The sequence below is a fragment of the Wyeomyia smithii genome, chromosome 2 (assembly GCF_029784165.1).
Source record: "Wyeomyia smithii strain HCP4-BCI-WySm-NY-G18 chromosome 2, ASM2978416v1, whole genome shotgun sequence".
In the NCBI taxonomy this organism is placed as follows: domain Eukaryota; kingdom Metazoa; phylum Arthropoda; class Insecta; order Diptera; family Culicidae; genus Wyeomyia; species Wyeomyia smithii.
This window is the reverse complement of record NC_073695.1, coordinates 101,034,950-102,188,382: the sequence shown is the minus strand read 5'-3', so window position 1 is coordinate 102,188,382 and position 1,153,433 is coordinate 101,034,950. Positions and strand designations below refer to the sequence as shown.

General features: G+C 39.0%; 22 protein-coding genes and 2 long non-coding RNA genes across 50 annotated transcripts in view; 11 read left to right on the top strand and 13 right to left on the bottom strand.

The window, feature by feature from the left end:
• Nucleotides 1-366,880, bottom strand: part of LOC129724022 (cAMP-specific 3',5'-cyclic phosphodiesterase 4A-like) — a 477,938-nt gene extending 111,058 nt beyond the window's left edge. The window contains exons 1-4 of one of the 6 annotated variants that reach the window (XM_055678606.1): nt 310,812-312,044; nt 287,728-288,759; nt 197,457-197,504; nt 3,480-3,537 (exon numbers count right to left, since the gene is read on the bottom strand). In XM_055678606.1, coding sequence (XP_055534581.1) covers nt 3,480-3,537; nt 197,457-197,504; nt 287,728-287,841 — 220 coding nt within the window. In that variant the 5' untranslated portion in view covers nt 287,842-288,759; nt 310,812-312,044. Of the gene's footprint in view, nt 1-2,276; nt 3,408-3,479; nt 3,538-3,694; nt 3,714-62,079; nt 62,119-197,456; nt 197,505-287,727; nt 288,760-310,811; nt 312,045-366,254 lie in introns of those variants that run through there. The other 5 variants (XM_055678605.1, XM_055678607.1, XM_055678609.1 and 2 more) reach the window with 5 other exon arrangements.
• On the top strand, nt 346,000-347,887 carry LOC129724025 (26S proteasome non-ATPase regulatory subunit 12). Its single transcript, XM_055678615.1, has 4 exons — nt 346,000-346,141; nt 346,231-346,936; nt 346,992-347,206; nt 347,266-347,887. The coding sequence occupies exons 2-4, from the start codon at nt 346,241-346,243 to the stop codon at nt 347,741-347,743; spliced, it is 1,389 nt and encodes a 462-aa protein (XP_055534590.1). The 5' UTR covers nt 346,000-346,141; nt 346,231-346,240; the 3' UTR covers nt 347,744-347,887.
• LOC129724029 (uncharacterized) lies at nt 348,400-350,324 on the top strand. Its single transcript, XR_008727863.1, has 4 exons — nt 348,400-348,648; nt 348,709-349,024; nt 349,086-349,866; nt 349,934-350,324. It is a non-coding gene; the product is annotated as an uncharacterized LOC129724029 (long non-coding RNA).
• An 11,683-nt stretch (nt 366,881-378,563) lies between the features above and the next one.
• On the top strand, nt 378,564-466,585 carry LOC129726139 (ankyrin repeat domain-containing protein 11). Of its 6 annotated transcripts, XM_055682809.1 has the most exons (6): nt 378,564-378,648; nt 379,085-379,241; nt 379,301-379,480; nt 380,395-380,652; nt 463,368-464,250; nt 464,987-466,585. In XM_055682809.1, exons 1-6 carry the CDS (start codon nt 378,628-378,630, stop codon nt 466,404-466,406), a joined length of 2,919 nt encoding a protein of 972 aa, XP_055538784.1. In that variant the 5' UTR covers nt 378,564-378,627; the 3' UTR covers nt 466,407-466,585. The 6 variants fall into 6 exon arrangements, with proteins under 6 accessions (XP_055538784.1, XP_055538785.1, XP_055538787.1 ...); XM_055682810.1 differs by lacking the exons at nt 378,564-378,648; nt 379,085-379,241; nt 379,301-379,480; nt 380,395-380,652 and adding exons at nt 430,151-430,301; nt 437,571-437,852; XM_055682812.1 differs by lacking the exons at nt 378,564-378,648; nt 379,085-379,241; nt 379,301-379,480; nt 380,395-380,652 and adding exons at nt 430,158-430,301; nt 437,576-437,852.
• LOC129726142 (uncharacterized) lies at nt 421,089-422,622 on the bottom strand. Its single transcript, XM_055682819.1, has 2 exons — nt 421,403-422,622; nt 421,089-421,334 (listed from the first exon to the last, which is right to left on the bottom strand). The coding sequence occupies exons 1-2, from the start codon at nt 422,118-422,120 to the stop codon at nt 421,270-421,272; spliced, it is 783 nt and encodes a 260-aa protein (XP_055538794.1). The 5' UTR covers nt 422,121-422,622; the 3' UTR covers nt 421,089-421,269.
• Nucleotides 466,586-466,728: 143 nt separating the features above from the next.
• On the top strand, nt 466,729-469,959 carry LOC129726140 (cytoplasmic tRNA 2-thiolation protein 2). Of its 2 annotated transcripts, none has more exons than XM_055682817.1 (2): nt 466,729-468,506; nt 468,558-469,959. In XM_055682817.1, the coding sequence occupies exon 2, from the start codon at nt 468,599-468,601 to the stop codon at nt 469,922-469,924; it is 1,326 nt and encodes a 441-aa protein (XP_055538792.1). In that variant the 5' UTR covers nt 466,729-468,506; nt 468,558-468,598; the 3' UTR covers nt 469,925-469,959. The 2 variants fall into 2 exon arrangements, with proteins under 2 accessions (XP_055538792.1, XP_055538791.1); XM_055682816.1 differs by having other exon boundaries at nt 466,729-468,511.
• Nucleotides 469,941-471,582, bottom strand: LOC129726141 (probable malonyl-CoA-acyl carrier protein transacylase, mitochondrial). Its single transcript, XM_055682818.1, has 2 exons — nt 470,444-471,582; nt 469,941-470,386 (listed from the first exon to the last, which is right to left on the bottom strand). Exons 1-2 carry the CDS (start codon nt 471,215-471,217, stop codon nt 469,970-469,972), a joined length of 1,191 nt encoding a protein of 396 aa, XP_055538793.1. The 5' UTR covers nt 471,218-471,582; the 3' UTR covers nt 469,941-469,969.
• Nucleotides 471,583-480,693: 9,111 nt separating this feature from the next.
• LOC129726003 (uncharacterized) lies at nt 480,694-487,982 on the top strand. Its single transcript, XM_055682514.1, has 4 exons — nt 480,694-480,850; nt 482,352-483,637; nt 486,229-486,407; nt 486,507-487,982. Coding segments are annotated over exons 1-4 (2,079 nt in total). The 5' UTR covers nt 480,694-480,848; the 3' UTR covers nt 487,119-487,982.
• Nucleotides 487,983-501,937: 13,955 nt separating this feature from the next.
• Nucleotides 501,938-527,803, bottom strand: LOC129720686 (b(0,+)-type amino acid transporter 1-like). 3 transcript variants are annotated; one of them, XM_055672254.1, is made up of 5 exons: nt 527,642-527,803; nt 503,140-503,731; nt 502,811-503,081; nt 502,112-502,755; nt 501,938-502,050 (listed from the first exon to the last, which is right to left on the bottom strand). In XM_055672254.1, the coding sequence occupies exons 2-5, from the start codon at nt 503,615-503,617 to the stop codon at nt 501,986-501,988; spliced, it is 1,458 nt and encodes a 485-aa protein (XP_055528229.1). In that variant the 5' UTR covers nt 503,618-503,731; nt 527,642-527,803; the 3' UTR covers nt 501,938-501,985. The 3 variants fall into 3 exon arrangements, with proteins under 3 accessions (XP_055528229.1, XP_055528231.1, XP_055528230.1); XM_055672256.1 differs by lacking the exon at nt 527,642-527,803 and adding an exon at nt 525,494-525,769; XM_055672255.1 differs by lacking the exon at nt 527,642-527,803 and adding an exon at nt 509,309-510,100.
• Nucleotides 527,804-536,261: 8,458 nt separating this feature from the next.
• Nucleotides 536,262-537,574, top strand: LOC129720687 (nitric oxide synthase-interacting protein homolog). Its single transcript, XM_055672257.1, has 5 exons — nt 536,262-536,578; nt 536,636-536,850; nt 536,903-537,212; nt 537,270-537,378; nt 537,433-537,574. Exons 1-5 carry the CDS (start codon nt 536,403-536,405, stop codon nt 537,502-537,504), a joined length of 882 nt encoding a protein of 293 aa, XP_055528232.1. The 5' UTR covers nt 536,262-536,402; the 3' UTR covers nt 537,505-537,574.
• An 898-nt stretch (nt 537,575-538,472) lies between these two features.
• Nucleotides 538,473-539,251, bottom strand: LOC129719779 (uncharacterized protein K02A2.6-like). The gene is made up of 2 exons (XM_055671188.1): nt 539,248-539,251; nt 538,473-539,197 (listed from the first exon to the last, which is right to left on the bottom strand). Exons 1-2 carry the CDS (start codon nt 539,249-539,251, stop codon nt 538,473-538,475), a joined length of 729 nt encoding a protein of 242 aa, XP_055527163.1.
• Nucleotides 539,071-542,541, bottom strand: LOC129719778 (uncharacterized protein K02A2.6-like). Its single transcript, XM_055671187.1, has one exon. The coding sequence runs from the start codon at nt 542,539-542,541 to the stop codon at nt 539,353-539,355; it is 3,189 nt and encodes a 1,062-aa protein (XP_055527162.1). The 3' UTR covers nt 539,071-539,352.
• Nucleotides 542,542-549,252: 6,711 nt separating this feature from the next.
• On the top strand, nt 549,253-607,016 carry LOC129720683 (protein cycle). 7 transcript variants are annotated; one of them, XM_055672247.1, is made up of 13 exons: nt 549,253-549,901; nt 560,505-560,555; nt 575,888-576,099; nt 576,704-576,944; nt 577,276-577,548; nt 604,108-604,179; nt 604,311-604,641; nt 604,715-604,832; nt 604,891-605,064; nt 605,176-605,946; nt 606,144-606,260; nt 606,318-606,551; nt 606,612-607,016. In XM_055672247.1, coding segments are annotated over exons 3-13 (2,469 nt in total). In that variant the 5' UTR covers nt 549,253-549,901; nt 560,505-560,555; nt 575,888-576,098; the 3' UTR covers nt 606,749-607,016. The 7 variants fall into 7 exon arrangements, with proteins under 7 accessions (XP_055528222.1, XP_055528223.1, XP_055528226.1 ...); XM_055672246.1 differs by lacking the exon at nt 549,253-549,901 and having other exon boundaries at nt 560,524-560,555; nt 605,176-605,976; nt 606,615-607,016; XM_055672245.1 differs by lacking the exon at nt 549,253-549,901 and having other exon boundaries at nt 560,526-560,555; nt 605,176-605,976.
• LOC129720685 (probable cytochrome P450 305a1) lies at nt 605,798-616,651 on the bottom strand. Its single transcript, XM_055672252.1, has 3 exons — nt 616,289-616,651; nt 608,585-608,834; nt 605,798-608,528 (listed from the first exon to the last, which is right to left on the bottom strand). The coding sequence occupies exons 1-3, from the start codon at nt 616,377-616,379 to the stop codon at nt 607,376-607,378; spliced, it is 1,494 nt and encodes a 497-aa protein (XP_055528227.1). The 5' UTR covers nt 616,380-616,651; the 3' UTR covers nt 605,798-607,375.
• Nucleotides 616,652-621,245: 4,594 nt separating this feature from the next.
• On the top strand, nt 621,246-643,829 carry LOC129722297 (methyl farnesoate epoxidase-like). Its single transcript, XM_055675642.1, has 5 exons — nt 621,246-621,431; nt 642,196-642,679; nt 642,734-642,914; nt 642,973-643,528; nt 643,590-643,829. The coding sequence occupies exons 1-5, from the start codon at nt 621,347-621,349 to the stop codon at nt 643,772-643,774; spliced, it is 1,491 nt and encodes a 496-aa protein (XP_055531617.1). The 5' UTR covers nt 621,246-621,346; the 3' UTR covers nt 643,775-643,829.
• A 13,074-nt stretch (nt 643,830-656,903) lies between these two features.
• LOC129725983 (nuclear hormone receptor FTZ-F1-like) lies at nt 656,904-998,328 on the bottom strand. 5 transcript variants are annotated; one of them, XM_055682489.1, is made up of 10 exons: nt 997,622-998,328; nt 995,385-997,399; nt 804,633-804,998; nt 676,361-676,608; nt 675,633-676,006; nt 675,183-675,381; nt 663,602-663,859; nt 663,417-663,527; nt 662,878-663,313; nt 656,904-662,815 (listed from the first exon to the last, which is right to left on the bottom strand). In XM_055682489.1, the coding sequence occupies exons 2-9, from the start codon at nt 996,262-996,264 to the stop codon at nt 663,167-663,169; spliced, it is 2,583 nt and encodes an 860-aa protein (XP_055538464.1). In that variant the 5' UTR covers nt 996,265-997,399; nt 997,622-998,328; the 3' UTR covers nt 656,904-662,815; nt 662,878-663,166. The 5 variants fall into 5 exon arrangements, with proteins under 5 accessions (XP_055538464.1, XP_055538465.1, XP_055538467.1 ...); XM_055682490.1 differs by having other exon boundaries at nt 998,036-998,328; XM_055682492.1 differs by having other exon boundaries at nt 804,633-804,845; nt 804,939-804,998; nt 995,385-998,327.
• LOC129725984 (uncharacterized) lies at nt 931,872-933,912 on the top strand. Its single transcript, XR_008728221.1, has 3 exons — nt 931,872-932,412; nt 932,477-932,996; nt 933,067-933,912. It is a non-coding gene; the product is annotated as an uncharacterized LOC129725984 (long non-coding RNA).
• A 37,346-nt stretch (nt 998,329-1,035,674) lies between the features above and the next one.
• LOC129723072 (medium-chain specific acyl-CoA dehydrogenase, mitochondrial-like) lies at nt 1,035,675-1,036,346 on the bottom strand. Its single transcript, XM_055677031.1, has one exon. The coding sequence runs from the start codon at nt 1,036,271-1,036,273 to the stop codon at nt 1,035,821-1,035,823; it is 453 nt and encodes a 150-aa protein (XP_055533006.1). The 5' UTR covers nt 1,036,274-1,036,346; the 3' UTR covers nt 1,035,675-1,035,820.
• A 2,618-nt stretch (nt 1,036,347-1,038,964) lies between these two features.
• LOC129726170 (medium-chain specific acyl-CoA dehydrogenase, mitochondrial-like) lies at nt 1,038,965-1,041,945 on the bottom strand. Its single transcript, XM_055682874.1, has 4 exons — nt 1,041,753-1,041,945; nt 1,040,901-1,041,159; nt 1,040,155-1,040,255; nt 1,038,965-1,040,091 (listed from the first exon to the last, which is right to left on the bottom strand). The coding sequence occupies exons 1-4, from the start codon at nt 1,041,768-1,041,770 to the stop codon at nt 1,039,207-1,039,209; spliced, it is 1,263 nt and encodes a 420-aa protein (XP_055538849.1). The 5' UTR covers nt 1,041,771-1,041,945; the 3' UTR covers nt 1,038,965-1,039,206.
• A 736-nt stretch (nt 1,041,946-1,042,681) lies between these two features.
• LOC129726172 (uncharacterized) lies at nt 1,042,682-1,044,064 on the bottom strand. The gene is made up of 3 exons (XM_055682875.1): nt 1,043,781-1,044,064; nt 1,043,447-1,043,722; nt 1,042,682-1,043,375 (listed from the first exon to the last, which is right to left on the bottom strand). Exons 1-3 carry the CDS (start codon nt 1,043,920-1,043,922, stop codon nt 1,043,284-1,043,286), a joined length of 510 nt encoding a protein of 169 aa, XP_055538850.1. The 5' UTR covers nt 1,043,923-1,044,064; the 3' UTR covers nt 1,042,682-1,043,283.
• A 10,446-nt stretch (nt 1,044,065-1,054,510) lies between these two features.
• LOC129726169 (uncharacterized) lies at nt 1,054,511-1,055,705 on the bottom strand. Of its 2 annotated transcripts, XM_055682873.1 has the most exons (5): nt 1,055,379-1,055,705; nt 1,055,221-1,055,312; nt 1,054,969-1,055,146; nt 1,054,792-1,054,904; nt 1,054,511-1,054,729 (listed from the first exon to the last, which is right to left on the bottom strand). In XM_055682873.1, exons 1-4 carry the CDS (start codon nt 1,055,482-1,055,484, stop codon nt 1,054,807-1,054,809), a joined length of 474 nt encoding a protein of 157 aa, XP_055538848.1. In that variant the 5' UTR covers nt 1,055,485-1,055,705; the 3' UTR covers nt 1,054,511-1,054,729; nt 1,054,792-1,054,806. The 2 variants fall into 2 exon arrangements, with proteins under 2 accessions (XP_055538848.1, XP_055538847.1); XM_055682872.1 differs by having other exon boundaries at nt 1,054,511-1,054,904.
• Nucleotides 1,055,706-1,055,843: 138 nt separating this feature from the next.
• On the bottom strand, nt 1,055,844-1,073,775 carry LOC129726168 (uncharacterized). 2 transcript variants are annotated; one of them, XM_055682871.1, is made up of 5 exons: nt 1,073,704-1,073,775; nt 1,056,820-1,057,009; nt 1,056,668-1,056,759; nt 1,056,450-1,056,609; nt 1,055,844-1,056,391 (listed from the first exon to the last, which is right to left on the bottom strand). In XM_055682871.1, exons 2-5 carry the CDS (start codon nt 1,056,917-1,056,919, stop codon nt 1,056,237-1,056,239), a joined length of 507 nt encoding a protein of 168 aa, XP_055538846.1. In that variant the 5' UTR covers nt 1,056,920-1,057,009; nt 1,073,704-1,073,775; the 3' UTR covers nt 1,055,844-1,056,236. The 2 variants fall into 2 exon arrangements, with proteins under 2 accessions (XP_055538846.1, XP_055538844.1); XM_055682869.1 differs by lacking the exon at nt 1,073,704-1,073,775 and having other exon boundaries at nt 1,056,820-1,057,175.
• A 917-nt stretch (nt 1,073,776-1,074,692) lies between these two features.
• Nucleotides 1,074,693-1,075,501, top strand: LOC129726167 (uncharacterized). The gene is made up of 4 exons (XM_055682868.1): nt 1,074,693-1,074,852; nt 1,074,910-1,075,001; nt 1,075,069-1,075,234; nt 1,075,298-1,075,501. Exons 1-4 carry the CDS (start codon nt 1,074,726-1,074,728, stop codon nt 1,075,387-1,075,389), a joined length of 477 nt encoding a protein of 158 aa, XP_055538843.1. The 5' UTR covers nt 1,074,693-1,074,725; the 3' UTR covers nt 1,075,390-1,075,501.
• A 14,947-nt stretch (nt 1,075,502-1,090,448) lies between these two features.
• LOC129726165 (uncharacterized) lies at nt 1,090,449-1,125,214 on the top strand. Of its 2 annotated transcripts, none has more exons than XM_055682861.1 (5): nt 1,090,449-1,090,647; nt 1,103,771-1,103,928; nt 1,121,457-1,121,685; nt 1,123,826-1,124,023; nt 1,124,321-1,125,214. In XM_055682861.1, the coding sequence occupies exons 2-5, from the start codon at nt 1,103,819-1,103,821 to the stop codon at nt 1,124,621-1,124,623; spliced, it is 840 nt and encodes a 279-aa protein (XP_055538836.1). In that variant the 5' UTR covers nt 1,090,449-1,090,647; nt 1,103,771-1,103,818; the 3' UTR covers nt 1,124,624-1,125,214. The 2 variants fall into 2 exon arrangements, with proteins under 2 accessions (XP_055538836.1, XP_055538837.1); XM_055682862.1 differs by having other exon boundaries at nt 1,090,457-1,090,696.
• Nucleotides 1,125,215-1,153,433: the final 28,219 nt, after the last annotated feature.

Here is a 1,153,433-nt window from a genome sequence, read left to right as displayed (position 1 = left end):
ACCCAAAATCTCAACTTGCTGAAATACTAGAACCTGAGATCCTAGAATTTAAAATCTTACATACTTCGATTTTGAATTCTATACTCCCGAAATACTATATTTCTTTAAATCTTGAAATACCTACTAAGATTGATAATCCTAGATTCTTAGGTAAAAAAATCATACACTCTCAAAATCCCAAAATTTCTATTTTCTAAAACTCTAGAGCCCCATTACACAACAATCCGTAAATTTTAACCTTCAAAATTGTAATATCAAGAAATTTTCAAAATAATAAAAGTTCAAAATCCCGTAATTCCTATACGCTAATTCCTATACGCTGTTCGTTTAAGAATGTTAAAATCCTAGAATCATGAACTTTTAAAAATTTAGGAATCCAGAATCCTAAATTACTACAGTCCGAAAATCCTAAAAACCCACAGTTCTCAAATCCTAAAATTTTACAATCCGGAAATGACCAAATCTAGAATTCATAAATCATAAAACCTTATATTGATGAAATAAACAAAAATCTTGAATTATCAAGGAACTTTAAAATTTTAAAATATTTAGCTCTCACGATTTGAAAAGAATACTTATGATATATTTTGGCAATTAGTGAACCAATGAAACTGATTAGATATTAGATTATATTAGAAATAAAATCGTAAAATTTTAATATCTTATGGTAAGGAAGTAAAGGAAGGGTCCTGGTTAGAGACGTAAAAGTAGGTTACTAGGTGGAGTCGCCTCCCCAAGCGTCGGCGATTGGCACAACAATGGCGGAACTATACCGACAGAAAAAGCAAAAAAAAAAACAATATTTCTGTACATAAATCCTAAAATCCTTCAACATTTATATCTTGAATGTTGATATAATAAAATTATCAAGTTTTTAGATTCGTGGAATCCTGCGATATGTTTATCTTAAAACCTTTAAAGTCTTATTTGAGATGCTAAGTCCTTAACCCTCTAGTGCCCAAATTATTTTTTAGACGGACTTCGAAAAAATCACCATGAAGCTTTATAAACATTTTTCAAATTCTTATTGAAGCTTTATAGAGGTTCAACTGAAGACCGTCTAAAGGCGGCACTAGGCACTAGAGGGTTAATCGAATAAGAAATTTAAACGCTCCCAAAACCCTGTAATATTTAGATACCAAAATAAAAACATTCTGATCTCAAAAACCTCAAATTTTTTAGCCAGAAATTTCAAAATTTCAAAATCCCACAATTCAAAAGTACTCGAATCCAAAAATCCTGCACTCTCAGAATCGTGAAAACATTCCTCCGTAAATTTAAATTTTCCCAAAACTCTAGAATCCCTAAATTTTAAAATCTTTATGTCTTAACTTTTAAAAATTTTGAATCTATTGACTTTGATATTAAAAGCCTGAAATTCTAAAATGTTGAGCTTCTGAACTTTTATCCTGCTACAATTTTACAATGGTTAAATTCCTTAATCTCCAAATTTCATAATCCTGAAATTTGAAAATGCTGAAACTAAAACACCTTAAATCGGGGAGCCCTTAATTACTGAAATTCTAAATAAATCATGAAATGACATAATTCAACATACTTAACCCTCTAGTGTCCAAGATAACTTTTAGACGGACTTCGGTAAAATCACTATAAATCTTTACACACATTTTTTAAGAATTTATTGAAGCTTTTTAGAGGTTCAACTGAAGCCCGTCTAAAGGCGGCACTGGGCACTAGAGGGTTGATTCAAAGCGTACTGAAATCCTGCAATACTCAGCTTATACAAATTTGGAAAATCTAAAATCAGTTTGTTTGTTTGGTAACACGGAATAGGGAGAAGTTGATCTATTTTTACAATATTTTCCAAAGAACTGAAATAAATCCGAGAATTCTAGAAAATCCTATGAGATGAATTTGGGTTGAACTGATCACCCATGGAACATAATGTATTTTATTGTAAATATGCTATTACATGATAAATGATTTTTGAACTTAAAAATACGAAAAACCGAGCTTCACGCGATATATTACGGAACATTTGTGTCAAATAATAGTTTCTAAGAAAAGATAATTTATTTAATAACCTTTAATGTCGTTAGATTTAGAATTTATTCAAGAATATTAAGCCTTGATAAACATAGATTTTCATCGAGCCATTTATCACCACCAAATAATTTTAGTATGGTTGCACTACTTGGTTGGGTAAAAATAAAACAAATAGCTACAAGATATACAATCGATTGTTTTGCCAAGAAAAAAATATAAATCAGATAAAAACGGGTTGCGGGCTAGTGCCAAAAAGTAAATTTACGTACCTTTTTCAAAAATAGCTCAGCCTCATTCCAACACCAAATTATGTAATTTACTGAATCTGCGTCACAATTTATTCTATTTTCATATTCAATCCAATAAAACAGAAAACGTGACACGATTATATGTACTACGTCACACGTCACTGATTCATGTTTGCATTTTGCGCGTTCATCTCAGTTTCAATGCGTAGCTAGCCGTCAGTGTTGGCACCGCTTGTGCGCTTTGCTAAGTGAATATCATCCATCACAACGCGGTCAATCATTAAATTGTATGCGAGTGAACTTGTAAAACTATTAAAACCGTTAATATTTTCCTCCACTACCTACATTGCCGCTATCGTAATTTGGGGGTACGCATATTGCTAAGTGATTAATATCGCCGCTTTAAACAAACGCCGTCTAGCGCATTGCGGTAGTCACTTTAGATATCCACCGACCACCAGCCGTCACTACAATTCAGTAGTTTATACGTCATGCTTTGTTTCGAGGATTACGTCGCCCTTTAAACTAAAACGTAAAAGCTTCTTGTGGTCGTTTTTAACACCGTGTAAAGCCAAAACAAAGCCTACCATCCCGACGCGAATCTGAATGTTATGTTTTGCCAAAGCTATTTTCACTTTCGAATATTTTTTGCGTTCACCGTTTTTGCTCGAGGAGACGGTTAAGACTTCTAATGCGTACGATCCATATATTTTTCGGCGATTGTGAAACTAAACACAGAAAAATATGTTTACGAAACACGTGTGACACGAAGGCTAAGGTAAAGAATGACTCCGCACCAATAACAAAATGCTCAGAATATGAACAAGAAACATTTGATGATGTATAAACATGGTTCCCCAAAAGGTAGGTTAGTTCTCAATGGTGGTAATAATGGGGCTCGTGTTGTATACAATGACTTATGAGTGATTGCGGTAGGCAAAAACCCACCGCCTACACACTTAGATTTTACTGACGAGAACTCAACAGCTGATAAATTCAGCGAACTGTTTTACAAGTTTTCGGTAGCATTTTCATGAACTTCGGCAGGCGAGATGTCATTACTTGCTGGTTCACGGTAAATCGATATATTTGCTGAATGTTCGTCGAAATATTTTGCTGATATTTGTTGAAAAGTTTGCCGAGCTCGATCAGCTGTTGGGAAGTTTGCCGAGATGAATTAAGTGTGTAGCTATAACGAATTTCAGATTTGCGTGCACTACTTACATATCAGTCGTTTATAGCTGGAGCTATCCGTGGTTTCCATTGTGGCAACGTCTGGGATCTGTAACAAGCAAAGTAGAACTGAGTCAGACAGTGAAGGTGCTTGTAGTTTGGTTGGAATTAATCGTAGTACGGGGAACGACGCGCGACCGAACGGAAGGGGGAAGTTCATGGGTGATTCAGTGAGTGGTGTATCAACAACTGACGAAATGGCTTACGTTTGTTGATGGGAACCGCCGCGATTGGTGTGAACAGTTTACCGGCAGACAGGAACGCGGCGAACCGAGGCCTACGCGAAATGAGGTGGAGGGATCATAGATACTTATTTAAATATATATATATATTTTAGCCGCGTAGTAAAATATCGCGTTCTCCTGCATACCTACGCTATATTCTGTTGTTTGTTGTCCGTTGCGTCGCACGAGGACTGATATTTATATTGGAATTATGAGTGGTGCTGAAATATCACTAGTTTATGAGCTTTAGAAGCGCGATTAACTTGTTTAATTTGGCGGTTTCTATTTCTTTATATTAAAGAATATAAAAATTGCTATAACCTAGGTTGTCTTACAATTTGTGTGATTTATAAATAATTATTTTTGGTTACGTAATATCACCACATTGTGTGAGTAAGCGTAAAAATTGCAATAGCGTTGATATAATATCGAATATCACTGATTTAGTAAATCACATTTCAGGAAACAGAGTAAAATGCCTGCTGAATTTACCAAATAACAAAAGGAAGCACTGATAGCTCCAAATCATTACTCTCTAATCATCCAACTATAATTATCCTTTTTAACTATAACTCACCTCTTTGTGAATATAATTCAATTAAAAATTGATCGAACGCAATGTGACAAAAACAGGTTGAGAAAATATTCCAAATATACCTTCTAGTGGACTCTCAATGTTAAAAAAATTGAAAAAGTATTATGTGTAAATAGTCTCCACAATAAACTTCTTGCCGAAAGCAAATCGCACAGGAAAGTAGGCAAGGATGATTCCGAGGGCTGAATGTATGTGCCTACGGGCTCAAAGGACAGTTTGACGTAAGCTTACGAATAGTATGAAAAATAGAACGCTAGCATTTTCTACCTTCCAATTTTAATTGGCATTACTATCCAATGAAAGTATACTGGCAGGCAGAGCTGTATGCCACCACGGATCGGCACGTTGTAACTTAGTGTGCGTGGTCACTAACAGTTACCAAAACAGCTTCGGACTAGCAGCGAGAGATTGCCTAGTGGTGGTGATGCTCGGACACTGGGCCGTCCAAATACCCAAATGCACTACCTCACCCATTAACACCGACACCAGTAAGATCCCAATTTTATCAACTGGTAGCAAAGGAAACGGAAATGAGTTGGATTTTGACAATGAACCACGACTCTGGGCATCGAACTTTCTCCGTGAAGTCGTGTGACAACGGCTTGAAATGGCGGGATCTGGTTGTTACTGAGTTACGCTGGTCGGGACGCAATAGTTGCTCATAAGACGCTATGGCGGCCTACCCTAGCCATGACCTCACTGCTTCGGCATAGACTACCATGGGACCATATAGGCGACTACTCCAGTATAGATAAGGACAGCGGCTGGAAGGGGGACATATTTAGCTAAGAATAAATTTAAATAAAAACCAGCGAGGGGCGCGCAGGGACCCCTTCGCGCGTATGTACGTCCAGCGAACTCCGTAAAAAAAGTGGAGTCGGATGCATCGAAATCCGGGAGTGGAAAGGTGGCAAACGGTATCGGTAGACGGTTCCTTGCTAGTCAAGGCCGTCGAAAAGTCGATTGACATGAGGTCGAGAGTGGCTGCGTCGTTCGAACAACTCGATGCGATTATCGAGTTCTTGGCGAGCACCCTCCTACTTCGGGACACCATAGCTGTGGCCAAAACAGAGAACGTGGAACTGGTAACCCGAGCGAAGGTGACGAGAATAAGGCAGTCCCCGCGGGGAACGGCTCCCAAGAATGCTCAAGGGTAGGAGCGTCGACCAAAGCGGAGACTGAGGCAGGTGAGGCTAACCCTTGGGTTACCGTGGTAGAAAAAGGGCGCCAAGAAGACAGTAACCGCCAAGACGGAATGGCGACTTGAAGTACGGAGCAGGGAGGGCGCCCTCATACTCAAGACGGGAGGGTCTAAGTGCTCTGAACTCTTGAAGAAAATGAGAAGCTAAACCAAGCTTAAGGATTTAAAGGCGGATGTCCGGATCATCCGTCGATCTCGCACTGGAAAGATGATTCCTGAATGAATGAAGGCGTTACATATTTACAAGGTGGTAGCCGAGTAGGTTCTAGGGAAAGAGGTGCAAGTTCGGCCATTTACTTCAGAGTTTTAGCTTAAAAACCGAGGGGTGTGACGTTACACTAACCCTCAAGCAGAAGTGCGGGGTGGAAGCGGTCATTGAATCTATCGGGTCCAGCAAACCAAACATAAGGTTGGCTGGTCAGTGTGCCCCTCGGGCATATTCCAGGAAACAGACAGGTCCAGGCATAGCGGTGGTACAGGCTATAAAGCGAAATACTGCGGGAAGCCTCCCAAATGCCTGGTATGTCCCGGAAACCAATACATTATAATGGGAGCTCCGCAGTGTCCAGTCGGTGAACCGGCTACTAAACTACGGGCGTAACGGTGACACAAACAAACCTGAACCACTGCTACTCGGCTCAGCAGCCTCTAGGTCGTTGTCGGACATCGCCATCGTATTGTACCTCTGCCGCATCTCTTCCGGAAACTATAACTGAGTCGCGAATAAGTCCAGTATGGCGGCCATACGAACAAAGAGCAGGTTGTGTCAACCTCAAACGAAGAATACACGGTTGTCATTACCAATGTGAATGGAGTGTTCTACTACAGTTGTTACGCTTCGCCACGTTGGTCTATCGAAAAGGTATCGAAAGGCTTTGGTGGTGGCTGGTGACTTCAACGTTTGGACTGTTGAGTGGGGAAGTCACTGTACGAACCAGAGGAGTCAGATCTTTTGGAAGTTGTGGCAAAGCTCTACCTAGATCTGGTTAACGTTGGAAACAAAAGTACACTCAGCAGCAATGGTGCGGAGTCGATCATCGACATGACGTTCTCCTGCTCAGGACTGGCCACGATGGCTACACCAATATCGATCATCGATCGGTATAGATCCTCGGGCTGTTCCAGGTAGTCATGTAGAAGTGCTTGGATGACTGCTTCTTCCCGAAGAGGAGGAAGCGAGAGAAACTAGTCGCATTACCGAAGACTGGGAAACTGCCAGGGGGCCTATCGGCATATAGATCTATCTGTCTGCCGGACACTGCTGGCAAGGTGCTTTCTATCAACAGACTGGTGAAGTACACCCAGTCTGGCAAGTAAATAATTCTGCCTTTCGTGCCCTTCGAAATTCTGCCTTTCATATTTCCGCCTTTTAAAATATTCTGCCTTGTGTGTACGGTCATAGAATTCTGCCTTTCATGATTCTGCCTTTCGTGATTCTGCCTTCTGTTGCGAACTCGTATTGCTGCCTTACCAAAGTAATGCTACCTTATAAATTGCATGAACCTTTTGGAGATTATTTCCCATCAAATCTTGTGACACGTGCAGATGTTCCATAACAATGTTCAAGTCCTCACACCATCCTAGAGTTCAGAACCTTGAAGTTCGGCACACTAAACGGATTGTGGAAGTCATATACTAAAAAACTGAAATGTGTTTGTAGAATTCAAAAAAAAAAATGCTGGAACGATAACACTGGTCAACACAGGTGCACTTTAAAAGCTCAAAGCGGAAAAAAATGAAAGATTATAGCTATCCAACCATTCCTGTGAACTTTGGTGTCCCTAGCCATTACCGTTTTTCAGGGACTTAAATGAGTTTCCTCGTAAACATACTGTTAAAGCGTCGAACCCGGCCAGCAATTTCTATACGGCACTCTCACGTAAGTTGACGCGTTTTGGTAGTGTGGAAACCTTTCTAGATCCCACTGTCTGACAGTGATATAATGAAAAAAGAAAGACAGTTGCAATAATCTTTCATTTCTTCAACTATCTTAGTTTGTTAGCTCTGCCGACCTTCCAAAGACCCTTTACAGAATGACTGAGTACTTGCAGTACATTCCGGAGTAATTTTCCATTCTGTAAGGTGGGGCAAAATAATATTGGAATCTTAGAGATTTTATTTTATTTATTATATATATTAAAAAAATTGATCCGTATTTAATAGCATGTTACATTTATTGACAAGAGGAGTGCCAAATAGTGAAATAAATAAATCTTACCATGAATACGTATATAACCTATGTACGTACCAAAATATTTCCTAAAATTCGATGACAAATTGTAAACTTGTAATAAATAATGTGTCAGTCGATCGCCGCCGCAAATGCAACACTGAAAAAATGAAACTAAAAATATTAATGATGAATTAAAAAATATTAGCAAAAAAGAAAAAAAGACATTTATTTGCAATGCATTTGCTCCATTAACGGTGGAAACAGCAGCACTGCCTGTCCACTCGGACCTGCACACAAGCTTTCATGCAAGCTTCCATGTGAGAAGCAAATGACACTCCTTTGATTGTCACTTTCTATGTATGAAGTACAATTTTGGAAGTAACTAAAAGATCACTTTTAAACTACCTCCCGCGTCATTCGTTGTTTTGCTTTCGTCTCGATTAGACGCAAATTGTTTATCTCCGTGTGATTCGCAAAATAACAATACACGAGTTATCGTACGGGTGTTTTTTTTTCGATCATTTCTTGTGCTGTGCGATAACAATAGTCTGCAATATACCGGCAGAAACATCTTATGCACACTGGTAGGGGCAGGCTACCCCGCCAGTGATCTGATACGCAGCTGATATATCAGCAAGAACAATTCTCCCGCACCGCTGTTACCTCGCTAGCAGCACGGACCACCATACGATCGAGCAAGTGGAAGTCAACTACAAGTGGCATCTACAAGGTCGCGTGTAAGATACGGCCACTGTGTCACAACACGAAGCTGGATCGTCATTGTTTGTTCTGCGGAGACACTCGATTGATCCAACTATCAGCCGTGAGGTCGTGACTTAGACGTTCGGTGAAATATTCACTTTAGATTTTTTATCATTATTATTAATATATTACTATCAATATTATTATTATTAATACTATTATTATTGTTATTATTATTATAATAATAATTATTATTATTATTAATATTATTACTATTGTTATTAGTATTAGTATTACTGTCTTTTTTTTTTATTTTGATCCATTGTAGTTTGAAAAATTGTTTTTAAAATTTAATATCAACTACTTGTTCCCCCTCCCCCACATTTGAATATTTTTCGTTTGTGTGCGGTAGAGCGTAACGCACCCGCAAAATGGACGACATGCAGGTGCAACTTTTCCTGGATGTGGAAACAAATGGGGAAGAAATTGAAATTTCCCCCAGCAGTTCTCCCTTACCTTCCCCTGTACCACCCCCGCTACCTAGCCCCGTACCAAGGGTACCGGAAATACGGGTAAAAGCTTACCCAGATGCCGCTAGCGGTCCCTACGTTGTTTACTTCCGGCCCATAAAAAAACCTTTGAATATAATTCAAATAGGCAAAGACCTGGCAAAACAGTTTTCGGCCGTAACCGAGATTACGAAGGTGAGGCCGAACAAACTGCGAGTTGTCGTGAGTAGCTTGAAGCAAGCAAACGAAATTGCTAGCTACGAGCTCTTTACAAGGGAGTACCGTGTGTACATCCCTGCCAAGGACGTGAAGATCGACGGTGTGGTTACCGAAGGAAGCCTCACGGTCGATGACATTTTGCGTCACGGGGTTGGCTGCTTCAGTATCCATCGAAGAAGGGAAGAAGAAATTCCTCCCTTCGGACTCCTTCCGTGTAACATTCGCCGGATCCGCACTGCCGAACTACATCTCTTTGGACAGGGTTCGTCTGCCTGTACGCCTGTTCGTACCGCGGGTCATGCATTGCCAAAACTGCAAGCAGTTAGGTCATACAGCCACCTACTGCTGCAACAAGGCACGCTGCAGCAAGTGCGGAGGCAATCATGCTGAGACCGCTTGCAGTGAGGATACTGAAAAGTGTCTTTACTGCGAGGGAACTCGGCATGACCTTTCGGCGTGTCCCGCGTACAAACAGCGCGAGGAAAAAATCAAGCGTTCCCTTAAGGAACGATCAAGGCGCTCTTTTGCAGAAATGCTTAAGAGGGCTGAGCCACCCTCGACAGGAAACATCTTTTCCTTTTTGCCAACCGATGAGGGTACATCTGACGATCCCGTCGAAGGGTATTCTTATGCCTTGCCAGATGGATCTAGGAAGAGAAGAATGCTCAACTCTCCTAATCTTTCTCGCAAAGGTCGTAAGATAACCCCTAGCGGAATGACCAATAAGACAACACAAAAAGGAAGCGGTGAAGAAAAACCGAAGCAAGTACCACCCGGTTTTAATTTCAAATCAAACCAGGAGTACCCACCGCTTCCTGGGGCACCAAAAACCCCTCGTGCACCCATTTCTCGATCAGAAAACATAAAAGAAACAGGGTTCATAAAATTCTCTGATATTGTGGACTGGATATTTAAAACTTTCAACATGCCAGATCCCTTTCAAAACATTCTTCTTGCCCTTCTCCCTACAGTGAAAACCTTTTTGAAGCAACTCACAGCAACTTGGCCCCTCATTTCAGCTATCGTATCTTTCGATGACTAATACGTCGAAAGAGGTTAGGTATTTTGTCACTCTGTTACAGTGGAACTGCAGAAGTATCATCTCCAAATTCGATTTATTTTCACATTTGATAAACACATACAATTGTGATGCGTTCGCACTCTGTGAAACTTTTTTCAATTCAAATGACCAACTTAATTTCCACGATTTCAACATCATTCGTCGAGATCGAGACTCACACGGTGGAGGGGCACTTTTAGGGATCAAAAAGTGCTATTCTTTTTTCAGAATCGACCTCCCCTCGATCTCGAATATTGAAGTTGTTGCCATTCAAACGAATATGAATGGAAAAGACCTTTGCCTTGTTTCGTTATATATTCCCCCATCCGCGCGGATTGAACAGAAGCAACTCCTTGATATAGCAGAATTGCTTCCCGCACCTTTTTTGATTTTGGGAGATTTTAACTCTCACTGTTCGCTATGGGGGTCGCTGTACGACGACAACCGATCTTCTTTAATTTGTAACTTGATCGACGACTTCAATATGACACTTTTGAATACTGGGGAAGCGACACGTGTACCTAATCCTCCAGCACGTGAAAGCGTGCTTGACCTATCCCTCTGCTCGACATCACTTGCGTTAGATTGCCAGTGGAAAGTAATCAACGATCCCCACGGTAGTGATCATCTTCCAATCGTTATATCAATCGCTAATGGTTCAACTCCCCCGAACCCAATCAATATTTCCTACGACCTTACACGTAATATTGATTGGAAGCGTTATGAGTCTATTACAGCGGAATCTATCGAGACTCACGAGGAACTTCCTCCGGAGGAAGAATACGCGTTCTAAGCTGGCTTGATAATCGATGCCGCGACTCAAGCTCAGACGAAACCGATACCCGGGGTAACGATTAGACAGCGCCCTCCCAACAAATGGTGGGAAAAAGAGTGCTCTGAGCTGTACGCGCGAAGGTCCGCGGCGTATAAGGACTACCGGGAGTACGGCACTGTCAACCTGCTTCGAAAGTACGAGGCACTGGGCAGGCAGATGAAGAGCTTAGTAAAGGCGAAAAAACGCGGGTACTGGCGGCGGTTCGTAAACGCGTTGTCGAGGGAAGCAGCGATGAGCACTCTTTGGGATACCGCCAGGCGCATGCGGAACCGTGACGTTTCGAATGAGAGTGAGGAGTATTCAGATCGCTGGATACTCGATTTTGCCAAAAAGGTCTGTCCGGACTCTGTACCGGAACAGAAAACCTTTCGCGACGCGTTTTTAGTAACTACGGAAGAGCCCCCATTTTCGATGTTGGAATTTTCAATGGCTCTCCTGTCGTGCAACAATAAGGCTCCAGGGTTAGATAGAATAAAATTCAACCTGTTGAAGAATCTACCCGACTCTGCAAAAAGACGCTTGTTGAATTTGTTCAACAAGTTTCTTGAGCTAAATATTGTTCCGCATGACTGAAGGGAGGTAAAAGTCATTGCTATTCGGAAACCCGGGAAACCTGCCTCTGATCACAATTCATATGGGCCGATTGTGATGCTCTCTTGCCTCCGGAAATTAATGGAGAAAATGATCCTCTTACGGTTAGACGAATGGGTCGAAACAAACGGTTTACTTTCAGATACTCAATTTGGCTTTCGCCGGGGCAAAGGGACGAACGATTGCCTAGCGTTGCTTTCTACTGAATTTCAACTCGCATTTGCTCGAAAAGAGCAAATGGCTTCTGCGTTCTTGGATATTAAGGGGGCTTTTGACTCTGTCTCTGTAGAAGTTTTAAGCGCGAAACTTCATTCGCAGGGACTTTCACCAAATTTGAATAACTTTTTGCTCAATTTGTTGTCAGAAAAGCATATGTATTTCTCACATGGCGATTCGACAACTTCCCGAATTAGTTACATGGGCCTTCCCCAGGGCTCATGTTTAAGCCCTCTCTTATATAATTTTTACGTCAATGACATCGATAAATGTCTTGCAAATTCATGCACGCTACGGCAACTTGCAGACGATAGCGTTGTATCCATTACTGGAAGCGAGGCTAACGATCTGCAAGGACCATTGCAAGATACCTTGAACAATTTGTCTGAATGGGCTCTTTAGCTGGGTATCGAATTCTCTCCGGAGAAAACTGAGCTGGTCGTTTTTTCTAGGAAGCATAACCCAGCTCAGCTGCTGCTCCTACTAACGGGTAAAACAATCACTCAAGTTTTAGTCGCTAAAAATCTCGGGGTCTGGTTCGACTCTAAATGCACCTGGGCTTGCCATATTAGGTATCTGACACGAAAATGCCAACAGAGGAATAATTTTCTTCGTACGATTACCGGAACCTGGTGGGGAGCCCACTCAGGAGACCTTCTAAGGCTTTACCAAACAACGATATTATCTGTAATTGAGTACGGGTGTTTCTGCTTCCGCTCCGCAGCAAACACACATTTGATCAAACTGGAACGAATACAATATCGTTGTTTGCGTATTGCCTTAGCTTGCATGCAGTCGACCCATACGATGAGTCTTGAAGTGCTAGCGGGTATTCTTCCGTTGAAACATCGTTTTTGGAATCTCTCTTACCGGTTGCTAATTCGATGCACAGTTATGAACCCATTAGTAATTGAAAATTTCGAGAGGTTGGTCGACCTTCAATCTCCAGATTTATGACTTTATATTTTGACTATATGGCTCAAGATATTAATCCTTCTTCATACGATTCCTCCAATGTTGCACTTTTAGATACTTCTAATAATGCTATATTCTTCGACACCACCATGAAACAAGACATTTCTGGTATCCCGGATCAATTGCGACCCCAAGAGATCCCTAAAAATTTTTCCAATAAGTTTAAAGATGTTAGTTATGATAAAAGGTTTTACACTGACGGATCAAATCTAGATGAGTCCACTGGCTTCGGTGTTTTCCACGAAAATTTTACCGCCTCCTACAAACTCGATGCTCCTGCTTCCGTGTACGTCGCAGAACTTGCTGCCATTCAGTACTCTCTTGGGATCATCGAAACCCTGCCCATAGACCACTACTTCATCTTCACAGACAGTCTCAGTGCCATTGAGGCTCTGCGATCGATGTGAAGCACACCCCGTATTTCCTGGGGAAAATACGGCGGTTTTTAAGTGCTTTAACAGATACAAATTACCGGGTTACCTTAGCGTGGGTCCCTTCTCATTGTTCCATTCCGGGCAATGAAAAGGCTGACGCTTTAGCTAAGGTGGGTACTATTGATGGCGATATTTATGTAAGACCAATTGCTTATGATGAATTTTATAGCATTTTGCGTCAGAGAACACTCAACAGTTGGCAATCATTATGGAACTCAGATGAACTGGGACGGTGGCTCCATTCCATTTTTCCTAAGGTATCGACGAAAGCATGGTTCAAGGGGTTGGATGTAGGTCGGGACTTCATTCGCGTGATGTCCAGACTTATGTCCAATCACTATACGTTAAACACGCATCTCTTTCGTATAGGGCTTGTAGACAGTAATCACTGCGTTTGTGGCGATGGCTACCATGACATCGAGCATGTTGTTTGGTCGTGTACCGAATACTGTGGTGTTAGGTCTGAGCTTATAGATTCCCTTCGGGCCCGAGGAAAACAACGAACGTACCCGTTAGAGACATTCTGGGAAGCGGTGATCTCCAGTACATGACACAGCTATACGGGTTTATAAAAAATGCTGGCATTAAAATTTGATTTCTTTTATCTATTTGCTAGAATACAATTTCTGTCACAAACTGAAAGAGAATGATACACCCGGCTGGAGACACTAAAACGAAGACTCGGCATCTCTATGTTTACGCAGACACCTCAGACCAAAACTGCTCAAACAGAACATCACTGGTTAGCCACGTACAAATGAATACATTCTGTAATATAAAATAGTTAAAAACAAAATTGTAACACCCCTCCTCTCACCTTAAATCCCCACTAGCTCGTAGTCGGCCGCGAGAATAAAAAAAAGTCCTCCCTCTTTTCCCTGCTAATTTAGAATTTAAAAAAAAATGTACTTGGCTCAGTTAAACATAAAATGTATCGTGCCGTGTCAAATAAACTATTTAAAAAACTACCTCCCGCATGTGTACTATACTTATCTTAAGCAGCATCGTTTTAGTTTTCAATTCCTCTATTACACGTGATTCCGTAGCCCCAATTACACCACTAAAATTAGTTTTTTCACGAGCCGATGCAGGATTGACTCTGCACTTTTAAAGGCAGTGTTGTCCATCACGCGTTTTGGTAGTGGCTAGGGGTACCAAAATTTGAATAGCTATAATATTTCATTTTATTCCGGTTTGAGCCTTTGGAATGCATTTTTTTATTTTGTCGACCAGTGCAATATTTCAAGGATTGTGGAATGATTTCAAGCGTTCTTCAATAACAATGGTGGACTAAATTTGCCCTAGAGCTCAAGCTAATAAAATATGTAGATTATAGATTTTCAACCATTTTTGTGAATTTTGGTACCCTAGTGAGCTTGAAGGTGCGGCAAAAGGCCGCAGAGCAATTGCTCGCCGACTTCGTCGCTTCTACGTTTCCTTACGGGGAAACTTAATTTAAGTTCCTAAAAACTTAACGCACATTCGACGTGGCTAGGAGCACCAAAATTCACAGGTACAGTTTAAAAGCTATATGTAATCTTTCATTTTATTCCAGTTTCAAAATTCTCACAAATGGGTAAGAAACCATAATCTTTCATATTTTCCCAGTTTGATCTATAGGGCAAAACCTGTGTTGGCCAATGTAATTGTCTTCCGCTGTCAAATCGGTTTTATAGTTTATTGAAATATTAAAAAATTGAAATATCATTCCAAAGTACATACATTCTGAACAAGGATAGAATCTCATAGAAATGCTAAGCACCCTTGCTATAACAAAAAATTTTCAAAATAAACTAGCGACCTAATCTTCGTCTTCTATTGTATAAAGAATTGTGCACTGTTCTATCAGCTTGTGAGGAATCCAAGCCGGTAGGTGTTGAAGTAAAGTGTCGCGAGGTGTCAAGTAGCGACGCGTCATCATCGTCATCGGACGGGAAAAAATTAGCTGTGGCCACAGTTTGTTTATGCAAATTTTATTGTGCGCCGGTGTTTGTGTTAACGCCCGAAACCCCGTCGCAGTTCCCGTGCTGTCGTGGGAGAAAACGAGCCCCCGTCCGTTGTCGTCGTCGTCGTCGTCGGTATGCACCTTGCCTGCCACAACTCAATCGGTGCACCTAATTTTATGTGCGCTTCACGCTGTTGGTTCGGCGCTGCTGCTGGTGTGAATGTGGAGTAGCAGTTGGCATAGATTGAGGTTGCTGTGCGCTTAGTGCCTGGGATGATTTATTGCCGATGGCATCAGCCCTATAGATATGGTTTTATGAGTTAATAGGAAAATCTTCTGAATATCGTTTGGTTTGCATTGTGCACGACTGGCGTGCGGATAAGTTTTCCCCGTACACAATGAGCTTCCGCGTCACTTCGCATTACAATGAGAATGACGGAAAGCCGGAATACGTTAAACATGTGATTTGTTGTGACGGTCGAGCATTTTGTCAAATAACTCGGCTCGTGACGTACGGGAGACCGATCGTAAATTTTATTAGTTTAAGGCAGTTGTCGGCATAAATTAAGTTAGTTTACTACTAGCACTCTACCCCTACGTTATAATGATCAAGTTTTTTTAGGTGCAATATAAGATCAGTTTACTAATATGCCAGTATTCTGAATGAGCAATTTCACGTGAAATGTTATTGAAACTGTTATAGAAACTTTACTGCATTTAGCATAAAAATGTCCTTTGGATATAAAATATTAAATTTAGCCTTGACAGAATGAATAATGTGCAGACATTTGCTCTTAGTATTTATATTATAAAAATAGGGAAAGTTTCCATTGAATTCTACTAAAAGATTCAAAAGTAAATAATAATTCACTCATCCTCAAATTCAAATTTCACTCCTATTTGATAGTACGCCTAAGCACATGTCAAAAGGTATTTGTTTTTGTTACTGCCGCAGTATAACTCGCATATATTTTCTTCAGCCAGTGAAAAGAAGAAAAGAAGAATTTGCCAGTGTTCACATTGTGCTTGTTAGTAATGACTCTTCAGGAACACGAGCAAATGATAATCCAGCAGTAATTAATACACCTTCAATCGCGCGACTACAACAAAAATTGAAACTATGCGATGCTTTTGAAATTTTTCTACCAGGTAATGCATGCTCATCTATCACGTCATCGAAACCCATTCAGCATGTCACAAAGCTGGTAGCCCAGTTACAGAGGAGCAATTTAATTCGCCGTTATGCTCTGGGCTCTGAATTAGTTATGTAGGGGAGGATTGTACAAAACGCACCTGTTAAGCATTTTCGCGATTTACAGCGCTTCAAATGATTTCAAAGCGACATTGAACGTGTAGGATGATTGTAGGATCTATTTGTTGTATGTTTATGACGAAGTTTATTATAAAATACTCGATTTCAATGACTTTTTTGATAAAAATTACCATTGCCGCCAAACAAGCCTGTGACCAAAACGCACCACAACAAAGGTCAGTATGCTCCAAAGCAGTAGGCTAATATGCCACTAGCAGAAATCAGCACGCGAAGTGAGAAGCGCTTGAAGTCTCGAAGGTAAAATAAAAAATAATGGAACATGCTCTAAGTTGTCAAGCAATCTCCTGCAAGCTCTTCATAGTGCATTCTGCCCCAATTTTAATTTTGATTGTTTTTAGGTAAAAGTTGACGAAACTTAGTGAATTGGTTTGAAATACTCATAGTATTATAAACTCCAAAAGTGTAAAGGTTAGGGGTACCATAGTTTTTTTTATTATTTACTAGTCAGTTAATCATAAAAGCTTAAATAAAATTCATGAATAATTACATGTTGGACAGAGCCACAGCCAATTGCACAGTTTCTTGAGTATTTTGGTCATTATAGCACACTTTTTTATATGAGAACTGTAGAGAAGCTGGGTTTTTATGAGAAAAGCGAAGAATTTCGTCTTAAAAAACCACATGTGTAAGTACTGTGGGGAATTAATAGCATGGGCCATCTTACCCAACTGGTGCGTCTTGTACAGTTCTCCCCTACCTACTACGTATGAAAAATATTCCAGTGAAAACGTCAACAACAACCAGTGCATCAAAGACACGCTTCCCGTAATTTGAGTATGCCCCAAGGGAGAACGAGTCACTTTGTCAGCATTCTATCGGTCACCCGGCCACTTGATGCACGTCGTGACTCACGGAACACGCCAAAATTTGCTTTTATGGTAGCAGTGTCTAATAATCTTTCTTTCTCAAGTTGTTCATTGCCAAAAATCTACTTAAAAGTGCTACTAATAATGATTGATTTGCAATTATGGGAGATGTTATACGCATTTTTGGTTGATAAGTGAACTCGCAAAACGGATTTCGTCACTAGTCACCTTTAAGGGAAACCATAACGAAAATTGACATCGGACGTATCAAATAATGGTCACGTCACATCGCGTGTGTCGTCCAATTTCAGGTGCCACGCTCGCCAGATACTCAATGCAGCTGACAGGCAGTAGATCGTACAGTTTACGCGGATAAATTGCTGGTAATGCGGTAGAATGATAACGATAGATGTATTTTAAAAATTTGAGTGAACTTAATGAGGTGGACATTCAAGACAGCTGGGAAGCAATATTCTTTTGCGAACAAGACACCTTATTTTGATGGCTTATATTGTTTTAGTTTCTAAAATTTGCTGCATTCTTTTCTTGTATGCGATTAACCTGCGGTTATTTGGAACAAAACGAGGAGTTGTCGGTTCCACTATGAAATGGACATGAAATAAGAAACAAAGTCCATCACGTTGAGATCTGGCGAGTTTAGAGGCCAGTCATCCTTGGTGATGACAGTGCGAAAGTTCGACTTGCACCAGTCTTGAACGGTCTTCTTTGTGTGAGCTGGGGCACCGTCGTTGCATGTTATTAATTAATATATTGACCCGCAAACCGACTTTGCAGTTTTGTTGCATTAATTATGGCGCATCCTGTACGCCTGTCGCATTTTGAAACAATCGCCTCCCAAGAAAAGGTAAAAACTGATCTATCCACTGGCCAGAGCATGGCATCGGTTTTCTGGCATGCTCATGAGATAACTTTCATAATGTTGAAAAACGAAGATCTATTTGCAAGGATTAACCGAGAGGAGAGATAGCCTAGAACGATATTTATCAAAAGATACAGGATGAATTTAGCTGATTGTGGCCGCTATATTTTGATTGTTGAGTGGAAATCAAAATACCGTTACTCTCAGTCACTCAATTTTTTTAATAATTTCACTGAATGTCTTGCACCTCGAGATTATTATAGTAATAATCATTGACAGCAGATTGAACATTGAGAACAGATTAAAAAGACACCCTCTGAGTTAGAATGAACTGTGTTTTTGTAAAATATGTATCGTACTTAGCACAACAAACGTCGAAAACGACGATCTACAGCCCGATGATCATGTTTATACATAATTTAAAGCGAACAAAATCAAAACAGTATCGTGGGAGATTAATTGGTTCTATTGGATAAAATTTGAGTATAGAAACAACTTAAGGCGAACGAAGTATACATCAATATTTAAAGCAAGGATACATTGAACATTGTATCTGCCAAATAGCCACAGCGGACAACATATGTGACAAGCTACTGGCCATGTAATAAGAAGATAATTCATTCCCCGAGAACGGAAAGAGCTGTCGCCAGGCGTTTGTGTCCTGTATTGTTGCTGTGGTGAAGGACCTCCACTTTATGGAATGGGACGGCTGCTTCCCTTCGGGACAACGACCGGTCATTTCCGGACAGATGCCCGTCGGATGAATTGTCCGCTGACAGAGCACACCCTCACATACAGCTAAAACGATTACCGTAGGTGTTATATATTGTTGCAAAATGCGACGCCGTACGGAGCTGGACGTGCGTGTGTGTGTGAGAGAACGTTTGTGTGGGAGTGTGTGGATGCACGTTTACTTTTGTTCAGCTAGTTTCTGAACGGATCAGCCTGCTGTGAAATAGAATCACGTACGACTGAGAATTGTTTTGCTGGAAGCCGGCAGGCAATGGCAAAGATCAGAGAAGACGTGTCCTGGATGTTTGAAATGGTGGTTAACCGGGCGTTTGTGTGGTTTTTACAGAGAATACAAATATGCTTAACTCACTTGACTAAGTGAATGGTATATCCAATCTAATGCCGTGGGTTTACGTTGTAGAACAAGAAAACTGGTCATAGGATGAATAGATTTTTTAATATTATATAGCTGAAAAACGATTTGAAACAATTTTAAGGTATATTACGGATTAAAAAAGGAAAACAAACAAAGTAAAAACGAAAACAACCTGTTTTGAATATCAATAGAACGCCGAGATGCAACGCGATGTCACTGCAAACCTGCAAAACTTTATCTTAGCTGACAGAATGTGCAACGCATTGATGTATGCAATTTTGAAATCGTATAATTAAGCGGATGCGACTTTGTGGATTAAATCGCCACTGACATCAATTTATATAGTCCGTTACGCAAACCAGCGCAGTTAGCGGTAACGATAGAACATCATTATCATTATCATTTGCCCTATTATCACTATCTATTGAGGTATGATCGTTGCCGCAGAGACAAATATACGACGAATGTCATGCAGTGATATATATTTCCTATTAGGCAAAAAAAAAGAAACGTTGCGGCGGACAATAAAGTTGACCTAATTAAATAAAATTGTGGGGTTTCCTTGAGCTTGTGAGTTGTAAAGTTTAACATATGACAAAGATGACTAGAACAAGATACCTGACTCTTGCAGAATTCATCGGACATGATTGTCGCTACACGTGAGCAAAAGTCGAACTAATTTATAGACTGTTAAGATGATGTATACTTTACGTCAAAATCAAATGACGACAAGGTCAAGACATGACTGCTGGAAGGTGAATCAATTATTTCAGTATCCATGTGGACGACTGTACGGTGCTGCCATCCGAGAAATGATAATAATGTGTACGAATGTTTAGTTTCTCAAACATGAAACTTTCCGGAAGAAACAAGAATTATCGGCGCATCATTTAAAATTAAACGTACCATCAGCTCAACGATCGATGACGGACTATGCACGATAAATCGGTTTTGTTCAGAGTGACAATTTTATGAGAATTTAAGTCATCAGATGGCAGCACTAACCGTCGGAAATCGGTCGTGTTTAAAATGTATGAAAAATATGGAAGTTAGGTATCTTGTTCTAGTTATCTTTGCGAATGAGCAATTCTCGCTGACATGGTGACATGAGGTCTTTAAAACAAAAGGTTTTTTTTGTGTCTAAATGATTGAAAGTAGTGAAAAAAATGGGAAAACCAATTTGGCTAGTTCATTTTGATGGACACCTTGGACACCAAGGGGTCAAACGGTTTTTAGAAGAGTTGTATTTTGAGCAATTCTTGATCTTTTTATTGATCTATTTCTCTTGAATTTGTCATTGAACCCCCTACAACCAACACTTCGTTGTAAAAAAGAATGATTGAGCGGTAGGAGGTAGAAAAAGTCTGGCCGCCATCTTGGATCTCGCCGCCATCTTGGAATCATGTTTTTGAGCAAGTTGCTTCAAGATGCCTTCAACCAATCAGGTAAGTATCGAGTTTACCTTGTTATTCAGATCACTTTTCGAAACCGATCTTGAAACAGTTCCGCGCATGACGCGCAGCCAATATCAAAGCAAATTTTAAGTATTCAACTAAAATTCAAGCATTCATTAATATGAATGAAAAACTGCTTTGAAATTTTTTTTTGACAAAAGTCTGGTATCTCTGAAATATCAATTTATAGAGGTTTGAGGTATTCAGCAAACAGTTCTGTAATAACATTCTACTCAACAGTGCAGAAGAAACTATTTTTATCAACGAGTCACGTTCAAAAGTTAGGTGTGGCGCTCTCTATACGGTGAAAGTTGTAACTAATTTCAAAAAAGTGTAAGAAGAACAGCAGTTAACGAAGCAACTTGCTAGAAGATATGGATAACATAGGACTTGAAAAAAAAATTTGACCGTTTGTTTTTCGATTTGGCCTCAGTGTGCGTCATCTTAGAATTCAAAATGGCATTTAGGGTCAATTTTCGGCTTCTAGATATCATCATGGTTTCGAAAATACCCACATTGGATGGTGTTTGGCCTTGTATTTTGACTCTGAATAGTCGAAATCAGTTCACGTCATAACATAACAATTTTACCGCATGTTGATGGACGCGACTAATTTTCCAATCGATTGTTCCAAGGACCAAGGAAATCTATTGGAAACCAGTATTAAAATAATACGCATCATGCTCAAAAACTTTTGCGATTAAATTAACATGACAATCGGAGTTGAAGATTTCTGTTCAACGATAGGAAAAACTCACCCTTTCCTCGTCCACATAAATGAAATAAAACGACAACACTATTTTTGAAGCTTTTCCGATACGAAACAAATTTTTAAGATGTATCTTTCAATGGTTAAAAATAATATTGGGTAATGTTAACACCGCCCCCCCTAACCTTTAACTACGCCACTGAAATTGATACAGAGCAATCAATGTCACAGGAAACGAGTTTTTTTTAAGAACTCTTATGTACAAAATAACACGGTGCCCGTGTTTTGTGTTTGGGAGCTGCTGCCCCCCACCCTAACCAACGCTGATGAAATAGATAAAATTTAAAGTTTTTGAAACATATACCATGGAACGGGGTGAAATAGATCAATTTTTATAATAATTTCCAATTAACTAGCTTCATGTACATTTTTCCCGAATTAGTATAATTTTAAAAAAAGAACTGGTATGTGCTCCAGTCAGGGTTGATATTTGTTGACACTCTTGAGTGAAAATGAAAAAAAGCATCCATAAACGTTATTTTTTTACAATCCTTTCAGAGTTCTCCCTTCCCGCTTTTTGCATGGAAGTGAACTGTCGAAACACCTCATTATATTTCATGCGATGGAAGCAAGACAACAAAATTAGTTTATCAGTTAACTAAGATTGTCAAGGCATCGGTCAGTGTCAGTGAAAAAGTGTTTCGGTGAGGTTTATTTTAGTTGAGTGGACTGTTTGTTTTTCTTTTTCGATTTGAAGTGAAGATCATTTGGTTGGATTTGTCGTCAAATTTTATTCCGTAACCGTGAACGATGCGCGCGATCTATTTTATCTGAGTATAACAGCACGTTGCTAGGACGAAAATCTAGTGCATCTGAAAGAGTGCTGCGATCATTGGAAGTGAAAATTGAAAATGATTGGCTGTAATTTTCGAAGAATTTTGCTGGGGAAAATGACTTTTATCAGCACTGGCTCCAGTGAATCTCTATGGCTATTGGTGAAATTTCTATCGTCTACTTCATGAAATAAATCCGATAATTATATAAGGTACTATGAAGTAAATTGGGGTGAAAATATTGAAATCCATACATTCTTCTGGCAATGTTGTTTTTTTCGATATGCTAAAGATAAATGATGATTTCTGTACTGAAAAATATCATTTACAGCTAGTTTGGAAACGAAAATAACGATATTTCAGGTTAAAGTTTGTTTATTTTGGTTCACGAGCTGCTTGTTGCTAAATTTGCTCTTATTTGATCGTCGTTAGACCGATTTCAATTCGGTTTGTTGCAAAAGCTTGAAAATTAGCTCTGAAATTAAAATCTTTGTGGTTTCCTGCGAATTCATCAGTATTTCTTCAATGGTATGAATGATTATTGTTGAAAATTACATTTTTTGAGCTTTTATCAAACTTTACTCACTTCTCCCAATTTAATGTAATTAACCCTCAACTAAGATTACTTTAAGTAAATTCAATACTTGAGCAAGATCGCGCGAAATGACCAATGGTCGAATATCGACCATTTTTGATTTGAACGAAACTTTGCACACGTATTTGGCTTAGCAAACTGAGCATTTTTCACAGATGAAGAGATTTATTACACCCATTAGTTACATTCTAAAAGAGCGTATGCCTTTCGGCATAGGTTTTATTCGAAGCATTGTAGCCCAGAAACCGTTGGTTGTATAGAAAAACTGTCTGAGAATGAGTTGTAGGGAATTAAAAATGCACCATAAAAAATATACACTGTACAAAAAAATTTTTTTTGACCAAAAAAATTAAAAATAAACATCAAATTTCAATTTAAAAAAAAGAGTTGATTTTTTTTTAATTTTTTTTTAAAGAAACTTGACGTTAACACGCTGTAAACCCTTTCCTGATCATCGGTGCTCATCAAGCTTACGCAAATTAAACGAAAACGTTATTGCAAAATTAAAATTTTTGAACAGTCAAGCTCATTTTAATACGTCTTCTTCAATTTGTGATTCGTGTAGTTATTGGAATGATAGTCAAGCCACCATTCATTCCTTCGTTGTTTACTATCCAGAATCTGGAACGCTTAAGAATATCAGCTTCATCATAATATCGGAAGTACTCCATCATGATATTGTTGCGGTTCAGGTGTTTATTGCCAAATTAATGAGTTTTTTGAAAACAACAATAGAGTTGATTAATGTCTGATGGAGCTGCCTCACAATATAAAAATAGAAAAAACTTTGCAAGTTCAAAACAAAATATAACGTCGATGCAGAGTGGCATTTTTTGCGACTTCTCGCATGGGCCTTCAATGCGATGCAATTGGTGGCATATTGAAACGAATGGCAGGTAATGCAAGTTTAGCTAAAGAACATGAACATCCCATCACAAGCGCAAAAGAATTGTATGATTGGTCTAATCAGAAAAGTAATAAAAATTCATCAAAAATGTCATTTAGTTGGGTATCATATGAAGAATATGAACAAGGAGTAACAGAATGGAGCAATATTTTCAAAAAATCTATAATAATAGCTGCCACACAAAAGTATTACTCTTTAGTTCCGATTTCAGAAAATAAGATCAAACGAAGCTGTTTTCGAAAGATGACGAATCATTTACTTATGATGTATATAAAATATAAGGTGAAACTAGTTCTGTAAACTATCTATGTCATAAAAAATATGTTCCTAAGATAATAAAACTCGAAAATAAATATTTGATATTTATATATTTTGTTTATATCACTTAGAACATTTAACTCTTTTCTTGAGAACCGTTCGCCCAATCGTTTTGTTGTCAAGAAATGAATTATATATTTTCGATCAAGCATTTCAATGAACGTATGGTTTTTGCTGGAGAACCATGGACAAATTAAGAAAAACGTGTATTTTCCTAAATACTTATGATTTTTCGCGCTTAAATTAGAAATAACTCGAAAACCAATGCCTTTAGAATGTATACTACCAAGAGCTTTTTGTTTCAAAATGACTCTCTGCATCTTTTAAAATCATCAGAATACAAATATTTTGAAAAATGTATGAATTAGAATTTTCATACAAAAATTAATCTACCATAGAAAAATTATTTTTCATTTCTCCATCCTGGACTTTTTTTAAAAGTTGCGTGTTAACATCAAGTTTCTTTAGAAAAAAAAATAAAAAAAAATTAACTCTTTTTTTTAAATTGAAATTTAATGTTTATTTTTAATTTTTTTTGGTCGAAAAATTTTTTTTTTGTACAGTGTATATTTTTTTATGGTGCATTTTTGATTCCCTACAACTCATCCTCAGACAGTTTTTCTATACAACCAACGGTTTCGGGGCTACAATGCTTCGAATAAAACCTATGCCAAAAGGCATACGCCCTTTTGGAATGTAACTCATGGGTGTAAAAATCTCTCCACCTGTGAAAAATGCCCAGTTTGCTAAGCCAAATACGTGTGCAAAGTTTCATTCAAATCAAAAATGGTCGATTAAATTTTCGCGTATTTCCAGGCGATTTGAAATGATTTTGCTCACTTTTTTTTGTTTTTTGGGAAACTTGTTTGATCAAATTTGATTGAGTTTTGACTGAGTCAGAAGAATTTTTCAAAAATATGAAAAATTGCACTGGGCATGCAAGGGTTAACTTTGACAGGTATGTGAATCATGCAAAAGTTGCGTTTAAGGACAAGTTAACATTGCCTAGGGTTGTAAGAGCAATATCTCTTGATTAGTATTTTTTATCACGAATTTTCAGGTGATCAATTTCACCCCACTGATCAATTTGACCCCATTCCACGGTACGCTACTCTAGTATCTTTATGTACCGCATTCAATGATAATCGGTTAAGCGGTTTCTAATTAAATAAAGGTTGACAACATTTCTCCACTTCCTTCTTACCCTCCCAACTACGCCACTGAGATATAGCTAAGTCTCAAAAGGCAATGTCATACACTGTAAAAAAATCGCACGCTCATACCAAATGCTCTTTCCACGGTATTTTGATGTGTTTTGGCATTTGACGTGTTTAAGTGTTGGAATCTGAGTGAAAAAAGATTGATTTTGATATGTATGACATGGCAAACCGAAGTGTTCACTTGGCAGTAACGTGTCGATTTTCTACAATGTAATACTTGGGAACCCACGTATACAAATTGACACGGTGATCAAATCAGATGTTCAGGAGTTTACAAAAAATAAATTCTCCTCTCCCTTCTTGTCACGCAAATCTTCTATCTTCTATACATATAATAGATTTCATGTATGAGTAAGTTTTCGTGGATAAAGATAATTTCAATATAATTTTTCAACCTCTTTTGACTTGTAACTAAGATTTCGAGTCGTGTCTGTGCCACATGAAACCTACAATAAATAAGGAATGTTAGAATGTAGTCTTTGCTTCGTTAAAGATCGAGTATACCTCTGCATCCCTAAAAAAACCACGGAAGGAACTTTTTCTAGTGGGGTTTTTGATCAGGATTCACTTGGTAAGTGATAAGACCATGATTTAATTCAAGAGATTATCAAATTGAATTATAAAATACAATAAAAAGTATTAGGAAATGTGAAACAGATCTCGGTTGGCTGCCTACCATAGCTGAAATATTCAAATTTTTAACGTAGAATACGCAAAAAAAAATCGATACGAAAAACATATGGAAAATGTCCATTATATTGTTCTCCCAAAAAAGTTATGAACATTCATGATACTAATTCATGAAACATCAATAGTTGTTGTTGTGTTCTTTTCTGCAGCTGAAAACCTGAATTGAAATAATGTTAAGTTTTCAACAACATTGCAGCGTTTACACAGACGTGTCGCTCCTTTCTACAACCATTCACCGCATAACGTCATCCAAGCAGATCATCCACACGTTCATGCATCTATCACAACCATGAACGTTGGCGACAAAAAGTGGAAAAATCAGAGCACCGAGATATTGTCCATGCAGAGTAAAATCGGAAGTGACGAGTCGGTTGTCTGACAAAGATTTTCCAACGAATTTCGCAGTATTTTAATATAATGCAGTCCTTGATTCAACATAAAATGTTCCAAAATATATGACATTAATGTTTTCTTATAGTTTCGATCTTTTTAATCATAGAACATCAAAACTGCATTGTATTGTGCGTGAAATTATAATCTGCTGATACTAGATACCTTGTTTCCCGTGGGAGAAACAACGACGTCATGGTAGCAAAATAGGCAGGCGACAAAAAGAGTAGCGATAAAATTTTCTTTTTTAGTGACTATAGCTGACAAAAACAAACCCAAGAAATAAAAGTAGAACAAATAACAGGAAGCAAAATCGGGAAAGAGAATTCTTTCTCTCCGGGTTTAAGAATAATTTGTTCAATAAAATCAATCTAGCAACCGACTTTATTCCGGGCGGTCGTTATTTTCTCCGCACGTACGAGAACTTTTGTGTTACAAGTTTCTGGCAAAGATTTAAAAGATGAACATAGCCTTTGTAATCGGACTTCTGGAAGTCGTGTCTTTCATTCTTCTGACCGATGAAAAAAAAGCATGAAATTTTGTAAACCATAAAACCTCGAGATCTGGTGCTGTCTCTAAAAAATTTTCTTTTAGGAACCTTTTTTTAGGAGTCAGAAAATTTTCCCAGGAAGTGTTCATTTTTGAGAAATTTTTTTTGAGACAACTCCAGATCTCGAAGTTTTATACATTTCCAGGACACTTGGTTTGAAAAATATTGATTTCGACAATTTCATATCGACGATTTCTGTGCATTTTTTCATCGGGTAAAAAAGTGAAAATTAGACCAATTTGAGGCCTCACAGCCCGAAGTCCGATTGAGCTGAAATAATGTATGAGGATTTTTTTTTATATACTTATATACATTCCATTGGCACCCTAATAAACAGTAATGCAGAAATATAATAAAAAAAAATCGAAGGCTAAAGAGTGAGCCCTAATCCTCTTCCCCCCCCCCCTTGGTTTCAACATTACTTAGTGCACATTTTTAAACAATGTAGTATTTGTTTTAGATTTTACGTTATTTACGATATTGATCCTTAAAGTACTGAGTCACTACGGGTATTCATATCGAGCTAGGATACAAATATCGATGGTGATGAATATTTTTACGGGTAGTAAAAACTCTCACCACCATTGAGGACTAACGAAAGATACACAGTTTACGACGAGATATTTGTATTTGAGCACGACGTGAAGACCCGTACTAAGACTTGTACAATGAGAATGGTCGGTAACTCCCAGCCCCATCAGTTGACCTGCAGTCTAAGCTAAGCTAGGTTATATTTTTTCAAGTCAAGTTAAGAAAACAATTTTCTTCAATTCTTCCATAGATTGTAGTTAAGAGTGTTTGAGAAAAAAATTATCAATTAATTCACTAAACAACTGTCAAACTATCCAACCATTGCATTTGAAGGCTCCAAGGCATCTACAAAAACCTAAATTAATCCACCTAGCGGTCAGACAGAGCCTTTCTCATTCAATTTTTTATTTGTGAAAATAGATTTACATGAACGCTTCAATCCAATAAATATATATTCACTCTTTAGGTTCTAAAATATTGTGTTGTAATCTTTACATATAAAAATGCGGTCAAGTCTGTCTGTCTGTCTGATCCATATAGGCCCGAAAACTACCGAACCGATCGACGTGAAAATTTGTATGTAGGGGTTTTTGGTGCCGATGAAGGTTCTTATGATAGTTTGAGACCCCTTCCTCTTCTGGAAGGGAGGGGTCCCATACAAATGAAAGATAAATTTCTGCACAACTCAAGAACAAACCAAGCAAACGAAACCGAATTTGGCATGTGGATGTTTTAAGGGGTAACAAATATGTCCATAATAGTTGGATGAAACACAAATTTGTGCACATCTCGAGAACTAATCAACCAAATGGAACAAAATTTGGCAGGTAAATGTTTTTAGTGGTAACAAACATGTACATAATGGTTTGAAACCCGACTCCCTCTTCTATAAGGGAGGGATCCCATGAAAATAAAACACAAATTTCGCACAGCTCAAGAACCAATCAAGAAAATACAACCAAATTTGGTATGTGAATGTTTTTAGAGGTAACAAATATGTCCATAATGGTTTGACGCCCCGCCCTCTTCTGGAAGTACATGTTTCTTCACAAATTTCTCCACATCTCGCGAACTAATCAACTAAATGGAACCATATTGGCAGGTGAATGTTTTTAGTGGTAACAAATATGTTCCATAATCGACCTCAGACAACATTTTGGATTGTAAGATGGCAACTTCCGGTTTCCGGAAAACAGCCGAAAATGGCCGATTTCCACCCAATATAATAATATCCGGATCTAGAATAATACACAGGAGCTAAAATCGACCACAGATAGCATTTTAAATTCTAAGATGGCGACTTCCGGTTTCTGAAAACAGCAGAAAACACACACATACACACACACAACACACATTCGTGAGTTTTTAGATTATGGCAGCCAAAAATTTCCCAGACCGTTACCGACGAGCATCATCCCAGGAACAGTTATTCCGTCGATCACCTCACAGTCAATATCAGCCCCAACAGCAACACCCACCACATCAAACCCATTTTAAACGTGACGTTCCCGGGACGCAATTCCAACCGCATTATGGAAGCCCCCAAGCCACCCGAATCAGTCGTGCCTTTTGCTGAGCCCGTTCGTCCGAGTCGTCCCGGTCCTGATAGGGAAGGGGAGGGGGTCTTCCAACTGCAATTATCAGGCAAGTACTCTCAAACACCGGCTAATACTCTGCCTGATGTATGTTCGCCTTACAGTGCTACGCTTACTAACTCCAATGTGGAATGTGCCGCTGCGATTCCTGCTGAGACATCAAATAGGTCAACTACCACTGAACCCGCCAATCAGCGTACCACGCGCTCATCCAGCAATTGTGCTTCCGACAATATCGCATCGTCAAGGCATCGCTTTTTGACCATCTACTACCAGAACGTTAGGGGCCTGCGCACAAAAACGTCTGAGTTGAAGCTAGGATTGTCAAACTGTGAATACGACGTGGTAATACTCACCGAAACATGGCTTCGGTCCGACATAAGCGATTCGGAACTAACATCAGATTACTCGCTCTTCCGATGTGATCGCAATGAATCTACAAGCACCCTCACGAGAGGCGGTGGTGTGCTTATTGCAGTTAAATCTACACTACGCTGTACCGAGATTTTGCTAACCGACTGTAGCCAGCTCGAGCAAGTGGCTGTGTGTATAAAGCTACCAGACCGTTCTCTGCACATCTTCGGTATCTACCTACGACCGAATTCTGACACAACACTATATTGCTCCCACACAGCCGCCGTTCAGTCTGTTTGCGATGAATCGTCAGCAAGCGATATCGTTTTAATTCTCGGTGACTACAATCTTCCCCAGCTTCAATGGAATTTTGATGATGATATCAATGGATGCATAACAGTTAATGCCTCTAGCGAGCAAGAACTCGCTTTTTGTGAATCCATTTCTACATGCGGGTTGGTGCAATTGAATTCTTTTTCGAACACGAATGGTAGAACACTCGATCTAGCATTCACGAGTTCCCCGGACGATTTTGAAATTTCGCCACCCGTGCTTCCGCTCTTACCAATCGACCTTCACCATCCACCGTTTGAGTTGCAAGTTGATGTGCGTAGTTCGACGCATGTTGAACTCGGAAACAGCCAGCCAGACTTACTCGATTTTGACTTTAGGAGCTGTGACTTCAGCTCTCTTAATGCTGAATTTTCAACTGTTAACTGGGTTTAGCTGATTGAAGTTCTAACTGTCGACAACGCTGTTCTTTCGTTCTACGACAAGCTGTTCGAAATACTCAATTCGAAGGTGTCACGGCGTCGTCGCGCTGTTCGTGGAGCCATTAGGAAACCATGGTGGAATGCCGAGCTCAGGAATATGCGCAACAAACTGCGCAAGGCGCGGAAACGATTTTTTCTTAATAAATCCAATGAGCACCGTGAATTACTTCGCCTTGCAGAAACAGCCTATAAGGAACTAGTTACGACATGCTATCGAGCCTATTTAAACAAACTACAGTCGAACCTGAAGCATAATCCTACTGAGTTTTGGAAATTCGTCAAAGAGCAAAAAGCTAGTAATCTCGTCCCGGACGGTGTGTTTTACGGAGAAGCCACTGCCAACACACACGAAGAAGCCGCAAATCTTTTTCCGTGCTTCTTTGAAAGCGTGTTTAACACTGTGCCGCCCCAGCTCCATCCTAATTGTTTTCAGCACGTACTTTCCCACGACATTCGTCTACCGTTTTTCAATTTCTCTCGTGAGGATGTATTCATAGCGCTTACTAAGCTTGATGAATCGAAAGGGGCTGGAACTGATGGATTAGCTCCTATAGTATTGAAAAAGTGCGCCGAGTCGCTAGTTGGTCCGGTAACATTGTTGTTTAATCGATCGCTGGATGAACAAACTTTCCCGACTTTATGGAAGACGGCCAAAATGATACCCGTTCACAAATCAGGGAGCACACGAAAAGTTGAAAACTACCGCGGAATATCTATTCTCTGCTGTCTAGGGAAGTTTCTGGAATCTCTGATGCATGAGGTCATGCTATCCGCAGTTAAATCGATAATATCGAACGATCAGCACGGTTTCGTCCCGCGTCGCTCTACAACAACTAACTTACTATGTTACACCAGCGTATTATTTCGGGAAATTGAATGTCGAAATCAAGTGGACTCGGTATACATCGACTTCTCAAAAGCATTCGATACCGTTCCGCACACCTTCGCAATTGAGAAGCTTAGGCATATGGGCTTCCCCAATTGGATATCCGACTGGTTAATGTCGTACTTGACCGGTAGAAGCGCATTCGTCCAGGTGAACTCCACACGCTCTAGAAAGTTCGACATCCCGTCTGGAGTTCCACAGGGTAGTGTACTGGGACCGCTGATTTTCGTGCTTTTCATTAACGACTTGTGTCAACGAATTTCTTCTGCAAAGCTGCTTTTCGCCGATGACCTGAAAATTTTCCGAGTAATTAAGTCCATGTTGGATTGTGTTTGCTTGCAAAAAGACATCGATATACTTTCACGTTGGTGCAAAGAGAACGGGATGCGTGTGAACATCAACAAATGCAAGGTGATCACTTTCAGTCGCTGTCATAATTTGATTAGTCATCAGTACAACATCGGCACAACTCCACTGGACCGTGTGCAGTCTATCCGTGACTTGGGCGTCATTATCGATTCTAAGCTCCGCTTCAACCAACACATCTCCGCCATTACCGCTAAAGCTTTTTCGATCCTCGGATTCATTCGCCGCAATGCTTCACAGTTTACTGACGTGTACGCGCTTAAGGCACTATACTGTGCTTTAGTACGCAGTGTTCTGGAGTACGCTGCTCCCATATGGGCCCCGTACCATACCTCTCAAGTTATTCGCATTGAACGAGTTCAAAAATGTTTTTTACGTTTTGCTCTTCGTCACCTACCGTGGAATGACCCTGTACTTCTGCCCGACTACTCGCAACGATGTCGTTTGATTGACCTGGAGTTGCTGTCAACAAGACGAATAAAACTTCAACGATTGTTTGTTTTCGACGTCCTAACGAACAATATTGACTGCTCAGACCTTCTCCTGCTAATTCAAATAAATGTTCCTCAGCGCCGGTTGCGATACTGGACAATGATCTCCATACCCGGGCACAGGACAAGCTATGGTTATAACAATCCGCTCAGTTCCTGCCTAAGAGGCTTCAATGACGTCAGTGATTTATTCGACTTTAACTTAACCAAAAATAGTTTTAAAAATAGAATTAAAAACATAGCATAAGACAAACCAGTCTGTACGATATGATCGAAGACGATGAACAAATAAACAAATAAACAAAATAAACAAAATGCTCAGCTCGTCGAGCTGAGTCGAGTGATATATGCCAGTCGGCCCTTTGGAGCACTTTTATACTTTCGGTTTTGCAAGCGATTGCTATACCTTTCTAGGAGAAAGGCAAAAAGGAAGTATCTTTATATTATCGAATATAAACAAATTGCCTTCTCACCGCGTCAAAGTTTTTCGTCTTATGCATCAATAAATCTAGGTTATCTACCGCGTCAGAACCGGAAATATGAATTTATATAGTCTTGATGACGAGCGCCGTTACTTTGGAAATAAAACGCAACACTTAGCTGTTTTCAAATTATTCTTCTCCAATTTTTTTATTATTCTCTTCTGAGAACGTCAAACCTATTTATACATGAAGGACAGACATTTTACGTACACCAGTGGGCAGCCTTGGGTCCTACCCACGGATTAGGCAGAAGATAGATAGATATAACTTTTGAATTATTTATCCAATCATCTTGTTGCCAAAAAGTGAACTGTGTAACCTGATTTACATATTTCGATAAACTTATGATTGAAAAATAACATTGCAAAGAAGTTGTTTTCAAATCAAATTATTTTAATACATTTCTTACACATTCTATTTTATCCAAACGAAATTTCAAATGAAGAGTATGTCACATTGCAGATACCATTTCAAAAAATGCTCTTGAATATGTATTCTGTACATAATACGTGTGCAAAGCATTATTCGGATTGGAGCCTTTCGCAATTGCTTCATCAGTTATTAGGCGTAAAAAGTCATTCTTCTAAAAGATCTTTAATTAAAGAACATACTATATCGTTTAGTTGTATGTATCAATGTGACCAGGGGTCCTGCCTGTTGAACCATTCAAAATTCTAGCAGTAGACGTACGAACTTACACGATTTTGGTATTTGTATTATCGTTGATTTCCAAATAGTATCAATTTAGGCGGGTCAACAACATATTCAAGCAACCGGGCTCGCTTGTAAGCATCTTAATATTTGTTCATCAAACAGCAAGTTTGCAATGATTCAAATATTCCTGGTTCTCGCGTTTTTCCTGACTGAAACGTAAACATCAATAAGATGATGGAAATTGCATTCAAGTTTCCCCAAAGGCGCGCGAAAGAAATCACTGACTCCACATTCCGCTGCTCACTCCTGGCGTAGTGGAGTGTGGGCGGGTGCTCTCGTTTCGGCAAACACGGCCGTTTTGTTAGCTTTTTACCCAACGCATCGACACACGTACAAACACAGCCCCGCTTGCACTTAGTCTGGCGTCTGTGAGGCTGCCAGCGCCGTTCAACGTCGATGACGAGCGACAACTGTGTTTCCCTCCATAGTACCTACATAGTAGCAGCTAGTAGCAATGCTGGATTGAAGCAAATCTACTCCGAAAAGCAAGCAAACGCAAAGGCAAAAAGCTTGTCCGGTTTGCCTGGTGGAGAACCGTTTGATCGAAGATTTAAGCAAAATGACATAATGGCACACAGCTTTTTCCTGTAATCATCCCTTAACTGGCTAGCGGAGATCACATCTCAGAATGATGATGATGATAGTGATGATGCTTTTGTACACAAATTGCGACTTAAAATTGCTCTATCTGGTATAAGAGATTTGTTGAACGCTTACATAACAAGTATTATAGTAAAAGAAATTAAATTGGGTAACAAAAGCGATGCAGACAAAAATAGTCTGAAAAATAAATTTGAAATTTAAATTATGCATCAATTAAAACTAGAGCTGGCGCTAACTGTTATGCATAGTTCCAACAACTTGATTTGTTACGTTGCTTGAAAAAGGAAAATGTTTATTCGAAAAAAAAAATTTAATACCAACAAAAAATATTTTGTTCAGTTATAAGTCCCTAGGTAACAATTTTGATTTGAACACACGCAGTTTTTGCTGAGTTTGTTTGGAAATGCGGTCAACAAATACCCAAAAAACGTATCTTAATGGTCGAATTGATTGAGAAGTATCAATTTAGTGAAAATAACTAGAAAAGAAACTTTGAGTCCAAAATATACACAATAAGAAAATTTTAAAAATGTCTCATACATTCCAGAGTGTGCAGTACAAACGCTGCAACACTCGGAGTGGAAGGCATAATGATGTACTTTTCTCAGTCCCAATGCCAAAATTGAAAGCAGTAATGCAGTTTTGAGTTTATTTTGGAATATTTTTTGGTTTTCGGTTTATTTTGAACATGTTTACGGTGGTTAAGGAATGTTGTAAACTAATTTTTTTGGTTTTTTTTTAATGTCTTGCCCACGCTTTCTAGTTTTACTGTTTTGGGCATTTGAATATGTTTTTCTGCGATTTCGAATTAAATTTTCATTTTATTTGTTTTTTCATTATAGTTCAATTAGGCTTCACATCTTTTAGTAGGATGTTGTATCATATAGGGACCAGTCCAAAAAACTACCAAGTCCAGACCAATATTCATATATCAAATTGCTCCAATTAGTGCGAATTTGGGTAGAAAAGACCGTACCATCAACTTTGATGGAACCAGATCGATTTCTTGCCACTAACACAAATTCCTTCCTTTGATACTTGTGGATGATGCAGAGGATTCCACGGTCTCTAGTAGCAACAAGTATTCAACTAACACTCCCGATATCCCTTCCTCTATTAATCTGCATTGCGCGTGGCCAGCTACGTTATTGATCAGTGAAAAGAGAGATCACTATGAGTTGTACACTGAGAATGCCTTGCTACTCCTAGGCACCATTTTACGGGTTTTTTTGCAATTTCAGCTGATTCTTATCGATCGCGGACAACACACGGGCGATCAAATATGCTATGCTATTCTAAATTGCTCCAATTAGAACAAATAAAAAACATCATTAGTGGAAAAGTTTCTAAAATGAAATCATTTTCCAACACAATTCGCACTAACGATTGCTATCATGCCTTGTTTTGTGAAAATGGAATCAAATATGCGAAAAATACAGTATGTTTTACAGTAAAATGCTTCTCCAATATCTCAAATTCATTTGGAAACACGTCTCGTGCGAAACATTCGCTTTTGAGTTGAAATTATTGGTTGAATGCAAAGGCCTGTTTTGTATCATGATCGGAACAGCTTACTTCTGAGACTTCACCGCTTCACTTTGCCTGTGCTTGATATAATGATGTATTTCAAGTTTTTGCTAGAAAAACTTTTTACTTTGAGATCGATCAGTTTGAAATGTTGAAAATAGCTTTAGGCAATTAAACTGCATAGCTCAAAATACTTGAATTCAAATGGATCTGAAAAAAATAAATGGCTTGACACTTTTTTGCTCCGATCTCCAATCACACTGTTCCGATCATGATGCAAATTATAAAATATTATGATCAGATAAAACGATATTTTTGAATTGTTGTTGTAAGTTGGACAGATAAACATAACCTGTTTATGATTTCATGCGATATTAATGATGAAAATATTACATGATATCTGTGTACCATGAAAACAATGTAAAGACAAAGTCTTCCGATTATGATACATTACCTTATTTTAAAAAAAGTCCCAATTTATAACCACAAGTAAAACCAACACGGGCAATACGTATTAAACAATTGAAGCTATCTTTAAAGCCTCAATAAATCCAATCATATATCGAAGCCTTTTTACCCAATAACTGGTTTTATGGTTGGTAGAACCTATTCTTGTTTCTTTCATGACGATCAGAAACCGACCGGTTGCAAATTAGGCGCAATAAATTTAGTTGGCTATGTCGTGTTCTTTACAAAGCGTTCATGTATCATAGTTTTTGCTATAAACACGTAAACGCCGTACATCACTAATCTAATCGGCGTGTGTTATGGAATACAGTTGGAGTAATTTTATTGAAAACTGTGATAAACACATGTGTTTGTATGATTAATATATTTGTGTAATTCTCAAGCAAATTTTTTAAACTAAAATTATAGATGTTCTCAGCACTGGAACCCTTCAATAGTATTTTTCGGCGCTTTTGAAATTTATTTGCGATTTTTTTGTCTCTCTTCTAGGTATTGGAAAGCATTTATTTTGAATTCGAAAATTGGTTGGGAATCATTTTTGCTCTTTTGGGCATTTCAACGTATTTTCATGCGATTTTGAATTCAATTTGGATTTCTTCATTGGCGACTGTATTCATTTTTCGACGCATTTGAATTTCATTTTGAGTTCAGTTTCATGTGAACTACTAAAACAGAACTGAAATCTCAGAACATTTAATATCTTTGCCATCAAACAACTCCATTCCATCACATTATCTCAATATTACTGATTTTAAACAAGTCGATGCCAATATACAGGGTGTCATCGTGAAAGTGATACACTCTAGTTATGCCATAAAATAAAACAGATGAATATTTCTTCTCTGGTTTTCTATTGCCGATTGTTCCGGTTCGTATTCTATTCTTGATTGTTCGTAGTATTTCAATTTCGGCATGCTGCCTTACTAGGGCTGCGGATGCCTAGTCTCGCGACGGGGCTGCCGTCTTGGGTGTAGCTGGTAAGACACCGCATTTCGTAATTCAGCCGTCCGCTCCGTATCAGACGCTGTTTGGGCCTCTCCTAACATGGAGAAAAGACGCTCAGGCAAGCTGCTCTCCGAGGAGAACAGCTCCTCCTTCCCTGTCAGCATACGACCAAGTTCCCACCGGTTCACCGATCTTTCCTTGGTTGCTCTATCCCAGTCGGTACCACGTGGAGGTAGGGATAGGAGTTGCTGGGCATTCTGCTTTGGACCACACTGGGGTCTATTTTATGCCAACTAGTACAGGTGTACTGCTGGTACGCACTGCCCAGCCTTGTTACAAAGCTACGTTAATATCTAGAGGGTGGACAAAATGCTGCGATGAGGGAAGGGAAGGGGGGTCAAAAAACCTGATAAAAAGCTACGTCATTTATGCATTCTACCCTAGTATAAAGCTGCCTTCAGTAGAAGGTACATCAGCCGGCACTTACTCCAATGAAAAGTTTTGAAATGTGTTAACAGAAGAATGCCTTATTCGCACTCTCAGTGATAGCACAAAGGTGGGATCAGCATCATATCCGATATTGAATCAAACAACAAATTATCTTTAATAATTTCCTCGTTCATTTCATTTTGAATGTTGCAACGGTTATAAATTTGACCTCATCTCCATGCCTCAGAACGTATTGAATTTTTTTTCCTTCAGCAATATGCAACTCCCAACAGTGTTTGTTATGTGCTTCCAAACGAGACTTAAACGCATAATCAAACCTCGAACATTGTTAAGCCTTGATAATGCAAGCAATTGTGTACTATTGAAAATGTTCAATCCTTAATGAAACACAGATTTCAATTGATCTGATAGGTCGTTTAATGATTGCTCTCCCTAACACAGTCGACAGCATAAAAGAGCTGGTAACTCGGGAATGTACTATTTAACTAATATACAACCCGCTTCTGCTGTAACTAGTCATAATAGTTCTGGACAATGACTAGGCAGCAGTGGCACCAGATAGTAGCAGCAGACAAAAGCATCCTAGATTCTGGCATTCAAAAATTTCTGCTGGCTGTCTAATTTACAGTGTGAAACAGCCTTCCGCTTTGTTATCAGAGTTCCTCATTAAGGTTTGGTAATATTATTTGAATGAAATGTTTACAAAATTTCAAAACATTTTGCTTTCTCCCATTCGATAAAACAAAATTACGCAAATTAACCATACTTTCCGCCGTCGGGGTTGCAGAGAGGTACAATAAGATTTTAAACTTATCAACAAACTGTTCTTTCTAGGACAACCAAACAAATGAATAGAAGTTTTGATATTTTCTCGTTTTGCACTCGAATTGAAAGTAAAATGTTATTTGAATCTGCATGCAATCTGACTGTTGACACTTGTTTGCGCTGTATAGTGTTTGTGCATTCCTGTTCAGATGTCGTATTTATACATGCAAATGGAAATGCGGTAGCGCTTTGACTTTGTGACAGCTTCCTTTCGATCGGTTGTTCATTCCAGCAAAATATAAAATTCATAGCAATTTTTCTCTGAAAAGAGTGAACATTGTCTTCACCACTTACAAGTGACCCATAAACCTGTGTCGCTATCAAAACAAACACAGCTGATTAACAGGGTAGGCCTCCCGATACGAAAAGAGCCATTCAAATGTGTGAATTACTTTTACCTTAACAACCCGTAAGATTTACGGCGTTTGTGTTTTGAAACCAAAATTTTACTTAGATTTCATCATAAAGGGGTTATATACCTTTTTGCTTGGATGTTTGAATTCATTTTCATTTTGGATGTTTGAGTTCGTTCGGAAAATCAGCCGCAAAGGTGGCGTTACGATGCCAACTTCTTTTCCTTACACGCTAGAGCTTTGCGGTTTTCGACAAAGTTGTAGATCTTTAAATTCTATGAAAACTTTACGGAACATACCAAATTTCTAACTCTTCAAGTTTCAGAGATCTACGAGTTTTAATAAAAAATTAATAAAAAATGAAATTCACGTTATATTGTGATAATTTTATGAGTTCACTCGAATCAATTTTTTACAGTTTTTTTCTTGATAGAAATTGAATAATTACGTCGTTTTCTTCCGAGTACAGAGATTTTTGAAATACTTACGTAAAAATATTATACAAAATTTGAAAAAAATACATAATTTTGTGAATTAGATATCTCATAGGATAGCAAGTATTAGCAAACCATGATTTTTTCTAAAAGTTGTCCATCAAAAAATCTTATTTCCTGAAATTTTGAAAGATGTGTTTTTTGTGTTTTTGTGATATTTCAGTTTGAATATAACCATAGGTTTCATGTAAAAATACAATTGCTATGTATTTATTGCATGGAATACACGGTCCAGTACTCTGATACTCTATTCAACCTATTTGCAGTTTTCAGCAAAGTTTCTCAGTGTAATAAGAAGTTCAACTTGACGTTCAGTTTAGTTCGCGATTTGGCCGCAGAGATGGATATCCCTTCCTTGAGCTTCAAGAACCCTGAATTGGAGGAATTGCTCGAAGACGATAATATTATCCGTGCCAATCGCAGGAACAGCTTGTTCCCGTGTTAGAAGTTATCCACCAAGCCATTTTTTGACGATTGCACGTTTTGGGGGTTGCTCCTGCGGCAATAAGGAAGGATTTTCTTCCTCGCTTCGTAACGGGTGATGACTGATGAGAAAAAAATTTACAGCATTACAGCAATTTAAAGAAAAGAAACTCTTGGAGACTGCCGGATTATGCTTTCAAGTCGCCGGCTCGGCTGAATATACATACTGCGAAAGTTATGCTGAATATTCGATGGCGTTAGTTCGATGTTATTTCTAGGGAGCTTTTGGTACCGAATGAACATCGATTTCAATTGATGCGATTAAGCCGAGCACTGCTTTCGCTGCGTTTCCGGTCACAACACGACACTAAAAAGTGATTTTACTGCATGACAACGCTCGGCATGATATTGCCAAACTGCCACTATTCGCATAACAGTCCTATGTAAAATTTGGATGCTTTCTTGTTTTTTTTTGCGAGAATGGATCCATTTTGGCATGCTCTTCAAGAATAGCCATTGAAAAAGTGAGATTTGATTCCCACAACCTCGATTTTAATGATTTTTCTTGAAGGGCATACCAAAATGGACCAATTTCCGCAAAAAAAGCAAACACAAAAATTTACATAGGACTGTTATGCAAATAGCGGCAGCAAAATTGTTAAAACTTATACAGAAATGCTCAAATGGGATGTCCTACCTCACCCGTCATCCAGAAAGATAACTAGAACAAAGTTGTGGCTAACAATTGGCAATACTTTGAATTATTTATAAGAGTACACCACGCCAAATGGTGTTTGAATACGCACAAATTTAATTGATCATTTATTCAAAGTATTGTAGTTTAGAAACCTTTGGTTGTATAGAAAAACTGTTTGAGAATGAGCTGTAACGAATGGATGCTGCCTTATAGAAAAAACATACATTTTTAAAATGAATACTAAGTTTTTATTTATAAAAGAAGTTGAATTTTTTCTTCATTTTTTCCCTAAAGAAACTTGAAGTTAAAACAAAACTTTTGGTAAAAAAGGACTATTTTCCATTTCACAACCTAAATTCAAAATACCTTGAAAACGGATGTATTCACGAAGTTTTTCAATATAATTTTTTGGTTAAAGGAGGAAACGTAGTGATGAAGATAGACAATTAAATTACCAGAAAATATGATAGCAGAAACTACATCAATAAAATTGTTCAATGGATTGCATATGCATTTTTTGCAGAATGTCGAAAATAAATATTTGTCTAAAAACCTAACCTTTAATAAACAATTTGTCTTTCGGTTCTCCATCTTATACTTTTCCCCAGAAGATTTCTTATAATTTCATTTTTTTAGAAAAAATAAATAATAAAAAATATCTACTCATTTTTTGTAATATAATATTTATTTATTTATTTATATATATTCTCACAATCAAAAAAGGTTTCTAAGCTACAGTGCTTTGAATTAAACTTACGCCAAAATAAATACGCCCTTTTGGAACATTACTCTTGAGTCTAATTTGTTTTCCACCCGTGGTAACAATTCAGTTTGCTGAGTAAGATACGTGTGTAAAATTCCATTCAAATTCAAAATGGTCGATATTCGCTCATATATAGTTTTTTTTTTCAAAATGAAGTTACATTAATTCAAAAAATAGCAAGGGTTTAGCTGCACACCTAATAATTGAAGCATAATTTTTGACCAAACAATACATTTGTAGTTATCTCAAAGCGTAATTTCGTATGTAATACACAACAAAAAATTCTGCTGATTCAAATCACTTTGATTCCTTAACTTGAAAACAATAATTAACATCGCTTTTTAAGTGATGACAAAAAACGAACCTGAAATAAACAAGCCCGCCAATCCGCCCCTCCTCGCCCCGGACGACAATCAAGCAATCGCGTTTTTCCACTCACTTTCGGAGCGCGCGAAGCGACCGGAAGTCTCGTTCCAAAAAATCTGGCTGACACATTTGCCACCAAGAAAAAGCTGCAGCATTTAAATCACCGCGTAAACGAGACGAAAGTTCACATAACGCGATTATTGTCCTATCCGCTTTTTTTTGTGCCTGCTTCGTTATCGAATGCGAAGAAATTGGGTCAACGGCGGATGTAATCGCTATGTATATGTTGGGTGGAAGAAGGTCATTCGTAGAGGAAAAGCTACCAACGGAGGGTCAGAAAGCAGCTGTAGGATTTATATAATGAATTCGGCTGGGTGGGAAGAATTTGGGTGGCGTCAGTCGAAAGAGGCGAAAACATGATGATTCAAGCGGTTCTTGTTTTTCACTGCTCACCCGAATACATCTGCTGCTTGATGACGATTTCATCAGGAAAGATGCAAGGATTTATGATAATTTGATCAATCACGGGTTTTGCTGATGCGTCGGAACTGGTGCGATAAGATGGAAAATAAAGTTCTTTGAAATGTCCGGGATAAAGGCTGGAGACAACTGACGGGGTCAGTGAAAATGTCTGTAACAAATTGAAGCGATTTGGGAGACATTTCTCATTCGGGGATGGAGTGATGACATGCTCCAGAGCGTTCGTCCCTGAGATGCGTACATCAATCCCGTCAGAATCCCCACAGGAGAGACTCTAAATCTCCGACCAATTTCACAGATTTTGTTATCAACCGTTCGAGCTTCCACCCGTACGTATACGTACGTACGGTTTCATATGATTGGATCTACTGGCAACAACCCCTGCCCTGGTTTATGAATGGTTCTCAAGCCACACGTGACTGAAATATGCCGGTGTCAATACCAGTAGCGTTACTCGACAGTTTTGGTGGGTGAATGAAGCATTTTCACGCCCGCTCTCGTGTGTAAGTGCGCCGTCGGAAAATTAAATTTAAACAATTTTCCGTCTTTCCCTAGACGTGATATGGATAGCATAGAATCCGGGTTAGCTGCCAGATTTGATACGATGAACAACCAAGTACAAAGTAGCTCTCGGTTACAGTACGTTTACTAGAGAAATTTCAGAGATCGATTTCTTCGATAGCGGAACGAGAAAGAAACTATCGCTTGACTTAACACCGTTCGACCGAATAAATTCTTTTTTTTTCATGCTTTCAAGCTACTGGCGAGTGCGGATTTTTTTTTCTTTTAGTTTTCTTAAGCCCTGTTCAAAGTTTTAAGCAAAGAGAAAACCTCGTGAAAATATTCTTGAGCGCATGAGAAATGCAGATTTTGAGAATTTCACTTCGCTTGGAATCATAACCAAGTTCAGAAAGGTGAAATCGTGGGTTGTGGATTGTTTTATCGACAATCCGTAGCTAATAAATAGTTGACATTTTGAGGTGCTCATATTCTGATTGTTTGGATTGATTATCCCTTCGCTTCGTGAAAGTGGATTTCGCTTTAGAGCAAAACCATGTCAAATGACCTTTCCTTCAAAATCGATCATTTTTTTATTTGATGGAACTCAAACGGAGGAGTTTTATCAATTTCTCTTCCAATAATTCAAAAACTTTCAGCTACTCATTTTCAAAAGTGTATTTGGAATCATGCTTTCATCTTATCTTCCCAAATTCTCCTGATATCTCAATATGAAACATGGACTGTGAATAAAGAAGCAACTAAGTTTGAATCTTTTCGTTGATCTGTTTAATCATTATTAATTCAATTACCTCATTATCTACTGCCAATGCTCCTTCAGCACTTTGTACACTTTAATAAAATATTCCACCACGATGAGATGATTGGAACATTGCAAAAAAATCGCTTGTTTTGTCCAATCGGAAGCGATACACCGGATGTTCACAAAATGCTCCATTAAGCTCGTGGAGAACACTTTAGGCTGCTCCAAACGATGTAAAAACGTTTTGAGAATCACTTGTTCTACTCGTCTCGAACATGCTTGTAACGGAAGTTTGGGTGGGATAAGGAGACGTTGAAGCAGCATTCAAGTCCTGCAAGTCCGTTCCGAATAGAATCTTAACTGTCCAATTTCATCGTAGACTCACATGATTATAGGCAGCACTGCAGTTTTGAAGATTCAATTTTATCAAACTAGTTATGCCTCATGAACAGTTGACTTTCAGGAAATGTGAGATGATAAAATTGTGATGGTAAATAATACTAGAAAACGAAAATTCAGTCACCATTTGACAAGTAGGTTTAAATCCCTACGAATGATAAGTCCTAATTGCGGAAGCAAACAAATCCTAATAATTAAAATTACAAATTTCTAACAGTCTTGAGAATTCACCATTTGTTATAAGCCACATAAACTCATTATTTACTAAGATTTATCATAAATACTTCAACTACTATTAACAAACCCCCCTTAACAAAAATCAGTTTGATAAAAAAAATTCGATTAAACAACGGTCATAGTATTAGAACATTTTGCCTGGAACCTTGTCGATCAGGTTTCAAAACTCATAAAATCATGTGTATTCGTCTGGGGTCTTTTACAGAATTGCTTTTATAACATTTTATCTCTATGTTGAACTAGTTGTAACAGTTTTCAGTCATATATATCTAATCACTCCTAGCCCAATCCGGAACTGTGTTTATTGTTAAACGTTCAATCCAGTCGTACGTCATTCGGATTGGTACCGACAAAAGCCACGGCACCACGTATAGCATTTAATTAAAATCGTCTAAAAATAAAAGCGTATTCTATTTAACTGAATTTATTATAGCGTCTATGGCAGCCGCTTTCACTCGAGCCCGATGCATTGTTGCCCACACCTTCGTATGCACTTGCTCTCAGCGGTTCCCGCGGGGGCGCCACGACACGAATTAACCTTCGCGATTCGCCATTGAAGAAACACGAGCCTTGTGTTTTTTTCGATTTCTTCCCTTTACGCTGTCCATTTAACTTCCATTTTATACCGCCGCTATTATAGTCCCTGTGAATATTGTTCCTGTTTTTCTTTTGAATTTTTTTTGTCAGTGGGTGGAGAGTTAGAACCACACTGTGACAGTATGAATCCTCCCTTCAGTGATTGTTTGCATTGCTTTCATTGTTTCATGTTCTTGTGATAAACGTTAAAATTAACTAAATTTCGCTTCTTCGTCCATGAAATCCACGAAATAGGTTTTTTAGTTCATTTTCACAATTAAGCAATTCTGGCCATGTTGATTTTGAGTCCGAACCCACCGTTACCGACTGCAATAGCAGCAGCAGCATTTGCTTCGCTACTTCGTTTGTTGGGCGCAATATCATCTCGTTAGGCGATATGAGGCAGGAATTAATTTAAAAAAAATATAAATTTATACATTCACGGGGTGCAATGGAAGCGTTCGGAATGTGGCCTCTCCCGTTCCCACTCACGCAACACCGGCCAGCACTAAATCTGCTGTCGGGGTAGTTAACGCGGGCTACGTGTTGGGCGGACAATGCTGCACTGCTTTTCGTCAGTGGCGTCACGGACTGGACGGGACGGTCTCTGGGTGCCTCCGGGGTGAAGAAATTTATATGGATTTAATTAGTTTCAGAGGCAGCTGCTATTATTAGTGTTTGAATTTGGAATCTCGCCAGGCCGGTCACCAACATATTAGCGAAAGCTGGGCATTTAGGGTGGCAGGAGATGACGTTTCAATCGGATTCCGGTTATGTAACACGCTGTTATTATTAATATGTATTTTTTTCAGCGTTGTATTTATATACTTCCTCCAGCCGGAGAACGTGATTGAAACTGTTATCGTGTTTCTAGATTAATCTATTGTCATATCTAATTCAATAGCTTACTAATAAAATTGATGTATCGTTTGTTTCCCAATAATTGAAAATATTAGATATGTACACTTTCAGGCTAACAAAACAAAGTATATTTTAGTTTCCAACTACCATTGAACCATAATTCATGGTTCAGGCGAATTTTTCACCAAAAACCATTAGTGCAAACTCCATGCATCAAACATCCAAAACTCCGGATAGAACGCGGTAGTGCAGCTTATAGTGACCGTTAGCTTGGCCATTTCTAGAATTGCTACAACTTTGTAAATGCGGTGCTAAATTATAACCCGCCAACCAAATGTAGTACTTCCGGCATGAAAACTGTAAACAATTGCAGTTTCTCAAAAGTAGCGCAGCGTCTCTGCCGGATGGTGGAAATAAATCAGCAACGTCAGAGCATTTGGCACTCGGGTTTCCACTATCGCACGCGAACTTTATTGGTGTTGAGAAGAGACGACGGGCTTTAGGAGGAAAAGCACCCTCTTCATGTCGGTAGTGCTTTCTATATTCTGGCTAATTAAAGGTTCAGCAGTAGATATCATCGTTCGAAGCCTTGAGCAAAGACTGCCAAGCGCAGAAAAACCTCGCCTATCAAATTAATAGTTGTTATGATGGTCTAGTAATGTTAATCAATTTAAATAGAGCAAAAAAGAGTCTAATCGAATCGGCTCATTATTACGTTTTTGAAGTAGAATACTTCTCTCAGGAAGTTCGGCTACATAGGGATGTAAAATGAAAATCTAAAACCGAAAAAAGTGAAAAATATGTCCAATTTCAAATGCTAATAAATCGGTTAGTATTCGATGGATTTCCTTCGTTCTTGCAGCAATAGATTGGAAAATCTTCTAAGATTCTTTCCAAATGAAGATAATTGTAATTCATTATCAAACTTTTGTACTATTGAAAATAGTCAAGCCTTGTCAAAACGAAAAATTGGACATCTGATTGGTCGTTATATGATTGCTTCCCAAGCACGGTCGACAGAATCATATACCTTGCAATTTAAAATATGCTATTTGGCCTATATAAGAGCCTGTTTCAGCCGAAGCCGCTCACATGTAGTCCTAGACAGCGAGAACAGCAGTCCTACCTTAGCAGCAGCAGCAGCAGCATAAGCTGCATAAAAGTTAATTTTTCGCAAAACCAAAATTTAAAAATTGTTAAGGGGGGACCCTACTCTAGAAGGTCGAAAAATCATGAATTTTCATATTTTTTTTTGGCTGTCTAGAGTAAAGTGAAGTGTTTGGCTATTTTGGCTATTGATTAAGGTATATTTGAAGATGTATTTTCCATGTCGTGAATGTAAATATAGTGAGTATTACACTGTTGGCAGCTGGGAACGTGGATGCTCTCTCTAAATCAGTACCTAACTGGTGGTAAGTTTTTCTCAGCTTCTAGTAGACCGATCGGGCTGAATTTTTTTTCAGTATATAGAAACATATTATCTATCTTGTTACGTAGCCCTTTTTGAAAATTCCAAAAATTGCCAAAATGGCGGCCATTTTAGTAAAAAAATGTTTTTTTTTTTCATGAAAAATCACTATTTAAAAAATCATAAAACATTGAAAAACTCAGATATCAAAAAACGGCTACGTAACAAGTTAGATAATCCATTTTTACATGTTAAAAAAAAATTCAGCAAAATCGGTTCAGTAGATGCTGAGAAAAATTTACCACCCGTTGAAAAACATAGTTTCGAGAAAAACGTGTTTAAAGTTTTAAACAACGATGATACTGTAATCAATGAAGTAAATTGTTTAGAAATGTGTTACTTACTATTTCCTTGGACGCAGAAGATGTATCCGGTACAATATTTAAAAAAAAACAAAATGGCGGATGCAATATGGTGGAACAAAAATTTATAAAAGGTATTTGAGTAAAAAAATAATGTATTTGTATCACATTTTTTAGTTAGCTATTCCTGCTCCATACACTTCTCCTTCAGCTTCCAGGGAGTTATCTGCAGTGCAGTGCTCAGCTCATTATACCCCGTGGGTGCTCATTATGCCCCAGTGGGGTGCTCATTGTGCCCCACACATCGACTGGATGCTTGTTTTTGATGCATGAATCTAATTTGTGTTTTTCACCATTATACGATAAACTTTTCAATCTGTGAATAGTGTACCTTTAATTATAGATAGTTAATGCAAGTTTTGCACTGTAGACATTTTAAAAATTTTGTCGTTTTCCATGCTTAAATCAGCAACCAAGTTAGGGTGCTCATTATGCCCCTATTCCCCCTATGCCCAAAAGAAACAATGGGTAGCTGTCTTTCACCATTCGATAAAACTACTGATTAATCCTCTTCGATTTATCACACTTTGTGTGTGTGTGTGTGTGTGTGTGTGTGTGTGTGTGTGTGTGTGTGTGTGTGTGTGTGTGTGTGTGTGTGTGTGTGTGTGTGTGTACATGTATGTATGTGTGAGTTCCAATATGTCGGTGTAAATATATTTGTGAGTTTAGGTCCGACTAAACGTTACTTATTGTATATATTTGGTCAGAAAATGCGCGTGCATTGTTCGAACAGAGCAACATAAAACGTCTCCGCTAATTCTCTCTAGGTGACCCCATACTTTTAGCTGTAACTTTTGAACGCGATCAGATATCAAAAAAATTCTTTTGGCACAACATTTCTGAATGTGTAAGCATTCCAAAAAAGCAAAAAAAAAATTTTCGATTTCTTCGACTTTCTAGAGTAGGGTCCCCCCTTAAGCCCCAATCATGACAAGCAACTTACTATATTATTGTAAATGGTCAATCCTTGTTGAAGCGCAAAACTCGATTGATCTGATCAGTCAACGTTTATTTACTAGAAAAAATGACTGACACGCAAGCTGCCGGGATATCTTTCTTGTAAAAGTATTCTACTTCAACCTTACGGTCGTGGCTTTGCACACAACCTTCCTGTGATTTTTTTTTAAATATTAGTATTCAAAATCTTCCGATTCGGTTAAATATTTCATACTTTCATTTATGTTGCTTAGAATGAAATACTCAAGTACTAACTTTTACACAAAAGTACGCAGTGTACGGGGCGAAAGTTCGCACTGTATGAATGAGTAGTGTGTTTATTGCAACCATTGAAAGGAGTAGGTAAATTGTTTTTAGATAGTTTTGCACCAGTTTTTTAAGTTGCTAAATGTCACAATTTAAAACTTTTTATCCTAAAGCGACTTAGATCAGATTCTCAGAGAGGTCACATGTATTTCGATTTCAAGTTGCGGATATGGATTGAACATTCAGCATTTGTTGCTGCGTATAGAGTAGTGAGGGGCAAAAGTACCGCTTGATTGTTTTTGCAACAACTATTACAAACAATTATCAAAAAAATCGGTTTTGTTTCCAAGCGGTACATGAACCTTTCACCTTCAAAATATATTACCAGAGTTTTTCGAATTTTGTTTGTAGCATGAGATTTTCACTTTTTATAAAAAACTACTCCAGTGCGAGCTTTTACCCAGCATGCGGGGCAAAAGTACGAAGTTTACGGGGCTTAATTTCGCACTGTATGAACAGTGTATTTATTACACTATGCTCATGGGCGCAACTAAGGAAAATTTCTAGGGGGAGCTAGTTTTCAGGTATGTAATTTTAAAAAACAGAAAAAGGAGTTTTAATAAGCTTTTTTAATAACGCTTAAAATATTGTCGCAACTGCAGAAAAAATCACTTCGGGATAGAATCTCCGAAGATGTACTGAATATCTTGTACACAGCGTCAACGCCAACCTCTTTCAGCAACACTGATTTGATATTGAGGAGAGCCAGGTTTGGTAAACGGCTGGGCAGTGCTTTTCAACAGCATATCCGTACTAGCTGGAATAAAATAGACCCCAGTGTGGTTGCCCTATTCCTACCTCCACGTGTTACCGACTGGGATACGAGCAACCAAGGGAAAACCGGTGAACCGGTGGCAGGCATGGGGAAACCACAGCACTCCAATGCGCATGTGGCCCATCTGCTAATAAACACACCACGCAGGGCATTTCGTATTACCCTTCGTCGCGAGCTCAAGACAAAACACTGGAGAGCCATTCGTAAACACGCCAACCGAGGATTTTTTACTTCGGCACATGAGGCAACCGAGGGCTTGCAGTTTCGGGGAACACACAAGCATTAGTCGCCACGAAGAGATTGACAATGGAACAATAATTGATAGTTGGATGTTAGCCATCGCTTACAACCACCTGTAATATTTTTTTCATATGTACTTTTGAAAAATTGAAGCGTTTGAGAAAACACGTGTAGGCATGCGGGCTCTCGAGGGCTCACGAAGTTGAGAACACTCGGGTTTGTGTTTGACGAATCTTTTGAAGGGCTGTTTTATCTAGAACACTGCGAGTTTTTCGTTTTGTATACGCACTGAAGGGCAATCTGAATTCCCTCCGTGGCATCGCTTGAAACACACACGCGGGTGGTGTGGTGGGTTTAGACATGCCTGACAGGTGGGAACTTGGACGTATGCTGACAGGAAAGGGGTAGTTGTTCTCCTTAGAGACCCCACAGGCTAGGGGCGGCACAAACAGCGACTGATCTGGACCGAACGGCTGAACTATGAAAAGCGGTGTCTCGCCAGCTACACTTAAGGCGGCAGCCCCGTCACGAGACTAGGCATCGCAGCCCTAGTAAGGCAGCATACTAAAATAAACATACTACGAAGAATCAAGAATTCAAAACGAACCGGAACAAAAGGGATGACCCAACCGACGAAATAAGGACGACGATTAAAAGCTCGGGACATGTAACAGTAGATCGCTCAACGCCCCGGATGTCGACTGGATTCTGCTGGATCAGCTAGAATCCCGCCACTTCGACATCGTTGCGCTTCAGGAGCTTTGCCTGAAAGGAGAGAAGGTTTGGTGGATTTGTGACCGCAAGGCAGAGTACCACCAAAGCGGTGGCACAACCAATGAGCTTGGTAGCGGTTTTATAGTGCTGGGCAGGATGCAGAGTCGTGTGATGAAGTGGCAGGTTGTGTTTGTTTAGAATAAAAGGTTGGTTCTACAACTACAGAGATCGGAGTAAACCATGAACGCGAACGGACGGGTTTTTTTTCTGTCAGTTTGGATATTAAAATTTTTTTAGAAAAAAGTGGTATAAATGCCATTTTCATTGGTGGATTATTTAGTTTATTCCTGCCCGGAGTTGTGGTTAATCAAGATCTTGAAATAGAGAAACAAAGTTTGGTGCGGTCATTTTTGTTTCTCTGGTCAGTGATACGCAAAGTATATCGTGGGAGTACGTGCAACGCGTTGCTAATCGCTAAGTTTTCTTAATTATTGCGTGTGAAAACAGTGAAAAAAACATGAAAAGTTGGTGTTAAATACGTTAATTGGCCTTGATTATTCTCGAATGTGCGTTTTGTGGAGAAAAAAAAACGACTTCGTTGGACTTTGACCAGCGTAAAAAGAAACGGGAAAATAACTATCAGAAGAGAACAGTGCTCACTGGACACAGATAAAGCAGGATAAATCTTTTGCCGGATTATTGAGATCATGGAATTTCCTTAATGCATATTTCTGTTAATAAGCTAAGTATATTTTTTCCTTAGTACTGAAAATCTGTTCAAAGTTTCATCCGCGATGGACGTTTGCCACGCGGGGGCATAGCAACAAAAATCTTTTTTTTTTGTTTTTATTTGGTGTAGACCAGTGACCCGGGGTTGCCAGCTATAATAAAAAGACTACGAACTTAAATTCAATCTGATGACTCTTGTTGGGCTCGTTTTATAATTAGTTTGGCTTTTGAAAAATGAGCTGTGAATGCATGACACTCTTACAAAACAAAATAGGCAGTTTTACAATATAGTTTAAAAATAGTTTGAAAATTCAATATCGCGCTCGACAAGTATTTGATCTCATCGTCTACCATGCCCTAACTGGTCGGTTACAGACATTTCACTTAGTTCTATGCTTTTATTTTATGACTTTTCTAGCTTTTGGACAATTGTAATACACATAAACAATTTTTATTTAATTATACTGTAACCGTTTTGGTCGGGCTGACGATAGTCCACGACAACTAAATTTTGATTGCGATTGTTTTGGCATTTTGTTAATAAACTTAGCACTTTGTTTGGTTTGATATGCATATTTGCATTTTTCCTAGTTTTTAGGCTTTGGAGGCATGAAACTTTGCCAGTAGGTATCTTAGTTTATTTATTATAAGAGAGAACCGGTGGAAACACCGTGTCCCTGCGCGTCTGCGTCGGTAGAAGGGAATAGTGCTGCCGTGCATAACGCTCCGGTGTAAACGCGTCTTCGGCTCGGGTTAGTTAAGCACATCTAAGGGTTTACAGAGTGTAGTGAATCGCTTTTTAAGAACAGACGAATGTCGTTAGTCGACCTGTTAAGCAGAAAGCCATATCTCCGGGTGACCGAATATCTACCGTTATAATTTTCGGTATAAAGAGGGTCCTTCACGAAGAAACGATAGAAGTGGCGAGACGTTAACGTGGACTCAACTCCAGTAGTTTTCGTAAAATCGTGTAGTCAGCTGAGATAAATCAATGGGAGATACGTTTCGGTAGTTGTATAAGGACTTCATAAACAGATGTCCGAATGTCACGTCGATACCTTCCATGAGTTCGTGTTTTCTACAGATAGATTATCAACGCGATGTAGTTTTCGGTATAACCTCTTGGAGGAAACAATAGAAGTGTCGAGACGTTAACGTGGATAGAGCTTTCGTAGCTCTCGTAACATTATGTAGACGGCTGAGATACACCAATGGGAGACTCTCTTCGGTAGTTGCATGATGATTTGTTGAGGGAATGTTCGAATATTTTAGTCTGTATTAATTTAATCGCAGTTCCGGTATTCTCGCGTGCCCTTTTTCGGTGGTATATCAAACAGAACGAGTTCGAATCGCGTAATAATTTTCGCGGAGGTTAATATGAACTTGTAGGCGCGATATTTGCTATGAACCCGGTACCCGAATTCAGCGCATTGTTTACCAAAACGAAATCTGCTGCAAACCCTACCCTTTTCTCCAACATCCCAGTGATTTCTCGTGGAAGTGCAGAGGTGTTCTCGGCTTCCAATAAAGCGAGTATCACGTCAACATATTCCCATACACACTCCTTCTTTGACCTGCATTCGGATGCGGCCGGCGCTGGTATTGCCTAACATAAAGATAAGATCACCAGTTTTTACACATTGAGGATGAATGTTAGTCCCAAACATCACCCATTGGTTCTCTGTGTAATTACAGCTGATCTGGCAATAACGGAGTAGCAACCGCGGGCGGTCAATCATGCTCATGCTCATGCTCAATAAAAGGTTGGTTCTACAACTACACTATTCCCAATCTGCACTGTCCTCACGAAGAGAGACCTGATGCAGAGAAAGAAACGTTCTACGCACAGCTGGAGAAACTTTACGATAGCTGCTCGCGTAGAGACATCAAGATCGTCATTGGGGACATGAACGGAAGGAAAGACTTATATAAGCCAGTGATCGGCCCGCACAGCCTGCACACCGTGACGAACAAAAACGGCCAGCTATGCACCAACTTCGCAGCTTCCCGCGGGCTGGCAGTCCAAAGTCCCTTCTTTCCTCGGCCAACGTACAGCAAAACAATTGACCACGTTCTCATCGACGGCCCGTTCTTCTCAAACATTACATACGTACGCACCAATCACAGTGCTGATCGGACATGACCACTTCGATACAAAAAACTACAAAACCCTGATATAACCGGTAGTCCTCTACAAAAGTCCTCTTGGTGTTTTCGAACGGAAGGTGCTGTGGACTATCTACGATGGAGTACAAACGGACGACGGATAACGACGACAGCGCATGAACCATTAGCTACAAGCGCTGCTTGGAGAGAACCCCATTGCACACCTGGCGAAAGACAATAGGTTGAGGTGGACCGGTCACGTCGTAAGGATGCCGGACGATAACCCTGTGAAATCATGATGACTCGACCAGATCGAAAGAGACTTGCGAGTGATGAGACGTCTGGGGAACTGGTGAAACACAGCCCAAAACCGAGTAAAATGGCGACAACTTCTTGATACAGCACGAGTTACTACAGCTCTTGTCTGACTGGTAAGATGAGTAAGAGAACTAGGTTTGAGAATCGATCCTGGGTGCAGAACTAGTTCTTAGCCAATGAATGACGACATCTCAATTTGTGTTGATTTTGATGCTCTGAAAAGTGGTATGAAATGTATTTATATTTAATACAATCATTCTCTGGAAAATTCTAGGGGGGGGCTAAACACTTTCTAGGGGGGCTGATGATCCACCCCTAGCCCCCCCGTAGTTGCGCCCATGACTATGCTTAAAAAAGTTAATTGTTTCTGGAAAACATCCAAAATCGACCAAATACCATCGAATATTATTATGATGCCAAGAGACCTGAATACGACACCAAACGACCCAAAAGTCCATCTAGAATTTGAAAATGGCGTCTGAAGTCGATTTCCGGTTTCAGGGCGTCATTTGATTATAAGATATACAAATATTGGGGGTACTCGACCATTCTGGGTTGTTTCCTAGAAATCGGAAGTCAACATCTTGGGATCCAAAATGGCGTCTGGGGTCATTTATTGGTCTCAGTGCATCATCCCGATTCCGAAAATACTCATACTACCTAGTATTTGATCACATTTTGTTGTTTTCCAGAAACCGGAAGTCGCCTTTTGTAATCAAAAATGGTGTCTGGAGTCGTTATCCAGTCTCTGAACAGCATCTCGATTGCGGAAATACACATATTGGAGGGTATTCGACCACCTTAGGTTGCTTTCTAGAAACCGCAGTCGCCATCTTGAAATTCAAAATGGCGTCTGGGCCAATTTCCGATCTGTGGACATCTTTCCAGTTGCAAAAATAAATAGTAGATGGTATTTGGCCTTGTATTTTCCTTTGGTTTCTAGAAGCCCTATCTATTCCGGAAGGACCATTTTTAAAGCATATCAACAAAACTATTAAAATGGTTGTAAGATTACATTTAAAAAATCATGAAACCATAATATTCCTCAGTTTCGGAGCACATCCGCATATCACCAGTTATTTTTGAGTAATTTCTGTACAAAAACATCGTTATTAAACACATTTTTTCATTATGGTTAATGGCACTTAGTGCGTACTTTTGCCTCACAATGAGTTTCCAACTGGTTTGAATTTTATGACAAACACCAAAATATTTCCGGCAAAACAAATTCACCCTACACACCACAATTATGCAAGAGTTTTTTGGGCTCTGTTGTTCTCGAGTTTCTGTAGTTTCCGAATAGGTCAATCATAGTTCCCAAAACTAAGAAAATTAGATCAAAACAGCTCAAAACACAACTTTCCTCATAGCTTCGCCCCATTGAAACGGAATCTTATGTGTTTACATGTGTGATTAACTGACGTTATAATACTGCAAATTCATACAATGTTGCCAGTTTATTTTGTTCGTATGCTTCGAAAAGGCCAATGCGTACTTCTACCCCGTGCGTACTTTTGCCCCTCACTACTCTACTGAATGATTCTTGGCAACATATAAACGTCCTACAAGCATAATAAGCGTCCAATGATCAATAACTGCGCACCTCATCACTAGTTATTCTCTGGTAGATCCAGTACGAAAACATCGTTATGAGGGTGGCGAAAATCTGGAAAAACAGGGAAATTCATTTTTTGACCACGGAAACCAGGGAATACCTGGGAAAACTGAATAAAAAAGAATCAGAGTTTTTCAAACGGCTTTTTAGCACAAAAACGGATTTTTTCAGCATAAAAGGGTAATGCAGGATCACTATTGTTTAGTTTCATATCCGATTGAATACTTTTTAGTGGGATTTCAGAGTTGCGTTCATCCACGTTGCACATTTTGGTTCTGGATGCTGAATAATAGCCGGAAATTTTATTATATTTATTAGTTTAGAGGATATCAGAGAACTGATTTTGTAAATATTTTTGCAACTTTGGTTATTTAAAATGGTTTTCTCATGGTTGTAGAAACATAGTGCGAACTTCTGCCCCGCGGCTCATACGTACTTCTGCCCCACAATGAGTTTTTCATTGATTTCTATGACAATCGCCAAAAGCTTTTCGGCAGAACAAATTCACTCTACAAATCACAATCATACAAGAATTCTTTAGGTTCTGTTATTTTCGAGCTTCTGTAATTCCCAAAAATAAGAGAATAAGATCAAAATAGGTCAAAATCCAGCTCACCTCTGAACTGCGCACTTCTCAAAAGCAACATTCTGTGTTTACATGTGTGATTATCTGACGTTATAATGCAGCAAATTCCTACAATGCTGCCAGTTTATTTTGCTCGAATGTTGTTGCCTAAAAAGCTACGTCGTTTATGGATGTTCCCTTAGAAAACTGAGTTTTCTCGTGAGTGGAGGACTTTTTCCGACTCGAGAGTGATTTTCTAAAAGGGCGTATGCATTATGGTCTAGCTTTCATTCAAAGCATAGTAGCATTTTTTCTGTGTGGACTCATCACTGCGACCAGAGACATTTGAACTATTGTGATATTGCCCAGTTGTTTTCTGTACTCCGCAATATCGCCAAATTACAATTCCCTGGAGCAGGCTTAGGAAAAAGATTGTAGAGCGACACTGACGACTTTACTCTCTTTTCACGCTGACTGTCTCATGAATAAGCTAACCATGAGAGCTCACATACAGCTATAGCTTACACAAGGCAACGAAACTGTCACGAAACTGTACACGACAGCTTATTCTTGCACATGTATTTTGTTCGTTCGGACATGACAGCCTAGTTTGCTCATTCTGGGGATGTCCTGTTGGCTTGCGCCGTTGACAGCCTGCTGATCGGCTGCGGCTGTCATCGACTCGCACTTTTTCGTTTCTCCTTTTTCTTAGGCCGGTGGCATATTGAATACACAGCAAACCGTTTCATATGTGTTTCCATTGTTGATATTATTCCCCACGTAAGAAAAAATGTGCTTCGCAACATTTCACTTTCATTATAGCATCGGCCTTACTGTCGTGAATCATAATCACCTGACATCCCGCTCGGATTCGTGCCGAAGGATGTCGAAGATTATAGGCTGTCATTAGCGACAGCTTGGAAGAACCATCAGACATAAGGAGATGAAAAATAACAGCCCGTTTGCGTTGCATGTGTGTGCTGTCGTCAGTGACGATCGGGTTATGCACCGATCGTACGGGGAGCAGGGAGAGCTGTGCAATGCAATAACAGCCGAATTAGTTGAAAACTTGCTGTCATAGATATGCAGTCTTTTTCAGAAGCTTGCCTTTGAGAGAGACTTCATTTAAGGTTCCTCTCTGGCCAGGTTTATTCTAAGAGGGACTTATTATGTCAAGAGGAAGGAGTCTTATCGTAACCTCGATCCCCGTGCCAATATCGCCAATTACAATTCCTTGGAGAGGATAAATATTCCTATGATAAGTTTTATTATAAGAAGAACTTATTTTGTCAAGAGGAAGGAGTCTTGTCGAAACCTCGATCCTCCTACCAACACCGCGTCACATGTCACACAATAAAAAAAATGGTCGCAGTGACGGAAATACCCAACTCGAAAAAAACACCGCGTCACAATCACAATTCCTTGAAGAGGCACTTAGTACTTCTCTCAGTTGTATTATTAGTAGGACTTATATTTTGTCAAGAGGAAGGAGTCTTGTCAAAGCCTCGTTCCTGCAGCCAAGATCGCGCCTTAATTATAATTCCCTGAAGAAAATTATCATACTTTTCTTTGTTGGGAATTAAACCACTGTGGCCATTATGTTGGCCTATTGTGGTAATCATACGTTACTCAGACCATTTTCATTTTTGGAAGGACTTTTCTTGTTAGGATGATAGTCAGCAGGGGTACTATAAATTCAGCTTGAAGGAAGGGTATTTAGTGGAGAGCCTGAGAATAAACCCATGTTAAATTCCTTTGACAACCAAATGACCTGATTTTATGAAGATTCTAACCCACCACCCGCTTATCAAAGCGGACTACCCTTGTGACTACTAAGCTCCTCAAGACCTGGATCCGCAATCAGACAACTCAATATGCCAGTCCGTAATATTATGACCCAGCAGAGGAACATACTGCATATGCTGCTTATCTATGGCAATAAAAAAACCTAAATTAATCCACCAAGCGGTCAGACCCAGCCTTTCTCATTCAAACTTTTATTTCTGAAAATAGATTTATATGAACGCTTCAATCCAATGAATGTATATACATTCTTTAGGTTATAAAATATTGATGTTGTTATCCATACATATAAAAATGCAGTCCGGTCTGTCTGTCTGTCTGTCTGATCCATATAGGCTCGAAAACTACCGAACCGATCGACGTGAAAATGTGTATGTAGGGGTTTTTGGTGCCGATAAAGGTTTCTATGATAGTTTGAGACCCCTCTCTCTTCTGGAAGGGAGGGGTCCCATACAAATGAAACATAAATTTCTGAAAAACTCAAGAACAAACCAAGCAAATGAAACCGAATTTGGCATGTGAATGTTTTTAGGGGTAACAAATATGTCAATAATGGTTTGACACACCTCCCTTTTCTGGAAGGGAGGTGTTCCATACAAATGAAACACAAATTTCTGCACATCTCGAAAGCTAACCAACTACATGGAACCACATTTTGCAGGTGAATGTTTTTAGTGGTAACAAATTTGTTCCACAATCGACATCAGGCAACATTTTGGTTTGTAAGATGGCAACTTCCGGTTTCTGGAAAACAGCCAAAAATGGCCGATTTCCACCCAATATAATAATATTCGGATCTAGAATGATACACAGGAGCTGAAATCGATCGAAATTGTCTTCAAATGCCATCTCTGAGAAAAGTGAGTGCGAAAAAAAAGGTGCTCATACACACGTACACACCCACACATAAACATATACACCTATACATGCATACATGCGGAAAATGCTCGATTCGACAAACTGAGTCGAATAGTATATGACATTCGGCCATTAGGATCACTCTTCTACTTTTTAATTAGCCAGTGATCGTTAGGAGAAAGTCAATATGTTTACTTTCATTATGTAATATCAGATTTTTATGAACAACGGACAAAGTTACAATCCGTTTACAATGAAATTCAATAGCAACCTATGGGGCAACTAGACCTTTCATTTGACACTAATTTTGTGAAAATTGGTTCAGCCATCTCTGAGAAAAATGAGTGAGTTTAAACAACCTCAGGATAACTTTTCTTCACATAACTTTTGAACCATATGTATAATCATAACGAAATTTGAAAGTTAAGGGTTTTGGAGGCAGCCCGATCGATTGAAACCAGTCTTATTGAAATCGGTTATATGGTTTCTGAGATGTGGATGTTTCGTGATTTTTACATTTTGATACATAACCTCTAAACTAAAAATCCGATTACAATGGAATTCAATAGCAACCTATGGCGCAACTAGACCTTTCATTTGCAATTAATTTTATGAAAACCGGTCCAGCCATCTCTGAGAAAAGTGAGTGAGAAAAAAAAGTTGCACATACACACACACACACACATACACACATACATACATACATACAGAAAATGCTCAGTTCGTCGGAAGGGGTCGAGTGGTTTATGACATTCGGCCATTGGAACCACTTTTATACCTCTGGTTTTTCCAGTGATTGCTATACCTTTCTAGGAGAAAGGCAAAACATCGAACAGCAAACCAGTGCTTTAAAAAAACATTCTAGTTTTAATTTAAATTTAATTTCAGCTCGTAGTCGGCAGCGAGGATAAAAATTGACGAATACGGTTGAAGGAAATTACCGAAATTACGGATACGGCTGAAGGAAATTACCGAGCATTTCTCAGGATTGACAACCATGCAGTTTAGGTTGCACCAATTCGTGAAAGTGTTAAACTCGCGCTGGAGGCAAGTGGCATCCGCTATCGAACGGATCTTCAGGTATAACTTCAGACCATCAGCGAAGGATAAACGAGGACCTTTCAGTACACAGTTGACATCATTTAAAAAATAATAGAATGAATAACGGTCCCAAATGGCTGCCTTGCGGAATTCCAGATGAGGCCGAAAAAGGCTCTGCTTGAAGATCGTCGATAGCCACGATCAGTTTACGACCGACAAAGTAGGAATGGCACCAACGCAACATACTACCGCTAAGACCGAGTCTTTCGAGCTTAGCAATCGTAATGGCATCGTTGATTTTATCAAAAGCCGCAGAAATTGTCGCATGACAAGTGATAATACAAGGATGAGAACTTTGTATTGCATCAATATATTTCCTAGAGCACAGGTTGAGCAACGGCTGACTGGACAAGAAAAGCTCTTTGTCACGTCAGATTTAGCCTCATATATAGGCTAACCAACGGTGTCGACTTAAGCTGATGACATAGTGAGGCGTGAAACCAAGCGAAGCAGAAAGCGTTGTAAAAGCGTCTGATTTACTTCTTCGAAAATCTATGTGAAACGCTTAAACCGGTCATACTGGAAGCGCAAAGACGCGTCAGTGAAGGCGGCGGAACAGAACAAGCAACCTCTTGATGCGCGTACACGTACGTGGTATACCCTCCCAGCTGGTCTGGAGGTACAATGCTGGCCTTACTAGCCAGTCGTCGTAGGATCGAGGCTCGGCTCGGGAGATACTGTTAGTGTCAGTAGGATCGTAGCGCTAGCCCCGCAATTGTTCATACTCTTAACCGTTGGTTGCGAAGTCTGTGTATAATAAACGAAAGGTCGAGTTCCAAACCGGAATGTAGCACCAAGGTTTTGCTTTGCTTTACACGTACGTTGTAATATTATGTTCAGACTAAGCCTGATTGCGTCAAGTGCTTCATTTATACATATTTGCTTTGTTTTGATTTGGTAATTGAAAAAAAAAAATACATTTTTCGGTTAAAAATGCTTTTGGGAAAAATTCTCAGGTCGTTGGGAAAATCACACTGGCATTTTTGACTAACATTATAAATTTGTTGAACGTAATATAACGTCACATATTACAAAAAAATCTCTATGTCTGTAGGAAGCAAAAAATTCTTCATCGAACGAATTCATGTTTACGTCATAGTTCATCGCTGCTAAAATCTAGGATTATGACAACAAAACCTATTCGCGAACGCGTGTAACGACACTCCAGTAAGTCATAGGAAGCTTCACCCAACGCTTCGGTTTATTCCATTTCTCATACGTGCAACGCTTCGCTTCGTTCTACGCTTCAGTATGTCAGTATGTGTTGTAAGATTTGGACCACTGCGACCATTATTTTGATATTTTGTGGTATTAGTGACCATTTATCTATTCTTATTTCAATTACTAACGGGTCAGCGATCAATGGATGTTCCGTATGACCTCACACAGAATATTGATTGGAAGTTATATGAGGTCGAGATTTTGGAAGTTATCGAATCAATTTAACATATCCCATAGTTAGAAGCTTTAAACCATTCAACATTACATCATAGTTACAGGCTTTATTCCATCGATTCATCGATGCATAATTGAAAGTAAACGAATCTCACTCAACTTCCGAATCAGATTTTCCGCTCCGGAATTATCACCCTTAACTGAACATAATCCTTAAAACTGGCAATAATTACTTCCGGTTGACCAATAGCCGTTTTTCCAGCACTGTATCCTTTATTTCATATTTGTATTCATTGCAATATTGAGATGCCTTTCCCTCTCATATCCCGGTCAGAAGAGTATTATTGAAAAATTTCTATCTACACGAGAAAACAACACGTGCCATAATTTAAATCAATTTTGTGTTTCCCCACATGGTTTTAGTAACAGAAATAGGCGTGTGATTTTTAACAATTGTTGTTATTGACCTGTTTTAAATATGATCCTTCTCACTTTAGTGAGAGTGTTTGATTTCTGCCTTTTTTAACTTAACAAGATCAAATTTAAAACATAATCCACGTCCCTTGCTATGTCGCTATAAAGGGATTCGACTATAACAGCTTCCGTAACATGTTTATTTTGTCTTTCCGAACGGGATTTCTCACACACGTGTAGTTCGATGGCCTAGCATCCGCAATCCTGCGGAAATAGAAAATAAATGAGGAAAAAAATAGGAATCTGTAAACAGGAAGCTTGATCGGAAAAACGGATACAATTATATGGCCTATGTACGAGCGAGCTTTTTTGACTCTTCCGACGTTCTTTGGTTGCTTTTTTGGCGGCACAGAAGCGCTGCTTAACCTCTTTTCGATGATAGAAATTTGAGTGTACATTAATCTAATTCTAGCTTGTTCCGCTGCTCTACGCTGCAGATTCGATGCCAGATGTTTGCTGGTATCGCTGCTTGAATCCTAATCAAAAATGGAGTAATCTTATGTTGTTCGTTAAAAGGCGCTTTGCTAGGCTCCCGCTGGTGTTTGCCAGTCGACGAAGAACGCTTCCGTGGCGAGAGCAAAGTGTTATTTTGTGCGGAGAAAAATTTTATTTTCTTCAACAATAAAAGCGGGTTCCTCCTTCGGTTCATCAATCACTGCTGGAACGGTGGTGGGACTAACTTTTCTGCGCTGGGAAGTAACTTTTAAAAGAAAATTGAAAATTTGATTGCTTAGAGGGTGGCAACTTGAAAGGAACGTTGATGATTTTTATTTAATTCATTCAAATCGGGCCATCAATTTAAATGTCAGCTATGGGAAAAGTACACGGCTGTAATTTTTATGTTTGGGATTTGGGTCGGGTCAAGGAAATGCATTATATTGCGATGTAAGACAGTCTGTCAGTGAAGAGTGTTGAAGCCACGATTGGCATCGGGAAAAAAATGAGATAAGTTATATTATTTCAAAAGTTTTAATACTTATTAACAATTCGTTTTCGATGAATTTAGTGAAACTCTACGAATACAGAACAGAAACAACCTTATAAACATAAACCAGACAACATAATTTGCATATATAATTGTTGTATATACAATTTTTAATAATCTAAATTTTGAATTAAGATGTGAAACAATACTTGACGGTAACAAAATCCATGAAATGTGCATAATTTTCAGTTCATAAAATTTTTAAACGCAATATTTATCGCTAAACTTCCCCAGCAACAATCAAACATGCCTCCATTTACCAGATCTTTAACGGTATGCTCATTTTACATAACATGATCTCGTCGTTTCGTTCCGCAGTCGTAAAAAAAGCACGGGACTGTTTCATACGAGAAAAGAAAAAAATTCACATCAAACGACAGTGCGGTCGGGAAAGTGGCCTGTTTCTAAATCAACATTCATCCACTCACGCTGATGGTTCTTGTTGAGCTCAGCTTTTTCGAACATACCTGCAAGAGGGAAAGAAGAAAGAAAAAATGCATTAAAAAATAAAATCATAATAAATTCCAAGAAGCTCAAGTCAATATTCAGCGATGACATTGAAAACTAAGTACGATAACGATTCACAGAGAAAAATTCAACATCTGGAGAAAAAGCAGGGAAACGAATTTGGTAAAATACCGGTTACTGCCTTTTCAAATTAGAACCGCATTTTCCCTTTGAAGACATAAGGGCACCCACAAGACGAAGGGCGCTGAAAAAGTTTACGTTGTTGACGGTTGCCGACGCTGGGTGCTCATCCTTAGGAAGCATTCGGGCAAAAAAGGTCTACCCAGAGTGATTTGGGAACTAAACTGAAGGATCTTTTTCTCCTGCTAAAAAATGCTTGCATGTTAATGCCGGAAAAGCTGGATAAACTTTTCGGTCTGGAAAGAAAAATTCTGGTACCAATTCAGTGGAATAGGTTTTTGAATCTATACAATAATATCGACTGTTGCTCTTTTTCGATTTGAACGATTCGGTCGTGTCGGGACAATACCTACCGTAGGATCGCTGCCATCAAATTGTTACAGAATGTTTCCATTCAATCGAACATGCTTGATAACATTATTTCGCTTTGGAATTATATCACTCATATCATATAATTTCTCGGTAATTGAAGCTAGAAGTCTCAGAATGAAATGGATGGGATGCAGGCATATTAAATTTTTGGTTATTCGAAATAAATTACCTCAAAAAAGATTGGTTGGAAATTCTGGGAAGGAAAAAATAAGCTTATTTACTGGTTCAATTTGAAAGCTTTTCGATCGTTTTTAAAACCAAATGTTTGTTTATTTGTTATGCATAACGTAGAACAAACATAATGAAATAAAATTGAGTTTTGTTACACGACAATAATCGGGAAGGTTAACACACATGAGCGCTTGAAAATTGTGAATAGAAGAAACTCTTTATTAAATAAACGCTGTCTCTTGCATTCTCTCTGTGTAGATATCTGTAAGTAAATAAGTGCATTATTTAAAAAAATCTTCAGTAACTTAATAAATGTAAGAGATAAAAATAAACTTTGTACGGTAAACTTGTGTGTTTTATTACATTAACAACATTATACAACATTGAAAAATTTCAGAAAATCACAATAAAAAGTCATATTGAAAAATGATGCAGTAGAGAAAACTGCACAAAAGTTTATCAAAATTAGCGGATAGGAGTGTGGTGTCTTCGACAAAGTTGTTTCTTGCATTTTTATATGCAATAATGAGGAGAAAAAAAAATCGTTTCTCACTTTCAGGTGGATCACAAAATACTAACTACTATAACATGAAGAATAAATAATAAAACAACTTTGCTGAACACACGACGGCTCCAAAACCATGTGTTTTGAATAAAAAGTAATTATTATAAATAAGTGCATTATTTTAGTAAAAGTAAATAACCAAAGGAATATGTGAGATAAAATTAAACCTCCTTCGAAGAAATTTATTTCGTCATTGCAAACAACATTGTAGATCATTGAAAAAATGTACACTATAAAAAGTTTAATAGAAAACAATTGATTTTTAGAGGTAATCTACAGAAAACTCCACAAACGTCCATTTGAATAGGTAGGTAGAAGTATAGTATCTTCAACAAAGTTGTTTCTGCTGGAATGCGTTACAACTTTGCCAGTGATTTGCTTAAGCCGGAAGCAAATTCGGAAAGCCAGCTGATACTGGCACAACCCGCTGCTGTTACCGCCGCCACAGTACTGCTAATACAGAACCGTCCGTCCCATCATCTACCAAAAGAATGTAACTAATTTGACCAGAAGCATTTTGTTATAGCCTAAGAGTGTATTATAATAAACTTTCCTCGTCTAGATGCTCTGTTCATTTGATTAATGCTCAAGAAACACTCTGTAAAAGCACTTATTTCTTGATAAACTTGATAACTTTCTTTTGTCACATAACACAGTGCAACAATTTTTTTGATTTGGCTTCTATGTATAATTTTTTGTTGTAGTTTGATGAAGAAACAAATTTCCTCGAGTTTGGACTCATTTCAGCTTAAGGGGAATCGAAAAATTTTTTATGTCTTTTCGACGTCATTTTGTTTTAAAGCACCAATATCAAAATTCTAAGAGTTTGTCCACATATTAGCATCTTCTTACCCATCTTTAAAAAAACAGATCTCAAATCGGGTAAAAACTGAGCTCAAAACGGTGATTCTAAGAAAACGGTTTTGGCATGGTTTAAGTATATTTCACAAAGCAAGACCGATTGGTAGATTTAAGATCCACGTAAAATGTCAGCAACATGTCAATTTTGCCACAATTCCCCTACAATACTAAAATATGTCTATCTCAACGTTAGATTAACTTATTTGGAATCTGTTTAATGTAAAATCAAGAGTGTAAGCGATACTCAAAGATACAATAACAATTTGTTGCACTGTATTATAGAACTAACTAGTCTAAACAAGTTTATAGAAGATCAAAGATCATAATCTGACAAAGTTATCAAGTATAAAAGTAAAGCAACCCCTTAACATGTTTTTTTTTCTGCAAGCCAAGCTATATTACGATCTGTAGAAACAGCATTAGTCCGCCTGAAAAGCAGCCAATTTTGGTGCGGGTTGCACATAACTTGTTTTTGTTTCGAATACACATATTTCAAAACAACTCCATTTCGTACTCGCAAATCTGACTCAAGCCAGACGTCAAATAACTCGGATTTTTTTTTATCAGATGTTGACCTTCGGGGGAATTTCCGAGCACCTAGCAAATCACCAAGCTTCCATGGCTTACTCATATACGAGCACCCATTGTTCAAACTTGTGCTCCAGTTCAAGTGACATCAAGTGACAAAAATAAAATATTAATCAAATTCCAAAAAAGTTGCATTTTTATTTCCGATAAATTATTGATTTATTCCAGTACGGTATATTTATACAATAAAACGGAATAGGTATCCGAGCATAATGAAACTGAAAGTAGCCGTCAATATCTGCATTTCCACGCAATATGCTCTCGTGAAAACTGCTTCATAAAATTGCAAAAACAAACATAACTACAAATTGAGAGATAGTGATACACTTTTTTCTACAAAAAGGTGACAATTAATCTTAGTTTGAACTTTGTAGAACACTTGAACAATATAATATAAGAGCGTTATCACGTAAAAACTTATTTTAAGAGGCTGCTTCACTTTTGTTCTTTATAACTTTGTCAGAGTAGGAGATAGAATTGTTCGATCTTCTACAAACTTGCTTCGATTAGTTAGATCTACAATGTGCCGGAAAAAAGTTATAAAGCTTACAAACAAATAAGAAAATTAAATTTTTAATTTTAATGTACAGCCCCCTTAAAGCAAAATTGTTACCATTCAAATAAAGTACTTACAAAACGGAAAAACTTTCTGGAAAATATCGGAGCAGCGATGTCTCACTGTGCAGCGTGAGAGCAGTTGTTTTCGAAGTGAAAGATATTCTTTTATACGCTAGAGATTCTCTGAAGAGAAACGACAAGACTGCAGTCCACAGAAGGTGATGGTTAAGATTACACTGGTCGAAAAAGAAATGCTGATCTGAAGCTAAAAAAAATGCTCTAGAAAGATTATAGCTTTTTAACCGTTCCTGTAAATTTTGGTGCAATCAGCCACAAATGCAAAAATAATTCTGACTTCATACACTAGAAGTTCTACCAGCGTTGCAAAGCGAGCGAGAAGCAAAACCTTTCTCCTCCTTTCTGCTTGAGAACGAGGCATATGCTACGCTTTTCAAGTCTTCTGCACACACGTTTCCGAAATACTTTATTCTTCATGTACCCGCCTGAGTAATTACTATTGCTGCACCCGCACGCAAAAACTCTTTTGTCTTGCTACTCAACGACCGTGAAAGAGTACGCGAGTTCCTGCTTGCGAGTAGGAGTACTCGAATAAAATTTCACGGCTAGAAGGAGTGCTTGAAAAGCTGTGCTCGAAAACGAAAATGCTATCTTCATCTGCGCGGTTTTGCTTCGTGCACCGACAGCCAAGCGTGGGGGAAGAATCTGTAAAGTATCGCATACTGAAACGTGTAGGGTATCGGAGTGCTTTGGTAAGTTTTTTGCAGTAGTCTAATGTGAAACCAGCCGAATCAAATCACTACCGAAGTAATCCGTTACCCTATTTGAAATATTTTTTTTGTCTCTCCGCAACCATCAAAAAGCATCTTGAAACGATTGTCTTCGGCTGGTTGTGCTCACGAGTAGGGGAGTACACGCGAGTAAAAAAGTAGGCGCGCGTGTGTGCATATGATCTCGGGAGCGAATGCGAGCAACGAAGACAGCGAGAAAGAACGAGAAATAGCTTGAATGTAGAATTCTCTAGGGTGTAATAACGTTTGCAACGAGAACCTTACATAAGGTGTTGCATGCTGTTTCTGAGTGAGACTAACAACACTGAGTTCTATTTTTGATGTTACTTGAAAAAACAATCTAGAGCACAATCTTCCACATTTATTCAGAACTATCGTCACTTTTTCTTCTTTGATTTTGGCAGCGATATTTTGCGGAAATGCTATATTTCAGGTTGTTGGCCCAGCGGCGATTATTTACTGGAAATGTGGGTTCCGGTTTTCCACTAAATAATCGCCGCTAGACAGGCAACCAGCATTTTTTATGTAAAATTGGTCAACAAATCGATTGGTGATAGTTTCATTTTGGACAGGGCACGGGTAATGGTATATTTTGCCCCTTTTCACCCTACACAGAATGAAAATATTACCAATCGATTCATTGACCAATTATACATGAGAAATGCTATGTTTCAAGTGGCCATCCCAGCGGCTTCTAATTATTGGGAATTTGGGTTCATTTTTCCCAGTGTGCATTGGTTTGTATATGGACGAATGTTACAAGCAGACCAAGGTACCAAAGCAATGATAACATCTCAGCGCAGGTTGCTTACGTTTACTTTTCTTTTCTCCGTGTATAAAAAAAACACTGAGAAGTATTGTGGTGCGTTTGCGTACAATGCAGAGTATGGAAAGCGAAGGAAAATGGCAAGATCAGGAGTTACACCCGCTAGGCACATACAAAAAACCTAAATTAATCCACCTAGCGGTCAGACTCAGCCTTTCTCATTCAAACTTATTATTTGTAAAAATAGATTTACATGAATGCTTAAATCCAATAAATGTTTATCCACTCTTTGGGTTCTAAAATATTGATGTTGTAATTAAAGTATAAAATATGAAATTTGACGTAATGTTAGTACTTAAGAAATAGCGAAATAAAAGCAATGACTCTAATTTCGAACAATTTAATCACGAGCGATGCCGGGAACGTTCAGATAGTACGATACCACATTTAAATCATGTTGAGGCCATATATATTGATCGAAGCAGGTAAAGTGTTGAATAGTCTTTGAATTTCTGTTCTTTCTAAAACTTTTAAACAGCATATCAAATTGTTATGAAGTTTGTTATTTGTAAGTTTGAGAGATGACTCATTTGTATGACACTAGTTATGTTCAAATAAGTCGTGTAGTACTTGAAATAATAGACTTTCGTTGTTTTACAAATTAAAACATAACGCTTGCTTAAGCTTGATTACAATCAAATGAAAAGGTAACGTATGGGGCAGCCAAACTTTGAAACCACGTGTTCAATCATAATTCATCAGTTAACCCTTAACTAGCCCGTTCATCTGATATCAATATTGTTCAAATCGGTTGTGTAGTTTCTAAGATAATGAAGTTTCGTGATTTTCACATTTCGATACATTACAGACGAAGTTACAGTCCGATTACTGCAAAATTCAATAGGGAGTTATGGGGTAGCTAGACCTTTCATTTGATACTAATTCTGTGGAAATCGGGTCAACCATCTCTGAGAAATATGAGTGAGTCCAAGTAAGTTGTCTTGGAATATGTTTCTTTTCATAGCTGGATTTAACATTTTTAAACATAACAGGCAAAGTAATAATCCGTTTGAAAAAAAATCATTAGGGTCTTATGGGGCAACAAGACCTTTCATATGACACTAATTTTATAAAAATCGGGCCAGCCATCTCTGAGAAACATGAGTGAGATTAAATAGTCTCCAGAACACGTTTCTTTCCATAACTCCTGAACCACATGTTCAATCTTCATAAAATTCAAAACTTAAGGGTTTTTATGGTAGCCCGTTCATTTGAAACTAATTTTAATCAAATCAGATGTATGGTTTCTGAGATATTGATGTTTCGTGATTTTTACACTTTGATACATAAACTCTAAACTAGAAATCAGATTACAATAAAATTCAATAGGGTCTTATAGGCCAACTGGACCTTTCATTTGCAATTAATTTCATTGAAATCTGTTCGGTCAGACCATCTCTGTGAATAGTGAGTGCGAAAAAAGGTGCACATACACACGTACACACCCACACACAAACATATACACCTATACATGCTTATATGCAGAAAATGCTCGATTCGTCTAACTGAGTCGAGTAGTATATGACATTCGGTCATTTGGATCACTTTTCTACCTTTTAATTAGCCAGTGATCGTTAGGAGGAAGTCAATATGTTAACTTTCATTATGAGATTTCACATTTTCATGAACAACGGACAAAGTTACAATCCGATTGCAATGAAATTCAATAGCAACCTATGGGGCAACTAGACCTTTCATTTGACACTAATTTTGTGAAAATCGGTTCAGCCATCTCTGAGAAAAATGAGTGAGTTTAAACAACCTCAGGATAACTTTTCTTTACATAACTTTCGAACCATATGTTCAATCATTACGAAATTCAAAAGTTAAGGGTTCCGGAGACAGCCCGATCATTTGAAACCAGTTTTATTAAAATCGGTTGTGTGGTTTCTGAGATATTGATGTTTCGTGATTTTTACATTTTGATACATAACCTCTAAACTAAAAATCCGATTACAATGAAATTCAATAGCAACCTATGGCGCAACTAGAGCTTTCATTTGCAATTAATTTTATGAAAATCGGTCCAGCCATCTCTGAGAAAAGTGAGTGAGAAAAAAAAGTTGCACATACATACACACACACACATACACACATACATACATACATACAAAAAATGCTCAGTTCGTCGAAAGAAGTCGAGTGGTATATGACATTCGGCCATTGGGACCACTTTTATACCTTTGGTTTTTCCAGTGATTGCTATACCTTTCTAGGAGAAAGGCAAAAAGATAGAAATCATTCTCCGTAATCATTCTTTGTACGAAAACACTTAATATAAAGTCACTTTTATGCTTGTATGTGGATTGGTTGTTTGCGGAGGAAAGAACATTGCAATCCTGTTTCTCTCAGAGAGTACGCTACTACCGTGCCTGCAGGTAATTTCGCGCACTCATCTTGAAAATCAGATTTTTAAAAGTGGGTTTCATTTGAACATTTGGACAGGTTCTCTACTGAAGATAGTTTTGGCGGCTCTCTCGTCAGGCATCCTGGTTACATGTCCAGCCCACTGAAGCCTGCCCCGCTGTATTACCTTCACTGTATCAGCATGTTTGTATACCTGGTACAACTCGTGATTCATGCGTCTGCGCCACACTCCATCTTCCAGTTTTCCGCCAAGTATCGATCGCAGAACTTTACGCTCAAAAACTCCGAGCACTCGTCGATCAGTTTCCTTCAGCGTCCATGCTTAATGTCCGTAAAGGGCCACCAGGAGTATCAGCGTCCTATACAGCGCGAGTTTGCAAACTACGGGACCTTAGCTGGTTACGCAGTCCGTAGAAAGCCCTGTTCGCAGCTGCAACTCGTCGTTTCACTTCACGGCTCATATCGTTGTCACATGTCACAAGCGTACCAAAATAAACGAATTCGTCAACCACCTCAAATCGTTCCCCATCTATCTCCATCTCAGTACCAACACCACGGGGACTACCACGCTCTCTGCCAGCTACCATGTACTTCGTTTTGGCAGAGTTAATGACAAGTCCCAATCTCGCTGCTTCTCGCTTAAAAAGTACGAAGGCCTCCTCCACGGCCTTACGGTTGATACCGATGATATCGATGTCGTCCGCAAAACCACGAAGCATGTGAGATTTCGTGATGATCGTACCGTTTCTTTCGACGTTTGCTCTTCGTACTGCACCCTCAAGAGCGATGTTGAACGGTAAGTTGGAGAGCGCATCCCCCTGCTTCAGTCCATCCAACGTTACGAACGCGGCTGATGTCTCGCCAGCTATCCGCACGCACGATTTTGATCCCTTCAGCGTCATACGTCTCAGCTTTATTAGTTTCGTAGGGAAACCGTGTTCCAGCAAGATCTGCCACAGCTCGTTTCTTTTCACTGAGTCGTATGCCGCCCTGAAGTCCACAAACAGACGGTGAGTCGATATGTTGTACTCCCGGAACTTATCGAGGATCTGTCGCAGGGTGGAGATTTGATCCGTCGTGGAACGCCCCTGTCTATAACCAACCTGGTATTCGCCAACAAAGGATTCCGTTAACGGTCTCAACCTGAAGAACAGGATACGGGAGAGCACTTTATATGCGGAGTTGAGCAACGTTATGCCTCGATAATTGCCACAATCCAATCGATGACCCTTCTTACAGATAGGGCATATGAGGCCTTCCAACCAGTCGTTCGGCATTTGTTCATCCACCCAGATCCTTAGTACTATCTGGTGGATCGCATAGTACAGCCGCACGCTTCCCGCTTTTAGAAGTTCGGCCGGAATACCGTCCTTCCCAGCGGCCTTGCCGTTTTTCAGCTCACTAATCGCCTTTTCACCTCCTCCTGTGTTGGTGGCTCCACAGCTTGTTCTTCACTCATGATCGTCATCCTGTCCCTGCTCTGCTCATCCGGCTCTTCACCGTTCAATAGCGCCTGAAAATGCTCCTTCCACCTGACTGCAACCGTCGGTTTATCAGTAAGCAGGTTGCCGTCCTTGTCATTACACATGACCGGCACAGGGAAATTCCTGCTTCTGACTCTGTTGACAGTTCTATAGAATCTCCGCACGTCGTTTTGAGCATAGCTGTCCTCTGCGCTGGCGAGCACCTGCTCCTCGTACTCTCGCTTTTTCCGACGGTGGGTTCTATTTTCGGCAGCTCTTGCCACCCTGTATCTCTCTCTGTTCTGACGCGTAGCCGCAGTAAGCATGCGGCTCCTGGCACGGTTCTTCTCATCTGTCGCTCTCTGGCACATGGCATCGAACCAGCCATTAGGCTGTCTTCCACGCGTCGTACCTACCACCTCTCTCGCAGTCGATGGCGCCGTGAATACTGCTCCACAGTATTCACATGTCTTCCACTCCTTCCTCCTGCTGTTCCGTTGGTCCAGCTCTCTGTCGTATTTTGCTGCCACGCCATCAGCTTTCAACCGCTGAATGTTGAAACGCGTCGTCCTCTCTGTGCGAGATTTCAGCACGTTCGACAACCGTGCGCGGATCTTACAAACGACGAGATAGTGGTCAGAGTCAATGTTTGGTCCCCGAAAAGACCTAACATCAGTAACATCCGAAAAGTGCCGACCGTCAATCAGTACGTGATCGATCTGGGAGCAGGCTTTCCATTTGGATGCCTCCAGGCTTGTTTCCGGATATTCAAACGTGGAAAATAGGAGCTACATATGGCCATTCCTCTGGTCGCGGCAAAGTTTATCAGCCTCAGGCCGTTTTCATTGGTTGACGAGTGGAGGCTATGCCTTCCAATGACCGGACGGAAGAATTCCTCCCTCCCAACCTGTGCGTTTGCGTCTCCGATGACGACTTTTACGTCGTGTTTTGGGCACTCGTCATAGATTCGCTCAAGCTTGTCATAGAACTCATCTTTGACTTCATCGGATTTGTCGTTTGTCGGTGCGTAGGTGTTGATTAAACTGTAGTTGAAGAATTTCCCCTTAATCCTCAACACGCATATACGGTCATCTACGGGCCTCCACCGGATGACTCTTGTTTTCTGATTTCCCAGCACTACGAAACCGACGCCCCGTTCCGCTGCTTTGCCGCCACTGTAGTAGATGTGGTACTTGAAAGAAGTGCGTGCAATAGGGTCTACTGCACGGAATTCCCTTTCTCCGGAATTTGGCCACCGAACCTCCTGAATCGCTGCGATTTCGACTCCCTGCCGCTGTAGTTCTCGAGCAAGCAAGCCAGCCCGCGCCGGTTCATTGAGAGATCGGACGTTCCAAGTACCCAATTTCCAATCGTTTACCTTAATCTTTTTCCGTGTTCGTAGCCTAGGTCTTTGCCGATGATCCGTTCCGTATTTCTAATTTCGTTGTTCGTGGTTAATGAAAGGTTTCGGTATGCTACCTTACCAGGGTCGCGATACCTACGTCCTGCTGATGGGGCTGCTATCTTAGATGTAGCTGGCGGGATACAGCATTCCATAATTCAGCCGCCCGCTCCGGGTCAGACGCTGTTGTACGCCGCCCCTATGGGGTACAGCCGCGTACGACCCCCTTCCCAGTCAGCATACGACCATAGTTTCCACCGGGGTTGGTTACCCGATCTCCGCTAAGGTTACTCGTATTCCGGTCGGCACCACGTGGAGGTTGGGATACGAGTTGCTGGACAGAGGTGAATGGCCACATTAGGGTCTCAAGTTACACGTGTCCAGCCATTTGCCAACCCAATCATAGTAAACCATTGTATACAAAAGCTAAAGCACAAAAACTATGCTTTGGTGACGTTTATTGTTGAAAAATGGGTTTTCAACACGAGTGTGCGGAAAAATGTGCTGCGCGGAGTTACTCGCAGGCACAGTATCGAAACATTTCACTTAGAAAGACGCAACAAAATTATAGACTGTAGTATAAAGAAACGACGGGATGCTTACTGTTGTGGCGCGTGTCACATCAAAGCGATGCATGATTTTGCGTGGGTGTTTTCCGTTTTGATTCGACATTCACCGTAGCATTGCACTGTCTTGGCTCTCTTTACTACAGTCTCTAATTTTGCTGCGTTATAGACCATCGCACGAAATCTCTGTCACTTTTGTGACAGATAGTGGTAACTTTGTTTGCATCTTGGAGTTTGTGCTTTTTTCTGATGGAGCAATCGTGTGCATAGTGGAAATGCAGCTCAATTTACAATTGTTTTTAGTAACTAGTACGACAAACACAACATTCAAAGGCCATTTTAGTCACAATTAAAATGATCTGCTTAAATCGAAAACAAAACTGCATCGCCCGAAGGTAAACAAAGTTACCCGTATCTGTCAAAATCGAATGCGTGACGTCACCGTGCGATAGTCTATATAAATTCAACAATTAGAAAAGAGGGAAAGAAAAAAGAACCAATGATTCGAAAAGGGGAAAAAGTGAGAAAATCAATGATTGTTTCAATTTGACGGAGTTTCATTTTAAGTTCGTTATTATATCAAGCACAGGAAAAGTGAAGCGGTGAAGTCTCAGAAGTAAGCTCCGACCATGATACGGAACAGGCATTCGCACTCAATCAATAATTCCAACTTAAAAGCGAATATTGCGCATAACAAGTGTTCAGACATGAAATTTATATATCAGAGGCGACTTTAAAACTTTTTCACTAATAGAATAACCTTTAAAACTTCAATGATACAGGTAAATATTTAAAGAAAACTTTTCGTTTAATAGTGGAACAATCTCGCATATGAAAAATTTGTTCAATCATGGTACCTACATTTTCGGACTGCCTGCATACCTGCGAACGATTTAAAGCTGTATTCGATTTTTTGTAGAAAAACAAAATAGAAACCCTGCCTATTCTCAATATTTGTTCTACTGTTACAAACCAAAACCAAAGCAAAACGGCAACAACCAGCAATCAGTAACAATAACAATCAGCATAAACATTAATGTGTCGGTAGACATATTGAAGGTGTGAAATTTTTCAAGTAAAGAAATTGTGCGACAGTCACCCCGGACCCGTCTTCCCCAGCGTCGTAAAGATTTTTGCTGTGACACGGAGCACCTATATAATAAAGCGCAGAATGTAATGAAAATGAAGTAAGCTTGTAGCTGGGAAATGCCCGCCGGGATTACTTAACTGAGCGTTTTCCGAGTATCAAATTTTAACTGAAAAGAACGAGATGTTTTGTCTTTCCGTGACTGCGGATATAACGAAGCTGTGGGAAACGTTTTGCTAGACTTTACGCTGTTGGAGAAGTTTTTTTTTTCTACAAAGCATGGTTTCTTCTGAATTTGCATGTCGTGCCACAACGGGAAAAACAGTTTTGTCGGGTTGTTAAACGTTGGTTATATGTTTTAACGGTTGAGTACTCGCACAAATGTTTGTTTCCGTTCCGCATGTCCATAATAAATTGAAATAAACGTTATCATGTTTCGGGGACCTGAAACCGTAAAAAATAGATTCATACTCGATGCGCTAACCTTCAGCAAAAGCTTATCAAGAACCCGGCTAGAGGTGCATGACATGTCCTGATGCTGAACTGATGATCCAGACCAAGGTGCAACGTAATACTTGATTGCAGTCGCACAGAGCCTGGAGCCCAGTCGAATTTGCCCGCTGCTTTTCTCAATCCCCATTTTGCTTGCATTCTGTCACCCGTCAGAAACGGTGTGCTGCAGCCGGAGCCAAGCTGAGTCTTCTCTCCTTTCGTAAGCTTTTAATGTAATTTATCATTCACCCCGAGCGTTAGTCGCTGTAGACGCCGCTATTTCCCGCACAAAGCAGAATTCGGCAAGGTTTTTGCCATCATCAGTTAGCAGGAGAAGAGATAAATTGTGGTTGAACAACTACTAGAGCTTTGGGGGGAATGCATTTTACATTGTTTTACACGCAGAGAAATCTATTTGACTTATTAAACAAGATGGGAATGTTGAGAATAATAGACGAACTTGTATTTTAACATTTTCTCACATTCTCAAGATATTTTATGTTTTTGTTCGTGTCAATGTACTTTTGTAAAACAACGACTAATGGTGATGCGGGGTTACAGTAAGTCAGAGAAAAATTTATGAAAATGAATTGTGCATCCGTAAAGGAGCAATTCCTGTTCTTTTTTTACTAGCTTTGAAGCTTTGGGAGTTTTTCTGCGTTTCACCGGATCACTTTGTCATTCCACTTTCACGGTAAGCCGAGCTTGAGGCTGAATTGCTGTTTCCACCCGTTATGCGAATCGTATTTCTGGGCGCTAGGTTTCTTTTTGGAGGAGATTATTTTTTGGCAGCAGCTGGAAACTAGATATGAGCAGCGAAAGTGACAAATTGCGGTTGGGGATTTGCCAGAAGCTTTATGAAGGTTGCAATTTGAACTTATAAAGATGCTGAAGTGATGGACTAAACTTTATAGTATGTCGAGTGTTTTGGAATCGATCGATAGCATTTACAAAAGGTAACGGGACAGTCGACACATCAAACTCATGCAAAATCGTTTATCATAAACAACCGGAATACCAACGAAACTACATTTTTATGTTAGGTGTGAACTACTTTTATTTTTCCCCACAGCTTTTATCGAATGTAAATTAGTAAAAAAGTGTCAGCAAGACTGCAGAATTAGCTGCAATTCAGTACACCCTAGGGATTATCGAAAAAATGCCCACGGACCATTATTTCATCTTTACGGACAGTCTCAGTTCCATTGAGGCTCTCCGATCGATGAAAGATGTTAAGCACTCTCCGTATTTCCTGGGGAAAATACGGGAACATCTGAGTGCTTTATCCGAAAAATCGTATCAGATTACCATAGCGTGGGTCCCTTCTCACTGCTCGATACCGGGTAATGAGAAAGCGGACTCTTTGGCTAAGGTGGGCGCAACAAACGGTGGAATTTATGAAAGACCAATTGCCTTTAATAAATTTTTCTCAGTTGTACGTCAGAATACGATCATCAGTTGGCAAAATGCTTGGACCAGAGGGGAACTGGCAAGGTGGTTACATTCCATAATCCCCAAGGTGTCGACGAACCCGTGGTTCAAGGGGTTGGATGTAGGTCGGGATTTCATTTGCGTGATGTCCCGGCTTTTGTCCAATCACTATAGATTTGACGCGCATCTCCGTCGTGTTGGGCTCGGGGAAAGTGATATATGTGCCTGTGGTGAAGGTTATCACGACATAGAGCATGTGGTTTGGTCATGCCCTGTACACCGTGACGCCAGGTCTAAATTAATAGCTTCCCTGCAGGCCGAAAGTAGGCAGCCGGCTGTTCCTGTTCGTGATGTCTTGGCGAGCCGTGACCTATCCTACATGTCCCTTATATACGTTTTCCTGAAATCCATCCACGCCCCAGTTTAATCCTATTCCCTTCCGCCTACATCCAACCAAACGACAAGAACACGTTAACACCCCGGATCCGGAAACAGCAACTAGACCCGCACGATACTCTCAGGCCCCGAGGGAGACAACCCAATATGCCACTCCCTAATATCTTGGCCCAGCAGCGGAACATATTCAATATGCTACTTACCTATGGCGATTGAAAACCATCAAACAACAAATCAGTGCTTTTAATGCAAAACATTCTAGCTTTAAGTTAGATTTAGTTTCAGCTCGTAGTCGGCAGCGAGGATAAAAAATTTGCTTTTAGTTATTAAGATACTTTAGAAAGTAAGCTACCAGATATAATTGGCGCTGTTAAACATTGAATTGTATTTGTGCCGTGTCAAATAAATTATAGATGAAGAAAAAAAAAACCTTGCGGTCGTGGCTTTGCACACAACCCTCCTGTGATTTTTTGCGATGATAAATTACTGAAAAGTGTAATTGAAAATTATGATTTCACCAATCACAAAAACGCTTGCCCTTCGCTTGTTTTCTGCTGCTAACTAGCTCAATATGAATAGACGAAGTACAAAAATCAATTACTCATTTCCTTGCAGCGGCATGCTGCACAGACTAAGCGTTGTGATGTGTACTTCTCGATGGTTAAACCGCGTCGCACATAGTAGCAGTAGCAGATGTTTTGATACCATTTTTTCATTCGTGGAAAAAATGTCAAAATACGTTTGAGAAAAAAAAAATACCGTGGTGGCGGTACTCGTTTGAAATGTTTGCTCAAGAATGTATCAAGCCAACGAGCCTTGGTAGCGTCAGAGGAAGAAGAGACGATTATCGTAGTGAAAAGTGATTCGACCGTGACCATTTCGTAGCCTGCTTCTGGCTGGTTAAACCGCATAACATACTGCCTCAGTAGCAGATGCTATGATATCATTTTAAAATGCTTATATTGTTATTGCTGCTGGATGGTTTTCGAACGCCAATTTTTCGCAGTATTATGCACAGTATAATCGAGATGCGATTGACATTACTATTGCGGAATATGATTACAGTTTTGATTTGATAAATCCTTCTCTTGGTGTCGTTACGTGGCGTAATCAATCTCTATTCCGTATATGATACGATTAAATTACGCTGTTCCATATTCAGTCTCTGGTTGCGAATAACCATTTTTCGTAATCCTTCGTCCAATCGGCGCCATGAAGTATCGGGAATTTTTTTATGCCGGTATCAGCTGGCTTTCCGAATTTGCTTTCGACTTAAACAAATCATTTGCCTGGCTGATCACATGTCTCAGCAGCAGCACGGTTCTATTCAGTGTGTGTGTTGTCAGGGTGGTTTTAGTTCCCCACTGTCGGGGCAGCAAAAAGTTGCGATCAGCACATGCGATTTTGAACAGCAGATGGCAGAATCTTCAAGACAACAAAAAAAGGCATTGAAGATTAACCCTCTAGAGCCCAAGTTAATTTTTAGACGGGCTTCGGTAAAATCATTATGAATCATTAAAAACATTTTTTAAGTATTTATTAAAGCTTTTAGAGGTTTGACTGAAGCCCGCCAAATGGCGGCATTGGGCACTAGAGGGGTAATCATTTTTTTTCTCGAGCGTCACACCACAAATCAAGCATTTCCCAGGAATGAAAAATAATAAGAACAGTAGAGCAGATATTCGGTAATTTTTGTGTCGACTTTCTCCAGCTACTGCTGCAGTGCCAAAATCGGATCCCACGAGAAATACAAAAAGTAAAAGAACTTGCTGTACCACTTTTACATAAAAAATTAGCCCCTAGGATTATTTCTTGGTAACGCCAATGAATACAACCTCCTACTTTCTGTCCAATCCTCTGTCCGGTCTTGCCCTATCTTCCTGGTATATAATTGTTGAGGTTTGCAGGAATTCATACACAGTAGAAACCGGTAGATTTTCGCCATTTTGAACAGAACTGTGCATGCACAAACAAAGCAAAATACTCGCATGCAGATGAGAGAGAGAGACAGAAAGAGAGAGAGAGAGAGAGAGAGAGAGAGAGAGAGAGCCAAAATCCGCGCTGGCTGTCCAACGTGCTGAAATCCAAGGCTCCATCGCCGGAAGAAACGACAGCATTGGGAGCGTATTCTTGTGGAGGCGGAAGGATGCTTCTCCAGGCACGTTTCGAGGAGCTTCTACAAGAAGGTCAACGGAATCAGGAATAGAAACGTGTCAGCCCCTGTCATGTGCAAGGATAGGGAGGGGAGCCTGATAACCGATAAAACAGAGGTGGCCAGGCGTTGGAAAGAACACTTCAGTGTGCTGTTGAACGGTGAGGGAAACAGTGGAGTCGAAAGGAGCAGGATGACTATTGAGAATGATGGTCAAGCTGTCGATCCACCATCCATGGACGAGGTGAAGAAAGCAGTGAAAGAGCTGAGAAACTGCAAGACAGCCGGGAAGGACGGCTTTCCCGCCGAACTCTTCAAAGTCGGGAGCGAACAGCTGCACCGTGCCATCTATCGGATCATGCTGAGAGTGTGGTCTGATGAAGAATTGCCCTCGGACTGGTTGGAGGGTCTCATATGCCCGATCTACAAAAAATTAATCTTCTCAATACCGTGTACAAAATTCTCTCCCGCATCCTGTTCCACAGACTGAGGCCGTTGCAGGAGACCTTTGTTGGCAAGTACCAATGCGGTTTTCGAGGGAGACGCTCCACGACGGACCAAATGTTTACCTTGCGACAAATCCTTGATAAATTTCGAGAATACAACTTGCAGACGCACCATCTTCAGGGCAGCGTACGATTCAGTTAAGAGAAATGAGTTATGGCAGATTATGGTTGAACATGGCTTCCCAACAAAGCTGATTAGGCTGATACGTGCCACTCTTGAAGGTTCTACATCAAGCGTCAGGATAGCCGGTGAGATATCGGACTCGTTCGTGACGTTAGATGGTTTGAAGCAGGGTGACGGACTGTCGAACTTATTGTTCAACATCGCATTGGAAGGTGCTATACGGAGGGCTGGTGTGCAGAGAAGCGGCACCATCATTACGAGTCGCACATGCTTCTCGGTTTTGCGGACGATATCGACATCATTGGTATCAACCGTAGAGCTGTGGAAGAGGCCTTCGGACCTCTCAAGAGGGAAGCTGCGAGATTAGGGCTTGCCATAAACTCTGCCAAAACGAAATACATGGTGGCTGGCAGAGTGCGTGGTAGTCCGTCGGAGGTTGGTGCTGCGGTGGTGCTAGATGGGGAAACATTTGAAGTAGTCGACGAATTTATTTACCTGGGAACATTAGTGACATGTGACAACGAGGTTAGCCGTGAGATAAAGAGGCGGATAGCAGCCGCAAACAGGGCCTTTTACGGACTACGTAACCAGCTAAGGTCGATACTTCGGGGTAGACCCCGCTGTCGACGAGGATGCACGCGAAATAGGTGTTAGGGGCGATTGGAGGATAGCAGCCCAAGACCGAGGGACATGGCGACGTATTCTGGATTCGGCACTGGATCGATAATCGGTCTGTCGCCTTAAAAGTAAAGTAAAGTAAGTAAGTAATTGTTTATTTATTTAATTTATGCAAATTCGCAGATCGAGCAGGAAGCAATCTACCGCCCCGTAATTAGTAGAGAAAACTGCCACTCTACTACGAACATTCTACTACTACTCGAATCACTATGAAAGATACGAACAGTATTGATATATCCACAATACGATCACCAACACAGCGCGAGAACTGTTGGATACAGCTGCGGCAACCTTGTCCAATGAGTATGCCAGATAACGATGGATGAGAAGAGCCGCGCCAAAGGTCCGTGTTGAGTACAGCTGTGGCTCGTCAGAGCGGAGGAAAATATCGAGCGGCCAGAGCCGCGGAAAAGAAACCCCAACGCCAGAGCAAGCGTTAGCATTGAAAGCGTGTTTTTGCGCAGGCAGAACTGCTTCTCCAGGCACGAGGATCTTCTACAAAAAGATTAATGGAATTAGGAACCAAAACGTGTCTACCCCTGTCATGTGCAACGACAGGGGTGGTAACCTGATTACTGATAAATAAAAGAATGCCAGGGACTGCAAGGCAGCTGGGAAGGACGGTATTCTCGCCGAAGTTTTCAAAATCGGGAGAGAACAGCTGTATCGTGCCATCCATCGAATCATGTTAGAACCGTGGTCTGATGAAAAATTGCCCGATCTACAAAAAGACCACTGCCTGGACTGTGGTAATTACCAAGGTATAACCCTTCTCAATACGCGTAGAAAATTTGCTCCCGTATCCTGTTCCACAGACGAGGCCGTAGCCTAGAAACCTTTGTTGGTGAATACCAAAATAATCTTTGAGCAGACGCTTAACAACGGTCGAAATGTTCACCTTGCCTCAAATTCTCGATGAACATAGAAAATTTAATTAGCAGACTCACCATTTGTTCATAGACTTCAGGGCAGCGAGCGCCCGACTCAATTAAGAGAAATGAGTTATGGCAGATTATGCTCGAACATAGTTTTCCAACAAAATTGATTAGACTGATTAGTGCCGCCTTTGATGGTTCCACATCATGCGTTTGGGTAACCGGTGAGTCATCGGACGCTTTTGTGACGTTAGATTGTTTGAAGCAGGGAGACGAACCGCATCGCAAACTGTAAAGCCGTACAAAACGAGCACTCAATAAAACACTGATTCTCCCGGTGGCCATGAATCATGGACACTGAAAGAGGTTGATCGGCAACCTGTTGGTGGTTTTGAGCGTAGGATCAATTCTTAGGTTCAATTCTTGGAGGCAAACTGGAAAATGTTGTTTGTAGCAGACGCATGGACCATGACTGGCAGTGCATACAAATCGGCGAATATAGTCAAGCGGATAAAACACGGCATGCTTCAGCAGGCTGGGCATGTAGCTAGAATGCCGAAAAACGAGCAAAGGCTATATTTAGCAGGAATCCCGATAGAGGCCGTCAACTTCGAAGTAGACCCGAATTCGATGGATGCGTGCTGTCGATGAGGATGCGTGCGTAATAGGTGTTAGAGGCGACTAGAGGATAGCAGCTCAAGACCGAGTGACAAGGCGACGTATTCTGGATTCGGCATTTTATCGATAGTAAAAGTAAAGTAAGGGAACATACTTAAATGACGTCCTCCTCGTAGCATTTGATCACAAAATCTCAACCCTCCCTGAAAAAAAAACGTAGCATTCAATGACACCTCCCACCTCTCGCGTTCTAGGAAAAACGTACAAGAAGCAAGCTGTAACATTTATAAAAAAAACTTTTAGGAAAAAATATCACCGTGTCAAATTTAACTTATTTATCACTCATACATTTGTGAAAATATTTCATAAGATGTTGACTGCGTTCTATATAATTGTCTTATACTTTGCAGAATTAGTCCTTTGGTACGAAAAGTAAAGTTGTTTATACAACTCCATAAGGTCCATGCCTGTAAAAACACACAAAAAATCACAAATTCGCAAAAAAAAATCGCTGCGCTCACCAGCTTTGAAAATAATGGAGTATTTTGTAATTTTCACTGCTAAAAGACGCGTGGAGAATGCCAGCGATTGTTCATGTGCTAGAAGAGCTTTCTCGGTTTTGCGGACGATATCGACATCATTGGTATCAACCGTAGAGCTGTGGAAGAGGCCTTCGGACCTCTCAAGAGGGAAGCTGCGAGATTAGGGCTCGTCATAAACTCTGCCAAAACGAAATACATGGTGGCTGGCAGAGTGCGTTGTAGTCCGTCGGAGGTTGGTGCTGCGGTGGTGCTAGATGGGGAAACATTTGAAGTAGTCGACGAATTTATTTACCTGGGAACATTAGTGACATGTGACAACGAGGTTAGCCGTGAGAAAAAGAGGCGGATAGCAGCCGCAAACAGACCCTTCACGGATTATGTAACCAGCTAAGGTCCCGCAGTCTGCAAATCCGTACTAAACTTGCACTCTATAAAACACTGATTCTTTCGGTGGCTCTCTACGGCCATGAATCATGGACGCTGAAAGAGGCTGATCGGCGAGCTCTTGGTGTTTTTGAGCGTAGGATTTTGCGTTCAATCCTTGGCGGCAAACTAGAAAATGGTGTTTGGCGCAGACGCATGAACCATGAAGTGTACCAGGCATACAAATCGGCGGATATAGTCAAGCGGATAAAACACGACAGGCTTCAGTGGGCTGGGCATGTAGCGAGAATGCCGGATGAGCGTCAAGCGAAGGCTATATTTAGCAGGAAACCCGATAGAGGTCGTCGACTTCGAGGTAGACCCCGCACTTGTTGGATGTGTGCTGTCGACGAGGATGCACGCAAAATAGGTGTTATGGGCGATTGGAGGATAGCAGCCCAAGACCGAGGGACATGGCGACGAATTCTGGATTCGGCACTGGATCGATAATCGGTCTGTCGCCTTAAAAGTAAAAGTAAAGTAAGTAAGTAAGTGTACATTTTTGGTCTGGTTTTGGTCTTTCAAAGAAAAATGCTACGTCGATTACAATTCAAATCCTCCCCTCTCCCCCTTGTCACAGCTTGTCACAAAACGATCATAGCCTCCCCCCCCTGAATGCTACGTCATTAAGGTATGCTCCCTAAGAAAAAGATTTGCACCCCAGTGACAATGTATTACGGAAGGTGGACGTTGTTTTGTTTATGAGACATATGAAATTCATGATTCTATATAACCGTATGGATCAGTAGAGAAACACCAACTTGCAAAATTTGCGCATCACGAATGAGAATGTTGGACATTTTAACTATCGATTAGAATATTTTCTTCCGAAATCCGTTCCGTGGAAGGAAGAATATATGCATTTGAAAAAGACACTTTTTCAAGTGAAGTAGAAAGATGTAGTTCTTCTTAAAAAAGCAGAGTGAGAAAATGTCACTTCCTTTGGAACACCAAGTTTTCCATATTGAAAGTGCGAGAAGAGTTTCATCTAATTTGATAACGGTCAAGTGTGATGGTATCGAATTACACTGGCATGTAATACATAATATTCATTGAACGATTCTGAAGCTTAACCCGTTTAAGTGAACTGTCAAATTACACCGACCGGAGAGAAATTGACGTGAAGCACCTGCAAGTGCAAGATTTATTCCGCACTTGCTCGGAGCACCACTAAACCGTCTTGCACAGAAGCAAGGGGAGCCGATTCGAATGAAATATTCAACGGGTCGTAATCGTGCCACTGCTCTTTGGTCTTTCCGCGTGATTTGTGGTCGAATACTGCAACATTCACATGTGGCTTCATTCTTCAATTCTTCGGCATCTTTGCACCGATCTGATTTACTGCCTCACTTACCAACGGCAAAGCATAAGTACCAATGATCACTGGTATTAAATAAACGGTGAGGAACAAAAAACTGATCCAACCGAAAGCCAACGTGTATGACTTACCTATGAGGGATTTATGTTTAGATTCTTATTTAATTGTGAAGCTAAAGTGTACTATATCAGTGGTGGGCACCGCTAATCGAAAATTTAGCGACGCTAATCGCTAAGCCGCTAACCGGAAAATTTAGCTCGATAATCGCTAAACGCTAAACGCTAAACCCACATTAGCGGAACTTTCGCTAATCGCTGTAAGATTTGGACCACTTTGATCTTTTTTGGTTAAACAAACGAAAACAATCACTTTTTAAAGCTAAGTATTTACAATAAGAGGTTTAAGAAACGGTATTCATATTTGATTTTGTAAAAACAAGAATAACAAAAGTTATTCTATAGCTTGTTCTTCAAAATGCTCCTGTGGCTTGTACGATAACTGGATCTCCATTCTAGGGTAAAAAAACTGACAAAAGTAACTTTCGCAGTAAAGTATGTTCATCTTTCGAATCAATTTACGTACGCCATCAGCAATTCACAGTTTTTCTAAATATTTCTATTGTCGCTTCTCTACAAAATTTAGCGAATTAGCGATTAGCGTTTCGAAGGCCAAAATTTTAGCGACGCTAACAGTTTCGCTAACCAGCTCAAAAATTAGCGAAATCGCTAAATCGCTAACTAAATTTTAGCGTCGCTAATTAGCGAATTAGCGGAATGGTGCCCACCACTGACTATATAGAATCTGATCTTTCTGTCACGGGGAGTTTCGCACATGAAATACTTACTCGAATTTCAATGAAACTTCGTGGCTGTGTAGGTTTTTCCAAACAAAGATATAAATAATATCGTTTATCCAAAAAGCTTGGGCTTAAGCAGATTTTATATGTATTCATATTTTTGGAATTTTTGCATTTTTGAAATGGAAATTGAATGGATTTTTTTTCAAATGGAAATTAAGACAATTTTATAAAAGCCATTGATAACTTGTCGCTAGCTCTTGTCATTGTTCAATCACATCGATTTAAAATAAAGGTGAAAAAGCTTCAGCTATATTCAAAGTTTCAGAGATTTCTGAGAGGGTGCTACCAACATTTGGTGAATTCCGCCCTGGAAAAAAAAAAACTTTTCAAAGTCAATATAACCTGTACCCATTTAAGCGTTTTCCGGATAATCAGCTATACAACCCGGAATACGAGCACCAAGCGCATGATTGCTGTGCACTGAACTCCGACGGATGAACTAAAGCTTTAATTTCCGCTGCCCTTGCTAGGACATACATATCCACACATAGAGAATGGCCTGTCCCCGTAGTCCAATTCCGTGCTGCAACCACATCCAATCTCCGATTGCAAGTTCCATTCCATACTATATAAATAACCCATCAAACGCTATCAGCCAGGAAAATTGCAGCACAAATTGCTTCCACTACATTATTATTGCAGGCGGCTTCGAAGCGCCACCGACGGTATTGTTTTCCCAACAGATCCAGTAGCCATCATTTACCCTTTCCGAGGATGCAACCCCGGGGCTGCTCCCAATGGGCGATCCCCCGATGATGACAATGATGATGGTGACGGAAAATGGACTCTTCCTCTCAGCTAAACCGTATCGAAAATTGATATTATTGCTTTGCATCACACGCCGCACACTTACTGGCTAAGTGCTAGGCGGAACACAGAAGGACGAAATATAAACATAGCAGTCAGCTGGTTAGCAGCTGACGATGCTTACGAAACGGGATTGGCCGTCATCAAGGGGCTCGGGGACCGAGCCGCTCCCGATGGGATACTTAAGGGCAGAAAGACTTTGCTCTATGTCAATCACATGGTTGTTGTACTCATTTTTTTTCTACTACAAACCGTGGACCTTTTTGACGCCGGTTGATATAACTTATTTTTTTTTCAAGAATTCCATGCATTGGTACTGGCATTTGATTGAAATTTTCAATATCGCTAGAAAGGAGACTGTTAATTCTCTATAGTATGACAAGTAAAAACTAAACAGTGTACGTCTACCAGTCATTCCATCAAACTATCGATCGGTTGTCTCTGTCTTTTTATACTCATCAGTTGACCATGAACCTGTACCGACAATGTTGTCATCACAGTCATGATACAGCAGCGGAGGATCCTATTTTCTTGTTCCGTACGCTCAATGATGAGCATTCCCGATAGATACAGCTAGGTAGATGACAATAAAAAACGCAAAAAAGTGAAGAGAAAAAGATAAAACATATGAAAGTGTCCAGATGAGTGCTGAACAAATCACGATTAAATCCAATCAATCTGATGGAAGAAGAGTCGACCAGGGACTAGTTTTGATAATAACAATGTTGTTCTGTGGCACTAGAGGGATTTGGGAATATGATCGATTGTTTCCCAATGAGTATGGAAAACGAGATTACTGGTTTCGAAAGTGCTTAAACATTTATGCTGTGTACACATTTGAACAATTTTGTGTAGAGATTTCACGTACACTCGTCTATGAGGTAGTTTTGCATATTGAATCTGTTCCAGTGGTATCCTTGAAAGCATCCATGTTCAAATTACGCTTTGCACGGAGGCATATATTTGAAACACGACACGACGTGTTTTGCAATTGCCACTCAGTGTTATACCCCGTTCACACTACACCGCATATCACCTGATATCCCATACAATCATGCTGTCATCGAATATCACCTCCGTCACATGATATCGCGGATATCATGTTCGAAAACCAATTAAAAACCTGATTTGAAGCAGTTGGCAACATGGCCAAAAGACATTTGACGCAATTCGCGTTGCATGAGAAAAAGGAGGAAGGAAATATTTTTGCTTTTGTCATCCCGCACATTTTCTACCATTGCATATGAGAGTTCGCATTGGTGCGAGCCAACTAGCTGACATCTCCATCCTGATTGCATTGCTTTTGTTGTCTTGTTTTTGCTTTGACCTGTTTTTGTTTTCTTCTCTTTTCAATTAACAAAGCAAATGCCAAACCATAACATCTCACTGTAGTGTGAACACCCGAAGTGATATCAGATATCATCTGGCGATATCAGGTGATATGCGGCGTAGTCTGAACAAGGCATTAGTGGCGGCACGAGGGGCAAAAGTTGAAACACCAGAGCCAGTGTCATAATAATAATATCAACAATAGGAGTATATTTCAAAACGTTTTGCTTCGCACTAGGCCTCGCATAGCCATATGGCAGTTACCGAGGTGTTCCTACGAAGTTTGAACATTCTGTTAGGGACCATACTTAAATGACGTAGCATTCTTGGGGGGAGGGGGGATATCATCGTTTTGTGACGAGCCATGACCAGGGGGGGGAGGGGTGGAATTAAAATCGACGTGGCATTTATTTTGAAAGACCATTTTTTACAGAAATAGTAGGAGGGTGGTATCCAAGACACGGCCGCATAGTTGACGTAGTACTACAATAGTTTTATATTTCTCTTTGAGGCTCTGTTTGATTTGAGCTCGTTTTACTTCATGTGCCAAAAACGAGCGATTATGTCTAATCACATTTCTTAGCTTTCTTGATTTTTTAAACCAATTTAAGCTCAACATCCTCCAAAAGAAAGGTGTTTTGGTTCTTCATGTTGCCGAAGCGGATGACCGGAATCGGTCAAACGGTTCCTGGAATATGACCGGAACATGTGCCGGTAATATAATGATCATGATATAGGCAGTACTAAGCCTCTAATTACTCTGGTAGTAATATCAAGTATCTAGTTCATCAGTCTCAATTCATCAAACGACACCTCAAATGACTTGGAACTAAAATTAGGTCATTGGTGAAAATATCTATAAAAAGTCATGATAAGAGAACCGTTCATTTTTGGCAATCTTGGCAACAGGAAAATTCTGCCGTGTCGTGTTTGGCGAAATCGAAAATCGGTCTGTATTTTGATTATTCATTTGCAGCACTCTATTTTAGAAGAAAAAATATTCTCTTTAACATTGATGAATACCTTTCATTCTAATAGGTCAATTTTTTTCAATACATACGCGAAAACGCAAGCTTCTTTCTATACAGCCCTGAATTGTGTACGATTTAGTGGAAATTAAATAATATTTATTTATCTTGTGTACGATGGCTCACTCTCCGATCATCAAGCGGCAAAGATGTCACATAAAAAAATTTCCTGCAACTACAAGTTCGTGGAAAAAATAACGATAAAGAATTACAGTTTTTAAACAAAAATGCATATTCACAAAAATTAAAAATGGACATGAAAAATACAGAGTGTAGAGTTCAAAAATAAACAACGCATTTTATCTGTACAATGAACCTAATTTATGTACCCTGCTATCTGTCTCTACCAACACGTACAGAATTTTGTTGTTCCCGGTGGCGCAATGTATTTTGCGGCACCCGAATAATCATATTGAATTCTGATATTTACTACTATACGAAACAAGAAAAAGAAGACAATTCAAATGGCAATTCGATTGTGTTCCAGATCGCAAAACGCGTTAACCCAACACGCCTCACTGTGTGTCGACAGTGGCAATGTAGTCTTCACTAAGCTTTGCTGCACACAAATGAATATCGAGTTTCACTGCACTGATAGACGACGAATGACCAGCGCTCTATTCATACATTGCTCGGTGCAGTACTGTTGCCTGTGCCAGCATGTTTTCCTCCAAGACATCAGTTTTAATAACATTCTAAAAGCAGAACGTAAAACTGTTTGATAAAGGAGGTGGTTACGGACTTTCTGAAAGCTTCACCTTCAAGACATCAAAATAGTCTAGGCTCATGGAAGCGAACATTAGTTGACTCATTGGGACGGGGAAATTCTGTCAATTTTTTTTGTCACTGCTATACAGGATATCACAGTAGGCAGTTGGTGTCTATTCATCTGTGTCTGTGCCAGGCATGCTCGCATGTGGTTGGTACATTGTTCGTGAAAACTCGACCTTGAAACTTTTATGAAATTTTCACTATTTAACAATGAAATGATAATGATAACTGAGGAATCAAAAAATTGTCCATCATTTTATCAATCCAACGACACACACTGCGTTGAACCATAGACAAAAATCGTTTTTCTTTCTTTTTTATTTGGATGCACCAAGTACCCAGAAGTGTTCACAGATATCTCTTGGGTTGTGAACAAGTATTGGTGAGCTTTGGGAAGCATCACAAATACTAATACAAGCATAGCAAGCGTTAGCGTCCAGAGCAATCATTAGTTTCACATTTCGTGCTAAATTGACGCGTTTTTTCTAAACTTGGTAAAACTTAATTACTTCGTGTATTCCAATAACACAAAATGGAAAATAACAATCAAGGTTAGTGCAATATATTTCAATGATAGAGAGACTTGGTTTCGATTGCGTGTATGATTAATCGGTATGATGAGTTGGTGGAGGTATTATTCCTAAAAAAAAACGAACTCAGACTTTCGTTAGCGTTTTAAAAAAAGTTCCACCGAGTGCCTCTCTAAAACATACATCAAAAGTTTTTAGCTGCAACTCTGAGATTTTTTATTTTTCGTATGTCAATGCCGATCGCTCGTGAAGTGGCAGATATTTGAAAACTGGTTTAACTGCAATGCAAGCAAAAGAACATCATGTGTGTTTCGATATTGTCTCTACCAGAAGACACAGTCGAGCATGTTTATGAAAATTTGCACAAGTTTTCTGTTGTATATTGTTGGAAATTGAACTCGAAATGGGAGGAATGCAATAGAATAAATAAGTATTTTATGAAAAAGCATGAAATTTTGTTGGAGTCACCGCTTGCTTTTCCTCGATTCGCTGAGGATAAGCGTCCGCAGAAACTTCTTGAAAGCTGCTCAACCAGAATTAAAAACGGCGAGTTGCAGAGCTCGTTTCAAATAACTCCCCAAAAGAATTAGTATTTGCTGCTACCGTTTCGAAAAACTATTCCAATTCGTCTAAAGATGACCCAAAACTTGACTTGATAATATAATATGCATCATGAAGAAACTTAAATTGTTTGTTACTCTGGTAATTAAATATATGAAAAATAATAAAAATTATACGTAAAAGAATACCTAAAAAAATTCTTTTTTTTTGCGTTATAATTGCGCATAAGTCACTTTTGCAGTTATGTAAAATAAGTAAAACATAGAAACCGCAGTTTTCGTTACAATGTACAACTTTTACAAAGAGATTAACGGTTTCTGGTATAGAATGAGTGCTTTGGCGTTGGGACAGTTTTGTGATTTAGTGTATCACATAAGACCTTTATGCATTTAGCTCTGTAGGTAACAAACAACCTTTCTTGTTACATCAACATGTTTTATCGACAAAATCGTGTAGTTTTGATTTTTGTCCCGTCTTACCCTACATTCAACGCACTGTGCGACATATCGATTATTGTAATCCATCATGTGGTTACATTAGTATTACCGTTCGAAATCTTTCATTTCAACGTTACACTTTGGTTTTAGTTTCCGCAGAATGTATCTCAATATAGTGCGGTTAGACGTAGTCCTACGTCAAAAATGTATACTAAAAATATTGGGTTGAGTCATAAGGAATTTCGGTTTTGAACAAAAGATTCCAACACTTGTATTTTCAACCAATTGTCTTCACTTTAATCATCTAACTTAAATACCATTCGATAGTAGACACTTCAATTGTCTTTACCAAAATACGAATAACTGAATCGATTCAGCAGTGATCATACAACAGTGGATGAAGGATGGAACAGAAAAGTGAAGAATATCGGTATGTTCTATTGTTCTATTACTGGAAAGAGAAGAACGCAATACAGGCAAATTAAAAAATTGTGCGAAATTGTACGGTGCAGACTGCTTAACAGAACGCCAATGCCAGAATTGATTTGCCAAATTTCATTCCGGTAATTTTAATGTAAAAGATGCGCCACGTTCAGGAAGACCCCTCAGGTTGTAGCTGAGGACGACAAAATAAACGCAATAATCGAGCCAAACCGCCATTACACGCCGCGAAAGATGGCAAAAGGTCATCGACAAAATAGGACAACACATAACTGAATGAAATTATTTCCGTCTATAAAAATATTGCCTTTGAATATCAAAGAAAAACCGAAATGACTTATGACTTAACCCAACACACTAAAACATTGCACAAAGTTTTGCAGCTGTCGAAATCTTTTTATCTGTGGCCTTCTGAAATCTTTTGAAAGCTTCGCTACATAAACAATCGTTCGGATTTCCAAACACACAATCGTTTTTGAAAACAAAACCGTTGTTTCTTTGTGGCTGGTAAGTGCAGGGATTAATTTTTTTTGCAAATTCCAGAACGTTTTCTGTGTTTTTTTTACAGACATAGATTACGTGAAGTTGTATAAACATATTTCCTTCTCGTACCAATATACAAACCCTTCGAAGCAGAAGGCATTAATCCAGAGCGAAGTTAACATCATATGAAATGCTGTCCCAAGTGTATGAGTGATAAATTAATTGAATTGTTCATGGTAATTTTTTTGTATATATGTTAGCACTTGTATTTTTGTACGTTTTTCTCAATACCGGAGGGGGGGGGGGGTAAATCAAATGCTACGTTTTTTTAGGAGAGGGGTTTAAGTTTTGTGACCAAATGCTACGAGGGGGGAGGGGGGAGGGGGTAGAAAATCATAAAAAAATGCTACGATGCTTTCACGAAGCTGAAGCCCTAGTCTCCGATGTTTGCCGAAGCTTGAGGCACCGGTGCCGAAAATATTACTTTGTCACTGGCCTCGGTGTTTCAAGTTTTGTCCTTCGTGCCGTCTGTCCATCACCAACACAGAGTGGCAATTCCAAACACGTTGTGTCGTGTTTCAAATATATCCCTCAGAGCAGAGCGTGGTTTGGACATGGCTGCTTTCAAGTTTACCACTAAAACAATTCTCAGTATTCTGTATATGCGCAAATTATTGAAAAATTTAAAGGCTAAATGCCAATATCCACCACAGCGCACATGGATATGGTTATTTTCACGCAACTGGTAAATTTTTGAACGAATGGAATGAAGAGTAAATCGTGCTCAAGATGCTCAAATGCAATCAAAATTTTTTTGATGGTCCTTGAATATCTGGGCAACAAACTCATGAAAGAATTGCATAACTAAATTTCTACAACTGGTTGGTAAACGGCCTAACAGAGCGGATCAGTAGTACATTCCGTTTTAGTTGGCATAAAAAGACCCCAGTGTGGTCCAGCCCAAGTAACACGGTTAGTCTTTAAAAAAATAAATAACTGATTTATGACTTATTAATAACTTAAAAATCGCAAGGGGCGGAGCCAATTAAAAACATATATTTTATTTTAAATGAATGAGTCATACAACTTATATAAAAGAACTTCATATCGATATTAATATTTTTGATCTGCACTGTACTTGATGAAGAAAAAATAGTTCACACCATAAAACACATTTACAACTGATTTTATTCTATTTGCCGTCTAAAGTAATACATTCTCAAGAAAAAAAGTTGGTTATAAACATGTTATCAACGAAGTAGACGTGTGCGTTGCGAATAGACGCCATTTTTCGAGTCCGCGTTTTTTTTCAGAGGAATTTAACTCGGATAAAATATTACTGGCATAAAATATAACTGGCATCGTTTGCCCGATTCATCCTGGTTTGTTTGTTTTGAATCCTGATTTGTGTTATAACCCACGCTCAGGGCCTTTGATTTCCTGTGCTGCTGTTCATCACTACTTGCTGCTGTTTGGCTGTGTTGCTGCGTGTGGCTGTGATCTGGTGATTGTGCTGTCGAAGACAACTCGAGCATCGTTGGGAAAACGCTAAGAAAGAGGTACGTGCTTTTTGTCGGACCTATTGCGCTTACCTAAGCGCAATGGATGTAGATCCCTTACCCCCCGATCCTCCGTCCCCAAACCCCTCTGACCCTGTCCCTCCTGATCAATCCTCTTCTGACCCTGTTCCAGTCACCCCACGCCCCAGGCTTTATCCAGACGGAGCGGCGGACAGCCGGTTTTTTGTGTACTTTAGGCCAAAAGCAGGGCCGAAGTCGAAATCGTTGAATATTTTGCAGATTCCAAAAGACCTGACGTCACGTTTCAAGGCCGTGACTGAAATTTCAAAGGTCCAAGCAAGCTCCGTCTTGTGGTCAATGACCGGAAACAGGCCAACGATATAGCCTGCTCCGAGCTCTTTACTCGAGAGTACCGCGTATATGTACCCGCTCGTGACGTGGAGATCGACGGTGTCGTGACCGATTCGGGTCTGTCGGTGGAGTGTATACTGAAAAGCGGAATCGGTTGCTTTAGGAACGCCGCATGCCCCGATGTAAAGATCATTGATTGTAAGCAATTGCGGTCAGTGTCGCTCGTCGACGGCAAAAAAAGTGTACACCCCGTCAGACTCGTTTCGGGTTACGTTCGCCGGGTCTGCACTGCCCAGTCACGTGACGATCCACCGGGTGCGTCTACCTGTGCGCCTGTATGTTCCCCGCGTAATGAATTGCACTAATTGTAAGCAGTTAGGTCACACTGCGGCCTACTGCTGCAATAAGGCAAGGTGCGGCAAGTGTGGAGAGACCCATGCTGAGGCTACCTGCAGTGTAAATGCTGAAAAATGTATTCACTGCGGGGAAAATCAGCACGAGCTCTCCACATGCGCGATGTACCAGCAGCGCAGGGATAAAATCAAGCGGTCACTCAAGGAGCGTTCGAAGCGTTCTTACGCAGACATGCTTAAAAAGACCGCGACCACCTCTCCCTTTACTTCAAACCCCTTTGATCCACTGTCCTCTGATGAAACCGATTCAAACGATTCACTAGGGGAAACATCTTATGTAAAACCTGGGGGGTTTAGAAAGAGGAAAAATCTTTCCTCTCCTAAGCTTCCTAGAAAAGGTCCTGGGATTTCTCAAAGTGAAATGAAAAATACAATCACTACAAAAAGTGCTGCGGAAAAACCGAAGCAAATTCCTCCTGGGCTCGGAAATTTAAAGTCTCAGAAGGAGTTCCCAGCACTTCCAGGTACATCTAAAACCCCAGTTGTTCCTTTTGCACATCCAGTAGATAAATCAAGTGCTGGATTGGTTCTGACAAGGTTAAGTACTTGGGACTAATTTATGATGAAAAACTTATTTTCAAAGAGCACATTGAGAGTATACAAGCCAAGTGCATCAAATATACGAGATGTTTACATCCTCTCATTAACAGGAATTCTAAACTGTGTTTAAAGAACAACCTTTTGATTTACAAACAAATTTTTAGACCAGCAATGCTTTATGCTGTACCGATCTGGTCAAGTTGCTGTTCAACAAGGAAGAAAACGCTCCAAAGGATTCAGAATAAAATTCTGAAAATGATTTTGAAGCGTCCTCCTTGGTTTAGTACACTCGAATTACATAGACTTACTGGTGTTGAACCATTAGAAGCTATGTCAAATAAAATTATTAACAATTTTCGACAAAAATCGTTGCAATCCTCAATTGCTACGATAAGCTCTCTTTATAGCCAATAAGTTAGCAAATAAGTTAGTTGTAAGTTTACTTCCCCTTTTCTGACAAGTAGGTTTAAATCCCTACGAATGATAAGTCCTAATTGCGAAAGCAAACAAATCCTAACAGTTAAAATTACAAATTTCAAACAGTGTTGAGAAGTCACCATTTGTGATTGGACACACATACTCATTATTTACTAATATTTATCATAAATACTTAAGCTACTAACAAATCCCCCCCTTAAAAAAAAATGCTGGATTGGTGAAATTTTCAGATATTGTGGACTGGATTTTGAAAACTTCAATATACCTGATCCAATTAAAAATTTTCTTAAAGCGTTCCTCCTTTTTGAAGCAGCCCAATGGCCCCTCCTTACAGCGATCGTATCCTTCGATGGCTAATTCATCTGCTAATTTGAAGGATTCTATCTCTGTTTTACAGAGGAATTGTAGAAGTATTTTACCAAAAATCGATTCATTCAAAGTTTTGATAAATGAAAACAAATGCGATGCATTTTCCCTTTGTGAAACTTGGCTTACTTCGAATACTGATCTCAACTTCCATGATTTTAATATTATCCGCCTTGACCGAGATACCCCATATGGAGGAGTACTTTTAGGGATTAAAAAGTGCTATTCTTTCTATCGTATTAACCTCCCCTCGATTCCAGGCATTGAAGTTATCGCATGTCAAATGACAATACAAGGTAAAGAGCTTTGTATTGCCTCAATATATATTCCTCCCAGAGCACAGGTTGGGCAACGGCTGCTCTTTGATTTAATAGAACTTCTTCCCTCGCCACGTTTGATTTTGGGAGACTTCAACTCTCATGGTGTGGCTTGGGGTTCCCCTTACAATGATAACCGCTCCTCTTTAATCTATAACCTTTGCGATGACTTCGACATGACTATTTTGAACAACGGTGAAATGACACGTATCCCGAAACCTCCAGCGCGCCCATGCGCTTTGGATCTATCCTTATGTTCGACGTCGCTACGGTTGGATTGCACATGGAAGGTAATCCTCGATCCTCACGGTAGCGACCATTTGCCTATTCTTATTTCAGTTACAAACGGGACAACTCGCATGCGACCAATTGACATTCCGTATGACCTCACACGGAATGTCGATTGGAAGTTATACGAGGAAATGATTTCAAAAGCGGTCGAGTCGATTCAACATCATCCACCACTTGAAGAATACAACCTCCGGCTTGATTCTCGATGCCGCGATGCAAGCCCAAAGAACGGCCTCCCACTCCGTGGTGGGACAAAGAGTGCTCCGATGTCTACACGCAAAGATCCGGCGCGTATCTGACCTTCCGGGATACAGACAGTGCCGACGACTTTAAAAGTTATTCGGAGCTTGATACCAAGTTTAAAAGCTTGGCTAAAGCAAAGAAACGCGGATATTGGCGTCGGTTCGTAAACGAGACGTCGAGGGAGACATCAATGAGCACTCTTTGGAACACAGCCCGAAGAATGCGGAATCGCGTAACGGTCAACGAAAGCGAGCAGTCTTCAAGTCGGTGGATATTTGATTTTGCCAGAAAAGTATGTCCGGACTCTGTTCCTGAGCAAAACATTGTTCGCGATGCGTCTCCGGGCCACGACGCGATACAATCACCTTTTACGATGGCAGAATTTTCAGTTGCCCTCCTGTCCTGTAACAATAACGCGCCTGGGTTGGATAGAATCAAATTCTACTTGTTTAAGAATCTACCCGGCAATGCCAAGAGGCGCTTGTTGAACTTGTTCAATAAGTTCCTGGAGCAAAACATTGTACCGCAGGATTGGAGGCAAGTGAAGGTGATCGCCATCCAAAAACCAGGGAAACCAGCTTCTGATCACAACTCTTATAGGCCGATTGCAATGCTATCCTGTATCCGGAAATTGATGGAAAAAATGATACTCCGTCGCTTAGACCACTGGGTTGAATCAAATGGTCTGCTATCAGATACTCAGTTTGGCTTCCGCCGTGCCAAAGGGACGAATGATTGATTGTCTTGCGTTGCTTTCAACAGATATTCAGCTGGCGTATGCTCGCAAAGAACAAATGGCGTCTGCGTTCTTGGACAATAAGGGAGCTTTTGATTCCGTTTCTATTGACATTCTTTCGGGTAAACTTCACCGACAAGGATTTTCTCCAATTTTAAACATTTTTTTGCACAATTTGTTGTCCGAAAAGCACATGCATTTTACGCACGGCGATTTGGCAACTTTTCGCATTAGCTACATGGGTCTTCCCCAGGGCTCATGTTTAAGCCCCCTTCTTTACAACTTTTATGTAAATGACATCGACGAATGTCTGGCAAATTCATGCACGATAAGACAACTTGCAGACGACAGTGTAATCTCTGTTACAGGAGCCAAAGCTGCCGATTTGCAAGAACCATTGCAAGATACTTTGGACAATTTGTCTGCTTGGGCTTTACAGCTAGGTATCGAATTCTCTCCGGAGAAGACTGAGATAGTAGTTTTTTCTAGGAAGCATGAACCTGCTCAGCTTCAAACACAATTAATGGGTAAAACGATTTCTCAGGTTTTGGTACACAAGTATCTTGGTGTCTGGTTCGACTCTAAAGGCACATGGGGTTGTCACATTAGGTATCTGATGAAAAAATGCCAACAAAGAGTGAATTTTCTTCGTACAATAACTGGATCTTGGTGGGGAGCACATCCGGGAGACCTTATAAGGCTTTATCAAACAACGATATTGTCTGTAATTGAGTACGGGTGTTTCTGCTTCCGCTCCGCAGCAAACACACATTTGATCAAACTGGAGCGAATACAATATCGTTGTTTGCGTATCGCCTTAGGTTGCATGCAATCGACCCATACGATGAGTTTGGAGGTCTAAGCTGGTGTTCTACCTTTGAAAAACCGCTTCTAGAGTCTGTCTTCTCGTATTCTTATCAAATGTGAGGTCTTGAACCGTCCTGTGATTGAAAATTTTGAAAGGTTAATCGAACTTAATTCTCAAACCCGTTTTATGACATTGTATTTCAATCACATGTCCCAAAATATTAACCCTTCTTCGAATATTCCAAAACGTGTCGACTTATCAAGTACTTCTGATTCTACTGTGTTTTCCGATACATCCATGATAGAAGAAACTCGTGGAATCCCGGATCATTTACGCGTGCAGCAGATCCCCAAAATTTTTTTTCCAATAAATATCGAAACATCAACTGCGACAATATGTACTACACTGACGGATCACTTCTCGATGGGTCCACTGGCTTCGGTATCTTCAATAACAATTTCCCCGTCTCCCATAAGCTCGTTAATCCTGCTTCTGTTTACGTCGCAGAATTGGCTGCAATTCAGTACACCCTAGGGATTATCGAAAAAATGCCCACGGACCATTATTTCATCTTTACGGACAGTCTCAGTTCCATTGAGGCTCTCCGATCGATGAAAGATGTTAAGCACCCTCCGTATTTCCTGGGGAAAATACGGGAACATCTGAGTGCTTCATCCGAAAAATCGTATCAGTTTACCTTAACGTGGGTCCCTTCTCACTGCTCGATACCGGGCAATGAGAAAGCGGACTCTTTGGCTAAGGTGGGCGCAACAAACGGTGATATTTATGAAAGACCAATTGCCTTCAATGAATTTTTCGCATTTGTACGTCAGAATACGATCATCAGTTGGCAAAATTCTTGGACCAAGGGGGAACTGGGAAGGTGGTTACATTCCATAATCCCCAAGGTGTCGACGAACCCGTGGTTCAAGGGGTTGGATGTAGGTCGGGATTTCATTTGCATGATGTCTCGGCTCATGTCCAATCACTATGGATTTGACGCGCATCTCCATCGTATTGGGCTCGGGGAAGGTGGTATCTGTGCCTGTGGTAAAGGTTATCACGACATAGAGCATGTGGTTTGGTCTTGCCCTGAACACCGTGGCTCCAGGTCTAAATTAATAGCTTCCCTGCAGGCCGAGGGTAGACAGCCGGCTGTTCCTGTTCGTGATGTCTTGGCGAGCCTTGTCCTTCCCTACATGTCCTCCATATACATTTTCCTGAAATCCATCCATGCACCAGTCTAGCCCCACTCCTTTCCGTCTACATCCAACTTAACCGCAAGTACACGTTTGGACCCCCGATCCAGAACCAGCAACTAGACCCCGCACGATACCAGCAACTAGAGGCCCGAGAAAGTCCATTTTTCAGTTCGTGTCTTGGTTTAGCAAAACATAACAAATAAGCTGCTCATTGTTTTTGGCTGTTTGAAGAACATCATGACGCTCCAACAACAAATCACCAGTTTTAAAACGCGTTTAATTTTAGTTTTAATCTTAGATTTAATTTCAACTCGTAGTCGGCAGCGAGGATAAAAAATTTGTCTTTAGTTTTTAAGATACTTTATGAAGTAAAATTCTAGATATAATTGGTTCCGTAAAACATTAACTTGTATTGTGCCTTGTCGAATAAACGTTGATTGAAAAAAAAACATGTTATAAATCAGTTCTAACAACAATTTGTAATGTATAAAGCGAAGCTTGTTACTACATTCCGATGTGGAACTCGACCTTCTGTTCATTATACACAGACTTCGCAGCCAACTGTTTAGTGTACAGGACAATTGCGGGACTTGCCGAGACTCGAACCTACGACGACTGGCTTGTTAGGCAAGCATCGTACCTCGGGACCAGCTGGAAGGTTGATTTGGCTTTTATACACTGGATTCTTTTCTACGCGATTGATGCGTCCGCGCAAAAAAAGAATCCCGTTGAAAAAGTCGCGTATTTTCAACAATTCGTGTAAAAAAAGATCACAACGTTTTGATAAAATTATCCGTCACATGTAAAAAAAATCGTGTAAAATAAAATTACGTAAAAAACAATCGCGAAACTATGGTCGTATGCTGACTGGGAGGGGGGTCGTACGCGGCTGTATCCCATATTAGGGGCGGCGTACAACAGCGTCTGACCAGGAGCGGGCGGCTGAATTATGCAATGCTGTATCCCGCCAGCTACACCTAAGATGCCAGCCCCATCAGCAGGATGTAGGTATCGCGACACTAGTAAGGTAGCATACCGAAACCTTTCTTCAACAACGAACAACGAATTTAGAAATACGGAACGGATCAATCGGCAAAGACCTAGGCTACGAACACGGAAAAAGATTAAGGTAAACGATTGGAAATTGGGTACTTGGGACGCCCGATCTCTCAATGAACCGGTGCGGGCTGGCTTGCTTGCTCGAGAACTACAGCGGCAGGGAGTCGAAATCGCAGCGATTCAGGAGGTTCGGTGGCCAAATTCCGGAGAAAGGGAATTCCGTGCAGTAGACCCTCTTGCAAGCACTTCTTTCAAGTACCACATCTACTACAGTGGCGGCAAAGCAGCGGACCGGGGCGTCGGTTTCGTAGTGCTGGGAAATCAGAAAACAAGAGTCATTCGGTGGAGGCCCGTAGATGACCGTATATGCGTGTTGAGGATTAAGGGCAAATTCTTAAAATCAACACCTACGCACCGCAAACCAAAAATCCGATGAAGTCAAAGATGAGTTCTATGACAAGCTTGAACGAATCTATGACGAGTGCTCAAAACACGACGTAAAAGTCGTCATCGGGGACGCAAACGCACAGGTTGGGAGGGAGGAATTCTTCCGTCCGGTCATTGGAAGGCATAGCCTCCACTCGTCAACCAATGAAAACGGCCTGAGGCTGATAAACTTTGCCGCGGCCAGAGGAATGGCCATATGTAGCTCCTTTTTTCACGTTTGAATTTTCGGAAGCACACCTGGAGGCGTCCAAATGGAGAAGTCTGCTCCCAGATCGATCACGTACTGATTGACGGTCGGCACTTTTCGGATGTTACTGATGTTAGGTCTTTTCGGGGACCAAACATTGACTCTGACCATTATCTCGTCGTTTGTAAAATCGGCGCACGGTCGTCGAACGTGCTGAAATCTCGCACAGAGAGGACGACGCGTTTCAACATTCAGCGCCAGAGAGCTGGATCAACGGATCGCAGAACAGCAGGAGGAAGGAGTGGAAGACATAAATGGGCTGTGGAGCAGTATCCACGGCGCCATCGAAACGACTGCGAGAGAGGTGGTAGGTACGACGCGTGGAAGACAGCCTAATGGCTGGTTCGATGCCAAATGCTATAGAGCGACAGATGAGAAGAACCGTGCCAGGAGCCGCATGCTCACTGCGGCTACGCGCCAGAACAGAGAGAGGTACAGGGTGGCAAGAGCTGCCGAAAATAGAACCCACCGTCGGAAGAAGCGAGAGTACGAGGAGCAGGTGCTCGCCAGCGCAGAGGACAGCTATGCTCAAAACGACGTGCGGAGATTCTATAGAACTGTCAACAGAGCCAGAAGCAGGAATTTCCCTGTGCCGGTCATGTGTAATGACAAGGACGGCAACCTGCTTACTGATAAACCGACGGTTGCAGTCAGGTGGAAGGAGCATTTTCAGGCGCTATTGAACGGTGAGATGCTGGATGAGCAGAGCAGGAACAGGATTACGATTATGAGTGACGAACAAGCTGTGGAGCCACTAACACAGGAGGAGGTGAAAAAGGCGATTAGTGAGCTGAAAAACGGCAAGGCCGCTGGGAAGGACGGTATTCCGGCCGAACTTCTAAAAGCGGGAAGCGAGCGACTGTACTATGCGATCCCCCAGATTATACTAAGGATCTGGGCGGATGAACAAATGCCGAACGACTGGTTGGAAGGCCTCATATGCCCTATCTATAAGAAGGGCCATCGATTGGATTGTGGCAACTATCGAGGCATAATGTTGCTCAACTCCGCATTTGAAGTTCCCTCCCGTATCCTGTTCTTCAGATTGAAACCGTTAACGGAATCCTTTGTTGGCGAATACCAGGCTGGTTGTAGACAGGGGCGTTCCAAGACGGATCAAATCTTCACCCTGCGACAAATTTTCGATAAGTTCCGGGAGTACAACTTACCGACCCACCATCTGTTTGTGGACTTCAGCTTCTTGGTTTTGCGGACGACATCGATATCATCGGTATCAACCGTAAGGCCGTGGAGGAGGCCTTCGTACCTTTTGAGAGGGAAGCAGCGAGATTGGGACTTGTCATTAACTCTGCCGAAACGAAGTACATGATAGCTGGCAGAGAGCGTAGTAGTCCCCGTGGTGTTGGTGCTGAGGTGGAGATAGATGGGGAACGATTTGAAGTGGTTGACGAATTCGTTTATCTTGGTACACTTTTGACATGTGACAACGATATAAGCCGTGAAGTGAAACGACGAGTTGCAGCTGCGAACAAGGCCTTCTACGGACTACGTAACCAGCTAAGGTCCCGCAGCTTGCAAACTCGCACAAAACTAGCGCTGTATAGGACGCTGATACTCCCGGTGGCCCTTTATGGACATGAAACATGAACGCTGAAGGAAGCTGATCGACGAGTGCTCGGAGTTTTTGAGCGTAAAGCTCTGCGATCGATACTTGGCGGAAAACTGGAAGATGGAGTGTGGCGCAGACGCATGAACCACGAGTTGTACCAGGTATGCAAACATGCTGATATAATGAAGGTAATACAGCGGGGCAGGCTCCAGTGGGCTGGACATGTAGTCAGAATGCCTGACGAGAGAGCCGCCAAAACTATCTTCAGTAGAGAACCAGGAAGAGGCCGTCGACTCCGTGGTAGGCCCCGCACGCGGTGGATGTGCGCGGTGGATGAAGATGCACGATCAGCTGGTGTACGAGGGGGCTGGAGAACAGCTGCCCAAGACAGAAGAAGCTGGACATCTCTAAATCGTTCGGCTCTAGACCGGTGAACGGTCTGTTAGCCAACAAAGTAAAAGTAAGTACTAATTTATGCTGACGACTTTATCATCGCTATCATCAATCGTCAGCTAGGATTTGTGTTAAAATTGGCAAACGACTTCAGTGATCTAACCTGCTTACGTGTCCTCCATTGCTCTCTAGTTCGATCAATAGTCGAATTTGCATATGAAACTGTGAGAAAATTTAGAATCGAATCCATCCAGCATAAGTTTATCAGTCTTGCGTTAAGCAGATATTCGTGGCGTAATCTTAATGACCTGCCACCCTACAAACATCGATGTGCCCTGCTAGGAATACAGTTTGAGGCTGGTGAGCTTCACCCATTTGTAGTTCTTATTTCACACGTCGGAGCATTCGGAAGCACACCTGAAGATACCCAAATGGAGTGGTCTGCTCCCAGATCGACCATATGCTGATCAAAGGGCAGCATTTTCCAAACGTCATCGATGTGCGATCTTTTCGGGGACTGATCCACCTCGTGGTAGGTACGATTCGCGTCTACCTGTCTGACGTATTCAAATCGAACATCGAAGAGGAAGATAGCCTGAACACCCAGAGGTTATAAGCGGAAGAATTTGCTGAATAGTACACTCGTAAAGTTGATGGACGGATTGTTGGACCAGTTGAAGTGGACCTGAACAAGCAGTGGAAGCACTTCCACGACGCGTTCAGTGGAACAGGGTGAGACGTGATTGGCAGAGCAGTGGGAACCACACATCGAGGGTGATTTGATGTTGAGTGTCTGAAGTGACGAAGGAGAAAACCGGGACAAGGCCAACACGTTAGGAATTTGTGTTTGTTATGCGTCAGGTGTAAGAGAGATACCGGGAAGCTAGAGCTGCCGAAAAGATGCTTCAACACCGTAAGAAACGTGAATACTACGATCGCGACCTCGCAAAGTCGTAGAACTGTTTCACCAGGCACGACACGAGGAGCTTCTATAAAGCGATTAACGAATCATGAATCATCATCATGTGTAATGACAGAGTGGGAAGCCTGATTACCGATGAGTCGCAGGTCGTAGGCTGACACAACACTTCGAAGTGTTGCTGAACGTTAAGGAAGATAGGAGAGTCGTCGAGAGGCACAAGAGAGAAATTGGGAAAATGGACAACCTGTGATTCTGCCCATCTCAGATGAGGTGGAAAAAGCTTGCGGAGAGCTGAAGAAACATAAAACCGCTGGGCAGAACGCTATACCGGCCGAACTTTTCAATATCGGGAGCAATCAACTGTATAGTACAATTCATCACATTATTCTGTGGGTATGGTCTGAGGAAAAACTACCAACGAGTTGGAAGGACTCATAAGTCCTAAGAAGGAACACAGAGTCGACTGTAGCAACTATAGAGGTTAATCCTCAATTCTTTCCCGCATATACTTGGACCGTTGCTGGCTTTCAACCTTTGTTGTTGAATAGAAATGTAATTTTCGATTGGGATCTACAACAGATCAGACCGATCCTCGACAAGTCTCGAGAACACAACTTGCAGATACATCATCTGTTTTTCAGACTATAAGGCGGCGTACGACGCAGTGAAACGCAATGAGTTGTGGCAGATTATGCTTGAACATGGTTTTACAACCACATTAATTACGACTCTTGACGGTTTCACATCAAGCGTCAGGACAGCGGGTGAAATTTCAGACGCGCTTTTGACGTAGGATGGTCTGAAGCAAGGGGACGGGCTCTCGAATGTGGACGTGAAAGGAGGCCGACTGGCGAGCGCTTAGGGTCTTCGAGCGTAGAGTCCTACGATCAAAACTCGAATTCAAACAGGAAAATGGAGTGTCGCGCAGGCACCAGAATCGCGACCTGTACACGCAAATATTGTCAAACTGATGAAAAACAGCAGGTTATAGTGGTATGATCACGTGGTACGTACTGCGAATGAGCGACCTGCAATGATAACATTCAGCAGAGACATGAGGCACACTCCGCATACGTTGGACGTGTGCTGCCGACGAGGATGACCGAGTAGCGGGTGTACGGGGCGACTGGAGAGAAGCAGTGTAAGATCAAGTTTTTTGAAGGTGTATTCCGGATTCGGCATAATATCTCTACGATCTTTCGGCGTAAAAGTAATGTAAGTAAGCGATTGAAAAGTGTCGGTGTCAACTCGTCAAAAATAAAATTGATCATTGAAATACTTTGACGTAGGACTACGTCTTTATATTCTATACTGAGAAAAATTGCAAAATCTGATTCGGAACTCGGCCTGCTGTTTTATTATACAAAGACTTCGCAGCCAACTGTTTAGTGTACAGGACAACTGCGGGGCTAGCGCTACGATCCTAATGACACTAACAGTATTCCTCAAGTCGAGACTCGAACCTGCAATGACTGGATTATTAGGCCAGCATCGTATCTCGAGACCAGCTGGAACGATAGACTGGGTTCATTCTGTAAAATTGAAAATGAAACTGGCAAATGTTCCGTCAGATTTCAAACGATAATAATAGCATAAACACAAGATGGATAACAATGACCAAAATGTTGTTCGATAGATAAAATGTTGAACAATTTTGTAATACGCTAGTTATCATCATTATTTCATTGCTTAGCAGAAAAAACGAAAAAAAGTTTCAGGGCCAAATTTACGCGAACAATTAACCAATCACATACGAGCATGCCTAGCACAGATGACATGAATAAACACCAACCATTTGCTGTGACATTCTCTACCTCAGTATCAAAAAACAACAGGTCAAATCATGTTTGCTTCCATGAACTCAGACTTATTTGATGTCTCGAAGGTAAAGGTTTTTCCGAAAAGTTTGATACAACCCTCTTCCTGAAACAATTTGTTAACCTGCGACAAAAACTGATGTCTTGAAACAAAAAATGCCGGTAAAGGCAACAGTACCGTGCAGTACAGGTAGAGCAGAGTGCCACTGGTTTATCATTGCAGCGGTATATGATTTCTTTTCGTGTAAAATCAAGGAAAAACTGCAATGCTGCTGCTGATGGTGATTAACAGTTTAACGCTCTTCCAAAGTTCAATAGTACATAAGTTAAAGATACAGACGAATAAACAAAAAAAAGTTAGTTAAAAATATTTTTCTCCATAGTATTTTCGCGAACTCTCCTCATGGCAATTATACATGCAATGCCAATTTGATTTTTTTCTGCCCATTTTTCAGTATAGTTAAGAGAGTCTGATTATGTCACGTTTATGTCAAACTGTGGATCCGCTAGAATTTTTTTGTAATTTTTAAATCGAAACTCTGAGCTCAAAGCTCAACTTTCCTCACAGTTTGGTGTTAGAAATTGTCGGGAACTTGAGCTTTTAATAGATCAGGACTTTCTAACTGCTCGAAAAAAAACTAATTTCTACTCTGAAGTCAACGAAACACGCTTCTTACGATTCAGTTTTCGCAAAATTTTGACACCAATAAATTGTAACAGATATGTCAGTTAATTACCTTATCCAGAAAAATGAGTAATTAAATTGAGTTCCTAAAATTATAGGCACGCATGCAATAAGGACACAAGACAAAAATGAGAATTATTCTTTCAATGCACATCTCAAAACTAAAACTAAAATATATTTTTGATTTGAAATTCTTTTAAAGAAGCGTGATGAAATCGAAACGGAAAGCTTGATAAAACCGAGTGCGTAAATATCATCGAATTCGCAAAAACCCTTTCAATGACTGAATGAATTGACATAAAATCATATATATTTCATATCTAATTCAAATTTAGAAAACCTCGCCACAAGTAGAAACTCCAAAATCAGATAAATCGAGTAAGCCACTCGTTCTAAGAGCGATAAAACCGCATTCGAGCGTCTTTTCCATACCAATTCGTGTGATAAATTTGGAATCTACTATTTCTGTCGTAAAACCTCATCACGACCCGATACCATTAGTTTTTCCAAAAGTTCCCCAGAATAGATCCGAAAAGCGACGGAATTGATTCTGGCTTATTTTGCGAACCGATATCAATCTCATTAGGAATCACCCCTTCAGCATTCCTGCCTTGTTCACGCGCTAGCTGCTATAAGCAAGATATATATCGAAGAAGACGGTGGCGGTAGCGGCCTAAATTCAAACCCGTCGTATGAATGGTATTTTATATGACGCTAATTATCCCACTTAGCTGTTCTATACGACCGTTGCTGTTCACCCGTTGACTCCGCCCGTCCTCGATGCACAGTAACTTTGCTAGCAGAAATCCTTACCTAACGGAGGCCAAGGGAAAACGTTCCTAACTCGAAAAATAAAAATAGGGAGCGAGGGTTGCTGGCAGGTGAGCGGTTAGAAGGAAACGGATATTTCAATTACTTTGCGAGATCAATGGCTCCATATTGTTCGGTTGACTCGAGCGCGAGAAGGGTGGCTTCTAGATTGTTTTTCCTTTTTGAAGTACTTCTGGCGAGATGAAGTTAATCTAGGTGGCTGCTTCAAATTTTCTCATTTTTATGTGCAATAAAATTTATTTTTTTTTCTTCATCTATAGTTTATTTGACACGGCACAAATACAATTCAATGTTTAACGGCGCCAATTATATCTGGTAGCTTACTTTCTAAAGTATCTTAATAACTAAAAGCAAATTTTTTATCCTCGCTGCCGACTACGAGCTGAAACTAAATCTAACTTAAAGCTAGAATATTTTGCATTAAAAGCACAGGTTTGCTGTTTGATGATTTTCATTGCCATAGGTAAGCAGCATATTAAATTTGTTCCGCTGCTGGGCCAAGATATTCGGACTGGCATATTGGGTTGTTTCCATCGGGCCTTGAGAGTATCGTGCGGGTCTGATTGCTGTTTCCGGATCCGGGGTCTTAACGTGTTCTTGTCGTTTGGTTGGATGTACGCGGAAGGGGATAGGACTAAACTGGGGCGTGGATGGATTTCAGGAAAACGTATATAAGGGACATGTAGGATAGGTCACTGCTCGCCAAGACATCACGAACAGGAACAGCCGGCTGCCTACCTTCGGCCTGCAGGGAAGCTATTAATCTAGACCTGGCGTCACGGTGTACAGGGCATGACCAAACAACGTGCTCTATGTCGTGATAACCTTCACCACAGGCACAGATACCACTTTCCCCGAGCCCAACACGACGGAGATGCGCGTCAAATCTATAGTGATTGGACATAAGCCGGGACATCACGCAAATGAAATCCCGAGCTACATCCAACCCCTTGAACCACGGGTTCGTCGACATCTTGGGGATTATGGAATGTAACCACCTTCCCAGTTCCCCCTTGGTCCAAGAATTTTGCCAACTGATGATCGTATTCTGACGTACAAATGCGAAAAATTCATTGAAGGCAATTGGTCTTTCATAAATATCACCGTTTGTTGCGCCCACCTTAGCCAAAGAGTCCGCTTTCTCATTACCCGGTATCGAGCAGTGAGAAGGGACCCACGCTAAGGTAATCTGAGTAGATTTTTCGGATAACGCACTCAGATGTTCCCGTATTTTCCCCAGGAAATACGGAGAGTGCTTAACATCTTTCATCGATCGGAGAGCCTCAATGGAACTGAGACTGTCCGTAAAGATGAAATAATGGTCCGTGGGCATTTTTTCGATAATCCCTAGGGTGTACTGAATTGCAGCTAATTCTGCGACGTAAACAGAAGCAGGATTATCGAGCTTATGGGAGACGGGGAAATTGTTATTGAAGATACCGAAGCCAGTGGACCCATCGAGAAGTGATCCGTCAGTGTAGTACATATTGTCGCAGTTGATGTTTCGATATTTATTGGAAAAAATTTTAGGGATCTGCTGCACGCGTAAATGATATGGGATTCCACGAGTTTCTTCTATCATGGATGTATCGAAAAACACAGTAGAATCAGAAGTATTTGATAAGTCGACACGATTTGGAATATTCGAAGAAGGGTTAATATTTTGGGACATGTGATGAAATACAATGTCATAAAACGGGTTTGAGAATTAAGTTCGATTAACCTTTCAAAATTTTCAATCATGGGACGGTTCAAGACCTCACATTTGATTAGAATACGAGAAGACAGGCTCCAGAAGCGGTTTTTCAAAGGTAGTACTCCAGCTAAGATCTCCAAACTCATCGTATGGGTCGATTGCATGCAACCCAAGGCGATACGCAAACAACGATATTGTATTCGCTCCAGTTTGATCAAATGTGTGTTTGCTGCGGAGCGGAGGCAGGAACACCCGTACTCAATAACAGACAGTATCGTTGTTTGGTAAAGCCTTATAAGGTCTCCTGGGTGGGCTCCCCACAATTGTCCGGTTATTGTACGAAGAAAATTCACTCTTTGTTGACATTTTTTCATCAGATACCTCACGTGACAACCCCAGGTGCCTTTAGAGTCGAACCAGACACCAAAATATTTGTGTACCAAAACCTGAGAAATCGTTTTACCCATTAATTGTGTTTGAAGCTGAGCAGGTTCATGCTTCCTAGAAAAAACTACTATCTCAGTCTTCTCCGGAGAGAATTTGATACCTAGCTGTAAAACCCAAGCAGACAAATTGTCCAAGGTATCTTGCGATGGTCCTTGAAAATCGGCAGCTTTGGCTCCTGTAACAGAGATTACACTGTCGTCGTCAAGTTGTCTTATCGTGCATGAATTTGCCAGACATTCGTCGATGTCATTTACATAAAAGTTGTAAAGAAGGGGGCTTAAACATGAGCCCTGGAGAAGACCCATGTAGCTAATGCGAAAAGTTGCCAAATCGCCGTGCGTGAAATGCATGTGCTTTTCGGACAACAAATTGTGCAAAAAATTGTTCAAAATCGGAGAAAATCCTTGTCGGTGAAGTTTACCCGAAAGAATGTCAATAGAAACGGATTCAAAAGCCCCCTTAATGTCCAAGAACGCAGACGCCATTTGTTCTTTGCGAGCATACGCCAGCTGAATATCTGTTGAAAGCAACGCAAGACAATCATTCGTCCCTTTGCGCGGCGGAAGCCAAATTGAGTATCTGATAGCAGACCATTTGATTCGACTCAATGGTCTAAACGACGGAGTATAATTTTTTCCATCAATTTCCGGATACAGGATAGCATTGCAATCGGCCTATAAGAGTTGTGATCAGAAGCTTGTTTCCCTGGTTTTTGGATGGCGATCACCTTCACTTGCCTCCAATCCTGCGGTACAATGTTTTGCTCCAGGGACTTATTGAACAAGTTCAACAAGCGCCTCTTGGCATTGCCGGGTAGATTCTTCAACAAGTTGAATTTGATTCTATTTAACCCAGGCGCGTTATTGTTACAGGACAGGAGGGCAACTGAAAATTCTGCCATCGTGAAAGGTGATTCTATCGCGTCGTGGCCCGGAGACGTATCGCGAACAAAGTTTTGCGCAGGAACAGAGTCCGGACATACTTTCCTGGCAAAATCAAATATCCACCGACTTGAAGACTCCTCGCTTTCGTTGACCGTTACGCGATTCCGCATTCTTCGGGCTGTGTTCCAAAGAGTGCTCATCGATGTCTCCCTCGACGTCTCGTTCACGAACCGACTCCAATATCCGCGTTTCTTGGCTTTAGCCAGGCTTTCAAGCTTGGTATTAAGCTCCGAATACCGTATATAGTCGTCGGGTATACCTCCCTTCTGGAAGGCCAAAAACGCGTCGGATCTTTGCGTGTAGACATCGGAGCACTCTTGGTCCCACCACAGAGTGGGAGGCCGTTCTTTGATCGTTACGCCGGGATATTTCTTCGTTTGGGCTTGCAACGCGGCGTCGAGAATCAAGCCCGCGAGGAGGTTGTATTCTTCAAGTGGTGGATGACGTTGAATCGACTCGACCGCTTTTGAAATCATTTCCTCGTAAACTTCGCATGCGAGTTGAACCGTTAGTAATTGAAATAAGAATAGGCAGATGGTCGCTACCGTGAGGATCGAGGATTACCTTCCATGTGCAATCCAACCGTAGCGACGTCGAACATAAGGATAGATCCAAAGCGCTTGGGCGCGCTGGAGGTTTCGGGATACGTGTCATTTCACCGTTGTTTGAAATAGTCATGTCGAAGTCATCGCAAAGTTTATAGATTAAAGAGGAGCGGTTATCATTGTAAGGGGAACCCCAAGCCACACCATGAGAGTTGAAGTCTCCTAAAATCAAACGTGGCGAGGGAAGAAGTTCTATTAAATCAAAGAGCAGCCGTTGCCCAACCTGTGCTCTGGGAGGAATATATATTGAGGCAAAACAAATCTCTTTACCTTGTATTGTCATTTGACATGCGACAACTTCGATGCCTGGAATCGAGGGGAGGTTAATACGATAGAAAGAATAGCACTTTTTAATCCCTAAAAGTACTCCTCCATATGGGGTGTCTCGATCAAGGCGAATAATATTTAAATCATGGAAGTTGAGATCAATATTTGAAGTAAGCCAAGTTTCACAAAGGGAAAATGCATCGCATTTGTTTTTATTTATCAAAACTTTAAACGAATCAATTTTTGGTAAAATACTTCTACAATTCCACTGTAAGACAGAGATAGAATCCTTCATATACGCAGATGAATTAGGCATCGAAGGATACAATCGCTGCAAGGAGGGGCCATTGCTGCTTCAAAAATGATCTAACTGTTGGGAGGAATGCTGTAAGAAAAATTTTAATTGGATCGGGTACATTGAAATTTTCAAAAATCCAGTCCACAATGTCAGAAAATTTCACTAATCCAGAGTTTGTTTCATCAACTGGATGTGCAAAAGGAACAACTGGGGTTTTAGATGTTCCTGGCAGTGCTGGGAACTCCTTCTGGGACTTTAAATTTGCAAGCCCAGGAGGAGTTTGCTTCGGGTTTTCCGCAGCACTGTTTGGTTTGTTCGTACTTTTCATTACACTTTGGGAAATCTTAGGACCTTTACGGGAAAGTTTAGGAGAAGAAACATTTTTCCTCTTCCTAGACTCCCCAGGATTGGCATAAGATGTTCCCGCTGATGAATCGTCAGAATCGGTTTCATCAGAGGACAACAGATCAAAGGGGTTCGATGTTATGGTAGAAGTGGTCACGGTCTTCTTCAGCATCTCAGCATAAGAACGCTTTGAACGCTCCTTAAGTGACCGCTTGATTTTATCTCTGCGCTGCATGTACACCGGGCATGTGGAGAGCTCATGCTGGTTTTCTTCACAGTGAATACATTTTTCAGCATTAACACTGCAAGAATCTTCCGCATGAGTCTCCCCACACTTGCTACATCGTGCCTTATTGCAGCAGAAGGCGGCTGTGTGGCCTAACTGCTTGCAATTGGTGCAATTCATAACACGGGGTATATACAATCGCACAGGCAGACGAACCCGGTCGATCGAGACGTGGCTAGGGAGTGCAGATCCGGCAAACGTAACGCGAAACGAGTCTGACGGAGTGTAAACTTTTTTACCGCCGACGAGAGACATGGACCGCAATTGCTTACAATCCAAAATCTTCGCCTGTGTTTCGGTATTTTTGAAGCAACCGGTTGCGCTTTTTAGGATACACTCGACAGACAGATTCGAATCGGTTATGACACCGTCGATCTCCACGTCTCGTGCGGGTATGTAAACGCGATACTCGCGTGTGAAGAGCTCAGAGCAAGCGATAGCATTGGCCTGTGTCAGATCACTGACCACGACACGGAGCTTGTTAGGTCGGACCTTGGAAATTTCGGTCACGGCCTTGTTCCCCTTCGTCAGGTCTTTAGAAATTTGCAGTATGTTTAATCGCTTTGAATTCACTCCTGCCTTTGGACGAAAATAAACAGTATAGCTGCCCTGTTGAGATCCGCCCGGGTAAAGCCTGGGGCGAGGGGGGACTGGAGAATGAACAGGGGAGGGGGTAACAGAAGGGTCAGGGTCAGGGGGGCTCGGGGATGGTGGCACGGGAGGCGAGGTATCTATATCCATCGCGCTAAATGTAGTGCAAAATGTAGTCCAGCAGGTGGGACCCGAACCCACAACTTCTAATCTCCGGTCAGGTGCGTTTCCGATTACACCACCGCAAGACGTATGAATAAAATTTAGTATAGTATTATTACTACCAGTATAAACAAATTATTTGGAAGAAAAGTTTTTCCATAAACCGTTTCCTTAACGATATTGATTGCATTATCGCTTAATTATCGTTTTCTTACGTTCTGCTTGACGGTCGATTTTTCGCCCAGCGAACACTGTTATTCTCCTTCAAGCGCTGATTCATTCTCAGGGCTTTCCTATTTCCTGACCAGAACGCTTCTAACTAGATGCGATTATTGTTGCATTGCACACAGTTTTTTTACGGAGCAAGTTCGCTCGGTTACTCTACGAGAACGAGTAAGTCGGTGATTCATTCAGTTGTACCAGAAAAGCTGATTAGGAAATTAATTACTGATAATTGGTGGCTGGGTTTGTGTGCTAGGAAGACCTCCATCAAGGAATTGAGTCTGAATCATAGACATTTCACGTGACTTACATCACTAACGTTTTCATCAATTGGCTCGTGCCGTTGGAACAGCAACTAAGGTTGGACCATTCTTCAACTGGTGATGGGGCTTCACTAACTGCCGTCGAAAATGAATTGGGCAGAGGATTAATGAAACAAGCGATTTTGGTCTTAGATATTTTCTTTGTGTAAAGAACACAGTATTAGTTCGCAAGGAAACCGATCAAGGTGAAATGAAGAAAAGAATAATAATATTAGAGAACAAGCTGCAAAGTTAGTTCTATCTGTGTGGCTTCAGATTGTTGAGTTGAAAAATTGAAAGGTTACGGGCAAGTTTTTACTCTAAGAAAGCGTTGATGGGTTCTATGATGAGTTTAAAAACTCTAGAAAATGATTTTTATGAATAATTTCTAAGACACTACATAAGTTCATTGCTCAAAACTTGGAGCTTTTTTTAATTTAAAAAAACTGAACTTTTCTTAATATCTAAATATTTAATTCTCCTCGATTCCCTATTAGAAGAGTCATTTTTAAGTTTTACTATTCTCAATCTCCCTTATATTTTTTTTCGTTCAATTCCAGTCGTGCTCGACGTTGATATCATTTTTATCGAGGACTTTACCAACTTTTTTTTGTTAAACATGATTATCCAAACAAAATTAACACCAAATATCGACGTTACTTGAGATTAAATGTGACGTCGGCTGCTCACCGTGAAAAAAACACATACTATTACTTGGACATTACAACAGCAAAATCGCCTAATACTAGTGATTGAAGATTTCCTACATCACTTTGTTTTATGTTTCAAAATTAAGCAAATATTTTAGTGTCATTTTGAATTGAGTCAGGTATTTTTAAGCTTTTAATTATCTGAATGAAATAATACAGCAAGTCTTGACATGATATGTGTTTTAAAAAATATGTTTTGGCTTGACTTTTTCTGCCGAAAATCTATGGGTAAGAGAGGCTAGCATCAAGCGACAGCAAGCTTCGCTATAACAAGTCAAATATTATGTTACCGGAGAACACTTCGTAAATTCTAATTATAATCACCGTAGTGAACAATTTGGGACAGCTGCTGAGGAAGCAATAAAGAGTCGCCTTTATGACATTCACTGCTAATAAGCTGTCCCGCCCGTTGTAGTAAACTGAACAGTTTCGCTGCCTGTATGTGCTATGGCGCATCCCCCGACGGAGACGTGGTAATAATCTGAACAGTGACCGTATTATCCTAAGTAATTCGACCCTGAAGTCGAAGATACACTAATTATCTACTACAAGACGTAAACGGATCCATAAAATACGGCACATCTCCTAGCAAGTGAAGCACGGTGTGCAGACAACCGTTGGAGCTCGAGACAGAAACACTAGAAGTCCGAAGCTCACCCTCCTAACGATCCGTTTACGAACGGTCGAATTTTATGTTAGCCTTCTTAAATCTGCGCTATAGAATACTGCGGAGTTACGTTGGCCTGTTGCTGCTATATCTTCTCAAACGAAAAAGAAATATACCGTTAATTTGATGTCTTGATTTATAACATGTCCGGGCTTTTACTCGGTGCAGTGCTTCTGACATTCCTGACATTAAAAACTTCAAACGAAAATTGCTGTCGTGACAAGCGATCACTCAAAGCCATTCACTTCACTTCATCGCTTCCCTAGGGGGTCTCAAAATTGTCGCAGTAAATTTCTCCAGCACTAACACCAGTGGAAACGTTTTTAAATCTAATCAGTTCCACAAAGGAGACAGCATTCAACCAGCGAAGAGTTGTCATCGCATAAATCTCGTTCATCATCTTCCGAGTGCCATTATTGTTCTGCTAGCGTCGTTAAACCAAACGATCTAATCAACGTCAAACGGACAAAGAAGAAAGGACATTTTTTTCAGCTCAAAATTGACCAGAATATCATTTGGCCTTGCCGACATCGTACGTTATCTTTTTTTTTGTGCAATAGTTTCTCATCTTTGCGTGTCGCCAAAGCCAAAGAGACGAATAAAACGAGAATATGTACCATAAACGTACGCCGTGCGTTATCCGGATCCGAGACTGCCACACACCCTCACTCACTTTATTAGCGTGTTATCGGATTTAGTTCTCCTCATCCTTGATAATAATTTTTCAAGTTTGCTGTTCCATGCCGTCGGAGACCGCTTGATTACGGGATGCCTCTCCAAATTCTCCCGTTTTCGATCACAATTTCCACCCATTTGGTTTCAATTGATAGCATGTGGTAGGATAGTCCGCGCGACAGAAAAATGTGGTAGCAAATGGCAATATGGCAAAAGAAAAGACACGGCGATTGTTGAGGAACAATGGTTGTGTATAAACCATTAAGTTTGAGGATTTGTACGGAAATAAAGTTGTGGGTTTTATGGTGGACTAGGATTTCTACGTATGTGACCGGCAGTAGATTGTGGTGAATTTGTGATATTCGCAATGGGGCTATACGGAACATATGAATCAAGGCACGACATTCGCTGGTCAGCGAGAAAACAGTAAACTAGTATTGTAGTACAATTTCGGGTGAAATATTGTTGCGAACGGTATATTGTGCACAGATCAACGAATTGAGCTCAAACCATGCGAGGGTGATGTAATGCTGGACTTTCGTTTGTTGATATATTGCAACGGTTGTTCCAGTTTATTCCTAGACTCAAAATATTCATACCATTCATAGGCCTCAGGCAATAGACTTCTCGTTGGCACAAAGAACTTCGAACTGACATAATTCAAATCTACTGAGCCTAGTGATAACAATATTTAAGAGCAAAGACGACTTGTCTGATTGGTATAGTTTGCAGCAGCCACAGGGCAGCAATGCGTTTCTATCTACTAAATACCTTTTCTGGATGTTCAATTGAGTAGCTTAAGAGCCACCTCGTGAGATATGAAGTTCTATATTCAATACAAAAACCGTTTCATATTTTATGTTTTGACGTAGAACCACGTTTTTCAACAGGTTCGGGTGATGAAAATTTAAAAATGGGAAAAGTGGTTAATGTGTCCATTTTCTAATGCTAATAAGTCGGTTAGTTTCGATCGGTTTTCTTCGCTCATGCAGCAATCGGTTGAAAAATTATCTATGTATCTGCCCAAATGCAAAAAAGAAATTTGATTATTCGAAATATTGTACTATTGAAAATCGTCAAGCCTCGTTAAAATGCTTAATGCTTGCTTTCCCTAGCACGGTCGACTGAATTATATACCTACGTTTCTCCATTTTTCTCGAACTCGAATCTCCCTAGTACCTCCGTTAGACATTGCTTCAGGGAAAAGGGCGAGTGTGATAAGTGCACCCTCTCGGTAATATATTAACTTTGCTGACTTCGTAAAGGCAAGGTTAGCCTTCACTGGCATTTCGATGGTTGTTCCGTCGATTGGTGCCTTGCAGTATAGAACCATCTGGGAAGCAGCCATGATGACTGCTCTTCAGGTACCCACGCCTTCTCACATCCTTTCCACTTTGTTTTCCGCAGTAGTATCCGGCCCGTTCACTGCCAACAGTGCGTTACTTACCTGTGCGAAACGTGTACAAACAAGTAACACATGCTCAGCGGTGTCTAAAGCACCACCATGACCTGATAGTATATGCGTCAGGTGAAAGTTAACTTCCCAATGACGCCTCTCGATCTATCCGGCTATCTTCGGGATGAGTCAGTGCGTCTATCTACTTTTGGTAGAATTGGATCATTCCCGCTGCCACCTAGCCATGGAAGTTGACCTTCTGGTGGTTCGCGTTAGTCGAAGCACTCTACACCCTCTTTGACAATGATGCGCTGATAGGCATTAGACGCATATTGCCTCGTTTGACACGGTTCGATACACGCATGCGACTCTCAGAGGTTTACCACGGTAACTGGAAGTACCCAACGCTTTCGACCACACTGGTCCACCATACCTGAGTATGGACGTTGCCACGCTAGCTATCAGCTTCAGCCTGCTGCTAAATAACGCCGAGTTATTTGACATCATGCGCGATAAGGCCGCTATAGTCGTAGAAGCTTTCTTGCAGGCATAGTCGACGTGGCTCCCAAACGTGAGCTTGTCGTCGACCATTACCCCCAAGCAGTGCTGATAAAAGTAATTTTCCCCAGCAAAATTCTTCGAAAATTACAGCCAATCATTTTCGATTTTCACTTCCAATGATCGCAGCACTCTTTCAGATACACTAGATTTTCGTCCTAGTAACATGCTGTTATACTCAGGTGAAATAGATCGCGCGCATCGTTCACGGTTATGGAATAAAATTTGACGACAAATTCAACCAAATAATGTTCACTTCAAAGCGAAAAAGAAAAACAAACAGTCCATTCAACCAAAATGAACCTCACCGAAACACTTTTTCACTGACTCTGACCGATGCCTTGAGAATCTTCGTTAACTGATAAACTGATTTTGTTGTCTTGCTTCCATCGCATGAAATATAATGAGGTGTTTTGACAGTTCACTTCCATGCAAAAAGCGGGAAGGGAGAACTCTGAAAGGATTGTGAAAAAATAACGTTTATGGATACTTTTTTTCACTTTCACTCAAGAGTATCAACAAATATCAACCCTGCCGCCAAGAGCTTCAATAACCGCTTCGAGGTGATAGTGCATCCACCGGCACTAATCGCCGCCTTTTGTTCCGGTTTGCGGTTGTTCACTACGATGACCTCTGTCTTGTGATGCGCTAACTCCAGTTCCCTGGATTGCATCCAATCCTCAACTACGCGTATGGATAGCGCGGCTTTCAGCTCTACCTCGCTGATTGACTCGCCGTAGACCTCTAGAGTTATATCGTCCGCAAAGCCCACAATCTCCGCTCCGGGTGGGAGCTTCAGCTGAAGCACACCGTCATACATGGCATTTCACAGTGCCGGACCCAGGATGCTACCTTGCGGTACTCCTGCAGTAGTCGGGACGCATTTAGTAGACCAGCACTCGATTCTGACAGTAGCTTCCCAGAATCTTGTACAGTGGCATCGGCACTCCGAGACTCCGAAGCGCGTAGGTTATAGAGTCCCAGCTGGCGCTATTAAAAGCGTTTTTCACGTCTAGCGTGACGATTGTGCAATAATGCCCCTTCTTTCATGCTGGAGCGCTACTTCGACCGTCTTGTGGACGAAACAATAGCAGCCACCGTGGACTTACCTTTGCGGAAGCCGAACTGGTTGCTTGACAGACCGGTTTCACTCTCGGTGAAACTCACAAGTCTGTTGAGGATTACCCAATCATGCGTCTTACCCGCTGTGTCTAGCAGACAGATTGGTCAACATGCCGATGGGGCACCTAATAGTTTTCCGCCCTTCGGCAGTAAGACCAGTTTCTGTCGCTTCCACTTATCCGGAAAGAAGCAGTCGTCTAAGAGTTAATGCATGACCGCCCTGAACAACCCGGGGGCTACCTTTATGGTCGTCTTAAGGCCAGGTTCGGGATTCCGTCTGATCCCGGTGCCTTGCTTACCTTCAGGGAGTTTGCGATCTCAATGAGTTCACCGTTCGTCACCCTTGCCGCCTCCTCGACCTCTGCGCGGCATCCGTCACTCGCTATTCGTGCTGACTTAGCAGCTGGATGCCAAGGGTTTGGCTCGTGTGGGAAGAGTTTCTCATTGATCCGCTCCAACATCGCTGGTGATTGCTCTCCCCGGACTGACGAGTCTCTGGTCTTGGCCGTAACGGCCCTATAAGCGTCACCCCAAGGGTTTGCATTGGCACTTTCGCAAAGTCCATCGAAACAGGCTCGTTTACTAGCATTTATCGCGCTTTAAGGCGTTACCTCAGCGGATTTAAATGCTACGTGGCGCTCCGATCTTCGCACGTTGCATCTTTCGCCTCGCACAAAGGCACGCGCTGCCTTCCATTCCTAGGCTGACGAGACCTAGGCATGGTGGCGTCGCACGCCCGCGATAGTGTAGCAATAAGTTGGTTCGTACCCTGAGAGGCCCTCCTTATTACTTCTGCAAATACATCGGCATCAAAGTGCGATGTCTTCCAGCCGCGAATGGTTGGGGTATTGGCCCTACCCGTCACTTGCCGCCTCGTGTCCACGCCATAGCTGACAGACTGGTGGTCGCTATTAGTGTGGTTACTCAACAGCCCAAGCGTTGAAGGCGCCCGCCACCACTAACGGCGTTAGGCCCGTTAGTTCCATGGTTACTCGATCGACCATCTGAACGAACCTTTCTGTAGACCAACGCGGCGGCGTATACCAGCTGCAGTAGAATACCCCGTCCTCCTTGGCAACCAGGTAGCCCTCATTCGAAGTCGACACAATCTCCTGAACTAGGAACCCGCCTGTCCGCTACCAGTAGCGATGCGTTAGGGGTCCGTTACGATGGCTATGTCCGACAACGACTCAGTGGCTGCTTGGTAAAGGGTGTCCACGATGAAATTGCAACACCATGAAAATGCTCTAACTTTTTAACCGTTGGGTAGAATTTAATAAAAATTTGGGTGGATTTAGTTCATAGTGCATTATTTACATCCTGAAAGTTTTAAAGTCCTGTGATCAAAACTCGCGGAAATGGAGTCGAAAGAACAGCTCGTGCGTAATAAAATCTTGCACATTCATCACGAGAACAAGGATCTCTCGCATCGTTCCATCGCTAAAACGTTGGGAATCGCGAATTCCACGGTGTCGCGAGTGATTAAGCGGTTCGAGGAACGATTGACCACCGATCGGAAGCCCAGAAGTGAAGGAAAAAGTATTCCGTACAACACCAAAAATCACAACCGCGTAGTTGGGGCCTTCAACCGTAACCCGAACGCATCCGTTCGGGATGTGGCTAAGAAGCTGCACCTAAGCCGAAGTTTTGTCCAGAAGGCCAAAACTAAGGCTGGGCTTCGAACGTTCAAGGTACAAAAGGCCCCTAATCGCGACGAGAAGCAGAACAAGTCCGCCAAAACCCGTGCCAGGAAGCTGTACCTCAACATGCTGACGAAAGTTGAATGCTGCATCATGGACGACGAAACATATGTGAAGGCCGACTTCAAACAGATCCCCGGCAACCTTTTTTCACGGCCAAGGATAAGTTCAGCGTTCCAAAGCCTGTCCGCACTCAGAAGATGTCCAAATTTGCGAAGAAATTCCTGGTTTGGCAAGCCATCTGCACGTGCGGGAAGCAGAGTGCACCTTTCGTGACCCAGGACACGATGAACGGACAGGTGTACATGAAAGAGTGTCTCCAGAAGCGACTGCTTCCTCTCCTGAAGGCCCACAATGCCCCAACAATCTTCTGGCCGGATTTGGCCTCATGCCACTACTCCAAGGACGTGCTGAAGTGGTATGCGGACAATAAGGTCAATTTTGTGCCGAAAATGTTCAATTCTCCCAACACTCCGGAGCTTTGATGGCAATCGGATGAAAACTCGAATTTGGCGAATCAATTTTGTGTGTGGCAATTTCATCGTGGACACCCCTTATAGCAGTTGCTGAGCCCCTCACGCCTGAGGTTTAGTAGCCGGATTGCTAGCCGGGCACTTGAGGCCACTCGTGACGTGCTTAGCGTCCTGCTCACCGGTGGATACTAAGCACTTGTACTTAGTAAACAGGGGAGGTACTATTTGACCAATATAAAAGCCTGCTTCAGCCTAAACAGTCATTAGTTCTGGTTAGCGACTTGGACAGTCCTCACTTAGCAGCAGCAGTGGCAGCGGATAGCAACAGTGGCAGCTGTAACAGTAACTACAGCAGCGATAGCGGTAGCGCCAGCTGCGGTGGATGCAGTGGCACTTTCCCTACTAAAATGTTGCCTTTGTGCGGCAGCAATAGCCGTAGAGGCAGGGCTAGCTAGTAAAGCAGTACTTCCTCTAGTAAAAAGCTGCCTTTGTGCGGTAGCGGGTAGAAGGGGGTAGTAGGTACATCAGCCGACATCTACTCCAATGAAAAGTTGCCTTATTTTGACAACATATGAACGTTCTAGAAAGCTGGTTCTAAAATATATGGGCCATCAAATTTTCAGTGTAGAAACGGCTTTCCAGTGTGTTTTCAGAAGAATGCCTCATTTCTACTTTAAGAGATAGTAGAGAAATGCCTCAGTATCACATCCGATATTAAATTGAACATCAAATTTTCCTTTTGAGGGCAAATTAAATACTTAATTGAAAAGTAAATATTACGGGATACCAGAAACGGTAGTTACAGCGAGATCGCGGAACTTTCTTTAATAAATAACCGAAGGGCGTGTGCACATCAAAGTGGCATCTAAGGTCAATTTATGGCCATTTGAAAATTCAAGATGTTGACTTTCGGTTTCTGGAAAATAGCCAAAACTGGCCGAATACAGCTGAATATGGGATATTCGGAGCCAGGTGAAGCCCAGAAACCGGAAACCGATCCTAGATGCCATTTTGGAATCCAAAGTGACAATTTCCGATCTGGAAAACAGCCACAAATGACCGAATACCATTTTCGTCCAGATCAAAACTGGAACATGTCCAGTCTGAGCATGGCGGATGCATTATAGCTCGATAATCTTAGGACATAGAACATTCATATCTTCCGCAAAATTGTTCAAGTGATTGAGTAATTTAAAATGATGATCTGTTTGATAAGAAATTATGTCACTACGTAGCGTTAGTGCATATGAGAGTATTTTGTAACAAAAGAAATTACAACTATTTTAGATCGAGTGGGGCCAATTCAAGAGATAACACCCCGATTCCTTTGGGAATGTTATTGGGTCGATAAATAACTACATAACGGACCCAAGTTTAACTTTTGGCAGACTACCGGTGGCCCTCCGGATCCAAAAATACCGTAAAAGTTGTCATTTCTTCAAAAGTTTTCCTGGAACTCCCGGTTTTCTATTAATTATTAAATAAATCAATTAATTATTAGGGTGTTTAACTATAACAAAAATATTTTTTTGGCCACTAGGTGATTTTTCGGAGGATCCAGAACTACCGTAGAAAAGGTAAACTTTCAAAAGAGGTCCTGTAGCTTTCCTGTTTTTTTCGAAACCACTCCTGGGTGGTCGAAAATTATTTGAGGTGGTCAGCATTTGACCCATCGAAGGATCCAAAACTACCTTTAAAGAGTACAAATTTCCGAAAATATTCCAAGTCTGAATTCGGGATGATGTTCATAGACCCTAAATCGACCCTAGTTGCCACTTCGAATCTTTCTTGGGCCACCACATTATTTTCAGAGAGTTATTTTATTTGTGTTGGATTAAAATTATTAACATTGTATGATCATATAAGAGGGTCTATCGTAATCTTAGGGTCTATCATTCAAAGAATTATTGTAACGGACACATATGCTTCGAACTTATCACTCGCGGTCACTCTCGAATTCAATAATGCAAGAATTATAACAAACAACTAAACGTAGTTCTACATCAACTTTACGGCCGTGGCTTTGCACACAATTAATTTTCAGTTTTAAGATTTTTGCTCTATATCAAATACCTTTGATACTTCTGAATTATCTTCTATATTCTCCAAATTTAGCAAATATAAAGCATCAGGGGAAAGAATTATAGACAAAAAGCTAATTTTGACAGATAGAAGATTCCACTGTTTAGCCATTTTTTCTTCTAAATTTTTCTAAAACCTTACGGAACGGAAGCAATCTGGTATATTGAGAATTAGAAATAATATTCTTTATATACAATTGATCGAAAAATCACAAACGTCAAAAAGCCACTGAAGCCACTCCGTACATAAACTCAATTTTCCACAGTCAAATCTGAAATGATCACAAATTATGCTAGCCGCAAACGGAGCCAGTGGATCACCATGGCACCCTCCACTGTACCTCAGCTTTCCCTGCGTTAAAACACAATCAACAGGAAACGGAGGAAGTGGTCGAAAGAACACTTATTGATCATGAGATCAAGTTAAATCTTGATAGTGTTTCGTAACAAGAATGCCCATCCGCCCTCTCCATGATCCTCGATTCTCCAAAGGAGACAGACACAGACGCACCTTCTAGTCTGCCTGCTCCCCGCATCTCTCTAACGCACAAAAGCGCGGGTACGCGGCATACTTGAAAGAAGGCCGCTCAAGGGATGAAGCTAGAACGCTCGCTCTCTTATCCTCCGGCCGGCCAAACCCGCAAAATCGAGCTGCTGTTAGACGGCAATGATTGCATAACGTCCCGTCACCAAACACCAGCGCCGATTGTCCGGCGAACAAAAATTCTCCCCATTGCGGAAGGGGGATGGTTCCTCGGTGCCGAGGGACCATCCCCCTTCCGATCCAACTTCTATGCAACACGGATAACCTGCCGAAAGCGTTCCTGTTCGCAGGTTATTTTCCGGACAGCGTGGACTTCAAACGAGAAGATACTGCGATTCATCCAAAATCAAAACGACGGAAATTAAGGTTCAGCAGAGAGCTAGAAACAGCTGGATGTCTCAACCACTCCCCATCCGCAACTCCGCGAGTGAAAAGAAGGTTCTACAGAAAACTTCAAGGAGCTCACTGCCTCAACCATCTCTAGCTCGCAAACCTAGGTACCAGAAACCACCTTCCGGTGTTGGTCATGGTCAACCAGCAGTTCTACTGATGACAACCGTCTGACAGGTCCAATCCAATACGCAATGAGTAGCTTTCGTTGCATCCAGGTAAATCTTCATCACGCTAAAGGGGCCTGCAGCGTCCTTAGCGAAAGATCCACCAAAGAGTAACTAACCGTTGCTTTATAGTCCAGAAACCATGGGACAACAACACGAAGGTTGTTGGCCTTGCGGACTCAAAAGGTAGGTTAATCTACTCTAACACTTACCTGAACCTTAGAATGCAGTTCTGTTGAGCAGAGTAATCAAATACACTCCAATTACAGAATTTATTCTGCGTGACGTCGTCATCGTAAGAGCGGAAGTCCCGACTACCAACGAGAAACAAGGCATGATCATTGCATCAGATTACTTCTTCGGTGACCTGAAGGATATTTCGCTTTCAAAGAACTGTAAATTCAAGTTTAGTTATGTAGAATTCATAACGGTACGCCAAACATGTGCTAGATGAGCAGCGTACTCAATGTCTAAGTGTACCCGATAAGGCAACACGATCTTAAGCAGGTATTAGACGAAGCGAATATTTGCTATTTTTGGTACGATTTTTATTTGCACAGAATAAAATCCGTACCAAAAATAGCAAATATTTGCTTCGTGTAATACCTGCTTTAGACAGGATCTAATTCCTACAACGTATCATAACGTAGTAGGTATCTAATGAAATAATCTAATGAATGATGAATATTTGGTCTCTTGATTCAATAATTGTAGCTCATGTAGCTTTCAGAACTAAAACTGTTCAGTTACCGCAGTGAGTATGTGCAGCACATTGAAATGCCCGATGGTATTAAACCTGCCCCGTCACTAGCAATGTCACGAACTTCTCTGCAAGGGCAAAAGTTTTCAGCCACTTAATTTTAATTCGAAAGTTTAAGCTGCAAACTGGACGAAACTGGAAGTAACGGGTGGAAAAGCTGCAATATTTCGCTACCGGATGGCAACAACCACCCAGAAGGAACACCGCCAAAAGCAGGAAGGGAATATAGAGATTTATTAATAGAATTGTTGTCACCGCACGTACTCAACTTTGGGACCTACTGGTGTAATAAGTTCAACCGCCTATACGGTAGATATGGAGGTGTAACGTGCACGTACAGTTGCAATTAGGAATCTGCAAATGGATGCCTGGCGTGGAGTGCGCCATTTGTTGCACGATTCTCCTGCCACACGACGCTATACGAGCGGGTTACAAATGGTCTTCGGCTAACTGCGCTGTACTGAGAGCGCGTCGTTTTCGAACTATTTTGCTTCGGGCCGTTTGTCAAATTAGAAATTATTTTACTGGGGTTTCCAATAGGTCGATGCAAAAGTGAACTTCCATTGAATTTTTCATATATATCACTTTTATTACAGTACATACAGACGGTAGAAAGTAGAACACACGTAAGAATAGTGGATGGTACAACAGCGATAACGAACGACGCGTTCAGAGACTGAACGCGTAGAAGGTCGATTCGTTAGTTTTTTTTTTCGGGAGGATCGTAAAAGCTTCTACTTTGTTACTGCAAATATGCAGATTGTAAACTATAACCGTGTGATCGTAGGACGTGCCCGGCTATAAATTTGTCAAGTTATTGCTGTTTTTATGAAGCTGCCATGAGCTTATTCCAAAAAGATTTACTTTTATAACATGTTCCATTTTGAAAGTAAGAAAATAATCGTATTCTAAATTTAACAACTGTATGAATGCAACTAATAAGCTTAATTACATCGATTTTTAAGCAGCTTATATTGTTGGGCAAAGCTGTTGGAGCATCGACGAAATTCAACGCAAGTATCACACATTACATTTCCTTTTTACGTTAATAGGCGTAAATTAATTTGAAACGGCGACGACGGAAGCTCCAACTTTGAAAAACGATTAATTAAATTTAATATAAGTAACTTTCTGCGAAGAGTCACTATCTGGCAAGTAGCCTAGTTACTAAATGAGGAAAAATTCTTCAAGCGACAATAATTTCACTTTGCTGCAACCGAACCTGGCCTCATCGCAAAGCGGCAAGTGCTTCGCTGGCAGTTTTCAAGCTCGAAAGTGGAAGGTGGAAACTGGGTATGGGTGGGAAAAAGAAGAACTTTCTCACGTGAACCCATGCAGTGTACGTGCTTTTTCCGCGACCTACGAGCTCAATTAAAGTAACAATCATCACCTTTACCATCGTCACCGTTTTCTTTTCACAATTGGTCCGCTAACCCCAAAACTGAACGTTATGGTATGAAGCGGGTCGAACGAAAATAACTTCACAAGAAATATTTTTCCGCCGACGGTAAGTCGGAGCACGTATAGGATAAAAAATATCTCTACTGGCGTTCGTTAAGGTTCCATAATCCTCTAGTCATGTTATTGTAGAAATGTTTATCGAAAAATACAAACCAAATCCCAATATAATGTCATCGCTGCTGACAAACATCGCGTTGGACTCACCTAAAAATAGAGAGAGAGAGAGAAGAAAAAATAAATTTTCTAGCACACATGTTATCATTCAACGCATAACATTGAATTCGATAAATTTTGCAAAGCGAACTTAACTTTCCTCCACACCTTCTATAATCGAAACGATCGAGCTGAAAGAATGCGGTTGGGATTTGCTATAAAGTCGACCCTTTAAGAAGTAGCACGTGTTGCGAATGTGTCAAAAATCTGACTACAGAATTGATGGCCACTTTAAACCTGCTAACTGCAAACACGCGCATCCAAAAAAAACCATTAAACGGAGCCGATGTTTAGCTGGTGTGTGCAAAATTGTAGCGAAATGCTAATGATTGATCGGTAAATTGTCTCGTTTCGAAGTTGTATTGAAAGATCAAATACTCCAAAAAAACTCGTTATAGAATTGGTTATTATTAGATTACGTATTGACAAGATTATTCAATCGTAGTTTTGCCGATACCTAGAGATCAGACGTTCCGGTTTTAGACTATCAACATTTACGTGCTTAACGACATTATTGGGATGTGATAAGTGTTGCTTACATCTACCTCACTAAGAATCCAATTAGCATTTTGTATGTCATGTTTGAATCTAGCTTACAAGCAAAACAAGCTGGAACTAATTCATAACGATTATAAAAACTTTGTTACTCAAAGTATTATCAACCGTTCTTCACTACTTTTTGTTATTTGTTTGGCGAAGGACTGGAACAATAAAAACATGGCGAGTGGGATAGTACTTCCCATTTCAGCGTTTTTAAATATGTTTCCAAGACTTTCGCATCACGCAGCCTAGCATTGTCGTAATGAAAATGCACTTTGTTGTGATATTCTTCAAATTGCTGACGTGTTTTCTTTAATGATCGGCTCAAAAGTACTAATCAGCGTCTGTAGAGGTTCCCAGTGATGGTTGATAGTGTGAAGGAAGAGGGTGAGGGGAGCCTGAGAAGACACCCATGAGCAATTCTCGTTGAAACCGTCCCACTGATGTCACGAGGTCTTTCAAAAAGGATATTTGTGTCTAAACGATTGAAAGTAGTGAAAAATTAGGAAACCGCTTTGGTTAGTTTATATTGATAAACCACACGGGCACCAAAATGTCAAATGAGTTTTGGAAAAGTTGCATTTCCAGCAATTCTTGATATCTTGTGGATCTTTTTTTTTAGTTTGCCATTGAAACTTCTACTAGGCAGTCTGATAAGTACCTAAAAATTCTAAGAGATGGCATTAGTATTCACTAATGTGAACCGTTTTTGCCGAGCTTGATCCTTCGAATGACGCCTGTCAAAACTTCGAGTTTTAATCAAACACTACTATCTACGCAAGAAAACGATACCAAGACCAAGGCCAAGCTGGATAAGTATTACCCGGACTCTGATCCGTCGATTGGAACGATTCATAAGGGGTTTACCGAGTTTCGTTGTGACCGTACGAGCACAGTTGATGCTGAACGATCTTGGCGCCCAAAAGTGATCATTACACCCGAAAACGTCGAAAAAATCCATGATATAATGTAGAATGGTCCCGAAGTGAAATTGAAAAAGGTAGCTATGCTGTAGGCATGTAATTGGAACGCGTGAGCAATATCGTGCATTCAGTTTTGGGCATAAGGAATGCGCGATGAGTGCCGCATTTGTTCACAGTGGACCAACATGAATTTGTGTGACGACTTCTCAGCAGAATTTGGCACTATTTTTGCGTAAGCCGACCGAGTATTAGTGCCGATTGAAAACCATGGATGACACCTGGATCCATTACTACACTCCTGAGTCATCGCAACAGGCAAAACAATGGGTTTTACCGGTCTAAAGTGCGTCCGGAGCGTCCAAAAACGCAACAATGGGCCGGAAAGGTTATGGTCTCCGTATAATGGGATGCACATGGCATAATATTTGTGGCTTGTCTTGAAAAAGGTAGAACCATAACCGGAGTATACTATTCATCATTTTTGGGCCGATTGAAAATCGAAATCACCGAAAAACGACCGTATTTGAAGAAAAAACCGCTTTATCATCACGACAATGCGCCTGGTCTTTCATGCTTAGATGCACAAGCAAAACTGCATAAAATCGGCTTCGAATTGGTTCCCCAGCCACCGTATTCACCAAACCTGGTCCCCAGGGGTCATTACTTGTTCCCAAACCTGACAAGATGATGGCTCATTGGTAAGCGTTTTTACTCAAATGAGGAGCTCACAGCTGAAACTGAGGCAAGTTTTGGAGACCTTCTGATCAAGTACTTTTCAGACGGTATCAAAAAGTTAGAAAATTGTTGGACTCGTTGCATCGATCTAAAAGGAAAGTATGTTGAAAAATGAAAAACCGACTTTGGTCAGAAAACGTCTCCGTGTTTCATTTTTCAGGTATTTATCAGACTGCCTAGTACAAACATTCGCGATCATGGATCACGCCACCATATTGGATATCATCAGAAAAAGCGTGTTTTATGGCATGTTCGCAACCACCGATTTTGATTACGACACCACCATTAACAAACTAAGAAAAAATGCTACAAGATTCCTTTAAAAAAATGGGTTTCTGAATGTATCTTGTAGCATTTTTTCTCAGCTTTTCAATGACGGTGGCGAATTTAAAAGCAGTGGTTGCGAACTTGCTCAAAAACACGTAATTCTGATGAAATCCGAAACGGTGGCTAGATTCAAGATGGCGGCCAATGTATTCTACTTCAAATGGAAGCGCTATAATTCTTCTTTTAAACAACGTGCTGTTTTTAGGAGGTTAATTGGCAAATTTAAAAGAAAAAGATCCAGATCAAGAATTGCTTACAGTCGTCAGTTCGTTTTCGTCGCGGTCGGACGTCATCTCTATATATCGTTTTATTCTTACGTCGCCGCGAGTGAAATCGGGCATATATATCGGGCGATCGGTTCACTAATTTCATTTTAGGGGTCGACTGCTGACCTCCTAAAAGCGAAAGTGTTTATAACCAATGATCTAAACGGAGTCATATTTTTGGAATGATTCGTTTGTTCTAATCAGGCAGATCACAAAGACGCTATCTTTTCGGCAGCCATTGCAGTGCGCGTCACTTGCATACAAGTCTTCGTCTCTCTACCGTGAGTGTTTTTCGTAGAGCAAATCCCTTTGCTCCCCTGTATCGGTGGTAATTCATCTGAGCGGCTATCGGAAAAAAACTGCTGGCAACCTATATCACTACTTGATCAGTTGCCAGGAAATCGCACAGGTAAAAGATGAAGTTATCTTATCAAATCTAAAACAACAAAAAGTCGAAAGTATTCGCCGGATCACGAGACGAACCGGCCCCGGAAACGAAAGAGAACCCACCGCAACAATCATTCTCACAATCGAAGGGACACGGATCCCTGAGCACATTGATATCGGATACCTCCGATGCAAAACTCGTCCTTAATACCCTGCCCCAATGTTGTGTTTCAAGTGCTACACTTTCGGACATACAAAACTGCGATGCCAGCAACTAACTTCTACTTGTGGTCACTGTGCCCAGAAACACGCTATTGTGGAAATCTCCCCTTGTACTGCAACCGCTTTCTACCCCAGATGCTTAACAAACCTTCACTCAATCTCTAGTCGCAATTGCCCGAAGAAGACGCTATTCAACGGATTCGGGTGGACAAGGGAATCTCGTACCCCGCAGCGAGAAGGATCTTTGAAACGGCCACTGGCAACAAATCCTTTGTCGGTGTGACCAAAGATAGTAAAGATAAGACGATTGAAACTCTGGAATTGAGGCTGGAACAAGTAATCAAGGAACTTGTTGATAAGGACTGGAAAATTAACGCTCTCGAAGAAACACTAAAGACCAGCCCAGTGGCTAATGACTCTGAAGTACAAACATTAGTCGAATTCAGGCTGGCTATCACCGAGCTCCGCGAAGAATTGCAACGTAAAGACGAGAGAATCAAAAGCTTGGAAAACGCCCTTTCAGGACAAGATAGGATGACATTAACGAAAAAATACGGAACAATCTCTGACCTGGTCTCCCAAGTTCAGCAACTCAAAAAAGATGTGGCTTCTAAAGACTACGAGATTGCTACCCTTCGTGCCAACCAAACCCAGAACTCCCTACCAACATCAGACGAACTACTGTCAGCTAACACAACAAAAACAACCGAAGATCTAATATCCAATGTAACCAATACCTCCCAATCAAAATTCAAGCATCAAAGGAACACCGGAACTAAGAAAAAAAAAAACCACTTTACAGAAGAGTACTAAACCAAAAAGAAGAAAATGAACTGACTCACCAATCATTTTTTCGGACTTCGAAGAAACTCCGAGCCTGAATGGTAACATGCTCTCGGGTACTACCGATAATCTAGACCAGCGGTTTTCAACCGGGGGGGGGAATTCCTCCCTAGGGGGGAATTTGACCGTTGCAGGGGGGGAATCGCGAGTGGAAAAATTTCACATGTAATGCGATTTTATGATTGACGGTGGTGCGACATTTTTTTTCAGTGTCCAATGAATTCGCTCGCGAAAAACCCATGCACCGGTTTTTGCGCATTATTTTGCTCTATAGGCATACGTCAAATAGACCTTTCTATCTGCGCTAGTATTAGTGGTCGATTTCACTAATACAAGTTTTATTTTTGGGCGCAAATAATCAACACGCTGGTGATAACAAAAAATTTCCTCATGCCCCGAACTTTTATTCAAGTTGTAGGCCGATTTTTAGTTTTATTTCATTTATGTTTCCACTAAAACACAGTTTGTTGAAACATGTAGCACGAATGAACTAGGATTCATAAGTGAAATATTTTTCGAAATTTAATATCAGCTAATTTTTTGGTTGAAAACAAATCGATTTTATAAGGATACACGACTAAGCCTGTATTGGTGAGATCTGGCTTAGAAAGCTCTATATGCTTGTTGACGATAAATCGTAACACACACCTTCACAAGTGATGCTGAAAATGCCCGTGTATTGGTGTTTTCCTGCTCCTGCTTGAAACCTGTTTAAAATTAAAGTTTAAAAAGCCTTATATTTTTTAATTACTACAGCTTTTCTTTCATGGTTCCGATAGGGGGGAAAAGCTTGTGTAAATTATCAAAAGGGGGTGCATGAACTGAAAAAGGTTGAAAACCACTGATCTAGACCTAGCGATATCATCGGGCGACGAGCCAATGAATCAAATAGATTCGTTGGAACTCCAATAAAACCTGTTCATCCTCGTCCTCAGCTTGGCCTAACACCTAACCGACAAACAACACTTCCTACAACACCCATGGCTCCAAAACCTATTCAAAATCGTAACAGCAAAAAACCAACCGCTGAGGACAAAAATCACATTAACATAATTATAACCACATCATACACCACAACCCCAACCAACCATCTACTCCCTCGGGATCCGCTACCGCGAACACCTTTTCCACCACCACCACAAAAACAACAAATGTGACCGGATCACAGGAGCGCCCTATCGGTACGCATAGCAACGAAGAGGCGGACAACCCTAGGTCTTCTGTTTGGGTCGCAAAAGGGACGAAAAAAACAGGTTATCCTGTATCCCCCTGAGGACAACAACGGACTCAAAAGCTGTTCGAACACTGAAGATGAGATGGCCTATTCACCGGGTCGATTGATAACATCACAAATCCCAACAGGACACCGAGGGAGGCCTGGAAGCTGAATCGAGTGATAATTTCACGACCCCCCTACAGGATGTCACCAACCACCTGCGATCTATTAGACCCCCCAACAGAAAAACCATACCGATACTTGCCCGTACCAATTCGGAAGTTTACGATCGTTGGTATGCGGAAACAGAAGGCACTGCCTTACCCGTAGCAGGATCGTCATCAATGCCTCACAGTCGATCATTCTCCACCGGTGTGACTCATTCAAACACTGCTCCCATCAGATCATGCCCCGCAATTCCACAAATGTTAACTCCCGATCTTCAACATCTTTCGTGGTCGCGTGATAACCTCACTTTCCCCTCGCAAGATCGCTGGAAAGAAAATGCCCCATCACTCAATCCCACGGCCAGAGTTTTTCAACCCAATAGGGCCTCGGGACCCTTCACTACCCCCGCATCGGCCAATCTAACCACCAGATCCTTTGAACCGGGAAGATCGCAGCAACCAACTTTTTCCATACAGTGGAATATCAATGGCTACTACAAAAACCTTGGCGACTTAGAACTCTTGGTGAGAAACTACTCCCCCGTTATAATTGCTTTACAGGAGGTACATAGAGCCGATCCATCACATATGAATCGTACACTCGGCGGAAAGTATCGCTGTAATTGTAATGTAATTGCAGCCAATCTAACATCTACCATTCCGTAGCGATTGGCATATCATAAGACATACAATTCTCCCCGATGCACTTCGACATTAATCTCCCAATCGTCGGTATAAAGTTAGATTACCCTTTTCCGATAACGGTTGTAAGCATTTACTTGCCCAACGGTAAACTTGCCGACCTTCACCCCAAACTTCAGCATACACTAGAGAATATTTCAGGACCACTTTTAGTTCTAAGTGACTCTAACACCTTTCAGGTCATGAAATCATGAATGTTGTTTTCCCACAGAAGCATGACCTATGACTCATGATATCATGATGTTAACCCCGAATATCATGAGCTATGAAAAGCGTTTTCAAGAATGTGACTCATGGCTATTAAAAGCGTAACACATCGCTGTCGCATGGACTCATAGAATCATGAGTCACGACTCATGATACCTTGAGTTGGACTCTGAATATCATGAGCTACTCAGAGCGTTTTTATAAATACGACTCATGACTGCTAAAAACGTAACACATATCTGTCAAACTGTGCGCCGGTATATTCAGTGATTGCAAGTTTAGAAACCGTGATTAATATCGTAGGTGGACTAGCGTATTTCATGTGCAAAACAAGGTTTTCGCGAGTGAACGTGTTGATAAAACATAAGGCGAGTGTCCGGTTGCATAAATTTACTCAACACAGTATTATAAAGTGCGGTTGAAACTGAAACAACTGTGGCAGAGAACATACGATTGCTGCTAGAATTGATGGATAAGAAGCTGTGCGGCGAGTGTCATCTGCTTATTAATGATTTGAAACCAGTGCCCCGCGGTTTCTGCAATGCCTTTTGTCACATCGGCTAGCAATGTTGTGAAATTAATGGTCGTGTCACAAGGATTTGTTCGCACGAGGGAAGGCAATGCTTATATGTCCCGCCTGTAAATATACATTAGACCGTAGAAGAATTCGTCCCTTATTTGCCGAAAAACTAAATAATGTGCCGGCTGTGCCAACGAATGCTGTTCAATTTAAACAGCTGTGTGTGTACGTAATTCTGCAAGCCGCGGCAGTAACTCAATCGATTTGAATGATCTTTCGGTTGCATCTATCACCCCCGCTCCCCAATCAGTTGGGTGGTGGTTGTATTCGCTTCGCATGAACTGTAAACTGCAGATTGGTGAAATACCTGTGTGTTCTCCAATCAGGTTTTCTGACAAATTTCGCTAGCGGAAATTTGGAACTGTAACTGCATAATAAAGACTTGTTTTTTTACGTAGAACTACATTTCTCAGGAAGATCGGCTACATTGGGGTGAAAATGAAAATATAGAAACGGAAAAGGGGACAAAATTTGTGTTTTTTCTAATGCTTATAAGCCGCTTAGTTTCCAACGCATTCCCGTCGTTTTTGTAGCAATCAATTGAAAATTATCCACGCATAAGCCCCCAAATACAGACAATTGTAATTTGATTATTTGAACTATTGTAGGTAGCGAACGGCTTCGGCAGTGCTTAAGATTGCTGCAGAAAACCTGCCGAAGCCTTTCGCTACCCTACTATTGAAAATTGTTATTGAAAAATGTTAAAATAACAAGAAATAAAACAAAATTTATTAGAAAGTCTTGAAAAAGCAATCAGTTTACTAGTTAAGGATGGGTGCTAACTATGTAGCAGCGGGCAGCAGCGATAGCGAGTACCAGTAGCGGTAGTAGTAGCAGCGTCAGCGGTAAGTGTAACGGTATTACCTTTTCTAGTAAAAAGCTGCTTATGTGCGGTAGCGATAATTCCTCCAGTGAAAACTTTGAAAAACAGCTTTTAATGTCAGGAATAGCACAGAGATGGGATCAGCATCATATCCTAAATTGAATTAAAAACTAATAGTCCTTTTAAGGATGAACTAAATAGTCAATTGAAGAGTTAAAATTTTGTCGTTCATACATTACACCTTAATCAAAATGTTGGTGTGCCTTGATATAGACGATTGTAAATTTAAATTTAAGCATCTGATAGGAACAGCTTTTACTACATTTACACAGTTTACCTAACTATAATCGATCCGCTGCATCACGCCACGCCATTCCGATGCGTCTTGAAACAATTATTTTTGGCTGATCGTGCTCGCGAGTAGGGGGCTGCACGCGAATAAGACCGTAAAAAGGAGTGTGTGTCCATGGTTTCGGGAGCGAAGAAAACTCGCAAGCGTCAACACTCGGTAGTGTGAAATGGAGGAAGTGTGAAAGAACGAGAGACAGTTCGAATGGTGGAGGTACTCCATTGTGTGTGTGATTTCGGTAGCGGTGAGAACACTACTTGGAGTATCGCATGCTTGTTTAGAGCGAGTTTAGCAACACTGGAGAATACAACCATAAACCATTTGTAGTTAAGAAAATCTTTAGAACATGTTGTTTTCCTTGTTTTGTGTTGCAAAATAATTTTTTTTGTGTATACTTTTATCGGTAAGATAAAACTGTTATCTGCAACTTTTCTGAAGAAGTCACATCGATTAAACAAACCGTTCTGTCTCTAAAAATATTTTTTAACCATCCATAAGGCAATCCACGGGTAACGTTTCACTGCTCGTACGTTTGTAATTGTTTTTTCAAGTTACAAAACCAAAACACAACCAAACACAAAACCTTTTAATGCCGGAAAAATAAAATCTAAAGTGATATTTTATTATTGGGTAAAGGATTGTCACTAACCATACTGGAGCAACCGATCGTTTGTTTTTCGTGCTTTTCGATCCGGGTTGCATCCAAGTTGTGACCGTTCGAACATACCTAAGGCTGTCAAAAGTTGAAAACTAACTGAAATCAAAAGTTGAAAACTAACTGAAATGACCGCAGCTGTCTCGTCGATTGCCTTAGCAACATCCATAAATTAGGTAACGCTAAAAACCCAATATTTGGACCCCCACCCTCCCATATGTAACAAAAAGTAACGCCGAAGCCTACTCCCCATAAAAATTACGTAACGCTGTAGAAGAATATGCCAAATAAAAACGCTCATATTTGGAAAGTCTCCCCATGGTTTTTTTGTTACGTAACGCTGATCTTACCTCCCTCCTCCCCTATATAACAAATCGTAATGCCAAAAAATATATCCCTCTCCCCCCTGTAAGTATTACGTAATTTATGGATGCCGCCTTATACCACTTTCACAAAAAAACCTTTTCACAAATTATTCGTGACCAAAAACAAAAAATAATAATAGCACAAAATGACATCTTCAGCCCATAAGAACATCTATGCAAAGTGCAAATGCAATGCTATGCAAATGACATTAAAAAAATAGATGAGAAACATTTTGTGTTCTCTAATGTCATCAATAAAGATTTACAGTACTTTTTTCAGAAAAAATAAAATCCGTTAAAAAAACGATCAAAAATGGTTGAAATGTTATTATAAATTGATTAGGGTATCGAACGTCTTTGGCAGGTTTCTGCATAATACTGCTGCAGAAAAGCTGCCAAAGAAAACTTAATTATTTATGTTTTACTTTGTTTTGCCGTGCAGATCATAAATAATACTGACTGTCGAACTTGTTACTACAAACGCAAATCCTCAAACCCGTAACGGTTTGGCATCTAAGACCGTGAACAAAATCTGATCTTTTACGATTTTTAGTTTTAAGTTGAAAAATTATAATTTCAATAATTCATAATCATGAATCAAATTCCAACTTATCAGAGTGATGAATCCAATTCAAAGTTTATGAACTAACTTTATCCTAAGTTTAATGAATTTTTATTTTAGTTTCATGAAATAAATTAATGACTTCATAAACCAAAACACGAATTCAAATATAATTTCATTCGTGCAACGCTAGATCACATGAATTATATTTTCAGTTTCGTGATCGATAAATCATGACAATAAAATTTAATGAACCAAAGTGAAGTTTCATAAATTAAATGTACACCCAGTCCACACAAATGACATGTTGGTGACCTTAAAGAGAAGATTAATATTCGTATTAGGAATATGTTCTGTAAATGGTCAGGAATGCTGAAAAAGCGTCGAAATGGCGGGGCTTAGAGCCTTATACAATTTTCTGCATTTACATGTTTTCAACTGTGTGATATTTATAGGAGAAACCAGAAACGTTTCTAATTTTGTTTTAAGTTGTCATCGCGAGTCGTATTTTCATCAACACATTCATGAATATTTTTCGTGACAAAGTTCTAAAATAAAATATACTGTTCGTGACCAACTCCCGAACATTGCTATTTAATTTTTTTTATTTCGTCGATAAAATTTAGAAATGATTGAACATATTAGCAATAACATAGAACAAGTTGAATTTGCGATGAATGCCAAAAGCTATTTTCAAATGCAATCCCATTTTCATGGAGAAAGTATGTCGCCTACCCCTTAAAATTTTCGCGCGCCTTCCCAAAAATTAGGTTTTAGATAGTATTCGTAAAATTATAAATATTTTAGAAACACTAAAAATAAAATTTATTGTTTTTTTTTAAGCGTCTGTCTGTTAATGGATAACTCTTGTTGTAATTTTGTTACAAAATATATGAAAATTAACAAGGAAAACTTCTAAATCAAATTATGGTTTAATTTTATAATATATGTACTACTTTCGTCAAGCATTGCCTCCATTTTAGTGAGCCAACAAACTTTAGGTGCTCGTCACCAATTCTTGGTGACTTTCGTAAAAAAGATGCATTCCTCTTAATAACGGTTATGGATCATTTCTTTATTCTTCAATAAACATCAATTAATACGGGGACTCTTTTGAGACTAACCGAACGTTAGTTTCAAGAAATATGTGACCTTATTAGTTTATACTAATCTTTTCGAAGCTACTTGATTGAAAAGGATAGTTACTAAAATTCCGCGAAATTTTTGAAAAGATCACATATTTATAACAACATTTGACATATTCTTTACAAAAGTCACGGTGACTAAAAAGTAACATTTGTTGATTGAAGCCCGATGTTCACTTTTTCTGATATTTATTTAAACTAGAAGAGATGATTACCAAAATCACTGCGACAATGTTAATAACATATAAGTTTTTTTCAAAAGGTCACAAATTCAATTGAACAAAGCTTTTGACAAATATTCTCTCACAGAAGTCACAGTGACTAACAGGGGAAACTATTCCTATGAAGGTCACCATGAAGTTATCAGAAAAATTTAAATGTACCTTTTAATGACTTAGTGACTATTCTAAGACAACATACCATTTGTACTTCAAATTATCACCGTGACTACTTAATGGAAAAAGTAATTTCGTTTCACAAGTGAAATAATTTCGCCTGTGACCCTTCAGAGAAGAATAAATAAATTTTAGTTCAATTATCACAGAGACAAAATAAAAGAAAAATTTGTTTTATAATCATAGCGCTAGTGTCTTTTGTAAGAAAACTAACACAAGTTTTTCTATAAAAAGTAAAGGTTACTCGCGTACAAAAACTATTTCCATATTATTTTTAAAACATTTGGGGGACAATTGTAAGAAAAAAGTCTTATTTTATTAGTGACTCTCGTGCGGATTCGTGGCAATTTCGTGAATCGGATCGCACAAATCATGATTTCATGAGCCCAGTCACGCATGAGTTCAATTCATGGTTTCCTTAATCAAAGCAAGGTTTTATAAATCGAACACCCGATTTCATGAGTCAAATGCTATATGTCCCGACCGCAACTCATGATTTCATAAATCAAAATTATGGTTCCAGTAGCCAAAGCAAGAATTCATAAATCGAACACCCGATTCCCGGAGTCAAATGCTACATGTCCTGACTCACAACTCATGATTTCATAAATCAAAATCATGGTTCCAAAGCCAAAGCAAGAACTCATAAATCGAACGCCCGATTCCATGAGTCAAATGAGTCAAGCTCGAAAAATACGGAATGGAAACAAAATTCTTGGAATGGCTGCAGTCATACTTAACAAAGAGAACACAAATAGTCCGCTTTCAAAATTCCTTCTCAAACCCAATAGAAGTAACTTCCGGGGTTCCTCAAGGTTCTCACCTGGGCCCTCTTCTTTTTATATTATACGTGAATGACATTTCCTTTCTTCTCAAATCAATACGTGTGCTTATATATGCTGACGACATGAAGCTCTTTATAGAAATAATCAATGCAGAAGACTTCGAAATATTCCAAAATGAAATTAATGTATTCTACACTTGGTGCAACAAAAGTCTATTGCAACTCAACATCAAAAAATGTAATTCAATAGCATTTAGCAGAAAAACAGTAACACCACCTACAAACATTTTCTTAGGAAACCAACCAGTAGAAAAATGCAAAATCGTTAGGGACCTAGGCGTAATCTTAGACTCCAAACTTACATTCATAGAACATTATAATACAATTATCAACGAAGCAAATAGTATGCTGGGCTTTATAAAACGCTTCGGCCACAATTTTCAAGACCCATATACAATCAAACTATTATATATTACATACGTCCGACCAATTCTGGAATACTGTAGCATTGTATGGAATCCCTATATTGTAACACATGAAGAACGCATTGAATCTGTCCAAAAACAATTTCTTTTGTACGCGCTTCGTAAACTAAATTGGACAGCATTTCCCTTACCATCATATGAAGCACGCTGCATGCTTATAGACATACAAGCACTTAAAGAACGCCGCGAACTTTCAATGCTTTATTTTATCAATGACATTATTTCTCAACGCGTGCAATCTTCTAAATTATTATCGCAACTAAATTTTTTTGCACCCAGTCGTCAATTAAGAAATCGTAAAATATTTTCGGAAAACTCTCACAGAACTAACTACTCAAAAAATGGCCCAATAAATCGAATGATGCGTCACTATGATCAGCACTGCGAAAATATCGACATCACTATGGGCAGAAATCAAATCAAAAAACGACTAACTACTGGAAAAAAGGTATAGAATATAAGAAAACATTGTATTATTATAACTGTAGTCTACATTTGCTTGACGAAAAAATAAATAAATAAATAAAGTCAAATGCTATATGTCGTGACTCGCAACTCATGATTTCATAAATCAAAATCATGGTTCCAGTAGCCAAAGCAAGAATCTCGTCGTCCTAGATGGTTATACGGCCAGGCCAATTGGGAGATGTACACACAAACTATGGTTCAGCCAACAAAGGAAAGTCCATTGGTAAACACGGAGGAATTGGAGGAGTGCATTCTCATAGCGGCCAACGCGGCTATCCCTAAGTCAAGTTCAAACCCCGGTCGGAAATCGCTTCATTGGTGGTCTCCCGAAACTAAAGTTGCAGTTAAAGCCAGAAGGAGGGCACTTCGAGCCGCTAAACGACTCCCTGTCGGCCACCCAGATAAAGATAAGGCAATCGAGCTATATCGATTGGTGGTCTCCCGAAACTAAAGTTGCAGTTAAAGCCAGAAGGAGGGCACTTCGAGCCGCTAAACGACTCCCTGTCGGCCACCCAGATAAAGATAAGGCAATCGAGCTATATCGAATGAGGCGAAACGAATGCCGCCAGATCATCAGATCAGCGAAAACAAACAGTTGGAACGAGTTCTTAGAAAGCATTAACGCTGGTCAATCGGCATCCGATATTTGGAGCAAAATTAATGCCTTAAACGGAAAACGAAAAGCGAAAGGGATAGCTATCCGTTCGCCAGGTGGTATCACACGTGATCCCATAATTGTCGCTGACACTCTTGCCGATTATTTCGCCTCCTTATCTGCCATCGACAGATACGACAATGATTTTATACGGCGGAACAACGTAACCACACTGTCGTTGAATGACATGGTCATCCCGGAAGACAATCCTCCCCTAGCTATCAACGCTCCTTTCCGCGTAAAGGAACTGGACCTCGCCCTGAGTCGCTGTAAAGGGAACTCCGCCGGCCCTGACGATATTGGTTACCCTATGTTTAAATACCTCCCAGTCGAAACTAAACTAGCGTTCCTGAACCTTCTAAACAGTCATTGGACAAACAACACCCTACCTGCAGCCTGGAACCACAGCCTAGTAGTCCCTATCCCTAAACAAGGTCAAGCAGCTTCTACTCCAAGCCACTATCGTCCTATATCGTTGACGTACTGTGCCAGCAAAATATTAGAAAGGATGGTCAACCGTCGCCTGATTAAACACCTCGAGGACAACGCTCTCCTAGACCACCGCCAACACGCTTTCAGCCCCGGTCACGGGACGAGTACGTACTTCGCAGGGCTCGCAGACGTATTACAAGACGCAATGGAAGAAGATATGCACGTGGACATCGTATCTCTGGATTTGACAAAAGCATACAATCGCGCGTGGACCCCACGCGTTATTCAACAGCTCATCGAATGGGGACTAGGTGGAAATCTATTGCTTTTCATAAAGAATTTCCTGCGTGGTCGAAATTTTCAAGTAGCCATCGGCAATCACCTTTCTTCAACCCGAACGAAGGAAACTGGTGTTCCGCAAGGGTCCGTCCTTGCAGTCACCATCTTTTTAATCGCCATGAACGGTATTTTGAAATCCCTCGTGAAGGATGTGTACATCTTCGTATACGCAGACGATATTGTCCTGCTAGCAGTGGGTCGCACTCTGAAAAGACTACACACGAAAATTTATGCCGCCGTATCAGCTGCTACTAAATGGGCATCCAAGGCCGGCTTCGTTCTATCAGCGGAAAAGAGTGTGAGGTCCCACATATGCAGATCTCGCCATCGCCCACTACCAAAGGCCGTTACTTCGAACGGAACCCCAATCCCTTTTAAAAGACTATTCAAATCCTCGGTGTACGACTGGAGCGTTGCCTTAAATTTGTAGATCATTTCAACGACACTAGAGAAAAATGTAGGAGTCGTTTGAACATACTCAAAAGGCTCTCTAAACCACACAAGAACAGCAACAGAGACATTTTTCTCCGAGTCTCCAAAGCCACAGTAAACAGTAAATTATTTTACGGTATCGAGTTATATTGCATGGCCGGCGACTCGTTTAACACAAAACTTTCTCCCATATACAATCATGCAACACGAATCATCGCGGGACTTCTCCCGTCTACCCCAGCCGAATCCGCCTGCGTTGAACTCGGCATCCTGCCCTTCCAGTACCAATTCGCGGAAATATTAAACTGCAGAACCATCAGTTATTTGGAGAAAACCTATGGAAACTCTGAGGTCTTTCTCCCCAAAGAGGGGAATAGAGTTCTCAGCTCCCTCACCCATCTAGAGCTCCCTCCGGTGGCATGCATCCACTGGACTGGAACTAGGAGATGGAATGCGCCAGCTCTGAAAATCGATCGTTCCATTAGTAACAAATTTCGAGCAGGAGATAATTCTCGTGCCATGCACGCACACGTTGCGGAATCGCTGGGTAAGCAATATCAAGATTTTCACCATCGGTTCACTGACGGTTCCAAGACTGCAAACAGGGTAGGTTTCGGAATTGCCGATCAGACTTGCAGCGTTTTTTCTCGTCTACCAGATCAATGTTCGATCTTCTCGGCCGAAACAGCAGCAATATTTTACGCGGCCACCACACCAGCTAACAAACCTTTATGTATTCTGTCCGACTCCGCTAGTGCCCTCGCTGCATTGGAATCACCGATATCAAAACACCCATGGATACAAGCAGTACAAAAGTGGGCCCCCCAGAATACAGTTTTTGTCCCAGGACACGACGCTAAAAAATTTGTGAAATGTGCTCTTCGTTCTTCCTGGTCTGCAGAATGGTCAAGTAACACGACACTTTTCACCCGTAAAGTAAAAGGCGAAACCACCAAATGGGTGGATGTTTCGAACTGGCGCGACCAACGCGTTTCATCCCGCCTACGATCAGGACATACGCGTTTTACCCATAATATGGGTAGAGCAACAACCTTTAAAAAAAGATGCGACACTTGTAATACTACAATGACGGTGGAACACATGGTTATAAACTGTCCCTGTTTTCAAAGCATCCGGGATTTCCATGGAATCTCGGACAGTATTAGAGATGCCCTGGCGAACGATCCTTCAACGGGAGCTACACTATTGAATTTCATGAAGGATACCGGTATATATAATCAAATCTGACATGATGACAAACAAGACGTCAAGCATTTCATCGACAGTACCTAGACAGGCAACCGAAAACGAAATAACACCACCAGAGAACAAACTCCGACAGTGAACACGAAAAACCTCTCTTTTTTCTCGAATGTACTATTTGTAACAATTATGTATAACAATCAGGGAAACTCCCTTCCGGGGCTTCCGGAGATTAACCAGCCGAAGGCTGAAAATCTCCTTAAGAAAGAGAAATAAATTAAAAAGAATTGCTCAAAATACAACTATTTTAAAAACCGCTCGATCCCTTGGTGCCCAAGGGAACAATATGAACCAACAATATGATGACCCCCGACAATCCAGCCTGGAAATCATGTCTACTTTTCACCTCGAAAGACACTGCGATCGAACCGAATTTAATTTCAACGGTTCGGTCGTGGGTTCGAGTCTCGGCTCGGGAGGTACTGTTAGTGTCAGTAGGATCGTAGTGCTAGCCCCGCAATTGTCTTGTACAGTTGGCTGCGAAGTCTGAGTATAAGAAACAGAAGGTCGAGTTCGGAATCGGAATGTACCACCAAGGCGTTGCTTTTTTATGTGTAACTATGCAGCCCGAACATGAACGAACAAAACAAAATACGATTTTTTTAAAAATTTTACCCTTTGAAAAATGATTGGAATGAAATGTGTGAGTTCAAACGGTTCAAACAACAACTGTGAAAAAGTCATGTGTCCTCTAATCAAAAGCAAATACAAAGTTTCGTTCAAATCAAAAATACTCAAAAAGATGAGAACAAGCTAATGAGCGCGAAGAAAAAAATCATAGCACCCCAACCTTTTTTCTCAGTGTTACAGCACTAGTGAAACGTCAAAATGAGAATCAAACTTAAGTAAAAACAATTTACTCGATTCTTGTTTCGCTGGTCAGTAAATCTGGTTGGCAACGCTTTTTATTTACTGTTATTGGATGGAATAGGTACAGATATGACAAAGTAAGTATTTTCAAATACTTTTCTTGTGGAATATTCACAAAAAAATTTACTCAAGGTACGAAAACATCGAGATCCTTCCGGAAAAGATTGAGAATTCGAGCTCCACTCAGCTTCACCAAATCAACTATGAGGAGCCCCTCGAATACAACCTATATTCACATACTGAAACAGCAGAACCGGAAGAGGAAAATCCAGCTTTCGATCTACTCGAAAATAACACAACTGAAGCAGATTATTCGGTGGAGGATCTCTTCGACGAGATAGCCAATCAGTTTATATCCTTTCTATCACCGTCTTTGCAAAATTTAGCTGAGGCTGAGAGAAATGTATGAAACCGAAAAAAATAAATATTTCGAGCAATAAATTTCTTATATTTTAAAGTAAACTATTATAATCTACTTTTTTGTACCAAAACAATCTCAAGGCTAAGCTGTCAGATGAGAGAAGTGTTAACATAATTTGACATCTCCACTTGTTTCGCTAGTCAAAGTCACTGCGCAAGTCGAACTAGCGAACTCCAGGTACATATTTTAGCGACAATACCATTAGCTTTTCGTAGGTGCCCACTTTGGGAGTTCGGTACAAATTGTCTAGATTCTATAGGCTTACTTTCGACTGGTTTTTGATAGTGCTATATTGAATGGAAACGAATCTTTTTAACGATTTTACTTCGTTAAGCGTAGATCATTAGAATAACTCAAGCGTAAACTCCCATTATGCTGCAGAATAAATGTTACCGATGGTTTGGATTGACATTTTCACTCGTAAGAAATCAGCCTCAATATTCAATTGGTTTGTCAACGCTTATTCATATTTTTCTATGCTCTTTCGCTTGACTTTTAAAAGTAACCTTTTCGCAACTGTCGCAACAAGACCCTGTGTCCACTGCAATTTGGATGACTAGTTTAACGATTGGACGACAAACCACTGATTGACTAAAAGCGGGTGTGAGTTGAGGATACGAATGCCACTGATGGTGTACCCATTTATGAAAGAGGATGTTTTTGACACGGGCCCAACCGAGTCGATACAATTTCAGTGGAAAGAGTCAATCATCTCGATTGGCTTGAGTGAACCGGACAGGTTCGAAGGCACAAATTTTATTAATGATGCTTCCTTTTGTCAAATCCACATGCACCAACTGATTGAGATATTTTAAGTGTCCACAGAGAATGTTCCCAGTTGTTTGCGGGCGTTCAGTTAACAAATACGTTCATTATTACTCATTTTTTTAGTATATATGCAGCCTAATGGGTGCTTTCTGCTGCTTGATTATAGGTATTGTATCAGATTGTATATCACAAGCCAGTAGTTGCTCGATTATTCAAATTATCACACGCCTTATTGTATCAATTAATGCCAATTAGTAAACCACCCACCAGTTTAGATGGAAAAATTAAACTTCCTTTACAGTCTTCCAATCTTTATAAGGGTGTCACTTGTAGCTTGATATGGCGATGGTGACACATAGTAACAATAAGCACTTTCCGATTTCACTGTCAGAGCTTTGTTGATGTTCGATATTACATTTGTAATGGTTTATTTGTTTCAGGGGGTATAGCAACGGGTGCTAAAAATAAATCTTTCAATTATGTGTTGTTCTCAATAGGTTCCGGATCATTCCTTCCCATTCTGTGATCCCGTATCTAGAAAATAAACAATGATAGAGACACACTTTAGTAAACATCAAATCAAAGGTGTGTACGCGATTCTGTAAAGATCACGTCGCCAGCCATTGTTGTCTAACCGCAATCCTGTAGCTTAGCCGCCAGCGTCGCCAGTACCACCTGCCGCGACGAACGGTCATTTCGACTCCTGTATTTGCGCGTTCGTATGTTTGCCCTATTAAGCCATACTGCGGTGTTCAGATCGTGACCAACCTCACCTCACATGCACGCACGTAGCAGGAGAACTTTTGGACCTACACTGGAACACGTTTCCGACACGATTGCCGTTTGTTTGCCCTGACGATGATGATGGTCCGACGCGCTTCGTTACTCCCTTTCCGGCCACACCGTAAGAGAAGATCATTGTCGTCTTTGCGCCGCGCCTCCAGCAGCAAACATTTGAGCTGCTTGGCGGCCGAGTTTCATCCATATGACTGCTATTTGCATCGATTCGGTGAGCTGTTCACAAGACGAGATTCAATTTGTGTTAATTAATCCAATGTCCCGACTTGCTCACTCTCTCCCTCTCTACCGTTTGTTTACGATTACGATTAGCAACTGGAAGCTGCTGGGGGAATACGGAAAACGCAATGTTTGGACATGGAGCTCCGATAAAGTGTAAACTCAGCCGCCTTGAAGAAATAGATCGGTTAGCTGGGTCTACAGCGTCATCAGGAAGGGGAGGGGGGGATGGAATAATGTATATTAAACGAGCATCGAACGGATGAAATTGGGTTTATACTGCCAATCAACCGCCACCTGATATGTGCAACGAAAATGTGAATTGTCGGTCCGGAGACTGCTAGATGAGCTCCGCGGTTGCCGTGTAATTTCCAAACAAACACCGCACCGCACCGCATCGAGAAGAGATTTACGGTAAGCTGTATTATCGCACAAAGGTAACTGCATTTCAATCAAAAGTATATCTGAGACTCGGCTATAGACAATACATCTCAAATTGTACTACGATTTATTTTATTTAGGGTAATCGCTCCATCATTCATCTCAACAGCCAGCTGCACCTATATTCATCATATTTCTCTCATTTGTCTAATTTACCGTCGAATTTCAACAAATTTTTGAAAATAAATCTATTTGCTACTCGATTTTATCAAGTGGTTGAAAGTTTTACTTTAGAAATATGGTAAAATTTGACGATAAACTGATCAAAATGGCGTGATGAGATGACTATAGGTACTGAGATGAATATAGGAGCGATTACCCTATGACGCTAAAATAGACAGTGTACAAAACCCAAAGTCTCCACTATTTGAACTGTTGTTTGCAAAAAGTCGGGTTTGGAAAATTACATTTATACCACGCAAAAGTCACTATACTTTTCATCGCGCTTTAGATAAAAAACATTGCTCAACAATGAAGCAAAAATAATCTTATTCTAAGAAATTACTAGAATCAGCTAAACCTTACATAAATACGAAACAAAAATCACTTTCGTGAGCAGAAACGAATAAATAATTTGCGCCGCAGTAATCACACTTCAAACGGGTGTTCTACTCTCAACGATGATCATTAAGGTGGTGTCAAGTACATGCTGTACTTCTGTCACCCTGCATGACAATAGTGACAGCAGCAGGGTTTTCCCCGCAGTTTCAACCAGCTGACCCAGCAGTCGAAGTGACAATCGGAGAAGCTTCATACATATCGCTCGATGCAACTAAAAGTGGTCCATAAATTGAACCCCCAGGAGGAGTATAGTGGGTAATCCTCCAATGTTTCCCCTGCCATCACGTCTGTTGTCAAAAAAGTGTTGGTGGATAAAAATGTCATTCTTTATTCCCCGCGGGAGTTCATTTATCGTACCATTCCGTGTACAACTGGAGGCATTGTCCGTTATCAGCTGTCGGATAATTATCATCATATGACTTAACGCTGGTGTAAACAAGTCTCTTTTGCAGTCACTATTGCATAAATGGGATTTACGTGTCTATTTTTATCATATATAAAACCAGAGAAAGGGGTATGTTTGGGTGCGTGTGTACTTCTGAGTGATTCATTGTGCAGTAACGTGATGTGGGGTGTTTCCCAGCAGTAAAAAAATACGACAGAAAGATAATGTAAAAAGATTAAAAATGCATTTTTTCCAATGTTTGTTTTTTTAGTTAAAAAAATTAAGGACCATTCACATTCCACGTGGATAGATTTTTGAACACTTTGACCCCCTCCCTCCGTGAATAACCACATAAATTCTAAACATTTTGTACGGACCGTGGACATTTCAGACAATTTCTACTGTTCTTTGCTGGGTATTGTTGGATTTTAGCGCGATTGGTCCTTAAGACCCGGATAAGTCTGGCGCTCAGTGGTAAAAATATTGTTATTGTTTTCTCGGAAATATTTATTGCACTAACTTGCGAGATGATTCACAAAACTTGAGCAATTATTCAACGCTTGAAAATTCCTAATTACAGCGGTGACAGGCTCGTTAATTGTAAACGATGTGTGATAGTATACAGTCTGTAGTAGGCAAGTTAGAGTAGCGTAAGGTAGAAGGAGAACTACAGAAGTTCAACCGGAACAGGAGGGTCGATGAATCTGTTCAGCCATTTATTATTTTCGCGGTTAGGCCGTTACAAATTTTATTTTCATTTTATGTCACCCCTCCCTTGAAAAATCTTGAATATTGGAAAGGGAAGAAAAAAAAGCTCATACCATTTTATTCATTTTGTTTGTTTCCCGACAGCATTAATGCTTAATTTAGCAATGAACAAGTCAAGTGACAGAGAGAGTGTCGTCGAAAGGCAAGCGAAATAGATAATAATAATAATAAAGTGTTATTTTTCAACATTTATTCGAGTGCAAGTTACAAACGTCATAACTTGCACACAAACTTTTATCAAAGATATTTCTTTTTTTTTTCGTCTCGGTGTTATTATTTTTTGCCACCCCCTTTGCTAAGTTTGGTAACCTTGGACATAAAAAGAATTCGAAATTTGTATCAGCCTTAATATCGCTTGCTAAATTTTTCGAGGACGTTTTAGAGTATCAAGGCCAAGTAATCGACAGTGGGTATATGGTGGAAGAACTTTTGGATCACTTTAGAGTAGGACACGTAATACAAATCGGGAGACTCTCTTCTGAATACGTTCGATTTGCAAAACCCAAGAGAACTGATGAGAAAAGGAAATCAAACTGTAATTTAAATGATCGAACTAGAGAACAATACAGAGCTTTCAGGTAATGCACAGTCGTACGGAAACCGAATTTATGGGTAAATTTGGATTCAGATCCCGATAGCAATATTCTGGAGAAAAACTTACTTGTACAAAGCGCTTATTCAAAAAATATCGAACGTTGAGGTGATCCAAATTTTCGATGAAATCAAGTATCTAACTTTTCTATCTTTGTAAATAGAGGAAAAAAAATTCTGCAATGTTATAGCCCCACTAATTTTAAGTACCTTAAAATTTAAAGTTTTCCGTTATTTTAAAAAATAACAGATGTAGATTTTTTGTTCTAATTCTTTTATTTCAATTTTCAACTGTCTTTAAAATACTTTTTGGGATTTTCAAGACGAGCAATTTGCAATGCTGATATCGTGAATAAAAAAATTTTTTTTTAGAATATTGCTATCGAGCTCTAAATCCGAATTTTCCCCTAAATTTGGTTTTTTGGCAATGAGGACTTCAAGTTTTACAATAAATCCTATTTGACGAGTCGCATTCGATATTGAGTTGGCATGATGCGAGTGTTATGGAATTTTATGGAATATGGAGCAGTTTTAACACTCGCAAATGACGGTTTGCATGCCGAAAGACCTAACGTTTGCGTTAAAAAATGACAAAAATTGTCGATTATTCATAGGTTTACCTTCAAACGCACTAACGAAACTACCCATGCAGCATCAATCATAGCAATCCATGAGTCAGCAGAGAGAATTTGACAGCTCTATCAAACGAACTCTAAATGTGATGGCGAAAACAGTGAAGCTACTCCGTTCAAAAGGGTGACCGTTGAAAGAACGGTACCCTGCCACTACGGAAACGGACATCATTCGGCAGTTCGTGGACAACGGATACGCCCGTTCCGGCATCTACAACATCTTGGCACTATTGGACTACAATCAGAGCATCGAAAAAAGCCCGGTTCCAAACAGACGACGACCCTAAGCCCCAAGGAGCTCCGAAGGATACTGAGGAGAAAGACCGATGGAAAAATGGCTACATCGCTGCACCGGGAAGTCGGTGCAACCGGCCAAACAGTGAAAAAGTACCTGGTGAACATGGACATACATGAGTTACGAATGACTCAAAAGTTAAAGCCACTATAACTAAATAACTATAACTAATAACACACATGTCATCAAGTGGTCCCCGTGGCTCTGTGGTTAGCGATGTCGGTCGGCTAGCTCTCCCACACAGTTGTGATAACGGGTTCGAACCCCGATCGAGACGAGGATCTTTTCGAGCTGGAAATTTTCTCGACTCAGCACTGGGGCACGGTGTATCGTTGCACTTATCCTACACATACAAAATGTGCCAAAAACAATCTCGATAACGAATTCTCTCAACTAATCTAGTTGATCGAGACCGCTATTAGCCCCAAGGATAAGCGTGCGATATTGTTGTACATGTCATCAAGCGGCAGCCCCGTCCACTAGTCTCGGAGCTGCAGGCAATGACGCAGCGGCCGCGCCTGAATAAGATTGCCAAATCGATATTCCCAGCAAATTGCGACGCGGCGGTGGTGATGGACGACAAGACCTGTCCCGCCCTTGATGGCAACGACTGGCAGGGCACTTCATATTTCACTTTCCCTCACGAAGGAAGTAAGCACCGAGGTGAAGTTCATTTCACACATAAAGTTCCCAAGAAGGTGCTGCTGTGGCTGACAATCAGCGAGAAGGGGATGTCAAAACCGCTCTTCTTCGCTCCGGACTGCTCGTTTATGGGGAAATTTATAATACGAAGTGCCTGCCGGAAGTTGCGTCGTTCATCAAGAAATACCATAAGACCGAAGACGCAGTGTTTTGGTCGGATTTGGCGTCGGCCCTTTACTCGAAGCGATCGTTGGAGGAGACGGAGCGGCTGAATATCGATGTGGAACCCAAAACGTTCGTGTTAAAGGTAAAACCTCGACAGCAATTAAAATTTAAACTTCTGGTGTTCCACAGGGTTCCCACTTGGGTCCATTGTCATTTATTATGTTTGTCAACGATGTCAATCTTGTACTGAAACGCGCCAAAGTACTCATCCATGCAGACGACATGAAATTGTACATGGAGATACGTAACAACGTAGATCTGCAACATTCTCAGGATGAAATTAACGTTTTATTCAATTGGTGTGCCAAAAGTCTACTGGATCTTAATATTAAAAAATGCAACATTATATCCTACTCGAAAAAACACACCAATCAGGATTTCAGTTTCACTTTAGGAAATCAATTGATTCAAAGGAGTTACAAGGTTTGAGACCTAGGAGTATAATACAATGATCAATAAAGCCCTCAGTATGTTAGGAATCATCAAAAGGTTCAGTTACAATTTTAAAGAGCCCTATACCATTAAGACACTTTATGTATCGTATGTAAGATCTGTTCTCGAATATTGTAGTGTAGTTTGGAGCCCATATCTACCCACACATGTAGCAAGAATAGAATCAGTTCAAAAACAGTTTGATTGGCGAAATAAATAAATTGGCGAACCCGCCCAACGTCCCCAAGTTGCATCCCAAGGAGAATTTCTGGGCGAACCTGAAGGATAAGATCTACTTTAACAATTTTGTCGCGAAAACTCAAATATTTTTGTCAGCCATAGCGAATGATCCGATTAACTTCCGGAAGGCCGCTCGCAAGGGCGTAGATTTTTTTTTGCAAGTAAGCTAACATAATTACCTTCCATGGGAAATCTATCAAAATCAATTATCTGTCTTAAATTTTTTTTACCACCAACGAACCTTTGCACACGTGTTTGGCTAAGCAAACTGAATAATTTTCACGGATGGAGGCATTTCTCAGATTCAGACTAATTTTATAAAAAAGCGTACTTGTTCGGAGCGCGTATTGTACGGAAATAGAGCTTTAAAAAAATAAAAGCGATGAGAACCACAAATAGCATGGAATAGCATAGCATATTTGATCGCCCGTGTGTTGCTCGCGATTGACCAGAATCAGTTGAAATTGCACAAAGAACCATCAAAGTGGTGCCTAGGAGTAGCAAGCCATTTTCAGTGTACAACTCCTGGTGATCTTTCTTTTCACTGGTCAATAACGTCTATAGAGGAAGGGATATCGGGAGTGTTAATTCAATACTTGTTGCTACTAGAGACCGAGGAATCCACTGCATCATTGTTGCTGGAGAACCACAAATAACTCACAAAAAGCGTATTTTCCTAAACAATTGTTTTTTTTTAAATACTATTGAAATATCTACAAAATCAGATGCATTTAGAAAGTTAGTCACCAAAAGCTTTATGATTTGTATCATATTGCATCAGTGGAATTTGATTATTATCAAAATATTAAAATTGAAGTTATTTTTTGAAATTTATTTTTCAAGCGAAAATTTGTCTCAAATTTCTCTATCCGGGACTTCTTATCCAAAATTTTAAAACATGTCAAGTTTCAATGAAAAGTTAATTTGAGGGGAAAATTTATTCTTTTTTTGATTTAATGTTTAATTTAGTGTTGATTTTCTAATTTTTTCAATTTAAATTCAAAATAACTTGAAAACGAATGCATTCACGATGTTAAGTATTATTCAGTTTTATATTTAAAACGACTTTTTCAATTGTTTAAAATCATCGGAATATAAATACATATTTTAAAAAATGGTGAAATTGAGATTTTTTATAAAACTCGATGAATAAAAATTGGTTATTCGTTTCTCCATCCTGGCCTTTTTTTCAAAAATTTTGTTATAATTTCAAGTTTTTTGGAAAAATTTTTAAAATCATTTTTGGTGAAAAAAAAATCATTTTTTGGTTGTGTTTTTTTTTTCTTTTTTGTGGAGCAGTTTGTTCTCAAACAGTTTTTCTGTACGTGCAATAAATCTGAACCACAAAGCTTTGAACAAAACCTAGGCCAAATGCATACGCCCTTTTAGGAAATCAGCCTTGACCCTGAAAAATACCTCACCCGCGAAAAATACTCAGTTTGCTAAGTCAAATACGTGTGCAAAGTTTAATTCGAATCAAAATTGTCGATTTTCGACTATAGGTTATATAGCATAGAAACGCTCGAGTGTAACCGATGCGTGTTGCATATTGCCGGTGTGCGACTCGGGGAAAATTTTCTTCATACTGGCGTTAACTGGTAGCAGACATGAGTGTGAAGTTCGAAATTCGTGATGTCAATCTATAACCGTCTTTGTTAGGACGTTACATCCTTTTTGATGAGCCGTTATGAATGTTCTGAAGGAATTCAGCATTGTTTACAGAACGTGTCGAACTTTCGATAAAATTCATTAACTAAGTTTTTCCAAATACATATAATAGCCTCGAAAAAAGCCGAGTGAAGCCAATTGCAAATTTCATTTAGTTATTGGATAAATTCATCGTGGTTAGACCGCGTACGATATTCGAACTGACATAATGATAAAACTGAAGAGTTTGATGAATAATGATTTACGTAGTCCTACGTCTAGCATGCGGTCGTGTCTTGGATACCACCCTCCTACTATTTTTCATTTCCTGGATCGTATATTCCAATGATTTTATACAATTCACTTATTTATTTTTATCTCCTTAGTTTTTTGACTATCGTTATGTATAGCATAAAAAAAATCGAATGATGGAAGTCCGTAAACGCAAAAGTTGAACGGTGCGAAGCAATCTCAAAAATGTACGAAATTAGTGCAACTTTTGATTAAAATTGAAACCAAAATAACGAATATGTCGCAGCAATGGCCCATCTTTTGTGTGGACTTAAAAAACAAAATGTTTACTAGTCATAGTATCATATTACTAGTTTGTACATGTATTGATGAAAGATGTGGGGAAACAAATTCTCCAATCTGATTTGAGCTGGTTTACTGTTTTCACTGGATAACCATTGCGTTATGCCTTTCGCACAATGTTTGGGCAAAGACAAATCAACACTTGTGAGAATTGTAGGAACGCAATAATTGCTCGGAGTCGATATTTGGTGTGTAGAAACGATCCGTTGCCCTTCCGTGATGAATCTGAGCTATGGAAGTTGCACAAAGAACCACGTAGATGGTTATTTGGGATCAATTTACCATCTTCAATGTACAACAATTCAGTTGCTTTTGCTTTATATAGATTTATAACGGCGCCGGCTGCGTTCTCACGGTCTTTAGGGTAAGGAAGGAGGAGTAACAGTCGTTGTTTTCGGCAGTCTTTCCAAACAAACTCTGAACTCGCGGTTTACTGCCGGTACCCGGATAACTGTCCCATAATGAAAAACAACATGTTGAGAAAACGGCGATTTTATATTATCCGTGAATATTCGGATTTCCAGCAATTACATCCAGAACCAATGACCATAACAGTTTCTTGGCACCACAAAAACCATAGATGGAATTGGTTTTACGTTATATAACTTGAAAAAAGACAAAATGGGACAAAATATGCGGGTACATTTCAAAAGTACTCGCAAATTTGGCCCCAACACATATAAATTCAACCAGCAACCGGCAGTATCATTGGCAACGTAGATTGAACTACAGAAAAACAACATTAGTCTAGTTAATTAAATGACATGCTTCTATATGCCTTAAATAATCCGATATACACTAATCTGGAGCAAAATCATATGTTTGCAGTTTGTACCACTATGCAGTGGGACTGTAATGCGGGTACTTCCAATATGGGACAAAAACAACTTGGTATTTTTTCCATGTTTTTTCATAAAAAAGTATCAATTTTAATTTTTTTCCAGAAAATATGATAGCAATTAAGTCTCCCATTTCTGCGTAGCAACACAAACACTGTTGTTCTGACGACAAGGTATATCTGCGTTCAGTCCTCCACATTACCCTCTCGACTGGTATAAAACCAGCGAGCTGCAAAAAATCAAAGTGTACTTCGTCTCTACTTTCATCGGAACACATGTTACATTACCATGTGCCTAGATTCTGTTACAATTGCATCGATGAAAACCACCAAAAATATCAATCAGAACATTGGGGGGGTTGTTGACAATAAAGAAAGGTAATTTCGGGGTGAATTAGTAATGTAGATAGTATCAGAGATATTGAACAAGTCATTTTGGTTTAACCCGTTGTATCTTATGGGAGATAGACTATGGAAAATTTAGAAAAATGATAGATCATGTAGTACAAGATAAAATGTATTAAGCTGCAACTTTTGGTAAACAATGGGGACTATATACCAGAATGTTCTGTTATATACCTACGCAGGAAATGCAGACACTAAAAATTTGCATCATATCCGACAGTCAAGCAGCTTTAAATGCTCTGAAGTCTACAACATGCACATCAAAACTTGTTTGGGAGTGTTTTCAATCAGTTCAAACACTTGGTTGTAATAATCGAGTAAATTTATATTGGGTTCCTGTCACTGTGGAATCGATGGACCTTGCAAGAGTTGAATCGTCTCATCAGTTCATAGGAACCTTTCAGTGGCTTATCCGCTGCTTTACTCAGAGTGGAGCTGAAAGCATGGGAAATTCTGAAGGTGGAGTCCAACTGGATGAACAGTTCCATTGGTAGGCAGTCAAAGAGGTTTATCACACCGAACGGTAGTATGACTCGCAAAATACTGGAGCTTTCAAAGAAAGACCTAAGCACATATACTGGTCTAATACCCGGGCATTGTCCGAGCCTTTATCACTTGAAGGTTATGAAAAAACTCCAAGATGATACATGTCGCTTATGTGGCATGGAAAAGAAGACTCAGAACACCTGTTATGTCGATGTCCGACAAATATTAGTAAAAGATATAAGTTCTTCGATAGGGCCAGTCCGTTATGTTCAATCTCTGTTCTATTGCCTACAACCAAGCATGGAAATTTTTACTCACTAGCAATATTCCATGCAAATGTGTTCTTTGTATCATCAGGTATCGTCCAATTATTTTCACTCGCGTACAAGTTTTCCACAGAAACGCTGCTGATTGTTTTTCGCTTCTAAGTGTTCCGAATACTATAGAAGGAGACTGAATGATTTAAACACGATAATATTTATTGTATCCAAGTTCACTTGCATTCAACAGTATCGCGAGAATTATTGAAAGATTATCGCCAGTGATACAAAATTATGAATCCAAATGAACGTTAGATTGCGTTCAACTGTTTGCTTATCAGAGTAAACAAGTATCATCAATGCTTACGAAAATTGTAGCATGGTGCACTAGCATGAGATATTTGTAATCACCAAGAACCATCGAGGTATATCACGGTGAAGGCACGACGTGGAATAGCCGAATGCCGCCTACAAGCCACCAACATTTAAAAAAATCGTTGCGATCACTTGAGTGCAATCGTTTACGATTCTTTCGTGAAACACTTACTTTATGTGGCTCGCTCCGCATAAAGCAGACAATACTGAAACAAAACCATCAAAGAAAGCCACCAAATATTTTTTTGCTCTAAGTTGTCTCTTGCATGCGTGAGAATGTGTAATTTTTAATAGCGATGGTTTGCTGGGATTGAAAACTTATGAATAGCACGTTCAGAAATGATACTCGATTTATTGTTATGCGATACGATTTTTTCCATCCTTGCCTACAACGACCCATCGATTATTCAATAGCACATCATAAGATTGCTCTGTTTCTTCTGTGATCATGATATTTCCGGTTTTTTTTTTTTTTTTTTCATTACAAAAGTTGGCAAGCTCCGGCTCCTGATTCCTTTTTTTCTTTTTGTATCTGCTCGAAAAAGTAAATGCTATCGTTTGTTACCGGTGATGAAATCCCGTCATAAATAGGGCTTATAGAAGCAAAACTAATATAAGCTCTCCTAACCTGTTGTTATTTCAGTAATCTATGATTTTCTTCTCATTTGTTTTGATTGCCATTGTTGAGTAAGTGCAGTATTCATTCAAGTGCATGAATTTGTTACTTGCACATTGCACTTGTCACGTGAATTGGCACTACTATTTATGTATAACATAGCATGTCATAACAATATATAGTTGACAATCCAGACAAAAAAAAAATAGGGAACTACCAACACAAAGCTCAAACGATTTTTTTAATAAGTTCGTGAGTACCAAATATAGAGCAAATACTTGTCAAAGATGCCAGAATATCATCTAACCCTTCTACACAGAATACTTTACTTCCACGCTGGTGTTCATCACTATTACATAATGAATCACTTTCACACGCAGCGTGAAACACTCTCGCAGTTCATATTTCGTCACTTGACTGACAGACAGCAAATGTTATATGAAATCAAGTGTCAGCGCCGGTTCCGGTTGGACGTCACGTTAGCAGAGCGACCTTGCTGAGCACAGAATACCCTGCCTCCCTCAAGGTTGCCGATTCTTTAGCTCAGCTGCTGACAGCGCTTGGTGATGATCGGTAATTTACCAGTCACTTAAATGACGAAATATTGTATGTACTTTCTGTTTTTTTGTCCGCCGTCTTCATCCATCTGTCTTCAAGCGGTACTACGGGTGAAAAGTAGAAGTTTTGCTGGTGAACCGTTTGCTAACAGCTGATCTGCAGTCTTCGAACGGTGAAAAGAATACAGGAGAAGAAGAAACCGAGATACCCAGTACTATCCGCTTTTTACTGGGAGTTTCTGGTTGTTACGTGTTGTGTTTTTTCCAAGATGGTATGAAATATTATTTATTCAAAAAGACATGAAAAAAATGATACACCTATTAGAAGTGATTTACATATTAACAGTCATTTTTTAGTAGTAAACACAAACCGCATAAGAAAAATGAAGACCACTACTATATAGACACGAATCACAAAAAAGTGTTGAAAATTCTTGCATCGTCATCAAGCATCAACATCAACATCATCGTCTTCGCTATGCTATAGTTGGCATAAGATTCCATCTACTTCACATACACGAGAACAAACCGGGTCATGCATGCCAAGAAACGGCGGAAAAAACGGAGACCGGGTGAAAAATCGATGCGCCCGTTAGTGCCGGCAGCCGCAGCACCGCACAGTGGCGGCTCTCCGAATAACAGTCGGACAAACCTAAAAAGTAAAGTTATATTTTAACGGCATTTTGATATAGGTATATTCATTCTCTTGGAGTCTTTGTGAAACTGTCAGAAACATTATCAATGTGAACCAGAATAATTTGAATTTAATCTGATCAATGAATTGGTCTTACAGGCTCAATTTTAAAACCGATATGCAGGACAAAACAATGATCGGAAAATGATGTATCTCATAACTTATCTGTGCAATATAGAGTAAACAGCAAGAAATGAAAAATATATAGGTTAGAAGCGATTTTATAATTAAAACTTCATTCCTGAATCTTTGCTAAAATAGTTGAAAATACTTTCGATTTCTTTTACGCCGCTTACCCACATGCCAATAATTAATTAACATTATTGATCAACGTGGAGAAACAATGTTTCATACTTTAAACAATCTGTTATATTTAGTTCTATGTTCCAAAATTAAAGAAATTCGTGACGAATATATTCATATGGGAAATAATGTTGAATTGATCAACGGGCAAATAACTTTACTTTAATCAGGTAAGAACTTGTTGAGTATGAACTAGTTAAAGTACAACTGCAAGATACAAAAATATGCTAATTGAACTCTTATTGACAAGCTATTTTCTGCTGCTGCATTACGACGCAGCCATTCATTGGCTGCATTCCACTTTCACCACTCTCCGGCTGCGTTCTGTTTCATGAGAGTAATTAGAATTAACATTCTTCGATTTAACGATTTTGTCTGCAGTTTTACCACTGTGCAGTTCAACTCGTTCCGTGCCGGTTGGAAGTGTTCACGGCAGATAATTTTGGGAATCGAAAAAAAAAAAAATCCATAAAACAACGCACGCTAAAATTTGTCATCTACCGATGTGCATTGAGTGGGAAGAAAAGCATACACGCGCGGAGTCCGAGAATTCTGGGTCTACTCTACTCATACATCGCTCTATTGGTCTCGTTTTTTTTATTCTTCTATGTATAGCAACGATTTCATGCACAATGCAAATCAATCGTGCTCTGCGCTGCGACCAAATTAACGTCTGTTCCTGCAGTGCCGAACAAGTAAAAAAAGCAAACTCAAAAGGTTTGATGCTTGAGTTCATAAAATTTCATTCGATGACTCAGGGAGTGCTGCCTTCCACAAACTTTTACTCGGGATCTTCTACCGTTTGATGCACGATAGGATTACGTGACAGCGTAAATATGTACTTTCACGGCAAACTGGCTGAACGTGGAGACAAAAATCTTGACTAAAAATAGTCACAATTTGAGTGAATGCTAAAAATAGTTTTTTCTTGTCCAATCTCTCTATCTCTAGCCTTATCTCCATCTCGGTTGGTGCGGTTGTGGCGACACGACGTATGTCCTACCGTCATTCATTCATGCACATGCCACAAAAGGTGATATATGTTTATTTTTCCGTGTCTTGTGCTGTTCGATAGTAGAGCAGAAACTACTAGCGACTACTGGTAGTGAAGGCAAAGAAAAAGTGGAGAACATAATAGTGCTTGTCAACAAAGAAGGCAGATAAGTGTTCGAGGTATTTCGCAATCCTTACTGAGCGATGGCTACGGATTCGCTCCAGAAATGAACTGTTTTTACCAAGGTCTAAATATAAAACGATTCGGCATTGATAAATTGTGAAGCTTCTGCAAGCATTATTACAATTAGAAAAGGCATATCCAGTCCTTAAAAGAGGTTGAAAAGGGCTTGATAAATTTTAAATAACTTACTGTTAATTGTCAAGTACCTTGGGTCGAATTAGGTGACTGCTACTGTAAGATAACTGCAGGGCGGCTATCATACAAAACGATCCTTGCGTAGTGTATTGTTTTTAATGGTACAATACATTCTATTTATCGCTATTATTCGGATGATGAGGCATCAAAAGCTCAACAAAATCTGAGGTCACGTTTTCAAGTTTTTCACGTTTGTTAACTTAAGTGATTGTGGCAGTATTCAAAACAAATACATAATATTGAATATGATAAAAACTACTGAAAGGACAGAATGACACCACTCTGTAATGCGTGCAAAAAAAATGTGTCTGTCGAACATCTAATGCGTAACATGTGCAAATAAATTTTTGATAGTGTGAAACATTTCATGGAAATTGTTCATCCATCTGCCACACGATGGCTATCAAACCATGAACGAAACCTAACAGCGTAACCCATTAACAATCATTTGAGTAACCCAATGACTCCACTCCTATTTCCTTTATTTCCTTAACTACGTGCTCCCGCTCATTAATAGGATAAATAGAAACTGTCAAACGGAAAGCTCCCAGTTCTGTGAATTCTATTCAGAAACTGAAACACTGCTGCTTATAATTTTGAGAAATTTCTGCACGGAAGAATCTATGAATCGTACTGCGAAAGGTAACAAATCATTTTGAAAACTTGATGATGAAGCCCAAACTGATTTGTGTTGGCACTGACGCGGAACATGCGCTGAGGCGAAATTACAGACGAACTGGAAGAAAAATTCCAAACCATCTGTCGTGGATTCTATACAGAGCTAATCAAACAATTAATTAAGAGATTTGACTCCGGCATCGAGCCAGTTCTAAAACCAGCTTCTTTGATAAGCTCAGAGGTGTTTATGAAGTTTTTACAACAGCCAACAATTACTGATATCTATATTTTATTTAAAATTATTTTTCTTAGCAAACTGATAGATGTTTACGTTAAAAAATACAGATATGAATGTGGTGATACTTGCGATTGCGACATTTGAGCCAATTTCCTTTCTAAATTCATGTCATAATTTGCGGTTGAAATTAGATTAAGAGTCAGTTCGCGAGAGACGCAACCGCATGTTATTTTGATGTTCTCCAATTGAACTGAAATTTTCAGCGTTTGTTTGTCTATTCAAGGTAGGAAACTTTGCAAAATTTTAATTTTTTCCATCGAGTTTAAGTTGGGTAAAACGGCCCTTGGAAATGATTTGTCCAAAAACATCCAAATACTAAAAAGTGCAATAACTCCTGCTAGACTTGCTGGATTTTTCTAAAAATTTGTGGTATTATTCTACACTAAGAGTACTTAAAAACGGATGGGCAAAATATATGGCAAAAAGGTAACATGACGAAAAATATGCATTTTTCTTTTAAAAATGGTCAATTTTCAGGGTCATCCTACTCTTCTCAACATCGCTAGAAAAAATATCTGAATATAGCGTTTTGTAGACCAATTCAAGAGCTTTAATGTCATGTATTTCACTTCAAAATCACTAAAATCACTATATTCCCTGCTAGACTTAATAGATTTTGCTGAAAATTTGGATAATCTCTCTACCTTACCAGGACAACCTACTTTACCAGAAGATACGCCATTTGGGGTAAAACGTTCCTTAAAGACTTTTTTTTCAAAAAATGCCATCGAAATCACCAAAACTGCAAAAACTCGGATTGGACTTAACAGATTCACTAAAAATTCAGATTATCACTCTAGTTGAATACGAACTTAAGGGCAAGATGACAAAAGTGACAAATAGATGACGAAATGACGAAAAAAAAATTTTCTTGGAAAATATTTTGCGATTTTCGGGGTGCTATTTTCTCTACAGAAAACACTCCAGAACCCGAAGTTAGCATTTTATAAAATAACTAAAGAGCTTTTATTTGATATCAAATCCAGATGCATCATGCGGAAACTGACTCAAAAAGACTAATTTTTTTCTTGACCTTTTCACTAAGTTTCAAGGAAAGCTTCAAACAAGGTAAAAGACATTATCGATATGACGGTGGCTGAAAGACTGCAATATTTCGAGTTTTGTTGAAGCAAATGAAGTAAGTTATTGTTTAAGTTTCAGGTTCATCTTTTTAGTTTGATTTGCTTTTAAATTTATTGTCATCGGTCTCATTCTTCGCTTTTCTCCTGAGTGTTGGCTAATATCATGTTACTCTGGTTGCTGTTATTATTATTACCTCATAGGAAAAACTCAGCTCCACATCGCGCTGATTTCCTGATCCTCTGGGGTACTTGCTTTGTAGATTTCTGAATTCCGGCCATTTTGCCATTTTGAAGTTTAATTCGATGATTTCTGGTTTCTCGAAAACAGCTAAAAACGATCATATACAACCTAATATGAGTACTTCCGGGATCGGGATAGTGTCCAGACATTTCAAATCGCCATTTTTAAATCCATGACCCATGGTTCCTAAAATACAACAAAAGTTCCAATAACCTTCAACGTTAATTTCGAATGACTTCATGTTGATTGAACAACGCTTCTCTTCAGGGTTACTAATCATTAAAAGAGGAAGAATTAAACAGGAACTAGAACTAAAACTTGCCAGACCATTTATTATTTTTATTTTAGATTTTCGAAGATGTGGGTATTTTATAAATTCTCAGTAGTCTTTGGTGGTTGTTGTTTTTTAAATTACTTTACTGCTGTAGTAAGTGGTCGAATTTTATCTAATAATTTTCATCATATTTAATACTCTAATTTTTTTGTAAGAGTTGGATCACTGCGACCATTGTTTTGATCTTTTGTGGCATACTCTCAATCTTTTTAGTTTCATTAAGAAAAGTTATGAAAAGTCGAACAGAGCTTCTAAATTTAAATGTTAAAATTCACTTTCCAGCACCATTCCCGTCAACCCATTTTCATTCTTCGCATCATTTAGTAGAGAAAGAAGGGACGGGTATAAATACTATGATGTCTTGAAGAAAATGAGGAGCGATACCCAGCTCAAGGATTTAGGGGCGCATGTGCGAATCATCCGTCAATCTCGCACCGCCCAAGTAACAATTTAAGTCGTATTGCATTCTTTTAGCGGTTTTCATGACCAATTTCGCAAAATTGCTGTTAAAACTAAAAATACTATCAGAACCTAATGATAACCGCTATGAGTTAGCTTTACAGCCAGGTGGCCCACCCTTGCCAAGCTTATTGAATCAATTATAAAAAATAAAAATTAAACTGCTTTAAAACCACATGGAAAGAGTACCGCATACTATAAGCAACTGGCATTACCTCTTTAAGAGCGCAATAAGTTTGGTTGCATTATTGCGCTCTGCTACTTGCCACAATAAGTCCAAATCAACTTTTCATTGCTTGACAGCCACCGTAATAAGTTGATTTGTTGTGCCGTTCCTGCACACACACCAGAACATCACGCCACTTTTTTTAATAAGGAAATCTCTCGTCGCGGGAGAAATGTTTCACCTGTGTTGGTTATCATCGTGCAATCGATTTTATTTGATGGTGATATTGTAGAAAGATAAGGAATAAGGAGGGGTTTTGGTAGGTTTCGTAGCTCTCAAGCATATGCGCATGAAATTTTGTCGTGCATTTTCAGATCATAGGCGCATAAAATTTATGCGCCATCAAAATAGTACGGGCTTACAAAAATGATCTCATTGTTAGCAAAAATGAATTGGATTGTTTCAGCTCAGTTTTTCAGAAAAAAAATCTAGCCGTGTTCTTCAATACAGAGATAGATCAAAATCAACTTTGGATATTCAATTTATTTGTTAGTTAGACGACGACTCGATTTTTATTTCAATATTATAAAAAGTTTCAAAAATATCAATATGGCGCGGTTGGTAATTAGTTGGCATTAATCGTAGCCGCAATAAGCCTAGCTCAATGATATATATGTTGTAAGGTGCGGCAAAGGTTGGATGCCTGCATTATTAGAGAAAAATTAGTAAATCCCTAGGGCCTAGACAACTTTATTTTATGAAAAATCTGACAACACACGGACGATAATGAGGAATCAACAAATTTTGATATAAATAGAGAGGTGCACGGAAAATGCAGCGATACATACTTAGTTTAATTGGATATTGAATAAATTTCGAAATATATCAATAGTGTCTTCCCTCTACCTTATTTTTTAGGAAGCATAATTTAACGACATAGGAAATTATTTTCAACCAAAACAAGACAAACTGGCGATAAAATTTAAAAAAAAAACTACCGAAAAGTACTTAGTTTGCTGTGTTACTTTATTAGATTTTTGGAATTCTACGTCATCAATGTTCACAAATGCGCTGCAAGATGCTCTAAAGCATTTTACACACATCTTACGGAGACTGCGACAGAATTCTGCATCACACTAAACCAACTCAGCCGCTTTTGTCTCACCTGTATGTATATCATTGACTGCATATATTTGTTTACAAGTTTGACAGGTTAAAACTGGGCATTTGAATGACCGCAATAAAACTGGTTTCTATGTTATATGACAGCAAGCTGGAGTGGTTTTATGGGGCAATAGATAGTAATAATAAAACCAATAATAAAGCAAAATCGCATTGACTCTTGCCGGAATTCTGCATCACACTAAACCAACTCAGCCGCTTTTGTCTCACCTGTATGTATATCATTGACTGCATATATTTGTTTACAAGTTTGACAGGTTGAAACTGGGCATTTGAATGACCGCAATAAAACTGGTTTCTATGTTATATGACAGCAAGCTGGAGTGGTTTTATGGGGCAATAGATAGTAATAATAAAACCAATAATAAAGCAAAATCGCATTGACTCTTGCCGGTTTCATTGGAAGTTTTATTAGAGTTTTATTGACAGCTATCAGTGTTCATTACGACTTGCTATTTTTGGCAACGGGTTTAACCGCCATAAAACCGTTGGTAATATTCATTGCTGTGATAAAACCGTTAGAAAACCAAGTAGCCATAGAATTGTTACTTGGGCGGCGAGATGATTTTTGAGCTCCGAAAGGCGCTACCTACAAGACGGTAGCCGAGCAGGTCCTAGAAATAGAGGTGCAAGCTCGGGCACTCACCTCGGAGCTAACGCGCAAGCTTAAAATCCTGGACATTGTTCGCAAGCCCTCCAAGTGGTCACTGAGCCAATCCGCCTCGGCAAAGGTCCAGCGGGGACCCAGGTGGCCACCATCCGACTGACGTCGGCGGATGCAAACCTGATATTAAAGGAAGTCAAGCTCAATGTCGGCTGGTCAGTATGCCCTCTGAGTATATTCCAGCAATCAGACGTTTGCTTCAGGTGCTTTGAGTGGGGACATAAGTCCTGGACCAGCAAGGAACCCGATAGGAGCCAGTTATGCAGGCGTTGCGGTTGTGCAGGCCATAAAGCGAAGGATTGCGGAAAGTCTCACAACTGCATGTATGTTCTGGTAAATACTTTATAGGAGATCCGAAGTGCCCAGCCAGTAAGCCGACTGCGAAACCATGGGCGTAAGGGTAACGCAACTAAACTTGAACCACTGCTACGCGGTCTACGTTGGTCTACGGAAAAATTTTCACAGATGGTCGACCTGTTATCCATGGAGCAAACGGGCACAACGCCGTGGCGGGCGAATTCAACGCTTGGGCTGTTGAGTGGGGAAGTCGCTCTACGAACCAGAAGGGTTAGATCCTGTTGGAGGTTTTTGGCAAAGCTCAACCTAGATCTGGTCAACGTTGAGACTAAATGTGCATACAGTAGAAATGGTGCGAAGTCGAAAATCGACGTGACGTTCTTCAGCTCAGTACTGATCACGATCTGGAGGGTTAACGATGGCTACACCAATAACGAGCACCAGCCGGTTTGATATAGTGTAGACAACAACGCGAGGCGGCAAGCGACAGGTAGAGCCACCACCCCGCTCGTCCGCGGATGGAAGACATCGCAATTCGACACCGAGGTATTCGAAGAGGTAAAGAGAAGATAGAACGATGGGAGCAGTTGGCTCTGCCCGACTGCTGGCCAACTATTTGCCATACTATCGCGGGCGTGCGACACCACCATGCTTAGGACTCGCCAACCTTGGAATGGGAAGTCACCGGTTCACTGGTGGACTGACGCGACAACAGACCTTCGCAGTGCGTGCCTCCATGCAAGACGGAGAATACAGCGTGCGCGAACGGACGAACAGTGGATTGAGCGCCGCGCAGCATTCGTTTCTGCAAGAGTGCAAAGAGTACGATTAAGGTAAGTAAGAGGGTCTACTTCGATAGGCTATGCGTAAGTGCCAATACGAATCCGTGTGGTAGCGCCTACAGGATAGTAATAGCCAAGACCAAAGACGCGCTGGCGCCTGTAGAGCGATCGCCAGTGATGCTGGAGGAAGTCGAGTCTCACGTCCGATGTTCCAGTCTCTCGAACACAGACCAGGAATGGTCGGCCAACCTGCCGAACATCTAATCCGTGAGCGACGACGGCCGTGTCTAGGTCGAAGGAGAGGTAAGGGTTACGAATGAGGAACTTAAAGAGATCGCCAGCTCCCTAAAGGTGGGCAAGGCACCGTGTCGTATACCAACTCTTTTGTACGGCACCGTAAACCATAAACAAACAAATTTCGATTCAAACCACTGACCCGCGCAAGTAAGTTCCGTTACTTACTAAAAGCCTAAGCGTTACAGCACACTCGCTACCATGCCATGCCGAGTGTACCGCAACGTTTGGTGCCTGATTCATACAGCACGCAAAATGCAGCGTTGCAATTTTAATGCTCGTCTCTCCAGCTGTTTTCCAGTAGGGGCCCAAGCTGGCCACACATGTAACACATAGAATTAAATATTTTGGCAATTGCATTTGCCTATAAAAGCAAATGATTTTCAATAAAGCGACAGAATTAATCAATGAGTATTCCGCAGAGACTGGTCTACTCCAGTTCGTCTCACCGGAATAGCTTGAAGCATAAGAGGTTTCATCATTGCGAACGGTTTTGACTTTCGTCAACTCCGTCACCGCTAAGAAAAGAAAACCCTCGTTCCGCCGGATAAGTATTCGATTTAAATGTTAAGGAGATTAACCAAATGGCGACCGTGACAGGACCGGATGGAATCCCTAACCTGGCAATCAGGCTGGCAATGAAAACGGCCCTGGGCTGTTCCGGGCAGTCATGCAAAGGTGCCTGGATGACTGTCTCTTCCCGGAAACGTGGAAGCGGCAGAGATTGGTTCTACTGCCGAAAGCTGGGAAACCGCCAAGGGATCCATCGGCATATAGACCTACCTGCCTGCTGGACACTGCGGCCAAGGTGCTTGAGAAGATTATCTTCAACAGATTTGTGAAGTATACGGAGGGTGTAAACGGTCTTGTAAGTAACCAATTCGGTTTCCGGAAGGGTAAGTCCACACTGGATGCTGTCCGCTCCGTCACCAAGATGGCAGAGGTAGCACTCCAGCGCAAGAGAAGAGGCATACGTTATTGAACAATCGTCACGCTTAACGTGAAGGGGCAAAGGAGGCAAATGCCCTGAGCCTTCCGGCACGAGAGCTCCCCTAGTCCTGGGCCAGACGTGACGACAGAGACCTTTTTTTGCTCATCACCTTCCTGCGAAGCATTAAATCATTTCAAAATCAGAAATTTCTAATTTTTGAGAAAAGAGGGCTCACCGAGAATATCTGCCCTGGGCTTCCCAGCACCTAAACTCAGCCCTGGGGTCCCAACCACCGCAAGAGTTCCGCAATTTTCTCTCCTGGGCCCAGTGTTGTGGAATGTCATATATGACGGTGTGTTGAAACTCAAGTTGTGATCGTCGGCTTTGCAGACGACATAACGCTAAAGGTCTACGGCGAGTCGATCGAGAAGGTCGAGTTAACAGCCGCTTACTGTACACGCAAGGTCGAAGACTGGATGCGCTTCAGGAAACTGGAGCTAGCGCATCATAAGATGGAGGTCCCGGTTGTGAACTTTCACCTGACACAGGATATGATTGCTTCAGGCAATATCTGTATAGGTTCAGACATGCTGGGTCCCCCATGTGTGCCGAGTGCGTGAATGCGAAAGAGACTGCTGAGCACGCTCTCTTCGTATGCCCACGTTTTGTACGTGCGAAGTCAACTTAGTCCAGGGGAGTTTGAGACGACCCGGAGAACTGGAGCGCAGCTGGAGCAGCCGTTGTTAGATTGTCCAGGAGCTGCAAAGTTTGTGGCGGGTTAACCACCAACACGCCAATGGCAATGGTACTAAATTGCCAGTCTCCAGGTAGTAAGCTAGGAGGTTATAAGAGTATTTGAAAATTAAATTTGGTGAACACAGTGGGAGATAAAAAGCTAAATGGAAATATTCTGCAATTCACAAGAGTAATTAATAACCCACTAGTCAATTTTAAGCACACAATTGAAGACATGTTGATTATGTTTCAAGCACACAATTGAAGGCATGTTCATTGTCAGAATACATTTTTTAATTCCTTATGCGCTATTGTTAATAAAATAATTTTTTTTTGCCACGACTCCACTATTCCGGTAACAAAGCTGCAGTTGACAAAAAATAATTTTATCACTGCTTCCATTGAGCTCATTATTCGAAATAAAAGCAAGTTGTCGAAATCGTTTTGCAACAATAGCCAAACGGTGTTTCTAGTTAATTATAGCGCGGTCTGACTTAAACAAGGTTGACCTCAGCTCCCGGTACACATGGTGCACATTAAAGCACCACCTAATTTCGTTTGGTAATTATGGTTAGAAGTGACTTGCTAATTAGATCCCGGATTTATGAACCTTCGCTCTTGATTGTACAAACCGTATGGCGTAATCCAACGTAAAATGAAACAAACCGCAGAATTTAAATGGGACTGGATTACGACAGAAAGTTTTTCTACCTCTAGAGCAGGTTTAGAATATTACAACAATTCTGTGAATCACCACATTTTCATATTTGAAAGTAACTTTACGTGAGTTTAATTTATCTTTCTTTGAAATTGTACCGTTAATCAGAGCTTGTAAAAAAAACCAACTAATAAGCTGATACCACTTCTGAACATGATTTTTTCAATGCCTTCAAATAGACGCGTAACAAAAACTTTATCTGCATTTAAATGTTTACAAATGTTCGGTGTTTTTGAGGCTGCTAATGGGTGGAAATACCCCACCTGAACAGATTTCAAACAGCAAAATTAAAGCAAAGTGCCTCACTTGCTGGAAACAACATCGCCCACTGTGTTCATCCACAGTTCCGTGAGGTGAAATTCTCTTCCACCTCAAATTGAGTTCTCAAGAAACGACAGAACCAGTCGAACAAACCGAGATAGACACTCGAAAGCAGCCCGCAATTAACATTTAATCAATTAAAATTCATTCTAATCTTAGTCCTTTCGAGTATCACTTGGTCCGCCCAGAGTGGAAGCTATTGTCTTTGTTGTCGTTACCCGCAAAATTCAATGGAAGGCAGTGGCCTCTCTGTATTTCAATCTGTATTATTGTTTCGTAGAAAGGTGTGATAAGCTTTAACGGTACTTTCGGAACAGAAACAGCGGTGGGACCGACAAATGTAAATCGTCAACCGTTTCTACTGTATTTTACAAGTCGAGTTATTTGAACTCTTTGGTTTCTGCCTGCGAAAGTTTGATGTGGGTTTATCCTAACCAGCCTTTGACCGTGTCAGAAAGTAGTAGCGCACCTTAGACTTGCTCTCGTTTGCATAGCTTTTATTTGTCACTAATTTCGTTGCTTGCAAAAAAAGCGTCAAAGCGGATGCGAACTTTTGCTTGAAAATTTTGTATGAAGGAAATAGTTTTGCAGGCAATTTTCTCTTGTGGAAAACCGTCATGGTCATTGGACCCTTCAAATTACCGACATGTTTCCACCATTTGAGCGATTCGTGGCCGAAAATTTGATTGAAGTATCTAAAATATTAGATTGATAACATGGATTCAACTAAAATCGATTATCAATTTATTTATTCAAATGTCAATAAGCAATATAAAAAAATCCATCCGTGGTAATTAATCTCGGAATTACCACCAATGGATATCGACTTTCTAATTGAAATTTTCGTGGGGCGTAATTATTTTCTGGGACAGTCTTTACTCCTTTGGCCTGCGAATAAAATCTTGACAACCAATTGAATCGTACGAAATTATACCACTTAATGAACCTTTTCTGGTCGACGAACGAAGGATTTCGCCTATAAAACGCTCCGCAAGCCAACCCAGAAAGAGGAATGTCTTTCATTTCGAATTAAAAACTATTGTGGGATGAAGTTTGAGATGTATCTAATCTGGCCAGGCAAACAGCAGGATGCAATTCCATTTGCTCGTGGAGCTACTATAGGTTTTGCAGTGGGGGCTGTTGAAAGAAAAGGTCGGTAGTACTGGAAGAAGGTAGATTTGCATACAAATTGAGTCCTACATGAAAAGTTGTTTGTTTCGAACGGTTTATAGTTTTCCATTTCCCTACCGATGTTTGCTATTTTATATTTATACAATTGAATGAGTATATGCATGAAAAAGCTATGTTGGAACGGAGCGTAAAAATACGGAGCAATTACTGTATTTATCCAATACCTACCGAAGACAACTGTGCACGTATGAATACAAATAGTTTTTTGTTGGAGTCTGTGCAAAATAGTGCAATAAAAATCTTCGTATCGTTTGACGAGTTGAGCTACAAATGTCGCTTCTATTTAGAATGCCTATAATATTTCGAAATCATCCAGCAGCTTGTTGTGTACAAACAAAATAATCATGCTTGAATCAGTCGGATATATCACTTCTCGTTGATGCACACTACGAGCGTACAAATAATCTTCTCCACTGTCAGAGCTAATTCGCGCCTTTAATGCCATTAGAACAGCACAGTTTTGCTTGCTCGCGACGCTGCTGGTGCTATATGACACACTACCAAGCCAGGGTCGTTGGCAGTGTTATGAACCTCCACACTTTCGGAAGCAACTTTCGACTAATCGCTACACGCTACGATCGAAACAATGGCCACAAATAAAAACTTTAGTCATTCCTGATTGATCCAAACTCACTTAAGGATTTTGCTCGAAAAAAAAAATCATTTTGGACCATTCCTAGCCGATACTAGGTCCTCATCCGTAGTGACAATTGGATTCAATTTAGCTCAATTGCCGACGGCAGCTGCGTAGCACACATTAAGGAAGTATTCGCGTACGCAGCACCACACCATTTCGTCTCAACTAAATTATGGATAATATGAGCACCTATCGTCGCCGCCGCCGCCGGGACATTTATCAACGGTAGCAATGGCATCGGAGCGCATTCTGTAAACGAGATTATTGCTGCTGACTCAAGAGTGTGTTTTGCTCGAATCACCTTTCCCGTGTGAGGTCGATTGCAGAGAAAATCGATGTGATGGATAGATTAGAAAAGTTGTACGCGATTCATTGGATATACTTTGTGGTTTGACTTGATTTCGAGCAGCGGAAAAGAAATTCATCAATCAGCTCTTGTGATAAAAATATGACAGTAAATGTTTACATCTCAGGTTATCAGCCAAAAATGATTTTGGAATAGATTATTTGCACGCCTAATAATAAAATGGTTTTGTGAAATAAATATTTGCATAATATACGTAAGGTTACACAGAAATCATTGGAAACTCCACGGAATAATTCAACAATTATTTGTCACAAAAGAAGTTCGGTAAATAATATATCAAACAGTTTGCGGAAAAAATGTGTGAATTAATTTATTATTCTATACATATAAAAAAGGAATTCTGTTTGTCTGTCTGTCTGATCCATATAAATTTGGAAACTACTGAACCGATCGACATGAAAATTTGTATGTAGTGGTTTCTGGGGCCGAGGAAGGTTCTTATGATAGTTAGAAACCTCTCCCTCCTTTGGAACAGAGGGCCCCCATATAAATGAAGCAATACAATATTTGCATAACTCGAGAACGTATCATAATCATGCAAATGAAACCAAATTTGGCACGTTAATGTATTAAGAAGCAATTTCTGTGGTAGTTTGATACGCCTCCCTGCTCTAGTAGAGCGAAACACAACTATTTGTATAACTCGAGATTCAATCAAGTAATGGAATCAAATTTGATGTATGGTTGTTCACAAGAGCAAGAAATTTTTCTGTGGTAGATCGACACCCCTCCCTTTTCTAAAAGGGGGGTCTCCAATACAAATGAAACACAAATTTCTGCATAATTCAAAAAGTAACCAAGTAAATAGAACCTAATTTGGCATGTGGTTGTTTTTGGGGGTTAGAAATGTTTCTATGATGGTTTGATACCCCACCCCTTACTGTGGACGGAGGGGGGCTGGGAAACAGCCGAGAGAGACCAAACACCATCCAAAATCAATGTTTCCGTAATCGTGATGTTGCACAGAAGCCAAAATTTAACCTCAGACGCTATTTTGAATTCTAAGATGACGACATCCGGTTTCTGAAAAACAGCCGAAAGTGACCAAATACCGTACTTCCTTATTCATGGTAATGCACAGAAGCTAAAAATCGATTACAGACACAATTTTAAAGCGACCAAATACTACACAATATGGTTATTCCCGTAATTGCGACGATGCATAAAAGTTAAATATCGACCTCAGACACTATTTTGATTTCTAAGACGGCAACTATCGGTTCTGACAACAATCAAAAATTACCAATTACCACGCAATAAGGATATTTCCGGAACCAGAATGATGCGCAGAAGCAAAAAATCGACCCCGGACATCATTTTCAACTCTAAGATGGCGACTTCCGGTTTCTGGAAAATATCCAAAAATAACCAATATACTAATATCAGTACTTCAGTCTGATACCAGAACTGAAGGTCTGAAATGGACTCCACACGCCATTTTGAAATCCATGTTGACGACTTCTTTTTTTCTGAAAATCAGCTGGATATGATCGAATGTCATCCAATAAGGGTATTTTTAGAATCGAGGTGACGTACTGAAGCTGAAAGGCAAGGAGGTTTTCATTCCGATGAAACCAATCATTCCAAACGAGTCCGATGAAACCAATCATTTCTATTGAGTTTGAGCGTATCCAATGTCTGATTAGTTATGCATTTGCAGACTATAAACAAATTGGAAGTTAAATCTTTGGATGTAGGTGAATTTTGAATTTCAGTTGTTTGAAATCATTTAAATAAAAAAAAAAATGGGCGGAACGAAGTTTGCCGAGACAGCTAGTAATAATCTATATAAAAATAGTGTTCCGTCTATCTGATCCACATAGACTTGGAAATTACTGAACTGGTTAGTGGGAAAATTTGTACGTAAAAAAAGATTGTATGTTCCTTCCTTCTGTGAGGGAAGGCTCTCGTATAAACGAAACATGAATTTCTGCACAACTCGAGAACTAATTAGCAGATGGAACCAAGTTAGGCATATCGAGGTTTTTGAGAGCAAGAAATATTTCTATTGAGACTCGACAACCTTCCTTCCTCTGGATGGAAGTGGGCTGCCAAATAAAACACAAATTTCTGCACAATTCGAGAACTAATTAAACAAATGGAACGAAATTTGGGAACTAAGGAGAATAGAAGAAATGCACAGAAGCCAAAGATCGACATCAGCCGCCATTTTCAAATCAAAGGTGGCAACTTCCGGTTTCTGGAAGTAACCTAAAATAACCGAATAACACCCACCCAACTAAAACATATTTACATTTCACTGTCGCGTTCGTTATTAGAACAAAATCAAATTTTCCTTATACTATCTTTGTTTCTGATTCAGATGTCTTGCACTTTTATCGGCACCTCGTTTGCATCTAGCGCAACAGCGGTAAATACTGTTGCGGGACTGAGAGTGCTGCACTTCTGCTATCTGCTAGTAGCCGACACGGGAATTTAATGGTACTTTTTCCAAGCAGCAACACGATACAATGTGTAATTTTCGTACGATGTAAAATCTATTCTAGTTTTAGGAATCTGATAGAATGAGCTAACATAAAAAGGGTGTAGCCTTACAAACAATCACGAACTGAAAGCGAGCTTGTGGTTTGAAGGCTCTATCCTTTTTTTATTTTAGCGCATTCTACCAGATTCTTTAAACTAAAAGAGATTTTGCGTTTCATTGTACAAAAAAATTAATCTCGTGTCGTGTTGGCAACAAAATTACACATTGTATCGTGTTGCTACTACTTGGAAAAGTAAGAGTGAGCAGGCAACTCTCCGATCGCAGTGATCCACATGAACCAACCGGGGAATTTCAGCACTGTAAAGCATTGCTGAACATGTCCGGACATGTTGGTAATTTTGTCCGGATTTGTTGTGTCGCGTTTACTTTCAGCCATTACGTCCACTAGCGTGTGTTATTATTATTATATCTAGTTTACTTACTTGCAATGCGTGCAAAGCGGAGAATAACAAGAGAACTAGAATCATCTTGTGTCATTGGTAAATGGTCTCTTCAAGATTATCAATCAGTTAATAAAACAAGAGTTGAAGGAGAATCATAACTGAAATTTGCCGCGTAACACCATTAAATTGATTAACCCCAATCGAGTGTACTCCCAAATCTATTGCAAAAAAATTTGACATTAGACGGGCTGCCGTAATTCTTTGTTACTCTGGCTGTCGTGTCTTATGAACAACCTCTCTTGAACTTGGTGCTGTTCTGCACATTTTTGACGTCTTCTTGTACCTTGATATTCAATTACTATACACTGGGGTGCCAATGGAATACATGAGAATTTCATTTAGCGACAAAGCTGATAGGTTTCATCTTCTCAAAAAAAAGTCCTCATGCAAAACTTTATAGACTGTTCCGAAAATCATAAATACATCTTCCTTCTTGAATAAAACAAAAAATACAGGATTTTTCGGGTCATTTTATTCTGGAATATAGATAATAAATGTTTTCTTTCCAGTTTCAATTCAAGTTGGAATTATTTTTCGTAGGATACGCGAGTTCTCTAACTTTCCTCTTAACACTAATCATAAGCTTTTACACAGTGTGTTTTCCGACCATTTTTACCACTTTAAGCCAATCTTTTTTAAATTTTTCAACATTGTCTTCTACTTTGACATATTTCCTCAGCTTTGCCTTGGTCAAAGCCCAAAAAGTTTCAATAGGGCGAATTTCAGGGCAGTTTGGAGGATCCATCTCCTTTGGGACACATGTGACATTATTTGTTTTATACCACCCTAGTGCATCCTTAGAGTAATGGCAGGAAGCAAGATAGGGCCAAAAGATTGGAGGATTGTTATGCTGCTTAACCATGGGTAACAACCTTTTCTGCAAACACTCTTTCACGTAAATTGTACCATTCATTGTGTCATGCGTAATGAATGGACTAGATATTTTCCCACATTCACAAATGGCCTGCCAAACCATTACCTTCTTGCCGAATTTTTTGGTTTAAATGGCTTTCACTGGTTTAGGGACATCCTTATTCTTCGGTGATGTATAAAATTGCGGTCCTGGCAGAGTCTTATAGTCCAGTTTTATGTAGGTTTCGTCATCCATGATAACACACCCCATTTTTTTGGTCAGAAGTTTGTCGTAAAACTTCCAAGCTCTCGGTTTCACAGATTCAGCTTGTTTTGGATTTCGTTTTGGCTGCTTCTGCTTCCGACGAGTCTGCAGACCCATTCTTCCCTTGGCACGCATAACGTTACTCGCCGAGGTTCCAAGCTTTCTCGCCACATCTCGTACTGATACTAAAGGATGCCGCTTGTAGTATTCCTTAACCTTTTTGTCCATTGAGGGATCAACAGGCCCGGGTTTTCTACCACGTCTTGGGGCATCAGTAAATGTGTCACGGTGCCCCGTTTGTGCAAAATTCGCTTTCTTTGCTCGGGAGAAAGGCCACGCATTTTCAAAATTTCACACTAAATGTTAGAAAAAATGACAGCATCTGTTACTTTTGGATGTAAACAACAGGACGCAGCCAACGTTTGGTTGAATACTGCACGTTATTTGATATGACGGTTGATCGTAAGTGTATTTATAATTATCGGAACGATCTATAGCTTAATCGGACTTCGAGAAGTTGTATCTAAAAGCGGTGAAAGCATCACTTTTTTAACCAGTGAGATAAGCACAGTTCATAAAATTATCGAAATTTATTTTTTTATGCCAAAGCTCCTAAAAATACATGAAACGTCGAGATCTGGTGTTATGTCGAAAAAAATCTCAAGAAACCGATATTGAATATTTAATCAATTTCATATTAGCTGTGCTTTTTTATCGATAAAAAAAATGAACTTTGACCACTTTGAGGCACGATTTTCCAAAGTCCGATTGAGCTGAAATTTGACATGGAGACTTTTTTTGAGCAAACGAAACTTTTGAGCCTTACCGCTGAACGAAATTCGAAAAGTCGATTCCCATTGACACCCTGCTATACAACCAGAGCACTGTATTATAGAATTTGGAAGTGATTTGGCTATACGAGCGCTGAAGTATCACACAAAAGAGCATGGGTAAATGTTAGAGGAATCAGCCTCACAGGCACGCAAAATATTTATTAAAAAGGAAAGCTTAAATAAAGAAACAAAGAAAATTTCTAACAATATGAAAAAGCTTGTTCTTGCCAAACTAAGCAAACTAAAAACTTAAGATGTAACGAAACTTCCAGCATGGATAAATGTGAAGCAAATTTTTGAAGGTTAAGTTTCAGAGCATTTTTATTATTTGAATGGTGTTAGAAAAAAATGTATTTCAAAAATGGTAAATGATTTTAGTAGTCATTTACTGTCAAAAAGCTTTTGATGATAAACTTACTAAACGCAAGTGCATGTTGTCAAAATATGTATTTCTAATTCAAGTTTATAAAATAAGAAACAAACTTCTAACTTTTATAACGATTCAATATCTAAAGATTAAAGTTTCAATGAGAATTATTTTTTCTAAAAGCCGTAGTGCTCAAAAAATTAGTCATCTCGAAGTATGGGCTATTTAACGAAGTCTAACAGAGCATACGCCACGCCTACCAAATATTTAACTCTCATTAGTAACGTCTGAAAGCTCCAGCTTGCTAAAATTCAATCTTCATTGTATAGCTGATTACTGAAGCAAGAGAACGGTTGACTCTTATTAAAAACTGACTCGTCCCGCAGTCGGCAGAGCAGCAATGCATTTTAGCGCAGCAAGGCTGAGCAGGCGACACATTCGATCGCAGCATTCCACAGAAGACGGATCAACTAGCGGACTGCACAGCATTGCTGAACATGTCTGGACTTGCATGAAAAGAAATTTACCTTCGAACTTCGCTTAGAAGTAGTGCTCAAAAGTTTCGTCACCTCGAAAAAAGCTTCCATGCAAAGTTTTAGCTCAATCGGACCTTGGGAACAGTTGCCTCCTAGCAGTTAAAGTTTCATGTTTTCGTTTATTGAAGAATTTTTTTTTCTATGCCAAATGACTCAGAAAAGTATGAAACGTAGAGATTTGGTGTGATCTCGAAAAAATCGACTTTTTGGAAGTCCCAGAAAGTCGATTTTTTTCTAAGAATTACTCTTAGAGATAACACTAGATCTTGACGTTTTATGGACTTCTAAGACATTTGACCTTACAAAAAAATTCGTTACGTTATTTGTGTACGACGCCTTGCCACCCTACTGGACAAGAGAGCTAGAATCATCCCGAGTCATGGCAATACAAAACAATAGTTCATCGGAAGAGCGATCATAAGATTTCGTTCTTTTAAAGAACTAAACCAGTCAGAATTTCATGGAACGCGATTCGGACCATCGGACCCGCTTCTCTCAAAATTCATGCGGGTTGAACGAAATTCGCTCGAAATACACGATCTCCCGCATTGGTGTGTGCGCTGGACGCTCTTTTTCTGTTTTTTCGTCTTTCTCTTTTGGCGCCGGGCATATTCTTTCGTTTTTTTTTTCTGTCTTTCTCGCATTGGCGCAGACCTTATTCTCACCGATAGCAACGTCGCGCAAACAGATGCACGGTTTATTGTATTGGTGTGTGTGTTGAACTTTCTTTATTCTCATCGATAGCAAACGTAGCGCAGTTTTTATTTTCAATCGAGTTGGTAATAAAAGTTCGATTATTTCGCGCTCGGCAAAAAAAATAGTTTCGCGTGTGTAAAAAACAACAAGACTGTCGCGGCGGTTTCAAAAGTGTTTAAAGTGTTTGTCCGGCTGCTGGCCAATAGTGCGAGGTTTTTTCGGTGATTAATTTGCTGAAAGGCAGCAATGTGAAAATATTTGTTTTTTGTGAATAAAACCGTAAAACTTAGGTGGTAAAAGGTGAAGTGCGGTGAATATCATCGGTCAGTGCAGTGCAGTTGAAAATCTAGCGGATTAAAAAAAAAAGTGATACGAGCTAGATAAAAAATGCTGGTTGGTAACCAGCAAGTGTGTTGTTTGGGTGTTAACTCTTCTGCAACAAGTGCAATTGCACTCGCCAGGTTAGTGTTTTAACCAAAATTAAAATTCAAACCTCAACAATAATTTAAATGTAATTTGAATTGGTTTTTTGAGTTGATTTCTTTTTCCCGACTGCTCTCATATGCATGCTGGAAACAGATTGATCAAATTAAAACTTTGCATTCAAGTTTTGTTGTGAATTTTACTGTGACACGTTTTCTAGCCACTGATTGTCGTTGTTTAATTTTATTTTGGAACATTTCATAAAAATTATTGGGAAGTTCGATTTTGCATATAATAGGAAGCTGACAATATATATATGTATATATATATATATATATATATATATATATATATATATATATATATATATATATATATATATATATATATATATATATATATATATATATATATATATATATATATACATATATATATATATATATATATATATATATATATATATATATATATATATATATATATATAAATTTATATATATATATATATATATATATATATATATATATATATATATATATATATATATATATATATATAAATTTATATATATATATATATATATATATATATATATATATATATATATATATATATATATATATATATATATATATATATATATATATATATATATATATATATATATATATATATATATATATATACACTAAAGTCGCTTTTTACGCGGAGGATACGTGCATTGTTGCATTTGAGCACGATATCGGACCGATGTTGAGCCAAATGTCCACCCGTTGTCGGACCGATCTATCGGAGAATCGGACGCGAATTGGTCCGACATCGGCCCGACAATTCTTACTGGGAACTCTTTTGCGAATTGTCTGCATTTATATAGACTCAGAGGATCAGTGAACCAGTTCATTCGCTCTTTTACGTGCATTTTTACTATTCATCCGTGTGCGTACTCAACGTTTGTCACCCTTGTGCAGCTGTTAACTAATTAAGTTAATTTTTGCTTGCTCGCGCGGCTGATGGATGGTTATGCATTGCAGAGCAGACAGCCGGTGGCAGCTGGTTGCTGAGAGTTCTATTGCAGTTTCGCGCGCGGCTTTGCATTCAGTAAGGGCGTGTAAAACTTTCACATGACTCTCGCTTGCGATGTGTGATCAACAAAATCAGCTATCTGCTTTTTGCCTGTTACTTGTTTTGATAACGTCATGCGGTCGTGTCTTGGATACCACCCTTACTTTTTTGAAAAAAAATCGAGCTTTTCGACAAAGTAAATTTTAAAGCTTGAAGAGATAATTGAATTTGGAATAACAAATTTAAATGCAACTGCGGAGATATACGTGCCAACAGTGTTGAAACATAAAATTTACTATCGTTATCTACTGCTAGCATGTTACACGAGATATTACATGAGGGTGGTTTATTTTGTCGAAAATTCAGCAATATATTTCTTTCCAAATTTTCCACTTCAGAAAAAAATTGTTACAAAAAACAGTTCGTAACGAAATATCACGATATGTTATATTTCTGATACACTTAGGTGATCGGGTACCTTCCCAAATATATAGTAATAATCAATAAAAAAAAAACACGACTTTGTCAATCATTCACTAAATAAAAATGTCGACTCTATTCGGTGGAATAGTGCAATAAAATTCTTCACAAAAACCAACTCATTGCAGGACGTCAACCTGCGGGGAAAATCCAATAAGTTCAGTGCATTCACTTAATCACCATCATATTCACAACAATATGTGTTTCATCTCGTCGCGTTCGTGTACCCATCGGAGATGAAGGTTGTCTATGACCGGTGTGCATACACTTGGGACGGCCATAAAACACTCCTGCTAGAAGCGGCGATATATTTTCAATTGGTCATGATGGAAAACTGACCACACGCACTCGAAGGTATTACTCATTGGAGGTCAAATTCAGGAATGAACTCAGGGAGCGTTGAACGCGAAAGTTCTGTCATTGAATCGTTAATAAATGATATTAAGATATTATCCCTGCGAGTTTGAGCGGATGAATCACAAGTAATAAAAAAAAATGTGTGCATCACTGCTCTCCTAGAACGACTAGAGACCGATTCGACACTGCCTGAGTTTACCGCATTGGCAATCCACGAGCTCCGTGCTCCGTTGACACTGACGTTGATGATGATGAAGATGATAAAAAGGCCATTACACTGCACGAGTCACTCACCTGAAACGGGATGGAAAACCAACGGAAAATGCGTTAATAAGCGGCTCCATTAGATGTTTCACACAAACACATCGCGGGTCATGGTAGGAAATCACGTGGAGACGAAATAAAAATGTGGCGGAAAGCGAATGGATGAATCTGCCAGCCGGTCAGTTTGATTTAATGCCCTCGTAGCCGCCAGCCAGCCGACCAACCACTCAAAGCCACAGGAGGGACGTTGGTGTTCTCCGCTAGAGTGGCAGTTTTTCTTTTAATTCAGATTGTCACGGCTAAAATCTGCAACCAGCTGCCGGGTGGATATTAAAATGGAAACACAATTAATTACGTAATGCCTTCTGTCTCGCGTCGGAGTGATGCGAATGGTCTTCCTACCGTTGGTGAAATGTTTGTACCACGACCTTTGACCTTGGCATTTGTCATCGCGGGATAGACTTAAATTTAGTAAATGGATATTGATTTAAAAAATAAAAAGAGATTCGGGTCCGTAAATGGATTCATCTTAATTTTATTTGTTGAAGGAAAAAGCATTCCTATGTTCTGCTGTTAATAAACCCTGCCCACAACATAAGCGAATCATTATTTTTAGCTCAATTTCATCAACTTTTCATTTTGGAGCATTCGCATTTTTACCTCGTGATTGTTTTTTTACAACGAAAGGGAAACTGATTCCTATAACGCGTACCATTTAGGGTACATTTAGTAATCAATTTAGTTTAACCGTGCTTCCAGTGAAAATTTAATACATAGTTTAAAAACATTCTGAACTAAATTTAGGATCTGAAATATCCTCATGTGTCATGTACCGATACAGAGGTAATATTTCTACTTATAGTCACTTAATGAAGTCTACGAACACCAAACAGATAAAAATATTCGACTTTTATACACGAGTCGACAATTATTGCTTCTTCTTGTTCATCTGCACACTAAAAATAATAAACTCTACCTACAAGATCGGTCTGAATCAATTTTTCATCGCAAACTAAGCTTAAATCAATTCAACTAACCGCAAAACACCCTTTCTCGGTCAGCGTTACACCGCAATACCAAAAACACTTAAAACTAAACTCAGAACAATCGAGATTCTTTCCCTACCAACACTCACAATACAATCCCCCATTCCTCGAATATCTTCTTTACGAAAAAACTCCTCCCGTTGTGCATCTGCATTTTTAGGCAACGATTTATTCACCTTTAAATTCATCATCTTTCTCTCTTTCATGTTCTTCCGTCCTTCCATTCCTGACTAATTTTTAATCTCCGCCCTCACTCCATATTCTTGGTCTTCTGAGATGAAGAGATGATTTCTGATCCTTTCCTTTCGCATTGACTCTTCAGTTCCCTGTTTATACTTCACATTTCTTCTAGTAACATTTTCGACACTCCTTGTTGGAAAGAACTGCGTGATACTTTACACGCTTACTCCAGTGATTTTTGCATGGCCCTGGCGCACTGTTCTAGTTTTTATCAGCGATCCTGGGTTTCACGAGATTTTCTATTTAAACTTTTGAACTTCTGATTCTGTAGCCTGGTCCAAATTCTAGGCCTGTGCACTAGGAAAATCATACAATGAATTATGCAATCATACAATCATGCAATTAAACCTCATAAAGCTGATGAAATGCCCATTGAATTTGTGATATCAAAGCTTGCGGTACAAATGTTGAACATATTGAGAAACGTTCGGAAACACCAGTTAATTTAAACACTCTGCGAACGTGCCACTAAACATAATATCTGCTCACCGCAACCAACTATCAGCAATTAAAATGATGCCTATGATATTTGTTCGACGGAGTTATAAATCATAAAACTGTCAGTTTATAATCACAGTTTGAGTAGGTATTAGAGCCACGACAGCCAGTGCAGTAGGGGCCTAAAGCTGTGTGTATTATTCTGCTACAATACAAAGCATTCAAGCAACAAACTCCAGCACAATGACGAAATCCCTAGCTATAAAGACAATCGAACGCCGGCAATGATGACGAAAGCTGAAACATTTGATTACGCCGGCCGTCGCTGATGGTCATCATGAGTCATGACGGCTAGAAAGTCCAGCCCCCTCGTGCCGTCTGTCTGAGTGCAAAAAGCGATACGTATGGAACGTCGTACGAGCAAAAGTAGGTTATTGACCCTTTCGAAACCGCAGTGCTGCCGTTGATTGGCTTCCGGTAAGCCAGTTTGGACGTATTTTCTTTACTCCCTTCTTCGGTAGGGAGGAGCATGGTGTGTCATAACGAAAATCGTTTGGTGAAGAAAGCTACTTGCTTTTATGGAGGCGCGTGGTATTTTTTTTGTGTTCATATGGGGAAATATGTTGACTGCAAGTTTCATTTTGCAGAATGAAAAAAATACGCTATCTTTTCGTATTTGAAATCCCAGTTGCATAATTCCGGGCATCCCATTGAGCTCAATGAATAATATCACATCTGAACCTAAGCCTATAGAGAACAGCATGCTGTTATTTATGCCAACCACCGAACCAATACGCTGCCCAAAGCCGCATCACCGATTGCACTGAAATGTTTCGAGCACTAATGGGACTAACACTAATGGCTGTGCCACGGCAGCTAGCCACCATTGATTAAGATTAATGGTGGCTAGCTGCCGTGGACCAGTGACGCTGTGTGCTGCTCATGTATATGTTGTATCGCTGATCGAAGTACTTTACGGTGTTGCGCAACGTAAAATGCACAGTCGGGCACCATTCAGGTTTTAGTATCATCTATCACCCTGGACTGGGGACGTCTTCGACAAGCAAAGCGCCATTAATCGAAAATGCATCGAATGGATGCGATTTGCACAAAAAACGACATATTTTACCACATTTAACATCCATTCCGGTGGAACATTACCACCAATCAGCGTGCTCAGTTTATTACAGCGACCAAGTACCTTCCCAGTGGTATTACAGTTCAGGCCTTTTGACTGAAATGTCACCGCATCCGTCTTTCAGAATATATAGTCATTTAGAAGCAAACAGCCATAGAATCCTGGAATGCCATTCGCGTGCCACATGTCAACTCAGTATGCAACCCCTAAGTTAGCCTACGAGGTTCCCTACTTGTATGCTGTAAATAACGCTCGAAAGGGCAGAGAAAACTTATCGCTCTTCCAACCTTCCGTGTACGACTTCCATCGTCGCCATTCGCCGTGGATTTTGTTATATGGCACTGTATCGACTGCTCTGTTTTCATAGCATTTATGTGCGGCGAAATGTGTATATATATCACTATAACTCGGACACCCGATGCCTTCGGGTGCCATGTAGGGAACAAGGGATTTGTTCGAAAAATGTAACCCCAGCATTCCCGTGTAGGCTGGAATTTCGCTCGTTTCTTTACTTTCGCATCTAGAAAACGTTTAGTAGGTACAGCTTTTCTATTACTGTGTGCATAATATCATCATATAGGTGTACATGTATATCTCTATTTAGCGGGCAAACTTTCTCATCACTAGATCCTGTTTGCTTCCGCTAGAACGGGACAGTCAACGAGAAATTACCATTGACATTACAGCAAAGTTGGAAATGTCATATCACGTGATGGGGTACTTATGATCCAACACGAGGCTTGTAGTTGTGCTGATGCGCGGTCGCGATCGCTGTCAATTTCTAATTAGGTTGTTAATTAATGAACTTTTGAAATGGGACTTCAAATATATTTCCTGTATTACGGGCTGTATGCTGTAGACACGGTACCGACCTAAAGTAACTGAAACTACCCACTATGATGAAAGCTTCTCGATTCATCAATAAGAGAGCAGAATTTTTTTTTTTTTCGATAACTTGTACCGAATTTGAAATACTACAAGGTATACAGCCCTAGGGGTTGTATGAAATGATGACATAGCACTAAATATATGTATTATATGGTGCGATAAACTGTTCATAAGCAACACTACCGTTTATATTTGATAGTCGTTATTGTAAAAATAACGATGCATGAGTACATGAAAATTTCACACTAGTAGTAGTTAGGAAAATTCTGATAACTCATATCTTCAAGCATTTATAGTTCCGAAAAGAACCGATTCCATAATCTTTAGCTCGAAATGCGTACTACAGAACGCTCATGATCGCACCCTCGGTAGCATTGAATATTTTGCTTGGCCGCGCATAAAATTTGCTCTCCGCTGTGTTCTTCAGTAGCTGTGCCAGCAAAATATCCTGCAGCGTATGATGGTAACTGGTGCTGCTGTATGCAAAATAAAGGTAAGGTGTTCCGCAGTGCCTGAAAGTTGACTCGTATGCAGTTCTCGTTTCCTAATGTCGCGTACGTCTTACAGCTATACTCCACTCGCTATTGTGTGACAAACTAGACTGAAGCTGAATTTTCTACACGCAGTCTTTTGTACCGAGTTCAGCGTAGATTTTTGCTATGAGGGCGTGGCCACGCAGCTTAGAGAAAGTGTTCATAGGCAACACTACCGTTTATCTTTGGTGCCCTGGTCGTTATTGTAAAAATGATTATTGAGAAATAGATGAACATTTCACACTAGTAATAGTTGTTTAAATTCTCATAAATCTTATCTTCAAGCATTTATAGTTTTGAAAAAAAAAAAACCGATTCCATAATATTCAGCTCGAAATGTGTGCTACAGTACGCTGATGATCGCACCACCACCGGTAGCATTGAATATTTCGCTTTACCGCGCATAATAAAATTTGCTCTCCGCTGTGCCCTCCAGTTACTGTGCCAGCAAAATATTCTGCAGCGTACTATGGTGCCTGTTGCTGCCGTATGCAAAATAAAACCGAACCGATCCCATAATCTTTAGCTCGAAATGTGTGCTGCAGAACGCTCATGATCGCACCCCCGCTGCCGTATGCAAAATAAATGTAAGGTGTTCCGCAGTGCCTGGAAGTTGACTCGTATGCAGCTCTCGTTTCCTAATGTCGCGTACCTCCATTGGCTATTGTGTGACAAACTAGACTGAAGCTGAATTTTCTACACGCATTCTTTTGTATCGAGTTCAGCGTAGATTTTTGCCATGAGGGCGTGGTCACGCAGTTTCGAGAAAGACAAACGGAACAAAACACTTTGTTGAGTCAGAATATGTAAGCAGTGGAATTTATTCCGTCCATGTTATTTGCTATCCGTGCTCGGGAAGCAAGGGAATAGCAAGTAAAATGTATGGGAAAGCTTGACCTAGGAACATTTCACCTCTTTTCACCATTGAGCAGTGAAGCAACAATATTAAACATTATATCAAATAATTGTCACACATTTTATCTATCTACCGACATACAAAAGACTAAAATGCATCAAGTCGTTCGCTTGCTATAATCGTTTGAAATCTGACGCAACATTTGCAAGTTTCATTTTCTATTTCACAAAATGTAATCTAGTATAGAAAACAAAGACGTGGTCCTACGTCAAAAACCTAAATTAATCCACCTAGCGGTCAGACCCAGCCTTTCTCATTCAAACTATTATTTATAAAAATAGATTTACAAGAACGCTTCAATCCAATGAACGTATATTCACTCTTTAGGTTCTAAAATATTGATGTTGTAATCCAGTGCAGTCCAGTCTGTCTGTCTGTTTGATCCATATAGGCTCGAAAACTACCGAACCGATCGACGTGAAATTTGTATGTAGGGGTTATTGGTCTCGATAAAGGTTTCTATGATAGTTCTTCTGGAAAGGAGGGGTCCAACACAAATGAAACATACATTTCTGCACAACTCAAGAACAAACCAAGCAAATGAAACCGAATTTGGCATGTGGATGTTTTAAAGGGTAATAAATATGTCCATAATGGATCGACGCCCCTCCTTCTTATGGAAGCACATGTTTCTGCACAAATTTCTGCACATCTCGCGAACTAATCAACTAAATGGAACCATATTTGGCAGGTAAATGTGTTTAGTGGTAACAAATATGTTCCATAATCGACCTCAGACAACATTTTGGATTGTAAGATAGCAGCTTCCGGTTTATGGGAAACAGCCAAAAATTGACGATTTCCACCCAATATAATAATATACGGATGAAGAAAGATACACAGGAGCTAAATTCGACCACAGATACCATTTTGAATTATAAGATGGCGACTTCCGGCTTCGTAAAAACAGCGGCAAACGACCAAATACCGCCAAATATGGGTATTTTCGGAATCGTAATGATGCCCTGGAGCCACAAATCGACTTCATACACTATTATAAATTGTAGGATGGCAACTTGTGGTTTCTGGAAAACAGCCAGAAATGGCCGAATTCCGTCTAACATGAGTATCTCCGGATCTAGAATGATACACAGCAGCTGAAATCGACCAAAGACCCCATTTTGGACTTTAGGTTGGCGACTTCCGGTTCCTGAGAAACAGCGGAAAATGATCGAATTACACCCAATGTGGGTGTTTCTTCAACCAGAATTACGCTCAGAGGCCAGAAATTATCTTAAATACCATTTCGAAATCCAAGATGGCGACTTCCGGTTTGTGAAAAACAGCCTAAAATAACCAAATACCATCCAATATGAGTATCTCTGGAACCAGAATGATGCAATGAGCTAACAATTGACCTCAGGCACCATTTTGAATCGCTAAATGGCAACATATAGGAAACAGTCGAAAATGACCGAATAATACTCAACATGGATGTTTCCGTAATCGAGATGATGCATAGAAACCAAACATTGACCCTTGACATCATTTTGAATTTAAAGACGACCAGTGTTAGTTTCTGGAAAACAACCAACATAACTAAATACCTCCCAATATGAGTATTTCCGGTGTCAGATTGATGCCAGAAAATTTTCTGAAAATGACCGAATACCGCCCAATATGAATATATTCAGAATTAGGGCGATGTCCAGAAGCCAAAAGTCGAGGATGTTGTCATTTCGATAAAACCAATCATTTCAAACGATTTGTCTTTTGACTTTGATCATATCCTATGGCCGATTCGTCGTGCGTCGTTCAATAGGGTGTTACGAGGCAGCTAGACTTATTAGTTGACACTAATTTTGAGGAAATCGGGTCAGCCACCTCTGAGAAAAGTGCGTGAGTTCAAGTAGTCTTCGAAATATGTTCCTTTTCAAAGCTGGATTTCACATTTTTAAACATAACAGGCAAAGTAATAGTCTGATTGCAAAACAATCAATAGGGTCTTGAAAGGCAACTACACCTTCCATTTGACACTGATTTTATGAAAATCGGTTCAGCCATCTCTGAGAAACATAAGTGAGATTAAGTAGTCTTCAAAATACGTTTGTTGTCATAACTTTTGAACCACAAGTTCAATCTTTATGAAATTCAAAAATTAAGGGTATTTTGTGTAGCCCGTTCATCTGAAATTAATTTTGTTCAAATCGGTTGTGTAGTTTTCGAGATATTGATGTTTCATGATTTTTACATTTTGATACATAACCTCTAAACTAAAAATCCGATTACAATGAAATTTAATAGTGTCTTATGGGACAACGATACCGTTCATTTGCAATTAATTTCATGAAAATCAGTCCAGCCATCTCTGAGAAAAGTGAGTGAGAATAAAAATCTGCACATACACACACACACACACACACACACACACACACACACACACACACACATACACACACATACAGAAAATGCTCAGCTCGTCGAGCTGAGTCGAGTGATATATGCCATTCGGCCTTTTGGAGCACTTTTATACTCTCGGTTTTGCAAGTGACTGCTATACCTTTCTAGGAGAAAGGCAAAAAACATTTTTGCTTTAACAACTTTATGATCACATGCCGTATGGCATCACCTGCCATCTAAACTTTGATTGAAGCTCAACAATATTACTTGCAGTTTTGAATGACGAAACTATTCAATACTGTTAGAGAACAGATCGATCTACAATATGCAATACAGTTTGTGTCAATTGTGCATGTAGTTGCTGAATAACACGAGTTTGAAGATAATTTTTAGAGGTAAAAACTGATTTCTCTCCGCCGGGAATGGGTTAAATTCGACTCCAATTGTCTGGACTACAGTTATATGAATAGTTTTTGACCTTATTAGAATGATAATTTTACATAATTGAAGTTTATTATTAACCAATGATAATCCGGACTAATCAATTATCAATGCCCTACAGAAACACATAGATTGCTTACTATTATAAAGCGCTTCCAACTGGAAAAAAATCTATCGTTACTCACCATTTTTTTTAATGAAAGTTAAATTCAATTGATATTTTGAACGCGTTAAACTTTGGTAGTGTGAGTAACATTGATATTGTTTCTTTCATTTCTGATGTGTATTCGACTGAATATACAGTATTATGGCTATTTTCAGAAATGAAATAATGTCAGAGTTCCGAATCCCGAACCGGACACCATTTTGGAATGCGAGATGGCGTTTTCGGGTTTATCAAGTACAACCTAGAACAGCATGTATTTCCAGAACCAGGACGATGCCCAGGGATTGGAAATTAACATTAGGCGTCATTTTGCAATCTATGATGCTTCTAGTTTCTTAGTAATAATCTTAAATAAACGAATACTTTTCAATACGGGTATTCCGGACTTCTAGAGCCCGCAAATCAACTCAAGTGCCATTTTGAAATTCAAGATATTGACATCAGATGTTTCGCTAAAGCGTGGAATTGTAAATTTTTGGCTTCTGTGCATCATATTGATCCTTTCGAGCTGTTTTCCAGAAATATTGGTAGAAATATGTGTTCCATTTGATCGGGACTCCCCATTTTCAGAGTAAGAAGGGTTGTCAAATCATCTTAAAAACATTTGTCGTACTCGGAAATCCTCACATTCCAAATTTGGTTCCATTTCCTTGATTATTTCTAGAGTTATGTAGAAATTAATGTTTCATGTGTATGGGAACTCAGCCTATTAAACACCACAAAACATGACTTGCCTCATAAAACTAGGGTTACTATATCGTCGGAGTTAAAAATCAGGACATTTTTTTTCAGCAAAAATTTGATCTAAGCTATTGTTATTGTTTGAGGTATCAATGAATAAAACACGTAATTTGAGATTTGCACTTCAAAATCAGGACATGTCCTTCTAATTCAGGACGGATGGTATCCCTACCTAAAACCTCCGCATGTCAAATTTGATTTCATTTGATAGATTAGTCCTCGTTTTATATAAAAAATTGTGTTTCATTTGTATAAGAGCCATCCCCTTTCACATGAAGGAGGAGTCCCTGACTACCACAAAAAATAGTTTTTGCTCCTAGAGCCTCCACACGTTTTTTTGGTTCCATTTGCTCATTTTTTTAGAGTTATGAAAAAAGGGAGGGGTGTCGAACCATTATAGGAATATTTCATTGCTTCAGAAAATTTCCACATGCCAAATTTGGTTCCATTTGCCTAGTTAGCTCTTAAGTTATGCAGAAATTTGTGCTTCATTCGTAGCAACCCTCTTTTTCAGAAGAGGAAGGGGTTCCCAACAAGCATAATAACATTCCCCGGCCCCAAGCAAATCCGCACATACATTGATACATTGATCCGTTCTAAATTAATCGTGGAATAAATACGCATTGCGACTTTTTCATATTTATTTATTTATATGGATAGGGCCGTTACAAATTTTATTTTCATTTTATATCACCCCCATTCCCCTTCAAAAATCTTGAAAATTGGAAAGGTAAGAAAAAAATAGTTCAAACCGTTTTTTTATATCGTTGGTTTTTCGATAGGGGATATGCTATATTTAGCAACAAACAAGTCTAATGTCAGCGAGAGGGTTGTCCAAAGGCAAGCAAAATGATCAATAACAATAATAAAGGGTACTTTTTCAACATTTATTTGAGTGCAAGTTACAAACGTCGTAACTTGTATAAAAACTTTTATCAAAGATATTCGTTTTTTTCGTCTCGGTGTTATTTATTTTTCACCCTCGCCTTGGCTAACTTTGATAACCTTGGACGTAAAAAAAGTTCGAAGTTTGGGGTTCTGCATTCTTTTTTTTCTCGCTTATTTTCCGTCGGTCTAGTTCCGCCACTGTTGTTTGTGCCAATCACCGACGCCCGGGGAGGCGACTCCACCCAGGACCCTAACTTACGACCCGTTGATTAACGAACCGGCGCCAACGGCTTTACTTCCTTATGCGATGAAAAGCGTGATCCCAGAGATTGCTCGCCTCAGAAAATCTCCCGGTGTCGGCTAGAATTGAATTTAGGCCAGTTGGATTGGTTGTGAGTGGATCACGCCACCCACAACCATCGACACCTATGTCGGCGTTGGGATTCGAACCCAGGCGTCAAGCGTGGTTGGCGGAGACGTTACCAACCACGCTAGGCTAGCAGTATGGCTGAAATGCTTCGTCTCCTCGGAAAAAGTCCTCATGCGAAATTTCGGTTTAATAGAACTTCGGGATGTGTAGCCTTAAAGTGGTCATAGTTTCACTTATGAAAAAATGCCGATATGAAATTATCAAAACCAAACTTTATTTTTGAAACCGAATGTCTTAGCAATGAATGCAACTTCGAGACTAGTGTAGTTACAAAAAAAATCAGGAAAATCAACTTTCTTTTTTCCAGTTCGAAAACATACTGACTCGACGATTTATCCATTTCTAAGACATTTGGCACAAACAACTTTTTCGATAACCAAAGTCAGATGCTTTCTAATCGACCAAAAAAGAAAAGTATTAACCGCTTTGAGGCACGATTTCCAGAAGTCCGAATGCAAAGGATTTTTTTTTTTAGACCTTTGCCAGGGCATTGTAATACAGAATTCTGCGTACGTGCGACTATGCAACAGAAGGTTGCATCAAATGTCTGTAGGAATGGAATGGGAATGGAATTTTGTCACTGTACCTCTGGACAAGAGGCTGCTGCACGATTGAGTCGATTGAACTACGCAATGGTTAATTTAAGCAGCACGTGCGTTGGACGGTAAACGGCTTCGCTAATGGATAGCAGAATAGCAGAAAAACATTTCTTTTCCAAGTTGTTTTCTCTTATTCTCTCTCTTCAATATTCTCTCTCACTCATTTTTCTACTGCACCGCAACCCGTATTGAAAGTGAGTGGTATGAGCGCGCTGAACCATTATTCTTCTTATACCGTTTTATAACATGAGAGTTATGGATTTAGGTTACTCCCTGCCTCTCAATCTACCTCTCTCTGCAATACTCTCAAAATTGATATTTTTTCACTTGATACTGGTCTCAAAAATTTCACGAGTATCGGGTAGCAACTAAAAATGGAATTTTTTTGAGGTACTCATTAGGGTGGGACAAAAAATGGCTCTCGTGTTCCTTATGGGCAACTATATTTTTGCACACGATTCCAAAACTTTTTCTCAGAGATGTTTAATTGGCTCCTGAAAATATATCAATATATCATTTATAGGAAATTTGACTGGAAAAAACTCTTCTAAAGACTGTAAATCGCGACAATGTTTGTAGAAAAAGTTGTTCACCCCAAACTGATTGAATATCTGACGAATGTCAGTTTTTTTTACGCGGGGGATACGTACCTCGTAAAAAAAACCGCGTAAAAAACCGCGCTAATTCTAAAATCCGCGTAAAAAACCGCGCTAATTCAAAAATCCGCGTAAAAAAACCGCGTTAATTCAAAAATCCGCGTAAAAAAACCACGTTTTTTTTTAAATCCGCGTAAAGTAGTCCAGCAAGAAGGGCTTTAGAAAAAGCCCGAGACGCTCTAGAACCAGTATTTCAAATTGTCCTCTGTGACGGTCATTCCGGATCTTTCGGTGGGCGGAGAATATTTTTTGAACTAAGTCTTTTATTAGAAAAACATGTAAACGTTTCTGGTTCCAAACCGACGTTGATTCGGAAACTCGTGACAATTTTTTTGAATTAGCGCGGTATCGCGTAAAAAAAACCGCGTTAATTCAAAAATCCGCGTAAAAAACCGCGTTAATTCAAAAATCCGCGTTAATTAAAAATCCGCGTAAAAAAAACCTCGTAAAAAAACGCGTATAAAAAAACCGCGTAAAAAAACCTGACTGTAACTCAACATTGAATTTTTCCAGCAACACTGCTGCAGCATCCAATCTTGCTTACGGATAAGAAATAATTTCGCGTGAAATTAGGCTTGAGAGTGTGATTTTTGCCCAGAAGATCTTCGGAGAAACTTCCAAGACGGCTTGCATGCGATATTACTTCCATCACGAGGTTGAATATGCAACAGCAGCAGTATTGCTAGAAAAATTCAATGTTGAGCTGTTCGTCATATATTCAATCAGTTAGGGAGAATAACTTTTTCAACAAATATCGTAGCGCTTTACGGTCTCCAGAAGAGTTTTTTCCAGGCAAATTTCCTACGAAAATCATGTATTGATATATTTCTAGGAGCAACATCTCTGGAGAATAAGTTTTGAAAAAGTTTTTTTTAGAAAAGGGATTTTCCCATATCAAATCGTATAGAAATTTAAAAAATCGGACGTTGTTATATCTTTGAAAAGTCCTGTAGTTGTGTGGTCGTCAACAAAAACGTTTGTTTTATATGCAAAAATGCTTCTTTAGAACAAGGTTTTCTTGTAAAGTGTAACTAACAAAAGTTAAGAACAAGAAACTAACTTTTAAGTAACTTTCATTTAAAATACTCTCCAATTCTGTACTAAATGAAGATAGGAATTTTGTTTGTTCAGCAAAGTTTCATATTTTTGCAAGTTCTGAAACTTTGTCAAATAAACCATTCCTCTATCTCTTAACACAAAAAAAATTAGTATTTTTTATATATGGAAACCTACTGTAACATATGCTCGCCGTACTGTAATATGGGTAGATTAGGACAAATAGAACCTACAAGATTTTATAGTACTTAAGCTTAACTTCAAGGACAAGCATTGACATCATGATTCCACTTGTCCATTTTTAACCTATACGTTGTTGAAGTTATCGAAAAAATAAGCTAAAATGTGATACAACTTTATAAGGAAAAGTTCTGGAAGTGTATAATCATTGACAAAAATATGTGTTTTGTGTGCTCAAACAATTCCTTCGAACAACACTTTCGTGTAAAATGCAATTAACAAAAGTAAAGTACAGCAAACTAAATTTTAAGTAAGTTTCTTACAATATACTTCATAACTTTGTACCTAATGAAGATAGGATTCCGGAATTTACGCGGTTTTTTTTTTTACGCGGATTCCGGAATTTACGCGGTATTTTTTTTTTTTGCCCGGATTTCGGTTTCCCTTCACTCGGAATGCAAAATTAACGATGGTTTTTTTACGCGGATTCCGGAATTTACGCGGATTCCGGAATTTACGCGTTTTTTTTTTACGCGGATTCCGGAATTTATGCGGTTTGTTTTTACGCGGATTCCGGAATTTACACGGTTTTTTTTACGCGGATTCCGGAATTTACGCGGTTTTTTTACGCGGCTTTTTTTACGCGGCACGTATCCCCCGCGTAAGAAGCGACTTAAGTGTAGTAGACTTTTCATAATTTTTGCCAGTTTGCAATTATGCGGGTCATTCATACAAACAATCGTTCCGAAGACACTATTAGGCTAGCATGAAGGTGAAAGGCGCTACGGGATTAAATTTCACTTTTTGCCTTATTGGGCCACTGTGCATCGCTTTTTTCCCATATAACCGTGTCCCAGTGTAGTACTCATATTCAACAACAAACACGCTCGGAGAGAAATAATGTTGATATGACAACTCTTTCTCTCTCCTCTTCAGGCCAGTATTTTTTGTTTTGTTTATGCATGCACAGTTCTGTTCAAAATGGCGTCAATCTAGAAGTATATGTACTAGAACGAATGTTTTAACAAAATATGGATGCCATTTCTTTAAAAACACCATACCGATGAAAGGTATGCATTTTGGCCAGATAAAACAACATCACATTACGCCAAAAAACACAAACGTTTCTGAACAACCACTCGACTCCATTTGTACCCCAAATACGCAATCTAAGAAGATTCTTCAGTATCGCCTAACCGAAGATTTCTTCGGAATTTTGCGTTCCTAGGTGTACAAAAACAACTTGGGAGCAAGGAACTGCAAACAGTTGAATGGTAGAATCAAGAGGTGCATCCGAAAAGTCGATGCGAATATCGTGCAACGCTCCAGTTCCGGCATCCTGACAAAGCTACAGCCGATTCTGGGCCTTTCTCAAATATTTAACTATCTTTTTGTTTATAATGAATGTTTCTTCGAGTGCAGTAAATAGGTATTTGTTCTAGTTTATTTAATTTTTGACAGCATAAGAAAAAAAAATCCAAATTTTCAGTTGTCACCCGTTGTCTTTGTACACAAAAGTGGATTTCTGTCTGTCTGTCTGATCCTTATTGACTTGCAAATTACTTAACCGATTAGTGTAGAAAGTTCTTATGCAAGGGTTTGTGGGACCGGGGAAGGTTGTAATTCGAGACCCCTCCTCTCTCTGGAATGGAGGGCTCCCATACAACATAAATTCCTGCATAACTCGAGAACTAATCAAGCAAATGGAACCAAATTTCGCTTGTAAGTTTTTTGGGGGAAAGAAAGGTTTCTATGGTACCTCAACACTCCTTTCTCTCTCTCTCTCTCTCTCTCTCTCTCAAAAAGGAAGGTGCAGCCACACAAATGAAGCAAAACTTCTGCATAACTCGAGAAGTAATCAAGCAAATGTAGCCATATTCGGTATGTCAGAGTTCATAGGTTCGAGAAATGTTTCTATGGAGGTTTGACATACCTCACTTTTCTGGAAAGATGGGGAGATTCCCATACAAACAAAACACAAATTTAATAACAATTTTAATATTACTCTAAAATCATTAATCCCCAGGATACCGATTAACACGGTGACGAAATCGTGAAAGGAATCGCAAACACGATCCGGAGGATTCCCACTCACGATTCTTATTCAAGGATCCTAGAGCCATATACAAGGCATTCCTGAGGATTTTTTTTCAGGAATCCTTTTCAAGGACGCTCACGAATCCAATGTGAGGAATCCTAGAGAATCTATGCGAATCATATGTGTTCGTCCGGGTAACGGGAGGCAAATTGGTTATTTGTCAACTCTTAAACATCTAACTTGTTTTCCGAGATAAATTGAGTACGTGGGTTTTTTTTTTATTCTCGCTTATTTTCCGTCGGTCTAGTTCCGCCACTGTTGTTGTGGCAATCACCGACGCCCAGGCGTGATCCCAGAGATTTTTTGCCTCAGAAAATCTCCCGGTGCCGGCTAGGATTGTATCTAGACCAGTTAGGTTGGTTGTGAGTGGATCACGCCACCTCACAACCATCGACACCTATGTCGGCGATGGGATTCGAACCCAGGCGTCGAGCGTGGTTGGCGGAGACGTTACCAACCACACTAGGCCCCCGCTCGAGTACGTGGGTTGTCAAGTATGTTTCTATGACATGAATTTTCTTGTATTTCAATGGCGTAGTCACGTGGGAGCAGCGTTGCAAATCGAGCGAGAAGAAAAACCTTTCTTCTTCTTTCTGCTTGAGAACGAGACATATGCTACGCTTCTCAAGCATTTGCACACACGCTTTGGAGATACTCTTTCTTCTTCATGCATTCCCCTGAGTAGCAGCAAGCACACACCGACACGAACAAACTCTTTCGTATTGCTACTCAGCTACCGTGAAAGAGTACGCGAGTTCCTGATAGTGAGTAGTAGTACTGAAATTGTTCGACTAGGAGAAGTGCTTCAAAAACTGTGCTCGAAAACGAAAATGCTTTCTTCCCGGTTTTGCTTCATGCACCAACAGCCGACAGTGGGGCAACGTGTAGGGAGTGCTGATAAAAGTCATTTTCCCCAGCAAAATTCTACTAAAATTACAGCCAATCATTTTCAATTTTCACTTCCAACTATCGCAGCACTCTCTCAGATACACTAGATTTTCGTCCTAGTAACGGGCTGTTATACTCAGTTTAAATATTTCGCGCGCATCGTTCGAATCCAACCAAATGATCTTCACTATTCCTTCGTCAAAGTGAAAACGAAAAACAAACAGCAAGCGTTATCAAGACAAAACGTCAAAACTGATCCAAGCAAGAGTGAATCCAAGAGAACAGTGGATATAATGTATTCCCATTTAACACAAGCGTTCGTTTTCTCTATTTTTGTTCTTTAGTGCCGGTTTGTTTTTGCTTAGCATGAAGGAAAACTGTGTGATTGTAAGCCGGTAAGGGTTCTGGTTGCAGCTGTATTATTTTATTCCCTCATTTTCGAAAATTGCAGATTGAGATATCGCCAAAACCGGAAGAAGCGGTGGTTGTTTCATAAAAAAATCACCCTGTGAAAAAATAATTAATTTTTGACGTGGGACTACGTCTTTGTTTACAATACTGGGATGCATTCTGTAAAATTGTAAATGAAACTGGCAAATGTTGCGTCAGATTTCAAACGTTAATAACAGCATAACCACATGATGGATAACAATGACCAATATGTTGTTGGATAGATAAAATGTGTAACAAATTTATAACACGCTAGTTATAGTTTTTATTTCACTGCTTAACGGTGAAAATTGATAAAAAGTTACAGGGAAACTTACGCGAACAATGAACCAATTACATGCGAGCATTCCTAGCACAGACGACGTGAATGGACACCATCCGTTCCCCGTGTTATTCTCTGTATCGATATCGATACAAAAATTGACAGAGTCTCCCCGTCCCAATAGGTCAATTTATTTTTGCTTCCATGAGCTTAGACTAAAATGATGTCTCGAAGGTAAAAGTTTTCCGAAAAGTTTGAAACAATCCCCGTTCTTGAACAATTTCTAAACCTGCTTTCAAAATCTAATAAAAACTGATGTCTTGAAAGAAAACATGCCGGTAAAAGCAGTACCAGTACCAGTGGAGTAAAGAACCGCAGGTCTCTCTCGTGATTGCAGCGGTACTCTTCTATTCGTACATTTCAGCGGTACACTTCTATTCATACTGCAGCGGTACTATTCGTATTGCAGTGGTACACTTTTGTTCGTACATTTCTATTCGTGTGCAACCGAGGAAAAACTGCAATGCTGCTGTTGATGGTGATTGTAAGTTTATCTCATAAATATGATTACCATAAACTATTTAACAAGAATTGTAAATCTTTGCAACGGATATTTATTCAATTTCATCTTCGATATTCACTAATTAATCGTGACCGGATAGTATCGAAAGAGTAAATTCACAAATACACATTTATAGAAGAGTAAGAGCCTGCGAATGCTTGTGAATTTTTGGTTTATTTACTAAGATACATTAGAATCTCTGTTAACATTTCAAAATTGTTAGATGATATATTATTACTCAAAGCTTTACCATAATAAACGTATGTATATTTGCAGTCTTCGTAACACAGCGAATGTAGTTGTAGGTAAATAAACAAAATAGTCAAGCAAAAAACAAAAATGGAGTTGTTGATTGTTACGGTTTTTTGCTGGAACTTGTTAATAATTTTGTTAGACATATCTTCTTATGTTTGCCGAATAATGAACCTTTGTAAGGGCTTCTATATTATTTTGAAAGTAAGAACCATATTATAGATTTGATTTAATCAGAGTAAGTATTATTGGATTTAAGTATTATTGGCTTTGGTTTTAGAGGATATAGAGTTAATTCTGACTTTGACGCATTACGAGAAATTCTTGGTGCTTTTTCAACAAGAATGATACGCTTGTGCCCTGTCAAATACATGTTGTTTGCACAAAAAATACTACAGGCTAATACTAATATCGCCAAATATATACGATATTCTTTCGAGTGTTGTTGAATATATTTAAAAAAATTGATTTCCAGGGAAGGCTGAAAATAAAAATACGTACAGTCGCTGAGCAAACACCTTGATTCTGTCTGCAGGCTCTGTATTTTTTGTAACAAAAAATCCCCTAATTACAGTGTTAAGTCCTACGTCACCATTTCATACAACCCTAGGGCTGTATACCTTGTAGTATTTTTTCAAAAAATCAGCTTGTTTTCTGATTTCTCCATGATCGTTTCGGTTGCATTATTTAGGTAATATTTTGCAGTTTTTATAAAAAAAAATAAAAATAATAAAAAAAAATCCCTATTTAAAGCTGAATAATTAGGTACATGCCTTCCCACGCGCTGAACTTCGATAATTACTTACAGAGCATCGCGTTAGCACATTTCACCAACGTAGTTCGTTCGCTGTTCCAACTTATACTATTCAGTTTTCATTAGACATAATTTGCTAATCTACTGCACTCCGTCCGTGCCCTGAATGTAGCGCCTGAAGCACCACGCGAACTGCATCTATTTTACATCAATAACACATAGCGTATTGTCGTGACATGGCGCTCAGTGCAAATAATGACCCTCCATGGAATCCTGCAAGTAGAACTGGAAATCCATTCATTCCATCCATTGTTGTGTGTAGAACAGGCACTGCGGATACTTTACCGCCCATATGTAATCGCCTACCACTACTTGCTGGGGACGCTATATCGGATGGGAGCCTTCAATGCATGTTTGTTCATGGGAAGTAGTAGCCTATCAAAGCACAACAAACTATGATACCGACGACGACTCCTGCAATTGCATAATTGACTCACTATATAGCCTCTGCCGTTCGATGCTGATGATAGTGAGTGAGGATGCCAGTGACGGCCTGCTTCCGTTACAAAGTTCTAAATTTTCATGCGCCGTATATGGGAAGTCAGGCTCGGTAGTGAGAGAAAAAACTTTAACCGGATAAGGAAAATGTGTAAAATTCGAAGCAATGTTTTTAACACTGTAATGTTTATAGCACTGTGATAACACTGTAATAAGTAAAAACGTTAAACTCGAAACAACCGTTTTAAACCACTTCAGAGCCATGTGTATTTTGTACATGACAGAATAACCCAACAATAATTTCATTAACTTGGTACTTTACTGAATGAGGATTACTGGGCTACTAAATGCGGCATAAACATGTCGAAAAAAAAAATTAACTCGAAAATACGAGTGGAAACAAGCTGTTTAAATATAGGTTGTGCAGAATGGACTGTTTTTTATTTGGCCCTGCTGTTTCAATTTTCCCCTGTTTTATGGAGGTAACTATTCTCAAATGGAGGCAAAGAAAAAAAAATGCACCTCAACTGAATGTGCTTCGTAAAGGTTAAACGGAGGTTTTGACACGGAAAGTTTTATGCGAAGAGCGGGAAGTTTTTAATCCCCGCATTAAACAATGACGGGGTTAAACAACAAGAAGATCAGAAAATCATTGACGGAAATAATAAAGTAGAGTAATCAATTAAAATTATGATAATTTTGTTTACGTTTCACATCGTTTTCACCCTCGTTAGTGATAGATTAGTTGAATTTTCATTCAATATTCGGCCAGAGTATAATAAAATCACCTTAACGTAAGAGCTGCTTATGATTATTACGCTCGATTTTGTCCTCTCCCGAGCGAAAAATAGAGATAGGGAAAACACAATAAAATCACCTTGATATGAGAGCTACTTCTGGTTTTTACGCTCGATTTCATCCTTACCTGAAAGATAGAGGTAGAAAAAAAACAACACATTAGATAGTCATTCATTGATGTCACTTTATTCGTTATCGACTAATTAGTCCGAGCCGACGATTATTATTGTGCGTGCCTTCCACTGTTGACATAAGCCTTCTAAACAAACAAAAAGGAAATAAACCGTAATGCAAGTATAGGCAACCTGCTATGAAGAGTGCCGTCGGTCAGCAGACAAAAAAAAACACAGCTTTAGTATTATCAATATTTACCCAAACACAACATGTTCCTTATTGGCCTACAGCTAGGTCTTAGCGTTGTGAATGTCGCATTCACTTTGGGTTGATGTTGGTTTCACGCAAATTCGCGTTTTTCTCCGACTGAGAAGAGTTTCGCACACTCGTTGAAGATTTGTTTTCCAATTTTTAAGATTATACTTTAGTATTCAAAACGTCACAAACAAAATTTAAATCGAAAAAAGTCTTTGGTGAGCCTTTTAGTACTTCCTATTTCACTTGATTATGACAGTATGAATAAAACTAAAGAAAAATCAAACTGAAGAACACCACAACTACCACAAAAGCAAAGAGCTGCTTTCACTTTGATTGGAGGATCTAATCAAAAGTAAGTGGTTTCAACGCTAGCAAATGTTGATGCTAAATCGACGTCTTGTAATAGTTGTTCTTGGTAAAATCAACTTCTCCGGTGTAAGCTGCCGCGAGAAAGACAACACAGAAGCATCATCATAACTATGCGGGCAACAGCTGGCGGCGAGTGCACTGGGAACAAACCTTTACCATTTAACGTTGTTTCAGTTACTCCGGTAGATGGCAAGAAAAGCTAAGGTAAATTTGGCTTTGTAAAATTGCAACTTATTTCTGCGTCTGAGAGTAACAGTAAAATGTATACAGTGAACAACAGGAAATTAAACCTTAAATCACCATTTATTTGGTCAATTTGAATTTTAAAATATAACAGAACTGAGAAATAAATCTTCAAGATTAGCCACCCAGCCACATACTTGGTTCGAGTTAAGTGGTCCCAATCGATACCATTGGCAGTCTCACTGCAAGCGAGCAATTTTAAAAATTACGCTTTCTATCATCGCATGGGGAAGAAGAGCTGGTGGCGCTAGGCCCAGAGAGTTTTGAGTTCAGTTGAATTGCCAACTTAAGACACAGGAAATATTATTAGTTGAAATTTTCTTACATATACGAAAAAAAAATGTTTTTTTAGAGAAAAATACAATGGACATAATAGCAATATTTCCGACAGCGGGACGAAGCCCAGAAACCGAAAACCATTTTGAAATCCAAGATGGCGACTTTCAGTTTTGCAGAACAGCACAAAATGTATCATCCGATCTGAGTATTTTTGGAATCAGGATGATGTTCAGGAACCGGAAATTGACTCCAGGTGCCATTTAAAAATCCAAAATGGCTAAAATAAAAGTGAATTACAAAGAATGATTCGAAATTTGGAAACCTTTTATCCCCTACAACGGGTACGTTCCCCCAGGTACGTTCGATTAGTTCAAAATATTTTAAGAGAGTTGTTCATAGTAATTTGGAGTGGAGTTTGGATTGGAGTGCGCAAGGAATTCTGCAGAAAACATTTCAACTCTGTTTCAATTTTTCGTAGAAGTGCCTAAGATTAAATATATTTATGTTAATTCGGAAAGACTGAAACATGAAGAAATAGTTGAACGTGCTGTTTTGTTGGTCTAAATACAAAATATAAAATTCACAGTTGTAATCTTATGTGATCGATGCAAAGTCAATATTTCTGTATCCAAGCTCACCAATAACACCCATGGCCCCGTATTCTAGCCAGTCAGTTGGGGGCACCCTCTTGTCGCCTCGGTATAAATTGCAGCCTTGAGCTGAGCAATGATTGAAAACACAATTGCAGCTTGGCACCTAATTGCGTTAGCAAGTTTTCCCACATCTTTGCTGACACACGGAGAGGTTGACACCAGGTGCACTCTCAAACCGGTTGCAAATAGTGACTGGTGGTGACCTCTCGCTGTAATCGCTGAATCGAACGTGCAATTGAATCGAAGATTTAATTTTCGATCCTGTTATGTTGAACGTGACCATACGAAGGATAGAGTTGCCAAGTTTCAATTGTGAACTGGTAATTATGACTGTAATTAGTGTTAGTTGTTTATTGCAAATAATAAAAAAATTTCGTAAGTTAAATTATCTTTTCTTATGCTTGACGATACTAAAACACGCACACACCAACAACGGGTTTACAACTTACTAGTTAGAGCACTTGAAACAAATCCAGCCTCTAGGATGAGAAGGATTTTTTTTTCTGTTCCGAAATTGTACTTACTTATATAACGTGTACCGCTTTTGATTTTTTTATGAGGTTATCGATCCGTGGTTCTCAGAATTGGACAAAACACAATTTGTTATTTCAACACGACACGCCACCGTACATGTGTACGAATTTCGTGGAAACAATGGTTAGCGAAATTGTAGATTTCAGCAAACTTTGCTAGAAGAGAAGTTTCGAGAATTATTTTTCAAAAATATGACGCAAGTCGTTTTGTGAATAGAAAACCTAATTTGTCATTCGCCTTTCAATATTTACGATTGCCCTGCAATGACGGAGGTAGCATGAAATTCCATCGAAAGAATAACATTCCAGTAATGATGGTCAAATTCCTAACCAAAAACTTTCCTTATTTGTTCTGAACTCAAAACCACCGAAACTCCGATCGCTGTCACTCGGCTAAAACTAAACGAATATTGACCTGTTAAATTATTACTTCGCCAAATTACATAAAAATCAACCTCCGAAGGATGATGAAATGATCAGCAAAGCGCGCCGAGAAATGCTTGAATTTTCCACCTCACAAATATTTATTGATTTATCTTATCAGAGCCCCAGACTCCTCGTTTTCGTTTCTATCACTGACTAGCTCCGGGCGGCGGCAGTTATAAATATTTGGAATGATTTCTCGCAAATACACAGTTTTCGACCGTTTGATGGAACCCCAACTCCCATCTCAGCTAGTTGCAGTTGGGCAAGGTGCTCCCCTTTCCGTGACATGGGTATGGGGGCACGCAGTTTTCCGTACCATCGTTAATAAAATTATTTCCCAAACGATCGGAGTGGAAAGCTGGTGGGATGTAAATGTTCCTATTTGGCAGCTTGAGCCCGTGAGAAGGGGTGAGAATTGCTTAGGAGTGCGATAGCTCTGCGAGAACAAAGGTCTGCATCACGATAACGGATAGCTTTCGGGCTATAAACTTACAGTTTTTTTTTCGCCGGCTCGTTCGGTGGAATCCAAATGTACTTTGAGGATGTTTGATAGAGTGTTTTTAGTGTAAACTAAAAGAGTCAATTAGGATTGTTTGCTGAATCCGAGTTGACGAATTGGGTGCTGGTTCAGAAAACGCGATTGATGTTTTTCCAAACTATGTTTTCCGCAACATAGCTACTAGCTGAATCATTGATAACAAACCAACGGGTGACAAAGAAAAATTTGGAACTTTTCGTGGCTCTCTTACAAAAAGTTCACAGTAAACCATTTTGATAGAGAAAATCTTCCGGTTACGACTGTGTATAATTTCCTGCAAACCACAACAATAATCCGCTAGAAAGGCAGTGGAAAACCAGCGAGAACAGTGGACAGAAAAAGACATTTTTCTTGTCTACATGATGGTTCAAGACTAGTGGTTTGACTACCATTTAAGATGTATGCCAGAACGAATATTTGAACAAAATTTCTCCCATTTCTCCCAAAAAAACTATACCGATGAAAGGTATGTGTTTTGGCCAGAGAAAATATCATCACATCACGACAAAAAACACAAACGTTCCTGAATATCCACTCGCCTCCAAGTGTACCACAAACACGTAACCCAAAGAATCTACCTCGGTGTCGTCCAATCGAAGATTTCTTTGGGATTTTATGTTCCTTCGGTGCAAAAATAACTGGAGACCAACGAACTGCAAACAGTTGATTGATAGAATCCAGAGATGCGTTTTTCTCCGGCATCATAAGAAAGCTTCGTCGGAAGGCCGGTTACGGACCTTTCTCAAGTTACTTTTTTTGTTCATAATGAATGTATCTTCAAGAGAAACTAATCAATTCTTGGAGTTTATCCATCTTTTTAGGTCTTTCAGGACTCCAAAAAATCCAATTTTTTAGTTGTCCCTCGTTACTACTACACGCTCTAACTCTTCTCTAACTCTAGACTAACTCTACTGTAACTCTACTCTAACTCTACTCTAACTCTACTCTAACTCTACTCTAACTCTACTCTAACTCTACTCGAACTATACTCTAACTCTACTCGAACTATACTCGAATTATACTCTAACTCTACTTGAACTCTACTCGAACTCTAACTCTACTCGAACTCTACTCTAACTATACTCTAACTCTACTCTAACTCAACTCTAACTCTACTCTAACTCTATTCTAACTCTACTCTAACTCTACTCTAACTCTACTCTAACTCTACTGTAACTCTACTCTAACTCTACTCTAACTCTACTCTAACTCTACTCTAACTCTACTCGAACTATACTCTAACTCTACTTGAACTCTTCTCGAACTCTAACTCTACTCTAACTCTACTCGAACTCTACTCGAACTCTACTCTAACTCTACACGCAATAGTTGGATGGTGCGAAACCAGTACAAAATTGTGCGTTTTTAGCGCAATTGTTGATGTAATTCGGAACCAGTACAATGATTGCGTGTTGGGCATAACGCAATTAATGCTCTAGCGTTTCTCCAATGTATTTGGCAGCTCCAAACTACTACACCTAAACAGTTTCAACTGGTATCAACGGTATCAAGCAGCATTGCAAAGCGAGCGAGAAGCAAAACCATTCTCCTCCTTTCTGCTTGAGGACGAGACATATGCTACGCTTATCAAGTCTTTTGCACACACGCTTTCGAGATACTTTTTCTTCTTCATGCATTCCTCTGAATAGCAGCAAGCACGCACCGACAGTAAGAGTGAGAGACACTGGTATCAAGTATGTACAGCAGGGGTGTCTCGCTCATTTCGTGAAGCAACGAGATATCGCCTTGCGCGTCGCAATCCGAACCGAAAGAGCAACCGGCAAATTATATGTAACGTGTCTTCTTGTCGCACATACATGGAAATTCTACGAGCGAGAGAGAAATTTCTCTCGTCGCTTGAGAAAAAAGCGCGTGCAGTCACTAATACACTCGACGTGAGAAATAAAGTGTCGGTATATGATACATATTCTGATTTCATTCTATGTCAATGTATTCACACATTTATAGTGCGATTTCTGTGAAACATTTGTGCGAATCGGGAAGACACAATGATTGTACAAGACTTCAACTTTTGCGTGAACTCTAACTCTACTCTAACTCTACTCTAACTCTACTCTAACTCTACTCTAACTCTACTCTAACTCTATTCTAACTCTACTCTAACTCTACTCTATCTCTACTCTAACTCTACTCGAACTCCACTCGAACTCCACTCGAACTATACTCTAACTCTAGTCTAACTCTACTGTAGCTCTACTCTTACTCTACTTTAACTCTACTCTAACTCTACTCTAACTCTACTCTAACTCTACTCTAATTTTACTCAAACTCTACTCTAACTCTACTCTAACTCTACTCTAACTCTACTCGAACTGTACTCTAACTCTACTTGAACTCTACTCGAACTCGAACTCTAACTCTACTCGAACTCTACTCTAACTATACTATAACTCTACTCTAAATCTACTCTAACTCTACTCTAACTCTATTCTAACTCTACTCTATCTCTACTCTAACTCTACTCTAACTCTACTCGAACTATACTCTAACTCTACTCGAACTCTACTTGAACTCTACTCGAACTCTAACTCTACTCTACTCTAACTCTACTCGAACTTTATTAGAAATCTACTCAAACTTTACTCGAATTCTACTCGAACTCTACTCGAACTCTACTCTAACTCTACTCTAACTCTACTCTAACTCTGATCTAACTCTACTCTAACTCTACTCGAACTATACTCTAACTCTACTTGAACTCTACTCGAACTCTAACTCTACTCTAACTTTACTCTAACTCTACTCTAACTCTACTCAAACTCTACTCTAAATCTACTTTAACTCTACTCTAACTCTACTCTAACTCTATTCTAACTCTACTCTAACTCTACTCGAACTCTACTCGAACTCTACTCTAACTCTACTCTAACTCTACTCTAACTCTACTTGAACTCTACTCTAACTCTACTCGAACTCTACTTGAACTCCACGCGAACTCTACTCGAACTCTACTCGAACTCTACTCGAGCTCTACTCGAGCTCTACTCGAGCTCTACTCGAACTCTACTCGTACTCTACTCGAACTCTACTCGAACTCTACTCGAACTCTACCCGATCTCTTCTCGAACTCTGCTCGAGCTCTACTCGAACTCTACTCGAACTCTACTCGAACTCTACTCGAGCTCTACTCGAACTCTACTCGAACTCTACTCGAACTCTACTCGAACTTCACTCGAACTCTACTCGAACTCTACTCTACTCTACTCTACTCTACTCTACTCGACCTCTACTCTACTCTACTCTACTCCGTCTGTTTGAATCATATCTTTTTTTACTTTTTTCAAATTTTTGTCATTGACTTATGAGTCATAATATGACAATGTAGGAACCAGGGCTCCTTATTTTCAAAATAATGAAAAGTAACAGAATATTTCACCCAGGAATTTCAATTCGAACGGTTTCGTTTTGATTTGTTTTTTGGCTACTGATGACTGTTTTAATTGACTGAGAGACCAACGCAAATTATGACTCCTTCCGTTTTTCAGCGTGTCAATTTAAATTAGCACCGCATCGCGTTATTTGATGATAATTTTCTAACCGGTATTTCAGTTGCATCTTCAACATAGATGGTCTGTGATGACCTGTTTGCTTCTACAAAAATATGCTTGTCCCTGTATATACGGTCTCCAGCTCCGGAATCCAACATCCATTCATCTGCTGATCGGTTCTGTTTCTAACATACCAATAATGGCTTCCTTCGAACGTCCCGAGAATTTTTCTCGTTTCTGGATGACTGCGATTTCTGTGGACATTCCGATACCAAGCCTCACATTTGAAACATCTCATGTTGGAGTTGTCCTTCATCTTGGTCGGCTGCTTCTTCACACTTGATCCGCCGGCACTAAAACTAGACTCGATCGTTACATCCTGATGAATTTTTGATTCGACCCAAGCTGCTGTCCACTTGACTCCTGATGCATCCATTCCCATCCCAAGCAAATCGCCGCTAGAGCACGCTCCGACAATTCATCGCTGATTTGAATTTGAATTTGAAAAAAAAGTAGGAGGGTGGTATCCAAGACACGACCGCAAAGTTGACGTAGGACTACAATAGTTTTATATTTTCTTTTGAGGCTCTGTTTGATTTGAGCCCGTTTTACCTTTGGCACGGTTAGATTGCGACACACATTACCAAAAACGAGCTATTATGTTCAATCATATTTTTAGATTTTTTTTAAATTTTTTTTTAACCAATTAAGGCTCCAAAAAAAAGGTATTTTGGTTCGTTTTGTTGCTGATGCGGATGACCGGAATCGGAGAATTGTTTACAAAAACTTAAAGTTTGATATGTCGCAAGCAATGTTCCGCTACCGTCTTCAATCTAGCCTGTGTCTCTGGAAGGGAACCCCACGGTTCCCCCCAATAAATCTGGAACAACGGAAAATTTCGAGACGTCCCGTACTGTCCCTAAAACCCGAATAATCATATTGAATGATATTACTGCGACTATACGAAACAAGAAGAAAAAGAAGACAATTGCCGTTTAGGCAATTCGATTGTGTTCCAGCGGTCGCAACACGATAGGTACTTATGCGTTAACCCAACACGCCCCACTGTGCGTCGATAGCGACAATGAAATCTTCACTTGACTTGGCTGCACACAAATGAATATCGAGTTCTACTGTACAGATAGACGACTAATGACCAGCGCTTTATTCATACATTGCTCGGTGCAGTACTGTAGTCTGTGCCAGCATGTTTTCTTTCGAGACATCAGTTTTGATAACATTCTAACAGCAGAACGTGAAACTGTCTGATAGCGGAAGTGGTTACAAACTTTCCGAAAAAGCTTCACCTTCAAGACATCAAAATAATCTAGGCTCATAGAAGCAAACGTTAGTTGACCTATTGGGACGGGGAGGTTCTGTCAATTTTTTTTGCCACTTCTATACAGGATATCACAGCAGGCAGTTGGTGTCTACTCATGAAGTCTGTGCCTGGCGTGCTCGCATGTGATTGGTATATTGTTCGTGAAAATTCGACCTTGAAACTTTTATGAAATTTTCACTGTTTGACAATGAAATGATAATGATTACTGAAGAATCACAAAATTGTCCATCATTTTATCAATCCAACGACATATTGATTATTGTGATCCATCATGTGGTTCCATCAGTATAACCGTTTGAAATCTTTCATTCCGACGTTACACCTTGGTTTTAGTTTCCGCAGAATGTATCTCGATATAGTGCGGTTAGACGTAGTTCTACGTCAAAACTTTCCAGGTTCCCATACGCATACCGAAGGCCAACACCGCGTAGTCCTCACGGCCTCGGAGCTTGTCTAACGGTTGATGGGGCACGCTACTCGGAATCCTCTGCTCAAGCACCCTTGCTGGCTGATCCCGTCCGGAGCCCATGTTTGCTGATTCAGCAAAACAGTTGACTTACTCAGAAACACTCGATGCTGACTCGGTATTGGCCGATAAGCTAGTAATAATACAACTCCCATTTGTCCTACGAATATCTTGATCAAACTACTTGGAATTTTCGTGCAAAAAATAACAATTTTTCGTTTATTAGCTTGTTGTTGCTATATAACAATTAGCACCCAGACGATCTCGAGGTACGATGCTGGCCTAACAAGCCAGTCGTCGTAGGTTCGAGTCTGGGCTCGAGAGAGACTGTAAGTGTCAGTAGGATCGTAACGCTAGCCTCGCAATTGTCCTGTACACTAAACAGTTGGCTGCGAAGTCTGTGTATAACAAACAGAAGGTAACGAATCGGAATGTAGCACCAAGGCTTTGCTTTTTTTGCTATATAACAATTTTGCTATGTAACAATATCTTTTGCTATATAACAATATCTTGGACCATAACCTGATAAAATAAAAGACGACTGAATAGGTCGAAGAATTAGCAAGGCGTCGTACACTAATTACGTAACGCCAAAAATCTAGATTTTGGAGGTGGCGAGTAAAAAGTTGTGACATCACAAAAATAGTTTACATTTGGCATTTAGTGCGGATTTTCAACAAATTATTCTTTTTAGAGCTTGTAAAGTTCAGGCTTCTCCCAAAAATCTCGATGTTGAGAAACGCTGGCGTTTTGTTCTTTCGGGTTCCAGATCTTCCCACAAAATTTTGTATTTGTTCACAATATTTTCGCGCGGAAGATTCCGAGTATAGGTTCCAGGACGATTCCCGACGCATTTCAGAATCGGAAGGAAATGTTTCAATCTACCATTCGTAGCTGTCCTAAAGTAATTGTTTACGTTTTAGCCGTTCAGCAATTTTCACATTTCCACCGGTGAATCCATTATTACAGACGGAGCGAGCCGAGAGAACGGCTAGGTCCGCGCTGGTATTTAGCAGAGCTGTTAAACCAGCACAAGGCAGATGCACCAACTGAAGGATGCACTCTTCGACCAAACAGGTTCAGAGCGCTTTTTTCATTAGGGTCGGCGGTGGCATGGTGAATGAAGCGAGTCAACCAATGACTAAGTGCTCTACTTACGACGACATTTATCCACAGATAAGTTGTAAAAAAACTAGAAAACTTGAAGATCCACGATCCACCATTTTTTAGGATCCATCTATTGATTGTGTCACACACATAACCTTGCAGGAGGTTCAGAACAACCTCCTGCAAGGTTATATGAGGGATATGGGGAAGGCCAAAATGAGAAAATCGGGAATAAGTGATGATGAAAGTTTTTGGAAACTTTTCCATATTTAAACCCTAACCAAAAAAGTAACGTAATCTATGACAATACCTGGAAGACACACGTTGTTTCTGATATTATCATAATACAACAATTCTATACGATTTTAAACAAAATCCATTTATTTTCCTACGCCAAACTGTGTTTAATTGGTTGTTGTGACGTCACGATCTCAGCACGCGAAAAATGTTGCTATCTAACACTTGCAACCACGCTTATCTGCCGCTCCTTCGTATATACCTTATTGCATGGAAGCCCCTTGTCTTCGTCAGTGCTCAAAGTCATATTCAGATGACAATCGCCAGGAGTAATGACGCAGTTAACCTTCGCTTTCCATTAAAAACAATTCAATTATTTTTATGACTGTGTTATGAAATTTGGAAATTTAAAGCTCCTTTTCTGCCACTTTCTAACTTTCGAGCTTATTTCCAAAATTTAATTTTTGAACTTTCAAATTACATAGGGTATCGAACGTCTTCGTCAGTGGTTTTCTTCGGCAGGTTTTCTGCAGCAATCTTATGCAAAAACCTGCCGAAGAAAACCACTGACGAAGACGTTCGATACCCTATTACATTAGGATGACGCGCATTATCTTTCAATTGTCGATATTTGTATGTCATAAATTTACTCTAGAGTATAATTATTTGTAACAACTTCATTTTCAGAGAAATCATATGAGAATGTAAACTTATGTTTTGTTTTTTTTTTTAATTAACCCCCAATATTCGACATGTGTAGCATTTTTATAGTAAAATTAATAGACTATGGTGATCCCCAATTCTAATCAAGCTACTGTCTCATACTAGCTTAGCAAAGAAGAAAAAGGAAAAGAGATTATTGCTTGTTTGTTAGGTACAACCAGAGCCGGATTTAAGGGGGGGCCCAGGGGGCCCGGGCCCCGGCCCCCCCCATTTTTGGGGCCCCCACAAAACGAGAAAAAGTTCTTTTCTCTATCAAAAATGAGATTCAATCAAAAGTTCAATTTACAGTAAGAAAATTTGAACAGACCATTTCAATCTGAAACTTTCCTTCAGTGTTATTTTTTCGCGAGCGCCAATATCACAACCACATCCATAAGATTTCACCTTCGATTCTCTTGGAATGACACACATTAACACACCATTTGAATCGAACCAGCGCGCATGGGAAATCAAGCAGGAAAGAAGATAATCCACAAGTTTTTTTTAATACATTGCTGTTGATTCCGAAAATAAATTTACCTGTCCGAATCAGGGATACTAGATTTGCGTTGCAAAATGCAGATTTTCAGAGTCCGTGTGCAGATTTTATTGACCTGCAGAAGTGTGTAGGGGTAAACAGGGTAAGACCGCCCTGCGGGGTAAGACCGCCCACTGTAGTTTTACTACCAAGTTATAAAATAATTGAAAAATTTCTTTAACGTGTCTGTCACAGTATAATTACATAACATTTTGCGCGTTTTTCTGTTTTGATAGTGCGCGAACGGTCGCAGAAATAATCAAAAACAACCTTTCAGCTGGCAACCAGTCAATGCGCTATTGTTTTGCGGCAACGGGACTTAAGGTTTTTCAGTCTAAAAATCTATTGTTTTGTTCGTGAATATACGTTTAATCGCTTGCCTGAATCTATCTTCTTTCGGGAATATCGAAGGCCATGAGTAATCTTGTAATTTTGACTACTTTTTCGGTCAAATATGAAAATGTTCCACTGGGGGTAAAGTCGCCCACTATACAAGGGGTAAAACCGCCACGTATCCAACTGCTTGTTGTTTTACTTCAAGACCCAAATGCCTCGACACTACAAAGGAATATTTACAGGATCAGTAAAGCAACTTCAAGCCACATAAGACATCGATGTTAATCGACCATTTTCGATTTGGTTGAAGCTTTTCTAGTAATATATTTTAACACGACTTATTTTTGAAAAAAGTAAACCTGTGTGAAAATGGTGTTAATGAACCAAAATGATTTTAGAGCCATGACGGTTTGTTTGATTTGTATGACGTCTCCGGCAGAATTGAAAATAGTAGTTTTTTACTTCCGAAAAAAATACACACTCTAAAAAAATTTAAAGAAAAGATATAAGAATAGAATTAAAAATATATTTTTTTTAAAATTTATTTGAAAAAATATGTTTTTGCCTGTAAAATCTACAAAAGGTAAGCTAAAATTTTATGGTTGTTGGATCATGGAGTAATAGAAATATTAATAGCTAAATTTTTGTGAAGAATTTTTTTTTTGGACGGTTTGTTTGGTGTATAGAGTCGTTGATAATTTTGTTCTTCAAAAAAAAACATAGAAAATTGAAAATATAAATAAACGAAAGAATAATTATTAGTATTTTTCTATACATAATAAGTCTTCAAAAGAATCATACAGACAGGTTTAATGAGTTTTAATTTTTAGCTTAAAGATAGGTATATTATGAATTAAATATCTTGAAAACCCCCAATTCTGAAAAATCTATTTATTTTGAAAACCAAAAAAGTTACCTAAACATTGATCTGAACTTGAATAATCAGAAAACAAAGTAAGTTGAACTTAGAAATTTTTTTTGTTCAGATTTTTCACAGTGTATATTTTATTTAAAAAGAAAAAAAAATACCATCCACAACTTTGTCAGAGACACTATACCGATAAAATCAACCGTTTCGGCCCTAAAAATATTGTTTATCCTCAAAAAATGGTGGGCGATCTTACCCCGCTGGTGGGCGGGCTTACCCCGCATGAAAAAGATCTGCACATTTTCAATGAATTTTTCAAAATTGAAAAAAAAAACTGGAAAATAAACAAAAATATTTCAGTTCTTATTTTTTAAATGCGGGTATTGAATAGAAGAACCTCTTAGCGAAGAAAAAATGAAATTGCAGCCGCAACTTTTTTTTCTATAAACAGAATTGCTTAAGGGGGCGGTCTTACCCCGCTTACCCCTAGTTTTTTCCTAGGTTCTGTAGATTATTGCCAGCGTAGCCTTATATTTGCGCAGTCTTTCTCAAATTGTGTGCAAATTTTTGCTCGCGGATCGCATTTTTTTCGAATTGCGGTAGGTTTTTATTTTTCAGATATCAAGAAAAAAATCCCGGATTTCGAGCAGTTGCATACATTTATTTATTTGAGCCTAATGATCTCGAACGCAACTGGAGAAAGGTCTTTATCGAAGATGAAACTGATTGAAAATAGGTTGCGTACGACTATGAAGAGTGAAAGGCTGTCAAACTTAGCATTGTCAAGTTGAGAGTACAATATTCTGAAGGAGCTGAATGTTGATTATTCAATCAATAAGTTCTCTGCAAAAAAAAAACTCGTAAGAAAAAATTCTAGCAAATTTTTGGTAACTTTCCAATGAGAAATAAGTGTTTTTAACTCGTACGATAAAAAACGGGTTTGTTTTATTCTGGGGCCCCCACAATCGTAAATCCGGCTCTGGGTACAACCATAGGTTAGCGCTTGCGTATGTCAACGCTTCAACGCCTCGGGGAAAGACACGGGTATAATGTGACAAAGTAAGGATAATATCACACATTCATCTCAATTTACTAAACTATCGCTCGTTAGGAAATGGAGCCAAGACGCCATGGCTGTTCCACCTGGCGTAATTTGATGAAGAAATATGGCAATATTTTGTTTTCACCTACAGTTTGGCTATGATTTACACGCACTCTGTTTTCTTGGCTGTGTGCACCCGAATGCCGCTTGGTTCGAAAATATCTCACAGACTATGTTAAGAGATTGAAACCATTTATCTTCGAGCTATTCCACGGCTGCAATATTGACACTCAGACTTCCGCGAATATGTTCGATTGATCACTGCAGGTACCAGCTTGAATATTCTATGAGCCAAAACTTTTGGGTAAACTGAATCTATCTGCAAAAAAAAACCGCCTTACATCGTTATGTAATCTAGGAATTGAGCAATATTTGCTAAATCGTTTCCATCATTACGAAAAACTTTCCTTCAGGCTGCTCCACTTCGGATAGCATCCTAGGTTTTGATGATTTCACGTGCACCGTAAAGCAAGAACCCACAAGGATGCAATTTCAACTCCGTATCACAAACACAAACCGCAGGGATGAAACGACAAAAGCTGCAGGATGCGGCATAACATAAATCATACGTGTACCTTACATTTTGCACTGGATGCCAGGTCTCCCCACTCTGAACGGGCGCAAATAACAGAAAAACGAATTTGTCATTCTACGTTCCAGTGTAGCGCAATGGAAGTGCACTCGTTTGGGATACAGATACGTGCTGAATTATTAAGGAATTAATAAATTTTACTATTCTATTTAGCCTCAGTGGGAATGAATCGAATGAACGAAGCGCTTCAAATTTTTTTGTTTTTGATTCATGCAATGGAAGCATAGTCGAAATGATATCAATACACACAGCTGATAAACTATAATGCATCTGCTTCTGGCACCGGTAAGGTTACTTCATTAACACCAATCGATTGGCGAGTTAAACTAGACCAAGTTTCAACTAAAAAAATGCTTGTTTGGATTGTTACTTTTCAGTTTAGTTTCCAGTTAAATGCAGAAATAATCAAAGAAGTATTTTTTGTAAGATTTGGACCAATGCGACCATTATTTTGATCTTTTGTGATATACCTTTTCTTTAGTCTAGGTACTTGTAACAGACATATCACTATTGATGGAAGTGATCGTCGTTGTCATGTTGCACTCTTTCTTAAAATTTGGCACTGAATTTCGTATGAAATTAATTACCTCATTAGGATTCGCAGACCAGACCTCGAAAGGCTCCAAAGTTCCTTTACCAAAGGCTCTTATTCTGCGCTGTATTAGTGCACTGCAGAGACGACAAATTGTGTCATTTGACTGACCAATTTGTCTTGGACAGTGTTCTGTAAACAGTCCGGTAATTGTTCTTAGTTTCTTTTTATTTGAACTAAGCATTTGCTGGCTTTCCTCCACGCTCGGTTTCATAAACCGTTTCGACTGGCGTAGCCCTACTGACCATATCCAGTTCTTCTGTATTGTCCGATGTTCCCAGGTTTTCAAGGCGCTTGATGACAACCCACAGAACGGTTCCAATGGGCCAATGAAATCGATACATGACTCCTGTCTAGCTAACGTATCGGCTTTTTCATTGCCTTCCACTCCGCAGTGACCAGAAACCCAGTATACTTGACCATACCATACTTGATTCATTTCTGCCAGTTGCTTCAGTGAAAGCATGCACTCCAATACTACCTTAGAGGTACATGTGTAGAAGAAGTATTAAAGATTTATTGCACTCTTTTCAGCTGCCTTGGTTGAAAATCGAATAACAATGTAAAGTGAAACGTTTTTCTTATTTGAGCTTTATTTCATTATAACTTGCTTTTCATAATTTTGTTTATAATCGTCATGTATATTTAACTTGTAAATCCTCTATCTGTTTACAGATACCAAAGCAGCGTACGATTCAGTAAAGCAAATCTTTTACACATGAATTCGTGATTTTAGAAGCGATGTTCGTCCGATAGAAAGTAAAGAGTGAGATGTTATCATTGACCTCTAAGTCTAAGCTATCTGCTGATATATGACCAGTAGCGGTTACCAAAATCTACAACTATTGCGTTTTCTGAACCGAAATGCAGTCCACCCACTCGATGTACCAAAATCGCATACTCCTGTTCTCTTCAATCGATAATAGCAAAGATTGATTTTTGGTATAACATGTCTCAAAATGGAAACTCAGAAACTCTCAAAATGGAAACACTCCACATCAAAACGAATGTACAACACTTGATGGAAATATCAAACATTTCCACATTCTAGAATTTCGATCATCATAGCATCGGGTTGCAATCCTACCGACAAAGAGAGCGATTGAAATGTTCCCTGCTATAGTGGAAAGTCCGATACCGGTAACATGCATGATGATGGAAGAATTATGTTTTCTTCTCTACATGTCTCATCACGACCCACGAACAAGTACACTAAAAGGCCGGAGATACCGGAGCAAGAGCTCGAATCGATTTATGAGACCATGATACTGATAATTTACCAAACTTCGAAACGTTCTCCCGCAGCATCATACACCTACGTAACGAAATATAGAAACTGCTATCAACGAGAAGAAAACCACATCATCGAAACGTCTCTCGAATGCCGGTAGCGTCTAATGTTCATCGTACTGGCCGGTATCCTGTATCGTCAAGTCGTTCAGCAAACAAGGCAGCAAAATGTTCACCGTTCTCGTTAAGACCGTACTGCACACTCGGTACACATCGAGCTACACTGGAAATTGTTCTAATTGAATCCTTCGGGCAGACAAAAATCCAATGTCATAGTCAATGTTCGGGAAGATAATCATAATGCTTTATCATGGTTCAGCAGAGAGGATGAAATTCCTTTCTGTGTGAATCCATTGTCACAGCTCGGTTCGGAGGAAATAAAATTCGTTGGCGTAATTAGAATACGTGGAAATATACCGCGCTGTTTATTCATTAGGACGAAAATATTTATATGACAGTCAGTGGTCCATGAATACTAATTACTTGGGAAAATTTGACTAAAAACCTGGGTGATCAAAAATGTTACTAACGAGGTTTTTAATAGCTTTTAAGGATTCTGTTGAATAATTAAAATCAAAATGAATGACTGATTATAAGCTTCCTTTTTTTTAATATATTTTTTGTTGAAAACAAAATTATTACACTGATCAACACAGGTTTTACTCTAAAGTTCAAACTGGGAAAATATAAATAATTACATTTTTTGGTTCAAGGAGTAAATGTATCTTCCCATTGCTAAAAATAGCCAAGAACTTTATTTTTCAAATTCACCAACACTTACGTTATCACGAATAAATGAATAAATACTCCTATCAGCAAGAATTCTAAACTACGAAAAAATCACTTTGAAACTTTATAAACATTTTTTATGTAATGATTGAAGCTTTTTGGAGGAGTCACTGAAGACCGTCTAAAAGTAGCACTGGGTACTAGAGGGTTAATAATAATAAACGAATGGTTGTATGCAAAGCCACGACCGCAAGGTTGACGTAGAATTACATAAGGATGTTGGTTACATTTTTTTTCTCTGTGTGGACCCATCACTGCTACCAGAGACATTTGATCTATTGTTTTATCTATTGCCCAGGTGTTTTCTGTACTCCGCACTTCATATTGTTGGCAGTATCACTATTAAAGTGAATGATACGCTTTTCATTTATATCCGTGCTTGTGTGTGAGAGTTTACCCTTTCGTCTCAAGCCTCCTTCGATCCTACCAATATCACAAAATTACAATTCCCTGAACTGAGGCTACACCTAACGTTCCTCTCTGGCCAGGCTAATTCTAAGAGGGACTTATTATGTCAAGAGGAAAAAGTCTTATCTAAACCTCGTTCCCCGTGCCAATATTGCCAATTACAATTCCCTGTACAGGATATATATTCCTGAGATCAGTTTTCTTATAAAAAGGACTAATTTTGTCAAGTGGAAAGAGTCTTGTCGAAACCTCGTTCTTCCTACCAACACCGCGTCACAATCACAATTCCCTGAAAAGGCACTCAATGCTTCACCTCTGGTCAGTTTTATTATAAGTAGGACTTATATTTTGTCAAGAAGAAGGAGTCTTATCGAAACCTCGATCCTCCAGCCAAGACCGCGCTATAATTACAATTCCCTGAAAAGAACTATTATACGTTACTCAGAACCGTTTTATTCCAAGAGGAACTATTTTGTTAGGATGAAAATCAGCAGGGGTACTATAGAATTGAAGCTTGAAGAAAGGGTATGTAATGGAGAGCCTGAGAATAAACCCATGTTAAAGTCCTTCGACAACCAAATGGCCTGATTCTACTAAGATTCAAACCCACGACCACTCGCTTATCAAAGCGGACTCTGTAACCTTGCGGCTCCAAGCTCCCCATGTTGGTTAAAAGCAAAGAGCAATTAAAATACTACCGAGTTCAATTTGCACATATTAATACAACAACACTGAACAGGAATAAAACATACACTATACTGCGCGGACAAGTTTCAACAGTCTGAATGCATGTAGGTCAAAATAACATTCCACTATTTAAAAAAATGAGAAAATATTAAGTCTTTAGTTGGATAGTTTGTTGTTTAATGTGAAACCGGACATGATGCTGGTTGCAACTTTGTGCTACCCCCCGAAAGCTAAAAATAACGGTGATTTTCGGTATGACATCGAAGAATTTGTTAACAGGATAGGAGAAAGCAAAATATTTTGAAATCTTCGATTTGATTCAAATAATATTATCAAATTTCAGATAGGCACTCTGATAACAAAGTGAAAGGCTGTTCTCAAACTTAAAACTGGCTGATTCTGTGCTACAAATGAAAAAAAAAATGCATGAGCTGCTGGAGTGACCAATTGTAGGTTATAGGTCTCGTTAAGTGTAACATTCGCTCATACTAGAAATTTTCCAAACACTCCCAAAATTTGAAGTTATGGTCGAAATACCGTTTTCAGGACCTTAGCGCATACAACTTTTTGTAAACTCGGTTATTTCTCAACCGATTCTCAGGGTTTTAGCAGTTTTGGAAAGGGAAAAGATTGATAGATAAAACTTCATCAAAAACCATCGAGTTATATGAGTTTAAATCTTATTTTTACGACATACATTTAGTCGCGTTCGTTATGAAAATATGTTATAACTTGGCTCAGATCTGTTTTGATGAAATCGTAGATTTTCACCATAATCGTAGATTTTATCCAATCAATAAAACTGCTCATTACATATAGGTAAAATCTATCCATATACATATCCATATATTTTGAAAGCTCTATTTTTCACCTTTCCAAAACGACCAGAATATAAAGAACAGGTTGAAAAATAACCGAGTTGAAAAAATTTTAGTTGAGGTCCAAGCACGGGGTTTTGACCATAACGTCAAATTTCAGGAGTATTTGAAAAATCACAAGGCTAGTATGCAAAACCTCGACCGCAAGGTTGACGTAGAACTACATAAGGTTGTTTGTTACGTTACTTGTATCGAATCTGTTTAAAATTTAGTGCAAAAGAGAAATTGAAGTGCTACCGAATTTTAGTTTGCACATACAGCACTAAACAGGAATGGAACAAACACTATACAACGCAAACTAGTTTCAGCAGTCAGAGTGCATGTGGATTAAAATAACATTTTACTTTTGATTCTAGCGCAAAACGAGAAAATATCAAATCTTTAATAATTTGTTTGTTGTCCTTATAAAGACAATTGTTGTTCAATTTCATATCGCATATAATGTCGATCGCGTCTGTGTGCTACCCCGATAGAGGGTTGTTAAGGAATTTTTTTGATAACACAGTTGAAAGCTGTTTTCATATTGAAAATTTGACGGCTCATATATTTTGAATGCCAGCATTGCAGCTTATTGTCAAAATACAGCAACTATTCATTAGAGAAAGTGCTGGCTCATGTAGCCACAACTAATGCTTCCCTACTGCAGTCTGCACAAAGGCAGTTTTTTACTAGAGAAAGTGCCGCTGCACCAGCTGGCCCTGCTACTATTCCTGCTGGAACTGCTGCTGCTATCCGTGCTCTTATATAGGCCAAATGCTCTTTTATAGGCCAAATAGTACATCTTGAATTACTAGGTCTATAATTCTGTCGACTGTGCTTGGGAAAGCAATCATATAACGACCAATCAGAGGTCGAATTTTGCATTTTGACAAGGCTTGGCAATTTTCAAAAGTACAATAGTTCGAATAATAAAATTACATTTTTCTTCATTTGGGAGCAATTTTATAAGATTTTCCAATCGATTGCTGCAAGAATGAAGGTAATTCATCGAAAACTAACCGATTTATTAGCATTTGAAATTTGACATATTTTTCACTTTTTCCTCTTATAAATTTTCATTTTACATCCCTATGTAATCGAACTTCCTGAAAGACGTAGTTCTACGTCAGAACTTAAAGTATGGGTGCAAGTAACACTAAACTAGAGCTACAACCTTCACTAATTCACATCAGTATTTCGGGCATTTTTTTTTTCATTTGTGGCACCGCGAAATAAACGTGCGATAGATGCCAAAAATTCTGTTTTACGTTACTGTTTTACAAATGTATAACTCAGCCAAATATCAACCGATTTGAACAAAACCACTTCTGTTTGGTTTGTTATTGAATATACTTTCAAAGTGGACAAATTACGTGAAAAAAATAAACAATTAGATTCAAATTCAAATATCTCAACATGTTATGGTAACACTAGTAAAAACTTATATACACTAAAGTCGCTTTTTACGCGGGGGATACGCGCCGCGTAAAAAAAACCGCGTAAATTCCGGAATCCGCGTAAAAAAAACCTGCGTTAATTTTGCTATCCGAGTGAATATAAACCGAAATCCGAGCAGAAAAAAACCGCGTAAATTCCGGAATCCACGTAAAAAAACCGCGTAAATTCCGGATTCCACGTAAAAACAACCGCGTAAATTCCGGAATCCGCGTAAAAAAAACCCGCGTAAAAAGCGACCTTAGTGTATTTTGAAAACTCTACCTTATTCCTTTTCAAAACTGCAAACATTAAAAATCGGTTGAAAAATGGTCGAGTTAAAAAAGTTTTGTGCGCTGACTATGAGCGAATGGTACACTCAACAAGACCTACAACCTACACTAGGTCACTTCAGAAGTTCAAAATCGCTGTAGCACAGTGTTATGATCGCCAGTATTCCAAACCCAAAAAACGACAGAGCTGTTACTGGAGGAAGTGACTGCCGATGTACCTACTGCTGATGCTGCCGCTACCGCACAACGGCAGCTATTTACTAGAGGGAGAAGTAGTGCTGCTGCACCTACCGCTGACGCTGCTACCAGTATCGCTGCAGCTAATGCTGCCATTACAGCTGCCGCTAACGCACATAGGCAACTTTTTAATAGAGGAAGTTCCGCTGCACTTACCGCTTCTGCTATCCGCTGCCGCTACTGCTACGAACCGCTGCTAGTCGCCATCTAGTAAAATCTAACAAAATGATTGGTTTGATCAGAGACAGGCATTTGCATTTCAACAAGGCTTGACAATTTTCAATAGTTTAATAGTTCGAATATTTTTGTAACGAAATGTAACGATGGCCGTGGCTCCCCCCGCGGGGGGTTTGAAGCCAAACTACGTAGCAAGTATGAGACTAACAAACAAAGGCCATTTTTGTTATAAAGCTACGTTATTATCTAGATCTGCAAATCTAGACTGCAAATTTGTAACGAAATGCTATAGGAAAGGGGGGTCAGCAAAACCCAAAACAGCTACGTCATTTATGCATGCTCCCTAATCTAATTACAAATTACAGATGATTTTCCAAGCGTTTGCTTTAAAAATGAAGGGAAACCATTGAAAACTAAGGCTAACTTATTAGTATTTGAAATTGGGCATATTTTTTCCTCTCTCCGTTTTTAGATTTTCATTTTACACCACTATGCAGACGATGTCCTGAGAGACGTAGTTCTACGTCAAAACAGAAGTCAAAGAGTCAAACATTCGAATGATCGAATTGAATTTTGCACACGCAGTTAGCCTAGCAAACTGAGTATTTTTAAATCGGCGTACAAATTTAGGCATATAAAACTTTTTTTAAATCATTGCACACTGGGGCCAGGAATGGAATCTAGCGGAACGAAATTATTAGCGCTCTCAGGGTTTGACCAATCGGTTTCCGGTCTTCTACAAAGTTTCTTGGTATAGTTAGGGCTTCATTTTGGATGTTTGAATCAGTTCGGAATTTAGCCGCGAAGGTGCCGTTGCGATGCCAACTTGTTTCCCTTACATGCTAGAGCTAGAGGTTTTCGACAAAGTTGTAGATCTCTAAATTCTATGAAACTTTACAGAATATACAAAATTATTAATTCTTTAAGTTTCAGAGTCTATGAGTTTTTTTTTAAATGTGTCTGAATTTCACGTTTTATTGTGATAATTTTATGAGTTCACTCGAATTAATTTCTTACAAATTTTTTCTCGTTAGAAATTAAATAATTACGTCGTTTTCTTTCGAGTACAGAAGTTTTTAAAGTGCTTAAGTGAAAATATTAAACGAAATTTGAAAAAAAAACATGATTTTGTGAGAATATATAGATATCTCATAGGTTAGCAAGTAGGTATTAGCAATCCATGATTTTTTCTAAAAACAGCTCAAAAATCTTTATTTTCTGAGATTTTTAAAGATGTGTTATTTTTTGTGTTCTTTTGATATTATAAAAAATACAATTGCTATGTATTTATTGCATGGAATACACGGCTCAGTACTCTGATACTCTATCCAACCTATTTGCGGTCTTCAGCAAAGTTTCTCAGTGTGATGAGAACTTCAACTTGACGTTAGTTCGCGTTCTCTTACATCCAACTGTTTCAAAGGTTGCGGTCTTCAGGAAACATGTTCAGAAGGTGATGTGAAAAACTTTACTGAAAACTACAGCTTTGTATCAGGATGATATACTACTATAGGTAAATCAAGGTTAAATTACGAAGAATTCCATGCACACTAGCGCCGAATAGTTGTAAAATTCTGTATTAAACTTTCTGAACAACTTTGCTTCGGCCATCACAAGCTCCTTCCTATCTCACACCTCCACGAGTCATATGATTACACTAGATTGCCGGTTGAAACATGGATACAACTGGTTGGTGTTGCCTGGGCAATGTTGTCATCCGACAATAGCTAAGTGAGAAGGTGCGACGCGATCATTGGGGCGTAAACCATTTTCCGGCGGTAGAGGAAATGCTTCGCCAACTGTAGCGTCTGTTCACCAAGATGGTGCGGCTCTAAACAGCGTCTGATCTTCATGTTAGGAGCGGCATATCAACGTCCTGGTGGCAGCGTGGGACTCTAAACAGAGCTGACACGATGGTCCCCCGGCGAGACAGGGGGTTAAGGAAGCCCCAACGGGCCGCCCCCGAAAAAAACATGTTAGAAACAACGTAAGAGATAATACAGCTCGGAACAATCGGCATGGACCTAGGTAGTGTTTGCAATATTCCCGGGAATCGATTTCCCGGGAAACGGGAATGAAAAATCGCATTTCCCGGGAATTCCCGGGAGCCGGGAACGGACAATTTTTTTTTTAAATTAAGTTCATCAGTAAAAGGTAACAAAAAATTGTTTAAAATTTCATTCTCAATTCGCATGCGAAACTAAAAAACAAATGAAATACAAAACATATTCAAGTTAACATCAACATTCCGAGGAAGAATTTTGGTTAATTAACTACGTTTTTTCGTTATTTCGCCGTTCGGTGGTTTTCTGTGACCGAGACACCGGAAGGAAAAGATAGAATATTAAATAATCAGTTCAATATTAAATAATCAGTTCAAAATAAGTCAGTCTTAGAGCATTTGAATGCAAAGATGATTTTTACGTTGAAATACTATTCTGACTTTGAGTTTTATTAAATGATTCAGGTCGCACCAGTTTGACGTGTTTAATTTTATTGCAATACTGCATAAGAAACTAAAGTGAAACTCACAGAATTTTTCGCGGAACTCGGGAATCCCGGGATCCCGGGAATCAATATTTCTGTTCCCGGGATCCGGGAATCCCGGGAAAAGCTATTTCCCGGGAAATCGCTCCCGGAATTGCAAACCCTAGACCTAGGCAACGAAATAAGGACTACGATTGGAAACTTGGGACATGGAACTGCAAATCATCAAATTGATTAAACTCAATCAAGTGTATCTCCTAATCTATTGCAATAGATACAGGATGTCGTAGTTATATGTTAACTTTGCGGTTGTGGACCTCTTTAACTCTTTTCATGAAAACTTTAAGTGTAACTAAATTTTCAATAAAAAGTACACTAATTTTCACAGCTGAAAAAAAAAATTCTTCCACAGTTTATGGATTAGACGACATATATATATATATATATATATATATATATATATATATATATATATATATATATATATATATATATATATATATATATATATATATATATATATATATTATTGTTATCCATCAGAAGCGTTTTTGTCTCAGATGGTTATACAGTTAACATCGTTTCAAATCTAACCTAACATTTTGCCAGTCTGATTTTCCCTTTTACACAATTTAGGGTAGAGCGGGGCTAGTTGGTCATTTTTGGTCAAAACGTTCTGTAACTTTTTGTAGGGAATATTATGTCAAAAACTCATTACATGAAAATGTTGTGTTTACTCCAAAATTTCTATAAAAAATATTAAATACCTAAAAGAGTTTGCAATTTTGCGGATATTTTATGTTTTTCGAGTGGATGTCAAATTAGCCAACTAGTCCCTCAGGTGGGGTAAGGTGGACAGTGTGTGGGGTGAATTGACCATTTTTCTGTGGCAACAAGGCTCGCTATTGGCTGTTTCGGTTGCTGACGATTTTTAGGGATACACGGGCCATTGATACGCACCGGCTCGCGAAAGTAAAGAACCGTTTTTTGAGCGCCTTGAAACTGATCGTTCGCACAAAGTCGAAGTTTACCGAGACATTATGGTTCTTGTGTAGGTATAGGATACATATTCTGATTTTGATCTCTGTCAATGTATTCCTTGTACAACTTTCGCGTTATGTGTTTTTTACACATTGGTTGTGCGAAGTCAGAGCAAATTCTTGTAGGGCAACCCCGGGTTACCCTACCAGGAATTGTGATATCTTCGGAAGTTAAAAGATAAAACCGACGCGCAATTCCTGTACGTGCGGAGCGGACCGTACGGAATCTCTTATACTTAACGATTGGTTTTTGGCTTACATGTGAACTTACGGCTAACCCTAGAGTGTATTTTGCGAGAGAGAATTTCCCCTCGCGAAATCACCACCTATCCTTATTACCCTAATGGCCTTTACTCGGCCTGTCTCTATTTTAGAACACTTAATCAAAATCTACTGAGAGTGGGGCGCCGTGCGCTCGTCACTCTACCTTGTTTACAAACATTTTCGGTAACTCACTTCTCGCGCGTCGATGAGTTACCGACCCATCAAGTATCTAACCTCGGACTTTGTTTTGTTTTAATATAATTTGCTTACGGGTTTCGGTTTTCGTCACCCAAGCCAAGCGGTGGACTTGGCTTCAACAGTAAGCAAGCTCTGACCTACTTTCGAAAAGTTCGTTGGCCGTGCCAACGTCGAAAAGAATGCGGTAGAAAACCGACCTCTCTTCGGGGTTCTAAATATGTCACCTAATGTGACGGAGCCCTGTTGGCATCTACGGGACGCGTCGGGGCCGTTACATTCTGTATGAGTTGGAAGGACACATTGGATGATTGAAGTTTGAATTTTTGCGGTTTGCATTCGCCCCAAAGTACGTCGAAATTTTCGTCAGCTAGGAGGCATTTGTCGATGCATTAGTGTGCATTATAATTCTTATTAGATAACTCAGCATTAAGAGTATGCACTAAAACATTCATAAAAATGAAGATGAAATAGAGATAACGTTAACAAATCGTTCATAGTTTCAGTTAAATGGTTTTCCAAAACAGAGCACAAGCTGTTTTCGCTTGGTTTCAGTTTGCAACACGAAATGCACCGTACCTGAAATCAGTGATGGCAACGAAACTAATATGATGCAATCATCGTTTAATCTCTACATGTACACATCATGAAGTGTACAGACCGCGACTAAACTTGAATCCTCTCAACCCATAATGAAACAATGATATGGTGCATAGGTTTCTGAGAGAAAAAAGATAGGTACATGACTAGACTACATCAGCTCTGAGAAGCGATTGGTCCGTTGCGTTTGTCTCTCCATACGCCGGTCGTTAGGGGAAGAAAAAATAGCAACCGAAGAATATCATGTCGCCTGAGCAGCAGCAGAGGTGTGGTGCTGTGAAAGGGAAAGTGTGGGGGAAGGAACTACTTCGGCAGCGGTCGAGTTGAGCGAGAGTTAGGGAACTTATAGCGAATTTCTTTATTCCACCAGCTCACCTCGTTTTGACCTGGGAGCGCACTAACTGCTGTCAAAACCCTTCTTTAATCGCTCGATTATGACCCAGTTTTGACCTGGCGTGCTGCCCGAAGCGCACTGTAAAATTTGTCAGCTTCAACCCAGCACCGCACGTGCTTAGTTCGTGAACAACTATTTGGCATCTCTTTTTTACTTGCTTCGTAAATGGCGATGCCGTTTTTTTATTGCTCGGCAGATTTGCCCTGACGCAGCTGAATAAAGAAATTCGCTATTACACTGTCATTTTCTTTCTTTTTCTGACAAAAAATCATTTTCATGAGTCAAATGAGTAAGAATATAACAAGATCTGATTGCTATGTGTAACAGAGACGAATAACTTCGTCTGTTGTGCACAGTGAGAACCACGTGTTGTGGTGTACACTAATGAAAAGAAACATATCGTAAAAACGAAAGCTTGCTCAGGCTTGCTTTATATGTATTCAAAATCGCTAGAGGTGAATTTTTTCATCGCTGCCTGGAATTGCATATCGAATTCATTGATGACAGGCATATGACCAAAAAAAATGTGATAATATAATTTCGGCGTATGTTTGCTTTACACAAGTTAAAACTAATAAAATCCTTCATTATGTGATGAACCAGTTTTAATTCAATTTAGCTGGCTTTGTTCAAACAAAAAGTTTCAACTTGAAAACCGAGTAGAATTGACGGCCAATTTGGCACCAACCGGTATTTATTATACATCTTAATAAAAACTGCTCTTCATTATGAAAAACAAAATGGTAGTCCTATGTCAAAAATGATTGATTTGCTACAGATTACTTCAGTCACGAAACAATTGAAAAAGGCCTCAGCCATGCAACCATGTCATGTAGAAAACTTCCACTTTGGGAGTTTTTCAGTAAAATACTCTTCAGCTTTTGTCCTCCAATAAGCAAATTGGAATAAAGAACTCGCAAAGCAATCTTTCAACTAAAAGCAAAGCAATCTTTCAACTAACAAACAGACACAGTCGTAGCGATTACATTTAAATTATCGTCATTAGTGAGTACCTTTTCGCTACGTACTAGTCAGCCTATACACCAGAGAGACGCCGAGACACTCACCGTTAAGGCAACTGTCAACATCAAAACGGGCGAGTTGTATCATTTTGCATTGCCGTTATCCGTTTTGATGTTGACAGTTGCCTTAACGGTGAGTGTCTTGTCATTTCTCTAATGTATAGGTTCGCTACTACGTACACTATCGAATGAGTAATTTCGCAATATAATGAGCATAGCAACAGCATAACAAGTTCCAGGAGAAGCACTATGAGCGAAAACAGAAAGCGATGGCGACCGTATATGCACGCAACGAAACGAAACGGTCATCACCGTTAACGTATCCTTTCGATAACGGTCGTCACCGTCATGTTGTTATATTTTTGAATGCAGCACTTGGCAGTCCTATTTTGGCAAACAAGCAAATAAAACGCATATACCGACGCGGTGACGGCAGTTGCTTCAGACACACAGTACTAGAACCTACCTTTGGCCTGGTCCGGTCCGTAAGTTTTTAGATGGTAGAGATGGTCAAAATTTCGGATCATTACTACTTAGATCTGTTTGTGCGAATATTCCTGAACATCGTTGATGCAGAGTAGGCACAATGCGTAGTAGTACTGTACTCCTACGGGTGACCTGCAATTTCAGAACGCGCGAATGTCGGAGACGACACGATGCGCGCCAAATTGGCCGCTGTTTGTTGTTTGAAGTCGACTTTTAAAGCTGACACATTTTCAATTGAAAGTGCTGTTTAAGGTTGCTATTTTTAACTGTGCTATAAAAGATATGCGCTTTATGGGCGCTCTGAATAATGTTTTCTATGGTGAGCCAACAGTCGAGCGTGGATAAAAATTATCGCTACACACGTTAATCGGACAAAAAAGTTCGCTTCTTAGGATAAATATTAAATTTTAGTACAACAATTCCACACGCAAGAAAAAAAGAGGTGACTATTCCTCCAGCAAGGCAATGTTACCAGGAATTCAAAATGTATAGAATTGTCTAACCTTTACATTTTTTGGGAAAATTAGTTGTTGACTTATGAAACTATAATCAGGTTATGATTTCCATGAATGAGTAAAATGATTCAGATGACCTAAACAATTCGTGTCATCTAAATAGCTCTGAGCTAGTGGAAAATCTTGGGAAGGAAATGCCTCAAGAACAAAGTAGAAGACAACGACAAAAGTTTTGTTCGCAATGGCAGAATTTGTTTATTCAAACGAAGCGTTATTCGAGAAAATCCGAAAAAATCGGAAAATCCAATCTTCAACTGTTGTTGGTAAAAGTTTGCAGCTAAACTGGCCTAACCAAATGATACTGGTAAGAAATTGGCAGATTTGATAGACAAAGTTAGCGAAGCAAAAATTTGTTACTGGACACAGCAACACAATGTTATCTTCCCAGAGGTAGATTTTTTCGCGAATTTCGGCTAAAGCTAGATTCGAAACTGTATCGATGGTAGAAGAAATAATTGCGGCCGTGCAGCATCACTAATGAGAAAAAAGCGTGAAACTAATTTTATACTTCGATTGACCAATTTATCTGTTTCACCATAGTTTCTAACCATTGTCCTACATCCATGTGCTTAGATACAGATCCCTATACTTTTCCATTATTTTAAAAACGTGAACCTAAAAAGATTTGCGTATACAAGTTGTTTACACTGTTAATAACTGTCTTGCAATCACAATGGTTGGAATAAATACTTTCATCTAGTTTTGTCCTAAAAGTTTTCCGAACCAGTAGCGAATACTTTTCAGCTATATTTAACAAGGTTCTCAAGTGGCAAAAGCAAATAAATCTATTATCACTTTAGTCTACAACTAATAAGTATCGCACTTGAAGCAAACCATAATACCAGCTCAGAAAAGATTGTGGCTACACAGATTGACATTGAATCGGTTAGTTTCTTCCTTCGAAAATAACTTTCCAATTCTCATTCTACCCCAACGACAGACACAACCGGCACAAACTGTGTTTCAAATGCAATATCAACATCAACGATTTTCTGGAATCAAATCAAAATCACAGGGTGCCAGGTTATTCAACAATAGAGACTGTGAGCCAACATCCTGGCACGTATCTGTCCGGATCTTTATATCCAATCAAATCGATCCGCTATCTTTTTGCTCTGTACTATGCCCTTGATTCACACTTTAAGGCTACATCTCGAAGTGGTACTCGATTAATGATACATATTGTTGTGTGTACTCTGCTTTCGAATCCGAACACTAGAACCAGTAATCAGAGAAAGAATCGTATCTGGTGTTGTCGCCTCGGTTGAACCATTCCTCCAGTCCTTCGAAACGTACTCAAGATTGAAAGGAAGCAAATAGCGAAGAATTTAATTAAAAAATTTCTATCCGTAACATTGTTGTCGGCCTGCCGTCGGAGCTCATGTATCGGTCATGAGCATTGTGTCAGGTGAGTACTCCTCCTCTACACCCTTGCCAGATCCGTGAGTGGCAAATAAATTGTATCAACAAGAAGAAAATCTATTTTTTGTTTGCTCATGGTTCTGCGGCAAGGGCGTTCTCAACATACTTTATGAGCTAATGGAATTATTGTATTTGAATGCTTCCCACCCGGAATTCAACGTCACCCTCTATACCAACCAGTTGAGACCTGAGAAGAATCTAGAGAAAGTTTGCTGAACTCCCATTTATTTTGTTTACTTGTTGTCGATGATAGCGACAATATTGATAGTTTAACTTAAGCTTTTATTCTCTCACATACATAAATAACATGCTTAATTTACATCTCACGACAAATCTAACAAGATCCTGATTGTATTAGACTGTACAGGAAAGTGTTTAATGTAGTATGGAAACTGATGTTTGCTTTCCCATATTCGAAAAAATAGATGATAAATGATTCAAAAATGAGCAAGTACGATTCGAATCCTAGTATTGCATTCCTTTCCTCTCCTTGTCGCAGTTCACCGGAAATCTTAGTTTATGTGGGTTATAGAAATCACGTTCGGTTCGCCGGTTTCGAATATAACTTTTGGCCGATAGCCAAGCTTGTGCCTTATCGCAGACTATGTTCTCGGCGACGCAAGGCAACTGTGGCCGGTGTCATTGTCCCACTGAAAGTTTATTTTTCTTCGACCTCCTTTGCGCTTTCTGATGCAGTTTTGTGCCAAAGAAATTGCCACGTCGTAGAACCTAATCCGGGGAACGCAAACTGCATATCAGCAGCATTCCACTTTGTCGATACGGTGCACCGTACTCATACATAAGCACGCAAATGTTGTACCAGATTCTGCGCTGGTACTCTGCCAACTAGCAAATACTCGCTCGCATTTAGGGCAGACATTGATCCCTATGAAGCGACGACAGTACAGCTCTACTGATCGGAACATTTATTGGGGTGTTGTATGTTGATGTTGATAGTAACGTTACAATTATGTAAAAATAAGTAGTTTTTGTTCTACTTCTGTTTTGTTTTGAATTGAACGTATGCCTCGGAAATATAAGATTTGATAAGCGGAGTGACCATGCTCAAATCTGTGAAAAATAATTTACTAGATAGCTGAATTCTGCGAACCATAAAAACAGTTTCGCAAAATACTCATAGCTATTTGTTCGCGTAATACTGGCATTGATTTTCTTTTTTGAATATTGTCCAGAGAAATTATCACACGCGCATTCATGAAAACCGATGCCATGACCTTACCATTAAATGAAACTACTTCGCTGGCCATCAACATAAATCGACGCAAAAATTTGGTTCTGTTTCAACAAAACATTATCAAACATTCTCTGGAAACGTCCTTACGGTATAGTTTTCGTTTCCAAGTTAGTAACTAGTTGACCAGAGGGGAGATCTGGCAACACTGCTTTTTGCACAGGTTTGGAAATTTTCGGCTCGTGAAAAATATATAAATTGCGTTGTTTTCGAGAAGTAAAGTGGTTGGAGTTGAGTGCGACTTAGTTATTTTAATGCAGTCTTTTGGTGAAAGTGAAGGCATGCCTATAAGTGCAAATGGAAACTTCATTTGAATATTTGAATATAAGAAAAAAGTTCGCTTAGCGGCGTCATGATGGCGTAGTGTTAGTGTTAGTGTTGGTGTCGATGGTAAAAACCTCCCGCGTACGACACTGCTCGCAACAACACCATGGCTCTCCTGACGAGGAGAATGAGGATAAGTATTAGTATAAAGCGGACATTACACGAAGCAGATATTTGCTGTTTTTGGTACGAATTTTCTTTGCAAAAAATAAAATCCGTGCCGCGAGTGGCAAGTGTTTGCTTCGTCTAATACCTGCCTAAGTATTGGTGATGTGATGTTTTGCATGTGGGGTGGGGAATAAAACGATACAGCTGCAGTTTTGGCATCTCTGATTTGGCGGGCTTGGCGGGCAAAATCTTTTCGAGCTACATAAAGAACTCACAATACCAAAATGTGAGTTAATTATACCCATATTGGATTTGTCTGCAAAACTCTGTCTCGATTTTTTTTTTTAATTTAGTCCGTGTGCAGATTTTTATTGATTCGCGGATGTTTGCGGATTTTTCGTGGTTTCTGCGGATTTTTGTCGGAGTCTTACTCAGATTGTGTGCAGATTTTTGCAGACTTGCTTGCGCGAGCCAAATTTGTTCGAACCACGGATAGATTTTTTTTTCGGTTTTCGAACGGATTTTTCCGGTTTTTCGGGCAGTTGTGGAAATTTTTCGGAAATATCTGGCATCTCTGCTTGATCGATTGATAAATGTAAACGTACGTTTGATGCAACTGAAAATTCGTGCGGGCCGCTGATGGAGAATTTCTTCCCCCACGAACACGGTAATTATTATTAGATAATTAGATTAACAGGGAAAGTCCATCGCACGGCGTGCAAAGCTGTTTATATGAAATTCAATGATCTCGATTAATCGACTATGAAGTGGATTCTGAACTGTTTGATGTCAGCAATCGAATTGACTCCTATAATCCTGTCCATCTAATTAAGAAGCAGAGTCACCAAATTTGGACTTGCCTGTGAAACGCAGTTTTTCGGAAAAGTTGACGAAAGATTGGCGGTGTATGTTTGCAGTTTTTTTTAGTACGTTCGTTTATGTGTTTCTGTGTTCGCACAGGTTTCTCAGGTGGTGTGCGAAATTTGAGGACACTAGAATTAGGGTGATGTTATCAAACGGACTACGGTTTTGATTGTCCTCGGCTTCGAAGCGAAAGTGGATTTTTTTTTTCGGAAATATCTGGCACCACCAATGCACAATGGTCCAGAAACCGAATTTAGGGGGAAATTTATGTCTAGAGCTCTATAGAAACATTTTAGAGAAAAACTTTCTTCTACAAAGTTGTTACATATGATAAAGCGCTCATTGAAAAATTATCAAAAATTAGGGTGACCAACATTTTCGATGCAATCAAGTATCTAACTTTCTTATCTTTATAGATAGAAGAAAAATTTGTTCTACAATGTTATAGCTCCATTAATTTTAAGTAACTTTGTAATAAAAAAGATTTTCTCTATCTTTGAAAACAACCGATTTATATTGAAAAAACATATTTTACGCTTTAACTTTTTTATTTCAAGTTTCATCTCAAAACTGAAATAGGGTGACCATAAAAAACTGCTATATTCGATGTATTTTATTTAAAAAAATTCATAACTTTCGAACCAGTTGATCGATTTTCGATCTTTTCGAGTCAAATTGAATGTGATTACGTCTAGTTATAAGAAAAAATAACAAAAAATATATCTGGGTGCTTTTATATGCATAATGTATAAAATTATTGAAATTTTCGTCTTGTTTTTAAATTGAATTTACTCAAATTTAAAAAATTACATATCTCTGAAAGTTCCTTCATTTATAGAGTCGAATAGGCCCTTCAAAATGAGACCAAGAGATATTTTTTATGTTTGCCCCAAAATGAATGACATACAAATGAAAAACGCATATTTTTTGATGAAAAATATTAATAACTTTGTGTAAAATTGAGATATTTACGATGTCAGCATTGCAAATTGTTTCTCTTGAAAAGCTCTAAAAGTCGTTCAAAGGCAGTTTTGAGATGAAACTTGTAATAAAAAAGTTAGAGCGTAAAATATGTTTTTTCAATATAAATCGGTTGTTTTCAAAGATAGAGAAAATCTTTTTTATTACAAAGTTACTTAAGATTAATGGAGCTATAACATTGTAGAACAAATTTTTCTTCTATCTATAAAGATAAAAAAGTTAGATACTTGATTGCATCGAAAATGTTGGTCACCCTAATTTTCGATAATTTTTCAATGAGCGCTTTATCATATGTAACAACTTTGTAGAAGAAAGTTTTACTCTAAAATGTTGCTATAGAGCTCTAGACCCAAATTTCCCCCTAAATTCGGTTTCTGAACCATTGTGCAATGGGATGCAATGTTGTTTTGCATTTCTGACAATAATAAAATTATGAGAAGTAGTGAATGGCGAGACGCTCAAATTCTGGGCTATTGCAAATAATGCAAAGTTTCATCTGGTAGTAGACAAAGGAAAAATTGAAACATCTGGTGTTTACTCTATTTTAACTTAGGGTATTGCGAATGAGTGCCATGGAAGAAGGCCGTTTTGTTTAGTGAATTGTGAGCCAATTCGTATATGAGAGATCGCTATACCTGGCAGTATTCTGCTTCACCATATCATATGGCACATATGACTCGGTCGGCAGCGTCCCAAACGAGATGCTTTTAGTCGGCATAACAGAGAAGTACACTAAGGTCGCTTTTTACGCGGGAGATGCGTTCCGAATTTTGTATGGGCCCGCGTAAAAACGACTTTTTTGAAGTGCAAATATAACAAAGGAAACCGTCCAAAAACGTTCAAACCTCGTTTGAATATGATAGTGGCCAATCTAGAGACCAAAATGCAATATTTTAAATTTTGAGTATTCACACCAAAAATTGTGAATTTTTTTGAAAACTTTGAATTTTTTTGAAATATGATCACTCGTGGTGTAAAACGGAAAACGTGATTGAAATGAGGTCGATATCTTGTACCGTTTTTGAGTAATGGAGGAAAGCAACCCGCGTAAAAAAACCGCGTAAAAAGCGACCTTACTGTAGTTGTTCGGAAGGATTCTATAGTGTCGTAACTCGGCCATTGAATGCCGAATCTGGCTTTCATATCCCCGTATAGAGCGGTGATAATATTTGGTAAGAGGTAGGTCTGTATTCACACAAAAAGTCCCAGGGCTTATTTTAATACCCGCATTGTAGTACGACATCATGTTCGCATTGTCATGGGTCGTTCTAACTTAGCAGTTAGGAAAATTCCCAAATATCTTAACGGATCGGTCGTCACGTAAACCATCAATAAATTCAACAGGCTCCCCAATGGGTTGTCTCACCAACACCTCACACTTGTCTCTATTAAATCTTAGGCCAACATAACCCAAATATTCAGTTAATTTTTCAACTACTAACTCGAGATCTTCACGAGTCTCTGCTATAATGAAAATATCATTGACAAAAGATAATATCAGGGGGAATGAAATCCGTTTTTTTTAATGCAATTTAAACTTTGGAACCTCACCCTCTATCGACTCTAGTACGACCTTCATGATGATATTTAAAATATAGAGGATAGCCCTGTTTCATTCCGTGCCTCCTTGTGATTAGTTTCGTCATCTGTCTATTCGTTTGTAATCCTTCACATGCTTCGAATGCTATTTAATTTTCTGAGTCAGTACAACAATTATATGTTTCCATTCAGCTGGGTGAATGTTCTCACTCCAAACTCGAAACAACAAATAATGCAACTCCTGAATGATTTAGGAATCAGCGTACGTGAAATATTCAACATATATCCCAACCAGTCACGTTGTTCGCCCATTCTTCAAGCCTAAGATAATCTGTGTAACATTCGCTTCGGTTGGTGGATCCGGCAGAGATTCAGTCAATGGCTCGTTAAGTAATTCCGAAATAAGACACGTGTCATCTGACTCGTCAGCCCAATCACTATTCTCAATACTGGTGATATAACCGCGTAAGTTCCTACTTTCTTATAGTTTTCTATAGTTTTGGTAGAATTACGATTTAATTTAAAAAATTATCGTTCGCGTTTTGACCGGACGGTTACGGACATTTTGCCCAGTTTAATGCCCTTGTTTTATGATTTTTCTAGCTTTTGACAAATATTGAAACACATACCTAGACAATTTTTATTTAATTATGTTAAAATCTTGTCGGTCGGCATGGCAACTAAATTTTGATTGCGATGGTTTGGCATTTTGTAAATCAAGTTAGAATTGTGATTTGTCCAATATGCATATTTGCTTTTTTTATAAATTTTCGAGCTATGAATGCATGAAACTTTGCCAGTTTTCTTTATAATTAGTAGGTATTTTAGCTTGATAATTCGAGAAGTAAGAGATAATCGGCGCGAAAAACCGTGTCCTTCACGTATGCGTCGGTAAAAGAGAATAGGGCGATCGTACATAATGCTCCGGGGAAAACGTGTCTTCGGTTCGGGTAAGCAATGCTTATTTAAGAATCGGTGTGTTGCGACTTCCGAGGTGAACGAAATCATTTATTCGAAGCCTGCCCGCTGTTCGTTTTTTCGATAAATATCGTAATTAATTAATTATTCGTGACAACATTCGTAACTACTCGCAAAAAAATGTTAGGATTATACGCGATGAATAACTTTAAGAACCGCTTCTACTCAGTGCGTTTGCTTTCTTACAAGTATTCGGGTTTAGTGAAAGACATTTACTTAAATACGTAGATACTTCGTATCGCGTCATTCGCTTAAGATCGCGGGGTTGATGAGAAAGATACACACCGTTCGTATTCGTAATACGCGAACCTCGCCCGCGTTATTATTCGATTCCATCACATGCCACGGAGACATAATAACTCAAACCTCTCTCTCCGTCGCAGAATAGAGATGCAGGGATAAGGTCAACCTTGGTATGACCGTTTAGCCGAAAAGTGCCTACTCGTTGCTTTTATACAAGCGTGTCGCAAATCGAGTTCGGAATGTATACCTCGAAGAATCGCGTCTTCCGAAGTGCGTTTGCTTTCTCGAGAGTAATCGGGATTGGACATAAACGAATGTTCGAACATTTGGATTCTTCGGGGTGTGGATGGTTCGCGTTCGGCTCGTTCGTAATGAGTTAACTTCGCGCGCGACATTGTTCGTCAATTTCGTCACTTACCACGGTGATACATCCTTACCTTTCCGTCACAGTCGTGGAGATGCAGAGGTAAACTCTGTCTCCGACAACAACGGCTGTTACACCTCTTTCCTTACAACATCCTTCCTTACCCTAACGATCGTAAGGACGTGGCCGGCGCCGTTATCGATCCATACAAAGCGGTAGTTACTGAATTGTTGTACACTGAAGATGGCAAACTAATCCCAAGTAGCCATATACGTGGTTCCTTGTGCAACTTCACTAGCTCAGATCGATCACGGAGGAGCAACTACGAAATGTGCGGTCGTTCAAGCTCAAGCTCAAGCTCAAGCCAAGTTAGTAACTAGTTGACCAGAGTCCTTCAAGTTTAGCTACTCAATAATATAAGCTACTTTAACACTACTTAGAGCAAGCCCACCAGTGGCTAAATTGAAGTTTCTAAAGCTAGTTTCGCAACTCCCACCATAACGCGGCAACCGCACCGGGCGTTGCTATGTTGGTTTGGGAAATAGCAATCCCCACCTCGGGTAGTAGCGAGTTATTAAATTTGGCAACGCGATAGCAACGTGCCGCATCGTTGCTATTTGATGAATAATGTCAAACTGCTGTTTGTTTTGTTGTGCTCGATAGTAAATGTTAGTAACAATATTATGAAAATAATGAGTGTTTCGAACAAAATTGGTCGGCCCCGGAAGACGAAACGCTTTGCTTTGGTTAAACACGTCGTAGGACGCAAGTATCGGCGTGAACCAGTCTGTTTTAATTTCGATTGAGCTGAAATTTTGCACAGGGTGTTTTTTTCGGGCGGCTAAACATTTATATTTTTTTTTGAAATTCGATATAACCATTTTGATTAGCACTCTAATCTACACGAAGTAAAAAGCTCAAGTCCTCACAAGATTGGTCAACCATATCATTATTTCAATAAACCTGGAAGCATGGGCGAAGCCAAAATTTCAAATAGGGGGGGAAGCTCTTTAAAATTTTAGAAGTAAAAAAATGGTACACTAAGGTCGCTTTCTACGCGGTTGTTTTTACGCGAGTTTTTTTATTACGCGGCTTTTTTTACGTGGATTCCGGAATTTACGCGTTTTTTTACGCGGCACGTATCCCCCGCGTAAAAAGCGACTTAAGTGTGTTTTGAAAAATAGAAATAAATAATACTAGTCTTTAGTGATTGTTACATCAAGGCAACCAGTGAAAAGTTGTCCTTGACATCCGAGTGAAAAATTTGATTATTCTTTGTCCAATCTCGAATATAAATAGATGTTCTTTACTAAAAACTCTTAAGTTCATTTACACCTTTGGACATATTATTTTGGCGACGAGGATCTCAAGAATCCACGAACATGGGAGAAGATAGAGTTGATCAGCAGCCGCGACCGGGAGTTCAAGATATGATTCACAAGATGGCCCAAATTTTACAGTGGATAGCGGTCCAGCAGCGTCAGTATCAAACCCCATCGAGTTTGTCTTCGACGAAGAGAACGGAGTTACGTTCGGACGTTGTTGTTTAACCGCTACTAGGACCTCTTCGAGAACGATGCAGGCCTGCTGAATGATGCGGCGGAGGTACGTTTACTTCTCCGGAAGCTGTACACCCATTCGCACAGCCGCTACCTCAACTACATCCTGTCAAAGCTTCCTAAGGACGTGAAGATTGAAGACACAGTCAAGATTCTCAATAAAATCTTCGGGCATCAAGTCTATAGCTAGCAGGTCTATAAGATCTTCCAAGTTCTTACGGTCTGCTCTCATACTGCTGCAATGTTAATACAAAACTTCCACCTCTCCAACAAAATTGTCAACTTCATAAAAAATTACGAAATTTTCGGTTTTGCGCTTGAACTCTTCCAACGACATGCGTATTACGTTAGCGGGATGCAGCAGGGACAACGCGTAGGCAGGTGCACTATCTTCATCGAACCGTGTTTCCAGTGATGTTACAAGAGAATCGAGGTAAGGAATTGTCACAGCTCGGTTCCGATATTCCAAGCTAGTTGATGCAGGCGGATTTGCCCGGTACTTTTGCCGCTGCAATATCCTTGGTGGATCAACTGAAAAACCTGTGCAATTCCACGCAACAATAGCAAAAGCATTTCAATCAATTATTTTTGATCTGGCTGTTACTTTACACAGATGTTTCTATGGGCTAAAGATGTCGTTTTGTACTATTAGAATTATTGAAAACAAAATTCTGCACCAATGTCAACATTTAGGGGGGGGGGGGCAATGCCCCCCCTGCCTCCCTCTGGCTACGCCTATGCCTGGAAGGTTTGAGCGAATTGCTCGGGAGTATTACTAACCCGGTGGCATCGGCCTTGTTTCCTGAAGCTGCCGTGAAAGACAGTGGCGCTAGTCTCATTTATGTTTTTGAAGCTTTGTTCACACAGCAGTGTGAGCGCAACGAGCGAAGCATAATATATGTTGCACAGAGTTATGCGCTTGAATCAAATTAATTATTTAAAAAAAGCTTAGCTTAGCTTAGCTTTGTAAATGTTTAAAAGTGGCGCTGATATGCTATCTCATTTACACGTACGTTGAAATGTTATTCCTTAAATCATCGCGCGATGTCAGCTGCCTGCAAGAAACACCGCCGTTCGCAATCGGCAAGAATAAACGTTGTGTACATTCTAAAATAATGCAACGCATTTTTTTTTTTTTCATCAAGCAAAGCACTCGACGTTTCGTTCAATAAATACAACACCCGAAAACAATACAAAAGCACACTGCCACTGAACACCGATACTGTATGCACGTATGAACACTGCTTTTTTTCGTGTTTCGATGAATCAGCTGTCAAATTACATGTAAAACTGATCCAGTGATCCAGCTAATGCTGGCTTCACTCATGTTGAACGTAAACGTCAGTGATGCCACCGGGTTGAGTATTACCGACTATTACTGCGGATTTTTGGAAGGCATGTTCTCAGTTTCCCGTTGCGTCCGGTTGTTGAATAAAAAACCATTATTCGCATCTACAGCTGTTTTAAGCTTCGAAAACAACGTAAGACGAATTCGAAAGCGGCGTCGGAAATGGCCATCGGTATAGACCGGTATTTCCGAAAAAAAAAACATTGTTGAAACGCTGGATGGCAAACTTCCTCAGCATAGCGGTCAATATTTTACCGTGTTCCAGGCTGAGAGCCACCCCGAATCTTTCCAAAAATCTTTTTCATACTCGCGTATAAAAGATTTGTTTCGCGAAATCATTTTCTTCGTCACTAGAATCAACCAAATACTCGAGAACAATTTCCGCGTTCTACATTCAAATTTTGTTTGGCTGCAAATTTGCAAATATTAATAGCAAATTGTAGAAATCGAAACAACACAAAGTACAAAATACAATTAATGACAGTTCGCCAATTTTGAGTTTAATAGTTATTGAAGGCAACGTTGCGAAACGTTCCACGGTCTAACGCAATTACTTTAATTAAACATACAAGGATAAAAAAATCCATGAACGCACAAACGAAGAAACCTGCAACAGAATTGTGTTATCGATAATTTGGGAGAACGGAAACAAAGTTAAAACAGAGTTTCTTGAAATAAAGGGGATATTTTATGAAGCAGAAAGAACGCAGATCATTCCGGAAACCATTGACGGACAGATAAATTGATTATTACGAAATACGACACACACAAACATCTTGCTAATGCTAGCTAGTGACGGTCTTTAGGAATCAGCAACTGCCGGCGTTAAAAAGAAATAGATGAATTGGTAATCCCCAATAGCAACGACCGGTGCGAACATCGGTTGCTATCCAAAATAGCAACGGCCAGCGTTGTGAAAATAGCAACTCAAATGGCAACTTACCGGTGCGCTTGCTCATAGCTACTACTTCAAACGTAAATTATCTGAGGTTAGACTATCCGAGAAGAAAATCTCAGGGATTGTTTAGCATACCTTATCTCACCTAGCAGACAAGAGCCGGGGTGGCTCGTGCTGTATCAAGAAGTCGTCTCCATTCCACCCGATTCTGGGCTGTATGGCACCATGCTCCCAGGCGTCTTATCACTCGTAGGTCACTTTCAATCCGATGAAGCCATTGTGCACGCTGTGCTCCTATGTTTCTGGTGCTGGTGGGGCTACTGAAAAGAACCGTTTTAATCGGGTTGTCGTCCGGCATCCTTGCCACGTGTCCGGCCCACCGCAATCTGTTAACTTAAACCAGATGTGCAATGGGGGTCTCTCCGATGTAGCAGCGTGTGCAGCTCATGATGCATGCGTCTACGCCATTCTCCGTCTTCAGTCTGTACTGCATAAAGGACCACCGGTTTAACTAACGGGTGACAACTAAAAATTTGGAATTTCTTTGAGGCTCTCTTACTACACCACAAACACGCTCAGAGAGAAATGAGAGTATGCATATAAAAGCTCTCTTTCTCTTCTTTATGCAAGTATTTTTTGTTTTCTTCATACATGCCAGGTCTGTTAAAAATGGCGTCGAAACAAGGAGTACAGTTCGCTATGAAACCTATGAAACCTGGTGGTTTAGTTATCAATCAAAATGTATACCAGAACGAATGTTTGAACAACATTATGATTCCATTTCTTTCAAAACACAATACCGATGAGAAGAATGTGTTTTGGCCAAAAAAAATATCATCACATTCCGTCAAAAAAACACAAACGTTGCTGAACAACCACTCGACTCCATTTGTACCCCAAATACGCAACCCAACGAATCACCTTAGTGTTGTCCAATCGAAGATTGGAGATTTCTCAAATATTCATTTTTTTTGTTAGTTCATAATAAATGTATCTTCATGAGAAATAAATAAGGTTTTCTTCAAATTCATCCACCTTTTTTTTTTTTGCAGCAGTAGAAAAAGTTCCAAATTTTTAGTTGTCACCCGTTAGTGTTTTGTACAGCTCTTCGTACGGCAGCGAACTCGATTGGGTCTCAGCATCTTAAGAAGTGCAAAATAGGCACGATTTTTCGCTTGATGCGTCTCCGGATCTGCTTTCTGGTGTTGTTGTCAGTGGTCACCAGTGATCTTATGTACACGAACTAGTATACCACCTCAACCAGCTTCTTCTGTCTTGGGCAGTCGTTCTCATGTCTCCTCGTACACCAGCAGATCGTACATCTTCTTCCACCGCGTGCGAGGCCTACCACGGAGTCGAAGGCCTCTTCCTGGATCTCTACTGAAGATAGTTATGGCGGCTCTCTCTTCAGGCATTCAGGCTACACGTCCAGCCCACTGGAGCCTGCCCCGCTGTATTACCTTCCCTATATCAGCATGTTTGTTACCTGGTACAACTCGTGGTTCATGCGTCTGCGTCACATTCCATCTTCTAGTTTACCGCCAAGTATCGATCGCAGAACTTTACGCTGAAAAACTCCGAGCACTCGTCGATCAGCTTTCTTCAGCGTCCATGCTTTATGTCCGTAAAGAGCCACCAGAAGTATCAGCGTCCTATACAGCACTAAGTTTGTTTGCAAACCTCGGGACCTTAGCTGGTTACGTAGTCCGTAGAAGGCCCTGCTCGCAGCTGCAACTCGTCGTTTCACTTCACGGCTCATATAGTTGTCACATGTCACAAGCGTACCAAGATAAACGAATTCGTCAACCACTTCAAATCGTTCCCCATCTATCTCCACTTCAGCACCAACATCACGGGAACTCCCACGCTCCCTGCCAGCTACCATGTACTTCGTTTTGACAGAGTTATTGACAATCTCGCTGCTACCCTCTTGAAGGGCACGAAGGCTTTCTCCACGACCCTATACCGATACCGATGATATCAATGTGGTCCGCAAAACCAAGAAGCATGTGAGATTTCGTAATGATCGTACCGTTTCTTTGCACGTTTGTTCTTCGTACTGCACCTTCAAGAGCGAAGTTGAACAGTAAGTTTGAGAGCGCATCCCCTTGCTTCAGTCATTCCAACGTTACGAACGCGGCTGATGTCTCGCCAGCTATCCGCACGCATGATTTCGATCCCTCCAGCGTCATACGACTCAGCTTAATTAGTTTCGTCGGGAAACCGTGTTCCAGCATGATCTGCCACAGCTCGTTTCTTTTCACTGAGTCGTATGCCGCCTGGAAATCCACAAACAGATGCTAGATCTGCAGGTTATACTCCCGGAACTTATCGAGGATCTGTCGCAGAGTGAAGATTTGAACCATCCTATCTATAATAAGGGTCCTCGGTTGGATTGTTGAAACTATTGAGGCATTACGTTGCTCAACTCCACATATAAAGTGCTCTCCCGTATACTGTTCTTCAAATTGAGACCGTTAACGGAATCCTTTGTTGGCGAATACCAGGCTGGTTTTCGACGGGGGCGTTCCATGACGGATCTATGTTTGCCCAAACATTCATCGTCACTTCAACTGCACTGCCCCTCTCACCCTCAGCGAAATCAACGACTCCTACAGCTACAGGGGGTAGACAAAATGATTGAGACGGGCAAATTTTGTCAAAATTCAAACGATCAGAACTTCACGAAAAATGATTCAATTTTGACGAAACGGGTCTCATTTTACTGGAAAACTATCCTACTTTCCAAATATTATGTGAGGACTTGATGCGGCCAATGGACACCGGAAATGTTCCGGATTTTAGGAGTGTGTGTCAATATGTTCATTTTTGCAACGTTTAGAACTTTTTCTGACAGCTAGTTTCTTGTAGATTTCTATGTTGCCAATAAACTAGAATTAATTCCTAGTTCATTGATACCCAAAGGTTGAAAATCCGTCAAGGAACCATCGAGATACGAATTATTTTTAGTGTTGTTTTTGGTAGGTTTTTTTCCTGTTGGGTGCATACATATGTATTTCATTGGGGCCAGTTAGTAACTTTGTGCAGTATCTGAGGCTCTGAATATTGTAATTGTACTGGTGAGAGCGCCAAACATAACACTGTGCTACAGCGGTTTAGAACTTCTGAAGTGACCTAGTGTAGGTTGTAGGTCTTGTTGAGTGTAACGTTCGCTCATACTAGAAATTTTCCAAACATCCCCAAAATCTGAAGTTATGGTCAAAATACGATTTTTTGGACTTCAGCGCATATAATATTTTTTAACTCAGTCATTTATCAACCGATTTTCAATATTGAAGCAGTCTTAGAAAGAAGACAAATAGAGCTTTTAAATTATATACAGGTTTGTTCTAATATCAATAAAACATGTTGAGTTATTTGAGCTTAAATCTAATTTTTTAGACTTTTTCACGCAATTTTTCAATTTAATTGTCAATTTTCCGTCTATTTCTGTGAGAAACATACCACACATATACTATAATTTTGAAAGTTTATTCAGTTCCGAATCAATTGAAAGTAGTTTTGTAAAAATCGGTTGATATTTGGCTAAGTTATATATTTTTTAAGAAAACCAGAATTTTTGGCTTCTATCGCGCAATTATTTCACGGAGCTCCAAATGATGAAAAAATGCAAGAACATTTGATGTGACTTAGTGTGGGTTATAGCTTTAGTCAAATGTTACTTGCGCGTTTACTTGAAGTTTTTGAAATACTCCAAAAATTATTGGTTATGGTCAAAACCCTGTTTTTTACCTTAGCTCACATTTTTATGTTTAATTCAGTTATTTTTCAACAAATCTTTTATATTTTGGCTGTTTTGGAAAGGTGAAAAATAGAACTCTTGAAACATATAAATATGTCTAAAGAGTTTACCTATCTGTGATGAATAGTATTTGTGGTATATTTCTTACAAAAATAGACGGCAAATTTAAAATTAAATTGAAAAATTGCGTGAAAAGGTCTATAAAGTTAGATATAAACTCAAATAACTTAACATGTTTTATTGATATTAGAACAAACCTGTGTATATTTTGAAAGCTCTATTTGTCTTCTTTCTAAAACTGCTTCAATATTGAAAATCGGTTGACAAATGACTGTGTTAAAAAAATATTATATACGCTGAGGTCCAAAACCGTATTTTGACCATAACTTCAGATTTTGGGGGTGTTTGGAAAATTTCTAGTATGAGCGAATGTTACACTCAACAAGACCTACAACCTACACTAGGTCACTTCAGAAGTTCTTGCATTTTTTTTTTTCATTTGTAGCACAGTGTAATGAGTGGTAGTGTAGTTTCATATATACAGTGTACGAGGCACCCGACTGGGTGATAGTTGAAGATGTATCGTAGCAGCAACTAGGGTGAAATAGCAACTACACGACGTTGTAAAAGGATTGTAAAATGGCAAATGGTCAGAATGGAAAAAATGTCTGTATAGCGATTTATCTTTAATTATTTCCAGAAATTTGATGAGGATTCAACTCCAGTTATCAGTTTCTATTGAAATTACTCGTTTTTACTATTTACGTCATTTGCTGTAGAAATACTTGCAAGTTTATGGCTCAGTTTTTTATTTTGCTTCCCTTATCATGCTCATCCTCAGTTTTTAATTTTGCTTCTTTAATTCATCAGCACCTCAGCGTGATAATTAAATTCAAAGCAATTTATTTCATTTCATTTTAAAGACCCGCACTGTTTGGAGATTTCTAATCCAAGTATCTAAAAGTTACAACACAGTAAATAACCTCATCTCAAAAACAAATATAAGGCAAACGATCGAACAAAAGTTGCTGTTACATAGCTTGAGAACATGACAGCAATTTTTAGAAGTATTGTTGTGTGTTTGTTTCGTGTAACACGTTGGCAACTTATATGCTCCACTCACTAGATCTATTCAATGAAGGTTAGGTTTTCAAATGCCGTTTACACGTTTCACCATAAATCCAACCTTGTGAATTACGTTGTTGGTGTGCAGATTTTTGAAGCAGCGATGCAACTTTAGTTGTTGCTTGTATCTTTACATTTCCATCGTAGTAACAAAAATGTTTCTTAAAACGTCGGAATTTCATTAGAGCAACAAATGATCATAATTTATTTTTTTGTTATGTTTCAATTGTTGCTTGGGAAGGAATTGATGTCTGACTAAGCTTGGTGTGGTAAGCGGATTTCCAACAATCAGTATACACTCAACTCTGCTTCATTCGATGTTATGTGTCTCGATAATCTCCTTATCTCGATGAATATCCAGAGCATTTGGGCCACTGTACTCATATTTTTTTCTAAAATTTACCTCTATAACTCTATACCCTCGCTAGCTCGATGATCCCTGTCCCTTTGAAATCAAGTTAGGGAGAGTTAACTGTAATACCATGGATGTTTACTTGTATGAGTGACTCAAGGGATTTCACAAATTTCTACTCATATTTAAATATTTCAATGAAAAGGGAACAAATACTGTTCCATTGCATCATTGTTTATGTTTAGCAATGTCGTTCGTGCTAATGGAATTTCAACGTGGCCGCATAGTTGGCGCTCATGAAGCGGGTGCTACGAATGCCGAGACCTGTAAATTGGCAGAGTGTCGAAAGCTACGGTTTGTAGAATTATGCGAGAATTTATGAAAGGGAAAACATACCGTTGGAGGAAATTCGAAGACTATACGAATCGATCCCTAGGAGGATTCAAGCGGTCCTTGCAGCTAATGGTGGACCTACTCCGTACTAATGAATAAAGTACAGTAATTTGAGATTGCTCATTTGTATATCCGAAATCCTAAACACATCCATTCCTCTTTTCAGAAGGGGTTTTTATGGCCTACTACTTGTACAGAGTGGTGTTTATTATTTCCGAAAAGCCTTCTTCCACAAAAATGGTTACATCTCAATGGTCCCTTGACGGATTTTCAACCTTTTAGAACCAATGAACTCGGAATGAATTCTAGTTTATTGGCAACATATAAACCTACAAGAAACTAGCTGTCATAAAAAGTTCTAAGCATTGCAAAAATGAACATATTGACACACACTACTAAAATCCGGACCTTTTGAAAGTTGACAAAATTTTGCCTGTCTCAATCATTTTGTCTACCCCCTGTACCTCCGCAGTATACTAATTGTGAAAACGTGCATGAACCCATCCGTCATCTTGCAGAGAAGTACAACTTGAATGAACAAAATTTGAAATTTTAGCTCTTGACAAGTTTTTATTGTTTACTTGTATTAGGTTACCGTATTGAAAAGTATTGTTATATGTTTGTAATGTTTCCGTTATCAAGATGCTGGGTTTTAATGCCACTTTGAAAACCGCTACGATTATTGTGCCGTGTCTAATAAACGTTGATTAAAAAAAAACCTATGAGATTTTCAAGGCGGCTTTTCCCAGCCACCAATTCATTAAGACCCTGTATCGGATGAACTCAAGAAAAAAAATCAATAAATAAACAAACTTGCTACTTACACAACAACTGAGTAAAACGAAGAAGTGGCGACTTCCGATTTTTCAAAACAGCCAAAATTTACCAAATACCACCGAATATCGATATTTTCGGAACCAGAATTATGTCTAGAGGCCGAACTTGACTTCGAACAGCCAAAAATGAACAAATATCACCCAACAAGGAGATTCCCGAAATCGGGATAACGCACCGAAGCCAAATACTGACCCCAGACACCATTTTGAATTCTAAGATGGCGACTACCGGTTTCTAGAACACCAAGCATGACCGAATACCACTCAGTATCGGTATTTTCGGAACCGCAATAATGTCCAGAGAGTCCAGAGACCAGATGATTCCACATGTCATTTTTATGAACCGAAAATGACCAAATACCATCCAAAAACGGGATTCTAAGCGATTTGTCTTTCGAGATTGAACGTATCCAATATTCGATTCGTCATGCATTAGCTGCTTTTAGCGCTGTACATTAACCCACGGCAAGGCGAACCGTCTCCGCAACGCAGAAAGCGCCAGTATGGCCTTAGTGTCAGTAGGATCGTAGCGATAGCCCTGCAATTGTCCTGTACACTTAACAGTTGGCTGCGAAGTCTGTGTATAAAAAACAGAAGGTCGAGTTCCGAATCGGAATGTAGCACCAAGGCTTTGCTGTTGGATTTGCTTTTTATTTAACAAAAGCAGAATCATTTGCAATCAATTAATTAATTGTCGAAGCTGACATTTACCAACCGTGAAGTTAGGAACATAGAATGATTACTTTGCATCAAACACAAACAATTTTACTCATAGCTGTTTGATTTCCTCTCAAGTGCTGACTGCTTTTAATTGGCTTGTTCGCGAATAGTACGCTTGCTTGCGTCGCAAAAGTTATTTACCTCTACGAATCTCAATAAAATAACCACGATTGAAAGCGATAAAAGTCTATAAAACAGTGCTGATAACGATCTACTGCGAATGACCAACAACGTGTGCCCAAGTGCCCCAATTACAAACGGTAGCCAGCTAGCTCTTGAGTATATTGCAATGCTGAGAACATCTGCCCCTAGAGAACTACTTCATAACGACATACGGGTGAGAGCACCTACGCAAAGGTTTCTCGATTCCGCCGTTATTTTGTCTGATAACAGACTCCAAACGAAATTGTGCGGTCGTGCGTCAGATTGTTTAGAGTTTACGTACCTTTTTGACCAAAGGCCCACGGAAAATATACACTGCTAACGCAGTCGGGCGGTATAAACACACCGTAAAACCGTAAAAAGCTTGACGATGGACATGCAGGTAAATGGCGTTTACTCTCCGTGAACCGACATTAGATACCATTCAACTGATAAGTTTAATTAGTTCACAGTGGGTCGAAATGGCTCATTATCGAGCTTGCGGAATCAGAATTACAATCGATATGGGAAGTGCTTGTGTTTGGATGATAGATTATCCTGTTTACATTTGGCATGCCCTTCACTTTGCTAACGGATCATCAAAATTGTTTTTTCAAATGTGACTTTACTAATTTGATTCTTTTTACTTTTGCGTGATTGGTGTGATTTTTAGTATCAAAATCGTAGCAGTTAAGTTGTCAGAGAAATACGGATGATGCAAATATCAAAATTTCTGGATACCGCCAAGGTCCACCAGAGAGAGGCTAAAGAATAATATCACTAATTGTTCAATTCCATTCACTCGATTAAAAGGATCCATCGCCAAGAAAACTTAATTTACTTCATAACGCTTGAAATCATATGTTGCGTTCCGTTACATTTACAAAGAAATGAATCGAGTACAATTGGTACCTATTCTGTTTGAGAGCACTTATTCTCAAACGCAATCGGTTACCGCCTTCAGAGCGTTATACGTCTCTTCGTAGATATCATGCAAATTGCATGCGCATATTTGTTGGAAAAACAGTGAAAATGTCAGGTTGATTAAACGAAAACAGCTTCATAGCGCTCAATCGTTCCTAGAATATTCTTCGATAATGAAAGCATCGGTTGAAACCTGGTGTGAAGCAAATGTTATCAGTAGAGTTCTATTTCATGATAACACTCGACAAAAATAAGATTGATTTTTAGGAAGAAACAACGTTGAAATTTCTAAGTTTGAAAATTTTAAAGCTTGGTAATACAAACAAATAACCTTGCAACTCCATTAGTCCACGTATAATGGGGGCGGCTAATGTTTTATGTTTTTTTTAACAAAATGTTTATTTGACACGGCACGATACATATAATGTTTGAAAATAAATTTTTCATCCTCATTTTCTGTTTTTATTTATTTTTTATTCTCGCTTATTTTCCGTCGGTCTTGTTCCGTCACTGTTGTGGCCAATCACCGACGCCCAGGGAGGCGACTCCACACCCAGGACCCTAACTCACGACCCGTTTATTAACGGACCGGCGCCAACGGCTTTACTTCCTCATGCGATGGAAGGCGTGATCCCAGAGATTTTTCGCCTCAGAAAATCTCCCGGTGTCGGCTAGGATTGAATCTAGACCAGTTTGGTTGGTTGTGAGTGGATCACGCCACCTCACAACCATCGACACCTATGTCGGCGGTGGGATTCGAACCCAGGCGTCGAGCGTGGTTGGCGGAGACGTTACCAACCACACTAGGCCCCCGCTCTTCTGTTTTTATTTGATTTCATCAATAATTTCAACTATCAGTATTTCGTTTTAATAAAGTACGTAAACTCTGATGATATTATGATACTCGTATCACTATAATTGAACGACAACTATGTTATAGTGGATTTATTCCATCCTAAATTTTGTCACCGCTATCACACCGTGTGCCTCTGTGGATTCTGATTATTATCGCGACTGATTACACCCCGTCCTGTACGTCGCCGCTGTGAGTAGAAAATTGTGAACGGACAGTACATGCGAACTTTTATCTCAGACTCACATACGGCCGAGGGCTTTACAATGCATACCACCGCGGAAATGCACGAATCGAATTCGCAAAAGCGCAAAGCTGTGGTATTTTTTTGGACATATCAATACTGGCTGTTGGGAAAACAATAAAATGATTGCTCTCTTTCCCCCCGTAATTCACTCAGGTAGTGGCGTGATTTGATTGAAGCAATTGGTGCTGAAGGAACATGGCCAAAGCAGTATTAGCAATTCTGGTCACGGGTTGCTTTCAAACACGTTTATTTTTTTGTCTAGGCCAATGTTTCGAAGATATATTACCTCGTCATCAGGGCAAAAACAATTAATCGTGTGTGATGTGTGTTGGAAGACATTTTTGTAGTCCAGTATATAATTTTGACAAAATTTATCCCCCACCACTTGACGAAAGATGTTGGAAACGTTGGCCAATGCAAATAATGAACGTGTTTAAAAAGTAACCCGTGACCAAAATTGCCATCAAGGAACCGAATTACCAATTGGTCAAAACACCGCTAGATTCAAAGCAGAATTCATTCAAATTTCAGATATTGAAGCAAACAAATCTATAATTTATGGTGTTTTTTTTTTGTACGGGCGGAATCAAACTTCCCAAAGCAATGGTCGCACAATTTCCGATCAGTAGTATTTAATCCTACGATTGTATACCAAGTACATAATTTGAGCTTATTTATTTTGAGTATCAGTGCAAATCATGGTCGGTGCATGTTTGATAGCCTATAAATTTCATTTAAAATCCACGATGATACCACGCATTGGACTAGCTGGCACGCGATACTTCGGCCGAAAGCTTGTCAATGTAAAGCCCAATGTTTGCCCGTATTATTGGATTATCCGGTTTTGCTGCCAACTGATTTGTACACTGGTAAGGGAAGCACGATTTAGTTAAATATGTTCACCGAACACCGCTGCGAGCTGTGAATGATTTGCATTTTAGCCTTGCGTATGAAAAAAAAAAACAAATTTCGAATGCAGGATGATTGTTTGATCGCAAAACCCTCCATGCATAATTTCTGTTCAATGAGGCATTGTAATGATCAAAGTTCCTATTACCGAAAGGAATTCATCAAATTGAACTATGAAAAAAATTATACGTCATTATTATATATCCTCGAGGTATAGGTGGCCATTATTCACAAACTGTTCAATCGAAATTTGCATTTGAAGTATTTTTTCGCTGAATTTTTTGTCGTACAGTGTGAATAATTACTACCGGTTGTTTGGGGTATACAAGTATGAAACAGATTCTGTAAGCTCACTAATTGTTTCGAATTTATGACGTATTGCCTGGGTCTGAAACCAAAAAAAAAAAACTTTCACTATCATGCTTTTCTGTACGCTAGAATGCGCAAAATGTATCTCAACTTTCCTCTGTGCTAGAAGCACCGACGCTGTAGGCATGAATTACGTGAAACGTTTTTTTTTGTGATTTCATTATTGATCGCCTTACTCTTAATATAAATCTAATTTTTGTAGGTAGGTTAATAACAAAAAAAAATTTAACATCATTTGGTTTCCTGGAATGTTTCTCGTTCAAAAATGTAGGGGAACTGCTCCATTATGCATCTCATTAGGCCGATATTCACGAAGAATGCACGGATTAAACACCAAATTTTCACGAAATCATTGAACAAATAAGGTAAATATGCTTACGTACTCTTATGAAATCGTTTGGCATTGTATATTTAGTAAAATTAGCTAGGTTTATCCTGAATTTTGTAAAACAAACCATTTTTCACAACGCTTCCATATCCATCTCAAAACTTGAATCACTGCTCAATTATTCATCTCACGATGCCCCCATATTCATCACACTGTTAATCATAAATCAATCACATTAAAATGAATGAACGTAGCCGCAGCCCGTCGTAGTAGTTACCTAGATATCCGCTGCAGTTGTTTACGTGCAAAACTGGTAACCTAGGTAACCACTACAGTGCTGTAGATTTATGTCAATTATGTCGGAATAATTATACATTTTCAGTATGATATTTTTCTTATCAACAGAAACTGATTTGGCAACTTTTGATTTTCTTCAACGCAGTGAAAACAGATGGAAATACATACAGTTGAAATTTAGGAATTGTGGAAATTCATCTCATATATTTCTGCTAATTCAAGCTTGTTTTAGGAAATTTGAGGTGAACATTTCAAAGACTAAAGTATTCTTAGTGTAGTGAGTGATTTTGTTTAGTGATTAAAATGAAAAGTGATCCGCTAGTGATGAAAAAAACTTTGGTTGGCTGCTGAACGAGCCTCGTTGTAGCCATATAGAACAATGCGCGGATTTTGTTTTCTGAGGTAGGTGATTGAATTAAATGAGTTTTCGAGTGCAGATGCCCGACTATAATATCAAATTTAGTGCTTTTAATTGAGTTTTTGAGGATTATACTTTATGAGGAATTTAAAGTGAGCTAAGAAGAATCCATTCCATGGATTAGCAGATTGGTTTAAAAAAAAATATGCGTTTTTCCTGTTGAATTGTTTTCCTTTCCTGTTCAATTATGTTTACATGTTGAATGAGATGAATATACGGGCTGAGATGAATAATGGAGCAGTTCCCCTATAACTTTTCATTTTAATCTCATTTTTAATTTTTTAATTTTCATTTTTCTCGAAGAAAATAAGTAGTACCATCCTTGGGCTATTTTCGCTGAAACCAGGCCTCTAATGATACGAGGTCTTCAAAAAACAGTTTTTTGTTAGTTTGATTAAACGCCGTAGAAAAACATGTCATTAAAGCTGGAAGTACAAAGTCATAGATCAAATAGTTTATATCATGAAAATTTAGTGCTCATTCGATGCTTATTAAAAGTTATAACGACGAAATTAATGTTCTATTATTTCTTTGAAAATTGCCCTGCTCTGCTAGTTTAAAAATAGTAGGAGGTTGTATCCAAAACACGATCTCATAACTGACGTAGAGTATGCATTCAAAATATCATCACAGGCTGCATATTTATTATTGTGTCTTTTAGGTAGGTATTTATGATGCTATTAATTGACTTTTGAAGTATGGCTAATTCAAGAATTGCGTTGATTTTTGCTATTTATAGTGTATTTTATAGTATTGAGATGTGAAAAATCATTAACTGCTTCAATTGAAAGCAAGTGATCGTCCCTAAAAGGACGGTTCCGTTAATTATCTAGAGAGGAATCAATCGAATTATACCTGTTTCCTGTTTTCTTCTAAGACAGAATAGCTTGGATATTCGGAAGATCATCTCCTTGGGCAATGACCCCGGATAGAAGCTCGTTCAGTTTCTCATCATTGCGAATTGCCATTTGCAGGATGATTCTCGTTCTATTATCGCTAGCAGCGTTCCCCGCCAATTCCAACACTTCCGCAGCGAGGGACATTTCAGCCGCCAGATCGATAGGTACTCCTGTACCAGCCTGTATAATTAACGGGTATTGGCCGTGACGTTAGCAGCCTTATGCCGATGTTATACAGAAGGCGATGCGGCGCGATACGCATCATTTCTCATGTAGAAAAAGTTTGGACTACACTGCGCATTGTTTTTAGATATAAAGACTAACGTTGCGCAAAAAGTACATTAGTTTTTCGTCAACTGTTCAACCGCCAGCTAGCAAATCGTGAAGATGGTATCAAGGACATAAGCCGCCTACGGACAAGTGGTTAAGCAGCCAAGTTCAGACTTCCGTACTCGGCTGCTACCAGGAGAGCTAGCCGAGTACGCTGGGTCCGGAGCTAAAGCTATTACGAAATGCACTAGCTCATAGTGAATTGTCTGTTCCTCCTGTGAGGTACAAATTAAAATTGGCCACAAACACGTTCTAGAAGCAATGCTGAAGGTCACAAACACGTTCTTGAAGCAATGCTGAATTTTCTTACCTTGCAAATTAGGAAATATGCAGTTTTACATTTATTTAACTGTTAATTTATTTATTTGTTTACATTTATCGGACAAACAGTCTAAATGAACACTTAAAAACTGATGACTAGTACTATATTTGTACACAAATGTTTCAAAAAGTTCAAGTGATTGAAAAATGACACTAAAATTGTTTTACACTAAATGCGATCGCATTCTAACCATCACGCTAGTTTGAATTATGTGAGAAATTTGTTTGCTGTTGTTATTTAGTCGTTTAGTATATGTGATACAAATTAAACTGCTAGTTTGAAGCAACTAAACAACTAGGAAAATCGTTTGATAAATAAATTAAAAGATTGCAATTGGTGTGTCACATCATAAACACAGTATAAAAATAAAGACAAGGAAATGGCGAAGAAATTAAAGCATTTTCAATCATTGCTTTTATTGGCGGTCAGAAAAATGAACACAAAAAAGAAAAGCGAGAGTAATTTTGCTCCCCTACGGAATGCTGCAATAAAATGAGCGTGTGTTGAAAACCATGCAAATATAAAATTGTCGCCTGCTGCGCTGCGGCAAGTCTGCTTGCTACTGGTCATTATCATGAAAGCCAGGTTTTTCCGAGAGCATTAATTGAGCATTAAGTTGTTTTTACTATTCTACAGTAGTCAAAAATGCTATTTTTGACTAATGTTCCGCTAATTTTTTCTTAAGTTATCAAACAATATTTTTGTAACAAATATATTTTATGCAAAATGCACCTAATTTTCAAAAATACATGCGTATGAGATTACAGAGATTACAGATTACTGAGTCCGCTTTGTCAAGCAAATGATAGTGGGTTTGAATATTAGTAGAATCAGGCCATCCTATGTCAAAACTGGACTATAACACCTTTGCATGACTTCCTCTTAACAAAAACATAAGTCCCTCTTATTAATGCCAGAAGGACGCATGACGAAACTTCTCCAGGGAATTATAATTGGTGACATTTGGCAAGAGGAACGAGCATCAACAGTAAGCGTGTAAAAGGAAGAGTATCACATTAAACACAAGCACTGATAAACAATAATAATAAGCATGCCACTTCTCAATATTGGTATTGCTAATAATAGAAGTGCGGGATACAGCAGACACCCGGGCATATCTCACAATAGATCTACGATTCTACGATCTACGATTCTGGTCGCAATGAGGAAGTCCATACAGGAAAAAAAGCATTTAATTGCTTTTATTTAGCATTCAATTGTATAGAAAGGTTTCATATGGTTTCGAAGTGCAATATTTAAAAAATCGGAGCTGCGTATGTTTAATTATGCTATCAAAAAATGAAAAAAAAACACTAAAATTATCATGTATTTAATGAGCATTAAATTATTTTAACCGTTATAGAACTGTTCGTTAGCTAAAAATACTATTTTCGTATATTGTTCTGGTGACTGTTTTCTTAAGCTAGCAGAACAAAGCATTTTTCAAAGAAATGATGTTGCATTAATACGGGGATTCGACTGTGACATTAATTTTGATTTTGTTTCGGCTTAGCAGATCTCTATGGGATCATCGCCAACGTTTCGATCCGGTTGATCCTCATCAGGGCTCGTCACTTATTCTCCATTAAGGCATTTAATAAGCACCAAATGAGTACTAAATTTGTATGCCTCAAACTATTTGTTCTACTGACTTCGTACTTCCAGCTTTCTAATTCTAATTGATGGACCCTTCGTTCGCCATTAGGTCAACAAGTTGGTTAAAACGGGGGAATTTAATATTTCTATCGAGCCATATCACAAAACTTCTAAACCTCCTTCAAACAGCACGCCTTTATTCAGGGAGCATCTAGGGCTTTTAAACAAAGTGTTTACAATTATTGCCGAAATCTTGAATTTGCCGCCATTTTGAATTTCAACAGTAAAACACGTTTTTAAACAAGTTGGCTACCACTAATTTTGCACTAAAAAGCTGCAAAAATCCTACAAGATACATTCATGAAATTAAGTGTGTTGCGTTAAAAAATGCGCATCGAGCCAATCTGCTCGCCTCACACCGCACACTGAACGTTCTCTGTGTCCGTTGAACATGCGCGGAGTACCTACATATTCTATTGTGTGGCTATGTTGTTGATATGTGTGTGTGCGAGCTTTGAGTGGATATGAGCAATTCTCGCTAAACCTGGCCACTAGGTGCACAAGGTCTTTAGAATTTGATATGAATTAACATAGTTTGGGATAATCAAAATTTTGGCCGCCATATTTGAATTCTATCAGAAAAATGCAATTTTGGCCGTGTTCGCACCTTTCGATTTTTGATCTGAAGCCAGCATTGGAAAGCTGAGAAGAAAAGATACAACATGCAAGAATTTCAGAGATATAGCTCAAATAAAATATCAAGAATTGCTTTAATTTCCACTTCTCTAGAAACTATTTCACAATTTCACTATTTTACAATTATATGCATTGATATCGAATTCGAAAGACCTTGTGCACCTAGAAGCCTAGTTCTAGCGAAAATTGCTCATATCTTCTTACTGCACTAGGTTAGGTAGGTACAAGGATTTTAACGTCCATTTTGGATGGAAGTTTAACAGACTGAGTGGAAATTTGTTGCGTTACGAACAAAAATGAATAAAACTAATAATGTAGAAAAATACGGCGATGAAGTAGGGTGGACCACTTTTTATAGTGGATCACCTGTCAGATTAATTTAGCTTATGCGAAAACTCGTGAGAAAACTTCTATCGGGAAACATCTTATCCAGCCAATCTGCATCAGAATCACGAGAAACATTTATAAATTCCAATTTTTGTTAAGAGAAATTGAGTTAACCTTTAAATGCGCACGACGTTAAAAAAACATCTAAAAACATAAAATCTTTGTTTAACAGGTTTACTGCTCTAAAACTAATCAATATGCATAAAAAAATTGAAAGATTTACTTATTAATGTGCAAATATTGCCATGTTGTTTTTAAACAACACTGTGACTTTATAGCTGAATAAAGTCGAAACAATTACTTTTGTTAACAGTAACTTTAAAATAGACCTTTTTTTAGTATAATTACTGATAATGAATTATCATGACGTTTTCACTAACTAGTAACCTTATTTTAAAATTTATTTTCAAAGACAGTCAGCACCAGTCGGGAATCTCGCCATGTTTTTTTTCGTTTCCGAGATTTTGACAGCAAAAATAAAAACAAAACATTTAAATACAGTACATCCAGCTGTTAAGTTTTCTTCATTAGAGTCTAGAGAGCTGTTCTAATGAATTATATTTCTAAAAAATACTAAAATATGTATATTTTAAATCGTTTTTAGTAATGTTGTTTTAAAACAACATTGCGCATTTAAGGGTTAATCTGAGGAGTGGTCCACTATAGGATACGGGTCCACTATATTTTAACTTACCCTACTTAACCTAACACTGTGAAAAGATATCAACTCATGGCGGGTGATCTACTATAGGAAAGGGATCCACTATAGGTTATTTTCCTTACAATGATTTTGACGTTTATTTTAAACGAAAGTTTACTTGACTGAGACAAAATACGTTGGGTTACGAACAAAATAATCTAACTAATAATGTGAAAAAATCACGGCGATAAAGTAATTAAACCGGTGACTCATGGTAGGAAGAGGTTCTGTTATAAGTCTTTGAACTGGTCTCTTAAATTGGTCAAAAACTACAAAGCCCACAATGCGCCGTGGTCCAGAGATAGTTCTTTCGGAAACGTTCATGAGAATAATCAAGGAATATTTTTGTATGAAAATATTTGTACTAAATGTGTACTAAACTAGTACTGTATTTTTTTAATTCAAAAGGATGATTTCTTCTACAAATATGTTTATTAGCCAATAATATGAAACTCTTCCAAAGTCACAACTATTTAAGAAGCCACAGTATATGAGATATTGATATTTTTGGACAAAATTCAACAACTTTTATTTTTCTATTTTATTTTTATTTTTCTAACTGTACTAACAAACTTTATGCGATTGTAATTATAAATTTTTTAAACTTTGAACTTTGTCGCAGAGATAGGATGGCTATGGCCAGTGGTTTTCGAGATGTTTAAAAGAAATGAAAATTTTGATTATTTTTTTTAAATGTCATATCTCAATTAGCTCACAAAAGTGCAGCCTGAAACCCTTAGGGCTGAAGGAATATTAAACTAGGTGTAAGTAGACAAAAATTCAGCCCGGAACTCCTTGGAGCTTTTTCTCTGTGAGAAATTGAGTAAAATTCTACAAAATTAGACAAAAAACGTGCTATTTTGTTTTCAATATTATGTCAAATGTCTTCGGAGATGTTATAGGGAATAGACTCAATTTTCTCTTGATATATGGTAAAACTATCTTGAATGGAATAACTCAAATTTCCCTTGAGATAGGGTAGAACTATCTTGAATGTATCGCTTCCCTTAGTAAACCACCCTGACGAAAAACTTTTTTTGATATGGAATTAAACGACCTTGGATAGAGCACTACTTTTAGTGTACCACCGGTCAGATTACTCACGTCAACTTTTGCGAAATCTCGGGGGATTCTCAGGAATCTTCCATCGGAAAACATTTCATCCAGCTCATCTGCATCAGAATCATGCAAAACATTTGTTAACTCCAATTTATATCAAGAGAATTAAAATTATTTCGTCAGGGTGGTCCACTGAAAGGAGTGGTCCATCCAAAGTTGTTCAACCCTAAATTGGAATTTACAAATGTGTCGTGGTTCTGATGCAGATTAGATAAATAAGATGTTTCCCGATGGGAGTTTTCGCACAGGCTAGAACTACTTTGGATGGATCACATTCTTCACTGGACCAACCTGGCGAAAAATTGTTCATTGTCTTGATATAAATTGGAATTTTCCATAGGATTTTTCCAAATGGAAGTTTTCTGGAAATTCCTCGAATTATTATACAAATTGACTCGAACTTACCGCTACATATGAGGCAGTCCCCATATAGAGAGGGGCGGAAATTACCGAAAACGAATTTCATATTTAGGATGTTTTGAGTACGAAATTTGGTAGCTTTTGATCTACATTTTAACTTTTTTTCATAGAAAGATTGATACATAAAACGGTTTTTGTTAAAAAACACCTCCAAAGTTACCTCATAAAGTAGGCCAACAATTTTGTCACCAAAAAAAATAATTTTGGCGCCATTGTGCGCTGTTCCATCCAAGATAATTTTATCCTATATTGAGTTAATCTGACGGGTGGTCTACTAAAAGAGGTGGCCTTATCCAAGACCGTTCTGCCCTAATTGAGAGTGGGTAGAACTACCTTGTATGGACCACTTCCTAAATTGGACCACTTTAACAAACAACTGTTTATTCTCTTAATATAGATTGAAATTTACTAAGGTTTCTCGTGATTCGGATGCAGATTAGCTAGATGAGATGTTTCCCCAATGAAAGTTTTCTCGAATCCCACATGTTTCCGCATAAATTGAGTTATTCTGACTGGTGGTTTACTACAGGACGTAGTCCATCCAGGGTAGTTTTACCCTATGTTTTCATGATTTTAATTATACCACTTTGGGGTATATTGTTCTATTATGGACCACTTAAAAGATGTGCTATCTATTTACATTGATTTTATGACCCTTCTTCTATTGCGTTTTCAGTAATACAATCGACTGAGTGTTAGTAAATCCTGTTGTTATTGTGACTGATACACAAAAAAGTGAATACATCCGTATTTTCATAAAACGTAGTACTTCTTAATTCCACATCAAAAACTGTTTATTCTCTTCAAAAAATTTGGAATTTCTAAATGTTTCTTGTGATTCTGATGCAGACTAGCTGGATAAAATGTTTCCCGATAAAAGTTTTTTGGAAATCCCTCGAATTTTCGCATGAATTGAGTTTATCTGACGGGTGGTCCACTAAAGGAAGTGGCCCACTTAAAGTTAATTTACCCTATATCAAGAGAATAGCTAGATTTTCGTCAGGGTAGTGCACTGACGTAAGTGGTCCATCTAAAACTCCACGCACACTAGACGATGTGCGTTCACTGTGCGGTGCATATTAGAGATGGTCGGGTATGGGGAATTTGTTACCCGTACCCGACCCGTACCCGACTAATCGAAAATTTTCAAACCCGTACCCGACTCGAACCCGTAGTCTGGTTTGTTTAAAATACCCGTACCCGACCCGTACCCGAAAGAAAACAACGCCGAAATTGCTTGAACCCGACCCGTCCTGGATTTTTTTTTTTCAAAATACCTGGGTACCTCGCACGTTATATGCACTAATTGTCATATGTGGTTTCTCGAGATGATGGCCGGAGTTAGACAAAAACCGAGTGTGAATGTGAACGCATGTTAATGAACCCAGAGTTCCAGGCGGATGGTCCACTATAAGGAAGAGGTCCACTATGAAAAGTGCATGTCTGGTTTTATGTGAACATCGCAGCAACCTGAAATCTTAATATTATAATATAGTCAAAGTTAATATTGTTTATAACTTGAGAAAAATTTAATAATTAATTTGCATTTGCCAAAAACCTGTAATTTTTTAGCACAGATTCGGTGTCATCGATTCAATCTAAAAATCGGTATAACACAGATATTTCTGTACATTCCTGGTCACAGTGCAAACAAAGACTATGCTATCGCTGTCAAATCTCATATACATATTTGCTTCGTACCAAACACAGAAGAGAATCGATGGCCATCCGCCTGAATTTTTTTTACGTCAGCTGTTTCATAATATTTTTCCTTTTATAATATTCTAGTGCCTAAATCCAAAATGTGGGTGCAATATCATGAGATCTGTTTTTTTATAACTTTTCGAAGTTTGGAATACTGACGTTTTTTGGCATGTGTTTAAAAAAAATTCATTACTTTGAAACAGCTTCAATGATAGCTTGGATTTTTTCGGTGTCAAAGAAAAAGTTGATTCGTAGTTAGTTTGTATGTATTATCTATTTTGTTTTAATTTAAAAAAAAAAATTTTTTTTCGCAAAATTTGGTTGATTTGGTGTTGTGCAAAAGCTACGTAACTTGTTTCTGTGAGGAGAACGCCCTGTGGCTAAGGGGAAAAGTGCCAAAATCATTAATAATTAGGTCACCTGCTTTATGGACGGCCCCAAATAAAAAATGGAATGGAGATTGGTGTTCAGCACCCCAAAATTAAGTAAATACCATATTTTGTCGCATTTATCCACACTTTTTTTACTTAACCAGCCCTTGTATTTAGTTGCCTTACTGTGCAATGCTCCGCGGTTTTCCTCGCAAATATGAAAAAAGCCTGGCAAAAATTCCATTTACTCAAAATGGTTGCAGGAAGAACTATTGACTTTCACATTAGAAAGAGATAGCATGATGTCATTCCCTTGGTGCAAACACTGCCGACAACTGTCAGAATAGGTATTGGCCGATCTCTCGTTGAGTGAGAATGGGCAATTTCTTGTTCGATCTTTCCGATTATCGACACTAAGAAAACACCTAGGTTTGAAATGTTAAAAATTAATTTCTCATAATGCACGAAAATCAAATTACCCGTACCCGACCCGTACCCGACCAATTGAGAATTTTTCAAGCCCGTACCCGACCCGAACCCGAAGCCTTGGTTTTTAAATTACCCGTACCCGACCCGAACCCGTAAAATATTTTTTTACGCTACCCGAAACCCGACCCGAACCCGTCGGGTACGGGTTTCGGGTAAAAATACCCGTACCCGACCATCTCTAGTGCATATCGGTGCAGCGCATGCTGTGCGTTGCAGTGTACTATACCTACCTATTTTCTCATTTTCATGACAGTATCACGTTGAAACTTTTTTAAGCCATGCTACGTTTGTTCGTTCTTAGACTTTCACACTTCCCGTTCTGCATTAAATAAGACTTACCATTTTTTATGCTTTGATATTAAATAAAATTTACATAAATGACAACTTATGAGAATCTTGAATTCAATCATGATTATTAACTCACAAGAAACACACTACGAGCGGGCTCACCGCATGTGCATATAAAATATATCACACCTTCATAAACCTATTTTTCATCACTCTACCCCGTCATTTCCCTTACCATACCAGCTAAAACCGTTGTTGGCTCGGTCGGTTCTCCTCCACTGACTGACAATCATAAATGAAATCTTTTTCTAGTCATGTACGAGCAACGTACAACGTTCTGGCACGTATTTGAAGACACAAACCGGGCCACAATATGAATAAATGCACCACTTTAGCTGCAACGTAGAGATAGTAGTGGGATTTGTCGTGCAGAACATTCTAGGCGCGCACCGTGTCGGACTGGAAGAGGAAAGGCAACATGCCCACCGAAGCGCCTCTACACACTACGAGAGAACTGCCGAACCGAGCGGTAAACCGATCAATAAAAATGAACTTCTTTATGGATCATTACAAGCTCTGAAAGATGGTATTATTCGTTCGCCCTGTCCTGTCACCCTTCAGTCAACTCATCTGACTGACATCCACCAATTGTCCGCATTTCATGATTGAGAAAGACATCGGCACTTGCTGCCTCCTGCAGTTGTGTGGCACAATTCTATTATTTGACCCGAACTAAAACTTCATTTGTCATAGGCGACAGATGACAGGGAGGGGACCAACAGTAGTGACTACAGTGAAATTGGGTTACGGAACGGTTTTCGTGCCAATCAATGATGACTTTACCGCCGGCAGCAGTTCACTTTTTCGCCTATTGGATGTACGCAATTCGTTTCATGTTTTTACGTAAAGGAAAAGAGCCGCAGGATAGATTAGGATATTAATTGTCTCCATTGTCATGTGCAATCAATGATATATTTGGTCGGCGTGCGACCAGACCGAACCAAGCGCCATTTTTCAAAAAATTGGATTTTTACCAGTAGTGAATGTTAAAATTGATAATCTATCTTTCATAGAAAACAGAAAACATTGGAACAGTTTATAAGAGTATTACAACAAAATTTCCCTGCAGTAGCTTGCAGGAAACAAACGGAGTGGTAAAACTTTGATCACCGATTACTCGAAATAATGATTTTTGCGCTTAGTTTGGTCTGGTCGCACGCCGACCATTTGTGGTCGTGAATTTTTTTACAGTATCTTTTGACCTGTATGCAGACATAGGTACGAGAAAAGCGGAACATTTGAAACTTTTAATAAATTATATAAGTTATTTTATCACAATTTAGTATACTTAGCCTTCCAGTTGGTCTCGAGGTACGACGCTGGTCTAACAAGACACTGGTCGTATGTTCGAATCCTGGCTCGGGGGTACTGTGAGTGTCAGCCCCGCAGTTTTTCTATACATCAACAGTTGGCCGCGAAAACTGTATTATAAACAGTCAAGTTGCTTGCGGAATGTAGTTCCAAAACATTATTTTTTTGTATGCTACTAGCTTTGAAGGCTCTATTGAAACCTTAATACTATGCAAAATTGCAGCTAAGTCGGAATGATCGATTCAAATCGGTGCGCGAGGTAGTGTGGAATTGCTCTATTCGCATATGCCATGGTATAACCCAGTGTCTTCATTAACCACTTTTTTCAATTGAATTGACTGCTCTCCGCGTATGTGATTGTGATTGATTATGACAGGTTCTTGCAGAGGAAAGCAACAGCTGATGCACATGTTTCCTGAAGCTCCGACCGATAACAACAATGTATGCCTCCAGACGCTAGACGCTACTTTCTAGACAGTGTTACATAATTGTGTCAAATCGCTATCAATTTTAGTTCTAAGACATGCCACACTTTTTGGGTTTCACTGCCAAACATTTGTCCAATTCAAAATTTTCCATAGATTTAGGATTTCTTGAAAACCTTGAAAATAGTTTGATTTATACCTTCATAATGATTATTGCATGTAAATGCATATCAGTGGACTTTAAACTTTTGAAAAATACAAGCAGCCTTCGAGTGAGAGGGGCTTTGTATTATTTCAAAAAATATTCGCAGGATTTGATCAGATATTAAAACACATTGCAACTGAGATGAGTACAAGAACATGATAAAACAGTACCTGACCTTGCGGCACGCGAGACTCTTTTTTTTCTTGTATTATATAATCGTGGTAGATTTTTTATGTAGCGACAAGCGGCACCGAGTGGCCACAGACGATAACGAAAGGTAACTGCGTTTGCTATCGATAGAAATCAACAACGCCGGTCAGCTGGACTCTCGCGCTCGGACAACAACCGGCGTCTGCAGCACGAGTCAACACAATCGACGATGAATATCTACGATTGTTTGTTTAGTTACGATAGCGTTTGATTTGCGTTTCGAAGTGGCAAGTTCAAAAGGTAGGTGACCATTTTAGATGACGTCCACAACCTAAGTGATGATGAAGCTAAATCCGGTCATCTAATCTAAGACAGCCTGGGACAAAATTTGTGCAGCAATCTCTCCAGGTTAAACCCTTCCCCAGAGCACTGGATCTTATTTTTTCTAATATTAGGTTTCTTCATTACTGTTTATTAGGGTACCAATGGAATGGATGGGAAAAAATTTACCTTCGAATTTTGGTTGGTAGCAGGGTTGTTCAAAAGATTCGTCTTCTCGACAAAAGTCCTCATGCAAAATTTCAGCTCCATCGGACTTTAGGCTGTGGAGCCTCAAAGCGACCAAAGATTTTGACCGATAACAAATTGCACAGAAATTGTCAATATGAAATTGTTGAACTTTTTTTTCTCAAAAAAAATTCTAAAATACCTTTCTGGGAAAGGCTTCCAACTCGAAAAACTTCTGACTTTAAAAAAGTCGATTTTTTAACAATACTACAAGGTATACAGCCCTAGGGTTGTATGAAATGGTGACGTGGGACTAAACACTGTAATTAGGGGATTTTTTGTTACAAAATATACAGAGTCTGCAGACAGAATCAACGTGTTTGCTCAGCGACTGTACGTATTTTTATTTTCAGCCTCCCCTGGAAATCACTTTTTGAAATATATTCAACAACACTCGAAAGAATATCGTTTATATATGGCGTTATTATGCCTGTAGTATTTTTTTGTACAAACAACATGTATTTGACAAGGCACAAGCGTATCGTGCTTGTTGAAGAAGATCCAAGAATTTCTCGTAATGCGTCAAAGTCAGAATTAACTCTATATCTTCTATAACCAAATCCCATAATACTTACGTTATCATAATGAATGGTTTTGTCTTATTTACTGCCCATAAATGCATAACAGTCCCATGTGAATTTTCATCACTTTCGAGATAAACCTCAGAAACTTCTTTACATTACGTGAGCTCTCGAAAAATGCCAAGAAAACGTTATATTTATTAGTAAAATGATGAAAAAAATATTAATTTTGGTCAGTCCCATGTTACAAATAAACACAAACAGGCTCAGAGCTGAAAATAATTAGTAGAAAATCATAGTAACTTCCATTAAAAGACCAGTTGAAGTGTACTAATTGGAACATCAATAACATCATTGCAAATAAACGTATTCTGTCATATAGTTACATCGGATGAATGCATGTTTTAAAATTTTGTTTTTTGTTTGAATCAATAGGAAGAAAAAAAAATTTTCCTGCGTCTACTGCGTTTTACTCAATTGAACATTTTTGGCAGTGTGACTCTTATGCGATTATGGGCAGTTTAACTCTGATTTAATCAAATCTATAAGATGGATCTTATTTTCAAAATAACATGAAAGCCCCTAAGAAGATATGTTAAACACAATTATTAACAAGTTCCAGCAAAAAATCGTAGCAATCAACAATTCCATTTTTGTTTTTTGCTTGACAATGTTTTTCATTTGCCTACAACTAAATTTGTTGTATTACGAAGACAGCTAATATACGTTTATTATGGTAAATCTTAGAATAATAATATATCATCTAACAATTTTGGAATGTAAAAAGAGATCCTGAATGAATCTTAGTACATAATCCAAAAATTCACAAGCATTCGTAAGCTCTTACTCTTCTATAAATGTGTATATTTGGGAATTTACTCTTTCGATACTATCCGGTCACGATTATTTAGTGAATATCAACGATAAAATTAAATGAAGATCCGTTGCAAAGTCTTACAATTCTTGTTGAGTAATTTATGGTAATCATGTTTATGAGATAAACTTTCAATCACCATCAACAGCAGCATTGCAGTTTTTCCTCGATTGCACACGAATAGAAATGTACGAACAAAAGTGAACCACTGCAATACGAATAGTACCGCTGCAGTACGAATAATAGCGCTGCAGTACGAATAGAAGTGTACCGCTGAAACTCTCCACTGGTACTGTTGCTTTTACCGGCATTTTTTCTTTCAAGACATCAGTTTTTATTTGCTTCTGAAAGCAGGTATAGAAAATGTTCAAGAATCGGGATTGTTTCAAGCTTTTAGGAAACCTTTTACCTTCGAGACATCATATTAGTCTAAGCTCATGGAAGCAAAAATAAACTGACCTATTGGGACGGGGAGACTCTGTCAATTTTTATTTAGATATTGATACAGAGAATATCACAGGGAACGGATGGTGTCCATTCACGTCGTATGTAATCGCATGTAATTGGTTCATTATTCGCGTAAATTTGTCATTGAAACTTTTTATCAATTTTACCGCTTAACAATGAAATTAGAGTGATAACTAGCATATTACAAAATTGTTATACATTTTATCTATCCAACAACATATTGGTTATTGTTATCCATCATGTGGTTATGCTGTTATTGACGTTTGAAATCTGACGCAACATTTGTCAGTTTCATTTCAATTTTTACAGAATGCATCCCAGTATAGTAAACTAAGACGTAGTCCCACGTCAAAAACTTTTGAAGACATTCCCAGATCTCGACGATCAATGCATTTTTAAGACGTTTGGCATAAAAAATTCGATATCGAAAATTTCATGCTTTCTTTTCATCGGTCAAAAATATGAAACATTGAAGGCTTTGAGACACGACTTCCAAACAAAGCCTATGTCTAGTATCAGCAGTTTATTCCGGCAAAAAATACCGAGAAAATATACTATTTCAGATTACACAACAGAAAGCTGTTCAAAATGGCTGTCCGTCTGCGGGAATGAAGTTTTGTAATTATACCTGGTTCTGGGGGAGGAGGTGGCTGCACGATTGAGTTAGAATTCTCATGGGCTTTTTTTTCGAAAAGACACAACTTTTGATATCTACCGCTAAACAAAATTCGAAAATTAGATTTCAATTGGCACCCTACTGTTTACATCATGCGATAAACAACTATTCGAATGTTGTTCTTGAATTGACTGTTGGCTGAACTACGAAACATTATATTCAATCAGCATGCGCGTTGCACGGTAAGCGGCATCGCTAGAGATAGCAAGAAAACATTTCATTTAATATCTCTACTACAACGCAACTCGTATTGAGAGTGAGTGATAAGATCGCGCCAAACCACTGTTTTTATAATCCGGTTTTGCTTCATGATCTTTAGGATATTGGCGCTAGCCCCGCAATTTTCTTGTACACTAAAACAGTTGGCTGCGAAGTCTGTTTATAACAAACAGTAGGTCGAGTTCCGTATCGGAATGTAGCACCAAGGCTTTGCTTTGCTTTTGCTTCATGATATAGTCATAGATTTAGGTTACTCTCTCTTCAATATTCTCAAAGTTCACATTTTTTATCAAACACCAAGAGTAGTAAATCGTGTGAGGTGTCAGTCAGCAGCGGGAAAATAACGGTAAGCTTGAGCTACCTAAACACTACGATTGCAACTTCGCGTAGACGGAGAATTGCTTTACAAGGTAAGACACGAGGAGCTTTCATAGAGCGATCAAAGGAGTAAGGAACCGGAACGTGCCAGTTCCTGACATGTGTAATGACAAAGAGAGGAACCTGATAATCGATCAGTCGCTGGTAACTAGGCGTTGGAAACTGCACTTTGAAGTTGTGTTGAACGATGAGTAAGATGAGAGAATCATCGAGGAGAACAGGAGAAAAAATCTGGAGCGAGCGGCTATATTCACAATTCACCAGATTGACCAGAGTTTGGAATAACTCATATGCCCTATCTATAAGAAGAGACATAGACTGACTGTAGCAACTATCAAGACATAACCCTCCTCAATTCCACATATAAAATTTTCTCATAGAATGAGGCCATCACAGGAAGCCTGTGTTGTCGAATATAAATACGATTTTCGAGCAGAACGATTTACAAGGGCCCAGATGTTGACCTTGAGGTCCTCGACAAGTTACGAGAGCAAAACGACGTAAGCGTAAGCGACGTAAGATTCTGTGAAACGCATGTGGCAGATTATACTTGAACTTGGTTTTCCAACAAAACTGATTAAGCTGATGCTTGCGGCTCTAGACGAGTTCATCACTGTTCATATCAACGGTGATAATGGTGAAGGAGGACTTTACGATTTTTAGTAGTGAAACTGCCAAAATTAGACTCATCGCAGATAGTGCCAAAACAAAGTACATGGTGCCTGGAAGAGAGCGTGGTAGTTCTACAGGTGTTGGAGCTGCGGTGATGACAGATGGGTATACTTGAGAAGTGCTTGATGATTTTTTTTCTTGGTATACTCGTAACATAAGATAACGATGTGAGCCGCGAGGTGAAGAGACGGATTATGGTAGCAAATAGGGCTTATTACGGATAGCGTCCCGCGTCTCACAGATCGGCACAAAATTTGTGCTCTACAGGACACTGATTCTCCCGGTGACACTTAATGGACATGAATTGTGGACCGACCGGCTTATGCTTGGAGTCTTCGAGCGTAGAATCCTGCGATCAATATTCAATGGCAAGCAAAAAAATGGAGTGTGGTGTAAGCGCGCCGTACGAAGTATACAAGCACTATGATATTGTCAAGCTGACGAAACACGCCAGATTACAGTGGGCGGTCACGTAGGACATATGACGGATGAGCGACCAGCAGAGATAATAATTAGCAGAGACCCGTATAGAGGCCCACGACTTCAAGGCAAACCGCGCACGCGTTGGATGTGTGTTGTCGACGAGGAAACCCGAGCAGTGGATGTAAGGGGCGACTGGAGAGGAGTAACCCAAGGCCGAATTCTTTGGATGAGTGTTCTGGATTTGGCTTAGGATCACTATGATCCGTCGCCCTAAAAGTAAAGTAAAGTAAGTAAGCTAAAAATTAAAAAAAATGGCGAAATGAAATTTCAAACTTCCGTTTTATTGTTTCCTTTATTTCTGAGGTGTGTTTGACCGGCAGTATAAAAATTGGTACTAGACGCTATATTTAACTCCAAGATGGCAACCTCTGGTTTGTGGAATACAACCTATGATCGCGTTCTCGCGGAGGCAGAGATTTACTTCACCAGGCATGACACGAGAAGCTTCTATAGAGCAAGTAACGGAGCCAGTCGCCATTTACAAATCCAAATTGGCGACTCTCGGCGTCTGGAAAACAGTCTAAAAAAAGGCTGAATGCCCACCAATATAAGTAGAGAAATATAGTATGTTCGTAATCGTGCATGTACTTTCATATGTGTATCATGTGAGCAATTATCGCGGAAATCAGCCCACCACTAACACGAGGTTTTTCAAAAAGGATATTTATGTGTATTATATAGATTGAAAGTAGAGAAAAAAGTTAGAGAACCTTTTTGTTTAGCTTAAATTGATGGACCCCTCGGGCCCTTAGGGACCAAACGGTTCAAAAATAGTAGGAGGGGAGTATCCAGGGCACCACCGCATGACATCGGACTACGGTATTTTTCCATATTTCGATGCTTCGGAGAAAACGTCTTCTGCCGATCCTTCGCACGCTTCGAGAAATTGCGCTTATACATCATATTCATTGCGAGGATTAAGATTTTCGTACAAATTCTCAATATACTCGTTTATTCACTAAGCGAAAATGCTTTGCAAACTGCTATCGCTGTGAAACAGCAATACATGAATCTGGTGTCCGTATGTCACCGATACGGTTTTGGAATGAAAATGATGGTAAAATGTTCGAATGGTACCTTTTATATTAAGGTTTCGTCAGTTACTTGGAAAGAGGGTGGACCGTTGTAAATTAGGAAATGCTCGACAAATGAACACTAAGGAAAAAACTAGAATTTGATTGAAAGCTCATTTGCATAGGAAAAGGCCAGTTACCGATGATTCCAGTTCTCTGACTATTTCGGGCCTACTTTCCTGCCATTTTTAGCACTTTTGCAACTACAAAGCTCTTCTTAACAAGCGCTAGGTATACGGATGAAACTGGTACTGTTTTACCTTTTCTTCCTTTTCACGATTAGCATCTAGTATGATTTGGATAATCCATGTCATTGACCAATTTTTTCAACAGTTTTTCAATCAATTGGTTGTTTTTGTGACAACAACTCAATCGTTATAAAATTTCTGACCGATTGATGCCAAAACCTCGAAAATTTTGATAAAAATGACTAATATATAAGCGCTCAAAACCGCGACCCCAAGAGATCCCTAAGATTTTTTCCAATAAGTTTAAACATGTTAGTTATGATAAAAGGTTTTACACTGACGGGTCTAATCTAGATGAGTCCACTGGCTTCGGTGTTTTCCACGAAAATTTTACCGCCTCCTACAAACTCGATGCTCCTGCTTCCGTGTACGTCGCAGAACTTGCTGCTATTCAGTACTCTCTTGGGATCATCGAAACCCTGCCCATAGACCACTACTTCATCTTTACAGACAGTCTCAGTGCCATTGAGGCTCTGCGATCGATGAAGACTGTGAAGCACACCCCGTATTTCCTGGGGAAAATACGGCGGTTTTTAAGTACTTTAACAGATAAAAATTACCGGTTTACCTTAGCGTGGGTCCCTTCTCATTGTTCCATTCCGGGCAATGAAAAGGCTGACGCTTTAGCTCAGGTGGGTGCTATTGATGGCGATATTGATGTAAGACCAATTGCTTATGATAAATTTTATAGCATTTTGCGTCAGAGAACACTCAACAGTTGGCAATTATCATGGAACTCAGATGAACTGGGACGGTGGCTACATTCCATTTTTCCTAAGGTATTGACGAAAGCATGGTTCAAGGGGTTGGATGTAGGTCGGGACTTCATTCGCGTGATGTCCAGACTTATGTCCAATCACTACACGTTAAACACGCATCTCTTTCGTATAGGGCTTGTAGACAGTAATCACTGTGTTTGTGGCGATGGCTACCATGATATCGAGCATGTTGTTTGGTCGTGTGCCGAATACTGTGGTGTTAGGTCCGAGCTTATAGGTTCCCTTCGGGCCCGAGGAAAACAACCGAACGTACCCGTTAGAGACATTCTGGGAAGCGGTGATCTTCAGTACATGACACAGCTATACGTGTTCATGAAACACGCTGGTATTAAAATATAAAACTCTTCTATCTATTTGTTAGATTACCATTCTCGCTACACGCTGAAAGAAGATGATACACTAAGCTGGAGACACTCAAACGAAGACTCGGCATCTCTATGTTCACGCAGACACCTCAGTCCAAACTGCTCAAATAGAACATCACTGCTTAGCCATGTACAAATAAATAAATCGTATAACTCAATATAGTTAAAATCAAAATTGTAACTCCCCTCCTCTCACCTTAAATCCCCACTAGCTCGTAGTCGGCCGCGAGATATAAAAATGTGCCTCCCTCTTTTCCCTGCTAATTTAGAATTAAAAAAATGTACTTGGCTCAGTTAAACATAAATTGTATCGTGCCGTGTCAGATAAACTATTTTAAGACTAAAAGCGCTCAAAACCTGGCCACTTTTTCCATGGTTGAATCTCTTGATTTTCGAATTCAGGCACCTAACTTCCAGATAGACGTAGTCTTACGTCAAAACTTGTACTTTGAGCAATCTTTGATCTTTTTTAATCTATATCTCTAAAAGTTGGTATTAAATCCTCTATAAACAGCACATCCTCGAATCATCAAAGGAGAATAATATAATTTTCTTTTGAAGTAGAAATTTGGCCGCCATCTTGGATTTCATCAAAAAAACGCAGTGGCGTCGGGTCCACCTGTGCAACATGTGCACTGTACTGCCCATAATCGCATAATTGTAACATTTGCAAAATTGGTTGTTCGAGAAAATGACACTTTTATATTTTGACCCTCAATGCATTGTTCCCAATATATTCTTACAAATAAACGCTTCAAATAAACTTAGTATAATGAAGAAAGCACTACTTTATACTATGTATACATTGAACATTATTTTTGAAGTCAAATTAGTTGAAATTTTTGCAATGATACTTTTATGCCGTCACTTTCAAGGTACTTTTGGAATATATCACAAGGGAAATGAAGTTTTTCTTGTTTTCAATAAGCATGAGCTGAACATAAGAAACGGATCACCGGTGGTTAACTACCGGACCAGAATAACCTCCGAGTTATAAAGGATCCAGATGTGGATTTGAATGGAAGCTTTTTTGACAAAAAAATTGAAAAAGTTAAGAAGTGTGACAGTTATGCGGTTATTTACTCTATGTGACAAAACAACTTGGTATTTTTTACGACTTTTTTCAAACAAACATAAGTATATTTTTTCAGATATAAAAAATACATACTATTTCAAGCATTTCCCAATAAAAAACACGAAATCCATAAAATGTCGAACGTTACAATTATGCGATCACAGGCAGTGTACAGGTACCCTATTCCCTAACATCTATAAAAACAAGTAAGCATACTAGCAAAACCCTTCAATTTAAAGCATCAAACACTTTGGTTTGGTTTTCTTATTTCATTTGAGGAAAAACAACTTGAATAAATGTTTGGTGCACATGTGACGAAATCAACCACGCGACGCCTCTGGAAAAACGTGTTTTTGAGCAAGTGCGCAACCACCGATTTACAATTTGACACCAAGATAGGATGGATGCTTCAAGAGCTTCAAAGGATGCTGAAAAGGAAAACCGAGGGATAAGTGGCTAAATCGGTGCGTCCACTTGGCCGGAAGGTTGGTGACTGCGGTAAAACAGTGAAAAAGTATCTGGAGAACATGGACATACATGTCAGGAAGCGGAAATCCCGTCCACTGGCCTCGGAGCTGCAGGCAATGACGCAGCCACAGCGGTTGAATAAGATGGTCAAGTCGATTTTCCCGGGAAATCAGCCCACCACTAACACGAGGTTTTTCAAAAGGGATATTTATGTGTATTATATAGATTGAAAGTAGAGAAAAAAGTTAGAAAACCTTTTTGTTTAGCTCAAATTGATGGACCCCTCGGGCCCTTAGGGACCAAACGGTTCAAAAATAGTAGGAGGGGAGTATCCAGGGCACCACCGCATGACATCGGACTACGGTATTTTTCCATATTTCGATGCTTCGGAGAAAACGTCTTCTGCCGATCCTTCGCACGCTTCGGGAAATTGCGCTTATACATCATATTCATTGCGAGGATTAAGATTTTCGTACAAATTCTCAATATACTCGTTTATTCACTAAGCGAAAATGCTTTGCAAACTGCTATCGCTGTGAAACAGCAATACATGAATCTGGTGTCCGTATGTCACCGATACGGTTTTGGAATGAAAATGATGGTAAAATGTTCGAATGGTACCTTTTATATTAAGGTTTCGTCAGTTACTTGGAAAGAGGGTGGACCGTTGTAAATTAGGAAATGCTCGACAAATGAAAACTAGGTAAAAAACTAGAATTTGATTGAAAGCTCATTTGCATAGGAAAAGGCCAGTTACCGATGATTCCAGTTCTCTGGCTATTTCGGGCCTACTTTCCTGCCATTTTTAGCACTTTTGCAACTACAAAGCTCTTCTTAACAAGCGCTAGGTATACGGATGAAACTGGTACTGTTTTACCTTTTCTTCCTTTTCACGATTAGCATCTAGTATGATTTGGATAATCCATGTCATTGACCAATTTTTTCAACAGTTTTTCAATCAATTGGTTGTTTTTGTGACAACAACTCAATCGTTATAAAATTTCTGACCGATTGATGCCAAAACCTCGAAAATTTTGATAAAAATGACTAATATATAAGCGCTCAAAACCGCGACCCCAAGAGATCCCTAAGATTTTTTCCAATAACTGACGGGTCTAATCTAGATGAGTCCACTGGCTTCGGTGTTTTCCACGAAAATTTTACCGCCTCCTACAAACTCGATGCTCCTGCTTCCGTGTACGTCGCAGAACTTGCTGCTATTCAGTACTCTCTTGGGATCATCGAAACCCTGCCCATAGACCACTACTTCATCTTTACAGACAGTCTCAGTGCCATTGAGGCTCTGCGATCGATGAAGACTATGAAGCACACCCCGTATTTCCTGGGGAAAATACGGCGGTTTTTAAGTACTTTAACAGATAAAAATTACCGGTTTACCTTAGCGTGGGTCCCTTCTCATTGTTCCCTTCCGGGCAATGAAAAGGCTGACGCTTTAGCTCAGGTGGGTGCTATTGATGGCGATATTGATGTAAGACCAATTGCTTATGATAAATTTTATAGCATTTTGCGTCAGAGAACACTCAACAGTTGGCAATTATCATGGAACTCAGATGAACTGGGACGGTGGCTACATTCCATTTTTCCTAAGGTATCGACGAAAGCATGGTTCAAGGGGTTGGATGTAGGTCGGGACTTCATTCGCGTGATGTCCAGACTTATGTCCAATCACTACACGTTTAACACGCATCTCTTTCGTATAGGGCTTGTAGACAGTAATCACTGTGTTTGTGGCGATGGCTACCATGATATCGAGCATGTTGTTTGGTCGTGTGCCGAATACTGTGGTGTCAGGTCCGAGCTTATAGGTTCCCTTCGGGCCCGAGGAAAACAACCGAACGTACCCGTTAGAGACATTCTGGGAAGCGGTGATCTTCAGTACATGACACAGCTATACGTGTTCATGAAACACGCTGGTATTAAAATATGAAACTCTTCTATCTATTTGTTAGATTACCATTCCCGCTACACGCTGAAAGAAGATGATACACTAAGCTGAAGACACTCAAACGAAGACTCGGCATCTTTATGTTCACGCAGACACCTCAGTCCAAACTGCTCAAATAGAACATCACTGCTTAGCCATGTACAAATAAATAAATCGTATAACTCAATATAGTTAAAATCAAAATTGTAACTCCCCTCCTCTCACCTTAAACCCCTACTAGCTCGTAGTCGGCCGCGAGATATAAAAAATGTGCCTCCCTCTTTTCCCTGCTAATTTAGAATTAAATAAAATGTACTTGGCTCAGTTAAACATAAATTGTATCGTGCCGTGTCAAATAAACTATTTTAAAACTAAAAGCGCTCAAAACCTGGCCACTTTTTCCATGGTTGAATCTCTTGATTTTCGAATTCAGGCACCTAACTTCCAGATAGACGTAGTCTTACGTCAAAACTTGTACTTTGAGCAATCTTTGATCTTTTTTTTATCTATATCTCTAAAAGTTGGTATTAAATCCTCTATAAACAGCACATCCTCAAATCATCAAAGGAGAATAATAAAATTTTCTTTTGAAGTAGAAATTTGGCCGCCATCTTGGATTTCATCATAAAAACGCAGTGGCGTCGGGTCCACCTGTGCAACATGTGCACTGTACAGGTACCCTATTCCCTAACATCTATAAAAACAAGTAAGCATACTAGCAAAACCCTTCAATTTAAAGCATCAAACACTTTGGTTTGGTTTTCTTATTTCATTTGAGGAAAAACAACTTGAATAAATGTTTGGTGCACATGTGACGAAATCAGCCACGCGACGCCTCTGGAAAAACGTGTTTTTGAGCAAGTGCGCAACCACCGATTTACAATTTGACACCAAGATAGGATGGATGCTTCAAGAGCTTCAAAGGATGCTGAAAAGGAATACCGAGGGATAGGTGGCTAAATCGGTGCGTCCACTTGGCCGGAAGGTTGGTGACTGCGGTAAAACAGTGAAAAAGTATCTGGAGAACATGGATATACATGTCAGGAAGCGGAAATCCCGTCCACTGGCCTCGGAGCTGCAGGCAATGACGCAGCCACAGCGGTTGAAGAAGATGGTCAAGTCGATTTTCCCGGCGAATCGCGACGTGGCAATGGTGATGGACGACGAGACCTATCTCACCCTGGATGGTAACGACTGGCAGGGTACTTCGTATTTCACTTCTCCCACGAAGGAAGTGAGCTCCGAATTGAAATTTATTTTACGCACCAAGTACCCCAAAAAGGTGCTGCTGTGGCTGACAATCAGCGAGAAGGAAATGTCAAAGTCGCTCTTCTTTCGCTCCGGGCTGGCCGTGAACTGGGAAATTTATAGTACGAATTCCCTGCTAGAAGTTGCGTCGTTTATCAAGAAATACCATAAGGATGTTCTGGCCAAATTTGGTGTCGACCCACTACTCAAAGCGATCGTTGGAGGAGATAGAGCGGTTAAATATCGATGTACTACCGAAGTCGGCGAATCCACCCAACGACCCCCAGCTGCGTCCCATCGAGTATTTCTGGGCAAACTTGAATCGCAAGATCTATTCCAACAATTTTGTCACGAAAACTAATAAAAAAACGAAGAAAGAGCTTAAAAATATGCCTAAACGCATGTTTTCGTCCGCCATGGCGAATGTTCCGGTTAACTGCCGGAAGGCCGCTCGCAAGGGCGTAGAATTTTTAGCAAATAAAAAAATATAATTGCCATTAATGGGAAATTAATCCAACTCAATTATCTGTCTTAGTTTTTTTTTCTTCACCATCTCAAAAAAGTCCATTTTTTTACCGCAAACGTTATGTATGGAAAAATGTCATCATCGAGTTTACAGAACCGACCATGTACATTTTGTTTAGGTATTTACCCAGAATATTAACCTGTGCCAAAGTTCAGCTTAATCAGACATGTTAAGGGATGCCTCAGAGCGCTTAAAGTGTTGGTGTGCTGACCATCGAAAATCAACAAAATGTTCATGGTCGGTTTTAGAAATTTGACATGTCCATTTTCGCACCTAATGCTGGGTCTGTGATGTGTACAGTCATTCCTAGTTTGCGGGTAGTAAGTGCACCGACACACCGTTGTTTCTGACGTTGCTGACCTAAATTTGTGAATGTAGGGTAGGGAACATATTTTAAGCAGCTTTAGGGAACGCCTGTGTATTGCGACGAAATACTCGAAATGTGTTGGGTGAAAATCAAACAGAAGTATATCAATCTGTTCTCTATCTTTTTCTCTGTCAGTACTTGTTTTCAGATTGTAAAACTAAGTTAGCAAACATTAACAATAATCAATCAAAGTTACCAATCGAGGGACACTATTCCAATCACTCCGAACCTATTTTAAGCAGTTTCCATCTGTTTTGCAGGCGTTTTTTTTTTCAGCACCCGAAGTGGCTCCTGAATGGCTGCAATATAGGTCGATTTGTTTCGAATTGCAATTTCTGTGTGGTTTCTTTGTGATTAACGGTATTTCTTATATACGTAAGACAGCTAGAGAATCAAAGTTTTCGTTTCCATCATTGAAATTGTCGATATTGATCAAAATCCAGGAGTTTAAGGCCTGCTTTCTTCGACTGATTAAAATAGGCGCCACTGCTTAAGCCGTTCCCTACCCTATCTTGAAACATTTTTCCCAGTTTTCCAATGGTGATGTGAAATTTAAATCGGTGGCTGCGCACTCGGTGGTTTTCTGATAAAATCAAAATGGTGTCGGGATCCGAGAAAGCGGCAGTTTTTTCTCTACTTCAATTGAAAGCTCTATTACTCCTCTTTGAGACGGCGTACTGTTTGTACAAGTTTTAATGACAAACTCTAAAGATACAGTCCATTAATTCCGTTTAAAAAGACCTGCGCTGGTTCAGCGAATCGAGAAAAAAGACATTACAAAAGTTGCAGAAAATTAAATGTTATCAAAACAATACACGGAAAAACTTCATCAAAATCATGTTGAAAGTCATAAAATGACAGGACTGACCCTATTTTTTCAAGAAATGTTATGTTATATCTTGAACTGCAGCGCAGAATTACTTATGTTCTTTTGACTTTTTTTCGTAAATGCTGAGATTTTTTTATGTTTAAATTTATTAAAATTATTGTTAATTTATGTTTAAAAAAAATAAATTTAAAGTTTTTTCCATTACCAAATCTCAAATATTAAAAAAAACTCTTTATGAGCAGGTTTCTGTTGAATTTTATTAGAGAATTTTAAAATTCATTCAAACAAAAAATATTACAAGTTGACACGCTAGAACACAGTTTTTACAACTTTAATGTAGAAACAATACGCTTTTATATACTAAATAATTTGAACAAAAATATTAGTGGAATAGAAACAGAACGTTACTCAGCAAATTTTTCAGAGTTTTTGAATCAGGTATGTAAATTCTAATTAATTAAAATTATCGATAAAACTTTCTACTGAAAGTTGGAGTTTTGCAGATTTGAGTAGAATCAAGTAAAAAAATAATCATTAAAACATTGATAAAACCAAACGTTAAACTATTTTTTACCCTAAGAGCTGTTCAAATACAGTGAAATGTCATTTCATGAAGATTATTTTAACACAGTACGAATCCTAAATTGAATATTCATGTATCTCCTATTATTATAAGGACCAACTGAATGGCCTGACCTTTTTGAATAAAATATATTACGAAAGTCTCATCTATATTTTTGTAGTCCATTAGGTCATCAGCATCCCGAGGGAAATCCCTTCCGCAAAGAACTATAATTCCGAAGTCGCTCTAAGAAAATGCGATCAATGAAAAAGTCTTACGTCTACCCACAGAAATAGAATGCGAACCCCCCTTCCTAGTGGCACAATATCGAAGGATAACATCCAATCAATCAGTGACCTTGTTAAGCGAATTCCCCCTACTTCCCACAAAAGTACGGTCATATCCTTTCAGATAAGCATTTTTTCCACGTGCACGACAAATCTCTGTCGCTGTACGTTTCTCTCCGAAAGAATTGCCTATCAAAAAAGATGCAAAACGTTTTCTCGAAATGAACTGCTTCCTACATCGCATCACTCGCATGCATTGACAGTCTACAGGAACATAACTGGAGCCTGTCGGGTGACACTCAAACATGCTGGATCTTACTAAGCAAACTCAGTCCGACCGAGTCCAAACGATAGCGATGCTTTTGACGGTCGCCAGCGTCTTAACCGAGCGGAACTAAATAGCAAATTATGGACGAAATTTAATGACTTTATTTGGCATAAATTCTGCTGATAAATGTCATGTTAATTACTGATAACACCTTATTTTGCAACTTCATTTTTGTAAAACGAAACAAAAAAAGATAAAATGATGTTTCATAACGGGTATTTTAATTTGATAACAAAATTTATTATAGTTTGCTCAGTAGAATTTTCAATATTTTTATTGTTCATCTGTGCTCGGGGGACGACCCTATCGGCACTAGTTTCTATGCGACGCTGAAAAAAAGGGTTTCCAGGTAAAATGGAATGTTTGATATTGACACTTTTTCCAGCGATTGCTCATAGCAATCTAGTATCATCTATCGAGTATACAGATGGGCTGCTTAGGAGAAACTTCCCCACTACGGCGAACCGTGTTCGCCCTCAATACAATATTTGGAATTGATGCGAAATTCTACCAACTAAGGCCTTTTGCTATGCTATGCTATATTTTCCCGGTAAATCAGGATTTGTTCCTTTAACTGAAAAAGCAAATCTCCCACAAGTGTCGTACCGTGGGCGCAGAAAAAAAACGAATATATCCAGCCAGTTCGTATTCAACTGAAGGATTAAATTCAATCCCTTCGCGTCTCTGTTAGTACGGTACGCAACCGTCGCTAATACCTTTCTGTCCGTTCGAACTAAGTCCTACCAATTCTTGACGTTCGTTTCAAAAGGCTTTGAGTGATATTTTGGTTACTATGGGCAAATAAATGCGAATATTTTCTAAGCCATAGTTGAAATCTGTCTAAAATCGGTGGTTGCTTTTAGATGTTTGTACACTTTGCGGTTACTTAGCATTTAATGGCCACTGTGATGCTCAAATTTTCGCTTGTTTTACCCTGTTCCGGGAAAACAGAAAAAAGCGGTGGCCAATCCGTTCTCAACGAAGGCTCGTTTCGCCGTTCAATCATGTTGCCAGCCTTGTCGAAACTCCACTTATATTGATTTTTTTCCTTTCAATTAACTCCGCTTGTCAAATCGTTTCCAGCGGGGGATTTGTCTCCAGGATTTTGGGCCCGGATTGGCAGCAGCGTAACGTTCAGATTCGCGGTATCGGGTTTTATGTATGTGATTAGAATTCAAACAATGGATTGGCTGTTTTCACCCCGAATATACCAGCTGAACAATTGCTAATTTGATCGACATTTCGAAAAATTGGACTCCATGATATTTCCAATCATGATTGATGATGAAAACTCACAGCGGAGGTTTCGGTCTTCGATACACCCAATAAGAGATTGTTAAAAGCAATTCTATGTCATTTTATTATGTTCCGAGCTGATGAGGCAGATATTGTGTGCGCATTGTAGTCATACTAATTTATATTATTGCGACCCGTCATTAATTTTCGTTTATAATTGGAAACCATGCGTCACAATTCAAGTTTTCTGAGAAAAAAGGGGAAAGTTTTCAGTCAATGTATTTCTAGAAAACATGCAATTCAAATGAAAAGGGTAAAAGACAAAATTTCATATGATATTAAATGATTGTCGGAATAATTATGTTATGGAAATAAATAATAAAGAAATAATTATGTCATGGAAAAAATAATGAAACCAAAACGGCGCAGTTCTATGACATTAACAAAATGTCAGTTTAATCTTTGATTACAGCGTGCTTGTGTCAGTTTCTTGCATTATTTGAAAGTTACTTAAGGGGAAAAATCATGATTTATGATTTATCAGCTTAATTTTAATTTTTGCTTAAATGCTTTCGCATTGACTCAGCAAAATATTGTCAAACTTCTAATTTGCTGAAAGCTGAAAATTCCATGCAAAAAGACATACCCAAAATTTTTTTTTTGTTCTGATCATACTCAGAATAGCTTTCGAAGTCGTATTTTCGTTTAAACCACAGAAAGACACTCTCTGTAGTTAAATTGCGCTTATTTTTAAAAATTTTCAATTTTCAAAATATTATATTTTTTTACTTTTTAGACATTTTGAGTGAGAGATAAATTGACGCATGGTACGAGACTTTCCTTTGGCGGTATCCATAAAGTACGTCACGCATATAGAGGATGAGAGAGGGTTAAGAAAGTCGTGACGATTTGTAACGCAAGGGCGAGGGGGGGTATAATGTTGTGTAACGTCACATGAAAAATATTAAAAATTAAAAATTGACTGGGAAAATTGTTTGGTTTACCTTGTTTTTGTTTACAACTTTTGATTAATAATCAAACTGAAACTAATCAGACAAACACAATAACAACAAGAAACATTTTTCCGAAGATGGTTAGTTCAAGCCATCAGCAGAAAGTCCTGATTCCCCAAATGGATCTGATCCCAACGAACTCGAGCTGATGCATAAAACTGACATGGATATGAAAGAAGCTTCATTTGATATTTCTAAGACTACTGAAACTTTAGATTATAGCAGGCGGAGTCCATTTGTAGAGTTCGTAGAATGCACTAAGCAAGATGTTATGTATTTTCTTTTTTCGTGGCATTAGGAAAAGCACTCCGTTTCGTAATTCGACCATCTGTTTATTCGATACAAACTTCACAGCCAACTTTATTAGGGCACAAGACAATTGCGGGACTAACGTCTCGATTCTACTTACCTGACCAGTTTTTCCCGATCCGGATTCGAACCTACAACGACTGACTTGTTAGGTCAGTATCCAAACTCGAGACCTACTGGTAGGCACTTTGGTGCATTAGGACACTCACGGTTCAATTTTTGAATTGGGGAGGGAAGTTGCTGTGAGGTGACGTACTTCTCCTGGGGGGGTCGTCAATGCGTGACAAAACATGATAAGGGGGAGTAAAGTTTGATCAAAATTTGCGTGACGTACTTTTTTTTTGTTCACACAACATTCATTTGACACGGCACAATAGTGCGTGACGTACTTAATGGATGTCGTCTTTCCTTTAGCGTGTCATGTGAAATTGCCTCTTCCTCAACATGCGTGAAGTACTGTATAGAAGCCACCTGTCTCCATTAGCGTTTACTGTTCTTTTCAATTGAGAATCGTCAGGTGATAGTGATGCTGTGAAAATCAAAGCGAGAGAGTTCGAGTAGATGTCATTTGACACACAAAGTGCTTGAAAATTGAACAAATGGTTTTCAATTGAAAGCGATGGGTCACAGTGTCACTATAACCTGATAATTACACTGTTCGACAAAGCAAAAAAAAAATGCTGTCCTAAAGCGAGAAATAGCTTCCCTAGATAGATTCAAGCTTTTTAGCCATTCCTGTGGGGCACCTAGCAATCACTGAAACGAGTCAACTTACGTGAGAGTTCCCATAGTAATTGCTGACCAGGTTCCTCGCTTCAACGTTATGTGTACGAGGAAACCCATTTAAGTCTTTGAAAAAATTCATAGGAATGGCTAAAAACCTATAATCTTTCATTTTTGTTTAGTTTTAGCGTTGGGATCACACCTGTGTTGAACATTGTTATCAGTTAAAAATTACTGGCAGTAGGTATTGCCAATGGAGACGCATGGTGGTTATGGTGAACATTAAATATTTAAAAAAAGACTAATGAACTACTGCAAACAGCATAACTTGAACGCTACAAATCCGTTCGAAATGATGCCCTAGACAAATTTGTACTAAGGGTATCAAATGTCTTCGGCAGTGGTTGACTTCGGCACCAGAAAACTAGCCTCAGAAAACCGCTGCCGAAGACGTTCGATACCCTATTCAAATGCTTGTAAAAGAAAAGTACACTGATACTAATTTTCCATTAAAAAAGAAATAGAACAAATTCCATGAAAAATGTCTCAATTTTAATACTTTTATTGTCATTTTTAAAACTTCTGGAACTTTACACTGACCTATGGGCTAAAAATACCATTTTTAATGAATCGATATATCCGAGTAATGACAAGAGATAGAGAAAGGTTTTCAAGGGATGCCATTTAGAAAAGTGTCTGAACCTTTATAAAAAAATATTGACCAAATTTAATTTGAGATCTTACACTGGAAAAACTTATTAAAAAAAGACTTTGGTTTATTCAGAAGAGTTTCGGGCGATTGAAATATCCATCTATAAAACTTATTTTGAAAAAAATCTGGGATGACAGATAATTGAAAACATTTTTTCAAATAATTTATCTTATTTTGATAAATATTCGAGGCCACCGATTTTTCTTATTATCACTTAATGTTTTTGAAACAAGTATTTTTCAGTTTTAATTGAAATAGGTATTAGACAATTTCCCAGAAGTAATCTCTTTATATTTCTAGAGCCAAAACGGTTAGTTCAAAAGGTACAATGTCCTTGGCAAGGTTGTAGATAATAGTTTTGCCATTTTAAAAAAATACACACTGTAGAACAATTTAAAAAAAAATTTTTTCGACAAATTTATTTATTTTTTATTTTTTATTTATCCAAATTCAATCAGTAATCAGTAATTCGGGGTTTTACATGGGTTTTTGAATTTATAATTATATTTTTGTTCTTTTTTTCTTACAAAATTTTATGCTTTTCCACGAGAGGGGGCTCTGGCTGCACGGCTATCGTCAGCACGTGTGAATTGTCTGCTTAGTAAAAGTTTACATTTCAAGTGTTTTTTCATCAGTTTTTTTACTGGAACTTTTATTTTAGGAGTAAGTGGTTGCTGCAAGCTATAGAGACGCTCGAATATGCAACATTTTCAATGGATTCAGTAAGATAAGTACAAATTATTGTTTCGATTTTGTTATGTGTTGATATTTGAGCTCATACCCAGTGAAAAATACTCGACGTCCTATCTTACGCCGCACTGAAGGTGCAGGAAAATGTCGCGTGCGTGGGTTGCAAGATCGGGTTCTTTTCCTGTTTTATTTTTTGTGATTTTCATCATACATTCGTTTGTTATGAAGGTAAGCAACATTAGGATAGGATACACGGTATTCGCTAATGTTGATGTTACTTTTACGAGCAGTTCCATGTTTTCTGGTGGAATTTTATTCATTATTTGAGTTCTGAAACGTCTCGTAAAATGGTCTAAAGCCGTGTAGGGTCGTTTCTGTTTCGCTCAACCTGTGAACCGTCGTATCTCGGTGCTCCAATTTTCCATTTTCTGTTGATAACCTTCCGTGATTCTGGTAGATGCGTGAACGAGCGGATGATCGGTTTTGATGACTTTATGCGGTGAATGGTTGCAGAAAGGAGCGACACGTCTGTGCAAGCGCTGTAATGTTGTTGTAATAACTTATTTCAATTCATGTTTTCATCCGCAAAAAGGAGCACAACAACAACTGTTGATATGCCATAGATTAGTCCCATCCCAAGTAACACATGCAACATCTTTTACGAAAAAAATGAAAGGAAAAAGTTATAAATAAGTCATAAATAAGTTACAGGGAAAACATTGGGTTTTAATTCACTCGCATTGATGTTTTAAATCGGAATGATGTTTTAAATCGAAATAACAAGTTGAAGTTGTAAATACATTACGAATTGCTGTAAAAACTGATTTATAACATGTTTATAACTAGTTTTTTTTCTTGAGAATGCAAGAGAGACAACAGTGGTGAATATGTGTTTGACAGCAAAACGTATAGTGGATACAAAATTGAAAAATGGCCGCAAAAGTTGTAGTTCAGTTTTAAATCAGTTGTAAATGTGATTTTATGGTGTGAATTATTTCTTCTTCATCAAATACAGTGCAGATCAAAAATACTGTTATAATATTCAAAATTATATAAAATATTTAAACACCCAGGGAATTTATGTTTGATTAAACATAAATAATAAATTCGACAGTAAATTATAATCAATAAATTTATCATTCAATTTTCTTAAAACAAGAAAATCGTTTGATTTGATCGGCCATGATTTGTTTCAATTCTCTTTTTTGTCTTGCTCAACGATCTTCGGTTTTATTATTATTATTTTGATCATCGTTAATAGCCTCAGATCAGGGTTTGAATATTTCTGTTTTACTTAAATTTCAAAATATATTACTTAATGCGTGGTTTAGTTAGGAGAATTTTATATTATTTTCTCTACTACAATAATCAAGATGGTGACGGCGATGATTTTTATAGATTGAAGTAGCTTTATATAGCCTTGCTTAATTGGTTTCACGATTCCATCTCCAAATTGTGGCAGAAATTACTCCACGCTTGGTTTGCTAAAAGAGTAAGAAAGTTCAAATAATTAGTACATAGTGCATGACATCTTAGTTCACCTTGATGTTTCAATGTACATTTTTTCAATTATTTTGCAATATTTTTACCGAAATAAACTTTATAGATAGTGGTCATATAACGGACAAAATCTTTGGGCAATCGGTGTACCCATTCAACGAATGCTAATAATCAACATGACTGCCTCGTTAGCGCAAGCGGCGTGCTAAAATAATATTCAACACCATTTTTTTTGTGCTAAAGGCACGTTTCATAATATAATCTTATCGAAAATATATAGCTGGGGCTCATTCCTCTAAATTCATCTGTTACTTTTTTCTTTATTTCAAATTATAAAAAAAAATTGATATTGATTACTATCATATTGTGGTATTTTCGAAGCGTGTAAATTTTAACGAAGTACAAGGCAAATATTCACGACAAATCTGAAATCGCACGTAGATTTATTGTATGTAAACACTATACCAACAGTCTATTCTATCAATGAATTGTCTTGATAATTTCTCAAATGAAGAGCCATGATTATTTTCGTGGGTCATCTGTTTTGTATGTATTAGAAACAATCATCAGCGAGTGAAATTTCAACTCATTTGTGCAATTTGTTTATGACCTATTAATAACAGGCCACCATTTGTTGGTACTGGAAATGTAAGAGTGGTGGTTATAGTCGTTATAAAGTTGTTTTATATAAGTCGTGTGAACAATTCATTTGAAGTTGAATATATGTTTTATATTGGCTCCGCCCCTTGCGCTTTTTGAGTTGTTAACAAGTTGTATATAAGTTTATACGTTATTGTTATAGTGACGAGATTTGTTATATATCAATTACCTAAACTTATTAAAGACTAACCGTGTTACTTGGGATAAATGTTCATCACTTTTCTTGGGAGCACAGTATAACGGACACTTTCCATATGTTTTTCGAATCTATTTTTATTATTTTTTTGTTTTCTACGTTAATAATTCGAACGTTTCAACTCTGGAAGGAAGCCAACCGAGACCTTCTTTGCATACACTAATACTTCTTATTGTATTTTTTAAATCATTTTAAAGGTAAAATCTCTTTTACACCTTTTTTGGAACATGTTTTCGATTTGAATTCCAAAGACACATCAGCTTATAACTAAGGTTTTTTGTGAATTTTGAAACAAATCTTAACTTAACCGTATTTAATATCGTTTGACACCAAAATTTCAAATTAGGAAAAATTTGAGTTGTGCCAACGTTGCACGAAACCGACGATATCCCCACCTGACTGTAAGAACGTGGCGTGATATGTACAGTCAGTATTAAGCTAAGCTAAAAAATTTTATGCATTTCTGAGACGTTTGACATAAGAAAAATCGATTTTCTTATGCGCCAAAAAGTGAAACTTCGACTTCTCTCCGAAGTACGATTGAGCTCGAATTTTGAATAGTGCAACATAGCACGATTAATGGAAAGAGCAATGACATACTGGAAATAACATTAAAATCCGAGAAATCAAAAAGTGAGTTGTTGGTGATAATTTCTAACCTTATTAGTGTTTAAACTAAAACATGAAGGTCGTGTTATTGAACTCAGAAATTCAGCCGTGGTTCATCTCAACACCTATATTCATCTCATCGCTCTTATTTATCCAATTAACCTCTCGATATAGTCGAGTGGTCGGAAGTTTTCCATTGAAGGAAGATAGTAAAATTTGACGGTAAATTGGACAAAAAATAAGAGCGATGAGATGAATATAGGTATTGAGATGAATATAGGAGTGATTTCCCTACACCATGTTCAATATATTCGAATACTATTTTTAGAATGTTTGTCTTCCCAGTTCCTTATATTATATGAAAGAATATTATATGAAAGAATATTATATATTATATATTATATTATATGAAAGAATTAGTGAAAGTTCTTATTTTATGTATGCACTAACAAATGCGCATGGTGTTAGTTGTATGTCAGTTGGGATTTGTTTTTGAATACGCGATGAAGCAATTTCGGGATGTCGTAGTGAAGGGGCTTTTGGCTGGTGACCGTCCTTGTATGATATTCAAACATTTGAAATCGTGTTGGGAAAAAATATCTGAATAAAGCGTTTTGTAGAACAACTTTAGAGCTTTAATGTCATGTATAATCCAAGTGTGCCAAATGGGGTAAATCGGCTCTTAAAGGTATTTTTTTTAAACCGTCAAAATCACTAAAATCACTATATTTCCTGATAGACTAGATTTTGCTGTAAATTTGAATAATCACTTTACCTTACCAGAACTACCTTCTTCACCAGAAGATACACCATTTGGAATAAAACGTTCCTTGAAAAAAATTTTCGAAAAATACCGTCAAAGCCACCAAAACTGCAAAAACTCGGGTTAGACTTAAGGGATTTACTAAAAATTTAGATCTTCACTCTAGTTAAATAAGAACTTAAAGGCAAGATGACAAAAGTGACAAACAGATTTACATGACGAAAATAAAATATTTTTCTTGGAAAATACTTGGCGATTTTCAGGGTGCACTTTTCTCATTCCAGAACCCGAAGTTAGCGTTTTATGAAACAACTAAAGAGCTTTTATTTGATATCAAATCCAGATGCTTCATTTGGAAACTGACTGAAAAGGACTGAAGTTTTTCTTGACTTTATGACTAGGGGGCAGTTCAATAATTACGTAAGCATATTTTTCCACTTTTTCAATTCCCCCTCCCCCCCTTGTAAGACATCGTAAGATTTTTTGATACTCCCCCTCCCCCCTAGTAAGATCTTACTATATATACTATCTATAGATTTTTATTATAGTTTTATCATCTTGAAGCAAGCATAATACTTCGTTTCCTCTTCTGTCCCTAATTCGAGTTAATCGTCCTCCCGTAATTTTCTTTGTATGAATTTTACCGTCCACATTTTCATGAACATGATTTTTTGACTAGCTACATTAACAATGTTTTTCTTACGTAAGGTTATCAATTCACCCCCTCCCTCCCCTTTAAGATAGCGTAAGAAAATTGCACACTCCCCCTCCCCCCCTATTTGCTTACGTAATTATTGAACGGCCCCTAGGTTTCAAGAAAAGCATCAAAACTGGTAAATGACATTATCGATAAGACGGTTGCTGAAAGACTCCAATATTTCGAGTTTTGTTGAAGCAAATTAAGTAAGTTATTGTTTGTAATTTTCATGTTCATCTCTTTAATTTGATTTAATTTTAAATTTATTGTCAGCGATCTCATTCTTTGCTTTTTATCCGAGTGTTGGCCAAAAAATCATGTTACTCTGGTTGCTGTCCGAACTCGAACGACTTCGAACACTAATGCTTAACAATTTATACTCATGATGTTCATTAAAGCACCATCTCTTTTATGTTTTACCTATATAAATATTGCAGGAAATCGTGCAAATAATGATTTCATTTGCTCCACGGATAAGTAGGATCTCGGTTGGAATTATTCATTTTCGCGACCGTCATATCGATAATATCTTTTACCTTGTTTGATGCTTTTCTTGAACTTCGTGAAAAAATCAAGAAAAACTTTAGTCCTTTTTAGTCCGTTTCCTCTCCGTTGCCTCTGGATTTGAGATCAAATAAAAGCTCTTTAGTTGTTCCATAAAATGCTAACTTTGGGTTCTGTATCTTTTCTGTAGAGAAAATAGCACCTCGAAAATCGCCAAGTATTTTCCAAGAAAATATTTTTTTTTTCATCATGTAAATTTGATTGTCACGTCGTATTTAACTAGAGTAATAATCTATATTTTCAGTAATTCTGTCAAGTATGACCCGAGTTCGTGCAGTTTTGGTGATTTTAACGGCATTTTTCGAAAAAAAACTATTCAAGAAACGTTTTACCCCAAATAGCGTATCTCCTTGTAAAGAAGGTAGTTCTGGTAAGGTAGATTGATTATCCAAATTTTCAGTAAAATCTATCAAGTCTATCAGGAAATATAATGATTTTAACTGATTTTGACGGTTTGAAAAAAAACCTTCTCGGGCCGTGTTCAGAGCAGAATCGGGGTTTTCGGCTTTGTTCTCGTTAAGCACCAAACAGGATTTAAATTAAACTAAATAATGATGAGAATAACGTTTATTGATGATCCAAACCGTTTCGCATTTCGGATGTAATTTGTTATTTTTAGCCGCTATGTACCCTACGTTGTGACAAATTTTATTATTTTTATAGCGCCGAAGTTAATTTTGCAGTGCTATAATTGCATTAACCACTGACAGCCTCCTCATATTGAAGCAACAATACGCATTTGGCGTATACATGTCATTAAAGCTCTAAAGTTGCTCTACAAAACGCTATATTCAGATATTTTTTCTAGCGATGTTGAGAAAAGTAAGATGACCCTGAAAATTGACAACTTTTAAAAGAAAAATGCATTTGTTCCGTCATGTCACCTTTTTGTCATATATTGTGACCATGCGTTTTGAAGTACTCTTAGTGTAGAATAATACCACAAATTTTTAGAAAAATCCATCAAGTCTAGCAGGAGTTATTGCACTTTTTAGTATTTGGACGTTTTTGGACATATCATATTTTGCAAAACTTCCTACCTTGAATAGACAAACAAACGCTGAAAATTTCATCTCAATTGGAGAGCATCAAAACAATGTTCCTTAGAAAGGTGGTTGCGGCTCTCGCGAATTGGCTTATCCAGAAATAACCATGGATTTCGTGCGTACCGCCTGTGACACCTTCGAAAAGCATTTGAAGCTGGTGAAGTCAACTAAGGGAGTGGTTATTTCAAAACATCTGCTGTAAACGTATTCGATGAGCAAATCAATTGCCGATATGACAAATCAACTGCACTGAATACTGAATAAAATTTCATTGCTGTTGGACTGGAAGTGAGGATAAAGTTTCAATATTTCACAATGTGTTTTTTTTTTGAATGATTAGAAGATTGTTAAAAATCTGAATTCAGAAATTGTTTCCTGGATGAAAAAACTTTTGAGCAAAAAACGAAATTTTCTTCAATTGCTCTACAAATAAAATCCTCTGAAAATAGGTTAGACCCACATATCACATAACTTTAGAAATGGTTTCCAAGAAAACTGAATTTCAAGCACCAAAGAAAACCTATAATCGAGTTCCCAGATTCACGAAGAGTTCTGAAACGGCTTCCAACGGTAGCATAACCGTGAAGTTAGATGTTTATGTGAGTCCCCTTCAACGAACGTAAACACCTGATGCATATTTATGTCTCGTGAATAAATAGAGCTGTGAAGCAGACTGCTGCAAGGCGCTCATTGCGATTCGTTGATGATTATGGGGCTGGAAGTAGTACCTATAGTAGTAGCTGTGGTGTTGATATGACAAAGCATAGTAGCCGACTGCCGCAGCTAACTACTTCGGGTTGAACAATATTTGACAAGCTTACTCCTACTCCTGATGGTTATAACGAAGATGGAGGAAGCCATTTAAAAGTGCGATACGGTGTGCCTGATACAGACGTTTCCACCGCGTGGTGACTTCGCGTTGGCAATATGCGATAAGTAGCTGACAGGATGAGTGGAGAGGAGGGTGAGTATACAACCTTAACCTATCGTTATTCTCGTACCATTGAAGAGGTGGTTGTTGAGAGAATAGAAAAGGGAATAGTGAATGGATATCATTTTGATCGTGGGTATGGTTTTGAGAAGAATTGTCTATATGAGGAGATCACAATTAATTAACTACAATTAAACTGTCGGACCCGGAATAATTAGGTTTTCATGATCCAACGCAAAAACCAATGTTTTACTTAGTTTTTATTTTTCCTTTAACAAAACAATTTTTTCACGTTTTCCTGTAATTAGTAATAAAATTGTTACGGCATAATTAACAACTGAAATTTAAATAATTCTCAATACTATATAGAAGCTCAAACATATATAAAAATAAAGAAGACACATAAACCAGTGGAATTTATATTCAAGGTAACACCAGCGTAACATTAAAACGGTAAATTAGTGTACGGTCCCCACTGAACCACACCTTCGCTTCGGGCTGACCGTGCGTAATTATAATATTTCCGCCACCGTGTAGCTGTTATTGGTGACATTCACGCAATTTCGCCGTCGATGGCTTTTGAGACTCTGGCTCGATTCCTATGCTTTCTCCAACATATAATCGGTTATCGTTTTCAAATTATTACGGGTTATAAAAACCTCCGATAACCTAAATTAAATGTCGCTGAAGTATGAATGTCGAAACATTTTTTTAACAACCATCCAACTGGTACTTACATTTGTTTCCGGCAACTCCTGGTAGTACGATTCTCCACTACCACGCCTGGATCCGACGCACATGGCCCGCCGCAACAAGCTGGATATGATCGAGCAGAGACCGCATCGTTGCATCACCCCATCCACGGAGCCCTGGCGGGAGTTGGTGAAACTGGTGCCGGTCTCCGTACCCGTCGCGGTCACAGTGGTCAGGCGACCTTCCGACAAGGCGCCTCGGGATTTCTTCGACGCGGCCACTTTGGAAGATTTTTTTATGTCAACGGGCACCCACCAAGATGAGATTTTTTTTCTCTCTTTGTTTAAAACTTAGACACACACTAATACATTTTTCGATCGCAAATGAAGGAGGAAGAAGAACGCTTAAACACTAAGAGCTCGAGAAACGTTGACGACATCGATTGATCTATTCCGGATGCACGCAGATCCGAAGGACGAACAACAATAACAAACTCTACGGTAATTGCTTGTAGATTTCACACCTAACTATTACTACGCACCCTGCACACGGGCTGGATTGATTCACCTGCGCTATTATGTATGCGCGAACATCGACACTAATAAAACACTCGAAATACACGCGTTTCACTTGTGTCCCCCTTACTATAAACCGCTGGTGGATTGCTTGTTTTATTCAGCTGTCGACTGCTTTCGCCTATTTTTTTTTATTACACACTCATTTATTATTAGCATAAGCACACACAACAACGACGACGACGACGAAAAAGGGCCGTAAAGGGTGGAAATTTTTTAGCAACACATTTTCCTCTCGTTCCTCTGGCTTATGGTCGCTCCACCGGCCTTCGAAAAACATCGATTAAAATTTAAATTTATTTTCTCATTTTGGTGACTTCTTTTCACGGTTGACGCTCAGACGAGGGCAGATTACTGTTTTTCTGCTGCGGTCGGTGAAACTGCATTAATACACATTTTTTGAGTGCTACTGACACCTGTTTTTTCTCTCACCTCTCTCTCTCTCTCGCTGGATTGCTATTTTTTTCTGTTGAGGATGATAATACGCAGGGACTGTGGTTGCTGTAAAATAGTGATAATTTTTTTTTGATCTCTTGTGATTTAATAAACGCATGTACAAACCGAATGTATACATTTGTCCCTCACTTTATCGTCAATGTATATACGTGGGACTTCATTGGAATGCATGAGCTAAAGAAAAACACGGACGTTCTGTTTAAACAGACATAGTAAATAATTGCCAAAGAAATATTTTCGTGAAATATTGAACTTCCTAATAATCCACAAGGCTGTCGCTGAACATTTCAAAGCAATCGCTTGTGTGCTTGTGGGGCTTTTCATAGATCTATTCATAGCTTTCATCACAAAATATACTGAGAATTGGAACATTTAGAAAAAATACAAGGGCGCCAACAGCCCAAAATTATTATGAAACGCGTATTAATTAAATGTGCAAGTAAGCACCTGAATGATCGAGAAGTTAAAAGGTGCCTAATTAAAAATAATTTTTTTTTATGTAAACGCTTTCATTGATAATCCAGACACAATTATAAAAGCGCACGGTAAATTCACTGATTATTATGAGAGTAAATTATTGCTTGAAAGTTTCATGCATCAAACGAAAAAAAAAAATAAAAAACGTAGTTATTGAAATAAAAGTGTGAATTACCCTCCATTAAAAATTTGATTTCTGTTGAAATGTCGTCAAGCTCGCAAAATTAGTAAGGCAATTGTACTTCATCGCTACGTCTATCAAAACAGAAGAACCACTTTCATGGGTTGAATATAGTCTCAAGCCACTAGTACATACTACTAATCTTAGGCTAAATGTTTCATGAAGGAAATAAATACACGTTTATAGGTAATTTGACGATAAAATGAAAGCAAATACATACCTTCTCCCGGAGAGTGAAGCTAACGATCGCGTAAATCCGGAAACCGCCCGATTTATTCTACGATAGACCACCGTATGCTAGTCAACCCCAATTATCATGACCGTCACTGCCCTGGCCTGAAAAGTGCATCGAAGCATACAAGTGTACGTTAACAAGATGCCGTGCTTCATGAATGTAAAATATCCAGCAGCTGCGACAGCCTACAGCTATCAAACAGAATCATCGCATTCACAAAGCTGTCAGTCGTTTTGCTTGTCACTACGACAACTGCTCACATCAGTAAAGCAGATTTGCGTGCGAACGATTGCAACCTTGTTTAACCTTCCAACAAGTTTCCCACCAGCGTGGATCTAGGGCGGCATCCCTTTTACGCTGCTCCTTACCAACCAATGACAATCAATTACACAAAACGAACGTATTCAAACAAACCGTCCGACATGAATTCCAATTGCATGAATATCTGACGCCACCGTCGAGTGAACCTAATTGTATGCGATCGGCTGACTTGAAAACAACAATAACAACAACAGCAACGACACTAGCTGACCCGCCGGTTTACCTTCACGCGCGATACTCAACTGTCGATAAATTAACGCTACGTCAACAGTGATCATCACCCAGTTATTTATTTTTTTTTTTTTTTTGCTTTGGGATCTAATCGCGCAGTAGATCGTTTTATTTTGAATTGATGATATGGAAAATAAATCCATACCATCATATATTTATTGTATGTATTATATTATCAGCGATCGACATATCAATAAATAAAAAATAATTACGACTTTGTGTATCACAGAATGGGTGTCTATTTTTTTGTTTTGTTTATCTATAATTTATTTGACACGGCACAAATACAATTTAATGTTTAACGGCGCCAATTATATCTGGTAGCTTACTTTCTAAAGTATCTTAATAACTAAAAGTAAATTTTTTATCCTCGCTGCCGACTACGAGCTGAAACTAAATGTAACTTAAAGCTATAATATTTTGCATTAAAAGCACTGGTTTACTGTATGATGGTTTTCATTGCCATAGGTAAGCACATGTTCCGCTGCTGGCCCAAGATATTACGGACTGGCATATTGGGTTGTCTCCCTCGGGACCTGAGAGTATCGTGCGGGTCTAGTTGCTGTTTCCGGATCCGGGGTCTTAACGTGTTCTTGTCGTTTGGTTGGATGTAGGCGGAAGGGAATAGGATTAAACTGGGGCGTGGATGGATTTCAGGAAAACGTATATAAGGGACATGTAGGATAGGTCACGGCTCGCCAATACATCACGAACAGGAACAGCCGGCTGCCTACTTTCGGCCTGCAGGGAAGCTATTAATTTAGACCTGGCGTCACGGTGTACAGGGCATGACCAAACAACGTGCTCTATGTCGTGATAACCTTCACCACAGGCACAGATACCACTTTCCCCGAGCCCAACACGACGGAGATGCGCGTCAAATCTATAGTGATTGTACATAAGCCGGGACATCACGCAAATGAAATCCCGACCTACATCCAACCCCTTGAACCACGGGTTGATCCGGGATTCCACGAGTTTCTTCTATCATGGATGTATCGAAAAACATAGTAGAATCAGAAATATTTGATAAGTCGACACGATTTGGAATATTCGAAGAAGGGTTAATATTTTGGGACATTTGATTGAAACACAATGTCATAAAACGGGTTTGAGAATTAAGTTCGATTAACCTTTCAAAATTTTCAATCACAGGACGGTTCAAGACCTCACATTTGATAAGAAGACAGGCTCCAGGCGCGGTTTTTCAATGGTAGTACTCCAGCTAAGACCTCCAAACTCATCGTATGGGTCGACTGCATGCAACCCAAGGCGATACGCAAACAACGATATTGTATTCGCTCCAGTTTGATCAAATGTGTGTTTGCTGCGGAGCGGAAGCAGAAACACCCGTACTCAATGACAGACAATATCGTTGTTTGGTAAAGCCTTTTAAGGTCTCCTGGGTGGGCTCCCCACCATTGTCCGGTTATTGTACGAAGAAAATTCACTCTTTGTTGGCATTTTTTCATCAGATACCTAACGTGACAACCCCAGGTGCCTTTAGAGTCGAACCAGACACCAAGATATTTGTGTACCAAAACCTGAGAAATCGTTTTACCCATTAATTGTGTTTGAAGCTGAGCAGGGTCATGCTTCCTAGAAAAAACTACTATCTCAGTCTTCTCCGGAGAGAATTCGATACCTAGCTGTAAAGCCCAAGCAGACAAATTGTCCGAAGTATCTTGCAATGGTCCTTGCAAATCGGCAGCTTTGGCTCCTGTAACAGAGATTACACTGTCGTCTGCAAGTTGTCTTATCGTGCATGAATTTGCCAGACATTCGTCGATGTCATTTACATAAAAGTTGTAAAGAAGGGGGCTTAAACATGAGCCCTGGGGAAGACCCATGTAGCTAATGCGAAAAGTTGCCAAATCGCCGTGCGTAAAATGCATGTGCTTTTCGGACAGCAAATTGTGCAAAAAATTGTTCAAAATTGGAGAAAATCCTTGTCGGTGAAGTTTACCCGAAAGAATGTCAATAGAAACGGAATCAAAAGCCCCCTTAATGTCCAAGAACGCAGACGCCATTTGTTCTTTGCGAGCATAAGCCAGCTGAATATCTGTTGAAAGCAACGCAAGACAATCATTCGTCCCTTTGGCACGGCGGAAGCCAAATTAAGTATCTGATAGTAGACCATTTGATTCGACCCAATGGTCTAAGCGACGGTGTATCATTTTTTCCATCATTTTCCGGATACAGGATAGCATTGCAATCGGCCTATAAGAGTTGTGATCAGAAGCTGGTTTTCGCGGTTTTTGGATGGCGATCACCTTCACTTGCCTCCAATCCTGCGGTACAATGTTTTGCTCCAGGAACTTATTGAACAAGTTCAACAAGCACCTCTTGGCATTGCCGGGTAGATTCTTCAACAAGTTGAATTTGATTCTATCTAACCCAGGCGCGTTATCGTTACAGGACAGGAGGGCAACTGAAAATTCTGCCATCGTAAAAGGTGACTACCGCGTCGTGGCCCGGAGACGCATCGCGAACAATGTTTTGCTCAGGAACAGAGTCCGGACATACTTTCCTGGCAAAATCAAATATCCACCGACTTGAAGACTCCTCGCTTTCGTTGACCGTTACGCGATTCCGCATTCTTCGGGCTGTGTTCCAAAGAGTGCTCATCGATGTCTCCCTCGACGTCTCGTTCACGAACCGACGCCAATATCCGCGTTTCTTTGCTTTAGCCAGGCTTTTAAGCTTGGTATTAAGCTCCGAATACCGTATATAGTCGTCGGGTATACCTCCCTTCTGGAAGGCCAAAAACCCGTCGGATCTTTGCGTGTAGACATCGGAGCACTCTTTGTCCCACCACGGAGTTGGAGGCCGCTCTTTGATCGTTACGCCGGGATATTTCTTCGTTTGGGCTTGCAACGCGGCGTCGAGGATTAAGCCCGCGAGGAGGTTGTATTCTTCAAGTGATGGGTGATGTTGAATCGACTCGACCGCTTTTGAAATCATTTCCTCGTATAACTTCCAATCGACATTCCGTGTGAGGTCATACGGAATGTCAATTGGTCGCATGCGAGTTGAACCGTTAGTAATTGAATTAGGAATAGGCAGATGGTCGCTACCGTGAGGATCGAGGATTACCTTCCATGTGCAATCCAACCGTAGCGACGTCGAACATAAGGATAGATCCAAAGCGCTCGGGTGCGCTGGAGGTTTCGGGATACGTGTCATTTCACCGTTGTTCAAAATAGTCATGTCGACATCGCAAAGGTTATAGATTAAAGAGGAGCGGTTATCATTGTAGGGGGAACCCCAAGCCACACCATGAGAGTTGAAGTCTCCCAAAATCAAACGTGGCGAGGGAAGAAGTTCTATTAAATCAAAGAGCAACCGTTGCCCAACCTGTGCTCTGGGAGGAATATATATTGAGGCAATACAAAGCTCTTTACCTTGTATTGTCATTTGACATGCGACAACTTCGATGCCTGGAATCGAGGGGAGGTTAATACGATAGAAATAAATAGCACTTTTTAATCCCTTAAAGTACTCCTCCATATGGGGTGTCTCGATCAAGGCGAATAATATTAAAATCATGGAAGTTGAGATCAATATTTGAAGTAAGCCAAGTTTCACAAAGGGAAAATGCATCGCATTTGTTTCTATTTATTGAAACTTTAAATGAATCCATTTTTGGTAAAATACTTCTACAATTCCACTGTAAGACAGGGATAGAATCCTTCGTATACGCAGATGAATTAGGCATCGAAGGATACAATCGCTGCAAGGAGGGGCCATTGGGCAGTCAACTGCTTTAAAAATGATCTAACTGTTGGGAGGAATGCTGTAAGAAAAATTTTAATTGGATCGGGTACATTGAAAGTTTCAAAAATCCAGTCCACAATGTCAGAAAATTTCACTAATCCAGAGTTTGTTTCATCAACTGGATGTGCAAAAGGAACAACTGGGGTTTTAGATGTTCCTGGCAGTGCTGGGAACTCCTTCTGGGACTTTAAATTTGCAAGCCCAGGAGGAGTTTGCTTCGGTTTTTCCGCAGCACTGTTTGGTTTGTTTGTAACTTTCATTTCACTTTGGGAAATCTAAGGACCTTTTCGGGGAAGTTTAGGAGAGGAAATATTTTTCCTCTTTCTAGACGCCCCAGGATTGGCATAAGTTGTTCCCGCTGGTGAATCGTCAGAATCGGTTTCATCAGAGGACAACAGATCAAAGGGGTTCGATGTTATGGTAGAAGTGGTCACGGTCTTCTTCAGCATCTCAGCGTAAGATCGCCTTGAACGCTCCTTAAGTGACCGCTTGATTTAATCTCTGCGCTGCATGTACACCGGGCATGTGGAGAGCTCATGCTGATTTTCCCCACAGTGAATACATTTTTCAGCATTTACACTGCAAGAATCGTCCGCATGAGTTTCTCCACACTTGCTACATCGTGCCTTATTGCAGCAGTAGGCGGCTGTGTGGCCTAGCTGCTTGCAATTGGTGCAATTCATAACACGGGGTACATACAATCGCACAGGCAGACGAACCCGATCGATCGAGACGTGGCTAGGGAGAGCAGATCCGGCAAACGTAACACGAAACGAGTCTGACGGAGTGTACACTTTTGTGCCGTTGACAAGAGACACAGACCGCAATTGCTTGCAATCTATGATCTTTACTTTTACGTCGTGACACAAAGCATTTTTGAAGCAGCCAAAACCGCTTGCCAAGATACACTCGACCGACATACTCGAATCGGTTATGACACCGTCGATCTCCACGTCTCGTGCGGGTATGTAAACGCGATACTCGCGTGTGAAAAGCTCGGAGCGTTGGCCTGTTCCAGGTCGCTGACCACGACACGGAGCTTGTTGGGTCTGACCTTGGAGATTTCGGTCACGGCCTTGTACCCCTCCGTCAGGTCTTTCGGAATCTGCAGTATGTTTAACGGTTTCGATTTCGGTCCTGCTTTTGGCCGAAAGAAAACAGTAAAGCTGCCCTGAGATCCGTCCGGGTAAAGCCTGGGGCAAGGGGGGACTGGAGAATTAACAGAGGAAGGGTTGGCAGGAGGGACAGGGTCGGAGGGGTTCGGGGATGGTGGCACGGGAGGCGAGGGATCTACATCCATCGCGCTAAATCTAGCGCACTAGCGCCGACAGAACACGTACCTCTTTACTTCTCCTTTCAGCAGGGTTGGTTGTCCGAACGGTCGAAGCTGCAGCCATTACAGCCAGCAGCACCAATACAGCAGCTCCAAACAGCCACCAGCAGCGAGCCGGGTGTGTGATCACTCAGCACAGCGACACAACTCGCTGTCAACTGTTGGCTTCTTCTTTTTCCTCCTTTGTGTTGAGATTCTCGTCCACTGCTGTAGCACAAATCACTTTGCAGCCAAATCGGCTTACGCACCAGCAAACAGCCACGATGCGAAACAGTTGCACAAAGGCGGGCGACCTTGAACCTTCACTCGACCAGGCAAACAATGCCAACACTTGCTCGCGCGTCTTTTGTTTTATATTCTATCGGAGCGATCACCAAACACGACCTATACTGATGCGTGTTCGGCACAGAATGAATGGGTGTCTATGTACAACAAAATTTAAAAAAAAAAAATCAAAGCGTACTTTGCAAAAATAATATGTCGATTAATAGTTATTCCCTAAAATAATTACAATTGTTCACGGAAACACGATGGATTAACACCGAATGAATTCTACCCTGTTGGCTGTCGAAACTGCCTTGATTAAAACCGCAATAGACCCTTCGCCCAAAGCCGCCGATAACTAGCGCCAGCCTTCGAAACCCACAGCGTTGGGCGCTTCAAAATACGTCGAATAAGACGCAAAAGTTTTACCCCAAAAATATGCAAATGTTCCACACTACGTGGCGCTGGTCCTACAGAATAGCTATCCTGACCTAAAGCAATAATCAACGTGACCGAATTCTAATTTTTACTGTGCTTTCATTCACTCCCTATAACCTCGTGACACGGTTTTCCCTCTCTGGGCTTCTTCCAGCCACCATCAAAACGTAATAAATGCCTTAAACACACACACTCATCCACGGGACGAATTACATCCTTTCGTAGTTGGATGAATTCTAAAATTACCGGAGAAAATCCGTTTGCCGCAATTGGCTGGCCGCATCATTAGCATATTTTCGTTTCGTTTACCATTTTTTCTTCGCAGAGTTTTTTTTTGCCGCCTTCAGTGATTGTTCTAATTTCTCGCTGTCGTGCTACGCTACCGCACCAGTGCAATTTAGGCCGAACGTGGTTCGAGTGCAGTGCTGTACTCGAACTCGATGTGCATGGAATACCGAAACTCCAATGTTTCGGGTAGATTTTCACCACAGAGCTGGAATTACTTCGGACAGAGGTAAGACCGATGGTAATAATATAAACTTTAATTCTTTGACGTAGGACTACGTCTATCTGGAAGTTAGGTACCTGAATTTGAAAATTTAGTAATTCAACTAGGGAAAACCAGGGAAAGTGGTCAGACTTTAAGCTTTTATTTCAGTCATTTATAATCAGGTTATCGAGGTTCTGGCATCAATCGATCAGAAATTTTTTACGGTTAAATTCATGTAACAAAAACAACCTATTGTTTAGGATACACTATTGTAAAATTGGTAAATGACATCGATTGTCTAAATCATACCGAGCAGCCAATCACTACTTCTCTTCCCAAGCACAGCCGACAATAACGGATACAACCGATCTGACTTCGTAAACGATTTGTTATTGTTGTTGTTGTCACTTTCTGTTTCCGATGCTTTTTTACTTCCCTTGCCATTCTCTTCTCTTCTTAACTCCTTCCTCTTTCCAACTAACTGACGAAACCTCGATATAAAAGATACATTCGAACATTTCACCCCATCATTTTCATTCTAAAACCGTACTAGTGACGTACGGCCGTTGAAAGGAGGAAAGACAAAATAGTACCGGTCATCTCGTGCCGGCTTCACCCGTAATGCTGGCGGCTGTTAGTAGTACATGGCAACTGCAAAAGTATTAAAATGGCTGGAATTCTGGCCGGAATAACCAGAGAACAAGAATCATCGGCAACTGGCACCTTTTAGTGCTTCAAAGTGCTGTGATTGAAGTGGCTAGTTTGCTGATAGCGGGGAACGCCTTGCAAATAAGCATATTTTCCTTGGTGTTCATTTTTTGACAGCGGCCGGTGCAGTGAATCGTTCTGGTCGCATTCATCACCCAACCAGCGAAAGTCGGGAGGCTACGGAGGGCTGGATATGTCGTAAGTATGTCGGACGACAGCCCGGTGAAAATAGTCCTCGATAAAGACTCGACTTAGACAAGGCTTGGAGCTGATTCGTAATGAAAAGGTTCCGCTTCAAACTTTGGTGCTCATACATAGATTTCGAGTTCAATTTTCTACATCAAGTGTTTTTAGGATTTAGAACAAAGTGTTAATGCGGAAACTGCAAACTAGGTTGTATAATGTTTACGCTTATATAGTTTCAATGCAATCTGGTAAGTGGTTATCGAGAACCACCAAAAAATCATGTGCACTGTCATGAAAAATTCGACTGCATCCCACAGATGGATCGTAAAACATCGACGGTGTCCCGAGTGGTGAAGTCATTCAGAAAAAAAGTAGGAGGGTGGTATCCTAGACACTACCGCATAGTTGACGTAGCACTAAGATAGTTTCATGTTTCATTTTTTCTAGTATCTAGGTCGTCATAAACCTCGTGCGAACCTGTCAATGTTAAGTTCCAGATTATTGAGCCTAAATTCGAGCGACACCTCTAACGACTTGGAACTAAAACTAGTTCATTGGTGGCCATATCATCTGTTAAGGTCGTTATAGGCCACTTAAGTAAAGAAAGTCATGAAAATATAACCGTTCTTTTTTGACATGGATCTATTTTTGCAACAGAAAAATTTCTGGTGTGTTGCCAAAATCGAACTAATATTTTGATTATTTAAGAAGAAAAAAAGGTTGGCGAATGGTTGGACACGTGTCACTAGAGATCCTATTGTGGTCATTCACCTCTGTCCAGCAACTCCTATCCCAACCTCCACGTGGTGCCGACCGGGATACGAGTAACCTTAGCGTAGATCGGGTAACCAACCCCCGGTGGAAACTTTGGTCGTATGCTGACTGGGAAGGGGGAACGTACGCGGCTGTTTCCCCATGTTAGGGGCGGCGTACAACAACGTCTGATCCGGAGCGGGCGGCTGAATCATGAAACGCGGTGCCTCGCCAGCTATATCAAAGACGGCAGCCCGCGAGACTAGGTACTAGAAGACTAGGTATCGCAGCCCTAGTAAGGCAGCATACCGAATATTAAATACTACGAACAATCCAGATATAAATACGGGACGGAATAATCGGCATGGACCTAGGCGAACGAAAAAGGACAACGATTAATGGAAACTCGGTACTTGGAATGTAAGGACCCTACTCGAACCGGCACGCGCAAGTATCCTGGCTAGAGAGCTGCGTAAGGTGAATGTGGAGGTTGCAGCTATCCAAGAGGTGCGGTGGCCGAAATCGGGAGAACGCGAATTCCGGGCAGTGGATCTTATTGCGGACACTTCATTTATGTACCACATCTACTATAGCGGTGGCGTGAAAGCAGAAAGAGGAGTCGGTTTCGTGTTAATTGGAAAACAGATGAAGCGTATCATTAGATGGAGGCCGATCAGTGACCTTATATGCGTGTTGAGAATTAAGGGAAAATTCTTCAACTACAGCCTAATAAATGTGTACGCACCGACCAACGAGAAACCCGATGACGAAAAGGAGGATTTCTATGAGCTCCTGGAAAAGACATACAATGAGTGCCCAGGACACGATATAAAGATTATATTCGGAGATGCAAATGCACAGGTCGGGCAGGAAGACTTCTTCCGCCCCGTAAATGGTAGGGAAAGCTTCCACTCTACTACGAACGACAATGGCCTGAGGCTTGTTAATTTCACTGCAGCTAGGGGGATGGCTATCTGTAGCACTTATTTTGCACGCCGGAACATACGTAAGCACACCTGGATGCACCCGAACGGAGAGCTTTGCTCTCAAATTGACCACGTTCTGATTGATGGACGGCACTTTTCATACGATAGAGATGTGAGGTCGTTCAGAGCACCGAACGTTGACTCGGATCACTATCTCGTAGTAGCCAAAATCCGCGCCTGGCTGTCCAACGTGTTGAAATCGAAGGCAACGAAGAGGATGCAGTTGAACATCCAGCGGCTATCAACTGGAGGAGTGTCTGCAGAGTACTCGCAGAAGGTTAATGAACGGATTGAGGAAAGAGTTGAAGGGAACCTGAATGAACAGTGGAGACACATCCACAGTTTGATCAGCACTACAGCGCGTGAAGTGTTGGGTACAACTGCGGCAACTGCGTCCAATGAGTGGTTTGACGCTGAGTGCCAGCGAGTGACAGAGGAGAAAAACCGCGCCAGGGGTCACATGTTGGCCACGGCTGTGACTCGTCAGAGCGCGGGTAGCTATCGAGATGCTAGAGCCGCTGAAAAGAGACTCCATCGCCGGAAGAAACGACAGCATTGGGAGCGTATTCTTGCGGAGGCGGAAGACTGCTTCTCTAGGCACGATGCGAGGAGATTCTACAAGAAGGTCAACGGAATCAGGAATCGAAACGTGTCAGCCCCTGTCATGTGCAACGATAGGGAGGGGAACCTGATAACCGATAAAACAGACAAAGGTGGCCAGGCGTTGGAAGGAACACTTCAGTGTGCTGTTGAACGGTGAGGGAAATAGTGGAGTCGAAAAGAGCAGGATGACTATTGAGAATGATGGTCAAGCTGTGGATCCACCATCCATGGACGAGGTGAAGAAAGCAGCGAAAGAGCTGAGAAAATGCAAGGCAGCCGGGAAGGACGGCATTCCCGCCGAACTCTTCAAAGTCGGGAGCAACAGATGTATCGTGCCATCCATCGAATCATGCTGAGCGTGTGGTCTGATGAAGAATTGCCTTCAAGCGTCAGGATGGCCGGTGAGATATCGGACTCTTTCGTGATGTTAGATGGTTTGAAGCAGGGTGACGGGCTGTCGAACTTATTGTTCAACATCGCATTGGAAGTTGCTATACGGAGGGCTGGTGTGCAGAGAAGCGGCACCATCATTACGAAGTCGCACATGCTTCTAGGTTTTGCGGATGATATCGACATTATTGGTATTAATCGTAGAGCAGTGGAAGAGGCCTTCGGACCTCTCAGGAGGGAAACTGCGAGATTAGAGCTTGTCATAAACTCTGCCAAAATGAAATACATGGTGGCTGGCAGAGTTCGTGGTAGTCCGTAGGTTGGTGCTGCGATGGTGCTAGATGGGGAAACATTTGAAGTAGTCGACGAATTTATTTACCTGGGAACATTAGTGACATGTGACAACGAGGTTAGCTCTGAGATAAAGAGGCGGATAGCAGCCGCAAACAGAGCTTTTTACGGATTACGTAACCAGCTAAGGTCCCGCAGTCTGCAAATCCGTACTAAACTTGCACTCTGTAAAACACTGATTCTTTCGGTGGCTCTCTACGGCCATGAATCATGGACGCTAAAAGAGGCTGATCGGCGAGCTCTTGGTGTTTTTGAGCGTAGGATTTTGCGTTTAATCCTTGGCGGCAAACTAGAAAATGGTGTTTGGCGCAGACGCATGAACCATGAAGTGTACCAGGCATACAAATCGGCGGATATAGTCAAGCGGATAAAACACGGCAGGCCTTATAGGCATGTAGCGAGAATGCCGGATGAGCGTCAAGCGAAGGCTATATTTAGCAGGAATCCCGATAGAGGTGGTCGACTTCGGGGTAGACCCCGCACTCGTTGGATGTGTGCTGTCGACGAGAATGCACGCGAAATAGGTGTGAGGGGCGATTGGAGGGTAGCAGCCCAAGACCGAGGGACATGGCGACATAATCTGGATTCGGCACTGGATCGATAATCGGTCTGTCGCCCTAAAAGTAAGTAAGTAAGTAAGAAGAAAAAATATTCTACCTAACTTTGATGAATACCTTTCATCCTAATACAGTCAATAATCTTCAATACGCGAAAAGGCAACCTTTTATACAGATCTTAATTGAGTACGATTTAGTAGAAAGTAAACTTCTTTCTATATTAAATTGCTTTGCTCACATTGCTTACTCACAGATACCAAAGCAGCGTCATTGTTGGCCTTAATTGTCTGTATCTCACAACTACCAAGCAAAGATGTCACATAAAAACTTTTTTCTGCGTTTACAAGTTTGTGGGAAAAGTAACGATGAAGAATTTAGGGTCATCCACAAATTATATAAGGGTTTAGAGGAGAGGGGGATTCGAGAAAACCTTACGTGAGATTGAAAAATTTAAACTACAAACAAAAACTTACAAAACTAGAAACAATTAAAATTGGTGGAATTATTTCTCGCTAAGATCTTAACAATTGAACCTTAGGAAAGCGTGAATTCACCTTAGCTGAATTTTTATGTACTTTACTTCGTATGTCTAATTGGTTAACTTGTTTTGTTTTAATTCTTTAAGAATACGCCATATGTTAAAAAAAATTCTTCTTCAAAACGATTTTTTCCCTGAAAAAAAACCTTATATAGGGGAAACTGCTCCATTATTCATCTCTTTAAGCCGATATTCACGAAGAATGCACGGATTAAACAACAAATTTTCATGAAATCATTGAACAAATAAACAAAATATGCTTACGTGCTCTTATGGAATCGTTCAGTATTGTATATTTAGTAAACTTAGCTAGATTTACCCTGAATTTTGTAAAACAAACCATTTTGTACAACGATTCCATATACATCTCTAAACTTAAATCACTGCTCAATTATTCATCTCACGATGCCCCCATATTCATCACACTGCAGTGCACTGTTAATCATGAATGAATCACAACATCATGAATGAACGTAGCCGCAGCCCGTCGTAGTAGGTTACCTAGATATCCGCTGTAGTTGTTTACGTACAAATATGGTAACCTAGGTATCCACGGCAGTGCTGTCCATTTATGTCAGTTATGTCGGAATAATTCAACATTTTCAGTATGATTTGTTCGTATTAACATAAACCGATTTGGCAATTTTTGACTTTTTTCAACGCAGTGAAAACAGATGAGAATACATACAGTTGAAATTTAGGAATTGCAGTAATTCGTCTCATATATTTCTGCTAATTTAAGCTTGTTTTTAGAAATTCGAGGTGAACATTTCAAAGATTAAAGTATTCTTAGTGTAGTGAGTGATTTTGTTTAGTGATTAATATGATCCGCTAGTGATGAAAGAAACTTTGGTTGGCAGCTGAACGAGTCCCGTTGTAGCCGTATAGAGCAATGCGCGGATTTTGTTTTCTGAGGTAGGTGATTGAAATGAATGAGTTTTAGAGTGCAGATGTCTGACTATTATATAAAATTTAGAGCTTTTAAGTGAGTTTTTGAGGATTCTACTTAATGAGAAATGTAAAGTGAACTAGGAAGAATCCATTCCATGGATTAGCAGATCGATTTAGTTATAAAATATGCATTTTTTTCTGTTTTCAGTTGTGTTTTCATGTTGCATGAGATGAATATATGGGCTGAGATGAATAATGGAGCAGTTCCCCTAAGATTTGTGAGGGGGGGGGGGATAATGCAAAATCCTCACATTTTTTAAACGAAAAAGTATATATACAGAAATTCTAAAATTTACATTGAACTTTATGAGCTTTTTAACATTCAATTCAGATCAATCCAAACATTTTATCAGTAAGCGGAATCAGAAAAAAATTAATTAATTTCAAGATACCAAAAACCAACAAAGATACCATATTTAAATTCTCTGTTATCTTCAAAAATTAACCGGGCTAGAGTGTAAACAACATTAGCCTCAGCAATTATTGTTTGCATAGTTTTGTTCAATCTGATCTCAAATCTGATAAAAAACAGAGTGTAGAGTTCAAAAATAAACAACGAATTTTATCTGTACAATTTTATGTCACAAAATATCAAAAAATTGGTCGCAGTGACGAAAATACCCAACACGGAAAAAAAATCTGTACAATGCACCTTATTTATATATTCTGCTATCTGTAGATCGTTAAACTGTCTGATAAAGGAAATGGTTACGAACTTTCCGAAAAAGCTTTACCTTCAAGACATCAGAATAATCTAGGCTCAGGGAAGCAAAAGTCAGTTGACCTATTGGGACGGGGAGATTCTGTCAAATTTTTTGTTTGCAACTAATATAGAGGTTGTCATAGCAGGCAGTTGTCTACACATCAGTCGTGCTCGCATGAGATTGGTACCTACATTGTTCGTGGAAATTCGACTTTGACACTTTTCGTCAATTTTCACTGTTCAATAATGAAATGATAATGATAAATGAAGAATCACAAAATTGTCCATCATTTTATCAATCCAACGACATATTGCTTGTTGTAGTCAATCTTGTGGTTACATGGGTATTACCGTTTGAAATCTTTCATTCCGACGTCACACCTTGGTTTAGTTTCCGCAGAATGTGTCTCGATATAGTGCGGTAAGACGTAGTCCTACGTCAAAACGAAGACAACTGACCTAATGAATGCCAGGAACATGATAAGTATGTTAAAGCGTAGACCAAATTTTTTGATCCGCGATGTGGCGAAGAAGGCGGATGTTTCCCTCTGTTTTGTTCAAACTCCAGAAGGTACCGAAACGGAACAGTAAACAAAACACTGTGGCCAAAACAGGCGCCAAAAAACCTAGCTTACATCAAGGCGGACACTAAACAGTTTCACGGTTGGTCGTTACTGAGGAGGTAAGAAGAAGAAGGTGGATAAACTCACAAAAAAATGTTCTGGGTTTGGCAGGTCGTCTATGGGTGTTGCAAGATGAGTCAACCGTACATCACCGCTGAACCATCAACGGGCAAATCTACCGATACTAGTGCTTCCAGAAACGCCAGCTGCCCTTCCCACGGTGTCACGGAGGCGAGACACTGTTTTGGCAGGTTTTTGCATCCGGTCACTACGCAAGGCCGGTGTAAGAATGGTACAAGGATAACAATGTTTTTTTTTTTGTACCGAAAGACGACAACCCACCAAATAAGGAGAGTTCGTAGCCTCAAGGTTACAGAGTTCGCTTTGAAACGCGATTAAACATGCGTTGGAATTTTAGAAGAATTCGACGGTTTGGTGTCCGAGAGTCTTTTACGCACGGGTTCATTCTCAGAAAAACCCCATTCCCTCATTTTGACCATTTCCTCACGCTAAATTGCAAAAAAGGTCACACACAGTTGAATAAAAATATACCTACAGATAACTACAATTGGCAGGAGTAACTAACGAGGTTCGGTAGAGGAGAGCAGTAGAATTAAGCATATAAGAAAGGGTAACAGTATAAAATGATCCGTCACTTACCACAATGCACAGTGGTCCAGATCGTCGATTTAGCGGTATTTAATTTTTTGTGCGAAAACAGCTGTTGTTAGGTTAATAGTATATATAACACCTTAACTTGCTATCTAAAATTCATCATACCGCAAAAAGAATGCAAGATAGAGACTAGCTTTCTTTGGCAAAGTTGTTAATAATAAATGGATCTACAACTCCTCTGAACTAAAAAGAACCGTATCTTTATAAGCAAAAAAAAAATAGTTTTGCTATTTTTGCTAAAAATGGAGCCACCCTAATTTTTATTTACTAAAAAGAAGCGCCTCTCCAAACACAAAATATTTTGCAAACACAGTACAAACCTAACAACAGCTGTTTTTGCACAAAAATTTAAATACCGCTAGTTTTACAGAGTTTTCTCGATTTCATAACTAATAACTTATGATTTGTCTGAACTCCATAAAGCATAAATAACTAATTCACCGTGAATTCGTAAGGTGCGAAGTCTGTTCAAGAGCTGTTTGGAAATGTCTCAGCAAAGAGAGTGCGGAAAAATCTCGGTCAAGGTAGAAAAACTCACACATAACACCGATTTGGTTTCTAGTCGTTATCCTGATGAGTTTCCGCAGCGATGAACGATTAAGGATGAACCGCCACATATCAATAGACAACTACCCTAGCATATATGGACGCGGTATATAACGACAGACGTAAAGATTTTTCGCGAATACTGGAGGGTAGAAACAATACCTAGAATATACGAGAGATTGGAATCAGTAGATAACCGATGTCCTCTCGAAAAGAATCAGTATAGATGCTGAAGGACACATACACCGTTCCATAGATTGTTCTTTAGCGAGTTTACGCATCGATGCATAATTATCGGTGAACCAGGAGTTTACTACCTTACTCTAGAGAGGAAGAAGTGTTTGTTTCCCCGAACCGATAACGATGTGAATGCGTGGGAATGTGTGTTCTCATTATAATATCTATTTTTCATCGACATTGCCTTTATAAATTGCAATGATTCTAATAAACGAAATTAGGTAAACAGAAATTTAATTAGCATGAACCCAAATCAGGTATCAATAAGGAAACTTGTGATCCACACAACTACATATTTACATTTAATTTGGCCTTATGCGACGCTCGGGCTTCCTGTGCGATGATTCGCTTATAAACACCCTCCATCCGCAGGCGAAAATCTCTGCTATAATTTGTCCAGCACTAACTCGAAGGTAATCATGTAACAACTCGTGCGAATCTCCATCCCAATCGGTGATGCAGTAAATTCAAAACAGCCAATAATGGGTCCGGAAAAATCCGTTCCAATGAATCGCGCGCGCCTCCGTAAATATCTACGCTAATTTGCCGCGAGAGGAGCTCGACTAAAACAGCGATTAATTATCGATTTCATTTTACCGTGTTTGCCTGACGCTTTTTCTGCCCTGTAACCAAACTGAACCGGGATTCACGGAAAAAAGCGATGCGATTCAGGCGGTCTGTGCACCCCGCGTGACTAAACCGGTAATTAGCAGTGCCATGGAGTCTTGCAGATATTGGCAAAACTTTGAACGACAAGTTTATGCCGATAGTTTGCTTTTTTGCTTAGCGATGCTGCTTATCCACTAATAGTATCTACTCAACATTTTAGCATAAATTAAAACAATACTAACAGCTTCGTTGCGACTACGTTAAATTATTAACATGACAGCGTAGACAGAGTAGATAATTGGCACCACATTTTACACTGTCAGTTCGATGAACTTAAATCAAATGTCAGTTTATAAATAACCTCACATCGCGAGTGCTGGTTCGTGCCCATAAAAAAACGTGTACATGGGTGTGAAAATGGATTTCTTACTTCAAAATATATGACCAATATACGACACCCGAAACATGATAAACATGAGACAAAGGAAGGACTATATATATTTCGCTCCGAAAAATGAACTAACAAATTTCAAAACTTCGAAGAAATCATAAGCCTTGTCGTTTTAGATTATATTCAAAACAAAAAACATTTAACAACCTCAGATCGGAACATAAAAACATAGCAAAACATGAAGCGAGCTGCAATGTAAAATGTATTATCATACCCTTGTTTTACTTTGTCTCAAGAATAAACTGTTAATTTACAAACAAATTTTTAGGCCAGCAATGTTATATTTAGTTCCCATCTGGACAAGTTGTTGTACAACCAGGAAGAAGACACTTCAAAGGATTCAGAATAAACTTTTGAAAATGATTTTGAAGCGTCCTCCCTGGTTTAGCACGAACGAGCTACATAGGCTCACTAATGTAGAAACATTAGAAGCCAAATTATCTGCAAATTCCGACAAAAATCGTTGCAATCCTCAATTGCAACGATTAGCTCACTTTATAGTCAGTAAGATAGTTTTAAGTTCATTTTAAGTTTTGTTTTATTCCTTTTTTTTCCTTGACAAGTAGGTTTAATAATTTTTCCTACAATTACATTAACTTAACTACGAAAGCTAATAACATTCAATAATATAAAAAAGCGTACAAATATATAATAGTGTTGAAATGTCACCATTTGTGGCAGAACACACAATATTAATTCTGAATAGATATTAGTACATAAATAAATCATTACAAAAAAAAAAATACCCTTATTTAAAAACACCGTTTCGGCGAGATTTGTTGCAACATATGTACATGAATACTGCGGACTGGCACAGTTCACTCCCGGCTACGTGTGTCCGACCTAGTGCCTGTTTATTATTCCTCCGGCTGGCATATCAAATAGCTCAAAAGCGCCAAAAACATCTGTTCATCGAGTTAACGCTGGCGCGACGCGATGGTGGTGAACTGGCGCATCGACAATGAACCACAAAGGAAACTTAATCGCCGCGATCTGCCAGCCATGTGATGATAAAAACGCGAGAAAAAAAAGAAAACCGAAAGTGTAACCCGAATAACATGCGATTTACCGCATACTCCTATTTTTCCTAGCGCCGGTACAGTGTACTAGTATGAGAGCAACTGGCGGATAAAGAGACATAGCCCGCGGAACGGCACACGACGCGTGTGGGAAGGATGTAGAATTCCATCGAAATTGGCCGGCACGCAACGAACATCTTGATCGTTGGAACGTCGCACGACAACGACGCGCCGACGCTGCTCAACATGTACTTGCGTCCATGTGACCGAATTGTTATTGTGATACCCAGGCCGGGATATAATCGAGATTTTTTTTTACATTTTGGAGGAGCAGTAGGTTCGGAGCCGGGGTGAGGTATACAGCCAGAATTCAAATTTCGTAGCTTGGAATTTTCACTATGCTCATTTTCCGTGGCGGGGGGTTATAAAGTATTTCGGCGTGTGGAAAAATATGACGCGGTTATGCTCACAAAATTACCTTGGATTTTATTGAATGCCGAAATGTGCGTAGCACAGCAGCATCGTTGTGCGGTTGTGGATTCATTTTTATTTTTCGTTTCAGTTGATAGAAATAGTCGGAATGAAATTTACCGAAGCAAAATTAGGTATATGTAGGTTCAATTCATTTCATAAACTAGTTTCAGTTTTGAAAATTGGATTCTGCCTCCGGGTCTTGAGTTACGACGATGCCCAGCAAGCGTGTAGGTTGTATGCTCGAATCCAGGCTAGGAGAGACCATTAGAGTCTTGTACACTAACAGTTGGCAACATAGTGTATGTTCAATCAAACGAAAAGTCTTGTTTCGATAGTGGAACTTAGCACATTGGCTTTAATTTCTAATCATCGGTGTTTTTTTTCTTAGCATGAACATGCTTTAACTTTTCGTTGAATAATTCCCTCGATTGAGAATCGAAATCTACTTGAAGATTTTATCGCCAAAGATTTTCAAAACTTTTAACCAAAGGAAGTCTTACTTAGCATAATTTAGCACCGCAAATCGCTAATACGCAAATCCAGAGAATAAACACCGCTTCTCAGTATGGTTGTTATCAGTTAAACTGTTAGTAGTTCATCAAACAGAAAAATCATCAAAATCTGGTGTTGTCAATCATGATTCGGTCTGGTACGTCACGTAATTGTCCCAACACATGTTTTGAACCTCAATACTGAATTACCTACGCACACATGGAACACTTAGAACATCAAACCTGATCATAATCATTGCAAGGCTTTTTTCGCATAGAAAATGTATCATGTATTGATTATAAAAACTTTCAATCGCTTTGTGTATTTTTTGGTTAGAATAACCCACCAAAAGTATCATATCTCATATCTTATAATAAAATTTAAACTGGAATTTAACATCAAATGACTTTTAAGTACACTCATCATGAAATGACTTTTCAGTACACTCTTCTTCCTACAACTCTGCTAAAAGCTAGAAAACAATGAATTTTTGAATCTTTTCACAGTGCAATAAAGCACGAAACCGGAAGCATCCGGAATGTTTTTTTCACAACTACAACCAAAACCGAATGTGGCCGGAAACATAACTAAATTTATTTTAAGTTAAGTTATGAAAACATATATTTTTGATTTAGTGATATTAATTTCGACAAACACCTGAGGATTTGGGGAGTGATCTCCCTCACATGCTAAGAAGACAATTCTGTTCAATAACTTTCTTTAACAATCTCCATCGTTGTTTTAGTTAAAAATCACTTATTATATTCATAACGTTATATTTTAGCTCCGGGTATCGAAGTGCTGCTATCATCCACCAGAAGATATTGAATTACGCTCTGTTTGAACCTCTAGTCACGATCGTAGACACAACTTTTGGATGCTGACAAGCTATCAAATGATCAACATCACACTTCAAAACGAAACACTGCGAAACAAAGTTAACTTACTTTGAGTTTTTTACTTATTATCAGGGTTGAAGTATATTTACTCATATGTACCTCCATAAAATCTCGATCTCGATTTGGAGGATAGAAACTTAAAGTTCTTCGACCATTTCAAAAGGTTTCAACTTAAAATTCCGAAGCATATTTTGAAATTTCTAAAAAGATTGCAAAACTGCAAAAATTTACCGACACTAAAAATCGTTTCCTAAGTAGATTCAAAAGAATTCGATTACGATCCGCGAAGAAACAAACTCCATCACATATTCACATTAAACAGCAATAAACCAAAGATTCAATCGAAAATTATTTTCACTTCACCAGTTTATAACGCACGATCAGCATAAGCATCAAATTTTCACCGCTTATCCAACCATTCTGCTTCACGATGAATGAATCACCAGCGCCATAAATCAGCTGCTCCAACACTAATTGTTTCGCTCGAAGTATCTGTGCAGTCTATAAAGAAATCAATAAATTTGCTTCCGCCCAAATCGCTATTTTATCTCCCCGACGTGTCAAAACTTATGAAAATTGTGCCACATTTTGGTGTTTCTACCTCCCCATCCATGGGCACCCACATGCAGACTCTATACACAACCATCGCATTACTTCACAGCGCTTCCAGAAAAATACTACTCATTCATCACAGCGTAGTTCTGTGAGCCGCAGGCGTGCAGAGGACGGGACAGACACAGCACACATACTGGCCAATTCCAATGTCAAGATCCATGAATGCCGATCCCATCCTTTTATCGCCTTTCTAGCTCGAGTGTTTCATCTTGAAATGAAAGGATGATGCGAGAAAAATTCACTCCGACTAAACATAGCATTTCTAGCACTCCATTCAAGCGTGCTGTTAAGATCAGAGTGCGGAGGGTGGACCACACAAATTTCCACTCGACTAGGTAACAGTGTAAATATGATGTGGCCGCAATATGTCGACAGCGGATCACGCGAGGACCACTGCTGGGGAACATCACAGCAACCATGGTAACAACCCTAGCCAGGCAAATACCACCCAACCACCCACAGCGTAGGGACGATGCTGAAAGGTTTGCTCTTGCTTACACGAAATCAACTTTCTCAATCATAATTGACGCTGATGGAAGACCCAGCAGGAGAGAAAAACGATCGCAATGACAGCGAAATTACTGCAGAATTCCTTGCTGGGTGCTGTACTTCAAGGCAAACCGTTCCAAAAGAAGCATGAGACCCTGATCGCAGATTACATCTCTCCTGGTGCCGTTTTTATGGCTGCTATCCCCGTTACTAGCGCCAGTGGTTTCACTTTTATCCGCAAACTGATTACAGTCTGCGCTTTGCCTTGTGAAGTCATGAATAGAAAACACGTTAATCCAGATGTTCGACATTTTTTTAATTTTTTTAACACGTTTTGTTCGCTGACAGCTTATATCCACGGATCGACAATCAGGGTTGATTAGCATTTTATCTTTACTTTTTCTTCTTTTCGTTTTCGGTAGTGCTTTCTTCGCTAGTTATTCGACTGGAAGCTTCACCCCCGGCTATGATGGTGCAAACTTTGTACCAATTCACCTGAATATTTGCAATTTACCTCGAAACAGTAAGCACTTCGCACTCGTTTTTACACCGTCAGGACTATCAACCGATGCACCGTGATTCACCTTGCAGGTCTGGGGGCCCAGTGTTGACCGTGACAACCTGCAGACCTTCAGGGAGCATACACCGGAATTTTAAATCCCGCACGCACAAGCATCCAACACACCGAACGAACAACACTCCGCGTGCGATTATTACATAGTCACAACATGCACTCGGTGAGAGCGAGTGGTAATCTTTCTCTCAATCTCTCGCATCAATCGTCTTCTTCAGCTCTTTTCTGCCCGCTACATTCGCTATGTGTGACGCATATATCAGTCAGTAGTTGGAGACCTGTGTGTGTATGTGGTATCAAAGAGAAAAAACTTCACTTTTGCATATTTGTGCTTATTTTATGTCTAAATATTTGTATACACATAGCTCGGTCTGCGAGATGTCAAAAACTGGTTGACGATTAATGAAACTGGGAACACAACCTGGGGAAGTCACTTGGCCCGCAGATCATCTGGACCCTAGTATTTTAACACAAGCAACTCTTTATCACAACGCCAATCCGGTGTCTTGTTTTCTGTTAACCTTCATGTGCCTATGGATCGCAACTTTCCAAGAGGAGCACCTTGGTTGCACACACGTACCGAATAAACATTCCAAGAGCATCGATGGCACTTAAAGACACCTTGTATGGGTTTCCAGGTGCAGGGCATTCAATTTATTTCCTTCTGTGGATCTGATCGTAAGCACCACGGATAGGAACGACCGCCTTAAATTTTACTGGCATTTAATCAAACAAATGAATGCCTAGGCGAGCCACACTGACTAATCCTGGGAGCAGCCCATAGCCGACCCTGGTTACATGTCTTGATTCTGCACGATTCGCGAGCAGTATGAAATTTGCACTCGGAACTCCCGAAGAATGTAACACTCAATAAAACTACAGCTTGAAAACACTTTTTTCTTCCACTGGCGCTACCTTACAACTTCTCATCCGCTACCAGTGGTGTATATCAAAATTAAAACCGTGATGGGAAACCACGAAACACGCACTAAAAATCTCCATCCGACAGTTAGCTTGGCCGAGCTAATACTGAACACCGAACGGGCACCGAGCGAGCAAATCTTTTGGAACATCGTTTGCTAACTGGCTCGCAAAACCAATACACCCACACCGTGCGCGAGCTCAGCCATGACAACACCAACACCCGCCCAGGTGTGTCCTGTTTTGATGGGGACCCACTGTCAAGAAGCAAGTGTTGGTATCCCCACAATACAGTTGCTCCGCTCCGATGACACCAACACTGAACACCGCAGACAGCACGCCGATCGATAATAAATTATGAAAAATGTTGATCGCTCTCCCGTCTGTCACCGAACCGTATAGTCGGAGCTGCGGCAATGACAACAAAATTCTATGCTCACCCTAGTCGGTCCCGTAATCTCCGCTGAGCGAGAAAAACATGTGCTGCTTTACTGTTATATGCACTACCAGCTGAGAGCTTCGAAACTCACCTGTCTCTCCCATCGCTCTCGATGCATTTTCTATATCAGTACAATATGCACTCCGCTCTCTGCTCGAAGCATTACTCTCTTTACCTCTCACCAATTCTATCTTCTCCCTGAAGCTCCGGTAATCAAAACATTGGGGCAGCACCGACCACCCAGCATAAAATTCCCCACCCACCAGCCGGTGCAGTGTCAGCATAGGCAACGGGATTTGCACCGAGAAAAAGCTCAAACATGAGCACAAAACGGAACTCAGCGAACGAAACGGAGCGCACTTTTTATGCTTTGTTCTTTCAAGGATTTTCGTTCTTATGGGCTTGCAGCTGAAGCAAAAGCAGAACGACGAAGGTTGTTCGGCCTCGGACGATCACACCCTCCCCGCCTTCTCTTGCGTACCTACACAACACAACACAGTTGCATCAAGTGGATGTGACCTAAAAAAACTTTTTGCCGACTCGTTGCTAAACAGGGTAGGCCGCACGTCGCCTCCAAAGTGAGAGAAAATGAAATCATGGCGGAAGTGTGTTCGGTGCTCACCCGGTGGAATCGACGCTGGCAGCAAAGGGGCGGTATGTAATAATAATAAAGAGGCTCCCTGACAGGATTGAGGTAGAATTATGCAACCGATGGCGTGTAGTGATGGAAGAACGCACTACGCGAAACTCGCACTGGCATACGAGAAGGACGTACCTATTTTTTCTGCATTCACTTCATTTCGTCGACGAGGTAGTCGTGTTCACTTATAAATTATCAACACATGTGATAAGTATTTCCTTCTGTGCATTTTTCCTGCGCAAAGACCGCGAATGAAAACTGAAGAGCGCCGTCCCTCGTGTTATCACTGTAGCTGTAACAGTTGGACTTGCAGGAACGTAAGGAACAAAAACCTTTTGCTGCATTAAAGTAACTGTTATTATATTTTATATTAAGTTATAAACATAGTTACTACATTAGGTTAACAGTAAGCCTCCAGTTATTACTATTCAGGCTTTCCTGATAAAATAGGGGATTCTGATTTAATTTTTTTTATTTTCATTCAGAGTGCCATAAATTCTAGATATAAATTATAACACGGACATAGCGCTAAGCTGAACTAAATTATTATAGTTTTTTTTTTTCGAAGTCTATGCACCGGAGTTATTTTTGTGGTTTTACTATCAGTGCACTGCAAACTGCTAACAAAAATTAAAAACCTAAATGTACTGATCGATTTTACGAAATTCTGTTAAAAGAATAATTAGTGGCCTTTAAAATTTTGTGTGTAACACTTTTATTGTTAATTTTTCTAAAAAAAAAAAAAAAAAACAAACAAACAAACATGGAATTTGCGCAAACAATTCTGTTTGGTTTCTGACTGCAAGCATCTTAGTGAATTTTCATGTGTGTACTGTAACTTAAAAATAACACTGTTACACTGTAATGTGTAACAGTGTTACTTTTAAGTTATTAGGGTTCTTAGCGAAGCTAATATTCAGTTAGCGGTTTAGCGATTTCACTAATTTTTGGCTGGTTAGCGGACTATTAGCGTCACTAAAGTTTTGGCCTTCGAAACGCTAATCGCTAATTCGCTAATTTTGTAGAGAAGCGACAAAAAAACTATTCTCAAAAACTGTGAATCGCTGATGGCGTGCATAAAGTCCAAATGTTACTCCTCTCGTACATTGCATCGAATGATGAGCCTACCTTGTTCTGTATGGGCCCCACTGCGACCAGTAGTTTTTTTGATCTTTTGGAGGGAAGATTTGTGTGGAAGAGCCTGAGAATAAACCCATGCTTAAAAGTCCTTTTGCCAACAAATGGCTTGGTTCTACTAAGATTCGAACCTATCATTCGCTTGTCAAAACGGACTCTGTAACCTTGCGGCTACGAACCAACCTTACTGCGAAAGTTACTTTGGGAACATATGTTTCATTCAAACAACGATCAATTGTCTTAATTGTCTAGAATCCCTCTTTTCGACACAAGTGCAAGTCAGTCTTTTTACTGTAGAATGTGATTCCAGTCATCGTATAAGCCACAGGAGAACAAGCTCAAGGTTATCTAGATTAAATTTTTGGAATGCCAAAACTTTCTGCATATGCGTTATAAATTACAGCAACTTTGGTTCTACTTTTTCGATTCAGATAATATTTGAGTTTTTAGGAACATTTCTGAAAGTATTCATTTTATATACAAGCAGAATCACTTCTGTTGCTCCTTATTTGCGAATTTTGCATCTCTCATTATAAATAGCACTCAAAAGTAATTATTTTCGTTTGTTTTTATGAGTATTAAACATAACCATATGACAATCTACGTACTAAAAGTTAGCGATTAGCGAAAGTTCTGCTAATATGGGTTTAGCGTTTAGCGTTTAGCGATTATCGAGCTAAATTTTCCAGTTAGCGGATTAGCGATTAGCGTCGCTAAATTTACAGTTAGCGGTGCCCACCACTGAAAAAATAGCGTAAATTTCGAAAATACGTAAATTCTTAAATTTGCGTATAAAAATTTCGCTTGTGAAAAGTCTTTATGATGTACCTTCGAAAAACAGTAAAGAGCAGACTTAATTCCACCTACGAATTACGATAAAAATCAGAAAAAATTGAGTCAGGAAAAATCTTTGAATGTTCGTGAGTTTACTGAATATCCTGATTGAATACCAAAACCGATTGAATAAGAAATCATCGAGAAACACAACAAAATACGCACGAATAACGTATAAGTCCTTACATTCATATACAAAATAGAACAATTGCGAGGTTAGCGTTACGATCCAGTCTCTACAGATCCTACGACAACTGCCTGGGAGCGAGACTGGTGGTTCCTGTATACTAAAAGTTGGCTTCAAAGTCTGTGTCAAATAAACACAAACTATGTCATCCTTTGATAACCAAAAGGTCTGGCATTTCAGACAACGAATTGTTTTCCCATTTTTCCATAATTTTTGATCGAATAAAGTTTTGAAGAGCTTGTACAATAAGAGTAACATATTTTATCAAGAGAAAGGCATCAATGTCACTTTAAACGCGTTGGTGACGGTTGATTTGACCACATTCAACAATTTTGCTAACTTGGCGTGCGAGAAGTTTGGATTTTCGCGATACGTGGGCAAAATTTCGATGCGTCGCTTCTCTTGCTTCGACACCTTGTCTTAATCATGGATCAAGCCTAGTGGTTTGGCTATCAATCAAGATGTATACCAAAACGAATGTTTAAACTAAATTTTAATTCCATTTCTTCCATAACACCATACCGATGAAAGGTGTGTGTTGAGGCTAGATAAAATATCTACATAATACGTTAAATAACACAAACATCTCTAAATTGAACAACCCCTCGAACCCATTTGTACCCCAAATACGCAACCCAACTAATCCATCTTACTGTCATCCAATCAAAAATTTTTTTAAAATTTCAAGCTTTTGCGGTGCAAAAATAACTGGAGACTAACGAACTGCAAACTATTGGTTGGTAGAATCAAAAGATGCATTAAAAAAACGATGTGAAGGCCGTACAACGCTCTTGCTCTGGCATCATAAGAAAGCTTCGTTGGAAGATCGATGACGGGCCATTCTCAAAAGTTCATTTTTTTGTCCTTCATAACGAGTCTATCTTCATGAAAAATTAATCAATTTTTCTTTAAGTTCATCCACCTTTTTTGACAGCAGTATAGAAAAATTTCAAATTTTTAGTTGTCACCCGTTATACACACATGTTTTAAAGAAGGGGTGTTTAAATTTTTTAATATTTATTCCACATCACCATCTTCGACAAAATATCGCACAGACTGTAAACTTATTCTATATTATTCTAAAAACTAAACTAAACATGTCTACAAAAACATTTCTAGACATGTAGAAATCGAATTTGTCATACACATTGAACAAGCGTCAACACGTTGAACAAGCGAATACATTTCTCCAAGGGATTGTTGTATCCATAGTTGGTTCTGTGGTAGCGGGTAGCCAGAAGAGTATAGTTCCGGAAACGACGAGGAGGGACATTTATCGGCATTAGCTCGAGTAACGCAGGGCAATCAATTATTCCTTGAAGCACATCAAAAACGAAGAGACGCTGCGCTTTATCACGTCTGACTGACAGCGATTCTAAACATATAAGCTGACATCTATCAGGGTAAAGGGGAGCTCCACTGGGTCGCTCCAAGGGAGTGACCGTAAAGCAAACCGTACAAATTTCTTCGGCACGCGTTCAACTGCGAGGTTTTGTCCTAGGTAGTGCAGGGACCAAACAGGTGAAGCATACTCTAAAATGCTGCGAACCAACGTGCAATAGAGTGACTTAATAGCAAAAATGTCCGTGAATTCAGAAGCGTGACGACGAATAAATCCCAGAACAGAAAAAGCTTTGGCAGTCATAATCCCGATATGGTCATTGAAGTTGAGCTCTTTGTCAATCGTCACACCGAGATCGATAGACGAGACACGTTGGAGCGCTTCAGCTCCTATACTGTACCGGTGATGAACTGGATTGGTAGAGCGTGTAAATGATAAAATTTTGCATTTTCATCGCACCAAATCAGCAAAATGTTGATGTCTTCCTGAAGGGCAGTGTGGTCATCCGTAGACGCAACTACACGAAATACTTTCAGGTCATCGGCGAGAGAGAGTTTGAAAGAGAATATGAGTAGGTACAGATCATTCACATAGATGTTGAATGACAGCGGTCCAAGAACACTACCTTGGGGCACGCCAGACGTGATACAAAATGAGCGGGATCGAGCTGATTTAGTTGACTAATACGCGACAAAAATAATACGGCAAATTGAAGTTGACATATTTTTAGACCGTAACACCCTTAACTTATGGCACTATATCTTTTAAGGCAATGCTGAATTGCAGGTACGAGATTCCATTAACTTGCATCAATCCGTTCAACGTTACGAACGGGTCTAAAATTGTGCCCACTACTCTGATGGATGATGTGAAACCGTGGAGAGTGGCACGAATCAGCTTAATAATCGATTAAAACCGTTGGAAAACCGTATTTAAATATAATTCGTCTCGAAAAAATTCTTCATGTAAAACTTCAGCCCAACCAGACTTCAGGCTTTGGGGTTTCATTAGTTTGGTTTATGAAAAAAAGTACATGAATTGTCGATATGAATTTGTCGAAATAAATTTTTTTTCGAAACCGAGTGTTTTCGAGATCCCTAAAACTACGAGATCTGGGCTGTCTCAAAAAAAAACTTTCTGGGAAAGATTTCCATTTTGAAAACTTTCTGACTTCTGAAAAATCGATTCTTGTAATAAAATAGACAACGCCAGATCTTAATGATTCATGCATTCCTAAAACATGTGGCATAAAAATAATGCTCGTGAAAAATTCATGCTTTTTTTTCATCAGTCAAAAAGTGTTGGCGGTTTTGAGTCCGATTACAAAGACTATGTTTATCTTCAAGGCCTTTGCCAGAGACTTGTAATTCATATGCTCTCGTATGTGTGGATAAAATAATGATGAAATAATTGGTTGTCAGAAGGCCCTCGTTCAAGGGGGGTGGGCAGAAAGGGTAAATGCCCTGAGCCTCCCAATTCGAGGGGCCCTCCTAGTCCTGGGGCAGACGTGAAAACAGAGTGAAGACCTTTTTTTGCTCGTCACCTTCCAGCGAAACGTTACCTCTAAAAGAGGGCCCCAAAAAAATATCTGCCCCTGCCCCCAGCACCTAAATCCGATCTGGTTGCTAGATTGATTTTATTTAACAGCTTCTACTTAGGCCTAATCTTCTCAAATCCGGAGAGTAACATTTCTCTTTTCCGATTTTTCTCCCTGTCATTCTCTAGCTTTTTAATTTTTGGCTTTGTGTTTTGTCATTCATAGTTACATAGTTCAGAAAGGAAACTTTATCGGTACTCTGCTTTTGTCGCTTTTATATTTATTTCGCTACCGTGCGGTTGTCGTTGTTTCTCCCATGGGGAACAAGGTGTCTAATATCAGCAGTTTATTCCGCCGAAATAATGTCGAGAAATTATCCTTTTCCAGACCACGCAACAGAAGACTGCTCCGAATGTTTGCCTGTCTGTGGGAAATATCTCTACTACAACATAACCTCTACCATAACAACATAAACCTGAAGGCCTTTTCTACGATCGATGATATAAATGTCGCCTGTAAAACCAAAGACCATGTGTGATTTCGTGACTATCGTACCGTTTCTTTGCACGTTTGGTCTTTGTACTGCACCTTCAAGGGCGATGATGAAAAGTAAATTGGAGAGCGCATCCGGTTATCCGCACGCATGATTTCGATCCCTCCAGCGTCATACGACTCGCGTCGGGAAACTGTGTTCCAGCATAGTCTGCCACAGCTCATTTCTTTTCACTGAGTTGTATGCCACCTTAAAATCTACAAACAGATGATGAGTATGCAAGTTATACTCCCGGACTGTTAATCCGCCGTGAAATGCCCGTGTCGAAAATCAGCCTGATATTCGCCAACGAAGGATTCCGTTAATGGTCTCAATCTAAAAAATAGGATACGTGAAAGCACTTTGAATGCGGAGTTGAGAAACGTAAGGCGTTGTACAAAAATTACGTAACGCTGAAAACCTAGATTTCTTGTTCGTCGCTCATAATCGTCGTCCTGTTCCTGTTTTGCTCATCTTACTTCTTAACGTTTGATAGCGCCTGAAAGTGCTCTTTTCACCTTGCTGCAATCGCCAGTTTATCCGTAAGCAGGTTACCGTCCTTGTCATTACACATCACCGGCACAGGGAAATTCCTGCTTTTAAGTTTGTTGTCTGTTTTAGAGATACTCCGCACGTCGTTTCGGGCAAAGTTGACTGCTACGCTGGCGAAAATTTTTCAGCAACTCTTGACTCCCTGTATCTATCACTGTTCTGACGCGTAGCCGCAGAGAGCATGCGGCTCTTGGCACGGTTCTTCTCGTCCTTCACTCTCTGGCGCTCACCATCAAACCAGCCGTTACGATGTCTTCCACGCGTAGTACCTACCACCTACAACGTCGTATCTACTACTCCACAGCTCTTCCACTTGTTCCTCTTACTGTTTTACGATCCGTTGATCCAGCTCACTGGCGTATTTCTCTACCATGTCATCAGATTTCAACCACTGTCGTTAGCCTCGACTGCTCAGGGGTTGGGAGGAATTCTGATGGATGGGGAGTGAACCTAAGCCTAACGCTGCTTCTATACCCGCCGCGCAACTCGTATTGTTGCGAACAGGAACTGAGGGAAAGTGAACCCCCTAGCGGACCTCGACCATGATAGAAAGCTTTGCCAAACATGTACTTAGTAACTATTACTTGCTCAAAAGCTTCTGTTTAGAACACCCTTTCGTTAAACCAGTAGTGACGAGGGGTGGAAACTCCTTTCGATTTACGAATACCGGACTAAGAGGCTAGTGTAAATTTCAAAATGTGCGTATATACATTAAGGCGAATACAATGACTTTTCTCCTATGTTTTCACACAATTAGCTTTTAGATACGGATCTTTCCTTTTGTTTTTCTCACAATTAACTTTCAAATAATGACTTCTCCTTTTGTCTGTCTTTTCTTCTTTATTACACTGATTCACACCTTTGCTTCTCTTCAAAATATTATATCGCGTGCACTTCTGACTTCGTCTACTGTTCAGCGTAAGAAATCACAAGAAGGTTGTATGCAAAGCCACGACCGCAAGGTTGAAGTAGAATACTTTTACAAGAAAGATAACCTGGCTGCTTGCGTGTCAGTCATTTTTTCTAGTAAATAAACTTTGACCGTTCATTGGCAGTATTGTAATTTCTTTTTGTCTGATATTTTGAATGAAGTTCATTGGATATTTTTAAATTTTGTGCAAATGAGAAGTTGAAGTGCTGCCGAATTGTAATATGCACATTTAATACGACATCATTAAACGGGAACGGAACAAAGGCTACGGTTATGCAGAACGCGAATGCCGGCGCGATGCGATTCGCCTTACCGTGGTGAAATGTACAGCTCTTTTTAAGGCGAAGTAGAGCTATACATTTCAACAGATTTCGTCTTGCCGAATCGCATCGCGCCGTTATTTGCGTTCTGCATGACCGTAGCCAAACACTAAGCGACGCAAACACGTAATAATAGTCAGAGTATGCATGTAGATGAAGATAATTCACTTAGGATTATAGCGCAAAACGAGAAAATATTAACTCTTCAAATAATCATTTGTGTTCTTCAAATTTCAGTTGTTCAATTTAATATCCGATGAAATGTTTGTTTATTATCTGATGAAGCTCTTATATAGGCCAAATGATGCATTCCCAATTTACTAGGTCCATAACTCTGCCGACCGTGCTTGGGAAAGCGCGGTATAACGACCAATCAGAGGTCGAATTTTGTGTTTTGACAAGGCTTAAGAGTTTTCAATAGTACAATAGTTCGAATGATAAAATTGCAATTTCATGCATTTGGTAGGAATCTTAGAAGATTTTCTAATCGATTGCTGTAAAAACGAAGGAAATCCATCGAAAACTAACCGATTTATTAGCATTTGAAATTTTTCTCACTTTTTTCAGTTTTAGATTTTCATTTTACATCCCTATGTAGCCGAACTTCCTGAGAGAAGTATTCTAATTCAAAATTAAATCTTCATTAATTCATTTGTTGTCCTTATAAGGACAATTGTTCAATTTATCATAGGATGTAGTGTTTATCTTACTTCTCTGTGTTACCTTGATAGTGAGGACTAAGGCGCACGGTCAACACAATGAGAATGGTGTTTTCACATTGAAAACTAGACACGGCTTTACTGGAGGAAGTGTTGGCAAATGCATCTACCGCTAATACCACCGCTATTATACGAAAGCGCGTCGTTTCATGTGAGGAATATCAAAAACGAAAAATGACGCGCGTCTAAGCATAACCCGAACTGTTTCGCCGTGCTGCTCCCATTTACCTTTACATCGGCCTCAGGGAAGTACCGGCTGCATCTGCATCTACCGCTGAGGCTGTCACTATACTGCTATTGGTACCAAAAGCTATTAACTCTTCAAATAAGTGTGTTATTTGTTCTCAAAAGAACAATTGTTCAATTCAAAATCGGATTTACCCAATCGCATCTCTGTAATATTACCGACAATAATATTCTTCTGAACAAACTGATACAACTTTCCCATTGGGCCTCTGCCATAATAGATGCAAAAAGTGACGCGAACCGATTCGCTCAGCTGTAGGTTAATGTACAGCCATCAGTAGAGCTGTACATCAACCTACGGCCGAGCGAATCGGTTCGCGCCGCTTTTCGCGTCTACTATGGCAGAGGCCTTAGAGAAAGTTGCTGGCTGATGTATTCACTTCATGCAAGCCTGCTGCTGATGCTTCCCGCTACCACACTGAAACAGCATTTTAGTGAAGGGAGTGTCGTTGCATCAGCTGACCCTGCTACTATCGATGCTGATATACCCGCTGCAACAGCTACGCTATGCATAGCCATGCCACAGTTGTGGCCGCTATACGCTGGCCCAACTGCTGAGCACCTGCAACGCTATCCGTAGCCATGCCACAGTTGTGGCCGCCATTGGTATCCGCTGTACCTGCATCTGCTGGCCCTGCTGCTATCGATGGTGAGATCCGCTAAAACTGCTACGCTTATTCGCAGCCATGCCACAGTTGTGGCCGCTATCCGCTATCGATGGTACCCACTGCTCGCTCCCGCTGCTGCTAAGGGAGGACTGCTGTCGTCGCTGTTCAGAACTACTATGAGCGGCTTCGACTAAAACAGGCTCTTATATAGGGATGAAAATAGGAATGAATTATTTTACGTACGTGGTGGAATGATGAAACTTGAAAAATATGTGTGACTTTATTCTGGTTCAGAGCGATCATTTGATAAGCTCCACCTCTTTTTTCAGTTTCTAAAGTTTTTCCTCAGTTTCGTAGCACGGATGCACAAAAATGATTTCTTGTGAACATTTTGTCGAGCCGGACCGATAGCACTCTCATTGAAGCAACAAAATAACATGTTTTGTGTCGTGTCGCACAGCTTCGTTGAAGAAAATGTTCCCGTTCCCGTGTCGCATGTAAGCAGATTATTGCGTCCAGTAGACAGTAGATAGTGTATCCAGCGAATAAACACCGATGGTGCTCTCGCACACGCAACGGTTTTAACCCGTATCTTATTGCGGTTTGTAACATCAAGCGATTTCGTTTGCTCGCTGTTGCGTGTTGCATCATGTGACAACTTGGCAGCTGGGAGACGACGAAATTCTGTTTACGCTGATTGATTGAATCGTCTTCATATTAGCTCTGCATAGTCGAACTAACTGCTTTTTTGAATGCGTTCTAACAGGGCAGTTTATTTTTCAATGTCGGTTATGCTGATCGCAGCGTTTGCGCTGCCCCTACAGTGGGGAGTTTACTAAATAAAGTAAAAATTAGACAACTACAACAGAATTTGATTGCATCCCGCACAGAATGTCTGCTTGTGTTGATGCCAGAAAATTATTAACCTTCAATTATTTTTTATTTGCCTTCAAAAAAGCATTTTGCTGTTCAAAATCGGTTGCTAATTACAACCTTTGAGCTGCCCTAACATTGGGGGAATTAAGATACACGGACAACATGCACTGTGGAAGCTATTTCACATTCAGTAAATTAGACGGGTGCGACAAATTTAAATTGCTAGGATGCAGCACAGAATACTTGCTTGCGTTGACAAAAATTATTAACTTTCAATGACTTGTTTATTTGCCTTGAAATAAGCATTTTGATGTTCAAAATTGGATTTCCTGATGGCAATCTTCATGCTGCCCCAACACGGGGGGAATAATGGCTGTCTGGCGACACACGCTGAGAAAAACCGCGCTGCTCCTGAGACGTGGTGACCAACCACAGAGCTAGTGCTGCTGCTAAGGAAGGACGACTGCTGTTGTCGCTGTCTAGAACTATTATGAGCGGCTCCGACTGAAACAGGCTCTTATATAGGCCAAATAGCATGTTTTCAATTGCAAGGTATATGATCCTGTCGACCGTGCTTGGGACGCAAGCATATAACGACCAATCAGAGGTCGAACTTTTCGTTTTGACAAGGCTTGACTATTTTCAATAGTACAATAGTGTGAATAATAAAATTACAATTATCTTATTTTGGGAAGAATCTTAGAAGATTTTCCAGTCTATTGCTGCAAGAACGAAGGAAATCCATCGAATACTAACCGATTTATTAGCATTTGAAATTGGACATATTTTTCACTTTTTTCGGTTTTAGATTTTCATTTCACATCCCTATGTAGCCGAACTTCCTGAGAGAAGTATTCTACTTCAAAAGAGCGTTCACCGCTTTAGCTGAGCCATATAAGTTTTCTCTAGTTACCAGAATTTTGACGTTTCTTCCTCTGTATCTTGGCAACACTTTCCTGGTCGTTTACTTTAGATGGCTCAAAACCCTTATGGCAAAATCTGCTAAAGTGCATCTGGTCGCGGACCGTTATGAGCGACTCCTCCGTCCCAGACGTGAGCGTCAGATATCACCCATATAGAGTGGAGTAGTCGTGGTTGTACATCAAAAGCTTGCCTTCGTAAGTGACCCCTCCGTCCAAGACGCAAAGCGCCAGACTTGGAGTGATATCACTCACTTAGGGGGCTTTTTCTGCAGAGTCGTACTAAGGGAGTTGATGTTAATATCTGAGCAGCGTTAACTTTTTTCACTGTTGGCAGAGTCAACACATTGAATTTGGAACCAAGGGTCATATTATATTTCCTGTATGAACTTCCTCACTGCGACCAGAATAGTTAATCTATTGTGAGATATGCCCGGGTGTCTGCTATATTCCGCACTTTTATCATTAGCAATACCGCTATTAAGAAGTGGCATGCTTATTATCATTTTTTATCAGTGCTTGTGTGTAATGTGATGTTACCCTCTCCTTTTACACGCTTACTGTTCTACTATACCGAGCCTCGTTCCTCCTGCCAAATATCACCAATTAAAATTCCTTGGAGAAGTTTCTTCGTGCAGCCTTCTGGCCAGTTTTATTGATAAGTGGGATTTATTTTTGTTAAGAGGAAGTCATGCAAAGGTATTGTAGATTTCATCGTAAAGGAAGGGGAACTGGTGGGGAACCTAAAAATAAACCCATGTTCAAGTCCTTTCTGACAAAATGGCCTGGTTCTGCTAGGATTCGAATCCACTCTGAACACTCAAAATTTTATTACACTTATACCAGTTACCCGAGTTGGAAACCAAATATCCTGACTAATGACAATCGTTTTTTTACATTGTACCTAATGTTGCAAGCTGTGCTGTGTATAGCGCGTCTGATATGCATTACTCGCAATGTCAGGTGTAATAAACGGTACGAGAAAAAAATTATTGTTGTTAGTCGAAAGTACTTAAGTTATTGGGTCGTTTAGCTATATCAGTTTTAAATGTCATCTGAAAGAGCTGCATTTTCTAAGCAAAACGTGATCTTCAAAAATTTACTATCGTTGTCATTCAATTTTTAAATCGAGAGATAAAACGACTCGAAATCTGCTCGAAATCGCTACAATGACAGGTCGCCCATATACCAACTGTCATTGTAGCGATTTGAAGCGATATTTATTTTTCATTCAAAAATCGAAACACAACGATATAAAATTTTAAAAAATCACGTTTTGTAAAACACTTTTTTACCTGATATATAAAAATCTGAAATCCGTGAGTAGCTAAACAACCCAATTAAACTAAATGTCTAAAAAGGTTTCAACAGTCGCGTGGTGTATGATCCAAGAAAATTTGTTAAGCAATATTTGAAAGGTTGAGAGATTTTTAGATTAATTTGTTATTTTGATGTTGATTGTGTATTGTCACTGCATTTCCGCTTAAAAGATCTCTTGAATGTGGTCCTGTCTTAACTTGATTTTGATAGATTTTAAATCACCTTTTTGTCTGGTCATTGAAGCAAAAAAGTAGATTTTTGTTGCATGCTCAAACTATTGGTGCGAACTGTTCGAATGATGCACTGTAAAATCAATGTGGGATAGAACAGCAATAAATGAAGGCGAAAGCGTGGACACCGATTTACTGTAGAGTTTTTTTTTAAGCTGCTGTGTATAGGGTCTACTGCACGGCATTCTCTTCTCCGGAATTTGACCTTCAAACCTCCTGAAACGCTGCGATGTAGGCTCCCTGTCGCTGTAGTTCTCGAGCAAGCAAGCCAGCTCGCGCCGTTATTGAGCGATCGGACGTTTCAAGTACTTAATTTCCAATCGTTCACCGTTTTCTGTTTCCGTATTCGTAGCCTAGGAGGTCATTGCCGATTATTTCGTTTCGTATTTGCTAATTTCGTTGTTCGTGGTTAGGAAAAGTTTCGGTATGGTACCTTACCAGGGTCACGATACCTACATTCTACTGATGAGGCTGCCATCTTAGGTGTAGCTGGCGGGATACAGCATTTCAATAATTTAGGCACCCGCCCCTTCCCAGCCAGCATACGATTAGGGTTCCACGGGGAGTTAGTTACCCGATCTCCGCTAAGGCTAACTATTCTTATCCCGGTCGGCACCTTGTGGATTTTGGAATAGGAGTTGCTGGATAGAGGTAAATGGTAATGAAACTGATCAGAGGCTGAGCAACAAAACCTCTTCAAAAAGTTTTGCTTGCAGCGCGGTATTTCCGAGGAATTATAATTGTCTAAATTGGCACGGGAAACTAATTTTCGATAAGACTGTTTCCTCTTGACATTATAAGTCCCTCTTAGGATAAACCTGGCGAGAGAGGAATGTTAGCTGGTATCTCTCCAGGGAACTGTAGTTTGGCGATATTGGTAGAATGGAAAAAGGTTCAGTATAGTAGAGCATTAGGCTTTAAACGGAAGGGTAAAACCTCACACACAAGTACGGATATTAATGATAAGCGTGTCCCTTACTTTAGTAGTGAAACTACCAATAATATGAAGTGTGAAGTACAGAAAACACCTGGGCAATATCAAAAACAATATCGCACGCTAGCCTGGAGGGCTAATGCGGTCTCGATCAATTAGATTGGTTGAGAGAATTCGTTATCGATATTGTTTTTGGCACATTTTGCATGTTGTAGAATAAGTACAACGATACACCGTGCCCCAGTGCTGAGTCGAGAAAATTTTCAGCTCGAAAAGATCCTTGACCTGATCGGAAATCGAACCCGACATCACAACCGTGTGGGAGAACTAGCCGATCGACATCGCTAACCACAGACCCACGGGGACCACTGACCACCTAGGCAATATCATAATAGATGATATGACTCTGGTTGCAGTTATGAGCCTAAACAAACAAACTATTTCTCTTTTTCCATACAGAGGAATTTTCACTAGAACTCCTAGCTGCACAAATAGTAAAAAAATAATACCATTTTGATTTAATCTTCGAACAGTCTCAAACTCCGAACACTTCAGAACAAAAATCGAATTAATATAGCTAGTGTCATAAAAAGTATAATAATTATATATCATTTCGTTCCTTGGAAAGTCCTTCATCCAGCAATGTATGGCTCTTCACTGTATAGCCACTTCCAGGGAATCAGCAGGCGTTGAAAAAAGTGACAGTCAAGTCAGTATTTAGATAGTTTGGCTATCTAGGTATCTCTTATGTCGAATTCGTTTTTACGGCAGGACTATACCGTCCCAGACTACACTTTGCAGCTGAAAAAATAAAACACTTTCCGAACAGTTTCAATGGTGTGCGTAATACCAGAGGTAGCTGTCACTTTGTTTTGTTTTGGTCATTATCGCCAAATCATTTCAAATCGCCTGGAAATACGCGAAAATTTAATCGACCATTTTTGATTTGAATGAAACTTTGCACACGTATTTGGCTTAGCAAACTGAGCATTTTTCACAGGTGGTGAAATTTTTGACACCCATGAGTTACATTCTCCCAGCTGGTCTCGAGGTACGATGCTGGCCTAACAAGCCAATCGTCGTAGGTTCGAGTCTCGGCTTGGGAGAGACTGTGTTAGTGTCAGTAGGATCGTAGCGCTAGCCCCGCAATTGTCCTGTACACTCAACAGTTGGCTGCAAAGTCTGTGTATAATAAACAGAAGGTCGAGTTCTGATACGGAATGTAGCACCAAGGCTTTGCTTTGCTTTGAGTTACATTCTAAAAGGGCGTATGCCTTTTGGCATAGGTTTTATTCGAAGCATTGTAGCCCAGAAACCGTTGGTTGTATAGAAAAACTGTCTGAGAATGAGTTGTAGCGAATCAAAAAGCATCATAAAAAAAATATCCACTGTACAAAAAAAAATTTTTTTGACCAAAAAAAAATCAAAAATAAACATTAAATTTCAATTTAAAAAAAAGAGTTGAATTTATTTTTTTGTTTTTTTTTTCAAAGAAACTTGACGTTAATACGCAACTTTAAAAAAAAAGTCCAGGATGGAGAAATGAAAAATATTTTTTTTATGGTAGGTTAATTTTTTTATGAAAATTCTAATTCAAATATTTTTCAAAATATTTGTATTCTGATGATTTTAAAAGATGCAGAGAGTCATTTTGAATCTAAAAGCTTTTGGTAGTATACATTCTAAAGGCATTGGTTTTCGAGTTATTTCTAATTTAAGCTCGAAAAATTATAATTATTTAAAAAAATACACGTTTTCCTTAATTTGTCCATGGTTCTCCAGCAAAAACCATACGTTCATTGGAATGCTTGATCAAAAATATACAATTCATTCTTTGACAACAAAACGATTGGGAGAACGGTTCTCAAGAGAAGAGTTAAATGTTCTAAGTGATATAATTATATATAAGAATCAAATATTTATTTTCGAGTTTTATTATCTTAGGAACATATTTTTTTATGACATAGATACTTTACAGAACTAGTTTCACCTTATATTATATATACATCATAAGGGCATCTTCAGCGGTGGTCCAAATCGTTGTTTTGTTCTATTTTTTTTGGAACAAACTCAAATTCACTGCTGCACCGTTGCACAGTGGCAGGTCTCTATACAAAAGTCGGAAAAAACCTAAAAGTCTTTTTTATATGATTGGAAATTACATATTATTACAGTTTTGGAGTGGTGAACTCGTTTTTGATGTCAGAAAATGTCGAAAATAGCAAATTATGCACCTAAGTGCCGTTAGACCTTTCTTATGATCAGGTTTTTGTTTTTGCTTCAATCTTGCTTAAAATTTTGATAGGAGAACTGCTCTTATATTCATCTCAACACCTACATTCATCTCATTGCTCTTATTTGCTCAATTTACTGTAAAATTTACCTTTTTTAAGTAAAAGTAGTTTTATTTTACCTCTTAATTAATTCGAGTAGTCGGAACTTATGAGCGATGAGAAGAGCAAAATAAAGGCGACGGGAAGAATATTGGTGCTCAGATGAATATCAGGGTGGTTCCCACACTTGTTCTTCATCGAAAAACTTTTATTTTGTTTGGTACTTAAAGTACTCCTTTCTGAATTAGGGTGGTGCAAGAATCATCATAATTCAATTTATTTTATTTTGAAAATTTTTTAGCTTTTAGGCCGTTTGATCAATTCAAGATCTTTCTGTGACAAGTTAGAGGTCCTTTAAGGAAAATTATGAGATGGTATCGTAGTTAATTTCAACGTCATTGAAAATATAAAAGACGATATTTTTTTCTCATCAATTCAACTTATTCTCTCTTTATACATCTTGCAGTACTAAAGGCGGTTTACAAGTTTATATAAAAATGCTTGAAACTTCTGGAAAAAACTTCATGTGTACTTCCCAGTCAATCATGTTGTTTAAATATACGAAATTGAATACTTTACAACTGACCACCATACGTCTCCATAGTTTTATTTTCAAAATATCTCCCTATGAGCAACGATGTGCAAAACGGGACCCAGGAATCTGAAAAGTACAATAAATTTCCCATTGAATGTTGGTTATCCGATCGTTCCGAACTGTTTCACAAGATTGTACGGTAGGAATGAAATTAGAAATACATGATTTTTTAGCTTCCCTGCAATATGTTTGACCTCGATTGAGAAATTAGTTATATTTTTGAAAAGTCTTGAAAATCATCCAAAAAGTACACAAATTTCCCTTCAAAATGATACTTGTTGAATCAAAATCAGATCAAAACTGAGAAAGTTTCAGGTGTTTGAAGCTGAGCTAAAAATTGTGATTTCAAACATGAAAATCATCGAAATTGCCCGATATAGCAACATTCAAAGTGCGATTAAAAATTGATATCTCAACCGATTGTCATGAAACTCTGGGAAAAGGTCATTTACACTTTGAGAATCATCGGAAAAATGCAAAACATCAAAAATATTGACATGAAAAATCGAGGTTTTTTTCCGGCTTCCGACCACTGTGCGGTGGTGTAAATTTTGTTTTATACCAGATCTAAATTGAAAAAATTTGAAACTGGTATACGTTTTGGTCTATTTCTGTAACTTTCTGGAACAAGAAATAGATCGTTCTAAAACCCCTTGTACGCTACCAACAGATGGGTAAAATGTCATATTTTAATTGAATACCTCATTTCTAGCTATTTTCATATGAGCATTTTGCGAGTGTTGGGGAATAAACAAAACAAAGATTTTTTATGACAATTCACAATTCATTTTTGTGGCTTTTCTGAAGAAGAAAATGAACAGGTTTGTCGTTAGTGGTTTCAAGGAAATCGACCAACAAAAGGGGCAAAATTCTGGAAGACCATAACCGTAGGCTCAACTACTTGGTTTGCAACCACCAGGATGACAAATATGTTGTCTATTCGCCTTAATTGTATTGGGACTAGAGGAGAACTTAAGAGGCCAGAAAAATGTTCCTCGAAGACAATGAACTGAAAACGTTCAAAATGCTGGGGTGACATTGAGCATTTTGTTTCGAGCAACTCGAACAAAACTAAATGATCGCTGGTGGCGTTATGTTTCGTTTTTCGTATTTTTTGACTTTGCGGGTTAGGTGAGCCGCAGGACAAATGACAATGATTGCTCTTTTTAAGCTTGAAGCATAACTGGCAGTATGTGACCTACTCGAAAATAGCGAAAATTGTTCGAATCAAGCTGCGCAATGCCACCCAATATCCTCAAAATCCAAACCAAGTTTTAGGAACTGCAAGATTTCGAAAGATTGATGAGACGGAAACGGAAGATGAACACCTACGCGATCAAATATTTTTCGCTATCCTCTGTAACCCTACTTGTAGCAGGAATTTTCGATCATACCAATCCATGCTGAGAAATGTCACTGACGCTCGGGTCAAACCGTCAAATCCATAAAGTCTAGTGGATATAAAGTCCGGAGTGATTTACGACAAGGGCGCAACTGGCAAAAGATAAACATTAGGGAATATCAGTTTGAAAATTTGCAAGTACATTTTCAAATCGTAATTTCAAAGGAAGTGACTAACATTAACATCAATACCAAAAATCGACGTAAAATATACCTGGCTAGTTTCCTAACAATACTACATTAAATTTGAGCATTTATGGCTTAAATCTGAACTTTTCTTCTAACCTTTTTCTATTGAGCCTTAAAGCATTCTGACAACGAGATTCGCCCACTTCTATTTCGCCTTAAAGCATTCTGACAACAAGGTACGCCCGTCTTTTTTTCGCCTTGTTTTTATTTTTTCTCCAGTTGCGCCCCTTTAAATGCGCCTTTATTTTGAAAACGAAAGTTGATCCGGCCTTTACTGTCGCCTGTTACGAAATATTTCGCAAATAAGCCCGTTGCTTCAAAACAATGTAAAGGGCCTAGTTCCAAAGTATCTACAGTTTTGGGTAAACTGCTTTATCACCCTTCACTAAAAGCTTGATTTGAATAATTTTATCGATTTATACAAAAGAAATGATTCTTGCCATGAATTTCGTAAGTCTTTTCGAAACCAATAGTGTAATAAAACCATTTGTTTACATTTTGTTAGTTGAGCCCTAATCGCGAATCACTCCGGAAGTGTCTTGCCAAAGTAATCGTTCATTGTGCGTAAAAATTATCGAATTTCCGTTTGTTAAATATTGAGTGTTTTTTATTATAACAAGTCTCATTAAATGATACCTTGGGGTATTGAATTGTTGACAGTGTGACAGATGTCAGCGGTTTATAACAACAAGATTTACAACACCGGTGCGGAGAACGAAAAGTTGGTCTATATTAGCTGGTTCTATTCAGGTTTCGCTGGTGTAAATCTAGTATAAAGTTGTTTCAAAAATAGACCACCGCTGAAGATGCCCTAAGTAAATGATTCGTCATCTTTTGAAAACAGCTTCGTTTGTATCTTATTTTCTGAAATCGGAACAAAAGAGTAATACTTTTGTGTGGCAGCTATTATTATAGATTTTTTGAAAATATTGCTCCATTCTGTTACTCCTTGTTCATATTCTTCATATGATACCCAACTAAATGACATTTTTGATGAATTTTTATTACTTTTTTGCGCTTGTAATGAGATGTTCATGTTCTTTAGCTAAACTTGAATTTCCTGCCATTCGTTTTAATATGCCACCAATTGCATCGCATGGGCCTTTACCATGAGAAGTCGCAAAAAAATGCCACTCTGCATCGACGTTATATTTTGTTTTGAACTTGCAAAGTTTTTTCTATTTTTATATTGTGTTGTGAGGCAGCTCCATCAGACATTAATATCGTTTTTTTCAACTCTATTGTTGTTATAAAAAAAACTCATTAATTTGGCAATGAACACCTGAACCGCAACAGTATCTTGATGGAGTACTTCCGATATTATGATGAAGCTGATATTCTTAAGTGTTCCAGATTCTGAATAGTAAACAACGAAGGGATGAATGGTGGCTTGACTATCATTCCAATAACTAAACGAATCACAAATTGAGAAAGACGTATTAAAATGAGCTTGACTGTTCAATACTTTTAATTTTGCAATAACGTTGGTGGTAAAATCATGATCATAACTCCAATTTAAATTTTGTGAGTCCAATTGAAGATGAAGTCACTTATCAAAATAATCAAATTTCTGCCCAGAATTTTTTACCTTCAGAAATAACTGGAACAAATTTAGATAAGATTTAACGAATGAAAGTACCTGATGATGATGAGATCTTTTACTTTTTAATTAACCCTCTAGTGCCCAATGCCGCCATTTGGCGGGCTTCAGTCAAACCTCTAAAAAGCTTTAATAAATACTTTAAAAGTGTTTATAATGATTCATAGTGATTTTACCGAAGCCCGTCTTAAAATTAACTTGGGCACTAGAGGCACTAAACATCTTCCCAAGAGCACAGTAAAATTTTGAGTAAAAATTTTCAATAATTATTCCAAATATAAATATTTTCTCAAATTATGGAATAATATAATAACTGCTGGGCTGTCCGGGACAGAAAAAGGGTAGTCCGAGATAGTCCGGAAAATGAAAAAAAAAAACAGTTATAGGACAAAGTGTAATCCGCGGTGTAGCTACACCGCAAAAACATTAGCGATTACGTTGAAGTGTTCGCAACAAGAAAAATTGATTAACCAACCTGCTAAGCATTTAACATCGATGCGAAAATTCATTTTTCGCTAATTTTTTAGTGCAAGAATTTATATCATAGCTTAAGTGTTCGAAATTTGATGCAGTACTTAGGTACGATACTTTTTGTTTTAACGAATTGATAGACACCACCACCAACGAATAACAATCGAAACCGAACTTGAGTGCGTCTTGAACTGTCCTACAGATCAGACGTTTTTTCGGTTGCTTGTGGACTGGTCTTTGACTGCCTATAGCTTCAAAGTTTGTGTTTTGTCAGTGTGTCTTTTAAAGACTACCTGAAAGTTATTTCCCATCAGTCTTTCTCAAGACTACCTACTTTTGAATTTAACATTTGTTTTAACTTTTTTCGTATCACCTGAAATGGCTGGACGGAAAAAAAAACCTCGCATCGCTGCGGGGAGGAAAAGAGAGGCATCTCTTTCTGACACATCGAGTGTCTGTAGTGACAATCCTTTTGATATTTTGCCTGAGCAAGAAGCTGGTGAAAGGAAGTTATTTAATAATGAAACTATACAAAATATAAAATCTTTAAAAAAGGAGAAAGTTCCACCTATCGTGGTAACTATTTCTTCTGAATTTAATATATTCAAAAAGGAACTTTCAACGTTTGTTTCTGACATTAAAGTTACCTATCAAATTGGCCGTAGAGGTGAATGTCGCTTATTAGCCGACTCAGTAAAGGGTCGTGATCGTCTTGTTCAGTATTTAACTGACAAGATGTACAAAATTTTTACATATGACACCAAGAACGCCAAGCCGTTCAAGGTTGTCTTGAAAGGTCTCACCAACGATCAAACCGTTGATGAGATCAAACTTACTTTAACAGAATTACTTGGCATAGCCCCTACCCAAGTAATTCTAATGAAACAATAATCACGAGGCGAAAACAGTCAGGGAACTGGAATTTCCCTTGTTAATTATTTAATTCATTTTAACCGCAATGAGGTTAACAACTTAAAATTTTTTGAAAAAGCACATGCTTTGTATAATGTGCGTGTAAAGTGGGAAATTTATGGGAAGTATGGCGGAGGTGAAAAGCATATCACCCAATGCCGTACTTGTCAACGTTATGGCCATGGTTCCAAATTCTGTAACATGGACCAAAAATGTCTTAATTGTGGAGACTCTTCTCACAAAAAGGACACATGTCCTGTGAAAGAGAGTAAAAATTTTCGCTGTGCGAATTGTAACGGCAACCATATGTCAAATTTTTATCAATGCCCAGTCCGTTTAGCAATTGTTAAGGCAAGGCAAGGTAAACAAAATTCAATTTCTCAATTAAAACAAACTTCAAAACAAAATTCTCCAAGCGTACCAGTGACGCATAGTTTACCTACTCCTTTGCATACCCGTTTAACTTATGCACAGGTTACAGGTAGTTCGAACACTATACCGCCTAGTGTTGCTAGTTCGAAAATGACCGTTAATATGGGTAAGCAAAACACGCTAGAAAATAATTGTACACCTATTACTCCAGCTAATATTGCTGCCGAAAATATTTTTTCTAATGTCAACTGCCTGGGGCCTATTACGGCAGGTAAACTTTCTTTTTTGCAACAGGCAATGTTCGATCTTATGAACGCCATGTTGCAGGCAAAATCAATGTTTGAAGCCATTCAAATAGGCACAAATTTTACTATTAAAATTGTTTCTAATTTAAAATTTAGCAATGATTTTAAATAAAACAATTAAAATATTAAATTGGAATGCTCGCTCATTGAAGGCCAATGAGAATGAGCTTTTTAATTTTTTAACAGTAAATAATGTGCATATTGGAATTATTACTGAAACATTTTTGAAACCTAACATAAAATTAAAATATGATCCCAATTACGTGGTTCATAGATATGATAGGATTCAGGGTTCCGGCGGTGGAGTTGCAATTGTTATTCATCGCCGAATCAAACATCGTGCTCTTCCCCATCTTGAGACGAAAGTTATTGAAACTTTGGGAATTGAAGTTCAAACTGAGCTTGGGATTTTATTTATTGCCGCAGCATATTTACCATTTCAATGCACACGCGAGCTCAAAAATTATTTTAAAGGTGATTTACAAAAACTCACCAGAAATCGTTCGAAATTTTTCATAATCGGCGATTTTAACGCTAAACATCGTTCATGGAATAATTCTCAAAGTAATTCCAATGGCAAAATTTTATTTAATGATTGTTCTTCAGGATACTATTCTATTTTGTCTCCGAATAGTCCTACATGCTTTTCTTCTGTAAGAAACCCTTCAACAATTGATTTGGTGCTAACAGATCAAAGTCATGTATGTAGTGATTTGATCACACATGCTGACTTTGATTCTGACCATCTTCCAATAACTTTTTCTTTATAACATGAATCAGTTTTATACCCTATGAGCTCTGTTTTTAATTATAACAAGGCTAATTGGGCAAGATACAAAACTCATATTGAGAGAAATTTCAATAATGAGCTTGATTTGCAAAACGAAGTGAATATTGATTCCGCTTTGGAAGCATTAAAATGTGCAATTGTTGATGCCAGGAATTATTCTGTTCCAAAGGCTCAAGTGAAATTTGACGAAAATCTTTAACTTCTAATTCGTTTGAAAAATGTCCGCAGACGTCAATATCAACGTTCTCGTGACCCTGTTTTTAAAACTATTTATAAAGATTTACAGAAAGAGATTAAACATAGATTTACTCTTCTGAGAAATCAAAATTTTGAGACTAAAGTTGAAAAATTGAAACCATATTCAAAACCTTTTTGGAAGCTGTCGAAGATTCTTAAGAAACCTTCAAATCCTATTCCAGTTTTAAAAGATGGTGAACGTTTTCTTGTATCCAATGAACAAAAGGCTCAAAGACTTGCTCAGCAGTTTGAGAGTGTTCATAACTCAAATTTGAATTTTGTGAGTCCAATTGAAAATGAAGTCACACGTCAATTTGATTTAATTTCTTCCCAGAATTTTTTACCTGCAGAAATAATTGAAACTAACTTGAATGAGATTAAATCAATTATGAAAAATTTCAAAAATATGAAAGCACCTGGTGACGATGGAATCTTTAATATACTAATCAAACATCTCCCTGAGAGCACAATGGAATTTTTAGTGAAAATTTTCAATTGCTGCTTCAAAATTGCATATTTTCCCAAATTATGGAAAAATGCAAAAATTACTCCCATTTTAAAACCGGATAAGAACCCAGCTGAAGTTTCAAGTTATCGACCAATCAGTTTGCTTTCTTCAATAAGTAAACTGTTTGAGAGAATTATTCTTAACAGAATGATGTCACACATCAACGAAAATTCAATTTTTGCAAATGAACAGTTTGGATTTCGCCATGGGCATTCCACAACTCATCAATTGCTCAGAGTTACTAATATGATACGAGCTAACAAATCTGAAGGTTATTCCACTGGAGCTGCTTTTTTAGACATGAAAAAAGCATTCGACAGTGTTTGGCATAAAGGTTTGATTGCGAAATTGCAAACTTTTAATTTTCCAATTTTCCTAATCAAAATTTTAAAAAATTATCTTACTGATCGAACTCTGCAGGTTGTCTATCAGAATTCAAAATCTGATAGATTTCCTGTCAGAGCAGGTGTACCTCAAGGTTCAGTCTTGGGTCCAGTCCTGTACAACATATTCACTTCAGATCTTCCTGATTTGCCTCCAGGATGCACAAAGTCATTGTTCTGCGATGACACAAGCATTTCCGTAAAAGGAAAAAGTCTTCGTGTCATATGCAGTCGATTGCAGAAAAGTTTAGATATTTTTTCTTCCTACTTGCAAAAGTGGAAAATCTCTCCCAATGCTATTAAAACTCAAATGATAATTTTTCCGCATAAGCCTAGGGCTTCTTTCCTCAAGCCAAATTGTACAACAAATTTTTAGACCAGCAATGCTTTATGCTGTACCGATCTGGTCAAGTTGCTGTTCAACAAGGAAGAAAACGCTCCAAAGGATTCAGAATAAAATTCTGAAAATGATTTTGAAGCGTCCTCCTTGGTTTGGTACACTCGAATTACATAGACTTACTGGTGTTGAACCATTAGAAGCTATGTCATATAAAATTATTAACAATTTTCGACAAAAATCGTTGCAATCCTCAATTGCTACGATAAGCTCTCTTTATAGCCAACAAGTTAGCAATTAAGTTAGTTGTAAGTTTACTTCCCCTTTTCTGACAAGTAGGTTTAAATCCCTACGAATGATAAGTCCTAATTGCGAAAGCAAACAAATCCTAACAATTAAAATTACAAATTTCTAACAGCGTTGAGAAGTCACCATTTGTGATTGGACACACATACTCATTATTTACTAAGATTTATCATAAATACTTAGCTACTAACAAATCCCCCTTAAAAAAAAAAAATCGAAACCGAACTTCATGCAAGACGGTGCCCCGGCTCACACAAAGAAGACTGTTCAAGACTGGTGAAAGTCCAACTTTCTTTCTATTGTCACCAAGGCTGAGTGGCCTCCAAACTCGCCAGATTTACACGTGATGGATTTTTTGATTTGGGAGATGGTAGAAGCAAAGGCCCGCTCACTAAAACACACAAGTTTTGACGTGTTGTAGAAGTCTTTGCTTAATTTGTTGGGAGGAAATCCCTCAAAATGACATTCGGTCCGCCGGCGAGTCTTATCCTCTGCGTCTCCGAGCAGTCTTAAGATCTAAAGGAGGACACATTGAATGAGTTGTTTTTTTTTAATTGTTTTTACTCAATAAATTACTTTTATTTCAAAAGTTTTCTCTTACTTGCTAAAAACATGGTGGATGGTCCTCTGTTTCTTGTTGCAATAATTATGGCACAACCTGTGTTTGGATCACAACTCACCTATTCTACTGTACATTGAGGAAGAAAAATATTAAGGTGAAACAAAGATTCTAAAGTGAATTTCAATCAACACCTTGATTTGTTTTGAATACTAGAAGTTTTCCGAAAAAGAGGCTGACCAGATTATATCGAGGCAGATTAATATTTAATACAATTTAAATATTAGACGAAGCATGCAAACAATGGGACACCGCCGCTAATTTCTGCTAATAAATCACACCGGTGAGCGCAACTGTTTGTGTATTACCATCTATTGAAAAATTATACAAACTATCGATTTTTTCATTCACATCAGAACTAGATGTCGTTGCTTGGCTATCAGCGGTTCATTTGCATAAGGAAATGTTAAAACTTGATAGCAAAGACACAGCATGCAATTTTATTGGTTCCGTTTGAGCCCTCAAAAATCCTAAACTTATCGGAAGTCAATTGCTAGTGACTCCGCTTGGAGTATTGCATTTGAAATTTGTGTGGAGATTTGTATGAAATAACCTACTTTTTGCAAACTTGAACCACCCTAATATGTATTGTGCGCATCAGCTTTCATTCACACAGCTCTCGTCCTAATTTTGAGCTGTTGTCAAAATCAACACCACGGGCTCATGGACGAATGGTTGTAAGACACAATATAGTTATATAGGAAAAAACATGTTTTATAATAAAAATAGATTGCGTTTAATGAAAGTAAGAACTAGAAATTTAGAATAGAATGTATAGAAGGCATTTGATAACTGTTTTCTTGGCCAATGAGCAAAATACTCGGAGCAATTTCGATTTTACTATCACTGAAGCAGTGCCATCTCTTGCCATTAGACATTTTTCAGATGCCCCATTAATCATTGCTACGATAAACCTGCCTCATTCTGTACAATATTTAGCATTGAATGAAATTTTACGTGGTAATGGATGATTTTTGGCGACAAGGTAGTGAAATTTGTGATTTCACGACCTTATCGCTTTTTGCAAGGCCACCGTTCACGATTGAAAAGGTCCTTTCTAGTGACGCGGTACTGCCATAAAGACACAAAATTTACTCAGTAATTCTAGCGAATCCTTGGCAAAAAAAAATTTTCAATTTCACGAATTTATTTCGAAAATTTTGAATTTATTTCGAATTTTTCATTTCATTCCCCTAACGCTTAATCATATCGTATAATTTTGCTTAGATTTGTTTGGAATCGATAAATTGAGATTTGCGAAGCTAATCATTTCAATCATGATGAATGACCTCAAGCAAATATCAAAATTCTCAACATCATGCATTACTTCTGAAGAATCAACAATGTTCAACGTTATCGCCCATGAATTATATCCACTGCCACCCATGTTTATGGCTGCGTCTACTACAACGAAAGAAGGTCAACAGGTTAACTCTTTCTTTAAAACTAGCGACAACCATCAAATAATCACTTCACCAAGGGTCTCCATTGAAAACACATTTATATACCTTCAACAAACATAGCTTCAGTAACTTTCAAATGCAGCTTAGAGTATCAAAATCGGTCTTTGGACAGACGCAAACCGCATACGAGGAAGCATATACACACACTGTCTTTCCGCTACTTAAGAAACAGAAACGCACCAAAGTGCACCACACAGGCCCATTAATTTACCGTTCTTATGTTACCGGCAGTGTCTGACCATTCCATGTCAATTTTCCCCCCGAGACCATTTGTCAACCTATGTGCTCGAGATCTATATGAAACGCCAGAAGGTCATCATTTCAATCAGTGTTGCAATTTTGCCAGACATGAAAGCAACATTGCCCGGAAAAACCACCGTTTTTCTTGCCCCCGTGTGGCTCCATCGTTCCATTCGTAACTCCCAAGTGGCAGTGATTTTCTCGTTTACTTCTTCCGGCTGTCACATCCTCCACATAAGCCACTTCCTCCGGTTGAGTTCCCACTAGCCTGCCACGGACAGAATAGCTCACGAGTGTCACCCTCGTATAGTATCATCTCTGCAATTGTAATATTCCCGTTCATACCGACGTCATACATTAACATTTTCACAAATTGGCGAACGAGAGGGATAAACCCGGCTGATCCGAGCCATCCTTTTCTCAATAAATTTCACCGGAACAAGCTCTTCGCTGGAGTCGCTGATGGAGAAACGAAAAAGGTTTACGATGCTCTCTGCTCCGACTAGCTACGCTACAACCACATCTCACAAATAAATTTCATTAGCTTCGTTTATCACCTACTAACCCCGTTTTATATCATGCATTTATGGCGGAGTGCCAATGCCAATGTTTAACAACTGCTGAAAATGAACCCGCTGGAAACTGAGCGTGACCAATTTACATATTATTCAACAAATTTAAATGGTTTTTTTAGAGTAACTATAATATGATTCTTATAATAGTTTCCTGTCTACTGTAGAATAAACTGATAAACCTATTTTTTTCATTCAACACTAGACAACACAACTGTTCTCAAATTAATCAATAAACGAAACATAACCATCCCTGGGGGTTTGCAAGTGATAATGAACCGAGATAAAAGCACTTCTGCGAATTGCTATCGCTTCAGCTCCTGTCCTGTCACATTCCCATTACGCATCCCGTCAACATGCGCCAATCATTGCCGTAGCCGCTGTTAAAACCGTTCTCCAAACACACAACACCCGCCCCAACTGGCTTTCCAAGAAGGTGTGCGCTATCTAACCCCCGTGTGGAAGCCTATATATCATAACGGTTACCAGTGCGAAACGCTACACCACCGCGGCCACTGGCAATGCCAGCAACCAGCTATAATCAACGTTCTCGTGACCTTGAACCATGCATATGCACTTTATTGCACCAGTTGATGCCAGGGCCGCAAGGATAGGCGAGAACCCCTAGATGACAGTGATAGTGATGGCGCTGATGTTTTATGGGGTTAAACAACTACAAGAAATTCATTCGGGTGTGCGCTCAGGTTTACGCGCGACTATTCGGTATTTGGCTATATTTATGCACATTCAGGTGCGCGCAAGCAAAATGCGACCTCCTGACGAAGTCCAGGCTCATTTTACTCCATGTAGTTGAGTTTATTCGAACTAATATTGTGATAGTACCGTGTACCTACAGTTTATTAAAGCAACAAAATCAGATTTGTCTTGTAACATTCAACGGCAATTCAGGATCCATAGTGAGAATAAACTTGTGTTGAATTCTTTATGCTAGGCTTTATCTACTATCTACTAGTTGATCATACCTTTATCTTTTTTATCTACTAGTTAATCATACCCGGCATTGCTCAGTATTAAAAATTTCAAGACTAAAAATCATTTCACTGCTCATTCAGTGATCCAGGATTTTCGGCCTCTGGGCTAGGGATACCATCCGTCCTGATTTAGCAGGTCATGTCCCGATTTTTTTTAATAGGGGGATGTTTTGTGATGAATTATTTATTTACTAATATTTATTCAGAATTTATATTGTGTGTTCTATCACTACGGTGATCACCACTATTACATATTCTTTTTAAAATTTTATTTCATCAAAAGATAGTAATTGCTTCCGCAGTTAAGTGGATATAATTGTAGACAAATTGTAAACCTACTTGTCAAGAAAAAAAAGGAATTTAAAATTAAACCTTAACCTTAACCTAATCTTACTTCTATCTTATCGACTATAAAATGAGCTAATCGTTTGAAATGAGGAATGCAACGATTTTTGTCGGAACTTATTGATTATATTGTTTGACATATTTTCTAATGTTTCCACATTAGTAAGCCTGTGTAGTTCATTCGTACTAAACTAGCGAGGACGCTTCAATATCATTTTCAGAAGTTTATTCTGAATCCTTTGAAGCATCTTCTTTCTGGTTGTACAACAACTTGTCCAGTGGAGACTGCATATAACATTGCTTGTCTAAATATTTGTTTGTGAAATTAACAGTTTATTCTTGAGACAAAGTCTAGAATTTCTGTTGATAAGAGGATACAAACATTTCATATATTTATTGCACTTTGTTTGGATAACATGTCTTGATTTTGAAACGTCACAGCCCGTGCTTTTAAAACGATAAAAGCCAAAAAGGCAAAACTTCTCGCGGACACCCAGAGAGAGGCAGCAGAAGTAATGTGTTTTAAGTGTTGTGAAAATCTGATTGGCATGATCGAAATAAAGTTTGTTTTGCAAGAAACGTGTAACACAATTCTTTAATATATTGATTCTTAAATGGTTGAGGTAAGAACGGTTCCTAAAAACTTTATTTGGGCTAGGAGTCCCCGGTAATGAGTATTATATGCTTTGTTTATAAGATACTTGTAGACAACATCTCCTCTCGGAAAAGATGACGTCCGTCACATTTTTCGAATTTTTGCGACAATATTTCTTGATTTCAATGAGGCTGAACACGTTTAAGAAGTGGCTTTGAGCATTTTGGGATGCAAATCGAAAGTCACGCTTTTTTAATCCTTACCTATACGGAAAATTACAAAATTCAGAAGCACAATTAAGTACAATTGTACTCTGTTGTATAGGTATGTGTCTTCTTTATTTTGTTTTGAGTTGAAATGTGATGTCACACTCAAGCTAACCTCCCCTCCCCCATATGTCATAAAATGTCACAATAATCGAACCCCCCTCCTCCCCCTAAATGCGTGACATCAATAATGGATGGTCCCTAATGTCCATTGGACATTGGATGGTATTTATAGGCTTCCTTCTAGAAATCGAGAGCCACCATCTTGCGTATCAAAATGGCGTCTGTGGTCAATTTACATCTTCTGGGCAGCCAAATTTTTTGTATTTTAGATCATAAAACTATGTATTAAGTTTTCCATCACATGTAAAAACACTAATATCTCCGCGCCCCAATAAGATATCAAGGATCTTTTTTCATGTAAATTTTCGTCTTGAACCCCGCTTTGCAGTAAAAATTTTAGTTTTTAATCAAAAAAAAATTTTATATGTGTTTTGAAGGGTTTTATCTAGAAATTATGAGAAAAATTCACTTTTTTGTGATGTTCAATGGGCTCTGTGAATCAAATATTTGAATGCGATGCTGAACTAAACCATGCAAAATATTCAAAAACAATCCCACAAAAATACAAAAATATATGGAAAAAAGTAGGAATCGAACATATTTGAAAAAAGTGCAAAAGAGTGGTTTTGTAGCTTGAAAAAGTCATTTTTTCATAAATCACGTTTGGGCAACCTGAAAACAATATTTTAGAAAGTCGAAATGTTCTACAAAAATGCTATAAATAACATTATCTTTCTATATAGGGTTGAGCACCTTGACTTTTTCAACATCGATTTTTTTTGGGACCCCCTACTATGTATGTTTTAATATTCAAGTCAAAATAATAAATTTTCTCCGAAAAGTAAGATATGATGATGGATTCCGGAGTTTTCGCAGTTTTTTTTACTCGGATTCCGGAATTTATACGTTTTTTTACGCGGATTCCGGAATTTCCCTGCGTAAAAAGCGACTTTAGTGTATAACTTAAGGTATTACAGTAACACGACTCCGTGACAAGCTAAAAGTGTGTACTCAGCTTTCCACGAGCGGTAATGGTGGACAGTGCACGAGCCCATTTTGACGTTTTCTGTAGGTCAGGGAATTTTCAATCGCAGTAACGGAGTAGAAAAGATAACAACGTCCTAGCGTAGCTTAGCAACTTTAACAAACAATGGGCGTTTTGTTATTTAAATATCGTTGTACGTATGCGCCAATCAAAATAAACAAAACTGTTTATTAAAGTTGCTATGCTACGTTGCACAATTTTTATATTTTTCACTTCGTTACTGCGATTGAAAACTACCCGACCCACAGAAAACATCAAAACAGGCTGCGTGTACTGTCCGCCATTACCGCTCGTGGAAAGCTGGATAGGTACTCAACGGGAAATGCGTTAATATCGTTCATATCCTCATCCCCTCTTCGAATCAAGTCCGTAATCTAAAGCCTGTACAGTCGCCGTTCGATAACTGCACTTTTAACTGCAACGCTTTTTAACTGCAAGACCGATAACTGTAACAACTTTGCAGTTATCGGACCGCAATCCGTCAAACCTGATGTCAAAGTCATACTTGACATTGAAGTGGCAGATCTCGCGGGGGGATTCCAAATGCATTCGAAAATGAAAATTGTTGAATCTCTAGAAACATTTCAAAAGGACTCTTACATTTCTTTCGATTTTTTTCAATTTCGTTTACTCGTTGTCTCTTCATTCTAGATGGGAGATTATAGATCTCCACTATTAATCAATGAAGCAAAATCACCATGTTATGTGGTTCACTTTTCGTAAGTATTATAAGAGAAAAAATATCTTTTGTGCATTGTTTGGCTAGCTTTCACTTCTCAGCGAGGCATGGCAGAGTAGATCACAAACAATACTTTGTGATTGAGCGTTATATAGACCATTTTACGAACTGACAGATGACACGGATCCTGCTGACATTGATGTTGCTTTTACTTGCGTTATGTCAGCTTTCTGTCAAAATTTCATTAGTTCAGAAACGTCTCGTAAAATGGTCTATTGTAGTGATGAACTTTATCTTCGCCTACATGTTGGTTATGTAAAGTAGTTACTAAAACGCAATAAATTATAATGCGGAAATATAAATATCAAATCGATTAATGGAATAGCTTATCTATTTTAGTTTTCCGCTATTTTTTGCCACTATTTCATTAAAAAAATACATATCGACATCATTGAAAACAGAAATGGTAGTGACGGACCCCCCTCTAAATTTTGGCATGTGTTAAGTGTTGCAGTTATCGAACGGCATTCGATAACTGCAATGTAAACATGTTGCAGTTATCGAACGACGACTGTATTACACTCTTTGACCAATCGTCAAATATTTGACCTTTTGACATAATGGTCAAAATTATTTGACATCATGATTGTTGTTTGCCGTGTTTGCCACATTTAAAAATTGGAGAGTGACAAACAATTATCCAAATTTTTACCTGTCAAAAAGTGACAAATTTTTGACGCTTGGTCAAAGAGAGGACAGCCTTAATACACTTTAGTAGTTCCAGTCTGTACAACATTTTAAATTAAATTATGACAACCGGCAGTGATTCCGGAGGAGGGCAAGTAGCTATGCTCATCTCATCACATTCCTTCCTTCTTATTGCTCTGCTCAAATAAAAGAATAATCGCGGAATAATCTTTTATTCAAAAAAAAAAAAAAAGAGATCTATATCTACCTTTCCATGAGTGGTGATGGCTCATTTCGACGTTTTCTGTAGGTCAGGTAATTTTCAATCGCAGCGACGGAGCAGAAAATATACATAAATCGTAACTTAGCATAGAAACATCCTCAAACAATGGGCGTTTTGTTATCTTAATTTCGTCATGCGCATGAGCGGATCAAAATAAACAAAACTATTTACTAAAGTTGCTATGCAGTTCGTTACTGCTATTGAAAATTACCTCACCTACAAAAGACGTTAAAACGGGTTGCGTCAATTGTCCGCCATTATTGCTTGTAGAAAACAGGATATTGTTGTTTACATTCAATAAATTTGAAGGACAGTAGGCGAACCTTTGATTATTTTTTCAAAACTAGAAGCCTTCATGTCGAAAGTCCAAAATATCTGGCAAGTAATATCCATTCAGATACGGATAGTAAAAAAAAAGATTGAAAAATAAAATAAATAGTGTCATGTTATACTGTAGCGCAGAAAGACGTCCAAGCTGAGTTCTAAACTTGTGTAAAGTTTTTAGTACTAGCGAAACGTAACTAGATAGCGCTACCATACCGCTGAAATTTCTAAATATTTACACAGAATTTTGGATCAATGTTGTTCTATCATTGTAATGCCGTTATTTATTACTAACATTTTCACGTATCAGAAGAGCATTATTGCTTTCTTCATACAGCTCAAACGTCGAAATAAATTTAAAGGGTTAGGTTGGAGCAGTACAGTATATTTGATTTCATATTAAAAAATCCGTCATAAGTTTAACTTCCTTGTAATCTATCGTCTAAAGAGGTGCTATCACTTGGCAATCTAATTTTGATGACGCAGGTATGATGTTATCGGACCCTACCTGATCCCAACTTCTCTTAAAGCGAATTTCTTTATTCTACCAGCTCACCCCGCTTTGACCTGAAAACAACCCACCCAACTGCTGTCAAAACCCTTCTTTATTCACCCGATTTTGACCCAATATTGACCTGGCCTGCTATCCGAAGCGCACCGTCAAATTTATTAGCTTCAACCCACCACTGCACGTGCTTAGTTCGTGAACAATTATCTGTTTATTTTTCTTACTTGCGTTGTAAATCGCTATGCCGTTACTTTATTTCTCGGCAGAATTTCCCTGACGCAGTGGAATGAAGAAATTAGTATGTTACCTGCCAATGTCAATGTTACAGATTAAGATACCGCTCGTTTATTTACTCCGGCGCTGCACGTGAATGTTTACAATTTTTATACCACATTGGCTGCGTACTCAAGAGATTGCTCATAAATGTCATCATAATTGTATGCAAGAAACATTTTTCTTACAAGTTTTCAGAACTGTCAAATCGAAGCCGACTCGCTTTTCGCTTGCTCATGTTCATCGTCGTTGTTTAAAAGCAAAAGTTTAGATCATTTAAAGGATTACTATTACGATACATCTTTAAATACCAAACGGAAAACTCGTTAATTAGTAGGTATTTTTTATATAAATACAGTTAATACCTAGATTTAAAAGTAGATATCTAAATCAACTTCGTCATTGTTTATTGCACCCAAAAGGCTCTTCGCTATGGATCAAAATATGGACATTAACGCTTTTGAGGGCCGTATTGTGAAGATGGAGGTGGATTACACGGCTATTTGTGATGAGAAAATTCCGCTCTGCAAAGCGATGGCCAAAAATGAGAATAAATTCAACGAAGCGTTGGAGATTTTACTGCAGCTGGAGAAACAGACTCGCATCGCCATGGATGTGGGTTCCAGCTCGCGGGTGCTTATAACCATCGTGCAGATTTGTTTCGAGGCTAACAATTGGAATTATCTGAACGAGTATATTACAATCCTGGTCAAGCGGCGTTCTCAGTCTAAGCACGCGGTGGCTAAAATGATTCAGGAATGTTGCACCTACGTGGACAAAACACCGGATAAAGAAACGAAACTGAAGCTAATCGATACATTGCGAACAGTTACTGAAGGAAAGATCTACGTTGAAGTAGAACGTGCACGATTGACCAAAATGTTGGCTGACATTAAAGAAACGGACGGTGACGTTACCGGAGCGGCGTCGATTATGGAAGAACTCCAGGTCGAAACATACGGTTCAATGGACAAGCGGGAAAAGGTAGAGCTTATTCTAGAACAAATGAGACTGTGTCTGGCGAAGCAAGATTTTGTTCGAACGCAAATTATTGCTAAGAAGATAAGCATTAAGTTTTTCAACGATCCGGAACAGCAGGATCTGAAGCTAAAGTATTACGATTTGATGGTATTTATAAATGTTATTACTTGTTTGCCAACAACTTATAGTTGTCTATTTTCAGATTCGGCTAGACAAGGATTCGTCATTTATTAAAACGTCTCACCATTATTTAGCTGTTGTGGATTCTGAGCTTATTGCGAAGGAAACCGAACGACGGCAAAAAATGATGATCTATGCCGTGTTGTACTGCATTTTGTCACCGTATGATAATGAACAGGTTGATATGATGCATAACCTATCGAAAAATAAGTTGCTCGAAGAGCTTCCTGTTTATAAGTAAGGTCCTAGCTTTATTCCTCTTCACTTAATGTATTCAATTTTATTGTTTGTTGCAGAGAATTGTTGCGCTTGTTTATGTGCAAGGAACTCATCAACTTCGACGCCTTGTGTGCTGTCTATGCTGCTGAGTTGAACACCTTCGATATCTTCAACCAAGAAACTACTCATGGCAAAAAGTGCTGGGCAGAACTGAAGAATCGATTGATTGAACATAACGTACGCATTATTTCCAACTATTACACCCGAATCAATCTCAAGCGTATGGCGGAGTTGCTTGATTTGAGTGAAAACGAGTGTGAGGAATATCTATCCCGAATGGTCAACGCAGGAACCTTGAAGGTTAAAACAGATCGACCAGCCGGAGTTATATATTTCTCAACCAAAAAAGCTGCTTCGGAGATTCTCAACGATTGGGCGTTTGGACTGAACGAACTCATGAATCTGGTGAATAAAACGTGTCACTTGATCAATAAGGAAGAGTGTATAAACAACGTAATGCCGGCACCAACTAGTGCCACCGTGGTCCCTTTGTGAGCACCTCTGAATAATTGTTTAGTAGAACAGTTGGCCAGAATCAATCAATCTCTCGAGATATAATGTTAAAAAAAATTGATCAGTGTAATGACTTTCATACTAACAGCTGAAGCGTTCTTAAACTAAGATTGAACTAAAGCAATATGTATATGTTTTATCAATAGCTCGAAAGAACTTACCATTTTGACGGTTTCAAGGAAAATTCCAAAAGTTTAAAACCATATTTTGCATGCTAATCTGATCTGAAAGTAGCACAAAATAGCAGTTTTATTGTACTAATTATTTTTGTTTGGGAATGAAAATACATTCGCACACAGAATCTGAATCAGGGTAAATGATCTAATAGCACCAATAGTTGCGGTATCTCATGAATAATCATTTTTGAACTGATTAGAAATTAGTTCTTTATACTACAGGTTCATGAAACTAACTCATAACACATGGTAAAATATGTAACTATAACAATAAACTCCAAAAAATATTTATAATATTGATAAAAACCGTATTTTTCAAAAACGTACCCAGAAGGCACCAAATACTATTCAATTCCTCATTTTTTCCACGAAGTTTTTAAGAGTTGTTTCTGATTGTAGTATGATTTCTATTCGTCTAATTGTTTCTACACATAATAAACTAACATAGTAACCATTTCACAGGTGAAATTCGATGATTTAATATCATATTGTTGATAAAATGGTTCCTCCACTATTGGATCATAAGATACACTATGCTCCTATAGTTGCGTTATGTTTCGCATTTCTGGTTGCACTGTGTTAAACGTAGCACCCACTGACTTCATAAACGTCAAAAACGTCCTCCGCGTTGCACTTTCGTTTGTTGTTTGTAGTGAATTGAAGCAGTGTTTTTTTTTTCGGCCTTTCCTGCTTTAAATCGTGCTCTTAAAAGTAAGTTATATAAATTTACTTGATTATTCTGCATAATTGATTACAAATACATCATTACAGGATGGAATTTCATAATAGCCGCGAACCCCAAAAGAAAAAAACAGCTCGCCAGTGCTACTGTGAAAATGACGTGCAGCGAAGTCTTCTCAGCATTAAGGAAGGAAAACAAACTGCTTACTGGGCTGCAATATCTTCTACAAAGAAGACACGAAAAGGACTCCAAACGGTGTTGTCGGAGGAGGAGTTGAAACTTGTTGGATGGATCAAAAACATGCAACGAAAGGGTTTTCCGATTATAAGGGAAACTCTGAAATCAAAAATAAATCGTTTTTCAATTCTTATCCACGACCAAATCCCTTCTGCAACAATGTTCCTGGTAAGTTGCGTGATGCTTTTGTTTATAACTTAACTCAAAATATTGTGATTTTGAACTTTAGGTCGGAAATCACGATACGAACGCCAGAGGCTGTCTCCTCAGCGAGTGCCAAGGTAAGCGAGGTCAACATTCGGGGCTGGTTTCACGACTTTAAAACATATGCGATAGAGCACGGAGCTGCGCACATTCTTCAGGATCCGTCAAGGATGTGGAATGGAGACGAGACATGCTTCTACCTAAACCCAAAAAATAAAGCTGCGTTGGCTATTCGTGGGAGCCACAATGTTTACGAAGTAGAACATGCCAGCAGACGGCTTAGTTGTGCCTCCAGTCGTCATCTTGCCTTTGGAAAGAATTCGCTCGGACTTGTTGCGAACATTTCCGGCCGAGTGGGGTATTGGAAAAAGTGCTAAAGGATGGATGGATGCCAACAATTTCGAATTGTACATTCTGAAGGTATTTTACCCCTTCCTTTTGAAGACGGGAGTAACTCTTCCTGTGTATTATTTTGTCGACGGGCATTCATCGCATATGGCAGCAAATGTAGCTGATTCGTATTGCGAGTTAGGAATAATTCTAGTTGTGTTATATCCTAACACAACTAGGATTACACAGCCCGCTGACGCTGATAAGCACAATAGAAATGTTTTTACATTAGATGACTTCAGACATCATCGTATCTGGATTCAAAACCTGCGGATTTTACCCGTTCGACCCGGCCAGGTTCACACACTCCAGCAATGAGAAAACTAAATACCTGGATGAATCATCGGTGCACCCTTTCAAAAATGCGACTATCATCGATTCATTTCTTACGGAGCCGGAAATCTTGCATACGTCAGGTAATTTTAGAATAATGCTTGCTTTCTGTTTATTAAAACTAATCCATATATTTTTATATGTCCCCAGTAACCTTTCAGTCACCTAATCATAAAAATTGCAAACGTAAATTTTACCCTGTCCTTACTGCTGGTGAACGCCTAGAGGAGATTCGCCGAATCGAGGAGGAGAAGGAGAAAAAGATTCAAGAGAGAAAAGAAAAGACAGAGATACGCGCTGCAAAAAAGGTGGAAATAGAAAAGCTGAAGGCAGCATCACGCGAAATACGAGCTGAGAAGAAAGTTGAACGGGAAAAACTAAAGGAAGAAACACGGTTGCTGATGAGACAAAAATCAGAAAAAAGAGCGAAGAAGAAACTTGAGGCTGAGAAACTAAAAGACAAATTAAGTGAACGAAAACGTCAGCGAGTTGCCATTAGAAAACAGGAGCGCGAAAATCTACGAAAAAATGAGAATTTTAATAATTGTTAATAGCATGACATAAATACACGATTTATATAAAATATTAACGTTCATTATTAAAGTTATACATGTTGAATTTATTACTCCCCTCTCTCTCTCCTGAATTGCTACATAAATGCTTTAAGTAAAATCACTTAAATGATGCTTACTCACAGTTTGTGTTTTTATTTTTTATTTTTTAAGGAGTCATCAACAGTGCGTTAGTGTGAAACAGTTGAAAACTAACTGACTTTAAGTAAATACTAACGTTGAATTTGTAGGTGCAAACGTGGCACGGAGCAGAAGTTATAGACTTAATTTTTATTCCATTAATGTTTTTTTTTTGTAAATTAGGATAAAGATAATTATTTTAGGCTCCTCGCAACACCTTAATCGTGGGACAATTTTTTAAATGGACCCAAAGTATTTGATATGTTACATATACCTTTGGCAGGGCATTATATAACTGACCATATCTAATAATTCGAGTATCTGTACATGAATCGATATGACACAATATAATATCCATCGACACAGTCCAAAACCACCTTAAACAAGCTAAATATGTTTATTCAATAAATTTAAAGCGAATGTTTATCACACACCGTAACTATAGGAACACCCGTTCGCAACTATAGGAACTCTACCGCAACTATTGGAACAAAACCTTGCAGCATATTTTCTTGAATTTTGAGCCTCAAAGAGTATTTGATGTAAATTTTAGGGTGCAAAACTATTAAGTAGAACCCATTTCAACAGCAAATGGGGAAATATTCCAGCTAGACTTGTTTTTATGAGCGAAAAATGGCCAAATATGCAAAATTCTCGCTTAGCTCCTCCACTATTGGAGCGTTTACCCTCAGTATTTTTTCCTTCAACTGCTCTCTCGTCATCTCGTGCTCATCTCGGAGATTACAATTGTCACAATGAAACTTGAGACCGTTTTATTTTCCTGTTTCATGGATCACAAATTATCGATTAAAACCGCCCCGTATAATTGGCGGGTCTACTACGAAAGGCTGAAACTCAAAAGGCTGAAACACGAAAGGCTGAAATTCGAAAGGCTGGAATCACGAAAGGCTGAAAACTACATAAGGCTGAAAACACGAAAGGCTGAATCACGAAAAGCTGAAAATCATAAGGCTGAAATTCACAAAGTTCATTTCTAAAAGAACACTCGCGGCCTACGGCCGACTCGATTGTCCGAGATGTATGCTGTCCTTACTCGCTATCGCTCGTTCGGACTAAACTAAGGGATCACCCCTACGAGTCAGTAGACCTAGGAAAACGAACGAACCTATACAGAGGTGATTTCTGCGGGGGGGCTGCCCCCCCCGCAGTGGCCGGCGCTTCCGACGGCGGGTCGCCGGCGCACACTCGCGGCCTTCGGCCGTCTCGCCCTGAATCATCTAGGAAACGTGTACAAGAGTCAAGTGTGTATAGATTCAAATGTTGCCGAAAATTAATTTTCCATTGCACAACCAATTAATACTCAAACATTGAACTCTGTCACTTTATAATGGTTTGTTATCCATGTGTCCGAATTTTTCAACGATTATGATTCAAGTTACAAAAGTTGCAGCCTTTCATGTTTCAGCCTTTCGTGGTTTCAGCCTTTTGTGCATTCAGCCTTTCGTTATGAAACATACTTTTCAGCCTTTCGAGTTTCAGCCTTTCGGGTTTCAGCCTTTTGAGTTTCAGCCTTTCGTTACTAACCCATAATTGGCGTACCTCCAGTTCTAAGGACAGATTCTGTAGACACGTTCCTGTGACAAGGAACGATGAAATAGAGGTTCCTTCGCCCTCTTCGTTTCAAATGAAACCACCATTACACTGATACAAAAGCAATTAACTGTCGTTATCAAAGGTGGATGATAAATTGAATTCTTCGAAAATTTCTAAACATTCAATTAGTTCACCATGCATATTTGTGTACGAATGTTTGGTTGATTGCATGGATAATACTAGTCAACACAGGCCCTAGAGCTTAAACTGGAAAATTATTAAGTTTATAGCTTTTCAACCATCTCTGTAAATTTGGGTACCCTCAGCCAGCGTAGAAGTACATCAAAAGGCCACAGCGTTGTTGCACGCCGAACTTTAGTTGGCTAGGGGTACCAAATTTCACAGGAACAGTGAAAACATATAATCTTTCATTTTTTTTCAGTTTGAGGTCTAACCTGCTGGACGACAGCTTGTCGTACTTTTTGTAGATAGAACACACAATACCTTCCTTCCATTCCTTCAGTACTCGTTCATCCTACCAAAGCTTGCCAATGACCTAGGGCACGGCTCTAACCAGTGTTTTTCTTCCTTACTTCAGCAGCTCGCTGGGATGTTGGTCCACTCCAACAGCTTTATTGTTTTTCAGCCGGCCAATCATCCTCCACCTCCAGTCAGGGTTTAGAGTCCTGTTGTCTTCTGCTCGTACACTAAGATCAATTGCCATACCATCATCGCACTCTACTGCATCGCCGTTCAGATGCTCGTCGAAGTCCTGTTTCCACCTTTCGATCACCACACACTCGTCTGTTAGGAGGCTGCCGTCCAGCCTCCTGGCGTAAGGCACGTAACCTTTGCGGGAGTTGTTCAGCTTCTCGTTAAAGTTCCGAGTATTATCGCTACGCGATCTCGGTCCTCTTGTTAGCGCTTCTTCCTTTGGAAGATGCGATGCCTCCATCTGCTGCGCGTATTCCTGTGCAACACAGGCGTCCCGCAGTTGCTCAATATTTGGTCGTGGCGTTCGATTTCGTTCTTCGACCATAGGCAGTGCACGTTGATAATGCTGTAGTTGAAGAACCGGCCCTGAGGAAAGCAGCCACTCGGTGCCCGCTTTCCATACCTTCTGTCCTATCCAACAAAGTTCCTGCAGCGCTACGACTTCGAAGTTGCGTGGAAATAGCTCATCGTAGATTATGCTGTCCATCACACTGTAACCTTCTAGTTGGTCTCAAGGTACGATGCTGGCCCTACAAATCAGTTGTTGAAGATTCGAGTTTCGGCTCGGGAGAGACTGTATTTGTCAGCAGGATCGTAGCGCAAGCCCCGCAATCGTCCTGTTCATTAATCAGTTGGCGGCGAAGTCTGTGTGTAATAAACAAAAGATCAGGTTCCGAACTCTAATGTAGCACCAAAGCTTTGCTTTGCTTTAGATTATCCTGTCGTACCCCGGAAAGCAGAGCGATTTGCACTTCCTTGTCTCGCTGGGGGACCATCATATCAGCTCTGTTCAGAGTCTCGCACTGACAGCCGCTCCCAACATGGAGATCAGACACTTTATTGAGCCGCACCATTGGTCGATGTACCTAGTTTTTTGCCTTTCTTCTTGAAAGGTATAGCAATCACTTGCAAAACCGAAAGTATTAAAGTGCTCCAAAGGGCCGAATGGCATATATCACTCGATTCAGCTCGACGAGCATTTTTTGTATGTGTGTGTGTGTGTGTATGTGCAGCTTTTTATTCTCACTCACTTTTGATGAAATTAATTGCAAATGAAAGATCTTGTTGTCCCATAAGACCCTATTAAATTTTATTGTAATCGGATTTATAGTTTAGAGGTTATGTATCAAAATGTAAAAATCATGAAACATCCTTATCTCAAAAACTACACAGCCGATTTGAACAAAATTGATTTCAAATTAACGGGCTACCTGAAATACCCTTAACTTTTGAATTTTATAAAGATTGAACTTGTGGTTCAAAAGTTATGAAAAGAAACGTGTTCTAAAGACTGTTTAATCTCACTCATGTTTCTCAGAGATGGCTGGACCGATTTTAATAAAATCAGTGTCAAATGGAAGGTCTAGTTGCCCCATAAGACCCTATTGATTTGTTTTGCAATCGGACTATTACTTTGCCTGTTATGTTTAAAAATGTGAAATCCAGCTATGAAAAGGAACATATTCTGAAGACTACTTGGACACACTCACTGACCCGATTTCCACAAAATTAGTGTCAAATAATAAGTTTAGCTGCCTCGTAACACCCTATTGAATTTTACTGTTTTCGAACTGTAACTTCGTCTGTAATGTACCGAAATGTGAAAATCATGCAACTTCATTATCTCAGAAACTACACAACCGATTTGATCAATATTATTATCAGATAAGCGGGCTAGTTTAGGGTTAACTGATGAATTATGATTGAACACGTGGTTTCAAAGTTTGGCTGCCTATACGTTCCCATTTCATTTGATTATCATCGAACCTAAGCAACCGTTATGTATTAAATTGTTAATAAAACAATGAAAGTCTATTATCTCAAAGATTACATGACTTATTTAAACATAACTAGTGTCATACGAACGAGTCATCTCTCGAAATTACAAATAACAAACTTCATAACAATTTGATATCTGACTCAAAAGTTCTGGAAAAAACAGAAATTTAGAGACTATTTAAAACTGCTTTGATCGATATATGTGACCTCAACATAATTTAAATGTGGTATCGTACTATTTGAACGTTCCAAATTCATTGATTCCTTGCGATGTGTTTAAAGTCAGTAAATGCACGACGAATCGGCCATAGGATATGATCAAAGTCAAATAACATATCGTTTGAAATGATTGGTTTTATCGAAATGACAATATCCTCTACTTTTGGCTTCTGTACATCGCCTTAATTCTGAATATATATATTGGGTGGTATTCGGTCATTTTCAGCAGATTTTCTGGCATCAATCTGAAATACCAATATTGGGAGGTATTTAGTTATTTTAGTTGATTTCCACAAACTAAAAGTGGTCGTCTTTAAATTCAAAATGGTGTCCAGGGTCAATGTTTAGTTTCTATGCATCATCTCGATTACGGAAATATCCATATTAATTATTTTTCGGTTATTTTCGACTGTTTCCTAGAAGTTGCTATTTAGCAATTCAAAATGGTGCCTGAGGTCAATTGTTAGCTCATTGCATCATTCTGGTTCCACAGATACTCATATTGGATGGTATTTGGTTACTTTAGGCTGTTTTTCACAAACCGGAAGTCGCCATCTTGGATTTCAAAATGGTATTTAAGATAATTTCTGGCCTCTGAGCGTCATTCTGGTTGAATGTTTTTAGAGGTAACAAATATGTCCATTATGGTTCGACGCCCCTTCCTCTTCTGGAAGCACATGTTCCTGGGAAACAGCCGAAAATGATCGAATAACACCCAATACCAGAAGTCGCCATCTTAGAATTCAAAATGGTATCTGCGGTCGATTTTAGCTCCTGTGTATCATTCTAGATCCGGATATTGTAATATTGGGTGGAAATCGGCCATTTTTAGCTGTTTTCCAGAGACCGGAAGTTGCCATCTTACAATCCAAAATGTTGCCTGAGGTCGATTATGGAACATATTTGTTACCTCTAAAAACATTCACCTGCCAAATTTGGTTCCATTTAGTTGGTTAGCTCTCGAGATGTGCAGAAATTTGTGTTTCATTTCTATGGAATCTCTCCCTTCCAGAAAAGGGAGAGGTGTCGAACCATTATGGACATATTTGTTACCCTTAAAAACATTCACATTCTAAATTTGGTACCTTTTACTCGGTTAGTTCTCAAGATGTTCAGAAATTTGTGTTTCATTTGTATGGAACCCCTCCTTTCCAGAAAAGGGAGGGGCGTTCAACTATTATGGACATATTTGTTACCTCTTAAAACATCCACATGCCAAACTCGGTTTGATTTGCTTGGCTTGTTCTTGAGTTGTGCAGAAATTTTTGTTTCATTTGTATGGGACCCCTTCCTTTCAGAAGAGGGAGGGGTCTCAAACTATCATAGAAACCTTTATCGGCACCAAAAACCCCTACATACAAATTTTCACGTCGTTCGGTTTGGTAGTTTTCAAACCTATATGGATCAGACAGACAGACCGGACTGCAATTTTATATGTATAGATTGCAACATCAATATTTTAGAACCTAAAGAGTGAATATACATTTGTTGGATTGAAGCGTTCATGTAAATCTATATTTACAAATAAAAGTTTGAATGAGAAAGGCTGGGTCTGACCGCTAGGTGGATTAATTTAGGTTTTTTCGACGTAGAACTATGTCTCTCAGAAAGTTCGGCTACATACTCGGCTACATAGGGATGTAAACTGAAAATCTAAAACCGGAAAAGTGAAAAATACGTCCAATTTCAAATGCTAATAAATCGATTAGTTTTAGGTGGATTTCTTTCGTTCTTGCAGCAATAGATTGGAAAATCTTATAAGATTCTTCCCAAATGCAGAAAATTGTAATTTTACTATTCAAACTATTGTACTATTGAAAATTGTCAAGCCTTGTCAAAACGAAAAATTTGACCTCTGATTGGTCGTTATATGATAGTTCCCATGCACGGTCGACATAATCATACACCTTGCAATTTGAAATGTGCTATTTGGCCTATATAAGAGCCTATTTCAGCCGAAACCGCTCATATCATCGATCATCATTCTCTGCTAGCTTGTTGAGCAGTACAGTAGTTTATTTTCTCTCCGTTCGCTTTGTACGTTCGTTCGTAAGTTTGTGTGTTCGCGTTGGAAACCGACGCTACGGTGAACCCTGATATGGGTAAATCAAAAACCAGTTCTAGTACGGGGAAATGACCTCGGCCTGACAATACGCCTGATCCCGCGGCTAAAAAGCTTCTGGCCAACAACAGATTCGCTGTCTTGGAAAACGCCACGGATCCCGAAGTAGTGAAGAAGGAGAAAATCCCGCCTTTCTATGTGAAAGGCTTCCCGGAAGCCTACGTGAAGCAATAGTGTTTTATATCGACAAAGGACTGAAATGCACCAAGTTGAAGTTGACACCCTGTCAACTAAAGGCAAAAGGACTCAAACCAATCCAGACCCACAAGATGACGCGGCACAACAAAACTCGGAAGTACCGTGATCAATTATATTTCGTAAACCTGAAAAAAATTCAACGTACCTGGCGGACCTGCAGTCCACCCGAGCACTTTTTCACATCATCGTAGCCTGGAAGTGTTACAAACCAGTGGATCGTGACGTCACCCAATACTCTAACTGCCTGCTGTTTGGACACGGGACTGAAAATTGCCATATGGCCTACCGTTGCATCAAGTGTGGCCAAACGCACGCCCCCGATGCCTGCCAGCTGATGGAGACCGCCGATCCGGTGTGCGCCAACTGTGGGGCTGTCCACAAAGCAACCAGTAGAACGTGCCCAAAACGCGCAGATTTCATCGAGAATCGTAAGCGGGGCTCCACCAACAATCAACCAGGTCGCCAAAAGATGCCCCCAATCAACACAAAGCAGTTCCCTGCAATTGGCTTCCGGCACCCCATACCTTTGCTCGCCCCGCTACCGCTGAATCCAACCACCAAACCAGTCACAGCTGCCTCTACTTATGCTGAAGCAACGAGATCCGGTAGCCGTTCACCCCCACCAGGTCTCCAAGGGAAAGTTGAAAAACAACAGAGCCGCAGGCAAAGACGGACTGCCGAGCGAGCTCTTGAAACATGGAAGAAAGGCGCTGGCTAGAGCGCTGCACTGGGTCATTTCCAGGATTTGGGAGGAGGAAAAACTGCCAGACGAGTGGATGGAGGGAGTCGTCCGTCCCATCTACAAGAAGGGCGACAAGCTGGAGTGCCGCAACCACCGCGGTATCTCGCTTATCAATGCTGCCTACAAAATACTCTCACAGATCCTGTTCCGTCGTCTATCACCTTTAACCAGGAGATTCGTGGGTCAGTACCAAGCGGGTTCCATGGGAGCCCGTGCCACCACGGACCAGATCTTCTCAATCCGATAGATCTTACAGAAATGTTCCCACACATCGCTTCTCCATTGACTTCACGGCGGCCTACGATACAGTCGATCGAGAACAGCTATGGCAGATCATGCACGACAACGGGTTTCCGGATAAGTTGACTCGATTGATCAGAGCCACCATGGCGCAAGTGATGTGCTACGTGCGTGTTTCGGGGATACTCTCGAGTCCCTTTGAATCGCGCGGAGATTTGAGACAAGGTGATGGACTTTCCTTTTTGCTGTTTAACATCGCCCTTGAGGGTGTGATCCGGAGGGCGGGCATCGACACGAGGGGCACGATTTGCACAAGGTCTGTTCAGCTTCTGGGCTTCGCGGATGACTTCGACATCATATCACGTAACTTTGCGACGGCGGAGAAAACTTACGCCCGACTGAAAGCCGGAGCTGGATGGATCGGACTGCGGATAAATGCGTCGAAAACAAAATACATGCGAGCGAGAGGCTCCAAGGAGAACAACATCAGCCTCCCAACTCAAGTCTCTGTAGACGGTGATGAGCTTGAGGTGGTTGACGAGTTCGTGTATTTGGGGTCACTGTTGACCGCCGACAATAACACAAGCAAAGAGATCCAGAGACGCATCCAGGCAGGACAACGTGTCTACTTTTCACTCCGGACGACACTTCGATCGAATCGAGTGCGACGACGCACGAAGTTGACGCTGTAAAAAACTTTGATAAGACCGGTAGTCCTCTAACGGATCGAGACAACAACGCTTCTCGCGGGGGACCGTAACGCTCTTGGAGTTTTCAAACGTGAGGTGCTGCGGACTATCTACGGTGGAGTACAGACGGAAAACGGAGAATGGCGACGGCGCATGAAACATGAACTGCACGCACTGCTTGGAGATAATCCCGTTGCACACCTGGCGAAAGTCAATAGGTTGCGGTGGACCGGTCACGTCGTAAGGATGCCGGACGACAATCCTAAGAAATCACTTCTCTTCAGCAACCCTGCCGGCACCAGAAATAGAGGGGCGCAGCGTGCACGATGGCTCGATCAGATCGAAGGAGACTTGCGGGTGATGAGTCGCCAGGGGAACTGGCGAAACACAGCCCAAAACCGAGCAACATGGCGACAAATTCTTGACACAGCACGAGCCACCACGGCTCTCGTCTGATTGGTAAGGTAAGTAAGAGAGGGCTATAGCCCCTCTTGGATTTATGTGGCCTATACTAGAGTTGATCATACCATTACTAATTTTGCTTCTCAAAATTGTGTAGTGGGAATTTCTAAATAATAATAACTTCTTTCATCGACCACATCCAAATAGTTCTGAATCTAGTTCAACAAGGAGACAATTTAAAAACAATAACAATATTGAATACGCATCTTTTTTGCCCTACCTCTCTATTTCATTCTCTGACTACATTGACGCGAGTTTTGATTTCATCAACAAACAGCTGCCAAAATCCAAAAGTGGAAATTTTCCCGAATCGTTTGAAATTTTGTTCTGCTGATTGCAATTAAAAGAATTAAAAAGAAGTTCAGTTCATCCGTTCGATTGTTCAATGCTGAATGGATTTGTATTAGCCAGAATAGACTAGAAAGAAAACAAGCAGTGCTACAACCATCTCTACATGTACTTTTTTACCCACGAGAAATTCAAAAAGTAAAAAAAACCTTGCTATACCGTTGATGCATAAAAAAATGTGGAGAATTAACCCACCCGAGGATTTTTCTTTACTAACGTCAATGCATTGGCTTTTACTAGAAGAAGTACCGCTGCACCAACTGGCCCCAATATTGTTGCTGATACCAGTGCTGCAGCTGATTCTATCCGTTGCCACAGCCGCTACTGTTTAGTATGGATGGTTGTAGTCGCTGTCCAGAACTAATATGAGCAGTTTCGGCTGAAACAGGCTCTTATATAGGGGTCATTCCATGTCAAGTGTTCGAGGAAATGCATCGACCATCTCCGATTTCGACCAAAATTTGTGAGTCGATGTATTTTGGGTAGGAACTTATAAGTACAAAGTGTTGTACCGATTGGTGGACCCCTCGGCCAATGGGACTGCCTCCGCTTTTTGCGAATTTAGCAAAACACCTTGTTTATTTTGTGAATATCTCGGGACCCTGAAGAGCTACAGGTGATATTGACATATTATTTTGAAGGGTTTGAGACGTAAAATCGAACTACGTGGTCAATTTTTTCCTGCAGTGTTTTTTCCTGCAGTGTTTTTTCCTGCAGTGTTTGCCAACATTGCATTTTTTTCGATTCAAAACCTAATTTGCAATTTCCTCGAAATACCCCCCCTTCGATTTTGATTTTGACCACGCACGAAAGCGCTTCTACATAAATTGCTGCTATCTTAATGGTATCCTAGCAGGCGTTTGTGTAATCGAAGAGATGCACCTTAAAGGAGCATCCGTTAATGATGTAACGCAAAAAATCCCGTTCTAGAATTATTTTAACGAAAGGTTACAGGAGAGTTTTGGCTACACTCGGCTCATGTATTTTGAACGCCAGCTTTCCAGAACGTCGGTGTGTTGTCAAAATGAGGCAACTTTTCATTGGATGCATATTTATTAGTGCCCGCTATCGCACAGACACAGCATTTCACTAAAGGAAGTGCCCCATTGCATAAGCTGGCCCTGCTACTATCGATGCTGATATACCCGCTGCAACTGCTGCCGCTATCCGTTGTCACAGCTGTGGCCGCTATACGCTGCGATTGGTATCCGCTGCCTCTGCATTCATGCTCTTGCATCAGCTGGTCCTGTTACTATCGATGCTGATACCAGTTTCAACTGCTGCGCTCTCCGTTGACATTGACGCTGCTATTGGTATCCGTTGCACTGCTGCTAAGGTAGTACTGCAGTTGTCGCTGTCTGTAAATAATATGAGCAGTTTCGGCTGAAATAGGCTCTTATATAGGCTAAATAGCACATTTCAAATTGCAAGGTGTACGATTCTGTCGACCGTGCTTGGGAAGCAATCATATGACGACCAATCAGCGGTCAAATTTTTCGTTTTGACAAGGCATGACAATTTTCAATAGTACAATAGTTTGAGTAATAAAATTACAATTTTCTGCATTTGGGAAGAATCTTATAAGATTTTACAATCTATTGCTGCAAGAACGAAAGAAATCCACCGAAAACTAACCGATATATTAGCATTTGAAATTGGACATATTTTTCACTTTTTTCGGTTTTAGATTTTCATTTTACATCCCTATGTAGCCGAACTCCCCGAGAGACGTAGTTCTACGTCAAAATCATATGAAATTTTGAGATTTTTTTAAAATATAAATCAAAACAGCATACTCAGAAAAAGAAAACAAGGAGCAAAATATTTGAATAACAGAGCTGTGATTGTTTATCTTAGTAACAACGTTTTTGAATAATTGCCAATTTTTTAACAAACAAGGCAAGCACCTTCAATGCAGTTGATTCATTATTCATGAAAATGGGCAAGGCTGCTGAACAACTGACCGGGAACAATTTTTTATCTGCGCTGCCTTCGTTTCGTTGTTTTCGAAATTAAAGATGTTTATTTCGCGTTGATAAATATCTGCTCATTCTTTGAAGGTAACTCTGCTCACCCTCTGTTCACCTGTTTTTCGATATGATAACAAAAAAATCACAGGAGGGTTGTGTGCAAAGCCACGACCGCAAGGTTGAAGTAGAATACTTTTGCACAGCTCTACTTACGGCTGTAAATTAACCTACGGCCGGCGTATCGGTTCGCGCCGGTTATCGCGTTTAGCCTGGCAGAGGCCTAATGCGCACGGCCAACACAATAGAAAGGTGTTTTCGCATTGAAAATTAGACACGGCTTTACTGGAGTAAGTGTTGGCAAATGCATCTACCGCTAATACCGCCGCTATCGTACGAAAAATGACGCGCGTCTAAGAACACCCGAACTGTTTCGCCGTGCCGCTTCCATTTACTTTTTTTTTTTTTTTTTTTTTTTTAAGGGGGGATTTGTTAGTAGCTTAAGTATTTATGATAAATATTAGTAAATAATGAGTATGTGTGTCCAATCACAAATGGTGACTTCTCAACACTGTTAGAAATTTGTAATTTTAATTGTTAGGATTTGTTTGCTTTCGCAATTAGGACTTATCATTCGTAGGGATTTAAACCTACTTGTCAGAAAAGGGGAAGTAAACTTACAACTAACTTAATTGCTAACTTATTGGATATAAAGAGAGCTTATCGTAGCAATTGAGGATTGCAACGATTTTTGTCGAAAATTGTTAATAATTTTATTTGACATAGCTTCTAATGGTTCAACACCAGTAAGTCTATGTAATTCGAGTATACCAAACCAAGGAGGACGCTTCAAAATCATTTTCAGAATTTTATTCTGAATCCTTTGGAGCGTTTTCTTCCTTGTTGAACAGCAACTTGACCAGATCGGTACAGCATAAAGCATTGCTGGTCTAAAAATTTGTTTGTAAATCAAAATTTTGTTCTTTAAACAAAGTTTAGAATTCCTGTTAATGAGAGGATATAAACATCTCGTATATTTGATGCACTTGGCTTGTATACTCTCAATGTGCTCTTTGAAAATAAATTTTTGCTTCCATTTACTTCCTTATTACATCGGCCTTAGGGAAGAACCGGCTGCACCTACCGCTGAGGTTGTTACCATACTGCTACTGGTACCCAAAGCTATTAACCCTTCAAATTAAGTGTTTTATTTGTCCTCAAAAGAACAATTGTTCAATTCCATATCGGATATGATCGCATCTCTGTAATATTACCGACAGTAATATTCTTCTAAACAAAATGATCCTACTTTTCCATTAGAGGAAGTGCCGGCTGATGTACCGCAAAAATCTCGCCCGATCACTCGCGTTGGCGTTCAGCCTGGCAGAGGCCTGAGACGTGGTGACCAACCACAGGGCAAGTGATTTGTTTAATTTGAAGGCAGCCATAGGCGCGACCCGCTGCTATGGTCTGTTACTGCTGAGTGCCGATATCTGCTGTTACTGCTGTCAACGTTGTGGACGGTCCATCCAGTTCACCTTCCGACTAATGAATGTAGCTAGTTTTTTCAGAAACACATTTTTATAGCCGAAGGGTGCTACGTAATAGGCCACGCCTTTCAGTTCAGGTCTACCATTTCCTTATGTTCTTTAGACGAATTATTCCACAATTCGCATTTGATTTTTGTATCCAGCGAATAAACACCGATGGTGCTCTCACACACGCAACGGTTTTAACCCGTATCTTATTGCAGTTTGTAACATCAAGCGATTTCGTTTGCTCGCTGTTGCGTGTTGCATCATGTTGCAACTTGGCAACTGGGAGACGACGAAATTCTGTTACTGCTGATTGATTGAATCGACTTCATATTAGCTCTGCATAGTCGAACTAACTGTCTTTGTGAATGCGGTCTAACAGGGCAGTTTGTTATTCAAAGTTGGTCATGCTGATCGCAGCCTTTGCGCTGCCCCTACAGTGGGGAGTTTACTAAATAAAGTAAAAATAAGAACAACTACAACAGAATTTGATTGCGGTGCGGTATTTTATTTATTTTAAAACTATTCATCACATATAGGTAAAATTAAAAAAAAAACTATCTTATTTTGTTGAATATAAATCATCTTATTTTATTTAAAACTATTCATCACATATAGGTACACTCTTTAGACATATTTATATGTTCCAAGAGTTCTATTTTTCGCCTTTCCAAAACAGCCTAAATATAAAAAATCGGTTGAAAAATAACCGTATTAAACATAAAAATGTGAGCTAAGGTAAAAAACAGGGTTCTGACCATAACTAATAATTTTTGGGGTATTTGAAAAACTTCAAGTAAATTCGCAAGTAACTTTTGACTAAAGCCACAACCCACACTAAGTCACATCGAAAGTTTTTGCATTTTTTCATCATTTGTAGCACCGTGAAATAAATGTGCGATAGAAGCCAAAAATTTTGGTTTTCTTTATAAAATATATAACTTAGCCAAATATCAACCGAATTCCTCAAAACTGCTTTTATTTGATTCGGAATTGAATATACTTTCGAAATTATAGTGTATTTGTGGTATGTTTCTTACAAAAATAGACAGCAAATTCAAAATTAAATTGAAAAATTGCGTGAAAAAGTCTATAAAATTGGATATAAACTCAAATAACTTAACATGTTTTATTGAAATTAGAACAAACCTGTATATATTTTGAAAGCTCTATTTGTCTTCTTTCTAAAACTGCTTTAATATTGAAAATCGGTTGACAAATAACTGAGTTAAAAAAAATTATATTCGCTGAGGTCCAAAAACCGAATTTTGACCATAACTTCAGATTTTGAAGGTGTTTGGAAAATTTCTAGTATGAGCGAATGTTACACTCAACAAGACCTACAACCTACACTAGGTCACTTCAGAAGTTCTTGCCTTTTTTTCATTTGTAGCACAGTGTTATTTGTTTATTTGCCTTGAAAAAAGCATTTTGCGGTACAAAATCGGTTACTGATTACAACTTTGGAGCTGCCCTTACATTGGGGGAATTAAGATACACGGTAAACATGCACTGTGGAAGCTATTTTACAGTCAGTAAATTCGACGGGTGCGACAGATTTAAATTGCTAGGATACAACACAGAATGCTTGCTTGCGTTGACAAAAATTATTAACTTTCAATGACTTGTTCATTTGCCTTGAAAAAGGCATTTTGATATCCAACATTGGATTTCCCGATGGCAATCTTCATGTTGCCCCAACACGGGGGGAATAATGGCTGTCTGGCGACACACGCTGAGAAAAACCGCGCTGCTTCTGAGACGTGGTGACCAACCACAGGGCTAGTGCTGCTGCTAAGGAAGGACGACTGCTGTTGTCGCTGTCTAGAACTATTATGAGCAGCTCCAGCTGAAACAGGCTCTTATATAGGTCAAATAGCATGTTTTCAAATGCAAGGTATATGATCCTGTCGACCGTGCTTGGGAAGCAAGCATAAAACGACCAATCAGAGGTCGAATTTTTCGTTTTGACAAGGCTTTACTATTTTAAATAGTACAATAGTTTGAATAATAAAATTACAATTATCTTATTTTGGGAAGAATCTTAGAAGATTTTCCAGTCTATTGCTGCAAGAACGAAGGAAATCCATCGAATACTAACCGATTTATTAGCATTTGAAATTGGACATATTTTTCACTTTTTTCGGTTTTAGATTTTCATTTCACATCCCTATGTAGCCGAACTTACTGAGAGAAGTATTCTACTTCAAAATGACTTGCGCTGCGGGTTATGGAAAGTTTTCACCTCAGCATTGAGAAAACTAGCTGGATTTCAGCTTTCATGACACTTTAATCGATTGTATATACGCTTACTCGAAAAATCCTCTCTAACACGAATTATTATATGAGGGCCCTTTTTGAATTTTATACAAGCAGAAGCAGCCTTGGAAAGCAAAAAAAATCTATAAAGTTGTGAACTTGGCTAAAATGTAAATTTCAAAATTTATCTTGCCTTGGCATGATAATTTATGTAAATACTTTTGCAATATTCCATTTTATACTGACGAACGCAACGAACATTAAAATTTACTAGATAACAATAGACAATAATACTCCAAACTGTAATTGAAATGAACAATTTAACAGAAACTTATATACCTTTCTCGAATTGGTTAGAAACTCATTAGATCATATCAGAAGCTGGCTGCATATTATTTTTAAGTCTGGATACACTATTTTCTCGTAAACAAATTTGTTTTGCATCATAACGCAATGCGTATACAATTCTTGTTGAACTTTCTGAGCTGATCAGACATGAACACATACAGAATTTTACAACCAATATGCACTAAATAATACATACAAGCTAAACCGGGCTTGGCTTGCCCCAGTTGATAAACTGTTACATGAGAAGAAAACCTTGGCAATGGGGTCCTAAAGTTTTGAACGGTTTTCTGATTTTTATATATCAGCTGGAAGAGTGCAATTTTCTGAGCAAAAACGTGATTTTTAAAAAATGTTTATCATTTTCCTTTGATTTTTGAATGAAGGATAAAAATCTGCTCGAAATGCCTTAAATGACAGTTCTCTCATATACCGTACATGGGCGAAACGTCATCTAAGACCATTCGAGCAGTTTTTTATTCTTCATTTAAAAATCGAAGGAAAACGATAAACGTTTTTTGAAAATCACGTTTTGCTCAGGAAACGCAGCTTTTTCAAATGATATATAAAAACCGGTATAGCTTGAGGACCCAATTGAATACTTACCTGATTTCCAATAACGGTACATCGCGCTGGAAAGTTGCCAATTTCCCTTAACCCACTGTCTATGGGATCAATTCGTACACTAGCTTTTTGTTTGTTATTGTTGATGTTCCATAGCATACATGTGGTATGGGGAAACATTGTTCCTCAGCTGTGCTATAATGATATGTGCTTATATCGTCTCTACGAAAACTAATCCACTTTTGCCTCCAACGCCTCACTTTCGATCAAATACTGACATAACATTCACTAAATGATAGACAGCTTCTAATGAATTTCGCATTTTAGCGACATCCGACATGTTTGATTCAACAATTAATTTTCGATTTTCCCAAAAAACACTTTCGTCACACTCTTGGGTGATGCTTCAATGCACTTTCGTAACGTTCACATAGACATTTGAAAGCTTATGCATACACACTGATATCAAAGCTAACATTGGCTTACTACGGATAATTCCTTCTTCGATTTCTTCACGTGCAATCAAAGAGACACTTAGAATGAACATACACAGCTTGAGTTCTCACGTGCTTGCTGCTTCCTGTTTTTCCGAACATAGGTAAAATGCACAGGCCACGATGCTTATGTTAGAAGTAAAACTTCTACATCTCACTCACAACCAGCACTGGAACTAAGTGAGACTTGGCTCCAAAACAAAGCGTGTTCCTCTCGTTTGTCACACGACGACACTAAAGCATTATGTATATGAAAAGTTCTGCTGTTAAGGTAGTTCAGGGTCAGTTACCAAACGATACGAAATCGAACCATAATTTTCCTGTTTTTTAATTAGTTTTAATCAACTGACTATGTAGAAAAGTCATTTGGAATAAAAAGTTCCAATAGCTTTCTAATTTACCTACTGCCTTGTCTATTCCATCATGAACCCCTCTACTATCTGACGGTATATGAACAAATAAAAAACCGTAAAGGTTCAAGCGGCAAGTCTCCATGTCGCATAACAACCGGTTAAAGAGCAACACTTAGGCCACCACCCAAAACCCGCCCACTAGTACATAGCATATTGCAAAATTTTGCATGGCCCAGTTATTTTCATGTGTTTGTTGATAGACTCTACACTGCTGCAACGTACAGTAGCTTGTGTTAGTGAATCTGTTTCGTGAGCGCCATCAGTATCGCGATATTTCTCCTTAGCTTTTCACCGGCAGTCATCTGGGTCTTTAGACTGGTCCTGCGTCATGGTATATAACAATGAACCACCTGTTAGCTGCTTTGGTGGAGACGCTTGGTTACCAGTGACGGTTCTATTAGATTTCGAATAATAGCTTTAATATTTATCCGATATAGTTAACGAAAGTATCGGTTACAATCGCAAGTGTTGAATAAACTGATTGAATGAATAATTTTTAGAACAATTTATTTCTCTCACTTAAAGCTGCAAATAAAAAACATTTCAATCAAGACTAGGAGTACGGTAACAAAAATAGCGTACACAAAATTGATAACTAATCAATAAATTGTTGTCACTTGTACATGGAAACGATGACGACACGACCCTTAGTTAAGCATAGACTGTTGCGTTAGCTATTTATTTTTGCGATTTTCTATGACTTTATTACGGTTGATTCGCCAGTTTTTGTTTCTCGAGTTGGTGAGGGTGGGTAGAAGAAGTTACTGGTCGAAAACTTCCTTGTTTATTTATTGTAAATTCTCAGATTGGTCGCAACAATTCGCACTGGGTTTGTTATACTCGTGGAATATGCTGATATTAATGCTTACGCTTAACTCCACACTTTAGGTGCTGTACAACATTTGGCTACATCATTTTGTGTACGGAAACCCACTTTTTCTCCATGTCCTCCTCAGATTAGCCTCCTTGAGATGCTTTCGTACTACCTGCTTCATAATAGCCCAGTATTTCTCGATAAGCCTTATGTAGCAGATTAGAGAAAAGTAATCTTAAAATGTCATAGAACAAAATGTAAATAATAAATATAATTGTTATAGGCACTGACATGTTTTGTTATTCAAATGAATATCACTTTACATTATTACTGTACACCCATATTTCCGCAACGTTAAAACAGAGAATGAATGCGGGAACCAATCAGAAACGTTCGCGCGCTAGCGTGAGCGTATAAAAGAACTTCGTTCAGTGCATTGGGGCACTTGGCCTGACAATACGGCCTCGGCCTCGGCCTGATAAAACGCCTGATCCTGCGGCTAAAAAGCTTTTGGCCAACAACAGATTCGCTGTCCTGGAAAACGCCACGGATCCCGAAATAGTTAAGAAGCAGAAAATTCCGCCTCTCTATGTGAAAGGCTTTCCGGAAGGTCTACGTGAAGCAATAGTGTTTTATATTGACAAAGGACTGAAATGCACCATCCGCATGTGCACTGAAGGATACAAACTGATGGTTCCGTCATTGAATCATTACTAGGTGGTTCAAGTGATACTGCAACACAAGGTGGAATATTTCTCTCACGGGCTTCCTGACATGGAAGTTGACACCCTGTTGGAGAAACTAAAGGTAAAAGGATTCAAACCAATCCAGATCCATAAGATGACGCGTCACAGCAAAACTCGGAAGTACCGTGATCGGTTATATCTCGTAAACCTGGAGAAAAATTCGAGGTGCCTGGCGGACCTGTAGTTCATCCGAGCACTTTTCCACATCATCGTAGCCTGGGAGCACTACAAACCAGTGCATCGTGACGTCACCCAATGCTCTAACAGCCTGCTGTTTGGACACGGGACTAAACATTGCCATATGGCGTACCGCTGCATCAAGTGTGGCCAAACGCACGCCCCCGATGCCTGCCAGCTGATGGAAACCGCCGAACCGATGTGCGCTAACTGTGGGGCTACCCACAAAGCAACCTCGCTACCGCTGAATCCAACCACCAGACCAGTCACAGGTGGCTCTAAGTATGCTGAAGCAGCAAGATCCGGTAGCCGTTCACCCCCCACAAGGTCTCAAGTCAATGACTTTATCCCAAGCTGCAACTGGCACAACTAACAAAGAACCCATGCTCACCATGTAGCAATACGTTTTACTGGTCGTGGAATACATCAACACTTTTCGCACTTGCAAAAGTACAGCTGAACAACTGCAATCTGCGGTGATTATCGCTTCCAAGTATGAATCGTGGAATCATTAAGATTGCTAACTGGAACGTTTGCTACATCAGGAACAAAAACGTACATAAAATAGACATTGCTATCATCACGAAGACGCATCTCAAACCTGAGGTGAACATCTTTCTTCCGATTTGTACGGCTGGATCGAGCATATTCTTCTGAAGGAGGCGTGGCTATTGCTCTTCGGCGTGAAATAAGCTGTCATCTGCTACCGAGTTTTCAACTCAAGGTCATCGAGGCCGTGGGATTGGAAGTAATTACTAGAGTCGGTCCCATTACCATCATCGCTGCCTACTGTCCCAAGCAAGTCAACGTAAGCGACGGGTCAGCAAAGAACCTAAGAAGCGACATCATCAAACTGACTCGGAGGCAGGGGCAGTTCATCATTGCGGGTGACCTCAATGCAAAAAAAAGGCTGTGGTAACAGTCGACGCAATCAAAACGGCCTGATCCTCTTCAACGACCTACAAGTAATTCCACTACAACATCCTAGGTCCGGCCGCTCCCACCCGATTGAGCAGATCCGGAGTACACGCAACCATCGACCTGTTTATCCTCAATGTGGGCAACATCACCGACCCGGTTGTTCACCAAGAACTCAGCTCGGCCCACTTCCCAGTGGTAGTCGAAATTGGATTCTCTTCTAACCGATTCCAAGTCTGTCGGCGTAACTACCATCGAGTTGATTGGGCGCGGTTCCAGCGATGCGTGGACAACGAAATTGACTACGGCGTCCAGCTGGAGCCCTCAGAGAACATCGACCAGTGTCTTCAGTCCATCGATTAAGTGTTATCCCAGGCCCGGGATCTACATGTGCCGGCTTCCAGTCTGATGATTACCTCTCTGAACCTAGACAACACAACCAAACGATATATCCAACTCCGTAATACTATAAGACGACAGTACCAGCGCTCTGGCCTGCCTCACCTAAAGACCAACATCAATCGTCTCAACAAAATCATCAGAGCCAGGTTGGTGGATCTAAGAAACAAACTTTTTTCTCAACATCTTCGCTCCCTCCCAGTCCGTAGAAAGCCGTTCTGGAAACTTACCAAAATTTTGAAAACCCGAACACCAATCCCCGGTCATTTCCTTCTAACACCATTTGAAAAAGCCAATGAACTTGGTCAGCATTTTGTCAACTCTCACAATTTGGGTCATGCCATAGTAAGCCCGCACGAGCTTGCCGTCCAGGAAGTAATAACTAGAGTCGCCGGTCTTCCCTAAGTCATTACCGATAAATGAGGTAATGATGAGGTAATAGCGGTCATCAAGCGCACCAAGAACGTGAAGGCCGCTGGTGTCGATGAGGTCCTCAACCTTGAGTTGAAAAACTTGCGTCGAGAATTTTTCGAACACCTGTGATCTGTATTTAGTGATCTGTATTAAGTGTCTGGAGCTCATCTACTTTCCGTCACGCTGGAAGTTAGCTAAAGTGATCCCCATCCACAAACCCAGTAAGGACCCTACCAACGCTAAAAACTATCGTCCCATCAGCCTATTATCGTGCATCTCGATGTTTTCGAAAAGTTGATTCTCAGTTGTTTACTGGAGTTCGTAAACCAGAATAACATCTTCCTTCCAGAACAGTTCGATCATTCTATTTCCGACAAAATTTCAACATGGTATAAATCAGCTTTAAAGTTCGATTTTTTGATATTGTTCTAGTCTCCTAACTTCAGCTTCTTGAGTAGATGAGCTTTACGTAAAAAACTCATTTTTGAAAAAAAAAATGGTCTTTAGACCACTCTGTTCCGCAATGGCTCAAATTTTACCGAGACTCGGGGAATTTTTACTAGGTGTGTGGATGTTTTTTACAACTCTTTTTCTTATTTTCGAAAAAAGTGTTAACTATTGGACCTGTAGAAATGTGTTTTGGGTATGTTTTTGGGAATATTCAATCATTTTATTACTCTTCTCTCAAGCATTCGGTCATCCTTCCTATAGGTATGTATTACGGTTTGAATAATTCTATAGCCATGAATTAAGGGGGAGGGGGGGTGTCCTTGGGTACGAAAGTGGCCCCGTTGGTTACGCGCCCCTTCATGACATAATTTGAATTAGTTTTGGTCAGATCCAGAGAGGTAGATCTCCCCGTTTACAAAGCCGGTAGTCACGAACGGCGCAATCCTTTTGTCACATGAGCAGATCAAATCAGGTATTTTCTAGCAAACTTTGAAACTTTCTGCTTCCTTACATCCTCCGGAATATTAGACTTGTGCGGGAAAGTGAAGAACAGTAGCCCTCAGATGCTCAGAGTTTCGTTTAATCACATGACTTCCCGTTGACTACACGATTCCGAGTTGTTTTCCGATTTCCCGATGAAAGCGTTGATAATTTCCTATGCTTACGCAAAATAAATTCGCGACAAGTAACGGCATATTGACGTAGGGCTACATCTTTGTTTTATATGCTAGATTACATTTTGTAAAATTGAAAAAAAAACTGTCAAATGTTGCGTCAGATTTCAAACGATTATAGCAAACGAACGACTTAATTGATCTTAGTCATTTATGTGGATGGATAGATAAAATGTGTGACAATTGTTTGATATAATGTTTAACAGTGTTGCTTTACTGCTTAACGGTGAAAATAGGTGAAAAGTTCCAAGGTAAAGCTTTCCCATAAATTTTTTCTCGCAATTGCCTTGCTTTCCGAGCACGGATAACAATAACATGGACGGAATAAATTCCACTGCCTAAATATTCTGACTCAACAAAGTGTTTTGTTTCATTTCTCTTTCTCGAAACTGCATGGCCACGCCTTCAATGCAAAAATCTACGCTCAACCCGATACAAAAGACTGCGTGTAGAAAATCCAGCTTCATTCTTGTTCGCCACACGGTAGCGAGTGGAGTATGGTTGTTATTGGTACGCTGCATTAGGAAACGAGAGCTTTATAGTCAGTAAGATAGTTTTAAGTTTATTTTAAGTTTATTTTAAGTTTCGTTTTATTCCTTTTTTTTTCTTGACAAGTAGGTTTAAAACACCGGGAGATTTTCTGAGGCGAAAAATCTCTAGGATCACGCCTTCCATCGCATGAGGAAGTGAAGCCGTTGGCGCCGGTACGTTAATAAACGGGTCGTGAGTTAGGGTCCTGGGTGTGGAGTCGCCTCCCTGGGCGTCGGTGATTGGCCACAACAGTGGCGGAACTAGACCGACGGAAAATAAGCGAAAATAAAAAAAAATGTAGGTTTAATAATTTTCCTACAATTACATTATCTTAACTACGAAAGCTAATAACATTCAATAATACTAAAAAGCGTACAAATATATATATATATATATATATATATATATATATATATATATATATATATATATATATATATATATATATATATATATATATATATATATATATATATATATATATATATATATATATATATATATATATATATATATATATATATATATATATATATATATATATATATATATATATATATATAATAGTGTTGAAATGTCACCATTTGTGGCAGAACACACAATACTAGTTCTGAATAGATATTTTAGTACGTAAATAAATCATTACAAACCCCCCCCCCCCCCGCTATATGAAAAAAAAAAGGAAACGAGAGCTGCGTACGAGTCAACTTTCAGGCACTGCGGAACACCTTACTTTTATTTTGCATACGACAGCAACAAATACCATCGTATGCTGCAGGATAGTTTGCTGACACAACTACCGGAGGGCAGCGCGAAGAGCAAATTTATTATGTGCGGCCAAGCAAAATATTCGATGCTACCGGTGGTGCGATCATCAGCGTTCTGTAGCACGCATTCCTAGTTGAAAATTATGGAATCCGTTCTCTTAGAACTATGAATGCTTGAAGATAAGAGTTATGATATTTTTCACAACTACTACTATGTATTTCTCAATAATCATTTTTACAATAACGACCAGGGCACCAAAGATAAATGGTAGTGTTGCATATGAACAGTTTATCGCAGCTGCATATAACCCTCATTTTAAAAAATTTCACTGCTAAATTGAATGATTTTCCGGTTCAATTGTTCCTTTGTACCCAGTCAAACACCGTTATCGGTCCAATATCCATAACGCATATTAGCTTCGTCGCAAAAACGAAGCCTACATTTGAAATTGATCAGAATAAGTGATGGGAAACTTATCGATACTTATCGATAATATCGATAAATGCTGGTCATCGATATTATCGTTAATTTTTTGACGTTAACGATAATTATCGATATTATAAGGGTGAGCACAAGTCAGTGCGGCTGGTTACTGGAGGAGACCCAAAAGAAGGAGGCCTCACCTACCCTACCCCAGGAGTTGCTTTTGCCGTTAGGTATTTGTTGGGTGCTGCTATTCGACAAGAGTTAGCATTGTTGGGGGTGGTGTAACGGTTCGCCCCGGGTGTCACTGAGTTTCTGAGAAATATAGGTAACTATAAAGGCACAGACTAACAGACATAACACTTCGAACAAATTTTCAATAAAATCATCGTTTGGATGATTGCAGTACTTTACGTTAGTAACACTAGCACCATCTGCTGTTTTATTTGCGCTGCGTCATGTATTTCGACATCAGCGCCAGCGTTACTGAATGTGTCAAATGGGGAACTACAAAATATGTATGAGATTGCATGACAGCGCCCCGGACGACGTTTTCGCGCGATGACTGTTATTCGATTGAAAATTTGAAATGAACGTTTTTTGCGGCGATGGAGCTAGGTTCCAGTGTTACGTCTGTTAGTCTGTGAAAAAGGTATTGATAGTTTTAAGTTTCCTAAGAACAGACGAATTCGACAACTTAGTACTGGAGAACTTTGAAAAAATATCCAAACTTTTTGCACTATCTCATAAAAAGCAATGATACGAAATTGTAATAAAATGCATTTTCTTTGGCTCGCCAGCTCTTATAATATGATGGACATGCATAGCGGCAGTCTATTGGTAATTGTTTAGTTTAACTTGGAACTGTTTAAGTTCAAAGTATCTGTTACCCAACAAACAATTTTTAGTTCCACTAAAAATCCAAATCAACGAAATTGTTGCGCCAAAAAAGTATCCTGATTTATACAGGAGGTAGACAAAATAATTGAGATAAATAGAATTCTCTCGGGTTTTAAATGGCCAGAACTTTACGAAAAATGAATCAATTTTGATAACTGGTTTCATTTCACTGGAAAACAGTATTATATTAGTATTACTTGGGAACTTGGTGTGACCAACCTACACCGAAAATGTTTCGGATTTCAAGAGTGTGTGTCAAAGTGTACATTTTTGCAACGCATAGAACGTTTTAGGCAACTAAATTGTCTGTCTAAAATACTTCATTCAAAAAAATCTGAGATCACCGATATTTTCTAAAATCCTTTTTTGTTCTTAAAAATATATTTTTTTCAGAGTAGGATCTTAAACTCATTTTTTTATATTTTTGAAGGAAAGTTCAGATAATTTTTACTAAGATATATTGATTCATAAGAAAAAGGTTCAAATACAGTTAGGTTTTCTTACGCGGGGGATACATGCCTCGTGAAAAAACCATGTTAATCCAAAAATCCGCTTGATAAACCGCTTTAATTCAAAAATTCGCGTAAAAACCACGTTAATTTGGAAATCTGCATAAATAACCTTTTAGAGAAAATCCGTGTGAAAATAATCTGATCTATTTAAATGTTAATCCAGATAAATTGCTCTATGACCTACACACCCACAATGTTCGATTGAATTCTGCTAGAGTGCTGCAAGCTCAAAGAAAATTAGTACCCTACAGGGAAAAAACCGCCAAAATCAACACCCATACTTAATAAATTCATACCTTGATGATTCCTTGGCGAATTTCCAATCTTCGGCTACCAATGAACCCGAAATAAATTCTTATTTATTGACAACATATAAACCTAAGTGAAACAGAATACCATAAAAAGTTCTACGCGTTGCAAAAATGTACACTTTGGCACACACTCCGGAAATCCGAAATATTTCCAGTGAACCTTGGTCACGTCCAGTTCTCAAGTAACACTAGGAAACTAGGACAGTTTTCCAGTAAAATGAAACTTGTTTTGTCAGAATTGATTCATTTTTCGTGAAGTTTTGGCCATTTAAAAATTGACAGAATTTTGCCTGCTTCAATTATTTCCCTTATAATACAACCTTCAAAATAAACTTCGGCTTGAAACTACTCCGTAGAAAGCACTCTCGGCGTAAAACCCGAGCACTTTCCAAAACAAACTGTTTAACTCGTCCGGTTGTTTGAATTTTCATTTGCAGTATCGTAAGATTTGTCATTCAAGGCCTTAACACAATGGATACGTTGCGGCTGCGTTTGCGGCAATTTGACAGTTAGCCCATACATTTATTGTCACATTGACGTCAACGCAACGCAACGTATCCATTCTGTTTGGGCCATCACTGTCTCTGTTTTTAACAAATTTATATAGCAAAATTGCATTTGTCGAATAACGTTTGCGGTAAAAAAAATGGACAAAAATTGCCGATTTTTCATGGGTTTACCTTCAATCGCACTGACGAAACTACTCATGCATCATCAATCATAGTAACCCATGAGTTAGCAAAAAAAAATTGACAGCCCTATCAGTCAAACTCTAACTGTGATGGCGAAAAAAGTGAAGCTGCTCCGTTCAGAAGTGTGCGCGTTCAAAGAACGGTACCCCGCCGCGTCAAAAACGGACATCGTGCGGCACTTTGTGGACCCCGGGTATGTCGGTTTTGGCATCTACAACATCTTGACACTATTGGACAACGATCAGAGCATCGAAAGAAAGCCCGATTCCGGACGGCCAACGACCCTGAGCGACAAGAAGCTTCCAAGGATGCTGAAGAGGAAGACCGAGGGAAAAGTGGCTAAATCGCTGCGTGCACTTGGCAGAGAGATTGGTGCGTGCTCTAAAACAGTGAAAAAGCATCTGGAGAACATGAACATACATGCAGAAAGTGGCAGTCCCGTCCACTGGTCTTGGAGCTGCAGGCAATGACGCAGCGACAGCGGTTGAAGATGGTCAAGTCAATTTTCCCGGCGAATCGCGACGCGGCAGTGGTATTGGACGACTAGACCCATCTCACCCTGGATGGCAACGACTAGCAGTGCTCTCCGTATTTTACCTCCCCCACGAAGGAAGTGAGCATCGAGGTAAGGTATATTTCACAGACCAAGTTCCCCAAGAAGGTGCGGCTGTTGCTGTCAATCAGCGAGAAAGGGATGTCAAAATTGCTCTTCTTTCGCTCCGGGCTGGCCGTGAACGGGGAAATTCATAGTACGAACAGGGTTGCCACATTTAAATCTGTGTTTTCCCTTGAAAAAATCTGAACATCTGTATCTGGAACAAACATATCTGTAAAAAAAATCTGTGTTGTTTAAACACAAAGAACTTTGTATTTTTTGAGTTTTTATGGTACATAAACGAAATTTTTAGTTTGATACGTGTGAGGAGTTGAAAATATGTTCAATTTGCTCAATATTTAATGAAATAAAATTTGGATTGTTTTTAAAAGTTAATGTCGATTTCGAAAAATCTGTAAATCTGTACTTTTCGACGAAAATCTGTATATCTGTATATACAGATTCTGTACCGTTACTTCGGCCAAAAATCTGTAAAATACAGATTAATCTGTACATGTGGCATCCCTGAGTACGAAGTGCCTGACAGCAGTTGCGTCGTTCATCAAGAAATACCATAAGCGCGAAGACACGGTGTTCTGGCCAGATTTGACGTCGGCCAACTATTCGAAGCGATCGTTGGAGAAGATGGAGCGGCTGAATATTGATGTGGTACCGAAGTCGGCGAATCCGCTCAATGTCCCCCAGCTGCTTCCCATCGAGAATTTCTGGGCAAATTTGAAGCGCAAGATCTTTTCCAACAATTTTGTCTCGAAAACGGAGGAGGAATTAAAAAAAACGAAGAAAGAGCTTAAAAACATGGCTACACGCATGTTTTCGTCCGCCATGGCGAATGTTCCGGTTAACTGTCGGAAGGCTGCACGCAATGACGTAATATTTTTTGTGAGGAAGCTAACATGACAACCTTTCATGGGAAATTTATCCAACTCAATTATCTGTCATAGTTTTTTTTTTAACGCCATCTGAAATAGTTTTTTTTCATCATCTGAAAAAAAATTTTTCACCGCAAACGTTAGCTGTCAAATTATCGATACTTATCGATAACATCGATAAAAGTCTCGGAATTATCGATTGTTATCGATGTCCGTTCTGGGCGATATTTCCCATCACTAGATCAGAATTTAATAGTACATAAAAATCGTCTGTTATGGACGACGAGTCAACAAACTGATTTGGCTGCGTTCGATACAACAGATATGTGGAAGGTTCCTTGAACTGTAATATAACTAGTATAAAAATCCACAATCAAATTGGTTCGCATCTCGGATAAATGCCGAGCAGAGCAGGGAACCGATTTCACACAGATCGTAAATTTGTGTCGATTTCCCGACGTAAATTATATATCCGTTGATAGTTGTTTTAACTTAAATTTGGTGGCTCATGTTTTTCTGATTAAGTGATGATTCATTTCTCTCCAAAAAGAATAATAAAAGAAAAACAAAACACAGAGTTAGTATGAACTTTTTGAGGATGGTTGATTTGAAAGAAGATGCACCTAAATAATCCAAATTGGTATAAGATACTGTGTTAGATATTTTTTTTTTTTCAAAAATCATGAATAGAAAATACAAGCGCCGGATTACGGCTAGCAAGCGCAATGTTGTAACTAGGGCAGGGAGATATGATTCAGCATTTCCATATAGCCAAAATATGATTTTCAATAAGGTGACTGCATTTACTACTTTTGCCAAACATTTCCGTAGCTTCCAAAACTTGTTCCGACAGAAAACAGACCAATATGCTTTTCAGAACTATCCATAATATCTTGTGTAAAATAATCTTCAACAAATGTGAATGTGAATGTAAACTACATTATCAATGGCTCAATACGAAATGAACAAACAGCAATCAGGTTTTTCAACTCACGGGGCATACAGCTTTAATTGTTGACTTTTTGAATTGACTTTATGATGTTATATGAATTAAGGATGTTGCTTGACTTCTGTATGAACATCACGAGAAATCGAACAAAACTATTTTGTTTATACGGTCTAGTTTACGAAGTTTGAGAATCTCAAATTGAGATTTGATATCAATAGCACCCCTCTGGTCTAAATTAAATGGCACGCAACTTTGCAATTAATAAAATCTGGCAGCGCTGGTCGTACGGTCGGACGTTTGCGAAGCAGAAAAAACGAACGGAGCATTCTTCATTTGTCACTTGAGATGAACAACTTCCCAAAGAAAGTGAGCCTCGTTTGTGAACCATATTTTTATAAGTTCCGCTGGTTGAATACATTTTGCACTACCGGATTGTGTTCCGACTACAAATTTGCTCGGTTATCATCGTGGTGAAAAAAATGTGCAAACTATGGCCATTCCGTAAATTGCGTGTTAACTTTTTGTACGCTCCGTGTCTGCGGCTGCAAGCTACTAGTGTTCGCACTTGTGCCTGTTTCTTTTGGTTTCCGTCTGGCCAAATGCACATTTTGGCGATCTAAAATGTTTGTCCTAGATTGCGGTTGTGCTTGTTAAATGTTTTAGGAAGAAATTATACAAAAAATCAGCGCATATTTTTCATTGTTGACAATTCCTGTTTATTACCTAAAAGTTGTTGACTACAGACATCAAATTTTGTTTTTTTTTTCTTACGAATTTCATCCACCCACCGGTATCTGAACAGGATGTAAGCGGAATGCCTTCCACATCAAGACCACGCGGAATGTCTGGCCCTGGATCGAGCGGATCAGGACGGCCAGCTGTTACAACTCCAATGTCCGAGCGTCAGCAGATGGCACTGCTGATGCAAATGACTTCAACATCTGCCGGCAGTGAAGGAGGTACAGTAGGGTCATACTCTCTGATCAATAAGATTCATCATTACTTGCTCTTGTTTTAGATATGAGCCCCGGATCAGCCGGTTCTGCTGCGTCGGGATCCGGTGGGGCCCATTCCCGGCGGGATCGAATCAATGAACGCGGCGAGACTGCGTTACATTTATCGGCCAAAAAGGGCGACCAAGATACGGTTAAAAAATTACTAGAACAGGGAGCTAATCCAAATGTAACAGATTTTGCAGGTTAGTATGAATAAACCTAGGTTGCTTTTAGATGGGGTCAAGAGTATTTGATGAATCGTTGATACTCCTCAGTTCTGCTACACTGGAGTCTGTATCGCATAAATTTCGTAATTGGTGTTGAAAGCGATTTTAATGTATTCTATTTTTTTCGCAGCACGTGATTATAAATTAACCTAATTATTAACCTAGCTAATTATTAACCTTGTTGCAAATTCAAAACACTTCATAAAATCTTAAACCATTTACGAATCACTGCTTTAGTGTCATGTTCAATCTTCATAAAAAGCCATAGTGGTAAATTAGAAACATTTTCGGCTTTCAACCTCATAAAAATTTCTCTACTCGATCAACCAAATCGTATTATTTCTATTCCATAACCACCAGTTATGTTTTTAAATTTTATCTCTAAGTGAAGTCATTGGTTTCAATTTATGTACAACGGCTAGCTGTGAAATGTAAAGATTCTCTTCTATTTGCGAGCATAATTCTCGGAAAACAATTGAAAACAATGTCCGTATGCAAATTTTTGCTTTGATCACGGTAAACACACTTGTTTTCTTAGGTTTCACACTTGTTTTTTTGGGAGTATCCGAGCCTATAGACAAATTTTTCTATAGCGGGTGCCAAAAAGTTTATAAAAAAAATAACGCCATAAAATGCGAAGCTCCTTGATCAAATCTACTGGTGGGGGAGAGTATCTATGGCTATTGAACAAGGTTTATTGAAAATTTTAAATGGAGCCGTACGACTTTTCCACATCTATTAGACCTGACATTAATAAGAATTATTTTACTGAACCTAAAAGTAAGCAAATTATTCGGCACTTAATTATTTCTTCGTTTACACGCTACTGTTTCATCCTGCTAGTTACAATCTCCAGATTGAATAAAGTCTTGATTCTTATGATATTGTAGGTTGGACTCCACTGCATGAGGCATGTAATCACGGCCACTACAATGTGGCACTGGCACTGGTTAAAGCCGGAGCCAACATCAATGCTACCGGTCTGGAAAACGATACTCCCCTGCATGACGCGGCCATCGTTGGTCAGCTGAAATTGTGCAAAATGCTTGTCGAGCGTGGAGCAGATCCAGGCTTTAAAAATCAAAAGGGAAAAGCTCCGTGTGACGTGGCCGCGCCTGCAGTGTACAATTTTCTACTGCAGGCAAGAGGTAAGTGGAAGTTGAATTTTATTTTCTCCGACGAAATTTCAATACTAAGCTTCTTCTAAATTGGGATTTATACTTATAACGGTTAGCTTGATAGACCAGCACCCTATTCAATTGGGAGGTCATGAAACGCTGTAAACGAAGGAGATGATTCTCTCTGACTCCAGATTTTTTTTATATACATTACCGTTATAGAATTAACAATCGATTTGCTATAAATGGCGCAAAAAATGTCTTTTGTCTTTCAGGTTGCCAACATGTTCGTAGAAAAACTCATTTTATTTTTTTTGTGATGCTAAATTAGAGAGGACGAAAATAACGTTTTACTTTTTTATGTATGGGAGTGACTTGGTGACTTCTCAACACTGTTAGAAATTTGTAATTTTAATTGCTAGGATTTGTGTGCTTTCACTATTAGGACTTATCTTTCTTAGGGATTTAAACTTGTTAAAAAGGGAAATAAACTTACAAGTAACTTAACCCTCTAGTGCCCAATACCGCCATTTGGCGGGCTTCAGTCAACCCTCTAAAAAGCTTCAATAAATACCTTAAAAGTGTTCATAATGATTCATAGTGATTTTACCGAAGCCCGTCTAGGAATTAACTTGGGCACTAGAGGGTTAATTACTAACTTATTGTTTATAAAGAGAGCTTATCGTAGCAATTGAGGATTGGAACGATTTTTTTTCGAAAATTGTTAATATTTTATTTGACATAGCTTCTAATGTTTCAACACCAACAATGTTTATTACACAAACATTTTAACCAACCACTATGATATACAGAACAATTTAAGGGCTGGCGCTACGATCCTCCTACTGGCAACAATACTTTCCTGAGTCGGTATTTGACGACTGACTTGTTAGACCCAGGGGCGACTCGTCCATAGGTGCAACCTGTGCATTCCTCATGGGGACGCCAGGCAAAAAATATATTTCAAACGCAAATTTATATTCATATTATTTTATTGGTTTTTAGTTTCACTTTCAAATAGTAACAAATAGGATGATTTGCGTGATTACGCGAACATGATTGTGATTACTTCCTCAAACTGCGATTTTCAGAATTTGTAGTTGAACAGGCAGGTTCAAAAGCCTCGTCTCCCCTGGTTAGACCAGCATCGTACGTCATGATCAGCTTGGGGCGATTTACAGACGAATTAGGACAAGCAAATTATTTTAAAAGTAGTAGTACTTAATTCACTATAATCTGTAAAGTAGTGAAAATGCCTTCCAAACGCAACGAAAATTGTTGGAAGTGCAAGTGTCGAAAGTAATTCAAGCTTAAGAATGTGAAAATGAATTATTGAAAAATAACAAAAATAATTACAATTTTTGCCGCTTTTGAGTTAGCGCCGGGAATCGATCTTATTTTTAAATTTTCCAAAAAGGTAAAATTGATATTTTTGTATGAAAAACTTAAGAGATCTCGTAGTCGTAAGGTTGCACAGTCCGCTTTGACAAGCGGGTGGTCGTGGCTTCGAATCTTAGTATTCAATAGTATCAGGCCTTTGGGTTTTTTTGTTTACACAACATTTATTTGACACGGCACAAAGGCCTTTGGGTTGTCAAAAGACTTTAACATGGTTTTTTTCTCAGGCTCTCCATCACCTATATCCTTCCTTGAAGCTGAATTCTACAGCAGCGGTTCTCAACCTTTTTTGTCCGCGTACCCCTTGGTGATATTTTCCAAATCAATTGTGCTCCCTAGCTTGGAATGTTCTCACAGAGTGGGAGAGAGTAATGGTAGATCATGTGATAGTATAGTTTAGGTTTCAAATTGTACTATGATTTGTTTGCCTGCTACACTGCCCATAAAAGCATAAGAGCCCCATATGGAAATGCTCACAGCTGAGAAAATTGCAAATGAAGTTCTAATCTTGAATTTATAGTAAATAATTATGATTTCACTAAAAGTATGTTTTATTCAACTGTATGTTCATGAGGTGAAGCTTTGGATACTTTCATGAGTTCTAAGAACTTTCGCATGAATTCCAGGCCTGGAAGTAAATGATGGGACTCGTTTGCCTTTATTTTTTCTCTATAAACAGAAAATAATAGTATATCTGTCTCCACGCATTCTAAGACAGCCAAGGCATTTATAATTATTCCTTGTTGTGTCTGTCATATGAACAGTTTTTTTTAATCCAACATAGAATTGCAATATAGCTAGTTGTTTTTAACGAATTGTAGCATGAACCGGTACATGTTATTCTAAAAAGAGCAACTACAGCTGATAGACGAAAACTCGTTCGACATAGAGTCTACAATTAAATTCCTTAAGAGTCCACAAGAAATATTAATACAGGCCGTAAGGCCACACTCCTAAACGTTTTTTACCCATTCCAGATGCTAGGAAGAATTTCCGGAGACAGTTGCCAAAAAAACTTCACTTTAACTTCCGATTTTCTTCAAAAATACATATAAATTTTATTCAGTTTTAATGTCTCTAGCTTATTTTCAATTGAACCTGGCAAACATGAACTGTGTTTCAATTTATTTTAGTCAATGATATTTGTATGTGAACATGTTGTTTTTAAAAGAAAATTTAGTATATACTTAGGATGGGACTCATATGTCTTCATTTTCAATATGGAACAGGCAAGGTTTGGTATTTTTCCAGTATTTTTTTAGAACAAACTTTCAAATTTCATCAAGGCATACGAAAATATGAACAATATAAGATACATTAACAGCATAAACTCAAATTTGCCACAAAGTCATATGGGACTCTTATGCTTTTATGGGCAGTACAAACGTATTTTAAAAGCACTGTAATTACGGACACAATAAATTCGTTTGTTCAGTGATTTACGTATTTTAATTCTCAGCCTCCCCTTCATTTTTCCAGAACTATATTTAATTACATTCGAAAGAACTTCAGTCACATTTGGTGATGTTGTACCTGTAGTGTTTTTTTTTTTCGTGCAAACAACGTTTAACAATTACAACGAAGTTATAATTTAAAAAGATTCATTTTTGTTTTTTGCTTCACAAGTTTCATTTGCCAACAATAACATTCACTGTGCTACGAAGACAGCTACTATGAGTATATTATTTTATTTGTAAAGTTAAAAATCGAAAAAAAAATTAACAATGTTGAAATTTAAAAAAAGATTCTGAATAGATCCTAGTAAACGGACAAAAAACTCACAAGCACTGACCGGCTCTTACTCTTCTATAAATTAGTATTTTTAGAAACTTACTCGTTCGATATTATGTCGGTCACGATTATTTAGTGAATATCGAAGATAAAAATAAATACAAATAACTTATAACCGTTGCAAAAATGTTCAATTCTTGTCAAGTAATTTATGGTTTGGATTACCATCATATTCATGAGATAAACTTTCAATCACCATCAGTAGCAGCATTGCAGTTTCGATTGCACGCGAATAGAAGTCGTGCCCGCTGCAATGATAGACGACGAGAAACTAGCGGCGCTTTGCTCTACATATACTCTACGGTACTGTTGCTTTTACCAGCATGTTTTTTTTTTCAAGACATCAGTTTCTGTTAAGCTCTAACAGCAGGTTTAGAAATTGTTCAAGAAAAGGGGTTGTTTCAAATTTTTCGAAAAAGCTTTACCTTCGAGACATCAAATTAGTCTAGGTTCACGGAGGCCAACTAGAGTTGTCGATATTAAAAATATAATATCGATATCTGCTTCATCGATATTAAAAGCGGCATCGATATTGAAATCGATATTGCGTGCCGATATCGATATTTTATCGATATTTTTCTTCATGCATTAAGGTCGCTTTTTACGCGGATTCCGGAATTTACGCGCTTTTTTTACGCGGATTCCGGAATTTACGCGGTTTTTTTTTACGCAGATTCCGGAATTCACGCGGATTTTCTACGTGGCACGTAACCCCCGCGTAAAAAGCGACTTTAGTGTATATTTTTTGTTTGGCTTTCAGCAACGGCCTTGTTTCCTGAAGCTGCCGTGAAAGGCAGTGGCGCTAATCTCATTTATGTTTTTGAAGGTTTGTTTACAGAGCAGTGTTGCACAGAGTTAGGCGCTTGAATCAATTTAATTATTTAAAAAAAAGCTTAGCTTAGCTTTGTAAATGTTTAAAAGTGGCGCTGATATGCTATCTCATTTACACGTACGTTGAAATGTTATTCCTTAAATCATCGCGCGATGTCAGCTGCCTGCAAGAAACACCGCCGTTCGCAATCGGCAAGAATAAACGTTGTGTAGGTACATTCTGAAATAATGCAACGCATTTTTTTTTGTTTCATCAAGCAAAGCACTCGACGTTTCGTGCAATAAATACATCACCCGAAAACAATACAAAAGCACACTGCCACTGAACACCGATACTGTATGCACGTATGAACACTGCTTTTTTTCGTGTTTCGATGAATCAGCTGTGAAATTACATGTAAAACTGATCCAGTGATCCAGCTAATGCTGGCTTCACTCATGTTGAACGTAAACGTCAGTGATGCCACCGGGTTGGCTTTCTGTTAGGCCTGAAACAAGCTGAACGCCAACGTGAGCGATCGGGCGAGATTCTTGCCGAAGGTTAATAAACAGCCGTGAGTAGAGTTGTTCATTAACCTACGGCAAGAATCTCACCCGATCGGTCGCGTTGGCGTTCAGCATGTTTCATGCCTTAGTATTGAATATTCCGGTGAAGTGTTTGCTATTTCATCGCTTTACCCAAGGTGCATTCTCCAATCAGATTAAACCGACGTTTCGTGAGCCGCGTCTCCTAATCGTCACTGATCCATTGACTAATCACCAGCCAGTTACTGAAGCATCCTACCTGAACATTCATGTTATCGCTTATGTAACACCGATTCTTTACTGATTCATCGATTCATCGATTTTAATTCATCGATTCTGCCATCCCAATGCAACACCAAGGCATCGCATTTGATCGGTTTAATGTGGTGGTTATTGCCCCGAGAAGTTCCACACCCAAATTTCTGGAAATTCGCTCTAAGCATGCTGTCAATGAAAATGGAGATATGGCAACCATATTTCTGTCGAGCTGCTTACATTTTCCATCTATCACTTATTGATTCTAGTACCAACAATTCTGGTACCTATACTTTTTAGTTGATTTGCCCTAAAATTGCTGAAATAGAGTAAACGTCCTTTTTTGTAGTGGAACTAGACTACTGCGTCCATTATTTAGAACTATTGTAGTATATCCCCATTACTATACGTACCATGTAGAAAACCAGACACCCACTATTGATCGAGTGAATGGCCGGTTGCCTCGGCGCGCTCCCAGTCAGGTAGAATGTGCTTAATAAAGCCAACTACTTTACCAGGATTGGCAGACCAGATCTCACCCGGTTGCAAGCAGCCCTTGCTAAGAAATCTGATTCTACTCATGTATAATGCACCGCAACTGCATAGTAGATGTTCCGAGGTTTCGCTTTCCATATTACAGAAGCGACAAGTGTCATCCTGAACTCGACCAATGTTTTTTAAATGATACTTACTCGGGCAGTGCCCAGTTATTAGTCCTGTGTAGGTAGAAAGAGCCCACTTGTTGAGCTCTAGGAGCTTTTTACTAATTTTTCCGTTTGGCGTAATTACCCTTTTCGACTGGTGACACCCTCTGACAGCCCTCCAGTTGGCTGTCACCCGTTGCTCTTCCCAGTATTTAAGTTCAATTTTTATAGTGCAATTTGAGATACCGCAAAAGGGTTCCGGACCAACTAATTGCGAGTTGGAGTCCTGTTTGGCCAGTTCGTCTGCTTTTTCATTGCCGTCTATGCCGCTGTGCCCGGGAACCCAGTACAAATTGACAAAGTTCATACGACACAGCCTCCGCAGTGAGAGAACGCACTCCCACACTATTTTTGACGTACACTCGTGAGCACAAAGAGCCTTTAGTGCCGCTTGACTATCAGAGAAAATGAGAATATTCGCATGTTTGTAGTTTCTCTACAGACAAACGTTGACACATTCGATTATAGCGTAAATCTCCGCTTGGAATACAGTAGGCCAGTTGCCCATTGCCACTGATATCTGTATACCAGGACCGAAGATTCCCACTCCAGTTTTCGAACCGATTTTTGAGCCGTCCGTGAAGAATATCGTTGACCCCTGACGGACCATATTAACTCCGCACTCCCAGTCGGAGCGCGATATTTCACGCACCTTGTAGGAAATGTCGTAGTTGTTCAAAGGTTTCATCCAGTCTCCGCACATACTCAACAAAGGCCCTCTTTTAAAATGTTGCAAAATACTCAGATGACCAACCAGATCACCAGGTAAAATCGCTTCAAGACGTTTGAGCCGCAAGGCGCACCTTTCCGCTTCTAACTGCACAAATTCATGCAGAGGCAGCAGGTGAAGAATTGCATCCAGCGCTTTCGATGGAGTGCTGCGCATTGCTCCAGTTATGGCAATACAGGCCAGTCTCTGAAGCTTTGCTAGCTTTGTTCTTGCAGTAGCCTCTTTTGTTTTAGGCCCCCACATTAAAGAAGCGTATGTTATTTTCGGTAGTATGATGGATGTGTAGATCCATCTGACCATTTTTGGTCTTAGGCCCCATTTCCTACCAACCGTTTTTGAACCAGAACGCACTGACCGCTTTGCTTACTGCAATGTCGAGATGGGCGTTCCAGTCAAGTTTCGCATCTAGAGTTAATCCTAAAAATTTAACCCTTTCGCTAAACTGGATAGAACTTTCCTCAAGCTTAAGAGGCATTAGGTTAAGTTTCCTCTTTTTAGTGAAAGGTATTATTGTTACTTTTGCCGGGTTTATGTTCAGACCCTCTTTTTTACACCAGAGATAAGTTACGTTCAAAGCAAGTTGCATTCTTTCCGAGACAACATTGTCAAACTTTCCTCTTACCATAATGACAATGTCGTCTGCGAAGCCTTCACCTTCAAAACCTTTATCTTCTAAGCTGCAGAGGAGGTCATCCACAACTAGAGACCACAGGAGTGGTTAAAGTACTCCACCTTGAGGGCATCCTTTCGTGGCTCTTACAGTTAAAAATATTCCCCCCAGCTCCGAAGAGATTATTCTTTGTGCAAGCATGGTATGAATCCAGTTGACTATGCACGTGTGAAACATCCTCTTCTTCATCGCTTTTGCCATGGAAGAGTAGGTCGTGTTATCGAAAGCACCTTCAATATCCAGGAAAGAGCAGAATGCTATTTCTTTTGCTAAAAGAGATTTTTCAATTTTTGCTACCAGCGTGTGGAGCGCTGTAACTGTAGAGGTACCTGTTTGATATGCAAATTGAAATTTAGATAAAGGGTATCCAAGCATGTTTGTTGCATAGAGATATTCCTTTAGTACTTTCAACATTATCTTCAGCAGGATCGAAGACAAGCTTATGGGTCTAAAAGATTTGGGGTTATAGAACCAGTCCGTTATTTGTTTGACAACTGGTTACATTGCATGTTTTTAAAAATATCTCATATAGATAAATCGTCCAGCTCAAACCGATGTAGGGGTATGAGGTGGGACCATCATCATCATCATCGTTATTTCTATCTCTATTGCCCGTTTTTGGTATAAAAATAACCCGTACTGCCCTCCATTTCGATGGAATGTAGTTAAAACTTAAACTGGCCTTAAAAATCTTGGTTAGTAACGGTATCCGAGTTGCCTCACATTTTTGAAGTAACGCTGGAAACACTCCGTCAACACCTGCAGATTTTAAAGGCTGGAAAGATCTAACAGCATTTTCCACACTGGTCGACGAGAAAATTTCGTCAAGTAAGTTAGAAGTTGAGACATTTTCTCTTTCAGATTTCGACAGAGTAAGCATTTTAAATTTAATTTTGATGCCATGATGAATTTATGATTGGTAGGCAAAATTTCGACGGCAGCACTCCCCTGATGGCAACCGAGAATATCGGACAGCAATATCGAGTCCCAATATCGAAATATCGATAATATCAAATGCGCCAATATCGTTCAAAAATATCGATATCGTGAAAGGAAAATATCGATAATATCAAATATCGATAAAATATCAGCAACCCTAAGGCCAACATAAAATGACCTATTGGGACGGGAAGACTCTGTAATTTTTTTATATTGATACAGAAAATATCACAGGGAATGGTTGGTGTCTATTCATGTCGTCTGTGCTAGGAATGCTCGCAAGTGATTGGGTCATTGTTCGCGTAAATTTGTCCTTGACACTTCTTATCGATTTTTACCGCTTTGCAATGAAAAATAATGATAACTAGCGTATTACAAAATTGATCAACATTTTATCTATACAACAACATATTGGTTATTGTTATCCATCATGTGGTTATGCTGTTACTATCGTTTGAAATCTGACGCAACATTTGTCAGTTTCATTTCCAATTTTACAGAATGCATACCAGTATAGAAAACAAAGACGTAGTCCAACGTCAAAATGAAAATTCTTTTACCTGCCATTCCGCAAGATCAGAACCGATCTAGATCGAACCTTTTTCAAAAGATCACAAGTTTATCATAGTGTTTGGGACAGTAGGGGACATTTCGATTTTTTTTTTTGTTCCGGATTTATCGAGGGGAACCGTGCTTGCGCCATATCAAACTTTGAGTTTTGGCAAAACAACACTATTGGCGATCGGTGTTTGGCCACTTGAGCGTGTTTTGGCCATTATTATTAGGTGTATTATTCTCTCATTAACGTTTATGATAAGGCTCTTAGGAAAACGTGTGGTTTTGAGGCTTTATGGATGGTAAAATGATAAGCATAGCCAAAAGAAGTAAATGAGAAAAAATCATAATTTTGAAATTTGTTGGTCGGCATATTTTTACTTCCAGGAGTTCCCAGGCTGGGTCCCTGTTTTTTCGAGTTTTAGGTGTTTACTAACAATTTCAAGAGTCTAGCTGCGATCACTTGCGACCAAGCGTTTGAAACCGTTTTGAAAATTTTGGGTTTACACAGGAAAAATACAAAATCTAAAAAAAAGTTTTTTCATCGTGACAACAGAATAACTATTAAGTGTATTTTATTATCATAAACGTTATTGATTGGACTTTCCGAAGAATATATGGCTAAGTGGCTTTATAGGAGAAAAAAAAGAAAATAAAGCATAAGAAAAAAATTGAAAACGAGGAAAAAACATCATTTTCAACTTTGCTAGACGGTATCTTTTACCCTTAGGTGCTCCCAAGCTGGGTCCTTGTTTATCTTTAAGGTTTGAGAACCTACTAACAAGTTCTGGAGAGTTTTCCTGCGATCACCTGCTACCAAGCGATTTGGAACGTATTAAAAATGTTTGATAGGTACATAACATCAAAAATATTGTCACTTTATTTTAAGACTGGACACCTTTAATAGACTAATGAAAAAATACGAGTCTCTTTTTTGCTGGTGACCAATCTCTTCAATTTTTAGCAAAATTGAAGCACTTTAATTTTTTTTTGTCTTAAAGTCGCTGTGTATACATCTTCTACCATATCTCCGGAACACCTTGACCGATGTTCACCAAACTTGACATATTCCTTACATGAGAAATGGGAGGGCAGCCGCTGAAAAGGAGGGAGGGGATGAATTCTGAATTCATATATCAGGGTGGCCAGCGAATTCTTTATTCTTTAAAAAGAAACAAGATTCGAATCGTAGGTTACAAATCGCCAACAAAAACCTACAAAGCCCAGGAAGAGTTAAAACTTCAAATTACTAAAAAATATTTTGAAGGCCAGTGAAGTCGGGAATGATTCCAATTTGGCTTTATATTTTAACTTGAAATAGGCAAAAACTAAACTATGATAAAAAATATCTAAAACCCAAAACAAATAACGCCTCCACCAACCACCAACGCCATAGGTGTCGATGGTTATGTGGTGACGTTATACACTCACACTCAACCAAAACTGATCTAGATTCAATCCTCCAGAGATTTTCTGAGGCGAAAAATCTCTGGATTCTTCTATTGCATGGGAAATTGAAGCCATTGGTTCCGGTCCGTTGATCAACGGGGGGCCATTAGTTAAGATTCTGAGGCCAGAAATTTTAAAAATCAATTTTAAAGAATTTACGTTTTCAAAGACCAGAGGCAACAAAAAGCAAAGCAAAGCAAAGCCTTGGTGCTACGTTCCGATTCGGAACTTCACCTTCTGTTATACTATACACAGACTTCGCAGCCAACTGTTTAGTGTACAGGACAATTGCGGGGCTAGCGCTACTGACACTAACAGTCACTCCCAAGCCGAGACTCGAACCTACGACGACTGGCTTGTTAGGCCAGCATCGTACCTCGAGACCATCAGGGAGAAAGACCAGAGGCAACAATAATAATTTAAAATTCAATTCGAAATTTTTAAAATAGTATTGTAGAGGCTTAAAAATGCAGAGCCTGTCTTTGTTTTTTTTTTCTCAAATTGCTTGCATACTTCTCCGAAATCAGAAAGACTTATTTTTCAAATAAAAAAGTCAAAACTATTAGGGCATAGCGAAAATTATTCGCTTAAAATAAACCTGGAAAAATACCACGTAGGGATAACAATGGTATCAAATAAGTCCTTTCTCTCTTGTCGAGGCAATGACTGAGCCTCAAGAGATCCTTATAAAACTGAAAAAAATATTTTGAACGACAGAAATACACACAATTGTTCATAATTCAGCTCACAATTGCCATAAAACGTTTACAGAGACTAGAAAAAGATAATAAATATGTTCAAATATATCTGAAGCTCTTCGATAAAAGTCAGCAATCAGATTTTGATTTAACGTCAGAAATGCACCAAAAATATAAAAAAATTCAGTTATAATACAAATTCAATTTTTTCAAATAGATTTTTGTTGAAAATTCGAAAATTTAGAACGCGGATTCAGAAAACACAAAACAAGCTGCTTATTTAGCTCAAAAAGGCAAAAAATGTTTCTAGGTAGCAGTGAAGTTGTATTGAAGCCTGAAAGAAACTAACAACATCAATGAAAAATCAATTTCAAAACTAAATCTAGAAAAGTGTGTGCAAAAATTTATTCTCAAACAAATTTAAAATTGCCAGAAACGGCTATCATTGCAGTTCCAGGCAAGGCGAAAAACTATCTCGATTCGGGGTCAAAACATGTGCTCTAATTATTTTGAAAACTCTGAAAAACAACTAGAATGTTTTCTCTCATTCACTAAAAATGACTATGAAAAAGTTATCAGAAAACAAGAAAAAAATTAAATAATCTTAAAAGTCAATTCAATAAAAAAAATTAAAGTCAGTTCAATTTAAAATTAAGTTTTATAAAAGAAAATGATGTCAGAAATGGGGAATTTAGTTAAAAAATTTTATATTTTATTTTTAAATAAGCACTTTGAATAAGACCCGTAATAAAGCTTAAAACAATTGATGAAATTTCTCAAGAATTGAAATGAAAGAAAATGATTAGCAATTGCATTCCTCAGCCATGAAAATTCGAAAAATCAACAACAAATAGATATTGGCCGACTTAGTTAGCCCTTTTGAGAGTTTTAAATGAAATAATAATACATATTAAAATCCAAATTCTCTCACAAATTTATTTTGTCAATGAATGAACGTGGTTGAACTTTTATATTTATGCGTTTTAAAACCAAGAAAAACACCAATTTCTAACCGAGAAACCCGGGAATTTGAAATTGGAAATCTGGTGGCCACCCTGATATATAATTTCCGTTTTTCATACAAAAAAATTCACGCCTCTATCAAAATTTGACCGTAATATAGTCACAAATGATCTTGAACAACTTGTTTTGATCATAACAAGTAGAAAAAAATACCAAAAGTATTGAAAAAATGATGAAAACATTTTTGTCCGCTTGCTTGTATGAAAATGTCTCATAGTGGATTCCTTGGTAATCTCACAAACACCAATCGAGGCAATAAGCTAAAAAATTTAGAGAGCTTCGTAGCCGCAAGGTTACAGAGTCCTCTTTGATAAGCGAGTGGTCGTGGGTTCGAATCTTAGTAGAATCAGGCCATTTGGTTGTCGAAGGACTTTAACATGGGTTCATTCTCAGGCTCTCTACTACATACCCTTCCTTCAAGCTGAATTCTATAGTACGCCAGCTGACTTTCATCCTAACAAGAAAGTCCCTCTCAAAATAAAACTGTTCTGAGTAACGTATAATAGTTCTCTTCAGGGAATTGTACTTAAGACGCGGTCTTGGCTGGAGGTACGAGTTTTCGATTTCCTTCCTCTTGACAAAAATATAAGTCCTACTTATAATAAACCTGACCAGAGGTGTAGTATTAAGTGCCTCTTCAGGGAATTGTGATTGTGACGTGGTGTTGGTAGGAGGAATGAGGTTCGATAAGACTTCTTTCTCTTGACAAAATACGTCCTTCTTATAACAAAACTGATTTCAGAAATATTTACCCTCTACAGGAAATTGTAATTGGCGATATTGGCACGAGGAACGCGGTTTCGATAAGACCCCTTCCTCTTGACATAATAAGTCCCTCTTAGAATAAACCTGGCCAGAGAGGAACGTTAGGTGTAGCCTCAGTTCAGGGAATTGTAATTTGGCGATATTGGTAGGATAGAAAAGAGGCTCGGCGTATCATCCACTTCAATATTGATACTGCCAAAAATATGAAGTGCGGAGTACAGAAAACACCTGGGCAATATCACAATAGATCAAAATGTCTCTGGTCGCAGTGATGAGTTCACACAGAGGAAAAAAAAAGCTAAAAATTTTGAAACATCTCATTTATCATAGTAAGTCGTTATTAACATTTGTTTTGTGATATTACCTAATGGTGGTTTATTTATGTTTATTGAGGTGGTCTTGGTCCAAAAATTAAAAAATTGCAAAATCGCAGATTTTTGAAATCATATCTGGGTAGTTCTGTGTTTATAAGAGCAGCGAAAAAAATAAAAAATCGAATGGGATATTAAATATTTTTCCATACAGGTACCATCTTCAAAAGACATTATTTGCATGAATAATGAATGTTACATAAGTAATTGCAAAAGTGTCTCAAACGTCAAATTCATTGTACAATAGTATAAAATGATAATTTTCTCATAAATATTTCCCATTTTCGCATAAAAGATTTGTATTTCATATATGAACCAATGGACATATGTTGCAAACAATGTAACAACCTGATACGGTCTACGTTCGATTTGTAATGTTTTTGAAGAATCTAAATTAATTTGTAAGAGAAATAACCTCTTTTAAATTAAGTATTTGTCCACGGTTAGATTCAGTCGGAGGTGTAGGATGGCAATACAAAACAAACTGGCATTTATAGTTTTATGATTCCAAGCAATTCTCATGTTATTCATTTGTATTTATCAGCTTCCGGTTATGTAGTTACTCTTCCATATTTCAGAGTTCCAGTTTGAAAAGATTACTCCACAGAGAGGTTTTATTTTGTGTAATGAACACATAAACTCATCATATTCATTTCAATTTATACTGAACTTTAAGATAAAACAAGAGTGAAAATTGCCATCAAGCACGCTTAATCGTTAGTTTTACTAAAACTGAACGCGATGAAATATTAAGCCACGCTTTCAATTCTAAATTTCTTATCCTAAATTATTTTATCGTGTCGCTGTGTGCACGGAACATGCTAATTTGGACTTCGCTCATCTATCATCTGCTACCCTCAGTTGACAAAAGCACCACCCTTTTCGTGTATCCATCCAGTTTTGTGCGGTGTTTAATCGTTATTCATAACTTCTCTTACTCTCTGAGCTCCGCAAATTTAGCAGAAATGGTAATGAACGTAAAAACTCAACACACCGTTGCTGTTGTCTGGTAGTGGGATTCCTGGGGTTTATTTTACTTTATGTTAAAACCCACACAACCATAACTGTGATTTCGAATGAACGGCATTTGGTGTTATCGTTTGCCTGTGTAACGAACAAGGTGCACAATCAAGTTTTGCGAAAATGTATAAGTCATCCTATATGTAACTCAGTTTGTATGGAGTTTATAATAAACCAAATTTGAAAGAACAGCAGCAGCTTTTCTATCGTCATTTTAATGGTAGACCGTAATATAAATGTTAATATCCCAAACTACTGAATTTATGGCTGTTAGCTGATGTATATATACTCAAAGGTATAATTGTTAAAATACGATGGTAATTAAATCTAATTGAAACGATAAACGGGCGACGGAGCATCGAGGAACTCCTTACGTTTGTAAGTCTCATTTGGCATTCCCGATCTCTGTTTCCACTGGTCGGTAGGCTAGTGGTGGTTGTGCGTTTTCATGACTAAACCTTCTCTTCGCAGCTAAGCAGAAATAACAAATAATTTAAATGCCCTGATGTAAAGGTTATCGGGGAGATTAATGTGGACTGTCTTTTGCGTTCTGATGATTTCGGTCGATGTCCCTTCTACGCAATGGAGGTCATTCGGTTGATTTCGCTCTCTGCGCGCGTTATGGACACAGAAATTAGCAATCATTCGGTGCGATTTTTTTTTTCAATACTCTAATATTTATTTAGGCCCAACCGCAAAGCATAACGGGGCCGAATATCTTTTGGAGTAGGGAAAAGCCAGCTTGAGTAGAGTCTGTATCCCGACTGCTCCTCCTCCAACAGGCATAAAAACCCTCTCATCTTTTCTCTTTTATAAAACAATTTAAAAATACATGTCATTTAAACCTACGGCTAACAATAACATTATTTTTCTCTGTATGGGTAAATATCAATTCTTAATACTATTCGTTGAGGTGTGATGGTTCCTTATCTCTTAGAAATCAAAACTTATATCTATGTTCGATGGATCATGTCTCTCAGAAAGAACGATGATTCATGTGTCTCTAAAAAGATCAATGAAAGAAAGAAGAAAAAGAACAGAATTAGTGTGAAACTTTTTGATTGAGGTTGTGTTATAAAAATAAGAAGAAATAGCGAGGAGATAATCAAATTCGATACTTGATATCTCTTAAAAAGTCATAAATAGGTATTACAAGCGCGGGGTTGCGGTTAGCAAGCGCATCCCGTACTTGCATTGTGAACGTCACTTTCTGTTTCCGGAGAGAATCAATAAGCTTGGTCCTTGCTCTGTGGTACTTAGGGTCTCTTGGAAGCTAACTTGACCAAAGTAAGCTCCCCGGAAGTAGCATTCAAATGGCTCGAATTTTTCCCAGAGCAAATGGTTCACAACGATAATCTCGCGGGAACTGTAGCTGATAGATGTCGCCAAGAAAACTCACAACTATTGAGTATGCATTCGACGAAGACATTGCTGACTTCCTACCTTGGTACTTTTTGTAGAGATCTGATAGCTGCTTCAGGCAAGAAACTTCCTAACTTTACTGTGTTTATCAAGAAGATTCTCATTCTATCGCATGGCAATGCCACGTTAGAGCAAGGTTTCTCCGTGAACAAGGAGTGCGTAGTCATGAATTTGGAAAAAGACAGTCTTTTAGCGCAGCGCTTGGTGTACGATACAGTACAGGTTGCCGGAGGAGGACACGAAATTGATATTGATGAGGAGGTGCGTGAGCTGCTGGAGTAACGTGTTTTAAGTGTTATGAAAATAATATTTCATATATTACTCTTTTATATATTGAATCTTATTTGGTTGAGGTAAAAACGATTCCTTCAAACTTAATTTGGCCTAGAATTCCTCGGTAATGAGTATTATATGCGTTGTTCATAAGATACTTGTAGACATCTCCTCTCGGAAAGGTGACATCCGTCGCATTTTTCGATTTTTTGCAACTATATCTCTTGATTCCAATAAGGCTGAACACGTCAAGAAGTGACTTAGAGCATATTGAGATGTAAATCGAAAGTCACGCTTTTTTATTCCTTAACTGCATGGAAAACTACAGAATTCAAAAGAACAATTAACCAGGAAAAATATTTGAACGAACCGGGAAAAACCGGGAGAAAACCGGGAATTTAATTTCGGGTTTTGAGTGGCCACCCTGAGTTCTGTTCTGGGAGATGGCCGAATTTTGCCGAAATATTGATGGCACAACTGTTGGTTTGATGTGTTCGGGGATTCCCTGGATTTCTTGTTTCATCGTCAAATCAAATATAACAGAAAAATTGTTGAGCGATGGTGAAATCTCACGGTATGGAGCAACATCCGAAGGGTTTATCTCCATAGTCAAAAACTGCTGGTATACTGACATACAGGGTTTTTGAACAACTTCCAAACATTTCGTATAGTTCTCGATTATCATTGGGTTTGCTATCTCCGATCTGATGAGGAAACGAAAAGCCAACTCATATAGCCTCTCTTTGAGTGGTAGTACTCCCGCAATGACCTCTAGAGACATGGTATGGGTCGATTGCATGCAGCCTAGAGCGATACGCAAACAACGGTATTGTATCCTCTCTAGCTTCAGCATGTGTGAGGCTGCGACACCTCTGAAGCATATGCTGCCGTATTCTATTACGGGCAGAATCGTGGTTTGGTAGAGCCGTATCAAATCCTCTGGATGAGCTACCCATGTGGTTCCTGTTACCATCCGAAGAAAATTAATTCTCGGTTGGCATCTTTGCTTCAGGTAATTGACATGTTTTTCCCATGTGCACTTAGAGTCATACCATACTCCTAGATACTTGAAGCTAGGTGACTGAGTGATGGGTCTTCCGGACAGAACTAGCTCGAAGCGAGGTGGTGGTCGCTTTTTCGAAAAGACTACCATCTCCGTTTTTTCAAGCGAGAACTCGATTCCAAGACAACTGGCCCAACCGGTCAGATTATCTAGCGTATTTTGCAGGCTGTTTTTCATGTCTACAGCTAGAGTCGCCGTGACTGATACAACCAGAGCCGGATTTATGGGGGGGTAGGGGTCCTGGGCCCCCACATTTTTGGGGCCCCGCAAATCGAGAAAAAGATTTTTTTCTCATTAAAAAATGAGATTCAATCAAAAGTTCGATTTACAGTAAGAAAATTTGAACAGACCATTTCAATCTGACACATTCCTCACTGTTATTTTTTCGCCAGCGCCAATATCACAACTACATCCATAAGAGTTCACCTTGGATTCTCTTGGAATGACACACTTTAACGCACCATTTGAATCGATCCAGCGCGCATGAGAGATAAAGCAGAGAAAGAAAATATCCCACAAGTTTTTAAATGCATTGCTTTTGCTAACTTGTCCGAATCAGGGATACCAGATGAGCTTTGCAAAATGCAGATTTCCTGAGTTCGTGTGCAGATTTTATTGACCCGCAAATGTGTGTAGTTTTTTCCTAGTTTCTGTAGATTATTGTCAAAGTCGTCTTATATTTGCGCAGTTTTTTTCAAATTGTGTGCAAATTTTTGACTGTGGATCACATTTTTTTCAAATTGCGGTAGGTTTTTTTCAGGTATCAAGAAAAAAATTCGAAGATGAAACTTATTAAAAATAGGTTGCGTACGACTGTGAAGAATGAAAGGCAGTCAAACTTAGCATTATTACGTTTCGAGTACGCGTATACTGAAGGAGTTGAATGTTGATTATTTAATTGAAAAGTTTTCTGCAAAAAAAAAAAAATCGTAAGAAAAAATTCTAACAAATTTTTGGTAACTTTTCAAATAAATGTTTTTAACTCGTACGATAAAAAAAGGTTTTGTTTTATTTTGGGGCCCACACTATAACTGGGCCCCGGGCCCCCACAATCGTTAATCCGGCCCTGGATACAACGCAGTCGTCAGCTAACTGGCGCATTGTGCAGCCGTCCGTCAAGCATGTGTCGATGTCACTGATGTAGAAGTTGTACAACAGCGGACTCAGACAAGAGCCTTGGGGGAGACCCATGTAGCTTGTTCGTGTTATTGTTGAAGAACCGTGGTTGAAAAGTAAATGCTTTTCAGACAGCAGGTTGGTCAAAAAGTTTGTCAATACAGGGGAGAATCCTCTTTGATGCAGTTTCTCGGAAAGAATTTCGATTGAAACTGAATCAATTGCGCCTGTGATATCCAGGAAAACCGAGGTCATTTGTTGTTTGCTGCCAAGTTGTTGTTTCTGCCCAGTTGTCAAGTCTACGCAGGATCATTTTTTCAAGCAATTTGCGTATGCGTGAGAGCATCGCAATCGGCCTGTACGAGCGGTGATCTCCCGCAGGTTTGTCTGGCTTTTTGATTGCGATAATCTTAACCTGTCTCCAAGCTTCCGGAATCATATTGTTCCTGATAAGCTTATTAAACAGTTTAAGAAATCGTAGCTTGGCCGAGTCCGGCAGGTTTTTCATCAAATTAAATTTGATCCTGTCCGGTCCTGGAGCCTTGTTCTTGCAAGACGCGAGGGCAATTGAAAACTCCAACATGGTAAATTCTGGTTCTTCAATAGCTGTTGTATCGCTAAATTTTTGCTGTGATGGGACAGCGTCTGGGCATACCTTTTTCGCGAAATCATAGATCCAACGTTCAGAGTATTCATTAGCCTCATTACTGTCCGACCTATTGCGCATTTTTCGAGCCGTATTCCAGAGATAGCTCATAGAAGCATCTCTGGGTAACGTGCTTATGAAATTTTGCCAGTATGATCTTTTTTTCAGTTTGTGTAGCTTAGACTGTTTTATTTCCAGCTCCCTAAACTGATCATAACGCTCAATTGAACCACCATCCCTGAATGCTATGTATGATGCTTTTAGAGCTTTTTTCATCTCGGTGCATTCTTTGTCCCACCATTGCTTGTTGGGACGAATTTTCAACTTGTTCTCAGGGGAAGGTCTCTTCTGAGATTGCAACGCGCTATCTAACACTAATGTTGCAAGGAAGTTGTATTCGTCGGATGGAGAAAGCTCATCCGTTGTTTCGAGACCCTGGGATATTGTGTTCGAGAATTTTTCCCAATCAATATTCCGGGTAAGATCATACTCTACTTCGACTGTGGTAGCAGAATGGAGCCTGCTCTTAATCGAAATACTGATTGGCTAATGGTCGCTACCGTGGGGATCTTGAATAATCTCCCATTTGCAGTCCAAAGCCATTGAGGAGGAACACATCGACAAGTCTAATGTGCTCTCTCGTATTGGAGGCCTTGCAATTCTCGTAGCTAACCCAGGTATGTTCAATAAGGTCATATCGAAGTCATCGAGAAAGCTTTCAATAAGAACAGCGCCCCACGCCGTACCGTGAGAATTGAAATCTCCCAGGATGAGGCGTGGAGTCGGAAGCAGTTCCGTTATTTGTGACAGCTGCAACCGGTTAATAACCGCTCTAGGCGGAATGTAGACTGATGCGACTGTGAGGCCCTCCCCAGCAATTGTTATATGGCAAGCAACGATTTCTATTGCATCAATTGCTGGGAGAGGAATTCGGAAGAATGGGTAGCATTTTTTGATACCAAGGAGCACTCCGCCATAAGAGTTACCTCGGTCTAAACGGATGATATTGAAGTCTTGAACGGCTAGTGTCGTATCAGTTGACAACCATGTTTCAGATAGTGCGAAAATATCGCATTTGCTATCGTGAAGCAGGAGTTTAAATTTATTTGATTTGGGGATCGAGCTTCTACTGTTCCATTGTATGATCCTTGTTGTCGATTCGTCACTTCGGCTGTCTGATTTAGACATCGAAGGATACGAACGCGAGGAGGGGCCATTTGGTGCTTAATTGCTTACCCAACATGCAAATTGTTGGAAGCCAAGCCGAAATCATACTCTTGAGGGAATCAGATAGACCAAAAGTGGTAAATATCCATTCAACGATCATTTTGAATGAGATACGTTCATCAGTGGTCGGTATTTCAGATTCCGATGACTGTTTTTTGGCGGAAGCAGATTGTTTTCTTGGTAGTTTGGGAAACTCTTTATCGAAATTGTTACCCTCAGGATTAAGCTTGAATCCTGGAGGTGACGGCTTAGCAATATTTTGCTTAGAAGGTGGACCACTTGGGGTATCTATATGTGTTTTCTTCTGCTCCTTTCTAGGAAGCTTGGGGGAAGATACGCTTGGTCGTTTACGCACGGCTCCACTCGACGGAAGAGGTTGATATACCTCTTCATCATCATTGGGATCGTCATGTTCCAAGCTGGAATATGGGTTTTCCTGTTGCTGTAAGGCAGTCTTTAGCATCTGTGCAAATGACTGCTTACAGCGTTGTTTTGTCGATTTTTTTAACGCTTCTGAGCGTATTTTATATTTCGGACACGCTTCGACTTCATGTGGATCACCACCACAAAGACAGCATTTTGTCTCTTGATCGCCGCAAGCGTGGTTAATTTCGGAGATTTCACCACACTTGGAGCATTTGGATTTTTTAGTTGCAGTAGGTCTTCGTGTGCCCTAGCTGCAAACAGTTCGTACACGTCATGACTTTCGGAAAGAAAAGTCTCACGGGTAGTCGGAGCTTGTGAAGCTCGACAAAAGTACTTTTCCCTCAAAAGTCACTCTGAATGAGTCATTTGGGGAATACTTGCCCGTATTATCTTTGGAATACATTCTCCTGCACTCAAGGATCTTGATTTCAGGAAGGGATGGATTTTTAAAGCATCCAACACCTCTCATAATATCCTCTTCGGTGAGGTCAGCCTCGGTGATAACACCCTCTGTTTCAACTACGCGTGCCGGTATATAAACGCGGTACTCGATATTGAAATTTGGATCCTGGACGACAGCGTTTGCCTGTCGGGGATCCGAGAATGTTGCCTTGAGTCTATCTGCTTTGACCTTGTGAACCTCGGTCAAGCTTGAGTACTTTTCTTTTAGAGTTTTGCATATCTGTAAAACTCTAAGAGGCTTATTTTTGGGTCGGAAATACACGACCCAACGTAGACCAGGTTGATTCAGCTGGTATATTTTAACCCGAGTTGCCCCGTCATTAGTGGGTGGGGCAATTGGGGAAGTTTTACGGGGTCTTTTACGCTTTTTAACTACGTCAAAAAAAGCGTTGTTTTCGTTATTTGGGATGTCAGAGAAATCCATCCCGGACTCGTCACCTTCTGAGCAAGATGAGAGGTCCGGTGGAATAGGCAATCCACCCACCGCCATAGCGGTTGTGAACTATATGCCGCTAATAGCTAATATATGAAATATATAAAGAAATACTTATATATTTAATGCTAAAAAGAATGACTATATATAAGAAAGGAATGAAAATGCGAAATCAAAACATATAGATATATATAAATTATGCCGTGATTTATCGCGGGAACTAAAAAAAACTTTATTACTACGATTAACACTTTAATGTCCGATCACTACTGAATTACACACAAGACTGAATTGAAAATTAAATCTAGAAAGCTTAAATAAACTAAATCCGCTGACTCGTCGTTCCTCCGGTGGTTCAATTCTGATGCAGCCTTTGTCCGCGTGGTTCGATCGAATCCTGCAGTCGTCATCGATTGTCAATTTATGGTTTCGTTGCTGGTTTGGTTCCTCCGCTTGTTGCTACGGGCCTCAGCTGGGTTTTTGCTGACGTCTCGGCTCCGGGTGCGCCTAGGCCGGTCGGTCGTGGTGTAACGTCTCCCCCCTTAGATTGTCGTCCGTCCTCGGACGATTTTTCGAAAAGGACGAGCCTCGGTAAGGTTGCGGGTTCTCTTTTTCCAATGGTTCCTTTAGGTTCCGTGGTGGTTTCAGCATGCTTATGGATTTTCAGGATGGTATCTTCCTTAGATTTGGTTCTTCTGTTGATGATATAAATTGCAAAAGAGCAGAAAAAGGTTAGTGTGAGGAGAATTTCTCCTCCGATGGTTGTTGTCCTCTTCGAGCGATGCAGGTCCAACTTTATCTCTTGAAGACTGTTTAAGTGTTCCAGTTTGATGTGGGTGATCTCATTCCGCTCTTCCGAGTAGTTGAGTTGAATGAATTTCCTTCCATAGATTGGTATGAGGTATTCTTCGTGGTCTGTTAGATGCTTTTGACCATTAAATGTGAGATTCATCACCTTAATCGTACAATTGTCTGTTTCGACAATAGTCGGGGTGTTGACTAATCTCGAGTTATTACATGAGTCGGAAATCAATACTTGTTGATTCGTATCCAATAGTATGATTCCTTTTCTGATTTCTTGTATTCTGATATGTTGCCTGACGGGTTTTAGGACACATTTTGGTGTCAAATGATTCAAAAGGTTGTTGATACAGTCGTCTTCGATAAGAGTTGTTGCTTCGCAGATGTCACAAATGTGCTCTTGTTTATAGATAATGTCTCTGTGCTTTGCCACCAGCTTGATGTCTGTACTGATTCGTGTGTTGTTTAAGTTGAGCGTCTGGATGTTGATCAGGTCGAACTCGTTGTCTTCTAGGATGGGTATTTTCGCCAAAATTAGGATTTCGTCGCCTTTTACAATTACGCTTTCTGAGCTGTATTGGAATATTTGATCTAAGTAATCCAGATTCAATTTTTGTGCTTTAAGTCTGTTATAAATGTACAATTTATCATCTAATGAAAATAAGTTTCTATTCAAAATGTTTAGCTTTGCAAATTCGATTTGTTCTTCTACGCTAGTGAGAATTTGAATTAACATGTCAAGGTTCATAATAAGATTAATGTATTCCAAGTCCGTATTGGTCGTAAGTGAGTTATTATTTTGGTCTACAATTTGTTTGTTTATTTTCTTGAGAATATCTGTAATATTATTCAGTTTATTCTGAATTCTTTCGTTTATAATTATTTGCCTTGATAAAGATTGAGAGAGTAAGTTTCCCTGCTTTTCTAACGTTTCTAAATTATGATTTATAATTTCCATATCATCGTTATCTGGATTGCCTGCAATAAGTTTAATTACTGATCCTAAAGCGTTAACTAATGCTCTTCTATTTCTGCGGGGATATAAACTCAACAGTTTTCCTCTTGCGTATTGGATTTTGTAATCAAGGGTCCTTCTGAGATGATCTATTATTTTCAGGTTTTCTGTCGTTTTTTCTATGTAGTCAATGTTGTTTGCAATGGATTTAATATTGATTTTGTGTATAACTCTCTCAAACCCTATTCTTATCCTAACTTGTTTTAGTTTTATGGCAATTATGCCATTATTATATGATATTTCTTTAAATTTTGTGCCGTGTATTAGGATGATGTAAGTTAATCTGTAACGAGAGTTAAGTTATTGATTTAAACGATTATTTTTTTATTCTGTTTTTGTGTATTTTTACGTCATTGATGTCTTTAAATGTAAGATCGTTATTCTCTTTTATGGTAGTTATTTTGTAAGGGTTTACGTCTTTAGTTATTCGTTGGGAAATTTTAATGTATTTAGCATCGCCTGGGTTGTATTGTTCAGGTTGTTCGTTATCTTTATTTTGTTGTTCATATTTAGCTTTCCTTTTATCCAGTTCGATTTTAGCCGCTGATTGCAAGCTTTTAAATTTTTCCGAAATTTCTTCCATGTTTGTCGAGCCCGAATGATTGAATACCAAATTACGCGGTAAATTTTTTATAGCGGTATGAAAACTGTTGTTATAAATATCGACGGCGATATTAATTTGATCTCTTGTAGACAAATCGTTGAATTTAATTTTGTTTGTTCGATAAATTTCGATTAGGGTAGAATGAAACCGTTCTACAATACCGTTTGAATTTGAACTACTCGCGAAATGTAACTCGACTCCTAGGTCATTAAGGAATCCGATGAAATCAATAGACCTGAAAGAAGGTTCCTGGTCACTCACAATAGTCTTCGGTCTGCCAAATTGTCTAATGTGTTCTGTAATAGCATTTTTTACGTCCACTATTGTTCTAGTTTCCAAAGGTATGGCATTTGCAAATTTGGAAAACGAATCGACTATGGTGAGCCACTTTTGACCTTTTAAAAAGAATATGTCAATGTGGACTCGATCGAAAGGGTTATTGCCGAAAATGCTTTTTCTTATCAAATTCGGTGGCTTCCTGTCATATTTGGCTTTTTTGCAGATATCACAGGAATCTATCAAAATTTTAATCTTTCGATCAAGTTGTGGGAAGAAATATTTTTGCATTATCTGGTTCTTATTTTCTTTGATTCCTCTGTGGCCACGATTATGAGTTTCCCTCACAATTTCATCCTGTTGTTCATCTAGGCGTATGTCCTCTAGAAGGGTTTCTGAAATAAAAACTTTGTAGGGGCTATTAGTTGAAAAATGTTTCCGGTAAGTTTCTTGAACTAATTGAACTAAAGAGATTGGAATTTTGAGGCAACTTGAACCTCTGGGGTTAAGAGTCCGCTTTAATATTTCTACTATTTCTTCTTCCGTATAACTTTGTTTGACTATTATGTGCCTGTGAAATTTGGGAAAGATCTGTTCATATGCCGTAATCTCTATTTTTCCGATTTTAAAAATAATTTGGGTCCTGAATGTGTTGATTGGTCTCTCAGTGCACGGAATAAAGTAATCATCGCTTGTATCCGCTGAGTGTACTGTCATGTCGTCACTTTCATCATCTGAAAGTTCCTCTTCTTGTTCGGAGGGTTCCACGTTTAAAGACATCGATGATTGTGAATGTGCGTTTAATTGATTATGTTTTTTTAGGTTTATCCGAGACAACGCGTCTGCGACGACGTTTTGTTTCCCTGGTTTATAGATTAATTCGTAGTCAAATTCTTCTAAAGCCAGTTTACCTCTTATGATTCGGTGATTTGCATTAGTCATAGAGAAGGTAAGTGGTTGGTGATCTGTAAACATTTTGAATTTCCGTCCGTATAGATACGGTCTGAAATGTTTGACCGCCCAAACGATTGCCAAAAATTCCTTTTCCGTTGTTGAGTATCGTTCCTCTGTTTTACTTAAAGTTCGCGATGCGTATGCTATGGGTCTGTCATTGCCTGCGGGCCCTTGCGACAGTACTGCCCCTATTGCATAATCGCTTGCATCGGTAGTAAGAATAAATTCCTTGCTGAAATCGGGGTAAATTAACACAGGATCTAGCGTTAGAATTTGTTTACACTTTTCGAAGCATGCGTTTATTTCGGGTGTTATCTCAAACTCCGCGTCTTTTCTAAGAAGTGCTGTCAACGGTTTCACTATTTTAGCGAAGTCTTTTATAAATCTCCTATAGTAGCCTAGCGTTCCTAAGAATTGACGAACTTCTTTTTCTGTTTTAGGGATTGGCCATTTTTTTATGATTTCTATTTTGTCACTGTTTGGTCTTACTCCATCTTCAGAGACAGTATGACCTAGAAACTGCGTTTCTTTTTTAAAAAATTCGCACTTGTCTAGCTGAATTTTTAGTCTAGCTTCTTTAAGTCTTTTTAGAACTTGTGCTAAATTTTTCTTGTGTTCCTGAAGTGAACTGGAAAATATGATTATATCGTCCATATAGACGAAACAACATACTCCAATTAAATCCCTTAGTATACAGTCCATTACCCTTTGAAAAGTTGCCGGGGCGTTTTTCAACCCAAATGGCATGCGAGTAAACTCGTACTTTCCTCCGTTCACAGAAAATGCTGTTTTCTCTGTGTCTTCTTCTGCCAGCTGGATCTGGTGGAAGCCAGAAACTAAATCAATAGTTGAGAAATATGTAGCCCTTCCCAGTTTATCCAAGATGTCGGTAATCTCGGGTATGGGGTACTTGTCGTTGATAGTTTTTTCATTTAGCTTTCTGTAGTCGATCACTAAACGAAATTTCTTGTGACCAGATGCATCTGCCTTTTTCGGGACTATCCATACGGGTGAGGTGTATGGTGAGATTGATTCTCTTATAATTCCATCGTTTAGCATCTTTTTAACTTGCTTTTGTACTTCGCTTTCATAAACGTAGGGATATTTATATGATTTCGTATGGACTGGGATACTATCTACCGTTCGAATTTTATGTCTTATTTTGTGTGTGAATGACAGTTTGTCGGACTCCACGTATAAAACATCTTTGTATTGGTCGATCACCGTTTCAAGGGCTTGTTTTTCTTCCCTATTCATGTGGTCGTCACGAAAGGTATAGTTTGTCATGTTTATTTGCTTTGGCAATTCGGTTAAATCGAACGGATCCTCATCCATTTCGATTTCACTCGAATTTATTTCTTGTGAAGATTTTGAGAAATTTTGAATCGCTACAAAAGCTTTATTATTGCTGCTTCTGTAGATACCAGGTAAAATAGTGAATGAATTGTATTTCTTTTCATTCGCTATTATGAAATCACCGTTCTTTTTGGTTTTCAGTGCGATGTACTGAAATTCTTGTTCATTTATGTTAATTGCTTGCTCTTCAGGGAATTTTTTTTGCATTTTTATTGTTTTTCGTCCGATTTTCAAGGAATTATTACGAATGTCGATTTGAGCATTTAAGTCTCTTAATGACTCGTAACCTATTAATCCATCGAAAAACTTGTGGAATTTAAAAATATAAAATTTCAATTTCTTCTTGATCTGAAATGGATCAAAAGAAGCTGATTTGTTTATTATGTGTGTTCCACTTATATTCGTTACCCTGATTCCGTTCTCAGTTCTGCAATTTTCAATGTTTACGTGCTCGGGTGAAATATAATTTTTGTTCGCTCCCGTGTCGATCAAAAATTTCATCTCACCTTTCGAGGTTTGAATTATTATATAAGGTACAAAATTGTTATCGCTTTTTATATTTTTCGACGTGGCTCTTCTACCACGTGAAAATTTAACTCCTCGTCGACGAAGTAATCATCGTCTTCCGAGTTCAGAGCTGATTCCTCCAGCTGATTAGAGGTGTCGTACTCATCCTCGTGGTTTTTGCTGAATTCGCTTTCTTGTTTTGGTTTGGTTTCGTGGTTGTTCACCTCCGTACGGGACTTTGCGGTTTTCATTGAAACGTCGTCGTCCACCGGTGGACCTCTAGGGGTTTTAAATTTCCCTGATCCGTTCGGTTTCGCGTTGAACGTGTTACCGTGCTTGTTGTTGCTGTTGTTGTTGTTGTTCGTGTAGTTGGGCTTTGTATTCGTCTGATTACCGTTGTTGGAATTTGAAAACGGTTTTGAATTGAATGAATTGTTAGAGGTTGAACTGGAATGTTTGTTAAATTTTTGCCTGTACGCGGCATTCGCGTATTGCGTTGTTATAGCGTAGGCTTCTTCCAATGTTTTTGGTCGAAAGCTCCTCACATGCATAGACAATTCGTCTGTGAGGCCATCTATGAATCTAGTAAGCGTCATCAAGCTTACTAAATTGTTTATTGCCTTAGTTGCATTCTGATAATCTTCCATCGTCGCCGCTGTCGATTTGATAGCGGTGTCGATGGTTTTGATTTTATTATAATACTCAGGAATTGTCTTTTTCCCTTGTGTTATGTAAAATAATGATTGGATGTGTGACGTAAGGTCACGTCTATCCCCGTAGGAATTCAAAATCACCTCTTTAATTTCTAGCCAGCTGTTCGGGTTGCCAGCAGCGATCAAAATCTCTTTGGCTTCGCCCGTAATTTTATTTTTCACTGCCCTGACTAATTGGCTATACACTGGTTCATCTCGGTATCTTCTAAAAAGTTCGAGAGTATTTTCCGCGTCTTCCAGCCATGCATGGGTCTCTTTTTTATTTCCACTAAATGTTGTTAGATTTTTGATTGGGTCTGGAGTCCTGAATTGCATAAAAGGATCATCCGCCTTCTCTTTTAAATTTCTGAGTTGTTCAATCAACTCATTTTGGTTCTGGGTTAAACTTCTTATGTGCTGAAGTAAACCCTCAATTGTGATTGCCGGTTGTGGGGCTGGTTGAGGAGCTGGTTGTGGCTCTTCTTCATAAAGTTCTGGGGCTGCGAGATCTGGTGAGATCATTAAGTCGCGCTCGGCCATTATAATAAATTAACTTCGTTTGCTTTGTATTGCGTATAGATTTGTTGTCAGTATTCACTTACACTGCACTTTCACGGTTAGTTGTTAGTTTTGTTTTTTCACTTTGTGATATTTCAGGTGTCCGCTTACCGCTGGTGGGGGCTCGCACCTCTGAATTAGTATGGTTTTGTTTGTGTTAATCTTAGAAAAATGATTGTGGTTACTTACAGGAAGATTACTGCTTTCATCTCCTGGAGTCTTGGTGTGAAGTGACGGATGGATGGGGTAGGTTTCCAAATGGCGGGATCGGTCCTCTGATATCCGCAAGTCCTTGATGTTCACTCAGGGGTTGTTCTTGCTGGGTGTATCAGTTGTCTGCCATAGACGTGGGCTGTTCCTCTTTGTAGAACTCGGTGACTGTGATACTAGATATTCACTCTGTTAACACTGTTCACTTTGTCTAACCGGCCTTGCGACTGCGCCAATTATGCGGTGATTTATCGCGGGAACTAAAAAAAACTTTATTACTACGATTAACACTTTAATGTCCGATCACTACTGAATTACACACAAGACTGAATTGAAAATTAAATCTAGAAAGCTTAAATAAACTAAATCCGCTGACTCGTCGTTCCTCCGGTGGTTCAATTCTGATGCAGCCTTTGTCCGCGTGGTTCGATCGAATCCTGCAGTCGTCATCGATTGTCAATTTATGGTTTCGTTGCTGGTTTGGTTCCTCCGCTTGTTGCTACGGGCCTCAGCTGGGTTTTTGCTGACGTCTCGGCTCCGGGTGCGCCTAGGCCGGTCGGTCGTGGTGTAACGTATATATATATATATATATATATATATATATATATATATATATATATATATATATATATATATATATATATATATATATATATATATATATATATATATATATATATATATATATATATATATATATATATATATATATATATATATATATATATATATATATATATATATATATATATATATATATATATATATATATATATATATATATATATATATATATATATATATATATATATATATATATATATATATATATATATATATATATATATATATATATATATATATATATATATATATATATATATATATATATATATTTGTATATATGGAAATAAAAAATGTAAAAAAGTAAGGGTTGTGTCACTTATCTTATGAATCAGCAGCACTGCTTGCGCTGTCTCTTCAACTGCAGAGCGGCGATGCCGTACGCTTTCCCCTCGTCGGGGTTCCACAGCATACACGCCAACTAACCACTACCACAGCTCCGTATTCCTCTGCTGCGGGAATCGACCTTCGCTGATGCTGGACCAGCACGACACCTTTCAGCACTCGCGCCAAAACAAGCACGACTCACCACCTTCACACGCGAACGCCGCAATCGCGCCGATTAGCACCACTACCACTGGCGCTGTTCGGCTGTCGGGGCTCCCCCACCAAAAACGACGCGTATTCGCACACCAAACAACACCACTGCGCACGCGAACGCTAAAAAAAAGAGCTGGAAATTAATTTCGGTAATCCACAGAGCACTCTAGAAAAACGACTTTCCTGCTCGGCTGCCGAAAAGACTATGAACACGGTGAGATTTTATATACGATGCCAGTTATATAAAATTTGTTTGAAAGTAAAAAATTTTTAGGAAAAATCAATACTCGTACATACTGATTCCGGCTTTTTATTGTCCCGACATTATATATAACATACATTATCATGCTATATATTAGAGTTTATTAGAAATAGGTATGTAATTTTCTATTGGAACATTTTCTCATATAGCCTACTATGTAATAACGTCACAGGTTGTTGATTTGTTTCTGGGCACCCACCCGGCCGCAATGAAAAAATAGGGATTCTCTCCAAATACAGTTACCATGGAACGGGTTAAAATTGATCAATTTTTATGATATTTTCCAATTACCTAGCTTCATGTACATTTTTCCCGAAGTAGTAAATATTCAAAACAAGTACTGGTGGTATGTGCTCTGGAAAACCTCTATGGCTGTTGGTGAAATTTCTATCGTCTCCTTCATGAAATAAATTCGAGAATTCTATAAGGTATTATGAGATACATCGGGTTGAAATTGATCACCTTTGAAAGCTATACATTCTATTGGAAATGTGCTCTTTTTTCCGATATGTTCATGATGAATGATGATTTCTGAACTTAAAAATATCAATCACAGCTAATTTGGAATCGAAAATATCGATATTTCAGGTTAAAATTTATTCATTTTGATTCACGAGCTGCAGTTTGCTAAATTTGCTCTCATTTGATCATCGTTAGGTCGATTTCAATTCGGTTTGTTGCAACGGCTCAAAAACTAGCTCTGAGACAAAAATCTTTATAGTTTAATGCGAATTCATCAGTATTACTTTGATGATATGGAATAATCATTGTTGAAAATTATATTTGTTGTACTTTTATCAAACTTTACTCGTTTTTCCAAATTTAACGTAATAAACCCTTAACAAAGATTATTTTAAGTAAATTCAATACTTTTTTCGTTATTTGGAAACTTATTTGGTCCAATTTAATTGAGTTTTGACTGATTTAGAAGATTTCTCGAAAATATGTAAAATTGCACCGGCAATGCAAGGGTTAACTTTGACAGGTATGTGAATCGAGCGGGGGCCTAGTGTGGTTGGTAACGTCTCCGCCAACCACGCTCGACGCCTGGGTTCGAATCCCACCGCCGACATAGGTGTCGATGGTTGTGAGGTGGCGTGATCCACTCACAACCAACCCAACTGGTCTAGATTCAATCCTAGCCGACACCGGGAGATTTTCTGAGGCGAAAAATCTCTGGGATCACGCCTTCCATCGCATGAGGAATAAAGCCGTTGGCGCCGGTCCGTTAATAAACGGGTCGTGAGTTAGGGTCCTGGGCAGCGTTGCCAGGTCATTTTTTCGAAAATCTGGAAAAGGCAAAAAAAAATCTGGAAAAAATCTGGCAGTCATTTCGTGGGGCGAAAGGTAAATTTTTCGAATAAAAGTCTTGGGGTACGCAAAATTTGAGGGGGCAAAATTGCAAAATTTCGCGCCAAATTTGAAGTGATGACCTTTTTGCGGAACAGAGAAAATAAAATCTGGATAAAATCTGGATCATCCATGAAAAATCTGGATAATTGGACGTCAAAGCTGTCTACCTGGATACATGTTCAAAAATCTGGATAATCCAGATAAATCTGGATACCTGGCAACGCTGGTCCTGGGTGTGGAGTCGCCTCCTTGGGCGTCGGTGATTGGCCACAACAGTGGCGGAACTAGACCGACGGAAAATAAGCGAGAATAAAAAAAAAAGGTATGTGAATCTTTCAAAAGTTGCATTTTAGGACACGTAAATTTGCCTAGTGTTGTAAGATCAGTATCTTTTGATTAGTATTTTTTAGGTGATCAATTTCGCTGATCATTTTCACCCCATTCCACGGTACATGTTGTTAGCTTATTTTTAAAAATGGCATGGTCTAGTTGTCTTATGATTTTTATCATTTTATTGCTGACCATGAATCAGTGTTACTTTTGTTATGTTACACGCTCACATGAGCCTTATATGAGCATGATTCACTCTAACATAAATGTAGGTTTCTTTCGTGGATGTTCCCTTAGCACTCGTTCGCATACATTACAAATTTCGCTCGCCTTGGCGTTTCGATGGGGGCTTTTGCTCGACTCGATTCGCAATTGTGTGTGGTGGATTCAAATCAAGTTGTTAGTTTATACCCTGAATTACAAGCGAAGCGCACTAACGGAAAAGGTTGATCACCTCTTCCATCGGCCGTTTTCCATCGCACCGATGTGCGTTCACTTTTCTACACAACCTCTAACGACCACGAAAACCCACTAACTGAGCGTCTTCCCATGTAATTAAGTGCGATGACGTACCACCCTTTAAATGAGCGGTTGTCTTGGAATCGATGCGTTCGGTTTAGTTTCAATTAAATTAAGCACAACAGCCAGTGAAAAGTAAAACACGTATAGCTATCTGATGTTAAAACTGTCATTTGTGACTAGCTGATAACTGCTAAATATATGGAAAAAAAACCCTATTAATCAACCTGCGCATAACCAGGAATCTCAAATGGATAAATAATAATATTATACTAGAGAATCAATTACAGCTTTTATTTCGAAGTTCGTTTTATGCTTAATACTTGAAGCATCCTATATAAACCTGCTTGAATGCACCCCTACAGCATTGCATTTTGAGTAACTGATTAGGTTAATGTTAGCGAACTAGCCCTGCAAGGGAGTTCAAGATAAGAAGAGTCGCATGACGAAATTCGGTTAGTTAAAAATAAATTGGTCAGTAACTACTTAGACATATTTTGTGGTTACAATTATCCTAACTTCATAATTCCGAATCATTTGAGTGGTCGTATGATGAGTTTTAAGATTTTTTGGACGGTTCGAGGTATATTATAATTATTATTAAATTAATTATAAATATATTGCACTATTTTGCTCATATATCCGGAAAAGTTAATCCGATTTCAAGTTACAAAAAAGGGTTTAAGAAGACCGTTCGTTTGACGGTTGATGGAGCTAAATAGGTCAAAAGTATCAAAATGAATAAAAATAACAAATAATTCATTTATAAAAACCGGAGATATTACATATATAAAATCTACTTTAATACGGAATAAAGTTAAGGGTGTTAGAAAACCGTAATTCTTCGATCTCAATCGTTCAAAAACGAGTTTGAGGTTTTGATCGTGATTTACTCTAGAGTGGACCACTGTGAACTGGTATGAATGTGCAATGTAGCAAGGACATCAACTCGCCAAATAATGCCAAATAATGATGATCCGGCTTGTACGCACGTAGAGTAAGTTGGGGCATACCACAATACATCAAGTAATGGTCGCAGTAGCTCAGTCTCCTACAAGACGAAAAGTACATTTTTTTCATTGAGTTGTTACCACCAGTGGATATTTACATAACTTTACGAAAAATCTATCAACTTTGACGCAACAGGTTTCATTCCACTAGAAAAGTTTCCTAGTTTCCTATATTGAGGTCAACGGACGGGTTCCTGATTTTGGGAGTGTGTATCTTACTTTACTTTGTTGGCTAACGGACCGTTCACCGGTCTAGGGCCGAACGAATTAGAGATGTCCAGCTTCTTCTGTCTTGGGCAGCCGTTCTCCAGTCTCCTCGTATACCAGCAGATCGTGCATCTTCTTTCACCGCGTGCGAGGCCTTCCACGGAGTCGACGGCCTCTTCCTGGTTCTCTACTGGAGATAGTTTTAGCGACTCTCCCGTCAGGCATTCTGGCTACATGTCCAGCTCACTGAAGCCTGCCCCGCTGTATTACCTTCACTATATCAGCATGTTTGTATACCTGGTACAACTCGTGATTCATGCGTCTGCGCCACACTCAATCTTCCAGTTTACCGCCAAGTATCGATCGCAGAACTTTACGCTCAAAAACTCCGAGCACTCGTCAATCAGCTTCCTTCAGCGTCCATGCTTCATGTCCGTGAAGGACCACCGGGAGTATCAGCGTCCGATACAGCGCTAGTTTTGTGCGAGTTTGCAAACTACCGGACCTTAGCTGGTTACGTAGTCCGTAGAAGGCCCTGTTCGCAGCTGCAACTCGTCGTTTCACTTCACGGCTCATATCGTTGTCACATGTCACATAGCGTACCAAGATAAACGAATTCGTCAACCACTTCAAATCGTTCCCCATCTATCTTCACCTCAGTACCAACACCACGGGGACTCCCACGCTCTCTGCCAGCTACCATGTACTTCGTTTTGGCAGAGTTAATGACAAGTCCCAATCTCGCTGCTTCCCTCTTAAAAGGTACGAAGGCCTCCTCCACGGCCTTACGGTTGATACCGATGATATCGATGTCGTCCGCAAAACCATAAAGCATGTGAGATTTCGTGATGATCGTACCGTTTCTTTCCAAGTTTGCTCTTCGTACTGCACCTTCAAGGGCGATGTTGAAAAGTAAGTCAGAGAGCGCATCCCCCTGTTTCAGTCCATCCAACGTTACGAACGCGGCTGATGTCTCGCCAGCTATCCGCATGCACGATTTCGATCCCTCCAGCGTCATACGACTCAGCTTAATTAGTTTCGTAGGGAAACCGTGTTCCAGCATGATCTGCCACAGCTCGTTTCTTTTCACTGAGTCGTAAGCCGCCCTGAAGTCCACAAACAGATAGTGAGTCGGTAAGTTGTACTCCCGGAACTTATCGAGGATCTGTCGCAGGGTGAAGATTTGATCCGTCGTGGAACGCCCCTGTCGAAAACCAGCCTGGTATTCGCCATTAAAAGATTTCGTTAACGGTCTTAATCTGAAGAACAGGATACGGGAGAGCACTTTATATGCGGAGTTGAACAACGTTATGCCTCGATAGTTGCCACAATCCAGTCGATGACTCTTCTTATAGATAGGGCATATGAGGCCTTCCAACCAGTCGTTCGGCATTTGTTCATCCACCCAGATTCTTATTATTATCTGGTGGATCACTCGCTTCCCGCTTTTAGAAGTTCGGCCGGGATATTGTCCTTCCCAGCGGCCTTGCCGTTTTTCAGCTCAGTTATCGCCTTTTTCACCTCCTCCTGTGTTGGTGGCTCCACAGCTTGTTCGTCACTCATAATCGTCATCCTGTTCCTGCTCTGCTCATTCGGCTCCTCACCGTTCAATAGCGCCTGAAAATGCTCCTTCCACCTGGCTGCAATCGTCCGTTTATCAGTAAGCAGGTTGCCGTCCTTGTTACACATGACCGGCACAGGGATATTCCTGCTTCTGACTGTTGACAGTTCTATAGAATCTCCGCACGTCGTTTTGAGCATAGCTGCCCTCTGCGCTGGCGAGCACCTGCTCCTCGAACTCGCGCTTCTTCCGACGGTGGGTTCTATTTTCGGCAGCTCTTGCCACCCTGTACCTCTCTCTGTTCTGACGCGTAGCCGCAGTGAGCATGCGGCTCCTGGCACGGTTCTTCTCATCTGTCGCACTCGGCATCCAACCAGCCAGTCTTCCACGCGTCGTACCTACCACCTCTCTCGCAGTCGTTTCGATGGTGCCGTGGTTACTGCTCTACAGCCCATTTGTCTTCCACTCCTTCCTCCTGCTGTTCTGCGATCCGTTGATCCAGCTCTCTGGCGTATTCTGCTGCCAGGCCATCAGCTTTCAACCGCCGAATGTTGAAACGGGTCGTCCTCTCTGTGCGAGATTTCAGCTCGTTCGACAACCGTGCGCGGATCTTACAAACGACGAGATAATGATCAGAGTCAATGTTTGGTCCCCGAAAAAACCTAACATCAGTAACATCCGAAATGGGGAGCTGCGTAGCCGCAAAGTTACAGAGTCCGCTTTGTCAAGCGGATGGTCGTGGGTTCAAATCTTAGTAGAATCAGGCCTTCCGATGTCAAAAAGGACTTAAGCATGGGTTTATTCTCAGGCTCTCCACCAGTTACCCTTCCTTTACGCTGAAATCTACAATTCCTTTGCGTGACTTCCTCTTAACAAAAAATAAGTCCCTCTTAACAATAAAACTGGTCAGAAGGACGCACGACGAAACTTCTCCAGGGAATTATAATTGGTGATATTTGGCAAAGAGGAACGAGTATCGGTATAGTAGAACAGTAAGTAGTAGTGTAAGGAAGAGTATCACATTACACACAAGCACCGATGAACAATAAAAATAAGCATGCCACTTCTCAATAGCGGTATTGCTATTAACAGAAGTGCTGGATACAGCAGACACTCGGGCATATCTCACAATAGATCTACGATTCTGGTCGCAGCGAGGAAGTCCATACAGGAAAAAAAAAAACATCCGAAAAGTGCGACCATCATTCAGTACGTGATGGATCTGGGAGCAGGCTTCACCATTTGGATGCCTCCAGGTGTGTTTCCGAATATTCAAACGTGGAAAATAGGAGCTACCCATTCCTCTGGCCGCGGCAAAGTTTATCAGCCTCAGGCCGTTTTCATTGGTTGACGAGTGAAGGCTATGCCTTCCAATGACCGGACGGAAGAATTCCTCCCTCCCAACCTGTGCGTTTGCGTCTCCGATGACGGCTTTTACGTCGTGTTTTGGGCAATCGTCATAGATTTGCTCAAGCTTGTCTCATCTTTGACTTCATCGGATTTGTTGTTTGTCGGTGCGTAGGTGTTGATTAAACTGTAGTTGAAGAATTTGCCCTTAATCCTCAACACGCATATACGGTCATCTACGGGCCTCCACCGGATGACTCTTGTTTTCTGATGTCACAGCACTACGAAACCGACGTCACGTTCCGCTGCTTTTTCGCCACTGTAGTAGATGTGGTACTTGAAAGTGCGTGCAATAGGGTCCACTGCACGGTATTCCCTTTCTCCGGAATTTGGCCACTGAACCTCCTGAATCGCTGCGATTTCGCCTTCATGTCGCTGTAGTTCTCGAGCAACCTTTCTCTTTTTCGTGTTCGTAGCCTAGGTCTTTGCCGATTGATCTGTTCCGTATTTCTAAATTCGTTGTTCGTGGTTGAAGAAAGGTTTCGGTATGCTACCTTACCAGGGTCGCGATTCCTACATCCTGCTGATGGGGTTGCCATCTTAGGTATAGCTGGCGGGATACAGCATTCCATGATTAAGCCGCCCGCTCCGGGTCAGACGCTGTTGTACGCCGCCTCTAATATGGGGATGCAGCCGCGTACGACCCACTTCCCAGTCAGCATACGACCATAGTTTCCACCGGGGGTTGGTTACTTTATCTCCGCTAAGGTTACTCGTATTCCGGTCGGCACTACGTGGAGGTTGGGATAGGAGTTGCTAGACAGAGGTGAATGGCCACATTAGGGGCTCAAGTTACACGTGTCCAGTCATTTGCCAACCGGGAGTGTGTATCAAAATGTGCATTTTGCAACGCGCGAAACTTTTTCTAACATCTTCATTGGTGCCCACAGATCGAAAATCTGCCAAGGAATCATTATTTCAATATGTTGTTATTTTTGCAGATTTTTTTCCTGTTGGGTACAATTTTCCTTGGGCTGGCAGCATCCTCGGTGAATTCAATGAAACTTTATGGGTGTGTATGCCTTACTGAACCAAGCAGTTTTGCGAACTTTTTTGTAAATTTATCTGTACTAACTTTAGAAAAAGTTTGAAGTATTTAAGCCTTTATCTTATATATCAATATATCTAAATAATAACGAGAGACAGAGGAAGGTTGCCATTGGATAACTTTTAGAAAATTATCTGAACTGTCATTTGAAAATATTGAAAAAATAGAACTTCACAACTGAACATAGAACGCTACACTGAAAAAAAAAATAAAAACAAGAAGTGATTTTGAGATACATCGGGCACCTCAGATTTTTTTAATGTCTCCTCGTGGCAATTGCTCGTGACGGACATGCATTCAATAAGAATTTTGTTTCATCGCCATTAATGACTCTTGAGGCATCATTCTATGCATCTATCAAATTGTGTTCGGTGAAATAATCAAGCACGGTTTGAAACCATTTTTGCCATTCTCCTAGAAAGGTATAGCAATCACTGGAAAAACCAAAGGTATAAAAGTGGTCCCAATGGCCGAATTTCATATACCACTCGACCCCTTTCGACGAACTGAGCATTTTCTGTATGTATGTATGTATGTATGTGTGTATGTGTGTGTGTGTGTGTGTGTGTATGTGCAACTTTTTTTTCTCACTCACTTTTCTCAGAGATGGCTGGACCGATATTCATGAAATTAATTGCAAATGAAAGGTCTAGTTGCGCCATAGGTTGCTATTGAATTTCATTGTAATCGGATTTTTAGTTTAGAGGTTATGTATCAAAATGTAAAAATCACGAAACATCAATATCTCAGAAACCACACAACCGATTTCAATAATTTTTCACTGGTTTCAAATGATCGGGCTGTCTCCAAAACTCTTAACTTTTAAATTTCGTAATGATTGAACATGTGGTTCAAAAGTTATGTAAAGAAAAGTTATCCTGAGGTTGTTCAAACTCACTCATTTTTCTCAGAGATGGCTGAACCGATATTCACAAAATTAATCTAGAAAATCTATAACGAGCGTCTTAGCAGAGTGATTGAGATCAATCAAAGAAATAATTATCGGTTTCCGTTATACTCTACTGAATTTTTTGGAAATAAATATTGAAATTTCAAATTTCAATATTTATTTCCAAAAAATTTAGTAGAGTATAACGGAAACCGATAATTATTTCTTTGATTGATCACAAAATTAATGTCAAATGAAAGCTCTAATTGCCCAATAGGTTGCTATTGAATTTCATTGTAATCGGATTGTAACTTTGTTCGTTGTTCATAAAAATGTGAAATCACATAATGAAAGTAAACATGTTGACATTCTCCTAACAATCACTGGCTAATTAAAAGGTAGAAAAGTGATCCAAATGGTCGAATGTCATATACTACTCGACTCAATTCGATGAATTGAGCATTCTCTGCATGTATGCATGTATAGGTGTATATATGTGTGGGGTGTGTACGTGTGTGAGTGTCCTAGAAAGGTATAGCAATCACTTGCAAAACCGAAAGTATAAAAGTGCTCCAAAGGGCCGAATGGCATATATCACTCGACTCAGCTCGACGAGCTGAGCATTTTCTGTGTGTGTGTGTGTGTATGTGCAGATTTTTATTCTCACTCACTTTTCTCAGAGAAGGCTGGACCGATTTTCATCAAATTAATTGCAAATGAAAGGTCTCGTTGTCCCAAAAGACCCTATTAAATTTCATTGTAATCGGATTTTTAGTTTAGAGGTTATGTATCAAAATGTAAAAATGACGAAACATCATTATCTCAAAAACTACACAACCGATTTGAACATAATTGGTTTCAAATTAACGGGTTACCTAAAATACCCTTAACTTTTGAATTTCATAGAGATTGAACTTGTGGTTCAAAAGTTATGAAAAGAAACGTGTTTTAAAGACTACTTAATCTCACTCATGTTTCTCAGAGATGGCTGAACCGATTTTCATAAAATTAGTGTCAACTAATAAGTCTAGCTGCCTCGTAACACCCTATTGAATTTTACTATAATCGTACTGTAACTTCGTCTGTAAAGTACCAAAATGTGAAAATCACGAAACTTTATTATCTCAGAAACTACACAACCGATTCGATCTATATTATTATCAGATTAGCGGGCTAGTTGAGGGTTAACTGATGAATTATGATTGAACACGTGGTTTCAAAGTTTGGCTGCCCTATACGTTAACTTCAGCCACCGTTATGTATTAAATTGTTAATATAACAACGAAAGTCTATTATTTCAAAGATTACATGACTTATTTAAAAACATAACTAGTGTCATACGAACGAGTCATCTCTCAAACTTACAAATAACAAACTTCATAACAATTTGATATGTGGCTGAAAAGTTATGAAAAGAAAAAAAATTCAAAGGCTATCTAAAACTATACCTGCTTTGATTGATATATGTGGTCTCCAGAAAGTTAAAATGTGGTTTTGTTCTATTCGAACGTTCCAAATTCATTAATTCCTTGCGATGTGTTTAAAGTCTGCAAATGCACGACGAATCGGCCATAGGATATGATCAAAGTCAATAGACAAATCGTTTGAAATGATTGGTTTTATCGAAATGACAACATCCTCGACTTTTGACTTCTGTACATCGCCCTAATTCTGAATATATTCATATTGGGTGGTATTCGGTCATTTTCAGCAAATTTTCTGGCATCAATCTGACACCGGAAATACTCATATTGGGAGGTATTTAGTTATTTTGGTTGTTTTCCGGAAACTAACAGTGGTCGTCTTTAAATTCAAAATGGTGTCCAGGGTCAATGGTTGGTTTCTATACATCATCTCGATTACGTTAATATCCATGTTGAGTATTATTTGGTCATTTTCGACTGTTTCCTATAAGTTGCCATTTAGCGATTCAAAATGGTGCCTGAGGTCAATTGTTGGCTCATCGCATTATTCTGGTTCCAGGGATACTCATATTGGATGGTATTTGGTTATTTTAGGCTGTTTTTCACAAACCGGAAGTCGCCATCTTGGATTTCAAAATGGTATTTAAAATAATTTCTGACCTCTGAGCGTCATTATGGTTGAAGAAACACCCATATTGGGTGTAATTCGATCATTTTCCGCTGTTTCCCAGGAACCGGAAGTCGCCATCTTAGAATTTAAAATGGCATCTGTGGTCGATTTTAGCTCCTGTGTATCTTTCTTTATCCGGATATTATTATATTGGGTGGAAATCGTCCATTTTAGGCTGTTTTCCAGAAACCGGAAGTTGCTATCTTACAATCCAAAATGTTGCCTGAGGTCGATTATGGAACATATTTGTTACCACTAAAAACATTCACCTGCCAAATATGGTCCCATTTAGTTGATTAGTTCGCGAGATGTGCAGAAATTTGTGCAGACACATGTGCTTCCAGAACAGGGAGGGGCGTCGAACCATTATGGACATATTTATTGCCCTTTAAACATCCACATGCCAAATTCGGTTTCATTTGCTTGTTTTTTTCTTGAGTTGTGCAGAAATGTAAGTTACAAACGTGGTTGCGGTGATATCTTTTTAAAAAAGATTGCGACCTATCGTTTGGAGTGTCTACACAGAACTAACTTTTATTCGTAACAATAATTTCATCGACCCCACGATCGCACTTAGAAATATGCAAGCCTGCAACCTATTACCTGATCTATATGCTGTGACTGCAAAAAATGTGTCGCTGTTCGGTGCACAGGTGTGTTCCGGTGCCGCGACGAGTCCGACGGTAACTGCATCCCCTTTAAGTGTTGGACCTCCTGGTTCAACAACCTCCTGATTGTGCAAATTTCTCGAACAAATGCTTCCGTGGTTTGCAATAGTGTATGGCCGCTGATTCGGGTTGACTTTTTCCTCCATTTGATATTTGGATTGAAGTTCCTTTTTGCTGTGATTTAACAAAAATATAGAATGCCAGAGCTAATATTGCCAATGTGGTAAAAGAAATTCCTCCCCATGTTAACCATGAGGCATGAATCGCTGTCAGCTTTAAGTGTTCCAGCTTCTTGATGTTTTGCAGATGTAACTCGTGGACCTCTTGAACATCGAATGATTTGTATGTGTGGAGTCTGGTAATATTTAGATTAACCGTGGGTGTGAATATTATATGTTCCACTACTTGAACAACGCTGTTTGCAAATGAAAAATTCTGAAAAGATACGGAACAATTTGTGTAGGTTATGAGATACGGGCCGCTTAGTGACCTATTAGCGATACCACACGTATTGGATAGTGTTCCATTCGCATCGTTAATTAACAGTGTCGTTGGACCCATTTCTAGTACTGGTAAATGTCTTGCTACTATTTCGTAGGAACATTCTCCTGACTTGCCTCTAATGACTTTACTTAGGCATAAGTCTGCCGAAATGTCCTTGATGTCTGTGGTTTTGCAGATCGTCCAAGAGCTAAGATTTTTACATGGTCCTGTTTGTAGAAAGAGTGTCTCATTCTTCATTAGATACAATTTACCTGGGATTGCTATTTGTTCTGCGTTGTGAACGATGGCTTCCACGTGGAGTAGTTGGAATGAGGTTTTGCTAAAGTTCGGGATGCTGACGATGTACATGATTACTTCGCCGTTGGTGATGGACGCTGTCGACACAAAGTTGAGTGCTTTACCCATGAGGTGGCTTGATATTCCCTGATCTTCTAAGCTGCTACTGATCATTTTGATTTCGCTAGGATTTAAGATTCGGTTATTGATTAAGTCTAATTTAGATAGCATAATGGCGTTCTGAATTGATTCAATTTCGTCCTGAATTATATCTAGATTAATGACAACCCTGATTAGATCTATTTCAGTGGAAAGGCTGTGGTGGTTGAGAGCGTCAACGGAAGTGACATTGTTAAGTGAATCGGTAATGTCGTTTAGTTTTTGTATAAGATCAGTATTAATTGTGGTCTGTCCATTATTGTTACTTACTAACTGTTTCATGGAATAGTCTATTGATCTGAGATCGTCAGCGTCTGGCGATCCTGCTAGCCATTTCCAGGCTCTACCTAAAGCATCCCATCTTCTGGGTCTTCTTTCGTGTCTGGGTTTTATCTGTAGTAAATTTGTTTTGATCTTATTCAATTTGTGTTCGATTAGTTGGTCAGAAGAAAAGTTGTTTTGTAGAATTAATCTTTCTATGGATTAGATAGAGGATTCTATTGCGCTGATGTTTATTTTGTGGATAATTTTTGTGGCACCTTCGATGATTTTCGGTTGTCCTACTTCTATGGTGGCAATCGGGGATTGATTCAAGTTGTGGATTTGCAAGGATGCGAGAATGGTTGAGAGTCTGGAAGAGGATGTACAGTTAATTGAGTTCGCGTAGATTCAAATTTTTTACATTTGATTTGTGTATCTTGGAATTTAGCTGATTTTGGACTGTTACTCTGTTATTGGCTTGTACAAAGTGCTTCTTAAATATTGGTTTATGTTTGCTTTTGAAAACTTTGTCCTTGACTAAAATTTGCTGGCCTATTGCTAGCTGTGGTGCTGCCTGTCGCTTTTGGTTGTGTGTTTGTAGTTGCCTTTTTTGCCTTTCTCGAAGTTCAACTATAACTTCGTCGTAAGATTAATTTCTTACTCCGTCGATAATTTCGGGGGATATGGGATTATTGGATATTCCAAAAAGGATTTGCTTAGGCGTTTTTTTCGTAGTGGAGTGAATGGTGTTATTATATTTTTCTATTACGATGGCCATTAGCCTTCTACAGGGATATTCTGGGTGAAGGGTTTTTTCGATGCGGAACATTTCTGTTACCGTAGAATGAACCTTTCAACCTGTCCATTCACTTCAGATTTATTGCTTGGTGTCACGTAGGCTCGGATGTTGAGGTCTAGCATTATACCTCTTATGTCTGGAGACAAGAATGTTCTTTCGTTATCGGTGACTACTATGGATGGGATGATGTTTGATGTTATGGAATCTTCGAAAGCCTTGCGTACGTGAGAAACATGATGTGATTGGATAGGTATCATTCTGCCAAATTTAGAAAATTTGTCAACGCTCGAAAGGAAATTTTGTCCATTAATTTCGAAAATATCAATGTGTATTATCTCGTACGGGTAATTTGGAATCGGTGTCTCTTCTAAGTGAATTTTTAAGGGGTGTCGGTCATATTTTGATATATTACAAAAGTCGCAAGTGCGTATAAAATTTCTTAATTTTTCCGTAAGTTCGGGAAATAATATTCACGCAAAATTTGGAGCTTATTTTCGTCTATACCTCGGTGTGCTCTTTCGTGTATTCGCTGTATGATTCGATCTTGTTCATCTGGATCAATCACGTCGGTTAGGATATTTTGTGTGAATCTTACTTTCAAAAGACCGGGTCTACTAAAGATTTTTTTATAGACTTCTTGTAATTGGCCTGGAATTTGTGCCGATGTGTGTAATTGGTGGTGGATTCGGTGGATGGTTTTGGTTAATTAATTTTGGATGTGGATTTTGGATGGATGGGTGTTGCGGTTTTTGGGGCAGATTGCAGATTGGATTCTGCTGTAGTATGTCTCGATTGATTCGGTTCGACCTCGAATCATATCCTTTAGTTGGTTATCGAGAGTTATTAAATCTCGTTTGTCCGCATAATACAGACGTAAAACCTCTTTTATATTCTCCCAATTTGTGGGGGTGTTGTTAGTTATCAGTATGTCATTTGCCTCATCCTTGATTTTTCTCCGGATGTGGAATGTGTCTCGGAGGTCGTCATACAACTCCAAGATGTCCTCCACGTCTAGAATCCACTGCGATAAATTTTTCGCATTGCCGTGAAAATCTGGCAAGTCAGTCACGATTGTTGGTATTCGCCCGCGATCATGAAAACTAATCGTCGGGTCGATAGCAAAACGAGGAGACGGTGCTGGTGGTGCCGGTGCTGGTGCCGGTTCCATTTTGAGTGATAGGCGTTGAAAATAACCTTCCAACGCCTCAATTTTTAACTGTTAGAACTAAAAGTTCACTTTCTTAGCAATAATTTGTTAACTTAATCACTGAATGTTTAACTTAATGTTTTTTCGATTCGCGAGTTATCGGTTGTGAATTTATGTTAGTACACTCGCGCACTTTTGTGATATTTCAAGTGTTGGCTTACCGCCGGTGAGGGCTAGCACCTCTGAATTAGTAGAGCTTATGTATTTCGAAACTAGCGGCAAGCAGTTTCGTGTTATTTTTGTTATCTTGTTAATTTCTCTTCACTGCACTTCTTATACTACTTGTTAGGGTTATTTTTTATGAAAAAGAATTTTATTTACTTACAGTACTAAAAGAAAACGCATCGTTTGCGTCGCGGGACAACGCTTAGATCCTTAGTCCTATTTCCTGCGGGTGTAGGGTTCCTCGTTTTTCCAGTGTGCTTCTTCGCCTTGCTCCAGAGACGCAACTCGAACGATTTGACGTTGATTAGACTTTGGTCCGGTCTTTGGAGTCCGTTTTAACTCGGGGCTTGAAACAGCTTCGCGATTTGACGCTTATTCAATTACTAGACTGAGGTCCCTATTCGGGCGCCAGTTACCAACGTGGTTGCGGTGATATCTTTTTAAAAAAGATTGCGACCTATCGTTTGGAGTGTCTACACAGAACTAACTTTTATTCGTAACAATAATTTCATCGATCCCACGATCGCACTTAAAAATATGCAAGCCTGCAACCTATTACCTGATCTATATGCTGTGACTGCAAAAAATGTGTCGCTGTTCGGTGCACAGGTGTGTTCCGGTGCCGCGACGAGTCCGACGGTAACTTGTATGTTTCATTTGTATTGGACCCCTACTTTCTAAAAGAGGGAGGGGTCTCAAACTATCATAGGAACTTTATCGGGACCAAAAACCCCTACATACAAATTTTCACGTCGATCGGTTTGGTAGTTTTCGAGCCTATATGGGTCAAACAGACAGACCGGACTGCATTTTTATATGTATAGATTACAACATCAATATTTTAGAACCTAAAGAGTTAATATACATTTATTGGATTGAAGCGTTCATGTAAATCTATTTTTACAAATAAAAGTTTGAATGAGAAAGGCTGGGTCTGACCGCTAGGTGGATTAATTTAGGTTTTATATCTTTTTCAGTCACACATGCACTGGCCTTCGTTACTGCTTCTGGTTTTCTAATTGTGAGCGCTGGGTGTTTTTGAAAAAAAAAACTTCAAAACCAGCTTTCTTACTTAAAATATTTTTTCTTTCTTTCTCTTCATTTTTATATGACATGATACGAGATTACAAATAAAAGACCCACTATCGCAAATAGTAATCTTCTCCAGGAACAAATTAGTTAATGTATTTCTTTACCTGGAACATTATTTTGAAATGGATTTGGTTTGGGGTTTGATTCTAAGTAGCTGAATATTTTATGTATCGAATTGTCAATGGGGACAGAAAATCCTCTTCGTTGTATCTAAAACAACCAGTGGACAATTTTATTCTCTTCCTCTACAGTTAACACTGTTCTGGACGAAACCGTTATGTTCGTAATTTGTCGCTTAGACGATATTGTATTCTAGTTCGTGGAATACCGAAACTCTTACACAATTAAAGTCTTGCAGCGAACCTTCTCCACGACAATATTTCTTATGCATCTGACTGTATCGTTGATGAACTACCTGGTTACCTGAAACCCAACTCAAAATAAATATTTATGTATTTGACGCTATAATATAAAGAAATCTATGTAATCAATGTATGAAAGTTAAACCGCCGTCTACGCGACTGAGTTTATTTTTCTCTTCATTCAAATCTAACTATATTGTATACCCTGCTTCATTCACTCTTACATACAGATTACAGAGATTATTCAATATATAAACTCACCTGTATGGTTATTATAGAGTAGAGATTTAGAATACTGAGATAATTCCGACAGCTGCCGTCAACAGAGATGACTGCAAATCACGCTGCGGATTGCGCAAAACCGATGCTGGTTTCAAATGTGAAGCATTCACAACAAAATTTTTTCAGCGACAAATCCAGCAATTGAGCCGGCCCAATTGCCACTTTCATTCCCGGTGCTTGCGAGATTATGCACCGGCTCGTCGTGAGATCTTTAACCGTATCCATACAATCTAATTGACTATTCGTAATATATTTTCAATGAAAACGCAATTCAAGAAAACAAAACAACAGCTCAACGTATCTGTCAAAAAGAATTAGGAGAATTTTTTAAAAAATGTAAGCCAACTGGCGTGTATGTTTGTTTAGATCGAGTGCTAGTTGACAGGCGAAATCTGTTCAATATTAGGGATTTTACTCAAAATGATGAAATTTAAACTAGTATCTCTGGATGTTTAAATGTAGTAGTATGAATTGTGTTGAAAAATAAGACTGTGCCGAAATTACAAACGCGAAATATTTTCAGAGTAGCAGGCAAATTCATCGTTTTGATAGCATAAGTGTTTCAGAAAAAAATACAATGAGAATTTTTATTCATTCAGTGCATAAATTCGAAAAATTTTGCATTAGAAAATTTGCGAACGAGATGTCTTTTAGTGTAAGGTGGATGGTAACTATTGCCTAGATTGGTGACGCCGTTGGCTTATATCGGCGGCGGCGGCGGCGTGTATCGGCGTGACACTAATTACCACTTATGAATGCGCATAATGTGTGCTTTGAACTCTCATTTTCGGTTTTTTTTTTTAATTCAACGATAATAAAAGAATATGCGTCAGGGTTGACATGATGTCAAAACCAGAAATAAAAATTGTAAGAAATCAAGTAAATAAACAATTTAGCAAAAAGAAAATAATAAACCAAGCAGAGAAAGTAAAACAAGTGCAAATCCCAAAAAAATTGCAAGGAACACTATTTCCAAAGACGTTCAGTTTTGAAAAAAAAGATAGATAGTTTGTCGATGAGTTCATTTTGATAACCGTAGACCGACTTTGGGAAAATTCGATTGATCTTACGTTAGAGGGTTGTTTTCAACTTTCATATATTTTGTTAGGTTGACCATGGAACAACTGAAAAATGGGATACTTTTTTCATTCAAATAGAGTTTTTCGTTAAACTTCACAGATTCTTCATTACCATCTGGGAAATTTTTGTTTGCTCGAAATAGCGTTGAAAAAAGCAACAAAATCACATGAACTATGTGATGTCATTACTATGAAAATTACCCTCAAATATGATGGGTCGAAAGCGATCCATTCTGACCGAAAAATCCGCAAATATCACCATAGTAATGGAAAATAGCTGAAAGTGTTTCTTTCGATGCCTTAACGTTCAAGCAACAAAGTAAGGAGAATTCAGCAAAAACATAGTCGATTTTTAGTGAATTCTCACATATTGACTAGGGTTTGCAATATTCCCGACAATAGATTTCCCGGGAAACGGGAAAAAAAAATCTCATTTCCCGGGAATTCCCGGAAACCGGGAAAGGAAAAAATCCTTAGAAAAAATGAGATTTCAAATAATGTTTATTAATAAAAAGTTTCAAACAATCGTTTACAATTTAATTATCAATTAAAGAACAAAGTTTATTCAAGTTTACTCCAGAAATTCCGGGAATCCCGGGAAATCGTTCTCGGGATTGCAAACCCCAATATTGATCTAAAAAAAAACAGTATTCTAGAGAAAACTAGAATCTTTACCAAAAAATAGATGAAAAACCACCAATCATTTTTTCTTAATTTTTCAACATTCCCGGATTGCTCATACGTCTACATAAAAATAAAAAATAAAAATAAACATATAAACTTATATAATAACTGAAACAATATTCTCGAAGCAAACTGGCCCGGTGCAAATTATTGATAATGACTTCGAAATTCTTTATATCTCTCGATAAAAAAGACTAAAGTCTAAATATTTAATGTCAAATATTGTATCAAATTTCCACAAATTAAAATAATTTACACTTAGGGAACAACCCGTTAAGCATACAGACGGAAGGCATACGGACGCAAGGCATAGAACGCTAGTCATAATGGATGGCAGGCATACGGGCACGAGGCATATGGACGCGAGGCCGAATGGACGCAAGGCCGAAAAGACACAAGGCCGATGGGAAGTGAGGCGGAATACGGTATTATCGTCATCATCACAGCCCCTTTAAATAACATGTATTTCGCTCTAGGATGTCATTTAGAAAGCAATGCACTCGCGGCCTTCGGCTGACTCGCTGTTCGAGCGAATGATGTCCTTACTCGCTACCACTCGTTCGGACTTAACTAAGGGAAAGAAACTCTGTTTGAGTAGACCTAGCAAATCTGTAGATCAGTCGATTGTGTGCAAGAGACCGCCGCTTCCGACGGCGGGTTGGCGGCCGGCACGGACTGTGGAAACCACGGCAGCTTAGTGCCGCCACGTTTCCTTGCCCTCGATTATGCGTCTGCGCCGCATGTTTTGAAATAATATAATGCCCAACCTCAACTCTTTAGGAATATATTTACGCTTAAACTACATACGTAGAGAAAAAAATATCTGAGTTAAATATAGAATTCATTGAATGACGCTTTTTGTCAATCATCAAGGGTGCAACATATTTTTCAATAGACTCTGCTGCGGAATGTATGTTGCAAATCTGGAACACATAGTCATGATAATTGGTATATCGTATTCAGCCTCGCGTCCATTCGGCCTCGCGTCCATTCGGCCTCGCGTCCATTCGGCCTCGCGTCCATTCGGCCTCACGTCCATTCGGCCTCGCGTCCGTTATGCCATATGGCAGTATGCCTCGTATCCATTATGCATCACATCCATTAAGCCTCGCGTCTGTATGCCTAGCATACTATGCCTAACATCCATATGCCTAGCGTCCATATGTCTCGTGTCCCGTACCCTTCGTAAATACGTAAATACAGGGGAGGTACTTAGCGAAGTGTTACACTGGGTGAGGCCACCATGCAAAATTGCGTTACGTCAGGGTGAAGGGGTATTAAGAATTGCTAAATTCCGCGTTACTTAATATACGAGTGTTTCCTTATCGGCTGTGATTTGCGGTATTTCTATAATCAGGAAAAAATCCAGCATACACAATCACTATCGGCGCGGTAAAAATTTCCTCGGCGGCGGCGGCGCGGCGTGGCGGCGCACAGAACTACTATTGGCTTGAAGTCAGGCAGAAAAATGAAGGTCAGTGAACCAATTGCACGAAAAAGACAAAACTTCTGAGTTTGCCACCGAATAAAGTAATAAATTACATCGCTATTGTTCCAAAATATATTTTTTTATTGAACTTTTTTGCAACGTTTCTCGTAAACGTAGCTGCTATGCAAACACTGAAACATAGTACGTTGAAATTACCCTCCAGTTCTCTTAACCGAGTACCAGTGCAATGATAGACCAGCTCCACCTGTACTGTACGGTACTGTTGCCTTTACAAGCATGTGTTCTTTCAAGACTTCAGTTCTAACGGTTCTAACAGCTGGTTAACAAATTGTTTAAAAAGAGGGTAGTTTTCAATTTTACAGAATGTATCTCAGTACAGAAAACAAATTGTGGCCGAATTGTGGAATGTTATACCTTTGAGTTGGATAAAGGGAGGTTCGAACGTTCGAAAACGGGAATATACATTTCTGACACTCGTACGAATGTGATACGGCCGTAAAGGAGAATAAAAGCGAAAATGTTTTTTTAAATCTACCAGTGGGAAAGATGTTGTTTGACAAATTCATTACGACCTCTTCGCTTCAAGTGATGAGTTAATGCAAATTAGAATGAATATCGTATACGAGTGAATAAAGAAGATGTGCTGGAGAGAGCTTTTCTGCGCTGCCGGTAAATTTGATTACACATTTGTGTATTCTCCGGTGATGTTAACTACAAAATAGTGTTCGAAGAGAGCCAATCTTGATAGTTCTCTCGAAATACTAACGAACAACGGAGATTCGTCGAGTGAATGAATCGACAGCTCAAAAACAAACTCTTGCTCAGTTGTGGTATAGCAACGGCCAAACCACGCTCAATTCGGTCGGTTATTTTGCTGTATTGTGGAAATTTCATTCTCATACTCCGATGGTCGCGATGAAGCCGCGCCAGCACACATCATCAATGCCGTGTTCGATCTCGTCGTGGTAACAACATCGAGCAGCAAAAGCCGATCGCGGTTGCATTCGTTCTAGATCCTTATGTAGCGGTGCTGTTTTACTGATTTAAATGTGCAATACCAGAGCATTCAGTATTATTGAAGTGTAATTAGCAAGTTCTTCACAGATCATAAACGGTGTTAATTTTAGTTTGTTTAGATTATTGCTTTCTGTTGCTTCATTGTTTTCTTGTTGTTCGTCCATTGGTTGCGTTTTCGGATTTTTCAATTATTTATTTCAATTGTTTCATAAATTTGTATGAAAAGTGGAAGTGCGAGACAACAGAGAAATTCTGAGAGAGAGAGGGAGAGGAAGAAACCAACCGGTAGTGCTGATGTGTGTACGCATATCGATATCGAGAGGGAGAGTGAGGACGAGAGCATGAGACGAATTCTTTTGATGCTTTGTGTCGCTGTGTGCAAAGAAGATGTTACCGTTGTGTATCAATAACATTGAAATGAATCTTCATTCTTATAAAATTGAAGAGAAGAAAATTCAAATCGGTTTATTTGTCAGGGGAGCGCAAAAGAGAGAACGGTGGCACATCGAGCGACGAAAGAGTGGGACACTGGGCTTTCGGTTAGGAATCACTAACTGGCCGTTTCGCTAGCGTAGGGCAACCGCAAGTGAATGGTGTCAGTTGATTTGTAAGTGAAACAAGACGGAATAAGTTGTATGATGTTTGCGAATGGTGTAGAGAAATATAGGAAAGCATCGAAATAGGGAATCAATCTGAGTGCAAGGTGTAGGATATAGTGAAAATTCAAATTTAAATACTTTTCTTGCATTATAACAACAGATAGGTTACATCGATACTTGATTTTCAAATTCATTATTTTTTAAACAAGCATAATGCTTAATAATCATCAATCAAGATTTCACAATGACATGTTGGATGGCAAACCGTCAATTTTCAATTGATAGCTATGAAAATGGAAAATCTGTTATATCCATGCTCTGATTATTGCTATTACGCTTTGATTAATTGTTCGTGTTGATGAAAGCAGATAAGCTCATCCAGTTGTCCTAAAAATAATAACGATACTTACTATAAAACTAACTATGAGGTATAGAATTAAAGTTTTTGACACTGTCAAAACTATTTTTTATTTATGATGGACGATTTTTCAATTAGTTTTTTACTAACACATTCGCTTTTACAATGCCATGTGTAAATCATTCATTCTCTTACTCTTCGCCGTCCCAAAAGTTGGCACTCTTCGTTTTGTGAGATAATAGCGAAAGTTCATTCGCCCACACAAGGTTCGAGAGATCGTGAGAATGGACTTCACCATCTAGTTGTTTGACTCTATTACGTTTCATTTCCATCTATAGTAGTACTAGAGCTTCGAATAAGTGTGTTTTGCTCCATACTTGCTTATTTTTTCATGATTGTGTTGAGGAACGTGTGAACATGTATAGTATTGACATTCTTTTGCAATCTTTCCCTTTCTTTTTTTTTGCTGTTTTTGCACTTCGCCATTCAAGTCTGCTGAAGCGAGGAACGTTGGAAAGTTCTCAACTGAACGGAGTACCTTTGTATATATGGTCATGGTCAGACTGTTTTTTTTTTTTTGGCTGAAGAGGTACATACTATTGCCAACTGTAATTTGTGATGAGTGCACAACCTCAGCTTAGATAAGTGAAATGCATTCATTGCTAAGTGGGTGGCGGAAAGTGAGCAAATTGAGTGCTGCTCTCCACCACTTTGCCGCCGGCTGAATGCATGTTTGATGTGATACTTGAAAAGTGCCACTGCTACCAGGAGACTATACAGCTGTCGTGTCGTATCGTACTGTTATCAAAAAAGAAGCAGTCTCGTGCTCCACACAGGCAACAATAGGATAGTACGCTACTGCTGTGTAGATAGTTATCGCATTTATTCATGGGCTGTATATACAAACCAACTAGTCGTTTTGCTTCTACTGCCATTGAGACTATGGTGACATATCGCGAACTATTGGAAACGTCTGTATTATACGTCAATTAGCTTAAAACATCTACCTCATTTTTTAAAACTGGGACACAATTTTTAACAACGCCTTTTTTCAATAGAAAACATTAAAAAAATGTATGATAAACTACTCTCTCGATCGATATAACTATTGTTGTTTGAGATAAATATAAAACTCCTGTAAGCAAAGCAAAATGTTTCTGCTTTAAATTTGTAAAAAAGTTTTCGTTAACTTCTTAGGCATCTCGCAGATCTGCTTCATCCTAGTCAAGCCACCTTGTAGGTTGGGCCCCTCTATTTCTGGTGCCGGTGGGGTTCTTGAAAAGAACCGATTTTCCCACATTGTTGTCCGGCATCCTCGCGGCATGTCCGGCCCTTAGCAAACTCCCCATCTTCGTCAGGTGCACAATGGGAATCTTTCCAAGTAGTGCCAGCAGCTCGTGATTCATACGCCTGCGCCACTCTTCGCTTTTGATTTGTATTCCAATTCCAACAGATATTGTCCGCAACACTTTCCGTTCAAATACGGCCAAAGCGCGTACTGGGGATAGTCAAAATAAGTAGGATAGGCAAAATTTTGATCAACGTTACAATTCTGTTACTTTGCCAAATATCGTTTGATTTTAATAATTCCAGCACCATTCGTTTATGTGGTCATAAACGAGACTGAGAAACTTTTAGTCTCGTTTTATGACCACAAATGTGGCCTAGATCATCAGATGTAGAAAATATTCCTGAATTCCTGTAGGCATGTCAAATCTGCTAGTTTTTGGTTGGAGTTGGTAATGGGTTATCTGATAAAAATGCTTATTTGCATCATAGGCATAGATGGCGAAACTATTTCTGAAGCGAATGGTTCATCAAGATCAGGAATCAGTCAAGAACTCATCGATAAATGGTTATTTTTCATCCGGAAGTCCCTAGAGTAATCAATAGTAAGGGACATTGTTTGCATAAAAATATAGCGTGTGACACATTTATGCTCCGAAAAAGAGGTTTTAAAAGTTTTCCAGTTGAATTGTGTACGAATTATTGAAATTGATCAATATTCGGCAAAGTTACAGCACTTCAAAGTTGATCAAAATTTTGACTATCTCCTGTATATCCTCCGTGAGCAGCTTCACGGTTTCAGATCCATTGAAAAGGACTACTCTAATCAGGGGTTTTTACATCGTCAGTGTCCTGCGGATCGCTTGCTCCTGGATCGAAGCGTCCTGCGAAGACCAAAGCAGGCCTGAATTCCAGCTTGAACACGTCGTTGGATCTCCTTACTTGTGGTATTGTCGGCGGTTACCAGTGATCTCAAGTATACGAAGTCATCTACCACTTCGAGCTCACTGCCGTTCATGATCACCGTCCGTGGGAGACAAATGTTTGTTTTTCTCGATCCTCTTCCTTTCATATACTTGTTTTTCAACGCAGTAATTTTTAGTCCAACTCTCCTAGCCTCCACTTTTAAACTGGCGTAGATTGCTGTCGCGAAGTTTCTCGTAATAACGTCGAGGTTGTCTGCGAAGCCTATGAGTTGACTACCTTTGCTGAAAATCATGCCCAGCGTTTCGATGCGTGCTCGTCGGATTACACCCTCTAGAGCAATGTTGAACAACGTGCAGGATAGTGTTGTATGGGCACATTGTACTCTCGGCATTTCTGCAGGAGAGTGAAGACCTGTGTGAGTGAAGAATTTACAACCAGTATAATCTTTGAAGAAATTTTGCATAACAGTAAAACATTTCAAGTTATTCCAACATTTCTCATCCACATCTATAAACAGTTACTCATATTAGACCTTCATTTCTCTGTTTATACTGATGTATTTAACGTTGTCGACAAGCCTGTATAAATTGTATGCAATTTAATGGTGCTAAGTATCACCATTCGGCATAATTGATTTACTATCAAAGCTGCCTTACATTTTGATTACCAAACATGACCTCTCTCGAATACATGAATATGAATTGTATGAATTTTCATGAATACTTTGCTGACCAACCATATCGCTAATCATAAAACTAATAAAACGCTCGAACCAAGAAAATTAGGAGGGAAATTACAGGAATATGGAAATGTCAGGGAATCATACAAGTTCGGTACATGCCTGAGATTAAGAAGAAATTAGTTGTGTTTGTTTCTACTATGTGAAGTTATACAGACTCAACAATACTTTCTACGATGTCTCGACTAAAATTTTCGTCATTAATAGAATCCAGTAATCCTCCCTTATACTTCGTAGTGGAAATAAAGTGTCCTTTAAAACCATCCGGAAGTTAACAATGGTTTGAAGTCCAGACATCTGTCTCAATCAACGAATGGTTTGAAGTCCGGATTTAATATTAATCTCCATGGGCATCGGAAGCATCACACCGTAATCGTGCTTATGTTTGTTGACGGAATATTCAAGTTTTTCTAAACCTTTCAGGAGATCAGATCTTTATGTTTTGAAGACTCAACAAGATGACAACAATGGTACGACAACCCAACAAAACAGCAGTATTCATAGCACCATGCACCAAAATAGCAGTATTCATAGCACCATAGCACTATTGTGTATTATTAAAATAGTATATACACTTTGTGATGGGTATTTAAAAAAAGCGATGTTGTGGATTCCTACATGGTGTTGTCGTAATCCAAATTAGCAGTGTACTATAACCAAAGTTTCAGTTTATTTTGCCGTTAAGTTTATGCAAGTTTGTGACGTTACCCTCTTCGGGTTGTTAATTTTTTACGAATTCTTTATCCGAGGAAGCTTGCTTGTTGTACATTACTCGATGCTATCAGGTTTATCGCCATTTTTTTTCAAGCACATATCCGTTAACAGTTATTTGCTTGCTAAAGTTTTCGATAGATTTCTCTGGCACAAAGTCCTGCATCGTAATACGATCTTATCTTCTTCATGTTTTTTTCAAACGTGATCATATAGGGGAACTGCTCCATTATTCATCTCAGCCCATATATTCATCTCATACAACATGAAAACACATTGAAAACAGGAAAAAATGCATATTTTCTAACTTAATCGATCTGCTAGTCCATGGAATGGATTCTTCTTAGTTCACTTTAGATTTCTCGTAAAGTAGAATCCTCAAAAACTCACTTAAAAGCTCTAAATTTGATGTAATAGTCAGACATCTGCACTCGAAAACTCATTTATTTCAATCACCTACCTCAGAAAACAAAATCCGGGCATTGTTCAATACGGCTACAACGGGACTCGTTCAGCAGCCAACCAAAGTTTCTTTCATCACTAGCGGACCACTTTTTATTTTAATCACTAAACAAAATCACTCACTACACTAAGAATACTTTAATCTTTGAAATGTTCACCTCAAATTTCTAAAAATAAGCTGAAGTAAGCAGAAATATATGAGATGAGTTACTGCAATTTTTAAGTTTCAACTGTATGTATTTTCATCTGTTTTCACTGCGTTGAAGACAATCAAAAGTTGCCAAATCGAATTCTGTTAATACGAACAAATCATACTGAAAATGTTGAATTATTCCGACATAATTGACATAAGTGGACAGCACTGCCGTGGTTACCTAGGTTACCATATTTGCACGTAAACAACTACAGCGGATATCTAGGTAACCTACTACGACGAGCTACGGCTACGTTCATTCATGATAATGTGATTTATTCATGATTAACAGTGCACTGCAGTGTGATGAATATGGGGGCGTCGTAAGATGAATAATTGAGCAGTGATTTAAGTTTTGAGATGGATAAGGAAGCATTGTGCAAAATGGTTTGTTTTACAAAATTCAGGATAAATCTAGCTAAGTTTACTAAATATACAATACTGAACGATTCTATAAGAGCACGTAAGCGTATTTTGTTTATTCGTTCAATAATTTCATAAAAAAATTGTTGTTTAATTCGTGCATTCTTCGTGAATATCGGTTCAATGAGATGAATAATGGAGCAGTTCCCCTAAGTAAACTCTAAACCAACTTCATTGCTGAATGAACACACCTTTTTTATCTCGTTTTAGTAGTCAAGAATGAGAGCAGATAAATTGTATACGGATACCTATCAAGTTAATATTTAAATTGACAAAATTGATTTTGTCTTCCATAGAAAATTGCATCAACCAGAAACTGTACGTTCCCCATGATGTTAGGAGTCTTCGCGGGGCTTTGATATTTCCTCTCATTCCATTGTGTGAATCAAGATTTCGTGTGCTTCAACAAAGAGCTTAATATGGTCTATTTATTCAATCCACCAACTGAACCAACGACCAACTTTGCGTTTCATTGCTGTGTCGACAATTCTACAGTCAGAAATTTATACCACTAGCCACCTTAACGGTCTTTTGTCCCATTTGACCTGCCCCAATTTTCCAGCGGGAAGCAGCAACCAGTAGTAGCCCCATACCATTCGGAAAACGAAATCACTGCCAAGTGGAATGTAGAAGGAAACAAAGAACATTTATATACGGTACAACCGTGTTCACTACAGTACCCGTTTCGTTCTTCGGCACCGACGCGTGCCCCGCCGAGAGGACAGTTCTATGTCTGTGCATTGAGTTCGCTGCTTACGTCACCAGATTCGGTTGGGAAGGAAAATGCAAATTCCGTACTGGTTCACTATTGGTTGTATTATTTATTTTCCCCTCAGCTCTTGCCTGTTGAGAATTGCACCTACCAGGTGAAGCGAGGTGATATTGAAAGTGCCACTAAATTGCTACGTGTGTTCGCACCATCATCGTCTTATTGCCGTTTTTTTAAGTGTTGCCATAGGACATCGCAAAACGAAATTGTTAGCATTTCTTTTGAGTTTTCAGTGAAATTCGTCGGCTACGGTTTGCATGTCGTAGAGCGCCTTTTTTAATTTTGCATTTGCGTTTTGCCTATTAGAAGGAAAGGTTCAAAGTTCTTTTTAAGAAGGAGATCTTTTTTATTGTTCACTAAATATTACATGTAAGCAATCACGACAGTCTGTTTCTGTGTGGTTTTCTGATTCACTCTGTAAATATTATTAATCCACGAGTACGCCACATATATTGGAACGAATCGCTTTGCAACGTGATTCATGTCCATTGGTGTGAATGTGACGTTGAAAGAGAGAAAGACAGAGAAACAGAGCGCGGGAGATCATCTAACCGAGTGGATTCGCGGGTCGAGTATGGTGTGATAAGGTGACCATCGCTGGGGCACGTTTTCATATGTATTTGAACAACTGGAGCCCTATAAACTCCCATGCAGTGAGCGAATGAATGAGAAAAGAGCGACACGGGCGAATGGATAGCGTGTCTTTGAGCTAGCCGTCAGCGTCAGAAAGAATCGAGACAAACAAACGAATGAAAAATAGTGGTGTCATTTATTATAATGTTTATTACGATGTATTTATATTATCCATTTTCACATTTCTGTCTCGATTCATTCGCCGAGCGTTTAAACGAAATTTCCAATACCAGACCAGTGTTCCACAGGCAAGTGTGTTTTTATAGAAGGAAGCAATTCGCTACCAACCAGTCATTAGAGATGCAGACTCAGTGAACAGAAAAAAATAAATATAACAAACCCTGGAAGGACATATATCAATTAATTGAACTGGAAGCAACTGTGTTCGTTAGAGTGATATTTCTAGCATAATAATACTGAAGGTTTCGCAGAGACTATCCGTAATTGACATTAGAGTGATTCCACAATTTGCGTCATGCAACGACGTACGCCAGCATCGTCGCAACAAAATAAAGGTAATTAAATATTGTTATAAGAGGTATCACTGAAGGCGACTCACTAAGGTACTGATAATATCGTTCTCGAGTTGACAAGACTCAGAGCTCCAGGCATTCGTTTCAAGTACCCAGTGATAATCCATTTAAAGTTTACACTTGATAAGCAATGCTCTGTATTGGCAGTGTCATATTACAGTTTGCAGGATTTGGAATATAAATTGACGCGGATTTCCGTAACTATGGAATGAAAACAAAAAACTGTTTTTGTTTCATATTTTTGTATAGAGAAGGCGTTCTCTATTGAACGGCTAAAACTTTCGTGAGAAATATTTTATTACTTACAAACACTAATCCAAACAAAACAAAAGGATAAAATCATTAGTAGTACGTAAGTTTTATCATAATTAATATATTTTGATTGTGTGCTAAAAAGGCATCGATTAAAGAAATTTCGTTCGAACGATCGTGATTTGCAATCTTTGGTTACTATAGTAGCATGTTTATTTAAATTTAAAACCATTGCGGATCATAGCCAAAAATCGTTTCTTTCCCTTACAACCTGCAGGATCATTTAAACATAAAAAGGTCTTCTGGCTTAAACGAGTTGAGACTTCTGTGCTCATAGAAAAGGTTATAGGTGACAAAATCTAGGTGTTGAGGTTGATGGAAGCTTTATATTACAATTATACACGCAAAAGCTCGTATTTTGATCAAATACATATCGCGTTCTTCCGATTCGCAAAAGTTTTGATTTGATTTCACACAAAAATTGTTCGTAACAAATAATATAATGATCATCTAGCGAATACATTACAGTAACTTGAGAAAAATTTCTTACACTTCTTACTCTTACAGCTCTTACACTTCGAGATTCACTCGCCTCCTCTACGTTCCATTCTCAATCTGCAGTACACCGTGGATGGTGCACAACACCTTGCGCTCGAAAACCGCGTCCATATTTCATGGTCGTAGAGGACTGCCGGTCTGATCAGTGTCCCGTAGATGATCAACTTGGTGCGACGACGAATTTTACTCGATCGGAGCTACCTCCGTAATCCAAAGTATGCGCGATTTCCTGTCCATAGGGTTTTGTTATAGGGCACAAGACGAGCAACTCGCCTCACGAGCAGTCACTGTCGAGGCGAGTAAAATGTTGTATTAGCGAACGCGAGTGAAACTTGGCTGGTGATTTTTTTTTGTCTGTATTTTTGAGGTTTTTTTCCTCCTGAATCATGCAAGTAATGAAAGGTAAATCGGATAAAGCTATGTGTATTCTCTTCAATCTAATGATTTTGTAGTATGAATGGCGACCACACATGTATGCTCTAAAATACTTCCAATGAACCAACGAGTAATACAGCGCCTTGAGAGCGATGTCGTTGGCCTTACGTCGAATAAATCCTTGAGCTGCGAACACTTCAGCAAGAGTGATGGAAATGTGCTCTTCACCAACGATGAGATCTGGGATAGAGGTAACACGTTGCAAGGTTTTAGCTCAAATAGAAAATCGATTCCGATTAGCCAGCGAGAAAATGTAATGGATTTACGTTTATCGATGTTGAATTCCATTCCGTTTTTAAGTCACCAACGTTGTAGTTCATCTATTTCTATATCGTTCTATATACCTTGTGGAATACTAGATACGATGGAAAAGATGCGGAAATGCGAACCGTTGACGAAGGCAGTTCGCTCTGCTAAATTGGCGCGCAGCCAATCCATAATCCAGAACGGAAAACCCAAATAATTGAATTCCGCTACAGCAATATTGTGTAAATGCTTTGGAGAAGACGAAATAGTTGGTTGTTCTCGATTTCTGTTGAAGGAAACTAAAGAACGTTTTTCACAAATCCGCGTTGACACTCGGATATCAATGGTAGGGAAGCAGGGTAGAGTAGGTTGTGGTTTATTCCTCCAAAGATTTTTGCTAGGCAGCACAGAATAAAAATGTCACGGGAATTCTCAATTGCGTGACCACTTCATGGACCGAGCAGATTGAAGTTAACAATTCACAACGGAATTTTCAAAGATTCGGCGCACTCTTCCAGGAGCAATGGCGGAAGTTTTGTATTTCAATAATATAATAACGACCAGTCCGGCCGGGGCCTTCAGTCCAAAGTGCGCATCCACCATCTTCATAAACTGCCGTTCTACGCATAGTTGTCCCATGTTACTTTTGGTCGATTTTCATTTTTCATCACCAATGAGTCTATTTTCACGTATATTTTTGAAAAACTTTTAAAAATAACATTGTTTGTTCCGAAAATCTTGAAAAACCATACCAAGTCTGTTCGTCCCATCGATGATTTTCTACACTTATTTGTCCCAATAGATTTTTTCTATTCTATTTCATCCCACTAACCATTAATTCCTATACTTAACACTTGTGAAATGCTACAGAGCACTACAGACTTCTCCTAACAACGTTCGGTGCATTACGGGTTTCAGAAATTCGGTACCGAAAACCACTTTGTTTGATTATTTAAATGCGGTACGTTCATATCTTTGTTAGGGATACCTAAGCCATGTTTGCTGGTTTGTAATCTGAATGCTTTTCCTTTTCGAGCATATAACAAGATATACGCATGAGATTCATACTAATTGGAAGTTGCGAGAACTGTCTTTTGTGTGTTGCCAAAATGGTGAAAGCCCAACAACGTTCAAATATGATAGGGATGGGCAATCTAAAAAAACAATTCCCCTTTGTAATGGTAAGTCATCTGATACTTATTCAATTGACTAAACTTTCATCTCATCTATCATTACTTGCGTATAAAGACAACAAGATTAGCGTGAACATTTTGAAAGATTAAGCAGCCCTGTATTCCCAGTACGAACTTGGTATTGGGAAACATCGAATGCACGTGTTGGGACTGATATGCGTAGAAATTATCTATAGGAAGGCAAATTTCTCGGCTTATTGTCCCAGTGGGTATTTTTATGGAAAAGAGTGTTAAATCGAAAAACCTTCAACTAAATTTATTGAGTCTATTGCAAGGTGAAACTGGTTAGAAGCCCATAATTGCATTTACCACATTGACGCAATGCGTAAAAGTATTGTAAAACTTTAACATCGTTTTTCTCGTTTGCATGATTTGGAACATGGGACAAATATGCGTAGAACGGCAGTAAAGGCCTTGCATAACATGCCGAACTGCGAACGTCTGATCCGTAGTGTCGCGGCTTTCATGAATCCCGCCAGGTAGTGCCCCACAAACTGCTTTGAGGCGGCATTCAGCAGAGTGATTGCCCGCTAATTACAGCAGTTCAGCTTATCGCCTTTTTTGTAGATTGGGGAAACCAAACATTCCATCTACTTCTCGGGTAGGTACTCGTTATTCCACGGTTTCAGTCAGCGTTCCTCAACCATATTTTAATAGCCCACTGGTAAGTTGTTCAGCCGGCCAATCTCCATCTCTATCTTCAGGGGTAAAAAAAAGCAAAGCCTTGGTGCTACATTGCGATTCGAAGGTTGACCTTCTATTTATTTGTTCACAGACTTCGCAGCCAACTGAAGACTGGTAACGTAAACCACGCTCGACGCCTGGGTTCGAATCCCAACGCCGACATAGGTTGTGGGGTGGCGTGATTCTCTCACAACCAACCCAATTAGTCTAGATTCAATCCTAGCCGACACCAACGGCAGACCGAGGGAAAATAATCGAGAACAAAAAGAACTGTTTAGTGTACAGGACAATTGCGGGGCTAGCGCTACGACGACTGGCTTGTTAGGCCAGCATCGTACCTCGAGACCATCTGGGAGATATATCTTTAGGAGTTCGGGAACTAGAATTCGTAGGTTGCCGTCCTAGCTCCTGCACATATCGGCTTAAGCTGCAGCTTCTCGTAGAACTTTCGAGTGTCGTTAACCTGTACCATGTTCCTCTTGTTGGCGCTTCTTCTTTTGAAGAACTAAGTTTTGACTGGTCCTTGCTCGTCGATGTCGTTCCACGTTCGCTCTCGTACGCTGTTGCAGCATTTCTGCCCGTGCTGGGTTTTTCCTCGACTAACTATTCGCTCTGTAACCTTGCGGTGGGCTCAAGCTCAACACTTGAAAAAAATGAATGATTCTAGGGTTTTAGCCAATCCTGTGAATTTTCGTGCCACTAACATTTTCCCAGAGACTTAAAGGAGTTTTCTCGTAAACAACGTTGAAGTGACGAACCCGGCGAGCAATTACTATGCTCTCACGTAAGCTGACGCATTTTAATAATGGCTAGGGGCACAAAAATTCACAGGAATGTTTAAAAAGCTATAATCTTATTAGGGCAGCTACTTCGAGTATTAGGGCAGCAATTTTTTTTCGCTTTTGTCGACCAGCGTTATGTGTATCATAACATCTCACTAACACATCTAGAGAACCACATGGAAGTAATTGTATATCTATAATGTTATGTGTTACTTATGAATTAAGTGAGGTTTCTACCGGAATTCGATCCTAAAAATCCTCTATCTGATTTCACTGTCGTGTCCACATTGTTCACACAGTTAACGCTATATATTGTCCACTAATGATAATCAACAAGACGGTCGTAGTGGCTCTCTTAGACCTAGTGCCCTTCAGACATACATTAAAAAAGCACTATGAGTCTATAACTTACATCAAAAGATTATAAGTTACAACCCTTTCACCCACTATATTATCACTATTGTTTGTAGCCAATAATACAATAGGTAACAATTTGATTGATGTTTCATCTGCCTTATCTATCGATTCTAGTGTGGAACGCCAGCACACAATGCAGCGCATTGAAAACGTTCAATTTTATAGCCTATTGTTGCTGGTATTGGCTTTTATTACAATGTAATTAACGTTCATATGACGCTTTGCATCGCAGAGGGCAATATGTATTAACTCAGGCCATGGGTGTCGTAAAGCAGCAAGAACAGGGCCATAAATCTTATAATACCTTACGTGCATGAAGCCTTCAACCAGAGTGCCACTAGCGATATGAAACTAGTTCACAAACCTCCACTACTGCACCAGTGCATACGCTTTTTGTATTGTGACCATTGCGTTTGGTTTTCCAAGGAATCTATCAGCTTTTGCGCGGCCATCGTTGAGCTGTAAAACACATCCCTATAAATCACACGGTCAAAAAGCTCAAAGGTGTGATTAAAGTCGCCCTCCGGTTACACGTCTGACAGCCCCGACAACAATCGATTTTCAACACTTATTCTGTTTTATATACTTTTTCCTCGGAGCGAGCTAAAAATATATTCTGCTCTCGATTTCATTCCATTCCATTTTATTTTATTTGATTTGACAATCATGCATTCATGGCGACGCGATAAAAGCTTGCGGTTATTGACGGAATAATAATAAAATGGTTGTATTTCCAAATCGGTGAACAGAGCATGTTTTCGCTTTTTATTCAGTCAAGTGGCAATGAACGGCAAGCGTGTTTAGTAAATGGTTTTACAATTATGCTAGGCCTGTGGGCAACCATGCTCCTTCCTGTGTTTCAACAACAAATACCGTTGTTTGAAATAATTCAATTAAAAGCAGGATTTTATCTTACTGCTGTTGGTTTTGGTTTTTCGAGCTATCATAGAAAACTATTATTCCGATTCAGTAGGAGGAATATGACTCGATTCCTGTGTATGATTTGAGCAGTAATTCGGTTTTTAGTACCCAGTCGCGTTATCGTCGTAAAGCAGAAACGCCCCTGACGGGGTGAAACCGGGTTGTGGTACAGTGTTAAACGAAATGAGTAGCATAAAACTGCTCCAGGAACGCGTAAAAATGCTGCTCATCAAGTTGTTAAACCAGCGGCAGACAACAACGAATGGGTTGATGACGTGTGCGGAAAATGCTGTGATGAATACGACCGAAGACCACCCCGCGAAGATTCGTTCCTTCCCCCCACCTAGGTCTGTCTCTCGTCTCAAATCCGCTTGATGTAAGGGAAATGATCTTCTTCCTATCCGTCTGGTATGAATGGAGGAATCATTGAACGACCTAATTTCCACACGACGAAAGCGGAAATTGACTTGGTTATGATTATTAAGTATAATTTAATTACAAATGTTTTGTTTTTCCGTTGTAAACATTGCTCGCTTATTGCTTGGTTCCAGTTTGAAGGACCAGAATACCGTCGTGTACCCTATGTACACATGTACTTCGAATGATAATTTTTTTGCCTTTTTTGGGGACCAAGCCGACGATGTCATTTACTGCCTGATGCGTTTGATCGTGACCACAAGATCTCCGCATTATAGTAGTTTGCTGAAATTCGTTGATGCGGACGGCCTGGCTCGTGTCCGTTTGAGTTTTATTTTTCAGTGTTTTCGAACCAGCGTTGCCGTGTGAGTGTAATGCATTTTTTTTTTTCGTTTGTTTGATATTAGCAATATAACATTCCGATTAGCACATAATTGTACAATCAAATGTAACACACTACGTCATCTAGAGACTGTTGGAGGTCATATTCATGGTCTCATATTTGTTAATACCCGGTGAAGGTGTTTAATAAGTTTTGCAGGCTTCTGGTTAGACTGCGGCAACAATTTTAGACCCGATGATTTCGATAAATTTACGCAACTGTAAGTTAGTTATTCATTACAAAAGTTAGTTTTAAAATCATTTCGAAACTTTGTCTTGCCACAGTGCACAAACTTCAAATTTACTAGAATAGTCCAGAAAAACGCCATAGAGTTGACGATAATCTTTAAAGATAATTTTTCGATAAGTTTGAATTCAGCAGTCAGAAATTGTTTGTTTTATCTTAAACAAGTAACTAACAGATATAGACATGTTACATTTGAAAAGAGGTTATTTAAAAAAACACTAATGAATTAAAAATGTAATGAATCACATTCACGACAGTACGGTCGCATTTTACCAACAACTCGAGGCTTTCAACAGTCAATCTTTTTAATCAGCCGTTAATAATTGTTCAACAGAATTACTTGGTTTTGCCCTCAACCAATAATTTTGAGTATACGAAAAGCAAACAAGAAATTTAATGAGACTGGGTTACACCAGGGAAATTACTGGGTTCATTTTTACTGTTTCCAAAGTTGCAAAAACGTAATCGAAATTATTTTGATCCCAAAAAATTGATTTATGAGGCGTAGTGTCTTCAGGAAGGTTAATCCATTAATTATTCTCCATTTTATAGAAGTTTCAATTTTGTGATTAATCCACTAAACAGTGAGAAACAAATTTTACTTTTTTCATTTTTGTATATAAAAATTTACTTTGTTCAACAAAGACACCTGTGCCTATTCAAATGGATTTTTGTGAAGTTTTCTATTGATTGCCACTGAAAATCAATTTTTTTAATATAACATTTAGTAGTGATTTTCTACAATTTTTCAATGTTCTACAATATTGTTTATTATAACAAAACAAACCATGACGTTTGTTGGTCCATGACGTTTGTTGGTCCATGACGTTGTAACTAGGAACAATAATGGGGGAAAAAATCACTGCACAACACATTCGTGAAAGTTTTCCGCGGTTTCTCGAGTTTTGATAAAAAACGTTTTAATTCTATAAAATTTCACATCGATCAGTTTCGTGACCAAACAGAACCAAAACCAAAACAAACGCCATATTGCCGAATATGTTGGTTACACGATGCTTCACAGATAGATCCCCCCTGCTATTTCTTTTTTAAAGTATAAGTGAAACATTATTCAATCCAGATATAGGCATTTGTCTCTCGCTGTCTCCTGTGTAGATATTTGTGCATTTTTTAATAAAAATCCATCATAACTAGATAATTATAAGAGATAAAAATAATCGTTCTTCGGTGAACTGGTGTTTTATTAAAGTTAATAATAACATTGTTGAACATTGAAAACATTCAGAAAATCACTATGAAAAGATATATTAAAAAGTGATTTCTAGGGGCGTTTTTAAGAAAACTTCACAATAGCTCATTCAAAATGGCAGATAAAAGTATAGTGTCTTCGACAAAGTTGTTTTTTTATAAAATGTACTAAAACTTTATTCAGCAAAGTGGATTTTTATATGCAAAAGTGAGAAAAATAAAAGTCCTTTCTCACTTTTAGATAGATTAATAAAAAAATCGAGCTTCTACAGAATGATGAATGAATAATAGAACATCTTTCTGAAGGCACTACGACTCCAAAATCATTATTTTTTGAGTAAAAAGTGATTAGTGTAAATTAGCGCATTATTCTAGTAAAATCGTCAACAGCAAAAAAAAAATATGTGAAATAAAAATAAACATTCTTCGAAAAACAATATTGCAGAACATTGAAAAACTGTAGAAAATCACTATAAAAAGTTAAATAGAGAAAAAAAAAAGATTTTTAGAGGCAATCTGTGGAAAACTGCACAAAAGTCAATTAAAATAGATAAATAAAAGTATGTCGTCTTCAACAAAGTTGTTTCTTTTAAAATTTTCCACAACTTTGCTGAACAAAATTGATTTTCATATCTCAAAATGAGAAAAGTAAAATTCGTTCCTCACTGTTAAGTGGATTAATCATGGAATTGCAACTTCTATAACATGGAAAATAATTGATGGAAGAACTTTGCTGAAGACGTTACGGTTATAAAATCAATGTTTGTGGGTCAAAATAATTTCGATCACGTTGTTGCAGCTTTGGAAACAGTGTGCAACGGCCCATTCCACGTTCACAACTTATGAGGGGTAGAAGGTACGCAAATTCCACGGATGTTATGTTTTTTTGTCAGCTATATTAGAGATGTTTTTGAAATCGTTTTATTTGTGGTCTTTTCGTTTTTTTTAAGATTATCCAGACATGTTGAGGACATGTTAAGAACATTTCAAGAGTTAGGATTTTTTTTTCTCTAGTTAAAAGAGGTTTTATAGAACAACTTGAAATCATTTTTCATAAACTTTGTTTTAACTCATTCAGAAGTGCCTGACACTACTGTGCTCACAGTTGAATTTGGTTTAAGTTTCGTCATAAATCTATATAACCACTTTTAGTTGAATTTGGAGTCAATGTCTACTTTGGGACCATCCACATTCCACGTGGACAGATTTTTAACGATTTTGACCCCCTTCTCTTTTCCTTCGTGGACAACTGCTCATATAGGATAACGGGGGTATTTTGGCCAGCTTTGGGAAGTGTTCGCACAGTTCATTAAAAACAAACACAATTTTTAACATAAATACCTACTCTATTATAGCAAAGCCTTGGTGCTACATTCCGATTCGGAACTCGACCTTCTGTTTATTATACACAGACTTCGCAGCCAACTGTTAAGTGTACAGGACAATTGCGGGGCCAGCGCTACGATCCTACTAACACTAACAGTCTCTCCCGAGCCGAGACTCGAACCTACGACAACTGGCTTGTTAGGCCAGCATCGTACCTCGAGACCAGCTGGGAGACCTACTCTATTATACCACTGTTAAAAACTAAGTGTCTATTTTAATATACACCGTTCAACAATGCAATATATCGAAAAATATCCTAGAAATATAAAAATTTCTACAAAGTACTAAAAACATATTTTGGTCCACCAAATTTTTACGTTGGCCCACCTTTATAGCTACAGACGTGTATGGAAATAGTTCGGACTAATTATATTTAAGATCATCATCGGTATTTTTAGAGCAAAAATAATGGGTTTGAGGAGAATATCCTTCTGCTGTGAATTTCTGTAAATTTTAGGCATCTAAAAATGAAATGATTTGGCTTATAGCGGTCTGACAGGCATTCTCAACCAATTTCATATCGTTAAATGTATTAAATTAAGAAGTAATTACCTGTAAATTGTCACAAGCTGCTTCTTCGTTCACGTGCAACGGTCGAACGGTAATCGAAGAGATGTCAAAACTTGGCATGGCCAAAATATGTTTGCTTCAGAAAGAGGCGAACATATTTCGGCCATGCGTTTAACCACTTTTTAACTTTTTCCAACATGTTAGAGTATACAAACTGTTTCTATGACATTTTATTGATGTTACAACAACAATATAACAACGAATTGTTTCAAAAGCATACATATTTGTTACAATAGCTTCCGGACCTTTACTTGTATATTACCACTTCCTCTTGACTTTGGGTTGATTCAGCCATAACTTTGAATATGTATGAACTAATTCCAAAATAACACTACCTAGAGCCAGTTTTTCGTCGAAAACTATAGTGTAGTATGATTCCTAGGTGTGTTATTAAATGTTGTATGCATAGTTTTCTAATATTAACTGAATTTATCAGATAAAATGCGTAAAATGTTACCGGGTGGTCCAAAATATGCATGTGGGCCAAAATACCTCCGTTACCCTACATTCTAAAAAAATTGTATGGATCGTGAACATTACTACCCCCCCCCCCCCCCCTCCATCCCTCTAAGCTGTCCACGTGGAATGTGGATGGCCCCTTTGGTCTTTTCTTTGGCCCCTCTGGTCTTTTCTTTTATTTGGAAGCGACCTCCTTGTGTATGCTCTCTTTCTATCTTTTAGAGACATTTTTAAGTTTTTTGAGATTAATTTTTGATAGTAGTTTTTGGCCCTTTCCTGGTGCCGTTGATTTTTTGGATTTTCCTGTTTGTCTGAAAACTTGTTAAACTTTAAGTGAAAATATTTTTTTTTGTGGTTTCAGTCAGTTCGGTTGTCGAAACGTTCTTATGTATTTTCTTATGTTTATTTTTTCTTTTTCCAGCTTCTACAGAAGCTTTCAGCCATAGTGAACTAACTGTTGTATTCTTTTTGTTCTTGATCTTTTATTTGATTTCTTCGAGCGGTCTACAACTTTGTTACAAATTATTTTTGTTTTGGTCATTTCATGGTTTCACAATTTTTTTTAAGTATGTTTCGATTATCGTCTGTTTGGATTACAACTTTGTGGTTTTGCTAACAGTAATTTTAGAGTAGATTTTGAAGTCTATTGTGTTATCTTTCTAGCGCTTAGAAGTGTTATCAATCATTCAAAGCATAAATTGTGATTATATTTCTCTTAGTTTCTTCTAGACTATAAAGGCGTTTGCCAGTATCTGGATTTCTTCGCTGAGTTCAAAAGAAGTTTTTGCATCAACCAATACGTGATCAACATTCCAGCTCTTTTTTAATAAAAATTTCAAGTAACATTGGAAATTATTTTTGATTTTTTTCTCTTCCAACTTCGGAACCATTTACAGCAAGATTTGAAATCTATTTCTTCCGGTGCGTTTCTCAGCCCTTTGAGGCAAAATTTTGACTAAATTCATTTCATTCATGGCTTTCTGGTCTTAGCTGCTGAATTTGAAATTATTTTTGTTATGCTTCTGCTGGCATTATTTATATCTAGGGACAGTGGTAAATCGCGATTTTGCGGAAGCCGCGAATTCCGCGAAATCCAGCATTGGCCGCGAAATTTACAAAAACCCGCGAAATGCCGCGAAAGTTATGCAAATCCGCAGTAACACGGACTAACCTGAAGATCAATGGGCACCTCGATGGCAACGGGAGGCCTTTTCCTACGTAAACAATAAAATGAAATATTTTGGTAGCCTGGATTGAATTGGCGGTTTGGTTGCTAGATCCTCTAAAAGCAAAGATTTTGGCAATTGGTGACCTGCATGATAGAACTCCAGAGTGTGCAGCCATAAAATCGGAGTTGCAGGATGATCTAAATGCAAGCAAGCATTTTAAAATATACTCGACAGTGTAATAATTGGTAGGTACTCGGATCACGGACGTTTTTCAGAACTTTATAACTTGGATCCTGACAGTAATGCATATAAATATGAATCGTACGGTTAAATTTCCGTATATTAAATTAAATAAAACAGTTTTTTCTTGTTTTTATCAAAAGCAAAATCACTTTTTTTAGTATTTCCTGAAGAAAAAGGTTCCCGCGAATTTACCGCGGATTTTAAATAATTCCTATTTTGTCACCCGCGAATTTTCAACTTTTTTGCCGCGAATTACCACTGTCTCTATTTATATCTAATCCCTAAATGAACCAAAAAACAAACGTTTTTCATTTTTTTTTTGTAAAAAGAATATCTACGTGCACAAAGAGAAAAAGGGGGGGTTCTATCAATGTTCACGGTTGTTCACGAGGGGGAACGGGAGGGTCTATAACGACGATTTTTCTGTCCACGTGGAATGTGCTGCTAGTGTCCGTTCAGGCAATATTTCAAATTCAAACCGTAACCCTTTCGTTTTTAGTGCAGAAATTTCAACCAGTTGAAATTTATGTACCGTCTGCCGGGGTGAGATTAAGCCACGGGGGTGAGATTAAGCCAAAACGGGAATGTTTGTATGTTAAATTACTTGAGATTTCTAGAACCTAATACCTCAAATTCAATACTTTATGAAACGTGACATATTTATTCACAACTGCAAATGGAATATAAATAATATTAGTGAACTGTTTCACTTAAATAATATTTCAAAGTACAGGGTGAAAAACATGCGCAAAAACCGTTATCCCAAAATGTCCCAGGCAAACCAACCCGATCAAAAAATCACATCAACTTACTGTTCAGTTGGTACGTTAGGATGTCGCCTCCAATGTTTTGACGAAATATTATGCATTGAACCTGTATTGGCTCAGAAAATAATGTTTTTCCAAACTGTACATTTTTCGAGCCCTTTTGGGGTGAGATTGTGCCAAGCTATAATGAACGGTACAGTTTGCGGAATTCACGTTTACGACAAAATTATATCAGTATACACCAGAACACTTGCTTTGTTTACATAGGGTGTGTTGTCTAGCTTTGGTATTATTTGAAATAATGACTAAAAGCTTGAGAACAGTAAGCTAACAACTGTTAGATGGAAATTCACAATGTATCAGTCATTGTAAATTACTTATGGAATGTAACAAAATTCTGTACACCTATTCTATATAAACTGATGAATTTTAAAGTGAGGAAGGAGGGTTGTGGATACGTTTCCAGCGGTTTTGAGATCTCCAATGAAATATATAGTGGTCAATGTCACATAATAATTGAAACGGAAAGTCTTCTCAGGCTTAATGTCTTAATGTTTTCCCTTTCTAAGCTACCTGGAAACGCCACTATGTGTATAGAGACTGTCCATAAGCCATGTTCTCATAACTAGTTACTCCAGATATCGATTTGTTCCAGTCATGCATTTTTCTATAATTCATATGAAACGTAGTTTCTGGTCAACCCCCTACAGCCCCTTAATAGTCCACGTTGTTTATGGTCATCCCTATACTTACTGTTGTATCATGTTATTCATGTGAATTATTCGTAGATACACTACTGTTCATTTAACAGGTATGAAATTCAACTTTTTGTTTTTGGCACATTCTCACCCCATAGAAGGGGTGAGATTAGGCCAAAGTTCATTTAATTTTAGCAAAATTATAATTTATTGTAACTTAACCATATCTGCGGCAGTCGTTAACTAAACATTTAAGGGTGCATTGACGTGATTTGGATCAAACTCATTGCCTAAATGTGTACATTAAAAGCTAAGGAACAAAAATGTATTCTTTTTTGGCACAATCTCACCCCGGCAGATGGTAGTCTTACTCCTGAGAAGATGGACTACCAACAACAAGCCATGCTGCAGTAAATGTCCGCTTTGTTGAAATTTTTTTGAAGTTAAAATAAAAATAATTTATCTAAAAAAGTTCATATATTAACAATCTGATTTTTTTAAAAACTACAATGTTGATTACCCAAACATTGATGACTGTCCGATCATGGAGAAATCAAGAAAAAAATTTTTTCACCGGGCATATCTGTTTTGGAAGGACAAAATTATTATCTACAACATTGTCAGGGACACTTTGCAAATCAAACAAACCGTTTTGACTGTAAACATGTTTTTAATTACCCTTAGAGCTGCTGGAGAGCCGAAAAATTCTTGCAGCCAAACCGGTTTGTTTGACTGACATAGTGTCTTTGGCAAAGTTGTAGATAATGATAATCTAGTCTTTCCAAAAAGGAAATGACCTGTAAAAAATAAAGAAACCTTTTTTTCCTGTCTTCTTTTTCTCCATAATCGGACAGTCAGCAATGATTAGGTTTTTTTGTAGATTTTATAAAAAAAGAGATTTTTGAAAAATGAGCTTTTTTAGTTATTAATTTTTAGTTTTTCTTTCAACTTTTTTTCCAAAAAAAAATATTTTTTAGAGTATATATTTTTTCTGAAAAGACGAAATTGTTATCAATATTTTTGCCGAAGACGTCACACCGATCAAATAAGCCGTTTTGGCTCTGAAAATATTTATAATCTTCATTACCTTTCCTTATAACAGATGCTTTGAGTTAGCATATTTTCCTACAAAATAGAAAAATGCCAAAATCACTCCAATTTTGAAACCTAAAAAGAATTCTGCTGTCAACTGACGTGAGAGTGTAGTAAAAAAATTGCTCGCCAAGTTTGTCGCCTTAACGTTATGTTTACGAGGAAACTTATTGAAGTGTCTGAAAATACTGTAACGGCTAGGGACACCAAAATTCACAGGCTTGGTTGAATAGCTGTAATCTTACCTACATTTTTCTGGTTTGCGCTTTTGGAGTGCACCTGTGTTGACCAGTGTTGTTTTTGTGACAGAACTATCAATTTAAAATTAGAGTAAATATTAGTTAATATAAATTTAAATAGCTAAATATTAGTTAATATATAAGTAACTTTTACCATAGCACCATAAACAAGTATTTGATACTTAACAGCGTTACAATTATGTAAAACATTATCTGTACCAATATACTCAGTTTGTAATTATTCCAATTAAAAGGAAAACCGAGCTGTTTCGTGTTCAACTGTGACCTGTGTGAACTGCACCGCTGAAAAATTATTTCCCTCTTAGTAGCTGTGCTGCATTACTCAATTTCCAGCGACATAGTAGTAGTTTACCAGATTCCCCCCCATCACAATCCGCCATGGCAAAACGGTAGTGTCAGAGATTAGCAAGAAAACGCAGCTTTCAGAGTGCTAATTTGAATCAGTAACACCCTCGAAGAAAAAATTATTACACGAGTGCTGCTAGCAATTCTACTATCGCCCGAACAACGCTCCCGCCGCTATATACAAACATCATCGGTAAAATATATGCCTTGAAACTGAGCCGAAAGAGGCGGAAAGTGGTTTCCCGTCGCAGCGCAGGAAACACCATAGTAAAAAAGTGGTTGCCACACCAGGAAAGGCGGAAGGAAGCAAAGAAGGAACGCATCTGTACGGTACACACGGCAAGCAGCGGTGTCAGAGCAGCGGATGTTTGTGCATGAATAAATGTGGAATCGCTCAGTTTGCTTAGCTAAATAAATGATTTTCTCTTGTTATAATTGCGACTTGTTACCTGTTAACCCATAGTCTCAAGATTGCCCGTTTTTTTTTTGCTTAAGTCCTCGAATCACGAAATAAAATGTAAAAACGCGTGTGGAAACATGTGTTGGGAGTTTTTTTTTTCTAAAGCGGTCTACATTTTATCGTGCACCACCATCGGTTAATCTGCCATCGTTGGACACGGCTGATGTGAAGTCGCGGCGACGAAGACATGAATTGCTGCCGTTCACCAATGGAGAAACTTGAACGGAGACTATAACAGCAGGCGAGAGTCGCGCGCTCCAAAGTGACCTCCTCTGTATTGATGACGGTTGAGTACTCAGTTTCTTTAGATTAAAGTTACCGTGTGTAATACGGTATCAACGGTGGATTGCAGTACTAGAGGCCGATACACCGTACCATTACCAGTGCATATTTTATTGCTCCGTGGCTCTCGTACCGTAGGATCATTTGATTGTATTGTGATTACGCGAGAGGGCTGGCCAGCTCCCCTATCTATATCAATCAGTTGGTAGAGCGAAATGAATCTAGTCTGATTGGGTCTGAAGGGGTGGTCTGAAGAGGTGGAATGAATCTCGTCACGATGATTCAAATGGCTATTTAAATCATCATTCCACGGAACAGTGAAAGAGCACGTATTGCGTTTGTGCTACTGGGAAGGTATCCCAGAAAAAAACGAAACGAATTCAAGAGAAAATGAAATGTTGCCACAGCATTTCTTACAAAGCTCCATTTTTATTGCATAAGTTTTATGATTACTTTTCATGTTTTCGCTAGGATAGTTTTGCGGTAGTGAATTTGTTAGGTGGGAATGTTCTACAAGGACGATTTTGCTTTCGGTCACACCTTTAGTAACATTATGCTTGTTTGGAAAGGTTTATAACAAAAGTTTTAAATTGGCCTATATTATTTACAAGAATCTACAAGAATCTATGTTTTCTCTTTGAATTTACAAGAATCTATGTTTTCTCTTAGTAAGTTATTTAGCAATGTACGAATTAGCTTGTCCATGAACACTGGTTAAAACATTATTTTTGTTAAGTACTATTCAAATTTAGAGCATTTTTTGAGGTTTTGAAAATAGTGTTTTCGTTTTGAACCCAAATGATGCTTCATACAATACGTTCTTCATACGTTGAAAAATAACACTTTATTATTAATTTCGCTTACCTTTTGCCGTCATTCTCGCTGTCACTGGACTTGTTTGTTGCTAAATAAAGCATTTATGCTGTCGGAAAACCAATAAAATGAACAAAACGGTTTGAGCTTTTTTTTCTACCCCTTCCAATATTCAAGATTTTTGGAGAGGGCGGGGGGGGGCGGTGTGACATAAAATGAAAATAAAATTTGTAACGGCCTTAGTAGCTCAAGTACTTATAATAAATATTAGTAAACAATCAGTTTGTGGGGCCAATCGCAAATGGTGATTTGACAACACTATTAGAAACTCGTAATTTAAATTGTAAGGATTTGTTTGCTTTCACAATTGGGGTTTATCATTCGTAGCGATTTAAACCTACTTGTCAAACAAGGGAATTAAACTTACAACTAACTTAATTGTTAACTTATTAGTTATAAAGAGAGCTTATCGTAGCAATTGAGGATTGGAACGATTTATGTCGAAAATTGGTAATAATTTTATTTGACATAGCTTCCAATGTTTCAACACCAGTAATTCGAGTGTACCAAACCAAGGAGGACGCTTCAAAATCATTTTCAAAGTTTTATTCTGAATCCTTTGAAGCGTTTTCTTCCTTGTTAAACAACAACTTGACCAGATCGGTACAGCATAAAGCATTGCTAGTCTAAAATTTTGTTTACAAATCAAAAGTTTGTGTTTTAAACAAAGTTTAGAACTATTCGATGCAAATTTCTTAAATACTCTCAATATGCTCTTTGAAAATAAGCTTTTCATCGTAATTTAGTCCCAAGAAATTGACCTTTTCAGACCAAATTAAAATAATATCATTCATTTTAACAGCCTGATTATTGTTTGGCTTGAGGGAAGAAGCCCTAGGCTTATGAGGAAAAAAATATCAATTGAGTTTAAGAAGCATTGAGAGAGATTTTTCACTCTTGCAAGTAGAAAGAAAAATATATAAACTTTTCTGCATTCGACTACATATAACACGAAAACTTTTTCCTTTTATGGAAGTGCTTGTGTCCTCGCAGAACAATGAATTTGTGCATCCTGAAGATAAATCAGGAAGATCTGAAGTATATGTGTTGGACCCAAGACTGAACCTTGAGACACACTTGCTCTAACAGGAAATCTATCATATTTTGAACTCTGCTCGGCAACCTGCAGAGTTCGATCAGTGAGATAATTCTTGAAGATGATTGAAAATTGATTAAAAAAATAAAATAATTAAAAGTTGACAATTTCGCAATCAAACCTCCATGCCACAAACACCGTCGAATGCTTTTTCTATGCCTAAAAGACAGGGCCGGATTTAGACGAAGGGGGGCCCGGGGCAAATTTGTTTGTGAGGCCTGCTTTTCTTCAAACATTTAGAGGTAACGTTCTGGGAGGTGACGAGCGAAAAAAAAAAGGTTGGCCCAGGACGAGGGGGCCCCTGGAATCGGGAGGCCCGAGGCATTTGCCCCCTTTGCCCCCCCCCCCTCAAATCCGGGCCTGCTAAAAGAGCAGCTCTAGTAGAATAACCTTCAGATTTGTTAACTCGTATTATATTAGTAACTCTGAGGAATTCATGATTAGTGGAATACCCATGGCGAAATTTCAAACTGTTTTTCTGCAAAAATTGAATTCTCATTGATATGTGACATCATTTTGTAAGAATAATTCTCTCATAAAGGTTACTTATCGAAGAAAGCAAACTGATTGGTCGATAACTTGAAACCTCAGCTTGATTCCTATCTGGCTTTAAAAATGGACTATCTTTTGCAATTTTCCATAACTTGGGAAAATATGCAATTTTGAAACATCTATTGATAATTTTGACTAAAAATTCCATTGTGCTCTTTAGAAGATGTTTGATTAATGTGTTAAAGATCTCATCGTCACCAGCTGCTTTCATATTTTTGAAATTTTTAATAATGGATTTAATCTCGTTTAAGTTAGTTTCAATTATTTCTGCAGGTAAAAAATCCTGGTAAGAAATTAAGGAAGATGTTTATGATCTCACATTGTATAGTTCTGCAATTGACGTGGGCACGTCTCAGAGGAAATTGCTCTATCGGATCACAGCCAAATTTTATTTGAGTACGTAGCGAATAGTTTACTGAATGAAGCCTGCAGGAATCCTCGCAAAACGAATTGGGAGTCTTATAGCTCGGCCTTTGAGGGTGAGAGTGGTAGAATTCCGAGTTTTACAATATTCTCGTCATGAGCTTGACATGGTATCTGAAAACATATTATGCAAAATCAAACAGGCTCACCATTATAATAGTGAATTTCTTTATTCTCAGAGCCCATCTAGTTTTGACCTGGAGCCAACCTAACTGCTGTCAAAACCCTTCTTATTCACTTGGTATTGACCTGACAGTACTTCGGTAGGCCACCGTAGAATTTGTCGGTTTTAGTTTCTAGAGTAGAATGGGCTGCTGACTCATTTGCTCCATTTAAGTCTGCAGGGGTTGACAGAATTTATCCAATACTTTAGTACCTGCTTAAACGAAAATATATAAAGCAAGCCATTTGCTAAGGTATATTCCTACAGCTTCCCGTTTAGTAAAATGCAATTTATATTCAAAGTGGAAAATCAACAGTTAATGGTTTTTCACTCAGTTGTAAATAAAATTGAAAAAATGATCGAAGAATCTATCTAAAGAAGTGTTATTAGCAGCATTTCAGGACATAGAAGGAGCATTTGACAGTGTAAGTTATATGTCTATGAAAATGCAATAAAAGCACATAGATATGGAAACTACCTAATTGGGTCCTAAAGTTTTACACGGTTTTATGATTTTCATATATTAACTGAAAGAGTGCAATTTTCTGAGCAAAACGTGATTTTAAAAAAATGTTTATCGTTTCCTTCGATTTTAAAATGAAGAATAAAAAACTGCTTTCTCATATAACTGTGTTCTCATATACCATGTACATGGGTGGAATGTCATTTAAGACCTTTCGAGCAGTTTTTCTAGTCTCAATTTGAAAATCGAAGAAAAACGATAAACATTTTTTTTAAATCTCGTTTTGCTCAAAAATCGCGGTTGATTCAAATGAAACTGGTATAGCTTTAGGATCCAATTCAAAGGATTAACGAAATGGTTATTGAACGGAAAATGTTTGGAAAGTAAAAACGTATGATTTCAACCATTAATTTATTGTTTTGGAAACAAGTCGTAGTAAATGGGAAGGTGGAGGGCCCAGTACTCGAGATGGCTCAATAGTTTTTTTTAAATGACGGCTCGAAAATAAGAAATCGAGTAGGGGCTGGTATATCAGAACCTGAGGTCAGTCCCTCTGTATCTGGTGCCGGTGGAACCCTTAGAAAGAATCGATTTTACCGCACTGTTGTACGGCATCCTCGTCACGTGTCCGGCCCATCGCAGTCTCCCGACCTTCGTCAGGTGCACAATGGGACACCCCAAGTAGTGTTTGTGATTCATATGCCTGCGCCACTCTCCGTTTTTGGTTTGTACTTCACGAAATATTGTCCGCCACACTTTTTTTTTAAATCCGGCCAGTGTGCGTATGTCTTCCGTGAGCAGCGCCATGGTTTCAAGTCCATAGCGAACTACTGGCCCAATCGAGGTTATGTAAATCGTCCGTTTCGTGCGGTGCCGTATGCTCCTGGATCGAAGCTTCCTGCGAAAGCTAAAATAGTCCCGTTTTTCAGTTTGAATAGGTCGTTAGATCTCCTTACTTGTGTTATTGTTGGCGTTTAGCAGAGATCCCAAGTGTACGAATTCATCTACCACTTCGAGTTCATCGCCGTCCATAAAACCAAGTATTCGTCCTATTAGTTTAGTCACACTCTCCCAGCCTCCACTTTTAGTCTGACGTAGATTGCCTCCGCCGTCCCAAAGTTTTTCGTAATAACGTCGCGGACGTTTGCGAAGCCTGTGAGTTTACTACCTTTGCTGCAAAGCCGTGCCTTTCCAGTCCTCTTCCTCTCAAATCCTGGAAATCACACAGTGAAGTGCTGATACTAGGCCTTTTTGCCATGTTTATAGATCTGTGCCGGTAGTCTGACCTTACCTGTGGTTCGATTGTTCTTTAGAGGCAAAAAGGGACACTGTTATGTTATGTGTACTCCAAGGTTAACTTTCCTTCCGCCTCATTCCGTTGCTCCGCTTATGATCAGGTTTCCCTCCCCGTCACTTCGCATATCTGGGCTGGGTGTGTAGCTCTTTTATTTGTTAGGGAATTAGTATTACGTTGTCCATTGATGTGAACTTTTGTAATATATCCCAGTCAGTTGCTATACGTGTCCCCTTGCAAAATACAGCTCTAGGAGCTTTTTCGAATGATTCTCGTTTGGTGTGATAAATCTTTTAGATTGGGAACACTTTTTGACATCCAACCAATTGGTTATCACCTTTTGTTCCTCCCAGCGTTTAAGCTCCATTTTCACTGCACAGTTTGATATACTCTTACTACCCTCCATTTTGATGGAATATGATTCAACCTTAAACTGGCTTTGAAAATCTCAATGAGAGAAGGAATTAGTATTGCTTCACCTTTTTGAAGCAATGCTGGAAATATTCCATCTACACTTGCAGACTTGAAAGGCTCAAAGGATCTCATAGCACTTTCCACCCTGGTTCTCGTAAAAATTTCATCCGCCACATCTGATACAGTATTTTCCGTTATAGCAGACCAAGAGCTAGTCTGCGTAGAACAAATTTCAACTAAATCAGAGATGGCTGAATCCGTCTTTTCAATAGAACCGGGAAAATGCGTTTCCATCATTAGATTTAAGGTATCACGAGAACCACTAGTATAGATTCCGTCGTGACGCTTTAGATTGCCAAGCTCAACGGTATGATCTTTGGCAAGAGTCTTTTGTAATCTGGAAACAACTGGAGTCCTTTCTATAGATTCACACATTTGAACCAAAGACCTCCTTTTAGATTTCCAGATTTCATTGCTATATTCAGTTAAGGCTCTTCTATATTGAGCCCAATCTGATGTACGTTTCGCTTTATTAAAAAGTTTTCGACTATTTTTTCGAAGACTTTCTAGCTTTTTGTTCCACCATGGCACGTCCCTATTTGATGACGATTGTTTGGCGGGACAACTATTATTATATGCATTTATCACCATTTCATTTAGCAGAATTGTCATAGATTCCAGTTCTGAAACTGTTTCAATTCTGCTACAATTTGAAGGTAAATCTTTACGCGAATATTGTGCATATTGATCCCAGTCTGTTTTTTTAGGATCTCTATAAGTAACAGATGATGGTTTCCCACCAATTCAAACAAAATGTGCTTGTGATCAGATAGTGAGGTTTCATCCGACACATGCCAATTAGCAATTTTCTCCGAAATTGCTGGACTGCATAGCGTCAGATCCAAAACTTCACCTCTGATAGCGTTTGCAAATGTTGGTTTGTTACCTTTTTTGCAAATATCTATATTATTCGACGAGAGAAATTCCAATAGGCATTCGCCATGACCATTGACGCCCGTGCTCCCCCAAACTGTACGGTGAGCGTTGGCATCACAGCCTATGATGAATGCCCTATTATTGTCTCTGCAAAATTTGACAAACGAAGCAATCATCAATCTGTGTAGCTCTTACGGGATTGGTTTACCTTCTCGTAAAACTTTCGCGTGTCATAAACCGAGAACAGTTGCTCCAGCTTTTCACGATCTCTGTCCTCCTTCTGGCGTTTCTTTTTTTCTCAGAATCGTGGTCAACCCATTTCGAGCTCGTCGATTTTTTGCCATGTTCTCTTTGGTGGTAATGCTTAGATAGACTTTCCAAACTAGTTTTGTCCTCTTCATTGCTTGCCGACATTCCCCGTCAAACCAGTCATTTTGTTGGCTCGACGTTACCTTTTATAGTATTCGTCGTCAAGAGTCGAAGCAGATAGTTCTCTCGTCGAAGTAAGCAAGTCAAGTGCGCACGCTTAATTCTCGGCAGCCTGCAGGACTGCCTGATGTTTGGCTGAGGAGAACGGTTTTGTCGTATGTGAAATATTTTTGAACGCACATGTACTGCTACTAGGTGATGGTCCGAGTCTATACCCGCACCCCGAAAGAAGCGTATGTTTGTGATGTTTGAGAAAAACTGACCATCAATGAGAACGTGGACAATTTGATTTGTTGTTCGGTGGTCAGATGATCTCTAGGTAAAAGGTGCTTCTCATCACCAGACCTCGGGAAGTTGCGAAGTTGGTGCATCGTTGGCCATTGTCGTTCGTGTCGGTGTGTATACTGTGAGGTCCTATCATACGTCTTTACATCATTTCCCTACCAACATGGGCGTTCATATCCCCGATAACGATCTTGATGTCCCGTGGCGAAGGGCTGTCTAATGTTGCCGCCAACTGAGCATAGAACGATTTCTTCTCGTCGTCAGGTCTTCCTTCGTGCGGCCAGCGCACGTTGATGATGCTGTAATTGAAGAAACGACCTTTAAGCCTCAACAAACACATCCTCTCGTTAATCGCCTCCTAGTTGGTCACGCGATCCTGTATTCTGTCCAACACCCCACATTCTCACCTTTGCGACAGATTTCCTGCAGTGCCACGATGCCGAACTTGCGGGGTTCTAACTACTAAATCAGCACCTTGTCTACACCAACAAAATTCAGCGACTTGCAGTTCCTGGTACCGAGTTCCCATTCGTGGTCCGTTTTTCGTTGCCTAGGTCCGTGCCAAATGTTCCAGGTTCTATTTTCTTGATTGTTTGTAGTATGATTCATTAGGTAGGTTGCCTTACTGGGGCCGCGCTACCGAATCTCGTGATGGGGCTGTCATCTTGGCTCTAGCGCTCGAAACAATACGTTTCCTAATTCAGCCATCCGCTCTGGGTCAGACGCTGTTGTGAGCCGCCTCATCTGAGATACAGACGCTCATAAAGGATGGGATTTTCTCCGGGTGGTGAGCCCTCTCCCACTCTTCCTTCCCTGTTGGCATACGACCAAGGTTCTACCACGGGTTGTTCACCATGATCTTCGCTTGGTCACTCATTTCCCGGCTGGTGGGATGCTGCGGACTATAGATACACCAAATATTATTCGGCTAACTGAAGATGTGAGTTAGGCTTAGAAATATACCTTATTCAAACGGAACACGAACCGCAATCTCCACGCAATGGTTCGGTGCACCTCTACTTCGGACCACAATGGGGACTATTTTACATCAAGTACTGATGGTACGTACTGCCCAGCACGAAGTACTGATGTTACACGAATACCCAGTATTATTAACCGAACGGTGCATTTTTTTTATAATGGACTTCAAGAATCTTGGGATATTTGAACTAGTTTTTTATTCGCAGCAAAATATTGCATTGGGACATCACGATAGAGACTATTCGAACACATAGTACCTAGTTGTCAGTGCACTTAGAATTCTTTGAAAACCATATCCATAATTATAAATTTCGTACTGTGAAGATGGCTACCTAAACAATCTATGCATCTTTTTAACAGCAACCTGCTATTTATTTCTCATTCAATCACAACAGGATGAGGCCAGCATACATTTTTACAACTATCACGTTTAGTATTTGTTCTTTAGATTAAACTAGAAAATAGTCATTTTGGTGCAAACTTTTGAGCATGTTTGGTGAGCTATACAAATATACAAATCCCAAAGAAAACTTCCGGTGAACACGCCAACCCCGGAAGCGTCCTATCAGTCAGACTATGATGTCAATGTCGGAGCGATTCCATCAGCATGCGGCTCGTTCGTCACATGGAGAGATATATGCAGAATGATGTGCGTGATGCGGATGTTTTCCTTTGCTATTCGAGTTTAGTATAAAATGAGAACAGCGCGCAAGATGAGATAAAAACGCCAAGCGTAGAGTATGTTGACAGCATAAAGCGAACAGCGGAAGCAAATAGTTGAATACAGTTGATGCGGAAGTAGATGCTGCTTTGTCGCCTATAGCGGTTTTTTGTATGTCACTAGTTGAGATCTTCGCCGGGCTTCTTGTGGAGCCCGAAAAAATGAGCCAACCGTTAAGCTGAAGTTTATGCATTACCATACTCTTTATGTCGGTACCTACATCAAACGTTAACTTTCACGCTGAATCTGTTTAAGTGCTAGCTTTGTTGGCCAGTATTCGTTAAGTATTATGATATATACATGTCGTGAAAGCTTCCACCAAAGCTGTGTACTCACATACTCAGATTAGTCTAGTTGTTTTTACTACTAAGGAAATCTTGCGCAGTTTAAGAAAATATAGATTTTCTTATCTCAGGATTTTGTCTTCAAATGACACTCTCGTTTATACAAAACTGTAAAGAAAATTGATGTATGTTTTCAAACTTGCCCATTGAAAATAGCTCTCGATGTAGGAATGATACCAAAACATTGCGTTAATCCTATATCTTAACAATCTTCTGTCAAATCTCGAAATCTCAAAACAGATAATAAAATCCTGCCGCCACTAAATATATTAAATGAATGTTGACAACCGCAACTTGAGGGACAATTTTTTTATTCCCCTACATTTATGAGTCTTATAAATGAGCACGTTTCTGCAGATAAATTTGCGGTGACTCAGCCGCAACCTCCGCAACAGCGCAGTGTGCGCGCCACGGTGGTCACTTGAAGCTTATGGTTTTCGACGTGCATTTCGTACAAACACTCACTAAACCCGTTGCATATTTGTAGCGTCTCATTGTCGTTTGTTTATGGGTAATGCGCCAGCCGACCCTCAGACTAAATAAACAAAAATTGTCTGTTGTGTAGTATTTTTGCGTTTGTTATTTATAAATTTGAAATTTCCTCTTTCTCATCTGCCGCCTTATTGTTCGTTCGGTTATCGCATCGCAACTGAACACTTTTTTTTGCTTCGAGTCTATCGGTTGCTTTCATCGAATTTTCTACAGGAAAAAAGCTAGGGTGAAAGGGAGGGGCTCATAAAGCTAGGCAACACCCGAAGAAAAAACAACGAATGTTGGATGAAAAATAATCACTAATGAATAGTTTATGTGTTGAAAAGATACAATTATTTTAATGGTTTTTGTTTTTAAATATGATCATTGTACGGCTTTGTCTGAAAGTTGATCATAAAGCACAATGTCGATTCAACTAGTCGATCTTATCATTGTGATAAGATTGAAAGCTTGTCTTATTACTGTATTTAGCTCTAGAAAAGACAGTAAAGATCATTTTCGCAAACATAATGGTGTAAAATCATACTTTTATGTGTTCATTTTTTCCTTTTACTTCAGACAATGCGGCCAATCGTCTTCAGCAGCAGCTGAAGAAACCATCGGAGGGTGGAAGCACGAAGAAAAGCTCCAATCAGGACAGCGATGCAGATGACACCGCGAGCAGCGGGGGAGGCACTGGTGGTGGATCAATGGCTCCTTCAACTGTGAACAAAGATGAGGATGATATTTACGAGTTCAAATCTACCCCGAAGGATTCCGGATCCAGTTCTAGCGATGAAAAGGAAAGCAATTGCGACAAAAGCGAGAAATCATCTGCCGAGAAGGGTAACACAAACGGAGGTGATGGGGACTCGAATCAAAACAACGCAGCTTCTGGATCAACAAGCTCCGGAGCCGGAAACTCGGGCATTTCAAAGCGACCGTTTTCGGAAGTGAGTGATCCTCTGGAAGACAGCTCTAGCACACCAAATGATGACGATAACAAAAGAAAGAAGCGTAAGGATTCAGACACAACTAATAAGGAAACCACAAAAGGCGGAGCAGGAACTAACCGTGGTTCTGCTCCACGACTGGAGAAGAGTAGTAAATCATCGGGACCACCGTCAAAAAATCTGAGTTTGACGGGCAAAAGTGCTCTCGATCGTAAGAGTCCATGCGCAAGCCCTAAACCCGCAACCGGGGGAACAGTCGGCTCTACTAACAAAGGATCCAACAACAATAATACCAACGACAGCGATGGTGAAGGGGATGACAGCGGTAGCAAAAATAGCGACACAAGTTTCCCAAGTGGTGGCGGGCCGAAGGTTCCTCCGCTCAAGATTGTCATACCACAGCAAAGCTCCAGTGGCGATACTGATGCCAGCGGAAGCTCCAGAAATGGCAAAAATGCTTCGGCACGGAATCATGCCGCGTTGCCATACGTGGTTGCCTCTTCCAACAGGTATGCACTGAATTTATCAATTCCAATTTTTGTAAAAAAATTAAAATTTACTATGTTTAATAGTTTATTGTGGAGATGTTACTACGCTCTAATTACATCAAGTATTTTGCATCATTTTCTTCCACTTTCGCCTTTTTCTGGCAAAAAAACGCTACCACGTCAAAAGAATTCTTTCTATTTCAGTGTTTCTTTATAGATCCTCCTTACTTTTGCTTTGTGAGGCCTAGCATTATCGTGTAGTGAAATCATTTTTTCGTGTCAATCGTCAAATTGCTGATGCTTTTTTTTTTTTTTTTGAATGTTTGGTTCAAAAGCATCTATTGACGTCTGAAAAGGTTGCCATAAAAATCGCTTTGAGTTGCTGTGGGGTCCTCAAATTTCCATTATAGTGTTGTTCAGCTAGACTAGCTTTTATATATCATCTGAGAAAGCTGCGTTCTCTGGGAAAAACGTGACTAAAAGAAGATATCGTCCTTCGGTTTTCAAATCATGTATTTAAATTGTTCAAACACCATTTAATGACAGTTCGCCCATGTACCAACTGTTATTCAATAGATTCCGAGCGATTTTTATTCTTAATTCAATTTTTTTTTAAAATCACGTTTTGCTCAGAAAATTACATTCTTTCAGCTGATACATATGAATCAGAAATCCTTTTATAGCTAAACAACAAAATTGTCATTCGATATCCGCTATCTTCGTACACTTACCTTCATTACCATTGCTTTCGTTCCAGTAATGATTCCAGTGCCGACAAAGAGAGCACCTCGTCTCGTTCCGCAAGCCCGTCGGATTCCAAAAGTTCGGACGAAAAGACGACATCAAAATCGAGCGAAGACCGTGCTCAAGCTCGCGTACTGCGAAGTCATCGCGGAGGAGGGACTGGTTCATCGGAAGGCGACAGAAGCCGCAGTAAAGATAATCAGAGCGATCGATCGGTAGATCGTTCTAACAACTCATCCCCGCAAATGCAGCAGAGCAGTGCGGCACCCTCTCCGGCTTCTAACAGTGGTGATGCAGCTGCCGGAGGTAGCGCTGGTGGAGGAAGCTGTTCAAGTACCGGTGGTGGAACGTCTAGTAAGGATAGCAACCACGCAAGTCCGGCCGCCGGCGGCAATCAGAAAGAAGCAGAACCAGAAAATGAAACCAATGGTGGAAGCAACAGTAATCCAAAAAGTCCACCTGTTTCAACTACTTCGACTTCTTCTACAACTACGACTACTAGCAGTACTAGTGGCAGTAATGCGGGTTCAAATGTAAACCAGAACAATCAATCGAATACTACAAGTTCCAGTACCACATCAGAAACGGCAGTGCACCCACGAAAGAGGAAAATTAAAACTAGCAAGGATGCGTCATCTTCAACGGCGTCAAGCTCATCCACTGTGTCAGCTTCTACAGCATCGGCGTCCTCATCAAACGAAGAGAAAAAAGAAATTAAAGACGAAACTCCGGACGTACACCCGCACGATCAGCCAATCACTAACTGTTATCAAATGTTTCTAAATATCAGACGGCAAATCGAACGACGGCAACGATGTCTATTCCCAGTGCAACCCAAACCCCCACAAGGTTTTAAAGATTACTTACTGAATCGTTGCGCTTACGCTCTGGCTGGTAAAACTCCATCTGAGCCGAATATTCAACCTCCAACAACGATACAACCACAAATGAAAGATATTTTCGGCCTTCAAGAAAAAGAACGCCACAAGTTGAAAATGCAACACATTGTTGAAAAGGAAAAACTTGTTTTAGCAGTCGAACAAGAAATATTGCGAGTGCATGGTCGCGCAGCTCGGGCTCTCGCTAACCAATCGCTGCCCTTTTCTGTATGCACTATTCTAAAGGATGAAGAAGTGTACAATATAATTACTCCGGAGCAGGAGGAGAAAGATCGCAACGCAAGATCTCGGTATAACGGAAGACTGTTCCTCAGTTGGCTACAGGATGTCGACGACAAATGGGAAAAAATTAAGGAAGCTATGCTCCTGCGACATCATAACGAGGCGGAGAGTTTGCACGCGGTCCAGAAAATGGACTGGGAGTGGAAGATGAAGGAAAATCTACTTTGTGAATTTAAGGCAAAACCTGTTATTGATGATACCCATGTGCCGATGGTAAATGTAAGCGACGATTTTGATCTATTACCGGCCTAAGGTCCGATACAAAAACTAATGCGAGAGCTAATGACACTCATAGATAAGCTATGTAGCAGATAGCCCTGTAGATTTACAAACAGTAGTTCATACTGTATTTTATGTAAGACAAATCTTAAAATGAATTAGTTTAAGTATGATTAAATTTTTTAATCAATATATGCCTGTTATTTTTTTAATTGAAAAAGTTTCAATTACAGTTAGGTTTCTTTACGCGAGGGATCGAAAATCCGTGTAAAACCCCTCGGTAATCCCAAAAATCGCGTTATGAAAGCGTAAATAAAAAATCTGCACAAAGTAAACCATCAAGAAAGGATTTAGAAAAAAACCCGAGACGCTTTACTACCAGCATTTTAAATTGTCCTTATTCCGAACCCTTTGGAGGGCGGAGATTTTTTTTGAAGTCCTCAACTCAATTATTTGTTTTTAAAGGCCTCAACTCAATTATTTGTGCCGAGATTTGGTCAGCCGAGTGATCGGCAACCATCTCGGCTGAATCTATTTTGCCGAGAATCTCGAGAAACCAGTATTCGACAGATGTCATTTCATCCCGAGAATCTCGGTACGCATTTGACTGTGTTCTCGGCAAATCTAACCGAGAGACGGCAAACTAGACTAACGACCTTTCGGTTATACAAGCTGAATGTTTCGGTACAGTCAAAAGGCGATTTTTCAGCGGAATCCAATCGCAGAGAATAATTTCACTCAAAATTCAGTAGCTTTCTTACAAAAGATAAATTATAAGCTCGATGAGAAATTTGAAGAAATTTATCCCTTTTGAATATTGAATGTTTACAGAATACCCAAGTAACCAGTAATCACCGTAAGCACTAAATCATTGCCCTATAACAATACTATATTTGATTACCGAATTCTGGATAAGTGTTTATTCTGACCTAAATGCTTGTACACTAAGGTCGCTTTTTACGCGGTTTCCGGAATTTACGCGGTTTTTTTACTTGCATTCCGGAATTTACGCGGTTGTTTTACGCGGCATGAATCCCCCGCGTAAAAAGCGACTTTAGTGTATATACATATCTGAAATAATGTTAAAAAGTCGGAAAGGCGAGCCAATAAAGTACTGCAGATGGCAACCCTTAATATGCATCATAATTGCTTATTGAATAATTTAGAAATCAAGAAATTTTCTGCTTTTATAGTGCTGACAGCGTGCACAAATTAATTTGTGAGCCCATGACATGAGTTCATTGCCATTCACTGTTACATATACGAATAATTTTACAGAATGAGTATTGATTAGATAGGAACAGGTTAATGGGACACACCAGTGAGCGCAACTGTTTGTGTATTGCCCTCTATCTAGCTTTCCACGAACATTAATGGCGGACAGGACACGCAGCTCATTTTGACGTTTTCTGTAGGTCGGGTATTTTTGAACCGCAGTAACTGAGTGAAAACCATAAAAATTTTGCAACGTAGCATAGCAACTTTCATGAACAGTTTTGCTTATTTTGATCCGCGCATGCGCACCACGAAATTTAAATAACAAAACGCCCATTGTTTGTTGAAGTTGCTATGCTACGTTCCGACGTTGTTATATTTTCTACTCCTTTACTGCGACTGAAAATTCCTTTACTACAGAAAACGTCAAAAACCCCATCCAAATCTGCTCTAGATGTCGTTGCATGGCTATGAGTATTGAAGTGGTTCATCGTCACATGGAAATGTTGAACATGATAGCAAAAAGCCAAAACGAAATTTGATTGGTTCCATTATCATCTCACGGCAGGTATTTCAAGAGAACTTCGAAAATTTTAGAGAATGGGCAGCACCACTTTAATCAAAAGTTTTTTTTTGTTTATTTTAATCAATTAAATTTATAAAATCCTCAACCAGTGCTATTTTGAAATGTATGTGTTGAAACTCTCGGATGAAACGTCTCGATTTATATCAGTGCTCATATAAATGATATTTTCGGTTTTCGAGCAGTTGCGTACATTTTCCAAAAATATCTGGCATCTCTGCGTAAAATCAAGCATGTCAAAATTTCAACACTAAAAATGTAAACAAAAAATACGTGATCAAAAGTTTCGCCTTACGGTGTTCGCAAGTAGTAACAAGTTTTTTTTTTCCTTTTAAGTGAGGTAATAGGCTTTAAAAAATAGTTCAAAATATTCATACCACTGTTAGTCTATACTAGAACGATTCAGCTGAGGAGATTGCTATCAAGGATGTGCAGCATAGGCGAGGAAGACTTCGGAGATGAGGGCGCTCCGCACTTGATGCGAGAGGACTCACCAATGACTAGTACTTTGGCTGAAGGAGAAATGTGCCGAAAGTGTCAACAAAAACCGGCTGTTTTGAAGCTGATGATCAAGGAGCCACAGTGCCAAAACTGTTTTCTACACTACGTTCGTCATAAGTTCCGGGCATCTCTTGGTTCAACGAAAATAGTCCGTCGAGGATCAAAAATCCTAGTTGTGTTTGACGGGTCTCCGGAGAACGTTACTATGTTGGATATGATCCAGCATGGAATCGAACAGGAATCGTTCAAAAAGCTCAGAATCGATCCTGTTTTACTGCTCGTAAGTGAGGATTTCCTGTTTGGAAATAAGGATGCTTGGGTAAAGAAGACAGAGGAGAAAATAAATTTAATGAAACAGTTTAATTATCCCTCATATATCGCAATGCTTGGGGGACAACATTGCTGTTCAACTGGAGATGAAGGACTAGACGATTCTTTTCAAGTCGACCAAGACAAAATAATTGCTGTTTTGAATAATATTAGGAGTACAACGGCAAAACAAGATTTTATCGTACAAATTAGAAGGCATACTTACAATGTTATGGCTAAAAAGCTAGAGTGCCAATATGTCTTTTTATCAGATATCGGAGTCAGTCTCGCTAAAACTCTGCTCTTAAACGTGGCACTTGGCAGAGGACGATCTGTGGCTTTAGATGTCGCTTTTTGCGACGATAGAGAAGAGATAAAAATTATCCGTCCGATGCGAGATATAAACCCGGATGAAATTAGGAACTATATTGCTTTTTCAGAAAAGCCACTACAAATTTTGGATACAGAAGTGCCTTTTAAAGAGAAGGCAAGTTTACAGAATTTGACTTCCAAATTTGTGGATGATTTGCAGAAAACCTTTCCATCTACAGTTTCTACAGTGTTTCGAACAGGCGATAAATTAGCAGTACCACAAAACTTGGCTGCTAATACAAGTGATTCGGAAATCGAGGATGTTCTTAGACTTTTTGATAAAACTTTGAAGGTTGGCGAAGTCACTATAACGCCTTTGAGGTGCAAACTTTGTCACGCTGAACTAGATTTTCACAATTCAGACACACTCTTTGCAACCGAATTTTCAAGAACCGTATCATCTCGTATCAATGTAAATCTAAGCCACGAGGAAATTCTAGAAAGTACACGTTCAATGGAACTAGACGCAACGAAAGCTGTTACCGGGGAGCTGGACCAAGAAGACAGAGTCGGTCCACTGAAAAAGGAGCTCTGTCATAGTTGCAGAAATATTTTTTTAGAATTAACGTAATAATTAGAACAAATCATTAAACTATATAAAATTTATTTCGTATTTCTATGCTTGTACACTAAATGTTGAGTCCCACGCTTTAGCATTGACTTGTTTGAGGATTGCTTTCAGTCCCTGTCCTGGTCCACATTCGAACGTTCGGGGGAAATATTCGCCGACTTTTCGTTCGAATAAATTGTGGAGCGTTTGTTCCCATTTAACGGGCCGTACGATCTGCTTTGGCAATTGGTTCAGAATATGGCCTGCGTTTCGGTATCGCTTTCCATCGACATTCGAATGTACACTTATAATAGGGTCTTGTATATTGATTTTTTTCAATGCTTTTGAAAACGGTTCCACAGCAGACGCCATTAAGTCGGTATGAAAGGCCCCGCTCACTGGAAGACGCTTGATCCGCTTTATACCAAAAAGTTTCGTGTTGGCTTCAATGTATTTGAGAGCTTCATTACTCCCAGCAATGACCTAATAAAAATGCATGATAAAATTTTTAACAGTAAAGCAAACAGTTGTAAAACGTACCTTGCAACTGGGGTAGAGATAGTTTGCTATTTTACACTCTGGATTTTCAACTCCGCGTTGAATGCACCAGTTTAGCGCTTCTTTGCACGCTTCTCCAATTTTCGCATCGGGACCGTAAAGAACTGTCGCCATGGAACTTTCATTACTATCGCTGGCCAATTGCATTGCTTCTGCTCGAACCTGCACAAGACGAAGTGCTCTATCAAAAGGTATGGCATCCGCAAACACTAAGGCAGTAATTTCTCCCAAACTGAATCCTGCCGTGGCAAAGCAATTATCTATCGCATTTGGCCTCTCTTCTTTTAGCTGTTCCAAAGCAGCTAACGAAGAAACCATAACAGCAGGTTGACAGTAAACTGTTTGATCTAGCTTACTTTTGGGACCTTCCAGGCATAGTTTGAGCAAATCATATCCAAGTACTTCGTTGGCTAAGGCGAAAATATCTCGTGCTCCTGGATATTTGAGCAGTCGTGACGCCATACCAACATACTGTGCTCCCTGACCGGGAAAGAGAATGATACTGGTTTCACGAGGATCGATCTTTGGTCTGGCGGATTTCATCGCCTGATTACGGTGAAAATGTGTGCCTTCCACGTATGGGAGTGTGGCCCAAGAATCTTGCTCGCTATGTGACCGGATGTTATCAAACGTAGCAGCGTTGTTAAGTAAATCTTGTACTTTGTCTGTTCCCAAGGCTTTCGGTTCGCTCGAGTGTTTTTTAGAAAACAAACGACTGGCGTGGCGTAAATTTAGAACGATTGTTTTGTTATACATTGTTAGGCGCTAAACAAATAATTTCCTATACTGATTCACAATTATATACCATAGCTTAAACATAAACAGAACACTCCAGGTAATTTGTTTAGTTCAAAGCTAAATTCCCTTTTTAAAAACGAGTTTAAAATCATCAAAATATGTAATTGTACACAAAACTTTCGCATTTGAGTAACGTCAGAAGTATACAGCGAATGTCTTATGTCGAATTCGTTTTTGCGGCCGGTAGAGATGCCAGATATACAGACAAATCTGTATTATACAGACTTTCTGTGTTGCGATACAGACACGCATAAGCCTACAGATTTTATACAGACATTTAGTATAATACAGATATTACACAGATATCTGATATTCTACATAATGGTTTTACCAGTATACACAAAAAAACGAACACAAAAACCAAAAGTCACTGTAGCCGTTGCTGGAAAAAGTGAACTAGGAACTGAACACTTTGCTGAGCATATTAATCTTGCGTTTTTGAGAGTGAAATCATGACAACGGGAATCGAGTCAGGCTATCGGGGTTTTTATCGGCCCCGTGGGCACTAATCTGCCTGTTTCGCCCCCAGGAACAAACAGCTGATTGTCTCGATCGATTGCCATGCAGGTTATATTGGTGAAAAGACCGTTTGTTCTATTCGGAGCAATAACCAACGTTGAAGAATTGCTTAAAATGTCCCAAACCTTGAAGGTACTATTTTTATAACCGCGAGACTTCTGCCATCATGTATCAGTTTAGCTACATCACGACGAACGACGATTTTTATCACTGGAAAGACTCTTACTTCCAATGAGTATAAAAGAGAGGTGAGGAGAAAAATTACTAACACTTGCACGCGTCCCTCTGCTCGCCCCCCTCTGCCCATAGTTGATGCCAAATAGTGACGTAGCTATTTGGGTTTCCCCCTGAGTTGGTCTAGTTGTTTACATTTAAAGCATTCACTAATACTAGAAAAATTCACTCTCCTCCTCACCTCTCTTTTATGCTCGTTGTCTTACTTCTTTGTGTTACTAAGATTTAAAAGATAAATTAGTTATCGATTAATCGACCAACTATGATAGACTCGAAAAAGAACAATCAAAACAAGCAATAAAACAAAACAATCTGACAGGTCGACAAATAATTAGGTATCAATGTATCGGTAACTTTTTTTCGCAGCGGTATACAGACTTATACAGACATTTTTATGGATTATACAGACTTGCCAGAAAAATGTCTGGCATCTCTGGCGGCCGGCTACACCAGAACTACACCCCATGTGCTACTGTCATTTTTTTATAGAGATAAGTGACTTTTCATCTACGCTTACTAGTAAACGTGTACACCCGTGTAAAGTTGCTTTTGTTTCCTCCAAACTGTAAATCATCGCATCTTCTTGCTTCGACTTTTATCACTTTTTACCATTTTTGGTCGATTATGTTCAGCAGCTTCTTCCGATTTCTGATCACGAATGAAAACGTTTATCCAAAAACAAGTTTGAAACACATAATGAGTGTTCAACTGAATATTTGTCCTGCTGCTAAAAACATAGCATTGCAAACAAAACAGCTATTTGTAAATATTTTCCTCAACTAATGGCACTACCACGTTCGTACGTAAAAAGGTCTATAAGCGATTTCGCCAGTAGTTATACGTGGAGTGCAGTTTTGATGTAGTCCTGCCGCAAAAATGAATTCGACATTAATTCCAGGGTTACCGGCGTCAAGCCACGCACAAAAAGCCTGTTTAAAGCCTGTAGTACACTCTTTGTCTAATGGTCAAATATTTGACCTTCTGACATAATGGTCAAATTTTTTTGACATCATGGTTGTTGTTTGCCCCATGTTAAAATCGGAGAGTGACAAATAATTATCTTTGACCAAATTTTTATCTGTCAAAAAGTGACAAATATTTGACGCTCGGTCAAAGAGTGTACTACAGGCTTAAGCACAAAAGTGTTTTAAAGTGATAAGCCGAGACACAAACCATTACTTTTTAGACGCGAAAAGCGACATCTAGTATTGACTCTATGCAGTATGGTGGCGCTAACAACACTTAGGAACCATTTAAATATTACATGACGCGGAATTTGGCAATTTTCAATACCCACCCACCCCCACGTAACGCAATTTCACATGTTTGCCACATGCAATGTAACGCTTCGCCGAATACCCCCCCCACCCCTGAGCGCGTTATGTATTATTTAAATGATCCCTTAATAGTCAATAATTTAATACAATCACAGATAACAGATATCCAAGCTAGAACAAAAACTCCAGAAATCGTGTGTAAGATTTCAAATTCTCACTCGTTTGAAATGCTAACGACATCTTTCTAATAAAAGGCAGAGGCTTATACAAATAGGTCTTTATTGATTGAAGACTAAAGTGGAAGTGATGAAAAAAATTGAAGCTCCAGCTATGCTCGCGGCTTGCGGCTTGCTCGGTTGTTGGTACATAAGGAACTTTGAAAGATCCGTTCTGTATGTGCGAATGTCCACATGCTTCATTCGTTTATGATTACGGGGTTCCTCAGCGATGCGAATGCAGGATTGATTATCCTCATACAGTGGTACCGGATGGTCAACCTGTACTCCAAGCTCTTTTAAAAGATTTCTCAGCCAAAATGCTTCGCATTCAGCCTCTGTTGAAGACAATGTTACAGTGTTTTGCTTCCTGGTCATCCACGAAACGGTTCCACCATACACTTGAAATATGTTGCCTGATATGGATCGGCGGTCTTCCACGTTGTTGCCCCAGTCAGCGTCAGCGTAACCAAGCAAAGGTGTAATTCCATCACGTTTTTGGAATACCAAACTGTAGTTGATGGTGCCCTTCAAATACCGGAGGATTCTTTTTAGATGGCTCTAGTGAATATCCGTCGGTGCAGATTGAAATCTGCTGAAGAAGTTCACAGCTGCGCTGATGTCTGGCCTCGACGATAATGCTAGATACGTCAGGCAGCCGATCAGATCTCGATAATGTTGTTCTGTAATTGCTCCGTTGACACCGGGTTACACTCCATCATTCCAAAACGTCGCAGAAGATCCGAAACATATTTCGGTTGGCTAATCTTCATTGTTCCTTGGCAGCGATCCCGTTCAACTTTAAGACCCAGGAAATGCCTGAGTTCTCCCATGTCCGTCATGTCGAATCGTTTGCGTAACTTTACCTTGATTTCCGTGGACGTGTCGTGATGGCTAGAGTCCAGGATGTTATCGTCCACATAGAGCAACAGATAAACGACAACGGTTCCGATTCGTTTCCAGTAAGACAGCTATCCAGATTGGATCGTTTGAAGCCAAGTGCCAGTACAAAAGAGTTGAACTCCTCGTTCCAGCTTCGTGGGGCTTGCTTCAACCCATACAGTGATTTCTTGAGACGGCAGACAAGATTTGGGTCACTCCGTTCAAATCCCTCAGGTTGTCGCATGTAGATTTCTTCCTTCAATATGCCATTCAGGAAGGCGGTCTTAACATCCATCTGGTGGACATGAAACTTCTCTTGATTTGCGACAGCCAACAGCACTCGTACCGTGGTTATCTTAGCCACCGGCGCGTATGTCTCATCATAGTCAAATCCATAGCGTTGTGAGTAACCCTTTGCTACCAGCCGAGCCTTGTACCGGTCAATGTTGCCAACTTCATCGCGCTTAATTTTGAAGACCCACTTGCAGTCCACAAGGTTCTTCCCTGCTGGTTTCGGAACAAGCTCCCAGGTTTCATTTTTGTGCAGCGACTCCAGCTCACTGCCAATCGCATCTTTCCAGTGGGGCCAGTCGCTCCTCTACTTTAGTCCATTGATTGTGGATGGAAGATTTTTCACGAATGCTTCTGCGTTCAATGCATACGCCATCACTTTGTCATTTGTCATCTCATTGGAACCTATAAAACATTCAGAGGCAGAAGTGGCTCCAAATCCAGTAATAAAATCAAAGAACTTACCGGGGGCTCTGCGCTCCCGTTCGCTTTGCCTCGTGGACACTTCTGCTGGACAGTTGTCCCGTTCTGATTGCGAAGGGAGCGCTCCGGTAGGTTCCTTCTCATTACTTTCAGACAAGTCGGTGTCGTCGTCATCAGTGAATCGTATTCCACCTGCGGTTCTTGTGGTCCTGCTGCCGGTTCGAGGCAAGGTTTTGTTGGACATTCAGCCACCAAACGGATTTCCTCTTCCTCATTTTCCGGTTCCAACATTACCGGTTCAACAGGGTTCACAATCAACTGCACACTCCTTTGTTCGTCAAATACAACATCGCGTGATGTGAACAGCATCTTCCTCTTGGCATTCCAAACTCGATAGCCATTTGTTGTATACCCGATCATCACATTCTTCTCGGACTTCGGGTCTAGTTTGCTACGTTTCACAGTCCACGTGTAGGCGATCGATCCAAAAACTCGTAATTTGTCGATGTTTGGCTTTCTACCATACCACATCTCAAACGGAGTCTTCTTTTCACCAAGGGCTGATGTAGGACTTCGATTTAACAAATATGCAGCTGTAACCACCGCCTCACCCCACAAAATCTTGGGGAGACTAGCATCTCCCAACGGGACTTGTCCAGAAGTGTCCGGTTCATTCTCTCTGCGACTCCGTTCTGCTGTGGACTGTATGGTACAGTTGCTTCCATTTGTATTCCTTTAGTGCGGCAAAATTTCCGGAACGATTTGCTCGTGTACTCCCCACCATTGTCACACCTGAGTCTGGCGATTTTCGTCCCGAAGAATGCTGTGACCTGCGCACGATACTGGTTGAACTTTTCCTCGACTTCATCCTTTGACTCAAGGAGGTATACGACTGTGAAGTGGCTATAGTCATCAATAAAAGTGACATAATAACGTTGTTGGCGTGAATGGCCCGCACACATCGGAATGAACCAATTCCAATGGCCGGGATGAACGTTTCTCTTTTATCTCGTCGAACGGTTGCCTTGTTTGCTTACCAGCCAGGCACACCTCGCAGATGCACCTATCAGGCCAATCATGGATCTTCGCTGTTGTGTTCACCATTCCGTGTTTCCAGAGGTTTCTCATGTTCGCCTCTCCCAAATGACCAAATCGTCGATGCCACAACTCGAAACTGTCCTGCTTTGACATCATAGCGCTCACTTCTACTGACCGCTCCGCATTTCGGAGGCTGATGTCCAGTGGATACAATTGACCCTTCCTTTGTCCAACGCATATCACTCGATTATCCTTCTTGATAGACACCTTCCCTTTGGAAATTTTTAGCGGCATTCCGTCGTCTTCTAGCCGACGGACCGAAAATAAATTACACTGCAGATCAGGTACATACAGCACCTCCTTGATGACGGACGGATGTTTCTTCCCATCGATTAGCATGTTCACTCGGACCGTTCCGGCTAACTTGGTCACGAGCATCTGGCCCGATTTTGCTACCGCAATGTGAACCGTTCTTGTCAGAGGATGCAGTTCTTCGAAAAACGATTTCTCCTTCATCATGTGGCCTGTTGCACCCGAATCCAAGAACCACTCAATTCGTTGTCCAGTCATTGCAGCAGCTGTAGAAAAAGCACTGTCACCGTCGCCCGTAGCAGCAACGAAGGCCATCTCGTTTTCGGTCGTCAAGTTTGCATTGGATTTTTGCCTTCGGTTGAACTTCCCAGCAGACTTCTGGTTTCTTTTCCGGCTGTTACCATCATTTTCCGGACAATCCGCACGCTTGTGGCCGTACCTAAGGCAGCCATAGCACTTTATATTGGAATTCTTAACCGCAAAAGCTGACTCGTTAGAATTTCCTTCTCCACTGCTCGATGGTTTTGGTGCGCTCGTTTTACTTGTTCGTCCAACAGCCGTTTTTTTACGTACTCCAGTGTCAACTGGTTCGGCTGAATCGTTTCCAGTGCCGTAATTAGTGCTTCGTAGGACTTGGGAAGTGCCAGCAGCAGCTGACATACGACGTCCTCCTCGTCCATTTTTACTTTAGCAGCTCTGAGCTGTCGTAAAACCTTTTCGAACTGCAACAGAAAGTTCTGCACGGACTCACCATCCTTCAATTTCAGTTCTTGGAACTGCTTTCTCATAAACAGCTTGCCGGCGATTCCCACACGTTCGAACGTGTTCTTCAGACCGTCCCAAACGTCTTTCGCCGTGCGCTTGTCCTTGACATACTCCAACTGGTCTTCCGCAATTCGATGGATGAGTAAGTTCTTGCACTTCCGGTCTCTGGCCATGCGCTCCTCGAGTTTCTGCTTTTTCTCCATTTTGACGTCCACAGAGTCATTTGGCAATTCCCTCGCATACTCCTCATCCTCGATGGCTTTTTCCAGAGAGTCCAGCAACCCTTTGTCCTCCATCAGCACCTCGATCCGAAACTTCCAATTTCCGAAGTTGTTCCCATTGAACAGCCAAAGTTTTTCTTCGCTCATTTCAAAAGCACTTTTTCGTTTCCTTCAGGTGAAAAAAAATTGACTAGATCTTAAAACTTCTTTTGAGCTGGGCCTATAACCTAATAAAAGGCAGAGGCTTATACAAATAGGTCTTTATTGATTGAAGACTAAAGTGGAAGTGATGAAAAAAATTGAAGCTCCAACTATGTTTATAACAAGTGTTACTACAGCGATCATTGGGTTGCTACAGCAGTCGGTTGCTATCTAACACTTTCTGCAACTTGCGACTTGAACCACTTTAGTGATGGCAGCGCTGGATTATAGTCAAAGCTGCCAGACGTATGAAAGTTCTCACAAATAGTAGAGTCGCTGTTTTTACAACGATACAACACTGTTTTTGTGAGGTTTGTGTATTTTTTTCATAGCAACACTAAAACAAACAAATTTATCGCAAACATAAACTGGGATTGAACAAAATTGTCGATTATGTACAAATTACGACTGCTCAAAATTTCTACATAAAAAAACGGCAACGCTTCTTATTGCAATAATATCGATAAGAGCTGGAAAACTATCGCTATTATCGAATAATTGACCACTAAGTGTTCTTAGCGCCACCATGCTGCGTATTGCGACATGCTAAAAACCGTTGCATCTTTTTACACATGAAGCAAAATTAGCTTGGATGTCTGTTATCTGTGATACAATAGATAGTTTTTCAGCTCTTATCGATATTATCGCAATAAGAAGGGTTGCCGTTTTTCAATGTAGAAATTTTGAGCAGTCGTAATGCTACACCCGAAAAAATGTTTAATGCTCAAGCCTGTATTACACTCTTTGACCAAGCGTCAAATATTTGGCACTTTTTGAGATGATTGTTTGTCACTCTTCAACTTTAACATGGGGCAAACATGGGCAAACAACAACCATGAAGTCAAATAAATTTGACCATTATGTCAGAAGGTTAAATATTTGACCATTAGACAAAGAGTGTACTACAGGCTTAAGAGATGGTGCTGTGGTAGTAATAGTGGTAGTGGTAGTATAAAATCAAAATTTTAGGTAAATACCCTGTTTTATATATGCCTGCTGCGCTGCCAGACGCATGAAAATTCTGACAAATAGTAGACGATATAACACTGTTTTTGTGAGGTTTGTGTATTTTTTCTCATATCAACACTAAAACAAACAAATTTATCGCAAATATAAACTGGGATTGAATAAAATTGTCGATTATGTACAAATTACGACTGCTTAAAATTTCTACATTGAAAAACGGCAACGCTTCTTATTGCTATAATATCGATAAGAGCTGGAAAACTATCGCTATTATCGAATAATTGACCACTAAGTGTTCTTTAGGCCTAAACACACGTTGTTATAAAAATTGCCAAATTCCGTATTACACACTCAACTGCATAATGTTTGCTCGGTAAAGTAAAATACCGAACTACTTGAAAACATTTTCGTTTACCGTTGTTCCGTAACAAATTTACTGAGAAATTGGAAACCGAATGTGTTTACCGGAATACCGTAAATTTGTTTGCCGAAAAAATCTGAAAACAGCAAATTTCCAAGTTCAGTAAACTAAAATAGCGAATCTCTGAAGCTTGACATCATTTAACCGAGATCTCGTTGAACCAAAAAAGCTCTTACCGAGATTCCGAAAAATAGAACGGTCAAAATAACGAAAGCTTCACTATCAGTTTTCTTCGTGTTTCGGTTTAGATGCAAAAGGAATAGGTTTCGCGAGTTATTATCATTCCGGAGAAATCTGTGATATTCAGATTAATCTTAAATGTTGAGTAAGTATACAATATTATTTCTCAGATCTTGTTGTTTATTGCAAATATTATACTAAAAGCAAAAAATTCATTCTTTCCTTACTCAATTTTGTAGATTAACGACTCACTTCGCAGAATGGAAGTTGCAGTGATGGATGAAGCAACACAACTCTCCTGTTTCTACCAATGCTGTAATAAGTTGAATCATTTGACAAAATAATTAATAAAATTATACGGATAATGAATCGTTTTCATCATTTCCTGGATTTATCTGGGAAATCGCAAAATGCGTACTTCAGTAAATTTTACCGAAATTGTCGTACTAATTCGACAGTTGAAATTTCCGAGTCCGGGTAAAATTATACCGAGAATCTCGTTAAAGTTTGACAGGTTGTCAATTGTTGGTTTTACAGAATTTCGGTATTTTGATGTGTTACCGAGATTTTTACCTCTCAGCTGTTGAAATCTCGGTAATCCATTTTACCGTACTCGGTGATATTATTTAAGTGTGTACGTAATGTGAGCCTGTTACCTAGTCATCTTCGAATTGACTTCATTCGCTTTAAGTAGTTGGTAGTGGTAGTAAAATTGAAATTTCCACGAGCATTTTGTTTAATGACCAGAAGTTAATGGCTATTAGTTACTCTGTTTTTATATAATTCTAAGTTTCTAGTACTTACTTTTACCACAGACTAACAGACGTAACACTGGAACCTAGCTCCATCGTCACAAAAAAACGATCATTTCAAATTCCCAATCCAATAAGAGTCTTCGCGCGACAACGCCGCTTGGGGCGCTGTCATGCAATCCCAAACATATTTTGTGGTTCCCCATTTGACACATGCCGTAACGCTAGCGCTGATGTCGAAATACATGGCATAGCGCGAACGCGGTAGCAGATGGTGCTAGTGTTACTAACGTAAAGAACGATGATTTTATTGAAAATTTGTTCGAAGTGTTATGTCTGTTAGTCTGTGCTGTTACTATATGCAATCTATTTTTATCAAAAAACTTTATTTTCATATACCACTCTATTGAGTCAATGGAGTTGTATAGAAAAATCAAGTTTTTTCCAATTAGAACAAAAATATTTCCTTTTTTCTTATTCTCATGCGTAAACCAAATAAACAACAACACCGTCAATGCGAATGGAATGCTTTCCTCTAGTAGTGCAAATTCAACAGCATCTACAAAGAATAGTTCAGATGGTTTATTTGACACGGCACGATAAGCATCTACTTATCAATCGTTCAATTTTTTATCGTGTACTATGAAAATTCGCCCTCTTCTGGAAATATCGGAAATACACGGTAGTAAACATAGGTAAACATTTGAAAAAAGTAAAATCTCTTGGCTGTCCGGTGAAATGGCAACCTTGTTTCTTAGAGCAAGTTTTCCTTTTGCTCGGTGCAGTTTGAGTGAATCACCCGAAGTGTTCGGACAGAGAACCACGTATCTCCGTTTTTCGCTTATTTCTGCAAAGTTTTTTCGCGAGCAACCTCTCAATAACTAACATCAAAATGTGAGTACATAGTAAACGATCAATTTTATTAATTTGAAAAGTTTTGTTGATTGTGGTATTAGCAGAAATCGTGACTTAAAAATTGTGAATCAGCTCGTCAGGGCTGAAAATTTTCACCACGGCAAGATGGCGGCCGAGTATCAAATTTTATTCGGAAAATTCGTTTGCAGCTGTTCCGTTAGGCTGGTGTTTTTCATTAACCGAACGCGTTCTGTATTTTAGCATTGAAAATGAAACATTATTTGTTGCTTAGATCTACTCAAGTTGTAATTTCGAACAAGATCCATTTTTGCTGGAAAATTCCATTTGGTGACGACAAAAATTTGCTGCGTCTGCGCTTTAAATTTCTCAGCTGTTTCTTGTATGCTGAAGTCTGAGCGAGCATACGACATTGAAGCACACTGACTCCATATTTTTTGTGGTTATGACTAGGGCTCTAGAATCTTCAAAGGCGTGTTCCTACCTGAGTGTTCCTACTGGCTTAGTACTAATGAATTATACTCACCAATGTTGATGCATCAGAATTGTTTTGCATGAAGAAAAAAAATATGAAATTACAAATTTATTACAACATTCGTTCTAATATTAATCAGAATAAGCTAGCCTTCTTCTGGCTCTAGAATAAATTAAACTTTAAAAGCTAAAATTCAAACAAAACTTCCGTTGAAATTTAATTCCAAAATTACTAAATATAAGTATATTTGAATTATTTATTAGGATCCATCGAATTTAATAATGCCATTATGATGTATCACTTGCAAAATCTCACATAGTCTAGAATTCAATCCTTCAGTTTGACTCGTTATGAAGCGAGTGATGAATCTTTGTACGATAGGATAGAAATGTCAGTCTCATTTCTCATATTTAACAGCGCTGAGTGTGCGTTGATTCTCTTTGCTACACGAAAATAAGGCTGTGTGCGAGCGATTTCTTAGTGTGAAACCTTTAGTGGTTTGCTTCAATCAGTTCGCTTTGCGAATATTCAACTGTTTCGAAGTGAAGATTCGTAGCCTAATGCTGCACATAGAAAGGTTTTAGACATGTTTTTTAAAAAATATTTTGAAATTTACCGATTATCGGAGCACATAAGCATTTAAGCAACTGATTTGAACCTTGAACGATTTGTACACATGCTTGTTTAATGGTATGCTTGAGTTTTTACAAATTATTTTAAAATTTTATTCGATGATCAAAAACAATTGGTGTCGTTAAGCCTTAACACGCGCCAAGGCAAAAAGAAATCAAAATTTTATTATTTATTTTTGATTAGGGGCCATCTACACATAATGGCAATATACCTACTTGCCACTGCGTTATAAAGGGTTAACACTCATAGGGATTTCTCCCGTTTGGTCATCTTATGACGCTTTCGACCTTGAAATCCTTCAACTCGAATTTTACTTTACAAGAAATGAACAAACTTAGAATTATGTTTTTTTTTGAAAAGATTTGTTTTTGTAAAAAAGTTACTCAAATTAATCAATAAATTGTATATTTACAGGTACGGCAATCAACAACCATCGGGTGGATTCCGTGGAGGAATGGGCAATGGTGGCCGTCTGGGCGGTGGAAACGGCGGAGGTTTCCGCGGTGGAGATCGCTCTATGGGAGGTCCGCGTGGCGGAATGGGTGGTGGCAACTTCGGTGGCAATCGTGGCTCATTTGACCGTCAGGCCAATAACGGAGCTACCCTGCGAACACTGCAGTGGAACAGCTCCGACTTGCCTCCGTTTGAGAAGAACTTCTACAAGCCATCAGATCAAATGCAGGGTATGTCCGATACGGAGATTACGCGGTATCTGACCGATCTGGAGATAACAGTTAAAGGCAAAAATGTACCACGTCCTAGCATGAGCTTCGAAGACGGTGGTTTGCCCGAAACTATTATGGATGAAGTCTTGAAGCAAGGTTTCGCGAAACCGACCGCGATTCAAGCGCAAGGAATGCCAATTGCACTAACTGGACGTGATATGGTCGGTATTGCTCAGACCGGTTCTGGTAAAACTCTCGCTTACATTGTTCCGGCGTTGGTGCATATTATGCATCAGGATAAAGTACGACGTGGCGACGGACCAATTGCTCTAATATTGGCCCCAACTCGGGAGCTGGCCCAGCAGATTCAGCAGGTTGCTAATGACTTTGGACATCGCATGAATGCTAATAATACATGTGTTTTTGGAGGAGCCCCCAAAGGGCCGCAGATCCGTGATCTGGAGAGAGGTGCAGAAATTGTTATTGCCACGCCGGGACGTTTGATTGATTTCCTCGAACGAGGAATCACTAATTTGCGTCGATGCACTTATCTTGTTCTTGACGAAGCCGATCGCATGCTGGACATGGGCTTCGAGCCTCAAATACGAAAAATCATGGGACAGATTCGCCCAGATCGTCAAGTATTAATGTGGTCCGCTACATGGCCCAAAGAGGTTCGTAATTTGGCGGAGGAATTTTTGTCTGAATATATCCAGATAAACATTGGATCGCTGAATCTTTCGGCCAATCACAACATTTTGCAAATTGTGGATGTTTGTGAAGACTATGAGAAAGATCAAAAGTTACTAAAACTACTAACAGAAATATCAGCAGAGAATGAAACCAAGACGATTGTGTTCGTCGAAACCAAACGTCGCGTGGATGATATCACGCGTAACATAAACCGAAACGGATGGAGGGCCGTTTCAATCCACGGTGACAAATCCCAACAGGAACGTGATTACGTCCTAAATGGGTTCCGAAACGGACGCCAAGGCATCTTGGTGGCCACCGACGTCGCCGCCCGTGGGCTCGGTAAGTGTTCTGGTGCTAGACAAGCTCGCGAGAGCCACTGGTCGTTCAGCGGAAGTTGAATATGTGAACGGACGAATCGAACTTTTGAAACGATAATAAAGTTTATCGCCAAAAGTGGAAGGTTCCCGTGACGCATGTTTCGCTTGCCGACTATGAATTCGTTTGCTTTGGGATAACTTATATCTACCTGATAGATTTTGTCAGTCAATCGTTTTTTTCCTGGCCCGAGATCTTCGTTAGAGTTCAATTCGAGGAGAATCAGACACTGCACACCTGTGAAGAAGTCCTTCTGTATTTGTTTGTGGTCGTCATTCCGAACTGGCGAAAGAGATGGCTTTATGTATTTCCTGTATTCACAACCGAAGTGTTAAAATAATTTTATTTCAGCTCTTATTCGGGATCGGGTCGATCACGTTCGTTAACGTGGCCAAATATGTATTTCATGTCTTTCTTTACAGAGCATCTTGCGTCAGATGGAAGCGGGCTGGAAGATGATGTCATCGAACTGGATAACAGGTTTAATATCACTGAAATACTTAACCAAACAATAATAGTGAATACCAGGAAAGATATAAACTGTGGAGCATTTCTTTTCGTGCAGCCATTAGCATCGCCTGAGCGATTATCTGCTAATGAGTTAAAATAATGTGTGGAAGCACCGGCAAACCACATTTATTTGCGCTTTCGTTCAAACAAATATGAAGGCAGCTATTTTGCAGTGTGTATTTGATTTACCGATCAAAGCAATAGTCGATTTTTGATGCTTACAATCTCAAACCTATAGGGGGAAGATGCCACTGATGCTTTTCTTTAGTTTTGTTTGTTTACTTCAAAATTGTTTAAATTACTCTTAAATTTCGTTTTAAGCATGTATTCACTAATTTATGGAGCGAATTTAAGCGTTTTTTATTATGTTCACTTAAAACAGCAAACACCAGACGTAGGGATTTATTCAGTTACAAACTGTAATTTTACACCATATCTACGCAACAGACACGCATTGGCATGCTATCAGTACGTAGATACAGGACGTTTATTTGTGTTAGATTCAAGCAAAACGTATCCTTTATTTTCTCATGACAAATGCGTATAATTTTCCTAGATCTGACACAATCCAAAGTGAACTTCGTTTCTAATATTCAAATGCTTATAATTCGATTTGGCCTCAAATTTGCTAAATCATTCGTTAATCTTTTTCTGAAGTTGTCAGTGAAATGTTGTGCGCTTCATCAAAAACACAATTCATACAAATTGTGGAAAACAAACATGCCAAAACTCAACGCGGGTTAGTGGTAGTTAGATTTTAATTAGTCTATTGTATAAGCTGCTTTGAAAAAATAATTTATATTCAGCGGTAACAATTACATTTAAGTCTAACACTGTCATTATACAAAATGAACGATTTTTTTCATGATTTAGCTTATCATTGTGTTTGAGGTGCACTGGCATAAAATGTACAACTACATTTCTTTCTCTAGATATTATCTTTGGATATATTTGAACGAGATTAGGATTTCTGCAGCGATTTCTGACTTCTAACACAGCATGCTGGCAATGAACTTCTCGTGGTTTTGGGAATTGTCTGAGGAAAAGGCTATTGCTGGTAACTTAATTTCTTATGTTTCATTCACTCGATCTGGATTGAAATTGATGGCATTATTGATTTCTTACTCAATTGTACTTGCTGAGGGCAATGCTCTATTTTTCCTTCTGGTAGTCTAGTCACCACCCACGTATTCATTGTAGCTTCTCGTCTCCGATAAAATAAAAGCATTTGTTTTCTTTAATCTTCAGGCAACTAAACCAAAGTATTATTCAAACCTCATTCATTTGCGTTTAACCCGAAGCCTTATAACAACTCAACACTGAAGCTGCAAAATAAATAATGCTTTAATTGTGGATTTATAATTTTTTACCTGCTTTCCTTAATTACGAACCAATTACTTTGCTCTTTGGATAAAGCAAAGTCGGTTGGTTTAACAAGAGCGATCGCCCGCCAGCAACAATCTTCAACTCAAACGGAAAAAATAGTGCCGTTGCATGTAAAAGAAACTATTAAACTTTAAGTGAGTGAAATATAAATCGAATGTCAGACTAAATTTTATAACTTAGAGTATGATCTCTTGGCCAAATTTGACTGTACAAAAACATAGATGAAAATTAAAACAGACAGTGAATTTGATTATTAGCGTTTAAGAAACAAGTGTGAAGATCTGCTGCACTGTTCTAAGTAGTAATAGACAATAATCAAAGGCACAACCTCTGATGAAGAAAACGTTCGACCCAGTAGTAAGAAGGTTGTGATGAATTGTTCAAAATTTAGGCGTAGCAATTATGTCGAATTCGTGTCCAGTTAAAACATCACACAACTTGCGGGTGGAAAGTGGATTCCTCATCATGAGCTGAAATAGTTTCAAAATCTGTTTTAAAAAACGTTAGAAAACTATCCCATGTGTGATAAGTAAAGTTATCCAAGATTTCGGAATTTGTAAAATCGCTTTTCAATGAAAGCGACAGCGTTCGATTTTGTACTGTACTACTTGTCCTAAGCGACGTAATAACCTCATCTTCCTGTTACACACCAACTCTAGATGTCGAAGACGTAAAGTTTGTAATTAATTACGACTATCCGTCGAATTCCGAAGATTATGTCCATCGTATTGGTAGAACTGGACGTTCTAACAATACTGGAACAGCGTACACGTTGTTCACTAACGCCAACGCCAACAAAGCTGGAGACCTGATCAATGTACTGCGGGAGGCAAATCAGGTAAGATTTCATTTTCTAATTGTTTTTTTTTTTAGATCATTAATTGGAATAATTATTGCGTGAATAGACGGTAATTCTATTTCTCTTTCCAATTTCAAGGTGATTAACCCAAAACTAGTAGAAATGTCCAAGTCGGGCATGAATGGTCGCGGTGGACGCAACCGATACGGTAATCGTTTCGGTGGACAGCAAAATCGGCCACCACGTGACGGAGGCTATGGCGGACAGCGTAACGATGGAGGAAACCGTTTCGGTAATCGTGATGGGGGTAATAAGTTCGGTGGTGGGCCTCGGCGGGACGCTGGCGGGGACAAATTTGGCTCAAAACCGAATCAAAATGGAGGTGGCTTCCCGTCACGGGACCAAGGAAGTCGAATTCCCAATGGATCCGGCCCACCACGACAGAACCGTTTTTCCGCACCTTCGGGAGCCCCGCAATCTTTCTCTGCCGCTGGAAATGTGGCTGTCAACGGATATAATAAGGGAATCTATCAGGGTACTACAGCTGCCCCGAGTACTGGCGCCGCGCCTGCTACCAACAGTTACACAGCCTACAAACCTTACAGTACTGCACCACCAAGCCAACCTGCAGCCTCTTCTTTTGGTGGATATCCTAGAAGCACAGCAGCGATTCCCTCTTCGTACCAGTTTACTTCCTTGCCACAGGGCAGTCAGTCCTTTGCGTTCCCCCCACCTGTAGCGATTAACTAAATCTCTTTACCCCTTTTCACTTACATTTTACATTCTCATTAATTTTTATAGACATCATCTAACCTATAGAAGAGACACTGATTGATTTAGTAATTTTAACGGTAAGAGTGATACAAGTGAATAGGAATTAGGATAAGTAACGTCATAATTATTTAAACACTTGTTGGCAGCATAAACAATTACTGCATTGTAACAAAACTAAGAAATGAAAAAATAACAAATTTTCACATTCGAATTATAATGTATCCTTTTTCCCTAGTTTCGTAGTATTCTCAATACGATACGATGGATTATTTAAATGTGATATTTTAACACATAGCCCAAGTTACAACAAAAATATTAAATTTCACAGGATTCATTCTCTAATTTATTATTTACATACTGAGCGGAGGCTGTTCACCGTGTTGTAAAACATGGAAAATATCTACTGTGAATTTAATAGATGTATGATGTGAATCGTAAGTGAAGGTTGAAAGTGTGAATCTATCAAACAAATTAAATTTAAAAACAATACAAATGCAAAACAGCCAAAATATGCCAGCAATGACACTAGCGGATTGTTGTAAAAAGGCTAGGGTGTATGTGTCTTTTTGGACCTTTGAAATAAAACGGATGGTTTTGGCGAACTCTTTTAAAGAAACAGATTACAACTACAGTGTTTTAATTGCACATGATACCATATAATAGTTGGTGTATTAGCTGGCGCAATAGTACTAACCATTTCCTTTTCCAGCACCTAAAATAACTATAGTGTTGTCACTAACAGCTTCAATATATGTAATTTATTTTACCAGAATTTCGTTTTGGTGAAATGAAAGTCGATATTTGGAGTAGTTACAGAACAATAAAATAAAAAAGCAAGAAGCATTGTTCCTCCAATCCGAATGCAACATTTTTCTACGATTGGTAGCTATTTCAGTTCCACCATGTCTTGTTCTTAGGCTTAGTAGAATTATTGAAATCATGTAATGATTTGACGAAATTTTGTTTGCATAAGCCTGCTTTGGAATGGTCAGTTGGACTACCCACTAAGACAAAAGTAACAAATAGAAAGAAAGCAGTATAATAAAAAATGATTTTTATTTTGTTTATCGGCAATCATAACTCCTCTTTTAAAAAAAAAGTTTATTAGATATACTGTTAAGAACCGCCTAATTGTAAAATTCGCAAAATTGGTTGTTCGACCAAACGACATTTTTATATTTTAACCTCAACTGCATTGTTCTAAATATATCTTGCAAATCAAGAGTTAAATTAAACTGTTATGAAAAAAGCTTCATATACTTTATATCATGTATATATTGAACATCAGTTTTGCAGGTAAATTTGTTGAATTTTTGCAACGATACTTTTATACTTTTATGTTACTTTCAAGCTGCTTTTGGAATATATCAGCGGAAATTGGGTTTTTTTTTTGATTTTTGAGACCAGAAGCTTTTTTGACAAAAAAGTGAAGTAGTGTGACAAATTATGCGCTATGTGACATAACAACTTGGTATTTTTGACGACTTTTTTTTCAAACATTCAAACATATTTTTTGCAGATGTAAAAAGTAAAATTTTCCCATTAAAACACGAAACCCACAAAATTTTTAATATAACAGTTTTGCGATTATAAGCAGTATAACAGTTATAAAAAAATGGATTTACAGTGGAATAGTAGAAGTAACCGAAATGTAAAACAAAGGTGAGTAATTTTAATTAGTCTGCTTCTAATTGCAATGTGAAAAAAACAGCAATCAATCCACCTATTGGTGTGATCAGACCTTTCATATACGAGTTTGTATCCCATGTACTTCACAAGCACAAATCATCTCTCACTCCTTTTGTTTGCGTTCAAACATAGGATTTTATCACGAAGTACTCCAGAATTATTATTTATTTCATTTGTAAAATTGGATTAGCAACTACACTTCAATTCTCTATTACAAAAAAAAAAAGCTTTATCATAATCTCTGCGGCACACAGAGAAGTACCTAGAACAAAAAGCTGGTTAAAATAAGAAAAAAGTTATTTTGAGCTTCCTGGTGCCGCTATATTTTTTTTCTGCTGCTTAAATAAATGCTTCACAAAATGCCATCACTCGATTAACGTTTAACGGTATTATATGATATATGATGGGAGCGCTTTGACAAATTTTCAAGCATTTTTTTTTGGGAATCGAACCATTTATAGTGACAACTTGTGCTAGGCGTCAAAAAATGACAATTGATCAATATTTTGCAGCGAATGAGTTTTTTTTTTATTCTCGCTTATTTTCCGTCGGTCTAGTTCCGCCACTGTTGTGGCCAATCACCGACGCCCAGGGAGGCGACTCCACACCCAGGACCCTAACTCACGACCCGTTTATTAACGGACCGGCGCCAACGGCTTTACTTCCTCATGCGATGGATGGAAGGCGTGATCCCAGAGATTTTTCGCCTCAGAAAATCTCCCGGTGTCGGCTAGGATTGAATCTAGACCAGTTGGGTTGGTTGTGAGTGGATCACGCCACCTCACAACCATCAACACCTATGTCGGCGGTGGGATTCGAACCCAGGCGTCGAGCGTGGTTGGCGGAGACGTTACCAACCACACTAGGCCCCCGCCTCTAGCGAATGAGTTCTTTATGTTATTTTTAGGTATTTTCTAGCGTTTTAATACAGTGCTTTTTCGATTTTATCAACAGTCATTTTTATCACTACTCGACAAATTCACGCTCGATTTTCTCACGCTTTTCCGTTTTTATCACGCTTTTTCGAGAAGAGTTGTAGATCAAGAATAATGTACTTTCCTTTAATTGTAGAAAATGTATTTGAAACATCATTTTTACTTGTGCTTTGTGCCCTTGCATGTGAATTCAATTTATTTTATCAATTTTCTGGAGCAACTAAGTGTCATATCTTCCACATTTTGATTAATCCTTACGCGAGCTGTTGACAGAATCTCCACAATTTTACACTACACTTTTTATTTGACTTCACTTTTCAATTCTATCACTTTTCACTTATCACTTGCAAATGCTAGCAGCTCCATCTTAGCACTGGAGAAGGCGTTATGTTAGCGTTGAAATGCGCATTTGCAAATGATAAGTGACGCTTATAGGACGTGAATTAAAAAATTATAAAATCTAGTGGTTCCACAACTTCGCATAAATAAGTATTAAACTCTCCCAACTCTGCTAAAGAATGGGCAGTACAAATCATATGATATTGCATGTATAATTACTGTGAGAAAGTTCACAAAAATGCTATGGAGAAAAAATTATGAACTTTTTTTCATTTGTATCTTGAACTTATATTTCATTGAACTATAAAACTGCATCATTTTACTCAAAATGTCAAATGTCAATTGAATCCAACTCAAAAAAAAAAATCAATTTTTATCATTTCGTTAAATTCACTGTTTCGACAAATTCACGGTGAAATTTTTTTTGATCGTGATAAAATCGAAAAAGCACTGTACATATAAAAAAAGTTATCAAATCTCGCGGAATCCGATTATATAATCTCCGTGAGGGTAGAAGTTTATATCACCAGGAAGAAATCCTTGCTAATATCTCACCCGGAAACGTCCGGATTAACATTTGCGACCCGTTTGAAAAATATTGTTTTTGACAAATTTTGAAGTTAAGTGTTCACGCGTACATAAGAAAAAAAAAAATACCTGATGGGTCTCTGCCTCATCCTCCAAACAGAGTTCAGGCTTTCAGCACAACAATGATTAAATGAAGTTTAGAGAATGAATTTCAACTTATTTAAGTTAACTTAGAATTAACTTGATGCACAGATTTAATAATCCGGATAAATAACACTCCGTAAAAAAGGCTTTTTCCAACCTACGAAGGTTCCACGAGGCATCAATCTGTGAGCATCAAATTGAAAATTCAAAATGAAAATATTTTGCCACATCATTTTACTGGTAAATTCGATTTGTTTCGTTGCCCATTTTGCTAACACAAATTATACGAGCGTATTACTATATTTGATCACTAACATTTATCCCTTTCCGACCGAGCCCACACAATTGTGTAGGTAAAAAATGACGGATAATAAAATCTAAATCGAAGCAATTGCTATATAAAAACATTTGCTTGCTCTGGTTTTCTATTTTTCGTAGCAGCTGCGATGTTGACACTAGCGTTGTGAGCAATAAAACAATGAATAGGACGTTTAGAAAGCGAGAGAGAAGGTTTTGTTCAAGTCACCTTCTACCTACGCCATCATATGGGCCCGGTCGGAAAGGGTTATGGGGACACAAAACATGTCACTTTTTGACAGATAAAAGTTGGGTCAAAGATAATTGTTTGTCAATCTCCAATTTTTAATGCGGCAAACACGGGCAAACAACAATCATGATGTCAAATAAATTTGACCATTATGTAAAAAGGTCAAATATTTGACCATTGGTCGAAGAGTGTGATACAGGCTTAAAGTAAAAACATCACATCAAGAAGACTGGCATCTCTGGATCGATCCCATAGACCATTTTACGAACTGACAGGAGTCACGGATCCTGCTGGTGTTTATGTTGCTTTTGCGTGCATTATGTCAGCGGTTCCAAGCTTTCTGTCAAAATTTCATTCATGAATTCAGTTCAGAAACGTCTCGTACAATGGTCTATACAAATGACAAGAGCCAAATCAAACAGCGCACTCCATCTAATAAAGATGGAAGTTTGCTATTAAAGTGCTGGTAATTACTTCACTACAAAGACAGAGTGTGCGTATGTGGTGGTTCAGCCTGTACGATCGGCTTGCACTCGTTTCGCCAGCACACACTAGCATGCGTCAGTTCCACTTTTACTCAAAAGACTACGCTGCCTAGCGAACCTATACATTAGAGAAATGACAAGACACTCACCGTTAAGGCAACTGTCAACATCAAAACGGATAACGGCAATGCGAAATTATACAGATCGCCCGTTTTGATGTTGACAGCTGCCTTAACGGCGAGTGTCTCGGCGTCTCTCTGGTGTAGTCAGCCTATACACCAGAGAGACGCCGAGACACTCACCGTTAAGGCAGCTGTCAACATCAAAACGGGCGATCTGTATAATTTTGCTTTGCCGTTATCCGTTTTGATGTTGACAGTTGCCTTAACGGTGAGTGTCTTGTCATTTCTCTAATGTATAGGTTCGCTACTCTGGTGTATAGGCTGACTAACGCTGCCAAAACTGTCGCTCAATCTCAGGCAGAGTTCCCAGTCTTCTTGATATGATATTTTTACTTAAAGCCTGTATTACATTTTTTGTCCAATGATCAAATATTTGACCTTCTGACATAATGGTCAAATTTATTTGACATCATGGTTTTTGTTTGCCCGTGTTTGCTCCATGTAAAAATTGGAGAGTGACAAACAATTATCTTTGACCAAATTTTCATCTGTCAAAAAGTGACGAATATTTGACGCTTGGTCAAAGAGTGTATTAGAGCCTTAAAAGATAGATAGGTAAATCGTCAAATATTAACTATCACTCTTTTCAACGACTGCTGATTCCCTGGAAGTTGTCCTACAGTAAAGAGTCATACATCACTGGGTAAAGGACATTCCAAGGAACGAATAATTAATAATTCGATTTTTATTCTGAAGTATTCGAAGTTTGGGACTGTTTTATTTTCGGATATGCTTAAGCTGGAATTACTTTCTACAAAAACGCCTTATTTGAAAAAAATTGTTTGTATTTGGTGAGAATAGAAAGAAGACTACTGGTTCAAGTCCCACTCCCGTCTGGTGGTGGTATATATATTTATTCAAGTCTGTAAAATACAGAGGATAATCAAAATAAGTAGGGTAGGCAAAATTTTGATGAAATTTGAAATTCTGTAGCTTTGCCAAATGTTATTCGATTTGAATAATTCGAACACCATTAAACTGGAAAACTTTCAAAGTTTCATTTTCTGATTTCAAATGTGGCCTAGGTCACCGGAATTAGGAAATATTCCTGAGTTCCGGTAAGCATGTCAAACCAGCTAATTTTTGGATGGATTTGGTAATGGGTTACCTGAAAAGAATGCTTATATGCATTATTGGCATAGATGACAGAATCATTTCTTAAGCGAATGGTTTATCAAGACCCGAAATCGGTCAAGAACTCATCTAGCAATAGCTATTTTTCATCCGGAAGTCCCCAGAGAAACCTGTAGTAGGGGACATTTACATTTTTGCATCAAAATATAGCGTGTGACACCTCTATCTTCAGGAATCTTTCAAAAGACATATTTTTGAATGAAGGCTTATTTGTCGACTTCCGGAGCAACCTGGATGCCCCGGAGGAACCCGGAATGGGGACATCTACATTGCATCAAATATAGCGTGCGACACCTCTATTGTCAGGATTTTTTATCAGGAATCTTTCTAAAAACTAAGTTGTAGGCTGCTTTGGCCACCGCCGGAACAACCCGCATGCCCCGGAGGAACTCGTAGTGGGAGAGTTCACATTTCTGCACCAAAATATAGCATACGACACCTCTATCAGCATTTTACATCAGGAATCATCCGAAAGACATTTTTAATACAGACTGCGTTGACCACTCCCGGAACGATCCGCATGCCCTGTAGGAACCAGTAGTGGGGACATTTACATTTCTGCGTCGAATATAGCGTGCGACACCTCTATCTTTAGGATTTTTCATCCAAAAGACATATTTCTGAATATTGGTTGCATGGGCGTAGCCAGAATTTCAAATAGGGGGGGGGGGCAAGCTCTTCAAAATTTTAGAAGTAAAAAAATGGTATACTAAGATCGCTTTTTACGCGGGTTTTTTTACACGGCTTTTCTTTACGTGGATTCCAGAATTCACACGGATTTCGAAATTTACGCGTTTTTTACGCGGATTCCGGAATTTACGCGTTTTTTAAGCGGCACGTATCCCCCACGTAAAAAGCGACTTTAGTGTGTTTTGAAAAATAGAAATAAATACTAGTCTTTAGGGATTGTTACATCAAGGCAACCAGTGAAAAGTTGTCCTTAACATTAGAGTGGAACATTATCGAGTTTGTCTTCGACGAAGAAAACGGAGTTACGTTCGGACGTTGTTGTTTAACCGCAACCAGGACCTCTTCGAGAACGATGCAGGCCAGCTGAATGATGCGGCGAAGATACGTTTACTTCTCCGGAAGCTGGACACCCATTCGCACAGCCGCTATCTCAACTACATCCTGTCAAAGCTTCCCAAGGTGAACATTGAAGACACAGTCAAGATTCTCAATAAAATCTTCGGGCATCAAACGTCAAACGTTCCGGAAGCGGTTCATGTGTCTTTTCACGATTGTTGTTGACCATCTGCCGATGAACACTCAGCAAGCAGAGAGCACTCAATCGCTGTTCAAATGTTGTTGACCTCAGCCAGGTTTTCACCCGACGTAATGTGCTGAACGAGCGTTCAATCGTGCATGTTTCCATGGTAGAGCAAGTGCAATTTTAACTGCTTTCTCAGTCACAGGGAAGAAAGAACGGGCTTTAGCTAGCAGGTTTATAAGATCCAACTCTTCCAAGTTCTTACGGGCTACTCTCATACTGCTGCAATGTTAATGCAAAACTTCCACCTCTCCAACAAAATTGTCACCTTCATAAAAATAACGAAATTTTCGGTTTTGCGCGTGAACTCTTCCAACGACATGCGTATTACGTTAGCGGGATACAGCAAGGACAACGCGTAGGCAGGTGTACTATCTTCATCGAACCGTGTTTCCAGTGAGGTTACAAGAGAATCAAGGAAAGGAATTGTCACAGCTCGGTTCCAATACTCCAAGCTAGCTGATGCAGGCGGATTTGCTCGGTACTTTTGCCGCTGCAATGTACTTAACGGATCAACTGAAAGCCCTGTGCAATTCCACGCAACATAGGGCAAGCATTTCAATAAATTATTTTTGATCTGGCTGATACTTTACACAGATGTTTCTATGGGCTAAAGATGTCGTTTTGTGCTATTACAGTTATTGAAAACCAACCCGGTGGCATTGGCCTTGTTTCCTGAAGCTGCCGTGAAAGACAGTGGCGCTAGTCTCATCTATGTTTTTGAAGGTTTGTTCACACAGAAGTGTAAGCATGACGAACGAAGCATAATATATGTTGAACAGAGTTATGCGCTCGAATCAATTTATTCATTTTATTAAAAGCTAAGCTTAACTTTGTTAACGTTCAAAGGCAGCGTTGATATACTATCTCATTTGCACATACGTTGAGATGTTAATCCCTAACTCATCGCGCGATGTCAGCCGCCTGAAAGAAACACCGCCGTTCGAAATCGGCAAAAATAAACGTTGTGTACATTCTATAATAATGCAACGCATTCATTTTTTGTTTCATCAAGCGAAGCACTCGACGTTATGTGCAATAAATACATCACCCGAAAACAACACATAAACACACTGCAGCTGAACACCGACACTGTATGCACCAGGGGGAATTTACTGCTGTCAAAATTCATATATGTGTGCGTTATCGCAGATCATCTCTGGTCCATGAAGTTTGTTGGTCCATGACGTTTAATAGATTTCCTGTGTGGCGAGGAAACTTCATGATTTTTAGCTAATTGCAGGCTGTTGCCACCAAATTTCACTACGCACGCAGTATAAATAAAAGTTTTCCACGAAGTCTAGAGTTTTGTTGAAAAAGAACGTTACAATTCTACTAAATATTGCTTCAATCAAAACGACAAAAACCAAAACAACCGGACGCCTTGTTGCCAAATATGCTGGTCACGGTTACACGATATTTGACAGATAGATTCCCCCTGGTATGCACGTATGAACACTGCTTTTTCCCGTGTTTCGATGAATCAGCTGTCAAATTGCATGTGAAATTGATCCAGTGATCCAGCTAATGCTGCCTTCACTTATGTTGTACGTAAACGTCAGTGATGCCACCGGGTTGTTGGAAACAAAATTCTGCACCAATGTCAACATTTAGGGGGGGGGGGGGAGGCAACGGCCCCCTCTGCCCCCCTCTGGCTACGCCTATGATTGGTTGTACATATCTTTCAGTTCGCTTATTTTTTGCTTCCCTAACTGCATATACTGTCTACTTGATGAAATGGAATGATGATAGGTAAAAAGTCGTTGTGAAAGTAGAAATTAGTTCGATTTTTTTCATTCGAGCGTTTCCATGGCACAAGGCCTATATTCGAATACCGACCATTTTTTATTCGGAATTTTGCACTCGCACTGAACTTAGTAAACTGAGCATTATTTAGACTCGAGAGTAAACGTTGCTGTTACATCACAATAGATCTAAGTACTGGTCGCAGTGGTGTAATGTCCCCAACAACGGAAAAAAACGTTGCTGTTAGTGAATGAATTGTGTTATATTCAACGTTCAATTATCTATGCTTGTTGCTGAAGAACGACCAATAACTAACAAAAAAGCATATTTTCCTAAAAAACTGAAATTCCGAAAAATCTTTAAAATATAACTTAATTTAACTCAGTAAAAAATCGTCATACACTCCTGCATCCTAATCTTTTTAACGTTTCGGAATTATGCCAAGTTTCAATGAAAAATACATTACATACATACATACACATACATATTGAAAATTACAGTAACTATCATAGAAAGTTCAATTGAGTAGTATTTATCGGAACAACAATGTACTTATTGCCCGAGAAATCATCCTGCATCATATACTTACCTTACCAAACAGTCCCAAGCCGTGGTGTGGCCTTTGCTGTACGTAAGAGTCGTCTCCATTCCACTCGGTCCATGGCTGCAGTTCGCCAGCTCTGCAGTCTGCGTAGGGTCCGCAGGTCGTCTTCCACCTGATCGATCCACCTTGCCCGCTGTGCACCTCTCCGTCTCGTCCCTGACGGATTGGTTTCAAGAACCATCTTTACCGGGCTGTCGTCTGACATCCTTACAACATGTCCAGCCCACCGCAACCTGCCTATCTTAGCGGTGTGAACGACAGATGGCTCTCAAAGCAGCTCCTGCAGTTTGTGGTTCATTCGCCTTCTCCACACTCCGTTTTCCATCTGCAGGCCACCGAAGATGGTACGCAACACCTTCCGCTCGAAGACCGCAAGAGCGCGTTGGTCCTCCACAAGCATAGTCCATGTCTCATGCCCGTAGAGGACTACCGGTCTGATCAGCGTCTTGTAGATAGTTAACTTGGTGCGGCGACGAATTCTACTCGATCGGAGCGTCCTCCGGAGACCAAAGTATGCACGATTTCCTGCCATAATACGCCGTTAAATTTCTCTGCTGGTATCGTTGTCGGCAGTTACCAGTGAGCCCAGATACACAAACTCATCAACCACCTCGATTTCATCACCACCAATTTGAACTCGAGGTGGGAGGTTAGCACTGTCCTCTCGTAAACCCCTTCCTAAAGGCTGAAGCCAAACGGATTGGACTGGTCATCAATGCATCGAAGACGAAGTACATGAACTTCGTCTTCGATGCATTGATGACCAGTCCAATCCGTTTGGCTTCAGCCTTTAGTGCGATGTACGTTTCCGCCATCTTCACAAAGGTCCGAGCCACAATGTCAATATCGTCGGCGAAACCAAACAGTTGAACCGACTTTTGGAATATCGTGCCACTCGTGTTAATCCCCGCTCTTCTAATGACACCTTCCAGGGCAATGTTAAACAGTAGGCACGAGAGACCATCACCTTGCCTTAGACCTCTTCGGGTTTCGAAGGGGCACGAGAGTGCCCCCGAAACTCGAACTACACACATCACTCGATCCATCGTCGCTTTGACCAACCGCGTCAGTTTGTCCGGAAATCCGTAGTCGTGCATAATTTGCCATAGCTTGTCCCGATCGATTGTGTCGTACGCCGATTTAAAATCGATGAACAAGTGATGTGTGGGCACGTTATATTCGCGGCATTTCTGCATAACCTGTCGAACCGCGAATATCTGATCCGTGGTGGCGCGGGCACCCATAAATCCCACCTGGTAGTGCCCCACGAACTGCTTCGCAAATGGTGATAGTCGACGGCAAAGTATTTAGGAGAGTACCTTGTAGGCGGCGTTCAAAAGAGTGATTGCCCGGTAATTGCAGCACTCCAGTTTGTCGCCCTTTTTGTAGATGAGACACACAATACCCTCCATCCACTCCTCGGGTACTCGTTCTTACTCCCAAACCTTGACAATGACCCAGTGCACGGCTCTAGCCAGTGTTTCTCCACCGTATTTCAATAGCTCGCTGGGAAGTTGGTCCACTCCAGCAGCTTTATTGTTTTTCAGCCGGCCAATCTCCTCCTCCACCTCCAGAAGTTCGGGGGCTGGAATTCTGATGTCTTCTGCTCGTGCACCAGGATCAATTGCCATACCGTCCTCGCGCTCTACTGCATCGCCGTTTAGATGCTCGTCGAAGTGCTGCCTGCACCTTTCGATCACCTCACACTCGTCTGTTAGCAGGTTGCCGTCCAAGCTCCTGCACATATCGGCTTGCGGCACAAAGCCTTTGCGGGAGCTGTTCAGCTTCTCGTAGAACTTCCGAGTGTCGTTAGCTTGGTACAGCTCTTCCATCGCTACGCGATCTCGGTCCTCGAGCTGGCGCTTCTTCCTTCGGAGGACTAAGTTTTGGCTGTCGGTATCGTTCCACGTTCGCTCTCGTACGGTGTTGCAGCATTCTCGCCCGTGCTGCATTCTTCTCCTCGACTAACCGTTTGCATTCACCGTCAAACCAGTCATTTCTATGATTCGGGGCCCTTGTACTCTAGTAGCGCTACTGCAGTGTTACCTATGGCGGATCGGATGCTTTTCCAGCCATCTTCAAGAGTAGCTGCGCCAAGCTGCTCTTCCGTAGGTAGCACTGCCTCCAGCTGCTGCGCGTATTCCTGTGCAGCCTCGGCGTCCCGCAGTTGCTCAATATTTGGTCGCGGCGTTCGACTTCGGCGGGTGTTATACACCGTCGATAGTTTTGAGCGCATGCACACAGCTACTAGGTAGTGGTCCGAATCTATATTCGCACTGCGGTAGGTGCGAACGTTGATGATGTCGGAGAAAAACCTGCCGTCGATTAAAACGTGGTCGATTTGGTTCTCTGTCTGTTGGTCGGGTGATCTCCAGGTGGATTTGTGGATACCTTTGCGGGGGAAGAAGGTACTTCGGACTACCATACCACGGGAGGCCGCAAAGTTTACGCACCGATGGCCGTTATCATTAGACACGGCATGCAGGCTATCTGGTCCGATTACCGGTCTGTACATTGCCTCCCGTCCTACCTTAGCATTCAAGTCCCCAATAACGATCTTCACGTCCCGTCGCGGGCAGCTATCGTAGACCTGCTCCAGCTGCGCGTAGTACGCTTCCTTCTCGTCGTCGGGTCTTCCTTCATGTGGGCAGTGCACGTTGATGATGCTGTAGTTGAAGAACCGGCCCTTTATCCTCAACTTGCACATCCTTGCGTTGATCGGCTGCCACCTTATCACGCGTTGGCGCATCTTACCCAGTACTATAAAGCCGGTTCCCAGCTCGCTGGTGGTACCACAACTCTGGTAGAAAGTAGCCGCCCGGTGCCCGCTTTTCCATACCTTCTGTCCTGTCCAACAAAGTTCCTGCAGCGCTACGACTTCGAAGTTGCGTGGATGTAGCTCGTCATAAATTATCCTCTCGCATCCTGGAAAGCAGAGCGATTTGCAGTTCCATGTCCCAAGTTTCCGATTGTTCCGATCCGTATTATCTCTTACGTTGTTTGTAACATGTTGTTTTCCGGGGCGGCTCGTTGGGCCTTCCCCAACCCCCTGTCTCGCCGGGGGACCATCGTGTCAGCTCTGTTTAGAGTCCCACGCTGCCACCAGGACGTTAATCAGCCGCTCCTAACATGGAGATCAGACGCTGTTTTGAGCCGCACCATCTTGGTGAACAGACGCTCGGGTTGGCGAAGCATTCCCTCTACCGCCGGAATATGGTTAACGCGCCAATGATCGCGTCGCACCTTCTCACTTAGCTATTGTCGGATGACAACATTGCCCAGGCAACACCAACCAGTTGTATCCATGTTTCAACCGGCAGTCTAGTGTAATCATATGACTCGTGGAGGTGTGAGATAGGAACTTGTGAGGGCCGAAGCTATGTTTGACGCTCCTTCCAGGTTGTCAACTCACCATTTGATGCCCATCCTGCATCATATATTTACCTCAAATAAATGCATGTTTTCAATTTTCGTGTTTCGATATAATCACTAAAAAAAAAATACAGCCGTTATTAGAATATTTCGCATAACTTTTCAAAAGGACTCAAATGACTAATGATTTTGCAAGTTTGTTGTTTAAAATGAATTTGTACAAATATAAATCAAACGAAATATTCTCTAGACTCTGGAACTGCTTAGAAAGCGGGGTTTATTATTGGTGATTTTTGAAATTCTGGTATGCTTGAGAAAAGTTTTTTTTTATTTGATGTCCCGGGAAACCCCTAGAAGGAGTGGTTCATCTTTTTAACGTAAGATCGAGAATGTCATGCTTGTTAGAGCAAACAGTTAGGTAATTGATCCTGTTAAAGTCTTTGAGTCTGCGTAACCTATGAGCGAAGGGAATGACATCATGCTATTTCTTTCTAATGTGAGAGTGAAGAGTTATTACCACTTCAAATTAAATGGAATTTTTGCTGGACTTTTTTCATATCCGCCAGGGGAACCGCGGACCGTTGAGATGTTAGGTAGGTACGTAGCAAATAGATATATGAGATTTGATAGCGACAGCATAGTACAGTCCCTATATTTACAGTCTGGCGGAGTGGATTCGGGAACCAAATTAAACTGTTATAAGGGAACATTAATGAATGACGAAGCATTCAAGGGGGTAGGGGGGGGTTTGCAGTTTCGTGACGAAATTTGACGAGGGGGAGTGGGGGGGGGAGTTGGTAACAAGCCAAGCTACGTAGCAAATATGAAACTAAGAAAACAATTTGGATTTTTTCAAATTATTCTTTTTTATCACTGTTTTGTCTGTTAAGGGTTTAGGGGTTTAGGGTCTATTACTTCTTTGTCTTTTCTTGTTCATCTATGTCACAATGTATGTTTTTGATAAAACATAAAAAAAGCTACGTCATTCATGGAACCAGTCGTATAGAATTTTCGTTCGGGACTACGAAGCTGCATATATTTGTTTGGTTTTTCGCATAAGAGAGTAAAGAAAAGAAATATTTTTGCTTTTGTCAACACGCATACTCTGATAATCTACACGAGAGTTTACGTGAGTGTAGAGTGACCAGACGTCCCGTATTTCGCGGGATAGTCCCGTGTTTTAATAAAATGTCCCGTGTAGAAAAACGTCCCGGGAAATGTCCCGCGTTCATCTGGAGTGAACTGCGCGCATTTGCCTTTGTTTAAAAAAAATTGAACCACCGGACGTCACATATTTTCAGATCTTGACAATTTTGCATTTTTGAAACATTTGACATTAAAAATTCGATACCGACAACCGTTTATTTTTTGCTCGATGTACTTCATGTACTTGACTCAATCGTATAATTTTGCTTTCTTTTCTTGTTATTGTACCGCTCGTTTTTTATTCGATTCATAACAATCTTAAGGTTTGCATTTTTGTTGCTGTTTAGCTAAAGACTCTCCAACGAAAATGATCAATACAGTTCTCGAACAAAAAAAGAATCGCTAACTAAAAGTTTGAATTAGTAATTTTAAAGTTTTGTAGCCAAGGCGATTCGAATGAAACTAATTAAGAATCTCCTTAATGATACCGATAAAACCTGGGCTTGACAAATAATGACGTGTGATCAGATTTCTACGAAAGCAAGCAACGAAAATCTTGCCTCGGTATATCTAGATTTATGTGTTGGATTACATATCTGCGAGATATAATGAAGATAAACTACTTCTAGTACATCTCATTGGCACTTGGTCTTCCAGTATAAAAACTTCTGGGGTGTTTTATCACTATTTATTAAAACAAAACGTTTGTACAGCGCAAAACTCTAATCAGACTTGTCCGAGGTGGGCACGGCTTCGAATAACATCTGGATAAGATAGGTGACTTTATCTGCAAGTAGATAAGTTTTAATGAAGGCTGGTCACAAATAAACTTCTTCACGTTTTCTTACTCATCCATTTTGGTCGTACGTTGTAGTAAACGAACGGTGTGTACACAGCAATTCCGCTTAGGATAAATCCAACGGCGAAAAAATACTTTGGTGACGGATCGGCCACTATCGGCACGACAGAGAGAAACACCGATACCGCAAGGGTGATGATTGGTACAAATAATGGAACTTTATAAGGCCGATGTACATCCGGTTGGGTCCTCCGTAATGTGAGCAATGCGAGTACAGCGGCTCCGTAGAAAAACCAGATAAAGAATGAAGCCAACTCGATTAGTTCCTCAATGTTGCCGACAAGAATGAACATCAGGGCTAGGATGCCTTGCATTGCCACGGCTGGGGCAGGAGTTAGGCGTCGCATGTGAATGTACGACAAAGGCTCTAGCATTTGTCCTTCTTGGCTGGCAACATAGCACAGGCGAGTGACTCCGAATTGTATGCTGAGGGCACAGCCAAAAGTTGCAAATGCCACACCTAGTGGGATTAAGAATGCGAAGGAACCTAGAACCTTTTCACCGAAGTCAAGCCCAACAGCTTCCGATTTAATCATCTCTTCTGGTGACAACACAGTCATGTAGGCCATGTTCATAAACACGTATAGTCCCGTAATGATTGGAACGGCAATCACTATGGACCGCGGAATGTTGCTACAAAAAAAGAACGTTACAGTAAAGTACAATAAACAATGTAGGGTTTCTTTACATTTCAGGTTTCTTGATTTCCTCTGTGATTGTTGTTACGCTGGACCAACCGTCATAGGCCCATAAGCCATTGTAGAAAGCCAACGCAATATTTCCTGCATTAAAATGACTTCCCTCGAAGCCACGGGAGAGATTGTCCGTATTGCCGATTGCTAGCTGGTAGATACCACCAAAAATAACGACAAGACAGGCGAAGACCTTACAAAATCCGAAGATGTTGTTTATGGTAACGTACAGCTTCACGCTGCTGAGATTAATGTAGGTGATAATACCTGCAAAGCAATTAAATTACGTAACCGTAATTCTGTTATGATCGCTTTAAATACTTGCCTAATCCTAGTATTCCTACCAGCTTGATAAGCCGGTGGAGATCCTCCGCGGAGAGGTGATTTAATCCAAGCACATGACTGAAAGGTAAGATCGAATACTCTGCAAAAGTGAGAATGATGACAGCAATTTCAGCGGGTCGTAGTACCATGACATAGACCCAGGCGCAGATAAACGACGGTAGTGGACCCCAAAATTTGTGTGTCTTCCTGAAGGCTTCGATCAGGTAGGCATATTCGGCTCCTGAGCGAGGAACTATCGTTCCCAGCTCGGCAAAGCATAGTGCCCCCAGTAAAGAAATTACTCCACAAACGCTCCAAATTATCAAACAGAATCCCACGCTTCCGGAGTATCGAAGAGCGGCTGTTGGCGAAACGAATATCCCTGATCCGATCATGACACTAATGATGACGTTAATGGCGGACATTAAGCCCATTTCTCGCTTGAGACCGCCAGTTTTGTGTTCCGCTGCAGTCGTCATCTTCAAGGTTGTGTGATTGTCGCAGAGTGTTCAATGGTTCAGGTAGCGTCGAAATATCTAGCACGTGTTGCTCAGGTTCAGCATGGTTCGGCCTACAATTTAGTTCGTCCTTCACTGTGAATTGAAAGCGAAGTTTGTTTGCTTGTTACTCGGATTGTGGCAATCAGTTGTAAAGTATGACACAATACCTCCACGCGGAGATTTTTTTTTTCTTCATCTATGATTTATTTGACACGGCACAAATACAATTTAATGTTTAACGGCGCCAATTATATCTGGTAGCTTACTTTCTAAAGTATCTTAATAACTAAAAGCAAATTTTTTATCCTCGCTGCTGACTACGAGCTGAAACTAAATCTAACTTAAAGCTAGAATGTTTTGCATTAAAAGCACTGATTTGTTGTTTGATGGTTTTCCATCGCCATAGGTAAGCAGCATATTGAATATGTTCCGCTGCTGGGCCAAGATATTACGGACTGGCATATTGGGTTGTCTCCCTCGGGACCTGAGAGTATCGTGCGGGTCTAGTTGCTGTTTCCGGATCCGGGGTCTTAACGTGTTCTTGTCGTTTGGTTGGATGTAGGCGGAAGGGAATAGGATTAAACTGGGGCGTGGATGGATTTCAGGAAAACGTATATAAGGGACATGTAGGATAGGTCACGGCTCGCCAAGACATCACGAACAGGAACAGCCGGCTGCCTACTTTCGGCCTGCAGGGAAGCTATTAATTTAGACCTGGCGTCACGGTGTACAGGGCATGACCAAACCACATGCTCTATGTCGTGATAACCCTCACCACAGGCACAGATACCACTTTCCCCGAGCCCAACACGACGGAGATGCGCGTCAAATCTATAGTGATTGAGCATAAGCCGGGACATCACGCAAATGAAATCCCGACCTACATCCAACCCCTTGAACCACGGGTTCGTCGATACTTTGGGGATTATGGAATGTAACCACCTTCCCAATTCCCCTCTGGTCCAAGCATTTTGCCAATTGATGATCGTATTCTGACGTACAAGTGCGAAAAATTCATTAAAAGCAATTGGTCTTTCATAAATATCACCGTTTGTTGCGCCCACCTTAGCCAAAGAGTCAGCTTTCTCATTGCCCGGTATCGAGCAGTGAGAAGGGACCCACGCTAAGGTAATCTGAAACGATTTCTCGGATAAAGCACTCAGATGCTCCCGTATTTTCCCCAGGAAATACGGAGAGTGCTTAACATCTTTTATCGATCGGAGAGCCTCAATGGAACTGAGACTGTCCGTAAAGATGAAATAATGGTCCGTGGGCATTTTTTCGATAATCCCTAGGGTGTACTTAATTGCAGCCAATTCTGCGACGTAAACAGAAGCAGGATTATCGAGCTTATGGGAGACGGTTAAATTGTTATTGAAAATACCGAAGCAAGTGGACCAATCAAGAAGTGATCCGTCAGTGTAGAACATATTGTTGCAGTTGATGTTTCGATATTTATTGGAAAAAATTTTGGGGATCTGCTGCACGCGTAAATGATCCGGGATTCCACGAGTTTCTTCTATCATGGATGTATCGAAAAACACAGTAGAGTCAGAAGTATTTGATAAGTCGACACGATTTGGAATATTCGAAGAAGGGTTAATATTTTGGGACATGTCATGGAAATACAATGTCATAAAACGGGTTTAAGAATTAAGTTCGATTAACCTTTCAAAATTTTCAATCTCGGGACGGTTCAAGACCTCACATTTGATAAGAATACGAGAAGACAGGCTCCAGAAGCGGTTTTTCAATGGTAGTTCTCCAGCTAAGACCTCCAAACTTATCGTATGGGTCGACTGCATGCAACCTAAGGCGATACGCAAACAACGATATTGTATTCGCTCCAGTTTGATCAGATGTGTGTTTGCTGCGGAGCGGAAGCAGAAACACCCGTATTCAATAACAGACAATATCGTTGTTTGGTAAAGCCTTATAAGGTCTCCTGGATGGGCTCCCCACCATTGTCCGGTTATTGTACGAAGAAAATTCACTCTTTGTTGACATTTTTTCATCAGATACCTCACGTGACAACCCCAGGTGCCTTTAGAGTCGAACCAGACACCAAGATATTTGTGTACCAAAACCTGAGAAATCGTTTTACCCATTAATTGTGTTTGAAGCTGAGCAGGTTCATGCTTCCTAGAAAAAACTACTATCTCAGTCTTCTCCGGAGAGAATTCGATACCTAGCTGTAAAGCCCAAGCAGACAAATTGTCCAAGGTATCTTGCAATGGTCCTTGCAAATCGGCAGCTTTGGCTCCTGTAACAGAGATTACACTGTCGTCTGCAAGTTGTCTTATCGTGCATGAATTTGCCAGACATTCGTCGATGTCATTTACATAAAAGTTGTAAAGAAGGGGGCTTAAACATGAGCCCTGGGGAAGACCCATGTAGCTAATGCGAAAAGTTGCCAAATCGCCGTGCGTAAAATGCATGTGCTTTTCGGACAACAAATTGTGCAAAAAATTGTTCAAAATTGGAGAAAATCCTTGTCGGTGAAGTTTACCCGTAAGAATGTCAATAGAAACGGAATCAAAAGCCCCCTTAATGTCCAAGAACGCAGACGCCATTTGTTCTTTGCGAGCATACGCCAGCTGAATATCTGTTGAAAGCAGCGCAAGACAATCATTCGTCCCTTTGGCACGGCGGAAGCCAAATTGAGTATCCGATAGTAGACCGTTTGATTCGACCCAATGGTCTAAACGACGGAGTATCATTTTTTCCATCAATTTCCGGATATAGGATAGCATTGCAATCGGCCTATTAGAGTTGTGACCAGAAGCTGGTTTCCCTGGTTTTTGGATGGCGATCACCTTCACTTGCCTCCAATCCTGCGGTACAATGTTTTGCTCCAGGAACTTATTGAACAAGTTCAACAAGCGCCTCTTGGCATTGCCGGGTAGATTCTTCAGCAAGTTGAATTTGATTCTATCTAACCCAGGCGCGTTATTGTTACAGGACAGGAGGGCAACTGAAAATTCTGCCATCGTAAAAGGTGATTCTATCGCGTCGTGGCCCGGAGACGCATCACGAACAATATTTTGCTCAGGAACAGAGTCCGGACATACTTTCCTGGCAAAATCAAATATCCACCTACTTGAAGACTCCTCGCTTTCGTTGACCGTTACGCGATTCCGCATTCTTCGGGCTGTGTTCCAAAGAGTGCTCATCGATGTCTCCCTCGACGTCTCGTTTACGAACCGACGCCAATATCCGCGTTTCTTTGCTTTAGCCAAGCTTTTAAGCTTGGTATTAAGCTCCAAATACCGTATATAGTCGTCGGGTATACCTCCCTTCTGGTAGGCCAAAAACGCGTCGGATCTTTGCGTGTAGACATCGGAGCACTCTTGGTCCCACCACGGAGTGGGAGGCCGTTCTTTAATCGTTACGCCGGGATATTTCTTCGTTTGGGCTTGCAACGCGGCGTCGAGAATCAAGCCCGCGAGGAGGTTGTATTCTTCAAGTGGTGGATGATGTTGAATCGAATCGACCGCTTTTGAAATCATTTCCTCGTATAACTTCCAATCGACATTCCGTGTGAGGTCATACGGAATGTCAACTGGTCGCATGCGAGTTGACCCGTTATTAATTGAAATAAGAATAGGCAAATGGTCGCTACCGTGAGGATCGGGGATTACCTTCCATGTGCAATCCAACCGTAGCGACGTCGGACATAAGGATAGATCCAAAGCGCTTGGGCGCGCTGGAGGTTTCGGGATACGTGTCATTTCGCCGTTGTTTAAAATAGTCATGTCGAAGTCATCGCATAGGTTAGAGATTAAAGAGGAGCGGTTATCATTGTAAGGGGAACCCCAAGCCACGCCATGAGAGTTGAAGTCTCCCAAAATCAAACGTGGCGAGGGAAGAAGTTCTATTAAATCAAAGAGCAGCCGTTGCCCAACCTGTGCTCTGGGAGGAATATATATTGAGGCAATACAAAGCTCTTTACCTTGTATTGTCATTTGACATGCGACAACTTCGATGCCTGGAATCGAGGGGAGGTTAATACGATAGAAAGAATAGCACTTTTTAATCCCTAAAAGTACTCCTCCATATGGGGTGTCTCGATCAAGGCGAATAATATTAAAATCATGGAAGTTGAGATCAATATTTGAAGTAAGCCAAGTTTCACAAAGGGAAAATGCATGGCATTTGTTTTTATTTATCAAAACTTTAAACGATTCAATTTTTGGTAAAATACTTCTACAATTCCACTGTAAGACAGAGATAGAATCCTTCATATACGCAGTTGAATTAGGCATCGAAGGATACAATAGCTGCAAGGAGGGGCCATTGGGCAGTCAACTGCTTCAAAAATGATCTAACTGTTGGGAGAAATGCTGTAAGAAAAATTTTAATTGGATCGGGTACATTGAAAGTTTCAAAAATCCAGTCCACAATGTCAGAAAATTTCACTAATCCAGATTTTGTTTCATCAACTGGATGTGCAAAAGGAACAACTGGGGTTTTAGATGTTCCTGGCAGTTCTGAGACCTCCTTCTGGGACTTTAAATTTGCAAGCCCAGGAGGAGTTTGCTTCGGTTTTTCCGCAGCACCGTTTGGTTTGCTTGTAACTTTCATTTCACTTTGAGAAATCTTAGGACCTTTTCTGGGAAGTTTAGGAGAGGAAATATTTTTCCTCTTTCTAGACTCCCCAGGATTGGCGTAAGATGTTCCCGCTGGTGAATCGTCAGAATCGGTTTCATCGGAGGACAACAGATCATAAGGGTTTGATGTAATGGGAGAAGTGGTAACGGTCTTCTTCAGCATCTCAGCGTAAGAACGCTTCGAACGCTCTTTGAGAGACCTCTTTATTTTATCCCTGCGCTGCATGTACACCGCACATGTCGAGAGCTCATGCTGACTCTCCCCACAGTGAATGCATTTTTCAGCATTTTTACTGCAGGAATCATCCGCATGATTCTCCCCACACTTGCCACAACGTGCCTTATTGCAGCAGTAGGCGGCGGTGTGGCCTAACTGCTTACAATTCAGGCAGTTCATGACGCGAGGCACATATAATCGCACAGGGAGACGAACCCGGTGGATCGAGACGTGGCTTGGTAGCGCTGACCCGGCGAACGTAACTCGAAACGAGTCTGACGGGGTGTATACTGTTTTGCCACCGATGATCGATGCTGACCGCAATTGCTTGCAGTCGAGCACCTTTACGTCGGGACAGGTTTTGTTTTTTAAAGCACCCTTTGGCACTTTCCAGTATACACTCGACGGACAGACTCGAATCGGTTATGACACCGTCGATCTCCACGTCTCGTGCGGGTATGTAAACGCGATACTCGCGTGTGAAGAGCTCAGAGCAAGCTATATCGTTGGCCTCTTTCAGGTTACTGACCACGACACGGAGCTTGTTAGGCCGGACCTTGGAAATTTCGGTCACGCCCTTGTACTCCCTCGTCAGGTCTTTAGAAATCTGCAAGAGGTTCAACTGTTTCGATTTCGGTCCCGCCTTTGGCCGAAAATAGACAGTATAGCCGCCCTGGGCTCCGTCTGGGTAAAGCCTGGGGCGAGGGAGGACTGAAGAATCAACAGGGGAGGGGGTAACAGAAGGGTCAGGGTCAGAGGGGTTCGGGGATGGTGGCGCGGGAGGCGAGGGATCTACATCCATCCCGCTAAGTCTAGCGCACTAGCGCCGACAAGAGCACGTACCTTTTTACTTCTCCCTCCCAGTAAGGTTAGTTGTCCGATCGTTCGAAGTTGCAGCCGTCACAGCCAGCAGCACCAATACAGCAGCACCAAACAGCCACCAGCAGCGAGCCAGGTGTGAGATCACTCCACACAGCGATACAACTCACTGTCAACTGATGGCTTCTTCTTTTTCCTCTTGTGTGTCTCGTCCACTGCTGTAGCACAATTCAGCCAGCAGCCAAATCGGCTTACGCACCAGCTGGTAGTCACGATGCGAAACAGTTGCACAAAGGCGCGACCTTGAACCCGGATTTATTTCACTCGACCAGGCAAACAATGCCAACACTTGTTCACACGTCTTTTGTTTTATATTCTATCGGAGCGATCACCGATCACACGTCCGATACTGATGCGTGTTCGGCACAGAATGATCCACGCGGAGATTATCTGATAAGGATTTGTTCAATGCAGGTTTTAAAGGAGAGGAAAATTAAAAATAATATAACACATTACTGTTTTCATTGATCATATAGAGAAATTTGCAATATATACATAATTGAAACTGTACTGTAAATAGCCATTATATCTTATCAGTACGAAGTGCATTGATTAGGTGGTGTTGAGCCGGAATCCTGAATTGTGTGCTTATCGATTTAAAACTGTGCCTACGACTGGCACGCATGCAGAATGTCTGCTGACGTTTGACTTTGGACCACATTACCCTATCATCATTACTGATTAGTTTGTTACGAGGTCTATGGTAACAGGATGCTGTCATGCAGACTGATGACATTCAGCGTCGGTTTTGATTTTGTTACCTGAGAAGACAGCATGAGGCACCCGACTGATAACGCTGTCACAGTTGTCTCTTGATAAATTTTTGATGCATGATTGGTCTTTTGTTTGCTAAAGGGTAATTATGCTTTGAATATTATCTCAATATATATCGATCAACGAGATATTACATAATATAATATTACAAGCGCAAAGCAACATGGTTTTTAATACTCTGCTTTTTACGAGACTTTCCTCGTACAATTTAAGTTAATTTTAACATAACATCTATGCACTGAAAAGAGTAATAGATCAAATTTGCAAGGATAAACTCATACCACAGATAACAGACATCCAAGCTAGAACAAAAAACTCCAGAAATCGTGTGTAAGATTTCAAACTCTTACTCGTTTGGAATGCTAACGACATCTTTTGCAACTTGCGACTCTAACCAGTTTAGTGATGGCAGCGCTGGATTACAGTGAAAGCTGCCAGACGCATGAACATTATCACAGGTTATAGAGTCGCTGTTTTTGCAATGATATAACACTGATTTTGTAAGTTGGGTGAATTTTTTTCCAAATCAACATTAAAACAAACATATTTATCGTAAATATAAGCTGGGATTGTCGATAGTGTACAAATTACGACTGCTCGAAATTTCTACATTAAAAACCGCAACCCTTCTTATTGCGATAATATCGATAAAAGCAGTAAAACTATCGATTTTATTAAATCGTTTACTACTAAGTGTTCTTAGCGCCACCATACTGCGTATTGCGACATGCTAAAAAACCGTTGAATCTTTTTACACATAAAGCGAAACTAGCTTGGATGTCTGTTATCTGTGCTCATACTGTGTTGGTTATCCTGAATTTACTATCGGAAGTCCCACACTTCAAAAGCTTAATTTTGATGTTGAAAAAATCAAAGTACATGCTTAACACTCATCAATAGTGAACACTGACAATTCATCTAAAATGCATAACAGGAAAAAATTGTCAACAGTAGCGATTTAACACTTTTTTCTAATAGTTTTATTTCAAGCAATATCAAAACTAAATTCAATATTACTCTGGGGGAGTGTGGACTCCGTTTGAAAGAATAATTTAGAAATTATGGTTATAATAACATTCACGGAGATTTATTTAATGGGTTGAATAATTCAGAGCACGGAGATAACTTCAAAATTATTCATTCAATCTGTTTGATGTTCAAGAATGAATTGTGTTATATCGATCGTATATTTGAATAAATCTATGGTTATTGGTGGAGAACCTCAAATAACTAACAAAAAGCGTATTTTCATAAAAAAATGAAATTATCTAAACTTAATATTAATATATCTCAAAAATGGATGCACGTAGAAAGTTAGTTGACAAGAGCTTCGTGATTTTGTTTTGTTAGGGAGTTAGAATTACGTTGTCCATTGATGTGAACTTTTGTAATATATCCCAGTCAATTTCTATACGTGTTCCCTTGCAAAATGCAATGACCACTATTGTTGTGAGCGATCAGGTACCTGCACCGACAGCTTCATGATTTGAAGTTACTATTGAAATCATATTGCATCCTCTGAATTTAATTATTCTTAAAATTGTCGAAGCTGAAAAAAAATTCAAATTTAACTTATAAGTAAAATTTCATCTTAAACTTGTTCATCCAGATCTTTGGAGTAATTTCAAGTTTCAATAAAAAATAAAATTGACTGCAAAATTTATTTCTTTTTGTTTTAGTGTATAAATTAGTGTTTATTTTTTAACTTTCTCAGCTTAAATTCAAAATAACTTAAAAATTGATGCTTTTACGAAGTAAACTATGATAAGCTTCTCGATTAGAAACGACTATTTAAATTGTTTAAAATTATTACATTACAACCAATTTTAAAAACATTGAAATTCAATATTTCCAAAAACATAACCTCCCATAAAAAAAATTGCTTTTAATTTCTCCATCCTGGACTTACTATCAAAATTTTCGTTATAACTTCAAGTTTCTTCAATCGAAAAGTTGAAGAAAAATTCAACTCTTTTTCTAAATTAAAATTTAGTATTTCTTTTAATCAGTAAAATACTGTTACTGTGTATATTTTTACAAGCCATTAATAATTTTCTACAACTCATTCTCAAACAGTTTTTCTGTACAACCAACAGTTTCTGAACTTTGAATGCTTTAAAATGGGAGCCCATGTCAAAACATATACGTCCTTGCAGAAAATAACTCATGGGTCTAAATAATTTCTCCATCTATGAAAATTACTCAGTTCGCAAGGCCAAACACCAGTGGTGGGCACCGCTAACCGAAAATTTAACGACGCTAATCGCTAAGTCGCTAACCTGAAAATTTAGCTCGATAATCGCTAAATGCTAAACGCTGAACCCACATTAGCTGAACTTTCGCTAATCGCTAATCGCTAACTTTTTAATATGTAAACAGTCATATCGCTATATTTATTGCTCATGTTTTGTAAGATTTGGACCACTTTGATCTGTTTTGGTTAAACAAACGAAAGCAATTACTTTTTAAAGCTATTTACAGTAAGAGGTTCACGAAACGGTATTCATATTTGATTTTGTAAAAACAAGAATAACAAAAGTTATTTAGCTTGCATTGAAAATAAATACTCTTAGGAATGTTTTCATGAAAATTCAATTATAATCTGAATCGAAAAAATAGAACCAAAGTTGTCATAATTTCAAGCGCATTGCAATTCATCAAAGTTCTTGGTGTGCCAAAAATTCAATCTAGACCTTGTGCTTGTTTTTCAAAATGCTCCTGTGGCTTGTACGATAACTGGAACTCCATTCTAGGGTAAAAAACTGACAAGAGTAACTTTCGCAGTAAAGTATGTTCATCTTTCGAAGCAATTTACGTACGCCATCAGCAATTCACAGTTTTTCTAAATATTTCTATTGTCGCTTCTCTACAAAATTTAGCGAATTAGCGATTAGCGTTTCGAAGGCCAAAATTTTAGCGACGCTAACAGTTTCGCTAACCAGCTCAAAAATTAGCGAAATCGCTAAATCGCTAACTGAATTTTAGCGTCGCTAATTAGCGAATTAGCGGAATGGTGCCCACCACTGCCAAACACGAATGCAATGTTTTTGAAAATATTCGAGATCTCATTATGAGTTCCAAAGTAACTCTTACCGAGATTCCGAAAATTGAAACTGTTAAAATAACGAGTGCTTCACTATCAGTTTTGTTCATGTTTCGGTTTATATGTGAAAAAGCAGGTTTGCGGTAGATTATCTTTACGGAGAAATCTTTGATTATTATGTTTAACTAAAATATTGAGGGAGTATAAACTGTTATTTCGGATTTTGTTTGTGCTTATTGCAAATAATATAAAAAGGAAACGGTTGATTCTTTCTTTACTCAATTTTGTAGGTTATCGAGTCGCTTCGCAAGATGGAATGCAGAATGATGAATGTTGATTTATTCCCTGGAAGCAACAAAACTCTCCCGTTTTTTTGTGATTACTTGAATCATTTCACTTAATAATTCATAAATTTATATGTATTATAATCGTTTTGATCATTTTCTGGTTTTATCTGAGAGATCGTTCAGTGAATTTTAGTGAAGTTCTCGTAATAATTTGAGAAATGAAATTTCCGAGTGTTCAGCGTATTACAACAAGTTTCGGAATTATTTCGTGAGTATCTCGGTAAAATATTACCGAGAATCTCGTTAAAGTTTGACAGGTTATCAATTGTTGGTTTTTCAGAATCTCGGTTTAGTCAGTTATTTTTACTCGGGGGATACATATATATACCTCACAAAAAAACTGCGTTAGCTCAAAAACCCGCGTAAAAACTACTTTAACCCTCTGGTGCCCAGTGCCGACTTAAGACGGTCTTCAGTTGAACCTCACAAAAGCTTCAATCAATACTTAAAAAATGTTTATAAAGTTTCAAAGTGATTTTTTCGAAGTCCGTCTGAAAATTAATTTGGGCACTAGAGGGTTAATTACAAAATCAGCGTAATTAAAAAATCCGCGTTTGGTAAAACACCTAGAAAAGTGTTAGAAAAAAAAACCCGAGACGCTCTACGACCAGCATTTAAAATTGTCTTCTTTGACGATCATTCCGGATATTTCGGAGAGCGGAAGATTTTTTTTTGACGAAGTCTTCTACTCAATAAACACTTTAACATTTTTGGTTCCCAACCCGTGTTAATTTGAAAATCCTCAATTTTTTTTTAATTACCGCGGTATCGAGTAAAAAAACCGCGTTAATTCAAAACTACGCGTAAAAACCTCCTAAATTAAAAAAATTGCGTAAAAAAATCTTGTAAAAAATGAAAGGTTTGTTTGGTTTTAGTATCATTTTGGGTTGACATTTACCATTGACACAAAATATTCTAGTTCTCTTATTGTTCTCGGCACACCCTGCACATGCAATCTAACATCCGGACACTATTACTAACATGTCCGAGCATGTTCAGCAATGCTATGCAGTCCGCCGGTTAGTCCGTCTGCTGTAGAACGCTGCGATTGAATGAGTCGCCTAATCAACCTTGGTGCGTTAAAATCAACTACAGTAAAGTCTTTTTTTACACGGTTTTATTTTACACGGTTCTTTTTTACGACGATTTCCCAAATAACGCGATTTTTTTACGTCGTTTTCTCAAATAACGCGGTTTTTTTGCACGATTTTTCGTCCTCGCGTAAAATTGTTAAGTAAGTAACAGTAACGGTAACAGGCAATAGTAGGCTGTTTTTTACACAGTTTCATTTTTACACGATTTTTTTACGACGTTTTTCCAAATAACGCGGTTTTTTTACGACGTTTTTCCAAATAATGCGGTTTCTTTTGCACGGTACGTAGAATCGTGTAAAAAAGAACTTTACTGTACTGCTATACCGGCTGCGGATCGAACCAGCTTTCAGTAAGAGTAAACCGTCCTCTCGCAGTAATCGGTTATACGATGAAGAATAAATTTCTGCAAGCTAGTGATTATATACGTGACTACTGAGAGTTGAAACTCCGGTAGGCGGGGCGTGTGTACTGGAGTGAATAAAATAGCAGCAACAGCAACGAATCATTTACAAAGTCAGATCGGTTGTTTATTTTAGTGTCGGCTGTGCTGAGGAAGAAAGATAGTGATTGGTTGCATGGTATGATTTAGACAATCCATGTTATTTATTAATTCAGTAGTGTCCCCGATCAGTCAGAAATATCAGGATTATGACAAATCTTGATATTTTGTTACGAACTTTTTGTATCAACTTATGTTCTAAACTTGGTCTCGTTAATAGTTAAAATATCAAAATTCCTATCAAAATTGCTTACTGATTATCACAAATTATAGCAAGTTTTGTAAGGTTTTTGGCAGAAAAAGATCAGAAATAGTAAGAATGTACAATATTTTGTTAATTGAATAACAAATTTTGTTATAAATATGCTTTAAAAACACACTATTGAACATTCAAGTGTATGATAACAGAATTTGATATGATTCTGTACCTTTTATCATTCTAGCTTATTAAGAATATTACTGGCTTTGTTATTTCTACCAAGTTTAGATATATTTGTGTTACCCGTTTGTTATTATCATTTGATCGGGTATCTCAATCAATTTTGGTTTTTGTTACACAAATTCACCCGTAAAAGAATTTCTGAAGTGAGCAATTCTCGCTGAAACTAGGCCACTAGGTGCACAAGGTCTTTCAAATTTGATATAAATGCATATAGTTATTAGAAATAGAGAAAAAATGATAATGCCATTTTTGTTTGATCGAATTTGTTGACCCCTTGATCACCAAGGGGCGGAACAGTTTTCAGAAAGGTTGAAATTTTTGCAATCCTTGATGTATTATTTGAGCTGTATCTCTGAAATTCGTTATGTAAAGTACTACAAGTAGCACTATTCTGTAAAGAGGAATGATTGGGCTTTTATTTGAAGTGATCAGAATTTAGGCCGTCATCTTGAATTTGGCCGCCATCTTGGATTATATCAGAAAAATGCAATTTTGACCGTCTTCGCAGCTATCGATTTTCGATCTGAGAACAGCATTGGAAAGCTGAGTAAAAATGCTATTAGATGCAAGAAAAAAATTAGGTGAACATCAGTGTTAAACCATCAATTGAACCTATTTTCCAAGCTGAGTATTAATATATTCAACGTATACCGAGCGTTCAACGTAGTAACCTGTCTACTAAGATCAAGTGGATGCACATGTTATAACCCTACTAGCTCCATGAATTATAATCGATTGATACTACAACTAGTACGCAACTACTGTTTTTTTGAGTTTAGTGAGAATAATGAATACAACACTAGCATGTTTGATACTAACAAAGCGATAGGTTTTTTTTTATTACTGAGCAGTTTCACACAAAATGTCCCAGTTTTAATATTCCATTTGTATCGTTATTTTTAATTTGACTGAAACTTTGCATAGACGTTTCTATAGTCATTTTATGCTATTGGTTCAATTTTTTGGAACACGACTCATTTTTGAGAAGCTATTGAAAATGCTATTTTGAGAAGGTATTTATGATTATAAATATTTTTAGGGCCAGAACGGTTTGTTTGATCGGTTTGACGTCTTCGATAAAGTTGTAGATAATAATTTTGTCTTTCCGAAATAAATATACACTCTATAACTTTTTCTTTGGTTGCATTGTTTAGGTAATCTCTTGTAGCTTTTATAAAAAAAAAAGATTTTTAAAAAATGAGCCTTTTTAGATAGGTATCGGCTCTATTATCGTCAGGTTTTACCTATTATCGTCCAGGGGGTAAATGATGTCCTAGAGCGGTAAATTTTTGCATGATAGTTCATCATAATGCAGAGCATCTTCCTGCAAAAGATTGGTTATCTATGTCTTCATTAACCCCCGGGCGATAATAGGTAAAACCTGACAATAATTTTACATTTTTCTGTTACCTTTTTTTTTCAAAAAATAAAATCGTTTTAAAGTGTATATTTTTTCGGAGAGACAAAAATACTAACTACAGCTTTATAGAAGACGTCATACCGATCAAACAAACCGTTTTGGCCCTGAAAATATTTGTAAAAAAAAATGAGTCGTGTTGCAAAAAATTAAACCAGTAGCACAGACTGGCATTTTTTGCCTATGCAAAGTTTCAGCCAAATTAAAAATAACAATATAAATAAAACATTAAATCTGGAATATTTTTTGTGGAACTGCTCAATAATAAAAACCTATCGTTTTGTTAGTATCAAACATATTAGTGTTGTATTCATTATTTTCACCATGGGCGCAACTACTTCTGAAGCCCCCTAGAACGTGTTTAGCCCCCCCTAGAATTTCCCAGAGAATGATTGTATTCAATATATTTACATTCCATACTACTTATCAGAGCATCAAAATCAACACAAATTGAGATGTCGTCATTCATTGGCTAAGAACTAGTTCTGCACCCAGGATCGATTCTCAACCCTTGCTCTCTTACTCACTTTACCAGTCAGACGAGAGCTGTAGTAACTCGTGCTGTATCAAGAAGTCGCCAGTTTACTCGGTTTTGGGCTGTGCTTCACCAGTTCCCCAGACGTCTCATCACTCGCAAGTCTCTTTCGATCTGGTCGAGCCATCATGCACGCTGCGCCCCTTAATTTCTTGTGCCGGTAGGGTTGCTGAAAAGAAGTGATTTCACATGGTTGTCGTCCGGCATTCTTAAGATGTGACCAGCCCACCGCAACCTATTCTCTTTCGCCAGGTGTGCAATGGAGTTCTCTCCAAGCAACGATTGTAACTCATGGTTCATGCGCTGTAGCCATTATCCGTCGTCCGCTTGTGCTCCTCCGTAGATAGTCACCTTCTGTTCGCCGATAGGCATCTTCTGTTCGAAAATATCAAAAGGACTGCCATAGAGGACTACCGGTTATCAGGGTTTTGTAGTTTTTTGTATCGAAGTGGTCATGTCCGATCATCACCGTGATTGGTGCGTACGTTTGTAATGTCTGAGAAGAACGGGCCGTCGTTGAGAACGTGGTCAATTTGTTTTGCTGTACGTTGGTCGAGGAAAGAAGTGACTTTGGCTGTGCGGGCCGATAACCGGCTTATATAAGGCTATCCTTCCGTTCATGTCCCCAACGACGATCTTGATATCTCTACGCGAGCAGCTATCGTAAAGTTTCTCCAGCTGTGCGTAGAACGCTTCTTTCCCTGCATCAGGTCTTCCTTCGTGAGGGCAGTGCACATCGGGAATAGTGTAGTTGTGGAACCGGCTCTTAATTCTCAACAAACACAACCTGTCGCTGATTGCCTGCCGCTTTGGTGGTACTGTGCCTTGCGGCGTCAAATCCACCGTACCTTCTCTCCTTTCAGGCAAAGCTCCTGGAGCGCGACGATGTCGAAGTGGCGGGGTTCTAGCTGATCCAGCAGAATTCGGTCGACATCCGGGTCGTTAACCGATCTACTGTTACATGTACTGAGCTTCTAATCGTCGTCCTTATTTCGTCGGCTGGGTCATTGCCGATTGTTCCGGTTCGTTTTGAATTCTTGATTCTCCGTAGTATGTTTATTTTAGTATGCTGCCTCACTAGGGCTGCGATACCTAGTCTCGCGACGGAGCTGCCGCCATGGATGTAGCTGGCGAGACACCACATTTCATAGTTCCGGTCCATCCGGTCCGGATCAGTCGCTGTTTGAGCCGCCCCTAGCCTGTGGGGTAGACGCGCAGACAAGCTGCTCTCTAGGAGAACAACTACCCCACCGGTTTACCGGTTTTTCCTTGGTTGCTCGTATCCCAGTTGGTACCACGTGGAGGTAGGAATAGGGCAATATGCCTTGAACCACACTGGGGTCTATTTTCTTCTAACTAGTACGGGTGAACTGTTAAAAAGCACTGCCCAGCCGTTTACCAAATCTAGCTCTCCTCAATATCGAATCATTGTTGCTGAAAGAGCTTGGCGTTGACGATGTGTTCAAGATATTCAGTACATCTTCGGAGATTCTAACCCGAAGTGATTTTTTTCTGCTTTTACGATACTATTTTAAGCGTTATTAAATAAGCATATTCAAACTCTTTTGAAGTAGAATACTTCTCTCAGGAAGTTCGACTACATAGGGATGTGAAATGAAAATCTAAAACCGAAAGAAGTGAAAAATATGTCCAATTTCAAATGCTAATAAATCGGTTAGTATTTGATGGATTTCCTTCGTTCTTGCAGCAATAGATTGGAAAATCTTCTAAGATTCTTCCCAAAAGAAGATAATTGTAATTTTATTATTCACACTATTGTACTATTGAAAATAGTCAAGCCTTGTCAAAACGGAAAACTCGACCTCTGATTGGTCGTTATATGATTGCTTCCCAAGCACGGTCGACAGAATCATATGCCTTGCAATTGAAAACATGCTATTTGGCCTATATAAGAGCCTGTTTCAGCCGAAGCCGCTCATAATAATTCTAGACAGCGACAACAGCAGTCGTCCTTCCTTAGCAGCAGCACTAGCTCTGTGGTTGGTCACCACGTCTCAGGAGCAGCGCGGTTCTTCTCAGCGTGTGTCGCCAGACTGCTATTATCCCCCCCGTGTTGGGGCAGCATGAAGATTGCCCTCAGGAAATTCAATTTTGAAAATCAAAATGCCTTTTTGAAGGCAAATAAACAAGTCATTGAAAGTTAATAATTTTTGACAACGCAAGCAAGCATTATGTGTTGGATCCTAGCAATTTAAATCTGTCGCACCCGTCTAATTTACTGAATGTGAAATAGCCTCCACAGTGTATGTTGTCCGTGTATGTGCATGTTATCCGTGTATGTGTACTATTAGGGCAGCTCAAAGGTTGCGATCAGCAGCCGATTTTAAACCGCAAAATGCCTTTTTCAAAGCAAATAAACAAGTAATTGAAGGTTAATAATTTTCTGGCATCAACACAAGCAAACATTTTGTGCGGGATGCAACAAAATTCTGTTGTAGTTGCCTAATTCTTACTTTATTTAGTGAACCTCCCACTGTAGGGGCAGCGCAAAGGCTGCGATCAGCATAACCGGCTTTCAAAACTTTTGCTGGCTGTCTGATTTTTAATGAGAAAATAGCCTTCAACTTTGTTGTCAGAGTGCCTGACTACGATTTGGTAATATTGTTTGAGTTAAATGTTTACAAAATTTTACAATATTCCTCTTTCTCCCATTCAATAAAACAGGTAATACGATGCCTTCGTCAAACGCAAGTTCACCATAACTCCCGCTATGGACGTAACACATAGATGCAATCAGCGTCATATCCGATTTTAAATTCAACAACAAACTGTCCTTTTTAAGTCAACCAAAAAAATGAATTGAAGATTTAATATTTTCTCGTTCTGAGCTTTAACCATAAGTTAATTATCTTAATTTGAATTCACATGTACATATACTCTGACTGTTGAAACTTGTTTCCGCCGCAAAGAGTTTGTACTTTTCCTGTTCAGTGAGGTTGTATTTATATGTGCAAACTGAAATTGAATAGTACTTCAACTTCATTTGCACAGAATTTTCAATACTGCCAATGAGCGGTCAACATTTATTTACTAGGAAAAATTACTGACACGCAAGCAGCCAGGTTATCTCTCTTCTAAAAGTATTCTACTTCAACCTTGCGGTCGTGGCTTTGCACACAACCCTCCTGTGATTTTTTTCTCTTTTTTTAGTGACATACATAAAAACTAGCCCCCCCTAGAAATTTTCCTTAGTTGCGCCCATGATTTTCACTAAACTCAAAAAAACAGTAGTGGCGTATTAGTAGTAGCACCAATCGATTATGATATGGTCGGCGTGCGTCCAGACCGAACCAAGCGCCAAAAACATTATTACGAGTAATCAGCGATCAAAGCTTAACCACCCAATATGTTTCCTGCAAGCTGCTGCAGAGAAATTTTGTTATAATATCATTACGAACTGTTCAGATGATTTCATTTTTTCATGAAAGATAAATTATCAATTTTTATATCCACTGGTGTTAAAAACTCAATTTTCAAAAAACTGGCGCTTGGTTCGGTCTGGTTACACGCCGACTATATATGGAGCTAGTAGGGTTATAACATGTGACTCCACTTGGTCTCAGTAGACAGGTTTTTACGTTGATCGCGCGGTATACGTTGAATATTTTAATACTCAGCTTGGAAAATAGGTTCAATCGATGGGTTAACACTGATGCTCACCTAATTTTTTTTTCTTGCATCTTATAGCATTTTTTCTCAGCTTTCCAATGCTGGTCTCAGATCGAAAATCGGTAGTTGCGAACATGGTCAAAATTGCATTTTTCTGATATAATCCAAGATGGCGGCCAAATTCAAGATGGTGGCCTGAATTCTGATCACTTCAAATGAAAGCTCTATCATTCTTCTTTACAGAATGGTGCTACTTGTAGTACTTTACATAACGAATTTTAAAGATACAGCTCAAATAATACATAAAGAATTGCAAAAATTTCAACTTTTCTGAAAACTGTTCCGCCCCTTGGTGACCAAGGGGTCAACAAATTCGATCAAACAAAAATGGCATTATCATTTCTTCTCTATTTTTAAAAACTATGTGCATTTATATCAAATTTGAAAGACCTTGTGCACCTAGTGGCCTAGTTTCAGCGAGAATTGCTCAAGTAGAAAATAGCTCCACCGGTTGGCTGGGTCAAGGCATCGGAATGCGCGTGGAATATAATTTTTATTGAAAAGGCGAAAATGATACAGCACAACCACTGTTACTGTATCTTTTAGCAAAGGTTTCTTTGTCTTCGCAAACTTGGATGTCTTCACTGCTGGTTAAATGTTTCAAATTGAAGATATGTTTTCCAATCTGGCAACTACGCTAGCCCTTTCTATCTACGCTAGTGCTAGTGCTCGATTTCACTAATACATGATGTTCTCTGGATACATTACAAATAATCATCACGCTGGGGGAGAGTACAAAATTTCTACCCATCCCGAACTTTTATTCAAGTTGTAAGCCGAATTTTAGTTTTATTTCTATTGTTTTTCCACTGAACCAAAGCTTGTTAATGTAGGTAACACGAACGAACTATAATTCACTAGCGGATTAATTTTTGGAACCAATCATCAGCTGGTTTCTTGGTTAAAAATAAATCGATTGTATGCGGTTACACGAGTTAAGTCTGTATTGGTGAGATCTGGCGCATAGAAAGCTTTATTCAAACTAAATAACATAAGCAAAGTTGTCACAAATGCGGTTCGTAGGGTAACGAGGGTATTTTGGCACACCCAGGACCGTTTTACGCATTTTAGCTGATTCAATGATTAATAAAAAAAAACTATGGATCATTTAAAATATGCATCATTGACTAGTTTAAGGCAAAACAGTGACTCTTTGGGTAAGTCATCTTCCGAAAGCTGTTGTAACAAACAGGTATGCTTTTAAAACAATTCATTGTTGTAGTAACATCGATAAAATACCGAAAGAACAGTTTTTATACTCTAACAAGTTAGTTAAAGTTAAAATAGTAGTTTAAGGCATAATCGAAATTATTTGACTCTGACTAAAGCGAACATATTTTGGCCATGCACTTTGTTTACCATTCGGCTGTTGCGTGCTGAACGAAAAAGCTGTTTGTAGCAACTTACAGGTAAATATTTCTTAATATATTACATGCAACGATATAAAATTGGCTGATAATGCCAATAAAACCGATATGAGCTAGATTTTTGAATTTCCAAAGGCCTAAAATTGCGAAAAAATCACTGCAGTAATCTGTCCAAATCCACTATTTCTTCTATAAAAAGATCAATGATGATCTTAAATATAATTAATCCGAAATATTTCCACATACGGCTCTAAACATAGAGATAGGCCTAAATATAGGCTTAGTGGTCCAAAATGTGTTTTTAGTACTTCGTATAAATTTTAATATTTCTTGGATAATTTTCAATAAATTTAAATATTAGTAAGTAATGAAATTTTCAATAAATTTAAATATTAGTAAGTAATGAGTATGTGTGTCCAATCACAAATGGTGACTTCTCAACACTGTTAGAAATTTGTAATTTTAATTGTTAGGATTTGTTTGCTTTCGCAATTAGGACTTGTCGTTCGTAGGGATTTAAATCTACTTATCAGAAAAGGGGAAGTAAACTTACAACTAACTTAATTGCTAACTTATTGGCTATAAAGAGAGCTTATCGTAGCAATTGAGGATTGCAACGATTTTTGTCGAAAATTGTTAATAATTTTGTTTGACATAGCTTCTAATGTTTCAACACCAGTAAGTCTATGTAATTCGAGTGTACCAAACCAAGGAGGACGCTTCGGAATCATTTTGAGAATTTTATTCTGAATCCTTTGGAGCGTTTTCTTCCTTGTTGAACAGCAACTTGACCAGATCGGTACAGCATAAAGCATTGCTGGTCTAAAAATTTGTTTGTAAATCAAAAGTTTGTTCTTTAAACAAAGTTTAGAATTCCTGTTAATGAGAGGATATAAACATCTCGTGTATTTGATGCACTTGGCTTGTATACTCTCAATGTGCTCTTTGAAAATAAGTTTTTATCGTAAATTAGTCCCAAGTACTTAACCTTGTCAGACCAACTTAAAATAACCCCATTCCCTTGACAACGTGATTATTGTTTGGCTAAAGGAAAGAAGCCCTAGTCTTATGGGGAAAAATTATCATTTGAGTTTAAGAAGCATTGGGAGAGATTTTCCACTTTTGCAAGTAAGAAGAAAAAATATCTACACTTTTCTGCAATCGACTGCATATGACACGAAGACTTTTTCCTTTTACGGAAATGCTTGTGTCATCGCAGAACAATGACTTTGTGCATCCTGGGGGCAAATCAGGAAGATCTGAAGTGAATATGTTGCACAGGACTGGACCCAAGACTGAACCTTGAGGCACACCTGCTCTGACAGGAAATCTATCAGATTTTGAATTCTGATAATCAACCTGCAGAGTTCGATCAGTAAGATAATTTTTCAAAATTTTGATTAGGGAAATTTGAAAATTAAAAGTTTGCAATTTCTCAATCAAACCTTTATGCCAACACTGTCGAATGCTTTTTCTATGTCTAAATGAACAAATCGTGTGTTTTTAATAAATTGTACAATCACTTTCTAAAGCTGGCCAAAACACCCCCGTTACCCTATATCACGAACACACAGTATAGAATCCGGATTTTGTACATTGTAAAACAATTTTATCTTATTTTAAAGAAGAACAACAGATTAAATATTACGAAATAAATATATGAAACCAGACTCCCAGACGGTCTCGAGGTACGACGCTGGCTTTACAAGCCAGTCGTCGTGAGTTCCAATCTCGGCTCGAGATAGACTGTCAGTAGGATCGTAGCGCTAGCCCCGCAATTGTCCTGTACACTTAACAGTTGGCTGCAAAGTCTGTGTATGATAAAACAGAAGGTCGAGTTCCGAATCGCACCAAGGCTTTGCTTTTTATAAAACCAAGTACATTAAAGGTCAATTGATAGCACATCCCATAGTTCAATAAAATATGTCAATCTAATCATTGTGGATGGGATTTTACGATACGATTTTTCAATCTTTATTTTACTGTAGTAGAAGTGTTGGCTAGAGAAAATTTAGTTAATGGGTTGAAAATCTTCACCATATCTTGTCATGACAGCGCATGAAAATGTAAAAACTTCCACAATACTTTCTCAGCGCAGATTTGAAACAATTCTTTTTGTGGCAAAATGGAAATTAAATTTGATGGAAAACTTGTATTGTATCCAAGTACTGGACAGCCGTATTGTTTTCAGCAATAAAGGTGCTTATTACGGGAGTCACTTCACGGTGAAATATATTTCACTCTCACGCTCACTTCACTTTTTGAGACCTATTCCCGATTCCACCTCAAGTGAGGTGACAAAAATCACCTCCGTGGAGTGAGATTGACAGTGAAGTGAAATTGAGAATAGGACAAGTGAAATGAGATTGTTTCCCAGCTCAAAAATGTCTAAGTCCCAGAAAGTCGTTTTTTCCCGTTTTTCAGATAACACCAGATCTTGACGTGTTCTGCATTTCTAAGACATTCGGCATAAAAAAAATGTTTTTTTCGGTATCGAAAATTTCCTGAACTAGTTCGCATTTTTCTCATCGGGAAAAAAAATTAAAAATTGACTTTAAGGCACGGATCAAACTCTGATTCGCTTCGTTACTGAAGAATAAATCCAATATTTACCATTAGATCACAAATCAATCAATTTTAAGACTTGTGGCAGCTTCGTGGAATCATTTCACCGTTCAAAATGGTCGTGAAATAATTCCACGCGAAACGTCGCTTTTTCCGTTCTCATTTCACTGATGTGACACCCATAATAACCCAGATTCCACGGCAGATGTCACTTCGCGACGTTTTTCTCTCTTACGTGAATCCCGTAATAGGATTTTGTTCACTTCACTCTGATTTCACCGTGAAGTGACTCCCGTAATAAGCACCAAAATAAAACTTGAATCGGAAAAATGAATGCATGTCTAATAAGTTATTCTATTTGCATTAATCACTTTACTTGTATTATTCTCAGTCCTTCAACCGCATATTGAAAATGCTCGTACATCATGCACATATCATATTGCACCACAATTAGTCTCATCACTCCTTACTTCTCTTAGCTCGAAAAGTTTGTGTGATAATATGTTTAAGCTTTCATAAATGCCACAAAATTAGCGAACGATAACTATATCACTGTGAACTGCGCGATAGAGCGCGCCAAACAATGCTACATGCCGACAAAAGTTTGCTAACCAAGCGTAAAAGTGATGCTTGTCAGGGATAAATTATGCGCGTGAAATGTTCTATATGTGTCTAACCGGTCTCTGTCTCGTCGCGTGGCTCACGAAGTTGTTAGACTGTTAACAATATCGCTAGGAAACCGGAATATGAGTGGATTTAACCTACTACTACCATTGACTAGCGACTACGAGCGGTGAATGCGCGCGTATTGCAATTTTGCTTAGCCGCTTAGCTTTACCCACAGAGTTTCCTTAATCCGGTTGTTGATTCGGACGAACAATTACTCCGGAACATATCAATTTATTTAATCAGATTTTATTCTTGAATGAGACTGAGATGTTTGATAGTTGAATGTCTTACACTAGCATTGAGTGCTAGCACTCAAAAAGCGACTTAATTGAAACGATTTGCCGTCAGTGAGGATATTTCGCTGGCCAAAGATATTCCCATGGCCCATGCAGGCATTTGGTCAGCGGAATTTTTTGAGATATTTTAAACTAGACTATCATCCAAGTCTTTCACTGGGTAATTAATAAGCCGCGTCAATTTTCCACTTAAACAGTTGAATGGATTCACTGATGTCTTAAGACTTCAATGTGCAACACAAATGTTTGCACAGTTGTATTGACATTGTTTAAATTTATTATGCAAATTGATAGAGATGTTCAGCTCTTTTTATAAGAGCAATATATTAGTTAATTCGTTTTTCAATACAATAGTTGTGTGGAAAATTAAAACTAGAAGCTTATTAATAAGCTAATATTAGAAGATTAAGCTAGAAAAAAATCCACTTAAAAGAGTAAAGTCTTAAAAAATATTTCGGAAGGATTCACAATAGGAGGTGACACACAAATTAAGTCACTCCAAATTGATGCATCTTGATTTTGATAGAACCGGTTAGGCATCCCCTAACCTTCTGATGTAGTTTTTATGAATATTTTTTTTCAAAAATCAGCATATTTGTCAGCTATTTTCTAAATGACACTGTTGATGACTGTAATTTTCATCAACGATTACGCAAAAATTTTCGATGTTACAAAGATTAGGAATAATTTATTCCACTAAGAATTTAACACTATCAATAAGTCACAAAATTTCGATACGTGGTACTTTTGAAATCTAAGTGCTCGTAAATGTCGCAATAATAGTATCTGTTGGTTTGAAATTCTCCTTTTATTTACGATACGTGTTATTCGATATGGAATATTTCATTTTATTTCGTATCCTCAGTAACTCACATTCACTTATTAATACTGAGCATGCCGTGAGACACGAAGCTATTAATGGATCACAATTTATAGTACAACAAACATAAACTTTTCTATCGCGCGGTCGGATCAAGGGTCTCTTGTAACACTGAACTCTTAATCATTTTAATTAAAAAAAAATGTTATGTCTGTTATAGGTTAAGCGCAATGATGTGCCGTGAACCATAAAAATGAACACATTCATCAGCAGGCAGAATTGAAGAAGTCAACAGATAGCACACGATATTCTTTTATAGAGGATGTGATACAAGCTCTTAACAGATAAATTAAATTTCAATCAATTTTCTAATAATTTAAAGGCATGCGATTGAACCAAAATAACAACCGCTAGGCACCCAACGCTTCACTAATATTTGTAATAATGTAAACTCTTATCGTCAGCTGCTAAAAATCCCAGCTCATCTGTTTGGCCAATTGCCAACTCCCGGTACATTAACAACTTCCCGTGGTGGTGTCATCGATTGTGTTATCATCGCACCAGAACGCAAATACTGATGCTAACAGAACCTCATGACCAACAATCCATGATCTGTTGTCGTATCCAAGCATGTGTTAATGACCACTCAAATTGTGTCTCAATCAAATGAGCCACCCTTCGTTCGCAACATCATCACGATAATCAATCACACTGAGCTTTTCTTCACTGCCATCGGTACCTTCATCCAATTGTTCTCCTCTCAGTGATAATTTTTCTCTGCGTAGCAAACACTCTACAATACACACTTTCCACCGGTTTCAGTGAGTCTAAACGGCGAATTGAAATGTTTCTCAGCCGAACGCGCAAATCTTACTGACTTGTGAGCAGGTTCGTCGCATTGGCACATGGCTTTCTGACTTACTGATAAGAAGTCGCTGGGTAAGTAAACACGTTGCATCGGAGAATCGGTGATAATCATGCGTTATTAGTGTACTCAATGTAATTCTCCTGTAGCGCAGCGAATTCATTCGGAGAGACTTTTTCTTTTCCACTCAGAAAACAGTTCAGTAGTTCCCAGAAATGTTTGAATCGACCTGGAGAGCTAATAATAACACTAGTAAGCACGGCCGGATTTAGACGGCGGGGGGCCCGGGGCAAATTTATTTGTGAGGCCCTCTTTCCTTAAAAAATTTAGAGGTATCGTTCTGAAAAGGTGACGAGCAAAAAAAAAAAAGGTCGCCTCAGGACTAGGGGGGCCCCTTGAATCGGGAGGCCCGGGGCATCTGCCCCCGTTGCCCCCCCTCAAATCCGGGCCTGCTGGTAAGCACAGGTTTTGCCCTGGAGCTGAAACTGAAAAAAATAAAGATTATAGCTTTTCAACCATTCCTGTGAATTTTGTGCTGAGGGCCCGGGGCAGAGACTTTCGCAGGGCCCTTTTTTCGTAAAAATAGAGGTAAAATAAATAAATAATTTTAAATTTTGAAATAACTTAAACTTCAAGCAAAAAAAAAGTCTGGCCCAAGACTCTTGTCGGAAGGCTCGGGGCATTTGCCCTCTCCTTAAATCCGGGCCTGGCCCTACCAAAGATAGCTATTACAGAGACTAGAATGAGTCTTCCCGTAAGCAAACAAAAAAGCGACGAACCCGGTGAGCAAATGCTCTGCGACCTTTTGACGCATTATTGCATGTTCTAGCGGCACCAAAATTCACAGGACTGGTTGAAAAGCTATAATCATTAATTTAAGCTTTATTTAAGCGCACGTCAAGGCAACTTTTTTTGCTTTTGTCGTAATTATACGTTTAGCAACTTACATTTAACATTTTGCGTCTTCCAGGCAGTACCACACCGAGACAATGAGAGATATGAATATTTGCTAGGTAAAAACTCGATCTACAAATGTCATGACCAAATATTATTATCAAAATTCGCACTCTACTACATTACAGTTTTTTGATTTCATCGCGGCAGTGAAAAAAATCACCATTAATTTGGGTTTTGAATAGTTCTTTTTTCGCAACTGCTCGAATAATATGTAATTTTTGCTCTAAAGTCAATGGAATACGCTTTTTACGATTCATTTTCACAAAATTATGACACAAATAAATTGTAACAGAGATGCAACTTGATTGCTCTATCCAGGCAAAAGAGCAAATAAATTGAGTTCATAAAACTGCACACATGCTGTAAGAACATAAGGCACATGTGAGAATTCTTTTGAAAAAGCGTGAAAAAATCGAAATAGGAGCGGACCATATGTCGTGTTTTCCATCTGAGAAAAATTAATCAGCCAAAACAGTTATTTAAAAATTAGAGTGTGGTATCCAAGACACGACCGCATAGTAGGCGTAGGACTACGTAGAATATTATTCATCAAATGCGCAGTAGTGTGATTCTCCATAATTCGATGATATTGTGCATAACCTGCGGTATTTACGAAACTGATCCGATTTCGAACAGAAAAGTTCGGCACATTCTCCTAAAAATGCTGGATCTGTTTCAGCAAACTCACAACACTTCATTGAGGATAGAAATTCACCACGCCACGTAACGAAGCTAAGAGAAAGGTTTATCAAATTGAACGCAACTCGATAATACTGCGAAGAAATTGGTGTTAAAAAACCGTTCAGTGGCAATAAGATAATACGCATTTGAAAATGATAGCATAACACCTGTTACCGTGTACGACGTGGCCTAATGCCATGTTCATACTACTTTACTATAGCCGACTTTTCACTTATTTATCATCGCACCGTTCAGGGGTAAAAACATAATATGCATTTCGAGAGGCTCCATTTTCTCTACACTCTCCACAGCGTGCCACCCAACTAAAGTGTTACTATTCACTCGCTTCTAGTTGCTTTTTACTTCCCAGCTTCGGGTCGTTACTTTGGTCTCCTGTAGAAAATTCAATTGGGCGGACTTCCAACCCACCTATACCCATGGGCGCAACTAAGGAAAATTTCTAGAGGGGGCTAGTTTTCATGTATGTCACTTAAAAAAGAGAAAAAAGAGTTTCAATATGCTTATTTAATAACGCTTAAAATAGTATCGTAAAAGCAGAAAAAAATCACTTCGGGTTAGAATCTCCGAAGATGTACTGAATATCTTGAACACATCGTCAACGCCAAGCTCTTTCAGCAACAATGATTCGATATTGAGGAGAGCTAGATTTGGTAAACGGCTGGGCAGTGCTTTTTAACAGTTCACCCGTACTAGTTAGAAGAAAATAGACCCCAGTGTGGTTCAAGGCATATTGCCCTATTCCTACCTCCACGTGGTACCAACTGGGATACGAGCAACCAAGGAGAAACCGGTAAACCGGTGGGGTAGTTGTTCTCCTAGAGAGCAGCTTGTCTGTGCGTCTACCCCACAGGCTAGGGGCGGCTCAAACAGCGACTGATCCGGACCGGATGGTTGAACTATGAAATGTGGTGTCTCGCCAGCTACATCCATGGCGGCAGCTCCGTCGCGAGACTAGGTATCGCAGCCCTAGTGAGGCAGCATACTAAAATAAACATACTACGGAGAATCAAGAATTCAAAACGAACCGGAACAATCGGCAATGACCCAGCCGACGAAATAAGGACGACGATTAGAAGCTCAGTACATGTAACAGTAGATCGCTTAACGACCCGGATGTCGACCGAATTCTGCTGGATCAGCTAGAACCCCGCCACTTCGACATCGTCGCGCTCCAGGAGCTTTGCCTGAAAGGAGAGAAGGTACGGTGGATTTGACGCCGCAAGGCACAGTACCACCAAAGCGGCAACCAATCAGCGACAGGTTGTGTTTGTTGAGAATTAAGAGCCGGTTCCACAACTACACTATTCCCGATGTGCACTGCCCTCACGAAGGAAGACCTGATGCAGGGAAAGAAGCGTTCTACGCACAGCTGGAGAAACTTTACGATAGCTGCTCGCGTAAAGATATCAAGATCGTCGTTGGGGACATGAACGGAAGGATAGCCTTATATAAGCCGGTTATCGGCCCGCACAGCCAAAGTCACTTCTTTCCTCGACCAACGTACAGCAAAACAAATTGACCACGTTCTCAACGATGGCCCGTTCTTCTCAGACATTACAAACGTAAGCACCAATCACGGTGATGATCGGACATGACCACTTCGATACAAAAAACTACAAAACCCTGATAACCGGTAGTCCTCTATGGAAGTCCTTTTGATATTTTCGAACAGAAGGTGCCTATCGGCGAACAGAAGGTGACTATCTACGAAGGAGCACAAGCGGACGACGGATAATGGCTACAGCGCATGAATCATGAGTTACAATCGCTGCTTGGAGAGAACCCCATTGCACACCTGGCGAAAGAGAATAGGTTGCGGTGGGCCGGTCACATCTTAAGAATGCCGGACGACAACCATGTGAAATCACTTCTTTTCAGCAACCCTACCGGCACAAGAAATTAAGGGGCGCAGCGTGCATGATGGCTCGACCAGATCGAAAGAGACTTGCGAGTGATGAGACGTCTGGGGAACTGGTGAAACACAGTCCAAAACCGAGTAAACTGGCGACTTCTTGATACAGCACGAGTTACTACAGCTCTCGTCTGACTGGTAAAGTGAGTAAGAGAGCAAGGGTTGAGAATCGATCCTGGGTGCAGAACTAGTTCTTAGCCAATGAATGACGACATCTCAATTTGTGTTGATTTTGATGCTCTGATAAGTAGTATGGAATGTATATATATTGAATACAATCATTCTCTGGGAAATTCTAGGGGGGGCTAAACACGTTCTAGGGGGCTTCAGCCCCCCCGTAGTTGCGCCCATGCCTATACCGTTGGTCACTGAGCGAAATTCACGGATTACACACTAATACTGAGCGGAAACAAGTCAAAAGGACTCACAATTAATTTAACAAAGAACAGCTTGAAAATTACGAGACCATACAAAATTTTTATTAAAATTATTTTCGCGGGAAGGAAGAGTTAGTAGGAATAATTTTACTTGCGCTCTTTTTCTTTTTTCACGGTAAAACGTCCGTCGGGCACTCCGCTCGCTGGGGGTGTAGATGCTGATCGGGTGGCTGCTTCGTTGCCTTAGAGATGCGGTGGATCCTTTGGTCGGATCCGGTCTTCTGGCCAGCTGGGCGTTGTAGTATCGGACGCAGCGGCGTCGGTGGTCACCAGTGGGGCTTTACAAGCGTAGCACTGGCTTGTTGATCGCTGGATAATCGGCTGGCGGGTAACCCGGAGGGTGTCACTGTTGCACTATCTGGATGGCTTCAACTGGCTTTAACTCGCCTTTCACCACGGCCGCGGTTTTCTACGACGCGCCAAAACTTAGCGTACAAAATGGCCTTCCAATTTGGCCACAAAAGGTCTCACTTAGGGTTTTTTTCCGCCAAAACTTCGACACTGGATCCTTAACGCGCGACTACACTCCTCCGGGTTATAATCAAAAATTCTCTCGCATATTTGCTATCCGACCTTTTAATTTACAACCTGTCCGCTTTCCATCGTAGACCCTCCCTGCCGCGTAGCGCACCACCCCGTTGTTTGTACCCGACGACTCGAAGCTTTTATAAACTTATCGTTTAGTTTGGTGCCAGGGTTTTATTTATCATTATTTAATTTTGAAGTAGAATACTTCTCTCAGGAAGTTCGGCTACATAGGGATGTTAAATGAAAATCTAAAACCGGAAAAAGTGAAAAATATGTCCAATTTCAAATGCTAATAAATCGGTTAGTATTCGATGAATTTCCTTCGTTCTTGCAGGAATATATTGGAAAATCTTCTAAGATTCTTCCCGATAGAAGATAATTGTAATTTTGTTAATCACACTATTGTAAAATTGAAAATAGTCAAGCCTTGTCAAAACGAAAAATTCGACCTCTGATTGGTCGTTATATGATTGCTTCCCAAGCACGGTCGACAGAATCATATACCTTGCAATTTTAAACATGCTATTTGGCCTATAAAAGGGCCTGTTTCAGTCGAAGCCGCTCATAATAGTTCTAGACAGCGACAACAGCAGTCGTTCTCCCTTAGCAGCAGCACTAGCAGTGCAGTGGATACCATCGATGGCGGAAAGCGGCCACAGCTGTGGCGTAGCAATGGATAGCGCACTAGTTGCAGCGGATTCCAGCAACGATACCAGCTGGGCCAGCTGATGCAGGGACAGTGGATACCAATGGCAGGGTATAGCGGCCACAACTGTGACATAGCTATTGATAGCGCACTAGTTGCAGCGGATCTCAGCATCGATAGCGGCTGATGCAGTGAGGCACTTTAGTGAAACTCGGTCTCTGTGCGATAGTGGGCACTAGTAAATGTATTTAATGAAAAGTTGATTCATTTGACAACACGTGAGCCGTCTAGTTTTGAGTGTTATATCAGCATTTCACTGTTTGCTTTATCACAACGAATACTTTGTTCGCACTGTCAGTGATAACGCAAAGATGTAATCGGCATCTTATCCGATACTAAATTGAACAACAAATTGTCCTTTTCAGTATAAAACAAAAACCCGATGATTAAAGCGTTAATGTTTTCTCTTTAGTTAATTTACATTTTTAAATTTGTAGAGGTTATAAATTTTACTTATTTCCATGTCTCAGAACGTACCGAATTATCTTTTTCTTCAGTCATGAGCACGACATCCGATAAAAGTTCATCTCAAATTTTAAAAATTGTCAAGCCCCAACCATGACAAGCAACTTACTATATTATTGAAAATGGTCAATCCTTGTTGAAGCGCAAAATTCGATTGATCTGATTAGTCAACGTTTATTTACTAGAAAAATGACTGACACGCAAGCAGCCGGGCTATCTTTCTAGTAAAAGTATTCTACTTCAACCTTGCGGTCGTGGCTTTGCACACAACCCTCCTGTTTTTTTTTAGAACAATTTCTTGATTTTACCTAATCTACGACTTGTTTTCTCTTAAATTTAAATTTTATATACATGCAAAATACAACAAAATAGTTTAAATAAATAATTCATATAAACAAACAATAGAAATAATTTATATAAAAAAACTTAGCAAAATGGCACCAAACGAGGCTATTAAACAAAAATTGAACAAAACTCAAACAAAACATTGGAGTATGTAAATGCATAATTTTTACTTAGACATTTACTGACAATTATTCATACGTGTAAACAAACAACAGGCATCGTCAAACACAAATTGTGGACCTGGCACTGCGGTTTGCTGACACTAAAAAAAAATACAATATAAATACGAGTAAAGATCAAGCTGGCTCAGCGACCAAAGGATTTTATTGTGACCGTCAAAGAGTTTGGTCACAAAAGTGAGACGTGTCCCACGTCGAAAAAATGAAAATTCGTAATCTACAATAAAGTTGGTGAAAGAGTTAATGAAATATTCAAGGGAAACAAGTGTGTTTAAATATTATAGCTGTTCCAGGAAAGCTATAATATTTAAACACATTCCACCCGAATCCACATCAGTGCTGATAAAAGTCATTTTCCCCAGCAAAATTCTCCGAAAATTACAGCCAATCATTTTCAATTTTCACTTCCAATGATCGCAGCACTCTTTCAGATACACTAGATTTTCGTCCTAGTAACGTGCTGTTATACTCAGATGAAATAGATCGCGCGCATCGTTCACGGTTACGGAATAAATTTTGACGACAAATCCAACCAAATGATCTTCACTTCAAAGCGAAAAAGAAAAACAAACAGTCCACTCAACCAAAATGAACCTCACCGAAACACTTTTTCACTGACACTGACCGATGCCTTGACAATCTTCGTTAACTGATAAACTGATTTTGTTGTCTTGCTTCCATCGCATGAAATATAATGAGGTGTTTTGACAGTTCACTTCCATGCAAAAAGCGGGAAGGGAGAACTCTGAAAGGATTGTGAAAAAATAACGTTTATGGATGCTTTTTTTCACTTTCACTCAAGAGTGTCAAGAAATATCAACCCTGATCCACATAGTATCGTTAGTCTAAGAAAATTTTTTATTTACAAATAACATTAGTTTCGTGTTCAAAAACTATTAGGCTACAATGCATCCCATGTCACCAATCGCAATTTTTTAAATTTTCATTCCAATTTTATTGATTCAAAATCAAATCTGCATCGGAGTAATTCGCAATAACCTCAGTAATTGACAAAAACCTCCTTTTTATGAAGTATTTGAATAAGCTGAGTTATATAACCTGCATTATTGTACATGTGGAACTGGAATATTTATAATTAAATTTCCTTCCTTGCAGAAATTGTGAATACGATAAAAGTACATAATGTAAATTGAATAATGAAGATTGTTTATGAATGACCTCAATATTTTTTGGAATGCTTGAAAAAAGTAAGATTGATCCTAGGATTGATCAGTCTTTTTTATTGTTTTTTTTACATCAAATAATGTGTACCTACGAGTACATAATCATGGTCTACACCTGGGAGGGAGAAACGGATACGAAGCTGTGTAAGTGTCAAAATGAACCAGAATGAGCTGTCATCGACTGTCAATTTGAACCAAGGAAAAAAAAGCATTTTTTTGCGATGAGTATTGTTATTACTGATATCTTTCAGTTGCTCGAAAACATATTCATTGCAAACAGTTTTTGCATTCATTGTCGTTTCAAAAAATATTTTGGTTTGTTTTTACGTGAAATAATAAATTTCATAAGCTTTAAGTAATAATCATGCTAGCGTACTTCGATTACCAAACTTGCGCTTCTCTGGATTTAAGGCTTTGGTTACAATTTCGAACATACTTCACTACGGTCGAACTCAAAACTCTGAAAAAACTTTCATACAACGGCAAATTGAAAAAAAAAAACACAGACTCGAAAAATTAGTCTGCAAAATTTGCACTTTATTCGCGTTGAAAAAGATTTTGAAGGCTGTTCGCACTTATATGAGCTCTCATATGTGATTGTCAAAATGTGCGTGATGACAAAAGCAAAAATATTTCCTTTCTTCTTTTTCGCACGCAAAAACCAAACAAATATCAGCAACACCGTCAAAGGCAAAAAGTAGTTACACGCTATCAGAAAACGACGCATGTGCGTGTTCTCTGTTTTGAGTGTAGTATTCGTTTCTCCCTCCCAGGTCTACACAATGGCTTGTATTTAACTCACACGTGAAAACTGAATAAGAATCTGGTTTTGTTTAAATTAACAATGATTATGATTACTGCGCGATCTCCGCGATTCATGCGTGTCCAGCTCTCTGCATATATTGCGCATGCTATGCATAAAAATCTGATTGTTTAATGCTAACTTCAACGAAATGAATAATTTATAATTTTAGTTTTTTTTTTTGTTTTACTGACCACCCTCGTTACACTCGTATCACTAGCTATTGATGAATATATTTGTTTCAGTGTTCCAATACAATCATGTCTGGCAGCACTGTGGACAGACAGTGATTGGATTGTCAAAACCTCAAAACGTTCAAAACATAAATATTTTGGTAGTTCTCAACATTTAACGGAAACGATTGTTATAGCGATCATATTACTTTACTGCATATTCGATATTACATAAATAGTACAAAATGACTCGTCACGCACGGAATTGTACGGCAGGTGCTGTTTATACCTATCACGAGAAGAAGAAAGACGCCGCCTCTTCCGGTTTCGGAACATCCTCTCGACGGCTTGGAAAAGATTCGGTCAAAAATTTTGATTGCTGTTCGCTCACTTTGCAGCCCTGTCACTATCCAGTAATAACGTAAGTAATAACGAAGAAAAAAAACGTTTTTATAATAAACTTAAATTCATCATTTAGGAAAGAAGGATATTTGTTCGACAAAGAAGCTATTTTAACCTACATTATCACGAAGAAAAAGGAATACGAGAAGAAGCTGAAGGAATATGAACGTCAGGTTAAACAAGATGAGGAGGAGCAAGCTGACAAATTGAGTGCTGAATCCAAGAAGCAATTGGATAAGTTCATATCAATTGAGAAAAATATTGTCAGCAGCAAAACGGTATCTCCTGCAGGTGAGTTGATTCACGGCTGGAAGACAATCATTAACCCAGTGTTGATTTCTAGATGAGGTTCCCAGTACGAGTGGTGCCCTTTCAAATGTGTCACTTGGAAAAAGAAAAGAATTGCCTAGCTTCTGGGTTCCATCACAAACACCTTCGGCGAAAGTTTCTCGAATCGAGAAACCAGATAGTAAAGTATATTGTCCGATTTCTGGGAAGCCATTGAAAACAAAAGACTTGATTGAAGTCAAGTTTACGTTGGTTAAAGATGCATTCGATAAAAAGTCGTTGATCGCGAAAGAAAATCGTTACATGTGTGCTGTAACGCATGATATTTTGAATAATTCAGTTCCTTGCGCAGTATTGAAAACCACGTGAGAAGATTAATTTTCGTTGTTTTGTTAGGTAAACTAATATTTCTATTATTTCAGAGGAGACGTGGTCACAATGGAATGTGTGGAAAAAATCATAAAAAAGGATATGATTCATCCTTTAACCAACGTAAAGTTGACTGAATCTGACATAATTCCACTTCAGAGGGTAAGGATTCAATATGTCCTATTTTAGTAATAAATCTTACCACATTTGTTTTAGGGCGGGACTGGATTTTCCACAACGAATGATAACCTTCAAGGAAAAGAAGAGCGACCTGCTTTGCAGTGCTAAATGTTTCAATTCTCGCTTATCTAAACTAACTATGCAAATTAATATAAAATATAATTATTATATCAACTAAGTTTATCGAATAAAAATGTATTATCAAGAAAAAGTTAAATTTATTTGATCCATTGATTGTTAAATCGGTACAATCTTACTTAAAAATGACTGTGAAAGACCAAGAGCACCGGTAATCAGATTGTGTTTGCTGCTAATTCGATAGCCGAAGTCACGTCTTTAATCTATGAAGGTTTTTTTTCTGATCAACTTTCTGTGTTTGAGTAAATAAGACGAGCAATTCCCGTTAGTACTGATTCAAGTAATGTTTTGAGAAAGCCAATATTGGACAAGTAAAGAAACTGCATTTGGTTATACCTGTGTTCGTATTTATGCAGTGCTTTTTCGATTTTATCACGGTAAATTTCACCGTGCCGAAACCGTAACTTTAGCGAAATGATAAAAAATGGAAATTTTGTGTTGGATTCAATTAAAATTTATGAAATGTCGAGTAAAATGTGATGCACTTTTAAAGTTCAATGGAATGTAAGTTCAAAATTGTTGTGATATTCAACTCGCGATTACACACAACAAGTGAAAATATATCTTTATTTAAAAATTAACGAGGTGTAACGAGATTACAAATAGGACATGTGTACTTGTGCAATGCGGATATCAGAGTGTCATTCTTTACGCTTACGATGACATAGCCACATCCGGACGTCTATCACTCTGACGGATGGTAATTGCGTTTTGGGTAACGCTTGTCGCAGCTAGGGTGGTCCCTGCAACACCTCCCCCTTTTAGTAGTACAGATGGTACGGGTCATATCTCACGGGACGCCTCCGGCTGCGCGAGGATTGGCGAGTTACTGATGGTTGACGTTGCAGTTTCTGTTTCCGGTTAGGGCGAGGATTAGAGTTCGGGGGCAGTCCATCTGGTTGCACTGGCTTGTTTCCGGGAGGCGCATACGGATTCGATTAGAAGATCGATTCAGTTTCGTCTGTTGAACTTCGATCCAGGCCCCATGACTCTAGTAGAATGTCAAGTGGGACTTGCGTAGGCTGCCTCTCATCAGCTGTTTCAGTTTCATCCGACTCACATCGCTTACGGAGTTGGTTACAGTGCGATCGAATTAGCGTCTTCTTATGCTCCAACCAAACGTTGTAGATCACGTTCCCAATGCGTTCGAGAATTTGACCAGCTTCCCAGCTCCAACTGTTGTTCTTGAAGACCTTGGCCCAAACCAGGTCCTTAGAATTGTACCTGATTTCTTTACTTCCATGCTTGCGGTTGTACTGGTCGTCCTGCTTGGAGTGATCTGTTTTGTGAGGTGCAGTTGGTGGTCTGAGCAGATCGAGCGAAGTGCGTATCGTTCTACCAAGCATTATCTCGGCAGGTGATTTTCCCTCGGGAGCGCTTCGGCAGGGCGTAGAACGATAGCATAACAAGAAGGTGTTGATTGCTTCGGTGAGACCCTCTCCTCCCGCCGTAATTTTCTTGAGAGTTCGCTTGAACGTGTCAACGAATCTTTCTGCAAGTCCATTAGATTGTGGGTGGAAAGGTGGCGTCTTCAGGTGCAGTATGCCTTTGGTGTCACAGAACCCCTCGAACTGCCCGCTGATGAACTGGCGTCCATTGTCGCTAACCAGTGTCTCCGGGTTTCCGAAGCGAGCGAAGATGCTCTCCAGAATTTCAATGGTAGCTGGTGATGTCGTTTGACGCGTTCGGACGACCTCCGGCCATTTCGAGTACGCATCGACCAGGATGAGGTAGTACCAACCGTCAACAGGACCAGCGTAATCAATATGCAGTCTCTGCCAGGGCTTTTCGGGTACGGGCCAGGACTCCAAGTTGGTTCTAGTGTTGGTTTTGGCAGCCCGAGCACACTCGGTACAGGAAAAAAACAAGTTTAGCAATGCACGCGTCGATTCCAGGCCAGTATACGTAGCTACGTGCCACCGCTCTCATTCGCTCGACACCTGGATGGCCCTTATGCAACAACTGGAGGACCTTCTTCTGGTACTTCGAAGGAATCACCAGTCGCTCACCGTAGAGAAGGCAGCCGGAAATGACTGACAGTCCGTCTTTACGAAGATAGAATTGCTGGTATGAGTCGGTGACGTCTGTCTTCTTGGTCGGCCAGCCTTGCTGCACGTGCTGAAGCACTTTTTGGAGAACCGGATCCGCTCTGGTTTCTGCCTGGATCGACTTGAATGTGAGCGGGAAGACTTCCAGCGATTGATTAACGACATTGTGGAACGTATTTTCCAGCTCGATCGATGCTATCACGTACTCCTCATCAGGCCGAATGTGGGTGTTTATCAGCCTCGATAGAAGATCTACATAACCAAAACTATCGGTCGACACGTATTCGATGGAGAAGTCGTAAAGGAGAAGAGTCAGCGCCCAACGTTGCAGCCTGTTGGCGGTATAAACGGGGATTCCCTTTTTAGATCCGAATATGGCCAACAACGGTTTGTGGTCTGTCTCCAACGTGAAGTGTCTTCCGAAAAGCATTCGATGGAAGCGCGTTACAGCGAAGATCAAGGCCAACCCCTCCTTCTCGATCTGGCTGTAATTTGTTTCGGCTGGGGTTAGGCTTCTGGAGGCGTGACAAATTGCCTTCACGGTGCCGTCGGGAAATCGGTGTGCGATTCTGGCCCCGATACCGATTGAAGATGCGTCGGCAGACACCACGATGTCCAATTGAGGATTGTAGTGGGTCAGCACCAGCGGAGACATCAGCAGTTCCTTAAAGCGATCGAAAGAATCTTGACACGCCTTGTTCCATTCCCACTTGGTTCCTGCTTTCAGGAGTTGATCCATGGGATACCGTAGCTTCCGCATTTCAGGAACATACTTGCCATAGTAATTTACGGCTCCTAAATACGATCTCAGCGACGGCAGATCGATTGGTGGTGGCATGTTGGCAATGGCGGCGACCTTGTCTGGATCCGGTCGAATGCCATCGCTATCCAAGATCTGTCCCAGATATTTGATTTGACGCATGCTGAAGCTGCATTTCTCGATTCGAACGGTGAATCCGTACTCCTGGATACGATTAAGAACCAGCTCAAGATTTCGATTATGCTCCTCCTCTGTTCGGCCACCCACCAAGACGTCGTCCAAGTACCCACTGGTGCTTTTGAGTCCAGCGAGCATTGCGTCTACCAGTTGCTGAAACGCCCCCGGAGCTGATTTGATGCCAGGAGACAAGCGAGTGAACTGATAGAGCCCCTTGTGAGTGTTGATGGTGAGAAGGTTTTGGCAGCTTTCATCCACCTGGACCTGTAGGTAGGCATCGGAGAGGTCGATATGGCTGAAATACCGACACCCCGACATCTTCGCAAAAATATCCTCTGGCAGCGGTAGCGGATATTGGTTCGGCTCGAGGACGTCGTTCAAACCAGTAGAGAAATCCGCACAGATGCGAATCCGTCCGTTTGGCTTCCGAACGACCACTATTGGCGCCGCCCACTCGGAGTAATCAACCGGTTTTAGCACGCCAAGTTGATGTAGTCGTTGGATTTCCTCTTCGACGGCTCCCTCCATGCTGTAGGACACGGGACGTTTCGGCCGGAATATCGGCCTAGGATTTCCTCGTAGTGGTAGATTGACCTTGGTTTTGCAGCACAGTCCCATACTGCTGGTGAAGACGTCAGGGAACTTTGATTGAATTGCCCCTACGCCTGGCTGGAACTGGCTACTGATTTGGTTGCAGAACGAGTTGATTGGAACGTCCCATAGGCCGAAGTTGTCCATCCAGTCGGCACCTAGAACTGATAGAGAAATTTCCGGAACCATGACACGACACAAACCTCGTTTGGAGACACCGTTGATTGATACGTCACACCAGAACTCGGATGCGATGTTTAGCGGTTCTCCGGATGCTGTCACAGCTTGGCAAGAAGGCGGAGATGTTTCTGGTTCTCCAATCTTCTTCCACATTTCGGCGGTGATAATGCTGATGTCCGACGCCGAATCAACTTGTAGTCGGACCGGAACATGGTTTATCCGCAACTCCGCAAATTTCCTCCCCCGGCTAACTGTGTTTACGGAGACCACCTTGGTTGACTTCTGGCTCCGTGCATTCTTTCTCGCATCGCCAGATGATGATTTTGCAGCGAAGCAGGCACAGTAGCCCTCTTTATGCCCCTTCTTTCCGCACTCTCGGCATTGATGACCCCGAAACTGGCAGTCCTTCGAATAGTGCATTCCTCCACACGACCAGCACGGAGAACGTGGCTGATCTGCCCTGGTTCCATTACCCGCAGCAGCCGATGAATGACGTAACGGCTTGACAGGTTTGTTGGTGTTGTGCTTCACAGCTCGCACTGTTGCTGAAGGTTTTTCTACCAGCACGGTATCGTTTTTGAGGTTCGTCAGGGCTCTGCAGTCCTCCACGATCTTCGCCAACGTTATCTCTGACGATTCGTTCAGCTTCGTGATCAGCCGCATCCGAATATCGGAGTCCTTCGAGGACTTGAGGCCACAAACAAAAACTAGGCACTTAAATTGCTCCTCGGATAGGTCGGCAAGTTTAAAATCCACACAAGCACGGTTTACCTTGCAGGAGTATGACACGATGTCCTCTGTTTCATCTTTGACGGTCTGCAAGCACTGATACCGCTGATGAAAGATCGAGACGGTAGATCCGAAAAGCGATTTTAGCTTCGCGGTAGTTTCGGTGAAGCCAAACTCCTTGGACAGTTTTGGGAGTATGAAACTTGTGTACCGCTCGTGCGCCGCTGGGTCGAGTTTCCTCATAAGGAGTCGAACTTTGGCGGAATCGTCTAGCTTACTGGCGTCTTTATCGAATAGCTCCTCGTAACGTGAATACCATGAATCAAAAGTGCACCCTTCGTCCGGAGCGTATCGAAATTCGGTGATGTTGCCAGCTAGTGCATCCAGTGCTACGTCATCGCGGGAGAACTCCTTTAGGCATTTTTGGGTTGCTGACATCTCCTGAGATAGATGAGCGATCAGCTGCTGCTGCTGCGTCAGGATCTGCAGCAGGGACTCCTGGAACAACTCTGGCATCGTCATCGCAGCTAACCTCCAACTTGATGATCAGTCTCTCGTCGACGGAAAATCACTTTTTTACGTGCAAAAACCCGCAAACTGACTCGTTTTTTTTTTTTTACTCGTCGCCAAAATGTTGTGATATTCAACTCGCGATTACACACAACAAGTGAAAATATATCTTTATTTAAAAATTAACGAGGTGTAACGAGATTACAAATAGGACATGTGTACTTGTGCAATGCGGATATCAGAGTGTCATTCTTTACGCTTACGATGACATAGCCACATCCGGACGTCTATCACTCTGACGGATGGTAATTGCGTTTTGGGTAACGCTTGTCGCAGCTAGGGTGGTCCCTGCAACAAAAATACAAACGAATAAACAAAAAAAAAACACTCTCTACAACTAAAAGTATGTTATTCTTGATCTAGTTTTTTTTTTTTAAAGCGTGACAAAATCGAAAAAAACGTGAGAAAATCTTGCGTGAATTTGGCAAGTAGTGATAAAATACACTGTTGATAAAATCGAAAAAGCACTGTACTGTTTTTAACCATTGTTTTTCGTCAAACCATGGCTCACTAGGGGGATTCATGTCGAGCTCGTAAACAAATACCCAGCCGTAAAAATACTCACCTCCATTGACGAGTAATGGAAGATACGCAGTTTACGGCTCGGTATTCGTGTACGAGCTCGATGTGAAGACCCCTACTGAAATTGTTATAACTCTTGAATTTGTCTATAGAATTACTCAAATCAATAGTAAGTAGTAAAAATACAAGTAATAGGAAAAAATTGGGTCCCCTTTGTAAACATCGAAATTGGTGGTCACTAGAGACTGTGTTATAAAGAGATACGCAAAGAGAAAAGCAGTAAATATGGCAACCCTTTGCTAATATTCTATTCCAAACAATTCTGGCAACCACATTGAATTTCGCATGACTTTTCATACGCACTAGAAAGTGTAATGAAATTCCGAAACTTTGTAAGGATATATAACTGAGTTTCAAAGCTTGTTTATACTTTTTTTTTTAATTTTGAATGCATCACTCATAATACAAGCATAACAAACACATTTTCCGTTCAAACCATAATTGCACGTGGTTCACAACAATTATACTGATTACCAGTGGTGGGCACCGCTAACCGAAAATTTAGCGACGCTAATCGCTCAGTCGCTAACCGGAAAATTTAGCTCGATAATCGCTAAACGCTAAACGCTGAACCCACATTAGCGGAACTTTCGCTAATCGCTAATCGCTAACTTTTTAATATGTCCTAAATAGTCATATCGCTATATTTATTGCTCGTGTTTTGTAAGATTTGGACCACTTTGATCTGTTTTGGTTAAACAAACGAAAACAATTACTTTTTAAAGCTATTTACAGTAAGAGGTTCACGAAACGGTATTCATATTTGATTTCTAAAAACAAGAATAACAAAAGTTATTTAGCTTGCATTGAATATTAGGAAGTTTTCATAAAAATTCAATTATTATCTGAATCGAAAAAGTAGAACCAAAGTTGTCATAATTTCAAGTGCATTGCAATTTACCAAAGTTCTTGGTGTGCCGAAAATTCAATCTAGACCTTGTGCTTGTCCTTCAAAATGCTCCTGTGGCTTGTACGATAACTGGAACGCCATTCTAGGGTAAAAAAAAAACTGACAAAAGTAACTTTCGCAGTAGAGTATGTTCATCTTTCGAAGCAATTTACGTACGCCATCAGCAATTTACAGTTTTTCTAAATATTTCTATTGTCGCTTCTCTACAAAATTTAGCGAATTAGCGATTAGCGTTTCGAAGGCCAAAATTTTAGCGACGCTAACAGTTTCGCTAACCAGCTCAAAAATTAGCGGAATCGCTAAATCGCTAACTGAATTTTAGCGTCGCTAATTAGCGAATTAGCGGAATGGTGCCCACCACTGCTGATTACAATACACATTTTGTACAAAAAGTAACACTCCTGAGTTTGTTTACTTTGCACACTTGGAGCCTCGATTTGACAGTTCACTTGGAGTTTTCGACCTCACTCTTTGCGTATCTGTTCATAACACCGTCTGTAGTGGTCACCATACTGAACTTGGCCGCCATATTGATTTTTTTTCAGAAAAAATGAGCTTAGAACAGATGCCCACCCACCTATCTTGAAAATTCTTGTACCATTTAAGAGCTCACACTTTTTTACATTAAATCAAATATTTATGTCGTCTTAAGCAAGAATTACAATAAAGTTACCAGACATGGTGGATTCGACCGTTTGTTTTTTGCTGATCTTACCTCACTAAAATTGCTCTAACACATCATATTCTCCATAAAACATCTCCAACCGAATCTTCTTTAAAAATAGCACAGACTAATAGACGTAACACTGAAGCCTAGCTTCATCACTACAAAAAAAAAACAATCTTTTTAAATTTCCTATCAAATTACAGTAATCGCGCGACAATACCGTCTGTGGCGCCGTCATGCGATCTCATAAATGTTTCGTGGATCTCAATTCGACACATACACGTACGTTAGCGCTGATGTGGAAATAAAAGACGCAGCGTGAACACGGCAGCAGATGGAGCTAATGTTACTAACGTGAAGTACTGGTATCATCCGAACGATGACTCTATTGAAAATTTGTTCAAAATGTTATGTCTGTTAGTCTGTGGAAATAGACTGAAAAGGACATTCATTAGCATATATATGTCAGTGCGTTAAATTTTACTGATATATATTTTTTTTATTGCTCTTCAAGATTCAAATAGATATTCGGTCTTTAACAGGACTTAGGAAAAGGAAATTATTTCTTTATTCTAAGCAATATTTCCCTTGCGGCTTCAAAGAGTGCGGGAAGTGTGTTTTCTGAATACTTTTGACATGCTCTAATCTTGGCAATTGGCCCTGACACAAGTAAAAGAGATTTTTGAGGCTGTTCGCACCTACGCGAGTTCTCATATGCAATTGTCAATTTATGTGTGAAAACAAAAGCAAAAATATTCCCTTCCTTCACTTTCGCAAGTAAAAACTAAACCAATAGTAACAGAGTCGTCAGGGCCAATAATTGGCTCGCAGTTTCTTTAAAATCCAGACCGCTTACGAACACATTTTAGTGATGTTCCTGAGCCAACAATTGAATTGGCATCGGTGATCACTTCATGAAACTAGTTACATTTCTTTTCTAATGACTTTTATTTTAAGTCGTAAAGTAGGCAATGTATGTGATTTTTTCGAGGATGCGAAAAATGAACACGGGCCGAGAAGTACTCGTCCAGACGGGACACGAACCCACAATCTCCGATGTCCCATCTGGACGAGGGAAATTTCTACTAAGTCTAAATCACACTCTCAGCCCGTGTTCATTTTTCGCATCCTCGAAAAAATCACATTCATCGGTGATCAGTTTATTCCTGACAAGCAACAAACTGTACCTATATATGTATGATACAGATTTTAGGGTAATTGGTTACAAAACAATAAATTTGATTTCGTAAAGTTAACTCGATTAAGCTCTATACATTGATAAATTTATAAACATTGTACCTATATGCCGATCGCTCGATTGTTCCATAGCAAGTAGATTATTCATGGCAGCTGGCATGAGAATGATACTCTTGTTCGGAGACTTACCCATTATTGTTCATATCAAAGTTCTCTTTGGTGAAGGAAATATTCTCAAAGTTTTTTTTTCATATTGCTGGCCGTTCACGAATATGGACAGCCTACGTTATATTTACTTTAGATATGATTTCGAAAACACAAATCATTTTTGATATAAATGTAAAAGAAATAAAAAGGAATTTCGAACAGTTTTATTTTCACTTCATTTCTTTCGGCATTTCAAATGATACTGATGATTATTTCAACTGACGGAAAAATTGACGCCAAGTTTAACTCTTTGCTTTCCTTCAACGTGTCATTAGACATTAGAATCCCATCACGCTATTTGATGGTACTCTTTTAATGCGTAAGTATCGTTTTGAATCGATAGAAAAGATCTTAAAAGTGGGTTGTGAAAAATGAAGCAAATGATTCCATTTAAAATGAAGGTCAAATAACTTCATCAGGTCCTGATGTATGCAGAAGAATGCTTCTAATGATTGGTTGATGCGATATGTTCTATAGAAATTATGATGTGATAACGTTTGGACAAAAAATGCCGATTTTTCATGGGTTTACCTTCTCACGCACTGACGAAACAACTCATGCAGCATCAATCATAGTAACCCATGGGTCAACAGGATAAAATTTAATAGCTCTATCAGTCGAACTTTAATCATGAAGGCGAAAACATTGAAGCTACTTTGTCTAAAAATGTGACGAACGGTACCCCGCCGCGTCGAAAACGGACGCCGGGAGGTCGGTGCAATCGCCAAAACATGAAAAGGTACCTTGCGAACATTAACGTACATATCAGAAAGTGGAAGTTCCGTCCACTGGTTTCGGAGCTGTAGGCAATGACGCAGCAGCAGCGGTTGAATAACATGGTCAAGCCGATTTTCCCGGCGAATTGCGACGTGGCGGTGGTGATGGACGACGAGACTAATCTCACATTGGATGGCAACGGCTGGCAGGGCACTTCGTATTTTACTTCCCCCACGTAGGAAGTGAGCTCCGACGTTACGTTCATTTCACACACCGTGTTCCCCAAGAAGGTGCTGCTGTGGCTGACAATCAGGGAAAAAAGGATGTTAAAGCTGTTGTTCTTTCGTTCGTTCGCTCCGGAGTGGCTGTGAATGGGGAAACTTATAGTACGAAATGCCTACCGCAAGTTGCGTCGTTCATCAAGAAAGGCGAAAGGGCGAAGCAACGGTGTTTTGGCCGGATCTGGTGTCGGCCTACTACTAGAAGCGCTCGTTGGAGAAGAGCGGCTGAATATCAATGTTGTACCTTAGTCAACGTTATCACCCAATATAATAAATAAATGTTCCGGTTAACTACCGGACAGCCGCTCGCAAGAACGTAGATTTTTTTGCAAGTAAGCTAACATGATTACCTCTCATGCAAAATTTATTAAACTCAATGATCTACCTTAGTATTTCATCACTGAAAAAGTCCATTTTTTAATGCAAATGTTACAGCAAAAAACGGTCGAGTCCAACATGTTTTGGATCGACATACATAGTTGATTTTAACATATTTCACGTGAAAAGTATCAACTTTCGAACGGTGCTAGAATTCTTGAGGTGGGTACCTGTTCAAAATCTTTTTTTTTTTTTTGAAAAAAATATATATGGCGGCCGAAATTAATATTGCGACCACCAACTTTGATGTTTGCTAATGTGGGCCTTACTTCTTTTCTTTTTGATATCAATATATTTTTGGTGTTTGGAATCCTGGAAGAAATGTGCAAGATTTCATCAAAAAATTTGAGGATATCCTAATTAAAAACTCTTAGAATGCTCATGATAGAAGACATTAACATTAATTTATAGGATGATGAAAATAACATTTTCAACGACGTGGCTCTACAACAATAGTACAATTAATTTACCAATTTTGTTACAGTCAACTGGTAGTATTGTGTTTCTTCGAAGGGAGCTGATAATAGTTTATTTCAAATTTTAGCTACAAATACAATGAATAATGTAAAAAATATTATTATAATTTCATTTCAAAAATTCTCTCGAGTTATCAACTGTAAAATGCGGCGCATAATCATCAAGTTGCCGTTTCCATTGTCCAAAGTGGTTTCCGAAATCCATTCCGCCAGACTAGTAAAAGTACAGTGACTATACTGATGGGGTGTTTTTCGTTATCAGGATTTAGTTCTCGCCTCTAGCACTCATTGGGCATTTGAAAAATAGTTCACTTAGATACGTATAACTAACAACTGTTACACACTGTTATCAATTGTTTGAATGTTCTACACAGTTAACGGGGTTGATACTATTCCGAATTCTCAGACCAAGCTCTGATACTGAGATAGCTTAAAATCAAAAATCAATAAAAAAAATGCGAAATATTTTTACTGGTTGCTTATTTAGCAATTATATTTATGATATTGTACCAAGAGCTAAATTCGTTAGTCATCGTTGGAATGCTTTATGCTAAAATGAAAATTCATATGGTTCGAGGTTTTGAGTAATTGAGTTTGTGCAGGTTACCCATGTATATTCTGTTATATTAATTATCAAATGAATGTCCACATTCAATACTTCAACCCTCTAGTGCTCAGTGCCGCCTTTAGACACGCTTTAGTTGAACCTCTAGAAAGCTTTAATGAATACTTAAAAAAATGTTAATAAAGATTTAAAGTGATTTTACATAGGTCCGTCTGAAAAATAACTTGGGCACTAGAGGGTTAAGGGTTATTTTTTTACCAAATTCCTGACAAAAAAAATCTTAATAAGTAAAATACTAGAACGGAGAACACAAACAGTTTTGCATTCGATATCCTAGCATTTTAACCGTTTCTGGGTGTATGAATTCAGCAGTGAATAACTCGACAAATCCTCAATCAAAGAAATAGTTATCGGTTCCCGTTATACTCTACTAAATTTTCGACAAATCCTGGTTTGGTCTAAATCTTGACTTGATTGATGTTATAAGCAGTTACGACATGATCATCTCTACCACAATCATTCACCAGTGACCCGAGCAATACGTATGTGTAATATAATCCCTTCATGGCTGTGTCAGACAAGCGGGAAAACGGCGACCAAATGCAACTGCATCAGTCGACTGTAGTTTGCAGTACTACAGCTACTAATTACAATCTCCCTATATTCCAGCCGGTGCAACCCGCAGTTGTGTGTCGGCCGTGACGGGAACGATACGTCGTATGTTGCAATACACTGTCATTCTACGGTAGGTTATACTAAGTGCACTAGATGGTAGAAAACTCGGATGATACTGGACAGTTTCGGGCAGTAGTGCATTGGAAGTGTGTCGGAACGATTCTTTGTGCAGGAAGATTCCTGGCCGCGTGTCTGTCGGAAGAACTTGGCGTGAGTGACTTGCGGTGTACTCCGAGCAGACCACATCTAGTTCGTGGTGGTTGCGGTTAGAATCTCATCTTTACCAATACACAGAGGAAACGCGGAAGTGCGATTGTGCTGATGCGAAAATAGTACCAAGTGCACGACCTTCATTGATAGTTAAGTTTGCAAATAAGTGACTGTCGAGTGTGTTTAGAAGATTTGCTCGGGATTCGTGTAGGTATTTCCCGGTGGGAACAACAGTTTACTACAATTAAAGTGTGATATGAGTTGATTATCTATTGAATGGCAGACGCTGTGAAGAAGCAGTATCATAGATTATTTGGTTCATAGTCGCTTTGAAGGAAAAGTTTAAGTTTTGCGATGTGTTTACAGTGATATATTTCGCTTCGCAATATACGTCTTATTGGAGATAAAATTCAAAAAGTGATGATTAGCAGATTGTTGACAAAAGTGGTAAGCGTTTTGTTCATGATTTGTTTAACTGGTGATAAGTTATTAAAATCCCATCGAACTTTTTTTTGTATTTTCGAGAAAATTATCATTTAAAGCAGAATGTTATATATGATAAAAAATTTAATATAAATGTTTTACAGGATGATGCAGATTTTCTTTAAGTAAAGAGAAACGAAATGTCGCATAAGTTTTGAAACTAATAAACTTAGCACAGAGATAGTGCTAAAATAATACGAGATAAGTTAAAATCGCTTATCAACACAATTGTGAACGACTTACGGTGAAATATAATTAATGATAAATTGGAAAACTGTTGTCAGGATGTTGTTTTCCTAGTCGTTTATTAATCTTTAAGTGATTCGAGAACGTAGTTTTAGTTTTTAATCAAAATCAATCCAGACTAATTCCGTTTTGTTATGCAACATTTGAACATGAATGGGTAACTTATCACTTATCATCTCAATGTAAATTTACAAAATTTAGCAAAATTTACATAAATTACATGATTAACAAATTTTACAAAATTTATAATCTCTTGAAAATTCATTGAATGACTAAAAGAATAAACTTAACCAGCTAAAAATTAAACTCCTGCAGTTTGATGAAGTATACTAAAGTCAAAACAATTGATGTATTATTGATACCATACTGAAAACAATTACCCGAAGCTATTGATTTTAATGTGGCTGAGATCGCTCGTTTATACAGACCTGTGTAGTAACTGTTCATACGTAAACCCAAATTCATTACATTGCATATCTTAATTACAGCTGACCGAAGTGATAAAACAACCACCTTGGCCGAAAGTGGCCTTGATTTTATGCTGCGTAAACTGAGGAATAGCATTTGCGGCTGCAACATTCGCGAGGAAAAGGTGTAAATCAGCACAAATATTTCATGTTGATACTGTTTCACTTTGGTACAGTAACAAAAGACAATTCTGTCTGACTTCATTTATTTATAAGCTAAAAAAACTTCTCACAATTTTAAAGTTTAGACGTTTCTTTCATTAAATGATCACGACTGCAGTCTGACAACGAATCGTTTTTTTGTGTGCAGTTGTATTTATTTTGATTACTACATGATTGATTCCACGAGTCCAGTGCAAAAGCGAGGCTAAGTGCAGTGTGATGTGATAAGATAAACTTATTGTTTTAAATGTGCATTACGATGGAAAACTGAGAAGAGTAAGTTTCAAACTACGCAGAGAAGAAAAACTTGTTCCCTGGAATATTAGTATTGAATTGATTGGCGCGTAACACTAACAAGATGTTCAATTAGTGAATAATTGCATATTATATACAGATGCGTCACCTTCACGGAAGCCGTTGTGATTCGAATCGTTGAAAAGGTTCATCTATTCGAATGAAATAGTTAATCCAGCAAAATAGTTCGCCTGGTTTAAAATTTTTGGTTTGAAAAAGTTACTGGACTTACTTAACTATGGGGTTCATTTGTGTTCATTTGAAATTGTTGCATTTTATCCCTAGGAAAAAATCTAACTCTCTATGTAACGGTGAAACTAGTAGGTGGTACCGAGGCGAGGATGCAATCATAGATCATTAGCGCAACAGCATTTGCCGGCCGCTGATGACCTTTCTTCAAGTTCAAGTTTGTAGCCGCAAATGATATGCGAATAACTACCTAAGTCGAACACTGTGATACGTGAAATATTGCAAATTTTTCATGACACGTTCGTGTGTTTTTCTCGGGTGCTTGCGCTAGGGGTGACATCGTGTAAATAGTTTATGTTTCAAATTACTTATACATTATTGGATTTTGAGGACAGAAGACAAATAGAAAAGAATAGATTTCTACTGAGTAAACACAATGAAATCTCCAACTTATTGATACGGTCGTGTAGGCTCAGGACTGCTAAATTGTGGGCAATCATCACTATCAACTTACAGTATAACTATTACATCATTGACGTAACACTCAACCGCTCTGGCAGTGCATCACCCGGCTCTCAATATTATTGCATTTGTGCAGTAACGATTTTGCACACATACAGTTTGCATTCGTTTTCGTTATTATTGCTTTTCTAAACAAAAGTGCATTCTTCGATAGCCCTGCACTGTGCATGAACTGTGTATAAAGTACAAATGTATTTGTTTGTACCAGTAAAATACTTTTGCCAGACAAAAACGTCTTGTTTCACAAAAATAGTGCGATGATGAAAGTCTACACGTGCCGGCTAAGCTAAGTATTCTGCGCCGTTCCTCCAGGGTACGGAAGATACGCAATACTTACAGTATAGACGTAGTGGCTGGTGGGTTCGGGAGGTACAAAGCTTTAAGTATGTACTTTTAAGCGTGGCGAACTGCTAAACGTACACGACGTTCCTGTCGTATAGGAAATATGGTATGATTCTCATTTATTTGTTATTTAGGGGCGTATAGAATTTATTTTTATTATTTAGGGGCGTATATATATTTATTAAAATTGTTTTAGTGTAGTAATTGAGGATTGCGTAATGTTTTGATCTAATGCAATGTTACTGTTTGTTGGTTGACCGACTGTCGCAGTATGGAGAAACGACTATGCATATTTATATTGGATGAGGTTTTGTAATGTGATGCTGGATGAACTGTGTCTGAACTTGACTCGGTAGTTTTGTTTGTCGGGCAGCGGAATAATTAGTATTAACTAGAGATTTTACAGACAGCGCTTTCATATTAAACCGTAAAAGAAGATGTGTATTTCGAAACGGAAGTGTCACGATGCATGTTTTCTGTGGCTTTAAATTTTTCCCAAAAGACGTGGCTATGATTGCAAAAAGGGTGATAGCAGTAGGACTAAAGATCAGAGCTTCCAGAAGCGCAGCTTGGTCTGCAAAAGACAAATTTTTCAAATCCGTGTGAGGATCCTCTCCAGTTGTCTCTAATATTAATTACATGAGCCATCGACAGCACACAGCCAATAATTACGGGTTCTACTCCACAGACGACAGCCTCCATCGGGATTCCTGCTAAATATAGCCTTTGCTGGTTGTTTCCTCGGCATTATAGCTACAAGCCCAGCCCACTGAACTTTTCTCCAATTTGCCGTCAAGGATTGAACGGTAAATTCCACGCTCAAAACACCAGAAGCTCGCCGCTCAGCCTCTTTCACTGTCCATGCTTCATGACCATAGAGGGCCACCCAGGGAATACGTGTTTTATAGAGTGCTAGTTCGTGCGACTTTGCAGGCTGTGGGACCTCACCTAGTTACGCAATCCGTAGAAGGCTCTGTTTGCGACCACTATCCGCCTCTTTATCTCACGGTTATTCTATTGTCTATTGTCGAACGTCACCAATGTACCAAGGTAAATAAATTCGTCGACCACTTCAAATGATTCCTCTTCTATCACCACCGTAAGTGGTGATAGAAGAGATTGACAGCCCGTTGTCTTACTTCAAACCATCTAACCTCACGCAAGTGTTTCATACTTCACCGTCTACCCTGATGTATGATCTGGAACCTTCAAGGGTGGCACGAATCAGTCTAATTAGTTTTTGGTAAAACCATGTTCGAACATAATTCGCCATAACACTTTCTTTTCAACTGATTCGTACGCTGTCCATCTAGGTTTTATCGCAACGTTAATATTTGGTCCGCAGTAGAGTGTTCCCCTGTTAAAACTACATTGGTATTTGCCAACAAAGGATTCCCGCAATGGTCTCAGTCTATGGAAAGGATGCGGAAAAGAATTTTGTATACGGTATTGAGATGAATTATGTTCCGATAATTACTACAGTCCAGTTTTTGTATATGAGACGTTCCATCCAGTCTGAGGGCAATTCTTCGTCAGCCCACGCTTGACGCTCGATTTGCATTAAAAGAGATGGATTTTTTTGGATGGCGATAAAAAAACTAAGACAGATAATTGAGATTGAGACCACCTCCTTGTGAGCGGCCTTCCGGCAGTTAACCGAAACATTCGCCATGATGGACTAAAACATGGCCTTTCTTAGTTTTATTTATTCATTCCTCCTCAGTTGTCATGACAAAATTGTTGGAGTAGATCTCGAACAAAACTTCAGATTTACTCAGAAGTTCTCAATGGGACTCAGCTGGGGGACAGGTTTTATCGACTTGGGTACCACATCGATATTCAGCCGCTCCATCTCCTCCAACGATCACTTCGAGTGGTGGGCTGACACTAGCTCCGGCAAGAACACCGCGTCTTCGCCCTTACGGTATTTCTTGATGAACGGCGCAGCTTTCAGCAGGTACTTCGTACTATAAATTTCCCCGTTCACGGCCAATCCGGAGCGGAAGAAGAGCGGTTTTGACATACCCTTCTCGCTGCTTGTCAGCCACAGCGGCACCTTCTTGAAGAATTTGATGTGCGAAATGAACTTCACCTCGGAGCTCACTTCCTTCGTGGGGAAGTAAAATACGAAGCACCCTGCCAGTCGTTGCCATCCAGGATGAGATAGGTCTCGTCGTCTATCACCAACACCACGTCGTGATTCGCCGGGAAAATCGACTTGACCATCTTATCTAGTCGCTGCCGCTGCGTCATTGCCTGCAGCCTGTGTCATTGTCTGCGGCCCGGAACTGCTGCTTCCGGACTTGTATGTCTATATTCGCCAGGTACTTTTTTACTGTTTAGCCGGTTGCACCGACCTTCCGGCCAAGCGCACGCAGCGATGCAGCTACTTTTCCCTCGGTCTTTCTTTTCAGCATGCTTTGGAGTTTCTTTTTGCTCACTTTCGTCGGTCGTCCGGAACCGGACTTTCTTTCCAAGCGCTGATTGTTGTCCAATAGTGTTATTATGCTGTATATATCGGAACGGGCGTATCAGGCGTCCACAAAGTGCCGCACGAAATCTGTTTCCGAAGCAGCGGGGTACCACTCTTTGAACGCGTACACTTCTGAACGAAGCAGCTTCGCTGTTTTCACCGTCACGGTTAGAGTTCGACTGATAGAGCTGTCTATTTATTTTTGCTGACTGCTATGGTTGATGCTGCATGGGTAGTTTTGTCAGTGCGTGTGAAAGTCATGGAAAATCGGCAATTTTTATCCATTTTTCCAATACAAACGTTCTCGTTCCCTCTCCGCTCTGACTTGTCACAGTGGTAACTAACATGTGAACCCTGGCGCGGTATTCGCGTCGAACCACTCATTGGACGTGGTTGTCGCAATTGTACCATGGGCGTAGCCAGAATTTCAAATAGGGGGGGGGGGGGGGGGGGGGGCAAGCTCTTCAAAATTTTAGAAGTAAAAAAATGGAACACTAAGGTCGCTTTTTACGCGGTTGTTTTTACGCGAGTTTTTTACGCGCCTTTTTTTTTACGTGGATTCCGTAATTTACGCGGTTTTTTTTACGCGGATTCCGGAATTTGCGCGTTTTTTGAGCAGCACGTATCCCCCACGTAAAAAGCGACTTTAGTGTGTTTTGAAAAATAGAAATAAATACTAGTCTTTAGTGATTGTTACATCAAGGCAACCAGTGAAAAGTTGTCCTTAACATTAGAGTGGAACATCATCGAGTTTGTCTTCGACGAAGAAAACGGAGTTACGTTCGGACGTTGTTGTTTAATTGCTACCAGGACCTCTTCGAGAACGATGCAGGCCAGCTTAATGATGCGGCGAAGGTACGTTTACTTCTCCGGAAGCTGGACACCCATTCGCACAGCCACTATCTCAACTACATCCTGTCAAAGCTTCCCAAGGACGTGAAGATTGAAGACACAGTCAAGATTCTCAATAAAATCTTCGGGCGTCAAACGTTCCGGAAGCGGTTCATGTGTCTTTTCACGATTGTTGTTGACCATCTGCCGATGAACACTCAGCAAGCAGAGAGCACTCAATCGCTGTTCAAATATTGTTGACCTCAGCCAGGTTTTCACCCGACGTAATGTGCTGAACGAGCGTTCAATCGTGCATGTTTCCATGGTAGAGCAAGTGCAATTTTAACTGCTTTCTCAGTCACAGGGAAGAAAGAACGGGCTTTAGCTAGCAGGTCTATAAGATCCAACGTTTCCAAGTTCTTACGGTTTGCTCTCATACTGCTGCAATGTTAATACAAAACTTCCACCTCTCCAACAAAATTGTCAACTTAATAAAAAATTACGAAACTTTCGGTTTTGCGCGTGAACTCTTCCAACGACATGCGTATTACGTTAGCGGGATGCAGCAAGGACAACGCGTAGGCAGGTGCACTATCTTCATCGAAACGTGTTTCCAGTGAGGTTACAAGAGAATCAAGGTATGGAATTGTCACAGCTCGGTTCCAATACTCCAAGCTAGTTGATGCAGGTGGATTTGCCCGGTACTTTTGCCGCTGCAATATCCTTGGTGGATCAACTGAAAAACCTGTGCAATTCCACACAACAGCGCAAGCATTTGAATCAATTGTTTTTGATCTGGCTGGTACTTTACACAGATGTTTCTATGTGCTAAGGATGTCGTTTTGCGCTATTAGAGTTATTGAAAACCAAATTCTGCACCAATGTCAACATTGAGGGGGGGGGGGCAACGGCTCCCCTTGACCCCCTCTGGCTACGCCTATGAATTGTACCCAACACTTCTCGCGCTGTGGTGCTGGTCGTACTGCGGATATGTCTCGACTGTTCGTTCAGGTCCCCTCCAACTCGTCCATCGCTCCCCTCATCAACCTTCTGTGAGTACTCTGCAACCAGTTGATAACCGCGGGATGTTCAGCAGTATCCTCTTGGTTGTCCTCGATTTCAATACGTTGGACAACCGCGCGCGAGTCTCGCATACCACGAGATAGTGATTCGAGTCACCGTTTGGTCCTCTAGACCAGCGGTTCTCTACCTGGGGTACGCAGAAAAAAAATCAGTAATGGCGGACAAAGCGATTTTTCTTTATAATGCTTCATTTGTTGTTCATTCTTGCTCTTAAAACATGACTGTTAGCAATAACAAACCATAGATGAATCAGAAACCTGAATTAGACTACCACAACATGATCTACCACTACTATCTCCTACTTTGCAGGAACATTCCAAGCCAAGGGGTACAATCGATATGAAAAATATCGCCAAGGGGTACGCGGACAAAAAATGGTTGAGAACCGCTGCTCTAGATGACTTTATGACTGTGACGTCTGAAAGAACATGGTCGATCTGAGAGCAGGCCACCCCATTTGGGTGCATTCAGGCGTGCTTTCGTATATTTCGGCGTGCAACATAAGTGCTACAGATATTCAGGTCTCTGACTGCAGTGAAATTGATAAGCCTCAGGCAATTATCGTTCGTAATAGAGCGGAAGCCATTCCGGAGCGGAAGAAGTCTTCCTGCCCGCCCTGTGCACTTGCATCTCCGATGACGATCATGATGTCGTGTCCTAGGCACTCACTGTACGTCTTTTCAAGAAGATCATACAACTCTTCCTCCTCATCATCGGGTTTATCATTCGTTGGTACATACTCATCGATTAGGCTGTAAGGCGTCGTACACAAAATACGTAACGCACGAAAGGGGGGGGGGGGGGGTAGTTGAGACCGTAACGTAACTGTGATGTTTGCTCAAAATCGCAAATTTGGAGGAGGGGACAGGTTGTCCGGCGTTACGTAATTTTAGCGGGGGAGTCATATCGAACGTTACTTATCGTTTCATAGGGGAGAGGGGGTCTGAAATCTAGGTTTTCAACGTTACGTAATTTGTGTACGTCGCCTAATTGAAGAGTTTGCCTTTTTTTCTCCACATGCACATACGGTCACTGATCGGCCTTCTTGTAATGACTCGCTTCATCTGTTTCCCTATTAGCACAAAACCGATTCCTTTCTTTGCTTTCCCTCTGTCATCACCAAGAATGAGTGGCCTCCAAACTCGCCAGATCTCGAAGTGATGGATTGCTCGATTTGGGGGATGCTAGAAGCAAAGTCCTGCTAACGAAAACATACAAGTTTGGAAGAATAGAGCTTTCTGACAGCTAAGTCACGCACACTAAATGCGGGTTGTTTGCCTCATGAATGACTCTTGCTTAATTCTACCGGGGTTAAGAAAATCGGAATTTGCAGTTTTTTTTGAGTTGCTCGGCGCTGGAAATAAAATACTCATTTTGTAAGATACTATCCGTAAACCAATCACACAACCCGCACAGGAATAAATAACTTTCAAGTCAGCGGAAGAAAATAAAAATTCCGCAGTTAATGCAGACATTTTGACAGCACTTTGTTGGCCTCATTTTCCATCCGATTTACACCATTTAAAGTGCACCAATACATGCACGATTGGAAAGGTCTATTGAAGAAGTCTCTGCTCAATTTGCTGGAAAGAAATTCCTCAAATGACATTCGGTCCACCGTCGAGTCTTATCCTAAGCGTCTGCGAGCTGTCATCAGAACTAAAGAAGGTTGTTATTCTAACAAATATATTTTTTTTTTCATTTCAAAAGTTCTCTCTTACTTGCCAAAAACATTGTTAACGGTCCACCGGTTGTTTGGCGCACCCTATATATGTGGATCTTTGTGCAACTTCGCTAGATCAGATCCATCAGCAACTACGGAATGGGCGGTCGTTCAAGCTCAAACACAAAGCACAAATTAATTTGAATTAAAATTTTGATAATTAACAGTAAATTTCATCGGAATACAAAAACGAGTAAGAGTTTCTTAAAATGATATTTTTATTTAAAATTGACTTGCTTAAAATGAAATTTTTATTTGAAATCATTCATTCCGAAACTTTTGGTGAGATCTAAGACAATTTTTTAACTGAAAAGCTAAGTTTTGAAATTTAATGAGAATAATCAAATCTCAATGATGTAATATGATTCAATAGTAATTTATAATTATGAAGCTCTTGGCGACTAACTTTTAAAATGCAACCATTTTTGAGATATTTCAGAACTAGATTAGTCAAATTAGAGTTTTTTTACAATTTCCCAGTAGAAAGCATAGATCGTGGGGGCCTAGCGTAATTGGTAACATCTCCCCCAACCACGCTGGTGGCCTGGGTTCGAATCCCAACGCCGACATGGGTGTCGATGGTTGTGGGGTGGCGTGATCCACTCACAACCAACCCACCTGGTCTAAATTTAATCCTAGTCGACACCGGGAGATTTTCTAAGCCGAAAAATCTCTGGAATCACGCCTTCTATCGCATGAGGAAGTAAAGTTGTTGGCGGCCCATTAATCAACGGGTCGTAAGTTAAGGTCCTGGGTGGAGTCGCCTCCCCGGGTGTCGGTGATTGGCACAACTAGATCGACAGAAAATAAGCGAGATTAAAAAAACAAGCTTAGATCCATTGTTAATGTATGAGCAATATAACACAATTCATTCTTTATGTTCACTATGACTGTGATAACTTCCACAATGATTAGGTTAAAGAAATTACAACTTAGCAAATTTTAAATATATTACATTTATTTTCAAAAAAGTGGCAACTCGAAAACCTTTGAATAAATGAAAAAAGTATCTTGGGGTGGACAGTAGAAATTTGCTAGAACTTTGAAAAACATATACTAAAGCACTCATTTATTTCCAAAAAATATAGCGAAGATATGAATTAGGGATAAAACTATTATCTTCTATAAATTTTACTTTCACATTTTTAAATAACATAAGAACACGTGTATCTGTGAAAAATCGTCGTCGTAAAAATACCTGGTTTCTAGTAAGGGCAAATTTTAACATGTCACCTTTCCGATATTTCGATATCTTTAAATTAGCATTCCTAAAATCTTCAGGTAGCTCTTGTGTAGTCTCTGTGTTACCAACGAATATAATATAATTTGATTATTATTTTGTCTATTGTGGATTCGTAGTTATTTAGATAAAAATCTCTTCTTCTAAAACAATGAACATCGTAAAAAAATATTGCTATTTTTTAACACAGCGAACGAAATACTACACATTTCCCCCTCTCTGCCTTCTAGCTGCCATCAAATATTTGTCAGAAACAGACGATACTATCTCGACCCCACCATCATTTTATCCGAAACGAGTTCACCTTCCCGACCCGATTAGCTTATAATCAGTTACAGATTTCCCCCTACCTGCTTTGCGTATTGGGTTTCTCGCAGAAATACAGAAGGAAAAAAAATACAAAAGTGCCGTTTCTCGATGCTTGTTCAAACTTCTTTGAGTGTAACATTATTAAATAATCGAGGACAGGATAGGTGAAATAAAGAGCAAAACCGTTTGACAGCCGGTGGTTTTGCTTGTATATCAAGCCTTGGCGATTACATATTAGAATTGATACGATACGTAGAATATGCTACGAATATGCGCAGCTTCTAAACAAAAATTTAATTGTCATTTTCCGCTTGTTGGTCCTACGTATTGCATATGTGTATTTGCATTACAAATCTCTCAGGTATGTCGTAAGCTGTACCAACTAACTGCCGTCATCGATTCGACACGATTCAAAGACTTTCCCCGTGCAGCTGAGTCTGACAGTTATGATGAGTTTTCTTCGAATGTATCCTGCTGGTTTGTTTTCTTAACAATACAGTTGAATGGAAAAACGATGTGCATCCATAGCGGCCGATAATGCAATTTATCGATAATTGGATGTAAAAAGAAGAAGCTGATCAGGTGTGCAGCATCACCGTTCGTTTTGATGTCTGTGATTCTATGAACGTTACTAGAAAAAAGTACTAGCTATAACGAATAACTGGTTTTTTTTTCTTTTTTTTCAGATGCTTGAAGTAAACCTGAAGTAATACGCGATAAATGATATATTCGAAAAGGTAAATAAAGAAATTGAAAACAATCATCTTCTGTATTCATTACAGGACATCACTGAATAAAAGAATGACATAAATCGGCACAGTCTGGGGCAGCGTTGTGATGATGGTAATTCTATAGTTTCGCTGATTGAAGCGGATGATGAAGTGCGAACCAATTAGATATCAGTTTCAAATTATCACAAGATTCATTATGTTAGGTTTGCTGGTTCAATTCGATTACTATGTCTTATGAATCATTTAATCTTCAATCCTCGTATATTTGAGTTGCGACTTGGAAGTATGCACTAGTTTCATAGTCTGCGTAAATAACGAACTGGTTTGCTGAAGTATACTAATCTTACAACTACAACCTACTTTGTCACTCTAATTTTTGAATAAAGATATTGTTGGGAATGCAATTTCAACACCTGTAATAGGAAAAAAATACACAGGATTTTATAATACAACGAGATAGTGGCAGTTGTATAATATCGATATAATTTTTATTATAATCACTTTTAAAACTGTCAAAATGTTTATGCTCAAAAATTCATGAAATTGTAAATAATAGGACTACATCGAAGCCAGGAAAAGCGAAAGATTATTTGTTTTTCCTGCTCGAACACTGTTGAAGGAACTAATGAAACCTGATAGGCATGACTCTCAATTTATGCCGTACACAATTCGAAACCACGAACAAACCACTCAGCCTTCATACAAGCGCGGTTGGTCGCGATGCGGTCATTGCCACGCACATCAAATAGATCATCTATTCCGGAGAGGCGGAGTACGAAAATGCTAATCCGTCTGCCGTTCAGACTGTTCCATTTGTAGTGTCGTTTCTGGAATAAAGCTTGTTATTTTGGAATTAAAATTAACCGACGAAACCTATTGTTGATTCAAATTAATACGGGCATTTTCCGATGCACCACATATGTTTGATCTCAATCACTTTAACCACCGGTGAGCGTTCTTGTTTGGTTTTGGTGGCTCTCTTCGACTGGGTTTTAAACTTATCAAAATCGATTGAATGGCGGATTTTAAGACAACTATCCCTTACATGAAATGTGGCGATTCTGTGAATTTTTTTTTGTGCCAAATTTTAATTTTCACCAAAAAGTACATTTTTGCCTTTGTCCTAGAAAGATATAGCAATCACTGGCAAAACCGAAGGTATGAAAGTGCGAATGGCATATATCACTCGACTCGGCTCGAGGAGTTGAGCATTTTCTGTATGTGTGTGTGTGTGTGTGTGTATGTGCAACTTTTCAATCTCACTCGATTTTCTCTGAGATGGCTGGACCGATTTTCACAAAATTATTCTCAAATGAAAAAAAAATGTGAAATCCACCTATGAAAAGAAACATATTCCGATAACTACTTGAACTCATTCACTTTTCTCAGAGATGACTGAACTGATTTCCACAAAATTAGTGTCAAATGAAAGGTCTAGCTGCCTCATAACATCCTGTTGAATTTCACTGTAATCGGACTGTAACTTCGTCTGTAATGTATCAAAATGTGACAATCACGAAATTTCATTATCTCAGAAACTACACAACCGATTTGAACAATATTGATATCAGATGAACGGACTAGTTAAGGGTTAACTGATGAATTATAATGATTGAACACGTGGTTCCAAAGTTTGACTGGCCTATAGGTTCCCATTTCATTTGATTATAATCGGACTTATATTTCAACCGTTAAGTATTAGAATGTCAAAACAACGAAATTCTATTATCTCAAAGATTACACGACCTATTTGACCATAACTAGTGTCATACGAACGAGTTATCTTTCAAATTTACAAGTAACACACTTCATAAACAATTTGATATGTGGTTCAAAGTTATAGAAAGAGAATAAATTCAGAGAATAAAGACTATTTAAAACCAAAGCTGCTTTGATCAAAATATGTGGCCTCAACAAAATTTAAATTTGGTATTGTACTATTTGAACGTTCCCGTTATTGCTTGTGATTAAACTGGTCGAAATCAAGAGTTCTTTCTTTTATTTCGCTATTTCTTAAGCACTAACATTATGTAAAATTTCATATTTTATACTTTAAATATTACTTCAGAAACAATATCAAAATTCTGGAACCCAAATAATGAATATACCTTTAATGGATTGAAGTATTCATTTAAATCTATTTTAACAAATAATATTATTATTAACTTGAAGTTTGAATGAGAAAGGTTGGGTCTGACCGCTACGTGAATTAATTTTTAAAAATCCAATCACGCATTGACGATTTTCGTTGAATGGTCAGGGTTGAAAAGCTGAAGCTAAGATCGTTATACAAACTTTTACAAACACATATTTCAAACTTGGTTACATTTAAAGGAGAAATCAGAAACGTTTACAACTTTTTCTAAATTGCCACCACAAGTCGTGTTTTCATCAATACATTCATAAATGTTTTTTGTGATAAAGCCCTAGAATAAAATATTTTATTCGTGTTTAACTCGTGATGAACATTTGAGGTATTTGGGGTTTTTTTAGTTTCGCCGAAGAAGTTTAGAAAAAATTGAATGCGTATATATAAAGCGGTCCTCGCTATCTTCTTGATAAGTTGGTGCCCTTCAGAAATACTAGAGTCCGTAACTTTGTGATTGCGCATCGTAACACCTCTTAATACAGCAATACTTTCTTTGTACATACAACTACTCTTTAGAATCTACTTCCGAATGAATAGCAATAATATTCGTGAATACATAAGCTGGCTAAGGAAAGGAGAAGAATTAACGTGAGTTGTTGGGTTGTTGAGTGGTGATTAGAGTAAATATGTATAGCTAATTTTGTTTATTTAGTTTTAGTGAGGATTTACAGTTAAAAATTTATTCAAATAGAATATGGTGTGAACAATCATCACTACACGCAAAAGTTGGAGTGTGCGTAACCACATCATTTATGAGCGAAATAAGCGCATTTACTGATTAAAATTGGAACCAGTACAACGCATGTGCGTTGGGCATAACGCATTTGATGCTCTAGTAGGGATGGGCGATACTTGTATCGATACCAACAATATAGATACATGGAGCCGAAGTATCGAGTATTTTGGCATCGATACTCGCTGCCAGCGATGAGTAGCGGTATCGATACTTTGCCAACGATACTTTGAAATGATACCGATACCACCGATGCCTTCTATTGAGGATAGGCGATACCAGTATCGATTCCAACGGTATCGATACTTTGGACAGAAGCATCGAGTGTTTTGGCATCGATACTTTCTATACCGATACCACGATACTTGGTATCGTTTTGTGCAAAAGTATTCGAGTACTCAGGTATCGATACTTCAGACAGTATCGCCCATCCCTATGCCCTAGCGTATTTTGAATGTATTGCGCAGCTCCAAACCACTACACTTATAAAGCATCAGCCGTTGTTCAGAAGGTTGGCATCGTTAAAACAGTGCAACCAGCAATCAATACTGATAAGTTGGGTACTGTCTCCATTGAAGAAATTATTGTCTGATCGATTCACTTTCATGAATCAGGTCATTTGAAAACATCATTCAATCATTAACAATAAACAAAAACATGAGATTAGTCCAAAACATTTTGCATTCAATTATGAGTTTTATTTACATGCATTCGGTTCCACGTTACTGGCACCAGCGTCAATAACTTCCGCGGCAACAAGGCTCGCTATTGGCTGTTTCGGTTGCTGACGATTTTTAGGGATGCACGAGCCGTTGATACGCACCGGCTCGCGAAAGTGAAGAACGGTTTTTTGAGCGCCTCGAAACTGATCGTTCGCCCGAAGCCGAAGTTTACCGAGACATTACGATTTTTGTGTATATGATACATATTCTGATTTTGATCTCTGTCAATGTATTCCTTGTACAACTTTTGCGTTATGCGTTTCACGCATTGGTTGTGCGAAGTCAGAGCAAATTCTGTGCGAATTGAAAGGACACATTGGATGATTAAAGCTTGAACTTTTGCGTGTATGATTCCGATTGTAGAATTAAAAAAGGGATAATCTTTACTCTACATGTTTTATTTCATGAATAAATAAATAAATAAATAAAATAAATAAAGTAGTATTATACAACAAGTCGAACTTGCGACAAAAGCCAAGAGCTATTTTCATATACAATCTCATTTTCATGAAAAAGCCGACCCCTTAAAATTTTCATGTCCCTTCAATAAATTTGCTTTTGAATAGTGTTCGGAAAACTTTGAATATTTCAGAAATAAGAAAATAAAATTATACCGCTTTCAGTAATCAGCGTACCTATCTTGGGACAAAATTTGTAAAATATGTTTGTGCAGGGTTTTTAAATTTCAAGGAAAAAATACAAGAAAAATTATTTGTATGCTGTTCTGATAAATTCTCGAACTTTTCGTCGAATACCTCCCATCAATTTCTGCACAGTGGCAACCCTAACCGAATCTGTCATTTTTTCCACCCTTCGCCATATCATACGATGTTTTGATTGATTTGCCACACTTCTTCAATTTACGCTTAACTATTGGCCAATGTTTTTCGATGGGACGAAACTGTGGGCAGTTTGGTGGATTAATCCTTTTTTCGATAACATCAATATTATACTGCTTGCATTATTCCAATACATCCCGGCCGCAGTGGCAGCTAGCTAGATCGGGCCAGAACTTCACGGGGCCTTCGTGTGACTAGAAGAACGGCGAAACTACTCCTGAAGACACTTCTCTTCGTAAACTTGTCCATTCATGGTTGCTCCAGTGATGAAAACATTTGTCTTCTTTTCACAGCTACAGATGACTTGCCAAATCATCAACTTGCGGGCTAATTTATTCACGAAAACAAATTTGAACCTAGAGCATTTCCCTCACGGTTAGCAAGGTAAAATTCCCGACCCGAGATTTGTCCATAGTTTATTTTGACATATGTTTCATCGACTGCCGTTGTACTCTGTCAGGACCGATTCACCGTCAAAGTGCCCCGGTTCGAGCACGGTATTCTCAGTCGATTTCGGTAGTTTGAGAGCCTTGGCGATCATTTCTCCGTCTCTCGCGTTCCATCTTGGATAACTTTTCAACACGTGTACCAACCCTGACGAAATTTTCACCACCAAGTAGACAAACCTTCCAGATCAAAACGCTGTCATTAGTTTCGCGGTACGACAACTAAAGGCACTGCAGTAAATGAAAGGAAACGGCAAAATACTAAGTGGAACAAACCCTCATAGTTACTTAGTTACAAAAACTGTTTCCACATTATTTTTCAGACATTTAAAGGACAATTTTTGAAAAATCTCATTTTATTTGTAACTCTCGTGCGGATTGGGCGGTAGCTTCCGCTTTGTAAAGATCGATAACGGTGCTAGCTATCGGCTAGGGAAGGAAAGAAATACAGGGTGACAAAAAAGTCCGGTCACACAGGAAAATCTCAATATTTCAAAGAATAAGAAGGAAATCTGAATCTGGCTTTCATAGCTTTATTCAGCAACTCATAAAGATACTTCACAGACAATATCTCGGAATTACACCACCTTTCTCTGATCGAACCAGCTTCAGACGTCTCGGAAAGTCGTCGCAAGCGGCACGCACGTGCTCCATCGGCATCTCGTCCCAGATTTTCGTGATAACTCGCTTGAATTGCTCCAAATTTGTTATTTTATAGTCGTTCTGCTTCGACATCATGTATCCCCACACGAAATAATCCAGTGGATTCAGATCCGGAGACGACGGAGGCCATTCATTCTTCGAAATGAAATCGGTCAAGTTTTCCTCACACCACGCCTGAACAACCTTTGGGGTGTGGGATGGGGCGCCATCTTGCTGGAAGCAATAGTAATCGTCTTCAAACAAAAGTTCAGTTTGAGGCAGAACATTTTTATTCAAAACCGTATCCAGGTAGTACGCTGCGTTGATTTTGACCCCGTTATCGATAAAAATAAGAGGCAGTTTACCTCTCTTGCAAATGGCTCCCCAAACCATCACTGACGTCTTATTTTGGAACCGGGAAACTCCAGACTCGATCATTTTGGCGATTGACTGTTTGCTCCAAAACTACAAGCTTATCGTCCGAAAAAATAATCTCGTCATCTGCGCGCCAACCGAGCAACTCCCGCGACCGTTCCCAATCCGCACGAGAGTCACAAATAAAATAAGGCTTTGGTCTCAATATTGTCCCCCAAACGTTTTAGAAAAAAAAGGGTTACAGTTTTTGTAATTGAGTAACTATTACTTTTTATAGAAAAACTTTTGCGAATTTTCTCACAAGAGTCACTGAAGTTTTCATTAAAAAACTAACTTTTCTAATTGTTGTCTCTGTGACAATTGAGATAGAATTTACAAGCGTTCCTCTAAAGAATCGCCGACCAAATTACTTTACTTTGGAAGCAAGGGTATTTTTATCATTAATTAGTCACGGTGATAATTTGAAGAACAAAAGGCATTTTATACAAAGAAATAGTTTTTCCAGATAGCCACTGTGACTTTCGAGAGAAAATATAGGTACAACAACAGTTTTGTTTGGAAGAAGGTATGACCTTTTAAAAACTTATAAGGTATTAGCAATGTCACAGCGATTTTGGTAATCATATCTTTTGGTTGGAGCTGATATCTGGAAAAGTAAGCATCAAGCTTTGACCGACAAATATCACTGTTTGATCACCGTGACTTTTGTCAGGAAATATATGTCAAATGTTGTTTTAGAATATGTGAACCTTTTGAAAAAATATAAAACATATTCCCTTCATCCAACGTTCGATTAGTATTGTCTCACAAGAGTCTCCGTATCAATTGATCGTCATTTAATAGTCTATGATCATTATCGAAAAGAATCTTTTTCTATGAAGGTCACCAAAAATAATTGGTGACGAGTTCCTATAGTTTTTTTGGTTTATCAAGATGGAGGTGATAAAACGGTGAAAATAATATATAATTAAAATATAGCATAATATTATTTATACATTTTCCCCGTAAAGTTCATAAATTTTGTAACAATAATATAACAGGGGTTGCATTAGTACAGACATATGATTAAAAAGAGAAATGAATGTAATATTTTTGTGTTTCTGAAATATTCAGAATATTCCGAATATTATTCAAAACCTAATTTTTCTGAAAGCGCATAAAAAAATTGAGGGGTAGGCGATATATTTTCACCATAAAAAAGGAATTGTATTCAAAAAACACTTTCGGGATTTAACGCAATTCCAACTTATCACTTATATGAACACATTCAGTCATTTCTAATTTCTCTCAGCAAAATAAAAAGAATCCGTGCCTCCGGTTTTAAGGTATCGATTTATGGTCTGGTACATGAATTTCCGGTTGATTCCGAGCGGTTTTAGGTGTTTGAATATGTGTCCGGGTTTGTACCCTATCTCATATTCAGCGATAACAGCTGCTATTAACTCTGCCATGGCTCACAACTCGATGTAAACAAACTGCACAGAAACGAAACTCTGCCACTTTGGGCAGCTAAGTTAACCCTTTCATTTGACATATAGATGGCACCAGAGAGATGCAACGTGTAGGCTACAGACGACTCCAAAAAAGTGTCACCGTGTAAGTGTTACAATCGTTGTTGCCACAGACCGAGTTTATCTCTACATGTCTAACCTAGTGTTCGACATCGGAACGAAAACGTTGGGTCCGCGTTCCGGTCCGGTCCGGTCCGGTAAAAAATCGGAACTAGCTCGTTCCGGTCCGATTGGCTTCGTTCCGGTTCCGGTCCGGAGTCCGGTCCGAAGTTCGGGAACAAAAGTTGCCAGTTTTTTCGAGAGCGTTATTTTAGTGAAAAAATTATTATAAAGACTTTTATGCATGTTGAAAAATGTTTGACTAAATCAGTACAATACAAACTAAGTTTTGCAATTTGTTTTTCTATTTTTTTATTATATTTTTTTTTCTAATTCTAATTTGAAGTGTAGTAACAAGAAAGGCTGGTTCTACAATTTTCCTAGTTTTGGAACATTTATTTAAGCCAATATTTTAGTAAAAGTAGCTGCCAGATTCTTTTCCTACTTAGTCTGTTTATGCGTGATGTGACGAGGACCCGTCCCGAAGAAAATTTGTTTTAGAGTGGAACACTCGATGCAGAAACACACAGGACGTCTCTTGCGATTAACGACAGGTTCGGAAATTTTTCAGAATTGTCCTGAATGATGAACAGTAAATAAACAACACCATAAATGAAACAAAAATTATGTATATTGTACCAAATTAGCAGATGGCATTCAATTAACAGGGTGGCCAGTTCTAATTTCAAATTCCGGGTTTTTTCCCGGTTAGAAATTGATGTTTTTCCCGCTTTTGAAACCCATAAATATATAAGTTCAACCACGTTTATTTATTGACAAAATAATTTTGTGAGAGAATCTTGTTTTTAATATCATTATTTCATTTCAAAACTTGAAAACGTGTTAACTTCTTCGGCCCACATGTATTTGCTGTTGATTTTTCGACTTTTCATGGCTGAGATTTTCATTATTTCACTCAGCTAAAATCAGGATATAATTTAGAATCGATTTGTGCTTCATGTTTCAGAATATTTTCACATAAATTTTTAATTTATTTTGAACCGTTTTTTGGAACAATTTTCTGTCATTTTAGACTTACGTAAATAATTACTGGTTTAATTAAACTGTTTAACTAAAGCAATATTTGTAACTTTCTGCACTCTCTGGTTGAGATTTTCTGCGTTTTGTAGAACTGGTTTCTGCTTTTTCAAACCTTAAGTATATATTTTTCATTTTCTCTTTTAAAACCTAATTTTAAATTGAATTGACTCTAAATTTTTTTATTGAATTGACTTTAAAATTTTTTTATTATTTTTTTCTTGTTTCCTGATAACTTGTTCACAGTCATTTTTAGTTGATGAGAGGAAACATTCTAGTTATTTTTCAGAGTTTTTCAAATAATTAGAACATATTTTTTTTTTTGACCCCGAATCGAGATAGTTTTTCACCTTGCCTGAATCTGCAATTTTAGCTGTTTTCGGCAATTTTAAATTTGTTAAAGAATAAATATCAATATAAAGAATAATTTTTTGCATTTTTAACCTAATTGTTACCCATTTCCTAGTGTTCACGCACACTTCAGTTTTGAAATTGATTTTAAATTGATATTATTAGTTTTTTTCAGGCTTTTATTGCTACTTAGAAACAATATTTGCCTTTTTGAGCTAAATAAGAAGATTGTTTTGTTTTTTCTGAATCCGCGTTCTAAATTTCAGAATTTTCAACAAAAATCTATTAGAAATTCTAAATTTAAATCAATTTAATTTTATTGCTACTTAGAAACAATTTTTGCCTTTTTGAGCTAAATAAGAAGATTGGTTTGTGTTTTCTGATTCCGCGTTCTAGATTTCTGAATTTTCAACAAATATCTATTTAAAAAAATTGAATTTATTACTTTTATAATATCATCGAATTCTTTTCATATTTATGGTGCATTTCTGGCTTCAAATTAAAATCTGATTGCTGACTTTTATCGAGAACTTCAGAAACATTTGAACATATCTTTTATCCTTTTCTAGTCTCTGTAAACGCTTCATGGCAATTGTGAGCTGAATTATGAACAACTGTGTGTATTTCTGTCGTTCAAAATATTTTTTCCGTTGTCTTAAGGATCTCTCGAGGCTCAGTTATTGTCTTGACAATATAGAAAGGACTAATTTGATACCATTGTTATCCTTACGTGGTATTGTTCCAGGTTTTTTTAAGCGAATAATTTCCGCAATGGCCCTTATAGTTTTGCCTTTTTTATTTGAAAAATATGTCATTCAGATTTTAGAGGAGCATGCAAGCAATTTGAGAAAAAAACAAAAACAGGCTCTGCATTTTAAGCCTCTAGAATACTATTTAATAATTTTGAATTGAATTTTAAATTATTTTCGTTGCATCTGGTTTTTGAAACGCAAATTCTTTAAAATCAATTTCTGAAATTTCTGGCCTCAAGACATTTTCTCAAGCGGATTTAAGCTTAACCGATTACCGGTGGAGAAAAATCAGTTTTTACTTTAAACCATGATGAGTAGAACATGGTGTAACGGTTTGACCAAAAACTAGGCGCGGGGTGAGGAAGCGCTTTTTCACTTTGGAGGGTTGGAGGCGAGGCATCACTATGCAACAGCGAATAACTTTTTCGTGTTTGTTGATATATCCTCACTAACTAGGCAATTGAATTCCGCAAATTCAGGTGTTTTAAGTTGGAAATTGTTTCTTTATTTATGAATATTGGTAGCAAGGTATGTAGCATTGCCATATTTATAATTTAAATGCATCCAAATGATATATTGAGATGCGATAATTTTTATGCCTTAGTTGTTTATAAACAAACCTACTGGCTGGCAATTTTTTTTCCAATATGGCCGATTCTGCTTTTGACATATCGTTACACCATGTCTTTATACATCATGCTTTAAACAATGAACTTTAAACTCTTATTACTAATCAACTATATGCATAATTAACATAAACTGTATTGCATATTAAGCATCAATCTATTCTCTAACGGTGCTGAATAATTTCCTCGTGTAAATTTTCAAGTATAATTGTTGAACTCAAATCAAAGTTTGAATGTCAGGTAATGCCATATGGCATCATACGCCGGGAATGGGTTAGGTTACGATTTTTTATTTTTGCTTATTTTCTGATGGTCTATTTCTGCCACTATTATGTAAATCACCGACACCCGGGGAAGCGACTTCAACTAGAATCTTAACTAACGATCCGTTGATTAACGGACCGGTGCCCACTTTCCCATGCGATAGAAGAACCCAGAGATTTTTCGCCTCAGAAAATCTCCGGAGGGTTGAATCTAGATCAGTTTTGGTTGATTGTGAGTGGATAACGTCACCACACAACCATCGACACCTATGGCGTTGGGATTCGAACCCAGATCCAGCGTGGTTGGTGGAGGCATTACTTGTTTCAGGTTTAAAATATTTTTTTATTATAGTTTAGTTTTCGCCTATTTCAAGTTAACATATAAAATTTTATTGGAATCATTCTTGACTTCTCTGGCCTTTAAAATATTTTTCAGTAATTTGAAGTTTTTACCTTCCCTGGGCTTTGTAGGTTTTTGTTGGCGATTTGTAACCCAAGATTCAAATCTTGTTTCTTTTTAAAGAATATTTTTACATCAACTGTGAAGAATTCGGTACATAACTTTGAAACAAACTCAGACATAAATGACATTAGACGTTGATCCTGTAAAGTGGTGGTTGTTTTGATGTTTGATCGCCGCCACTTACTGTTGAAGCCCTAATCAGTGCGAATGAGAAGGGAGACAAATTAGAGAAAAACAATCGCAGCCGACTGTTAGTGTACAAAACAATTGCGGGTCTAGCGCTAGGATCCTGTTGACTCTAACGGTCGTCTCTCTTAGCCGAGATTCTAACGTATGACGACTGGCTTGTTACTCCAGCACCTTACCCCGAGACCAACTAAATGGTTCCTTGAGCCTTCCAGTGTTTGTGAGATGGCAGAAAATGTATAGTGCGTCAAATTAATACAACAGATCCCAAGCATGTGTAAATGAAAAATAATGTTAAAAATAGACATGATGAATTTCCCGGTTTTCCCGGTTCAGTTCTGAATTCCCGGTTTTTTCCCGGTTTTCAAGGTTTCCCGGTTCGCTGACCACCTTCTATCAGTTGTTCACTAGTTTCGAAGTGATAGCAGGAGCAAAATAGAAATAGCGAAATAAATATAACAATCAATGTCTTTCTAATTTTATAAGAACCATGTGGTCAATTAAAGCATATATTACAGGTTAAAAAGGCGAGCAAGGCCATATGGGTTGACTTTTAATAAAAGCAGCGAAGAAAATCAAAAAGGATGAAAAACTTGCTGCGTTCTATGACCTAAATTAAATAATTTTTTTTTTCACCGAAAATGTCCGGGGTCCGGAAAGCATTACCCGGTCCGTTCCGAAGTCCGGATGGCTTCGTTCCGGTCCGGTCCGGAAAAAAATCGGACTTTAAAGGTTGCGGTCCGATCGGACTTCGGACCGGACCGGACCGGACCGGACTTTTACCGGACCCTACCCGGTCCGATGTCGAACACTAGTCTAACCGCTAAAGCGGACTTCATCTATAGGGTAGTTTAGGGTAATTTGGACCCCTGGGGTGAAATGGACAGGTGCTTTATCTTGGAAAGTGTGACTTTTGTGGATTGCATGTACTACTTTATCTTTTCCTTGAAAAATTTCATGGTGTGCTGTGATAGGTTCACCGCAGTGCCAATGTAAACAAAGAAAACACCAAAAGATGATTTTGCTGTAAGTTTGACGCTCGTGTTTTCATGGTTTTTTGAGAACTTCTTCATTGTTTTCAGTCTCATCAGCTTGGCAGCCGTGTTTGTCTAGTAAAAGGCTACATTTTGATAAAAGATTACAATAACATAGCGGAAGAATAGTGGAATAAATTGCGTTTTTTGTAAGTCGTCCTGTTTGGAGTAAAATGGACAGTTTTTTTGGGGTGATATGGTCAGGTAAGTTTGAAGTAAATTCTTTTGTCGGGCCGATACCGCGGGCATAAAAAAATGGACGTATCCAGCTTTTTACGCACCATAATAGCGGGTGCTATAATGCGCGTTCGTAATTTGTTAACCTCTCTGCTTACTTCAGATTTGTGATTTCTGCAGTTTTGGCAACATTAATGTTGCCAGATTTATTGTTTTTCGTGCGAAATACAAGAAGAGTCAAACTGACGTACACGCTCGTGAATAATAGCTCTAAAATGAGTAACATTTGACGCATTTTCGTAAAAAGTGGAACAACTCTAAATTGAGTAACTCCACAAATACTCAAAACTGAGTAACACTAGGCGTCTTTAAAATGAGTCATTATTACTCAAAATTTTAGTACGACATTACTCATTTTTTGGGTACAGTTCAGTTTCATTACTGGCTAGAAATCCGCCACGGCCAATAAACGACACCACATGTTCATCAATAATTACCTTGTAATAAAAGTAAACAATTATAATGCCATCTGAGGCGCACACAATTAAAAAACATTTGTCACAAACTGAAGCACATCGTAATCATCTTTCAAAATGGACGTCGTTACATGCGACGTTACTCAGAAAGAAGTTATATGGAGGGAAACCAAAAAGTGAGTCAAAGTTACTCAAAATCAAAATCGTATTATTTTGTTTGGTCCTTAGGGTGATCCTTTTTGAATTAGGGTTGCCAAAAATCGACAATCTTTTTTCAAAAATTTATAACTTTTGACTTAGTTTTGAGCAAAAAAAAATTTTTTTTTAAGCCGATTCAAAGATTTAATGGAAAATTTAAGGTATTTGATAGATCTTTCAATAAATAAAAATAAAAAATCGTTCGTCAAAGCACATTCGTTATATATTTTTCCGTTTCACGGAATTAGGGTGACCGGATTTGGAGTGACGATATGCAAACCGGGCTTCAAAAATTGGTAGATCATCCGGTTTTAATGGAATTTTGGGTAAAGAAATATATCACATGCATTTTCAATCACACTGACGAACACACACTCACACATACAAATATACACACACATACACACATACACACATACACATATACACACTCATACACACAGACACACATGCACACGCACAAACACAGACACAGACACACATGCACACACACAAACACAGACACATACACACACACACTCACACTCACACTCACACTCACACACACACACTCACACACACACACTCACACACACACTCACACACACTCACACACACACATGGGTCGCGCGCGCTAGTTTGAATAATTGGAAAAGGGTATTTTTTTGGTCCAAGAATTGTAATTATCATTCCGTATGCTTAATACCACCTTCTACTGTGTATTAAGCAATCATTAATACTATAATACTCACATTGTTTACTCTGTCCATATCACCCCAAACACTGTCCATATTACCCCAATAGCTGTCCATTTTTACCCCAAACGATGTCCGAAAATCATTCTTTTTAATTTCGTTATTTTTTTGTTTTTTTGACCTCATCAATATCGTGATTTTTTTTGTGTTAAAACATAGCAAACAGGTCAATATTGCTATAATACATTACGTTTATGGGATAGACAACACAGCCTACGAAATAACAGGAGTTTTCCTTAGGGGGCCAAATTATCCCAATCTTCCCTATAGCGGAATATAGCGGAGGTAAGAACTTAGTGAGGGACTGGTAGGGAGCCTGAGAATAAACCCATGCGTATCGTAAAGTATCGAACTCATGAACAGGTTTAAATCCCTACGAATGATAAATTCTAATTGCGAAAGCAATCAAATCCTAATAATTAAAATTACAAATTTTCAACAGTGTTGAGAGGTCACCATTTGTGATTGGCCATACAAACTCATTATTTACTCATATTTATCATGATTACTTACTAACAAAAAACGATAACAGTAAAATAAATAACCGTGCAGACAAATCGATCGAGTTTTTGTTAAAAAATTACTTTGTCTCGAGTATATTGTTTTATTGTGTAAAACAACGTTTACGTGGGGAATACTAATACTTCAATAATTATTAGAGTACTTATACTTATTAGAGATCCTATTTCACAGAGAGTTGTGAACTGAGGTCAGGAATCGATGTGAATAATTAATTGGTATGACATGGGGTTACGCATAATTATTATGAGTATATACCAAAAGTAATTAAATTATGGACATTGGGGAGAACGCAAAATTTATATTACTTGTTTTTGACTTTAACCTGATAATTAATAATTTTAGGATTCAACTTTCCCATTTATTGAGATACATGCTGGCTTAATTGTCCATAGTGGATATTATCCTTTTTATGCATAAAGCTGGAGCTCATCAACAGGTCCTGCCCTTTTTTACTCTATGCATGCATATAAAGTTGTGTACTGTGTGTTCACCTGTTGCTTCCATTTCAACTCGATAGATGGGTAGAGCTTGCATGCACTTGGATACGAAAAATGTTTCCAGTATGCAAGGTGCATGCGTGATATGGTTCATTTTATTTCAGAAGGCTATGCACTAACGCCGGTTTAGAGCGAATATCGTTTGACAAAGCAATGTTGAACTATTGAGCAATTGGTTGAATCCTAAAATATACACATTAAAAAGTATGCCGATACATCTCTAAAGCATTTCCATTGACCTTTGCTGTGATAATACCATAGAGGTGGAAAGTGCAGCAAATGCCATAACAGGATTTTCTGCTTATCGGTGACGTAAGAGTTATAAATTTTCCCCCCATCCCGTTCCAACTGCTGTTCGGTCGCCTGCCTTCCTATCGATGCAGTTCGCTTTTCCTCCCACGGGAGGGAATATTGTACCGTATGCTATTGATGGTGTTGTTTCTGCTAGCATTGGCTGAGGGGGAGTATATAGTTTAACGCACACCTTTATTCCTGCCTCCAACAGGTTCGCTGTACCGTTGTATCGATGTAGAGTGGAAGGAACACCAATATTAACCATTGTCGAATACAGCTCCGGCACAGTTCATCGCGAGAATTCGCCGCGAAAGGATGTGAGCGAGCGTTCAGGACAGGAACACGATTTACTGCCGGTCAGGCGACTGGACAAGGATCGGTTACAGCAACTCTTCTGCCTAGTGTTTTCGGTGTTGGATTAAAGTGAGCTTCTTTGCTGTGATACTGTGACCGTTCTTTTGGTAGCAAGTGAAATTCGTGAAATGTCGAGGAAACTTGATTTGTAATTAGATACTTTTGGGGTGGTGCACGCGTAACATTGCATAATCTAATTACTGTGGCTTTGAAACGTAAACGACTAACACAATAGTTCTATGACTGCGAACTTTCAATTAAACATGGTGTTAGGAGATTTAGTTAGCTAGAATGTTTTTTTTTATAGTTTTGTGGCTCACAGTCTCAAATGCGCAAAAACTTCACCGGTGCGGGAAATTTTATGATCACACTATGAAAAAGTATTTGACCATCAGTTTAATATGATCCTAGTGTTCAAACTAGATAGTGATAGTAACAGTATTCGAATTTTCAACTAAAGTTTTTTTTTGCCATGATACTTTTCCATAATGTATTATAAATTCTGATGAAAAATGTTTACAAAGAGAGAATGGACTAAACTGTGCGTTTTGATGTGATTCGTTTAATGCAATCACAAGTATATTGTGCTAGATGATTCGAAGACATCTAATCTATTCTCAACTACTTCTTAACAAGTTATTTTCTCGTCCCGTTTGCCCTTCATGCACCCAAGTGCCGGAAGAGGAACGTGAGTTTCTGACGTTGGATGAGCTGAAGCCGCACCAGCTGACCGAGCTCGGCGTGGCAGTTTCCTCGTACTCGCCGCAGGCTCAGCAGCACGCGCTAGTTCCGGCGGCAGCGTTATCTAGTCACATCACCGGCAATCCCGTCATCAGTACCGGCGGATTGCTGCAAAATTACCACCATCACAACGTGTTCTACAACATCCATGCAGCTCGGTCGCCCAACACAAAGTAATCATCACGGCCGGCACGGTTAGACAATTTGCGGGATTAGTAACTTCGAAACTACACCATTGATGATGTTGGCCAAAGGTCGATACAAATTTTGTTCGATTGAATTTGTATTCATATTGAGACCGCAAATTTTGTAATCGCTTTCTAATCGTTGTGATCGTAGTGTTCATGTCATGTCTTTTGAATTACTCTCAATTTTTAAATTATTTTCGCAAAAATTATTAATTAATTTAAACCATAATCATCAAAACAATAGGATAATTAGTACACATACTTTCGGTCAGCTATGAAAGCTTACTAATCGTAACATTTAATGTGTTCTAATCAGTGCAAACACCGGAGGAAATGAGCATTTGACGGCGTCAGAAATTGTATCTTCCAACTCCGCTGTGTTGGATTCAATGCAGAGAAGTATGTCCAGTGTGTCCAATCATAACAGCCATCAGCAAAATTTGCAAGATAGTGGTAGTGAAAATCATCAACATTTATCCGGCAATGATCATGGGCACCGTCTTCATCAACAGCAACAGCATGCACCACACACGGATAGCAGTGGAAACGGTGCTGCGGAGGAGGGAAGAAAACGTAAATTTTCCTTTAAGTGAGTACTCTAGTGATTATGCATTACTATTCAGTAGGTATCGGCATCAAAAAGAAGATTTATTATGTGTATCAGAAGAGAAGATTCTGATAGTTAGGTGAGAACGTTAGAGGATTTAATTCGTAAACTTTCGTGGTTCGAGTTTTTCTTTGTGGATTTTTGGCCTGATATGAACTGACTTCGTTCCGATTTCGTCTCAAAATCTGTTTTGAAGATTGCAAACTTAAACCCCCGCTTTGATTTTGCAAACTATTGAAGAAAATTATTTTAAATAATGTCTAATGTGTGATCGGATTAACAATCCGCAAAATATTCCGTTTGGCAGTCCGCTAATTCGCTAATCGCTAGTTTGTTTTTTTTTGTTCATCTATAATTTATTTGACACGGCACAAATACAATTTAATGTTTAACGGCGCCTATTATATCTGGTAGCTTACTTTCTAAAGTATCTTAATAACTAAAAGCAAATTTTTTATCCTCGCTGCCGACTACGAGCTGAAACTAAATGTAACTTAAAGCTATAATATTTTGCATTAAAAGCACTGGTTTACTGTATGATGGTTTTCATTGCCATAAGTAAGCACATGTTCCGCTGCTGGGCCAAGATATTACGGACTGGCATATTGGGTTGTCTCCCTCGGGCCTTGAGAGTATCGTGCGGGTCTGATTGCTGTTTCCGGATCCGGGGTCTTAACGTGTTCTTGTCGTTAGGCTGGATGCAGGCGGAAGGGGGTAGGACTAAACTGGGGCGTGGATGGATTTTAGGAAAACGTATATAAGAGACATGTAGGATAGGTCACGGCTCGCCAAGACATCACGAACAGGAACAGCCGACTGCCTACCTTCGGCCTGCAGGGAAACTATTAATTTAGACCTGGCGTCACGGTGTACAGGGCATGACCAAACAACGTGCTCTATGTCGTGATAACCTTCACCACAGGCACAGATACCACTTTCCCCGAGCCCAACACGACGGAGATGCGCGTCAAATCTATAGTGATTGGACATAAGCCGGGACATCACGCAAATGAAATCCCGACCTACATCCAACCCCTTGAACCACGGGTTCGTCGACACCTTGGGGATTATGGAATGTAACCACCTTCCCAGTTCCCCTCTGGGTAATCGCTAGTTAGCGACGCTCGTTTAGCGTTTAGCGATTATCGAGCTATATTTTCCAGTTAGCGGGTTAGCGATTAGCGTCGCTAAATTTTCAGTTAGCGGTGCCCACCACTGCCGTTTGGTTATTCAATGTAAAATACCTTGCTAAAATTAAAATAAATATTTCTAACTAAATAACTGAGAAAAGCGTTGAAATGAGAAGTATTATGGTAACTGTTACTTCTAAAGTTTATATTAATTTAGTGATAAGAAATGCTGATTGAAATTTTAATGTTTTGCAAAAAATAGTACATATGTACTTAAAACACAATTTTGTACATTCAAGTGTATGATAACAGAATTTGATATAATTCTGTACTTTTCATCATTCTGGCATATCAAGAATATTACAGGCTTTGTTATTTCTATCAAGTTCAGATATATTTGTGTTTCCTGCCAAAAATCTTACAAAACTTGCTATAATTTGTAATAAACAGTAAGTAATTTTGATAGGAATTTCGATATTTCAACTAACGTGACCAAGTTTAGAACACAAGTTGATTCAAAAAGTTCGTAACAAAATACCAAGATTTGTCATAATCCTAATATTTTTGACTGATCAAAAAATCCAGTGAAAGCGAGAGTGTCGTCAAAAGGCTATTAATAATGATAATAAAGTGTTATCTTTCAACATTTACTTAACTGCAAGTAACAAGCGTTGTACTTGCATACAATTTTTTATAAAAAATATTCCTTTTTTCGTTTCGGTGTTATTTATTTTTAAAACTTGGCTATTCAGCTTAACTGAACAAAATTAATTTTTTTGACAGATGGCCATTGAACGTATGCCTGACCATAGGTAGGTTTGAACCATAGAAACACAAACAAAACCATTCAAAATGGCTGTTAAAGCTTATTCGTGCTCTGACAAGCACGAACGAGTGATTTTTGAGAACTGCTTATGCAAAATGGTACAAAAGCATTGTTTTATCAACATGTAGAAAATAAGTTCACAATGTATTTTCACTAAAAAACATGATAAAACTGAAGTGTCCAAAGTAGCCCCGTATGCGAAAAGAAGCACCGCACGACGGTACCAAGCATTAATACTACAGATCTGAGCAGTATGACTTACCACTTCAGCAGTGTTGCCACATTTTCATCTGTACTGAAAGGGTAAAAATCTTTTTCATCTGTACCTTTTTTCTGAAAATCTGTACCAAAATCTGGACCTGTAAAATTTGTGCTGCATTGAAGGTTTACTTTTGTTAGCCTTAGAAAAGTTACACAGGTTGCAAGTCATTCATTTAGTTGATGATGTTAACACATATTTTTGTTGAATTTGGAATTTGTTTTCAACTGTCACGAGAAGGAAAGCAGAATAACAGTAATGTTTGCATCAAAACACGGGTTGGCCCTTCGCATCGAGCTTTACAGAAATGTTTGGTTATGTTTTGTTTACCAAGTGATCCACCCCACCTTAAGTGATTTCAAGTGCACCGAGGAAGAAATATCAGTTTAATTAACGGACCCTTTAAAAAATCTGTACTCATTTGTACCTTTTAAAAAAATCTGTAATCTATTTTATTTATTTATTTATTTATTTATTTCGTCAAACAAAAGTAGACTACATATGTTTAAAACTAACTTACATGCTATATGCTATTTATACTAGTGGGAGCAAAAAAAAGAGTTTATACATAATTGAATAATAATTTCTTCACTTGACGGATTATTACAATTTTTTTACACCAAATGTAAAAATATTTTATCTCGTTACGAAAAATATTTACATCATCAGCGTTTTTAATTTCAATGAAAAGTTTAATATCGTCGGCATAAATAAGAATTTTTACATGTTTTAGAATAAAGGAAATGTCGTTTACAAATAATATAAATAGTAGAGGGCCCAAGTGAGAGCCTTGAGGAACTCCTGAGGTTACCTGAATAGGTTTCGATATTCTACCTTTAAATTTGACTGTTTGTTGACGATCTGTCAAATACGATTCAATCCATTTGAGTAATTGTGGATGAATTCCAATTTTTCGTAACTTGAAGAGAAGCAGGGGTATATCAATGCGATCGAAAGCTTTACTGAAGTCAGTATATAAGGTTTCAACATAATTACCTTTATCCATTGCGTTCAAAAAGAAGTTAATAAACTCGAGTTAGTTAGTTGTTGTTGAGCGCCCTTTGAAAAAACCGTGTTGCGTTGGGGTAATTCTATTTTTTATTTGGTGGAATAACTTTTTGTTTATTATTGCTTCAAAAAGCTTAGGTATACAGGAAAGAATGGCTATGCCTCGATAGTTGCTAATGTCGGTTTTTTTACCAGATTTGAACACAGGCACTAGATATGAGTTTTTCCATAATTTCGGGAAGCAACCGGATTCCAGCGACATATTGAAAATCAAGAACAGTGGGGAAGTTAGCTCTTTAGCTAAATGTTTCATGAATGCTGGCGGAATTCCGTCTGGTCCCGGACCTTTAGACGCATCCAGAGCTTTTAAAGTATCTTCAATTTCGCGTGCGCTGACATGTTCAATATTGAAATAGTTGGGAACTCAGAAAAGTTGGTGAAGAATGTATAGTCACGATCAGATTCGGAGAAAGTTGTATAATTTTGTTGAAAAAAAATCAGCAAATAGATCAGAGATGTATGCCGGGTTCTCTTCAACTTTGTCATGCAGTTGCATTTTTGAAGGAAAATTTTCAGATTTTAACTTTGATTTAACATATTTGAAAAAATTTTTTGGACAGGATTTGATTTCAAGCTCAGTCTTTAATGTGAACTCTTTAATTCGCCGCAAATGTTAAGATAAGTTGTTGAAGCATCACGATTTTTATGAGTTTTGTATTTTTTATGTGCTTTTTGTTTTTTGTTTTTTAAGTTTTTAATTTGTCTATTGTACCAGACTGGGTATTTGGAATTGCCATGACGTCTTATTCTTTTCAATGGTATTTCGCTAATAAATAAATCAGATAATATGTTATAAAAATTTTCTATAGCCGAATCGACGTTTCCGTCTTCAAACAATACATCTTGCCAGTTGATACTATTTAGTTTATGTTTTAATTCATCATAGTTTGCTGACTGAAAGTCAAAAACATCTTCGAATTCATATTCGTCAGGTCTTTTATTCACATGCACAAATAAAGGAAACTCTATTGCTGTATGATAAACTTCGTTCTTCCATAATGGTTGTAATGAATTCGTCACACAAAAGTCTTCACTAATGTTGGACATTAACAGATCTAGATAACAATTTTGTCCATTTTTCACATGATTTATTTGATTAAGACCAAGACTAGAGGTTTTTTCAAAAAGAAGTTGCAGCGTTTCATTTTCGCCAATAATAGGAAGTAAAATGCTATGGTTATCGATTTCCGGAATAAAATCAATGTTGCGTTGATCTACTCCCTCTTAAACTGAGAGAGCAAATAAATGTTTACCCTAACACGTGATGATAAAGAGTGAAAAGGAACTCTGCGACTAAAATACTCTACGCCTAAATGTGGATAATTACTCACTCTGTGTGAGAGAAAGTCTAGTTCTCCAAGGGGTTTGGCAGGTAGAAAAGGAAATTTGGGCGAAAATCAAGAGAACGGAAGAAGCCTGCTATTTTACCGCATTCCACACTCACATGATTTTTAAATTACGCTGGACAAAACATAATATTATTACATTCACATTATTGTGATTGGAGTGAAATAATTAAATATAATTTGATTTCGTTAAAAGTAAATTTTTCAAAAAGCCCAATAATAAAATGAAATATTCAAAACAAAAAAAAAAACTTCAACTGTAGACCTACGTTGGGGTAAAACGAGTGAGAGTTATATCCTTTGTACGCAGGGTCGGATTTAGACGCACGGGGCAGAGGTAAAAAAATTTTAAAATTTATTTTTCGCTAGAAGCAAAAAAAAATTAGGAAATTCAGTGATTCTCAGAAAAATCGATTGATGATGACTTCTAGCTAATTGTAATATGGAATATGTTCCGAAGTCGTAAAAGTTGTAAAATAAAGAATCTGTGAAGTTTCACGGAAAAAACGATTCGAATAATATATGCTTCTCATATTTCATCAACGAAAACGACCCGCCAACGTAAGATTAGTCGTATTTTTTCAACGAAGGACTACGGTTAAATCTATCCACTTCGAAGAAAAGTTTTGGAAAACTTATACTGGAAAAAATATACAAAAAGAAAACCACAAAAAAATTCATGATAAAAAATATAAAAGGGGAACTGCTCCATTATTCATCTCAGCCCATATATTCATCTCATACAACATGAAAACACAATTTCTTCTCAAACTAATCTGCTAATCCATGAAATGGATTCTTCTTAGTTCACTTTAGATGTCTCATAAAGTATAATCCTCAAAAACTCACTTAAAAGCACTAAATTTGATATTGTAGTCGGGCATCTGCACGCGAAAACTCATTTAATTCAATCACCTACCTCAGAAAACAAAATCGGCGCATTGTTCTATACGGCTACAACGGGACTTGTTCAGCAGCCAATCAAAGTGTTTTTCATCATTAGCGGACCACTTTTTATTTTAATCACTAAACAAGAACACTCACTACACTAAGAATACTTTAATCTTTGAAATGTTCACCTCAAATTTCCAAAAACAAGCTTGAACTAGTAGCAATATATGAGATGAATTTATATAATTCCTAAATTTAAACTGTATGTATTTTCGTCTGTTTTCACTGCGTTGAAGAAAATCAAAAGTTGCCGAATCACTTTCTGTTAATACGAAAAAATCATACTGAACATGTTGAAATATTCCGACATAATTGACATAAATCTACAGCACTGTAGTGGTTACCTAGGTTACCAAGTTTGCACGTATACTACTACAGCGAATATCTAGAGAACCTACTACGACGGCCTGCTGCTACGTTCATTCATGATAATGTGATTCATTCATGATTAAAATTGTGATGAATATGGGGGCGTCGTGAGATGAATAATTGAGCAGCGATTCAAGTTTTGAGATCGATATGGAAGCGTTGTGAAAAATTGTTTGTTTTACAAAATTCAGGATAAATCTAGCTAAGTTGCCTCAATATATTCCATAAGAGCACGTAAGCGTATTTTGTTCATTTGTTCAATGATTTCGTAAAAAACTGGTGTTTAATCCGTGCATTCTTCGTGCACATTGGCTTAATGAGATGAATAATGAAGCAGTTCCCCTATTTGATTTCTCTCTCAATGTGTTTTATATTTTTTACCGTTTGAAAAATGAACTGACTGTTAGTAGTAAAATTAGTCTTTTTAAGTCAATCATTTCACCACATATAGATTTTTGTTCATCCACACTATTTCTTGCAAACAATACACAAATGTTGAGACTGCAGCGCTTACAAAATAAAGTAATGCGATTAATATTAAGATGTAATAGATACACTTCCTCGAGTTTCATGCTGGACGCATTGCAATGGCTTTCTGTGAAGCAAAGAGTATATTTTTTGACAATGGTGTTTCTATATAAAATTCTGAATAATATGCTGCCTCGCTATTTGTGTGGATCGAATTGATAGAGGAAGTGATTTTCATAGGTACAACACTAGAAACGCGGATGATGCTAGAACACCACATTTTTTATTCGGAAGATCACAGAACTCTCTGTTGTACAAAGGAATTAACTTATTCAATTCGATGCCAAGACAAGTAAAACGTTCAGCAACAATGGCGGAGTTTAAAAGGCTTTGTATTTCACACATAAAGTCTGTTTTGTAGACATATTATATATAAATTTTTTGTAAATTAATGAAGAAGATTGTAAAATTTAAATATTTTTTTCTAATTTATTGGGTACATTAAGTTATTATGTTCATTGATGATGATGGATTTTTGTTTGAATTTAGTTTTATAATAATTAATATTATTAATTATTCGCGCGCGTAGACTGACATAGACAACCTGGATATTGAGTACATCAGGTTTAAACCCCTGAATAGAAACAAAAAGCATAACGGGTTGATAAGTTGCTTTTTGGTTTGTTATAGTATATATGCTGTTACCTTTATTTTCTTAATTTATCTGCTTTTACGATTTAAAACTGAAAAGGCTTGGGTTTGCCTGTGGACTGTAGAGCTCGTTATCGGGAATTATAGTGTCGTAGGATCTCTCTCGTAGTTCTGGATCGTTATCTAGAACCAATTCTGATTAGTTAACGCTCCTAAATGTTAGGTTCAATTCCTAACCAAGTCCAGATAATTTTCGGGTTGGAAACGTTCTGGATGAGCCTTGGATCAATGTTATTGAAGAATCGTTTTTTTTCATGTTTTTTTTAAATTATAGGAATTCTTTTGAAGGGTTACTATGTCTGTATTAATAACCAGTCCGTTACTTGTTTGTCAACTGGTTACATTGTATGACTCTATATAATATCTTACTTAGATAAATCGACCAGCTCAAACCGATGTTGGGGTATGAGGTGGGACCATCATCATCATTATCATGTTTCGCTAGAAGACAGTTTGAGTTTTTTTTTCAAGTTTACCTGGTTAGATACGTAAAGTAATCATTAATCATCATCAATACACCCTTTTGAAAAGCAAATCTTGACAAGGACAACTATAGTTAATAGCAAAACTTTTTTATATAAAAGACAAGTTTTGTACGTATGTTTGAATGTATGTTCCAGCATTACTCTTGAATGCCTGAACCGATTTCCAAACTTGGCATACGAGTTCCTATTACAAAGGAAGTGGGACGAATTGAAAACGCCTTGTTTCGTGAAGAAGATCAAGGTTTTTCGTGTATTATGGGAATATACTGATAGTATTCGTAGTTTTTCGGGCCCTCTGTCATATCTGGAAGCCAGAAGTTGGTGTCCAGAATGCCCGTGAATTGATGTTTAATGACATTTGAAATTTAATTGGTTCCAAGAAACCCGCGAAAATCGATCATATAATCTAAACATATAAAAATACAGCTCTGTCTGTCTGTCTGTCTGTCTATCTGTCTGATTCATATAGGCTTGGAAACTACCGAACCGATCGACGTGAAATTTTGTATATAGGGGTTTTAGGGGCCGGGAAAGGTGACTAAGATAGTTAGAGACCCCTCCCTATTCTGCAAGGGAGGGGTCCCATACAAATGAAACACAAATTTCTGCACATCTCGAAAACTAACCAAGCAAATTGAACCAAAATTGGCATGTGGGTGTTTTTTAGGAGTAACAAATATGTCCATCTTGATACGACACCCTTCCCTCTTCTGGAAGGGAGGGGTCCCATACAAAACTTCTGCACATCTCGAAAACTAACCAAGCAAATGAAACCAAATTTGGTAAATGGATGTTTTTAGGAGTAATAAATATGTCCATGTTGGTTCGACACCCTTCCCTCCTCTGGAAGGGAGGGGTCCCATACAAATGAAACACAAATTTCTGAACATCTCGAGAACTAACCAAGCAAATGGAACCAAATTTGGCAAATGGATGTTCTTAGGAGTAATAAATATGTCCATGTTGGTTCGACACCCCTCCCCTCTTGCGGAAAGGAGGGGTCCCATACAAATGAAACACAAATTTCTGCACATCTCGAGAACTAACCAAGTAAATAGAACCTAATTCGGTAGGTGAATGTTTTAGGTGTAACAAACATGTCCATAATGTTTCGACACCCTTCCTTCTTCTGGCATGTCTCCAAATACCATTTCGAAATCCAAGATGGCGACTTCCCGTTTCTAAAAAATAGCGGCAAATGACCTAATACCACCCAACATGGGTATTTTCGGAATTGTTATGATGCACTGAAGCCACAAATCGACCTCAGACAACATTTCGAATTGTAAGAAGGCGACTTCCGGTGTCTGGAAAACATCCGAAAATGAACAAATACCACCCAATATGAATGTTTCTTCAACCAGATTGACGCTCAGAGGCCAAAAATTGTCTCCTAATGCCATTCTGAAATTCAAGATGGCGACTTCCGGTTTCTGAAAAACAGCGGCAAATGATCAAATACCACCCAATATGGGTATTTCCGGGATTGTTATGATGCACTGAAGCCACAAATTGACCTCAGACAACATTTCAAATTGTAAGAAGGCGACTTCCGGTGTCTGGAAAACGGCCGAAAATGATCAAATACCACTTAATATGAGCGTTTCTTTAATCAGATTTACGCACGGAGGCCAGAAATTGTTCCCAAATGCCATTTCGAAATCCAAGATGGCGACTTCCGGTTTCCGAAAAACAGCGGCGAATGACCAAATACCACCCAATATGGGTATTTCCGGAATTGTTATGATGCACTGAAGCCACAAATCGACCTATCAACCTCAGACAACATTTTGAATTGTAAGAAGGCGACTTCCGGTGTCTGGAAAACAGCCGAAAATGACCAAATTCCACCCAATATGAGTATTTCTTTAACCAGATTGACGCTCAGAGGCCAAAAATTGTCTCCTAATGCCATTTTGAAATCCAAGATGGCGACTTACGGTTTCTGAAAAACAGCGGCTAATGACCAAATACCACCCAATATGGGTATTTCCGGAATGGTTATAACGCACTGAAGCCACAAATCGACCCCAGACAACATTTTGAATTGTGAGATGGCGACCGGTGTCTGAAAAAAAAACAGCCTAAAGTGACCGAATACCACCCAATATGGATAACTCTGGAACGAGAATGAAGCTGAAAATTGACCTCAGACACCATTATGAATTGTAAGATGGCAACTTCCGGTTTCTAGAAAACAGCCAAAAATGGCCGATATCCATACAATATGAGTATCTTCGGAACCAGAATAATACACAGGAGCTAGAATCGACCACAGACACCATTTTGAATTCGAAGATGGTGACACCCGGTTTCTGGAAAACAGCCGAAAATGACCAAATAACACCCAATATGGGCGTTTCTTTAACCAGAATGACGCTCAGGGGCCGGTAATTGTCTAAAAAGGTCATTTTTTAAACCAAGATGGCGACCTACGGTTCCTGAAAATAGCCCAAAGTGACCAAATACCACCCAATATGAATATCACAGGATCCAGAATGAATCTATAAATTGACCTTAGACAACAGTTTGAATTGGAAAATGGCAACTTCTGGGAAACAGCCGAAAATAACCGAATACTACTACATATGGATATGTCCGTAATCGAAATGATGTGAAAAAGCCAAGCATTGACCCTGGACGCCATTTTGAATTAGAAGATGACCACTTTCAGTTTCTGGAAAACAACGAAAATAACTGAAATGCACCCCAAAGCCAAAAGTTGATGATGTTGCCATTCCAATAAAACTAATCCTTTTTTAACGATATAATCAAATCGCAATGAATCAATAAACTTGAAATGTTTAAAATTATTAAATTAAACACTAAAATAGGCGGGACGAAGTTTGCCGGGTCAGCTAGTCCCCAATATTTCAGCCACAAAAGACAAACAGTCGTGTCGCAGTGGCATTTTTGCTCAATGCCTTTTAGGCATACAAAAAAAATCCCAGTGTGGCCTTTTTGAAACGGGATGACGTTCAGAGACAGATGAGTGATGAAGTCTGGAATGCTGGGTAGAAATGAGGAAAATGCTCAAATACTCCTCAATATTGGTACTTCCGGAACTGACGGGAAACCAAGAATTAGCAAGTTGGCGTCTTTTGGCGCCATTTGGAAATCTAAATCGTGACTTCCGGATTCAAACACTTTTCAATATTGATATTTTTAGAATGAAAAATGATTATTTTGAAACCATGATATGGTGACTTCCAGTTTGAAGGAAGCTAATAAAGTTCAAATATCGGTATCTTCGTAATCAGGGTAACACGTATACAAAATGAAGCGATTGATAGAAGTGGTGCAAACAAATTTGATACACCGTTTATACCAAATATTTTTTCAAGAAAAGGTTTCTATTTACAGTGAATCGCCATCGACAATACCGGAAGGTATTTCGCGGTAGTCACCGTTGTTTCTATCGATAATTATTGGTTGTTTGGCAAGTAGACATTTTAAGAATATCTGAAGTGGGTGATTTCCAGCAATTTTAAAACTTTCGTGCAAATGGAAATAGAATATAGAGGGAAGCACTCTTTTTTGCCCTTCTCCTAGAAAGGTATAGCAATCGCTGGCAAAACTCATAAACCACTCGACTCAGTTCCCTGAACTGAGCATTTTCTGTATGTGTGTGTATTAGGGTGGGGAATCGTTATATGGAAAAAACGAAACTTGATAGCAGAAGGCCAGAACCAAGTTTTTTTTGTTCTTTTTGGGGCCCCTAACAATCCTAAATTTATCGGAAGTCGATTGGTTTAGTCTCCGCTTGGCGCATTGCATTTCAAGTTTATATGGAGATTTGTATGGAAAAACCAACTTTTTTGCATTTTTCAATCTGCTCAAAATGGTTCAAACCAAAGGTTTCATGACTTCAAATTGTAGGTTTTTTGATGCCTAACAACTTGGCCGAAGACACAAAAGAGCTAGGGTGTCTCAAAAAAATACTAGAGGTGTTCAAATTTGAGTATGTCGGAATTTATGTTGCAAATCATTTTTTCTGCCAACACTGCCAGTGTACCGGCGTTAGTCAGGTTTCCATCAGAAGTAACCTCTGAAACACGTTGTAGATTCCACCTACGCCTAGAATATTGACCTGAATTTGTTTGTTTGATCCAGCTGAGTGTATAAACCGGTTACGACAGGTTATTTCTGATGGGAATGCTACTGGCGCCGGTACATTGGTAATGTTGGCAGAAAACAAGATTTTCTGCATTTAAATCGACATACTCAACTTTGAACAGCTATAGCTCTTCTTATGGCCACCCTAGCTCTTTAGTGTCTTCGGCAAAGTTGTTAGGTATCTAAAACACTATACTTTAACATAATGTAGTGCATTATTAGTGTATTATTGAACTCTCTAGAAAGGTAAATGCAAAAAAAGTAGGTTTTCCCATATAAATTTTCATACAAATTTGAAATACAATGCGCCAAGCGAAGACAAAACCAATCGACTTCCGGTAAGTTTAGGGTTGTTTGGGGCCCCAAAAGGAACCAAAAAAACTTGGTTCTGGAAAATCGATCATTTTTCCCCACCCTAGTGTGTATATATGTGTGTGTATGTGTGTGTATATGTGTGTGTATATGTGTGTATATGTGTGTGCATGTGTGTGTATGTGTGTGTATGTGTGTATGTGTGTATGTGTGTATGTGTGTGTGTATGTGTGTGTATGTGTGTGTATGTGTGTGTATGTGTGTGTATGTGTGTGTGTATGTGTGTGTGTATGTATATGTGTATGTGTGTGTGTATGTTTGTGTATGTGTATGTATGTGTGTGTGTATGTGCAACTTTTTTTTCTCACTCACCTTTCTCAGAGATGGCTGGACCGATTTTTATAAAATTAATTGAACATGGAAGATCTAGTTGCCCCATAGGTTGCTATTGAATTCATTGTAATCGGATTTTTAGTTAAGAGGTTATGTATTAAAATGTAAAACTCACGAAACATCAATATCTCAGAAACTACTCAACCGATTATAATAGAACTGGTGTCATATGAACGGGCTGTCCCCAAAATCCTTAATTTAACTAATTTATTGTATCAAATTGTAAAAATAACGAAAGTCTCTTATTTTAAAAATAACATACAACTTATTTGAACAAAACAGCTGTCTCACGAACGGGAAGTCTCTAACAAGTAATTTATTTCATATTATATTTTTATGTGGTACATAAGATTTGGAAAGAAACGTAACGCAAATATTGTTTAAAACCTACTGCTTAGAACAAAATATGTGGCCTCAACATCATTTTCATTTGAATTGAACGTTCTTGGCGTTGCTCGTAAGCGTAACTGAATTGTTCGAAATTAAATTCATTTCTTCCATTTTACTACCTATTTAGCACAAGTCATTTCAAAAATATTACGTCAAAGTTCATACATTATACTTCTATCATTATAAAATTAATTTACTTGAAATACTACATCGCTATTCTTGGAACGCAAAGAGCCGAATATCCTTTATTAGTATCTGGCAGTTTTGGGATGTATTCTAAAAAATGGAAGCTGCATTTTCGGATTTTAAATCCGAAATCTGAAGTTGATTCCTGGCCTCTACCTGAAAACCCCACAGTGACAATCATAAAAAAATTTCGCCTCATGTATTCGAAACAATGAATGAATGTATGTTCATATGCGTGTGAATGTTTAATTTAAAATGTTCTGTGTAATAGTGCTATTAGCTACCCACTTCTATTATTTCAAGTAAACTATGAATCTAGTAGAAATTGTCAATATATTTTTTTTTCGAAAATTTGAAGTGTTTTGGCAAATTTGTTTCAACATATATTAAAGTTCGAATGAGAAAGGCTAGGTCTCACCGCTAGGTGAATTAGTTCGTGTTTTTTTTTAATTCAGGCAGAGGGAAAATTTGCTGCCAAACACCTGAGAGACCAACCTCAGGTAGTGTGGGGATTAACCCGCAGAAGCACTCTGAAACGGCTTATGCGCTTAAATCGATTTCTCGATCGATCGTTTTTTTAAACGCCACGACTTGATATCAACATTTGAAAGCTGAAAGTCCAGAATACGTTAGAAAAAGTTGCTGAGTTTGAGCTATTACACAGTGCAACAAAAATTGACTTTTTTCTCTGCCTTGGTTCCAATATATAATTTTTCTGTGTATTTTTAAGCAAAACCAAATTTCCTTGAGTTTGAACATATTTCAACTCAAGGGGCAACAATGGCGCCATTTTGAATTTTTGAGGAATCGAAAATTTTCGATGTTTTTTCGACGCCATTTAGTTTTAAGACCAAATATTAAAATTCTAAGAGTTTGGAGGAGGTTGGCAGCACGGTCAACAATCAGTACGCGGTTCCTGTTTGCTGTAGTTTTATTTTTCAAATTATCAGTGTTATTCACAAAAAGCAAAAGCAAAAATAGTACGTTATAGTAGAACTATGTGTGCCGTGTACGAATGTGATGGAGGGACCTCGTCTAAGTGGATTATATGGTTGAATTTCATCAAACAAACAATCAAACTTAGGGTCTATTTATGTGTGCGGTTTGAGACTATAGGTGTAAAAAAAGATAGCACAAGTGTGTTTTGCGGAAAAGCGGGTGAAAAACGCTATAGTTTACATAGATACAGGCAACATAATCAAGCGAGTGATAAAGGAGAGAGAGCGAGACAGACAAAACCAGCTAAGTATCCTATGCCTTTCTTTTGCGTTCTTTGCATTTTTTAATTTGCTGCGACGGCTGCCGAAAAAACTGTCAGCCGCCATGAAACTGATGCACAGGTTGGTTGCTATGATGGTGTTTTGGTAGTGGTGTTCATGTTCGCTACGCTACTAGTTATTACTGCGATGGGACTCGTGTGTGGGACGACGAATAGTTTTATCTGTTCATTTTTAATGTTTTATTGACGTGAAGCTTATATTTAATAAGATCTTTTAGGAACCCATTTTCGCTGTATAGGGAATGGGCAAAATTTTATTGTGCCTGCGCGACACTGTTCGTGTTTTGTGAATTCTCTAGCTTTTGAAATTTTTACAAAGTTGAGTTTAAAAATCTTAGTGGTTAAGGAAAAATATCGAATTTTTTATTTTTTTCTACTGGCGGATACTCGGGCATTATACGAAAGAAGCCCATTGACAAGTTACGTCCCAATGTACAACATCGGTTTGTTAATTTTAAAATGTTTTCACATCTTTTAATATTGGTGTAGAAATAGAGATCATACGAATTCGATCGTTCGATTTAAAAACAGAATGCAAATGAAACTTATCGTGTCACAAAGTTAGGCTTAAACTGACTTGCCATTTCTCTGCGTATGATATGTGATACTTAAAAATGACATCACCAAAACTTCCGGCATCGGTAATATTTGGCATGCCGTTAATTTATTTATTTTAATTTTTTTTTCTTACAAACCCCTAGCTTTTGATGAATATTACTATACAAAAACGTTATTCAGTTGCGCTGAAATCATGTATGGCGACGTGACGACCTCAACGACATTATCCTTATCGTGATTAGTTCGGCATTTTGTGATTAAATTTGGAACCAGCATATGTTCCATTTGTACAAGTTTCACAGGCTTCGAATTCATGCAACTTTGCCATTTTACAGATTAGATGAGGGACATAGCTTGTTCATTAAAGTAGTGAACGCGTCGAGCTTGTTTTCGCAATAGGCGGTCTGTCGGGGATTTCGCGCGCACTCTCGTGGTTGTGCACAGTATGCCTCTTCGAGTACGACGGCTTTACCTTTCAATGATCGCACGGTGTAACAGTGAGATGTTCGGGAGGTCTTAGAGATTCCGTCCGAGTTGTTTTCTATTTAGCACCAACTCTCAAAAAATTATATTACAAGAGAAAAAACGCGTTGTAGATGTTATATCCTCTAAAATTGCGGTCGGCTTACAGTTTTCTGAATAAAGTTTAACGTCTTACGAAATAAAGCTACTCATTGATTCGTGAATGGGTAAATTAAGGTGTTCATGAGCAGAAACGCGTAGAGTCGTACGATACGTAAGGTAACCGAAATTACTTAACCTCCACGATTCGCTTGTATCCCGTCACTGCAAATATGATAAGGTTTCAAACATGTTGGCACCTGGCGCGCTTTCGTGAGTTCATATATCGAAGATCGCACCACTAACCTCGGGAAAGTGCGTGCACGTTCAAAATTGGAAGAGTCGGTCAGTTCCTCTATTAGTACAAAGCTCGTTATTCCCGTCGTACTCCTAAAATCCTTAATCAATGAAACAAAACGTCTTAGATACACAAAGATAGTTTTGCGAAAAATATCTTAGTGGACGAGTGCCCATAAATACCGCCATGAATTTTATCCTATGTAGAGAAGAAACCGCGACAGACAACTAACACAAAATTCCTATACCCGTGGTGCTTGTGGAGTGTGCAGGAGTATATCCGGCCTCTAGTAACAACAAGTATCGAATTAACACCCCTTTCCTTCCTTCCTTTGATCTACGTTCTGGACCGGCAGGCGTCGGTACTGATCAGCATGCAGGGGTTATTGGAGATGCACATCGAAAAGCTAAATCCCAAGCAGTAATCACTAAATTCGATTTACAACTCCAATCGATCCTGGTCAGTAACGAAGTGGCAACCGGTGGTGATCAATCAAGCTCAAGCTCAAGCTCAAGCTCAAGCTCAAGCTCTCAAATATCAAAATTCTAAGAGTTTGTCCACATATTAGCATCTTCTTACCCATCTTTAAAAAAAAACAGATCTTAAATCGGACAAAAACTGGGCGCAAAACGGTGATTCTACGAAATCGATTTTGGTATGTTTTAAGTATATTTCACTAAGCAAAATAATATCGAGTTAGTCAGAGCATTAAACGGTAATGCGCTAATATCTAAAAGTGGTAGTCAAATTATGTCTTATATTGAGTAAAAAAGTCTCAGAAATCGATTGGTTGGTGTCTGATCCACGTAAAATGTCAGAACATACCAATTTTGCCCTGATTCCCCTACAATACTAAAGTACGTTCTTCTCGACGTTAGATTAGCTTATTTGAAATCTGTTTAATGTAAAATCCAGAGTGTAAGCGATACTCAAAGATACAATAACAATAATTTAACGTCGAGATAAACCTATTTTAGTGTTGTAGGGGAGTTGAGGCAAAAACAACATGTTGCTGACATTTTACGTAGATCAATTTCTGAGACTTTTTTACTCAATATAGGATATAATTTGACTACCACTTTTAGATATTGGCGCATCACCATTAATGCTAAGACATACTCGATATTATTTTGCTTTGTGAAATATACTGAAACCATGCCAAACCCGGTTTCGTAGAATCACCGTTTTAAGCTCAGTTTTTGTCCAATTTAAGATCTGTTTTTTTTTTTGAAGATGGGTAATAAGATGCTAATATGTGTACAAACTCTTAGAATTTCGATATTTAGTCCTAAAACAAAATGGCGTCGAAAAAACATCGAAAATTTCCGATTTCGTAAAATTCAAAATGGCGCCATTGTTGCCCCTTAAGTTGAAATATGTTCAAACTCGGGGGAATTTATTTTCGCGTCAAACTTCATCAAAAAATCATATATAGAAGCCAGGGCAAAAAAATTGTTGCACTGTGTTATTGAATTAAAATTTGATCAAAATCAGCGATCGAACAAGATAAGAGCTTTTGAAATCTATCTGTGTAGTTCCCGATCCCGAGTAAGATCCAGGTGCTCAGCTAGTCACATATAAAAATTAAACAGGGAATTCAAATATACGAAATGTTTATATCCTCTCATTAACAGAATTCTAAACTTTGTTTAAAGAATAAACTTCTGATTCATAAACAAATTTTTAGACCAGCAATGCTTTATGCTGTACCGATTTGGTCAAGTTGCTGTTTAACAAGGAAGAGAACGCTTCAAAGGATTCAGAACGAAATTCTGAAAATGATTTTGAAACGTCCTCCTTGGTTTGCTTACTGGTGTTGAAACATTAGAAGCTATGTCAAATAAAATTATTACCTATTTTCTAAAGCATTGTTGCAATGAGGATTGCATTCTCAATTGCTTTATAATCAATAAGTTAGGAATAAGTTGTAAGTTTCTTTTCTTTTTTTGACAAGTAGGTTTGAGTTCCTACGAATGATAAGTCCTAATTGCGAATGCAAACAAACCCTAATAATCAAAATTACAATTTTCTAACAGTGGGAAGTCACCATTTGTGATTGGCCACACTAACTCATTATTTAATAATATTTATCATAAATACTTAAGCTACTAACAAACCCCCCTATTTGAAAAAAACTTACTGACTGTGTGAAAAACTGATACTGTTTTTAATGACGCCCAAACTTATAGTTTATGAACTAGACAAAATAAAAAAATCATTCTCTTCACCGTTTAAGATCCTTTTTCTGTTAGATGGCTTTCAAAAGTTCTGTATCTGTAGCTGGATTCCATAAACTGAAAAAATTAGATAAAAATATTCTATTCACAGTGAACACTTTCAAATTCCAGTAACGCGGCATGCTAAATTAAAAGGGTATGGAAACCCATAGCAACCGCATGACCTATTGAAAGTACGAAGGTAGATTTTTTTTATCTTAACTGAGATGCAGGAGTTTGTGCCAAACTTGTAGGAGTTCTTAACACTCGTACAATGTCTTAGAGAAAAACTTTGATTTCTTAAAATCGGCAGCAAAGTTCAAAGGCTAAAAACATCGGTAGGCACTAGAAGGACTTCCGCTCTTGTTCAACTCGTGACGAGGTTGATGCTAATTGCAACCAACCATGCTTTGTCGACTTGATGGTTTGGATTTTCCTGTGCGTAAGCATTTGCTGCATACGATTTCTAACCTCATCTGGGTTGATGTGCTATAATTGATGCAAAAGAAACTATTTTTCTGTAGTAAATCAAATAATTTTGTGGCATAGTATACGATATTTGATAATAAAAAAAAATAATTATGTAAACGCAAGCAACATTGTCCCATTTGTCATATTGCAGCACACAGGTTAATCATGATTGGTATCATGACCGTGACGATTTGGACGCTTGCACATTCCATGCTTTGTCATTTTATCCTTCAAAATTAGCAAACAAGTGTCACGAGAACCGATAAATAATAAGTTTTTATCGGGAATAATGATGACCGTGACGTAATATAAGACCAAGAGTGCGCCGCCGCCTCGTCGTTGTAATCGGTGCGTTTGTAGGGATTCTTCTACGATGTAGCAGAAACGTTACAGCCGGCAACGGCAATTGTTAACTATTTCGTAAGCAAGCAGTATAAGACGTACTTGCGTTGTAGAATGTTCGTGGAAATATATCCACCAGAAAATGTTCAGATGGGTTACACCGGTTAATATAGGTGCACTACAAAAACTCAAACCGGAAAAATGAAAGATTATAGCTATTTAACCATTCCTGTGAATTTTGGTGTCCCTAGCCACTAACTTTTTTAGATATTTATATTCATTGAGTTTTCTCGTAAACATAACTTTAAAGCGACGACCCGGGGAACAATTACTATGCGAACTCTCACGTGAGTTGACGCGTTTGGGCACCAAAATTCATTGGAATGGTTGAATAGCGAAAATCTTTCATTTTTTCCGGTTTAAGTTTTGAGAATCCAATTTTTTATATTCTGTCGACCAGTCATGCCAACTGAAGTCGTCCTTGGTTCATGCATGCAAGTTTTAAAACTGTGAAGTTTGATTTCGCCATAAAATAATGTTTGAATTTTAAGATTAAAAATCTACTGTGCTAGAAACAAACAGATTTTCTCAACGTAGAGAAGGGTACTAATGTGTAATATACGACACAACACTAATCTCAAAATTAAAATAAAATATTATTTTTGGTGATTTTTTAGGAACAATCGATTAGATGATTAATTTAGTTTGATTAGTTCAATCGTTTAAAAGAACAAATAATTGCAAAATACTAATTTGTGTATGTCTTATAAGAGTGTTCGCAGCTCGGGGATATAATATTATCATTCGATTTATATTACCTGCTTCTGGTTTTTATTATATGTAATCATCGTATAATCCTAAACTTTTAGGTTGTTATTCTAAAAGGGCACTTGCTTTTTTTTGTAGAATCCCCAAGCTCACGAACTAGCTAGAGCATTTTTATATACAACAGCTTAAACTTCGTATCGATAAAATCGATAAAAATTTTCAAATCCTGCCACTAATAAATTGATCCTATAACTAGAAACCCACTGTTTTAATGGGAATCTCCATACAAGCTGTTTGAAATGATATTTTCAAATTTCGTAAATCGACACGTGTTTACAATTTTGTATTATGTGAGTGATTAATTTCATTGCTCGACATGATGACTATTAGATTGCTAGTGGAGGGTGATTAATGATCTCCACGGCAGTGATCATTCGCCAATCGTTATCGCAATCAATATATTACGTATTACAGAAGCTTCGACGAGCAGCTCGTCTCGTTTGACATACGTGGTAGAGTCGAGTCTACTCGACTTCTGCAATAGGGCCTATTAAATCACATCACACGTGATGTTACTACGTGATGCGACCTTGAATCGTGTGACAAAACTTTTTTTCTAAGTGGTGAAACATGCTTATGCCGAAAGTCTTCCAATATACTGTTAACCGGAGATGCAGTGCCAGAATATCTCGCAAAAAAACAATATTTCGATCCACACTTCTCCATCTGTATCAACACGTAACGCCTCTTCACAGAAAATTACATAACATTTTACAAATACCCCCCCCCCCCCCTCCTTCCCCTCGTAGAAATTTGAATTACTATGTAACTTACATTGTTCAGTACATTTCTTTTTAATGAAAGTTATTTATTTTGTTCAAAACAAGATATTCAAACGATCCACATATTTGTCAATTATGATTACCGGAACAAGTTGTTCACCCCTTGTTTCCTAGATAGTTTGTATCGGAGCCTTTATTAGTCCAGGTTGCCTTTTGATTCTCAATGTTAAAAACCTCCTGTCTACGGTTGTTGATCGCCTTCTTTCAAGTTCCTCGTCGCCTTTTCAAAGTAGTTTCCTTGGTAACATTGTTTTCACATTTAGGCAGTTTTTTTAAATGGCACATCGAATCGCAATGAAATTCAATAGCGATTATTAAACCCCTAAGGCGAGACAACTGGCTTCTTGATATTCTTCATCTCCCACGTCCATGACCCCTTTAGTGATTTTATTCACACAATGTTTTAAATGCTTATTTTTGAAGTTATGCACAATTCCTCCTGCAAGTGGTGGATTTCCCGTTGCAAGGTTATAAGTACTGTTAATGTCGTCTTTGGCCGTTTAAAAAGTAAAAACAGTCGTGAAATAAGAACCGTTCATTTTTGGCAACAGAAAAAATTCTGGCTGGCAAAATATAATCATCAGTACAGCTCGTTGAATTACCTTTTGAAAGATCTGTATTTTGGTTCTCTATTGTCTTTTAAATACTCTATATTTAGTTATTTTAATAAATCTGAGAAAAACAGAGTGTAGAGTTCTAAACTAAACAACTTATTTTATGTGTACAATGCACCGAAATTATATACTTTGCTATCTGCCTCTACCGGCGCGTACAGAATTTTGTTGTCCCTGGTGGCGCGGCGTATTTTGCGGCACCCGAATAATCATATTAGAATACTGATATTTGCTACTATACGAAACAAGAAGAAGAAGAAAATCTAAACGGCAATTCGATTGTGTTCCAGATCGCAAAACGACACCTACGCGTTAACCCAACACGCCTCACTGTGCGTCGAAAGCAGCACATAAATGACTATCGAGTTCTTCTGCACTGACAGATGACGAGTGACCAGCGCTCTATTCATACATTGCTCGGTGCAGTACCGTTGCCTGTGCCAGCATGTTTTCTTTCAAGACATCAGTTTTAATAACATTCTAACAGCAGAACGTTAAACTGTCTGATAGTGGAGGTGGTTACGAACTTTCCGAAAAAGCTTTACCTTCAAGATATGAAAATAGCCTAGGCACATAGGAGCAAACGTTAGTTGACCTATTGGGACGGGGAGATTTTGTCGATTTTTTTTTTTGCCACTGCTATACAGGATATCACAGCGGGCAGTTGGTGTCTACTCATGACGTCTGTGCCAGGCGTGCTTGCATATGATTGGTACATTGTTCGTGAAAATTCGACCTTGAAACTTTTATGAAATTTGTGATGACGATAACTGAAGAACCACAAAATTGTCCATCATTTTACCAATCGAACGACACATTGATTATTGTGATCCATCCTGTGGTTACATCAGTATTACCGTTTTAAATCTTTCATTCCAACGTCGTTACACCTTGGTTTCAGCTTCCGCAAAATGTATCTCAATATAGTGCGGTTTAACGTAGTCCTTTTGTCAAAAAAAAAAAACTGGGTCGATGTCTCTACTTTGTGTTGCAATAATGAGTTATTGCCTTACTCATTATTGCAACGCAGAGCAGAGACATCGACCCATTTTTTGTTACGTAACGCTGATATTAAACCTAAAATTATTACTTCCCGTCGGCCTTTGAGCGTTTCATAATTTCTGGATGCCGTCTAAATGTAAATAAATAAGGCACTCATTGAATCGAGACGTTGAGAGACATAAACAACAGCTGGACCAACATTATTTAGGGTAAGTGAGCCAGTGATGGCAAGTGCACCAGTTATGGTTGTATCGCATAAGCGCAATGGTACCAGTTATGGCACTACTCCATTTAAACTGCATAGGCCATAGCAGGTTCATGTCATAATTGGTACATTTTGCCTTTCTCCTAGAAAGGTATAGCAATCACTGGCAAAACCGAGGTTATAGAGAGCTTCAAAGGGCCGAATGGTGTGTGTGTGTATGTGCATGTGTATATGTGTGCGTGTGTATGTGCAACTTTTCAAATATAACTTGATTTTCTCAGAGATGTCTGGACCGATTTTCATTAAATTATTCTCAAACGAAAGGTCTAGTTGCCCCATCAAACCCTAAAAAAATGAAATGAACCCTAAAAAAGTGAAAATCACGAAAGTTCATTATCTCAGAAACTACACAACCGATTTTAACAAAATTGGTTTTTAATGAACGGGCTACCTAGCTTTTGAATTTTATGAAGATTGGACATGTGGTTTAGAAGAAGAAGTGGAAAGAAACGTGTTCTGGACCGATTTTCATAAAATAAGTGTCATATAGAAGGTCTAGTTGCCCAATAAGACCCTATTAATTTGTTTTGTAAACGGACTTTTACTTTGCTTGATATATTTAAATAAACATGTAAATTCCAGCTATGAAAAGAAACATATTCCGAAAACTACTTAAACTCACTCACTTTTCTCAGAGATGGCTGAACTTAAGCTACCTCATAACATCCTATTGAATTTTACTGTAATCGGAATGTATCTTCGTCTGTAATTTATCAAAATGTGAAAATCACGAAACTTTATTATATCAGAAACTACACAACCGATTTGAACAATACTGATATCAGATGAATCAGATGAAGATATTAGACAGTTAGGCGACATCCGTAAATTACGTAACGCAAAAATTCCAATTTTTGGATCCCCACCCCCCATATGTAACGAAACGTAACGGCCAACTCCTAACGTAACGCTGTAGAAGGATTTGCATGATAAATGCTCATGCTTGATGCTCGTTTTTGGAAAGTCTCTCCAGAGATTTTTTTGTTACGTAACGCTGAACTCAACTCCCCTCCTCCTCTGTGTAACTCTCAAGGATACCCCCCTCCCCTTATGAGGTTACGTGATTTATTGATGCCGCCCTAAGGGATAGCTGTTTTTTTTTAGTTCACACATGTATTTGACACAACATGGGGATAGCTGGTGAATTATCATGATTGTACACGTGGTTCGAAAGTTGTGAAAAGAAAGTCATATTTGAAATAGAAAAAAAAAATCCTACTATAAATAATCGAATCTAGGACGATATTTTATCGAACGATACTGAATCAAGTCTAAATATGATCGAATCTAGCCTAAACATAAGTACAATGACGTTTCGATTATACCACGATTAAAACAAGTCGCGTCATATATTTGAAACATATTTGTTTCATGTTTTTTGCATGTGTTTATTTATGTTTATATGTGTTTAAATGTTATGTTTTAAAGGTTCGGTACAGTTTCAGTGTTAACTACTAACAATTCGTCATTTAGAGTGGAAAATAAATCCAGTAAATATGATCAAGGTGCATTTTTTCTGAAAATTGAAGTGGTCGAGTAAATTGATTTTAAAAAATAAGTGGATTAATTTGGGTTTTAGGTATTACCATAACTGGTACGCTTCCTCTATTTATTTCATCAAAAGTGTAGAGCACTGCCATTCTTTTTAAAATCTGCTATCGGTATACACCGGTAAAGTCTGTCACTCTTAATCTACACATTTATTTTTAAATACAGGGTGTCACCGGGAGAGTGATACACACAATAAAATACCTCTTTTCGCATCGAGGCCTACTCAGTGAATCAGCTGTGTTTGTTTTGATTATGACACATGTTTGCAGTTCACTTGTAAGTGATCAAAGGCACTGTTTCATTCATTCAGAGGAAAATTGTAATAGATTGAAGTAGAGATAGCTCTCAAGATTTTGTGTCTTGCTGGAATGAGCACCATGTAGATCAGAAGAAAGCTGTCATATTTGAATTTGAACAGATTATTCGTGTACAGTTGGGTGGCAGTCAAATTTCGAAAAACGTACATTCCAGTAGAGGTGGGAAAAATGGTTCACTATAGTGAGCGGATCAGAGCGGTTCCGCTCACTAAGATGAACTAGTTCTTTTTAACAGCTCACTCGCTCTTTTCGTTCCTACATAATTTTTGGTTTTTATCAGTGTAGCTAATTATCAGACACCGCAAGCGAGAGCCAGGTGAAAGCTTTACACCCGATTTGCCAAGCGCAAGGTCGCGCGCAAAATTACAATAGAACTCCCAGAAACAAGCTGCAACCAAACGTCTGCCCTGATATGCATGACTTGCATTTTTCATCACCCAGCCACCAGCCAGCCGCAAGAGCATGCAAAAAAAAACAACTTGCAACAGTCCATACACAGGTACACGGGTTGACTAACGCCGAGTACGCACACGAATGGATGTGGAACGAAAAGAACGAAAGAACTGATTCACTGATCTGGCAATCCGCTCGCAGGCTGATCAAAAGATCCAGTTCTTTGAAAGAGCGAAATCTTTCGCTCTCGGAAGAACTGGTTCTTCCGATGACTCTTTTGTTCAGCTCGCAGGCAATCCGCTCGCGATTAGAAGATTTAGATCTTTTAAAGAACTGATTTTCTGATCAGCTCGGGAGCGGGTTGTCTGCATAGGTTCAAAAGATCAGTGAACCAGTTCTTTCGCTCTTTTCGTTCCACTTTTCGTTTGCGTCCCGGCGTTAGCCAGCCCGTGTGCTGTGTGTGAACTGTGGCAAGTAGATTTTTTTTTATTCCCACGGCGGGTGGATGGTTATGCATAGGAGAGCAGGCAGCCGGCGGTAGCTATTTTCTGGGAGTTCTATTGCAGTGTCGCACGCCGCTTTGCGCTTGGGGTGTAAAACATTCATATGGCTCTCGCTTGCGGTGTCTAATCAACAAAATCGGCTTGAGCTTTTTGCTTGAAGTAAGGGGAGAGTTACCGCTCTTTAAAAAAGAACGATAGATCACTCACTCACTTTGAAGAACCAGCTCTTTAGATCAGTTCGTAAGCGGATTGCCCACCTCTACATTCCAGCCGATAAAAGAGTACCACTGTTATTCATCGACAGAGGTGTAAAAATTAAAAAGAAGAGCAGCACGTCTTAAAAGACCATTTGCTGCTTTGTGCCAAGAAATTATTTGGAGAAAAAAGTTTCTGCCTTCAACAAGATTCAGTGTCACCGCATAAGGCATTGGTTGTTCAGCAGTGTGGCAGCGGAAATTTACCTCTGAATGGTCCATATCTTCTCCCGATTTGAATCTATTGGACTTTAGCTTTTATGGTACACGCTAGGAAAGCTGGGTGAAGTAATATCTATGACTCTGGACACTTTCAAGAACCGTTTGGTGAAAATCTACCGCTCGAAGGCGAGAGATTTGAACTGAACTAATTCAACTGTAACTTCACTACTCGACCATGATAAAAAAAGAACCAGAGAAGTCTGTCCGTCACATTTTTCGAAGTTTTGAGGACAATATCTCTTGATTTTCGTTTGGTATGAGTGAAATGATAAGGTTTAATTATACGGATTATTTAATCAGTTTTGTCAATGCAAGCATTAAATTTGGTTCTACTCCCTTTCCTACTGTCAATTTCAAAACTTTTTGTCCATTGAGTTTTATTCTCAGCTGGTTCATTTCTTGTCTCAGCAATATTTGCATGAGGTAAAGTTGCGAAATTATAATCATTTGAACTACTTTTATTGAAATATACTGAAAGAAAACATACTTCATTACACAGTTCAAAGCACTGCGTGGCCTGAAAATTGTTCGACGAAAATTTTTATAAAAAAAAAAGGATTTTTTCCCTTTGACCGGTCCCTTAACATTTTGATGCAGGTTTTTTTTGTAGGTACTACGCGTCAAATCCTTCAACTATAATTTTTCATTCAAGTAGTATCGCTTGTCAGAGTGTCACATTTTCAACCGTGGGGAACAGGAAATGGCCGATCGGCGCTAGATTCGGCGAATACGAAAGATAGGTCATCAGATTTTAGCGAAACTCCTTTAATTTATCGGTCGTATTACGAACAGCATGAGCAAAAGCGTTGCCTAGGTTAAAGTGCACTTAGCAAGGTATTTTTGAAAAATAAGTTGACGTTTCGTTGCACGTATGATTGCGCAATAAATTCTCATGCTTTCGAGTTTAGTCAACTGATCTTGAAGAAATTTTGGAAATATTCATTAAAATATGTATTTTACACACTAATTTATTAATAAATTTTCAAAATCATGCATAAGTATATAACTTTTTAATATTTTTCCTTTGTGTTAATAATAATTAATTAATAATTATGTACAATCGTTTGCATTACAGTGACAACAGCGATATTGAAGATGACACTTGTGACGATGCGAAATCTGTTCGAACAACTGATGAAAACAAAAAGTGAGTTGAACATTATGAATAAGCCAGTATAATTACAGAGCCAAGTTTCACTACTAATTGCGAATCAGCCCAATTGTTTGACAGCTACTCAATTCCTTAACATTTTCTTATTTCACCTCCGTCGCCCACAGGCAAAATCACAGTGAAATTGAGAAACGTCGACGTGATAAAATGAACACCTACATTACCGAGTTGTCGGCTATGATTCCCATGTGCCATGCTATGTCCCGCAAGCTGGACAAACTGACGGTCCTAAGAATGGCGGTGCAACATCTGAAAACGATCCGCGGAGCCGTACATTCCTATACCGAGGGACACTACAAACCGGCTTTCATATCAGACCAGGAGTTAAAAATGCTGATACTGCAGGCGGCCGAAGGGTTCCTGTTTGTGGTGGGCTGTGATCGAGGTCGGATCTTGTACGTGTCGGAGTCCGTTTCACAAATTTTGAATTACTCTCAGGTAGGTAATTGAAGCTGGAAAAAAAGCTGAAAGCAACTAAAGAAAACGAAGGAACATTTTTTTTTCGTTGCAGGGTGATCTATTGGGCCAAAGTTGGTTCGATATTCTTCATCCCAAGGATGTTGCGAAGGTGAAGGAACAGCTCTCCTCGTCGGATTTAAGCCCAAGGGAGCGACTGATCGATGCCAAAAGTATGTTGAAAAATACTATCTGAAGTCGAAAAAACTGTTAAGAATTTTGTCATTTTAGCGATGCTTCCAGTTAAAACGGACGTACCTCAGGGCGTTTCAAGGCTGTGTCCGGGCGCTAGACGATCCTTTTTTTGTCGGATGAAATGCAAAACAAACGTACAAGTGAAAGAAGAAACAGAATCGAATAATTCAACGACCAGTTGCCATCGGAGGAAAAGTAAAGTGAATTCAGGTAATTTTTATGAACGTCTCAGGGGTATTTAAAATTGTTTATTGCTACCCTTACGTAACTCAATTGTTTTATTTTCTAAATCATATTTTTTCCTTCTGTTTCTATTTTCAGATAAGAAATATCCAGTTATTCAATGCACTGGCTATCTAAAATCATGGGCTCCGGCCAAAATCGGCCTTGAAGAACACGAAGCAGACGGTGAAGGAGACTCTTGCAATCTGTCCTGCTTGGTGGCAGTAGGTCGAGTGCAGCCAAGTTTGTTTCAAAATCATCAACAACCGTCGAGTGGAAACCAGAACAATCAACGTCCAACGGACAGTGGCGCCAACGGTTCTGGTGGGGCAACTGGAGCGTCCGTTGGATCGAATGGTTGCAAAAACTTTAGTCGAAATAACATTCCTAACCTGCGAAATGTACAATTCATATCACGTCATGCAATGGACGGAAAGTTCCTATTCGTGGATCAACGTGCCACGTTGGCTCTGGGATTTCTTCCCCAGGAGTTACTTGGTACTAGTATGTACGAATACTATCATCATGAAGACATTCTAGCACTAGCGGAGTCACACAAGGCAGCACTGCAGGGAGCTCAGTGTGTTACCACGTCTGTCTACAGGCTGCGGACGAAGGAGAATGGATTCGTTCGATTGCAGAGCGAGTGGAAATCCTTCCGAAATCCGTGGACTAAAGAGATCGAATATCTGATAGCGAAAAACAATGTGATACTATCGGACCTGGCAGATACTGGGGGCAGTAGCGGAGGCAATTTTGGCAGCGGAAGTTCTACGGTGCCCAGCGGTAACGGTGCTAACAGTGCTGGGAATGGGAATAACAGCAGTAATACCGAGCTCGGTGAAGGACACAACGAAAGTAACGGACAAAGTACGGTTGGATATGATTTTTTTAATCATTGTAAGTAACGTTTTGGCGTTAGGGTACATTAATCTTTCGACTTTTGATTTGAGAAGTAATTTACGAGACAAGTCGAACAGCTCCAAAATAATTAATAAAGAATCTGCTTTTCAATGACGTTGGAAAATTCTATTTAGTTTATCAATTGCTTTATTTTATTACTTCAGCTAATGGACGCGAAATACAACGAATTATACATTCGCACGTAGAGGCTAGTAAAATAGGACGTCAAATAGCGGAACAAGTCATGGACCATCAACGAAGGGTTGGCGATTCGTCAGCAGGTAAAGTCGAGTTGAAGGATTCTGAATAGTGTTTAAAGCTTTACTATCCTTTCATAGAGAGTAGTCCCGATCCAGCTGACGTTTCAATACCGCAAAACTTTAGCTCTATTGCCCAGGAAGTCAAGAATTTGTCGAGTGAGGCAGTTTCTTCAGTAGAACGAACGCTAGCTTCATCGTCTCGTGTTTCACCCGCTTCTTCAGTGAGTGGAGTTCCTTCCACGCAACGAGTTAACGGTACTCTACCAGGGTACAATCATTCACGAAGTAGTACAGTTGCCAGCCCTGGAGACGGTACAAGAATTTACTAATCTGTAAATATGTTTTATTTTAATCTTTTCCTATTCTTTCAAGAAGCTTCACACGCTCAAGCCAACACTACCGATGGTAATGACGAAGCGGCGATGGCAGTGATAATGAGCTTACTGGAGGCAGATGCTGGCTTGGGAGGTCCGGTGGACTTTTCCGGTTTACCGTGGCCATTACCGTGAACCATTGTCGCAATGGATAGTTTAAAATTCAGGATTCAGTCAACCAACCACGCAATGATTCGAAGTTACCACTTTGTAGGGAATGATTTTTTTTTGCAGTCAGTTAAGGTTAGGTATTATATAATTATTTAGCATTTTGTAATTAAAGTGATACATAGGAACGATTTGAGGCTGTCGCGTACAATATCTCATGCATAGGGTAACTACATTATTGCAAACAATTCAATTATTAGGCTCGAGTACAGTAAATCATCTCAAAAGCTTATAATTAACGGTTTTTTGTTTTGCTGAAACGTAAGGTTCCTTTTTGCAATCTCGTTGAAGTCACTTCGAGCATTTACACAGTTGAGTGGTTCGTCTTTTAAGATCCGGAGGATGATTTAACCCTTAAATGCGCAATGTTGTTTTAAAACAACATTGCGACTAACGTTTCAAATCAGTTTTTTTAAGAAATAAAATTCGTATAAACAGCCATCAAGGTTTTAATAAAGAAATCAAAGCCTAGATAACTGCTCCAAACTATTATATTTGTAGAAAAAATTAAAATACATTCATTTTGAAACATTATTTCCAATATTTTCTGAAACAACGCTGCGCATTTAAGGGTTAATGAATATTTTTCTGTTTTCACCTTGATCTGAATATGATTTTGTATGGCTTAGGTGACAGAGTTATTCCAGGCAGCAGACTCAGGCAGGGTTCATCAGAGCCATTTTCCGTTTTATGTAAGGTAAACTTCTGTAATATTCCAACCATGAACGTAAACATACATGATCGAGCTAGCAATTCACCAAGACAACGTCGTCTACCAAGACCAAATGGAATCAAACGTTCTGTGTTGGTAATCTTTAGATCTGTATCGAGAAATCTTTCCGGTCGGAACTTTTCGGGATCTCCCCAATGATCCTGATCCATATGGACTGTTCGAAGACCCATTAGAATGGTGGCATTTTTCGGAACTCGATAACCACTTAGCGTACAGTCGCCTAATGCTCTTCGAGGACCGCTGACCGGTACAATATGAAAGAATCGTTGCACTTCTAGTAAAAACGCTTCCGTGTAGGGTAAATTTGTACGATCGATTTGTTGAGGTAATTCATCTGGTTGAAGGTTTGCGTCAATCTCGTCACGAATTTTTTGCTGAATCTCTGGCATGAGTGCCAATATCATGAACGCTAGGTCAATTGTAATACTTGTTGTTTGAGATCCAGCAATGAAAATATCTAGAATTATCATTGTTAGTTGCAGGTCCGTGAATGTGGAACCCTCCTCGTGTTGCTTTTCCTTCATTTCTTTAATGTATGCATATATCAGATCATCGTTGCATTTGTTGTCACTGTACTGTTCATGATGCTTTTTGATGGTAATCATGAAAAAGTCGTTTAGTTCTTTATTGAAGCGTTTTAATAAATTATATCCTGTCCATTCCGGAGCGATATACCGAAGCCACGGTAACTGGCTTAGAATTCCACCAGACATATCGAACGCTTTGGAACGATTTTGTAATAATAACAGCAACCTGGCAAGTCTTTCATCATCCCTAGCGATTCTTGACCCAGTAGTGAAAGTCCACAAAACATTGATAACACTTGTTGGAAGGATACTTCCAGGCCACACAGGTTCCTCACTAAGATCCCGCACAATCCCTATAAGCTCATTCAACTCATTCTGTATCTGCAGTTGCATAGGCTTTCTACCGTATCCAGCTTGCCGTAGATGACGTGTTACAAAATTTCTGTGCTCTGTCCAGAATGGACCATCTGTGCAAGTTACACCCAATCTGTGAAGGATAAATTACTTAACAAAGAACAACCATCAAACGACTATACAACCTACCGCGTTCCCATGGTTCGTAATCGAATGAAAAAGTTGTTCGGTCTGCCGTCGAAGACTTCCTTGCTGTGTACTTCCCGGACAGCCGGATATCCCATGGCGACCACGACATATTCTCGGCCGAGTTTAAGTCCGATCACTGCACTGTTGTACTGCTTGGCGAGAGTCTCAAACGCCAGATGTTGTCCTTCAGCGGCGCGAGCAAGTTTACGTATGGCTGGTGTATTTCCGACGAACGGTAACCAGCGAGGACCTAAATGATAGGAGTAAAATGTAGCAGACCATTAACAACTATAGCTTCATTTACCCAGCAATTTTAAATCTATGAATAGATATGAGTAATAATCAGAGACTTATAATAACCACTCTGCTATAAGCATAGTTACCACTAACCAAGATTACACTTAGGAAGGGTGTAGGGGTGTTACAAGCGCTTTAAAGTACTAGTAGCTAAATTCAATTGGTGCTTAAGAAACAGAAATAAAAAATATTTTAGATATTGCCTTTCTTTTAGAAAAGTGGTTTCATTTTCTAAGAAAAGCGGTCATAAATATTGTTTTACTATGTCTTGAGTTCAAAACTTCAATCTAAGTGTATTTTTTATGCTGAATTCAAAAATCACATCCATTTCGAAGTATTTTTCATTAGTTCGTGGTCAAGGGTCATATAAAAGTAGAGGTATATTTTACTAACTTGGTTTTTACTACTTTTTCTTAACCATGTAATTTTTCAATCTTCCATTGTTCGTTGCCAGAAATTTCATGAGTTTATTCATACGAAAAAAAATTATGTGTATTTGAAAATGGAGGAAATGTTTTGTTGACAACATTTATTGGATGTGGCACAATACATACTAAGAGCCAGTTCGCGATAGACGCAACCGCATGATGTTTTGATGTTCTCCGATTGGGCAGAAATTTTCAGCGTTTGTTTGTCTATTCAAGGTAGGAAGTTTTGCAAAATTTCAATTTTTTTATTGAGGTTAAGTGGGGTAAAACGGCCCTTGAAAATGATATGTCCAAAAACGTCCAAATACTAAAAAGTGCAATAACTCCTGCTAGACTTGATGGATTTTCCTAAAAATTTGTGGTATTATTCTACACTAAGAGTACTTCAAATGGTGATGGTGTGCATGGTGGTGAGCATGGTGACAATATATGGCAAAGTGGTAAATTGACGAAAAAAACGCATTTTTCATTTAAAAATTGTCAATTTTGAGGGTCATCCTACTCTTTTTAACATCGCTAGAAAAAATATCTAAATATAGTGCTTTAATGTCATGTATAAGCCAAGTGTGCCAAATGGGGTAAAACGGTCCTAGAAGGTTTTTTTTTTCAAAAAACCGTCAAAATCACTAAAAGCACTATAGTTCCTGCTAGACTTAATAGATTGTTTCCGGTATTCAAAAGTGGACATCGTCGGAACGTGAAGAACTATCGAGAAATAACTAGCCTTTCGGCCGCTTCTAAACCGTTTGAAATAATCGTGAGTACGTTTGTTTTATCTCGTGTTAAAAACTACATTTCTACTGACCAGCATGGATTTATGCCTGGCTGGTCCGTTAGCACCAATATTTTCGATTTCACATCGACATGCATCTCCAACATAGAACGAAAACCTCAAGTTGACGAATTTACACGGACCTAAAAGCTGCGTATAACAAAATTGATCATTGCATACTGCTTGAGAAAATTTCGTGACTCGGTGCTTCTCAGAAATTTACTGCATGATTGAGCTCCTAACTACGCAGTAGAGTACTGCGCGTAAACGTTGAAACTTGCTATTCATCTTCATTTGCGAGTAACTCAGGTGTCCCACAGGGAAGTAATATGGGTCCTCTACTATTTACTTTGTTTTTCAATTATGTGACCTTGCTGTTGGGTGCTGGTGTAAAACTGATATATGCTGACGATCTGGTGCCGTAAAATTTGGTTATTTCTGAGTGTCTCCAAATGCCGCGTTATAACTTTTTATCGCAAGCTGAATCCATCATAGCAACGATCAGAGACTTGAGAGAGTGGATCACATTAAGGACTTTGGAGTTTTATTGGGCTCGAAACTCTCTTTTAAATTACATCGCTCGAACATCATTTCTGAAGCCACTCTTCAGCTTGGCTTCATTTCCAAAATAGCTCGTGATTTCAACGGCTCTTACTGCTTAAAAGCATTGTATTGTTCATTGGCACGGCCCATACTCGAGCATACGCAAGCATGGTTTGTTGCCCTAATCAACTGGTATGGACTATTCGTATCGAACGTGTGCAGAAGAGTTTCATCCGTTTTGCATTGAGAAACTTGCCTTGGCGGGACCCGATTAATCTGTCTTCTTATCCTGATCGCTGTCGTCAGCTTGGACTCGACATTCTTGTTCGACGTAGGAAAATTGAGCAAGCGCTTTTTGTTGCTAAAATTATAATCGGTGAAATCGACTCCCCGAAACATTTGTCACTGTTAAACTTTCGTGCTTCGCAACGCAGTCTACGATCTACTGGTTTGCTACAACTTAGTTTCCATCGCACTACGTTTGAAACCTCTAGCCTCCTGCATTTGTACATTCCTTAAGGTGGAAGACCTTCACGACTTTGGTGTGCCGTCATTTAAGTTTAGGCAACAACTTGTTAGGTGTAGATTATTTTAAACGATTGTGACCATCATCCATGTAAACCTAGGTTAGATGAATTTTATGCAAATACAAATACAAATATCGCAGTGCGAGTTTAGATTCGGACCACTATATAGCTGCAGTATGCATGCGCCCAAAGCTTTCGACGGTGTATAGCACGCGTCGGAGTCAAACGCCGCAACCCGACATTGAACAACTATGGGATCCCATAGTTGCCCAGGGATACGCGCAGAGGCTGGAAGCGGTAGTACCATCGGGAGAGCAGCTTGGCGCAGGCTCTCTTGAAGATGGTGGAGAGACTATCCGCCATAAGTAGCGCAACAATAGCGGCACTAGGTACAGATCCCCCCCCCCTCCCTTACTACCAACAAGCTTCTCTCCCATCTTCTATGCCGCCGCCTATCATGTATTGCAAAGGAAATTCGTGGAACAAAACCAGTCGGGATTCATACGGGCCCGCGCCACCATGAATCAGATCTTTGCGCTGTGGCAAGAACTCCAGGAGTGCCGCGAGTTTAACATAACCACGCGCAACCTATTCATCGGCTACAAAAGAGCGTATGACACAATCGAACGAGATCCTCTATGGCAAATTATGCACAAACACGAGTTCCTGGGAAAACTTACGCAATTGGTCAGAGCGACGATGGATAGAGTAATATGTACAGTGCAAGTTTCGGGGACGCTTTCGAGTCTTTTCGAATCTCGAAGAAAAGGCAAGGTGAGGTGACTTTTATGTCTGCTGTTGAACATTGCCATGGAAAGTGTTATTAGAAGAGCTGGGATAGATACGAGTTGTATAATCTTTGAGAAGTCCAATCAGTTACTTGGCTTCGCCGATGACATTTACACTATGGCACGTAACTTTGGGACGTTAACAGAAATGTACAGCAGACTTGAGGCAGAGGCCAATCGAGTCATAAATACGTCGACAAAATACATGAGAAGTAAAGGCTCGAGGGAAGACTCTGTTAGACTTTCCCTATTGATTTTAATTGACAATGACGATATCGAAGTGGTAGATGAGTTTGCGTATTTGGGCTTACTAGCGATCGCCGACAATGACACTAGCAGACTACTTCGGACTGTGGAAAACGCTTCGATTGAAAACATTTCACAAACTTAACAATTCACAAAACATGCATAGGTACATACGGCTAAAATCGGAAGGCTACGGTGGGCTGGGCATGTCCTAGGAATGTCGGACGAAAGCCCAGTCAAAAGGGTGCTGGATAACGAACCAGCAGGAACGCGGCGGCGTGGTGCGCAACGTGCACAGTGGATCGACCAAGTATAGTCAAATCTGTTTTTGTGCGACTTTTCATCTGCGGTTTTTTTATTTGTGTGACTGTTTTTGTGCGAATTTGTTTTGTGCGATATATAGAAAAGGACCATATCCGACGAGATATTCAGCAATTTAATTTTTCCGATCCTTGAAATGAATTTGAATACATAAGAATTGCGTCAGCCAATTACTATTTGAGCTAGTTTACGTGGGAAAAGTTACGTACTGCTCGCCTACGAAGGATAGCCGTTGAAAAGAATAGCATGTTAAAAAAAGTTACGTTTATCAATCAGATGTTCAAACATCATGTATTAATCATCATGTTTCGAGTTAATTTCAAATGAGATTTATGCGGTCTTTATCTATCGCATAAAATTTTTTTGATATCTGTAGGAAATTTTCCTGGGATAAACTCTTCTGAAGACCGTAAGGCGCTACGATGCTTGTGGAAAAAGTTATTGACCCCAAACTGATTGAATGTCTGACGAATGGCTTTTGATCAACTCACGAATGGATTGCTTGCGAGCTGATCAAAAATGCTAGTTCATCGAAAAAAAATCTTTTTAGAGCGATCAAAAGACTTCGTTCTTTTAAAGAACTAACTCTTCGGATCAGCTCGCGAGCGGATTGCCTGCATCTATATTGAATCAAAAGTGCTCACTGTATTAATAAACACAAAAAAATAATTTCATATTAAATATCAAATAGGGTAGAGCGGGGCTAGTTGGTCATTTTTGGTCAAAATGTTCTGTAACTTTTTGTAGGAAATATTATGGCAAAAACTCATTCCATGGAAATATTGTGTTAAGTCTAGAGCATCTAGAAAAAATATAAACTGTACAGAATAGTTTATGATTTTGCGGATATTCTATGTTTTTTGAGTGGAGGTCAAATTGGCCAACTAGCCCCTCAGCTGGGGTAAGTTGGTCAGGGTGTGGGGTAAATTGGCCATTTATATTTCGGAAGGACAATTCAGTTTTCCTTCCTTACTGCATTTGCGGCAGCCTGTAGCGTCTCAGCAGAGGTCAAACTGCATCCGGTTTGTTGTTCATACGTTTGCTTTCCGAAATCCCAAACCATGAGAAAAGTAACTCATAATTACATGAAAAAAATCGTGTTACTCTTTCATACCTGACGAGAAATATATGTTAAAATTTCTCTAAAAGTTTGGTTGGGAACTAAATCAAACACAATACGGGTTAAATTGAGAACCGGAGCCAAATTCTAGATTCGCACCTGCAATCACAAGCACAAAACTATAGCTACTTTGGTTTCTTTTTTATTGGAAGCCTGCTTTCGCCACAATTTTCAACAGGTAGAAGGCATTTGTCGATGCATTAGTGTTCGGTATAGTTATTTCAGATCAATGACGCAGCATTTATAGTGTGCAATAAAATATTCATCAAAATGACGATGAAATGGAGATAACTTTCATCAAATAGTTTATAGTTTCAAACAAATAGGTTTACTAACAAGAGCACATACTGTTTTCGCTTGGATTAAGTTTGCATCACGAAATGCACTGTTCGTGACTTTGCATTTACTTGGTTACTTGAATTAATTTGAATTAATTTATTTATTTACATATGACCAACCAGCCCCGCTAGTATGTGACCAACTAACCCCTCATTTATTAAATGTGAAAATTACTTGCAATATATGTAAATTAAATTTTGGCGAAAGTCTACTTTACACAACTTAAAAGTAACGAAAATGACTTTCATAATACGTTGAGCCATGTTAATTTCAATTTGGCTAGCTTTGTTCAGACAAAAAGTTTCAACTTAAAAACCGAGTAGAATTGATGGCCAATTTGGCACCAACCTGTATTTTTTATACGTCCTAATAAAAACGGTACTTCATTTTGTCATTTAGTTTCTCTGGTTTTTAGCTACGTATCACCCATTTAACACGATTTTTTTTATACGTAGATTCGAAGATATTCGCATTGACCAACTTACCCCGTAACCAACTAGCCCCGCTCTACCCTACACTTATTCCATTTCATATTAAATATCTAATACACTTACATAACAACTTTTTATTACAAAAACTGCACACTGTAAGCTACTCAATAAAAATAAACTGAACATGGAAAAATAAATTAAAATATTTACAATTAAAAAAAAAATTTTTTTTCGAGTTTTTTTTCAGTGTTTTTTTTTTTTTTTTTTTGAGGGACAGAACTATTATCTACAATTTTGCCAGAGACACTATACCGATAAAGCAAACTGTTCAGATGCTAGAAATATTTTTGTTATTAATGGACACTCAATGCGTGAGGTAATCCCAAAACTTGATTTTCCGGATTTTGTTCTGACATGAATCAAACGTCGGGACTAAGGCCTGTACTCGACAAAAAATGCACCATTTTTATCCGTGTGTAACTTTTTTGTCCGTTAACAATAGATGAAAAGTTGAGTATAACTAGTTTGGAGTGTATTATTTACACGTGCTAAATTTCGTAACAATCGGTTCAGTGGTTAAAAAATCCGACTGCGACCATGAAATGGAAATCGTAAGACAACTGGGAATCATCCATACAACAATGTCTCGGGTGGTAAAATCTATGTAAAATTGTTTAAGGAGTCCCAGACGAGCGATGGCGGGCTGAGAGTGGAGAAAATCGAAAAGCGGCTCTGAAGGCAAAGTGTTCTGTCTGGTTCGTTCAGCAAATTATGAAACGAACTGGGCTTCGTGTATTCAAGATCCGGAAGGCACTGAACCGGCGTGATTAACCAAACACGACGGCGTAAGGAAGCTGTATCGAGAGTGGTTAAACGAAATCGATGAGTGTGGTTATGGATGACGAAACCAACATCAAGGCAGACGCAAAGCAGATACCGAGGCAGAATTTCTACGTTGTCAAATCACGGTTTGATGTTCCGGAAGAATAAGGAAGAAGAAAGCGGACAAATTGAATCCCGAACAATATCCCAATGTTGTAAACTGAGTAAACCGTACATCACAACGGGTAGGCCATCAACGGCGAAATTTGCTTTACTTTATTTTGAATGGAAAGATTCAACTGAACGCCACAAATGATTCGAATTTACCTCAGCACGTCACTTAATATGCAAATTGGCAGTCAATTTATTAAATTTATTTTAATCAGATAATTCATCAAGCCAGTTTTCCCATATTTCAACGAGACACTGGTTACTGGTTAGTGAATGATACAAACACCCAAATAACTCACTTTCGTGCCACGAACTACTGTTATGCTCAAGGCCCCAAGAACCAGTTGCCTTTCTTAGCTACTTAGACATACAAAATCAATGGATCGCAAGAAGATTAAAAACATGGCCATCAGACGCTGATTTACACCTCAGAGACGGAATTTGTAAAATGCTAATAGAGAGATTTTGAACAAAGAGAGAATCGGATACAAACAAGAAAGTAAACCATGACAACCGGTGAATGTGTTGATAAGCCTGTGCGAGAAATGAACTCCGAGTGTCGAGCCATGTGCGAGAGCGCGTCTAATCACCTTGGCTCTGCTTCAGAAACAGCTGTTTTTAATTCAATTCGCACGAGTGCCGGGATTGTGTGGTTATGTAAGTTGCGGTCTTATCAGCACTGTTTCCTGCTATTCCGAGGCATGCACAAAAGGGCTGTTAAAATGGAGCAGGAATTATTTATGACACTTCTCTTCTCCAATCTGAATCAGTTAATGGATATAAACTGTCGTGGGAAAGCTTTGGTTTGATTGATTTCACAAGCATTCGATATGGTGTCACTAACAAGAATTCAGTTACACAATCAGGCAGGGACATGCGATTCTGGTCTATAGTAATACCTGGTGGATAGTTGGGAGGTCGCTGCAGCTCTTGAAGTAAATACCCCACTAGTGCTGCGATTAGGAGTATCAATAGAATGGCGACGATCATGTTGTACACTGTTTCTGATTATCATCCGATTTTGCGAACAGACACTTGGCACTTGATTGCATAACAATACTATGTTAAATTGTGTCTTCTTTTACTTAGAAGCATATTTTTACCATATGCATCTTTCACAACAAAGTTTCATTTCACATTCGAGAATCTCAACTATTTTTCAAAATTATTTTCTCTGGACGTTATTCATGCAAAACTGCTAGACTAATTACTTAACCCACCGGCTCAAATCGATTCGCACGCGACGAGACGTCCAACTAAACTGAACCCGATCATGCAACTAAACGGCAAACGTATGCTCACGATTGGCGATGAGAAGGAGAGTAAAAGAAATTTATCAGCAACTTTTGTGGTGTTGCTTGTTCAGCATAACTTGAACAGTAGTGGAAGCAGTGTTCATTTATGTGGCAATCTAGATGTTATGTACATAACTATATTCCGTTCACGAACTTATACCAATTCAGAATGCGAATTTTGTCCAACTCTGAATTTTATTTTTGGAGCGTCAGGAAGTATTGAGCATAACGCATTTGGCTGAACTGAAACAACGATCACGATCATCACCACTAAATATGATTGTAAGTGTGGAGCGATAAAGGGTTAGAAACACAGGTTAGGTACACAGGATATCCCAAAGTAAAATAGCAATATTGCCTTTCTCCTAGAAAGGTATAGCAATCACTTGCAAAACCGAAAGTATAAAAGTGCTCCAAAGGGCCGAATGGCATATATCACTCGACTCAGCTCGACGAGCTGAGCATTTTCTGTATGTGTGTGTGTGTATGTGTGTGTGTGTGTGTGTGTGTGTGTATGTGTGTGTGTGTATGTGCAGATTTTTATTCTCACTCACTCTTCTCAGTGATGGCTGGACCGATTTTCATGAAATTAATTGCAAATGAAAGGTCTTATTGTCCCATAAGACCCTATTGAATTTTATTGTAATCGGATTTTTAGTTTAGAGGTTATATATTAAAATGTAAAAATCATGAAACATCATTATCTCGATAACTACACAACCGATTTGAACAAAATTGATTTCAAATGAACGGGCTACCTGAAATATCCTTAACTCTTGAATTTTATAAAGATTGAACTTGTGGTTCAAATGTTATGAAAAGAAACGTGTTCTGAAGACTGTTTAATCTCACTCATGTTTCTCAGAGATGGCTGGACCGATTTTCATAAAATCAGTGTCAAATGGAAGGTCTAGTTGCCCCATGAGACCCTATTGATTTGTTTTACAATCGGACTATTACTTTGCCTTTTATGTTTAAAAATGTGAAATCCAGCTATGCAAAGGAACATATTCCGAAGACTACTTGAACTCACTCACTTTTCTCAAAGATGGCTGACCCGATTTCCACAAAATTAGTGTCAATTAATAAGTCTAGCTGCCTCATAACACCCTATTGAATTTTACTGTAATCGAACTGTAACTTCGTCTGTAATGTACCGAAATGTGAAAATCACGCAACTTCATTATCTCAGAAACTACACAACCAATTTGATCAATATTATTAAGAGATGAGCGGGCTAGTTAGGGGTTAACTGATGAATTATTATTGAACACTTGGTTCCAAAGTTTGGCTGCCCTATACGTTCCCTTTTCACTTGATTATAATCGAACTTAAGCAACCGTTATGTATTAAATTGTTAATAAAACAACGAAAGTCTATTATCTCAAAGATTACATGACTTATTTGAACATAACTAGTGTCATACGAACGAGTCATCTCTCAAACTTACAAATAACAAACTTCATAACAATTTAATATGCGGTTCAATAGTTATGGAGAGAAAAGAAATTCAAAGACTATTTGAAACTATACCTGCTTTGATCAATATATATGGCCTCAACATAATTTAAATGTGGTATCGTACTATTTGAACGTTCGAAATTCATTGATTCCTTGCGATGTGTTTAAAGTCTGCAAATGCACAACGAATCGGATAAGATCAAAGTCAAATAACAAATCGTTTGAAACGATTGGTTTTATCGAAATGACAACATCCTCGACTTTTAATTTCTGTACATCGCCTTGATTCTGAATATATTCATATTGGGTGGTATTCGGTTATTTTCAGCTGATTTTATGGCATCAATCTGACACCGGAAATACCCATATTGGGTGGTATTTGGTCGTTAGCCGCTGTTCTTCCGAAACCGGAAGTTGCCATTTTGGATTTCATAATGGCATTTAGAGGCAATTTCTGGATTTTGAATGTCATTCTGGTTAAAGAAACACTCATATTGGATGGTATTTGGTCATTTTCAGCTGTTTTTCAGAAACCGGAACTCGCCATTTTAGAATTCAAATTGGTATCTGTGGTCGATTTTAGCTCCTGTGCATCATTCTAAATTCGGATATTATTATATTGGGTGGAAATCGGCCATTTTTGGCTTTTTTCCAGCAACCGGAAGTTGCCATCTTATGATCCAAAATGTTGCCTGAGGTCGATTATGGAACATATTTGTTACCACTTAAAACATTAACCTGCCAAATATGATTCCATTCAGTTGATTAGTTCGCGAGATGTACAGAAATTTGTGCAGAAACATGTGCTTCCAGAAGAGGGAGCGGCGTCGAACCATTATGGATATATTTGTTACCTCTAAAAACATTCACATAACAAATTTGGTTGTATTTTCTTGATTGGTTCTTGAGCTGTGCGAAATTTGTGTTTCATTTGTATGGGACCCCTACCTTATAGAAGAGGGAGGGGTGTCAAATCATTATGCACATATTTGTTACCTCCAAAAACATTCACCTGCCAAATTTGGTTGGTTAGCTCTCGAGATGTGCAGAGATTTGTGTTTCATTTGTATGGAACCCCTCTCTTCCAGAAAAGGAAGGGGCGTCTAACTATTATGGACATATTTGTTTCCCCTTAAAACATCCACATGCCAAATTCGGTTTCATTTGCTTAGTTTGTTCTTGAGTTGTGCAGAAATTTATGTGTCATTTGTATGGGACCCCTTCCTTCCAGAAGAAGGAGGGGTCTCAAACTATCATAGGAATCTTTATCGGGACCAATAACCCCTACATACAAATTTTCACGTCGATCGGTTCGGTAGTTTTCGAGCCAATATGGATCAAACAGACAGACAGACCGGACTACATTTTTATATGTATAGATTACAACATCAATATTTTAAAACCGAAAGAGTGAATATACATTTATTGGATTGAAGCGTTAGTGTAAATCTATTTTTACAAATAAAAGTTTGAATGAGAAAGGCTGGGTCTGACCGCTAGGTGGATTAATTTAGGTTTTTTTTTATTACGTAAATGAAAACATGCAAACTTATGAAAAATGCTTATTGTTCTCTTAAAGTAGTTTGGAACTGTGGGTAGCTAAAAAAGTGCAGTAAACCTCTTCTGGGTACCTGAAACTGCGGATTAGAAGGAAACGTAAAAGGTTATTTCTGGAGTGATTCGCGATTAGGGCGCAACTAACAAAATGTAAACAAATCGTTTTATTACACTATTGGTTTCGAAAAGACTTATAAAATTCATGGCAAGAATCCTTTCTTTTGTATAAATCAATAAAATTATTTAAATCAAGCTTTTTGTGAAGGGCGACAAAACAGTTTTCCCAAAACAAAAGTTACTTTGGAACATTGTATTGAAGCAACGGGCTTATTTGCGAAATATTTCGTAAACAGGCGATAGTAAAAGGCGGATCAACATTGTTTTCAAAATAAAGGCGCATTTTAAGGGGTGCAACTGAAGGCAAAATAAAAACAAGGCGAAAGAAAGGTGGGCGTATCTTGTTGTCAGAATGCTTTAAGGCTCATTTGAAAAGGGTTAGAAGAAAAGCGCAGATTTTAGCCATAAATGTCTAAAATTAATGTAGTATTGTTAGGAAACTATAAGACAGGTTTATTTTACGTCGATTTTTGGTATTGATGTTAATGTTAGTCACTTCCTTTAAAATTACGATTTGAAAATGTACTTGGAAATTTTCAAACTGATGTATGTTTATCTTTTGCCAGTTGCGCCCTTATCGCAAATCTTTCCGGATCTGTTGACAAAAATAATCAGTTAACCATTTGTACAACCGGAACCATTTTGCGGGACCTCAGAATATACCTTCAAAATAGAACTAAATTAAAAAAAAAAATTACAAATGATAGATAGTATTTCGGAAAATAGTTGCAAGCTTCGACAACCGAAGAGATTTATATCTTTTAATAAACAATTAACAGACCTCTAATTTCTGATTAGACTCACGAATTTTGAGCAATCGATAAGAATTTTAAGAAACGAGTTTTTCGCTTTAACAAAAGCCTCTCTTTCTGTTAAATTATTTAAAAAATATACTCAAAGAATATCTATACACTCTTGCTGAGTCTTAAAATTCACTTAACCGATTTCAAATACACCTCCAAAGATAACACAATTTAAAAAAAAACATATTTAGAAAAATATATATTTTGACATATATGATAGAAAAAGAACCGAAAAGCGTCAAAATGGTAGTTGCGAATGCTAGTTATGCAACAAATGGACAGATTTAATGTTTTAGACTAGATGAAACAATATTTTTCTTCGCATTCATGGATTCTAAACCAGTCAATTCAGAAAAAAACTCAACCAAGGGCAACCGAATCGTTACCTTCAACAGCTTTTACGCAACCCGCAATTCCCAGCTATGTCGATGCTAATCAGTGTCAAAAATAGTTCTGTTCTTTTTTCCCAAGGCGTTGCATTTGTTATGTCGCTGCGCTTCACGATTAGCATAATAAAAAGGTTCAGATGTACCGATAAGCCGCAACGGGTTTCAGAGCAGCAAATCTGAACCGAACGCGCATCTGCGGTGTCTACAAAAGACTGTGGCCAACGTTACGCTATTCCAGTCCAGCGGGAGCAATTCCGCGGTCCAGAACCAAGGTTTAGTGGTAGATGACCAAACCTTTGAGCTTTGTTCGATTTTTTACTTCAAAATTCTAAGATATGTGGCAGAATGTGCTATTGGTGATCGTTCTGTTAGTGCTATTTTGCTTCCGAGATGTTAGGAAACCTGTGTTTTTCCCACCTGGTAAGTATCTCCCATGTCGTCTTCGGTGATCGTTCGAATGTTGAAGTTTTGCAGATCATTTGAATAGTATGACGAATATTTTAAAACTATGAAAATCAAACACTTTGAAGTTTTTTGTTTACACAAGACACTTAGAAGTTATAATGAACGTTAGTTTAAATTGTGATATGTGAAGCTAAGTAAAAAAGCTTGTGATTTCCTATGCCTGGTGGTGTGAGGTGTAAGAAGTTCCCATTTATGTTTATCGAGAAAAACGTGGAAATCATCGTTGCGTGCTATAAGACCGAAGTTCTGGAGAAGGTAGTGGCCCCAGCACTTCGGGACCTTTTCGGGAAGGATCATTACCTTTCTCAACTGGACGGCACACCGGCCCACACGGCGAATATCGTCCAAGTGTGGTGTCAGGAGAATTTGACTGATTTTCTCAACAAGATTTTGTGGCCTCCCAGCCCCTTGGAACGTCCAGGTTTTATATATGGTCGTACATGTTGTCCAAGCAGAGCGAATATAAAGTATGAACTATGGATTTAGGACGAGATGCCGAAGGACCAGCTGCGTGCCGCGTGCGATTATTTTGCTTTTTTGCTCCCAGTTAATATGTCTTAATGTGTCTTATTGTCTTGTGTACTATGTTCTTAATGAATAGTGTTTCAATAATTTATACTCCGAAAAGAATATTCATTTTAACACATTTCTAAAGTGTATTCAAACTAATTGAACGCCCTGTATAACTCAGTGAGTAAAATTTATTTTTCAAATTAGGATGATACAAATTTCATTTTCATTTTACGTCACACCATCCCCCCACCCCTACAAAAATGTTGAATATTTAAAAGGGAAGTAAGAAAGTTCAAGCCGTTTTGATAATATTGGTTTTTCGACAGCGTACCTATATGAATAATTTAGCAACAAACAAGTCTAATGACAGTAAGAATGTCGTCAAAAATCATGCCAAATACATAATATTAATGATAAAGTGTTATTTTTCAACATTTATTTGAATGAAAGTTACAAACGTCGTAACAAATTTCATTAAGGGGTTATATACCTTTTTAGTTTTCAAAAAACCGAAAAAAAATTTATTGTATTATCTTCAAATACAACATCTTGAGAACATTTTCACAAATTTTCATAAAGATCTGAGCAATAGGAAGAAAGTTAGAGCGATTTGCAGCGCGCCTCGCCACGGCCGCATAACCTAAACTTGAAAAAAAAACTTATTTTCAAAGAGCACATTGAGAGTATACAAGCCAAGTGCATCAAATATACGAGATGTTTATATCCTCTCATTAACAGGAATTCTAAACTTTGTTTAAAGAACAAACTTTTGATTTACAAACAAATTTTTAGACCAGCAATGCTTTATGCTGTACCGATCTGGTCAAGTTGCTGTTCAACAAGGAAGAAAACGCTCCAAAGGATTCAGAATAAAATTCTGAAAATGATTTTGAAGCGTCCTCCTTGGTTTGGTACACTCGAATTACATAGACTTACTGGTGTTGAACCATTAGAAGCTATGTCAAATAAAATTATTAACAAATTTCGACAAAAATCGTTGCAATCCTCAATTGCTACGATAAGCTCTCTTTATAGCCAATAAGTTAGCAATTAAGTTAGTTGTAAGTTTACTTCCCCTTCTCTGACAAGTAGGTTTAAATCCCTACGAATGATAAGTCCTAATTGCGAAAGCAAACAAATCCTAACAATTAAAATTACAAATTTCTAACAGTGTTGAGAAGTCACCATTTGTGATTGGACACACATACTCATTATTTACTAATATTTATCATAAATACTTAAGCTACTAACAAATCCCCCCCTTACCAAAAAAAAGGCTAAACTTGAAACTTTACACGCGATTATCTCGGAATAGTGTTTTCCGAAAAATGACTTTGCCGTGATCCTGATTGCGGGAAAACTACCGAACCGATTTTCTTCATCTTTTTTTTTTAAATTTTCGTTATTAAATTCGCCGGACCTTGAACGATCGCTTTTTGAAACATACAGTTACATTTTGCCGCAAAAAAAAATTTAATGCAATTTTTAGCGCTCAAAACGTGCATTTTTTGGGAAAAACGTTTCCGTTTGCACTGAAAATAAAATACTCATAAGCGATCGTTAAAGGACCCGGCACACTTCTAAACTAATGAAATAATATGAGTATTTTGATTTCGGTTGACCCGCTGAGTCTCTATCAGGATCACCGCAAGCCTCTGCAAAAAATAGCGTTTAAGGGAAACGGCCATTACTCCAGTAATAATTGGCATAACTCAAAATCAAACGTATTTTTTGTTGTTGATAAACTGTACTTTCAGAAAAATACCACTTTGATGCAATGAAAATGGTGCTATGCACTTAAAAATAAATTCAAACTTCCCTCTTTTTTCTCGGCCAAAAATGTATATAACCCCTTGAAGCTATTCTTTTTTTCCCAGTGTTATTTGTTTTTCGACACCCCCCCCCCCTTCCCTTTCTTGGTTAACTAAGAATTAGAAATTTGTATCAGCCTTATTCTGTTTTTTAATTTTTATAAAAGATTGATTTGCAACTCCGAGCTCAAATAGGCAGAAGACAACATGTAGCATGGAACTGAATTAGTGTTAAGGCTTATCCGAAGTTTCTTATAGATTTTGTGGCCATGATGGTATCAGTGTCGTCCATTCTTCAGCAATACCTGTGAAGTTAAAATATTTCTTAGTTGACAACAAAATCGATAACTCCCGATCGTGTTGGTTTTTTGAGATAGTGTTTTCGACAATATTCATGTGAAGCATCAAGAAATATTTTTGTATGAAAATATTTGTACTAAACATGTACTAAACAAGTACTAATTTTTTTTTCTTAATTTTTTCAATTTAGAAGGATGGTTTCTTTTACAAAGTTGTTTATGAGCCAATAAGATTGCATTCCTGGACCATTGTGCACTGGTAGCACTGGCCGAAGACCGTAACTCTGAGAATCGCGGAATAAGCTAAGATCAAAATACGAATTATGTAGCAGTATTATCTGTCGCGCCGATTTATGCGACGAATTTAGCGCGTTTTGTTTTAAAAGGCATGCTGAACTTTTTGGGGGTGCTGCAGTATTCAAACTGTTACAATACTCAGTGAAGCAATTACGCGGTTACTTTAAGTGCAGCAACATTGGAAATAAATGTGCTATAGGTATTTTCTATACAGATTACTGCACGGGTTAAGGAGTCTTTTGCCTTACACAGAGATGGTGTCACAAATAAAAAATCTTTGGAGTTACTCGATTGTACCCGTTTTGAATAGAATACACTAAAGTCTTTCTCACGCGGGGGATACGTAGCGAGTTAAAAAAAACCGCTTAAATTCAGAAAACACATAAATTTTTAAATCCGCGTGAAAAAAATGCATTTGACAAATTTTTCATTCATTTCTGCTAAATGCTTCTGAAAAGGATCAATAGCAGAAAATACGCCTGCGAATTGAGCTGCAAATCAAGAAAAAATACGAAATGGTTTGGCCAAATCTGAGAATAGTATACTGTTAAAAGTTTATGACATGTTTTTAATTCGTTCTCAAGTTATTACTTATCGAAGTGACGCTACTCCGGATATTTCGGTTACCATGGAAAAAGTGAAACTCGTGTTTTGATTAAGCATTGCTTCCCGGTGGGAATAAATACTGTTTAAACGAAGCAATGACTTGATACGCATCACGGAAAATTTGCTGCAGTTAACTCAACTGTTAAGTACTGCTTTTTCGATTTCGTCGTGGCCGTCAAAGAAAAAAAAAAAGTTTTTCTATAGAAAGTATTTTTTTTTTAACAGGACAAAGACTTCTCGACTACTTTGTGATAAGGTCGTATGTCTAAACGTCAACAAAACGAGTGAGAGTTATATTATTTGCACTTCACAAGCACAAATGGTCGGCGTGCGACCAGACCGAGCTAAGCGCCATTTTCTTTAAAATTGAGTTATTAGCACCAGTGGATGTGCAAACTGGTAATCTATGTTCCATTAAAGAATGAAATCATTTGAATAGCTCATAGACGTGTTATAATATAAAATCTCTGTAGCATTTTGTGAAAAGAACGAAATTGCGTTCGACCAGAGTGAACCGTAAACACAGACATCTGAAGAAAGTGATTGTTTGTGATTTAAAAGCAAACTTTGCGATTTATTTTAACAAGTAACTGATTTCTCCACTTCGGGCAGATCGTTATTACGACTGTCATCAGAATTAGATAAATAAACAGCCAGGTGGTTTTCGTAGAGCTGAATTTCGTTTCAATGGGCACATCACTTTTTTTCAAGATCTTGTTGTGCCAGACCGAACCATGTGCATTTTAGTTTTATTTGATATTTTTCAAATAAAATTTTTTTTTTTCTTGTAACCAACGTCAGGACTGGGTTAATATACGTTAAATCAATAAAATTAGACAAAACCCGCTTCAAAATAGGGTAGATCTGCCTAATATAGACCACTTGTTTTAGTGGACCACCTGAACTTCTCACACCAAATGACACATTATAAATATACTTATTTTAATTTATGCTTTGACAACTTCAATAATGTACTTCATTAGAAATGTCGCAACAGACGTTTACTATAATATACTTCATTAAAGCTGCAAAATATGTCGTTTAAAAACAGCTACCTGTTTTGACTAGCAATACTCAGAGGGAGAGATATGCGAAGACAGTGTTGTGAGCCAAACGAACATGTCAAAATTCGAGCCAAAAGGACAAGAAAGGTAACATATTGAAAGGTATTGCAATAAGGGTCGATAAAGAATATATTAATTTTTACTCGTTTTTCATGTTTTATTGCTAAAACATGAATTGAGAATGCTCCAAAGTTGCTTCATCACAGTGATTTTTAACTGGTGGTTTACAAACCCTTTGTATAGTCTACAGAACAATGATTAAAGTATATAAAATAAACATAAACATAAGATTTAACACCGTCACGGTTTTTGTGATGCACTTTATTATTCCCCAGGACTTCCACCGCCGAATAAAAAAGTTAGTGAACATTGCGCTCTGAGAAGAGATCTGGCACCTCTGATATGTGAAACCTAGTTGCCAAATCAGCGGTTTTTTTCATCGCTTATCTCTCCCTCTGAGAATCTCTAGTTTTACATGGTTCGTTAACGTTTCCATAGGAAATGGCTTTACCAAAAACAGCACTGACATCACACTTTCCGAGCGAAAATAATCAGATTTTCGATGAACGGGTAGGATAATGGTGTCTTTAAAAGATAAGCAATAAATTTAACTAGAAAAACGCTTAAAGTATTGAAAAAAATAGTGGCCCAATTAAGGGTGGAAATAATACTGTTTTCCTTATTCCGGCATGCTTCATTTCGAACAAGAGCTGTCATCGAAATAACGCCGCGAATCATAGTTACCATAGTTACAATAAATTTGTTATGATCGTGTTATTGTATAAAATTGCTGCTAAAATGGGAAAAACGTCGGAAATCGGAAAAAAATATACTGATTCAGCTGTTCCTGAGTGTCTTTAAGCAATAAAAAGTGGTGTTTCGACTAGAGAAGCTTGCAGGCGCTCCAATGTTCCACTATCCACCGTAATGTTCCGTGCAAGCAGCAAGTGGTCAGGAAAACCACGAAAACGATTCAATTGTTCGCTGGATAACTCGGCTGGCACGTAAAGGATTCCCTATTACGAAAGAACGGGTGCAGTCTACAGTTGATCCAGATCCAGCACTCTCAGTGCGTAAGCCAGAGTTAGTTTCATCAGCGGCAGTACGGTTGGAGAGATGTATTATTTATACCTGGCCCAAATTAGGAAATTGTTGTGGTTCAAATAAGGAAACGGTGGCCCATTAAAGGAAACTGAAACGATGATTTATTTCTTTTATTATAAGAAAATAGAGGTATTATCTAGTAGTTTTTCATGCAGAAAAGATGATAAACATGTTTCTTCATGTTTATACATAATGAAATACTTAATTCAGTTTAGATATTTACACTTTTTCTTGCAAAATTTGCAGCTACGCTACTAAATGGTCCATTAAAGGCAGTTATACCCTACCAGAGCATTTCATATTAATACTATCTTAACACTTAGCATTCGGTGCGCTTTGGCACCCAGGCATGTCTAAACCCACCACATCATCCGCGTGTGTGTTTCAAGCGATGCCACGGAGGGTATTCAGATTGCCCTTCAGTGCGTATACAAAACGAAAAACCCGCAGTGTTCTAGATAAAACAGCCCTTCGAAAGATTCGGCAAACACAAAGCCGAGTGTTCTCAACTTCGTTAGCCCTCGGGAGCCCGCATGCCTACACGTGTTTTCTCAAACGCTTCATTTTTTCAAAAGTACATATGAAAAAAATATTGCAGGTGGTTGTATACGATGGCTAACATCCAACTATCCATTATTATTCCATTGTCAATCTCCTCGTGGCGACTAATGCTTGTGTGTTCCCCGAAACTACAAGCCCTCGGTTGCCTCATGTGCCGAAGTTAAAAATCCTCGGTTGGCGTGATTACGAATGGCTCTCCAGTGTTTTGTCTTGAGCTCGCGACGGAGGGTAATACGAAATGCCCTGCGTGGTGTGTTTGTTAGCAGATGGGCCACATGCGCTTTGGAGTGCTGTGGTGTCCCCATGCCTGCGGTACCAGCAAAAAGAGCAACAGAAATAAAGCTTTGCTTGTCTATCAGCTGTATAATTTTTGATACAGATTGAGCTGAGAGATAAAGCAGTGTTGATATCTATGTATAACGTTTGACTAGTGAGAAAAATTAGTTTGTTTAATAGTCAAGTTAATATGTTGTAGTAAATACGTTTGACCAGACCGAACTGAAGACCATTTTTTAAAATCTTTGTTCGACCAGAGTGAACTAAGTGCATAGGTGTCAAAAATAAAAACCAAATATTTTATCAATTATTGCTATTTTTCGTGTATTTATGATAACAGGACATTCATTAAGCCCTGTTCAATACGTGTTAGCATTGAATTAATGATATTTCAAACACGATCAATTTATGGGTGGTCAAACTTCAAATGCTAATTACGCAAAACAATGTGTTTGGCGCTTGGCTCGGTCTGGTCGCACGCCGACCAAATCATCTCTCACTCGTTTTGTTTACGTTTAGACATACGACCTTATCACAAAGTAGTCGAGACTGTTCAGTTCATGTAGTAATTTACATTTTTTAAATTAAGTTCGTATTGCTTGGTTCACTGGTCAACACTATAGTCACTGAATTTTACTAGTCTGGCGGAGTGGGGAACCATGCAACTGGCAACCCACTTTTTCACATTAAAATCCTGACACCACTGGATATAATTCATGTTGCATATGACTTCTTTGAAAGTAAACATTTGATGTAAAAATGAAGTGCGTTTATAACAAATGTTTTTTTTTTTTTTTTTTTTTTTTTAAGGGGGGGATTTGTTAGTAGCTTAAATATTTATGATAAATATTAGTAAATAATGAGTATGTGTGTCCAATCACAAATGGTGACTTCTCAACACTGTTAGAAATTTGTAATTTTAATTGTTAGGATTTGTTTGCTTTCGCAATTAGGACTTATCATTCGTAGGGATTTAAACCTACTTGTCAGAGAAGGGGAAGTAAACTTACAACTAACTTAATTGCTAACTTATTGGCTATAAAGAGAGCTTATCGTAGCAATTGAGGATTGCAACGATTTTTGTCGAAATTTGTTAATAATTTTATTTGACGTAGCTTCTAATGGTTCAACACCAGTAAGTCTATGTAATATGAGTGTACCAAACCAAGGAGGACGCTTCAAAATCATTTTCAGAATTTTATTCTGAATCCTTTGGAGCATTTTCTTCCTTGATGAACAGCAACTTGACCAGATCGGTACAGCATAAAGCATTGCTGGTCTAAAAATTTGTTTGTAAATCAAAAGTTTGTTCTTTAAACAAAGTTTAGAATTCCTGTTAATGATATAAACATCTCGTATATTTGATGCACTTGGCTTGTATACTCTCAATGTGCTCTTTGAAAATAAGTTTTTCATCATAAATTAATTCCAAGTACTTAACCTTGTCGGACCAACTTAAAATAACCCCATTCATCTTGACAACGTGATTATTGTTTGGCTTGAGGAAAGAAGCCCTAGGCTTATGCGGAAAAATTATCATTTGAGTTTTAGAAGCATTGGGAGAGATTTTCCACTTTTGCAAGTAGGAAGAAAAAATATCTAAACTTTTCTGCAATCGACTGCATATGACACGAAGACTTTTTCCTTTTACGGAAATGCTTGTGTCATCGCAGAACAATGACTTTGTGCATCCTGGAGGCAAATCAGGAAGATCTGAAGTGAATATGTTGTACAGGACTGGACCCAAGACTGAACCTTGAGGTACACCTGCTCTGACAGGAAATCTATCAGATTTTGAATTCTGATAGACAACCTGCAGAGTTCGATCAGTAAGATAATTTTTTAAAATTTTGGTTAGGAAAATTGGAAAATTAAAAGTTTGCAATTTCGCAATCAAACCTTTATGCCAAACACTGTCGAATGCTTTTTCTATGTCTAAAAGAGCAGCTCCAGTGGAATAACCTTCAGATTTGTTAGCTCGTATCATATTAGTAACTCTGAGCAATTGATGAGTTGTGGAATGCCCATGGCGAAATCCAAACTGTTCATTTGCAAAAATTGAATTTTCGTTGATGTGTGACATCGTTCTGTTAAGAATAATTCTCTCAAACAGTTTACTTATTGAAGAAAGCAAACTGATTGGTCGATGACTTGAAACTTCAGCTGGATTCTTATCCGGTTTTAAAATTGGAGTAATTTTTGCATTTTTCCATAATTTGGGAAAATATGCAATTTTGAAGCAGCAATTGAAAATTTTCACTAAAAATTCCATTGTGCTCTCAGGGAGATGTTTGATTAGTATATTAAAGATTCCATCGTCACCAGGTGCTTTCATATTTTTGAAATTTTTAATAATTGATTTAATCTCATTCAAGTTAGTTTCAATTATTTCTGCGGTAAAAAATTCTGGGAAGAAATTAAATCGAATTGACGTGTGACTTCATTTTCAATTGGACTCACAAAATTCAAATTTGAGTTATGAACACTCTCAAACTGCTGAGCAAGTCTTTGAGCCTTTTGTTCATTGGATACAAGAAAACGTTCACCATCTTTTAAAACTGGAATAGGCTTTGAAGGTTTCTTAAGAATCTCTTAAGGTTTCTTAACAGCTTCCAAAATGGTTTTGAATATGGTTTCAATTTTTCAACTTTAGTCTCAAAATTTTGATTTCTCAGAAGAGTAAATCTATGTTTAATCTCTTTCTGTAAATCTTTATAAATAGTTTTAAAAACAGGGTCACGAGAACGTTGATATTGACGTCTGCGGACATTTTTCAAACGAATTAGAAGTTGAAGATTTTCGTCAATTATTGGTGAATCAAATTTCACTAGAGCCTTTGGAACAGAATAATTCCTGGCATCACCAATTGCACATTTTAATGCTTCCAAAGCGGAATCAATATTCACTTCGTTTTGCAAATCAAGCTCATTATTGAAATTTCTCTCAATATGAGTTTTGTATCTTTCCCAATTAGCCTTGTTATAATTAAAAACAGAGCTCATAGGGTTCAAAACTGATTCATGTGATAAAGAAAAAGTTATTGGAAGATGGTCAGAATCAATATCAGCATGTGTGATCAAATCACTGCATACATGACTTTGATCTGTTAGCACCAAATCAATTGTTGAAGGGTTTCTTACAGAAGAAAAGCAAGTAGGACTATTCGGAGACAAAATAGAATAGTATCCTGAAGAACAATCATTGAATAAAATTTTGCCATTGGAGTTACTTTGCGAATTATTCCATGAACGATGTTTAGCGTTAAAATCGCCGATTATAAAAAATTTCGAACAATTTCTGGTGAGTTTTTGTAAATCACCTTTAAAATAATTTTTGTGCTCGCGTGTGCATTGAAATGGTAAATATGCTGCGGCAGTAAATAAAATCCCAAGTTCAGTTTGAACTTCAATTCCCAAAGTTTCAATAACTTTCGTCTCAAGATGGGGAAGAGCACGATGTTTGATTCGGCGATGAATAACAATTGCAACTCCACCGCCGGAACCCTGAATCCTATCATATCTATGAACCATGTAATTGGGATCATATTTTAATTTTATGTTAGGTTTCAAAAATGTTTCAGTAATAATTGCGATATGCACATTATTTACTGTTAAAAAATTAATAAGCTCATTCTCATTGGCCTTCAATGAGCGAGCATTCCAATTTAATATTTTAATTGTTTTATTTAAAAACATTGCTAAATTTTAAATTCGAAACAATTTTAATAGTAAAATTTGTGCCTATTTGAATGGCTTTAAACATTGATTTTGCCTGCAACATGGCATTCATAAGATCGAACATTGCCTGTTGCAAAAAAGAAAGTTTACCTGCCGTAATAGGCCCCAGGCAGTTGACATTAGAAAAAATATTTTCGGCAGAAATATTAGCTGGAGTAATAGGTGTACAATTATTTTCTAGCGTGTTTTGATACCCATATTAATGGTCATTTTCGAACTACCAACACTAGGCGGTATAATGTTCGAACTATCTGTAACCGGTGCATAAGTTAAACGGGTATGCAAAGGAGTAGGTAAACTATGCGTCACTGGTACGCTTGGAAAATTTTGTTTTGAAGTTGGTTTTAATTGAGAAATTGAATTTTGTTTACCTTGCCTTGCCTTAACAAATTGCTAAACGGACTGGGCATTGATAAACATTTGACATATGGTTGCCGTTACAATTCGCACAGCGAAAATTTTTACTCTCTTTCACAAGACATGTGTCCTTTTTGTGAGAAGAGTCTCCACAAATCAGACATTTTTGATCCATGTTACAGAATTTGGAACCATGGCCATAACGTTGGCAAGTACGGCATTGGGTGATATGCTTTTCCCCTCCGCCATACTTCCTATAAATTTCCCACTTTACACGCACATTACCCAAAGCATGTGCTTTTTCAAAAAATTTTAAGTTGTTAACCTCATTTCGGTTAAAATGAATTAAATAATTAGCAAGGGAAATTCCGGTGCGCTGACTGTTTTCGCCTCGTGATTTTTGTTTCATTAGAATTACTTGGGTAAGGGCTATGCCAAGTAATTCTGTTAAAGTAAGTTTGATCTCATCAACGGTTCGATCGTTGGAGAGACCTTTCAAGACAACCTTGAACGGCTTGGCGTTCTTGGTGTCATATGTAAAAAATTTGTACATCTTGTCAGTTAAATACTGAACAAGACGATCACGACCCTTTATTGAGTCGGCTAATAAGCGTCATTCACCGCTACGGCCAATTTGATAGGTAACTTTAACGTCAGAAACAAACGTTGAAAGTTCCTTTTTGAATATATTAAATTCAGAAGAAATAGTTACCACAATAGGTGGAACTTTCTCCTTTTTTAAAGATTATACATTTTGTATAGTTTCATTATTATTAACTTCCATTTCACCAGCTTCTTGCAAAGGCAAAATATCAAAAGGATTGTCACTACAGACACTCGAAGTGTCAGAAAGAGATGCCTCTTTTTTCCTCCCCGCAGCGATGCGTGGTTTCTTTTTTCGTCCAGCCATTTCAGGTGATACGAAAAAAGTTAAAACAAATGTTCAATTCAAAAGTAGGTAGTCTTGAGAAAGACTGATGGGAAATAACTTTCAGGTAGTCTTTAAAAGACACACTGACAAAATACAAACTTTGAAGCTATAGGCAGTCAAAGACCAGTCCACAAGCAACCGAAAAAAACGTCTGATCTGTAGGACAGTTCAAGACGCACTCTAACAAATGTAACAGCAATTGGCGAAGGACAAAGAAACAAACAAGTTTACTCCGGTTTCCAAAGAATGCGGAGATTAGAGGAAAATGGCTAAAATTTTGCGAGTTACCTGATAATGCATTTATTCGTTGAAAGAGAAAATTATAAAAAAAAATCATTTTGTTCCGATTGAGCATTTCCCGTACAATAGTACAGCGTGAAAAGCGACAGGACAGCAAATCTATGGCAGTATAATGTTATCAATAAACAATTAATTATAAAAAGAGCACGTTATTGATGCGACGAAAGAAAATATTCCTTGTGATTTTCTCACATGTATAAATTTAACATTATTGTGATATCATTAATTCATTACAATAACTATTCTCAAAAAAATAGCAATTGTCACAAAAAGTCCAATTATTGAGACTAATTTATTCTGTATCTTTTTACGAAACGATTACAATACTTCAAATGCGAAAATCGACGCACTATCGACTGGTTCCTGTTTTGACAGTTCACACTGATTCCCGAAATCCAGTCCGCCAGACTAGTAAAGTATACAGTGACTATAGTCAACACCGGTTTTGCCCGTCCTGATTTAGCAGGACATGTCCTGATTTTGAGACCCTGTTTGACATCCTGACTTATTTTTCATTTTCTGGCATTTGTCCTGATTTTCATAAGATTTTCAATTTTGTAGTGTGATAATAATATGCAGAATTATTCAAAATCAATAATTTCTTTGTTTCCAGAACACAACGGTCACTACGGACGACTTTGTTTTTAGTTGAATCTTAGTTAAGTGACGAGAGAAATCTTTTAAGTATTGTAACCGTTAAACATTTGGGTCCCCCGTACCCTACTCTGTAAGGTCGAAAATTTTTTTTTCCAATGTTTAGAGTAAAGTAAGGTGCTCGGCTATTTTGGCTATTGATTAGGGTTCATGTGAAGATTTATTTTACATGTCGTGGTTGCACATATAGTGTATAAGGTTGTTGGCAGCTGAAAACGTGAATGCCCTCCCTAAATCGGAGGTAGGTTTTTCTCAGCAAGTACTGAACCGATTTGGCTGAAGTTTTTTTAGCATGTAAGAATGGATTATCTAACTTGTTATATAGTCGTTTTTGAAATTTAAAAAAATTGACAAAACGGCAGCCATTTTAGCAATAAATTAGCTCTTTTCATAAAAATCGCTTTAAAAAATCATAAAAAGTTGAAAAAAATATATTGAAAAACGGCTATGTAACAAGTAAGGTAATCCATTTTTACATGCTGGAAAAAAATTCAGCCAGATAGGCTCAGTAGATGCTGAGGAAAACTCACCATAAGTTAAAAAAAAACATAGTTTCGCGAAAAACGCTGCCAATAGTATAATACTAACTATAGGGGTACTGGGGGTAAGCCCGGCACTGAGGGTAAGACCGCCTCCCCTGGGATTTAACTAGAAAACGCTAATTAACTGTGTTTTGGAATATGTGAACTGTTCGTATTTAATATTTTAGACATTTTAAGACACATCGAAGTCACCGTGAAACGTCAAACGTCGAAATAATAGACAAAACATTCGCTACTGCAGCTGATGCGTAAACGGATGTAATTTTTCGTGAGTGGAACTTAAGCTTTTATTCATTTGAAAAGACTAAAATAATTTTTCGTTGCTCTACAATTTATTGCCTGTATTGTTAGCAATCACAGGAATTCGATCTGAGGTAAATTGAAGCGATAAATTAGTAGAAATACTCTTTTAAAAAAAATGTGTGCTGTCGGGGTAACACCGTCACCCAGTGAGTGGGGTAAGCCCGACATGGTCAGAGACTAGTTGAATGTTACTGACACATATTTCTCATCTATTACCGATGGCTCGCTGCTAAATAAATTGATTAGTCGACTTAAAACCATGCAATCAAGTCCTTCTGTGATTTATGTATGATTCCAAGGGTTATTAGAGGTGCCAAATGTACTGAATCAAGTCACAAAACTGACCGCTTTCCCGGTGGTATTTGAAATATGCTCCGGTGTGGTCAATGTGATCCTGGCTTCGATTCAACTAGTTAATAATATGATTTAAAGTGCCACATGATAGGCTTGCCGAGTATCAAATTCTTTTATTGTTTATACCTAATGTTCACCGGCACTGGTTCCGGCAATCTCCCCAGAACCAGCTAACCGACAACAACCAAATTCAACAGTAACATACAGAATTGTAAGATCTCTCATTTGGCGGTTTCCGAATTCAAATTGGCTCAGTTAATTCTAGTAAATTCATGAACAAACTTAGGTGCCGGTGTTACCCCCAAGGGGTGCCGGTTTCACCCGCACTGATTGCTAAACGTCGTTTTTATCTTAGTTTCAAAACTTCACTATTACTTGTAAAATAACAGTTTAAAAGTACTGAAAACCTTCATATCTTGTAGAAAACAATCTGGGCAATGATTCTGTGAAAGAAATATAACAATATTCGCCGTCAAGTGCTACTAAAGAATCATTTTCCTTAGGGGGCCGGGCTTACCCCCAGTACCCCTACTTGCACACACGACATACAAAATACATTTTCAAACACACCTTAATCAATATCCAAAATATTCGAACACTTCATTTCACCCTAAACATCCAGAAAAAATCACATTTTTCATTTTTCGACTTTCCAGTCAGTCCCATCTAAACGGTGAGTTCAATTTGAAAAAGTTTACATTTGCTAAACATCTGCCTATACATTCAAAACTGCTTAATAATATTAGATCGTTTGAGAAGTATGTTGAACAGGAAAAGAAGTTTCTCGGTGTTTTTGAAGTGCAAATCACATTTAACGTGGTATATTATTTTAAACTTCGAAGAATAGCTTAGCTCAAAGTTGTACCGAAAAAAAGGTGTCCTTATTTCTAATTTCAACCAGATGGTATCCCTACTAGAGCTCAAACTGCAAAGAAATGACAGATTATAGTTTTTTACCCTATCTTGTAAATTTTGGTGCTCTTAGTCAACTCAGAGATGCGTGAAGTTTCCAGAGATATGAAAAAAAGTTTTCCCGTACGACGAGCAATTACTCAATGGCCTTTTGACGCACTTCTATCTCTGATAGGGGTACAAAAATTCACAGAAATGGTTGAGAAACTATAAGCTTTCATTTTTTTCGGTATACAAAGAAAGAATAAATTTGGGTTGTATAGCTGTGAATTAAGAAAACCAACTGTTTGGTTTTAATAAACATATTTCAAATTGTAATAATAATCAAAATGTGTCTAAGCAGAATCATTAACGCTTGGCGGTGTGGTTACAGAAAGGGGATGTATTGTTACATTCTATTGAATGAACTGATTATCTTTAAAACAGGTTGTTGTCAAATTGTTTGATGTCATATTTTGTCAAAAGTGTGGAGTGCATTTGTTCAATTAAATATTAAAAGAAAAGTATTAAAATATATTATTTTGCATCTGATGACGGATACCATACTATTAGCACATAGAACAGACATTCATGTTCATAATAAAAAAATTAAAATCGTGTGTAAAAATTTGAATCAAAATACGTTAATACACTAACGACATCTGTCTTGTGGAGCCCCAGTTGCACTGCATAAATATTGCCGTATCGATATTTTGTCGATATCAGTGCCTCGTTTATCATTGACGCGAGCGCCGCATGGCGGGAGCATTACCACTTACAGTGAAATGACGATTGCAAGTTTTTATACATCCTTTGAGAATAAGATGAACGTCTGTTTTTGTGCTATTAGTACTATTATACTTATCAACACAGGATATGCCCTAGAGCTTAAACTGGAAAAAAGAAGGATTATAGATTTTCAACAGCTCCTGAGAGTTTTGGTGCTCCTAGTCGCCTCGAAGTTGTGTCAAAAGGCCACAGAGTAACTGCTCGCCGGGTTCGTTCTTTCTCCGTTTGCTTACGGGAAAACTTCATGGAAACCTTTGAAAACTTAAAGCTTTTTAAGGCGACTAAGGGCACTAAAACTCACAGGAACGATCGAAAAGTTATAATCTTCGCTTTTTTTTCCAGTTTGAGCTCTAGGGCAACTTTTTTTCACTTTTATCAATCAGTGGTGTACAATTGCACTCGTTTATTATAATGATCCAATAAAAAGTCAAAGTTTATCATCATTTTAATATCCATGTAAAAATGTTTCAGTATAAAGCCTTTTTGTAATCAGTTCTATATCATTTCAGTGCTGTGAATACTAATGCATCATCTGAATAATTTCAAAACATCGTAAATGTTTGTGACAGTTTCGCCATTTTAGGCCCGAAACGAAACGAATAAAGGCAATTTTCAAGCAAATATGTGAAATGCAGATTACTATTAATTTTTCTAATTCTCAAAAATAGACCTCAACGACCTCATTACTAAACATGGTCCTTTCGAAGTATACATTTAAAACAATGGAAATAGTTGTTTAGTACAAAACACCAACAGTCCATAACTCAATTTTCTGTTCGATGACCTAAACCTCTGCGTATAACCAAAGATAAACAGAACAAGATATCTAACTTCCAGATTTTTCATACATTTTGAACACGACCACTTTCCGACGGTTAGTGCTGCCAAGACTTAAATTCTCATAAAATTGTAAGTATGAGCAGAACCAGTTCACCGTGCATAGTCCGTCATCGATCGTTGAGCTGTTCAAGATTGTATATGAAAAAGGTGTAGCAGTTTGGTCAGCTCGACGCTTAAGATAACACGCAGATTAATGATATTGTCATATTTTGCACTTAATGGTATTGCCATATTTTTTGCTCTTTAAAGTACAAAAAAGTATGAAATTGACTATCAGAGTGGGGGTTTATATTGAGGGGTTATATTTATTTTCAGGTCCTCTTCTACCAATACTTAAAGTTTGATATGTCGTAAGCCAGGTAACATGGAAGTCGCGTTTATAATTCTCGAGTTTCGTCGTATATCACAGAAAATGCCCCTGGGAGATAATAATTTAAAGTAGTGTAGATGATACTTCCGAAAGTAACGACGACATGAATTATGTACAACACTTTCGTTAACGATATATTGTCATATATTAATGTATAATTTTCTCATATTTTCGGTTGTTGTTAAAAAGAACAGAATATACAAACCCGGTACATATTCATATGAATATGAATCAAATGTTATGGTTTGTGTAAAGTAGCACAATAAACTTTAGCTAATGTGGTTGCTGTCAAGCAATGATAAGTTAAATTGAACTTGTTGTAAGTAGCAGTGCGCAATGACTTGATGTCGCTCTTAAAGAGGTAATGCCATCCACCAATAGAATATGAGACGATTTCCAAGTGCTTCTAGAGCGGTTTTATTGTTATTATTATTATTGCCTTATCAACCTAGGAATCTCGCGTTTGGTTTTTGGAGGAAATATTTATAGAAGCTTAATCGTTAATTATTAACTTTATTAACCTTGGCAAGAGTAGAAAACTTGGCTGTAGAGTGTGCTCATAGTGGTTATCAGGAAGTTTTGATGGTACGCTTAATTTTAAATGATGCACCGATAATTCTTGGTTCTTCCGGAAGGTTTCATGTTTGAAAACTAAACATTCGTACACATTATTATCATTTTTCGGATGGTAGCACCGTACAGTCGTCCACATGGATACTAAAAAAATTGATTCACCTTTCAGCAGTCATGTCTTGACCTTGTTGTCAGTTGATTTTGAAGTCAAGTATACATCAAATTAACAGTGTATAAATTAGTTCGACTTTTGCTCACACGCAGCGACAATCATGTTCGAAGAATTCTGCAAGAGTCAGGTATCTTGTTTAGTCATCTTTGGTATAACAGAGCTTTTCGGAATAAGGTTAGATTAGTTATCAGTCTATGAATAAAGAACCACATTCCGACACAATCCTTATTCGGTAGATCGTTCACAAGAGTTCTGGAAAGATAGCACTGTGCTACAGCGATTTAGAACTTTTGAAGTGACTTAGTGTAGGTTGTAGGTCTTGTTGCGTATAACATTCGCTCATACTAGAAATTTCCCAAAATCTGAAGTTATGGTCAGAATACGGTTTTTTAGACCTCAACGCATATAATTTTATTTAACTCAGTCATTTACAAACAGATTTCTAATATTTTAGCAGTTTTAGAAAGGGGACAAATAGAGCTATATACAGGTTTGTAGTAATATCAATAATGAATGTTGAGTTATTCGAATTTAAATCTAATTCTTTACACTTTTTCACGCAATTTTTCAACTTAATTTGAAACTTACCGTCTATTTTTGTAGGAAAAATATCATAAATACCCCAGAGTTTTGAAAGTATATTCAATTCCGAACCAAATGAAAGTCGTTTTGTGGAAATTGAATTTGAAAAGTACATTTAGTGCCAAACGAAAACAATAAGTGTTGTTTATGAAAATCAGTTTTAATTCGGCTGAGATATGATTTGATGATTTCCACCATAATCGTAGATTTCACAAATTATTTCTATTGTTTTCGTTTAGCACTAAAAAGAATTTTTCAAATTCAACAGCAATTGAAGCTCCTTCTTTACAAAAATGCGTGAAAAATCGCGACTAAAGTTGAAAAAATTTGATAATAACATAAACCGTCTTATTTATTTTAAAACTGCTCATCACATATGGGTCATCACATATAGGATATATAGACATATTTTTATGATTTGAAAGTTCTACTTTTCATCTTTCCAAAATGGTCAAAATATTAAAAATCGATTAAAAAATAATCGAATTAAACATAAAAATGTGAGTTAAGGTCTAAAAACTGGGTTTTAACTATAACTTAAAATTTTTGGGGTAATTGGAAAAATTTGAGTATACGCGCAAGTAACACTTGACTAAAGCTACAACCCACACTATGTCACATCAGAAGTTCTTGCATTTTTTTCATCATTTGCAGCACCGTGAAATAATTGTGCGATAGAAGCCAACAACTTAGGTTTTCTTGAAAAATATATAACTCAGCCAAATATCAACCGATTTACACAAAACTGCTTTTATTTGATTTGGAATTGAATATACTTTTAAAATTCTAGTGTATTTGTGGTATCTTTCTTACAAAAAATACGGCAAATTTCAAATTAAGTTGAAAAATTGCGTGAAAAGGTAAAAAAAATAGATTTAAACTCAAATAACTCAACATGTTGTATCGACATTAGTACAAAACTATATATATTTTGAAAGCTCTATTTATCTTCTTTCTAAAACTGGTTGAATATTGAAAATCGGTCCAGAAATGACTGAGTTAAAAAAAGTTGTATGCACTGAGGTCCAAAAATCCGTTTTTTAACCATAACTTCAGATTTTGGGGGTGTATGGAAAATTTCTAGTATGAGCAAATGTTACACTTAACAAGACCTACAACCCTAGATAAAGAAAAAAAAGACCTATAACCTACACTAGATCACTTCAGAAGTTCTAAATCGCTGTAGCACAGTGTTATATATATAATTTATTAAAATGATTTAGTAAATATTTTTGTTAAGTAAGGTAATTGAAAAATTTCCCGCCAACTCGACTAAGGGGTTGTCAGCATGAAAACGTTGTAGATGTGTAGCCTGTTTTAAGCTAAGCAACTTTGTATACTTTTTTTCAAAAATTTATTTGGAATAACATTTGGAAAAATCTGATTTTTTTACAAGTCAATATATTTCAAAAGATAAGAATAGAAGAGATAGAGAAAAGTTGTCAAGGGATGACATTCAGAAGACTGTTTGAATTTTCATTCGAAACTATATATAATATGAACCATGGAACGGAGTGAAATTGATCAATTTCTATAACAATTTCCAATTAACTAGCTTCATGTACATTTTTCCCGAAATAGTATAATTTTAAAACAAGTACTGGTATGTGCTCCAGTAAACCTCTATGGCTATTGGTTAAATTTTCTATCGTCTACTTCATGAAATAAATTCGATAATTCTATAAGGTACTATGAGGTAAATTGGGGTGAAATTGATCACCATTGAAATCCATACATTCCTTTGGCAATGTGCTTTTTTTCGATATGCTAAAGATAAATGATGATTTCTGTACTGAAAAATATCATTTACAGCTAGTCTGGAAACGAAAATAACGATATTTCAAGTTAAAATTTGTTTATTTTGGTTCACGAGCTGCTTGTTGCTAAATTTGCTCTTATTTGATCGTCGTTAGACCGATTTCAATTCGGTTTGTTGCAAAAGCTCAAAAACAAGCTCTGAAAATAAGATCTTTGTGGTTTCCTGCGAATTCACCAGTATTTCTTTAATGGTATGGAATGATCATTGTTGAAAGTTACATTTTTTGAGCTTTTATCAAACTTTACTCACTTCTCCAAATTTAACGTAATTGACCCTCAACTAAGATTACTTTAAGTAAATTCAATACTTTTTTTTTTGTTTTTTGGAAACTTGTTTGATCAAATTTGATTGAGTTTTGACTGAGTTAGAAAAATTTTTCGAAAATATGAAAAGTTGACAGGTATGTGAATCATGCAAAAGGTGCGTTTAAGGACACGTTAACATTGCGTAGTGTTGTAAAAGTAATATCTTTTGATTAGTATTTTTTATCACGAATTTCTAGGTGATCAATTTTACCCCATTCCACGGTATATGAGTAAATAGTAGGTAATATGTAATACGTAAAATGGCTTTTTGGATAGGTGTTTTTAGTTGCCTAAAACTCTTCTGAACAAATCAAAACTGGTACTCTTAAGAAAAAAAAGTTCTTCTAACTGAAACTTTTCCAAGTCCACAAAATATTTTCAACGTGAAGCAGTGTGGATTAACCCGCAAACAATAGAAGCATATGTATCCCATTCGTTTTGGATTTCTTATGTCGCAGATAGAATGAAAAATGCTCAAGTTGAATGCATATATTTGATCCATATTCAGCCCCACATCAATTCACGCTACATTCCGTTATTTAAAGGCATAACCGGTTATGTTAAAGAACATGCAGAATCATACGCACCTTGGGTTAGGTCAATCGATTTCGTCTGCTTTTTATCACTAACAAGAATGAGTTTTGTTGTTTCTTTTCAACCATTTCAAAGGTCCCAGCTGGTTCCCGCTGATCGGTAGCGGTTACTATGTGCTCAAGCTGCTCAAGCATTTCTCCTTCCATCATCTGATGTGGACCGAGTTGGTGAATCGCTTCGGACCGGTCGTGGGGTTGAAGCTGGGCCGGGATCGGGTTGTTATTGTTTCCGGAATGGATGCTATACGAGAGCTGTACTGCAAGGATGAGTTCAACGGTCGGCCAGACGGGTTCTTTTTCCGAATACGCTCTTTCGATAAACGGTTAGGCGTGGTTTTCACGGATGGAGAGAACTGGGACATGCAACGCAGATTTTCCATCAAAGCACTGAAAACACTTGGTATGGGTACGGCAGGGATGGCGTACCACCTGGAGAAAGAAGCCGAAGAATTGATACATCATTTTCGCAAATTATCACGGACAAACAATCCGATTAGTATGCACAATGCATTTGATATATCGGTTCTAAATATCATATGGACTTTAATTGCTGGAAAAAGGTATCTAACGTTCTGTTTCCTAAAAGCGATTTCTACGAAGCATTGTTTTTATAGGTTTCATTTAAGTGATAAGCGCCTGGAATGGATTACCGAGACAATTCATAAAAGTTTTCGAGTGATAGATATGTCTGGCGGTGTATTGAATCAGTTTCCGAGCTTTCGGCATGTATTTCCTGTTCTCTCTGGTTTTACTCCCCTCGTCAATCTGCTAAAACCATTGTGGGAATTTTTGAATGTAATATAAAATCAATCAAGTTTAGGAGAACTATTCATGCAACGATGTTTTTTTTCAGGATACCATCAATTTAATTGATAATAAACCGAGACTTCCCGAAGAAAATGATTGTCTGATAACATTATATCTTCGCGAGCTGCAAAAGAGCAACATCCATTCGTCATTCAGTAGCGAACAGCTTCTTTGCCTGTGCCTCGATCTCTTTCAAGCCGGATCGGAAACGGTCAGCAACACACTTGGTTTCGGGATCGCCTACATGCTGCACAATCCGCAGGTTGTCAAAAAGGTTCACCAGGAGCTGGACAATGTGGTAGGACGATATCGGCTTCCGTTGTTAGATGACCGACGTAGTTTGCCGTACGTGGAAGCCGTAATCTGTGAGATTCAGAGAATTGCTAATGTGGCACCACTTGCTATTGCCCACAGAACGTTGCAACCCGTTCAGTTGGGGGCGTATGTAGTGCCGAAAAATACGATCACTATGGTTTCAATTTATTCGTTGCATATGGATAGAGCGTACTGGAATGATCCTGAAGTTTTTCGTCCTGAAAGGTTTATGGATGAAACCGGGAGTAAACTTATAACGCATGAATATTTTTTGCCTTTTGGAGCTGGTAGGTTATGTGTGTTTTTGAAAAAACTTCCTGATTATGATCTAGTTTTTATGGATTTCAGGTAAAAGACGATGCTTAGGGGAATCGTTGGCCAAGTCGAATTTGTTTTTGTTTTTTGCTGCCTTCATGCATGCTTTTATAATAGAACCTGCCGGGGAAGGACATCTGCCGGAGCTAGATGGCATCGATGGAATCACACTATCACCTAAGCCGTATTATGTTGCGTTGAAAGAAAGACTAATATGACTTTGTGTAATCGATTTATCAAATAATGATAAATGGTAACGATAAGAAAATGTAATACGAGCTAAATTGCCAAACTTCTTTAGATGACATTTACTCAAATAGCCTTGCGCACAAGATGGGTTTAGGGGGCTCAAAGCGAAAATTTTTAACAGCTATGTGTTTTTATAAACGAGTTTTGTTTGTAGTTTAAGTATTTTAAAATAAATCATAAGCTATTCTAAGATTGGTTTGCCTTCGCAATTACGGCTAATCGTTCTGATTTGTTTGTCAAGGAAAACGAAATAATCTTAAAACAAACTTAAATACTAATGTCTTAACTAAAAAGAGAGCTTATTGAAGCAAAATTTGCTTAGAATTTCTATTATTGAGAGGATATAGTTATTTTACTTTTAAAACGACAGATCGTAGAAATACAAAGCCGAATCCCAAATAGGCCTTCAAAAAACTCGTTCTTGGACTGCTCCTTTCTTATTTCAGGTGAAGGAAAAATTTGCTTGCCAAACACCTGAGAGACCAACCTTAGGTAGTGTGGGGTTTGATAAACTAGAACCCAGTCTCCAGCCATAATAATCTCCGGAACGACTGTTGGGTATTGCTTCGGGGAGCAGCTTTTGTGCTTTGTGTACCCTCTAGGCTCTTTAATACCTCTTAGCTAACTAACCTGGACACTGGCAGTTTTTATTTTTTGGTCATTCGACGCCTGTTTTGCAACCCTCCATATATTCTAGTCCTCGTACACCCTTCGTATTAGGTTGTCCGGAGTAGTGTCCAGCTTCCTCACTGCCATCATGTTGCTTTTCGCGAGCGTAAATGAGGCAAACGAACAAGGCATGCTAAGTAAGCTCTTCCGCATCCATGCACTCGGGACATAAGGGGGAAGATGTGTGCCTGAACCTATGCAGATACTGCCTGAAGCAGCCATGGCCTGACAGGATCTGTGTCACATGGAAGTTCGCTTCTACATGATACCACCGACCGGAATTGGACCATTCCTGCTGTCATCTGATCATCGAGGATGATTGGTACCTCATATGCCCCTTGTGTCACTTTGGGCGAAGCACTTTACGTCCTCCTTAATGGCGATACTGATAGGAGTTAGCGTTATGTCGTCTGAGAAGCCGGCAATCACAACCCCTACAAGGACCATTCTTTTCAACAGCCCGTGGTACATGACATTCAAAAACACTGGGCTTAGGGGGTTCCCTACGGTGATAAGGGGACACTTCTGACCCTCATAAACTAGTTACTACTAGTACTCGATTCTGGCAATAATTTTCCAAAATTTGGTGCTACGACACCGGAACGTTGATGCTCTGCTATGGAGTCAGGCCCGGATTAGAGGAGAGGCAAAGGGGGCAAATGCCCCGGGCCACCCGACTCGAGGGGCCCCCTAGTCCTAGGGCGACCTTTTTTTTGTTCGTCACTTTCCAGAACGTTACCTCTAAATATTTTAAGAAAAAAGGGGCCTCACAAATAAATTTGCTTATTAAATTGGCACCTTGATGCTCTTCAAGTAGCTATAAACATGTAGCATGTATGGCAGGTTTCGCTGAGCGAGGATATCACGAACTGGAACATAGGGTTGTATTCCTCGGGCCCTAAGGGTATCCAAATGTAGAGATCTGGCGCCACGGAATTCAGCACACTCAAACCACGTGATACCCCAATCCACAAACGCAATGATTACTGTCCGTGAGCCCAATACGCAGTAGATGTGCGTCTAACCCGTAGTGGTTGGACATAATCCGAGACATCACGCGAATGAAGTCTCGTCCTACATCCAACCCCCGAAACCAAGGTTTGGTGGATACCTTGGGGATGATGTTGTGTAGCCACCTTCCCAGTTCTCCCTTATCCCACGAGGTCTGCCAGTTGACAAGTGTGCTCTGACGTGAAAGTTTTAAAAATTCATTGTAGGCAATTGATCTGTCGTAAATATCACCGTTTGTTGCACCCACCTTAGCGAGTGTCCGCTTTCTCATTGCCCGGTATCGAGCAGTGAGAAGGGACCCACACTAAGGTAATCTGGGAAGATTTTTCGGATAAAGTTCTCAGATGTTCCCGTATTTTCCCCAGGAAATACGGAGAGTGCCTTATATCTTTCATCGATCGAAAAGCCTCTATAGAACTGAGACTGTCCGTAAAGATGAAGTAATGGTCCGTGGGCATTTTTTCGATAATCCCTAAGGTGTACTGAATTGCAGCCAATTCTGCGACGTAAACAGAAGCAGGATTATCGAGGTTGTAGGAAGCGGCAAAATTATTGTTGAAGATACCGAAGTTCTATTAAATCAAAGAGCAGCCGTTGCCCCACCTGTGCTCTGGGGGGAATATATATTTAGGCAATACAAAGCTCTTTTCCTTGTATTGTCATTTGACATGCGACAGCTTCGACGCCTGGGACTGAGAGGAGGTTTATACGTTAGAAAGAATAGCACTTCTTAATCTTTAGAAGTACTCCTCCGTAAGGGGTATCTCGATCAAGGCGGATTATATTAAAATCATGGAAGTTTAGATCAGTATTCGAAGTTAGCCAAGTTTCACAGAGGGAAAATGCATCGCATTTACGCTTATTAATCAAAACTTTAAATGAATCAATTTTGGGGATGATACTTCTACAATTCCACTCTAAAATAGAGATAGAATCCTTCATATCAGCCGATGAATTAGCCATCGAAGGATACGATCGCTGCAAGGAGGGGCCATTTAGCAGTCAACTGCTTCAAAAACGTTAAAACTGTTGGTAAAAATGCCAGCAGAAGACTTTTAGGAGGAACAGTTATGTTGAAAGTTTCAAAAAACCCAGTTCACAATATCTGAAAACTTCAGCAGTCCAGATTGTGGCTGAATCTTGGACGAAAAAGAAGGAATAGTTGGGTTTTTTCATGTTCCTGGAAGTGCCGGAAACTCCTTGCTAGAATTCAATCTTGCCAATCCCGGAGGAGTTTGCTTCGGATTTTCTACAGCACTTTTTTGTTTCTTAGTACCAGTCATTTCAAATGGAGACCTTCTCTGTCCCTTCCTGGGAAGTCTAGGAGAAGAGAGGTTTTTTCTCTTCCTAGGCTTCCCGGGTTCAACAAAAAAAGGTTCCCCAACTGAATCGTCAGAATCAGACTCATCGGATGATAAGACCTCAAAGAGATTCGGGGAAACCAGTTTGGTGGTAGCAGCCTCTTTGAGCATTTCTGTGAAAGTGCGCTCAGAGCGCTCTTTCAAAGACCGCTTGATCTTCTCAGGGTGATTTTTTTTATTTCTAGGCGATGGCATTACACTCCCGTTGTGATTTACACTATAACAAACCGATTGATGATCGCTATTGGTGTAGCCAATGCCTATCCTCCAGTTCGTGATCAATCCAGGACTAGAGAAACGTCACATAGAATATTAACCTGGTACCATTCCTGCTGAATGTACTTATGGTCCTAACGTTGGCTAGATCTAGGTTAAGCTTTGCCGAAACTTCCAACAAGATCTGGTCTTTGCCACAGGTTCAGATCGCTTGCCGAATCAGGTATTACTTGGCAAACTTTGAAGGTTTTGCTTCCTTAATACTTCCGGAACATGAAACTTGCACTATATAGTGAAGAACCCCTCGGAAGTTGCCGAAAGTACGCCTTAATGTTAGTCTCATCATTCATAATGAGACAGTGAGACTCAATCTCATCTGGGTGTACAGTTTTCGAGCCCGTGACTTTCCCAGCGTATTTTGCCGTCCGTCACGATTTGGAGTCTTTTGCACTTTGTACGTGTGGAGTCCCTCCCGGTTCTAGGCTCTCTGAACGAAGAACCTGGACTGATTTAACTTTTTGGCCACATCCCTGACCGACGCATTGGGATTCCGCTTAAGCGCTTTCATAACACGTTTGTGACCCTGATCACTACCGCATTTCTCCTTTGCGATGCCGAGTGGAAGTGAGACGGAATACGGTGTTATCTTTATCATCATCACAGCCCTCTTTCAATATTTCACAGTATTTCACATCAGGGTGTCAATTGGGTTGTTTAAGTATTCACTGATTCACTGAGTATAGTATATAATTCATTGAATGACGCTTTTTGTTAATCATCAAACGTGCGACATATTTTTCAATAGACATTCTGACCAGGGATGCCCTATATATAGTAGGGTGCCACCCAAAATGGCCATCTCGAATTTCAAAAAAAAAACCCTATACAACATGTTCACCTGCTCGAAAAAACACCCTGTGCAAAATTTCAGCTCAATCGGACTTAAAATGGGGTGGCGCAAAGCGATTGAAGTTTGGCTTTTTTGAAAACCGAAAAATCACCCAAGGGGGGGGGGGTACGTGAAATTTCGGTTTTCGAACATTTTTTTTGATGCCTAATGACTTAAAAACGCATGAAACGTCGAGAATTGGTGTCATCTGAAAAAATTTTTTTTTGCAAAAATTTACTCTCTGGGACTCGTTTTTTCAATTGTGGAAGGCTGAGTTCAAAATGATTAAAATTTATCTTTTGAAATTGATCACTAGTCTCTCGAAATAGCTTGTATAATGATACCAGTCCGTTCATATAGAAATCAAGAAAAATAAGTTATCATTTTTTGAAAAAAAAAATTTTTTGAAAAAAAATTATTTTCAATTATTTTTTTTAAGAGGCATATTTTTTTGGAAGGACAAAATATTATCTACAACTTTTCCGAAGACACTATGCCGTTTCGACTGTAGACATATTTTTAATTTCCTATAGAGCACTCCATGAGGAATCAAGAATATGTCTACAGTGAAAACGGTTTATTTGATTGGCATAGTGTATCTGGCAAAGTTGTAAATAATAACTTCGTTCCTCCAAAAAAATGTACCCTGTGAAAAAAAAATTTAAAAAATATAACTTTTTTTCTGATTTCTCCATGGTCGGTTTTGTTGTTCAGGAAAACTTTCGTATTTTTCATAAAAAAAAATCAGTTTTTCTAAATGGGCTGTTTTCGATAATTAATTTATAACTTTCATTTTTTGCCTTTCTCCTAGAAAGGTATAGCAATCACTTGCAAAACCGAAAGTGCTCCAAAGGGCCGAATGGCATATATCACTCGACTCAGCTCTACGAGCTGAGCATTTTCTGTATGTGTGTGTGTATGTGTGTGTGTGTGTGTGTGTGTGTGTGTATGTGCAGATTTTTATTCTCACTCACTTTTCTCAGAGATGGCTGGACCGATTTTCATGAAATTAATTGCAAATGAAAGGTCTTATTGTCCCATAAGACCCTATTAAATTTCATTGTAATCGGATTTTTAGTTTCGAGGTTATGTATCAAATAGTAAAAATCATAAAACATCATTATCTCGAAAACTACACAACCGATTTGAACAAAATTGGTCTCAAAAGAACGGGCTACCTTGAAAAACCTTTTCTCAGAGATGGCTGACCCGATTTCCACAAAATTAGTGTCAACTGATAAGTCTAGCTGCCTCGTAACACCCTATTGAATTTTACTGTAATCGGACTGTAACTTCGTCTGTAAAGTACTAAAATGTGAAAATCACGAAACTTCACTTCAATATTTGGTATTTTCGTGCAACGTAAGAACTAACATCACTCATACGACGCGACGCGGGACAAAACACATCACTTATCGTTCTTACTACATTTAACATTTTAAAATTTTTACCTCAAAGCTCGACCGGTTTCGGGCGTAATACTGCCCATCTTCAGGAGGAGAGTCCGACTGGTTACACTTCTTTATACGTTGTTCGTATACGTCAGAGAGCAAATAGATGCTACGGGATTCTCCGCTTTAGTATGTTAAATAGACAGGATGTGATGGGGGGATCGTCTTCGTTCATCAGCGGTTCTGTCGAATTACTGATGTGAAGCGATTCCCAAGCATTTAAGTGGGACGTTTTTCTTACGTTTTTAATAATTTTCGCGTTTTTCCAGTCTATTTGGTGGTCTAAAGTTACGGTGTGGGCGGCTACACTAGATTCGCAGGACTTTGCATTATCAACGGCATGTTTATGTTCTTTGATTCGCACTTTCACCTTGCGTCGAGTTTGCCCGATATACACCGAGGGACAATTCTGGCATGGAATCCGGTATATTCCGGAATGCTCACCTGGGGGAACTTTGTCTTGTAAATTGCATAGCAAGTCTCGCAATGTGTTTTCGCTTTTGTGCACGATTTGAAAATTAGGTCTTCTCAGTGTATTTTTTATTCGGTTGGTTACTTTGGGGTAGAATGGTAAACTGATCCTTTTTATTTCACTAGAATTTTGTCCACGAATCTTTTGTCGTAGCCATTTATTTCTGCTGCTTTGTATATTTGTTGCTGTTCTTTGGCAAACTCCTCGGCTTCCATTGGCAGAGAATTATTTCCCACGAGTATGGAAAAGATACGTGGATGATGTTTTTGCCCCGGTGACGCCCGAAACCGGTCGAGTTTTAAGGTAAAAATTTTAAAATGTTAAATGTAGTAAGAACGATAAGTGTTGTGTTTTGTCCCGCGTCGCGTCGTATGAGTCACGAAACTTCATTATCTCAAAAACTGCACAACCGATTTGATCAATATTATTATCAGATGAGCGGGCTAGTTAAGGGTTAACTGATGAATTATGATTGAACACGTGGTTTCAAAGTTTGGCTGCCCTATACGTTCCCATTTAATTTGATTATAATTGAACTTAAGCCACCGTTATGTATTAAATTGTTAATAAAACAATGAAAGTCTATTATTTCACATGACTTATTTGAACATAACTAGTGTCATACGAACGAGTAATCTCTCAAACTTACAAATAAAAAACTTCATAACAATTTGATATGTGGCTGAAAAGTTATGGAAAGAAAAGAAATTCTAAGACTTTTTAAAACTATACCTGCTTTGATTGATATATTTATGTGGCCTCAACATAGTTTAAATGTGGTTTTGTACTATTTGAACGTTCCAAAGTCATTGATTTCTTGCGATGTGTTCAAAGTCTGCAAATGCACGACGAATCGGCCATAGGATATGATCAAAGTCAAAAGACAAATCGTTTGGTTTATCGGTTTTATTGGTTTTATCGAAATGACAACATCCTCGACTTTTGGCTTCTGTACATGGCCCTAATTCTGAATACATTCATATTGGGTGGTATTCGGTCATTTTCAGCAAATTTTCTAGCATCAATCTAACATCTGAAATACCCATATTGGGAGGTATTTAGTTATTTTGGTTGTTTTCCAGAAACTAAAAGTGGTCGTCTTTAAATTCAAAATGGTGTCAAGGGTCAATGTTTGGTTTCTATGCATCATCTCGATTACGGAAATATCCATGTTGAGTATTATTTGGTTATTTTCGACTGTTTCCCATAAGTTGCCATTTAGCGATTCAAAATGGTGCCTGAGGTCAATTGTTAGCTCATTGCATCATTATGGTTCCAGAGATACTCATATTGGATGGTATTTGGTTATTTTTGGCTGTTTTTCACAAACCGGAAGTCGCCATCTTGGATTTCAAAATGGTATTTAATATAATTTCTGGCCTCTGAGCGTCATTCTGGTTGAAAAAACACCCATATTGGGTGCAATTTGATTATTTTCGATTTCAGCTGCTGTGTATCATTCTAGATCCGGAGATACTCATGTTAGACGGAAACCGGCCATTTTTGGCTGTTTTCCAGAAACCACAAGTTGCCATCCTACAATTCATAATAGTGCCTGAAGTCGATTTGTGGCTCCAGTGCATCATTACGATTCCGAAAATACCCATATTGGGTGGTATTTGGTCGTTTGCCGCTGTTTTTCCGTAGCCGGAAGTCGCCATATTAGAATTCAAAATGGTATCTGTGGTCGAATTTAGCTCCTGTGTATCTTTCTTGTGGTCCCCGTGGCTCTGTGGTTAGCGATGTCGAGGATCTTTTTGAACTGGAAATTTTCTCGACTCAGCACTGGGGCACGGTGTATCATTGTACTTATCCTACACATGCAAAATGTGCCAAAAACAATATCCAAAATGTTGCCTGAGGTCGATTATGGAACATATTTGTTACCACTAAAAACATTCACCTGCCAAATATGGTTCCATTTAGTTGATTAGTTCGCGAGATGTGCAGAAATTTGTGCAGAAACATGTGCTTCCATAAGAGAGAGGGGCGTCGAACCATTATTGATATATTTATTACCCTTTAAAACATCCACATGCCAAATTCGGTTTCATTTGCTTGGTTTGTTCTTGAGTTGTGCAGAAATGTATGTTTCATTTGTATTGGACCCCTCCTTTCCAGAAGAGGGAGGGGTCTCAAACTATCATAGGAACCTTTATCGGGACCAAAAACCCCTACATACAAATTTTCACGTCGATCGGTTCGGTAGTTTTCGAGCCTATATGGATCAAACAGACAGACAGACCGGACTACATTTTTATATGTATAGATTACAACATCAATATTTTAGAATCTAAACAGTGACATACATTCATTGGATTGAAGCGTTCATGTAAATCCATTTTTACAAATAAAAGTTTGAATGAGAAAGGCTGGGTCTGACCGCTAGGTGGATTAATTTTGGTTTTTTAAACTAGTGATTTGTTTTTAGAGTGTATATTTTTTTTGAAAAACAAAACTATTATCTACAACTTTGCCGAAGATGTCACACCGCTCAAACGAACCGTGTTGGCTCTAAAATTTTACTATCCGAAATAGCATTTTCCAATAACATGAGTAGTTGTTCAATAAATTAAACCAATAGCACAAAATGGCATCTTTTGCCTATAACAACGTCTATGCAAAGTTTCAGCCAATGGGCACGTTCACGTTCTGATGATGTAAACTTGACAGAAAATGTATGGTCGACTGTCAAAACGACGCAAACCCAGAAACAACGAGTCAATTGTGTTGCGTATCTGATTGAGATCCCTGAACTCTCATTATCACTGAATAACATCGATACAGTCTTTTGTCCGATTATATGAGCCAGAGCACTGTGTGTTCAATCAAGTGTTGGCAAAGGACATTATTGTGGTAAATAAAACGAATAAATTGTCTGATACAACATTCGAAAGACGAGTGCAAATGTCTTAGAGTAGATTATTCAAACAAAGTAATATAACATATTCCATCAGTTTCCACCGTTTCATTTAAAAGTTTAAGACACTTGGAATCGAAAACATTTTTCAAATATTAAAATTCCATGTACCTCCCGTGTGTGATTTTGCAAATGACATGAATGCATTCAACATTTTCCACGAGCACAATCTTAACTTTGGTTGAGATAATTATTTTTTTTGCACAGAGTAGTTTGATACATTTTGTAAATTTATTTTGTAATGTTTTGCCATTTTACTAATAATTTTTCCAATTCAACATTGCCACCCTAACGACAATGATATAAAAAATATTATGTTTTCAGGAATTTTTCTATTGGTATTCAGTGAAAAGTGATTTTTTTCATTTTATACTCATTTTTACATAATATTATGAACCACCCTATGTCGAATAAATGAACCCCCCTAATGAAACATAATGTATTCGATGCTAGTTATAGTGTATATCAATATACAAGCTATTTCGAGAGACTAGTGATCAATTTCAAAAGATAAATTTTAATCATTTTGAACTCAGCCTTCCACAATTGAAAAAACAAGTCCCAGAGAGTAAATTTTTGCAAAAAAATTTTTTTCAGATGACACCAATTCTCGACGTTTCATGCGTTTTTAAGTCATTTGGCATCAAAAATTTTTTTCGAAAACCGAAATTTCACGCCCCCCCCCCCCCTTGGGTGATTTTTCGGTTTTCTAAAAAGCCAAACTTCAATCGCTTTGCGCCACCCCATTTCAAGTCCGATTGAGCTGAAATTTTGCACAGGGTGTTTTTTCGAGCAGGTGAACATTTTGTATAGGGCTTTTTTTTAATTTTCTGGTCACTTTTTTCCATACGATGATTGGCGCCCTAATATATAGATTAATCTGTATTTTACAGATTTTTAGGCCGAAGTTACGTTACAGAATCTGTATATACAGATATACAGATTTTCGTCAAATAGTACAGATTTTTCAAATTGACATTAATTTTTATGGACACTCCAAATTGAATGCATTAAATATTGAGCAAATTGAATATATTTTCAATTCCTCGCACGTTTTAGTTTAGAAATGGATTTTCTATATGTACCATAAAAACTAAAAAAAAAAAAAGGCAAAGTTCTTTATGTTTAGACAATACAGATTTTTTTACAGATATTTTTGATCCAGATACAGATGCTCAGATTTTTTCAAAGAAAAATACAGATAAATCTGTATGTGGCAACTGTGATTCTGATGCGAAATGGATGTTGCAAATCCGAGACACATAAGGTACGATAATTGGATCTTATGTGATCATATAACATCGTATTCGGCCTCGCGTCCGTTATGCCTCGTGGCAGTATGCCTTGTATCTGTTCTGCCTCGCGTCTGTATGCCGTGTGTCCCTTCCCCGCGTAGCAGTGGTTCAGATTCAGTTGTGTGCCCCTCACGGCCATGACTTAGTAGCCGGTACTCTACTACCTCAGGCCTCCCATAGAGAGCTGTGTCCCTTTCACCGGAAAAAGCAGATCGGAAAGTGGCCACCTGGGTCCCCGCATGACCCTTTCCGGGGCGTATGGACTCAGTACTACCGCAGACAGAGTTCCAAACTTGTGTAAAATTTTTTGTAGTAGCAATTCGTAACCAGATAGCGCTACCAGTGACGCCAGCCTCGTACAGCGCTGGCGTCATTGGTAGCGCTATATGGTTAAAAAGCGAAAAAAGATGTATTGTAGGGATGAGGTCACCAGGCGGCGCTAGTGTATAAGTGATTTATAACGCAACTCTTTGAAAATTTACACGGAATTTTTGATCAATGTTGTTCTTGCTTGAACGTCTGTCTGTGGTACTACATCAATCCCGCACTTCTCCTTGTGGGCTCGTGTAACGTCACACCTCGCGGTGATTTCGTCCAGATTTTAAAGTTGTAGAGTCACCTTCTTTCCCTAGACCGTCTTGTAGGTAGCGCCTTTATTTTTCGCGTCTCTGCAGAGCTCAAGAAGCATCTCGTCTGTGCGAGATCGACAGATGCTCCGCACATCCGTTTTAGATCCTTGAGGTGGGTTTCACTAATTTCAAGACTTCAGAGTACTTAGACGCGACTTTGAGGGAGTCGCGCCTTTATAGCCTAACTTGATCGTTATGCCATCTTCTTGGGAACGGGGAACTGCTTCGTTCGTTTAGCGATATACCCCATAGAGCAGGCCGCTGCGAAAGAGGGTGTCTGTTTGCACCTGTTTGGATGCAGTTGCCCTCGTGGTCCTCTTTCTCAGCGATCTCCATTCGAGCAACAAGTTTCGCGTGCTTTGTTTTGGCCTCATCTATGGTGTCTTGAAGCAGGAGGAGGCTCTGCTTCAGATCACCAGCGATGTTCCGCCTGTTCACCATGAACTCGATTATCGCATCTAGCTGTTCCGCCTTGTTCTGCGGAAATCGCTGGATGTCCCCACGCATGAAGGGGTTTGGAAGTCTCTCGTATCCATTTAAATTCATTTTTGGTTAAATAGGTCTCCTCTCTAACCGCTATCCTTATCCATACTGAAATAGTGTCCCTATATGGACCTATAATAGTCTATGCCGAAGCACTGAGGTCATGGTTAGGGTGGGCCGCAATAGCGCCGTATGGGCAAATATATCGCCCCCGCTATTACGCAGGGTAAGTCAGGAACTATTATTTTATCCTACTCCTACCTAATTTTCACCTGACACTGGACTCTGAACGTATTGGAGGCCTGGAGGGCTTCCAAGATTTGCGGGACGGAGATCCCTGCATTGAGTATCATCTCACCATTTCAAGCCGTTGTCACACGACCTTGCTAAGGGAGGTGTCAGCCCAAAGTCGTAGCACATTGTCAAAATCCAACTCATATCCGGTTCCTTTGCTACCAGTTGCTATAATTGGGACTTTACTGGTGTTGGTCTCAATGGGGTGCATTTGGGTGATGAGAGCGGCACCATTTACTCCGTCAGAAATTCTTCCGGATACATGTGGCTTTTGGTTATGCCTCGATAATTGCAACAGACCGGTCTCTGTCCCTTCTCATAGTTAGAGTATATGAGTTCTTCCAACTCATCTGTAGGTAGTTTTTTCTCAGATCCAACCCTCATAAGAATCTGGTGGATTACACTATACAGCTGCACGCTTCCCACTTCGAATGGTTCCGACGGTAAGCCGTTCTCCCCAACGGCTTTATAGTCAGCTCTCCGCAAGCTTTTTTCATCTCATCGAACTAGTTGTTCTTCCCCAAATTCTCTCCTGTTCCGCTTGATGACTCTTCTACTTTCTTCACCGTTCAACACCACTTCGAAAAGTTTTTTCGAACGCTTGGGCACCTGCGACTTAAAGGTAGTCAGGTTCCTTCTGCTGTCCTTACACATGACCGAACGCGGTGGCAGCGTTCACTTTTTCACGACGGGTAGTCTTTTCTCGGTAGCTTTCCGGTATTTCTCCGGCATCTGCCGGATCATCTGTTTTATTGACCGCGTCGTTGATGCCGTTCATCAACTTTTATATTCTTTTTTATTGTCCTGGACGATCTAGATTTAAATACTTTAAACATCCGGGTGCGGTACTTGCCAACCATGAGATAGTGATTTTAATCAACGATTGGTTGCCCGGAAGGTGCCGGTCATCGATCAGCAAGTGATCGATCTGGGTTGGGTTCCGATGACGGTTTTTATGTTTGTTGTGGGTACTTCCCACACGGTTTCTTAATAAGCTCGTAGTACTTTTCTTTTACGTCGTCGGTTTTATAGTTTGTCGAAGCATATACGGCCTGCAGTCACTGACGAGCTAAACGTTGTAATGAAGCCAAATGTTGTAATAGTGAAGTTTGACTGCTAAGTTGCAGATGAGTTTCTCGTCCAAAATCCAGCCGACTCGACATCTGCGATAGCAACATTTTTGGAAATTCTTCCTTATTAAGAATACGCATTTTCAATTTTTCTTTATTCGCTTCACTTTTGTATTTTAAATACATTAATTTAAAATAAGATGATGTTATCTGCATTTTTACAAGTATTTCCCATTATTTTTTTTTCTTCTCTCAAATATATATTGAAAATATATACTCATGTGTTTCGTTACCTATACGTTTTGTGTTGTGTTTCACTTTTATGTCTCCGCTGTGTGTTTGTTTTTTTTTTGTATAGACTACGATCATGAATCTACGTTTTGTTGTTGCCGAATTTTGTGATTTTATTTTCTCTTAATTTTTCAACACATATTTCTCTTTGTTAACTGCTAGGAAAAAAAGAACTTATCACTTATTACAACTTAGCCAGTATAAAAATAATGTACATTAATAACATTTTTTTCTTTCTATCCATAAACTCTCTATGCTCTCATATATTTATTTTGCCTGTTTGCTTCTGTGGTTTGCTCTTACCAATGGTGCACACAGATGTGTAGCCACAACAGTTTGCCGTTAAAAAGTTGCTTAAATCTCTCAGAAACAAAATAAGAAGAAAAAGATAGCCTACAACTGCTCAACATCGACTTCGCCGCCCGATTTGATCGCGCGCGCGGTCCCGCAACGTTACCCGGCGGGTGTGTGTGTGCTTGTTTTATACTTGTTTGTTTAAAGAGCTTGTTTCACATTTTTCTTTAGTTTGCTTGCTTCGTATTTGCATTTTGTAACATCGAGTTCCATACACTTTCGCACTTATAGTCTAATGATACTTTTTGAAAGTATGCTGGTAAATTTATTGAACCGTTGTTTTGTTGCTGCTTAGCTCTGCCTTATGTTTTTTTTCTCTCTTCTGTTTGTCATCCGGTTCGTTTCGACTTACTAGTATTACACGATGTTTAAGGTTTTCTTTTACTTCTCTTCATTTTGCCAGGGAAAAACCTAAAGCTACGGTTACTTTTTCTTTAAATGGTATAGTTTTTACACTTTTCTCCTTCCTGCCTTTTTTTCTCGATTAAAAAATTAAGTAATATCCTAAGCGAACGTTGATTACTGTTGTTTTGCTTTTGCGTTTGTTTTTTTTTATCATTCGGACAAAACTAAACGGATTAAACTTTAGCTTCTTATGTACACCTTCGGTGTACATGTTAAATTAAACACTCAATTATCACTTAGACGAACAACTTAAATGGTAAAAAGTTTTGAAAACACATTTAGGTAAGGTACCCCATTTTTTTGATTTCATTTTTATTTTCTTAATATCATGAATATTTGCTGTTTTTTTTCTCTCTCTCTCTCTTTAAAGTTTGTTTTGTAAGGGTGATGTTTCATATTTCTTACTGTGAGTGTGCATTTTGTAGGTCAATTTTGGAAACCAGTAGCGATTTTTTTGCGTGTCTAAGACGCACTAAGTATGATTATGGGCTGAAAATTATGGCATTGCATGAGGCATGACTGGGCGTAACGACTATCGGTTAGCGAAGATTCACACCACTTATGGTTGGGTGTGTTGCATGCGCGGGGCGTTACATGCCCGCTCGTAGTTGGCGCTGTGGATGGCAAATGGTGATAATACACAGGAACGCCTCTCTTTTATAGTGGGTATGGTATAAATCAAACAGCACCTTGTTCGTTCGAAACCATTCTCGTGTGGCATGGACGAGAAAATTTCAAGCCGAAAAAGTAAAACAAAATTCTAATACCTTCACCTCATTAAATCTTCTTTTTTTTGTTGTTTTTTGGTACTTTTTTGACAAAATTAGCTTGCACTATCTAAACGTAATCTGCGTAACCACTCGATTATGTTATTTTTGTTGCCGTTGCTTTCTAAGCTTCTACAGACAATGGATCAATACTTCATAAATTAAGTGTGTTTTGCTTCATTAAACCTATATCACTGTGGCAAATTATTTCGCTTAATATTTCCACATTTCAGTGTGTTGTTTTCGATGCAGCCTTTGCTACAGTGGTGCTTGTAGTTAAAAATCTGCCTCGTTTTGGAATGTCTGCTTCTAGTAGAGCGAAACTTCGTCACGATTATTGTTTGCCATTCCTCGACGCTGTCTTTCTCGGTGGGACACATATGATTTCTGGCAGTACATCTTTCCTCTTGTGAGAATCTTAGCGATAATTACCGACGATTTCGAATCGTGTCTCTATCAGATGTGATCACACGCCTTGAACATCGTTGTCCCCTTCGCTAGCTGTTCTGCGCTCTTTACTCGACACATTTGAACATTTGTTAAAATTATTTAAATCTCTAACTACTAAAAAACGAACAATCTACAGCTAGTGTATTTCTCCCTTACCGGTGTTTCTATTAAGAACAATATTCTTTCACAGCTTCTGGTTACTTTTCCCTTTCGAATACCCTTTCTCACTTGTAACGTCTCGTTTTTCTAACCTCTAACACACGGCCTCTGCGTGATGCCCATTTAAATCCCGCCGAAAATTATAATCAAGCGTCCCTGCACAGAGCGTTGGAACAAGGTGCTGACAATTATAGTTAAGCGTTTGCCTTCACGTCTCACCGTTGGTCAGAATTATTGCTGGCCGCGAAGTATCTTCGATCATCTCTCATCGGTTAGGAAGTGACAGTACAAGTGGTTTGCCTTCTAAATAATATTTACAGCTTCTATTTCATCTTCTAATTCTACCGTGTTACTCATTTGAGAGTCCTACATCGCTCTTACGCGCGCGCACGTGTCTTTGTCGATAAAAAATTCTCTATTCGTGTGGGTGTCAGTGTATTGTTTGTTTAATCGCTTTCAGTGTCTCTAGTTTTTTTTTGTACTTTTCAAAAGGCATTGAATTGTTTTCATCTAGCTGCGTAGCTGATTTCCTCTTTCGCTTCTACCATCAAACGACTCGCTCGATTTGATTACCCGACTCTTTCTTTTCTGAAGAACTGGCAGGGCACGGTTGTTGCAGAGATGAACAAATCTCTTTAAAGTTCCCACTAACTGTAGACCTGGATTGCTCTAGTTCTTCAACTTGACTATGAATAAAAGTGGCATCGAAAAATATATCCTCTTACTCTGAAGGTGTGTAAGTGTGACAGAGTGTTCTGCTGGGCATTCGCTAACTATTTGGTTGCAGGTATGTATTCTCCGTAATCAGTGTACTTTTTTTGTTTGTTTGTTTGCTTCCATCTCCGATCGGCTAAAAGTGATTTGAGCTACTCCTACACAGACTATTTACAAGTACGAATTATTCGGAAGTTCCACTACCCTGAAGTCGGCCTTCCATCTCTTATTCAATAAAAAATAAAACTATTTCTTGTTAATACTTTCATTTAGAATACGCTGCAAGCGTTTGACGGCCCATATTTTAATTTAAATATACTCTCATTTTCTTCACTACTCAACCTCCTTACTTCTTTTTTGGATTTTGTTTTCCATTAGAACACATTCGATACCATTTCTTTTTTGTTTTTGTTTTTAGCATCACATTTAATTGTTCAATATTTTTAAATGTATATTTTGTATTTATATTTGGTGAGGGAATGACTGCCTCCAGTGTGATCGATGATCGAAGATTATTATTATCAACTTCTTTACCGAAACACAAACACGACAATGCTCCCAGTCGATTGCGAGTTCAGTACTCCAGCAGGTTAGAAAAATACCAAAGCCCCAAATACCAGCCGAACCACCTAACACCGGATATCTTCAACCGGATGCGCTACTAGTGGCTTTCAACTTAATCCTAAACGCACGTGTTCGGCCTCGAGGTTGCACCATGCTCTATTAAAGCAGTCCGGAAGGCGGTTGGCAATCTTCACACATGAGCCAACTCTCTCGAATCGTGAAAGATTAGAAAGCGGGCAAGAGGTTAAACTTCAACCACAAACACAGGACTGCTTCGCGCTAGAGCTTGGTAAATGCGCAACATCCGGGGCTGGAGCACACCGTACGTTACCGTATCGCTTGTTTTTTGGTTTGGTTTCACTTATCGGCTAGAGATATTCACTCGCACAAAGTCCAGGTGAATTTTGTTTTCAGTTGCATTGACTGTTTCATTTTCTTCTTCTTTTATGTACAGAGTTTGATACTAGATGCGCTGGGAAGCTTTCCGGTGAGGGTGATTCTAGCGGCCTGAGAAAAGACTCGGGGCTCGTGCATTTTCACCAAAGCTATGCAGTAATGATGTCTGCTTATGATCGAAAGAAGGCTCCTGTTTGCGTTCAGTAAGTAGATAACTTTCTCAGTACATAAAAAGAGCGAAAGAGAAGAGTTGAAGGTGATAGAGAAAACTAGCTAAAGTAAAGAGTGTGTAAATGTTTTAAGAATAGAAGTATAGAACAGAATAAAGAAAGTATAGAGTAGAATTCAAAATGGGAAAAGTAAACTGTGAGCTGCTGAAAATTGAAAAAAACAAATTTTTCAGCAACATTCAAAATAGTCTAGAAGACGTAAATTTATCAGCAGATTGCAGGACCTGTTTCAAGTGTTAGGTAATCAAACTGCGAGAATTTAAACAACACTTTGTTTTATTCAAATAATTGAGAAGTAAGTTGCTAATTGATGCTGGTTTGTATAAGTTTTGTCTGAAACTTTCCGTATTTTATGTTGGGCATCAAAGTACAATTGATTGATTAATAGGTTTAAAATTATTTTGAAGCAAAAAAGATGGAGAAAAACTTTCAAGTTTAAATGCAAAATGAACGATTTTCGTAGTATGTATACTGCAACTTGTGTGAAAAGATGAAGAAGAATAGTGAAAATAAAATGTTATAGGAAAGACTAGATTAGAAACCGGAGATAGCTAGCGCTAGAAACAGGAAAGAGGAGAAAACCTACACTGTCTGCACCATATCCAGGAATTCTGACCAACAACTGATTCGAAACGCTTCTTCTGATGGCTTAAACTTGTGGCACAACTACGCCTACGGGTTAGTTACTGTGATGTTGCTGCTCTTATGACAGTTAATTGTTTTGTTTGTTTGTTTCCTTTAGGTGAAATGGTGACTTCTACGGACTTTACTGCTTCCACTGTGGCGACGTGGCTGACTTTTTGCAGCTCGAATAGTTGATTGTTTGTTGTTCGATAAAATTTGAAAACGCGCAAACGTTCGCCTGCTCTTAGCAGGCAAGCGTGTGTGACAGTTGGTGTTCGCGTTTGTACTATAAACGGTAACAGTGATGTAATACACAGCTTTAGTATAACCTGCGCTTATTTGTTCGCACTTTTATTTCCTTCTTTAATTTGATGAGATTTCTGTTTCCTGTGCTTATAGCTTCAACAAATAGGAAGAACATGTTCAACAACTTCGATTTGACTTTGTTATGCTATTGTGTTCGTCCAATGTTCGATTATTGGTAATATTGTTTTCTTTTGTTGGTTTGCATAGGATATTATTTGCTGTTTAAGTGCCTTTTTGGTTACGTAGAGTAAGTGTAGGACAAAGAGGAATAAAAGTGCTCTTCATCGCCACCTGTTTTGAAATGTGGTTTTGATGTATAAAGGGACATGCCACTTTAGTCACCGTGTTCTCATGCTACTGACTGGCTGAATAGTATGAGACTTTGAGCGCACAAAAATAATTGGATGACATGAATGTGGCGGTTACATTGTGTTTGTTTATTTTTGTGTTGCCTCTGCTTAATATATTGCAATAACGCTTTCGAAAAAAGAAACAGGTTTATGATGATTACACGAAAGAAGGAGCTATTGGTTGAAGGAGAGTTCGTTAACAGTTTTTTTTAACACTTATTGAACACTTAGTTTTAGATCCTTTGTTTTAGCATCTGTTATATATATGTCATTCGTTTTTGGGCTTTCCTTTGATTGGATGTTTTTTTTTGTAACTGAATTTCGTTTGATAGTATATTGTTTCAAACACTGAATTAGAGTTATCGGCAAAATTGATTTCGATTGACTATTGTAACGACTTTCTTGACCTTCTGTTGACTACGATTACACTGTGAATTAAATCTTAACTCGCTGAGATGAGATGGTAACGTCATTGTATTTAAACTGCGTATCTGTGTACTTGATAAATGGTGAGTTGGTAGCAATACAGATTCTGTTCTGTATATCTGCCTGCTCCGTGAAATATTGTGGAACGGATTTTTCTTCTGTGTCTGTCTGCGTGAGGCTGGGAATATTTGGCGCCCATGGACTGTATTACCCTCTAGCGAGAATAACGAAGAATAAGTCTTACATAAACGAACACCAATATTTGAGACTACGTACCTTTTACTCAAAATGGACGCACGGTAGTTATTTAAATTAGTTAAAAATAGTTTAACAAGTAAGCAAAGAATATTTACGCCGCTCGTCAAGAAGAAGGCTATATACCACCACACTTGCGTGAGGATTCGAAACGAAAAGAACACATTTGTTATTTTGTTGTTGCTTTTTTCACTTATCTACGTCACTTCCGCTCGAGCTTTAAGGTTGATCTAAACAGTTGAGGGATGGTCTCTTTGAACGACGCTGGTGCTTACTGAGTGATTTTCCCACCGATTCGATGTCGAAGACTTCATTTCCGCTTGGCGTGCAACATTTCCATCAGCAGTGTCTGAGACGGTGCACTGCCGGCACAATGTTTGATGTAAAGATGCTCCTCGCCCCGAGCTGCCATTGCGTGGATTTCCGGTATAATACTGAGCAACTTACTAAACTTGTCCTGAAATTAAACGTAATTTGTATTTTTAAGAAGATAACCTTGCGTCTCCTTTATCGGCAAAGTGCTGGAGACGCTTGATTGTTTGTCTAATCGTAATACTTACGGGTACAGACGGGTAGCAGGTGAGAGTGTAGTCCAGCAGCGCGGCTTGCACATTTTCATAACCTTCGACGACCGTTTTCCGGTTGGTTATCCCCCGAACTTCTACGGATTCGAAAGGAAAAATCACATTTGTAATCATTAGACCGACTCATCTCCAATGAATGCAGGGAGGAAGTGAAGCTTACCAGGATTCAGCAGCAGCAGGAATTTCATGCAGATATAATCGCCCACGTCGAACTTGAGCTCCTGCAGTTTGTTTTGCAGCTCGTTAAAGTGCTCGGCCAGGTTGGGCACACCCAGCAGTCCTAAGCCTAAGAGATCAAACTTTTGCCCGTTGTGCAGCGTCGTTTCGTCCGGCAGGCCGTTGTGCAGCCGCTGGTGGATGTGGTCCAGCACCAGCATGTCGGACCAGCTGTTCTGCAGTAGCTTCATTTGGTCGTCCACCTGGGTGGGTGAGGACGGAAGGTTAGTCCGCTGTGAGCTTTAATTGTGACATAATTGCAAGCATCAAACGGTTCAAAAAATTTATTCCATAATTTCTGTACATTCAAATTACGATGTTCAGGAGTAATTTTCTGGGTTTCAAAACAAAACACTGTATCATTATCATTATAGTTATTTGCCATGCTTCGAAGCGAACGGAATTTAATTCCTCGACGCAACGAGTGGCGATGACGTTAAAAGCGGCACAACACAAGAACAACAGCGAAGGAGACGCGTCGCAGCAAATCTGGGCCATGGTCAAGTGATTGATTCAAATTAAGCGTGATTCGCTCTCATCGAAGGAGTGTTCCTCTTCTCGTAAAGCAGCTCACCATGGATGACCAGGAATAGGATGACGGGGGACTGGAGCTTGGAAGGATTGCTTATTTGACGTCGCTTGTAGTGGACTGGTGCTGCGTATATACTCAAGTTTCATGTAGGGGAGAATCAACGACAGAAGGAGCGACCGGAGCGGGCTTTTTGATTCACTGTTAGCGCACTGGTTAGTGGCATTCAGTTAAAAAGAATGGGGTGTGAATTAGCGCTTCAAGTACGCTACTGCTGTGCTGTGCAGTTGCTGGCTAACTGAGTCATGTTTGGACGTCGTTTACTTATTGTTGTGGGTTGCTGTAATAGGCTATCCCTATTGTGGTCATTTGCATTTAGAAATGCAAATACCTACTATAATTTCCTTTTTGAATCCTTGACCGATAATTTTTTTTATTTAACATTTCGTGCTCTCAATAATAATTAGTCTCTTAAATGCATTTGAGAACACTTTGGCCGTTACAAATGTCATTATCATCTTATGACACCCCCCCCCCCCTTTTAAAAATGCTGAAAATTGGAAGAAGAAAAAAAAATTCAAGCCGTTTTGATGATATTATTTTTCGACAGCGTCTATGCTCAACTTACTAACAAACAAGCCCAATGACAGTGAGAGTGGTGTCAGAAGGCAAGCCAAATGATTTATCATAATGATAATGCGTTATTTTTCAACATTCCTTTGCATGCAAGTTACAAACGTAGTAACTTGCATACGAATTTTCATGAAAGGTATTTCTTTTTTTTCGGTATTATTTATTTTTTTGCCCTCAAATTGGCTAACTTTGATTGCTTTGGTCATAAATAACTATTCAAAGCCTTATTTACTTTTGGTAAATTCATTTCTTTGAACTCAAAAGTTCGAATTTCGATCTAGAAGGTTTTGCCCAATATACAGTGTCGGACATAAGTTAAGCAACTAGGTAGTTTGAGGTATGCAAACAAGACTAAAACAAAATAGATTTAAGCGACACTCAGATCGCAGATAATAAAAACACCTACATTCATCAATATTTGATCAATTCATAAAGTTTGAAGGTTAGGAACTATAAAACAGTGGTAATTGTCCACGTAATAACCTTTGTCTACCAAATTTGCCAGTTGCTTAATTTATGTCGCAGGACTTTATTATTATTTTTGAATAGTGCTGCCAGAGAAACTTTTCACAACATGATTCTACGAAATGGTGCGTAATTACTTGTTATTAGAGCTATCATATGGATTGAAAATACTTGTAAAAGTAATTATACTTCAAGCAATAATAGAAGTTATCTTTTGTACCGCCAAGTTGCTTAACTTATGCCCGACACTGTATATTTCTTTAATTCGCTTTTTTCCTTCAATAGTAATTTGTAAGATGTAATAACTGGTTGCTGATTATAATAATTATGATCCCTACGTCGCTAACCAAAACTACGGCGCAATGTGAGGAATCCTAGAGAATCTATCCGGGAAGGTAGCGCGTTCCATCTGTGGTGGAGTGCAGATGGAAGATGGATCATGACGGAGGCGAATGAACCACGCGTTGCATCAGCTTCTTGAAGAACCACTAATTGTTCAAACGGCGAAAATCGGGAGGCTACGGCAGGCTGAGCATGTCGTCAGGACGTCGGAAGACCAGCGGAGCATCCGCAGACGGCATGGCTGGCGAGCTGGAGATGACTGGTAAGGTAAGTGAGGTAACGCTTAAGTGCGCGATAAAGGCCAGTAAAAGAGGCTGTTTTGATAGACTATGCGTCAGTGGCAACACGAACTCGTGGGGTGACACATACAGGATTGTAATAGCAAAGACCAGAGGTGCGGGAAAACGATCACCAGCGGTGTTGGAGCGAATCGTTGAGGGACTTTTTCCACGCCACAAGCCAAATCCTTGGCCTCCGGTTGTTGAACCAATCGGCAGCTGCGCAGAGGTAGGAGAAACGGTAAGAGTAGGATGAATTCATTGAGATCGCCAACTCCCTAAAGGTGAGTAAGGCACCGAAACCAGACAGAGTTTCGAACCTGGCTATGAAGGTGGCCCCCGGGTTGTTCAGAGCGGTCATATAGAAATGCTTAGATGACTGCCGCTACCTGGACAAGTGAAGCGACAGAGACTGGTGTTACTGTCGAAGGCTGGGAAACCACCAGGGCATATAGACCAATCTGCTTGCTAGACACAGCGGGCAAGGTGCTCAACAGACTTGTGAGATTCACTGACAGTGAAATCGGTCTATCAAGCAACCAGCTTCCGTAACAGTAGGTCTACGGTGGATATTATACTCTCTGTCACCAAGACGGCAGAAGTAGCATTGCAGCGTGATGAAGGGGCATTCGCTATTGTGCAATTGTTCAATCGTTCAATTGCGCCATCTGGGAATCTAAAGCCTATGCGCTCTTTTTAGAGTGCCGGTGCTACTGTACAAGATTATAGAAAGTTACTTTCAGAATCAAGTTCTAGAAAGGCGTCTCAACCACGTGTACCGCAAGGTTCCATTCTGGGTTCGGCATTGTGGAATGCGGTTGACGGTGTGTTGAAACTAAAGCTCCCTCCGGGGGCGGTGATTGAGGACTTTACAGGCGACATAACACTAGAAGTCTGGAATGAGTCAATTAACGAGCTCGAGTTAAAGGCCGCGCTCTTGGGGGTGATGGTCGATGACGAGCTCACATTTGGGAGCCACGTCGACTATGCCGGCAGGAAAGCGTCTACAGCTATAGCGGCATTATCACGCGTGATGTCGAATAGCTCGGCGGTATATGGCAACAAGCGATGGACACATCAACTTATCCCGATGATATCGGGATGGATCGAGAGCCGTCATGTGGAAGTTAACTTCCATCTGACTCAGATCCTGTCAGACCATGGCTGTTCAGGCACCACCTGCATGAGTTTGGTCACGAGGAAGGGAAGCGGGTGCGGATAAAACCGCTTTCACACAGGCTAGGAGCAAAATGTTGATAGTGAGTGGGCCGGACACCACACCGGATAACATAGTGCAGAGGAGGTTCGTTCTCGAGTTGCAAGGTAGTTAGCTAAGTTATCTAGTTAGCTAAGAGGGTGCACTAAGAACAATCACCCCACCCTGATGCAATGCCCAGCGGTAGTCTGAGGAAGAAAAAGGGGTGGAGAAAGGTGGAAAAGACAGGGATCACGGATGTAAAATGAAAACATAATACCGAGAAAAGTTAAAGATATGATCAATTTCAAATGCTAATCCTCCCAAATGCAGAAAATTTTAATTTTATTATTCGAACTATTGTACTATTGAGAATTGTCAAGCCTAGTCAAAACGCAAAATTCGAATCCTTACTTATCAGCAGCAGCAGCAACATTGGCAGGGCCAGCAGCTGCAGCGGTACTTTCTTTAGTAAAAGCTATCATTGAGCTGTAGCGAGCAGCATCAGGTACATTAGCCGGCCGTTTTTTGACAACACAAAAACGTTTCAGAATGCTGGCATTCAAAATTTATGGACCGTCAAATTTTCAGTGTAGAACAGCTTTCAATTGTGTTATCAGAAAAATGCCTTGATCCCCTCTGTCGGGGTAGCACACTGATGCGATCAACATTATATCTGATATGAAATTGTACAATTTTTCTTATAAGCACAACCAACAAATTATTGAGGATTTAATTGCTATTTTCCTTCATTATGAAAGTTTGTGTCAAATTTTTTCTTCAAATTATATTTCTCCGATTTACTAAAAAAACTATACAAAATCTCATTGCAGTCAATTTTAGGAATTACTCTGTAAGCACTCAGCAGTTCAAACGTTATTTTATTTCCATTAATAAACTCAAAATAAACTGAACAGCATTATAAAAACATTTCAATGAAGCGTTTTGCTAAAATTTTAAGTTTTGACAACGACGGAAATGTTAGGTTTTTTCGTAATTTTGTGTCGATTTTGTGAATCTCTTAACCTCAAACCCGTTTTAGACAATTTATTCATGCAATGTTTGGATTGATGAAAATCATTACCGTACACGAATGCCGAAGGCCAGTACTACTCACTTATAGAGAACGCTTCTCGATTTGTAACACATTTCTACCTATCCATCAGTTATTTCCAATAACGATTAAATCAAACCTAATATTGCCCGAAGGAATCAAAATTTCAATCCTTCATTAGTCGGGCCACCAACAGCGCGCTTATGCGTCCTCCAAGCGGATGCAATCGTCGCGTCGCGAAGGCAGGCAAGATTTATTATTAAACGAAGACCGACGTCGACGGTCGACGGTACAGTGAAGGGAAATGATTTGCGTGCGTTTATTTTTATTTCCCGCGTTAAAGTTGTCTTTATTGGGCATCCTGCGAAAAATGCCATTTCAGTGCACCGGCATAAATCTAAAATTGCAGCAGACAAACATGTCAAGGTTACGCATCAACAGCCTTGCGCTCTCTCATTTGTGTGCACAGTTGCTCTTTCTTCGCCATATCCAGGGCACCGTCATTCGCGCTGCTGTAAGGATGGATGGCGTTCCGTGATTGAAGAAATTGATGATGCTTGACCTCGTCGCAAGGTGTCGGCACATGCCGCGTCGCGGTATGTAAGATTTGTTTTTTATGTGTTGACATTTTCTTGCGTTATTAATTGGACCCGTTCGTTATTCAGAGAATAAATTTCGTGATTATCAGCTTTGGCTAACATGGAACGTGTTGTATATTAGTTCGAAAGCAAAATTTCCAGGTTTGTTCAGCGAAAATATTGTAGAGAGCGTATGTATTAAGCCTAAACTTCAACTAGAAAATGTGGCTCGAAGCTTTAGGCTGTATTGTAAAATTGTCTAAGAATAAAAAAAAATGCATTTCAATATTTTTTTCTGAGACAGATGATATATAAAACGATGAAACGAAAACAAAAAACAAATAAAAGTACATACTCACAACACATTTGAAAATTTTGCGTCAATCATCAGAAAAGGCAAAGCAAAAAAGTGATTCGATGTTTCACCGTTTTAAAGTGTATGTCAATGGGGGTTGCCAAAACACTTGAGAGCTGAAACTACTGTATATTCCGGGAAAAATATTCCATAAACAAACGAAGGGAGCTTCTATGGGAAGCCTACATTTGTATTTTCCATGACTTCAACTCTACATAGTCAACTTTAAAATTCAGTTGAGAGAAAAAACGTGAATACATCGCTGTCTGGATGAAAGACCCCAATTGGTTGCTTTCAAGGTACAACGCAGATTTAACAACCCGTATGTTCGAACCTCGGCTGGGAAACTCTACTACAGTCTGTGAGTATCATAATTGTCCTGTATACTAGGACTGGCATCAAAGTCTGTATTAAACCAAAAGGAAGACAAGCTATAATATTCTAGATTTATTATTGATACTATTTAGTACCTTTTTCAAGTGAATGGTTCAATCCGAAAACTATAGAAAATCCACGGAAACATTTCCCACTAAATTTACCAACAGACCAATGAATACAAGCCAACAAATCTAATTGGCCTAATTTCCACGAATTGTACTCATTGTAGGCAGAATTTTCGCTTCGCCAACCAACTTTGACGGCCTAAAGGTGCGCATAAATATGAAACAATCACAAACTGAGTCAAAACGTCACTACTAATAATTCAGTCGGAAAATGCGTGCACCGTTCGTTGCTTGGCTTACATGCAACAAGTGCACGGCGGCGCATGCATGCAAATTATGCGCACCGGTGACCAAAACCCAGGGGGTGAATTTGTTTGCAATCCAATGCTAAAGTTTTTCGCTCGAAATCATAAAGCGGTCCGAGAGTCCGGTTAAATCCCGCTCGCTGGAGTTCCCCGAGTGTTTACAATTTGTCGCGTAGCAAATAGTGGCATAAATGTAGCAATTTGGTGCGCGGTGGTGAGCGTTGTATTGCGCTCAATTTTGGGTAGGATTGAATATTCATGTACGTTCCGGACAAATCTACTACATTCTGGATATCATGACATGAATTTCAGCGAATAAAATTCCTCTCGATAGGAATTGTAGATTCGAACTGTCCTCCGGGCGATCGGATAAATACTTCCGGAATGATTCCATTACTGTATCGTTTCAGTGTCATTGACGATAAAAACAAACTCTAGAGGAAGAAAAATATTTTAGGCATCTTTTCAAAACTTTTGTTAGTGGAATTTATAACATATAATAAAACCATATGACAAAATAGTGAAAAAAAAAACAAGTCGCATACATTGATGAAGCTCACGTAGTATAAATTGTTAGTATCTGTTCTGCCTCCAGTTTCACACAGGTTTGCCTACACAGTTCATCGACTTTGTCCTCTGGTTTCTTCCCAAGCAACATGGGTGGCTTCATTTCGAAAAAAATGTTGGTGAATTAAAGTTATAAAATGCTAAACTGAGTAAAAGTTTGAGTACAATTAGGACAAATGATTGTTGAATTAGACGGAAAAGTTAGATGGTGTGGAACCCCGTCAATATTATGCGAAATTAGCGCTACTGTGTTGATTAAGTAGAAGGCTAGCATCATTTCACACATAAGCATGGATAAAAAATAAGCATGCCACTTCTCTATTAGTTCCAATATTTTATATAAGCAATTTTTTTCTTGCTGCCAAGCATTCATAATTCTAGTTACCCAGCCTTCATCTATCCATTTTTTTCGTTTTTTTTATAATGCTGATTTGAATTGCGTGCCAAACTTAGAAAAATACAAAAAACATGTCGAAATTTATACACAAATTTAGTATGTTCCTCAGGACAGATGTTATTGAGTTAGTTGTGTTCGATTTCTCGATTGCTGATTCGAGATTCAACGGAGGCTTCATTTTTTTATTAAAAGAGTTATTGGAGGTGTACCAGTCATGGCAGTGCCTAAAAATGTACCAGTTATGGCCTACGAAGTATAAATAGAGTATTGCCGGTACCATTGCGCTATTACAAACTAGCTCACCAATCCTAATTTTACATTCTAGAAATGATATAAATTGTACCATAAATCTTACCTTTTTTTATTAAATGTCCACCAAATTCTTGATGAGTTCTTTGCTTGCTCAATTACGAGCAACACGTGTATGTTTCAAACTTTTAACAGTATTTCCACGAAAAGTTTACCCAACATTTTGAATAAATCAATTCAAAAAAAGTTTGTTAACAGATCTTTTTTGTTTTCAAACACATTCAACTCTTTAATACAATATAAGGTGTTCATTAGAAATATAGGTTAAAATATTATTTTTATGTCTTTTTTGAAATCAAAATTAAGGTCCTTCAAAAAGTTCATAGACCTGGTAATGAAATAAGAGAAATTGTTTCTGCAGTGGGGACACCAACGGAATTATTAGCAAAATGGTTGGTCAAGGAATTTAAGTCAATGCCGGATATATTTCCAAGTTTATTTGTCAAGAGCACAGTAGGTTTTGTTGAAAACTTAATATCTTGGGAAAGTATTAATAATGATGAGATAATGGTTCCTTTTGATTTCACAGCGCTCATCCCAAGTGTTCCAGTGACAGTGAAATTTTACAAACAAACGAATGGTGCGCCTATGGGAAATCCTGTCTCACCTTTTCTATGTAAACTTGTGAAATTAACTAAACGAAATCAAAGAAAGGTTGTATGCAAAGTGAAGACCGCAAAAATGATGTTAAACTACAAAGAAGCCTGTTTGTTATATTACTCGTATTCGAGATTGATCAATAACAATAACTTTTATCCAACACTAAATTTGAAATTTAGCCATTTTGAAATTCAAAATGTTCACATCCGGTTCCTGAAAAACAACCGAATACCGCTCAATATAGAAACCTCTCGAACGCAAGACTGCAACTGATGTAACAAACAGCTATAAGAATTTCTACGTTAACCTTGCGATCGTAGCTCTGCTTGCTTTGAACTGCAAGATTTTTTTAGTTAGAAGTTGATCATCCACTGTTCTGCCTATGGTCGTATAACTGTAACATTCTATTTTTTATGGGTTTCCTGTTATTTATGAAGAAAAGCTTAAAATAGTATGTACGTTTCACATCTTCAAAAATATAAATGTGTTTTTTTTTTCTAAAAAAGTCGAAAAAAATACCAAGTTGTTTTGACAAATAGCGTAAATAATCGCATAATTGTCACACTACTTTACTTCAACTTGTTTTATCAAATAAACTGCCATCTACATCCACATCAGCATCCAGGGAAACTCGAAAGTTATTCTGATCTGATATCCAACCACCGGTGATCTGTGTCTGGTGTTCAGCTCATGCTCGTTTAACCTAAGAAAAACTTTATTTTCGTATTGATATATTCCAAAATCAGCCCAAAAGTGACGGCAAAAGTAACAAATTCAAATTCAAAAGTGATGTTCAATGGATACAATAGTACTTTCTTCATGATCTTAAGTTTAGTTGAGCTGTCTATTTGCAAGAACACATTGGGAACAATCCATTTAAGGTCAAAACGTAAAATGGTCTTTTATTCGAACAACCCATTTTGCAAATGTTACAATTATGCCTTCATAGGCAGTGTTAACATCGTAAATTTTACTCGTTTGACATTTTGAATGGAGTGTATTAAATATTTCTAAAATTTTATGCAGAAGAGGAGTTGAAGTGCTACCGAGTTTTAATTTGCACATAAAAGTACGACAACACTGAACAGGGATTGGACAAACACTGCGCAAACAAGCTTTAAATATCCGAGTGCGAAACGATATAATATTAAATATTCAATCATTCATTCGTTTTGTCTCTAAAAAGACAATTGTTGTTCAATGAAAATCTCATATGAGGCTGTTTTCACACTATGAACTAGACGGCCGGCAGATTTTGCTATCGCTACCACTACCGCTGATGCTACCTGCTGCTACTAAGTTGAAACCGTCCCTCTCACCATCAACTAGTAAAACGACTTGTTTGAGCAGAAGCAGGTTCTTATACAGCCCAGCCCAAAGAGTGCATTCCCGATTAACTAGGTATAATGTTCTGTCGTCCGTGTTAGGAAAAGCAAGCACCCTTCCCTTTCTAATCCAATTTATTTACGTTCTTAGACGTACCGAAATTTTAAAAATGATTCCAAATCGTAATTGTAATACGTTCCTGCGTGATGTGAAAAGTGAAGGAATTATTAAGTGACGAAGATTGAGAGTGTAGTGTTCAGTTCCGAACAATGATTCCTAGACATTTTCAACGTTATCAATAAGATTTTCATATTTTTCTAAAATTTTCGCTGTGATTGTATCGAGAATTACATGAAGGTCTTTTATTTCTCGATAAATTAAATCTGGTCTTGTTTGGTAATAATTGAAATATCTTGTTTCATCCATACGTAAGGAAAATACATAAAACATGAGCTACCGTTAAATAAAAGGTAAAATGAAGGGCATTTGTGTATTGTTACAGAGAGCATTATTCAGAAAAATTGCGTTCTTTTATTAAAACATTAAATTCGATTTAATAGCAATCTATCGGATCGAATGCGGGTCTTTTGATTACAAAAACCAATTCGATCGTGTTTGACCCAGTCCAGACTCCAAAATAAATGCCGAAGAGATTCAAAAAAGCTGTGAAACGCTCGAAAAAAAAACATATTTTTCAAATACTACGGATTTTACAAATGTATTACAAACTTTAAACATGCATTTTGAAGTTTGGTTTGGAGATTTAGATTAATAATGGATACCACAAGCTTGTTCGTTTCAGACGATATTTAGCATACAGTGATAATACAATAAAACTAGTTGAAACAGTTTTGGCAGTTCATCAAAAATTTTCACTAATACGTGTACCAAAACGTAAACCAATACTATTAGGTACTGGTAATTATTTGGTTATTGTAGTGAACTTTGTGGACAAACATAGGAGAAAAAGCATGATTATATGTTTGCACAAAAGATGCGTCGTAGCTGAGACACATTTGTTATCCAGGTTTAAACCGAATCAAAAACTTTGCTAATTTCGCACAATATTGATGTGGTTCCGCACCATCCAAGTTTTGCGAGAAGGAACTAGTCAAGTCTCAAGTCAATATCGTCTCGTAACTGCCCGGACAATTGACTGGATAAATAATGACATAAAACAAAGACTGATAAAAGTGTAAAGAAAGAACCGCAAGAGCCACTTAACCTCTAACGGTCTTACTCGGAATTCCAACCCAGGACGTTTTAACCTCTTGACCTTACAAACCATCATTCAATCGAGTCAAACTGCCAAAGTTGCCATTGAAACACGCAATCCTGCCTGTAATCATAACACAACATTCCGCAATCTGCACACCGACGCACGCTTATTTGCCGAGACTGTCTGTACTCTGTAGCGAAGTGTTTTCCTTCTTCACCCGTCCGTCATGGTAGTTTATTTCCACTAACAATTTTTTTTTTATTTCCACTTTCGGTCTGTTTGTCGCTGCTGGGGTTGTTGGGGTTTGATTCTGCAGCCACACGTTCGGGTTGCCGTATCAAGAGAAGGGCGCCGGGTGAAGTGGCGTTCGGCTCAACTTGGCGAGTAGGCCAGCCATTGAAATTGAGAGTGGTCTGGACACGATGCAATGGTTGTGCAGTTTTTTTTCGCTTCTTGCAGTTTATGTTTCGATTTGATTTATTTATTTTGGTTCGCTCTCACACTCTTTGCGTGATCTTTCATTCATTTATTCATTCATTCTGGCTGCGGAGAGCTGTACGGTAAATCAGACCCCAGTTGTAAGTATGTATGAACACCGTCGCGTTTTGTTGGGAGAGATAGTGAGAACGAGATAGGGAAGGTTTGACGTGAGGGCTTGTCGGAACAACTTGTCCGTTGCACACTGAGGGAACTCGACTTTTTTTCCATTTGGCAGCAGTGCGCTGGTCAGTGCAATTAACTTTTACGACCGCCAGAGCTGCGGAATGTTTTGGTGTGGTTAGTTTCTGAGGTGTGTTTGGTAAACGGATTTCGGAACAGTATGTTTTCGTCATTACGATAAATATTCACTTTTCTGTTGCTAATATTAATTGATGTTTGCAAAATTTATGTAGAGCAGTGTAGTAAAAAAAAAACAAAACGCATCACTTACCTTTAAATCCTTAAAGAATATCGTATTCCGCGCCCAGTCCACCTGGGAGAACAGATTTTGGTCTAATACTTTGCACATCAGCTCGAAGAGATCCACCTCACACTGATTGTAGGATTGATTCTGCAGCAATGAGAACAGCGACGTCTGCCACTCCCGGTCGTCAATCGATTGTACAAAGTCGCGAATCATCGGTGATACCCTAGATATGGTTGAACCACAGATTGGCGTTGAAAATTTTGATAATATGTTTCAAATTAATTCCGAATTGGGAGGATTGGGGATGCGTGTAGAGATAGATGCAGCGCGAAATAGAGAAAACAAGAAAAAGAGATCATTAAATCAAGTTCGAGACAAATGCCTGCATTCCAGGCGATGGCTGATACTCTTATGGGGAGACATGAAAACTCGATGGGATGTAGGAGTGATAAAAATATGGATATAAAGACTAGCCTTAACGTATCCGCCGGGTTGCCGGAGTCTGCTGTGCTGGTGGGATTCGTTCCGCTGTCAAAGTTGAACGTTTTCGGACTTAACGAATGTGGCGAGGCGGTTGTCGAATTGGCGCTCATCCAGAGCTTAGAGCCGGAAAGTTGATTTTGGATTGCCGAGGACGTCGAATGGGATCCCCCGGTGCCCGCACCGGTACTGTTGTTACTACTGCCACCTCCACCACCGCCGCCACCGCCACCGCCACCACCTCCACCGCTGCTACCGTTTCCTCCTACGCCACTGCTCAGGGATATCGTCGTCTGCGGGTTTACTTGACCTAACGCGATGGCGACCGGACTAGGCGGGCTGTCGGGCGAGGACGTCAACGAAGACACCTGCAAGGGCGAGAATGATGGGCAGACGAGCGAATTCGTTCGTAATAACAAACAGTAAATATTTTATGTTGTAAAGTTCACACGCATGTCGTTGATTGTTCCCAGGACGCATACGGCATATGTATGATAAACGTATTGTATCCATTAGGTAACCAATCAAGTTCACAAACACGCACACGCACGCACGGGTTGCCATTCAGGATGTCACCGCGTTGGCATCGTGTTGATTGTAATAATGTGAAAATGCAACGAACACAAGATGAGAGAAAGAACAGAAAAAAAAGATAGTGGAATTAGAAGGCAATGTTCGTCTTCACCGAATTGCCTGCCGAACGCATCTCAACATAAACAAACCTGCGGTATTTGGATTTCTTGCTTGATGTGCATGTTGGAGTACGGCTGGTGATAGTCGATAGCCAGTAGTTGCGACGACGCACCGTCCGAACCGAGCTGTCCGATGCCGACGCCGCCGCCTATAGACCCCCGCAGTGCTTGCAGTGCCAACTGTCGCTGTCGCATGATTTGAAGCTTTCGCGCCCGATCCCTCTTGTACATGGGACCAAACTTGTTCCTTCCGCCACGCATCCGATCGGCTCGAACGGCTGTAACAAGAGAGGCAAGAGATTAATAGGGATTAACTTTGGTGGTAGCTTTCGATTTTGCAAGACAAGTATGTCGTAACGAGTTTATAATTAGTATAGGCTAATTGTAGTAACAATAATTAGGTGGGATTTGACGCATGAAATATATTCCAAGCGACAATCGGAGTACAAAAAATAAATTGTTTCACTAAAGATATTGCAAAGTTGAAAAACAAATCTGCATTCACTATTTATTGAGTCAGACATTTGGTACAAAATAGTTTCAAAAGAAAAACGCAAGAATAGTCCAACGAAATGATACAAATTATTGCATACTGAAATAGACTGATATAAATAGAATCACTAGAACAACACTAAGCCATATTTTTATTCAACAACGGTTATATATAATTAAATGCAGATTTCGGTTCGTTTCGATTTTTTTATTACACCTTCCCATTATATCGTTGCATCCACATTCTCATATTCATTTGAAAAAGTATCGAGTTTATTATAAATCAATTCAAACTAATACATCCAGAAAAAATCATTCTCAAAAACTTGCTTTGGAACAACGCAAATGCATCAAAACGAGGGTAAGCTTTGCTGCATGGAATATATAATAACCTAAGATTATAAAAAATATGATGTTTTGGTGAATATCAATAACTCACAAGTGCTAGAATAATTATAGCAACGGAAATAGAAATGCTGCCAAGGCCTTCATCTTTCCAAAGACATATTTGTGGTGATATGGAGAATAGAAAAGATAACTACCGTCTGCATTAACAATAAAAAAAAACATGAGATTAGTCCAAAACATTTTCCATTTAATTATGACTCTGGTTTCATTCACATGCATTCGGTTCTGCGTTACTGGCACCAGCGTCAATAACTTCCGCGGCAACAAGGCTCGCTATTGGCTGTTTCGATTGCTGACGATTTTTAGGGATGCACGAGCCGTTGATACGCACCGGCTTGCGAAAGTAAAGAACGGTTTTTTGAGCGCCTCGAAACTGATCGTTCGCCCGAAGCCGAAGTTTACCGAGACATTACGATTTTTGTGTATATGATACATATTCTGATTTTGATCTCTGTCAATGTATTCCTTGTACAACTTTTGCGTTATGCGTTTCACGCATTGGTTGTGCGAAGTCAGAGCAAATTCTGTGCGAATTGAAAGGACACATTGGATGATTAAAGCTTGAACTTTTGCGTGTTGTATGTTAAATTACTTGAGATTTCTAGAACCTAATACCTCAAATTCAATACTTCATGAAACGTGACATAATTTATTCACAACTTCAAATGAAATATAAATAATAACAGTGAACTGTTTCACTTAAAAAATTTTTCAAAGTACAGAGTGAAAAACATGCGCAAATAATGTTATCGAAAAATGTCCCTGGGAAACCAACCCGATCAAGAAATCACATCAACTTACTACTTAGTTGGTACGTTAGGATGTCGTCTCCAAGGTGTTGAGGAAATATTATGCATTGAACCTGTGTTGGCTCAGAAAACAATGTTTTTCCAAACTGTACACTTTTCGAGCCCTTTTGGGGTGAGATTGTGCCAAGCGATAATGAACGGTACAGTGTGCGGAATTGACCTTCACGACAAAATTATATCAGTATACACTAAAAACATTTGTTTTGTTTACATAGGGTGTGTTGTCTAGCTATAGTATTATTTGAAAAAATGATTTAAAGCTTGAGAACAGTAAGCTAACAACTTTTAGATGGAAATTTACAATGACTGATATTACTTATGGAATGTAACAAAATTGTGTACACCTATTCTATATAAACTGATGACTTTTAAAGCGAGGAAGGAGGATTGTGGGTACGTTTCCAGTGGTTTTGAGATCTCCAATGAAATATATAGTGGTCAATGACACATAATAATTGAAACGAGAAGTCTTCTCAGGCTTTATGTCTTAACGTTTTCCCATTCTAAGCTACCTGGAGACGCCACTATGTGTATAGAGACTGTCCATAAGCCACGTTCTCATAACTGGTTACTCCAGATATCGATTTGATCCAGTCATACATTTTTCTATAATTCATATAAAACGTAGTTTCTGGTCAACCCCCTACAGCCCCTTAATAGTCCACGTTGTTTATGGTCGCCCCTATACTTACTGTTTTATCATGTTATTCATCTGAATTATTCGTATATACACTACTGTTCATTTAACAGGTATGAAATCCAACTTTTTGTTTTTGGCTCAATCTCACCCCATAGAAGGGGTGAGATTGGGCCAAAGGTCATCTAATTTTAGCAAAATTATAGTTTATTGTAACTTAACCATATTTGTGGCAGTCGTTAACTAAACATTAAAGTGTGCATTGACGTGATTTGGATCAAACTCATTGCCCAAATGTGTACATTACAAGCTAAGGAACAAAAATGTATCCTTTTTTGGCACAATCTCACCCCGGCAGACGGTATCTCTGACAATTGCCCCGATAAATTAAACTCAAATGGTTTTTCTTTTAGAGCTTCTGACAAAATAGTAAGAGGGTGGTATCCAAGACACGACCGCATAGTTGACGTAGGACTACAATAGTTTTATATTTCCCTTTGAGGTTCTGTTTGATTTGAGCTCGTTTTACTTCTGGCACGGTTAGATTTGCCAAAACGAGCGATTATGTCTAATCACATTTCTTAGTTTGCTTGATTATTTAAATCAATTTAAGCTCAACATCCTCCAGAAGAAGGGTATTTTGGTTCTTTATGTTGCCGAAGCGGATGACCGGAATTGGTAAAACAGTTCCTGGAACATGATCGGAACATGTGCCGATAACATAAAGATCATGATATAAGCAGTACTAATTAATTAATTTTAAATTAATTAAAATAATTCAAACAATATTTATTTGTCTCGTGAACGATGGCTCACTCTCTGATCACCGAGCGGCAAAGATGTCACATAAAAAAACTTCCTGCAGCTAAAAGTAAAAAATAACGATGAAGAATTACAGTTTTTAAACAAAAATGTATATGGAAAATCATATTGAATTCTGATATTTGCTACTATACGAAACAAGAAGAAAAAAAAGACAATTCGAACGGCAATTCGATTGTGATCCAGATCGCAAAACGATACCTACGCATTAACCCAACACGCCTCACTGTGCGTCGACAGCGGCAATGTAGTCTTTACTTGGCTTGGCTGCACACAAATGATTATCCAGTTCTACTGAACTGCTAGACGACGAATGACCAGCGCTTTATTCATACATTGCTCGTTGCAGTACTGTTGCCTGTGCCAGCATGTTTTCCTTCTAGACATCAGTTTTAATAACATTCAAACAGCAGAACGTAAAACTGTTTGATAGTGGAGGTGGTTACGAACTTTCCGAAAAAGCTTCACCTTCAAGACATCAAAATAGTCTAGGCTCATGGAAGCGAACATTAGTTGACCTATTGGGACGGGGAGATTTTGTCAATTTTTTTTGTCACTGCTATACAGGATATCACAGCAGGCAGTTGGTGTCTACTCATGAAGTCTGTGCCAGGAGTGCTCGCATGTGATTGGTACATTGTTCGTGAAAATTGAACTTGAACTTTTATGAAATTTTCACTGTTTAACAATGAAATGATAATGATAACTGAGGAATCACAAAATTGTCCATCATTTTATCAATCCAGCGACATATTGATTATTGTAATCCATCATGTGGTTACATCAGTATTACCGTTCGAAATCTTTCATTCCAACGTTACACCTTGGTTTCCGCAGTATTTATCTCGATATAGTGCGGTTAGACGTAGCCCTACATCAAAAATGCCAAAGGGTGGTATACTTGGAAAAAAAAACTTTTATAAATATTTATCACTAAACAGAATTAGAAAAAAAATTATCAGGTCAAAGATACTAAAAAAACTACAAACATGTCAAATTAGAAAGTCAAATGTTAGAAATTAGAAAACACATATTTTTTATCTGTATGGTGTTGTGGAAGAATTAAAATTTTGTTTAAATATTCGTTTTGGTATACATCTTGATTGAAAGCCAAACCACTAGGCTTGTACCATGATTTGACAAAAAGGAAAAAGTTCTTTTCTGTCTTTTCTGACAATAGAAATCGGAAGATTTTCGCCATGAACTTTTACCATGATCTTTCCGCCAAAATTGTTGTGCAGTTCATAGCGAACTGTTCAATGCGCTTGCGGAACGCTCCTTGTATCGCCGCCATTTTAAACACAACTGAGCATGTATAAACAAAACAAAAAATACTGGCATATGGGTCATTCCATACGAAGTGACCACGAAAAAGCACAAACTTGGACACGAGCATCGCAGATTTTGCTCATAGTTGGGAAAATTATTCATCTACTGTCACTTTGGTAAAATCCCATATTTGGTGTCGATTGGAATACTCCCCGCTCTGTTGGACCCCCCTGTTTGTTGCAAAGTCACGCATTTTTTGTTCAAAATTTCTTTTTTCTTTTTCTTACAGTTCATAGACGTAAGATGTCCGAAAAACATTGATAGATGATTTTTGAAGAAAATAAACCAAAGAATCCAAAAAATTAAAACTTTTGACGAGAAGTGTTGCCAAATAAATTATTTTTGTATTTGGAAACTAAATTTACATTTTTCGGCAAACGCAGCCATTTTTATTTTAAATTCGATAATTTCATCGTGTTCCTTAGAAAATTTCACATAAGAAACAACTGTCGTCCCGAGGTAATATGAGCCTATCTCGAGATATAACATTTTTACGAAAGTAGTTGTAAATTTCGTAATTAATTTACTTTATAATTTATAGACGTAAGACACCCGAAAAATAGTAATAGGTGAATTTTGAAGAAAACAAACCAAGGAATCCAGAAAGAATATTGTTTTTGACCGGAAGTGTTGCCAAATAGATTATTTTTGTATTTTAAAACTAAAGTTGCATTTTTTGGCATATGCAGCTAATTTTATTTTAAATTTGATGGTTTTATCGTATTTCTCGGAAAATTTTACGTAAGAAACACTTATCACCCCGTGGTAATATGAGCCAATATCGAGATATAGCATTTTTACGAAAATAGTTTTGAATTTCGTAATTAATTTTTCGTAAAAATGTAAAAATATCTCGAGATTGGCTTCATATTATCACGGGGTGATAAGTGTTTCTTACGTAAAGTTTTCCGAGAAATACGATAAAACTATCAAATTTAAAATAAAATTAGCTGCATATGCCGAAAAATGCAACTTTAGTTTCAAAATACAAAAATAATCTATTTGGCAACACTTCCGGTCAAAAACAATATTCTTTCTGGATTCCTTGGTTTATTTTCTTCAAAATTCACCTATTACTATTTTTCGGGTGTCTTACGTCTATACATTGTAAAAAAAATAGTTACGAAATTTACAACTTTTTTCGTAATAATGTTACATCTCGAGATTGGCTCATATTATCTCGAGATGATAGTTGTTTCTTATGTGAAATTTTTGCAAGGAACACGATGAAATCATCAAATTTTAAATAAAAATGGCTGCATTTGCCGAAAAATGTGAATTTAGTTTTCAAATACAAAAATAATTTATCTGGCAACACTTGCGGTCAAAAACAATATTTTTTCTAGATTGCTTAGTTTATTTTCTTCAAAAATCATCTATCCGTATTTTTCCGACATTTCACGTCTATGAATTGTAAGAAAAAAAAAAGATTTTTGACAAAAATTGCGTGACTTTGCAATAAAGAGGGGGGTCCTACAGAGTGGGGGGGGTATTTCTATCGACACCAAAATTGGGATTTTTCCAAAGAGACAGTAGATGAATAATTCCCCCAACTTTGAGCAAAATCTGTGATGGTCGTGTCCAAGTGACATGTACACTTCGTATGGAATGACCCATATAGAGGAGAGAAAGAGCGTTCACATACATATTCTCATTTCTCTCTGTGCGTGTTTGTTGTGGAGTAAGAGAGCATAAAATAAAATTCAAATTTTTAGATGTCACCCGTCTCTGTAAATAGCTTGGCGTAGTCTGGGCAACATCCGGCAATAGCAAAGTGAGAGAGTGTGACGCGGTCATCGACGCGTTACCCATATTTCGGTAGTAGAAGAAAAGTTTCACCAACCAGAGCATATGTTCACCAAGATGGTGCGGTACAAAACAGCGTCTGTTATTGGGGGCGGCTAAGCAACCTTGGAGAAGCTTTTCTAGAAGACTGCTAAAATGATATAAAAGCAGCCATAAACAGCGCAACGGAAGGTACTGTTGAATTCGTTGAGAGGAATCGACGTATGGGCTGGTTCGACGAGGAGTGTCATGCGGTTTTGGACTAGAAGAATCCAGCGCTATGGGATGCGATATAAATTTAAACGAAGACAACAGATCCATCTTTTCCGGGACAAAAAGTGCCCCCAGAAAAGGTGGAATGTGAGGGAATGGATCAGCTGGATCGTTCTCAAGAAATTGCTTTTTCTTTTGATCATTCCGGCTTTTTAAATTCTTACTATTCTTCTTGGTAAATAGTCATCAAAGATTTCGACATTGGAGAATCAATAGTAAAGGAATAGCGCAAGTTCACTGTAAGGTTTGGTTTTATTCATGAATCAGATTAAAAAAAAAAAATCTACCTAGCATCTAAAACCTACAAACGTCTACAAACTGTCCCGCCAAACTTCGTCGTTTAATTTGAAAATTTTATACATTGCAAATTCATTGATTCCTTGCGGTTTGTTTACAGGCCCTGTTCGATTTTGGCAACACGTCCAAATTGAAATTTTTCATGACGCCTACCGGACTAAAGAGAAAATTCAATAGCCAATTATATAGCCAATTATATAGCCAATCCGAACAGTGTTGTCCGATGCCTACCGGACTGAAGCGAAAATTCAATTCAACGCTAGGATAGTTGCTGGTGGCAACACATCCAAATTTTTTATGTTGCCAAAAGTGAACCGTGCCAAAAACGAAACGTGAAAAAGTCGAACAGGGCCTGTATATTGTTTCAAATGACATCCTCGACTTTTGGATTTGGCTTGGACATCACCTCTATTCCGGTAATACCCACATTGGGTGGTATTGAGCTATTTTCGTTGTTTTCCAGAAATCGTGGACTTCAAAATGGCATGTGAAATCAATTTCTGACCTGTGGTTGTTTTTCTGGCTCCGGAAACATTCATATTGAATTGTATTTGGTCATTTTTGGTTGTTTGCCAGACACCGGAAGTCGCCATCTATGAATTCAAAATGGTGTCTGTAATCGATTTTTAGCATCTGTGCATCATTCTGGTTTTGAAGATACTCATATTGGAATCATCCGGAAGTTGCCATCTTACAATTTAAAATGTTGTCTGAGGTCGATTTGTGACTTTAGTGCATCATTTCGATTCCGGACATACCCATGTTGGGTGGTATCTGGTCATTTTCTGCTGTTTTTCAGAAACCGGAATTCGCCATCTTGGATGGCATTTGGAGACAATTTCTTGCCACTGAGCGCCTGGTTAAAGAGACATTCATATTGGGTTATGTTTGCTCATTCTCGGCTGTGTTACAGACACCGGAAGTCGCTATCCTACAATTCAAAATGTTGTCTGAGGTCAATTTGTGGCTTCAGTGCATCATCACGATTTCGGAAATACCCATATTGCGTGGTACTCGGTCATTTTCCACTGTTTTTCAGAAACCAGAAGTCGCTATCTTGGCTTTCAAAATGGTATTTGGAGACATTTTCCGGATAGAAACCGGAAGTTTCCATCTTACATTTAACAATGGCATCTGGAGTCGAGTTTTAGCTCTGGTGCATCGACCCGATCATTTTAGAGTGTTTTCCAGAAAACATGGTTGAAATATCTGTTTAGTTTGTATGGGAGACCTCTCTCCCCTTCCGGGGGAGTGCCAAACCACCATAGAAATTTGTGTTTGTATTGTATAAGAACCCTCCCATCCAGAAGTTGAGAGGGTTGAAGGGGGTCTAGGAGAAGGAGGGGTGTCGAAACATTATGTACATGTTTGAACCCATAAAAATATTCACCTGCCAAATTTGATTCCATTTATTTGGTCTATTCTCGAGATGTGCAGAAATTTGTGTTTCATTTGTTCGGAACCCCTCCCTGACAGAAGAGGGAGAGGTGCCGAACCATTATGGTCATATTTGCTACTTCTAAAAACATTCACATGCTAAATTTGGTTGTATTTGGTTGATTGATTCTGGAGCTGTGCAAAGTTTGTGTTTCATTTGTATGGGACCCCTCCCTTATAGAAGAGGGAGGGGTGTCAAACCATAATGGATATATTTGTAATCCGTAAAAACATCCACCGAATTTGGTTCCATTTACTTGGTTAGTTCTCGAGATGTGCAGAAATTTGTGCTTCATTTGTATGGGACCCCTCCCTTCCAGAAAAGGGAAGGGTCTCAAACCATCTTAGTCACCTTTCTCGGCCCCTAAAACCCCTTCATACAAAATTTCACGCCGATCGGTTCAGTGGTTTCCAAGCCTATATGGATCAGACAAACAGACAGACAGAACTGCATTTTTATATGTTTAGATTTAACATTTTAGATGAGTATTAAATATTCACAAACATAAAACTGATTGACAAATGCGAAAAAATGGTTGCCTCAAAGCTGAAAATAGTTACCCTAGAAAGATTATAGCTTTTCGACCATTCTTGTAAAATTTGATGCCTCTAGCCAGTGTAGAAATGCGTCAACCTACGTCAAAGTGTCGAATAGATTTTACTCACCGGGTTCGTCGCTTCAACATTTTGTTTAGGAGCAAACTTAAGTATCGCTTTTAAGTTTCGCTAAAAAGTTGTTTTGCATCATATCATCTGCCGTTAAGAGAGCGAGAGTAGTAGTTTTTCTTGCGTGAAAACGCTCTTAATTTGACAGAGCATAAGCCCACTCCTGAAAATAGTTCATCAACACACGCAAGATAAGTGAAAAGAATTGCTCTGTGAACACCTGAGAATTGCAGTACTGTTTTCATATGATGATATGAACATACCGAGAAAAAGCATTTCTAATTATTTCTAATAAAATGTATGGATTTCGAGGGTGATCAATTTAGCCCCATGTATCTCATAGTACCTTATAGAATTCTCAAATTTATTTCATGAAGTAGACGATAGAAATTTCACTAAGAGCCATAGAGGTTTTCGAGAGCACATACCAGTACTTGTTTTAAACATTTACTATTTCGGGAAGAATGTACATAAAGCTAGTTAATTGGAAAATGTTATTAAAAATTGATCAATTTCACCCCGTTCCATGGTAGCTTGATTTGCATTACCTATAGTCATTAAAATAAGAAAGGTAGGTCAACTACTAAGATATGAAAAATTTGAAAAAATTGTTCACATTGGTTCAGATAATTCAGAGAAACTTTTATTTGTTCTTCATACACATAATGAAAGAAACAAATGGAGAAAAAGAAACAGAGAGTTAGAAAAAGAAAGAAGGCAACAGAAAAAAAGTGAGAGCGAGAATAAATGAAAGAGAAGGAGAAAGAGAGAAAGAAAGAAATCGAAAGAAAAATAAGCTAGGAAGAAAAGAAAGGAATAAAAAAGTAAGTGAGAGGAAGAAAAAGTGAAAAAGTGTGAAAAAAAGAAAAGAGGAAAGAGGGACTGATTGTGGGAAAAAGGTAGTGAGTGTGTAAAGGCTTCAAAGATGTCTATAAATTTGTATGTTTTCTGTGAAACATAGTGCGGATGTGGTGCAGTTATTCTTAAATAATTGCCAAAAAATTTTGCTTCGTTATCTTTCCGAATTTTTTTTTATGAATTTTTAATACATTATTGTATCAGATATATTATCGTCAGGATTGAACTGTTATTGTCAGGTGGTAAATGATGTCCTAGAGCTTTATTTTGTACATGATGGTTCTTCATTTTGCAGAGTATTTTCCTGCAAAAGATTGGTTCTTTATGACTTCAGGAATCCCCCTGATGATAATAGGACAAGCCTGATGATAATAGAACTGATATGCTATTTGAAATCTAATCAGCTTCTTCTGAACATATGTATGACGCGAACGAATCCACCAGCATCGTGCAGCTAGAAAAATGAGAGTAAAATTGTGGATAAAGTTGCAGACAATTTTGTGAAAGAATTTTAACCGAACATAAGTTAGATATATTTGGAATGAAAATTGGAAAATTGAAGGTAATGCAAAGAAGACACTGTATGAACATAGATTGGGAAATACGAAACCTGGAAAAATGTCAATGGCTAGAAAAGGCGCTGTTTCAGTGGTGGTAAAATTAAAATTTCTCAAAGTATTTGGCTTCTTGACCAGACTTACTAGTACTTACTTACTTCACTGAATGCAATCTATTTTTATCAAAAAAATTTTTTTTCTATATAACTCCATTATATCTTACCACGATTCGTCAATCAGCCCGCGACAGTTCCACTAAATCACCGCAGTACGAATTTTTTATGTTTTAATCTGCGAGTTTCGACTGACCACTCTGTAAAAACCTCGTGTAAATTCAAAAAAAAGGTGTCAGACTTCTCTTTTAAACAAATGACATGGATGGAAAACCAATAACTCAATCGTTATGTGCTCGAGATAAAAAAAAACACTCGTACGTGCTCGACGATTAAACGATTTCTTCTTGAACAGCGATTAAGATTTTTGTAGTGTTGGAGCGAGTTGGAAACCAAAAACGTAAGTGTTTATTGAGTAAAACAATTGGCAAAACGACCCTCCGCCCTCCGAAAGATCCGGTATGACTGCTAAAGAGTACACTTTTAAATACAGGTCGTGGAGCGTCTTAGGTTTTTTCTAAAGCCATTTTTTCTTTCCGCGGATTTTTTAATTACCGCGATTTTTACGCGGATTTTCTAATTCACACAATTTTTCACAAGGTATGTATCCTCGCGTAAAAAAAACCTGACTGTACCCAAAACCATAAAAACCTGTTGAAGTAATTTTATGGATATTGAAACGACAATTGAAGTAGATTCCCAGGAATGCGAAGAATCTTTGGGGCTGATTTTACTGACCAATTTTACTGTGATGAACCACAACGAAGGTACTTTTATACTATATGACAAAATCGAAAGTAACGAAAAATTTTGCTTCTTTGCTAATAACAAGTTTACGGAAACCCCAAAATCTCTAAAACAAAATCTGTTTTTCGCAAAAGTTTTGTTTACATCACTTCTCTGGTTTATCTGAAATATCATACAAGAATTGGTTCCTCACAAAGAGGAAAGGTTGTGAATTTTATTGCTTGCAATAAAAATCACATCAATTAATAAATTTAAAACAACCTTGTGCAATAGTTGCTTATTAAATTCAATGTATTAAGCGAGGAATTGAAATTTTCGATATAATTTAATTCCTCGCGAAAACGAAAACCACCATTCGCATAATGCAAGCCACCAATAAAGTTTACAACAGAACGTTCATAACAATTCCATCAACGCCGTTGAACTACTTTAAATTCTAGGCCAAAAGGAAAGTTTCGAGCGAAAAACATCCTGAGCAATTAGCACACCGGCTGAATGAAGGCTGTTACCACATTTTTGTTACTTTTGTACTGGCACCTAATTATGGATCATTTTCCGATAAAATTGATCGGACGCAGCTGCAGCCAGGGTCACCTATAGATTGGCTAGGTTGCACGATGGCCGGATAAACCTGTCCGTTGCGCAACTATTTTCAACAAGATCCAACCGAATGCTTGTTTTGTCTGCCGAATGGTTGAACCCAGAGCACGACCTGGGCCGAGTTGCTCCAGTTCGTGACCATCTTTCGCCGTGCACACTGGAAAGGATGCGTACACTAGTTCTAAGTAAACAAGTTTGAAGGTTGCGATAGGCGCAGCGCTGGATCATATTTCAAAATAACCGGTATTGCAACGAAAGATGATGGCACACGGGACAGGTGATGGATCCATTAGGAGGGCGCACGTGCCACGCTGGGTGTAACCCGTTCGACTGGAACTGGTAGCATAATTGGGTGTAATTTATGTCAGCGTCAGCAGACAAAGCGAATAAGATGTTTCGGTAGCGCTGGCTATTATGCGAGAACGGTGTCTTTATAAAATTGAATTTATGCTCTAGCTTATGCGTGTAGGGTTTCATATCTTGGAATGTGTGCCCGAGTTCAACTGAAGCTGATCGGGCGTTTTGAAAATATGCTAGTCTTTAAACGTTTGTATAGATGAAACATCTCCTGAATCCGCTTGACACTAAGTTATGAGTTTATCAATTTTTTGAAAATAGCAGTTGTTATAAACTTTATTTCGAGCAGCAAACGTGGGGTCGACGATAGAAAAATGAACTAACTGGGGGAATAGAATATTAGAAATTTCGAAAAATATAGTGGGACACGAACCCACAACTTCTAACCTCCGGTGAAATGCGTTTTCGTTACACCACCACAGGACGTATAACTCAGCCTTTCTAATAAACTATTTTGTATCGCTTGCACACTTTTCACACCCCATGCATCTACTCAGCAGAGAGTATGATTTAGTGGCTAAATAAACAGTAGCATGACTTGTCTTATAGTCAATAAAATAAGAGAGATAGTTGCTATGATTGATATTGGAACGAAAAGTTAAGTCCGATTTTTAGTCAGGCCTGCTTTCATTACGGGTCGATGTGACTCCGTTCGGAAAAATCATCCCTGTATGATTTTTGATTTTTCTTTTCACAGACATTTCTAATCTTTCAGCGTAAACTTTGGTTTGATTTCGACAAATTACTGGAAAACAAATCACAGATCATGGTATATTTCAAATGGTTTATATCCATTAGTGTACCTAGTTTTTGTGTGATTTATACGGAAGGCTTCAAATCTTTGAATAAATTTTCAGAATAAAATGATAAATTTCAAAATTTAAGGAATATAGGTTTATGCCTATAGATTCCTTTTTGAAAACAGTGGCGTTTATCTCAGCAATAGATCTTCCAATTTTTTGTTTATTCAATTTGTAGGGATTTTTTTCGATATATTTTTTTAATTCACTGAGAATATTAAACAGAAAACAAGCTGTTTATTCGACTATACAAAAACAGTGGAAAAGTCTAAGTCTAAGAGTATATAGCCATATACACAGGTTTGCAGGTGGTATGACAAATTGGTGTGACTATATATCATATATATTTCCTAATTTAATTTTTTTAAAGTTCGCATCGTGAGCCACTATTAAATCATAACTTTATAACACCAACTTCTAAGAATCGTACTAGGGAGAATCGGCAATTTCCGTATGGTCGGTGGTACGGAATACTGATTACCGTACGAAATTGTCGATGTGATTTGTGTTTTCGTGTAATGCGGGTATCTCTAGTATAAACTTTTGCTACTAAAGCCGCACACATCTGTACGCACCCGTAGGCAGAAGGCACATGAAAATGATCGCACCAAGACTCCCTGGCTCGTATATTGAATCTCCCTCCACTATATGTTCTCATATTTAACAAAGCTATGAGCTATGAGCGTTGGAAACAAGACTGTAGGCAAACAATTTTTAGTGTGGCAAAACTTCACTTGTTGGTTTGTATTAATCGGTTCGCTTCGCGAATATTTATTTGCTTTGAAATGAACCTTCGTGATCTTATGCTTCACATATGAAGACACAAGTTTGAAATCATGTTGCAAACGTTTCGCAACTGGTTGTTTGCAAAGATGAGGAATGCTTTTACATATGAACACTTTTACTTTGCTTTCTTGTGATGAATGAATTTCAATGCAGTGAACGATATTCAAAAATCCTGAATCGCACAAAAATGCTTATGTATCATAATTATAGAATGTGAGGGCAACTTAGATAAACTATTAATTTGCTAATTGATAGTATACGTACTGCGAAAGAACTTATGTAATAATTTTCAATATACTGCAAATGAAACCATACATGGTTATTCTATGTTGCATTACTGATATTTTCACCAAAAGATTTGCTTGGATGCGATGTCAATCGTTGAATTCACAATCTTTTCCGTACTTTCCCTAATGACCGCGAAGACGCGGACGGAGATTTTATTGACTTTAAAAAATAAAGAAATACTGAGCACATTAGAAATGTTACAATATCTCAAAAAGCTTTCTCTGCTCATGCTCATACACATGCTCTACCGGGTCCGATGTCGATCACTAATCATTAGTTCATCAAAATCCTGACGGTAAGTCCTCTCAGTGACAAAAAAATCGGGTCTTTAATTTTAATGATCCTTGGCGTAATTTGCAGAATATTTCGAAACGCTTGAGGGAAACTGGATTGAGTGAGTTCGAACGTGTGAGTTTAAATGATAACAAAACAGTATACTTTAGAGTTGATCATCTTCGTGGTGAATTTACTTGCTGTTGTACTCATCAATTATTACCTGAAAATAAAAATAAGAAAAAAGATAAGCATTAGTGGAGTGATACAGCGAAACGTAACTATTTCTAAAGTAGTATAAACCCTGAGCTTTGAAGCGTTAAAAGTCGAGAAGAACATCTTATACTTGTGGACGCTTGTAAAATTTATAACTAATGATGAAATGAGAAATGGCCTTTTTCATTCAAACCACTTCTTGATTCCTGAAGCCGTGCTCATCCATCCGAAGATGAGAGCACCAAAAAAAAGTATCTCGTTTCGTGCTGAAAGTCCCACTTTCTGAAGATTCGTCGTTTTTTCCTTCGTTCTACCATGCCGGAGTATAAAACAAAACGAGTGACGGCGCGCGAAAGGATATAGACGAACCGTCGAGCGTCTCGGTCGAGAAGAGCAACTTTCTTTTTTCTTCGCTACCTTGCACTCGTATTCTATTTCCTGTGTCTGCATCGGGGCTTTCGAATTTGGGGTCTACCACGCTCGGCAAGAGGTTAGGTGCAAAATAATATACTTTTTGCCAACAGTAAAAAAAAAAATAAGAAAAAAAAGAACTCCAACAAACCAAACACGATCCGGCACACGAGCTCAAGCCACCAGAACAATTCCGGTCGGTCAGATGATGCACATGCAGTTATTTTGCAAAACACACTGAGAGTTCGTTCTGCAAAAACATATTTTGTGAATATTTAAAAAAATATTTATTTTTAAATAATAATCATAAAATTCTATTTCAGGCGGAGCATGATAATAATTTGTCAACACTGTGAACTAGATGGAAATTTGTTTGTTGGCCACCCATCGAATTCTCACTGTGAACTGGCAGGTTCAGGGAAATTAAGGCAAAAATTTAATAGATTGACGCCGTTGCGCGTTGGTGCACAACTGGGACGCAGACACATCGGGACGGATTCGGGAATACCGAAACCATCGAACCGTACCGACGCTCATCGTGGTGGGAGGATGTAAGACCTTTTTAACCACTTCATGCTTCGTACTTCAACGAATGCAAACTCTCAATAATACAGAAAAACAGTGAAAATCGAGGAATAGTTTCATTTTTTTTCCAGCGTAGTGAAATCCGTAGGAAAACGATTAAGCATACAGAAGACCAGGAGTCTGTACCGTTGCCTGACTCTCCACGTCCTGTAGTCTAATGAATAATTTACTGCGGCTGGATGAGTATAGCGAAAAAAAGAACGAAATGAAAATGCGGCATGGCGCTTAATGATTGCACGAGATTCTTTCCAACTTATGGCTTTTGCTAGGCACAGACGGTGTTTGCAATGTTTCTTTCTGCTCAAATAATTCATTTGTCCAAGAAATTCATTCATTTGGAAAGCGTCGGCACCGGGAACAATAATCATTCCATAGATGGGTTGAAAATGAAGTTCAAACATTCATTATGCGTTGGGGACTTTGCACATCAAGGTCTCGTTATCTGACCGAGTTTGATCGTTTGCATATTCTTGCTGCACGGTTTAACAAGTTTTATGTTGGCGCTATGTAAATGCATTTGTCGTTCGCGCTGGATAAGCGGCAATTATTGTACGTTCGTTGTTTGCTTAGTAGGTGACATTGTGAAGCACTAGAATTATTTTTATCACATGGAAAAACTAAAAATAGCATGTCGTAAAGATTGAAACAAGATAGCTCCTTCGACTTGGACTCGAATCCACTGTTCGCTAATCACTAGTCAATCGAGCCACATTAATTGGGCCTAATCCAGTTGCGAGATTTTACCATCATTGAACCATCTCGTTAAATGGAAAATCTTTACCCGGATGTTAAATGCTTTCCCAAGCAGCAAAATTTGTTTCGAATATGAACTTTGTGCATCAAAGCAACAAATTCTTATGCGAAATTAAGTTGCAGTTACATCTCAGTTTCTTATACAATGACAAAAGAAGGGCAGGAGGTGGAGCCAATTGCAACATTTTCGTTGTTTCAACACAAGTTTCAAGAATGAAACCGCAATGTGTATGATTTAATGCATGGAATTTAATAACAACATGGTAAATGCTGCATGGTAAAATTTCAGCTACGAAGATGCATCGTAACAGCAACTAGGGCGCAATAGAAACTTTATGGCGTTGTGGTAAGATTGTAAACGGGAAATGGTCAGAATGGAAGGAGATTGTCTGTATAGCGATTTATTTTTTATTGTTTCCAGAAATTTAAGGATTCAACTCCAGTTATCAATTTCTATTTACTTTTCTCGTTTGTACTATTTACGTCATTTGCTGTAGAAACACTTGCAGGTTCATGGCTCAGTTTTAAATATTGCTTACCTTATCATGCTAATGGTCATTACCAGTTTTAATTTTGCTTCTTCAATTCATCAGTACCTCAGCGTGATAATGAAATTCAAAGCAATTTATCACATTTCGTTTCAGAGACCCACACTTTTTGGACGACTTCTAGTCCAAGTACCCAAAAGTTACAACGCAGTAAATAACCTCATCTCAAAAACAAATATAAGGCGATCGATCGAGCAAAAGTTGCTGTTACATGGCTTCAGAACATGACAGCAACTTTTAGAAGTATTTTTGTGTGTTTGTTTTTTGTATCTCGCAAGCATCACGTTGGCAACCTATATGCTCCACCCACTAGATCTATTCAGTGAAGGCTAGGTTTTCAAATGCCGTTTACACGTTTCAACAACAAATCCAACCACTCGAATGACGTTGTTGGTGTAAAGTTTTTTGAGCAGCGATGCAACTTTAGTTGTTGCTTGTTTCTTTACAATTTCATCGTAGTAACAAGAAATGTTCCTTAAAACCTCGGAATTTCTTTACTGCAACAAATAATCACGATTTATTATTTTGTTATGTTTCAATTGTTGCTTGGGTTGGAACTATGATTTCATGAAATGAAATCCGTAAAATAAGTACGATAGAAAAAAGTACGGAGAGTCTAAGAAAAACAACAGCTTCTAAACTACGATCAGTACCATGGTTAGAGACATACGAGATATGCACTAGCGATTAAAGAGTAAGAGAATGAAAGTAGAAAACAACAACGTAGTGCACTCTCGTATCCTATTCTATAGATTTTATGAAACCTTCTTTTTCTTCTTCTCAGTGGTTCAATATCCGCTATGCGGAGCTAGCACAACGATCCTACCAACAATAACAGTCTCTCTCAAGCCGGGATTTGAACCCACCACAACTGGCTTGTTATTATCTTTTATTTTAGGATTGCAAGATGACGTACGATGATGTTAAGCGTTTATTTGAAAATGCGTATACTTAGTTTTTTAAGTTGCCGTCTCAAGTTTTTCTTAACGGTATCAGGAAATAACGGTTCAGGAAATTTTAAAAGCTTAATGAAATGTTTCTTCTAATGGTTATATTGCACCGATGGCTGAATGGTTCTCAGTACAAAAGTAGTGATGTTCTTAATATTAACATAATAAATAAATTTTGAATGATCTTACAAGATCTTTTTAACTCTTTCTTTCTAATTCATTCGAACTGTTCGTTTGAATAAAAAATAGAATTCAAACCCTATTATATGGTAATTATGAATTGGAATGACCGACATTTAACGGCAGACTAGTTTTAGACGTGAATTTGATCCAAGTAAGCGTTTGTTTAATTTATTTTTCATTATTTTTACTATGTGTTGGAAAGTTAGTGTGAAACTTTTACCATTCAATATAAATGAAAGATTTGTTTATGTGTTTACTAGGGATGATGTGCAAAATTTCGCCAAAGATCGAGTTTCTTGATAATTAACGAACCTTATCGATATTATGCATGCATTTTTTCAATTAATAGTAACATACACACTTAAAATAAAACACCGAATTCGGTAAAATTTTACCGGAATCTCAACAGCTGAACGTTCGGTGAAATCTTCGGTGTTTCCGAAAATTACCGAACAGTTTGTGAAACCACCAACCGAGTGGTCGGTAATTTTCGCAGCTTTTTGGTAATGTTCCAAACCGAGCAGCCAGTAAAATTTACCGAAAGAAACTTTAAAAATGAACAAAAATACCGAACGCACCTGTAAAAAATACCGGTGGCAGAAAAATCAAACTAAATTAACCAGATTACTTACGAAAAATGTTAGCGACTCGTACATCCTGTTTCAGTAATTCACCATAAATATTTTCCAAATTATAAATATCCTTTGTTTACAAAAAACAACAATTAAAACAAATCAGCAGCACCAGTAGAAAACATTCGCGTCTTGCACGGTTGCACGTTAGAGAAAAATGGCCACCACATTCACAATTTGACATTTTTACAGGTTGTTCGGTAAAAAGTTATACAGATTTCGGTGAATGTAAAATTAAGCAAATATTTCGGTAAAAATTAACAAAATTATGGTAAAACATACAGATCTTACAGAACAGTCGTTAATTTCATGCTTTTTTGCAGGAATACCGGTATTACTACACTTTACCGATGGATTATTGTAAATAATATTACCGAACGACTTTTTTTTTATTAAGTGTGTAAGTTGTTACTGATTTTCAAACCAGTATGTTTAACTAAACAAATAATATACGTGTATTAGCTGCCTTCGTAACACAGTGAATTGTTGGTAAATAAAAAAAACTTTTCAAGCAAGAAACAAAAATGAAGCTTTTTAAACTTTAACTTCGTTGTAACTGTTGATTGCTACGATTTTTTGCCGGATCTTGATAATTTTGTTTGTTGTTGTTTGTTTCTCTTTTAGTGAGGCTATGTAACGGCTTCGAAGTTATTTTCAGAGTGAGTTCGATTGTTGTTAAATGTATTTCTAAAGAAAGATATTAAGGAGAGGCTGGGAATAAAAATACTTAAGTCACTAAACAAACGAAATTATTATGTCTGCGGACTCTGTAACCTTTGTCGCTAAAAATCCTGCAGTGTTTAGTTCCACGTCCAGGGTTGTATATACCTTGTAATATTTCTAGGTTTTCGGAGCGTACCCAAGCATTTCTAGTTGATTCAGATTACTAAGTTTGCTTTATCCATTTTTGAGAGGATTTTTTGTATAACTTTGGACGAATTTTTTTTTCGTCTATTATTTCTGTATTTAAGAAGCATTTTTCAACCCTTTCTCGGTAACTTTTGATCATTTTCTGCCCATTTAAAGCATAAGATACTATTTTAATTGTTGGCTTTTTTAGTATTTAAAGCCGTTTTCCAATCTTTTTTAACTAAACTAGGAATTCATTCTTTTTTACTCAAACCTTTTGAAGCCTTTCAAAGGGTTTATAGAATGTTCTTGTTTCGTTTACGAGAGTTGTTATGCGTTTAAGATTGAACTTGCTATAGATTTTTCTTGAGTTTAGTATTTTTCTGGCTTGAAGTTGCTTTTTAAAGTTATTAGATACTAATTCAAGGACAATTTTTAAGCTTTTTTCTGCTTTCAAAGGCGTTTTCTTTTATAAAAATTGGAGATTATTTTATTTCCATGCTTTTTAAGCCGCGTCTTACGGTAACATATATAGGGGTACAAACTCAAAAACTCCACTTTCAAATGTTTAAAATTCAGTCAGCTTCCAACCGATTTACTGCCCAACCGATTGGAAAAAAAATCTATGCACTCGCCCAAATGCAGGAAATTGCTAGTTTGATGATTCGAACTACACTAAAGTCGCTTTTTACGCGGGAAATACGTGCCGCGTGAAAGGAAACCGCGTCAATTTCAGAGTCTGCGAAAAATAAAACGTGTAAATTCCGGAATCCGAATAAAGAAATCCTGTAATCCGCGTAAGAAAAAAATACTATTGATAATTGTCAAGTCTTCTTAAAACGCCGATTTCGACCTGTGATTGGTCACCTAATGCTGGTCGACAGAATACTATACCTAGTCAGCCGGGAATGCACTATTTGGGCTACATGAGAGCCTGATTCTGCTTAAGCCGATCAGTTTACTAGTGGATGGCCACTAGCACAGCCCTAACAAAGTTGTAAAGGGTGCAGCAGTGGCAGTGGATACCAGAAGCGGTGATTGCAGCTGGGGTATCAGCAGCGGAAGCTGCAGTTGGAATACCAGCAGCGGTAGTGGTAGCAGCGTCAGCGGCAGGTGAAGTGGCATTACTTCCTCTTGTAAAAAGTCACCTTCTCGGGGTGCCGGCAGCATCAAATTCAAGGAGGAACTGGCTACACGGCTAACATTAAGCACGCAGTTCTCGTTTGCTCTTAGCTTATTGTCAAATTATCAATGTTTTTCATAAGTATAGATGATACAAGTTTTTGAAAACGGTGAACTTGTACGTGATAAAAGCGATTGGAAGTGTGTAAAGTAAAGTGGAAAATCATCAAAGAAAGGAGCATTGAAAACCATTAGATACGTCTAAAGTGTGAGCAGGATAGCGCTAGTCCGTTCATCGAAACAGCATGTGGAGACCGCTTTATTTCAATTCGACACGGTCAGCACGGCCAAACGAGTGAAAGCAGGGAGAAAGAGACAAAACTTGCTAAGTATTTCTGCATATTCTTTTGTATTATATGATTTTGTTTCATAATATCACTGCCAGACAGTGGGATCTAGAAATAGGTTCCACACAAGCACACACAGGCAGCATCAGCTGTAGCTACATTAGCTGGTACCTGCTCCAGCGAAAAGCTACCGTATTTTAGCAACACACAAATAGGGGTGCTGGTAATCAAAATCTGACGGCCGCCAAATTTCGAGCGTAAAAACAGTTTTCGACTCAGTTATCAGAAGATTCCCTCTGTTGGGGATAGCACAAAGATGCCATTAGGATCATATGAGATATTATATTAAACAGAAAATTTTCCTTTCAAGGACATATTGAATACTTAATTGAAGAGTAAATATTTTTTCTGCCATTCATTACACTTCATTCACAATTGTTAGAACGCCTTGACAAAGTCCGTTGTAAACTCGATTACATCTAAATGTCTCATCACGAACTAAATTTTCTTTTCCTTCAGCAATATGCAATACCCAACAGCAGTGTGATAGAATGTGGTGTAACTGAGTGCGACATCTTTTGTTATCTGCTCTCATACGACACGAAAAGTCATATTTATGCAAACACTGTGCTATTGAAAAAGGTCAAGCATTGTTGAAACGCTTGCTTTCTCTAACACGGTCGACAATATTATACCTAGTCAACCGGTGGTGCACTCTTGGACTAGATAAAAGCCTATTTCTGCTCAAACCAATCATTTTACTAATGAATGGTGGGAAGAACGGTTCCAACTCAAAAGCAGCTGAGACCGGCAGCGGGTAGCAATATCGGTATATCGGAGGTGGTATATCAGATCACTGTTGCAAGAGGATGATTTACTGGGTACCGGATCGACCATCAGCAAGCAGAGCTGCAGCAGACGGCAAGTTCAAATATCTCGCTATTTTCCATAGGGGACGGAACAACACAGTAAACAACACCTTCCACAGCGCTAGATTTTGAATCTCCCTTCTGTGTGAGTAGCACCGTCGTCATGCATAACATGTTTTGTGGAAACTAAAACCAACCGTCCTTTCAAGTACGACCACATATTTTCAAGGGGTGGGTATTGGTGTTCCGGTTCGTTACTGACTGTGACTTTAACGAATAATGAACAAACTATTACAAAATCGGTATTTCGTCGTTTTTGTTCAAAACTTGCATAACTCATATGTCATAGTTTCAAGGCAAACGGGTATGAAAATTTAAAACTTCCCATTTTCACTAAACCTGTTTGGGTCTATGAAGACACGTAAAAGGTGAACCATGAATCATGCAGTAAGTGGATTAAAATCAAATTTCAATGCATGCAAAGAAATAATATCCTTTTGTAGTACTATGGATGTTCGCCAGAACGTCCTTTTGTAGTTTGTGTGTTCGCCAGAACGGTAGAAAATTTGAAAAAACATTTTGGGGCGCTAGAAAACTATTTTCTCTTTGTTGCAGATTGTCATTTGCATGACATATGGGATGATTCTCGTTCTGTTGTTATTTCGGTAGCATTTTCTACCATTTTCAAAACTTTATCAGCTACTGAGTTGTCACAACAGAATATCATAATACGCGCGAGTGGCAAAAAAATTTTAACTACTTCAAATGACTTTTCAAAATGTATAACACAATTTTTTTCCATCTTTCTTTCAACAGAGTCAACTTAAGAACATGTCGACCGAATTCCCAATCCTATTGCAAGAAACACATTGATATTAGACAGGTTGTCGTAATTCTACGTAAACCTTGCGGTCGTGTCTTATGAACAACCTCTGCCTGTTTTCCAATGTGTGTGATAATATGTATGAAAAATTTTGAAAGCAACACATGACTTTCAATGTAAATTCTATTACTTTATTATTATTTTCGTTCTTGGTCTCAACTGATTTAAAAGGATATTACTTTATTCAGAAAATGTGCGAACCGGTTCGAAAAAAAAACTATAATTGCGTTCATTTTCAATTTTTCCTTATCTTCAGATACGTTGTTATGATTTGTTGTTATAATTCTCCCCTAACGTGTTTATTCACTTAAAGTTGTATTTAGGATTATTTTCTTCTCGACTTCTTCTGGAGTTTGAGAATGTTTTTCACCATAAACTCTTGTATGCTTTCTCTCTACATTACAGAGACCTCTAAAAGATGTTTAAGTTTAATGTCGAATAAAGTTCTGATTGTAGTTTTCGGCCTTTTTCTAATATAAGGTGAGTTCAAACTCATTTTCTGGATTTTCATGTTTTCCTGAGCACTTGTTGAACTGAAATTGGAGTTATATTTATTTACTTACTGTTTAAAATGTTTCCAGTCAGTCCACTACTCGGAGTGTTTTTATGCATTTTGAGTTAAGCTTGGCATCATTGTTTTATTTTTTAATCTTTTATTTTAGAAAACTTAACTTGTAGAGACGATTTTATTTTTTCAGCTTCTACAGAAGCTTTTAGTCGTTTTGAACTAACTTTTGAATCCTTTTTGTTTTTGGTCTCTTATTTGTTTGTTCAAGCAGTTGACAACTATATTAAAAATCATTTCTTGGGGCTGTTTATGTATTTTCAGGAACTTATGTCAGGAAGATCTTGAGCTGATTTTTGGCAATTTTATGATTATTTTCTAGTTTTGTTATGTTAGAAGTCATTCTAGAGTGGATTTTGGATTTTTTTTTAACTTATAGCTTTTCTTTTTCAGGTGGTTTCGTTCTGATTTTAAAATTATTTTTGTTATTCTTTTGCTGACATATTTTATGTGTGTGTCCTTTTTCTCACCTTTTATTTGTAAAAAATGTCCACGTGAAAAAGGAAGGGGGGTGGTTTGGTCAATGTCAACGATTGCTCACTGGAAGAGACGAGTGTCTACAATGGCAATTTTTGTGTCCACGTGGAATGTGAACGGCCCCAAACCAATCTTTTAATTGAAACAAAAACAGAAAAATCTATGTTTTCATTTTTTGGTGTTATTTCAAAACCTTTGTCAAAAGTTCAGGATGGAGAAATGCGAGAGAAATTAGGTTTTATAGCATTTTGTAGACTTTTATAGCATTTTATAGAGCTCGGCATTTTTGAGAATAATTATATTCCAACGATGCAATATGATTCCAATAGAAATTTCAAATCAGGAAGTTTTTAAAGACTAAATATTGATTAGATGTATCAGTTTTTTCGAAATATTTCAAAATTACCAGAGAAAAATTCAAGCTTTTGGTAAAATGAGCACCAACAGTTTTTCCAAAATAAAAATTAAAAGAAAATAGGAAACGTTAATGGTTGGTTAATGACTGGGCCAAAGGCGCATAACAGTTCCCACTAGTGAACCTCAGCCTTCCAGTTACCGTACCCCTACCTTCTCGTGGTACCAACTGATGTGCGAGTAACCAGTGGAAAGATCGGGTAACCAACCCTGGTGGGACTGCTGGTCGCATGCTGACAGGGGGCGGGGCTTCCTTCCTCGGAAGGGAGTTTCCTGGGATCGACACCAACAGAGGCGTTCTAAGTAACGCAGTGTCCTTCTCAAGTCCTGGTAGTGCCCGGGACACTAAACAATGGCACTACGATGGCCCTCCTGCGACATAGTGGGGTTGGTCGCTGGCCTTGCAAGCCCGCACCATTAAAAAACAACAGCAACGAACGCAATAACGTTAAGTACGGATTATGCAGGTCATGTCTTAGGACGTACGGCCATCTAAGTAAGTAAGGAAACGTTTATGGAGTTACTCAACCATCTGTTCTCAATAAAACTGTTTCTTTATACGCATGAAAAAGGTCTATTTTCTAAAAATGAAACGTGACACTCGGATGTTGAAGAAATAACAAAATAAATTGAAAATATTACCAAATAAGCAATTAAGAGTGGTTGAAAGAGGCCATATCTTGCATCTGCACAGGAACATTCGTTCTATATCAGTTGTTTCTGATACCAGTGTCAGTGAAAGCATATTATGCCACAACGAGGTGCTAGTAGCGTGTCGTACTGATATTTTTCCTATTACGTGATGATAACAATAAATAATGTGAAAATAATGGCTGTTAGTACTATATACTTTGAATATATAATAAAATGCCAAAAACGTGAGAAAAGTGTAATTGCACATTGATTAACTATTTATAAAATCTGTCCGCAGCACCATTATCAATATTGGTTCGAATAATTCAAATTATAATAATCCGCAAAGCTAAAGCTCACTGTGTCAACGAAACAAACCACTCCACTGCTAAACTGTTTCTATGAAAAAAGAGAAAAAAAAACAACGACCATACCCAACAATTAATCGCCAAATCATGCCATTTAATTTGAATAATTCATATCAATTAGCATATTACTTCAGCACACGGCTCTCCACCGGTTTTCACTTTCTTCGTTACGAATCGCGAAGTGAAGAGGAATTTCAGTCAAAACAAATCGCTCGCTACTTCCAGTGGGTTGGCTTCAAAATAAAAAGCGCATTCCCGCGCCGCACAGACAGAACCAGCTCCGTGGGTTCGGCCAATGAAGTAACAGTGGTCGCGGTCCGCGTTCCCCGGCGTGGAAACCTGATCAATCAGAGGTAGCTATTGCACAACTGGGCTCGGGTTCCGATCAAAGGCACCACCACATACCACATGGAGTGCAAACATAGAAGAAACAAACTAAATTGCCAGCTAGTTTCATTACAAACGGGTTACTATTATTACCACTACTACTAGATGCGGCCAGGCAGAGCGTCATGGTGAGTTCCACTAGTGAAACATTGCTGGAGAGAGATGAAGAAAGCTAGACCACAATCGATAGTAACACAAACACGAACATACGTTTACTGAATCGACTCCTCGCGATGGGGCCTCAACTTTGGAGCTAGAGCCGGGAGGAGAAATGCGATAACCGTAAATCTGGGTCAATGTCAAGGTTTCCTTCGGCGGTGGCAACGACTGTTGGTCTATGACGAGTTGAACGAGTGCGCAGCTCGGGCTGCACCATGCTTTCACGGCTGTAGACTCGACTTTTCTACTGCCCCTTTCCTCCACTGCACTGCTGTGGTGTTACTGGTTCTTCATAGGCTCCCGCTGACTCCTCCCTAGGTTAGCTGTGGAACGTTCAATGTTCAATGTTGCATTGCTGTGGTGCACTAGTGCGCGTAGAGCTATTTTCGCGCCGTCCTTCATTTCACTGCTTTCGCCGATCGCCGTTCGCCGGGTTTTTATTCATCTCTAGGTGGATCTAGTGCCTCCTAGACAACCCCGAGCTTTCTGCATGCAGTCGTTGGTTTGCTTGGCTGCCGCGGACTTTGGTTAGCATTGACAGCGAGATTGTGTCATGCGAACGAAAGTGGGTGGGAAAAGCCGGTCCGCCCTCTTGTCGGTACGGTTCTCCTTGGCTGCATGGTGAGGATGAGTCACGTTTTTTGTAGAGTGCGAGATCGCCGAGATTGTGTGCGATTGCGTTCTGCATGGTTTGTGCAGGGGATGCAATTGCGCAATTTATGATGCTCTTCGTACATCCATAGCAGCGGAAGTGGATTTGCGTTTGAAATTTTCATCCATGTTTCTTTTCTATCCACCGGTTTTGCCAGTTTCACGGACCAGTTGGTTGCCGGTAGTGATGAATACGTATGTCAGTAGCAGTTTTTGGCAATGTCAAAGTTTATTGTTTATAGCGGAAAATTCAAAATTCGATGAGTTATTTAATTGCTATCAAGAGTTTTGAAAATAACATTTTAAAATTTGGACAAAAGTTTGTTTTCATTTCAAAGTATTTTGAAAAAAAGGGAATTAGAGAAGGTAACATTCGGAAAGTTAAGCTTTTGACTGAAAACAATGCGGAGCATCTCGTAAACCATGTTCTGCAGGTGCAAAGCAAATACGAATGAAGAGATTATCATCACTTCCAGTGTTCTGTACTTTTTAGTAAGACTGACTTATGTTTAGAATATGTTTAAAAAATTGTGCGAACTTTGAGTTTAGGAAAATCGTTAGGTTTTATTTAGCGTCGGGTAAATGCAATTCTTTATTAACTACGAGTATATTACGCAAAAGCTGTTATAAGTGTTTTATTGAATGCATAAACTATTAATTGTAATATTTATACTTTCATACATTGATGTTGAAATGTCTTTCAGATATGTATTCAGATACCGTCTGCCGGGGTGAGATTAGGCCGCGGAGGTAAGATTAAGCAAAAACGAGAAATGTTTGTATGTGAAATTACTTGAGATTACTAGAACCTAATGCCTCAAACTCAAAACTATATGAAACATGAAATATTTATTCACAACTTGAATTACAATATAAAATTTATTAGTGAACTGTTTTACCTAAATAATGATTCAAAATACAAGGTGAAAAACACGCGCAAATAACGTTATCAAAAAATGTCCCCTGCAAACCATCCCGATCAAGAAATCATATTAACTTACTGCTCAGATGGTGCGTTAGGATGTCCTCTTCAATGTGCTGCGGAAATATTATGTATCGAATTTGTCTTCATTCAGTAAGCAATGTTTTTCAACAATGTGAAAACACAATTGAAAACAGGGAAAAAACGCATATTTTCTTCTTAAACTAATCTGCTAATCCATAGTATGGATTCTTCTTAGTTCATTTTAGATTCCTTATAAAGTATAATCATCAAAAACTCACTTAAAAGCACTAAATTTGATATTAGAGTCGGGCATCCGCACTCGAAAACTCATTAAGTTCAATCTCCTACCTCAGAAAACTAAATCCGTGCATTGTTCTATACGGCTACAACGGGACTCGTTCACCAGCCAACCAAAGTTTTTTTCATCACTAGCGGACCACTTTTTATTTTAATCTTGTTTAGTGAATCACTCACTACACTAAGAATACTTCAATCTATGAAATTTTCACCTCAAATTTCCTGAAACAAGCTTGAATTAGCAGAAATATATGAGATGAATTTCTGCAATTCCTAAATTTCCACTGCATGTATTTTCATTATTCCGACATAATTGACATAAATCTACAACACTGTAGTGGTTACCTAGGTTACCGATTTTGCACGTAAACAACTGCAGCGGATATCTAGGTAACCTACTACGACGGGCTGCGGCTACGTTCATTCATGATAATGTGATACATTCATGATTAACAGTGTGATGAATGTGGGGGCGTCGTGAGATGAATAATTGAGCAGTGATTCAAGTTTTGAGATGGATATGGAAGCGTTGTGAAAAATGGTTTGTTTTACAAAATTCAGGATAAATCTAGCTAATTTTACTAAATATACAATGCTAAACATTATATATTTAGTAAAATTAGCTAGATTTATTCTGAATTTTATACAATGCTAAACAAATCTCCCAACTGGTCTCGAGGTACGATGCTGGCCTAACAAACCAGTCGTCGTATGTTCGAGTCCTGGCTCGGGAGAGACTGTTAGTGTCAGTACGATCGTAGCGCTAGCCCCGCAATTGTCCTGTACATTTAACAGTCGGTTGCGAAGTCTGTGTATAGTAAAACAGAAACAAATTCCGATACGGAATGTAGCACCAAGGCTTTGCTTTGCTTTGCTTACAATGCTAAACAATTCCAGAAGAGCACGTGCATATTTAGTTTATTTGTTCAATGATTCCGTGAAAATTTGGTGTTTAATCCGTGCATTCTTCGTGAATGTCGGCTTAATGAGATGAGTAATGGAGCAGTTCCCCTATACACTTTTCGAGCTCTTCTGGGGTGAGATTGTGCTATGCTATAATGATCGGCGAAGTGTGCGGAATTCACATTCACGACAAAATTGTACTAGTATACACCAAAACACTTGCATTGTTTACATAGAGCATGTTTTCTAGTTATGGTATTATTTGAAATAATGACTGGAAGTTTGAGAACTGTAAGCTAACAACTGTTAGATGGAAATTTACAATGACTGATATTACCTATGGAATGTAACAAAAATTTGTACACCAATTCTATATAAACTGATGATTTTGTGTCCAGCGGCTTTGAGATCACCAATGGACTATACAGTGGTAAATGACAAAAAATAATTGAAAAAAAAGTCTTCTGAGGCTTTATGTTCTACCGTTTTACCTTTTTTAAGAAACCTGGAGACGCTACTATGTGTATAGAGGCTGTCTATAAACCACGTTCTCATTACTGGTCATTTCAGATATCGAGTTGATATAGTCATATATTTTTTTATAATTCGTATGAAACGTAGTTTCTGGTCAACCCCTTCCAGCCCCGTAATAGTCCACGTTGTTTATGGTCGTCCCTGTACTTACAATTTCATAATGTTGTTCATGTGAATTATTCATAGATACACTACTATTCATTTTTCAGTTATTAAACTAAACATTTTGTTTTTGGCACCATCTCATCCCATAGAAGGGGTGAGATTAGGCCAAAGTTGATGTACTTCTAGCAAAATTATAGATTATTGTAACTTAACCATGTTTGCGATAGTTATTAACAAAATATTCACGCATGCAGTGACGTATTTTGGATCGAATTCATTGATTAAATGTATGCGTTACATGCTAAGGAACAAAAAAGCATAATTTTTTGACACAATTATATGATATGATATGATTATATTCACTATTCCTATGAATTTTGGTGCCCCTAGAAATTATCAAAACGTGTCAACTTACGTGAGAGTTCGCATAGTAATTGCTCGCCGGGTTCGTCGCGAGTTGTTTGAAGCACTTAATTTTTTTTTGAGGGCTCGCAGCCATAAAGTTACAGAGTCCACTTCGACGAGCGGATAAGACATAAATCATACAAATTTGGAATGCTTTTTGCAGCATCCCAGTGCATTTAAAGTAATGTACAAACCAGTTTCTACAGAAAACGGTTGCAGCTTCTATTGATCAATTGCACTACGTTATTTGTATCTATATTTGTTTATTTGACGCAGCTCACGCAGCCAACTATTAATGCACAGGACAATTGCGGGGCTTGCGTCAGGATCCTACTGAAAGTGACAGACGCTTCCAAGTCAGGAACGCACGACGACTGATTTGGTAAACCAGCCTCCCACCTCGAGGCAGGTATCATGATTGCAGCATCGATATCAGAGAATCGGAAAAGGTCATTAAATTCGATTGACTCAAATAAAAATCACCAATTAACCGCATCGTAGAAACTCAAACTCGTGCACATTTTTATTTAATTATTCACGAATCAATAATAGCAAAGCCTTTGTGCTACGTTCCGATTGGGAACTCGACCTTCTATTTTTTTATACACAGACTTCGCAGTCAACTGTTTAGTGTACAGAACAATGGCGAGGCTAGCGCTACGATCTTACTGACAGTCTCTCCCGAGCCGAGACTCGAACCTACGACAACGGGTTTAATAGGCCAGCAGTAGGTAGATTCCGTAGTTGCTCCTCCGTGATCGATCTAAGCTAGTGGAGTTGCACAGAGAACCATGTATATGGCAATTTGGGATTAGTATACCATCTTCAATGTACAACGATTTAGTAGCTTCCGCTTTTATAGATTGATGAAGGTGCCGGCCACGTTCCTATGGTCGTTAGGGGGAGGAAGGATATCATAAGAAAAGAGGTGTAACAGTCGTTGTTGTCGGAGACCGAGTTTACCTATGCATCTCCACGACTGCGACGGAAAGGAAGGGTTGTGTCACCGTGGTAAATGATGAAATCGAACAATGTTGCACGCGACGTTTCACTTTCCATTGAGAACAAACTGAGAAAATAACATAATGTAGCTTTTTAATTATTCTTGTGAGTTTTTAGGCTCCTAGCCAAGTCGGAAATGCGTCAAGTATCCAGAGTAAAAGCGACAAACACGGCAATCAATTATTCTGCGGCTTTTACATGCAACTCTATCTTTGCTAGAGGCATCAAAGTTTATAGAAAATTTTAAAGGCTATAATTTTCTTTTAGCTCGAGCTCTAAGGAAAACCTGTATTGACTAGTGTAATCCTACTGTGCACAATTATGATAGCTACAGTGGCAAATTTGCCACTATGTCAGTAAATTGGGATGAGCTTAAACGAGTTCGCTATGTAATATATAACCTAAGTAAAAAAAACTAGGGATGCTACGGATATCCGCATCCGTATCCGTATTATGCATCACAAGATATCGAATGTTGAAAAAAAAATCGTTTTATAAAATTTTATAGTAAAATGTTATTTGGTGTATTTACTGCTGGCTTCAAGAGCTTTTGCACTGGATGCAACATGTAATGCGAAATAAGCGAAATAGCAACCGGAAATTTAAATGTGACAAATCCGCATGAAAATTGTCATTCGTAACGCATCCGTATTAGAACTTACATATTCCGCATCCCCACCTGCGGATGTCTAAAAAATCACATCCGTAACATCCTTGATGATAGCTTGAATTCTATTTTAGGATAAAAAGACAGACTTGCATTTGTGTCGTAAAAAGAGGGACCCTAGATAATTGAACGTTGTTTAAATGAAACGTACGTTGTTAAGGTAACTGCCGTAGTAAAGCATATTTCTCATTTGAAGGAATTTATGTACAGCGTACACCATCAACAACTCACAGTTTTTGTAAATTTACCGTTTCTCTACAAATTTAGCAAGGTAGCGCTTCGAGTTTTGTACGCCAAAATTTTACCTACAGCTCGCTAACCTGCTCAAAAATTAGTGGTATCGTTGAACGGTGAACTAAAAATTAGCGTCATTATCGTCGAATATAGAAGATTTTTGATTTTAATAAAACTTTGCACACGTATTTGATAGAGCATCCTTCCCAGGACGTCCCGGGATGGAACTTCCAAGAAAATATCAATTTTCCGGTATTCCCCAATGCTGCGAAATTTTCATTCATATCCTGGGACTCCGGAAAATATTTTTTCTTTCAATGAAAATTGTTTGAACATCGATTGAACTTGTGACAGATTCTACATGAGTTCATTGTAAAATCGACTGCTTATGACTGACTTCTATTCACCTCTCTTATTCGTTGGTTCATAGTGTTATGTAAATAAACCTGAACAGTTTTTTTGATTATAGACGCTTTTTAAAGCCAAATGTCAAAATTCTAAGAGTTTGTCCACATATTAGCATTTTCTTACCCATCTTTAAAAAAAAAACAGATCTTAAATCGGACAAAAACTGAGCTCAAAACGGTAACTCTACGAAAACGGTTTTGGCATGGTTTTAGTATATTTCACAAAGCGAAATAATATCGAGTATGTTTGAGCATTAATGGTAATGCGCTAATATCTAAAAGTGGTAGTCAAATTATGTCTTATATTGAGTAAAAAAGTCTCAGGTAACGATTGGTAGGTGTCTGATCTACGTAAGAAGTCAGCAACAAGTCAATATTGCCTTAATTCCCCTACAATACTGGAACAGGTTTATCTCTACGTTGCATCAACTTATTTTAAATCTGTTTGATGTAATATCAAGAGTGTAGGCCATACTCAAAGATACAATAAAAATTTGTTTTCACATGATCCTCTCTCTTTTGTGACATTTTTGGCCAGGACCGGTCAAAACATAAAAATCTCGCTTCGGGTATGAGACAGAATCGTCGCGTCTTCCATAAAGGTTAATGCGACCCCCTCCCTGCAGAAAGGGGAGGATCATGTGAAAACAAATTGTTATTGTATCTTTGAGTATCTCTCAGACTTTTGATCCAAATCCGTGTCCAGATTGAGTAAACGACAGCGGTCTGCATACGGAGGCAGTTTCGAAGAGCTTTGCTGTACACATTCTAATCGTATATTCCAGTAATGCTAGTGTGACATCCAAGCAAGGCCCAAAATAATACAAATTGAATTAAATTGGGAAGAAAACCTTATTATTAAGTATATCTGAGAATACAATTATCAAAAGACTCTCAAATGTTTTTTTTTTTTTTCAAAATAAAAGTGTATTATTAATTTTCGGAACCTTCTGTAGTAAGAAACGTGAGGGATAAAATAAAAACAAAATATATCAATGCCATTGATGGCTGCCTTCGTTCTATCGCGTTTCTAGAAGAGGTCGAGGTAAAATTCAATATATCAATTCAATTTATCAAATAAATTTTTTAAGATCGATGCTTTCAATATCACATAAATTTAACTGCATCAACAGCAGCAAATGAACAGAGAAGTTTCAACCTATCATACGAAGCATAAAATCTTTATCGTGTTCAACCAAGATCTATGCGCTGTTGCTATCGTTGTTCATATAGCATGATGATTATGTCATTGCATAACACACTCGACTGCTGGTCTTGAGGGAGACGTTCTCATGCATGAATGCATGACTTCAGCACGTTGTTGACGTGTGGTAAATTTCACTCAAGTTCTAGGGAAAACGCACGGTAATTCATATCCTAGCTGACTACAAGAGCACAGAAAGACGATTGAATATTGCAATTTTCTGTGTCAACTTTTGTGGCCCTCCTTAAGTGGTACTACCGCTTACCACGCTTTATACGTGGCCCGGAATTCCATAGCCAGAGTTAGAATGTACTGTAAAGTCTGACATTGGCACAGATCATTCAAGACCAAGGGTACAGTGCATTTTTACTATCCCTAGTCTTCTCGAGGTGTGAATTGTTGAGTGAAATTTTATAAAAAGATTAAGTCTCCATTATGCAGAACTTATTTGCGAATCAAATGAACTAACTTATTGATTTCTTCTTGCTTAATTTGGATTTCGTTTGAACTTGTACCGCTGTTCGTGGCAGTGATTCGAACTAAGGTGTACATGAACATATCGGTTTCATTTCACTTCGCTGCTGATGGCAGACATCGTACGGGCCGGTTGGTACTGGTTGGTACTAGACGCTTTTCAATGTTACGTTTTTCTCACTCGCTGCTGGGCTCCCGACGACGATGACGACGACTAGCAGAGATTTTCCTCCTTGCTTTTGTGCTGCTTTTTCCCTTTCAACTGGTAGTTAATCGGACTTCTGATCATGACCCAGAACGAGTTAATGTTTCATCGGTTGCTAGCAATGAGGGAAACAAACGGTGTACGAATGTGATGTTGATTCGCAGCACAAGTGTTTAGTAGTGACTAAATTCAAATAGAACTAATTGGTTGTTCGACATATGTATCGGCGTTATCAAAAATCTTCGTTGTATAAGGTAAATTAATTCAAAACGAGAGTTGACCACTGACAAGGTGTTAATTTTCTGATAATTTTCCACTCAGCGTTTCGGTGAAAATTCCATACATGTGTTCGAATCCCGATTCGGGAAGGAGATTGTTAGTGTTAGCGCTTGCCCTGCAATTGTCATGTACACTATAACGGTTGGCTGCGAAGTCTGTGTCGAATAAACAGAAGGTCAAATTCCGAAACGAAATGAATTGCCTGGGCTATTTTGCACACTAAAAATGCTATAATCGGTAAATTTTAAGCAACTAACTTTTAAACAACCAAATTCATAAGTGTATCAACAAACTTTTTCATCTTATTACATACTGTTGTTGTTAATTCTGGATTTTGAGGTTAATCGTCGCTACCTTCTAGTTTACTATTGCTGAACAACACCTGAGAACAAAATTAATAGATATATTTGCGCATGAACAGTACCTCTACAGTTACCGTAAAATATGGTCGAACTTAATTACTAAGCTAGTTATACAATATTTATTCGATTTATAACGAAGTTTCCAAGGTGATCGTCTGTACATTTTTAGAGAAAATGGTAATTAAATACCGCGACCATCAGACGTGTTTTGTGAGAGTTTTTCGGTCAGGGTTAAGTAAATTTATTGAGTTCCAAAATGAAAAAAAAAAAAAACAGTAGAGCAAACCAAACTTAACCTGAACGGTATTACAAACTGTCAGATAGTTCAAGTTTGCAGTTACTTTTTCATTTTCCAAACTTGTTTACTTCATGAGTTTGATCTTCTTTAGAATATTGATATGAAGATTCGATGTTAAGCATCAGTAGGATCGATTAGTTGCTCTCTGTAGGAATAAATAACTACAAAACTCTGCAAACTGATCGAAATTGCAGCAGCTACACTCCCGCACGCATACATTTATTATTCTCTAAACCTCAACTGATGATACTTGCACTATAAATAATATGACTATGAATGTCCCATATTAAAAGAACATGAAGATTGATGCCATTTTATTGTGAGAGTTCCATTCGTTTTATGTTCCTCAAGGTTAGATTTTTTAACTTTCTTCGACGATAATAGTTCACTTCATTCACAATTGAACTATGAACGTACTCTAGTTGAAAAATAACAAAATTGCTTAGGAGGCATTCATAAATTACGCAACGCTCATAGGGGTGAAGGGGGGGGGGGTATCCTTGAGCGTTACGATTTGTTACACAGGAGAGGGGGGAGGTGAGTTCAGCGTTACGTAACGAAAAATGTCTGGAGAGACTCTCAAAAAACGAGCATTTTTATCAAGGAAATCCTTCTGTAGCGTTACGTAAATTTTATGGGGGCGATAGGTGTTGGCGTTACGTTTCGTTACATATGGGGGGTCGGGGTCCAAAAATCGGGGTTTTAGCGTTACGTGATTTAAGCATGTCGCCTTATCCGTTCAGAATTTTTCGAGGATGGACTGTTATGCATATGTCCACGGCTGTTAGCTGCAAAATAAATACATGTTAGTCCCATAGTCATTCAATTTTCATGGTATACAGACCTCATTCGATTTAGGCACGGTTCAATTTTGGCAACATAAAAACTTTGGACGTGTGGCCACCAGCAACCATCCAATCATTGAATTGAATTCTCTCTTTAGTCCGGTAGGCATCATAAAAAAAAATTTGAACGTGTAGCCAATATCCAACATGGCCTGTAATAACAATATACACGCAAAAGTTCAAGCTTTAATCATCCAATGTGTTCTTCAACTCGCACAGAATTTGCTCTGACTTCGCACAACGAATGCGTGAAACGCATAACGCAGAAGTTGTTCAAGAATACATTGAGATCAAAATCAGAATATGTATCATATACACAAAAATCGTATGGTTTCGGTAAACTCCGGTTTCGGGCGAACGATCAGTTTTGAGGCGCTCAAAAAAGTTTATTTATTTATTTCGTCAATCATATATATATAGACTGGTTACATTAATTTCTAAACTATACACAAACATAAAACAAATTAATTTTGTGTCCTCAGCCTCAAGGACTTGAAATACTGTTTCAATTTATACCGGGACATCGTAAAGTCAATGGCTTCGCAGTGTTGATTATAAGAATTCATCATACTATTTATAGGTCCATTTTTTGCGTATTCCGTACGATAATGGTTAAGAGAAAATAAACTACGGTGTCGCAGCTGTCGAATGTGTGGATAAAAGTTCGATTTAGAAAGTAGTAATGCTGAGTCAATGTTCTGCGAAACGATATCGTTTGCAAATCAAGCCATCGCGTACTCTCGCCGTTTTTTTAATGTTTGAATGTCAATCAACATGCAACGTGCTTCATATGACGGAAGACGATGTGAGGTCCAACCTAGCTTACGAAGAGCATATAGTTCTATTCTTTCTTCATGTACGCCAGGACGAGGAGACCACACAATGCTACAGTATTCCAGTATTGACCTCACATAGGCAATATACAAAGTTTTGATAGTGTACGGGTCTTGAAAATTGTAGCAGAAGCGTTTGATAAACCCTAACATGTTGTTTGCCTCGTGTATGATAATGTTATAGTGGTCGATGAAATTAAGTTCAGAATCTAAGATTAACCCTAAATCCCTAACTTCATTCATCACATTTCTTCACATTCTGATTCCCTAATGCAATTACAATTTTGGGCGTTGTTAATTTTCTGCATTTTGCATTTTTTTCACATTTAATTCAAGTAGGCTTTTCTTACATCAGATGTAAAATGTGTGGATTTCATTCTGGAATACATATGTAGATGTCTTCTTGATTTTTTATTTTCAAAAACAGCTTCATGTCGTCGGCATATATTAGAACTTCAATATTTTTGAGGACGAAGGAAATGTCGTTTAAGTACAAAATAAAAAGAAGTGGCCCTAAGTGGGAGCCGTGGGGAACACCTGAAGTAACTTGAATGGGATTTGACTTTTTTCCATTAAATTTTATTATTTGTTGCCTGTTTGTTAAATATGATTCAAGCCACTTCAGGAGAAAACCGCTCTTTACTTGCGCAGGCCGTTGCGTATTAACGACTTGTGCATCCCTAAAAATCGTCAGCAACCGAAACAGCCAATAGCGAGCCTTGTTGCTGCAGAAGTTATTGACGCTGGCGCCAGAAACGCGAAACCGAATGCGAACCAGAGTCATAGTTAAATGCAAAATGTTTTGAACAAATCTAATGTTTTTGTTTATTGGTAATGATTGAATAATGTTTTCAAATGACCAGATCAGATAATAATTTATTTATTTTATCAGTACCCAACTTATCAGTATTGGTTGCTGGTTTCACTGTTTAAGCGATGCCTTCTGAACATCGGTTGATGCTTCATAAGTGGTTTGGAGCTGCGTAATACATTCAAAATATCAGTGCGTCTTGAACTGTCCTACAGATCAGACGTGTTTGCGGTTGCTTGTGGACTGGTCTTTGACTGCCTATAGCTTCAAAGTTTGTGTTTTGTCAGTGTGTCTTTTAAAGACTACCATCAGTCTTTCTCAAGACTACCTACTTTTGAATTTAACATTTGTTTTAACTTTTTTCGTATCACCTGAAATGGCTGGACGAAAAAAGAAACCACGCATCGCTGCGGGGAGGAAAAGAAAGGCATCTCTTTCTGACACTTCGAGTGTCTGTAGTGACAATCCTTTTGATATTTTGCCTGAGCAAGAAGCTGGTGAAATGGAAGTTATTAATAATGAAACTAAACAAAATGTAAAATCTTTAAAAAAGGAGAAAGTTCCACCTATTGTGGTAACTATTTCTTCCGAATTTAATATATTCAAAAAGGAACTTTCAACGTTTGTTTCTGACGTTAAAGTTACCTATCAAATTGGCCGTAGAGGTGAATGCCGCTTATTAGTCGACTCAATAAAGGGTCGTGATCGTCTTGTTCAGTATTCAACTGACAAGATGTACAAATTTTTTACATATGACACCAAGAACGCCAAGCCGTTCAAGGTTGTCTTGAAAGGTCTCACCAACGATCAAACCGTTGATGAGATCAAACTTACTTTAACAGAATTACTTGGCATAGCCCCCACCCCAGTAATTCTAATGAAACAAAAATCACGAGGCGAAAACAGTCAGCGAATTTCCCTTGTAAACTATTTAATTCATTTTAACCGCAGTGAGGTTAATAACTTAAATTTTTTTGAAAAAGCACATGATTTATATAACGTGCGTGTAAAATGGGAAGCTTATAGGAAGTTTGGCGGAGGTGAAAAGCATATCACCCAATGCCGTGTTTGCCAACGTTATGGCCATGGTTCAAAGTTCATGTAACATGGACCAAAAATGTCTGATTTGTGGAGACTCTTCTCACAAAAAGGATGCATGTCCTGTGAAAGAGAGTAAAAATTTTCGCTGTGCGAATTATAACGGCAACCATATGTCGAATTTTTATCAATGCCCAGTCCGTTTAGCAATTGTTAAGGCAAGGCAAGGTAAACAAAATTCAATTTCCCAATTAAAACAAACTTCAAAACAAAATTTTCCAAGCGTACCAGTGACGCATAGTTTACCTACTCCTTTGCACACCCGTTTAACATATGACAGGTTACAGCTAGTTCGAACATTCTACCGCCTAATGTTGGTAGTTCGAAAATGACCGTTGATATGGGTAAGCAAAACACGCTAGAAAATAATTGTACACCTAATACCCCAGCTAATATTACTACCAAAAATATGTTTTCTAATGTCAACTGCCTGGGGCCTATTACGGCAGGTAAACTTTCTTTTCTGCAACAGGCAATGTTCGATCTCATAAACGCCATGTTGCAGGCAAAATCAATGTTTGAAGCCATTCAAATAGGTACCAATTTTACAATTGAAATTCTTTCTAATTTAAAATTTAGCAATGATTTTAAATAAACCGATCAAAAGTTTAAATTGGAATGCTCGCTCATTGAAGGCCAACGAGAATGAGCTTTTTAATTTTTTGACAGTAAATAATGTGCATATTGCAATTATTGCTGAAACATTTTTGAAACCTAACATAAAATTAAAATATGATCCCAATTACGTGGTTCATAGATATGATAGGATTCAGGGTTCCGGCGGTGGAGTTGCAATTGTTATTCATCGCCGAATCAAACATCGTGCTCTTCCCCATCTTGAGACGAAAGTTATTGAAACTTTGGGAATTGAAGTTCAAACTAAATTTGGGATTTTATTTATTGCCGCAGCATATTTACCATTTCAATGCACACGCGACCACAAAAATTATTTTAAAGGTGATTTACAAAAACTCACCAGAAATCGTTCGAAATTTTTTATAATCGGCGATTTACACGCTAAACATCGATCATGGAATAATTTTCAAAGTAATTCCAATGGCAAAATTTTATTCGATGATTGTTCTTGGGATACTATTCTATTTTGTCTCCGAATAGTCCTACATGCTTTTCTTTTGTAAGAAACCCTTCAACACTCTTCTGCGAAATCAAAATGTTGAGACTAAAGTTGAAAAATTGAAACCATATTCAAAACCCTTTTGGAAGCTGTCGAAGATTCTGAAGAAACCTTCAAAGCCTATTCCAGTTTTAAAAGATGGTGAACGTTTTCTTGTATCCAATGAACAAAAGGCTCAAAGACTTGCTCAGCAGTTTGAGAGTGTTTATAACTCAAATTTGAATTTTATGAGTCCAATTGAAAATGAAGTCACACGTCAATTTGATTTAATTTCTTCCCAGAATTTTACCTGCAGAAATAATTGAAACTAACTTGAATGAGATTAAATCAATTATTAAAAATTTAAAAAATATTAAAGTACCTGGTGACGATGGAATCTTTAATATACTAATCAAAAATTACTCCAATTTTAAAACCGGATAAGAACCCAGCTGAAGTTTCAAGTTCGACCAATCAGTTTGCTTTCTTCAATAAGTAAACTGTTTGAGAGAATTATTCTTAACAGAATGATGTCACACATCAACGAAAATTCAATTTTTGCAAATGAACAGTTTGGATTTCGCCATGGGCATTCCACAAATCATCAATTGCTCAGAGTTACTAATATGATACGAGCTAACAAATCTGAAGGTTATTCCACTGGAGCTGCTCTTTTAGACATAGAAAAAGCATTCGACAGTGTTTGGCATAAAGGTTTGATTGCGAAATTGCAAACTTTTAATTTTCCAATTTTCCTAATCAAAATTTTGAAAAATTATCTTACTGATCGAACTCTGCAGGTTGTCTATCAGAATTTAAAATCTGATAGATTTCCTGTCAGAGCAGGTGTGCCTCAAGGTTCAGTCTTGGGCCCAGTCCTGTATAACATATTCACTTCAGATCTTCCTGATTTGCCTCCAGGATGCACAAAGTCATTGTTCTGCGATGACACAAGCATTTCCGTAAAAGGAAAAAGCCTTCGTGTCATATGCAGTCGATTGCAGAAAAGTTAAGATATTTTTTCTTCCTACTTGCAAAAGTGGAAAATCTCTCCCAATGCTTCTAAAACTCAAATGATAATTTTTCCTCATAAACCTAGGGCTTCTTTCCTCAAGCCAAACAATAATCACGTTGTCAAGATTTTTTTTTTTCTTCACATAACATTTATTTGACACGGCACAAATACAATTTAATGTTTAACGGCGCCAATTATATCTGATGACTTAAAAACTAAAGCAAATTTTTTATCCTCGCTGCCGACTACGAGCTGAAATTAAGTCTAACTTAAAACTAGCATGGGATTTCCAATCAGTGTTTTGTTGTTCAATGGTCGTCTGATAATCGTCGAATGGCATGTATGGATTCGTTCTGCTGAGCCACGATGTCGTGAGTTGGGACAGAGGCTCGTAGTCCTTGGGTCCTGGTTCTGTTGTGCGGGGTCTGGTTGCTGGTTTTGTGCTTAAGGTTCAAACGTGTTCTTGTCGTTTTGTTGGGTGTAGACGGAGGGGAACGGGACTAGACTGGGGCGTGGATGGATTTCAGGAAAACGTATATAAGGGACATGTAGGATAGGTCACGGCTCGCCAAGACATCACGAACAGGAACAGCCGGCTGTCTACCCTCGGCCTGCAGGGAAGCTATTAATTTAGACCTGGCGTCACGGTGTACAGGGCATGACCAAACCACATGCTCTATGTCGTGATAACCTTCACCACAGGCACAGATACCACTTTCCCCGAGCCCAACACGACGGAGGAGCGCGTCAAATCTATAGTGATTGGACATAAGCCGGGACATCACGCAAATGAAATCCCGACCTACATCCAACCCCTTGAACCACGGGTTCGTCGATACTTTGGGGATTATGGAATGTAACCACCTTCCCAATTCCCCTCTGGTCCAAGCATTTTGCCAACTGATGATCGTATTCTGACGTACAGGTGCGAAAAATTCATTAAAGGCAATTGGTCTTTCATAAATATCACCGTTTGTTGCGCCCACCTTAGCCAAAGAGTCCGCTTTCTCATTACCCGGTATCGAGCAGTGAGAAGGGACCCACGCTAAGGTAATCTGAGTAGATTTTTCGGATAAAGCACTCAGATGTTCCCGTATTTTCCCCAGGAAATACGGAGAGTGCTTAACATCTTTCATCGATCGGAGAGCCTCAATGGAATTGAGACTGTCCGTAAAGATGAAATAATGGTCCGTGGGCATTTTTTCGATAATCCCTAGGGTGTACTGAATTGCAGCTAATTCTGCGACGTAAACAGAAGCAGGATTATCGAGCTTATGGGAGACGGTTAAATTGTTATTGAAGATACCGAAGCCAGTGGACCCATCAAGAAGTGATCCGTCAGTGTAGTACATATTGTCGCAGTTGATGTTTCGATATTTATTGGAAAAATTTTTAGGGATCTGCTGCACGCGTAAATGATCCGGGATTCCACGAGTTTCTTCTATCATGTATCGAAAAACACAGTAGAATCAGAAGTATTTGATAAGTCGACACGATTTGGAATATTCGAAGAAGGGTTAATATTTTGGGACATGTGATTGAAATACAATGTCATAAAACGGGTTTGAGAATTAAGTTCGATTAACCTTTCAAAATTTTCAATCACGGGACGGTTCAAGACCTCACATTTGATTAGAATACGAGAAGACAGGCTCCAGAAGCGGTTTTTCAATGGTAGTACTCCAGCTAAAACCTCCAAACTCATCGTATGGGTCGACTGCATGCAACCTAAGGCGATACGCAAACAACGATATTGTATTCGCTCCAGTTTGATCAAATGTGTGTTTGCTGCGGAGCGGAAGCAGAAACACCCGTATTCAATAACAGACAATATCGTTGTTTGGTAAAGCCTTATAAGGTCTCCTGGATGGGCTCCCCACCATTGTCCGGTTATTGTACGAAGAAAATTCACTCTTTGTTGACATTTTTTCATCAGATACCTCACGTGACAACCCCAGGTGCCTTTAGAGTCGAACCAGACACCAAGATATTTGTGTACCAAAACCTGAGAAATCGTTTTACCCATTAATTGTGTTTGAAGCTGAGCAGGTTCATGCTTCCTAGAAAAAACTACTATCTCAGTCTTCTCCGGAGAGAATTCGATACCTAGCTGTAAAGCCCAAGCAGACAAATTGTCCAAGGTATCTTGCAATGGTCCTTGCAAATCGGCAGCTTTGGCTCCTGTAACAGAGATTACACTGTCGTCTGCAAGTTGTCTTATCGTGCATGAATTTGCCAGACATTCGTCGATGTCATTTACATAAAAGTTGTAAAGAAGGGGGCTTAAACATGAGCCCTGGGGAAGACCCATGTAGCTAATGCGAAAAGTTGCCAAATCGCCATGCGTAAAATGCATGTGCTTTTCGGACAACAAGTTGTGCAAAAAATTGTTCAAAATTGGAGAAAATCCTTGTCGGTGAAGTTTACCCGAAAGAATGTCAATAGAAACGGAATCAAAAGCCCCCTTAATGTCCAAGAACGCAGACGCCATTTGTTCTTTACGAGCATACGCCAGCTGAATATCTGTTGAAAGCAACGCAAGACAATCATTCGTCCCTTTGGCACGGCGGAAGCCAAATTGAGTTTCTGATAGTAGACCATTTGATTCGACCCAGTGGTCTAAACGACGGAGTATCATTTTTTCCATCAATTTCCGGATACAGGATAGCATTGCAATCGGCCTATAAGAGTTGTGATTAGAAGCTGGTTTCCCTGGTTTTTGGATGGCGATCACCTTCACTTGCCTCCAATCCTGCGGTACAATGTTGTGCTCCAGGAACTTATTGAACAAGTTCAACAAGCGCCTCTTGGCATTGCCGGGTAGATTCTTCAACAAGTTGAATTTGATTCTATCTAATCCAGGCGCGTTATTGTTACAGGACAGGAGGGCAACTGAAAGTTCTGCCATCGTAAAAGGTGATTCTATCGCGTCGTGGCCCGGAGACGCATCGCGAACAATATTTTGCTCAGGAACAGAGTCCGGACATACTTTCCTGGCAAAATCAAATATCCACCTACTTGAAGACTCCTCGCTTTCGTTGACCGTTACGCGATTCCGCATTCTTCGGGCTGTGTTCCAAAGAGTGCTCATCGATGTCTCCCTCGACGTCTCGTTCACGAACCGACGCCAATATCCACGTTTCTTTGCTTTAGCCAAGCTTTTAAGCTTGGTATCAAGCTCCGAATACCGTAAATAGTCGCCAGGTATACCTCCCGTCTGGTAGGCCTTAAACGCGTCGGATCTTTGCGTGTAGACATCGGAGCACTCTTGGTCCCACCACGGAGTGGGAGGCCGTTCTTTGATCGTTACGCCGGGATATTTCTTCGTTTGGGCTTGCAACGCGGCGTCGAGAATCAAGCCCGCGAGGAGGTTGTATTCTTCAAGTGGTGAATGATGTTGAATCGACTCGACCGCTTTTGAAATCATTTCCTCGTATAACTTCCAATCGACATTTCGTGTGAGGTCATACGGAATGTCAATTGGTCGCATGCGAGTTGACCCGTTAGTAATTGAAATAAGAATAGGCAGATGGTCGCTACCGTGAGGATCGAGGATTACCTTCCATGTGCAATCCAACCGTAGCGACGTCGAACATAAGGATAGATCCAAAGCGCTTGGGCGCGCTGGAGGTTTCGGGATACGTGTCATTTCACCGTTGTTTAAAATAGTCATGTCGAAGTCATCGCAAAGGTTATAGATTAAAGAGGAGCGGTTATCATTGTATGGGGAACCCCAAGCCACGCCATGAGAGTTGAAGTCTCCCAAAATCAAACGTGGCGAGGGAAGAAGTTCTATTAAATCAAAGAGCAGCCGTTGCCCAACCTGTGCTCTGGGGGGAATATATATTGAGGCAATACAAAGCTCTTTACCTTGTATTGTCATTTGACATGCGACAACTTCGATGCCTGGAATCGAGGGGAGGTTAATACGATAGAAAGAATAGCACTTTTTAATCCCTAAAAGTACTCCTTCATATGGGGTGTCTCGATCAAGGCGAATAATATTAAAATCATGGAAGTTGAGATCAATATTTGAAGTAAGCAAAGTTTCACAAAGGGAAAATGCATCGCATTTGTTTTTATTTATCAAAACTTTAAACGAATCAATTTTTGGTAAAATACTTCTACAATTCCACTGTAAGACAGAGATAGAATCCTTCATATACGCAGTTGAATTAGGCATCGAAGGATACAATCGCTGCAAGGAGGGGCCATTGGGCAGTCAACTGCTTCAAAAATGATCTAACTGTTGGGAGGAATGCTGTAAGAAAAATTTTAATTGGATCGGGTACATTGAAAGTTTCAAAAATCCAGTCCACAATGTCTGAAAATTTCACTAATCCAGAGTTTGTTTCATCAACTGGGAGTGTAAAAGGAGCAACTGGGGTTTTAGATGTTCCTGGCAGTGCTGGGAACTCCTTCTGGGACTTTAAATTTGCCAGCCCAGGAGGAGTTTGCTTCGGTTTTTCCGCAGCACTGTTTGGTTTGTTTGTAACCTTCATTTCACTTTGAGAAATCTTAGGACCTTTTCTGGGAAGTTTAGGAGAGGAAACACTTTTCCTCTTTCTAGACTCCCCAGGATTGGCGTAAGATGCTCCCGCTGGTGAATCGTCAGAATCGGTTTCCTCAGAGGGCAACAGATCGAAGGGGTTCGAAGTAACGGGAGAAGTGGTAACGGTCTTCTTCAGCATGTCAGCGTAGGAACGCTTTGAACGCTCTTTGAGAGACCGTTTCACGTTGTCAAGATGAATGGGGTTATTTTAAGTTGGTCTGACAAGGTTAAGTACTTGGGACTAATTTACGATAAAAAAACTTATTTTCAAAGAGCACATTGAGAGTATACAAGCCATCATTCTGTGCCGAACACGCATCAGTACTGGACGTGTTTGGTGATCGGTCCGATAGAGTATAAAACAAAAGACGTGTGAACAAGTGTTGGCATTGTTTGCCTGGTCGAGTGAAATAAATCCGGGTTCAAGGTCGTTCCTTTGTGCAACTGTTTCGCATCGTGACTGCCAGCTGGTGCGTAAGCCGATTTGGCTGCTGGCTGGATTGTGCTACAGCAGTGGACGAGACACAAACGAGGAAAAAGAAGAAGCCATCAGTGTCAGCGAGTCGTATCGCTGTGTGGAGTGATCACACACCTGGCTCGCTGCTGGTGGCTGTTTGGTGCTGCTGTATTGGTGCTGCTGGCTGTAACGGCTGCTACTTCGAACGATCGGACAACCAACCTTACTGGAAGGGAGAAATAAAAAGGTACGTGTTCTTGTCAGCGCTAGTGCGCTAAACATAGCGCGATGGATGTAGATCCCTCGCCTCCCGCGCCACCATCCCCGAACCCCTCTGACCCTGACCCTTCTGTTACCCCCTCCCCTGTTCATTCTTCAGTCCCCCCTCGCCCCAGGCTTTACCCAGACGGAGCCCAGGGCAGCTATACTGTTTATTTTCGGCCAAAGGCAGGACCGAAATCGAAAAAGTTGAACCTCTTGCAGATTTCTAAAGACCTGACGAAGGAGTACAAGGGCGTGACCGAAATTTCCAAGGTCCGGCCTAACAAGCTCCGTGTCGTGGTCGGTAACCTGAAAGAGGCCAACGATATAGCTTGCTCTGAGCTCTTCACACGCGAGTATCGCGTTTACATACCCGCACGAGACGTGGAGATCGACGGTGTCATAACCGATTCGAGTCTGTCCGTCGAGTGTATACTGCAAAGTGCCAAAGGGTGCTTTAAGAACAAAACGTGTCCCGAAGTAAAGGTGCTCGACTGCAAGCAATTGCGGTCAGCATCGATCATCGGTGGCAAAACAGTATACACTCCGTCAGACTCGTTTCGAGTTACGTTCGCCGGGTCTGCACTACCAAGCCACGTCTCGATCCACCGGGTTCGTCTCCCTGTGAGGCTCTACGTGCCCCGCGTCATGAACTGCCTGAATTGCAAGCAGTTAGGCCATACAGCCGCCTACTGCTGCAATAAGGCACGTTGTGGCAAGTGTGGGGAGTCTCATGCGGAAGATTCTTGCAGTGTTAACGCTGAAAAGTGTATTCACTGCGGAGAAAATCTGCATGAGCTCTCGACATGTGCGGTGTACATGCAGCGCAGGGATAAAATAAAACGGTCTCTCAAAGAGCGTTCAAAGCGTTCCTACGCTGACATGCTGAAGAAGACCGTTACCACTTCTCCCGTTACTTCGAACCCCTTCGATCTGTTGCCCTCTGAGGAAACCGATTCTGACGATTCACCAGCGGGAGCATCTTACGCCAATCCTGGGGAGTCTAGAAAGAGGAAAAGTGTTTCCTCTCCTAAACTTCCCAGAAAAGGTCCTAAGATTTCTCAAAGTGAAATGAAGGTTACAAACAAACCAAACAGTGCTGCGGAAAAACCGAAGCAAACTCCTCCTGGGCTGGCAAGTTTAAAGTCCCAGAAGGAGTTCCCAGCACTGCCAGGAACATCTAAAACCCCAGTTGCTCCTTTTACACTCCCAGTTGATAAAACAAACTCTGGATTAGTGAAATTTTCTGACATTGTGGACTGGATTTTTGAAACTTTCAATGTACCCGATCCAATTAAAATTTTTCTTACAGCATTCCTCCCAACAGTTAGATCATTTTTGAAGCAGTTGACTGCCCAATGGCCTCTCCTTGCAGCGATTGTATCCTTCGATGCCTAATTCAACTGCGTATATGAAGGATTCTATCTCTGTCTTACAGTGGAATTGTAGAAGTATTTTACCAAAAATTGATTCGTTTAAAGTTTTGATAAATAAAAACAAATGCGATGCATTTTCCCTTTGTGAAACTTGGCTTACTTCAAATATTGATCTCAACTTCCATGATTTTAATATTATTCGCCTTGATCGAGACACCCCATATGGAGGAGTACTTTTAGGGATTAAAAAGTGCTATTCTTTCTATCGTATTAACCTCCCCTCGATTCCAGGCATCGAAGTTGTCGCATGTCAAATGACAATACAAGGTAAAGAGCTTTGTATTGCCTCAATATATATTCCCCCCAGAGCACAGGTTGGGCAACGGCTGCTCTTTGATTTAATAGAACTTCTTCCCTCGCCACGTTTGATTTTGGGAGACTTCAACTCTCATGGCGTGGCTTGGGGTTCCCCATACAATGATAACCGCTCCTCTTTAATCTATAACCTTTGCGATGACTTCGACATGACTATTTTAAACAACGGTGAAATGACACGTATCCCGAAACCTCCAGCGCGCCCAAGCGCTTTGGATCTATCCTTATGTTCGACGTCGCTACGGTTGGATTGCACATGGAAGGTAATCCTCGATCCTCACGGTAGCGACCATCTGCCTATTCTTATTTCAATTACTAACGGGTCAACTCGCATGCGACCAATTGACATCCCGTATGACCTCACACGAAATGTCGATTGGAAGTTATACGAGGAAATGATTTCAAAAGCGGTCGAGTCGATTCAACATCATTCACCACTTGAAGAATACAACCTCCTCGCGGGCTTGATTCTCGACGCCGCGTTGCAAGCCCAAACGAAGAAATATCCCGGCGTAACGATCAAAGAACGGCCTCCCACTCCGTGGTGGGACCAAGAGTGCTCCGATGTCTACACGCAAAGATCCGACGCGTTTAAGGCCTACCAGACGGGAGGTATACCTGGCGACTATTTACGGTATTCGGAGCTTGATACCAAGCTTAAAAGCTTGGCTAAAGCAAAGAAACGTGGATATTGGCGTCGGTTCGTGAACGAGACGTCGAGGGAGACATCGATGAGCACTCTTTGGAACACAGCCCGAAGAATGCGGAATCGCGTAACGGTCAACGAAAGCGAGGAGTCTTCAAGTAGGTGGATATTTGATTTTGCCAGGAAAGTATGTCCGGACTCTGTTCCTGAGCAAAATATTGTTCGCGATGCGTCTCCGGGCCACGACGCGATAGAATCACCTTTTACGATGGCAGAACTTTCAGTTGCCCTCCTGTCCTGTAACAATAACGCGCCTGGATTAGATAGAATCAAATTCAACTTGTTGAAGAATCAACCCGGCAATGCCAAGAGGCGCTTGTTGAACTTGTTCAATAAGTTCCTGGAGCAAAACATTGTACCGCAGGATTGGAGGCAAGTGAAGGTGATCGCCATCCAAAAACCAGGGAAACCAGCTTCTAATCACAACTCTTATAGGCCGATTGCAATGCTATCCTGTATCCGGAAATTGATGGAAAAAATGATACTCCGTCGTTTAGACCACTGGGTCGAATCAAATGGTCTACTATCAGAAACTCAATTTGGCTTCCGCCGTGCCAAAGGGACGAATGATTGTCTTGCGTTGCTTTCAACAGATATTCAGCTGGCGTTTGCTCGCAAAGAACAAATGGCGTCTGCGTTCTTGGACATTAAGGGGGCTTTTGATTCCGTTTCTATTGACATTCTTACGGGTAAACTTCACCGACAAGGATTTTCTCCAATTTTGAACAATTTTTTGCACAATTTGTTGTCCGAAAAGCACATGCATTTTACGCACGGCGATTTGGCAACTTTTCGCATTAGCTACATGGGTCTTCCCCAGGGCTCATGTTTAAGCCCCCTTCTTTACAACTTTTATGTAAATGACATCGACGAATGTCTGGCAAATTCATGCACGATAAGACAACTTGCAGACGACAGTGTAATCTCTGTTACAGGAGCCAAAGCTGCCGATTTGCAAGGACCATTGCAAGATACCTTGGACAATTTGTCTGCTTGGGCTTTACAGCTAGGTATCGAATTCTCTCCGGAGAAGACTGAGATAGTAGTTTTTTCTAGGAAGCATGAACCTGCTCAGCTTCAAACACAATTAATGGGTAAAACGATTTCTCAGGTTTTGGTACACAAATATCTTGGTGTCTGGTTCGACTCTAAAGGCACCTGGGGTTGTCACGTGAGGTATCTGATGAAAAAATGTCAACAAAGAGTGAATTTTCTTCGTACAATAACCGGACAATGGTGGGGAGCCCATCCAGGAGACCTTATAAGGCTTTACCAAACAACGATATTGTCTGTTATTGAATACGGGTGTTTCTGCTTCCGCTCCGCAGCAAACACACATTTGATCAAACTGGAGCGAATACAATATCGTTGTTTGCGTATCGCCTTAGGTTGCATGCAGTCGACCCATACGATGAGTTTGGAGGTTTTAGCTGGAGTACTACCATTGAAAAACCGCTTCTGGAGCCTGTCTTCTCGTATTCTAATCAAATGTGAGGTCTTGAACCGTCCCGTGATTGAAAATTTTGAAAGGTTAATCGAACTTAATTCTCAAACCCGTTTTATGACATTGTATTTCAATCACATGTCCCAAAATATTAACCCTTCTTCGAATATTCCAAATCGTGTCGACTTATCAAATACTTCTGATTCTACTGTGTTTTTCGATACATGATAGAAGAAACTCGTGGAATCCCGGATCATTTACGCGTGCAGCAGATCCCTAAAAATTTTTCCAATAAATATCGAAACATCAACTGCGACAATATGTACTACACTGACGGATCACTTCTTGATGGGTCCACTGGCTTCGGTATCTTCAATAACAATTTAACCGTCTCCCATAAGCTCGATAATCCTGCTTCTGTTTACGTCGCAGAATTAGCTGCAATTCAGTACACCCTAGGGATTATCGAAAAAATGCCCACGGACCATTATTTCATCTTTACGGACAGTCTCAATTCCATTGAGGCTCTCCGATCGATGAAAGATGTTAAGCACTCTCCGTATTTCCTGGGGAAAATACGGGAACATCTGAGTGCTTTATCCGAAAAATCTACTCAGATTACCTTAGCGTGGGTCCCTTCTCACTGCTCGATACCGGGTAATGAGAAAGCGGACTCTTTGGCTAAGGTGGGCGCAACAAACGGTGATATTTATGAAAGACCAATTGCCTTTAATGAATTTTTCGCACCTGTACGTCAGAATACGATCATCAGTTGGCAAAATGCTTGGACCAGAGGGGAATTGGGAAGGTGGTTACATTCCATAATCCCCAAAGTATCGACGAACCCGTGGTTCAAGGGGTTGGATGTAGGTCGGGATTTCATTTGCGTGATGTCCCGGCTTATGTCCAATCACTATAGATTTGACGCGCTCCTCCGTCGTGTTGGGCTCGGGGAAAGTGGTATCTGTGCCTGTGGTGAAGGTTATCACGACATAGAGCATGTGGTTTGGTCATGCCCTGTACACCGTGACGCCAGGTCTAAATTAATAGCTTCCCTGCAGGCCGAGGGTAGACAGCCGGCTGTTCCTGTTCGTGATGTCTTGGCGAGCCGTGACCTATCCTACATGTCCCTTATATACGTTTTCCTGAAATCCATCCACGCCCCAGTCTAGTCCCGTTCCCCTCCGTCTACACCCAACAAAACGACAAGAACACGTTTGAACCTTAAGCACAAAACCAGCAACCAGACCCCGCACAACAGAACCAGGACCCAAGGACTACGAGCCTCTGTCCCAACTCACGACATCGTGGCTCAGCAGAACGAATCCATACATGCCATTCGACGATTATCAGACGACCATTGAACAACAAAACACTGATTGGAAATCCCATGCTAGTTTTAAGTTAGACTTAATTTCAGCTCGTAGTCGGCAGCGAGGATAAAAAATTTGCTTTAGTTTTTAAGTCATCAGATATAATTGGCGCCGTTAAACATTAAATTGTATTTGTGCCGTGTCAAATAAATGTTATGTGAAGAAAAAAAAAAAAAGCCAAGTGCATCAAATATACGAGATGTTTATATCCTCTCATTAACAGGAACTCTAAACTTTGTTTAAAGAGCAAACTTTTGATTTACAAACAAATTTTTAGACCAGCATCGCTTTATGCTGTACCGATCTGGTCAAGTTGTCAAGTCAATAAGTTAGCATTTAAGTTAGTTGTAAGTTTACTTTCCTTTCTTGACAGGTAGGTTTAAATCCCTACGAATGATAAGTCCTAATTGCGAAAGCAAACAAATCCTAACAATTAAAATTACAAATTACTAACAGTGTTGAGAAGTCACCATTTGTGATTGGACACACATACTCATTATTTACTAATATTTATCATAAATACTTAAGCTACTAACAAATCCCCCTATTATAAAAAAAAACATTCAAAATATACTAGAGCATCAAACGCGTTGATGCATATTTAATCAGTAAATGCGCTAATTTCGCTCGTAAATGTCTGGTTACGCACACTCCAACTTTTGCGTGTAGAAGGATTTTGCACCAACTCGACCAGATATAGGCAGCAACCTCTCAGAATATAACGTAACTTTGTGGATGTATAAGTTTTACTACCCTAAATAACTAATAGACAATTATACATATTTGATTTAATTCTGCCTATTCTAGCATAGTTAAGAGAGACTAATGCCTGTTCATGTGAAACTGTAAGACCACTATTATTTTTAAATCGACGTTTCAAGAACACAAAACTGCTCGGCAATTTGAGCTTTGAATAGATCTTCTGCCACAACTGCTCGAACATAAGTAATTTTTATTCCAGTCAATGAAATGCGCTTTGTAATAGATGTGACACTTGATTGCCCAGTCCAGAAAAAAGAGCAAATAAATTGAGCACACAAGGCACATATGAGAATTATGAATTCAATGCACTTTTTACAACTTTTCTGATTCAGAATTCTTTTGAAAAAGCGTGATAAAATAGAAATAGAAAGCATGAGAAAACCAAGTGTCAATTTAGCCAGTAGTGATAAAAACCAAAGTTGATAAAATCGAGAAAGCACTGTATCTAAATAATAACAACAGATAGAGAGAAGTTGTCAAGAATTGATTTCTAAGAAACTGTTTGATCTTTCATTTAAAATTCTGCTGCTGTTCTACCGGCACCAGCCCGAGCCAGCCTCCAGTAAAAGTCAACCGTCCTCTTGCTGCAGTAATCGGTTTTACAATAAAAAATAAATTTCTGCATGCTAGCTTTTATACGTGACTACTGCGAGTCTGCCAGATGGTGTCGAGGTACGATGCTAGCCTAAAGCAGGTATTAGACGAAGCAAACATTTGCTATTTTTGGTACGAATTTTTTTGCACAAAATAAAATTCGTACCAAAAATAGCAAATATTTGCTTCGTCTAATACCTGCTTAACAAGCCAGTTGTTGTAGGTTCGAGTCTCGGCTCGGGAACGACTGTTAGTGTCAGTAGGATAGTTTAGCGCTAGCCCCGCAATTGTCCTGTACACTAAACAGTTGGCTGCGAAGTTTGTGTATAAATAAACAGAAGGTCGAATTCCGAGTCGGAATGTAGCACCAAGGCTTTGCTTTGCTTTACTGAGAGTAGAACATCCGGTAGACATGTCTTCATGAACGCGAGCGAGTGAAACAACACCAAACAACCGAAATTCGGGTATAAAGTCAAATCGTTTGTACACTTTAGCGTCGGCTGTGCTAGGGAAGAAGGCCTTATTTCAGCTCTGATAGGTCGAAACATACGTTCGTCAAGGCTTTACATTTTTCAATAGTACAATAGTTAGCACTGATGAATAGCTAATTTACCAAACGATTGCTTTATGAATGAATGAAGTTCGACACTCTTCGCTCTCTTTAGGCGAGGGTTGCCATACAATTGTAGTACAAATTTCTGCATAACTCGAGAACCAATCAGGAAAATAGGACCAAATTTGGTGCATGATGGTTTTTTAGTACGAAAAATGTCAGTTTTGACATACCTTACCCCATTGAAGGGAAGAGGGGCTCCCATACAAACAAAAACACAAATTTGTGCATACATCGAGAATTAGTAGCCAAATGGAGCCAAAATTGGAATTTCGTACAAGAAATATTTGTATAATGGTTTGGCATCCATCCATGCTTTGGAAGGGAGAGGAGAGAGGATCCCATAGCATCAAAACAAATATTTCTACCAATTTTTCCGGGAAACAGCTAAAAATGTTCGGAATGATGCACAGAATCCAAATATCGTCCCCAGACATCATGTTTTTAATGTAAATTGGCAAATTCTGGTTTCTGGAAAACAGACCAAAATGGCTGAATACCAGAATGATGTCTAGAGGTCGAAAATTGACAACAGGTCACATTTTGAAATCCAAAATAGAGACATACGGATTCTGGAAAACAAACCGAAATGACCATATACGACCCAATATGAGTATTTCCGTAATCGGGATGATTACGGAAATACTCATATTGCAAAGAAGGCAGAAATTGACCCTAGACACCATTTTAAATCTTTTCAGGGCCACCATATTGCTGTCAGAGAGTTATTCTGCCGTCTGATTTTTCTCTAGTAATAACAACAAAAATTTTCTCAAAACAATTGTTAGCGACTAGCAATGAAGAAGTACTAGTCGAAATTTTCATTTGATTGATTTCGTTCCCGCAATATCTATGACGCTTTATATCAACGAAAGAGAAACTAATTACGAATGTGTTTCCGAATATCGTCTAGAATCCAGTGCAATATCCGAAATTGAGTGGTCGTGTAATCCTGCCATCGGGAAACAGAGATTTCGAAGATTTAAATTTTAAGAAGAATGTATTACAAGCAACGATATTTTAAGGGAAATTCAATGACTAGCATGTTCTCATTCAAATTAAACTAATCATTTCAAACTATTTGCCTTGTGATTTGAAACAAATCCAACATCCTATACGAGAGGTCAATATTTGGAAGTATATGGAACAATTAGGGATTCTCATGTCTTAAATGTTCAAGATTAATAAGATATGCAGAAAAAACGTAGGACGATACGTAACGCATTGAGTTAAGAAAAATAATTTTACTTCCACACAAATAACAAGCGACTGAAATTGACATCGTTTTTTATTGTATTGGAGTATGCGACACATTTGTTTTTGGAATCCTATCCTGATCGAGCCCACAAGATTACTTACTACTTGAAAAAAATTGAGCATACCTGAAAAAAAAACAAACAGGAAAAATAAATTAGATATTGTTACCTACATTAAATGTATGTGATATTTAAATCATGTTATGCAACAAACAACACAAACAAGTTTTGCAAATTGAGCGTATCATATTATGATAGGCTATTGAGTTCAGCAAATCAGCTAATTATGTACTGAACCCACTAAGATAACGGCTTTTGGCAGTGGTCTCTCAATATGTACACTTCAAATCTTACTGACCCGATTACGAATTTTCCAAGCAATTAGCAATACCCTTACGACACAAATGCAAAATCAACTCATCAGTGGACAGTTTCCAGCTACAAACCGAACAAAAGAGAGCCGACCTGATCGGACGATGCAAGAAACAATTGTTTGACTTACTCGAATGTTGTGACAAGAAGTGGTAAGCAAATATGTGAGAATCTATTTGGTCCGACGATGATCGCAAACATCCAGCGCACAAACCGTCCGTCGCGGAATGCACCTACGCGCCGGCTGACAGCAACCATGACAGTAATATTAGTATTAGAGTAATTGCATAAGTTGAGCGATTCCGATTGAGTGGAGGAACAAATCTCCTTGCGCCGACGATGATTTTTGTGTGCTAATTGATGGCGTAAACAATTTGCACCATTGCAATCCGTGTGGTACTACCTTAGCCACGGAGCAGACTGTTTGTACTGTAGGACATCTCTGCATACACTGCACTGTGCAATAGCAATTGAAAACTAACGATTTGAGTAATAATTTCAAACAGATGGTAACGCAATTCGTTGCAATACAAGACAATAATTATTTAAAATTAGCCTACAAAAAACGTGTAGCACGTTTGTGATTTTAGCAATTTCAGTGAATGCGTGGCCCATCATTCACAAAAAAACTATATTCATACATCTTCATTTAAATAAAAAACACCCAACAGATTTACTACCTTTCCGATCGACCCTCGCTCGGTTGTGGTTCAATTGCATCATACTTGCTCTAATATTTCACAAAGCTTGACGGTGGTGAAGCGTTTAGCATTCACTAATTAGTGAAGAGCTCCGGTATTTTTTATTGTTTATTTCTGCTGCAAGCCAGCTTACAGGATGGCCTCCAAACCGCAACGGCTATGCTCTGCAGCACCGAAACTGTGTATAGCCCAGAAACCTAGATGTAGAAGTCCGCGCAAGAGAGTCATTAAATTTGAAGTTTCTCTACGCGTTGAGCTGGCCAAGGTCAGCATCTGAAAGGTTTCTGGTTGTTTTTTTTTATCTGTTGCTCTCGCAGTTAGTAGCACCTAGTAGCGTCGATAACGAGAAAGAAAACGATTTATAGTGATGAAGGCAGTATTTCGTGGGAGTTTCGAGAGCAAAACGTGAATGGATCGGTAGGTGAAGTGGAGTGGATAATTTCGATTGAAAAATTTCGTAAGGTTTTCTCGGCTCGTGCTGTCTCCGTTGGCGGATGACATTGAGAATAGTGTTTTTTTTTCTGCGCCGTGTGAGAAGCTTGAATGATTTTTTTTGCTAGTAAGATTCGAAATAGTAACAGTCGGGTGATGGATGAGATGAGGCCATGGAAAATTTCTAGTTACTGTTGTTTATGCTTGTTTAGTTGCCTGTGCTGCCGCCGGTTGAAGGACACGGTAAAAATAGTGTGTGTACGCGCTGTCACAAACAGCTGATAAGGGCGAACGAAAACAGCGTGAAAATATGGGTTCAGTCTTACAATTGTCGGTTTATCTTTTTCCGGAAGTCTATTTGTTTTAAGTGGCGAAATCAGGTTTGAAAAAATATCTAAGTAAAAGCACAAATATAGATTTTCAGTCGAAACTACTATTTTAGATTATTTGTGTGTCAAAAGGTGTTTTTAAATTCAAATTTATATGTTTTTTTTAGTCTAACACAGACAGTGTTAATTTCTATGGTTTGAAAAACATCTTAGTCAAGAAACCGATTTGAAACTTTCTGTATACACTGATATAAACAAATACGGTCAAGCAAATCAATGCAACTTGGCGAATAGTACTTTTAAAAAAAATTCCGTTGATTTTCGTTTAATGATCGCTTTAGAATCCAACGTATCACCAGGTTGCAAAGCGGACATCGGTTCTACTCCGAAAATAGTGTTGTAAAATTGAAGTGCGTGACATCGTGTGAATAATTAACAAAAAATTTGGAGTAAAATTATTCAAAAGGTGCTTCCGGTAAATATAGATATAGAATATCAAATACAACTCGAAATTTTGGAATTCTGAGTGTCAAGCTCGCATAACACATGTATGTCGCATAAACATAACTCAATACAATCGTTATAAGAATAAAAAACCAGATTTTCTAGTAGATCTCACAACGGTCGTGGGCCAAGAAATTCGCAACTCTTTATTATGTGTTATGTACATCTTCGCGCATTTCAACATACTTATATTGCCTGTTGAGCCAATATACAAAATACCCAGGTTTCATATGTAAATGATTCATTAGTTTACCTTTCAGTTTTTTAAATATATATATTTTAATGAGTTTTTTCTTTATCTCGTTAAGATAATAAAAATCAGTCTCGAAAACGATAGGAAAATTATTAGATTATTTATAAGGATGGCTATTAAATAGGTTTTATCATCAATTACTAGCACATATTCTATTGCTCCTATTTCATAGTATAAATGTAAACAACAGTTCAAATTATTACACTGGTCGACGCGCAAAAAAAAAGTTGATCTTAAAAAAAATAAAGCTTTTTTAACATTCCAGTGAATTTTGGTGACCCTAGTGTATGCAGAAGTATGTCAAAAAGCCGCAGGGTACTTACTGGCCGAGTTCGTCGCTTCTACGTTGCCTTATAATTCATTTAAGTTTCTGAAAAAGTGTTCTTTACTAGAGGCACCAAAACTTGCAGGAATGGTTAAAAAGCTATAATCATTCATTTTTTTTTCTCGTTTGAGCTCTGGGGCAAACCTGTGTTTGCCAGTGTAATCATTAGAATATTAAAATATTGTTTTGAAATAATTTCATGATACAGATGCTAATTTAAGTAGCTAGAACACAAACTCAGTTTTTTTTCGATCAACTCATTAGTTAAGGTAGGCGTTATGCGCAGAGTCTGAGTTTAAATAAATTACATGACAAAAGAAAATAAATATGGATAAACTGGTCATTTAATATAACTGAGATGGCATGAGGTGCGAAATTTGTAAGGCTAATTCAAACTTGAAACAGTTGCCAAAAAAAAAAACACCTAAACAAAATTGCAAAACAAGCACAACTCTTTTTTTCATAAATCACCAAACGCCAGCTCCGCTTCACTCCGGTTTGAACTGAAACGTTCAGTTTTCGGCGTTCCATTCAAAAGCTCGCGCGGCGCGATTTGTTTTCTATATTTCATTATATTCCTCTTCGGGGTACAATTTCGGTGCAGCTCACTATGTGCAAGTTTAATTTTATATTATTGATTCGGTTCACCTTGACCCAAATCCCAAACGCATACCATTACCGAGAGCACATTCATTGCCAGTCCGGCCGAACGGATTATGTGTTGTAGAGCATCGCGTGCTCGTGCCTTCAACCGAATGCACCCGACAGTCGACGCTGGTGCTGTGTTGCTGTGTGACTGCTGCTTTCGATCGAATGTTGAATTTTGAATTAAAGTCACAGTCGTCGTATCATTCAGAAGGCACAACACGCAATCGAAAAAAAAATCATTGATTGGTGGTGGTTTCAAGCTTTACAAGTATTTAACACCCCGCTATTCCATTTCCCCATCGGAGGTGTTATTGAGTTGCTACTAGTTTTTTTTTCATCGACGAATAAAAAGGCAGTGGAAAAAAAGTTTGTTGATCGGTGGTAAGTTTTGTTGTTGTTTTTATGTGGCAAATTTTGATAAACAACACGACAATGGTATCGATGTCGAATGTAGGTGGACCCAAAGGTTGTGTAGCAACTTTCTTAGCTTAGGATGCTGTTGCTGTTTACTGCTTTCAATATTAATCAATTGATATCTTACTCAGCAGCCAGCTAAGAAATTATAATATGTACAACTTTAACCCTTAATCTTTACAAATTGAAAATAATCCAAACACCTTTTCAATAAAGCAAATGTAAACTGAATGATCTCCAGTATTCGTCGTTACATGTTTACAATAAAATTCAATTATCTCGGCTAACTAACACTAACTAACACTAACTAACGCTCTTCTTATCCACGTACATCGCAACTCATTCGATTTAACGTACGCATTCGTGTGAACGTGAATAACGCGAATCTGCATTCAGAGGCGAATCCGAGCTAGCACCAACCACGAGACTTCGGCAAGGCAGTTGAATTGATAAGATTATCAGTGGTGACCTACTTTCGTGAGGATGCCGAACAGCTTAAGTGTCTGCAATGCGTGACTACTTGGGCCGTGATGATGACAGTTTGCGTGTGTCAATTTGGTCGAAGTTATTTTTGGCTTCTGGACATGGGAAACGATATTGGACTGCCACCGTCTTTACTTATTCATTTTCGAGGGAGTAAACTTGATTTTTTTCATTTGCTATTTGGTATCGTGCGGTTAGTATTCCATTCATGCTTCTCGTAAAAATTTTTATAACACAATTTTCTACTATAAATATTGGCTTATTTCATGGCTACATAATCGAATACACTTTTTAATAATAGTGATCGACATCGTAATGAAAAACTAAGCAACGGGTTCCAGTTAGAGCGTCCATTACCCGACGGTTTTCAGCTTCTCGGGATTTGGTAAATAAACATTGGATTTCCCGGGAAACCTGGGATGCCGGAAATAAGAAAAATGGCAAAGACAAGTAAACAGGCGGTAATTTATTTAATTTGGATTTTTGTCATATAGAAGAAGAGATTGATTCGAACTCACAACAAGGCTTTAAAACAATAAAATAATCGATAAAAGCGGGAGCGATGGCGGATAGTAATTCACGAACAGGAGCATTAGAGTGCCAATGAAAATCTATAATCCAAAATTCGTCTACGAATAGGGCTCAAAAGTTTCGTTTTCTCGAAAAAAAGATTCCATGCAAAATTAAAAAAAAAATACCCAAGAAGGTGTTCATGATCTTTTTGAAATCGTTTTTTTTTTGCGCCAAATATCTCAGAAATGCATAAAGCGCCGTGATCTGGTGTTAACTCAAAAAAAAAAAAACGGGCTTGGGGCTGGGAACCCTAGTTTAATTTTTTGTCTTAGAAAGCCGATTGAAATAATCTATTTTCCAAGAGAATACCAGATCTCGGCGTTTCATGTATTATAAAGACTCTTGGCATCATATACTACTCCCTGTGCATTTTTTTATCAAACAACAAAATGGAACTCTGACAGCACTTCCCGAACCCCGACAGAGTCAAAGGTCAAAATTTTCCCATACATTCCATTAGCACTCTAAGGAGCATATCCATAAACAAAGAGTGAAAGAGATGATTCATACTATTAATGATCGGGTGAACATTGCCCAGAAGCGTACGAAATCTCGAAAGGGTCTAGAATTCTAGCTTGATTTACCATTTCATTGCAGAAAATATTTTCCGGAATCCCGAAATTTGTATTTAAAATTCTCGCGGTGCACTGGACCTACAAGAATTTATAGTAATTGAGCTTAACTTCAAGAAAAAGTATTGACATTATGATTACACGTTCCCCTTTTTAACATATACGTTCTTGAAGTTTTCGAGAAAATAAGATAAAATATGATATAATTTTGTAAGGATAAGTCCTGGATATGTATGATCTTTGGTAAAAAAGTGTATTTTATGTGCCCTAACAATTCTTCCGAATAACGCTTTCGTGTAAAATGCAACTAACAAAAGTTAAGTACAAAAAACTAAGTTTTAAGTAAGTTATATATAATATACTTCATAACTTTGTACCTAGTAAAATGGGGTTTTAGTTTGTTCTACAAAGTTTCATATTTTTGAATCTTCTATAACTTTCTTTAATAAATCATTCTTCTATTTCTTACCACAAAAAAGTTAGTTTTTTTATTTTTAGTATGGTAAACTTTTCATAATTTTTGACAATTTGCAATTATGCGGGTCATTTATACAAACAATTGTTCCTAAGACACTGTTAAGCTAGGATGAATGTAAACGGCGCTATGGAATTAAGTTCCACTTTTTGCCTTTTTGGACCACTGTGCGGTGGCCTTTTACGGACATGAAGCATGGACGCTAAAGAAAGTTGATCGACGAATGCTCGGAGTATTTGAGCGTAAAGTTCTGCGATCGATACTTGTCGGAAAATTGGAAAATGGATTGTGGCGCAGACGCATGAATAACGAGTTGTATCAGGTATACAAACATGTTGATATACAGCGGGGCAGGCTTCAGCGTACATGGAGCTAGAATGCCTGAGAGGACTATATGCAGCAGAGAACCAGGAAGAGGTCGACAACTCCGTGGTAGGCCTCGCACTCGCTGGATGTGCGCGGTTGAAGAAAATGCAAGATCTGCTGGTGTACGAGGTGACTGGAGAATGGCGGCACAAGACAGAAGAAGGTGGACAACTCTAATTCATTCGGTCTTAGACCGGTAAATAGTCCGTCGGCCAACAAAGTAAAGTTAGTAAGTATACAATCTACTCTGAAACATTATCCGTTCTCAGACACTTCGCATTCAATTCTTCATTTTAAATGACGTTTATTTCATTACACATCTGTAAGCAGAAAGGTATTCCGGTTTATACTTAAAATCCTGTCCTCTTTCTCAAAACAGTTTACTGCAGAAGCTTTGACCACTAGATAAAAGGTCAAGTTTCGACAGCGGGATGTTGGTAGGTACCTAACATAAGCTAATATGTTTGTTAAGAAGGGTAGATGGGATTTACTTGAAGATTTTAAAACTCTCAGCGTCATCTAATTTCCAGAAATATGGTCTGGATCAAACTGCAATGTTGTCGTTATTATCATAGAGTAGTCTTCCTAATAAATATGCTTGGATATTTTCTGGATCTGGAATGGTGATGTATTCCTTTTTGAGAATCGCTTTCAGCGTTTTCAGTTTAGTTCAAGTTCTAGAATATGTTTCCTAGAACGAATAACTACATTTCAGTTTGCATTATAGATACCTGAGTTATGTAATTTATCAACAAGATCCTTAGAAAAACCGCTTATTGTTTAAATTTGGATTTTTAATTAGCATATGTAAAATATTCCATATCGAAATTATCAATTCTTTCAAGAAGTTGGGATGTAAGAGTAATATCGTCTTCAATAACTAAGTGTTGATATTCTGTTTCCCGATTAAGCATCATGAAGGACTCTTTGTGGAACTCGTTTCTTTTGATTAAAAATCGCACGAGTGGTTCTTTCATTACATGTATTGTGCTTTGCAATCTTGAAAGTATGTCCAATTTCATGTTTCTTTCCTTTATCACAAGCAACCATACGAGGAAAAAATCAGTCATTTTATGTTGGAAAGAGTGGTTTGAAACGCCAGGAATTACCCGTTGAGTGTTCGTGCGTTTCCTAAAAAATATACATTTCAAGCAATCGTTTTTTTTTGACAACGATTATGTCTGAAAAAGGAGCTTGCAGCTATGTTTTATTTTCAGATGGAAGCAAATTTTTTGAGGTTTTCAAAAATTTGTCGAGATGACCCTATTGCGAAACACAAAAAACATGGCCGCATATTTTTACCGGCGATTTGATGTACATGATTCCTTTATTTTATTTCCCAAGTTTGCCATGAAAAAAAACTCACATGGAAAAGACAAAAGTGGATTTGCCAGGGACTCTCTTATCGTTTGTTTGTTAATTCTATGCAGAATCGAGTTAGCTTCAAGTAACTCATTTTTTTTAATAATGTCGTATCGTTCGGAGAAGTCGTCTAAAAGATTTCTTCAACTGGAACGCTAGTAAATAGCACTGTGACATTCAAAAACCAGTTTCTCCGACTTATAACATAAAGCTTGCATGCCTAATTTTTGAATCCCTGAAAGGCATCGTGAAGGAATGTTTATCTTTTGAGGCTGGCTCCGATGGCTTTAAACAGATTACAAGATGCTCGAACTCATCAATGGAGTTGAGTTTGTTGGTTGCAATCATGTGCTCTAATTCGGAACTACATGGTTGATGAAACCAGTGACCGTTTTGGGATTGGAACTCCCTACCTGGTATAGAGTTGAGAGGTAACTCTCGAAGAAATTGAGCCTCGATGAAGCAAGTGCCCCGCAAAAGCAAAGCAAGTGCGCTGAACTTTCAGGTTCAGCGTTGCAAATGTGGCAATTGAATCATTGTGTGATATGCCCAGGTGTATACGGTATCTTGCACTCCGTGCTCATGTGTAATGCAATTTCACCCTTTTTACACGTTATCTACTCTACTTTACCGAGCCTCGCTCTTCCTGACGAATGTCGCCAATTATAATTTCCTGGAGGTTTTCCGTCCCGCGTCCTTCTGGTCAGTTATATCTTAAGAGGTACTTATTTTGGTTAAAAGGAAGTCACACAAATATATAGAATTCAACGTAAAGGAAGAGTAAGTGGTAAAGGAACATTGACAAAGCGTTTAATTTTTCTAAGATTCGAACCCATGACCATCCGCTTGACAAAGCGGACTCTGTAACTTTGCGGCTACGAAGCTCCCCTTCCCTAAGTGTTGCAATGTATTCCCAGACTAGTCCGGAAACATACGTGGCAGAGTTTAATGCAAGTAGCGCAGCTTGACTGTTTAAGAAGATTCCGATTTTGGCATGTCTATTGTGCCTTAGACATATCGTAGCACAGATGTATATTGCGTATACTTTTGCGTGAAAAACGGTTGACCACTTACCCAAAGAGATTGTGGGCTTTATACCTGGTCCATAGATCCCTGATCCAGTCTGGGATCTGACCTATGAGCGATCCGTGTAGATATGGATAATACCCGATGGAAGACTCGTCTCTCCATTGCTCCGCACTGAGCGGTCTGTGTGAATCACTTTATATGGAACATGCATGTTTGGCTTCGCTTACATCCAGGCCAAGACTGTCGTTACTAGCGGATTAAGCTTGAACTCCTTCAGAGTGCTTAGGTAAGGTCGAGCATGTATTTCTTCGCAGCCTAAGTGCGCCAAGCTCTGCTTCCTTCTTCACATGGACATGTAAGTTTTGCCTGATCTGTTGTGGTTCTAGCCCCCAGGTCTCGCCAAACAGCATGCCCAGATCGCTGAAGTTGCCTTCTTGATATGGTAGTTAAGTTGAGCATTCCAGTTCAACTTTTTATCCAGAAAGATTCCAAGATATTTGGTCTCATTTTTTCAAACTCAGTCTTACCCCATTCAATAGCGGAGGAGTGATTGAATGCATCCTTTGTTTGGTAAAAAGTATAATGATTGTTTCAGTGGGGTTAATACACAGCTCTTCTTCTGAGCCCCACTTGGAAGTGGTGTTAAGAGCCGTTGGCATACGACTAGATAGAGTTGCTTCACGTTTCCCCGAGCAAAAAGGACTACGTCATCGGCATAACCAATGACTTCGTAGGAGAAACGTCTACCACCAGTGACCGTAAGAGTGGAGAGAGAACTTTCCCCTGAGGACACTCTTTTACTTCCTCTACTGTGACAGACGTATCTCCTAATGCAGCTGTGATTTTCCTGCTCGAAAGTATTGTTGGGATCCAAATCATTGTAATATTGTTGACTCAGAAACGTGACGTTATGCGTTTGGATCCCAGGCTCTGTAGCTCTTCAATGTTAGACCCTGATGTCACTGTCGGCAAGAAAGTGAATGTTCATAAGAACATCAAGCGTTTTTTGTTTTGAAGCGACAGTCATACTTCCAGCTTTCTTTTTCAAATGCCCAAGACTTTTCGTATGATCTTTGGATATCACTTTTTGCAGTCACGTTGCCTCAGACAGAATCGAACTCTGGATCTCCTCAGGCTGGCCCTGTTGAACAAGCGTCTAGCTTCACGACGAAGGTTTCTGAGAGTTTCGTTCCACCAGAGCCCATCACGGCAGACTGTTCGTTTCATTAATGGACAGTTTGAAGTGAAAGCTTCCGTGATCCTGTGATGTAGGCTACTTGCTGCAATATCCAGTTCAATTGGAGTAGGAATGTGTGTATGGCAGGATGTCTTTAAGTTAGCCAAATATTCCTTAAAAGAGTTCCAGTTGGTTTTCATTAGATTCCTGTAGTGATCTTCTCTAAGCTCGATGTCAAATCTGATATGTTTATGGTCTGATAAATTGGGCTCATGAAAGACATCCCAGTTTTTGACCCTCCTCGCTATCGAGGCGCTACATAGAGTGAGATCTAAAACCTCGTGTCTAATAGCGTTACATGCTTGTATGGCTTAACCTGATCAATTGTTGCACTTTCTCAAAGCTTGAAAAGTTGTTTAATCTGAAAATATTATAATCCTTCTTTAAATCAATTCCTAACATCTCATGATTTCTTGTTATGAATTCAGTGATTAAGTTCATGACTCACTTTCAGAAATAAATAAGAAGCTTATTTTCAGATACAGAAGAGGTAAAGTTGGAATGACCTGAAATTCCTAATATTCCACAATATTAAATTCTCATCTATTGTTGATGTTTTCTGTTAAGGATGTGCCAGTTGAATCATTATAAAAAATATAACATTTTCACAATTTTCACACTGCATGTCCGACTACTGATTGTTGTAGTATTTCAAAAGTCCTTTGTTACTATTATACACTTTCGTGTAGCTTTCAGTCAGCCGCGAAGATTAATACGTACGCGTTATCATTCGAACGTCGACGCAAAGGTGATTAAATACAGTAACCACCAATAAATGGCGCAACGCGTCGTTTTTTTGTTGTCTGCCGTCGAAGAGCTCGATTCGGCGCGTTGTGTTTTGTTTTTTTTTTACCGTCTCAATCCAACACTTTCCATTTCTATATCAGTAGGTCAAGGCCAACAATGTCGGCAATGGCTACGTTGCGAAGAGCGTTGGAATTCGAGAAGTAAATGTGTCATCACATGGTGCGAACGCTCCTACCGTGCCAAGTTACTGTTCGGCTGTGGCAGTGATGCTGTACTTCGCAACGTCTCGTTGTGCCAATGGTTGTGATGATTGTGAAATAGGAAAAATCAGCTATCGAAAGGTGAACAAAGGTGTATGATGGGTGACGCAGTGAAATGGGGATTTCCAGCTATTGGAATACTAAATTGACTTCCTCACATTTGAATGAGCAACGGCTGTGAGTAACACAGGAATGTTGGTTTTATCAACGAAACGAAATTTTTTTTTCCTATAAAGACGCAAGCTGATTGAAATCTATCATATAATTATTACACATTACTGAGGACGTTTCGACAATGGTTACTTTTAAATACTAAATATGTAACAAATCATGTACTCCTTCAATTAACAAGGATAGTTTATGGCACTAGAGAGTTTCGATTTATGGAATTAAATTAAATTGTATGTCTATACTACATGGACCAAAAATTCTAAGGATTATCACAGAGGTAGCGTTGCAATCAAAAATTTTCGGAATTGCGCCGACTGCTATTGGGGTTTAAGTTCAATTTACTGAGGACTCAGCAAGAAACAATGAAATACTTCACTGGAAAATAACACTACCTAGCACCAATCTAAAAAGAATTTTTGCTTAGATTGGTTATGTGGCATTTCAGGATTATGTTTTTGTCTTGGTTTATAACCAAGACCCACAACAGCTGATGTTATTTGCCGTTAGCTTCGCTTCCGAAAAAAAAAACAAACGCACATCCACGACAAATAATTCTTGTGGTGAAAAAAGTTATAAAATGGAATCTGATTGGTGTTATTTGATAAATTTTCCAAAAGATATAAATGAGAGAACCCAATGAAATAAACGATACGAGAAAATAACAATTTAAAATATGCTTGTACTTATATGCTAATATGCTAAATATGCTCATGTACTTGAACTTTTTGTAAGATAGCTATTTTATAGGCTGTTGGTTCCTATCTTGGCATGAAAGATTGATTTCGTTCGAAGCGCCCAAAACCATTGAAACAATACGCTAAAAAAGAGTTGACCAGTATTTTTTTAAGATTCGCAAGGCATAATGTATAAAAATGTTGTACATGACTGGATCGATTCGACGTTGAAATTAAGGTGAAATCGTTGCACATGGCATAAAAAGTGCTCTTTCACCAAGACAACGCTCTGGTTCATTTTGCTCGCGTCTGACCGATGAAATAAACAAACTGCGCCACGAACTTGTTCCCAAACCTCCGTATTCGCCAGATTAACCTCGGAGCGATTATTTTATGTTACCCTGGTTGAAAATATGGCTGGCAAGTAATTCCACTCGAATGAATAGGTACAGTTCGTGTACCAACAACGATCACAGATGAGGTAATAAAATCGCCAGGCAATCAAACTACATAACAAAAAATGCCTGAACCGTGAAATGTAAAAAGATCGCAGTGAACATTTTATTTTTTATTTGTTTTTTATATTAGCGCAGAAACTGCAGTATGCAATTTCCAAAATTTTAAAGGATCATTTTCGATTTGAATTAAAATGTGTATAACTATTTGAATTACAACACCAAGTATTTTATAAGGAGAGAAAAAAAATTAGACTCAATATGCATTTAAGCTAAAAAATTGAAAACGGAAGCCTTGTAGCTCAAATACCTCTGGATGCAATATATACTGTCCAAGAACGATTTATCTTGAACTATTGAGGCTATGTAAAACAATATGTTCGGATATTTTTTTTACAGTTTTTCAGAATTTTTACCTCATGAAAAATACTCATTTTTCTAAGCCAAATATGTATACACAACCATTAAAATTTAAGAAACTCGAAATTGGTTAATCGCCGTTGATTTACTCAATACATACAACAAGTCAGCTAGGTCACTTACTTGATTTAGTGGATTTAGAATTAAATTGCACATACCTGGAATGAATAAAGGAAAGAGTAAGAAGAACTCATATTATATTGATATGTAGAAAATTAACAGCTGGCAGTATTTTAGGTTGTACTTATTAAATTTATTCCGCTTTACATTTCAGGCTGATAGAACTATTTTGCGATCGCGATAATCTAATAATCGCAATAAACCTCACACCGATTAGCTTCACGTCCGAAATGTAAACTCGCGCTGCCATATAGACTTAGACCTGTTTTCTTGAGCTAATTGCATCAACAACCATCACGAAACCAGTCGGAACCCTTCCTTCCGAGTTAGGCAGAAAGACACAGGTGCACACACAACATACTTACATACGTATATAGATAAAGGTGGTGGTGGTGGCGGTATGCGGTGCGGCGCAACAGAACAACTTTCGCAATTTTCCGCACCGCAATGCACGCGTTTTCACCCCTTCGATATGAAAGCGAAAAGAAGCAGAAATAGTTGCTAGTTGGGTTACGGTGCGAATTCCGTTCTTACTTGGTCCGCTTAGGCAAGAACGGAGCCGCAGAGAGTAAGAACGCAGAACCAATAGGTGAACTTGTTCCGAATGACCGGACTATGCGGAGCTACCGTTGCTAGCAGTTGCTTTATCCAAACAGTGAGATCTTTTGGTTCGACAGATGATTAATTAACTTCATATAACAGATTAAATGTGCAGCCCGCGTATTTTTTTATTTGAAAAAAATAGCCCAAATTATTTCAACTCAAGCGTATCCCCACAGGACAGTACATCCGATTTATCTGCGACTGGCAAGCGAAGAGCTATGGTGCAAACCACTACCGCTGCTACCGCACCGGCCGGTTAGTCAGAGTACACTTTAACGAGGCTTGGGAAAAGTTGCCCAATCGATTGAATTAACTCTGTTCTGCTACATAGCTTGTTCGCATAAAACATGTTAGTTTGTCCGGTCCGGTAAGTAAGTACATACATAAGTAAGTAGCAGCTACCGCTGCGCTGGAGCACAAAGCGGGGAAGTGCGACGTCGTGAGGAAACCCCCCCCATCATTCCTACCGGTTTTGTGATGTGTTGCAAATCCGATCGGGGCAAGTGTGCTGCAGCAAAGGCGGTAGCGCCATTGCATGTCAGAAGTGAAATCTCTACTGCAAAAGAACTTCTACCTTCTCACTATTGACGGTTTTGCGCTTTATGGGTCGAAAGGAGAGACGATGAAGGAGGCACAGTAAATTGCGGGTGCTTTAAGTGAGTCAAACCTCTTAGCGAAATGCGACACGGTTGTAGATTTGGATCTAGATTGGGGGGCTCTGTTTTGGTGATTGCTCTACGATTACCCCAGCGAAAAGTTTTTGGTTTTTTCTACGAGAGCTAAGATGAATGATTTTTTACCTCTGCTGTATTTTTACTAAATGACTATGGTATAGGTAAGTAGATTTTTGTTTTAATGAAGGAGGATCGTTTCAAACTGATATTTACTAAGACTAAGATTTACTAAGCATAATTGTTATTTGAACTGACTAGGCAGCCGGGAAGGACGGCATTTCCACCGAACTCTTCAAAGTCGGGAGCGAACAGCTGTATCGTGCCATCGGATCATGCTGAGAGTGTGGTCTGATGAAGAATTGCCCTCGGACTAGTTGGAGGGTCTCATATGCCCGATCTAAAAAAGGTCATCGCCTGGATTGTAGCAATTATCGGGGCATAACTCTTCTCAATACCGTGTACACTGAGGCCGTTGCAGGAGACCTTTGTTGGCGAGTGCCAATGCGGTTTTCGAGGGGGACGCTCCACGACGGACCAAATGTTTACCTTGCGACAAATCCTCGATAAATTTCGAGAATTCAACTTGCAGACGCACTATCTGGTCATAGACTTCAGGGCGGCGTACGATTCAGTTAAGAGAAATGAGTTATGGCAGATTATGCTCGAACATGGCTTCCCAACAAAGCTGATTAGGCTGATACGTGCCACCCTTGAAGGTTCTACATCTTTCGTGACGTTAGATGGTTTGAAGCAGGGTGACGGGCTGTCGAACTTATTGTTCAACATCGCATTGGAAGGTGCTAAACGGAGGGCTGGTGTGCAGAGAAGCGGCACCATCATTACGAAGTCGCTCATGCTTGTAGGTTTTGCGAATGATATCGACATTATTGGTATTAATCGTAGAGCAGTGAAAGAAGCCTTTGGACCTCTCAGGAGGGAAGCTGCTAGATTAGGGCTTGTTATAAACTCTGCCAAAACGAAATACATGGTGGCTGGCAGAGTGTGTGGTAGTCCGTCGAAGGTTGGTGCTGCGGTGGTGCTAGATGGGGAAACATTTGAAGTAGTCGACGAAATTATTTACCTGGGAACATTAATGACGTGTGACAACGAGGTTAGCCGTGAGATAAAGAGGCGGATAGCAGCCGCAAACAGGGCCTTTTACGGATTACGTTACCAGCTAAGGTCCCGCAGTCTGCAAATCAGTACTAAATTTGCACTCTATGAAACACTGATTCTTCCGGTGGCTCTCTACGGCCATGAATCATGGACGCTGAAAGAGGCTGATCGGCGAGCTTTTGGTGTTTTTGAGCGTAGGATTTTGCGTTCAATCCTTGGCGGCAAACTTGAAAATGATGTTTGGCGCAGACGCATGAACCATGAAGTGTACCAGGCATACAAATCGGCGGATATAGTCAAGCGGATAAAACACGGCAGGCTTCAGTGGGCTGGGCATGTAGCGAGAATTCCGGATGAGCGTCAAGCGAATGCTATATTTAGCAGGAATCCCGATAGAGGTCGTTGACTTCGGGGTAGATCCCGCACTCGTTGGATGTGTGCTGTCGACGAGGATGCACGCGAAACAGGTGTTAGGGGCGATTGGAGGATAGCAGCCCAAGACCGAGGCACATGGCGACGTATTCTGGGTTCGACACTGGATCGATAATCGGTCTGTCGCCTTTAAAGTAAAGTAAAGTAAGTCAGTGTTCAATCTCAGTGGGCAAAATTAAAACAATCATGCAGTTTAAGTGAACCCCATTTAAGCAGTTATATGAACATAAAACTGAACTGTTTTTCTATCATAAAATCGATTGGTACGAAACTTTGGACTGAATTTTCGGAATTTCTTGTACCGAAGCTACGAAAAACGCACGCAAAATTGTTTTCACAGCACTTCAAATTTGTATTTATTTTGTTTCTAGGTGATCATGTTTTGCAACATGACAAACGACAACGGCCAGCGATGCGTCAGCTTCGCAGCTTTCCGAGGACTGATAGTCCGAAGTACCTTCTTTCCCCGTACGGACTTCCACAAAACCACCTGGAAATCACCTCACCAACGTACAGCAAACCAAATTGTTTTCATCGATGACCGGTTCTTCTCAAACATTACAAACGTACGCACCATTCGCGGTGCGGATATTGGCACGAACCACTACCTAGTTGCAGCAACATAGCGCTCAAAACAGCGACATCTTCGATCCCCGCGGCTTAACATCAAGCAGCTGCGGGACTCGCAGACTACCGAGGAACTCGCGCAACAGCTCGAGGCTGTTCTACCCAAGGCGGAGGCGATGTGCCACGTCTCGAAGACGGCTGATGCAGCATTCGCACAGTGATTGGAGAGACCGCAACGGCGACACTAAGAGTGGAAGCACCGAGTAGCAGAAACGACTGATATGACGGGGAGTGCGAGGCAGCGGTGAATGAGAAGAACCGAACCTGGGTGATATACCTGGGCAGGTTAACGGGAGAGGACAAGGCCAATTATAAACGGGCTGACATGACCGACAAGACCACAATTTTCAGACAAAAGAAGCGCCAGCAAGAGGATCGTGAACATGCGGAGCTGGAAGTTCTCTGAGAAGGTTAACCAGTCTCGCAGAGGCTATGTGAGAGGCTGAATGGCGATACAGTAAACAGAAGCGGAGCAGGAATTGAGCGCTGCAATGGGTCATTTCCAGGATTTGGGAGGGGGAAAAACTGCCAGAGGAGTGGATGAAGGGAGTCGTCTACCCCATCTACAAAAAGGGTGACAGGCTGGAGTGCCGCAACTACCACGAGATCTCGCTAATCAATGCCGCCTACAAAATACTCTCGCAGATCCTGTTCCGTCGTCTATCACCTTCAACAAGAAGGTTCGTGGGTCAGTACCAAGCGGGTTTTATGGGATCCCGTGCCACCACGGACCAGATCTTCTCGATCCGACAGATCTTTTTTTCCTGTATGGAATTCTTCACTGCGACCGGAATCGTTGATCTATTGTGAGATATGCCCGGGTGTCTGCCGTATCCCGCACTTCTATTCTTAGCAATACCGCTATTGAGAAGTGGCATGCTTATTATTATTTTATCAGTGCTTGTTTGTAATGTGATTTACCCTTACTTTTTACACGTTATCGACTCTACTATACCGAGCCCCCTTCCTCCTGCCAAATATCGCCAATTTGCATTCCCTGGAGAAGTTTCATCGTGCGTCCTTCGGGCCAGTTTTATTGATAAGAGGGACTTTTTTTTGTTAAGAGGAAGTCACGCAAAGGCATTATAGAATTTAGCGTAAAGGAAGGGTAAGTGGTGGGGAGCTTGAAAATAAACTAAAATGAAGGAAGGGTAAGTGGTGGGGAGCCTAAAAATTCTACTAAGATTCGAACCCATGACCATCCGCTTGACAAAGCGGCCTCTGTAACCTTGCGGCTACGCAGCTCCCCCGACAGATCTTACAGGAATGTCGCGAGTACAACGTGCCCACACATCACATCTTCATTGACTTCACGGCGGCCTATGATACAGTCGATCGAGAACACACTAAAAATATTTTTTCGTTATTCCTACTCATGCACATTTTGTAAACATGGAATTCGTAGCATTTTTGTTGGTTGTATAGAACATTCGATACATTGCAAAATATCGAATAGAATTGCAACATTACGCATAATTTGTATAATTAACGAATATACTTTCGTATGAACGTGGATAACAACGAGGAATTACTTGAACGTGTTCTGTTATTTTTTATTTCGTATGAAAGGAGCTGGTAGCCACTTGGTTACAGAGTACGCTTTGATAAGCAGATGGTCGTGAGTTCAAATCTTGTTTAGATTAGAAGCAGGCCATTTTTGATTATAAAAACCTAAATTAATCCACCTAGCGGTCAGACTCAGCCTTTCTCATTCAAACTTATTATTTGTTAAAATAGATTTACATGAATGCTTAAATCCAAAAAGGTATATTCACTCTTTGGGTTCTAAAATATTGATGTTGTAATTAAAGTATAAAATATGAAATTTGACGTAATTGTTAGTGCTTCAGAAGTAGCGAAATATAAGAAATGACTCTTAATTTCGAACTATTTAATCACGAGCGATACCGGGAACGTTCAAATAGTACGATACCACATTTAAATCATGTTGAGGCCATATATATTGATCAAAGCAGCTATAGTGTTGAATAGTCTTTAAATTCCTTTTCTTTCCAAAACTTTTGAACCACATATCAAATTGTTATGAAGTTTGTTATTTGTAAGATTGAGAGATGACTCGTTTGTATGACACTAGTTATGTTCAAATAAGTCGTGTAATACTTGAGATAATAGACTTTCGTTGTTTTACAAATTAAAACATAACGGTTGCTTAACTTTGATTACAATCAAATGAAAAGGGAACGTATGGGGGAGCCAAACTTTGAAACCACGTGTTCAATCATAATTTATCAGTTAACCCTTAACTATCCAGTTCATTCGATATCAATATTGTTCAAATCTGTTGTGTAGTTTTTAAGATAATGAAGTTTCGTGATTTTCACATTTCGATACATTACAGACGAAGTTACATTCCGATTACAGCAAAATTCAATTGGGTGTTATGAGGCAGCTAGACCTTTCATTTGATACTAATTCTGTGGAAATCGGGTCAACCATCTCTGAGAAAAGTGAGTGAGCCCAAGTAGTCATCATAATATGTTTCTTTTCATAGCTGGATTTCACATTTTTGAACATAACAGGAAAAGTAATAATCCGTTCGCAAAAAAAATCATTGGGGTCTTATGGGGCAACAAGACTTTCCATATGACACTGATTTTATGAAAATCGGTCCAGCCATCTCTGAGAAACATGAGTGAGATTAAACAGTCTCCAGAACACGTTTCTTTCTGTGACTTCTGAACTATAAGTTCAATCTTCATAAAATTCACACACACACATGCAGAAAATGTTCAGCTCGTCGAGTTGAGTCGAGTGGTATACGACATTCGGCCCTTTTGAGCACTTTTATACCTTTAGTTTTTGCAGTGATTGCTATACCTTTCTAGAAGAAAGGCATAAAGTGAAATGATAGAGATGACTTTTATAATTTTAACTTCAATCCAGAGCAAGGGCGCAAACATTGAAATAGTACAGTATTAAATTTAAATGATGTTGAAGCCACATATTTTGATCGTAGCTATAGTTTTAAACAGTCTGTGGGTTTCGTTTCTATCTATAACTTCCAATCCACATGTTTAAACATTATGAAATTCATTGTTTAAGGGTTTGGAAGCCCATTTATTTGAATTCAATTATGTTCATAGCTTCTGAGATATAAGAGCGTTTTCACATTCTGACGCAGCGCCAAAACTAAAATCACAATAGATCTAAGCTCTGGTCGCAGTGATGAGTCCACACAGAAAAAAAAGCGGCAAATAGACCCTTCATTTGACACCAAGATAGAAAGAATCGGTCAGACCATCTCTGAGAGAAGTGAGTGCGAAAAAAAGGTGCACATACACACGTACACACCCACACTCTCTCACACACATATACACCTATACATGCATACATGCAGAAAATGCTCGATTCGTCGAACTGAGTCGAGTAGCATATGACATTCGGCCGTTTGGATCACTTTTCTACCTTTTATTTTGCCAGTGATCGTTAGGAGAAAGTCAATATGTTTACTTTTATTATGTGATTTCACATTTTATGAACAACGGACAAAGTTATAATCCGATACAATGGAATTCAATAGCAACCTATGGGGCAACTAGACCTTTCATTTGACACTAATTTTGTGAAAATCGGTTCAGCCATCACTGAGAAAAATGAGTGAGTTTAAACAACCTCAGGATAACTTTTCTTCACATAACTTTTGAACCATATGTTCAATCATAACGAAATCCAAAAGTTAAGGGTTCTGGGGACAGCCCAATCATTTGAAACCAGTTTATTGAAATCGGTTGTGTGGTTTCTGAGATATTGATGTTTCGTGATTTTTACATTTTGATACATAACCTCTTAACTAAAAATACGATTACAATGAAATTCAATAGCAATCTATAGCGCAACTAGACCTTTCATTTGCAATTAATTTTATGAAAATCGGTCCAGCCATCTCTGAGAAAAGTGAGTGAGAAAAAAAAGTTGCACATACACACACACATACACACATACATACATACATACAGAAAATGCTCAGTTCGTCGAAAGGGGTCGAGTGGTATATGACATTCGGCCATTGGGACCACTTTTATACCTTTGGTTTTTCCAGTGATTGCTATACCTTTCTAGGAGAAAGGCAAAAAGGACTTAGTATAGTTAGGCGTGGGTTTATTCTCTCAGGCTCCTCATCACCACCACTCCTTCACTTGGTCCGAAGCCGTTTGCTTTCTGGAACATTCATACGCTTCTGGAACAACATCGCTTTAGCATCGATAGAACCGCCGCGATACATATACCTTTCGCTCAAATTTCATAGTGAAATAACTTTCGTGAACATTTGTACGTCTCTGGGGTTGAGTTGGGTTGACGAACGCGCTCGTCGTCGCTCTCTCGCAATTGATAGAACTAGAATCGCGTTGTGGCAGGCCGGTGATGATCATCAATCAAGCTCAAGTTCTGTTATTTTTGCTTTCGTATAATGTATACATTATTGCGTAAGCTTAGTAATTTTTCGTGCTATTTACATTATGCAGCGTTTTTTGTACAAATTATTTGCGTTTATTTTTAAACCCAAACGTAACGTATACGAATAGAAATCAGTTAAAATTTGGACAGTTCTGACGAAAGTACCTTCATATTTTTTACGCATTGGTTTCGTTACAGAAAACAACAAAAGGTTTTGTATATAAAACAAACATTTTCGTGGAATAAACAAAAGTATATTTTCAGTGCAGCTATGGCAGCAGAGTTGCCATTTTGAAATTTGTGTTTTGACAATAAAAATCTGTGAAAATCTGTGACTGGAGAAATAAATCTGTGATCATATCTGGAATATGAATATTTGTTTGAAAGGAAAACGAAATTGAATAAGATGCTGATTATAGTTTGATGGTTCGTTAATGCGTCCTTCTATAAATATTCTTACTTCGACTTTATATTAACATTAAATTTTTCTCCACTCGACTTCTTCCTCAACGTAGTTTTGTTCAGGTTGGTATTAAGACCAAATTCTCTGCTGATGAAAGAGGCATTATAATTAGGGATGTTACAGATATCCGCATCCGTATCCGTAAATGCGGAACATTCGCATGAAAATCGACTTTGCATTCACATCTGCATCTGTAATCACATATCTGAATCCGCATCCGCATCTGCAGATGTCTAAAAAATCTCATCCGTATCATCCCTGATCATAATGAAAGTTAGAAACGAATGATCTGCGAAGGTAGTTTAAAGGCCATTGTACTGTATGCTCTGTTTGCGACCTTACTGAAACTAACCAGATAAGCTGTGGAGAAAGAGGTCATGATTTAGTCAGAAGAATTTCGTCCATACATTGGATACGGTAAACGTCAAAATAGTGAAAATTCAATCATAATGAGGTGATTCAATCAGGTCACCTCTCTGCATACTTCATTGAGTAAACTAAGCGGCATATAGCGCGAAAAATTGGCATTCTTAGATGAAATCGATAAAAAGACAAATGTCGGAATTGTGAACAAAATCCGAAATTAAGGAAAAAAATGACTCCGGATTATAGGCGGTTAGCCAAACCATTTTCACCGAATCATCAATCGAGCCTTCGGAAAATCGCACCTTTGGCAAATGAGTCTAGAAAAATTATTTCCGGTATTCATGGGAAAAATCTGTGAAAATCTGTGATTTTGCAAAAATATCTGTAATCTGTGATCACAGATTCTGTGATTTGAACAAGGAAAAAAATCTGTGATTTTACAGAAAAATCTGTGAAAACGGCAACTCTGTATGGCAGATCATGCACGAAAATGGATTTCCGGATAAACTAACTCGACTGATCGGGGCTCGATCACTCATATGGGGAAAAAATAACCAGAAAATTGAAAAAACCCTACACAAAATGTTCACCTACCCGAAAAAAAACCCTGTGCAAAATTTTAGCTTAATCAGACTCAAAACGGGGAGGCGCAATGCGATTGAAGTTTGACCTTGAGAAATTCGAAAAATCACCAAAATCGTGAACTTTTTTTTTAGATAATACCAGATCTCAACGTTTCATGCACCCCGTTTTTAATTCGATCGAGCTAAAATTTTGCACAGGGTGTTTTTTAGGTACCGTCATCCGGGGTGAGATTGTGCCAAAAAATGATGCTTTTTTGATCTCAAGCTTCTAACGCACACATTTAAGCAAACAATTCGATCCAAAATACACCAATACATTTTAGAATGTTTTGTTATCAACTACAACAAATATGGTTGAGTTACAATAAACTATAATTTTGCTAAAAATACATAAACTTTGGCTCAATCTCACCCCTTCTATGGGGTGAGATTGTGCCAAAAACAAAAAGTTGAATTTAATACCTGTTAAATGAACAGTAGTGTGTCTACGAATAATCCACATGACTAACATGATAAAACAGTAGGTATAGGGACGATCATAAACAACGTGGACTATTAAGGGGCTTTAAGGGGTTGATCAGAAACTATGTATCATATGAATTATATAAAAATGTATGGCTGGATCAAATTGATGCATAGAGTAATTAGTTATGAGAACGTGGCTTATAGACAGTCTCTATACACATAGTGGCGTCTCTAGGTAGCCTGAAAAGGGGAAACGTTAGGACATGAAGTTTGAGAAGACTTTTCGTTTCAATTATTATGTGTCATTGACAACTGTATATTCCATTGGAGATCTTAAAACCTCTGGAAACGTACCCACAACCCTCCTTCTTCTCTTTAAAAGTCATCAGTTTATAGAGAATTGGTGTACAAAATTTTGTTACATTCCATTAAACAATATCGCACGCTTAGCCTGGGGGCTAATAGCGGTCTCGATCAACTAGATTAGTTGAGAGAATTCGTTATCGATATTGTTTTTGGCACATTTTGTATGTGTAGGATCAGTACAACGATACACCGTGCCCCAGTGCTGAGTCGAGAAAATTTCCAGCTTGAAAAGATCCTCGACTCGATCGGGAATCGAACCCGATATCGCAACCGTGTGGGAGAGCTAGCCGACCGACATCGCTAACCACAGAGCCACGGGGACCACATTCCATTAGTAATATCAATAATTGAAAATTTCTATCTAACAATTGAGAACAGTAAGCTTCTCAAGCTTTTAGTCATTATTTCAAAGAATACCATAGCTAGACAACATATCTTATGCTGTGGGGACAAAAAACATACCCTATGTAAACAATGCAAGTGTTTTGATGTATACTGATATAATTTTGTCGTGAATGTGAATTCCGTACACTGCACTGTGCCGTTCAATATAGCTTGGTACAATCTCACCCCAAAAGGGCTCGAAAAGTGAACAGTTTGGAAAAACATTATTTTCTGAGCCGGCACAGGTTCAATGCATAATATTTCCTCAACACATTGGAGACGACATCTTAACGTACCAACTGAGCAGTAAGTTCTAGTGATTTCTTGATCGGGTTGATTTTCCTGGGACATTTTTGGATGACGTTATTTGCGCATGTTTTCCACCCTGTACTTTGAAACATTCTTTAAGCGAAACAGTTCACTGATATTATCTATATTCCATTTTAAGTTGTGAATAAATATGTCATGTTTCATAAAGTATTGAATTTGAGGAATTAGGTTTTGTAAATCTCAAGTAATTTAACATACAAACATTTCCCGTTATGGCTCAATCTCACCTCCGTGGCCTAATCTCACCCCGGCAGGCGGTAGGTGAACATTTTGTGTAAGGTTTTTTTCTTTAATTTTCTGGTTATTTTTTGGAGTGCCATTTCAGGTTTCATTGAGCTGAAATTTTGCAAAAGCTGTTTTTTCGGGCAGGTTAACATTTTGTATAGGGTTTCTCCATTTTGGTTGGCACTCTAGCCAACATGGCGCAAGTGATGTGCTACGTGCGTATTTCGGGGATATTCTCGAGCCCCTTGGAATCGCGCAAAAGGTTAATACAAGGTGATGGACTTTCCTGTTTGTTGTTTAACATCGCCCCTGGAGGTATGATCCGAAGGGCGGGCATCGATAAGTGGGGCACGATTTTCACAAGGTCTGTTCAGCTTCTTGGCTTCGCGGATGACTTTGACACCATAACACGTAACTTTGCGATGGCGGAGAAAACTTACGCCCGGCTTAAAGTCTAAACCGGAAGAATAGGACTGCGAATAAATGCGTCGAAAACGAAATACATTGTAGCAAAAGCAGGGGCGACTCGTGACTTTAAAACCTACCTGTTCAATTACAAATTCAGAAAATCACTGCTCGAAGAAGTAATGACAATAATGTCCGCGAAAAAAAAAGCAATTTGTTCTCCTTGTTGCTATTGCAAAATAAAAGTTGAAACATCCAGCTTTCAAAAAGTCTTTAAAATACCTAATACAAATTTTGCCTAACGGCCCCATGTGCAATGCACAGGTTGTACCTATGGGCGAGTCGCCCCTGAGCAAAAGGCTCCAAGAAAAAACAACATCAGCCTCCCAATTCAAGTCTCTGTAGACGGCGATGAGCTTGAGGTGGTCGACGAGCTCGTGTATTAGAGGTCACTGGTGACCGCCGACAATAACACCAGTAAAGAGATCCAGAGACACATCCAGGTTGGAAATCGTGCCTACTTTTTACTTCGGAAGACTCTTCGAACGAATCGAGTGCGACGACGCACAAAGTTGACGATGTACAAAACCCTGATAAGACCGGTAGTCCTCTATGGAATCGAGACAACAACGCTCCTCGCGGAGGACCTTAACACCCTTGGAGTTTCCGAACGGAAGGTGCTGCGGGCTATCTACGGTTGAGTACATACGGACGACGGAGAATGGCGACTGCGCATGAACCACGAGCTGCACACGCTACTTGGAGAGAACCCCATTGCACACCTAGCGAAAGTCAATAGGACGTCAACGCTGTGAAATCACTTCTCTTCAGCAACCCTGCCGGCACCAGAAATAGAAGGGCAACCAAAACCAAGCAACGTAGCGAAACTTCTTAATACGTGCGTCTTGAGCTGCCCGACAGATCAGACGTAGTTTCGGTTGCTTGTGGACTGGTCTTTGACTGCCTATAGCTTCAAAGTTTGTGTTTTGTCAGTGTGTCTTTTAAAGATTACCTGAAGGTTAACTTACATTAGTCTTTCTCAAGACTACCTATTTCTTTTTTTCTCAATACTTGCAATTTGATATTATTTTTGAACTTTTTTCGTATCACCTGAAATGGCAGGACGAAAAAAGAAACCACGCATCGCTACGGGGAGGAAAAGAGAGTCATCTCTTTCTGAAACTAGCTTATGCAGTGAAAATTTATATGATATTCTGCCTGAGCAAGAAGCCGGCGAAATTGAAATGTTCGAAAGTAAAACTATTCAAAGTGAAATTTCTGTAAAAAAGGAGAAAGTTCCACCTATTGTGGTAACTATTGCTTCTGAATTCAATATTTTCAAAAGAGAACTTTCTACGTTTCTCTCCGACGTCAAAGTTACTTATCAAATTGGCCGAAGAGGCGAATGCCGTTTACTGGCCCAAACATTGAAAGATTGGAATCGTCTTATTCAGTATTTAACTGAAAAGATGTATAAATTTTTTACATATGATACGAAGAAGGCCAAGCCGTTCAAGGTCGTATTGAAAGGTCTCACCAACGATCAAACCGTTGATGAGATCAAAATTACTTTGACAGAACTACTTGGTATAGCCCCTACCCAAGTAATTCTGATGAAACAAAAATCACGAGGCGAAAACAGTCAGCGAACTGGAATTTCCCTTGTAAACTATTTAATTTATTTTAACCGCAGTGAGGTTAATAACCTAAAATTTTTTGAAAAAGCACATGCTTTATATAACGTGCGTGTAAAATGGGAATTATATCGAAAGTTTGGCGGAGGTGAAAAGCATATCACCCAATGCCGTGTTTGCCAACGTTATGGCCATGGTTCAAAGTTTTGTAACATGGACCAAAAATGCCTCATTTGTGGAGACTCTTCTCACAAAAAGGACACATGTCCTGTGAAAGAGAATAAAAATTTTCGCTGTGCGAATTGTAACGGCAACCATATGTCAAATTTTTATCAATGCCCAGCCCGTTTAGCAATTGTTAAGGCAAGGCAAGGTAAACAAAATTCAAAACAAAATTCTCCAAGCGTACCAGTGACGCATAGTTTACCTACTCCTTTGCATACCCGTTTAACATATGCACAGGTTACAGGTAGTTCGAATATTCTACCGCCGAATGTTGGTAGTTCGAAAATGACCGCTAATACGGGTAAGCAAAACACGCTAGAAAATAATTGTACATCTATTACCCCAGCTAATATTGCTACCGAAAATATTTTTCCTAATGTCAACTGCCTGGGGCCTATTACGGCAGGTAAACTTTCTTTTCTGCAACAGGCAATGTTCGATCTCATGAACGCCATGTTGCAGGCAAAATCAATGTTTGAAGCCATTTAAATAGGTACTAATTTTACAATTAAAATTGTTTCTAATTTAAAATTTAGCAATGATAGTAAATAAACCAATCAAAATTTTGAATTGGAATGCTCGCTCATTGAAGGCCAATGAGAATGAGCTTATTAATTTTTTAACAGTAAATAATGTGCATATTGCAATTATTACTGAAACATTTTTAAAACCTAACATTAAATTAAAATATGATCCCAATTACGTGGTTCATAGATATGATAGGATTCAGGGTTCCGGCGGTGGAGTTGCAACTGTTATTCATCGCCGAATCAAACATCGTGCTCTTCCCCATCTTGAGACGAAAGTTATTGAAACTTTGGGAATTGAAGTTCAAACTGAATTTGGGATTTTATTTATTGCCGCAGCATATTTACCATTTCAATGCACACGCGAGCATAAAAATTATTTTAAAGGTGATTTACAAAAACTCACCAGAAATCGTTCGAAATTTTTTATAATCGGCGATTTTAACGCTAAACATCGTTCATGGAATAATTCTCAAAGTAATTCCAATGGCAAAATTTTATTCAATGATTGTTCTTCAGGATACTATTCTATTTTGTCTCCGAATAGTCCTACATGCTTTTCTTCTGTAAGAAGCCCTTCAACAATTGATTTGGTGCTTACAGATCAAAGTCATGTATGTAGTGATTTGATCACACATGCTGACTTTGATTCTGACCATCTTCCAATAACTTTTTCTTTATCACATGAGTCAGTTTTAAACCCTATGAGCTCTGTTTTTAATTATAACAAGGCTAATTGGGAAAGATACAAAACTCATATTGAGAGAAATTTCAATAATGAGCTTGATTTGCAAAACGAAGTGAATATTGATTCCGCTTTGGAAGCATTAAAATGTGCAATTGTTGATGCCAGGAATTATTCTGTTCCAAAGGCTCTAGTGAAATTTGATTCACCAATAATTGACGAAAATCTTCAACTTCTGATTCGTTTGAAAAATGTCCGCAGACGTCAATATCAACGTTCTCGTGAACCTGTTTTTAAAACTATTTATAAAGATTTACAGAAAGAGATTGAACATAGATTTACTCTTCTGAGAAATCAAAATTTTGAGACTAAAGTTGAAAAATTGAAACCATATTCAAAACCATTTTGGAAGCTGTCGAAGATTCTTAAGAAACCTTCAAAGCCTATTCCAGTTTTAAAAGATGGTGAACGTTTTCTTGTATCCAATGAACAAAAGGCTCAAAGACTTGCTCAGCAGTTTGAGAGTGTTCATAACTCAAATTTGAATTTTGTGAGTCCAATTGAAAATGAAGTCACACGCCAATTTGATTTAATTTCTTCCCAGAATTTTTTACCTGCAGAAATAATTGACTTGAGTGAGATTAAATCAATTATTAAAAATTTCAAAAATATGAAAGCACCTGGTGACGATGGAATCTTTAATATACTAATCAAACATCTCCCTGAGAGCACAATGGAATTTTTAGTGAAAATTTTCAATTGCTGCTTCAAAATTGCATATTTTCCCAAATTATGGAAAAATGCAAAAATTACTCCAATTTTAAAGCCGGATAAAAATCCAGCTGAAGTTTCAAGTTACCGACCAATCAGTTTGCTTTCTTCAAAAAGTAAACTGTTTGAGAGAATTATTCTAACAGAATGATGTCATACATCAACGAAAATTCAATTTTTGCCAATGAACAGTTTGGATTTCGCCATGGGCATTCCACAACTCATCAATTGCTCAGAGTTACTAATATGATACGAGCCAACAAATCTGAAGGTTATTCCACTGGAGCTGCTCTTTTAGACATAGAAAAAGCATTCGACAGTGTTTGGCATAAAGGTTTGATTGCGAAATTGCAAACTTTTAATTTTCCAATTTTCCTAATCAAAATTTTAAAAAATTATCTTACTGATCGAACTCTGCAGGTTGTCTATCAGAATTCAAAATCTGATAGATTTCCTGTCAGAGCAGGTGTACCTCAAGGTTCAGTCTTGGGTCCAGTCCTGTACAACATATTCACTTCAGATCTTCCTGATTTGCCTCCAGGATGCACAAAGTCATTGTTCTGCGATGACACAAGCATTTCCGTGAAAGGAAAAAGTCTTCGTGTCATATGCAGTGATTGCAGAAAAGTTTAGATATTTTTCCTTCCTACTTGCAAAAGTGGAAAATCTCTCCCAATGCTTCTAAAACTCAAATGATAATTTCTCCGCATAAGCCTAGGGCTTCTTTCCTCAAGCCAAACAATAATCACGCTGTCAAGATGAATGGGGTTATTTTAAGTTGGTCCGACAAGGTCAAGTACTTGGGACTAATTTATGATAAAAAACTTATTTTCAAAGAGCACATTGAGAGTATACAAGCCAAGTGCATCAAATATACGAGATGTTTATATCCTCTCATTAACAGGAATTCTGAGCTTTGTTTAAAGAACAGACTTTTGATTTACAAACAAATTTTTAGACCAGCAATGCTTTATGCTGTACCGATCTGGTCAAGTTGCTGTTCAACAAGGAAGAAAACGCTCCAAAGGATTCAGAATAAAATTCTGAAAATGATTTTGAAGCGTCCTTCCTGGTTTGGTACACTCGAATTACATAGACTTACTGGTGTTGAACCATTAGAAGCTATGTCAAATAAAATTATTAATAATTTTCGACAAAAATCGTTGCAATCCTCAATTGCTACGATAAGCTCTCTTTATAGCCAATAAGTTAGCAATTAAGTTAGTTGTAAGTTTACTTCCCCTTTTCTGACAAGTAGGTTTAAATCCCTACGAATGATAAGTCCTAATTGCGAAAGCAAACAAATCCTAACAATTAAAATAACAAATTTCTAACAGTGTTGAGAAGTCACCATTTGTGATTGGACACACATACTCATTATTTACTAATATTTATCATAAATACTTAAGCTACTAACAAATCCCCCTTTAAAAAAAAACTTCTTGATACGGCATGAGCCACCAGGGCTCTCGTCTGGTTGGTGAAGTGGTACAAAAGGGCATCTTTTGCCCATAGAACCTATGCAACCAGAATATAGGAGGGACGTTATGTTTTCTATACAGTGGACGCAATATCTACTCCAAATAGTCGTTCAAATAAATTAGACAATTAACTGTCTCTTTCGTAAGAAAAAAGAAGACCGTTAACCAAATGTACAAAAGGTTTACTATTGGTACACTCTCCTTAAACCAGTGTAAAACTAAGGCCTCAACGGAGTGTTGATTAAATGGTACTCCCTTTCAGTGCACCAGATATGTCAAACTTTTTCTAAGTTTCCAACTCGATCCGCGGCATTTTGAAAACATTTTTGTAAGCTTAACGAAGTGACTTGTATTTATTCTTTTGACATATAAACAAGATGTTCTCTGGAAACATAAATACTGTCAATTTTTCTCTTTGATGTTAGGAAAAAAAGTTAAAAGAAAAACATAAATAAGTTATCCTGAATACAGTCATACAACTTATTTAATCAAAAATTTAAAAAATGTTACGCGCTTCCGATTGCCACTATTATGGACCACTTTTTGACTCTCCCAGTATTATGGCCCAGTATTAAGAGCCAGACGAATGTTTTTTTGTTTTGAAGACAGAGACATTATTTTAAAGAGTAATTCCAACAGTGAGAATAACATCGAGAGGCAGGTTAGACTATCAGAAAGACATTGAATCAATTTCGATAACACATTATTGTAATATTTGCTCAGCCTTTTTGAAAAGTTTGTTTTTCTCATGTTTTGAATACTCATATGTTTTGACAATATCTCCCTGACAGTCTCGAGGTACGGCGCTGGACTAAGAAGCCAGTCGTCGTGAGTTCGAGGCTCGGCTCGGGAAAGACTGTAAGTGTCAGTAGGATCATAGCGCGCTATCCCCGCAATTGTCCTGTACACTAAAACAGTTGGCTGCGAAGTCTGTGTATAAATAAATCAGATCGAGTTCCAAATCGTAGCACCAAAGCTTCCCCATCAGAAAGAAAAAACAAAAACGTAACAAAAGCTGTTAGTTTGTTACGGGAAAAACCTTACAGGCTGTGTTTTCAATTTGATCCCGTTAGGTGTTCAAATAACAGAAATTATAACATAAATGATTCTACTAGTATCAAACATATATCAAAATTTCTTACTAATGTGTCAGCTTTCTAACAAAATAAGATAGTATATAGAACAATATAATAACAAACATTGTTGAAAACAACAGGTTTTGATAGAAACGAAAAATTAGTTAGACTTGTTTCAGAACTACTACATTTCAGGTTTTGTTATTATAACAACTTCAGATTCAAATTTGTTATCAAAATTGTATGGAAAAATGAAAAAATTGTATCAAAATATGTTATTTGCATCTCGCGTTGATAGAATTTTGTAATTTTTTAGTTATGCTCTTTTGATCGGGTTTGCTTTACTTTTTTATGTTTTGACAATAGGGATCTGAAATAGGGTCGGAAAGAGCACAGCAATCTAAGCTGGAAGGCAGGAGTTCGATTACGATACAGTCACCTGTCACCTGAAATTCGGTCGGCTGCCTTAGAGTATAAGCGTAATTGATAACTGTGAAAATGCGGGCTGAACGATCAGCGAGTGCTTATAAAACCAATAAGAAGCCTAAATTTCCAAACTGGGTACAGTAACCAAAGTTTAGAAAACACTGTTTTGCAGGGTTGATATTGACTTTAATGCAAGATCATGAAAATTCAGGATAAACGAACGTTAGTATCAGTTCCTTCACTAATTAAAATGCCGATAAACTCAGTAGTGCACTAAACTTCAATTTGACTATCAAAAGTCAATAATATACGTTGAAAACTAATACAAAATATAGCCTAGTCGATATTACTGGGTGGCCAATAATACTGGGAAAATCAAATTTCGTGACCACGTCCATCAAACTTCAATTTGACTTTTAAAAGTTATTGACATACGTTAAAAAGCAATACAAACGGCAGACTGCCCATAATACTGGTTGACCCATAATACTGGTTGTATTAACATGGCGAAACAAAGACAAAAAAGTTAAAAATTCCTAAGAAAATTTAAAGCCAGGATGATTTGTTTGATTGGCGTGATGTCTTCGGCAAAATTGTAGATCTCGTCCTTCCAGAAAAAATATACAACGTAAACGAAAAGTTTGTTTCTTAGGAAAAAAACACATTTTTTTGAAAAATCTTCGTCGGAAAATCGATTACGGACCTTTCACAAATGGTGATTAGTTTTTTTTTATTAATAATGATTAATAATTATATATCTTCATGACAAATAAATTAGTTTCTCTTCAATTACACTCTTTTGACAGCAGTAGAAAAACATCCAAAACTTTAGTTGTCACCTGTTGTATTGATGAGTTTTAAAAAAAACATATTGTCTGAGAAAGTCGGAAATGTGGTTGAAATCCATTATCACTCTGCGAAAGACCTCTCTATAAGGGTAGCTATAAAGAGTTTTGTGCAAAAAAGATCATTTTCTAAGAAATCTTCGGTACCACTTTACCGAGAATGGCAGAAACCAGCTCCACAGAAACAAGTTAGATTCGAAAATTCCGCTTCCTTCCTCTTCTTGAATGATTTTGCAACATTTGCGTGTGCAACTTACGTGCGGTGCACAGTGCATGCCGGTTTCCAATCATCCAAAAAGCAAAACCAATCCGGTATACATTCAGCTTGTTTCGTCATTAATACACCCCGACTCCGACCACATATTCGTTGAGTCGTTTAGTTTCAAACCTTTTGAATCTTTGGAAGGCAAACTCTCACACGTTCTGGTGGTTGTTGATTCCGAAGAAAGTTTGTTTTGCTACCAGAAAGAAAAAACAATTTGTAGCTAAGCGATGATTTGTGGCTAACTTCAAACTTCCTTTCAACATGGCGAGTTCTAGGCGGAACCACCCTATCTGCTGAAGGCGAAGGCATTTACGACACTTCCCGTTCACTCGAGCCTAGAGTGCATCCGAACCAGCTGACTGCAGCGGCCACGTGGAATATTTTCGTGAAGCCCGCGAGTCCAAAACGCGGAAGCGAGACGGCAGATGAGCCAGAACAGAACGCATCAAGGCGAAACGAGACGAAGGAAAGTTCGCAAACCGGTTTGCAAACTGTTGGCACTGGTTGGCAATTCCTTTGCAGCGTTCTTTTACGGTACTATAGGTTCGCGCGGCTTTGGAAGGTAGCAAACGGCAGCAAGGGTTGCAATGTTAATGCCGCTTTCCGCTTTTTGTTTCCTTTCGCGCGATTTCTATGACTGACTAACTGACGGCTGGTTGGTGGAATCCAATTCTCTGTGTTCTGTTTTGGTCCGTGCAGAACCTGGTTTCTAAAATTGGTTCGCCTCCGTCAGCCCTGCAGTGATGCAAAGGCAATCTGTGGTCTTGGGGTTATGTTCTAGATTGGCTTTTTCGTTACGGTGCACATAGAGACAGTAGGTACACCGTCTAGAACAAGTTCGTTTCTGGTTGTGTTGAGCATTGAAAAGATCTGGCCGTGTTGTTGTTATTATTACAGCGAAGAAAATGTAGACATACCGAGGCGAAGTGAGTCAATTTCAGAACCGATCACACTCAGAAGGCGGTTTTACTTGCTGGGGTCAACCATAATCGGCTTGATGAGATGAGTGGAGAAATAATAAACGGTAATTATTTTAAAAAAATCCTGGTTTCTAAACTGAGAGCTGCCTTCAGTAAAAGGTGAAAAATCTGGGTTAGTCAAATGTCGCCTTAGGGCATAATTTCAAAGGGAATGCAGTTTCATTTCACTACAATCTGTTTCGAACTTGAGATTGTTGGAAATCAAAGACGAATTTTTCAAACCCGTATCTGACTCGAACCCGATTTTTTTTTCGGTTGAAAACCGAACCCAATTTTATTTTCAAACCCGAATCCGAAAATTTTATTTGTATGAAACCCGATCCGAACCCGAGATTTAATAGATCTTATAGTTGGATTCCGGGTTTTCAAACCCGACTTGAACCCGACATTTTCAAATCCGCGCCCGACCCGTACATTTCAGGCCTTTTCATGCCTTTCCAAACAAATCACTTGAAAATCAAATTGCTGAAAATTGGCCAATTCTTTGTAACTTGAAAAAATAAAAATTAGTTGCAAAGTTAGTGTCACACAATCAGAATTCAAAATTTATTTCTCATGAATCGCTGATACTTTTTATTATGCATGAAAATTTATTCATGAGACAACCTTTGGTTACATGGAACTTTTATAACTTAACTTAGTTTAACTTGATGCACCCTTTGCTTTTTTACCGCATAGCTAATCCTTCGGAGACTGGCAGTTAGCTACCAATGGCGTATTGGTGGATTACCCGACACACATGTTGTAGCTCCAGGACTACGTGAGAGGCGGCTGCACAAACCGTACTTAACGTCTTCGTACATCTTCCAAACTAAATTGTCCGGAGAAGTGTTTGGCCCGCACTACCATGATGTCGCTCCTTGCACGCACAAAACGAGGGTATATGAAGAAGACATGCTCAGTCCACGCTCTGGACACATATGGGGGACTTCCGAGAAATACCTTCTGGTACCTCTCATGCCCCCTGTGTCACTTTTTTTTTAGGGATTCTAACCGCGGTGGTCATTCGTCCCTGAAACCCCTGTGTCCCGTTGATCGAAGCACTCTACACCCTCCTTAAAGGCAATGCTTATAGGCATCATGCAGGACAATATGCAGATTACATCGTACGACACTTAACGTTACGCGGGCACACGAGCCTGTAGGTGCTTTCCAGTTTACCACGAAAACTATTAGTAGAGTAGAGCTTTGGACCACGATGGCCCACCATACCTAAATACGGACGAAACCACGCTGGCAAGAAGTTTCCGCCTGCTACCGTACACCACTTAGCTATTCGACATCACGTTGTCGAGATTGTGTTGCAACTTGCAATAGCCGTTGAGGTTCTGTCACAGACATAGTTGATGTGGCTCTTGAACGTAAGCTTTCCGTCAACCATAACCCCCAAGAGTTTTAAAGATCGCTTTAAGATAATGGTGCAGTCTCCGACTCTGACCACAGCCTGTTGCTCTGATTTGCGGTTGTTCACAACCGTTACCTCTGTTCTATGGAGCGCTAACTCCAGTTTTCTGGAGTGCATCGAGTTCTCGAACTTGCGTATGCAGTGCGCGGCCGTCATCTCTATCTCTCCGATCGACTCGCCGCACCTCCAGCGTTATGTCGCCGCAAAATCGACGATCACAACCCCTACAAGGAACCTTAGCGTCAACACTCCGTCGTCCATGACATTCCACAACACCAGTCCCAACGGAGGAGGGTCAGAAGTGCGTCCCAATTACCGCAGGAGTTCCATAAGATTCTATCCTGGGACCGGTGTTGTGAAATGTCATATATGACAGGGTGTTGAAACTCAAGTTCCCTGTAGGAGTTGTGATCGTCGGCTTTGCAGACGACATAACGCTAGAGGTCTACGGCGAGTCGATCGAGGAGGTCGAGTTAACGGCCGCGTATTGTATACGCAAGATCGAAGACTGGATGCACCCCAGGAAACTGGAGTTAGCGCATCATCACGGTTGTGAACAGGTATTGGACAGTGTTGGTATTGGCAAAATAAAGACAGAGGACAGATAAAATATATTGCGACTTTAACGTTGCGTCTAGTTTTTCAGACACGAACGAGTTTTTTCTTTATTGTTCACCTTATTCCCATGTCGACGATAGCATGTATGCTTGCATATAACATTCGGTGTGCGATACACACATCCTTCAATGCACAGCCGCGCTATTGCCGAGTTTGCTTTACTTTAACGCTTCTTCTTCACACAGCCTTTTTTAACAGCCGTCACCCGACATCCATCATAGGCAAATAAAAAAAGAGAGGGAGAATGTCTTCGGTGGATTCGGGCTGTTACCGGAACGCGCTGTTTGTGTAGTGCGGACCCAAACGTCTGTATAAAAATCAGCTTCTTCTCTTTTATACATTCGCAATCCCGAAAACATCCTTCAAATAATGCCGAATCGACACATGGAGTACATTTTTTGTTTCCCTTTGTGATGCTCTGTTGCCAATACGTTCTTAATGTGACTATCGGACTGCCGTGCGAATAGGTATCACGAACAAATAGCGAACAGCAAATACACTCTTAGAAGACAATAAAAAAAAACACTGTACCTTCTGCATGCCTGGTTGCGAATAACCAAATCAGAGCAACAGGTGGTAGTCAGAGTCGGAGAGTGCACCACCACCTTAAAGCGATCTTTGAAGCTCTTGGGGGTTATGGTTGACGATAAGCTCACATTTAAGAGTCGCGTCAACTGTACTTACAAGAAGGCTTCAACGGCTATTGCAGCACTATCTCGAATGATGTCGAATAGCTCAACGGTGAATGGGAGCAAGCGTAAACTTCTTGCCAGCGTGGTTTCGTCCATACTTAGGTATTGGGGTCCATTGTGGTACAAAGCGCTAGGTACTAACAGTTATCGTGGTAAACTGGAAAGTACCTACAGGCTCATGTGCCTGAGGGTTGCGAGTGCGTTCCGTACAGTGTCATACGACGTAATCTGCGTGCTGTCCGGCATGATGCCTATCGACATAGCCATGAGGGAGGACGTGAAATGCTTCGACCAACGTGACACAAGGGGCATACGAAGTACCAGAAGATCATTATCGATGATCAGATCGCAGCAGGAATGGTCCAATTCCACGAAAGGTAGATGGACGCACCGACCTATTCCGGTGGTATCCGGATGGGTCGAGAGGCGCCATGGAAAAGTTAACTTCCACCTGACACAGATCCTGTCAGGTTATGGTTGCTTAAGGCAGTACCTACACAGGTTAAGGCATGCGGGGTTCTTCATGTGCCCCGAATACGTGGATGCGGAAGAGACTGCTCAGCATATCTTCTTCGTATGTCCTCGTTTTGTGCGTGTGCGGACCGACATGATGGCAATGAGCGGGCCAGACACTACTCCGAACAACCTAGTTCAGAGGATGTGTGAAGACCCGAACATCTGGAGGGCGGATTGTGCAGCCGACTCTCAAATAGTCCTAGAGTTGCGAAGCAGGCGACAGGTTGACCACCGACACGCCAGAGTGTTAGCTAACTGCCAGTCTTCAGGTTAGTTAGCTAATTAGCTAAGAGCCTTGATAGAGCCAGGAGGTTACACAAAGCATAAGAGCCTCTCTTCGAAGCAATACTTAGCGGTCGTCCCGGGGAGTATTATGAGCTGGAGACTGGAGGGTTTTTAGTGGGTCAAACCCCATACTACCTTGGGTTGGTCTCTCAGGTGTTTGGCAGCAAATTTTCCCTCTCTCTGAAATTCAAAAAACCACACCGGACCCAGGATGGAACCTTGCGGCACTCCTGCGGGGACAGGGACGCACTTTTGACTCTCCTCCGTGCTCTGAACTAATACTCAATTCCGGAAGTAATTTTCCAAAATCTTGTACGATACCCGAATATGAATGCTCCTAAGCGTGAGCGCTGTGGTGTCCCAGCTGGCGCTTGAGAACGTATTCTTCACGTAGAGCACGATAATTGCACAAGAGCGAATGCACTGGAATGCCTTCTCCGCCGTCTTGATGACTGATAGAATAGCATTCAGCGTGGACCTACCTTTCTGATAGTCAAACTGGTTTCTTGCCACCCCAGAAGTCTGTTAGGTCCTCTGGCGTTTTTTCAGTCTTCGACAATAGGACCAGTATCTGTTGCTTCCACCCTTCCGGGAAGAGGCAGTCATAAAGACACTTCTGTATGACTATCTGGAACAGCCCGGGGGTCACTTTTATGATCGTCTTGATGGGCAGGTTCGGGATTCTAACGAGTCCCGGTATCTTGCTCACCTTTAAGGAAGTGGCGATCACAATGAGTTTCTCATTGGTAATCCTTGCTTCCTTCTCAATCTCGACACTACTGTCGTCGCTCACAGTTTAGATGTCCGGTGACCATCCCTGGTCTGTGTCTGAGATACTGGAACGTCGGATGTGAGACAAGACCGTTGGAGATCACGGACTTGGATCGTGGCGTGGAAAAAGTCCCTCGATGACACGCATCAGTATCACTGGTGATCACTCTGCAGACGCCAATACGCCTTTGGTCCTGGCCATTACGATCCTGAAGGTGTTACCTCACGGATTCGTGTTAGGCGTCGTACACAAATTACGTAACGCTAAAAATCTAGATTTCAGACCCCCTCCTCCCTATGTAACGATAGGTAACGTTCGGCATGACTCCCCCCTGAAATTTCGTAAGGCTGATAGGCTTGACCCCCATCTGAAATTTTCAATTTCGAACAAACATCGCAGTTACGTAACTGTCTCTATTACCCCTCTCCTCCCTACGTAACAATAAGTAACGCAGACTCAACCCCCCTCCCCCCATTCATGCGTTACGTAATTTGTGTACGACGCCTTAGCACTCGAGCATGGCCTACAAAAACAAGGCCTCTTGCTTACCTTAATCCCACTTTTTAAAGCCTATTTGAAGACTCGAATGCTGCACGGCCTTGGAAGGGAGGGCTGTCATACATATGAAACACAAATTAACTCGTGAGCTATTCAAACAGTTGGAGTAAAATTTGGTATGTAAAGGTTTTTGGTGGTAGGAAATATTTCTATGGTCGTTCGACACTCCCTTCTGTAACGGGGGGTGGGAGGTATAACTCAAGAAATAATCAACCAGATAGAACCTTCTCTAAAGGAATGGCTCCCGTACAAACAAAACCACAAATTTCTTCATAACTCGAGAAATAATAGAGCAAATGGAACTATAATTGGAAATAAGATTTAGATGGATAATAGATGGTTATTAAAATACAAGAAATGTTTCTATGATTATTTGACACTCCTTTCTATAAACAAATCGCAAGGTGAATCTTCGAAAGCAGGTAGAATCAGTTTAAAATACCCGTGCTTCCAATGTTTAAAATTGAAAAAGAGAAAAAAATGGGCGGGACGAAGTTTAACGGGTCGGCTGGTAATAATATACAGTAAATCAAATTTTTCCTTGAATCTCAGAAGTTTAAAAAGCAATATTGTATATTTTATTTTTATTAGACACTCGGTGGTGGAAATAGTCCCGGAACTTGATGTCTCAGATTTTGTGCCCTGTTGTTACCTCGAAAAATGACCTTTAAACTTTTATTTCTTACCAACTACATACCCATCTTACACGAACTGCATTCTATATGAAAGATTGATATGTTCTCTAACGGTTTTTGATAGTTTCATCATTCAAAATTTCAAGTAAATACTGGGGTCTTTTTTTACGCAGTTGATTGTACCGCGTTTAAAAGAATAATTAGACTTTCTTATACAAACATTTTTGATCCGCGTACAAATAACCTTTCAAATCGCATAAAAATAGACCACGTTGTTGTTGAAAAATCACGTTTAATAAAACGCATAAAAATAACCCGCGTAAAAAAAGACTCCAGTGTAATTGTTAATTTGTAATCAAAGCTTAGATGTCAGGTGATGTCATCTTCGAAATATCAACTTTGTCTTCCAAAAACAATTTAGGTACTCAGTTAAATGAATTGAAAAAATAGAATAACTCTTTTTTTCTTTTTATTTCTTCAAGTTTGAATGAGCAGCAAAGTTTTGCTAACAATTCATAGTTTTTGTGGAAAAAATTCTGTTTTTTAGAAAATGAGATGTTTTAAGATATTCAACTCATAATTAAAGGCAATATTATTTCTTAACTTTGCCGAAGACGTTACACCGATCAAACAAATCTAATCTTCAATACCTCTAAAAACCCTTCTCAAAAAATAATCGTGATTCCAAAAAAAATAATAGCACAAAATGGCATCTCTAATTCATGGCAACATGTACGATGTTTCAGTCAAATCAAAAACGACATTTAAAAAAACTATAAATAATATAAAAATCCTATGTTGCATGGAATTACCTATACAGTCATACCTTGATATAAGGCAACTTTATTTTTATTTTCGTTACGTTGTATCGAAGCAAAAAAAATTTTTTTTTAAATTTTTGCAAGAATGTTAATGGTTACACGGTTAGATGCACGAAAACCTATTTTCCATAACCTATCAGTAATTTTAAACCATTCTTATGCCCATTTGGGACAATTTTCAACAAGCAAAAAATTTTTTTAATTGATGCAAGACTGTTGGTGGTTACTCATAGATGGCGAAAACCTATTTCCCATCACCTATCAGTATTTTTGAACTTTTCTTAGCCTATTAAGAGAAAATTTCAACAAGCAAAAAAAAAATTTTTTTTAATTGATGCAAGATTGTGAATTGTTACTGAAGGATGTGTGGAAACCTATTTCACATCATCTATTAGTATTTTTAAACCTTCCTTATGTCCATTTTAGACAATTTTCGCATTGGTTTCAAAACTTACAACAAACATTTTTTGAAGCAATCTATAGCCCAAAAACAGTTGCTGTATCATTCATTTTTAATTTCAATACATTTTCAAAAATTACGTCATATCGAGGTTAAAGTTACGTTATATTGAGGTTGTCTTATATCGGAGTGTGACTGTATTTGAAAATACGAAAAATGGAATTTCTCCCCTAGATCACTTTTTTTAACAACTAATATTTTCTGATTTGTTCTGAAACTCCCTTACTAGGATAAAACCATTTTTTTTTTGATGATTGAAGATTTTTTCTTATGCTAGAAATTCTGATTACTTACAATTAGTACAGATTTATTAAACATAAAACGTGTCATTCATTTTATGCATGTCGTTACACATAACATATACAGCACTTGAGAGGCTTGCGATACCCGTGAGAGGTGCAAACATTTAGCAAACGTTTACCTTTGGCGTTTGGATGGGACGGTATCTAAGCTGCTAAATGCGAAACAAGCCTTCGAGCGATGAATACACATTCCACAGGCAATCTTTGCCAGGTAGCAGGCGAAAACGGGTTGCACTTCTTTCCAATAAGCCCAAGAACAAACAGCTATCATCAAAGCAACGCCATTCTAGGCGCGATCAAAGTTTCTTTCTCGGCGGCTAAACATTCACCCAAAGCACTTTTTTCATGTTTTGAAAAACTCTCGTTGATCACCACCCCGTCTGCTGGTCACCCACTTGCATCTTGTCCTGTCATCATCGCTACCCACTGACGACGACGGTCGAACAGGCGCTCGCTCAAAACATCGTCGTCATCATCACACCATCATCAGCGGCGTCGCTCGCATTGCATTTTAGAGGAAAGGCCAATACAAGTTCGCCTCCACTGTTGACGTTCCTCTAACGACTCGCACCAAACGACCGTCGTCGTATACTTTTCTACCCATCTCGCTCTTTCCTTCCGCCGTGACCGCGATGTTGTCTCTTGTTGTCATGACCTACTTGTGCGCCGTCCCGTATACACACGATTAATCAATGCATAACTTTGAAACACGTTTGTGGAGCCACGACGAAACAAAGTGCCGTAGGATCGGTGCGCGGTTAGTAGCCAAGGGAAGCTCCACACATGAACACCGCCACAAACGGCTCACACAAACATTAGTGCTATCAATCTGGCACTCAGCAAACATTCAAATTCCCATGGATTCTCCTTGTAAAGAAGTCCATCAAAAGGCTTGGAGGGAGGGGGTCTGGAGGAATAGAAATCCATTCGGCATTGGCACTATTACTTAATGTAGAACTAAGCTCTTCATAAGAGCGAGAGTGTACCATTGAAAGCATGTGAATCTCAATCGAGAGTAAGAGTGATGGCACTCCTGAGTTCGCTTGCAACATAACCAAGCAAATTGGAACGCTTCATTCCGCGTCCATACCCGTGTCATAGAGGTCTTGCCACACGTGAGCTGCACACTCACGCTCCCACATTTTTCATAGCGCAAAAGATGGAAGCATGAGTTCCTAATTCCGGTCTATCGCGAGGCCTCGCGTGTGCTGTACACTATTATGTAAACAAAAAAACAAACAACGACCGCCTCGCATCGACGCTTCTCAACCTCCTAACTGCCACAAGTTACCCGATTGAGCCTCCACTGAATGTTCCTCATTTGCGTTTTATGATTCAGGGTGCCTATTGTATTGCTCGAAAAGAATTTTTCCTCTTTTTTTTGGTGTTTTATGTACACAGTTTAATTGACACTCCTCTTGGTGCTGATGTTGACCGTAAAAGCGAGAGACAATCAAGCAGGCAGTAAGTAGACCGATTTGTGTTGCTCTTACCATGACCGGTTTTTTCGTTACTTTGCATTGTCTGTCTGTGACACTATTGCAGTGAACGAGAGAATGAACAGAGACCTCATCCGTAAATAAGCATACCCACAGACGACGGTGCAGAGCATACCGCAACGAAAGGTGAACAGAAAAAAAATTAAGGCACAGATTTGTCAGAGAGGAGACAAAAAAACTGGACACGGTACGACAATAGCGGTGATGTGTGTGCGAAACATTGACACACGGAAGGGTTCTGCCAGTAATAATGAAGAGCCAAATTGAATTCATTATTGATCGAAATAGAGCACACAACACTATATAAGCTAAAAAGTCGTTAGTCTACTATTGAAATAACGATAATTTTCATGATAAAACTGTTTTATTCTTCGACATAGTCTCCATCACGCTCTGGCAGAGCTATGTCCTGCTGTTCGATGACCGTATTTCTAGCCAGCAGCAACAACAACTAAACTGGAAGGTATTGAGGGTAATCAAGGGAAACCCAAAACTCTTGGATATCCCCAAAAAAATATACTGCTAACAATAGTACTGCCCGGAGGATCCAACTGCGAGGAGGCTACCGTGATTTTCGTGTCTGTAAAGGACGCCTAAAATCTAGTGCCTAAAACACGTGCTTAAAAGCTGTACGAGAAAGTTCTGACGAAATACAAAGGCTTATGGCCGACAAAACATATATGAAGGTGGATTTTCAACTTCCCAGAACGAAATTTTATCTCGTCACACCACAAGGTGATGTTCCCATCAAGTTCAACTTTGGTTTCGCTGATAAATTTGCACGGTAACTAATGATTTGGTGAGGAATTTGCAGCTATGGACAGGAAACCAAGGTTTTCTTCATGAACAAAAGATGGACTCAGCGGTATATAAGCAAGGGTGCCTCGAAAAGCGAGCTCTATCATTTATTGAGGCACAGAGAGGTCCTCTCAGATTGTGGCCGATTTGGCGAGCCACCATCACAGCCGAGAAGGGGTTCAATGGTACCGTGACAACAAAATAGATTTCATCATACCCACCCAATTGCAATCCAATTCCGCCCAATCGAAAAGTACTGGAATATTTTTCCTACATAACTGCACTCAATCATTGCTGAAAAGGTTTTGAAAGACGGTACATGAAAACATAACGAGTTCTGGTTGAGGAGCTTACACAAACTTCAATGGAAAAACATGTACCACTTATGTTCTATGGGAAATATGATGACAACCAGAATACGTTTAGAGCAAAAATGGTTTCTGCTTTTTAACTAATTTCAACATATCATGGTACTTCAATTGTATATGTTCTGCTCATTGCAAACTTGAATAAAGAAATTTGTCTTCTGTATTTACAACTGATTTAACCTAAGTTAAGTTAAATTTTTCATGGAAAGTCCAGGATGGGTCCAGGATTTTTCAAAATGTTTGTATTCTAATAATTTCAATCAATGGTCATTGCAAATTGAAAAACTTGTAATAAATGGCTGCATGTTATTTTGAATTCAGGTGAGGAAATTAGAAAATAAACACTAAATTCCCCATTAAATCAAATATGGATTAAATTTTCTCCTCGAGCTATTTTTTTTTTGTTAAAACTGGACATTATTCCAAAACTTTTGATAAAAAGTCTTTTCATTTAAAAGTTGAGTTTCAAAGATTTTTTTTAATTTCAACATTTTTGAGAATAATCAAATTCGAATGATGCCATATGATTCTATTGGTAATTTTAAATTAAAAAGTTCTTGGAGACTTACTTTCTACATGTAGGGGGATTAGGGGCATAATGAGCACACGGGGCGAAATGGGCACCCCTCTTTTGTGTGAAACTACGCATTTTTTAATACAATATGGTATGTGGAACTCTTCCGTAATTACTACAGTATCACTTGATGTAGAACAAAGGTGATTTGTCTGTTTAAAATATGAAAATATATTGAAAAAATCAACTTGGTACCCGGATGTTGAAAAAATTATTACTACTGCGCACTACAATCCAGCTCAGACACATCAATATGACGTATGGGTCGTACCCCAAATTTCACCATCATTGAAGTTTTGATTTTAAGCTATAATTAGTGTTAAAATCTCATGTTAACTTTAAATAATTCGATAGGGGCGAAATGGTCACCTTTAGGTGGGGTGAAATGAGCACACCTTGTCACATAAACTTACCTGAAATTCATCTCAGTATACTTGTGAGTTTGTCTGTTTCCATAGTCAGTGTTTGTTTACAGTGATGGTGCGAACATATATTAGAAAATCTTCGAGACCGAATCGGTCAGAAAAAGGAACAGCAGGCAGAATTGGCCACCATGAGGCGCGACGGGACATTTACGAAAGAAGCCGCCAAGTATCACGGCATCCCGCGACAAACGTTGGCCCATTAGTTGTACTTCTACACAGTTTCAAGATATGTTCTGTAAGAGTGCTCATTATTCCCCGTGGGTGCTCATTATGCCACAGTGGGGTGCTCATTGTGCCCCACACATTGACTGATTGCTAGTTTTTGATGCATGAATCTAATTTGTATTCTTCACCATTATACGATAAACTTTTCAATTTGTGAATAGTGTACCTTTAATAATAGATAGTTAATTCAAGTTTTGCACTGAAGAAAGCTAAAAAAAATTGTCATTTTCCATGCTTAAATCAGCAACCTGCTCATTATGCCCCTATTCCCCCTATCCGTTTTTTGAGATATTTCAATATTGAATTCCAAATTCCAATTTCCAATTACTGTTTTGCTGAATCTCTCTCTACGGAGCCATGAGTTTCATAAAAGTTGCAAGTCATCGTACATGTTTCCCATGTTTAAGAATGGTCATAGGTGAAATGTTGACTATTATCGTGGAATCGCTTTATTGTGCGCTTCTAAAATATTCAATAATATCGTCTATTAACCTTTTTATATTCCGTGTAATAAATTACATATCCACTTCATAACATGGATGGAGCTTAACTAACTAGTTGCGCCATTTTGCTTGCTTTTGTAGCTAAGCTCCTATCTACGATCTCGCAATTTTAACGTCAAGTTGGGATCATCTCAATCTTGTTGGTTTCGGATCCGCTCTGGTGTACCACAAGGAAGCATTATGGGCTCGCTCCTTTCCTCACTGTTTATTAATGATGTCACTCGGTTGCTGCCTCGTGGATCCAGATTTTGTAACGCTGATGATATTAAAATTTGAACAGTTTCTTTGGACGACTGTGCAAGACTTCAAAGTTATGTAGATTAGTTTGCTCAACGGTGTGACTCTACCCGTGTGTCAACCAGCGTTTCAAAATGCACTTTTATCAGCTTCAGTCGCCAAAAACAGCCTCTGGTTTACGATAACTGTATTGAGGATGCTGATCTTGGAGTGGTATTGAAGCGACAGCTGGGAATTATTTTTAGAATTGGACGAGTTCATTGATCTCGGTACTCTGCGTATTCTGTACTGCTTTTTAGTACGTTCTATAGCAGTGTAGTCTCGAATTGATGGTGGCGATATCCAAGATGGCGGCAATTTTTTTCTACTCTCAATGAAAGCTTCTTCAAAATACAACTTTTCTAAAAACCGTTTGATCCTTTGGCGAGGGATCCATCAATATGAACTAACCAGAGTGGTTTTCTCATTATTTCGCTATTTTCAACCATTTAGGCACAAAATTATCCTTTTTTAAGACCTCGTGTCATCATTGGGACGGTTTCAGCGAAAAAGTTGGGTGTCGGGTCTTCAGATCCGTACCCGACCCGAACCCGACATTTTCAAAAATTTTCAAATCCGAGCCCGACTCGAACCCGAATATTTTTTGCTTTTTCGTCAAACTCGTACCCGACATTTTTCGTCAAACTCGTACCCGACTTAACGGTTGAGTACGGATTTGAAAACCCGAAATTCGACTTTAATGATGTCTAACATCTTGCAACTGTAGAAATCACTTACATATCAATATCGCGCGAGGAGTCAGGCCCGAACTGGTATAAGAAATCGATTCAAAAAGAAAAACTCGGCTTCAGGTTGGGTTAGGGTTTTACTATTTCGGGTTCGGGTCGGATTCGAGTTTCACAATCATACACTGTGGTCTTTTTTACGCGGGTTATTATTATGCGTTTTTTTTAAACGCGATATTTTTACAATAACACGGATTATTTTTACGCGATTTAGAAGATTATTTGTACGCGTTATCAAAAAAGTTAAGTACAAGTGAATATAATCTAATATTTTAAACAGGGTACAATCAACCGCGTGAAAAAAGACCCCAGTGTATTTCTAAGGCTGTTATTCTAGATTGTTTTTGTCTTACAACCAAAGGAATATGCCAAAATGCCCATGCCCTGTAAGAAAATTACTCTTGAGTCTGAAAAATGTGTCCACCCGCGGAAAATACCACATTTGATAAGTCAAGGTCGTGTGCATAGTTCCATTCAAAACAAAAATGGTCTATAACATTTTTTGCGTATTTCAGATCATTTGGCATGGAACTCTTGACTTTTTCACAGGTATCAAGAGGTCCATTTCTCGAGGGTTATCCCGGGATCCCGGGAATTACGAAAAATTGCGAAAAAGCACAAAAACGGCCTTTTGATCAAAGTGGGTTTTATTTTTGGTGTCTCCCAGATGGTCTTGAGGTACGATGCTGGCCTAACAAGTCAGTCGTCGTAGGATAGAGTCTCGGCTCGGGAGAGACTGTTAGTATCAGTAGGATCGTAGCGCTAGCCCCGCAATTGTCCTGTACACTAAACAGTCGGCTGCGAAGTCTGTGTATAAATAAACAGAAGGTCAAGTTCCGAATCGGAATGTAGCACCAAGGCTTTGCTTTGGGTTTCATTTTTGGCATTTTGGCAGAAAAGCCCTGGTGTTTTTTTTTTTGTTTTGAGGTATCGCAGATACTCCTCGATTTACAAAATTGCATTTCTCTTTAAGGCTCCACTCCCTCAAGTCCGACTGCGCTCAATTTTTGCAAGGGGACTTTTTTCGAGAAGATGAACATTTTGAGCCTTACCGCTAAACAATATTCGAAGGAAAATTATTTCCAAGGATTCCATCATTTGACTTTCATAAATTACATAAATAAACGAGATAATTATTGCTGTTGAGGGACGAGTTTGTTCATAAAAGATTACGAATCAAAGAATAAGAGAGGTGAATGAAAGTCTGTCAAAAGCAAACGATTATGGGTCATTCCATAGGAAGTGACCACGAAAAAGCACAAACTTGGACACGACCATCACAAATTTGGCTCAAAGTTGGGAGAATTATTCATCTACTGTCACTTTGAAAAAATCCCAAATTTGGTGTCGATTGGAATACCCCCCGCTCTGTGGGTCACGCATTTTTGTTCTTTTTTCTTTTTCTTACAAGTCATAGACGTAAGACACCCGAAAAATAGTGATAGGTGAATTTTGAAGTAAATAAACCGAGGAATCAAAAAAAAAATATTATTTTTGACCGCAAGTGCTGTCAGATAGATTATTTTTCTACTTTTAAACTAAATTTGCATTATTCGGCAAGTGCAGTTAATTTTATTTTAAATTTGATGATTTTATCGCATTTCTTGGAAATTTTTTAAGAAACACTTATCACTCCGTGGTAATATGAGCCAACCTCGAGATATAGCATTTTTACAAAAATAGTTTTAAATTTCGTAAATAATTTTTCGTAAAAATGTTATATCTGATAAGTGCTTCTTACGTGAAATTTTCTGAGAAATATGATGAAACCATCAAATTTAAAATGAAAATTAGCTGCATTGGCCGAAAAATACTAATTTATTTTTTAAACACAAAAATAATCTATCTGGCAACACTTCCGAACAAAAGCAATATTTTGTCTGGATTCCTTGGTTTATTTTCTTCAAAATTCACCAATCACTATTTTTCGGGTGTCTTACATCTATAAATTATAAAATAAAATAATTACGAATCTTACAACTATTTTCGTAAAAATGTTATATCTCGAGATTGGCTCATATTACCTCGGGATGATAGTTGTTTTTTACGTAAAATTTCTCAAGGAACACGATGAAATTATTAAATTTGAAATAAAAATGGCTGCATTTGCCGAAAAATGTAAATTTAGTTTCTATTACAAAAATAATTTATCCGGCAAAACTTCTGGTCAAAAGTTATACTTTTTTGGAATCCTCGGTTTATTTTCTTCAAAAATCGTCTATCAGTATTTTTCCGACATCTCACGTCTATGAATTGTAAGAAAAAGTAAAAAGAAATTTTTCACAAAAATTGCGTGACTTTGCAATAAAGAGGGGGGTTCTACAGAGCGGAGGGTATTCCAATCGATACAAAAAATTGGGATTTTTCCAAAGACACAGTAGATGAATAATTTCCTCAACTTTGAGCCAAATCTTTGATGGTCGTGTCCAAGTGGCATGTACACTTCGTATGGAATGAGCCTTATATAACTTTCCTCAATATTGCTCAGAAATCTGTCTCAAGTTTTCCGAGAGTCCGGGACTTGGCTGAAAATTTCAACCCGGGACTTCCCGTTTAACAAGTATTTGGACTATTTCGACTCAAGCGTTATTCTCTGAGTTTTAGCAGGTGAAATGTTTGAAAAATTGCATCTCGAATGTTTAACTAGAAGTTAAATGTGACTAAGGACAAGTTACAATATTTAATAAAAAAAAAATAATTGAAAAAAAAAAACAGTGAACAAATATTTTAAACTGAATTAGCGAAAAGAAGGCAATTCATGATTTTTCCTAATTTTAACTTTGTAAAATGGATGATACAGCAAAAAATATTTTATTTTATGTGTGTTTGAAAAACAAATTTTTATTCATTTTTTTGTATGTAAATTATGCGGTTTACCCGCAAATAAACAGGTAATATTTCCCCTGAAGATGTCACTGACCAGTGACGAAACGTCGGATAGTATAAAATAAGTCGTTCTAATTTCTGTGAAAGTATAACATAAGTACACAGTATTTGCAAACTTTTGTTACAAGGTTCGGCAGAAAAAAAGCGAAAATATTTAAACTTCAATTAATTTGTGTAACTAATGACTTATTTCTGTTAACAGAATATTTGGCTACGTTTACTTCCAAGCAGTTCATCATAACATCGGAATTATGTCATTGCAAATTTTGCGAAAATGTGTGCCAAAGAAAGCATGACGAGTTTACTGCTTGCCCAGAAGACGCTGAAGAATGTATCCAGGGCACTTATATGATTTAAACACAGTTTGGAGCATCCAAACGTCTACACAGGATGATCCTAAGCAGAGGAACTTGAGAAGTGGAGATCCGCTGTTTGCACGTACTTTAAACGTGATCAAATTGGTCCGAGCAAAGATTCCTCATCCTCACAGCTCGGTACCTTCCATCAGGAAACCTGTCAAGGAAGCCAACATGTTTTTAACGAGTGAGCGAGGAGTGATTGAGGGATTGCTTTTTTGATTGAAGAAGCATAAAATGACAAACTTGTTCTCCGACGAAATTATGTTTAGCATCGATTCTGTGTCCTATAGCCGCATAGACCGGTTTGGAAGGTGAATATCGTTATTCTAAAGAATCAATTGCTTCCCTGGGTGGAAGACAACTTCTGTTAGGATCTATACGTTGTTCTATAAAAGGATAAAGCGCCATGTTACGGGTCAATTCGGACCCAACGATGGCTTATGGAAAACAAAAAGTTCTGGTCGAAAGATTTGCGGCTCCCTAGAGGTCTGGACTGTATACCGTTAGATTAGATTAGATTTGGGTATATGTTTGAAGACTTTGCTGTCTTTTATAACGCGCACGATTATCGATACCGGAGGGCTGCGTTTGAAAAGCATGTTCTGCTTCTGGAGTTGTCTTGAGAATGTCAGTGATAATAATGAAGATGTTTTGAAGAAGCTAATGAAGATATTTGAACTTGAAGATTTTGATATTATTGCTTGAAGTAGCAGTACAGGTCGAACTCGATTATCCGGAACATTATAAAAATTTTCATTCCGGATAATCGAGTTTTCCGGATAATCAAATCACACAAAAAATACAGAAATTTTGCGATTACGAACATAAAAAAAATATTTCTTTCCTTTATTTTACTTGTATGATGCAGTGGCGTAACCAGAAGTTACTTCTGAGGCGAAAGGGGGTAAAATCTTAAGAAGCAAAAAAAATAAATTGGACATTGATTATTTTCACTCAATTCGAACATGTCCAAAACATGCCGGAAGTGACTTAAATGGTAACAAATATGCCAGAAGGGATGGTAAAGGCAAAAATTGAAGACGGACACCAAAAAAATAAAATTCCGGATAATCGAATTCCGGTTAATCGAGTTTTCGGATAATCGAGTCCGACCTGTAATTGGAATTGGAAAAAGTGTCATAAATTTTCGCATTTTTTCCTGCCGCCTTAATACCAATTTTTTTAGTTCAGTGAAAAATCGAAAAGAGGCTGATAAATCAATTCAATAATGTTAAAGATGAATTAGAAAGCTCCTTGTTATTTTTAATCTTACCTAGTGGCAAATGAACATACAATTAGGACATATCGATCTGATAGCAACACATGCAAGAATTCCGTCCAGCAGTTCTACAGTGCGGCGGCGTAAACTAATTGAAACAAAAAAACGAAATGAAATGAAGTTCCGCTTGGCAAAACCAAATCGCATACGGAATCTAGTGGCGTGCGTGGTGCGGCGAACGAAAACGAAAGTGAAACTTTTTTTTTCTGCGTTGGCATTCAACATCCACCAGGTAGGGCAGTGTGACGATCGCGACCAGTTAGCGATCGCCGTTCGTTTGTTTGATCTACATTTCGCGTCCGAAGGCAGACCGTCGCGTCGATTGGCCGGTCGGTGCGAAAGAAGAGTGAGGTAAAGGTTGAGCTAATATTTGAACTAGTGAGCGCATTGTTGATTGCTGTGACATAAGCATCCGCCTGACTTCATTGGATAATACATAGTGAGCTAGAAGACTCGTTTTGTTCCGGGTTGAATTGAGCAATTCGATGCGGTGGATTTTCTCTAACTGTACCTGTTGCTGACAAAAAAAAGTAGCTTGATACATGTGGATACCAATACAGAAGCTGGTAATCTCACGAGCTGTAAGAACGCAAATTCTATAAGACGAAAAAAATCTAGGTCACTCAAACGCGTAAACATAGCACGGTACTGGCGACACTAGGGTTGTATCCTTTGAGGAGAACCCCGACCGAGAGCCGCTCGCACGCTAGCGTGTTTCTAGGGCTGAACGTGTGTATGAGTGACACACTTTACGACGCCAACCACTCGTGAGTCTCTTCGCGCAGGGGCCGATGATAATAGTGACGGTTGATGATGCCAAAGCACGGAATGCATCCTCGGATGAGTGGCCGTATGGAGAAGATGTAAGGCGGAGAATGCAGAGCACACATCCAACAGGCGAGGGGTGGTTTCGAAAAAAGTCAAATGTGGGGTGGTTCCGCTCCACCGGCAGTGGGTCACTCACACAGAAAAATAAGGATCCTGCGCACACATGCACACACCAAATGGAAGCCGGCTCACGAAGTATGTGTCTTGCCGCGTATTCTTTCGGCTTGAGCCAAAATCGACATCTGATAGAGACGCAATAGACAAATTGGGTCTACAAGTATCTAAACATCCGTTTATTGAGGTCACTAGATAGCGAAGTAGTAGCATCGTGTGCGGTTTGCAAGCTATGCTAACAGTTTACTTTATATCTTAGAGCAAGCCCACCAGTGGCTAAATTGAAGTTTCTAAAGCTAATTTGGCAACTCCCACCATAACGCGGCAACCGCACCGGGCGTTGCTATGTTGGTTTGGGAAATAGCAATCCCCACCTCGGGTAGTAGCGAGTTATTAAATTTGGCAACGCGATAGCAATGTGCCGCATCGTTGCTATTTGATGAATAATGTCAAACTATTGTTTGTTTTGTTGTGCTCGATAATAAATGTTCGTAACAATATTATGAAAATAGTGAGTGTTTCGAACATAATTGATCGGCCCCGGAAGACGAAACGCTTTGCCTTGGTTAAACACGTCGTAGGACGCAAGTATCGGCGTGAACCAATTTAATTTAATTTCGATTGAGCTGAAATTTTGCACAGGGTGTTTTTACGGGCGGGTAAACATTTATAGTTTTTTTTTGAAATTCGAGATGACCATTTTGGTTGGCACTCTAATCTACACGAAGCATAAAGCTCAAGTCCTCACAAGATTGGTCAACCATGTCATTATTTCAATAAACCTGGAAGGTTTGAGCGAATTGCTCGGGAGTATTACCGAATATTGCTGCTGACTCGTTTGAAGGCATGTTAGCCTCAGTTTTCCCGTTGCGTCCGGTTGTTGAACAAAAAACCGTTTTTCGCATCTACAGCTGTTTTAATCTTCGAAAACAACGTAAGACAATTTCGAAAGCGGTGTCGGAAATGGTCATCGGTATAGACCGGTGTTTCCGAAAAAAAAAAACCTTGTTAAAACGCTGGATGGCAAACTTCCTCAGCACAGCGGTCAATATTCTACCGTTTTCCAGGCTTAGAGCCACCTCGAATCTTTCCAAAAATCCTCTTCATACTCGCGTATAAAAAGATTTGTTTCGCGAAATCATTTTCTTCGTCACTAGAATCAACCAAATACTCGAGAACAATTTCCGCGTTCTACATTTAAATTTTGTTTGGCTGCAAATTTGCAAATATTAATAGCAAATTGTAGGAATCGAGACAGCACAAGGTACAAAATACAATTAATGACAGTTCGCCAATTTTGAGTATAATAGTTATTGAAGGCAACGTTGCGAAACGTTCCACGGTCTAACGCAATTACTTTAATTAAACATCAAAGATGACTAGAACAAGATACCTGACTCTTGCAGAATTCATCGGACATGATTGTCGCTGCGAGTGAGCAAAAGTCGAACTAATTTATACACTGTTAATATGATGTATACTTAACGTCAAAATCAACTTACGACAAGGCCAAGACATGACTGCTGAAAGGTGAAACAATTTTTTCAGTATCCATCTGGACGGTGCTGCCATCCGAAAAATGATAATAATGTGTACGAATGTTTAGTTCTTAAACATGAAACTTTCCGGAAGATTCAAGAATTATCGGCACATCATTAAAAATTAAGCGTACCATCAGAACTTCCTGATAACCGCTATGAACACGCTCTACAGCCAAGTTTTCCACTCTTGCCGGGGTTAATAAAGTAAAAATCGGGTGCCCCGGTGAACCTGACCATATGCATAATGGTTCTGAAACCTGGCTTGCGACATATCAAACATTAAGTTTTGGTAGAATTGGATCTGAAAATAAATATAACCTCAATATAAACCCCCACTCTGCCAGTCAATTTCACACTTTTCTTTCGTACTTTGAAATGCAAAAAATATGGCAATAGCAAAGCAAAGCAAAGCCTTGGTGCCACATTCCGATTCGGAATTTGATCTTCTGTTTGTTATACACAGACTTCGCAGCCAACTCTTTAGTGTACAGGACAATTGCGGGGCTACGATCCTACTGACACTAACAGTCTCTCTCGAGCCAAGACTCGAACCCACGATAACTGGCTTGTTAGGCCAGCATCGTACCTCAAGACCATCCGGGAGACAATAGCATGAGGTGCAAAAAATGACAATATTATTAATCTGCATGTTATCTTAAGCGTCGAACTGACCAAACTGCTATACCTTTTTTATATACAACCTTGAACAGCTCAACGATCGATGACGGACTATGCACGTTAAACCAGTCTTGCTCATAGTGACAATTTTATGAGAATTTAAGTCATCAGATGGCAGCACTAACCGTCGGAAATCGGTCGTGTTCAAAATGTATGAAAAATATGGAAGTTAGGTATCTTGTTCTAGTTATCTTTGTAAACATATAAGGATAAAAAAAATCCATGCACGCACAAACGAAGAAACCTGCAGTAGAATTTTGCCATCGATAATTTGGGAGAACGGAAACAAAGTTAAAACAGAGTTGCTTGAAATATAGGGGATATTTTTTTTGAAGCAGAAAGAACGCAGATCATTCCGGAAACAATTGATGGACAGATAAATTGGTTATTAATAGATGCGCAGAATTTTTGGGAAATACGACACACACAAACATTTAGCTAATGCTAGCTAGTGACGATCTTTAGAAATTAGCTACTGCCGGCGTTAAAAAAATAGATGAATTGGTAATCCCCAATAGCAACGACCGGTGCGAACATCGGTTGCTATCCAAAATAGCAACGGCCAGCGTTGTGAAAATAGCAACTCAAATGGCAACTCACCGGTGCGCTTGCTCTTAGAGACACATTCGTATAAGTGGGTATTCGCGAAAGTGATCAACGATGATTCAAAACTGGATGGCAGCCAGGGGAAGAATGTGCTCTTGCGGAAACGGGGACAGCGTTGTGATTTACCAATGCTTTCTACGCTGCCGGTTGTTTACGACAAGTTTGATAGTAAACACAACCTGGAGAATATCAAATCTCGAACTAAGCGTAAACAAGATAACGTTCCATGACTAGACCGGTGTAAATCCTGACACGTAGTATTTACATTGAAGCAGTCTGCAGTAGGACATAATTTGCACTTTATTGTGACTGCGCAACATTTTTTTTGAACCAAACCTATTCTTCTGGTACGCAAGTTTCACGTGTTAAAATCGGTTTGTTTACTCGGCAATAATACTGAATGGAAAGCGCAAATATGGTGACTCATTATTTCTAATCGGGTTAGGAAATTTTCCAAGCACAATTCGATGTACCTGACCTACACCTTAAAGTAAAACTCAGTGTAACCAGAAATTAAATATATACTTATCCACAGGGTGAAGATTTTTCAACGTATCTTGGATAAACGTAGCTTACCTGAAATGAAGAAATAGACAATAATTAATAAAAATTATATTTATTATAGGGGCAATTTAAAAAAAAAGTCAATGATTTGCGAATTCAATCTAGCTGTGACCAACCACGAAGCTTGTTTAGGTTTTGACTGTAACAGTGCAATTGTACTCGAAACTACTAAACTGACACTATTAGCATCTTAAATGAAAGTTTTCCTTAGCAAACCCGTTTGAACTATATTTCAACAGGCTTGATACACTTGGAAAGGTGGCTTGCGATTCGTTGTGAATCTAGCATTTTTATTTCCGTACTATTCAGTACACATACCACGTTATTGCTAACCGCAGCCATTCCCTCGCTCTAGGAGTCTCCAATAAACAATGAGAATACGATTGGAATAGGGAATCGTAAAAATAGCTGAAATAAAAGTCCGACCCGATGGCTGTCGTTTATCTTTCCCAATGGCTGGCACCAGGAAAGCATGCGGCTCCAGCAAAACACGAGACGCAACTGCTGGACGAAATGAAAATTTATTTTCCTCGCAAAAGATGATAATTTATTCCCACATCTTCCGCCTTTCGTCACTCATCCCGGCTCAGCATATACGGGACGGAAGAATTCTGCTGAAGCATCGAGTGCAGCAGGAAAGCCAACATCCTGTTTCGGGTCCTACAGTATGGCCGGAGGATATGGCAGAAAAATGCACCAGCTTTCCTGCCTGGAAAATGCCATTCATTCAACGCATATATGAAAAATTCTTTACTTCGTAGTGTCTCCAATATGTCGCGGCATTTGCAAAGTGGAGACTTGCTGTGGTTAAGGTGCGGATTGCAAAAACAAATTTTCTTGAGAGGTTTCAAGCGTTTAAGTCGGTTTGTTTACTAGGCACTAAAATATTTCAAATGTGCGGAAATTTTCCATCAAAGCACATCCAAATAAGGATTGGTTTGTCCTGTTGAGCACTCGAACCAAACTTATCTAGAGGGGAACCTGATTTTACCTTGCATTACGTTTTATTCGACGCTGAGCAGGAAGCATCCTTGTAGGTTACGTGCAAAGAGCGCTGCGCCGTGCACGGCCAGTCTAAATAGCAGAGCATACTCTAACACACATGTGAAATAAAAAGAAGCCCGAGTGAATGCAGGACGAAAAAAACTGCACTTGCAATTTTTTTCACATTCGCCGATTTGCATATTCATACACGAGAGGACCATTGCCGTCATTCTGCCAACAAGTCATCAAATCATCATCATCGCTTTCGGTGTTGTACCGTGTGTATATGCCGCGAGGGGAGGAACGGAGAGATTGGCGTTGAGTAGTTCTGTTCTGACACCATTTCGGCTGATTATGATGGACTTTTTTGATGCTTGGCTACATGATTTTGTGCTTTGAAAATCCGTCCCTGGAGAGAAAAACAAGGTCAAACATTGCGACTTACTGAAAGATTGACTACATGAAACGAACATAGTTTCTGTGCGACAGGATAAAGCTAGTTATCAGTTTTACTATTAGCCTTGGTTTCAATTGTTTCCAAAGAAGCATAAATCTGGCAAAGCTGGTAATTTTGAAGAAAAGCGATAATATTAAAGTGCTAGCAAATAAAGTTTAGCAGACAAATAGCCAGCACAAAACGATGCAATAACACTGTACCTGGTATACGCAAAGTATCCTTTTAGTTTGTGATTTCCAGAACACACTCTGCTTTAAGAGCGATTTGAATCAGTATTTCGGTCATTTAGTACATCGAGTACATCAAGTAATATGAAATTCGTAACCTTTTGCTTGCACTAAATTCTTATACAACCGAAATTTTCTCATGCAAATTGAATCCTGCACATCAATTTGACAGTTGATTAGGATTCAAATGTAGGTCTACAATTAATTCAAAATTTTGCATGAAGTGTTTTTAATTGTAAATTGTGAATGCACTGTTTTTAAAATGAGGCAAAACATGGTATTGTTTTTCTATGGAGTAAACATAAAAATATGAAAACTGTCATATGAATGGAGTTATTTTTAGAAACTTCTCACATTCTGGTGGTAAATCGGAAAAATAAGGAGTAAAAATATCATATGAGATTGGGCCCAACATACTTCCTTGAGGTACAGTAGCTCTAACAGGCAATCTAGCAGATTTACCGTTTAAATAAAGTGCGTTTAGTCAAGTAACTTTGTATCACTACAAAAATTGCAAAGAGGCAAACTGAAATTTGACGTTTCATGCCTATAGACATAGAGGAGCTCCAGTGGAAGAGCGTTCAGATTTATTAGTTCGAATCATATTAGGTACTTCAAGTAACTAATGCCCATGGCGAAGACCTAACTACTCATTTGCTAAATTGAAATCTCATTTATATGTGTCATCATTATATTGAGTATTATCACCATTTTTAAGAACTGGAATGGGATTTGAAGGTATCTTATGAACCTTTAAAAGCTTCCAGAAGGGTAAAGCCGAGATTTAAAATGTGTTTTTACACAATGTACCATTGAACTGGTAACAAATCTCAATGTAATACAACTTTTTCGTAGAAGGATTTCTTAGAACAGCCGCTATATTTTCGGCACAATACTGAAACTAAACCAAATTTCCAGCTAAATCAATATTAAGACTCGGTGTAGCTTCTCGCAACATCTGCGATTGCTAAATTTCGGCCTGAAACATTCCAGTATAAAAATATACACTGCAAAAAAAGCACCAAACCGTTTATAATGTTGAATTTCAGTCAACTCCCCAACCCCTTAACCCCAACCAGCCAGCTGACAAACGAAGCGAGTGTAGCAAGAAAAACTCCAAAAATCTTTCAATCTCAGAAAAAGAGGAGGCACCAATATTAACCAATACAAACGCACACATACGCACGATCACGTGCGTTTCGACACTCGCATATGTGACTCAACATACTTCTTGGACCCAGCGGCACTCCCCGCACACACGTTGCAGCAAAGCAGATTGCCGAAAATGGTTGAAAATTACCCACCCTACCTCACGGAAAGCCCTTGGACTCCCTACTGGCTTGGCAACGAAGAGGGCAGCCGAAAAGTGTTCCAAAATTAACGGGCCACCGTTTCTTTCGCTTAGCCGGTTTCTTTCCTTATTGCTCCATTCACCCGTTTTTTGTCTCCTTTTCTTCTTTTACTTCAACCCAAGACGCGCCTTACTCAATCGCTTACTTCATCGCAATTTGTCTCCCGATATGTGCCATGTTTTAGGTTTTGGAATATCGACCGTAGCGATGAGTAGCTTTATACAATTATCAGTTCTAAATACTCGATTGTAAATTTTTCGCTAGTTTTCCTGTTATCTAGAGGACAATCAGTACAAATGCTAATATTTTTCCTGTGAAGTTACTCCTGGCAAACGTAACGACGACCATGTGGTCACCTCATTTTGGAAGTTAGCCCCCACACCGAACCTACTCCACTCAAAGCCGAGGTTGACGAACGAAAAAAAACCTGTCCCTCTCTGCGATACGCGACACGATTGTTCTACGAGACAACTGGTTTTCTACACGCACACGAAGAGACACCCTGCCCCGATCGCAACAACGGAGGCACGGTTCCGCGACAGCCGTGAACCGGCGAAGATTATCGAAATCGAAAGTGAAACTTTACACACATGATCAATCTTTCGCCTGCCTCAACCTGGACGCCAGCAGGCGGGTGACGGTAAAAAATGTGTGAACACTAGGCGAAACCTTCCCAATTAGGTACGAAGAAAGTCGGCGTCTGCGTGATTCCTCGTTTATTGGTTGCCGAAAAAGGTGATTCGAATTAGTATATGCACACGTCTGATGTAAAGTGTAATGCCTATCTATTGGTGCAATTTGCTTTTGATTTATTGGAGCGCTGCCCATCGAAGGGCGGCTGCTGTCGGGGAATTCTTTTGCTCCTTGTGCGACACAACCAGACCGACGACTCGAAGTGATGCGGTGAACTTTTAATGCCGAATTACCTCACCTGACTGTTTTGGGCCCGGTCGGTTTGTCGAAACCTGTTTGGTTTTGTAATCACCCTTTTTGAAATTGTTGAGCGTGTGCCTTGGAAAGCAGATTTTAGTAACTGAGCGGCTTGAACGATTTTTGGGAGTTTGGTAATAAGAATTCTCTTTCTTCGGGGCTTTTTGGACCACTCATAATTCACCAATTACGTAAGAAATAAACATAATCGTTTCTTAGAAATTTCATCAGTTAACATTGTGATATTTTGACCGATCGTAATCACAAGAACGTTTTTGAAACCAATTATGAAAATGGTTTTATATAAAACAACCTCAGATGTAAAGTGTCTAAAATTAAAAAAAAAAATTATTTAAAACAACACAGTTCGGTTTTGCGCATATATCCATGGGAAATATTATTAAACCTTATTTCGCTATTCATTCTGTTTCAACTAAATATAAAGAAGAAAACTGAAAAACCAAGTCTTGTTAACAATACTATTTTGACTGTTAAGTAAAAAAAAACCTTTCAAAACTCTCCAAACCAGTCAAATTGGAATTCAATCAAAAAAATAATTACAATCATCTCGATACACGTAAGATCAATTCGAAAAATAAGAAAAAGGCCATCCACATTCCACGTGGACAAAAAATCGCAACTTTCAAATGGCATCAGAGGTCAATTTTTGGCTTTTGTGCATCATATCGATTACGAAATACCCATATTAGATGATATGCTGTCATTTTTTACTGTATTTCAGAAACAGAAAATCGACATCTTAAGTTTAAATTGACATGTGGAGTAAACTTCTGGCCCCTGAAAATCATTCTGGCTCCGGAAATACCTAGATAAGAGGCCATCCACATACCACGTGGACAGCTTTGGGGGGGGGGGGTGGCTAATGTCCACGGTCCATAGAATTTTTTTTGAATTTATAAGGACAGTTGTCCACGGAGGGGGAGGGGGGGGGGGGCAAAATCGTTAAAAATCTGTCTGTATGTGGATGGTCCCTAAGGTGTTTTCCAAAAATCGGAAATCGCCATCTTAGAATTCGAAATAGTGCCTGGTGTTTCGGACAATTTAGGGTTGTGATTTCAAAATGACATGCGGAGTTAATTTCTGATCTCTGGGTATCATTCTGATTCCGGAAATACTCATGTTGGGAGGTAGTCGCCCATTTTGGTCTAATTTCCAGAAACTGAAAGTCACCATCTTAGAATTCAAAATGGTCTCTCGGGTCGATTTTTGGCTTTTGTGCATCATCTTGATCACTTTAGTTGTTTTCCGGAAAAATTGATTGAAATATGTTTTATTTGTGTGGAACTGAATAGCTTTTCCCCCTCCCCTCTTTCCAGAGTAGGAATGGGTGTCAGATTATCATAGAAACATTCCTTGTACTTTGAAATCCTCATATTCCAAATTTGCTTCCGTTTGCCTAATTGGTTCTAAAGTTAAATAGAAATTTATGTGTTATTATAGAGGAGCCCTTTCTTTCTGAGGAGGAAAAGGTATCGAACCTGTTTTGTCCACTAGAATATCCTCATATCAAATTTGGTTTTATTTGCTTGGTCTTGAGTTATGCAGAAACTTGCATTTCATTTGTATGGGACATTTCCCTTCCAGAAGAGGAAGGTTGTCGAACCACCACAAAAATATTTCATGCTTCTAAAAACTTCCTCATGCTAAATTTGGTTCCATTTACTTCTTTAGTTCTTGAGTTATGTAGAAATTTGGGTTGAATTTGTATAGAACCCCTCCCTCGTCGTACCACCATAGAAATATTTCTTGCTTTCAAAAATCTCCACATACCAGATTTGGTTCCATTTGCCTGATTAGATCTTGAGTTATGCAGGAATTTGTGTTTCATTTGTATGGCAGCTCTCCCTTTCAAAGAAGTCAGGAGTCTCAAACTAACATAATAACCTTCCTTGATCCCAGAAATCCTTACATACAAATTTGTACACCAATTCGCTGATCCATTCTTGAGTTAAATTTGATGTGATTTGGGGACTCCAACTTATTTTTATCAATATAAAGACTCTTCGCTTTAATTTTAACTCACCAAACAAGAATAAATTACAATTATATTAAATTAAAGATTGTTTTACGAAAGCATTTTGAATTTTCCAGTTTTTGTAGGTGAAATCTCTGAAAATTTGTATCTCCAAAATTTTAATGTGCCTCAAACGTTGTCTATGGATAGGTTGTAGAAAATGGATATCTTGACTTTAAAAAAAATATAAAAAAAATCTATCACTTATTTATCAAAAGTCAAACAATTTTAGAACAACATTTTCATAACTGGTAACACTTGGAAACAAGTGAAAAAGGCGTATGGTGAAGAAAAACTCAAGTTAATGAGAAGTTTTCTTGAGGGATGTCGGACACGACCATATTTAGGAATGTGTTCACTAAGAGCATTTCTGATTTAAATTTGCAGTCAAAACTTATAATTAGCCTTCTAGTGCCCAGTGCCGCCTTTAGACGGTCTTCAGTGACACCTCTAAAAAGCATCAATCAATACTTAAAAATGTTTATAAAGATTCATAGTGATTTTTTCGAAGTCCGTCTAAAAATTAACTTGGGTACTAGAGGGCTCCCTTACTAACACGCAGAGAATCCTGAGTAAGAATCCCCAGGATACCGATTAACACGGTGACGGAATCGTGAAAGGAATCGCAAACACGATCCGGAGGATTCCCACTCACGAATTTTATTCAAGAAGCCTAGAGCCATATACAGGGCATTCCTGAGGATTCTTTTTTCAGGAATCCTTTTCAAGGACGCTCACGAATCCAATGTGAGGAATCCTAGAGAATCTATGCGAATCGTATGTGTTCGTCCGGGTTAATATGAATATATGAACTTCAAGGATGTTCAAATGAGTATTGCTAAAAAAAAAAAAAAAAAATAGATGTTGCTCCATCTTTCCACAAGTTTTTAAAGTTTTTAAATTACATTATTTGCACAAATGCAAAAAGAATAAAAATTGTTCGTTTCAGATTTAAGTATATTCAGTTTCATTTTATCGATTTACATTTGGCCGGATCAGGCTTGTTATTATCCCTAATATGTGGAAAGAGCAGAATGAATATCTACTGCTCACTTCTGGCAAAGCATGAGCGCTGCATGTAAGAAGTTGTTTGTACCAAACTACTTTATTATGCTTTGTGCTGTGTTTCTACCGTTCGCAGAAAAATTAATACACTTACTGCTTACACAGCTGAGTAAAACAAGAGTGGAGAATCACTCTAGAGAGTACAGTAAGGTCTTTTTGCTATAGTCGACTTGATATCAATCACGTTTTCCGTTTAGGTGACAAGTAATCGTATTTCAGTTTCCAAAACAAAATTACATTTTTGGTGTGAATACTTCAAATTAAAAATATTGCCTTTTGGTCTCTAAATCGACCATCATTATATTCAACCGAGGTTCAAACGTTTTAAGGCAGTCTTCGTTTTCTTCGTTATATTTCTACCTCAAAAAAATCTTTTTAAGCGGGCCCGTACTAATTTGAAACGCATTCCCCGCGTAAAAAACACCTTAGTGTACACAGAAGTACACCGCGATACTGAGATAAATTGAATAGCTTTCAGTTTCGAGATGCAAAGCAAACAGCGCAATCTACTTTCCTACCTAGATGCTCCTCTCATTTGATATATGCTTAAGAGGCACTCGGTAAAAGCACTGCTGTGAGCTCATTTGATATTTGATTTGAAGACACACAGTAAAAAAACTGCTGTTATCTATGCTATTGTACGTGATGTACACACCAGTTTATTATCTCCCGGCAGGAAAATTTTAGATTACACCGCGGTGTGTTTTGAAAATTATTCAGATACACACATCTTCAAGCAAGTGCGTCCTTTTACCCACCAGTGTGAGAGCAGTTGTTTCCGCAGTTAAAGATATTCTCCTACACGCTAGTAATTCTCTGGGAGTAATGACAAATTGCTTGTTTTTTCGAGATTTTATTTAGTGAATATCGAAGATAAAAGAAATAAATATCCGCTGCAAAAATTTACAATTCTTGTTGAGTAATTTATGGTATTCATATTAAGGCTGATACTAATTTTGTATAGTTTATATGTCCACGGTTATCAAAGTTAGCTAATGGGAGGGCAAAAAATAAATAACACTGAGAAGAAAAAAAAAGGAACAGCTTTCATAAAAAATTGTGTACAAGTTATGACGCTTGTAACTTGCATGCAAAAGTGTGTTGAAAAATATCACATCATTACCATTATTAATCATTTGGCTTGCCTTTTGATGACACTTTCACTGTCACTGGACTTGTTTGTTGAAAAATTAAGCATATACGCTGTCGAAAAGTCAAAAATATTAACAAAACGGCTTGAACTTTTTTTTTCTTTCCCTTCCAATTTTCAACATTTTTGAAGGGGTGACAGTGGAGTATGTGGAGCGGGGGGGTGACATAAAATGAAAATAAAATTTGTATCGGCCTAATGAGATAAACTTTCAATTACCATCAACAGCAGCATTGCAGGTTTTCCCTAATTGCATACGTATAGAAATGTACGAACAAAAGTGTATCACTGCAGTACGAATAGTAGCGCTGCAGTACGAATAGAAGTGTACCGCTGAAATGTACGAATAGAAGAGCACCGCTGCAATCATTGATGACGAGAGACCTGTGGTTCTTTACTCCACTGGTACTGTTGCTTTTACCGGCATGTTTTCTTTCAAGACATCAATTTTTATTAGGTTCTGAAAGCAGGTTTAGAAATTGTTCAAGGATGGGGATTGTTTCAAACTTTTTGGAAAACTATCACCTACGAGACATCATATTAGTCTAAGCTCATGGAAGCAAAAATAAATTGACCTACTGGGACGGGGAGACTCTGTCAATTTTTATTTCGATATTGATACAGAGAATATCACAGGGAACGGATGGTGTCCATTCAAGTCATCTGGGCTAGGAATGCTCGCATGTAATTGGTTCATTATTCGCGTAAATTTGCCATTGAAAATTTTTATCAATTTTACCGCTTAACAATGAAATTAGAGTGATAACTAGCATATTACAAAATTGTTATACATTTTATCTATCCAACAACATATTGGTTATTGTTATCCATCATGTGGTTATGCTGTTATTAACGTTTGAAATCTGACGCAACATTTGCCAGTTTCATTTCCAATTTTACAGAATGCATCCCAGTATAGTAAACAAAGACGTAGTCCCACGTCAAAACACTGTGCAATGATTGATTTTTCAATGAAAACTATATCCAGAATGATGTTATTCTACCCAGAGCTGTGCAAAAGTACTAAAATATTGAATCTAAATAGAAAATCAGTTCATACTGACTTTATTTTGATGAAATGTAATATGATGATAAAATCGGGTGAAAAAGGTGATAAAATCGGGTATATCTAGCTAATGGTAGTAGTGGTCATAAGGTCCTTTACAATCCTTTGGCACAGAAAAACATCAGTAGACCAAGATATCATCCATCAGCAGCGACCGCACGATCGAATCGATATTGCAGTCCGACGATGTTCTGTGTTCGATAGAACGGGACGAGTGAATAAAATTCATTCATAACTGATGGCTAACTGTGAAATTTTGATGCCTACAATAATTTCCTGAAAAGATTACAATGACCTTAAATCGCATATATTTGATCTGTTAACCAGTTAAAAACTCATCGTTTCAGCCCCTTCCAGAAACAATCCTTAATCATGTTGAACTCGATATTAATATCAGTTTCGACTGCCTCCGTTTTAACTGGGCTGTGGCTGGTTGTAAATTAATATTATCCTGTAATAAAACAACCATCAATCAAGGGAGAAACAAATTATGATTATGTTTAGGATATTGCACCCATTTTTGAAAAACTTCCCATTAACAGATACCGACGACGACTGGAAACGGAAAGAATAAAATTAAGTGCCGTTCGCACTAAAGTAACTTTTCCCCACGAACACAATAAATTTCTAGCCTCCACAAATAGTGCATTCTAGAAACAATATTGGTTCCGGAGAAAGCCATCTGTCAAAACTGCCCATCATCGTAATGTCGAGAGGTGAGTCGAACATCCTCAAGCTTCGAAATCTAGATCTCGTTCACTCACAACTACCGCAACACAGCTCAGCTCACCTTCGAACATCAAATCATCGAAAAAAAAATCTAACAAGCATTCAGCATTTCAGAGCGCGGGCCCAGAACCGATTCGCAAAATTTCTACACTCCACCACCGAGGCATTTTGCGCTCTATGTGGGGATGTGCTTCTGCTCTAGATTGGTTGGATGACTAGCGGCGCAGCGACAGGCGGCAGCGCGATGTTGACGAAGCCGGTGATGATGATGATGACGGTACCGATGAGGGAAACTAGGTCGCCGGTATGCACCGTAGCGAAGGCGGTTTAAGTTGAAATGGGGAAAAAGACTGTGTTTGCTTCCCATCAGAATCGACCGGCGAACGTCGTCATCGGTGTAATCATCTACAATCATTAGCGTCATCGCTCATCCCCATTTTTTTTCTCGAAATTCAAGGGTTCTCTGTTAGAGTGCAATCATGCCGGATACGAAGGCAGGGAAGCAAGAGTGTACTGTTTGTTATTTTACATAGCAAGAGTGAAAAGTTTTCGATTTTTCGCTGTGACGTCAGCATCAAGTGGGGCCAGCTTCGGCAAGAAGAAGCGCGCTCGGTTCGACGAAAAATCGATACCGAACCGGCTTTCCGAACTTAGCAGATAGATAGTGGGTTGGATTATGGATAGTGGAGAGATAGTTGAGTGTTCCTGTTTTGTATGTCGCTCCGGTCGCAGTGGCGAATGGGCTCCGATACGCGAGGTGCCAAATAGTTTGCCGTTGCTGTGTGGAAAAAAACACTTGCCAGCTTCGGTGGCAAACAAAAGAAGCGCTTGTGGAGATCCTAGCGTTAGGTAAGGGAAAAGCGAGCGGATAATCTAGGCCAAGGTTAACCGGAAATTGTGCGGATTTTGCACACAGCAAAAGCGCCTTCATGTCTGGAGCATAAAATTTGCGGGCCAATTCGGAAACTGTCGCGTGGCGTTCCTCGCACTACCGCTACTGTTGAGAAAGTTAGTTTTCATTAAATTTATTGGGGTATTTTTCAAGAGCTGCGCTCCGGCAGACAAACGGTTGGCAAACGGTCCAGCGGACATAAATTTTGAACGCGAAGAATGAAATAACTGTAATAGAATTATGAACTTGTTGGGAGATTATTGACATTATTTAAGTTATTAGTTGCTACGAGCGTTCAATGTTCTTTAGCAAAGTGGTCTAGGGCGAAATTAGAATAGTCGCTACGATAAATTTAGGTTGGTGACTTTGAATCATGCAACATAAATAAATTGCATTATGGAAATAACTGTGTGAGAAAATTTTTTGAACTTTGCTTGTCCCATGAAGTAGTTAACTGGGAGGCTATGCTATTTTTAGAACGTTGAACGGGTGAATGCTTCAGGAGATGCATTCCTGCATCTATCCCTTAATAAAATATTCATTCGTTGGTATTTTTCATAACATAAAAAGTCGCACTTTCTCTAAAGAGTTTTTCGATTTTAAAAAAGTAACTAAATATCAATACCCTATTGCCAACTGTGTCAATGAACAAACAAATTGAAAAATGACAATCGATAAAACGGGTAGCGAAATGTTATTGGCACAACGCTTTGTTTGTTGGTTTACGCCGAAAAAACGACAAACCCACAAGTGCTACTGAAGCAAAAGCTTGCAATGTTTTTTGTCAGTCCAATAATCAGGTCAAATTGATTAAAAGTTGAATTTTTTGTGATATTCTGGAGCTGAGCGATTCTCGCTGGAACCGTCCCACTGGGATGAACCGAAGTCTTTCAAAAAAGATTATTTGTGTCCATTTCTCTTGAATTGATTTCGAAAGGTAACATGAATGGCAGATAAACGTTACGCTTACCCAATTTTATGAATGCATCCTGAAGTATTTTTTCCCAGTTTTCCAATGGTGGTATCAACTTAAATTCATTGGTTGCGAACTTGCTCAAAACACATTTTTTGATAAAATTATTTTATGATACAGTCATACCTCAATATAAGGCAACTTTATTTTTATTTTCGTTACGTTATATCGAGTTACGTTATATCGAGGTTGTCTTATCGAGGTATGACTGTATTGTTCATGTTGACGGCTGCTGTTTCAAAAGGACCTATCCAAAAATGTGACTGACGAATAAAATATTCCATACCAGAAAAACTGGTTGTTCGATTGGAATAGTGTCACTTCGGCAAAGTTGTAAGTAATAAAAATGCGGTTCTAGAAAAAATATATACTCTATAAAGAATTTGTTTTCTGTGCCAAATTTTATGGTTTAACGAGAAACAAAAAAGTTAAAATTTTCCAAAAAAAACTTTTATTCTATTTGAGGCAAAATGATTTGTTAAATTTATGTTACGTCTTCAGCAAGGTTTTAGGTAGCATTTTTGTCGTTCCAAAAAAAAAAAGATATACACGGTAGGAAAAAATATTACGTTTTGAGAAAAATTAAAAAGAGGTATAAAATTGAATATCTCAAAAAGACCACTTTTTACAGATCTGAATTTTTTCTGAAAAAACTACACATTGTAAGTTTAACATTGACGCTTGTTTTAACATAATAGAATAAAAAATAAAAAAAAATTATGATTTTTAGAAAAAGCGCTTTTATACTTTTATACTAATTTTTGACAGTGTATATTTTTTCTGCGGAAGGACCAAATTACTATCTACAACTTTGTCGAAGACACTATACCGAATAAACAAACCGTTCACACGCTAAATATATTTTTTATCATTAATGGACACTCGACACAGGAGATTATCCCGAAACTTGATATCTCGGGTTTTGTGCTGACATAAATCAAACTATGCACAGTGTTTAGTTTTGCTGATTTCGTGCTTCGAATCAATAGCGTCCTCTTTGATGAACTTTATTTGGGAAAATTTCTATGTATTTTATTGCGCTTCTTTGCGAATGGACGATGTTTAATCCACCTAGAAGTGAAGACCAAAAATGCAATATTTTAAATATTGAGTATTACCACCAAAAATTAAGAATTTATTTCGAAAACTCTGGCCTAAAACGGAAAACGTGATTGAAATGAGGTCGATATCTTGTACCGTTTTTGAGTAATGGAGGAAAACAACCCGCGAACAAAAAAACCGCGTTAAAAAGACTTTACTGTACTTTCCTACATATCTTATAACTTCTACAAAGTGATTAGTAATACAGCAATACACATTTTTGCCGAACATTTTGTTTCGCTGCAGTTCAAAATAAAAAAGTGATTCAACCATTATCAATTTTTCAAGAGTTAATTGAACTTGAAATTACTCGTTAGTACGCAAAAATACGCAGATAACACTATTTTTTTAACCATTATCAATTTTTTTAAAAGTTAATTGAACTTTAAATTACTCGGTAGTACGCTAGTACACTGTAGAAATGCGTCAACTTATGTCAAAATGTCGCATAGTAATTGCTCGCCGGGTTCATCACTTCAACGTTGTGTTCAGGAAAAAACTTATTAAGTCTTTGAAAAAAAATTGGTGGCTTGGAACACCAAAATTCACAGCTATAATTTTCATTTTTTCCCAGTTTGAGCTGTAGGCCCAACTGAAGGCCAGTGACCAGTAATTATTTGATATTCTGAAAGAACATTTGTTCTACTTCCAAAATAACCTATAATCATTTGTCTGATAGAAGTTTTTTCGTTTGTTTTAACAAAGAAAATTACTTTGTTGTAAAATCTTTACTTTTTCGAACAACTTGTTTCTTTTTAAAGATAGCGTTTTACAATCTTCAGCGAAAGGTTGAGTCCATAGAAAGTACACAATTTTGTAGTTGGATTGAAAAATGAAAAAAATAATCGAAAAAAGTTATAATGAAAAATGTGAATTTGTAGTCAATTTTTTATACTTGACATCATCTATAGTGAGACAACAATGGGTTTATTATTTACCGTTCATTTTCTTCTCCATTAATTGTTTAAATTTTTTTGGCAATGTTCATAAATTTTATTTTGCGAAAAAGCGTGGTTCTAACGCCAAGTTCAAACTTTTTTGACTAGTTTTTGCATACCAAAACAAAAATGAAACAGATGTGATCAGACTTTTTTGGGTCAAAATTTCATAGATTTATTAGATCGTTTGGTTAGCAAACTAGAAAAAAAAACAAAAAGATTTTTTCGGAATATTTGGTAGAAAACAAAAGAACAAATATTTAAAATATGGGTTGTTCCATCTCAAACGTGCAAAAAATATACAAATGTGTCAAATAGCTTCTCAGATTAGGCTCCAGTTAAAACTCAAAAACTCTATATTAATAAAAAAAATTAAATTGATATCCAAACAACTGGTAATATTTTTCGTGAGAACTTGTATGGTTTTTAAATACGTCGGCTCATTTCCTTCACAATTGCCTTATTCAGAATGTCCATAATCAAAACAGAGATTTTAGCAAAATAACATCCCTAGTAACAATATTTGTTTTATCGAAGTTTTATAGTGCTTTATACAGCCAAAATAGCGCTATAAAACCTTGATAAAACCAGTTTTGTTGCTTGGGATTTCCTTAGAAATACGATGGATTTGTTAAATTTGAAATCAGAATATAATAATTTGCGGAGAACCTCAATATATATTTTATCGAATGCCACTCAAAATTGATATTTTTTGAATTTTCAATTTTCTTCAAAATTCGGTTTCTATAACGTCCATAAATGCAACGTGTAGAAAAATAATATAAATATATAAAAAACGGTAGAAAAATATTGCTCAAAACCAGAGCAAATCTGACTTCATTTCTTACAAATGCTGTAAATCAGGATTTGCTCATAGTATCTCGAAGTTCATGAGGGCTTTTCTTGTGAAATTGTTACAGGAACACGATGAAATTGTCGAATTTGAAATCAAAATATACTCATTTGCCGTAGAATGCAATTCAATTTGTCAAATGCAAAAAAAATCTGGCAACACTGCCAGAAAAAAATTAGAATAATATTTTTTGTAAATATACATTAAATTAAACTAGAACATCGGCTCTATTATCGTCAGGTTTTACCTATTATCGTCCGAGGGGCAAATGATGTCCTAGAGCGTTAGTCTTCCATGATGGTTCTTCATGATGCAGAGTATCTTCCTGCAAAAGATTAAGGGCCATCCACATACCACGTAGACAGCTTTGGGGGGGGGGGAGGTTGGCTAATGTCCGCGGTCCATACAATTTTTTTAGAATTTATATGAGCAGTTGTCCACGGAGGGGGGGGGGGGGTCAAAATCATTAAAAATCTGTACACGTGGTATGTGGATGGCCCCTTAGTTTTCTAGGACTTCATTAACCCCCAGGACGATAATAGGTAAAACCTGCCGACAATAGAGCCGATACCCCAATTAATATTTTTTGTATTCCTTGGCTAAATAAAAAAACAAATTATGTAACTGTTCATTTTCAGACATCATGTAATTAGATCCACAATTAAAAGAAAGTAAGAGTTTTTACTGACAAATGACATTTTTATAAATAAATGGGATCGTTCCTCTAACCCAATCGGCACCAAAGTTGGGATTTTTGCATAATAACCTTGCATGAACAATTCCCTAGAATTTGAGCCAAATCTAAGAAGATCGTTGACATGAGGTGTACACGCTTGAGATGAAATAACCCATATGGAATTTGAGCTGGAATAGCCCACATGGGGAGCTGCGTAGTCGCAAGGTTACAGAGTCCGCTTTGGCAAGCGAATGGTCGTGGGTTCGAATCTTAGTAGAATCAAACCATTCGATGTCAAAAAACGACTTAAACACGGGTTTATTCTCAAGCTACCCTTCTTTAACTCTGAATTTTAATTATAATTGGCGATTTTTAGCAGAAAGAACGTAACTCGGTATAGAAGATCAGAGCAGTTCCACAAAAAACGCCCCAGTTTTAATATTTTTTTTTTAAATTGTCATTTTATATTTGGCATAAACTTTGCATAGACGTTGCTATAGGCAAAAGATTGGTGCTATTGGTTTAATTTTTTGGAACACGACTTATTTTTGAGAAGCTATTGAAAAATGCTATTTTGGAAAGGTATTGATGATTACAAATATTTTTAGGGCCAAAACAGTTTGTTTGATCGGTATAATGTTCTGGGCAAAGTTGTAATTATTATTTTTTCTTTGCGAAAAAAATATACTCTAGAAAAAAAAATTTTTTTTTGTGAGAAAAAGCTTAAATAAAAATTAAAAATTAATTATCTATAAAAGCTGATTTTTTTTTTTAATTTTTTTTTTTTATAAAAATTACAAAAGATTACCCAGCAATGATACCGGTCCGAACATTGAGGAATCAGCAAAAAAAAGTTAAAATGACTGATTTTAAGGAGGGGTGAAATCAGCATTTTAAGGAGAGGTGAAATCAGCAAAAAAAAGTTTAAAAAACTGATTTCAAGGAGGGGTGCTCCATAAACAACTCTATTTTGTCGTGTCCAACGTACAGATAGGACGCAGTATTCAGTAAATGTTTTTCTTTTAAATTTTTCCACAATTTTGCTGAAGGAAGCAATCTGCTATATTGAAAATTAGAAAAAATATTTTCTTTGATCTAACTGTTAGGTGGATTGATCGAAAAACCGAAAACGCCAAAAGTAAGACCTTGTTCTATGAAACAATTTTGCTGAAGACATTGAGTACATAAATCAATTTTTCACAGTCAAATCTAAAACGATCACGATTTTTCGAGTTTAGACCACTGTGCACTGTGGGATTTTCAAATAAATTTTTCCACCAATTGTAAATGTCTTGAAATATAACCCCTGGAATGTGTAGAAACTATTTTGAAAGTTATTTCATTAAATGGTGGTTGAAAAACGTGCTTTACAATAAGTATTTCGTCGTTTTTATTTCACTTTTTTTTACCTTTACGACCTTCAAAAGGGCGTTAATCAAAAATGTACCGTACGATGATTTTGAAATTTTGACCAGAGACTCTGGACGTCATAACGAATCGAATGATGTACTCATATTCTTTGGAGCATTTTATTGCTAATAACGGTCTGTGGGAGCACCCTGATTTTGTCTTTCCGGAAAACATACTATCAATCTTTTTTTTTCTTTTTTTTAAGTTAAAAGTAAAATTAAAAATTAGTTATCAAGAAAATCTCATTTTTCATCAATTTTCTATTAAAACTACAAGTCATTACCTAAGCAATAGAACCGGTTTGATCATGGAGAAACAGAAAAAAAAGTTTTGTTTTTTGAAAATAAATATTTTTTTCGATGAGATTTTTTTAAGGACAACATTGTTATCTACAACTTTTACGAAAACACTATGTCAATCAAATAAATCATTTTGGCTGTAGAAATATTTTAAATTTCCAATAGAGCACTCTATGGGGAATTAAAAACATTTTTACAGTTGAAACGGTTTGTTTGATCGGCATATTGTCTTCGGCAAAGTTGTTGATGATTTATTTGTTCTTCCATAAAAAAGTACACTGTGAACCATTGCTTAAGTAATTTTTTGTAGTTTTTGTAAAAAAAATCAGATTTTTAAAAAATGAGTGTTTTAGACAATTAATTCTTAATTTTTCTTGTAACTTTTTTCCAAAAGAAAAATGATTTTTTTAGAGTGTATATTCTTTTCGGATAGACAAAATTATTATCTACAGCTTTGCCGAAGACGTCACACCGATCAAACAAACTGCTTTGGCCCTAAAAATATTTGTAATCATCAATACCTTCCCAAAATAACTTTTTTAAATAGCAAAAAATTAAACCAATAGCACAAAATGGCATCTTTTGCTCAAAGAAACGTCTATACAGTTTAAGCCGAATCAAAAACAACAATTTAAAAATATATTAAAACTGGGACCTTTTTTGTGGAACTGCTCTAAGATGGAACTAATAAACAATCAAAGCAAAAAAGGAAACTTTTCTTCGCCATTTTATTTCTATTCAGGAGTTCTTTAAATTGTTGCTGTAGTTGCGAAAGCTGCGTATTCAATAGAAAATATGCCAAAATAAAACATTTAAAAAAAAATGTAGACAATTATATTTAGTTTTAAATTTATCTTGATAGCATAAAACTAGCTACGAATACTGGCATTGCTTTCTATACAGTAATTCGTGCTTCGTAAAAAAATGCTTGAAGTCCACGTAGATTTTGATAATGACACTCGACACTCTAGATAGACGAACTGAAGAAATAATTAATTTAAAACTGACTTTTCTAGGAAATTTGTTTACAACCACCGACAAAACTTCCAAAATTCGTTTGAACTAAAATCGCAATCATTTCGAAGTTCATATAAAAAACAGAAGAAACCCCCAAAATTCACATAAAAAGTGATTTTAATGTACAGTCCCTCTACAATTATGGGTCAGTCAACGTGTTGTCTGAATGTTCAAAAATGGATATAAAATCGGAAAAGTTATCAACTACGAATGTTTCACTATCTATCTCTATGTTCTGATGTGTAATTTCGATCAACAATTAGTTTCACTGCAGTTGATGCGTGTAAATCGGTTGGGAAGAAAAATATCACTTGCATAGCAAAAGACACAATTATGGGTCACTTTTGGCCTTCAAAATTATTTAATCTATAAAATCGTCAAAATACAAAACGCTAGTTATTTCATTGTTGTAAAAGCTTGATAATAAGTTATTTTATTCAGTCTTGATGCATTATTATGTTAAAGTAATTAATAGCAAAAATATGGACTGACCCACAATTGTGCACCGCAAAATGTAACATTAAATCATTTTAATCGTATAAATGAGGTTACAAGTGAGTTATGAAAAATACCACTGCTAATGAAAATTGTTCAGTTTTGAGAGAATAGACGTATTTGCGTAAAAGTGACCCATAATTGTAGCTGACCCATAACTGTGGAGGCACTGTACTTATATTTAATAACTTCTATGTTTGTTCCTTCAAGTTTATTATTAGTCAATTTTTATAACTAAAAACATTGCATTTCAAAAACCTTACCACCGTTATTGAATTTGTACTTTTTTTGTAAAAATCTTTAAAATTAGGTTCACGAAGTTTAGAACCTATTGCAAAAGTAGTTTTGCGATAAAATAGTGAAAACCTCCGGTTCAAAAATAAAAGATGTTTCTGGATGTTAGATTTCGAGTCGTTTATATTAATCCAGAATTGTAATCCTATCAAGCTTATTTTTCTGAGCAGTAGTAGTAAAAGGTTTTTAATAAAGCTCAATTCAATTCAAATCAACAATTGTTCACAACAATACATAGCTCGAAACAATGTTAGAGAAACATAATAAGTCGAAAAAAAAACTCGAAAATTTGTAAGGTACAATTCCAACTGAAAAAGTGCATTTTGTGACTAGAAAATAATTATAATCTTTATTTTTCTCTGTGAGTTGATACATCTTCATCTCTAAAGCTGTTCACGTACCAACTTTGATATAATTTAAGTGGTGAAAATATTATAAATTTTCTGTTAATTTGAATGACATTTTAATTGTGATACGATCGATGTTAGCAACTGAGTAAATTTGATGTCAGACTTTTGAAACAAAATACGCAAATCATTGACCACTAATATCTGTTATAGAATTCAGAAGGAAAAAAAAGTGGCACTTACCTTCTAGCTTCATGCCGACCTCGAGACACTTCTGGAAGCGACAGTAGGGGCAGCGTTTGCGCTGGGTCTTGTCGATGTGACATTGCCGTTCGGCGACGCACGTGTACACCTTCTTGTTCTGGACGGTACGCTTGAAGAAGCCCTTGCACGACTCGCACGTCAGCAGTCCGTAGTGGTAGCCTGAGACTTTGTCACCGCACACCGGGCACAGTTCTTCAATGAAATATTTAAAATCAGTCTGGTCGCATTGAATGGCGGATACGACACTAAGATTGTTAAGATTAGTGGGCTCAATGGCGGTAGTACCTGACGGGGGGATCGCTAGATAGTTTGACTGCGTCTGGGAGATGTTGTCGTGGTAGCCACCTGCGGAAAACATGTAAGGGGAATCGAAATTGTAAAGGGAGTAGTTGGACTGCTGCCCCTGCAGGCCCTGGGCCCCGGCGGAAGCTCCGCCGGTTCCAGTTCCGCTGCCGTTCTGACCATGGTGATGATTGTTGTTACTATTACTAGTATTGTTATTGTTATTATTGTTGTGCGGCGGGATTGGCGACTGAGCCGTCAGGCTGTTGGCTACTGTGTTGTTGTTGACGCTGGTGCTGTTGTTGTTGTTGTTCAAGTGGCCGGCTACGGCTCCAAGAAGATTTCCGGCCGTTCCTGAGCCAGCTCCGGTCATATTGTAGCCGTATTGCGGCGGTGGCATGGCGTTTCCAGTCATGCTGTTGCTGTTGCTGTTACTGTTCTGGCTGGACAGTGACAGAAGCTGCGTCGTATTACCAGCTCCACCCTGTGGTGGTGGACTGGACGAGTAGTTGGCCAGCGAATACTGCGACATGTTGAGCGACATAAACACTGCCGAGTTCTGATGATCCATGTCTAATAACATTTCTTCCGACTTGTTCTCGGTTTAGTTGGAGTTATTTCGAAAATTGTTTCCTTGGCTTGAATTCTTAGTTTGCCACAGGTTCTTGGAAGTACTGAGCACACACACACTCGCACTTCGGACGGATTCTTGCGGTTTAATTTACTGATTAAATTTTCATATAACTTTTATGCATTAACCCATTAATGCTTTTGTTTCTATGCAGTTGTTGGTTGAGTCGACAGGTGATTGATGATGTGCTACCACTAAGCTTTTATTCGCTATTTCCACTTAAACTTCTAGAATGACCATATACCCTTATTCAATAAACATATACTTATACAACTTATCCATTAGTGCACTCAATCACAAAAAAATTACAGCTCTCCCTTGGGTTTTTTTATAGTTGCACTTTATTTTTTTCGCTTCTCGCTCCTTTGCTTGTTTTTTTTCTCATACAAATTTTCAAAAATACACCTTACACTTTGTGCCAACGGTGCGTTTTTTTATTCTACCGTACACTACACTAGAATTCCAGTATTTTATGAGGGTTTCATTCAGGCTACTTTTTTCACTACACAACGCGTAGGATCGATCGGCTTGTCAATATAGAACACGTTCACTCAAAGGTTTTAAATGACGCGGTTCGGTGATCCTTTTCGGGGCTCACGTGACACCGCGATGGTCGACAGTTGCACAGATTTGATCAGCTTGCTGCGACTGCTCCATCGATGGGACATTTTAATTTCACTTTCATCTCGAATGGAGAATGGTCACTTGTCTAAGCTCTTGTTCACTTGTTTTTTTATGTAGATTTTCATAAATTTTAATTATTCATATTCTACCTCTTTACAACTTTTTATTGTATATTTTTTGATTTGAACACTTGGGCTCATATATACCACTGCCCTACAAACGTGTTTCCTTTCTGTAGGGTAAACAAACACTTTGAGGCTTTTGTGGATCCTAAATCTGCTTCTTTAGCACCAGCGATTTGTTTTGTTTGCAAAATTCTTTTAGAACTTTGACTCTGTTTACTATCACATACGGGTTGAACAAGTTTCCTGAACTGTTGGTTTTTCCACAGGAAACTTAGAGCACTTGGTAACTTTGATTTTGGTTTTCCTGTTTTCACGAAACTTCAACGGAGCACTGTTATCTGCCAATCAGTTGGTAACTTGAAGAAAACAGAACAGAATAAAATCCAGATTTTCCAGAAGCTTAGAACTAAGGCGTGGGCACACTTTCCGACAGCGAAAACTGAAAAACCGCAAATAAATCGGTAACGTACGCGAAACCGCGCGATTTCTTAATTCTTGGAAGCTTGCGAATCCGGCGCACAGGTAGCAGAGCACCGAATTTGAATGTTTCTTCTAGTCTCCTGTTTCAGGAGGTAACTCAAAATAGTTCGCGATGTGACGCACGATCGAGCAGCGAGAATTACAACTTACGGCAAACATGGGCTACGATATACTAACTCCAACTACTTGAAAAATAATAATATAAAATCCGCTTTTTCGAGAATCCATCCGAAAACTTCGGCGACTGTTTTTCGTGTGGCCGCGCTCCGGTTGCCTTACCGTGTGTTCAACCAGACCGAGTAAACAACATTTCGGGCCACTCGTTCTCTCGCCGAAGCTGAGCACGCCACGACGTTCGGCATCGGCACGCGGCCTATGCTCCCCAGCGAGAGTGAGTGGCCCGCACGAACACGCACACATCGACGGCCAAGCTGCAAGAAAAAAGTGGAGTCTCGGCTTAGCAGCACAGCGGTTGCATTTGACACAGTTCGAATCGAGAACAGCAATGTAAACAACAATATCAGCAACGACACCAGCAGTGGGACAAAACATTGTGTGACACACTCTCGCTCTCAATGGCCCACTTTTTGGGGCGCGCGCACGCATACACTCTCGCACTGGTGTGATAGCCTAAATTCTCGCTTCGCAGCGAACAAACCTTATAGCGCAGGGCTGGAAAGATTTGGGGAAAGGGTTGACTCTAGCTCAGAACTGGAATTAACTTCGAACTGGTTCTGGTTGGAAATAAATTTGACTTTGTCTGAATTTAATACTGGATTTTAAGCTGTCTTTCATTATGAGTAATTTAATTTGTAATGGCCCCGAGCATTCAGTTATATTTCTCGTATTTCACAGTCGTACTAAATTAAACGTGAAACGAGCCAATGAAATCCGCACGAGTAAGAGCTCACTCGATTAAATGTTGAGGCAGGAAAGGAGTGCCCTGCGTGGTGCTACACTGAACATCGCGTCACATTCGTAACGTCCGCTAGGTGCTCTTTCGTGCACCGGACAACTCACACCCCTTCCGTACTGGTCGGTCGGTTTGCCTGCCGGATGAGTTCCACTTTCGGTTTCATTTCAGCCGCCTATGCTGTGTTTATGCTCGTCCACCCCCTCCCATGTAGACGTAAGCCGAGCGAGCGATCGGTGGAAGTTCTTCGTCGAGAGAGGGAGAGTGCATAGTGAGCGATCGCTGTTTTGGCTCACCACAGCACAGAAACCCAACTGCGTTGGTGTACGTGCGCGAGTGGGGTGAACGAGTGAAAACGACCAAGTTGTTGCTGGTGTTGTTGCTGGCTCGGAATAAAAGCGAAGGTATGAGGTAATACTAACAATTGCTGTAATTCACCACAACCTTGTCTGCCTGCCTGCAACACTCAAATGTATGGAGAGCATGGCACACAGAAGAGACACGAAAACAGACCGCGCGAGTGCGCGCGGTTCGAATACGAATTGTATGTGGAATGGAGTGCAACACTGAAATGAGAAGCAAAGCAAGACGAAAGGGTACCCCGATGAAGAACCATGGGGAGCGAAGGAGAACAAAAAAGGTTTTTATTGAGTATGGATAGTCAAACAATTTGTTGTGCATTTTAGCAACGAAGTTGATACACTCCGGCAAATTGAAAATAATTGTGTGCACATTGGGTGCCATTCTAGAGGAGTTAAAACACATAAGTTTCGTACCTATTCTATGGGGTTTATCATTTAGGGTTCTAGCAGAAAAATGTAATTTCTGTCAGGTGCTTTAATTTTATTTCCTTTAATGTTGTAATGTTTTTGCTTCTAAGACTTGAAGTTTATGTGCTAAACTATTTTGGGGGTATTATTAATACATTTTGCCTTTCTCCTAGAAAGGTATAGCAATCATTGGCAAAACCGAAGGTATCAAAGTGCTCCAAAGGACCGAATGGCATATATCACTCTGTATAAGCCAGAGCTGCACCATAAAATTCTATTGAATTTATTCATTATCTCAGAAACTACACAACCGATATTAACAAAATCGGTTCAAAATTAACGGGCTACTTAAAAACCCATAGATTTCGAATTTTATAAAGATTGGACATGTGGTTCAAAAGTTATAGAAAGGAACGTGTTTGGAGACTATTGATTTTAATCAATTTTCCCAGAGATGGCTGGACCGATTTTCATAAAATCAGTGTCATATGGAAGGTCTTGTTGTCCCATATTGATTTATTTGGCAATCGGACTCTTCCTTTGCCTGTTATGTTCAAAAATGTGAAATTTAGCTTTGAAAAGAAACATATTCCTCATAAACTCACTCACTTTTCTCAAAACGTCTAGCTGCCTCATAACACTCCATTGAATTTTACTGTAATCGCACTGTAACTTCCTCTGTAATGTATCAAAATGTTAAAAATCGCGAAACTTCATTATCTCAGAAACTACACAACCGATTTGAACAACACTGTTATCAGATGAACGGACTAATTAAGGGTTGACTGGTGAATTATTATGATTGAACACGTGGTTCAAATGTTGTGAAAAAAACAATCATATTTGAAATAGAAAAAAAAAAAGATATAATCAAGTCTATATATAATTTTATTGAGTCTATATATAATCAATTCTAACTCCAATATGAGTACAGTGACGTTTCGACTAAACCACGATAAAAAAAAATTGCGTCATATATTTGAAACAGAATTATTTCATGTTATTTGCATGTGTGTTTGAATGTTATGTTTCAAATGTTCGGTATAGTTCTGGTGTTGTCAAAAAATTGTCAAAAACAAAAACAAAGAATAATAAATAAATCCAACAGATATTATCCTGGTGTAAATCTATTTAAATAAAAAATACGTTCGAATGAGAAAGTCTGGGTCTCACTGCAAGGTGGATTAATTTGGGTTTTATTTTTCAATTCAAAATCAAACATATAATGTATTTTATACGTAAGTTTGATTTATTCTTCATGGACACAGAATTTACCCATATTGGTTTTCCAGAAACCAAAGGTTGTCAATTTGGATTTTAAAAAGACGTCTGAAGATGATTCCCAGGTCTCATTCATATTCATCTACTGGATCCTGAAAGATTTAGACAGTTTTGGCAATTTTAAGCTACTTTCCAGAAACCGGAATTGATATCATGAATTTCAAAATGGCATTTCGCAAATGTCTAGGAATCCGACTAATCAACACTAATTGTTCGAAATCTGCGTTCAACAAGTCTTGGGTTGAAAATGTTGAGTATTTTAATGGGTTCCAATCTATGAAACACACTTTTATACTAAACATTCAAAGTATGTCACTGGTCAAAAAATATATTCAATAGCAATAGACTACAGAGCAGCTTCCAAGCTGGTCTCAAGCTACGATACTGATCTAATAAACCAGTTGCCGTATGTTCGAATCCCGGCTCGGAAAAGACAGTCAGTAGGAAGTTGGAAGTACGTAAAATCTTCAGAGATTTAAATAAAGTTTTCCCATAAGCGAAGGTATAAGCGACGAACCCAACGAGCAACTACTCCAGTAACATACAACAAACAGAAGTTTGGTCTATTATATAATAATTTGGAGATTGAAAAACTACTCTAGGTTTGGAACCTACATACAACAAGTCGGTTTAGTCGATCTTAAGAAATGTACATTTTTTAATATGTAGTTGAATCACAATTTAAAAAAAATGTTTGCATTAAATTATATACACTGGGGTCGCTTTTTACGCGGTCGGTTGTCCGCATTTAAAAGATTAGATTAGATACACTTATACTAAACTTATTTGATATCGCATACAAACAATCTTCCTAATCGAGTAAAAATAAGTCGCGTTTTTGTAAAAATATTCTGTTTCAAGAAAACCTTAAAAACAACCCGCGTGAAAAGCGACTCTAGTGTAAGACACTTGAAAAATAAAAATAAAGAGCTCTTCAGGTTGATTGAAAAAGTTCGATCAAAAAAAGTTAGAAAAAAATGTGTTGGAGACTTTTATGACAACATTGCTCTTGAATGTTCCAATCCAGCTCTCTACGAATTTTTAACAGAATTCAGCAGATTTTTGACTTTGTTGAGTAAGGAACAACATTTTGATACACTGATAATAACTGTATAGTAATGTATTAAAAAAAAACATATTTCCATAGAATTTTCAGGTGTAGATATTTATACTCTTTTTGACAAGAAAATAAAAACATATATTAACTGTATTCACCCACTCGAAGAAATCAGCTGATCGCGCATACCAGCCGGACATGTGATCCCTGCACTGCGCCGGGCTTGCAACACTGCGCGGCGCGGTTTCGCAATGCGTCGAATCTCTAACTCAATTAACACATTGCCATTGACAATGCGAACAATTGTGCGTAGCCGTGTTTCGTTTTTGCTTTGAGTCGCGTTTTTTCGGTGTCTCTATGTTTCGTTTGGCAAGATCTTGAATCGTCGCACACTCAGCAGTTATTTTCCGCTCTCCTCTTCTGTATGCCGTGTGTCTGTTCGTTTCATTTGTTTGTCATTATCCTCCTATGCACATACCTACCCCGCCAAACTGCGGCACTGCTGCGTGCTGAATCCGTCCGTCCGCCTGCCCGATCATCGTGACTCGTGACTGTCTGCGGAGGTTTTGTTTTATTTCAACGCTCGCGTAATAAGTGAAAGTGTAGCGACGACCTACTTTTTTCGGTTTCGCCGGGCTGTCGTTTTTTTTTCGGTATATTTCTTCTTCTTTCGAGTTCTCTTCGCTGTGCGATGCCGCGATTCAATCCGCTGTGCTGGCCGAACGCTATATCGAAACGTTCGCGAGTGCTAATCTTTTTTCTCAGTCGTTTTTTGGAAGGCACACTCGATCTTGATGTTATACTAGGTCTACCAGAGACGGGAGACATGATGTCAGAGGCGCTGGAAGATCGAATGACGATCAAGTTTCCTAGCGGACTGTGGTTGAATTTCTTACAACTTCGGTCGATCGAGAAGGGGGCGTATACGAGAAGGATCGGAAAGGAACGTGATTTAGCACCACCATTGTCTGCTGATGGAGATGAAAATGTGTTGCGACCGGTGGCTACAGGAGTAACATCGTCTCCTGGGGTGGATAAATTTAAATTGATTGTGACGCAGCCAGCTTTTGCACAGTCGGGAATGACCAAGCCAGTAACTGACCACGCACAATGGCTATCTTGAAATGACATACACAATCTGTGCTTATTTACGATGATCACCCCATTCGTATTTTGTCCTTAAGCTCGATGCTGCATTTTTTATTACAATTATGCATTGAAAATGTTTTTTTTAATCTCCAGTGACATTATCTAACACAACGAACTTTGAAAGAACATCCCCTCAAAAAACTTAGACACTTTCCAACATATTGTAATTATAAAACCTGTTTCAGCTACAAAGACGAAGCAAATCAGAAAAAATCGAGCTTCATCGCTTCATTATTGATAGGAAACAACAAACTCCCAGAAAACACCATAAAAAGAGGTACGATGAAAAAAAAGTTATCCTTCATTACGCTGGTTTTCCGAATCAATTCCCTTCCCCGGTTTAAGCCGACGAAGGTGTATTCAAAAAGTCAAATTTATTCGAAACAAACAGAATGTTAGGAAACATACGGTACGGCTTTACTGCCACGGTGATGGTAATCGGTCGTACACAAGCCTGATCCAACAATTCCCGTGGATCCCGTCAAAATGGGAAGCCGTAAAATAGAGGAAGAATGACAAGCAATAAAAACCGAAGGTAGCAGCAGCGCTCAAAAACTCCGAAAATTACAGACCAGGAGAAAGCCGATCCTGATTGCATGCGGTACTAACGGTGGATCTTGCTTTGGATGTTTGCGTCTTCCTAGTCCAATTTGAATTCCCCTATTATCGTTTCCCACAGCACGTAGGGAAATTCATCAATAATACAAACGCACTTTTATTGGTTTATTGGCTGACCCCAGAGCAAAGGCCTGCAATGATGTACAGCAACGATTCTTCTTCATACGATCTGTTGATAGATTTTACAGAGATAATCCCCTTTTACTGTTGGGTCTCTCCGTCGCTATCTTTCTTTCTCTGCTTGGCTCTGCTTACCCACCTCCACACCGCATACCGCACGCAGGTTGGTGTATGTTTGTGCGGCTCTACGGATCATAATTATCCTTTGCTCTGTTGCACTCCACCACTAGCGTTTCGACTAGTTGCATTGGTTATTGACTGTGTACAAAATCTCCAGGCCCAATTAGTGAACGAAATTATGTAAATATGCCTTCCACGGACGGAATAAAACGAAAAATTTGAAGAGCCGTAGAGAAGGAGAGTGCGAAGCGATAATAGGACGATCGCAAAAGAGCAGGTACCACAAAAGGCATGGTTTGTCTTTACATTGAGCTGGATTTAGCTTTCTACGGTGTTGAACTTTTGTCAACTGCACTTTCAAACAGGCAGAAATGTAAATATTTTGGGTGTCTATTTCGGAAGCAGAATAAACAAACATTGAATTGCTCATTCGGTGCTGGGGCTCTTCTGGGAGCTGTTAACAGCTGAAGATATCTGGTCATGATGTCTTTGTCGTGCATAAAGCAAGGTGGTTGATGATTTAATCTAAATAGAAAATAAAAAAGTTTTTTTTTCATGTGTGAAAGAGCATTTGAAGCACCTGTAATTCAAATGAAGCGTTTCCTTGCCAAATAACGACCATTTTTGATACAATAAAATTTTGCACACGTATTTGACTTAGCAAACTGAGTATTGTCCGCTGGTGGAGGAATTTTTCAGAATCAAGAGTAAATTCTTAAGACCTTTCCCCACGGGTGATGCCATATGGCATCACCTGACATATAAACTTTGATAACAGTTTAACAACTATACTTGAAATTTCTAACGATGAAAATAGAGAACAGATTGATCTTTAACATGCAATATAGTTTGTGCCAATTATGCATGCGGTTGCTGAGTAATAAGAGTTTGAATGTAATTTTTCGATGTAAAAACTGATTTCTCTGCGCGGGGATAGGGTAGAAGCATTAATCGCACATGGAACTTTCTAAGAACGAATTCAAGGAAACGAATCACATCACATCTTCACAAAAAAACACACACTATGAATAAATATTTTTCGACCAAAAACAGAGTGCCTGATAAACACTAAATTTTAATTTGAAAAAATAAGAGTTGAATAATATCTTATTTTTTTTTTCAAAGAAACTTGAAACTATAACGCAATTTTTGATAATAAGTTCAGAAGTATAAATTTTTTTGTGAAAGGTTTAATTTTTGAAAAATGTATAATTTCGATATTTTCTAAAATATTCGAAATCAATGTATTTCGATAATAAAAAAAAATTCAAATCGAGAAGTTTATATCAATTAACTTTTTAAATACATCCGTTTTCAAGTTATTATGAATATAATTAGAAAAAATTGGAAGTAAACAATAATTTAAACATTAAATAAAAAGTGGATTGAATTTTTTTCATAATTCAATTTTTTGTTGAAATTTGTCATTATTTCAAACTTTTTGATGAAAAGTTCTGGATGAAGATATGTGAGAGATATTTTTGCTTAAAAGTTAAATTTCAATTTTTCAATAATCAAATAATCAAACTCAATTTGATTTGAACTATGATGTCAAATAATGAGATATGTTATAGCAATCGTACCAATCGAACTACAAAAAACAAATATTTCCATAGAAAAACTGGAAATTTTTCAAACTTAATATTAAAATATCTCAAACGCGGGTGCATTAAGAAAGTAAGTCATCAAGAGCTTTTTGATTTGTAATTACATTTAAAATCAAATTGCATAATTGAAAATTGGTTATTGTTAAAAGTGTTCGAATTAAAAACAAGGATACATAAATAACTTTTAAGTAAAAAATTTTCTTACATTTCGCCATCCCGGACTTTTCATCAAAAGTTTTGTAATTATGTCAAGTTTAAGCAAAAAAAAAATTCAAAGGGAATATTTAATCCTTTTTGAGTAATGTATAATTTAGAGCTTATTTTCAAATTTTCAAAAAATTGAAAAAATAAAATTCAAAATATCTTGGAGCATTCTCGAAGTTAATCAATATAACTGTTTGATTTGAAATAAGTATTTCAATTTTTTTAAATCATGAGAATTAAAAAAAATCATACGCCCTTCTAGGATACATATTAATTTTTAGTCTGAAAAATTCCTCCATCCGTGAAAAATACTCTGTTTGCTTAACCAAACACATGTGTAAAGTTTCACTCTAATCAAAAATGCTTGAATAAATTTTTGCGATTTTTTACATCATTGGGCATGAAGACGCTCAATAAAAAATTGATGATATTTCGGCAACCTCGATAGGTTGAACGGTTACTAATCTAAAAACACAATGTATTAGAAAATCTCTTAGCAAAACATATTCCGGAATTTGAATAATGATTAAAAATTGGATTTTCCATTGTTTCAAGACGAGTTGCAGTCTTGAAGTGGACGGTTTTGAAATATCCTACATTTTATGATTTTTATTGTTAAACGTATTTTCAAATTTTAACTGTAATATGAGAGTGGCTGACCCCGGTGATGAGCTCAAATTTAAGCAACACATTATGTAGAAACTATGTTTGACAAAACTTTTCAATAACATATTCAATTGAATAACATTCAATAATGGAAAATGAAATGGCGAATCATTCACATGATGAGTTTGAGCAATTATATCGGTTATAATTAACGGTTATAATTAATTAGAAAGAAGATGCGATAGTCGGTTTTTCTTTCTAGAATCATGTTTATGTTAAAATGTTATTTAAAATAAATTTTTAGTTCATTTTTTTATTAAAAAATGTTTTTTATTTCGAAAATTTAGCATGATATTTGAAGTCTTTATTTTGAGCGGCATACAGCAGCGTCTGATCAATATTGGATGGCTGATCTGTGAAATGCGGTGTCTTGCTTTAGATTCATTATTGGAAGACACAGCCTCCATGCTATAAGTAGCGAGAAAGGCTTGAGGTAGGTAAACTTCGCTGTAGCCAGAGGTATGGCAATCTGCAGCATATACTTTGCACGAAAAGGAATCAAACTGTGCCAGACAGCGATGCCAACCTTTTTTTTATAAAAAGCTGTAAGAATTCAAAATAAAAAACTGGAGAAAACTGGATATATAAATACGAAGCTTCTACATAAATATATTTGATTTTCGGTTCAAAAATGCTGCACCGTATTATTGCATGTAACCAAAAAGGCTGAAAGAAAATTGTTTACACATGGAGATTATAGTCACTGGCGTACTTGAAATTGAGTAGATTTCGAATAACATCTTACAACCGAGGCGCATGAATGCACAAAACACTAAAAATACCATACATGTAATGGGAATGAGTTCAAAAAATGTGGTGACGAACAGAAAACTGGATAAAACTGGAACAATTTTCAAAAAAACTGGAAATATTCAACCTTCAGCTGTTTCGCTGACGATCTTCAAAAAAACTAGAGATATCCAGGAAAAACTGGAGGGTTGGCAACGCTGGTGCCAGACCCTGCTATGTACAACGACAGGAAAGAAAACCTGATAACCGCTGGTGGCACTGCGATGAAAACAACAGTTATTGAACGGCGAAGAGGACAGATCTGTTTAAAGAAATAGGAGAGAAATTGAATGCTTGAACAAGCTGTGTATCCGCCAAGCTTGAAAGAGGTCAAAGAAGCTTGTAAAGTGCTAAAAAACTACAATGCAGTTGGAGAGGACATCAAATTATTGACAAGTTCAGAGAGGCAAACTTGCAAACTCATCATTTTTTTATAAGTCTGTAAGGCGACGTACGATTCAGTTTGGCGCAGCGATTTGAGGCAGACTTTGCTTGAACACGGTTTCCCAACAAAGTTGATTAGGATAATTTGCGCTATCTTGATGGTTTTTCATCACTACGGCTATGAGTGTTGGTCGATGTAGGAGGCCAAACGGCGACCACGTGGTCACCGAACGTAGGATCCTGCATTTAATACTTAGCGGCAAACTGGAGAATGGAGTGTAGCGCAGGCGCATGAATCACGAGCTTTACCAAGCATACCACATGTGGATATCATCAAGCTGATAAAATACAGCTGCCGACGCACAATGCAACGTTCCATAGACAAAAATCAAAAAAGTGGATTTCTTATTCAACCAATTCTATATGCTAATATGTTTAATGCATGTTTGAGACATACTGTAATAATATTATTGAGCTCGTAAGTTCACCCATACGATTATGAAACGCATCTACTGTTAAGTGTTTTCAACTATTCAAGTGACAGGTTATTCTTAAAAGAAATTCTTAAATTTCAAATTAAAATTTCATTATACTCTATATCTTTCCAAGTTAAAACCAAAATGGCAACGGTAGAGGTATGTAACTACTACATTTCAAATGTTACTCTTGAGACATAACGTAGCGCATGTGGAAGTTAAAGGCTTCTTGGTCATGCTTTATTAAGCTTAGAGAAAAAAAAATACTTTCGATTTAAAATCGATCGTCAAAAAAGTACCCGTTTCTTCCCCTTATTTGGAATATCCTTCAAACTTTGGAAGCGATTGCTATTGCTCAAATTTGATCTTTCAACCGGAATTCGCGTTTTCGAATGATACCTCTAGAACCAAGAGTGAGCAATTTAAAAAAACATGGAAGATGCCTGGATTAATGAAGTCTTAATGTTTTGCAACAGTAAACCGTATATAAACTTGATTAAAAGGGAATTAAATAAAAATAATAATAAAAACTAATTGTTATGGCGTTTAGGTCACTTTTTCATCGTCTAGAAATTATTTGAATATGCTTTTCAAACCTTTTATCTCTGAATGGATAATATTCTTGGATTTTTTTTATTTTATGCTTCTGTACAAAGAATGGCGCTTGAGACATATTTGCGATTAAATATTTGACATTCGTCAATTATGCAAATAATAGCTCTCATCGGAACTAAACATTTTTCGTGTCACACCAATTGAAAAATTATACTAGAATAGCTGTTTTGATGTTTGTCCCGCGTTCCTATATATTCAACGCACTGTGCGACGTGCTGTGCGACGTGGCAAAGGTCAGAGGTCTGCGACTCTGTGGCAGACTCCGTATTCGTTCCATGTGTGGTGTTGAGGACGATTGGAGAAGGCTAGTTCAAGATAGAGCGATGTGGAGACGTATTCCTGATTCGGCAGTAGATCGTTAACGATCTTTCACCATGAAAGGAAGGAAAGAAGTGGATCACGAATGTTCTATTATGTGAGACCTTTCTTTAAAATGCATTCAACATACAATAACAAATTATGGTAATCATGCGACTTGATGACAATCTGAAGGAAAAAAGATATTACTGGTGGCACTATTTCTAATGTTGAATTCGGGTGATGAAGAAATAAGATTTTAATAAAGATTACACTGTGCTACAGCGATTTAGAACTTTTAATGTGACCTAGTTTAGGTTGTAGGTCTTGTTGAGTGTAACATTCGCTCATACTAGAAATTTTCCAAACACCCCAAAAATCTGAAGTTATGGTCAAAATACGGATTTTTTGGACCTCAGCGCATACATTCTTCGCGAATTTGAAAAGTGTATTAAATGCCGAGTGTTGATTGTGAAAACTGTTATAAATTGGCTGAGAAATGATTTGGTGAAATCTACGATTATTGATGAAATCTTCGAAACCATATCTTAGCCAAATTATAACAGATTTTAAAAACTACACCTATTGTTTTTCACTTTGCACTAAATGTACTTTCCAAATTCTATAGCATTTGAGGCTTATTCATTGCAGAAATGTGTAAAAAAATGCGAATAAAGTTGGAGAAATTCGTAAAAAACTAACCATCTTTATATTTTGAAACTTTTTATCACATATAGGAAAACTTTATAGACTTATTGATATGTTTTGAAAGTCCCCTTTTTCGCCTTTCCGAAACATCCAAAATACAAAGAAATTATTGAAAAATAACCGAGTTAAACATAAAAATGTGAGCTAATGTCTAAAAACTGGGTTTTTACCATAACCTAATATTTTAAGGGTATTTGAAAAACTTCAAGTATACGCGCAGGTAACACTTGACTAGAGATACAACCTACACTAAATTACATCAGAAGTTCTTGCATTTTCTCATCATTTGTAGCACCGTGGCATAATTGTGCAAAAGAAGCCAAAATTTTTCGATTTCTTAAAATATATCTAACTCAGCCAAATATTGAATAATTGAGCACACTTTAAATGTTTTAGTGTACTTGTAGTATTTTTCTTACAAAAATAGGAAGCAAATTTCGAGTTAAGTAGAAAAATTACGTCAAAAGTCTAAAAAAATTAATTTAAACTCAAATAACTCAACATGTTTTAGTGTTATTAGTATAAACCCTTATATATTTTGAAAGCTGAATTTGTCCATTTTCTATAACTTCTGAAACATTGAAATCGGTTAATAAATGACTGAGTTGAAAAAAATGTATGCGCTGAGGTCCAAAAACCGTATGTTGACAATAACTTCAGATTTTAGGGGTGTTTGGAAATTTTCTAGTATGAGCAAATGTTACACTCAACAAGACCTACAACCTACGCTAGGTCACTTCAGAAGTTGTTGCATTTTTTATTTTTCATTTGTAGCACAGTGTTAAAGATACTTGAAAAAATAGCAACTTTTTCGTCCATGTATAACTTCTAATTTCATGAAAATTTGGGTAAAATTTGTTGAGAGTGTAATGTTTAAATGTGAAAAACTTCGTTATGATATGTCAAGTGGCTATCGAGATGGCTTCCAAGCAAGAAGTCGATAAAACATTATGGTAGTGGTCGTGGAAAATCTAAGCTAGACCCATACGTGTATCTCAAAAAATTTAGGAATCGGTTACTCGACCGTAATCCATTTGGACCAAAAATCAACTTTTCCGTCTCATTCCGACTTCATATCTTCATGCTAAGGAAGGCGCCTAACCGAACCGATAAACAGCATACAGTGACCAAATTCCGCACTAGGAAGCTATGGTTGGTGCAGCCGAAATGCGTGGTAATTTCATATTGTATTTGTTGTTTTTGTGACAAAGGCGTAAAGTTCGCTTAATTCGCCAGAACTTCACTCTATAGAAAAATTCTGGGCGATTATGAAGGGCAAACTCCGGGAATCAGAAAAGATCTTCGAAAACGACAAGGATTTGAAGAAAGAGGGAATAAAAGTGTGTAAGAAAGTTGGCGCAAGTGTTCCCAGTTAATATGTATTTCTAGTTTCCTGAGAGTTCCAACAATATCGGACTTGGAATGAATCGTTGGTGATCATTTTTGTCTATGGTATTTTTTTCGTGTGCGGTCTTTACGTATTACAGAAACTCATGTCCAGAAACACTGCGAAAATTCTTTCAGGGCTTTTAGGGTTTGAAACGAAATTATATGTTGTTAATTGTTATCTGCAATCTTCAATCATTTTCTCAAGTATAATGGATTAGAAGTAGTAATTCTCAAAAGTATATATTTTCTTTTGCCCTTTGCAATCCCAAAAACGGTTGTTTTCAGTTGAAAAGGCAGTTAAAGAGATGATTTGGAAAAATAGAAAAGCGATATCAAGCTCGATACAAATTCTGTAAATGACTACTTTTATAATGAGATAAACGAGAATCGGATACATTTCTGACAGGATTGTATTTGCCGATAGTCAAGAGTTGGTGTCGGATGTTGCACGTAGCTTATTTCCACAGTATTTTTATTGGTTATATCAGAAACCACCATCTCGTTTATCGAATCACAAGTTTTTAATATCGGACTCAACTTGCTTTTCTGAATTCCAATGAAAGCACTCCACTTAGCTGATAATGACCATGTTGGATTTCAAGGCTATAAATGCTTCCATCGCGAGTTGAAAGTTTTCGGTCTCTGTTTGTGAATTCCTTAAAAAAAGAGACATTGTAGGGATTTAAAAATAGGGGAACTGCTCCATTATTCATTTCAGCCCATATATTCATATACAACATGGAAACCCAATAGAACACAGTAAAAAACGCATATTTTCTTTTCAAATCAATCTGCTAATCCATGGAATGGATTCTTATTAGTTTTGATATTATAGTCGGGCATCTACATTATAGTCGGGCATCTACATTATAGTCGGGCATCTGCACGCGAAAACTCATTTAATTCAATCACCTACCTCAGAAAACAAAATTCGCGCATTGTTCTATACGGCTACAACGGGACTCGTTCAGCAGCCAACCAAAGTTTTTTTCATCACTAGCGGACCACTTTTTATTTTATTCACTAAACAAAATCACTCACTACACTAAGAATACTTTAATCTTCTAAATGTTCACTTCAAATTTCCTAAAACAAGCTTGAATAAAAGAAATATATGAGAAGAATTTACAATTCTCAAATTTCAACTGTACGTATTTTCATCTGTTTTTACTGCTTTGAAGAAAATCAAAAGTTGCCAAATCAGTTTTTGTTAATACGAAAAAGTCATACTGAAAATGTTGAATTATTCCGACATATTGGACATAAATCGACAGCACTGCAGTGGTTACCTAGGTTACCAAATTTGCACGTAAACAACTACAGCGGATATCTAGGTAACCTACAACGACGGGCTGCGGCTACAGTGTGATGAATATGGGGGCGTCGTGTGGTGAATAATCGAGCAGTGATTCAAATTTTGAGATGGATATGGAAGCGTTGTGAAAAATGGCTTGTCTTACAAAATTCAGGACAAATCTAGCTAATTTTACTAAATACACAATGCTGAACGATTCCATGACAGCACGTAAGCATATTTAGTTTATTTGTTCAACGAGTTCGTGAAAATTTGGTGTTTAATCCGTGCATTCTTCGTGAATATCGGCTTAATGAGATGAATAAAGGAGCAGTTCCCCTATATAATGTCTCAGAGGTTGGAATTGGTTAAATGAAATATAAATTTTTCTTTGTTGTTTACGAGTTTACGAGTTTATTTCTGGTATAGGTTGTGGCAGGTTGAAAAAACTTCTAGGTTTGTAACAGTGCCGTAGCGTGACTGGGTGACACCCGGGAAAGAAAATTTGGGTGTCACCCCTCTCAAAAATATTTTCAGATTTATAAAATATTTACAGAGCTTATACAACCTACAAACATAAAGCCAAGATTTGTGCATCGCAGTTTTGTAGACTCGATTATATCGCAATTCTAACGGTAACTAATGTAACTAATCTCTCAGCCGATGTTTCAGTCAGTAAAAATTGGCTACTCGATTAGATAGCGTGTCATACTTTTTATTTTAATTTTAATTAGGGTTTCAAACCCAATAATGGATAGAACTCTCGTTAACCACCAGTGCAATCGTTAGCCGATTATTGCCCCCAATCTCGCTTGTTTGACCGCTGCAAACCAAGAACAATCCGATTTTTCCCACAGCTCGCGAAGAATCTTTCGGCCTAGAATGATTTCCCATGCCAAATAAAAACCACCCATCGCGGTTGGGAAATATTTCGTGCAGAAAACGTCCGGTGACCCACAAAAACGGCTGGCCACACGAGAGCCATAGTGTACAAAGACATTTTTTTCTGCAGCTGTGATCGATGAATCTTTTCTCAAAGCGTGCGGTTATTGGAATTTCGAATCACTGCGAATTGCTGACAAACCGAACCAATCTGATGAGCTCTCATTTCTTCTGTGATGATGAATTCGATCTTACGGCCGCGATTCGGCCAATTTCATCGAATTCTACCGACCTCTTGCACACGATTTGCTCGGTAATTGCGTTTTGTCATTTCAAGATTCAAGTTTAAAAGCCCAGACGGGTTTCTTCATATGAAAAAAGCCAATTGGAAGTTGCATTAGCGTTTACCTCAACAATTTACTGAACTTCATTTGGTTTGGTACTCGCTTGGTTTTCGCTCTCAGTCGCAAAGCCGCTTATTTTGTTGGCTCTTTGACTATTCGCGTAGATCACGGTGCCAAAAGTAGTTTCCCTTTCGTTTGACTGTTCTGGGCTGCGCGGTGCAGTTTTTCCGTTTCTTTTTCGCCCGTCAGCAGCAGCTACCGAGCGGCTGCTGCTGTCGTTCATTACTTGCTTCTATCGAACGGAACTGCCAGCCGCAGAGGTCTCGGAGGGTGAGAACTTTTGCCGAAGTAATAGGAAGCATTGGATGGTTAGTGGTGTAAGGCAGGGTGGGAAGGTGGTTGTGGTGGGATTAGTGTTGATTCAATTGGCATTACAACATCAAAGCTGAGATCAAGACGCGTTCGTTGATTGATCGGGGGATGTGGATAAGGTGGAGAAGCGTGGTTGCGGTTGAATTCGAAGAGTTGAAACGGTTATTAGCTCTTATGGCGGACGGGGTGGCGGTGACAAACGGTTGTGCCTATCCGAGGACGGAGGGGCGGAGGGTTTTTGGTAGGCGAGAGATTGACGTGTACTGCTGTTGCTACTACTACGAGAGAGGTACTACGAGCGTCCTACTAACCTACTTACGGTTACCACTACCAATTCTACTCGCAGACTCGCGCGCGCTCGTCCGCCACCGTGTGTTCGCATAGAGCGGCTTTTGTATACACATTATCGACGAAAATACTTTTTTTTCGTACTTGCTCAAATCGACCGGCCGTCATCGTGAGTGAGTTCTCGCATGAAGTTTATATTTACTGCCAGATTCCGATTCGGTTTCGATCATATTTTTATTTGCTTTGCTTTGGACAGCTCTCGACTGGTTGGAAACGAAATCGAGAGAAGGTGTCACCCGAGATCGTAAACAGCAGGGCACTGTTTTGATCCGACAAAAAAACATGTAGGAGCAGACGGCAAATTAGAAGCGACTGAATCAGCATTCTGTTGGTGTAGCGGTCAGAAGACGTGCCTGTTAGCCCGCCGTGTTTATTCGCACGTGATGTTTTGTGGCCTACCGAGAATGTTATTGAGTCAGGGTAGGGATGAAAAAGTTTTTTGTCGGGCAGAAGTATTAAATTTCTCTGCTGTAAATTTGCAGGGTGGTTAAAATGACTTAAATTTTGAGATGATATAGCGCTGGCAGATGCGTGTGATGATTTGTTTATTGAAACATACATACTACTAGCCCAAATGTTACAATGTTGGTCCAATAAATGGGCGACATGCAGGATTAAATGTGGAAAAATGGTCTGTAATAAACCTGCCGAGCAGTAAATTTATAGCAAAGACAATCCCACGTTTTGGCCTTTAAATTTGTCATATATGATTAACGGGTGTCTGCACACTTGAAAATTTAGGCAAAACTCAAACTGTTAATTATCAATCTGACAAGCTGGGCATTTATCTTAAAATCTGGATGAGCTAAATTCGTTTTTCAAATTTAAACGTATTGCCAAACAGTGGCCTCCTTCATTCGAAGTGAGGTATTTCAAAAATATCTGTAATTGTTAAATGTTAACCTTAGCATTCTAACCCTAGTCGACGATAATCTGTAAGAGTACAAATAAGGCACGTAATTTTGTATTCATTATCGTAGAATGTTTTTCTCAACAGTTTTTTACGATGTGTCTTAGAATTTCACTTATTTTTCCGCGGGTATAGTTCATGGACCATTGAACGAAAATATTTTCCTCCAATAGTCTAGGTTACCACTTTTTTCTGGCAACAAAAAAGAATAGTTGAGATTATAATATATTGAATTATTATTTAAAAATTACTTTTAGAATAATTTATGAAAAATTTCCTTCGCTGTAAAATACGTAGTCTGTATTCAGAAATATGTCTTTTGGATTATTCCTGATGAAAAATCCTGAAGATAGAGGTGTTGCATACTATATTTCGATGCAGAAATGTAAATTCCCTCACTACGAGTTCCTTCGGGGCATTCAGGTTGTTCCGGAAGTGGCCAATAAAGCCTTTATTCAAAAATATGTCTTTTGAAAGATTCGTGATGAAAAATACTGAAGATAGAGGTGTCACACGCTATAAAGGGTGTCCACGATGAAATTGCCACACACAAAATTGATTCGCAAAATTCGAGTTTTCATTCGATTGCCATCAAATTTTTAGGGATTGAAAAATAACTATTAAACTTCATTTTACCATTTTACTCGTATTTTATTTACAGTCCATACGCAAATGCCCGCACCTTGGCCTAAGCCCCGGCCATAAGATTGTGCACAACCCGTGAATCAACCGTTTTTTGCATGTAAAACCATACTTTCTTTAGTTCCTCGACCGTCTTCACTACCTTAGGTTGTTTAAGAAGGTGCTGCTTCATAATCGCCCATTACTTTTCGATGGGGCGGAGCTCCGGAGTGTTGGGAGGGTTGAACATTTTCGGCACGAAATTGACCTTATTGTCCGCATACCACTTCAGCACGTCCTTGGAGTAGTGGCATGAGGCCAAATCCGGCCAGAAAATTGTTGGGACGTTGTGGGCCTTCAGGAGAGGAAGCGGCCGCTTCTGGAGGCACTCTTTCATGTACACCTGTCCGTTCATCGTGTCCTGGGTCACGAAAGGTGGCTTGCCAAACCAGGAATTTCTTTGCAAATTTGGACAAGTTCTGAGTGCGGACATGCTCCGGAACGCTGAACTTATCCTTGGCCGTGAAAAACAGATTCCCCGGCAAGTTTGAAGTCGGCCTTCACATATGTTTCGTAGTCCATGATGCAGCATTCAACTTTCGTCAGCATGTTGAGGTACAACTTCCAGGCACGGGTTTTGGCGTACTTGTTCTGCTTTTCGTCGCGATTAGGGGCCTTTTGTACCTTGAACGTTCGAAGCCCAGCCTTAGTTTTGGCCTTCTAGACAAAACTTCGGCTTGGGTGCAGCTTCTTAGCCACATCACGAACGGAGGCGTTCGGGTTTCAGTTGAAGGCCCCAACTACGCGGTTGTGATTTTTTGTGTTGTACGGAATACTTTTTCCTTCACTTCTGGGCTTCCGATCGGTGGTCAATCGTTCCACGAACCGCTTAATCACTCGCGACACCGTGGAATTCGCGATTCCCAACGTTTTAGCGATGGAACGATGCGAGATTCCGGATCTTGATGAACCATTCGCTTCAGAAATGATTTTGTCATCTATGCCAATGATGCAAATAAGCATTTTTATCAGGTAACCCATTACCAAATCTATCCAAAAATTAGCAGGTTTGACATGTCTACCGGAACTCAGGAATATTTCCTACATCCGGTGACCTAGGCCAGATCTGAGGTCAGAAAATGAAGCTTCAAAAGTTTTCCAGTTCAATGGTGTTCGAATTATTGAAATCGAATAACATTCGGCAAAGCTACAGCATTTCAAATTTCATCAAAATTTTGCCTATCCTACTTATTTTGACTATCCCCTGTAAGTTCAAGAGACAATCAGTAAAAGCACTGCAGTGAGCTCTGTTGTGTAGTCCTTGAGTGTACTGTCCTTTCGTGTGAAAAGGTTTATTATCTCGCTGGAGAGATATTTCAGATTCCACAGCGGTGTTTTTTTGCATGCTCTTCAGATACACACGATTCGTTGCTCTCTTCAAGCAAGTGCGTCACCTTACCCACCAGTGTGAAAGCAGTTGTTTTCGCAGTAAGAGATGTTCTCCTACACGTTAGTGATACTCTGTGGAGAAATGACAAGCCTGATTTCAACGATAAGGTTAAGGTGACAGTGATTGACTTTTTTCGAGTTTTCTTTTTGACGTAGGACAACGTCTTACCGCACTATATCGAGATACATTCTGCGGAAACTCAAATCAAGGTGTAACGTCGGAATGAAAGATTTCAAACGGTAATACTGATGAAACCACATGATGGATCACAATAAACAAAATGTCGTTGGATTGATAAAATGATGGGCAATTTTGTGATTCTTCAGTTAGCATTACCACTTCATTGTTAAACAGTGAAAATTGATGAAAAGTTTCAAGGTCGAATTTTCACGAACAATGCACCAATCACATGCGAGCACGCCTAGCACAGACTTCATGAGTAGATACCAACTGCCTGGTGTGATATCCTGTATAGCAGTGGCAAAATTTTTTTGACAGAATCTCCCCGTCCCAATAGGTCAACTAATGTTCGCATCCATGAGCCTAGACTACTTTAATGTCTTGAAGGTGAAGCCTTTTCGTAATGGTCTTAATCATCTCCAGTGTCAAACAGTTTAACGTTTTGCTGTTAGAAGGTTATTAAAACTGATGTCTTGAAGGAGAACATGCTGGCACAGGCAACAGTACTACTCCGAGCAATGTATAAATAGAGCGCTGGTCACTCGGCGTCTATAAGTGCAGAAGAACTCGATATTCATTTGTGTGCAGCCAAGCCAAGTGAAGATTACATTGCCGTTTGAATTATCCTCTTCTTATTCTTGTTTCGTATAGTAGCAAATATCAGAATTCAATACGAATATTCTGGTGCCGCAAAATACGCTGCGCTGCCGGGGACAACAAAATTCTGTACGTGTCGGTAGAGGCAGATAGCAGGGTATATAAATTTAGTGCATTGAACAGATAAAATGCGTTATTTATTTTTGAACTCTACACTCTGTTTTTCTCAGATTTATTTAAATAACTAAATATGAAGTATTCAAAAGACAAAAGGAAACTAAAATGCTCCGACAGATCTTTGAATAGGTAGTCAAGGTGGAAGTGTATTGAAACCACAAATGGCCGACTTAGAGCTACCACGTGGTCAACTTCGAATTTTCAACGGCATACCACTCGTTAATAGTTAATGCGTAACATGTGAAAACATATCCTCATGTCTGTTATGGAGATGAAAACATAAGACGGTGTTTTCATAAGTAACGCATTGAATATTTCCGAGTCTTGTGCCAATGAAAATTCGTAGTTAACCACGTGGTGGTTCCCATGTGGCTTCTCGCACTACAACCTTAAACGAGCTGTACTGATGATTATATTCTGCCAGCAATATGAATCTTTGCTCGATTTGCAGAATCGATGGGAACCGTGGGGTAAGTACCCTTACAGAGACACAGGCTAGATCAAAAATGGTACCGAAACCCTGCTTGCGACATGTTAAACTTTAAGATTTTGCAAAACAACACTATTGGCGATCGGTATTTGGCCATATAGTAATCTTTTCTTTTCAAAACAATTTAAATTAGACAATTTAAACCTCTTAGTTTTTATTTATTCGTGTTTAAATTACCATCATTGTCGAGCTGAAAATTTGCAGTTTTTATTGAAAAAACTGATTTAAGAAAAACGAGCTGTTTGAGCTGAGAGTTAGAGTCAAATATCTCAAAATTTTTTTTTCTCAAGAATCCCAAAAAAAATCTGCTTTGATTTTTTTCCTCAAAACATTATTTTTGCGGTGTAGATTTTCTTGTTTTTGAAGTTTCTCTATGTTTTGCTAGTTATATTCAACGATTGTCGGTGTTTCTGATTGTCCTCAGCCCGTATATTCATCTCATTCAACATGTAAACACAATTAAAAAAAGGGAAAAAACGCATATTTTCTTCTTAAACCAATCTGGATTCTCTTAGTTCACTTTAGATTCCTCACAAAGTATAATCCTCAAAAAAACACTTAAAAGCACTAAATTTGATATTATAGTCGGGCATCTGCACTCGAAAACTCATTTAATTCAATCACCTACCTGAGAAACACCCGAACGTTTGTTCACCAAGATGGTGCGGCTCAAAACAGGGTTTGATCTCCATGTTAAGAACGGCTGATCAACGTCCTGGTGGCAGCGTGGGACTCTAAACAGAGCTGGCACGATGGTCCCCCGGCGAGACAGGGGGTTGGGGAAGGCCCAACGAGCCGCCCCGGAAAACAACATGTTACAAACAACGTAAGAGATAATACGGATCGGAACAATCGGCATGGACCTAGGCAACGAAATAAGGACTACGATTGGAAACTTGGGACATGGAACTGCAAATCGCTCTGCTTTCCAGGATGCGACAGGATAATTTATGACGAGCTACATCCACGCAACTTCGAAGTCGTAGCGCTGCAGGCACTTTGTTGGACAGAACAGAAGGTATGGAAAAGCGGGCACCGGGCGGCTACTTTTTACCAGAGTTGTGGTACCACCAGCGAGCTGGGAACCGGCTTCATAGTACTGGGCAAGATGCGCCAACGCGTGTTAGGGTGGCAGCCGATTTGAATGCTAAGGTAGGACAGGAGGCCATGTACAGACCGGTAATCGGACCAGATAGCCTGCATGCCGTGTCTAATGATAACGGCCATCGGTGCGTAAACTTTGCGGCCTACCGTGGTATGGTAGTCCGAAGTACCTTCTTTCCCCGCAAGATATCCACAAATCCACCGGAGATCACCCGACCAACAGACAGAGAGCCAAATCGACCACGTTTTAATCGACGGCAGGTTTTTCTCCGACATCATCAACGTTCGCACCTACCGCAGTGCGAATATAAATTCGGACCACTACCTAGTAGCTGTGTGCATGCGATCAAAACTATCGACGGTGTGTAACACCCGCCGAAGTCGAACGCCGCGACCAAATTTTGAGCAACTGCGGGACGCCGAGGCTGCACAGGAATACGCGCAGCAGCTGGAGGCAGTGCTACCTACGGAAGAGCAGCTTGGCGCAGCTACCCTTGAAGAAGGCTGGAAAAGCATCCGATCCGCCATAGGTAACCCTGCAGTAGCGCTACTAGGTACAAGAGCCTCGAACCATAGAAATGACTGGTTTGACGGCGAATGCAAACGGTTAGTCGAGAAGAATGCAGCAACACCGTACGAGAGCGAACGTGGAACGATACCGACAGGCACGGAACAGCCAAAATTCAGTCCTCCGAAGGAAGAAGCGCCAGCAAGAGGACCGAGATCGCGTAGCGATGGAAGAGCTGTACCAAGCTAACGACACTCGGAAGTTCTACGAGAAGCTGAACAGCTCCCGCAAAGGCTTTGTGCCGCAAGCCGATATGTGCAGGAGCTTGGACGGCAACCTCCTAACAGACGAGTGTGAGGTTATCGGAAGGTGGAGGCAGCACTTCTACGAGCATCTAAACGGCGATGCAGTAGAGCGCGAGGACGGTATGGCAATTGATTTTGGTGCACGAGCAGAAGACATCAGAATTTCATCCCATCAGGAGGTGGAGGAGGAGATTGGTCGGCTGGAAAACAATAAAGCTGCTGGAGTGGACCAACTTCCCAGCGAGCTACTGAAATACGGTGGAGAAACACTGGCTAGAGCCGTGCACTGGGTCCTTGTCAAGGTTTGGGAGGAAGAACGAGTACCGGAGGAGTGGATGGAGGGTATTGTGTGTCCCATCTACAAAAAGGGCGACAAACTCGAGTGCTGCAATTACCGGGCAATCACTCTGTTGAACGCCGCCTACAAGGTACTCTCCCAAATACTTTGCCGTCGACTATCACCATTTGCGAAGCAGTTCGTGGGGCACTACCAGGCGGGATTTATGGGTGCCCGCGCCACCACGGATCAGATATTCGTGGTTCGGCAGGTTATGCAGAAATGCCGCGAATATAACGTGCCCACACATCATTTGTTCATCGATTTTAAATCGGCGTACGACACAATCGATCGGGACAAGCTATGGCAAATTATGCACGACTACGGATTTCCGGACAAACTGACGCGGTTGGTCAAAGCGACGATGGATCGAGTGATGTGTGTAGTTCGAGTTTCGGGGGCACTCTCGAGCCCCTTCGAAACCCGAAGAGGTCTAAGGCAAGGTGATGGTCTCTCGTGCGTACTGTTTAACATTTCCCTGGAAGGTGTCATTAGAAGAGCGGGGATTAACACGAATGGCACGATATTCCAGAAGTCGGTTCAACTGTTTGGTTTCGCCGACGATATTGACATTGTGACTCGGACCTTTGTGACGATGGCGGATACGTACATCGGACTAAAGGCTGAAGCCAAACGGATTGGACTGGTCATCAATGGATCGAAGACGAAGTACATGAAAGGAAGGGGTTCACGAGAGGACAGTGCTAACCTCCCACCTCGAGTTCAAATTGGTGGTAATGAAATCGAGGTGGTTGATGAGTTCGTGTATCTGGGCTCACTGGTCACTGCCGACAACGATACCAGCAGAGAAATTCAACGGCGCATTATGGCAGGAAATCGTGCATACTTTGGTCTCCGGAGGACGCTCCGATCGAGTAGAATTCGTCGCCGCACCAAGTTAACCATCTACAAGACGCTGATCAGACCGGTAGTCCTCTACGGGCATGAGACATGGACTATGCTTGTGGAGGACCAACGCGCCCTTGCGGTCTTCGAGCGGAAGGTGTTGCGTACCATCTTCGGTGGACTGCAGATGGAAAACGGAGTGTGGAGAAGGCGAATGAACCACGAACTGCAGTAGCTGCTTGGGGAGCCATCTATCGTCCACACCGCTAAGATAGGCAGGTTGCGGACGGAGAGGTGCACAGCGGGCAAGGTGGATCGATCAGGTGGAAGACGACCTGCGGACCCTACGCAGACTGCAGAGCTGGCGAACTGCAGCCATGGACCGAGTGGAATGGAGACGACTCTTACGTACAGCAAGGGCCACACCACGGCTTGGGACTGTTTGGTAAGGTAAGTACCTCAGAAAACAAAATCCGCGCATCATTCTATTCGGCTACAACGGGACTCGTTCAGCAGCCAACCAAAGTTTTTTTAATCACTAGCGGACAACTTGTTATTTTAATCACTAAAGAAAATCACTCACTACACTAAGAATACTTTAATCTTTGAAATGTTCACCTCAAATTTGCTAAAACAAGCTTGAATTAGCAGAAATGTATGAGATGAATTTCTACAATTCCTAAATTTCAACTGTATGTATTGTCATCTGTTTTCACTTCGTTGAAGAAAATCGAGAGTTGCCAAACCAGTTCTTGTTAATACGAAAAAATCATACTGAAAATGTTGAATTATTCCTACATAATTGACATAAATCTACAGCACTGTAGTGGTTACCTAGGTTACCAAATTTGCACGTAAGCAACTGCAGCTGATATCTAGGTAACCTACTACGACGGGCTGTGGCTACGATCATTCATGATAATGTGTTTCATTCATGATTAACAGTGTGATGAATATGGGGGCGTCGTGAGATGAATAATTGAGCAGTGATTCAAGTTTTAAGATGGATATGGAAGCGCTGTGAAAAATGGTTTTGTTTTACAAAACTCAGGATAAATCTAGCTAATTTTACTAAATATACAATGGTAAACGATTCCATAAGAGTACGCAAGCATATTTAGTTTATTTGTTTAATGATTTCGTAAAAATTTGGTGTTTAATCCGTGCATTCTTCGTGAATATCGGCTCAATGAGATGAATAATGGAGCAGTTCCCCTGAATGTGGGAATTAGTCCTTATAACTTTTCACTATTTGTCATTCGACATCATGCTCTTAAGTCATAAAAGCGCTGATCATTGAAAATTACCAACGACATATTTATGGCTAAATCGTTCCTAATAATAATCAATTTGTATTATGCAAAATATATCTTAAGCTCGTAATACTGTTAGAACTAATAGCTTAAGTATCATAGAAAATCACATCCCAAGCGGTCTGTTTCTAAAAAAAATGAACTTTGTTTTTGACAACAGAATCTCCAGTTGCGTTTTGTTCGACGACTGCCACATCGGGACCTGATGATGTGCAACTATGTGAATAATAAAAGGTCGTAATATTAAAGAACTACACACCATCATGGCTGACAGCCTGGCGGCGACAGTGGCTACGATGACAAAACAGCTTGTCTGAAACAAGATCGCGCACAGTATCATAAATTATAGTATGCATGTTTTCATGGGCCCATATATAAATACATCACCGAAAATAATAATGCAACAGAGGCAGCACAAAAAACAAGCGGAGACAAAAGAATGGATCCAAAAGAAAAGGGTTCACCGCGAAGTTGATAGAGCTGCGGTCCTTCGGCTAGGGTGACCATAAGCTTGAGAAACCGTTTGGTTTGCTTGGTAGTTGTTGAATTTCGATTTATATCACACCCTTATGATTTATGGTTTACTATAACAATCATAAATTTACAATTGCTTCAAATCATTACATTTGAGTGAACGAATCAGTCACAGTAGATAATCGCAGTAAAACACAGAGAACTCTTAGCACAAAACCAGAACCAAAAAGTGAAAACGAAATAAAAACGGTACGGTCGCGTCTGTAGATTTGTTGCGGCAGAAGAGCAAATTACGAAGAAAAAACGGTCCAAAATCGAGGACAAGTTTTTGGTGCTCTACACGTGATGATTCTTTTCGACGAGACTGCGGCGACGGTCGGAACTGTCGTTCGGTTGGTTCTTTTAGCCGGCTGAATCCTAGCCATAGTCTGCACGCTTCTCGCTCGATCGCACAAAGTGTCTGCCAAATTTAAAAAAAAGCCACTCGACTGTGTTTCCAATTCCGATTCCATGGAACTTTGGTAAAGAGAAAGTAGGTCTTGTGCAATCACACAAGGAACTCTCCGTCGGGACCCACGAACAGCGTGGGATCAAATTTGTGTCGTTTTTCTGCAACGCGATTATAATCGTTTCAATGCTCTACCCCCAAAATGACGGAATCTAGGGACCAGAGTACGCAAAAGTTTTCGCAACCATTACAATCGCTTGCGCTTGGTAAAAATTGCTTAAATTTTTTTTTATTTTATGGTAAGCAGGCAAACGAAGCCAAAAACCGGTAATTCGTGGTCCCAGATGGAGTAAATGAAATAGCACGAGTAAAGTAAGTTAACGCGAAATTGCGTAACCGGGACCTGGCATACGAGTATAAAGCTGCTTTCAATTTCAGGATCCGCGTGTCTTGTATCGGCAGTAAATCGTGACCACAGTAACTTTTACTCTATGCCTTTTGCTGCCGAAAGGATTCAGTTTCGGTTGCGCACGGCTCCTTGCATTTTCCGAAATTGTTGGCGTAATTGGTTGTAGGTTGAAGTGCCGACAGTGTGAAAGTGTTTGCTCGTAAAGTCAGATATTCAACGTAATTTAAAGATACATTCTCAAAAAGAAAGAGGTCGAAGGCAATTTAAAAGTTTATTACTTGAATTTGCGTCTCAGAACCATCAGACCAAATAACTATTTCGATTTCACAACATGCCGAACCGACCGACAGGCGACATCGAACCCTTACTGCCACATTGGTCATATTCTCGTCACCTAGAGCAAGTCCACTAATTAGCAACATTGTACCGTTTTTCCTGTGCCCATACCCACCCCATAATGCTGTGCATGTTGCACCAATTCCGTTGCCTTCTGCCTTCAAAGAGGAGCGACATGTTGCAAGCAATTTTTTTAGGTCAACCAATAATAATTGAATGTTAACCGAGCAATAAAGCTCGAATGTGTTCGCCATAAGAAACTCACGATATGCAGCGCGAATCGAATTATGCTCCTCAACTTTCGGCTTACCCTTATCCTGTTGCCTTCTTTTGTTTGCTTGCTACATGTGGACCTTTGCAGCATTACCAGCTCAGCTGTACTTTGCTGCAGCCGCTGTTGGCCATGCCGTGCGATGCCGTCAGATGACCACCGGGTCCTACGACATTATGCATTCGCGGATCCTGATTGGACCGATATGATGCCTTTTTACTGAAAGAGGAGGCAAGCAGTAACAGAAACCAAAACAAGATACGTTTATGCATTGGATTACGTTTATGCTGTTGTACGTTCAAAAATTACCTAAATATGAGGACCAAACAAAGCATTGGAACTTTTCATAAGTACTACTGAGATCGAAAATGCAGCCACCACCTCTACAGGTTATCATTACCAGTGGAAGCAACGAAGGCTGATTTAAATTTCCTTTTTTATGTGAATGCATCTCCTGCTCTTCTTGTTTACCGGGAAACTAGCGAAACGGCATCTAGCTAGCAGCAGGACTTGTAGGATCCCCGCCGTTGACGGTTGCATAACGTCTCGAGCAATTTTCTGTCGGTTTTTTTTTTCTGTCTGTTGATCGCTCGAATTGGAAAGTTGGATCTTACTGCCTATGTCCTTGACGAGATGCGGTCCGATGTTTTGCCGTTTGTTTCGTCGTCGACTGCTTTTTGCCATTATCATAAACGAAACGGTGCAACAGCCTGGTTTGCCTATCTGACAACGGCTGTTCTGCTCTGGCCAGCAGAAACAGGCTTTATAATGTGTTAATTTCATGGGTATTATGTTTGGTGGCGGAATGTAGCACGATAGTGAAAAGGTGCTAGAGTTTAATAATTGATTGAAAAGTATGATATAGTATTGTATTAGCATGAAAAGCAACCTCAATTTTTGTTCAAAATTCATGCGATAAGCTGATTAAACCTAAGCACTGAGTGGTCCGCATAGGAGAACATTTCTCATCTTACAACCAGTTTTGATTAAACAATCCCAAAATTTTTTTTTGCAAAAAAACCCTTAGTAAACTCTGGCCTTATTTTGTTGAAGATAATTGAATACATGTAGCCAGGCAAAATTATGTCAATTTTAAAATGGCCAGAACTTCAAATGAATCAGTTTTGATGAAACAGGTTTCATTTTTCTGGGAAATTGTCTTAGTTCCCTAGAATTACTTGAGAACTTGACGTGATCAACCTCCACAGGAAATATTTCGGATTTTGAGGAGAGCGTGTCAAAATTTACATTCTCGCAACGTGTAGAGCTTTTTCTGACATCTTGTTTCTTTGAGGTTCATGAGTTGCCAATGAGCTAGATTTTATTCCGAGTTAATTAGTACCTACCAACACAAAGATCCAAAATCTGTCAAGGATCCATCGAGATGTATGTATGTTTTTCACAGTGTTTTGTGGTTGGGTACATAGTACAAGGAAAAGTTTTTGTTAGAAAAACTTCACTTCCTCAAGAGTACCCACTGTGGTTTGTTCTGAAGAGGCAAATAAATTGTCTATCTAAAAACTCCATTTGAAAAAAATCTGAGATAACCGATATTATAAAAACCCCTTTTTGTTTTAAAAATTTTATTTTTTCAGCGTAGTACCATTCAATTTTTTTAATATTTTTGAACTAAAATTCAGATAAATTATACAAGTTATTCGTTGATAACCATTCTCTATCTCTCGTCATTATTTGAATATGTTGATTTCTAAGGAAGAGGTTTAAATACGTCGAACCTTTTCAAATGTTAGGGGGGTACTGCGAGCCCAAGGAAAATTGTATTCAACAGAAAATACTACAAGGTATACAGCCCTAGAGGTTGTATGAAATGGTGACGTAGGACTAGATATATATATATTATATGCTGCAATAAACTGTTTATGGGCAAAACTACTGTTTATATTTGATGGTCGTTATTGTGAAAATAACGATGCATGAATACATGAAAATTTCACACTAGCAGTAGTTTTGAAAATTCCCTTATTTTCAAGCATTTATAGTTCTGAAAAGCATTTATAGTTCTGAAAAGAGCTGATCCTACGATCTTCAGCTCGAAATGTGTGCTACAGAACGTTGATGATCGCACCACCACCGGTAGCATTGAATATTTTGCTTGGCCGCGCATAAGAAAATATGGTCTCCGCTGAGCCAGCAAAATATCCTGCAGTGTACAATGGTGCCTGTTCCTGCCGTATGCAAAATGAAGGTAAGGTGTTCCGCAGTGCCTGCAAGTTGACTCGTATGCAGCTCTCGTTTCCTAATTTCACGCACCTCTAACAGCTATACTCCACTTGCTATTGTGTGACAAACTAGAATGAAGCTGAATTTTCTACACGCAGTCTTTTGTATCGAGTTTAGCGTAGATTTTTGCCATGAGGGCGTGGCCACGCAGCCTAGAGAAAAACAAACAAAACACTTTGTTGAGTCAGAATATGTAGGCAGTGGAATTTATTACGTCCATGTTACTGTTATCCGTGCTCGTGAAACAATGGAATAACAAGGGAAATGTATGGAAAAGCTTGACCTTGGAACTTTTCACCTTTTTTCACCATTAAGCAGTAAAGCAACAATGTTAAACATTATATCAAACAATTGTTACACATTTTATCTATCCACCGACATATAAATGACTAAGATGCATTAAGTCGTTCGCTTGATATAATCGTTTGAAATCTGACGCAACAATTGCCAGTTTCATTTTCAATTTCACAAAATGTAATCTAGTATAGAAAACAAAGACGTAGTCCTACGTCAAAAAACTGCCAAAAACAGCAACCATAGTTAATTAATTCATATCTTGAGGGTTCCTTGACGGATTTCGGCTCTTCAAACCATCCTTGAAGTTGCATTCTGGAATCGTGGTCCACGGTGTCCATGAACTTCACGTTTCCTGTAGGCCTTACATTCAAGGTTAGTTGCCAAAGTATACTAAAGAAAATAGTATGATTGATTTTTACATTCCGTTTGCATTTTTCGAGAACGGTCTTGAAAAGCTGTAATGAAAACTTGGACCTTCCGATGCGCCAAGTAACCAAGTTTTTTGGTTTTTTAGAATGGTCGTTTACAACACATTCAAAACATTTTCTAAACTATTTGAAAAATAGACAGTAGTTTTACGAAAATGCAAGAAATGAACGAGAACGAAACATGTGACATAGACGGGACTCGAGCTCACCATCTCCAATGAGGTATAACTTTTTCACATCTTCTGTCCTCGTTTACATTTAACATCCTGGTAAAATTACATACACTGTCTACTTTACAAGTAACTAAAAAAAAGTCGTTAGACAAAAAAGAAATTAGTTCGATGAGTAATTTTTCAAACGTTTGTTTATCAAATGGGAACGAAGAAGTGACAAAAAATGAGGCTGAAACTTACACGAGGCTAAAGCTTACACCAATGCCAATACACGGAATGCGCTTTAGGCTGTCCCAAAACAAATCGATGTTGAAAAAGTCAAGGAGCTCAGCCCTAAATTGAAAGATAATGTTATTGATAGCATTTTTGTAGAACATTTCGACTCTCTCAATTGTTTTCAGGTTGCCCGAACGTGATTTATGAAAAAATGACTTTTTCAAACTACAAAACCACTCCCGTCGGGATAGATTTTCCAAATCTGTATCATGTTACTAGTTCGCTCATTTTTCGCTTTCCCTACTGCACATACTGTCTACTTAATGAACAAAACCACTCCTTCGCAATATTTTCAATGCTGTTCGATTTCCATATATTTTTTTATGTTTGTGGGTTTTTTTTTAATTTTTTTTAATGGTTTAGTTCCGCATCGCGTTCAACTATTTGACTAACAGAGCTCATTGAACATCGCAGCAAAGTGAATTTTTCTCATAACTTTTAGATAAAACCCTTTGAAACACAAATAAAAAATTTTTTTGATCAAGAACTGAATTTTTTACTGCAAAGCGGGATTCAAGACGAAAATGATTGATATCTTATCGGGGGGCTGAGATATTGGCATTGGATATTTTACATGTGATGGAAAACTAAGCATTTTCACAAAAATGCCACTAAAGGTCATTATCTCCATTAAATAGTGTTTTATTTTTTGAATAGTGATTCAAGTGTTGATTATAGCCATAAGGTATGTTCGGAGAAGTTTCAGGATATTCAAAATTGCATCCTTTAATGTAGAAAGGTGGCTGATGAATCCTCCAATGAGTGGAACAAAAAATTTGCTTTTTAATCAGATCAAAATACACGCAAGGTGTCTTCGACAAAATTTTAGTTTATCTTACAACAAGAAACATTGCCGAAGACATCTTGTTTGTATCTCTTACGTATTACGAGCAACATAAATTTTTTTATTAGAAGGCACTAAAACTCACAATTTTCGTTCTAATTTTTTTCGCAGATTTTACCGAATTTTTGAAGTTTCAATTAAGTTATCAGCCATCCAAAAATGTATTTGTTTTCTGAACATTGTTTTTTTTCTATCTCCCATAATAAAACAGTTTTTTGACAAATTTGTGAAAACGTATAGTTCTCCATCACATATAATAATGCCAATATCTCAGCCCTCCGATGAGATATCAAAGATATTTTTTCACGTAAATTTTCGTCATAAATTCCGCTCTGCAGTAAACATTTCAGTTCTGGATGAACAACATTTTTCATTTGTGTTTCGAAGGGTTTTATCTAAAAATTATGGGAAAAATTATTTTTCTATGTTGTTTAATGGGCTCTATGAGTCAAAGAATAAATGCGATGCTGAACTAAACCATGCAAAATATTCAAAAACAACCCAACAAAAATAAAAAAAATATATAGAAAAATGTAGGAGTGGAACAGAACTGAAAAAAGTGCAAAGGAGTGGTTTTGTAGCTTAAAAAAGTGATTTATTCATAAATCACGTTTGGGCAACCTAGAAAAATTTTTTTAGAAAGTCGAAATGTTCCACAAAAATGATAAAAATAACATTATGTTTCAATTTAGGACTGAGCACCTTGACTTTTTTAACATCGATTTTTTGGGACACTCTAATGCACATGGTGCGCACCTCAAAAACGATTGCTGCATTTTTATATGTTTAGATAGAAGATATTTCTTTAGCTGTTGACTTTTTTCACTAAAACAATATACTATTTTACACGAATTACTTTTTACTAAAACGAATGATTTTAAAGCTATACCCTAGTAACAATATTGGTTTTATCAAAATTTTATAGCGCTTAATACAAAACCAGTTTTGTTACTTGGGTAGTGTCTTCAGCAATGTTGTTTTATTAGTTATCCTTTATTTTATAGAAGTTGAAATTTTGTGATTAATCTACCTAAAAGTGAGAAATGAACTTTATTTTTCTTATTTTTGAATATAAAAATCCACTTTGCTGATTAAAGTTGTGGCACATTTTATTAGAAACTTTGTCGAAGACACCATACTTATTTCTGTCAATTTAAATGAACTATTGTAGAGTTTTCTTTAAAACGTCCATAAAATCAAATCGTTTTTTTCAGTTTAACTTTTATTTGTGATTTTCTAAAATTTTCAATGTTCTACAATGTTGTTGACTATAATACAACACACAGGTTCACCGCAAAAAGTTTAGGGGTCATTCCATACGAAGTGTACATGCCACTTGGACACGACCATCACAGATTTTACTCAAAGTTGTGGGAATTATTCATCTACTGTCCTTTGGAAAAATCCCAATTTTGGTATCGATTGGAATACCCCCCGCTCTCTAGGACCCCCCTCTTTATTGGAAAGTCACGCAATTTTTGTCTAAAATCTCTTTTTTCTTGTTCTTACAATTCATAGACGTAAGATGTCCGAAAAAAACTGATAGATGATTTTAGAAAAAAATAAACCAAGAAATCCAGAAAAAATATAAGTTTGACCGGAAGTGTTGCCAGATAAATTATTTTTGTATTTAGAAACTAAATTTACATTTTTCGGCCAATGCAGCCATTTTTATTTTAAATTTGATAATTTTATCGTGTTCCTTGGAAAATTTCACATAAGAAACAACTATCATCCCGAGGTAATATAAGCCAATCTCGAGATATAACATTTTTACGAAAAAAGTTGTAAACTTCGTAATTATTTTGTTTTCTAATTTATAGATGTAAAACACCCGAAAAATAGTGATAGTTGAATTCTAAAGAAAATGAACCAAGGAATCCAGAAAAAATATTGTTTTTGACCGGAAGTGTTGCCAGATAGATTATTTTTGTATTTTAAAATTAAATTTTCATTTTTCGGCCAATGCAACTAAGTTTATTTTAAATTTGATGGTTTCATCGTGTTTCTCGGAAAATTTTACGTAAGAAGCACTAACCACCCAGTGGTAATATGAGCCAATCTTAAGATATAACATTTTTACGAAAAATTAATTACGAAATTCAGAACTATTTTCGTAAAAATGCTATATCTCGAGAAGGCTCATATTACCTCGGGATGATAGTTGTTTCTTATGTGAAATTTTCCAAGGAACACGATGAAATTATCAAATTTAAAATAAAAATAGCTGCATTTGCCGAAAAATGTAAATTTAGTTTTAAGATACAAAAATAATCCATCTGGCAACACTTCCGGTCAAAAATAATATTTTTTCTGGATTCCCTGGTTCATTTTCTTCTAAAATCATCTATCAATATTGTAAGAAAAAGAAAAAAGAGATTTTGAACAAAAAATGCGTGACTTTGCAATAAACAGGGGAGTCCCACAGAGCTGTGGGTATTCCAATCGACACTAAATTTGGGATTTTTCCAAAGAGACAGTAGATGAATAATTCTCCCAACTTTGAGGAAAATCTGTGATGTTCGTGTCCAAGTTTGTGCTTTTTCGTGGTCATTTCGTATGGAATGACCCTTAGTTTCTTCACTTTTATATTTATTAAGTTATTTGAGATTACTTATTTACTTACAGATATCTACACTGAGAGATCTACCCAATATTCAAATTTTATCGTTTGTCGCATGACATGAACAGTAGAGTGTCAATGGATTTTTTTAGCGGTAGATCTCAAAGGTTTCGTATTATCTTATAAAGGCCACATGCGAATTTTCATCTCAATCGTTCAGCAGTCCCTTTCCCAGAGTCAGGTATAGACACAAAATTACATTTCCACAGACAGGTGAAATCTAAAATAGTATAATTTGCCGACATTCCTTCACCGAAATAAAGTCCTGATACTAGACACCGTGTTTTCCATGAGAGAAACAACGAGGGCCGTATGGCAGCGAAATAATTACTTAACAACAAAAAAAGAAGTGATAAAGCAAAAAAGGAAGCCAACACATAAAAAGCTAGAAAACGACAGGAAAGGAGGGTAGTAGAAAGTGCTAAATAAAATCAATCTGGTAACAGATTGAATTCCGAGCGATCGTAACTTTCTTCACACGAACAAGGACTTATGCATTATAAGTGCCTGGAAAAAGGCTAAAAAATTAATTTAGCCTTCGGACTTCCGGAAGTCATGCCTCGTAGTTATGACCGATGAAAAAGGCATGAAATGTCCTATATCGAACATTTTTCATGATGCCAAATGTCTCATAAATGCATGAATCGTCGAGATTTGGTGTTGTCTCCAATTTTTTTTTAAATCGACTTTCTGAGAGTCAGAAAGTTTTTGAATAGGAAGACATTCCCAGAAATTGGATTATTTTTTTTGCAAAAATTCTTGTTTCATGTATTTCTAAGAAATTTCGTTTCAAAAAAATTTACAATTCATGAGGAGCAATTGAATTATACCATGAACAATTTCTGTGCAAATTTGAATCCATCAAACAAGTAAAACTTCTACCCCTTCGAGGCTTCACATGCCGAATTGAACCGATTTTTGCATGCGAACTTTTTTCTAAAAGATGAAGCTTTTGCACCCTGATAAACAGTAATCCTGAACCCTAATATTAAAAAAAAAAGATGAACAAGGGCTCAGGGAGACGGGGGTTGAACCCTAACGCCCTTAGATACTCCACTGTGAGGGAATGATTCCTTATATCGATACCACGTAAATATTTTCGTGTTTCTGTGAGTAGATAATTTATAAGACTCTAGCGTAACTTGCTTTGCAACGTAACCTCTGTATAACGTAAATCGATGTAACGTATTTTTTCCTCCATATGACGTAGTTTTTTATTATTCAAATTTAAATAAACTTAGGATAAAACATGTTATATGTTCTTCAAATATGATCGTTGTTTATGTCGCTTTATAGCCTATAATTGGTTGGTAAACGGCTGGGCACGTGTCACTTGAGACCCCATTGTTGTCATTCGCCTCTGTACAGCAACTCTTATCCCAGCCTCCATGAGGTGCCGACCGGGATACGAGTAACCTTAGTGGAGATCGGGTAACCAATCCCCGGTGGAAACTATGGTCGTATGCTGACTGGGAAATGCGCGGCTGTATCCCCATGTTAGGGGCGGCGTACAACAGCGTGTGACCCGGAATGGGCGGCTGAATTACGAAACGCGGTGCCTCGCCAGCTATATCTAAGACGGCAGTCCCGTCGCGAGACTAGGTATCGCAGCCCTAGTAAGGCAGCATACCGAATATGAAATACTACGAACAATCCAGATATGAATACGTTACGGAATAATCGGCATGAACCTAGGCGAACGAAAAAGGACAACGATTATTGGAATGTAAGGACTCTACTCGAACCAGCACGTGCAGGTATCCTGGCTAGAGAGCTGCAGAAGGTGAATGTGGAAGTTGCTGCCATACAGAGGGTGAGGTGGCCGAAAACGGGAGAACGCGAATTGTGGGCAGTAGATCCTGTTGCGGGCAATTCATTTAAGTACCACATCTACTACAGTGGCGGCGTGAAAGCAGAAAGAGGAGTCGGTTCCGTGCTCATAGGGAAACAGATGAAGCGTATCATTAGATGGAGGCCGATCACTGGCCGTATATGCGTGTTGAGAATTAAAGGGCAAATTTTTCAACTACAACCTGATAAATGTGTTCGCACCGACCAACGATAAACCCGATGAAGAGAAGGAGAAGTTCTATGAGCTCCTGGAAAAAACGTATAATGAGTGCCCAGGACACGACATCAAAATCGTCATCGGGGATGCAAATGCGCAGATCGGGCAGGAGAACTTCTTCCGCCCCGTGATTGGTAGAGATAGCCTCCACTCTACTACGAACGACAACGGCCTGAGGCTTGTCAATTTCACTGCAGCCAGAGGTATGGCTATCTGTAGCGCTTATTTTGCACGCCGGAATATACGTCAGCACACCTGGAGACACCCAAATGGAGAGGCCTGCTCTCAGATCGACACTTTTCAGACGTTACAGACGTGAGGTCGTTTAGAGGATCGAGGATCAAGTTGAAGGTAGCCTGAATGAACAGTGGAGGCATATCCACAGTGCAATCAGCACCACAGCGGGAGAAGTGTTGGATACATCTGCAACAGCCACGTCCAATGAGTGGTTTGACGCTGAGTGTCAGTATTCACATGACTCGTCAGAGCGTGGGAAGATACCGGGAAGCTAGAGCTGCCGAAAAAAGACTCCAACGCCGGAAGAAAGGACAGCATTGGGAGCGGACTCTTGAGGTGGTGGAAGGTTGCTTCTCTAGGCACGATGCGAGAAGCTTCTACAAGAGGATAAATGGAATCAGGAACCGGAAGATGTTAGCCCCTGTCATGTGCAACGATAGAGAGGGGAACCTGATTACCGATAGAACGGAGGTGGCCAGGCGTTGGAAGGAACACTTTGGTGTGCTGTTGAATGGTGAAGAAAACAGCGTAGTTGAAGGAGCATGATGGTGATTAAGGATGATGGCAAAGCTGTGGACCCACCATCCATGGACGAGGTTAAGAAAGCAATGAAAGAGCTGAGGAACTGCAAGGCAGCTGGTAAGGACGGCATTTCATCCGAACTTTTTAAAGTCAGGAGCGAACAACTGTATCGTGCTTTACACCGGATCATGCTGAGAGTGTGGTCCGATGAAGAATAGCCTTCGGACTGTCCAATCCACAAGAAATGCCACCGCCTGCACTGTAGTAATTACCGGGGCATAACCCTTCCCCACACCGTTTATAAAATTCTCTTCCGTATTTGGTTCCATAGACTGAGGCCGTTGTCGGAGATCTTTGTTGGCAATTACCAATGTGGTTTTCGAGGGGGACGTTCCACTACGGACCAAATGTTCACCCTGCGTCAGATCCTCGATAAATTTCGAGCATTCAACATGCAGACGCACCATCTGTTCATTGACTTAAAGGCAGCGTACGATACAGTAAAGAGAAATGAGTTATGGCGAATTATGGTCAAACATGGTTTCCCAACAAAACTAATTAGGCTGATACGTGCCACCCTTGAAGGCTCTACATCATGCGTCAGGATAGCCGGTGAGATATCGAATTCCTTCGTGACGTTAGATGGTTTGAAGCAGGGAGACGGGCTGTCAAACTTATTGTTTAACATCGTATTGGAGGGTGCAATACGGAGGGCCGGCGTGCAAAACAGCGGCACATCATTACGAAGTCGCACATGCTTCTAGAATTTACGGACGATATCGACATCATTGGTATCAACCGTAGAGCTGTGGAAGAGGCCTTCGGACCTCTCAGGAGGGAAGCTGCGAGAGTAGCGCTTATCCTTAACTCTGCCAAAACGAAATACATGGTGGCTGGTAGAGAGCGTGGTAGTCCGACGGATGTTGGTGCTGAGGTGGTGTTAGATGGCGAAACTTTTGAAGTAGTCGACGAATTTATTTACCTGGGTACCACTAGTGATATGTGACAACGAGGTTAGCCGTGAGATAAAAAGGTGGATAGCAGCTGCAAACAGGGCCTTCTACGGATTGAGTAACCAGCTGAGGTCCCGTAGTCTGCAAACCCGTACTAAACTTGCACTCTACAAAACACTTATTCTTCCCGTGGTCCTCTACGGCCATGAAGCATGGACGTTGAAAGAGGCCGATCGGCGAGCTCTTGGTGTTTTTGAGCGTGGAGTTTTGCGTTTAATCCTTGGCGGCAAACTAGAAAATGGTGTTTGGCGCAGACGCATAAACCATGAAGTGTACCAGGTGTACAAATCTGCGGATATAGTTAAGCGGATAAAACACAGCAGGTTGCAGTGGGCCGGGCATGTAGATAGAATGCCGGAAGAACGATCAGCGAAGACTATATTTAGCAAAAATCCCGATAGAGGCCGTCGACTTCGAGGTAGGCCTCGCACCCGTGGGACGTTTGCTGTCAACGAGGATGCCCGCGAAATAGGTGTTAGGGGAAATTGGAGGATAGCAGCCCAAGACCGAGTGACATGACGACGTATTCTCGATTTATCGCCGTAAAAGTAAAGTAAGTGACGTAAGTATGGCCTATATTTTTTAATGTGAAAAATAAATCGATAATTTTGAAAATAAAAATAAATAATAAATCGTTTACTTGAGAAACAGCCCATAAGAGGTGTTCCACTCCAAATCTGCATACACTAATATTGCTCTAAGTTTTGAAAAATTGAGTAAAATTAGAAAAGAAGACTAGAAGCCAAATAGTTTGATGTGTACTGTTTACATGCTGTCAGTTGATATCATCAGGTGCGCAAAAGTTTTCGTAATGTCGTCGAAAGAGCAGTGCGTTTGCGAAAAAGTTTTGCACGAGTGCTTCGAAAATCAGCATGTGTCGCACCGCGACATCGGGAAAAGCTAATAATCGCGAATTCTACGGTGTCCAGTATGATAAAACGTTTCAAAGAACGTCTGCTGTGGATCGGAGGCCCACATTAGGACAGAAAAGCACTCAACTCAACGAAAACGATCACAAGCGCGTGGTTACTGCCTTCAAACGCAAACCAAACGCTTTGGTCCGAGATGTGGTGAAACAGTTACACGTGAGTGCGTTTTGCGTGCAAAGGAACAAAACACGAGCCGGACTACGTTCGTTTAAGGTCCAAAAGTCCCTAAACCGAGATGAGAAGCAAAATACGACCGCGAAAAATTGTGCGCGGAAGCTGTACGATCAAAGCCACACTGTTGCGTAATAGATGATAAGACGTATATCAAGGCAGACTTCAAACAGATTCCTGGAAACCTGTACGTGACGACCAAGGATAGGTTTGATGTCCCCGAGGACCCCAAGACGCAAAAGGTCTCGAAACTCACGAAGAAGTTTTTGATTTGGCAAACCATTCACACGGAAAGCGGAACACTCCGTTCGTCACCGGTAGCACCTTGAATGGGCAAGTGTGTCTCCAGAAGCGGCTTCTTCCTATCCTCAAGGCTCACGATGGTCCGACGCTCTTCTGGTCGGCATCCTGTCGTCTCTCCAAGGAGGTGGTAGAGTGGTACAAGGTGAACGGAGTCGATTTTGTGCCGAAAGAGCTGACCTCCCAAACACTCCGGAACTGTGAAAATTTGAAAAAGCTCGATTCTGAAGTCGTACGAATTTTAAATCTTATAGTGGTGGTAAATTGCTGATTAAAGTCGTAAAACTGTTGAAAGGGTTACGTAGTGCGTAAAAAAACTGCGTGAATTCCGAAATCCCCGTAAATTTTGGAATCCGCGTAAACAAATTTCATTTGCTGGAGGTTTTTAATCATTCCTGCTAAATACTTTTAAAAAACAATCAATAGCAGTGTTACTCATGCCTGCGAATCGAGCTGAAAATCAATAAAAAATATAAGAAGGTTGGGCCAAACCAGTGAATATTCAGTTGTTGGATTGAGTAAACTCATCAGTCACTCTAAATAAACGACTTGAAAATGTAACACGTGCCGCGTAAAAACGACTTTTCTGGAAAATCCGCGTGAATTTCAAAATCAGCGTAGAAAACCGCGTCCATTCCGAAATCCGCGAGAAAAAGCCGCTTTAATTCCAAAGCTCTCGTAAAAAATAAACCGGGTAAAAAAGACTTTAGTGTATTGTAATATCAATATTAAGTTCACATTTTACCAAACTACGCTAGTTTCTTGTTCTCGCGAACCAAAGTCCTACCAAAGTTTGCGTTAATCTTTTTTTATGCCTTACCATCTGCACTGAGAAAAGGCTTATGTCTGTAGACATAGAAATAAGCTACGATTTCAATTTTCGATCAATCGATTGTCACCATAAGCACAAGATGACCCTGAATGAAATATCACCCCCTAAAACATAAGCTCAACATTGTTCCACAAAGGAGCGTCTAATCAATCAATTTCAAAGCTTAACTTCGGGTTGGCATTGAAACGAGATGTTGCGAGGAATATTTCGTCAGTTTTTTTTTTCACTAAACCGAATGCGCCACATCATTATCTATGCTCAAACATCGTCGAAAACCATTTCGCTGAGGTGCGTCATAAATCAGAAAGACGTGAAACGCATAAAACCGCCATTGCCCATCAAAGTGGCAGGCAGCAGACACAGAAGCGGTTTCGTGCACTACAAATCCGAGCCCATAAATGCAAAATAAACCCCATAGAAAAAAAGTAGGTTAATTACACCTGCATACGAAAGAAGTCAATGGCGGCGATGACGGCAACCGCTGCTACCGACTCGGACGCCGATGTCGAATCCTCGACGCCAACGACTGTTGCAAAACGCTAATGCTGGGTGCTGATGCTGGCGAGAATTCGAATGCACAAAAATACTATCTAAAGGCAAGTTTTGGGAGAAATTAATAGAATTCAATGGCGATAAATTAATTTCCTACACGTCTAATCCTAACCAATATAGATGCGAAAAAAAATTGTTTCGAAACAACTGAAATACAACGCTGGTTTCTATTTCTAGTTTTGAATGTCAAGAGAAACGCTTTTATTTTCTCTCTCTCTCTTTCATACAGACTCCACCGTTGTCACCCTCCCGCAAGGCTGTTGATTTGTGCACGCAAAGGTCCCTGTGTGCGATTACAGCATCGCAAGTCTCAAGCGCAGCTCGCGTTCCGAACGCACCAGTTTTCCAAAATAGAAACACTGAAGCATAAAATTGTGATGAATAAAAAACACTGCTAACAGACACGAGTGCATTCCAACACACTGCCATTAATTTGCATTGCGGCAGACCGAGACCTGTCGTGCTAATCAGCGCATAAAACTGACCCTTGTACTCATTGCGGTGTGGTACGGGAAAGGGTAGAAGACGTGCGGCAGACTGAGAAGTTCAGTTCGCAGCCATCCTTTCCAGGGAGACCTCATTGATAGCCATCAGAAAAGTAAGTCTACTGTCGATGGCATCAAGAGCAGTAGCTGCACACTCTGACACACACCAAATCTGATGAAAATGCACGCACACCAGCTAGCATCTTGCTGAAAAATTTCGTTAATTTTTTAAAAGTGTTCTTACGTAACCGCGAGTCTGACGAGATTCATAAAATAACGCAATCCAGACCCGCTCCGCCAGCCGCGCTCGGTGGCAGCTCAGCAAACGTTAACCAACCGACCGACCAGCAAACGTTTTGGACACGCAAGGAAAGAGGAAGCGGGGCTCTGACACTGACTGTGCGCAATGGTTGAGCAGCCAGCGGCGACCACGAATCCGAGGAACACGGCCAAGGGGCCACAGGCGCGTGCAGCCAGGCTGAAAAACCAGCTCTTAAAACCCTCTCAGCTCAGTGCGGCGACCGAGTTTTGAACGCTCGCAATGCCTGGTGTGGTAGCAATAAATCTACCCAAAACCGTCGTCGTCAAAATGCTGTCAGTGGTGTGCCACTCTGTGGTGTAGGCACACACAGGTTCAACGGTGATCGTTACCTGGTGGGGTCGCGGCAATGATCAAGGGGGTATAAGTTTTTTTTTCTTACTCGGAACTTGCTGCCTTTGTTCATGTTAATGAGCTAGCATTTCAACATAATGCTACCAATCTACTTTTGTTATCAAAGTCGACGATGAGGTTTGATCGGGGCGAGATATACCGTCAAGCGGGGTAACCTGTAACAGTGAGCTGAATTGTGACATTTCATCGTGACGAGTTCTTACTAGTGAATGACCATTCACGCGGCTGTCATAAATCATTGCCATATTTGATAAGAAATGTAGTTTGGCGACCTAAAACGTTAAGTTGATTATTTTAATTCCGATTAAACACAACCCTTCACATTCGCTAAAATTTTTTCACACCATACCATAATTGTGTAGTCCCGGGATTTACAAAAAAAAAATCACAAAAAACATCATTTTTTTGTTTGCTTTTGTTTTGTTTTTTTGTTATCTTCATGAAACTCGGAGAACGATTTATGTATTTTTATTTCAAGCAGTCATAGGAGTGAACGTTTGAATAATTTGTACAAATTGACTGAGTATCCTCCTCCAAATTGTCATCTATCTGCAAACTTGTTTGTAACAATATTTTTATCAATAGTAGATATTTATTTTATTTAAATCATTCAATTAAAAAAATCACTTATGGAGAAAGAATAAGGAAGCATTGTACATTTTATTTTGTGTCTTAAGCTCGATAATGTTAATTCTATATAACATAATCCAGAAAGGAAGGCAAAGAACACTTCAGAGATCGATTCGTAATTAAATAAAAATTACTCAGCTCAATCCACAGTATATAGTAGCGAATAAAAAGTGTTAATGGAACCTACAAGACTTTATAGTACTTGAGCTTAACTTCAAGAAAAAGTATTGACATCATGATTCCACTTGCCCCTTTTTAACTTATACGTTCTTGAAGTTATCGAAAAAATAAGCTTAAATATGATTTAACTTTGTAAGGAGAAGTACTGAAGATGTATGGTCTTTGGCAAAGATATGTGTTTTATGTGCCCTAACAATTCCTCCGAACAATAGTTTCGTGTAAATTGTAACTAACAAAAGTTAAATACAAAAAACTAAATTTTAAGTAAGATCCATATAATATACTTCATAACTTTGTACCTAATGAAGATAGGATTTTCATTTGCTTTTCAAAGTTGCATATTTTTGAATCTTCTATAACTTTTCTAAATAAACTATTCCTTTATCTCTTAACACAAAAAAGTTTTTTTTTTTATTTTTAGTATAGTAAACTTTTCATATTTTTTGACAATTTGCGATTATGCGGGTCATTTATAGAAACAATTATTTTAAAGACACTGTTAAGCTACGATGAATGTGAACGGCGCTATGGAATTATATGGTATCTCTGAAAGCATGTGAATTCCTTATTGATTCCACGTTCTTCAATAAGTTAACCTTGGAATTTGCATGACGAATCTGATATTGGATATGTTCAACTCGAAAGGCAAATTGTTTGAAATGATTGGTTATTGGGAAAGAGAATATCTACGCTTTGAAGATACTCATTGCTCGTCTTTGCAATAAGTTTACTTCGCGCGCAACACTGTCCGACTCAGTTTCTCACCACGGTGACCTGACCCTTCCTTTCCATCGCAGTCGTGGAAATGCAGTGGTAAACTCGGTCTCCAACAACAACGGTTGTTACATTTCCTTCTTTACAACATCCTTCCTTACCCTAACGATCGTAAGGACGTGGCCGGCGCCGTTATCGATCTATATAAACCGGTAGTTACTGAATTGTTGTACACTAAAGATGACAAACTAATCCCAAGCAGCCATATACGTGTTTCCTTGTGCAACTTTACTAGCTCAAATCGATCACGGAGAAGCGACTACGAAATGTGCGGTCGTCAAGCTCAAGCTCAAGCTTTGGATTGTTCTTAAAGTATCCTTATACACATTGGTTTTTAATTGCTTTACGTCCAATCTTGTCCCATTCCATAATTTTGGTTGGTTTAGGTTTCTAAGCATCATTTGTTGGATTATTGTTGTTGTTGTGATTCTTCTTACAATCTAATTACACCTAAAAATCAAGATTCTTACAATCCACGAATTTCGTTTTGAAAGATAAAATTCAAACTGTCGACATCTTCATTATTTAACAACAAGATTGCAAGTGCACTCGTTCATGATTCACATGATTCTGAAAGATATCCGGAAACATTCGGCCATTTTGGACTGTTTTCCAGATCCCGGGAGATCTTAGAATTCAAAATTCAGGGCATCATCCCAATTACATATTCAGGGTGGCCACTCAATTTACATTTTCGAGTCCTCGCATTTTTCCCGCATGATTTCAAGAAATTTCCGATTGTCAAAAACGGTAACTTCTATCGACGGCTGAGCGTCAACTTTTGGACCCAAGATTGGTAGTAAGAGCTAGCATATCACCTCAACCGAATTTTCCCGGGATATCCTAAACAGACAGTTGATTAGATACATAAAATGCAACCTTTTTTCTCAAATTAGCACATCTTCCATAAGGCAGTCAATAATCGTGTAAGCGATTTTTTTGCGTTCACTATTTTTTCTATCTTGCATTTTGAAATCCCGAATGAATATGAAACAAGCCATCTTTTTTTCAACGCATAATAACCTATGAGAAGAACAACAGCCAAGCTGGTAGAAAAATGACTTTAGTGACCAAAATTTCAAGGACTAAAACTTGAAGAAAAAGATCGAAATGTGACTTCAAAACTTAAAAGAGTAACCTGAAAATCAGAAAAATGATCCCAACTAATAATTTTTCAAATGAAAAGGTTTTTTCTGCACGAACGTGTCTTGCAAAAACCGTTCAAAAAGAAACAGATTTTGTTTAACTTTTCGAAAAAAAAATCTTCAAATTTTTCCGAATTTTTCTTAATTAGGATTTTTGACGTGGGACTAGGTCTTTGGTCTCTATACTGGAATGTATTCTGTAAAATTGAAAATGAAACTGGCAAATGTTGCGTCAGATTTTAAACGTTAATAACAGCATAACCACATGATGGATAACAATAACCAATATACTGTTGGATAGATAAAATGTAGACCCATTTTGTAATATGCTAGTTATCACTCTTATTTCATTGATAAGCGGTAAAATTGATAAGAAGTTTCAATGACAAATTTATGCGAACAATGATCCAATTACGTGCGAGCATTCCTAGCACAGACGACGTGAATGGACACCAACCGTTCCCTGTGATATTCTCTGTTCAATATCACAAAAAAAATTGATAGAGTCTCCCCGTCCCAATAGATCAATTTATTTTTGCTTCCATGAGCCTAGAGTAATATGATGTCTCGAAGATAAAAGTTTTCCGAACAGTTTGAAACAATCCCCATTCTTGAACAATTCTTAATACTGCTGTTAGAACGTAATAAAATTTGATGTCTTGAAAGAAAACATGCTGGTAAAAGCAACAGTACCAGTGGAGCAGAGAGCGGCAGGTCTCTCGTCGTCTATGATTGTAGCGGTACTCTTTCATTCGTACATTTCAGCGGTACGCTTCTAGTCATATTGCAGCGGTACTATTCGTATTCAGTGGGACACTTCTATTCGTATATTTCTATTTGTGTGCAATCGAAGAAAAACTGCAATGCTGCTGCTGATGGTGATTGGAAGTTTATCTAATAAATATGATTACCATAAATTACTCAACAAGAATTGTACATTTTTTCAACGGTTAAAGGTTATATTTATTTAATTTTATCGTTGATATTCACTAAATAATCGTGACCGGACAGTATCGAAAAAGTGAACTCCCAAATATACAAATTTATAGAAAAGTAAGAACCGGCGAATGCTTGTGAATTTTTGATCCATTTACTAAGATTCATTCAGAATCTTTTTTTACATTTAAAAATTGTTAGATGATACATTATTATTTTAAACTTTACCATAATATACCGTCTTTGTAATACAGTGAATGTAATTGTAGTCAAATGAAAAAAAATGACAAGCAAAAAACTAAAATGGGATTGTTGATTGCTGTTGTTGATAATTTTGTTTTAAATATCTTCTTATGTTTGCCAATTAATGAAGTTAGGTAAATATTTATTTATTTATTTCGTCAAGCAAATGTAGACTACAGTTATAATAATACAATGTTTACTTATATTCTATACATTATTTCCAGTAGTTAGTCGTTTTTTGATTTGATTTCTGCCCAAAGTGATGTCGATATTTTCGCAGTGCTGATTATAGTGACGCATCATGCGATTTATTGGGCCATTTTTTAAGTAGTTAGTTCTGTGAGAGCTTTTCGAAAATATTTTACGATTTTTTAATTGACGACTGGGTGCATAAAAATTTAGTTGCGATAATAATTTAGAAGATTGCACGCGTTGAGGAATAATGTTTATCTATAAGCATGCAGCGTGCTTCATATGATGGTAAGGGAAATGCTGTCCAATTTAGCTTACGAAGCGCGTACAAAAGAAATTGTTTTTGGGCAGATTCAATGCGTTCTTCATGTGTTACAATATAGGGATTCCATACAATGCTACAATATTCCAGAATTGGTCGGACGTATGTAATATATAATAGTTTGATTGTGTATGGGTCGTGGAAATTATGGCCGAAGCGTTTTATAAAGCTCAGCATACTATTTGCTTTGTTGATTATTGTGTTATAATGTTCTATGAATGTAAGTTTGGAGTCTAAGTCTACGCCTAGGTCCCTGACGATTTTGCATTTTTCTACTGGTTGGTTTCCTAGGAAAATGTTTGTTGGTGGTGTTACTGTTTTTCTGCTAAAGGCTATTGAATTACATTTTTTAAGGTTGAGTTGCAAAAGACTTTTGTTGCACCAAGTGTAAAATACATTAATTTCATTCTGGAATATTTCGAAGTCTTCTGCATTGATTATTTCTATAAAGAGCTTCATGTCGTCAGCATATACAAGCACATGTATTGATTTAAGAAGAAGGAAATCTAGAAAATCTATAACGAGCGTCTTAGCAGAGTGATTGAGATCAATCAAAGAAATAGTTATCGGTTTCCGTTATACTCTACTAAATTTTTTTGGAAATAAATATTGAAATTCAGTCCGCGGACTGAATTTTAATATTTATTTCCAAAAAATTTAGTAGAGTATAACGGAAACCGATAACTATTTCTTTGATTGAAGAAGGAAATGTCATTCACGTATAATAAAAAAAGAAGAGGGCCCAGGTGAGAACCTTGAGGAACCCCGGAAGTTACTTCTATTGGGTTTGAAAAGGAATTTTGAAAGCGGATATTTGTGTTCGTTTTGTTAAGTATGACTTCAGCCATTCCAAACATTTTGTTTCCATTCCGTATTTTTCGAGCTTGAAGAGCAATAAAGGTATGTCGATTCTGTCAAATGCCTTGCTAAAGTCCGTATAAAGAGCTTCTACGTGGTTGCCGTTGTCCATTACAGTCAAAGTGAAAGTTATGAATTCCAAAAGATTTGTGGTAGTTGATCGGCCTTTGTAAAAGCCGTGCTGTTGAGTTGTAATTTGGTGTTTTACTTGCTGAAAGATTTTTTCATTGAATATTGATTCAAATAATTTTGGAATGCATGAAATAATGGCAATTCCACAATAATTACGAATGTCAGATTTCGCGTCAGATTTGAAAATTGGCACTAAATATGAGATTTTCCAAAATTCTGGAAAAATTCCATTCTACAGAGACATATTAAAGAGGTAAAGTAAAGGTGTGGATATTTCTTTTGCCAAGTTTTTGAGAAAAATTGGAGCTATTCTGTCAGGTCCAGGACCTTTCGTAGCGTCTAAATTTTTAAGTGCGTTCTGAATTTCGAATTCAGATATTTGATTGACAGATAAAGGATTCGAATATTCAGGAAAATACGAGAAATATTCGCGGTCGCGGTCTGTTTCTTCAAATGTGGTGTATATTTCTTGAAAAAAAGTGGCAAAAAGACTACATATTTCATTACTAGTGTGTCCTACATTACTGTAAAGATGCATTCATGATGGAAAGTTTTTATTTTTTAGTTTGGTTTTTACGTAATTGAAGAAGTTCTTTGGGCAAGATTTGATTTGATGTTCGATTTTACGGTTATGTTTTCATGTGCAATTTTAATGGCTGCGTCAAGTTGACAGCAAATTTCTTGGTAATTTTGAAGATTTTCGCTATTGTTATCTTTTTTGTATATTTTATGTGCTTTTTGTTTTCTATTTTTTAGGTTCTTCAATTGTGGATTAAACCACACTGGATATTTGTTGGTGCTCGTACGTCTTCTTTTTTTAGTGGTACATTTTCTTATATAATTTGATTAATTATTTCATAAAATTTTGGTACTTCTTCGTTTACATTTCCTTCTTTACAAATTATACTACGCCAATTAATTATGCGTAGTCTACGTTTGACTTGTTCGAAGTCAGTTTTGTGGTATTCCGGTACATCCTCGTACTCGCAGTCGCTAGGGTACGAAGTGTTATTCATTACTATTGAATATTCAATTGCTGTGTGAAATGCTTCATTTTTCCAGATGGGAGTCAATGATGCATCTACACAGAAGTCTTCAGTGCAGTTTGTGAATAATAGGTCTAAATATGCATTTTGTTTGTTTTTGACATGATTGATTTGATATTGACCGAGTTCTGAGGATTTGCCAAAAAGATACTGCAGTGTTTCGTTTTCGCCTACGACTGGGAGTAAGATAGATCCATTTTCAATGTCTACAATAAAGTCTGCATTACGTTGGTTGAAGTCGCCATAGACATGCAGTTTCACTTCTGGTTTCATGTTAGACATAATAGACATAATTCATATGAATGTTTATGAGCATGTTCCGGTGGAAAGTACACGGAACAGAAGATATGCTCTTCACCAGCAATAAATGCTTTGGCCCATACATGTTCAAATTCTTTATATTTGCCGGATATTATTTTTCAGAAGTAAAGTCTGCATTAATGGCAATGAGGACTCCACCGCCTGACTTTTTTCGACTGGTAGACAAATTCCGGTCGTGCCGGAATACATTATAATTGTTTCCAAATACTTCTTCGCTTCTTACGCTTTCGTCCCAGCTACTTTCAGTTCCTAAAATTATTTTGAAAGATGATGACAATATGTTTTGCTGAATTTCTTTCATTTTGCTCCATATTATAAATTTGATTTAATCAGAGTTAAATAGGTCAAAACCATCCACAATGATAACGTAAGTATTATTGGATTTGGTTTTTGACAAGTTGATTCTCTCTGCGGACTCTGTATATTTTGTAACAAAAAATCCCTTAAACACAGTGTTTAGTCTCACGTCACAATTTCATACAACCCTAGGGCTGTATACCTAGTAGTATTCCTAAAGAATTTCTCCATGATCGAACAATCATCAATGTTCAGTTTACATTGTGCAGTATGAAAAAATACATTGATATTTTGAAAAAATAAGTTTTTTGAGTTGATCATTCATTAATATTGTCAATAGGTACCTAGTTTGGAAGGTTCTGGTTTCGAAAAAAAAATTTAGAAAATTTCAGCTTCTTCAATTTTTTTCGTACGTGTTCAAACAATCATCATTGTAACATTTGACAGTTTAGAAATTAAAAATATAAGGTTTTTGAGATAATCAATCTTTTTTTTTTTCAATTTTTGCCTCAAGAATAAAAATATCAACTACGATTTTGCCGGAAATATCATACCAATTGAGCAAATCGTTTTGGCTTTCAAAATATTTTGAGTCTTTAATACCATTTTTACATAAGCAAAAGTAAAGCTTATATATTAACATTTCGCAGTCGCAACTTGACATTTTTGTTTATTGGCCACAGACTCAGCAGTCAACTGTTTAGTGCACAGGGCTATTGCAGGGCTAGCGCTACGATCCTGTGGACACTAACAGTCTCTCCCGAGCCGAGACACAAATCTACGACGACTGGCTTGTTAGGCCAGCATCGTACCTCAAGACCAGTTACAAAACGAAAAACATGTAAAATGTCAAATAGACAAATAAAGTAAATGAAATATTTTCTTGAGAAATCTCGAAATCGATTATACTGTTTTCTGAAAGCATTTCTGATTGTATTTGCATGAAAAATCGTTATTTGCAGTCAAGTTGTATAATTTATAGAAACATAAGAATTAAAAAATATGTATTGGCAATTCCAACTTATTTTTATGATTTAAGCTGATTTTAGTGCTTTATTATCAACAAGTTAACAACCATATCACTAATAAACAGCATGTTTTTTTTTAAGTTCGCACAACAACCTCAAATATTTAGAAATTTTTAACATTTGTACATAAGGCAAAGAATGATGGTAAGCAACTCTTTACATTGACTTAGGTGAAGCATTTGAGCAAACCGACATACTATTATTGCTCTCCAAAGTGCGAAAAATTGGAATGGCGTCTCAACTTCTGTGTTGGCTCCAGTCATATCTAACAAATCGCAAACAAATAGTACGCTTTTAGAACAAACTCTCAAAACCCATTTCAGGAACTTTTAGGGTGCCCCAGGTTCCGCATTTGGGTCCACTTCTTTTAATTCCATGTGTAAATAAATGACATATTTGTATTGTATTCGTATTTGTGTGTGTTGTGTGTATTTGGAAGTGTTGAAAATGGTTCAAGTTATGTTTGTTTGAAAGCCCCTTCTAATTAAGTAAAGAAACTGCATTTGGATAATCAAATTGATTAACCCCTCCATACTCGTTCACTGGAAATTAATACTTTTCTATGAACGTTTTCGTCAAAACTTGGCTCCTCAAAAATAGCTCTAACTCTTGAGTTTTTTTTATACAATTACTCGAACAAGTTTTAGAAGAGGAAAAGATAGGACCTTCTTTCGCAAATATCGGACTGTGTAGTCGCTATATTGAGTTTGGCCGCCATATTGATTTTCCTGAAATCTATCACCTACCATAAATTTTCTACGCTATTCGAAAATAAAAAGCTTTTGCATAAGATATGTCAAATCAGACTTTTGTGTCGTCTAAAATAATATATCAAAATTATATCTAAAAAAATTTTTCAACATGTTTGTCTCGACTGTTTGTTTTTTATTAAATCTTACCTCAATAAAATTACTGTATTCTCCCTAAAACATCTCAAACCGACATTATAATCATTAGAATGGGGATGAAACGAACAACCTTTTTCATTAATTCATTTATTCATTTCGTCAATCGGAAGTAGACAATATACAATATTCTAATACAATGATTACTTACAAACTATTTTTTATTCAAAAAGCGTTGCGATTGCGTATTGAGCTAAAAAATGTTACATTCTTTTATATGCATATATATACACACACTAGTGCTCTTAATTTTACGCTCAATTTAGTCGCACCTTCGTCAGTTCATGAGGTTTTCTCTCTCTGATATGTCGATGATTTGCAAAGGGCATCAAGTGAATTCGTTCACGAATGTGAACAGCCAACTTTTCCTTCGCTCCAGACATGATTTTGAAAACACAAATCGCTTTTGATTTAAATTTAAACAAAAATGGAATGAAGTGATTACTATTCGAACAGTTTCATTTTTATTTCGCCCACGGGAAACAAGGTGTCTAGTATCAACACTTTATTCCGGCGAAAGAATTTTGAGCAGCAAAAACTATTCCAGACTATGCAACTGAAATTTTTGATTTTTTTTTTTCTACTGCTGTTAAAAACAGGTAGAGTTCATTCCGAGTTGTGCTCTCGTCGTGTTCGGTCGCAATTTCATTTCGATCTCGGTAGTGCCGACCAGTTAATCGCCTTCAAGGTCACCGTGCATTGTATTGCGTGTGCACTGCTGTTCGTTGCCGTCGTCTATTGAAGACAAAGGAACGCATCATCGCCTATTGCTACCGTACGCCACAGACTGTACGTTGTGTCGTTACTGCGAGAGATCCAGTACCCGGCGTACTGCTGTTTGGCTGTACTGGTGCTGCTGTGTGGCTGGAGCGGCTGCAGCTTTTGCTAGCGGACTCTAGTGTGAAGGACTGGAGATTAGCATCGCCCGTGCGCTGATTGCGGTGGAGAGCGGCTGCAGAAGATAAGTAGTTTTTCATCTTGTTTTTTTTTTCTACAATATTATTTGTTGATTGGCATTTTGCGTGTGTGGCTTACGCGTCCAACATGGACGACGAACGCGGGGATGAAAACCCGCTCGTTCTACCGCCTAGCCCTCCCGGATACAAAGTTCCAAGGGTTAAGAATGGAACCCCGCAGGAAGCTATCCATCGGCTTAAGCAGTATCCGGAGGGCAAAGTTGGTATTGGGGCTGTATTTTTCCGGCCGAAAGTGAAAGCATTGAACACAATGCAAATATGTAAAGATCTGGCACGGTTTCCAGCCGTGACTGAAATTACAAAAGTACGCCCGAATAGGCTGCGTGTTTTGGTGTCCGACCTCAAGCAAGCAAACGAGATTGCTGCTTGTGAGCTCTTCACGCGGGAGTACCACGTGTACATTCCAGCTCGCGTAGTTGAGATTGACGGTGTGGTCAGCGAATCGAGTCTGACTGTCGAGGACCTGTTGAAGGCTGGAAAAGGCCTTTTCAAGGATGCTAGCCTTGAACCTGCCAAGATACTTGAATGTAAGCAATTACATTCAGTATCGCTCGACAAGGGTGTAAAAACTAGGAAGAGGAAAAACCTTTCTTCTCCTAGGCTTCCTAGGAAAGGACAGAGAAGGTCTCCATCTGAAGTGACTGATACTAAGAAACAAAAAAGTGCTGTAGAAAATCCGAAGCAAACTCCTCCGGGATTGGCAAAACTGAATTCAAGTAAGGAGTTTCCGGCACTTCCAGGAACATAAAAAAACTCAACTGTTCCTTCTTTTTCGTCCAAGATTCAGCCAGAATCTGGACTGCTGAAGTTTTCAGATATTGTGGACTGGATTTTTGAAAATTTCAACATAACTGATCCTCTTAAAAGTCTTCTGCTGGCATTTCTACCAACAGTTAAAACGTTTTTGAAGCAGTTGACTGCTAAATGGCCCCTCCTTGCAGCGATCGTATCCTTCGATGGCTAATTCATCGGCTGAGATGAAGGATTCTATCTCTATTTTGCAGTGGAATTGTAGAAGTATCATCCCCAAAATTGATTCATTTAAAGTTTTGATTAATAAGCATAAATGCGATGCATTTTCCCTCTGTGAAACTTGGCTCACTTCAAATGTAGATCTTAGCTTCCATGATTTTAATATAATTCGCCTCGACCAAGACACCCCTTACGGAGGAGTACTTCTAGGGATTAAGAAGTGCTATTTCTTCTATTGTATCAACCTCCCCACGGTCCCAGGCGTCGAAGCTGTCGCATGTCAAATGACAATACAAGGTAAAGAGCTTTGTATTGCCTCAATATATATTCCTCCCAGAGCACAGGTTGGGCAACGGCTGCTCTTTGATTTAATAGAACTTCTTTCCTCGCCACGTTTGATTTTGGGAGATTTTAACTCTCACGGCGTGGCTTGGGGTTCCCCTTCTAATGATAACCGTTCCTCTTTGATCTATAACCTCTGCGACGACTTCGACATGACAATATTAAACAACGGGGATATGACACGCGTTCCGAAACCTCCAGCGCGCCCCAGTGCTTTAGATTTATCTTTATGTTCAACATCGCTACGGTTGGATTGCATATGGAAGGTAGTCCTCGATCAATTGATAATGGTTCAACTCGCACGCGATCAGTTGATATTCCGTATGACCTCACACGGAATATCGATTGGACATTATACGAGGAAATGATATCAGAAGCTGTCGAGTCGATTCAACATCACCCACCACTTGAAGAATACAACCTCCTCGCGGGCTTGATTCTCGACGCCGCGTTGCAAGCCCAAACGAAGAAATATCCCGGCGTGACGATCAAAGAACGGCCTCCCACTCCGTGGTGGGACAAAGAGTGCTCCGATGTCTACACGGAAAAATCCGACGCGTTTAAGGCCTTCTTTTGGGTGAAAGGTCAACCCGACGACTTTAAGCGGTATTTGGAGCTTGAGACCAAGTTCAAAAGCTTGGTCCGAGCAAAGAAACGTGGATATTGGCGCCGGTTCGTAAATGAAACGTCGAAGGAGACATCGATGAGCACTCTTTGGAACACAGCCCGAAGAATGCGAAATCGTATAACGGTCAACGAAAGCGAGGAGTCAACATGTCGGTGGATATTTGATTTTGCCAGGAAAGTATGTCCGGACTCTGTTCCTGCGCAAAACTTTGTTCGCGATACGTCGCCGGGCCACGATGCGATAGAATCACCTTTTACGATGGCAGAATTTTCAGTTGCCCTCCTGTCCTGTAACAATAACGCGCCTGGATTAGATAGAACCAAATTCAACTTGTTGAAGAATCTACCAGGCAATGCCAAGAGGCGCTTGTTGAACTTTCAAAAAGTTCCTGGAGCAAAACATTGTACCGCAGGATTGGAGGCAAGTGAAGGTGATCGCCATCCAAAAACCGGGAAAACCAGCTTCTGATCACAACTCTTATAGGCCGATTGCAATGCTATCCTGTATCCGGAAATTGATGGAGAAAATGATACTCCGTCGTTTAGACCATTGGGTCGAATCAAACGGTCTACTATCAGATACTCAATTTGGCTTCCGCCGTGCTAAAGGAACGAATGACTGCCTTGCGTTGCTTTCTACAGCTATTCAGCTAGCCTATGCTCGCAAAGAACAAATGGCATCTGTATCCTTGGACATTAAGGGGGCTTTTGATTCCGTTCCTATTGACATTCTTTCGGGCAAACTTCACCGACAAGGATTTTCACCAATTTTGAACAATTTTTTGCATAATTTGTTGTCCGAAAAGCATATGCATTTTACTTATGGCGATTTGGCAACTCTTCGTATTAGCTACATGGGTCTTCCCCAGGGCTCATGCTTAAGCCCCCTTCTTTACAATTTTTATGTGAATGACATTGACGCATGTCTGGCAAATTTATGCACGATAAGACAACTTGCAGACGACAGCGTGGTCTCTGTTACAGGAGCCAAAGCTGCCGATTTGCAAAGACCATTGCAAGATACCTTGGACAATTTGTCTGCTTGGGCTTTACAGCTAGGTATCGAATTCTCTCCGGAGAACACAGACAGTAGTTTTTTCTAGGAAGCGTGAGCCTGCTCAGCTCCACTTACAGTTAATGGGTGAAACGATTTCTCAGGTTTTGGGATCTAAATATCTTGGTGTCTGGTTCGATTCGAAAGGCACCTGGGGATGTCACGTTCGGTATTTGATGAAAAAATGTCAACAAAGAGTGAATTTTCTCTGGACAATTACTGGATCATGGTGGGGCGCCCACCCAGGAGACCTCATAAGGCTTTACCAAACAACGATATTGTCGGTGCTTGAGTACGGATGTTTCTGCTTCCGCTCCGCTGCAAACACCCATTTGATCAAGCTGGAACGATTGCAGTATCGTTGTTTGCGTATTGCCTTAGGTTGCATGCATTCGACCCATACGATGAGTTTGGAAGTTTTGGCGGGCGTTCTCCCATTAAAAGACCGCTTTTGGGATCTGACTACTCGTATTCTCATCAAATGTGAGGTTTTGAACCCCTTGGTAAATGAAAATTTCGATAGGCTAGTTGAACTTAATTCTCAAACCCGTTTCATGACTGTGTATTTCAATCACATGTCTCAAAGTATAAATCCTTCCTCATACACCTCCAATCGTGTCAACTTATTAGATACTTCTGTTTCTACTGTGTTTTTCGATACATCCATGATGGAAAAAACTCGTGGAATCCCGGATCATTTACGCGTGCAGCAGATCCCTAAAATATTTAATTACAAATATGAAAACATCAAGTGCGACAATGCGTTTTATACTGATGGATCACTTCTCAACGGGTCCACAGGCTTCGGTATCTTCAACAATAATTTTACCGCCTCCTACAAGCTCGATAATCCTGCTTCTGTTTACGTCGCAGAATTGGCTGCAATTCAGTATACCTTAGGGATTATTGAAACAATGCCCACGGACCATTACTTCATCTTTACGGACAGTCTCAGTTCTATTGAGGCTTTCCGATCGATGAAGGATGTAAGGCACTCTCCGTATTTCCTGGAGAAAATACGGGAACATCTGAGTGCTTTATCCGAAAAATCTTCTCAGATTACCTTAGTGTGGGTCCCTTCTCTTTGTTCCATTCCGGGCAATGAGAAAGCGGACACTTTGGCTAAGGTGGGCGCAACAAACGGTGATATTTATAACAGACCAATTGCCTACAATGAATTTTTAAAATTTTCACGTCAGAGTACACTTGTCAACTGGCAGGCCTCGTGGGATAAGGGAGAACTGGGGAGGTGGCTACACAGCTTCATCCCCAAGGTTTCCACCAAATCTTGGTTTCGGGGGTTGGATGTAGGACGAGATTTCATTCGCATGATGTCTCGGATTATGTCCAACCACTACGGGCTAGATGCACATCTCTTGCGTATTGGGCTGGCGAGCAGTAATCATTGCGTTTGTGGATTGGGGTATCAAGACATTGAACACGTGGTTTGGGTGTGTGCTGAATTCTGTGCCAGTTCGTGATATTCTCGCTCAGCGAAACTTGCCATACATGCTACATGTTTATACCTACTTGAAGAGCATCAAGGTGCCAATTTAACAGCGAAACAAAAAAAAACATGTTAGTTTTAGTATTAGATTTAGTTTCAGCTCGTAGTCGGCAGCGAGGGTAAAAAATTTGCCTTTAGATTATAAGATATTCTAGACCATAAGGCATTAGATTTAATTGGCTCCGTAAAACATTAATTTGTATTGTGCCGTGTCAAATAAATGTTGTGTGAACAAAAAAAAAAAAAAAACAGGTAGAGGTACTTGGAGAAAAACCGATACACATTCATTATCTGCAATAAAAATCAATGAACATTTGAGAAAGGTCGGTAACCGGCCTTTCGACGAAACTTTTTCATGATGCTGACACAAAAGCGATGTATGACCTTCACGTCGGCTTTCCGAATGCATCTCGTGATTGTAGCGATCAATTGATTACAGTTCGTTGCTCTCCAGTTATTTCTGTACACAAAGGAATTTAAAATCCCGAAGAAATCTTCGATTGGACGATACTGAGGCAGATTTGTTAGGTTGCGTATATTGGGGACAAATGGGGTGGAATGGTTGCTCTGAAACATCAGAACACATACTTTTCATCCGCATCGTGTTTTCGAAGAAATGGAATCTAGATGCTTGAAGAATGCTTGGAGAAAGCATTCGTTCTGGTACACATCTTAATTGATAGCCATAACACTGGACTTGAACAGTGATGGAAATGAGACGAATATGATGCAATCGTCGTTTAGTTTCGATCTGTACAGATCCTGAAGTGTTACAGAACGAGACTGAACTTGAATCCTCTCAGCCCATAATAAAATGATGATATGGTGTATAGGTTTCTGGGAGAAAGCAGACACGTGATTAGACTACATGAGCTCTGAGAAGCGATTCGCTCGTTGTGTTTGTCTCTCCATACGCCGGTCATTAGGGAAAGAAAGAATAGCAACAGGAGAATATCAGTCGCCTGAGCAGCAGGAGAGGCAACGATTGCATCATATTCGTCTCATTTCCATCACTGACTGTCGCCGGCCTTCCATTACCTTCCTGGCGAATTATCGTTGAGGTTTGCAGGAATTTGAACATAGTCGAAAACGGAAGACTTTCACTTTTAAAATGGTTTCTCGTGAACTTTTTGCTAACATTTTTGTGCAGAGGAGTTAGAACTTTTGTACGTTTTAAATTTTTGAAATCTTTGTTATACTGGTAATGTTGCGCACACTCTAAGTGACACCGCACCTACTTTAAACACATTGGCTGCTGAACTACCCTAACCTACATTGTTCTGACGGAGTGAAGTATCTCTGCAAGGGCGAACTGACAAGCTACACACAATGAGTCATCATTCCTCAAAAGCTCATCGCAGTGAAAGGACATAGTGGTCAGAAGCTTAAAAATTAGATTAAAATTAACAGTTAAAATAGTACGGCTCTAAAAGTTCGGCTTATTATAATTAGTACGGGTAGTTGCTGTAATAATTAGTACGGGTAGTTACTGTAATAGTTAAAACTATTCACGAGATTCCGCGTGTGAGAAACGTTGTCAATTACTAGCCGTTAGAACCCGATTTAAACGCAGGAAACCTACAAACGAAATTTTTAATCTTCCGTCGGAAATATAGAAGGTTACAAATTTGGAAAGTGTTTCCTTTCGTTGCATAGGAAACATTTTAAAAATTTCGTTTTGCCGAACTGAGCCCAATCGGAATAATGTCGCAAAAGGCGAATGAAGGGGAATCAAACCCGCCGTCACAATCAAATTGTGCCCTTTGTTGTACCGAGGACAACAGCCGCATGGTTGCATGCGATGAATGTGACGCCTGGTATTACTACGATTGTGTAGGTGTGTCACAGGCAGTGGAGGATGAGGACTGGAGCTGCAAGAAGTGTGTAATTGCCAGGGCAGCCAAATCCAATCTTAAATCTTCCAAACCGACCGCACCAGCAAATCCAGCCGCAGTGTAAGTGCAAGAAGGTGCTTCAAACAATCAAGCACCAAATGCACCAGGACCATCTTTCGGTAACAATTATCTCCAACTGCAAGAGATGAAGCTCAAACTTCTAGAAGAAGAACACGCACTCGAGTTGAGATATATCGGAAAAAGGATTCTTTTAGAGACTAGCGCTAACATCCCTCCGGAAGGTGGTATAATCTCACCCGCGCTTCCCCCCTTTCACTCGTCACCACACAGAGTGCCTCTTCGTTCAGACGCGCCAGAATTTCTACCGCGACCGAGCCAGAGTATTAATGACTCAGAGCACAGTGGTATCGATCGAATGTTGCTGAACAGAAGCCAAATAGCAGCAAGGCAAGCAGTTTCTAGGGAGTTACCTTTTTTGACGGAGACCCCGAAGAATGGCCGCTATTCTTTGCGACTTTTGAGAACACCACCAAGATGTGTGGTTACACCCCCGAAGAGAATGCGGCTAGATTACAAAAATGTTTGCGAGGAAAAGCAAAGAATGCTGTTCGAAGTCAGCTGCTGTACCCCGGGAATGTCGATAACGTGATCGCCACTCTCAAAATGCTTTTTGGACGACCGGAGTTTGTTATTCACTTCCTTATTCGGAAAATTCAAGCGCTGCTAGCACCAAAAGTAGACAAACTAGGATCTTTGATTGACTTTGCCGTTGCGGTCCGAAATATGGTAGCAACCGTTCAAGCTTGCGAGATAGATGATTACCTCTACAACGTATCACTGCTACAGGAACTCGTCGATCGCTTACCACCAATGATAAAAATGAACTGGGCCATGTACCGCCAGACAGCAGCCAATACTCGTATTACCCTGAGCACATTTAGCGATTGGCTGTACTCCATGGCAGAGGCTGCAAGCTCTGTGACTGACCCACCCGCCTATTCGGACGAACACAAACAACGAGGAAGAAAAGATGATGGGTACCTAAATGCCCACCGCGAATCGTCTCCAATTCCGGAAAGTATTCTCGACACCGTTAACCCTAGCCGCGACGCTTGCTGTGTATGTGGAGGATCATGTGACAAGGTGGACAAATGCCAGAAATTCCTCAAATTGGATCATTCCGGGCGATGGGCGGCTTTGAGAGACTATAAACTTTGTCGACGCTGCCTGGGAACTCATCGCGGATCCTGCAGATCTTCATTGTCGTGTGGAGTAAATGGATGCTCCTTCAAGCATCATCGTTTATTGCATAATCCGTTAGCAAAATTTAATGATAATAAAACCAATATCAAATGTTCTTCTGTCGCATTTCCTGTGAGGCTATCAAATCAACCAAACCTTTGTGAGCAAACCTGTGAACAGAATGAATCGAATGTTGAACCGTCCGGTGGGCATAATTGTAATACTCACCGCAGCAGCGATACTTGCCGCTATGAGGATTCATCGTGCCGAGTTTCTATTGAGATCTCGAGTACTCGAAACAAAGCTGCAAGGTTTTCTCTTTCAGACGTTCACACAGTAAAACAGCTAAAGCTTCCATCGCAAACGCTATCTTTTGACGAGTTGGCTAATAAATATCGCTATCTCAGAGGGCTCCCAGTAGAATCCTATACGAATGTACGACCGAGGATTCTCATTGGCATTAACAACTGGCAAGTTGGGCATGTGCTCGAGAGCAAAGAAGGAAAGAAAAATGAACCTATTGCAGCGAAAACGCGCTTAGGTTGGATGGTGTTTGGGACGTGTTCTATCGATAGATATCCAGTTTCTGCACATTATAGTTACCATATCAGTTGCAACTCCTGCGAATCTGATGAGCAGTTGCATAAATCGGTCAAGGAATTTTTCTCGTTGGACAGTTTAGGTATTGTTAAAATGGAAAAACCGATCATCGGCTGTGACGACGAGAGGGCTTTGGTCATGATGCGTTCGTTAACTACGCTACAAGGAAACTATTTTCAGACGGGTTTACTTTGGAAGTATGACTGTGTCAGGTTACCGAATAATAAGAGTATGGCGATGAAACGACTACTTTGCTTAGAACGAAGGATGGCACAAGAACCAGATTTGGCAAATGCGCTGCGACTTAAGATGAAAGACTTTATGGAAAAGGGGTGCGCCAGAAAACTGACAACTAAAGAATTGGAGCAGTCGCACGACCGGATTTGGTACCAACCGGTGTTTCCTGTATTTAACCCAAACAAACCAGGCAAGTTGCGGATAGTTTGGGATGCTGCCACGGAAGTGAACGGCGTGTCGCTAAATGCGCTGCTGCTAAAAGGACCAGATCAACTAATCGGACTACCTTCGGTTCTGTACAAATTCCGCGAATACCTGGTGGCCATCAGTGGCGATATTCGTGAGATGTTTCACCAGGTACGGATGAGAGAAGCTGATCAACACTGCCAACGCTTTCTTTGGCGCACCGACCGTACACAGAAGGAGCCTGACGTGTACGTTTTGACCGTGATGTCGTTTGGGGCCACATGTTCTCCAAGCTGCGCCCAATTCGTTAAAAATAAGAACGCTGAGCGCTTTCGACAGAAATTTCCTGCAGCCGTTGATGCAATACAGAAGGCCCACTACGTGGATGACATGCTTGCTTACTATCTCATGTTTTTGAAAGTGCTTTTACAGGGCGTATGGAGATCTGGTGTATCATGGGATGAATGCATGACAGACAGGGAATGGAAAAAGTGGAAAACCTGGTTGGGCTTCCTTCCAAAACTCGAGACGTTGCAAATTTCACGTTGCTACCGGCTGTCTATTTCAATGGGGCCTTCCACCGGTATTCAACTCCACACCTTCGTGGATGCCAGCGAAGAAGGCTACGCTGCAGTGTGCTACCTCCGATTTGAAGAGCACAACCAGATCGAATGTGCTTTGATTGGAGCGAAAAGCCGTGTTGCCCCCCTCAAATTTGTGTCGATTCCGCGCCTGGAGCTTCAAGCAGCCGTAGTAGGCGCTCGACTTGCACACAGCATTCAGCTAGGACAAACGTACAAAATCAGCAGACGTTATTTCTGGACAGATGCCCGCGATATCCTATGTTGGCTTAATTCTGATCATCGGCGGTATAGTCCCTACGTTGCCTTTCGCGTCAGCGAGCTGCTGGAGACAACAGAGCTCTCAGAGTGGCGGTGGGACCCTACTCGACTAAATGTCGCGGATGAGGCTACGAAGTGGAAACGTGCGCCAAATTTGGACTTCGAGAGCCGCTGGTTCGAAGCTCCAGAGTTTTTGTGGCAACCCGAGGAAAAATGGCCAGAATCTCCACCACTAGGAATCACACAAGAAGAACTTCGTCCGACATTGCTTCATCATGCGGAAACCAGAAAATGTATAGTGACACTAGCAGATTTCGATCAATGGAAAACGTTACTTCACGCTACAGCTCGTGCGTTACGATCGTCCAAACCTTCAAAAACAGCACAAATACCGGAGAATGGTCCGATGACGCAAAACGAACTACAAGAAGCAGCAAACTATCTGTATCGACAAGCGCAGGAAGACGTCTATCCAGAAGAACGGAAGCTACTAACAAGTCAACAGCACGATCGTGGTAAGATTCTCCCAATGAAAAGTCCACTGTTCAAGCTAGAACCGTTTATCGACGATGAAGGTGTAATGCGCTTAAAAGGTCGCCTTGGTGCATGTGAATTTTTAGACGAATCCCAAAAGCATCCCATCATATTGCCACGACAACATGCGGTAACAGAGTTGATAATCCAACAGACGCACGAAGAATTCTATCATCTATGCCATCAAACTGTCCTCAACAAAATTAGAAGCAAGTTCGTTATTCCACGGCTGCGCGTGGTATACAACAAAGTGCGACGAAACTGTCAGGAATGCAAAATACTCTTGGCCAAACCGGAACCCCCAACAATGGCCGATCTGCCAAAGGCTCGTTTAGCAGCGTTTGTTCGTGCATCATGAGTTTACGAAATATTATGTCGCGCCGTGGAGTTCCTGTCGAGATTATCAGCGATCGTGGAACTAATTTGGTTGGTGCGAGTAAGGAACTAAAAAAGGCGCTGGAAGAGGTTGACGAAAATCGTTTGATGCTCGAGTTCACTACTGAGGAAACGAAGTGGTCATTCAACCATCCTGCTTCTCCCCATATGGGAGGAAGCTGGGAACGATTGGTTCAGTCCGTAAAAAAAATCTTATCTCAAATTTTTCCAACGTCACACTTCCCAACAGATGAGGTACTCCGGAACAGCCTTGTCGAAATAAGGAACATCATAAATTCTCGCCCGTTAACATACGTGGCTGTTGACGATGAGGGTTTCCCCTGCATTAACGCCTAATGACTTCTTGGTTGGTTCGGCAAACGGAATCAAGCCCTTGGTACCTTTCGACGATAGTGGAGCAGCCCTTCGAGCAGCGTGGAGATCATCTCAGATAATAGCCAATATCTTTTGGCGAAAATGGCTAAACGAATATCTACCAGAAATTACTCGCCGGTCTAAGTGGTTTAAACCGGTGCGCCCTATTCAGATAGGTGACGAGGTAATCATCGTGGACCCAAGTCTCCCGAGAAACTGCTGGCCTAGAGGTCGAGTAATCGATACGAAGTCATCAATGGACGGTCAGGTCAGATCAGCGACAGTACAAACTAATTCCGGCATATATGAACGACCTGCGGTTAAACTGGCGGTATTAGACTTAGGTGCAAACGAGGGTGGATTGGATCAGGGTCCAACCACCCGGGGGACTGTTGCGCACACTCTGAGTGACACCGCACCTACTTTAAACACATTGGCTGCTGAACTACCCTCACCTACATTGTTCTGACGGAGTGAAGTATCTCTGCAAGGGCGAACTGACAAGCTACACACAATGAGTCATCATTCCTCAAAAGCTCATCGCAGGGAAAGGACATAGTGGTCAGAAGCTTAAAAATTAGATTAAAATTAACAGTTAAAATAGTACGGCTCTAAAAGTTCGGCTTATTATAATTAGTACGGGTAGTTGCTGTAATAATTAGTACGGGTAGTTACTGTAATAGTTAAAACTATTCACGAGATTCCGCGTGTGAGAAACGTTGCCAATTACTAGCCGTTAGAACCCGATTTAAACGCAGGAAACCTACAAACGAAATTTTTAATCTTCCGTCGGAAATATAGAAGGTTACAAATTTGAAAAGTGTTTCCTTTCGTTGCATAGGCAACAGGTAATTTCGAATTGTTTTAAAAAATACAAGTCTTTTGAAGATCCTCCTCGTTTTTTTTTTCATGATATCTTTTTTCTATTATTTTGTTTGTCGTGAAGCTTTCATTTGATGTATCATAATGCAAAAACTATGCATCAAAACTAGATGGTTCGGTAATCTTTTATTATTTGCACATTTTCTGCATTCAAGCCTTTTAAAATCTTTTCAGGAGGGTGTTTACGTGTGGTGTGATCGTTATACTGAACAATTCCGGGGCTAGTGCTCATATTGATACTAACATTTTCTCCCGAGCCGGAACTCGAACATACGACGATTGGCTTGTTGGCCAGCATCTTACTCGTAGACCAGCCAAGGCATTTTTCTCGTTAGTACAATTTTTAGTCAGGGTTTTGAACTGTCTTTGTCCTTTAAACCCTTTCAAGATGGTTAATTGAGTTGTTATAAATCAGAATCTTGTTTAAAATAGTATAAAACTATTTCAAGCGCAATCAAAGATTTCAATTAGTTCTTCAAAAAATTGATCGTTTTCTAAATGGAGCATTGTATTTTATTCTCAATCTAAAAAAACATTTGCGGTGTAAGTTTTACATTCGGTTACATTTCAAATTCATCGATAATATATAAAAAGGTAAAATTCTTAGACCATTTTGAAAGTTTAGATACCCACGATCATTTTTTTTAAGAGCTAATTGAAACCTTTGATTGCGCTTTAAATAGTTTTATACTATTTTGAACAAGATTTTGATTCTTAGCAACTCAATTAACCACCTTGAAAGATACCTCGCGGTAGGCCTACTTATTTTATTCTGTAGCATTCGATGCCATAAAACTCTTTTCTACACATTAAGACCATGGTGAAAATTTTTAGAGCTGCATTTGTTTTTTCTGGTAACAGATAATATCTCAGCTATACAGCTAGCTATGTGAACAATTAAATTTTGTTAATTTTATCGATTACTTAACTAGTCACAACCATGATTCTTGCAATTGTTCAACGTTGATTATAAATCTTATCGTTCGAGTTCACCAATACCCTAATCTCAGTGCAGCCCGAAACCGACAACTATAGGGCTTACTGTTAATTTGGTGTCCGAGGTCGGAAAAGAGCGGGCCGGATTGCGTAAAAACAAGTTTATCGCGAGACACACAGAAAAGATGGGAGGCTTTCGGAAACAAAACCTTCGAAAAAAGGGCTAGCCGTGTCAGCTTTATCTGCGACTACGGTTGGTTGGCCGCGTTTAGCATGCAGTGATGTAATCGTCAGCGACGGAATGAGTTTCCATGCACTATCGCGCGCAGATAAGTCGGGTCTCGTGTTCGGCAGAGCCGTAGGCTGATGGCTTGTTCGGAGCAGTTTGTGGAAGTTTTTTTTTGGATGCCTCCATAGGACTGAGGCAGATATGACAGGGAAGGATGCAGGAGAGAGAACCAGTGAGTGTGTGGTAGCCCTGAGCGGGGACAAGGCGTGTTATTGTTGTATAAGGTGGAAGCTTGGAATCGTGACAACTGAAATAGGAACTATTATCATGGTTTACGTATTGAATTCAGGTAGCCCTTTGTCTGTGCTGGCAGATATAACACCGAGACTTTGCGAGAGTTGAGGAACAGCCATTTTGAAATCGACATAATCAAATACACTTGATTTTGAATGACGAATTGGTTAACAAAATTCAAGCAAAATATCGAAGTTTTGAAGTTCGAAATGTAACGATGCAAAATCCAAAATCTAAATACTTGAAAATGAAAAGTTAATTTTATAAAAGTCTGAAATTGGAAACGTTGAACAAACTAGTTAGATGTGAAAAATAAGAAGTTAATTTTTGTAAATTGAATAATAATATAACAGTAATAATGAAAATCCAAATACAACTTAAAAACTTTGATTTAAAACCAAATGTTCAAAAATAGGATCAAAAGTATATCTATTAAATGAATAAAAATATATGGAAGCCAAGACTTACGACTGCTGAGGAATGTCCTTTTTCTAATAAAATTAGAAATCCTACTTTATATTTATTATTTATTTATTTATTAAAAAGTATACAATTAAATAATAGTCTAGACACCTGCATACCATTTTCTGATTCATTTAGTGCCTTCACAATTATTTGAATTATACTTATTGTTTCACAGCCATGTTTGTATTGCATACAAGATACAAGTTTAAAACATAATAGATTCGAAGGGTAGCAACAGTTGAAGACCTATCAGCCTAGGACAAAGCATTTTCGAAATAGGAAATGCCCACCTCCCTGTCATTAAGCTATTCCGATTTGTCATTTTTACATCCCACCTAGAATCGATGAATCGGTAGACCTTTTTGGCCAGCCTCACCGATGGCATCATCATCAGCATCAGCAAGCAAGCGAGCATCTTCGTAGTTTTCGTGGTGGTCGTAGTTTTCCTGGTGGACACTAAGCGGTATCGAAAGCGCACTGCAAGCGGTCGCCCTTCTACCCGTAAGCACTGCTGCCGGTGCCCCCCATCGTAGGCACACTCCACGCTGTACGGTCGATCGGTCGGTCGGTTGGTAAATGGTCGCGTGAGTCTGTGTGCGACCCACTTTCGATCGTTCGTTTATACCGCCGCCCGCCCAGCTGTCTGCCTGTTTGCCTGTCCACGCGATCCGCTCCAACAAGCGATGACGACGCGCACGGCAAAAAATGGCGCCGCGGCGGTTGGTGGCGGTTGTGCTGCTCGCTGCCCTACTGCACTTGGCCAATTTTCACTCTCTATAGAGATTGCGCAATCGGTGAGTCGGAGCGCGCGCGAGCTTCGTTTTCGTTTTTTGCTGTGTCGGCGCTGTCTGTATGTTTATTTCGGTTGCGTTTCTGCATACACTCGCAACTTTGTGCCAAGAGGGAAGCCGCATAGACAGATAGACCAAAAATAGACGAAAGAGTTCCCCTGGCGGTATCATCGGCATGCGATTACAGCATACAAGAGAAAGCGCGATTGGAGCGGCGAGAGCCTCGAACGGAGCTCAATCTCGCGCGAGTGGCAGCAACAGCGATTAGGGTGGTGTGGGTGTTTTTACGATATCAACAGAGACACCCAGTGCACGCTCCCAAGCCACCAGAGAACTGCGGCGTGGAAGCCCCATGCCGACATCATCCGGATCCGCTTGTCTGTCCGACCACGTAATCGGCGCGCACTAACTATGTCGGCTTAGTGGGTCCGGTTTTCTTCTCGCTGTGTTTTTACATTCGGTTTGAATTACTTCATCGCAGTTTTTCATTTTGCTCAAGCTTCGAAAGTGGTTTAAACGTTCGCAATCGTTGAGATCGTATTATATGTCACAAATTGAGCCATTAAAGCCGGTTTTATTTCTTTATCCATTCATGATCATACATAAAACTGATAAAAGGAACAAGCTGTAATAAAATTCCGGAGATCAGACAGGTCACAGGAGATGTTGCAAAATTTCTGAGCTTGAGCTTGATTAATTTGCTTGATTTTCTGAAATTCAGAGTTTTTTTTTTCAAATATTTTTATTCAAAATTTGGCTAGTATGCGTTCACCGAGAGTATGAATTTTACTTTTTTTTCCTTGCAGGAGCCTATGACCACTACTACCATTAGTTAGATATATTGTGGTATACTCCGCGTTACATTCCATCAGTATGGCACTCAGTGATAGTCGCCCCCAGACATGAATTTTACTTGGTTTTATAATTAGAGCATGAGTCCTAACAGTTCTTGTATTGGATGTAAGCTTGGATGTTGTCTTATAACGCATATTTTGGAGAAAAAAACGTTGTAAAACCAAGATTCTCCACAGTATTCATTGTTTTTGTTGTTGTTTTTTTTTTCGACGTAGAATACGTCTTACGGCAACATATACAGGGGTCCAACTTCAATACAGGTATCCAATTTCAAAAACCGAAAACATCGAGAGCGTCACGAAAATTGTCCACTTTCAAACGTTTTAAACTCAATCAATTTTCAACCCAGATGACTAGGAATACGCGCTTTGTGTTTTATTTTTATTTTAGTGTGAGGGAAGGTCAAAGTGAGGTGATGGGGGGAGCCTGAGAATAAATCCATGTGTAAAATTGTCTCTTGCACCAAACCAGCCTGATTCTACTAAGCTCTGAACTGAACTCATGACCATTCTCTTGTCAGGGCTAACTCTGCTGCTGAGAGCTATCCATATGAAAAAGCAATTCAAATGAAAATAAATCAAAAATAGTATTCATAGCGAAAACTAAATGCTGTAGAGATTAACAGGCTGCATTTTTTCCGAGAATTGAAGTGATCATCTATTTTATCAAATAATATAGTTCGTTTGACAATTGCCACACTAACATTTGTAACATTTGCGACAAATTTCATTCTTGACATATTCTACAATTTTAAGATTTTGTACCTTTTTGACATTTTGAACTTTTTTAGCATGAAGTTTGTGACATTTTTTCATATTGTTTGCACTTATTTTTCCATTTCCATTGTTTTTGAAGTAGAATACTTCTCTCAGGAAGTTCGGCTACATAGGGATGTAAAATGAAAATTTAAAACCGAAAAAAGAGAAAGATATGTCCAATTTCAAATGCTCATAAATCGGTTAGTATTCGATGAATTTCCTTCGTTCTTGCAGCAACAGATTGGAAAATTTTCTAAGATTCTTCCCGAATGCAGATAATTGTAATTTTATTATTCAAACTATTGCACTATTGAAAATAGTCAAGCCTTGTCAAAACGAAAAATTCGGCCTCTGATTGGTCGTTATATCCCAAGCACGGTCGACAGAATCATAGACCTTGCCATTTGAAATGTGCTATTTGGCCTATATAAGAGCCTGTTTCACTCGAAGCCGCTCATTATAATTCTAGACTGCAACAGCAGTAGTCCTCCCTTAGTGCAGCAGTGGATACAGCAGCAGTAGCAGTGCAGCGGATAACGGCCACCGCTGTGGTATGGCAAAGGATAGCGGAGCGCGTCTCAGCATCGATAGCAGGACCAGGTGATGCAGGGCAGCGGGTACCTATGGCCACGGAAGCGTCCACTACTGTGACAACGGGGATAGTGCAGCGGTTGACGTTGGTCTCAGCATCAACATAAGCAGGGCCAGCTGATGCAGTGTGGCCTTTTAGTGAAATGCTGTCTCTGAGCGATAGCAGGCACACTAGTAAATGCATCCAATGGAAAGAACGTTCTGGAAAGCTTTTCAGTGTTTATTTTCCCCCAAGGAATACTTTATTTGCACTGTCAGTGATAACGCAAGGATGTGATCGGCATCTTATCAGACATTGAATTGAACAAATTGTCCTTTTCTTTTCAGGATGAAATAAAGACCTAATTGAAGAAATAATATATTCTCTTAAATCAATTTACACTTTCAAAAAATTTGGAACAGATATATATTTGGCTTCATCTCCGTGTCTCAGAACGCACTGAATTATATTTTCCTTCAGTCATGAGCACAACATCCGAAAAGCTTTCATTATCAGCATAAAAATTAATTTTTCGCATAATCAAAATTTAAAAAATTATCAAGTCCAAATCATGACAAGCAACTATATTATTGAGAATGGTCAATCCTTGTTGAAGCGCGAATTTCGACTGATCTGATAATATGATTGCTTCCCAAGCACGGTCGACAGAATCATAGACCTTGCCATTTTAAATTTGCCTTTTGTCTGTATAAGAGTAACGAAGGAAAATATCAACTGAAATGGCTGGCGATAATTATTTCCTACTACTATCGATAACTATCGATAGGTTTTTCATCCCTATATAAGAGCCTGTTTCAGCCGAAGCCGGTCATAATAGTTCTAGACAGCGACAACAGCAGTCCTCCCATAGCAACAGCAGTAGCATTGCAGTGGATACCAGGCGGATAGCAGCCACAGCTGTGGCATAGCAATGGATAGCGCACTAGTTGCAGCGAATTTCAACGTCGATAGTAGCTGGGCCAGCTGATGCAGGGACAGCGGATTCCAATAGCGGCGTATAGCGGCCAAAGCATTGGCATGGCTACGGGTAGCGTAGCAGTTGCAGCGGGCATCGATAACAGCTGATGCAGTGAGGTACTTTAGTGAAATGCAGTCTCTGTGCGATAGCGGGCACTAGAAAATGCATTCAATGAAAGTCGACTCATTTTGACAACACATTAGCCGTCTAGTTTTGAGTGTAAAAAAAGCTTTCCACAGTTTATTTTATCACAAGGAATACTTTATTCGCACTGTCAGTGATAACGCCAAAGTGTGATCGGTATCTTATCCAATATTGAATTGCATTATTTTTAAACGTTTTTACACCACGCTTTTTGCTTCTGCTTCGTGCTGTGTTTCTGCTGCTCTCAGAAAAAAATGAATACTTACACCATAGCTGAGCGAAACAAAAGATGCTGAAACACTTTAGTGAGAACACAAAGAAGTACACCGCGGTCGATGACATTCAAAGAGCAGACATGTTTAGCGGGTAACTGGATTAATGTTTTTCTTCAGTCTCGAGGTGCAAAGCAAACATCATTATCTACTTGCCTATCTAGATGCTTCCTCATTTGATATATGCTTAGAGCCACACAGTAAAGGAAATACAGTGAGCTATTTTTGGAAATATGGACCCTTTCCCGTGCCCTGCACAGGATGAAACTACCACCAATCGATTTATTGACGAGTTTTACATAAAAATTGCTAAATTTCAGGTTGTCAGCCCAGCACAGTGGCAGGTTTCTGAACAAAAGTCGGAAAAAACCTAAAAGTCTTATTTAAATGAATGAATATTACACATTATTACAATTTTGGGTGGGTTAACTCATTTCTGATGTCAGAAAATTTTGAAAATAATAATTTATGCACCTAACGTGCCGTTAGGTCTTTCTCATGATCAGATATTTCTTTTGCTCCAATCATGCTTAAAATTGTTATGGGGGAACCGCTCTTATATACATCTCAACACCTATATTCATCTCATAGCTCTAATTTGTCCAGTTTACTGTGAAATTTTACTTTTTTAAAAGTAAAAGTAGTTTTATTTTACCTCTCGATTCAACCGAGTAGTCGGAAGTTAAGAGCGGTGAAAATAGCAAAATAAAAGCGACGAGAAATTTTTAACAGATGCTTTGCACTAGCACATTTTCCTACGAAATGGAAAAATGCCATAGTCACTCCAATTTTAAAACCCGAAAAGAATCCAGCTTCCTCTATTAGCAAGCTTTGCGAAAGAATAATTCTTAATAGAATGATAACACATATTAATGAGAATTCAATTTTTGCAAATGAGCAGTTTGGTTTTCGTCATGGACATTCCACTACTCATCAGTTACTTAGAGTAACAAATATGATTCGAACTAATAAATCTGAAGGCTATTCGATTGGAGCTGCTCTTTTAGATATAGAAAAGGCATTCGACAGTGTTTGGCATAAAAGTTTAATAGCTAAAATGTCAAATTTCAGTTTTCCGCTTTACCTCACAAAAATGATTCAAAGTTATTTAACTGTAAGTATATCAAATGTTTATATCCTCTTATCAACAGGAATTCTAGACTTTGTCCCAAGAATAAACTATTAATTTACAAACAAATTTTTAGGCCAGCAATGTTATATACAGTTCCCATCTGAACAAGTTGTTGTGCAACCAGGAAGAAGACACTTCAAAGGATTCAGAATAAACTTTTAAAAATCATTTTGAAGCGACCTCCCTGGTTAAGCACGAACGAGCTACATAGGCTCACTAATGTAGGAACATTAGGAAATATGTCAAGCCAAATTATCAACAAATTCCGACAAAAATCGTTGCAATCCTCAATTGCAACGATTAGCTCTCTTTATAGTCAGTAAGATAGTTTTAAGTTTATTTTAAGTTTCGTTTTATTTCTTTTTTTTTCCTTGACAAGTAGGTTTAATAATTTTCCTACAATAACATCAACTTAACTGCGAAAGCTAATAACATTCAATAATATAAAAAAGCGTACAAATATATATAATAGTGTTGAAATGTCACCATTTGTGGCAGAACACACAATATTAGTTCTGAATAGATATTTTAGTACATAAAAAAATCATTACAAAAAAACAAAATTATTAACAAGTTTCAGCAAAAAATCGTAGCAATCAACAATTCCATTTTTGTTTTTCGCTTGACAATTTTTTTCATTCGCCTACAACTACATTCACTGTATTACGAAGACAGCTAATATACATTTGTTTATTATGGTAAAGCTTTGAATAATAATATATCATCTAACAATTTTTAAATGTAAAAAGAGATTCTGATGAATCTTAGTAAATAAACCAAAAATTCACAAGCATTCGCAGGCTCTTACTCTTCTAAAAATGTTTATATGTGGAATTTACTCTTTCGATACTATCCGGTCACGATTATTTAGTGAATATCGAAGATAAATTTAAATAAATATCCGTTGCAAAGATTTACAATTCTTGTTGAGTAATTTATGGTGATAATATTTATGAAATAAACTTTCAATCACCATCATCAGCAGCATTGCAGTTTTTCCTCGATTGCACATGAATAGAAATGTACGAAAAAATGTGTATCACTGCAAAACGAATAGTACCGCTGCAGCACGAATAGAAGAGTACCGCTGCAATCATAGACGACAAGAGACCTGCGGTTCTTTACTCCACTGGTACTGTTGCTTTTGCCGGCATGTTTTCTTTCAAGGCATCAGTTTTTATTAGGTTCTGAAAGCAGGTTTAGAAATTGTTCAAGAATGAAGATTGTTTCAAACTTCTCGGAAAAGTTTTACCTTCGAGACATCATTTTAGTCTAAGCTCATAGAAGCAAAAATAAATTGACCTATTGGGACGTGGAGACTTTGTCAATTTTTATATCGATATTGATACAGAACATATCACGGGGAACGGATGGTGTCCATTCACGTCGTCTGTGCTAGGAATGCTCGCATGTAATTGGTTTATTTTTCGCGTAAATTTGTCATTGAAACTTTTTATCAATTCTACCGCTTAGCAATGAAATTAGAGTGATAACTAGCATATTACGAAATTGTTCTACATTTTATCTATCCAACAACATATTGGTTATTGTTATCCATCATGTGGTTATGCTGTTATTAACGTTTGAAATCTGACGCAACATTTGCTAGTTTCGTTTCCAATTCTACAGAATGCGTAGTATAGAAAACAAAGACGTAGTCCCACGTCAAAAAAAATGAAGTATACTTCCCAGTCAATCATTTTGTTTAAATATACGAAACTGAATATTTTACAACCGACCACCATTCGTCTCCATAGTTTTTTTTTTTGCAAAATATCTCCCTATGAGCAACGATGACGCAAACATCGGAAAGTACAATAAATTTACAATTGATTGTTGGTTATCCAATCGTTCCGAACTGTTTCACAAGATTGTACGGTAGAAATGAAATGAGGAATACATGTTTTGCCTTTCTCCTAGAAAGGTATAGCAATCACTGCAAAAACTAAAGGTATGAAAGTGCTCCAAAGGGCCGAATGTGGTATATCACTCGACTCGATTCGACGAGCTGAGCATTTTCTGTATGTAAGTATGTATGTGTGTATGTGTGTGTGCGTGTGTGTGTATGTGCAACTTTTTTTTCTCACTCACTTTTCTCAGAGATGGCTAGACCGATTTCCGTGAAATTAATTGCAAATGAAAGGTCTAGTCGCCCCATAGGTTGCTATTGAATTTCATTGTAATCGGATTTTTGGTTTAGAGGTTATGTATCAAAATGTAAAAATCACGAAACATCAATATCTCAGAAACTACACAACCGATTTTAACAAAACTGATGTCAAATGAACGGGCTATCTCCAGAACTCTTAACTTATAAATTTCATAATGATTGAACATATGGTCCAAAAGTTATGTGAAGAAATGTTTTCTAGAGTCTGTTTAAACTCACTCATTTTTCTCAGAGATGGCTGAACCGATTTTCACAAAATTAGCCTCAAATGAAAGGCCTAGTTGTCCTATAGGTCGCTATTGAATTTCGTTGTAGTCGGTTAGTAACTTCGTCCGTTATTTTAAAAAATGTCAAGTCAAAGGAGGGTAAAATTATATAACACACTAGCATAAGCAGATAAGCATGTCACTTCTCAATAGCGCTATTACTTAATAGAAGTCCGGAATACAGAAGACACCCGAGTATATCTCACAATAGATCAATGGTTCCCAACCAGAGGCTTGGGGCCCGCTTCGCGTTACAAACTTGCATCTGAAATTCTTTCAAGGGGCCGCAAAGTTCTTCGTGTAACTATAGCAAAAGAGGTCGCGAAGCCGAATAAGGTTGAGAACCACTGCAATAAATCAACGATTTTTGGCGCTGTGAGCAAGTTCACACAAGAGAAAAGAATACTCATTCCATGCATTCTCAAAATCAGTTTCAGAGGTTTTAAGAGGATTTGAAAATTTCTGATTTCTTTCTGAAGACTTTTTGATAAGTGTTCGGATATTTTTACGATAGGCGATGGTTTCTTGTTTGATGGTTTAATTTTGACCAAATGTATTCTTGGTTTGTTGTTGAATAAGTCTTCCAATAAACCTGAGTATATAGAGCAAGCCCGCTTCAAAGAAACTAATGCGGTAGATACCCAATTTTTTGCCTTATCATGATTACAATGATAAAAAAGGAAGCAAAGAACAGGTCATTGTGAATCCGTTGTACACGTAGGTAAAACCATTTATATTTTATTCAGGTTTCTTGCATATAGAGCAAGAAGTCAGCTATAAGTATCCTGCTCTGAAACCAAATCACTCGTTGAAAAGCACTGAAATCCAATCGATTACGCGTTGGACGAGAATTTTTATTAGTCATATTACGACTCGCTCCTAATAATTATGCCTGCGCCTCCTGTTCTAATACTGGTTACACAAATCCTTCGAATTCCATTTTCAAGTCAGTTCAAGGTGATCAATATACACAGTAAGTGAGCTGCGCTTAGCCAGTCAGTCAGCCGACTTAGAGAACCTCTAGCACTCAGAACATCAATCGCAATCAGACCCGAACGATTTCAACCAAATCAGACACTCGGGCTGTCAGTGTGAAAGTAAATAATAATCGCAGCCAAACAAAAAAAAAAAAAAAAAAAAAAAAAAACAGCCAGATCGATCACTTTGCCTACTTTATATGGCGTGTATGTACCGGACCGAGTGTCCTTGGCCTAGTTTTTGCGCCTGAATGCAGACAGAATGAGATCTCCTTGCGACTAAACGTGGCTACGGATCACCGTCAACCACAGATAACTGGCTCTAAGTAAATCGGATCTAGTCGTCGTGGCATGCAGCGGTTAGAAGCGACGACGCAACCATTGACTAATCCGTAATATTGCAGTCAACAAGAGCCTGTCTCACAAATACACGAACGCGGGCATCAATGGAGACGCACAGCAGATGGTGAATTTCGCTAATTCTCTTTCACCTTCAGCAGCCGAAATCACCAACCATTGCGAAGCTCAAAAGGATCGATCGCTGAAGATAATTACAATCTCTTCGGTGGAGGACCATTCGGTGAAGTAGCGGCACTTATTGTGGCTTTAGTGTGCAAATGCCAACCGGGTGGACCATCCGATCGATGCTGCAATAGCACCAAACTCGCAGCAGGCCCCAGTTCTGAGAGGTTTCACCGACGATGGCGGGCTCCACTTCGTCCACCTAGCTGGTAGACTAATAGCCCAAGCCACAGTCCGTGGAGTCCGAAGCTTTTGCGCTGCTTCGCTGTCGGATCGGGTGTCCTTGACACAAATAGGGGCTTCGAAACATTTTGTATACAATGCGCACGGTAGAAAAAGCGCCCCCATTCCGCCGTGCTCTGCCGGCCGCCCATCACGCCGCTCGTAGTGCCGCGCAGTGCGCCGTGGTTTTTCGGCAGTTTGCTTGGCTAATTATCGATTCGAGCAGCCTCAGATTCTGTCGTGTTTTTTCGTCTCTTTTGGCGTGGCTGTGCAACTATTTCGACAGCCTGCAATTTGTATTGAGCGGTTTTTTTAGAGGTGTAGTAAAATGGGCGGCTTTGATTTAATTATGACAATGATGATGATGATGATGATGATGATGATAATGATAATGACGCCAGCGATGTTAGAAAAATTACCAAACGGTTGGAAAAGGTGTGAAATTGGTGATCCACAAAGTCGTTGTGAAAATCGTTAGTACTGTTTGTGAAACCTTGTAGTATCATTTAATAATTTCTATCATCAAATTGTTTCGAGTAAAAACTCTTTATATCTGGTGAATGTATGGATAAGACGATATATAACTGTATGAAGACAAAATTTTTTGTCTGGTCTAGTTTTAATAACATCTGGTAAAGATACATTTAGACTATTAGATATGTCGGTCTGATTTTGACCACTGCAGAAATCGAAAGTCTGCTCGATTTGCCGTTCGACATACATTTGTTATGGAGACCCAAAACAAAAAACTGTAAAAAAATCAAAGGTTGCTATGTTGTTAGAGTCGAACGAATAATAGAAACGTTCCTATTCCATTCGACATATCGCACGGCATGTCGAATCACAATATCGAATTTGTGTAAATGTAAAACAACATTGCATTCGATATTTTTTCGAGCAATCAGCTCGAATCAGATGAAAAAATCAGATATAGTCTAAACATATCTTAAGCAATACAAACAACAGTGTTAAGCAATATGTTTTCCATATTTGGCAAACTATTCGAAAGAATTTGCTTCTGGAATTCCCTTACCGAGGAGCACAATAAAAGGTCAAACAACGAGTGATAATTTATATTGAAGTAAATTGAATTACCCTTTTCTTTATTTGATATCGAAATAGTTGCAAAATTGCTGATTTCTTTTTTTGACCCGAAAGTAGATCATCTTGTGGTCGATAGCAAGTAATTAAAGCAATCTATTCACGAATAACATGTAGAACATGTAGATTTACCGACAAATAAAGCGATGTGGATTGAGAATAATAATAACATACTGTTAATCAAGAAGTGAGAATTCACCGCGGTCGAGAAATTGAACTTGAAATTCCGCAATGATTCGATGATGTCGAAACAAATTTTCATTACGCATGAAAATAGAGTCGAAACCGTCATGAACCCGCCAAAAACACAGTTTTTATTCACAAACTTAGTCCCCCCTCGGCACAGGCAGCCACTTCACTGCCGAACGATAGAGATAGTGATAATTTCTACCGATTTCGCTTACCCCTTCAGCGCTAGTCCCCCGAGCAGCACTTCTCGCCCAATTTCGCACAGGGTTTCGCGGTCACATTGACCGACTTGCAATAGTTAGTTGCAGTTGCAGTTGCTGCTAGTAGCAAATAGTTTGTAGCTCAAAGTCAGTTTGGAAAACCGGTCAATGTCAGCACAGTAGGTACTACTACCTAATGCCCGGCTCAGGAGGATAGGTGCTGGTAGACGCAACGGGCTGAAACAGAAAATGGTAGAACGAAAGGGGGTGGAAGGTACGACTCATACCGTACGTACACACGTACGCTATTGTGCAATAGTGCGCCGTGCACGGAATTCTGCTCGTGGATCGTGGTTACCCCCCGTGCCGGTCGTTCGGTACAGCCGGTGTCAGCGAGCGCGCGCAGCATCGTTCAGAATGCATATATGGGTTCTCACTTACACTAATATGCTGACGTCAACAGCGGAACGAGCAACGAGGAGAAGAAAACCGTACCGTGATTTTTAGGTCAAGTATCTTCAAATAGTGTAAGATAGTTTATATGAATTTAATTTGAAACACTGCCCGCGTGTAATTCGCACAAACACACGATTTATATTTAAATCCGCTTGTACAAATTGGCTTGTTTACTCGTTCGCCAAGCGGTAGTGCGTAGTAAATGGGGTTTCTATGCAGATGCAGCGAAATGCATCCTTGGCGGAGGCGAATGGGCGGTGAAAATAAGTTGAACGAAAACAAAAAAAGAGTAATCACGCTTCCATCAGCTGCAGCACTTAGTAGCGATACATTCGAAGACTACCAGCAAAAATAGTACATATTAATATGTGTACAAATATTACACTACAGTAGTGTTCCGCCGCTTGCCGACATTCTTGGCCGTTCTCGCCAACCGAACGGGCACGTACCGATCCGTAGAGAGAGTGCAAAAATAATATACGCCATGCATTTGCAATCCAGTGGCATGCAGCGGCTTAGGCGGTTGCCCTCGTACACTAGACCTACTTAGAATTTAAACCGAGGTTAGGCCTATCGAGCGCAAACGCTCCGATGGGTTTGTTATTGTTTTTCTTTTTTTTCTAGATTGTTGGCCAGTTTGATTCTTCGAGATGCTTGGCAGCGGACGGTAGAAAATTGCATTTCGCTTGCAAGGTAATGAGGTTTACAGGTTTTACAGACTCGCAGAAATCTTGCGTAATAATATTAAGTTAAGATAATTACTATGATTTTAGTCGAAAGAAAACATTTGAAAAAAATGGTTGTCAAACGAGTTATTTGAAATTTATTGAAATTAAAACCTCAAATGGTAGCGATTGATTTTGTGTTTTTTTTCTACCAATATTTTCGAAGAGCTCAACCGATCGATGGAGGCAATAACTGTTAACCAGTAACGTCTGAACAACTGATTTTGCTGTCTCTGTTAATTAACAACACATTCGACACACGCTGAAGACAAGGATTACGTAGGACTATCATTCAAGGTGGCTGCCACCAAACCATCTGAAATAATCTATTTTTAACTGACAGTGCGCGGCGAGGAGAGGTTGTTGATATCCTTAAGGTATCAGAAAGTATTTTACACGAAACAATGTTAACATTTTTTGAACATCTTCTAAGTTCCTGTTATTGTTGGTACTAATCGAAGCTGTGATAAAACGGATATTTGCGTCGAGACATAACAATAAGATTCAGAGTCAGAGAGCCACAAAAATGGTCGAGAATCAAATAAAGTATCCGATGACACAATAGTCAGCTGTCTCTTCAAAAATTGTATTTTAATCTCTACTACAACGTTATCAATGGACGGATTGTAGAAATTTGTTTAATAAACTTTGAAAACGTACACTAATTTTTTTTATTTAGTTACAAATGTAGTTACAACTCTCCATTGATCCCTATCCGATGGATAGAGGATCAAGACAAAAGATATCTGGCTTGTTTTAAAAACTCAATAGTTATAACGTAATTTTGTGTCACAGGAAAAATATGATTAAGGTACCGGAGTACTGTAAATCTTGTTCCAACAATATCATACCAATAATATTCATTCTTTTGTGCATATATGCGAATAGAGCGTCCATTTCCCGATGATTCTCAGTTTCCCCGGATTCCGAGGGAAGAAAAGCAGCGATTTATGTAGTTTTGTTTTTTTTTCTCTGTCATACAGAAGAAAATATTGAAAACATGATTCACTGATTTGAATTCATAAAATCGAACAGGAGCAAAAGTTTTCATGCTAAATTTGAAAAAAAAGCACAAGTTCATGACATTTTTGAAATCGGTTTTTTTATACCAAATATCTTTGAAATGCATGAAATGTCGAGATCTGGTGATAGCTCAAAAAACAAAATTTGTTTCAAATGCCTTCAATTTTTTTCCCTGTATCAGGAGTCGATGGTTGTGGGTAGGGACGTTGCAATACCTCCGATACTAATTTGGAATCCTTCGTCAATATTGATACACTACTCTCAGTATCGAAAAAAAAAACGAAACAACATTTCAGCCAAAATTGCTGTTTCTCTTGTGCTCTCGTACTTCTACACTGTCTGTAGGAATGCATTTTGAATTTTGATTTTTTTTTTGATTTTTGCATTTTCTTTTCTTTTTATAGTAAAGTAATTAAAGTGTCGCACTTGCAAGCACGACGCAGACTGACTTTGGTCTCGATCACACAGGTCTATAAGAGTTATCAGCATCAGCTGACTCTTCTGTGTGTGATGAGATATTCTTTTCAGTCTATAAATAACGCTTGCACAGCAGTGTGTGTAGTTAGGGATGAGCAATAGAATAAGTCGGCAGCAGAATGTGATACGATATAGATTGTGGAACAGTACCACCGACCCCCGTAGTTTGATTGGTCAAAACACCATGCCGGAGACAAGAAGATTGCAGGTTCAAGTCCCGTCGGGATGCGGTATATTTTTGCAAATCTGTATCATATTTCCAGTTAGCTTAATTTTTGTTCTCTCTACTTCACATAATGTCTGCTTAATGAACTAATTAAAGTGAGTTGAGTGTATTTTCGTCTGTGCAGTCTCAAAACAGTAGAGCAACTTATTTTTAATTCTCCAACGTTTCGTCACTGATCAGTGACATCTTCAGGGGAAACTGTGAGAATTTATTACGGGTAGCTGCTTGGAAAATATTAAATTTGTTAACAAAATCTGTGACTCACTTAGGCGGCATCCATAAATTACGTAACGCTCAAAGGGGGAAGAGAGGGTATCCTCGAGCGTTACGATTTGTTACATAGGGGAGGGTGGGAGGTAAGATCAGCGTTACGTAACAGGAGGGCCTTTCTAAAAACGAGCATTTCTGTTAAGCAAATTCTTCTACAGCGTTACATAATTTTTATGAGGGGGTGTGGTGTTGGTGTTACGTTTCGTTACATAGGGGGGGGAGGGGTGGTTCAAAAATTGGGTTTTTTGCATTACGTAATTTACGGATGTCGCCTTATATGTAGTTCGTTTCTTGTCAAAATATAGTAAATTTCGGTGCCCCTAGTCACAGGAATGCATTAGAGCCCGAACTGAATTGAAAAAAGAGCTTTTAACCCGTTTCTGCGAAATTTGGTGCCCTCAGCATGTTCGAAGTCTTCAGAGGCTCAAATGAACTTTATGCAAACTCAGAAACGACGAACTTTGTGGTCTTTTAAAACACATGCGAGCTAGCAAGGAGCACCAAAAGTCTCAGGAACGGTTAAAAAGCTATAGCCTTTCATATATGCTCTAGCTATAGCCCAGTTTATGCTCTAGACAAGATTACTAATCATTTAGTAGAAACAAAAGTAGGCAAAGAATTATAATTGAAATTTACCGTTCCACATTATCAAATGATTAACCCCAATTGAATGTATCCTTAAACTTACTGCAAGAAATACATTGCGGAAATCAATCGATTAGCACCAAAATTTCAACTCATCACAGGAGAAAAACTGATTTTTTTCAACTCGTATTTAAGTGTTTTTTTTTTTTGTTTGGTATATTACTGCGACGCGACTGTAATTGTGAGATACGTGTTATGATAATAGCTCTACGGATCAGAAGAGATTAAATGTTTTTGACGAGCATAATCGGCGAAACATTTGCAGAAACTCTTTGGTTTCAGTTCATTAGGTAAAAAATAAGTGTTCAATCAAATTAAACAATCCTATTATTTATATCGCGAGCAATAAATATGCAAAAAACGGCAATATGGGTATTACTTCAAATGAGCCTGAGTTATCGAACAACGATACTTTGCAGTATCGATACTTTTGTCGCGATAATATCGGAGTATCAGCAATAGCTTTCGGTACCAGTATCGGTACCAAGTATCGATGCTCAATGATATCGCAACGTCTTTAGTTGTGGTGTTGCGTGATCCACTCACAACCAACCCAACTGGTCCAGGTTCAAGCCTGACGCAAAAAATCTCTGGAATCACGCCTTCCATCGCATAAGGAATAAAAGCCGTTTGCGTCGGTACGTAAATCAACGGGCCGTAAATTTGAGTCCTGGCTGGAGCCGCCTCCCCGGGTGTCGATGATTGGCACAACAACACTGGTGGAGCTAGACCGACGGAAAATAAGCGAGAATAAAAAAAAAATCAAGTCTTATTTACACGTACCATCTGCCAACGTTAACGGAACGGACGGCTAGATTTATTCCAGATTTCGGTTCTTCGCGCAGTTTTCGGTTCTTCGCGCAGTTCCAGATGCTCTTCAAAAACATCTGGCATCTCTGCTCGAATTTTCGTGTTTCCAGTAGTGCTCGCGTTATTTAATACTGATCTTTTCTGTTTTTTAAAAGACAAAAGGAGTTCCGTTGAGCGATAACAAATGGAAGAAAAAAACAGAAAACAAAATATCTGAAAATAACAATTGAAAGACAGGAGGAAGAACTAAGGATTCTATGCAAGAAGGCGGACGAGAAAAGGCGAACTGCGGATAAGTATGCTTCGATAAGCGTGAACAAAACTTTAAGTTATAATAATAATGTATTTTTATATAATCCAGATTGTTTTTGGAAGCTAATGCACGCTTTACACTAGCCACTGAAAAAAAGCCATTGAAAAACATGATATGGTGGAGGTCGAGCTTGCTCAGGCGACCTTAGAAGGTGTGTTAATAGTTCGGAATCAACAATCTACACAAAAATGTGCTGCGATAAAGTATAACAAACCGTGGAGAAAAAAATCCTGTTAACAAATGGCTCTTATATTAGATGAAAAAAAAAAAAAACTGGCTTTTATATAAAAAAACTTAACTACTAGCATCCATGCTAACTTTTCAACTTTTCAATTTCACTTTTTAATTGATATAAAGTCATTATTTGGTCACTATTTTCAATATTTTGGTCGTTAAAGTCACTACTATTGCATTGCCTAGCCGCTTCGAGCCCTGCTGTATGGACTTGCTCACTGCGACCAGTGTCGTTGATCTATTGTGAGATTTGCCTGGGTGTCTGCTGTATAGGAGAATAGAAGAGCGGCTATTATTAGTAATACCGCTGTGTGTGAATATGATTTCACTCTTCTTTTCACACGCTTAATGCTTCTACTATACCGAGCCTCGTATCTCTTGCCAAATATTGCCTATTATTATTTCCTGGAGAAATTTCGCTGTTCGTCCTTCTGACCAGTTTTATTATAGGAGGAACTTAATTTTGTTAAGAGAAAGTCACACATAGGGATAAAGAAATTCAGCGTAAAGGAAGGGTAAGCGGTGGAGAAGCCTGAGCATAACCCCGTGCTTGAGTCTTTTTGGACATCGAAAGGCCTGATTCTACTATGATTGGAACCCACGACCTTACGCTTGACAAAGCGAACTCTGTATCCTTGCGGCTACGCAGCTCCCTTACCTGAGGATCTCCCAGTCCACTCTGCCAGTTCGAACCATTTTGTCGTTCTTATGAAACCGATTTAATTTTTTTTTTTTTTCGAGGGAATACCGGATCTCGACTTTGATCACTTTGGGACTCTACTTTCAGAAATTCGATTTAGCGATAATTTTCATTGCAAAAAATATTTTTCGGTATCCCGGAACTTGAATAGAAAATTCTCGGGAATCAAGAATCCCAGGAAATGCCATCCCATGACGTCCCGGGTAGGACGCACTAGTAGTGAATCATCATTCCAATGACGAAAAAATTCTTTGTTTACAAATTATTTCTAGTGGGTAGCGTACCTGAATCTCTTGTACGGTCTTGTAACCCATTATTGAACATTTTCGGAAATTTTTACATTCGTCCGTTTTCCCATCTTTTTAGTGAGTTTGATAATATTTTATTGGTTCAAGCGTTATTGTTGTAAATCCTTCAACTCTACAATGCGAGATTCAATCACAAAGAAAAATTTGAGCAAGTTGAATCAGCCCTATGCTATGATGCCATTTGACACCATTTGACATAAAACGTCCAAGGTTCGGATGGTACAATACGGAAAATATGTGAAAAGCGCGTTTGTAATATGATGCCATTTGACACCATTTGACATAAAACGTCCAAGGTTCGGATGGTACAATACGGAAAATATGTGAAAAGCGCGTTTGTAATATAATGAACATGGGCATAAAGCAAACATAGCAAACATGACACGACATGAAGCAAAAATAAAAAGCAATGTTTCCTTACAATATCTCAAAAACAGCTACACTCAAAGGAGTTTTCACTCAAGGTGTTTGTAGTTGAAATTACATCAGAAATCGTTATTTGCAGTCTAAATGTATAGTTCAGGTACGTACAAGTCACATGAATTTTTTTTATAAGATTTGGACAACTACAACTCGCCCATAGACAACATTCAATTAAAGATTAATAACTAAAATAAGATAAACATATTCCGTTTTCTGTATCCGATAGCTCGGGATGCTTGGGAAGACGGAACGCAAACGTGTTTAAAAACACAATTTTCCAATTATTTGTTTACAGCTGACGAAAATAATAGAAACTATTGATCATAATAGATTCTAGTAGCTAACGAATGACATTATTTTTGTACCATTTATCAATGTTCTACAAGCACAGGGTGGCCACTCATTTTTCCCGACTTTTTCCCGCATGTTTGCAAGAAATTCCCGATTGTCAAAAACGGTAACTAGCCGGTAACTACCGACGGCTGAACGTCAATCTTCGAACCCTAAATTGGAAGTAATAGCTCATATCAATTCTACCGAATTTACTCGGGACATTCTACACAAACAGTTGATTAGTTACATAAAATGCAAAATTTGCCTTCACATGGAAGGTTAAATACAATTTTTGCGATTTTCTCAAATTTGCAAATCTTCCATTAAGCAGTCAATAATCGTGTTAGCTATTTTGTGCATTCATTATGTTTGTCAATCTGTCTTCTTAAAAAATGATATAAGCACCCTTTTTCACAACGCATAACAACCTATGAGGGGAACAACAACAAACAAAACAGCACTTTTCGTGTAAACTTTTTTGACGTAGGACTACGTCTAACCGCACTATATCGAGATACATTCTGCGGAAACTAAAACCAAAGTGTAACATTGGAATGAAAGATTTCAAACGGTGATACTGATGTAACCACATGATGGATTACAATAATCAATATGTCGTTGGATTGATAAAATGATGGACAATTTTGTGATTCTTCAGTTATCATTATCATTTAATTGTTTAACAGTGAAAATTGAATAAAAGTTTCAAGGTCGAATTTTCACGAACAATGTACCAATCACATGCGAGCACCCCTGGCATAGACTTCATGAATAGACACCAACTGGTTGCTGTGATATCCCGTATAGCAGCGGCAAAAAAAAATTTGACAGAATCTCCCCGTCCCAAAAGGTCAACTAACGTTTGCTTCTATGAGCCTAGACTATATTGATGTCTTGAAGGTGAAGCTTTTTCGGAAAGTTCGTAACCACCTCCACTATCAGACAGTTTCACGTTCTGCTGTCAGAATGTTATTAAAACTGATGTCTTGATGGAAAACATGCTGGCACAGGCAAGAGTACTGCATCGAGCATATATGAATAGAGCACTGGTCACTCGTCGTCTATCAGTACAGTAGAACTCGATATCCATTTGTGTGCAGCCAAGCCAAGTTTAGACTACATTGCGGTTGTCGACGCACAATCGGGCGTGTTGGGTTAGCGCGTAGGTATCGTTTGGCGATCTGGAATACAATCGAATTGCCGTTTAAATTGTCTTCTTCTTCTTGTTTCGTATATGTAGTAGCAATTATCAGAATTCAATATGATTATTCGCAAAATACGCTGCGCCACCGGGGACAGCAAAAGTCTGTACGTGTCGGTAGAGGCAGATAGCAGGGTATATAAATTAGGTTCATTGTACAGATAAAATGCGTTGTTTATTTTTAAACTCTACATTCTGTTTTTCTCATGTCCATTTTAAATTTTCTGTGAATAACATTTTTGTTCAAAAACTGTAATTTTTTATCGTTATTTTTTCCACGAACTTGTAATTGCAGGAAAATTTTATTATGTGACATCTTTGCCGCTTGGTGATTGGAGAGTGAGCCATAACAACAAATAAATATTGTTTAATTTCTACTAAATCGTACTCAATTTAGGTCTGTATAGAAGCTGTATTAGAATGAATGACATTCATCAATGTTAAAGAGAATATTTTTTCTTTTAAAATAGAGTGCTGCAAATAAATAATCAAAATACAGACGCCGTTTGATTTTGCCAAACACGACATGGCAGAATTTGCCAAAAGCTTCCAAGCTTGATGAATTGAGGCTGATAACCTAGATACTTGATATTACTACCCGAGTAATTAGAGGCTTAGTATTGTCATGTTCCAGGAACCGTTTTACCAATTCCGGTCATTCGCTTTGGCAACATAAAGAACCAAAATACCTTTCTTTTGGAGGATGTTGAGCTTAAATTTGTTGAAATAATCAAGAAGACTAAGAAATGTGTTTAGACATAATCGCTCGTTTTGGCACATGTGTGCCAAAATCGAACCGTGCTAGAAGTAAAACGAGCTCAAATCAAACAGAGCCTCAAAGCGAAATATTAAACTATTGTAGTCCTACGTTAACTATGCGGTCGTATCACGGATATCACCCTCCTATTATTTCGTTGTTCAAATCATCGGAAAAAGTCATGGGAGTAATGAATATTTTGATTGAATTGAACAAAACTTGTGACATGGGTTTTAATTTACGTTTAGGAAAAATACTGCGATTTAACTGTACATACATTACATAAATTCTGAAAACTTTTCAGAAGTGAATTCACAACTTTTTTAGCATTTTGATTTGCTAGTCCATCAAAGTTGCATCTCTCTGGTCATTTGCCAACATCTTCAAATTGTTTGCATCCAGCGCTCAAAATGGTCAAGCTGATAAAAAAATGACATTAGGGACCAACATTTCAAAATAAGTGATTCGAAACTTAAAAGAATAATCTGGAAATCAGAAAAATGATCGCAAATTATTATTTTTCAAATTAAAAGGCTTTCACTGCACGAACATGTCTTGCAGAAACCGTTGAAAAGGAAACAAATTTATTTTTAACTTCTTTTAAACTTTTCAAGAAAAAAAAGTTTCCTGAAATTTTCCCAAATCCTTTTTATTAGGATTTTTTTAAAAGAATTTTTAGTTTTTATTTCTCCATGATCATCAATGTTCAGTTTACTTTATGCAGTTTTCAAAAATATATTAATACTTTTCAAATATCAGCTCTCAGCCTAGCTCTTTGAAATGTCTAATTTAGAATATTTTTGATACTCTACAACACCAACATTTTGCCGAAAACATCACACCAATCAAACAAATCGTTCTGGTTTCGAAAAAAGCCTTCAGAAATTTTAACTTCTTCCGTGTTCAAATAATCAAGGTTGTAACATTTGGCAACTTATTATTCAAAAAATAAGCTTCCGGAGATATTCAATCAATTTTCTGAAGTAGAATACTTCTCTCAGGAAGTTCGGCTACATAGGGATGTGAAATGGAAATCTAAAACCGAAAAAAGTGAAAAATATGTCCAATTTCAAATGCTAATAAATCGGTTAGTATTCGATGGATTTCCTTCGTTCTTGCAGCAATAGATTGGAAAATTTTCTAAAATTCTTCCCAAAATAAGATAATTGTAATTTTATTATTCACACTATTGTACTATTGAAAATAGTCAAGCCTTGTCAAAACGAAAAATTTGACCTCTGATTGGTCGTTATATGCTTGCTTCCCAAGCACGGTCGACAGGATCATATATCTTGCAATTGAAAACATGCTATTTGGCCTATATAAGAGCCTGTTTCAGCCGGAGCCGCTCATAATAGTTCTAGACAGCGACAACAGCAGTCGTCCTTCCTTAGCAGCAGCACTAGCCTTGTGGTTGGTCACCACGTCTCAGGAGCAGCGCGGTTTGTCTCAGCGTGTGTCGCCAGACAGCCATTATTCCCCCCGTGTTGGGGCAGCATGAAGATTGCCATCAGGAAATCCAATTTTGGAAATCAAAATGCTTTTTTCAAGGCAAATAAACAAGTCATTGGAAGTTAGTAATTTTTGTTAATGCAAGCAAGCATTTTGTGTTGCATCCTAGCAATTTAAATCTGTCGCACCCCTCGAATTTACTGAAAGTGAAAAAGCTTCCATAGTGCATGTTGTCCGTGTATCTTATTTCCCCCAATGTTATGGCAGCTCAAAAGTTGTAATCAGCAACCCATTTTGAACCGCAAAATGCTTTTGAAGTAGAATACTTCTTTCAGGAAGTTCGGCTACATAGGGATGTGAAATGAAAATCTAAAACCGAAAAAAGTGAAAAATATGTCCAATTTTAAATGCTAATAAATCGGTTAATTTTCAATGGATTTTCTTTGTTTTTGCAGCAACGGATTAGACTACCAAATGCAGGGGAAATTGCTATTTTATCATTCGAATTATTGTACTATTGAAAATTGTCAAGACTTGTCAAAACACAAAATTCGACCTCTGATTGGTACGATTGCTTTCCCAAGCACGGTCGACAGAGTTAGAGAAGAGACCTAGTAAATTGGGATTGCATTATTTGGCCTATTAGGGATGGGCGATACTGACAAAAGTATTCCTAATTTGGTATCGCGGCTCTACAATGAAACTGATATACTCGCGCTATCATTTCGACTCGAACAGTGTCATTTTCACTTGATTCCTTTCGGCTACTGTCAACGAATCACTTGTTTCTTTCTTTACCTCTTTCTTCTTTCGGATCATTTCAAATGATGACTATTTCAATCGACGAAGAGAGTGATGGACAGAAAGATTCTTTCCTTTTTTCAGCGAAATTGGCACCGCATCGCGTCGTTTGATGGTAGTTTTCAAATACCGCAAGCCGTAGTTAGAACGGCAATGGTATCCAATAAATACGTTACGCAAGTTCCGATCAATATTTCCTCCCTCTTTCCTATATATATGCGTGAAGTACTGTATGGAAACCTTCTGTCTCCGTCAGCGCTCATTGTGATTTTCAATTGTGAATCGTCATGTGAGTGATGGTGGTAATCTCCGCTTTCTATTGAAAAGCGTTTATATCAATTTCAAGCCCTTCAGTTGTCAGAATCACAGCAAGAGCTTTCAACTGGGTGTCATGTGACTCACGAAGTGCTCGAAAATGATACAAAAGCTTTTCAATTAAAAGCGACGGGTCAAAGCGTTACTATAACCTGATAATTGTCAATTGCAAATGACTTTGTCAGGCTCTGATCGCGATTCTTCAGTAAACTTCAATACTAGGTATCGGAATATCGGCTGAAGAAGTATCGATATTCGATGCTACGATAGTATCCAAGTATAGACAGTTCTAATAGGTATGCTATTCACGTCGATGCATTAGTATTAGTAATCGTTACATAGGCGTAGCCAGAGGGGGGCAGGGGGGGCCGTTGCCCCCCCCCCCTAAAAGTTGACATTGGTGCAGAATTTTGTTTTCAATAACTCTAATAGCACAAAACGACATCTTTAGCCCATAGAAACATCTGTGTAAAGTATCAGCCAGATCAAAAATGATTGATTGAAATGCTTGCGCTATGTTGCGTGGAATTGCACAGGCTTTTCAGTTGATCCACCAAGGATATTGCAGCGGCAAAAGTACCGGGCAAATCCGCCTACATCAACTAGCTTGGAGTATTGGAACCGAGCTGTGACAATTCCTTACTTTGATTCTCTTGTAACCTCACTGGAAACACGGTTCGATGAAGATAGTGAACCTGCCAACGCGTTGTCCTTGCTGCATCGCGCTAACGTAACACGCATGTCGTTGGAAAAGTTCAAGCGCAAAACTGAAAATTTCGTAATTTTTTGTGAAGTTGACAATTTTGTTGGAGATAGTATGAGAGCAGACCGTAAGAACTTGAAAGAGTTGGATCTTATAGACCTGCTAGCTAAAGCCCGTTCTTTAGTCCCTGCGACTGAGAAAGCAGTTAAAATTGCACTTGCTCTACCATGGAAACATGCACATTACTTCGGGTGAAAACCTGGCTGAGGTCAACAATATTTGAACAGCGGTTGAGTGCTCTCTGCTTGCTGAGTGTTCATCGGCAGATGGTCAACAACAATCGTGAAAAGACACATGAACCGCTTCCGGGACGTTTTACGTTTGATGCCCGAAGACTTTATTGAGAATCTTCACTGTGTCTTCAATCTTCACGTCCTTGGGAAGCTTTGACAAGATGTAGTTGAGATAGCGGCTGTGCGAATGGGTGTCCAGCTTCCGGAGAAGTAAACGTACCTTCGCCGCATTATTCAGCAGACCTGCATCGTTCTCGAAGAGGTCCTGGTAGCGGTTAAACAACAACGTCCGAACGTAACTCCGTTTTCTTCGTCGAAGACAAACTCGATGATGTTCGAAGAGAGGGACTCCGAAATCTGATCCGGGGTTTGATACTGACGCTGAACTTAAGAGTTTTTAGTAAAGAACATCTATTTATATTCGAGGTTGGACAAAGAATAATCAAATTTTCCACTCTGATGTCAAGGACAACTTTTCACTGGTTGCCTTGATGTAACAATCTTTAAAAATTAGTATTTATTTCTATTTTTCAGAACACACTTAAGTCGTTTTTTACGCGGGGGATACGTGCCGCGTAAAAAAACGCGTAAATTCCGGAATCCGCGCAAAAAACGCGTAAATTTCGAAATCAGTGTAAAAAAATGCGTAAAGTCTGGAATCCACGTAAAAAAAGCCGCGTAAAAACAACCGCGTAAAAGCGACCTTAGTGTACCATTTTTTTACTTCTAAAATTTTGAAGAGCTTGCCCCCCTATTTGAAATTCTGGCTAGGCCCATGGATCGTTATGAACTTTTTCCAATTTTGTATGAAATTTGAAATGATTTTGCATTTTAAACAAAACTTATAAAACATACTTTTCTGAAAAGTTATAGAAATGATGTTGAAACATGTTTTATTTGTGGGGAATACATAAACATGCTGCGGTTTAGGTAAAATATGTTGTTTTCCATCAATTTGCCGGTAACCTTTTTGCACTTTTCGTTTTTTTCTTGTACTCTAATAGCGCTTCTAAATAAAATCGCTTATGTTTCATACAGTAACAAAAGTCATGAGCTATGACAATGACGAAGATTATTCTCCAACTATTAGAAATATAGCATTTTTATATATTTTATTTCGACATATTGTCGCAATTTTTCACACTAAATCTAAATTAATATCAATTTCTAGTGTGTTTCAACTGGAGATTCACTCTCCAACCAAAAAAATCAGATATAAAACAACATAAAACGAGAAATTTCCAAAAATGTTTCGAATTCCATACAAAACTCGAAATTTTTTATAACGAGATTTGTTTGTGTGCGTGGATAGACAAAAATGTAGCATACCTTGTAGAACTGTCATCTATACTTGGACGATAGTATCGGTATCAAACCAACAATTTTTTTCCAAAAAGCGTCGTTTAGAAAGTATCGATACCGGTACTCATCTCTTGCGGTGAGTATCAATACCAAAATGCTCAATACCGCGACCCCTAGTATCGATACCGTTGGTATCGATGCTAGTATCGCCCCACCTATGGCCTATATAATTTGGAAATTTAAAAATTAATATTTAATATTTTCTCGTTTTGCGCTATAATCCAAAGTTAATTATCTTGATCTACATGCATACTCTGACTGTTATTACGTGTTTGTGCCGCTTAGTGTTTGGCTACGGTTATGCAGTACGGAAATGACGGGGCGATGCGATTCGGCAAGACGAAATGTGTTGAAATGTATAGCTCTACTTCGTCGTAAAAAGAGCTGTACATTTCACCACGGTAAGGCGAAACGCATCGCGGCGTCATTCGCGTTCTGCATAACCGTAGCCTTCGTTCCGTTCCTGTTTAATGATGTCGTATTAAATGTGCATATTACAATTCAATAGCACTTCAACTTCTCATTGGCGCAAAATTTTAAAAATATTCAATAAACTTAATTCAAAATATCAAACAAAGAGAAATTACAATACTGCCAATGAACGGTCAAAGTTTATTTACTAGAAATAATGACTAACACGCAAGCAGCCGGGTTATCTTTCCTGTAAAAGAATTCTACTTCAACCTTGCGGTCGTGGCTTTGCACACAACCCTCCTGTGATTTTTTTAATAGAACTACTATCTACAGCTTTGCCGGAAACATCACACCGGTCAAACTAATTATTCTGGCTTTTAAAATATTTGAGGTATTTTTGCTGTGGCCAATAAGCTTCAGCAGCCAGCTGTTTAGTGCACAGGGCGGTTGCAAGGCTAGCGCTACGATTCTGCAGACACTAATAGTCTCTCTCGAGCCGAGACACGAACCTACGACGACTGACTAGTTAGGCCAGCATCGTACCCTAAGACCAGTTACAAAACGAAAAGCATGTAAAAAGTCGTATGCAGAAACAAATAAAATAAATAAAATGTTTTCTTGAAAACCCTCGAAAACGATTATGCTGTTTTTTTACAGTCAAATTGTATAATTTACAGAAAAAATACGGATTTGAAATATGTACAAAAACTAGTTTTTAAAAAAATTCCAAAATAATGTTTGCTCTATTTTGTGGCAAGTTTTAATTGTTTTTATCAATTAACTGCTCCACATAGCAAGTTCGTCCCAAACCCAAATTTTTCTCGGCATTGAGTTTTAAAGCGGAAATTGTTGCTAGTTTCGCTAGATTTCGCCAAATATTTCTTCTGAAAGACTAGCTGGAATATAAATCTATTTGAAAAACTGGAGAATCAGAACTGTATGCCACTTATTTTATCCTCAATTTGCTTATTAAAATAACAACTAATAACTAGTTATGTTAGTAAGATTGTACAGTGAAACTCATTTTGCATTGCTCTTAAAAAATGAAACAGTGTCTATTGTACATAAAAAAATTTTTGATTGATTCTCTAACCAAAAACGTTTTCTCGACAAACTGACAACTTCCATTTCCAGACTCTGGACCGGTCTTCGACCCAGGTTTCAATTTACTTTACCATCTTGAGAAGTCCCACAGAGTCCATTCAATTTTTTTAGATAACAGTTTTTATAAAAAAGCAGACGTTTATCGGCAACTTTCCAGTAGCAGACGTTAATCGGCAACATTGAATCAATTGGATGACCCAATTAAGCAGAAATAGTCTTAAAAGATTGTTGTCATTGTATTTTTCCTAATTCATAAAAAAAATTACGCAAAAAAAACAATATTTAAAGCATTTTGTAAGTATATGAAAATTCAATTGCTGCTCTTTATCTAACCCTTAAAATTCACATAAAGTTGAACACCTGAACTTTTGAATTATTATTAATGAATTGTGTTTCATTGATCATACATTTCTATAAATTGCTATGTTTAAAAAAAAAACGGGTCCCGTGCTCGCACGATGGTGGCAGCAAATCGTGTGACTCACCAGATGAGGGAAAGTTATCGAGAGGCTAGAGCTGCCGAAAAGAGACTCCATCAACGCAAGAAACGTTAGCACTGCGAGTGATCTCTTGCAGAGGCGGAGGCTAGCTCTATGCACGACATGAGAAGTGTTAATCCCTGCCATGTGCAACGGCAGCGATAAACAAGGAGCCACTGGTGACCATGCGATGGAAACAGCAATTCGAGGTGTTACTGAAAGAGGATGGTCAAGCTGTGGAACCGCCAAACCTGGACGAGGGTCGGAGAGCTTGTAAAGAGTTAAAAAAAGTTTGGGCCGAAGACAAACTATCAGCGGACTGGGATGAGATGGGCGGACTCATTTGCCCATTCTATAAAAAGGGCCACCGATTCAATTGTAGTGAATATCGAGACATAACACTCCTCAACTCTGTATACAAGATTCAATCCCGCATATTGTTCAAAAGACTAAGGCCGTTGTAGAAAGCCTTTGTCGGAGAGTACCAATAAGATTTTCGGAAAGGGCGATCTAAAACAGACCAAATAATCACCTTGCGTCAAACTCTCGACAAGTTTAGAGAAGTAAACTTGCAGAATTATTACCTGTTTATAGGCTTCAAGGCGGCATACGATTCAGTTAAGCGCAACGAATTATGGCAGATTATGCTTGAACGTTGTTTCCTGAAAAAAACTGGTTAACCAAAAGGCACTCGTGCCTTTCAAAAGGAAAGCAGTGAGAATTCGACTTACCATCAACTCTGTCAAAACAAAGTACATTTTGGCTGATTAAGAGCGCGGAAGTTCGTACCTTGGTACTCTCGTAACGTGTGATAACGGCGGGTGAAGCGACAGATTGCAGCCGTCCGCACGAAATTTGCGCTCTACAGGACGCTAATTCTCCCGGTGGTATTCTCGGTCATGAGCTTTTGTCGATGAAGGAGGCCGACCGTCGAGCACTTGAAGTCTTCGAGCGTAGGATCCTGCGTTCAATAGTTGGCGGAAAACTGGAGAATGCAGTGTGGCGCATGAACCACAAGGTGTACCAAGTCAAGAGGAGCGACCAGCGATGATAAATTCAGCAGAGAGCCCGAGACACAGATCGGCGACTCCGTAGAGACCCCGTATTCGTTGGATGCGTGGTGTGGATCCGGACGCCCGATCAGTGGGTGTTAAGGACAATTGGAGAAGACTAGCCCAAAATCGAGTGATGTGGAGAAGTATTCTGGATTCGGCAGTGAATCGTTAACGACCTGTCGCCATAAAAGTAAAGTAAGTAATGTTTGTTACTGGAGAACTAATGAAAAAAATTTCATGAGAAAATCGAATTTCTAAAACTCTAATTTTGAAATAGGGATGCATATATTAGGCGTGCAGCTAGGTTCTCGCTCTTTATCAAAAGATGGCGTCAGCAGTACAACCGCTTTGGCACGTTGGTGATTTTATTGTGGTATCATATACTTTTAGTTGTGTGAACATATCTGGTTTTGTGCCAAATAATCATCATCATCATTATCATCATCAAATGAAATAATTGGTATGTGTTTATCGAATTATAAAATAACCGCTCGGAATTCCACATTTTTACTATTTTTATACGCTGCTAAATATTTTCCTATAATGCTGGTTACGAAACTCGATCACCCAGTAATATCGGCTAGACCATATTTTGTATTGATTTTCAACGCATGTTAATGACTCTTGATAGTCAAATTGAAGTCTAGTGAACGTGAAAAACATTTATCTGGATGTTTTCAATGCGAAATCCTGGCATTAATGAGCATAACTCTTGAACAAATTTATGTATCGGGAAACTGGTACCTACTAATGCTCGTTCATCCTGAATTTTCATGCTTTCAAGTCAATAATAACCTTGTAAAACAGTGACTTCTAAACTTTGATTACTGTACCCAGTTTGGAAATTTAGGCTTCTTCTGAGCTTCATAAACGCTCGATGAACGTTCATCCAGCATTTCCACAGTTATCAATTACGCTTATGCTCTAAGGCAGCCGACCGAATTTCCAACCCGAAGAGACAGGTGACTGTATCGGAAATCGGACTTTTGCCTTCCATCTTGGACTGCTGTGCTTTTTCCGACGGAGTTATAAGGCCCCTATGTTGAAAACATATTAGTCTTCAAAACATGAGTAAAACAAATAACTTTGAAAAAAGTCTGAGCAAAATATTACAATCATGTATTAGGTATCGAAATTGATTTAATATCGTTATTAGAGATGCACCGTATAATAGGGCTGGAAAAAAATCATTTTTGAAAATTACCGAATATTTGGATTATCGAATAATGATTTAAACTAGACCTTGTCTAGGGTAATCCATTTAATTTCATGAGTAATTTTGATTTTAATTTTTCTCATTTAATTATCATGTTCTGTTGAATATTCGGCCGTCCGTTCGGCCGAATATTCGGCTCAACAGACGGCCGAATATTCAACGAAACATGATGATAAGATGAGAAAACTAAAAACCAAATTATTCATGACTTAATGTAACTTATCCTAGAATGGCTCAAGTTAAAACCACTATTCTGTAAACTGAAAATTCGATACTTTCACAAAAAAACTTTTTTCGAGCCCTATTATTCGGTGCAACGCTAATCGTTATGACATTCTAACCTTCCTCTCGATGTCTACCTCACTGTCGAAATCACTCTTTCCAAAATTCACAGGAATGGTTGAATAACTATAATCTTTCATTTTATCCGGTTTGAGCTTTTGGAGAGCACGTGTGTTAACCAGTGTAATCGAGAAATAAGTAAAAGAGAATAAGGTTTTGCTTGTCAATCGGTTGCTTCGTGGATGATAAGAACACTAGGAATTAATGTTTCTATAGTACTTCCGACAGTAAGGTTTTATGGGCTTTGGTTGTAAAAAAATTGAGTTTTCTTTGGTTTTAAACTTTCAGAATTAGAAAAATCCGCTATTACTAAGTGTAACAAAATGAAAACCATTTTGTTTGATTCTCATTCAGCCAGACTGAGCTATACTTTTTCAGAATCCAGCTTCCGTTTGTATTCGACAATAACAAGACTAAATTTGGAGGCAACTGAAGTCTCTCAAGAAAACGATAATTGATCATTTCCGCGAAAAACAATTTTCATTTTCAGTGCGGAGAAAAGTGTGCCCAGAATATCACCGAATTGGTCAGAGTAATTCTGGAAAGTGGGGTTCCGCAAAAGAACTAAATTTATTGGACCAGCGGCTATAAACTTTATACTGTTGGCCCACTTTTTTCTCTTAGCTGTGTTGGACCCACCTTATCAACCGTCATTCGCGCCCGAAGGCAAATCTACTGGTGTACACGAGCGTATCCCCGAGCCTTTAAAAAAACGGCACTACAACACACACTATATACTTCACGGTGGTCCCTAAGGCGTGCTAGTGGAGTGCAACATAAGTGATATTAATATTCGAAGCCGAAAATTGTACCCATTATTCCTGTGTTGTAGTGATGAATCAATTTTGTTGCTATGGCAGATTGTGGAATGAATTGCAATGTGGGAGTCGAGTTAACACTGTTTAATAGCGATGAGATGCCAATAATTGCAGTAGGATAAACACGCTATTTTTATGATTACCGTTTTAGCACATCTCTAAGCAACGTTTATCATTGCGAGATCGTACAGATATTTCACGAGAGGACCAAAACATCATCACGCAAATCACGTAGTCAGAAAGGTCGGATAGCAGCGTTTGGAATGACGAAAGTCTTCGGTCAAGTGTGGTGCAGGTTTTCGTGAATGCATTGGGCAATGTATCGTGCAGTCTGAAAATGCGACGCTAATATTTCATATTACTTCATTCCACATTCATGTCCATCGAGTTCATTGGTTTCGCAGTTTGGGAACTTTTTTTAGGATTTGGTTTATAGATGAGAATTGATTGAGTGTGTGCGAGCTAGCACTCGCATCCATCTGACACGTTTTCTGTGGTGGTAGAATGGCATCGAAACCGTTGCAGTTTTGAACGCCATGAGTTTTTTCTCTCATCAGCGGTTGTCCGTTCACAAAATGGTTAATGGCTTGAAATTGGGCCGCTTCTTTATTAAGGTAAATCCGCTCCTTTTTTTGCCTTAAGGCTTATGGATTTCCACAAGGAAAGAGTAGCCGAAAAAAACATCAGTTTTTTTGTGTCGAAATGACTTCTGCTTCACTTTCACATTATCCTCACATTGCACATCGGGAGCTCGAGGGCGAAAGTTGGAGCTGAGATTTAAACCGTTGCCACGCGAAGGTTAGAAAAATATTGAATATCAAAATCATAATAATAATAATAATAAAAGCCGTTGTTTTCTCTCTAATCTGTTGGAGGTCTCCAGAGTGGGTCATTTGTTTATAAATTTCTCTCTTGGCTAACGTTTCGTCACTCGAGCGGCTGTCAAGATTAAACAACATCGAGTGACAAGTTGCGCTGAGACTCGAAATCTTTGACCTGAAAAGCCGGTGCTGTTGGTCTACACCACTGCACCGGTCTTTTCGCAAAAGGTGGCGAGCTATATGTCGAATGTTATTGATTCTGTCTGCCTGCCCGTACATTATTGAATGAAACATTACGCAGTGCAACAAAAATTTACTTTTTCTTCTGCCTTGGCTTCTATGTATGATTTTTTCATGTATTCTGACGTAAAAACAGATTACCCCGAGTTTGAACACATTTCACCTTAAGGAGCAACAGTGGTGCCATTTTGAATTTTTGAGAAATCGGAAAATTTCGATGTTTTTTCGACGCCAATTTGTTTTAAAGCCAAAAATCAAAATTCTAAGACTTTGTCCACATAGCATATTCTTACCCATATTTAAAAAACAGACCTTAAATCGGACAGAATCTGAGCTCAAAACGGTAATTCTACGAAAACGGTTTTGGCATGGTTTTATTATATTTCACGAAGCGAAATAATATCGAGTAGGCATGAGCATTATTGGTAAAGTGGTAGTCAAATTATGTCTTATGTTAAGTAAAAAAGGTTCAGGAATCGATTGGAGGGTGTCTGATCCACGTAGAATGTCAGCAACATGTCTATTTTGCCCCGATTTCCCTACAATACTAAAATAGGTTTACCTCGACGTTAGATTAACTTATTTTTTTTTAAATACGAGGAGATGTTTTGTGATGAATTATTTATTTACTAATATTTATTCAGAATTTATATTGTATGTTCTACCACAAACAGTGACATATCAACACTATTTCATACATTTTATTTTTTATTTCATTAAAAGATTGTAATTGCTATCGCAGTTAAGTGAATGTATTTGTAGGAAAATTGTAAACCTACTTGTCAAGAAGGAAAAAAAGGAATTTAAAATTAGACGTTAATCTAATCTTACACTTATCTTACTGACTATAAAGTGAGCTAATCGTTGTAATTGAGGATTGCAACGATTTTTGTCGGAACTTGTTGATAATTTGGTTTGACAGATTTTCTAATGTTTTCACATTAGTAAGCCTGTGTAGGTCATTCGTGCTAAGCCAGCGAGGACGCTTCAATATCAATTTCAGAAGATTATTCTGAATCCTTTGAAGCATCTTCTTTCTGGTTGTACAACAACTTTTCTAGATGGCGACTGCATATAACGTTGGTGTTTTAAATATTTGTTTGTAAATTAACAGTTTATTCTTGAGACAAAGTCTAGAATTTCTGTTGATAAAAGGATACAAACATTTTATATATTTATTGCACTTTGTTTGGATATTCTCAAAGTGCTCCTTTAAAGGTAAGATTTTTATCATAAATTAGCCCTAAATATTTAACTTGATCAGACCAATTTATGATTGCACCGTTCATCTTAACAACGTGATTAAGAAAATCTTGGTTTATGAGGGAAAATAATTAATAGTGTTTTTGATGCATTAGGAGAAACCTTCCATTTCTGCAAAAAGATAAACTAATTTGAAATCTATTTAATGTAATATCAAGAATGTAAGAGATACTCAGAGATACAATAACAGTTTGTCTTCACATGATCCTCCCTTTTTCGCATCTCAAGTGTGCACCTTTCATGTCAACGAGCTTCTTAAATTTGAAACTTTAAGGAATTTTTCATATAAGATCGTAATACAAAAATCGCAGCTTTGATACCGATTGACCCACCCCTCGCTTCGTGGAATCCTACCCCTTTTATGAAAAAAGTGACGTTGAAAACCTTTATTTACTTTCAATTATGACTACAAATACATAATGTATAGAAATAAACTGATACATTACTTTTATGAAGCTTAGACGTCGTACACAAATTATGTAACGCTAAAAATCTAGATTTCAGACCCCCTCCCCCCTATGTAACGATAGGTAACGTTTGATATGACTTCCTCACCCCCTAAAATTACGTAACGCTGATCAGCCTGAGACTCCTCCAAAGTTTTCAATTTCAAGCAAACATCACAGTTACGTAACTGTCTCTACTACCCCCCCTCCCCCCTACGTAACGATAAGTAACGCAGAATCAACCCCCCTCCCCCCTTCATGCGTTACGTAATTTGTGTACGACGCCTTAGCCAAGGAATCTAAAAATAGTATCAATTTCGAGCGGCAGTGTTGGCAGATATGTTCCTTTTCATTTGAAAAATTAAATTGCATTTCTCGGTTAGTGAGAATATGTAGATTTCAAATTTGACAATTTCATCGTGTTTTCTGAGAAAACTTGACACGAAAAATATTTGCCATCCCATGGTAATATAAGTAAAACTCGAGTTACAGCAGTTTTAAGAAATAAAGTTGATTTTTCTGTGGTTTTAAGCAATAAAATATGGAATTGTAAACCTATTTTAAGCGGCAGTGTTGCCAGCTATGTTGTTTTTGCATATGAAAAATCGAATCGCCTGTTTTGGTAAATGAGTATATTCTTATCAGTATGTTCCGGCTAAACGGTCTTAAAATTTTGGAACAAATTATTCGATTTTGTCCGAATCCGAAGTTTCGACACCACTTGGTGTCTTCCGCAGGGAAACTATACTATTTAGATTACATTTATTCAATTTTTCATTTCACAGACATTATGTGCTTACAAATTCTAACTTTGTTTCTCGTCCTTTTTCCAAAGCATATAACTTATGTTCGTTGTAATTTGGTAGTTTTATCATACACACATATGATATTATTTAAAATCACAATATATTATTATTTCAAATTTGACGATTTCATCCTGTTCATAAGAAATTTTAACCTGAAAAACTATGATCGTTTGGAAGTCTTAAAATAAATACTCGAGTTACAGCATTTTCAATAAAAAAAAGTCAAACTTACTCTGATTTGCTTATAATTTTTATTTTTATTTTGCTTGTATCTCTGTTTTTTCTTTGGACTTCCTTTATGGTACAATTTGCAGATGATAACCAAGGAATTCAGAAAATATATAAATGATTTTTTTTTACAGGACATTTGAGATGAAAGGTATATCAATAATATATCATTGGATTAAGCAACTCTTGCAGAATAGAAAAAATATTTTTATTGCTGTTTTTGTTACAAAATGGCGGCTGTGCAGCGATTACTGTGAACCGCTTTTTTTTAAAGTTGTTCCGCGGCGAGCAGTAGAAGTCGTGCCCAACTCCACCTATGACCAAAACAACAAAATTTTCATTTTCTACATAAGTGTCGCTAGTGAAGTACACATGATTATATTTTTAGATTTTTTTTTCGCAAAATGGCAACGGTTTGAAAAAAAAAAGTTTTGTTAAGACAAAAAAAATCGACTTTGATTGTTTATAACTTTAGTTGTCGTTAATCAATCGCTTAAATCGTGTGTACTTCAGTAGATAATCTAATGAAGAACCTACAGTTAAAATTTCAAGTCAATCGGATGTGAACTTTTTCAGTTCTACTGCTCGCCGATTTTGAAAACATGGTTTTGAGAAAAACGCGTTAAAAGTTTCAAAGTGCTATACATCTTAAGAATCGCAATAACAAAGCCCTAATAATTTTTTTACCTTCAGTCAGCTATCCCTGCGCCGTAAAATTGTCCTTCCTGGGTTTTATTTCCCACTTCTTCCTTTTTGTCATCTGATGTATGGCTGCCCCTAGCTTCTTTCGCGATGTTGGACATGCGATGCTTAGCGACTTTGACACAGTTGGCGCCCGATCCCACGCAAAACTCAAACTTGTCACTCATATTTAAATACTTTTGAATATAACTCACAGTTAAAAAGTATAGAAAAACTCAAACAAAGAATGTACACAACGAGAACGGCTGATCGACTAAACAAATGGAAATTGTGAGTAAACACGTTCTGTAGAGACGCTATAGCGGTCGAAATTTGATGCAGAGACCTCTATACTTCAAATTCGAAACAGGATAACGATCGTAGGTAACTTCTGCTAGTTTACAAAGCCTCGAAATAAACAGAAAAACGAGCATCGCCAAATTAAACGAAAAACGTGATTTTGGAGTATAAAAGTTGTTCGGTAAAAATTGATTTAAACGAACTTAGAGTTTAGATCTGTACTTGTATGTTTGAAGAAATTAGTACAAACCCGTATATATTTTGAAAGCTCTATCTTTTATCTTTCCAAAACTACTAAAACATTGAAAATCGGTTGAGAAATGACCGAGTTAAAAAAAAATTCGTGGAGGTCTAATAAACGCTAAAATTTTGTGGGTGTTTGAAAAATTTCCCGTATGAGCGAATGTTACTCTCAACAAGATCTACAACCCACACTAGGTCACTTCAGAAGTTCTGAATCGCTGTAGCATAGTGTTATCAAAAAAAGAGTTTTTATGGATATCCAAGCAACTCGCAACACTTATGGTCAAAATTGTTTTATTTTATGAATTCCATGTTTCATTGCTTCAAATTGAATCATCCAGAATGTACAAAATAGAAATAGAAATTGTAAGCAAATCAGAGCAAATTTGTCGTTATTTCTTAAAAATGCCGTAAATCGAGTTTTACTGAAATTTAATTTTTCAAACGAGAAAATAACATATCTGGCACTATTACTGCTCAAAATTGATATATTTTTTTCGGGGTGATGAATATTTTTCGTGTAAAATTAGTAGCCATAATTAAAAGAAAATAAATATTTTGAGGACAACTGGCGCTCTAATAAAAAAGAGGTTCCCACAAAGCGAGGAATGCATGATGACCTTATTATTAAATTGAATGGATAATGGAAACCACGTAGAAGCTCTTCACATAGACTTAAGCAAGGCATTCAATTGCATAGACATTCCAACGCTACTCTTCAAATTGCAAAAGTTTGGGCTTGAACCAGAATTCCTGGAGTGGCTTGAATCATATTAAGCTAGACGTAACAAATAGTTGAATTTGGCTGACAAAACTTAAATCCGAATCTAGTCACTACTGGTGTTCCCCGAGGCTCTGACTTAGGAACTCTTCTTTTCATCTTGTACGTTAACGACATTTCCTCTATTCTCAAAATAACTAAAAGTGTTGATTTATGCCGACTATATGGTGCTCTTTTTGGGAATAAAAAATGCCTTTTTCATTCAATTCAATCAATGCATTCTATAATGAAATACACATATTCTACACATGGTGTAGAAAAAGCATACTAAAGCTAAATGTAAAAAAATGCATCATTCTATCGAAAAAGAACAACACCGATCATCACAACATCATTAGGAAACCAAAAAATAACATGCAGGTTCCATAAAACGCCTTTGTTACAGCCTTCAGGATAAGAAGCAATTTATACTGTATGTAATATCTCAACTTGAACTTAAACATTTTTTTAGCTCAAAACGCAGTTGTACCGCTTATTAAATGAGAAATGGTCTGTAACTAATCATTGTATTAGAATATTGTACATTGTCTTTTTCTGATTGACGAAATCTTAAATTATATTATACAAAGAATTCCTAAATGTTTCAATTAAATTGGAGAAGATCTTTGACACGTTTGTATTTTTTGCACACTTAGGATGGAATGTATATTGGAACTATGCATAAATCTAGCCGTCACTATTACAAATAGTTAGGATTGACGGATATTTTATTTCCTGTTTCAAGAGTATGGCTGAGATAGCCCAAAATAAGTATGCTTGTAAACTAAAATGCGAAAGAACTTAATAACGGATGTGTTTATGGAGTTGATTATTATGAGCTTTTTTGTTTTAAGTGACTATCTAAACCTTTTGAAAGCGTTAGAACACAAATGGTCATTTGACACGGAAACACTCTTTGAACAAAATAATACGTGTTGATTTAATATTCAAAAATTTCATACGAAATAAAAATTACATACTGTATTGAGCCAATTTAAGCCCAGGAGTAAGCCCGTCCAAAAATACTTATGACCTGTTGAAACCAAACTAATTTGTAAGCCAATTTTTCTCTAAGTTGACACGTAACATGGAATCGAAGGTTTTCTATCATGATGAAAATTAATTTGTTGTGAATAATGAAACAAAAAAAAAGAGTTCAGCGGTAGCGAAAATAGATCCCACTCTGAATGGGCAATTCTGTTTGACATGCCGCGAATTGCGGTGCTCTACACTTTCAGTACCAGTAAGCAGCACCAGCAGTGTTGTCATTGATCATAAAAGCGTGCAAAAATGCTCAACCACCAAAAAGTCCTTATCTGCGTGGCCTGTACCTACTGCACAGACCAGACACATTTCGCAACTACTCCAATTTACCCACAAATAAAAGCCTGACCATAATTGCTAATAACGAAGCACTGCAATGTGCACTTTACCTATCGCTGCCGAGAGTAATACTCAACTGTGGGGTTGATCAACACCACATCGGCCATCTTCTTCGTCTAGGCTAATTGGGCGCATCTTGTTGGCTGCCTAAAATTGATCAGTATGTCTTCAGTGAAATACGGTTGCCACAGAGCTAATCAGCCTGCGGCTGCTATTTAGGCAATCGACGGTGAAGCGAAGCAAAAAATAAAGGCACGCTGTTCAATTTGCGTCTGTTGAGAGAGGCTCTTTTGTGGTTGTGCCACGAGGAGAATTTACAACGGCCAGTGAATATCCTTCGGTTTTATCTCGCATTTTTAGATGCTGCTGTAGATCGGAAACCTTCGCATGAAAGTTTCATTTCTACTAAGGCTTAAGCGTTTGTCAAAACTGCTGTCATAACATTTCAGCGTGTGCGTAAACCGTGAGATGAGATGCAAACAGCCGTTGCTTGCGCGAAACAGACGAAAAACAAAACTATTTAAAACAGCTCTCGCACACCAACAATAGCGTGGCGACGATTAACGATGAGGGAGAAAACTATACAAACAGAGATTATGTATGCGTTGATGATGGAGCCAGTGGTTGTACCTGGGGGAAGTAGCAGCAGCAACAGCAGCAGCAGACGGTGTTGCATAATTTAGAAATACTTAATGTTTTAATTGAGCTTGACCTCAATTTTTTGCGCACGACACAAGCCGCCACCGTCATCGCGCCTCACCCTATGCCACCGGTGCGTGGCCACAGCCACTAGTGGAGCTTCTCGGTCGCTAGTCACCACCACCGCACTGCGCTGCGCTAGGTTTGCGGTTGAGTGTGCGTTTTGCACTTTTAACGCTCGTTTTGCTCTTGCATTTAATGCGTTTAATGGAAATGGAGTCTGAGTTTCACTGCGTACCCCGTTTTTGTCCACCCATTGTCTAATATGCCGCACTCACTGTAGTAGTAACTGTGCGGGTCGACCGGGTGTATATAGAACTTTACTGGCTGGTGATTTGCGCGACTAAGGTCTCTACTCTGCCATGTAAATCTCCGCTATATCTCTAAATAAACGTCGTTTTGTATGATTTCGTGAAGCGTTGACGACATAGCTTTTCGTTTGCAAGGTTTGTACTGTTTTCAGAGTCGAATATTTTAAACGTTTTTTGGGCACTTGCTATAAAAGAACTAGAAATGAAAAAAGCGCCACTAATTATAAATTTGTATCATTTGCATAATATGGCTCACATAAGAAATCTATGGAGCATAACAATCTGATTGCCAAAGAACGATGCCATATGGAAGAATGCCAGTACCAAAATGTTGATGGCCATAAATGACTAGTAATAAATGTAATTTCGTAAAATTCATTAAAAAAATAAGCAGCTAGCAGGGTGAAGCTTGACCAATGAAAAAATTGATCTTTATTTCGTAATATTATTTCTATTCATATATTTATATTAAATTTATCTGAAATATTTGTAACTCGAAATGCTAAAAACATTCAGTTATGCATATTACTCGCGTTCTCTTCGGCAGTTTATATGAGAATCCGACAATCATGATATTAATTTTTCTGATCACTTGGTATAGAGTCGTAATGAAATCATTGTATGCATTATCAGCTGATTCGGAAGAACTGAAAATAAATTATGGTTTCCTTCACCCCGCCCTCCGAGCGCACAGCTATGATGAAGAATATATATTCATATCCACAAATTCTTCATGAGAAGTTTATTCAAGTACATACGCTTTCAGGAAGTGCTAAATGGGTTAGTATCTAGAAATTTGAACGCGCTATTTTTAAACAAACTTCCCTAAGACAAACAGTTGAATATTAAGCAAAAGCACAACAACTCGTAACCTCGGCACAGTTACGCTTTCACTTCCTCGAACAATGCTTACGAAAAAAGTACATTTGACGACAGCTCGTATTATCATTCAGAATCAGTGGAAAAAAATTTCCTTTCTTCATCGCGTTGAAATTTTTGCTTCTCGACTAAACTTTCATAAGCGTAAACAGCAGCAGCAAACAACCTACTGCTAACTTCACTCCACCAATTGTCGCCGCTGTTGTTGAAATGTTTCGTTTCGCTTTGCCTCAAATTCAAAACAGAACTTTCCAGTTCCGGCATGCGGTGATGCTTTCGCGCATCGTGCACACGTTAGTCAGCGGCAGTGCTTCGGGGAATTCTTCAAGAAATGAATGTCGTTGCAATTTTCTGGCTACCACAGCGAGCACTGACGACTTCCAGGTGAAACAAACATTCAACCACAAAACATAAACGCTTGGTAAAAGTTCTTCCGAAGAGAAGAGAAAGGCCGCAGCGAAATGAGCAATTGTTATTTTTCCTGTTTTGGAACGGTATCCGCTATTTGTGCCCTTCGGCGGGAAATGCAACGGTAAAAAGCAAACGAAATGTTTTCCTCGTAAGTAAGCAAAAACGGAGTTCCACTCCGAGTCAGTGGCAATATTTGTTGCGTATTTCGTCCTCAAAACGATTCAAGTCAAGGTAAATTGGTTGAGTCACCGGCTAGCCGACTGCTGGGCGAGCTTGTCGGATTCTTGGTCATGAGAGAAACTATAGTACGTGTCCGGCTAAATTTATTGTATATGGAGTACGAAAATGCATTAAAGAGTCTGCCCGAGAACTCTACTAGAAAACTCATAGCTTCTTCATCGTGGTATCAAAGAAAGTATATGAGTTTTTACAAATATTTCTGGATAATGAATTTCTGCGAATTTTTCACATCACCGTACATAACAATATAGGGATATCATTTTTGAGCCTTTTTCGGAAGCTCGAAAAAATAACTTTAAATTATTAAATTTAACTTGAACTTCGTGTAAAAACAGTTACCGTATTGCATAAACGCGTAAATTTCAATTGAATTATATATAATTATAATTGAGTTATAATTAAAATTATAACTAGTGCTGGGACTTTTAAGCGGATATATTCGTGATACGGTTATCCGAAGCTCGGATCACGGACTCCGATTAACGTTTGTTATCAGGAAAATCCGTTGATACTAATATAACTCTAACATGAAAAACACGAATTATTCCACCTAGAGGTTAGACCTAGCCTTTCTCGATCGCACTATATAATTTGTTGAAAAAAATTTGCTAGGAAAAAATTCAAATTTCGAAAAAAATACATCCCGATAATTTTAACTGGATTCATAGCACAATTATACCAAACATTTTGAGCTAACCATTCACTCGCACACGAACATACATTCAAACATACAAACATGAGAAAAATGAGTGAGTTTGAACAGTCTTTGGAATATGTGTTCTTTCAAAACGTGATTTCACATTTTCATACATAACGGAAAAAGTTACAGTTCGATCACAATAAAATTCAATAGGATCTTATGAGGTAACTAGACCTTCCATACGACACTAAATTTGTTAAAATCGTCCCAGTCATCTCTGAGAAAAATGAATGAGTTTTAACAGCCTCCGAAAAACGTTTCTTTTAATAACTTTCGTTTTAAATATCATTAGTTAAGGATTTTCAAGGCAGTTTTTTCATTTGACACCGGTTTTGTGAAAAATGGTTTCGTATTTTGGGAGATAATGAAGAATTACAATGCAATAAAATTCCATAGCATCCTATTGGGCCACTAGACCTTTCATTTGCAACTGATTTTGTGAAAACCGCTTCAGCCATCTCTGAGAAAAGTGAGTGAGCTTAAGCAGTCTTTAGAATATGTTTCATTTTATAACGTGATTTCTCATGTTTATAAATAATGGACAAAGTTATAGTCCGATTACAATAAAATTCAATAGCAACCTTTCACTTGACACTAGTTTTGTGAAAATCGGTTCAGCGATCCCTGAGCAAAATGAGTGAGTTTGAACAGCCTCTGGATAACTCTTCTTTACATAACTTCTGAACCATAAGTTTAATTATTACGAAAAAATTAAGGGTTTTGCAGACAGCCCGCTCATTTGACAGCAATTTTATTGGAATCGGTTGTGTGGCTTCTGAGATATTGGTGTTTCGTCATTTTCACATTTTGATACATAACCTCTAAACTAAGAATCCGATTACAATGAAATCTAATAGCAACCTATGGGGCAACTAGACCTTTCGTTTGCAATTAATGTCATGAAAACCGGTCCAGCCATCTCTGAGAAAAGTGAGTGAGAAAAAAAGTTGCAGCACACGCACACACACACGAATTTTGCGAATTCGTTTTTGCCTTTCTCGTAGAAAGGTATAGCAATCACTTGCAAAACCGAAGATATAAAAGTGCTCCAAAGGGCCGAATGGCATATATCACTCGACTCAGTTCGACAAGCTGAGCATTTTCTGTATGTGTGTGTGTATGTGCATATTTTTATTCTCACTCACTTTTCTCAGAGATGGCTGGACCGATTTTCATAAAATTAATTGGAAATGAAAGGTCTTGTTGACGGTACATTACAGACGAAGTTACGTCTGTAATGTACCGAAATGTGAAAATCACGAAACTTCATTATCTCAGAAACTACACAACCGATTTGATCAATACTATTATCAGATGAGCGGGCTAGTTAAGGGTTAACTGATGAATTGTGATTGAACACGTGGTTTTGAAGTTTGGCTGCCATATACGTTTCGATTTCATTTGATTATAATCGAACTTAAGCTACCGTTTTGTATTAAATTGTGAATAAAACAACGAAAGTCTATTATCTCAAAGATAACACGACTTATTTGAACATTACTAGTGTCATACGATCGAGTCATCTCTCAAACTTACAAATAACAAACTTCATAACAATTTGATATGGTCGGTGTTAAGTCAGACCGGACCAAGTCGCAAAATTGGAGAAAACGAGTTAATGATTGCATTAAGTCAAGATTTACTTAAATTACATCACACAACAACCAGAGTTGATTTATCTCTCAAATAGCAAAACTATTTGACATATTTTGACGTAGGACTACGTCTTTGTTTTCTATACTAGATTACACTTTGTGAAAATGAAAATGAAACTGGCAAATGTTGCGTCAGATTTCCAACAGTTATAGCAAGCGAACTACTTAATGCATCTTAGTCATTTATATGTCGGTGGATAGATAAAATGTGTAACAATTTTTTGATATTATGTTCAACATTGTTGCTTGACTGCTTAATGGTGGAAAAAGGTGAAAAGTTCCAAGGTCAAGCTTTCCCATACATTTCCCTTGTTCTTGGCTTGCTTTCCAAGCACAGATAACAATAACATGGACGAAATAAATTCCACTGTCTACATATTTTGACTCAACAAAGTGTTTTGGTTTGTTTGTCTTTGTCTAAGCTGCGTGGCCACGCCTTAATGGTAAAAATCTACGCTGAACTCGATACAAAAGACTGCGTGTGGAAAATTCAGCTTCAGTTTAGTTTGTTCCACAATAACAAGTGCGGTGCAGCTGTTAAAGCTGAGCGACATTGAGAAACGAGAGCTGCATACGAGTCAACTTCCAGGCACCGCGGAGCATGTTACCTGTATTCTGCACACGGCAGCAACAGTTACGTACGCTGCAGAATATTTTGCTGGCACAGCTGCTGGAGGGCACAGCGGAGAGCAAATTTTATACGCGGCCAACAAAATAATCGATGCTACCAGTGGTGGTGTGATTATCAGCGTTCTATAGCATACATTTCGAGCTGAAGATTATCGAATCGGTTCTTTTTAGAACTATAAATGCTTGAAGATAAGAGTTACGAGAATTTTCACAACTACTCCTAGTGTGAAATGTCCATCTATTTCTCAATAATCATTTTTACAATAACGACCAGGGCGCACCAAAGATAAACGGTAGTGTTGCCTATGAATAGTTTATCACAACAAGACATAACCCTCATTTCAAAAAATTTCACTGCTAAATTGAGTGATTTTCCGGTTTAATTGTATGTTTGTGCCCACTCGAACACCGTTATCAGTCAAACATAAGAAACGAAAATTAGTTAATCTAAGAACCAGAGTGATTTTCGCATCTGGAAAGCAAAAACTTTCTTTTGATGCTTATGAAAATCACTCAGTAGTATTGAAGATGTATTGGTTTGTTTCTCTTTCTTTCTATAAGCTACGTGGCCAAGCCTTAATGGTAAAAATCTACGCTGAACTCGATACAAAAGACTGCGTGTGGAAAATTCAGCTTCAGTTTAGTTTGTTCCACAATAACGAGTGCGGTGCAGCTGTTAAAGCTGAGCGACATTGAGAAACGAGAGCTGCATACGAGTCAACTTCCAGGCACTGCGGAACATGTTACACCTTTATTTTGCATACGGCAGCAACAGTTACCATCGTTCGATGCAGGATATTTTGCTGGCACAGCTACTGGAGGGCACAGCGGAGAGCAAATTTTATGCACGGCCAACCAAATATTCATGGTGCGATTATCAGCGTTCTGTAGCACGAATTTCTAACTGAATAATATGGAATCGGTTCTTTTCAGAACTATAGATGCTTGAAGATAAGAGTTATGAGAATTTTCGCAACTACTACTAGTGTAAAATTTTCATGTATTCATGCATCGTTAGTTTTGAAATAACGACTATCAAAAATAAACGGTAGTGTTACCTATGAACAGTTTAGCGCAGCATATAATAATATTCAGTTTAGCATATATTATATATTTAGTCCTACGTCACCATTTCATACAACCCCTAGGGCTGTATACCTTGTAGTATTTTTTCTGAATGATCAAAGAAAAGCAATCTTAGTGTGCAGTCAGAACGAACCAAGTGTTAGGTTATTGGTAACTACAACCCAGTCACATGTTGGTAAAAATCAGAAAATAGACGAATATTCAAGCGATTTTTTGGATTTCTCTTTAATAGGGGATACTTTCTTCATCATTCATTGGAATCATGTATGTTTTACACACAGCAATGTACTTGAATGTATTTTTTTGACGAATTTCGCTATCGCTACGCTGATTATATATCATGCTCTATAGTATTCAGACAGAGTGGACCATGTGCCAAGCAGAAATAAGTTGTAATTACCGGAATTATTTGCATTGGTTTAAAGTCAGCATAAGTTGATTTCAAAGCTGCCAGGTACCTTATAAAAAAGTTCCAGAGCCCGTTAGACAAACGAGTATACTTTACCAGTAAATGAACAAAGTGTTAATGGTCCACTAAGATTGAACATAAAACTAGAAAATGGTAGTCTTCATTGTGAGCTACACAAAAAAAATTATTTTAAAAACAAGTTCCCGTTATAACAGTGATTCTGACCTTAAGAATAACGATTCTACCAAGGAATCATATCCTAAAAAGGTTGATAATAAAGTGAGAGAGGATAATTGCGAAAACATTCAATGAATTTGTTCAATTACATTTTATATAGCTGGTATTATTCGTGGTGCTGAAGAAGCGGAAAATAAAATTTTAAAACTTTTTAACTGTTCGATTGATTGGCTATAAATATTTTTTCAATGGATCGGTCACAATGAACCAACTCATTACATATCATTCTTTTGTTCAGTCAGAGTGGACCAACTTCTCCTAGTTCAGTTAAGTTACCCGTCATTGTCGAATTCATAACGCTGTTTTTCTTAATTGCCACTTTACATGATACAGTCAAAGAGTTACTCTGGTTCATAATACCAAAATTACGCGGCAATATGGAAATCTTCGAAATTTACAGAGTAGTAAATTTCAAACTCGTTTTTCTCGAAATAACCAAAATGTCACTTGGTCCGGTCTGACTTAACACCGACCATATGTGGCCCAAAAGTAATGGAAAGAAAAGAAATTCAAAAACTATTTGAAACTATACCTGCTTTGATCGATATGTGGCCTCAACATAATTTAAATGTGGTATCATACTATTTGAACGTTCCCGGTATCGCTCGTGATTTTTTTTTTTTTTTTTTATTCTCGCTTATTTTCCGTCGGTCTAGTTCCGCCACTGTTGTGGCCAATCACCGACGCCCAGGGAGGCGACTCCACACCCAGGACCCTAACTCACGACCCGTTTATTAACGGACCGGCGCCAACGGCTTTACTTCCTCATGCGATGGAAGGCGTGATCCCAGAGATTTTTCGCCTCAGAAAATCTCCCGGTGTCGGCTAGGATTGAATCTAGACCAGTTGGGTTGGTTGTGAGTGGATCACGTCACCTCACAACCATCGACACCTATGTCGGCGGTGGGATTCGAACCCAGGCGTCGAGCGTGATTGGCGGAGACGTTACCAACCACACTAGGCCCCCGCTCATATCGCTCGTGATAAAATTGTTCGAAATTAAAAGTCATTTCGCTATTTCTTAAGCACTAACATAACGTCAAATTTCATATTTTATACTTCAATTACAACATCAATATTTTAGAACCCAAAGAGTGAATATACATTTATTGGATTGAAGCGTTCATGTAAATCTGTTTTTACAAATAAAAGTTTGAATGAGTAAGGCTGGGTCTGACCGCTAGGTGGATTAATTTAGGTTTCATGGTTATTGATTATGCGAAAAGTGTGTCTCATGTTTTTTTAAAAGAACTTAAATTCAAAGAGATCTATCCATTAAATGCTTTCCATTGAGAAAAATTTTAACTTTAAACTTTTTATATGATAAAAAAATCCGATGAAATTACAAAAAAAGTTTACAGAAAATTGATAACTGTTGACAGATTGACAAATTTCATCTCTCAACAAAATACTATGAAATTTAGAGACTCTTCATCACACCCATGTGAATTTTCATCACTTTTAAGATAAACCTCAGAAACTTCTTTACAGTACGTGTGCTCTCAAAAAATCACAAAAAAAGCTATGTTTGTTGCTAAAATGATGAGAAAAATATAAATTTTGGTCAGTCCCACGTTACAAATAAATGCAAAACAGGCTCAGAGCTAAAAATAACTAGTAGAAAATTATAGTAACTTTCATTGAAAGACCAATTGAGGTGTACTAATCGGAACAACCACAACCTTATTTCATATAAAAGTATTCTGCTACATATATTTCCATATGTATTCATATATTGGTTTTCCAGCGTCTACTGTGTTTTACTCAGTTGTACGTTTTTGGCAGTGTGACTCTTATGCGTTTATGGGCAGTGTACTGTGATGGAAAATTCCCTTTTTTGTTGGTTACCTGTTTGAACTTCATATGTCAAACTCAAACATCACCAATTCCAGTTTATTTCAAATAAGAACTTAAACAAAAACGGGGCGCTTTTAAGAAAAAAAACTATTATTTTGAAGAAAAAAAAAATTATTATAATCAGGAACCAACATACACAGCAAAGATATATGAGAAAGCTAGGTTATATGAGATTTTCTGATAATGTTGAAATGAATACGGGTCATTCCATGTCAAGTGTCCGAGGAAATGCATCGACCATCTCCGATTTCGACCAAAATTTGTGAGTCGATGTATTTCGAGCCGGAACTTATAAGTACAAAGTGTTGTACCGATTGGTGGACCCATCGGCCAATGGGACTGCCTCCGCTTTTTGCGAATTTAGCAAAACACCTTTTTTATTTTGTGAATATCTCGGGACCCTGAAGAGCTACAGGTGCTATTGACATATCATTTTGAAGGGTTTTAGATGTAGAATCGAACTACGTGATCATTTTTTTCTGCAGTGTTGCCAACATTGCATTTTTTTCGATTCAAAACTTCATTTGCAATTTCCTCAAAATACCCCCCCACCCTTCGATTTTGATTTTGACCACGCCAATGTGTTTAGCAGACGATTTTACATAGGAATCACTTATCAGCAAAAAACTAAATGTAGCGTTCCGGAGATACAGCATTTTCAAAATTGCAAGATTTTGGATTTTGTCTACGCACGAAAGTGCTTCTACATAAATTGCTGCTATCCTTATGGTATCCTAGCAGGCGTTTGTGTAATCGAAGAGTCGTTCCTTAGAGGAGCATCCGTTAATGATATAACGCGAAAAATCCCGCTCTAGAATCATTTTCACGAAATGTTACAGGAGAGTTTTGGCTACACTTTTCGTATTTAAATTCAAACTGTTTTTTGTCAAATGTAGACTTTTGTCCATGATTCGAATTTGAAACCAACTTGTGACATTGTTATTAAAGTGAAAAAAAGCTGATTTCAGATTTCATTTCATAATTTTGCATATTTACATTCAAGACCACATGTTCAAACAAATCTCCGAACGCATCCAAAATATTTTATCATAACCGAATATCTTAATTTGCTCATATCATAGCACGTCATAGAGCAAGTAACTCTATCATAACATTTATCCGCCTATGTTCTTCTTCTTATTCTTATTCTTACCCAGGATTAGAGCAGAGGTGGATTTTTCTGTTCTGTTTATTTGACACAGGCTTCGCAGCCACTGATTCCTACTGATAATAACAGTCTTCTCCCGAGCCGGGAATCGAACATGCAACGACTAGCAGTTTTGTGACGAAATTTGACTAGGGGGAGGCTAGGGGGTCAAGCCAAGCTACGTAGCAAATATGAAATCAAAATATTTGGATTTATTCTAATTATTTTTTTTCACGGCTTTGTTTGTTTATGGTCACTTTTAATTCTTTGTTTTGTCTTATTCGTTTATGATTCCATGTATGTTTTTAGTAAATAAAGTTTGCAAAAAAAGTCATTGGGGTGAGGTGAGGGTGGGGGGCGTGGTGAGGAGTTTGAGGTCTGACTTTATGACGAAATGCTACGGTGGAAGAGGGGGAAGGGGGTAAAAAAATTAAAAAAAAAACTACGTCATTTATGCATGCTCCCTTAGTAGCTAGTAAACCTCATCACGTAAGCTGCTGTGATAACCAATACCGTTTTCCAGCGACACAAATTTGTTTTAAATACAATCCAATCAAACACACCATCTTCAAGAATGAAATGACTGCACCCATGATGAGACACATTGTTTACAATTTTGAAATCATAGCAAACTTTAAATCAGGAAAGAACATGACCGTTCGCCTGTTAGGAAACGGTTTTAAATTGAGAGAGGATAATTTATACAATGTGATAAACCAATAAAATGAAGATTCATGTGAAAAGTGTAGCCAAAACTCTCCTGTAACTTTTCGTGAAAATGATTCTAGAACGGGATTTTTTGCGTTATATCATTAACGGATGCTCCTCTAAGGAACGACTCTTCGATTACACAAACGCACGCTAGGATAGCATAAGGATAGCAGCAATTCATGTAGAAGCACTTTCGTGCGTAGACAAAATCCAAAATCTTGCAATTTTGAAAATGCTGTATCTTTGGAACGCTACATTTTGTTTTTTGCTGATAAGTGATTCCTATGTAAAATCGTCTGCTAAACACATTGGCGTGGTCAAAATCAAAATCGAAGGGGGGATATTTTGAGGAAATTACAAATTAAGTTATGAATCGAAAAAAATGCAATGTTGACAACACTGCAGAAAAAAATTGATCGCGTAGTTCGATTCTACATCTAAAACGCTTCAAAATGATATGTCAATACTACATGTAGCTCTTCAGGGTCCCGAGATATTCACAAAATAAAAAAGGTGTTTTGCTAAATTCGTAAAAAGTGGAGGCAGTCCCATTGGCCGATGGGTCCACCAATCGGTACAACACTTTGTACTTATGAGTTCCGGCTCGAAATACATCGACTCACAAGTTTTGGTCGAAATCGGAGATGGTCGATGCATTTCCTCGGACACTTGACATGGAATGACCCATATACATATTTAAATAACCAAAAACGGCAAATATATCATGAGTCCAGTAAAATTATTCCATTTCTCTTATTCCATTTGTATAGCCTTCTCAAAATTTTTCATAAACAATATCATAGGCTCAAATAGTAAAATATAAGCATTTTTACGTTCCAACTCTTGAGTAAACAATATAATATTACTCAAAAAATTCAACATTATGTTGTTTGGTTTCGATTTTTTGGGAATTAGTTATAGACCGAGTGTCATTTGAAATTCATGAGGCTCCAAGATTAATGTGATTCGTGTTTGCCAACAATGGTTTAACGTAGATGACTTGAAAGTTAATTCAATCTGCGAATCATTATGACGAACAGGATCAAAAATAAAATTTTAGGAAATATTCGAAAATTTGGTGTTGGAAATTTAACCCTTTCTTTACTGATTTCGGTTTTCGGTTTTTCTGAAAAGCCGCGTAAAGTCTGAAATCTTCTAATGGAATCGTAGCAAACTAATGTTACTGTATTCAAGGTTTCATTGTTCCAAATCAGAGTCTCTAGTGTTCATTGCATACAATTAGTTGATTGGATTTTTTGTAAATCAGATTAACAAAAATTTTTGCATTACGTATTTGGAATTTTCGAATCCTTACACTCTAGAAGACATAGTAATAATTGTTATGCAACTCCTTTTGAATTTCATGATACGGATTTTTTAATCGGTAAATATTAGAAGATTCAATGAATGCTGATTATAATCTCAAATAGAAAGATCGACAGAGTTTTGGGTTGTCGCGCGGTCTTTTTTCTGGTATCGAATGCATAATTTTCATCGAACGCGATATACTATAACCTGCTCCATGCAACGAAGAGCCAATTCCAATTTACCTTTAAATTTAATTTAATATTGGGAATTTGAGCCCAAAAAGCAACTTTTCCATTTTAAGACATTACTATTGGTAAAGTTCAAATTTTTATTTTTATTTTCAGCCTCCCCTGGAAATCAATTTTTTGAAATATATTCAACAACACTCGAAAGAAAATTGTTTATATTTGGTGATATTAGTATTAGCCTGTAGTATTTTTTTTGTGCAAGCAACATGTATTTGACAAGGTACAAGCATATCATTCTTGTTGAAAAAGCACCAAAAATTTCTCGTATTGTGTCAAAGTCAGAATTAACTCTATATCTTCGAAAACCTAATCAATAATACTTACGTTATTTTAATAAATGGTTTTGTCTTATTTAACTTTGAATAAATCAAATCTTTGGTATGGTTCTTACTTCCAAAATAATATAGACGCCCTAACAAAAGTTCATTAATTGGCAAACATAAGAAGATATGTCTAACAAAATTATTAACAAGTTCCAGCAAAAAAACCATAACAATCAACAATTCCATTTTTATTTTGTGCTTGACAATTTTTTTCATTCACCTACAATTACATTCGCTGTATTACGAAGACAGCTAATATACGTTTATTATGGTAAAGCTTTGAATAATAATATATCATCTAACCATTTTGAAATATAAAAGGAGATTCGAGTGAATCTTAGTAAATAAACCAAAAATTCACAAGCATTCGCAGGCTCTTACTCTTCTATTAATGTGTATATGTGGAATTTACTCTTTCGATACTATCCGGTCACGATTATTTAGTGAATATCGAAGATAAAATTGAATAAATATCCGTTGCAAAATTCACAACTCTTGTGGAATAGTTTATGGTAATCATATTTATGAGATAAACTTTCAATCACCATCAACAGCAGCATTGCAGTTTTTCCTCGATTGCACACGAATAAAAATGAACGAACAAAAGTGTACCACTGCAATAAGAATAGCACCGCTGCAGTACGAATAGAAGTGTACCGTTAAAATCTACGAATAGAAGAGTACCGCTGCAATCATAGACGACGAGAGACCTGCGGTTCTTTACTCCACTGGTACTGTTGCTTTTACCACCATGTTTTCTTTCAAGACATCAGTTTTCATGAGGTTTTGAAAGCAGGTTTAGAAATTGTTAAGGATTGGAGATTGTTTCAAACTTTTCGGAAAACTTTTACCTTCGAGACATCATTTTAGTCTAAGCTCATGGAAGCAAAAATAAATTGACCTATTGGGACGGGAAGATTCTGTCAATTTTTATTTTCATATTGATACAGAGAATATCACAGGGAACGGATGGTGTCCATTCACGTCGTCTGTGCTAGGAATACTCGCATGTAATTGGTTCATTGTTCGCGTAAGTTTTCCTGTAACTTTTTATCAATTTTCACCGTTGAGCAGTGAAGTAATAATGATAACTAGCGTTTTATAAAATTGTTACACATTTTATCTATCCAACAACATATTGGTTATTATTATGTATCGTGTGGTTATGCTGCTATTAACGTTTGAAATCTGACGCAACATTTGCCAGTTTCATTTCCAATTTTACAGAATGCATCCCAGTATTGTAAACAAAGACGTAGTCCCACGTCAAAAAACAGGGAGATAATTTAGTGAAGCGGGCAATGTATGTAGTTTGCGAGAATGCGAAAATGAACGGGAATAGAAGGTGTGACTTAAGGCTTGAAAAAAATTTCCCTCGTCCAGACGGGACTCGAACCCGCGATCACAACGGAGATCCGGCAACTATAGTTAAAATGTAAGTCATATGAAAAAATTAAATTAGTTCGTAAAGAGATAATTGTAAAACAATCACGTTCATCTTGATAATGTAACTATATTCAACATATTCGTACAACGGAACTTTTTCTAATGGACTAATCACGCCGTAATCTTTAGTTTTTTATTACGAGCTGAATTTCGGAACCCTACAATTTCATCATCCTATCAGTAACGGCTGCTAGCGAATTCATACATTCATACATCAGCTCGTAGATCAAATGTGCCAGATATCCTGCTTTAGAAATTAGGTTATATGTGTAACCTTTGTTTCGACAACCAGATACAAAAACTGACAGTAGCCGCAATTTGTCAGACAAAGGGAAGTAATTTCCCTAACCGGCCAAAAGTCTCAGTGGTAGTCCCTTCAACTGCCTGAATCGTATGTTCGCACGGCGCGTACAGCCTCATAAAACCACCGTACATGCGTTGCATAACCATCCGAACACCAGTCGATTCGAAGAGACTGTCCAAATCGGATTTCATGTCATGCGTGCCCGACAACAAGACCATCCGTTCCGTCAGCACAGCAAGGCGCTCGGTGCGGTCGATTTTCGTCGGAAGGGACTAATCGAACAGGCGGTCCTGGGCTGAAAAAAAGTTTGTATGTTATAACCTCATCAACGCTGTCAATCAGACACGTAAATCAGGTTTCCAGTCACACGCGCTAGCAGAGCCGCACCAGCCAAAATGGCACGATGGTCTCGCCAGTGCAAAGATTTGATGACAGTGGGCAGTGGTTGTGTCACCTTATTCTGAAATCAATCTTCAGCTTCACATGGACTAAAAAACAGTTTTTCTCAAAATTTAAATACGATTGTCACAAATTATCATCAGTGGTTTCATCTTGGAAAACAGTTTCGCGGTTCGGAAAGACAGTTGTAATGTCATACAGCCATTGCCCATAGCAAGCACCTTCATAAAACTTTTGACGCGTAGAGTAGCAGCTTGGCAAATATCCGAAAAGTGTCGTCATCAACGCTGCTGGCCATATACACACTTGACAACACTCAAACCAACAAGCCAGACAATGGTTAATGATCACGATCAAGCGACATCGCGAACAAAAAAGGCCAATGCGGACGCGTGTAGCATTATTGGCTACACAAGATGTGTTCCAAGCCGTATACTTACATATAAGTAGTCCAAAACTCAACTGAAAAGTTTTCACTTTTCGACCTTTGTTTATTTTGTTCCGCAAACGGAGTTCATTAAGAAGAGAAGAAAAAAACCAAAAAGAAAAAGAGAGGCAGATCAGCGATACTCCGCTTTTAGCTCCCATGGTCACCAGCATCGGCTGACGGGAAAGAGGATGTCTGGGGAATCGAACCAAGTCACAGCTGCGAATTTGGGGCTCCCTTCCGTGCATGCTGGTACCGACCGGTAACTGGGAGAAACAGAAACGACTAACCGCCGCGGTTCGCCGAAATGAAAGTGAAACTTTGGCTGCTTGTGCCGCGTGTACGAACGTCACACTATGAGTAGTTTTCGTTTAATACCGTCCCACGTGAGCGCTGACAGTTTTTGTTTTTTTTTATCACTTTTTGATGATGTGCGAGTTAAGCCCAGCGGATTACACGGGCTTGTTTTGCAGTTTATGTAATTTTTGAAAATCATCGGTGTTTTTTATTTTTAGGCTTGTGAAATACAAATGAAAAGAAGGGATTGTATGGCGGATATTGTTCGATTTTTGCTTCATTGAAAGATATACAGAAAAATAATAAATCAAATCTCTAGAAACTCATTTTATATCTATTACAATTGAACAAAATATAGCAAGTAAGGGTAGGTACGATAACTTGCTTCGAAACTTGGACCTTTGTTTAATCGAGACACTGTTTGAAAGCAGATAATTTTAACATCATGAACTCTGGCGGTTAGGTATACTGCCGTTACAATCATAGTTGTCCCATGTTCTACACAAACCTTATGCACGCTGGGACAACTATGCTTGGAAGGGCAGAATAGGTTTGAACATTTGGCATTTCGTCAAATAACTAGACTTTTAGCTCTTTCAAACGCGACTAAGAACAATCGAATCGGTTCAGCTGATGCTGAGTAAATCGAGATATGATGGTCGTAAGAATGAAAATATTCACACATACACATACTTCCGCACACATACATACCTCATTCGATTTTCGAAGCAGGATTATTTGGTACCTATAGTTTCAGGTATGTATGCACTCAATGAAAAAAATAAATTTGGGGCAAAATTAAGTTGTTTCTTGGCCAAAACAAATTCAAATGTTGTATGTGTGGAAAACCACACACCAGGGTAAACAGCGTAAGTTTTTTTTAGGATGCAATGAAGGTTAAATGTCATAAATGTCATGAATGTCATAAAGGTCATGAATATCATAAATGTCATTAATGACATTAATGTTATAAATGTCATAAATGTTATAAATGAGCCGTTGAGAGCAAAAGTGGTACATGTGCCATTTTTACACTTTTTGGGTTTTATGCATAAATTGATGCAGAACGCAATAACGTACTAGAATATCCAAGAAAAACCGAGATCTGATAACCGTAACCAAAGTTATAGCCAGAACAATTTTTGGTAATTAACATAATCACCATTTCGTTGAGAGCAAAAGTGGTACATGTCCAGTCTGTGCATATTAGATGAATTGTAAGTCGAAGATCTTAGGATATAGAACAATCATGTCTTCAGCAAAGTTGGTCAAGTGATTGAGTACTTTCAGATGAAGATCTATCTGTTTTGGAATTTTCTCACTACGTGGCGCTAGTGTACCCGTAACTATTTTGTAACAGAAAGAGTTTTATCTATTTCAGTATCAACTCGTATGCTGTGGCCAATATAGAAGATAACTCTCTGAGGTCTGTGATATAGATATATATTTACACACTGGACCCAGGTTTGGCTTTAGGCAGGCCGCCGATAGCCTTCCGGAAGTAACAGGAATACCGTAATTGAGGTCAATTTTCTAAAGTGATTCTAGAGCTTCCTAATTTTTTCGAAACTGCTTCTGCGGGATTGACTAGAAACGAAATGATTTCACCGAAAGATCCAGAACTAGCGTAAAATGTCAATTTTTTACAGTGTTCCTAAAGTTTCCTGTTTTTTTTTTTCGAGACCAATTCTAGAAATAAAATGATCTTTTAACGAAATATGCTCCAAGATGGCCACCACGTGAACCACCGGTACTACCATAAAAGAGATTAATTTTTAAGAACAGTCCCACTTTTTTTCTAAACCACTCCCAGACGAAAATAAATGATCTCATGATAGAATGTTACTGAAATTTACCATCAAATAGCCCTCTAAAAGATCCGGAATTACCGTTAATTTTGAAAAACAGGTCCTAGTCCCATCTGGATACGGTGTATATTTTTCCAAGGCTGTATCATATTTTCAGTTCACTCATTTGTCGCTCCTATAACTACATACACTGTCTGCTTTAATGAAGAGGTCCTAGTATTTTTCGTGTTTTTTTTTCGAAACTATCACATGCAAAAATATACCATAATATTAAAGAAAAACAGAGATCTGATAACTTATACCAGAGTTATAGCCAAAATAATTTTCAGTTTTCCTCTTCTACGGTATTTCTGGATTCGGAGGGCAACCGGTAGTCTACCGAAAGTTGAACCTGGGTCCATCGTGTAGTTATTATCGACCAAATAGCAATTCTAAAGATACCAGGGTATTTTCCTTTAAATTGGCCCCAGTCGATCTAGATTATTTAAAATGTCTTCTGTTACATATACACTAGCGCCACAAAGTGTCAGAATTCCTTAACAAACAGATCATCATTCTATAGTACTCAATCACTTGAACAACTCTGCTGAAGACATGAATGTTCTATGTTTTAAGATTAGCGAGCAAATGCATCCTTCATGCTTAGACTGGACATGTACCACTTTTGCTCTCAACGTTTTCTGGTGGTCATTATTTTTCCCATAGAACAAAAGTGGTATATGTTTTTCCATTGAAGTTTGTGTAAGTTTCTCAACCAGAACTCGTTATCCTTTCATGTATCGTCTTTTGACACCTTTCCAGCAATGATTTAGTGCAGTTATGTTGGGAAAAATTGTAGAAAATAATTTACTATTAGAGTGTTTACGTTTATCGCGTCTCCTGAAAAATTTACTCAATGGCACATGTACCACTTTTGTTCTCAACGGCTCAAATGTCAAATGTCATGAAAGTCACAAGTGTCATAAATGTCATAAATGCCATAAATGTCATCAATGTCATGAACGTCATAAAAGTCATAAATATCCTAACTGTCATAAATGTCTTAAATATCTTAAATGCCGTAAATGTCATAAATGCCACAAATGCCACATTGTCACGAACGTAATAAATGTCAAAAACGTCAAAAGAATGTTGAAAATGTTAGAATATTTAAATGTTGAAATATTGAAATGTTGAAATGTTTAAAGGTTTAAATGTTTAAATGTTTAAATGTTGAAATGTTGAAATGTTTAAAAGTTTAAATGTTTAAATGTTTAAATGTTGAAACGTAGAAATAATGAAATGTTGAAATGTTGAAATGTTTAAAAGTTTAAATGTTCAAATGTTTAAATGTTTAAATGTTTGAATGTTCAAACGTTCAAATGTTCAAATGTTTAAATGTTTAAATGTTTAAATGTTTAAATGTTTGAATGTTTAAATGTTTAAATGTTTAAATGTTTAATTGTTTAAATGTTTAAATGTTTAAATGTTTAAATGTTTAAATGTTTAAATGTTTAAATGTTTAAATGTTTAAATGGTTAAATGTTTAAATGTTTAAATGTTTAAATGTTTTAATGTTTAAATGTTTAAATGTTTGAATGTTTAAATGTTTAAATGTTTAAATGTTTAAATGTTTAAATGTTTAAATGTTTAAATGTTTAAATGTTTAAATGTTTAAATTTTCAATTGTAAAATGTTAAAATGTAAAAAATGTTAAAATGTGAAAAATGTGAGAAATACAGGGTGTTTGGTAGCTCACTTAAAATCCTTAAAAGGGTGATACAGAACCCTATTAGATGAAAAAAATTTTTCTCCTTTTTTCTGGTCAAAATTCAACTACTTCAGAGTTATTCACTTTTTCAGTTTTCGGTTATTTCTGCCTTTAATGTAGTCTAGCATAAGAAGTGTGATAGCTAGCTCAGATCTGTTGGTTTCGTTGGAAAGCTGAGAAAATTTCGTAATCAATAGTGTCTTAAAAACGTCCAACTAGAGGAATTAAGAAGCACTTAGAAAGGAATAAATGTGAAATCAAATGTTTTTTGAGAACTAAACTGCAATTTTATGTCTGAAATGTGTGATAAACATGGATTTTGTAGTTAACTAAATTAAATATTGAAGTCTACTCTACAAGTTGTTCTTTGACATCAAGCATCTAACTCTATTAGTTTAGCCGATATTTCACTTTAAAAACAAAAAAAAACCGCGTTAAAGGCAAACATAACCTGAAACTAAAAAAGTGAATAACTCTGCAGTAGTTGAATTTTGACTATATGCGTAGAAGGATTTTTTTCATCTAACAGGGTCCTCTATCATCCCTTAAAGGATTTTAAGTGAGCTACCTAACACCCTGTATTTAAAATGGTGAAAATATTAAAAATGTTAAAACTGCTAAAATTGTTAAAAATGTTGAAAAAGTCAAAAATGTTCAAAATGGTAAAAATTTCAATAACGTAAAAAATGATTAGAATGGTAAAACTTTTGACAATGTTAAAAATGTTAATGTTAAAATTGTTAAAAATGGTAAAAATTTCAAAAATATTGAAAATGTTCAAAATTTTAAAAATTCTGAATATGTTAAAGATGCTAAAAATGTTAATATTGTTAATAATGTTAAATGTTAAAATTTTAAAAATTTTAAAAATGTTAAAAATGTTAAAAATGTTAAAAATGCTAAAAATGTTAAAAATGTTAGAAATGTTAAAAATATCGTTTTGATCCGAAGGTTCATTCAGAAATGACGTAACGAAATGTAGTCAGCTTATAAAGGAACTGATGAACTAACCGTTTTTTTTCTTTCAGCGGTTTGACTGATTTGAGTCCTTTTGGTGCTAGATACGTTTGTTAGGATTTGGAAGGGTAGATTTTTATTCAAAGATATACTTAAAATTAAATGATAATTTCCAAAGGTACGTTGAAAAAACAAAAACAAAACAAAACTTGTGGAAACGCCTAGTACATTGCAGTATTTTGGAGGTAACCAATTGAAGAATATTATGCGTAGTGTACAAAAACAATCTTGAAAAATACATTTGGATTATCTCAGCAATGGATGTATTGATTTGATTTCCTTGGCTGCAATTGGAAGGGCTTGAAGGTCATTAGGTCATCATCGGACATTTGTTTGATCCAATGGTTCATGCAAAAGTTACAAAACAAAACGTGTTTACATGATATGAGACCAATTAAACATGCTATGATAGCAATTGAACAAAAAAAAAATCCTAACATCGGTTTGACCAAATGAAGCAAATGTTCGTAAGAATATTCTGAAATCTATGCTAATCAAAGTAAGCAAAGCCTTGGTGCTACATTCCGATTCGTTCATTATACACAGACTTCGCAGTCAAATGTTTAGTGTAAAGGACAATTGCAGGGTTAGCGCTACGATCCTACTAACACTAACAGTTTTTCCCGAGCCGAGATTCAAACCCACGGCGACTGGCTTGTTAGACCATCTCGGGAGATCCATTCTGAATTTATTTCAATATACCTAAAAGTGCGAGTATACTTGTCTTGCAGTAGACATTAAACTGTGTAAATGTTTTGAACACTGCTCAACCAGGCTGTGCAAACACTAAATAGGTACTTTTAGCATTAGCGTATTCGTAACCCATATGTGTGAAAATTCTCACACTGGGATGAAACAAATAAACACATACTTTAACACATGTCCCACGTAGCCTTTTGATTGATTTGATTTTGATGCGAATTACAAGAATGCACCTTTATACATTTCTAAAATCAGTCAAACCGATGATAAAAATCAATTAGTTTATCAGTTCCCATGTAAATTGATCACCTTTTGTTACGTCATTTTTTAATGAACCTTCGGATCAAAACGATATTTTCTATCAACTAACTAGACTTTTAGCTCTTTCGAACGCGACTAAGAACAATCGAATCGGTTCAGCCGATGCTGAGAAAATCGAGATACATTGGTCGTAAGAATGAAAATAAACACACATACACATACTTCCGCACACATACACACTAGACCATCCCTTATTTTAGAAAAACGGGCGAAATCATGAATTCAACCTCTCAAAATGTTCGTCTTGACAAGCTGAAGAAAATGATATCTTGTTTAGGTCCCTACGATAACGCTAAGTGGTTCCCCAACGGACCTAAAGATATGGTAGTATGAGCGACCCCCACGTGGTGGTAAGCGAGCTACTATAGTGTACCAGCTGAAATTACCAACAAGCCGCTAAGTGCCAATCTGTCAATCGATGTTGTATGTAACACAGATAGTGCTATTTTTATATATAAGAGTTCATTCACATATTAGGTAACGATTTAAGGGGAGAGGGGGAGGTTTACCATGGAAGTTTTTTAGATAACTCATATTAAATTTTTTTACGATGAGGAATACTGAGGAAGAGGCTAATAATTGCCAATTCAAGCTTTACGTAATATTTGAATGGTCCCTGAGTTCATTCATAAGTATGAATGGTTTCATTGTATGTGTAAATTAATCAAAATATTTTCGAAGATTCGACAACGCGCTCACTAATACAAGTAACAACGCTTAGTCTTACTTCAATTCTAACAACTGCAAATAGTGGAAATGGCGCATAAGCTAAGAAGTGTAAGTATTGTTAAATTTGTGGGACCAGAATGTGAATTCATAACTGGAGCACGCCTCCCAACGATACGCCAAGTATTGGCTGCGTTTTATTATCAGCTTCGATCAGCAAAGCTTTCTATTAGAACTAGTGCAAGGAATATCGTTGAACAAGTGTTGTGCTACTAGCGGAAAACAAAAATACCCATAATCCAGGAAATACATTGCATTACGAAAGTCGAATTACTCTATGCTGAACTATCTGCAATTTGTAAACATTTATCACGGAAAAATAGCAAAGCGCAAATGAAAAAGAAAGCTCTCTTCTGTAATAAGCTTGATAACCTTTTCGATGTGTCTAAAAGTATGGCGAAGGAAAGGGATCCGATAGTGATGAAAGCTCTTTTGGAAGAAATACAATTTTTCGAGGACTAAAAAGGAACCCGAGTAAGCACCTTCGCAGGTATCGATGGAGTTCTGTCTGGCAGAATCCAGAAAAAACTGAAAGCAGACCGGCGTAAGAAAGAGAAGCAAAAGCTATTGGAGGATCGCCGGAAAAAGAGTGAATTTCAGTCGAAAATCGGTAATATTCGTTTTAGTTTCATAAAATATTTAAAACCAATAGTTTTTTTTTTGCACATATATAGTCAACGCCGTAAAATTCGGCTTACCCGGTGAAGATTTTGAGGATACAGATAAAGACGAGGAATATCAACCATCGCAGCGCATCTCACAGAGAATCAGAGGAACACGAAACGTTATGACAACTGAATTGCTACAAGCTCTTGATGCTGCAAAGGTCAGTGCGGATTCTGCCACAGTAATTTTGGCAGCAGCGAGCAAATAATTTGGAATCGACTATTCATCGTGAGCGTGACAAACACCGATCCGACTTAGCTCAACATTTGATTAACTATTTCGATCCAGACGATAATCTAACGGTTCACTGGGATGGTAAAGTGGTAAATTCGTTGACAGGACGAGGTCTAGTTGACCGACAAGCTGTACTTGAGACGGGCAGAAACACTACCTAGCTACTTGGCGTTCCTTTTCTTGAAAAAGGCACAAGCAAAGCCAATGCCGAATCTGTCGTTGAACTGTCAAAAAACTGGAACATTTCTGATCGTATCAAAGCAATGTCCTTTGATACCACCAGTGTGAATACAGGTAATTCTATGCCATTCAAATAACATAACAACAATGTGATAACTAATCTCAACATGAATATTCAACACAGGAAGGAAAAATGGGGCTGCTTCTGCACCACGCAGTGACCTCAAGTTCGTGGCTGATCTGAAAAAAATTGAATCTTTCCATCCGGAAGCATCTGCTGCTGCTCAGCGAAAATTCCTGGGCCATTTGTGGTATTTGAGCGAGGAACTACTTGGCTTGGCTGTATTTGATACAGGTCTATCGTTTGAGGTGCGAGAGAGTGTTGTCAAGGTTTTTTTTTTCTATTACCATTAGACAAGGTGATGATAATCCAGCTAAAAAACGAAGCCTCACTGAATTGAATGCACCGCTGCAAGAATTGGTTACGACCAATACTATGAAATTTTTCAAAGTATTAGGAATTGAAACGAATTTCTTCGAACTACCGGCAAAGAACTGGGATTCCAATTTTGCGTATCAAAGGGGAGTAGAAATTGTCAATAGTCTCACAGTAGTAAACGATCATGCTGAAAGAGCTATTAAGTTGATGCACTGCCGCTACCCGCATAACTATCCCATACTGATTTTGGTCACTTTTGAGTTATCATCGGGAATCGACTTAATTGTTATCATATTTTCTGGAAAAAATAAAGATTGATACTTTTGTATGGAAAAGCAAAAGACAACCCTGCAGAACTTTGTTGGATCATAAAACAAAATGACTATATTGGTTTTTATTCAAAAACAGTTTTTTTTTCGGTAAACCGACACATGTGATAACCGATCTACTTGCTTCCTGGTATCTGTATAGCGCTTATAGTAGCGTGCTCGCCACCGCGTGAGGGTCGCTCATACTATCATATCTTTAGGTCCGTTGGGGAACCACTTAGCGTAATCGTAGGGACCTCAACAAGATATCATTTTCTTCAGCTTGTCGAGACGAACATTTTGAGAGGTTGAATTCATGATTGCGCCCATTTTTCTAAAATAAGGGATGGCCTAATACACACCTTATTCTATTTTTGAAACAGGATTAATTGTTACCCATAGCTTCAGGTATGAAAGCACTCAATAAAAAAAATATGTTTGGGGCAAAATTAAGTTGTTTCTTGTCCAAAATAAATTCGAATGTTGTATGTGTGGAAATCCACACACCAGGGAAAACAACGTAAGTTTTTAAATATCTCATCAAACAAAAATATTTTTGCCTTGGAGAAAATGTATTTTGTGTAAGATTGATGGTTTAGGAATTGTCAAGAAATTTCATCAAAATCGATCGAGAAGTTTCCGAAAAAAAATCAAAACAAAATTCATTTGTGTGGTTTTCCACACAAGGGTTCAATGAAGGTTAAGACATTTATGACGTTTATGACCTTTATGACATTTTTAACATTCATGACATTTATATTTATGACCTTTATGACATTTATAACATTTACGACATTTATGACATTAATGACATTTATGACATTTATTTCATGACATTTATGGCATTTATGACATTTATGACATAAATGTGACATTAATGACATTAATGATATTAATGACATTAATGACAATAATGACCTTAATGACATTAACGACAGTAATGACATTAATGACATTAATGACATTAATGACATTAATGACACATAAATGACACATAAATGACATTATTGACAGTAATGACATTTATTACATTTATGACATTTATGACATTTAAGACATTTATGACATTCATGAAATATATGACATTTATGAAATAAATGCATTTATGACATATATGAAATTTGTGACATTTATGACATATATGACATTAATGACTTTTATGACATTTGCGACATTTACGACATTATGACATTTATGACATTTATGACATTCATGACATTTATGACATGTATAACATTTATGACATTTATGACATTTATGACATTTACGATATTTATGACATTTATGACATTTATGACATTTATGACATTTATGACATTTATGACATTTACGACATTTATGACATTTATGACAATTATGACATTTATGACATTTATGACATTTAAGACATTTATGACATGTATAACATTTATGACATTTATGACATTTATGACATTTATGACATTTAAGACATTTATGACATGTATAACATTTATGACATTTATGACATTTATGATATTTATGACATTTATGACATTTAAGACATTTATGACATCTATAACATATATGACAATTATGACATTTATTACATTTATGACATATATGACATTTATGACATTTATGACTTTTATGACATTTATGACATTTATTACATTTATGACATTTATGACATTTATGACATTTAAGGCATTCATGGATGGTGGACAGCGTAGTACGGAGTTCCACCGTTACATGGCTCTAGTGTGCATGTTATTCTTCCTATCGTGATCTTTATTTAACTCGTGATTCCGACGTCCTAGAAAGTCGCGGTCTTCAGTAAACGTGTACAGAAGAGCTTCGTAGCCGCAAGGTTACAGAGTCCGCTTTGATAAGCGAGTGGTCGTGGGTTCGAATCTTAGTATAATCAGGCCATTTGGTTGTCAAAGGACTTTGACATGGGTTCATTCTCAGGCTCTCCACTAAATACCCTTCCTTTAAGCTGAATTCTATAGTACCCTTGCTGACCTGCATCCTAACAAAAAAAAAGTCCCTCTTATAATAAAACTGTTCTAAGTAACGTATAATAGTTCTCTTCAGGGAATTGTAATTATGACGCGGTCTTGGCTGGAGGAACGAGGTTTTGATAAGACTCCTTCCTCTTGACAAAATAAGTCCTTCCTATAATAAAACTGATTTCAGAAATATTTACTCTCTACAGGGAATTGTAAATGGCGATATTGGCACGAGGAACGAGGTTTCGATAAGACTCCTTTCTCTTGACATAATAAGTCCCTCTTAGAATAAACCTGGCCAGAGAGGAACGTTAGGTGTAGCCTCAGTTCAGAGAATTGTAATTTGGCGATATTGGTAGGATATAGGAAAGAGGCTCGGTATAGTAGAGCAGTAAGCTTGAAATGAAAGGGTGAACTCTCCCACACAAGCACGGATATAAATTTAAAAAAAGCGTATCATTCACTTCAATAGTGATACTGCCAATAATATGAAGTGCGGAGTACAGAAAACACCTGGGCAATATCATAATAGATCAATATGTCTCTGGTCGCAGTGAGTCCACACAGATAAAAAAAACTTGTACAGAAGGTCAAGAGCTTTTGGTTGATTTACAGTCTGGTTTTGAATTCTGCCGCTATGTGGAGCTAATTTGGACACAATGTTTCGTATTTTGACCATAACTTATCTCACGATTTCGACCTTCAAGAAAGTTGCGATCTTCAGCAAAGTTTTCCAAATAGGTAAGGGCTTTTGTATGGCTTAGTGCAGATTTTTTATCAATGTTCCACCTATTTGGACCTTAACTTATTAAGCGATTCTTACTTCTCAGAAGTCTTTGACCAGTTGTAGTTTTCATGCCGAGGAATTAAATTTTCCAAATATTTGTAAGGGGTTGATTGTATTTACACAGAAAAAAACTGTAATCAAAACGCATACTAGCATACCTAGTGGTCTTCTTCCCAAAAAACAAACTATCTATAAACTAAAAACCCCTAATTTCTTAAACAACTTTTCTGAAGGCCGCAGCATTCTAAGTGGTTGGATTCGCGAGATAAATTTAGTTCAAAATAATCAAAACTGCATGCAAACTATCATAGAAGCTTAATCGCATTCTAAACTGTATACAATCTAAAAGGCCTTGTCTTCCTGAACAACTTTACTGTAATTTACTACTTTTTAGTGGTTGGATTCACGAGTTAAATTAGAATAATTTTCATCGGTTATCATCGCCGTTTCTTTTATTTGCATTGCCCTGACCAAATTTAATGTTTTTATTACCTATATAAATAAGTTAAACGTTGCGAACTATTCCTGTTTAGCTTCTATTTCATGAGCAGTCTGAGTGTTCTATTTTTATTCTCTTTTTTGCTTGTCTGGTGTAAAATCACATTTAAGTTTCTACGAATTTAGGGAACACAATTAGTAATTAGCTATCGAACTTTGCGTATGTAATATTATTTTTATTAATTTTGTTTACCTAAACTACCTACAACATTTTTCAATCACTTGCAATATTGTGGTGTATAACGAAATCTATGACTTCATAAGTTTTGAATAACTCTTGGCTGTAATCAAACTGATTGATAACTTTCTAAAGTATACAGAATATCTTTTTTTTTGTAAAAAAATGCTAGTAATTTCGAAACTACAAAATCTTTTCTGCTGTGCGTATTGAGTATAATCCATACTATAACCCATTATCTTGTAATTTATTGGTAGATTACTTCCAAAAATCGTGTCAAATTTGGTTGCCTAAGTAATACCTGAGCTCTGCTAATTAGAACAAAATATGTTAATGTGTCATACTGGAATGAAAAAGCTGTATTCCTTGGACACATTCGACTAAAACCGCGAAGAGTGGAGCTATCGATAAACTTAGAAGTAGTCCATCATTACTAGAACACACGTCAATTCACGAATCCTGGCTCGGACTAGTCCGGTTCCGATTGCCGTGGTGGAGGCTCTGTACAGTCAGTAAGTATGTACGTAATATTGTTTCAGAGAAAGCGAAAACGGTGTCACTGCCAGCAGGTTAGTGGGACACCGCAGTGGTGTGCCGACACTGGCACTAGTGTATACCCCCTGTGTCACGCTCGACCACCCGCGCACCACAAAGGCAGTATACCACCTCGTCGTGGTATCGATTACATGTTGGCATCAGTATTAACACCCCGACCGCGACTAAAGATGTTAGCTGTTCTCACATTCGTACCCATGTTCACCAGCTGGTGGCGGCTGCGTCAATGAAAGACACCCAGAGTACGAGTTGATGACGGTTAGCTCATTAGTAGGCCGACAAAGCCAGCACGATAGTAGAAAGAAAAACGCTAATATGCAGTAGTGCGGGCTATTATCGCAACGCACACAAAAAACGTAAAAACACAGAAAATAAAGATATCACTCTCACTTTCCGCGGTAACAGCGGTTGAGGTGTCTGAGTTTTTAAATCTATGTTGTGCACTAGGGAAATATTTGATGACCACTTAAGTCAATGTATGCCACGTGATATTGATCATCAACCCACCTGAACAACCCCCAGAGATTGAGCAGCTAATCGTCCCACCTATCCACTCAATAATTCATACTGCTCTAAGTCAATTTTCTAACGCACTGAAATGATGCTTCCTTTCGAAACAGGAAGTAGTCTCCATCGACCGAGCTTTGCACCGTGTCGTGCTTGCGTGCCCTAGGGTACGAAGCCACAGCAGTGCGGTCGGGGGCGGCTGTGAAGAGAGCCCAGGTGACACAACTTTTATGATAGTTCGAAAATTTAAGCATGCGGAAAGGTGCACTGGTAGGTAGTACCGAAGAATTATATTTTCGGTTTCCCCTTCCCTTACCTGCCCCGCACGACAACGCTCACTGTTCAGGTTTTATTTTGTTAGTTTCCCAATTTACGTTTCCTTACGTAACTGCACAAGCACACGAACCCGTACGAGAGCGCGACGCGACGCGACATGCCACAAACGCTGGGCCAGCCAGCCAGCCAGCCAAACAATCGAATTTCGTATCTAGGTTAACGTGAACTCGTGTTTATGGCTTGTGATATCGGAAAAGAAACTTATTATGATCGCCGAAATTCGGTTTTGAGCTGTTGTCATATGTTATTATATTGATACAAAATATATATATTGATACAAAATATATATATTATTTGGTCACGTAATTATTACGAGTGCGGTTGAAAGATCTATTTATAAAACAAGTGAAGAGTATTATATATACATACCGTAAATGAGTTACAGTTGGAATTTTTTTTTTCGGTCCAATACAAAAGTACCAATGTGTTAAGGCTCGGGTTGTGGGAGTTTATGCCCCTATAAATTCAAATTTGCACCGACGGATTCAAAAATCTTGAAGGTGAAACTGGTAATGGTAATCAATTCGAATTACTAAACAGGCTCTTATTATAATCTTATTTACACAGTGATGAAGTTACTATTGAATTTCAATAGTTTTCACCCTTTTTGGTACTACATTCTAGTTCGAGCATGAGAAATTAATGCGATCTTTCAATTCGCACAACTGATGGTTACACAAAAAGTGACAATAGTGAAAAAAATGTTCCCCTTAATCTAAAAATAGTTGCCCTAAAAAGATTATAGCTTTCTAACCATTCCTGTGAATTTTGGTGCCCCTAGTGTATGCAGATATGCGTCAAAGAGCAGCAGAGTAGTTGCTCGCCGGGTTCGTCGCTTCTACGTTGGCTTATCGGAAAACTCATTTATGTCTCTGAAAACGTTATTTTTTCTTGGGGCACCAAAATTTACAGCGATTGTCAAAAAGCCAAAATCCTTTATTTTTTTTCAGTTTGAGCTTTAAGGTAAAACCCGTGTTTACTACTGACTACTGTGCTTGATCCAATTAAAACTGTTATTACAGAGCAATCTGATGAAAATTTTCAAAATTTTTGAAATTTTTTTTAATTTGCTATTGTTGATTTGGTTGAAACTAGGGTGACAGTGAAAAGAGTCATGTCAAATTTTAAAAACTGACCATGTACATTTCGTTTATTGGCCCAAAAAATGACCTGTACAAAATTTCAGCTCAATCTGACATAATTCAGGGGTGCCTCACAGCGCTCAAAGTTGTGGCCCTCGAAAATCTACCAATCTGAATTAGAAAAATCGAGTGAAATTTTTGATGCCATATCACTAAAATATACATAAAAGAAAAATTTTGACCGTTACCTCGAAAAACAATTTTGACCGAAAATCGATTTTCTGGGAATTTATTATTTATTAACTATTTTCAATGATTAAGGTGACTATTAAAAAAAAAAATACTGGTGCCAGTTGGACCACCCCCATCTTCTATTTTTAATAAAAGTGCATTTTTTCATGAAAAACCCTTGTTTTATTTTAATTGTGGCTACAAAAGCATAACGTCGACAAAGAAACTAAAACATTTTTTTACAGGAAAATTAATAAAAAAACTAACGAAAATATAAATTTTAGTAGGCAGTGTTGCCAAATATGTTATTTTAGGATTTAAAAAAAAATAATTGCATTTTTGGCAAATGAGTATATTTTGATTTGAAATTTGACAATTTCATCGTGTTTCTGAGAAAATTTTACATGAACAACATTTATCACCCTGAGTTATTATGAGCAAACAACAAGTTGCAGCGTTTTTAAGAAATAAAGTCAACTTATCTGTGGTTTTAGGAAACTATTTTTTAAGTTTTTCCTATATCTCCGGATATTTTATAACAATGGATATGCTGGAGGTTTAATTTAGAAAAAAATTAGTCAAGAAATCCATCAACAATCATACAATTATGGTCGGCAGTGTTTGCTAGCTATATTAATTTTGCATTTGAAAAATCAAATTATGTTTTCGGTAACTGAGTTTATTCTATTTCAAGTCTTACAATTTCGTCCTACTTCTGAAAAAAATATATATGAAAAAACTTCACACCCAGTGGCATTTTTAACAAAACTCGGGTTACTGCATTTTTGTTGAATAAAGTTGAATTTTGATTATGGATATTCTAAATTATGCAATTTGGAGTAAATGAGTTAAGGAATTCAATAATGTTTTGATTGAAAGTGTTGCCAGTTAATTGTATATCCAGAAAACAGTTTTTTACTACTTGAAATTTCTAGGTTCTAATGTAAACACCGCAAAGGAAGATTTTTTACTGTTTTTTTTTTTTAGGAATAGATCTCAAACCTCAAAGTTACCAGTTTCATTTCAGAGTTTTTTGAGAGACAGTGTTGTTAATTGTTTTATGCTTGATGAATGAAAATGTTCAAAATATAATCTAATTTCATAAAATATAATCTTTAATAACATACTTCAATTTATTTAATTATTAAGTATTTTTGGGAATATAACCAGGAGCAAACTAGGAAATTTTGCCGAAGCTGTGAAATTTTAAGTTGTTTTTTGACAATGCTGTTTCTGCTGTAAGATGTTTAACCCGTAAAGACCCGGACGGAACTTGATTTTTGAAAATGCTCGTTCTCAGCACTGGAACGGCCAATTTGGGAAAACTTGGAATTTTATTCAAGGGGAATAGTTGCTCTAAGTTATGGTAAAGATGCCACCCCTGTGGACCCCTCCCCGTTTTCGTGAGACGCAAATATGTCTGTGTTTTTTTCTAATTTTTCAAACAGATTGAGCAAACACTGGAAATTTTCATACGTATTGATTGCTCCATGTATCAAATCATGTCAGGTAGATGAAATATGGTATGTAAGAGTGAATTTTGGAGTTTCTAAATTATTTCACTACAAAATCACAAAACTACGTATTTTCATAAAAAATCAAATAAGAAAATCGTTCTTCGAATTTTAAGCTATACATATTTTAAGTGAGGTCTCCTGAATCAATACGCAATAAAATATTTATTTTAGCATTCAAATATTTTGAGAAAAACGAATTTAAATTCACTAAAACACGTATATTCATGGAAACCTGATTTTCTCAGTCTCCCACAGCAGGTTTCAACTTGGCTCTTCAATTTTCAAGCTCTATATTTCTAGAGTAACGTCTTCTGAATCCAAAGATGCTGAAAGATTTATTCTAGCATGCACAGATTTAGAGAAAAACGAGTTTAAATTCACTAAAGTACGAGTTCTTATGAAAACTAAATTCACTAAAGTACGAGTTCTTATAAAAATGTGAAATCACATAATGAAAGTAAACATATTGACTTTCACCTAACGATTACTGGTTAATTAAAAGGTAGAAAAGTGATCCAAATGGACGAATCGAGTATTTTCTGCATGTATGCATGTAAAGGTGTATATGTTTGTGTGTGGGTGTGTACGCGTGTATGTGCACCTTTTTTTCGCACTCACTTTTCTCAGAGATGCTCTGACCGATTCTTTCTATCTTGGTGTCAAATGAATGGTCCATTTGCCGCTTAGGTTGCTATTGAATTTCATTGTAATCAAACTTTTAGTTTAGGCGCTGCGTCAGAATGTGAAAATCGCTCTTATATCTCAGAAGCTATGAACATAGTTGAATTCAAATTAATGGGCTTTTAAACCGCAATACTCATAATGGATGATATTTGGTCATCTTAAGTTGTTTTCCAGAAACTGAATGTCGACATCTTCGCCATCGAAATACCCGGATTAGGCAAAATTTGGCCATTTTAGGATGTATTCCGGCAACCATAAGTAGTATAAGTGGATTTTTCGCGTGATGTACTTGAAACATATATATTTCATGGTATTTGCATATGTATGTTTAAATGTATGCTCATATGTGTGTGAATGTTGGGTTTTGAATGTTCTGTATAGTTGTGCTGTTGGCTATCAGAAATTCTTTATTTAGAGTGAAAAATGGAACCAGCAGAAATTTTCAAGGAGTATTTTTTCTCTTAAATCGTGTAAATCTATTTTAACATATAAAAAGTTTGAATGAGACAGGCTGGGTCTCACCGCTAGGTGGATTAATTTGGGTTTTATGGGTGTTTTTTTAGCTACACATTACAAGCTGAAAATTTATCAGCATGATACCAATCCAAAGCGCTGTTTTTGTACCATAATCGTTCATTTTTATACTGGCCCTGTTGAAATTAAATACAGTGAAACCTCCAGGAGTCGATATCGAAGGGGCCATCGACTCAAGGAAATACCGACTCATAGAATATATTTTTGAAGACGTCAATTATTCATACAAAAGATTACATAGAGCTGTGTACACTATTTTTTGTCATTTTAAACTCAAGATATTATTGAATTTTAGTAGCAACAGGTATCTAGAGTCAATACATGTTGCTTCGTGAATCGATCCGGACCGATTGTTTTCGATATAGCTGTGAATTTGTTTGATATTGATAGAGATTTTATTCTATGATATTGATTGATCATTTAAAATCACAATTCTGAAAAAATAATTCAAAAATGTCAATGTGTATAATATAATATACTAAAAAATGACATGTTTTGTTGAAATACTGTAATCGACAATGTTATAGATAGTTGAATTGCAGAAAAAATATACCATGTAAAAGTAACTTTTCCTTTGATAGCAAAAATTAAAAATAAGTATAAGAAATGGGGGCATTTTTATATGTCCGTTGATATTTTATACTATAAATCTAACATTTTTTGATAGCAAGTGTCAAAATTTGCAAACGTTAAAATGAGAAAAATAGAAGTTGTGAGCATCTGATAATATTTCTTTATTAGAGAGGTTTTAAGGTGATTTGCCTCTGCTATTAAATGATTTCTTACTGGATCATAAATTTAATTAGATAATGATGAAGCAAGATTTTTTGCTAACTGTAGAGCTTCCAGTATTATTGCCCTAGAGATTGTTGTTTCGTCTATTTCCACTAACAAAAATCATCAAAATCCGATCTAGCCTATCACATTTTAACAAGACAGCACATTAATCCTTCATTTCTCAGTTTTCTTCATCTTCTGCGGGAATTGAGATTCCATTCACTCTTTCACGTCAGAAGAACTTGAAATTTGGAAACAGCATCGGCTCATAGAAACCAAACAACTAGCATAGTTACCATACGGGACCATCGAGCAGAGGAGGCATCGAGTAATAGAAATATCGACTACTCGGAGTGAGTTTGTATGGGAAATCGAAGGGACTGAAAATATTATCGAGTTTAGGAAAATATCGACTCCTAGAACATCGACTCATGGAGGTTTGACTGTATACATAAAATGAGAATAAAATTTGTAACGGCTATATTTTACAAAAATATTAGTCAAGTAATACAACAACAATAGAGTCATACGAATTCATCAAAGAAATAAATTATCATATCTGAACCCTCTATCTTTCTCTCTGTTCCTTTCTTGCTATCAAAATCTTCATGAACAATACTTATCATTGTTTTTCTGTCTCCATTTTTCATCACAGGTTTTGATTTCCGAGAGACAAGGACTCATCATCCCTCAATGTTATTAGCCATATAGAAAGATGTACATTAGGCTGTCCCAAAAAAATCGATGTTGAAAAAGTCAAGGTGCTCAGCCCTAACATAATGGTATTTATAGCATTTTTGTAGAACATTTCGACTTTCTAAAAAATCGTTTTCAGGTTGCCCAAACGTGATTTATGAAAAAATGACTTTTTCAAGCTATTAAACCACTCTTCTGCACTTTTTTCAATTCTGTTCGATTTCTAAATTTTTCCATATATTTTTTTATTTTTTAAGGGTTGTATTTGAATGTTTTGCATGGTTCAGTTCAGCATTGCTTTCAGTTTCTTGACTCACAGAGCCCATTGAACATCACAAAAAAGTGAATTTTTCTTCCCTTCAAAACACATATAAAATTTTTTTTTGTCAAGAACTGAAATTTTTACTGCAAAGCGGGATTCAAGACAAAAATTTACATGAAAAAAGATCCTTGATATCTTATCGGGGAGCTGAAATATTAGCGTTTTACATGTGATGGAAAACTATGCATTTTGTCAAAAATGCCACTAAAGCTCAATATCTCCATTGCACAGTATTTTTGATGCCGTTTGTGTGTTCAATTCCCAAAATAGTGATTCAAATGTTGATTATAGCCATAAGGTATGTTCGGAGAAGTTTCAGGATATTCAAAAATGCATCTTTTAGTGTAGAAAAATGGGTGATCAATCCACCAATGAGTGAGATAAAAAAATACCTATTAATCAGAACAAGATAGACGCAAGGTGTCTTTGACAAAGATTTAGGTTATCTTAAAACAAGAAACTTTACCGGAGACATTATGTTTCTATCTCTTACATATTACGAGCAACATTGAGTTTTCTATTGTAAGGCACTAAAAATCACAATTTTCGTTCTAACTTTTTTCGCAGATTTTTCCGAATTTTTAAACCTTCTAGTAAGTTATCAGCCATCCAAAAATGTATTTGTTTTCTGAACATTGTTATTTTTATCTCCTAAAATAAAACAGTTATTCAACATATTTGTTAAAATGCATAGTTTTCCATCACATAGAAAAATGCTAATATCTCAGCTCCCCGATAAGATATCAAGTATCCTTTTTATGTAAATTTTCGATGTAAATCTCCCTTTGCAATGAAAATTTCAGTTCTTGATCAAATTGTTTTATTTGTGTTTTGAAGGGTTTTATCTAAAAATTATCAGAAAAATTATTTTTTTTGTGATGTTTAATGGGCTCTGGGAGTCAAAAAACTGAAAGAAATGCTGAACTGAAGCATGCAAAATATTCAAAAACAGTCCCACAAAAATAAAACAATATATAGAAAAATTTAGGAATCGAACAGAATTGAAAAAAGTGCAGAATAGTGGTTTAATAGCTTGAAAAAGTCATTTTTTCATAATTCACGTTTGAGCAACCTGAAAACGATTTTTTAAATTTTTTAGAAAGTCGAAATGTTCTACAAAAATGCTATAAATACCATTATGTTAGGGCTGAGCACCTTGACTTTTTCAACATCGATTTTTTTTAGGGACACCCTAATGTACATATTACTCTTATGTTATGTATTAGTCGGGATACAGGCTCTATTCAAGCTAGCTTTTCCCTACTTTAGGAGACATTCGGCCCCGTTATGCTTAGCGGGTGGGCCTAAATAAATATTAGAGTTTAAAAAAAAACGAATTAATCCACCTAGCGGTGAGCCCCAGCCTTTCTCTGGATGATGCTGAGAGGCCAGGAATCAACTCCATACTTCATTTTGAAATCCGTATTTGCGACTTCCGGTTTCTGGAAAAACATATTTCAATTTCCAAATAAAATGTAACAAAGGTACCTATATCGTTTGTCGTGTAATCTGACTTTCATTTTTTTTTTGTAATTTAACACATAATGGTAGAAATAAAAGCCCCGAATGCCAAATTGGGAAAAATAGAAAGATTATAGCTATTTAACCACTCCTGTGAATTTTGTTGCCCCTAGCCACCAACATTTTTTCAGAGACTTAAATGAATATTTTCGTAAACATAACATTGAAGGGGGCGAACCCGGCAATGGCACCAAATTTCATAGACATGGTTAAAAAGCTATAATCTTTCTAGGGCAACTATTTTAAGCTTTATGGCAGTGATTTTTTACGATTTCGTCGACCAGTGTTATAATCAAATGAAATGTGTACCAATAAGGTAACTAAACCTTTAATTTGAAACTAAGACTGTTTAAATCAGTCCAGCCACCTCTGGCTAAACGAATGAATTTAAAAAGTTTTCTGAACACGTTTTTTTTATAACCTTTGAACCACATGTTCAAACATCATAAAAATCGTTAGTAAGTGGTTTTGCAGACAGCCCATTCATTTGATACCTATTTTGTTCAAATCGGTCGTGTAGTTTCTGAGATAATGGAGTTTCATGATTTCTACATTTTGATATATAACCTCCAAACTAAAAATCCGATTACAAAAAAATTCAATAGGGTCTCTGGGGCAGCTAGACTTTTCATTTGCAATTGATACCATGAAAAAAGGTCCAGCTATCTCTGAGAAAATCGAGTGAGATTGGGAGAGCTTCACATACATACACACATACACACACACACATACTCACACACACATACTCACACACACACACATACAGAAAATGCTCAGCTCGTCGAACTAAGTCGATTGATATACGACATTCGACCATTTGGAGAACTTTTATACCTTTGGTTTTTTCAGTGACTGCTATACTGCCGTTCCAATCATAGTAGTCCCATGTTCTACACAAACCTTATGCACGCTGGGGCAACTAAGCTTGGAACGGCAGTATACCTTTCTAGTAGAAAGGCAAAACCAATAGAGTCATTCCATACTACTTCGCAAATCGATCCTGGTCGACCATTTCTGATTTCGCTGCAACTTTTCACAGTTGTTCCTTTTTGATTATAAGGTCGTTTTATGACCTTAATTTTGACGATCAGTCAAGTAATACAACAACAATAGAGTCATTCCAAAGGGAGGGGCCCTTCAAAAAAGTTGAAAATCGGAAGGGGAGAAAAAAAAGTTCAAGACGTTTTGTTTATATTGTATTGGTTTTTCGACAACCTATACGCATAATTTAGCAACAAACAAGTCTAGTGACATTGAGAGTATCGCCAAAATGCAACCCAATGATAAATAATCAAAATTAAATGTTATTTTTCAACAATCATTTGAATGCAAGTTACAAACATCGTAACTTGCATACATTTTTTTATAAAAGATATCCGTTTCTTTTTTCTTCTCGATGTTAATTATTTCTCGCTTTCAAGAAGAAAGTATTTTTAATGAAATTATTTTAATTATTTTTAGCTTGGAGCTGAATATAAAATATAAATCTTAACTCAAACACCAAACACACCCAATGCAAACCACTAAAGCAGCCGAAATCACGCACACGTAAAAGTGCGTATCGTCAGAAATAGTGACGCGAGCCTCCATAAATCCGCATTTTGTTGCGTACAGGATCAGAGCGACGCGCGCACCGCACACACTAGCACCGGTAGAAGAGCGTAAGCACGCCAGTGAGGGATTAAGCAAAAGAACGCACCGCGAGAAGCTCGACGGTTGGACGAACGGGGAACTGCTGCAGGAGAAGAATAATGACGCCAAGTGAGCTCTGCTGCTGAGTGCTAAAGCTAAAACAAGCAAATGAAAAAACGAAAATACAAACGATCGCACCGCCCTTGGCCTACTGACACACATTCCGTGGCTCACTTGGTTGGGCCCCGAGTCTGGGGCCGAGCATCTGGTAGCGCTCGAGCACGTTCTGTGGCACGCAGGCGATAGCCAGGCGCTTCAAGAAGCTCGGTCGGCGATGATGCTCTTAGGCCGTTTACATACTGACGCGTTCTGCGTTGCGGAGACGGTTCGCCTTGCCGTGGGTTAATGTACAGCTCTACTTAGCGCTGTACATTAACCCACGGCAAGGCGAACCGTCTCCGCAACGCAGAACGCGCTAGTATGTCAACGGCCTTAGTGCGTGCATGCGTGCGTGCGTGCGTCAGCAAATCGATAGAAATGCGTGAGGAAATATAGGAAAGGAGATGTTTGGGTGGTTTTTCTTTGTAATGAAACATCATGTTGACATATTATTATTTTGCTGCTGATATTTTTCTCAAATTTAATTTAAAATTGCATTAGTTTTGAACTTAATAATGTTAATTACAATAGTCAAATGGTCTTTTTTAGCTTTAACTCAGAACTATTTTTTATATTCTTTGCCGAAACGAATTCAAAAGAATTAAGAAATTAATAAGCAATTTTTATTACCCTGCTGTGGGAGGACCCAGTGTACCCCTACATTCACTATTTTGATGTTAAAGAACACAAGTGAAAGCTGGCGATCTAATTGATTTTGTTAGTTCATCGTACATGTTTCATGCTTCTTGCTAAGTAAAAAGAGTGTTCTGCAGCATAATCTCAATCACAATGCAAGCATGATATATAGATTAGTATTGATAACTTTATTGATTGGGTTTTTAAGGTAACAACTCATTTTCGAGGAGGGTTTTTTTATATACTACTGTTCTATCGATAGTTTTCCTATATTTAAATTGAGTGCGCTGAGTTTTATCGGAAACTCGATTGAACAACTATTTGGTAAAACGCGTTTCAACGTTTTCTTACTCGAGTTTATTTTAATGTTTCAATATGGTAAGCGAGTGGTGTGAGTTATGGCAACATCGCATAAGCTCCATGGTACCAGTTAAGACGCTACTCCGTTTGGGTAAGCGCCAGCAAGAGTGATATTAACTAAATTACCAAAATAATTTTTGACGTAGCACTATGTCTTTCAGGGAATTCCGCTACAGGAGTTCAAAATGAAAATATAAAAACAGAAAATGGTACGGAATTAGTCTCTTTTTAAAAGCTTAAAAGTCGCTTAGTGTTCAACGGAATTCCTGTGTTCGTGTAGCAATCGAGGGAAAAATTATTAAAACATAACAAACAAAAAACATAAATGTTTCGTCTAGATTGATTGCCGTTGTTACGTGGAAAGACTCTAATATAACCAGTAATTATACTACACAAAACAATAGTTTAAAAGCAGCCTTTTTATCACATTAACATGAACATTAATACATTGAGGAAAACATTGATTATTACAAAGCTTTTCAATTGCGTTCAGCATATGATTACTCATTTATTTCGAGAAAATTTCATTATATTAAAGTGCATTGCTCTAACTTCAGCATAAACGACGGTTCCAATGCAAAGGTGAAATTATCATATAAATTCATAACTATACAATTCAGACCGACAAACAATAGAGTTTAACAAACTACTTAAATCCCTTTCAGTTTTTTACCACCCTTCATTTCCACCATTTTCTTCAAACTCAAACTGTGCTAAACCAAACCCGCTCTCGCTCGTTCGGCAGTCCATCCGAGGTAAATTGAAAATTGAAATCTTCTTTTTGCGACATCGACCATTTTCCATCTTAGCCTGTTCTTCTCAGACCGGCAGCCGCCCCCCACCGCATGCCGTCCGTCTGACCATGTGCCACACCGTACAATCTGTTGCTGGCCATATCAACCGACCAGAGAGCGCCAGCAAGCAACAGTGAACAGACCACTTGTGGAAACCCCCCGAATGGCATTAAAAAAAAGAGACACCGAAAAAGCAAAAGAAAAGCAATAATGCAATTTATTCACTCAGTACGGTTGACCATGACATAAATTGAACATTGTGTGTAATGTGGTGCTTTTAGTGCTGCTAGTGCTCTCGGTGTTCGCCTGCCGACGAGCATCATTTTCACACAGACCGCACGGTGCCCCCCGTCCCACCTTCCCCTTCCATTAAGCTGCCGCAATTCGAGCTGTGAATTAGTCCGCTTATGGAATGCAAGACCTCCAATCTGTTCTCGCTCTACATGCGGCTTTGCTCGAAACAAAGAGTAAATGCATAAATTTTAATACATCCGGCCATTCGGGAGCAACAGCAAACAGTCGTCTTGTTCATATTCATTCTTTCGACTTATTCAGGCCTTTGTAAGTACGTCGCTTCCTCCGTACGGGTCACACCACAGAGAGACAGCTGGATTCACCAAGAACATCATGCCGAACCCAGACCTAGCACACTAGGAAATGTTTTGGCCCTGAAATTCTTGTGCTGCTGCTGCTGGATCGCGTATCCGACATCTCCGGTCGGCTCCAGACAAAGGTGCCACAGCTACCAAGTCTACTGTTTACTGTAATAAGTACATGTATCACACACCTAATAGCCAACTTGACTGTGAGCGGAGTCGGCATCATCGCACTAAGAGCATCTTTGGTGAAGAGTGAATCGATGGCCCAATGCTGCTGACGTAAAACAATCGTATCGATAACAACAAAGACATCCCGTGGTGAAACATTCGGAAAACTGGAAGCCTGAGGCACGCACGGCAGTACAGAAGAGGGATATTTTCCGAGCCATAATTCGATTTTTGCGGCCCTGATGAGTATAATATTAACTTAGCTCATGATCGGGAACTAATTTCATTGATTATCACTTCCTTGAGTTGTGGGTTTTCTATTGATTGTGAAAGTTGTACTTCATACGCACTTTGTGGTCCATATGGCTCCATGGGGATTGACCTTTACCTTGTTTGTAAGTGGAATTACGCAGTTTATGTCTGCTATGACAGAAAAAGTTGCAACATCTTTAAAATCGCTCCGATTTCGTAACGCGAACAATATCCACGAATTACTGCACATGAGCAGTTATTCAGTCTAATGTTCAATAAGAAACAAAGCTCACCATTATCAGCTACTACTATCTTACTAGTTAATAACTGGCCACAGGTACTAGAGAAGAGCAACATTGTCTACTTCATGACTGACTTAGTATATGTAGTAAGCCAGAAAGTATGATGCGCTAGACACCTGAGCAAAGCTGAAAGTCTGCCAGGGTCGGTAGGTTTCTATGTCAATGATAAAGATGAAGCTAGGCGGAATTATTCTGGATATCCTTCGTAATTACAGGTGGAGAATGATTCCAGCGAGAAAAATTCTATCAAAATTATAATTATAAAATTATACTATGATTTTTTTTTGTAAATGTGCCGATCGAAAAACACCTAAATATTTCTTAACTGATTTCTAAAATATGCTGCTCGTCATGAATTCTATAATAATGTTAGGACCCAATTTAGACGCCTAATAAAGAATCAAAGCAAAGTAAATCCCACGTGCTACTTTCCGTTTTGGAATTTGATCTTCTGTTTATTCGGCATAGAATTCGAAGCCAACTGTTAGTAATGCACAGAACGATTGCGATGGTAGCGTATGTAACGGTTTCTTCTAGCCAAGATTAGGTACAACAAAAATGTGATTTTGAAAAGCAAAAACTTAAATCAGTAAAAACGGTAATTTCAAACCTATTCAAACTCAAGTTTCATATAGACAATTAAGTTACCTAATCCTTTTGACTTGCAATGAATATTTTCAAAAAAAAAAGCGTTTGAAACAAAGATAACTGTTTCACGTTAAAAATATTTCATGGATATGATTTTTTTAATTTACTTTCACTTTAATAGCAATTATTTTGGATATTCCGAAAAGCCTTAGGTTTAGGTTTAAGAGTCTATCTAATCTAATCTAGATGTTTCAAAACTATTTTAGATTTTTAAAATCAATTTTTTCAGTATTTCTTAATGCAAACTCAGACAATTTCCTCGAAACAAGCCTGCTCTAACACATGGCATCATTTAGATATACCTATCTGTTATAAAAAGGATAAAATATTTCAGACCTTTTTCAATGTTTGAGTAATCCTACCAAATCAATATATCAGTCTTTGGACTGCACGAGACCGCCGCTTCCAACGGTGAGTAAACCAAACACACGGAGGAAAAAAAATTTTTTTGTATGGGCTAATCTGCCCTTCCAAGCATAGTCGTCCCAGCGTGCATAAGGTTTGTGTAGAACATGGGACTACTATGATTTGAACGGCAGTAATCACTCCACCCAGAAACACTTGATTTACTGTGATATTGTCCAGGTATTGTCTGTACTCCATTCTTCATATTATCGGTTAAATCACTTTCAAAAGTAGGTGACACACTTACCATTTATATCCGTGCTTGTGTACAAGTTTTCACCCTTCGATTTCAAGTCTACTCTACTACACTGAACTTCCTGCCAGTACAACCGCCCAAGTAACAATGTTGGTTTTATCAAAGTTTTATAGTGCTCAAAACAGCCGAAAGCGCTATAAACTTCAATAAAACCAACATTGTAACTTGGGCAATTATAATTCTCTGGGGAGACTACATACATTTTTCTGGGAATGTTTATCATAAAAGAAACTTGACTTATCTTGCAACAACTGGACCAGATGTTGCAAGTAGTCTCTCAGAATTTACTAAAACTTTATGGCAATTTTTGGACGGGTTGAATTGAGGTTTTTGAAGTTGAATTATGGCAACATATATAGGGGTACAATTTAAAATAAACAGAAAACATCGAGAGTGTCACGAAGATTATTCACTTTCAAATGTTCAAAACTCAGTCAGATTATAACCGATTTCTTCATTGTTATAGCAATCGATTGGAAAATCCTCTATGCACCCACCAAGAGCAGAAAACTGTACTTTGATTATTTGAACTATTGTATTCTTGAAAATTGTCAAGGCCTGTTGAAATCGTTGAAGTCGTTTCCCTAACACAGTCGACAGATTATCATTCCTAGTTAACCGAGAATGTAAGATCGAGACTATATAAGAGCCTACTTCTGCTCAAACCAATCAGTACACTAGTGGACGGCCACAAGCACGGTCTTGAGTAAGTAGCAGCGGCTGCTGCAGTGGTTACCAGAAGCGGTAGTCGTAGCAGCGTCAGTGGTACATACACTGAAAAAACTACGTACGCTCCATCCAAGTGTTTCATGAAATGGATAGGAAAATGACTCTACATTAGGGTGTCCAAAAAAAAATCGATGTTGAATATGTCAAGGTGCTCAGCCCTAAATCGAAAGATAATGTTATTTATAGCATTTTTGTAGAACATATCGACTTTTTAAAAAATCGTTTTAAGGTTGCCCAAACGTGATTTATGAAAAGAATGACTTTTTTAAGCTACAAAACCACCCTTTTACACTTTTTCAAATCTGTTCGATTCCTACATTTTTCCATTTATTTTTTATTTTTGTGGGGTTGTTTTTGAATATTTTTCATGGTTTGGTTCAGCATCGCATTCAATTATTTGACTCACAGAGCCCATTGAACATCACAAAAAGTGAACTTTTCTCATAACTTTTAGATAAAACCCCCCAAAACACATATAAAAAAATTTCTTGATCAAGAACAGAAATTTTTACTGCTAAGCGGAATTCAAGACAAAAATTTACATGAATAGTGATCCTTGATATCCTATCGGGGGGCTGAGATATTGACGTTTTTACATGTGATGGAAAACTATGTATTTTGTCAAAAATGCCACTAAAGCTCAATATTTCCATTGCACAGTGTTTTATTTTGCCGTTTGTGCTCATAATTTCCTAAATAGTGATTCAAATGTTGATTAGAGCCATAAGGTATGTACGAAGAAGTTTAAGAATATTCAAAATTGCATCTTTTAATGTAGAAAGATGGCTGATCAATCCACCAATGAGTGAAAATAAAAAATTACTTTTTAATCAGAATAAGATAGACGCAAGGTGTCTTTGACAAAGTTTTAGGTTATCTTAAAAAAAGAAACTTTACCGAAGACATCATGTTTCTATCTCTTACATATTACGAGCAACATTGAGTTTTCTATTAGAAGGCACTTAAAATCACAATTTTCCTTCTAACTTTTTTCGCAGATTTTTCCGAATTTTCAAACCTTCTAATAAGTTATCAGCCATCTAAAAACGCATTTGTTTTCTGAACATTGTTATTTTTTATCTCCCAAAATTAAACAGTTATTAAACATATTTGTTAAAATTCATAATTTTCTCAATATCTCAAGTATCAAGTATCTTTTTTAATGTAAATTTTAGTTGTAAATCCCGCATTGCAAAGAAAATTCAGTTCTTGATAAAAAAAATTTTATTTGTGTTTTAAAGGGTTTTTTTTTTTTTTTTTTTTTCTTCACATAACATTTATTTGACACGGCACAAATACAATTTAATGTTTAACGGCGCCAATTATATCTGATGACTTAAAAACTAAAGCAAATTTTTTATCCTCGCTGCCGACTACGAGCTGAAATTAAGTCTAACTTAAAACTAGCATGGGATTTCCAATCAGTGTTTTGTTGTTCAATGGTCGTCTGATAATCGTCGAATGGCATGTATGGATTCGTTCTGCTGAGCCACGATGTCGTGAGTTGGGACAGAGGCTCGTAGTCCTTGGGTCCTGGTTCTGTTGTGCGGGGTCTGGTTGCTGGTTTTGTGCTTAAGGTTCAAACGTGTTCTTGTCGTTTTGTTGGGTGTAGACGGAGGGGAACGGGACTAGACTGGGGCGTGGATGGATTTCAGGAAAACGTATATAAGGGACATGTAGGATAGGTCACGGCTCGCCAAGACATCACGAACAGGAACAGCCGGCTGTCTACCCTCGGCCTGCAGGGAAGCTATTAATTTAGACCTGGCGTCACGGTGTACAGGGCATGACCAAACCACATGCTCTATGTCGTGATAACCTTCACCACAGGCACAGATACCACTTTCCCCGAGCCCAACACGACGGAGGAGCGCGTCAAATCTATAGTGATTGGACATAAGCCGGGACATCACGCAAATGAAATCCCGACCTACATCCAACCCCTTGAACCACGGGTTCGTCGATACTTTGGGGATTATGGAATGTAACCACCTTCCCAATTCCCCTCTGGTCCAAGCATTTTGCCAACTGATGATCGTATTCTGACGTACAAGTGCGAAAAATTCATTAAAGGCAATTGGTCTTTCATAAATATCACCGTTTGTTGCGCCCACCTTAGCCAAAGAGTCCGCTTTCTCATTACCCGGTATCGAGCAGTGAGAAGGGACCCACGCTAAGGTAATCTGAGTAGATTTTTCAGATAAAGCACTCAGATGTTCCCGTATTTTCCCCAGGAAATACGGAGAGTGCTTAACATCTTTCATCGATCGGAGAGCCTCAATGGAACTGAGACTGTCCGTAAAGATGAAATAATGGTCCGTGGGCATTTTTTCGATAATCCCTAGGGTGTACTGAATTTTAAAGGGTTTTATCTAAATATAATTAAAAAAATTAATTTTTCTGTGATGTTTAATGGGCTCTGGGAGTCAAAAAATTAAATACAATGTTGAACTGAACTATGCAAAATGTTCAAAAACAACTCCACAATAATAAAATAAATATTTGGAAAAATGTAGGAATCGAACAGATTTTAATAAATCACGTTTGGGCAACCTAAAAACAATTTTTTAAAAAGTCGAAATGTTCTACAACAATGCTATAAAGAACATTATCTTTCAATTTAGGGCTGAGCACATTGACTTTTTCAACAGCGATTTTTTTTGGGACACCCTACTCTGCTTTTTTTTACTAAAGAATTTTTGTATCGAATTCAATCACTTTTCACTTTCGTTTTAAGTTGTCGCACACATCAACTTACATCTATGAGCTGCACTTCATTTACGTATGATTCCAACATCCCTTTCAAGTGAATTTTACTTGAATCTGCCCTACTGTTTCATCACATTGATTATTATGTGCAAAACACTTTCAGTTGATTTGTTTTGTTTTTATATGTCAAATGAAGTGCCGTTTGAGCTGAAAAGTAGAAAAATGGCGACAGATGAAAAGTAAGCGAGTGTCATATGGCTTAGAAGTTCGACGATTTTCCGGACTACATCTATAAATTTTTGCAAGGTAAGTGATCGGTGTCACGTCGAAAGAATCGAGATCTAAACTTATTTCGTTCTTTCATCACAAGATTACAGAGATTCTCATGACAGCATCTTCACGCTAGAGGCAAGCATTGTTTACTAAAACATTAATTATTTACTTTAAATTCTTTGCTTGCTCTACAGGCTTCTTCGGCAGAGAAGGAAAATTTATATTTGGTGATGAATTATTATAGTAAAATTTAAATTTTTAAGTATTACCCAAGCAGCACACATTGTTGCAATGAAGCAAATGCAACTCTCAAGGCAGCATTCAAAGATTGTAATAATTCGCATCCGTTACTTTTATTCAACTTGTAAATAACCGAAAAAGCGCAAGAGGTGGAGCCTATATTCAACTAACAGTGCTATGTTAAATCATCATCTGCATCGATAGCCGCTGCAGTATAGAAAGAAAAGAGAGGAGAAATAAAACTTGTTTACCTTTACTCTCATTACGCTTCGGTGATGGTGTCGCGAAGTTTCATTTAACTACAAATATATCGAAATTTTTCTCTACTTACGCTTCTGATAGGTATGTAATTCTACCTGCGATTCGGAATTTACCGTGCAAAAAATGTTTTTACTTCGTAATTATTCCCGCGCCTTTTATAAAAAGAAATTTCATGTTTCAAACTCACCAAATTATAAACAATGTTTTGGGAAACGATAGCTCAGAATACCTTGCTCAGTGGATATGCAGTTTTAAGCAGGTATTAGACGAAGCAAATATTTGCTATTTTTTAATACAGATTTTATTTTGTGCAAATAAAAATCGTACCGAAAATAGCAAATATTTGCGTCGTCTAATACCTGCTTTAATCATGCGAAATATGAAATAACAAAACCATATTTCCAACAATAATCATTTATCATTCATTTATATTTAAGATGGCTGTTTACTGTGAAGTAATTTTAGCAAATATATGGTTTAACAAGATGTTGCTATACATTTCCATTACTTGTTTGCTTTCCTCAGAAGAAAACATTTTTGAAACAACAATATGCAACATCATGTGACATTATCGTTATTTAAAAGCATCATGAAATATGCAGTTGGAAATAGATTGCAGAAAACTGTTGAGCAATTTCTAGTGTTCAGTTACGAGAATGATACACGTAAATAACAAAATGTTGCTCAATTCTTTTAAATTTCTTTAGAGTAACCGGAAAAGTATCTTGCACCGTTAAAAAGTTTAAAAACAACAAATATTGAGTAGTCTCATTTGAAAACATGTTGCAAGTGCTGCTTGGGTAGGGATGCTTATGTTGTCGAGAAGAACCTCTGCCAATATCGCGCCAATTCTCTGAAGAAAACGATAACCAATTTCATTAAAAGAAGGAATTATTTTGTCGAGAGGAATGTTATTGGGATGTATGAGGTCAGGAGCCTAAAAATGGACGCACGGTGAAGTCTTTTGACAACCTAATCGCTAAATCCTACCAAGACTTGAGCCCACAACTACAAGCTTGTCAAAGCGAACTTTGTAGACTTTGAGATGAATTTCATGAATCAAGAATGATACCTACAGTCGACTTTAAAATTAGCTCTAGCCATGAGATCGAAATCACGACGGCCTGTCAGAAGTCAAGTTTGTCATCGAAGTCGGAGCCTCAACAAAACCAATTAAACAGAATGGATCAAAGGTAGAAGCTGGAAAGAAAATCAAAATTTTTAAGAAAAGGGTAAATCACACCTAATATCTTAAAATCAAGCTTGTTATCCAACTGAAAATCAAAATCTAAATTGACATAGATGTCAAGGTTGTTGTCAAAGTCGACAAAAAAGATCGAAGCCAGCAACTAAAACTGTATCTGAAAAAAAGGCAGATTCATACTTAGGTTGAAGTTATACGCATAAAATCATAAACAACAATTCAATGTCGAATTCGTTTTCACGGAGTAGCTACACCGTTCTGGAGTACACTTTGCAACTTAAGAAAAACATTCTCAGTGTAGTTGCATTGGTATGCGTAATAATAGGAAAAGCTGTCAATTTGTTTTGTTTTGGTCATTATCGCCATCGTCACTTCGCCTTGTTTTTATTTCATATTTCCATCTCGCAAGTGTACTGAAAAAAATTTCCTGACACTTTACCACGTTGAACGAGAACCAAAACAAACCAGTTTAGACACATACGTGTGAATGTGTTGGTAACTCCCTACAGTACACTCTGCTTTTTTCGGGTGTAGTCCGGGATAGCAAAAGTGTAGTCAGAGACAGAAAAATTGTAGTCCGGTAAGTAAAAAAAAAACATTTACGGGGTAAAAAGTGTAGTCCGAGTGTAGCTACACCGCGGAAACGAATTCGACATAAACATGAAGGATGAAAAAATACGTGTCAAAGTTTAGTTCACAATCGACAACGAGGTTTATAACAAAGTCATCATCGTTGTTGAAGTAGAAAATTAAAGTATAGTTTATTTTTAAAATCCAAGTCTAGGTCTCGAACTGCCTTTCTGTAACAGTGGTTAGAGACCTTTCTAGTAACAATGGTTTTAGCATTTCCTTTGTTCCTTCCTCTAAGCGACCGTAAAGACGGAGCCGGCGCCGTTATCGATCTATGCAAAGCGAAACTTACTGAACATACATTTACATTGAAGATGGTGATATAATCCCAAATTAGCCATCTTACGGTGGTTGTTTGTGTGACTTCATTACGGAGTAGCAACCCCAAAATGTGCGATCGGTCAAGCTCAAGCTGGAGCTAGAAGTTATAGTTTAGCCAGAAGGACGTCCAAACCATAGAGAAAGCTTTTATACTCACGGCCGACATTCAAGTAAAAATGGCCGACAGAGGAGCTGCGTAGCCGCAAGGTTGCAGAGTCCGCTTTGTCAAGCGAATGGTCGTGGGTTCGAATCTTAGTAGAACCAGGCCATCCGATGTCAAAAGGACTTAAGCATGAGTTTATTCTCAGGCTCCCCACCAGTTACCCTTCCTTTACGCTGAAATCTACAAATTCCTTTGCGTGACTTCCTCTTAACAAAAAATAAGTCCCTCTTATCAATAAAACTGGCCAGAAGGACGCACGACGAAACTTCTCCAGGGAATTATAATTGGTGATATTTGGCAAGAGGAACGAGTATCGGTATAGTAGAACAGTAGGCGTGTAAAGGAAGAGTAGCACATTACACACAAGCACTGATGAACAATAATAATAAGCATGCCACTTCTTCTCAATAGAGGTATTGCAATTAACAGAAGTGCGGGATACAGCAAACACCCGGTCATATCTCACAATAGATCTACGATTCTGGTCGCAGTGAGGAAGTCCATACAGGAAAAAAAATGGCCGACACAGTTATATAAAAGTTAAAATAGAAATTGTGGTCCATTGGTCAATTATGCAATTGAAGATCAGATCGCCGTAGGAATAAAATTCTAAATCAAACTCCAAACCAAACTCGAGATAATAGTTGTCATTAAGTTTAAATCGAAATCAAAGTCAAAGTGAAACCGCTTTGGAAATCAATCTCTATGCCGAGCTCGATATCGAGGTGGGAGTCAAATTAATACTCACCTTCGAATTTTAATATTAGAGTTTAAATCAAAAACAAAACTGACATCGACATGTAGAATAAAACTACCATCGTAGCTCAGATCAAGAACGTGGTTGACAAAGATGTCAAAGTCGACATTGGATAAATTGGACGATAAATAGAGTAAAGCATAGAAATTAATCCTTATCGATTCGGAATGGGTTGGCCAAAATACCACGAAAGACCACGTGGGGTACGAAGGGTTTAAAAAGTGATCAAAATATGACCACGTGATTTAGGAACGGCCCCAAACATCCATGAAATTTTAATCTAAACCGGTTAATAGCCAGACATGATATCATTACCATAGCTAATAATTTACCCAAAAATACGCAAGTGTAACAGAGAATAAAAAGTTACGAACTGGGAAGAGCTATTTTAGTAGCGGGCTAAAATAGGTTACGCCACCAGTCAACATTGTTTGACCGCATTCTAGACGGGTAAACCATCTTTTCGTGATTTTTTAGGTTATTGGACCGTTGGAATGACCCACAAAGTGCTGGTCAAGAATGGATATGTTGTTTGATGTGCCCTCATTTCTGTGCATAAATAACCCTCAAATATTAAACGACGTTTGTCAACAACGCGAGCAAACGAAATCACCAAATAAAGTTTTCTGGTAAGAGGTGGAGTACGACTGAGCTCGAACAGGGACGGTGACGCGGTGAATATTTCAAAATTAATAAATGCCCAACATTTTCTGACATTTTTAAATATAATGCATGAACTATGTTTAGATATCCAGAATGGTACTCCCCATACGGTTGGTTAGATAGCGCTGTTTGCAAGGTAGACAATTTTTTACTCAAGGCATTTTGCTTTTAGCTAAACGCTCAACCTACATACTCAGTAATTCAAGTAGTGGGCCGGATATACCAGGCGGTAGTGACTGCGGGGACTGTTTAAAGAAAAAAAAAAAATAGATCAATCAATAAAGAGTGCATCCTCACAACCACACAGAAATGCATCACTTTGATGCACACCACCACCATCATTATTACTATCATCATCACGCGAAGCAGGACGAAATAGAACACAAATACCGATTGCAACCATGACCTAGTTCTAGATGTTCGACGTAAAAGCACGAACCGGACCGAAGTAGAAAAGCGCGTTGCAAACACACCGGCACCCAGAGAGGGTAGCAGAGACTCACGAGAAAACAGCCAAATGCAGTTGCGAGAAAACCGAATATTTACGATTGCAGCGCGAGTCGAGCGGGCGCGGGCACTCATGAGAAAATTTCCGAGGAAAAATCGATCCCGTGCACGTGCTGCTGGCGTCTCCCGCGAAAAGTCTCACATACCAACCGCCGCCCCGCATTCGGTCCTGACTGAGAGGACCGCGTTCTAGTCGAGAAAAACTCAACATTTTCGACAGTGGGGCCCCTTCAGGATCGACCAGCTGATGATGATGGACTCGCAATGGTTGCACGTTTTCTACACCACCGAATAATTACCACCTCGTGTTCGCAGCGGAAAACACATACACACGCCCCCAGTCACATATACTTTGTTTATCACTGGAGAAATTAATTGGAACATTTCACATGCGCAAAACGTGTTGTTTATTTTGCTTCACGAGCTAGAAGCCAGGCGTCCGGTTTGCTGGATTGCCCATTGCTGGATAGAGGTAAGGTTCTCTCATGGGAATTATATTGAAGCCATATACGATTCGGTTTTGGAAGCTGTCGTCATTTTGGAAAACTTATTAATCAAAGTAAAGAGTTCTTTAGTCATCGATTTCACTTGAAAAACTAATGGCAATCAGTTTTTTGAGCTCAGGATATTTTCATTGGAGTTGAATTTTAAATTTGAGGTTACTCATTTTATAAACCCAATCATTAATTTTGACGAATTAGAATGATTATATTTTGGCATAATATACTTTAATTTCGTCCCACTGCATTTCGATGTTGACGGCTGTCCGCGTGAGATAAGGTCAAAAACCTTGAAGATCCATGCCAAACGCAGGGATAGCTTGTTTCGGTATCAGTCGCTATCCATCCAGACGGTCTCGAGGTACGACGCTGGCCTAACAAGCCAGTCGTCGTGAGTTCGAGTCTCGGCTCGGAAAAGAAAGACTGGTAGTGTCAGTAGGATCGTAGCGCTAGCCCCGCAATTGTCCTGTACACTAAACAGTTGGCAGCGAAGTCTGTGTATAGATAAAACAGAAGGTCGAAATCCAAACCGGAATGTAGCACTAAGAATTTGCTTTTATTTATCCACCAAGCCATTTCTAAGATATTGCATGTTTTTTTTTAAACAAAGTTGCCTCCTGCCGTCGGAGGCCACTACTTCGTGCAAGCAAACGGCTTATCTACTCAATTTTTGGATTGCATGATTTCATAGGTTATGGACCCTATTTCATAAGACGGAACGAATATTACTACTCGACTTCAGTCACCGACGATTGGACGTAGAATACGTCTTACTTGAATAGGGTACCATTCCGAAATATCAAAAATAGAGTGAAACAGCAAAATGAAAAAATTCAAATGCTTACTACTTTGTTATCACTGAACGGATTTTACTCATTGATATCTCGTTGAATAGAAAATAAATTTCTCTAGTTTATTAAAATAATTTTTAAATCATTTTTTCATAGTGAAAAGGTTTAATTTTCAGTCAGTAGTTCAAACAATTGCGTGCCTGCAATGATGCAATACAAGCACTTCCACAGCACAGCCGACACCAAAGTATACAAACGATTTAACTTTGCAAACGATATGTTATTGCTGTTGTTGCTTTGATCCCCTACGACAGCGGTTCTTAACCTTTGTACGCGTACCTCTAGGGGTACTCGAAAGCACTCGGGGGGTACGCGAAAGGAAAAACAGTAATGGCGGACAAAGCAATTTTTTTTTTAAATACTTCATTTGTTTTTCAATCTTGCTCTTAAAACATGACTGTAGCAATCAAACAAACCATAGTTCAATTTTAAACCTAAACAAGACTACCACAACATGATCTACCACTACTCTCTCCCACTCTGCGAAAACATTACAGGCCAGGGGGTACAATCGATATGAAAAATATCGCCAAGGGGTACGCGAACAGAAAAAGGTTGAGAACCGCTGCACTACGACACGCCCACCAGAAGTATAACTGTCATTAGTCACATATAAAAGCTAGCATGCAACAATTTAGTCTTCATTGTTCATCCGATTACTGTAGCAAGAGGATGATTTACTGAAAACCTGATCGACCAGTAGCAAGCAGACTTGCATCAGCGCAACAGGCGACGATTTTTTGTTTGTATGGTTTCTGCGGTAACATACGCTCATTTGTTTATAGCATGTCGTAGCGGACGGCACCTTGATTTTGACGTAGAACTACGTCTCTCAGGAAGTTCGCCTACATAGCGATGTAAAATGAAAATCTAAAACCGAGAAAAGTGAAAAATATGTCAAATTTCAAATGCTAATAAATCGGTTAGTTGTCGATGCATTTCCTTCGTTCTCGCAGCAATCGATTGAAAAGTTTTCTAAGAATCCTCCCAAATACACGAAATTGTAATTTTATTATTCAAACTATTGTATTTTTGAAAATTATCAAGCCTTCAAAATTTGACCTCTGATTGCTTTTCCAAGCATGGTCGACAGAATTATAGACCCTATATAAGAGCCTGTTTCAGTCGAAACTGCTCATGTTAGTTCTAGACAGCGACTGCAACAATCCTTACTTGGCAGCAGCAGCAACAGGAGCTGTATGTGCAAACTGAAATTCGGTAGCACTTTAACTCATCTTTTGCACAAAATATTAAACATATTCAATACAAGCAATCAAAGATGATTAGAACAAGATACCTGACTTCCAGCTTTTTCATACATTTTGCCCACGACACCTTGCTGTCATCATCCAATTACAAGTATACAAATTAGTTCAACTTTCGTTCACGCGCAGCGACAATCGTGTCCACTGCACACTGCAAGAGTCAGGTATCTTGTTCTAGTCATCTTTGAAGTAATGTAACAAACAAACTTATGTAGTTATACGTCAACCTTGCGGTCGTGGCTTTGCATACAACCCTTGTGATTTTTAGTACATCGAAACTATTCAATTGAAGTAGTTTGTTTTCTGAAACTCGCTAGAACGTTGCTAATAGGGACGAAAAATTTGAAACCTTGCTTTTCTTCTCAGTGTTCATTTTTTGACCGCAGACGTCAAAAGCAACGATCGAAAATGATTTAATTTCTCCATCATTTTCTCGTCTTCATCTTTATACTGTGTTAATATTGTCTTTATATTGCGACACACCAATGGCATTTTTTTAAACTTGTTCAAACGATTTCTTCTAGTTGTGTAGTTGCTTTAATCTAGGTGTTTAATTTGTATTACACTTACTAAGCAACGCAATAACAACAACAAACAAATTCCAAATATAATTCGAACTAGCTCAATAGATAAAATATAATTGCATTTAGTGAAAAACAGTTTTGGCTACATGACTACATATTTCATAATTACATAACTACATATTTCATAATTGACAAGGTTAGAAAATTCCGCGTTGATTCAAGAATGTGTTTGTGGCCTTGAGAAAGGCCAATTGTAATTTGTACTTGGCAGGAAGAACGAAACAATTCACTTTGAGTTTTTTTGGACCACTGCGACCATTATTGTGATCTTTTGTGGTATCACTTTGAGGTGTATTGTGGTGTATTGCGTAATAGCTTAAGCTTCGGACCGAGCATACTAGGCTAGCTCTCCTGGTAACACCAATAGTACGGAAGGCTAAACTTGGTTGCTCTGCCGCTTGTCAGTGGCCCGCTTGTGTCCTCGAAGCCATCTTAATGACGAGTTTGTTGACGGTTAAACAGTTGACGGAAAATTAATGAACTTCGAACGCAACGTTTGTCTTTATATTGAAAAAAAAAACAACGCGCAGCGCAGCCCAACTTATTTTTACTTTCTTCCATAATACCGTGTGCGTGGCCCAGCCCACTTGTCGCGTTAGTCCTCTCCGTAGGTAATTAAAACAACCAATCACACGGGTTTATTTCATCACATCATCATTCATTCGTTCACTGACTTTCGCGCGATTCGGGTGTTTATTTCAAAATTGGTTTCAATTCACATTAATTCTTCTTGTTTCTCGTGATAACGTTCCTACCACGTGGGTGGTAAACGTAGAACAGTTTCGAGTTGCACAAATCAAAATCCATGTGGGCTATTCAATGAAGAGTTACTTGATTTGAACAAATAATAGTAGACTTTATGACCCATTAATCAAATACTTTCAACAAAGCACATGTGTCATATCAACCTTACAAGCAATTGTGTTATGAAACAGCGTATAAAACTGTAGTTCAACCAAAACTTGTTTAATAACGTTTGCGCTACAAAAATGGACGAAAATTGCTGATTTTTCATTGGTTTACCTTTACACGCACTGAAGAAGCTACGCATGCAGCATCAATCATATTGACCCATGAGTCAGCAAAAAAAAAATTGACAACTCTATCAGTCGAACTCCAACCGTGATGGCGAAAATAGTGAAGCTATTCCGTTCAGAAGTATGCGCGTTCAAAGAACGGTACCCCGTCGCGTCGGAAATGGACATCGTGTGGCAGTTCGTAAGCACTGGATACGCCCGTTCCGGCATCTACAACATCTTGGCACTTTTGGACAATAATCAGAGCATTAAAAGAAAGCCCGGTTCTGGGCGGTCGACAACCCTGAGCGACAGGAAGCTCCAAAGGATGCTGAAAAGGAAGACCGAGACTGGATACATCGCTGCGTACGCTTGGCCGGGAGGTCGGTACAACCGGTCAAACAGTGAAAAAGTACATAGCTAACAAGGACATTCATGTCAGGAAGCAGGAGTCCCGTCCACTAGTGTTGGAGCTGCAGGCAATGACACAGTGACAGCGCCTGAATAAAGGGGTCAGGTTGATTTTTCCGACAAATCACAAACGTGACGGTGGTGATGGAGATGAAACCTATCGCACCCTGGATGACAACGACTGGCAGGGCACTTCGAAGGAAGTGAGCACGGAGGTTAAGTTTATTTCACACACCAAGTTCCCCAAGAAGGTGCTGCTGTGGCTGACAATCAGTGAGAAGGGGATGTCAAAGCTGCTCTTCTTTCGCTCCGGAGTGGCCCTGAACGAGGAAATTTATAGTGCGAAGTGCCTCTCGGAGGATAAGTCGTTCATCAAGAAATACCAGAAGGGCGAAGACGCGGTGTTTTGGTGTCGGCCCACTACTCAAAGCGATCGTCGGAGGAGAGGAAAACTGAGGAGGAATTGATAAATAAAACGAAAAAGCACTCAAAATCATGCCTACACGCATGTTTTTATCCGTCATGGCGAATGTTTCGGTTAACTGCCGGAAGACTGCATGCAAAAGCGTAGAGTTTTTTTGCGAGTAAGCTAATATAATAACCATCCATGGAAAACTTATCAAACTAAATTATCTGTCTTAGTTATTTTTTTAGCACCATCCGAAAAAAGTTCATTTTTAACGCATGCGTTAGCAGCTTAACAAGCTATAAATTAACAATATTGTTTATCGGGAATTGTGCATATTCTACATCAGTTATGCGGTCTCGTCTTGGGTATAACCTCCTACTATTTCCGCTTTCATATCTTCAGCAAAGTTTTCTAAACGATTGAGTACTTTAAGATAAGAATATGTTTGTTTATGATTTTTTCACTACGTGGCGCTAGTCATCTCGTATTCTAGCTACAATTCAAGAGGTAACACCCTTATGTCTTTGGAAAACGAATAAAGAAGAAATAGTAGTCATACTGGACTCATCAGCTTCCCACAGACTACCGATGGCTCTCCGGAAATATCGTAGAAGAGATCAATTTTCAAAAGCAGTCATGAAGCTCCCCGGTTTTTATTTTTTTATAAACTATTTTAGAGGTTCAACAACAATAAAAAAGTTCTTCTAACCGGAAAATGGTTCAAGGTGGCCAAAAGCTGACCTTTTGAAGGATTCAGAACTACCGTGAGGAAGGTCAACCTTTGAAAGTAGTCCTGGGCTTTCTTGTTTTATCGAAATCACTCCTGGGTCCACTCCGTGCGTCAAATAGAAAGAAATAATTTTATGACCGAATTTGATTTAGGGTGGTCAGGAAGTGACCCATCGAAAGATCTGGAATTACTGTTGCAGGAGACATCAATTTTCGTAAATGATCCCAGTTTTTTATAAACTTCTCCTTGGTGGTCTGGTTATTATACCCGATAGCTACTTAAAGTTTTGTCTGTGACGTTGCGTAACGCTGTGACGTTACGCAACTTCATTACAATATGTAACGCTGTGGCGTTACGTAACTCTGTGGCGTTACGTAACTCTGTGGCGTTACGTAACTCTGTGGCGTTACCTAACGCTGTTGCGTTACACAACCAAGGAAAGCCGGTAAGTTTTAGAAACAGATTTGAAACTTGATCTTTCTTACGACATCTTCTGGTACCATACTTCGAACAAGAGATAATTTCTCTTCTATTTGTTCTATTTGAAAATAGGGAAGCTCTAAAAGCATATTTCAAAATTGTCCTTTTTCACCTCCCGGTGGACCTCAGATCATATTACGGTGAAAAGATCATTTTCTTCCTAGTTGACTCTGCACAATAATTTTCGAGAAAACCGGGAAGCCCTTTAAAACCTCTTTAAAATTTGACCTCTTATACGGTAGTTCCAGATCTTCCGGAGAGTTACCTGGGCCACCTTAGTCCATATCCCGACAAGAGACCATCTTATTTCTATCTGACTGAATCTGACTATCTGAAAAAACTGAAAGTTTTAGGACAATCAGATAACAGAATATTCAATACTGAATATTACAGAGACATGAACCACTGTCGTCCTTAAGATTTTCAGGATGTCCTAATTTTTTTTCAAATCACAGAACAATATCCCAAAAAATATCACTGCCACATAGTTTATAGCAAAATTTTCTTTGGTGTATTTGTTGCTAGCTTCAATAGCTTTTGCACTGGGGTGCGACATGTCATGCGAAATAAGCGGAATAAAACGCACATCCGCATTCGCATCCGAATTTTTTTTGTGCAATTTTTGTTAATAATTAATGAGACAGCAGGCAAACGTGTTAAACATAATCCTACGAGATTCGTCTACCAACGAGGAGGGCATATTTATAAAACAAAACAATTACATAGACTAACGGAAAATGTTATTTTTTCTCTTAAAAGACATCAAAAATAACCTGAATCCCATAATGTGAAGTCTGCAAAGTTAAATGAAGCCACCGCAGCAGTAATAAGTAAACGATTGTCGAATATCAGGTTAAGCATATTCATTAATACCAAAGCGAAAATCGATAACACGATTAAACTCCACATCCCTACCGTAAGCCGGACCCAATTTTCCCGAAATAATGTCCATCAAGTTCGTCCATCAGCTTTCTTAGTCCGAATACATACCTAATTGAGGCACAATTAGCCCATGCTGGAGGTAAGCTTCAGCCTAAACTGCCCCGCAATCGATGGGAATGTGGACCACAATACATTACCAAACATTTGTAAACATATCCGAAAGCAAAACGTGTTGTGCCTCGCTGCGATACTAGTTCACGGTTACTAGGTGACCCACTAACATAGATGTACTCTCGTTTGTCATCGCCCATCGCGCCTAAGGAGGTGCACCCCCGTGCTCGGATGAAAAAGCGGAAGGAGGGCAACATTGTTTGCCTCCTGCATAGCACATCCTACCAAGTACCAACGGAAACTTGGCTTTTTTGTAATGGAAAAGTATGCCTTATAGTCCTGCAGAAAGGTGATTCTACCCTACATACATTGACGTACAGGCTAAGCGGATTCGCGTGATCAAGTGCCAGTTTTCTGGGCCAAAACAGGATTTATTAGCATAGATTAAAATTTTCTCACCCTATTCAGAGCGGTGGGGCGTCATTAGGCGAAAATCACGTGCAAGTGCACAACTGAGCGCAGTAGGAGAAAAGAAGCGATAAAAGGCTTATTATCCGTGGGTGCATGGGTGATGAATGACGTTCGATTTTAAACGGGTGGAGACGCTGGTTCTTTATTTTTAGCCACCGATCAAGACCGCAGGTAGAGGCTTCCGGAATGGTAAAAGCCAATTGACACAGTTTTCGGAACAACCCCTTCCGGGTGGGGGTTTTGCTGCGTAGAGAAAACAAGCTGCAGTAACGTAAGTAAAACACAATGCATATTGCGTCTCCACTGCTGAACGATCGCACACGCACATAGCTGCGGTTCATAAGACTGGAGCTAGAGTGCAACGGAAATCCTATAATTAGTTTTTGCTGACCTGGTTGAATCGTACGGCTACAGCACTGTTGTGCGTAAGAATTATTATGCGGATGATAGCTGGTTAGAAATGCTTTTAGAACAAGGTTTGCACGTAAAGACGGCCGGTGCAAAACACGAAGGATGCTTTTCGAATGCCTGCTAACGCAATAGGGAAGTGAATAGCTTTGATTGTTCATTCAACAGTTCTAACTTGCGTTCCAAAGCCGAAACCTTAATTTCTAAGCTTTTTTGTGGAAAATAATAAAACATCAATAAGGACAATAATTAGGGATTTCCTTCTACATTCAGATGACGCATTATTATTTGATAATTTACTTAAAGTAGCTGTAACTTCAAAAACATGTGAAAATAGTGTATTTCTTAAAGTTTCATCGATAAAATAGATAAACTAGATATGAACCAGATATTCAACGTATACACGTTCGAAACAATCACATTATTATTTCCATGATATGCCATTGTATCTCGCACGCAATCAACATGAAGCGTTAAAAACCCCAGCGCCATTTCAATACCAATAACGCCATCTCGGATATTTCCCGCGCACTGTGCCGCCTTCCGAAGTTACAAACCACAAGGCGCACGTTCGGCACCACAGTCAAAAAGCCGGCTTCCGACATTAGTGTTGTAGTAGGACGAAATACACTAGCTTCAGCATAGAATGGCGAGGGTGGCAGCGGCGACGGTGGCGATCGGCAGCGCCGATGGTGTTCACTCATATACATCGATAAATAAATCATCATCCTCCTCTACGTTCTAAACAAAACAACCTCTCTGCATGGCTTCAAACCGAGAAGCATTGAAAAATAGTAAGTGATTAAACCCCCTACAGGTGCGTTACTAAGGCCTACACATGGATAGTAGTAGTGGAATTCCAGTACACGTAGCATAGAAATAGGTAGCGAAATGTCAAAGCTCAAAACAATTTGTGTGCTTCAACTACTTCTGACCGTCATTAATGGCTACCGGCAATAGCGACATTATCGTCATTAACGGCACCGTCACTACTGTCAGTAGTTCACACGGCAGTCCACCGTCATCGGTTTGTTTTGAAACCAGCTCAGGAACTACTAGTGTAACCGCCATAGCATAGAGAAGCACTTCGCAGTCTCTTAGTGCTAGTGCACTATGGTAACGCTGACAGTGGCACACAGATGCAGTTTTTTTTCTCGTTAATGAGAGCGGCGCTAATTCAATAAAACAAGAATCGATCTACCGCTGCTGGCGAGTGCAAGGTATTTTTCCGTTCTGTGGTGTTTTTCTGTGGTACGATAGAGACGGAGCAAGAGGTAATTGAGTGAGACGGGGGAGTCAATAGCAATAAATAATCATTGAATGGAATGGGTCTTGGAATCGAGAAATAGTGGTTGCTCTACTATGAAATGACCATCCCGAGTGCGCACAGTCAAGCGGGAAGTATGAGCTTTTATGTTTACTGGGAGTCGGCACGAAAGAAGTTTCGTTTCTTCCTGAATAATGAATAAAATTTACTGGGCCGGGTGATATTGTACGCAATTGCTAGTTAAGTTCTTTAGGGAAGGGTTTCGGTTGGCACGAAATTATTTTCACTTTCACACCTGATAGCATTGGACAAAAATCTTGATGGAATTGGATCGATTATGCTTAGATATTACTAAACTACCAAGAGACTACGGTGGGCTGGGCATGTCATTAGGATGTCGGACGACAACCCGGTGAAAATGATTCTTGATAACAACCCGACTGGAACAAGGCGACGGGGCTCGCAGCGAGCAAGGTGGCTCGATCAAGTGGAAGACGACGTGCGGGGCCTCCGCAGACGACATGGCTGGCGAGCTGCAGCCATAGACCGAGTTTAATGGAGACGACTTTTCGAACAGCAAGGGACACTTCGGCCTGGAGCTGACTGGTAAGGTAAGTAAGCGAGAAAAAAGCTTTACTTTTCTCAATTTGGAATACAAAAATCCACTTTATTTTGCAAAGTTATAGCAAATTGCAGATGAAACAACTTTGTGGAAGACATCATGCTTCTGTCCATCTATTTAAATGGACTTTTATGGAATTTTTCATAGATTACTACTAAAAATCTTTTTTTGCTATTCAACTTTTTATAGTGATTTTCTTCAATTTTTGAATGGTCTGCAAAATTGTTTGCTACAACAAAACAAAAAATATCTTCAAGGAAATTTATTTTTATCTCACATATATTTTTGGTTGTTGACGTTTTTTACTAGAATCATGAGCTAATTTACACTAATTACTCTTAACTCGAAAAATAATGATTTTGAAGTCGTAGTATCTTCAGCAAAATTGTTCTATTAATTATTTTCCATTTTATAGGAGTTATATTTTTGTGATCAAAACTAAAAGTGAGAAATGAGTTTTATTTTTCTCATTTTTGCATATAAAAATTCACTCTGATGGGTAAAGTTTTAGCACATTTTATAAGAAACAACTTTGTCGAAGACACTATACTTGTATCTGCTAATTTAAATGAACTATTGTGAAGTTTTCTCTAGAATGCCCCTTAAATTTTTATTATATAACTTTTTATAATGATTTTCTAAAATTTTTCAATGTTCTACAATGTTGTTTACTATAGTAAAACACTCAAGTTCACCGAAGAAAGTTTATTTCTATCTCATAAGTTTATTCAGTTATTAAAGATTTTTATTAAAATAATGCACTTATTTATTTACAAATATCTACACAGGATGCAGCGAGAGACAAATATCTATATCTGGATTAAATGATGTTTTACTTATACTTGAATATAGAAATGGTTTAGTCTGCAGATACTTGCTGATTTTAAAGATATTTGTTAGTCAATTAGTGCATTGTTTCAATAAAAATAGTCTATAAACAATTAAATATGAGAGATAAAAATAAACTTTCTTCGATGAAATTATTTGTTTTATGAAGGCAAACAACAATGTAGAACATTCAAAAATTGTAGAAAATTACTACTAAATGTTATATTGAAAAAATTGATTTTTAGTGGCAATCTGTAGATAACTCCACAAAAGTCCATTTAAAAAGGCAGATAGAAGTATTGTGCCTTTGCTAATGTTGTTTTTTTATTAAATGTGCTACAACTTTGCCGAACGAAGTGACTTTTTATATTTAAAAATGAAAATAGTAAAATTCGCTTCTCACTGTTAAGTGAATTAATCACAAAATTGCAACTTCTATAAAATAGAGACTAATTGATGGATCAACTTTCCTGAAGGCACTATGGCTCTAAAATCTATTTTTTTGGGTCAAAATAATTTCGATCACATTTTTGCAGATTTGGAAACAGTGTGCACCGGCTAAAAGCCTCAAAAATATAGAGAAAAAAATATATGTAGGTAATTCTTTTTTCTGATTTCTTATACCATTCTACTAAGACGCTCAATAAAATTCCATTCCTGTATATTTTGGTGCCCCTAATTTGGTTAGAAGTGCGTCAAAAGTAATTACTCACCGGGTTCGTTATATCTACGATTTTTTACGGGAAAACTTCGTTAAGGTCTCACAAGACGATGAACTCGGCGAGCAATTACTCTTTGAATTTTCGACGCACATATAACCAAACTAGGGGCACCAAAATTCACTGGGACGGTTAAGACACCATAATCTTTCATATTTTGATAGTTTGAGGTCTACGGCAAAACTTGTATTGTCCAGTGTAGTTCTATTCATTTGTTTAATTTTCTCCGAAAATATAATTATGCATGCAAAGCTTCGATTTTTTTCGACAATTTTCTTATGGAAACGTTCAGAAGCATTCTGATAAAATTAGATGTCAATTAAACGCCTGCATACGCAGGTAGCTTTATAAAATTTGGTGCATTTTTTTGCAATAATATTGTTCTGCTAGCTTAAAAAAATGTTAGCAAAATAGTGATCTGAAATAACATTTTAAACTAGAACACTGTTGTAGAATGGACGAAATAGTTCGATGCTTTTTAGATGCCCTTGAAAAAAATCTGATGTTCATGATAATTTTAGAGATAGTTTTAATTTTTTTATGAACTAGCGAAAAATCTCATGTCAAGTTCAGAAATTCTACCATGCACATTTTGTTTATTGTCCCAAAAGATGACCTGTGCAAAATGTCAACGCAATCGGACGCAATCGCTTGAAGCGCTTTTTGGAATAGCAAAATTATTATCTACAACTTTGCCAAAGGAGCGGGGGCCTAGTGTGGTTGGTAACGTCTCCGCCAACCACACTCGACGCTTGGGTTCGAATCCCACCGCCGACATAGGTGTCGATGGTTGTGAGGTGGCGTGATCCACTCACAACCAATCCAACTGGTCTAGAATAAATCCTAGTCGACACCGGGAGATTTTCTGAGGCGAAAAATCTCTGGGATCACGCCTTCCATCGCATGAGGAAGTAAAGCCGTTGGCGCCGGTCCGTTAATAAACGGATCGTAAGTTAGGGTGGGACTACATCTTTGTTTTGTTATACTGAAGAGCATTATTATTCCATTGTTCAGCGGTGAACATTGTTAAAAAGTTTCAAGAACAAATTTACGCTAACAATGACACCATCAATTTACTGTGACATTTTCTATTTCAGTATCACAACAGGACAATTATTTATTTATTTATTTATTATTTTAACGAGGCTTTAACCATGTGTTGGTCACTCTAATTTGATTGACTCGAATTAATTGATTTGATTTGATGTCTCGAAGGTAAAGGTTTTTCGAGAATCTTAAAAAAATTTGTTAGAACTTAATAAAAACTGATGTCTTGAAAGAAAACATGCTGATGAAAGCAATAGTATCTTACAGTACAGATGAAGCATAGCGCCGCAATTAAGGAGAACTGCAGTGCTATTGCTGATAGTGAATAACAGTAGTTAATCTCATGAATATGGTTACCATTTAAAATCATAAATTACTCAACATGATCATTAAAGGCAGACAGTTCTGTGCAGTTGGAAAGTTATCGCTATAAGTGAAATGAAAACATGATACAAAAAATATAGCGCATCCAGGCGGGACTTGAACCCGCTATATCCCTGGCTACGGTTATGGTGTTTTGACCAATTACTTCTGGGTTACGAAAATCAACATATTCAATAGGGTTCGCCACAGAAGGCAGAATCACGAAAGGCAGAATCATAAAAGGCAGAATCATGAAAGGCAGATTTCTATGACCGTACACACAAGGCAGAATATTTCAAAAGGCAGAATTTCGAAGGGCACGAAAGGCAGAATCATTGGTAGCAGAACCTGAATCACGATAGCCAAGTGCGTGATGGCAAATTGGTGCGAGTCCTGGTCACGGTATCAAAGCTGCTACTCTACATTTATTATTTAATATTATTTGGTAACCAGACATAAAAACTGGTCACACAGAAATGAAAAGTTTTGATGGGAGGTGCAAATCAAGCCTAATTATTAGATCCGAAACGCGCAAACTGGTTTGGTTCAGGTCCTCAAGACTCTCACGGCATCGCGGAGAGTAATTTTTCGATATTAGGTATAACTTAGGGGCCATCCACTTCCACGTGGACAGATTTTTAACGATTCTGACCCCCCCCCTCTCCGTGGACAACTGTCCATATAAATTCTAAAAAAAATGTATGGACCGTGGACATTAGAATTAGATTTGACATAAAAAACGATTTCAAAAATATCACGAACAGCTACTTGCGCTTTTTTTTCAAATTGTGCATGAAAACTTTTTCTGAAAAGACGAAACTTTTGAGCAATACCGATAAACGAAATTTGGGTAGTAAATAGTAGATTTCATATGCACCCTAATGCTTCTGTTCGTGGATTATTATCAAAACTAAAACTGATCAATTTTTTATTGAATTAGTGTTTTTATATATGAATATGAATAATTGAATCATATTTTCAATCTTTTCTTCTATATGACAAAAAATCCGCTTCTTTACTTTGCTTTGCATATTTTCTTAATTTCCGGGATCCCGGGATTTCCCGGGCATTCAAATTATTATTTCGTGAGACGTTTTGGTAATATAGTCTGCTCCCACATTCTACATTCTGCTACCACATTCTAGTCACTTAAGATTGTTGTAGCACTTTAGTGTTAAACAGATGCTAATCTTCGTTCTTTGAAATTTTGAAATTTTATAACTATATTTGGGATTTCGTTACAATACTTCTCATCAATATGTTCACCAAAAAACAATAAAATTGATCAACTACTTCGTGACCAGAATTCAAAATGAGTTGATTAGCATAGGAAATACTACAATGCAGAAGTTTTTTCTTCATTAACATTTTAAAATACTCGAGCAACTCAGCAGAATTGGCAGAAATAATGGAAATGATCGAACTCTATTGTATGAGACAGAATCACTCTGTCGATCGAGTGCGTTTGCGTTTTACTGATGATGGATGCACCAACACATTTCACCGCCGTCTGGTGGAACAGATGAATGGACGCGCGACGTCAGTAACGCAGAGAAAATACCCGAACAACAGCATGGGAAGCATGAGAAAGGGAAAGCACTTGAGACACCACCGCCAGCGCCATCGCCAAGCCCAAGCCGGTAGATACCGGCTAGTAGCTAGTTCACCTTGAAACATGGTCGATCTTGTACGCAAAAGAGTGGATGAGCGATTGTTTGTATGATTTCTTGCATCGATTGGCTAGAGTTGAGCGATTTTATACAATTGTGCGGTGCAATGAAAATAACGGGGAAGAGAGAAAGAAAATGTATGTACTAAAAGCAATGGAATGAGATGCATTGCAAACGAATAATAAAGCGCGAGGAAAAAAACATCAACACACAAATCGCCCTACTATTTCACGACCAAAACAAACGTAAGCCAGAACAGTGGAGATGACTCAATAGTAATGAAGCTGAACGATTTTCGGAAACGCACCTCGTTAACGGAATTAGATCCCAAACCTGTAGGTAAGCTTAAACCTTGAACCACAAATGGATATAACTCAACGCGCAGGTATTTACCTCTAATTTAGTTGTACACACATTTATGGTGGTAGTGAACGTAATAAAAACACCAGCAGAGGAAAAAGAAGATAGTGTTCACAAATAGGAACTTCCATTCCTAGCGAGACTTTATAGCAATGATTGTGTTGTTTTTTATTCATTTCCTAGTTTCGCTTTCGTTGTCTTCTTCCTCTTTGACAGCAGCGGGTTGGGGCACTATAAAAGAGTAGGAATTCTTTCTGATTCAACTTCCTATGCTGAAGATCTTATTTTTTTCAATTTTATAGTCTTAGATTGCCGAATGAAACCGGTTTCGGTGCGACTATTTCTTTGAACATCGAATGTATGCTGTGCCTCGGACAACAAATCATATTCGAGTACGTTTATAGAATGGAAAGTTTGTGCGAAAGTAAATAAGGGCTACTGCTCTGAGTAACATTCAACAAATTACAAACGTATGCAGAACTCAACAATAAAAATAATATTTTTTTCAGCTACATAGTCAATTTAAAAAGTTGACGACTATTTCCGGGGAAGTAATACCTCTTTGTTTTTAGAAGCATCGAATAAACAGCACATCTTTTGAACTGCGGATATTCTGTTTCGCTGGTTGACCATTTTTTATCAGAAGCAACATGTTTGGGGCGAGTAGAATAACAATTTTATACATAGTTTTACAATTTATCTTTTTCTTTTACTTTTACTGAAAAATAACATTCCGTTTTTTTTTTTGAGAATTAGAGTGCCAACGAAATGTTGTCTAGAAAAAACCGCCATCGAGGATTTTGATTGATGTAAATAGTGGGGTGGAGAGAATACTTGTACAAAAGCACTGAGAAAAGCAAGAATAAAATTCCTTACTGCCACATAGAATGTAGAAAACTATTCTAAAGTCAATAATATCTCATTATAGATACAAAAAAACAACCTACATCAGATGGAACTGAATTGAGGAGATACCCTCTGCTGTGAAAATCGCATCATGATATTAACGAGCATAAAAAAAATCGATATTTACATTTTCGATCTCTATGCAAAAGATGACGATCCACATTGTACATGAAAGTGTGCAAAAATGCAGTTCCCTTAACTTAATGAGGTTAGGTGAGCCAGTTACGGCAAGTGCACCAGCTATGGCAATACTCCATTTAAACTTCATAGGCCATAACTGGTTCATGCCATACTGGTACATTTCTTAGGTATTGCCATAATTGGTATTCCTCCCCTATTTGAAAACCCATGTCTTCCCCTATTTCTTCTATTCTATTGTGGTATGCCCTAATTCACTCTAAGTGCGTACGAGCATGTTCATCACTATTTGGCGAGTTGATGTCCTCGCTACATTGCACATTTATCCCAGTTGGGCAACGCACTTTTTATGAAGTTTATTACCTCACCGGGACTTTCCCTCCAAATATCGGCAGGTTCTACATGTTTCTTACCGAAGATACGCAATCTGTGCTGTATTAATACTCGGCATTCGCATATTTCTGGCCCTGCTTATCCCGCTCTCGCGGAACCATTTAAATTAGAATCGTATGTGTAGAAGCTAGGTGAGCGGTCACGAGTTCTGAGCCCACCTTGTTCCCAATTTTCCCGTTCTGTCTCTTGTATTATGTAGGGAATTTCGAAGTTGGGTTTGTATCCCACCCAATCCCCGTTGCTTTTTATTAGGTTATTTATTTGGAAATCTTTTAGTGTTCTTAGTAGAGATGGTCGGGTATGGGAAATTTGTTACCCGTACCCGACCCGTACCCGACTCATCGAGAATTTTCAAACCCGTATCCGACCCGAACCCGAAGTCGGGTTTGTTTAAAATACCCGTACCCGAAAAATATTGTTTTCAACTACCCGTACCCAACCCGTACCCGAAAGAAAAATATCCCGAAATTGCCGCCCGACCCGTACCCGACCCGTCCAGGATTTTTATTTTATTTTAGGCTGATACAAATTTCGAATTCTTTTTATGTCCAAGGTTATCAAAGTTAGCAAAGGGGGTGGCAAAAAATAAATAACACCGAGACGAAAAAAAATTAATATCTTTGATCAAAGTTTGTGTGCAAGTTATGACGGTTATAACTTGCACTCAAATAAATGTTGAAAAATAACACTTTATTTTTATTAATATCTATTTCGCTTGCCTTTTGACGACACTCTCACTGTCACTGGACTTGTTTGTTACTAAATAAAGCATTTATGCTGTCGGAAAACCAATAAAATGAACAAAACGGTTTGAGCTTTTTTTTCTTCCCCTTCCAATATTCAAGATTTTTGAAGGGGGGAGTGACATAAAATGAAAATATAATTTGTAACGGCCTTATTTTTTTGCTAAATACCTGATTACCTCGCATATTTTATGCACTGATTGTCATATGTGGTTTCTCGAGATGATGGCCGGAGTTGGACTAGACCCGAGTGTTCATGTGAACGAATGTTAATGAACCAGAGTTCCAGGCGATGTATTGGTGCTCCCAGAATCCAGCGTAGCATCTGTCACTGAGAACGTCCGCTCGTCTGATGTTGAAAAATTTGATCATTTCTATCACGCAGCAAAATATCTATTCATAACTGTGTACGGAGAATTTGGGTTCAGTTAGTTACCTCATATTGGTGCTTATTACGGGAGTCACTTCACGGTGAAATCAGAGTGAAGTGAACAAAATCCTATTACGGGACTCACGTAAGTGAGAAAAACGTCGCAAAGTGACATCTGCCGCGGAATCTGTGTTATTATGGGTGTCATATCAGTGAAGTGAGAACGGAAAAAGCGACGTTTCGCGTGGAATTATTTCACGACCATTTTGAACGGTGAAATGATTCCACGAAGATGCTAAAAGTCTGAAAGTTGATTGATTTGTGATCTAATGGTAAATATTGGATTTTTTCTTCAGTAACGAAACAAATCAGAATTTGTTCCGTGCCTTAAAGCGGTCAAATTATCATTTTTTTACCCGATGAAAAAAGTGCAAACTAGTTCAGGAAATTTGCGATACCGAGAAAAAAAACATTTTTTTTGATGCCGAATGTTTTAGAAATGCAGAACACGTCAAGATCGGGTGTTATCTAAAAAAAGGAAAAAACCACTTCCTGGGACGTAGAGATTTTTGAGCTGGGAAACAATCTCATTTCACTTGTCCTATTCTCAATTTCACTTCACCATCAATCTCACTCTACGGAGGTGATTTTTGTCACCTCACTTGAGGTGGAATCGGGAATAGGTCTGAAAAAGTGAAGTGAGCGTGAGAGTGAAATATATTTCACCGTGAAGTGAATCCCGTAAGAAGCACCATTAAAATTAAATAGGGATTTCAATTATTTTGTATGCATACGTATGATTCATATAAACTGCTGATAATTTCTATTTTGTTAATTTACCCTACTAGCACAACACGGAGAAGGGTGAAAAATGCATGTCTGGTAGAGTTTAAATTAAGCGACGAGTTTTATGTGCACATCGTAGCAATCAGGAGACTCAACCGTGATGAAGTGTATAGTTCGAAACTGTTACCAAACGACTTTTTTTTATACCCGAGTAATAATTACGTAGGAGGTTTTGCAAACATTGCTTACACGTTTAAACAACAAAAATGCTTTTAAAAAAATCTGCAAACTTTCAAAACTCGTAGCTTACCAAAGGACAGAAATATTATGTTTCAGAAAATATTTTTAATTTCATTGCTTGGTGGATGTTAATTTTTTATTTTTTTATTGTATATTTATTTCGTCGAGCAAATGTAGACTACATAAATATTTCATCAAAGTTATTATTTATAGTGTTCACAATGTTCTTGTTACGGTACGATATTTCTAGTGTATTTCAGACAGTTTTTAATTTGTTTTTTTTTTTTTGATATTGTTACGCCAATGGTTTTACAATGTAGATTATACTGACTCATCATTCGATTTATGGGACCATTTTTTGCATAATTAATTCTGCAATGTTTTTTCTGAAAAAAGTTTTCTCGTTCTAAGATGCCGTGAAGGTGTATTAAAGCTGAGTTGTGATAGTAATACAGATGAGTCTATACGATTTGAAATAATGTCATTGACGAAGAATAGCATTGCAAATTCGCGGCGTTGTTTAAGTGCTTGCAGATTAATGAGCATGCAACGTGCTTCATACGATGGCAGAGAAAATGCAGTCGAATTCAAGTTGCGAAGCGCGTAAAGGAGGAATTGTTTTTGGACTGATCCATATGAGATTACAATATTCTACAATAGGTCTAACATATGTAATATACAATAGTTCGATAGTGTACGGGTCTTGAAAATTGTGGCTTAACCGCTTAGCAAAGCCCAGCATACTATTTGCTTTACTTGTGATGGAGTTATAGTTACATAATAAGTATTTTTCGAATAAGTCCACGGTCAAGAAAAATGCAATCATTCTTCTATAGAAATCAATGATACCGTTACCGATGCAACTTTGTGCTGCGTCGTATCCGTTTCTCCCTCCCAGACCAATACTATGCTAAAACACCTAGGCTAGAAAAGTTAATAATTAAATTCTCATAATGCACGAAAATGAAATTACCCGTACCCGACCCGTACCCGACCAGTTGAGAATTTTTCAAACCCGTACCCGACCCGAACCCGAAGCCTTGGTTTTTAAATTACCCGTACCCGAAAAATATTTTTTGGCGTTACCCGAAACCCGACCCGAACCCATCGGGTACGGGTATCGGGTAAAAATACCCATACCCGCCCATCTCTAGTTCTTAGGTGTCCTGTTGGCTGGTAAGTAGCTGGATAAAGCGTACCATCGTACCAAGTGCAACTACAGGAATAAAATATACCCCACACGTGGTTCTTAGCCTCTTATCCAGCCATCCAACCTCCACGCGGTGCCAACTGGGATACGAGCAACCAAGGGAAAATCGGGTAACCAACCCTGGTGGGAACTTGGTCGTATGCTGACAGGGAAGAAGGGCTCTTTTGAGTTTTCGGGCGTCTGTCTTCCATGTTAGGAGCGGCTCACAACGGCGTCTGTACTCCAGGTTAGGGTCGGCCGATAACCGTCCTCGTGCCAACATGGGACTCTTAACAGTGTTGCGCACGATGTTCCTCCGGAGAGACAGGGGTTGGTGCGCAGGCCTTACAAGCCGCCATTGTAAAACACTCACGAATAATGAACGAGGAACAAAGATATTCGGACTGGAACAATCAGTACAGACCCATGTGACGAAAACGGACTAACGATTGGAAACTCGGGACGTGAAACTCCGGAGTATTGAAATCCTGCAGGTTCGACGTCGTAGCGCTGCACAAGGTGTGCTGGAAGGGCTCAACAGTACGTACGTTCCGGGATGGTCATGCCATCCACCAGAGCTGCGGCAACATACATGAGCTGGGAACAGCTTTTATAGTGATGGGCGAGATGCGGAAACGGGTGATTGGGTGGTGGTCAATCAGCCCTCGAATGTGCAGGTTGAGAATCAAGGGCCGGTTCTTCAACATAAGTATCATAAACGTGTACAGTCCTCACCTTGGAAGTACCGAAGACGACAAGGATGAATTTTACGCGCAGTTAGAGCGTGAGTAACACAACTGCCCAAAACATGATATCAAGATCGTCATCGGGGAGTTCATCGCTCAGGTCGACCAGGAGGAGTAATACAAACCGGTGATTGAAGGGTTCAGCGCGCACCAGCTGACCAACGGAATGGGCCCAAGACTCATCGACTTTGCCGCCTTCAAGAACACGGCCGTGCGTAGTACCTGCCTCCAGCACAACCTCCTACACTAGTACACCCACCAAATTAGAAACACAAATCGACCACGTTCTGATTAATTGTCGGCACTTCTCAGACATCATCGATGTCAGATTCTATAGGAGCGCTAACGTCGACTCGGACCTGGTGGTGGTTAAGATGCGCCCAAAACTCTCCGTTGTTAACAACATTCGGTACTGATGCCCGCTCTGGTTAGTTCTCGCGCGACTGAAGCAACCTAACGTCACCGAAAACTACACGCACTCGCTCGAAGCTGCACTTCCGGAAGAGGACCAGCTGGAGGAAGGTCCTCTCGAGGACTGTTGGAACACAATTAAAATAGCCATCAACAGCGTAGCGGAGAACGTCATCGGGCATGTGGGACGAACCCAACGGAAGGAGTGGTTCGACGACGTATGTAGGAGGGTGATGGATGAGGAGAGTGCTGCGCGGGTAGCTAAGATGCGCAGTGTCACTCGTCAGAATGTGGAAAGACACCGACAGAAGAAGATGCACCGGAAGATTTCCGGGAGAAGAAGCGCAGCCTGGAGCAGGAGGAATTTGCAGAACTGGAACAGCTGCATCATTCTCAGGAAACGCGAAAGTTCTACCAAAAACGCATTCCGCAGAGGCCTTGTACCGCGAGCCGAAATGTGCCGGGATAAAGGTGGTAGTATTCTGACGTACGATCGTGAGGTGACCGAAAGGTGGAAGCAGCACCAGGCAGAGGACCATGGCGGCGGAGAAAGCTATCCCGTCGGTGCGACAAACGTAAGTTGAGGATGCCATCAAGTAGCTGGAAAACAATAAATCGGCTGGGAAGGATGGCCTCGGAGCGGAGCTTATTAAGATGAGCCCGGAGAAGCTGGTCACCTGTTTGCACCGGCTGATTGCAAGAATTTGGGATACAGAACAGCTATCGGAGGACTTGAAGGATGGGATTATCTGCCCTATCTATAAGAAAGGCGACAAATTGGACTGTGGGAACTATCGTGCGATCACCGTCCTGAATGCCGCCTACAAAGTGCTTTTCCAAACCATTTTCCGCCGCCTCTCACCCCTAGCCAACAGATTTTTGGGAAGCTATCAGGCCGGCATCGTGGATAGACGGTCTGCGACGGACCAGATCTTTACCATAGGGCAGATCCTTAGGAAATGCCGAGAATACAGAACCCCCACGCACCACCACGACTTCAAAGCCGTATATGACACTATCGACCGAAAAGAGCTATGGAAGGCCATGGACGAAAACGGCTTTCCGGGGAAGCTGATTAGACTGATAAAGGCTACGGTGGATAGGACACAGTGCTGTGTGCAGATTTTGGGTGGATTTTCGGGTGCATTTGGTTCCCGCAGGGGGCCTCGACAAGTGATGGGTTAGGGTGGGCTTATTATTAAAATGTTTGCGGGACCCGTTATCCCAGACAGAAAGACCTCCTTGGGGTGTAATAAGCAATATAAAAAATTGGTTGAATTTCCTTAGGGTCTACAGGTGGCGCAGAGGGCCTAAAGGTCAAATTTGAAACGAAAGCAATTTTTAAGCAAAACATATAACTATATAGGTAAACACTTGTTTTTGTGATCCTTTGGGGCATAAATTTTATCCGTTTTGCATTAAGTTTAACCGTTTTTGAGATATTCGCAATTTTAGTGTATGCTCTGGCAAACTCGGGATATGTGATCATTAGGAAATGCAAATGGAGCCTGTATAAGTGAACACGTCATGTTCTCGAATATATTCATACAATAGACATGATTGTTCCTCGGAAAAGAGAGCAGAAGGGTAAGAAGAGAATGGGAAAAGGAAAACTAAGGAACGTCAAATGCTTGTATTGCTTGTATTAAATATAAAACGCTAGTAAATTTATTGGGTGTACCAAAAAATCTTTCTGTTTGCCATCGTGCTTGAAGAAGCAAAAAATTCTTCATCGGACGAATCCATGTTTACTTCAAACGAAACCGGTACTGCATATCTACGATTAGAGCAATTCTCGCTGAAACTAGGCCACTAGGTGCACAAGGTCTTTCAAATTTGATATAAATGCACATAGTTATTAGAAATAGAGAAAAAATGATAATGCCATTTTTGTTTGATTGAATTTGTTGACCCCTTGGTCACCAAGGGGCGAAACAGTTTTCAGAAAAGTTGAAATTTTAGCAACTCTTGATGTATTATTTGAGCTATATTTCTAAAATTCGTTATGTAAAGTACTACAAGTAGCACTTTTCTGTAAAGAGGAATGATAGGGCTTTCATTTGAACTAATCAGAATTTAGGCCGCCATCTTGGATTATATAAGAAGAATGCAATTTTGACCGTGTTCGCAACTACCGATTTTCGATCTGAGACCAGCATTGGAAAGCTGAGAAAAATAAGATGCAAGAAAAAAATTAGATGACCATCAGTGTTAACCTATCAATTGAACCTATTTTCCAAGCTGAGTTTTGAAATATTTAACGTACACCGCGCGATCAACGTAGTAACCTGTCTACTGAGACCAAAAGTATGCACATGTTATAACCCTACTAGCTCCATATATCATAATCGATCGATGCTACAACTAGTACGCCACTACTGTTTTTTTTTTTTTTTTTGAGTTTAGTGAGAATAATGAATACAACAACTAGCATGTTTGATACTAACAAAGCGATAGGTTTTTTTTACTGAGCATTTCCACAAAAAATGTCCCAGTTTTAATATTTAATTTAAGCTGTCATTTTTAATTTTACTTAAACTTTGTATAGATGTTTCTATAGGCGATAGATGTCATTTTGTGCTATTGGTTTAATTTTTTAGAGCACGACTCATTTTTGAGAAGCTATTGAAAATACTTTTTTGGGAAGGTATTGATGTTTACAAATATTTTTAGGGCCAGAACGGTTTGTTTGATCGGTATGACGTCTTCTATAAAGTCTTAGATAATATTTTTGTCTCTCCGATAAAATATACACTTTGAAATATTTTTTTTGAAAAAAAAATAATAGAAAAATGTGAAGTTATCGTCAGGTTTTAGCTATTATCGTCCGGGGGGTTAATGAAGACATAGAGAACTAATCTTTTGGGGAAAGCTGCTCTGCATTATGAAGAACCATCATGCAAAAAATTAACGCTCTGGGACATCATTTACCCCCGGACGTTATCGTTAAAACCTGACGATAATATAGCCGATACCTATCTAAAAGAGCTGGTTTTTTAAAAATCTATTTTATTTATAAAGACTACAAAAGATTATTTAAACAATGCAACCAAAGAAAAAGGTATGGAGTTCATATTTTTTCGGAAAGACCAAATTATTATCTACAACTTTATCGAAGACGTCATACCGATCAAACAAACCGTTCTGGCCCTAAAAATATTTGTAAAATATTTGTCATCAAAACCTTCCCAAAAAAGCATTTTCAATAGCTTCTCAAAAATGAGTCGTGTTCTAAAAAATTAAACCAATAGCACAAAATGACATCTTTTGCTTATAGAAACATCTATATAAAGTTTCAGCCAAATTAAAAATCACAATTTAAATAAAATATTACAACTGGGACATTTTTTGTGAAAATGCTCAGTAATAAAAAAACCTATCGTTTTGTTAGTATCAAACATGCTAGTTGTTGTATTCATTATTCTCACTAAACTCAAAAAAAAACAGTAGTGGCGTACTAGTTGTAGCATCGATCGATTATGATATATGGAGCTAGTAGGGTTATAACATGTGCATCCACTTGGTCTCAGTAAACAGGTTACTACGTTGATCGCGCGGTGTACGTTGAATATTTTAAAACTCAGCTTGGAAAATAGGTTCAATTGATTGATGCTCACCTAATTTTTTTCTTGCATCTTATAGAACTTTTTCTCAGCTTTCCAATGCTGGTCTCAGATCGAAAATCGGTAGTTGCGAACATGGTCAAAATTGCATTTTTCTGATATAATCCAAGATGGTGGCCAAATTCAAGATGGCGGCCTGAATTCTGATCACTTAAAATGAAAGCCCTATCATTCCTCTTTACAGAAGAGTGCTACTTGTAGTACTTTACATAACGAATTTTAGCAATATAGCTCGAATAATACATCAAGAATTGCTAAAATTTCAACTTTTCTGAAAACTGTTTCGCCCCTTGGTGACCAAGGGGTCAACAAATTCAATCAAACAAAAATGGCATTATCATTTTTTCTCTATTTCTAATAACTATGTGCATTGATATCAAATTTGAAAGACCTTGTGCACCTAGTGGCCTAGTTTCAGCGAGAATTGGTCATTATGACAGCACAACAGATGTGCGAACGCGCGTAACGACGCTCCACTATGTCATAGGAAGCTTTACCCAACGCTTCTATTTATTTCGCTTCTTATACGCTCAACGCTTCGCTTAATTATACGCCTTAGTATGACATTGGCCTTACTGTCGTGAATCATAATCACCTGACATCCCGCTCGGATTCGTGCTGAAGAATGTCAGAAGATTATTGGCTGTCATTTACGACAGCTTGAAAGAACCAACATTCATAACGAGATGAAAAATAATAGCCCGTATGGAGTTACATGTATGCTGTCGTCAGTTGCTGTCGGACTGTTTACCGAACGTGTGGGGAGCAGAGAGAGCTGTGCAATACAATGAGAGCCGGATCAGTTGAAAATTTGCTGTCATTGTCTTGCAGTCATTTTCATAACACTGTAATTGATACCTTTTAGTTCCTATCTTTTGTCGCTCCAAAAATTATCGCATTTCAACTTCTTCTGTATTTACATGTTATTTTAAAATTTTAAAATTTTAAAACCTCTCTGAAATGATTTTTTTTTTTTTTTTGTTCACACAAGATTTATTTGACACGACACAATACAAATTAATGTTTTACGGAGTCAACTATAGTCTGAAATGATGTAAATAAAAAAAAAACAGTGCGTCTTGAACTGTCCTACAGATCAGACGTTTTTTCGGTTGCTTGTGGACTGGTCTTTGACTGCCTATAGCTTCAAAGTTTGTGTTTTGTCAGTGTGTCTTTTAAAGATTACCTGAAAGTTATTTCCCATCAGTCTTTCTCAAGACTACCTACTTTTGAATTTAACATTTATTTTAACTTTTTTCGTATCTCCTGAAATGGCTGGACGAAAAAAGAAACCTCGCATCGCTGCGGGGAGGAAAAGAGAGGCATCTCTTTCTGACACATCGAGTGTCTGTAGTGACAATCCTTTTGATATTTTGCCTGAGCAAGAAGCTGGTGAAATGGAAGTTATTAATAACGAAACTATACAAAATATAAAATCTTTAAAAAAGGAGAAAGTTCCACCTATTGTGGTAACTATTTCTTCTGAATTTAATATATTCAAAAAGGAACTTTCAACGTTTGTTTCTGACGTTAAAGTTACCTATCAAATTGGCCGTAGAGGTGAATGCCGCTTATTAGCCGACTCAGTAAAGGGTCGTGATCGTCTTGTTCAGTATTTAACTGACAAGATGTACAAATTTTTTACATATGACACCAAGAACGCCAAGCCGTTCAAGGTTGTCTTGAAAGGTCTCACCAACGATCAAACCGTTGATGAGATCAAACTTACTTTAACAGAATTACTTGGCATAGCCCCTACCCAAGTAATTCTAATGAAACAAAAATCACGAGGCGAAAACAGTCAGAGAACTGGAATTTCCCTTGTTAATTATTTAATTCATTTTAACCGCAATGAGGTTAACAACTTAAAATTTTTTGAAAAAGCACATGCTTTGTATAATGTGCGTGTAAAGTGGGAAATTTATAGGAAGTATGGCGGAGGTGAAAAGCATATCACCCAATGCCGTACTTGCCAACGTTATGGCCATGGTTCCAAATTCTGTAACATGGACCAAAAATGTCTTAATTGTGGAGACTCTTCTCACAAAAAGGACACATGTCCTGTGACAGAGAGTAAAAATTTTCGCTGTGCGAATTGTAACGGCAACCATATGTCAAATTTTTATCAATGCCCAGTCCGTTTAGCAATTGTTAAGGCAAGGCAAGGTAAACAAAATTCAATTTCTCAATTAAAACCAACTTCAAAAAAAAATTCTCCAAGCGTACCAGTGACGCATAGTTTACCTACTCCTTTGCATACCCGTTTAACTTAGCACAGGTTACAGGTAGTTCGAACATTATACCGCCTAGTGTTGGTAGTTCGAAAATGACCGTTAATTTGGGTAAGCAAAACAGGCTAGAAAATAATTGTACACCTATCACTCCAGCTAATATTGCTGCCGAAAATATTTTTTCTAATGTCAACTGCCTGGGGCCTATTACGGCAGGTAAACTTTCTTTTTTGCAACAGGCAATGTTCGATCTTATGAACGCCATGTTGCAGGCAAAATCAATGTTTGAAGCCATTCAAATAGGCACAAATTTTACTATTAAAATTGTTTCTAATTTAAAATTTAGCAATGATTTTAAATAAAACAATTAAAATATTAAATTGGAATGCTCGCTCATTGAAGGCCAATGAGAATGAGCTTTTTAACTTTTTAACAGTAAATAATGTGCATATTGCAATTATTACTGAAACATTTTTGAAACCTAACATTAAATTAAAATATGATCCCAATTACGTGGTTCATAGATATGATAGGATTCAGGGTTCCGGCGGTGGAGTTGCAATTGTTATTCATCGCCGAATCAAACATCGTGCTCTTCCCCATCTTGAGACGAAAGTTATTGAAACTTTGGGAATTGAAGTTCAAACTGAACTTGGGAATTTATTTATTGCCGCAGCATATTTACCATTTCAATGCACACGCGAGCTCAAAAATTATTTTAAAGGTGATTTACAAAAACTCACCAGAAATCGTTCGAAATCTTTCATAATCGGCGATTTTAACGCTAAACATCGTTCATGGAATAATTCTCAAAGTAATTCCAATGGCAAAATTTTATTCAACGATTGTTCTTCAGGATACTATTCTATTTTGTCTCCGAATAGTCCTACATGCTTTTCTTCTGTAAGAAACCCTTCAACAATTGATTTGGTGCTTACAGATCAAAGTCATGTATGTAGTGATTTGATCACACATGCTGACTTTGATTCTGACCATCTTCCAATAACTTTTTCTTTATCACATGAATCAGTTTTAAACCCTATGAGCTCTGTTTTTAATTATAACAAGGCTAATTGGGAAAGATACAAAACTCATATTGAGAGAAATTTCAATAATGAGCTTGATTTGCAAAACGAAGTGAATATTGATTCCGCTTTGGAAGCATTAAAATGTGCAATTGTTGATGCCAGGAATTATTCTGTTCCAAAGGCTCAAATGAAATTTGATTCACCAATAATTGACGAAAATCTTCAAATTCTAATTCGTTTGAAAAATGTCCGCAGACGTCAATATCAACGTTCTCGTGACCCTGTTTTTAAAACTATTTATAAAGATTTACAGAAAGAGATTAAACATAGATTTACCCTTCTGAGAAATCAAAATTTTGAGACTAAAGTTGAAAAATTGAAACCATATTCAAAACCATTTTGGAAGCTGTCGAAGATTCTTAAGAAACCTTCAAAGCCTATTCCAGTTTTAAAAGATGGTGAACGTTTTCTAGTATCCAATGAACAAAAGGCTCAAAGACTTGCTCAGCAGTTTGAGAGTGTTCATAACTCAAATTTGAATTTTGTGAGTCCAATTGAAAATGAAGTCACACGTCAATTTGATTTAATTTCTTCCCAGAATTTTTTACCTGCAGAAATAATTGAAACTAACTTGAATGAGATTAAATCAATTATTAAAAATTTCAAAAATATGAAAGCACCTGGTGACGATGGAATCTTTAATATACTAATCAAACATCTCCCTGAGAGCACAATGGAATTTTTAGTAAAAATTTTCAATTGCTGCTTCAAAATTGCATATTTTCCCAAATTATGGAGAAATGCAAAAATTACTCCCATTTTAAAACCGGATAAGAACCCAGCTGAAGTTTCAAGTTATCGACCAATCAGCTTGCTTTCTTCAATAAGTAAACTGTTTGAGAGAATTATTCTTAACAGAATGATGTCACACATCAACGAAAATTCAATTTTTGCAAATGAACAGTTTGGATTTCGCCATGGGCATTCCACAACTCATCAATTGCTCAGAGTTACTAATATGATACGAGCTAACAAATCTGAAGGTTATTCCACTGGAGCTGCTCTTTTAGACATAGAAAAAGCATTCGACAGTGTTTGGCATAAAGGTTTGATTGCGAAATTGCAAACTTTTAATTTTCCAATTTTCCTAATCAAAATTTTAAAAAATTATCTTACTGATCGAACTCTGCAGGTTGTCTATCAGAATTCAAAATCTGATAGATTTCCTGTCAGAGCAGGTGTACCTCAAGGTTCAGTCTTGGGTCCAGTCCTGTACAACATATTCACTTCAGATCTTCCTGATTTGCCTCCAGGATGCACAAAGTCATTGTTCTGCGATGACACAAGCATTTCCGTAAAAGGAAAAAGTCTTCGTGTCATATGCAGTCGATTGCAGAAAAGTTTAGATATTTTTTCTTCCTACTTGCAAAAGTGGAAAATCTCTCCCAATGCTTCTAAAACTCAAATGATAATTTTTCCGCATAAGCCTAGGGCTTCTTTCCTCAAGCCAAACAATAATCACGTTGTCAAGATGAATGGGGTTATTTTAAGTTGGTCCGACAAGGTTAAGTACTTGGGACTAATTTATGATAAAAAACTTATTTTCAAAGAGCACATTGAGAGTATACAAGCCAAGTGCATCAAATATACGAGATGTTTATATCCTCTCATTAACAGGAATTCTAAACTTTGTTTAAAGAACAAACTTTTGATTTACAAACAAATTTTTAGACCAGCAATGCTTTATGCTGTACCGATCTGGTCAAGTTGCTGTTCAACAAGGAAGAAAACGCTTCAAAGGATTCAGAATAAAATTCTGAAAATGATTTTGAAGCGTCCTCCTTGGTTTGGTACACTCGAATTACATAGACTTACTGGTGTTGAACCATTAGAAGCTATGTCAAATAAAATTATTAACAATTTTCGACAAAAATCGTTGCAATCCTCAATTGCTACGATAAGCTCTCTTTATAGCCAATAAGTTAGCAATTAAGTTAGTTGTAAGTTTACTTCCCCTTTTCTGACAAGTAGGTTTAAATCCCTACGAATGATAAGTCCTAATTGCGAAAGCAAACAGATCCTAACAATTAAAATTACAAATTTCTAACAGTGTTGAGAAGTCACCATTTGTGATTGGACACACATACTCATTATTTACTAATATTTATCATAAATACTTAAGCTACTAACAAATCCCCCCTTAAAAAAAAAAAAAAAAAAAAAAAAATGTAAATAAAAAAAAACATTATCCAAAACCGAAAGCAATGATTGTCGCTTAAATCTATATTTTTTTGCCTGGTTTGCTTGAGGTATGCAAGTTGCTTTACTTATGTCCGACACTGTATATATTTTGCTTAAAACTTGCTTTCGTTTCAAATTTGATCTTCAGGCCCTCTATGCCACCTCTCTTAAGGGAATTCAACCAATTTTTTATATGTTGCTTATTGAACCCCAAGGAGGTCTTTTTGCCATGGAAAACAAGTCCCGCAAACATTTTTGAAAATAAGCCGCACCCTAGTGATGGGTTTCCTGTCTGCTATTTTATCATTGCGCTACAGGGTCTAATTCATCGAGCGGACATCAACACGCGGGGTACGACTTTCAACAAATCCAGTCAATTCGTTTGCTTTGCTGATGATATGGACATTGTCGGCAGAACAACTGTAGCGGTGGCAGAACAGTACACCATACTAAAACAGGAAGCAGCGAGGATTGGGTTGCAGATAAATACATCTAAAATGAAGTATACGCTAGCCGGCGGAACCGAAGCCGAGCGACAACGCCTAGGCTCTAGCATTACGATCCACGGCGATGAGTTCGAGGCAGTCGATGAGTTTGTCTATCTTGGCTCACTGGTTACTGAGAACAATGATACCAGCCGAGAGATCCGGAGGCGTATTATCAGCGGAAATCGTGCCTACTATGGGCTCCTCAAGCAATTGCGGTCGAGCAGACTGAGCCTCCGTACGAAGTGTAACCTGTACAAAACGTTCATAAGACCGGTTGTTCTCTACGGGCATAAAACGTGGACTCGCTTGAGGAGGACCTGCGAGTGCTCGGAGTTTTCGAACGACTTTGGCGGCGTGCAGGAGAACGGAATATGGAGGCGAAGAATGAACAATGAGCTCGCGCAACTCTACGGTGAACCCAGTATTCAGAAGGTGGCTAGAGCTGGACGGATACGCTGGGCAGGGCATGCAAGAATGCCGGACAACTACCCTGCGAAGATGGTGTTTGCCTCGAATCCGGTTGGAAGAAGACGACCAGGGGTGCAGCGGGCAACATGGGTAGACCAGGTGGAACTAGATCTGGCAGAGAGTTCAAGGTGTCCCAGGCATTGGAGAGCGGCAGGTAATAACCGAGTGAATTGGAGAAACTTTGTGGATCAGGCCATGTCATTATGACGGAATGTCAAATAAATAAATAATAAGGTGTCCTGTTAGGTCTCCTTTTTCAGATTAGCCTACCGATTCAGCCTCAAAGCGTTTTTTCTCGCTTCTAGTTGAACCACCTGATGTAGTGGAAGAAGGTAAAGTATTGCACCTAAGGCTTTTGATGAAGTACTTCTCATAGCTCCACAAATTGATACGCAGGCCAATCTTTGGATTTTATCAAGCTTAGCTTGAGTTGATGTTTTAACCGTTTTGAGCCACCTAAATAATAGAGCGTAGGTTATTCTTGGTCTGATTATTGTTATAAACATGCATTGTATGATGCTGGTTTTGAGACCTCAGCTTTTTCCAATGGCTCTACTACATATCCATAGAGCGTTTGAAGCCTTGGTGATTGTTTGCTCGATTTGAGCATTCCAGTTTAGTTTCTAGTATGATTCCCGAATATTTTGCTTCGGTGGATAGCTTAATTTTGGTGTTTTTCAGCCGCAGTTTAGGAATAATGAATGTATTTCCTTTTTCGAGTGAAAGGAACAACAGTTTTTTTGGAGGGATTTACCGCTTTGAAAAAAAAATAACAAAGCACAACACTTTTTATTGTCAAGCACCATTTTTTTTCAATGATCAAACTGACCTAATTATCAGACAAGTGATCCTTTCCGATAGTTTTTTTTTTCAAATGCTCTAAAACAGCATGTGATGTTTAGGTAGAATTTGCTATTTCTCTCTTTTTTCTTTAAACGTTTGAGGCCCATCTTATAGTTTAAATACTGTTGCTAATAGATATGCCACATGTTCTTGAAAAATGTCGGTAACTGCTCGAAAACTGGTAAATTCAACTTGAAATCCGAAAAATATCGTCTAGAAGTTCGAAAAATATGGCTCTCGCATAGGTGAAAGTCTGAAAAATATTATACAATTTTATACAATTTATAGGAATTTCGGTGGAGCAAATTTTTTACTTCTAAATACAAGATGTCAACTCCCAGCATATAGTATATTATATCCCGAATAACCATAAACATCGTTACTTGAGCAAAAATTCCACCACTAGAGCAAAATAATTTCGTTCTAACAAATCGCTATATGCCTAGAATGCATCCAAACTGAAGTAACTGGAACCCCGCAAAATACATGCACCACATGATCCAATTCCATATCCTGGAATTACCCACCTCCACCCAGGGAAACAGGTCAAGATCGTGCCGAAAAGCCGTATACGGGCTCAAAACCTATTGTGTTTACTTCCCCCCATTCCAGCCGTTATGTACAAACATGCATTGCATCCCATCTCATCTCTCCCCATCTCGTTAAGCGTCATTGCATCCAGCAGGAAATTCGCAAAATCAACTAGGATGTAACAATTACATGCACAACGAAAACATGAATGCACTGAGAGGCTATTCCTGTAGCAGGACTTGGTGCTTGCGACTAGTGCTCTAAGGCGACAAACGGGAAGAAATGCTCACGTTGTACAAACAATTCAGAGTGTTGGTTCTGGAAGACATGCGCACTGGGCGAACCACAGAGCACAGCATGGGTACAATCCACCACGCCAACGCCGCCACCATCTGGTCCGATCGTGCAAGTTAAGGTCAAGTTTCTGTCCTCTGCGGCAGTAGCTGTGCTAAACGAGCCCGGCAAATATGGTTGACCTGAACCTGAACTACTTTCTTCTACCGTAGATAGTAATTTTTTACCACGCCCTCAAAATAGCTGATTTATCTCAGAACGAGATTTTATGTCAGAGTAGAATATAAAATTGTAAAAAGCATGCTTCGAGACACAAAGCGCGTCGCCTGTTTAAGTAAAATCCCTTTGGTACGGAAAACATGTTCCGAGTCGAGATAGGTCAGGAAGTGTACGGACGTGCGGGAAGGGTAGAATGTTGACCTAGTTTTGGTTAGTAACAAGCAGTGCCCGCCTGGTACAGTTAATGCACAACGCAGGACAGCTGAAGCGCTACAAGGAATGTTAGATACCAGCCGCCTCCATCCACCCTCATCCCAAACAATCGAATGACTGGGTTGAATGGTGTTTATAACACGATGTGCTGAAGCTATAGTATGAAAGGGATTAAAGATTTTTTTTCGGAAAACAAATTGAACTTCCTGGTGCGTATATATATATACGCTTACGAATACTAATAGCAGGCGGTTGGCAGTGTTGGTGCTCTAGTAATGAAGAATATGGTTGTATGTGTTGCTCTCTCTCTGTCACTAAGTTGACTACGAAAGGAGGAAAGTAAGCGCGAGGGAGTGCAAGGAAGGTCAATACGGACTGTGATGGCGCGATTGCCCGGATAGAAGGCTAAAAGGTAGCCACGGAATCGGGACATCATGTGTCAAGTTCAGCTACTGCAAGCAATTTATTTAGGTTATGGTTTCGGGGGCAGTGTCAGCAGGACACAAGCGAAAACAAGCTTCGGCTAGGATTATGTCGGGCCTCGAGCGAATCACGGAACACGCGAACAGTTTCAGTCACTTCCATGGGGTATCGATCTGGCTAATTATAATACGAAAAAAATGTAAACCCCACGTCTAGGGCCAGGCGGAATGGTGCTTTATATGATGTTGTTGATATAGAAATTCAAATATGTTAATTTAGTTTTATATATTTGTTTCAACTGGAGTATACAATTACAATTAAAAATGTTTGATTCAAAGTAATGGAAAAAATCAATAGATCCGAAAATTTTTATTTACAATCCTCTACCGCTTTTGTGGTTGTAAAGGAAATTAAAAAAAGCCTCAATGCAGGTCCTTTAGGAGCCATTTTTATTTCATTTCATGAAGAAATATTTTGCAAACATAGAATGTTTTTTTTTTCAATTATACTAAAGCTGAGGAAGAACTACTGCATTGATAATTTTACTCGAAAACAGCATATATTTTCACAATTTTCTAGCTACCCAAAACACACTGTTAGACACTTTGAATGGTACGGGTGCTAAGCTCGACAATTCCGTTTTCAAATGTTCTTCGGTGAATAAAATCGTAAATCAGTGCATCAGTGCATCAGAAAAAATGCAAATCGCGGACGACTATTTGATTGAGTGTGGCTTTGCGTATTATGTGTATAAGGGGGGGGACAAGCATTTTATTGAGAAAATCCCACCAAGGTAAACAAGACATTTTTAATTTAAAATACTATCTATTAACAAAAAATCAATTTATTTGTCATTTCTTACATTTATCTTGAGGAAACATTCAATCATGAGTAACTCACCTCACAATTCCAAGCTGTATCATAGCGTTTCACGTATGTTTCTATTTTTAATGAAGAACACGCTTATACTATTTGGCCTATTGGTAAGATACACGTTGAATATTCATTTCGAAGACAAAAGCTAGCGAACCATTTCGATAGAAATAATCGAAATACAATTATTATATATTTTGTGCCGGTACGAACGTTCTTCTTGGTCGAACTATTCACGACTGGTTTGTGTTTGCGTTCGGCAATCTTTAGACTAATTACTTCTTATTTGTTACAAGTACTAATTATCTCTAATTTGTTACAATCCTCATCTCTGGTAAAGCTAACGATACAATCTAGTCTTAGCTTTAGTTTTTATCATCTTTCGGATATTAAAAAGTCAACAACTGCTATAAAGGAACAATTATCACCATTGGTCAGAACATTTACGACGTTGGTCATTGCAAGCAGGGAATATAAAGATAAAAACAGTGTTCTACTCACCATCGGATTCCTGGGTAACAGATCCCTCCGACGGAATCTTGATCTCGATCGGCTCATGCAGTAGAATGTTGGTTCCTTCTGGTGAAGCAGATGAAGATGCTGAAGATCCATTGTTGTTGTTGGTAGACAGTGTGGTACCGCAAGCCGATGTCATTACACCAAGCTCCTGGAGGTGCACACCGCCTCCCGTTCCGGGTGCAGACGTCGAAGGCACCGGCGAAGCGATACTGGATGAAGAAGATGGGTGCAGATCGATGAGAGCGGCAGCAGCTGCTACGGCGGCTACTGCCGAATTACAACCACCATCCGACAGAAGACCGGATGTTCCAGCTTCGGCTTCCAGAACACTTGAAAGCTCGAATGTAGCATCATCGGTGTTGATTACGATAGTGGTTGTTCCTGAAGAGGACGAGGAAGAGGAAGAGGAAGCGGCACTACTAGTAGAAACAGTTCCGGATGTGCCAGAAGTTACGATTACATTCCCGGAGGAGTTCAACGGGGCATGCTGCTGCATAGTGTGATGTTGAAGAGGTCTAACCCCTATTGGACTAGTTGTGGTGCTAATTAGGGAACTATTAGTGATGATAATTTTCGTAGAGTGGATAGGTTGAGACGTTGTCAGCACTTGCTGATGGAGTTGCTGATTATGGAGCGGAACTTGATGGTGTGATTGCGGCTGATGATTGACCAGTTCATACAGAGACGAAGGTGCCGGATCGTCAATCGGAGATGTCGTTATCAGGAGATTTCCGTTGTAGTGATTCCCACCCCCACCAATTCCAACGTCCCCGCCATTTACGCCATTGATAGTAGTATAGACTGTGTTTGTGGACTTTGATGACGTCGAAGAACTGGCCGTTGATGAGGCTTCTTCATGCATTTTTTCTGCCTGTTTAATTTATTTTCCACTTCACTATATTATATTCTTATGAGCTTGGATTAAAATTTATTCGTTTCACACACTGCTTGAACTTTGTTTGCGGCACACACGCGGGAGATTGGGATGTTCTCTACGATATCGGGATGTTGAACACTTTGTATCTTTGTACTAACGATTCGAGCACGCGAGACACTTTTTACAATAGCCCAGCTTCGCTTCAGGTAACACTTGACTGAATGACAATGAGATTCTCAAAAGCTGGCCACCGCCAGTAGGAACGCATTCCAAGATCGTCCAGATTGCAGTGAGGACACTAACTGGTTTACACATACACTACCACACACATGCAGGTCGCTTCCGAAATTGAGTGCGCTGCTGCGGTTCTTCTGCTACGACCGAATTTCCCTGGATGCAACAGGAAGATGTACACGCAGCTGCAGCTGCAAACACAACGAGATACACAGGATGCAAGTATATAGTTCAAGGTCGAAGAAAGAGCACAAGTGCAAACGAGCGGAGCACATGGACCGAAAATAGCTCGGAAAATTTTACACCAGCAACAGTGCAATGTGAAACTGCTGCTCCAGCTGAATGCGACGCATTGAGTAGGCAGAGCGGGTGGGGGGCGATTGGATTTACTTCTGTTCCGGGTTGAACCGTTGGATGGGGCGGGGGTGAAAGTAACTTGATGTCATACGACTGCTGCCGGTTCATGGTTGTACCGCATTTGGTCCATCGCAGTTGCATATATGCACTAATACAGCCACAATTGAAACGGCAACCGTACTGGAGGTGGCGCCTCCATCGGAAATGCCATGGTTTCGCAATTGAGCAATGAAAAACTGCAATCAATGGGACCGAAGCTTAGAACACTTCTCGAATGCTGCCAAAAATCTATCGTACAGCAACGGGGTCCTATGGGGAAACTGGAGGTTACGGTGCAGCAGGAAGCACAATTTGCGAATAACACACACAACTGCAATAATCCTATAAATTCGCAATAATCGCAAATTTCATTCTTACTGGTGATATTCTTCGCTTACACGAGCACTGACACACACACGCACTTTGTTACCCTACACTTTTGAAGAGAAGCGCTTACAATGCTGTGTTTGTATTTCTTCTAATTCGAAACCTGCAAAAATGTTGCAAAAAAACCAACTTATTCCAGAATGACTGAATTTATCGCTCCTGCTGGCCCTGGTTTGCAGTTCATTATCAAACGATGAACTTTGAACGCTCTACGCCACTTTTACTATCATCCTGAGTTGAAATCGCGCCAAATCGGGTCTTATTTACACTAAAATTTCGGGAATAATCAAAACTTCACTCGAATATAGGTCTTTAGGCCACTTACACTCGTTCTTAATTGTGCCTTTTTTCCTTCACTCTCACTGCACAAACGAGACAGACGCACACTCACTAGTGGATTGGGGATCCATGACCACTAACACACGACCGGCCAGGTTGGATTTATCACAAGTTCACCCTATCCCATCATCAATACGGATGGAACGGCACAACGCCACACATCGAAAGCACTTGATTCTAAACACAGCGCAACACCGCTCTGGTTGGTGCCAATGCCAACAGACCACAGCCGGCTTAGAACTCTGGCACACGCTCCCCGTCTAGCCAAAACACGGGCCGCCGTGTTCACACGCGCACTAACACATGCTTGTCACTCGCAAAACCACCGAAAAAATATTCGCGCAATAGCTCGACAGTGTGGTGTGTTGTAACATCAACTGACATTGAATTCATAATTAACCTTCACATCGAATCATCGAATCACTTCCTATGTTGCCGTCCGCTGGAGTTGAAAACCATGTGCACGCAGGTAATCCTCACTAGTTGACAGGTGAATGCCCATTAGTAGTTTCTATTAGTGCTCCAGAAAACTGCAAACCACTCCGCCTCACAGACCCGATAGACTATTCCCGTTCCGTCATCGCTCAGATGTAAACATTCTCACTTTCTTCTGCTTGCCTCTGCTGATCAAAACTGCGAACACCGATTCGAACGGCTGCTAAATACAACGTGAGCAGGAAAACATCACTTCCCCGTTCTGTCTCACACACCGCTTTGAGCGCGCAAGCGAAACCCATGCATAGAATCTCGCACAGAACCATTATTCCCCCACGTCCAGAGAGCGGCGGCGAGTGGAACAAAACCAGCCGCCGGGCACCAATACTAGCGCGCAATACTGCTCTTACCGACAGCCGAATCATATTCACGGCCAACGACGGGTCCCCTCCTCTGCCAGCCAACCCCATTCCGATCGGTTGTTGGTTGGGAGCACGACGACGGCGACGACGACAACGGCGACAACAACATCGCCTACCAGAGGCGCTTTTTCCTTGCTCACTTCCGTCCTTATACTCTGTTTGCTGCTGATGAGCGAGCGCCGTTGAGAAATTGCTCGTGCAATTTCGATTATGTCGCTTTGTCCTATCCTCTGGTTCATCTTCATCATCGTCAGCATGGGCGAGCATCGAGGGAAATTAGGCGGGGATAATTGCATTTCCAGCTGGTTCGTGCTTTGGTAGTTTTAGGATTCGAATTTGGTAAGATGGGCGATCGAGAAAAATTCGAGGATCTCATGGTTTTATTGCTGAGTTGAATAGTACAAGTTATAAGGAAATTAACAAAAAAAAACTTCATTGCATATTTCGAAACAATAACATTACCGCAAAAAGTTTTTCTATTTATAACGCTCGTGGTGTAATTTTGAAATACTGTTCAGAATTGGCATAGCTAGATATTGAACTGCTTCGCGGTACAGTATTATGCAAGTAAATACGAACGATTTTCCCGTAGGAAATGTGGCGAAATTTGAGTTGTTCATGAAAATAAATTGAAGTTGCTCGTAAAAATAAATAATCACATACAAAAAAACATACAAATAAAGGTTGAGGCCTGACTATCGTGGAACTAGAAAGAAAACTGCGCTTTGGGGGTTTAAAATTAATTCTAGTACTCTGAGATGCAGTTTCTATATCTAAGCTCTAGTGCTAATTTATCATTTTTTGAATCCATATTTTAGTTTTTTCTTCAATTTAAAAGCACAATGTTTTTATTTTTGCCTTCTTTGAAATACAAAACTGAAAATATGAATTAGAATTGTTGAAAATCATTTTAGAATTATTAAAGAATCTATTTGGAATCATTTTTGTCCCAGTTTAGAAATATTCTAGAAACATTTTAAAACCAGTTTAGAGTCTTGCTAGAATTATTTTGGAGTCAAATAAAACTAAGTTAAGAACTTTTTGAATCGTTTTAGAATGTTGTTTGATGATTTTTTTTATCAATATAAAATCATTATAGAGTCGGGTTTTGCATCATTGTAGATTCACTCCAAAAGATTCCAAACTCAGTCTGAATCCAATTTTTATTCAGAAATGATTACTCCGGAATCAGTTTGAAAACCTTTGAGAATCTATTTGAATTTATTTTGAAACTGCTTAGAATTATTAAAGAATTCTTCTAGAATCATTTTGGAATCTAATTGAAATTATTTCAGTATCACCTAAGAATGAATCATTTACATTATTGAATTGCTATTGTAGAATCATTTGAAGTTCATTTTTCAATCACGTTAGAGTTGCTTTAGAAACATTTTAAAAATATATTCAAATCCTTCTAAACTCGAATACTTCTAAGGTTCAATTATTTTGTATTTTAGTATTATTTTCAATCATTCTGAATTGAAATTTCATTTATTGAATTTTTTTTTTTCAGAATGAATTGAAAGACACCAGAACCTTGATAATTAGTTATTTCATTATATGTATGAAAAAAAAAATCCCTTCAAAGTATTTAGAATAAAATTCTAAAAATGATTTTAAAGCATCCATCCTGTTGTTGAAACATTAGAAGCTATGTCAAATAACATTATTACTAGTTTTCGATAAATATCGTTACATTCCTCAATTGCTATAACCAAGATAACCAATAAATTAGTAACTAAGTTAGTTGTAAGATTTTTCACTCTCTCTGACAAGTAGGTTCAACGAATGATAAGCCCTAATTGCAAAAGCACATAAATGTTGATAATTCTAAATACACATTTCTAACAGTGTTGAGATGTCACCGTTTGTTGTTGGCCACACAAAACTATTTACTAATACATACTTCGTTGGCCAAAGGGGACCGTTCACCAATCTCGAATTAGAGATGTCCAGCTTTTTCTGCCTTGGGTAACCGATTTACCGTTACCTCGTACACGAGCAGTTCGTTTATCATCTGCCACCGAGTGCGAGGCCTACCACGGTGTCGACGGCATCTTGCTGGTTCACTATATCATGTTTGTATACTCGTATGTTGTACTTGTGATTCATGCGCCAGCGCTGCACTTCCAACTTACCGCCAAGTATCGATCGCAGAGCCTTACGCTCCAAAAATCCGAGCTCACGTCGATCAGCTTTCTTCAGCGTCCATGTTTCATATACGTGAAGGGCCACCGGGAGGATTAGCGTTCTATACAGCGCTAGTTTTGCGAGTTTGCAAAGTACAGGACCATAGCTGGTTACGTAACCTGTAGAAGGCAACTCCGACTCGTCGTTTCGCTTCACGGCTCATATCGATGTCACAAGTTAGAATCTAGTGGTCGACCGTGACAAAATTTATCCCCCACCACTTGACGAAAACCTGTTGTAATTGTTTTTGCCCTGATGACGAGGAAATACATCTTCGAAACGTGACCAAAATTGCAATCACTGAACCGACTTGTCACAAGTCGCCAGAGTACCAAGATAAACTAATTCGTCAACCACTTCAAATCGTTCTCCAGCAACCTATACTTCAGCATCAGCATCTCCCATGCTCCCTCCCAGCTACAATGTACTTTGTTTTGGCAGAGTTAATGATAAGTCCCAATCTCGCCTCCACTTCCTTCCTCCTCCACGGCCCTACGGTCGATACCGATGATATCAATGTCGTCCGTAAAACCAAGAAGCATGTGATGATCGTACCGTTTCTTTGTCCGTTTGCTTTTCATACTGCATCTTCAAGGGCGGTGTTGAACAGTAACTTAGAGAGCGCATCCTCCTGCTTTAGTCCATCTAACATTACGAACGCGATTGTTGTCTTCTCAGCTATCCGCACGCATGATTTCGATCCCTTCAGCGTCATACGACTCAGCTTAATAAGTTTCGTCGGGAAACCAGCTCGTTTCTTTTCACTGAGTCGTATGACGACGCCTTAAAATCTACAAACAGATGGTGAGTTTGTAAGTTATACTTCCGGAGCTTATCGAACATCTATCGCAGGGTGAACATCTGCCCCGTCTTTGAACGCCGAGGAAGCATTCCGTTAACGGGGTCAATCTGAGAACTGTATACGGGAGAGCATTTTAAATGCGGAGTCGAGCTACGATATGTCTCGATAGTTGCAACAATCCAGTCGATGGCCCTTCTTGTAGATTGCTCACTTCCCGCTTTTAGAAGTTCGGCTGGGCTTCCACCGGGCGGTCGTTTTTCAGCTCACTTATCGCCTTTTCAATCTCATCCTGTGTTGGGGACTCCACAGCTTGTTCGACTTTTTTTGCCCCGCCGTCAGCTTTCAACCGCTGTATGTTTTCTATGTTTTGTTTATTTCAGCACGTTCAACAACCGTGCGAAGATCTTACAAACGCCTAGATAATGGTTAGAGTCAATGGGTGGTCCCCGAAAAGACCTAACATCAGTAACATCCGGAAGTACCGGCCGTTAATCAATAGGTGATCCATTTGGAAGCAGGCTTCTTCATTTGGATGCCTCCAGGTGTATTTCCGAATATTCAAACGTGGGAAATAGGAGCTAAATATGGCCATTCCTCTGGCCGCGGCTAAGTTTTCAGCCTCAGGCCGGTTTTCATTGATTGACTAGTGAAGGCTATGCATTCCAATGACCGGACGAAAGAATTCCTGCTTCCCAATATGTGCTTCTGCATCTTCGATGACGACATTTACGTCGTGTGTTGGGCTCTCGTCATAGATTCGTTCAAGCCTTTCATATCACTCATCTTTGGCGTCTTCGGATTTGTTACTTGTTACTGCAATGTATCGATTGAACTATAGGTGAAGAATTTGCCTTTAAAACACGCATTCACCGTCATTTCCTGGCCTCCACTGGATGACTCTTGTTTTCTGGTTTCCCAGCACTACGAAATCGACGCCACGTTCCACTGCTTTGTCGTGGTACTAGAGAGGAGTGTGTGCAACAGAGTCTACTGCACGGAATTGCTTTTCTTTTGGAATTAGGCCACCGAACTTCCTGAATCACTGCGATTTCGACTCTTTGCCGTTGTAGTTCTCGAGCTCGTGCCGGTTTATTGAGAGATCTGATGTTCCCAGTACCCGATTTCCAATCGTTCACTGTTTCCTGATTCCGTATTCGTAACCTAGCTTTTTTTCTGATTGATCCGTTCCGTTTTTCTGATTTCGTTGCTCGTGGTTAGGAAAGGTTTCGCTATGTCACCTAACCAGGGTCGCGATACCTACATTCTGCACATCTCCACTAAGATTAATCGTATGCCGGGCGGCACCTCGTGGAGATTGGGATAGGAGTTGCTGGACACAGGCGAATCACATTAGGGTCTCAAGTGACAGCTATTAACGGCTAAGCTTTTGTACAAAAATTTTTGGTTGTAAGGCGTCATCTTTAGAAGTACTTTCTTGTAAGATTTGGACCAACTGTGCACTGTGACCATTATTTTGATCTTTTATAGTATCTTATATTGGGGAGTATTTGCATATTCAGATTTTCACAGCCTTTCGGAAACCAGAAGTCGCCAACTTGGATTTCTCAGACTCCCCACCGCATATTCTTCCATCAATCTGAAGCCTACAGTACCCCTGTCGAGTCTACTACTAACAAAAATAACTCCCTCTTATGATAAAACTGGTCTGAGTAACGAATAAAAGTTATCTTCAGGGAATTGTAATTAGGCGAGGCTCGGTATACTAGAGCAGTACGCTTGAAACGGTAGGGTAAAACTCAAACACAAGCACGGATATGAACGATAAGCGTATCACATAATTCAACAGTGATACTGCCAATAATATGAAGAGCGGAATACAGAAAACACCTGGACAATATCACAATATATCAAATGTCTGGTCGAAGTGGTGAGTCCACATAGGAAAAAAATTAACTTTCCACGAACCGGAAGTTGTTGAATAAAAAAGTGCCGTGTAACATCAGTACTAGGATTTTGGACGTTGTCTAAATTCCGATTTTCGCAGCATTCCACAAACCATAAGTCATCACCTTGAACTGCAAAATGTTGTTGAACTTCGATTTTCAACATTTTGAGTTTTTTACAGTTCCCACAAACCGGAAGTTTGTCATTTTGGATTCAGAAATGGTGTCGATCATCATGCAACATCATGCTCTGAACATCAACTTCTGGCCTCCAGATGTAGAGGCTGTATCTTACCACTACCAGGACTTTCTGACAAATCCTGTACGCGCAGTCGGCGCGGAAATAAAACACCAGATTAGCGTGGACTAACTAACTTTTATTTTGTACATCACTGCTTAAATATACCCTACAGGTAACTCAAAGTGAGAGGCTTTCTCCACTCTTTGTTTACCTTACTAAGCTCTTAACCTAATCTAGTACTGCATGTACGATAGAGTACACGCGTAAGTATTAACACCGTTGAACCGGCGACTTCTGGTTTGTTTTTCCACAAAATGTTTATTCTATTTGAGCTTACGTAACTGTGGCACAGCAGAAGGCTGCACGAAGTTCTTTGCCGCCTATTGCATAATCTGTTGATACCTAGTATGTTGACAGAGCCGTTCGTGGTCCTCTGTCAAGGAAACCAAATGTTTCACCAACGTTTGCTTAGCAGAACCGTTCGCGGTCTTTCTTCAAGATCTTTCCTGCTTTCTTTACAAATGATCTTGTTTTAGGGAACAACGACAGACGGTCGTGTCCCGGTTTTACATTCTACCTGTTTTTCATTTCATTCAACAGAAGGCTTACTTTCTTTCGGACTAAGCTAAAATGTACCGTATGATAAAATCCTACGTGATAAGGTATTTTCTGCGCGGGGTGTGACGTCACACAGATATGACCGAGGGCCAGAAAATCATCAGGTGAATTCAATCAATATATTCCCATAATGCAAGAAAAACTTTGACTTCTTTATCCCTCCTAGCTATGACCATCTCCTTTGTAATGGAACACGTATGCCAAGCTTGGTGGGGATCGGTTCAGGCATTCAAGGGTAAAACCGGAACGAACATAGATTAAAAACTTGTCTTTTGAATAAATTAATTTTCTAATGATTTTTAATACCATCTGGGAAATACTCGATCGAAAGTACTCCAAAATACGCCTCAGTTTTAGCTATGAGCCTCGCATTTGAGTAGAAACGCTTATCTCTTCAGGTTAGGGAACAAGTACTATTCGCTGGGGGCCAGGTCTGGTGAATACGGTGGCTGAGGAACCAACTCAAAGCCGATTTCATGCAATTTTGCTTGTGCAACTATGCATGAATGACCATTTCTTTTCTTTTTCAAATGCCGTCATTTTTCGGTGATTTCGATTTTTAATCTGTCCAATAATGATAAATAGTAATATAGTATGCTCCGGTCATGGTTTTACTTTTTTCAAGACAATCCACGAATATTATGCCATTCCGGCCCATTGTTGCATTTTTGGACGCTTCGGAGCACTTTGGCCCGGTAAAACCCACTGTTTTGCCAGCTGCGTTGACTCAGGAGTGTAGTAATGGATCCAGGCTTCATCCATGGTTATGAATCAGCGCAAAATTTGATCGGCTGGGAAGTCGTCACACGAATTCGTTTTTGGTCCACTATGAGCAAACGCTACTTCGTGCCCAAAACTGAATGCACGATATTGCCCACGCTTTACGGTGACATGCCTACAGCATTAGTTACCTCTGTAAATTTCACTTTGGGATCATTTAACATCATATCATAGATTTTTTCGACGTTTTCTGGGGTAGTGACCTCTTTTGGGCGTCCAGATCGTTCAGCATCAACTGTGCTCGTACGGCCACAACGAAACTCGGTAAACCATTTATGAATCGTTCCAATCGACGATGCAGGATCCGGGTTGGCCTTGGTCTTGGATATCGTTTTCTTGTGTAGATAGTAGATTTTCCGAAATAAAAAAAGACTCGGAGATTAATTGCTTCTTAGTGCTGTAACTTGTAAATACTTAAATATAAATAGCTGAAGTTTTGACAGGCGTCATCAGAGGGATCAAGTTAAATAAAAATGGTTCACATTAGTTAATACTAATGCCATTTCTTCGAACTTTCAGGTACTTATGCCTAGTATTGTTGAAAAATGAGATTTTTTTACTCATTTGAAAGATTGATAAAAGAGATGGAAAATCTCAAAAATAGCTCAGTTAGAAATTTGCACCCTATTGATATAATTTAGAATTAATTTTTAAAATTTCTCTTGCATCTTGTAAAACATTTTATATGTAACATTTCAATATGCATATGGAACACATGCAACTATACAACTTTTTCAAGTTCCGTCATTCTCGCTTCTGCGTTTACGAAGCTGGTCGTTATTTCCTCTAAGGCAACAAAAACGACCAGCTTCGTAAAAGGAGCAGAAAAGTGCTAATTAACTACTAACCGAAACGAAACTCGGTTTTTGTTTAATGAAATAAATCTACAATTGAAAAGTTATTGAATTTCCTTTTTCGTTTCTACACATAGTGGCAGGTCCAGACCAAATTGACACGAAATGTCATGGTACAAACTTATCATCGGCCACTTGGGGAACACTGAAAGTCTGATTAGGTAGATTGGTAGCACTGTTCTTGAAACTGCGAGTTTGATGCCAATCTCTAATTGGAAGTTTGGTCCGTAAACAAATAAAATAAAATATTGATCAAAATCGAAAGTGTAGAATAACTGTTGACCGATTTTGCGTAGAATTACTGCTCCTACTTTAATTTATGTTTACTCAATGCTTTATCGAGGTGTCACAATTCGCTCATCCTACAGCCGATCGATCTGATGCTGTGTTGGAAGCGTGCGTTGTTCAAGCTTAGCAGCCGCCGACGCCCCGGCTTTGTCACGGTCGTTCATTTTGCGAACCATTTCCGCATTTTGTGACGCTCGCTAGCAGTGTGTGTAGGTCAACTGGGTACTACCACAGTGGACCCATTCACCACCACCCGGAGAAGCTTCCATTCAAGCTGTGTACCGATCTGGGTTGTCTGCTTCACAGCGCCGGCTAGAGCAATCGACTTATTCTGCCACGCTACTGCCTGTTGTCTGTTGGTGGCGTTTTATCTTTTGCGCATTTTAATATCTTTACCGCGCCCGTCGCAGCCCTGCTCTTCCTGCGAGTCGCCCGTAATTGTCTGTCGATTTGGTCATCACCCAAGCAAGAAGACCTGTAGCCGGCTCGTTATGATGATGAAGATAATGACGGTGATGATTATGATGATGACGGTAAGGTGCTTGGTGCGTTTGGTGAGGCGTGGTTTGCGTCGGTTTAGCGGGTGATCCGCCGTTGACTGCACTTGAACCTACTGCGACCGTGCCGGGTGAACTACCGAAGCAGGTCAAATATTTTCCTTTTGGATCATGAAATGACTGCCTACTGTTTCGGAACAGGTCAAGTTGAAAGATGTGAAAACAACACGTACAACAATACACCATGTAAAACATGCAAATAATGTGTATGTAAAATAAAAATAATAAAAAAGTAAATGGAAGACATGAAAAATTTCGAAAACGACCAAACTTGAGGATGTATTCAATCAGAACATTCCTGATTGGAATTATTTACATGAAAAATCTTAATTTGCTGCCAAAATGTATAAATTGCATAAAAAATAGGATTTTGAAAAATATACAATAATTTGTAGTTCCGAAAAAATAGAAAAAATAATTTTAGATCCATCTGGTGACAAGTTTTAAAAGATCATAAATAACAAGCAATTGTCTACAACTATTCAATAGATAACAAAGCAGCAAAGATCAAAGCTTTAAAGATTAAATTTTTCGCAGATTTCACCTCTTAAAACATGCACATGCACCTTTTAAAACACAACATGCTAGTCGCAAACCTACTCAAAGTGACATGAAGACAAGCTTCATGAATTTCAGAATTCAGTATTTCGATAGAACGATAGAAATTTCAAAAATTACCATACTTTTTTAACAATTATCAATTAAATACTAGTATGATCAAATTGGTGCAATCGCCGAAACCGATGTTTTTATCCAGTTAATAAAATTTGCAATAAGGATTTCCTAGTTTATAACACTAGAAAAACGCAGTCGTGTTTTGATTATTTTTAATTGGAATGAAATTTCCTTTACCATACACTAACGCAGCGCGTAACAAAGACTGTTTGAAATCACATAAATTTTGAAACAAGCACAAAAACACGTTTATTCCGAAAACTGTATGAAAACCTTCATTTGTAAGAGATGTTCAATCATGTTTGCTGAATACTTTCGAAAAAGGCTGAGGAGCAGTGGTATTTCCACCAGCGAGCCAACATGAAAATAAGGAAAAATTCGAATGGGTCAAACAGGTGAATTTTTGGTGAGGCTGTCCACAATGGACAAAAAAGTCATTATTTTAGACCCGCCGTCCCCTCTCGTGGACAAGCGTGGACATTGACCTGAACCTCTACCCTTCCCCCCTCCCCCCTGTCTTTGTCCACATGGAAATTTGTCTTACGAAGAAGAGTTGAAAAATGTTATTCTGTGTTATTCTGTTATTAGAAAATAGCCATAAATGAAGAGAATCCCCCCCCCAAGCCTAAGAGACAAAAAAAAAAACGCAAAAGGGTAAAGCAAACGCCTTTATAGTTCAGAAGAAACCGAAAGAAATATAATCACAACATATGCTTTGAATAATTGAAAACACCTCTAAACGCCAGAAAAATAAACAATAGACTCCATTCCACTCTAAAAAGCCTTTGATTTCCGAAATAGTTGTAAACCGCTCAAAGCCAACATGATTGAAAAACGTATAACGACGGAAAAGCCAAAATAGAAAAAAAATATATTAAGTGCAATTTGAAATGCATGAAAGCTCTAGTAAATGCAGCTTGAAACATCTGAAAACATTTTTTTTTCAAAGAAAAAAAATTAATTCTAAATTCAGTTCAAAATGATTAAAAAACGTCTTCAAAAGGCTAGAAAAACCTAACAATAGAAATAATGGTTTACGACGCTTCAATTAGACAGAAGAGATCAATATAAAACATAATCATAAATCAACAAAAAGTGCTAAGAATGCTTCGTCTGAAATTCGTCTAAAATAATGTTGAAAATTCCTCTGAAAAAACGAATAAAGCCAACTAGGTATTCCGAACTAACTTAAAAAGCTTAGGAACGCTCCTGCAATTCAGAAAAAAATTACAAAAGTTAAGAACATGATCTTAAATTTTGCTCAAATTTTTAAAGTAACTCTAACGAGAAGAGAAGGTCAACTTGTTTAACTGTTTTAGTTAAATTAGGCCAAATGGTTGAAGAACACTTCTAAATGAAGGAAAAGGACGAAGCAAAAATTGATTCTAAATTGATTAAAAACTGGATCCACAGATCCATAGATCCATCAGACTAAAGACAATAGTGATTCTGAATTGAGCTTATTTGAAAATGTCTTAAAGAATTTGAACAAAGTTGATGGTAAATGGTTTAAAATTTACTTTAAAAAATTGGAAAGTACCTCTGCAAACGGAGGAAACACAAAAAAAGGAAATAATCTTATTTCACCTGAAATTCTTGGAGGTTCTCAACATATGCTCAACATATGTGAAGAACCGTCTGTTGGAAAAAAAAAACAAAGAGGCCAAATTTATCACAAATACAGCTGACAACAATTCTAGAAACAGAACAGCTGTAGAATTTTTATTGCAGGCCAATATATTTTTTGACAGATTTACATTTCTTTTTGGAAAAATATCGTGTCCTCGTAGACATTATCAATACCCCCTCCCCTCTACCGTGGACAAGCGTGGACATTTGCGCTCCCCCTACCCCCATCCAAGTTATCCACGTGGAATGTGAACTCAACAGACCCCCTGCTTACTTACTTTCTACTTACTTACTTTCCTGGTGAAACATCCCTCAGGTTTTCACCTGCGTCACAATGTAACGCCAACGTCCTCGGTCCATAGCAACTTGTCTCCAGTTTTTTGAGAGTCCCACACTTCCAAGATCTTGCTCCACTTAGTCTAACCACCTAGCTCATTGTGCATTTCTACGTCTTGTACCGGCCGCATTCGAGACGAACACCATTTTTGCGGGATTGCTTTATCCGGCCTTCTTACCAACATGTCCCGCCCATTGTACCCTTCAAGCTTTCGCGATTTTCTGGATACTGGGTTCGCCGAAGAATTGCGCCAGCTCGTGGTTCATCCTTCGCCTCCATACGCCATCCTCACGTATTAACTCCGCCGAATATAGTCCTAAGCACACGTCGTTCGAAAACGGCCGGAGCTTGCGAGTCCTCCTCGAGCATTGTCCATGTCTCGTGCCCGTAGAGGACTACTAGTCTTACAAGCGTCTTGTACATGGTTCAAGTTTACCATACCTCAAAGTCTTGTGGAGTCCGTAGCTACAATACGACTGCGGAGTTCTCTGCTGCAGTTGTTGTCTGACGTTACCATCACGCAAAACTTTTCCTTATTACTTTAGAAGCAATAGCGCGAAATTGCCTTTTAGGTAGCAAATCCATTACTTAAAAGCCAATAAAATTTTTCCCAAGTCAAGTAACAACACATAGTGTCATATATTTAGCACGTGTTACGGGAGTACGACTATCTAATAATGGTCGTTTCAACCACATGCAAAATTTTTTCTGTCGAAAAATGCTCCCTTTCCGTCTCAAGTCAAAAAAAAATCACACACAGTCGCATCTGTTGCACATGTTAGGCCTCTGCTAGGCTGAATGCCAACGCGAGCGATCGGGCGAGATTCTTGCCGTAGGTAAATAAACAGCCGTAAGTAGAGCTGTTCATTAACCTACGGCAAAAATCTCGCCCCATCGCTCATGTTGACGTTCAGCCTAGCAGAGGCCTCACAAGTTTCTCCAATCTCCAATTCATCTGGTGTGCGTGTATTAGTTCGCTCGTTGTATGCATACGGAGTAGCTGAAAAATATGACAAGAGCTGCCAAGCAGCATTTTCCCCGTCATAGAGTATGCAAACGTTGATGATTTCAAAGACTTAAAATGCGCCTTAAAATGACATCACGACCTGTAAACTGCGTTAAAGAAAAACAAAAACATTCGCTTTCTTGCAAGCTATCTACAGCACATAATCATGGGTTCATGGAAACTCATTTGGACCTGTTTGAAAATACAAAACTCGTGCTCATCCAGAACAATATTCGCAACTTCGGCAACTCTGGTCAGACAGTATTACATATTTCCATTTCAAGTAAACACTGGGGGACGAAACGAAAGTGTTTCTAATTAGACATTTCAGGTTGACGGTTGAGATTCTGATTATGTGTGGATGAAGGGGAAAAAATGAACCAGATTGTTGCATCAAAACAAATGCAGCGCGTGAAGTCTTGCTAACACATGCATTGCGGTGCTTGGCTGTATGTTCTCCTGCAGAAACACATACAAGCGTGTGGCCGTCTTAATTTTTACTACTTTTTGTTTATTTTCCCATGTATTTTGTTTATCGCGCTTGGTTTCTCCTGCTAGCAGATACTTGGTCTTTGACGTATTCACTTTCAATCCAATCTTTTCTACTTCACGTTTCAGTTTGGTGTACAAAGGTCCACGTCGTCAGCGAAGCAGATGAACTGGCTGGATTTATTGAACATCGTGCCCGCATGTTAAAGGCCGCACGTTTCATCACACCGTCAAGCGCAATGTTAAACAGGAGGCAGGAAAGACCGTCGCCTCGTCGAAGTCCCTTGTTTGTTTCAAACGGACTTGATAACGCACCCGAAATCTTCACCCAGCACTGTACACCATCCATCGTGGCCTTGATCAGTCTTGTTAGTTTCGCAGGGAAACCATTTTTTCCATAGCTCTACACGGTCGATAGTATCGTAGGCAGCCTTGAAAACGATGAATAGGTAGTGCGTGGGGACTTGGTATTCGCGACACTTTTGGAGGATCTGCCGCAGCATGAAGATTTGGTCCGTTGTCGATCGCCCACCCACAAAACCGGCTTTATAACTTCCAACAAAGCTCCCTGCTAGCGGCGAGAGACAGCGAATTACTATCTGGGAGAGCACTTTGTAGGCTGCGTTGAGAATCGTGATCGCTCGATAGATTTCACATTACAACTTGTCGCCCTTCTTGTATATTGGGCATATTACTCCCTCATTCCACTCCACCGGTAGCTGTTCTGTATCCCTGATCCTGACTATCAGCTGGTGCAGACAGGAAGCCAACCTATCCGAGCCCAGTTTGAGATCTGATGTATGATGCTCGATGGCATCCTTAACTTCACCTATCGTCTCCTCATCCGCTGTGCTGACGAGGTCTTCCTCTTGCCGTCTTGGTCCTCTGCCTTTGCGCCATTCAGGTGTTCAGTGTAGTGCTGCTTCCACCTGTCGATCACCTCGCGTTCATACGTCTAGATTCCTCCATCCTCATCCCGACACATTTCGGCTCGCGGCACAAAGCCGGCGCGGGATGCGTTCAGTTTCTTGTAGAACTTACGTGTTTTCTGAGAACGATACAGCTGCTCCATTCCCTCACACTCCATTTCTTCCAGGCGCGTTTTGTCCCGGAACAGATAAGTCTGCTGTCTTCGCTTCAGTTCACATCGCATCATGTTTTGATGGGTCACTTGCTGCAGCATCAATGCCCGCGCTGCATTCTTCTCGTCTAGAATCGTCTGACACTCCGCGTCGAACCAGCCATTACGTCGATCCCTCTCGACGAACCCTATGACACCTTCCGCTGCGATGTTAATTGCTGCTTTGACATTACTCTGTTCTGTCTGTCTGTCTGATTCATATAGGCTTGGAAACTAATGGACCGATCGGCGTGAAATTTTGTATATAGAGGTTTTAAGGGCCGAGTAAGGTGACTAAGATAGTTCGAGACCCTTCCCACTTCTGAAAGGGAGGGGTCCCATACAAATGAAACACAAATTTCGCACAGCTCGAGAGCCAATCAACCAAATACAACCAAATTTGGCAGATGAATGTTTATAGATGTAACAAACATGTCCATAATGTTTCGATACGCTTCCTTCTTCTGGCATGTCTCCAAATACCATTTTGAAATCCAAGATGGCGACTTCCGGTTTCTAAAGAGGGGCCAGAAATTGTCTCCAAATGCCATTTTAAAATTCAAGATGACGACTTACGGTTCTTCTTCTGGCATGTCTCCAAATACCATTTTAAAATCTAAGATGGCGACTTCCGGTTTCTGAAGAACAGCGGCGAATGATCAAATGTCCAGGTTCAGACAACATTTTGAATTGCAAGATGGCGACTTCTGGTGTCTGGAAAACAGCCGAAAATTACCAAATACCACCCAATATTAGTGTTTTTTTAACCAGAATGACGTTCAGAAGCCAGAAATTGTTTCCAAATGCCGTTTTGAAATCCAAGATGGCGACTTCCGGTTTCTGAAAAACAGCGGCAAATGACCAAATACCGTCCAATATGGGTATTTCCGGAATTGTTATGATGCACTGAAGCCACAAATCGAGCTGAGACAACATTTCGAATTGTAAGATAGCAACTTCCGGTTTCTGGAAAACAGCCGAAAATAACCGATTTCCATCCAATATGAGTACCTCCGGATCCAGAATAATGCACAGAAGCTAAAAATCGATCACAGTCATCATTTGGAATTCAAAGATAGCGACTTCCGGCAGCTGGCAAACAGTCGAAAATGACCAAATACCCTTAAATATGAATGTTTCCGGAGCCAGAATGACACCCGGAGGTCAGAAATTAATTTCACATGCCATTTTGAAGTCCAAGATGACGACTTTCGGTTTCTGGAAAACAGCCTAAAGTGACCAAATACCACCCAATATAAGTATCTCTGGAACCAGAATGATGCAAGGAGCTGAAAATTGACACCTTTATGAATAGTAAGATGGCAACTTCCGGTGTCTAAAAAACGGCCAAAAATGGCCGATTTTCATCCAATATGAGAATATTCGGAACCAGAATGATACACAGGAGCTAGAATCGATCACAGACACCATTTTGAATTTCAAGATGGTGACATCCGGTTTCTGGAAAAAAGCCAAAAATGACCAAATAACACCCAATATGGATGTTTTTTAAACCAGAATGACGCTCAGGGGCCAGAAATTGTCTTCAAATGCCATTTTGAAATCCGGTTTCTACGGTTTCTTACGGTTTCTGAAAAATAGCCTAAAGTGACCTAATACCTCCCAATATGAGTATCACCGGAACCAGAATGATGCAAGGAGCTAAAAATTGACCTCAGACACTATTTTGAACAGTAAAATGGCAACTTCTGGGAAACAGCCGAAAATAACCGAATACTACTACATATGGATATGTCCGTAATCGAAATGATGTGAAGAAGCCAAGTATTGACCCTGGACACCATTTTGAATTCGAAGATGACCACTTTCAGTTTCTGGAAAACAACGAAAATAACTGAAATGCACCCAATATATTTCCGGAATAGAGGTGATGTACAAAAGCCAAAAGTCGAGGATGTTTTCATTCCGATATAATCAATCATTTCAAACGATATAATCAAATCGCAAGGAATCAATAAATTGGAAATGTTTAAAATTATCAAATTAAACACTAAAATAGGCGGTACGAAGTTTGCCGGGTCAGCTAGTGTAGGATAATATTGTTTATTGAGGTAATAACAAGTCCTAATCTCGCAGCTTCTCTTTTGAAAGGCACGAAGACCTCCTCCATGGCCCTACGGTCAATACCGATGATATTAATGTCGTTCGCAAAACCAAGAAGCATGTGAGATTTCGTGATGATCGTACCGTTTCTTTGCACGTTTGCTCTTCGTACTGCACCTTCAAGGGCGATGTTGAACAGTCGGTAAGAGAGCACATACCCCTGCCCCTGGAGTTGAGCAGCACAATGTCTCGATTATTATTTTATTTATTTGGCATTCCGTCATGACATAACCTGATAACCAAGGTTATGACAAACCTGATAACCAAACCTGATAACCAAAGGACATAACCTGATAACCAAAGAGCTGCTACTCTCCAATCCCTTGGACACCGTGTACTCTCCGCCAGATCTCGCTTCACCTGGTCTACCCATCTTGCTTGCTGCGCCCCTGGTCGTCTTCTTACTGCCGGGTTCGAGGCAAACACCATCTTCACAGGGTAGTTGTCCGGCATTCTTGCATGCCCTGCCCAGCGTATCCGTCCAGCTTTGGCCACCTTTTGAATACTGGGTTCGCCGTAGAGTTGCGCGAGCTCGTGGTTCATCCTTCGTCTCCATATTCCGTTCTCCTGCACGCCACCGAAGATCGTCCTTAAAATCCGTCGTTCGAAAACTCCGAGCACTCGTAGGTCCTCCTCGAGCATTGTCCACGTTTCATGCCCGTAGAGAAAAACAGGCGGTCTTATGAGCGTTTTGTACAGGTTACACTTCGTACGGAGGCTTAGTCTGTTCGACCGCAATTGCTTATGGAGCCCATAGTAGGCACGACTTCCGCTGATAATACGTCTCCTTATCTTCCGGCTGGTATCATCGTCTTCGGTTACTAGTGAGCCAAGATAGACAAACTCGTCGACTACCTCGAACTCATCGCGAGATCTAACCGGAGCGGACGTCGGTACCGAATGTTGTTAACAACGGAGAGTTTTGGGCGCATGTTAACCATGATCGTTAACACTCCTGTAGGATCTGACATCGATAATGTCTGAGAAGTGCCGACAGTCAATCAGAACGTGGTCGATCTGTATTTCTATCTGATTTGGTGACCTCCAGGTGTACTTGTGTAGGAGGTTGTGCTGGAAGCAAGTACTAGGCACGGCCATGTTCTTGGAGGCGGCAAAGTCGATGAGTCTTAGGCCCATTTCATTGGTCAGCTGGTGCGCGCTGAACCTTCCAATCACCGGTTTGTATTCCTCCTCCTGCCGAGATCCAGGATGACGATCTTGATCTCATGTTTTGGGTAGCAGTCGTACTCACGCTCCAACTGCGCGTAGAATTCATCCTTGTCGTCTTCGGTACTTCCGAGGTGAGGGCTGTGCACGTTTATGATGCTGATGTTGAAGAAACGGTCCTTGATTCTTAAGCATTAGTACATTCGAGGACTGATTGGCCACCACCCAATCACCCGTTTCCGCATCTTGCCCATCACTACAAAAGCTGTCCCCAGCTCATGTGTGTTGCCGCAGCTCTGGTAGATGGCATGACCATCCCGAAACGTACGTACCATTGAGCGATGTTGAACAGTCGGTAAGAGAGCACATACCCCTGCCCCTGGAGTTGAGCAGCACAATGTCTCGATTATTATTTTATTTATTTGGCATTCCGTCATGACATAACCTGATAACCAAGGTTATGACAAACCTGATAACCAAACCTGATAACCAAAGGACATAACCTGATAACCAAAGAGCTGCTACTCTCCAATCCCTTGGACACCGTGTACTCTCCGCCAGATCTCGCTCCACCTGGTCTACCCATCTTGCTTGCTGCGCCCCTGGTCGTCTTCTTACTGCCGGGTTCGAGGCAAACACCATCTTCACAGGGTAGTTGTCCGGCATTCTTGCATGCCCTGCCCAGCGTATCCGTCCAGCTTTGGCCACCTTTTGAATACTGGGTTCGCCGTAGAGTTGCGCGAGCTCGTGGTTCATCCTTCGTCTCCATATTCCGTTCTCCTGCACGCCACCGAAGATCGTCCTTAAAATCCGTCGTTCGAAAACTCCGAGCACTCGTAGGTCCTCCTCGAGCATTGTCCACGTTTCATGCCCGTAGAGAAAAACAGGCGGTCTTATGAGCGTTTTGTACAGGTTACACTTCGTACGGAGGCTTAGTCTGTTCGACCGCAATTGCTTATGGAGCCCATAGTAGGCACGACTTCCGCTGATAATACGTCTCCTTATCTTCCGGCTGGTATCATCGTCTTCGGTTACTAGTGAGCCAAGATAGACAAACTCGTCGACTACCTCGAACTCATCGCGAGATCTAACCGGAGCGGACGTCGGTACCGAATGTTGTTAACAACGGAGAGTTTTGGGCGCATGTTAACCATGATCGTTAACACTCCTGTAGGATCTGACATCGATAATGTCTGAGAAGAACCGACAGTCAATCAGAACGTGTTCGATCTGTATTTCTATCTGATTTGGTGACCTCCAGGTGTACTTGTGTAGGAGGTTGTGCTGGAAGCAAGTACTACGCACGGCCATGTTCTTGGAGGCGGCAAAGTCGATGAGTCTTAGACCCATTTCATTGGTCAGCTGGTGCGCGCTGAACCTTCCAATCACCGGTTTGTATTCCTCCTCCTGCCGAGATCCAGGAAGACGATCTTGATATCATGTTTTGGGTAGCAGTCGTACTCACGCTCCAACTGCGCGTAGAATTCATCCTTGTCGTCTTCGGTACTTCCGAGGTGAGGGCTGTGCACGTTTATGATGCTGATGTTGAAGAAACGGTCCTTGATTCTTAAGCTGTACATTCGAGGACTGATTGGCCACCACCCAATCACCCGTTTCCGCATCTTGCCCATCACTACAAAAGCTGTCCCCAGCTCATGTGTGTTGCCGCAGCTCTGGTAGATGGCATGACCATCCCGAAACGTACGTACCATTGAGCCCTTCCAGCACGCCTCCTGCAGCGCTACGACGTCGAAAACTCTAGTGCTCCCTTGGAAATTGAGAGACCAGCAGTTCCACGTCCCGAGTTTCCAATCGTTAGTCCGTTTTCGTCGCATGGGTCTGTGCCGATTGTTCCAGTCCGAATTTCATTGTTCCTCGTTCATTACTTGGGAGTGTTTTATGGTGGCGGCTTGTAAGGCCTGCGCACCAACCCCCTGTCTCGCCGGAGGACCATCGTGCACAACACTGTTTAGAGTCCCATGCTGGCACGAGGATGGTAATCGGCCGTTCCTAACCTGGAGTACAGATGCCGTTTTGAGCCGCTCCTAACATGGAGGATGGACGCTCGAAAACTCAAAAGAGCTCTCCTTCCCTGTCAGCATTCGACCAAGTTCCCACCGGGTTTGGTTACCCGATACCCCCCTGTAGGCGCACTTGGCCCCGATGGTACGCATTATCCAGCCGTTCAGCCAGCCATGTCTCGATAGTTGCAACAATTCAATCGATGACCCTTTTTATAGATAGGGCATATGAGGCCTCCCAACCAGTCGTTCGGCATTTGTTCATCCGCGCAGATCCTTAGTATTATCTGGTGGATCGCATAGTACAGCCGCTCGCTTCCCGCTTTTAGAAGTTCGGCCGGGACACTTTCCCTCCCAGCGGCCTCCCCGTTTTTCAACTCACTAATCACCTTTTTTACCTCCTCCTGTGTTGGTGGCTCCACAGCTTGTTCGTCACTCATAATCGTCATTCTGTTCCTGCTCTGCTCATCCAGCTCCTCACCGTTCAATAGCACCTGAAAATGCTCCATCACCTGGCTGCAACCGTCGGTTTATTAGTGAGCAGGTTTCCGTCCTTGTCATTACACATGACCGGCACAGGGAAATTCCTGCTTTTGACTCTGTAGACTGTTCCGCACGTCCTTTCGAGCATAGCTGTCCTCAGCGCTGGCGAGCACCTGCTCCTCGTACTCGCGCTTCTTCCGACGGTGGGTTCTATTTTTGGCAGCTCTTGCCTCCCTGCACCTCTCTCTGTTCTGACGCGTAGTCGCAGTAAGCATGCGGCTCCTGGCACGGTTTTTCTCATCTGTCGCTCTCTGGCACTCGGCATTGAACCAGCCGTTACGCTGTCTTCCACGCGTTGTACCTACCACCTCTCTCGCAGTCATTTCGATGGCGTTGATCGAGCTCTCTGGCGAGTTCTGTTACCACGCCATCAGCTTTCAACCGCTGAATGTTGATACGCGTCGCCCTCTCTGTGCGAGATTTCAGCACCGTGCACGGATCTTATAAACGACGAAATAATGGTCAGAGTCAATGTTTGGTCCCCGAAAGTCTCTTTTGGATGCCTCCAGGAGTGAATCGCTGCGATTTCGTCTCCCTGCCGCTGTAGTGCTCGAGCAAGCAAGCCAGCCCCACCGGTTCATTGAGAGATCGAACGTTCCAAGTACCCAATTTCCAATCATTTACCTTAATCCTTTTCCGTGTTCGTAGCCTAGGCAGTTTGATCCGTTCCGTATTTTCAATTACCAAAACAAAGTACATGGTAGCTGGTAGGGAACGTGAAAGTTCTCGTGGTGTTGTTACTGAGGTGGAGATAGATGGGGAACGGTTTGAAGTAGTTGATGAATTCGTTTATCTTGGTACGCTTGTGACATGTGACAACGATATGAATCGTGAAGCGAAACGACGAGTTGCAGCTCCCAACAGGGCCTTCTACGGACTACGTAACCAGCTAAGATCCCGTAGTTTGCAAACTCGCACAAAACTAGTGCTGTATAGGACACTGATAGACTCCCGGTGGCCCTTTACGGAAATGAAGCATAGACGCTGAAGGAACCTTATGAACGAGTGCACGGAGTTTTTAAGCGTAAAGTTCTGCAGTCAATACTTAGCGGTAATTTGGAAGATGCACTCCATCGCAGGCGCATAAATCACGAGTTGTACCAGGTATACAAACACGCTGATATAGTGAAGGTAATACAGCTGGGCAGGCTTCAGTAGGCTCTGTGGTTCCCGTGGCTCTGTGGTTAGCGATGTCGGTTGGCTAGCTCTCCCACACAGATGTGATATCGGGTTCGGTTTCCGATCGAGTCGAGCTGGAAATTTTCTCGACTCAGCACTGGAGCACGGTGTATCGTTGTACTTATCCTACAAATACAAAATGTGCCAAAAACAATATCGATAACGATTTCTCTCAACTAATATAGTTGATCGAAACCGCTATTAGCCCGAAGGCTAAGTGTGCGATATTGTTTTTTAGGTTTCAGTAGGCTGGACATGTATCCAGAATGCCTGACGAGAGAGCCGCCAAAACTATCTTCAGTAGAGACCCAGGAAGAGGCCGTCGACTCCGTGGTAGGTCTCGCACGCGGTGGAAGAAAATGCACGATCTGCGGGTGTAAGAGGAGAGTGAAGAATGGCTACCCAAGATAGAAGAAGCTGTACATCTCTAATTCGTTTAGCCCTGGACTGGTGAACGATCCGTTGCCAACAAAGTAAAGTAAGTAATATTGTTTATTGATTGCTTCACCATGTACAAGGTAATCGATGAACATTATGCTTTGCGAATTCCAAAAAAAATGCTGGACAGCTCTAGTCCTGTGCGCTGCCACGCCGCGTCGCCGATGATTTGGAGTCGACACGCCAGCAGGGAAATTTTAGGCGCGCCGATAGTGATTGTGTATGCTGGATTTTTTTTCTGATTAAAGAAATAGTGCGAATTTCAGCTGATAAGTGTAAGTTATTTGAATTTGTGGAAATTTGAAACAATATTCGACATGAAACATTTGAAACCTTAATCTTTTTCTCGAGTATTGGTCTTTCGAGTTGCCGATATGAGATCACGCAACACTTCGATACGCTTAATTTTGGGAAGTTTGACTAGCACAGATGAACGAAGTTATCCAGTAACTTTGGAGTTCCCTGCAATCGGCTTCATTTCGTATAATAAGGAAGATTATCAAAAAGTATCGTCACATCATTGAAAAATAACACAAACAGAAGTGGGTCCAAATTGCTTCTTGAGGCACGCCAGACGATGGGATAAAACTGTCAGATACTGTTGATCCGACTTTCGCGTGAAACTGTCTGTAGCTCAAGTAAGAATGAAGCCAATTGCAAATTGTATCGGAAATTCCTAGATAGTATTGCTTAGCAACCATGATTAACGGTGTCAAACGCGGCCTTAATGACATCAACCTAAGCTCCACCGTCCTTTGCGCCGATACAAAATAATGTAAATTCACACAGGTTAGTGTCCACAGAATGTTTGGGATAGAATCCAAGTTGAGAGATGCTATTATGATGTCTACACGAACTGAACAGCATATCCTTGATGATGATTTTGGAGCATTTCGATCCAATTGACAAAAAGATTATTCCACGATAGTTAGAGATATCAGATTTATCAACTTTTTTATGCACCGATAGCATGTGAGAGACCTTCCATGTAGTGGGAAACATTTGATGTTGGAGTGATCTGTTAAAAATCGCATGTAAAGGTGCAATCAAAAAAGAGCTGCACTTTTTGAAGATGCAAGAAGAAATATCATCGGGCCTGGTTGACAGGTCTGTTTTGATTTCTTTCTCGGCACTAGACTGGCAGCAATGTTTATTTCCTCCATAGTGGGCAACCCGGTTATCAAACTTCTTGTTTCGCCGGATGTCATCCTCTTTTCGTCTCATGTACATTTTGTATTGGAAGCGGTTGTACGCACGGTAGATCCGGTATCTTCGCACAGTGAAGCAGAGAGGCGGGTGACATGGCTCAATTGGAACAACTTCGTCTAATGCTAAGGAGACGGAGCCAATCCACGGAAAAGACGAGGTTCAATATACGACCTAAGTTATTGCGAAATAAATTACGCTGTCTTAATCTTAAGAACACCATGTTATCAAGAAGATATTGGCTGGCCAAAAAAAAAAACTGTGAAAGTACTGAATCACTTTTCCAAGCCAAATGAGATTGATTAAGGTCACCCATCAAGACGAGTTTAGCTTTGTCGCTGAACTATCGCTTATTTTAGAGACAGCATCACGAAGTTAACGTCTCGACTTCTATCTGGTGGCAAGTACAGTACACCAATGTAGCAGTGGTTCCATGGGGATTTTCACCCACAAATATTCTATGTTGGCGGCAGCTGTAAATTGGACAACAGCTTTTTTTCCCTGTGAGTTTTGGTTCCCTCAGCCGGCTTGGAAAAGCTTAAAATCTTTAGAAACTTAAATGAAAGCTTCCTCCGTAAGGGGCCGTTTCTAAATCACGTGGTCATAACCAGGAGAACGGGGGGGGGGGGTTGTTAAAAGACCACGAAAGACCACGCACGGGAGTGGGGGGGATTCACTAAATGACCACGTGGTCGTTTTTCCTAACTTATAATTTATTGTTGCCACCAAATTAAGAATCAAGCTATTGCATTTCAGAAGTATAAAATGTACTGAGTTTAATAATAAAAATGTTAAAATGTAAGTGAATTTTTTACACTTGACAATTGAAAAGACCACGTGGTTAAAGTCGCAAGGAGTGGGGGGGTTGACCAAAACACCACGAAAGAACCCGAGGGAGGGGGGGTTAGGTGGGATATAAAAAGTGATCAAAACATTACCACGTGGTTTAGGAACGGCCCCTAAGCAGACGTAGAAACGACGTGCCCGGCGAGCAATTGTTGGGCTAATGCTATGATCCTATCGACACAAACAGTACCTTCCGAGCCTGATATTCGAACATACCTACGACGACTGGTTTGAAGGACCAGTATCGTACCTCGAGACCTGCTGAGAGACTGGGAGTTCAGAGACATAAGCAAATTTCATTTTTTAGTTGGTGTCTCCTTAGAAGATATTCTTTCTTAATTATTATTCATTTCGTTATTGAATTAGGTAAGCTTTATTCTTTCTACGTTCAAGTATTATATGAGTTTATGTAATAAACATATAAACACATGTTCTCTTAAGTCCTGCACCGCAGAATTCGTTTATTCAGACTAAATTTTATTTTTGCAGTTGAAGAATGAGTCCTAGTATCAATCAATCTGATTACGAGATCGTTTTGTGTACTAAGAGAAACTTATAGTATGTCACAGTGTATACTGTCGGCACAATCCATCTTTTGTATGATCGTATCTTTTCCTAAATATCTTTTATAGTTAAAGCAATGCAACTGAGCATTTGCATTGCTTTGATTGTATGGTGCCGTGGATAAATTAAATTAATCACGTGTTTCCCAAACAATGAAGTATTATATGAGTTTATGTAATAAACATATAAACACATGTTCTCTTAAGTCCTGCACCGCAGAATTCGTTTATTCAGACTAAATTTTATTTTTGCAGTTGAAGAATGAGTCCTAGTATCAATCAATCTGATTACGAGATCGTTTTGTGTACTAAGAGAAACTTATAGTATGTCACAGTGTATACTGTCGGCACAATCCATCTTTTGTATGATCGTATCTTTTCCTAAATATCTTTTATAGTTAAAGCAATGCAACTGAGCATTTGCATTGCTTTGATTGTATGGTGCCGTGGATAAATTAAATTAATCACGTGTTTCCCATTATGTCATAATTTGCACCTCAACCCATACATGTGCTTTAAGTCGTAAAAAATATTACGATGCAATTTGCAAACTTTCTTCTTTTGCCTTTCCAATGTTTTTGCCATTACAAATTTTCCACCCGTGATGGTTGTTACACAACATGTAGCGCTCCGTTTGCGTGACAGTCCCCCGGGATAGTGCTGCTTTGCGATGCGAAATTTTGTCATTCATCGCGGTACGACGGGACCAACCGAGGACCGAGGATAGCGAAGAGGGTCCTGCTGCGGCCAAAACACACTGACACACATTCAGATTTGCGCGGAAAGCAGCGAAATTGTTTGCGCTTCGTTCGCAGATTCACCGCTAAAGACAGTCGCGGTTCTACCTAACTATCTGCCGAGTCGTGCTTTGGGAAACGGCGATGCGCAGCAACATCGGCGGCAGCTAGAACCGCGGCGGCTGTCGCCGTTGTTCCCCTCCTATTTGCGCATTTTATTACCTTGTTCGCGTTCCTTTTGCTTTGTTTGTAGAAGTAGGACCCACTACAGGTATTCCCATATGCGTAAATGTTGCACACAAAAATAAAACAAGAAGAGTGATCGAAGCGGGATGTGCGGCAAAAAATAAACGGAATATAAATAGAGTGAATGGGAATGTGGCGATTTCGTAAGCAGTTTTTTTTTTCGCGATCTGATTTATTTCTGTTGACTGAAATGTGATGGTAGCTGAGTTTCTGGACAGGAACAAAAAATAAAGCGCTTAATGTCAGCTCGAACAATTGGCTGCCAGCACGTAATTCGCAAATTGCTTCGGATTCCTCTCTGCTCAAATATTTTCTACTGATTCTCTCAAGTATAACCATTTTTTGTTTATAGTGACTATCCTGGCGATCGAGTTTTTTCTATTGACTTTTGTTACGAAAATCTTTCAAGAAAACTGGTTTATTGTTGCGCAATCATTGACTCGGTCTAAATAGCTCAATAACATTCATGAATGAAAACCACATTCCTGGTCCGGAGTATCGACAGCAAATGGTCTATAACACATCTCAATTTTATTCCAATGATAACGTTAGTTTTTTTCTGCTAAGCTATGCAAATTGATGTTTTCTGTTTTCTATATACTATTTTGAGATTGTCAATAAAAAGAAATTTATCTATTTATCTATGTATCTATCTTCTAACTATCTATACAAACAAGAGAAAAACAAAGAGGACACAAAGGCAAAAAAAAAATGAAAGATAGATAATGCGACAAAAAATGTAAAGGAGATCAATACAACATGAACTGGCTTCAATTTGTATTATTACTATAGGACAATTAATAAAAGTACAAGACAATAATTAAACTCAAACAGCAAAATGTTGCTATTTCCAAAATTAAAACAAACAAATTGACCGACAAATTGAAATTGACCACATTCGTCGTGGACAGCCTTGGGGAGGGTCTGTGTCGTGTCCCCGGTCCATACAAAATTTTTAGAATTTACATGGGCAGTTGTCCACGGAGGGGGAGGGATCGTTAAAAATCTGCCCACGTGGAATGTGGATGGCCTCTTATATAATCTCCAAAATGAGAAACTTTTCAAACTGATAAGGAAAAAATTTCGGTTACTTTCATGGGTGTTCGACATTTGATTCAGAACGGTACCTACATTTGTGTTAAACATGTGGTTCCAATTATCTTCGCACGTAAAATAAATCGTAGCAATCGACTCATCCCTGGTTTCCATTTAGGTATAGGGGTGCACTCAGGGTGATAAATAGTTATCACGTCGGTGTGTGGAAAAACCACGGGAATGGCATCGCTGTCAGTTACCATACACTTGACGCGTTACCAACATCACTGGCACTAGCACCCGAAAAATAGGCAGTTCACCCTTATCTTATGGTTGGGCAAACCGGCTAAATGTTGACTTTAATTTTTAATAGCATATCAGACAGTTTTGAGTAATTTCTTAAGGTTTTCACATGGTATGTGATATTTTAAGTGATATTTAGTACATTAATTGTGTCCCAAAGCAAAGTGAAGCAAACTGTGACAGCAGAAAAAGAAGTTTTGGGACAAACGGTACAGAAATAGATGTTCGTAACGCTTGAAGGCTACCATACCATTCCCTTGGGAAAAACAGAGTGAACCGGAGTGGTTGCACCTGCTAGTTGCATTTTGGTTCACGACTCCACAAACTTCCCAGAAGCTTGCGATAGTGATTTGAAAACCGTGTCATTTCTCTGCGCAGGTACAAACCAATTTTTGAAATGCATATTCCAGTAATGTAACTATTTTTCTCAGATTATATAGTATTTGAGACTTTTAAAAGCGTAACAGTCAAATTTGCAGTGTTTAAGAAACTTATTGCAAAGCTAAAGTTAAATTAACAAAAAACAAGCGTTTTTGATACATATTCTTCAAATGATTCCAGATGATCGGCGGTATATTTTTATAACATTGTTTGTAGGTTATATGACGTTGAAATAAATGCTTCATCCAATGACTAAAGGGTTTTACCTTCGTTTTATACTATTACCTCTGTTATACTAAACAAAGGTTATAAAATCAGTCGAAAAACGCAAAATAGATCCAAGGCCCAAACCGCATGTACCATTCGACTCAGCTCGACGAATAGAGCAATGTCTGTTCGTGTGTATGTGTGTGTATATGTGTATGTGTGTGTATGTGTTAGGGTGGGGAATTGTTATATGGAAAAAACGAAACTTGATAGCAGAAAGCCAGAACCAAGTTTTTTTTGTTCTATTTGGAGCCCCAAACAATCCTAAATTTATCGGAAGTCGATTGTTTAGTCTCCGCTTGGCGCATTGCATTTCAAATTTATATGGAGATTTGTATGGAAAAACCAACGTTTTTGTATTTTCCATTCTAAAGAGCTCAAAGTGGCTCAAACCATAGGTTTCATGACATGTTTTTTGATGCCTAACAACTTGACCGAAGACATCAAAGAGCTAGGGTGTCCCAAAAAAATACTGGAGCTGTTCGAAGTTGAGTATGTCGAAATTTATGTTGCAAATCATTTTTTCTACCAACACTGCCAGTGTACCGGCGTTAGTCAGATTTCCATCAGAAGTAACCTTTGAAATACGTAGTAGATTCTACCTACGCCTAGAATATTGACCTGAATTTGTTTATATGATCCAGTATCCTCGATACGATAGGTTATTTCTGATGGGAATGCTACTGGCGCCGGTACATTGGTAATGTTGGCAGAAAACAAGATTTTCTGCATTAGAATCGACATACCCAACTTTGAACAGCTATACCTCTTCTTATGGACATTCTAGCTCTTCAGTGTCTTCTGCAAAGTTGTTAGGCATCTAAAATACTATACTTTAACATAATGTAGTGCATTATTAGATCCTTATTGAGCTCTTTAGAAAGGTAAATGCCAAAAAGTTGGGTTTCCCATATAAATTTTTATACAAATTTGAAATGCAATGCGCCAAGCGGAGACAAAACCAATCGACTTCCGATAAGTTCGGGGCCCCAAAAGGAACCAAATACTTGGTTCTGGAAAATCGATCACTTTTCCCCACCCTAGTATGTGTGTTTTCTGTATGTATGTGCCACAAAATACTAACGCTTACACAACGCAATATCCGAATTTGATGATCTTATACGCAAGCGGAAGCTACTGCGCCCCCCCAGAATACTACCGAGTGGATTTTGGATTAGTGGCTTCGATTTTAAAATATTGATCAAAGAGTATTTTTCATATGAAACATATAACTTTTAAGGCAAAGGGAATAGCACGGAGAGCCATGTGTTATACACCAATCGACTCAGATCGACGAACTGAACAATTTCTGTATGTATGTGTAGGCGTGCCTGTATGTATGTATGTATGTGTAAATATGTTGTTTATATGTGTAGTATATCAAAATCGAACAAAAAAAATAGAACGCATATTCCGATTTTGATGTTTGCATGCCTAAATGAAAGCCCCAGAGCTGGTTGAAAATCATACTAAGTACGTTTTTTTATTGGTTGCTTGAATTGTCGAATTTCGACCAAAGTATGAGTTAAGAACGCAAATAAATAAAATTCAATAATATCTATTTTTATGTTAACGACTGGTAAAGGTTATGCAAAGGTTGGTCTGTTTTTTTGGCTTTCTCAGTCTTTATGAAGGAAATACACGACAATCTAGCCAAATTGCCCGATGTTTCGGCCGTTTTGGTGGCCTTTTTTAAGGGTAAACTGTATTCAACGTAAAAAGTTACTAAAAGTTATTAATAGGGTATGAAATATAGATAGTCACTCACTTTAGTTGTGTCGTATTGGTCTTAAAAGTTGGTTTCCTGGGAGTTTGAAGTCTTGTATTGTGGTGGTTTGGTTTTTGCTTCGGTTGCGATGAACTTTTGCTCGGTTTTATGACTTCAAATTGTAGTTTCTTTGATGCCTAACAACTTGGCCGAAGACACTAAAGAGCTAGGGTGTCTCAAAAAAATACTAGAGCTGTCCAAAGTTGAGTATGTCGAAATTTATGTTGCAAATCATTTTTTCTGCCAACACTGCCAGTGTACTTGCGTTAGTCAGGTTTCCATCAGAAGTAACCTCTGAAACACGTTGCAGATTCTACCTACGCCTAGAATATTGACCTGAATTTGTTTGTTTGATCCAGCTGAGTGTATAAACTGGTTACGACAGGTTATTTCAGATGAGAATGCTACTGGCGCCGGTAAATTGGTAATGTTGGCAGAAAACAAGATTTTCTGCATTTAAATCGACATACTCAACTTTGAACAGCTATAGCTCTTCTTATGGCCACCTTAGCTCTTTAGTGTCTTCGGCAAAGTTGTTAGGTATCTAAAATATTATACTTTAACATAATGAAGTGCATTATTAGAGTATTATTGAACTCTCTTGAAAGGTAAATGCAAAAAAGTAGGTTTTCCCGTATAAATTTTCATACAAATTTGAAATGCAATGCGCCAAGCGAAGACAAAACCAATCGACTTCCGGTAAGTTTGGGGTTGTTTGGGGCCCCAAAAAGAACCAAAAAACTTGGTTCTGGAAAATTGATCATTTTTCCCCACCCTACTATACACATTTACTAGTATGCGCATGTAAAAAGTCACTTATCGTCATGATTTTTTTTTCTTCATCTATAGTTTATTTGACACGGCACAAATACAATTCAATGTTTAACGGCGCCAATTATATCTGGTAGCTTACTTTCTAAAGTATCTTAATAACTAAAAGCAAATTTTTTATCCTCGCTGCCGACTACGAGCTGAAACTAAATCTAACTTAAAGCTAGAATATTTTGCATTGAAAGCACAGGTTTGCTGTTTGATGGTTTTCATTGCCATAGGTAAGCAGCATATTAAATTTGTTCCGCTGCTGGGCCAAGATATTACGGACTGGCATATTGGGTTGTTTCCATCGGGCCTTGAGAGTATCGTGCGGGTCTGATTGCTGTTTCCGGATCCGGGGTCTTAACGTGTTCTTGTCGTTTGGTTGGATGTAGGCGGAAGGGGATAGGACTAAACTGGGGCGTGGATGGATTTCAGGAAAACGTATATAAGGAACATGTAGGATAGGTCACGGCACGCCAAGACATCACGAACAGGAACAGCCGGCTGCCTACCTTCGGCCTGCAGGGAAGCTATTAATCTAGACCTGGCGTCACGGTGTACAGGGCATGACCAAACAACGTGCTATATGTCGTGATAACCTTCACCACAGGCACAGATACCACTCTCCCCGAGCCCAACACGACGGAGATGCGCGTCAAATCTATAGTGATTGGACATAAGCCGGGACATCACGCAAATGAAATCCCGACCTACATCCAACCCCTTGAACCACGGGTTCGTCGATACCTTGGGGATTATGGAATGTAACCACCTTCCCAGTTCCCCCTTGGTCCAAGAATTTTGCCAACTGATGATCGTATTCTGACGTACAAATGCGAAAAATTCATTAAAGGCAATTGGTCTTACATAAATATCACCGTTTGTTGCGCCCACCTTAGCCAAAGAGTCCGCTTTCACATTACCCGGTATCGAGCAGTGAGAAGGGACCCACGCTAAGGTAATCTGAGTAGATTTTTCGGATAAAGCACTCAGATGTTCCCGTATTTTCCCCAGGAAATACGGAGAGTGCTTAACATCTTTCATCGATCGGAGAGCCTCAATGGAACTGAGACTGTCCGTAAAGATGAAATAATGGTCCTTGGGCATTTTTTCGATAATCCCTAGGGTGTACTGAATTGCAGCTAATTCTGCGACGTAAACAGAAGCAGGATTATCGAGCTTATGGGAGACGGTTAAATTGTTATTGGAGATACCGAAGCCAGTGGACCCATCAAAAACAGTACAGTTAAACTGATAAAAAATGTACAAAAAACCGCACACTTAAATGCATGGGAATCCATGTACATCACTACCACTGACCACCCACTAATGAATGAGGACGACCCCCAAATATCGTCCCCTCTCTTCCATCTAACGAAGCTGTAAATACAGTACAACTCTCTGCGTATCAGGATCGGAAACTACCACAAGTAACTAGTCGGACATCGTCCAGCTGATGGGCAAGATCGTAGCCCGAAACCGGTCGACGAAAAAGGTAAATTTACTCCTTTTTATGTTTTGTAAGAATAATAAGTGTTATGTCCTGTCTCGCGTCGTCGCAACAAACTTCATACTCGTTTTTCTCGAAATGATCAGAATGTCACTTGGTCCGGTCTGACTTAACACCGACCATATATGAAGTAGATGAGTCTTATTTTTTCGATCACAAACCAATTTTTAAATGCTGGCTAGATGCAGCTTAAAGTTTGTTGAAATAATCGAACGTGAGGAAACAGTAATAAATGATATGTATGTTAGTTCAAAGCAGTTCTTATTTTTTAATTTCTCATAATCTAGGTTTGAATATCACATTCGCTTTATTTTCAGAAATCGTAGGACCTAGAATTATGAATCAGCATCAAGTTTACGAATTGAAGCAAACTTCTACAAACCTGCTCTCGAAAAATTCTAGTTCAGAATTATACAGGAAAAAATCAGTTGTCAATTCAATTTTATCTCAAATGCATTATCTGAAAATGAAGGTTTTCCGCGACCTTTGAGAATTTTGGATTTTCAGAGTGTAGTCGAGGACATTATTCTTTTCGAAGGCCTAGGCTGTATGATAAAACCCGAAATAAAGACTTTATAAAACTGGCTGCGATAACGAGAAGTGGAATAACATGGATACTCTGTTTGCGCTTAGTCTTAAATTAGAAAGCAATATTTATATATTACATGAATATAGTGTATCATAATATCATGACGATAACCCGCTTCTGGAGCCTGTCTTCTCGTATTCTAATCAAATGTGAGGTCTTGAACCGTCCCGTGATTGAAAATTTTGAAAGGTTAATCGAACTTAATTCTCAAACCCGTTTTATGACATTGTATTTCAATCACATGTCCCAAAATATTAACCCTTCTTCGAATATTCCAAATCGTGTCGACTTATCAAATACTTCTGATTCTACTGTGTTTTTCGATACATCCATGATAGAAGAAACTCGTGGAGTCCCGGATCATTTACGCGTGCAGCAGATCCCTAAAATTTTTTCCAATAAATATCGAAACATCAACTGCGACAATATGTACTACACTGACGGATCACTTCTCGTCCTCATTCATTAGTGGGTGGTCGGTGGTAGTGATGCACATGGATTCCCATGCATTTAAGTGTGCGGTTTTTTGTACATTTTTTATCAGTTTAACTGTACTGTTTAAATGTACAAAAAACCGCACACTTAAATGCATGGGAATCCATGTACATCACTACCACTGACCACCCACTAATGAATGAGGACGACCCCCAAATATCGTCCCCTCTCTTCCATCTAACGAAGCTGTAAATACAGTACAACTCTCTGCGTATCAGGATCGGAAACTACCACAAGTAACTAGTCGGACATCGTCCAGCTGATGGGCAAGATCGTAGCCCGAAACCGGTCGACGAAAAAGGTATTTCTGCTGTTTTAGAGATAAATAAAATCTGATTGTTGTGTGATGTAGCTTAAGAAAATCTTTATCCAATACTATCGTTAACTCGTTTTTTCCAATTTTGCGACTTGGTCCGGTCTGACTTAACACCGACCATATAACATTCATAATATTGGCGAAAACCACATCAAGCTCAAATTCGATAATCGTCTTTGGTTCACCCTCTGATAACTATCTTTTAAATTCATTTCATTCATTATTGAAATTGGACTCACATGGTGGTATACGATTTATGATTTACTGGCCTAATAAGTATATAATAATAGTTAGTGTAACAAAGGTTTCTGCACCACTAGGTGGATTAATTCCGGTTTTTTTTATAAAATTTTGAATGTGTTAATTTTAAGCCAATAAGAAAACAGGGGTATTTTAGCGTTGTAACATCACGAACAACGTACAATTTTTTACTTCATTGGTATCATTCAGTGATTACGGGTCATCCACAAGGTTTTACAAGGTACCATTGCTCAAATTAGATTTTCCTATTTAATATTCAAATGTTACAATGACTATTTTTAGAAGTTATACTAGAAATATTTTAATGAAATCGTAGGAATGTCCAGGTAACTTTTCGTGTTAATGTTACGGGAGCAAAAACTTCTAAAAGTAATATATAGGCATTAAGGAAACATTTGTAAACTTCTTTTAAACTTAAATGTTGGATAAAGTGCTACTATGTGAAAGAATTTTTAAGATTATTTATAACACATACGTCACTTATGAAAAGAACTGTTCCAATCATAACTCTTATTCCTTCACTAAACTTCTTCATCTTAGAATAAAAGTTATGCCAACAGAATAATCAAAAAGTTGCATAGTGGTCGGACAGGACTGGAATCAGGGCGAAAATAATAACTCCTAAGGGTTGGCTCCTAGTTGATCGTAGCCTTCTAGAATGTTGATTCTCAAACTATTGACCATCTTTTGGTAGTGGATATATAGTGCAACCACTTGTGCGAGGCTGTCGCTAATTTCTTAAGGAAGCAAAATAGAAGCAGGGCCGGCGTTTCATGTGGGTAGTATGGGTAGTAGAACCCACTCGGAAAATATCCATGTGGGTACTTACCCACACGGAACTATTGGACAAAACCAAAAAAATGTACTGTTGCGAGCGACAGATTTTTTGATGGATATCGTTGAGCGAGAGGTTATAAATCTACAAACTTATGTACAGTTGTAACGTTACTCAGAGAAAAGGATTATTTTTTTCAACTGTTTCATTTACGATAGAGTTCTGAATTGCATTTACGATAGAGTTCTAAAGTTTTGTTTTCTCGTAAAAATTTTCCATGCCAAATTTGAGCTCAATCGGACTTTGGGAAGTAGAGCCAAAGCGGTCAAAGTTACAGCTGGGAGTGTCTCTTGTGTGTTCTGGTGTAGCTCGAGTCTCCCAACGCAAAAGTTTCCAAGTCCCTGAAATATAATTTTTGTTTTTAAAACAAATTTATATGAAACAACATCAGTTCTCGACATTTCATGCATTTCCAAGAGATTTGCAATAAAAAAATCGATTTCTGAAACTTCAAGAACTACTCTTGTGCATTTTTAGGTTGGTCAAAAATGTAAGACTTTCACGACTGTAAGTGAAACCCTGTCAGACGTTCGATTAAGCTCAAATTTTGGATGGAAACTTTTTTAGAGAAGATAAATTCGTTGAGTTATAACGTTAGCATAAAAAAAAATGCTCAAAAAAGGCCGACTTTTCATGAGTTTACCTTTACACGCACTGACGAAACTACCCATGAAGCATCAATCATAGTAACCTATGAGTCAGCAGAAAAAAATTGACTCAAACTCTAACCATAATGGCGAAAACAGTGAAGCTACTCCGTTCAGAAGTTTGCGCGATCAAAGAACGTTACCCCGTCGCGTCGAAAACAGACATCGTACGGAAAGGGGCGCCGGGTACGCTTGTTTCGGTATCTACAACATGTTGGCACTGCTGGACTACAATCAGAGCATCGGAAGAAGATGGGTTCTGGACGGTCGACGACCCCGAGCGACAAGAAGCTCAAAAGAATGCCGAAGAGGAGAATCGAGGGGGAAGTGGCTACATCGCTGCGTACGCTTGATTGGGAGGACGGTTCAACCGGCCAAACAGTGGAAAAGTACCTGGACATCAGAAAGCGGAAGTCCCGTTCATTGGTTTCGGAGTTGCTCGATGGTCGAGTCGATTTTCTCGGCGAATCGCGACGTGATGCTGGTGGTCCTTGCCGAGACCTATCTCACCCTGGATGAAAACAACTGGGCACTCCATATTTTACTTTACCCACGAAGGAAGTGACCTCTGAGGTGGAATTCATTTTACACATCAAGTTCCCAAAGAAGGTGCTCTGTGGCTGGCAATCAGCGAGAAGCTCCGTACTAGCCGTGACGGGGAAATTTATACACACTTAAAATTTTATGCCGGGTCTCGGTAATTTATTGCCGAGAAAGGCACCACTGAGTGCTCGATTAAGAAGAAAATGACAGCTGTCACATTTTTTCGTAAATCTCGGTTCAAGCTAACTGAAATCTCGGATTTCAAATACTTTGTGCCGAAATTTCAGTTTGGTGAACCGAGATTTATGCAAAAGTGTTACAGCTGTCATTATTTTTTTAACCGAGCACTCAGTGGTGCGTCGTTTATCAAGAAATACCGTAGGGGCGAAGACGCGGTGCTCTGGCCCGATGTGGTGTCGACCCACTACTCGAAGCAATCGTTGGAAGAGATGGAGCGGCTGAAAATCGATGCGGTACCCAGGTCGGCCAACCCACCCAACGTTCCCCAGCTGCATCCCATCCAGAGCTCCTGGACAAACCAGAAGCGTGAGACCTAACTTAACAATCTTGACGTGAAAATTGAGGAGGAATTGATGAATAGAACGAAGAAAGAACTCATAAACATGCTTACACGCATGTCCACCATGGCGAATGTTCCGGTAAACTCTCGGAAAGCCACTCGCAAGGGCGTGAAATTACTTTTGCAAATGAACCTATATAATTGCCTTCCATGGGAAATTATTACATGACTACTAAACGAAATTCAAAAATCTAATATCTATTAAACATTCCATTGGCACCCTATTGTTGATGCACTGTCGACTTATCGTAAAATTTCGTTCAGGTATCAGAAGGTCACAACCCCCCCCACCCCTTCCCCGGCTACGACTTTGTCACCTTCCCTATTCCTACTACCCACTCGGGAAAATAATGTGACGCCGGCCCTGAATAGAAGGATAATAAAAGGTAGTTTGTAGAGAATGGTGTTCTGAGAAACTCTTTATTCAAGAAAGTTCCTAAAGAAAACTCCAAAAATATCGAATTTAACGAGCCAGACATCTCAAACAAAGTTTAAGAATGCGTAACGGATATTAAATTTGAGTGGAACGAATTTCAATTGTATGAGTGGAGCTCTAACATATGAGGAAAAAATCCGAACAAATTTTCAATTCCAAATTAAAATCTTGCGCAACTTATTTTTCTATAGTTGTTCGTTTATTCAAGTAATGTAACTCATTTACAAACCTCATAGAAAAAATTCAGCTCCGCATCGCGCTGATTTCTTGATCCTCTGGAGTACTTGCTTTATAGCTTTCTGAATTCCGGATGTTTCAATTGTGTTTAGCTCCTTCTTGATTTTTCTATCAAACAATCGACGTTTTTTACTCTGTAACCTTTATGGTAGACCATTCGCTTCAAATTTGCTCAGAAAGTTTCAATAGACTGCAGCTGTGGCACATTTTGAGAATTGTATCCTTTCGGAATAAATCCGATATTGAATAGAGTTTTGTTCACTCGCTGCGTTTGTATTGATGTAACGATCAGGTTCATTTCTGTCCCCTTTATTCACACATAAGCAGAATCGCACCGGTCAACCTCAAATGTCTAATTAGAAACACAACTGTTTCGTTCCCTAGTGTTTACCTGAAAGGGGCCATCCACATTCCACGAGGGCGGATTTTTATTGATTTCGAATTTGCTGTATTCTAACTTTTCTTCTTAGGTTTGGTTTTTCGATCGTGGCCAGCACAACTTTCGACAAACGACGGTGCGTACAAAATTTTTTCTCGCCCTATACCAGTTTTTATATATCATTTGAAAAAGCCACGTTTTCTGAGCAAACGTGATTTTTAAAAAATGTTCATCGTTTCCCTTCGATTTTTAAGAACCAGTTCGCGGAGATCGCAACTAGGTCTTGTTTCGAGGTTCTCCGATTGGACTGAAACTTCCAGGGTTTGTTTATCTATATAATAGAATAATGTTTTGCATAATGTCAGATTTTTTAAAAAGGGGTAAGTGGGGTAAAAAAGCACGTCAAAAATTGATGTCCAAAAGTTGCTAAAAACGTAAAATTGTTATAACTTTGTGTAAACTGAATCGATTGTCATGAAAATTAGCATGTTTATTCTACTCTATAAAGGCAACAAAATGAGGTTTATTGGAAGTTGCTATCGAGAATACATGATGAGATATACGCATTTTTCTTAAAAAATAAGGTTATTCTCACAGCAGTTTTTCTCTTGCCAACAGATCTAGGATTAAAATCCAAATGATACGTTTTGTAGTGCAACACAAGAGCTTTCATAAGATATTTTCAAAAAATGCGCCGTTATGAAGATGCCTGAGAAAATCCATTTTTTCTATAACATGTTATTGACCATCATATCGAACCTATTGTGCGAGAAGCGAAACTCCGGTTTTGTGCCCTTGTTCTTTATGCACTAATGCACTAATGCAAAAGTTTGCAGAAATTTAGGTTTTCGGAAAAGGGGTTAGTGGGGTAAACCGGCTCTTCAAAATCTTGTATTCAGAAACTTCTCAAACTGTGAAGTCGGCTTATTGCCCGAAGTTACACGATGAAACGAGAGGTTATTTTTAGAGCTAACAGAGGTAGACTGAATGCCAATGTTTTGTTAAACTTTTTTTTAATATGGCCTTTGAATAATTCTATAACCAAGGGGTGGTGGCTCTGGTATCAGCAGAAAACCTTATGAAAATCAATGTTTGAGAATTGATTTATTATTACCAACCAATATTCATGACGTTCTCGTACATTCATCAATGCATCACAAATTACGTAAGGGTTTAGGGGGAGACGGGGGGGGGGGGTATCCAAATTTCTTACGAATATTAATATCTATACTCAAGCATCCAGTTTATTACAACGTCGCCTGTTGTTTTTTTTTCATAAAAAATTCTATACTTTACTTGCACCAAAAACTTTCAAATAGTGGAGTAACAAAAAACAAATACTCTTAAATCTATATCGATCTATCCACTCATCACAACTTTCCCTTTGCAATTTCCATCATGTTTCTCGAAATGATCAATCTCTGAATCTGCGATGTACCCTCGTAGATTTGATAAATCTTGGCATCCCGCATCAACTTCTCCACTGGATACTCGGTGTTGAACCCGTTTCCGCCAAAGACCTGTACCGCATCGGACGCCACCTTGTTGGCCATGTCTGCTGCGTAGCACTTGGCAATGGAGGCATAGTAGCTATTTCTTCGGCCCTGATCAACCTCCCAGGCGGACTTCATCGTAATTAATCTAGCGGTTTCGACACCGATTGCCATATCAGCCAGCATAAAGGAAACTGCCTGATGGGCTGCAATTGGAACGCCAAAGGTCTTACGTTCCAGTGAATATTTGAGGGCCTCATCCAGGCAACGTTGGGCTAGTCCTACAGCACCCGCAGCCACCGGGGGTCGTGTTTTATCGAAAGTACCCATCGCAATCTTGAAACCAGCTCCCTCACCGATCAGTACGTTTTCTTTGGGAACTCGAACGTCTTCGAATGTTATTTATTCAAGAAAGTTCCTAAAGAAAACTCCAAAAATATCGAATTTAACGAGCCAGACATCTCAAACAAAGTTTAAGAATGCGTAACGGATATTAAATTTGAGTGGAACGAATTTCAATTGTATGAGTGGAGCTCTAACGTATGAGGAAAAAATCCGAACAAATTTTCAATTCCAAATTAAAATCTTGCGCAACTTATTTTTCTATAGTTGTTCGTTTATTCAAGTAATGTAACTCATTTACAAACCTCATAGAAAAAATTCAGCTCCGCATCGCGCTGATTTCTTGATCCTCTGGAGTACTTGCTTTATAGCTTTCTGAATTCCGGATGTTTCAATTGTGTTTAGCTCCTTCTTGATTTTTCTATCAAACAATCGACGTTTTTTACTCTGTAACCTTTATGGTAGACCATTCGCTTCAAATTTGCTCAGAAAGTTTCAATAGACTGCAGCTGTGGCACATTTTGAGAATTGTATCCTTTCGGAATAAATCCGATATTGAATAGAGTTTTGTTCACTCGCTGCGTTTGTATTGATGTAACGATCAGGTTCATTTCTGTCCCCTTTATTCACACATAAGCAGAATCGCACCGGTCAACCTCAAATGTCTAATTAGAAACACAACTGTTTCGTTCCCTAGTGTTTACCTGAAAGGGGCCATCCACATTCCACGAGGGCGGATTTTTATTGATTTCGAATTTGCTGTATTCTAACTTTTCTTCTTAGGTTTGGTTTTTCGATCGTGGCCAGCACAACTTTCGACAAACGACGGTGCGTACAAAATTTTTTCTCGCCCTATACCAGTTTTTATATATCATTTGAAAAAGCCACGTTTTCTGAGCAAACGTGATTTTTAAAAAATGTTCATCGTTTCCCTTCGATTTTTAAGAACCAGTTCGCGGAGATCGCAACTAGGTCTTGTTTCGAGGTTCTCCGATTGGACTGAAACTTCCAGGGTTTGTTTATCTATATAATAGAATAATGTTTTGCATAATGTCAGATTTTTTAAAAAGGGGTAAGTGGGGTAAAAAAGCACGTCAAAAATTGATGTCCAAAAGTTGCTAAAAACGTAAAATTGTTATAACTTTGTGTAAACTGAATCGATTGTCATGAAAATTAGCATGTTTATTCTACTCTATAAAGGCAACAAAATGAGGTTTATTGGAAGTTGCTATCGAGAATACATGATGAGATATACGCATTTTTCTTAAAAAATAAGGTTATTCTCACAGCAGTTTTTCTCTTGCCAACAGATCTAGGATTAAAATCCAAATGATACGTTTTGTAGTGCAACACAAGAGCTTTCATAAGATATTTTCAAAAAATGCGCCGTTATGAAGATGCCTGAGAAAATCCATTTTTTCTATAACATGTTATTGACCATCATATCGAACCTATTGTGCGAGAAGCGAAACTCCGGTTTTGTGTCCTTGTTCTTTATGCACTAATGCACTAATGCAAAAGTTTGCAGAAATTTAGGTTTTCGGAAAAGGGGTTAGTGGGGTAAACCGGCTCTTCAAAATCTTGTATTCAGAAACTTCTCAAACTGTGAAGTCGGCTTATTGCCCGAAGTTACACGATGAAACGAGAGGTTATTTTTAGAGCTAACAGAGGTAGACTGAATGCCAATGTTTTGTTAAACTTTTTTTTAATATGGCCTTTGAATAATTCTATAACCAAGGGGTGGTGGCTCTGGTATCAGCAGAAAACCTTATGAAAATCAATGTTTGAGAATTGATTTATTATTACCAACCAATATTCATGACGTTCTCGTACATTCATCAATGCATCACAAATTACGTAAGGGTTTAGGGGGAGAGGGGGGGGGTATCCAAATTTCTTACGAATGCTTACGAAGGGGGGAGGGGGGATTCAAGAGAATCTTACGTAAGATTGAAAACTTTAAAAAAAACTGAAAAAAAGTTTACAAAACTTAAAAAAATAAAATTAGTTGAATTATTTATCCCTGCGATCTTAACAGTTGAACCTTGAAAAAGCAGTGAATTCGCCGTCGCTGGGTGATTGCGTGCTTTACTTCATTTCTACATAATTTTGAATTTTGTTGACGTTAACATAGTATTAACTTGCTTTGTTTTATCCTCTACGAATATGCCATGTGTAAAAAAAATGTTTTACCTTCGAAAATATTTTTTTTCCCTAGAAAGACAACCTTACGTAAGATTCGTGGGGGGAGAGGGGTAATGCAAAATCTTACTAAGCCTTATTATGGGGGAAGGGGGGACGAAAATTTCGAAAAAAGTCCTTACATAATTAATGGATGACGCCTTAGTTGACGTTTCGCCCATGTACGCTATATGAGAGAACTGTCATTCAAGGCATTTCGAGCAGTTTTTTGTTCTTCATTTAAAAATCAAAGGAAAACGATAAACATTTTTTCAAAATCACGTTTTGCTCAGAAAATTGCACTCTTTCAGCTGATATATAAAAATCAGAAAACCGTTTAAAACTTTAGGACCCAATTGGAGGTGTTGCAGTAATTTCGTGTCCACCCTGTATAGAATAATTTTTTCTCTGTAACATAAACAACACTTTTTAAAATGTTGAGACTGCCTGTTATGTCATATTCCGGCTGAGATAATTTTGTTTTTCTATGATAACTGGTGTGTTTGTTAAATCTTTATTTTATTTACGTGATGCACTGTTTTATTACAAATAAAAAAAGTTGACATACCTAAAAAAAGAAATAACTTTTAATATCTATACTCAAGCATCCAGTTTATTACAACGTCGCCTGTTGTTTTTTTTTCATAAAAAAATTCTATACTTTACTTGCACCAAAAACTTTCAAATAGTGGAGTAACAAAAAACAAATACTCTTAAATCTATATCGATCTATCCACTCATCACAACTTTCCCTTTGCAATTTCCATCATGTTTCTCGAAATGATCAATCTCTGAATCTGCGATGTACCCTCGTAGATTTGATAAATCTTGGCATCCCGCATCAACTTCTCCACTGGATACTCGGTGTTGAACCCGTTTCCGCCAAAGACCTGTACCGCATCGGACGCCACCTTGTTGGCCATGTCTGCTGCGTAGCACTTGGCAATGGAGGCATAGTAGCTATTTCTTCGGCCCTGATCAACCTCCCAGGCGGACTTCATCGTAATTAATCTAGCGGTTTCGACACCGATTGCCATATCAGCCAGCATAAAGGAAACTGCCTGATGGGCTGCAATTGGAACGCCAAAGGTCTTACGTTCCAGTGAATATTTGAGGGCCTCATCCAGGCAACGTTGGGCTAGTCCTACAGCACCCGCAGCCACCGGGGGTCGTGTTTTATCGAAAGTACCCATCGCAATCTTGAAACCAGCTCCCTCACCGATCAGTACGTTTTCTTTGGGAACTCGAACGTCTTCGAATGTGATGCCGCGGGTATCGGAGGCACGTTGGCCCATATTTTGCTCTTTGCGACCCGGCGTTAGACCAGGAGTTTCTCGTTCCACGATAAATCCGGTGAATGCTTTCGACGCTGGACATTTGGGGTCCGGATTGGTACGAGCCAAGACGAAGTACCAGTTGGCAACACCACCATTGGTGATCCACATTTTCTGCCCATTGATGATCCATTCGTCACCCTTCTTCTCGGCACGTGTTTTCACACCATTCACATCCGAACCGGCTCCCGGTTCGGTCACACAGTAAGCCGCCACAAGTGGTTGCTCCAGCAGTCGGCCAAGATATTTTTTCTTCTGCGCATCATTACCGGCTAATATTACAGGTGTTTGCTGAAAAATAGAAATAAAATTGTTAGAGTTAAATCGAAAGAAAAAGTATTTGATTTCACTTACTCCAAGACCACTGGCTTCGAGAGCCGTCATAATGCCCGTGCACCCGTAGGCCAGTTCTTCGGCAATTAGACAACTGGTCATGATGGACATATCAGTACCCCCTGGAACAAGATTGCTGACCGTTATTTAAATTGCATTGTTGCTTTGTTCTTATCTTCGAGATAGGAGATTTTTTGTGATGAAGAGTGTCATGTTTTATGACCTAAGTGGAGAAAAACATTTTGCACAATTTTGTTTATTTTGGTTATTACTTGAGCCTCAAAACTCAAAAGTATATTCGTGAAGATTATCTCAACCAAAAATTGATACACTATATTAAATGAAAAGATATTTTTCTCTTTTTTTCTGTAACGTTCTTCGTTTGTTGCATGTTTTCTAATCAGACCTATTTTGGTTTTTTACTTACTATTTCGTTTGTGTTTTATATTGCTTGGTGTACGATTTTAGTTGTTTGTTTCAATACGACAGTTGTACTACTTTTATTTACTTGGCTTGTTTATCATGTAAACTTATCGAGCTAAAACTCAGATTGCATTCTGCAGGATGTTGCTATTTGTTGAAGCATATCAGAAATTCGAGGAAGATAACTAGCCATGATCTCATAATCTCATCATATGGTACAAACACTATCTATTAACTTAAGGCTCAGTCCATATTTTAATTAAAGTTCGAGTGGATTAACAATGATGAGCAATAGTAATGCTCGGCAAAATTTCATACAATGCAGAACTATGTGTAACACTCACCAATTTCCGCTGGAACGTGGTTGTTCATCAAGCCCAGCTCCCAGGCTCGCTTTATGATTGGCCATGGGTATTCGCCAGTTTTGTCGTACTGAGCGGCCACCGGGATAATTTCCTCCCGGACGAACTTCTTCGTCATGTCCACTATTTCCCGCTGTTCATCACTCAGGGCAAAGCTGGGCCCCAGGGCTGAAGTCTCCACAGCTGGAGCAGCCTTCGAGGATAGTGCACGGCATGCCGGACGGACGGTAGATTTAATCAGCTGAAAAGGCAGAAAGCATGATGATTGCGCGCATTGAATCGATTGAAAAGATGACATCAAAAGGTAAATAAAAAACAACTTAGACTGCCGGTGAAATGCGGAACGACCTATAAAATCCTTTGTGCTTGTAATGCAAACGATTGGAACAGCCAATTTTAGCCTTATCAGCATTTAAATAAGCTAAATAGGCCTGCGACGGCCGTTACTGATAAGGGTTTGGCACCTCGTGAAAGAGCTTATTGGGTGCCCAAATATCATTATTCTGATAAGTAAAGAGCACGAGATAAAATAAAAGAGAAGTAAATTCTGCCCTCACTCTCTATTGTTTTCCGAAGAATTCAATCTTGGGATCTTTTTAAAAATATCAATTGATGATCAATGACCTAATCTCATTTCTTGTTTGAATTGTTTTTTAGTTACAAAAAGACTCAAAAATCAAAGGCTTTTCTATTCAATTGTTGATTGAAAATCAACAAGTCATCAAGATTAACTCGAGAGTGCAATGTCCAAAGTCCACCGAGTGTAGTTTCTGCAGAACGCTGTAGCCAATAATACGGCATATTCCCGACTGGTTTCCTTAAGTTTAGACATACCTGAGCTAAAGCAGCCATTTTTACCCAAGTTGACAAATTAGAACAGAAAAAATCGCCAGAAAAACGCGAGAAAATACAAAATTTATCAACTAAACCGGAACAAACTACGTAAGCGAAGAAGTGAACTTGATTGGCCTATAAGCAGAGGTATCTCGCCAAAAGCCAACGTATCAATGTGGCTACTCTGGCGGAGCTACGACGGGAATTTTGTGCAATATACCGAGCTCATCGATGTACGTTACGTTGTAGTTGTACTATCGCTATTCGTCAAGATGAGCTTATAAAGGTGAGTCTGTACTTTCACGATGTTGAATAACGTTTAGTAATTATATATATTATATCAATGAATTTGATTCGATGTTTTTCGTAAATTAACGGTTAACGTTTTTTATAATTGGAACATATTTTGCACTTACCCGATCATATTAAATGTTGGTAATGCTCATCACGAACGTTGTGAACGCTACGTGTATCTATGACCAAAACATAGATTATGTTGGTGTAGGAGAGGATCGCTACAGACAGAACGTAGCGTAGCAGGGACAAAACTTGTATGAAAGCATCATGACATAAACGAAGTGAGATGGCGCTTCTGTTGTTCCAAGTGCCCTCTTTCTGTCGTAAAGCGAACATAAACAGTGAGAAGCAAATGTTTTTGTGATATCCGATACAATTATTTTAGCAGCAGATATGACGTTAATAGAAATCCCTTAAATAAGCTCGAGAGCAAATCGAAAATGGTCCGAGTAAGTAATCAGATTTAGGTGTGACCAAGTGTTTTAAAGATATTATGCGAAAAGTATTCAATACCACGTAGTAGAGGTTTTTTGGATTTCTTTGTGCTACATTACACACGAAAAAAAGGGTTTTAATTCATTTTATTGTCATCAAAATTTAGTTTAGATGAAAAAAAAGGTAAGGAAATGGTATCCTTTGATTTAATATATTTTCAATCTTCACTTTATTATTTAATATATTTTCCATCTTCACTGCAGATCATATAAAATTTGATTTCTTTAAACAAAGTAACATAAATAACACTAAAAATAATTTATACTATTTTCAATGTTAGATATATTTTGTAACGAGTATACGTTTAGTCCGTTTAGCAGTTGAGTTTTTGAAGAGATATGTTCATTGTATAAGCTATTGGTAATGTTTCTGAGAAGTTCAAATGTTAGTATGAATAAATTCGTATCTATTACAATTACTAGGTTACAATAAAATACAAATTATTTCTGAGATCACTATGGCAGTATGACTAGAAGTCTCATATCAAATAATAATTTTTAACACTAGAATATTATCTTTTCTGGCTGTCAGACTCCACATTCTCGTATTAATGGCAATATTATTGTTACTTGCTAATGTCGAACCAAACTCTAGTCCTAGCTTTTTTAGTGTTGTTATAATGAAAGCTATTTCACGCTTATTGAAATTTTCTACAAACTGGAAATATGAAACGCACTCTTACGAAAAAATAATTATTGACTAAACGTGAGTCATGGCAGTTTGGATTTTTCACATTCCGCTAAATAATATCATGCGATTCCTCATCGCGCGAAGCTCGTTCCACGTACCGTTGAATACCATTGGTGATCCACATTTCCACTCCAAACACAACTGTTTATGAAGCGTAAAACCCCCCGATTAAATCACTGGCAAAATCATAAATTATAACACTATAATCCTACCTGAAATCGATAGTAGCAAAAGGGTTACTTTTGATAATTCTTCTTCCAGAAGAACCATCGGTGTGTCGGTTTCACGTATTTGTGCAATTTTAAGGCTGGCACTTTCGACTGACCAACGGACAAGCAGGACGAGATTTCTCGTAATCATAAACGCCTTGAAGATGTATATATAGGTAAGTTCAGTTTCATCGATTGCTAGTTTGAGAAACACAGAAACTGTCGCGGATAGTACGAACACGAGCATCTTGATGGTGGTAACGATCATGAATTCGTTTCCTGAAAAAAAAAAACAGAGATATTACTCGGTAAACATAAATAAAATAGCTAGTCTAACCTCCGCAGAATACTTTTGCACAAAAAGATTCATATTCCACCAACTGTTTGAAAAAGATAACCACTCCAAATGAGGAGCCGATGAAACAAAGTACGGCGTAAATGAATCCTAATCTGCGGAATGTTTTCGTTTGGAACTCCATGATGGTTATCCGCTGCTTGTTTCAACACTACTTAGATAAAACTGGATGCTACTAGCTGAGTGACCCGAGCACGTGTAGGTATATGATGCACATACCGGTCTAGTGCTGCGAGATGAATGAAGCTGCCGATAAGCTGCATATACTGTTTTAATACCCCTTTGAGTGGGTGCACTGATGGTGCCGTTTGCGGAAAACCCAACCCGCTTGCCATTCGAACTACTAACTAGAAGCAATACGAGAATGGTGGATTTATAACAATTTATGGGATTTTCGTGAAATGCTGAAAATACGTATTAGTCGATATCGTTGGGATGATTTCATATTGCTGTAAGTTGAAATGGTCTCAAGATTTTCCGATCATACAAAATAAAACAAAAATTGTTGAAATAAAATCCTAAGTTGCGTAATTTACCTAAGGGGCCATCCACATACCACGTGGACAGCTTTGGGGGGGTATGTGTAATGTTCACGGTCCATACAAAATTTTTAGAATATATATGTTTGGGTGCCAGCCAAAATGGTCATCTAGAATTTCAAAAAAAAAAAAAACCCTATACAAAATGTTCACCTGCTCGAAAAAAACACCCTGTGCAAAATTTCAGCTCAATCGGACTTAAAATGGCGTGGCGCAAAGCGATTGAAGTTTGGCTTTTTTGAAAACCGACAAATCACCCAAGGGGGGTATGTGAAATTTCGGTTTTCGAAATTTTTTTTTTTTGATGCCAAAGGACTTAAAAATGCATGAAACGTCGAGAATTGGTGTCATCTGAAAAATTTTTTTTTGCAAAAATCTACTCTCTGGGACTTAGTCGTTTTTTCAATTGTGGAAGGCGGAGTTCAAAATGCTTAGAATTTATGTTTTGAAATTGATCACTAGTCTCTCGAAATAGCTTGTATAATGATGTACACTATAACAAGCATAGAATACATTATGTTTAATTAGGGTGATTCATTTATTCGGCATAGGGTGGTTCATAATATTGTGAAAAAATGAGTATAAAATAAAAAAAAGCACTTCGGTTCGTTTGATTGGTGTGACGTCTTCGACAAAATTGTAGATAATTAATTATTCAAAAATTCTACGCGTAGTTGGAGAGTGAATATGATCGCTGCCCAAAACATGATGTCAAGATCATCATCGGGGATTACAACGCTCAGGTTGGCCAGGAGGAGGAGTACAGACCGGTGATTGGACGATTCAGTGCACACCAGCTGACGAATGAAAATGGCCTTAGACTAATCGACTTCGCCACCTCCAAGAACATGGCCATACGTAGCACCTTCTTTCAGCATAGCCTCCACCATAGACTCACCTGGAGATCACCGAATAGAACAGAAACACAAATCGACCACGTTTTGATAGATGGTCGGCATTTCTCGGACATTATCGATGTCAGATCACATCGAGGCGCTAACATCGATTCAGATCACTACATAGTGATGGTTAAGATACGCCAAAAACTATCCGTTGTGAATAACATACAGTACCGTTGCCCGCCACGGTATAATCTCGCGCGACTGAAGCAACACGACATCGCAACACAGTACGCGTCATCGCTCGAAGCTGCACTGCCAGAAGAGGGAGAGCTTGAAGAAGCCCCTCTAGGAGATCGCTGGAATGCCGTGAAAAAAGCTATCAGCAGTGCTGCGGAGGAAGTCCTGGGACACGTGCAACCGAATCGACGTAACGAGTGGTTTGACGAAGAATGTCGGCAGATTTTGGACGAGAAGAACGCAGCGCGGGCAACAATGCTGCGTAGAGCCACCCGTCAGAATGTGGAGCGATATAGACTGAAACGGAGGCAGCAAGTCCAACTCTCCAAGGAAAAAAAGCGTCGCCAGGAAGAGGAGGAATGTGATGAACTCGAGCAGCTGCACCGCACACACGAAACACGAAAGTTCTACCAAAAACTCAACAAATCCCACAGAGGCTTTGTCCCACGAGCCGAAATGTGTAGGGATAAGAATGGAGGCAGATCCTCCAAAAGTGCCGTGAGTTTAGAGTCCCTACACACCATCTTTTCGTCGATTTTAAAGCCGCATACGATTCAATAAACCGACAAGAGGTATGGAAAATTCTAGACGAAAACGGCTTCCCGGGGAAGCTGACAAGACTGATCAAGGCTACGATGGAGGATGTGAAGTGTTGTGTGAGAATTTCGGGTGGAACGTCGAACCCATTAGAGTCTCACAGGGGGCTCCGACAAGGTGGTGGTCTCTCCTGCTTATTGTTTAACGTCGCGCTAGAGGGTGTTATGAGACGAGCAGGGTTCGACATGCGGGGCACGATTTTTAACAGATCAGGTCAATTTATTTGCTTTGCGGATGACGTGGATATTGTCGGCAGAAAATTTGAGACGGTGGCAGACCAGTATACCCGACTGAAACGTGAAGCAGATAGGATCGGACTGTAGATTAATTCGTCAAAAACTAAGTATATGCTTGCAGGTGGGTCCGAGCACGACAGGGCACGCCTAGGCAATACGGTAACAATCGACGGGGATGAGTTCGAGGTGGTCGACGAGTTTGTGTACCTCGGCTCTCTGGTAACTGAGAATAACGATACCAGCCGGGAGATAAGGAGACGTATTATCAGTGGAAGTCGTGCCTACTATGGGCTCCATAAAAAAATACGGTCGCATAATTTGAGTCTTCGCACCAAGTGTATCCTGTACAAAAGGCTAATAAGACCGGTCGTTCTCTACGGGCATGAGACGTGGACAATGCTCGAGGAGGACTTGCGAGAACTCGGAGTTTTTAAACGTCGGGTGCTAAGAACCATCTTTGGCGGTGTGCAGGAGAACGGAGTGTGGAGGCGTAGGATGAACCACGAGCTTGCGCGCCTCGACGGTGAACCCAGTATTCAGAAAGTGGCTAAAGCTGGAAGGATACGCTGGGCAGGGCATGTAGCTAGAATGCCGGATAGCTACCCTGCAAAATTGGTGTTCGCTTCAAATCCGGCGGGAACGAGAAGGCGAGGGGCGCAACGAGCAAGATGGGTGGACCAGATGGAGCACGATCTGCAAAGTACCGGGTGCCCGCGGAACTGGAGGCAGGCAGCCATGGACCGAGTGAATTGGCGGAACCACGTTATGCAGGCCATGTCTTAAGACGTTCGATATTCGATATTCGATATTCGACCATCGGTCATTTCGCGCGATTTGTCTCTATATTAGTTTGTGCATCTAGTATTACAAAATCATAATCAGTTTTGCAGCAAACTGAAAGCAGAGGAGTAAATGAAGCTCTCCTGCATGTAAAAATACATACAACCTGCTGAACCTGTTGAATTTTGTGTATTTTTAAAATTATTGTTTTTCCAGTTTTGATCATCACGGGAATATTAATTTAAAAAAAAACATATCTTAAAGTTATAAGAGTTTTCCAGTATGAGTTGAATTTTGGTACCACGTTCGCAGGAATGTTAAACCACTATCGTATTATGACATGCCAATGGCACTAATTAGCGCCCCAAATTAGTTAGTTGAAGTAGTTATTCTTTTTCTGCCACTAGCCAAAACGTTCCTTACTAACTTGCTTACTTACCTAATATGACGGAGACAGACCGATTATCGGCTCAGTGTCGAATCCACAATACGTTGTCATGCCACAGTACTAGTTTTGTATAGGTTTACAGGCCTCGAGACCTCAGTTGGTTACACAATCCGTTTGCGGTAGCTTTCCGCCTCTTTATCTAACCTCATTGTCGTACTTCACCAGTGTACCCAGGAAAATTAAATTTGTCGTTTACTTCAAACGATTACCCAACTATCACCACCGCCGAGCTACCATGCTTTCTGCCTGCCACTATGTACTTTGTTTTGGAAAAGTTTATTACAAGGCCTATTCTCGCAGCTTCCCTTTCGGGAGGCCTCATCCGCTGCTCTACGGTTAATACCAATGATTTCGATATCCGCCGCAAAATCTAAGATTATGTGAGACTTCGCCATGGTAGTGCCACCTCTCTGCACGCCCTTCGTATATCTCCTTCCAAAGCGATGTTGAACAATAAGTTTGACATATCGTCACCCTGCTTGAAACCATCTAACGTCAGCAAAGTGTCCGATATCTCACCAGCTACTCTAACGTTTGATGTGGAACCATTAAGGTTGGAACGAATCAGTCTAATTAGTTTTGTTGGAAAACCCTGTTCGAGCAATACCTGCCATAACTCATTGATTTTAACCGAATCGTACGCTGCCCTAAAGTCTATGAACAGATAGTGAGTCTGCAAGTTGAATTCTTGAAATTTATACATTGGTATTAAAAGGTTTCCTGCAACGGCCTCGGTCTGTGAAATAGGATGCGGGAGTTTGTACACCGTACTGAGAAGAACTATGCCCCGATAATTACTACAGTCCGATAATTACTACAGTGACCGTTTTTGTAGATTGGGCATATCCCGAGGGCAATTCATCATACCACTTTTTCAGTATGATCCGATGGATAGCACAATAAAGCTGTTTGTTCCTGAATTTGAATAGCTCAGCGGAAATACCGTCTTTCCCAGCTGCCTTGCAGTTCTTCAGCTTTTCAACTGACTGTTTTTTCATCTCGTCCATGAATGGTGAATCAACAGCATGTCATCATTCTTAACTTTAATCCCTCTATCTTCCTCGTCGTTCAACAGCACACTGAAATGTTGTCTCCAACGCCTGGCCATCGGCCTGGATTATCAGTAATCAAGTTTCCCTCTCTGTCGTTGCACATGACAGGGGCAGACACGTTTTGGTTCCTGTTTCCGTTAATCTTTTGACGTTGACTAACGTCTATATCGAAGTTAGGCCCCTGAATTTGAAAATCTAGTAATTCAACCAGGGAAAACCTGGGAAAAGTGGTCAGGTTTTGAGCGCTTATTTTGCAGTCATCTATAATCAGGTTTTCGAGATTTTGGCATCAATCGATCAGAAATTCTTTTACGGTTAAATTTATGTAATAAAAACTAACTATTTTCTGAGATTCACTATTGAAAAATTGGTAATCAATATCGATTGTCTAAATCATACCGCGCAGCCAATCACTACCTCTCTTCCCAAGCACAGTCGACACTAACGGATACAATCGATCTGACTTTGTTGTTATTGTTGTTGTCACTTTCTGTTTCCGATGTTTATGCTGCTGCTAGCGGTAAAAACCTTGCAAATATCCATCGTTTTGTTGGTGTTAATTTTACGAAAGCGGCCGGCGCCCCATCATTTTAATTCCAAAACCGCACCAGTGACATGCGGACGCTAGGTGATAGCAGCTGAAAGGAGGAAAGACAAAAGAGTACCGGTCATATCGTGCCGGTTTCACCCGTAATGCTGGTGGCTTTTAGTAGTAAATGGCTACTGCAAAACACTTAAATGGCTGGAATCCTGGACGGACTAACCAGAAAGCAACAATATAATCGGCAACTGGCAAATTTTGGCACAGAAGCGGCTAATTGAATTTTCTGTTTTACCAAATGCTGCTGCTAGCGGAAAAAAACCTTGCAAAAATGCATGTTTGTGTTGGTATTAATATTACGACAGCGGCCGGCGCAGCTTTCAAGAAACATTTGTCTCTACCATTCCATCATCTATGTAGCCCCTCCTTCTTTCTAATTATCTGACGAAGCCTTGGTATAAAACGTATCGTTCGAACATTTCACCCCATCAGTTTCATTACTAAACCGTACCGGTTACATACGGACGCTATCTTGAAAGATTTCTGGACGGACTAACCAAAAACAAGGATATATTCGGCAACTGGCCCCTTTTGGTGCCTCGAAATTGTGTAATAGAAGCGGCTAATTGAATTTCCTGTTTTACAAAATGCTGCTGCTGGCGGATAAAACCTTGCAAATATGAATCTTTTTGTTGGTGTTAATTTTACGACAGCGGCCGGCGCCCCATCATTTTGATTCCAAAACCGCACCAGTGACATGTGGACGCTAGGTGTTAGCAGCTGAAAGGAGGAAAGACAAAAGAGTACCGGTCATCTCGTGCCGGTTTCACCTGTTATGCTGGTGGCTGTTGGTAATAAATGGCACTGCAAAATACTAAAATGGCTGGAATTCTGGACGTACTACCAGTAAACGAGAATAATCGGCAACTGGTACCTTTTGGTGCCTCGAAATTTCGTTACAGAAGCGGCTAATTGAATTTTCTGTTCACCAAGTGCTGTTGCTAGCGGAAAAAACTTTGCAAAAATGCATGTTTGTGTTGGTGTTAATATTACGACAGCGGCCGGCGCAGCTTTCAAGAAACATTTGTCTCTACCATTCCATCATCTATGTAGCCCCTCCTTCTTTCTAATTATCTGACGAAGCCTTGGTATAAAACGTATCGTTCGAACATTTCACCCCATCAGTTTCATTACTAAACCGTACCGGTTACATACGGACGCTATCTTGAAAGATTTCTGGACGGACTAACCAAAAACAAGGATATATTCGGCAACTGGCCCCTTTTGGTGCCTCGAAATTGTGTAATAGAAGCGGCTAATTGAATTTTCTGTTTTACAAAATGCTGCTGCTGGCGGATAAAACCTTGCAAATATGCATCTTTTTGTTGGTGTTAATTTTACGACAGCGGCCGGCGCCCCATCATTTTGATTCCAAAACCGCACCAGTGACATGTGGACGCTAGGTGTTAGCAGCTGAAAGGAGGAAAGACAAAAGAGTACCGGTCATCTCGTGCCGGTTTCACCTGTTATGCTGGTGGCTGTTGGTAATAAATGGCACTGCAAAATACTAAAATGGCTGGAATTCTGGACGTACTACCAGTAAACGAGAATAATCGGCAACTGGTACCTTTTGGTGCCTCGAAATTTCGTTACAGAAGCGGCTAATTGAATTTTCTGTTCACCAAGTGCTGTTGCTAGCGGAAAAAACTTTGCAAAAATGCATGTTTGTGTTGGTGTTAATATTACGACAGCGGCCGGCGCAGCTTTCAAGAAACATTTGTCTCTACCATTCCATCATCTATGTAGCCCCTCCTTCTTTCTAATTATCTGACGAAGCCTTGGTATAAAACGTATCGTTCGAACATTTCACCCCATCAGTTTCATTACTAAACCGTACCGGTTACATACGGACGCTATCTTGAAAGATTTCTGGACGGACTAACCAAAAACAAGGATATATTCGGCAACTGGCCCCTTTTGGTGCCTCGAAATTGTGTAATAGAAGCGGCTAATTGAATTTTCTGTTTTACAAAATGCTGCTGCTGGCGGATAAAACCTTGCAAATATGCATCTTTTTGTTGGTGTTAATTTTACGACAGCGGCCGGCGCCCCATCATTTTGATTCCAAAACCGCACCAGTGACATGTGGACGCTAGGTGTTAGCAGCTGAAAGGAGGAAAGACAAAAGAGTACCGGTCATCTCGTGCCGGTTTCACCCGTTATGCTGGTGGCTGTTGGTAATAAATGGCACTGCAAAATACTAAAATGGCTGGAATTCTGGACGGACTACCAGTAAACGAGAATAATCGGCAACTGGTACCTTTTGGTGCCTTAGTTCCTCCTTCTTTCTAATTATCTGACGAAGCCTTGGTATAAAACGTACTGTTCGAACATTTCACCCCATCAGTTTCATTACTAAACCGTACCGGTTACATACGGACGCTAGGTGTTAGCTGAAAGGAGGAAAGACAAAATAGTACCGGTCATCTCGTACCGGTTTCAACCGTAATGCTGGTGGCTGTTAGTAGTACATGGATACTGCAAAATACTAAAATGGCTGGAATTCTGGACGGACTAACCAGTAAACAAGAATAATCGGCAACTGGCACGTTCTGGTGCCTCGAAGTTTTGTAGAAGAAGCGTTGCAATTTCCTTTACTATTTGTTTTAATGGAATATAAGAATACGGTAGTCAACGTCATGCGGTCGTGTCTTGAGTACCACCCTCCTACTATTTGTAGAATGATCCGCAAGAACAAGCAAGCAAGAACACCGGCTCTAGCAGTTCAATATCTCCCTCCGCTCTGTCGTTTTACAACCGTAGCCAACATGTGATTTCTGGCACGGTCCTTTTCATCCATCGCTCGCTGAAACTCAGCGTTGTACCACTCATTGGACGGGGTTGTCACAGATGTACCGAACGCTTCTCGCGCTGTGGTGCTGATCGTACTGGGAATATATCTCCACTTTTCATTCAGGTTTCCTCCATATTGCACATCGATCTGCTCATTAACTTTCTGGGAGTACTCTGCAGACACCCCTCCAGTTGAAAACCGCTGTACCGTATCCGTATCTTTCCCATTGTCCTCGATTTCAATATGTTGGACAACTGGGCGCGGATCCACCCCATATGGGTGTATCCAGGTGGTATTTCGAATATTCCGACTGGCAAAATAAGAGCTACAGATAGCCATCTGGCTGCAGCGAAATTGATACGCCTCAGGTCTTTATGGTTCGTAATAGAGTGGAAGCTTTCATTCAGATCTTAAAACTTCTCTTTCCCGTTATCGGGTTTATTATTAATCGGTGCGTAAACATTGATTGGGCTGTAATTGAAGCCTTTAATTCTTAACATGCATATACGGTAACTGATCGGTCTTCATCTTATGACACGCTTTATCTGTTTCCCAATTAGCACGAAACCAACTCCTCTTTCTGCTTTCACTCCACCACTGTAGTAGATGTAACGTCCACAATATGATATAATGCCCGGATTTCGCGTACTCCCGTTTTCGGCCACTTCACTGCGACCTCTATATTTACCTTTTGCTCTCTAGCCAGAATACCGGCGCGTGCCGGTTCGAAGAGAGTCCTTACATTCCAAGTACTGAGTTTCCAATAATCGATGTTCTTCTTCAATCGCCTAGGCCCATGCCGATTATTCTGTTCCGTTTCGTTCCGTATGGATTGTTCGTAGTATTTCATATTCGGGGTGCGATGCTTAATCTTGCGACGGAGCTGCCGTCTAATAGCTAAGCTGGCCACGTGTCATGCTTCAGCCGCCCGCTCTGGGTCAGACGTTGTTGTGTGCCGCCCCTAGCATGGGGATACAGCCGCGTACGACTTCCTTTCCCAGTCAGTATACGACAAAGTTTCCACCGGAAGTTAGTTGTCCGATCTCCGCTAAGGTCACTCGTATCCCGGTTGGCACCTCATAAAGCCATAACGTTGGTTATAGTGATAAAAAGTGTTATTTTTGAAAATTTTTTTTTTTTCAAAGCAGAATTTTGTTTTGCTGTTTAAGAATTTCAAATAAGCTCGGGCGCTAAGAAGTGCCATTGGCGATAGCAAAGCAAGGCCTTGATGCTGAACTTCGATTCGGAATCTTCTGTTTATGATTTTTCGAAAAAAATTACGGCCAAATGTTCAGTGTACCCCATCAATTGGGGCGCTACAATTAAACCTCAAAACTATGTCGAATGGCTCTCTAGACCAGCATCGTACCTAGAGATCTCGAGGGTTGCGAGCGTGGAACCTGGTGAATCTGTTAGTTTTCTGGTCATTCCGAATTACAATTTGCCTATAACGCAGGTCAATTCTCGTTTGCTTGTTATTTCAAACGATTTTAACGGTTATACAGTTGACGAAAATCTAATTTTCTTCGCACACAACGTTTTATATCTATTTAAGACAATAACACTGGTTTTTTGATCATACATGTAGCAATTTTGTTCATCGTCACTATTCCGTTCAATCGAATTTGTATGTTGCATTGTCTGCGCTTGGCAAAAAAAGCAAAATCAAGGTAAAGACATGATCCGGCTCATTTCGTGTTGGGCTTTGATTTGGACGTTGGTTCTGGAGTACCTGTTGATCTGGTGGCTGTAATGGAGTATCTTGCTGCACAAGTGTTTGAATTGGCGGGGAACGCTGCTAGAGATAATAATAAAATGAGAACCATTCCCTGTTATCTGCAATTAGAATTCTAATAAAAAGGAATTAAGCCTTTATCTGGCGTCACTATTCTCCATGGCTGTGTTCTGCTGAATACCTAAGCTATTCTGTTCTTAACAGGACTATTTTGCGATGGTTATTAAGTTAGTTTGTATATCCCTTCGTGAAGACATTGTGTACTGTGTGTAATATATCTTGTTGTGCGAAACATTGAAACATATAATTGTTCATTGTATTAATTATCCATAACCGTTTCAAATACATTAGCTTATTTTAGAGATTGCCTCGATGAAACCTATCACAACCAAATATTCACAAATAATATTCATATTATGCCTTGTTTACACACAATGATAAAAAAACGAATAATCGAAGTTTCCAAAACTTTTTTAAGTAGAATCAAAAACATCATATCAAGTTTGCTATGAAAGCGCTGGTAATTACATCGCTGCAAAAACAGAGTGTGCCTATGTGGTGGTCCAGCCTGTGCATTCGATTCGCCAGTACACACATTAGCATGCGTCTTCTTGATATGACGTTTTTGGTTAAATGCTGCTATAAAATTTATATTTCGTGTAGAAAGATTTTTTGTGCGAAATGATTGCTTTTAAATAGGAATTATAGATCTTAAAATAGGAATTATATATATTTAAAATAGGAATTATAGATCAAAAGCGAAGGTCTGTTCTAATTCAATTGATTAGAGATGATACAAATTCGAAATTTTCGTTTATTTCATGTACCAGTGGATGGTAACGGTCAATGTATAGATCGATAAAATAACAATATAACAAAAATGGTTCAATACCCGACAATTATTCTAATAACGAAACTTCAAGACACTGAAATTTCTTCATGTTGATATTCACATATTTGGTGATCACCTGTTTACATTCAGCTTTGTTATATGAGACCTATACACTATTGAATATGTATTGAATGTTTACTATACACCTGATTTTTGCCAATTTTTGCAGGTCAATGATCTACAACAGATATGTTTATTCTACGGCAGTAGTTTTGTGATAATACTATTACTAGTACCCACATTAGATTTTTCTTTTTAAACAGAAGTTACCGCAGGAGCTTTGATAACCTCTGTCGTTTGTTCAGTAGATAGCTTGATTCCTTCTATTATTAACAATTCAAGTGCTAAGACACCTGAAAATGCAAATAATTACAATAAATTATTTTTGATTGAATTATGAGAATACGCTTTACATACCAAAAAATATAACTACAGCAGCAATCAATACAAGTCCATCGAGAACTGCTTTTCCGGTAGAACCAGCATTTGCATGATCAACGATGACAATAAGTGAATTTATTATCATGTAAATCAATCCACAAATGCTTCGGAATCCAACGAATATTCGATACACGATAACGTATTCGGGTTTTTCCTGCAAAAGAATTACACCACGACAAATACAATCAAACGTGATTCTTTACCATATTTTCATGTACATCATCTTACCCTTTCGATTCCAACCATTAGCATTATAGTATACGCAAAGCAATAGAGCGCAAAAATCGATTTAAGTGCCAATACTGTGCTATTTTCCTCTTCTGTAAGTATTCAAAATCAATCAATCGTTTTTCGCTAATCATTTGCAACAAAGTCACAATACTCACCACTACCGAAGGACACTAGGCAGCGGACCGCTACCGTTATGGCGACGACGATCATCAACACGGCATAGATGTAACCCACGATGCGAAAGGTTTTAAGCTGCCCCATCCTTCAACACACAGAAAAACGTGTTACGAAAGGATTCTACGCGGAAGACACTGCACAACTGACCCGACCCGGCTTCGCCGTACTGCACTTGCTGAGGGTGCGACTGTCTGCATGTGTGTGTGTTTGTATGTGCCTCCACAGTACCGGCGCCGAGTAGCGTTTAATGTAAATAAAACTAGCATGTTTTGAACATTTCGTGCCGCTAAAAGTGGCCACTTGCGATCGCGGTGAAGGTGGAAAGTAAGAAACGATTTACTTTGTGATCGGTGCGAATTATTGTTGGATGGTTTGCGCATGCGTTAAACGTTCATTGTCTGTAGGGTGTTTCTAAAATTCAACTAATCATGCCAAACCATTCTTTCTCATCTTAAAGTTGCCAGATACCCAGAGACATATATTACGGATTCTTTCAGATTCGAGAATAAGTAGTGATTAATGTTCTCACTTTTTAATGACATGTGGATGTACAAGATACGATAATAATTATTAAAAGTAAGTAAGTGAGATCAGTGAGACCTGCTACTCCCATGCATCATTTTGGCAGTTCTTTGTGCAACTTCAATTAATTTTCTATCAATTGCATTCATCACAAGGCTGATAAAATTGCTATGCTATGGTTTATTATCAAATATTCGACTAGATCTGACATATGAATTCTATACAGAGATATTATACATTTAAGTATTCATCTAGATTAGATTGCTCATAATGAGTTGCTATATTATCACAATCTTTGAGTAGAGTCATTTAAACTATGTTTCGGGCTTCATTTCCTGATCCTTGGGAACACAGTCTGTAGACTCATCTACATCCTCTGAATCGCCTGTTGCAGGTAATTTCTTCAACGTTTCATTTTCAACATAGCGAAGAACACCATTCAGGATCCAAAGTTGAAAAATGAATACAACTGATAAAAAGAACATGAAAACTACCCATAATAACTTTCAACGAACGGTTTGTCTTACCGAAAAATAACACAACAGCCACGATCAACATTATAACTCCCTTGTCGGCTGGACGGTGAGTAATCATCGTGTAGAAATACTCCAAAATCATGTAAATAATGACTGCGATATTCCAAACGATTAAAAATCTCCTATTGACCTTCACACATGCAACGTTTACCTAAAAACCGAAACTGTTAGTCTTAGGTCGACATTTCCACGAACTTCAAGCAAAATACTATTTTGATCCCGATGATAAGTACTATATTGAATCCAATACAGAGCAACGCCAGCAGCAATTCTATGGATGGAATAACATCGAAGCCATAACCTAATTAAATTGAGTTAATTATTTATCAACTATTTTGCTGGATAACCCAAAACAATTTACCTATTTTCGTCAGACACTTCACAGATTCTAGCACTGATAACACAATGTTGACGTTCGCCAAGATATATCCCAGCAGTCGGAATGTTTCCAGCTTAACCATGTTGGCCCGGAATGTGTATGTTTTCTTTTCACTGATGTGTACTCATGGTCGTACACCCGAGTGACCACGAAAGAATCAGCGAAACAAATGCTACAGATGCCAGCAAATCGTCATCGAAGAATGAATGAATTCATACATACTGAAGTGACCAGCGATGGGAGTTACTAATCACCGTCATCAATCAAAAAATTAACTACGCAACAAATACTAAAGCACTGTCCTACCATCTACTATTCATTTCAGTATGTCTAGCTCAGGAACAAGCAGTTTGCTAAGTTATCACCTCAACCGGTTATCGGAACACTGTGTCACTGAGCTAGCGAAAGATAACGTTTCTGATTTTTTGATTATTAATAATTTTTGACGTGGGACTACGTCTTTGTTTACTATACTGGGATGCATTCTCTAAAATTGGAAATGAAACTGGCAAATGTTGCGTCAGATTTCAAACGTTAATAACAGCATAACCACATGATGGATAACAATAACCAATATGTTGTTGGATAGATAAAATGTATAGAAAATTTTGCAATATGCTAGTTATCACTCTTATTTCATTGCTAAGCGGTAAAATTGATAAAAAGTTTCATTAACGAATTTGAACCAATTACATGTGGGCATTCCTAGCACAGACGACGTGAATGGACACCATCCGTTCCCTGTGATATTCTCTGTATCAATATCGAAATAAAAATTGACAGAGTCTCCCCGTCCCAATAGGTCAATTTATTTTTGCTTCCACGAGCTTAGACTAATATGATGTCTCGAAGGTAAAAGTTTTCCTAAAAGTTTGAAACAATACCCATCCTTGAACAATTTCTAAACCTGCGTGTTAGGTTCTGAAGAACCTAATAAAAACTGATGTCTTGGAAGAAAACATGCCGGTAAAAGCAACAGTACCAGTGGAGTGAAGAACCGCAGGTCTCTCGTCGTCTATGATCGCAATGGTACTCTTCTATTCGTACATTTCAGCGGTACACTTCTATTCGTACTGCAGCGGTACTATTCGTATTGCGGTGGTACACTTTTGTTCGTACATTTCTATTCGTGTACAATAAAGTTCTTTTTACACGATTTTACGTACCGTGCAAAAAGAAACCGTGTAAAAAAAACCGCGTTATTTGGAAAAACGTCGTAAAAAAAACCGCGTTATTTGGGAAAACGTCGTAAAAAAGAACCGTGTAAAAATGAAACTGTGTAAAAACAGCCTACTATAGTCTGTTACCGTTACTGTTACTAACTGTAACAATTTTACGCGAAGACGAAAAATCGTGCAAAAAAAAACGTGTAAAATAAAACCGCGTTATTTGAGAAAACGACGTAAAAAAAAAATCGCGTTATTTGGAAAATCGTCGTAAAAAAGAATCGTGTAAAATAAAACCGTGTAAAAAAAGACTTTACTGTACAATTGAGGAAAAACTGCAATGCTGCTTTTGATGGTGATTGAAAGTTTATCTTATAAATATGATTACCATAAATTACTCAACAAGAATTGTAGTTTTTGCAACGGATATTTATTTGATTTTATCTTCGATATTCACTAAATAATATCGAAATAATAATAGTATCGAAAGAGTGAATTCCTAAATATATACATTTATAGAAGAGGAAGAGCCTGCGAATGCTTGTGATTTTTTTGTTTATTTACTAGGATTCATACAAAATCTCTTTTTACATTTCAAAATTGTTAGATGGTATATTATTATTCTAAGCTTTACCATAATAAACTATATTACCTGCCTTCGTAATAGAGGGAATGTAGTCGTAGACAAATGAAAAAAATTGTCAAGCAAAAAATAAAAATGTAATTGTGTATTGCTACGATTTTTTGCTGGAACTTGTTAATAATTTTGTTTGAAATATCTTCTTATGTTTGCCAATTAATGAACCTTTCTAAGGGCTTCCATATTATTTTGAAAGTAAGATTCATATTATAGATTTGATTTAATTAGAGTTAAATAAGACAAACCCATTTATTATGATAACGTAAGTATTATTGGGTTTGGTTTTTGAGGATAAAGAGTTAATTCTGACTTTAACGTATTATGAGAAATTCTTGGTGGTTTTTCAACAAGCACGATATGCTTGTGCCTTGTCAAATACATGTTGTTTGCACAAAAAAATACTACTGGCAAAATATCGTAAGATATAAACGATATTCTTTCGAGTGTTGTTGAATATATATCGAAAATTGATTTCCAGGTGAGGCTGAAAATAAAATAACGTACAGTCGCTGAGCAAACACATTGATTCTGTCTGCAGACTCTGTATATTTTGTAACAAAAAATCCCCTGAAAACAGTGTTTAGTCCCACGTCACCATTTCATACAACCCTAGGGCTGTATACCTTGTAGTATTTTACTTGGTCTTCTAGCACAAGCCATGACGCTATTTTGGACCAATAGTAATTAAAAATTTTTGCTTTTTAATCTCAAATAACATTACGTCATAGTCCACTTTTGCTGTATCAATATCGCTCACTAGTCAGATTATTCATGATTTATTTTATGTCTATTTGGGTTCCAAAAATGTATCGGGCTCTCATAAATTCATAAAATTAAAAAAAAATTACACCTCACGTAATTTATTGATATCGCCTTAACGCCTTCCAGAGGATGTCTGGCATCGGCAGAGCTGCATGCCACCGCGGGTCTCGACGTGTGGCAAACGTCGCGAGGACACAATACATGTGTGACCATTGGCAATACCTCACAGTCCCGGACCAGCAGCGGAAAGTCGCCGAGGAGTGGTGAGGGTCGAATCAGGGACAGTCGACTCCTTGCAAATGCCACGAGTACCCGGAAGCGCTTTTGACAAAGCGAATAGAGCCGCTCCAATCACCCAAATGCACTAACCCGCCCATTTCTACTTATGCCAGTAAGGTCCCAATTATGGCAACTGGCAGTGTAGTGAATGGATATGAGTTGGATTTCGTAATGGTACCATGTCCTCGGGCTGGCACCTGCATCGAGCTTTCTTAGTAAAGTCGTGTGACAACGGCTTGAAACGGCGAGGTGGTACCCGGTGCAGGGGTCTCCGTCCCATAAAACCTGGCAGGCCTTTCAGTACGTTCCGAGTCTATTGCCTGGTGGGAACCAGGCAGGAGCAGGATCGTATGTTCCTGACTTGCGCCCGTCTGTGGAGTCATAGTTGCTCATAAGACGCTATGACTACTTACCCTAGCCATGACCTCACTGCTTCGGCATAGACCACCATGGGACCACATAGGCGACTACTCCGTCATGGACAAGGATAGCGGCTGGAAGGGGGACCCTATTCACAAAGATGAATACTGCAAAAAAATCAGCGACGGGTGCGGAGGGACTACCAAATCCCTTCGCGCGAGGTGGCATCCAACGGTCTCCGCAGAAAAAAAGCGGAGACGGATGCGGCGAAGTCTGGAGGTGGGAAAACGGTGAATCCGTCCGTGTCCACACCAGACATATCGGTAGACGGTCCCTTGCTAGTCAGGCCGTCGAAAAATCGCTGTCGCTGTCCGAACAACTGGATGTCATAATCATAGGCGGAACATCGCTGGCGTACCGCAGAGCCTCCTCCTGCTTCGGAGTAGCCAGAAAAGATCACGAAGAACACGTAGCGGCCGAGAAAGCGGCCAGGACCCACTGGCCCCCAGCCCAGTTAAGTCTTTGCAATTTCATGATTTTCAAAAAATTTATGCACAATTCGTTCCCCATTGCTCTATGACCAACCGCACTGTCTAGTGCTAAATTATGCCTCACTCGACGCCTGCTACTGCTCCCTTTTTACGGCAAACTCTACCACTAGACGACGTTGGCGAGCAGCAGACAGCCAGTACTGTTTTATTTTCGGACAATAGCGGCAGGCGATTTGGTCGGCAGCAATGCGATACACCGTGCGATACTATTCTTTCACCTCTACTCTACTACTATCAGAACGTGCACGGTCTACGCATCAAAGTAGCAGATTTTGCTTTGGAAGCTTCCAGCTCGCTTTACAACTGCATCGTTCTTACTGAGACCTGGTTAGATTCAAAAATTTCTTTTTCGCAATTATTCAGTATGGATTACACCGTGTATCGGACTGATTGATGCTTGATGAATAGCACCAAAGCAAGGGGTGGAGGAGTTCTCATCGCTGTGCGACGATCTTTGGCATCGGCATTGTTGATTCAAGCTAAGGATGATTCGCTTGAGCAGCTCTGGGTAACGATTAAAACTGATAAACTGAACGTTGTAATCGGCGCTATTTACATTCCTCCTAATTTGCGGAATGAAGTCGAAATAATCGATCGGCATATTTTATCAGTGGAAAGAGCTGTTAATTCTACTAGTGTTAACGACGATTTTCTTATTTTTGGTGACTACAATCGTGCCGGCTTATCCTGGTCGATTCACACAGATGGAAATTATCTCTTCGTTGATGCTTCGCGCTCATCCGTAAATGCAGGTAGCACCCATTCATTGGACGGTATGGCTTTTCAGTGCATGCACCAGATTAATCCTGTTTGCAATCAGAATGGCAGGTTTCTCGATTTAATTTTTGTAAACTCGCATGCTTTACCAGCATGCTCAGTCACTACTGCAGCCGACCCTCTCTGTAACATTGACGTACATTACCCACCATTGATGGTTAGTTTCGACAGACCTGTTGAGGCTCTATTTATAGACGAATTTGATTCATCCAGTTTCGATTTTCGGCGCGGAAACTATGATGCAATCGAATCAGAATTGAGAGGTATCGACTGGACTTTTATCAACCGGAGTACAGATTAGGATGAGGCCGTGTCTGGATTTACTGAATTGATTCAGGAACTTATACATCGCCATATTCCCAAAGCTCGTCCTCGTCGTAAGCCTATTTGGGGAAATAGACATCTCACTAAACTTAACCGCCTTCGTAAGTCAGCTTTGCGTGCATATCAAAAAACTCAACCACCAACACGCCAGTGGTAGCTAATTGCCAGTCCCCAGACAGGAGCTTATAAGATTAAAGTGCGTGCATCAAGCACCAGAACCACTCTCCAACGTAATGCTTAACCGTCGTCCCGGGGAGATTAGGGCTGAAGACTGGAGAGGTTTTGGTGGGTCCGGAACAGACCGAGTAGGTATCTGACCATCACTCTCTTAGCTTCATCCGCACACCCTGAGCTCTGTTCTCAGGGGTTTGTTTGCAGATTTTCCCGCCAACTTTCAAAAACAAAAAAAAAAACGTCCTAGCGCTCTGCTGCATCGTCGTTCGGATGCTCAGAGAAGTGCTGCATTCATCTTTCGATCACCTCACATTCGTCCGTAAGGAGGTGGCCATCCAAGCTTCTGCACATATCAGCTTTGCGGCACATAACATTTGCGGGAGCTGTTCGGCTTCTCATAGAATTTCAATTGTCGATAGCTACGTGGTCTCGGTCCTCTTGTCGGACCTTCTTCCCTCGAAGATCTGAGTTCTAGTGCTCTTTGGTATCTTTCCACGTACGGTGTTGCAGCACTTTCACCAGTGCTGCGGTCTGCTTCTCGACAAACTGTTAGCAATCACCGTCGATTGATCCGGAGGCCTTGCATCTAATGACACTACAGCTGCTGCGCGTATTTCTGTGCAACCCAGGCTTCCCGCAGTTGCTCAATATTTGGTGGTGGTGTTCGACTTCGGTGGGTATTACACACCGTCGAGAGTTTTGAGCACATGCATACAGCTACTAGGAAGTGGCTTGAATCTATATTCTGCGGTAGGTGCGAACGTTGATGACGTCACCCCATCACGTGTAGTGTAGTGTAGTTGCCTTGGTCCATGCCGATTGTTCCGATTCGTTTCATCTCTTACGCTATTTGTAACGGGTTCGCCACAGAAGGCAGAATCACGAAAAGCAGAAGCACGAAAGGCAGAATCATGAAAGGCAGAACTCTATGACCGTACACAAAAGGCAGAATATTTCAAAAGGCAGAATTTGGAAGGGCACGAAAGGCAGAATCACTGGTAGCAGAACCTGACTCACGATAGCCAAATGCGAATCCTGGTCACGGTAGCAAAGCTGTTACTCTACATTTATTATTTGATAACCAGTTTTGATGGGAGGTGCAAATCAAGCCTAATCATTAGATCCTAAACGCGCCAACTGGTTTGGCTCAGGTCCTTAAGACTCTCACGGCATCGCGGAGAGTAATTTTTCGATGTTAGATATAACTTACACTAGTCTCAGCGGCTTGTTGGTTATAATTAACATAATACAATTCATGCGGCGAAGACGCATAATCGAGGACAAGGAACCGAGGCGGCACAAAGCCGCCGTGGTTTCCGCGGTCCGAGCCGGCCGCCGACCCGCCGTCGGAAGCGGCGGCCTCTCGCATACAAACAACTGATCTACTGGTTTTCTAGGATTATTCAAACAGGTTTTCTTTCCCTTAGTTAAGTCCGAACGAGCGGTAGCGAGTAAGGGCAGCATACACTTGGACAATTGAGTCGGCCAAAGGCCGCGAGTGTGTGTTGTCAAAAAGAAAATAGACCATTTTTTGGTTCTGCCATTCGTGCTCTTTGAGATTCTGCCATTCGTTATTCTGCCTTATGAAATATTCTGCCTTTCGTAATTCTGATTTCGTAATTCTGCCTTTCGTGATTCTGCCTTTTGATTTTCAGCCTTTCGTAGGAGACCCTTTGTAACATATAGTTTTCCGAGACGGCTTGTTGCCACCCCCCTCCCACATCTCGCCGGGGGACTATCGTATCACATCTTTTTAGAGTCGCTGACACCAGAACGTTGACCAACCACTCCTAACATTAAGATCAGACGCTGTTTTGAGCCGCATTATCTTGGTGAACAAACGGTCGGGCCTCCACCGCCGGAGTATTATTTACGCGCCAATGATCACGTCGCATTTTAACGGGTGACAACTAAAAATCTGGAATCTTTTTGGGGCTTTTTCAACCACAACAAACACGCTCAGACGACAATGAGAATATGTATATTAGAGATGGTCGGGTATGGGAAATTTGTTACCCGTACCCGACCCGTACCCGACTCATCGAAAATTTTTAAACCCGTTCCCGACCCGAACCCGAAGTCTGGTTTGTTTAAAATACCCGTACCCGACCCGAACCCGAAAAATATCTATTCTAACTACCCGTACCCGACCCGTACCCGATAGAAAAAAAACGCCTAAATTGCCGGTACCCGACCCGTCCTGGTTTTTGCCTTTCTCCTAGAAAGGTATAGCAATCACTTGCAAAACCGAAAGTATAAAAGTGCTCCAAAGGGCCGAATGGCATATATCACTCGACTCAACTCGACGAGCTGAGCATTTTCTGTATGTGTGTGTGTGTATGTGTGTGTGTGTGTGTGTATGTGTGTATGTGCAGATTTTTATTCTCACTCACTTTTCTCAGAGATGGCTGGACCGATTTTCATGAAATTAATTGCAAATGAAGGTCTTGTTGCTCCATTAGACCCTATTGAATTTTATTGTAATCGGATTTTCAGTTTAGAGGTTATGTTTAAAAATGTGACAGTCATGAAACATCAATATCTCAGAAACTACACAACCGATTTGAACAAAATTGGTCTCAAAAAACAGGCTGCCTAGAAAACCCTTAAGTTTTGAATTTCATAAAGATTGAACTTGTGGTTCAAAAGTTATGAATAGAAACGTGTTCTGAAGACTGTTTAATCTCACTCATGTTTCTCAGAGATGGCTGAACCGATTTCCATAAAATCAGTGTCAAATGGAAGGTCTTGTTGCCCCATAAAACCCAATTGATTTGTTTTGCAATCGGACCAATACTTTGCCTGTTATGTTTAAAAATGTGAAATCCAACTATGAAAAGGAACATATTTCGAAGACTACTTGGACTCACTCACTTTTCTCAGAGATGGCTGACCCGATTTCCACAAAATTACTGTCAAATGAATGGTCTAGCTGCCTCAGAAGACCCTAATTGAACCGTAACTTCATTTGTAACGTGTCGACTTGTGAAAATCACGAAACTTCATTATCTCAGAAACTACACAACCGATTTGATTATTATTATCAGATGAGCGGGCTAGTTAAGGGTTAACTGATGAATTATGATTGAACACGTGGTTTCAAAGTTTGGCAGCCCTACACGTTCCCATTTCATTTGATTATAATCGAACTTAAGCAACCGTTATGTATTAAATTGTTGATAAAACAACGAAAGTCTATTATCTCAAAGATTACATGACTTATTTGAACATAACTAGTGTCATACGAAAGAGTCATCTCTCAAACTTACAAATAAAAAACTTCATAACAATTTGATATGTGGCTCAGAAGTTATGGAAAGAAGAGAAATTCAAAGACTATTTAAAACTATGCCTGCTTTGATCGATATATGTGGCCTCAACATAATTTAAATGTGGTGTCGTACTATTTGAACGTTCCAAGTCCATTGATTCCTTGCGGTTTGTTTGAAGTTTGCAAATGCACGACGAATCGGCCATAGGATATGATCAAAGTCAAATAACAAATCGTTTGAAATGATTGGTTTTATCGAAATGACAACATCCTCGTCTTTTGGCTTCTGTACATCGCCTTAATTCTGAATATATTCATATTGGGTGGTATTCTGTCATTATCAGCAGACTTTCTGGCATCAATCTGACACCGGAAATACCCATATTGGGAGGTATTTTTAGTTGTTTTCCAGAAACTAAAAGTGGTCGTCTTCAAATTCAAAATAGTGTCCAGGGTCAATGTTTGGTTTCTATGCATCATCACGTTTACGGAAATATCCATATTGAGAATTATTCGGTCATTTCCGACTGTTTCCTATAAGTTGCCCTTTAGCAATTCAAAATGGTGCCTGAGGTCAATTGTTAGCTCCTTGCATCATTCTAGTTCCAGAGATACTCATATTGGATAGTATTTGTTTGTTTTAGGCTGTTTTTCACAAATCGGTAGTCGCCATCTTGGATTTCAAAATGGTATTTAGGATACTGGTTGAAGAAAAACTCATATTGGGTGATATTTGGTCATTGCCTGTGAAATCAATTTCTGTCATCTGGGTGTAATTCTGGTTCCGAAAACATTCATATTGAATGGTATTTGGTCATTTCCGGCTGTTTGCCAGACACCGGAAGTCACCATCTTAAAATTCAAGATTGTGTCTGTGATCAATTTGTAGCTTCTGTGCATCTCTCTGGTTCCGGAGATACTCATATTTAATGGTAATCGTCAAAAATGTTGCCTGAGGTCGATTATAGAACAAATTTGTGTATATATATCAAATGGGAATCGTCCATTTCAGGTTGTCTTCCAGAAGCCGGAAGTTGCCATCTTACAATTCAAAATGTTGTCTGAAGTCGATTTGTGGCTCCAGTGCATCATTACGGTTCCGGAAATACCCATATTGGGTGGAATTTGGTCATTTGGCGCTGTTTTTCCGACACCGGAAGTCGCCATTTTGGATTTCATAATGGCATTTGGAGACAATTTCTGGATTTGAACGGCATACTGGTTAAAGAAAAACTCATATTGGGTGGTATTTGGTCATTTTCTGCTGTATTCAGAAACCGGAACTCGCCATCTTAGAATTTAAAATGCTACCTGTGGTCGATTTTAGCTCCTGTGTATTATTCTAGATCCGGATATTATTATATTGGGTGGAAATCGGCCATTTTCGGCTGTTTTCCAGAAACCGGAAGTTGCCATCTTACAATCCCAAATGTTGTCTGAGGACGATTATGGAACATATTTGTTACCACTTAAAACATTCACCTGCCAATATGGTTCCATTTAGTTGATTAGTTCGCGAGATGTGCAGAAATTTGTGAAGAAACATGTACTTTCAGAAGAGGGAGGGGCGTCAAACCATTATGGACATATTTGTTACCTCTAAAAACATTCACATACCAAATTTGGTTGTATTTTCTTGATTGTTTCTTGAGCTGTGCGAAATTTGTGTTTCATTTTCATGGGATCCCTCCCTTATAGATGAGGGGGTCGGGTTTCAAACCATTATGTACATATTTGTTACCACTAAAAACATTTACCTGCCAAATTTTGTTCCATTTGGTTGATTAGTTCTCGAGATGTGCACAAATTTGTGTTTCATCCAACTATTATGGACATATTAGTTACCCCTAAACCATACACATGCCAAATTCGGTTTCATTTGCTTGGTTTGTTCTTGAGTTGTGCAGAAATTTATGTTTCATTTGTATGGGACCCCTCCCTTCCAGAAGAGGGAGGGGTCTCAAACTATCATAGGAACCTTTATCGGCACCAAAAACCCCTACATACAAATTTTCACGTCGATCGGTTCGGTAGTTTTCGAGCCTATATGGATCAGACAGACAGACAGACTTGACTGCATTTTTATATGTAAAGATTACAACATCAATATTTTAGAACCTAAAGAGTGAATATACATTTATTGGTTTGAAGCGTTCATGTAAATCTATTTTTACAAATAAAAAATTGAATGAGAAAGGCTGGGTCTGACCGCTAGGTGGATTAATTTAGGTTTTTTTTTTGCCTTTCTCCTAGAAAGGTATAGCAATCACTTGCAAAACCGAAAGTATAAAAGTGCTCCAAAGGGCCAAATGGCATATATAGCTCGACTCAGCTCGACGAGCTGAGCATTTTCTGTATGTGTGTGTGTGTGTGTGTGTGTGTGTGTGTGTGTGTGTGTGTGTGTGTGTGTCTGTGTGTGTATGTGTGTGTGTGTATGTGCCGATTTTTATTCGCACTCACTTTTCTCAGAGATGGCTGGACCGATTTTCATGGAATTAATTGCAAATGAAAGGTCTCGTTGTCCCATAAAACCCTATTAAATTTCATTGTAATCGGATTTTTAGTTTAGAGGTTATGGTTTTAAAATGTAAAAATCATGAAACATCATTATCTCGAAAACTACACAACCGATTTGAACAAATTTGATTTCAAATGAACGGGCTACCTGAAATACCCTTAACTTTTGAATTTCATAATAATTGAACTTGCGGTTCAAAAGTTATAATAAGAAACGTGTTTTGAAGACTACTTAATCTCACTCATGTTTCTCAGAGATGGCTGAACCGATTTTCATAAAATCAGTGTCAAATGGAAGGTCTAGTTGCCCCATGAGACCCAATTGATTTGTTTTGCAATCAGACTATTACTTTTCCTGTTATGTTTGAAAATGTGAAATCCAGCTATGAAAAGGAACATATTCCGAAGACTACTTGAACTCACTCACTTTTCTCAGTGATGGCTGACCCGATTTCTACAAAATAAGTGTCAACTAATAAGTCTAGCTGCCTCGTAACACCCTATTGAATTTTACTGTAATCGGACTGTAACTTCGTCTGTAAAGTACCGAAATGTGAAAATCACGAAACTTCATTATCTCAGAAACTACACAACCGATTTGATCAATATTAATATCAGATGAGCGGGCTAGTTAAGGGTTAACTGATGAATTGTGATTGAACACGTGGTTTCAAAGTTTGGCTGCTCTATACGTTCCCATTTCATTTGATTATAATTGAACTTAAGCCATCGTTATGTATTAAATTGTAAATAAAACAACGAAAGTCTATTATTTCAAAGATTACATGACTAATTTGAACATAACTAGTGTCATACGGACAAGTCATCTCTCAAACTTACAAATAACAAACTTCATAACAATTTGATATGCGGCTCAGAAGTTATGGAAAAAAAATAAATTCAAAGGCTATTTAAAACTATACCTGCTATGATTGATATATGTGGTCTCAACATAATTTAAATGTGGTTTTGTACTATTTGAAAGTTCCAAATTCATTGATTACTAGCGATGTGCTTAAAATCTGCAAATGCACGACGAATCGGCCATAGGATATGATCAAAGTCAAAAGACAAATCATTTGAAATGAATGGTTTTATCGAAATGACAAAACCTTCGACTTTTGGCTTTTGGCGCCCTAATTCTGAATATATTCATATTGGGTGGTATTCGGTTATTTTCAGCAGATTTTCTGGCATCAATTTGACACTGGAAATACCCATATTGGGAGGTATTTAGTTGTTTTGGTTATTTTCCAGAAACTAACAGTGGTCGTCTTTAAATTCAAAATGGTGTCAAGGGTGAATGTTTGGTTTCTATGCATCATCTCGATTACGGAAATATCCATATTGAGTATTATTCGGTCATTTTCGACTGTTTCCTATAAGTTGCCATTTAGCGATTCAAAATGGTGCCTGAGGTCAATTGTTGTCTCATTGCATCATTCTGGTTCCAGAGATACTCATATTGGATGGTATTTGGTTATTTTAGGCTGTTTTTCACAAACCGGAAGTCGCCATCTTGGATTTCAAAATGGTATTTAAAATAATTTCTGGTCTCTTAGCGTCATTCTGGTTGAAGAAACACCCATATTGGGTGTAATTCGATCATTTTCCGCTGTTTCCCAGGAACCGGAAGTCGCCAACCTAGAATCCAAAATGGGGTCTGTGGTCGATTTCAGCAGCTGTGTATCATTTGTTACCACTAAAAACATTCACCTGCCAAATATGATTCCATTTAGTTCGCGATTAGTTCGCGAGATGTGCGGAAAATTGTGCAGACACATGTGCTTCCATAAGAGGGAGGGGCGTCGAATCATTATGGACATATTTATTACCCTTTGAAACATCCACATGCCAAATTCGGTTTCATTTGCTTGGTTTGTTCTTGAGTTGTGCAGAAATGTATGTTTCATTTGTATTGGACCTCCTTTCCAGAAGAGGGAGGGGTCTCAAACTATCGTAGAAACCTTTATCGGGACCAAAAACCCCTACATACAAATTTTCACGTCGATCGGTTCAGTAGCTTTCGAGCCTATATGGATCAAACAGACTCACAGACCGGACTACATTTTTATATGTATAGATTACAACATCAATATTTTAGAACCTAAAGAGTGAATATACATTTATTGGATTGAAGCGTTCATGTAAATCTATTTTTACAAATAAAAGTTTGAATGAGGAAGGCTGGGTCTGACCGCAAGGTGGATTAATGTAGGTTTTAATTTTTTATTTCAACATGCCTGGGTACCTCGTACATTTTATGCACTGATTGTCATAATTGGTTTCTCGAGAAGATGGCCGGAGCCAGGCTAGAACCGAGTGTGCGTGTGACCGAATGATAATGAACCCAGAGTTTCAGGCGGGTGGTCAACAATAAGGAATCCTTCCACTATGAAAAGTGCATGTCTGGTAAAGTTTCAAATAAACGACGAGTTTTATAAACATATTAGAGGGTCAAACGAATTTTAAAGGTCAAAATTAATATAGTTTATAACTTGAGAAAAATTTGGTAATTCACTGCATTTGCCAAAAACCTGTAATTTTGAGTATAGATTCGGTGTCATTGATAAATTCTAAAAATCTGTAAAAAACAGATATTAAATAAGGCTGATACAAATATCGAATTCTTTTTATGTCCAAGGTTATCAAAGTTAGCAAAGGGGGTGGCAAAAAATAAATAACACCGAGACGAAAAAAAAAAGAAATATCTTTGATCAAAGTTTCTGTGCAAGTTATGACGTTTGTAACTTGCACTCAAATAAATGTTGGAAAATAACACTTTATAATTATTAGTATTTATTCCGCTTGCCTTTCGACGACACTTTCGCTGTCACCTGACTTGTTTGTTGCTAAATTAAGCATTTATGCTGTCGGAAAACCAATGAAATGAACATAACGGATTGAGCTTTTTTTTCTTCCCCTTCCAATATTCAAGGTTTTTGAAGGGGAGGGGGGGGGGTGACATAAAATGAAAATAAAATTTGTAACGGCCTAAATAAATAAATAAATAAATAAACATTTAAGTCCAAAATTTAGGTGCAATATCATAAAATTTGATTTTTTTATAACTTTTCAAAACTCGGCATACTGACGTTTTTTGACATGTCTAAAAAAAAATATCATTACTTTGAAACGCTCTGCAGCTTCAATGATAGCTTGATTTTTTTTTAGCCTCGAAGAAAAAGTTGATTTGTTGTTAGTTTTTATTACCTATTATAATATATAATATTGTTTTAATTTTTATAAAAACAATTTTTTTTTGCGAAATTTGGTTGATTTGAGGAGTTGTGCAAAAACTACGTAAGCTGTTTTTGTAAAGAGGACGCCCTGTGGCGTTGCTTGTGGTTAAAGATCATATAATTCTGTTTAATAAAAAAGTGAGGGGAGAAGTGCTAAAAAATCGTGAAAAATTAAGTCACGTGCTTACGAATGTCTCCAAATAAAAAGTGGAATGGAGATTCGTGTTCAGCGCCCCAAAATTAAGTATCTACCATATTTTTGTCGTATTTATCGACACTTTTTTTTTACTTGGCAAGCATTTGTATTAGGTCGCCCCACTGTGCAATGCTCCGCGGTTTTCCTGACAGCTATGAAAAAAGCCCGACAAAAATTCCATTTAAATCAAAACCGTTGCAGGAAGAACTATTCAATCTAATATTAGAAAGCGATAGCATGATGTCATTCCCTTGGTGCATAGACTGCCGACAACTGTCAGAATAGGTATTGGGCGATCTCTCGTTGAGTGATGATGGGCGATTTTCTCTCCGATCTTACCGATTATCGACATTAAGAAAACACCCAGGCTTGAAATGATAAAAATTGAATTCTCACAATGTACGAATATTGAATTACCCGTACCCGACCAATTGAGAATTTTTCAAACCCGTACCCGACCCGAACCCGAAGCCTTGGTTTTTTAATTACCCGTACCCGACCCGAACCCGTCGGGTACGGGTCGGGTACGGGTTTCGGGTAAAAATACCCGTGCCCGACCATCTCTAATGTATATCAAAGCTATATTTTTCTTCTTTATGCCAGTATTTCTTGTTTTGTTTATACATGCTCAGTTCAAAATAGCGTACAAACAAGGAGCATTCCGCAAGTGCATTGTACAGTTCGCTATTAACTGCCCAACAATTTTGGCAAACAGTTCATGGTAAACCATTTTGAAAGTGAAAATCTTCTGGTTTCTGTTGTGTATGGTTTCCTGTAAACCTCAACTAAAATCCACCAGGAAGGGACTTTTTCCTTTCTGTCAAATCGTGGTTCAAGCCTAGTGGTTTGTCTATTATTCAAATTTTATATCAGAACGAATGTTTGAAAAAAAAAACACGAACGTTTCTGAACAACCACTCGACTTGAATTGTACCCCAAATACGCAACCCAACGAATCCACCTCAGTGTCGTCCAATCGAATATTTCTTTGGGATTTTGAACTCCTTTGATGCAAAAATAACTGAAGATCTACGAATCGGTAGAATCAAGAGATGAATTTGAAAAGCGGACTCGAAGGCCGTACAACGCTCTTTTTTCGGCATCATAAGAAAACTTCGTCGGGAGGCCTGTAACGGAGCTTTCTCAAATACTAAATATTTTTTGTTTATTCACAATGAATGTATCTTCATGAGAAATAAATCAGTTTTGCTTTAAGTTCTTCCACCTTTTTTGACAGCTGTAGAAAAAAAATTCAAATATGTAGCTGTCACTCGTTATAACACCTCCATACATCTTAACCGTATATGTACAAAAATCTTAAACAGATGTTTTTCCAATTTTTATTTCGACTCTCATCGAACTAAAAATATAACTGGAAGAACGTATTTAATAAAAAACGTATAATGCATACTTTTCGAATAGTAGAAATAATATGAGAAATTAAATAAAAGTAAGCGCTCTCAAAATATTCAAAAATACACTGTCATACGGTACCATTCGCTCGCAATGCAATGAATTGTGAGCGTGCGATTGATAAATAAAAGGAAACACAAGAAATTATGTTCATTGATAACAGTTGTTTATGAACATCTGAAAAAAAAGTTATCTTGAAAATCAATATATGTATAATTGAAATAATAAAGTGGGTTCTCGTTGCGATGAGCACCAATGTATTGATTTGATATATTCGAAAGCCACATAGGTAGTTGATTTCAGAATAATCAAAACAGTAGACAGTAGACTCGCAATTTTTGTTGTCCGAAATTCTTGTAATACCTCGGTATTATTCACCGTTGGGCATGTTTCGCTCGACCCCCGCACTAATAATATACCACAGAACAGCAACGTGAATAAACAACCGAAATTATTTTTGCAAGCAATGGGTAATTATTTTCCCAGCTAGCATGTCCCCATGCAAGTAACATCGACATCGACAGCGACGACGACGATGACGATGACGACGATGGATGACGTTAGGCAGTGAACGAACGCGCGACATTTTTAGTCGAAAGCATGTTTGTCGAACCTTAAAGCGGCATAATTGCATCGCAAAGTGAGACACGAATAGAACCATGACTAATTGCCACGATCAGTACATCCCAAACAAGGCACAGATTTCAACGGCGCACAGGTAGGACATCGGATGAGTGCTTTATGAATTGAATTATGGTTTGCTATAGAATCCTCGAATACTCAGACTGTTGGACAATGAGCGTTTCCAGCTAAAATGACCTGAAAATATACGTTATTTTAATTAATTTTTTAAATGATGCGTACGTATTCGACTGAGAAAATTGAGTATATCCCACGAGTATAAATTTCTTTTTAGATTCGAGAGTATTTTTAGAAGGAATTGCAGGAAATTACCACAGCTTCCTAAACTATAATACACTGAGAAGCGAGAAAAAATCAAAACATAAATTCTGAATAACTGACAAAACGAGTTTAAGTCGCGCCTCGTTTCTGTGTTGGAATGAAAGTTTATGAAACAAACAATTTGAATTTATCACGAAAATTCACATTTATCCGTATATCTTTGGTGTGTTAAGTTTTGTTCAGATCAGAACCACTCGAAATTATTCGATCCGTTATTCGATGTGGATTTACCCCTAAGTCTAGCGACGGAATCTCGTCCACAAATGAAGAGTATTCACTCGACCTGTTTACGAACGACCGACGGTGCTCGACCTTGTCCACCCGGGAAGTCGTTGTCTGACTAATGCTCAGGCTTGTGGATTGAACCAAAGTACGTGTCGAAAATTATGAAATCCTAGCATTGGCAGTGGCGTATTGCTTCTGTTGGCCTGCCTTGAAAGCGATAACGGCAAAGCACTTCTATCGTGACAAGGATTCGTCTGCTCCGAGAGCGCTAAACGGCAATAACAGCCCGAGTAGTGCTCAGCCTTGAAACAGATTTCTCGCTAGAAGAGGAATTTTTGGCTTAAACGTATGGACGGCATTGACACGGCCGTTTCGGACAGATTTGCTGCGTGTTGTCTGCTCTGTTTCGAAAAGATATAAATTTATGCCGGTGTGCCTCCCAACCTGAAGACAAAAATAAATTCATTCTGCAGTGAGCGATAACTGTGATTTGGTAGAAATAGAACCCGATGCTCGTGATCAATGTGAGGGAGCTGTTCTTGGATTTGCACTGTGTACTGGGATTTTAGATTGAAATTAAAAATAAATATAGAAAAACGGTAACGTACTTAGCATCGCGCAGAGGAAAAGGCGAACATAATAATAACTTTACTACTGTGCACTACTAATTAAGGGATCCTTTGGATTTCATCGGATTCCTTCGAACGAATTACACAAAAAAAAACAAATCCAAATCACATGGCACTTTTGTGATGTATGACTAAACGAAACCCAAATAGTATGATCGTGCGTGTTGCACTCTCTCTTCGGATTATCGCCTCGATAATGCTACTGGATCAACCAAATTCGGTTCAACTTAATGCCGTCATCATTTTTACTGGTCGAATTGATAACAGCTGGATCCGTCTGGAAGTTGTAAATTCGGCCAACGTTCAGCGACTACCGTGTAGTAGATTCGTATAGGTAGCATCGGACAGTACAAACTTCGTCATCTTGTACCACTAACTTTAGCACCACTAGCTAGTCAAATGAGTTCCCCGCTCAAGTGGAGTTTAATAGAAGTTGATCGATTTCGCATCGTTGGCTATGTTTATGCAAGCGGCTGTATAGTGTTTACAATTATTGAGAGTGTGGCAGCAGTGAATTTGTTGATTAGTGAGTCTAACAGCTGTTAGCAAAGTAATGGAATAAAGTTCTACGATTTCTTCACAGGAGACGGATGTGATACATATGTATACATCAAACTACTATTGGCACTGCTCTTCCTTACATTTAATATTTTCCTCTTCATTGGAATTAGCACGGTATCTATTAGCGAGAGAAAGTTTTATTGATGTTGAATATGGTAGTTATTTTCACTACGTGTTACAGGCTAATCTGGCTAACGTGCATGCGAATACTGTATTCACGGTACTCTTTGATTTGATAATAATGGCCAATGTTGTGCTGAACTTATCTTTCCGGATATGGAATGAAGAAACACTGGATAGGAAGAAGGAAGGATTAGTAGCTATGGTACTGGTGACGCTATTTATAGGTGTGTAACTGCAATGTGATTTGGAATTATCACGCTTCAGACTGACGCAATGCGGTTTTTTAGCCATGTCAATCTTCCAGCTGTGGGTACTTAGCGGAGTACGGCAGTACATCAAACATCGACGAAGAGTACAGGTTATTGAAACCACTGCATAACTGGCCTACGCTAACCAAATTAGGTGGAAATTTCTTTTTCATGAAATCATTAATAAGAAGCGATGGTTAAGCATGCATAAGTTATCGTTTTCACAAATTGCACGCATTATGTTAATAGTAGGTAAATGAAATTTATTTATTCCAATGATTAATGCATACAAATTAATGAAAGAAAAAGCTAATGAATTGAAAAAATATTGTTACAGAATAACTATTACGTGTATTATCTTTTTATAAACGTTTTTCAAGGTTTAAGTATCTACTAACAAGTTCTGAAGAGTATTGCAGCGACCATCTGTGACCAAGTGATTTGGAACGTTTTGAAATTTTTTGGTCTCTCTAGGAAACATACAAAATCAAACATATTGTCAGCACAATAGGCAAATAACAAATACGAGTCTATTGCTTTTGGCTGGTGAAATCTCCAGAATTTGAAATTGAAGCGCTTCAAATATTTTTTTGCCTTCGCAATAAGTTAACTTCGCGCACAACACTGTCCGATTCAGTCACTTGCCACAGTGACACAACCCTTTCTTTCCGTCGCAGTCGTGCAGGGGTATACTCGGTCTCCGACAATAGCGACTGTTGCAACTTTTTCCTAACAACATCCTTCCCCACCCTAACGATTGTAAGGTCGTAGTCGGCGCCGATTATCGATCCATAAAAAGTGGTAATATACTGAATCGTTGTACAGCTCAAGCTTAAATCGCTGTATGTATATTCTACCAAACTTTATATACCTATATACCAAACTTTACATACATGTTCCTCACATATTAGCATTGAAATAAAAAGCGTATGAGAAGTTTTATCGCAATACAGTCACAAATGATCTTAAGCAACTTGTTTTGATCATTACAAGTAGAAACAATACCGAAAAAGATAAAAAAATATGAAATCATTTTTGTACGCATGTTTGAATGGAAATGTCCCAGACGTTCAAAATTGAAAAAAGATACAAATAAGCTTAATTTCTGCTTATTCCTTACAAACTGTGTATGAATATGTTTGTTTTTTTTTTTTTTTTTTTTTCTTCACATAACATTTATTTGACACGGCACAAATACAATTTAATGTTTAACGGCGCCAATTATATCTGTTGACTTAAAAACTAAAGCAAATTTTTTATCCTCGCTGCCGACTACGAGCTGAAATTAAGTCTAACTTAAAACTAGCATGGGATTTCCAATCAGTGTTTTGTTGTTCAATGGTCGTCTGATAATCGTCGAATGGCATGTATGGATTCGTTCTCTGAGCCACGATGTCGTGAGTTGGGACAGAGGCTCGTAGTCCTTGGGTCCTGGTTCTGTTGTGCGGGGTCTGGTTGCTGGTTTTGTGCTTAAGGTTCAAACGTGTTCTTGTCGTTTTGTTGGGTGTAGACGGAGGGGAACGGGACTAGACTGGGGCGTGGATGGATTTCAGGAAAACGTATATAAGGGACATGTAGGATAGGTCACGGCTCGCCAAGACATCACGAACAGGAACAGCCGGCTGTCTACCCTCGGCCTGCAGGGAAGCTATTAATTTAGACCTGGCGTCACGGTGTACAGGGCATGACCAAACCACATGCTCTATGTCGTGATAACCTTCACCACAGGCACAGATACCACTTTCCCCGAGCCCAACACGACGGAGGAGCGCGTCAAATCTATAGTGATTGGACATAAGCCGGGACATCACGCAAATGAAATCCCGACCTACATCCAACCCCTTGAACCACGGGTTCGTCGATACTTTGGGGATTATGGAATGTAACCACCTTCCCAATTCCCCTCTGGTCCAAGCATTTTGCCAACTGATGATCGTATTCTGACGTACAAGTGCGAAAAATTCATTAAAGGCAATTGGTCTTTCATAAATATCACCGTTTGTTGCGCCCACCTTAGCCAAAGAGTCCGCTTTCTCATTACCCGGTATCGAGCAGTGAGAAGGGACCCACGCTAAGGTAATCTGAGTAGATTTTTCGGATAAAGCACTCAGATGTTCCCGTATTTTCCCCAGGAAATACGGAGAGTGCTTAACATCTTTCATCGATCGGAGAGCCTCAATGGAACTGAGACTGTCCGTAAAGATGAAATAATGTTCCGTGGGCATTTTTTCGATAATCCCTAGGGTGTACTGAATTGCAGCTAATTCTGCGACGTAAACAGAAGCAGGATTATCGAGCTTCTGGGAGACGGTTAAATTGTTATTGAAGATACCGAAGCCAGTGGACCCATCAAGAAGTGATCCGTCAGTGTAGTACATATTGTCGCAGTTGATGTTTCGATATTTATTGGAAAAAATTTTAGGGATCTGCTGCACGCGTAAATGATCCGGGATTCCACGAGTTTCTTCTATCATGGATGTATCGAAAAACACAGTAGAATCAGAAGTATTTGATAAGTCGACACGATTTGGAATATTCGAAGAAGGGTTAATATTTTGGGACATGTGATTGAAATACAATGTCATAAAACGGGTTTGAGAATTAAGTTCGATTAACCTTTCAAAATTTTCAATCACGGGACGGTTCAAGACCTCACATTTGATTAGAATACGAGAAGACAGGCTCCAGAAGCGGTTTTTCAATGGTAGTACTCCAGCTAAAACCTCCAAACTCATCGTATGGGTCGACTGCATGCAACCTAGGGCGATACGCAAACAACGATATTGTATTCGCTCCAGTTTGATCAAATGTGTGTTTGCTGCGGAGCGGAAGCAGAAACACCCGTATTCAATAACAGACAATATCGTTGTTTGGTAAAGCCTTATAAGGTCTCCTGGATGGGCTCCCCACCATTGTCCGGTTATTGTACGAAGAAAATTCACTCTTTGTTGACATTTTTTCATCAGATACCTCACGTGACAACCCCAGGTGCCTTTAGAGTCGAACCAGACACCAAGATATTTGTGTACCAAAACCTGAGAAATCGTTTTACCCATTAATTGTGTTTGAAGCTGAGCAGGTTCATGCTTCCTAGAAAAAACTACTATCTCAGTCTTCTCCGGAGAGAATTCGATACCTAGCTGTAAAGCCCAAGCAGACAAATTGTCCAAGGTATCTTGCAATGGTCCTTGCAAATCGGCAGCTTTGGCTCCTGTAACAGAGATTACACTGTCGTCTGCAAGTTGTCTTATCGTGCATGAATTTGCCAGACATTCGTCGATGTCATTTACATAAAAGTTGTAAAGAAGGGGGCTTAAACATGAGCCCTGGGGAAGACCCATGTAGCTAATGCGAGAAGTTGCCAAATCGCCATGCGTAAAATGCATGTGCTTTTCGGACAACAAATTGTGCAAAAAATTGTTCAAAATTGGAGAAAATCCTTGTCGGTGAAGTTTACCCGAAAGAATGTCAATAGAAACGGAATCAAAAGCCCCCTTAATGTCCAAGAACGCAGACGCCATTTGTTCTTTACGAGCATACGCCAGCTGAATATCTGTTGAAAGCAACGCAAGACAATCATTCGTCCCTTTGGCACGGCGGAAGCCAAATTGAGTTTCTGATAGTAGACCATTTGATTCGACCCAGTGGTCTAAACGACGGAGTATCATTTTTTCCATCAATTTCCGGATACAGGATAGCATTGCAATCGGCCTATAAGAGTTGTGATTAGAAGCTGGTTTCCCTGGTTTTTGGATGGCGATCACCTTCACTTGCCTCCAATCCTGCGGTACAATGTTTTGCTCCAGGAACTTATTGAACAAGTTCAACAAGCGCCTCTTGGCATTGCCGGGTAGATTCTTCAACAAGTTGAATTTGATTCTATCTAATCCAGGCGCGTTATTGTTACAGGACAGGAGGGCAACTGAAAGTTCTGCCATCGTAAAAGGTGATTCTATCGCGTCGTGGCCCGGAGACGCATCGCGAACAATATTTTGCTCAGGAACAGAGTCCGGACATACTTTCCTGGCAAAATCAAATATCCACCTACTTGAAGACTCCTCGCTTTCGTTGACCGTTACGCGATTCCGCATTCTTCGGGCTGTGTTCCAAAGAGTGCTCATCGATGTCTCCCTCGACGTCTCGTTCACGAACCGACGCCAATATCCACGTTTCTTTGCTTTAGCCAAGCTTTTAAGCTTGGTATCAAGCTCCGAATACCGTAAATAGTCGCCAGGTATACCTCCCGTCTGGTAGGCCTTAAACGCGTCGGATCTTTGCGTGTAGACATCGGAGCACTCTTGGTCCCACCACGGAGTGGGAGGCCGTTCTTTGATCGTTACGCCGGGATATTTCTTCGTTTGGGCTTGCAACGCGGCGTCGAGAATCAAGCCCGCGAGGAGGTTGTATTCTTCAAGTGGTGAATGATGTTGAATCGACTCGACCGCTTTTGAAATCATTTCCTCGTATAACTTCCAATCGACATTTCGTGTGAGGTCATACGGAATGTCAATTGGTCGCATGCGAGTTGACCCGTTAGTAATTGAAATAAGAATAGGCAGATGGTCGCTACCGTGAGGATCGAGGATTACCTTCCATGTGCAATCCAACCGTAGCGACGTCGAACATAAGGATAGATCCAAAGCGCTTTGGCGCGCTGGAGGTTTCGGGATACGTGTCATTTCACCGTTGTTTAAAATAGTCATGTCGAAGTCATCGCAAAGGTTATAGATTAAAGAGGAGCGGTTATCATTGTATGGGGAACCCCAAGCCACGCCATGAGAGTTGAAGTCTCCCAAAATCAAACGTGGCGAGGGAAGAAGTTCTATTAAATCAAAGAGCAGCCGTTGCCCAACCTGTGCTCTGGGAGGAATATATATTGAGGCAATACAAAGCTCTTTACCTTGTATTGTCATTTGACATGCGACAACTTCGATGCCTGGAATCGAGGGGAGGTTAATACGATAGAAAGAATAGCACTTTTTAATCCCTAAAAGTACTCCTCCATATGGGGTGTCTCGATCAAGGCGAATAATATTAAAATCATGGAAGTTGAGATCAATATTTGAAGTAAGCCAAGTTTCACAAAGGGAAAATGCATCGCATTTGTTTTTATTTATCAAAACTTTAAACGAATCAATTTTTGGTAAAATACTTCTACAATTCCACTGTAAGACAGAGATAGAATCCTTCATATACGCAGTTGAATTAGGCATCGAAGGATACAATCGCTGCAAGGAGGGGCCATTGGGCAGTCAACTGCTTCAAAAATGATCTAACTGTTGGGAGGAATGCTGTAAGAAAAATTTTAATTGGATCGGGTACATTGAAAGTTTCAAAAATCCAGTCCACAATGTCTGAAAATTTCACTAATCCAGAGTTTGTTTCATCAACTGGGAGTGTAAAAGGAGCAACTGGGGTTTTAGATGTTCCTGGCAGTGCTGGGAACTCCTTCTGGGACTTTAAATTTGCCAGCCCAGGAGGAGTTTGCTTCGGTTTTTCCGCAGCACTGTTTGGTTTGTTTGTATCTTTCATTTCACTTTGAGAAATCTTAGGACCTTTTCTGGGAAGTTTAGGAGAGGAAATTTTTTTCCTCTTTCTAGACTCCCCAGGATTGGCGTAAGATGCTCCCGCTGGTGAATCGTCAGAATCGGTTTCTTCAGAGGGCAACAGATCGAAGGGGTTCGAAGTAACGGGAGAAGTGGTAACGGTCTTCTTCAGCATGTCAGCGTAGGAACGCTTTGAACGCTCTTTGAGAGACCGTTTTATTTTATCCCTGCGCTGCATGTACACCGCACATGTCGAGAGCTCATGCAGATTTTCTCCGCAGTGAATACACTTTTCAGCGTTAACACTGCAAGAATCTTCCGCATGAGACTCCCCACACTTGCCACAACGTGCCTTATTGCAGCAGTAGGCGGCTGTATGGCCTAACTGCTTGCAATTCAGGCAGTTCATGACGCGGGGCACGTAGAGCCTCACAGGGAGACGAACCCGGTGGATCGAGACGTGGCTTGGTAGTGCAGACCCGGCGAACGTAACTCGAAACGAGTCTGACGGAGTGTATACTGTTTTGCCACCGATGATCGATGCTGACCGCAATTGCTTGCAGTCGAGCACCTTTACTTCGGGACACGTTTTGTTCTTAAAGCACCCTTTGGCACTTTGCAGTATACACTCGACGGACAGACTCGAATCGGTTATGACACCGTCGATCTCCACGTCTCGTGCGGGTATGTAAACGCGATACTCGCGTGTGAAGAGCTCAGAGCAAGCTATATCGTTGGCCTCTTTCAGGTTACCGACCACGACACGGAGCTTGTTAGGCCGGACCTTGGAAATTTCGGTCACGCCCTTGTACTCCTTCGTCAGGTCTTTAGAAATCTGCAAGAGGTTCAACTGTTTCGATTTCGGTCCCGCCTTTGGCCGAAAATAGACAGTATAGCTGCCCTGGGCTCCGTCTGGGTAAAGCCTGGGGCGAGGGGGGACTGAAGAATGAACAGGGGAGGGGGTAACAGAAGGGTCAGGGTCAGAGGGGTTCGGGGATGGTGGCGCGGGAGGCGAGGGATCTACATCCATCGCGCTATGTTTAGCGCACTAGCGCTGACAAGAACACGTACCTTTTTATTTCTCCCTTCCAGTAAGGTTGGTTGTCCGATCGTTCGAAGTAGCAGCCGTTACAGCCAGCAGCACCAATACAGCAGCACCAAACAGCCACCAGCAGCGAGCCAGGTGTGAGATCACTCCACACAGCGATACGACTCGCTGACACTGATGGCTTCTTCTTTTTCCTCGTTTGTGTCTCGTCCACTGCTGTAGCACAATCCAGCCAGCAGCCAAATCGGCTTACGCACCAGCTGGCAGTCACGATGCGAAACAGTTGCACAAAGGAACGACCTTGAACCCGGATTTATTTCACTCGACCAGGCAAACAATGCCAACACTTGTTCACACGTCTTTTGTTTTATACTCTATCGGACCGATCACCAAACACGTCCAGTACTGATGCGTGTTCGGCACAGAATGACTAATATGTTTGTTATTGCAACCGTAATGACATTCTATTTAAATAAAAGTAATAGTTGTCTTTCAACTGCAGCAAAACGCGTTAAAACTATAGAAAGTGCCACCAAATGGTGTTCATAGATAAGGGCTTGGAAATAATTAAAAAATCTGAAAAAAATTACTCCGAGCTGCAATATCCAATACGGCTTTTTGTTTGCACCTGACGAAAGAAAATTTGACTTGCACTTGTTTCATAAAGAGAGAGGAATCCCCGTTTTACCGATTTACGATGGAAATGAAATCGCTGTTTCTAAAAACTGTCAGAGATATCGCAATGTTTATTGCAAATTATTTCAAGGTTAGCGTCAAGAATATTCTTAGCACACCGATTTTTTTACGTAGAGCTTCGTCTTTAAAAAAGGTCCATAGGGGTGTAAAATGAAAATCTAAGATTGTCACAGGCGACGAAATAATGTCTAATTCCAAATGCCTCTTACTTTTTTAGTTAGAGATAAATGTGGGCCTACTGTTACTAATAGAATGCAAACTGCCCTACACACTTAAATGGTGTAAGTAGGAAGGACTAAACGTTAATCCTTCTAAAACAGTCATTATCTCATTCGCAAGAAAGAGAAAGTATAATTTTGTAACACTTAAGTTGGGAGAAACATAGCTGGAGCTATCCAAGCGAACCAAGTACCTAGGTGTCATGCTTGACTATAAGCTTAACTGGAACGACCATCTGGAGTACGCAATTTCAAAAGCCAATAATGGTCTTTGGGCTTGCAGCAATACATTTGGTAAGAAGTGAGGACTCAAACCAAGAATGATTCATTGGATTTACTTAACTATAGTAAGACCCAGATTAACTTATACCTCACTAGTGTGGTAGCCTAAAATTACACAAACATCAGTTCAGAAAAAGATGGATAAGCTACAACCTCTGGCATGCAATAATGGTCGCAGTGGTCCAAATCTTACAAAAAAACTGGAGCGATGGCCAGCACACCATTCAGAGCCTTAGAAGGTCTTTTATAGCTTCTACCCTTGCATCAATATGTGCCACTTGAAAAAAGGTGCTCTCAGGCTCAAACGCGTTAAAGTTTTTCATGTAGGGAATCTAAAAGGACACTTACGAGTCCTTAAATACTTTGAACTAAACAACCTAGTAACAATGTATGAAGACTGGATGAAATCCAAGACTAACTTTAATATTCCCTTTAAAGTGATAGAATCCTCTCGCAGCGAATGGGAAGAAGGAGGTCCCAAAACTCGTCCAGGATCACTCACGTTTTTTACAGATGGCTCTGAAATGGGTGAATCTACGGGTGCTGGGGTTACTGGACCACGAATCAATGGGACAGTGGCCCACAGTATTCCAAGCTGAAATAAATGCTATCCCAACATGCACAAATATTTGATTGGCCAGGAAATGTCGATATGCCAATATTTGTATTTTCTCTGATAGTCAAGCAGCTCTTAAGGGGTAGTATCCACCAAATGCTCAAAAAAACAAGGCTTTTTTCATGATTTTTTTAAAAAGACATTTGAGATGTAAGGTATATAAATCATTGGATTAAGCAACTCTTGGATACTAGAAAAACATTTCGTTGCTATTTTTTACAGAATGGCGGCCGTGCAGCGATTGCCGTGAAACGATTTTTTAAAAAGTTTTTCCGCGGCGAGCAGTAGAAGTCATGCCCAACGCCTCCTATAACCAAAACAATTTTTTTTCATTATCTACATAAGTGTCGCTAGTGAAGTACACATGTTTATATTTTTAGAATTTTTCTTCGCAAAATGGCAACGATTTGAAAAAAAAATGCTTTTTCGACAAAAAAAATCGACTTTAATTGTTCATAACTTTTGTTGTTGTTAATCAATCGTCAAAATCGTGTGTACTTCACTAGATAATCTAATGAAGAAGCTACAGTTAAAATTTCAAGTCAATCGGATGTAAACTTTTTCAGTTCTACTGCTCGCCGATTTTGGAAACATGGTTATGAGAAAAACGCGTTTAAAGTTTCAAAATGCTATAATTCTTAAGAATCGCAATAATGAAGCCCCTTAATAATTTTTTTTACCTTCAGTCAGCTATCCCTGCGCCGTGAAGGTGTCCTTCCTTGGTTTTATTTTCCTCTTCTCCCTTTTTGTTATCTGATGTAGGGCTGCGCCTAGCCTCTTTCGCGATATCAGACATGCGATGCTTAGCGACTTTGACGCGGTTGGCGTCCGATCCCACGCAAAACTCAAACTTGTCACTCATATTTAAGTACTTTTGAATATAGCTCACAGTTAAAAAGTATAGAAAAACTCAAACAAAGAACGCTCACAACAAGAACGGCTGATCGACTTAACAAACGGAAATTGTGAGTAAACACGTGCTGTAGAGACGCTATAACGGTCGAAACTTGATCCAGCGGCCTCTATACTTCAAATTTGAAACATGATATTGATCATAGGTAGCTTCTACTAGTTTACAAAGCCTCCGAATTAAAAAACGAAAACGAGCATCACCAAAATAAACGAAAAATGTTATTTTGGAGCATAGAAGTTGTTCGGTAAAAATTGATTTGAACGAATTTTAAGTTTAGATCAGTATTTGGGCGATGTAAAATTCTAGGATAGTTTAGCATAATTTAGGCCAATAAAAAAAATGACAAGAAACAAATTTTTTTGGTGGATATTACCCCTTAATGCATTATAAGCGTACACATACCAGTCGAAGTTAGTTTGGGGTTGTATTCTATCTTCACGACAATTGACTGTAACAAAAGATGTAAATCTATACTGGGTGCCTGGTCACTGTGGTATAGAAGGAAATGAACAAGCCGATCTGGGGTCTCTACATCCTGCCTGAAATCGGAGCTCGGAGACTGGGGAACAATGATGATTGGTGCCAACTGGAGGGCTTACTCCAAAGCAAGACAATCTAAACTGTTCATTACACCATGTAATAGAATCACACGGAACCTGCTCAGTACTAATAAAGCTGATCTGAGTACGTTGACTGGCCTACTGACTGGACACTGTCCGAGTAGGTATCACCTTAAAAAAATAGGTAATCTGACAGATGACATGTGTCGTTTCTGTAATTTTGAAGTTGAAACTCCGGAACCCCTATTGTGCCAATGCGGCGCTTTATTTCAGCAAAGACTGCGTATTTTTGGAAAAGGTGTTCTTACGCCTAACGAGATATGGAATGCTGAACTAACGAAGGTAATGAACTTCATTAAAGAGAGCATACCTTCATGAGGGAAAATTCAGAGTCGTAAGATGACCGTCACTGATACCCATTGTGATGGACCGAACTGACAACGCACCAGAGAGCTTCGTAGCCGCAAGGTTACAGAGTCCGCTTTGATAAGCGAGTGGTCGTGGGTTCGAATCTTAGTAGAATCAGGCCATTTGGTTGTCAAAGGACTTTAACATGGGTGCATTCTCAGGCTCTCTACTACATACTCTTCCTTCAAGCTGAATTCTATAGTACCCTTGCTGACTTTCATCCTAACAAAAAAGTCCCTCTTATAATAAAACTGTTCTGAGTAACGTATAATAGTTCTCTTCAGGGAATTGTAATTATGGCGCGGTCTTGGCTGGAGGAACGAGGTTTCGATAAGACTCTTTCCTCTTGACAAAATATAAGTCCTACTTATAATAAAACTGACCAGAGGTGAAGCATTGAGCGCCTCTTCAGGGAATTGTGATTGTGACGCGGTGTTGGTAGGAGGAACGAGGTTCGATAAGACTCCTTCCTCTTGACATAATAAGTCCCTCTTAGAATAAACCTGGCCAGAGAGGAACGTTAGGTGTAGCCTCAGTTCAGGAAATTGTAATTTGGCGATATTGGTAGGATAGAAAAGAGGCTCATTATAGTAGAGCAGTAAGCTTGAAGTGAAAGGGTAAACTCTCACACACACAAGCACGGATATGAATAAAAAAAAAGCGTATCATTCACTTTAATAATGATACTGCCAATAATATGAAGTGCGGAATACAGAAAAACACCTGGGCAATATCACAATAGATCAAAATGTCTCTGGTCGCAGTGATGAGTCCACACAGAGGAAAAAAAAACTGACAACGCATATATATTAACGCGGAGTAAACCACAATATATCTAACCAATGATAGCAGTGGACATAAGCTCCTACAAGGGAAAAAATGCTTATTTATCGGTTAATTTTAAATGAATTTCCTTCGGTATATTCACAACAATAAATTCTCATTCTGGTAACGAATGTGTGACTTAAGGGGTTATATACCTTTTTAGTTTTTGAAAAAAACCGAAAAAAAATTATTGCATCTTCTTCAAATACAACATCTTGAGAACATTTTCACAAATTTTCATAAAGATCTGAGTAATAGGAAGAAGGTTAGAGTGATTTGCAGCTCGCCTCTCCACGACCTCATAAGCTAAACTTGAAACTTTACACGCGGTTATCTCGGAGTAGTGTTTTCCGAAAAACTTTGCCGTGATCCTGATTGCGGGAAAACTACTGAACCGATTTCCTTCAGCTATTTTTTTAAATTTTCGTTATTAAATTCGCCGGTCCTTAAACAATCGCTTTTTGCAACATACAGTTACATTTTGCGGCAAAAAAAAATCTAATGCGATTTTTAGCGCTCAAAACGTGCACTTTTTGGGAAAAACGTTCCCGTTTGCACTGAAAACAAAACACTCATAAAAGCGATCGTTCATGGACACGGCACACTTCTAAACTAATGAAATAATATAAGTTTTTTGATTTCGGTTGACCCCTGAGTCTCTCTCATCACCACCGCAAGCCTCTGCAAAAAAATAGCGTTTCGGGGAAACAGCCATTATTCCAGTAATAACTGGTATATCTCAAAATTATACGTATTTTTTTGTTGTTAATAAATTGTACTTTCAGAAAAATACCACTTTGATGCAATGAAAATGGTGCTATGCACTTAAAAATAAATTCAAACTTCCCTCATTTTTCTCGACCAAAAAGGTATATGACCCCTTAAATAGCGATAAAATTCTTCTCCAGTCAAGTAACAACATATACTGCCATAAATTTAGCACATGTTACGAGAGTACGACTCTCTAAAAATGGCCGTTAAAACTACACGCAAAACTTGTTCATAAAGAGGTAATAACGAAAAATTCTCCCTTTCCATCTCCAGTCAAGAAACAAATTTTGTCGCATATTTTGCACATGTTACTAGTTTCTTTCACCTCCTATTCATCCGAAGTGCGTATACAGTCAATCCTGTTTTTGTGCGAGTGATAGGGACCGCACAAAATAAATTTCCTGTGTAAAAATGGTTCAAATAGTAATTGGCTAACGCAATCTCACAATAGATCTACGATTCTAGTCGTAGTGAGGAAGCCCATACAGGAAAAAAAGCTGGCTACGCAATCCGTAATAAGCCTTATTCGCTGCCGCAATCCGTCTATTCACCTCGCGGCTCCCCTCGTTGTCACATGTCACGAGAATCCCAAGATAAACTAATTCGTCCCAATCCATCTCCACCGCAGCACCAACACCCGCTCGCTCTCTGCCAGTCACCATGTACTTCATTTTGGCAGTGTTTATGGTGAGTCCAATTCTCTCAGCTTTCCTTTTGAGAGCCGTAAATGCTTCCTCAGCTGCTCTACGGTTAACACCAATTACATGATGGTGTCGCTCATCTTCACCTTCTCTCCTCGTTTGCACCTACTAAAGCTATGTTGAACCTCAAGTTCGAGAGCCCGTCACCTTGCTTCAGACCATCTAACGTCACAAACGTGTCCGGAAATTCACCCGCTGTTCTGCCGCATGAGGTGAAACCATCAAGCGTCGCACGTAATAGTGTAATTAGTTTTGTTGGAAACCATGTTCCAGCATTATTTACCACAGTTCGTTGCGTTTCACTGTATCGTACGCTGCCCTAAAGTCAATAAACTTGATGACGATCTGTCTCAAGGTAAATATCTGGTCCGTTATAGATCGTCCCACAAGAAAACCGCATTGGTATTCTCCAACAAAGGCTTTCTGCAACGGCCTCAGTCGCTGGAACAGGAAACGGGAGAGAGTTTTGTAACCTGAATTGAGAAGGGTTATGCCTCGTCAATTACTACGGTCGAGTCGATGTTCCTTCTTGTAGATAGGACATATGAGTCTTTCCAACCAGTCCGTAGGTAGTTGTTTCCCAGACCATATCCTTGGGATAATCTGGTTAATTGCACTACACAGCCGCTCGCTCCCGACTTTGAAAAGTTCGGCCGGTAAGCCGTCCTTCCCAGCGGCTTTGTGGTTCTTTAGCTCTTTGCAAGCAATCATTACCAGGTCCAATATTGTAGGTCAACAGCTTTTCAGTCCTCCTCAATTTCTATCCTGTTTCCCTCGATGACTCTTCTACCTTTCTCACCGTTCAACATCACTTCAAAATGTTGCTTCCAACGCCTGGTCACCTGCGATTTATCGGTAATCAGGTTCCCCTCCCTGTTATAACACATGGCAGGTACTGGCACGGTCCGGTTCCTGATTCTGGTGATCGTTCTATAGAAGCTCCTCGTGCCTGGTGAGGTAATTCTCCGCCTCCGCGAGGACGCGATCGTAGTGCTCACGTTTCTTACGACGGTGAAGCCTTTTTTGACAGCTCTGAAGGATTACACACGTACAAAGTTCAGAAGGCGCCGAATCGCAATGAACGGCAGAATACGGTGTCGACACCACGTGTACTGAAGTTCTACATCCAGATGTTGACGAAACCACATTGCCTCGTTATGGATGATGAAACATATGTAAAAGCAGACTTCCGGCAGCTTCCGGAGTTCCAGTACTTCACCGCACATCATAAACTCGAAGTTCCCGAAGACGGTAGTACATGGCGTTAGTACATGGCAATTTGCTCATGTGGAAAGCAGAGCACCCCATTCGTAACAACCAGGACGGTCAGTGGGCAGGTACAGTTGAAAGAATGCGTTTACTTCCACTTCAGAGGTCACACAACGATCCTACAACTTTCTGGCCGTATTTAGCCTCGTGTCATTACTTGAAAGATGATCTGGAGTGCTACGAGACCAAGGAACTCAATTTCGTACCGAAGCATCTCAATCCTCGAACTCATCCGAACTGCGTCCAATTGAAAAGTACTGGGCCATCATGAAGCAGGCACTACGGAAACATCCTAAAAAGGCAAAACAGGAGGAGGATATGAAGGAACATGGATTTTGACACAAAAACAGCGGGTCCAAAAATTATACATGATCTTATGAGCAGTGTGAAGAGGAATAAGAGGAATAAAACGAACAGTGAAAAACTAAATAACATGTTTTTGTTTACTACCTGAAAGTTAGAAGGCGAATGATTGGAAGAGTGAAATTTTCCAAATCTTTTTTTTTGCTATGCAATTTGGTTCCGTACACCCTTTACGTTTCGAACTTATCACAGCAACGCAAGCAATGTAACAAAGTGCTTTGTGTAGATCTACATCAACCTTGCGGTCTTGGATTTGCACACAGCCCGTCTGTTTTTTTTCCGAAATCACCACTTTGTAATCAATATTTGAGTCGGTTAACTTGTATTGGCCGGATGTCAGTAATCATCACTCTGAATTATTTTTATGAATTTTCTAGCACGAACGCTCTGTTTGATTACACTAAAAACATGGAGGATTATAACTATTCAGCTATTTCTAGCTCATCGAAACCCCTCTTAACCCTCTAGTACCCAGTGCCGCCTTTAGACACGCTTTAGTTGAACCTCAAAAAAGCTTCAATAAATACTTAAAAAATGTTTACAAAGATTTATAATGATTTACCGAGGTCCGTCTGAAAATTAACTTGGGCACTAGAGTGTTAAGGGCTGCTTGAGCAGTGCAAAAGCAACCATTAACAACGCCATGAATGCCATCATCGGATTTATGGAAAGAACTCGACGGACTGATGCTTTGTATGTGAGACAATACAATTGAATACTGATTAAACATGCAGAGCATACACACTCCTGCCAAGAATTTCGAATTTCTAACCTGCACAAAGCATTCGTTCAACTGAACCGACTTTGTACGGTGCGGTGCACTTGTCCTTTCGAGCACACCTGCCTCTGGCTGCTGCTGATTCAACTGCGTCCATTCCGACACGATCTACGCGCATGGCTCGTGCAAGCGTCGTTCGTGCATGTGTGTGTGCGTGCACTCGGGTCTGGGAAAATCGAAGAAAACTCCTTGATTCATAAAATTGTCTTGCCGCGGAAAATTCACATTCAGTCGTGAACGAATCGCTTTGGAAGACGCGTCCTGAACGGATAGAACAGTACCAGGCGAGAAGAAGCGATCACTTGTTCGAGAGTCATCGGAGTCTGTTGAACTTTGCATTTCGCGTTCGATCGTTGCTAGTTGATTGTCTTACGTTCGGTTTCGTGTTTATTTAGGTAGGTTTCCTAAAAGTGTTTGATATTTGTCGATTAAGAAAGTTCAAAGGTGAATGAACGGTGTGAATCGATTTTTATTAAGCGTTTAATATCAATACAATAGTTTTAGTATAATTCAGTAGCATAACAGTAAGTTAGAGTGGTTAATATAAAACTTAATAGTGAATCTTCAAGTGTTCGAATGGATTACGCAATGCTTTTTCGTTCAATGGGGAAAAATAATTTTCTTCTCTACTACCCACACTACAAGCTGCAAACCAAAAATGGCAAACAATTTACAATTTATTGCCTGTTCCAGATGGCCGCACTTTGCAAGTTAATCCATCATGTGGTTTAAACGGTCCGTGTATACTGGGAAGAAAAATGCAGAACAGCTGCAAAACGTTTTTGATGGCAAAGCACCAATAGATGGATAAAATCCGAAATGCGTAAACGCGCAGGAAAAATGGACTCTCGAAGCCATGAACATTAAGTTTATCGAATGTGCCATTTCCTGTATTATAAACAATTTCGGACGGTGTTGTACCAAACAGCCAAGAGAGTGTGCGAATGTGATTTTTGGCCGCGGCTCTCCGCGAAGCGGTACCAGTGAGATAATAAAGTAAAACTATTCTTCCCCGGAGCTCCGAGTTATGAGGTTATGCTTTCGGGCTGAAAATAATTTGCTCCTACAGTTACGAAATTTACCTCGCGACCGGAAAGGTGAAATAATTATGGGAAGAAATAAATACCGACAATGTCATTGAGCGAATAACACATTCGGGTCAAGTTAATAAGAGATGCATGGAAAAAAATGTGTGTGTGTGTGTTTGTGTTTTTTTTTGCACAACATTAGCTGCAGTTTCCCAGTTCAATTCCAAGTACAATATCTGACTTGAACCTGTTTTTTTACTGTACAACACAAAAATATTCAATAATGTGCAACATTAAAATTGATAGAAGAATCTCAATAAAAATGAATAAAGAAAAATTTCATATTACATTTCCATTTTTTAACTTAATATTAGACGTAGAGCAACATTAAGCTTGAAAGCGACAAATGGGGCAATTGTATTCTTCATTTGCTTCCAATCAGTACTGAGTCAAGTTGCTCATTGTGATTTATAACTAGTGTTCGACATCGGAACGAAAACGTTGGGTCCGCGCCGCGTTCCGGTCCGGTCCGGTCCGGTAAAAAATCGGAACTAGCTCGTTCCGGTCCGATTTGGGTCCGGTCCGATTGGCTTCGTTCCGGTTCCGGTCCGGAGTCCGGTCCGAAGTCCGGGAACGAAAGTTGCCAGTTTTCGAGAGCGTTATTTTAGTGAAAAAATTATTATAAAGACTTTTATGCATGTTGAAAAATGTTTGACTAAATCAATACAATACAAACTAAGTTTTGCAATTTGTTTTTCTATTGTTTTATTTTATTTTTTTTTCTAATTGAAAAATTTGGAGTGCAGTAACAAAAAAGGCTGGTTCTACAATTTTCCTAGTTTTGAGACATTTATTTAAGCCAATATTTTAGTGAAAGTAGCTGCCGGATTCTTTTCCTACTTAGTCTGTTTATGCGTGATGTGACGAGGACCCGTCCCGAAGAAAATTTGTTTTCGAGTGGAACACTCGATGCAGAAACACACAGGACGTCTCTTGCCATTAACGACAGGTTCGGAAATCTTACTGAATTTTCCTGAATGATGAAAAGAAAATAAACAACACCATAAATGAAACAAAAATTATGTATATTGTTACTCACTTTCCACCAATTTAGCCGATGGCATTCAATTAACAGGGTGGCCAGGAGATTTCCAATTTCAAATTCCCGGTTTTTTCCCGGTTAGAAATTGATGTTTTTCCCGGTTTTAAAACGCATAAATATATAAGTTCAACCACGTTTATTTATTGACAAAATAATTTTGTGAGAGAATCTTGTTTTTAATATCCTTATTTCATTTCAAAACTTAAAAAAGGGTTAAATTCTTCGGCCAACATGTATTTGCTGTTGATTTTTCGACCCTTCATGGCTGAGATTTTCATTATTTCACTCAGCTAAAATCAGGATATAATTTAGAATCAATTTGTGCTTCATGTTTCAGAATATTTTCACATAAATTTTAAATTTATTTTGAACCGTTTTTCGGAACAATTTTCTGTCATTTTAGACTTACGTAAATAATTACTGGTTTAATTAAACTGTTTAACTAAAGCAATATTTGTAACTTTCTACACTCTCTGGTTGAGATTTTTTTGCGTTTTGTAGAACTGGTTTCTGCTTTTTCAAACCTTTTAATATATATTTGCACAAATTTGAAATTTAATTCAAAGTTGTTTTGGCTGCTGTTGAGCTTCGGAAACGACAAATATTTGAAATCATTTTCTATCATTTCAAGCCTTGTGAAATTTCATTAATTGTTTTTAAGCTTTGTTACGGATTTTGCCTTATTCAAAGTGCTTATTTAAAAATAAAATAAAAAAATTCATTTTCCACTAATTCTAAATTGAATTTCGAATATGGTTGTGGATTTTTTTTAAATTCAATTTGGAATCTTTTCTAGAGTTTCTTCTTCTGATTTCTCGTCAGACTCAGACTCGTCAGACAATTTTTTTTAGCTGAATTCCCAATTCTGAGTTCATTTTCTCTTTTAGAACCTAATTTAGTAATGACTTGACTTTAAATTTTTTTATTTGATTGACTTTAAATTTTTTTTATTATTTGTTCTTGTTTCCTGATAACTTGGTCATAATCATTTTTAGTTGATGAGAGGAAACATTCTAGTTATTTTTCAGAGTTTTTAAAATAATTAGAACATATTTTTTGACCCCGAATCGAGATAGTTTTTCGCCTTGCCTGAATCTGCAATGATAGCCGTTTCTGGCCATTTTAAATTTGTTTAAGAATAAATATAAATATAAAAAATAAGTTTTTGCATTTTAAACCTAGTTATTACCCATTTCCTAGTGTTCACAAACTTCAGTTTTGAAATTGATTTTAAATTGATATTATTAGTTTCTTTCAGGCTTTAATACAATTTTATTGCTACTTAGAAACAATTTTTGCCTTTTAGAGCTAAATAAATTTAAATCAATTTAACTTAATTGCTACTTAGAAACATTTTTTGCCTTTTTAAGCCAAATAACAAGATTAGTTTGTGTTTTCTGATTCCGCGTTCCAGATTTCAGAATTTTCAACAAAAATCTATTTAAAAAAATTGAATTTATTACTTTTATAATATCATTGAATTCTTTTCTTATTTATGGTGCATTTATGGCTTTAAATTAAAATCTGATTGCTGACTTTTATCGAGAGCCTTAGAAACATTTGAACATATCTTTTATCTTTTTCTAGTCTCGGTAAACGTTTCTGCAATTGTGAGCTGAAATATGAACAACTGTGTGTATTTCTGTCGTTCAAAATATTTTTTTCCGTTTTCTTAAGGATCTCTTGAGGCTCAGTTATTGTCTTGACAATATAAAAAGGACTAACTTGATACCATTGTTATCCTTACGTGGTATCGTTCCAAGTTTTTTTAGGCGAATAATTTCCGCAATGGCCCTTATAGTTTTGCCTTTTTTATTTGAAAAATATGTCTTTCTGATTTTAGAAGAGTATGCACGCAATTTGAGAAAAAAAAAAAACAAAGTCAGGCTCCGCATTTTAAGCCTCTAGAATACTATTTAATAAATTTTGAATTGAATTTTTAACTTATTTTCGTTGCATCTGGTTTTCGAAACGCAAATTCTTTAAAATCTATTTCTTAAATTTCTGGCCTCAAGACATTTTCTCAAGCGGATTTAAGCTTAACCGATTACCGGTGGAGAAAAATCAGTTTTTACCTAAAACAATGAACTTTTAACTTTAAGTTTTTACCTTCCCCGGGCTTTGTAGGTTTTTGTTGGCGATTTGTAACCCAAGATTCAAATCTTGTTTCTTTTTAAAGAATATTTTTACATCAATTGTGAAGAATTCGGTACATAACTTTGAAACAAACTCAGCCATAAATGACATTAGACGTTGATCCTGTAATTTGGGGATTGTTTTGATGTTTGATCGCCACTTACTGTTGAAGCCCTAATCAGTGCGAATGAGAAGAGAGACAAATTAGAGAAAAACAATCGCAGCCAACTGTTAGTGTACAGAACAATTGCGGGGCTAGCGCTAGGATCCTGGTGACTCTAACGGTCGTCTTTCTTATCCGAGATTCTAACGTATGACGACTGGCTTGTTACTCCAGCACCTTAAATGGTTCCTTGAACCTTCCAGTGTTTGTGAGATGGCAGAAAATGTATAGTGCGTTGAACTAATACAACAGATCCCAAGCATGTGAAAATGAAAAATAATGTTAAAAATGGACATGATAAATTTCCCGGTTTTCCCGGTTCAGTTTCGAATTCCCGACTTTTTCCCGGTTTACAAGGCCTTCCCGGCTCGCTGACCACCTTGAATTAAGCACAAACTCAGAACAAGTTATGCGAGTCTATCAGTTGTTCACTATTTTCGAAGTGATAGCAGGAGCAAAATTGAAATTGCAAAAAAAATGTATCAATCGGTCCGACCGGACCGGACCGGACTTTTACCGGACCCTACCCGGTCCGATGTCGAACACTATTTATAACTTTATATAAGTGTAATTTGTAATAGTGACAAATTTCCGTTATTACATCGATGTGCCCCGTGTTACACATGCTAAGTCAGGATAATATATCACCACTGGAAGAAATAGCATTAGTCTAGCAAGGTATTAACTTCGCATTAAGCGAATGTTCAGGGGGTCTAACAGTCCCTTATCGAAGCATTCATATCTTCTGTTAAAATTAACGGATTTTTTTTTCTATGTCTCTTAAGCAACATATACCTATAATCTTATGCTCAAGAGCACAAAAACAATCGGTGGCGTAGTTGTTTTTTAGATAAATGACAAATTTCATAGATTAACAACAGAGGTTCGTTGAAATTAATTCCAACTTGATACTTTCAGCAGCAACATGGTCCTTGATAAAGTGGTGTCTGATGTCGATATGTATACTTTCGATTCAGCATTTTTGGCTAGTCCAATGCAGCCTCATTTGTTTTTATAAATTAATGGCACCGGTCGCCTTGCGGTTCAAGTCATCCAGAATTATGGCCGACCATACTGCTTGATACATGTGCTTAGGAAACCGTTAAACCGTAGACTTTAAACAGGACACCGGTCGATGACTAACGGTCTTTTATATCGGGGACCTAATCCGCGCTAAAGATTCTTTTAGGTGGCTTGCTGTCCTGTCCTGACTATTCCACTTTTTTTTCTTTTTCCTTGGTGCTACATTCCGATTCGGAACTCGACCTTCTGTTTATTCATACATAGACTTCGCAGCCAACTGTTTGATGTACAGGACAATTGCGGGGCTAGCGCTACGATCCTACTGACACTAACAGTCTCTCCCAAGCCGTGACTCGAACCTACGCCAGTCGTCGTAGGCCAGCATCGTACCTCGAGACCATCTGGGAGATGACTATTCCACTTTATTGTCTCTTAATAATTCTCTGTTGGTGTTTGCTGGGACTACTCACCGGATAACATAGATCAGAGCTACATAATACTGCCCAGTAGTTTTCGATATGGTTGGGCAGTACTGCTTCTTTTGCTTTTCAGCTAACGCCCTTTCTGCACCGGGCGCTGTCTGTGATAGACACATAGAGAAAACAGTCAGATTGGATCCAAGTTTCAAAAGCATTGCATTGAACTCGTCGTAACAAGTTTTGATTCATACGAAGACTTTTGCAGCCTGCACAAGCTGCCTCCTTCCGGTTTAACATCTTGAGGAGCTTCTATGTAGAGATCCTCTACCAGCACTCCATTGAAAAAAACCGTTCTGACGACCATCTGATGATGGTCTACCGAGGCGAACATATCGTCGAAGTCGATACCAGAGCATTGGAGAAACCCCTTAATCTTGACCAGATCGTCCTTCTGGAATCGAAATACCCACTTCAATTTCATTGTTGGTTCGGTATCCACGCGGAGACTTGACATCCAAAGACGCCATGGCTTCCTTTTTACCATAGCTCAGCAGAAGTGACGTTCCTTGGCAACGCCGATGTCAGCCTGCGGTTGACGATGAACACAGTCGACAACACAGATTTACACCATAGCAAATTCGGCGCATTGGTTCTAATCAGTATTGTACGTACCATTTCGATCAGGGTTCTGTTGAATCCCTTCGAAACCCCGTTTTACTGGGGTGAGTAGGCTACCGCTGGCTCAACCTGGATTCTCTTTGCTCAGCAACACTTCTTTTGAATATTCGAGCAATATTCACATCCTTGGAAATGTTAGTTCCACTCGCTGCTGTCGCTATTGCCTTACTTTTCTGGTGGAACATCCTTAAGGATTTCACATGCGTCACAATGTTACTCCAACAAGCTCGGTCCATGGCAGCTTGTCTCCTGTTTCTCCAGCTTTAGCGACATTCTGGATAATGTATGTATGTACTACGTATGACCATGTTCTTGCAGGCGGCGAATTCAATGAGTCGGAAGCCATTTTCGTTCGTGAGCCAGTGTGCCCTGAACTTTCCACCGGTTTTGAGCAGCTATCGTATGCACGTTTCAGCTGCGCGTAAAAGGTGTTCTTATCGTCATCGTTACCTCAAGTGAGGGCTGAATTATGCTAACACTGAAGAAACGGCCTCCAATCCTCAACTTGCACATTCTGTTGCCGATTGACCACCACCCAATTACATACTTCTGCGGTTAGCCCATCACAATGAAAGCTGTACCCAGCTCGTGTGTGTTGCCGCAGCTATGGTAGACAGTGTAATCGTCTCTGTACGTTTGTATCGATATTCCCTTTCAGTATACCTCCTACAATATCGAACTTGGGGACCCTTAATAAGTCAGAAAGAATCAGAAGGAACTCCTCAAAAATATGAGGGATTTGCAGATTCATGATCCGCGTTTTCAATAATCCTGGTCCGTATTTACATTGTTTGCTTCCTGTGCTGATGATTTTTACGGCTGGCTTGTGAGGCCTGCACCAACCCTCTACCTCACCGGGAGACCATCGTAACAGTATTGTTTAGAGTCCCACGCTGGCACCAGGCCGTTGATCAGTCGCTCCTAACATGGAGAACAGCCACTGCTTTGAGCCGTACCATCTTGGAGAACAGACGCTCGGGTTGGCGAAGTAAGTTATCTACCGCCAAAATAAGGGTTAACGTGCGTCGCATATCTAACTCAGCTGTTGTTAGATTGACAACATTGCCCATGCCCAGGCTGCGCCAACCACGTTTGTTCATGTTTCAGCAGGCGGTCTATTGTAATCGTATTGGAGGCGTAAGATAGGAACTTGAGGCTGGAGCTAATTTTACTGCTCCTTCCAGGTTGTCAACTCATCATTTAAAGCCTTACACCCTTTACTCTAACCACCTATACATAGAGCACTTCTTTGCCGAGCCACGTTAGTTACCCTGTCAGGTATCGGCAATTGGGTCCTAATGTTTTGCACGGTTTTCTGATTTTTGTGAAATGGGCGAAATGCAAACGAGAACGCGGCTTTCTCAAATGATATAAAAAACTGATATAGATTTAGGACCCAATTATAACTGTCTGGAGAGGTATTTATTCAACTGTGAGACTTTGTGTTCTGGAACTCAGCGTGACGGAAGGGTCATGTCGGAACATGGGAGGAAACCTACGCGTAAAAGTTCCTGCGATACCGAATCAAGACTCGAACTCATGATCATTCGCTTGTCAAATCGGACTCTATAACCTTGAGGCTACGAGCTCCCTTATTCAGCAAATAAACACTATTAGAATGGAGAAGTGTTTGTGAAAATTCAATAATAACAAACGAAATGAAAAGCTACAGTTTTCCTTCGGAAGTACATCCAAAAAACCTTACACACTAAAGGGTGTCCACGATGAAATTGCCACACCATGAAACTGCTCTAACTTTTTAACCGTTGGGTAGAATTTAATGAAAGTTCTGGTGGATTTAGTTCATAGTGCATTACAGTTGTAAACAGAACAGTTTGTTTAATTAATACGATGTCTTCGGCAAAGTTATAATAAATAATGTATTGGATATGTTCCGAGACTGAGGAATTTTATGCATATTTGAACAGAATCTTATAATTATTGGATCAAATTTTATAAAATTGGTTCCACAAGCCATTTTTATGGTTTTGTGTATTATGGTGACCCTCAAAATGGTCCTTCTGAAACAGATTCCGCCAGAGCTTCTAGTGGCCATAAAACAATTAAAAAAATATGCTTTAAATATAAACCTAAAAAAATTTATTGGAAAAATCTATTTATTTTTAATTTTTATTCCTCCAAGTTTAATTAACTTCCAGTGTTAAGCTAACATTGTGCACTTTTGGTAGAAAAAAAGTGGATTTTCTGAGATAAAAATAACATGTGTCCGTAAAGCTCAAAACTGTGAAAAATGAAAGATTACAGCTTTTAACCCATTCCTGTGAATTTTGGTGCCCCTGGCCACCAACATTATTGAGTTCTCTCATGAACATAGCGTTGAAGCGACGAACCCGGCGAGTAATTACTATGCGACACTTTGACGTAAGTTGACGCATTTCTACACTGGCATTAAATTTCACAAGAATGGTAAAAAAGCTATGATCTTTCTATGGCAACTTTTTTGAGCCTTCGGCAGTATTTTTTCGCGTTTGTCGACCAGTGATATTTTAAAAATTTTATTGTTTTAATTTTTTTGAAAGTTACAAAAGCTATGCTAAACATTGTTGGTTACCTAATCATGAAAAAAGAGAACAAATTTTATTAAATAAAATTAAAATTTTTAGGAATAGATTTTTATAGATTGGATATCATAAAAAACCTGCTTATAAAAAATCATAATTTTTTTCTACAAATTTGTTCATATTTTATAATGTCTTTTTTAGAAGAGAAAATTATCATCTACAAATTTGCTGAATACACTATATCGATTAAACGAACGGTTTTGGTCCTAAAAATTTATTTGTCATTGTTAGGCACTTCCCAAGTAACAAAACTGGTTTTATCAAAGTTTTAAAGCCCTGTTTTGGCTGTATTTAGCGCTATAAAACTGTGATAAAAACAATATTGTTACAAGGGTTGGCTCAGAAATACTCCTAAAGCAAACCTTTCCGTTAGCACTAATAACTTTGTGCTGACATATAAATCAAATTTGCTGGTAGAGGCGCACCAGCCAAAGGCTGAAAGCCTCTCTAATAAAGAGAGAAAAAAAAATTGCTAGCCGACTGCCAATAAAAAAAATATTTCTAGACTTCTATCTCGATCGGTATGGTGTCTTCAGCAGAATTGTGAATAAAAACACTGGTCGGCAAAAGAAAAAAATGCGGCCCCAAAGTTCAAACTGGAAAAGAAATGAAAGATTATAGCTATTTAATTTATTTTAGGTGCCACTCACTCCGATGCGAACGTTAACCGTGCGCCTCCTTTTACTGTTGAATCGGTGGAGACGCTAAGTTTAGTATTCGACAGCATTCTAGGCAACGAGCTTAGGGGGAAATTTGGATCAAGATTTTTTTTTTATTCTCGCTTAGTTTCCGGCGGTCTATTTCCGCCACTGTTGTTGTGCCAATCACCGACGCCCAGGGAGGCGATTCCACCCAGGACCCTAACTCACGACCCGTTAATTAACGGACCGGCGCCAACGGCTTTACTTCCTCATGCGATGGAAGGCGTGATCCCAGAGATTTTTCGCCTCAGAAAATCTCCCGCTGTCGGCTAGGATTGAATCTAGACCAGTTGGGTTGGTTGTGAGTGGATCACGCCACCCCACAACCATCGACACCTATGTCGGCGTTGGGAACTTACGAGTGATTAAGCGGTTCGAGGAACGATTGACCACCGATCGGATGCCCAGAAGTGTAGGAAAAAGTATTCCGTACAACACCAAAAGTCACAACCGCGTAGCTGGGGCCTTCAACCGAAACCCGAACGCCTCTGTGCGGGATGTGGCTAAGAAGCTGCATCTAAGCCGAAGTTTTGTCCAGAAGGCCAAAACTATGGCTGGGCTTCGGACGTTCAAGGTACAAAAGGCCCCTAATCGCGACGAGAAGCAGAACAAGTCCGCCAAAACCCGTGCCAGGAAGTTGTACCTCAACATGCTGACGAAAGTTGAATGCTGCATCATGGACGACGAAACATATTTGAAGGCCGACTTCAAACAGATCTCCGGCAACCTGTTTTACACGGCCAAGGATAAGTTCAGCGTCCCGGGGCATGTCCGCACTCAAAAGATGTCCAAATTTGCGAACAAATTCCTGGTTTGGCAAGCCATCTGCACGTGCGGGAAGCGGAGTGCACCTTTCGTGACCCAGGACACGATGAACGGACAGGTGTACATGAAAGAGTGCCTCTAGAAGCGGCTGCTTCCTCTCCTGAAGGCCCACAACGTCCCAACAATCTTCTGGCCGGATTTGGCCTCGTACCACTACTCCAAGGACGTGCTGAAGTGGTATGCGGACAATAAGGTCAATTTCGTGCGGAAAATGTTCAACCCTCTCAACACCCCGGAGCTCCGCCCCATCGAAAAGTACTGGGCGATTATGAAGCAGCACCTTCTTAAACAACCTAAGGTAGTGAAGACAGTCGAGGAACTGAGGAAAGTATGGGTTTACATGCAAAAAACGGTTGATTCACAGGTTGTGCACAATCTTATGGCCGGGGTTAAGGCCAAGGTGCGGGCATTTGCGTATGGACTGTAAATAAAATACGAGTAAAATGGTAAAATGAAGTTTAATAGCTATTTTTCAACCCCTGAAAATTTAATGGCAATCGGATGAAAACACGAATTTTGCGAATCAATTTTGTGTGTGGCAATTTTATCGTGGACACCCTTTACAATCATGGGTCAGTCAACGGGTCTAAATGTTCGAGAATGGATATAAAATCGTAAAAATTATCAACTACGGATGTTTTACTATCTATCTCTGTGTTCTGATGAGTACTTTCGATCAACAATTAGTTTCACTGCAGTTGATGCGTGTTAATCGGTTGGGAAGAAAATATCACTTACATAGCAAAAGACACAATTATGGGTCACTTTTGTCATCCAAAATCTATAAAATCATCAAAATACATAATGCAAGTTATTTTATTGTTGTGAAAGCTTGATAATAAGTTATTTTATTCAGTCTTGATGCATTATCATTTAAAAGTAATAAAAATAGCCAAAGTATGGACTGCCCCACAATTGTGCACCGAAAAATGTAATATTACCACAATTATGGGTCACTTCACTTCTTGCACCGAGCTGAATTATAGTTTTTAGTGACATTTTCAACTTTTAATTATTTTAATCGTATAAATGAGGTTACAAGTGAGTTACAAAAAATACAACTGCTAATAAAAACATATTTGCGTAAAAGTGACCCATAATTGTAGCTGACCCATAAATGTGGAGGCACTGTAAAATCTAAATCTCTCCACACATCAATGACAGTAACACATTTTTTAGGGAAATTCCGATTCACTAGACGCCAAATCTTATACACGACTTTGACGGATAGATCGTAACGATGACAAGCTGTTCTCTCTTTAACCGTTTTCCGGTGTTAACACTTTTGCATCAACTATGGTTTTCCTCCCCAAATGTTTGCAGTACAGATCGTTAAATTTGCCGCAGTCGAAAAAAAAAACAGTGCAAAAACAAACGTTCCCAGTTCAGGTAACATCAATTTATTTTATATACTCTTTTTTTTCTCTCGTTTGACTGAGTCGGTTAATTTGATGCTTGATCTGACTAATTTGCCATTTTCCGCTTGCCGGCAGTTCGCAAAAAGTTATTTAAAGCAATATTTTTAAACCTGCTATCCGCGGGTATTTTTCATTAGTAGGGGTAAATCGGCATTCCTTAAGTGCGAGTTTTCAAGCTGGTTCACCTCAGCTACTACTAGTTGGCAGGTGAGAAAAGTATAAATGTACTGCTGAATTTTACCTTCGTTGCATGGTGTTAATAAATTTTGACACTTGGCCGGTTCGATGTTGTAAGCGTTGAGCGGCATAGCGTAAATCCCGTGTGTTCAGCAGTGTAAGAGAGACACGATTTTTATACGTCATCGCCGCCGGTGCGAGCAGCTCAACTCGATAAACTTGTCACTCAAGCAAACTAATTAATTATTCTATTGCACCCGACAGGCTGCATTCGGAATGGGCGATGCACTCGAAATGAGACAGGGAAAGGATCCCAAAATAAAGCAGTGGCACCATTACTTACTTACTATAACCGACAGCAATTTCATCTCGCGAACATTTGCCGGTGAAAAGTTTGTGACCCGAAATCATAGAACAAGCTAGAATAACATGCAACAGAGTCATTGAATTATAACAGAGACACAGTGAATAATTATAACATATGTAGTTAATTAGAGCACACCCGTAGAATACCGACCAATCTAGGTGGGAAATCGGGTTGAGAACGACATCAATAAACTTAAAACACTACATAATATATTGCAGTCACTGCATGCCAAAAATTTACCTCGCTCCGAATCGACACCTGAACACTTCAGGAAGAGTTATGCATTGAATCTTCGTATACTTATTGGTATAACAGCGCTTAGTTGTTTAAATATTGTGTAAATAAAATTCTAATTTTAAACCTCAAATGTCAGGTCAGCTCAGTTACGCGTGTGATCGCCTATTCGGGGACTGATTTCTACGCGAGCAAATAGCAAGACCTTGCCTTACGAAGAAATTTAGCGTGGAATCGATCGGTGTAAACTGTGTGTACACGGCATGAATAGATCTATTCTCGGTTATTGCAGCGGTACCAGCACCGACTGTGGCGTTAAAATTCATTCTAAGGGGTAAAAAGGGGTGACCGGTATTAGGGAGTAGGAAGATGGAGGTTTATTGTGTAATATAATTTGTCGCTGGCCAGTGTTTGTTGGTCTGGGGGAAATTCTCAACAGGCACCATATTGAGATAGACTCAATAGCTTACAAATATGTCAAGTAAGAAGAAGAAGGTTTAAAGTGAATTATTTATAGAACAAAACTTTTGCTCTAGCGGCAAGAAAATGTGACTGGCAGGTGTCTGACCCACTTCGATTGTAAATGAATAACTCCCCTCCCACCGCCAAAGACCATGTTCAAGAAGAGCGTCTATTAAATAGTCAAATTTTGCTTCTCGTTTCAGCTAACTAACCCCTTCTTCTGCTTCGAACTAACCCAAAACACTGCCAACATGAGTCGACGTCCCGGAATGCGTACCCGTGTCTACGCCTCAAATCTCGGGGTGGTGGAGAACAACTACAAGGAAGCTCTAGCGCGGCTAGAGAAAAGCCGTCGGCCAGCGTAAGTAAATTCAAAGTCACTGACAGGTCTACGATTAATGTCCGTGCAAGATCAGATAAAATCGACGAATTAACCAAATTAACCTTGTGCTTTACGTTTGTGCGGTCTGATCGCGATTGTTTGGACCAGCTGGCGGTGTCCGTCAAATTATGTTTACGAAAATAATTCACTTTTGTTGAGCGCACGCGTCTAATTCAATGCTTACATGCAGTCCAGGCGGTAGCGTCCTAATGAAGTCGATTGCGGGAATACAGCCTTTGATGACTGATTTTTTTTTTAAAACGAACTAGATTTAGTGACGGGATTGGCAAGGTTAACGCAGCGTTGATATATTGTAAATTGACCGTTGCTGCTTTATTGGTTTACTTGGAAGCTGGTGGATATTTTTACCAACTTTCTTCATGACTTTGTATGATGTCCCAATATGCAAAAAATCGTAAGGGTTGTATGCAAAGCCACGACTACGAGGTTGACGTAGAACGAGGTTGTTTGTTACATTACTTGGATTGAAAAATACCGTGCTGCTGAATTTTAGTTTGCACATACATCAATGAACAGGAATGGAATGGAACAAGCAATATGCAACGCAAACAAGTTTCAACAGTCATAGTGCATAGGCAGATTGAAGAAACATTTTACTTTTAATTCTAAGCAAAACGAGAAAATATTAAATCTTCAATAATTTGGTTGTAATCCTTATAAAAATCATTGTTTTTTAATTTAATATCGTATACAATATTTTTATCGCACTGTGTACTACCCCGACAGTGGGAATTAAGGCATGTTTCTGATAACACAGTGGAAAGCTGTTTTCATAAGGCCCATGCGATTTGAACGCCAGCATTCCAAAACGTTTGTGTGTTGTTAAAATACGGCAACTTTTCATTAGAGAAAGTACCGACTGATGAACCGACTACTGATGCCACCCGCTACTGCATAAAGGTAGCTTTTAACTACAGGAAGTGCCGCTGCACCCGCTGGCCCTGCCACTTTCGCTGCTGATACCACTGCTACTGCTATGCTATTCGTTGCCACTGCTGCTGCAGCTAAATAATATTTTTTAATAATTTTTTTTTGCTTTTCATTCGTTTTTTTATTGGGAGGCATATTGTTTTTGGAAGGACAAAATTATTTTCTACAACTTTGTCGAAGACACAATGCCATATTATTTTTGGAAGGACAAAATTATTATCTAGAACTCAACCTTTTTGACTGTAAAAATATTTTTAATTTCCCATATAGCATTCTATGGAAAATTAAAAATATTTCTACAGCCAAAACGGTTTGTTTGATTGACATAGTGGCTTCGGAAAAATTGTAGATAACAATTTTGTCCTTCAAAAAAAATTGAAAAACAAACTTTTTTTTCAAAAAATCATAACTTTTTTCCTGATTTCGCTGAAGTTTCAGCCAAATCTAAAATGTTCGATTAAATTGGTTGCCCGTTTTTTGTGGAATTGCTCTGTAGTCGCTCTCTAGAACAAATATAAGCAGTTTCGGCTGAAACGGGCTCTTATATAGACCAAATAGCACATTTTATATTACTTAATCTATAATTCTGTCGACCGTGCTTGTGAAAGCAACATATGACGGATCAACCGAAATATGCGTTTCAACAAGGATTGGCCATTTTCAATAGCATAGTTGCTTGCCATATTAGGGCTTGACAATCTTCAAGGTTTGATTCTGCGATAACTTAATTGTTATGCAGATAATAAAAGCTGTTCGGATGTTGCATATTACTGAAGGAAAAGATAATTCAGTACGTTCTGAGGCCGCTACCACACAAAGACAGCATTTAACTAAAGGAAGTGCCGCTGCATCAACTAGCCCTGCCACTATAGATGCTGGAACCCGCTGAAATTGCTGAATTATTCCGACCTCTGTATCGTCAACATATTAGTAGAAAATACCAATTTTTTGTTTCCACTTGCGCGATGTCTGTTTTATGCCATATGCAGTGTCACGAACGGGTTCAAAATTGCATCCACAATCCTGACGTATGATGTAAAATTTTCGGGCATGGCACGAATCGGTCCAATCTTGTTTGTGAAAAGCTGTACTTGAGCAAATTTCACCACATTTTTTTTTTCGCTTTATTGAATCGTACGCTGCTTTAAAGTTAATGGACAGATGATAAGCCTACAAAATTAATACTGCAAGAAACTGTTGTCAGGTCGCTGTTTTTTTTTGGGTAAAAATAACCTTATAGGAAGCAGATAGTCACATCTTGCAACCACATACATGAGGAAAACATTTTTTACGCATCCATGAACAAATTATATACCGTTTTATAGGATTCAGAGGAATATTGTATATTATTGTTCAAAACAATTATATGAAACACATCAAATGGCTTAATTTAAAATTCTATTTCGTGTTTCGTGTACAAGGTTTTAAACGTTTTTAGCGATTCGATTAGAATTTAGAAATGATCTTTTTTTTGTGGTGCTGGAGCTGGCTTCCAGTGTTATGTTTGTTAGTCTGTGGCACAAGTTTTCAACAATAAAATAGCATTAGTTCATAAAATATCTCAATTATTAGTGAAGCTATGGCTGTATCCTCGGAACGCTATTTTTAGGAGGTTTGCGGTGCTTACAATGAAGGTCCAGCAGGTCAAATGAAATCATCGAGCCCAAAAATTTTCATTAGTTAAGACTTGTATCGGGGCTGTGAACTATCATTATTAAAAGTATTTCGTTTCATTCAAATGTTTTCCCCAAATATTATATTTTGAGCGCTTAAAATTGTATGATTTGATTCACAAATTGACGACGTTCATAACGAAAATTAAAAGAAATGAAAAAACTCGGTCAAGCAGTTTTTCAGCAATGATAAACATGGCAAAGTCATTTTCGAAAAAAACGCCATTCCACGATAATCGCATTTAAAGTTCCAACATTAGCTTATAGTGCCGTGACATGATGCGCTTCATATCGATCTAACTTTCTACTTGTTGCCTAAATCTCTATGAAAATTTAGGCGAATGTTTTTTAGATGTTGTACTTTAAGATAGGGCAATATTTTTTCACCTTTTTTTGAATAAAGAAGTTTATAACCACTTGAGTGGTTTTCATAGCCAATTTTTAAAAACAGCTATCTAAACTGAAGTTCTACTGGAACCTCTTATAAACCGCTACCAGTTTACATCACAGCCAAGAGGACAATACAGGTCGGACTCGATTATCCGGAACATCAAAAAAAAATTATTCCGGATAATCGAGGTTTCCAGATAATCGAATCAAAGAAAAAATACTCAAATTTGCTATTAACAAACATAAAATGCGTATTTCTTTTTTTTTATTTTACTTGTATGATGCAGTGGCGTAACCAGAAGTTATTTCTGAGGTGATAAGGGGTTAAATCTTGAGAAGCAAAAATCACAGGAAGGTTGTGTGCAAAGCCACGACCGCAAGGTTGAAGTGGAATACTTTTTCAGAAGAGATAACCCGGCTGCTTGCGTGTCAGTCATTTTTTCTAAAAAATAAACGTTAACCGTTATTGGCAGTATTGTAATTTCTCTTTGTTTGATATTTTGGATGATGTTTATTGAATATTTTTAAAATTTTGCGCAAATGAGAAGTTGAAGTGCTTACGAATTGTAATATGCACATTCAATTCGACATAATTGAACAGAAACGGAACAAAGGCTACGGTTTTGCAGAACGCGAATGACGGCGCGATGCGATTCGCCTTGCCATAAAGAAATGTGCAGCTCTTAATACGGCGAAGTAGATCTATACATTTCAAGACATTTCGTCTTGCCGAATCGCATCGCGCTGTCATTCGCTTTCTCCAAGCGGCGCAAACACGTAATAACAGTCAGAGAATGCATGTAGATGAAGATAATCATCTTTGGAGTATGGCGCAAATCATGAAAATATTAACTCTTCAAATATCCTTTTGTTGTCCTTATAAGGACAGTTGATCAATACAATATCCAATGAAATGTTTATCACATCTTTATGATACCCCGCAAGTGGGGTTTAAGCCACACAAGCAACAGTGGAAAACTGTTTTCACACTAAAAAAGAAACACAGCCAGCATTCATAAAAAGGTTGTGTGTTGCCAAAATATGGCAAAGAGCTTTTCACTGGAGGAAGTACACAAGTGTATATTTTAAATCGGATATGATACTTATTGCAGTTTGATGCTATCCCTAGCAGTAGGAAGAAGGCATCTTTCTAATAACACAGCATAAAGCTGTTTTCACATTGAAAATTTGACGCCTCACATATATTGAATGCCAGTATTCCAAAACGCTAGTGTCTATATGAGCCTATATGAGGAAACTTTTCACTGGAGAAAACGTTGGTTGATGCACCTACTACTGATGCCGTCTGCTACCGCATGAAGGCAGCTTTTCACTAGAGAAAGTGCTGCTGCATCACAGCAGCAGACCCTGCCGCTTGCTGCATAACATCAGCAGACCCAGCCTGCCAGTTGTCCTGCCACTATGGCTGCTACTGCTGCCACACAAAGGCAACTTCTTGATAGGCTAGGTGCCACTGCACCTACCGCAGCTGATATCCGCTGCAGCTTTCAATGTTGCTGCTATCCGCTACCTTTGCTGCTAAGTGAAGACCATGTTGGTCCGTGTTCGAAACTACGATGACTGATTTGGGTAGATGCAGGCTTTTTTATAGGCCAAAATAATGCATTTCCAATTTACTAGGTCTATAATTCTATCGACCGTGCTTGGGAAAGCAATTGTATAACGACTAATCAGAGGTAGAATTTTGCGTTTTGACAAGGCTTGACAATTTTAAATAGTACAATAGTTCGAATAATAAAATTGCAATTTCCTGCATTTGGTAGGAATCTTAGAAGATTTTCCAATCGATTGCTGCAAAAACGAAGGAAATCCATCAAAAATTGACCGATTTATTAGCAATTGAAATTGGACATATTTTTCACTTTTTCCGGTTTTAGATTTTCATTGCACATCCCTGGTGGCCATCCCTGGTGGCCGAACTTCCTGAGAGAAGTATTCTACTTCAAAAAAAATTGGACATTGATTATTTTCACTTAATTCTAACAAGTCCCAAACATACCGGAAGTGACATGAATGGTCACAAATATGCCAGAGGGGATGGTAAAGGTAAAATTTCGGAATAAAAATTTGAAACGAACACCAAAAAAAATAGAATTCCGGATAATCGAGTCTAAAATTCCGGATAATCGAATTCCGGATAATCGAGTCTCCGGATAATCAAGTCCGACCTGTACTCGAAAAGATTGTTATTTTGTGCATGCCTGAAGGGTATTGGGACTGAGAGAGCCACTGCGACCGATTACACAGTTGATTAACAGTGCAACAAAAATTTACTTTTTTTCTGCCTTGGCTTCTATTTATGATTTTTTGATGTATTTTTATGCAAAAACAGATTTTCCCGAGTTTGGACCTATTTCACCTTAAGGGGCAACAATGGCGCCACTTTTTTTGCATCAGAATACATCAAAAATCATATATATATATATATATATATAAGCCAAGGCAAAAAAAATGTTGCACTGTGTTATCTTTTGTGGCTGGCCCCGGTTGCTTTACACAGCTTACGAAGTACCCGTATTCATAGATGGAGCAGGGTTGGTTTGTAGTAAGGCTATACCTCAATTTAGTATCGAATTGCCAAAGACAGAAACGACTTATTGGGGATTGGACTTCCATTGTTGATATTGAATTAGAAGGTAACGTTCGAAGAAGTATTACAGACCCGGATTGACGATTGTGGGGGCCCGGGACCCAGTTTAAAGTGGGGGCCCTAAAATAATAAATCGTAAATAAAAAAAATCGTTTTGTTATTGTACGAGTCAAAAAAAATTATTTGTTATTGAAAAAGTTACCAAAAATTTGTTAGAGTTTTTTTTACGAGAAAAAAAAACTTATGAATTAAATCTCGCGTAATTTTTCCAAAGGACCTAAGTAACAATGACAGATTCTCTCCTCTCTTACTTTATTTCGTTAATTACGTCGTCAATATAAATATTTTCCAAGCTTTCTTCCCTTTAATCGAGAGACTGTAATACTGTCTTGCTTACTATGCATCGAGTGTTATGAAATATGGAAAATATAACATAGTTATTGATCAAAGAGAAAGTAAATAAAGAGAGTCTCTCAATGTTAGATAGGTTCTTTTGAGAAATTACGCGAGAAATAATCAATATTCAAGTCCTTTAGTATATCGTACTCGCAACTTAACAATGCTAAGTTTGACAGCCTTTCATTTTTCATAGTCTCACGCAACCTATTTTGAATCAGTTTCATCTTCGAAAAAGACCTTTCCTCAGTTAAGTTAAGCGGGCAAGATGGTTTTGGAAGATGTCTGCAGCTGCTCGAAAACCGGAAATTTTTTCTTGATATCTGAAAAAAAAACCTAAATTAATCCAGCTAGCGGTCAGACCCAGCCTTTCTCATTCAAACTTTGATTTGTAAAAATAGATTTATATGAACGCTTCAATCCAATGAATGTATATTCACTCTTTAGGTTCTAAAATATTGATGTTGTAATCTATACATATAAAAATGCAGTCCGGTCTGCCTGTCTGATCCATATAGGCTCGAAAACTACCGAACCGATCGACGTGAAAATTTGTATGTAGGGGTTTATGGTGCCGATAAAGGTTTCTATGATAGTTTGAGGCCCCTGCCTCTTCTGAAAAGGAGGGGTCCCATACAAACGAAACATAAATTTCTGCACAACTCAAGAACAAACCAAGCTAATTAAACCGAATTTGGCATGTAGATGTTTTAAAAGGTAACGAATATGTCCAAAATAGTTGGACGCCCCTCCTTTTTCTGGAAAAGAGGAGTTCCATACAAATGAATCACAAATTTCTGCACATCTCGAGAGCTAACCAACTAAATGAAACCAAATTTGGCAGGTGAATGTTTTTAGAGGTAACCAATATGTTCCATAATCGACCTCAGGCAACATTCTGGATTGTAAGACACATCGCAAGGAATCAATGAATTTGGAACGTTCAAATAGTACGATACCACATTTAAATTATGTTGAGGCCACATATATCGATCAAAGCAGGTATAGTTTTAAAAAGTCTTTGTATTTCTTTTCTTTCCATAAATTTTGAGCCACATATAAAATTGTTATGAAGTTTGTTATTTGTAAGTTTGAGAGATGACTCGTTCGTATGACACTAGTTATGTTCAAATAAGACATGTAATCTTTGAGATAATAGACTTTCGTTGTTTAACTAACAATTTAATACATAACGGTGGCTTATATTAAATTATTATCAAATGAAATGGGAATCTATAGGGCAGCCAAACTTTAAAACCACGTGTTCGATCATAATTCATAAATTAACCCTTAACTAGCCCGCTCATCTGATAATAATATTGATCAAATCGGTTGTGTAGTTTCTAAGATAATGAAGTTTCGTGTTTTTCACATTTCGATACATTACAGACGAAGTTACAGTCCGATTACAGCAAAACTCAATAAGGTGTTATGAGGCAGCGAGACCTTTCATTTGATACTATTTCGGTGGAAATCGGGTTAACCATCTCTGAGAAAAGTGAGTGAGTCCAAGTAGTCTTCGGAATATGTTTCTTTTCATAGCTGGATTTCACATTCTTAAACATACCAGGCAAAGTAAAAGTCCGATTGCAAAAATCGATAGGGTCTTATGAGGCAACTAGACCTTCCATATGACACTGATTTTATGAAAATCGGTCTAGCACTTTCTGAGAAACATGAGTGAGATTAAGGGGGGACCCTACTCTGGAAAGTCGAAAAATAATAAATTTTCGTATTGTTTTTTTCGGATGCTTAGAGTAGAGTGATGTGTTCAGATATTGTGGCTATTGATTAAGGTATATTTGAAGATATATTTTGCACGTTCTGGAAACAAATATAGTGAGGATTACGCTGTAAGCAGCGTTTCTCTCGACACCATGTTTTTTCGACTGGGGGTAAATTTTTCTCAGCATCTACTAAACCGATTTTGCTGAATTTTTTTTAACATGTAAAAATGGATTATCTAACTTGTTACGTAGCCGTTTTTTGATATCTGAGTTTTTAAATGTTTTATGATTTTGTTTAATAGTGATTTTTCATGAAAAAAAAACAATTTTTTTTTCTAAAATGGCCGCCATTTTGGCAATTTTTGGAATTTTCAAAAACGGCTACGTAACAAGATAGATAATATGATTCTATATGCTGAAAAAAAATTTCAGCCCGATCGGTATACTAGAAGCTGAGAAAAACTTACCACCAGTTAGGTACTGATTTAGAGAGAGCATCCACATTCCCAGCTGCCAACAGTGTAATACTCACTATATTTGCATTCACGACATGGAAAATACATCTTCAAATATACCTTAATCAATAGCCAAAATAGCCAAACACTTCACTTTACTCTAGACAGCCAAAAAAAAAATATGAAAATTCATGATTTTTCGACCTTCTAGAGTAGGGTCCCCCCTTAAATAGTCTCCAGAACACGTTTCTTTCCATAACTTCTGAACCACATGTTCAATCTTCATAAAATTCAAAAGTTAAGGGGTTTTTAGGCCCGTTCATTTAAAACCAACTTTGTTCAAATCGGTTGTGTAGCTTCTGAGATATTGATGTTTCGTGATTTTTGCATTTTGATACATAACCTCTCAACTAGAAATCAGATTAGGGTAGAAGCATCGGTTTTGGCCATAGCACCAGTTTTGGCCATGATAGAATAAAATTGATAATTGTGAAGAAGTATCTTGAATAACTCTTATTTCGAAGTCTTCTATTGAAACTGCTGATGTTATTCGACAAATACATCACTTACTGTAGCAAACAAATATGCGTATTTCACTTTTAATAAAGGAACTAATTAGATTCTGCCAGGTTCACTGTACAGTCTAACGTTTAGGTAATTTGCAAGCTATTTTTGATAGAGCATAATCTTGTTTAAGTTTGTACATTTCTATAGCAAATTTTGTTACCAGCATCAGGCACAACTTATTACAGCACATGGATAAAAAAATAGGCATTATGATATGATTTTTCTCTGCAATATCAAAAATAACAAAAGCTTCCAAAAACGATTCTTGGCCACATATCAAAGCAATTCCATAATTCATAATCTTGAAATTGGCCATATGTAAACAAATCCATGGTAACGTATAAACATTGATGCAACACATGAAAAGTACAAAGTTTTTCGGGCTGTCATAAGATATCGCATGAGATTCGTGAAAACACAAAACCGGTTTTGGATAAGAAAGATTGTATTACTACAGCTCTGCTACTTGGAAAAATATATCCGTTCCGTATAATATATCCGTTCTCTATTTGTTCAGATTATTTACAAAATTGTAACCTCGGTTGTATCTACCGAAACTAACGCTTCGGACTATCAACTATAGTTGGTAAATAATACGAATAAGTTTCTATGTGAAAAAAGCAAAGAGCGGAAGCTCATTAATAAAGATAAATGACAGAAGAAAAATTGACATAGATCAATGATGTGATGTCAGTGTTATTAAATATCCTACTCAATTTAAGTAAAATCCTAGCTCGAAGTACTTTTCACTGCTAGCTATGTGTCAATATAATATTATTTTTATTTTGATTAATAGATATACTGGCTTACTAGTTAGTTAAATAACGAGGATTTTCTGCTGATGAAATATATCTACATGATGAAGTCAAATTATAAAATAAATCCGTGTGAATTCAACTTTTTCGCGAATTGGTCAGAATAGGAGCCGCGAGTGGCCAATTAAGAAATACTATGGCCAAAATAAGAGCCTAGAGAAGTTTTTTAGTTGGAAAATATACCAACAAAATAACTTAATTTTACTATTTAAACTCAATGTTAGTGAAAAATGAAGACGAGTTTATCCGATTTCCTCGTTGAATTGATTCAATAACATATTTTTCGAAGGAATCAGGTCAAATATCTCTCATTAATAACATACTATGGCCAAAACCGGTGCTTTCACCCTACCATAAAATTCTATAGGGTCTTATAGGGCAACTAGACCTTTCATTTGCAATTAATTTCATTGAAATCGGTTCAGCCGTCTCTGAGAAGTGAGATTGGGAGAGCGTTACACACACATGCAGAAAATGCTCAGCTCGTCGAACTGAGTCGAGTGATATACGACATTCGGCCCTTTTTAGCACATTTATACCTTTAGTTTTTGCAGTGATTGCTATACCTATCTAGCAGAAAGGCAAAAAGTGAAATGATAAAAATGACTTTTAATTTCAACTTCAATCCTGAGCAAGGCCGCAAATATTGAAATAGTACAATATCAAATTTAAATGATGTTGAGGCCACATATTTTGATCGTAGCTATAGTTTTAAACAGTCTGCGGGTTACGTTTCTTTCTATAACTTTCGAACCACATGTTTAAACATTATGCAATTCATTGTTTCAAGATTTAAAAGCCCATTAATTTGAATTCAACTATGTTAATAGCTTCTGAGATATAAGAGCGATTTTCACGTTCTGACGCAGCGCCAAAACTAAAAGTTTAATTACAATGAAATTCAATAGCAACCTAAACGGCAAATAGACCCTTCTTTTTACACCAAGATAGAAAAATCGGCCAGACCATTTCTGAGAAAAGTGAGTGCGAAAAAAAGTGCACATACATCGTCGAACTGAGTCGAGTAGTATATGACATTCGGCCATTTGGATCACTTTTCTACCTTTTAATTAGCCAGTGATCGTTAGGCGAAAGTCAATATGTTTACTTTCATTATGTGATTTCACATTTCTATGAACAACGGACAAAGTTACAATCCGATTGTAATGAAATTCAATAGCAACCTATAGGGCAACTAGACCTTTCATTTTACACTAATTTTGTGGAAATCGGTTCAGCCATCTCTGAGAATAATGAGTGAGTTTAAACAACCTCAGGATAACTTTTCTTTACATAACTTTTGAACCATATGTTCAATCATAACGAAATTTTAAAGTTGAGGATTATAGAGTCAGCCCGATCATTTGAAATCAGTTTTATTGAAATCGGTTGTGTAGTTTCTGAGATATTGATGTTTCGTGATTTTTACATTTCGATACATAACCTCTAAACTAAAAATCCGATTACAATGAAATTCAATAGCAATCTATAGCGCAACTAGACCTTTCATTTGCAATTAATTTTATGAAAATCGGTCCAGCCATCTCTGGGAAAAGTGAGTGAGAAAAAAAAATTTGCACACACACACACACACATACACACATACATACATACATACAGAAAATGCTCAGTTCGTCGAAAGGGGTCGAGTGGTATATGACATTCGGCCATTGGGACCACTTTTATACCTTTGGTTTTTCCAGTGATTGCTATACCTTTCTAGGAGAAAGGCAAAACCTCCCGCAATTTGGAAAAAATGCGATCCACAGGCAAAAATTCGCAAACAATTTAAGAAAGACTGCTTCGAATATAAAGCGACCCTGACAATTATCTACGGAAACTAGGAAAAAACTACACACATCTGCAGATCAATAAAATCTGCACACGAACTCTGAAAATCTGCATTTTGCAAAGCACATCTGGTATTCCTGATTCGGACGACGCTGGTTCGTTTTAAATGGTATGTTAATGTGTGTCATTCCAAGAGAATCCAAGGTGAACTCTTAAGAATGTAGTTGTTATATTGGCGCTCGCGAACAAATAACACTGAAGGAAAGTTTCAGATTTAAATGGTCTGTTCAAATCTTCTTGCCGTAAATCGAACTATTGAATGAATCTCATTAAAAAAAAATATGCAGTCTGATACTGCGGTGACTAAAGGTGTGAATTTAAACTCCTTAAGAATACAAAGATGACCAACCTGATCGCCTTGGAAGACTGTTTTGTTTGTTTTGTTGAAGCCTTAGTGTACCAAGCTCTGCCTCTTTCATTACATGAAGATGTAGAGGCAGTAGGCAAAGCATGAACTCCAAAGCTGCTAAGTTGGTGTGGTGCGCATGACACTGGTAATGGAGAGACAGGCCAGCCTTTAAACTTTATTAAGATTTGCTTGGACTGTCATTTCATTTACCTTTGCCATGCAATGATTATGTGGGACCAGATAGCCAACTGAGGTTTCAATCCCCAGGTTTTACCAAATGGTGTGCTTCAAGCCCAGATTGCCTTTGTAGTTTTTTGACAACGTAATCAATTTGGGCCGTTCAGCTTACTGTCCAGAATTAAACCTAAGTAGGTATTTTACTTTTTTACAGAGTGTGTTTCCTTCGTTTGGCGAAGAGCACAATAACTGTTTTTGCGGGATTTACGTTCAGTGCCTCTTTAGTTCACCAACTCAGGGTAATATCTAGTGCCCTCTGAAGGCGGTTCGACATTGTTGCGTCACATTTTCCGTGAATTATGAGGAGTACGTCATCAGCAAAGCCAACAATCTCATAGCCAAGCCAGGTTAGCCTTCCAAATAGCTCATCGACCACCAGCAACCAAAGCAGGGGCGAGAGGACTCCCTCTTGTGGACAGCCTTCTGTCGCTGAGACTGTGATTGTAGCATCTCCCAATGTGGCTGTGATATCTCTTGCAAAGGTTGTTAGACCAATATATCTTTTCATTGTTTGGAAGTAACCACAGTACTCAAAAGTCGCTTTTTGGATCAACGTGTTTTTGTCGACGAAAACCACTACAATAACAAAATGTTTACAGGGTGACAAAAAAGTTCGGTCACATAGTAAAATCTCAATATTTCAAAGAATAAGAAGAAAATCTGAATTTGGCTTTCATAGCTTTATTCAGTAACTCATAAAGGTATTTCACAGACAATATTTCGAAATTACACCACCTTTCTCTGATTGAACCAGCTTCAGACGTCTCGGAAAGTCGTCGCAACCGGCGCGCACGTGCTCCATCGGCATCTCGACGGCAGCTTCGACATCATGTATCCCCACACGAAAAAATCCAGTGGATTCAGATCCGGAGACGACAGAGGCCATTCATTCTTCGAAATGAAATCGGTCAAGTTTTCCTCATACCACGCCTGAACAACCTTTGCGGTGTGGGATAGGGCGCCATCTTGCTGGAAGCAGTAGTAATCGTCTTCAAACAATAGTTCGGCTTGAGGCAGAACATTTTTATTCGAAACCGTGTCCAGGTAGTACGCTGCGTTGATTTTGACCCCTTTATCGATAAAAATAAGAGGCAGTTTACCTCTCTTGCAAATGGCTCCCCAAACAATCACTGACGTCTTATTTTGGAACCGGGAAACGTTCAGCTTGTCCGCAGGAGCTTGCTGGAGGCTCACACTCCAAACTCGATCATTTCGGCGATTGACTGTTTGCTCCAAAACGAACAGCTTCTCGTCCGAAAAAATAATCTCGTCATCTGCGCGCCAACCGAGCAACTCCCGCGACCGTTGGTACCTCTTGTTCTTTGTAGCTTTGGTAACCCCATTAACAACCTGTTTTTTGTATGGTGTAAGTTTTAAATTCTTGCGCAGAAGCAGGCGGATTGATTCTCGGTTCATTTTAAGGTTCCTGGCCAGCTTCCGTGCAGATTGGGCGGGATTCCGGCGAATCCGGGCTCGTATAATCTTTTTCAGCTTTGGAGATTTCACAGACCTTGGTCGTCCAGATCGTTCCTTGTCCTCGGTGCCTCCGGTCTCTAGGTACCGATTTATGGTCCGGTACACGAACTTCCGGCTGATTCCGAGCGGTTTTAGGTGTTTGAATATGTGTCCGAGTTTGTACCCTTTCACATATTCAGCGATAACAGCTGCTCTTAACTCTGCATGGCTCACAACTCAATGTAAACAAACTGCACAGAAACGAAACTCTGCCACTTTGGGCAGCAAAGTTAACCCTTTCATTTGACATATAGATGGCACCAGAGAGATGCAACGTGTAGGCTACAGGCAACCCCAAAAAAGTGTGACCGGACTTTTTTGTCACCGTGTATTAGTAACAGTATTGTGTTACATGTCAGTGCGCATCGCGTGGTACTTTTGTGTGTTCTAGAGTGATTCACTCTTCTTGTTTCGTCTAGCTGTAGTGTAAATGAAAGCAGTTAGCTTATTAATTATTCTGCGAGCGGCAGAAACACAGCACAAAGGAGAAGTAAGAAGTGTGATGCAAAAATTTCTACACGCAGCGCTCATGTTGGACAAGAAGAGAGCGCTGATTATTCACTCAGCTCTTTCCACATATTGAGGAGAATAACAAGCCTGGTCTCCATCTAGGGTAATGCACATATTGTAGCGGTCCTCGAAGATTTTATGCCAATTTTGCAGTGTTGTGCGTCGAGTCCTTCGAAGTAGTCGTTTGTTTCCAATTCTCCCTCTTCTTTTAAATGGAATCGCTTGCATATATTCCACCAAGGAAACAGAGACCACATATGTCTAATACAACAAAACCAGTTTGTTGGGTAATTCCTTTAATTTGTTGGTCGTATGACGAGAAGAATGAGCGCGAGCGTAGTCTTGGTGGAAGAGCAATTTTTGTCGTAAAACTACGTATTACGGCAACATTATGTGCAAATTGGAAACCCGAAAACATCGAGAGCGTCAGAAAAATTGTTAACAGATTCCCACCATTCTTGCAGTAATCGATTGGAAAATTAGATATGCGCCCACCAGGATGCGTAAAATTTTGATCTCATTATGTTAAATTTTGTACTATTAGAATAAGTAAAGCCTTGTTGAACGCATATTTCAATCAATCATAGCTGACAACAAGGCCAAATATTAGGTGAAAATTTTAGTCTCACTGTAAATTACACTAAACAACCGACCACTGACATTCTCCTCCAACACAGTCGATAGTAGGTAGTACACAAACGATTTGACTACTTGTGAACGATTTTGCGACAATTATTTTCTTTGTCATTTCCTAATCTACGAGGCAACTCCTCCATTGAAAGTTTCCCCCGAAAGCCTGGCATTAAATGTAGCAAACATAATTTTCACCTTCATTTCCATTCCTTGAACGGTATCATGACGGTAAAGTCTAGTCGCGGGAAAAAAGAAAAGGTAAAATCTCGTTGATCTCATGGCTTCAATTCCATCGGTAAATAAAATGCATCGTTTGCAGCACGAAGGAAATTCGTAAACTTGTTTGTGCTGGAGCATCAATCTATCTGCTAGCTGTTATGGAATACTTCGTAGCTGTTAAAGTGCTGAAAATGCTGCCATGACAACAAAAAACGGAAATAATCCCATATATTAATAATGATATATGCAAATGGCAATACAGGCCGGTGGGAAATTAAGCAGACTCCTGGGTGTTTGAACACATTATTTTTCTGCCACTCGCCAAAACGTTGTAAATAGTGATGGTACGAATTATTTTTGAAACAATCTCGTTTTTCAAATGTGTGAAGTTAAACGCAAATCTAGCCTAATTTGAATTTGTTCAATGATAAATAATTTCAGAATCTGCCGATTCCTGGCAGCTGTGATGGAATATTTGGTTACTGTAGACCAGAATCATTTCACATCATCCGTAATAAGCCCTTACTAAACAAACTCTTACCTGTTGTTATCCAAAACACCACATATTCAATTTTTTACATTGATCAAATATAAATTTTGCTGAGTTTTCGACTGTTGGGATGTTGTGTACTTATGTTATACTTTCGGCTGAGCAGTCACAAAAATTAGAACGATAGATCAAATATAGGTATCTAGAAAAGTCCTAAACATTTGGGGTGTCAGTACAAACTACGATCGAAAGCTATTTCGATACAAACTTCTACCAAGTGGAAGCGCCAATATGAATAGAAATCTAATGTTTAATAATTTTATCCATTTATACACATTGTAACTTTTGCTTCGAGACTGTAAAGGAAACAAATCGCTATATCTTCGTCTGCTAATTTTTCTGATAAAGTATAAAACTATCGTAGTCCTACGTCAACCATGCGGTCGTAGCTTAGATACCATCGCGCTACAATTTCAGGTGAAAAGGAGCTCAGTTCCGGCAAATTTTAACATTATTTTCGAATGACATCACACAACTTTTTCAACAATTTCTTCGCCAACTGAATTATTGATGATTGTTCGTTGATTGTTCTACCACATTCAAGTTATTCGATGAAAATTATGCCTTGCGAATCCTAAAAAAACATTGGCCCACACTTCACCGGTTGATTTTTGTATTTTGGGGCGCTTCGGACGACTGTCACTAAGCAAAATCCACTCTGTCGACTTCCGATTGGCCTTAGAAGTGTAGCGAATCACCGTAATAAATACTTCCTGATGCACCTAATCAATTCCAAATTCCAAACTTCCGTCGAAAGTTTGACACGTTGAATTTTTGATTTTTTGAAATTTTTTGAAATGCGGCACCCATCGCGCGCACTGCTCCTTCCTGTATAAACATTCATGAAGGATATGACCAACACGTTCTTTCGAAATGCCTATGGTTTTAACTAGCTCGCTCAAATTAACTATGCAGTCATCCAGCACGATTTCACGAGATTTTTGGGTATTTTCCGGGGTGACTGCCTCATTTGGCCTTCCTGAGCATGAGGCATTTGTTTGGTTGTAGAGGTCGCAATAAAATTGAGCGAACCAATACTTTATGTTCTTTATGTTCAGTAACACTTGTTAAGCAATTACTTCGCTTGAAGAGTAAATGTCCGTTTCTGCACACGAAATTCTTTTTTTTCCAAAAAAAAAAAGCAAATACCTTGGGAACGAGTTGATAACATGTCATTACGTTTTGCCAGCCCATGAGATGGCAGCGCCATCTTTATGTCCGCCCAGAGACTTTACAGGTTATGTAGTATTTGATGGTTCACCTCAGTTTTCAAGAAAATAATGAAGATAGATCGAAATTAACTTTAGATGCTCAAATTATGTATATATTTATTGTCTAGAGTGATTCTTCGGTCAGGTTAATAATCAAAACTAAAATATTCAAAAACTATGACCGCATTTAATCCTTTTATTTAAAATCATTTTGGAAACCAGAAACCGGAAGAGTAGCTTTCAAGAGGAATCGATAAACTATTCGACTGTACTGCATAATACATTGAAACCGAAACTAATGCAAAATCAATTAAGAAGGTTGAAAAACTGTATAATTTTGAACATTGGTTAACTTTGTTGATGAAACAAGCGGTTTTGTTTACCCAAACTAATTCTAATTATTATACTCAATTGGAGTTCGTTATGTTTATTTTGTTTTCTTTTCGAAAACAAAATAGAGTTCTAAGAAGTTGTGATATATCCTGCACAGATAGAGACGGGTATATTAAAAAAAAGTGTTTATTTTTACCAAAAAAAAATCTAATCTAATCCAAACAAATGAGTGCAGTATTCGAATAATCATTTATAGCTTTGATTGGACATTGTAGTTCTGGTCAGCGTAGGTTGAAATCAATACCTCCTTGGAAAGCTACAAGTTGCTTAATTCTATCTACTCGTTTGCCCGTTACAGCAGTGACAACACGTGGGAGGTTTAAGTACCGCCCGGACTGGTTTAAGAACACTGACGCAAATGGACGCTTGCTGTTGAAATAACACAAATAGACTGTCGAGATGAAAAACGATAACAAATTTATCGTGTGTTTTCGCTTTTCCATATCTTCTACAGATCGGCTGACCGCGAGACCAAAACGCGCGTGTCGCCATTTTCCGCCAGGCCTACATTCGATTTTAACGGATCCGAGTTCGACGACGAATTGGCGGCTGCTCGCTCTCGGGCCTCCCGCGTCATCCAGGAAAAATCCGTCATTGATTCACGCTCGGAACAGCTGCGTAGCCACAGTCTTGCACCGGCTCCCATCAGCAGTGCCCTGCTGGAAAACGAATTCGACGATCAGGTGAGATATAGAAGACGTTTTCTGCTGCGACGCTCGAACGTGAACGCCGACAACAGCGTTATTTATGTTATCCCTCTACCGAGCGATTCGTACTACTTCCCTCGATCCTACTTTAATTACTATGATTATTACAACCACTATGGTGGTGGCTGCGGATGCGGCTGCTGAATAAAAATTGTAACATCTTTCACCAATGTTCATTACCTGTACCGTACTAATCACATCTCGTATTTTGATTACAATATGTTTCCAAAACTTCGCTAGGAAAAGTTACGCGAGTCAGTCACATAGCACTATATATTTATTTACAAAGATTTGCATGTCGATGTAGCACCACCGGTCAGTGAAAATATGTAGATTACCGTAGGAATGTTGATCTGTTTTTTGTACGAAACCGGTAGTTAATCTTTCTAGCTGTGCCCTTCAAGCTGTGTGAAGAGTTAGAATACACGAACGAATATTAACCTTTCGAATTAGTTTTAGAGCAACAAGCGCTTGTTACTGCTAAGTTTTGCACATGCATGTATTGTAGCACATAGTATCTATTTATTCGATAGTAAGAAATTCGACCGAACTATTTCGATGACTTTACTGAGCTGTTGTTCAGTACCGATTAGTTTACACAGTCCAAAATATACCGTTTTCTATACACTAGCTCTTATTGCTAAAGCATCAATGTAACATGATGAATATATTATAAAAATAGGAATGATGATAATAAAATGTGATATTTCTAGAAAGACTCGGTTCCTTGTGTGTTTATTTGTTGTCAATCGTTAAGCACATCACGTCATTCGCGACTACATCTACATACGAGGCATGCTTGTTTTTTTAAGAAAATTATCAAATTGCTTGACGTTATATCATGGAAACATTTGTAATCAAGTAACTCACTAAAAAATAAGTTCTTCGTAGTTTAAAGTACATGTTTTCGGTTGCGTGGAATAATATTTACATTTAATAATTCATAATAAAAACTATTCTTTTTTAAACCATCCCATAATTCCCAATACATGTTAGCTAGAATAAAATAAGTAACCTAACTAACAATTAACTGCCTAATCAAACTGAAATATAACAGTGCTTTGATACGAAAGTTTTCTGATGATAGTGTTCCAGATACAATTTTGTATTTATTCCGATATATTAATTTCAATTTGTTTTGCACACATCCTACGAATTTTAGGACACATTTGTGACCTTTTGAATAACTCGACGGAGATGTCAAGTAGCAAATCTGGAGCTTTCGAAACTCATTGTTGCAATAATACTACTTTCGATCATGACAGTTATGTAATAGCTTGAAAATTCAAAAAATCTATGATTTGACTTTTTACTACGTCTTTGTTTTCTATATTTAACTGCTTTTTGTGAAAATGAAAATCGATCTACCTACCTCGTTGATGCTGCATCAGATTTTAAATGGTGATAACTGTTTACTGTTAAGTGGTAATCGTAATTATAGTGCGATATTGGCAGAATGAACGAGGTTCCGATAACACTCCTTCCTAGTGACAAGGCCTTTTCATAAAATAACTGGCAAACTGGGTTTGTAAAGTCTTCCCTGGGAATTGGCGATATCAGCTGGACTCACAACCACGGATATATATGCTATTATTTAAATTGTCACTTGGAATTTCTTGCTTTGGAATTCGCGTCTCTGCTCATAATTCATGATTGAAATGGAATAAAATGGATAGACTCTTAAGAGACATTTAATATGTTTTAAGTAGTAAATTTCGTCAAAAATCACAGCGAGAAATAACTCCCCCTCTATTCTATCTGAAATGCCACACCTAATGCTGACAACAAACATACGTTATTTCCCGATCTGCTACTTCAAAGGATGTGCGAGTTCCTTTTGCTCTCATACCATACATATTTGTCACACATTCTTGGCTCTTGGCTCGTAATTTCTCGGCTAGTTTTTACCAGACACCAAATGCATTTGCTCTAGTTCAATCACATCCCAGGCACTGTCGGCAAAAGTAAGTACGCCTCGTGTGATGTCGGCGTGGGGGCCACAGAACGGATCTTATTTTTAACACACGTAACGTAGATTTCCGCGCGAATAAGTGTGACTCAATAGGCTTTTACAATATTGGCTACGGCACAATTTTGTTTTTCTTTTTTCTTACAGGTCCAAGCTACATTGAACCGGATCCGGGCTAGTAAAAATCTGCTTAGTCAGCTACAGTCCGAGGATGCATTGGAACAAGTTCGAACCGAGACTCGATCCAAGCTGAGCGAGCAAACGAGCAAAAAATTAGCAGAAAAAATGTCCACTTTCTACGATGTTGATGATTTTGCTGATCGATCCGTGCGAAAGACGCTCAAGGTAAAGTACAGCTTCAGCGAAAACTGACTCTAAAAATCACACTAATGTTCTGCTTATCTGCTGCTTATCTGCTGCTTAACAAAGCTAATAAAACATCGCTTTTATTCTTTCGCTTCTGCTCTACTAACACCTCTGCTGCTGCACGCTCTGTAGAACAAATATCGATCCGTTCTACATGGACTGCGAAGTTCGGAAATTTACTAAACTCTTGTCGCCGATTTCGTACCGTCGTAACTTTAATCCCGGTTTTCCAATGTTCTGTGCATTCCCAACCAACTCCCGAAAAATCCCGTGTAGATTAGAGCATCCGCTGATAATGCGACCAAGAGTGCCCTCAAATGGAAGGACGAAACGGCGGAATCGTTTGCGGCCAAGCGGGCTAGTGCCACCAAAGCTCGCCTGCAGGATCTGGACCAGGAGATGCTCGATTTCGAGGAAAAGCAAGCGGCTCGAGCCCGGCGCTCAGCACAACTGAAGAAATTGCTAGCGGAGACGGCTTGCGATGAGTTGATTCCTGCCACTACCACTGAACAGGCCGGCACGAAGGTGACAACCGGAATGGTTCGGTTCAAGGCACAGAAGAAGGTTGTATCCTTCTAGAGACTGCGATCCTGCCGCAGTTAGATTAAGTTAAATAACCTGTGCTCTGTAAAATGGTTTCGTGAAATGTATAAAATTCTGATATTTTTGAAATAAATTATGTCGTACTCTAGTCTATAGGAATCTGCACAACAGAATATTTATTTTTATTGTCATTCGGTACGTTTTGTTTTCTTCCCAATTCTAGACGATGTTTTGAAAGATGAACAATATTTCAAGTGAAATTTAAATGTAAAAATAGATCACGCGAAACCACTATGACTCACATGAAACCAAGTTAACCATGATCAAAACAAATAAAATAAAAAGACCCGTGAGTAGATCGCTTTACTTTTGTCGTTTTATATCCGGAAGGTTAGACATAGCATAACAAGACAGATGTTAGATTTAAAAATATCTCCGTGAATGTGAGCTGCGGTTTTAAACTCTATGTACTATAAAAAATAGTGCTATTATCTCTCAATTAAGAATTACTTGCATGTTGAAGAAAGAATCTGCAAAAACCAATTTGTATACATATTATCGGGCTTCTGTTCAAACAAACAAGTATATGAAAATAAAGTAAAATATAGAACATTCTGTAGATGGAAATTGTTTTATTAAAATCAAAGTTTTTCTGATAAGGTAACAGCCATTTTACAGATGATAGCAGTTTCTCACAACGTAACACAAAACTTTAGAATTGCTTTCCTGTTACCGTCTGCCGGGGTGAGATTGTGCCAAAAAAGGACACGTTTTTGTTCCTTAGCTTGTAATGCACACATTTAGGCAATGAGTTTGATCCAAACCACGTCAATGCACACTTAAATGTTTAGTTAATGACTGCCGCAAATATGGTCAAGTTACAATAAACTATAATTTTGCTAAAATTGAATGAACTTTGGCCTAATCTCACCCCTTCTATGGGGTGAGATTGTGCCAAAAACAAAAATTTGAATTTAATACCTGTTGAATGAACAGTAGTGTATCTACGAATAATTCACATAAATAACATGATAAAACAGTAAGTATAGGGACGACCATAAACAACGTGGACTATTAAAGGGCTGTAGGGGGTTGTCCAGAAACTACGTTTTATATGAATTATAGAAAAATGTATGACTGGATCAAATCAATATCTGGAGTAACCAGTTATGAGAACGTGGCTTATAGACAGTCTCTATACACATAGTGGCGTCTCCAGATAGCTTAGAAAGGAAAAACGTTAGGACATAAAGTCTGAGAAGACTTTTTGTTTCAATTATTATGTGTCATTGACCACTGTATATTCCATTGGAGATCTCAAAACCTCTGGAAACGTACCTACAACCTTCCTTCCTTGCTTTAAAGTCATCAGTTTATATAGAATAGGTGTACAAAATTTTGTTACATTCCATAAGTAATATCAGTCATTGTAAATTTCCATCTAACAGTTGTTAGCTCACTATCCTCAAGCATTTAGTCATTATTTCAAATAATACCATAGCTAGATAACATATCCTATGTAAACAATGCAAGTGATTTGGTGTATACTGGAATAATTTTGTCGTGAATGTGAATTCCGCACACTGTACCGTTCATTATAGCTTGGCACAATCTCACCCCAAAAGAGCTCGAAATGTGTACAGTTTGGAAAAACATTATTTTCTGAGCCATCACAGGTTCAATGCATAATATTTCCTCAACACATTGGAGACGACATCCTAACGTACCATCTGAGCATTAAGTTGATGTAATTTCTTGATCGGGTTGGTTTGCATGGGACATTTTTGGTAACGTTATTTGCGCGTGTTTTTCAGCCTGTACTTTGAAACATCATTTAAGTAAAACAGTTCAGACCGTCGTAACTTTAATCCCGGTTTTCCAATGTTCTGTGCATTCCCAACCAACCCCCGAAAAATCCCGTGTAGATTAGAGCATCCGCTGATAATGCGACCAAGAGTGCCCTCAAATGGAAAAACGAAACGGCGGAATCGTTTGCGGCCAAGCGGGCTAGTGCCACCAAAGCTCGCCTGCAGGATCTGAACCAGGAGATGCTCGATTTCGAGGAAAAGCAAGCGGCTCGAGCCCGGCGCTCAGCACAACTGAAGAAATTGCTAGCGGAGACGGCTTGCGATGAGTTGATTCCTGCCACTACCACTGAACAGGCCGGCACGAAGGTGACAACCGGAATGGTTCGGTTCAAGGCACAGAAGAAGGTTGTATCCTTCTAAAGACTGCGATCCTGCCGCAGTTAGATTAAGTTAAATAACCTGTGCTCTGTTAAATGGTTTCGTGAAATGTATAAAATTCTGATATTTTTGAAATAAATTATGTCGTACTCTAGTCTATAGGAATCTGCACAACAGAATATTTATTTTTATTGTCATTCGGTACGTTTTGTTTTCTTCCCAATTCTAGACGATGTTTTGAAAGATGAACAATATTTCAAGTGAAATTTAAATGTAAAAATAGATCACGCGAAACCACTATGACTCACATGAAACGAAATTAACCATGATCAAAACAAATAAAATAAAAAGACCCGTGAGTAGATCGCTTTACTTTTGTCGTTTTATATCCGGATAGATGAAGGTTAGACATAGCATAACAAGACAGATGTTAGATTTAAAAATATCTCCGTGAATGTGAGCTGCGGTTTGAAACTCTTTATACTATAAAAAATAGTGCTATTATCTCTCAATTTAGAATTACTTGCATGTTGAAAAAGGATCTGCAAAAACCAATTTTTATACATATTATCGGGCTTCTGTTCAAACAAACAAGTATATGAAAATAAAGTAAAATATAGAACATTCTGTAGATGGAAATTGTTTTATTAAAATCAAAGTTTTTCTGATAAGGTAACAGCCATTTTACAGATGATAGCAGTTTCTCACAACGTAACACAAAACTTTAGAATTGCTTTCCTGTTACCGTCTGCCGGGGTGAGATTGTGCCAAAAAAGGACACGTTTTTGTTCCTTAGCTTGTAATGCACACATTTAGGCAATGAGTTTGATCCAAATCTCGTCAATGCACACTTAAATGTTTAGTTAATGACTGCCGCAAATATGGTCAAGTTACAATAAACTATAATTTTGCTAAAATTGAATGAACTTTGGCCTAATCTCACCCCTTCTATGGGGTGAGATTGTGCCAAAAACAAAAATTTGAATTTAATACCTGTTGAATGAACAGTAGTGTATCTACGAATAATTCACATAAATAACATGATAAAACAGTAAGTATAGGGACGACCATAAACAACGTGGACTATTAAAGGGCTGTAGGGGGTTGTCCAGAAACTACGTTTCATATGAATTATAGAAAAATGTATGACTGGATCAAATCAATATCTGGAGTAACCAGTTATGAGAACGTGGCTTCTAGACAGTCTCTATACACATAGTGGCGTCTCCAGATAGCTTAGAAAGGAAAAACGTTAGGACATAAAGTCTGAGAAGACTTTTCGTTTCAATTATTATGTGTCATTGACCACTGTATATTCCATTGGAGATCTCAAAACCTCTGGAAACGTACCTACAACCTTCCTTCCTTGCTTTAAAGTCATCAGTTTATATAGAATAGGTGTACAAAATTTTGTTACATTCCATAAGTAATATCAGTCATTGTAAATTTCCATCTAACAGTTGTTAGCTCACTATCCTCAAGCATTTAGTCATTATTTCAAATAATACCATAGCTAGATAACATATCCTATGTAAACAATGCAAGTGATTTGGTGTATACTGGAATAATTTTGTCGTGAATGTGAATTCCGCACACTGTACCGTTCATTATAGCTTGGCACAATCTCACCCCAAAAGAGCTCGAAATGTGTACAGTTTGGAAAAACATTATTTTCTGAGACATCACAGGTTCAATGCATAATATTTCCTCAACACATTGGAGACGACATCCTAACGTACCATCTGAGCATTAAGTTGATGTAATTTCTTGATCGGGTTGGTTTGCATGGGACATTTTTTGGTAACGTTATTTGCGCGTGTTTTTCAGCCTGTACTTTGAAACATCATTTAAGTAAAACAGTTCACTAATATTATCTATATTCTATCTCAAGTTGTGAATAAATATGTCATGTTTCATACAGTATTGAGTTTGAGGCATTAGGTTCTAGAAACCTAAAGTAATTTAACATACAAACATTTCCCGTTTTGGCTCAATCTCACCCCCGTGGCTTAACCTCACCCCGGCAGACGGTATCAAATGTTTTATTTACATACAAATTGTGTTGTGCTGCCTTGAAAATCAGGTGGGTCTATCAAGAAATCGGACAATAATCATGAAAACAATAGCTGCTAAAGTGGTACATGTAGCGACAAATTAAAGTAACCATATTTATGATATCATACAAAAATTTCCAGAGAATAATATTCTTCGTGAATGAAGACATACCTAGTAGTCCGATACCCTAAGGCAATCATCTTTATTCCTGTGTTTTATTTTAGTTCTCAGCATTACGAATTCCAAGCCCTCAATACCTGTATGTAGTATCGCGATTCTAATTCTATCGACTGCGAGAGAGCGACGACGCGCGCGTTCGTCTACCTAAAACCCAATCCCAGAGACGTACAAATGTTATTTCATTACGAGAACGGAGTGAAGGATATGTGTGTATCGCGGTTCTATCGATGCAAGAGCAAAGTTATTTCAGAAGCATATAATATTCTCTATCTCTAGGTGATTCTAGGGAGTGGTGATGGTGGTGATGAGGAGTCTGAGAATTAACCCATGCTTAAGTCCTTTGATAATTAAAAATGGCCTGCTTCTAACAAGATTCGAACTCACGACCATCTGCTTATCAAGGCGGACTCTGTAACCTTGTGGCTACCAGCTCCCCTTCTTAGGAATAGATAACACTGGGCGACAAAAGCAAAAAAAGGGCTGTCCTAAAGCTCGAAATAGCTTTCCAAGAAAGATTATAGCTTTTTAGCCATTCTTGTAAATTTTGGTGCCCCTAGTGATTACCAAAACGCGTCAACTTACGAGAAAGTTCTCATAGTAATTGCTCGCCGGGTTCGTCGCTTCAACGTTATGTTTACGAGAAATTTAAGTCTCTGAAAAAAGTTAGGGACTGAGGCACCAAAATTGACAGGAATGGCTAAAAACCTGTAATCTTTCATTTTTTTCTAGTTTGAGCTTTAAGGCCCAAATAGACACACGGCGTAAGGACGCCTTCTCCATACAAATCGCCATCACGCCTTCTATTTTGTATGGAGAAAGCGTCCTTTCGCCGTACGCAAAAATACGCAGATAATTTTTGATGTTCTGAAAGCACGTCTATTCTAATTCCAAAAGAAGATCAATGAAAATTTCAATGAAAAAAATCTTTTCCATTCTGATTTTATCAATTAACTTTGTAATGTAACGTTTTATAATCTTCAGCAAAAATATAAATCCAATAAAATCGCGCAATTTTTTAGGTCATGAAATCATGGGAAATCATGCTTTCAGAACATCAAAAAGTTATCTGCGTATTTTTGCGTACGGCTGAGTAATTTGAAGTTAAACTAACCCTTGGAAACCCGTTAATGGTTGAATAACTTTTTTATTTTGAACCAAAGCTAGATCAAATGTCCAGCAAAAATGTGTATTTCTGTTTGGCTAATAATTTTCTAGAAGGTATAAAATATGTAGAAAATCCTGGAAAAAAGTTATATTTCAAATTATGATTTGAGTGAACTTTGCATATAAAACTTTTTACACCTTCGACAAAGTTGCTAGTAAAACCATTTTCCACAACTTTTTCGAAGACACTAGCTGTCTATCTCACTGTCCTGAAAAAATAAATTTTCCATATCGCTTCTAGGTGAGTTAATCACTAAATCGTACATTCTAAAAGAAGCACAATAAAATACATAGCAACTTTTCCGAAAAAAGTATATCACCAAAATCAAATTTAAAGACGCTAATAATTTTGCGCACGACATCAGTAAAATAAAACACTGTGCGGTGGCACAACCATTGAGCTGGGTACCGGCTTCATAGTGCTGGGCAGGCCACCTGAAGATCACCTGACCAACGTACAGCAAACCAAATTAACCATGTTTTCATCGACGGCCGGTTCTTCTCAGCCATTACAAATGTACGCACCAATCCAGTGCAAATATTGGCCTTGACCATGACCTAATTGCGGTATCTTTGCGCTCAAGCAGTCGACTGTATACCATGCGCAACATCACCAAACTCCGCTGCTCAACATCAAGCAGATCCGAGACCCCCTGACTGCGGAGGAATACGCGCAACAGCTCGAAGCGGAATTACCACCGGCGGAGGCGCTTGACGCATCACCTCTCGAGGACGGCTGGTGCAGCATTCGCACAGCTATCGACGAGACCACATCGGCGACACTAGTAAAAGGAGGCACCGAGTGACAGAAGCGACTGGTACGACGGGGAGTGCGAAGTAGCGGTGAGAGGAAAAAAGGCCAATTGCAAATGACCACGATTCTCAGACGAAAGAGGCGCAAGAGGATCGTGAACATGAGGAGCTGGAGCAACTGTACCGTGCCAGTGATACGCGAAAGTTCTTTGGGAAGGTAAACAAGTCTAGCAGTCGCCGCAGAGATTAGGTGAGGTGGTCGACGAGTTCGTGTATTAGGAATCACTGGTGACGGCCAACAATAACGCCAGCGAAGAGATCCAGAGACGCATCCAGGCTTTAAAACGTGCATACTTCTCACTTCGGAAGACACGCTGTACAAAACCCTAAAAGACCGATAGTCCTCTACGGAATCGAAACAACAACGCTCTATCGGAGGACCTTAACACTTTTAGAGTTTTCGAACGGAAGGTGCTGCGGACTATCTGCGGTGGAGTACAGACGAAAAACGAGGAATTTCGCATTAACCATGAGCTGCATACGCTGCATGGAAAGAACCCCATTGCACACCTAGTTGTGGATAGGTTGCGGTGGGCCGGTCAAGTTGTAAGGATGCCGGAACCCTGTGAAATCACTTCTCTTCAGCAACCTTGCCGACACTAGAAATAGTGGCTCAACCAGATCGAAAGAGACTTTCGGATGATGAGACACCTGGGGAACTGGTGAAACACAGCCCAAAACCGAGCAACATGGCGACAACTTCTTGATACAGCACGAGCCACCACGGCTAATTGGTAAGGTATGGTAAGGGTAAGATGTGTCTACGGGTGATGAGATAGTAGAGCGAGGATGTGCAAGTTGATGATTAGGGACCGGTTCCTCATAGACAGTATCATCAACTAGCTCTGCCCACATAAAAAAGACCGCATTCTTCACATCAAGAGTGACGATTGTGCAATATAGAATGCCCTTTATCTTGCGCTGGAGTACTACCTCCACCGTCTTGTTGACGAAGAGAAAAACATCCAGCGTAGACCTTTCTGGTTTCTTTTCAGACTCTTTATGTACTTCATTAGTCTATTGAGAATAATTCTCTCAAGCACCTTACCGTTAGTGTCCAGCAGGCAGATGGATCTATATGTCCATGGGTTCATTGGCGTTCCCAGCCTTCAACAGGACCAGTTTCTGTCACCTCCGCTTCTACGGGAAGAGGCAGTCATTCAGGCACTTCTGCATAAATACCCAGAACTGTCTGGCCTTGCTCACCTTTAAAATGTTGGTGATCACGATGAGTTCCTCATTCGTGACCCTTCCCTCCCCGTTGGCATCGACACGTCTGTCGTCGCTTACGAATATGATGTCCAGCAAATCGGCCGACCATTCCTGGTCTGCATCAGAGATTGGCTGAGATCGAAGGTTGGCTCTTACGTTTGCATTACAAAAATGGACAAAAATTTCTGAATTTTTATGAGTGTACCTGCACACTCACTGACGAAACTACCCAGCATTAATTCATAGTAACCTATTAGTCGGCAGAATAATTTGACAGCTGTTTCAGTCGAACTCTAATCGTGATGGTGAAAACAGTGAAGATGATCCGTTCAGTAGTTCGCCATTACGAATGTTCTAGTTAACTTCCAGAAGGCCGCTCGCAAGGGCGTATTTTTTTTGCCGGTAAGCTTATATAATTACCTTCCATTAGAAATTTGGGGTCCCGTTTCCCAGGACATACCACGCACTTGGGAGGCTTGTTGCAGGATTTTGCCTTATGGCCTGCACAACTGGCTTCTATCGGTCCTCTTACAAGTTATACCGACCAACCATCAGTTTGACTACCTTCGAGGCAAAGTTTCCATCCGCCGGGGGAAGTCGGAAAGTACCCACCTATGTCCTCGCTGGACGTTCATGGGGGCGAATCGCCTCAGTGGCCACTGTGACCAGTGTGGGGCGGACACACTGCAACATCACACCTCTCGGTGATTTCATTCAGGTAATCCAGCATGTGGAGTCATCTCTGAGATGAGTGCCCGAATTTGCACATCCTCCCATAGTACCTTATCGGCTTTCATCTTGTAGGTAGCGCTCTTGTTCTTCGTATCCTTTCAGAGCTCAAGAATCGCCGGAGCGAGATGTTCAAATGCACCGCACGTCTGCTGCACCTGCTTGCATGCAGTCGACCTCCTGGTACTAGCCTTTGCTCGAGCTACGAGTTCCGCGTGTTCTGTTTTGGCTAAGAACTCGATGATCGCATCGAGCTGTTCGGGCAACGCGGCCATTTTTGGCATCTTGTCCATATATAGTATTATAGTAGTCTACACCGAAGCAGTGAGTTATCCTACTCCTATCCTCCAGGCAGCGGACTCGGAACGTACTGGAAGGCCTTTTTTTATTTCACGTGGAGGGGAAATTTGCAACCAAACGCCTGAGGTGACCAACCTCAGGGAGTGTGGGGTTGGTTTGACCGATTGGTTGGGTGACCGGACCCACTGAGCCCCTCCAGTCTCCTGCCCAGATTACTCCCCGGGACGACCGCTAAGTATTGCTTCGGGGAGCGGCTTTTATGCTTTGTGCAACCTCCTGGCTCTATCAAGCCTCTTAGCTAATTAGCTAACTAACCTGGAGACTGGCAGTTAGCTAACACTGGCGTATCGGTGGTCAACCTGTCGCCTGCTTTGCAACTCTATGACTATTTGAGAGGCGGCTGGACAAACCGCCCTCCAGATGTTTGAGTCTTGACACATCCTCTGAACTAGGTTATCCGGAGTAGTGTCTGGCCCGCCTGTCAAGTTTTAAAGGAACGAAGACCCATGCACCGAGTACCATCTGTTCGCTTCAAGACGTAGTCATAGGACAACTCACTAGAGAAGCCATTCCAAAGTCGCGGTACGTTGCCAAAATCCAACTCATATCCGTCTCTTTGCCACAATTGGGACCTTACTGACATTTATCTCGATAGCCGGGTTAGGGCATTTGGGAGATGGTGGCAGCACGATTAGCTCTCTCGGTTACTGCAGTCTAATTAAACCTAGTGGAGTGGAGATGACTCTTACGTACAGCAAAGACATAACAGCTTAAGACTGTTTGGTAAGGTAGGAATGAATCTGTTTGAGCAGGTGAAATCTCTGGCAAGTCCTCTATGGATGACTTAAAGAAAATGGATTGCAATTTAGGTTTTGAATACATACAAAAAAACTATTTTTACAGTAAATAAAAAATTTTCAAACTGAATTTATAAATAAAAAGGAATTTATATCACAGAGAACAGATGTTCATCTTCTTTTCAAAAGATGTGTAAAAACTTGCAACCGTCATTTACCACTAAGTGGTAATGCTCCCGCTATGTGGCGCTTTTGTCACTTACAAACCAAGCACTAATATCGATAAAATATCGATACAGCAATATTTATGCAGTGCAACTAGGGCACCATAAGACAGATGTCGTTAGTGTATTAACGCACTTTGATTCAAATTTTTACACACGACATTCAAATTTCTTTATATGAACATGAATGTCTGTTCTCTGTGTTTATAGTTTCAAATAAATTTCAGAGACGAAAATTGAATGCCTTTTCAACACATTTTTTAACCTAATAAAAATACTATTTTTGAACATCTAAAACAACAACTTTTTAAATCTTTTTTGATTATGAATGTAAAATCAAACATTTTTTTCATTGAGAACTTATATTTTTAATGTTTTGCAGTCCACTATCACCAAATTTCGTTGTTAGCTTTATCGTGTACAAATTTGAAAAAATTTCGAAATACCTCTTTGGAGGTAATGAATTTGCGTTTTCTTGTTTAATTTGCCTTATCGAAAAAAATCGAGTGTATATTCAAATTGAATACTTTATTCTAAGGCAATAGTGTATCTTTTCCCGGTCAACATAAATTGACAAAAGATTCTTTTCAAACCATGGCTGTCACGAATCGCAAACATGGGTAATCAAGAGCCAAAAAGTTTTTTTAGCCAACGAGCAACAAACATTATCCGAGCAAATCCTTAAGCTTTTAACGTTCAATAAGGTTGCCTACAATTTGGCGCTACCAACTATGAAAAAATAGCAGCCTCTAAGTGGGTATCTACATCACGTGTGCCAGTAATAGCTATTTCTGCTGATTTGCAGTAGACTGGGCAATGAAACTCATTCTTACCAATATACGTTTTTGTTTCTCACAAGTAATCATTTCAATTGAAACAGAAATTTCACGAATAAGCCTAAAGCATGTACTTCTTTGCATGTTGATCTATAACTTTGAATGTGAATATATTACAATATTTCTATCCCGCAAGCGATCTTAAACGACCCATTTCAGGCATAGAAACGAATTTGAAAATAACAAAAAATACCGAGATTTTTCCAGACGTTATCTGGTGCACCATCCCTTGCGACACGGATCGCAATATTCTATGCCGAATTCTTTTGCACCGGCACATAACAAGTGATTTACGATTCGAAAATTGATAAATGACAAGCCAACGATGACTACTGCCGAGTTGTAGGATTTTTCTTTCCGTTTATACCATGGCTTCGAGTGGATGTATTTGAAAAAATGCGCTGGTACAAAAAGTCTACCTTTCTGGCAAAGAAAATTCTTCTGAGTGATGTTTACCGTTTAATGCCATACGTAAACTGTTACAGCGACGCGTTTGAAATTGTATTGTTGTCCATATTCGTATTCATTTTCGATCTTATCTAGTCTTAAACATTAGGGAATGGTCGCTTTGATGTTGCTTCCCGGAAGATTTTTCTCAGCATGTTGTAACTGTAAAATTACATTATTCCGTCCACCCCAAGTCTGCAACTTTTATTAAATGTGTAAAAATGTTCGGAAAAATCATCAGCGACATTAGGATCTTTGAAAATTTATTAAATCTGACGATTTGCTGAGTTGACCTTTTTACTATTTTTTTTTTTTGGAATTCGCTCAAAAGCAGAATCATGATCGGAAAACTAAGATCGGATTCCAGTCCGGTTCTTTCCGGTCAAAAATCCGTCCCAACTTTCAAAGACCGTTACGGTTCGATTGGACTCCGTTCCAGTTGTTACATTCGATTTTCAGACGTTTAATCAATAACAAAGTCTTAAACAGATGTTAGAAAGTGTCTGAATATATCAGAGCAATGCCAAACAATTTCTGCGAATAAAATAGAAAAAAACGTAAAGGTACGTCAAACATAAACTAATTGAACAAGATTGTATATAGCGTGGAATAACGTGACTTCACGGTACTAGCGTTTATAAATGTATTACGATCAGTTTCCTTCGTATGTTTTTCTTCGACAGTTTTAGGCGTCTAACTTTGCGGCTGAATTACCTGTAAGCCAAGACGGTCATCTCAAGTAAATTAATGTGCGCAAATTTGTTTTCCCGGCTTATGTGTATGTGACGCTTCTATCCTACGCTGGTTTTTTTTCACGCCTGGATGAAACAAAAACCGCACAGAAAATATTGTTTCCCCCCTTTTTGGGGTTTTAAGTATTTTTAATCGCTTGAGAGTTGGATTCTACGGTGACTCTCTCAATGACCTGACGCTAGAATATTTTTAGTTTTTCCATCGGTTTCTTTTGCGGTTTTTTCTTCTTTCATAAACCGGTAAGCAACTGTTTCGCAGCTGAACTAGCTGACTTTGACAAGCTGCCGCGGACAAAGATCGAATCGACAGATTGGCGACCAGAGACGTCGATTGAAAGCTGCGAGTGACAACTGTTTGACATTAATTGGGGACATGCCGCTTCTTACGTTGGAATTTCGTCAAAGTGATATTTATCAGCGATATCCAGATGGGCATCGGGAAAAGGAACATGTTTTTGTTAGTGAGACATAACGTTGATCGGGTGATGATATTCCACTGGTTTTTGTCCCCAGTCTTCTAAAGTAACATAATCCCGAATAACGTTGCATATGATAAATATCACGGGTATCTTTTGACGTTGGACTAACGTCTATATCGAAGTTAGGCTCCTGAATTTGAAAATCTAGTAATTCAACCAGGGAAAACCAGGGAAAAGTGGTCAGGTTTTGAGCGCTTATATATCAGCCATTTCTTTTCAGAATTTCGAGGTTTTGGCATCAACCGATCAGAAATTCTTTTACGGTTGAATTTATGTAAGAAAAACCTATTGTTCGAGATACACTATTGAAAAATTGATAAATCACATCGATTGTCTGAATCATACCGAGCAACCAATCACTACCTCTCTTCACAAGCACAGTCGACACTAACGGATACAACCGATCTGACTTTGTAAACAGTCTCGCAGCTTTCAACCAATAACGAGCTCGCTTTCGGTAGCTGCAACAGGTGTTTCAACACCGTTTTCAAATGCTTCTTTTATCATTACCACTGAACAGATTCTAAACACCAATGGCTTGATTGATAGGGGAAATATTGCGCAAGATTGTCATATAATAATTTAAATATGTTTTCGATACTAAACTAGATAAAAGTTATGTTAAAAGTCGTGCACATTCAACCAATCACAAGCTCGCTTGTCCTTTGCTCGCGGATGGATTTTTGCATTTGGCTATATAACAGCCTGCGTCGTCTCATAGCAGTCATCAGTTACCAAGTGGAAGGCCACTAGAACGGTCCTGAATAATCAGCAGCGGTGGCTGATTCCAGTGGCGAAACTGAGCTGCAGCAGAACCAGAGCGGTGGTATCAGGCAGCAGCGGCGGAGGTAGTGGGCAGCTGCATTTCATTTAGTTCGGTTCCCCTTCGATCTGAGTTGGACCCCACCAGCGGTAATCCGATTCCAGTGGTGGGCACCATTCCGCTAATTCGCTAATTCGCTAATTAGCGACGCTAAAATTCAGTTAGCGATTTAGCGATTTCGCTGATTTTTGAGCTGGTTAGCGAAACTGTTAGCGTCGCTAAAATTTTGGCCTTCGAAACGCTAATTCGCTAAATTTTGTGGAGAAGCGACAATAGAAATATTTAGAAAAACTGTGAATTGCTGATGGCGTACGTAAATTGCTTCGAAAGATGAACATACTTTACTGCGAAAGTTACTTTTGTCAGTGTTTTACCCTAGAATGGAGTTCCAGTTATCGTACAAGTCACAGGAGCATTTTGAAGAGCAAGCACAAGGTCTAGATTGAATTTTTGGCACACCAAGAACTTTGGTAAATTGCAATGCGCTTGAAATTATGACAAGTTTGGTTCTACTTTTTCGATTCAGATAATAATTGAATTTTCATGAAAGCATTCTTAAGAGTATTTATTTTCAATGCAAGCTAAATAACTTTTGTTATTCTTGTTTTTACAAAATCAAACATGAATACCGTTTCGTGAACCTCTTACTGTAAATAGCTTTAAAAAGTAATTGTTTTCGTTTGTTTAACCAAAACAGATCAAAGTGGTCCAAATCTTACAAAACACGAGTAATAAATATAGCGATATGACTATTTACATATTAAAAAGTTAGCGATTAGCGATTGGCGAAAGTTCCGCTAATGTGGGCTTAGCGTTTAGCGTTTAGCGATTATCGAGCTAAATTTTCCGGTTAGCGACTTAGCGATTAGCGTCGCTAAATTTTCGGTTAGCGGTGCCCACCACTGTCCAATTCAGATATCGTTGGGTGAAAACAGCCAGAAACTGCACGAGCCAGCACCGCCACTAGGAAAGCTACCGCCATTTAGTGTGTGTGCAGTGTGCACATATAGCGTATGTGCATCTGCATTGCTATGACATTTGCGATGATAGGGATGGCGCTGTTGCGTGTGTATGGCTAGCTATAGCGTGTGTAAGACATTAGCATGTGTAGCATATTATGGCTATTGCGTGTATATCTTCAGCGTGTGTACGGATAGTTGTAGCGTGTGTGTGGATAGCTGCTGCGTGTGTAATGATTAGTTATAGCGTATGTATGGATAATAATAGCACATGGTTGGATAGCTTATGCGTGTGTATAGATAGTTGTATCGGATGTATGGATAGGAATAGCGTGTGTATGGATAGCTTTAGCATGTGTGTAAAAAAAACTATAGCTACAGCGTGTGTATGAATAGTTTAACCGTGTGTATAAATAGTTATAGCATGTGTGTGGATGACTATAGCGGGTGTTTATCGAAGATTATTATTGTCATTAAAAATATTAAAACGTCTTAACGAACACGGTTGTGAATTTGATTTTACAGCAGCGATTTTAACTTCTTCAGCCAGTCTTCATTGATCGAGGAAAAATTACTGCCTATGAATGAACACTTATTTACTACAAATTTCATTTAGTTCAAAACAGGTTCTGTTTAGTATCATAAATTATTGATATGAAGAGTTGCAAGTTTTCTTAATGAGCATTCATTAAATTTTCGTTTTTGTTTCTCGTTGCGCGTTTTTGATTTTGTTTCTCGCACACAGAGAAAGAAACTTGTCGCTATCGTGAAAAATAACAAAACAATTAGAAATGCTCTAAATCACAATTGAAGAAGTTAAGATATTTTCCTGTCACTCGCCAAAACCCTGATAACAACTACCGAAAACGTGTAATTGAGCTCTTGTAAGTTATTGAAATAAACGTATTTTTTTTAAATACATGAAGTTATATGCTGGGCTGGAGCTACCCTAGCATGAGTTCTATCGATTTAATGTCAAACAATTTTTAAATTTAAAATTTTCGTTTGAATCGTTCTGGGCTTCAATTTCAGATAGTTTCGTTAAGTTTGCTTTTTGCTTGGATAGGAAAATTTTACCAATTCGCTCAATTAAATGATTGTCTTAATAGTGCAGCTACGAACAAAGGTTTGATTCGAATATGTATGAAATGACAGCGATTAAATAAAAGATATCCATTCTTGTAGTATATATTATTATTTATAACGTTTTAACGTCTCAGCGTTCAGAAATGCACTGTTAGATAAAATTGCAGCAAATACTAGAGTTGCAATTCTCTCTATTATTTGTTTTAATGGAATATAAGAATACCGTAGTCCAACGTCATGCGGTCGTGTCTTGAGTGCCACCCTCCTACTTTTTTTGGCAGCTGTGCAATTCAACAAAAAACGAGCAACCAAGGTAATTGGCCATTTTTGATTTCGCTGAAACTTTGCATAGACGTTTCTATTAGCAAACAATGTCATTTTGTGCTATTGGTTTAATTTTTTGAAACACGACTCATTTTTGATATTTTTCTCTGATTTCTCTATAATCGACAATTTTCAATGTTGAGGTAATTTTTTGTAGTAATTCATTTCATAGTAATTTCATAATAAAAAATTAGGTTTTTAAAAATTGAGCTTTTTCAAATAACTATTTTTATTTTTCGCTTTGTTTTTTTGAGTGTATATTTTTTTGAAAGATCATTCTACATATTCTACATGTTATCTACAGTTTTGCCAAAGACGTCACACCGATCAAACAAACCGTTTTGGCTCTGAAAATATTTGTAATCATCAATACCTTCAAAAAAAGCATTTTTGAACAAAAGAAAATGGAAATTCAGAACACTGCATCTTTGCCCTCATAGTATTTGTTCATGAACGACGCAACTTCTAGCAGGAACTCAGTACTATAAATTACCCCGTTCACGGCCAGACCGAAACAAAAGAAAAGAGGCTTTGCCATTCTTTTCTCACTGGCTGTCAGCCACAGAGCTTGGTGTGTTAAAAAAAATTCACGAAGTGCTCTGCCAGTCGTTGCCATCCAGGGTGAGATAAGTCTCGTCGTCCATTACTACCACTACGTTATGATTCGCCGGGAAAATCGACTTGATCATACTCAAAAATAGCGAAAATCGTTCGAACCGAGCTGCGCAATGTCACCCCTGATTGCTCTCCGTGAGGGGTTAATGAACTGTAAATCAACAAAATTGTTTGTTGAGATGTGCAACGATAGGGAGGGGAACCTGATTACCGATAAATCCGAAGTGGCCAGGTGTTGGAAACAACATGCTGAGGATGTGGTCTGATGAACTGCTCTCAGACTTTACCTTGCGACAAATCGATAAATTTCAAGGAATTCAGTTTGCTGACTCAACAATCTGTTCATAGGCTTCAAGGCAGCATATAATTCAGTTAAGAAATGAGTTATGGCGGATTATGCTATAGTTATGCTGCGATGATATATCTGACACTTTCGTGACGTTAGATGGTTGGAAGCAGGGAAGGCGATTTACGGAGATCTGGCGTTCAAAGAAGTGGCAGCATTATTACAAAGTCTCACTTGCTCCTTGGTTTCGCGGCAGATATCGACATTATTGGTTTTAACTATGAACGATGGAAGAACTGACATAAACGCCAAAACGAAGTACATGGTGGCTGGTAGAGAGCGTTGAAGCTCGTCGAATGTTAGTGCAGTGGTAGTCAAGCCGATAAAGTATGACGACAGGTTTCAGAGCGCTGGACATGTAGCTTGCGACCAACAGAGGCAAAATTTAGCAAAAATTCTAATAGAGGCCGTCGACCTCGAAGTAGACCTCGCACTCGTTGCATGATTGTTTGGAGAATACAATACCGAGTAGCATGGTGACGTATTCTAAATTCGACATTCGTCTATCGCCGCAAATGTAAAAGTGAAGTAAGTTTTTTGATCCGTAGGTAAAATGCTCACCAGACTTGTGATTAAATAAATAGCATATCTTTCTAATAGTAAAAGCAAAGCCTACATTCCGTGCTACATTCCAAACCTGAGCTTGACCTTCGATTTCTTCGACACAAGCTTCGCAGCCAACTGTTAGTGTATAATTGCGAGGTTTTGCGCTACGATCCTACTAATACTAACAGAGAGCTTTGTAGCCGCGAGGTTACAGAGTCCGCTTTGATAAGCGAGTGGTCGTGGGCTCGAATCTTAGTAGAATCAGGCCATTTGGTTGTCAAAAGACTTTAACATGGGTTCATTCTCAGGCGCTGCACTACGTACCCTTCCTTCAAGCTGAATTCTATAGTACCCTTGCTGACTTTCATCCTAACAAAAAAGTCCCTCTATAAAACTGTAATAAACTTCTCTTCAGGGAATGGTAATTATGACGCGGTCTTGGCTGGAGGAACGAGGTTTCGATAAGACTCCTTCCTCTTGACAAAAATATAAGTCCTACTTATAATAAATCTGACCAGAGCCGAAGCATTGAGTGCCTCTTCAGGGAATTGTGAATGTGACGTGGTGTTGATAGGAGGAACGAGGTTCGATAAGACTCCTTCCTCTTGACAAAATAAGTCCTTCATATAATAAAACTGATTTCAGTAATATTTATCCTCTACAGGGTATTGTAATTGGCGATATTGGCACGAGGAACAAGGTTTCGATAAGACTCCATCCTCTTGACATAATAAGTCCCTCTTAGAATAAACCTGGCCAGAGAGGAACGTTAGGTGTAGCCTCAGTTCAGGGAATTGTAATTTGGCGATATTGGTAGGATAGAAAAGAGGCTCGATATAGTAGAGCAGTAAGCTTGAAATGAAAGAGTAAACTCTCACACACGAGCACGGATATAAATGAAGAGCGTATCATTCACTTCAATAGTGATACTGCCTTTAATATGAAGTGCGGAGTACAGAAAACACCTGGGCAATATCACAATAGATCAAAATGTCTCTGGTCGTAGTGATGAGTCCACACAGAGGAAGAAAAAACAGTCTCCTCCAAACCGGCATACAAACATACGATGACTCGCTTATTAGATCACCATCGTACCCGGATACCAGCTTTGGAGCCTTAATAAAGCTTGCTAGATTTAGAATCCGGAACAAATCAATTAGCTCTATCACGGAATTAGTTTGACTTAGGAAACATATTGAGTAGTCAAAACGAGGATGTCACGCTACCACCGAACTATCTCCCAGCTGTAGTGGCACCTTCCCAAATCCGGCTAGATCTCAACAGGACCTCTGTGAGTCTTAATATACAGTAGAACACGCTTCTTGAGACACTCTCGCTTGTATACCGTTGAGTCCATCGTCTTGTACGCGATGAAACAGCTTGCCAGATCATAAGTTTCCTTACCTAACCAGACGACAGCCTTGGTGTAGTGGCTCGTGCTGTATCAAAATCTTGTCGCCATGTTGCTCGGTTTTGGGCCATGTTTCGCCAGTTCTCCAGGCGTCTCATCACCATCGAGCCATCGTGCACTCTGCGCCCCCTATTTCTGGCACCGGCAGGGTTGCTGAAGAAAAGTGATTTCAAGAGTTGTCGTTCGGCATCCTTACGACGCACATAAGACGGTCCCCATATAAGAAGTGGCCAAAATTACCAAAATGCGAATTTCATATTCAGGATGTTTTTAACACATCATTTTGTAGTTTTTGATCTATATTTTCATAATTTCTCAATGAAGTCTTGATATATAGAACGGTTCATGTTGAAAAACGCCTCCAAAGTTACCTTTCTCAAAAATTAAGGGAAAGAGTTTTTCTGAAAATGTCGGACAGTGGGAATATATAAAATCCCACTAAAGCTGTTATGGTATGTTTGCATACAATTAAAAGCTCGTTATAGTAGCTTCATAAAACTGAAAAAGTAATCGATTTCCACCCTGCAGAGTCTACCGCAGGCCACATAAGAAATATGCGAAACTTTCCCAAATTCAAAAACATTAAATGTAAGCATGTGTAAGCACAGTTCCTGATAGTGTGCCTGAAAGCCCCGCTTGTGCTCTTCAAGAATCAGTGTTAAAAGTTTGGGGAAAATTTGCGTTTTGTAGAAAAAGATGATCAAAAGTTTCCCATGTTTTATGTAACTTTCGAATGTTTTGGTGATTTACCAACGAAATTCATCGTATATCGTCCCAATTTGGTCCAAAACACATCGAGAAAACCTAAAATTAGTATAATTATTCGTTTGTATACATTAATGTTTTTTTTATTGTTTCTAAAAACAATTAGATTTGCCTCAACACTTTTCACTAAAACACTTTTCTAAAGTGACAAAATCATGTACAGTAGAAAACCAACAATTTGACACCAAAAAATTAATTTTGGCCCACCGCAACCTATTGACTTTCACCAGAGCAGCGAGCAGCTCGTGGCGCCATCGCCATTCTCCGTCATCCGTCTGTACTCCACCGTAGATAGTCCGCAACACCTTCCGTTCGAAAACTCCAAGAGCATTAAGGTCCTCCGATAGAAACGTTGTTGTTTCGATTCCTTAGCGGACCATACCAGTCTTATCAAGGTTTTGTACAGTGTCAAGTTCGTGCGTCGTCTCTTTCGGCTCGATCGATTCGTCTTCCGAAGTGAAAAGTAGGCCAGCCTTAATGCGTCTCTGGATCTCATTGCTGGTGTTATTGTCGGCGTTCACCAGTGACCCCAAATACACAAATGTATTTCGTTTTCGACGCATTTATCCGCAGTCTGATTCGTCCGGCTTTGACTTTCAGTCGGGTGTAACTTTCCTCCCCCGTCGCAAAGGTACGTGTTATGATGTCAACCCAGAAACTGAACAGATCTTGTGAAAATTTCGCCCCTCGTGTCGATGCCCGCCTCCCGGATCACACCCTCAAGGGTGATGTTAAACACCTTGTCCTAATCCTATGCGCGATGCAAAGGGACTCGAGGGTATCCCCGAAACATGTAGCATGTAACACTTCACTTGCGCCATGGTGGCCTTGATCATTCGAGTCAGTTTGTCCGGAAATCTGTTGTCGTGCACGATCTGCCATAGCTATTCTCGATCGACTGTATCAAAGGCCGCCGTGAAGTCGATGAAGATGTGATGTGTATGCACGTTGTACTCGCGACATCTCTGTAAGATCTGTCGAATTGAGAAGATCTGGTCCATTATGGCACGGGCTCCCATGAAACCCACTTGGTACTGACCCACGAACCTCCTGGTTAAAGGTGATAGACGACGGAACAGGATTTGTGAGAGTGTTTTGTAGGTGGCATTGATAAGCGAGATACCGCGGTAGTTGCGGCATTCCAGCTTGTCGCCCTTACTGTAGAATGGGCAGATGACTCTCTCCATCCACTCGTCTGGTAGTTTTTCTCCTCCTAAATGCTATAAATGACCCATTGCAGCGCTCTAGACAGCGCCTTTCTCCCGTGTTTAAAAAGCTTGCGGCACATAACCTCTGCGAGACTGGTTTACCTTCCCATAGAACTTCTGCGAATCACTGACGCGGTACAGCTCCTCATGTTCACAATCCTCTTGCTGACACATCTTTCGTCTGAGAATCGATTTGTAATTGGCCTTGTTATTTCTCGTTGACCTGCACAGGTATATCGCCCAGGTCCGGTTCTTCTCATTCACCGCTGCCTCGCACTCCTCTTCATACCAGTCGCTTCTGCCACTCGGTGCTTTCACTCCAAAAAGTGTCGCCGTTGCGGTCTCCCCGATAGCTGTGCGAATGCTGCACCAGCCGTTTTTGAGAGCGATGCACCAAGCCTCTCAGCCGTAGGTAGTACCGTTTCGAGCTGTTGCGCGATGTCCTCCGCAGTCTGAAGGTCCCGGAGCTGGATGTTGAGCCACAGGGTTTGGCAATGTCACGCCTGGTATACAGATAACAGTTTCAGGCGCAAAGATACCGCAACTAGGTAGTGGTTCGAGGCAATAACCGCACCACGATTGATGCGTACGTTTGCAATGTCTGAACCGGCCGTTGATGAAAACATGGTCAATTTGGTTTGCTGTACGTTGGTCAGGTGATCTCCAAGTGATTTTGTGGTTGTCCTTTCGGGGAAAAAAGATACTTCGAACTACCAGTCCTCGAGAAGCTGCGAAGTTGACGCTTCGCTGGCCGTTGTCGTTTGTCACGGTGTGCAGGCGTTGCGGGCCGATCACCGGCTTGTATATGTCTTCCCTACACACCAAATTCCCGAAAGCCAATTTTAGGAATCTTTACTGAAATTCAACAATAAAAGCGATATACTGAAATTTCAGCAATTTAACAGTGTACTGAAAATTCAGCTACTCCTCTTACTTTACTGACATTCAGCACTTTTTTTAGGTATCTATCATCTATATCTATCATCGACTGCTTCATACTGCGGCTGTCAAAATGAAGAACAAAATAATTTGTTGTCAATTTATTCTATGCGCGTAGATTTGTCGGGAAGAAATTGATTTGAAAAATGGGTCCTAGGAAGTACTTCAGAACCTAAAAGTCGACCGTTGCGTCGTGGAGAATCTACTTGGTGAGTAGAATTGTTAATTATTCTCGTATTTTCAGTTCGCTGTACGGTAGAGGGCATTGGCATTATATTGGCATATGTTCCTCGGCCATCGGATGGACTTCGGCGGCACATTTTACAATGCTCTTATTGCTCATATTTGTACAAAAAGGGTAAGATGAAATAAATCTTAACAAAAAATCAATTTTAAACGTGTTTTCTGACCCATATAAAAATTCCCACTCAACTAATATTTCAGTAATCTGACGGACCTTTACTGAATTCTATCAGCAAAGCACTGTCAAAATATGCGGCGGCCGACGTTGCTGAATGCTCGGCATCGCACAGTGCGTTGAGCCATAGACAAAAATCGTATTTCTTTCTTTTTATTTGGATGCACCAAGTACCCAAAAGTGTTCACAGATATCTCCTTGGTTGTGAACAAGTATTGGTGAGCTTTGGGTAGCATCACAAATACTAATACAAGCATAGCAAGCGTCAGCGTCCAGAGCAATCATTATTTTCACATTTCGTGCTAAAATGTCGCGCGTTTTCTAAACGTTGGTAAAACTTAATTACTTCCATGGGCGCAACTACGGGGGGGCTAAGGGGGGCTACAGCCCCCCCTAGCAAGTTTTAAGCCCCCCCCCTAGAATTTCCCAGAGAATAATTGTAGTCAATATAAATACATCCCATACTTCCTATCAGAGCATCAAAATCAACACAAATTGAGAAGTCATCATTCATTGGCTGAGAACGAGTACTGTGCCCAGGATCGATTCTCAAACCTAGCTCTCTTACTTACCTTACTAATAAGACGAGTGCCGTGGTGGCTCGTGCTGTATCAAGGAGTTGTTGCCATGCTGCTCGGTTTTGGGCTGTGTTTCGCCAGTTTCTCAGACGTCTCATCACCCGCAAGTCTCTTTGATCTGGTCGAGCCATCGCGCACGCTGTGCCCCCTAGTCCACAGAGTTGCTGAAGAGAAGTGATTTCACAAGATCATCGTCCGGCATCCTTACGACGCGACCGGCCCACCGCAACCTATTGACTTTCGCCAGCTGTGCAACGGGGTTCTCTCCAAGCAGCGCGTGCAGCTCATGGTTCATGCATTGTCGCCATTATGCGTCGTCTGTCTGTACTCCACAATAGATAGTCCACAGCACCTTCTGTTCGAAAACTCCAAGAGCGTTAAGGCCAGAAGCGTTGATGTATCGATGTATTTAAAAAAGGGCGAGTTGCAGAGCTCGTTGAAAATAACTCCCCAAAAGAATTAGTATTTGCTGCTACCGTTTCAAACAACTATTCCAATTCGTCTGAAGATGACCCAAAACTTGACTTGATAATATAATATGCATCATAAAGAATTTTAAATTGTTTGTTACTCTGGTAATTAAATATATTAAAAATAATAAAAATAATACGTAAAAGAAAACCAAAAAAATTTTTTTTTCGTTATAATTGCGCATAAGTCACTTTTGCAATTATGCAAAAATAAGTTAAAACATAGAAACCGCAGTTTTCGTTACAATGTACAACTTTTACAAAGAGATCTGGTATAGGATGAGTGCGTTGGCGTTTGGGACAGTTTTGTGATTTAGTGTATCACATAAGACCTTTATGCATTTAGTAGCTCTGAAGGTAACGAATGACATTCCTTGTTACATCAACATGTTTTATCGACAAAATCGTGTAGTTTTGATTTTTGTCCCGTCTTACCCTACATTCAACGCACTGTGAAACGCCTTGAATAATGCTGGAAATTCAGTAAAAGTCTGTCAAACATGGATGACATTTCATATTGCTGAAAATTTAGTAAAGTCCCGTCAAACAGAATGACATTTCACATTGCTGAAAAGTTCAGTAATTTTTCATTGCTGAATGGATTACTGAAGTCTCACCGTGGCAAAATTCAGTGAAAGTTTACTGAATTTCAGCAAAAAAAGTTTAGTGTGCAGTGAGGATGGTGTAGTTGTAGAGCTGGCCTTTTGTTTTCAACAAACACAACCTGTCGCTGATCGTCTGCCCAGCACTATAAAGCCATTGGTTGTGCCGCCGTTCTGCTAGTTCCATGCTCTGCGGCCACAAATCTTCCGTACCTTTTCTCCTTTCCGGCATTCCGGATGTCGAAGTGGCGAGGTTCTAGCTGATCCAGCAGAATCCGGATGCCACCCGGCACGTTTAGCGATCTACAGTTCCATGTACCGAGCATCCAATCGTCGTCTATATTTCGTCGCCTAGATCGTTGCCGATTGTTCCGGTCCGTATTCAATTCTTGGTTGTTTGTAGTATTTCAATTTTTCTGCATGCTACTTACTAGGGCTGCGGATGCCTAGTCTCGCGACAGAGCTAGCTTTGGGTGTAGCTGGCGAGACACCGCATTTCAGCCGTCCGTTCTGGATCAGACGCGGTTTGAGCCGCCTATAACAAGGAGAACAGACGCTCAGAAAAGATGCCCTCCCAAGAGAACCCTTCACTGAGTCCTCTGACCCTTGGACATACGACCAAGTTCCCACCGGTTCACCGATCTTCCCTTGCCTTCTCTTATCCCAGTCGGTACCACGTAGAGGTAGGGATAGGAGTTGTTGGGCATTCTGCTTTGGATCACATTGGGGTCTATTTTATGCTAACTAGTACGTACACCACTGGTATGCTGGTTACGCACTGCTTACTGCCGTTTACCAACCGAAACGTCCATTCTTCTTTTCTGTGTGGGCTCATCACTTCGACCAGAGATTAGATCTATTGTGATATTGCCCAGGTGTTTTCTGTACTAGTGCTGGGACTTTTAACCGGATATACTCGTGACCCGGGTATCCGAAGCTCGGATCAGGGATGGGTAAACGAATACTATCCGGATACTCGGATATCCGGATACGGATAATCGAATAGTCGAGTATTGGGGTATACGGATATTTACTTTCCGGATATCCGCATTTTTTTCTGTCTTTTAAATACCGGCCAAATAAAACGTAACACGAAAAATGGCTTTGTTTACAATTCTCCACCTCCCCGTAAGTAATTATTTACATTATTCTCTTTAAACTTTGTTCGGATACAAAATCCGGATATCCGACTATCCGAAAATTCGGATATCCTGTCGGTTGAGATCCGGATATCCGGTTAATCCGGATTTTGGATATTTGTCGGATATCTGATGCCGGATATCCGGATATTTATAATACGCTTATACGCTAATACGCTGTGATACGCTTATCATTCTCATCCGTGCTTGTGTGTAAGTTTTACCTTTCCGGATTAAGCTAACTGCTCTACTATACCGAGCCTCTGTTCATCCTAACAATATCGCCTAATTACAATTGCCTGGAGAGAACTTTCATACGGTTACTCACACCAGTTTTATTATAATAGGGACTAATTTTGTTAGAAGGACAGTCCACAGGGGTACTGTAGAATTCAAATTAAAGGAAGGGTACGTGGTGGGGAGCCTGAGAATAAACCCATGCTAAAGTCTGCTTTGACAACCAAATGACCTGATTCTACTAAGACTCGAACCCACGACCACCCGCTTACCAAAGCGGACTCTGTAACCTTGCGACTACGGAGCTCCCCTGAAGCGATCATTAGTTCCCGTGCGAATTTATAAGCGAAAACAAACTTGAACATGGCGGAGACATCAGCCCGTACTGTGGCGATATAGAATATCGTTCCGGGAAGCTTCTCAAAAACCCATCTTCCCAAAACCCATCTTCATTCGTTACATCGTCCATAAACAAGCATCCTTTGTATTTCGCCAGAATCTTCTCGCACAACTTTCGAGTGCGTGTTTTGCGTGGTTTTGCATAAATATGCTATTGGGTTACCTACTGGCGCGGAAAAGACGGTAGCCTCCTCGTTGAATGATCCTTCGGAAAGTACTTTCGATGCCACCATATTTTTTGACGATATTCCGATCCGAGAGTCCTGGGTTTACCTTGATTGCCCTCAATACCTCTTAGTGCAACTGCCGACCGTATGTTCCACTGCGACGCATATTCTGATCCTTCTGGGTCACGAATATTTGTTCTAGGAAACGTTTGAGGACATCATATACGGTTGATCTGGCGATTTTCAGTGTTTCTGCGTTTTTTAGAATAGTAGATTCCATAGCGCCTTTCAACTTCATCCTAGCTTGAAAGTGTCTTCGGAACAATGGTTTGTATGAATGACCCGCATAATCGCATATTGGCAAAAAAATTAAAAAAATTACTATTCTGAAAATAAAAAATTAACTTTTTTGTGTTAAGAGATAGAAGAATAGTTTATTCAGCAAAGTTGTAGAAAATTCAAAAATATGAAACTTTGTAGAACAAATGAAAATCCTATCTTGTTTCGGTACAAAGTTATAAAGTGTGTTACATGGGACTTACTTAAAATTTAGTTTTTTGTACTTAACTTTTGTTAGTTGCATTTTACACGAACGTGTTGTTCGGAGAAATTGTTAGAGCACACAAAACACATATTTTTGTCAAAGACCATATATCTCCAGGACTTTTCCTTATAAAGTTATATCATATTTTAGCTTATTTTTTCGATAACTTCAACAACGTATAGGTTAAAAAGAAGCAAGTGGAATCATGATGTCAATACTTTTCCTTAAAGTTAAGCTGAAGTACTATAAATTCCTTTAGGTTCCATTTGTCCTAATTCACCCATATAAGAGTACGGGGAGCATATGTTACAGTAGGTTTTCATATATCAAAACTAACTAACTTTATTGTGTTAAGAGATAGAGAAATGGTTTATTTGGCAAAGTTTTATGACGTGAAAAATATGAAACTTTTCTGAACAAGCAAAATTCTTATCTTCATTGGGTACAGAATTACAGAGCATATTCTATAAAACTTACTTAAAAGTTAGTTTCTCGTACTTAACTTCTGTTAGTTACATTTTACAAGAAAACGTTTTTCTCAAAAAGCATTTGGGCATACAAAACACACGTTTCTGTTGAGGGCCACACATCTCCAGAACTTTTCCTTACAAAGTTGTAGCACATTTCAACATATTTTTTCGATAACTTTAACAACGTATAGAATAAAGATTAGGTGGATTGGGACGGATGGAAGTTATAACAGTTTTGAGCACTCGAGCTAACCTTCGAGAAAAAGTATTGACATCATGATTCTGCTTGCCCCTTTTTACTTTATACGTTCTTAAAGTTATCAAAAAAATAAGATAAAACATGCTATAACTTTGTAAGGAAAAGTCCTGGAGATGTGTGGTCTTCAACAAAAGCGTGTGTTTTGTATGCCCAAATGCTTCTCTAGAATAACGTTTTCTTGTAAAATGTGACCAACAAAAGTTAAGTACAAAAAATTAACTTTTAAGTAATTGCGTTGGGTTTTCGACATGAGTGTGGAGGATTTTCTTTTTTTTTCCTTACGTCTTCTATCTAGCATGAGCATGATTAACTTTTAAACCAAGCAGTATTATAATTCTAGTTGAAAATTATTGATAAGCTTGAACAAATGGTAATGAGTTCTTGCATTGCATCCCCGTGAAATTTAAACATGAGATGATTTAGTAACTATATCAGAAATAATTCTTTGAACTATTGAAAAGCTAATCCTACTAGCATGTGCAGTGGGGAAAGGTGCTTTAACTCATGTTTTTTAGCTCAATATTTTATTAGCAGAGGTAATTCCATCTTCAGCACAGATCTGGATGATACTGAATGTCTTCGTTTTTGCTCTGTCTGTAGATTTAAATTAGTTTGTTTGGAAGTGTGCAGCGCCTATTTGCCTTAGAGTCTTATGTCGAAAGCCAAAAAAAAATTAAACCTCGACAATTAACCAACACAACTAATGCAACTATTAGAGAGAATTTTCACAAATTAGCGTCTGCTTCGAACATGCTTTGTTCAACTGTGATTTGTTGTTTTGCCACATACATTAAATAGTACAAATTTTCACAATACTAGATGGCGCGAAACGGCCGGGCTAAATAATTTCTTCACGCGATGCTCGCTGAAGGTCGAAACGAATGGAAACCATGCGTCATTTGGTGCCCAATGCATTGCAAACGGTCCGAAAATATACTCGCAATCTTTATGCGCCACAGGTTGTTTCGAGAGACGCGCTATGTATGCATATATAGAAAGGAATTATTTGATTTAAATTGTATACATTTTCAGGATGACATCTGCAAAGGATCGAACTAAAACGATTTGAGGATCTTTCAAGGAGGACCCCTGGGTACGCGTCTGTAGCTTTGCACATCCTCGGTTAATTATTGCAATATAAAAATCTGTTTCCGCGCTGTCAGCCAACGACAGGTGGACGAGTTTACAATATAATTTCACGTTGCTCAGTTGAAACGTTTGATCGCTGCAAACGGTGGAGCCGCTTGGTCATGTATCATTTCGCAATAGCTGTGAATTAGCTCGAACCATCAGTTGATAGCAGTACGTATTAGCGGCTCATCATCGACTGTGCATCCGAAGGCAGCTATCGAAAACATCATTGTAACCCACTTCATTCGGATTGTGTTGATAGAAGCTAATTTTGGGTTTTGATCCTTGATGAAACGATCCGACTGCAATGAAAGTGTGTCAATAGGGCACTATTGATGGCCTGCGTGCGAATTGTTCGAATTATTCGGCGACTTATGTCATCGAATTCGCGATCGGATACGATTGAAGCGACAATTGAACGCCCAGACGTGTTGAAAACGTTACCCATTCAGTTCGACAGTTAGATAGAGATAGGTAGATAAAATTTGAAAGTGCATGTTCAAAGAAATTTTCCATCTGCATCTGTAGTTGGCAGTCGTTTACTGAGGAAACGTTTCTTCCAATTTTATTGGTATAAAATTTGGCCATTTCGTTTTGTTTTACTTTGTTTTCTCTCCAAACGGTCGGTCGGTCGGTCGGTGACAAAGATTAAAATTGGCCTCAGCTAAAATTTGTGTGAGGTGTTCTTTGCCAAAATCTTACCTTTACCGTTTAGGATGCAACGGAGCAATTTGGAACTGATCTTATAGCTTACCAATGACATTGACGACGAAGATGGTCGGCAGCAGGGGGCTTGAAAATATCTGTCTATGGCTACTATCGTGATAGTTTTCAATGCTCGCCACGTTCTCGCTTGCACCGCACCGTTGAAACGCCGGAAAGCAAACGAGCTGAAACGAAGTGATAGCTTCTTATTTCCCGGCAAATGTTTTCACGCTACTTGCCGGTAGCACCCAGACACTGGGTTTTGGATGGCCAAAACAAATGTTGCCTATCATCGAATCTATATTATTATACCAATAGTTTCCTGAAAGTAAGAACTTGTAAATAGAACTTTCGTCGCATAACACACCGCTATTTGTGAACATTTTGACCCAGAATGCAACAGATGGCCGTTCGATCAACCACTGAGCATAATACTCGCATACCGATGTCGTTTCACACACGACGCTATCCTCGCCGTGCGTTGCAGCCATCAGCGGTGGAAACCACAGCAAATTTATCGCGCGAAAACAT

Coding starts and splice junctions, on each gene's coding strand:
- LOC129720687 (XM_055672257.1), top strand. CDS start 536,403: ATGACTCGTCACGCACGGAATTGTACGGCAGGTGCTGTTTATACCTAT. Junction 537,213..537,269: donor TGCGCAGTATTGAAAACCAC/GTGAGAAGATTA, acceptor CTATTATTTCAG/AGGAGACGTGGTCACAATGG. Junction 537,379..537,432: donor ACATAATTCCACTTCAGAGG/GTAAGGATTCAA, acceptor CATTTGTTTTAG/GGCGGGACTGGATTTTCCAC.
- LOC129726141 (XM_055682818.1), bottom strand. CDS start 471,217: ATGTATAACAAAACAATCGTTCTAAATTTACGCCACGCCAGTCGTTTG. Junction 470,387..470,443: donor ATCTCTACCCCAGTTGCAAG/GTACGTTTTACA, acceptor CATTTTTATTAG/GTCATTGCTGGGAGTAATGA.
- LOC129726170 (XM_055682874.1), bottom strand. Junction 1,040,256..1,040,900: donor CCACGTTCCAGCGGAAATTG/GTGAGTGTTACA, acceptor ATCTTGTTCCAG/GGGGTACTGATATGTCCATC. Junction 1,040,092..1,040,154: donor TCGAAGCCAGTGGTCTTGGA/GTAAGTGAAATC, acceptor TCTATTTTTCAG/CAAACACCTGTAATATTAGC.
- LOC129720683 (XM_055672245.1), top strand. Junction 605,065..605,175: donor GAAAAGTAAAGTGAATTCAG/GTAATTTTTATG, acceptor TTCTATTTTCAG/ATAAGAAATATCCAGTTATT. Junction 605,977..606,143: donor ATATGATTTTTTTAATCATT/GTAAGTAACGTT, acceptor TTATTACTTCAG/CTAATGGACGCGAAATACAA.
- LOC129726003 (XM_055682514.1), top strand. Junction 483,638..486,228: donor CGTCGCCGCCCGTGGGCTCG/GTAAGTGTTCTG, acceptor CACCAACTCTAG/ATGTCGAAGACGTAAAGTTT. Junction 486,408..486,506: donor TACTGCGGGAGGCAAATCAG/GTAAGATTTCAT, acceptor TCCAATTTCAAG/GTGATTAACCCAAAACTAGT.
- LOC129722297 (XM_055675642.1), top strand. CDS start 621,347: ATGTGGCAGAATGTGCTATTGGTGATCGTTCTGTTAGTGCTATTTTGC. Junction 642,680..642,733: donor ACTTTAATTGCTGGAAAAAG/GTATCTAACGTT, acceptor TTGTTTTTATAG/GTTTCATTTAAGTGATAAGC. Junction 642,915..642,972: donor CATTGTGGGAATTTTTGAAT/GTAATATAAAAT, acceptor GTTTTTTTTCAG/GATACCATCAATTTAATTGA.
- LOC129720685 (XM_055672252.1), bottom strand. CDS start 616,379: ATGATCGTCGCCATTCTATTGATACTCCTAATCGCAGCACTAGTGGGG. Junction 608,835..616,288: donor ACCTCCCAACTATCCACCAG/GTATTACTATAG, acceptor CCTATCATTTAG/GTCCTCGCTGGTTACCGTTC. Junction 608,529..608,584: donor TTACGAACCATGGGAACGCG/GTAGGTTGTATA, acceptor TATCCTTCACAG/ATTGGGTGTAACTTGCACAG.
- LOC129726142 (XM_055682819.1), bottom strand. CDS start 422,120: ATGAAACAGTTAGTAAGTAACAATAATGGACAGACCACAATTAATACT. Junction 421,335..421,402: donor AACACTATCCAATACGTGTG/GTATCGCTAATA, acceptor GTATCTTTTCAG/AATTTTTCATTTGCAAACAG.
- LOC129726172 (XM_055682875.1), bottom strand. CDS start 1,043,922: ATGGAGTTCCAAACGAAAACATTCCGCAGATTAGGATTCATTTACGCC. Junction 1,043,723..1,043,780: donor TGCAAAAGTATTCTGCGGAG/GTTAGACTAGCT, acceptor TTTTTTTTTCAG/GAAACGAATTCATGATCGTT. Junction 1,043,376..1,043,446: donor TTTGCTACTATCGATTTCAG/GTAGGATTATAG, acceptor CTTCATAAACAG/TTGTGTTTGGAGTGGAAATG.
- LOC129726169 (XM_055682872.1), bottom strand. CDS start 1,055,484: ATGGGGCAGCTTAAAACCTTTCGCATCGTGGGTTACATCTATGCCGTG. Junction 1,055,313..1,055,378: donor CCTAGTGTCCTTCGGTAGTG/GTGAGTATTGTG, acceptor GAATACTTACAG/AAGAGGAAAATAGCACAGTA. Junction 1,055,147..1,055,220: donor TAATGGTTGGAATCGAAAGG/GTAAGATGATGT, acceptor ATTCTTTTGCAG/GAAAAACCCGAATACGTTAT.
- LOC129725983 (XM_055682488.1), bottom strand. CDS start 996,264: ATGCATGAAGAAGCCTCATCAACGGCCAGTTCTTCGACGTCATCAAAG. Junction 676,007..676,360: donor AAGAAATCCAAATACCGCAG/GTTTGTTTATGT, acceptor TCGCCCTTGCAG/GTGTCTTCGTTGACGTCCTC. Junction 663,860..675,182: donor TATTCTTTAAGGATTTAAAG/GTAAGTGATGCG, acceptor TCACCCACCCAG/GTGGACGACCAAATGAAGCT.
- LOC129726140 (XM_055682817.1), top strand. CDS start 468,599: ATGTGCAGCATAGGCGAGGAAGACTTCGGAGATGAGGGCGCTCCGCAC.
- LOC129723072 (XM_055677031.1), bottom strand. CDS start 1,036,273: ATGGGTACTTTCGATAAAACACGACCCCCGGTGGCTGCGGGTGCTGTA.
- LOC129726168 (XM_055682871.1), bottom strand. CDS start 1,056,919: ATGGTTAAGCTGGAAACATTCCGACTGCTGGGATATATCTTGGCGAAC. Junction 1,056,610..1,056,667: donor TTATCATCGGGATCAAAATA/GTATTTTGCTTG, acceptor TTCGGTTTTTAG/GTAAACGTTGCATGTGTGAA. Junction 1,056,392..1,056,449: donor GGCTGTTGTGTTATTTTTCG/GTAAGACAAACC, acceptor TCTTTTTATCAG/TTGTATTCATTTTTCAACTT.
- LOC129726139 (XM_055682809.1), top strand. CDS start 378,628: ATGAACAACTTCCCAAAGAAA. Junction 379,481..380,394: donor AAATGTAACAGATTTTGCAG/GTTAGTATGAAT, acceptor ATGATATTGTAG/GTTGGACTCCACTGCATGAG. Junction 380,653..463,367: donor TTTTCTACTGCAGGCAAGAG/GTAAGTGGAAGT, acceptor CTTTTACTTCAG/ACAATGCGGCCAATCGTCTT.
- LOC129724025 (XM_055678615.1), top strand. CDS start 346,241: ATGGATCAAAATATGGACATTAACGCTTTTGAGGGCCGTATTGTGAAG. Junction 346,937..346,991: donor TAAAGTATTACGATTTGATG/GTATTTATAAAT, acceptor GTCTATTTTCAG/ATTCGGCTAGACAAGGATTC. Junction 347,207..347,265: donor GAAGAGCTTCCTGTTTATAA/GTAAGGTCCTAG, acceptor TGTTTGTTGCAG/AGAATTGTTGCGCTTGTTTA.
- LOC129726167 (XM_055682868.1), top strand. CDS start 1,074,726: ATGAGTTCCCCGCTCAAGTGGAGTTTAATAGAAGTTGATCGATTTCGC. Junction 1,075,002..1,075,068: donor TCTTCATTGGAATTAGCACG/GTATCTATTAGC, acceptor TACGTGTTACAG/GCTAATCTGGCTAACGTGCA. Junction 1,075,235..1,075,297: donor ACTGGTGACGCTATTTATAG/GTGTGTAACTGC, acceptor GCGGTTTTTTAG/CCATGTCAATCTTCCAGCTG.
- LOC129719778 (XM_055671187.1), bottom strand. CDS start 542,541: ATGACGATGCCAGAGTTGTTCCAGGAGTCCCTGCTGCAGATCCTGACG.
- LOC129726165 (XM_055682861.1), top strand. CDS start 1,103,819: ATGAGTCGACGTCCCGGAATGCGTACCCGTGTCTACGCCTCAAATCTC. Junction 1,103,929..1,121,456: donor GAGAAAAGCCGTCGGCCAGC/GTAAGTAAATTC, acceptor TATCTTCTACAG/ATCGGCTGACCGCGAGACCA. Junction 1,124,024..1,124,320: donor CCGTGCGAAAGACGCTCAAG/GTAAAGTACAGC, acceptor AATCCCGTGTAG/ATTAGAGCATCCGCTGATAA.
- LOC129720686 (XM_055672254.1), bottom strand. CDS start 503,617: ATGACGACTGCAGCGGAACACAAAACTGGCGGTCTCAAGCGAGAAATG. Junction 503,082..503,139: donor GGTAGGAATACTAGGATTAG/GCAAGTATTTAA, acceptor ATTGCTTTGCAG/GTATTATCACCTACATTAAT. Junction 502,756..502,810: donor GAAATCAAGAAACCTGAAAT/GTAAAGAAACCC, acceptor CTTTTTTTGTAG/CAACATTCCGCGGTCCATAG.